We start from the raw sequence: 1,153,433 nt of genomic DNA, 5'->3' as shown, positions 1-1,153,433 counted from the left end.
AAGTGCACAGCAGACGTATATAAAAGCCAACAGACCCTGCAGAATCCCCAACGTGGGGGCGTATCTACCAGGCACCAGCAAGGGAATGATAGAATCGCTGGAAAGTGGTCACTGTCACAAAGGTCATAATGAGATGACCAATGTAGGGAAGCCATGAGAGCAGGGTGAGAGATTGTGAGATCGACATCACTAAAGGTGCCACTGAAGTGAGTAGGGAACCCATCATTGAGGAGACACAAATCGAGCTCCGTAATAAGTTGGTCAATTAGAAGACCCTTACTCATTGAAGTGGCTCTACCCCACAGTAGGAGAAATGGGACCGGGAGTTCTGCATCAAGGTGGACCAATGTGAGGAAGTGGCCTACCTGGAGGGAGGTAGACACTGTAATTGCCAGAGTCGTTTGCCCTCTAACCACCATTGCTTCCAGTTTGGTATGGAGGGGGATCAAGACATCGGAGCGAACCAAACTGCAGACCCCGCCGGATGCTACCCTGGGGTCGGCACATTTCCGACAGAACAACCGATAACCACGAAATATTGGAGAGTGACCATCAAGGAAATTTCCGGTAGGTGACAATGGTATCCATTGCAATTCCACTGCATAATTGTGTGTTGAGAGTCCATGTTAAACATAAAGAATCTGAGAGGAGGTCATGTTACTTGTTCAGTGGTCGTCACTGACAAGAGTGGGGTGACATTCATAAATAATAAGTCATACAAATAAGATGTCAGAAGAAAAAAATGGTTCAAATGGCTCTGAGCACTATGGGACTTAACTACTGAGGTCATCAGTCCCCTAGAACTTAGAACTACTTAAACCTAACTAACCTAAGGACATCACACATATCCATGCCCGAGTCAGGATTCGAACCTGCGACCGTAGCGGTCTCGCGGGTCCAGACTGTAGCGCCTAGAACCGCTCGGCCACTTTGGCCGGCATGTCAGAAGAGTTGCTGTCCAAAGCAGCCTGAAGTGAAATGATCATGTAAAATAAATAGCAGAAAAAGCAGAGGGCAGACTGAGATACATAGGGAGGACGTAAAGGAAATGTAACTCGTCCACGAAGGAAGTGGTTTATGAGGCGCTTGTTCGACTGATTACTGAGTATTGTTCATCAACATGGAATCTTTACCAGGTAGGACTAATAGACAAGAGAAAGAGAGAGAGAGAGAGAGAGAGAGAGAGTAGATTCATCGAAGGGAGGCCCGTTTCACGGGACCGTTTAGTATGCGAGAGATTTTACCGAGATGCTCAACAAATTCCATTGGAAAGCGTTACTAGAGAGGCGTTGTGTATCGCGGAGAGGTTTACCATTGAATTTTGGAGAGAACACTTCCAGGAACAGTCGAACAACATATTACTTCCTCCCACATACGTCTCACGTAATGGGAACGGCGATAAAATTCGAGAAATTAGGGCCAGCACAGAGGCTTATTAACAATGATGCTTACCCGCGACATTCGCAAGCGTAACAGGGTAGAGGGGATCAGTTAGTGGTATAAGAATTATCCTCCGCCACACACCATTAGGTGCGTGAAGTATGATGTAGATGTGGATGCAGATACTGAAGCACGTAGGAACGAAGAGACTCATTTAAAATTCGCTAAATATGTGGGTACTGCGTTAAGGAATACCACAGTCGACAGTTCAGCTGAAGAGGAGTGCTGATCCGTAAGAAGAGCAATCACAGATGCTGCAAGGACAAACATAGATACGAGGAAGGTAACTGCGAATAAATCTTGGTCAGTAGAACAAATACAGGTACTTCAACTAATCGACAAAAGAAGGAAATGCAAAGATGTTCCGTGAAAGATAGGAAAGCCGAAATATAAGTCACTTAGGAATGAAATAAATACTGAGTTTAGGGAAGCCAAGGTGTAATGGCTGCAGGAGAACTGTAAGGAAAAGGAAAAAAGAAATAGCCGCAAGCACTGATTCAGCGTAAAGAAAAGTCAAAACAACCATTTGCGACATGAAAGGCAAGTGTTCCTGCATTAAAAGTGCAAAGGGAATCTCCCTGTTAAACGTAGACCAGATAGGGTATACGCGGAAAGAGTGCACTCAAGGCCTACTTGAGGTTGAGGACGTGTCTCATGACGCCTTACAAGAAGTAACTGGAGTTGATAGCACAGTCACATTAACAATTCATTTATCCAAATTACTGACAAGAATAACACACAAAAGAAGGGAAAAAAATTGAGGTTCTGTTAGATAATGTTTAGTTTGGATTTAGGCAGTTCTGGCGATGCGCTTGGCAATGGGAGCGAGACTGAAGAAAAATCAATACACGTTCATGAGATTTATCGACCTGGGAAACGCGTTAGACAGTGTGAGATGGAGCATAGATGTTCGAAATTCTGGGAAAAAAATGAATAACCTGTAGAGAACGACGGCTAATATACAATATCTACAAGAACCAAGAGGGGACGATGATCGGAAGACCAAGAAAAAAGTTCTCGGTTATAAAGGATATAAGAGACGAATGAGAAGTGCATCCTTGGTCTAGGGGTGCCGGCATGGTATCTCATCGTGATCGGTCAGAAGGCTGCTCGCCCTCTGTAATGAAAAACTGAGTAAAGGAATCAACGATCAACTTGAACGGATGTCTTGTGACGTCCGCCCAGACGACACGCAAAAAAAAATAAATAAATAAAATAAAAAATAAAAGGTGCAGTGCCTTTGATTAGTAATCAAAACGTCTTCGCTCCCGGGTTCGAATTACGCCACTGTTTAAATTTTGATTAATAATCAGCATTGGCGGCCGAGGACTTCTGGCATAAGAAGTCACCTTCATTCTGCCAACGGCCTTGTCAAAGAGGACGGAGGAGCGGACAGAGGTTCAGGGCACTCACTTGTCCTAGGAGTGGGAAACTGCCCCTAAAGGCGGAAGAATCAGCAATGATCAACGGCATGACGATGCAGAAGGCAATGGAAACCACTGCATTAAAGACACGCAACGCGTATCCACAGGACATGTGGCCTGCAATTGAAATGTGTCATGATGATCTCTCCACTGACAAAAGATTCCGTAATAGTCCCCCATTCGGACCTCCGGCAGGAAACTGCCAAGGGGGAGGTGACCATGAGAAAAAGATTGAGTAATCAACGAAACGATAATATTCTACGAATTGGGGCGTCGAATGTTAGAAGCTTGAACGTCGTAGGGAAACTAGAAAATATGAAATTAGAAATGCAAAGGCTCAATCTAGAAATAGTAGGGAACTCCGCCGTTGCTGGTCCCAAGCCCGGGGCCCCATCTCGCAAGTCATGGGGAAGGAGGAGGGGGAGGAGTAACAACGTCGTAAAAAAACCTGGGTCCATCTGGCTCCGGATGGTAGCACACAGTTAGGGCCCCTACCTAGGGTTACAGGCGAAGCCCGGCCAATGCTCTCGAAGGCGGAAGAGGAGCGCCACTTCCCAACGGTAGAGAGAGCGGAAGAGCCATTGAAACATATCAGGTAGCGGCTGTACTCCATGTCAGGGGCGGCCTGAACACATCTTCTGGGGCTAACAACTTCAGTCGTATAACTGACGGACACGAGCCATCCCATCCAAAAAAAAATTTTTGTAGCTCAGTGAATGGATTGCACAATGGAATCGATATTACCCAAGGGCACGAATCCCCCGCTGACCAAGGTTGATGCAATTAAGCATTCGGATTCTCGGGGACCTGCCAAAAAGTGCATAAGGGGAGAGTCGGAGCTCCCAATAACCTCAAAGAAGATTAAAACTAAAAAGACTTTGAGAATTGGAACCATAAACGTACAGACAATGATTAAGACTGATAAACTTAAACAGGTAATATATGAGATGAAAGAGAGAAGCATTGGAATATTAGCGATGCAAGAAACAAGATACACTGACGAAGATACAGTGGAGTTAGCAGGCTTCATAGTACTGGAAGGGAAACCAGGAGTTAAAGTGGGAAAGGAAAGACACGCACCTAGATGCTTTGGTATGGGGTTCACAGTAGACAAGAGATTCGAGGATGGCATAACTGAAATAAAGATCAGGTCAGAAAGAATATCAACACTGACATTTCAAGCAGGGAACAAAAAGTATACAATAATAAACGGACTAATGACAAGAACATTAAAGACAAGAAAGCTGCAGACAGTTTCTGGGAGGAGCTAGATAATACACTGAAAAACATACCATACAGACATGTAAAGATACTCGTAGGAGATTATAATGCACAGATTGGAAGAGAGAAGCAACATAAAGGAGTAGTGGGTGAGTACTCTGCGCACCAGCGGACAAACAAAAATGGAGAAATACTAATTGAACTGTGTCGAGAAAACGAAATGAGATTGATGACAACACACTTCAGGGCCAAACCGTGTAAGAAAAAGACATGGGCAAACACATGCACCGGCCTTGGGGAATTCCAAATTGACCACATAGCAATCAGCTGGACAAACGCTAAAGATATCATGAAGACAAAGGTCAGGAACAACACAAGAATAGAATCTGATCACTATCTCACAGAAGTTAAGTGCCTTTGGATTCCAAACAGGGACAAACTGCCACAGACGAATACAACAGAAAACATAAAGGTAGACAGAGACAAATTAAGACACAATCGATCCAGGTATGAGGAAGGAATTGAATCATTCAATGAATGGGACGACATGAAGCGAAATATTGTGAAACAGGCTGAACTATGGGGAGAGGAAGAAAAGAAACGGAAGCACTGGTGGTGGAAGAAGGGATGTGAGGAAGCGGTAGAGACTCGCAGGAAAGCCTGGAGGTACTGGAGCAGCAAGAACGACCTGGAAAAATGGGAAGTTTTCTTAGGAGCAAGAAAGGAAGCGGCCCGAACAATATGGACCAGAAGACAAAAGATGAAGCAGGAACTGGACAAGATTGAGACCAAATTCAGGAAAAACAACAATAGACACTTTTTCGGGAAATTCAAAAAGAGTCTGATCGGATACAAGGGTTGAGAGCTGTTTATAAGAGGTAAGAAAGGGGAGCTGGCTGTTAGTGCGAAGGAGAACTGTCGGATTCTTGCAGAGTACTTTCACGACCTGCTGAACTGCGAACCACCTGAAGACTAGCTGGACCTGGGGAGTGACACAGATGAGAGAGAGCCATGCCCTCCAACCAAGGATGAAGTCGCTCATGCCATAAGCGATCTAAAGAATAATAAGGTAACTGGAGAATATGATACAGCAGCCGAGATGATAAAGTGGGGAGGTAACAATGCTATAGACAACATGACCAACATAGTCCACCAGATTTGGGGAACTAAGAAGTTGCCAGAAGGATGGAAGAATGCAATAGTAGTAGCGATACATAAGAAGGGGGACAAGAGGGATTCTGACAACTATGGAGGAATATCGCTACTAGAGGTCGGATACAAGGTGCTGTTAAAATTATTGCTCAAGAGAGCTGAAGATCAGGTAGAAAGTACAGTTGGCGACTACCAAGCGGGATTCAGGAAGGGAAGGTTGTATAGAGCAGATATTTATCCTGAAGCAATTGATCGAACATAGGCCCCTAAAAGACAAAAAGACAGTAATAACCTTCGTGGACTTCACTAAGGCATATGACTCCATAGACAGGCAGACTCTTGTTAGGATCATGAAGAACAGAGTACTTAATGGAATTACACAAGAACTCATAAAAGAAATTCTGACAGACACAAAGGCAAGGGCGAGATTCAGAGGAGCACTTTCAGAAGAATTTGAGATCAAGACTGGTGTTAAACAAGGAGATGGATTGACACCGTTGTTGTTCAATATAGCACTGGACGAAGTTATCAGGCAGTGGAGAGCAATAAACGAGGAAATGGGAATACCAAAGACCCATGTGGAGGACAAGAAGGACAACAGGGCTCAAGTGGACTGCCTAGCCTTTGCAAATGACATAGCAATAATAAGTGAGACGGAAGAAGACACAAAGACACAACACGACAACTTAAGTAAGGTAGCCAGAAAGGTGGGACTGAGGATAGACTATAACAAGTCAAACACATTAAACACCACTGCAGACTGGGAAACACCGGAAGGCACTGTGCAAATGGTGCACAAATCGAAATACCCCGGAGAATTTATAACAGGAAGGAACAGGAGCAAGGAGGGAATAACAGAGAGGATAAAGAAGATGAAGTCAGCCTTCTGTATGACGAGAGAGATATACAATAAAAAGAATATATCCACAGAGTCAAAGATAAGCCACTACAAGGCAACGGTGAGGAATTTAGTATTATATACTGCTGAGACGATGACAGTAGGAAGAAATGGGGCAGAACAACTAGAGAAAGAAGAGAGAAAAATAATGATAAAAATAATAGATCCCAAAAGAGGTGGATGCGAAGACCTAGGGAGGACCTGTACCAGAACATGCGAACAATATCCGGCGAAATCACACTCAGAAGGAGAAAAGGACACTGAAGATCTCGGAAGAAGAGCGGGAGAGAAGAAGAGAAAGAATGAGAAAGTTCTGTGAGAAGAAGAGGAAAATGCAGTCCACGAAGCGGCTACCCGTGGTCCTACAGAGGCCGTAACGCAAGAAGAAGAAGAAGTAGATATAGTAGGGATCAGTCAAGTGAAATGGATAGAAGACAAGAATTTCTGGTCAGATCAGTAAAGAGTAATATTAACAGCAGCAGAAAATGGTATAACGGGACTAGGATTCGTTATGAATAGGAGGTGGGGCAGAGATTGTGTTACTGTGAACAGTTCAGTGATACGGTTGTTCTTATGAGAATCGATAGCAAACCAACACCGACAACGATAGTTCAGGTATATATGCCGACGACGCAAGCTTAAGATAAAGAGATAGTGAAAGTATATGAGGATATTGAAAGGATATTACAGTACGTAAAGGGAGACTGGAACGCAGTTGTAGGGGAAGGAGTAGAGGAAAACGTTACAAGAGAATATGGGCTTGGGACAAGGAATCAGAGAGGAGAAAGATTAACTGAGTTCTGCGACAAGTGTCTCAGTTACTAATAGCGAATATTCTGTTCAAGAATCACAAGAGGAGGAGGTATACTTGGAGAGGGATGGGTGATACGAGAAGATTTCAGTTAGATTACATCAAGCTCAGACAGAGATTTCGAAATCAGATACTGGGTTGTAAGGCGTACCCAGGAGCATATATAGACTCAGTTCACAATATAGTAGTGATGAAGAGTAGTCTGAAATTTAAGGCATTAGTCAGGAAGAATCAATACGCAAAGAAGTGTGATACAGAAGTACTAATGAATGACGAGGTACGCTTGACGTTCTCTAAGGCTATAGATACTGCAATAAGGAATGTCTCAGTAGGCAGTACAGTTGAAGAGGAATGGACATCTCTAAAGGGGCCATCACAGATGTTACAAAGAAAAACATATGTACAAAAATAAAAAGTGCGAAGGAACCATGGGTAACACAAGAAATTCAATTGATCGATGAATGCAGGAAGAACAAAAATGTTCCGGCAAACTCAGGAATACAGAAATAAGGGTCACTGAAGAATGAAATAAATAGGAAGTGCTGGGAAGCTAAGACGAAATGGCTGCACGGAAAATTTGAAGAAATCGAAAAAGAAATAATTGTCAGAAGAACGGACACAACATACAGGAAAGTGAAAACAATCTTCAATGACATTAAAACCAAGGGTGGCAACATTAAGAATGCAAAGGTAATTCGACTGTTAAATGCAGAGAAGAGAACGAATGGGAGGAAAGAATACATTGAAAGCATCTATGCGGGTGAAGATTTGTCTGATGTGAGAGAGAAAGGAACAGTGTGAGCGTGTGGGTGCTATTCTGTCATTCTGCGCAACGGATTAATCTGAGATGTACCCTTTACCCTGTGGCTCCTGCAAGATGCAATTTCCACCCCCACACTACTACAGAAGTCAGACATTCGCTCCTAACGTTCTAAAGAGAAATGCCTGAAAAACTTTCAGCAATAAATATCTTCTGGAGTCGTCCGCTGTAAGGAAATGAGACAAAAATTCACAAAATTTCTTACGTAAGTAGTAGGATACTTGGGTACTGGAGTGGTGCTAGTCAGTGTAAGAAAAACACGAAACTAACGAAAATTATTATTTATTTTGTTAAAATTCTGAGAAATGACAATGGCACTTTTAGTTATGAACTGATCAAGTTATTTCCAGGTTCTTTTCGGAATGTGAAGTTATCTCTTAAGGATAAGATTCGCTACTGAAATTTCTATACCAATTTTAAGATTGTTATTGACTTGGCAGAATGGCTGAGAGGCTACTCAACTTGAATAATTATCCGTTAGAATGTTGCTAGGTATGGTCGAGGCTGTCGCGTGTGAAATGCAGTGCAGTGTATTGTTACGGAGGAAAATATGGGCCTCGCAAGAGCCGTGCAGCACAATACCGTAAGCTGTCTGTGGCGCTCTGTGCTGACAAATAAGATAACTCTTGTTCTATCTGGATTGACCTTTGCCAATCAAACACTCCCTACGCCTTGATGAAGTCAAGCACTCCTATTCGCCTCTAGTCTAACTATTGGCATGGTGCTCTCGACAGAGGTGATCTCCCAATGAAGTACTGAGGAGAGACTTGTTCCTCGCTCTTTGGGTACACGTACGAGCGCACAGGCTCTCGTTACGTGTTCTCGCTCCAAGAGCGACAATGGAACTGCCCTCCCCACGCCAGACGTGAAGGGGTATATCTTTCGGTCTCTTCCATTATTCCTTCAGCTCAAGGCGTCAGGAATATCATCTGCCAATCAGCATTGCTCTTCTAAAACGGGAGAATGACGTTTCGTTTAAGGCGACCAATCCGGAAATCTGTAGCATCGGCGTTTGGCGTTTGCTGTCTCCCTGTGAAAACCTCTGAAACTGTGTGCTATGTTTGTAAAGAATGCGTAGGCTGGGTGCTCCCACACAATGTAGTGGAATTTGCTTTTAAGCCGAACACAGGGTCGTTCTTCCTTTCACTCTGACAAACGCTGTCTGGTCTACAGGCGGTCACCTCTGCATTTGGCGTTGACTCGTCCTCTGAAGGGACCTGCCCCCCGGTGTGCGGTTGCCTCTCCCGAACTAAAAGCTCCTGTGACCATCGTGTCTGGAATGTGTGTGTGTACGCCAGACTCGAGTATTTCAACCCCGGTGCGCATCCGCGATTTACTTCTTATTTGCATATCATTTACATGAATTCGTACAACATTGACTTTATCTTATCGAGTTTGGGTTCAAATGAGGCGGCCTGATGTGTGGAATATGATTGTGAGGGCGGAATATGTAAGCAATGAAGGTCAAGAGACCATGACATCTTACGACAGGAGTCGATTTAGAAGGGATAGGGGATCCAGTAATAGAATCAGAATTTAGAAGAGCATTCGAATCCTTAAGATCAAGTAAGGCAGAAGAGATACATAACATTCGCACAGAATTTCTAAAATCATTGAGGGAAGTATCAACGAACCGACTATTCTCGTTGGTGGGTAGAATGTATGAGTCTGGCGACATACCATCTGACTTTCGGAAAAATATCATCCACATAAATCCGAAGACTGCAAGAGCTGAGAAGTGCAAGAATTATCTGCTTAACAGCTCATTCATCCGAGTTGCTGACAAGAATAATACGCAGAAGAATGGAAAAGAAAATTGAGAATGTTGTAGATGAAGATCAGTTTGGCTTTACAAAAGGTAAAGGCACGAAGGAGGTAGTTGTGACGTTGCTGTTCATAATGAGTACAGAAAATGGATTGAGAGTTAATCTAAGAAAGACAAAAGCAAAGAGAAGTAGCAGAAGTGAGAACAGCGAGAAACTTAACATCAGGATTGATAGTCACATAGTAGATGAAGTTACAGAATTCACCTACCTAGGCAGTAAAATAACCAATGACGTAAGAGCAAGGCGGACATCAAAAGCAGACTAGCAATGAAAAAAAGGGCATTCCTGGAAATGAAAAGTCTACTAGTATCAAACATTGTCCTCAATTCGAGGAAGAAATTTCTGAGAACGTGCGTCTGGAGTAGTGCATTGTATTGTAGTGATACATGGACTGTGGTAAATCGGAACAGAAGAAAGTCGAAACATTTGAGATGTGGTGCTACAAGCGAATGCTGAAAATTAATAGACTGATAAGGTAAAATGGAAATATCGTGTGGCTACGGTCTCCCGTCGGGTAGACCGTTCGCCTGGTGCAGGTCTTTCGATTTGACGCCACTTCGGCGACCTGCGCGTCGATGGGGATGAAATGATGATGATTAGGACAACACAACACCCAGTCCCTGAGCGGAGAAAATCTCCGACCCATCCGGAAATCGAACCCGGGCTCTTAGGATTGACAGTCTGTCACGCTGACCACTCAGCTACCGGGGCGGACGACTGATAAGGTAAGGAATGAAGAGGCTCTACGCAGAATCGGAAAGAAAAGGAATGTGTGGAAAATGCTGATAAAGAGAAGGGCAGGATGAAAGGACATCTGTTAAGACATGAGGGAATGACTTCCATGGTACTAGAGGGAAATGTAGAGCGCAAAAACTGTAGAGGAAGACAGAGATTGGAATACATGCAGCAAATAATTGAGAACGTAGGTTGCAAGTGCTACTCTGAGAGGAACTCGTGGCGGGCCGCATCAAATCAGAAGACTGATGACGCCCCTCCCCCCCCCTCCCCCCCCCCCCCCAAAAAAAAGGAAAAAAAGGCAGAGATGCAGTCTTTCGTCGCTACTTTTCGTTCTGAACATAGAAACAATGACGAAAATAAGTGAAAGATTCAAGAGTGAGATTATAATTCAGAGTGCGACCATATCAGTAAGATTCGCTGACGACTTTGCTATCCTCACAGAAAGTGTAGAAAAATCACAGAGTCTGTTGGCTGGATGAACAGAGAGCCGACTAACGAAAGACGAAAATAATGAGAATTATGAGAAACGGGAATAACGTGAAAGTTAAGAGCAAAATTGGTGATCACGATGTAGACGATATTAAAGGTTTGTGCTGTCTTGGAAACAAGATAATACACGACGGACGAAGTAAAGAGGACATAATAACCACACTAGCACATGCAAAGAGAGCGTTCCTTGCGAAAGAAGTCTGTTAGTATCAAACACAGACTTTTATTTGAGGAAGAAATGTATGATAATGAACGTTTGGAGCACAGCGTTCTGCGGAAGTGAACCATGGACTTTTGGAAGACCGGAACGGAAGAGAATTGAGTCATTTGGGGTTGTGGTGTGCAGAAGTATGTTGAAAACTGGGTGTGCTGATAAGGTAAGGAATGGGGAGCTTTTCCACAGAATCGGCAAAGAAAGTAACTTATGAAAAATTGAGACAATAAGAGGGATAGGATGGTAGGACATCTGTTACGACATCACAAATAGCGTGTGTGGCACTGCAAGTGTCTGTAGATGGTAAAAACCGTAGGTGAAGACAGAGACTGAGATACAGCCAACAAATAACTGAAGACACAGGGTGCAAGTGTTACTCCAAGATGAATATGTTGGCCCAGGAGAGGAATTCGTGGCGGGTCGTATCCAAACAACCAGAAGACTGATGGAAAAAAAACTGGAGACCTAAAAACGACGGAGAGGCTTCGTCCCCGCCGTTGCTCTCAATGGTACACAATCCCACAACAGCCGACAGCAGACCATTCACCTCACCGCCGCCTCACACCGAATTCAGGGTTATTGTGCGGTTCGGCCCCCAGTGGACCCCCCATTGCCCCCCCCCCCCCCCCCCCCCGCCGCCCAACCCCACAGGAACGTCTCACACCAGACGATTGTAACCAACCCCAAATGTGGTAGAGTAATTATGGTGTACGCCTAAGTGGAGACTGTTTGCGCAGCAATCGCCGATATAGTGTATTGCGGCGGAATGAGGGGAACCAACCCGCATTCGCCGAGGCAGATGGAAAACCGTCTTAAAAACCATCCACAGACTGGCCGGCACACCAGACCTCGACACTAATCCGCCGGGCGGATTCGAGCCAGGGCCCGGCACACCTTCCCTCTCGGAAAGCAGTGCGTCAGACTGCACGGCTAACGGGGCGGGCTTAAATTGATCATAGTGTTTTTTTTTTTTTTTTGGTCATCAGACTGCTGACTGGTTTGATGCGGCTCGCCACGAATTCCTTTCCTGTGCTAACCTCTTCATCTCAGAGTAGCACTTGCAACCTACGTCCTCAATTATTTGCTTGACGTATTCCAATCTCTGTCTTCCTCTACAGTCTTTGCCCTCTACAGCTCCCTCTAGTACCATGGAAGTCATTCCCTCATGTCTTAGCAGATGTCCTATCATCCGATCCCTTCTCCTTATCACTGTTTTCCACATATTCCTTTCCTCTCCGATTCTGCGTAGAACCTCCTCATTCCCTACCTTATCAGTCCACCTAATTTTCAACATTCGTCTATAGTACTACATCCCAAATGCTTCGATTCTCTTCTGTAACGGTTTTCTCACAGTCCATGTTTCACTACCATACAATGCTGTACTCAAGACGTACATCCTCACAAATTTCTTCCTCAAATTAAGGCCGGTATTTGATATTAGTAGACTTCTCTTGGCCAGAAATGCCTTTTTTGCCATAGCGAGTCTGCTTTTGATGTCCTCCTTGCTCCGTCCGTCATTGGTTATTTTACTGCCTAGGTAGCAGAATTCCTTAACTTCATTGACTTCGTGACCATCAATCCTGATGTTAAGTTTCTCGCTGTTCCCATTTCTACTACTTCTCATTGCCTTCGTCTTTCGCCGATTTACTCTCAAACCATACTGTGTACTCATTAGACTGTTCATTCTGTTCAGCAGATCATTTAATTCTTCTTCACTTTCACTCAGGATAGCAATGTCATCAGCGAATCGTATCATTGATATCCTTTTACCTTGTATTTTAATTGCACTCCTGAACCTTTCTTTTAATTTCCATCATTGCTTCCTCGATGTACAGATTGAAGAGTAGGGGTGAAAGGATACAGCCTTGTCTTACACCCTTCTTAATACGAGCACTTCGTTCTTGATCGTCCTCTCTTATTATTCCCTCTTGGTTGTTGTACATATTGTATATGACCCGTCTCTCCCTATAGCTTACCCGTACTTTTTTCAGAATCTCGAACAGCTTGCACCATTTTATTTTGTCGAACGCTTTTTCAACGTCGACAAATCCTATGAAAGTGTCTTGATTTTTCTTTAGCCTTGACTCTCTCGTCCCTTTACTTTTCTTAAAGCCAAACTGATCGTCACCTAGCGCATTCTCAACTTTCTTTTCCATTCTTCTGTATATTATTCTTGTAAGCAGCTTCGATGCATGAGCTGTTAAGCTGATTGTGCGATAATTCTCGCACTTGTCAGCTCTTGCCGTCTTCGGAATTGTGTGGATGATGCTTTTCCGAAAGTCAGATGGTATATCGCCAGACTCATATATTCTACACACCAACGTGAATAGTCGTTTTGTTGCCACTTCCCCCAATGATTTTGGAAATTCTGATGGAATGTTATCCATCCCTTCTGCCTTATTTGACCGTAAGTCCTCCAAAGCTCTTTTAAATTCCGATTCTAATACAGGATCCCCTATCTCTTCTAAATCGACTCCTGTTTCTTCTTCTATCACATCAGACAAATCTTCGTCCTCATAGAGGCTTTCAATGTATTCTTTCCACCTATCTGCTCTCTCCTCTGCATTTAACAGTGGAATTCCCGTTGCACTCCTAATGTTACCACCGTTGCTTTTAATGTCACCAAAGGTTGTTTTGACTTTCCTGTATGCTGAGTCTGTCCTTCCGACAATCATATCTTTTTCGATGTCTTCACATTTTTCCTGCAGCCATTTCGTCTTAGCTTCCCTGCACTTCCTATTTATTTCATTCCTCAGCGACTTGTATTTCTGTATTCCTGATTTTCCCGGAACGTGTTTGTACTTCCTCCTTTCAGCAATCAACTGAAGTATTTCTTCTGTTACCCATGGTTTCTTCGCAGCTACCTTCTTTGTACCTATGTTTTCCTTCCCAACTTCTGTGATGGCCCTTTTTATAGATGTCCATTCCTTTTGAACTGTACTGCCTACTGCGCTAGTCCTTATTGCTGTATCTATAGCGTTAGAGAACTTCAAACGTATCTCGTCATTCCTTAGTACTTCCGTATCCCACTTCTTTGCGTACTGATTCTTCCTGACTAATGTCTTAAACTTCAGCCTACTCTTCATCACTACTATATTGTGATCTGAGTCTATATCTGCTCCTGGGTACGCCTTACAATCCAGTATCTGATTTCGGAATCTCTGTCTGACCATGATGTAATCTAATTGAAATCTTCCCGTATCTCCCGACCTTTTCCAAGTATACCTCCTCCTCTTGTGATTATTGAACAGGTTATTCGCTATTACTAGCTGAAACTTGTTACAGAACCCAATTAATCTTTCTCCTCTTTCATTCCTTGTCCCAAGCCCATATTATCCTGTAACCTTTTCTTATACTCCTTCCCCTACAACTGCATTCCAGTCGCCCATGACTATTAGATTTTCGTCCCCATTTACATACTGCATTACCCTTTTAATATCCTCATACACTTTCTCTATCTGTTCATCTTCAGCTTGCGACGTCGGCATGTATACCTGAACTATCGTTGTCGGTGTTGGTCTGCTGTCGATTTTGATTAGAACAACCCGGTCACTGAACTGTTCACTGTAACACACCCTCTGCCCTAACTTCCTATTCATAACGAATCCTACATCTGTTATACCATTTTCTGCTGCTGTTGATATTACCCGGTACTCATCTGACCACAAATCCTTGTCTTCCTTCCACTTCACTTCACTGACCCCTACTATATCTAGATTGAGCCTATGCATTTCCCTTTTCAGATTTTCTAGTTTCCCTACCACGTTCAAGCTTCTGACAATCCACGTCCCGACTCGTAGAACGTTATCCTTTCGTTGATTATTCAATCTTTTTCTCATAGGGTTATGTTTTCATTTTCGATAGTGTTTTACGGGGTGGAGAGAATGTCTGATCTGTGTTGCCACACGGCTAGCGCGTTTCATGCCTAACCGTCTGAGTTGCAGGTTACATAATTATCTAACGGCTTCCAGAGGCACAAAAAATTTGATTTTCTGTGTTTCGTATAGTTATTGACCGAATTTAAAAATTTAAAATGCTTTCATAATCTATTCTTTAGGAACTACAATCTTATGTGAAAGATTTAACACAATAAGACAAGTATCAGAGTTGGAAACTATGTATATGTCTCACTAAATGCAAATATCCAGACTGTACTCATTCAGAGTGTGAAAATGAGAGCAATTACTGGCTTGCAACAAACGTTACACGTAATTCCAATCCACAACGAAACATTTGCTTTCTTCCATCCCCCCTTCCCCGCTCCTGCGCCCTGTCCTCTCCAGAATGGGATGAAAGGAAAAAAAATATTGTTCATTACGTTTTCAATGTACATGCAGGAAAACTGAGGCGTTGAGCATGACATTTAGTTTATTACTTTTTTACTACTTACTCTGCATGGTGTCTCAAACATTTTGGGTCAAATTGAAACAGGTGATAGTTTGTCCACAACCGATTATACTGAGACAGGGGACGGATGATCTGAATTTCATGTTTATTGTCTTATGGACATACACATTGTACACAGCATAACAGAAACGTAGTTCATAGTAGTTGTTCAAAGCGACGACTGCCAGTCTCAGTGCATATATTGCTAAGTGTGCTCGCACTGGGACAGAGGGAGTTTGAGAGCTACGTTCACGTCCGTCAATTGAATATCCACCACAGTGCTTTAGTGCTGAACTTCGTACAGTTGTTATTGTTCACAGAGGAGGCGTCACTTACCCAGGAAGATGTTTTCAGCAGCACAGTACAGCAGTCTGGAGTGAGGACCATCTCCACACCACCTACGTCGGTGGCCACCAGCAGTGATTCTCTGCCAACGTATGTCCAAGATCAGGACCGTACTTGCTGTCTCCCCTTAAACGCATTCATGTTACCTCAAGTTCTAGGAGAGCTTGCCCCTTGATGTCCACGAAAGGATGTGCTTTCAACACGTCGGTGCACCAGCCCACTTCGATGTTAATGTCTGCAAGCATGTGAATAAGACGTACCCTCATCGTTGGATTGGAAGGGGCGGTCCTGTCCGATGGCCTGTGCGGTCGTCTGATCTCATACCTTTGGACTTTATCTTCTAGGTTTACGTCAACACATTGGTCTTTTAAATCCCCGTATAAACAGATGAAGACCTGCTTGCTAGGGTGAGGCTGCCTGTGTCCTGGTACAACTTACACCATAGACATTTGAGATACTGCAACTGAGCGTCATGTGCCGTTGACTTGCGTGCATTGAGACTGGCACTCGTCACTTTGAACGATTACTATGAGCTATATTGTTGTTATGCTGTGTGCGCTAGTGTTTGTGCATATCATAATGAGTATGTGTTTCCGACCAAAACTTAACTGTCTCAGTATAATCGGTTGTGGACGCATTATGAGCTGTTTCAGTTTTACCCAAAAGGTTTGAGACACCCTATATTCCCAACACGTTTTGCAGACAGTAGCCTCACACAAGACTCAATGTACCAGCTAGATTATATCGTTGTACGACACGTATTTCGGAAGATACTATGTTTAATACAAGGCAGGTAGATTCTTTCAAGAATCTGGAGTGAGGAATTACTTCTATAGCAAGAAATGGGGTGCGCATACAACTGACAGTTATAATGGCAGAAGGAATTAGTTCCCAACGTTTCAGGCGGCGGTAGTGGCGGTCAGTGAGTGACGTGTACTTGAGGCAGGATGAGTCGTCCATTATTCAGGCCGCCCTCTGACGTCGCGCGATAATGCGCAATTACGTAGCGTGGCGTCAGGCTCTAAACGCGACTGCGCATGCGCGCTGACCGCGGCCCAGCACTCATGCCCACCTCACCCAACCCCTGACTGGTGCACGGTGTTGCCTCCTTACCTACATAAAACTTGCATTTTCATTTTTGCTGTGGGCCGCCACACGAAATGCAATCCTTGCTACACGGATATTGCGTGGCATGTGGCTACCAGCCAGCTCACAAACTGCCCTTGCGGTAAGCGTCCTCCTACATATGCAGATCCATCCTTCCATCCTCAAAATAATCCACATTTAATTCTATTTCGAATTCATGTAGTGATTTAATTTTTCTTTATGTCAAAGTATTAGCTGCATCATGGTATGTCATTTGAGAAACAGCGTAGTATCGGAAAAAGTGATGAAGTTTTGATTTCGTTCGACCACACTGCGGCTGTGGTCCACTACCAACGATTCCAACAGTCTGTGATTCCCTGTTGTTTCTAGGGCTTCGTTTCCTGTTTGTATCGTTGAGTTGGAGAATTTGTTTAGTTAACAGCACGGTTACTTTTGTGGGTTCTCGGAAATTAATTTACCCGCATTAGTGCTGCCAAGAAGTTGTTGATACCCGGGCTAAAACGTTGATTTCCAAAGAGGAGATAAATATGAGTTCTAGGAGGTAAGTATTAAGTGATCGTGTAATCAATTACCCGTTAAATTTTTTGTTTCACTCAGAAAGAATAATTCAAGAACTGTGCTTGATAACTGTATAGTAAAACTGTAAGGCTATCAGAGGGGAAAGAGCCTTATACCATGGGAACCTTAAATTAACGATTCATTGAATGTGATTGCTAGATGTGTTACAAGAAAATTAACTTCACATTTTCGAGCAAAAGTACAGTATTTTTATATAAAGTGGATTAGGACAAATAAAAATAATTATGACTGATTCTTCCGTATCGATAGAAGGAGCAACGTTTTGTCAAAATATACTATATGAACGTGTTCGCCGAAGGAGATCGGGTAGTGATAACGAAGCCACGTTTCGCTTTCGTTTCTGTCCCATTACCCAGCTTAAGCTGTTAGGCAAGAGGTAGTGCATTGCGTGCGATGACAAGTTTGACCATCATATCTGACAACATTCACTTCCCTTTTCGCCTTAAGATTTACGTCACACTTAAAAACCGATGTGTCACTAGTGTATTGTTTTCAGTTTCACTGATATTTTGTGTAAAACGTACATACTTCTATTCTGTAAAATAATTTGCTGTTGTATTCGAGTGACAAAAATCGTCACCAACTGACCGTACACAGTGTCACTCACTCCTTTCCGTACTGTCATTTACTGTCAATCTTTCATCGACATACCGAGGAAAATGCATTTCGTAACTTACACACTACTATAGCGGCAACTCAATTACATAACATCCACTATACGAAACTACGTGAAAAGTTGAAAAGTTTTATCCAGAAGATGCCCAATAATAAAATGAATACAGTAGCAATGAACATACTTAAAAATATTTACACTATTTTTGATTAAGAGTAACAATGAAATGAAACCTGTGGTCACCTCTCCTTCAAACAAAAATAATATTTAATGAAACATATTCAATGACTAATAACATATTTATGTTACAACTTTGTAAATATGTAAAAATACATATAATAAAACTATCAAAAAATATATGGAAAATGAAAACATAATTAAGCCGTCATCACAGTTCCCGGAAATGTTCCAGAGAAGGAACTTATGTGATACGTAATACATACCATCTTGTTTGAAAATTTTCTGTGGATTGTTATTTTACTGTGTTCTTCTCTGAGTTGTTTATTTATAACTAGTTATCTTCGTTATGGAACCAGAAATAACGTCATACCCAGACTTACTACACAAATCGTTCTGAATAGTTTGTTGTGTGTGGTGTGTCATACAACGTGGTCATCGTTCATATTTCATTAATGGTTCAAATTACCGAAACACAGTTTCCGCTAATTGATAGTTCGTGGTGGGGGTGAGTATTTTTTTTATTACTTATTTCACGTATTGGCTTGGCTCTGAGTACTATGGAACTTAACTTCTAAGGTCATCACTCCCTTAGAACTTAGAACTGCTTAAACCTAACTAACCTAAGGACATCACACACAGCCGCGCGGCATTAGCCGAGCGGTCTGAGGCGCTGCAGTCATGGACTGTGCGGCTGGTCCCGGCGGAGGTTCGAGTCCTCCCTCGGGCATGGGTGTGTGTGTTTGTCCTTAGGATAATTTAGGTTGAGTAGTGTGTAAGCTTAGGGACTGATGACCTTAGTAGTTCAGTTCCATAAGATTTCACACACATTTGAACATTTTTGAACATCACTCACATCCACGCCCGAGGCAGGATTCGAACCCGCGAGCGTAGCGGTCGTGCGGTTCCAGACTGTAGCGTATTTCACGTATTCTTAGCCTAGGAAAATACTGAAGCTTCTAAAATTCGTAAGAAGAGTCTGGTGATGTACGTGAGGTTTGAGTCTGGCGACAGAAGCAAATTCCGTCAGTGACGTGCCCTATAGCACATGTACTCCTCCTTCAACAAGGCGTTTAATATCGCATAGTAAATACTTGGATTTCAGTTAAATTGTATTTGATTTTGTATTTGAGTAAATAAAATAAATGAGTTGCTGAAATACATATAAATTATCGCTTCCTTGTCGTTGTTGCTTCGCTAAAACATCGTTTTGATATCAGTAGTAACTCAAAATCTAAAATCGTGTGTCCGTACAACTTCCCTTGTCACATGGCACAGTTACCACTCTGTCGTTTCTCGTAGATTGCTCACAGTATCTACGGTGTTCCACAGTTATTATTATGTTAGTGGTAACAAGTTGGTCTGGTTGCAGGTCTTTGGTATCTATACTAAAATGTGTGAAGAGAAGTGACAGAATGGTAAAAGTTCGTCAACAACTAAAATACTAAAATATCCTAAACGCATACACACACACACACACACACACACACACATACACACACACACACACACACACAGAGAGAGAGAGAGAGAGAGAGAGAGAGAGAGAGAGAGAAGGGGTAGGGACAAGAAAATCGCTTTTTTTATCCTATCTAAAATTTGGGATGAGAAAGGTAAATTATGTATAAACTTTTGGAATAATACAGCAGACAGTTGTGGCAGACATTGCTGGAATAAAAATGATAGGGCAGCTACCCGGCAACACACTAAAATCTCCAACCTAAAAGCTGAAGCTGGAGTCTAGACAAAAAATGAAAACTTTTAACAATCTCCTTATTTGCTAAAATAGGCGACAGATCCCAACTTAAATTTGCTGCTACTCATTCACCACAATAATTGATTTATAATGTGGAGTATAGTGACTTGTATACCACAGGAATTTTAGATTGGTTCCTGAAGCCAAGTATAAGTGTTCATGAGAGCACCATTCGCAGATGGGTCATGTTCACTTCGCTGGTATGGCTTATGCCATGGTCAGATTGTTAGTTTCACCGACAGCCGTTTATTGTCCCTCACTGGCACTGCTCCCTCCACTGTTGCATTTCCCTGAGTCAGTAATGAAATGATGGCATATCGTGTCACGTCATGCGCCCTACAGCGATCCGTGGGAGTTTGGCCTACTTGCTCGTTTCCCGAGATTCACGTTAGACACTTCTGCTTTGAGAGGGGGGGGGGGGGAGGGTATGTATCATTCTGCTTTGTTCCAAGAAGCAACTACTCTGGCTCTCTTCTTGAGATGGCTAGGAGTCTTGATAGATACAGTATCGCACAGAAATTATGTCAGAGTGGTAACTGTGCCATGTGACAAGGGAAGTTGTACGGACACACGATTTTAGATTTTGAGTTACTACTGATGTTCCCACTACAGTTTTCGTGTGTGGTTGGGGGACACCCATTCAATTCATCCATCCTACGACCTTTTGACGTCATACTATGCCTCTGTTCACATGCTACTCTACCTATTCGATTGCTTTTGTGAGAAGAGCTGTATTAAGTGGCTGAAACGACAATATTCAGCAGCTCGGACGGCACTTCTCGCGCCTCCGGTATAATCGTGTCGGAAGGTAACGTCGAAGGTGATACGATTGGGCTGCACGTCCTACATATCAAGGTTAGAGGTCTTGACTGTCTCGCAGGAACTGCTGGTTATTTAAAGTTACTGCGAGTTGTGCCACCAAACATTCACGAAGTAACAAGGAGTCCATACTACGCCACGTAGAATACGTTTCAAATCATCTCGATTCAGCATTCACGGTACGAGTTTACCTTGGATTGTTGTAATTTATACCTCGCTGTTGCGACGTCGCCTGTCTGGTTGCGTAAACTTCTCTTATCGCAGCATAGTGCCACATGTGTGGTAACCTCATAAAAATAAGAAAGGGCGACTGTGATAAGCTGTCCTTGTTATTTTATTAGTCACACTGTAGCTTCGCAAGTTGGTCCGAGCGAACGTTTGCTTTAGGATAGCTTGTTGTATGTAACTTCGTGGGCTGATATGTAGCGGCCTACCAGGGAGACACACGTGCATCTGTCACTGCCTGCCGTGGGAAAGTTATTCAGTGTCTCTTACTGAACGTGTACATTCACCACCTACAAGAATCTAAGTAAAGGATAGTAGTTTTTGTTAAATCGCTTTCAAAATTTGTATATTGCACCTTGTTATTAATAGAAAGGTGGCATGAAAATCCTAGCTTTCTAGTGGGCATGTTTTCTGAGATAAAAAGATACTTTAAAGTTAGAAAAACTACACTTAAGAAATGAAATTCACCTGGGAACATTTATGACTTGTTTTTGGTTGTCAATTGAAATACTCACCTGAAGTATCAGGGTATAGAATTATTTAACTGAAATTAAATTAAAAAAATTCCAAATACCTTACAATTTTCGTTGTATGAAATCTAGAATAACTTCAAAAAGAACTAATAAAATCAGTATTATTTTTATTATGTGTTACGTAAGCCTCTGAGTAAATGAGATTATGTATGTGGGACATCCGTCAAATTTCAGGATTGTATTATACACCTTCTTAAGTAACCTACAAGAGTTACACAAGCCTGTCGTGGCAAAATGATCCCAGGGCATTTACCCACTTCGCTGATGACGTATGTCTCGGTGTGATTGCTAGTGTAACAGAGCAGCCAGAAAGTCAGCTGGAGTAAAATCTGTATCTAAAGAATATTTCCAGAATTATTGTCTTTTCGTTTTAGTTTATTAAACATTACGTTAATATATGCATGTCAGATTGATGCAAATGCGACTGTAAATAAGGATTGGTGCAGGCCATTTTGGGCGTGAGTATGATCATGAGCGAGTATTCTGATTGGCCATTAGTATGGTCAGCCACACAGAATTAAGACGGTTCCCGCTCTTTACCTGATAATTATACTGGGAGTGAGGCTGGAAGAAGGGAGTTGCTTACTAGCTTTGAACGCGGACGGTCATGTTAATAGTGTCAATAAAAATAATGTGTATGATGAAGAATTACTTAGGGTTTGAATTATTGGTGAGCTAAGTTGATAGTAATTGTTGTTGGCGAAATTTCAGAGGTTTTGATTAAATCTGTTGGACAGATATTCGTGTGTGAAATATTGGCCTCCATAGTATCTGCGTGGCATGTTTCAGTATTTAACTACTGAGCATTTTTGGTGAGCAGTTCCTTTTTTTTTTTTTAGAAATCCACAGAAAGGACCGAATGTAAAAACATATTAGTCGTGAAATTAATGACTGTGAAAACGTTGTTTAATTTGGGTCAGGTTTGGACAGATTTCTGGCTGCTGTGCGTGTGAAATGTGTGTATGAATCGTGAAATGGAAGGAAATAGCCAATAGTTTAAATGTGGACTGAATAGTACCTTTTCTTTGGTTATCAAGGGCAAAATAAACACATTATTTTCCAGAAGCCAATCCATTTTCTTACTGCCCGATAAAATTGGATGACAGTATTTCTACAGAACTTTCCTTCAGACCTAGAGTTGCGCGCCCTCAGTAATTGTAGATATTAGGTGGTGTTTTTTATCAACGCTGCTTTTACATCGTCTTGTAAGTATCTGCATTGCCGAGTGAAGGGACATAGAGCAGACGCAGTTCTGAGGTAGGTGAATTTTTATTTGCAGCCTGCACAGTGACAACGATGAATAGACACGTGAAAAATTAAACCCCGACCCACCACAACACAGTTATGGAAACTACCCAATATTTTATTAACACCGACCCACATCTAAAGTAAATTTAAGTTCACAAATAACATTTAAGCTTGCCGCGGGCCAGACCCGAGAGCGTACACATTCTTGTTGTATTAACCGCGAGCACAGAAGTCTCTGATCGATCACTGTCATTGATAACTGTTCGCGCCTTACACAAGGGGGTTCCCACGCTACCACTGATATTTATGTTTTCAAGGTTTATCCACTTTCCCTACATGGAAAGTTAACTTTCTCTTCAAAATGTATTGATTTCAGTCTCGTATGCGAGTATATGCCTAGTCAGTGTCATGAGCGCGAAAAATGAGCATTTCGGGGTATACATTAGAGAGCAAGTTTCAAGGAAATGGAGTTCGGTTTTGTCTTCCTTGAAAATTATTCATTAACGTACATCCTGAGATATACTAGTAAAACAGAGCTTACGTAAAACGTTCACTAGTCTTTGTTTCTTAACCAACAATTTTCTAATTACTCTTAATATTAATTTTTGTGGCCTCAACCATTAATTTTTCTAGGTGGTACAGCATAAAATATATTATTCTGTCATACGCAATTTCAGTTGTTGTATTAGGAAGGTTTATAATACCGGTGACAACAGACAGGTAGACTCATCACGTCGGGCTGCATGCTTGGCCGTCACGGGTCATCGGATTTCAGCTCCTTGCTGTTTTTCTCCCTAACAAGAGTAGTGCAGAAATGTGTTGCCATGCTGATGGACGAAAGAGAAACAAACGTTGTTTCCAAGGTGATGGACGAAAGAGAAACAGTCACCATGCACCTAGTTATTTGTTACGAATATATCAGAGCTTACTATACAGATGCAGACTGTGTAATGAACCTTAACGGTAATAGAGTTAAAACCGTCAGTCGATAACTTATCCTCATAATACGGAGATCTATTGTCTACTGAACCACATTACAGTACAATATTTTCAGTTGTAAAAAGGAACGAAGTAGGACTAGTAGGTCAACAGCGAAATCACTGAGTACAAGATCACTTCAAAATGTCGTATTGATTTCAGTCTCGTATGCGAGTATATGCCTGGTCAGTGTTATGAGCGCGAAAAATGAGCATTTCGGGGTAAATTGAAGTTCACAAATAACATTTAAGCTTGCCGCGGGCCAGACCCTCCTACTTATTACCCAGTTTCTTTAACCACTGCGCCATCGTGACACAGTGTTTATCGCAAATACGTGGATCATCTGGGCATTCTCTCCAGGTGGCTCACATTCCCACCCGCAATCCCCGTCTATGTCGTCCATGCTCACTAATTTTAGATTCTCGCTGGAGATCGAATGTAAATGTGCATCTGCACTGAGTTTTGTGGATTCATTGCCCATAGAGACGATCATTTATATGAATCCGTAGTGTCTGTTCTTTCGGAAAAGTCGGAAAGAACAGACATCACTCGAAATCCGCAGCTGTGGTACATATTATATAAATTGAAGGTGGAGATGGCAGAAATGAGTGGTTAACGCATTGCCTAGTATGTTTTGTGTCTCATGTTCAAATATTACTTTTGCAATTAACTGCTTTTACGGTTTACTTTGAATAAATCCAGTACTGTTTGGAAATTAGCACGTAGAATATTGCATGGGTTCTCAGCCTAGTACTTCCGTTAGCGACGTAAATTACAAAACAATTCTTAGTCACATTTACTTTAATAATCATGAATTGGGTCTTGCATCTAATTATTGTGAATGTGTGGCGTAAATGCTGTTATTAGCAATGACCAAGGACAAAAAAATCTCTTGACGGTGAGATTAGGCGACAGCTCTTACGCTAACATGAAGATTTCATACGACGGAGATCTCCGAAAAAATTTAAATTATTAGCATTGCATAACTGGAAGGAAATCTCTTACGTGAAATTCTGTAAAACTTCATGCTTGTACTCTTACCGTTATAACCGGGTGAATAGATTTCTATTCATCAGTAAAAGCTTGAAAGTGTCTATGTTTAATGAGACTTTCATCGAGCAATAATTAAGAAAACGGAGGCGTTGCCCCTCCCCCCTTGCAACTGATGAATGTTGTCTACTAATTGGACTGTCACTGTCCGATGTGCATGCGTATTGCTCCTCGAATGCCCATGGAAAGTCGCGATCATTGCCGTACGCATTTTTCACATGTCACATCACAGTTTACAATACGCCTGTTGCTGTCTACTGGCCTGCGATTCTTGTCAAAACACTCAGTAACGCCTCTGTGCCACAGAGAGTGTTGCTATGTTTGATTTTGTGCGCTGTGTCGTCTGACTCACCTGTAGCGGAACCAGAGTGACCAACATCGCTGATGGAATTTCGCTTGCAATGCGCTGTGTCGCACACTTTAATTCCGTTTCGTCACGATCGGTAATGTCGTTATCTCTGCTACCTAATCATTTATTGAAGTCAGATTCTCTGTTATTTGCTTCCTCAGCAGATTTTTGTTCGACATTTTTATTTCCATCTTCTGCAAGATTAGCAAACCTTTCAGTAGGTGACGGTACCTCTTCCTCCACAGCCAAGTGTCCGGCTTCCAAACTTTCTTGTTGCGTGGACAAGCACATTACCAGTTCTGGGAAACCTCTGCACGCCCTTTTAAATTCTGTAAACCCATCCTTCGTTTCTTTCATTTCAGCAACTAATTTCCTGTCACGTTATTCCTCAGGTTCTGCTAGTAAGCCATCTACACTCCTGGAAATGGAAAAAAGAACACATTGACACCGGTGTGTCAGACCCACCATACTTGCTCCGGACACTGCGAGAGGGCTGTACAAGCAATGATCACACGCACGGCACAGCGGACACACCAGGAACCGCGGTGTTGGCCGTCGAATGGCGCTAGCTGCGCAGCATTTGTGCACCGCCGCCGTCAGTGTCAGCCAGTTTGCCGTGGCATACGGAGCTCCATCGCAGTCTTTAACACTGGTAGCATGCCGCGACAGCGTAGACGTGAACCGTATGTGCAGTTGACGGACTTTGAGTGAGGGCGTATAGTGGGCATGCGGGAGGCCGGGTGGACGTACCGCCGAATTGCTCAACACGTGGGGCGTGAGGTCTCCACAGTACATCGATGTTGTCGCCAGTGGTCGGCGGAAGATGCACGTGCCCGTCGACCTGGGACCGGACCGCAGCGACGCACGGATGCACGCCAAGACCGTAGGATCCTACGCAGTGCCGTAGGGGACCGCACCGCCACTTCCCAGCAAATTAGGGACACTGTTGCTCCTGGGGTATCGGCGAGGACTATTCGCAACCGTCTCCATGAAGCTGGGCTACGGTCCCGCAGACCGTTAGGCCGTCTTCCGCTCACGCCCCAAAATCGTGCAGCCCGCCTCCAGTGGTGTCGCGACAGGCGTGAATGGAGGGACGAATGGAGACGTGTCGTCTTCAGCGATGAGAGTCGCTTCTGCCTTGGTGCCAATGATGGTCGTATGCGTGTTTGGCGCCGTGCAGGTGAGCGCCACAATCAGGACTGCATACGACCGAGGCACACAGGGCTAACACCCGGCATCATGGTGTGGGGAGCGATCTCCTACACTGGCCGTACACCACTGGTGATCGTCGAGGGGACACTGAATAGTGCACGGTACATCCAAACCGTCATCGAACCCATCGTTCTACCATTCCTAGACCGGCAAGGGAACTTGCTGTTCCAACAGGACAATGCACGTCCGCATGTATCCCGTGCCACCCAACGTGCTCTAGAAGGTGTAAGTCAACTACCCTGGCCAGCAAGATCTCCGGATCTGTCCCCCATTGAGCATGTTCGGGACTGGATGAAGCGTCGTCTCACGCGGTCTGCACGTCCAGCACGAACGCTGGTCCAACTGAGGCGCCAGGTGGAAATGGCATGGCAAGCCGTTCCACAGGACTACATCCAGCATCTCTACGATCGTCTCCATGGGAGAATAGCGGCCTGCATTGCTGCGAAAGGTGGATATACACTGTACTAGTGCCGACATTGTGCATGCTCTGTTGCCTGTGTCTACGTGCCTGTGGTTCTGTCAGTGTGATCATGTGATGTATCTGACCCCAGGAATGTGTCAATAAAGTTTCCCCTTCCTGGGACAATGAAATCACGGTGTTCTTATTTCAATTTCCAGGAGTGTAGTTCATTTCAAATGTTCAAATGTTCAAATGTGTGCGACATCTTATGGGACCCAACTGCTAAGATCATCAGTCCCTAAGCTTACACACCATCTAACCTAAATTATCCTAAGGACGAACACACACACCCATGCCCGAGGGAGGACTCGAACCTCCGCCGGGACCAGCCGCACAGTCCAGGACTGCAGCGCCCTAGACCGCGCGTCTAATCCCTCGCGGCAAGTTCATTTCCATGCTTTGCCACTTTTTCTTCCGATATCACATCAAGTCCTCTCTCGCATTCTGCGTGCAAGCGAACCTGTTCCTTGTCACATTATTCTAAATTACGTAGAAGTTCAGACAACGGATCTGGTATAGGCGAAGATATAGGGCTATTCTGTAACCCATCCGTTTTCCTTTCTACAACTTGTCTTTTCTGTGTCTCATCACCTGTGCCTTCCATCGTATTACTTTCGGCAAAAGATGGTGTAATCAGTTCATTAATTATTCTGATCCGTTGCCAAGTATGTCCTATCAGGTTATCTACTTCAGTGTCTTGCACTGTTTCTGGTGCAGACGAGCATTGGCTGCCTTGCTGTTCTAGCTGTTTCCTACATCTGACCATGATTTGTCACACGAAATACATCATGTATTTGGTACGAAACACACTAAATCTTTATACAAAAAGCAACAACGCAAAAGTAAATGACTCAATGTTTCAGTGCTGCAAGCTATACTACCAACACCAGAAATTGTCTTCTGTACATGTACTTCAGTAATTACTCGACAATAGGAAATTCTACATTGCCGCCCTTACCTGTTGACGATTAATTTTCTATTCCCTGTGTAGTATTACATTTATTTTTCGGCTAGTATTTTCCTCTCAGGATTACAACTATCTTCTCATGATCAATGTCGTACGTATTTCATGAAAACGGAATATCTAGACAATTAATACATGTTGCAATAGTATGTAATACAACGCTAGGCCGGCCTGGGCGGCCGAGCGGTTCTAGGCGCTACAGTCTGGATCCGCGCGACCGCTACGCTCGCAGGTTCACATCCTTCCTCGGGCATGGATGCGTGTGATGTCCTTAGGTTAGTTAGGTTTAAGTAGTTCTAAGTCTAGGGGACTGATGACCTCAGATGTTAAGTCCCATACTGCTTAGAGCCATTTGAACCAACAACAAAGTAATACAATAATAATGCAATAATAATATTTTATATTGTGTAGATATATATATAATTCTGGCCCCACAAGTATAGGACGCAAATTTTGTGGTATCTTACGTTTGAAAATAATTTTTGTTTTTGTAATTAAATTATTTTATGTTTTTTTAAAATAAATCCAAGTAATGTTTACAAATTACCACGGAAATTATTGCATGGGTTCTCAGCCAATCACTTCCATTCGCGACGTAAATTACAGTACAATTCTTAGCCACATCTACTTCGATAATCATGAATTGAGCTTTGCATCTAATTATTGTGACTGTGTGGCGTAAATGCTCTTATCAGCAATGACCAAGGACAAAAAAATCTCTTGACGATAAGAGTCCGTAACTATGCCTACGTAAAGTACCTATTTTCGCAACACAAAATCAACTATGCCATTGTGAATTACTGTCATTGTGAATTTTACTCACTATAATGGTTTAATAGTGCCTAGTTCCACAGCTTTCCGTTATAACAAGACTTAAAATTACTTTTTTGGTTCGTAGCCACGTCAGCTGAAAAATCAATCATGTATTGTACATCTACTTGTTTCGAAGCAAATAAACTCCTTCATTTTCTCAAGCAGCTGTGAGACAGAAATGTTATACTACCTGCGCGAACAGTTGCGCGACTTCAAAGAAAAGTATTAAAATTCAAATTTGCCGCGTAATGGCCGGTGTCTTGTACTCTCGACTGCCCAGCATTAAACAACTGCTGTAAATACTTCGTTATTTGACACAAAGAGATTACAAGCCTGTCCTGAAAGCATTAAATTACGGTTTAAGTTAAGAATCTATTTCACAATTAATAACACATGTCAAGGATATATACATGATGGTCCATTGATCGTGACCGGGCAAAATATCTCACGAAATAAGCGTCAAACGAAAAAACTACAAAGTACGAAACTTGTCTAGCTTGAAGGGGGAAACCAGTTAGCGCTATGGTTGGCCCGCTAGATGGCGCTGCCATAGGTCAAACGGATATCAACTGGTTTTTTTTTTAAATAGAAACCCCCATTTTTTATTACATATTCGTGTAGTACGTAAAGAAATATGAATGTTTTAGTTAGACCACATTTTTCGCTTTGTGAGGATGGCGCTGTAATAAACACAAAAATACGGCTCACAATTTTAGACGAACAGTTGGTAACAGTTAGGTTTTTTAAATTAAAATACAGAACGTAGCTACGTTTGAACATTTTATTTCGGTTGTTCCAGTGCGAAACATGTGCCTTTGTGAACTTATCATTTCTGAGAACACATGCTGTTACAGCGTGATTACCTGTAAATACCACATTAATGCAATAAATGCTCGAAATGATGTCCGTCAACCTCAATGCATTTGGCAATACGTTGTAACGCCGGCCGTTGTGACCGTGCGGTTCTAAGCGCTACAGTCTGGAACCGAGCGACCGCTACGGTCGCAGGTTCGATTCGTACCTCGGGCATGGATGTGTGTGATGTCCTTAATTAACTTTAATTAGGTCTAAGTTCTCGGCGACTGATGACCTCAGAAGTTAAGTCGCATAGTGCTCAGAGCCATTTCAACCATACGTGTAACGACATTCCTCTCAACAGCGAGTAGTTCGCCTTCCTTAATGTTCGCACATGCACTGACAATGCGCTGACGCATGTTGTCAGGCGTTGTCTGTGGATCACGATAGCAAATATCCCTCAACTTTCCCCACAGAAAGAAATCCGGGGACGTCAGATCCGGTGAACGTGCGGGGTCCTGGTGCTTCGACGACCAATCCACCTGTCATGAAATATGCTTTTCTATACCGCTTCCACCGCACGCGAGCTATGTGCCGGAAATCCATCATGTTGGAAGTACATCGTCATTCTGTCATGTTCAAATGTGTGTGAAATCTTATGGGACTTAACAGCTAAGGTCATCAGTCCCTAAGCTTACACACTACTTAACGTAAATTATCATAATGACAAACGCACACACCCATGCCCACACACACCCATGCCCGAGGGAGGACTCGAACCTCCGCCGGGACCAGCCACACAGACTATGACCACAGCGCCCTAGACCGCTCGGCTAAATGGTTCAAATGGCTCTGAGCACTATGGGAATTAACTTCTGTGGTCATCAGTCCCCTAGAACTTAGAACTACTTAAACCTAACTAACCTAAGGACATCACACACATTCATGCACGAGGCAGGATTCGAACCTGCGACCGTAGCGGTCATGCGGTTCCAGACTGAAGCGCCTTTAACCGCAAGGCCACACCGGCCGGCCGCTCGGCTAATCCCGCGCGGCACTCTGTCATGCAGTCAAACATCTTGTAGTAACATCGGTAGAACATTACGTAGGAAATCAGTACACATTGCACCATTTAGATTCCATCGATAAAATGGGGGTCAATTATCCTTATTCCCATAATGCCGCACCATACATTAACCCGCCAAAGTCGCTGATGTTCCACTTGTCATTGCCATCGTGGATTTTCCGTTGCCCTATAGCGCTTTGAATGACGCTTCCTCACTAAATAGAACGCGTGCAAAAAATTCTGTCGTCATCCCGTAATTTCTCGTGTGCCCAATGGAAGAACTGTGCACGACGTTCAAAGTAGTCGCCATGCAATTCCTGGTGCATAGAGATACGGTAGGGGTGCAATCGATGTTGATGTAGCATTCTTAACACCGACATTTTTGAGATTCCCTGTTCTCGCGCAATTTGTCTGCTACTGATGTGCGGATTAGCCGCGACAGCAGCTAAAACACCTACTTGGGCATCATCATTTGTTGCAGATCGTGGTTGACGTTTCACACGTGGCTGAAAACATACCTGTTTACTTAAATAACGTAACTATCCAGCGAACGGTCCGGACGCTTGGATGATGTCGTCCAGGATACCGAGCAGCATACATAACACACGCCCGTTGGGCATTTTGGTCACTACAGCCATACATCAACACGATATCGACCTTTTCCGCAATTGGTAAACGGTCCATATTAACAGGGTAATGTAACGCGAAGGAAATACTGTGCGCACTGGCGAAATGTTACGTGATACCACGTACTTATACGTTTGTGACTATTACAGCGCCATCTGTCACAAAGCGAAAAAAGTGGTCCAAACTAAAAAGAATACGGCGCTGCGGTCGGCAACGCCTACATGGCACAACAAGTGTCTGGCGCAGTTGTTAGATCTGCTACTGTTGCTACAGTCGGCGCACGAGCGATAGGACACAGCATCTCCAAGGCAGCGATGAAGTGGCGATTTTCCCGTACGACCAGTTCACGAGGGGTCCTTGAATATCAGCAGTCCGGTAAAACATCACATTTCTGACATTGCTACTGCCGGGAAAATATCCTGCAAGAACGGGGCCAACGACGACTGCAGAGAATCGTTTAACGTGACAGAAGTGCAATCCTTCCGCAGACTGTTGCAGATTTCAGTGCTGGGCCATCAATAAGCGTCCGCGTACGAACCATTCAACGAAACATCATCGATATGGGCTGGTCGAGCCGAAGGCCCACTCGTACACCCTTGACGACTGCACGACACAATGCCTTACGCCTCAGCTAGGCCCGTCAATACCGACATTTGACACTTCTGCTGGCCACCAGACTCCCCAGACATGAACATTATTGAGCATATCTGGGATGCCTTGCAACGTGCTGTTCAGAAGAGATCTCCACACGCTCGTTCTCTTACGGATTTATGGACAGCCCCACAGAATTAATGGTGTCAGTTCCCTCCAGCACTACTTCAGACATTAGTCGAGTCCATGCCACATTGTGTTACGGCACTTCTGCGTGCTCGAGGGAGCCCTACACGATATAGCCAGAAGTTCTAGTTTCTTTCTGTCTTCAGTGTATACACACATGTATTAAATTTTTGGAGTGACAGGCTTTGGAAAACTAGCCCGTTGTCTCGCACAACTGATAAAGATATTGTGCATAGTGGCTCAGGATGTTGTACCTAGGAAGATATGACGTTTCTTGGCCAGTGTTTGAAGTCATTTATCGATTTTAGAATCATATGCAGGAATGTGCGTAGTTTACGGCATTTCCTACATATTTTTGTTGTGAGACATGAGTTTGCCTTTTATGTAGCCGTTGTAAATATTTGTAGTTCTACACATTTAAGTTCTGTATAGTTTATTAATACGTTTTGGAATTTATCGTTGTTCTTCAGTTACAGAATTTTATGGTGAGTATAACTAGTTATAAAACATCTAGACAGTTAAGACATACTTGGTCCCTCGGGCACCATCTTGTATCTTGAAACGGAAGAATGTCTTCTGTCATGGACCATGTGGTATTTTCAAATGACCTGAGCGCTATTAGTATGCAATGAAGTAATAATTTGACAGACTACTAACTTGCGCCATTGATAAGATTTTCAGTATTGCAACATCTTTCCTGGGACATGATCATGTTATACCTTATAACATTTTCTCACTTTTGCAGAAAACTTTCTTCTTCGGAGTAATTTTTGTAAGTTCAGAAAAATGGAATGTTATCATTTAAAAATGGATTAAGAGAATATATTAAGCTTCTATTACAGAGCTGGCTAGAAGCGAAAGTTCGAAAAATGTTCCCACTTATAACACTGTTCCCTATAAATATTGACAGTTATTTACGATTATCAGTGAAATTAATTGCTAATATTAAATATACAAAGAATTACATTCACAATCACAGAAAAATGAAATACTTGTAAATAAATAAATGACACATCGATTTGAAGTGGGTCGTAATTTAAGAAAATTAGTATCAATGTGATAATAGTTCGCTCTTTCTAGTTACAGCAACAACATAATCGGGCAGGACATACTATAATTCTGGGAGCTTTAGAGGTTCATAAATAGCGGAAACAATGAGAGTTACCAAATCGGACAACCTAAATTCATTTGGTGTAGGTTATATGAGGGCTCTAGTCACGGTACAATAAGAGCATTTACTTCATCCAGATCTGTCAAGCGTGCGAGGCATGATGCTGCTCGTAAAATGAATGAGCGGTGACACCAGAGCAATACGACAGTGATTCCGCGTTTCCGAGCGGGAATTACGCAGGGAAACAATATCTCACTGAGAGACTATTGCTGGTTTCCAACTACCGTCCACAATAGGGTGGCCACACATTTCCTGAGAGGCGTGTCGACCGCGGAGAGGCAGAAACCGTTCCGATAACAACCAGCTGCGGCGTGATACACGACGCGCCACGTGCAAAACACGGCAGCTTCTGCAAAGAGGGTAGCCAATTATGGGGCGAATTGGTCGTATAACAGCGTCCGCCGGATAACCTATCCGGCCCAGCCGCTGATGGCCAATTAGATGATTTGTTGATGGGGGAGCGTGGATATTGCCGGCCGCGCTGCGCAAATACACGGTTTCAATTGCTCGCCGCGGCGCGGCGCTGTGTGTTTACTAGCGGCCACCGACAAATGAAGAGCGATGCGTCGCCTCTGGGGAACCGGCGACCCGGAGCTCGGCGCCATTGCACTGCGTTCAAGTCGAGCCCGACAGGTATAATCTCTCTCTCTCTCTCTCTCTCTCTCTCTCTCTCTCTCTCTCGCGATGAACTTTCTGTGTTGTTTATTTACTCCTGCTTTCAGTGGAAATCCCAGTAAGAGAGCTATTGGCCTATCGTGCTGGTTTGGAAACCAATTGCCAATAATCATCCTGATGTTCTCCTTTAGTCGTGTTACCGTCGAATTAATCCCCAATATACAGGAGAGTAGTTCAATAAATAATATCCTACAATTTTGTTTCTCAAAACACATTTATTCTTAAGCTTCCTGTATGCGCGCCTATTCTTGTCACACGAGCAGGCGCGTGTTGTAAAATTTACATCGACATTTGTCAATAAAAACAAACATGGTTAACAAACTATAATATTTGTTGAAGAAAGCAGTTCACGTTCTCTATCTTCAACATTTATAACATAATATTTTGCTCTTTTAGTTCTTTTAATAACAATTCAGGCAGTTATTCTCACTTACGTTCACTTTCAAAACATCTCTGACAGACAACTTTTTTCCTAGTGTGCTGTTTACAAGCAGTGCTATTAATCTATCATATTTAACTGATGTGGATCAATTGTTTTGTCGTCCGCAAAGGGTACATGTCCCGCGTTTTTACGCTGGGGGTTCAGGGTGCTATCTTCGGTTGTCGATGCTTCAGCACGAAATTGCTTAAGAAATACAGTGAGATCGGCTGGTAATGATTTGAGTTCAGCTCTAAATACGAGTTGTTCTTTCATTAGATCTTTTGAGATAAATGCGACTTCGCGAAGTTATTTCTCGCTTTGTGCAGGAAAACAATATTTGTGAATTAATTCCAGCAATGTTAGAAAAGAATGAACAATTAGCCTATGGCCATTACCTCATAATTCTTGAAGCTGAGTAACAAGCTCGCATTTTATCTACAAAGTCAACCCCATCTTTTGTGACGTTGTAATCAGCCATGATTCCATGTTTGTGTGTTTCTTCAACTGTCGCCGTGTTATGCATACTAGACCAAAGTATGACAACACGGTTTTTACGTGGAACGTGTGGTCTTATCAAGCTGAAATCCAAAGACTGCACATCCAGTTTCTCCTGTCTTGTTTGGGAGAATTTCTGGAGGAATTTCACGTCTGTTCTTCCTCATTGTACTAATGTAAGTGATTTTCTTCTGCAGCAAGTATTGAGAAAGGAGGTAGATTGTGTAACAACTGTCAGTTGTGAAGTTCCTGGTGCAGTTTTCTATAAGCATCACAATTCTCTCCCCTTTATCCTCAGACAACGTACTGAATCTACCCACAACGGCTCTGAGAGGGTGAAGCATTTCATCTGTTTTGAATTCATTCAAGCTGTTGACAGCAAAAAAATGATTCAAATGGCTCTGAGCACTATGGGACTTAACATCTATGGTCATCAGTCCCCTAGAACTTAGAACTACTTAAACATAACTGACCTAAAGACATCACACAACACCCAGCCATCAAGAGGCAGAGAAAATCCCTGACCCCGCCGGGAATCGAACCCGAGAACCCGGGCGTGGGAAGCGAGAACGCTACCGCACGACTACGAGCTGCGGGCGACAGTTAGGAACAAAAGCGTCCAGTACCGTACGAACTGCATCCAACTTATCAGTTTTTCTCCTGTCGTTCCTAGTTTGCATGTCATCAACCCGCTTACAGCGTAGAAGAAACAGAAAACTTTTGAACCCATTGCACATCTAAGCAGTTTCATTGCTGTTCCATCTTCTGCCCAGATGATGGCCTTTTCTTCTTCCAGTTAAAAAAAGAATCCTAAATACAGACATTATCTCGTGTCTCGATATAAGTTTATCATCTCTCTTGCGCGAGAATTGACGTTTCTCGCTGTCTATTTATAAACGAGTTTGTATAGTTTACGACTTCATCAATAACTTCAAGGTAAGTTATTTTCAGAAAAGTACTAACTTCATCGGTTATATCCATCACATTTCGCTTTAGCCGGCCTCTGTGTCCGAGTGGTTTTAGGCGCTTCAGTCTGGAACCGCGAGCCTGCTACGGTCGCAGGTTCGAATCCTGCCTCGGGCATGGATATGTGTGATGTCCCAAGGTTAGTTAGGTTTAAGTAGTTCTAAGTCTAGGGGACTGATGACCTCAGACCCAAAGTGCTTAGAGCCACATTTCGCTTTGGATCTGGTAGAATTTGGACGATGTTTTTCTGCTGGTTTTTGACGTTCATCACACTCGCTTTTACACTAATGTGTAGCTTTGTCTTTCCAATAAAGAACACCCGCACATCTGCTATCTCTTTAAGATCATTACCACCCTCATACCGAAGTTCAGAGTCATGGTCTTCGATCTCGTATTCAATGTATACAGTGTATACAGAAAAGTCGAAACAACCGCCGGTGACACTGAATACTAATGTGGGAAGTGATTCTTGAGTTTCTCCCTGCGTATTTGATAATCAAAATATCCACGGGTATGCTGCCGGTCTATAGTGTCCAATGGGCACAATATTTCAGTGATCATACAAGTCGCCATCATCAGGTGAACTAACGGACTGAGCTCCTGTGAACGTGACGGCACGGAGATCCGTACGCTATGGCTGCTCAGAGGGAACTGGGTTCGGTCGCGGCGGCAGATTCAACGTGCTCTCCGCCCAACCACTGCAGCACAACCTGTTGAGATGGATGAAGTCACGAGGGAGGAGGTAGGCACTGCATTTATTCCATACACAGGCGCACTCTCGGGGAAAATCGCCCGCATTCTGAAGAAACACCGGGTCGGAACTATGTTTTGTCCTCCAAATAAAACTCGTGCACTGGTGGGGAGCGCCAAAGATGACCTGGGTTTGAGGAAGGCCGGCGTGTACCAGATTCCGTGTCAATGTGGCAAGTCGTATATTGGTCAGACGATGCGTACCGTCGAGGATCGATGCCGTGAACACCAGAGGCACACTCGACTGATGTATCCGAGCAAGTCGGCGGTCGCTGAACATTGTTTGTCGGAAAATCACGCCATGGAGTATGACCGCACGAGGATTCTGGTACAGACGTCGAGATACTGGGACAGCGTTGTTAGAGAGGCCATCGAAATTCGCACCAATGACGACCTCATAAACCGTGACTGTGGCTATAATCTTAGCAAGGCTTGGGAACCAGCGATCGGGTTAATCAAGAGTAAATCGAGCAAGTGTATAGTTGTGACGGCCACGGCGGACAGAGCCATCACACCGACGTCATCTCAGACGCCGTCGCAATCTGTTCCACCGCGCGACCGTGGCGCGGGGCGCGGACGGCGGAGGGAGCGCGCCGCGGGCGGAGGGTATTTAAATCGGCCGCCGCCGCGACCGAACCCAGTTCCCTCTGAGCAGCCATAGCGTACGGATCTCCGTGCCGGCACGTTCACAGGAGCTCAGTCCGTCAGTTCACCTGATGATGGCGACATGTATGATCGCTGAAATATTGTGCCCGTTGGACACTATAGACCGGCAGCATACCCGTGGATATTTTGACTAATGTGGGAACATTAAGAGTGCGATGGAAGTTCTACTGTTAAATGTAGAGGAGAGAGCTGATAGGTGGAAAGAGTACATCGAAGGCCTCTATGGAAGAGAAGACTTATCTGATGACGTGACAGATGAAGAACCTGGAGACAATGTAGAAGAAATAAGGAATCCAGTATTAGAATCGATTTTAAATTAGCTTTGTAAGAATTAAGATCGAATAAGCCAGAAGGGATACATAAAATCCCATCAGAATTTCTAAAGTCACTTGGGGGAGTGGTAACAAAACGACTGTCCACTTTGATGTGTCCAATGTATTGACTCTGGCGATATACCATCAGACATTCGGGAAAATATCATTCACAATTCAGGAAATTGTAAGAGGTGACAAGTGCCAGAATTATCGCACAATCAGTGTCACTGCTCTTGCATCCAACTTGATGACAAGAATGACGTCCAGAAGAACGGAAAAGAAAATCGAGGATGTATTAGATGAAGATCAGTTTGGCTTTAGGAAAAGCAATGTCACCTGAGAGGCAGTTATGACTATGTGATTGATAACGCGGACAAGACTAAAGAAAAACCGAGTTACGTTCACAGAATCTGTCGAACTGGAAAAAGCGTTCGACGTTGTATTATGGTGCAAGATGTTCAATATTCTGAGAAAAATATGGGTAAGCTACATGGAAATGCGAATGATCTAAACATGTATAAGACCAAAGAGGGAACAATAAGAGTGGAAGACGAAGGACACAGTACGCGGAATAAAAAGGGTATAACAGAAGGATGAAGTCTTTCGCCCCTAATGTTAAATCTATACATCGAAGAAGCAATGACGTATAAAAAAGAAAGGTTCAAAGTGAAATGATATCAGTGTTAAGATACGCTGATGACACTGTTATCGTCAGTGACAGTGAAGAAGGATTACAAGATCTGCTGAATGAAATGAACAGTCTAATGATTACAGAATATGGACTGAGAATCATACAAAGACGAAAGTAACGAGAAGTAGCGGTAATGAGAATAGCGTGAAACTTAATATCATAATTGCTGATCATGGAGTAGATGAGGAATTCTGAAAACAAGGAAGAAAAGTAAGCTATGACGAACGGAGCAAGGAGGACATAAAAAGCAGACTAACATTGGCAAAAATGGCATTTATGACCAAGAGAAGTCTACTTGTATCAAACATAGGCGTTGATTTATGGAATAAATTTCTGAGAATTTGTGTTTGAAGCACAGCATTGTACGAAAGCGAAATATTGACGGTGAGAAACCCGGAAAAGAAGGGAGTCGAATTGTCTGAGATGTGATACTACAGAAGAACGCTTAAAAATTGGTGGACTGATAAGATAAGGAATGAGGAGGGTTTTTAGAGAATAGGCGAGGAAAGGAATATATGGAAACATCGCGGAATAACTTTCATGGTACTAGAGGGACCCGTAGAGGGTAAAAATTACAGAAGGAGACAGAGATTGGAATACATCCGGCAAATAACTGCGGACGTACGTTGCAAGCGCTACTCTGAGGTGAAGAGGTTGGCACAGGAGAGGACTTCGTAGGGCGCCTCATCAAACCAGTCAGAAGATTGATGACTCAAAAAAAATCAATCTATATTTCTTTTACCTCTGTTATTTTCTGCATGGTATCCATCACGTTTTATAGCCATGTGCAAGCGTTGTACAAGAGCACGAATTCCCTGTTGTTAGAAGCTCTTGTCCTCTGCTCGCAGCCATGTTTTCATTAAACATATTACTCTCTCATCATCTTCAAAGTGCATCTCACGTAGAGAATTTTTAAGTGGCCCAACCGTATGGAAGTCCGAGAGGGGCTCCTGCACTTTAGAGTGAATGAGGCAATGATGTACAACGCATTTTCGTGATGTGTTTCAGGTTCCTGTGCGTGGAAGTGTATTGTCGTGTTGGAGTAATATTACTGTTGGACTCTTTTCAGACCGAGCACGTCTTCTCACATGTCTCTGAATTAATGGTTGACCCTTTTGACAACACATTCACGAGAAAAACACCACTTTTGTCGCAGTAGACGGTCATCGTGACCCAGCAACGGGAGCTGTGTTGATAATCTTCTTTTTTGGTTATTGGTGGCGGCATGCCAGTGACCGCCTCTTCTGCTTCTGTATCAATGTGATGTACGCAGGTTTCGTCACCCGTAATAATCCGTGACAGAAGGTCTCTCCATCGACGTCTCATAATCCGAAGGAATTTTTTTAATTATTTTTTAAAGAAGAAACAACATGGCTTCACATATTCAAGAGTCTGCCTATGCGCACGCTTTTCCAGTGCTCACTAGCCAACTGACAAGAACCCGTTTGCACGAATAATGGCATCACGTCATTCACCAGTGGCTGTCACACGACTTCCCAAGGTGGTCCACACGGAGCTCAGTTTCTGCCTCTTCTGACGCTTTATCTCTAATTATTCATCACCCAGCAGTGTTACAATCTGCTTCATTACAATACACCTAAGACCCACATTTATTAGTATTCACGGCGGTTTCTCTGTCCATAAGCTGGAATTCAATTTTCTTGTAACGAGAGTCTTGCGTAGTCGCCATTTTGGTGGTTCACTATGGAGTTAGATTCAGCTTGGAAACAAAAGGTACATGGTATGCGTGTATATGAACAGACGTTGAACTGTTAAAATAATCCTGCTACCTACAAGATCCCCAGATATGTCTCCGATAGATCATACCTCTAATGTCAACTTCATTGCAGAGCTAATATCCAAGTTCTCAAGGACCAGTTACAATAGTTGTGGGCTTGCTTTTCTTGACAGAATGCACGTTGAAAATCGCCTAATACACTACAGTTATCTTTTTCATATTTTCAGTGTTTCTCAAATAATTGTCTTAGGGTGAAAATGTGACCTGTTATCTATTTGTTTACTTTTTCGCTATGTATGATGGTAATTTCCTGAAAATAATGATAGACAACACCTTGTAGGTTTCATTTAGCAACTTGAAGCTCTGTAACGTAGCAAGTTATTACGAAATAACATTCAATGCTGTAAGGCAACCGAGTACGAGTAGCACGGTGGCTTCAGGATGGCTATGTTTTTTCTTTGCTCTTACTAAAAGCACAGCTGACTGTTACCAGCCGTGAGAGCGATCTCAAATAACATTCAGTCGGTACGCAAATTCATACCCCCTACGAATGTATGGTAATTATCACCAGATTTTGTTCAAACCTGGTACGCAATCTTTTGTTATTAAGGAAGGGATCCTGTCAAAAATTCAGATTTTTACCTATTATAGTTACGGAGATTGAGAAAATTACTGAAATGTCCTAAAACCGACACTTACGTTTCAAAACTCAGTTAGTAACAATAACCAAATGTCTTTTGTTATCATCTGTATTCATAGCAAAGCTCACAGTATATAAAATCACTTAACAGAAATTTTCTTTTCAAAACTTTAATTACTCTTCGTTATCTAGTATAAAAAATCATTCAAAATTATTATTTGCTTATTACTTTTGTGTGAATACATGGAAATCAATGAGAGAGTGTATGCGGGACATACGTTAAAATTTAATGTCATTTTATGTAAAATATTATAAAACTGAACCGTGTGAAAATTGTGTTGCAACCACGATGCTGATGACGTATGTTGATGTGTGCTTGCTTTTGTAAGAAAGCAGCCAGGATAAAAGTCTGAAGCGGAATAAGTTTCTATGTTAATTTAAAGAATATTTTGCATTTAGTACTATTTTATTAAACAATATATTAGAAACTGAAATTGTAATGACGCAAATGATTATCTGATTAGTGGTTGGCTAAGGCAAGTTTTGCCGCGAGAATGATGTGGAAGGATCATTCTGATTGGTCATTAAGATCAGTAGCCATTCAGAATCAAGCGGTTCTCGTGTGCAGATAATTAAATAGGCAGAGAGGAGAGGAAGATCGAGAGAGTCGCTCGCTAACCTGCTTCCGAGTGCTAGAGATCTCCGCGAGCATAGTATGTGAAATGAAGAGTTAGTGAGATCATTTCATGTAGAACGTGTCGTGAGTAAAGCGGTTTAAATTACGAACATTTTGAGGAATGTGTGATGTTCTGAAATTAATTAGCTGAAGTTTTATGAGCGTGTGAAATTTTCGGTCATAATGACAATTCCGCGTGGCACATTCCGCGTTCTTGGTGGAATACTTTGGCAAGCGCTTCTAACGTTGAAGACCACTGAAATTACCGAATATTCAACTCGCTAATAGTGGTGGGTCAGTGACTTCTAGATCGAAAATTTAATCGAGTCGGACTTTCAGAAATTCTGGCTGCTTTTACGTTTGAAATATGTTGGGTAGACAGTGAACTTGGAATGATAAAGCATTTGCATTATTAAATACGGACTTGATAGCCATTTCATGTGCTTCCTTATGAATAAAATTACGTTACTAGAATTTTCGAATGCTTACTGCAGTTAAACTGCATTCTCCTGCCGCCCGAAATTTGTGAAAAATGAACTTACAGGAACTGATTTGCAACTTGAGTTACGCGGCCTCTGTGTGGTAGGTATTAGGTGGTGGTTTCATCAACGCTGCTTTACACTGCCTAGCGTGTATCTACTGCTGCAGAGTGAAGGGACGTCGGAAGAAATATAGAGGTAGATGAACTGTTCGATGAAAGTGACTGACAGAGAGTAAGGAGACGAAAGAACGTGTTACGTCGGTGCCATTTGTTACGTTATATACCGGGTCATCAAAAAGTCAGCATAAATTTGAAAACTGAATAAATCAAGGAATAATGTAGATAGAGAGGTACAAATTGACACACATGCTTGGAATGACATGAGGTTTTATTAGAACCAAAAAAATTCAAATGTTCAAAAAATGTCCGACAAATGGCGCTTCATCTGATGAGAATAGCAATAATTAGCATAACAAAGTAAGACAAAGCAAAGATGATGCTCTTTACAGGAAATGCTCAATATGTCCACCATCATTCCTCAACAATAGCTGTAGTCGGGGAATAATGTTGTGAACAGCACTGTAAAACATGTCCGGCGTTATGGTGAGGCATTGGCGTCGGATGTTGTCTTTCAGCATCCCTAGACATGTCGGACGATCACGATACACTTGCGACTTCAGGTAACCCCAAAGCCGATAATCGCACGGGCTGAGGTCTGGGAACCTGGAAGGCCAAGCATGACGAAAGTGGCGGCTGAGCACACGATCATCACCAAACGACGCGCGCAAGAGATCTTTCGCCCGTCTAGCAATATGGGGGTGGCGTTTTTTTTTTTTTTTTTTGTTCTAATAAGACCCCATGTCATTCCAAGCATGTGTGTCAATTTTTACCTCTCTATCTACATTATTCCGTGGTTTATTAAGTTTTAAAATTTATAATGACTTTTTGATCACCCGGTATATTCATAAAATACGTAAAGTACGGTTTATAACCGATAAAAATGTCAATATTTACGTGACGTACCGTCACAAACGACAGAACGATCCCGCTCCGCCGCAGCCCCTTTTCCTGTTATTCTGATCACCGTTGGGGCCTTGTTGTTTCTAAGTCGTTTCAGAGCAATCTTCACACCATTTTCAGTCACACTCGGCTGCTTCTACTACAGTCGGCCTTACAGTTTGCTTCATCTAATAATACGCTAAAGAGTTCAAGAGCAGAACTGATTCAGCTAGCGAACAAAAGAAAAAAAATAGATGGCGCAAAGGTAGAGAGGAGAAAACTGCTGATAAGACCTTTTTATCGTAGGATTTTATCCACGCGACCGCCAAGGAGTGTCTCCCGGGCGACCGCGCTTTCCGTTCGCCAGGTCAGACGCTTGTCGGTGCAGCGGACAGCCGGCCTGCGCGACCAATCGACTAGAAGCCCACTCCGGCGCCTTTGTGACGCCCGCAGCCAGCAGCCCGCGCCAGCGCGCCGAGGCAAATCGTTTCCGAGTGAGGGGAGCGACTTCCGTGTCCACTCGGCTGCCGCCGGCGCCTCACACACGGTTGGCGCCGCCTGCGTCTGCGAATCTCGGTCGAGGGCTTCTGCCTCCCGGAGGAGGAGGGGAAGGAGCAGTAAGAGGTGGAGAAGAAGGCGCCGGTAATTGTGGTGCGGGCGTCGTCTGGCCAGAGGAGTAGGAAGGGAGGGGAGTGGGCGCTGGAGGTGACCGTCGAGAGGCGGCGGACAGAGAATGGCCCTCGCGAAGAAAGTGCCCACCAGCCTATAAGAGCCGGCGGCGGACACCGAGGGGCAGTCAGTTGCGGCCCGGACGTCCTTACGGAAAACTGCAGCCATGCAACTAACGGTAAAGCTGCTAGCCGGGGTCTTACCTCTATCTCTCTGTCTTTATGCGGCTCGCAGATCGCTAAGATCGCTATCTGCCTCCTTTGGGTTATCTGTTGTTCTCTTTAGTCCGAAGATCGGTCTGATGCTGCTTTCCATGCTAGTCTTTCGTGTACAAGCCTCTTCATCAGTTTACAGTAATTGGAAGAAAGTCATCGAGTGAGATAGAAGTAATAACTGGCGTACCTCGAGGAAGTGTCGTAGGTCCTCTGGTGTTTTGATCTACATAAACTATTTAGGGGACAATCTGACCAGCCCACATAGATTGTTTGCAGGAGATGTAGTCATTTACCGTCTTGTAGAGTCATGAGATGATCATAACCATCTGCAAAAAGATGTACACGAGATATCCGTATGCTGCGAAAAATGGCAGTCAACTCTAAATAACAAAAACCATGAATTGATCCACAAAAGTAGTAAAAGGAATCCGCTAAATTTTGGGGAACTTTCTCATTCCGAGAAATGAGAAGGAGCGATCTGTTTTACTTGGTAAAAAACCTTATATAGCCAATGTCGCATAAATAATTGGAAACTCATGCCTAGTTGACATACTAGTGGATAAAATGTAGCACATTATGCAAAGGTTTGTCACAAATACAATAAAAAAGCACCTTGTTTTCATGGTCATGTCCGTATATGTAAACAAATGTGGTATTTTGCATTTTACCGTATACTGTGTTTCTTAAGATTCAACAGACACCTATGAGCGCATATACGGACATGGCCATCGGCCCAAGGTGCTTTTTTATTCTAAATCTTTTATTGCCGATAAACCTTAGCATAATGTGCTACATTTTAACAGCTAATATGACAACTTGACATGAGGTTCAAGCTAGCAAAGAAAACCTTTTCTAACAATAACGTTTGAAGACCAGAAGAAAACGTTCGTCGAAAATAAGTATTTGTATGATAATCTTGTGGGGAAAGCAAACTGAAGACTGATTTATTGGCAAAACAGAAAATGCGATGCGTCTACCAAAGACGCTGTATACACTTCGCTTGTCTGCGCTCTTCTGGAGTATTGCTGTGCGGTGTTGGATTCGCATCAATTAGGATTGACGGAGGACATCGAAAAAGTCCAGAGAATGGCAGCTCGTTTTCTACTGTGGCGAAATGGAGGAGAGAGTGCCACGGATATGATTCGAGAATTGTGGTGGCAATCATTAAAGCAACGGTGTTTTTCGTTGCGACAGGAGCTTCTCATGAAATTTCAATCACCATGTTTTTCTTCAGAGTGTGAAATATTCTGCTGGCACCCACCTACATAGGGAGAACTGATTATCGTAATAAAATAAGAGAAATAAGAACTAGCACGAAAAGATTTAATTGTTTGTCTTTTCCCGCTCGTTGTTCGAGAGTGGGACGCTAGAGAAGTAGCTTGAAGGTTGTTCAGTGAACCCTCTGCCGGGCACTTAATTGTGAATTGCACAGTAATCATTTAGATGTAGATGCAGATCTTTTCGTAACTACTCCAGCCTACATCCGTTTGAATTTGCATACGGTAATCATGCCTTGGCGTACCTCTACAATTCCCCCACCATTCTCTCTCTATCTCTCTCTCTCTCTCTCTCTCTCTCTCTCTCTCTCTCTCTCTCTGTCAGACACACACATACACACACAGTCTTAGAGTATTGTTCATCTGTATGGAACCCTTACCAGTTGGGTCTGATTAAAGAGATTGAGAAGGTCCAAAGAAGAGTGGCAAGATTCGTGACTGGTACATTTAGCCATCGCGAGAGCGTTACAAATGTCGACGCGCTAAACAGAAGGGGCTGCTCACTAAATTCCGAAATCCAATCTTCTCCGTGGATTTAGAGCATATATTACTACCACCAACTTTCAAATCGCGTAATGATCATCATTCAAAGATAAGGGAAATAAGAGCTCGTACTGAGGTGTTCAAACAGTCGTTTTTCCCTCGCACGATCCGCGTGTGGAACAGAGGGGGGGGAAATATGACTTTGGCGCGCATTGTGCCCTCCGCTTCACACCGCTTGGTGGCTAGCGGAGTATATATGTAGATGTAGATGTAAAAGGTGCTTTATTTGCAAGTTCCGGTTTCACGCCAATATACACGCATCTTTAGCTGTATTATGGTTACATTTTCATAATGTAGACCGACAGTTACTGAGTCTCAGCATTAGGGAAGTTATCCACGTTAATAGTCAAATAATATTGGAGGGTTGTCATAATAAAACTTAGTACATCCAAAAGATGCTTTGTACATTTGTACATTTTGACAAGGACACTTTGGATGTACTCAGTTTTATTATGACATCCCTCCAATGTAGTTTGTCTTTTAACATAGATAATTTCCCACTTGCTGGGAATCCGTAATTGTCCATCCATGTAATGAAAATATAACCATTATAAATCTAAAGATGCGTCTATAGTGAGTGAAATTGGTAGTTGCAAATAATACACCTTCAAAGAGCTCTGCGGATTTTGGAAACACCTCATCATTTTTTACTTTTTTAATTTTTATAATTTTTGTTACAATTTCAATTATTATTGGGTGTAGAGTGTTTTTAATTGTATTCACAAAGTTCTACTATAACAGTAAATTTCGATAGCTCCTATTCTCTTCTTGGCTCATCTGCTTACTGTTGACGTTTCACTTTAGTACAACGTTCAAATACTTCGGAAAAGAGTTCCGAACATTTAAATATACTTGAGATGTTAACAAATTCCATTTCTTCAGGCATACTTTTCTTGCAATTGTCAGCCCGCATTTTATGTTCTCTCCCACTTCGGCCATCGTCAGTTATTTTGCTACCCAAGGAGCAGAACTCATATACTACTAATGTAATTCCCTCATCATCGTCTGATTTAGATCAACTACATTCCATTACCCTTCTTTAATTTTTGTTGAAATTGTTCTTATAATCTCTCGTCAATACATTATCCACGTCCTTCAACTGAAGTTCAAAGTCCTAAGCTGAACTGCAGGGTCTTTGGCAAACATCATAGCTTTCATTTCTTCTCCCTGAATTTTAATTCCCTCCCCAAAATGGCACCGTGGTTTCGTCACGGTGCAAATACGTTGCATATATTGCGTTTACGCGAGGTATGCCAGTCGCAGTGAAGTACTGGCTCATCGTATCGTGCTGAGGACCGGTAGACTGTATTTGCCACGATGTAGTTTCTTTTTGTAATTGCGTAAATAATTACTCTGCATATCTGACCAAGATATTTTTGTCGCCGAAGTCGGAAACGGGTCCCGTAAAAATACTTGGGTGGGATGAGAGAAGCCTGAGTACTTATCGACCCTGTACGCAGCGGCTGCTAAACAAGGAGAGGAAGTTGGCTGCAATGACAACAGTTACATCAAAATTCTTATTATGAACGAGTCGCCAACACTGATAATTCCAGTAAGGCAAGCGATTACATACATTTACATTTATTATATCCACTTGACTGACCACTTTACGTAGCACGTCTGATGTCAGGATGTTTAACGCGCTTGTGGGTTTAACAAATGACTCATAATAACCCTAAATCTCGCCATGTATCTTAAGCTTTCTGGTGCAAACGAGTTTTAGCACACATATCGGTCACCAAGACGACATACCGCTGGGCTCTCGTCAGTCCAACAAGCCCATATTAGAAATCAGTGTTACAAAGTCTCCTCTAGCTGAGAACTTCTCCACGTTTTCCTGGGTTAGAATCCTGGACAGATAGCTGCAGTTTCTAAAGAATGCCATCAACCACGGGCCGGACATCCCTCCATTCTGTCTGCCTTTGCTCTTACCTTTTATTAAATTCTGGCATTCTAGTCTCCTACCTTACATTTCTCTCTTCTGAACATTCCTCTTAAATATTAGTGTATTACTTCAGTTATCTCTGTTTTGTGATTTGCTGATACGGTGTTTGACGCACGGAAATTATTAGGTCCCGTTGGAGGAACGCTACGTGTCCAGGCTACTCCAACAATTCCACCCGAACCAATGTTCTGCTCTTCCGGGTGGCCATTTCGGAGAATAAGCGACGTATCTGATCTACAAGTGGCACCGCTATCCTCTCGCATCATCCGCTGTGCCCAACGTAGAAAATCAACCGCACAAAGTCTAATTGTCCAGCGCCTATAAAATGCTTAATAACTAGGCGGCAGGACTCTGTCGCTACCATCTTCAGTCCTGCGTCAGATATGGAAAAATAAGTTCATTAGAAAAGGTAGACTTCTATGGATCATGCTGAAAAAATTTTCAGACCACACCCAACAACCAACATTTGATTTTTAAAGGAACAAACAGCGATCTATAATCCGATTTCTGTCGAGTGAGACCAACTCAAAAAGAAAACGTATTATTACGCTACAGAATATGAAAATTACAAATTTTTGAACTGATATTAAAAAACTGCACTCATTTATAAATTTACAGTGTTATGTAACGATGTACATAGAATGAGATACCAGTAGTTGATTATACCTCTTTTACGCTGGTATTGTTTATTCTATTGCTCCATTCTATGAGGCGATCGAAGTGGTTGGTGTTGTTATGAAAAAGTTTCCTGTGAACAAACAGGACTAAGTACTCTGAGGTGATAAGAGTAATGGGATACCTCCTAACACCATGTCGGACCTTCTTTTGCCGGGCATAGTGCTGCATATCAACGTGACACAGACTCAACAAGTCGTTGGAAGTCGCCTGCAGAACTACTGAGCCGTGCTGCATCTATAGCCGTCTCTAAGTGCAAAAGTGTTGACGGTGCAGTATTTTGTGCACGAACTGACCTCTCGATGATGTCCCATAAATGTTAGATGGGATTCATGTCGAGTTATCTTGCTAGGTAAATCATTCTCTCGATCTATCCAGAATGATCTTTAAACCATTCGCGAACAACAGTGGCCCAGTGATGTGGCGCATTGTCATTCATAAAAAAATCCACCGTTGTTTGGGAACATGAGATCCGAGAATGGCTGCAAATGGTCTCCTAGTAACCATTTCTAGTCATTGATCGTTTCGGTTCGACGAGAAGACCCAGTTCATTACACGTAAACACAGTCCACATCATTATGGAAGCACCACAGCCGGTCGGAGTGGCCGAGCGGTTCTAGGCTGTACAGTCTAGAACCACGCGACCGCTACGGTCGCAGGTTCGAATGTGCCTCGGGCATGGATGTGTGTGATGTCTTTAGGTTAGTTAGGTTTAAGTAGTTCTAAGTTCTAGAGGACTGATGACCAAAGAAGTTATACTGCTCAGAGGCATTTGAACCATTTTTGAACCACCACCATCTTGTACAGTGTCTTGTTGATAAGTTGGCTTCCTGGCGTCTGCGCCACGCTCGAATCCCACCATCAGCTCTTACGATCTGAAATCGGGACTCATCTGAGCAGGCCACGGTTTTCCATTCATCTGTAGTCCAACCGATACCGTCACGAACCCAGGATGGGCGCTGCAGGCTATGTCGTGCTGTTAGCAAAGGCAGCCCAGTTAGTCGTCTGCTGCCATAGCCCATTAACGCCAAATATTCGCCGCAATGTTGTAGAGGATACACTCGTCGTATCCCAAGTTGATTTCTGCGGTTATTTCACGCAGTGTTGATTGTCTTGACAACCATCCGCAAACGCCGCTGCTCTCGGTAGTTAAGTGAAGGTGGTGCACCACTACGTTGTCCGTTTTTAGCGGTAATGCCTGAAATCTGGTATTCTCGGCACACTCTTGACACTGTGGATCTCGTAGCATTGAATTCCCTGACGACTTCGGAAATGGAATGTTCCATGCTTCTAGCTCCAACTATCACTCCGCATTCAAGGTCTATTAATTCGCGTCGTGTGGCCACAATCAGGTCGGAAAACGTCTTACATGAATCGCCTGAGTACAAAAGACAACTCTGAAGGTGAAGCTAATTTTTTTCAGTGTTGAAGACGGTAAGAAATGAGGGTAACGTTTCCTGGTTTGGAAGCAGACATTAGGAGAAGGCGATACCAAAGGCTAGGAGAAAGAATGGATACGGTTTAGCCAGTGCAAGTCTTAGAGCCGACAGCGTATTTGTTCTTGAAGCAGAATGGTCCTCATAAAGTTCATTATCTTATTCTTCATATTTCTCTTAGTGAAACATCAAACGTGAGATTATGTAGCTGGAAATATAACCCAGCAACGTCTCTTATTGGCCACAACTACAGAACTGGCCATTAAAATTGCTACACCAATAAGATGACGTGCTACAGACGTGAAATTTAACCGACAGGAAGAAGATGCTGTGATATGCAAATGATTAGCTTTTCAGAGCATTCACACAAGGTTGGCGACACCTACAACGTGCTGACATTAGGAAAGTTTCCAACCGATTTCTAATACACAAACAGCAGTTGACCAGGGTTGCCTGGTGAAACGTTGTTGTGATGCCTCGTGTAAGGAGGAGAAATGGGTACCATCACGTTTCCGACTTTGATAAAGGTCGGAGTGTAGCCTATCGCGATTGCGGTTTATCGTATCGCGACATGGCTGCTCGCGTTCGTCGAGATGCAGTAACTGTTAGCAGAATATGGAATAGGCGGGTTCAAGAGGGTAATACGGAACGCCGTGCTGGATCCCAACGGCCTCATATCACTAGCAGTCGACATGACAGTCATCTTATCCGCATGGCTGTAACGGATCGTGCAGCCACGTCTCGATCTCTGAGTCAACAGACAGGGACGTTTGCAAGACAACAATCATCTGCACGAACAGTTCGACGACGTTTGCAGCAGCATGGACTATCAGCTCGCGGAGACTATGGCTGCGGTTACCCTTGACGCTGCATCACAGACAGGAGCGCCTGCGATGGTGTACTCAATGACGAACCTGGGTGCATCGCGGTGAACGCACATTGGAAGCGTGTATTCGTCATCGACATACTGGCGTATCAACCGGCTTGATGGTATGGGGTGCCACTGGTTACACGTCTCGGTTACCTCTTGTTCGCACTGACGGCGCTTTGAACAGTGGACGTTACATTTTATCTGTGTTACGACCCATGGTTCTACCCTTCATTCTATCCCTGCGAAACCCCTCACTTCAGCAGGATAATGCACGACCGCATGTTGCAGGTCCTGTACGGGCCTTTTTGGATACAGAAAATGTTCGACCGCTGCCCTGGCCAGCACATTCTCCAGATCTCTCACTAACTGAAAACGTCTGGTCAATGGTGGCCGAACAACTGGCTCGTCACAATACCCCAGTCACTACTCTTGATGAACTGTGGTATCGTGATGAAGCTGCATGGGCAACTGTACCTGTACACGCCATCCAAGCTCTGTTTGACTCAATGCCCAGGCGTGTCAAGGCCGTTATTACGGCCAGACGTGGTTGTTCTGGGTACTGATTTCTCAGGATCTATGCACCCAAATTGCTTGAAAATGTAATCACATGTCAGTTCTAGTATAATATATTTGTCCAATAAATACCCGTTTATCATCTGCATTTCTTCTTGGTATAGCAAATTTACTGGCCGGTAGTGTATGTTATCACAGCAGCGGCGTGCTGAGAATGCAAATGGTGTATTTTTGTGCCGATAGGTGTCTCTACTGACGGTGGCGCTGGCGGCATGCCGAGTGGCCGCGATTCCCGGAGTTCATGTGGAGGAGATCAACGGCTACGAAGACGAGGGATACGACGGCGGCTACGGCGGCGGCTATGGCGACGACCACGGAGGCCACGTCAAAATCGTCAAGATCCCGGTCCCACATCCGGTTCCGGTGGCCGTGCCGCACCCCGTGCCCGTGGCCGTGCCGCAGCCCATCCCAATCCACATCAAGGTGAGGTCTAGACGGCTGCTACATGACAAGATAAGGAAGGTTCCAACCCTGTGACAGTCTCGAAGATTTCGTAGCATCTCTTGGATGCTCTTGCTACCAATACAGCGGAATATTTACCAAGATGTAATGGAAATTATAGCACCCCACGGGTATGCGAATTTGGAGCAATCAGATCTCTTCTGAAAGTTTCTATCTTTTAATTTTGTCGTCTTGGGAAGCCAACTTTGTTCCAGAATAGTTTAGAAAATATTCCCGGAACTGGTCGGCGCTCCCTACCAACGATCGTTAATCAAAAATGTTCAAATGGGCGTGAAATCTTATTCGACTTAACTGCTAAAGTCATCAGTCCCTAATCTTACACACTACTTAACCTAAATTATCCTAAGGACAAACACACACCTCCATGCCCGAGGGAGGACTCGAACCTCCGCCGGGACCAGCCGCGCAGTCCATGACTGCAACGCCTTAGACCACTCGGCTACTCCCCAGCGGCGATCGTTAATCCTGCTGTTTCGTTCGAATTGGTCATCAGATACATCGCACATCCAGATGGCAGCGTTTTACGCTTGAAGCTACATATGGATGTTCGCCAATATATGTTTTTCCTTTATCATGAATCATATCCTCAATACTTTGTGTCACGTATTCGAACACTTGTGGCGTCCTATACAATTTTTCCGGTTGATACTCTAATGGAAGGATTAATTAGTAGAGTAAGTATCTGTGCATGTCTTATCATTAAGTCTCACATGGAGAGACCTACTGATAGCTCACGCTTATAAGAGTGTTTCTCAAATATCTTTCTTAGTCAGTTCTGATGACTACCGTGTCATTCATTATCCTTTGCTTCCAATTAGCTATTAAGGTTTCATTCTTACATGACATTAATGGCCTATTTCTATCTTCCGATCGCTTGCCTTTGTTCAAATTTTTATTTACTTGAACCTTCTACTGAAGAAACATTAGATTTGTGATAAGCCTTTCATAGCCTCCTCGTGTCAATTCTCTTGTATACCTATTCTTTCTCTCTGCCTCGCGATGACTGGGTGTTGTGTGATGTCCTTAGGTTATTTAGGTTTAAGTAGTTCTAAGCTCTATGGGACTGATGACCATACCTGTTAAGTCCCATAGTGCTCAGAGCCATTTGAACCAACCTATTCTTTCTAGACCGGTGTACGTCTGTGGTACCTTTACATTTTATGTTATTAGATGGTTTCTTTCCCTTGACTCCTCATAGGTATCTTCAACATAAATTTCGATTTAAGTACGTCGTGCACTTTATTTAATGGCAGTTGTATAGTTAATTTCTTTCATGCAGGATAGCTGCAGTGATATGTATTCGTCCACACAGTTTATCCTGCTCTAACATTTTCTTGGTATAGTCTACAGGCCCGATTAACGTCACACCTGTCAGACATTATGTTTAACTCCAACTTACCTTTCATTTTCTTAATCACAAACATTTGATTCTTGTAGACATTGAAGTCATTTTTAAGCTTTCCTGCTTCATTATTCACACAGTTCCAAACACCGAAGCACCTTCAGTGCTTCGCCTCAATCTATAATTTCCTTGAATTTCAGAACAGTAACTGAAAATGTATGTTTCAATGATGAATTTCTTCTATAGAAACACGTATAAATATACGAATTATGATACAAAATCTCTTATCATTTTATCGCCTTCAAGTCAGATACATGATCTTCTTTCCGTTATTTTTGTTTTAAAATTTATTCCTTGAATCATATGTGAATATCTCCAATTAGTTATCAGGTTCCACATTCCACAGGAATGTGTGTTGGTTTCCACACCAACGATGAATTAGCATACCTTTGGACTCACCTAACAGTACGCGTAGGAGATCTGTATATGTGAGAAACCGTAGCTTGTGCAGTTGGCCAAGGGATTTTTATACCAGGAAGTTATTTTCTACATCTCATACTGCAAGAGTGTTGAGCAATTGTTCACAATTATGCCGAAGATTATTAGTTTTCTGTTTCAGAATACATGAAGTCCTTTAGTTCCAGTTCACTGTTGCTTCACCTTCTGTGAAGGTATTAGCACACAGACATCAGTACCAAAATCAGGCACTGTACACGATTAAAGGAAATCAGAGCGCAAACGAGTGATCTAATTAGGAAGCATGAGCAGCAGAATCGGTCATTCTAACTTCCATTCTCGGTATGGCTTGGGAAAGGTGAAAGGCGTCAGAGCCGCAATGAAAGACGCTAATAGGTGCTGCCGAGTGAAGGTATGGAGAGCAGCTGCTGCAACTACGCCACCACACCCTTCACTCCGCATTTCTCTCAGTTGCCTTCGTCGTGTACCGAAAAATGTGACAAAGAACAGGAGCATGCCAAATGATGGTACATTTCCTCGACGTGCCCGTAAAATTGCACTCTTCTATTTCTTTACATAACTCTACATACACGCTTAGATTGTTCCTTTGCGAAGGACGCTGGTACGAGGTGATTTTCATATCATTTTATATATTCAGTCCATTGTGTATTTTATACCCTCATAAAATATAAATTGCATTTCATAAGTAAGAAAAATTAGTTAATCTAGTAAATTCTGCTCTTTTGCAACCAAAGCAATTACTTTTGATGCAAGCATGATATACAGACACAAATATAAAACAATTCGTAAAATTATTGTTGTTATTTCGTCCTGAATGGAACGTTCTTAATCGTAATCAAAGACAAGAGTTTCCTGTTATTACTGACAAGTTCGAAATTTCTTTATAAATAACAGAAACATGTTGTACATAAGCTCGACGAGGTGTTGAAGCGATGTTTGACGGTTTTTCTTTTTTTTGTCAGGAAACTGCGATTTCTTACGTTATATGATAAATCGGTATTTTTTTTCAATTTTGTTATAAATAGTTTATTTTTAAGTAACAGATAAGACGATAACTATGTAGAGCATAAATGATCCCTAGGATACGTGGCCCTTTAATATACCATAACTCAGTCTCTACACGTTTCACAACTTCCGGTTTCTAGGAGAATCTGTTAGGACACTGATCAACTACGCAAACACAACGATCGAAATGAGGTGACGCCCGATAGGTATGCAACACACCTAACGTGCATCTAACATGTGTAAGATCTTAACTGTCCAAGTCTACTGGAAAACTATCGTAGTCTGCGCTTAGCTATGAAAATCTTACGGTAGCCTAAAGTAGTTTTACAACTCTAGGCAAGGCACAAAGGACGCAGTTCATTCTTATAATAGAGATGAGCTGCGCCAATTTCTTCTGGTTCACCTAGCAGCGTTCCACAGTTCTGTGCGCGGTGATTTCATTGTGTATCAGGACTGCAGATGTGAACTTGCAAACAATTGAAAAAATTAATAACGCAACTGTATTTTCTCGAGATGATATTGACACTTTACCTCTCATAAATATTCTACTTTATCAATGGGCTCTTCCACTTCGTTGTGTTATGGCTCTTCTGCGCCATGTAGTTCATCTCAAAATTGTGCTAAATCTGAGCACTTGTTACACAGCCGAACCGTTGCACTATAGAGACGGCATTAATTACGTCACTGTTTGTGAAACTAACATTACGAAGAAAGAATGAAATCGCAAGTTATTTTCAAGAATTTCAGAGGGAGGTGTAACGCTTAGACGATCAGAATTGTAGAACGATAAACCGAAATTTGATTTGTGAGTTGATGCCTTGTGCTTTACGTACATTATGTAATTAATGCAGCTGAACATTGCAGTTGAACAGAAGATGTTTTCTACAGCTCAACGTCTCGAGACACAATTTCGAAAGCGTTCTGCATGATTTACGACTGTACATTTGCATGCATCCAAATATTCCCTGTGTGTAACCGTGGCCCCTGCCCGAGATGGCAGATGGTGATAAAAAACAGACTTTTAAATATGTTTCGAATAGTGGCTCCTTCAACCTGACTAAAGTGATTCACGAAAACAGCACCATCTTACGTCCTCGACCTGCGTTTCTCCGAACGAATGCCACATTGGCTGCTCCGCATCCACGTCTAGTTACTTGGCTCTGAATTCCGTCTTCTCTTGTGATCCGGTCTGCTGAGTTTCCCAAACTACTGATGATATTCAAGAACTGGTCGCTCTTGAATATTCCACGGAGTCTCCCTTGCAGGCGCTTAGGTGTTTACCACAAATCTCTCGAAAAATCTAACTGTTGATTTCCCACTGCATATAGTTTCACAATAACGCTCCGTGATAACATAGTGAGAGAAGGTATCAACAAACCACTAATTCCGCATTTCGAAACCAATTTATTCTCCTGCTAAAGCTCATCAGTCCACATGTTTCCAAATATAAGACTAATTGTCAGTCATTACTTAAACTATACTCTTTAAGTGGTTCTGATCGCATTATAGTTACTTATCGATAGTACCTTACTGTGTACAGTTGTGCCGTCATGGAGGAATTCGAGTGTACTACACACGCTGTTTCATAGGTAATTTCTACTTATTAAGGACTCGAGTGGTACTATTCACGTATTTTTGGGGATCTCCAGACGTTAATTCGATTATTAAAATCAGCCTAGAGAAAGGCACCGGTTTCTATGAGCTAAAACTCATCGATTTGCCAGCCTCTTTTGTCCCGAAAAAATGTATTTGCTTCTTCACGCTGAAGTAAAAAGTGCGAGCTATCATTAACGGGTGTCGGCTTTACATGTGCTGTTACTGTGTGTGTTTTAAAGTTGTGTAGGACAAGGATTAAGGTAATGAAATCAGCAGTACAAGAATCCAATAGTAATAAACAAATATAATTTCAATTATCATTTGTGTGGCCATATTGTCCGTAGCTGCTCTAAAATTCCTGAGGGTATTTTCGATCTGTCGTTTCAACTACAAAAAAATGCGTGTTTCTTTTCACCAAAGGCGTTTCGCTTTATTGGGGTATAGCATCATCAGTGGTCTGTAGTTAAAGGTATGCATAATTTGACTTGTTTTTAAGATCGAAAAACAGTTCGTTAAGTGTTTTTTTGATCTTAAAAACACAGTTCGTTAACAGTTTTTCGATCTTAAAAAAGAAACAAATTATAAATATCTTTAATTACAGACCACTGATGATGCTTTACCTCAAGAAAGCGAAACGCGACTGGTAAAAAAAAAAAAGACACATTTTCTTGCAGTTGTAACTACAGAACGAAAATACCCTCAGAAATATAATATGTGTGATGATCATATTCAGATATAGCTAAATTCCAGCAGATTTGCGGCTGAAAAGGCTTAATGAGGCATCAGCCGAATTTGACGGAAAAATAATCTTTTCGAGGGGTATGATGAACTAACAATATAACAACAATATCCGTAAGTTCACATCGCAAGCTCTCTTGATCGACGTTCAGAAACATGTTTTAATGGCAAGTGGAGCAGAAAAATAACAAAAGAGAAGGAATAATATGGACAGCAGTGCTTCGGTGTGTGAGGAGGTGACATCATTGTTTTGGTTGACAGGTGCCTGAGCGTATCGAGGTTCCCGTCGTACGTACGGTGCACATACCGGTGGACAAGCCGGTGCCGGTACGTGTGGAGAAGATCGTCCCCGTGCCTGTGGTGAAGCCGGTGCCTTTCCACGTCGAGAAGCCGGTACCCGTGCCCGTGCACAAGCCCTACCCCGTCAAGGTGCCCGTCGTCAAGACCATACACCACTACATCAAGACGGGAGGCGGCCACAGCAAGTGGTGAAGCCGAGCAGAACTACCCTCTGTTGACATCTTTGTTATTGTTCGTTTTTGTTACTTTTGTAATAAAATTCTGAAATATTTGACTTGTCTTATTTTCTCGAAAATATTCCCCACATATCAATACACGAATTTACATGCCAGCAGGGACAGACTAGATGGAACAAGAAATTGTCTACAGTTTTGTACCCAAACGAGACTGCATTTATAATTGATGGAAGGGCGTGAAAGGGAGGCTCTAGTTGACAGAGTAGTGAGACAGGGCTCTAACCTGTAACTGAAGCTATTGAATTTGTGCACTGAGAAGTCTGGAAAGGGAAAAAGGCCCAAGAAATTGAAATAAAAACTCCGAAGGTTATTACAGACAATTGTAATTCTGGCAGATATGGCAAAAGACTTGGAAGATCAGTTGAACAGAATCGACAGTATTTTGAAAAGAGGTTATAAGGTGAATATCAACAACAGTGAAATAAGGATAATGAGATGTAACGGTATTTTAAGGGGCATTCAAAAAGAAACTAGCCGGAGGCATAATTCCAGAAACAAGAAGTATTGACCCTGGCTGTTGAGACACTTGTTCCACTGCGACACAAGGCAGTGAATGGCTGTTTCATAAAATTCCCGGGGCTGCGATGTTAACCAGTTCCGCATGTACAGCTGGACGTCGCCCTCCACACGAGTGAAGGAAAGGTTATGCTGACGTTCTTCTTTGACCAAAATGGCCCCCTTCCGATTAACTTCTTGCAGCACGGAACAACAGTGAATGACCAGCGTTACTCGCAAACCTTGACCATCCTTCGCCAAGCGATCAAATCAAAACGACCAGGCAATCTCATCCGTGGGGTCAGTCTGCTCCACGACAATGCAAAGCCTCATACGGCCAACACAGTCGCGGCACTCTTGCAGAAATTCAAATGGGAGGTTCTCGGCCACCCTCCATACAGTCCACACCTCTCCCTGTGATTACGCCATTTTTTGTCCCCTTAAAAACGCTCTGAGGGCAAACGATTCACCTCGGACGACGACGTCCAGCTATACTTGAGGAACTGGTTAACATCGCAGCCATTCACTACCTTGTGTCGCGGTGGGACAACTGTCTCAACAGCCAGGATCAATATTTCTGACATACAGGTACTCGTTTCTGTAATAATGCCCCTGGCTCGTTTGTTTTTGAATGCCCTTTATAAATCGGGATGTTTTCAGGGAATTAGGTTAGAAAATGAGACTCTATAGGTATTGCATGAATTTTAGCTTTTTGGGGAGAAAAAAGGATGGGGACGCTCGAAGTAGAGAGGAACTAAAATCTAGACAAAGTATTTCTCAAAAATTGAAATTTATTGCAATCGAATATAAATTTTATAGTTGTGAAAGTCTTTCTGAAGGTGTAGCTTAGTACGGAAGTGAAACTCGGAAGCTACAGGAAAATGCTTAAGACTAGGTGGATAAACCGGATAACAAATGAAGATAGAAGTGCATAGCACAACTTGACGAAAAGAACGGAATCGGTTAATAGGACAACTTGACAAAAAGAAAGGAATCGGTTAACAGGACAATATGACGCATCAGAGACATCGTCACTTTGGCAACGGATGGGTACGATTGGACTAGAGGTTACGGAGTAAGCAGGTTTAAGTGGATATGACTTCCAGTAATTACATGGAAATACGCAGCACCAGACCAGTCTTTGGGCAGGAGACTGCAGGAACAACAACAGGACCAACACAAGTACCTATATCAGTATTCTAAAAATTAAAAAAAAGGAAGAAATGACACCAGGAGCTACAACATTTGTGTCGATAGCTGTAATGGTAAGATGACATTTGAATACAGAACACATCCGTATTACTGAACCGCCGAAACGGTGCTCGGTACGCGGTTCCAGTTGCGCGTTGCTTGTCGAACGGCATCCAGAGCAAAAAAAATTGGATTTTCAGTGTTTCATTTGATTACTGACCGAGTCTAACAATTTGAAATTCTTTCACAATCTGCTCATTAAAGGTTATAATCTTATGCTACAGGTTGAACACAATAAGTTAGATATTAGGAACTCTGTACATGTCTGGAGGCTACGTAATTCACAGCACAGAAATTATCCAGACTATTCATCCAGTATTTGCGAATGAGAGCACTTCGGAACTTCTAACATGCTTCGCACATAATTTCAAGCCTCTCCGCAAAATTTTCTAGCTGAGCCACGCCTCCTCCCTCCCCCACCCCCCCCCCCACCCCCACCCACACACACACAAAACAGCGAAAGAAAAAAATATATCGATTACTGTTTTCTCCTGTTCATCCAATAAAACTTCAGGGTGTTATATCGTAATTCATTACTTTACATTTTAAATTATTACTCCTTCACTAATGACTCTGTTTGCAATTCGTTTTGCAGACAGTATCAGACATAGCTATTGTTTGTCTTTCTACCATCCACGCTCATTGTGCTCTTCGTACACAGTCCGATAAATCAAAATAAAGAAAGAGAACACTGTAAAAGTATAAACAAATATGTTGTTGTTGTTGTTGTGGTCTTCAGTCCTGAGACTGGCTTGATGCAGCTCTCCATGCTACTGTATCCTGTGCAAGCTTCTTCATCTCCCAGTACCTACTGCAACCTACATCCTTCTGAATCTGCTTAGTATATTCATCTCTTGGTTTCCCTCTACGATTTTTAGCCTCCACGCTGCCCTCCAATTCTAAATTGGTGATCCCTCGATATCTCAGAACATGTCCTACCAACCGATCCCTTCTTCTAGTCAAGTTGTGCCACAAGCTCCTCTTCTCCCCAATTCTATTCAATACCTCCTCATTAGTTATGTGATCTACCCATCTAATCTTCAGCATTCTTCTGTAGCACCACATTTCGAAAGCTTCTATTCTTTTCTTGTCTAAATTATTTATTGTTCACGTTTCACTTCCATACATGGCTACACTCCACACACATACTTTCAGAAACGACTTCCTTGCATTTAAATCTATACTCGATGTTAACAAATTTTTCTTCTTCAGAAACGCTTTCCTTGCCATTGCCAGTCTACATTTTATATCCTCTCTACTTCGACCATCATCAGTTATTTTGCTCCCCAAATAGAAAAACTGCTTTACTGGTTTAAGTGTCTCATTTCCTAATCTAATTCCCTCAGCATGACCCGAATAATTCGATTGCATTCCATTATCCTCGTTTTACTTTTATTGATGTTCATCTTATACCCTCCTTTCAAGACACTGTCCATTCCGTTCAGCTGCTCTTTCAAGTCCCTTGCTGTCTCTGAAGGAATTGCAATGTCATCAGCGAACCTCAAAGTTTTTATTTCTTCTCCCTGGATTTTAATACCTACTCCGAACTTTTCTTTTGTTTCCTTTATTGCTTGCTCAATATACAGATTGAATAACGTTGGGGAGAGGCTACAACACTGTCTCACTCCCTTCCCAACCACTGCTTCCCTTTCATGTCCCTCGACTCTCATAACTGCTATCTGCTTTCTGTACAAATTGTAAATAGCCTTTCGCTCCCAGTATTTTACCCCCGCCACCTATAGAATTTGAAAGAGAGTATTCCAATCAACATGTAACAACAACAACTGTACATATAATATTTTTTTCCTTCTGATTTTCGATAAATTAGTGTAAACAATGTTTCGATTTCTTTTCTTGTTCTTTTCATGTCGTTATGTTAAAGAAACTGTAAGCAACTTTCGATGTGAATGTTAATATTTATGTCAAATTTCAAGCAATGCTATAACAGAATTGAAGTGTAATCCATGTTGAATCTATTGTAACATGTTTAAAATTGTAATTATGCGCCTGCTCCATACGTAGACAATGTATTAGGATATGTGGAATGTAAAACCTTTGGTGAATACCCTGTCTGTAGGGGGGCAGTAAAAGGTGGATGGCAGGCGAGCGCGGGAAAATGCACACGGGCGCGGCACGGCATAACGGGCTCAGCATAACAGTCGGAGTTGGGCATCGGTCTGATAAACACGTTCCGGATCGAGGAGGCTATCCTGGAAAAAGTGGTTTCATTGAGCCTCGGATGTGCCGTTTCCGACTACTATACAGCATGGCTATATTCTATAGGCACTGAATTGAAAAGGATTGCGACGCTAAGAAGAAGCAAAGTGCCGATACAGCAAGAGCCATAGCTGTGATTGTATGTGTGCTGTGCGCCTCGCCATCTCGCCGCCCACCAATCGCCGCATCGACACGAACAGGTTGAATCTTTAGAATTGTATTCGTGTGGACCAGTGTTAATTTTGTTCCTGACTGTTCAATAACAACTTAACTTTTACCAGAATTGTCCTAGCAATTAATTATCCTTATCACTAACCTAGACAGGGTCCTTTCCACATGTTGTGCAATCCGGGTGTCCCGAAATGAAGATTTAAAGTTTATGTTAATAAGAATTACCTGCAGACCTATCTATGCTAGAAAGATGTTTAAGGAGTTTTATTGTTATTGAAAATATAAGCAAAGAACAAAGATCTGACAAAGTTGGAAGATAATTTTGGAATTGGTTTAGTAATGAAGCTTAATTAATTTGAGACAAAATTAATGGTAGTTAAATGAGGAAGTGATAAGACAAAAAGAGTAGTAACTCATATTTTGTAAATCTTGAGTGCTTAATGTTTCCAATAGTTAATAGTTTCAACATAGTGATCATAACAGTTTCAGGGTCCCCCCCCCCTTCCACTCTTTTCTTTTCTATTCATTTAAATTTTGAGATGGACTGAACTGATTTGACCAGCAAAGTTAAAGTCAATATAAAACCTAAATTTATCAGTGTTTTACCCCTATTAAAATTGACATTGTATGTGTGTTTCAAAAGTGCTATTACTAGGGTAACCTATGCCCGATTGCAGTCGGATTAATAGACAAAACACAGTTTGTAGTAATCATTGTAGTGTAATGTTGTGTATTTATAGCTTGTCCGAATTAGTACAGAAAATGAAAGTATTAGTTCAGTAGATTTTTCTGGTTCTAAAATTTACCATATAATGCAGTATTACTACGTGAGGTTATGCTTCTACGTACATCCACTTGTACAAGGAAAAAACTCACTTAATGCCTAATTAGGCTGGCGACCGTATTATTAACCATTGGTAGCATCTGCTGTGTATGTTTCTTGCCCGTCCTAACGTGTAGTTGCACTTTATACTTGCTTGACGTATCATTGTTGTTACTGAGTGGGTGTAAGTCTGATTTTGCCTCCATTCAGGTACACGCGGTCAACTTGTTTACTAAAATCCTTTCTTATAAGGTGAAGCCCGTCAACTTATCATAGTACAGGCTATAAAGAGTTAACGTACGCCCGAGTGTAGAACGTTACAAACATTGTCAAAAGCTTTCTCTAAGCCTACAAATGCTAGGAACGTAGGTTTGCCTTTCCTTAATCGTCTTCTAAGATAAATCGTAGGTTAAGTATTGCCTCACGTGTTCCAACATTTCTACGGAATTGAAACTGATCTTCCCCGAGGTCGGCTTCTACCAGTTCTTCCATTCGTCTGTACAGAATTCGCCTTAGTATTTTGCAGCTGTGACTTATTAAACTGATAGTTCGGTAATTTTCCCATCTGTCAACAACTGCTTTCTTTGGGATTGGAATTATTATATTCTTCTTGAAGTCTGAGGGTATTTCGCCTGTCTCATACATCTTGCTCACCGGATGGTAGAGTTTTGTCAGGACTGGTTCTAATGGAATGTTGTCTACTCCGGGGCCTTTGTTTCGACTCATGTCTTTCAGTGCTCTGTCAAACTCTTCACGGAGTGTCATATCTCCCATTTCATCTTCATCTACATCCTCTTCCATTTCCATAATATTGTCCTCAAGTACATCACCCTTGTATAGACCCTCTGTATACTCCTTCCACCTTTCTGCTTTCACTCTTTGCTTAGAACGGGTTTCCATCTGAGCTCTAGATATTCATACAAGTGGCTTTCTTTTCTCCAAAGGTCTCTTTAATTTTCCTGTAGGCTGTATCTATCTTACCCCTAGTGAGATAAGCCTCTACATCCTTACATTTGTCCTCTAGCCATCCCTGCTTAGCCATTTTGCACTTCCTGTCGATATCGTTTTTGAGACGTTTGTATTCCTTTTTGTCTGCTTCATTTACTGCATTATTATATTTTCTCCTTTCATCAATTAAATTCAATATTTCTTCTGTTACCCAAGGGTTTCTACTAGCCCTCGTCTTTTTACCTGTTTGATTCTCTGCTGCTTTCACTATAGCTTTATAGAAAATATAGCTTTATAGAAAATACTATTAAAGTAATTGTTGCGACAATGCAGCTGCAGCCTGGAACGCACAGACATTGTGTACGAGACAGCTCCAGAATTACAGTCCGCAGCTCGCGGTCGTGCGGTAGCGTTCTCGCTTCCCACGCCCGGGTTCCCGGGTTCGATTCCCGGCGGGGTCAGGAATTTTCTCTGCCTCGTGATGACTGGGTGTTGTGTGCTGTCCTTAGGTTAGCTAGGTTTAACTAGTTCTAAGTTCTAGGGGACTGATGACCATAGATGTTAAGTCCCATAGTGCTCAGAACCATTTGAACCACAATTACAGCAAAATACGCTTTGTCTTTGCACATATTACATAAATAATCTGTTTGCAAGTACAGTCGTGTAGGACGGGAATTTGTTTGGTTAATATAAATATCTTTCATTTACCACAAAGTCGCAGACTTTAACAGTGGCAGGCAGTACGCAAAGCTTATTCCAGTCCCGTCGCCATTGCTACGCGTTATGCAGATAAGTTGGGTGTCTTTTCTTTTCCGATGTTTACTGTTTCAGTTGCAACGGGAAGAGAATTCAGTTATTTTGTGACTTCTGAGAATGTGCCAACATTTTCTAAATTATTCTGGCTGTGCTGCAGTAAGACCAGCGTGGCAGGTATAGGTTTCATATACAAGAGTGGGTGATTATTGCTGTGCATACTGGTGCAAGTAACTTTATCTCGACTACTGGTAGTGTCGCGTCGCGAGAGCACTGTAAATACTAATCAATGCTGCTCGAACTTTCTGCAGTTCCTGTACTGAATGTACACCTACGAAACTTGGGGCACTGGGCCTCGACAACATATTAAGCTTTTACTTGATTTTTTATTTGCGGGTGCAACAGCTTTTCAGACATTTTTTACGAGGCAGCTCCACGATTATAACAAAATACTCTTTGTCCTTGCACATGCTACATAAATAATCTGTCTGCAAGTCTAGTGGTGTAGGAAGGGAATTTGTTTGGTGATTATAAATATTTTTAATTTGCGACAAATTCGCACCCTTTGACGACGGCAGAGAATACGCAAAGCATATTCAAGTCGCGACGCTATTACTACGTGTCATGCAGGTAAGATGGGCTTACACAAGGCAAAATATACTTCATGGGCACTTGACTAAAACCAGCAATTACTCTATTTTTGTTGCACTTCTCTCGGTGTTATTTTCGTGATTATATTGAGCACCACAGCTGGTACTAAAGTTAACGATTAAAGAAAACGACCTCAACTGTATTATTACACATTTACGGTATTGTTTTCGTCATTACGTTGAGCAGTACAGCTGGTAATAAAGTTAATGATTAATGAAAACGACCTCAACTGTATTATTACACATTTATAATGTTACTACCGGTTTCATTCGTCGAACATCTCGGCAACCTGAACGAACGAAACCGCTCGTAACACAATGAATGTTCAATAATACAGTTGAGGTTGTTTTCATTAATCATCAGTATTATTTTCGTAGCACATTGGGCCTCAGAATTCATATGCTAGAGTGTAACATGTAGTTAGTTGCCTTGTAGGTAAGTCCAGATGACCTTCACAGGTGTAGATGGCGTGATTTGGTTTTCGAAGATGCAGAACCAATGAGATAGGCCTGCTCTGCACTAGATCCACCCACCTGTGTTAGACTAAAGCTTCCTGAATCAGGTAGTTTACATTTGGAACGTTGTTGGTTAGAGTTTGGATCGTATATTACTGACTGTCCTTACAAATTAATATCACTGTACGTCCTACAGCTAAGGAAATCTGATATGGTTGATTGATTCCTCAACGAATTTGGGATGTTGGAGTTCTAGTGTTAGATTACTAAGCCGAAACAGTGGAACTGTTATTGTTACTGCATCCCTTAAACACACTGCCTAGCCTCATGAAGATTTCTTGTTATGTCCTCCGTAGTAGAACGTAGAGGGCTTTATTTGCAGAGCGACACATAAGCAACTTCTTGTTTTTCTCCACGAACACGAACAATAGCCTCACAAGATTAACTACCCGTACTGAGATTTCTATATGATCTCCCAGTTTCCGAATAAAGGTGATTTTGGAATGTCCTTGTTGTCTATGCTTCTTTATGGTTTCATGCGGTATCGAGACATGCAGTCCACCCATGCAAAAATACTGAAAGTACTTGGTAGTGCAACATACTGATGTATGGCATTGTAGTGGACAACACCACACGTAAGAAGCTCCATTTGAATTTCAGCAAAGAATCAGCACGTATATCAGTTTTAACCTCCTTCTCTCTGGCTACCGCATTTTTATTGATGGAGTACGCAATACCGGTTGACAGCAGACTTTCTTGTATGATATCGCTTTTCAGAAATCAGTAATTCTGTGAAAATTTTGCTATGTCATTTATTCGGAATATCTCGTAACCGCGATCAAAAATTGTAACTATATACACTATGTGATCAAAAGTATTCGGACATCCCCAAAAACATGTTTTTCATATTGGGTGCATTGCGTTGTCACCTGCTGACAGATATTCCATATCAGTGACCTCACTAGTCATTAGACATCGTGAGAGAGCAGAATAGGGCACTCTGCGGAACTCACTGACTTCGAACGTGGTCAGGTGATTGGCTGTCACTTGCTTCATTCGTCTTTACGTAAGATTTCCACTTTCCTAAACATCCCTAGGGCCACTGTTTCCGGTGTGGTAGTGAAGCGGAAACGTGAAGGGACACGTACAGCTCAAAAGCGTACAGGCCAACCTCGTCTCTTGCGAGACCGCCGACAGTTGAAGAGGTAGGCATCTACCCAGACCATCACACAGGAATTCCAAACTGCATCAGGATCCAGTGTAAATACTATGACAGTTAAATGGGAGGAGAGAAAACTTGGATTTTATGGTCGAGCGGCTGCTCATAAGCCACACATCACCCCAGCAAATGCCAAACGATGCCTCGCTTGGTGTAAGGAGCGTAAACTTTGAACGATTGAACAGTGGAAACACGTTGTGTGGAGTGTCGAATCACGGTACACAATGCGGCGATCCGATGGCAGGGTGGGGATTTGGCGAATGCCCGGTGAACGTCATATGCCAGCGTGTATAGCGCCAAAAGTAAAATATGGAGGCGGTGGTGTTATTACGTGGTCGTGTTTTTTCATAGATTGGGCTTGCACATCGAGTTGTTTTGCGTGGTACCATCACAGCATAGGCCTACATTAATGCTTTAAGCACAATCTTGCTTTTGAAGAGCAATTCGGGGATGGCGATTGCATCTTTCAAGACGTTCATACTGCGCGGCCTTTGGTGGAGTGGTTACAAGACAATAACATCCCTGTAATGGACTGGCTTGCACAGAGTCCTGACCTGGATCCTATGAGATGTTTTGAAACGCCGACTTCGTGTGAAGCTCAAATGGTTCAAATGGCTCTGAGAACTATGAGACTTAACATCTGAGGTCATCAGTCCCCTAGATCTCAGAACTACTTAAATCTGACTAACCTAAGGACATCACACACACCCATGCCAGAGGCGGGATTCGAACCTGCGACCGTAGCAGGCACGCGGTTCCGGACTCAAGCGCCTAGAACCGCTCGGCCACTGCGGCCGGCTTCGTGCCAAGCCTCACAGACCGACATCGATACCTCTCCTCAGTGCAGCAATCCGTGAAGAATGGGCTGCCATTCCCCAAGAAAGCTACGAGCACCTGATTGAACGTATAACTGCGAGAGTGGAAGCTTTCATCAAGGGTGGGTCAACACCATACTGAATTCCAGGATTACGTTTTTTTCTAAAGAAATTACATGTAGGAGATAGAGGACCACTGCCAGTAAAGTGGCCCCTGGAAGTGGCTAAGCAGATTTCCGTTCTACACGTGTCTGCCAGTTTATATTTTGCAGCACTCCCATTAGTCGAACAAGAGCGTCCTTATTTCTATATGCTCATTATCTCGTGTTGAAAAATTTGACACGTGTGCAAGCCGTGGAAAAGCCAGTATCTATAAAGTAATCATTTTAACGAATTCAATTATGTGGAACAAATATTTACAGGCCAACTTACACTACAGACATCATTCTGACGAAGAGAAAACGAAAAGTGCCTTAACCTGATTTCCCAGAAACCTCCCAGTGGGAGAGGAGCCAAAATAAGCGGACACGTGTCTCGGCTTATCCGTAGATACTCGACTATTTCTGAGAAAACGCCAGTCAAAGTTTTCGACGTAATGTGTATGCCTTTTAACGAGAAAGAAGTTCCACTGGAGCGGGGCCTATCGTCGCAGCTTCACACTTCCACACCCAGTGTTCGAAACCCGTTTATTATTTTTTATTTTTGTGTTTCATATATCTACGCATGTCTGCAGAAGATTACTACACGAATGTTTTGAAATTTTGGTTGAAAAAGCTTTATTCTTGTTCTCCTATTCATCTTCTGACGAATGAATTAAAAAGGAAAAGCTGATGGGAAAGAATTATATGAAACTGTTATCGGTGAAAATTCTGTACTGCATCTTGGTTCATGATCAGTTGCAAGCGCCAGTTTTGAGAAAGGCGATCTGTCACGCGTAGTTTGCAACGAAATTATTGTCCGCGCGGGAAGTGTTTACCATTGTTAACGTCGTTTCTTTCCCGAATGAGACTCATACGAAGAAATGTCGCTGAGGCAAACCCGCCTTCGCGCGATTTTCTGTGTTTCGAATGTTTCTACGCTTTTTATAATCCAAGGGAGTGCACTAAATTTTCCTGAAGAATAAACATAAGAATGAAATACAAGAAGAATTAATATAAGTATGCAATATATGAATATGAGACTTCAGAAAGATTGTAATCCCTGGAAACACTAAACACACAAGTATATTACATGATAAATGTATGAGGCTTATTGTGAACCCAGTCGTAATTTTACAATTAATATAACGCCCTTATGTTTCCTAAGAAAAATTCATGCAGTAACACTCTATGGACAATGGTAGATAAATGAAAAAAAAATGAAATAAAATAAATAAAAACCGTCGCAAAAGTGATAGATTGCGACGCTAGCCACTGAGACATTGCTTGGGCTGAAATTATTGCGTCGGAAAAGGCATCTAAATTTCATCGAAAACTTTGACAATTGTTTTCTCAGAAACGGTAGGGTGTCCACAGATAAACGAGACACGTGTTCACCTACTTTGACTCCTCTTCCATTCAGTTGCTGTTCTCGTGAGTCAGAAACTGCTGCTCTTTTAGCTTATCATTTTACGTATCACATGACGACTGATTGGGCAGTAAAAGACGAGATTGGCAGTCACTGCCGGCACTTGATCAACCGGCACTTGATCAACACGGCTTGGCCCAGAGCACGGAGAAACGCTCAGAACTGGACGCAAGACAGCAGTAAGGACAGCTCTGACGGTGGTTGGTACGGTTCACACGTCTCACCAAACTCTTTGGCCTCTCACAGTCTAGTGTAAAACGAATAGCGGTTTCACAGGTGCCGCTGTTCCGTGGAAGTTCCTGAACCGTCAGCATTCTTGACTGAATGAAAGAATATTGAGTTTAGTGAACTGAGGTATATAAAGAGCGTCAGGCCATGGAGTGCTCACGGAAACTACAGGCCATATACCTTACTCGGTGTTTGTGTAAAGGGACAGTAGCACCGATCGTAGTTATCCAGGAAAAAGTGGAAGATAGCAAGAGAACAGAAGATATGAAGTGGAACAGAATAACCATGAGGGGGAATGCGAGACATTAATACCAGTGATAATTGCATCATGACATAACATGTTTACCTACATATAAAATTTTCTGAAATGTCTTTGGTAGTATCAAATATTTCTGTAGGGGACATCCAACGACAAGTTGAACTCACGCTACGTCGAGCTGCTGCATTAGGTTCGACCCGTCTTTGTTCCGCTCATTTTGTTGCATTGCCATAGACTTAATACAATTTTATATACCTTCCTACAAATGTGTATCGCATTTGAAAATGACCGTCTCTATAATGCACATTCACTTCAGTTTGACATGTATACCACAGCATGTAAACTGAAGGTTGAAGGGGTAGAAAGGAAAGGAAAGGCTGCATCTGGACTTTATGCGCAATCAGCAGCGACGAGTGAAATGTGTGCTGACTGAAGGACTCGAAATTGGGATCTCCTGCTTACTAGGCAGTTGCGTTAACCACAGCGACACGCGGACACAGTGTTTATCGAAATGAGCGGACTATCTCGACACGATCCCCGCCCATTCACAGTTTCTCCTAGCGCCACCTATTCGTAATTCCCGTCCTCTACGCTCGCTAATTTTAGATTCCCACTGGAGGTCGAACGTAAGTGTGCATCTGCACTGAAGATTGTGGAGTCATCGCCCTTCGAGGCGAATCAGTTATATGAATGCGAGGTGTCTGTTATTTCGAACATATCATTTGAAACTGTCTCGAACATTTTGGATAATCCATCCTATATATAGTAGGCCTCTATCAAGTAGTACATGTCAGATTGTTGATGATGAGGATCATGATGATCATGACCCTCTTCTAGTAGCAGCTGTTCATTGCAGTCCACATCAACACGAAGTATAGATCGATATCTATCAGTTTTTTACCTGGGTGCTGCGACAGAACAATAAGTCTGTTATCTTTCTCTTACCACGGATAGGTAAGAGAGTGCGCAGTTCTAGAAATGAAAGGCAAGACGATGGCGTAAGCTACACATTCACAGCGTCATCTATTTGGAATAATCTGATCAACAAGAAAGTTCTTTTCGCTCTATAACCCGTGTCCGTTGCCGTCTTTGTCAACGCAGACTAGTGCTATGGCGTTCAACAAAGAGGAAACTCAAATAATTTATAGGTTTGCTGCCGGTTGACGTCGTCGACCACCGCCGATATTTCGCAGGAGCACACCCTGCCATTCTCAATGCATAACTGCAAAGAGGAAGCAATGTGCAAGGGAATTTAATACGTCGGTTCACACAGGAGAAACAAGGAAGATACCACACACAGAACAAGTAACCGCAAAGTCAACACACAACCAAAGGTAATCAACATCAGAAATATCGATAGTGACTATTAATCAACAGGTGAGGTAGCCCTGATTCTGTCCCTCTGTTTTTTGATGAGAGAGCCGAATTCCAAACAGCATTTAGACAAAATCCACAATCTCTGATTTGAAGGTTGCTTGATAGTTTGATTTCAACAGGTCTCACAAAGAGGAAAATGGTACGAATCAGAATCATTCAGGTACCAGAATTTTTACAGCGAGAGAGGTGATAATAAACGGTTTTGATTATCTGACTGTGCAACTATGTTCTTACTTTAATTTCGATCCGATATGCAGGGTCTCACTGAATGAAGCCAAGTTTCTATGTTAATGAAGATCCCTGACCAGCGCATTAATAGGGGTGTTGCAAATGGGAGCAGTATTTATGTTATTCGAGAGATATACACCGTATTTCGCATCAAGTTTCACGTTCTACCTCTTTTCAACGAGATAAAGGAATATTGACACACACATGCTCTACCCTTTCTTATCAACGAGATAAAAGCAATATTGTCATACATACACAAACATAAACACTGGCACACAAAAAATTTTCAGTAAGGGCGGGTGTATTATTGTGCGGAAGAAGTAATCGTTTTCAGTTGACTAATTGACCAACCCAATGATGGCGAAGAATTCTTCTTTGTTTACACTCCGTTTACTGATCCCACCGGTAGAAGACAGTTTCGATCTCACTATGCAGGCTTTGAAGGCGTTCTTACAGCGTCTGATGGTATCTTACCTTATGTGACGAATCGTTAGGCAGCGAAACACAACTTAGACTGTTGCATAAAGCCTATACAACAAAAATCACTGGAGAACATACGAGGGCTATCCACAAAGTACATTGCGTTTTGGAATTAAAAATAAATAAAGTATTGGAAATTTTTTTTATTATATACAGATGAAAGCCACACTTAAATACTACTTTTCTACATAGTTGCCATTTAAATTAAGGCACGTATCGTAGCGATGGGCGAGCTTGGAAATTCCTTCGTCGTAAAATTCGGCCGCCTGCGGCTTCAACCACGTGGTTACCTCTTTTGGGACAAAAAAGGGTGTGATTTCTGTGGATTTCCTGGAAAGAGGCACTACAATAAACTCTCAAAGGTATTGCCAAACTCTGCACAACCTCAGAAGAGCAATACAAAACAAGAGCAGGGGAAAGTTGGGCTCAAAGATCTTGCTGATTCACGACAACGCCCGGGCCCACACGGCAAATGCCTCTCGTGAAGTTCTCGAATCTTTTAAGTGGGAGTTGTTTCCTCATCCGCCGTACAGTCCCGACCTGGCACCAAGCGACTTCCACTTATTCCCAGCAATGAAGAAGTGGTTGGCTATGTAGCGTTTTGTTGACGACGCACAGCTTCAAGAAGAGGTAACCACGTGGTTGAAGGCGCAGGCGGCCGAATTTTACGACGAAGGAATTTTCAAGCTCGTCCATCGCTACGATAAGTGCCTTAATTTAAATGGCAACTATGTAGAAAAGTAGTATTTAAGTGTGGCTTTCATCTGTATATAATAAAAAAAAATTCCAATACTTTATTTATTTTTAATTCCAAAACGTAATGTACTTTGTGGATAGCCCTCGTATTTGGACTGTAACCTGGAGATCGGACCTCTTGCAGAGCTACGTTTTGGTGCTTTTCAGAGTTAAAAAAGCTTCGCAGTAAATTGCCCTCATGTTTTACAAATATTTATCATCTCGTACGAGATTCTTGTCTCAAACGGATGCCACACTGACATTAATACACTCCAACCCAACTGTAATTAGTGAGGCGAAATGGCTGGCATATTGGATTCGCATTCCGGATGAGCTGTATTTAAATACACCTTCCACCATCCAGAATTTGTATTATTCGTGCTTTCCCTAAACCACAAAGCCTAGTATCATCGGAACAGTGCCCATCAACAGTGCACGGACGATACCGTTCCCCAACCATGTACGTCCTAATCCTGTGCCTCCTAATCCTGTGCCCCTGTCATAGACACGGCGCTTTACTCTAGCCTTCCCTTATAAGGAGTCTGGACCCTAGGACAGGGAAGGAGACAGAAAAAAATAAATTTAAGCCTAGGTGAATTAGCACCACAGCACGTAGACACTCGACAAGAACTATCGTGTTTATTCTTCGACACAGAAAAATACCGAAACAAAGAGCAACAAAATTAAGAGAACTAAGTGCGTAATCTTCTGCGAGAAGAGTAACGAATCATAAAAGTTCGCTGGTCGTGTCAAGCTCTGAACAATGTCACCGATGTTTCGACCAGAGGGATCAAGTGACCTTCCTGTAGGCCTACTGGTGACACAGGCATTTTCGAAAGTCGGCCTGATCATGTGCCAACGCGCAACAGTATTCGAGTGTGGGACGTGGCACAGCAAATGTTTCCCTATGCATGACACTATCTCTGCGATGTATGAACCTTATGAATATTGATGAATCTTATTATGGAGAACACTGCACCAAGCCCATTTCGGAACTTACAGTCATTTAGCCCTCAGATGCAGCTTCCTCTTTAGACACACTCCCATAGAGAATGACTGCCATTACGACCTTCTCAGCGCTCCTTTATGGTTTATAGTTATTGCGGACGCGTCGTATATAGCGATAACAAGAGTGCGTACAGCAGGGAACACGGTGTTCGTAAGACGTTCTTCAAGGGTGGCGTTCAGAATATGAGCCATAAAGTCGACCGAAACGGTACTTCGTCCTATAAGTGGCATGAGGTCTCAGCAACTCACAACGATACACGCGAAACGTGTCACACTCAGGTATTCGGGTGTGCGATGTGTTTCGTCGGTACATTAACTTTTTCTGTGGTGTCACCGCCAGACACCACACTTGCTAGGTGGTAGATTAAATCGGCCGCGGTCCATTTAGTACATGTCGGACCCGCGTGTCGCCACTGTGTGATCGCAGACCTAGCGCCACCACAAGGCAGGTCTCGTGATACGAACAAGCACTCGCCCCAGTTGTACGGACGACCTAGCTAGCGACTAGATGTACGAAGCCTTTCTCTCTCATTAGCCGAGAGACAGAATAGCCTTCAGCTAAGTTAATGGCTACGAACTAGCAAGGCGCCATTAGCCTTACAGTGATTGTAATTAAAGTCTCCTGTGTATCGTCAAGAGCGATGTACCACAATGATTGATTAAAGATTAGTATTAAACCAGCTACGTACTTTTCTTCATAGCATTAATTACGTAGCCTGTTCCAGTACTTCACGCCCGTCTGCGTTAGTCTAGCGTGCATTTTCAGCCATCTCGAGCTACAAGGTGTTGGCCCAGCTGCCGACACATCATTTTCTGCAAGAGTTATTCGTGTCTCTGTGAGGACTGTCCTGAAACAACTATTATTCACTTTCTCCCAAGTCATTTCTCATTTCTCGATTTAAATATTATAAAGCAAGATGGTAGGCAACTTAGGAAACCGGTAACATAAAATGTTCTGACACTCAGTACATATTCATATCCGATAGCCTAAAACTTACTGCCTTCCGATGTAAAATAGATAGAGCGTTTAAAGTTCCTATGAATGAACAAGACAGAACGACTGAGTTAGGCACCATGAACGAGCTAACCAGAGCTACGGGATTCCATGAAAACTAAATAAATCAATACCCAAGAACCAGCGCACGAATGTAAAGGACAATACCAAGTGGAATACTAAGACAGGCACAATTCCATACTTCGGTTACCCTTTGTAAGAAAGAATCTAATATTTACAAAACGTTTTAACCCGATGCTGTATTTAAGCCCAACAATACGCTGCGATTCTACATCTACATCTACATCCATACTCCACAAGCCACCTGACGATGTGTGGCGGAGGGTACCTTGACTACCTCTATCGGTTCTCCCTTCTATTCCAGTCTCGTATTGTTCGTGGAAAAAAAGACAGTGTGCCTCTTTGTGGGCTCTAATCTCTCTGATTTTATTCTCATGGTCTCTTCGCTAGATATACGTAGGAGGGGGCAATACACTGCTTGACTCCTCGGTGAAGATATGTTCTCGAAACTTCAACAAAAGCCCGTACCGAGCTACTGAGCGTCTCTCTTGCAGGATCTTCGAGTTTATCTGTCATCTACGTAACACTTTCGCGAATACTAAATGATCCTGTAACGAAGAGCGCTTTTCTCAGATGGATCTTCTCTCTCTCTTCTATCAACCCTATCTGGTACGGGTCCCACACCGGTGAGCAGTATGCAAGCAGTGGGCGGACAAGTATAATGTAAACTACTTCCTTTGTTTTCGGACTGCATCACCTTAGGATTCTTCCAATGAATCTCAGTCTGGCATCTGCTTTACCGACGATTAATTTTATATGGTCATTCCATTGTAAATCACTCCTAATGCCTACTCCCAGGTAATTTATGGAATTAACTGCTTCCAGTTGCTGAATTGCTATATTGTAGCTAAATGATAAATGATCTTTCTTTCTATGTATTCGCAACACATTACACTCGTCTACATTGAGATTCAATTGCCATTCCCTGCACCATGCGTCAATTCGTTGCAGATCCTTTTGCATTTCAGTAAAGTTTTCCATTGTTACAACCTCTCGATATACTAAAGCGTCATCCACAAAAAGCCTCAGTGAACTTCCAATGTTGTCCACAAGGTCATTTATATATATTGTGAATATCAATGGTCATACGACACTCCCTTGCGGCACACCTGAAATCACTCTTCGAAAGACTTCTCTTCATTGAGAATGACATGCTGCGTTCTGTAATCTAGGAACTCTTCAATCCAATCATACAATTGGTCTGATAGTCCATATGCTCTTACTTTGTTCATTAAACGACTGTGGGGAACTGTATCAAACGCCTTGCGGAAAGCATGAACCCGGGTCTATTGCCCTCTGAGTCCCGTGGACGAATAGCGTGACCTGGGTTTCACACGATCGTCTTTTTCGAAACCCATGCTGATTCCTACAGAGTAGATTTCTAGTCTCCAGAAAAGTCATTATACTCGAACATAATACGTGTTCCAAAATTCTACAACTGATCGACGTTTGAGATGTCGGTCTACAGTTCTGCACATCTGTACGACGTCCCTTCTTGAAAACGGGGATGACCTGTGCCCTTTTCCAATCTTTTGGAACGCTACGCTCTTCCAGAGACATACGGTACACCGCTGCAAGAAGGGGGGCAAGTTCCTTCGCGTACTCTGTGTAAAATCGAACTGGTATCCCATCAGGTCCAGCGGCCTTTCCTCTTTTGAGCGATTTTAATTGTTTTTCTATGCCTCTGTCATCTATTCGATATCTACCATTCTGTCATCTGTGCGACAATCTAGAGAAGGAACTACAGTGCAGTCTCCCTCTGTGAAACAGCTTTGGAAAAAGACATTTAGTATTTCGGCCTTTAGTCTGTCATCCTCTGTTTCAGTACCATTTTGGTCACAGAGTGTCTGGACATTTTGTTTTGATCCACGTACCGCTTTGACATAAGACCAAAATTTCTTAGTTTACTTTCGAATTCGTTGAACGCCTCACACCTAGCCCTCCTCACACTACATTTCGCTTCGTGTAATTTTTGTTTCTCTGCAAGGCTTTGGCTATTTTTATGTTTGCTGTGAAGTTCCCTTTGCTTCCGTAGCAGTTTTATAACTCTGTTGTTGTATCTCGGTGGCTCTTTTCCATCTCTTACGATCTTGCTTGGCACATTCTCATCTACTGCATATTGTACGATGGTTTTGAACTTTGTCCACTGATCCTCAACACTGTCTGTACTTGAGATAAAGCTTTTTTGTTGAGCCGTCAGGTGCTCTTAAATCTGCTTTTTGTCACTTTTGCTAAACAGAAAAATCTTAATACCTTTTTTTAATATTTCTGTTTACGGCTGCAATCACCGATGCTGTAACCGCTTTATGATCGCTGATTCCCTGTTCCGCGTTAACTGTTTCAAATAGTTCAGGTCTGTTTGTCAGCAGAAGGTCTAATATGTTATCGCCACGAGTCGGTTCTCTGTTTAACTGCTCAAGGTAGTTTTCAGATAAAGGACTTAAAAAAATTGTACTGGATTCTTTGTCCCTGCCATCCGTTATATACATTTGAGTCTCCCAGTCTATATCCGGTAAATTAAAATATCCACCCAAAACTATAACATGGTCAGGAAATCTACTCAAAATGTTTTCCAAATTTCCCTTCAGGTGTTCTGCGACAACAGCTGCTGAGCCAGGGGGATTATAGAGACATCCAATTATCATGTTTGAGCCTGCTTTAACCGTGACCTTAGCCCAAATTGTTTCACATTTTGGATCTCCGGCAATTTCCTTCGATACTACTGCACTTTTTATCGCTATAAACACTCCTCCCCCTTCACTGTCCAGCCTGTCTCTGCGGTATACATTCCAATCTGAGTTCAGAATTTCATTACTATTTACATATGGTTTCAGCCAACTTTCCGTCCCTATTACTATGTGGGCATTGTGGCCGTTTTTTAATGAGAGCAGTTCTGGGACCTTCCTATAGACGCTCCTGCAGTTTACTATTACCACATTAATATTGTTATTCCATGTTGCGTTTTGCCTACTCTACGGGCCTACTCTACGGGCCTAGGGAGGAACTTCTCTAACCTAAAAAACCCACATGTGCACTCCACACGTACTCCGCTATCCTTGTAGCCGCTTCCTGCGTGTAGTGCACGCCTGGGACCCTACATTTCTCCACCCGATAGCGAAAGTCGAGAAATTTGCACCCCAGATCTCCGCAGAATTGTCTGAGCCTCTGGTTTAAGCCTTCCACTCGGCTCCGAACCAGAGGACCGCGATCGGTTCTGGGAACGACACTACACAATTAGCTCAGGTTCCACCCCGCGAGCGAGGCTTTCCGCCTTCACCAACTCCGCCAACCGCCTGTATGAACTCAGGATGACTTCTGAACCCAGACGGCAGGAGTCATTGGTGCCGACACGAGCAACAATTTGCAGTCGGGTGCACCCAGTGCTCTCTGTCGCCGCCGGATTTGACTCCCCGGCAAGCAGACAGAGTGAACACTGGCCTTCTTCCCCGACCTTCCCGCTATTTACCTAAGGAGCTCCATCTCCCACCTAACATTGGATCACAGGCAGAGCGGCCAACGCCACACGGCCGATTTAAGGTAAGGAATAATCAACAACATGAAGTCGACAAATAGGAGAGGGCTGGTATGTACAATATTCAGTGCAACACCCGGAATGCGAGCTACTTGGGCCAAACTCTTGGGTCTTTCAAGTTAAGCTACAAAGAACATAGGGACGCTTTTCAGCTAACGAATTTAGATAAATCAGCCATAGCCATACATATTCATGAAACTGGCCAGCCCATGCTGGGAATTGATGAGGATCTCTCAACTTTGCATGTACAATATAAAGACAAGAATAAAGAGTGGTTTCTATACATAGCGTGGGAAATAATAATACGTTACATGAACGGTTTACAGTTGACGCTAATAACTTTTTCAGGAACTTTTCAGCAGATTTTTATATTCATTAATTATTGAGTTCGCAACTTTCTGTTAGTGACGATATTTGGATTTCAGGGTTACCCAGCATAGTTATATATCTTTGTTACTTCGACGTTCTCTTTGTATTTCTTGCCGGCCGAAGTGGCCGTGCGGTTAAAGGCGCTGCAGTCTGGAACCGCAAGTCCGCTACGGTCGCAGGTTCGAATCCTGCCTCGGGCATGGATGTTTGTGATGTCCTTAAGTTAGTTAGGTTTAACTAGTTCTAAGTTCTAGGGGACTAATGACCTCAGCAGTTGAGTCCCATAGTGCTCACAACCATTTCTTTGTATTTCTTGTTTACATTCACGAAGAGATCACTCGCGTTATTTCTGTGTTTGTCTGCGGGATATGGCGCATAGGAAACCGCACAGGCCGTGTATGGATATTACTATTACTATGACGCGGCCAGTACTCAGAACAACATGGGAAATTCCATTTTAATCCACATTATTCGTTGACAATGTTGGGGATATGCATCTTAAAAGGATATGGGCGCAAGGGAAGTAGCCACGTTATTTTATTCTTATTTTTATTGTCCATATGTATGTTTTATGTTCGTCTTTTAGAGATTCTCGTACCATTATTCACATGATTAATGGCTGATCTTCGAAAAGCGTTAAGTCTAGTATTTTTCACTGTAAACAGCTGGTTGACCCTACATTTTAACATTCATTGTAGTTCTATGTTTATGGTGATGTGGAATGTATTAAATACAAAATGTACGTCGCTCTTCAGCGTGATAAATTTTGTATGTTTATGGACGTGTGTGTCCTACTCATATGCTAAAATAAGGAAAACGCTTTCAAAAAATCTTAATAGTTAAATTGGACGAAGATACTGTCAGAGTTCTTTTTGAGCACTCTCTTAACTCTTCTTGTTTACTCTTGGTCAAAACCAACAGTAGATGTGATAGGTGATACTTATGGAGTTCGGAGATCATTCTGTTCAGGCGCCGGCACACCAGTCGGAAAAGACAGAGCAGAGGGGGCTGCGACAAGATGTCAGCCAACCACACGCTGCCCGAGTTCTTTCTAGGACGACAACGCGACAGCAGCAGCCTCTACGCGAAGAGGACATAAGCGCCGCGCCGACTGATCGCGGCCCAGTTCTACAGCATCGTCAAGACCAGCAACCTGGATAGAAGCATCCGCTGTATTACTCCACTTGTGTTGGAATCGTTACACTGAAGGACATTGACCATATTGTCTGTCGCCTTTTGCTTACAACACATCTATGTCATTCTCAAAGTTAAGTATTGTCATTGATTCATTTCCTCATAAAACTCTTTAGTACGATTTTCCTGAATTGTTGTCTAGCGATCCGAGAAGCATATTTCCCAGACACCACATCTTTGATAACTAGGCAGGATACAACTTTGGCGACGAGTATTAAAAAAAAAAAAAAAAACCGCGCAACGCGACGACGGATTTTCTTCTGTATTTTGCTGACGCCTTAATTCTACATTGTCTTTTATTTGCAAGGGTGTCTTTACTTGCTTTAACAGTGTCTCTTATGTATCTTTGTTAATCAGAGTTTTCAGGTGGGCCGGCCGCTGTGGCCGAGCAGTTGTAGGCGCTTTGGATCGGAATCGCGCTGCTGCTACGGTCGTAGGTTCCAGTCCTGCATCGGGCATGAATGTGTGTGATGTCCTTAGGTTAGTTAGGTTTAAGTAGTTCTAGGTTCTAGGGGACTCATGACCTCAGATGTTAAGTCCCATAGTGCTCAGAGCCATTTGAACCCATTTGAGTTTTGAGGTGGGCGATGTGGAAAGTTTCTTCGCTTGTGTGCTTATTTTTCTTGCCTGCCTTGTCTGTTTATTGCATTGTTCCCTCCCACTATGAGCAACGCACCTCTCCCACGCCCTGCTGAGGCGCCACCACTGCAAGCGATGGATGCAATGCAGCTGACACAGATGTTTCAGCCTCAGACGCAACAAGTTGCATTGCTGCTAAACACGTTACAGCAAATCCTGGCGAACCAAACTACTAATGCGGCGCAAACTATACCTACTGTAGCTCCGAGGGCCATACCGCCTTTTCGCCAGTTTAATGACTGACAAGAGGAAAGGCTCGAGTGGTTGCAGCAGTTTGAAACCCACGTAATTGCTCACAACGTACCAGGTACTGTGAAACTGCATTATTTATTGTCAACGGTAGGAAGTGCAGTGTTTCGCCTCATTCAGAAACTGTGCCCTAACGCCACTCAGAGTGAACTTTCCTATGATCAGGTTGTAGATTCGTTTACTAACTATTACGACCAACAAGTGAGTGTGGTAGCAGCTAGGTATCAATTCTTTAATTGCAAGAAACGGTGAGAAGAAATATATCGTGAGGGAGTAACAGATTTGTAAATTCAAATGTGCTTGTGGTGCTTTATATTCAGGTGTTATGTTACGTGATGTGATCGTGTACAATGTAAATGATGTCAGACTTAGAGACCAAATTTTGAAACAGTCCGTTCCATCAAATCAGCACGTAGTGCAAATACTATATCAGTACGATCCAGGTGTCGTGTGTCAATGCATCTGAGCAGCCACCATTTGTCAGGTCGAGTCGTCTCTTTTTCGTGACTGGCCCATTAGGCAGCGACAGCCCGCATGCACCACAGCAAGTAAACAGTTCTCTAAATAGGGATACAGAATTAAGTCATGGCCTCGCTGCTATTCCTGGCACAAACGTAAGGACTGCCCGTCCCGACAAGCATAGTGTTACGCCTTTTACAAGAAAGGTCACGTACAATCCGTATGTTGGCAACGGAACAAACATACGAATTCTGTTCACTTACAAAAATCTAGTCACAAGGCCCACGTAATTAATACAGCGTATTCTAAGCCTGCTGTAAGCATTAGCAAATCTAGCAAGCAAACAGTTTCTTCAGTGCTACGCCAGTCTAACAAACATTTTGTTCAGTTGCATATTAGTGGAAAACTTGTGAAATTTCGGTTGGACAAGGGTGCCTCTGTTACAATGCAGAATCGTAACACATGTGAACAGTTAGACTCCCCAAGCCTGTCTAAAAACAGCATTCACCTGACGGCTTATAATGGACGAGACATTTCCATTCTCGGAATTTGTGCTTTGCCTGCCACGTATCGCTCGCATACACGAACTGTAACTTTCACTGTTCTACAATCACGCTATTGTGAGAAAATAATTGGCCTTGATTCATTTGATTTGTTTGGCTTTAAAATTCAGGAGAATGTGTTGTCAGTGACTGCATTCAATGTCAGTGGCTAGCCGAATTTTTGCCGGGCAGGAACTGTTGCCATTGCATTACGGGACACAGTCGCTGCTGAACTTAAAGAATTGCAGGATAGCGGACCTGTTGCGCCCATACAAGCTAGTCAATGGGCACGTCCACTGGTTTTGTTCCCCAACCTTCAGGTCGCATTCGCCTCTGTGTTGACTTTAAGTCTACAGTCAACTGACAAACTGTGACAGATACTGCCGGCCGGAGAGGGCGAGCGGATCTAGGCGCTACAGTCTGGAACTGCTCGACTGCCACGGTCGCAGGTTCGAATCCTGCCTCGGGCATGGATGTGTGTGATGTCCTTAGGTTCGTTAGGTTTAAGTTGTTCTAAGTTCTAGGGGACTGATGACCTCAGAAGTTAAATCCCATAGTGCTCAGAGCCATTTGACTGATACTTAACCAGTGCCACGCCCATAGGATCTCATGGACAAATTAGGTGCTGGTCGCTACTCTTCAAAAATTGATTTGTGCGACGCGTGTCTTCAAATACCGCTCGATGAAGAATATCAAAAGGTGTGTGTATTGAATACTGACTGATCTGAGCTCGTTTAAATATTTGCATTTGCATTTTGGCAGTGCTTCCGCACCCGTCATTTTCCAATGGTATTTGGAGCAGCTGACTGCTCAAGTTCCAAATTGTTCAAACTATTTGGACGATATTGTCGTAGCAGGTCGTATACTTGAAGAACATATTGCAAATTTGCGTGCTTTGTTTCGTGTGTTATCTGAGGCAGGACCAAAGTGTAGGCTGGACAAGCGTGTTTTCTTTTAAATCTGATTTTCAGTATCTTTGTAATGTCATAAACTGTCAAGGTGTACATTCTCTTCAGTCATGTTTGTTAGTCATACGTGCTCTGACAGTTCCTCGCAGAGTCAGAATTTCAGCCTCTCTTAGGGAAAATAACTATTACGTTCGGTTCATGCCGAATGCCCCACAAATCGCATCTCCATTGCATCGCAATAATGTCACCTTTGTTTGGACAGACGAGTGCCAAGAAGCTATTCAGAAGTTTGAAAATGCATTTGCTTGGTTCACTTTGCTCCTGAAAAACCAGTTGTGTTGCAAGCTGCAAGCTGACTCTTCCTCTTACATAATCGGCGCGGAGCAGTCACACAGAATTGCTGATAAAGAGAGGCCTATTGCTTTCGCATCAAAAGTGCTGTCCAAAGTTCAGTGTAACTATTCACAAACTGAAAAAGGCTGTTGTGGATGGTGACACCAAATTCCACCACTATTTGTATGGCAGAAAGTTCTATTTAGAAACTGACCGCAAGCCACTGCAGGTCTGGTTTCATCCGATGAAGCCGGTTATTGTACGAACTGCCCAGAACTTGCAAAGATGGGCGTTGTTGTTGTCTTAATATCAGAACGAGATTGTGTATCGTCCGAAAGCGACACTTCGACGCTTCTGCTGCATCTTGTTGTCACATCGATGCTCAGGATTCTGAATTACTTCAATCCTTTCCTCTGAACTATAGGAAAACTGCACAGCCGATTCAGATCTGTACATTTTGCTAAAATACATTCGCACATCTAGGCCTCACTCATTGCATAGCATAAAGAACTCTGTAGTGCGCCGATACTTTGCACTTCGGCGTAGCCTCGCTATACGGCATGATGTGATTATTGTCCAGAATGACAGTGGACGGTCACGTGTGTTGATCCCCATAGCTTTGCAAAAGGAAGTGTTGCAGTTACTTTACCAAGGACACTGGGGGATTGTTCGTACGAAACAGTTTGCGCGTCGACACTGTACTTGGCAGGATATGGACATCCAAATAGAACAGAGGGCGTTTCAGTGTCAAAGCATGTGCGGAAAATCAGTCTACTCCACCACAAAAATTCTCTGCTTGGCCTAAGTCGCAATCACCATGGCAACGTGTGCAGACAAACTTTGCGGGACCTTTTTGAAATACTCGTTGGTTGATTGTGACAGACTCTTATAGCAAGTTTCTTTTTGCTGTGCCAATGAATTCGACAACTCCACGTACCACAATACAGGTGTTGTTCTCATTTCTCACCTGGAAGGTTTACCTGAAGTCATAGTGCCAGACAACGGACCTCGGTTCACGTCAAATGAATTTGAAACCTTCTGTGAACGCAATGGCATACAGCATCTAACTAGTGCATCGTTCCATCCATAGACAAACGGCGAACCGGAACGTTTTGTCGTAATCTTCAAGCAGCGGGTGGCCAAACTTCGCACCGCACACACCAGCGGTGAAGCACTGTTTCTCGCTTCCTATCGTCCGCATCCACGAGATGGACTATCGCCGGCAGAACTGCTTCACGGCCGCCGCCGTCTGACCCTGCTTCCCTTGCTCCTCCCTCCTCACCATCCGGCGCCGAAAGAATGCCCAAGTATCGCTTCGCGCCCCATGATATTGAGTCTTTCAGGGTTTTTAGCGACAGCAGACGGTGGGCACGAGATCCCTCATCGACGTGGCGCATGCATGTATTTCATTTCAGGCCCAGACGGATTGCAGCGCCGACATCACAAACAAATTCGCTACTGCCATGTCCACGGTGATCCATCTGTATCTCTTCTCCCAAGATTCACGGATGCCGAGGACAGCGCGGCCACAACAGCCGCCCGAACGTTTCATCACGACATAGCGGGACGACCCATGGAGACGGAGCCTTCGGCTTCTCCGCCTCTTCTCATGCTATCGATAGAGCTGGACCCGCCCATGTCGCAGCAACCGACGCCTTCTACATCTTGATATGGGCCTCAGGAGATGGACGCATGCCCTTCTGATCGTTTTTCGTGGGACGTTTCCGGCCGAGCAAAGACCGGATGGCGGGGTGCGACCGGAAACCTGACATCCCCTGCAGCCATAGCTTCCAGCCCAGCGCAGCGTCTATGATCTTCCCTGCCCCCCCCCCCAACCCCCCACTGTTGTCGAGCGAGCTTCTTATACGTCGACGGTCCGTCGCTTTGGGGGAGAAAGTCAAGCGCCGGCACGCCAGTCAGGAACGATAAAGCAGAGAGACATGTGACAAGACGCCAGCCAATTGCACGCTGACCGACTCCTCTTGGAAAACGTGACAGCAGCGGCCTCTACGCGAAGAAGACATAAGCGCCGCGCCGACTGGTCGCGGCCCGGTTCTACAGAATCGTGAAGACCAGCGACCTGGATAGAAGCACCCACTGTATTACTTCACTTGTTTTACTGAAGGACATTGATTATACTGTCTGTCGCCCTTTGCTTGCGACAAATCTGTATCATTCTCAAAGTTAAGTATTGTCATTGATTCATTTCGGAATAAAACTCTTTAATACGACTTGCTTGAATTGTTGTCTATCGATTCGGGAGCAGACTTCCTAGGCACCCTATCTTTGACAATTAGGCATGATACAACACTTCTTAACACGTAATGTGATTGTTATTCTTTCGAATATTACAATAATAAGACGAATATAAAACCAGGATCATAGGTGAATGTATTGCGTCAAAATCTTTAGTGTACGTCTTTATGCAGATGTAGGTTATAATTTGAGAAAGAAGTATCTGAGTGAGTGCATCTGGATAATAATATTATACGGCAATGATTCACGGACTGTGAGAAAACCGTAAAAGCAGAATCGACATGTTTAAAAACTGATGTCTGATGATGGTGTTGAAAACAAAGTCAACTGACAGGTTAAGAACTGAGGAAAGAAGTATATGAGGAATAGTAACTACGAGATGAAATAGGATGAGATGGAATAGTATGATAGAATACGTGTTAAGAGATCAGGGAAAACATCCATGGCACTAGAGGGAGACATACAAGACAAAAAATTGTATGGTAAGAGAGGGATATGTCCTGCAAATAATGGACGATATTCGGTGTGCTACTCCTATATTGAAGAGAAAATTGTGGGGGCCGTATCAGGACACTTTGAAAATTATGAGGCCAAAAAATTTGTCTGCGTTGACTACGACATGGCTTTTGTTGCACTAGAATAGCTGAGACTACTCAGGTAGATCAGAAATCCATTCATCAGGCATGAATACAAATTTGACACAGCTTTAACACAAATGTTTGAGCCTTGGATGGTCCACAACGAGACTGCCTCTAACTCCGAAACCTTTTAAACAAAGTTCTTAAGAGGTGGGAAAAATACGTCCACCTCATGACGGAGTCGTAAATCTCTGAAATGCATAGTGGAAATGAAATTTAAAAGAATCGTGACTGATAACATAATGTGGTTTCAGTCGACGTCAGTAACAGCCATGGTAAATCCTAAACTAAAGTGTACTCATAAAAAATATGATAAAGGTATAAAAATGGCAATTATGGACACAAAATCCTTGCCTTAGCTTAAACCTATGAACTGGCAGACGTTAGAAAGATTAAAGAAGAAGCTAGGCAAGCAATACTAAAGGTAGAATTTGCAGTTGAACAGGGCTCCAGACGTCTTAGAAGAAAGCCGTCACCCCGAAAACCTTCGTTACCACATTAGGAAAAACCTTCTAGAGATGGGCCGATAACACAAGCGTCCTCCTTTGGAAACCTTGATAAGGTGATACAATCATTTGATTTTACAAGTTGTATCGACATAGAAAAATCCATCGAACTTTAAGACGTAAGCAGATTTACTTGAAACAGAGAGAAACACTCATCCAGATATTATTTAAAGCTTAAGTATAAAAGACGAGAGTAAAACGAGTAAAATAACACACATTCCCGAAAAAGTTAAACGCTTTTGATAATTCCTCAGAGAAACGAAAAACACTTTATCGAAGAGACTTGTGGAGATAAAGAAGGCAAAACTCATTCTGTGACTGTTTAAATGTACAAAATTAAGAATGAAGAAGAAATAATAGTGTAATTTTGATACTATATTCTGAGCGAGATTTCTTCGTGAAGGAAGAATTGTGTGAACATCAGATACAGCAATTTCAGTACAGTGTGTGCAGTGTGCTGTGATGACGAGGTGCTCTTTCGGAAGCAATCAGCCGTTAAAGGATCTAATACGAGGAGAGAAGGGTCGCGCAGCCTTCGCGGTCTGCTCACCAGCTGGTTCTGCTCCGCTCTGGGCAGTGTTTAGCGTGACAGGGTCCACTTTGTTGCCACGTCCCGTTCGCTTATCTGCACTTGCCTCGCGCTCTGTGACACGCGTGAGATTGATGCAGTGCCGAATGTCCCCACGGAGTTCACTCAGGTCTTGCTATCAAAATGTTTCGAACGTCGAAGTTCTACGCATCTGACGCTTTCCCGATATCGTGAAATTAAACCTGGCAAACTGCATACATTTTTTCCTGTACTGATCGATAAAACGAATTGTGATTTAAAGGGCAATAACGCTTTGTTCGCGAGGTATGAGATCTCAATATAGATAGCGGATGTATATTCCACTGTCCCTCTCCGAGTCCATTACGTAGGTAAATCATTTGTTCGATCCAATTTTCTGAGAATGGTGATACCTAACGTTGTAGCATATATCGCGCAGGTGTCTTCATTTCATCTGTTGACTTAGTTCCTCAGCAATAATGGTACTGGGAAAAGCGTACACAAATCGAAATCCAAGGCGAACCACAAGTGTAAACCGTCGATTCAGTCTACAGTTAGCTATAAAAATAATGAGACCACTGATCATACACGAGAAATATTTTGGGATTAAAATACTCAGGAAAAGTGGATATAATTTTCTGGAAGATTAGGAATGAAGATCACAAGGGATACGAATATTTATCATTGTCTTTCGTGGTAAATGCTATAGTCCAGCGTTTGCTAACCTTTAAAAAAATTGCAAAATCCTTTTAAATATATTCCCTCTTAAAGTACATTCCCCTTACGAGGAAGACCTTTAAGAATTTTGAGTATTGCAATTAGGACAAAATTATAATAGAATTAGGTCATTAAATTGTGTACAAATATAATACAACAGACAGTGAATATATTACAGATAAATAAATGTAGAGGAGGTTGAAGTAGGACATCAAGAATAACTACTGGAGTACTCTAGCTTTTGTTAATAAAAATACAAAACAAAGAATCCTTTCACATTTTTATGTAAGGGCATCCACAATCAAAGTTACAGTGTCAGAACACTGTATAAAAAGAACCACCGTTCAGAGTGTCGCCAATTTTGACCAGCATATTATTGATGCAGGGGAAACGTCATAGAACAAAAAAATTAACGAAAATTTTAGCAACCGACGGCACCCTAAGAATCTTAACGTAAATGGGATTGGCTACAAATGGTAGATGAATCGAAGTAGGACGGCTATGATTTGAGTTGCACGCTACACATCCGTATGTCCGATGACCGTGACTACACAAGTTCGGCAGTCAACAGTTTTTGCATTCTTAGTTAGGCTCAGCCACCGCGGCAAAGTCATACCACAGCGGAAGGGAAAAAGCTGTTTTTAATTGTCCTGAGGCCAAAATCCACACAATAAGCAAAATGACTTTGGTTTTTAATTGTACTGGGAGAAAAAATCGATAAATGACAGAGTCACAAGGTTGCAAATTGTCATGGGACTGACACAAGACATGTTCCATATGCTGTCCACCTGTTCTGAAATCAAGAAACCGCATGTTCCACAACGGACCGGAGTGTCTCAGGGGTCACGTTCAGAATGCGTTGCGCAATGCGCACCTCCAATTCCGTTACGTTCGTAATTGGAGCACTGAAAACAACATATCTCAGATAACCCCTGTAACCTCCCAACAAAAATAAGGTTTAATAATAATGCAAAATGGAGCCAAGCGTAACCTCCCCACAAAAATAAAAAAATGATAATTGACCATGAACCCACAATAATATTAATTAAATAATGTACCATGAACCAAATGTAACCTCTCAACAGAATTAATAATATCTGGTAAATTTTATAAGGGCAGCAGCGCTGACCTTCGGCCCTGTATTCTGAATAAAAAAGCAAAAATTCTTACCTCAATAAAAGACTGCAAATATATCTGCTCTTAATTATACTTTCTTCGACACAGTTTCGTGCAATGCTGGGGTATATATATATTTTTTGATTCTTGGAAGTAATGATAATGCTTTGGAGATTGAAATGAATGCTTTTCTTTAAAAGAGTTACTTTATATTATAAAAATTATTATTGGGGCATTTTTTCTGAACTAATTAAATTACAATTAACATACATTATTAATTATGCGCATGGCTGCTTCTTTACCTTCTACAACAATACTCATCCTCCAGATCCCTGACCAGAGTCGCGAGCAGAGCACACAGCCGACGCATGCCGACTCCCGCAGACTACTACTGTCCACTCGCTACTAAAGCCCATCGACTACTCCTGCAGACTGACTACTACTGTCGACTCGCGCAGACTAGCGCAGACTCGCGACAAGCAACAACTAACAATAAAATACTCTCTGGTCAGAGATTCTGTCATGCTTCGCCCATCGCCGGCGACGCATACTCCTTACATAACCCTCCACTGGGGGGGCAAAAATTTGGCAGCGATGGTGAGTCAATTGGACTTGCCATGAGCAACAAATTTTTCATAATTAATTAACTTTACAATCACAGAATATATATATATATATATATATATATATATATATATGTATATAGGTGCAGAACATGAAATAAAATATAGTGCACATGCACTGAGTACAGACATATTAAGCAACGACAAAATGTATACACAATGAGTACAAAACATATTAACAAATGGCAAAAGTGCACACGCACTGTAGTTCAGAACATATCAGCAAATCGCAAATGCAATGAATACAAATCATGTTAAAAAAATTACGAAAGTGCACATGCACTGCAGTACAGAACATATCAGGAAATCACAAATGTATACGTAATGAGTACAAATCATATTAACAAATGGCATAGAGTGCACACGCACTGTAAAACTCTCTAGCATTTTTCTTACAACAAATAAACATATCAAGGAGTGAAATAAAGTGCACATGCACTATAGAAGTCTTTAGTATTTTTAGGACAACTGATCTTGTTAACAAATGAAAGGAAGTGCACACGCACTGTATATGTCTTTATCATTTTACAAGAAATAGGATAGGAATGGGAAGGATTGCGTCATGGTTGTAGCACTTTAGGTTTCACGCAGCTGCACTGAAAGTCCATATCTTTCTACAGAAGCACAACACCAAGTAAGACAACCTGAAGCTCTTTTCCTTGAAGTATTAATCAGTGTAGCCAAGACACTGAAATGTCGTAATAATATTCCATGCTATCATTTTGGTAGTACACTAGGCACACCAAACAGTGGGACCATAATAACATCTCCATCGCTCAAGGTGGTGGACAGCATGTCGTGTCAACACCATGTTCTTGTAAAGTAGACCAACGTAGAATTAGTGCAAAAACTAAATATAGTGCTCCATTATCATGAGGATAGACAGAACAAATGGATATTGCAGTAATTTCTGGTAATTGGGTCAGAAGGTGAAGGACATTAGGTCACATAGTAGTCTTCATTGAGAATTGCACTAGTCTAACAACTGATGTGAGTTATTGGTGGCACTCATCGCCCAGTTACTGAACATTTCTGTACCATGTATATAGATTTCAGAATAATGTTCATAAATTATCTGAATATAGTAATTATTGGCACTCACTGCCTAGTTACAAACCATCAGAAGTCACCATTAAAAACAGAAGCTAATGAATGGCATAGTATTAACATAATTCACTTAATTATAGTAATCATTGGCATCATAGGTCATCTTATTACAATAATCAATGGCATTCATTGGCCAGCTACAAAGCATATTTTTTTTGTATGTATTATTGAGAAGTCATTATTGAAGTGACATACTATTCAGAGCTAATCAGTATTACTCAGAACTCTCTTAAACTAGTTGCATTATTTGGGTCTGGTAATTACTTTGTTTGCTTTTCAGTTATTGCTGCAAATGAAGATGTGTAACGTCATTCGTCATGAGTCAGCTGTAGCAAGGTTGTGAAACAAGTAGAGTATATGTGATCACATTCATAAACGACATAGGTTTAATAAACAACTATTTATACCACATTAATTTCATGAATAATTTCTCCTGCAAAATATACAAAATGGATTATGAAACTGAAAGAAGAAACGCATATTATGCTGAAAAGTAGTGAACTTCGAATTAACAGGTAGTGAAATGTGTATAAAAATATATATGTTCTCTAGCTGTCCTTTCCAAAACCTTCAGTCATCATACCATGCGATATAAGACATACTGTCAAAACGAACTGCAACAAATACTTAAATAACTACATAGCGTCTCTTAACTAACAGCAAATATATAAACTTCATCATTATTTTCATCTGCAAAGAAAAACTTCATTATCTATATCACCATAACTCCATTATTATCATCACCTGTAAAGAAAAACTTCATTATCCATAGTAGCACAATCTTCATCATTATTCATCACCATTCATTATCATCTGCAAAAAAGTCACTTCAGTATTCATTATACAACTATTCCTTATTTCTAGCATATTTCATCAGTAAAACTAAGATGTGTTGTTCTGTCTGACAGCCTGCATCAATCGCCTCGTATTCTGAAAGAAAAAATTAGTTATGATTGCTATCATACGATGTGTATAGTATATTCTTGTTAATGCTTGTTAATTCTGATCCATTTACTCTTCATCACGAGGTATTGCATCCTCTTTCGTTCATTCCGAAGGTGAAATTTCCATTTCTGTTTAATTTATTTCGTTTACACGTTATTTCTTTCTGAAAATGATGAACAAGGATTAATGTCTTGCATTTAATTCATATACCCATTAGATAAAAACTGGTGTATAGTAACATAATTGAGCATACAGCATAGCATGATAGAAAACGTAATATGTCAAAAACATCGACAGTGTTCAGAAGCAGAAATGAACACAGTGTATCACAATGTAGCAGCAATAAATAAATAAATAAATAAAGTAGTCACGATGTTGAGATATCATAAGGCAAAATGTTAAAGTCAACTGGTGTTTGTTATATCTTAAATATTTGATAGTGCATACCAACAAAACAGGAAAACAATCATACATACATAAAAAAATGGAAAATATGCACGGTCTGATGTGTAACGACAACAAAAGCGACCTGCCAATCTTACCTTGCCGGGCACTTGCCAAGAAAAATACGACAATCATCAGTAAGTAGTCACATAAATACAATTCCATAAGTGATCATAAAATGTATAAGTTCATCTGGAAAAATATGCACGGTCTGACGTGTAACGACAAGAAGTGCGACCTGCTAACCTTACCTTGCCGGGCACTTGCCAAGAAAAATTACGATAATCATCGGTAGGTGTTCATGTGAATATAATTGCATAAGCCGTCATAAAAAAAAGATTAGGAAATCGCATTACAATGTGATAAATCATAAAGTATCTTCATTCAATAAAAGGTCTGATGTTGGATATGTGGTGGTTCCCTTTGGTTTTTCTCGTTCTCAAAGTTTCGACGTGTACTACATTGGGGTGAGGAATGCTGCGAATCCGATATGGACCTGCGTATAGAAGTTCAAATTTACTGCACCTACCTTTTCCTCTATTGGATAAATAGTGTGTACTGAAACGTCCCCTTTGAACAATTATATACGACTGTGCTTAACCTGACACACAATATTTTTAGCGCAACGCAATCTGACTTTCAAAATTTCCTACTAAAGAATGGCCCTGACAAACATTAAACTATACCTTTCACAAATCACTTACCTCACAAAAATCTTCGCTGCTCAAGCTACTGCAATACAGCGAGCGCCACTACTGCCAGCTAAATAAAAGATTCAAACTACTGAAGGCACTAACTACTGATAGGGATAGTTAGCAAATGAAAGATATTAATAGAGAACAAACAATGTATTTACCCTGATATCATCATATATAAATATATCAGTTCATGAAAAATTACAAAACTCCGCCATCTCTCTCCCCACATCCACCACTGCTGGCGGCTCACCTCCAACTGCGCAACGCTACGCGCTGTTCACATCCAGCTGCCGCTGCCCAACACTACAATGGCAGACAACAATGCAAACTAGCCACAGACTGCACACAGCACAGCCAGTGATTTCATTTTGAGCGCTACGTAACGTTGCCAATAAGAAAACAAACAGCCTACTTACATAGAGAAAACATAAACAGCCTACTTACATAGCCCCCATGCTCCCCACAAAAAATTTTTACAAATGGGATTGGGCAGTGGCCAATACAGATTTGAAAAATTTTTTTTCATAATTACAATAACAAAGAAATCAAATGCACACACTTATTGATACAATGTTGGTCAAAAGCTAAAAATTTCTCACAGTCCATAAAGACAGTCCTGATTCATCACAGTAAAATTGCAGTGTTTTTCTCAAAGTCTGAGCAGTAAAAGAAAATGCACACAGAAGTAGTGGATTTCCATGCAGTCTTGAAGAAGTAGTGTTGTCCTTCCAACGGAAAGACAGTGCTGGCTCTTGACATGCTGACAGGTAATGGGCCACAATGGAGCAAACCCACAGCAGAGTCATTCGAAGTTTTGAAGAGTATTGGTAGGTAAGTCATCACAGAGCAGACCCACTGTAGTCCTGGTAGAGATTACGGTATTGGTGGGCCACCAGAGGTGCAGACCCACTGCAGTCCTTGTAGAAGTAATGGTATTGATGGATCATCAAAGATGTAGACCCACTGTAGTCCTTGAAGAGATGGCCAGCAGCCATCTGTTGTGACTGTGCAGGTGCACAATCACCATTGAAGAGTCTTGCGCATAATATAGCAAGTCCATAAACCACCACTTGTGCACTCACAAAGTTTTTGAAATTGTCCTTAGAACCAGCAATGCTGTTATCCAGTCCCTTGCTGAGTTATTAACACACGTGCAAACACTAACAGTCCCTACTTCTCACATATTGTCCACATACTATGACCAACAGAAACGTGTGCAGTGAAATGTAACTAACAAGTTAATAATATCATGAACTGGTGACAATTACAATTTTATAACATAAGAATACAATAACAAAGGTACAAAATACATCATTAAAAACATAATAATACAGATAACATTTGTAGTATAGGCTTTACAAAAGAATAGAAATAAACATATACATCAGTGTTACAAAAATAGTGACATAAGTACATACATAAAATAATGAGAATAGTTTTCGAAACATTAATTTCACACATGAACATTGAAACAGAACAGAATTGTAAACAACTTTACAAAGAAAATAACATATTATTAATGCAACTTATATTTGAGGATAACAGTATTCCTCCTCATAGTGAATATAGCTTAGTATTAGAAGAGAGAAAAAATTCTATGAAACAGTACACAGAGACAGGAAGAAAACAAATACTCAAGGGTACACAAACACATAGTGGGATAACACCAATAGGAAAGGACAGGGTTCGTTTTCAGTGTAACATTTGGTACTGCAGTCCAACCCAAAACTTCATATATCTTTCCTCTTATTTCATCCTTTGTTTCCACCAAAAAAAATTCTATCTAAGCATGCTTTCTGTATTTATATGTTCACACATTTCTTACCTCAACATTTATTTCCAAGAAAATCCTACCTAAACCTGTTTTCTCAATGCATTTCTTCCAACTCATCGCAACTCATTCTCTTAGAGGCTACCCCCTCTTAAGCTAACTTAAATCTACTGAGCTCAGATGCTAAACTAAGGGACGAGGCAATGCAGCAGCACAAAACATGTAACGCAAACAGCAATGACCAAAAAAATGCAGAGTGCAAAGCAAGCAGCAGTAAATCTAATTTACAGATAAAATGCAAAATTACAACTAATATGAGCCAATGTGCAGCAACATGAAAAATCAATGAGTAGTAAAATTGGCTTAGCAGAGTAATGTAATGTGAAATTTAGTAGCACTATGCCTGGCAAACAGCAACAGCAAATGCAATAACTTATATCTAAACATGACATAGCTCAAGCAGAAAAAATATTACAGTAAAAACAACAATGCAGATAAGGGAAATGTATAATCACATCTTAATGTCTAAGTAATTAAAGTGGTGCACCACAACAACTGATTGTAAAAAGAAATATTACCATGTACTTGAAAAGAAAATTATAGATGCAGTTACTGGTATTAGTCCCTTCTTATTGTTCTTTCCTTTCCAAGTGCTCCTTTTTTAAAGAATGTGGATCATAAAATAATTATTTAATAGATCTGTTGACAGAAAGTGTTCACATTAGCAAATGCATTTCATTTTATAAAAGCAATGCTGCAACACAGCTGGAAACCAGATATCAAGTGAAATAAGCAACTACGAAAAGCAAAGTATAAAAATATCATTCAGTAGTCATGTGACATTTCATAAGTTAGTAGCTCTCAACTCTCGTAGAAAGACGCTTGTCGTAATCAGGTGTGCAGATGTACGAATATTTCCCATCAATTCATAAGCATTTCAGTAATTAGCACAAAGTGCGAGTAATCATATGTTTTCAAGTAACGAGGGTGTCGCATTAGCGATGAAAGGCACACCCTAATGGCTTGTTCTCCAGGTGTTTGACACGTCCCACGTCCCCTTTTTTTTTCTACCTGTGCCGCTGAAAAGGGCTCGCAATAATGGCTTTTTCTCCAGGCGTCTGACACAGCTGGGTGCCCGCGACGCATTACGTGCAGGTGGTCACTTAACTTTCGTACGGAAATATTTACCGCTACAGTGACAGTCATATATACAAAATTTCACAGGTCGAGAATTTACTTTGCAAATGTGTAGAAACAAAATCCTATGAATATAACAGTGTCCAAAAAATGTTCAGTGGCATTGTGATACATTCACACATGATTCACACATGTCATAACTCTTAAAGTACGATTCTTGGTTTCCAACATCCTTTTTCACAAGTCAAGAGTCCCTACCCACTATTCATTACTCCTTACCTTATTACACATATACGTATCCATCGACACTCGTCAATATTTCGTCATTATAAATATGAAGCATATTCAAATAACTCATATAGCCTCAGCCTATTAATCATAAACATACCTCAGCAGCATAATACACATCGTCGTCGTAAAAATAACATCATAACACCTCAGTCAAATCTCAAAATCGTCGTAGCTTCCTCCAATAATTAAAAAAAATTCTCTGCTCATGTCAAAAGTGTCATCTGCCTCAAAAGTACTTTAAAAATCATGAATCCATACCAAATACATCATTCAAAGCTCTCATAGTATCACATTGGTTCCGAAAAAATATGAACAGTTTACAAAGTACAGACAAAATACAGTTTCATAAGTGTGAAGTTATCCAACTGTATAATTGCGTAAACATGTGTCACTGATGTAGTAAAATAAATGTTTGTCTCTCTCAGTTAAATAATCAGATAGCTGTGTAATTTGTGTGTTAGAGAAATATGGTACCGATGTGTAAAGTTGTATAAGCAAATACCATATTAGCTAGGGTTCCTTGTGGTTGCCACACACATGGTACACAAAGTAGGCGTGTACCCCCCTGAGGATTAATGTAATTATACTCCCAGGTGTTACAAATTACCGCAATGGAATGAAATGTATCACGGAAAACTTTCTTTGTAATTAAAAAAAAATCTTTAAAAATAAGTGTTTTAAGTATAAGATTAATCACTCAAATGCGTGTACTGTAGCGCTAAACCGTGCATCTTGTCGCAACATAATCTCTGTGGAAGTGTCGTAGTTATCGTCCTCCGAAAGCTAAGTTCTGCAGAAGTCAATGTACTTACCACATGATAAACAAAAGTGAAATGCTTTGCGTATAGATGTCGTAGTTATTATGCTTATTGGCGTGATGAAGAAAGTACTGTACAGTAACGTAATGTTGTGCCACGAAAAAGGCTGTCTCATTGTTGCTATACCACAAAAGTTACTACTAAAACATGTTTTTCTTTCCAGAAGAATTCAGAAAACTGTGCAGATATAAAACAGATGCACCGCAAAAGCAACATTGTAAATTGTCACTCATTAGTAGCGTCGTGATAAAAATCGTGTAGCTGTCACATAAACTAACCTCTGTGTCATCTGGTATCTCTCAGAAAGCACTTCAAATTCAGAATGTATTTTCAAATAAACCAAAATGTTGCATTAAAATCTCATTAGCAGTACTGGTAAATGTTCTAAGTATGTAAGCCTTATAGTCGTTCCATAATCGTGCAACAAACAAGCAAGAATGTACACACAATAACACTGTGACGTCTGTTCACTATAACAATGCATTCGTCATTTCTGTTTAAATAAGTTCTCTTGGTTCTTGACTGGATATTTCACTTCAAACATTGTTACATGTTAACAGATTCTAAATCTGACAAAGCATATTAGTAATGTGAAGCGAAAAATTTTATGACAAAGACTAAGTTAAAAAGCAGATTATCTTTCAATAAACGGTTTTACATGTGAAATGTGGTGTAAACCTTTACTCTTCCTAGTACGCAGAGTTTCAACTTCAACGCAATTATCATGTGGTATACGTCGGATTCTGTAAGGTCCATTGTAAACTAGAAAGAATTTGTGACTCAAGTGTTTCTTCTTATTTGATAATGAATGAGCTTTAATGAGAACCTTCTGACCAATATACAATTTCTTTGCATTTGTTTTACCGTGTAGTTTTCTCCTTTTGTCTGCTGCAGATTTTATATTTTTAAGAGCCAAATCAATTATGTCTTTGTGTCGAAGTTTACGTGTATTTGGGAAAGGTACAAGCTCTCTGATTCTGTTCGGTGGTTCTTCATTCTTCAATACAAGAGTAGGTGGTAAAGCAGTGGAATCATGAGGCATTTCATTCAGCACGTTTTGAAATAAGTGTAAATATCTGTCCCAATGCTGATGCTTTCTGTGACAATAAAGCCTGCAAAGCTTATTGATTTCTTTCATAATCCGTTCGGAGGGGTTACAATGTGGTGAGTACAATGAAATAAAAACAGGTTTGATTTTATGGTTGCGAAGCATGCGTGACCAAACAGCAGATCTAAATTGCGGTCCGTTATCTGAAATGACTTTAGCAACGTGGCCGACTTCACGTAAGAAATTTTTAACAAAGGCGTTGGATACAGACCGTCCAGTGGCTTTACGTAACGGTGTGAAAGAAACAAATTTTGAAGTAAGTTCAACAGCGACTAGAACGTACGAAAATCCATTGGATGTTCTGACAAGCGGTCCCAAGAGATCAACAGCAGCAAATTCTTTTAATTTAGAAGGAATAATAGGAAACAACGGAGCACGATGTGAGACAGTAGATGGTTTCGCCTTTTGACAAAGTTTACAAATAGACAAGACTCTTCGAATTCTTTTTTCCATATTGTTAAAATAACAAGTCGTTCGAAGAATATGATAACATTTTCGTGGACCAAAATGTGCGTAGCTGAAATGAATGTACCAAATGAGCTTATTAACAAAATCGTCTGGAATGCAAAGTACCCATAGCTTGTCATCAACAGTGCAGCGTTTGAAGAGTATGTTGTTTCTAACCAGGTAATAATGCCGAATCTGTGTGTGTGTCTTTTCATGCCATTTGCTCTTGATGTCTTTCCAAATCGGATCTTTATCTTGTTCATGAGCAATGTCCTTTAAAGATGTGGTGATGAAGTTTTCAAAGGCGACTTTCTGAATGTAAAGAATACTGAAATTTTTCTCGAGGTTGCCTTCTGTGTTACTTTTCTCAAGCCCAGCCGGTGCGCGTGACAGTGCGTCCGCAACAATGTTCTCCTTGCCGGGAATGTAGACTATTGTGAAGCGGAATTCTTGCAGAAACAATGCCCAACGTTTTAACCTGTCATGATTTAATTTTGAAGACATAAGAAATTGTAATGCACGATGATCACTGTATACTTTTACGTGCTTACCAGAAAGAAAGAAACGGAATTTGTTAAATGCCCAAACGATAGCTAAAGCTTCTAATTCAGTAACGGAATAATTTTTTTCAGATTTGGTTAGCACTCGGCTAGCAAAAGCAATGGTTTTCTGAATGGTAGTGTCATTTTCTATGGCTTCTTGAAATAAATGGGCACCAAGACCGACTTTAGAAGAATCCGTGCTAAGGCAGAAATCTTGTGACAGATCTGGATGAGCTAAGATTGGCGCGTGAAGTAACGCTTCTTTCAAAGAATTGAATTCCAACTGTGCTTGTTCGTCCCAGTTCCAAATAGTATTTTTTCCAGTGAGAGAACAAAGTTTTGGTGTAACAAGAATTTGCATATTCAGAAAACGACGGTAAAAATTTACGAGACCTAGAAAACTGCGGACTTGTCTTTTTGTGGATGGAACTGGAATGGCTCTGATTGCTTCTAACTTTTCAGGATCCGGCTGAATGCCTTCAGAAGAAATAATATGTCCCAAAAACTTCACCTTTGTCCTACCGAATTCAGACTTTTCCAAGTTAACTGTAATTCCAGATTCTGCAAAAATATGTAACACGCTGTTGAGGATGCGATTGTGTTGTTCCCATGAGGCTTCTGCTATCAGAATATCGTCCACATATAAGGTGATGTGACGTTTTAAGAACTCAGGTAATATGGAATTTAGCCCGCGAATGAATGCTGCTGAAGAAATGTTCAAACCAAAGGGAAGTTTCCGAAACTGATAACAAACGCCGAAACAAAGGAAAGCTGTGTATTTTCTACATTCTGGATGAAGTTCGATCTGATAAAAGCTGGATCTGAGATCAATGGAAGACAACACTTTTACACCATTAAAATTTTGAAGAAGTTCTTCCAACGTTTGCGGCCTGTCGGTTTCAGGAATAATGATCGTATTGATTTGTCTCGAATCTAAGACAAGCCTGATCGATCCATTTTTCTTCTCAACAACATGTAATGGATTGTTGTATGAGCTTACTGCAGGCTCAATAATGCCCTCGTCAAGCATAGATTGTATTTCTGTTCTAACACGGTCCCTATAATGTGCTGGAATTACATATGGTCTAACACAAAATTTAGTATGCTCACGAACACGAAATTGGTATTGAAATCCCTTGATTGTTCCTGTTTTATGAGTAAAAACTGTGGAATGTGCTTGTAAAATCTCAAAAAGGTCCTGCCTATCAGTGTCATTACAATTCTCAATTGTTTGAATTTTATTCTGAATTAACTTATTAGTGTCAAATGCGCCGTCGATATCATCCTTGTCAGTACTTGCAGAGTGATTGTTAGTGTCTAGTTCCGTAGAAAAGTCCGAACTGTTGTCTAACAGAAGGTAAAGCCGATTAATTTCCTCGTCATGGTTTGAGAGCCAATCTTCAAATTTCAAAGCTACTGACTTACCTTCTTTTTCTAAACTTATTTCAGCATCGTGAAAGCTTAAGATCGCTTTGTATTCATTTAAAAAGTCTACTCCCAGTATAATTTCCGTCGACAATAATGGAACAATAAGAAAGCTCATAGAGAAGCTGTGGCTTTGACAAAAGAATTCTAAGTTGGTTTGTTGGCGTACATCTACACTTTTTCCAAAGATTGCACCTTGTAATTTAATCTTACGTAACGGAAGTGTGGGGCAATAGTTCGATTTGTTGCATTTGCTAAAGGCTGTTTCACTGATTACTGAAATGGGACTGCCAGAGTCAAGTACTGCCGTAAATTTTATGTCATTTACTGTAATGTGAATCACAGGATATGCAATGTTGTTATGTTTTATGTCGTGTTCCTGGAGTAAGATGTCCCTAATGTCTTCCATTTTTACGTAATTACTAGCTACGGCAGCTGCGTCGTCAGTTTCATAAGTATGTTTTGTGGCTGCCAGCGGTGTGAGTCATTGCCTATTGTCTCTTTGTTGGCGCGCGTCGTTATTGGGATTTGGAGACCTAACTTCCACAAATTCGCCTTGCCGAGAGGGCCCAGCTCTGTTTAAAGCTCGCCAGTTCTGATGGAATTCAGGTCTGTCGTTTTGTCGGTAGTTTACACAGTTTCTTTCGTGTCGGTCACGTGGTGGAGAATTTCTCCCTGAATCGTAACTGTGCGTCGAACTGTTGCGCCTGAATTTATTCTGCCTCCCTTGATAATAATTATTCTGGTTCCCATATTGTCTGTTTCTCTTATTGTCTCTGTGATAGTCATTACCACGGAGAGGTGATCTTTCCCTGTAATTATTACTACTCTGCCAACGCTTGTCATACGGGTGGTGTCTGTTTTGGTCACGATATGTGTTGTGAGAATAGCCTTGTCGTGTCCAGTTATTACTTCTTTCATCGCGGAATTGCGACGGATGTGACCTGTAATTGTTGTGTTCCTCTTTCCGCATTCCGCGATTGTCAGTGTCAATTTCCAATTCTTGTAACAGTCCCTGAAAAGCTTCAATGTCGTCTTTGCAACGTCCTGCCAAAATAATATGTCGTAAATGATCAGGTAATTTGATTAAGCAAATGCGGATGAGTTCTGAGGGGCTGTATGGGTTTGACAGGTACTGATTCTTGTGCAACATGTCTTCAAAATATTTCACAAGACTGGAGAATTCAGATTGTTCGAAATGTTTCATCATTATGATACCATGTTTTACCCGGTCTTGTGTGGCTTGAGACCAATATGCTGAGAGGAAGGCATGGTAAAATTCTCCTTCACTGTGGCAATCGTGAATGACCGACCGCATTCTTACAGCTGGTTCATTCTCTAAGTAGCCACACATAAATTCTAATCTGTGCTCTAATGACCAGTTGGGAGGAAAACAATGAGAGAATTGATGGAGCCATGCTTGTGGATGAATGTCGTTCCCAGAATTCTTAAATGTTTTGAATTTACGTGTAGTAATGAACAGCTTATAGTCAAAGTCATCATGTCGGCGAGTCGCATATCGGTCATTGTTATGTCGTTTCGGCGGTTCCATTTCAAAATTCGGTGCACCTTGCCAATTTCTTTCATAACTTCCGAAGTGTCCTGTGTTATTATTTTGTGGTTGTTCCGTATTTCTAAGTCCCTCTTCCCGTATTGGGGCGCGAGTATCCTCTGAAATACGTAATTCTTGTATTAACTGTGTCAGCTGATCTTGTACTTCCCGGATTTCTCTTTGGTGTTGCGTATTAATCTGATTCTGATTTTGTTTGAATTTCCTAATTTGTTCGCACTCTTCAGTGTCAGTGAAGGCTACAGGTCTTGTGTCATTCAGATCATCATCTACCTTTGTAGATAAGTTAGTGACCTGATCCGAAAGTTCGGCTACTTTCTCCGATAGTGAACACATTTCCTCAGTGTGTTTTTCTGAACCAAGTTTCAGAGTGTCCATTTGTGTTGAAATCGTATCTACTGTGTCCTTTAAGTTTCCCTGAGTTATTGCAAGTTGCGTAACCGAATCGGTAGATGCAACTGAGTCAATTTTAGCCCACAAGGTCTCATGATTTTCATGAACAATGGCTTGCAGTTCTTTTATGGCTGCTTCGTGATTCTGTAATGCATTTTCATGCCGCGAAAAAATAGGTTGAAAATGCTCACAAATTTGTGTTTTTACGTCATTACAGACTTTTTGACATTTCGATTCAATGTTATGTAACTCAGTAGTTAAATCTTCACGTGTTTGTTCAAGCGTGGTGTGAAGATTTTGTTCCATTGCGTCTAACTGTTGCTGTGTTTGTCTCTGATTTTGTTCCATTGTGTCTAACTTTTGAAGCTTTTGCTGTGTTTGTCCCATTTGTTGTATTAATTGTAATAACAATGCATTGGTGTCTGAAACATGTTCCTCAGTGCTTTTCGGCAGTGAATTTACACCGGAAACATTCACATTTTGAGAAGCAGAAAATGTGTCTTGACTTATTTGAGAAAACGGTGAGGATCCAAAACCTGAATCTACAGTATTTGCGAGATCGTGTCGTGTCATTTCGGCTTCCTGAGGCGAGCTATTGCCGACCGATCGATCGATAATGCTGCCCTCTTCACTAATTGTTTCACTGTCCACGCCATTGTTTGACGCCCGCTCCATTTCCCTGTGCACAGTTACCAAATTACTACTTTGAACATCAGTAAATTCATTACTCGGCGGCGCTGATAAGCTACGCTCGTCATCACTATTATTTCTCAGTTTAGTTTGGAGCCTAGTGTTACGTTTTTCACACGCCATTATTGTCACAGTATTTCACACGATAACAAAGAAAAGCACAATTTGAAGATCAAAAATAAGAGAACACATTAAAATAGCACTGAAAATAATATCTAGTTAATTGCAGCTGCGAAATACTTGGTGCAAATCTACATGCATGCCAAAACTGTTTTACTGTACAACAATGAAAGACTGCAACTACAAAGGAGATTTTCTCTACAATTACGCGCTAGCAATAAACAATAGCTACACTAATTACACAAAGAAAAAATCAGAAGATTCCAGTGAGGTATCCTCGGCTAAGGGTCGACATATGAAACGTCCCCTTTGAACAATTATATACGACTGTGCTTAACCTGACACACAATATTTTTAGCGCAACGCAATCTGACTTTCAAAATTTCCTACTAAAGAATGGCCCTGACAAACATTAAACTATACCTTTCACAAATCACTTACCTCACAAAAATCTTCGCTGCTCAAGCTACTGCAATACAGCGAGCGCCACTACTGCCAGCTAAATAAAAGATTCAAACTACTGAAGGCACTAACTACTGATAGGGATAGTTAGCAAATGAAAGATATTAATAGAGAACAAACAATGTATTTACCCTGATATCATCATATATAAATATATCAGTTCATGAAAAATTACAAAACTCCGCCATCTCTCTCCCCACATCCACCACTGCTGGCGGCTCACCTCCAACTGCGCAACGCTACGCGCTGTTCACATCCAGCTGCCGCTGCCCAACACTACAATGGCAGACAACAATGCAAACTAGCCACAGACTGCACACAGCACAGCCAGTGATTTCATTTTGAGCGCTACGTAACGTTGCCAATAAGAAAACAAACAGCCTACTTACATAGAGAAAACATAAACAGCCTACTTACAGTACGTACTAATATCTTCTGTCCAATGTGAAAGTCACGGCATATACAAACCTGTTTTTGCTGTCTTCTCCGGCGCTCTGCAGCACAATGTCAATTATTTCATGGTGTCTTAGTCGACGAGATGTAGGAAATGTTACTAATTCTTTAATTTTGTTAGGTGGTTCAACATTTTTCAGTATAATAGACGGAGATAGCATAGTAGATTCATTCGATATGGAATTAATTACATCTTGGAATGAGAGTATGTGTGTGTCCCAATCAATATGTTTTTTATGGCAGTAAATTCTACACAGTTTACCAATTTCTTTCATTAATCGTTCACAAGGGTTCGAAGAAGCATGGTACCTGGATGTATAGATCGGAGAAATGTTTCTAGCTCGTAACATACGTGTCCATGTAACAGATCGAAACTGTGATCCATTGTCGGAAATTACTTTCAACACATGCCCTACATGAAATAGAAAATGTTTTACAAATGCTTTCGAAACACTTTTAGCACTAGCTTTGCGTAACGGAGTGAAGGTAACAAATTTTGAAGTGAGTTCAACAGCGACAAAGATGTAGCAAAAACCTCTATTAGTTCTGGGAATCAGACCAAAAATGTCTACAGCGGCCATATGTCTCAATTTAACAGGTACAATGGGATGTAATGGAGGAATATGTGAAGTCGTATCTGATTTAGCTTTCTGGCAGATTTTACATGACGCTAAAACTCGTCGAATACGTTTCTCCATGTTGGTAAAATAACAGTTCTGTCTCAGTATAAGAAAACATTTTCTGGCTCCGTAATGTGCGTAACTTAAATGAGTATATCAGATTAATTTGTTAACAAGTTCGTCAGGAATGCATAATAACCAATTGTTGCTGTCAGGGTGAGAGCGGCGAAACAGAATGTTATTGCGTACAGTGTAATGATTTCTAATGGCAACATTATTCCTATCTTGCCAAAGGTGTTTAATTTCTTTCCACACGTTGTCTTTACTCTGCTCTTGTGCTATGTCTTGTAATGACGACGAAATGAAGTTCTCAAATGCAACTTGTTGAATGTACATGACGCTGAAATTTGCTTTGCAGAAGTTGGTTGCGATGTCTTGCTGATTGTTGTTAAGAGAACGGGATAGTGCGTCTGCTACAATATTTTGTGTACCGGGAATGTGAACAATAGTAAAATTAAATTCCTGTAAATAAAGTTTCCATCTACTTAATCTGTCGTGTGTAAATTTAGCCGAAAGTAAAAATTGTATCGCTCTATGGTCTGTGTAAACGGTGGTATGTCTTCCATAAAGAAAATGTCTAAATCTGGTAAAAGCCCATACAACACATACTGTATCATGTTATGTAACAGAATAATTTCGTTCAGCAGGTGACAGAATGCGACTTGCAAAAGCGATGTTTTTAATTACTGTAGAACCATCTTCTTCAATTTCCTGAAAAATATGTACGCCTAAAGCGGTGTTAAAACTGTCGGTGGCAATGGAAATATTTCTGGTAAGATCTGGGTGCGATAAAAGTGGTGCATTCAACAAGGCTTCTTTAAAAGGTTCACAAATTCAGAATGTGCTTGCCTATTCCAGGACCAAATAGTGGTTTTAACTGTCAATTGACATAATCTAGGGGTGTCTAAAGCAGAGTAATGAATAAATTTACGAAAAAAGTTAATTAAACCCAAAAAACTGCGTAGTTGTTTTTTCGTCGTAGGAACAGTAATGTCACGTAAAGCTTGAAGTTTTTCCGGGTCAGGCGTAATGCCTTCTGCTGAAATTACATGTCCAAGAAATTTTATAGAAGTTTTACCAAAGTGCGATTTACTGAGATTAACTATGAGTCCTTGTGCACGAAAAGTTTGCAACAGTTTTTCAAGAATCAGATTGTGTGCAGACCAGTTAGCTTCTGCAATAAGAATGTCTTCTACATACGTTGTGATTCTGTCTGTAAGTTCTGTCGGAAGTATTGTATTCAAACCGCGAATAAATGCTGCTGAAGAAATAGTTAAACCGAACGGTAATTTACAAAATTGGTAACAGTCACCAAAACAGAGAAAAGCCGTGTACTTTCTGCAGTTCGGATAGAGTTGAATTTGCCAAAATCCCGATTTCAAATCTAATGTGGAATAAATTGCAGTACCATGAAATTTTTGTAGAAGTTCTTCTAGTGTTTGTGGGCGATCTATTTCATTAATAATAATGTCATTGATGTGACGCGAATCAAGTAGGAGGCGAAGTGAACCATCCTTTTTCTTAACAATATGGAGCGGGTTTATGTACGGACTAACTGCCGGTTCAATAATTCCTTGCTCAAGCATAGCTTGCAATTCTTTTTTAACTTGTTCTCTATGAATATACGGAATGGGATAATGTTTGGCTTTAAATGTGTCGTGCTGTTTAACTTGAAATTCATACATAAAACCGGACATAGTACCAAGCACGTTGTCAAAAACTGGAGCTTGCTGTAAAAGAATTTTGCGTAGTTGTGTGCGTTCGTCGTCTGTATTTGCACTGCCCTGTTTAACTTTATCAGAAATCATCTGTATAACGTCATAGTCGACTTCGTCTGGAGTATTATAGTTGTGTACGTACGTATCTGTGAATAATGTGGAATTACGGTCTGTGTTACGTGATGCAGAAATGACCTCTGTCCGATTAATTGTTTGTTCTTCTGCAGATAAAGAGTGCTGATATTCTAAAGCCAGTTGTACATTTTCATCCTTTAACATTAAATAGGAATTTTGAAAGTCAATAATTGCGTCGTGTTGTACCAGAAAATTTGTACCTAAAATAACGTCTGTCGTCAATAAGGGAACAATCCAAAAATTTGAGTGAAATGTATGACCTGCAATACAAAATGATAAATGTGTCTGTAATTTAACATCTACTCCTTTACCAGATACTGCTCCTTTTACTTTCGTTTTGCCTAATGGTAATGTAGGATAGGTATTCTCTTTGTTACATTCGTTGAAAGTTTCCTCATTTATGACTGACATAGGAGATCCAGAATCGATTACTGCTGAAAATTTCGATGATCCAATTTTCACTTCGATGACAGGGTGTGAAATGGTTTTTTGAATAATTGGTCTTTCCTGCAAAAGAGTGTCTCGGATGTCGTCAAAAGTAATAGCATTTTCGTGAACAAGATTCTGTGTGTCTGAAGTATTGCTTACGTTGCTGGAAGATGCAGCCTGTACTGTATCTAGTCAAATTCTATCTGACGCGCTATTATTTTCAGGAGGATGCTGTGGCATTTCTACTATTTGTACTGTTCTGTTATTTCTTCCTGACGTATTACGTTCGGGATGATATCTACTGTCTGGTTCATTCATGATAATATGTTGTTGCTGATGTTCTCGCTGCTGATGAGATCGACTGTTATTAAACGTACGCTGAAAATTGTGCTCATTATTTTTACATCTGTCATGATAGTCATTTCTATACGGTGCATTGCGACAGGAATTGAAATAGTGTGTTTTCTGTATGTACTGATTTCCTTGTTGCTGTGCGTTACTATTTGTTGGAGCTGAGACTATACGTGCACGCGGCGAAACATTATAGCTTGGTTGACCTTGTACATTACATTGTTGGTTAGGTATGCTAACCGGCTGGTTTTGATGCTGTTGCGGAGAAAAACCTCTATTGTTACCAAAATGTGTTTGCTGTTGCTGATAATTTTGACGATACTGATAATTAAAATTTTGTCTGTTATTAAAGTTCTGGTAGTTTTCGTTCCTGAAGCGTCTATTAGCTTTGCTATTGGAATTGCGTGGCTGATCGTAATTGCTGTATGTTTGTTGACCTTGGTTATTATATGAAAAATTTTTGTTTATAAAGGAATAATCCGATTGCGGCACTTCCAAAAGCTGTAACAGATCTCTGAATGCCGAAATATTTTCTTTCTGCTGACCCGTTAAAAGTGACACTCTTAATGATCGTGGTAATTTAGAAATGCATAATTGAATAAGTGCAGACTCACTGTATGGTTCACTTAAGTACTGGTTTTGTTGGACCATGTGCTCAAAAAATTGAATGACAGTGGAAAAATTTGAGTTCTCATAATTCGATAAACTAATTAATTGATCCTTGTTTCCGCGCTGTATCGTCTTCGACCAATACGCTGACAGGAAAGCATTCTGAAATTCTTCTACCGAGTAGCATTGTCTCGCGATCGGTCTCATACGAGTTGCCGGTTCGCCTTCCAGAAAACTGCAAATAAATTCATGTTTGTGCGTTACAGGCCAAGTCGGTGGAAAAGCAAAGCTAAACTGTTGTATCCAATCCAGGGGGTGAATCTGTGTTCTGTCATTTTTAAATACTTTAAATTTTCTTACTGATAGAAAATGTTTGTAATCAAAATTATCGTCTCTGTATGTCTGAACAGGTTCACGATTGTATGAGAATCTATTTGTCTGTGACTGTTCGGAATCTAACTCACGTACTCTCTGTAAATTACCTAAATTATACACGCTGTGTGAGTCTGACAAATGTTCGCAAAGTGGCGTCTGCTGTGATGTGTTAAACGCTGAAACATTTTTCATCTCTGTTACCTCTTGCTGTAAACTTGACAATTTTCTACGTAATGTGTTATTAGACGAATCGATCTCATTGATTGTCTGCTGTAGATTTTGAAATTCAGGTGTTTGATTAAACGAAATCGGTGAAGTATCGCCTGATTTTTTGTCATTATTACTTTCAATAACGTCAATACCACTGGCCAATTCATCATATTTTTCAGTCAGTATTTTTACCTGATCATCGTTTTTAGTGTCAGAAGCATTAATTTGTTTTTGTATTTTACGTGTGGTTTCGTTCAATTTTTTAACATCAGCTTTGATGTCATCGGAATCCTGTGTTAGTTCTAATTGTTCGAGTCTGTCTGTCACTGTCTGAATGTCTACTGTGTGTGTATCTGTTTTTGATTTAAGATCAGGAATTTCATCACGCAATTCTGTGTTCAACTGCTTGATTGTATTAATTTCGTCCGATACCGTAGCAATATTGTTGTCTACGTATGTTTTTGCTTTCGTAAACAATTTACGTTTATCTTCCTGTGTCTGTGCGGTAATTGTTTCCATGACTTGTCGTTTTACTTTATTTTGTTCCTGTATAAACTTACGGAAACGCGTTTCACTGTTTTGCAGGTGGTGATTAAAACGTTCGTCAATTTGACTGTTCTGTTGGTCGAATTTCGCGTCTACTTTTGCATCCAGCGTGCGCGAAAGTTCTGCTGTCATTAATTTAAACTCGTCGCGTAACTGTGTTGCTTTTTCAGAGCATTGTTTACCGACTACACTAATTTCGTCTCTAAGTGATTCTGTTGTAGCTGTTTGCATCTCCATTAATTCTTGAGCAACAGATCTAATTTCTTCACTACTTTTCCTAGCACAAGCCTCAATTTCCACACGTAATTGTTCCTTAGTATCATGACACTGCGTGGCAACGGCTGTAATCTGTTCACTAAGCTGTCTGGAATTTTTGTCTAATTTTTCATTAGTGTTGTCTTGTTTTTCATTAAGTTGTTTGTTCTGTTCACTAAGTTGTTTGAAATTTTCATTAAGGTTGTCCTGTTTTTCATTAATTTGTTTGGAATTGCTGTCTATTTTTTCATTAAGTTGTTTAAAAAATGCCATAACTTGATCCAACCCAATATTACCTACTCTATTCTCTGTGCTGTTTGATGGCGTACCTACAATTGTCACGTTTTGTGTGACCATTTGATCATTCTGTAATTTCTGAAAGGGTTTGCCAATCGGATGTGCACTATCGGTCACTACACCGGAATTAAATAAATCTGTTGTACTCTGATTTCACTGTTCATTTTCATTATAAAAATTTATCTGTTCGTCACGTAAATCCTGCAAACCGGGTGTGTCAAGCTGGGCAGCGCTCATTGCAACAAAACGTCCCGCGTCATCAATTGCCGTTAAATTAACAGAGGACACAATTGAATTCGTCTGTTCATCACTAGGACCAAAATCAACATTAGTGGTCAGTACACATTGATTGTCTGTAATTGAAGGATTGTCATCATTACACTGCGTGTCGCAAGTACTATCGGTCAAGTTATTTGAGTTGCCTATTTCACTCATTGTACATCGCGATGTACTGTTAACAGTTTATCGCGGCATTTTTACACAAATTAGAATTATTCACAAATGAAACAAAGACAATGCAAAATGCAACAAACACAAATACAACGAAGAGCAAAAAATTGCCGATGATCTGTGAAAGAAAGAGTGACAAATTAGTAAATCCGTTGCGCCAGATGCAAACTACGTTTAAGTAAATAAGAGCAGATATATGACTACTTATCAGAAGATTCACAAAGAAATACGATCCTGGCCGGATGTCGCCAAGTGTAACCTCCCAACAAAAATAAGGTTTAATAATAATGCAAAATGGAGCCAAGCGTAACCTCCCCACAAAAATAAAAAAAAATGATAATTGACCATGAACCCACAATAATATTAATTAAATAATGAACCATGAACCAAATGTAACCTCTCAACAGAATTAATAATATCTGGTAAATTTTATAAGGGCAGCAGCGCTGACCTTCGGCCCTGTATTCTGAATAAAAAAGCAAAAATTCTTACCTCAATAAAAGACTGCAAATATATATGTTCTTAATTAAACATTCTTCGACACAGCATCGTGCAATGCTGGCGTATATATATATACATTTTTTTTTATTCTTGGAAGTAATGATAATGCTTTGGAGATTGAAACGAATGCTTTTCTTTAAAAGAGTTACTTTGTATTATAAAAATTATTATCGGGGCATTTTTTCTGAACAAATTAAATTACAATTAACATACATTATTAATTATGCGCAAGGCTGCTTCTTTACCTTCTACAACAATACTCATCCTCCAGATCCCTGACCAGAGTCGCGAGCAGAGCACACAGCCGACGCATGCCGACTCCCGCAGACTACTACTGTCCACTCGCTACTAAAGCCCACCGACTACTCCTGCAGACTGACTACTACTGTCGTCTCGCGCAGACTAGCGCAGACTCGCGACAAGCAACAACTAACAATAAACTACTCTCTGGTAGAGATTCTGTCATGCTTCACCCACCGCCGGCGAAGCATACTCCTTACACCCCACAACACGAAGTCACACGGATTAAAATCATGTGACCCTGATGGTCAGGCTGCAGGGAAATGACAGTTCATAATTCTAAACTTTCCAAAACACATCTGCGGCAGCTGCTTCACTGGTTGTGCACTGTACATAGGAGCGGCATCTTCCATAAAAAAGATCCTACCCAGACATCTGCGCTGCTGATGATTTGGAATGACGTCGGTGCGCAAAAGACTCTTGCAGTGGTTACTAGTGACGGAAGAGGAAACAGGACCTGTAAGACCCATCTTCTAGAAAAAATACGGTCCTACGATAAACGATACCGTCCACCCACACCACACAGCAATGTTTGCAGTATAAAGCGGTAGCGGTTGACGTGTCAGCGGATTTTCCGTTGTCCATAGTCTGCAGTCTTGTGTATTGACATGTCCTTGGGAATGAGCTTCGTCTGCCCACACAGTGTTCCACGGTCATTCATTGTCCACTTCCATGCGAGCAAGAAATTCTAGACCAAACATTTGTCTTACTGGCAGGTCAACAGAAAGTAGCTCCTGAATTTGTGTGATTTTGTATGGATTATAATGCAGGATGCTTCGTAGGATTTTATGCGCCTCCCCCCCACAGCATGTCCAATGTCCGGGTAGCTCCCTGTGCGCTGCATGTTTGCATATCACCGCTCGACCCCTCCTACAGTGCTGGGGGTACGTCTCCGACAGACGTCGTATCAACTTTCTTCCCTCTGTCACACTGTACTCCAAAAGTACCTCTGAGCCGTGCTGCGGCTCATGCTGGTGCTGTTTGTAGGTTGCCTTCAAGGTCCGGGCAATCGCAGAGGGTGGGCTTATTGGTAGTTGGGAGCTCCAATGTTAGGCGCGTAATGGGGCCCCTTAGGGATATGGCGGCTAAGGAGGGGAAGAAATCCAGTGTGCACTCCGTATGCATTCCGGGTGGAGTCATTCCAGATGTGGAAAGGGACCTTCCGGATGCCATGAAGAGCACAGGGTGCAGCCAGCTGCAGGTGGTGCCACATGTCGGCACTAATGACGTGTGTCGCTTTGGATCTGAGAAAATTCTCTCTGGATTCCAGCGGCTATCTGATTTGGTGATGGCTGCCGGTCTTGCTTACGAGATGAAGGCAGAGCTCATCATCTGCAACATCGTTGACAGAACCGACTGCGGACCTTTGGTGCAGAGCCGGGTGGAGGGTCTGAATCAGAGGCTCAGACGGTTTTGCGACTGTGTTGGCTGCAGATTCCTTGACTTGCGCCATAGGGTAGTGGGGTTTCGGGTTCCTCTGAATAGGTCAGGAGTTCACTACACTCAGCTGGCGGCTACACGGGTAGCGGAGGCTGTGTGGCGTGGACTGGGCGGTTTTTTAGGTTAGAAGGCCTCGGGAAGGTACGTGGTAGGCTGCAATCTCAAAGGGTGCATGGACAAGGAACAGTCGGAATTGTAGTTGTAAATTGTTGTAGTTGTGTTGGGAAAGTTCCTGAGCTTCAAGCGCTAATAGAAAGCACAGAAGCTGAAATCGTTATAGGTACAGAAAGCTGACTAAAGACTGAAATAAGTTCTGCAGTAATTTTTAAGACGTCTCAGACGGTGTTCATGAAAGATAGATTAGGCAGAATTGGTGGTGGAGTGTTCGTGTCTGTCAGTAGTGGTTTATTTTGTAGTGAATCGAAGTAGATACTCCGTGCGAATTGGTATGGGTGGAGGTTATACTTAACAGCCGAACGAAGTTAATAATTGGCTCCTTCTACCGACCCCCAGACTCCGATGATATAGTTGCTGAACAGTTCAGAGAAAATTTGAGTCTCGTAACAAATTAATACCCCACTCATACGGTTATAGTTGGTGGGGACTCAACCTTCCCTCGATTTGTTGGCAAAAATACTTGTTCAAAACCGGTGGTAGGCAGAAAACATCTTCCGAGATTGTCCTAAATGCTTTCTCCGAAAATTATTTCGAGCAGTTAGTCCACGAACCCACGCGAATTGTAAATGGTTGCGAAAACACACTTGACCTCTTAGCCACAAACAATCCAGAGCTGATAGAGAGCATCATGACTGATATAGAGATTAGTGATCACAAGGTCGTTGTGGCTAGGCTCAATACCGTTTCTTCCAAATCCACAAGAAACAAACGCAAAATAATTTTATTTAAAAAAGCGGAAAAAGTGTCACTAGAAGCCTTCCTAAAGGACAATTTCCATTCCTTCCGAACTGACCATGCAAATGTAGACGAGATGTGGCTCAAATTCAGAGAAATAGTAGCAACAGCAATTGAGAGATTCATACCTCATAAATTGGTAAGAGATGGAACTGATCCCCTGTGGTACACAAAACAAGTCCGAACGCTGTTGCAGAGGCAACGGAAAAAGCATGCGAAGTTCAGAAGAACGCGAAATCCCGAAGATTAGCTAAAATTTACAGACGAGCGAAATTTGGCACGAACTTTAATGCGAGATGCCTTTAATAGGTTCCACAACGAAACATTGTCTCGAAATTTGGTAGAAAATCCGAAGAAATTCCGGTCGTATGTAAAGTACACAAGCGGCAAGACGCAGTCAATACCTTCGCTGCGCAGTACCGATGGTACTGTTACCGACGACTGTGCCGCTAAAGCGGAGTTATTGAACGCAGTTTTCCGAAATTCCTTCACCAGGGAAGACGAATGGAATATTCCAGAATTTGAAACACGAACAGCTGCTAGCATGAGTTTCTTAGAAGTAGATACCTTAGGGGTTGCGAAGCAACTCAAATCGCTTGATACTGGCAAGTCTTCAGATCCAGATTGTATACCTATTAGGTTCCTTTCAGATTGCGCCGATACAATAGCTCCCTACTTAGCAATTATATACAACCGCTCGCTCACCGATAGATCTGTACCTACAGATTGGAAAATTGCGCAGGTCGCACCAGTATTTAAGAAGGGTAGAAGGAGTAATCCATCTAACGACAGACATATATCATTAACGTCGGTTTGCAGTAGGGTCTTGGAGCATATACTGTATTCAAATATTATGAATCATCTCGAAGGGAACGATCTATTGATACGTAATCAGCATGGTTTCAGAGAACATCGTTCTTGTGACACGCAGCTAGCTCTTTATTCGCACGAAGTAATGGCCGCTATCGACAGGGGATCTCAAGTTGATTGCGTATTTCTAGATTTCCGGAAAGCTTTTGACACTGTTCCTCACAAGCGACTTCTAATCAAACTGCGGGCCTATGGGGTATCCTCTCAGTTGTGCGACTGGATTCGTGATTTCCTGTCAGGAAGGTCGCAGTTCGTAGTAATAGACGGCAAATCATCGAGTAAAACTGAAGTGATATCAGGTGTTCCCCAGGGAAGCGTCCTGGGACCTCTGCTGTTCCTGATCTATATAAATGACCTGGGTGACAATCTGAGCAATTCTCTTAGGTTGTTCGCAGATGATGCTGTAATTTACCGTCTAGTAAGGTCATCCGAAGACCAGTATCAGTTGCAAAGCGATTTTGAAAAGTTTGCTGTATGGTGTGGCAGGTGGCAGTTGGTGAGAATTTCGTTCAATACTTTTGTTCCCCGATTTTTCCCTTTGCGTCAGTAGCATTCAGCACAAATTTGACGTCGTTCTGAGCAGTGGTTGTCTTTCTAGAGCGTTTTCAAAGTGGCACTGTAACTATCGACGTCCTGTATTTTACAGCTAATCTCATTTAGAAGGATCGGAGTTAAATCGGGAACCAAGTACACTGTCCAGTGACATTAATGTGACGACCTGTCAAAAGCGTGAATAACCACCTTTTGCAGCGCTGGCCACTGCAAGACGTGCAGAAGAGTCACCGAGGTTCTGGAAGGTGCCGACAGGGGTATGGAGCTATGCCGAGACTCCACGTCGCCAAACCAACAATAAGGGTCCACATCCATTTGCAGTACGCAGGAGAGTTGAGGTTATCAGAAAATCTAACGAAAGTCGGCAGCCGATTCTCAACCACTTACTGTCATAACAACAACAACAGGGACGATTAGCGAAGATAATTGAATGTAGACTACGAGAAGCCATCATATCACTCATCGTCACAATTTACTTTGACGACCATGGTTTCTGTTCAGTAATCTGTATTCCCCGATTAAAATTAGGTTAAAACAGGGTCCAAAGCTATTTAAATGCTCAGTCTCGAAAGTTATAATAACATAATCATTTTTTGGTGTAAAGATGGGGTGCCTTGGAGCGTCATGCAGAAAAAAAAATTGGAGCAGTTAGGAAAAATAGCTGGGAGTGACCACAATGTGATGCCACTGTACTGGCCAGTGATGCCTCCTAAGTTGGATAAGCGACTTTCATGACCCTTGTGTGATGTCCTTAGGTTAGTTAGGCTTAAGTAGTTCTAAGTCTAGGGGACTGACGACCTCAGATGTCTCAGATGTTAAGTCCCATAGTGCTTAGAGCAATTTGAACCATTTTCCACAGTGGGCACTGTTTTTCCGACGTAAGACGGGACACACACGCAAGATATGCTTTAGACCAAATGTGTTCTGAAACCTACTGCGTCTTTAACTGATCTCAGTAGGTGATGGATTTTGTCAGAGGCCTGAAGATAGATATAATCTTGTGTCTTTTCAGCAGACAAATTTCTGACAAATGTACAGTACGAAATGACAAAACATTGTTATTAATGAAGGTTCTTATTTAGTACCTTATGGTCCATTGTCTCTTAATTGTAGGTCTAGACGTAAGATTAATTCTGACGAAAAAATTTATATTTGGTCCAAAATAAGTGGTACCTCTAATATGGAAGATTGTAGATTTGTTGGTGATTGTATGGTCTATTATCATTAATAAAGACTACACATTGATCTTGCCAAAGGCCGAGAAGCGATTCTTCTTAGTATATATATATATATATATATATATATATATATATATATGTGTGTGTGTGTGTGTGTGTGTGTGTGTGTGTGTGGATACGTGTAGCACAGCATATAGCTCCGAATATCACTTCACACAGTTAACAACAAACACATTATGTGCTCACTAAATTAGTCTACCCAGCGCTTATGACGACGGGTCATAAATCCCACTTCGTCTTGACTTTCGTAGGAACAAATAACAGATTAAGTTCCGGGGCTATCTTCCAACAAATTGGAGTGACCTGCTTCTCAGCCAAGTAATTTGGTACATCGGGTTATCATACTGCTTCTCCAAATGATATTCAGATTTTCCAAACTTTCATAATGTCCATGTCCCTCATAACTTCCACCACTTTTCGTCGGATAGCAATCCTGCACTTACCAATGACAAACGACTGAGTAGGGTAGGCCACGACTTTCGATCACGGATTTACTTCAAACTTCGTACGCTTTTAGTAGTGCGTTGTGACAACATAATGCACAAGTAGTTAGGCAAACTACTTAACGCAATTTCGAGAAAATGGCAAGAGAAGTCCTACGAGTCAATGATGTATCAGTGCGTTGCAACTACCAACATAACATGTTGGCTGTCATGCGGTTAGCGTTCAAGTTCCGTAACTGATGCATCCCTGGATCGAGTCCTGATTTTTTTTTTCAACACTGGTCATATTATCTCATACAATTACATTTGAGAGTTAATATGATGAGAACACAAGTGTGACCGCACTAACGTTTATTGTTTCCAGTGTTATTTCGCTGTTTACTATTTTTTATTATTACAACAAATATGCAATTTCAATAGGCATGTTAAAGACTTTATCAAGCTTGTTTACTCTTTATTGACAACACTCAAGAAATTGTTTCTCATACAGATGCTGTTAAAATACGTTCAATCGTACATCGGCAGTTTTTCGCAATGATTTCTACGAAAATGTTGCGTTACAATTGCTTTGTACCCAAATTCTAGAAAGAAAGTGAAATTTTGCAAAATGTCAACGAGGCTTTGTTTTTTTCTCAGACACTGAATTCATCGTGCATGAGGGACAACTGCATTCATTGGATGTTGCAGATGCAGTTCTAATTTATGTTTTCATAGGAGATTTCGGAATGACGGCATGCTTACATATCCAGAGAAACTTTGCGAACAACTCGTTTGATCGTTTATTTCTCAAATACCATAAACAAAACATTTCTTGTGAAACAAGCTCCACATAACCACTAGCGCGTTTTGCTAGCCCACGCCATTATATTAGACTAAAGATTAATACTTGTAACCTTTGCATTACGGACTCATCGTCAACCTGTGTGTAGATAACTTAAAATTGTGTTTTTGACAAAATACAACTGCGAGAATATGTAATAAATCTAACTGCGAGAATCTTAAGAAAATCATGCCCTATCTGAAACTTATTTTAATCACATAATCTGACTATGAACTTTAATTAAAGAAAGAATCTGTTCTCTACACATTTTAGTTTTACCGGTTGAAAACTGCTCTCGTAGCTACACCGCGTCTCGATAAAATAGCTGCAAAATCCAGCAACAGACTTACGCAGAGGTGCAATGCGTGCTCCAAAGGCATTGCTATCATTCTTGGTTATAATTTTTTGATAATGGTTTTGAAATAATTGAAAATTAATTGAATCTTGGGACGTGGACAATGGCTCTGATTTAAATGAACTTGTAGCAGACAGAAGTGATATACTACAGTGCAGTGCAAGTCGTTTGGTTTTCGTGCGAAATTTTGTAACGCTGTCGAAGGAACTTCCGCGCCAGCCACTAGAGGAACTGTATTGTATGACGCTTGTGCGCTTGCTGTTCCGTTGTTTGTTAGTTACGGAGTTGCTTTTGATTATTACGTGTTCTAGTTGGGTCGATTCTACTTCCACGTGAAACGCCCCGATCTAACACTCGCCATTAACCAAAGCTCTGTGCCTTGGATGAAACTGTTAGTGATTCTGACACGAAGAGGCTCTCTCGAATTCAATTCCGCTTTCATTTCTTTATACTTAGACTTAATAACATTTAATAAAACTTCAACAATTCTTAAGTTTTCTCTGAAATCAAGTAACAATAATCCAAGAATTACAAAAATTGAATCTACAAAACTTGAACTTCACAGTTATAATCTTTCCGTAAACAAAGTTCCAAAATCTAATTGTTAAATCCATTTCTCCCTCAATAATCGATAAATCCTAACAAAAATGAAAAAAAAATGAAAAGCAAAAAGATTCCCAATCTGGATGTCAGACGAACTGAGGACGTTGCATTATGAAACTGCTGCAGCAAATAAAACCAACTTAATTACACGTAGTCCATTCTTCAGAAATATTTTCGTACCAATGTAAAGATGAATTCTTTTTCTCTCTGGAATAAGCCTTCTACTGGCTCATAATTCCAAATGTCTCCATTGTTTGTCCCTTGCTGCTACTTAACGAAAACCCGACTGTTCATATCTAACGCCAAAGCTCAACAGCTATTTCCCCTCCTCTCCTCACGACCAACAAATAAATCTGACGCGCTTCTCCGCGAAGATCACCTGTGTGTGGCGCATCATCTCTTTTGAGGCTGAGCACGCATATTTACGCAATTCAGATCTTACGAGCGCTATTTCAGACAACCAAAACAAGAAAACTTTCTACAAAAATTTACACACACACCATTCAATATTATCATCAGATGTAACATGTATGAAATAATATGATTAGTGTTGAAAAAAATATCAATTAGAAGAAAAACAACTACATGAGCGCTGGCATCTAATGCTCATGGTCGCGACGCACCGGCGCAACACTGACGCTTAAAAATTCTTTGCGATTTTTTCGAAATCGCCTACTACTTGTATATTATGTGTTCCTTATGGGCTACTCAGAATGTACAAATCTGAAGTAAATCCGTGATCAGAGGGTCGTGGCCTCGCGTTCTGAGACTGAGCTCAAACGTACAGGATGACAATTATTGAATTACATGAAATAAAATCGTCATGACTGCTGAACCGCTTGCGTTAGGACGTTCTAATTGCATGGTTGGCCGCAAGGTATGATCGGAATTAGTATGTGCTGTATGATTTGGTTTAGCGACGAAGACCACTTTCATTTGGATGGGTTCGTCAATAAGCAAAACTGGCGCCCCTGCGGGACTGAGAATCATCATTTCGCGATCTAGAAATCTCTTCATCCTCTGTGGGTGACCGTGTGATGTGCAATGTTCAGTCATGGAATAATCAGTGCAGTTTTCGTTGATTGCTCGGTGACTACTGATCAGTACGTGAAGGTTTTGGAAGATGATTTCATCCCCATTTCCCAAAGTGAACCTGATTTCGACAAGATGTGGTTCATGTAAGACGGAGCTCGACCCCATCGAAGCAGGAGAGCTTTCGATGTCCTGGAGAAGCACTTTGGGGACCGTATTCTGGCTCTGGGGTACCCAGAGGCCACTAGCATGGGTCTCGATTGGCCACCATATTCTCCAGATCTGAACACATGCCATTCCTTTTTGTAGGGCTATTGTACAGCAATGACGCCAAAACCATTGCTGAGCTGAAAACAGCCATTACGGAGGTCATCAACAGCATCGATGTTCCGACACTTCAGCGAGTCATGCAGAATTTTGCTATTCATCTGCACCACATCATACCCAATGAGGGCAGGCGCATCGAACATGTCATAACCTAAAACTGAATACCTGTAGTAACGTTTACACGTCGAATAGTGTGTGCAGGCCGTAGTTACTAATATAAGTTTTTTACATGTTGTTGTTGTGGTCTTCAGTCCAGATACTGGTTTGATGCAGCGATCCGTGCTACTCTATGTAGTGCAAGCTTCTTCATCTCCCAGTACCTACTACAACGTACATCCTACTGAATCTGTTTAGAGTAGTCATCTCTTGGTTTCCCTCTACGACTTTCACCCTCCTCGCTTCCCTCCAATACTGAATTGGTCATCCCTTGATGCCTCAGAACATGTTTACCAACAGACCCCTTCTTTAGTCACGTTGTGCCACAAATTTCTCTTCTCTCCAGTTCTATTCAATACCTCCTCATCAGTTATGTGATCTACCCATTTAATGTTGAGCATTCTTCTGTAGCACCACATTTCGAAAGCTTCTATTCTCCACTTGTCCAAACTATTTATCGTCCACGTTTCACTTCCATACATGGCCACACTCCATACAAATACTTTCAGAAACGACTTCCTGACACTTAAATCTATACTCGATGTTAACAATTTTCTACTCTTCAGAAACGTTTTCCTTGCCTTTGTCAGGCTACATTTTATATAATCTCTACTTCGACCTTCATCAGTTATTTTGCTCCCCACATAGCAAAACTCATTTACTACTTTAAGCGTCTCAGTTCCTAATCAAATTTAACCAGATTTAATTCGTCTACATTCCGTTATCCTCGTTTTGCTTTTGTTGATGCTCATCTTATATCCTCCTTTCAAGACACTGTCCATTCAGTTCAGCTGCTCCTCCAGGTCCTTTGCTCTGTCTGACAGAATTACAATGTCATCGGCGAACCTCAAACTTTTTATTTCTTCTCCATGGATTTTAATACCAACTCCGAATTTTTCTTTTGTTTCCTTTACTGCTTGCTCAATATACAGATTGAATAACATCGGGGATAGGTTACAACCCTGTCTCACTCCCTTCCCAACCACTGCTTCCCCTTCATGCCCCTCGATTCTTATAACTGCCATCTGGTTACTGTAAAAATTGTAAATAGCCTTTCACTCCCTGTATTTTACCCCTGTCACATTCAGAATTTGAAAGAGACTATTCCAGTCAACATTGTCAAAAGCTTTCTCTAAGTCTACAAACGCTAGAATCGTAAGTTTACCTTTCCTTAATCTATTTTCTAAGGTAAGTCGTAGGGTCAGTATTGCCTCACGTGTTCCAACCTTTCTATTGAATCCAAACTGATATTCCCCGAGATCGGCTTCTACCAGTTTTTCCATTCATCTGTAAAGAATTCGTGTACAACCTTCTTTTATGATTGTAGAACCAAGTGTTAGCTATGATTATGATCTGTGCAAAATTCTACCATACGGCTTCCTCTTTCATTCCCTACTCTCATTCAATATTCACCTACTTCGTTTCCTTCTCTTCCTTTTCCTACTATCGAGTTCCAGTCACCCATGACTCTTAAATTTTCGTCTCTTCACTGTCTGAATAATTTCTTTTATCTCATCATACATTTCATCAATCTCTTCGTCATCTGCGGAGCTAGTTGGCATATAAACTTGTACTATTGTGGTAGGCGTGGGTTTTATCTTGGCCACAATAACGCGTTCACTATGCTGTTTGTAGTAACTTACCCGCATTCCTATTTTGCTATTCATTATTAAACCTTCTCCTGCATTAGCCCTATTAAATTTTGAATTTATAACCCTGTATTCACCTGATCAGAAGTTTTGTTCCTCCTGCCACCGAACTTCAATAATTCCCACTATATCTAACTTTAACCTATCCATTTCTCTCATAAAATTTTCTAATCTACCTGCCCGATTAAGGGGTCTGACGTTCCACGCTCCGATCCGCAGAACGCCAGTTTTCTTTCCCCTGATAACAACGTCCTCCTGAGTAGTCGCCGTCCCCCCCCCCCCCCCAAGCCCAGATATATCATATAGTATAATAATTGTCACCCCGTATCAGCGTTAATTCGGTGCCTAAGAGAGTGGCATGCTCCCTCGCGGGACGCTTATGAGGAGGGTAAAGGGACAACATAGCACCTTTGATATCATAGCGAGGTCGCTCACGGGTCATAATCATACATCATTTATTTTGCAGATCAAATTAAACACAGGTGCTCTACATTCTGCGTATGTTGTAAATCAAAGAACCTGAGTTTTGCGTAACTTTATGCGATATTACCCACATCGTAAAGCGATATGGCAGAATACTTGTGGTTAATGCATGGACATATTGCATTGAACCGATATAGAAGTGATTGGTATGCTAGATATATCTGTTGATCTAGTGTGTTTTGTCAAAACGGTCATGTATTACGTATGAACATAAAAGGTCCTGTATCTGTGTTCTGCATACACGTATTTAAAACCCACAGCTATGCTTGAAGGTAACCTCGAATTCACTTCTTTCGCTGTACGAATCAGCGAGGCTGCTGCCCGAACACTGAGGCGGATTATAGGCGAATTAAGAATCAAAAGTAAATGTGTCATCAATGTCAAAAATGGTTCTGTAGCCACAGCGATTTCCGAGGTATGATACGGTACTTATCTTCCTCCAACGTTACAACTGATTTCGAAACCTGTTATAAAGGATCCTACAGTGTGATGTGCTCTTGAATCACGGTGTAAATCGACATATTTCATAGTAACAAGTACTCAAAAACAAGAAAGAACTTATTAACTACAGCTAAAAAATCATATGATGGACCAGGAATGAAGCTCCAATATTCTCAGCTTATCCTTAGGTATTCGTCCGTTTCTAAGAAAAAAAAAAAAAAAAACGCTCGTGTGTTCGAGTTATTTTCGAGGTACTTTATTAGCCTTTTACCCCTTGTTGCCCTCAGACGAGATGGTTCCTCAGTGGTTATCATCGCGGCCCGTGTTAGTAACTCGATTATTGTTTTTATTTATTTTATTTCATTTTTATTCTTTATATTTATCTACCCATGCCCGTAGAAGGTTAGTACACGAATGTTTCTTATCAAATTAGGGGATACAACGGCATTGCATTAATTTTAAAATTACAACTAGATTTCACAGTAAATGTTACACATTTATTATATAATACATGTCTATATGGTTTGTTAAGGCGTTACAATCTTTTTAAATTCTCGATTTCTGATATATCACTCTCGTATCAATTCTTATATTAACTCATACGTTTATTCTTCAGGAAGATTTTGTACATTCCTCTGGGTGATACCGATCGTAGAAACATTCGAAACACTGGCACTCCAAAAACCACATCCATCGCGCGAAGGCAGCTGTGCCACAGTGAAATTTTTCTTATGATTCTCACTCGGGAAAGAAACGTCCTTAACATTCGTAGTGATTTCTCGTGTTTGCATTAACTTCGCGGCAAGCCATGCATAACGGATCACTTTTCCAAAAGCTGGCGCTTGCAATTACACTCCTGGAAATTGAAATAAGAACACCGTGAATTCATTGTCTCAGGAAGGGGAAACTTTATTGACACATTCCTGGGGTCAGATACATCACATGATCACACTGACAGAACCACAAGCACATAGACACAGGCAACAGAGCATGCACAATGTCGGCATTAGTGCAGTGTATATCCACCTTTCGCAGCAATGCAGGCTGCTATTCTCCCATGGAGACGATCGTAGAGATGCTGGATGTAGTCCTGTGGAACGGCTTGCCATGCCATTTCCACCTGGCGCCTCAGTTGGACCAGCGTTCGTGTTGGACGTGCAGACCGCGTGAGACGACGCTTCATCCAGTCCCAAACATGCTCAATGGGGGACAGATCCGGAGATCTTGCTGGCCAGGGTAGTTGACCTACACCTTCTAGAGCACGTTGGGTGGCACGGGATGCATGCGGACGTGCATTGTCCTGTTGGAACAGCAAGTTCCCTTATCGGTCTAGGAATGGTAGAACGATGGGTTCGATGACGGTTTGGATGTACCGTGCACTATTCAGTGTCCCCTCGACGATCACCAGTGGTGTACGGCCAGTGTAGGAGATCGCTCCCCACACCATGATGCCGGGTGTTGGCCCTGTGTGCCTCGGTCGTATGCAGTCCTGATTGTGGCGCTCACCTGCACGGCGCCAAACACGCATATGACCATCATTGGCACCAAGGCAGAAGCGACTCTCATCGCTGAAGACGACACGTCTCCATTCGTCCCTCCATTCACGCCTGTCGCGACACCACTGGAGGCGGGCTGCACGATGTTGGGGCGTGAGCGGAAGACGGCCTAACGGTGTGCGGGACCGTAGCCCAGCTTCATGGAGACGGTTGCGAATGGTCCTCGCCGATACCCCAGGAGCAACAGTGTCCCTAATTTGCTGGGAAGTGGCGGTGCGGTCCCCTACGGCACTGCGTAGGATCCTACGGTCTTGGCGTGCATCCGTGCGTCGCTGCGGTCCGGTCCCAGGTCGACGGGCACGTGCACCTTCCGCCGACCACTGGCGACAACATCGATGTACTGTGGAGACCTCACGCCCCACGTGTTGAGCAATTCGGCGGTACGTCCACCCGGCCTCCCGCATGTCCACTATACGCCCTCGCTCAAAGTCCGTAAACTGCACATACGGTTCACGTCCACGCTGTCGCGGCATGCTACCAGTGTCAAAGACTGCGATGGAGCTCCGTATGCCACGGCAAACTGGCTGACACTGACGGCGGCGGTGCACAAATGCTGCGCAGCTAGCGCCATTCGACGGCCAACACCGCGGTTCCTGGTGTGTCCGCTGTGCCGTGTGTGTGATCATTGCTTGTACAGCCCTCTCGCAGTGTCCGGAGCAAGTATGGTGGGTCTGACACACCGGTGTCAATGTGTTCTTTTTTCCATTTCCAGGAGTGTAGTTATGAATAAAGATACACTCCAGGATTTGAACCAAATGAAATTTCAAATAATTCTCTCTCTCTCTCTCTCTCTCTCTCTCGCTATCTTTTCTTGTTTCCCTTTCTTTAAATTTATGCTTCTGATATATAGTTAGCAGATGATTAAGGACAACGTTATACCATTAAAAACTGGAAAACATTTGTTTAGTAATCTTCTACTGATATGAGTATATAAATGAAAAACGAAAATAAAGGTAATAACCGGATTGCGAACACGAGGGGCAAAACTTGAATTTGAATTTGTGGCAAGGTCTTATTGGACGAAACTGCTGTGGTCATCGGTCCCTAAGCTTACACACTACTTCATCGAACTTAAACTACTGACCCTAAGGACAACACATACACTCCCATGCCCGAGGGAGGACTCGAACATCCAACGGGGGGAGACGCACGAACCGTGCAAGGCGCCTGAGACCATTCGGTTACCCCGCGCAGCGGTGCAAAGATAACAAGCCATGACGCTAGCCACTCTGTCCCCAGTTCAGCTCGAAGTATTTCACGGTAAAAGAGACATAAAGTAACTGGAAAACCGCTAGAAAACTTTGACGGTCGTTTTTTCAGAAACGATCGAGTGTCTACTGATAACCCGAGACACGTGTTCGCTTATTTTGACCCTTCTTCCACTGAGCAAAGTTTCTGGAGAATGGGATTATGGCACTTGCCGTGGTCTCCTCGTGAGTTACAGAAACGAAAAATTACACACTAAGAAGGAAGTTTCCGCTGCAATTTGCTTGAAAATTCTGTGAGACGGCGCGGCCATTTGAATGCATTTTTAATAAACACTTTTATTTTTCAAAATGGTTCAAATGGCTCTGAGCACTATGGGACTTGACTTCTGAGGTCACCAGTTCCCTAGAACTTAGAACTACTTAAACCTAACTAACCTAAGGACATCACGCACATCCATACCCGAGGCACGATTCGAACCTGCGACCGAAGCGGTGGCGCGGTTCCAGACTGTAGCGCCTAGAGCCACTCGGCCACTCCGGCCGGATTTATTTTTCAACAAGGTTACGCGTTTCGACTTTGCGTCATTTTCAAGGGCAGTGTTACGTCAGTCATATAAAATTGTTCGTTAGATACATTGTATCACGCTAACATTCTCGATCACAAGTACATTTTTTGAAAAAAAAGTGTGGTCAAGGCATAAGAAAAGTTATTAAAAGGAAGTTTCCTTCATTTCTGTACACCCAAACGTGATACCAAAGTCACAAAAAATCTTCCCCGTGTTAAAATAGACAAGGACCGAGTGATGGAGCTGAGATTTGTCGGGACGCACCAGCGGGAAGAAGTTGGAGACGCGGAGGGGAAACTTGGCTAATAGCCGGATGCCAGGGTGGCGAGGAGCTGAAGAAGTTGCCGCTACCTTGGGGCGCGGGCACGGCGGCCTCGGAACAAAGTCGAGACATGGCTGGACTATCGAGGACTGCTGGTAATTGGAAGCAAGCGGAGCGCTGTTGTCTGCCGCAGATCCCCTAATAAGGAGGGAAGGCGCCGGCGATCCCCCGGCTTACGGCCGCGGCGGAGCATCTGCGTGGCGCGAGTTAACGCGCCGCGTAACCCAGTTCCCGAGTTGCGCCGCCGCGTCAGGATTACGCGGCCGGAGGTGGCGCGCGGTGGGCCACTTGCTGCGCTGTGCTGCAGCGCCGCCCTGCACTGCGAGGCGCTCGCCGTGCCCGTCGGGTTGGCTCGGCGGGAATAGTGGGCTTCCACAACCAGCGTCTGCCCGTTCGCAACTACTCGCACCGCCGAAAATGACCTTTCTCCTCAGTGGCCTCGACAACAGTACATATACACTGACGGAAAAAAAAAATCGCAGCACCACGAAATAATTAATGTAGAATCACGAAATTTGGGGAATACGCTAGTCAAGATCACAAGTTAATATAAGCGCGAGACAAGCTGTTGCAAATGTAAAATTCTGGTACATTAATAACCGCTGAAACCGCTATAATGTTGAATGCAAGTATGCAAATATGCATGCATTGTGTCGTACTGATGCAGGATGTCAATTGACGGGATGGAGTTCTATGCCTGTTGCAGTCGGTATATCAACAGAGGGCTGGCTAATGCTGGTTGTGGATGACGCTAGAGTTGTCGTCCGATTGTGTCCCATATGTGATCGATTGCAGACAGGTCTGGTGATGGAGCAGGCCGTGGCAACATGTCAATACTCTGTACAACATATTGGATTACGGCTGCGGCATAAGGGCGGGCGTTATCTTCTTGGGAAACATAGCTTGGAACGCTGTTCATGAATAGCAGCAAAACAGGAAGAATCGCCAGACTGACATACAATTTTGCAGTGAGCGTCCCACGGAAAACCACGGGAGTGCTCCTGCCGTCGTACAAAATCGCACCCCCGACCGTAACTCCAGTTGTAGGTCCAGCGTGTCCAGCACGCTAACAGGTTGGTTTCAGGTCCTCAACTGGCTTCCTGCTAACCGACACATGGCCAACGCTGGTACCAAGGCAGTACTAACTTTCGTCAGAAAACGCAACACACCACCACCCTGCCCTCCAATGAGATCTCTCTTGACACCACAAAATTTGCAAATGGCTGTGGTTTGACGTCAGCGAAATGCACGCTACAGGGCATCTGGTCCGGAGCTGCCCTTGAAGTAACCGACTTGTTAATGGAAACGGGAATGAGCGTTTGACGTCACTGACCGGGAGACCCCTTACAGGGAGGTCCGGCCGCCTTGGTGCAGGTCTTATTACATTCGACGCCACATTGGGCGACCTGCGCATCGGATGGGGATGAAATGATGATCAAGACAACACAACACCCGGAGAAAGTCCCCGACCCAGCCGGGAATCGAACCCGAGCCCGTAGGACGGCAATCCGTCACGCTGACCACTCAGCTATCGGGGCGGACACCGACTTGTTAATAGTTCATTGTGTCACTGTAGTACCAACTGCTGCTCAGATTGTTTCTACAGACACAGTACTATGTGTCAGAGCCATTCTCCGATCACGATGGATTTCCCTCTCGGTTGTGCCACTTGGCCGTCTGGAGCCCGCTCTTCTTGCTAAAGTACTTGCTCGAGATCACCACTGCCAGCAATCAAGTACAGGGGCTACCCTCCTGCCAGTCTTTCTGCAATTTCACAAATGGAACATTCAGCTTCTCGTAGCCCAATTACACCACACTATTTAAATTTAGTGAGGTATTGATATTGGCGTCGTTGTCACCTTAGAAGCATTGTTGACTAATATTAACTCACCACCTCCAGTCTCAAAGGTAACTACCTCTCACGACCGTTACAGCGTGTAGGCAAACCTGATTCGCATCCTCACAGTGACGCTACTATCGCTACTCTTATGCTACTGACGCCTACTAACTTTCGTTCATGTCGCACATCTCCTTCTTGGTGTTGCGATTTTTTTCTGTCGGTGTATTTTAGATTAGGGAATCCCAAACCTTTCCTCTGACGGAACGCTTTAAGAATACAGGTACTTTGATAAATTATAATAATAATGGCGTGTGACGAGGGCCTCCCGTCGGGTAGACCGCTCGCCTGGTGCAGGTCTTTCGATTTGACGCCACTTAGGCGACTTGCGCGTCGATGGGGATGAAATGAATATGATTAAGACAACACAACACCGAGTCCCTGAGCGGAGAAAATCTCCGACCTAGCCGGGAATCGAACCCGGCCCCTTAGGATTGACAGTCTGTCTGTCTGGCTGAAATGCATCCTCTGCCAAAAAGAAAGAAAACAAAAAATTTTAAAACAAATCACAAATTGAAAGGAACAGGGGTGTTGTTGTTATTTATTTATTTATTTATTTTCAATAAAGACCACTCTGTTAAAAGGAACATATAGACCATTTCATCGTATAGTATGTGGATTACATATTGTGTGGTGAGAGAAGCGTGAGGTTCATCATCAGCTGTAAAATGTGCACACCAACTGCACCCGGCACATCCCAACTGCGTGGGGGGTCAAGGAAGACTGCCTGAAGATAGTTGCCAAAGGTTTTCCGATAGTGTGACCATCTATGAACCTCATTGTTGGCTTGCTGCAAGAAATACCAAAAGTCGAGTCGCGACTTGGCAGCATCCCCATAGAGGTACGCAATCGTCCAACCTTTGATCCAGATGATCGACTGTGATTTAGTCGCCGGAAAGTAGTCACTCTTCGGATGTAAGAAGGAAGCAGGTGTAATATGTTGCGGGGTCGCACGGAGGTAGCAAGCCACCATTTGTCTTCCTAGGAGCCAGACGTCCTCCACCGCGATACAAGTTAAGCGGTGATGGTCGTCATCCACTTGGTGACATTTCGGGCATAGTGGAGTGTCCACTAGTCCAATTGCATGGAGCTGTTGGTGACAACTCAGCTACAGGGGTACTTTGATGGAATGCACTGATTATTTAAAGACCAATAAAATTTTTAAAAATGAAAGAAACTTTTTTTATGTAGTGAATACTTCAATTTTAAACTATAACTAATAACATAGCAGTCATAATAAAATTTGTAAGAAATGGGTACATATTTCAAAAAAAGTCGCCATGTTATTAATAGTTTGTCGCGGAGCACTTATTCACACCCCGTGGATCACAGTTTGTGATACCATGTTTTAGCCTAGTCATCTAGGTTTTGTTTTCGTGAAGACAAGATATTTTACTAATTTTTTTGCTCAGATGTTTTCGTTGTCCACGCTTCTCGAAGATTATCGTAGTTCCATTCTCAAGCAGCTACAGTTATCGAAATCAAATAAACGCACAAGTATATCTCATTTCTGTGACATAGCATCCTCTAATGTAGTAAATGTAAGTCTTATATTTCACATTAACTGAATTTTCCGTTGGTGTTTGGCAGGACATGACAATGATATGAAATAAGAAACAATTCCCAATGTTGTGCAAAATTATTTTCGTACCGTCAAGGACGGACTTTCGTCTTCTTAAGTCATCTTCCGGAGACAACTGAATGTCGCAAATACAGACAAAATGATATTCGACTTGTTTGTACAGAAGAGACAAAAACGACATCGAGTGTTTACATAGGAAAACATTCAATTTTTTGTCACGTAAAAGTAATTACATTAAGTAAAAAAATGGAAACAATGTTTTTAATGTGAAGATATATTAAAAACTAATAAGAAATAACTTGAATTTGCAATCTGAATCTAGTATATATAACTAAAATTTAATAGAACGAAGAGGAAGAAGTAAATGATCTGACTACTACCAAGCTGGGATTCTGTATCATATGTTTCTTGATTTCCCATATTTTCAGTAGGATCATCTTTCTGCTTTTCTTAACAGAAAGTAAAACTTCACCTCTACATCATATTGTTGGTTTTCTGTTAAAAGATGATCATCCAAGGATGAATCTTTCTTCCTTGAGTTCCAGTTTCTATCATTGTCGGATAACCTAATTGCCACAGCTCTTTAAAGAATAGCATTTTTGCCATCAGCTGTAAGTATCTAAATTTATTTTACCAGTTTCGGTTATTTCAACAATCATCGCTAGAAGATTGAACAAAACATAAAAATATGCGTAGTCTACCCAGAAGAAAAGACCGAAATACACTCCTGGAAATTGAAATAAGAACACCGTGAATTCATTGTCCCAGGAAGGGGAAACTTTATTGACACATTCCTGGGGTCAGATACATCACATGATCACACTGACAGAACCACAGGCACATAGACACAGGCAACAGAGCATGCACAATGTCGGCACTAGTACAGTGTATATCCACCTTTCGCAGCAATGCAGGCTGCTATTCTCCCATGGAGACGATCGTAGAGATGCTGGATGTAGTCCTGTGGAACGGCTTGCCATGCCATTTCCACCTGGCGCCTCAGTTGGACCAGCGTTCGTGCTGGACGTGCAGACCGCGTGAGACGACGCTTCATCCAGTCCCAAATATGCTCAATGGGGGACAGATCCGGAGATCTTGCTGGCCAGGGTAGTTGACTTACACCTTCTAGAGAACGTTGGGTGGCACGGGATACATGCGGACGTGCATTGTCCTGTTGGAACAGCAAGTTCCCTTGCCGGTCTAGGAATGGTAGAACGATGGGTTCGATGACGGTTTGGATGTACCGTGCACTATTCAGTGTCCCCTCGACGATCACCAGTGGTGTACGGCCAGTGTAGGAGATCGCTCCCCACACCATGATGCCGGGTGTTGGCCCTGTGTGCCTCGGTCGTATGCAGTCCTGATTGTGGCGCTCACCTGCACGGCGCCAAACACGCATACGACCATCATTGGCACCAAGGCAGAAGCGACTCTCATCGCTGAAGACGACACGTCTCCATTCGTCCCTCCATTCACGCCTGTCGCGACACCACTCGAGGCGGGCTGCACGATGTTGGGGCGTGAGCGGAAGACGGCCTAACGGTGTGCGGGACCGTAGCCCAGCTTCATGGAGACGGTTGCGAATGGTCCTCGCCGATACCCCAGGAGCAACAGTGTCCCTAATTTGCTGGGAAGTGGCGGTGCGGTCCCCTACGGCACTGCGTAGGATCCTACGGTCTTGGCGTGCATCCGTGCGTCGCTGCGGTCCGGTCCCAGGTCGACGGGCACGTGCACCTTCCGCCGACCACTGGCGACAACATCGATGTACTGTGGAGACCTCACGCCCCACGTGTTGAGCAATTCGGCGGTACGTCCACCCGGCCTCCAGCATGCCCACTATACGCCCTCGCTCAAAGTCCGTCAACTGCACATACGGTTCACGTCCACGCTGTCGCGGCATGCTACCAGTGTTAAAGACTGCGATGGAGCTCCGTATGCCACGGCAAACTGGCTGACACTGACGGCGGCGGTGCACAAATGCTGCGCAGCTAGCGCCATTCGACGGCCAACACCGCGGTTCCTGGTGTGTCCGCTGTGCCGTGCGTGTGATCATTGCTTGTACAGCCCTCTCGCAGTGTCCGGAGCAAGTATGGTGGGCCTGACACACCGTTGTCAATGTGTTCTTTTTTCCATTTCCAGGAGTGTATAAGAACTACACCTCTGAACATCAACATCGTATACAGTACTTACAAAATTATACATCCTTTCAATTAAATACCCATGTTTCCCATAGATAACGCATTAGTATGTCAAATTTAACGATGAGAAACGGTAGAATATGAAATGACCATAATTAAGCTACATCTTGAAAAGTTGCATATCCACTACTGACACTTAACTGGAGACTGACATCTCAGGCCTACGTAACCTCAGTTGACCAATGAGCCATATATCACAGACTAAAAACGTAAGAAGATCTGTGCTACATCGTTGGCGAAGTCAGCGGGAACACTTGTTAACAACACTAATTAGTATGTTGGCACCGTGTATTTACTATCAAGAGAAAGCGTTCTATGAGTGCGCATAAGGAAAACAAAACCTAGACGATGCTGTGTTGCAGAACATGACAATCAAAGAAGCTGGTATGTAATGTGTCTTCTATGAGAAACAGGCGTTTTAGGTCCAACACTTATATAATTTTGCAAATATTGCGTAAGATGTTCAGAGTCGCAACTCTTATATTTAGATTTTTCGTATGTGTATACTGCGTATATTTTTTCCTGTTTGTTCAGTCTTCAACTGATGATGGTTGAAATAACCGAAAATGTTCCAGAACAGATTTAAATATGTACCGCTGATGGCAGAAAATGTTTTTCTTTATGTATCTTACACCTGTACCTATTTAATTACACAAGTTACTTCCAACAGCTCAGCCTAACTCAAATATGTATACTTTTCCACACTGCTTGCGAGTGGTTTTATACATCACTCTGTGCCAGCTGTTGTAATTTGTCTTTACTAGTCAACAAAAATTTTGATGTGCTGATATCATTATAAAATGCTATATAATGCAGGTCTGTTTTCGATACATTTTAACGTCTTTGCACAGTTATCTCAAATGTTGCCTATGTATAGGATGTTGCAGCAGCTGTTCTGACTGCTGAGTGACTGCTGTTGGCCAGCGTACGGAAATGGTGTAATTTTAAGCATTTCTTTTTTCGTAGTACATTATCAATCGGAACAGAGCTATAAGCTATTGCTGCAAGAGATGGGTTTCAATGGCCTGTAGTTTCTTTTTGAAAGGCAGATTCATATAACAGAACATAATATATCAGGCGATGTACCCTCGAATGGAAAGTTGCAACTTTGTGCCTGTGTTGGTCCTGTGAGGGGCTGAGATTATTGTGTCTGTACCTATGGTTTTTCTGTAAACATTAAACAAGTGTGTTCTTATGCTAATATCCATGTTAAGATCCAAGAAATTTGTAGACGAGCCTCCCAACTCCTTTCTAAACCGAATTTGTGAGCTTAAATTTTGCAGTAAAGTATTTAAGTGTCTAGTGGTACTCTCACCGTTTCTTGGAGTGTGCATTTACTTAAAAAGATGATAGAACAAAGGCAGGTAATATTTACTTCATAAGTTGTGCATACTACACAATCAAAGATTACTCGCGGAACTCAGGGTAGGGGTTACTGTAATATTCAGGTGACCATCATAAATTTCGGTGACTTCAGTGTATTTATCGTCTAAGTGTCTTCTATGTTCGTCAGAGTGCGTATTTCATTCAGTTACCTCCTGTAGTATACTGTAGCAATTACTTGTATGTATGGTCCAAGTTTCAACTAGCTACGTTAGTTAGCAGTGGCATACCGTACGATAGTTACTTGCAACCTTTTCCACACGGGCCTATGTGGAGAGGAGAATCAGTATGAGCGTTACAGTCCTGAGTTACTTCAAACTGAATGTTGCAAGCAATTAAATTGAATGTTGTAAGAGGAAATAAGGCATTTTGGTCACCCAATATGTTGTTCGATTCAGCATAAGAAACAGATATTAACGTAGCAGTGGCCCAACTCAGGAGCACTTCCTTCACTTCTCTGGAGTCAGCGATGACAACAAACGAATGTCATCTGATGGAGTAGTGAGTGTTACGAAATTTTATCTTGTGTAGTACTGGACATTTTAGGTGTTACATACGGCAAATAATTTTAACTCTGTGCTTCACATCATACAACAGCAATATGCTCATTGCTTTATATTCTTAACAAATGTTGAGATTTTCGAATGAGAGGTCACATGAATTAATTAACTGAATTCTCGCGGTCTTTTATTCTCATCATATGTCATATAGTCTATGAGTGATCGGTCCTGCACTTGTTGTTAAATTAGAACTACTACATATTATGTAGTTTTGGTTGAATGAATGGAAAAAATTGAACCAGAATTAAATTGAAGTAGTCGTAAACAACCATTCTGCCTGGCATTTACGGGAGACAATAATTTTATGTCAAGATATATTCCTGGTTCTCTTACAAGAGCGACTGACAATTCACCTGCGTAATAACTAAACAAAACCTCATGATAGTATTTTATATGGCCTATTATTCTGATGTACTTGAGCCTGGTGCAGCGCGCGTAGGTGCCATTGGCAGGTTGGCTTCGTGTAATATGGATAGTGGCGTCTTATGTTTTCTGGCATCACTACGTTTGCTAGCGTTGACTGTCCATGAGTGGCAGCAGCAGCGTTTATCGCTATCTAGTACTGTGGTACTATCTTTGGAAGGACGTCAAGTGTTTTCCGGGGTGTGTGTGTCAGTAGTTCGGTTGGGACGGAGCAGCAGTGAGGTCTGGCAGCAGGTGGACATGTCGGGACTGCTGGCGACACGCAGGCACTGCGAGATCGAGGGGCTGTAGTTGCGATGGCGACAACCCCGTTCGCCACCGGACCCCGGACGTTTGAGTTGAGTGAACATTAACCCAGTAGTTAAGCCTCCACTATTTTGAGATCACACCGTTCTTCGCGCGTTGGTGCTCGCATGGTTGCTGAGACGAAGAGCAATGAGTGGAGTGTTTGGAGTTGGTGAAATTAGTTAGCCGTCCTCCGCTCCTTATTATTAGTCATTGAATTCCTTGTGTTTATTGACAAAGTTCAACCAGTGGTATTTTTCTGCCTGGTGGCCTCTAATGCCCCAGTTACCTGCCCTGAAGGTTAGCGTATTTTTGAGGTAGTGTACCTTTCCCTCGCCTTGCCGCTGCTGTCCGGTAAGGCATGTAGTTAGACAGCTTCCTTGATTGTGGTTCGGATATTTTCCTGTTGGATTGCTTTGGTTGTAATGATTCCTTCTGCTTCTGGATGTTCAAAATGCTGTATTCTGAAGACACAGTACTGTCCACCAGTTCCACCTTGCCCTGGTTATTCAATCATTGTGTTGGTTATCAGACGTAAGGTAGATTTTTCAGGAGTCTTGGTCTGCATTTAAACTGTCAGTAGTTTGAGTTGCCATCCGGTTAAGTGAATACAAGTCTTGCCTGCCTGTCTCATCGTTTAAGGAGCTGAGTGACTTTCCCAGGTCGTTCTTTGGACCACTGTCTGAGGCCCACTTCTCTCTTGAATTGGTCAGATTGTGATGATTGTCAACAAGGCCTTCAGCCATGAGTCAAATTCGTCTTAAGAATTTTTAATTAGATACTGTCTCTTAATATGATTCTCCTTTTTTATAATATTTTAGTAATAATTTGCTATCTACTTCTCCAGCCGTCAAATTGTTTATGAGTAATTACTATTGGGGTCTTCAGCCGATAAATAATTTGAATTCCCTGTCAATAAGGCCTTCAGCCGTGAATGCAATTTATCTTAAGAATTTTTAATTAGATATTGTCTCTTAATATGATTGTCCTTTTTAGTGAGAATTTGCTATCTAGGCCTTCAGCCATCATTATTTTTAGTAATTACTATTGGGGCTTCAACCGACAAATAATTTGAATTCCTTGTGAATAAGGCCGTCAGCCGTGAATGCAATTTCTCTAATGAATTTTTAATTATATATAGTCTTAACAGTCAAATTTGGTAATTGTTCCTTATTGTCAACCTTATATGCAATTGGTCCCCATGTTTCAGTACTACTTTGTGATTATTGTTGGTTCTCATGTTTGCGACTCAGTGAGAGAATAAATTAAGAAATGTGTGTGTGTGTGTGTAACACTATTTCTGTCAATCATAATATCAATCTAGAATACTAATAGAAAGAAAATATGAGTATTTAGATCGATCCAGGTTGCATTTGCACTGTACGGTTATGAAAGCTTCTGAGTGTCCAAACTTATACGTACAGTAACATCGAAAGCCATATTGTCTAATAAAATGGACGGAGAATTTGTTTCGCTTTAGGCCTTTACACTGTTATGAAACAGACCTGGAATGTTTTGTTAGCCGCATTTCCCGAAAGATAAACCACTTTCTCGACGATCATTGTAGTAGATTACGTTTGTTTTAACTGTGCCCAGTCGAGTGGCAATACATATGCACTTGAAGTGTGTATAAAAAACATATAACTTAAATGTAAGAATGCATGCGTTTGGTACCTTCTCAGAACATCGGTTGTCAGATTTTTAACGCTCGTACTCCTTTCTATGTCGTACACCACCGATGTGGCGGTTGCGTGAGTGAACATTTGGGTGCCTATTTATGATTCTCGCGCAATGACTAAATCCCGAGATAAATTACGTACATCTTTCTGGAACCTTTTCTATAATTTTCTTTCTTTGTGCTTCGCATAAACTCCAAATGGAAACAATCCTGGTCAAGGAATCGTGTAGCCGTAGGTAGAAGACGAAACATTTTCTTGTCCATTCATTCAGCTGTTTTTATCGGCGTTAATTTTGCTCACTACCGATTTAGAAATTAGTTTCATCACAAGGTACCTATATATCAAAATAAAGTTACCCTTTTACAAAATACGTCTACAAAACACAGATTACTTATTTTGCCATTTTCCGTATTTTAAATCAGACTTAAATGGGCACAAAAACTAATGGATTATTGGAAGAAATATGACGATCTAACTGTTAAAAACATCGTTGTATTCTGAAAACGAATATAACGCAGCTTCTCTAAGTAACTGCTTGCGGTATGATGTAGAGCCAGCGTATTAAAACTGGAAATGTAGGAGAACGGCTACGGGCTCAGAACCAACATTTTCTTTTAGAATCAAGTTCTTAAAATTTCGTTGTCTTGAACCCTTACCTTATAGCGTCTGACGCCAGGTTCCATTGTAATTGTAGGCACTGTCTATGCTGAATTTACTGTCGCACATCCGAATTTCTACTGCATCATTTAGAACAGCGCATGCCAAACCAAACTCACATTACGTCCACAATGTGGTAGTAAGCTCGATCACTATTATTAAAGAAGAAGCGTGTCAGCCATTCAGCAGGTGATGAACATTGTTACCTCGTAGTTTTTCGTCGAGACTTTCTTGAATAAATGCTTCATAGAGTTCTTGCCGCCTCAGTAGAAGTTCAGTAACGTCGTACATGACATTATTCGACTTATTTAAGATCTGACGATCTACTGTGGTCTAATCTTCTGTCAATGACGACGGAGGAAGTCGTCGAAAGCTCGAGACAGACATCTGACGCGGCAAGAACTCCGTGAAGCGTTTACTGAAGACGAAGAATATCTTTATAAATATTATGATGTGTTCTGTCGCTGCGAAAAATTACTAATCTGCGTACAAGCTATAAAAAAGGATATACGGGATAAATTTCTTCTAGACAGCACACAAAGGGAAAATATTCTCGATCTTTTTTGCCGTGTAGTACTGGAGTGAGAATTGGACCATTCTACAGCATCTTTCAATCTTGAGAAAAGTGATAACCGTTAGCGCTATTATCGTCGCTTTTTACTGTCAATCGTCGTTCAATCGGGGGTGGAATCCTTTCTTAAAAAGTGAGGCTGTGAATTTAATTTAATATTACTCAGTGTCGAATTCTACAGTTTGTCTGCTGTGAACAACATCAATAAGAGGCCTAAAATAAAAGAAATAATCCCCTGGAAAATTTAAGTTACCAATATACAAATTATAACTGGAGGCCTGCATTTAGCATCTGACTCCATTAAAAGAAGTTCCGCCTTTACGGCTCCTACCATAAATCAATTGAACATAAAATGACAGATCGAAAATTGTGTCCCAGTTTCACTTCACTCTGCGATTTAAAAACTGTACACTACGTGAAACTGCCGAAAAAAATTAACCGCACTGTCATATGAATTCACTCTGTAAATGAAACCATTGATCACAGATCTAAAAACATAAAATATTACAGACACTGTGCCTAGTGCCGGCCTGGGTGGCCGAGCGGTTCTAAGCGCTACAGGCTGGAACCGCGCGACCGCTACGGCGGCAGGTTCGAATCTTGCCTCGGGCATGGATGTGTGTGATATCCGTAGGTTAGTTAGGTTTAAGTAGTTAAGGAGGTTGTATACATGGAAGAAGGCTGGAGATACTGACAGGTTTCAGATAGATTATATAATGGTAAGACAGAGATTTAGGAACCAGGTTTTAAATTGTAGGACATTTCCAGGGGCAGATGTGGACTCTGACCACAATCTATTGGTTATGAACTGTAGAGTAAAACTGAAGAAACTGCAAAGAGGTGGGAATTTGAGGAGATGGGACCTGGATAAACTGACTAAACCAGAAGTTGTAGAGAGTTTCAGGAAGACCATAAAGGAACAATTGACAAGAATGGGGGAAAGAAATACAGTAGAAAAAGAATGGACAGCTTTGAGGGGTGAAGTGGTGAAGGCAGCAGAGGATCAAGTAGGGTTAGTAGAAATCCTTGGGTGACAGAAGAAATACTGAATTTAATTGATGAAAGGAGAAAATATAAAAATGCAGTAAATGAAGCAAGCAAAATGGAATACAAACGTGTCAAAAATGAGATCGACAGGAAGTGCAAAATGGCTAAGCAGGGATGGCTAGAGGACAAATGTAAGGATGTAGAGGCTTATCTCACTACGGGTAAGATAGATACTGCCTACAGGAAAACTAAAGAGACCTTTCGAGAAAAGAGAACCACTTGTATGAATATCAAGGGCACAGATGGAAACCCAGTTCTAAGCAAAGAAGGGAAAGCAGAAAGGTGGAAGGAGTATATAGAGGGACTATACAAGGGCGATGTTCTTGAGGACAATATTATGGAAATGGAAGAGGATGTAGATGAAGATGAAATGGGAGATATGATACTCCGTGAAGAAATTGATAGAGCACTGAAAGACCTAAGTCGAAACAAGGCCCCGAGAGTAGACAACATTCCATTAGAACTACTAACAGCCTTGGGAGAGCCAGTCCTGACGTAACTCTACCATCTGGTGAGCAAAATGTATGAGACAGGCGAAATACCCTCAGACTTCAAGAAGAATATAATAATTCCAATCCCAAAGAAAGCAGGCGTTGACAAATGTGAAAATTACCGAACTATCAGTAAAATACTAACGCGAATTCTGTACAGACGAATGGAAAAACTAGTAGAAGCCGGCTTCGGGGAAGATCAGTTTGGATTCCGTAGAAATATGGGAACACGTGAGGCAATACTGACCCTACGACTTACCTTAGAAGCTAGATTAAGAAAAGGCAATCCTACGTTTCTAGCATTTGTAGACTTGGAGAAAGCTTTTGACAATGTTGACTCGAATAATCTCTTTCAAATTCTGAGGGTGGCAGGGGTAAAATACAGGGAGCGAAAGGCTGTTTACAATTTGTACAGAAACCAGATGGCAGTTATAAGAGTCGAGGGACATGAAAGGGAAGTCGTGCTTGGGAAGGGAGTGAGACAGGGTTGTAGCCTCTCCCCGATGTTATTCAATCTGTACATTGAGCAAGCAGTAAAGGAAACAAAAGAAAAATTCGGAGTGGGTATTAAAATCCATGAAGAAGAAATAAAAACTTTAAGGTTCGCCGATGACATTGAAATTCTGTCAGAGACAGCAAAGGACTTGGAAGAGCAGTTGAACGGAATGGACAGTGTCTTGAAGGGAGGATATAAGATGAACATCAACAAAAGCAAAAACGGAATAACGGAATGTAGTCGAATTAAGTCGGGCGATGCTGAGGGAATAAGATTAGGAAATGAGACACTGAAAGTAGTAAAGGAGTTTTGCTATTTGGGTGCAAAGTAACTGATGATGGTCGAAGTAGAGAGGATATAAAATGTAGACTGGCAATGGCAAGGAAAGCGTTTCTGAAGAAGAGAAATTTGTTAACATCGAGTATAGATTTAAATGTCAGGAAGTCGTTTCTGAAAGTATTTGTGTAGAGTGTAGCCATGTATGGAAGTGATGCATGGACGATAAATAGTTTGGACAAGAAGAGAATAGAAGCCTTTGAAATGTGGTGCTACAGAAGATTAGATGGGTAGATCACGTAACTAATGAGGAAGTATTGAGTAGGATTGGGGAGAAGAGGATTTTGTGGCACAAGGGATCGGTTGGTAGGACATGTTCTGAGGCATCGAGGGATCACCAGTTTAGTATTGGAGGGCAGCATGGAGGGTAAAAATCGTAGAGGGAGACCAAGAGATGAATACACTAAACAGATTCAGAAGGATGTGGGCTGCAGTACGTATTGGGAGATGAAGAAGCTTGTGCAGGATAGAGTAGCATGGAGAGCTGCATCAAACCAGTCTCAGGACTGAAGACCACAACAACAACAACAAGTAGTTCTAAGTTCTAGGGGACTGATGACCTCAGAAGTTAAGTCCCATAGTGCTCAGAGCCATTCTAACCATTTGAACTGTGCCTAGTAGAAATAACTGTCTCATTGTCTTTGAAAAATATCAATAATAATAGGTCTGAATCAAGTATGTCAGGCCAGAATGAATATACGGCTGGGACTGACTATTATGGGTCCATTTTTTTTCTTGTTTTTGAAAATAATACCCAGTCGCCGATGCCATGCCCATTAAACCGTTGTTCAGCGCCACCATATTCATGCCAGTTTCCACTGTACTACATCCGGTGGAACGCGAAGCTAGATGGCTTCTGGAACATTCTTAGCTATGAAAGTGACACGATTTTTTACAGAATTATAAATGAAAGGATCTTTTTCCACTTGTCATCCTTCTCCCATCAATCAGGGAGTTTGATAGTCATCATGGTAGAACTGTTTGAAGCACAGCAGCTGTATGGTATTGACCGTTGTACTTGAGAAATATATATAAGGCATTTATAAAAATACGCACAGAAGTAGGAGAGTAAGATCTGTTATCTCTAAATCGCTTAAAATAAGTAAAGGATTGAAACAAGGCTCTTATTCATCTCCAACATCTTCACAATTAGTTTACAAGTCACCATGCAGAACTGGTAAAGTATATGCAGTAAAATGGGAATACAATTAGAAGAACAGCAAGTGTACATCCTTTTATTCGTAGATGACCAGGTGGTGGTTGCGACCGATGAAGACATCTCCTATTTGGCGTATGGCGAGAAACTTAACTGACGAATATAACAAACAGGGACCGAAGTGGAACATCTAGAAACGAAGTCAGTATATCTTGAAAAATCAGACAATGCATCAATCGCCAAAGATATATATACCTATGGAGCATAATTAGTACAGCTCGAAGACGTGAAGATGAGAAACAGAACAAGCTCAGGGAGGAGAGCAATATCTTTTGTGGTCCACAAGACTTGGATTGAAAACAAAACTGTTAATGACGTAATCGCCATCAATAGTTCGGAGTGCTGGATGATTACGGAGAAAAACCGCAAGAAGACCGAAGCTGCAGAAACGGACTTTCTAAGACGTATATCAGGGAACTCCCGTTTGGAGCCCACAACACGTGAGGATGTACGGGAAGTAACATACAAAAAAGATACTATAATGGATGAAAAAGAAACAGACAACTTTTGTGGTTCAGGCAGTTAATGAGACTGGGACAAGAAAGAATACTCAAAAATATATTTGAACTTAGACCGTAGAACAGAAAGCGCAGAGGAAGAACGAGAATTAAATGGTGTCTAGCGATAGAAAGGAGGAAGACCAGCAGAAACTTGACCGCTGAAGACACACAAAATACGATCGTTACATGTTCTTCACAAACCTATGTCACCGTGATGTTGTTCTGGAGTCACTGACTTTACATTTGAATCCGCAGAGTGGGAACAACTATGGAGTGAGCATTCAGATGCGCAGATCGGAAGTTTTGCCTTCAACACACGTCAGTGTAAGGTTTGCCCGTAAGCGCTTGCAGAGTTTGAACGTCGTTAACGTAGCTAGTACAGGCAGAAGTACGGCGTATTTTATACTCACGTCTCCTCGGCTTTTTAACAATTAGCATTCGATATTTGAAATGGACTTGGCTTAAGGCTTTGGACAGAAATATAAGGGCATTTCGATTATTTTCGCAGCGCAGATGTCAGTATTTATTCTTTTCTTTTTTATGAAACAAAAGGGTATCACCTTTTCTCTTGTTTATGTTGCTAAATCTCTTTTTTAATAAATCACGCTCCGATGGCATTGCGGAATGTGTTCCTTTGGGTCAATCTGCAGTTTTCGCAAAACTTCGAATTTATAACTGTGACTCGCAGCATATTAGAGTGTTATCACACATTGATTCACTTTTAACGACTGAATTCTTCCATATTGCTGCTGAAATTTCTTAAATCCTTGCTCCCCATTAGGGAACCAAAATATTAATCAGACATAACTTTGTCGCAGGAATAAATTCATGATGTTAGTGGTATGTTTAAGCTTGTGAATACTGTTTGAGACCACAATCTTTTTTGTTTTTTACGTGTCCTGTGTAACATGTCCTGAACAGACAGTGATGTTTTCCAGGACACAAAAGCAATACTTTAGCAGCGAGAAAAGATCTCGTTTCTTGTTAGCTAGTAATCTTATGGTCTTCTTCTTGTTTCTCTCAGAATATAAATACTTTCCATGTATGACTTCTTGAATAATGTGCACCGATAATTGAAGTGCATTGTATTGTGCTATTTCATTTGAATTTCAATATTACGATTTAATAGCTAATCTTATTAACCATGCAGTTATCAGAATTAGCTGGCCTGGTACTATATATTCCGACACCATTGTGGCACCTTCACTGATATATTTAGTGTTTATATTTATTACATAAAACCTGCTCGTTTTATCTTGATTCAGTCCGATTTGCTAGTGCGAACTGAAATTGGTGCACTTATGATTCTGAATTTCACTGCCACAGAATTTTTAACCAAGTTAGTAATTCCAAAGGTAATACTTCGTGTTCTTCTTACTGAGAGCGTGAGAGAGAGAGAATTTTAACGTAAAATGTTTTTTTTTTTTGCGAAAAACTACACTATAGTTTTCGCTCAGCGATTTGACGGACGTTTCATATGATCTGAAATCCCGATTCGCTAACGAATCAGTCCGACTTTGGTCATTATTTAATATGAAAGATTACTCATATTTCCTTCTGTTACTGACTTGAAAAGTCCAAAAGTCTGAAATTTTAATAGCGGATTTTCGATAAACATAGAGACAACGGCAAACATGAAGTTCTTCAAAGAATTTTATGGGACTGTGAAGCCACAGAAAATACAGTTATCTGTTTATGATTACTGTTAAATAAGCGCATTGGTTTGGGAAACTGAATGATACGAAGGAAACGACTCAAAATGTTACATAAATGTTTTCTACCGCTTTCAAAATACGTATGCATTCAATTAATTGACTGGCAGCATAGTTCTACGATAAAGAATTTGTTTAGCACTTTTCTTATAAATATATGTTGCTACAATCAGAAATAAGCTCTACGTTTTTATGCCTTCATTACACTCTGTCTCAATATTAATTAACACATAAAAGTGACTCTTACTAGTAACACAACCATAATAGGAACTTGGTAATACTTACAAATCAAAAGGAACTTTCCCGCCCTTGTTGAATTTCAGTTTGCATCTGAACCAGAATCAGTTTAGCTCCATTGATATTACTAATAAATAATTGAACAACTAAGCGTAACATCAAAGTTTCGAACTTACCACAAAGTATAATCAACAGTGTCATACCAGTGTCAAATGAATATTTTTGTCTGATGTTTGCCAAATTTTGCAGTACGCTTTCCTCCATCCAGAGATATTTCTGCTCTATATGTGATGCCCTTGGAGGTATAAAAAAGAAGGGAGGTGTCTTACGCGGTCCGTTGTTTTGAAGCCAGACTGAGGAGCCTGCCGCCATCTTAAATAATTGAGAACATTAGCATACTTCTGTTTGCGATTGCTTCTTGTTCATTATTTATGTCGCTCTCACGCAACAGCTGTTTCAACAGCTAAAAATTACAGTGCTTATATGAATAACATAGTGCAAGGAAGGCAATTTCGAACATTTTTCTGTTCTTGAATGTGTATTTGCTCTAGTAACATGACACATTTGGCCTGTTTAATGTAACTTGGTTTTGTTGATATGTTTCGGATAACCAAGAAGACGAGGTTGTGCTGTGAATGGGTGCTTTTGGAATGCATTTTATTCTACTTTTACTGTATCGATATAAAATGAAGCTGGGACTCCAAAACCAACGCTTCTTTGCTTGCAGGTACTACTTATTGTTCGTCACATTTTCAGCTTTGAACTCATATGCACAACATTTTTAATGTTCAGGTTTTCAAAAAACATACCTACCTCTTCTTTGTTAGCCCATAAACGTGTGCAATGACGAAAAAAGCAAGCGATGCTATCGTATCTTGTGCATGTCAACAAAATGAACGATTATTGAAATGTCGAAGAAACAGTACAGCATAGAGGTACACCTTCATTCAGAAAATAGTTCTTGTTATATTAGATTGTCAGTGCATTAGTCTCACTGTAGTTTACACATCTTCTCACTTTGAAATCTTACCTTTCATGAGTCATTCAGTGTGTGGCCAGTAATAGCAACTTACAGTGTAAAAAAGAGATATAAATTTTAAAATATCTTCCAGCATTATGGAATGCTATACATGTAATTAAAGCCCCCGTAAAATGGATGTTTTGCTTGAACACGTATGTAAGTAATTTTTTTAAGTAATGGTAGCCTAACCTATGTAAAATGAATGCCTATCTTTCCAGCAGTAGCCTATTTGCTTCTTTTCCCGATGTTTTTCTCGCCTGTAACATTTTTTCAGGAATAACCAAACACATTGTAACACTGCTTAAACAGCTCCACATACGATCGAAATGTGATTTCTTTAACCTTTAGATCATGATCGTATTGATTAATACATCTGCAAACAACGCAAGCTGGCATTTTCAGTGAGACACCTATGTCTCCGCACAGTCAAAGCACTCAATGCAGTCGAAACTGGACACGAGCTCGTCAGAGTGACGTCACGCTGAAGTGTCATCGCAGTGTAGATATGAATGCGGTGAACTTAATTTTTTGGGCCTCTTAAGACGGTGGACATCTGTTTCAATTTTGTTACATAATGACAACTCTCTTCTTTTTCTACCTCCACGGTGATGCCAGAGGCCTGTATCAAGTAGTCTAAGATAATACACATAACATTTTCAATCTGCAGATAAATTTATGAATGTATGTCCTAAATTGAAAGTGTCATCGCAGTGTAGATATGAATGCGGTGAACTTAATTTTTTGGGCCTCTTAAGACGGTGGACATCTGTTTCAATTTTGTTACATAATGACAACTCTCTTCTTTTTCTACCTCCACGGTGATGCCAGAGGCCTGTATCAAGTAGTCTAAGATAATACACATAACATTTTCAATCTGCAGATAAATTTATGAATGTATGTCCTAAATTGAATGTGTTATGATGGTCAAATGTTACCTTGCTGTGACGGTCAATCCTTTTAATTAGTGATGGCTAAAGGTGTGTATGTTGGAAGTCAGTGATACATTTTTAAAAAATACGTAAGTGTCTGCGATTGATTACCGCCGTTTGCTACTGCAAATTTTCATTTCTGTGTCTTTGTCGGACATGGCTTATGACTTCACCATCGATGGGACGCTTAGTTCTGATCGTTCTTCCCGTTTTGATGTTTCACCTTCAACCGTTAGACCAGCAACAAATCCCGAAAACTTAGATTTTATGAGACCCGCTTTACATTTCAGTTCTTAAAAACTCATCCACTGCATCATAAAGTTAGAAATTAAACCCCTGTGATTTTATGATTTCTTACAGTCGTGCTCCGTAACAAAAGATTTTTGATCTGAAACTTTTGCTAGCATATTACATTTTACGGTACGTATCACTGAAATGGAAGTCCACCCGAAAGTGAATCAAATCAAATTCTACCATCCGGCTCTCATTGCCGACAAGTTCCGAACTCCGTTTATTCCTTTTTTTTTCACTTGCAACCTACGTCCTCAATTATTTGCTTGACGTATTCCAATCTCTGTCTTCCTCTACAGTTTTTGCCCTCTACAGCTCCCTCTAGTAGCATCGAAGTCATTCCCTTACGTCTTAGCAGATGTCCTATCATCCTGTCCCTTCTCCTTATCAGTGTTTTCCACATATTCCTTTCCTCTCCGATTCTGCGTAGAACCTCCTCATTCCTTACCTTATCAGTCCACCTAATGTTCAACATTCGTCTATAGCACCACATCTCAAATGCTTCGATTCTCTTCTGTTCCGGTTTTCCCACAGTCCATGTTTCACTACCACACAATGCTGTACTCCAGACGTACATCCTCAGAAATTTCTTCCTCAAATTAAGGCCGGTATTTGATATTACTAGACTTCTCTTGGCCAGAAATGCCTTTTTTGCCATAGCGAGTCTGCTTTTGATGTCCTCCTTGCTCCGTCCGTCATTGGTTATTTTACTGCCTAGGTAGCAGAATTCCTTAACTTCATTGACTTCGTGACCATCAATCCTGATGTTAAGTTTCTCGCTGTTCTCGTTTCTACTACTTCTCATTACCTTCGTCTTTCTCCGATTTACTCTCAAACCATACTGTGTACTCATTAGACTGTTCATTCCGTTCAGAAGATCATTTAATTCTTCTTCACTTTCACTCAGGATAGCAATGTCATCAGCGAATCGTATCATTGATATCCTTTCACCTTGAATTTTAATTCCACTCCTGAACCTTTCTTTTATTTCCATCATTGCTTCCTCGATGTACAGATTGAAGAGTAGGGGCGAAAGGCTACAGCCTTGTCTTACACCCTTCTTAATACGAGCACTTCGTTCTTGATCGTCCACTCTTATTATTCCCTCTTGGTTGTTGTACATATTGTATATGACCCGTCTCTCCCTATAGCTTACCCCTACTTTTTTCAGAATCTCGTACAGCTTGCACCATTTTATATTGTCGAACGCTTTTTCCAGGTCGACAAATCCTATGAAAGTGTCTTGATTTTTCTTTAGCCTTGCTTCCATTATTAGCAGTAACGTCAGAATTGCCTCTCTCGTCCCTTTACTTTTCCTAAAGCTAAACTGATCGTCACCTAGCGCATTCTCAGTTTTCTTTTCCATTGTTCTGTATATTATTCTTGTAAGCAGCTTCGATGCATGAGCTGTTAAGCTGATTGTGCGATAATTCTCGCAGTTGTCAGCTCTTGCCGTCTTCGGAATTGTGTGGATGATGCTTTTCCGAAAGTCAGGTGGTATGTCGCCAGATTCATATATTCTACACACCAACGTGAATAGTCGTTTTGTTGCTACTTCCCCCAATGATTTTCAAACATACGAGACACAATTAAACAAATGAGAGTCAGGCCGTGACCCGTCTCGCGCAGTGTTTGCATGCGTCAGCGGCGCTTCCCGAGTGAAGCCGAGCGCCGCCGAGGGCACACGACTGCTGCAGAGGCCAGCGGCGTTTTGCCCAGTCGCGTGGCCCATAAATAATGGAGGCACATCCCCAGGGTGGGCCTTGGCGCTTTCGTCTCACGGCCTATGTGCGCAGCCTACCGTTTCCCTCTGCTTCTGCGCACTGCATTTCTGCAGGGTAGGTCACATTTGTTTAATTTCACTGTTAGTAGGATGCATCAACGCTGTGTCATCATAAATTCAAAGATTAGAGGCAGTCGTATTTATTTATTTGTTGAGGGTAACAGTCTCCTGAGTGATTTGATGTGTCCCACCACCAATTTCTCTCCTGTGCCAACTTTTTATTTCAGAGCAGCAATAGCAATCTATGTCCTCAGTTATTTGTTGGATGTATTCCAGTCTCTGTCTTCCTCTACATTTTTTACCCTCTGTCCCTCCCTCTAGTATCATAGAAGTTATTTCCTGATGTCTTAACAGATGTCCCACCATCATGTGCCTTCTTTCTGTCAGTGTTTTCCATATACGAGGTGTGGCTAGAAAAAAACCGGACTAGTACTGGTGAAACAATAAAACGAGTGCAATAAGGCTGAAAGTCGCGTGGCTTGTCACGTGACTCTCGCTCCGCCTAGTGCTCAAGTTTCATCTGCCTCCTGCACTCAGTCTGCCCGTGGCGTCTGTTTTAAGGGGATACGGAATCACCTATCCCCACAATGTTAATATATGCCTACTATAGGGAACATTTTCTCACAAACTACTGGAGACAGAGAGGTAAAAATTTTACTGTATGTGCATTCATATGTTACAACAATACTGAAACAACAGTTTATTGTCAAAGTATTTTCTTACAGAGATATTGTACATTTATTTTTAAGTAAATTTTTTCCATCGCTTTTTACTAGACTATCACCCCTAAGTCTTTTGTAAATCAAGTAATTAAAAAATCGTTGTTTCAGTATGTAATAGGGACCTATGTCACTACGTCATAAAAATTTCAGACTTCTAGGTTGACCAGTACCTGAGATAATGTTCCTAGATGAAGTAAAAAGTAAACTTACGGGAAACGGAGAAAGAAGATTAAAACATTCCTGATCCGTAGCTAATACCCCCTTCACAGTCTTCATAATCATCTTCAAGTCTTCTTTTGGCACCCCTCTGCACCTGTCTTGCTTTTTTCACTAATGTCTTGATTATATTATCAGCATGCCTTAGTCTGTGCTGATCTAAAAAGAACATAGCACGTACCGTACGGGAACCAACACACATACCCAACTTTTGAAGGACCTGGCATTTAGTTATATTTCCAAGATTGAAGGTTGCCACAGCATCATACACACCAAAATGTAGTGTATTAATTCCGACAAACACTGTTTTTGGGAGACGATGCCATATCACACTATTCAAGCACTCGTTGGGGTTCTGCGTTTTTCCGTGAAGACATTTCATCAGAAGACTTCTGTCAGCCAGATCTCTGAAAATGGGCTTTATTTCTGCCATGATGGCTGATGGTAGACTGTGGTGGTGAATGTATTTCTCTCCTGTTTTAGTCCCCTATTGTATTTACACCAGCTGTTTTCACCTTTGGGGCACAAACCATGTTGTGGATGCTCATCCGTGGATGCGGTGTGGAAATATAAAGCCCATATAGCTCTCCTCATTTCTTCAAGATTGCCTGTATTTTGCCTGATTGCAAGGCCATAGCAGTTCTGAATGTGGTCTATTATGGAATCAGTCAATCTTCCTCTGCCATCCAAGGTTTTCCCATCATCTAGTTTTTTCCCTTTCATAACTGATTTTAACCTTCTCAGCCTGGCACCCATTCTCTTCTGCACATGTCCTATACATTCAAGTTTGCTTATATTTACACTGTTCCCATATGGTTTGCTTTCCAAAACTTCTTTGAATGCTTTAGAGTCACCATCTCCCAGATATTTGACATAGCGAACATTATACCACTGTGAAGAGCGATGAAAAATTTTCTTCACCCCAGCAACCTCCATGCCACCACTACTACCATAATAATTAGCAATACAGTCATCACTGTGTTCATTTTTCAGCCTGCCTGTGCACCTACAGTATTTAGACATTATTGCAACATCAATAACCTTGCCAGTATCAACACTAGTTGCTGTTACAACACCATTGTTGGAGGTGTGGCCCCTTTTCTGCCACTTGCCATCAAACGCCACTGTGAGGTCACGACTGCCGTCATTTTCTTCCACTGCTTCTTCCACAGCAACCTGCATTGACTTCTGTGCTACATCTTCAACTGCAGATCCTAGTACATAATTGTAAGCTTCAAACTTTGAAGGTGCACTTGGAAGATTTAGAACACCACATAGCATATCACCAGCTGCTTTGCCCTTACCAATTGCTCGCAATCCATAAACTAACCTAATATTTACACTATAAAGTTCAGTTTTCTTGTATCCATTATTTACAGTTACTGAAACCGAACTTGGAAACTTACAGCTGTATTTACAAACACTGCATATTAAATTAAACTGGGCAGCCAGGCCAACATGGGATTCTACTTTCAGAGAAACGTTTCCATGACATTTTTTGCAGCACAAACTGTTTTCAAGAGCTTCACACAATATATTCGTGTCAATGAGTTCAAAAACTTCATTCCCTCTATCAAGTAAATTATATTTCTCTTCCAAATCTCTTAGTTTTTTATGAGAAGCACTGTTTTCATTTGGTGTAAGTTCGTTCGGCAAATCAGTAATAAGTGGATTCACATTTTCCAACAGTGATGATGATGAACTGCTTTGCTTTGCTAATGAATCATTATTTCTTTTCTTTTGCCAGTTCACACGCTTTTTAAATACTTTTGCTTTAGCTCTAGGCATTTTCACTGCGAAAAATGAAGCACTAAATACGAAATAACTCAACAACAACTACTTTCTTATATCACACTGTTTACAAAACAGTCCCGCCACAAAGTCAAAGAGTAACTTGAGGAAACCAGAGAGAAACATTTTCGGGCAACTAGTGTATAAATAGTCGCTGGAAACCGGGATATTTGAATTCATGTCACTTTAAAGGTACTGCCAAAAAGTTCATGGTCAGCCACGAGAGACGTGTATAACTAAAGCGCAATACCCGATCTCACAAATATATAAAAATAAAATAGTTATAATTGTAGTAGAGCTATGTATGATACGTCATTTTAAAGAGGAAACATGGCAGAATATAATACGCCAATAAAAAAAATTCGATTTTTTAACCCAAAATCCGATTCCGTATCCCCTTAAGTAGTTGACGTTTTGTCTGTGCGTCGGAAAATGTTGAGTGTACAGAAAGAACAGCGTGTTAACATCAAATTTTGTTTCAAACTAGGAAAATCTGCAAGTGAAACGTTTGTAATGTTACAACAAGTGTACGGCGATGAGTGGTTTAAACGATTTAAAGATGGCCGCGAAGACACCAGTGATGACACTCGCACTGGCAGACCATTGTCAGCAATAACTGATGCAAACATTGAAAAAATCGGTAAACTTGTTCGACAAGATCGCCGTATAACAATCAGAGCAGTGTCTGAGTTTACAGGAGTTGACAAGGAAAGTGTTAGGTAGATTCTTCATGAAAGTTTCAACATGAACAAAGTGTGTTCAAAAATGGTTCCAACGTGTCTCACAATTGAACAGAAGGAACGCCTAAGAATGATTTGTTCTGACATCCTGGAAAACATTGAAAGTGATCCCACCTTCTTACAAATGTTATTACTTGCGATGAATCGTGGTTTTTTACTTACGATCCCGAAACTAAATGCCAATCGATGCATTGGAAAACTCCTGGTTCTCCACGACAAAAAAAGCACGAATGTCAAAATCGAAATTCAAGGCAGTGATGATTGTTTTTTTTTGACATCAAAGGGATTGTGCACATTGATTGGGTACCAGAGGGACAAACAGTGAATCAGCATTACTACATTAGCGTCCTGGCTACCCTACGTGAGCGAGTACGGAGAAAACGGAACGATTTGTGGAGAAAAAAGTCATGGATCCTTCACCAAGACAATGCCCCAGCTCACAGTGCGTTGTCAGTGAAGACGTGTTTGGCAAAACACAACATTCCCATCTTAGATCATCCACCCTACTCACCTGATTTGGCCCCCTGTGACTTTTTTCTTTTCCCTAAAGTCAAGTCAGCTTTGAAAGGAACTAGATTTGAGACTGTTGAAGCAGTAAAAGAAAAAGCGACGGAAGTAATGTATGGACTTACCGAAAATGATTTGCAGCATTGCTATGAACAGTGGAAAATTCGTATGGAGCGGCGTAGAGACCGAGGAGGAGAGTACATTGAAGGAGATAACACGAAATTGTAAATAATTGTAAATAAATGTTTTTTACAGCATCAGTCCGGTTTTTTTCTAGCCGCACCTCGTATTTCTTTCTTCGCCGATTCCGCAGAGAACCTCAACATTCCTTACCTTATTAGTCCACCTAATTTTCAATATTCTTCTGTAGCATCACATCTTAAGTATTTCGATTCTCTTCTGTCGCAGCTTTCCTACAGTCCACGCTTCAGCGCCACACACTGCTGCGCTCCAGACGTACATTCGCAGAAATTTCTTCCTCTTATTAAGGCCTATGTTTGATACTAGGAGACCTCTCTTGGCCAGGAATGCCCTTTTTGCCAATGCTAGTCTATGTTTAGGTCCTCCTTGCTCCCTCTATCACGGGTTATTTTGCTGCTTCGTGGTCCCCATTTTTGATGTTAAGTTCTTCGCTGTTCTCATTTCAGTTACTTTCGTCTTTCTCCGATTTACTCTCAATCCATATTCTATATTCGTTATATGGTTCATTCCATTGCTCACATCCTGTAATTCTTTACTTTCATTCAGGATAGCAATGTCATCAGCGAATCTGACCATTGATATCCTTTCACTGTGAATTTTAATCCCACTGTTGAACCTTTGTTTTATTCCCGTCATCGGTTCTTCGAAGTACATATTGTTTAGTAGGGGCGAAAACCTACATCCATGCGTTACACTCTTTTTAACCCACGCACTTCGTTCATGGTCTTTCTCTCTGACTGTTCCCTCTTGGTTATTGTCATATTGGATATAACCTTCTTTCCCTACAGCTTACCCATACTATGCTCAGAATTTCGAATATCTTGCACCATCTGACATTGTCCAAGACTTTTTCCAGGTCGACTAATCCAGTCTTGCTTCCATTATCAACCGAAACGTCAGAACTTCCTCTCTGGTGCCTTTATCTTTCTTAAAGCCAACGTGATGTTCATCTACAAATATTCAGTTTTCTTTTCCATTTTTCTGTACATCGTTCTTGTCAGCAACTTGAATGCATGAGCTGTCAAGCTGATTGTGTGGTAATTCTCGCACTTCTCGGTTCTTCCTGTCTTCGGAAATGTATAGATGATGTTTTGCGGAAAGTCTGATGGTATACCGCCAGTCTCATACATTATACAGGTCAATGTAAAGAGTCGCTTTGTTGCCACTTCCCCAACGGTTTTAGAAATTCCGATGGAATCTCTGTCCCTTCTGCCTTATTTGATCTTAAGTTGTCCAAAGCTCTTTTAAATTCTGATTGTAATACTAGATCCCCTATCATTTCTTCTTCCATGACGTCATCAGACAATTTCTGTTCTTCCTGCTCACAGGGGTCTTCAATGTATCCTTCCTTCCTATCCGTTCTCTTCTCTGTTTTTAACTCTTAGATAGGCGCGTGGAGTTGAGGTCCACTTCTGGGCGACTGGGGTCACTTACGTCCCCGTGTACAATACGTACTTTAGGTGCTCTCAGTAATGATAATCTTCGCTGAATGGCCTTCGAAATATTCTTCCAGTATAGGGAAAATAAATAACTCATATAGAAACAATAAACATGAACTATTTTATTTAATATAGTGAAAATAACAGTAACACAAACGTAATATGGAGAATTTATATTAAAACTCCTAAGATAGTTAATTCTAAATCATCGATACAGTCTACAAATACTATGTTTGCATGAGCTTGGCAAATAAAGGATTTACATCTTGACTATTTCTGCGAAGGTTTCTTGTCCGTTTTTCTGGGGCATATTTTGCACCTCCAACGAGAAGGTCCAGGAAGATCAGGGGCAGCTCCTGACGGTTTTATATCTTCTCCCAAACATAATTTTATTTTGTTAACAGAATCTTCCGTCGGCTCTTGGTAGAGCAACATTATAATAAATGAAAAGCACCAGTTTGCTTTTGTTCTAAAGTTTGTCCCTGTGCTTTTGTTCTACAGTTTGCAGTTGGTACCGAGGTAAGTTGTTATTTGAACTGCAATTCTTCGTGAATATTGGTATAAATGATACAGTTATTAATGAGATAGAAGGAAGGAAGTAGTGTATCTATTTTTTTCAACTTTTTATGTATGCTTAGTCGCACTGAGAACTTTGTAGACGCTTCATTATCACTTTTGCCAGTGTACCACTTCTAGTATTTTTTTACAGATGGCTGCATCCCCACGATCAAAGAAATATGGGAGGAATTTCGCCGGTGAGAGAGGGATGAAGCATATGAGGACGTAGGATAGGATGTAGATGAGGACCACGAGGAAGAGAGTGAGTATGCTTCTGACACAAAACAAGAAGGTAGACAATGCGAAATAGAGAGCTTGGAGGGTAGATGTCTTGTATACAAAGAAGAGTCTATAAAAATGGAAAAGGAAATACCGGCCAAACCCATCAGAACTCGGAAACATAATATCTTAATCCATTTACTTGGAAGAAATGCGTATTCCAAAATTGAAGTGTCTGTCATTGATTCATTTCCTATTTTATTTGATGAACATATAGTGACCTCAGTTGTAAATTGCACCAATATATACATGGAGTCGGTAAAAAATAAATATTCCAGAGAGCGGGATGTGAAACATATTGCAAGAGAATAATTGACGGACAGCTTATACCTTTCAGGGAGATATATCCATTTAGGCCATATTTTCTGCAAAAGCCCTAATGCTATGGAGTAAAGTTTTCGCACTAGTAGACGTCAGAATAAGTTATTTATTCAACTTTGAAATATACGCAACCAAGACAACGCTGTGTTATCAGTTGTGGTTAAACCTGTTGCGGGTACCAACAGGAGCGTAACTTGTGAGAAGTGGTGTACAAGTTACCAACTAACTCAGCTTCTCACAAAGAAAAAATTAACAGTTGTGGGCACCCTCCAAAAAAATAAGCTTGAAATTCTACCTGAAAGATACGACTTCAGTATCATACGTTACAGCCAGAAATAAGACGGTAATATTTTGTCAAAAATGCATCGTGATGCTGCCACTGACACATCGACTAGTGTGAAAGCGAAGCCCGAAATAGTAGCAAAGGCGGAGTCGATATATGAGCTCATTTGCATGGAAATTTCAATGCTGGCAGACGAACAAGGAGGTGGCCACTAGCCATATTTTTCCATTTTCTAAATTTAATATATATAAATGCATATTTGCTGTTTCGCTCGCAAACTGATTATCTGCCAAGACGAAGATTCCTAAGGATCTTGGAAAAATCTTTCGCTGAAAAACACATCAGAATGCCGGAATGTATAGATAATATTCTCAAGACCTTAAGAAAAAAAAATTATAATAAATGAAAAGCACTAGTTTGCTTTTGTTCTACAATATGCTATTCTACAATATGTTATTGACAGAAAACTTGAATATCTTTTTCTCTCCCAAGGATTGGACTGTTGTTGTTGTTGTGGTCTTCAGTCCTGAGACTGGTTTGATGCAGCTCTCCATGCTACTCTATCCTGTGCAAGCTTTTTCATCTCCCAGTACCTACCGCAACCTACATCCTTCTGAATCTGCTTAGTGTATTCATCTCTTGGTCTCCCTCTACGATTTTTACCCTCCACGCTGCCCTCCAATACTAAATTGGTGATCCCTTGATGCCTCAGAACATGTCCTACCAACCGATCCCTTCTTCTGGTCAAGTTGTGCCACAAACTTCTCTTCTCCCCAATCCTATTCAATACTTCCTCATTAGTTATGTGATCTACCCATCTAATCTTCAGCATTCTTCTGTAGCACCACATTTCGAAAGCTTCTATTCTCTTCTTGTCCAAACTATTTATCGTCCATGTTTCACTTCCATACATGGCTACACTCCATACGAATACTTTCAGAAATGACTTCCTGACACTTAAATCTATACTCGATGTTAACAAATTTCTCTTCTTCAGAAACGCTTTCCTTGCCATTGCCAGCCTACATTTTATATCCTCTCTGCTTCGACCATCATCAGTTATTTTGCTCCCCAAATAGCAAAACTCCTTTACTACTTTAAGTGTCTCATTTCCTAATCTTATTCCCTCAGCATCACCCGACTTAATTAGACTACATTCCATTATCCTTGTTTTGCTTTTGTTGATGTTCATCTTATATCCTCCTTTCAAGACACTGTCCATTCCATTCAACTGCTCTTCCAAGTCCTTTGCTGTCTCTGACGGAATTACAATGTCATCGGCGAACCTCAAAGTTTTTATTTCTTCTCCATGAATTTTAATACCTACTCCGAATTTTTCTTTTGTTTCCTTTACTGCTTGCTCAATATACAGATTGAACAACATCGGGGAGAGGCTACAACCCTGTCTTACTCCCTTCCCAACCACTGCTTCCCTTTCTTGTCCCTCGACTCTTAAAACTGCCATCTGGTTTCTGTACAAATTGTAAATAGCCTTTCGCTCCCTGTATTTTACCCCTGCCACCTTTAGAATTTGAAAGAGAGTATTCCAGTCAACATTGTCAAAAGCTTTCTCTAAGTCTACAAATGCTAGAAACGTAGGTTTGCCTTTCCTTAATCTTTCTTCTAAGATAAGTCGTAAGGTCAGTATTGCCTCACGTGTTCCAGTGTTTCTACGGAATCCAAACTGATCTTCCCCGAGGTTGGCTTCTACTAGTTTTTCCATTCGTCTGTAAAGAATTCGTGTTAGTATTTTGCAGCTGTGACTTATTAAGCTGATAGTTCGGTAATTTTCACATCTGTCAACACCTGCTTTCTTTGGGATCGGAATTATTATATTCTTCTTGAAGTCTGAGGGTATTTCGCCTGTTTCATACATCTTGCTCACCAGATGGTAGAGTTTTGTTAGGACTGGCTCTCCCACGGCCGTCAGTAGTTCCAATGGAATATTGTCTACTCCGGGGGCCTTGTTTCGACTCAGGTCTTTCAGTGCTCTGTCAAACTCTTCACGCAGTATCATATCTCCCATTTCATCTTCATCTACATCCTCTTCCATTTCCATAATATTGTCCTCAAGTACATCGCCCTTGTATAGACCCTCTATATACTCCTTCCACCTTTCTGCTTTCCCTTCTTTGCTTAGAACTGGGTTTCCATCTGAGCTCTTGATATTCATACAAGTCGTTCTCTTATCTCCAACGGTCTCTTTAATTTTCCTGTAGGCGGTATCTATCATACCCCTAGTGAGATAGGCCTCTACATCCTTACATTTGTCCTCTAGCCATCCCTGCTTAGCTATTTTGCACTTCCTGTCGATCTCATTAGGATTAGACTATGTAATGAAAATCAAGCTGTACTATGTCACACTTATTTTTCTTTGTTTTTTGCTTACATTTCTCCCTTCTGTTCTTTCTTGTTGTTCAGTCCCTCTCACACCATACATGTAAAATAAGGTCGGACAGCAAGGGGTAGCTAATTCGCTCTTCAGCCAGAAAGATTTTAAGAATATACACTGTCCAATGTAATTAGAGGAGCACGTGAATCAACTTCCAGTATGTTGAATCTACTTGTATTGTTGTCTTATTGTATGGCTTGAGATCTTGGCTTTCAGTGTATACAACAATTACAGAATTCACCATCTATTGACTATATACCGCATTACAGTGTCTGGTGACTCCTCAGAAGCAAGTGAGTACCGGTGTCCCCGTGTTTTCTAGTGGGGTACACAGATGGCAGTTGTCATTTGTGGACGTTTCATTTAACCAAGCACATGCAATTCGACATCTTAATGCAACGCAAGTTGCAAGGACGGCCTGTTAATCCGAAAAGGACGGACTTACCGTCGTGTTGCTGCAAATGGGAACGTCCCTCTTATCTGTCATCCATAGGTTGTCGACAAGCTACAAGGAGGCAGATCAGTACACGACGCTAGTTGGACAAGGTTGACAACGCATAACAACCCGATGTAAAAACCTCCGGCGTTGAGGCGTTCGTGAGAATAGCGCCAGAGCATTGCAAGACGACCTCAGAAGAGTCGCAGGTGCCACTCTACCTGATCAGATTGTAATGAACAGATTACGAGAAAGGGCCGTAAGACGCAAACAGCCTGTTCGAATACCCCGCTTGACACGACCACAACTTGCAGCTCGCCTTCAGTTCTGACGTTATCACGTCAACTGGCAACTTTTTTGTCACTGGAAAAAAGTGTTAGTGACAGACGAGTCCAGATACTCTCTGACGCAAAGTAATGGCCGTGTTCGTATCACGAGACCCGTATTGACCGGTTACATGACTATAACATTAGTGAGTCACAGCTGCAGTTGATCAACTTATACAAATACCTGGGTGTAGCAACTTGTAGGGATATGAAATAGTTCGATATCTTATGCTCAGTCATATGTAAAGCATGTGGCAGACTTCTGTTCATTGGTAGGATACTACAGAAGTGTAATCCGTCTACAAAGGAGATTACTTACAAAACATTCCTGTGAACCATCCTAGAACGTTCCTCAAGACTGACACTGCATACTGAACGGATACTAATAAGGGCTGTGCGATTGGTCATAAGTTTGTTGGACCCATGGGAAAGTCTCGCAAAGATGCTGAAGGAACTGACCTGGTAGATGCTTGAATATAGAAATGTGCAGAGAAAAATCTGCGTAGAACCTTTGCGCCAAAGAGTATTATTAAGCCGCCTCCACAGTGCCTGTTAAGAACTCGTAGCAGTCAGTGCATGTCGAGAGCTCGTAGACGTCACTGCCTGTTAAGAGCTCGTACTAGTCAGTGCCTGTCGAGGTCTCGTGGTAGTCTGTGCTGAGATGTTGTAGCAGAGAGTGTTTGTTGAGATGTGCTATTAGGCAGTGCTTGCTGAGATGTGATATTGGAGGGTTCTGGTTGAGATGTAATGTAAGGATTAGAATGATTTTCATCAATATAAATGAGGTAACTAACTCCGTTTGTTTTTATTTCAGTGTCCTAAATAATGCGTCATTACAGGTTCAGTCAACAAAGCATCTGGCGTGTGTTCTTGTATTAGAGTGTAATTCTGCTTTCCTTACGCAATTATCGTATTTCTAATTTTCTTTTATCACGTCAGTATAATTGGTATTTAAAAATTCTTGTCTTGTTGAAGAAGAACCGTGCCAGATGTGTACGTTGAGTCACACTCCCACACACAGAACAATTACATTTGTACTTGGGTTTTGTAGGTTTTATAGTTGCTGGGGACTTAATTAATTAATTGTGTCAACGAAAAATTTCATTTCATTCTTGTTGTTGTTCTTTGCAGTCAGATAGCGTAATAATACTAGTCAGGGCCAACCGATTACGAGACACAGCGTGATCGGACATACAGCTATTAAAAACTAAAAGTATTTTCAATCATATTTAATTAAGCCCCCATGCACCTTTCTAGAATGAACTTTAAGTGATGAATCAGGGAACATTTTACAATACCCTGCGTACTGCTCCCATAGTGAAAACGGAGACAAGGTTAATTACAACATGCACTGAGGCGTTAAAGCACGTTACCCACAGTTGGTGTTCATTATGCTGTTTATTCCATTTAACAGGTCCTGTAGTTCTTCTTCACGTTCACTGCGAATACCAATGTCATCAGCGAATCTTCAATTTCGACGTACGAGCAGCCTGTACAGGAGAGGCAATAGGAAGAGAGCAAGATCTTCCACCTACCCCTAGGAAATAATGACACTCTGAAGTCAGCATTCCTGCGGCTTATATTTGGCATCTGCATCATGTGGCTTGGTCCTTCTGTTTTGCGAGACCCGTGCGTGCACCTACAGCGTTACACTCTGTCTACGGTTAGCCAATTGCAGACTTCAATCCAGTAGCGAGAGACGAGGCTATGCATTTGTACGGCCCAACAGCAACAGTCGCCGTCTGCAGTCTGCTGGCGTCATATCCACGCCACGCTGTCAGCACTCTGAGCGATATCCTCCGGCTGAGCGATATCCTCCGGAACAGAGGAAAATCACGTCTGCGGCCTACGAATTGCTTCAAATAGTCGACCACCTTCACTTGTAGTTACGTTGTGGCAAGTAGTGCACAACGTTATTGCATCTGTATACTTGATAGTGGACTGCTGTTCAACCTGTAATAACCTCCTATTGATCTGAATTTCGTAAGAGCACTGACCCTTTTGAGACTGTTTTTTCGTTTCGTCCGTCAGTGGTATCTGGAACCAGTCATCTTTAATCGATACTTGTACCTATAAAGCAATAAACTGGTAGCCAAGATCGCAGGAATTCTTTTTATTTCATGATTATCGATTTCGACGAAACTAAAGCCGCCATCATCGGATCTTAGGACACATACAGGTTACAACAGCAAGGCAAACAATGGTGATATTAGTAGTTGCCTGTAACACGCAGGCCTTACAAAATTGTCGTACTTAGGCGTCTATGTGCTACGTACGACAATTTTGTAAGGCCTGCGTGTTATAGGCAACTACTAATATCACCATTGTTTGCCTTGATGTTGTAACCTGTATGTGTCCTAAGATCCGATGATGGCGGCTTTAGTTTCGCCGAAACCGGTAATCATGGAATAAAACGAATTCCTGTGATCTTGGCTACCAATTTATTGTTTTACAACCATCTAGATCTCTCCCACAAGAGCACAATGTGCTACCTATAAAAAAAGCTTATTAAAAGTCACATCCTGGCGGGTTTCAGTCAGAAAACAAATAAAACAGATACCTGTCAACTTGCGTAGGGCTTCTGAGAACTCCAGAAGTTGAAAATGTATGTCTTCGTCGTTCCTTCTATTTTTAGGCCCAACGAGGTAACATGGTGGTTGACACCTTAATCTGAAGCAGTAATATTCGGATTATATTAGGGTGTAATATCCTGTGAAGGACGATGGTGCTAGAGGCAGAACACTAGCTCACAGTGAGAAAGGAAATCGGTCGTGTCCTTATCTAGGAAACCATTTCAGCATCTCTGTCTCAAACCACTTAGGGTAACCACGGAAAATATGCAGAGTGTTCAAAAAAAAAAAGTGTCGAATACTTGGAGAGGTGGTAGTACTCCTCGAAACAAGAAAATTAGATCCAATAAACATCAGCCCGGAAATAAATACTTTCTGGGAGAAGTCCAATAAACATGGGTCTGGAAATGCAAACTTTCTACAATAAACACATGTTTACGGGAGGTGTTCAACGTTGCGTCCATTCTTGACAATGCACCCCTCCGGCATAAGGAGTGATGCATCTTTTGAAGTACATCCTGTTGTTGCTGTATCTGCTGGCATACATTGAAGATGCGTTCCTTTAGTGTCTGCACGTCGTTGATTGGCATGTTGTAGACCAATTCTTTCAAGCGTGCCCATAACAGAATGTCTAGGGGATTGAGATCTGGAGAACTGGAGAACGGGGAGGCCAAGTTGAGCACCCCGTCTTCCCTCCCCTCCCCCCCCCCCCCCCTCTCCCCACACTGCACCGACCAATTCAGCAGTCCTGAAATGTCTGCGTCAGCTGTCAGCTGTTCGCCCACATTGTGACGAAAGTGTGCTGGTGCGCCGTCATGCGTGAACCACATTTGTACTCCTTGCCGCATTGGGCACAGTCTCCAACAATGTAGGCAATATATTAATGAGAATGTCCTGATACTGCGCCTAGTAAATCTTTGTGGTAGTACGTAGGCCCTATTAACCTATCGCCAAGTACGCCTGGCCATACATTGATTGAGAATCGCTGTTGATGCCCTCTTCCCTGAACTGCTTGGGGTCTTACATTTACCCATACATGCTGGTTATGGAAATTCACGACACCTTCTCTAGTGAATCCTGCCTCATCGGTAGATAAAATCTTGCATGTGAACAGTGGATCTGCAGAATAATTTACAACTGCCACTGACAGAACTGCCGTCTAACATGATGATCCTGTGGCCTTAGGGCCTGAACGCGCCGTGGATGATATGGGTACAGCAACTGTTCATGACAATACAGCGAGACAGGCCTTCTGCCGGTGCTAATCATCGTGCACTGGTCGCAGGGTTTTCTTCCACCAAATGTAGCACACGCTCCTCCACGTCAAGCGTGCGGACTGTGCGGAGTCTTCCAGCGTCTGCCTTCAGAGTTGCAAGGGTACGTGTGTGTCTCTCATACAAGTCTGCCGAACAGCTTATCAGAGGGCACTGTGCACTGTGGATAGGTACGGGCTTGCCGACAGCACAAATACGTGAATGGGGCTACGGTCAGGTACTGATCGGAATTTTTCCATTTATTTTGACTATTGCTCTCGTTTACCAAACTATAAGGTAATTGCATGCTGTGACTTGGTAAATATAACATATGCAACAAAGATACACACTAAACGTCCAGTAAGCCCGTGCTATGTAAGACATTCGGCGTCTCTTCTTCCACTAAAGGTTGTAAGAGGTCCATGACTACGGAATTTATTGCTAGCGCACTCGAGCAGATATAACTTCGATGGATTGCTCACGTGCTGCCTGCGACATGTGAGCTACAATAGAATAGCAGACCAGAGAGCAGTGTCGGCAGCAGTAGTGGTAGCAGCTCGCAGTCGGGCGGTTGGGTCAGGTCACTCGTAGAGAGCAGTTGTCGAGTTGTATAGCTCACAGAGAGCACTTGTGCCCTGGAGTTCGGACGATGCAGTACAGTATGGTTTTTTGTAGCTCGAGAAGGGCAGTAGAGTTATGGAATTACCAAGCCCGGTCGTGGAGAACGATGGCGGTGCCTGAGCGATGTAGTATAAGGTAAAAGCAAAAATTATTGTTCTTTATAGCCGCCCGAAAGTGTTAATTGCTACAACTGATTTTTGTACTATTGTTACATCAAAATCCCATGTAAATGTTTTCAAAAATCTTTCAGCAATAATCTTTCTTATGAAGATAACTTTTGACAGTCATTCATCTGAATTTAAAGTTTTTACTGATTTCTCCCATACATAGCCATTCCGATTATCGTACAAAAAGTCAGTTGTTTTTCATACATAACAAACTCTAGTGGCCAGCATTACACTGGGTTGTGCCAGAAAAATTTCTTATAGGAGCAGATATATACGCGTTATCCGGCGACATCATTGAGGTAAGAATTTCCAGTTTATTCAGAATTATTTTTCAGGGCAGTGACGCAGCACTGCTGACGTCCAGATTTACCAGTTTAGATGCCCAGTCAGTTAATTATTGAAAGGTTACATTACGAGATTTCTTTTGAAAGGTTATATATGAGTTACATTTTTATTGGGAGGTTAGTCACTTTTATTCGGAGGTTACGGAATTTATCTGTTGGGACGTTACAAGGTCTACGTCCCGAACCATTGCTACAATAGTGGTTACGAGCGAGCGTTTTTAAGAACATGAGACTGTTATACTATCTGGCACGACAAGGACTTTCAGTTTTGAAACCACTGTAAGCTCGTCTGCTTTCGCATTCATAGCTAAATTCCATAAATACTTCGGGCGATCTACATCGTGTCATCTTGTAAAATGTACAAATGTTTTGGCCACGATTTGGAAGTAGTCTTCATCAGAGCGTGTAATACTACACTCTGATGTAATCTACCTGCAATAGTGGTAATACAACAGGACATTTTACAAGACGCGCTCCACAGTCCAGAAGAATTTTATGCAAAATTCGCTCTAATCTTTGACACATAAGTAATTAATCATGACTATTGTTGCTGTTGGATCTTCATAAAAAATAAAAGGCCCCTATCCTGTGGATTTCGTAGGCCAGAAAGCTCAGTCGAAGAGGGTTTATTTGTGTACTCCCACCGAGTAGCTTTCCAGCGCGACGTCTGCATGTTGTTCAATGAATTATCTCTTGGCAGTCATGTAAAGGCGCGACATGAATATGAATTACTGGCACTGAAACCGTGTGTAAAACATAAAATAGACATACATTCACAAAGTTGCAAAAGATGCAGAGGTCCAGCATACAAACAAACTGAGTAATTCACCGTTAGTTCGCATTTGAGTATGAAGAGCCCACAGGTACTCTCTTAAACGTTGGAGTTCTGAAGTATATTCCAAGTGAGCGCACGATGATAGAGCTCCAGCCCCTCAGAGCCATTGGATGAGTTCAGCGGCCCTATCTGTCGCGCTGTCCACAGTGGTGGGTGAACCTAAGGTGAAGAAAGCATCCATCACTCATCATTTTAGAAATCTGCTCATTTGAAACCTCTACATAAACGAGGTTTCTGAAATCGGTTCTAATGTTTGTAATAATACGAAGTATTATACATAAGCGCGTGTGACAGAATTGGTTAAGACGACCACCATCAGATCATTTTCAACCCCCACACGAGTGCCAGTCACTGTCAGCGGATACTGCTCGGTAATACGAGAATCACTGCAGCATCGAACACTAGCTCCTCATGGAGATTTGAAAATAGGCTGATGATAGTTGTTTTTGACCGAAGCCATTAACAACCGGTGAAATTAAAAATTAAAGAAAACCGATTCGACTGATCCTTTTTATTTTTAATGAGCAAAATTGCTGACGTTCCAGCGTGATGCGAAAATTACTCACCGTAAAAACGTAGTATTACTACCCATGAAGAAATCGAAACGTTAGTAGACTATACTGTAGATGAAGCAACAGTGACGCTACTGCAAAATTGTTTTTGTTCCACATGTGCGACTGTGCCACGATCATAAAATATTATTGTAGACCGCATGTATATTTGCTTTCTGAACTGAAAAAGAGGCATCGATTACAATGCACAGAGCTATACACGTAGCTATAGTTGTTCCAGTCTGAAGTGCCTAGAACCGCTCGGTCACATCGGCCGCCCAATTCTTTATTAAACACACAACTTTCGGCACTGATTTTACGATTCTTCATAGGGTACACAGTTTCATTAAAGTTGGAAATTTATATATTCACTCTTTCACAGACAGAATGGAAATAATCCTAATAAACCGGAAGAGCGCTGCGCATCGTATAGCTCGAGCAAACCATGTTGACTCTCGGTGCGGTAGCGACCGTAAACAGCCAACACGCTAAGTGTCAACTTGGTTTAAGTGAATAATATTTACTATGCGCACGAGTCTTGACGTGGCCGTCGAAATGGAGATCTGTCACGCACACGAAGGAAATCTCAGTTCAAGTCGAATTTTTCTGACTGTCTTGTCGGTCCACACAATCACTCCTTGCGGGACGCATGTGGGCCGCGGGCAGCTTTTGTCCACCCCTGCACACTCTCCATTAACCGCGTTTTATCACGTCAGTCTTTGTCCCCCTCTCCCGTCCTTTCTATGACAATTTCTCCTAGCTCTTAGCTCTTAAACATACATTCCTCTTAATTTGTATTTATAGTTGTACTTCTCACGATGTGTGTTACTTTTTTTAAATTAGAAATTGTATTTTGTTGTATATTACACTGAGGTGACAAAAGTTATGGTATAGCGATATGCGCATATACAGATGGCGGAAGTATCGCATACGCGAAATATAAAAGGACTGTGCATTGCCGGAGCAAAGCAGCTTATGATGGAATAAATAGAGAGCAGATATATCAAGCTCTAGAAGAACTGGGAATCTCGAGAAAGTTGGAAGGGCTGGTGAGAATGACAGTGAGCGAAACACGAGGTAGTGCAAGAATAGGAGGAATAGGAGGAATGATGTCCAATGCATTGAGTATTAAAAACGGAGTGCGACAAGGGGATGCACTGGCATGTCTTCTCTTTAATGCCGCCCTGGAGAAGGTGATGAGAAACGCAAACCTTCTGAATAGGGGAACGATCTTCTATAAATCAGTGCAGATACCGGCCTACGCAGATGACATAGATATAATAGCAAGAACCCAAAAGCAATGGAAGAGACATTTACAGATCTTGAACAGGGTATCAGGAACATAGGGTTAATTATTAATGAACAAAAAACAAAATATATGGCAGCTGGAAAAGCACATAGAGAAAATATGCCAAATGCAATAACAATGGGCAATTATACGTTTGAGAGAGTTGAACATTTGAAGTACCTGGCATCGACAGTTACGCATCTAAATGATACCTCCTATGAAATTAAGCAGAGATTAATACTAGCCAATAGAGCCTGTTTTGCCCTAACAAGACTTTTATCCTGAAGACTCCTGACTCGTACTACGAAATTAACTATGTATGAATCACTTATACGATCAGTGCTTACATATGCCTCTGGAACCTGGACATTAACAACTAAAGATATTGAAACACTGGATGCATTTGAAAGAAAGGTACTTAGACGAATTATCGGCCCAATCTGTGAAAGAGGAGGATGGAGGAGGAGATACAACCATGAGTTGTATATCATCTACAAAGACCAACCCATCAGAAGGATAGTGAAATCATCCAGACTAAGGTGGGCGGGACATGTCCCTCGCATGAATGATGCAGAAGTACCAAAAAGAGTATTAAAAGGAAAACCAGGAGGGCAGAGAGGATGTGGTCGACCAAGAGCCAGATGGAAATACGGAGTAATCGAAGATCTAAGGAAAATGAGCTTTAGAAACTGGAGAGTATTGGTAAAGGACCGAGAGAAATGGAAGGAAATTGCAGAAGAGGCCAATGCTTATCATGAGCTGTAGAGTCAAGGTAGAAGAAGAAGAATCATTGCCGGAGCTGACATACGAACTCATGAATTCGTGTGAAAAGGTTTACGACGGCTTATGGCAGCACGACGGGAGTTAACAGACTCTGAACGTGGATTGGTTGTTGGAGCTAGACGCATGGGATATTTCATTTTGTAAATCGACTCTGAACGTGGATTGGTAGTTGGAGCTAGACGCATGGGATATTTAATTTCGTAAATCGTTAGGGAATTCAATATTCCGAGCTCCACAGTGTCAAGAGTGTGCCGAGAATACCAAATTTCAGGCATTACCTCTCACAGACAAAGTAATGGCAGACTGCTTTCATTTAACGATCGAGAGCAGCGGCGTTCGCATACAGTTTTCAGTGCTAGCAGACAAGCAACATTGCTTGAAATAACCTCAGGAATGAATGTGGGACGTACGACGGTCGTATCCGTTAGTACAGTGCGGCGAAATTTGGCTTTGGAAATTTGGCAGATTACCGACGCGAGTGCCTTTGCTAAAAGCACGACGTCGCCTACAGCACCTCATTTAGGCTCGTGACCGTATCGGTTGGATCCTAGACGACTGGAAAACCGTGGCTTGGCCAGATAAATCTTGATTTCAGTTGGTAAGAGCTGATGGTAGGGTTCGAGTGTGCCGCAGACCCCACGAAACCATGGATTCAAGTTGTCAGCAAGGCACTGTGCAAGCTGATGGTGGATACATAATGGCTTTTTGCGGATGACGCTGTAGTATATCGAGAGGTTGTAACAATGGAAAATTGTACTGAAATGCAGGAGGATCTGCAACGAGTTGGCGAATGGTGCAGGGAATGACAATTGAATGTCTATGTAGACAAGTGTAATGTGCTGAGAATTCATAGAAAGGAAGATCCTTTATTATTAAGCTACAATATAGCAGGTCAGCAACTGGAAGCCGTTAATTCCATAAATTATCTGGGAGTAGGCATTAGGAGTGACTTAAAATGGAATGACCATACAAAATTCATCGTCGGTAAAGCAGATGCCAGACTGAGGTTCATTGGAAGAATCCTAAGGAAATGTACTCCAAAAACAAAGGAAGTAGGTTACAGTACACTTGTTGGCCCACTGCTTGAATACTGCTCACTGTTGTGGGATCCGTACCAAATGGGATTGATAGAGGAGATAGGGAAGATACAACGAGGAGCAGCGCGCTTCGTTACAGGATCATTTAGTAACCGCGAAAGTGTTACGGAGATGATAGATTAACTCCAGTGGAAGACTCTTCAATAGAGACGCTCAATAGCTCGGTACGGGCTTTTGTTGACGTTTCGAGAACAGACCTTCACCGAGAAGTCGAGCAGTATATTGCTCCCTCCAACGTATATATCACGAAGAGACCATGAGGATAAAATTAGAGAGATTAGAGCCCACACAGAGGCATATCGACCATCTTTCTTTACACGAACAATGCGAGACTGGAATAGAAGGGAGAATCGATAGAGGTACTCAAGGTACCCTCCACCGCACACGGTCAGGTGGCTTGCGGAGTATGGATGTAGATGTAGATGTAGTAACAATAGATCACGAGCTTACACTTGGAAAGTGACACCTGGCTGGATATTTATCTTTCTAAAATGATTCTTCGGAACAGTGCAAAGGATGGGAGTCGTGTATGCTGTGTCGGCTGCAACTCTGAAATGGACTAAAAATTTACCATTCTAGTTGTTCCTTTTAGAAAAATCTTATCTTTTGACAGTTATCTCGAAGGCTCTCAACTCTGCAGTCTCCTCGCCATAGTAAAAAAGAAGCGAAATGGCGGCAATAAACAGGAGAATCACTACTGGTGCTATTGTCTAGAATTAAGAAGAAATGTAGTACGACGACTACATTCATCAATGGGAGGCGCGTATAATATTCTGAAATATGATGCATGACAGTTTAACAGAAAACCTGCCTCGTAACAAAATCTTAAATTGACGGCTGTGTCTTGTCTTTGAGGTCTCCGTATCTTTCAACACGATAACGCAAGATCATGTGATATCAATGCTGTCCTTATTCCGGCATATCGACAAGAGCTGTCAAGAAGATGAAGAACGCAAGAGAGAGAGAGAGAGAGGGCTGTCAATAACCCGCTGACTAGGACGTCACCACGACAGGAGCGGCCTCTACCCGAAGAGAATACAAGCGCCGCTCCTGCCAGCCTCGGCCGGACAGCAATAGACCGGCACTAGCAGAACCGTTATTAGGCACTTGTGTGATAACTTGTATGGACATTGTATATAGCGAAGAACATTGATTAATTGAATGTCGCCCATTGGTTGCGGCAACTCTTTGTGAATCAAAGTAACGGTTTGTCAATTTACTTTATTGTAATAACAAAAATTAATGTGATTTACTTGAACTGTTGTACAGCAGTTCGAGAAAGCAGCTCCTTTAGGCATCCTACAAGGGACAAGTGGGCAGGACCCCACAGTCCTCACCTACATCTGCTCATCGGTCACTGAGAGACTGGCACGCAACTTCTTGTCAGCCACTACGATAAACTCTTGTTTAGAGCTGAAGCAGCATTTAGTAACATACCCGTATTGTTAATGGAGCTCAGTCCGACTCAAAGTTGTTGTTGTTTTTGCCACAGATAGCAACTGCGTGTGCTAAGTTACTAACGCTCCCTGTATATCCTTCAATCACATACAAAAGTAATCCTGCACCACTCCTACTGTAATGTATATGCGTAGTAGAAAAGTTCCGTTATTTCTATCGTTCCTGATGTTGCAATGGTGCCATGGTTGCCATCGTACAAAATTGTTCACACTATTGACCCTATGCAGACGAATATATGAACGCAACAATATTCAAAAGAAAGAAGTCCTGTTAGATATGTCTCAGATCATAATGAAATCCATACACATCATAAAAATGTTTGTCTGTAATTGTGTTCCGTATCTGGTCCTAAACGACTGGATCTATTTCATCAAAACTTGGTACGCATATCACTTACTGACAGGAAAGAACCACAGTGTGGGTACAAACCATTTACCTCTCAAAGGAGTGGGGTTGATGGTTAAAAGGAAGGGTAGTACAGGTCGTGCAGATAGCCAGACTACAGTCATCGAGTGTTTGAAAACGATAGCACCTGTAGATTGCAACAAACGTTACACAACATTTCAAAGTTTTATGAAACTTTCCCTCACGACAGGCTCCACAAAATAAAAAAAGGAGAAAAGTTTATCACTTACTATATTTTCGCTGTTCATGCACTCAAATTGCCACATCAAGCAATAACTCCACTCGCAAAACGTTTTGCAGACAGCATTTTCATTTTGTAAGTCAAAGCTCAGATGACGTTGTAAACAAAGAGATGTGTGAAAAAGTGCACCATGCACCATGCATAACGTTTTAATTTGTTACTTCATCACTGCCAACTCTATTCGCATCACATTTCGAGGGCACGGTCCACATTGAGCACATTACTGGTGGTATCTGTAAAATTATATCACTGTGCGACACGTAGTTAAGAATACGTAAAGTTATGAACATTGAGTTGCGTTGAAGTGAAACCTCAGATCTAAATTCGCTAGGTACAAGTTAAATATGTGTACAAATATGTGTGAAATACGTTAACTTACGTGAAATGTATGTGACCTGTGCGTATGTAGGCAAAGATATGGGTGTGAAGCTTCGCCTAAACCCCTGGATCGCTTTCAAGAGGAGATGGACGGATGGAGGAGGAAATGGACAGAGAGAGGACGAATAGACTAATAGAATTTGAATAAATACATACCCGGGCAGCGCCTTGCACTGAGCACATTATTACATAAATATAAATCGCTCTTGTGCAAATGTGGGAAGATTTTTTAAAATAAAAAACCTCTATCTAAGAAGAAATAATGCAAAATAACTATTTTTTAATGATTTCTCGATTTAGATGGTAGAGAAGCATCCGTTCAGTAGCAAGAAATTTTCTGAATCCTTAAAATATTACTACTTTGTCCGAAAAGCTTTCTGTATGTTAAAGTTCGAACGACTGAATTCAACTTGAAAGTAAATGTGTTGTGCAATAATACTTTGTCAATCAGATTAGTTGGTTAACATAGTTTGCATTGTTTACTATGAAAAAATTTGTATTTTTAGTGCCATCTTTACGAATCAAAAGTCAGTCATAATTCAGAACTATACTTTTGAGTAACATTAACATTATAAATAAATGAAACTCATTCAGTCATAAGATCTGGCTGCACGTTCTACTTATGTACAATACAGACAACTCCATAGGCTTTCATCTCAACGAACTTTATCTGCTCTGTTGATATTTACTACTTACGAATTCATCGAAACTCAGGTCATGAACTAATATTACAGGAGAACATCGAAAGCTCGGCAAAATGCAACTCGTGAGTTTGATTTCCATCTTGTGCATAGAAATGGGTTTCAAGTGCGACACTGCAGTGTCTCGTATTCAAATATATTGGAGAGTAAGACGCTCAATATATAAAAAAAATTAGTAGTGTCTATTACAGTGTATTAGTTGCTATCCAGCACCTGTAAGTGCTCTTAATATGAACGTTACACATAAACCTTGCATTTAGTTTGAACTATAGTGATTCCACATTGACCCTTAAAGCCCCTCTTTACTGCAGGTTCTGAAGTACTTTTATCTGGTTTCCCGGGATGATAGGGAAATGTATACTCAAAAGAACTCTACTGTTATTAACATCTGGATTGCTGAATATTTTGCTGAAGTCCCGTCATTCAAGTCTCGAGGAGACCCAGGACAACAAGGACCTCCGAGGAAACTTCTCACAACTACCCATCATTCTTTAAGAATATCCGCATCACCATTTTTCACTAGAAATGTGTCTAAAGTATGTAATTACAAAAAAGTTATCTATCATGATTTAAAAATGGACACAAACAGTCTTGACAACAAAAATATTTACTTTGATGGTAACCTGTTTCGGTCAGTTTTTCACTATTCTCAGAGCCTCATACTATGATGGTAGGCGGTGGAAGTGAAAGAAATGGGTCTTGTAACTCGAAGAACGCCAACTGGTCGTAGAGTTATAACATACGCTCCATTCACCGCCACCACATACCATGACGTATGAAGGTATGAGGATGGTCAAAAAGTGACCAAAACCTGTTACCATCAAAATACTACTGTGTTGTGTACTTTTCCGCTATTCGTTTTGCATCAGACGTTTATTTTCGTGCGAGTAGTAAGCTGCCACTGTAGAACTCGTTAGTCGGTCAGCATGAAGAGCACAGTGTGCAGCCGACTGCAGGTGGTGGCTCTAGTCGGTACTAAAGAGGCGTGTTGCTTTGGATCAGAAGAGAATCTCTCTGGCTTCAAGCGGCAAGCTGAAGTGGTAAAGACAGCCGATCTTGCTTGTGAGATGAAGGCAGAGCTCACCATCTGCAGCATCGTCGATAGGGCCGACAGCAGATCTTTGGTACACAGCCGAGTTTAGGGTCTGAATCAGAGACTCTGACATCTCTGCAACCGTGGTTTCGGTTTACGCTTAATAGGTGAGGTGTTCATTACGCGCAGGAGGCGGTTACACGGGTGCTGGTGACTGTGTGGAACCATCTGGGCGTTTTTTTTTAGGTTAGATGGTCTCAAGAATGTGCAGAAAGGGATTTAGTTTCAGAGTGCAGGACGAACACTGGAAGAGGATAGCTATAGGAACAATCAATATTGCAGCTGTAAACTATCATACGTATGTTGGACCCAAATGGCTCAAATGTCTCTAAGCACTGTGGAACTTAACGTCTGAGGTCATCAGTCCCCTAGACATAGAACTACTTAAACCTAACTAACCTACGGACATCACACACATTCATGCCCGAGGCAGGATTCGAACCAGCGACCGTAGCAGCAGTGCGGTCCCAGACTGAAGCGCCGAGAACCGCTCTGCCACAACGGCCGGCTACTTATGTTGGAAACGAGTCAGGGCTCCAAGTGCTAATAGAAAGCGCAGAAACTCAAATCATTGTAGGTTCCGAAAGCTGGCTAAAGCATGAGATAAATCCACCGGAAATTTTTACCTCGGAACTAACAGTGTGGCGGCATATTTGTTGCTGTTAGAGGTAGTTTAAGTGCCTACCAACTGCGAATTTCCCTCGAAAGGCAAAAATCCCGAGTTCGAGTCTCGATCCGCCACACAATTTAAATATGTCAGGAAGTTTCATATGAGCGCACATTCCGCTGGAGAGTGAAAATTTCATTCCGGAGATGTAGTTTATTTTGTAGCGAAATTGGATAGTTAATGTGGGTTAGTATCCGTAGAGGCTATAGTTGACAACCGGATTAAATTAATAATTGGTCCCTTTTACCCCCTACTCAAATGATACAGTTGCAAAACAGTTCAAGGAAAACTTGAGTCTCATCACAAATATGAGTTAGGTACCCCACTCAAACAATTATAGCTGGTAGTGAGTTCAATCTACCCTCGATTTGTTGGCAAAAGTACCTAGTCAGTGCCTGTGGTAGGCATAAATCATTGTCAGAATTGTAGTAAATGCTTTCTCCGAAATTTATTTTGAGCAATTAGTTTAGGAGCCCACTCGAAGTGTAAACGATTGTGAAAACATACTTGATGTCTTAACAGCAAATAATCCTGAGCAAATAGCAAGGATCGTGACGGATACAGGGATTAGTGGTCACAAGATAGATGTAGCGAGACTAACTACCGCAAGGTCCAAATCCACCAAAAGTAAACGCAAATGAAATAAAAATTCGCCTTACGGCTTCCCGAGAGAAAGTCTCACTCTTTCCCAACAACTATGTAAGTGTAGATGAGATGTGGCTTAAATTCAAAAAAATAGTGTCTGAGGCAGTCGAGAGATTTATATCAAATAAATTAAACTCAGAGTATCGAGTGCAGTTGACAGGGGATCTCAAATTGATTCCATATTTCTAAATTTCCAGAAGTCTTGTGACATCGTTCCTCACAAGAGACTTCTAACGAGACTCCTTGCCTATGGAGTATTGTCTCAGTTGTGCGACTGGATTCGTGATTTCCTCTCAGAAAGGTCACAGTTTGGAGTAAATGGCGGAATGACATCAACTAAAATAAAAGTGTTATCTGGCGTTTGCCATGTAAGTTTTATAGGCCAACTGCTGTTCCTAATATTCGTGAATAGCTCAGGAGATAATATGACCAGCCCTCTTAGATTAATTGCAGATGACGCTGTCATTTATCGTCTGTTAATGTCTTCAGAAGATCGAAACAGAAGGCAAAATGAGTTACAGACTATACAGAATATTGTAAAAAATGGCTTTTTTCTCTCAACAAGTAAAACTGTGAGTTCACCCACACGAGTACAAATTTAAATGCGTTAAATTTCGATTAAATGTTAATTCACATAAATTTAAAGGCTGTTAATTCGAACAATTTAAATTGAAACAATCACACAGATAACGTTATGGGGAAGCCAAACCAAGACCTACCTTTTGTTAGCAGAACACTTAGAAGATGCAACGGGTCTACTAAAGAGGCTGCCTACACTACGCTTGTTCGTCCTCTGATAGAGTATTGCTGTGCTGTATAGGATCCTTACCAGATAGGATTGACGGAGGACATAGAAAAGGTTCAAAGAAGGCCAGCACGTTTTGTATTCTCGCCAAATAGAGGAGAGAGTGTCACGAATATTGTAGTGGGACGCGAAATTGAAGCGTCACTCATCCACCAGTGTCAGCCCAGTTTGCAGGTGAATATAAGTTTAATTTAGTGTTTTGTTTATGTATTTTGTAATGTTTGTGAATTATCTAAAGTTTTGTATTTATTTTTATGTTTCATGTACTGAGAGGGCGGCGCAACGAACGGAGACAGCATCTTCACTGCCGGGACCAGAGAGAAAATTGCTGGCCACTATACGTCGCGGGTCGACAGCCAAAGAGCAACACAAGATCCTGAAACCGAGTTGTTGCGCCGTGCTTCTAAAACATGAAAAAATAAGAATTTGTAATGTTTCTACAACAATGACGTCATGGAAAGTTTAATCATGTTGTAAATGTTCAGTCCTATCTTGTCAAGGCTCATGTTCACGTCTATATGTAGTATATATGAAGATAATAAACTAGTGTATACTACAAAAGTTTAAATACGTGTTCCGAGAATTTATTTATGAAGAATTAATATTAAGGAAGAAGTATTACTGATTTATTTGACAAGATTATTAATTTTGTCAACGTTCATCGCGAGTTTGAGTCTGAAAAGTTTATTCAATGTGGTTTTAATATTTATTAAAGCAGATAACTTGCATTAATATAGTTTCTGAGAAGAAACAAACGACATCCAAACTGAAAAAAAGTTTGCGCAAACCAATTGGACTGAGTGACGTAATTCTGCGCATACGATGATGATGTTTTAATTACAGTTTCGTTCAAGAACCATTCAGAGACAACTTTAAAAAGAATTTAAATAATTTTGAAGTGTTTTATAACTGACGTAGGTGACGAAGTCTGCACATGGTCATATGTCAAAAGCAAATCATTTATACAAAACTTATATCGTTACACTACAATATGACAAGCGAGTTGGGATGACAATCATTAAAATAAAGGCGTTTACCATTGCGGCGAGATTTTTTTCGCTAAATTTCAGTCACCAGCTTTCTCCTCAGTATGGGAAAATAGTTTACTGTCATCAACCTACTTTGGAATACATGATGGTCATAATAAAATAAGATGAATCAGAGTTCGTACAGAAACATTTAAGTGTTCATTTTTCCCATACGCTCTTAGACGGCGGAACAGTAAAGAAATAGTCTGATGGTGGTTCAAAGAATACCTTGTCAGGCTGTGAAGTGTGTCTTGGAGAGTATTCACGGAGATTTAGATGTAGACAAGGAACATTCTACACATCCTTACAAGAAAACATCACGTGCCTCTTGTATGGAGGTAATGACCATGCATTAACTGATTGAGAAACAAGAAATAAGGAAACAGAAGCGAACTAAGAAAGTAAAGTCGGTCAGCTGACAGCACGTACGGAAGTCCTATGAAAGCGCTTCATAATTGTACTTTCATCCGGTGCTCTAGACTGGCGTGACTCAGTTCTTTTGAAACGGGTTTGTAACTGCGGTCACGGCTGATACTTTCTCCAGTCGCGGCATTCAGCATCGCCCAGGTGGACGTTGGAATAACATAAAGGATGGTTATAATTAAACTTCCATTTCTTGAGCCGTTGTAGGTGGGAAACTATTACCGTATGGCTGCCCATCTTTATAGGAATGATGTTCAGGCTCCGTGCTGCAATGTTTTGCATTATTAGTAGTGTTACGGTCGTGACTTGCCGTTAAACGCCGGTACTGGTGCGGCGACCTAGGGTTGAAACACAAGCATCAGTGTACACTACCGTTTCGGACGGTCAAAATGGTCTGGACAAGGTGAGCAGGACTTTATTCCTAGAGCTTTTATTATCAAAACAATAGCAACAAAGGTGCTGTTGTTCGTGAATATCGACGCATTAAAGGAATAAGGAAAGGTCCTCTCTCCACACCCAGTTTGAAGAACATAATTCGGAAGTTCGAATTAGGTGGCGATTAGGGAACTGCTCCTGGGAAAGGCCGACGGCTAATTCTGCCATTAATTGTTGAAGAAATCACTGTTGCCGTGGCTGAGAATATCATACACTTTGTACGATCTTAAAGCAGTGCACGAACTGTGTCACTACAGCTGAACATTCCATAGTCCATCGTCCGAAAAGTGCTGTAAACAGTGTGCGGTTCCAGGCAGTAGTGGATGCAGATGGTCGTCACATTGAACGACGTTTGTAACGTGGAACGTAAACATGGAACACAGTTAAAAAATGTTATCCTCTCATGTGGAAATTAAACTGTGCTTCTGTCAATGGTTCATTCATTATTCCTCTTTTCAAATTCTAAAGGTGGCAGGGATAAAATACAGGGAGCGAAAGGCTATTTACAATTTGTACAGAAACCAGATGGCAGTTACAAGAGTCGAGGGGCATGAAAGGGAAGCAGTGGTTGGGAAGGGAGTGAGACAGGGTTGTAGCCTCTCCCCGATGTTATTCAATCTGTACATCGAGCAAGCAGTAAAGGAAACAAAAGAAAAATTCGGAGTAGGTATAAAAATCCATGGCGAAGAAATAAAAACTTTGAGGTTCGCCGATGACATTGTAATTCTATCAGAGACAGCAAAGGACTTGGAAGAGCAGTTGAACGGAATGGGCAGTGTCTTGAAAGGAGGATATAAGATGATCATCAACAAAAGCAAAACGAGGATAATGAAATGTAGTCGAATTAAGTCGGGTGATGCTGAGGGAATTAGATTAGGAAATGAGACACTTGAAGTAGAAAATGAGTTTTGCTATTTGGGGAGCATAATAACTGATGATGGTCGAAGTAGAGAAGATATAAAATGTAGACTGGCAATGGCAAGGAAAGCGTTTCTGAAGAAGAGAAATTTGTTAACATCGAGTATAGATTTAAGTGTCAGGAAGTCGTTTCTGAAAGTATTTGTATGGAGTGTAGCCATGTATGGAAGTGAAACATGGACGATAAATAGTTTGGACAAGAAGAGAATAGAAGCTTTCGAAATGTGGTGCTACAGAAGAATGCTGAAGATTAGATGGGTAGATCACATAACTAATGATGAAGTATTGAATAGATTTGGGGAGAAGAGGAGTATGTGGCACAACTTGACAAAAAGAAGGGACCGGTTAATAGGACATGTTCTGAGGCATCACGAGATCACAAATTTAGCATTGGAAGGCAGCGTGGAGGGTAAAAATCGTAGAGGGAGACCAAGAGATGAATACACTAAGCAGATTCAGAAGGATGTGGATTGCAGTAAGTACTGGGAGTTGAAGAAGCTTGCACAGGATAGGGTAGCATGGTGAGCTGCATCAAACCAGTCTCAGGACTGAAGACCACAACAACAACAACATGTTCTTACAAATGTTTACACAAACCTTCATTTTCCCACGTTCACCGTTTCCCATGGAGGTTCTCTGAAGCAGTGAAATTTAATTATAACAATCCTCAACTTAATTTTTATATTTTATTGTTCTTTCTTTCCTTTTTCAACGACAACCACAGCCATACAAAACGTCGTTGTGCGAGCGCTTTTGAAAAGTGAGTTCCGATCTGTTGCGAAATGGAAACCACTGTGAAAACCCGATGAAGCTTTGCACAGATGTGTTGGGCAGTGTCTCTAGTATGCCTGTCGGTCGCTTCATGTCGCTCTTTCCAGTTTTAAGTACAGCGAGCACATAAAGATGCCTAGGAAACGAAACAACGTCTCCCGCCAAGTGTGAGGACCTGGTGAGAGATTTCACCTGATGTCATGCAGCCCACATAACACAGCTGTGATGCAGTTCCTTCTTCATGACAATTCTCGGCCGCACTCTGTCGTGGCAATAAAGAAGCTCCTGCAGAGTTTTCAGTGGGAAGTGTTTGGTCACCCGCAATACAGTCTGTAACGGCTGTCCCCGGGATTTCATCTCTGCTCACATGAGCCGCTGGCTTTAAAGACAACATTTTGGCACAGTCAACGAGCTGTAGACCAGTGCATAATATTGGTGTAAAGCAAAGGCAGCTGCCTTCCATGTCGACAGTATTGGAAAGTTGGCACAACGCTACGACCAATGTCTTAGTGGGAGTGGCGACTAGGTAGAAAAGTATCTAAAAGGTGTGGCTAACTGTTGCAAATAAAACATTTTTGAATTTCACAGTGATTTCCATTTCGCGACCGATCGGAACTTACTTGCCGAATAGCCATCGTACATATGGTGAGTCACCGTTCACGCGGAATAGCCGCATGTACATGTATATCTACGTGCGTACTCCGCAAGCCACTTTGCGATGTGTTGCTTGTGGTACGACTATCATTTCCGCCTTTCCTGTTCCATTTACGAACGATGCGCGGAAAGGGCCGCTATCGGTAATCCTCTTTATGATCACTAACTGCCCAGATTTCTTCGCCGTGTTCATTTGAGGGAAGTATGTGGGAGGAAGTAGCTGATTTTCAGACTCTTCTTGAAACGTATGCTGTCGAAATATCGGCAGTCAACCTCTTCGTGATGCACGACACCTCTCCTGTAACGACTGGCACTGGAGTCCATCGTGATTCTAGTACTTACTAAAATATTCCGCGACGAAATGCGTCTCTCTTAGTTGGATCTTCTCTATCTCTTAGATTAGTACCACATGATTAGGACTCCATTCTGACGCAAAAGTCAGAATCGGAGAATCTAAAAATTGGATTGGACATGTACCAAATTTTTATTTTTAGTTTTCTGTAAATAACAACAACAGTCCCACGTGGCTCAACACCCCTTGATTTGGACGCCACTTAGGCGAACTTCATGTCCTTAAACACCCCATTGGGTCCTACTGGAAAATGTTGTCCTACAGTTTGGCGTAGAACCGTACCACGTGTTATTCTTGGCTAATTTTGACACCATTAAGAAGTAAAAGTGAGGCAAAGTGAAACAATCGAGGTCCAATTAGGAGTCGATGTCGCAACTTTTTCCAGACACGCGCTGTACAGGCAAACCACCAGGGCAGACTATTTTTATAAAGCATTGCATTACTGTCCCATATAGAGATATTTCGAAATCCTAGCACCTTGTACCGCCAGCCTAGTGTATAATAGGTGTAATGTGTGGGACGCAAACAGAGTGTGATCTGATTAACTGTTACAGACATTTAGTCCATATATAACTGGATTACAAAACTTAAAGCCCTAACTCTGTACAAAAGCACAGAAGGTATAGGTGGTCAGGTGTCACAGTAGCATCATAGCATTTCTAATGGGGAAGTGTACGATGGAAGTTCAAAGATAGAATGCTCATGGTTGCATATATTGGTCTGCTGATGAAATATGTATAGTTCAATTTTCGTTAAACAGTTAAAAAAGACGGGTGAAGGACATCTGGTTGCCCCGCACATTAAAGCGCTGTGCGACAGCAGCTGTCAAAAGCAACGCCAGTTCTAGAGTTACTGACTTACATCAGTTACAGATGCATTATAAAGTTACGGATGCATTATAAAGGAAAAAGAACATTCGATTAGTTGTTAAATAACTACTCCCCTAATTATTGTTTTGTTAATACTGGGTTCACGGTCATCAAATAGTAGTTAAATGAAGACGTGTTCCTCATGGGCTGTAACGTTATGTAATATTTTTGTTTCTTGTGGCCAGTTTCCAGCTAATGGTTGTTATCAAGCATCTGCATGCAGTGCTCGTACATCTACAGTTAGTAGACCATATATGAATCACAAAAAGTATTGGAAATAATTCCGAAGCATGTTCTAGCCAGCCTAGTCGAACCATGCCATCTTGTTAGCTATTATTGAACATTTGTGCACCTTAGTGAGTATATGGGAGTATTGAGCGGCTAACTCTATACATCAGGTGAGAGGTGAGATGATAATCTAATTATCATCGGGGATTGGAACGCTGTGGTAGACGAATGAACTGAAATGATGTTACAGAAGAATATGGGCTCGGCATTAGGAATAAAAAACAGAATGACTAACAGAGTTCTGCAGTAAAAATTAGGTGCTACTAGCCAAAACAATCTTCAAAATCACAAGAGAACAACAAGAGCACTTGGGAAAGGCCCATACACACTTCATGGCGAAAATGAGATTCCGAAATCATATATTTGATTGTAAGGCACAGACAAAAGTAGATATACACTCAGGCTACAATTTAGCAATGACTAAGAGTAGACTGACGTTTAACAGAATCCTCAGGAAGAATCAATGTGGAAAAAAAACGAGATACAAAGCGCTGAGGAATGATGATGTACGTCTGAAGTTCCTTGAAGGTAGGTATTGTAGTAATGAAAGCAACAGTACAAAGTTCAGATGAAGGGAAGTGGATATCTCGTAAGTGCGGAGAAGCTAGGGAGATATGACTACAAGAAAAATGTGAAGAAATAGGAGGAGAAGTAGTCGTTGGAAGGACAGATTCACGATATAAAAAATCAAAACATATTTCGACTAAATTATAGCCAAATGAAGCAATATTAAAGTGCAACAGGAATGCCAGTATTAACGCAGACGAGAAAGTGAACAGGTGGGAAGAGTACATTCGAGAAGAACTGTTGACGTAATAGAAAAGAGTGGAGATCGAATTGGAAGACACACGGGATCGTATTTTAGTGCCAGTGTTTGGCAGAACTTTGGAAGACTTGTGGTTAATTATGGCAGAAAGTAAAGATAGAATTTCTTCGGAATATTTAAAATCATTAAGAGCAGTAGCAACCAACGACAGTTAAAGTTGGTGTGTAGAATCTATAAATATGGAGACATTTCGTAGGATTCGAAAGACATCATCCACATTATCCAGAAGATAGCAAGAGCAGATAAATACTAAAAGTAACACATATTAGTTTAACGCCTCATGCATCCAAGTGGCTAACAAGAATAACATACGGAAGAATGGAATAGAAGGTCGAGGAATGGTAGACAACGATCAGTTTGGCTTTGTGAATGGAAGTATAAGAGAGACTACCTCATTTGCGATTGATAGTGGAAGCTAGAGTTCAAAAGAATCAAAATACTTTCGTTGGATCACCTTAGAAAAAGCTTTATACGATGTCAATTCCCAGAAAATAAATTTAGTCTCTAAAGGAAAATTGGGCGATATCTAATATGAATTAAAAACCAAGAGGGAACAATAACAATGGAAGACCAATGTAAAGTGCTCATATTATAGAAGGTGTTAGTCAGGGACACAGTCTTTCTCTTGCACTTTCCAGCTACTATAAGGAAGAAACAATGACGGAAATAAAAGATAACTTCAGAAGCGGAATTAAAACTTAACGCGAGAGAATATAGAAGATACGATTTGCTGATCACATTGGTAACATCGCTCAAAAAGAGGAATCAGTGCAGAATCTGTTGAATTGAATGAACAGTCTACTGCGAAAGTTATATTTATTGAGAGTAAATCGGTGAAATCCTGAACTAATGAGGAGTGGTAGAAATGAGATCAAAACCGAGGACAAGGAAGTACACGAAGTGAAGAAATTCTGCTACTTGGAAACAGAGTAAGACGTTACAATGAAAACATAAAAAGCAGGCTAGCACACGCTAATAGGGCAGTCCTGGAGAGTAGAAGTGCATTCGGTAAAATGTGGAGAATGGAGTTTTTAGCTTTAAAAGGAAAAAAATCATAATTTTAGAAAGAAATGTGAAAAACGGAATTATATGGGATTATGTCTTGTGCTTAAATTTAAAGTTTCAGTCAGTTTTCGGACCTATCTCACGCTTTTATGTCATAAAGAAATAAAAACTTTCCGTTTCCGCTCATACCGCAGAGAGGGATGAATAGAAGCAGCAGTGTTAATTTTATTATTTTTTTTCTATTTACTTAAAAACTTTCTTCTGCAAATATTTTTTGTTTTTTTGTTTTGTTTTTTTTGTTTTGTTTTTTTTATTTTAGGGAGGTTAGGACAGAAAATTTACCTGGTGGAAAAGGTGCTGTACGCCTACCGGGAATCAACTGGCAGTCTTCACCTTCTGCCTTCTGTGGCTCTCGTGCGACACTCTGGAGAGCTCAACTCCTTCCTCCTTCCGTACTTCGGCCTAGTGTCTTTCCGTATAGGAGATGTCCGTCTGTGATGTGGAGTTATTTCCGAAAAGACAAACGTGGCATCAATTGCCTGAAGAGATCAAAACGGGAAAATGAGGATGCCACAGAGTGATAATAGACGAATGTGAGGATCTGAACCAAACTCTGAAGACTAAGCAAACGATGGGTTGGCAAGCCTCCAGATGGCAAAGTCAGGACACTTTGAGTAAATCGGCATATAAGTTATCATTATACTTGATCGATCTCTCTGGCTGTTCTTACTGAATCCTCGTTCCTCACTATTCTCCTACTGATTGTTCTGATACTCGATGGTCTCTCTCCCTATGGCCTCATCAACCGTAAATGATCTCAAATCTGTCCTGGCTCTGCAGTTTTTCTTCATTTTCTGCTACTCCAACCATCAGGACGTCGAATTTCCTGTCTCATCGTCCTTGTCATTTTGGAGCTCTCCCAATGAACAAAAGACACTGAGTAATCGACTGTCGTATCGTCATTTTCAAGCTATTCCAATGAATAACTGGTACTGAGTGATCATCCAGCCAATCTTCGTACAATGTTTCAAAATTTATCATCTTGGGAGTAGGAAAGTCCCAGGGCGCACCTTGGCATGTGACACAGGCTATTTCGCATCACCCTCAAGCCTCGCGTTGTGGCATCACTTCTCAACATTACTGCTGGATTCCTGACGGCCCTCATGTCGGATTTTCTGTATTACTGAGTTGTCAATACAGTTGCCACACAACAATACCTTTGAACCTTTATTCAAGTTTCCAAAGCGCTTAGGACAGTGAAGCGTTCCTTTGCTGCCAGTCAGTCTTAATGCGAAAAAACCCCATCCAGAGCTAAGTAAACATTACAGTTAAATCGAACCACTGGCGTCCGGGATAGTCTCATTATGTCTATGGTGTGGGTTAAGTAGAGCCCTTTTGCCCTGAGCGTACGATGGCGAATTATTAGACTACTATAGCTGTTATAATAAATACCTGCTACTTCCGATTTCATTCCCCCCAGAAAAGTGCATCAATGTGACATAAGTATCTCTTCAATTCGTTCTATATATTTTATCTGTTTTTACAACAAATTTGTTCGCACTACATCTTTGGACATTCATTACATTAAGAAATATTCGCGGTATAAAGTGTTCAAAAGCACTGCCTGGTCTTGGAAAATGATGTCTAAATACCTCTATTCGTGGTGCGGAGATATTACGTTTGCTTATGGGACTGAAAGGAAACAGTTTATTCTGCTGATATAAGGATCAATTGTTGAACCCTCTACCATGCAAGATTCTGTTATTGGAGGGAGGTCGAATTGTGGGTGACGGGAAGCTGGATGGTTGACAGAAGTCTTGCTCTACCCCGTTGGGTTCAAAAATGGTCATCAGTTCCCTAGAACTTAGAACTACTTAAACCTAACTAACCTAAGGACAGCACACAACACCCAGTCATCACGAGGCAGAGAAAATCCCTGACCCCGCCGGGAATCGAACCCGGGCGTGGGAAGCGAGAACGCTACCGCACGACCACGAGATGCGGACTACCTACCCCGTTGGGCGTACGATGGCGAATTAATAGACTACTATAGCTGTTATAATAAATACCTGCTACTTCCGATTTCATTCCCCCCAGAAAAGTGCATCAATGTGACATAAGTATCTCTTCAATTCGTTCTATACATTTTATCTGTTTTTCCAACAAATTTGTTCGCACTACGTCTTTGGACATTCATTACATTAAGAAATATTCGCGGTATAAAGTGTTCAAAAGCACTGCCTGGTCTTGGAAAATGATGTCTAAATACCTCTATTCGTGGTGCGGAGATATTACGTTTGCTTATGGGACTGAAAGGAAACAGTTTATTCTGCTGATATAAGGATCAATTGTTGAACCCTCTACCATGCAAGATTCTGTTATTGGAGGGAGGTCGCATTGTGGGTGACGGGAAGCTGGATGGTTGACAAAAGTCTTGCTCTACCCCGTTGGGTTCAAAAATGGCTTCAAATGGCTCTGAGCACTATGGGACTTAACATCTATGGTCATCAGTTCCCTAGAACTTAGAACTACTTAAACCTAACTAACGTAAGGACAGCACACAACACCCAGTCATCACGAGGCAGAGAAAATCCCTGACCCCGCCGGGAATCGAACCCTGGCGTGGGAAGCGAGAACGCTACCGCACGACCACGAGATGCGGACTACCTACCCCGTTGGGCAGCAAACTGTAGATCAGCGTTGATGGCGATGGTCCGAGAGTGGAACACATGTTCCTCGTCATGGTTTTGGACGGAGGCATGCGAATTTCTCCTGGGACCTCTACGTCACACTTGTAACGGGTCTTGGTCATATGGCGACTGCAGCACATTTTACGACCAATTTTTAACTTATAAGCTGAAAATGACAAAGGAGCCTTTTTCTGGTAGTTGAAATATCAGTAGGGAGATATCACGAATGATAGGAGGAGGGGGAATGATACATTTAAGGTTATTTCAAGGTCAAAGCTTCGTCTAGAATAACATACAACACAATCTGTAGCTAATTTTTTCGATGCCCAACGCGCTCATGCTGAATATTTGTGGCCTGGTTTTGTCTCAATCGCTGACTTGACTGACTGCGAGAAGAAACACAAATGTCGAAGGACACTACCTCAAGATGCCAGAACGACAACTCTGTGAGGTCCTCTATGCAAAAGTGCGTTGTAGATGTGGCAGCCGACATAAAATACTGAAACCGATGACTAAGACAGTCTTAGTGTGCTATTATCTGACGGTAATAATAGATAATCTGCGGACTGTGTAATATGTAGATGTGACATCACTCACGTCTAACCATGATCTCACGGTGTTCATACTGGAAGAGTGCAAATGCCTGTATATCTCAACAATTGAAAATATCGCTGAAGGTCTTCGGTTTGCGCCACCATCCAACAGTTAACAGATAAATCTTTCGTAAGGGAAATAACAACCATGAAACTTTCAACGTGACTCCTTTTAAGCAACATTTATGTATTGAACTACATTAGTGTCTTTTAGGATAGGCCTATCTGTCATACTGAATAATGTAAATTTACTTTAGCTAGATGCCTTTCCCTTTAATTTATTGAAGTGTATTCTGTGGCGCAATGTCTTGGTGCACTAACTGCACTAGCTGCTTTACGAGGTGCATTCAAGTTCTAAGGCCTCCGATTTTTTTTCTCCGGACTGGAAAGAGATAGAAACATGCGCATTGTTTTAAAATGAGGCTGCGTTCATTGTCAATACGTCCCAGAGATGGCAGCACCGTACGGCAGATGGAATTTTACCGCCAGCGGCGAGAATGAGAACTGTTTTAAATACTTAAAATGGCGACTTTGTCCTTACTTGAACAGCGTGCAATCATTCGTTTTCTGAATTTGCGTGGTGTGAAACCAATTGGAATTCATCGACAGTTGAAGGAGACATGTGGTGACAGAGTTATGGATGTGCCGAAAGTGCGTTCGTGGGTGCGACAGTTTAATGAAGGCAGAACATCGTGTGACAACAAACCGAAACAACCGCGGGCTCGCACAAGCCGGTCTGACGACACGATCGAGAAAGTGGAGAGAATTGTTTTGGGGGATCGCCGAATGACTGTTGAACAGATCGCCTCCAGAGTTGGCATTTCTGTGGGTTCTGTGCACACAATCCTGCATGACGATCTGAAAATGCGAAAAATGTCATCCAGGTGGGTGCCACGAATGCTGACGGACGACCACATGGCTGCCCGTGTGGCATGTTGGCAAGCAATGTTGACGCGCAACGACAGCATGAATGGGACTTTCTTTTCGTCGGTTGTGACAATAGATGAGACGTGGATGCCATTTTTCAATCCAGAAACAAAGCGCCAGTCAGCTCAATGGAAGCACACAGATTCACCGCCACCAAAAAAATTTCGGGTAACCGCCAGTGCTGAAAAAATGATGGTGTCCATGTTCTGGGACAGCGAGGGCGTAATCCTTACCCATTGCGTTCCAAAGGGCACTACGGTAACAGGTGCATCCTACTAAAATGTTTTGAAGAACAAATTCCTTCCTGCACTGCAACAAAAACGTCCAGGAAGGGCTGCGTGTGTGCTGTTTCACCAAGACAACGCACCCGCACATCGAGCTAACGTTACGCAACAGTTTCTTCGTGATAACAACTTTGAAGTGATTCCTCATGCTCCCTACTCACCTGAACTGGCTCCTAGTGACTTTGGGCCTTTTCCAACAATGAAAGACACTCTCCGTGGCCGCACATTCACCAGCCGTGCTGCTATTGCCTCAGCGATTTTCCAGTGGTCTAAACAGACTCCTAAAGAAGCCTTCGCCGCTGCCATGGAATCATAGCGTCAGTGTTGTAAAAAATGTGTACGTCTGCAGGGCGATTACGTCGAGAAGTAACGCCAGTTTCATCGATTTCGGGTGAGTAATTAGAAAAAAAATCGGAGGCCTTAGAACTTGAATGCACCTCGTATAATAACATGGTGGTGTTGCGCTGATAATTATTTTTAGTTATGTAAGTAGGAGAGGATTTTACCAGCGAGTATACACTGTCACTAAGAGTAATGTGAAACACGTCTGACAAAACAAAATTCGAATCATATAGACAGACATAACTTAAAAATATTTTCTACAATATAGCTATCAACTGAGGATCGACAGACCAACTACAACAAAACGGTCGCAACAGAATGATGTCTGGAAGGCATCTCGCATAAAATAACGTTCTGAGAGATCGTCCATTAGTCTATCGGTTCGCGGAAACGGCGGAATCGTTAGCTCTTTAAGTATTTCTCAGTCGACAGCCAGTGTTCTTTTCGCAGCTCCGAGAGCAACGATCAATCAACCGGTGCCAGACAGCCAGGAGTTGAGAGACACTAGAGCCCAAAGAAAACAATTAACGCTACTTAACTCTTGCGTACCGCCCGTCCTCAATAAATCTCTGTCTCCAGCACCTCGCGGACAGCCCGTATTTATAGTGCTCTGAGACTTGCAAGCTTTGTGATGATCTTATTAGTATAGTTAAGAACGCGTGAGCATCAAGGACAAGATGCACATCAAGGCTGCTGTGTATGGTGAAGTGAATCAGTAGTACAACTTTACACCGGGGCCGTGTGTATCAGAATTACTTTTATAAGAGATTTTAGGAAATTTATAGCTCATAACAGAAGAATAATTTAGGAAATGTGCTCTGGAAGTATTTATCCGGAGTGGAGGCTTACATGGAAACGAAACATGGGCGATAAACAGAACATACAAGATAGTAATATTGGCTTTTGAAATGTGGCGCAACAGTAGAATGCTGAATATTATGTGGGTAAAACGAATAACTAATGAGAAGGTACCGAATCAAAATGAAAAAAAAATTGTGGGATAACATGACTAAATCGCCAGACAAGATGATAGGACACAATCTGAGGCATCAAGGAATGGTTCATCTGCTAATGCAGGGAATTGTTGAGGTGGGGGAGGGGGGGGGGGGGGAAGAGATTTCTGGGGGAGGGTGTAAACATTAGCAATGGAGACCAATGCTTAACTACAATAAGCAGGTTGCCGTGGATGTGAGCTGCAGTATTTAGGCAGAGGTGAAGAGACTTCCATAGTATAATTTAGCACGTAAAGCACCATGAGACCAGTCTTTAACCAGTATTCCGTTGAGGGTGAAGAGAATTATCGATCACGAAATGCGGATTCTCAGTCCCCAAACTGCGCCAATTTTGATTATTGACGAACCCATCCAAATGAAAGTGGGCTTCGTCGCTAAACCAAATCATTCATGCGCGTACTAATTCCCATCGTGCCTCGCGGCCAACCGTGCAGTTTGAACGTCCTAACGCAAACCGTTCAGAAGTTACGGCGATTTTATTTCAAGTTGTTTAATAATATTCACCCTGTATCTCGGACATAATAGAGAGGTCAGTTCGTACAGAAAATACTGCACTGGAAACACTTTCACGATAATGGTCGGCTGTAGAGACAGCATGGTTCAATATTCCAACGACTTGTTGCGTCCACGCTAAGTCGGACGCTGCGCTAGGCCAGATAAAAGGAGGTCCGCCACGTTATTTGGAGGTATCCCATGACTTTTCTCACCTCGGTATAGATAGGCGAAGAGTTCCACTACTGCACGATTACAACATAGGCGAGAAATAATTGTAAACATAATGTAATGTAAAATACCTACGAGTAACCATACAGAGCGACGTTAAGTGAAATGGCCAATTAAAATAAGTAGTAGGAGAAGGAGATTGCAGATTCAGATTCACTGGGAAAATCATAAGGAAGCGTTATTCATGCGCTAAAGAGGTGGCTAACAAAACACTCGTTAGACTGATTCTTGAGTACTGTTTATCAGTCTGGGTCTCATACCAAATTAGATTAATACAAGAATAGAAGACCCAATGAGGAGCGCCGAGTTTCGTCACGGGATTGTTAATTCAACTGGAAGTCCGTTACAGAGATTCTCAACAAATTCCACTGACAGATGGTACAAGATAACCGTTGTGTATCATGGACATGTTTACCGTTAGTTCCCAAGAAGCGCCGAACATCGTATTACTTCCTCCCATTTACGCCTCTCCGATTGATCGCTACGAAATAATTGGGGAAAGAAGATGCCATACCAAGATTTATCGGCTTTTGTTATTCTTCCTGCCTTTTCGTGAATGGAAAAGGAATGGGAAGAAACGACAGCAGTACCAGAAGCATCCTACGCCACACGCCGTAATTTGGCTTTCGAAGTATGGATGTAGATGCAGTGAATACATATCACAACTACTGAAAACAGTTTATGTGCCGTTAGAGTATTCACGCGTAGTCATCATTTTAATCAGCAACACTTGTTTCACAGTGCCTGAAACGGTCGCTCAGCGTATCTGACACCCACTTTATAGCACAGGCAGTAATTTTTCGGGACGTTCGAGTCTCTCTGGCGCCGGAGGCAGCTGCCTTGAGGAATTAGGGAAGCCCTCTCAGGCCAGGCCGGCGCTGGCAGGCTGCTTTGGGCCCCGCGTGGGCCTGCGGTAATAAACGCAGAGCCGGCTGCCGGCGCCGCCTGCTTTACGCCGCTGTTTTCAGCCCGTGTTGCCGCTGGAGGGGCCTTTTCATCGCCACGCCCCGCACTAACCCCGGCTGTAACCTCTATCTGCCCGCCTCCGCGTCCTAATTATTCCCAGTTCAAGCGCTTGTCACCGCGAATCCCGGCGCTCAAGAATGCGCCGTAGTTCCGCCTTAACGATTCCGTAACAAAAACTAGAGCACTCCTCCAGGCGGGCGGCCCGCCTCATAAAACTGGCAGTAAAACCACCTGCGACCATCCACAGCTCGCTGCTCCGTCCAGTCGCGCTGTTCGCACGTTCTATTCGTGACAACGACAGTGCGGCTGATGCCGTGTGTCAAGATTACTAGCCAACGGCATTGTCTCTTTAAATGTATCGATCTTCGTCGGATGACCGGTGTCGAGAAATGTCGGGCTTGGCCGGTACTTGCATGGATAGCCGCTTGGGTGCGCCACGTGCTGTTGGATGCCTTACGACAATATTGAAGAGGTATGGTGGCGTTGTTGCGTAAAATTCCTGCGTAGTGTCGGGGACTAAATTTCAGATCTCTACGCAGTGCAGCCGGCCGGGGTGGCCTAGCGGTTCTAGGCGCTACAGTCTGGAACCACGCGACCGCTACGGTCGCAGGTTCGAATCCTGCCTCGGGCATGGATGTGTGCGATGTCCTTAGGTTAGTTAGGTTTGAGTAGTTCTAAGTTCTAGGGGACTGATGACCTCAGATGTTAAGTCCCATAGTGCTCAGAGCCATTTGAACCATTTTCTCCGCAGTGGTTCGTGAAGTGAGGCCTCATACGTCAAGTTCCACGGAGATAACCACTGAAGAGGGAGGCAGTCACAGGAACGCAAGTTTATTTCTCGAACGCAGCGCTAACAAAATTCTCAATTTATTACAGAGGTAAAATTCCTTTAAGTCTGAATTAGACAAAATTCTTCTACAAGCAACAGTTCAACTTCAGTGATAAACATGCTTAAGGTTCCTGAATCCAGAGACAAGTATGTTTTTTGATTTTATCCATACTGGATGAGAGGTCGTGGTTGTGAATATACATGTTAAAAAATATATCGGCTCAGCCACTTGTTTATAGTGTAAAACACTAAGATTGACGCGTTTCGGAAGTCAAGCTTCCATCATCAGAATAATAAACAGTAAAAGGACCTGTTAAAACTCGCTAAAATGGAACATGCACCAGGGACAGTAAAATTGATAATAAAATTAAAACATCATGGCTACTTCTCTTGTTGCAGCCGTGTCTTCCAAGGTGCATCTCCACGTAGTGCTGTGCCTGGTGCATGTTCCATTTTAGCGAGTTTCAACAGGATCTTTTACTTTTTATTATTCTGATGATGGAAGCCCGACTTCCCAAACGTGTCACTCATAGTGTTTTACATTATAAACAAGTGGTTGAGCCAATATATTTTTTAACAGAGACAAGTACTTAAGTTCTTCAACACGTGGAATTAAACACAACACCTTTTGAAGGAGTGCAACGTCTTGAGATCTGAATAAAGTTGAGTTCAACGTGAAGCAAGTTTCTCAGTTCTTGGGTTTGAAAACAAAGTTCATATTCTAGCTGAAGTTGCAGAAACAAAGCACTTGCAAAGTACATTACAAAAGTACTTCACAGAAGAACCACGAATGGCCAAACAGTTAAGAAAAATTTCTAAGTCCGGCAAGGACAGACACAGAAAGTAAAGTCTTGGCATTATCTTGTAGGTGAAGAAAACAGCCGCAGGGATAATACAAAGTTCTAGCTAACTCGTCGCCGATCACAGAGTCCAGACCAAGGAGGCAGCGTGCTGTCCTGGGCGAGGGTGGCTGCGTCCCAAGCGAGGCGCAGCTGAGATCTGCCTGTTTGCTCGCTACGATGTGGCTGCTCTGCTAAGCTCACGCTCTGGCCTAAGTAGCAAGCGCACCTATTTTCGGCGCATGACCCTACAGATGCAGGAAAAGGTGTTGTACGTCAATGACCTTTGCCATCGCCATACACACAGCCTGGTCGCCTGCCCAGAATGCAGTTGTCGCCACCTGCTCGTCTGGCCATGGAGTTCCTGAGTTTAGAGTTCCCGGGGCCTCGGTTCCGTTGGCGACGCTCACGGCAGCCAAGACGACTTAGTTGTGCGAAGTGCCATTGACGCCTGCTGTCTCGGACAACACGGCAAGGGCATGTGACTGTTGCCGATGATACATTTGTCGAAGGGGGATGTTAACCTCTGCGGCCCACATAGTGGTACCTGAGAGGAGTGGACTATTTTCCAGCACAGGGTTTCACCCACTCCCCTCGTTCATCATCATCTAAATCATCCAAGAAAAACATGGCACTACACTACATGAACCTATTACAGTCACAGATACTCTTAAACAGACATAGCTCACACTTCGTAATGAAAGGTGCCATTGTCGGCAAAGCACAGAAAAACCTTTGTAGTTAGGTACCTAAAACTGCCCCTCGGGGTCTCCAGGAAACAATGCCAAATGAGTTCACTTTATGCTAGGTTACTAACTGGATATAAGACTTCCTAGCATATACCAGGATGGTTCAAATGAAAACCTTGATCGTTTGTTATTATGCATATTAGGAAGTACAGAAAAATTACAGATGTTTCATTTTTTGGCTTAGTCCCCATGACGTGTAATTCAACACAGTGTAATACTTACATCGATTAAAAGTAGGTTTATACACACGTCAAAAAACGTTTTACATCACCTCGATTCTGAGAGTTCCGGAAACTGTACAGAAAATTGGAATAGAGATCAACATAAACGTCATTTCCGACCTTTATATTGCTGTGAAAACCACACTTGCATGTTGTGCCACCATACAGCGAGTCAAAAAAATGGTTCAAATGACTCTGAGCACTATGGGACTTAACTCCTGAGGTCATCAGTCCCCTAGAACTTAGAACTACTTAAACCTAACTTACCTAAGGACATCACACACATCCATGTCCGAGGCAGGATTCGAACCTGCGACCGTAGCGATCGCGCGGTTCCAGACTGTAGCGCCTAGAACCGCTCGGCCACCACGGCCGGCTACAGCGAGTCCTTCAGAGGTGGTGGTCCAGACTGCTGCACACACCGGTACCTCTAATATCCAGTAGCACGTCCTCTTGCATTGATGCATGCCTGTATTCGTCGTCGCATAATACCCACAACTTCATCAAGGCACTGTTGGTCCAGATTGTCTCACTCTTCAACGGCGATTCGGCGTAGATCCCTCAGACTGGTTGGTGGGTCACATCATTCATGAAGAGCCCTTTTCAATCTATCCCACTCATGTACGATAGGGTTCCTGTCTGGGGAACATGCTTGCCACTCTAGTCGAGCGATGTCGTTAACTTGAAGGGAGTCATTCACAAGATGTTCACGAAGGGGTCACGAACTGTCGTCCATGAAGATGAATGCCTCGCCAATATGTTGCCGATATGGTTGCACGTATCGCACAGCCATTACGGCGCCTCTTCTATAACCACCAGCGGCGAACGTCTGTCCCGCATAATGCCACCCCAACACAGCAGGGAACCTCCACCTTACTGCACTCGCTGGACAGTGTGTCTAAGGCGTTCAGCTTGACCGAGTTGCCTCCACACACGTCTCCGACGATTGTCTGGTTGAAGGAATATGCGACACTTATCGCTGAAGAGAACATGATGCCAATCCTAAGGGGCACATTCGGCATGTTGTTGGGCCCACCTGTACCGCGGTGCGTCGTGTCGTGGTTGCAAAGATGGATCTCGGTATGGACGTCGGGAGTGAAGTTGCGCATCATACAGTCAGATTGTGCACAGTTTGAGTCGTAACACGACGCCCTGTGGCTGCTCGAAAGGCGTTATTCAACATGATGGCGTTGCTGTCAGGGTTCCTCCAGCCATAATCCGTAGGTAGCGGTCATCCACTGCAGTAGTAGCCCTTGGACTGCCTGAACGAGGCATGTCATCGACAGTTCCTGTCTCTCAGTATTTCCTCAATGTCCGAACAAAATCGCTTTGGTTCACTCCGAGATGCCTGGACAGTTCCCTTGTTGAGAGCCCTTCCTGGCACAAAGTAACAATGCGGACGCGATCTAATCGCTGTATTGACCATTTAGGGTGTACCTTCTTCCTGATATATGTTGAGGAGTATAAACAGTGTATTTATGATATTATTTATCTTCATTTGTGTTTTTTCTTTTCATGTGAGTTAAGATAGAAGTCCCCCATGTCCAAATTTAGTTCTGCACTTCATGCAGTAACATTTCAGTATTGGTTTAAGTAATGACCTTGAGTGTAGTTTTTATTAGTATGAGTCTGGTGAAAATTTGCTTTCCTTAATTACTAGCGTATGCGTTATTGATAACTGCTGCTACACACAACTTGTCAGTTTGTATCCTGTGCGCTATTGAAAGGGGAATATCAATGAAAGTAACTTTAATAACCAACGTTCAATTTACTTAAACATATATTTCCAAATTAATGTGCGTAATTGGGCTGGAGACAGTTTATTTTTTCATTCACATATTATTTTTAGCACTTTCATTAACTCCCAAGGTTAAAGTCCGTTTAGTTTTTCTGTTAATTTCACCATATGTAAAATTATAGTACGATACCTTTGTCCATTAGATACACGCGCGGTCAAAATTCGAAATCCTCTCAGAGGGTACCGTTAGCTCGTTTCACAGTACGCTTGTGCAACATATATGGCTAGTTGATGTTATAACTACTCTGCTTCGGAATGCGGTAGGTGGAGCGCACACAAAATAGCTTGGCGCAGAAACACTTTCTCATTCTCAGCGCTGGTGAGTCTGCCCCTTTATTCCCTCTACTGCCAAAGTTCGGCCGTCTTAGTCGCTGTTGCTTAACTGACCGTTGCTCCTGTTCCGATACAAATGGCCGTGTCATCTGATTGTCTCACAATCAGATACTAAATTGTTGAAATACTGGTTGCACTGGCATAACCTATTAATTCGATCGCTGACAGACTCGCTAGGTGTAGCTTAGAAGTTCTAAGTGTGAGTTAGCTTGAGCTGTTGAATTTCACCTCTCCTACCGCACGGCGCTAACTCGCTGTGGAAAGCGCACCGCCACCTTTCTGCCCTCTCCTATCACTCCTTCTGCGCAGGTACGAGACAAGTCATATAATGTGGACTCTATCTCTTCAGAAGAATTATTTTCGTCGTGAATGCACACTGCCGTTGTCACCTCATTGTCGCTTCAAAAATTCTCTTGCCAGCCGCTTCTCTGAACACACAAAGGGCGAGGTCTAGTGGGTAACGTGGCAATTTCACCATATTCAGATTTCATACCCCGTATTGCTGCTTTACTCGTGGTAACAGGGTGAAGGTAAGTCTGTAGCAGATTTGAGAATGAAATATTTATCACAGTAGATTCCGTTTTTATATAATGCTCCAAAATTACACATACGGAATCCCAAAAGATGGTGAGCGTAACTTCTCCTACCAGTATCGGAACACAGATTCTTTTTTATTTACTTATTTATTTTGCCGAAGAGCTGTAGTGTCATTCCTTGTTCGATCTTTTCGTTTCAACTTCGTAGTAGTGCACCCACATTTCATCTCATAAACGTTCTTTCCAGTTCTGAAGAAAATTTTCGGCAGTGTAAAATGGTGCAAGATGTTTGAAATTCTGAGAAAAATAAGGGTAAGACAGAGAATCTGGTGGTATACAATACTTTAGAAACCAAGAGGGAACAGTAAGAGTGGTAGATCAAGAAAGAAGTGCTCGGTTTACAAAAATCTGTCAGACAGAGAGGTAATCTTTCGGCCCTACTGTTCACTCTATGCATCGAGGAAGCAATGATGGAAATAAAAGAAAGGTTCAAGAGTTGAATTAAAATTCAAGGTGAATGGATATCAGTGATAAGATTTGCTGATGACATTGCTATCCTCAGTGAAAGTGAAAAATAATCACAGCATCTGTTCAGACAGGAGAAATTTTGACCACTGCCGCATTCAGACAGTGAAAGAATTCACTGTCGACAAATGAAAATTTGTACCAAGGCTGGAAGTCGAATTCAGGTCTGCAGTTTACTAGACAGATCCGTTAACCATCTACACCACCTTGCCACTGTGGTTAGACACAACTGCACGGACTACTCTAGCATGCTAGCTAAAATATATATATATATATATATATATATATATATATATATATATATATATATATATATAATTACAAGATCTGTTGAATGAAATGAACAGTCTAATTAGCACAAAAAATGGATTGAGAGTAAATTGAAGAAAGACGAATGTAATGAGAAGCAACAAAAATGAGAACAGCGAGAAACTTAACATCAAAATTGTTCGTCACGAAGTAGATGAAGCCCAGGGAAGTCTGCTAGTATCAAAAATAAACCTTAATTTGAGGAATAAATCTCTAATTATGTACATCTGGAGTACAACAATGTATGGTAGTGAAACACGGACTGCGGTGAAAACCGGTACGGAAGAAACTCGAAGCATTTGTGATATGATGCTACAGAAGGATGTTAAAAATTAGGTGGACTGATAAGGTGAGAAATGAGAAGGTTCTTCCCAGAATCTGCCAGGAAAAGGATATATGGAAAACAACCTCAATAAAAAGGTACAGGATAATAGAGCATGTGTCAAGACGTTAGGGAATAACTTACATGGTACTGGAGGGAGCTTTAGAGGGTAGAAACTGTCAAAGAAGACAGATATTGGAATACACCCAGGAAATAAATGAGAGCGTACTGGAAATGCTAGTCTGAAGACCTGGAAACGCCGCTAAAGTTCGTCACAGGCATGAGCGCGACGATATCTCAATTCATCAGTCAACTGACATGGCACCCATCTTGCGTCCACATTATTTAATGACAGTACATCAAGGACAATATTTTGTACTGAGTGAACAGTGATTTACAAAACAGGTTTTCGTTTACAATAAAGCTCTAATTTTCTTTTCACGAGTTCGTAGTGGTCGAAATTTTAAGGTCATTAGAATTTATACAAGGTGGTAATAAACTATAAACCTCGTCAAAGTGTTGCAGGGTAAGTTGTGCTGAGAAATAACTGTTGAGGAAAAAATTCGATACGATATGCTGTTTCCGAATTAATTACCACTGAAGTTAGCCGATCAGGTGGTTGCACGCGCAAATTCAAGAGGCTGCCAGATACGATTACTGTCAGTTGTTCTCATAGCGTAGGTGATAGCGCATAAGACTGCTCAGCCTTTGGCTCGTATTCGAGCTTCTGTGTCGCTCTCTTGTTCGATGTTAGGAAGCCAAACGTAAAAGACGTTTGGCGACAGTGCCTCTGGCGGGCCGCTTGAATTTGTGAGCGCTTAACGGATTGATTGGCTAATTTCAATGCTAGTTAACTCGGAAAGAGCTCAACGTATCGAATTTGTTCTTAACGATTATTTCCCAGCACAACCTGTCTTGCAGCACCTTTACAAGTTTTTCAGACTGTTTCTGACCACTCTGTATATAAAATTTCACTTGAGTTCGGAATTCAATAAAAATGATTATGAGAGCCATCACGAAGAATTTTAAGAGTCATCATAAATACTTACTTGTAGAAAATAAATAAATATAAAAATTACTTTCATGCTTAAGAAAAGGAAATAATAATTTGCCCATTATGAATTGCAAACTTTTCACGGTCGTTACCAGCATGTTTAAATGAGAGAAACGGAAGTGGCAAGCGATCTGAGATACGCGCGAGAGGGAGAGGGGAGAGAGAAAGAGAGAGAGAGAGAGAGAGAGAGAGAGAGAGACAGAGAGAGAGGGAGAAAGAGGTGTGGAGCATTTTCAGCGGGCGGTGATAGCTCTGGTGTTGGCGAAACTGACGGATCATTCTGGTCGGTAAGCGGCCACTCGTAACAGCGTCACGCTGTAGCGGGCGAGCGTCCAGGACACGGCTGACCTCATTTCCCGTGCGCTGACTGCTGCTGTGCGGCGGACGGTGCGTCTCTCTGGCTGCTACCGTGCTGGTTGTCCGGCCCCCACGCCGGCCAACAAGTATCGCTGTTGCCGTCCCCAACACCAATAGCTAGGTCTGCAAATTTTTTTGTCAGCTGCATGAGATATTTTTACTGAATTATATGTTCTAGAATGCGCTGATATCCATTTTTTCTATCACATAAGGTTTTTTTGCATATTCAAACACCTAAAATTGGTAAAAGCACTCGTTTATTCAAAATCTTCAAACATAATATTTTTTTACAACCAATGAAATATTATTAAGAGGCATATAGTAACAATATTATACTTATTCATGTTTTTTTATGAAACATTTTCTTTTTTTCCTTGATACTTCGCCGAGTCATTTTCCGATTTCCATCTTTAGTTTCCCGCTTAAGCACCCGACAGTAGTCAGCAAGCATAGTGACATCCAATCTTGCTTGGTACCGTCTCTCGATATCACGGACATCCTGGTGAAACTGCTCCCCCTGTTCTTCACTGTAAGCTCCCAGATTTTCAGGAAAACTGGCTATGTGGGAGTGTAAAAAATGGAACTTCAAGCTCAACTTGCAGCCTTGAGCTTCTTATGCTGCTAGCATCCGTTGAACAATGTTTTTGTAGTCATGATCCTTAGTATTTCCCAAAAACTTTCGCACTACATCCTTGAACGATACCCAAGCTTCTTTTTCCTTCTCATTCATACTTTCCCCAAAGAGAGTGTAAGTTAGAAGTTTTCTTATGTCGGGACGAGTGGAAACTCCCTCTTTCATCTTTGCTTCTGACAGCTTCGAGAATTTCGTACATAGATATTTAAAACAGTCCCCATCCTTTTGCGGCGATTTTACAAATTGTTTCATCAACCACAATTTGATATGGAGAGGGGGCAACAAAGTACCAAAGAAGTATTGATAATATTTTAGTCTCCAGGTTTTAAAGTTTCTCGGGATGGCCAATCGCTTTTAGTCCAGTGCTGTTCTCTCGCTCTACTATCCCACAAGCATAAGAAGCATGGGTATTTAGTATAGCCTGCCTGCTGACCCAAGAGCATAGTGAGTATTTTGAAATCCCCACAAACCATCCATTTATGGTCCTGATATTTGATTTTTTCCAGGATAATGGCCAAATCGTTATAGTTTTCGTCCATTTGCACAGAATGTCCCATCGGAAGCGATGCAAATTTATTTCCATTGCTCAATAATAATACTTTACGACTAGTTATGGATGAATCAATGAATAGGCGCCATTCAGATAAGTCATACTGCATATCAAAGCAATGCGCCAGTCTTTCCACATGATTGCAAAAAACTAAATTTCCTTCTTTTGAGAAAAACTGGGTAAATTCTTTGTCTCGGTGTCTGTACCATGAAAATGAGGTGCAAGATGATAAAAGGATTTTTTTTTTTTTTTAGTCTGGAACTTAACAGTTCGGCTGCATCTTTTGAAAGACCTAAATTTCTTACTAGATCATTGAGGTCACTTTGAGAAAATAATTGAGGCCTTTCATCTTCGTCTGAAGAAAAATCTGAACTTGATTCACCCTGAGGAGGCAATGTAACTTCGTCCTCCAACTCACTCGGATATTCATCCAAACTGGAAGGTGGCTGTGGGATAGGTATTTGAGAGCTATGGGGCACTGAACGTATACCTAAGTCAACGTTAGGATAACTTACGCTTCTTTTGTTTTTTGAATTGAATCCCTTTACGTCAACTGAACGGCAGTAGCAATCAGTGGTATGGTTTCTCTGCTCACGCCATGTCATAGGAATTCCAAATCTAAATGCATTTTTCTTAATCTTAAACCACAAACGAAGATCTTCTTCACTTCTTCTACACACCTTATGCGGGGCCCATGGTTTATCTTGATCACCAAGTTTTAATTTAAAGTAAGCAAAATAAAGTTTCCTCACAAAATCACTTATGTTTCTCTGTTGACTTTTAAAAGCATATTCGCCACAGATATAACAAAAACTGTTTGGAGAAATAACACAACCTCTTGTAGCCATGACTAGACAGAAACAACAGCACTGTTCACTTGAATAGCAATATGTCTACTGAGAGTTTCTCTTTATTTCATGCTAGATACAAATCATCATTTGACTTGTCGCAACACGATAAAACTGAACAATAAGATTGTTTGCATTTGCTACTGGCACCCAGGAGTTCACGGTAAAACCTGTAAGTGGTAACAAAGAATAGTTAACATTGTAAATTTTTAAATTTAAGTTTATCTTATCAATTACAAATTATATAATTTTTAATAATTATTAAATTAAAAAACACATAGGTTTATTACTAATGAACATAAGTATTGAAATATACATAAAAGCTATGTGATAGAATTTTTTGAATATTCTTCCTCCTTTTTGGGAAGTAAAAATCTATAAGAAAATGTTAAAAAAATCCTATGCAGTTTTTTAGTCGCAGACCTGGGTAGCCTTCCATGGCGATCTCTTTGCATCCTCCAGAGCTACAATATTTTCCTGGAAGTGGTCATATGTTCAATTGTCTGGCGCATATTCTTCTTCTGACCAATCAATTTATTGTTCACTGTTATTGTTAGACGTGTTTGTACCCCCACAAGTTCCAAATTCTCACGGTAAGCAGGGAGGAACACACGCAGACCTTGTTTCTGGTAGAATTCCTTTCCTGGGCAAGCTGTAAGCCACCAGTTTCCATATCCACAAAGCACTTAAAATCGATAATCACCATCCTACAAACATGGAACAAGATATGAAAATGACCAGAATAAGCAACCACAGCACATGACTCATAACAGTGCTAGAAAACTCCACATCTAGAAAGCCATTGCGAAGAGCAAGCATGTGATAAACGACCAGACATACAACAACACAGAGTCTCTACTAAAATTGATAAAAGTACGACAAAAGTCATGGGATAGTGGTATGCACATACACGGATAGCGGTAGTATCACGTCCACAAGGTATAAAAGCGCAGTGCATTGGCAGAGGTGTCATTTGTACTCACGTGATTCATGTAAAAAGGTTTCCGACTTCATTAGCGCCCCACTATGGAAATTAATAAACTTCGAACATAGAATTTTACTTGGACCTAGACGCCTGGGACAATCGGTATCGGAAATCGTTAGGGAATTCAGTGTTCTGAGGTCCACAGTATCAAAAATGTGCCGACAGTACCGAATGTCAGGCATTACTTCTCATCAATGGCAATGCAGCGGCCTACGGCCTTCATTTAACGACTGTGATCAGCATTGTTAGCACAGAGTGATGTCAGTGTAACAGACAAGCAACAATGCGTGAAATAACAGCAGAAATCAATGTAGGATGTACGGCGAACGCGTCCGTTAGGACAGTGCAGCGAAATGTGGCGTTTATGGAGTATGGCAGCAGATTACAGACACGAGTGCCTTTGCTGACAGCAAGACATCGCCTGCAGCGCCTCTTCTGGGCTCGTGACCATATTGGTTGGAAACTGGACGAATGGAGGTACGTGGTCTGCTCCGAAAAGTCCAGATTTCGGTTGGTAAGAGCTGATGTTAGGGTTAGAATGTGACGTAGATCCCATGAAGCCACAGACCCGAGTTGTCAAAAAGGTGGCTCTATAATGATGTGGGATGTGTTTGTGTGGAATGGATTGGGTCCTCTGGTCCAGCTGACTAGAAACGGTTATGTTCGGCACCTTGCAGACTATTTTCAGCCATTCATGGACTTCATGTTCCCAAACAACAATGGAATTTTTGGTGATGACAGTGCACCACAGTTGTTCGCAATTGGTTTGAAGAACATTCTGGACATTTGGATTTCAGGTCTTCAGAAACTTTTTAGTTGTACGTCATGCTCCATTATGCGTTCATTACTCATCCCATGTTAACATTTTAGGGAGAATATGTTGCAAATACCCCAAAAGTTTGCCAAAAAGAAAATTACAAACAGTTTTGCCGCAAGTGTATATTTTTACTGCTGACATACCTGTTTGTAATTTTAGTTTTGACAAATCCATTTGCAACTCTATTTTTGGCAAAATTGTGTAGAATGTGCAGTATACTGACAAATCCATTTGCAACTCTATTTTTGGCAAAATTGTGTAGAATGTGCAGAATACTCTCTACCGAAATTTTAACGCAGCACGAGTAATGAACACACAGTGGAGCATGACGTACAAGTAAAAACGTTTTTGGAGATCTGAAGATGACAGTGTTACCTGTCGTAACCGGTCAATAAAAATGATCTTCGAACGCGATCTTGGTAAAAAAAAATTCTTTGAAGTATCTACAGATAGATTCCTCTCATTTTTCATTATGGGAAAGTCGTCATAAAATCGAAGGATGGAAATATCCCAAGTTAATGTCCCCTACGAGGTGTCCTAATACTTCTGAATGGATAGCGTGCTACCGCTTGCGACGGATGTTGTCGCACACATCTCCCGAATCTGCATCCCTAACCGAGGCGGGTGCCTAGTTGGGACCGTCGACCCCGTTCCGGCCAGCGAGCAGGAAACGCGGAGCCATTAAGACGGCAGCAGGCGCTGTAACGGGCCGGATATTCCTCCTGCGCACCAGCTGCTGACAATGCGCCTTATTCCGTGGCTCCTCTCGCCGCTACTGCTGGCCTCTGTTCTTCATTGGCAAGCTAGTTCGCAGCTCCCATAAAGCATATCAAGTGGGACTTTGCGTCTTCCGGATTTCTGTCCAGCCTTCGTTGTCCGCTCTCTCCGTGCACTTTAATGTGTCGCTATTTAATCTTCGTTCGCCAAGTTAACATGCGTCTTCACATATGAAGGAACCGTATCTGAATTGAAAGAGGAGAGACATTGGTATGTAAATTAAGATCCTGTGACGGGTCGTAAACTAAAAGGAACTTCGTAGTCCTAAGAGGTCACTTAAACTACAACAGTCACGTGTCTGGTGGGAAAGAAATATGTCTAAACAGAATGTCCTAGAAGGTAATCAAGCAACAGGAATATGACGGGATCGATCATTCTGTTACGTCGGTGCCATTTGTTACGTTATATATATAAAAAATTATATATATATATACATATATATATATATATATATATATATATATTTTATATTTTTATTTTTAATTTATCAGCATGAATTTTTCTTTTGTTAGAGCATAATTCTTTCTCTCAGGGATATTATCTTTTCTTATCACTTTTACTTACGTGCATAAGTAAATATGAGATGGGTTCTTGAAGGGCCGCTGCTATTCATGTACCAACTTTAGATTTTGAACGTGATGACTAAAATATAGTTGCCGTTAACTGAATTGAATGTAATTTTGTTAATTTCTATTTACAGATTGCAAAGCAAGGTTCGAGAGAATTTCGATTGTTGCCGTGGAGGGGCCAAGATAAAATTTACTGAACTCACGGAATCTGTATAATTATAAAAAAATGAACTTTAAAGTCAATTAATTACCTGTTGAAATTTAAAAACGTTCTTACAACGAAATCTCTCGCATTTAGAGTTACTGTTAACACTTTAAAAAGATAAATTAATAATTCATAATACACACATCAAAAAAGTTATTCATCACCCCGGTTCCCAGAACTCCAGAAGATAGATGTTGACTGTGGATATTGTATCACAGATACAGTCCCTTCGACTGTTCAGAGATGTCACTAAACCCACCCAAAGATGTAAGCAACCATGCATGAGCAGCGCCTATTAGACGGAAGGGGTCCGACAGCCGATCAGTTACACTGTAGTTCAGCCATGCCCAGATGGTCAATGCCGCGCGTTCGATCGCGTGCGCATTTTTACTGTGTGCCAGGAAGGGCTCTCAACAAGGAAAGTGTCTAGGCGTCTCGCAGTGAACCAAAGCGATGTTATTCTGACATGGAGGGGATACAGAGAGACGGGAACTGTCGATGACATGCCTCGATCAGGTCGCCCAAGGGCCACTACTGCAGTGGATGACCGCTACCTACGGATTACGGCTCGGAGGAATCCTGACAGCAACGCCACCATGTTGAGTAATGCTTTTTGTGCAGCTACAGGGCATCGTGTTACGACTCAAATTGTGTCCAATAGGCTGAATGATGCGCAACTTCACTCCCAACGTCCATGGCGAGGTCCATCTTTGCAACCACGACACCATGCACCGCTGTACAGATGGGCTCAACAACATGACGAATGGATCTCTCAGGATTGGCATCACGTTCTCTTCACCGATGGGAGTCGCTTATGCCTTCAACCACACAATCGTCGGAGACGTGTTTGGAGGCAACCGGGTCAGGCTGAAGTGAATGCCATCCTCCGACCGATAGTGCAACCATGTCGGCAGCATATTGAAGAGGCATTTGTCTTGCTGGACGGCAGTTCGATCCTCCATCGTGCACATCTTGTGAATTACTTCCTTCAGGATAATGACATCGCTTGTGTAGAGTGGCAAACATATTCTCCAGACAGGAACCCTATCGAACATGCCTGGGATGGATTGAAAAGTTCTGTTTATGGACGACGTGCCCCACCAGCCACTCAGAGGGATCCACGACAAAACGCTGTTGAGGAGTGGGACAATCTCGACCAACAGTGCGTTGATGAACTTGTGTATAGTATGCCACGACGAATACAGGTAAGCATCAATGCAAGAGAACGTGCTACTGGGTATTAGTGGTACCGGTGTGTACAGGAATCTGGATCACCACCTCTGAAGGTCTAGCTGTATGGTGGTACAACATGAGCAATTAAAAGGTCCCAAATGATGTATATGTTGATCTCTATTCCAATTTTCTGTACAGATTGAAGAAGTCTCGGAACCGGGGTGATGCAGACTCTTTTTTATGTGTGTAATATGCGGTGTCGGTGATCCAAAATGCAAATATAGGTTATTGAATGGAGACCTTTCCTCTTTGCTGAGTCTAAATTGTTTGTATTATACCTTAGGTGTGCTGTTAATTGTGTGCAGGCACACTCTTGTGGGCGAAATTGTGTGTTCCGTGCCGCTGAATTTTGTTCCATCATTGCTGTTATTGGGAACCCTTTTGCTTCGCTGTATTGGCAACTGTTTACTATTGGCTTAGAGACAGAATATTAAAGTGAAAAGAGGTGCTATTGCGTGTGCAGGGATCGTACTGCAATTCTGTTGATGCACTTGGACAGCAGACTTTACAAATTAGACCTTGTGTGGTGGGTCGTGTGCACCGTTTATGCTCGCTGAACCACCTGAGTGTTCTCTGAGTTTTATACCACGAACTAGCACGGAGTGCGGTCCACGTCTGTTGTTCCAACGTTGTCGTACGGTATTGCTGGTATTCTGTCTGTATTGCGTACATTTATAGCTGATTGCTATAAGGCTGTTCTATAGTGAAATTTCACCTCCTTGTGTGGGATCATTATTATAGATTTTTCCGGTGTGTGGTAATCGTGCGAGGTTTTACTGTATTTATTCGATTCTGCGCAGAACCACCTTATTCCTTAACCTACCAGTCCACCTAACTTTCAATATTCGTCTATAGCACCACATCTCAAATGCTTCGATTCCCTTCTGTTCCGGTTTTCCCACAGTCGAAGTTTCACTACCATACGATGCTATGCTCCAAATATACATTCTCAGAAATCTTTTCATCAAATTAAGCCCTATGATTGATACTAGTAGACTTCCCTTGGATAGGAATGCCGTTTTTGCCAGTGCTAGTCTGCTTTTTATGTCCTCCTTGCTCCGTCGGTCCTTGGTTATCTTGCAGCCTACGTAGTAGATTTTCTTAACTTCGTCTACTTCATGACAATCAATCCTGATGTTAAGTTTCTCGCTGTTCTCATTTCTGCTACTTCTCATTACTTTCATCTTTCTTCGATTTTCTTTCAATACTTATTCTGTACTCATTAGAATTTCATTCAGGAGATTAAGCAACTATTCTTCACTTTCACTCAGGGTTGCAATTTTATTAGTGAATCGTATCATTGGCATCCTTCCATCTTGAATGTTAATTCCACTCCTGAACCTTTCTGTTATTTCCGTCCTTGCTGCTTCGATGTACAGAAAGAGCAGTAGGGGTGAAAGACTGCAACCTTGTCTTATACCTTTTTTTAATCGGAACACTTCGTTCTTGGTCGTCAACTCTTATTGTTCCCTCTTGCCTCATGTACATACTGTATATTATCTATCTCTCCCAATAGCTTACCCCTATTTTTCTCAGAATTTCCAACATCTTGCACATTTTTACATTGCCGAACGCTTTTTCCAGGCCCACAAATCCTACGAACATGTTTCGATTTTTCTTTAGTCTTGCTTACACTGCTGTCAACCGCAACTTCAGAACTGCCTCTCTGGTGCCTTTGCCTTTCCTAAAACCAAACTGATCGTCATCTAACACACCCTTAATTTTCCTTTCCATTCTTCTGTATAGTATTCTTGACAGTAACTTGGAAGCATGAGCTGCTAAGCTAATTGTGTGGTAGTTCTCGCACTTTTCAGCTCTTGAAGTCTTCGGAATTGTGTGAATGTTATTTTTCCGAAAGTCAGATGGTATGCCACCAGACTCATACATTCTACACACCAACGTCGGCCACATTACTTGTGAGCAAAAACTGACGATTTTATGTCTTGCTGTACTGGTTGTCAGTGTTGTATTTACTTTAATTACAAGCACTAGTATAAAAATTTCTTACTGCGCCCAATAGGGCTGTCCCCTAATGCTAAATTTAAATGTGGTGCACCACTGTCCCTTAGGCTAGTATACTTAATACTTATCTAGCATAGCGATATGTACTGAAATGTAGATCTGTTATGCTGGCCGGCATTAGAATAAATCTTTCTTAACTCACGCTAATCTATGTAAAATCCGATGCGTGAAAAATGCCTTACTTGGGCTGCTGATGTTTCGACGTTTACAGAGCATAGCACGTATCGCCTTACAGTTGAGATGGGGCGTTGGGCAATGACAGTTCTGGGGTAACGTGTGTTGTCTCCGGTGATGATTGATGGCAGGGGTTCATTAGTTGTTACACGCGGTATAATTTATTATTGTCGAGCGATTCTCATCGAAGAGTACTTCCTAAACAAATTATGAATTCACTTGCCTTTAATTATTTGATGGCGGAAGCATGCTGAAAGGGAATGTTAAACATTGAAATTAATCATCAAAATTTGAGTGTATGGTATCACATGATTAATGTTTAATCGATAGAAAATGATAGCATTTGGAGTCAGTTTAGAAATTTTTTATTAAATGAAATTCTGTGGATTTCAGAGTGTTTTTAACGGTTATACAATTTTGTTAACATTTCATATATAAAATTATAAACGTAAAATCCCTTCAGAACATTCTTTATATAAAGTTGCCTTACCATTCGATGTTTTTTTCATCTCAGATACTGAGTTGCATGGCGTATTTAAGAGTTTGGTGACGCTGTAACTGGGCCATGATTTCTGTAACGATGTCAGTAACAGGGAGGTGTCTGCGGCGATTGCTGGGGGATAGGTAGTACACGACATCGCCTTCCAAGTTGCTGGTCCTGCAGAACCAAAGTCATCTCCACTGCAGTCTTCAAGATTGTTGAGCCAGCCGCATCTGAAAGTAACTGATATCTAGCTCAACCCCATCAGTTAATAAACATTGTCTTCTATTCACAAGCATTAAAAACTCGGTTCACCGCGTCTCTTCTGTTGAGGACAAACATGTAAAATTCTGTGTGTCATATGTTGTCCACAGTGTGATACAGATATGGTAATTTATTGTAACTCTGGTAATTACTGTGTATCCAACAAACTAAGTAATGTGCTAAGCAACACACAAGCTGTACAGGTTTCTCCTTGTCGATGTTACAGAGCAATACCAATTTATAGCTTACTCTACAAAACTACAGTAGTTGACAGAAGAAAGAAGTGTCTTGAAATTTCCTATCATATATTCTTCTAAATGCTGTTATTTTTAAACCTCGGGGAAAATAGCATTTTTTCGTCAGATCAGAAGCGACACAACTGCAGCACATCCGGAATGAACAATCGATATATTTTGTCTTATTTATGCATTCCAATAATCTCAGGATACAAAATTGACATGTTTGGAAAGAGAGCATCGAGGACTAATGAAATAAATCTGCAAAAACCTTCAAGAAGAATGAAAACGAATTTTTACAATTTTGAACATTAGAGAGCCATTAGGAAGAGTATCATCACGAAGACATTTCCTCTTCGGAAATATTGAGTAGAGTCTTAAAATGCATAGAGGCAGCAATTTCTTCCGTTCGAAAAAAAGATGAGCGTTTTGTAGAAAATGTGAGTTACGTAAAAGAAACCCATTATACCACACCATCATACAATTCCCAGTAAAACTTCATAACAATGTGAAAAACTGCGTATCGAATAAACTATTATCTTTTAAAGAAGCCGGCCGCGGTGGTCGAGCGGTTCTGGGCGCTTCAGTCAGGAACCACGCGGCTGCTACGGTCGCAGATTCGAATCCTGCCTCGGGCATGGATGTGTGTGATGTCCTTAGGTTTAAGTAGTTCTAAGTCTAGGGGACTGATGGCCTCCGATGTTTAAGTCCCATAGTGCCTACAGCCATTTTTAAAGAAGTCGCTGATATAGTGTCCAGTCAAATTAATTGACCGCCTGTCAAAAACCTAAATAACAAACTTTTGCAGCGCGAGACGTGCAGGGAGAGAGTCATTGAGTTTCTGGAAGATATCGACAGGGATGCGAAGCCATGCTGACTCCGTGGCCGTGGCCAGCTGCGCTAGGTTTCCCGGTTGTGGATCCATGGCGCGGACAGCGCGATCGAGGTGGTCCCATAGATTTTCGACTGGGTTTTAATCGATGGAGTTTGATAATCAAGGGAGTACGGTTAACTCGCAGAACACTGCGAGCTTTGTAACACGTCGCATTGTCGTGGTGGTAGATGCCATCGTGCCGAGGAAAAACAAACTACATGCAGGCTTCGACATTGCCCGAAGGATAGGTGCTCTCTTGGTTTTATCCATCGTGTCCTCAAGAACTACGCGACCACCCAGGAAATCGCACTGAAATATTTCCCATACCATCACTCTCTCTCCTAGTTGCAGGGTGTTTGCTTCCTGACGTTTAATGCTGTACACGCAAACCGCCATATGACCTATGGAGCGTAGAACGTGATTTGTCTGGAAAGGCCATCTTTCGCCACTCAGTGGACGTCCAGTTGCGGTATTAGCATGGAAATTTCAGTCTTAGCCACCGATGAACAAAGTCAGCGTGAATGCATGAACCATGCGTCTGCTGCTGAGGCCCATACTCAGTAACGTTCCCTGAACGGCCATTGAAAAGCCAGTTTTGCTAGTCCCTGGTTCATTCAGGTGGACAGTTGCTCAACAGTTCCACGTCTATTCACTGGGTGCACAATAGAGATGGGCAAACTCGTTCATCCTTGGGAACTAGTTCACTGCTGATCGTTATTTTTTGGGAACCGTTCATTTTTACTCGTTCACCGTTCATTTGTGCTTGGTATATGGTTCTTATGAAAAACTGAAAGCTAATAGTGTAGGTGACTGAAGGATGAAGGGCACCAAGAGGGGGAATTTGCCTCCCCCCTGGAGCCTAGAGTTTTTAGTCATTACAGAAGTCTTACACAGTTTTAGAAGTAATTTCCGTGATTCTGCAGAACCTCTCATTTAGCCAACTGTAGCCTTGTGTGGCTGATTGCAGGGAAATAATATAGAATGGCGCACGGAAAACCGGCCCCGAGTACAGACTGCTTACCAATTACGGACGATATGTTGCCCGTTACGAGCAGATACAATAAACAGACAAACATGTAATAATTAGGTAGTGAAGAAATAACAAGCTAATGCAAGCAACAATTGCGAAACAATCGATGACAAGGTGTACAGAGGTGGAGAAGAGAACATGAAAACCTCACGCGACACGCATTGGCTATAGCTCATGTAGACTTGTAAACCTGTTGGTTGTTGTTTACCAACTTAATAGACCACAAGTGCCTTGTATAAAATTCTTCGTTTCGACTTCCACTACATACCTACGCTACGTTGTAAGCAATAATCGTTTACATCCTATATATACTTCACGTTGTCTCTGAGTTCGTAGGCGAAGTAGAGACTTTGTGGAAGCATAAAATAAAATGTGGTTGCCTCATATTTGTGTCACACGCTTAGTAAAAATTAGGTTTTTATGTTGCATTATTAAAGTTAATGCAGCAATAATAATAACAATAATTACATTCGCAGTTATAAAGTTTTTGGTTTGAAAGCTCCTTCTGAACAAATGTTATTGAGATAATAAGTAAATACGATTTTATGGCAATCTATGTCTTTTCAAATGGAGAGGCACCGCATTTGCTAATGAGCCAAAATGACCCACAACCCACTTTTTTTTTTTCAAAGAAACCAAACTAGCAGGTAATGCAAATTGGAAACAACCAAACTTAAAAATAATTAGAGCCTTCCTAAATGTAATATTTTGTATATGAAAGATACACGAAAATCGTTTCCTTACACTAAACATTAAGCAAATTATTGAAAGTTAGCTGCTAAATCAATACGATGAAACCAAAAAATATATGAATAACAAAAAAACTTGCCTTGTTACAGTATGTCTTGTGCTCTTCATCAATATAATCAGGTGGGCTCATATGCCCTTTTGTTACCTGAAGAGACGTATCTATTACGTACAACGTAATTTTTATGTAATTTATGTAACTATAAAATACTTGTTGATTATCGGTCGTGGAATGTCAGATCCCTTAATCGGGCAGGTAGGTTAGAAAATTTAAAAAGGGAAATGGAGAGTTTAAAGTTAGATATAGTGGGAATTAGTGAAGTTCGGTGGCAGGAGGAACAAGACTTTTGGTCAGGTGAATACAGGGTTATAAATACAAAATCAAATAGGGGTAATGCAGGAGTAGGTTTAATAATGAATAAAAATATAGGAGTGCGGGTAAGCTACTACAAACAGCATAGTGAACGCATTATTGTGGCCAAGACAGACACAAAGCCCATGCCTACTACAGTAGTACAAGTTTAAATGCCAACTAGCTCTGCAGATGATGAAGAAATTGATGAAATGTATGATGAGATAAAGGAAATTATTCAGGTAGTGAAGGGAGACGAAAATTTAATAGTCATGGGTGACTGGAATTCGACAGTAGGAAAAGGGAGAGAAGGAAACACAGTAGGTGAATATGGATTGGGGGGAAGAAATGAAAGAGGAAGCCGTCTGGTAGAATTTTGCACAGAGCATAACTTAATCATAGCTAACACTTGGTTCAAGAATCATAACAGAAGGTTGTATACGTGGAAGAATCCTGGAGATGCTAAAAGGTATCAAATAGATTATATAATTGTAAGACAGAGATTTAGGAATCAAGTTTTAAATTGTAAGACATTTCCGGGGGCAGATGTGGACTCTGACCACAAGCTATTGATTATGAGCTGTAGATTAAAACTGAAGAAACTACAAAAAGGTGCTAATTTAAGAAGATGGGACCCGGATAAACTGACTAAACCAGAGGTTGTACAGAGTTTCAGGGACAGCATAAGGGAACAATTGACAGGAATGGGGGACAGAAATAAAGTAGAAGAGGAATGATCAGCTCTGAAGGATGAAGTAGTGAAGGCAGCAGACGATCAAGGAGGTCCAAAGACGAGGGCTAATAGAAATCCTTGGGTAACCGAAGAAAAACTGAATTTAATTGATGAAAGGAGAAAATATAAAAATGCAGTAAATGAAGTAGGCAAAAAGGAATACAAACGTCTCAAAAATGAGTTTGATGGGAAGTGCAAACTGGCTAAGCAGGGATGGCTAGAGGACAAATGTAAGGATGTAGAAGCTTATCTCACTAGGGGTAAGATAGATACTGCCTACAGGAAAATTAAAGAGACCTTTGGAGAGAAGAGAACCACTTGTATGAATATCAAGAGTTCAGATGGAAACCCAGTTCAAAGCAAAGAAGGGAAGGCAGAAAGGTGGAAGGAGTATATAGAGGGTTTATACAAGGGCGATGTACTTGAGGACAATATTATGGAAATGGAAGAGGATGTAGATGAAGATGAAATGGGAGATACGATACTGCGTTAAGAGTTTGACAGAGCACTGAAAGACCTAAGTCAAAACAAGGCCCCGGGAGTAGACAACATTCCATTAGAACTACTGACGGCCTTGGGAGAGCCAGTCCTGACAAAACTCTACCATCTGGTGAGCAAGATGTATGAGACAGGTGAAATACCCTCAGACTTCAAGAAGAATATAATAATTCCAATCCCAAAGAAAGCAGGTGTTGACAGATGTGAAAATTACCGAACTATCAGTTTAATAAGTCACAGCTGCAAAATACTAACGCGAATTCTTTACAGACGAATGGAAAAACTGGTAGAAGCCGACCTCGGCTAAGATAAGATTGGATTCCGCAGAAATGTTGGAACACGTGACGCAACCTTACGACTTATATTAGAAGAAAGATTAAGAAAAGGCAAACCTACGTTTCTAGCATTTGTAGACTTAGAGAAAGCTTTTGATAATGTTAACTGGAATACTCTCGTTCAAATTCTGAAGGTGGCAGGGGTAAAATACAGCGAGCGAAAGGCTATTTACAATTTGCACAGAAACCAGATGGCAGTTATGAGAGTCGAGGGGCATGAAAGGGAGGCAGTGGTTGGGAAGGGAGTGAGACAGGGTTGTAGCCTCTCCCCGATGTTATTCAATCTGCATATTGAGCAAGCAGTAATGGAAACAAAAAAAAATTCGGAGTAGGTATTAAAATTCATGGAGAAGAAATAAAAACTTTGAGGTTCGCCGATGACATTGTAATTCTGTCAGAGACAGCAAAGGACTTGGAAGAGCAGTTGAACGGAATGGACAGTGTCTTGAAAGGAGGATATAAGATGAACATCAACAAAAGCAAAACGAGGATAATGGAATGTAGTCAAATTAAATCGGGAGATGCTGAGGGAATTAGATTAGGAAATGAGACACTTAAAGTAGTAAAGGAGTTTTGCTATTTAGGGAGTAAAATAGCTGATGATGGTCGAAGTAGAGAGGATATAAAATGTAGACTGGCAATGGCAAGGGAAGCGTTTCTGAAGAAGATAAATTTGTTAACATCGAGTATAGATTTAAGTGTCAGGAAGTCGTTTCTGAAAGTATTTGTATGTAGTGTAGCCATGTATGGAAGTGAAACATGGACGATAAATAGTTTGGACAAGAAGAGAATAGAAGCTTTCGAAATGTGGTGCTACAGAAGAATGCTGAAGATTAGATGGGTAGATCACATAACTAATGAGGAGGTATTGAACAGAATTGGGGAGAAGTGGAGTTTGTGGCACAACCTGACAAAAAGAAGGGACCGGTTGGTAGGACATGTTTTGAGGCATCAAGGGATCACAAATTTAGCATTGGAGGGCAGGGTGGAGGGTAAAAATCGTAGAGGGAGACCAAGAGATGAATACACTAAGCAGATTCAGAGGGATGTAAGTTGCAGTAGGTATTGGGAGATGAAGAAGCTTGCATAGGATAGAGTAGCATGGAGAGCTGCATCAAACCAGTCTCAGGACTGAAGACCACAACAACAACAACAACAACTTCCGGTCGTGGACGCTGAATAGCCAGAACCACGTGCAAGAACAGTTTGGAACACCTGTAAAATAGGCGAGTGCAGTGAACGAAACGAACAACTGGATACTGAACTAACAAGGAACAGTCGGCAGTGGAACTGAGACAGGTGGTCATGCGAAGAACGACGAGTGCGGCCGAGGGAGACCGAGACTAAGATCGAGCACGCGACCGAGGCTGGAACGAGAACTGCCGAAGTGACCGCTGCGACCGAAGTGAACTAGTGAACTACGAACCGATCGTTCCTCGTTCCCGGTAACTATAAGTAGACCGCCGCGACCGAAGTGATCTATGAACCAATCGTTCCTCGTTCCCGGGAACTATAAGTAAACCGCCGCGACCGAAGTGAACTATGAACCGATCGTTCCTCGTTCCTGGGAACTATAAGTAGACCGCCGCGACCGAAATGAACTATGAACCGATCGTTCCTCGGTCCTTTCGTTCATCTTGGTGAACCTTTCCGTTGCACCCCTTCGTTCGCGAACTACCCATCTCTAGTGCACAACTCCGCAGCCGTAGCCGTCTTTCACTCCTGTCATCTATGGCCCGTGTTGCACCACAACTGATTCGACGTCGGTTTTGCATAGCGCCATTAGACCATGCACGGTATATTTTAACCACGGCCGCTCGCGTGCAGTTTACCAACTTTGCCGTTTCGGAAATTTTTCCACCTTGCCCTGAACGCCAGTGATTATGCTTTCTTGGATGTCAGGCAAATCCCTCTGTTTTGGCATCACGATAGCGACTGCAATGTTTGTTCGCGTGCTCTCAACACGCTTCATATACTCTCCACAGGTTAGTGCTGCCATCTGGCGTCTATGAGTAGCTATTGCATGTTGTCGTCGAACGTAGGCGGTGGTCACATAAATGTGTCTGACCGTGTGTATGGCGTCATGGTATCACGCGCCTTTTGACGTCGATACGAAACGACTGTGTGTCGCAACAGCGTGAAGAGCCAAATAAATAATACATCCAGAGTATTTACAAAGTAGTATCAGAGTCGCCACACACCTGCTAATTTTTGTTATCCACTGCGACAGGAGCGCGCCAAGCGGCCATTAAGCTACACTGCTGAATAAGACATCCGGTGAGTGTGAGTAGCCGGCCGCGGTGGTCTAGCAGTTCTAGGCGCTCAGTCCGGAACCGCGGGACTGCTACGGTCCCAGGTTCGAATCCTGCCTCGGGCATGGATGTGTGTGATGTCCTTAGGTTAGTTAGGTTTAAGTGGTTCTAAGTTCTTGGGGACTGATGACCACAGCTGTTAAGTCCCATAGTGCTCAGAGCCATTTTTTGAGTGTGAGTAGTATCGTTTAAGTTGATTTGATAACATGGTTCGTACGAAGGGTATTGTACATACATCGATAAATTGTAGCAATAACAAAGAGAACACATCAAATTTGACATTTCACAGATTTCGTAAGGACGACAAGAGGTACGAAACAGCACACTACAGCGCTGTTTAGTTACGATTTCCTTGTAACCTACAGACGTTTCCCAAAGAATAACATTTCTTAGATAGAGCAAAAAATGAATAGTAAACAGCAAAATAATTATGAATTGCAGAAAGATATCGTACGTCTACACAGTAACGAGAAGGTTTATTCACTACATTTTGAAACAAAGTAATTTACGAATGTGTAAAAGAGGAGACTGGCGTGGAATGCAGTACCGTATTATTTAACTTATTTGTACGCCGCCTTAGCTGCCAGCTGATGAGGAAACTACAACGTGCAATGAAACTTGCGAAATTACTGTCCCTGTCACGGCGACGGATGTAAAGCCCCCCCCCCCCCCCCCCCTCTCTCGTTAATGTCTTTTCTAGTTTATTTTTGCGGCTATCCAACTACTGCACTCAAGTAAGAGATCTTTACATGGACAACACAATTCGTTACGGATAAACCTGTCCTTGTGCCCTCTTACATGCCTCTTCATACTTTGACGAATATCAAAGTCATTTAATTATTGAGTGAAAAAATATCACTTTGAAATGATAGCAGTACAGAACAAATTACTTTACATTAGTGTCCCTTTAGCACGAACACACTTCCGTAACAATATTTCTTAATCGTTACAGTACGTACTAAATAGTTATTTGCATTCAGACATTCCTCGTTCAGTACTTTATAAGTAGCTTCATATGTTTCTAGTTTTATTTTTGTCAAAGTGCACTGCGGCATTCGAATGCTATGCTGTAAATTACAGTAGCTTTCTCCTGTTGCAAGAAATCGTAAAGTTACCGGACTTCTGTCTTTCGTGGATACAGCATTTCTGAGGTGGGCGTTCTGCTTCATAATATGAGAAGTTACTTTCCTTTTCGTCCATTCGCAAGTAATTTTCATGTGACTTTACGTCACAGTCGGACGTTACGGCTAATGGCCTCCGCAATTTTTCTATAGCTCTCGCTTCTTCTTATACTATTTTTGTAATCAGGATGTCACAAGTTATACAGTGCTTCATATATCTCGTTCATTACTATCAATTTCCTTGTAGATGCGACGCACTATTTAAATTTCGAAGCCACTTTGATAAATATTAGCTGTCAGATGGCTGCGGAGATGCTAGTGCTTCTAGCTGTTACATTTCTTATTGCGGTGAACAGAAGACAAGAGACTTCTTCTATCATACCTAAGGCGAGACGCTAGATTTCATCAAATAAATTGGACGAAAGGCGACATTTAACAGAAGTTCCCTATTACAATACGCACAATATATAGGACAAATCAACTTTGATAGTGTATTCTGACCTAAGTAAGGAGTGGAATATCGGTACGTTATGACAAAAGATGACACTACTCGTTACAAACTGTGCATGGGGGCTTAATTAAATATGATTGAAAATATTTTTTATTTTTGGTAGCTGTAAGTCCGTTTACGCTGTTTCGTAAACGGTTGGCCCTGACTAGTATTATTACGCAATCTGACTGCATAGAATAACAACAAGAATGAAATGAAATTTTTCGTTAACACAGTTAATTAATTAAGTTCCCAGCAACTATAAAACCTACTAAACCAAAGCACAAGTATAACAGTTCTGTATGTGGGAGTGTGACTCAACGTACACATCTGGCACGGTTCTTCTTCAACAAGACAAGAATTTTAAATACCAATTATACTGACGTGATAAAAGAAAATTAGAAAAACTATAATTACACAAGAAAACCAGAATTACACTCTAATACAAGAACACAAGCCAGATGCTTTGTTGACTGAACCTGTAATGATGCATTATTTGAGACACACAAATAATAAAAGAACATAGTGGTTTTTACCTTCATATATATTGACGAAATGCACTCTGATCATTACAGTATCTTCATTAGAATAACATCTGCTATCTCTCCCATCAATAACTGGATAAAACATGGAACAAACACTCCCTACTACCACATATCCACTCCGACTTCACGACAAGCAGTGCCCACCACAACTTCTCGGCAAGAACTGCCTGCCGCTACCTCTCAATAATCACTGCCTGCTACAACATCTCAACACAGACTACACCGAGTCCTCGACAGGCACTGACTACCACGAGCTCTGCTCACGCACTGACTACTACGAGTTCTCTCCAAGCACTGTCTGCTACGAGTTCTTAACAGGCACTGACTACTACGAGCTCTCAACAAGCACTGTGGAGGCGGCTTAATAATCCTCTTTGGCGCAATCTCTGGCGCAGTGGCTCAGTGTAGCCACCTTTCAACTGTTCCTCGACTCAAGAAAAACCGACTGTTGCTACACCAGGGCTACGAACGTATTTATCTTGCTATTCTTAATACAGTCGTCTTTTGAAAAGTAAATAGTAAATATTCGTGAAATGTAAAGTCGAGCAAAGTGCGACAATGAACAAATATTTATAGTCTCTCTACAGAATTGTTGCACGTCAAAGAATCATAAGAACGTTTCCCAACAGAAATATCTTCTTCTGTGTGATGAAATAGTGTGTTTCTGTTCTCTTGCTACAAGTAGTACAGACTATAATTATTTGCAATTTGTAGAAGAGATTCACGAAGATATTGTGGCTTATTTCATTCATCAATTTTGGCTCTGTTTACATTTATTTTGCTATTCTTCATGTTTCTTGATATTTTACGTACACTTGGGACAAAATAATATAATAACTATTTCGTAAAGTATCTCGAAAAATAATTTAAAACAAACATTTATCTTATGTCACACAACTACCAGACAGTAACAACATTGATACCACTGACTGTCGCGACTGTATGTGTTGCATATACAAACAACATAATATACGTCTCTGTGTTAGATGCTGGTATAACTACGTTCCAAGGAAACGTGTGTATTATATTATATGTTCTGAAATCTATATGATGGGAATCTGATTAAGTGCTCAATGTAATCGGATAATTATTTTTGCATATTAGGGTAAGTGAAAAGTCAATATGTTTGCCTTAGTACATTTCTAGAGATAATAAATTTGTGAAAAATGTTTTGTTATTTAGATCTGGCTAACCGACTAAACGCCTAACTACACTCCTGGAAATGGAAAAAAGAACACATTGACACCGGGGTGTCAGACCCACCATACTTGCTCCGGACACTGCGAGAGGGCTGTACAAGCAATGATCACACGCACGGCACAGCAGACACACCAGGAACCGCGGTGTTGGCCGTCGAATGGCGCTAGCTGCGCAGCATTTGTGCACCGCCGCCGTCAGTGTCAGCCAGTTTGCCGTGGCATACGGAGCTCCATCGCAGTCTTTAACACTGGTAGCATGCCGCGTCAGCGTGGACGTGAACCGTATGTGCAGTTGACGGACTTTGAGCGAGGGCGTATAGTGGGCATGCGGGAGGCCGGGTGGACGTACCGCCGAATTGCTCAACACGTGGGGCGTGAGGTCTCCACAGTACATCGATGTTGTCGCCAGTGGTCGGCGGAAGGTGCACGTGCCCGTCGACCTGGGACCGGGCCGCAGCGACGCACGGACGCACGCCAAGACCGTAGGATCCTACGCAGTACCGTAGGGGACCGCACCGCCACTTCCCAGCAAATTAGGGACACTGTTGCTCCTGGGGTATCGGCGAGGACCATTCGCAACCGTCTCCATGAAGCTGGGCTACGGTCCCGCACACCGTTAGGCCGTCTTCCGCTCACGCCCCAACATCGTGCAGCCCGCCTCCAGTGGTGTCGCGACAGGCGTGAATGGAGGGACGAATGGAGACGTGTCGTCTTCAGCGATGAGAGTCGCTTCTGCCTTGGTGCCAATGATGGTCGTACGCGTGTTTAGCGCCGTGCAGGTGAGCGCCACAATCAGGACTGCATACGACCGAGGCACACAGGGCCAACACCCGGCATCATGGTGTGGGGAGCGATCTCCTACACTGGACGTACACCACTGGTGATCGTCGAGGGGACACTGAATAGTGCACGGTACATCCAAACCGTCATCGAACCCATCGTTCTACCATTCCTAGACCGGCAAGGGAACTTGCTGTTCCAACAGGACAATGCACGTCCGCATGTATCCCGTGCCACCCAACGTGCTCTAGAAGGTGTAAGTCAACTACCCTGGCCAGCAAGATCTCCGGATCTGTCCCCCATTGAGCATGTTTGGGACTGGATGAAGCGTCGTCTCACGCGGTCTGCACGTCCAGCACGAACGCTGGTCCAACTGAGGCGCCAGGTGGAAATGGCATGGCAAGCCGTTCCACAGGACTACATCCAGCATCTCTACGATCGTCCCCATGGGAGAATAGCAGCCTGCATTGCTGCGAAATGTGGATATACACTGTACTAGTGCCGACATTGTGCATGCTCTGTTGCCTGTGTCTATGTGCCTGTGGTTCTGTCAGTGTGATCATGTGATGTATCTGACCCCAGGAATGTGTCAATAAAGTTTCCCCTTCCTGGGACAATGAATTCACGGTGTTCTTATTTCAATTTCCAGGAGTGTAGTTCACATTTTCTCTCCGACAGACGCAGCAGTAACTCGTGGACTGCATCATAGTTATGAATAATGAATAGATAGAGATGCAATTAACAGTGTAGATTTTTCATTTAATTGCAAACTGACGCACGTTACGCAAATGTCCAATACGGAGGTTTAAAAAACGAAATACTATGCCTATATATTTCAATAAATTTGTTCTCGATGAAAGACACGAAAAGAACAAGGACCAAAAAATTGTGTGTGCTGTTTGAAGTCGAAACTGGAATTTACGGTGCGTACAAAATATTTCTCGTACGGAGATCCAGGCTTACCAACTCGAACTGTATTTAACTTCGCAGATGTGTTCTTTAGGGAAATACGTCTTTAGATCTGACCTGAAAATTCTGCTCCGGTAATAAGATTCTGGTGAAGCAGATTTTAGTTTAACGTCATTTAACGAACCAGGCAATGAAATTAACGCTATTAAAAACCACTCTTCCATGAAGATTAGATTTCCCGTGAGAGCCCTTGCGGTGTGCCGGTAAGACGCCATTAAAACGGGGTTTTGCGTTCCTTTGCTATAAACGCTTTGGTAGTAACGAGTTAAGGTTGTACTTACTACTGAGTGAAATACACCGGCGTGCCGGAGTATGTGCGCACAGAAACAATTTTAGTCAGGAGGAATCCCAAATGTGTTTTACAGAGTTGCAGACTTGCCAAGAAGCAGCTGATGAGGCTGCAAGTTGCACTGACAAATGCAGAGAGTGCGTGTGACAGTGCTTTCTCCACCGGATCCCAGATTAAATGCACAATCTCCGGTGAAATCTGCGCCAAAGACTTACATGTCACTTGTTGTCCAGGTCTTTCCGTCACACTCGACTCATTCGGCGGTTCACATAGCGTGCCTCATTGTTATTGAGCTTGCAACATATTTTTAGGCAGCATGGAAATAGATGTGAGATAAGCGTTGATACGTAATTCCTTAATCGTGACACACTTACACAGCATATCTTAAATACTATAAAAGAGGAAGCGGTATGGAATCACGGTTGGTAGTCACACTTTCTAATTATGACATTACGCCTTTAAGAAAAATTTCGAGATTTATAAATTGTGGACGAGCCACTAGATAAAGCTTTGCAAATACTTTGAACATAGCTGCTAAGGTTCACTGACCGTGGCAGAATTATATTGTAACAAATAAGCCCTCGGTCACAAATATTAAGTCAAAATTGACCTGGTTTCGACGCTACTATGAGCGTCGTCTTCAGAATTACGCTAACTGTACTAAAACATTAGGTATATAGTACATTAATAAAATTAAAGTTTGTACTGACTCGAAAAGATGCATTTCTTACAAGTCACATATTAAAAAAGATATGTAACTTCATCCTGTTATTATTAAGGCTTACGTTATGCCTGAATCAGCTGCATCACAATTTCATGTGTCTTATTTTGAATGTGCGGTAGCCTAGTTGTTTCTGCGGCTACTAGATGGCGCTCGTAGCAACACCATGTTTACTTGCCCACACTTTCTAAAGTGGTCACCTCAGTCTTGTTGCAACCCTTGTTCACAGTACGAGCAGCCCTTAGCGGCTCGCCATCTCACAAGCGTTCATGACGTCGCCTTTCCGGCTTAGATCTTTTTTAATATGTGACTTGTAAGTACTGCATCTTTTCGAGTCAGTACAAACTTTAATTTTATTAATGTACTATATACCTAACGTTTTAGTACAGTTAGTCTAATTCTGAGGACGACGCTCATAGTAGCGTCGAAACCAGGTTAATTTTGGCTTAATATTTGTGACCGAGGGCTTATTTGTTACAATATAACTTTGCAAATACATTTAGAAACCCAGCCCACTCAGTACTCAGTCCCTTACTAAGAAAACAGAATTACTGACAAGCTTCGGCAATTCAAACTCCCATATAGAATTTCCCTGAAAATACATATAATAAAACAATTACAAGTAAACGGTGACTCAGTGACACTTGAACACTAGTGCAAAGCTAAGATCCAATTACATAACATGATAGAACTACTTAAGTAAAAAAAGAACTACAGCAGCAACATTGATCTTTAGAAAATAAACGTTCACGTGCTCAGACGTGTTAAAAAAATTACTAGAAAAGGCTGCACAAGGAACTCAGCAGATGCGATGCCGTTTAAGGTTTAGCCAGTTGCCAGTCCCTAATATTTTAGGAAACAAATTCATGTACGAACAGGTTACATACAATATGTATTTATATATCCACCATCTTAAACTGTCTTTGTGAAAGGAAGAAAAATAATAAACTTTGGAAGGCGATATGTGAACAACTCCCGGTGGTGGCTAGGTTCTTAAACACTGCCAGGCCTAGACCTCGGATTACATTTCACTCGCCGCCAAGGCAATGGCACAATCAAAAGTCTCTGCCCGAATCACAAAGATATTCCAATAACTCTGAATCATAGAAACACTCGGCAGAACCTTTGACTCACTTACGCATGGACAACTGTATTAATAGAATGCAGGCTTTAAAAACGGCAACATAAAATCATTTGATTGCAAGAGACACAAAGCACTAGTAAAACTTCTGAGAAAACTTTGAAATAAAGGCCACCATTTAACTAGGCCAACTGAACTCTTCCACACAGTCTTAAGGTTCGACTGTGAAAGCCTCACCATAATAATAAAGTTTAAATGGCTCTGAGTGCGTCGGTGAACAAGCAATTACGACGACTTACTTCATATCAGGTACACAACACGAGGGAGCGGGTTCCATAACTTCACCGATTCCCTTCAAATTTTGTTCCCAGCGAAGTCACGGAACTTGTATCTCCAAGCTGCCCATGTCGACAAAGCGCCCGACCAATTTCACACCACAACAGGTAACAGTCATCACGCTCGTTCGGCAGCCGTTGACACTCGTCTCCCGCGAATGCCACGCTATCTCGAGGGATACCCGTCGAAGGCTCAGACCCAGTTCTCTTCGCCCGCCAACCCGGAATATAAGACACGTGAAAAGCAAAGATAACTTAGCTCAACCACAATCGATCTCAACGATACATGAACAAAATAACACTGGCGCCAGCTCGCCACGGCTCAAGCGTCTCACCTCCTGTGGATGTCGTTACGGAAGCAATACAGCGCGCTAGAGAACCACGTGGCCATTTGCTGTTGGAGGAAAGTGAAGTGATTTAAAGAGACTACGGTTTATAGACAGTCAGATACAGAAATGAATCTCGGCTCTTACGACACGAGTCCAATGTCTTAACCATTGCATCACTTCCCTTTATAAAACCATCGGTTTTTATGGTGACATAACTGAAAGGGCCGTTGCAACCGTGTGTGAATTTTGTGTCAAGTACTTTTATTTGCTTTTGTATCTTTCTTCATAAGGGTAATTCATACAACCATTTTCCGCTGAGCTTCGTAATGATATTTACGGAGGCGGTCAAAAATATGACAACGTTAAAAACACATCACCATGCTAATAGAGCGTAGGAAAACTGTCATTTAAGACAGCTTCTAGTCGTCTCGGAACAGGTAAATACAGATCCTGTATGGTTTTAAAGAGAATCTTTTATCACTCTTCTTCCTATGTAGCGGCAAGTTCTCTTCAAAGCAGGTAGCAAGAGCTCAGTAATATTGAGATCTGGTTATTGTGGTGCCCAGGGGAGATGCGACAATATTAATCTTCGTGATTACGGAACCAGCCCTGGACGATGCGAGTGCATTGTGACTAGGAGTCCTGTCGCCTGGAAAAAGTATCACATTTTGGCAACAAATATTGGATCACGGAATGGACGTTATCAGCCAAAATGGTCACATATTCCTTGGCAGTAGTGCAAACTTTCACGGTATCCATGAGGCCCATGGAACACCATGATAAGGGTGCCGCAATCATCACCAAATTGCCACCACGTTTCACACTTGGGTCGTAAACCCAACCAGAATTTGGAAACAGTCTGAAAAAAGACACAGCCGACCAAGTGACTTTCTTCCGTTGCTCAATAGTCTAGGTTTTATGGATTCGGCACCACCCTTTCCTGTTACGGACCTTTCCATTACTGATGAGTAGTTTTGGAATTCTAGCTCGCCCTGCAATTATCAACTTACGGAGCTGCCTTAGTGTTGTTTGATAAAGACAGGGTTCGCGAGTGAATCAATCGGGTCTGCATTGGCTTCTGCAGTTGTTGTCCTCTTATTTTCCGGCGCAATCCTCTTCAACCCCCCATGAACCATGGACCTTGCCGTTGGTGGGGAGGCTTGTGTGCCTCAACGATACAGATAGCCGTACCGTAGGTGCAACCACAACGGAGGGGTATCTGTTGAGAGGCCAGACAAACGTGTGGTTCCTGAAGAGGGGCAGCAGCCTTTTCAGTAGTTGCAGGGGCAACAGCCTGGATGATTGACTGATCTGGCCTTGTAACACTAACCAAAACGGCCTTGCTGTTGTGGTGCTGCGAACGGCTGAAAGCAAGGGGAAACTACAGCCGTAATTTTTCCCGAGGGCATGCAGCTTTACTGTATGGATAAATGATGATGGCGCCCTCTTGGGTAAAATATTCCGGAGGTAAAATAGTCCCCCATTCGGATCTCCGGGCAGGGACTACACAGGAGGACGTTGTTATCAGGAGAAAGAAAACTGGCATTCTACGGGTCGGAGCGTGGAATGTCAGATCACTTAATCGGGCAGGTAGGTTAGAAAATTTAAAAATGGAAATGGAGAGGTTAAAGTTAGATATAGTGGGAATTAGTGAAGTTCGGTGGCAGGAGGAACAAGACTTCTGGTCAGGCGAATACAGGGGTAATGCAGGAGTAGGTTTAATAATGAATAAAAAAAATAGGAGTGCGGGTAAGCTACTACAAACAGCATAGTGAACGTATTATAGTGGCCAAGATAGACACGAAGCCCATGCCTACTACAGTAGTACAAGTTTATATGCCAACTAGCTCTGCAGATGACGAAGAAATCGAAGATATGTATGGTGAGATAAAAGAAATTATTCAGGTAGTGAAGGGAGACGAAAATTTAATAGTCTTGGGTGACTGGAATTCGACAGTAGGAAAAGGGAGAGAAGGAAACATACTAGGTGACTACGGATTGGGGCTAAGAAATGAAAGAGGAAGCCGTCTGGTAGAATTTTGCACAGAGCATAACTTCATCATAGCTAACACTTGGTTCAGGAATCATAAAAGAAGGTTGTATACATGGAAGAATCCTGGAGATACTAAAAGGTATCAGATAGATTATATAATGGTAAGACAGAGATTTAGGAACTAGTTTTTAAATTGTAGGACATTTCCAGGGGCAGATGTGGACTCTGACCACAATCTATTGGTTATAAACTGTAGATTAAAACTGAAGAAATGTCAAAAAGGTGGGAATTTAAGGAGATGGGACCTGCATAAACTGACTAAACCAGAGGTTGTACAGAGTTTCAGGGACAGCATAAGGGAACAATTGACAGGAATGGGGGACAGAAATACAGTAGAAGACGAATGGGTAGCCCTGCGGGATGAAGTAGTGAAGGCAGCAGACGATCAAGTAGGTAAAAAGACGAGGGCTAGTAGATATCCTTGGGCAACGGAAGAAATATTGAATTTAATTGATGAAAGGAGAAAATATAAAAACGCAGTAAATGAAGCAGGCAAAAAGGAATACAAACGTCTCCAAAATGAGATCGACAGGAAGTGCAAAATGGCTAAGCAGGGATGGCTAGAGGACAAATGTAAGGATGTAGAGGCTTATCTCACTAGGGGTAAGATAGATACAGCCACGGGAAAATTAAAGAGACCTTTGGAGAAAAGAGAGCCACTTGTATAAATATCTAGAGCTCAGATGGAAACCCAGTTCTAAGCAAAGAGGGGAAAGCAGTAAGGTGGAAGGAGTATATAGAGGGTTTATACAAGGGCGATGTACTTGAGGACAATATTATGGAAATGGAAGAGGATGTAGATGAAGATGAAATGGGAGATACGATACTGCGTGAAGAGTTTGACAGAGCGCTGAAAGACCTAAGTCGAAACAAGGCCCCGGGAGTAGACAATATCCCATTAGAACTACTGACGGCCTTGGGAGAGCCATTCGTGACAAAACTCTACCATCTGGTGAGCAAGATGTACGAGACAGGCGAAATACCCTCAGACGTCGAGAAGAATATAATAATTCCAATCCCAAAGAAAACAGGTGTTGACAGATGTGAAAAGCCGGCCGCGGTGGTCTTGCGGTTCTAGGCGGCGCAGTCCGGAACGGCGGGACTGCTACGGTCGCAGGTTCGAATCCTTCCTCGGGCATGGATGTGTGTGATGTCTTTAGGTTAGTTAGGTTTAAGTAGTTCTAAGTTCTAGGGGACTGATGACCTAAGATGCTAAGTCCCATAGTGCTCAGAGCCATTTGAACCATTTGAACAGATGTGAAAAATAGCGAACTATCAGTTTAATAAGTTACAGCTGCAAAATACTAACGCTAATTCTTTACAGACGAATGGTAAAGCTGGTAGGAGCCGACATCGGGGAAGATAAGTTTGGATTCCGTAGAAATGTTGGAACACGTGAGGCAACCTTAAGACTTATCTTAGAAGAAAGATTAAGGAAAGGCAAACCTACGTTTCTAGTATTTGTAGAGTTAGAGAAAGCTTTTGACAATGTTGCCTGGAATACTCTCTTTCAAATTATAAAGGTGGCAGGGGTAAAATACAAGGAGCGAAAGGCTATTTACAATTTGTACAGAAGCCAGATGGCAATTTTAAGAGTCGAGGGGCATGAAAGGGAAGCAGTGGTTGGGAAGGGAGTGAGACAGGGTTGTAGCCTCTCCCCGATGTTGTTCAATCTGTATATTGAGCAAGGAGTAAAGGAAACAAAAGAAAAATTTGGAGTAGGTATTAAAATCCAGGGAGAAGAAATAAAAACTTTGAGGTTCGCTGATGGTATTGTAATTCTGCCAGAGACAGCAAAGGATTTGGAAGAGCAGTTGAACGGAATGGACAGTGTCTTGTAAGGAGGATATAAGATGAACATCAACAAAATCAAAACGAGGATAATGGAATGTAGTCGAATTAAGTCGGGTGATGCTGCGGGAATTAGATTAGGAAATGAGACACTTAAAGTAGTAAAGGAGTTTTGCTATTTGGGGAGCAAAATAGCTGATGATGGTCGAAGTAGAGAGGATATAAAATGTAGACTGGCAATGGCAAGGAAAGCGTTTCTGAAGAAGAGAAATTTGTTAACATCGAGTATAGATTTAAGTGTCAGGAAGTCGTTTCTGAAAGTATTTGTATGGAGCGTAGCCATGTATGGAAGTGAAACATGGACGATAAGTAGTTTGGACAAGAAGAGAATAGAAGCTTTCGAAATGTGGTGCTACAGAAGAATGTTGAAGATTAGATGGGGAGATCACGTAACTAATGAGGAGGTATTGAACAGAATTGGGGAGAAGAGACGTTTGTGGCACAACTTGACGAGAAGAAGGGATCGGTTGGTAGGACATGTCCTGAGGCATCAAGGCAACATAAATTTAGCATTGGAGGGCAGCGTGGTGGGTAAAAATCGTAGAGGGAGACCAAGAGATGAATACACTAAGCAGATTCAGAAGGATGCAGGTTGCAGTAGGTACTGGGAGATGAAGGAGCTTGCACAGGATAGATTAGCATGGAGAGCTGCATCAAACCAGTCTCAGGACTGAAGACCACAACAACAACGACAACAATCCTCTTCAACGCCCGTCTGTCAGGCCCACTCAACTTTCGCCCGCGTTGTGGCTTAGACTATTGGTTTTTCCGCTTTTTCTGTATGCGGTATACCTCTTTCATACAGTGTCTTTTGACACGCCGAACACTTCGACTTCCTCTGTTATGGAAGCAGTCGCCATACGAGAACCAGCAGTTTGCACAAGTCTGGATTCACTTATAATGGTGGTTTTAATGTTTCAGGCCTACTGTGTAGTCCACCCCTTCCCCCGCTTGATTACAACGCGCAGAACGTTCACAGAAGCTCGTGCAACCGCCAGGTAAATCCTCCTTCGGAACATCAGGTCGCGCGTCACATTGGCTTGAATATCGGTTATGTCGTCAAAGAGTTGACTCGCCATGCGAATTTCTGCACTCCGTCATTATATGTTAGGATCGTACTGTCAAAGGCAAATCTCGTCTCATGTGATGATTTTTTCCAGAAAATAATTATTGTCCGTATTTTGCATTTCAGTGTAGTAACGGTTGACATCCACGCGTTGTTGTTTTTATTGGAGAGAGGTGTGCGGGACAAATTTTGCATACACTTTTCTCTTCTTCAAAACATTCCGGAGAATATCTTGAACACTTGATGTAGAGACGTTGCGCCATTGCGATTAGTGACACAACAACGTTGACACACTCTTGCCGTACGTCCACTACTGAATACTGCCTCATCACAACTGGGTTGCCGAATGAACATCCGTTGTTTACTGTTATTAGTTCAAGCTGCCTCCACTGTTAAGGCACTGGCGTAGCTTATGCGCCAGGAATAAAATCAGTCTCGGATCTTTTTGGACCAGCGGTGTATGCTACTGCAAACCCAACAATAAGCATCACTATAATGTTGCTTACGGGTAAACAAGAAGTCATTGGCAGCATACGAGCAAGGAAAAGCCCCAGAGAGAGAATGTCGAACAAGCCATAGCCGTAAATCCGAACTGCCTGTTGTCGAGGACAAGCGCTGGAATTGGTTACCAGGACGAGAGCCGGGCTCTGGGTGGGTGACAAGTGCCTGGCGCTCTGCCCGCAGCGGTGCTGAATCAACAGCGGCCGTCGCTGCCCCGATCTGCAGGCAGACACCAGCGGTGCCTCGCTAATTGTGTCGTCAGGCGGAGACCGGAAACTGACCAACAACATCTGCCAACCATGGAAAACTGCTGTCGCAGGGGCGATGCACTTGTATCACCTCCGTGTGTGCCTTCTCCCTCTCATTCCACATATAAAATAACACGAGCATGGCTGTTACCTTACAACCAGTGAAAGAGCACACGCAACAAAGAGTTACGGGTCGCTCAATAAGAAATGCAACACATCTTTTTTTCTGATAGCGGGTTGGTTTCATTAAGGACTCCAATACACCACATAAACGCCCACTCTTTTGGCTACAAAACTCTATTTATCAAGGTAATCTCCTTTCAATGCGGCCGGCCGCATGGCCGAGCAGTTCTAGGCGCTTCAGTCCAAAACCGCGCTGCTGCTACGGTCGCAGGTTCGAATCTTGCCTCGGGCAGAGATGTGTGTGATGTCCTTAGGTTAGTTAGGTTTAAGTAGTCTAGGGGATTGATGACCTCAGATGTTAAGTCCCATAGTGCTAAGAACCATTCTGAACTTCCAATGCGACGGCCTTATCCCACCTTACTGGGAGGGTCTGTAGGCCCGCATGGAACCATTTTACTGGTCGACGTTGGAGTCTACGTCTCGCTTCCCAACATCCAGGTACTGCTTCCCGTGAAGTGCATCCTTCGTTGTGCCAAACGGATGGAAGTAGGAAGGTTGGAGGTCGGTGAGGAAGAACAATCGAGTGAAGTTTTGTGAGTTCCTCTCGAGTACGCAGAGTTGTATGAGGCCTTCCGTTGTTTTGGGGCAGGAGGACGTCATTTGGATTTTTATGGCAACGAACATGCTTTAGATATTTCTCCAGTTTCCTGATGGTAGCGCAATACACTTCCGAGTTGATCGTTGCACCAAGAGGCAAGACATCAAACAGAATAACCCCTTCGGAGAGTCCGAATACCGTCGCCATGAATTTACCCTCTTAGGTTCGGCTTGGAACTTTTTCTTCTGAGAAGAGGTTATGAGGCGGTACTAAATGTATAATCGTTGTGTTTCCAGTCCGAAGTGATGAACCCATGTCTCGTCGCCTGTGTCGATGTTGAACAAAAATTGTAAGATCAGTCTCTCAACGCGCAATAATTCGGCACACATGGTCCATCGTTCCTCTCTACGTTCTTCTTTTAGCCTGCGAGTATCCCAGTAGTCACACACCTTTGAGTACCCCAAGTGGTGCACGAATGTGTCAGCACTACCAACCGACTCGTTCATTTGAGCAGCGAGTGGTTTGATTGTGTTCTGCCGCTCACCTCAAATGAGAGTGTCCGCACGTTCCGTCACAGCAGGAGTCACAGCTTTGTGTAGCCTGCTGGCACGCGGGAGAAAGTTAAATGTTCAAATGTGGGTGAAATCTTATGGGACTTATCTGCTAAGGTCATCACTCGCTAAGCTTACACACTATTCAACCTAAATTATGCTAAGGACAAACACACAGAACCATGCCCGAGGGAACACTAGAACCTCCTCTGAGACCAGCCGCACAGTCCATGACTGCGGCACGCGGGAGACCGGACAGGTTTGCGTGACCTTGTTGGGATGAGGACAGACACCTCGCCCAACGAATGATTGCGCTTTTGTTCACTATCATGTCTCCTTAGACGTTCTGCAAGTGCCTACCTGAGATGCTCTGGTTTTCCGCCAAAAGAATTCAATGACAGTTCCCTGGTAGGAAGGCATCTGCCTTACAGACGCCATTTTGAAGCTTGCGTATAGCGCAACCACCTATCGGCACTTCATGAAAATTTAGGGGCTGAAGCGGGAATATTCCATGATGTCCCACACCAAAGTTTGCATTTTTTCAGCCAAAATTGGCTGAGCAAAAAGAAGTTTTGGGTTATTTATTAAACGTCCCGAGAACATTTCTTTAATATCCTTTTCACAAATTCTGGCTTTGATAATGTCCTCATTTCGGCAAATAAGTGAGTCGTGAAGTTTACTCAGCTCTCTCTTATCGTGCTGAAACCACTCATTGATGATTAGATCTTGCAGAGGCACCGTATTGTCAGGACGTTGACTGCTACGTTTCACCCGTCGGTCAAAAACATACATTTTCTGTGGGTTTAGTTTCTGGCAACTTAAGGATTTTTCCGAGTCGTTACAATGTGCTTAAGTGTCTGTTGAACTAGGAATGTAAGCATAAAACACTGTGCACAGGACTGTTGTGGGGTCTTGTCCACACATCTAGTATAATGTGCGTAAGGGATGCTGCGCTCTCGGAATGCTATACAACAATACAAGCAAATAACATTAATAGTTTTATTTCAATGAAGAAGATCGTCAATACTTACCTTTGTATTTAGAACAAGTGTCACAAGTGATGAGCGACATGCAAACGGTTCTTCGCTATAGACAACAAGCAGTGGATATGGATCACTAGTATATCGTAGCACTCTCTACTAGGCCGCACTAATACTGTGCGAATACTGTCTACTAATATCCGGTCGAGCCTGGCAGGAGCGGCGCTTATATTCACTTCGTCTAGATGCCGCTCCTATCGTGGTGACGTCCTGATCAGCGCACTATTGGCCGACGTCGTTTCACCACCTTCTCTCTCTCTCTTCCTTCTTGATCTTCGTTCCGGCGCTTGTGGTTACGACTCCCCCCCCCCCCCCCCCACATCGCACCCCTTCCAAAGCAACGGACCGTCGTCGTGTAGGGAGTGCAACCACGGCGGTGGGAGACAGGAATACGTGGGCAACGTCGGTTCAAAAATGGTTCAAATGGCTCTGAGCACTATGCGACTTAACTTCTGAGGTCATCAGCCCCCTGGAAGTTAGAACTACTTAAACCCAACTAACCTAAGGACATCACACAGACCCATGCCCGAGGCAGCATTCGAACCTGCGACCGTAGCGGTCACGCGGTTCCAGACTGAAGCGTCTAGAATCGCTCGGCCAGGGCCGGAAGCTGTGGCTGCAGGGGACGTCAATCTCCCGGCCGTACCCCGTCCTACGGCCTGCGCTCTGGCAGAAGCGTCCCCCGGAAAACGACCAAAAGGGTACGCGTCCGCCTCCTGCTGCCATGAACCAGAAGAAGAAGGTGGCGACTGCTGCGGTGTATGCGGGTCCAGCTCCATCGGTAGGACGAGAGGAGGTGGAGGAGGCGAAGGCTCCGTCTGCATGGGGTCCTCCCGCGGTGTCGTGATGACACCTTCTGGCGGTTGCTGTGGCCGCGCTGTCCTCTGGATCCGTGAATCTGGGGGAAGAGAGAGTCAACGATCATCGTGTACATCGTAAGTGGGCTGTTTATGTTTTCTTATTGGCAACGTTACGTAGCGCACTGTATGAAAATCACTGGCTGTGCTGTGTGCATTTCTGTGGCTAGTTTTCATTGTTGTCTGCCATTGTAGTGTTGGGCAGCGGCAGCTGGATGTGAACAGCGCGTAGCGTTGCGCAGTTGGAGGTGAGCCGCCAGCAGTGGTGGATGTGGGGAAAGAAATGACGGATTTTTGAAATTGGTAAGACTGGATTTCATGAACTGCTATATATATATTATGACTATTAAGGTAAATACATCATTTGTTCTCTATCAAAATCTTTGATTTGCTAACTATGCCTATCAGTAGTTAGTGCCTTCAGTAGTTTGGATCTTTTATTTAGCTGGCAGTTGTGGCGCTCGCTGTATTGCAGTAGTGCGAGTAACGGAGATTTTTGGTGAGGTAAGTGGTTTGTGAAAGGTATAGGTTAATGTTAGTCAGGGCCATTCTTTTGTAGGGATTATTGAAAGTCAGATTGCGTTGCGCTAAAAATATTGTGTGTCAGTTTAAGCACAGTCATGTATAATTTTTCAAAAGGGGACGTTTCATATGTCGACCCTTAGCCGAGGATACTTCACTGGAATCTGCTGATTTTTTCTTGTAGTTTGTGTAATTAGTGTAGATTTTGTTTATTGCTAGCGCGTAATTGTAGAGAGAATCTTCTTTGTAGTTGCAGTCTTTCATTGTTGTACAGTAAAACAGGTGTGGCACGCATGTAAATTTACACCAAGTATTTCGCAGCTGTGCTTGCAATTAACTAGATATTATTTTCAGTGCTATGTTAATGTGTTCTCTTATTTTTGCTCTTCAAATTGTGTTTTTCTGTGTTGTCGTGTGAAATATTGTGACAATAATGGCGTGTGAAAAACGTAATACTAGGCTCCAAAGAGAACTGAAAAATGACAGTGAAGACGAAAGCAGTGTGTTAGCGCCACCATGTAATGAATTAACTAATATTCAACGTAGTAATTTGGTAACTGTGCATAGGGAAATGGAGCGGGCGTCAAATAATGGTGCAGACAGTGAAACAGGTAGTGAACAGGGAAGCATTATCGATCGATCGGTCGGCAACAGCTCGCCTCAGGAATCGGGAATGACAGAACACAATATTGCAGATACTGTAGACTCAGGTTTTGGGTTCTCACCGTTTTCTCAAATAAGTCAAGACACATTTTGCGCTTGTCAAAATGTGAATGTTGCCGGTGCAAATTCACTGCCGAAAAGCACCGAGGAACATGTTTCAGACACCAGTGCATTGTTATTACAATTAATGCAACAAATGGAACAAAAGCTTCAAAAGTTGGACACAATGGAACAAAATCAGAGACAAACACAGCAACAGTTAGACACAATGGAACTAAATCTTCGGAAGTTAGACACCACACTTGAACAAACACGTGAAGATTAAACTACTGAGTTACATAACATTGAATCGAAATGTCAAAAAGTCTGTAATGACGTAAAAACACAAATTTGTGAGCATTTCCAACCTATTTTTTCGCGTCATGAAAATGCATTACCGAATCACGAAGCAGCCATGAAAGAACTGCAAACTATTGTTCATGGAAATCACGACACCTTGCAAGCTAAAATTGACTCAGTTGCATCTACCGATTCGGTTATGCAACTTGCAAAAACTCAGGAAAACTTAAAGGACACAGTAAATACGATTTCAACACAAATGGACACTCTGAAACGTGGTTCAGAAAAACACACAGAGGAAATAATTTCACTAACGGATAAAGTAGCCGAACTTTCAGATCAGTTCACTAACGTATCTACAAAGGTAGATGATGATCTGAATGACACAAGACCCTTAGCCTTCACAGACACTGAAGAGTATGAACAAATTAGAAAATTCAAACAAAATCAAAATCAAATCAATACACAGTACAAAAGAGAAATCTGGGAAGTACAAGATCAGTTGGCACAAGTAATACAAGAATTACGTATTTCAGACGACAATCGCGCTCCAGTATGGGAAGAGGGACATAGAAATACGGAACAACCACAAAATAATAACACAGCGTATTTCGAAATTATGAAAGACATTGGCAAGGTGCACCGAATTTTGGAATGGAACCGCCGAAACGACGTAACAATGACCGATATGCGACTCGCCGACATGATGATTTTTACTATAAGCTGTTCATTACTACACGTAAATTTAAAACATTTAAGAATTCTGGCAACGACATTCATCCACAAGCGTGGCTCTATCAATTCTCTCATTGTTTTCCTCCCAACTGGTCATTAGAGCACAGATTAGAATTTATGTGTGGCTACTTAGAGAATGAACCAGCTGTAAGAATGCGATCGGTCATTCACGACTGTCACAGTCCAGGAGAATTTTATCATGCCTTCCTCTCAGCGTATTGGTCTCAAGCTACACAAGACCGAGTAAAACATAGCATCATAATGATGAAACGTTTCGAACAATCTGAATTTTCCAGTCTTATGAAATATTTTGAAGACATGTTGCATAAGAATCAGTATCTTTCAAACCCATACAGCCCCTCAGAACTCATCCGCATTTGCTTAATCAATATACCTGAACATTTACGACATATTATTTTGGCAGGACGTTGCAAAGAAGACATTGAAGCTTTTCAGGGACTCTTACAACAATTAGAAATTGACACTGACAGTCGTGGAACGCGAAAACAGGAACACAACAATTACAGGTCACATCCGTCGCAATTCCGCGATGAAAGAAATAATAACTGGACACGACAAGGCTATTCTCTCAACACAAATCGTGACCAAAACAGACACCACCCGTATGACAATGGTTGGCAGAGTAGTAATAATTACAGGGAAAGATCACCTCTCCGCGGTAGTGACTATCACAGAGACAATCAGAGAAACAGACAATATGGGAACCAAAATAATTATTATCAAGGGAGACAGAATAACTTTAGATGCAACGGTCCAGCGCACAGTTACGATTCCGGGAGAAATTCTCCACCATGTGACCGACAAGAAAGAAACTATGGAATCTACCGACATGACGATAGACGATATGATCGTAACGACAGACCTGAATTGCATCAGAACTGGCGGGATTCAAACAGAGCAGGGCCCTCTCGACAAGGTGAATTTGTAGAAGTTAGGTCTCCAAATCCCAATAACTACGCGCGCCAACAAAGACACAATAGACAATGACTCATATCGCTGGCAGCCACAAAACGTACTTATGAAACTGACGATGCAGCTGCCGTAGCTAGTAATTATGTAAAAATGGAAGACATTAGGGACATCTTACTCCAGGAATACGACGTAAAACATAACAACATTGCATATCCTGTGATTCACATCAAAGTAAATGACATAAAATTTACGGCAGTACTTGACTCTGGTAGTCCCATTTCAGTAATTAGTGAAACAGCTTTTAGCAAATGCAACAAATCTAACGATTGCCCCACACTTCCGTTACGTACGATTAAATTACAAGGTGCAATCATTGGAAAAAGTGTAGATATACGCCAACAAACCAACTTAGAATTCTTTTCTCAAAGCCACAGCTTCTCTATGAACTTTCTTATTGTTCCATTATTGTCGACGGAAATTATATTGGGAGTAGACTTTTTGAATGAATACAAAGCAATCTTAAACTATCACGATGCTGAAATAAGTTTAGAGAAAGAAGGTAAGTCAATAGCTTTGAAATTTGATGATTGGCTCTCAAACCATGACGAGGAAATTAATCGGCTTTACCTTCTGTTAGACAACAGTTCGGAATTTTCTGTGGAAATAGACACTAACAATCACTCTGCAAGTACTGACAGGGATGATATCGACGACATATTTGATACTAATGAGTTAATTCAGAATAAAATTCAAACAATTGAGAATTGTAATGACACTGATAGGCAGGACCTTTTTGAGATTTTACAAACACATTCCACAGTTTTTACTCACAAAACAGGAACAATCAAGGGATTTCAATACCAATTTCGTGTTCGTGTGCATACTAAATTTTGTGTTAGACCATACGTAATTCCAGCACATTACAGTGACCGTGTTAGAACAGAAATACACTCCTGGAAATGGAAAAAAGAACACATTGACACCGGTGTGTCAGACCCACCATACTTGCTCTGGACACTGCGAGAGGGCTGTACAAGCAATGATCACACGCACGGCACAGCGGACACACCAGGAACCGCGGTGTTGGCCGTCGAATGGCGCTAGCTGCGCAGCATTTGTGCACCGCCGCCGTCAGTGTCAGCCAGTTTGCCGTGGCATACGGAGCTCCATCGCAGTCTTTAACACTGGTAGCATGCCGCGACAGCGTGGACGTGAACCGTATGTGCAGTTGACGGACTTTGAGCGAGGGCGTATAGTGGGCATGCGGGAGGCCGGGTGGACGTACCGCCGAATTGCTCAACACGTGGGGCGTGAGGTCTCCACAGTACATCGATGTTGTCGCCAGTGGTCGGCGGAAGGTGCACGTGCCCGTCGACCTGGGACCGGACCGCAGCGACGCACGGATGCACGCCAAGACCGTAGGATCCTACGCAGTGCCGTAGGGGACCGCACCGCCACTTCCCAGCAAATTAGGGACACTGTTGCTCCTGGGGTATCGGCGAGGACCATTCGCAACCGTCTCCATGAAGCTGGACTACGGTCCCGCACACCGTTAGGCCGTCTTCCGCTCACGCCCCAACATCGTGCAGCCCGCCTCCAGTGGTGTCGCGACAGGCGTGAATGGAGGGACGAATGGAGACGTGTCGTCTTCAGCGATGAGAGTAGCTTCTGCCTTGGTGCCAATGATGGTCGTATGCGTGTTTGGCGCCGTGCAGGTGAGCGCCACAATCAGGACTGCATACGACCGAGGCACACAGGGCCAACACCCGGCATCATGGTGTGGGGAGCGATCTCCTACACTGGCCGTACACCACTGAATAGTGCACGGTACATCCAAACCGTCATCGAACTCATCGTTCTACCATTCCTAGACCGGCAAGGGAACTTGCTGTTCCAACAGGACAATGCACGTCCGCATGTATCCCGTGCCACCCAACGTGCTCTAGAAGGTGTAAGTCAACTACCCTGGCCAGCAAGATCTCCGGATCTGTCCCCCATTGAGCATGTTTGGGACTGGATGAAGCGTCGTCTCACACGGTCTGCACGTCCAGTACGAACGCTGGTCCAACTGAGGCGCCAGGTGGAAATGGCATGGCAAGCCGTTCCACAGGACTACATCCAGCATCTCTACGATCGTCTCCATGGGAGAATAGCAGCCTGCATTGCTGCGAAAGGTGGATATACACTGTACTAGTGCCGACATTGTGCATGCTCTGTTGCCTGTGTCTATGTGCCTGTGGTTCTGTCAGTGTGATCATGTGATGTATCTGACCCCAGGAATGTGTCAATAAAGTTTCCCCTTCCTGGGACAATGAATTCACGGTGTTCTTATTTCAATTTCCAGGAGTGTACAATCTATGCTTGACGAGGGAATTATTGAGCCTGCAGTAAGCCCATACAATAATCCATTACATGTTGTTGAGAAGAAAAATGGATCGATCAGGCTTGTCTTAGGTTCGAGACAAATCAATACTATCATTATTCCTGAAACAGACAGGCCGCAAACGTTGGAAGAACTTCTTCAAAATTTTAATGGTGTAAAAGTGTTGTCTTCCATTGACCTCAGATCCAGCTTTTATCAGATCGAACTTCATCCAGAATGTAGAAAATAAACAGCTGTTTTTGTTTCGGAGTTTTTTATCAATTTCGGAAACTTCCTTTTGTTTGAACATATCTTCGGCAGCGTTCATTCGCGGGCTAAATTCCATATTACCTGAGTTCTTAAAACGTCACATCACCTTATATGTGGACGATATTCTGATAGCGGAAGCCTCATGGGGACAACATAATCGCATCCTCGACAGTTTGTTACGTATTTTTGCAGAATCTGGAATTACAGTTAATTTGGAAAAGTCTGAATTCGGTAGGTCAAAGGTAAGATTTTTGGGACATATTATTTCTTCTGAAGGCATTCAACCGGATTCTGAAAAGTTAGAAGCAATTAGAGCCATTCCAGTTCTATCCACAAAAATACAAGTCCGCAGTTTTCTAGGTCTCGTAAATATTTACCGTCGTTTTCTGAATATGCAAATTCTTGTTACACCAAAACTTTATTGTCTCAATGGAAAAAATACTATTTGGAGCTGGCACGAACAAGCACAGTTGGAATTCAATTCTTTGAAAGAATCGCTACTTAACGCGCCAATACTAGCTCATCCAGATCTGTCACAAGGTTTCTGCCTTAGCACGGATTCTTCTAAAGTCGGTCTTGGTGCCCATTTATTTCAAGAAGCCATAGAAAATGACACTACTGTTCAGAAAACCATTGCTTTTGCTGGCCAAGTGCTAACAAAATCTGAAAAAAATTATTCCGTTACTGAATTAGAAGCTTTAGCTATCGTTTGGGCATTTAACAAATTCCGTTTCTTTCTTTCTGGCAAGCACGTAAAAGTATACAGTGATCATCGTGCATTACAGTTTCTTATGTCTTCAAAATTAAATCATGACAGGTTAAAACGATGGGCATTGTTTCAGCAAGAATTCCACTTCACAATAGTCTACATTCCCGGCAAGGAGAACATTGTTGCGGACGCACTGTCACGCGCACCGGCTGGGCTTGAGAAAAGTAACACAGAAGGCAACCTCGAGAAAAATTTCAGTATTCTTTACATTCAGGAAGTCGGCTTTGAAAACTTCATCACCACATCTTTAAAGGACATTGCTCATGAACAAGATAAAGATCCGATTTGGAAAGACATCAAAAGCAAATGGCATGAAAAGACACACACACAGTTTCGGCATTATTATCTGGTTAGAAACAATATACTGTTCAAACGCTGCGCTGTTGATGACAAGCTATTGGTAATTTGCACTCCTGACGATTTTGTTAATAAGCTCATTTGGTACATTCATTTCAGCTATGCACATTTTGGCCCACGAAAATGTTATCGTATTCTTCGAACGACTTGTTATTTTAACAGTATGGAAAAGAGAATTCGAAGAGTCTTGTCTATTTGTAAACTTTGTCAAAAGGCGAAACCATCTACTATCTCCCATCGTGCTCCGCTGTTTCCTATCATTCCTTCTAAATTAAAAGAATTTGCTGCTGTTGATCTCTTGGGACCGCTTGTCAGAACATCTAATGGATTTTCGTACGTTCTATTCGCTGTTGAACTTACTTCAAAATTTGTTTCTTTCACTCCGTTACTTAAAGCCACTGGACGGTCTGTATCCAACGCCTTTGTTAAAAATTTCTTACGTGAAGTTGGACACGTTAGTAAAGTCATTTCAGATTACGGACCGCAATTCAGATCTGCTGTTTGGTCGCGCATGCTTTGGAATCATAAAATCAAACCTGTTTTTATTTCATTGTACTCACCACATTGTAACCCCTCCGAACGGATTATGAAAGAAATCAATAAGCTTTGCAGACTTTATTGTCACAGAAAGCATCAGCATTGGGACAGATATTTACACTCATTTCAAAACGTGCTGAATGAAATGCCTCATAACTCCACTGCTTTACCACCTACTCTTGTACTGAAAAATGAAGAACCACCGAACAGAATCAGAGAGCTTGTACCTTTCCCGAATACACGTAAACTTTGACACAAAGACATAATTGATTTGGCTATTAAAAATATAAAATCTGCTTCAGACAAAAGGAGAAAACTAAATGGTAAAGCAAATGCAAAGAAATTATATATTGTTCAGAAAGTTCTCATTAAAGCTCATTCATTGTCACATAAGAAGAAACACTTGAGTCACAAATTCTTTCTAGTTTACAATGGACCTTACAGAATCCATCGTATACCACATGATAATTGCGTTGAAGTTGAAACTCTGCGTAGTAGGAAGAGTAAAGGTTTACACCACATTTCACATGTAAAACCGTTTATTGAAAGATAATCTGCTTTTTAACTTTGTCTTTGCCATATAACTTTTCACTTTACATTGCTAGTATGCTTTGTCAGACTTAGAATCTGTTAACATGCAGCAATGTTTGAAGTTAGATATCCAGTCAAGAACCAAGAGCACTTATTTAAACAGAAATTATGAATGCATTGTTATTGTGAACAGACGACACAGTGTTATTGTGTGTGTACATTCTTGCTTGTTAGTTGCACGATTACGTAACGACTATAAGGCTCACATACTTAGAACATTTACCAGTACTGCTAATGAGATTTTAATGCAATATTTTGGTTTACTTGAAAATACATTCTGGATTTAAAGTACTTTCTGTGAGATACCAGATGACACAGTGGTTAGTTTATGTGACAGCTACACGATTTTATCACGACGCTACTAATGAGTGACAGTTTACAATGTTGCTTTTGCGCTGTATCTGTTTTATATCTGCACAGTTTTTCTGTATTATTCTGGAAAGTAAAACGTGTTTTAGTAGTAACTTTTGTGGTATAGCTACGATGAGACAGCCTTTTTTGTAGCACAACAATACGTTACATTATAGTACTTTCTTGATCGCGGTAAGGTACGTAATAACTACGGTATCTATACGCAAAGCATTTCACTTTCGTTTATGATGAGGTAAGTACATTGACTTCAGCAGAACTTTGCTTACAGAGGACTATAACTACGACAGTTCCACAGAATTATCTTACAGCAAGACGCACATTTAGCGCTATAGGACACGCATTTGAGTGATTAATTTTGTACTTAAACCATTTATTTTTCAAGATTTTTGAATTACAAAGAAAGTTTTCCGTGATACATTTCATTCCATTGCTGTAATCTGTAACACCTGAGGGTATAATTACATTAATCCTCAGGGGGGTACACGCTTACTTTGTGTACCATGTGTGTGGCAAGCACAAGGAACCCAAGCTAATATGGTATTTGCTTATACAACTTTACACATCGGTGCCATATTTCTCTAACACAAAATCACAGAGCTATCTGATTATTTAACAGACAAACAAACATATTTTTACTACGTCAGTGACACATGTTTACGCAATTACACCGTTGGATAACTTCACACTTATGAAATTGTATTTTGTCTGTATTTTGTGAACTCTTCATATTTTTTCAGAACTGTTGTGATACTATGAGAGCTTAGAATGATGTATTTGGTAAGGGATCATGATTTTTGAAGTATGTTTGAGGTAGATGACTTTATTGAAGGTCTTGAAATTATTGAAAGAAGCTACGACGATTCTGAGATGTGATTGATCTGTTATGATGTTATTATTGCGATGACTATGTGTATTATGCTGTTGAGGTACGTTTATGATCAATAAGCTGAGAATCGTACTTTAAAGAGTTATGAAATGTGTGTAAATGCGTGAATGTATCACAATGCTGCCGAAAATTTTTTGGACTCTATTATATTGATAGGATTTTGTTTCTGCACATTTGTAACGCAAATTCTCGACCTGTGAAATTTTTATATGAGACCGTTACTGCTGTCGTAAATATTTCGGTAAGAAAGTTAAGTGACCACCTTCACGTAATGCGTCGTGGGCACCCAGCTGCTCGACAATCGCCTGGAAAAAAGCCATTAGTGTGTGCCTTTCAGAGGCACAGGTGGAAAAAGAAAAAAGAGAGGCCATATTCTCGCTATTGACATTTCTTTGTAGAAAGCATCGCAAATACGATACGCTCAAACTTGAAAACATATGATTACACTGTGGAGCTCTTAATTTATGATATTTACTAAAATGCCTAATGAAATGATGAGAAACATTTTAGATCTATTGTCTTTCTAGTTGAGAGATTGCTCATTTTGTTTAATATCTGGTTTCCAGCTGTGTTGCAGCATTGGTTTTATAAAATAAAATAAAATGCATTTGCTAATGTGAACACTTTCTGTCAACAGATCTATTAAATAATTACTTTATGATCCACATTCTTCGAAAAGGAGCTCTTGGAATGGAAAGAACAATAAGAAGGGACTAATAACAGTAACTGCATATATAATTTTCTTTTCAAGTACTTGGTAATTTTTGTAGAATTAGTTTTTGTGGTGCACCACTTTAATGACATAGATATTAAGATGTGAACAGACATTTCCCTTATCTGCGTTGTTGTCTTTAGTGTACTATTTTTTCTGCTTGAGCTTTGTCATGTTTAGGTATAAGTTATTGCATTTGCTGCTGCTGCTTGCCAGGCATAGTGTTACTGAATTTGACTTTGTATTACTCTGTTATGCCAGTTTTACTACTGATTTATTTTTATTGTTTGCTGCACATTGCCTTATATTAGTTGTAATATTGCAATTGCTCTGCTAATTTATTTTAGTGCTGCTTGCTTTGCCAATTTGAATTTTTTTTCCATTGCTGTTTGTATTAATTGTTTTGTGCTGCTGCATTGCCTCGTCCCTTAGTATATATATCTGAGCTCAGTAGATTTAAGTTAGCTTAAGAGGGGGTAGACTATATAAGAGAATGAGTTGCGATGAATTGGAAGAAATGCATTGAGAAGTTATACGAAAAAAGTACAGAAAGCAGGTATAGATAGGACTTTTTGGGAATAATGATGAACGAAGGGAGATCTCCAAGAAAAAAAAAAAAGGTTTTGTTTGCAAAATACTGCAGTACCAAATGTTACACTGAAAACAAACCCTGTGCTTTCCCCCTGTGTTATTTTGCTATGTGTTTGTGTACTCTTGTATATATGTGTTTTTCCTGTCTTTATGTTTTTAGCTAATACGATGTATGTTGTAGAATTTTTCTAGTACTAAGGTACATTCACTATGATGAGGAATACTGTTATCCTCAAATAAAATTTGCATTAATAATATGTTATTCACTTTGTAAAGATGTTTAGACATTATTAATTCTGTTCTGTTTCTGTGCTCAAGTGTGAAATTAATGTCTCGAAAACTATTCCCATTATTTTATATATTTACTTATGTCATAATTCCTGTAACACTGATGTATCTGTTTATTTCTATTCTTTTGTGAAGCTTGTTTTACTACAAATGTTATCTGTATTATTATGTTTTTAATGGTGTATTTTGTACCTTCATTATTGTATTCTTATGTTATCAAATTGTAATTGACACCAGTACATCAAATTAAGTAACTTGTAAGTTACATTTCACTGCACACTTTTCTGTTGGTCATAGTATATGGACAATATGTGAGAAGTAGGGACTGTTAAGGTTTGGACGTGTGTTGATAATTCAGCAAGGGACTGGTTAACAGCATTGCTGGTTCCAAGGACATCTCAAAATCTTTGTGAGTGCACAAGTGGTGGTTTATAGACTTGCTATATTGTCCGCAAGACTCTTCTATGGTGATTGTGCACCTGCACAGTCGCAAAGATGGCTGCTGGCCGCCTCTACAAGGACTGCAGTGGGTCTACACCTTTGATGACTCACCAATACCATTATTTCTATAAGGACTGCAGTGGGTCTGCACCTCAGGTGGCCCACCAATACCATACACTCTACCAGAACTACAGTGGTCTGCTCTGTGATGACCTACCTACCAATATTCTTCAAAACTTCGAATGACTCTGCTGTGGGTTTGCTCTGTTGTGGCTCATTACCTGTCTGCATGTCGAGAGTCAGCACTGTCTTTCTGTTGGAAGGACAACACTACTTCTTTAAGACTGCATGGAAATCCACTACTTCAAAAATGGTTCAAATGGCTCTGAGCACTATGGGACTTAACATCAGTGGTCATCAGTCCCCTAGAACTCAGAACTACTTAAACCTAACTAACCTAAGGACATCACACACATCCATGCCCGAGGCATGATTCGAACCTGCGACCGTAGCAGTCGCGCAGCTCCGGACTAAGCGCCCAGAACCGCGAGACCACCGCGGCCGGCAAAAATTCCTCCACTACTTCCGTGTGCATTTTCTTTTATTACTCAGACTTTGAGAAAAACACTGCAATAGAGGTGTACATGTCCCGCTTTTAACCCGCCCATGCTTGCCCGGTGGCCAGGCGGGCAGGCCGCCGCTCGTTGTCAACAGAACGGGTAGGCTGCTTCACTCCCAGCCAAGCCAAGCAGAACCCAACCCGGGCAGGCTGCGGGAAACTTGCTTGCCTGCCCATATTACTGCTGAGCTGCGCTACGCAGCCGTTTAGTCTGCGCGCGTCATTGTCGTATTATGAACGTTAATCAAAAGTTTTTATTTTACCTGAGCACCAAAAGACAAACTCCAACATTATATTTATTTGTATTAATTTCAGGTAAAAAATATTGGTTTTATTTGTATATTCTTGCTTTACGCGTATATTTCGGGCTTCTTATCTATATAAATAAAAATTAATTGCCAAATGTGTTGATAAGCGTAAAATTCGAGAACGCCTGGACCAGTTCGGCTAAATTTTTTTTGCTGTGTTCGTAGTTCTCAGGACAAGGTTTTTATGAAATAAAATTTTTCGAAAATCGACCGAAAAATTGGAAAATTTGACAAAAACTGAAAGTGCGTTTTCATTGTGTCCGTGTGTTTGTCTTGCATACAATCTTGATGAAATTTTGCACACTATACCTTGAAACCAAGAGGAAGGTCACAGTCTACATAAAATTTCATATGGTGCATGGCAGAGGTTCCTTTACATAACGGAACTCGACAAATTGTACGTATTTATTCCGATCTTGATGAAATTTGGCACACTTGATATTCAAAGCAGGATGAAGGGCGCTGCCTGCTTAAAATTCTGAATGGTACATGGCGGAGGGTACTTTACGTACACACTTCTACACCAACCTACAATTTTATTCCGATCTTGAAGAAATTTTGCACACTTGACCATCAAGAGGAACATCACTGTCTACATAATATTTCGGACAGTAGATTGAAGAGAGTACCTTACAAAAGATTTTGACATCGTTTGCGGGTTACTATGAAAGTTCACTATGTACGCATGTTTCCATGGAGAAGGTTTTTGAATATTTATATGTGCATGTATATGTATATATATATATATGTATATATGTTTATGTATATATATGTATATGTATATGCGTATATATATATATGTATATATGTATGTGTATGTATATATATATATATATATATATATATATATATATATATATATATATTTGTCTATGAGTATAGACATTTCGTTTAAAAGAAATGTATATATATATACATTTCTGTTAAACGAAATGTCTATGATCTTTTTGAAATTTGAGAGCTGTCTGACACATTCACAGTCATCGTGTTGGACAATTCGCGCACAGCAAATGTCGTTTAACAGTTGCAAACCATTTTTGGTTGAGTGAACGTGTTATATTGGCTGCAAAAAACCTTGATGTTAACGAAATGAATTTTCATATTCAAAATATGACACCTGGCGAATTGCTGACATACAAGTCGGTTTATTCCGTTACTAACCAAGATGATGTAGTCAACTATCCTACGGAATTTTTAAATTCGCTGGATTTCCCCGGATACCACCTCCCAATCTGTAATTAAGTCGGATCGGCCATCATGTTGCGAAAGGTAAACCAGCCACGTCTTTGTAATGGCACCCGGCTTGCGGGGAAGAAGTTAAAGAACAACGTAATCGAAGCCACAATTTTAAAAGGAAAGTACAAAGGTGAGGACAGTTTGATTCCAATATCACTAAGATTCCGACCGACATGCCATTCGACTTTAAACGGTTATAATTTCCAGTGCAGCTTACATTTGCCATGTCGATAGATAAATCGCAGGGGCAGTTTTTATATGTTTGTGGCATCAATCTTGAAAATCATGTTTTTCACATTGCTATTTGTATGTCGCATATTGCCCTGTCGGGACACCTTCAACTTCATTTGTTTACGCACCAGAAAACAAAACTATGAATGCTGCGTATCAAAAAGTATTACAATAAATGCTACCTAGCAATAAACTTTGACACTGATTCACTGATCACCACAAAAGTTGACAGATATATATGAGTTTTTATAGATAGGTGAAGAGGAGATGAACTGAGGTGGCGGAATCCAACAGAGAGAGGACGAGGAGAAGGATAGAGGGTGGGGGGGAGATGGGCCAAGGGATGGGTTCAAAAATGGTTCAAATGGCCCTGAGCAATATGGGACTTAACTTCTGAGGTCATCAGTCCCCTAGAACTTAGAACTACTTAAACCTAACTAACCTAAGGACATCACACACATCCATGCCCGAGGCAGGATTCGAACCTGCAACCGTAGCGGTCGCGCGGTTCCAGACTGTAGCGCCTAGAACTGCTTGGCGACTTCGGCCGGCCAAGGGATGGGGAGTGGGGGGGGGGGGGTGGAGGTGATCAAAGAGATAGTGGGAGAGGACTAAATGGATAGAGAGAAAATACGGGAGGGAAGATGGACTATGAGAGTATGGAATAAATAAATGCCCAGGCAACGCAATGCAGTCTGTGCTGCACTTTTCAACACCGAAACGGATGGATATTTGTACTAAAGAAGTGAACCTCCACCCCCCAAAAAGAAGATTGGTCACCTCCCCAGAGGAATAAATTATATACGCCCCTATTAACCACTGTACTGCAATGAGAACCAAATTAAGATTTTGGAAGTCTAGATTCTTTAACTTTAGTATGTTTCAGCCAAGTATGACACCAATTATATAAATATTTAACTACTTTTCCAGGATGTATTTTACTGGTTCTGTGAATTCATTCGAAGTTGGAAAAATCATTCTAAATTGCCAAAATGCTTTTTAACAAAATCGAAGGACTTGTTTCGTATTCAGTTCGTCTAAAAACTATACTACTGGGAATACAATGGCGACCCTGAGCCATTTTTCGCGGCTCCTACGTTTGCGTCATGAGAGTCCACACTTGTAGTCTAGGTCTGCATCATGAGGGACCATATTTCGGACCATCATGATGCAGACTAAGACGACGAGTGTTTACTTGCATGATGCAAATCTAAACGACGACTCTAGACCCTCATAACACAGACCTAAACGACGAGTCTGAATCCTCATGACGCAGATATAGACGCTGTGGAGAGTGGCTCAGAGTTTCCATTATATTCCTATTACAATACATTCATGGAAAAAGACGCTCTTCATTTTAGGAGTATTTGTAGTGTCTAGGTCTTGACTCTGCATGTGGGATTCCCCTTAATATAGAAATACAAGAATAAAATTACATTTTGCAATGTGTGTGGAACTCAACAAAATAAATTGTAATTTAAACTTATAATGTGTATTGCCTTACTCCACAAATGAATATTTTATTTTGCAGAACACTTTTCAACATAAAATCTTTACAAATTTTCCTTCAGTTCCCCTGAAAGTATTATTTAGGCCAAACCAGATACTCCTAAAAATATTTGGCTACTTTTGCAAACCCAAGTAACAGAAAATGGTTTACAAACAATAATTAATGTCACTTGGAAGGATTGAAATCAAAAAGTTTAGTCTAAAATAAAAATGAACTGTATGCATTACAAAATTTGTATCTCAGAAATTGACGCCCAGAAAGCACAAGAAAGAAATCTGCACTCTTAATTAGTAAATTTGCGCTCAAACTCATAGTTTCCCGTTTAATGTTCTACTGTATTTTCAATGTGTCTGCTGATTAGTGTTTGAATTAATTATGACGAGATCGTTAAGTCTGTTTGCATTAAGACGTGATCGTTTTTCGCTAATTAGGTTTCCAGCGCAACTAAAAATTCTCTCACTAGACGCACTAGTGGCTGGTATATTTAATATTTTTCTTGCCACACACGCAAGTCGAGGAAGTCGTTGGGAGTTATTTTTCCACCACTGTAGAATATCTCCCTCGTTCACACAGTGTTCTTGCAAGTATCTGCTGACTTCATCATGTAGGAGAGGAGGCTCTTCTGCCCAGTCCTCAAATTTCGCCATTTTGTACGGCCCTGGATTTGTTTCTTGGTTGCTGTGATTGGGCACTTGTACTGAAACTGTACAGGTTCCAATTAATATTTGCAGAATAATGTGAAGATCGTACTACACATAGTTGAAATTATAATAGGTTTTAGATGATGCTATCATTTATCGTCCTGTAAAGTCACCAGAAGATCAAAACTAACTGCAGGACGATTTAAATAAGGTATATATTTTTGGTGTGAAAATTAGCACTTGGCAATAAATAATGACAAGAGCGAGGTTATCCCTGTGTGTACTAAACTAAGTCCGTTAAACTTCGTTTACAAGATCAACCAGTCAAATCTAAAGGCTGTAGATTCTACTTAATACCTCTGATTACAATTACGACCTACTTAAATAGGAATGGACACACAGAAAATGCTGTAGGCGTTTTAATGACAAAACACTCTTTTGGAGCATTGCTACGAAGTTGGAGAGCCTTACTATTGACGGAAGAGGTCGAAAGAGTCTAAATAAGGGCAGCTGGTTTGGTATTATCGTAAAACAGGAGAAAGAGTGTCGCGGAAATTACACAAGAGTTGGGGTGGTAATCATTTCAACAATGGCGTTTTTTGACGTGGCGCGATCTATATATGAAATTTCGATCACCAACTTACACCTCCGAATTCGAAGAGATATTGTTGAGTCCCATATACATTGGAAGAAATGATCATCAGAATAAAATACAAAAAGGGAGCGCTCAGACGGAGAGCTGTAGGTGTTCTATCCCGAGCGAAATTCGAGAAAAGGAGACAAATAAGTTGAAAGTGGTTCGATGAACCCTCAACTAAGCACTTGCGTGTGTCTTGCAGAGTAACCATGTACATGTAGATGAAGAATACATGCATTATCTTAGGAGCTTACCTTCAGCACACATCTGTCGTGCTGCTTGGTAAACTTCAATTTTTTCATCCTCGGTTAACTTTCTTAATGTGCGGTAGTTAGCCACCATAAACGTTGCAATTTTATGCAACATACTGACGCACATTTTCTGTTCTAGGAAGGCATCAGCGGCTTGTTTCAAAGGTTTCATGTCCTGAAAATACATTTTCTCAACATACATATTTCACAAGTGGTTCTATAATATTCAGATGGAATAAAATTACAAACCTATTCATCGTTATCTCGTACGGTACAGTGAGTTTTTAAGGCATAAAACCACGGTAGAACTAAATGTAGGGTTGGATCCTTGTCACTCTCTAGATCAACTGTGGCTTCTTTAAACGGCTTAAGAAATTCTATAAGCTGGCCAGTTATATGGTGGTCATAACCCAGCATCTTATCAGAGGCACCTTCATTATGTAAAACAGCCTTCACTGAATCAATCTGAGAATGGACTGATACAAGCATGTCAAAATAACTATTCCAACGAGTTGAAACCCACTGCTTTAAAGATGAGTTCAGTCTCACACAGTACGAAACCGTAGCCCGCACTGTATTAAGAATGGCTAATATATTTGGAACATTTTCTTTCAAAAACTGTTCGCTCAAAACATGTTTCAAGACTGTGTTTATACTATGAGCCATGCATGGAAGACGCTGATATACTTCGAGAGCTTTGATAATGTTACTGCCTTGGTCTGTGACAAACGTAATTTTGGCAATGTCTTCACAAGAAACACCCATAGTTTCTAAGCCATCTTCCAACTCGTTTCGAACATTCGAGCCAGTTTTTGGGCAGTCAGGAAACGCAGAGCACATTAGTACATATTTATTCAAACGCCAGTCTGAATTTATGTAATGCATTGTCACGGACATGTAATGCACCCCTTTGTAATTGTCTGTCCATAGATCAATTGTACTGGCACATATACCAGAACGAATCGCATGCACTATATCTGGAAGCGTTTTTCTGCGCACTTTATCAGCTAAGGTTTGAACTTTCCTAGCTACTGTCACTCGGGAAGGCATAACATTTTTAATATCAACTGAGCCATATTTTTTACCTATGTCGATCAGTGTCTGCCCTAAATTAAGAAATCCTTCTCCCTCTATACTGCTAAATGGTCTCAGGTCCTTAGCACACATTTCGACGCACTTTTCGGCCACTAAATCTTTGTCCTCTTTCAAGATATTTACGGAGTGAGGGAACTGCTTGTCAAATTTGCACACATGTCGTAACATACTCGAGGTTCCCGAATAAGTACTTAAGAACTTTTTACATAGTTTGCATTGAGACACACCTACCGATTTATTTGAAGTGGCCTCATAAACATACGAAAACGTTTCCCATGCGGCATTTGTGCTCTGTTTCGTTACCAGCATGTATTCGCCAGTTGTCAATTTTTTTTCAATCTCACTAAAGTTCGACCTATTCATTGTGCTGCCTCCACCGTTGCGATAAATGAACTGCAGGCTAACTACCTGGCTACTCTAGTCACGGTAGCTTGACAGCGCAACCTGTTGTCAGGCGCAGCAAGCTGAGCGGGTCCCGTGAAGCTTGGCAGGCTTGCGGGAACCCAGGTAGCCCGGGCTTGCGGGAGCCCGTATCGCCCGCATTGCCCACTATGCCTCAGTACACGCGCACTCTTGTGTTTACATCGCGGCAGGCTGACCTGCATGAATGGTTGCAGAGGTGCTAGGGGCAAGCAGGCTGCAAGGGGAATTTGTACACCTCTGCACTGCAACTGTACTGTGATGAATGATCAGGACTGTCTTTATGGACAGTGAGAAAATTTTAGCTTTTGACCAACATTGTATCAATAAGTGTGTGCATTTGATATCTTTGTTACTGTAATTATGAAAAATTTGATCAAATCATTATCGGCCACTGCCCAAACAATTTGTAAAATTTTTTATGGGGAGCATGGGGGCTATGTAAGTAGGCTGTTTATGTTTTCTTATTGGCAACGTTACGTAGCGCTCTGTATGAAAATCACTGGCTGTGCTGTGTGCATTTCTGTGGCTAGTTTGCATTGTTGTCTGCCATTGTAGTGTTGGGCAGCGGCAGCTGGATGTGAACAGCGCGTAGCGTTGCACAGTTGGAGGTGAGCCGCCAGCAGTGGTGGATGTGGGGAAAGAAATGGCGGATTTTTTAAATTTGTAAGACTGGATTTCATGAACTGCTATATATATATTATGACTATTAAGGTAAATACATCATTTGTTCTCTATCAAAATCTTTCATTTGCTAACTATGCCTACCAGTAGTTAGTGCCTTCAGTAGTTTGAATCTTTTATTTAGCTGGAAGTAGTGGCGCTCGCTGTATTGCAGTAGTGCGAGCAACGAAGATTTTTGGTGAGGTAAGTGGTTTGTGAAAGGTATAGGTTAATGTTAGTCAGGGCCATTCTTTTGTAGGGATTATTGAAAGTCAGATTGCGTTGCGCTAAAAATATTGCGTGTCAGTTTAAGCCCAGTCATGAATAATTTTTCAAAAGGGGACGTTTCAACATGACTGAGTCGAAGTTGATTTTGATGGTGGCGCTGCAAGCCCTCGGGACCTGAAAGAAGATACATACAAGCCCCAAGTCGACGGATGATATCACCTCGCACCCACCGTCTGCTGCAGCTAAAATCCCTGTAAAAAACAATATCATGCGGCGCGAAGAGATACTTGCGGCATTCCTTCGTCGCCGGATGCTGAGGAGGGTGGAGCAGGTGGAGCAGTGCCGATGGCGGCGGCCGCGATGCAGTTCCGCCGGCGATGGTCCATCTCGTGGGTGCGAACGATATCAGGCGAGAAACAGTTGGAATGCCTAATCCCTGGTGTATGCGGATCGAATTCTGGCCATCTCCTGCTTGAATGTTCTGAGAAAGCGTTCCACTTAGCCCTTTGACTGTGGATCGAACGGTGCACTATTTAGATGCTGTATGCCATTGAATTCACTGAATGTTTTAAATTCATTTGACGTGAACTAAAGTCCGTTGTCGGGCACTATTACTTCACGTAAACCTTCTAGGCAAAAGATCGATGACAACACCCGAATTGTGCTACCTCACTTTGTCGAGTTCACTGGCGCAGCAAAAGGAAACTTACCATATGAATCGACCACAATCCACCAACGAGTGTTTCAAAAAGGTCCTGCAAAGTCTTTGTGCATACGTTGCCGTGGCGATTGCAACTTAGGCCACGCAGAGAATTTCTGTGGTGCTAACTGTTTGTGCGAACGATCCCCCAGTGCCCTTGATGAAATAACTGCGACACTTGTTTTTGCAAAGCTTTAGGGATCAACACACGTGACTATCCACCGTCATTCTGAACTATAATCACAACCTTATGTACAGCGAGGCTACGCCGACGTGCTAAGTATCAGCGCACTACAGTGTTTTTATGCTATGCAAGAAAAGGGGTAAAGTTGTACGAATGTATGTTATCAAAATGTTCAGATCTGAATCAGCTTCGTGGCCTGTGAAATTTTCCTATCGTTGAGCGGAAAACATTGAAGCAACTCAAAATCCTGACTACCGATGTGACTTGACGCAGCAGAAGCGTCAAAGTCTGTATCAGGGCCAATCACAAGACGTGAGAGTGCATCCGCATTACCATGTTGAGCCGTCGGACGATACACAATCTCGCACTGGTATTGAGACAACAACAAAGCCCATCTTTGCAATTTTAGGGCAGTCCGTGCAGGAACCGGTTTCGTCGGATGAAACGAGGACTGCAAAGGCTTGGGATCCGTTAGGAAGTAGAATTTTCTTCCATATAAATAGTGGTGGAATTTGGTGACACCATACACAATAGCCAAAGTCTCTTTTTCAATTTGTGAATAAATACATTGAGCTTTGGACAACAGTTTTGATGCGAAAGCAATGGGCCTGTCTTTATCTCTAAATCCGCGCGAAATCACCACGCCGATTCCGTAAGAGGAAGGGTTCAACTTGGAATACAACTGGTTTTTCAGGATCAAAGTGAACCAAGCAACTATCACTGAGCAATGCATCTTTAAGTTTCTGAAAAGCTACTTGGCACACACATGTCCAAACAAAGGGGACATCCTTGCGACGCAAGTTATGCAATGGAGCTGATTTCTGCAGCATTCGGTATGAACCGAGTATAATAGTTCGTTTTCCCGGAAACTGACTGCAGTTCTGTGACTTTGCGAGGAACTGGAAAATCTCGTGTGGCTAACAAATGTGACAGAAGAGGATGTACACTTTGACTGTTTATCACATGACCAAGATACTGCAACTCAGATTTTAAAAAATCACACTTGTGCATTCTACACTTTAGTCCTGCCTCAGATAATACACGAAACAATTCAGGTAAATTTGCCATATGCTCTTCAGGTGGACTACCTGCTGCGAAAATGTCGTCCAAATTGTTTGAACAGTTTGATACTTGTGCCGTCAGCTGTTCCGAATACCGTTGAAAAATGGCGGGTGTGAAAGTACTGCCAAAAGGCAAACTCAAACATTTAAACAAGCCCAAATGAGTGTTAACTAAACCCACTTTTTGAGATTCTTCATCGAGCGGTATTTGAAGATAAGCGTCGCGCAAATCAATTTTTGAAAAAGTTGCGTTTAGCGCTAATTCGTCCATAAGATGCTCTGGGCGTGGCAATGGTTAAGTATCAATGACAGTTTGTGGGTTGACTGTAGGCTTAAAGTCAACACAGAGGCGCATGCGACCTGAAAGTTTGGGGAGCAAAACTAGTGGACTTGCCCATTGCCTAGCTGATATGGGCGCAATAACTCCGCTATCTTGCAATTCTTTCAAAAATGTTCAAATGTGTGTGAAATCTTATGGGACTTAATTGCTAAGGTCATCAGTCCCTAAGCTTACACACTACTTAACCTAAATTATCCTAAGGACAAACATACACACCCACGCCCGAGGGAGGATTCGAACCTCCGCCGGGACCAGCCGCGCAGTCCATGACTGCAGCGCCTAGACCGCTCGGCTAATCGCGCGCGGCTGCAATTCTTTAAGTTCAGCTGCGACTTTGTCGCTTAATACAATGGGAACAGTTCTGCCCCGTCAAAATTTGGGCTGAGCGTTGTCTTTCAGAGTAGCATGTGCAACAAAATTGTTAATTTTGCATAAAACTTCAGAAAAGAGTTCCGGGAATTCCTTTAGAAAGCTAGTTATACCGTCTTTTGCATGGAATGCACACAGTGACAAGACATTGTCCTGAATGTTAAAGCCAAACAAATCAAGTGAATCAAGGCCAAATATGTTCTCTCACTCGCGTGATTGTAGCACTGTAAAAGTCACTGTTCGCGTATGTGAACGATACATGGCAGGCGGAGTACATGTTCTGAGAACGGGAATGTCTTGTCCATTATAAGCTGTCAGTTGCGTGCTAATTTTAGACAGGCGTGGAAAGCCTGAGACTTCATTTGTGTGACGATTTAGCAATGTGATAGAGGCACCCGTGTCCAACTGAAATTTCACACGTTTGCCACGAATAAGTAAATGAACAAAACGTTTATTTGACTGACGTATTACTGACGAAACTGCGCGCTTGCTAGTTGCAGACGTGGAATATTGTGAGCTAGTAAATGTACCTCGAACTATGACAATCACTCGAGGCATTCCTCTTCTTGGTCACGAAACTGTATAAAAGGTGGTATAGCAGCTGTATTAGGAAATGCTTGTTCCTTCGGGCGCGCAGCTTTGGCTAGGAACTGCTGCACCGTCTTGAGTAGTCCCGAAATCTGCTGCGTCTGGAACTCAAACTTCTGCATTAGCTGTGTGGCATCCAACGCTTGCGCCTGCGGTGCCTAGGCAAGGGGCAGGACAGATAGGGCGGGCATGTTGGAAGACACAAATGCAACAAACAGACAAAAATACCTACAAAAGAAGTTTCTACAACATCCACCTGAAAACACTGATTAGCAGAAACGACAAGAAACTGTTAAAGCATTATGCGCTCCTGCAAAATAAAGACACGAGAGAATTAACGACCCACCAAAAAAATTTTCATGGCCGTCGGCATGGAGTTCGTTTGGAAGGCCTCGTCGCCAAATGTGGGGTTTTCGTCTCCTGTAGGGTGTCTAAGGGATACTGTGTTCTCGGAATGCCATACAGCAATTCAAGCAAATAAGATTAATAATTTTATTTCCATAAAGTAGATTGACAATACTTAACTTTGTAATTAGAAAAGTGTCGCAAGAGATGTGCGACATGCAAACATTAATTTACTTCGCTATAGACAAAGTCCAAACAAGCAATGGATATGGATCACTAATAAATGATATCGTAGCACTCTCTGCTAGGCCGTGCTAACACAGTGCGAATACTGTCCACTAATGTCCGGCCGAGGCTGGCAGGATTGGCGCTTATACCCACTTTGGCTAGATGCCGCTCCTATCGTGGTGAGGTTTTGGTCAGCGGGCTATTGCCCGACGTCGTTTCACCGCCTTCTCTTCTCTTGCTTCTTCATGTTCGTTCCGGCGCTTGTGGTTACATCAGAATAGTTGTCATACTCACCACGAAGATGTACAAGTAAGGGCAATACCTGGTCACCGAAAATGTTCAAATAAACATATTTCTTCCTGTTCATGCTAACCTGAAAGTATGGTCCCGAATTATAGTATGAACAGCATCCAAAAACATCACAGAACCACATTCGCCTGAACATTACCCTCCACGTTTGTCCCATTAAAATTATTCAGCTTTACGTGACGCCGCGAGCAATGACCTTTAGCGAGCTACCAGACTCCAAACGTTCATTGGATACAGCTCCCTTCTCGGTATTCTCTAGGGACTGGTTGATATGCTTGCATTCACTGGCATTAGCAGTTAATGTCACGTTTGGAAACTACTGACATTGACACGGCGTGACAGTAGTCTCCGATCCCCGCATGTTAACATCTTTTTACTATCCCTATTCTTATACCGTGGTTGCTAGTGGTTCACCATTTTTGTAGACACTTTGGACAGTCGGGTTTGATACATCAAAAAATCGGACAACTTCATTCATGGTTTGGTTATGGATATGTCCAAACGAGGTAGCTCCTTCCTGCTATCCTGTCACGTTTGCAGGTTGATCAACCGTACAGCGCTGATTCCACGCAAAAGAACAGCGTATACGAAACACCTCGGTGTCATGTCTTATCTCAGCGGCAGAAGATCACATGGACGTTTGGTACCAGATCTATATCGGTTCAAAGTGATCACTGTGTTCTGGTATTGGGCGACTAATATTCTGTGCAACGATCTTATCACTAACCTAGTCAGAAGTTGAAGAAATTATAAGGAGTCTCTCTCTTCTACAAAACGCGTGCGACAGTGCCTAATACACACACACACACACACACACTTTATATATATACACTCCTGGAAATAGAAAAAAGAACACATTGACACCGGTGTGTCAGACCCACCATACTTGCTCCGGACACTGCGAGAGGGCTGTACAAGCAATGATCACACGCACGGCACAGCGGACACACCAGGAACCGCGGTGTTGGCCGTCGAATGGCGCTAGCTGCGCAGCATTTGTGCACCGCCGCCGTCAGTGTCAGCCAGTTTGCCGTGGCATACGGAGCTCCATCGCAGTCTTTAACACTGGTAGCATGCCGCGACAGCGTGGACGTGAACCGTATGTGCAGTTGACGGACTTTGAGCGAGGGCGTATAGTGGGCATGCAGGAGGCCGGGTGGACGTACCGCCGAATTGCTCAACACGTGGGGCGTGAGGTCTCCACAGTACATCGCTGTTGTCGCCAGTGGTCGGCGAAAGGTGCACGTGCCCGTCGACCTGGGACCGGACCGCAGCGACGCACGGATGCACGCCAAGACCGTAGGATCCTACGCAGTGCCGTAGGGGACCGCACCGCCACTTCCCAGCAAATTAGGGACACTGTTGCTCCTGGGGTATCGGCGAGGACCATTCGCAACCGTCTCCATGAAGCTGGGCTACGGTCCCGCACACCGTTAGGCCGTCTTCCGCTCACGCCCCAACATCGTGCAGCCCGCCTCCAGTGGTGTCGCGACAGGCGTGAATGGAGGGACGAATGGAGACGTGTCGTCTTCAGCGATGAGAGTCGCTTCTGCCTTGGTGCCAATGATGGTCGTATGCGTGTTTGGCGCCGTGCAGGTGAGCGCCTCAATCAGGACTGCATACGACCGAGGCACACAGGGCCAACACTCGGCATAATGGTGTGGGGAGCGATCTCCTACACTGGCCGTACACCACTGGTGATCGTCGAGGGGACACTGAATAGTGCACGGTACATCCAAACCGTCATCGAACCCATCGTTCTACCATTCCTAGACCGGCAAGGGAACTTGCTGTTCCAACAGGACAATGCACGTCCGCATGTATCCCGTGCCACTCAACGTGCTCTAGAAGGTGTAAGTCAACTACCCTGGCCAGCAAGAACTCCGGATCTGTCCCCCATTGAGCATGTTTGGGACTGGATGAAGCGTCGTCTCACGCGGTCTGCAGGTCCAGCACGAACGCTGGTCCAACTGAGGCGCCAGGTGGAAATGGCATGGCAAGCCGTTCCACAGGACTACATCCAGCATCTCTGCGATCGTCTCCATGGGAGAATAGCAGCCTGCATTGCTGCGAAAGGTGGATATACAGTGTACTAGTGCCGACATTGTGCATGCTCTGTTGCCTGTGTCTATGTGCCTGTGGTTCTGTCAGTGTGATCATGTGATGTATCTGACCCCAGGAATGTGTCAATAAAGTTTCCCCTTCCTGGGACAATGAATTCACGGTGTTCTTATTTCAATTTCCAGGAGTGTATATATATATATATATATATATATATATATATATATATATATATGTCCATTCACACAATAAAGAATAACACATTCACACATTAAAATAATCACTCTCTTAACAAAACACACAAACAGGCGGACACATAGAAAACAAATGAAAATATTACACCAAACTCAAGCACAAACAAAAGACGAAATATAAAAACACAGTGACAGTTGGCAACACTACATATTGTAAACACACACATGCTGAGCATACAATGAAAAGTGCAAGTGAAGTGTTGTAACAAATGTGGGTGAAAAACGGCGGAAATCGACCATCTGAAGTATGGGGACTTAATGAACATATCTCCAAGACCACACATATGGAGTAGCAATACTGGAAATCGTAAGCAACATCAAACGATAATTTAACCTAAAGTTGTTTCCAACCGCCGGCCGGGGTGGCCGAGCGGTTCTAGGCGCTACAGTCTAGAACCGCGTGACCGCTACGGTCGCAGGTTTGAATCCTGCCTCGGACATGGATGTGTGTGATGTCCTTAGGTTAGTTAGGTTTAAGTAGTTCTAAGTTCTAGGGGACTGATGACCTCAGAAATTAAGTCCCATAGTGCTCAGAGCCATTTGAACCATTTTTTGTTTCTAACGTGAAATACAAGAGAAAAACAGGATAAATTGTAACATAGTAACTACTGCAAAACAGCATAACTGAAGCGCCAAAGAAACTCGTATATGCATGCGTATTTAAACACAGAGATATGTAAACAGGCAGAACAGGGCGCTGCGGTCGGCAAAGTCTATGTACAAGTGTCTGGTGCAGTAGTTAGTTCGGTTACTGCTAGTACAATGGAAGGTTATCAACATTTAAGTGGGTTTAAACGTGGTGTTATAGGCGGCGCACGAGCGATGGCATACAGTATCTCCGAGGTAGCGATGAAGTGGGGATTTTCCCGTACGACCGTTTCACGAGTGTACCGTGACCAGGAATCCGGTAAAATACAAATTTCCTACATCGCTGCGGCTGAAAAAAGACCCAGCATGAACGGATCCATCGACGACTGAAGAGAATCGTTAAACGTGACAGAAGTGCACCTCTTCCGCGAATTACTGCAGATTTAAGTGATGAGCCATGAACAAGTGCTGGACCGTTAACAAGTGATAGCGTGCGAACCATTCAACGAAACATCATCGATATCGGCTTTCAGAGCCGAAGAGCGACTCGTGTACCCTTGATGGCTGCACGACATAGTACTTTACGCCCGTCAATACCGACGTTAGACTGTTGATGGCTGTAAACTTGTTGCCTGGAAATCGTAAGCAACATCAAACGATAATTTAACCTAAAGTCTCGATTCAAACTGTATCGAGCGGATGTAAGTGTACGGATATAGAGACAACTGCATGAATCCGTGGATCCTGCATGTCAGCAGATTAGACTATTGAAGCTGTTGGAGGTTGAAGCTGTTGGAGGCTATGCAATAGTGTGGGGCGTGTGCAGTTAGAGTGATATGGGACCCCAATACGTCTTGGTATGACTCTGATAGGTGACTCGTACGTAAGCATCATGTCTGATCACCTGCAGCCATTCATGTCCATTGTTCATTCCGACGGACTTGGGCAATTCCAGCAGGACAATGGGACACCCCATACGTCCGTAAACACTTCCTCTGGCCATCAAACTCCTCATACATGAAAATAATTGACATATATGGGATAAGTGGCAACGTGATGTTCAGAAGAGATCTCCACCCCCTTGTACTCTTACGGATTTATGGACAGCCCTGCAGGATTCATCGTGGCAGTTCCCTCCAGCCTACTTCAGACATTATTCGAGTCCATGCCACGTCGTGTTGCGGCCGTTCTGCGCGCTCGCGAGGGCCCTCCACGATATTACGCAGGTGTACCAGTTTCTTTGACTTTTCAGTGTACACAAAAAAACTAACATGTGTTACAGGCCACTGGAGATGCTTTACAAATATAAGAAGCGGAACGCGTTTGGCAAAAAACAACCTGCATTTCATTAGTTCCTAAGACGGAACATACTTCCATGAATTTTGAAGCAACTAAGGAACGATGGAAAACGGAAAAATGCTCTGTTAGTTCTGCTGGTTATCATTTCTCCTGAACAAAACCACGGATCAATGAAATTGATGTATTTCATTTACTTTTATTTTTGTGATTATTGATCATTTTCATATGTCTGCGGACACATGCGATGACGTAGAAAACCTCACCTGATTCACAAAAACAAAAAATACATAGTAATATATTTTTTTATGAATTTACAATGATCGTTTACTCGGGTTCCCTGTTTGTTCCATGATACTTAATCTACATTCGAATACATTAACAAGAAAGAATTAGACGTTAGTTACATCAAAAGGAGAATTCCATCGACGAAACCGTATAGTTACAAGGAGACAGTATGATGAACCTCCATGTAGCTTCATTTCCATAGACACACACAAACAAAATGGCAGGAAGTCTGTTAAATTACATCATTTTTGCATCTTATACTGTAATTATTATTTATTTTGCGCTGCTGTGAGGTTTTCAGGTGGTAGCTGTAGGGAATGGACAGTGATTACATACAACATTAATAACGGAAGAAAAACAACAAAACTACAGTAAGTGACGCTTAAACCAGTACACTGAACCGGCAACTACTTTATGTGCATGAGCGTATACAACGAGCTATCCAGCCACGAGAAATATGCGATAAAAACATAAAACTTAACGACAGTTAGACACGAGTTCAGCTGGTGTAAAAAGAAATTAAGAACAGTAGCTGAAACAAGAACAGCACCTGTTGTGAGTCAACTGATGTAAAACAAGCAGTCAGGGCGCCTATAAGCGTCCAAAAATTGTTGACACTGAAGTAACTGCCTCGTATTTAGGGTTATTCGTAAAGAGTTCAGTGGTGGCAGAGGACGACTACACCAAAACTTCAAGGCATACATAAAAATGACACGTATCTGTGCATACAACACCTTTCGAAGTTCTGATTCGTAAAATGCACCGCGGCGTAATTACAGAATGCTCTGCTAGGGGGCAGGCGTGTCAGAGTATGTAGACAAGTCATCGAGTCCACTTTATAACAGGGAATTAGTTCGGCCTGCAAATATGTAACCCAAAGAACAGCATGCCGTTGCGCCTTCCTGTGAAGCAAGCAGCAGCGACTTCAATCAATTGCATGCATGTATTAACATAAGCCCGTGTCTAGCACCAATAATGTGATTTAAATACTTGGAGAGACGCTCTGTCCACTGAGACAGTTGTTCAAATGGCTCTGAGCACTATGGGACTCAACTGCTGAGGTCATTAGTCCCCTAGAACTTAGAACTAGTTAAAACTAACTAACCTAAGGACATCACAAACATCCATGCCCGAGGCAGGATTCGAACCTGCGACCGTAGCGGTCTTGCGGTTCCAGACTGCAGCGCCTTTAACCGCACGGCCACTTCTGCCGGCTGTGACAGTTGTGTTCTAGTCTTTGTTTAGTCGTCTTCTGAAACCACGCAGGTACGTACGAATAACCCTTCACATGGTCAGTAATTTACATGTTTGCGTAACAGAATACAAAGAAAATCTTCATGAATATGTTACCACTTCCTAGTCGGCCGGAGTGGTCGTGCGGTTCTGGGCGCTACAGTCTGGAGCCGAGCGACCGCTACGGTCGCAGATTCGAATCCTGCCTCGGGCATGGATGTGTGTGCTATCCTTAGGTTTGTTAGGTTTAATTAGTTCTAAGTTCTAGGCGACTTATGACCTCAGAAGTTATGTCGCATAGTGCTCACAGCCATTCGAACCATTTTACCACTTCCCACGTTTCTAACAGTATGTTTTGTATTTGTACAGACGATAACAATGCCTTAATAAGCAGTTAGTTGCTCACGTTTTATTCTTCAGAGAACTTGTGTAACCGTTACTTCTTGTGATTTTTACTTGATCAGCGTAGTGTGTAACTACTACTTTTTGTCCCTTCCACTTGAAAAATTACATGACAGTCAAAGTCGGTCAGTCGCAAAAGACTGTGTCATTCATAAATTTTTTGTGGCTGTGATATAACACTGAAGAAAAGCGTGAGAACATATCTATTTCTAGCTATCAGAACTCTTAGTTTCCGTCAGGCAGGGATGATTTTCCGGAGGTTGTCAAGATGGTGTATATCGCTTATACCAGGATAGGTTAACAAGTAGAGGAGATGGTGAAGGGGGAGGCATCAGAAAGACACCGAAATGTAAGTACATTTACATCTAAGTGCATAAACCGCAAGCCACCTAAAAGTGAGTGACGGAGTTTACCCTGTAACACTAATCATTTCCGTTCCTGTTTCACAGAACGAAAGGAAAACGACTCTCTGTATGCCTCCGTATGAGCCCTAATTTCTCGTTCCTTTTTTTCGTGGTCCTTACGCGAAATGTATGTTGATGGCAGTAGAATCTCTCCGCAATCACCTGCAAATGCAGGTTCTCTAATATTTTTTTTCGATAGTGTTCCTCGAAAAGAACGTCGTCTTTCCTCCAGGGATTCCCACTTGAGTTCCCAAAACATCTCCGTAATGCTTACGTGTTGTTCGAACTTTCCTATAAGGTATCTAGCAGCGCGCCTCTGAACTGCTTCGATGTCGTCCCTTAATTCGTCATGGTGCGGATCTCAAACGTTCTAGCAGTAATCAATAACAGGTCACATTAACGTCCTATTCGTTGTATCCTTTACAAACCGTTTCCCAAAATTCTCCCAGTAACCCTATATTGACCACACTTTCTCCCAATAACTAGAAGTCGATCATTAGCCTCCCTTACCACAACCCTCATGCGCTCGTTCATTTTCATATTGCTTTGGAACGTTATTCCTAGAAATTTAAACGACGTGACTGTCAAGGAGCGCACTACCGACGCTGCATTCAGACATTACGGGTTTGTTTCTCTTACTCACTTGCATTAATTTACGTTTCTTACATTTTTGTGGCTAGCTACCATTTATCGCACCAACTAGAAATTCTAAGTCAACCTGTATCCTAATACGGTCACTCAACGACGACACGTTCCCGTACACCATCAACAGCAAACAACCACAGATGATGTTCATCCTGTCCTCCAGACCATTTATATATGCAGAGAAAAATAGCGGCCCTATCACACTTCCATGGGGCACTCCTAACGATGCCCTTGTCTCTAGAATGAAATTTTCGCTCTGCAGCAGAGTGTGCGCTGATATGAAATTTGCGGGCAGATTAAAACTGTGTGCCGGACCTAGACTCGAACTCGGGACCTTTGCTTTTCTCGAGGTAGCATTCTACCAACTAAGCTACGCTAGCACGACAGAGCACCCGTCCTCAGAACTTCATTTCTACCAGTACCTCGTCTCCTGCCTTCCAAACTTCACCGAAGCTCACCTTCGGACCTTGTAAGGCTAACACTCCTTGGGAAAGAGGATGTTGAGAAGAGGACGTTTTCAGAATGGAATTTTCACTGCAGCGGAGTGTGCGCTGAAATGAAACTTCCTTGCAGATTAAAACTGTGTGCCGGACCGAGACTCGAACTCGAGACCTTTGCCTTTCGCAGACAAGTGCTCTGCCAACTGTAACACAGTTTTAATCTACCAGGAAGCTTCGTATCAGGGCATGTGCCGTTGCAGAGTGAAAATTTCATTCTGGAAACATCCCCCAGGCTGTGGCTAAGCCATGACTCCGAAACCAGGAGTGCTGGTCTCGCAATGTTCGCAGGAGAGCTTGGAAAGTAGGAGAAGAGGTACTGGCGTAACTAAGGCTGTGAGGACGGATCTTGAGTCGTGCTTAGGTAGCTCGTTTGGTAGAGCACTTGACCGCAGATGGCACAGGTCCCGAGCTCGAGTCTCGGTCTGGCACACAGTTTTAGTCTGCCAGGAAGTCTTACCCTTGTCTCTGATGAACACTTGTCGTGAGGGTAACGTACTGGGTTCTATTTGTCAAGAAGTCTTCAAGCCACTCAGACACCTGAGAACTTATTCCACATGCTCATATCTTCGTTAACAGTCTGCAGTGGGGATTCGTGTCAAATGCTTTTCGGAATTCTAGAAATTTAGAATTTGCCTGTTACCCTTCATCCACAGTTAGCAGTACAGACATATCGAGTGCGAAATGTGCGAGCAGTGCTAATCATATCGTTTGACAGAACTGTTTAAGAGGTAGTATCCGATTCTTTTCTAAATTGTCTTAGTTTTCTGTTAAAATATTTAATTCAGTGAGCCTGTGGTCTCATATTTGTACGATTCCGTAATCTGCAGTTTTCTGTGTCAGCAGTGTTGTTGCTTCGTGAGTAGTGGAGACCATATTTGCTGGTAACGTTTCATTTAAAATACACTTGTCGTTTTGAAATTATGGTAGGTTGTTAGCGACGGTCTTCAGATGGAAGCACATATCTTGAGCGGCTCTTTTTAATGTGTCCAGTTACTTTAACCGTTGCCTATGCTGAGACTGAGGGTGAGTTCTTGTTACACATGTTTGAGATTAATGCTTTGAGTCTATGTATGAAACTATCTTGCAGCATTTCATAGGGATTTAATGAATCTACCTTCGATGCTTAGAGCAAGTTTGACATTTTTATCAGCAAAACGGGCAGTCATACAAGTGGCATATTCAGCGATGCAGGGGCTTCAGTGTGCGGCTGACATTGATGACGTTGTCCGAGGTGTGTACTGCACAGATCTCACCTTTGGATATTACCTTGGGAAGTTCACTAAGAGACCACACTCTACAGTTATTACAGTGGTAACACTACCCATAGTATCTGGTGCACTGATTTTCAACGTCTTTGTATGGCGTGCCCACGCAAAAGCCAGACTTCCAAATCCTGAACGAATACGGCTATCCTCTACCCGTTATTATGCTCTTCTTCTGAACATAAGTGCACATAAACACACCATGAAAAAATTCATAAATCATAAAGTCAAATGTGTCCTCCTGCTTGACATTGTAAACAGTATGGGAAAAATCCCTAATTATGTACGTCGATATCGAGTATTAGAATGTTAAAGCCTTGCCTGTTTGTTGAAATTGTAAGTTTTTGATCAGTTTTGCTTAATAGAAACCATACATTTATGAGCATGGAAATTTTGTATCACTCATTCTACATTTTACTTTTTACTGCAGGTATATTTATTTATTTTTTATCTATTTGGTCACTATCGTGCGTGAGGTTTATCATCTCGTATCAACAGGAAACCGTGTTAACTACCACATAACAAAACGAAAGATGTACCATAATTTGAATATATAGTCTCTGTTGTACATAAATTGCAACATATTACTGAACTACTTAAAAATATTTATTATAAATCGTCTGTGCGAAATTAATTTCAATTTTTATTTCATCTCCTGTTATCAGGAGATTCAGGTATGTACGTGCAGAGCAGACACAACTGAATTGTTCCAGCTAACTGTTTCTTCAGTCACTGTTTCCCCCGCTCGCAAAACGTCGTAATCTACATTATATTTTGTTATTAACACATAATTTCTACACTCTGATAATCATCATTAAATATGTCTCATAATCTTATCTGTCCTGTTTGTTTCAATCACATATATGGCTCTGAGCACTACGGGACTTAACTGCTGAGGTCATCAGTCTCATATAACTTAGAACTACTCAAATCTAACTAACCTAAGAACATCACAGACATCACACACATCCATGCCCGAGGCAGGATTCGAACCTGCGACCGTAGCGGTCGCGCGGTTCCAGACTGTAGCGCCTAGAACCGCTCGGCCGGCTATATAAATGTATGAGGGCATGTTGAAAAGTAATGCCTCCGAATTTTTTACTCTGTTTTCACTATCGGTTGAGGTATAACACGTCACGCATATTACTCGGTATATTCTCTCTCTTCGGCGGCGAAAGTTGTAGCCCTCTGCCGCTACTGGGCTTCGAACTGTAGCGTGCAACGTGGCGGTGTGTAACGTAATAATTTCGGTGCTCGAGAGACCCTCATAAAACTGAAAGGACGAATTCATAGAGCCCGTCAACATACAGAGCATCCTACACTTCAGCATAACAATGCGAATCTACGCACGAGCGCTGCGACATTTGCAACAGTAGGGCACCATGGGTTCACTGCCACCCATCGGAGTTTTATCTGTTTCCAAAACTCAAAGAACACTTTGGAGGGCTTCACTGTGATAGTGACGAAGCGGTGCAAGCAGAGATGACGTTGTGGCTTCGTCAACAAAGTCATCAGTTCTACAGTGACGGTATCAACTAACTGGTCTCTTGTTAGGAGAAATGTGTTCGCCGTCAGCGGTGCTTTCTCAATGTGATGCTACGTAAATCTATCTTTTAGGCGAATTCAACAATTTTGAAGATTATTACAACAATTTGTTTCTTGGGGCTTGGGTGGAGTGTCAGACAAGAGAAGCGCTCTCTGTTTATCCACATTCCTGACAGCCTCAATAGATTTCTACGAAGGCAAGTCAATTATTGTCCGCAATTTACATATATTTTTGTTTATTTTGGTAGTACTGCCGTTTTACGTTGATGATGCATGCTTTGTTTATTTCTTGTTATGTCTTTGTAGTTTTCAAGTTGCTAGGTTAGTTTTGTTATCGGTGCCGTGCTGTTAATCATGGCTGCTCCGCTGTCTATTTGCACCAAAGAACAGCAACGTTCAGCGATCCGTTTTTTGTGGTCGGAAGGCCGAAATTCATCGAAGACTTTCGGTGCAGTACGGGAACAGTGTTTCGCTACAACGGAATGTCTACGACTGGAATAAAAACTTCCGAATGGTCGCACAAGTGTTACGCACGATGAAGGAGCCGGACGATCGTTTACCGCCACAAATGAAGAAACCATTGAGCGTTCACGTGAAATGATTCTCTTAGACAGACGATTAATATTGACGAAGTGGCACAACGTTTGCAAATTAGATGCCGTTCTACCTACGAAATCAACCCCAACAGACTTGGGTTTCATAAAGTTTGTGCAAGATGGGTCCCAAAACAACTCACACAGTTGCATAAACAAATGTGCTTGGACATATGCAAAAAACATTCGGATCACTATATTAACGAAGGGGACAACTTCTTAGACACCACCATTACTGGTGACGAAACATGGATCCATAATTACGAGCCGGAGAGTAAACAGCAGAGTATGGAATGGAAACATCCAAATTCGCCGTCCAAGGAAAGTTCAAGACCCAACCGTCCGCAGGAAAACTAAAGTTTACGGATTTTCGGGACGCACTAGGCCCAGTATTGTAACATTATGAACAAAGAGTCAGAACAATAAACAGTGTACGTTGCAGTGAGATGCTTACTGCCAGGCTGAAGCCTGCAATTCGAACCAAACGCCGAGGATTGCTGTCAAAAGGTGTTGTGTTGTTACACGATAATGCCCGTCCGCGTACTGCTGCCCACACTGCTGAAACGCTCCAGAAATCAAATTTGAAGTACTGGATCATTCTGCATATCGTGTCCGATCTTATCCCTTCTGACTATCACTTGTTTAGTCCACACAAACAGGCATTAAGGGGCCGTCGATTTGCCTCGGACGAAGCTCACAGCTCAACCGAGAACCTTTTATGAAGGCATCAGGAAGCTTGTACAACGATGGACCAAGTGCGTTGAAACACAAGGAGACTACGTCGAAAAATGATGTTCTTGTAAGTTTCCTATTTGATTACAATAAAATTTTATAACTTATTTGCGGATAATAACTGAATTACCCACGTATTAGCCATACAAACTGATTCGTAAATTAAAGCACTTTTGGTCTTTTTATAGTGTTCAAATCATTTATCTATCACTACTATTACAGTACATTCGAGTGACATTCTATATACACCCACAGATTAATTCTATGCTCTCGTGTTAGTGTTCTGTCGTCCATTGTGATCGCTCCAAGTTTCTTTGATTTTCAGCTGTATCCTATTGTTTTTCAACGACGCCGTTCTTTATGTGTTAAATATCTGTGCAAGGCACGCACCATATTAATATTCCATGGCGATCAAAGAGGTCCACAGTCATAAATACAACTGTTTGGTTTTTTAATCATCTTCATGTACGTTGGATATGGTGCCTGACAGGATATAAAATGAGTTAGCCTCCTGGTTAGATAGATATCCCACCAGCGCTCATCTTTCTTCGATGTTAGGAAATACGTTCTGAGACGAAAAAGAAAAAAAAATGCGATCCCTCACGAAGGAAAAATTCGAGTGCAACCGAAATCTTAGATATGATGTACATGTACAGACAAACAAATGATTACAAATTCAAAAAAATTGGATGATTTATTCAGCACACAGAGCTTTACAAATTGAGCAAGTCAGTAATGCACTAGTCCACCGTGGCCCTCATGCAGGCAGTTATTCAGCTTGGCATTGATTGAGAGATTTGTTGGATGTCTCCTGAGGGATATCGTGCCAAGTTCTGTCCAACTAGTGAATTAGCTTGTCAAAATCACGATCTGATCGGAGGGCCCTTCCCATTATACTCCAAATGTTCTTAACTGGTGAGAGATCCGTTGACCTCATTGGCCAAGATAGGATTCGGTAGGCATGAAGACAAGCAGTATAAATTCTCGCCGTGTGCGAGCGGCCATTGTCTTGCTGAAATGTAGGCCCAGGGTGGCTTGCCATCAATAGCAACAAGACGGGGCGTAGAATATCGTCAATGTACCGTTGTGCTGTAAGGGTGCCATGGATGGCACCCAAAGGAATACTGCTAGCGCTACCCTTACCACACAGTGGTTTGTTGTCCTTCATCACGTTCTATCCTTGACTTACATTCAGCAAGATAATGCCCCATCCACACACGCTTGTCTGCAAAGGTACACCAGTGGCACTGAGGATGTTGCCGAACTGGTGGATCTCCAAGGGATCCCTCGGCGTTTTATTTACGCACATGTTACTGTTGCACCCCGGGTGATAGCTCCGCGGAGGGTGGAAAAGAGGAGGGTTGAAAAAGCATAAGTACCATTTGCTGCTTCGAATCACCTTCAAATTTCGTCTAATGCTTTTGAATGCTCCGTAGTGGTTCCAACCTGTACACAAGAGAAAAATTTGTGACTGCGCTGGACTCCAGAGGGGTACTATCACGTTTAGTGGGGATGCAGCCCCATGATGTCCTTAGAGCAGAGTAGAAACGCCCAAGAGTATCAGCGGCGTCCAAGGTTGTAAATAACATCTTCCTGCAGCCTATCGCACAACGAATTGTCGGTTCAGCGGAAAAATATGTGGGAATCAACGTCCCAGGGAAAGGAGTGTGGTCATTGACGCCCTTTATACCACAACGTGTGTCGATTGTGAGCGGCGAGATGTGTTTAACTTTTTCCTCAGCGTGATTTCAACGCTGCTTGTCGCAGTTCTCACCTCCATCGCAGAGACGTCAAAAGAAGGGCTGTGACGATGACCTTCTCACCGTGGGATACATCCACGATGGCCTTGAGCAAAACTGTCGTGCAGTTTGGTGCCAATGTGATATCATTGACCCATTTTGTAGCTTACATGAGTTTCCGAGCTTTAGGCTTGTTTTTGCATGTGCCGACACCTTGCTGTCTTACGCGTCACCAGGTCTGATAGTCACGCCGCAGGGCATCTTTACAGAGGAAAGTTGCCGGCAACTATGAGACAAATTTCAAAGAGATGCAATTAGAGGCATTTACAGGGTTTCTAAAAAGAGTTCCTTTAATTCTATTACACACACACGAAGAGGCTTCTATAACCAAAAACACAAAATAAAATACGGTCGCTTCCGTACCACATCAAATTAACACATGAGGTGTAAGTGGTTCTACACATCATTAAAACAAACGTATATTCCCTGTCAGTGTATTGAATTTTACTAAAATCGAAAAGCACTTTGTAGAAGAACGTTAGAAGTGGACACCAAAACACGTGTGTAGTAATAGTAATTCAGTACTGTTTAGTAGTAGTAATTTAAAATATGAGTGCTGTTTACGATTTTGGCGAACGGATCTATAAGAAAAACCGCACTGTTGCAATGAGTATGGATGATGATAAAAAATACATCAAGTTGGGTACAGTCTGAATATAACTTTTATTACAGTCGCAAATGACAGTAGGTATTCTATATAAACTTTACACTTTTGGTTGCTTACCTGAAGGTTAGCGCACGTGGGTGTGCTTGCTGCCTGACTGAGTACAGAAACAAATTCCAGTAAGGTAACAACAAATGCGAGACAGTTCGTGAGTCTAAGAAAGTTGAGTAATGCAAGACGAGAATGATCTACTTAGGGAATAGCAACAGAAAGTGTGATATTTTCAAACGACCAAAACAAACTGAATTCTTTTCATTCACACGCTTGCACAGCAACAGTCTGCTGACCTGCATTCACGATCTTAGTGCTGGGTGAAATGCTAAGAGTATTGGGTAGACACTTCAGTTTGTCGTCGCTGCCAAAGTAGTGAAATTTTGTTGCCACTGAAGTTCTCAAATCAGGTACATTCCACACGTATATCTGCCATTTGTGATTAGTACTTTTGAAATGATTTATTTCTCTTAATTTCAATTGCTTTGATGTTTTTTTTTTCTTCCGGCTTCTGCTGGCTGGTTTGATGCCACACGCCACAAATCCGTCTGCTCTGCCAAACGCTTCACTCTCAGTATCACTTGCACCCAATTTCCTCAAAGTCTGTTAAACATACCCCAGTCGCTGTCTTTTCCTGTTGCTGTACCCTCCACAGCCCTCCAAGCACAATGCATGATACACCCGATGTCTTGAACAACTGTCCTATCATCAGGTTCTCCTTTTCAGTGTTCCTCTTCTATTCCTTTCCTCACAGAGTTTGTAGACAATCACCTCTTTTATCAACTTATGAGTCCATCTAATTTCCAACATACTTCTGTATCCCACATCCCAAACGCTCCGATTTTTTCATTCCCCTTTTCCACGATGCATGATACATTCCCATACGATGATACTGTCCAAACATACTGTTCCAGAAATGTCTTCCACAGATTAAGACGGATTTTTGATACCAGAAGACTTCTTTCCAGCAGGAACGAAACGTTTGCCTGTGCAAGTCTGCTTTCTGTGTTCACCTTGCTCCTTCGGTCCAGTGTTATTTTGGTTCAATTGCTTTACTTCATTAACTTTGTCGTCCCTAATTTTGATGTTAAGTTTCTCGCTGATCTCATGTCTTCTGTTCTTATTAGTTTCGTTTTTGTTCGATTTACTGCCAACCCATAGTGTGTGCTCGTTAGACTGTTCATTCCGTTTACCAGGTCCTATAGTTCCTTGTCACATCCACTGAGGAGAACAATGTCATCCGTGAATTTTGTCACTGATGTACTTTCAGCCTGAATTTAAATCCGACTCCTGAACCTTCCTTTTATTTCCATCATTGCTTCTTCTATGTGAAGGTTGAGCAGAAGAAACGAACAACTGCATCCCTGATTGTACGTGTTTCATATCGTTTCTAATCCTTTCATTCTTATTGTTCCCTCTTGGTTGCTGTACAAAATGCGTTATACGCGACTATTCCCTACAGCTTATACAGTACTTATTGCTATGGGAAGTTAGATCATTTTAAGTTGTCTGTGCTTTCTATGGGTTGACAAATTCTAGTAACGTGTTTTGTTAGTCTTGCTTCCATTACCAAGCGCAACTTCAGAATTATTTCTCCAGTGCTTTTACCCTTCTCAAAGCCAAACTGATCCTCATCTAAGAGTCCCTCGCTTTTCTCTTTTATTATGGTGTATTTTATTTTTGTCAACAACTTGGAGGCTTAAGGTGTTAATGTGACTGACCGACAGATATCGTACTTTATAACTACATATTAGCATTTTTTCTTTTTTTTCTGTGCTGGCAAAACTTTTTCATTTCTAAGCATAACGAACTGAGTGTGCACTTGGTAAAGAAAATAATATTTTATGTAAAACTGAAATTACAATATCTTTGTGAAGTAATCTCTGTCATTTGCCTGACATTCTTCTTCTGTTATTTCCCTCGTTAACTTTCCAACTCCTGGCCTTGATCTGTTAAGATGTTTATATCGTTTTAAGCTCATGTAAGTGAGAATAATCACTTATTTTTATTCGAGCATTCGTTCATGTCTCATTATTTATCACCACTAATTTCTCTAATCAGTTATTGACAGGTTATCACGTGGAAATATGGGTGACTCGTGTTGTATGAACGCGAGTAGCCGTCTTGAGCGATATCTGATTAGCCGCCATTGCAGCCGTATCGGCGAGATAACTACGAACTATAGTAATTGCTTACAACGTGAATGTCACTTAATTAAAAAGACACAGCCGGCCGGAGTAGCCGTGCGGTTCTAGGCGCTACAGTCTGGAACCGAGCAGCCGCTACGGTCGCAGGTTCGAATCCTGCCTCGGGCATGGATGTGTGTGATGTCCTTAGGTTAGTTAGGTTTAATTAGTTCTAAGTTCTAGGCGACTGATGACCTCAGAAGTTAAGTCGCATAGTGCTCAGAGCCATTTGAACCATTTTTGAACCAATTAAAAATACAGATTGCCCGGTGCGAATCGGACGCAAAAATACTAATCCCAGCTATTTACTTCACTAACAATCAATATTTCATGCATATTTAGAATTTTCAGTTACTCATAAATTTAACTGTCAGGCTTTGGAGAGTTAAACTGGCGGTTGCTCGTAGCACCGTTAAAGCAGATCATTAATATGTAATTTTATTTCAAAACAAGTGTGTTCCGTGAATGTCTGCTTGTTTTTTCATGTCTGCCAACGGTACGTAAGTGGGGTTTTAATCTGCTCAGTGAGTTTTGAAAGGGTGAAAACGCATTTTAAAAACAATCAAGGTAAATGGCATGAAAGAAAGACAAATTGAAATTGGTAAATTTTTGCGAAGACAATGTGTATAACACGAGCTAAGACAGTGTATTACTCATTCCACCTGGTTGTGCTTTTCTATAGCTGCAAATTTTGTTTGTTTGAGGCTTCTAACTTAAAATTTTAAAAAAGTCATTTGGAAAGCTTGTAATTATTATTCAATATTTTACGTTTTGTAGAAGAGCAATAAGAGGGCAGAAATACGTAGCCGTGTAGCTTAACATATTGACCTGCAATTGTTTTAAGATGAAAGACAGTTTGTTTATGTGCGCTTATGCGGTACGGGAAAATACCCTGTGTAAACGGTATACATGTTAGCTGGATTACGATAAGTAATAAATTCGACAAACTGTATTGTATGTTAATATTGTGATTGACAGCAGTTCAAAATAATGGCTTCTTCACATCCAGGAAGTGAGTTCGATCAAGAGCCGGAGAGTGAATTCACCAATGAAAATTTAAATGACATTGTATCTCCGGTGAGTGAAATTAAGTCACCGGCTACAGACGAGACTATTGCAGAACCTGGTAGCGTTGAAACAGATCTTATTACGTTAATTTTGCAAAAACTAGAGACTGTCACTGACGACATGGTACCACGGAACAGCAGCAAGATAGCATAGCTAATCAGGTTGCGCAAGTAACTGACCAGGTAAAAAATCAGAATGAGCAGTAAAAACCGAGATTGCAAGTCACGTGACCAACGAGTTGCGAGTTAATCTAGAACAAAAACTAACGAGATTTCACACTTGGAAACCACCATTGGAGGTATTCCTGAGCATGTGGAAAGCTTGATCGAAAACGTTAACACTTAGCAACTAACGTAAGAAACTTTTAAATCCGGTTACAACAAAATGTTATAACTAGGAGTATGAGGGCAGAACCCACTTCTTCTTCTATTTTTTAGAGGAAAGTGTATTAAAACACAAACAGCTTCGAACGTTCACCTTGATGACAAGCAGTAATAATGAGAATGACGAAAATACAATACAATTTGCTACGGGAGTTATTTCTTGCAGCTCCATGAAAAGTTTTGTTGGTGTGCTACGTCACAAGACGAAGACGTGAGTTGGACGATGCAAGCGATGACGAGACTGCTATATTACATCCACCACGCACAGCGTGACCAGTTGTGCATCAGTGAAGTAAGATTCCTATTATCACACATTCACGATACATGATATTTTACACATTACGAAAACGGACCACCAGAAAGGGGGCGGGACAAGTTAGTTCCAAATCAGTTACTCGTCTGCATATCCCACAACCAAAAAGATTAAAGAACTGTAGTCTCATCGGAACATTATGAAAGACTATCCTCAAATACAGGTCAGCCACAAAAAGGTGAACAACAGACGAGGGTTCAGAAACTACCCTTTTTTATCTGCTCAGTCAAGCACCACTGAATACATTCAAACTATGACTGAACTAAGGTGAAATAAAAGCGAACAGTTATTGCGTACTTGCTATAAAATGAATTACATCATATTTATCTCTGAAATACTCTAGTTATATTTCACTCTGTGAATCATACTGTTATTTTATAAGTATCTGGAATATACTGGTGGCTAGTTACTGTTATTCAGTCGGTACGCACTTGTAATGAACGAAGACAGGTCTTACGACCATTCCAGTTGTAGGATAGGTCCTTAAAAGGCAATCGACTCAGTTGACTCGGCCTAAATAAGTAAATAGATGCAGTTTGGTTCCGTAAGAAATTCAGTTTAATCGATGAGTAAGTAAGAATTTGTGTAAGAATTTGGTGAAATATGTTTATGGTAGAACAGATGCTAGCTCATCTCGATAAAAAAAGAGTTATCAGAAATTTGAATGAGTGAATAATGCAGTGGTAAACGTCTATGAAAACAGAAATTTAACTATGCTAATAATTAATAGAATAAATATGTACACTGTTGCATGAATACTTGATTATAAACTTTCAAGCACTGTTTATTCAGAACCTATGTGCGAAAATATTCCATTGGTATTCTGTGGACTAAAGTGAGGTTTTCACCTCGTGATAGTAAGTTCTAAATACTGGGGAAATTGTTTAACTTGTTAACTTGTGAAATGTAATCTGTTGTTTTATCTAGGGATTTATTTCTTTTTTAAGTAACTACCTCATGATAATGAACGGAAGCTGTGAAAGCAATAGTTAAGAAATTTCATATAAATTAATGGTATTAGTAATTTGATTAAAATACACTTCTGGAAATTGAAATAAGAACACCGTGAATTCATTGTCCCAGGAAGGGGAAACTTTAAAGACACATTCCTGGGGTCAGATACATCACATGATCACACTGACAGAACCACGGGCACATAGACACAGGCAACAGAGCATGCACAATGTCGGCACTAGTGCAGTGTACATCCACCTTTCGCAGCAATGCAGGCTGCTATTCTTCCATGGAGACGATCGTAGAGATGCTGGATGTAGTCCTGTGGAACGGCTTGCCATGCCATTTCCACCTGGCGCCTCAGTTGGACCAGCGTTCGTGCTGGACGTGCAGACCGCGTGAGACGACGCTTCATCCAGTCCCAAACATGCTCAATGGGGGACAGATCCGGAGATCTTGCTGGCCAGGGTAGTTGACTTACACCTTCTAGAGCACGTTGGGTGGCACGGGATACATGCGGACGTGCATTGTCCTGTTGGAACAGCAAGTTCCCTTGCCGGTCTAGGAATGGTAGAACGATGGGTTCGATGACGGTTTGGATGTACCGTGCACTATTCAGTGTCCCCTCGACGATCACCAGTGGTGTACGGCCAGTGTAGGAGATCTCTCCCCACACCATGATGCCGGGTGTTGGCCCTGTGTGCCTCGGTCGTATGCAGTCCTGATTGTGGCGCTCACCTGCACGGCGCCAAACACGCATACGACCATCATTTCACGCCTGTCGCGACACCACTGGAGGCGGGCTGCACGATGTTGGGGCGTGAGCGGAAGACGGCCTAACGGTGTGCGGGACCGTAGCCCAGCTTCATGGAGACGGTTGCGAATGGTCCTCGCCGATACCCCAGGAGCAACAGTGTCCCTAATTTGCTGGGAAGTGGCGGTGCGGTCCCCTACGGCACTGCGTAGGATCCTACGGTCTTGGCGTGCATCCGTGCGTCGCTGCGGTCCGGTCCCAGGTCGACGGGCACGTGCACCTTCCGCCGACCACTGGCGACAACATCGATGTACTGTGGAGACCTCACGCCCCACGTGTTGAGCAATTCGGCGGTACGTCCACCCGGCCTCCCGCATGCCCACTATACGCCCTCGCTCAAAGTCCGTCAACTGCACATACGGTTCACGTCCACGCTGTCGCGGCATGCTACCAGTGTTAAAGACTGCGATGGAGCTCCGTATGCCACGGCAAACTGGCTGACACTGACGGCGGCGGTGCACAAATGCTGCGCAGCTAGCGCCATTCGACGGCCAACACCGCGGTTCCTGGTGTGTCCGCTGTGCCGTGCGTGTGATCATTGCTTGTACAGCCCTCTCGCAGTGTCCGGAGCAAGTATGGTGGGTCTGACACACCGGTGTCAATGTGTTCTTTTTTCCATTTCCAGGAGTGTATAAAGAGACTTTAGTCATCAGAGTCACTGGGAATGAGCTGCACTCTTCCTAGAAGGATAAAACTAGAGAGCGCTATGTTATGAACTTAAAATGACCATATCTTAGCGAATAACTTGACCACAAAATGGTCTGATGAAATAATATAAAGGTGACTTGACTGGGTTATCTAGTCTTCAGATTTGTGTATAGTAGGTAGTAAGAAATTTATGTGATATAAGAATTAGTAAAGAAACAAAGTTATGACTTTAAATTGCCAGCTGGAGATAGCCAGATAGATAGAAAACATTTACACTAATATGTAAGAATTAATCTTACGGAAAAAGAAGTGTATCGGATGTGGTATAAAATTTTATGTACAAGTCTGAAACAATGAATTTTACTTCCATTTTATCTTTATTGTGCTCCGAAGTAATAGTTTTCATTCTTTGTCTCCTATGAGACTGATCTTTACAACATACTGTTGCTTCTAATGACTTCGTTCACGTTTTGGAATTTTGTTACCTTCACCTTTCAATGTATGAATGAGTGATATTGTCTTGATAAGTACAGCTGACAAGGACACCGTATCTACTAAATTGTGTTCCCGTCTGAGCGGCATTGAACCACTCTGTATTAATAAATACTCCAATAACTCGGAAGATCCTTCCTCACAGAAAAGGAAAGTTGTACATGTATAAAATTTTGTAAAAAATCTAAAAGCATCCGATGAACTCCTATATTGTAGTTCAGTTACTTGCGAGTGAGGCCTAAATAGTTATAAAATGTTCTGTAAGTAAGGCGAGGAGGAGAAAATAAATTTGTTTGCTCCAGTCTTGGCAACTAATTGTGTTACGTGTATCCAAGACCACTTGGGATGAAACGGTGATAGATTGTGATGCGAAATAACTGTGTCGCACACTGAGTAAACTACGTGAATGTGGAAGTACATTTCACTTACTAGTGGTGGGACTCTGAAAAGCGAGTGGCAATTGCAGTCAGAAAAGGAGTCTTCGGTTCGTCCAATGAATGATACCAAATACGGTGAATCTCTGTGACACATACGTCTTACACGTTCAATAAATCAATTGAATACTGTTACGTAGCAGTCAGTGTGGCATCCTGGTGCAAATCATACAGACTCCCCTGTCGTGACGTAAGAAGCAATTGCTGTCGGAGTTCTGACTGAGACATCGATATTGCTGACAGATTTTTATTTTGCTGAGAAACAGTCATACTATAATTTTTAAATGAACACATCGCCATTTGATTGTATTGTTGTTTATTTAATTAGGACCTAGTATTCAGCCTTTTATACCATTTTAAAATGATTGAGTTTATGTCATTAACATATATTGCTGGACATGACATAAACTCAATCACCTGAAAATGGCATAAAAGTCAGAAACCAAGGTTGTAGTTAAATAAACAACAATACAGTCAAATAGGGGTGTGTTCTTTTCAAAAAAGTATTTTTAACGTTCAACCGACAAGTACGAGATGTTTTAAAATATCAAAACGATGCACAAAGACACTGTATGTTATATTTGTGTTTAGTTATCCCCACACTGAACACTCAATAATAAAAATGACCCAAGAACTATCTACAGTATTACGTGAATAAGCTGTGCTGAGGTAAGACTGACATAGTCATGCAAGTTTTCAGCGGTCTCAAATTTACGCACACAAGTATTCCTTATAAATAAATTCTGATGATTTTGGTAGAATAAGTTGAAATTATGACGTGAAAAGGAAACGAATTACCTACACTCTAAAACAGACTTTTCTTGTCGCACACGGAAGAATATTTTGTGTGCAGCTATTATAACTCAAGCCTACGCGTCTTTTCATGTAAACCGCCGAATGTGGATGTTGTCGTGATTTACATGGCAGCTTGACCTGAACAGCCTTGAGGTATCTTGCTCACTACTTCCGAACAGCCTTCCTGGATGTCCTGGCTTCAAAGACGAGTTCTGAGCAATCACTCCATCGTGTCTCCATTTTTGTAACTCAAGCCTACGCATCTTTTCATGTAATACACCAAATGCGGATGTTGTCGTCATTTCCATGAAACCCTGTCTTGAACAGGCTTGAGGTATCTTGTTCACTACTTCCGAAAAGCCTTCCTGGATGTCCTGGTTTCGATGACGAGTTCTGAGGAATCACTCTATCATGTCTTCAGCGCTGCACACCTGGCCCGTCACTTGCAATTACCGCGTCACCTGTCCTACTCAGCTGAAACACGTAATTAAAATTTTAATGAAAAATATGACTAACCAAAACTTGTCCAAACTTTTTAAAGAAAAGACTGTCAGCGGAATCGACCCATTTTTGTTTTGGTCCAACGTGTTAAACAATAAGAGGAACTAAGGGTGGTATGCAACAATTATTTCTTTTAATTACATTACTGCTGGGACTCTATGAAATTTAAGATTATTAAATCCATTGAAGATTCAATATGATGGGTGACAGTATTATCTTTTATCTGTACGTAACTGTGGTATGTATGTGTCTGATGTCGGAAATGATGAAAGACTTAACTCCCTAACATTAATAGACACGCATTTGAACTTTTGATCTATTTAAGATACTTAGGATTTATCATGTCTGGCCATTTATAACTAGTAAAAGACTTTTAACCTTTATGTCGTAGAGTAAATATAATTTCCTTGTCTCAATAAAAGTGACAGTATAACAAGAAATTAGTATTTTTTTCGTGCTAGCGAAACTATGGTTTTTCTGTATATAATGAACTAATGGCGTAGTGTGTCATTGATGATAAAGAAAAGGGTCTTTTATGTGAAACATGAATCCATAGGGTTTTAAAATTTTGGTAGAATAAGTTGAAATTATGATGTTTTCCTGAAGAATCTCTTATGATTTGTATGAGATTCTTCGTCACTTCCTTCGTTACCTTCCCGTCTCCTAGCCTTGATCTGTTAAACGTAAAGATAATTGTAAGTCATGTAATTGAGAATAATTACTTACTTTTGTTCGAGTATTGATTCCTGTCTTATTATTTATTGCCACTAATTTCTTTAATATGTTATTGACAGGTTTCCAAGTGGAAACGTGGGTAAATCGTGTTGTACGAAAGCGAATAACCGGCTTGGACGATATCTGTTTGCCATTGTGGCCACTTCTCCGAGTTAACTACGAGTATAAATTGTAGTAATTGATTAGAGGTTGCATGTCATTTAAATAAAAGGAACCGGCTGCCCAGTGAGAATCTAACTAGTGCACTTGAAATATTCCAGTGTTTCACGGCCGTGAAAATACGAAGCGAAACCAGTTATTCCACTAACAACAAATATTTCTTGCAAACTTATGGTTTTCGATTACTCGTAAATTTAAGTCTCACATTTAAAAGTTAACACTCAACGGCCCTTGCTCTCTTCAGAATTGTATCACTGATTATTCCGGGAGCCTGAAGTTGTGTCTCCAAACTCACACATTTACAAACCAGCATGAAATTCATTTGGTTGGCACTTCCTCCAATGATGTTAGAAATTTCCAAACAACGATCTATTCCTTTCTCCATATTTGATCGCAAACCTATCAGAGCTGCCTTAAACTGCTGTTCTAGTACAAGATTCCCTTTGTCTTCTGTATCAACTCAAATTATTTCTTCTATAATGGCATCCCTGTTCTATAAGCCTGCAACATACACTTTCCAACAGCAGCAAAAAATTGTGGATGGCTTTAGGCGGCTCTCATTTAGCCCAATATCCACAGTCCCCCCCCCCCCCCCTCCCCAACAGTGACGCCAAATACGATATACATTTCGAAAATAACTATAAATCACGAACAAACTGTGACCAGCACCAGAAGAGAGCCCAGGATCCCCGTCAGGAAAGATGAAGCAGAGATAGCTGGGAGACAGAAGCCGGCAGCGAACGGCCCGCACCCTGTAGGTGTAGATTCCCGGAAGGCAAGCAAGCGCTGTGGGCTGCCTACTTGGCAGGCGGCCCGGCAGGCGGCAACAATTACGTTACCTGGAGCGCGGCCGGTGTAACCGAGAGCAGAGGCGGAGCGCCGCAGCGCGCCGGCCACGGTAAGCTGCGCCATATTTCTGGCGCCATAAACTGAATTAGCCACGGAAGACGCGCCAGATTAAATCAGCGAGTGGAATACAAATTGAATTGTGCCGCTCGGGGTGCGCGGCGCGCGCCAGCTCGCTTTGTCCCGTGTCGCCGCCGGCTTACCTTCTTTATTGCCAGCTTTAAGGCGGGCACTATCTCCGCTACGACCTGCCACCATCCACTTCATTGAAACTGTCTTCCCCGGCGGCTACGCTATTGAGTTGGCGTCACGGCTGACCGCAGATCATACTGATGCGGCAGAAACCGTACCTTGCGCGTCATGGGAAGTCTTCCATGTATCCATCGCAGTGTAGCATTTTCCTCAGGCTACCATCTGCACACGTCATAATAAAATGGATACTGAATCTCTAGCTATACTCTGTATTGGTGGCTATAGTGAATTCTACTTTCACTTCTAGCGTTTGCTGTTCCAGTGTCACGAAGTTCGCCCGTGTAACACTTGACAGTGAACCTGAGTGTTAACTCGAATTTCTCAAACTTTATCTCAATTATCTTTTAGCGAGTATTAGTGGTAGTAAGCAATGTATTCCCTGACTCTTCTTGTCTCACAGAATCCATACGTAATACAAAGATGGATATCTGTATCTGTATCTGTATCTGTGTGTGTGTGTGTGTGTGTGTGTGTGTGTGTGTGTGTGTGTGTGTGCTATGTTCCACATCTCCTCCTAAAAACTTGGCACACATATACCTACTGTCAGGTGACAACCACTGTGAAAGAGGTGGGACTGGTGATAGGAAAGCAATATAGCACACAACACGTGTATTCCCAGACTTCGTTCAGCCAGTATTTGAGGATGAGAGCTCTTAGCGACTTGCAAAAAACTTAACACAGAATTTCGAACCTTTATGAAATTTTTCCTCGCAGACAACCACTGCAAAATGATGAAGGGGAAAACGTTTATCGCTTACTACTTTTTCGCTATTTATGCAGTAAAAGTACCGCATAGGCATGACGTTTTAATTTATTACTTCTTTACTACTAACTGTATTCGCAGCACATTTTGCAGACGGTATGCACATACACCACTGAATGTAAGCACAAAATCATATAATTGTAAGAGACATAAATCATGAAATATGGAGACATAAACAGCAAGATGCCTGAAAAACTGCTGCATCGCGCAGTAGTTTTTTACTTCGTTGCTATTACCTCGAATCGCAACATATTTCACAGACAATATCCACATATGCCACTGAATGTACCTACAAAAGTATGTCGTTGCATGACACATGGGTCAGGTTATATGACGCCATAAACATTAAGAATAAGGCCACATACAGAATAGTACAAGCATGGAAGCACAGCTATAAACACGACTGGTTTTTCCACTAGTTTTAACAATAAACTGTGACGCTTCTCTTGTGGCGTCTGCCAGTGGAGATGAATGAATGTCTGCCTGACGATTTCGGCCGTACTAATATGTAACAAAACGCTGTACTCTTCTTTGTATCTTCTCTATTTCCTTTATCAATACCATGTGGTACGGATTCCATAAGACTAATATTCAGTTTTGAAAGCTACCTCTTTCCTCTTATAGAGGATTTTTTCAGTGAATCTCAGTTTATCTGCTTTCCATACAATATATTTTGTGTGGACGTTCCACTTTGTCATTCGGTACGTACATTCCCAGAATGCTTCCAGAAACTGTTCTGCAGACGTGCTCTCGCACAATAATGGATCTATCTTCCTCTTCATGCACAATATGTTTATGTATGTGCTTTTTGTTAATGTCGGTCCCTGGATGCTTTGCAGCTGTACTTACAACAAACTCCAGTTTCCTAGCGTTGCGACCTTCCCTTATGGAACAACATTATCCGCCAAAAGTCTCATGGAACTTACGACGTGACTCACTGGGTAACTTATGTCTATTATGAAAAGTAATGGACCTACAAAACTTCCTTGGCGCATGTTCATTAAGAATGAAATGGCGAGTTCTGTTCTCCAGGAAATATTTCCAGAAATTATTTCTTCTAAGCTTATACACTTTCATGGAATAGGTCTCCTGGGACGAACGACTGAGAAACTATTGAAAACGTTCCAGAGAAACTCACTGATTAAATCATGTAAGGGAGAAATGGGCATAGTGCCCAGGATAAGTTATTCCGGTTTTTTAAGCTGAGCAGTAATAGACGGTAATGCATAGAAATCAGTGATTATAACCCACAGCTATTTAAGTGTAACAGTCAATAGTTCGATTACTTTTGGATCAAATTAAGTACTTTAAGCAAATCAGTTTTCGCAAAGTCACAAAATGGCCACTTTGATTGACCTCTCAGCGGGCAACCATTTGTTGTTGTTGCGGTCTTCAGTCCTGAGACTGGTTTGATGCAGCTCTCCATGCTACCCTATCCTGTGCGAGCTTCCTCATCTCCCAGTACTTACTGCAACCCACATCCTTCTGAATATGCTTAGTATATTCATCTCTTGGTCTCCCTCTACGATTTTTACCCTCCGCGCTGCCCTCCAATGCTAAATTTGTGATCCCTTGATGTCCTACTAACCGGTCCCTTCTTTTTGTCAAGTTGTGCCACATACTCCTCTTCTCTCCAATTCTATTCAATACTTCATCATTAGTTATGTGATCTACCCATCTAATCTTCAGCATTCTTCTGTAGCACCACATTTCGAAACCTTCTATTCTCTTCTTGTCCAAACTATTTATCGTCCATGTTTCACTTCCATACATGGCTACGCTCCATACAAGTACTTTCAAAAACGACTTCCTGACACTTAAATCTATACTTGATGTTAACATTGCCAGTCTACATTTTATATCTTCTCTACTTCGCCCAACATCAGTTACTTTGCTCCCCAAATAGTAAAATTCCTTTACTACTTTAAGTGTCTCATTTCCTAATCTCATTCCTTCAGCATCGCCCGACATAATTCGACTACGTTCCATTATCCTCGTTTTGCTTTTGTTGATGTTCATCTTATATCGTCCTTTCAAGACACTGTCCATTCCGTTCAACTGCTCTCCCAAGTCCTTTGCTGTCTCTGGCAGAATTACAATACCATCGGCGAACCTCAAAGTTTTTATTTCTTCTCCATGGATTTTAATACCTACTCCGAATTTTTCTTTTGTTTCCTTTACTGCTTGCTCAATATACAGATTGAATAACATCGGGGTGAGGCTACAACCCTGTCTCACTCCCTTCCCAACCACTGCTTCCCTTTCATGCCCCTCGACTCTTATAACTGCCATCTGGCTTCTGTACAAATTGTAAATAACCTTTCGCTGCTTTTATTTTATCCCTGCCACCTTTATTATTTGAAAGAGAGTATTCCAGTCAACATTGTCAAAAGCTTTCTCTAACTCTACAAATACTAGAAACGTAGGTTTGCCTTTCCTTAATCTTCCTTCTAAGATAAGTCTTAAGGTTGCCTCACGTGTTCCAACATTTCTACGGAATCCAAACTTATCTTCCCCGATGTCGGCTTCTACCAGTTTTTCCATTAGTCTGTAAAGAATTCGCAGCTGTGACTTATTAAACTGATAGTTCGGTAATTTTCACATCTGTCAACACCTGCTTTCTTTGGGAGTGGAATTATTATATTCTTCTCGACGTCTGAGGGTATTTCGCCTGTTTCATACATCTTGCTGACCAGATGGTAGAGTTACGTCATGACTGGCTCTCCCAAGGCCGTCAGTAGTTCTAATGGAATGTTGTCTACTCCTGGGGCCTTGTTTAGACTCAGGTCTTTCAGTGCTCTGTCAAAATCTTTACGCAGCATCGTATCCCCATTTCATCTTCATCTACATCCTCTTCCATTTCCATAATATTATCCTCAAGTACATCGCCCTTGTGTAGACCCTCTATATACTCCTTCCACCTTTCTGCTTCCCCTTCTTTGCTTAGAACTGGGTTTCCATCTGAGCTCTTGATATTCATACAAGTGGTTCTCTTTTCTCCAAAGGTCTCTTTACTTTTCCTGTATTCAGTATCTATCTTACCCCTAGTGAGATAAGCCTCTACATCCTTACATTTGTCCTCTAGCCATCCCTGTTTAGCCATTTTGCACTTCCTGTCGATCTCATTTTTGAGACGTCTGTATTCCTTTTTGCCTGCTTCACTTGCTGCACATTTGTACTTTCTCCTTTCGTCAATTAAGGTCAATATTTCTTCTGTTACCCCAGGAGTTCTACTAGCCCTGTCTTTTTCCTACTTGATCCTCTGCTGCCTTCACTACTTCATCCCTCAGGGCTACCCATTCTTCTTCTACTGTACTTCTTTCCCCCATTCCTGTCAATTGTTCCCTTATGCTCTCCCTGAAACTCTGTACAACCTCTGGTTCTTTCAGTTTATCCAGGTCCCATCTCCTTAAATTCTCACCTTTTTGCAGTTTCTTCAGTTTTACTCTACAGCTCATAACAAACAGATTGTGGTCAGAGTCCGCATCTGCCCCTGGAAATGTCTTACAATTTAAAACCTGGTTCCTAAATCTCTGTCTTACCATTATATAATCTATCTGATACCTTCTAGTATCACCAGGATTCTTCCATGTATACAACCTTCTTTTATGATTCTTGAACCAAGTGTTAGCTATGATTAAGTTATGCTCTGTGCAAAACTCTTCCAGGCGGCTTCCTCTTTCATTTCTTACCCCCAATCCATATTCACCTACTATGTTTCCTTCTCTCCCTTTCCCTACTCTCGAATTCCAGTCACCCATGACTATTAAATTTTCGTCTCCCTTCACTACCTGAATAATTTCTTTTATCTCATCATACATTTCTTCAATTTCTTCGTCATCTGCAGAGCTAGTTGGCAACGCTTTATTAGCTTTAAATTCCAACGTAAGCGCAAAAGCTGTTTTAAACGGGAACTGAATGTATTTTATTGTGCAACATGTTTCGAATTACAGTTTTCACAAATGAAAGTCAAACTGTGTTCCTCAACTCCTGTATAAATTTCGTGAGCTGAGAGGGAGCGTAATTAGTACTAAATCCACTGTTCTTCCGGCCATGAATTTGAAAATCTTTCTTCGCAGTACATGCAATCTGTGTCTTCTAGGGTTGAGTATCTTGCTCTTCGCAATCTTCTTTCCACTGCCTTTCTTCTCTTCGGCTGTTCTCCTCTTTTCCTCCATTTGCTTTCTTTTTCTTGTCTTTCTTTATTTGCCGCTTGTTATAAGGAGGCCTATGGCCGCGAAGGCTTTCTTTCAGCCAGTGCTTTTAAGTTTTCCCCCTACACAAAATGGCCAGAAGCCAGCGCGGAGATGGCCACTTTGCCGCATTGAGGGTTTTGCACAAAATACAGATACCCTCTAATAGCAGGACCGAACTTTCAATGATTAAAATAGAATTATGGAGTCAATATATGAGACCTTCAACACATTTTCATTAAAAGGACATAACTGACATTTTCTCTCCACAAGAAACAGAGAAACGGATCACGTACCTTACATCAGGATAACTAAAACTCATGAAAATTTTTGTAATTCTGAGAAGCAGCACAGCAGACAGGTTGGACTTCATGGTGTGACTGGGCCCTCCAGGTGGAATAAGTTAAATCATTACCAGTAACATGCCATCACGTTGTAGCCCCCAGGACCTCAATGGCCAAATTTCCCGCCATGGTCACTTTGCCTGACTGTCACCTACTGAAATTGTATAAAAACGCAATAGACTGCAAAAACTGCACATCTTTTGTCGACCCTGCCGTTGCTGCATACTTGTAAGTCGCATCCGTCGATCTACTTGTTAGAGGTTGCAACAGCATGAAAGAGCGATCCTGCTTGGTTGTAACATAGGTGCCTCGGAATGTGGTGGCGAAAGAAATTTTCGTCGTCAGTACTTGCACGGCAATAGTAAACAGATGATGACGTCCTTTGAATGTCTACTAGACCATGCAGCAATGTGTAAAATAAGTGCCATAGCTCTCCCCGTGCCACGAGCAGCTATTGTGACGTAATTGATGATTAAATGCTCGCATCCAGTGTTCTCCTTTCCTCTTTTTTTTTTTTTTCTCTTTTTTTCAGCATGCTTATCCACAATGCCAAACACCAGATTGCACTGCACTGTAGTTATCCGGCCAACACAGATACACATTTGATACGCAGTAAGAAAGTCAGAAGAAAGAAACAGCAAAGTATCTCCACTAAGACCTGGTCAGAGACAGGAAATTGTGACTTTCGCCTCGTTCCAAGAAGCGCAACCTGAACACTCGACTGATTTAAAATTGGTACTTGACATCGCCTATTCGTATTAGGGATCACAATATATTTGGTGCCCTCAGTTACTATTTGCGACGTCGGCTATACTAAAAATGGTTAAAATTGCGAACCCAAAAATCTTAACCAGAATGATCCAAATTTGGACAGGGTTTGTAGGGGTGTTTGTTACAAAAAATAATGCTACACAAACACAAGCCAAATATTTTCATTGTTTTTCTTTGATGCCAAAAATGATTCTGTTATAACTCAAATGTTTTTCGTATTCATGTTTCTTGTAAAGACAATATATCAGATTTGCAGTACATCAGGTATTGACATGGAGCTGTGGGTGACAACAGTACATTCGGCTCACAAATGTCTACCTCACACTTTCCGTATTTCAACGCAAACAATGCAGCGGTTTTCACAAGTGATTCCGGGTTTTCAGAACACAACTACAGAAAAGTACAAGACATATAGAAAATAGACACATAATAGTGGATAGAGCATCTCTTCATTTTTTAACTCGCATTCCTGACCCTCGAGACGTGCACTGTTTGTGACGCAGAAAACGTCAATATGGGCGGAAGAGCACTTTGTGACGGGCCAAAGAAATATTTGATATGTTTTAGTTGCGATCATGGTAGTTTCGTCGTCTTAACTTACTGACGCAGGAACTGGATTAACGATGACATGTGTTGACTATTGATCGTATGTTATTGTAAGTATTTTCTTAAATATGATTGTTCAAAACGTGTTGTAGTGTACCAATACAGGAGCAATGACCTACATCAATAGCGAATCGAGCTGCAAAGATGACGCCTGAAACGGTGACCGACAACAATATGAGTTCGGGCGGGAAAAATGCTACAGAAGGTGCAAGCTGGCCACGAGAGGAAGATACGACGATCATCTGAGATAATTATTTACTTGTTAAAAGTAAAAGGTAGCGCTATAAGTTTACTTGCGTAAGTGGTTCCAAAATAGCTTAATTTGGGTCTTATGATCAATTAACAGTTGAGGTATCGTGCAGACAGTCGCAGTTAGCCGTTGGGAAGCCAGTGGAAGCGAAGTAATGGCACTTGCAGTAGTAATAGGATGTGGGGTACTTACAGGTCAGAGCGATCACTGATTTGATGTTGTTGGGACTATATTTGCGGGTTTTGTAAGCAGACTACAAAGAGTGACGACCATTCGATTCGTCTGCCTCTGTGAGTTTCTGTAGATGAATTACTGTCTAGTTGGTTCATATTATTAATCCTTTCACATCCTCTGGCTACAATATGTGTACATTAACTTTAACAGTTTCTTAGTTGCAACTGAAGTATTTTTACCCAATAAAAAACTAAGATACACATTTGTGAATGTTCAGTCTTTTCATCATATGCAAGTCTCTGACAGCTGCTGGATATCACTATGAAAATATAAGCAAGTCAATGTAGTAGTGCTTAGCAGCTGGTAATGACCAGAATACACGGGTGCGGTTGGTTCGCTGTGCTCCACTGTGTGATGTTAGCGTTATTTTGCATGGTAACTATTGAATGATCATTTTACTGTTTACTACAATAGAGAATACTTTGTAATAAGTTATTTTAGTCCACAAAATGAAGTCAAATATATAAAGTATGTTTTGAAAACGGGTACAAATTTTTGTATAAATCTTGCGTATAAAATTAGTAAAAAATCACCTAAGAGCATTACCACATAAAGAAAAACTTCTCTCTTCCAGAAAAGATTCAGGTCTGAAAGGGTTAATAATTGACTTTCTAGAGACAGACGTTTGGCTAAATGTTGAAGTAAAGAGAAGGCATTCATAATTTGTAGTATGACAGTAACATTTCACTGGGAGAATTACACTGAGACCAAGCATTTATTAATGATACGTGAGCCGGACTACGGTCAGGTATTGAGCGGAATTGTTTCATTTATTTTGACTAGTGTTCTTGTATAGCAAACTCTGAGGTAACTGCAAGCTTTAATTTTTACGTAATTAGCCCACTCTGAGAGAACTGAGTGTTTGCAGTGTTTATTTGGAGGACTGGCCGACACTAAAGTAATAGTGTGGTGGTTTTGCTGTGCAGGGGATTGATTGGTGGTACTGAGCGGTAGTGGCTCGGTTTACAAAATATATGAGTGGACTGGTGGACTGGCGCTTGAGAGTTGTGGAATGAAACCATACCTTCATCGTACAGTGTTAATTGCCCGTAAAATGTTTTCCTATCACAGTAAATAGGAACCCAATAGAACAATACATGCAAGCGCGTCACATTATTATCATTTCTTCAAGCTTTGAAGTGATAAGTCACTATTAAATAAGGAAACGATAGTGGGACGTGATTTACCAACGCATCAAATGCTGAATTTTAATTTAATTGTTTCTCTCGAGGAACCAAACAGGTGAGGGCTCTTAGGTTATTTTGCTTTTATATATTTTTTATTCGTTGTTGACCTGTGGCGTGATTGCTGGCGTTGCCTTTCGGATTCCTGACGCCTCTAGCTCGATCTGTCGTGTGATGTCCCTCTGGTCTGACGCCACTAAGATCTTTGCTCTAGATTGTTGACGGCGAGCGGGACGTGTTGTGGCGTGGCGTGTTGGGGAATGGCAACGGAGAGAGGAGGACGGTATGAGAGGTCCCAACGGCGACTGAGGCGAGCATCGTATAAAGCGTCTTGGGCATGGAGTCCAGCGAGTGGTTGCTGGGCATATTTGTGGGCCGATTTGAAGACGTGGCTGCCTTCGAGTGCCTTCTTCGTCCGTAGCCTGGCCAGCCGTCTCCGAAACGTGGCACACAGATGAGAGAGCTTAGGCCGTTTCGCTGTGCTGAATTCTAGGCCCCTTTGGAAGTTTGGATACTGAGATGTTAACTGTTATTTTCTTATTGATACCTATACTCTGTTGCGATCATTGTGATTTCTTAGCTGATCTATTTCACCACCAGCTTATTCCTTGAATCGCGGCTGTTGTTCGTTTTTCCTGAGTCGATACTGGCCTTATTAACGGGATGTCTTAAACTGTGTGAGCCGACAGTTTTTCCTGAGCCGGAGCGACATCGTGTTGCTTCTATGCTGTGACCGGAACCACCGTCGTCATGCAGTACTTAGATGGTTGGGCTTTAGCCTACCTCCCTGCCAAACGTCTTCGAAGACTAGGTAAGTACCGTACTCTTGTAATACGGCCTGGTGGCGTTTTCGAGATACGTTATGCTTTCACATAATTCCTGTGTTAATATTTCTTTCGCCAGTCAATAGCCAGCGAAAACGACGTTGGAAGGCCAATCCTCTCGTTGTAACCTTTCTTGGCGTTCCTACTTGGTGAAGTCTTGCGTATAAACCTGGTGCACCCCTTGTGAGGAGGCAATTCAAACTCTTGGTTACTTAAGTGAAGCCTTTATTAAAGAAGACCTGTCTGCTTTCTGTTTAGTCATTTCACTTGACTGAAGTCGTTATCATTGGAGGCCTGTCTGTTCTCTACTTGGTAATCTTACTTAATTGAAACTTTTATCATTAAAGGCCTGCCTGTTTTCTATTTGGTAATTTTGCTTAGCTGAAGTTTTTATTAAAGATGGTCTGAATGTTTTTTATTTGGTAATATTACTTAACTGAAGGTGTTATCATTGAAGTCCTGCCTGTTTTCTAGTTGGAAATTTGACTTAAATAAAGCTGTTATTACAGAAGGCTTGGCTACTATTTGGAAATTTTACTTAACTGAATCTTCTGTTACTGAAGGCCAGCCAGTGTCCCTTTAATTAAATTAAGAACTATCATAGTTTCTACTAATCGAAACTCTTTATTCATCAAGGCCTACCTGTTTTTATTGACTTGTTGTTGAGATATGATATCTTACTCAATCTGTGTTGTAATTAACTTAAATTGTGCTTGCCAAAAGCCTACTTGTTTCGAAGGTATTTGTGTTAATAAGGTAGTAACAGGAAATGACACATGATGGTACATGGGCCCTAACCTTTAGCCTTACATCTCTTTACCCATAGTTGTAGGTTCAGGTTGTACTTTGGGACACAGAGTTGCTCGCATTCTTCCACTGTCGTCTGCTTCTGAAATTATGAAAAGTTAGTAAAGCTTAGGTAAAGTAAAAGAAAAAGAGTTAATAAATGCCATTTAAAGAAAAACAGAACAGTTCCCAAAATAATCTGAGCCCGTAAAGAAAAGTGAACTGTCTCAAACATACCTGAAGATAATATACTCAATTCGGTTGTGGAGGGTACCAAGTGCACCTACTCAGAAATAACGTAATTTCAAAGGAAACGTCTGCCTTAGAAATTTGAGTAACAACAGTAAAAGCCATTAAAAATGAAGAACAGTTTTTCTTTAAAATATGTACGATTTAAACAGTAAATTAGATAACAATTACTTTGTAGGTGCAATACTTCCTACAGATTTTGTAGAGTAACCACCCCGCCTGGCTTTACAAAGACGTTCCGTTCTCAAACAAATATCAGTTATTACACAGAGGGGATCATACTCTTTAGTGATCTAAAACATACATAGAAAGCAGTTATAATAAATGTCTTGCAATCTAATAAGCAATAGAAACCTTTTACATGAAAGGCCCTTGGTAAATGACTCTGAAAAGTTTACGATAATGTAATTTCAAAAGCAACAAAAGGTGCTAGGACAGATCTTAAATCAGAGGATACACATTGGATAAAGATTTAACCCTTGACTATGGTTGATTTAAACAAGGTTTTACCAATAATTGACAGAAATACTACAGATAAAAAAATAACTTTCAATTACGATTTAAAAGGCACAAGGCACCTATAGTGAAAAAATCACAGGCTATCTAAAACCACTAAGAAAAACGAATTCCTAACCTTATCCAAGAGCAAATCTATAAAAATGTATCTCCCTTTTAAAATAATTTAAAATATTTAAAAATTTTTAGCAAGAATGAAGGTGCCTGACCTTACATAATTTTAAAAATACTGCATCAATAAACACCAGAATGAGTCATTAAAATTCTTAACGGCACTCAGGGAAAATTAAATACTGAAGAGATCGGTGAACAGTCCTACAACACAGTGTACCACTAGCAGTGTAGAATTTGAACATAAATGCTCCCAAGAACTATTAAAGTATTAATTGAAGTCGATCAGAGGCGTAAATTATACAAACTGCTCACAAGTATTTGCGTAGTAAAATTCAAAGTTTGCCATTTATTGCTTCGCCTTCTTCCTTCTTTTCATACAATGAAAAGCCACAAGCAATACCGCGGAATCTAGTCAAATTAGCAAATGATACATGCTGTAGTTGTTGCACCTGTTGAATTTTAGATAGTAAATACAGCACATTCAACAGTGCATATGGTGATTATGATGAGGTCCCATACTTCGAGGAACATAGGGGAACGACGCGGGAGACCCGCACCGCCGTACTAGGCAAGGTCCTAGCGGAGGTGGTTTCCAATTGCCTTCTTCCAACCGTAATGAGAATGAATGAATGATGATCATGAAGACGACACAACAACACCCAGTCATCTCGAGGCAGGAAAAATCCCTGACCCCGCCTGGAATCGAACCCGAGACCCCGTACACTACCGCAAGACCACGAGCTACGGACAACTTTGCTCAAAGAGCTCGTAATAACGATGGAAAACTAGATGCCCTACCAAGCTTTCACACAAATAATCGGTTTAGACAGAAGACGCAACTTGGAAATCCACTCTACTTTCAGGTGATACTGCAAACACGTACTATAAATTATGTCACCGAGTTTCCATCCAAGATATTATTGTGTCGATCACACAGCGTCAACTCCACAAGCGAACAGCTCCCCCGCTGTCCCTCAAAGCTCAGTAACACTTTCATTCGCTGGAGGTGACAGGACGACAAGCTGGTCCGCGTACGATGCTTTATAACCCCATAGCACGAGATCGCTGCTGCCTAGCGAGACGCTGACGTAAGCATTGCCTGGAGACGCAGCCTCGAAGTCTTTGGATATTGATAGCAGACCGGCTCAAAAGGAGAAAATAAAACTAATGCAACGATCCTTTAAAAGTTTGGAAAACAGAAGTTGTAGATTCGAAGATATTATCAGTTTACTGTTAGTTACTTGAACGAAAACAAAAATAAAGTTCGTAGATGCAATTTATTAGTAGTACGTCTAGTATGACGATATTTTTCGTGTAGAATTTGGTGAATTAAAATTAATAAAGAAGAAACATGTTATCGGAGTTACAGAAATGCTTCAGAGTAAATATTTTGGAAAGGAAAGGAAATAAAGCAAGACATATATCTATTTATTGAAAAGAAACAGAGGTAACACGATGTCGATAAATACTATAGCGCTGACTGGACGTTAAATTAGTTCTCTGGATTGAGTGATCCACATTATTTCATGCACTGAGGGGAAACTACCGCAGTTATGTGCTGTAAAAGACTGTAAGTAGTAAGTAGAACAAATTCCTTAAGCGGTAGGTAGAGACGAGAGAGAGAGAGACAGAGAGAAGTGTGGAACGCGCGGGAGGGGAGGGGGGGGGGGAGGAGAGAGAGAGAGAGAGAGAGAGAGAGAGAGAGAGAGAGAGAGTTGAACCATTATGTGATGTAATTGTGGTCGTACTGGGTATTATAACGCTCTGTTTCATTGCTGTCTGGTCCTAAATATCATTAGAAGAAATAATTTTACTTGCTTATTATTGGAAATAAACTAAACTGGTCTACGTTTAAATGAAGTCAGCAAAAGATTATTCATAATTACTCAACTTAGGGTGACGCTATTTACTAATACGGGCTAGGTATGTCTCTAATTCTCTCAGTAGAGATATACACTGGTCAGCCAGAACAATATGGCTAACGACCTACCAGTCGACGCGATAGCAGTGTCACCGGACCAGGAATGCCTGCTACTCAGACACACGAACGATGCATGCAGTATCAGTGAGCGAGCTGTCCGTGTTTAGAATGGGGAAGGAACTTGATCCATGTGAGATTGACCGAGAGCAGATTATGATGTCTCCAAGCTCGGCACGACCATTTCGGAAACTCCATGACTTGTCGTCTGTTCGTGGAGTGCTGTGACGTCTTCAACACGTCGGGAAACATAAGTGAAATCACGTCCAGACGTCGTGGGGTTTGGCGGCCACCCCTCATTACAGATGTCGGACGTTTTAGGCTGGACGGGCTGGTGAAACAGGACAGGCGGCGAACTGTGGCACAACTAACATCAGACTTTGAAGGTGGACGGAGTACAAGTGTGTCTGAGCACACAGTGCACGGAACACTCCCAACGATGGGCCCCCGCAACCAACGACCCATGTATGGGCCAATGTCAACACCACGCCTGAAATGAGCACGTGACCACCGGCACTGGACGTTGGTGCAGTTGCAGAGCGTTGTATGGTATGTCATCACACCATACCTTCTTCATCATACGTATTGGAGGGCGCGATTCCATCGTCTTACAACGGAACAGGCCCTTGGCACCTGTACTGCGGGACGGATAAAAGTTGACGGCGACTCCATTATGCTCTGGGGAGCATTCATGTGTACATCCATGACTCCAGTAAAGCTCGTGCAAGGCACGGATTGTCGTATACTGATTGCAGACTAGGTACACCTGTTCATGACGATCTTGTTTCCCGACGGCAGTGACATTTTTCAACAAGATAATGCGCATGTCACAAGACTAGGAGTGTAATGGAGTGGTTCGAGGAACACAGCGGCGAGATCCAGTTGATGTGCTGTCCCATCAACACGCCAGATCTGAACCCGATCGAACACATTTGAGATTTCATTGAACGTGGCGGCAGAGGTCTTCGTCCCCATCCCCGGAATTTACGGAAATTAGGTAACTTGTGTGCGCAGATGTGGTGCCAACTCCCTCCAGTGAGCTACCAAGTCTTCATTGCTTCCACACCACGACGCGTCGTCGATGTTATCCGTGTCAAAGGTGGACATACGGGCTATTAGGTATGTTCTGGCTGATATACATGTAGCTGACCAATAACATGATATCCAAATGATTTCGTACAGCATGAGTGAACTGCGCAGATGCACCGTCTTGTTGGTACCACATGCGCTGTCGCCCGTTGAGTGGAACCTGTTCCAATAACTCAGGCAGTGTTTCCCTTGAGAAGATTCTGAGGCTGTTTCCGATCAGTCGTCGCGTGGGCATATATGAACCTCTTAGATTATTGCCCACCGAAGCAGCCGTAACTTTCACAGTGCAGCACTTTTGGTGACAACAAGCAAAGAAGGCGAGCAGATTTTCCCGTGCCCACTCGTGTTGGGTGTGACACACCTTCCCTTGCATACGAATCTTCATCTGTAAAACGTACAAAGAGTGGGAATTCAGGCTGTATGGCGCACTCCTGTCAAAACCCCTAGCAGAAGGCAATGTGACGGAGAAATCTTCTTGGCTAAGAGCCTGAACTTTCTGAAGGCGGTAAGAGACTTATGGATGGTGGTGAACTAGCGTGGATCTGGCACCCGACAATTCGGAAACGCTGAACTTACAACCATTAAGCAGTTGGAGCATTTCCATCTGCCTTCTCGTAAGCATAGTGTATGTCTGCCCTTTCCTCCCAACAAAAACAATCCATTTCCAGTCCACTCTGCACAGTACCAAACACAAGAGTGTCCCGTTTGTTGACACACGCACGCAGGGTGAACCATGTGCTGTCCTGTGTGCGAGATTGTATCAAACAGGCATTTCCACTGACAAACGCAATGCGTTAGCACCCCAGTAAATGCTTGAAAAAAAAAAAAAAAAAAAAAAAAAAAAAAAAAAAAAAAAAAAAAAAGAACCTCGAGGCTCTTAAACGATCCCTAACGCCCAGCGCTATGGGATGCTGACAGGGGTTGCTATTGACGGTTGATTGTTATCAACAACTCTTCAAACCTTCTCATTTTTTTACGTTCATTCTAGATACACCCTGTATAGATACATTCTCTTTCATTATGAGGGAAGTTTGTATTCTACAAGTGCGTGAGTAGTGAGGCAGAATCACAGAGAATATCTGTTGGGTATAAATACCGAGCAAGAATGCAAATCATCTTAGTTTTTTCCAACATGTTGTTCATGGTTGAGTTATGTTTCCTTAAAGGTATAAACTCAGTGCGTTTAAATAAACGTTATTTCAAATCAGTCAGGGAATTAAGTTTGAGATCGTAGATGAGTAACATGTCACTATGGAGATATGTGAAATACCTTGTAACACCTACTTTCGACTTATTTTGTATTTGAATCGATATTTCTGTGTCATTTTGTAGTGCTGCTTACGTAGAGTGTTGTATCTGTAATGGAAATTCTTTGATCATGTATACATATTTCAGTTACGAGAACTTTTGGACGATGTGTTCAAAATGTGCTTATGAATTTAAATAACAACTGAAATGATTGTTATATAATGTAGTATAAATGACTTGGTCCAGAACGAAATTAGAATTATATTAATACCTCCATCTGCTGACGGGCCTTGATATGTTTCAATAGGGACACGTGAAAAATGTGTGGCCCGACCGGAACTCGAGCCCGGGATCTCCTGATTACATGGCAAACGCTCTACCCATTTGAGCCACCGAGAGCACCGAGGATGGTGCGACTGCAGGGACTATCTCGCGCACGTCTCCCGCGAGACCCACATTCTCACTTCGTGTGTCCACACGCTACATTCGTAGTGTCCCACCCCAACACACACATTACTCTTGGAAAACATTCTTACCAAGTCTCGTAAGAGTTCGGCGAATATGTGTGCATCTGCACAGAAGAAGGTCATGGCGGGTATTGCCAGAACTATATACTTATACGGATATGGTGTCTGTTCTTTCGGACATATCCGAAGAAGAATGTCTACCAGGAGTAAGGAGTATGTTGGGGTGGGACACTACGAATTTAGTGTGTGGACATACAAGGTGAGAATGTGGGCCTCGCGGGAGGCGTGCGTGAGATAGTCCCTGCAGTCACGCTGTCCTCTGTGCCCGCGGTGGCTCCGATAGATAGAGCGTCTGCCATATAAGCAGGAGATCCCGGGTTCGAGTACCAGTCGGGGAACACATTTTCACCTGTCCCCATTGATATATATTAACGCCCGCCAGCAGCTGAAGGTACTAATATAATTCTAATTTGAAAAAGGTGTGGTTGACGCGCAAGCGGCAACTCGTCCTTCCTGACTGGTAAGGAGTCTGGGCTGAGCAGTGTTGTGGTTAACATCTCGCTAGCAGTGGGGGTTCATAGTGGCTCATATTCTTGGAGTTTTGAGGCCATATGAGCTCAAGAGCAGTATTTATAGGCCTCGGATGCTACATTCGGTGATTCTGTTATCATGGCATGGTTTTTGGTCCTATAAGCATATAATTCGACGCCAAGAAGACCTATCACAGGGCGATGCCTTGCCAGTAGTACTGGAATGACTGCATCGCCGCCATGCTAACAGCCTCTGCAAATTACGCCACCAGTACAGCAGCCTTCCACTAAATTGTTTATATTTGGCACTCTCTAAATGGACAGGGTATTTGTGAAATTTGGTTGCTTTTGATGATAATCGTGGTGTTGTTAAAAATTCTATCTTACACCCGTGATTATCCCAAATCACAAACCTGGACAGGAATCTTGTCCCAGCGAATTTAATTCCGAGAGTCCTAATTTATTATGGAAAGACTTATTCGGCAGCTGTAAAAATATTTATGACTGCTTTCTGATGTGTGGAGTTATAGTGTTTAAAGTTCAATTTTATAGTTTGAGAAATACTCTACTTATAATGAAATGTTAAATCAATCTGCAGTCATTTTCTTATACAAACTGCATTACTTGAAAAGCTGACTGAAAATATTAAATCTAATATTAAATAAAAAAAGATTATTAATTGTTGCATTCATGCACTTTGATCAGAATTACGATGTTTTATCAGTGTTCATTTCATGAGAAAGTGTCTGAATTGAATTTAATGTAGTGTTGGTATTTTCACAGCCAATTATATTTTGAACAGGTTAAAAGACTGCTTATCAAAGCATATTTGTTATTTCAAGAGCCATAATTTCTTATGCCTTATGTAACTAATAGTGAAGCAATGCAAAGGCTCCTTCAGAGCCATTGTAGTTAGATTCGCCTTCCGTTTAATTGCTTCAAAGCGAAGAAAGAAATATTCACTGTGTTAGCTAATCTAATGCAAGTTGGTTTATGCACAGGCATAAAGATCCTGTATTAAGTAATGAAGTTATAGAGTATGATCATTAACAGACCCCCTCATTTAAATTAGAATCATTTCATACTTTTCCCTGTTTAGTATTGCCACTAGTTTCATGTGTGTTGGTAATTGGTTCTATAAACTGCTGCACCCAGTTAATTTAAGGTACATGTTGTCGAGAGGCATATGTTACTTTTTTCTGTGTCATTGGCCTTTGTTTGTCTGACTTACTAGTTAGTAGCACATTTATCTGCAAGGTTACGTGACTGTGTTGTAGTGTAAACAGATATAAGGAAAGAGTTTAATGTGTGTGTCAGGGAAGGTTAGGTTAGCATTAGCACGGCCTTCTGCATTATTATATTGCTTCACACAAGGAAGCTTAATTAGGCTGTCGACAGATATTAATACGTAGTGTTACAACTTGCTATTGTGCTGGGAGAATGTCTGTTCCCTGACCAACTTGTTTACTGTTAGTTATACTCTGCTGGAATGTTTCGGAAACGAATCCCAGTTTGATTGTTCTGTTTCCATTAGGTTATCTCAAGTTCAACTTTCTAAAAAATTTCTCGCAGAGGTATACCGTTAGCATCGTGTAATGTAATAAAATAAAACTAGTTGTGACTTTTTTCTTTACCATCAGTGTAATGTTACAGAATGAATATGAGCCGTGACTTATATAAAAAAAACACACATTAATGTAATGGCTCAGCATAAAAGAGAAATAACTAATGTAGGAATATTATTAACAGTGTAATACGGTGTTTAACTTAGCGCGACGCGTATAAGCACTCAGTAAACTAGCTCAGTTATCAGGGTTTACGGAATTGTAAATACTCATTTGTTTAACTATTAAAACACCACAGATATTCCTCAATATACGCCTAGTCGACGTCAAGTTAAAAGAGAATATTTCACCACTCCGTTCACTGCACAACAATAAATTCCGTAACTCAAAATCGTGGTATCCTCTTGATTCCAAATATAAGATAACAGGCGTAGCTTTTGCAAATAAAATCTTACACCAGAACTAGAATCCTGTGAGAAGGCCTTCCTGCCTGGGATGTTATCTCGCAACTTTGAGGACATCTGAAAGTGAATCTTATTAAATTACTTGCAGCGACCGCCAGGCTCGTAGAATCTGAAAGAGAGGTTTAGTTTTCTCACCAGCGGCACGTCTCGACGATGAACTACAAGAAAGTTCTTAGTTTTTTTTTTTGTAGTATGACGCCTAATAATGAAGGATTTCTGTTAAGGCCCATGTCTACTTTAGACAAGAAAGGTTTAGGATTACAAATGATTTCAACACGGACACAATTTTTAAGTCACAAACAACTCTATTTTCAGTTTTGTTAATAACTTACATTGGCTGATACAGCAAGATGAACCTGCGTTAAACGCTCCTTACTGTTCGCGTCCAGATCATAAGCCAAGAAGAAGAATAGTAATCGTGACAAAAGAGGTCAGAGTTCAAACACAGAATCTCAATTCCATGGAATAGGCATACCTTGTAGCATAATATATTATTCCTTGGTAAAACTCGCAAGTTATTCATACAATACTTTTCGTAAAAACATGTAATCTATACATTCCACGTTCATGTTCACCCAGGAGAAACCGTACAATCTATTACAGTTGAAGGTAAGCGATGATACCGTTACAATCTGCTTCAAACATGTGATACGGAAAACGAAACAAAAAAGTAACCGCGAGCTGTCTGCCTAGCATAACAATTTATGAAAACCTATTATATGCCTGTAAATGTCTTATAACTGCCATATTCATCACCGTAGTCGCATGTCCCTTATCATACATTTTGCTTTTGCTTACATACGTTCCTCGTGATAATTGGCACTGAGCGTCAAAATGAGGAAAGGCACAAAAGAGAATTACTAACGCATAGTGTGCGGTTGACACCAACAGTTTCTTTGATGCCACATCATTCACGTAGTGATAAGAACCAGTATTGTTATATGTTTTAACATAATGTTTGTAAACGTATTTATATAGCATACAAGTCGTTAGCGTAGAACTTCATTGAAGGTAAGTGTCCGTGGAGTGACAACTCTTATTCGAGTGCACGATCCGTTTTCACCCAGTGCTTTCTTTACTACCACGGCCAACGTCCAAGAGAATATGTTTTATATATTCTAATCTTTGTCTGGTTCAGTTAAGTTTCCGGCTACATTGCTCCTTCGAATCCATTAAGACCTGGTCTCGTATTCGGGAGGACGTCGTTTCAAATCTTCTTCCGGACTTCCACAGTTAAATTTCTGTAGTTTCCTTAAATCGTTGAAGGCAGATGACGGACTGGTTCCTTTGAGAAAGATGCGACGATTACCTCCTCAATCCTAATGACATCGTTGACGACGACATGATAAACTCTACCTTGCTTCTTCATTTCCTTCCTATTCTACTGATCTACGTTTTTAACAAATTTTCTATTTGAATGCTTGGACAGCGTTACGGAAGGCATTTCAAATGGTCGCCCGCCCTTTCGGAATGAAGTTTTCTATAGTTTCCTTAAATCGATCAAGGGAACTGACGGGGTGGTTCCTGTCAGAAAGACTCGTCCGATTCCTTTCCCAATCCTAATGACTTCGACGCCGGGACATTAAACAATACCTTTCTCCTTCCTTTCCTCCCCATTGGTATCTATTCACTTCTTTTTAATAGTTTTCGATTTGATTGCTTGGACAGGTTTACCCCTCATTTACTATTTAAAGGGCGATGTTTAAGTAATCAATTTTTTGCACCCGTTTCTATTTATTTCAGAAACAAAAGAAACTCCGCTGAGATCCGGATGCAAGAAGAACAGTTGTGCTTCACGTTTATTTGCGAATTCCGCCCATGTAATCCGGGACGGAAGCACAGGCGGTGGAGGAGGCTTATGCCCCGGAGCGAGCTACATTTCCTCGAGATTTTGTTTCTCGTAGGCGGAGTGATCGTGCAGAGGAGACGGGAAAGAACGCCTTCTCGGAGGATTCTAAGGGAAATAGGGCGCGCAGGATTACGCTCCCATTCTCTCTCTGTCTCTCTCTCTCTCTATCTCTCTCTCTCTCTCTCTCTCTCTGTTCTCACTATTCCAGTGCACCTGCACATAATAGGCGCCTTAAACTTGGCGGCGACTGGCGCCAGTAAAAGCGCCGCCACGAGGCAGTCTCGGCCTTGGCGCCAGTGTGACGGAGGAGAGAGGCTGCCGTGCGGAACAGGGCCTGCAGCGCATGCCTCAGATTCAAATGGTTCAAATGGCTCTTAGCACTATGGGACTTAACATCTATGGTCAGCAGTCCCCTAGAACTTAGAACTACTTAAACCTAACTAACCTAAGGACGTCACACAACATCCAGTCATCACGAGGCAGAGAAAATCTCTGACCCCGCCGGGAATCGAACCCGGGAACCCGGGCGCGGGAAGCGAGAACGCTACCGTACGACCACGAGCTGCGGACATGCCTCAGATGCGCATCTAATAAAGGTTAGACGTTACTTACTGGTTTGGTGAATCATTTTCTATCTACAGGGTGGTCAGAAACAGTCTGAAAAGCGTGTAAGGGTGTTGCAGGGTAGGCTGTTTTCAGAAATAATTGCTTAGAAAAAAAATCCGAACGCTATGCCGTTTCCGTGTCAATTAGCGTTGAATTCACCCAATCAGGCAGTTCCGCGCGAAATTTTAACGGCCACCATATATAACTAGGGACACATACAATGAGATGACGAAAGTTATGGGACAACGATACGCACATATACGGATGACGGGAGTATTGCGTACACGTCGTATAAGAGAGCAGTACATTGGCGGAGCTGTCGTTTGTACTCAAGTGAGTCATGTGAAAAGGTTTCTGACGTGATTATGGCCGCACGATGTGAATTAAGAGACTTTGAACCGCGGAATGGTAGCTGGAGCTAGAAGCATGGGCCATTACATTTCAGAAATCGTTAAATAATTCAGTATCCCAAAGTTCATAGTGTCAAGTTTGTGCCGAGAATACAAAATTTCAGGGATTACCTCTCTCCACGGACAACGCACTGGCCTTCAGTTAACGGCCGAAAGCAGTGGCGTTTTCGTACATTTCGAGTGTGGTACAGACACCGCAAAAACACGGACGCAAGTTGTTAACAAGGCATTGTGCAATCTGGTGGTAGCTAAATGTTGGTAAGGGCTGTGTTTAAATGGAATGCACTCGCTCCTCCGGTCCATCTGAATCGATCATTGATGGAAATGGATATGCTCGGGTACTTGGAGACCATTTACATTCTCGGAATCCATGTTCCCAAACAACGATGTCACTCAGACACAACTGTTCGCGATTGCTTCGAAGAACAATCTGGAAACATCGAGGGAATGATTCGGCCACCCACATCGCCAGAATGGATCCCATCGCACGTTCATGGGACACAATCGAGAGGTCAGTTCTTGCGCAGAATCCTGCATTGACAGCACTTTCGCATTCATGGATGGCTATGGAGGCAGCATGGCTCAGTATTCTAGACGGGACTCCCAACTATTTGAGTCCGTGCCACGTCAACTTGCTGCACGACGCTTCGCAAGAGAACGTTCTACACGATATTAGGAGGTACTCCATAACTTTTGCCACTTCTGTGACGACCAGAGATCCTTTCAGTGTGGATGCCCAGCCGGCTCGATCTCTTACGGGAATCAGGGACTGCGAGTAAGGGGTTCGTGGATAGCTGTCCCACTCTCAGTAATGTGTAACAGGCTGGGCATTTGGGTGGGATGCGAAGCATCCTAGGATGGCTGAGGCGGTGATCGCTCGCTTTAAATGAGAAATCGGGATTCGAGTCCCGGTCCGTTACAAACTTTCACCTGTTACCACTGATTCATGTCAGTATCCAAATGCGGCTAACATCACTGAAACCTTTCAACAATTACTGTTAGCTGTTCTCATAAACAGATAATAGCGCACAAGCCTGCTCAGCCTTTGACTTGTGTTCGATGCTTAGTACCATCCCATGTCCAATTTTTGCATCGTCCCCTTGTTCGGTTTTAGGAGACCAAACGAAGAACATGTTTGATGACACCGTCTCTGACAACTGTTTGAAATTGCGTGCACAACGACTTGATTGGTTAACGTCAGTGCTAGTGAAGACAGAATAGGTGCAACGTATTGAACTTTTTTGCTTAACAAATATTTCTAAGCACAAACTGGCCTGCAACAACTTTAAAAGTTTTCGAGACTTTCTGGTGTGCAAAGCTGCGGTTTGATCTCTATTTAACGTATTTTACGCTAAAATATGGATGATTTTCGATAATTTATAGGTTCCAGAATTAAGGTTCACTGTGCAGTGGAATGTGTGGTGTGTTGCAACTTCCTTGGAGAATAAAACTGTGTTCCAAGTCGGGACTCGAACACAGAACCTTTGCTTTTTCTCCTTCATTCCATGGGTGCTAGTCTCACAGGGTATGCAAGACAGATTCTGAAAGACAAAGGGTAAGTGTTCGGGTTTCCATCTACTACACAATTTTAATTTGCCAGGAATTTTCATTTCCATGCTATCTGCATACAGAATTACCTGGCTTTAACAGTTTATGTTTATTGAGGGAAAATTAAACATTCAAACTACTCACATAAGACTTGTTTCCTTGTGTGATTACCTATTCACTAACAGCAGTAAAGGGAACCCCTAGACTACTAAGCACACACACAAACACACACACACACACACACACACACACACACACGCATACGCTCGCGCGCGCTTTACGTGTAACATCTCTGCATCCCTGGAGTCGTCGTTGCTGATATTTTGCTTTGAACTGATCCGTCGCAAACCAAAGATGGGACAAAAATTTATTCTTTTACTTGTCCCAATTAGAAAAGGTCACATTGATCTTGCTTAAAGCTGCCGGACGTCAAAGATGGAAGGGCCCTGCGCGCCGCATCCAGGGTACGTCGTACGTTAATGTGCCAGTGTGAAATAAGAGCTCTTGCGCTACTACGTCTTATCCAAAATAGCATGTTTCCATTGACTACTAAGGACATGGAGAGTACCATAAAATAGCCCTTCTCAGAGAAGCGTTTTAGCTCCATATCTTCCCAGCACGTGCACAGATGGCCAACCACTAAACACAAATACAAGAAGCAACCTCTGCGCAAATGAACCACGCATTGGTGAACACAGCCATAGCTATTTGCTTGTAGAGCAAATCAAATAACTGTTTTTAAAATTCTCGTCTCTCTGTTCTAGTGTTAACAGAGAGTCTTTGTTCCTTCCGCCCTATGAGAGCTATTGATCAGCTATTCCAATGGTCGGCTAACCGCGACCCGCAAGCCACATATGGCTCTTCGGGTCTTTGAGTGCAGCGCTTCCATAAAACGCTACGAGCGAGCGCACACATAAACGGCTAAAGCCCTTAATCATGGCCAATTTACAGAATTTTTAGTTGAAATGGAGAGTGAGTACACAGATTTTCTGGAGCATTACAAGGTATGTTGGTTGTCAAAATAAAGCGTTTTGAAACGTTTCACTTTCTGTCCAGAACTAATGACACAAGAGTTTTGTATCGTGGTAGACGTCATGTCTTATTTAAATTAACTTAAACTACAGGGGAAAGAAAACTCAGTTTTTTCAACGTTAGAAGGCATTATTTCATTGGAAAATTACTCAAAAGCTAACAAAAAAATTAATCGTCTACCTGCTATAGTGTCACGAAACTCTCGTGCTCCTTTCTCCATTAGCAAGTTCTCTTAAATAATTCACTTGTATATATTCCTAAAGACAGATGAGAAAACATACCAAGGAAAGCCTGAAACATTATAACTCAATGAGAAATTATTACATTCGACCCACAAAACGTACAGTAAAGATATCTTCTGTTCTTAACAGACGACTGCATGTTCGGCAGGTTGGCGGAAGTTGAAGCTGTTAGTGTGAGAGGAGATAGCTGTGACGTCCAATTTTCTCGAATGGCATCGACGCACAATTTAGCGAATGAACTGCTGCGCAGGGCCATTAGTAAATTGGCGACAGGTCAATCTCAGATATCGAGGTCGCGTTGTCATATGTCTACCGTCTCGTTGTTCGTAGACAGTGACAACATATTCCAACAAATAAAGGTGTATCCGAAAGATGCTTCCAACGATACGAAGAGCTACGGCGCCCTCGGTTGACTACTATTTATCGTTATGCACTCCGGCAATGACCGAGGCCCCCTTTTTGCTACAACGAATTACGAGGACACGAGGCTTAACAAATGTGATCAGCTGGCTAGGCGCCCGTGTTCGTTTTTACCTACAAAAGCTCGGCGCAGTAGGAAGGTTTTGCAGTGCCCTCAGCTGTCTTTGTAACCGCTCTCCAGACCACACGAGTTCAAAATTAGTTTACTAAGTGGAAAAAGACATTATAATTAATGTAATATGCATGAAGAAAGTAACTAATTACGTGATCCGTCTCAGGGGACGGAGCGATGCCGACCTTCTGCCATATTTTCCACGGCATTATTGCGTAGGATGCAATTGGAAGGGCTCAACGCTCTCCCAGCCACTACCTTTCAAACAAGTATTCCCTCAGTTGGTACTACGAGACTGAGTGGACCCCGGTCCATTTCTGTAAGGACAAATAGCTGATAGTCCCTGAAAGTGAACCCGCGTCCTCTGCATGGGAGTCATACGAGGTGAGCACTCAGCTACGGAGGCGGACAAACGTATTGAAATCGGATGTTTTAACAGGATATAGATTAACATCTTTAACGAGAAACAACTCAGCAACTTTAGTGTCCTGCTGGATCTCGGTGTCTGAACCCCAGAGAGATTTTTTTTTTTTTTACAGGCCGTGCTGCAGGCTGGATAGCAAATGCGTAAAAACATAAAAGAAATTACACGAAAATTGATTTTCACTACTGCAAAATACGCTTTCTCATTAACGCCAAAGATGAATTTTCAATATCGTTATATTAAATTCCTAATCACATAGTACGTAAGTTTTGCAATTTCGCGTTTAATCTGTTTCACCCCGCATTCGTAGCTATCGCTGCTTGCTGATGACGCTAGATCGAATGTCTATGTTGACACTTTGGCCACAGGCAAAACTTACTGTACATGGAGCTTCACAAGGTAGAAAGAAGGCTGTGTGTTGTGTTTGGCAGTGTGTTGGGTATCTCCATGTTATAATGCATATGCTTTACTTATTGTTCATACAGATAAGGGAAAAAAATACTGAGATGCAGTCGCTATTTGATGGTCTGAACAATTTTTATCTTATTTAGCAAGAGCAGAAGGATTATATTTGCAGATAAATAGTAATTATCTTGCAAAGCAAGCCTGAGTGTCCGGGCTCGCTTCTTTGCTCCTATGTAACCTATTAAAAAATTTTGTCCACGATTGGTTAAGTGACAGGTCGCTGGAACTTTATGCTGCTTTTAACTATTTTCTGCTTTTATTTCCTTGTTCTTCACAAATATATTAGATTACTACTTTTCAAATATACACTGTGCAACTTTCTTGAGCTACAACCTAATGGAATAGAGAGCAACATGTACTAATCTCAGTAGCTACTTAACCCAATCTGATGCACATGGCGCCAAATATTACGTATATCTATCACGAACCCTGCTTCAGTACTTTGTAGAAGCGGATGTACTACAAATTGGTACTAATGTGACTGTCTTAACTGAAACTGTTTTTCGTATTTAGTTCATATAATTTTATCTGGAAACAATTATTTACGTGAAAATTTATAAACTTAACGGTTGATGACAAAGTCTGCAGATTTTGGCAGTTTGAAAAACAGTAGCTCCCTGTTATTTTATAAGGTCGATATCATCATCGATGGTAAAATTAGAAAAATTATAAATGAGTATAAAAAAATTTTGCATGAAAACGGAAGCATAACAATATTATGTAAATTTGTTTTTAGATCATTTAAGTTGATAACGGCGGTTGTTAATTTTCATAGTAAAAGATCGATGTTACGAAATGGATCGACATGAATAATAAAAAATATATTATCAGAAAATTAGTTTTTGGGAGGTCAAATATATTCAGAGATATCTCCAGATGAGAAATATATAAATTAAGTAAGAAACTTAAGTATGGCCAAAGTTCGTAGGCATCGAACATCTCGGTTAACAAGCGACAGTTATGAGGAGGCAAGGTTCATTACAAGGTACGCAGACTGATTGATGTTACTGCTTTACGTAGGTAGTGGGAACGAAGTGTCGACACATATAGAAGTGCGTATATCTTCTTCTTGTCATTTAATGAACAGACTCCATAAAAACTGTCACAATCATGAGGAAATAAATGTCCAGTCGTCCTCGTACTGAAAAGAGGCATTAGAGTAGTTAAAGAAATCAGACATTCTAACAAGTCGAGACGAAATGTTCTACTTTATGGATCTGGAAAACAACATAGTAATTTTCACTTGTGAACAAAATCTGCAATTTCTGTGAAGTAATGTGCGTACTGTATTAGCGGAAGGGACATTTTACGTTTGACTACAACACTTTCATCAACTTCACACGTTACATAGTAGACTAGCTTGCGGTATATCCAAGTTGCTTTTTGTTTAAACTTATCGAAAACTGTATCGGCGTACCAATTCCTGAGAAACGATATTGGTACTTTATGTTCAACAAATTTCAGCCATAAACATCAGTTTAGGTTTTGAAGGTACTGTATATCCGCTGCCTGAGAAAGTGTTTCCAAGTGTTAACATTAAAGGCTGCAGTTTTCATCTAGGTCAGGTATAGTATCGAAAGACAGACGAAGGTTGCGCTTCGTTCTGAGTATACCAATCCTCAATCAGGAGTCGGAACGTTTCTGAAATATATGTTTGGTTTAAGATTACTACCTCCGAGCACAGTCATGGATGAATTCGCAGATTTCTATAGTATTACTCGCTGCCAAAACAGTTAAATTTTTGTCTAGGATATATAATTGAAAACTTTGTAAGCAAAGATGCTAAATTTCCTCCTAATTTATGTTCCAATATACCAACATATGATATCAGAACTTCAAATTTTTCAGAGTCGTTTCGTCGACATTTAGAACAACACTTTTTACAATCCCTATCCTTCTATCCACGACCTTACGGAACTCTTAAAGCAACTGAAAAGTGATACTTACCTGTGCTTCACCTAAACACATCACTGGAAAAAGAAAATAAATAAATAAAAAAATCAGACGTGATCGAGAAAGTCATCGTGTTGCTTCTGAACTCTGGCACAAATATCGTCTTTTGAATTATCGTTGCTGCAGTATGTGAAAATAATTGTACATCAGTTCTAGCCTATCCCTCTCTAGTACAGATCTTTCACCGGGGCAATCAGTGTGTTGTTTTGATCGTTTTAAAGGTAAGCTGTTGCACACTTTATATTTGCTATAGCGATTTCTAATATTTCGCGGTAAAGATATCTGTAATTTTGTGGTAATGAAAACAAAGTGTTGGGCTGTGGACTGTCTTACGGAAATGCAATCCGCTGGTGTTGAGACGAATTTTGCTACTAGAACTGCCTTTGCTTCTTGTAACTCTCGTACTTCCGCCATTAGCACCAAAAATTCCCAGTAATATTACTCTGGTCATTACACTTACGTTTAACGTTACTAAGCATACAGAAAAGAATTAAAAATCTAGTTGACATAAAATTTCTTAAACACGACGCACTTGTTCAACTGACAGAGGGTAGAAAAAAGAGATTTGAGTTTTGTTCTTTTTTCCATTTCTCTGCCAGTCTCTTGATTGATTTGATGTGGCCCGCCACGGAGTCCTCTCTTGTGCCAATCACTTCATCTCAGAGTAGTACTTGCATTCTACGTCCTCAATTATTTGTTTGACGTATTCAAATCTCTATCCTCCCTTACAGTTTTCACACTCAGCAATTCCCTCTAGTACCATGGAAGTTATTCCCTGATGTCTTAAGACTTGTGCTATCACACTGCCCCTTCTTCTTGTCTGAGTTCTCCATATCTTCCTTTCCTCATCGATTCTTTACAATACGTCTTCTCTGTCTATCTTATCGGCCCACCTGATTTTGAACATCCTTTTATAGCACCACACTTCAAAAGCTTCGATTCTCTTCTCTTCCGGATTTCCCACGGTCCGTGATTAACTACCCTTTAATGGTATGCTCCTAAAATACATTCTCATCAATTTCTTCATCACATTATGACCTATCTTTGATCCCAGTGGACTTCCCTTAGTCACAAATCCCCTTTTCGGCTGTGCTGATCTGCTTTTTATGGCCTCCTTCCTTCGTCCGTCACATGTTATTATGCTTCCAATGTAGCAGAATACCTTAACTTCGTCTATTTCTTGGTCTCCAGTTTTGATAAATTTATTGCTTATCTCATTTCTTCCACTCCACATTTCTTTCATCTCTCTTAGGCTTTCTTTCTGTCGATAACCTGATCTGATTAGACTGTCCATTTCATTAAGCACCTCCTGTAATTCTTCTCATTTTTACTGAGGAATCTAATCATTGATATCCTTTCACCTTCAATTCTACTATAACTCTTGGAACTGTTTCGTCATTGCTCCTTCAATGTATAGGATGGGGAGCAGGGGCGAAATACTGCATCCCTCTCATACAGCCTTTGTAATCGAAGTGCTTCGTCCTTGGTCTTCGATTCTCATTCTTCCATTGTGGTTCTTGTACGTATTGTATATTACGCGTCTTTTCCTATAGTTTACTCCTACTTTCCTCGAAATTTTGAATCTATTGCACTATTTTAGATTGTCGAATGCTTCTTCTGTATCTACAAGTGCTATGAAATCGTTTTACTTTTTTACAGTAATGCATCCGGTATCAGTTGCGATGCCAGAGCTACTTCTACGGTGTTCTTACCTTTCAGAAAAGCAAACTGATGGTCATCTAACAGATCCTCGTCTCTTCCATAATTTTGAATATTGTCAGGAACTTCGATACATAACCTTTTAACCTGATTGTGCGATGGTTTTTGCACTTAACGGCGCTTGCTATCTTCGGAACTGTGTGGACAAAGTTTTCCCGAAAGTCTGATGGTATGCCTCCAAATTCACAAATTCTACACACCAACTTCAATAGTCGCTTCGTTACCACTTTCCCCAATGATTTTAGAAATTCCTGTAGAATGTTAGCCATGCGCCCTGCTTTGTTTCATCGCAAGTGTTCCAACGTTGTGTTAAATACGGACACCAATACTGAATCCCCCATGTCTTCCATGTCGTCTCCTATCTCTTTCCTGTAGTCTCTTTTTTCTTCTTCTAACACGTTATCAGATAAGTCTCCCGCCTCGAACTGATCTTATATGTACTCATTCCGCCTATTCGCTGTCTCCTCTGAGGTTAACAGTAGAATTCTGGTTGCACTCTTAATCTCGACGCCTTCACTCTTAATTTCTCCGAAGTTCTTTTGGCCTTTTTAAATACTGAATCAGTAGTTCTGACGACCATTTCGTTTTAAATTACTTCGATTTTTTTTCTGCAACTGTTCTGCCTTTGCCATGCTGCACTTCCTATTTATTTCACTCCCAAATGAAGATATTATTATATTCTTGCCTTTCGGCGAATGTTTTAGTCCTTCCGTAATTCGTCGATAAGTTAAAGTGTTTATTTTGTCACCCAAGATGTCTATGAAGTTACCTTCCTTCTTCCGTTGGTTGTCCAACTTCTGCGATAGCCCTCTAAGTGATGTCCACCTCTCTTCAGCTGAACTATATACTGTGGTACTAATTATCGTAGTATCCTTAGAGAATTCCAAACACTTTAGTATTACACTTCTTCGTACAGTAGTTCTTCCGGACGAGTCTCTTAAGTTCAGCTTGCTCTTCATAATTACTAAGTTGTGATCGGAGTCTATATCTGCTCTGGGTATGCCTTTCGATCCAACATTTGATTTCGAATTCTCTGTGTGACCATTATGTAATTCAGCTGGAATGTTCCAGTATCTCCTGGCCTTTTACAAGTATACTTCCACCCTTGTGATTCTTTAACTTTGCATTCGTTGTTACTAGCTGAAATTTATTACAGAACTCAATTAGCGTCTCTCCACTCTCATACCTACTACCAAGCCTATATTTTTACGTAACTCTGTATTCTGTTTCTTCACCTACAACCGCGTTCCAATCCCCCGCGGTTATTAGATTATTATCTCCCTTTGCATACTGAATTACCCGTTCAGTAGCCTCATACACTTTATCTACCTGTTCATCCTTTGCTTGTGACGTCGGCATATGTACCTGAACTATTGTTGTTGGCGCCTGTTTGCTGACGACTCTGATGTGAGTAATTCTTTGTCTGAGCTGTTCGCAGTAACTCACTCCCTGACCTACTTTCCTATGCATATCAAATCCTACTCTCACTCTCCCATTTTCTGCTGCTATTGGTATTCATCCGACCAGAAATCCTAGTATTCTTTGCATTTCACTTCACTGACCACCACTATATCTAGACTGAATATATGAATTTCCCTTTTCAGATTTTCTAGCTTCGCTACTACATCCAGACTTCTGACATTCCACGCTGCGACGGATGGGTCTACTGTCTTCAAAGATTTGTTCTGTATCCCGTGCAAAATTATACATTTCACAATGCAATACCAGACTATCAAAATGATCATGTTCGACAATGTTCGTGGGCGCATTACGTGTTTCCACATCTCGCCCTAGGAGGATACGTCCAGCAGTGTCGAACACGATCAGTTTTTGTGGTTCAAGCATTATGGTGTGGGGAGGCATAATATTGCACGGCCGTACTGACTTCCAGGTCTTAGAACATGGTATAGTCATCTGCCAACGTTATTCTGGCACTGTACTCATTCCCCATGTGCGTCTTTTCAAGGGTGCATTCGGCCCTGACTTCAGTTTTATAGATGACAATGGGCGACCGCAACGGACTGCGCAGTTGGAAGAATTCTTCTAACGAGAGGATATTCGGCGATTGGGGTGACTTTCCCGGCCGGCCGGAGTGGCCGAGTGGTTCTAAGCGCTACAGTCTGGAACCGCGCGACCGCTACGGTCGCAGGTTCGAATCCTGCCTCGGGCATGGATGTGTGTGATGTCCTTAGGTCAGTTAGGTTTAAGTTCTAGGGGACTGATGACCTCAGAAGTTAAGTCCCATATTGCTCAGAGCCATTTGAAGCATTTGACTTGCCCGTTCCCCCACCTTAAATCAGATCGAGCATGTTTGGGTTTGCGTTGCAGAGATGTAGTGCAACATGTTCACATGCAGCAAGAACCATCCAACAGTTGTCAACCCCGCTGATGGAGGAGTGAAACGTCCTACCACAAGAACTTATCAACATTGTGTCCGTGGTGACTAAACGCCCTGTTAAGAACCATGTACCGCCTTTGGTTACGTCCACAGGACCATCAATGAATCGCGGTGACTACAGTGCGATTATTATCTTATAATAAAAGTCTCATTTCTTTCGCCTCATCACGTACTTAGTACAATCCTAAAGCAGTTGCTTCTGTCTAATGTTCCAGTTTCATTGATCTTTGTCAACTGGCACCCATACATCATGCGAAAGTTGGTTCGCCCCTAAGTGCGTGTCAACCTTGATTCTTGAGCCTGTGTCTAATGGACACTTTCCCCTTGGCAATTCGCTTCTGGAGATCCGAATTTGGGACTGTTCCAGAATCTGTTGCTATTGGAGAGATCATCGCGAGACTTTTTCAACCGCAGGGCTCGTATCCTGTGGCTACACTTTGCATGTCTTTAATGCAATGGTTTCCATTGCTTTCTGCATCCTCATGCCTTTGATCACTGCTGATTCTTGCACCTTCTACGGACAATTTCTTACACAAAGGACAGGAGAGTGTCCCGAACTTCTGTCAGCACGTTGACTCCTCATAGTAGGGTCTTCTGCCGCAAATTCTGATGATTTTTATTCAAAATTTATCAGTCACTGGTATCGAATGTGTGACCCAGAACGTTTTTATTACTGGTCAGAGAGCCGGCCGGAGTGGCCGTGCGGTTCTAGGCGCTACAATCTGGAGCCGAGCGACCGCTACGGTCGCAGGTTTGAATCCTGCCTCGGGCATGGATGTGTGTGATGTCCTTAGGTTAGTTAGGTTTACTTGGTTCCAAATTCTAGGCGACTGATGACCTCAGAAGTTAAGTCGCATAGTGCTCAGAGCCATTTGAACCATTTGAGCCACTAGTCAGAGAAGCGGTCCCTAAACCACAGGTCCTGTTTCCAGCATTTGCTTTAAGTACGAAAAATTAGTGAAATGATCACTCCGTGGAGTTTTGGAAAGCGCTCCTTCTGAATAAGAGTCAGGTATCTTAACCACTTTATTACCTAGTTCGCTTTGGAGTATGAGAAAAACTAAGTATTCATCTCTATTCTTTTCAGACAATATTTCTAAGTTAGGGAATAATATGTTTGGAGAACTATTTCGAAGTTTTGTTCATGATATGACAAGTGTTCTACAATGTAACTGAATTTCATCAGATACATCACGATAGTTGAAAAATTACTCTCATTACTGAAAACCAGTGTTGACAACTAATCACGTTGTTTCAGGTCATACTTCCATTTAGAATCACTACTAACGCTTCACATAGTGACAAACTAAATACTTGCCCAGTGAGGCCGCCGCCACAGCTTCACGACGCGTCCGATGATTGCCGTGGACACTACCTGACGTTGTTATAGTTTTTGAGACCTTTGACGTAGAGTAACAGATAATGTACACTGGTCAGCCAGAACACTACGACCACAAACCTACTATTGATTTAAACCCGTCCAGGCGATAGTAGCGTCGCGTGGCGAGGAATCACTGCTAGTCAGACGCATGTACGGTGGACGTAGCATCGGTGATCGTGCTGGCTAGAGGCTCGGCGCGGCACGAGCATTCCGGAAACTGCGTAGCTCGTTGGGTGTTCGAGGAGTGCTACGATGAGTGTCTTCAAAAAGATGAAACCATGTACAGACAGACATCTGAGGTTGGGCGGCCGAACCGCATTAGAGGTGTCGCAGGCTGAGCAGACTGTTAGAACAGGACAGGCGGTGTGCGTCTGAATACACAGCGCACCAAATACTTCAACGACGGGTCGGTGGGCTTCGGCAACCGAAGACCCATGCATGTGCCAATGTTAACACCGCGACATCGGCATCTACGACTGAAATGGGCACATGACAATCGGCACTGGACGTTGGTGCAGTGGCAGAGCGTTGCACGGTCAGATGAATCCCGATACTTTCTTCATCATGCCGGTGATAGGGCGCAAATCCATCGTCTTCCAGGGGAACAGCTCCTTTACACCGGTACTGCGAAACGGTGACGGCGGCTCCGTTATGCCCTGGGGAACATTCTCGTGGGCATCCATGAGTGTAGTGCAGTTCGTGCAAGGCACCTTGATGGCCAAGGAATGTCGTACACTGATTGCAGATCATGTGCACCCTCTCATGACGGTCGTGTTTCCCCACGGAAGTGTCATTTTTCAGAAAAATAATGCGCGCTGTCTCTAGGCTAGGAGTGTGATGGAGTGATTCGAGGAACACAGTGGCGCTTTCAAATTGATGTGCTGGCCACCTAATTCGTCAGATCTGAGCCCGATCGAACAGATCTGTGATGTGATTGAACGTGGCGTCAGAGCTCATCGTCCCCATCCCCGGAATTTATGGCAATTAGGTGACTTGTGTGTGCAGCTGTAGTGCGAACTCCCTCCAAGTCCTCAGTGCTTCCATCACACGATCCGTCGCCTCTGTTACTAGTGCATAGGTGACCAATCGGGCAACTAGGTAATTCTGGCTGATCATTGTACAGTATTTGGTTAGTTTCTGCTATGCATTACTGCATTAGATAATGTGGGTTTCGCAGTCACTATTAATTCATTTCTCATTCTTGTTAGTAATACTCATATAATCAATCTTAGACCTCTGAAATATCTTGGTGAAAATCGCATGGCGCGTTGGCACGTTGCAGGCGCGTGCGCTTGAAAGCGAGACCTTTTAAGTGTTGTGAGGTGGAACTGCTCCTAATCGCCTGCAGGAGAGAACAGCGCTTGCTAGAAGAAGCTACCGGCGAAGCGAGACAGGTCTGGGTCGACACTGTGGTCGGGAGAGAGTACACGCCGGAGGGGCCGAGAATTGAGCCCCAATGTCTGCTGGCCAATGAGAGCACGGGTAACGATGCCGCACGTAGCTGTTACTTGTGGCTCGTGGAACTTTTCAACGACTGCTCTGGAAGAAATTTTGGCGAGGACCATTGTATTACTCAGCGAACTTACCCCTGTGATATAGTCCTGTGTTCGAGCATTATTGAGAGTGCACAACAACTGACAGTTCGTTTCTTTGTAGCTATGCCTGGAAGAGCGAATGCTGTTTGATGGCTAGTATTATTCTCATACCTTTTTTTTTTTTTTTTTTTTTTTAGGACTCAGACTGATTGCTGACGTAATATGTTGTTGGCTGTTAGATACGTGGCACCCTTTCTTGCTGTGGTACTTTGCTGCGGGTAGGAGCGATCTTTCCAACGCCAGGCACACCTCCCCCCCCCCCCCCCGCCTCCCGCCCTTTCGGCCTCCCAGTGTTGTGGACGAGTGCTTACTGCACTGGTGATAGATACAAACGGTCAAACGGTGTAAAGGCTTGTTTGTGGAAAATACACCAGTCTCTTGGTAAGATGAAACTGATGTAAATTTCTGTTGGCATTGTGGCCTTTTTATTACGAGTAATAGTCAGCACCGCTTCATCTTTTCTGTTGTGAAAATTGCTTGATATTTGGAGGGACTAGAGCCCGACGTCTGTATTTAAATTTTCGTAACATCTTGCAGGGATTAGTGTCCATTTATTTTTATCTTGCTATATCCAAACCACTTTGACATTTTGACGTTCTAGTTCCCCACTTTTATTGACTACCATTTCCTGTAGTGGATTTCATTTTGAGGAAAGGCTAAAGGTCGCAATTTGCCTTAGGTAATCTTACTGTTATTGCCTGTGTCAGTTCAGTAAATAAATGCAAGAGCCGTTGCGCATGAATTGGCAGCTTTATAAAGGGTTTAAGTTCCAAGAGTTGTTTACTAATTTTTGAAGTTGTGTTTTGCTCACGTACACATGTACACTATTGTTGTTTATTAAATATGGTTAAAAGTTAGAAATTAGTTCATCGCCCGGCTGATTACCACTCAGGGTTCCCTGTATCTTGCAGATCATCCTCCAAGAGGGCCCAAATAAGGGTAGCAACTTCTGACAAGGCCAACTGAGTTGACAGAGCAATTTGACGACCTTGTCGTATTGAGCATCTCACATATTGAGGACTGCATATTTCAAATCAGCTTCAGTCGGTAATACAGTGAATGATTACATTGAGAGTAGGGTAGAACTTTGCTACCCTTGTCTATAACAAACATCATCTAGCTTCGGCGGAACCTACAGATCATGTACTTTTCACGGACAGTACTGAAACTGAAAATCTTCTTTTCTTAGGTTGAGATGCCTGAAGTCCAACCCACAGAAATTCCTACTGAATCTGCTGATGAACATCAGAGTACAGCAGATTAAAGGACCAGGACTCCAAAAAAATTGTTACCATCAAGCCAAAACAGTAACAAATAAACTCCGATATAAAGTCATTGCCTAAAGAAAGACCATAACCAAAAGCACATAAAAATCATAGTATGAAGAGTGCACACATTTCAGCTAGCTCCTATATGAAGCAGCTATTGGTTTATTTTGTCCAACATACCAAAAAACATTGGAGAGTTTAGGTGGTTCCAGCAGAAAAACTGCGGATGGAAACCCGTGCCTGACACCTTCATCCACTGAGGCAACACGGCTTCGTATTCAAAGGACACAAAGACCTTTCTACGCAGCACCTAGTCGCGTTCCCTGCCGAAGCGGTGGCCTAGTGGCAAGCGCGGGCGCCCATGACTTCGACGCTCTGTAATATCGTTGGATGACGTTTCCGAACAAGGTTTCTTATCCCTGATTTGTTCCTTAAAGCACCCTTACAACTTCTCGACGTTTGTAGCAACATTTATGGGACACTCTGTAGATATTCAGAGTTCATGCTAACCTACCTGTAACAAAACAACCTTCTCTATGGAAATCAGCATGGCCTCCTTTAACATTGATCATGGCATAGTGTTAATCGAACCACCTTCCCTGTCCTTCCGTTCTCGAACAACTCACGGGAAAAACGAACACTGAAATCCTTCGGTGCGAGCTTTGATTCCTCTTCTTTTGTTATGATGATCATTTCTTTCTATGTAGGCGCCAACAAGATATTTTTACATTCTGAGAAGAAAATTGGTGACTGACATTTCGTAGGACAATCCTGTCGCATCGAAAAACGCCTTTATTTTAATTACTGCCACCCCGATTTGCATAGCATACCGGTGGTGCACTAACCGTTACTTCGCGGTAGTACAAAACGAGCTGTCGTTCTTTTAACTTTTTCAACGTCTTCCGTCAATCCTGTGTGATGCGGATCCCCCACTGCAAGGCAATACTCCAGAAGTGGGCGTCAAGTGTAATGAAAGTTGGCTCTTCAGTAGACCTATAACATTTTGTAAGTATACTGCAAATAAACCGCTGTCTTTGGTTTATTTTATCCGCAACATTATCTACATGATTGGAACAATTTAAGTTCTTCTGTTTAGTTGAGTTTACAGCCGTTAGATTTGTTTATTTGTAACGTAACCGAAATTTATCGAATTCACACTTTTCTTTATTTCGAGGCAATTGCAACATTTTGCACCTTACAGATATCTTGTCTAAATCCTTTTGCAATTCGTTTTGATCACATGATGACTTTACAAGACGGCACATCACAGCATCATCTGAAAATAATCTAAGAGGGCTGCTCATATTGTTTCCTGAATCATTTATGAAGATCAGGAATTGCAGAGGGCTTATAACACTTGCTTGGGGAATGCCAGATATGCCTTCTGTTTTACTCGACGAGTTTCCGTCAGTTATTACGAATTGTGACCTTTCTCACAGGAAACCGCGAGTCCAGTCACACAACTGACACGATATTCTATAGGCACGCATTTAGATTAGATGTCGCTTGTGAGGAACGCTGTCAAATGCCTTCAGGAAATCTAATGATAAGGAATCAATTAGACATTCCCTGTCAAAAGCCCTCATTACTTTGTAAGAATAAGAGGTAGTTGTGTTTCACAAGAACAATATTTTCTGAACCTGTGTTGATTGTTTGTGAATAAATCGTTTTCTTCGAGCTAATTCACGATGTTCGAGCACACTAAATGTTCGAAAATCCTACTGCGTATCGACGTTAGTGATATCCGGATTACTCGCTGTTATTTTCTTGGGTATTTGTACGACTTTGGAAATTTTCCACTCTTTAGCTACCCATCTTTCTACGAGCGAGTGGTTGTATATGATTGGTAAATATGGAGCTATTGTATCTGAAAGGAGCCTGGCTTTTAAACAATCTGGACTGGAGGCCTTGTCTTTCTTACATGTTTTAAGCTGCTCCGCTGTTTACTCCTATGTTACTCATGTTGGCAGTTGTTCTTGATCCGAATTCTGGAATTTTTACTTCGTCTTTTTGTGTGAAGGAATTTCAGAAAACCGCGTTTATAATGCTGCTTTAGTGGCACTGTCATCAATAACACGATATTCTATAGGCACGCATTTAGATTAGATGTCGCTTGTGAGGAACGCTGTCAAATGCCTTCAGGAAATCTAATGATAAGGAATCAATTAGACATTCCCTGTCAAAAGCCCTCATTACTTTGTAAGAATAAGAGGTAGTTGTGTTTCACAAGAACAATATTTTCTGAACCTGTGTTCTTGATCCGAATTCTGGAATTTTTACTTCGTCTTTTTGTGTGAAGGAATTTTAGAAAACCGCTTTTATAATGCTGCTTTAGTGGCACTGTCATCAATAACATCATCGTCGTTATCGCGTAGTGAATTTATTGACTACGATTGCCACTGGCTTACTTCACATACGACCATAATTTCTTTGTATTTTCTGACAGAGTTTCGTTGTGAAAACTAATGAAAGCACGTCGCATTGAAGTTCGCGCTAAAATTTGAGCTTTGGATATCTTGCGTATTTTGCCTTCTTTTTTATTTGGCGTGCTTTTTTCCCTGCTTCTGAAACTGTATTCTGACCTGTTTTGTGTACTATGGGAGATCAGTACAATATCTTATTAGTTTATTTGGTTGCCGTCGATTTCTTTGAAACTAAACCACGTGTGCTCTACTCCTACATAGATTGGAAGGAGTGGCGACTGTTACTTAGAAATGTCCGAAGTGAATTTTTATCTGATTTTTCAAATGGATGTATTTTGCATTTATTTTTGGTGGGTTTGGGTGTTACGGTATTCATTCTAGCTGTAACAACTTTGTGGGCACTAATCCCCTATCTGTCATGATGCTGCCAATTTGGTCAGGATTATTTGTTGCTAAGAGGTCAAGTACGTTTTCGCAACACTTCAAGTGGGCTCCTGAACTAATTGTTCAGAATAATTTTCTGAAAAGGCATTCAGTAAGATTTCGACTACGGCTTATTCTTACCACCTACTTTAAACATTTATTTCGCCAGCGTATCGATGGTAGGTTAAAGTCACGACCAGTTGTAAATGTCTGAATAGAGTACCTATTTGAAATGAGATTCAAGTTTTCTTTGAACTCTTCATCAGCTGTATCATATGAGTCGAAGGGTCACTAAAGGAACCTGTTATTATTTCGGTTGTTAAGAATAACCTTTACCCCCACTAACTCACAGAAATTATCTACCTCAATTTGACTACAAGATAAACTACTTCTGGCAGAAATAAACACTCCACCCTCATCTCTATTTAACCTATCCTTTCTGAACACAGCTAGGTCCTCTGCAAAAATTTCGGCTGAACTTATTTCTGGTTTTAGCCAGCCTTCTGTACCTATAACGACTTGAGATTCAGTGCTTTCTATTAGAGACTGGTCCTCTGGTTCTTCTCCAGAACAGCTGTGACAATTTACTAGTACAATACTGATTGTCCACCCTCATCCTGCTTTCTTCCTGGACCCTTTGAAACTGAAGCCCATTCTCCACTTTCTCGGCAAACTCTAACCTAAAAAACAGCGCAGTCCCCTCCACATGGGGGCCCGCTACCCGTGTAGCCACTTCCTATGGGTAAAGGATTCCTGACCTATTTAGCAGAACCCGGAAACCCTTCACCCTGTGGAATCTGAAACCTACACGGTCGCAGCCCCTGATTCAGAGCGTCCACCCCGCTCTGTATCAAAGGACAATAGTCGGTTCTGTCGACGATGCTGCAGATGGGGAGCTCCGTCTTCATCTCACAAGCGTGACTGGCAGTCCTTACTACTTCAGTTACCCGCCCGATACAAGAGAGAATATCTTCTGACGCTTATAGTTAGTACCAATATGAGCCACCATCTGCAGTTGGCTGCACCCTGTGCTCTTCATGGCTTTCGGAAACATCCGTTCCACATCTGGAATGACTCCTCCCGGTGTCCACACAGAGTGCACGCTGGATTCCTCCCCCTCCTCGCAGCCATATCCCTAAGGAGTCCCATTACGCGCCTAACGTTGGAGCTCCCAACTACCAGCAGTCCCATCCTCTGTGAATGCCCAGACCTTGCGCGCCGAGTGTCTTACACATATTGTCCATGAGACTATGAACATGGGACACATTGATGGTTCATTTTCCTTCTCGACTTTGAAAAGTTTTGACTCGGTACCATGTCGACTCCTAATGAAAATTCGTTCCTATGTGTAACCAGGTTTGCAACCGGATCGAAAGTATCCTGATGTGACGCATCACGCTGTACATATGGAAAGTAATTTACACACAATGAAGTAATATCTGGCATTACCCTGGGAAGTGTAATAATGATACCGTTGTTGTTCATGTTGCACATTATTAACTTTGCAAATAGCATTGTTTGGAATCTCAGGCTTTTTGTAGCTTCCACAGTTACCTACGACAAAATTCTGTTCTGTAAAATTGCGTTAATATCCATTTACATCTTAGCAAAATATCTGCCACATGCACACACTGCAAACTTTTACTGCAGAGAAACGTGGAGTTATGCACTTCAAGAAACGCAAAAGAATAGCATCAATTGATTATCAGATTAACGAATCGGTCCAGTCATACACGTGTTTGAGGACAACATGCTGTGTAACGACCTTCCCAAGAACATGTGTGAAACGGGTGTGACAAGGTGCATATCTGTTCAGAAATGTAAGTTCGTTTCATCTGGTCTACTACTTACTATGTGAACCCTTGTTGAATAGTTTCGCATTTAATAATGTACTCCTTCTCCATAAACTATCACTAGATGTCGTATTAATGTATGAGCGTGCACGATTTCCGATAATATATAAATGTACAATTTTCGATCAGCCTCATCTGTTAATTCACGTTGTTTCTAACGTAACAGCGATTTTCTGAAATATATTTTCCTAAGATTTTGGCAGGCATTGTCTGACTGCATATGTTTAATGGTGTTAAAACCAGCAGAGTCCAACTACGTCGCCAGATCTTATTACTTTGCTTTTTCTGGTTTTGCTTCAGTTTCGGACTGAAAGTGTGAGAATAAAACGAGACCAAATTAGAAAATAATTGGGCTGTGATTAACGAGCTTCACGTGGCTGGGTGATGGTCGAATGAAATTCAGTTGCGTCATTAGAGGTTCACCGGACATTTGTCCGACCCAACAGATGAGCGTATTCAATACGTGGCATGGATCACGGAATCGAAATGTGAATACTTAATTGCGTGTGCCTTAATGGGGAGTTTGTAGTTTCCTGGAATCGCTGTCTGTTTGTTATTCAGCTCGTTTGGTGCATGTTGTGGGTAGAGAGGTAATCAGACATAGAGGGCAATTTCATTAGGTAACTCCCTGTCGACAGTTCCCACAAACATCTACAATATTCCTCCTAAATTATGATGTAGACGTTCAAAGGCATCAATAGGTATCATGATGACCTCCGAAATAGGTCTTTAATAAATACTAATGTGCTAATGTGCTGCCAGTTATAGGACTAATGACCAAAAATATTACATTGCCCTACCTATACTTTTACTGCACGTATAGAACTGTGCGCCCCCAAGAAAGCTGTTCTGTATTCTTCGTACAATCGAACCTTCTTCTATATTAAAAAAAAAAAGCTGAAGCACTTCATTTGATCACCATCATGATTTTCCCTAATAAATCCACGTCAAGCAGTGAAACAAATAGTGTAACGAATACATAAAACTACACCGCAGCTTCTATTAGGAGATGTTTAAATTTAAAATACCGGTTTGGTTCACCAAATATCCTAAGCTGATTTTCATTAAAACATAACGGAGATATGTTTCTAAACTTAGGTATCGTTTTATGAAGTTTAAGGAATCTATTTATTACAATACTCACAGGTGCCACGGACCTTCGGTATACACGACAACAATTTCAAAAACTCCGGTTTTATCCCAAGCCTTATAATAGAATATTAACAAGTACAACTGTCATTGAAGAAAAATGAGTAAGATGTAAACCGATGTGTGTAACACTAAATAAAGTACTACTTTCCAAGTAAGTGACAAACACCAGTTCGTGGTTGTGAACTCTTCCTGGTTTCGCATTTATAATTTCTACCAGTGATTGTAACCCTGGTCATTCGACAGTGTATAGGTTTGGATACTCGAAATGTGAGTCTTTATTGCCAGTCTTAAAGTTCTTATTACGTGAGAGCTGTTAAAAGGAAATCACAAAGCGTTCAACATTAATGAAAACATAAAATTTCCCTAAAGACTACATCAGAATATTACATAAACGCAGACAACCACACAAAAATCACTACAAAAACCGATAATTAAAGCAGAATAGACGCAATGACTGATGTCAATTAGTACGCATTAAATCTCGAGTCGATGACCACTAGACTAAAGAAAGGAAGCATGAAACTTTATAAATATTTATATAATAATCCGTTATGGCAAACTCGTCTAATTACAACGCATTACCAGTTTCAACAATTAACTGCTATCTTCAGATGTGATAAGCCACTAAGAGCTTCGTCACGGTACATAAAAACTCCAGTTATATGGTTTCTGATCATAATGAAATGATATGAAATATGTCAAAGAATTAACAACATGTGGTCACATGGTAAAAGAGTCTTCTTACTTGTGGCGTGTTGTATAATTCATTGACATACTTTCTACCATTCCTTGATTTTCAGAATATATACACTGAAGCGCCAAAGAAACTGGTATGGGCAAGAGCATTCAAATACAGAGATATGTAAAAAGACAGAATACGGCACTGTGGTCGGCAACGCCAATATAAGACAACAAGTGTCTGGCATAGTTGTTAGATCGGTTACTGCTGCTACAATGACAGGTTACCAAGATTTAAGTGAGTTTGAACGTAGTGTTAAAGTCGGCACACGAGCGATGCGATACAGCATCTCTGAGGTAGTGATGAAGTGGGGATTTTCCCGTACGAGCATTTCACGAGTGTACCGTGAATATCAGGCATCCAGTAAAAAATCAAATTTCCGACATCGCTGCAGCCCGAAAGAGATCCTGCAAGAACGGGACCAACGACGACTGAAGGGAATCGTCCAACATGACAGATGTGCAACCCTTCGGCAAATTGCTGCAGATTTCAATGCTAAGCCATCAACAAGTGTCACAGTACAAACCACTCAACGAAACACCACCGATATGGGCTTTCGGAGCCGAAGCCCCCCTTGTGCACCCTTGATGACTGCACGACACGAACCTTTACGCCTCGCCTGGGCCCGTCAACGCCGACATTTGACTGCTGATGACCGGAAACATGTTGCCTGGTGGGACGAGTCACGTTTCAAATTGTATTGAGCGGATGGACGTGTGCAGGTATGGAACCAGCGTCATGAATCCATAGCCCCTGCATGTCAGCAGGGGACTGTTCAAGCTGGTGGAGGCTCTGTTGGAGTGATATGGGACCCCTCATACGTCTAGATACGACTCTGACATTTGACACGTACCTAAGCATTCTGTCTGATCACCTGCATCCATTCATGTACATTGTGGAATCCGACCTACATGGGCAATTCCAGCAGGACAATGCGACACCCCACACGTCCAGAATCGCTACAGAGTGGCTCCAGGAACACACCACTGAGTTTAAACACTTCCGCCGGCCACCAAACTTCTCAGACACCAGCATATTGGGATGCCTTGCAACGTTTTGTTCAGGAGACATCTCCACCCGCTCATATTCTTACGGATTTATGGACAGCGCTGTAGGATTAATGGTCTCAGTTTCCTCCAGCACTACTCCGGACATTAGATGCGTCCATCCCACGTCGTGTTGCGGCTTTTATACTTGTTGGCGGGGGCCCTATACCATATTAGGCACGTGTACCAGTTTCTTTGGCTGTGCAGTTTATAACTTGATTTTGACATATTCTGATGAAGGTTTAGTGGATTAATTATCACATTTGAAGGTGTCAATAAACTGCCGAGGCTAGTTAAGGCGGATACTGCACCAATTAGGTGATCTTGACGTAATTAATTATGATATAAACATTTGTAATTGCACATGCTTTCCGAGCGGTTCTAGGCGCTTCTGTCCTGAACCGCGTTGCTGCTACGGTCGCAGGTTCGAATCCTGCCTCGGGGATGGATGTGTGTGATGTCGTTAGGTTAGTTAGGTTTAAGTAGTTCTAAGTCTAGGGGACTGATGACCTCAGATGTTAAGTTCCATAGTGCTTAGAGCCATTTGAACCATTTGCACATGCTTCCATTTGAAAATATCTCATTTCTTTAAAAAAAAGTCCAGTAAATTTCCGCGCGACATAAGGAGCTTAAGTTACGCTCACGATAAGGCGTTCTAATGTTCCCGTAACCATTATGGAACGTGGCTGTTTGTTGAAATCCAGAAATTGGAACACGAATTTGATTGTACTTCAGTTATGATTCATATTTCCGCATATCTTTCTCAATCCAACACCAATGCTGATACTCCTTGATGACTTACACTTTGTGGAATTACCATTCCAGCTTGTGCGAGTATTACTCCTTATGCCCTCGAGAAATACCAGAAATTTTGCTTCTACAACAATTCCTCAACTGCATCTTACTAAATACGCATTGCGTGTTCGAGCCGTCCACGTAGCAGTAATGCTGTCTTAGCTGCGAAGGAGTGATTTTACGTTAATTTTCATTTGCAAGAGCGATTGGAAGTGAAGTACTAAGCCACACATCTTAATTTTTAACGACTATCCAAGTCTATTGAAAGAAGACAAAGACGTATGAAACGACTCATACAAACTCCTTAGTACCGAGTAATGCTGCATTACAGCGTTTAAGTGGCAGTTATAATTTTCTGTAGTAATTCATCGCTGAAATTCCTGTAACCATAGATACGAAAGGGTAATATTCCGAGGCGCGAAAGATCGTTGTCTAAGTGCCCTGCTAAACCAGATATATAAAAAGTTGTGTATCGTGAAGTAAAAGATTCATTCTCCAATCAAGCGATTTGTTAAAATCAGTATACACACGTTTGATGATTCTTTGCGGTGTTACCAAGCACTCAGGGATGGCGAAAAAGATAAATGTATCAATATGAGGTAAGAGACTCTGGTCCAGAAACGATTAAGTCGAAAGATATGAGCGAAAGTCGTTCTGATACCTCTCATGTATTGGTATTGTTGTTGCCAAGATTGTAGATACCTGGTATACACCCCAGCAGTTGTTCGTCAGCGAAAGTGGTTCCAACGTGATGGAGCTCCACCACGCTTTGAACTGAGGGTTGGTGAACGCCTTGATCAGATATTCCGTGAAAAGTGGGTTCTAGTTTGTAACCAGCACGTTCACCTGATCTCGCCCTACTTGATTCGTTCTTGTGGGATCATGTGAATAATCTTTCGTGAGAGACACATGTCGAGACTGAAGAGGATCTCCTGGCAAGAATTCTCGCTGCCTGTGACACAGTTCAGACGACAATGGGCACTTCACTCTGAGGTGACAAAAATTCTGGAATACCTCTCCTCTATCATGTGGGAACTTCTTTTTCCCGGAGCAGTGCAGAAACTTGAAGTGGCATGGACTCAAAAAACCGTTGGAAGTCCCCTGCAGAAATACTAAACCATGCTGCCTCTACAAGCGTCCGCAATTGCTAAAGTGTTACCGTAGCGGCATTTTGTGCACGAACTGATCTCCCGATTATGTCCCTTAGATGCTCAATGGAATTCATTCGGACGGTCTGGGTGGCCAATCCATTTGCTCTAGCTGTCCAGAATATTCGTCAAACCAATCGCGAACAACTGTGGCGCACTGTCATCCTTAAAAATTCAATCGTTGTTTGGAAACATGAAGTCCACGAATCCTGCAAATGGTCTCAAAGTAGCAAAACATAAACATTTCCAGCTAATAATAGATTTAGTTGGTCCAGAGGACCTAGTTCATTCCATGTAAACATATCCCAGTCCATTATGGAGTCACCAGCAGCGAAAACAGTGCTTTATCAACAACTTGGGTCCATGGCTTCGTGGTGTTTGCGCCACATTCGGACCCTACCATCAGCTCTTACGAACTGAAATCGGGACTCATTTTTTTACCAAATCACGTTTTACCAGTCGTCTAGGGCCCAAACAATATGGTAAGAGCCCAGGAGAGGCGTTGCAGGCGATGCCGTGTTGCTAGCAGAGGCACTCGCGTCGGTCGTCTTCTGCCATAGCCCGTTAACGCCAAATTTCGCCGCCATGTCCGAGGGATACGTTCGTCACAACACGTCAATCATTGTTTTCTGCGGTTATTTCACGCAATGTTGCTTTTCTATTAGCAATGACAACTCTACCAAAACGCCACTGATCCCCGTCGTTAAGTGAAGGCCGTCGGAGACTGCGTTGTCGACGCCGAAAGGTAATGCCTGAAATCTGGTATTCTCACCACACTCTTGACTCTATGGACCACGGAATATTGAAGTCCCTAACGTATTCAGAAATGGAATGTTCCATGCATCTAGCTCAAAACTATCATTCCGCGTTCGAAGTCTGTCCCGTCGTGCAACCATAATCACGTCGGAAACCTTTTCACACGAATCACTGTCGGTTTGTACCTTGCGCACGCGATACTACCGTCATACATATATAGGGTGCGTCTTTTAAATCAGAACAAATTTTACTTTTAAATTTCCTCCCAAAGGCATCGAGCAAACAGTCAGAACCTCAAAATGGCTTAGATGTTACGGATACGTGCGGAGTACAACCGAAGAGCCGCCCTTATCGCGGGTCTTCGCGCTGGGCCTTCGCCCACTGAAGTACTTCAATCCTTCGGCTACCAGAGATCAATTTACGATATTGTGGCCAAGTATAATGCTTCGGAGAACTCTGGGGAAGGCGCCGCGAACCCGGCGAGGAATTCTCATTCGAGGAAACGAGTGTCAAGAACTGTGGCAGTCATCGAAAAGGCTCAGGTGCTGATTTTGGATGATCGCTGAGCAAAATAGCGTCAGTATTGCATGACAGCGAGTGAACAATGGAACCGATGGCAGGGGAGGACCTCACACAATCCATTTAGTCCAAAACTAGCACTCGCATAACGTTCAAGCAGCATTCGCGAATAGCCGGCCGCGGTGGTCTAGCGGTTCTAGGCGCTCAGTACGGAGCCGCGCGACTGCTACGGTCGCAGGTTCGAATCCTGCCTCGGGCATGGATGTGTGTGATGTCCTTAGGTTAGTTAGTTTTAAGTAGTTCTAAGTTCTAGGGGACTGATGACCACAGATGTTAAGTCCCATAGTGCTCAGAGCCATTCGCGAATATGGACAGCTCTGTTTTAAAGAGTGACTGCGATCGCTTCAGGGCATGATTGGAGGCGGCCAATGCGGCTGAAGCGAGTTACATCGAGTAATGTTACTCTTGAAAGATACCACTACTTAAATGGAAAAGAATCCTGAATTTAATTTGTATTTTCTTTTAATAAATTTGCTTTAAAAAAATTTTCATTTGTCTGGATTTAAGCGCTGCACACACACACACACACACACACACACACACACACATATATATATATATATATATATATATATATATATATATATATATATATATGGATGCATGGGTGGGTGGGTGGGTGGGTGTGGGTGTGTAGGTGGGTGGGTGGGTGCTTGTAACATCGTCACGGAATCAATCTGTATACAGGAAGTACCTCTAGGACATCAAAAGGTGACACCAGTGCACAAATCATCTTTCTATTTCCAGCTCACGTTACAACACGCAATTCATCGAAGTAGACACGAATTGTTCAGAAACCCATTACAGTGGCTCGCATAGGAAATATCCGCTCATTGAGTTACCTATCTGCAGGCTCGAACTAATTCGATCCAGTAGTATGAATCACATGATCTGTCTACATGTTCTGAGAAACCTGACCTCTAGTGCTGCTACATCATGGCGCTTACTACAAATCGAAACTTTAAAATATGCTCAGTCCACTGATGTGTATAATTTTCCTCTGTGTCTTGTAGTTTTCAGGCAATCGTTTTCTGAATACCTGGGAGTTCTTTCAAGGGCTATTGCTTTTTTTTTCTTTTGTTCAATGTCCTATTAGTCGCGAAACAGAAGCCACCGTGAAAATCTGATAGGTTTTATTTGTAACATTTAGCTACATACTTCTCTACATAGTCGCCGCTCTGGTTCTGGTATTTATCGCCGCGTTGTACAAATTTTCCAATACCCTTGTCAAATAAGGCAGCTGCTTGTGCTTTCCACCAATTCTTTATGTAACTGGTTGACTGTGCCAAAATGCTGTCCTCAAAGCCAGCGGCTCATGTGAGCAAAGAGATGAAAATCAGAGGGAGCCACGTCCGGGCTGTAAGGTGGGCGATCAAACACTTCTCATCGAAAACGCTGCAGGAGCGTCTTCGTTGCAGCTGGAGTTTGCAGCCGAGCATTGACTCGAGGAAGGATGCCAACATTCCTCCACCCTTGTTCTCAACCGACCGTCGTAGAAGACTTTCTCGACCTGCCTGATGCCTTCACTGAAGAACATCATCGGTTGACGCTCGCTTTCTTCCTTGACGGCATGCATCGTGAACGTCTGTGAGACCTGCTTGAAAGTTTTTGCACCGTTTCCGCACTTTGCAGTCAGAATTCCTCGGCAAGAAGAAATTTAATGACAGCATGCACTTCACACTTGGCGGAAGACTTTATTATTCTAGACATCTTTAAGTGGTCAGTCTGCTCTCAGTGTTGAAAAACTGGACGTGACGCGATCGACGGGCGTATTACATACACTGTGCAACACATCTGAACAAAGCTTCATCGGATTTTCACTGTAGTTTTAATTTAGCTACCGAACTCCAAAATAAATAAAAAAAAACAGGGCCATAAGTCAAGATATGGCGGTCATTGGAACCTTAATATGTACCCAATAACATTATTACAGCAAACAAAAAAACTGTTCAAATGGCTCTGAGCACCATGGGACTTAACTTCTGAGGTCATCAGTCCCCTAGAACTTAGAACCACTTAAACCTAACTAACCTAAGGACATCACACCCACCCATGCCCGAGGCAGGACTCGAACCTGCGACAGTAGCGGTTGCGCGGTTCCAGACTGTAGCGCCTAGAACCGCTCGGCCACCCCGGCCGGCTCCAGCAAACACACACATAATTTACCACCTGATGTTTTCTGCACTGTCGCCACTGTACCTTTATGTTAATTTCGCCTCTCTGTATAGACTCACCGTTCTTCGTTCACACTTCAACATCTGACCTGGTTCCCAGAAGAAAATAACCATTAATGGCTTACTCTTGCCACATGTACTTGGAGATACTAACCAACCTAAAAACACAATACTCCTAATAGGTACAATTTTTAGTCTGCCAATGAAGTAAATACTGATGTAAAGTTATTCTGTACACTACGAAGACGAAACAGCCATCCAAACGCTCATCAAACTACAGCTAACATTGTCCGATCCCACTTATTCAAGCAGGTAGACCGGTAGGTAAGGCCGCCATGTTGTCCGGCGACAAAAACAATGCTACATATAGCTTTCACTGTCAAATAACAACGTCCTAACTTTGGACTTCCCTTTTTTAGTTAGTGACAGGATCATTCACTTATGAAATTCAATGACACGAGAGGTTATTTGTTTCAACCGAACGGAGACTGACATGTTTTTCCAAGTCATTCGCTGAACGCAAGAAAGCAGGATTACGATATGCCGACAGCGCACAACATACCGGTCCCGGCGAACTGCACCAGTAATTAAATTGTTCGCAATAATCGGTGCGCTGCAGATAGCGGCGTGAAATGCGGGGCAGCGCCGTTTGGCGATTTCCAGTGGGTCGGAATCGCAGCGCAGCACTGCGCCGTGTCGCTCGCTGGAGCGGCCAACGCGGCCGCGCGCCATTTTGGGACAAATCAAATAAAAACGCGGCCGCGCCCAGATTTACAGGCACGTAAAACGTTACGGTCAAGAATTCACGCGCCACTCTGCGGGTTTTAATTAGTTTCCGTGTTTTTGGGTGGCTATACCGGCGTTGCTGAACACGTAGCCGGGAAAAGTGTGCGCATATAAACTACATATATTGCATTACATAGCGTTCTTGATTAAATGTGTCTGTTTCCTGCGGAAATGTTTCCAACAGAAGTAGCAAAATAGTAGCAGCTCGTTTCTGTTAATTTTGCTTTTGCCACTCTCGTGTAAATCGTTAACACCGTCTGTGCTGATAGCCTGTCATTATATTTGATATGTGCACTTAATATACGCATTTTAAAGATGGGTTCATATGAAATAAATTAATTGCTATAAATTACAAGCTGTATTCGATTAAGGAACAAATATCTAAGTACTTCGGGAAAAAATAGTTATCCTCTAGAGACATCACGCTAACAGCGTGCCGCACCGCCTTTATAGCCGATAATGGCCTTGACCTAGAAAAAGCTTTCGACAATGTAAAATGAGGCAAGATGTTCGAAATTTTGAGAAACGTAGGAGTTAGCTGTAGGGAAAGTCGGGTTTCATACCAAGAGAGAACAATAAGATTGGAAGATAAAGAACGATGAAATGAATCAAATTGTTCAAATGGCTCTGAGCACTATGGGACTTAACTTCTGAGGTCATCAGTCCCCTAGAACTTAGAACTAATTAAACCTAACTAACCTAAGGACATCACACACATCCATGCCCGAGGCAGGACTCGAACCTGTGACCGAAGCGGTCGCGCGGTTCTGGACTGTAGCGCCTAGAACCGCTCGCCCACTCCGGCCGGCCTGAAATGAATCACTAAGGAACTAAAACAGCTAAATCTAGTAATAAATGACATGTAGCAGAAGTTCATTTATGTTTCATAAGTCATACCGGTAAGGTAAAAACTTAATTTTAGTTATGTGTTCGCTCTTCAATACAACATAATTTTCGAGGACGTGCTAAAGGAACAACCAGTAACTTTGTGGAATGTTCGTCTTCAGGTTGAAGCTCTTTTGTCAGTGTTTGCTTGCAAATACATCTGTTTTTGGTGACGGTCCGCCTCCGGCAGAACACAATTTTTCTTTTCCTGTTATTATTGTGTTTCGCTCAAGTTTCGACATCATCAGTCGCACTTTTATTATCTTCCCTGTTATCACATGATGTGGTTTTCTTGCAATAAAAAAATTCAGGAAAATTACAGCGTTTGGTAACAAATAAGATCGTAAAAAAATCACTGTTGATTCTGAAACTTTAGTGAAACATGTCCAGGACATAAAAAGAAACAAAAATGTGTTTTTGCTCAAGGCGGATCCTCTCCAAAAACAAATTTATTTATAGAATGTACCTATCGATCTCTAGCTGCGTTGCTACATTGCTCGAGTCAGAGGCTATACAGGGAGCGTGTCTGCGAGACATGTACGGTGATCCGCTCCTTCATCAAATCCTTCGGCGAAGTAGCCCGCGTGTGGGCCTAGGCGGGCAGGTCGGTCCCGGGCCGCCCTACTTGTTGATGAGTTGCCGGGCTCAGGAGTTATCGGGCACGTGACCTGCATCACGAGTCCTGCTCTGGCGGCGGCAGCGGCAGAAGACAACAAGCCAAGAGTGCTTGTTCCTCAACTTAGCCGATGTCATCGTGGGAAGTTTGTGTGTGACGGATAGCACGCGGGTCTTAGTGAGGAATTTCCATACAGCTGACAGCAACGTTAGCAAACTGTGATCGGTGTGTATGCCACAAGATGCCTACCTAATATGTTCCAAAACGCTGCGTATAACAACGGTATTCTCCAGTGTTAATTTCTCGGTTTCCGTTGGTGTTAAAGAAATAGGTCAAATGTTTAAATTTGCCCTTGGGCTAGAAAGCATTTGAATACCAAGCAGAAGGATCTTCTTAGTGTCACTACCCTAGAGTACACGGTTAAAGTATGAATATTACGCAGTTTCATCTGCTGAGGTAAATGTAGAAAATCTATTTTTTTTTTTTTTTTTTTTTTTTTTGCATTTAGTGTGAGCTAGAGTGGGCTTGATGGGACGTACGGAGGTGCTGTGATTTAATGGACGGTTCCTTGGAAAAACTCACAAAAATTGTTTTTTTCCTACATTTCCGCCGTCACCAGCACACCAGAAGCCAGCGTAGGATTCCAAGACGGCTATGCACAGCAAACGACTGTAATTTTTTCCTTGCATTCCTAAGCTCCCATTCTCGAACAAATTTGAAAATTTTCGTTACATGTTTATCCCTTTCCGAGATACGGAGGTTCAAAGTTAATCTAATTTTAAACGTAAAATACGCACCTAAAATTATGTATGAGTGGACAGTGTAGTTTACAAAGTGACGTAGTAGGGAGAAATATGCTATAAGTATCTTCATGTCGTCTGGGACCCCATGTTGTAGTATTGAAGCACATGCAAATTTTGTAAAATCCGGTCGGAGGTGTAAAATTAGTTTTGCGTTATTTAAATTCCACGTAAGTAAACTATTTACCTTTTACTAACCAGTACATTTCTTTTCAAATGAGTTACTCGCCCTGCCGTAGCGGGGAAAAGAAGGGAAGCAGCGAAAAAATGCTGTTATCAGAGCACAAAAAATATGTTCCTGTTCATGTAAAAGACACTGACTGAGAAGTGGGATACCAGCTGCTTCATTCTACCTTCCTCGGTTCCTCTAAAAGTTTTCTAAAAAATGGGACATGCGAACACATTCCAGTTTCCTCATGATGATGAGAGAGAAGAAGGCGGTGGCAGTGAAAAAGAGACGGAAAAGTAATAAATGCTAATAAATACTGGAACATAGAAGACAGTCCAGAATGAGATTTTCACTCTGCAGCGGAGTGTGCGCTGATATGAAACTTCCTGGCAGATTAAAACTGTGTGCCCGACCGAGACTCGAACTCGGGACCTTTGCCTTTCGCGGGCAAGTGCTCTACCAACTGAGCTACCGAAGCACGACTCACGCCCGGTACTCGCAGCTTTACTTGTGCCAGTACCTCGTCTCCTACCTTCCAAACTTTACAGAAGCTCTCCTGCGAACCTTGCAGAACTAGCACTCCTGAAAGAAAGGATATAGCGGAGACATGGCTTAGCCACAGCCTGGGGGATGTTTCCAGAATGAGATTTTCACTCTGCAGCGGAGTGTGCGCTGATATGAAACTTCCTGGCAGATTAAAACTGTGTGCCCGACCGAGACTCGAACTCGGGACCTTTGCCTTTCGCGGGCAAGTGCTCTACCAACTGAGCTACCGAAGCACGACTCAGGCTCGGTACTCACAGCTTTACTTGTGCCAGTACCTCGTCTGGTAGAGCACTTGCCCGCGAAAGGCAAAGGTCCCGAGTTCGAGTCTCGGTCGGGCACACAGTTTTAATCTGCCAGGAAGTTTCATATCAGCGCACACTCCGCTGCAGAGTGAAAATCTCATTCTGGAAACATCCCCCAGGCTGTGGCTAAGCCATGTCTCCGCTATATCCTTTCTTTCAGGAGTGCTAGTTCTGCAAGGTTCGCAGGAGAGCTTCTGTAAAGTTTGGAAGGTAGGAGACGAGGTACTGGCACAAGTAAAGCTGTGAGTACCGGGCGTGAGTCGTGCTTCGGTAGCTCAGTTGGTAGAGCACTTGCCCGCGAAAGGCAAAGGTCCCGAGTTCGAGTCTCGGTCGGGCATACAGTTTTAATCCACCAGGAAGTTTCATATCAGCGCACACTCCGCTGCAGAGTGAAAATCTCATTCTGGAAACATCCCCCAGGCTGTGGCTAAGCCATGTCTCCGCTATATCCTTTCTTTCAGGAGTGCTAGTTCTGCAAGGTTCGCAGGAGAGCTTCTGTAAAGTTTGGAAGGTAGGAGACGAGGTACTGGCACAAGTAAAGCTGTGAGTACCGGGCGTGAGTCGTGCTTCGGTAGCTCAGTTGGTAGAGCACTTGCCCGCGAAAGGCAAAGGTCCCGAGTTCGAGTCTCGGTCGGGCACACAGTTTTAATCTGCCAGGAAGTTTCATAGAAGACAGTGGTTGTGTTAAAGGAAACCCGAAGGAGACAATGACAGTGTGAGAGAAAGAGAGGGACACATTGGTAATGGAACAGGGTTGACAGTGACAGAACAGAGCTAGGAAATGAGAGGGAGACAGTGTCAGGAGGGGGGTGAATAAAGAAAAAGAGAAAGTGCAACATGGTGAGACCCAGTGATAATGAAAGACAGAGTATATGATAATGACAACGAGAAAGAGAGAGAGTGTGTGATAGTGAGAAGACACTGAAGGAAAGATATTAGCAGTAAGAGAGAGCAAGAAGGAGACAATGACAGTGAGAGGAGATTTTAATAGTAGGAGACGGTGGCTGTGACACAGAAAACATGACAGACAGACACAAAGAGATAATGGCGGTGAGTTGGGCTGAAATGGTGAGTGAGAAAGAGCAGCTGGGAGTGAATGGGTATTAGAGACGTACAGCGATGGACTCGTGGGTATGAGTGAGTTAGAAGAGATTGTGGGAGTTTGGAATGAGTTCCATCTTTAAAACAAGCGTGAGTATATTCGCATGCCAAAATTTTTGGGATAATTTTTAAAGATGCTGAGGAAGATAGAAGGAGGCCGGTCCCCACTTTCGGGCCAGAGTCTTTTAAATAAAGGGGGATGTATTCGCATTTTTTGTGCTCCGATAGGAGGATTTTTCCGCTTGCACGGTCTGCTTGACGAAATGTTACCGTACTGGGTGGTTATAATTAAACATTCGCTACCTGAGGCAGTGTAGACGGAGAACTATGTGCCGTATTGATAAGCAATTTTACAGGAATGACGTTCAGATTGTATTCTGCAAGATTTGCGTTTTTGGTAGTGTTAGTGTCATGAGTTGTCATTAGGCGGCGGTACTGGTACGGCGACGTAGGGTTGAAACACAAGCACCAGTGCGCATTACAATTGTCGACAGTCAAAATGGGTCTGGACAAGGTGAGTAGAGCTATACTCGTAAGACTGTCTTATCAGAGTAACAGCAATACTGCTGGTGCTCTTCGCGTCTATGGACGCATTAAAGGAATACGGAGGGGTCTTCTTTCCGCACCGAGGTTGAAGAACGTGATTCGGTAGTTCGATTTAACTGGCGGTTTGGAAACTGCTTCTGGGAGAGGCCTACGCCCAATAGCACCACAACTTTTTGAAGTTACTGTTGACATGGATGAAAACGTTGGACGTAATGTGCTATCTTCAGCTGTCTTAACGTAGCACGTGCAGCGCTTGAACATTGCATGGCCCACCGTTAGAAAAGTGCCGCAAGCATTTGTGAAATTCCGGCCGTGGTGGCCGAGCGGTTCTAGGCGCTTTAGTCCGGAACCGCGCGACCGCTACGGTCGCAGGTTTGGATCCTACCTCGGGTATGGGTGTGTGTGATGTCCTTAGGTTAGTTAAGTTTAAGTAGTTGTAAGTTCTAGGGGACTGATGACCTCAGCAGTTAAGTCCCGTAGTGCTCAGAGCCATTTGAACCTTTTTTTTTTTTTTTTTTTTTTTTTTTTTTTTTTTGCTCAGAGCCATAATGATTTGTGAAATGGTAGCGCTATGAGGCTCCAGTGCTGTCGCGGATGCGGACGTGCACTATTTGTAAGTTTGTACGTAAAAATGGTAGGTAGTTAACAAATGTTATCCTCTCATGTGGTAGTTAAAATGCTGTCGCGGATGCAGATGGTCGGCACGTTGAGCTACGTTTGTAACTTGAAAATTGAACATGGTGTGAAATTAATAATCCTTAGCCTTTCACGTGGACATTAAAACGTGTTTCTTTCCATGGGTTATTCGTTATTTCTCTTCCGCATCTCCTTATAAATGTTTCCACGAAGTTCATTAGCCTACGATCACTCGTGTTTTAGGAGGGCCCTCTCAGCTAGCGCAAGTGTAGTTATAACAACCCTGTATGTACCACTGGTTTATAAACATAACCTCGCCACGTTTCTAACGTTAACACAACTTTCTGCATTGCATTATGGCTCGAATCTTCGTCTGGTCAGTAGGTGGCAACCGGAAGATAGATGGTTGTATATTGCCAGCAATCACCGGATATGAAGAAAACTCTGCAGTGGCTTGGGGAAATGCTATAACAGGTAACTTTTCCTTCTATACGGCTCCGTCGTCTCGACAGTTTTACCCGCGACACTGGTAGTTGGGCTCAGTGGCAGTAGATCAAATAACTTGAAGAAGCCACATTTCATATTGCTTTATTTCTTATATTCCTTCAATTTACTTAATATATTTATGTCTTCATCGTTACTCTTATACGTCGATTGCATTTTGAACGCTGTACTGAGTGAGGTGGTGCAGTGCTAATATGAAATGAAACGATCGTATGGCACTGTTGGCCGGGATGTCCCTTCGGCCGTAAGTCTTATTTCAGTCGGCACCATTCTGGTCGACTTGCGGCCGATGATGAGGACAACACAAACCCCAGTCCATGAGCGGAGAAAATCTCCTACCCGGCCGAGAATCGAACCCGGGCCCAGTGCATGGGAGGCAAGCACGTTACCACCCAGCTAAGCAGGCGGACCGAAGTGGTAATAGGACACTGGAAATGTATTCGGGAGGACGGTGATCAAATCTCCTTCCAGCCGTTCATTTGGTTCCCCGCGGTTCTCCTAAATCATACTCCTAAATCACTGAGGGCAGCTGCCGGGCTGGTTCCTGGGAAAGGGACACAGCGGCGTTCCCTTCCCAGCCTTACCCAGCCCGAGTTTCTGCTCAGTCTCTAATAATCACTTTGCCGACGGGACGTTAAACCACGATCTTCGTTGCTTACTTCTTCCTTTTGAGCGCTTCATCTGCCCTCACCAGAAAAAGAATTCCTCCAAATACCGTGTTTCCTAAGTCGTGTAATTACGACTCTTGAAGCGTGGAAGCTAAAGGAAATGTTATTCTGCACGGTCAGTTGCAGCGTTCAGAAAAAGAAAGTTGACATATACTTCATGGTGATGAAAGTGTGTGTTACGACATTTGAAGAAGAATGAACATCAGAAAACTGTCTTGGCATAAATATAGTTGTATTGGAAGTAACAGGTTGCTGTTTTTCTTCAATGTATTCGTCATTCTTGTAGATCCAATTGGAGAGGAGTATGATGTAGGACCATTTTTCCCTCTTTTCTTCAACGCTATTAAAAATTATCGACACGCATTCATCACAATCATCCACATTGAACAGCCGCGCGGGATTAGCCGAGCGGTCCAAGGCGCTGCAGTCATGGACTGTGCGGCTGGTCCCGGCGGAGGTACGAGTCTTCCCTCGGGCGTGGGTGTGTGTGTTTGTCCTTAGGATAATTTAGGTTAAGTAGTTCGTAAACTTAGGGACTGATGACCTTAGCAGTTAAGTCCCATAAGATTTCACACACACGCACACACATACTAAACAGGCATCCTTTCCTGTTTAAATACGCACGTATTTCTATCACGTGCCGGAATCGCGTTACGGGTTGTTGATCACTTAACTGAAGTTTTTAGTGCTACATATCACCCTGAAGCACTGCTGTGTAACCCTACTAATGCTTTACCGATAAACGACACTCGTGAATTTACAAGAAAAGTATTTTATAGACGACCATTGTGGTAACTCACCCATGTTACCTTCCTTCACAGGCCGATGCATTCGCCACTGCCACTAAAACAGCCGGGTTTTTCTCCCGTACGGAAGAAGGACCAATGGAGTCCTCACTGCTGGTCCGCGAGCTGACATAAGCCGCCTCCACCTCCGCCACCCGGGGGAACCACATGAGCCACCGCTACCGGTTCGCCAGGGGATTCGCTAAGCTCAGCCGGGCGGTAGCACCACCCACCTAAGAAGCAAGGCCTTCTCGAGACGCCATCCGGCAATGTACGCGGTCTAGTCATTAACGTGACCACTGCCTATATTCGACGCCGACCACTCGCAGGCGGCAGCACCAGCAGTTGATGGTATACAAGACGTGTCGGAGGGATGCCGTCGTTGTGATAATGCGGAAACGGAGCGATTTATTCGATGTCCAAAAGGATAATCATTAGTGAGCCATGGCCGGCTCGCGCTGATGCCGTTTTTCTTTCTTGGCATTTTGTCACCATCGAATGGCGTCTTATTGCTCCCTCAGCTATGAGCTGCTCACTTGCCTCCATAGTGGCATCAGCAACGTTTATCGATACTAGTACTACTGTACCTTCTTTGGTGTGGCCACTGTATTTCCACGTGGTGGTGTGTGCGAGGCAGTTGGTCGGTTGCGATGGAGCAGCGAGGAAGTCTCTGCGGCGTGAGGTCAGGCTGGGGCTGCTGGCAGCGTGCACGCGTGGTCAGAGTTGTGTGGCACTAGCTGCGAGAACTGCAAAGTTCGTCGCCCACCGAACCTGCATGAGTAATCAGCGAACCTGTTATGAAACCTCAACTGCTGTGACATCTCTTCGTTGATTACTGGTTGTTGCTTCCTGCGCTGTTCCCACAAGCAGCAACGCGATGGAGTGCTGGAGTTGGCAAAATTTTGCAGCTGTCTTTCTGTATGGTGATTAACTTCTGAAATGATTATAATTTATTAGTGAAGTGCACCAGCGGTATCTTCTGCCTTGTGGCCATTAACGTTCCAGTTACCTATCCTGGCCATTAGCGTAGTTTTCTCTCAGTGTGTTTTCCTCACCGTGCTGATTCTGTCTGGCACGGCATGTAGTTCGACAGCTTGATTTTGTTCTACCTTTTTCTTTGAGTGGTTATTGTGCCATGACTATGTTTGAACGCCAATTATTAAGACATAGTCCTGCTGCGATCGTCGTCCTCGCTGATATTTTTGATTGTCGTCCTGTTGGTCGGGTGGAAGGGAATTGATTGGGTTATTGGTTGGTTCTTCAGCCATCCCTAGGTCGTGCTACCACCCGATTATTTAGCGTTACACTTGGCTGCCTGTCTAATCTAAACTGTTGCTAGAGTTTTTTCCCCAGGCCGATCCTTGGAACACTTCTGAGCACCACTATTCTGCTGTTTGTGATTGTGATTATCTTTTGTCGCAAGTACTATGCCCGGCCTTCAGCCATGTATTAATTTTGTCTGTTCTATGTTCAGGATATGGCCTTCAGCCAAGCCTTATGTGAAGTATTTTAAGATTAGGCCTTCAGCCCTGGCCGGCCGGTGTGGCTGAGCAGTTCTAGGCACTTCAGTCTGCAACCGAGAAATCCACTACGGTCGCAGGTTCGAATCCTGCCTAGGGCATGGATTTGTGTGATGTCCTTAGGTTAGTTAGGTTTAACTAGTTTTAAGTTCTTGGGGACTGATGACCTTAGATGTTAAGTCCCATAGTGCTCTGAGCCATCTGAACCATTTGGACCTTCGGCCATGTTTTATTTAAAATTCTTATTTGCTCTGTATTCAGGCCTTCACCCACTTTTGTTTTAAAATCTGTGGCTTTCAGCCCATAATGTGTAAATTCCTGTCTGTAAGGTTTCTCTTTAATTATCTTGAAATCTTAAAATGGCCTTCAGCCATACTGTGTAAAAGCTTATCTTAAGGTTTGTCTTCAATTATCTTTAATAATTGTTTGGGCGTTCAGCCATCAAGATATTTCAAGTTTTCTTAATATGTTTTTCTGTTGTACTGTGTAAATGCTTGTCTTTAAAGGTTCCCTTCTAATATTTTGAAATATTATTGGGATTTCAGCTGAGGAAATAATTTAAATTTTTCTTAATATGGCTTTTACCCGGAATTTGTAAATGCTTGCCTTTTAAGAATTTCATTTGCTGATCTGAAATATTATTTGAGCCTTTAGCCGAAAAGATATTTTAATTTTGTTTAGGTAAGGCCTTCATCCGTTTGTCTAAGGATATTTTAATTTTACTTAAGGAAAGCCTTCAGCCGTTTCTCTAAATCCTTGTGTTTTAAAAGGAATTATTTAAACTTTATAATTGAGATGTTACTTGGGCCCTCATCCGTGAACTGATCCTTGTTGTTTTAAAGAGAAAACTGTTCAAAATGGTTCAAATGGCTCAGAGCACTATAGGACTTAGCATCTGAGGTCATCAGTCTCCTAGAACTTAGAACTACTTAAACCTAACTAACCTAAGGACATCACACACATCCATGCCCGAGGCAGGATTCGAACCTGCTACCGTAGCAGCAGCGCGGTTCCGGACTGTAGCGCCTAGAACCGCTCGGCCACACCGGCCGGCTGAGAAAACTGTGCACTGGTTTTCGAGGAATAAGGCTGTGTGTTCTTGTGTAACTAACAGTAATTGATCTTGGCCCCTTTCCACAACCTGATCCGCTCTGTCTTGCGAAACCAGATTTCAATTAGCTTTCGGGCCAAGGGTGAAGCATTACCGGAGCGGCTAAGTTTGTAAAGTCTTCGCGTGAGGGCGTGGTTAAAGTATACCGCGCATGGTGAAATGGCGCTATCCAAAATTGACGCCGAGGTCACTGTGGTGCTCCACGGGCCACAGATGAGAGAAGTGAACCTGCAGCGCTTATGTCACGGATTGCGCGGCCTCTCCCGCCGGAGGTTCAAGTCCTCCCTCGAGCATGGATATGTGTTCTTCTTGGCATAAGTCAGTTTAAGTAGTGTGTAAGTCTAGGGACCGATAACCTCAGCAGTTTGGTCCCTTAGGAATTCACACACATTTGAACACTTTTGAACGGCGGCAGCGCAGATATGTACTGGCTAGTAGACGTGCAACTGCTGAGCAACTGACCGCCCAGATGAACAAAGCGGCTACCAGCAGTGTCTCGTCAAAGAGCATTCAGCGAACGTTGCTGCTTATAGGCCTCCGCCGCAGGTGGTTGCTTCGTGTATCATGCTGACTTGTGTTCATCCGCGACAAAGGCTGGAATTCGCACACCAATACCGCAACTGGACGTCCATTTAGTAGCGACAGGTAGCCTTTTCTCCTGAATCACGTTTTGTACTCCATCGTACATAAGGCCTTTCGCGTGTACGGCGTTGAACTTCTGAAAGCAAACAACCTGCAACAATAGTCGGAAGAGGGAGCGTTGCAGTATGGCGGATGTTTTCGTGGCACCCCCGTGGGTGATCTAATTCTGGAAGGCACAATAGACCAACATAAGAATGCATGTATACTTAAGGATCATGTCCACCACTACATCCAGTTTGTTCTTCTGCAGCACGATGCCATCTACCAGCAGAGTAATGAAACGTGTCACACGGCTCTTAGCGTATGTGCGTGATTCGAAGAGCACCCGAATGAGTTTACCGTACTCCCCTGGCCAACAGTCTCAGGATTTAAAACTAATGTAGACTTTGTCGGACCACCTCGATCGAGCTGTTCGCGTCTTCTAGCCTCAACCGACACACCTAGCACAACTGGCCACAGCAATTCCTTCCAGAACATCATTGACCCTCTTCCTGTACGTCTCGCCAAGGTACGCTCTGTAAACGGTGGCTATTGGAGCTTTTGACACGTCGCCATATTAATGAGACTAGACAATGTGTAACCCGGAGCAGAAAGCACTTAATCCGCTTTCGCTTACACTATCACGACCCTTACTAGTACTCTGCTCTCATGAAGTGAACTATGCTACAAACTTGTACTGTGTGTCCGGCTGTGCTATTTCGGGCCTGTGAATGCCTTTGCTGTATCTTCAACTTGTGTATCGTCATTAAAATATTTAAAGTGCTCTGTACTTTTTCCTGTGTTATTAGTTACCACAACCACGACTACTGTGCGAATTTTATTATTTATTTTCGTATGACGTGCCATACCGAGGAATGACACGTGTCTTCAAAGTGGGACAGCTACCTCACAGTGACTTTGTGATAGAAAGTACTTCTCCTTGCGCGATGTTTACGCTCACATTCGTCCCAGGAACGAAAGAAGGGCATGGACAATGACTTATTGACTTTAGAAGACAAATGAACATTATATTGCAGATTCATTTATCTGTCGTTCTGAACAGTAAATTCTCGTCCTGCGCGCTGAGCACTGTTAGTGTCTGCTTTACCACGAATATTCAAGACACTTATAAGTGATATTAACGAATACATGTACTATTTACACATAAAGCGTCCGTGTACTTATTGAGGAAGAACATAAATTGTTCTTTGACATTGCCGTCAGGCACATACTGCATAATCAAGAGAGAAATCCGAGATTGCTGAGTCCACGGTCGACTAAGCAGCTGAAGACAAGCAGAATAATAATTAATATCCCCTGTTTGAAGTAAATCTGAACTTCGAACTACACTACTCGCCATTAAGATTGCTACACCACGAAGATGACGTGCTACAGACGCGAAATTTAACCGACAGGAAGAAGATGCCGTGATATGCAAATGATTAGCTTTTCAGACCATTCACACAAGGTTGGCGTTGGTGGCGACACCTACAACGTGCTGACATTAGGAAAGTTTCCAACCGATTTCTCACACACAAGCAACATTGGACCGGCGTTGCCTGGTGAAACGTTGTTTTGATGCCTCGTGTAAGGAGGGGAAATGCGTACCATCACGTTTCCGGCTTTGATAAAGGTCGGATTGTAGCCTATCGCGATTGTGGTTTATCGTTTCGCGACATTGCTGCTCACGTTGGTCGAGATCCAATGACTGTTAGCAGAATATGGAATCGGTGGGCTCAGGAGGGTAATACGGAACGCCGTGCTGGATCCCAACGGCCTCGTATCACTAGCAGTCGAGATGACAGGCATCTTATCCGCATGGCTGTAACAGATCGTGCAGCCACGACTCGATCCCTGAGTCAACAGATGCGGGCGTTTCCAAGACATCAACCATCTGCACGAACATTTCGACGACGTTTGCAGCAGCATGGACTATCAGCTCGGAGACCATGGCTGCGGTTACCCTTGACTCTGCATCACAGACAGGAGCGCCTGCGATGGTGTACTCAACGACAAACCTGGACGCACGAATGGCAAAACGTCATTTTTTCGGATGAATCCAGGTTCTGTTTACAGCATCATGATGGTCGCATCCGTGTTTGGCAACATCGCGGGGAACGCACATTGGAAGCGTATATTAGTCATCGCCATACTGGCGTATCACCCGGCGTGATGGTATGGGGCGCCATTGGTTACACGTCTCGGTCACCTCTTGTTCGCATTGACGGCATTTTGAACAGTGGACGTTACATTTCAGATGTGTTACGACCCGTGGCTCTACCCTTCATTCGATCCCTGCGAAACCCTACATTTCAGCAGGATAATGCACGACCGCTTGTTGCAGGTCATGTACGGGCCTTTCTGGATACAGAAAATGTTCGACTGCTGCCCTGGCCAGCACATTCTCCAGATCTCTCACCAACTGAAAAGTCTGGTCAATGGCGGCCAAGCAACTGTCTCGCCACAATACGCCAGTCACTACTCTTGACGAACGGTGGTATCGTGTTGAAGCTGCATGGGCATGTGTGCCTGTACACGCCATCCAAGCTCTGTTTGACACAATGCCCAGGCGTATCAAGGCCGTTATTAAGGCCAGAAGTGGTTGTTCTGGGTACTGATTTCTCAGGATCTATGCACCTAAATTGCGTGAAAATGTTATCATATGTCAGTTCCAGTATAATATATTTGTCCAATGAATACCCGTTTATCATCTGCATTTCTCCATGGTGTAGCAATTTTAATGGCCAGTTGTGTACTTAGGCATCACTACAGGTTGTGTCAGGATGACTCCGTGAAGATGTTACATTCAGGAATCTCGGAGAAACAAAGTTATAAGCGAAAATCGTTCTGACACCTCTGACAGTGGAACGTATGTACTGGTGATGTTGCTGCGATTTTAGGTTAGGCAACCTTCAGAGGTGGTAATATGAACCAAAACAACATAAAAAAGCATTTCTAGTACGCGTCGGCTATGAGCACTCAGTAGAAGTAATACTTTCCACAGTAGCAAAGAGGATCAAGTGCTCGTAGCTCTTAAGGTATACATTTTTAAAGCCGATGTTTGGTAGAATTTTTTTTGGTTTTGGTCCATACTAATACCTATGAAAAGTTACCCACCGTAATATCACAGCAACAACCGTACCGGTACAAGAATTTCACTTTCAAAGGTATCAGAACGATTTTCGCTTATAACTTTAGGGTCAGGCATTTCCTAACCAAAGTCACTTATTTCAACTTGACACATTTACCTTTCTCCGTCATCCGCAAAGGTTTGTAACATCCTCACGTAATATCAATATACGAGTACATTTACGCTATGCAAAATAATTAAAAGCTGATTTTTTTTAAAATCCCGTTAGCTCCTCACACTGCTTCGCAGAAGCGTAAAATTTGGATCAAAGGTGCCTACAACATTCCTCTGGAATGGTGCAAAAGAAAGTGCGACGTCACCCTCCGGCTCTGCGACGCTTCAAACGGCAATGTAGTCGATACATGCGAAAGCAGTCGAGAACTCAAAACTATATGTGGGGTGTAAGGGGGTTAGTGATGTCATACTGGCACCAAATGTCACCACAATTTCCTTCAACGTCACTGTCGGCGTGTTACACGATTCGAAGCAAGTCATCCTACTCCCTCCTCCTTATCCACATCTCATCCCTTCTCTCAATACCTATGCTACTGAGGACATAAGCGCGACGGCCAGCATGAACTCACGAGGTTTCCTTGTAAGTGTGTAAGGTGTGTAAGGTGTCAGGCAAATCCAACACCTTCGGTGAAAACCTTGACATGATAAGCAAATCAAATAGTATGTCACATAGCTCCGAATAAATCGTGTCGTTAAATTAACCAAAGTAATACGAGTAACGAGTGAGCAAATGGAATACCACAGACTAACACAAGAATGCCTAAATGCATGTCATACCTTCCCACCGTGAGACAGACGCAGTTCTGAGGGGAGAAACGGGAACAGAAGCCGAGAGCAGAACCGTGTTAAGCGAGAAGGCCCTACGATAAGGGACGGACACCCACGTCGCCAGCTAGCCGCTAGGACCACCCCAGACGCCAGTTTTAGCGCGAGACTTTTTCGCGTCTCTGTTACATTAGAACCACCCCCCAGCCCATGTTAAAAGATAGAGCCCTCAAGAAGAACAGTATAGATCTTACGATAACACAAAAAGGGCCACCCCAGCCGCATGTTTTAGTGTGAGACTTTTTCGCGTCTCTGTTACGTCAGGACCACCCCCCAGCCCATGTTAAAAGATAGAGCCCTCCAGACGAACAGTATAGATCTTACGATAACGCTAAAAGGACCACACCAGCTTAGTGTGAGACTTTTTCTGGTCTCTGTTACGTTGCAAACTTTAAAAACATTGCCCCACCACGAAAAGTATAACGTTTCTCATTGGATAGACAGAATTTTTGTAGGCAGAGCTTAAGGTTAACATTGAGACCCTGATTGGTCAGATGAAAACACAGCCAGATAGTTTTTTAAACCAACTTCGGTAAATTGTAGTGAAGAGAAGAAAGAAGAGTTGCTTCCGAGACGGCGAGGTGAGCGGAGCTGTGCTGCCTGCCGCCCCCTGACGAACACCGACAAGGTAATGAACGCACGCGATGCCGCATAACAGCGCGTAAAGCTTCACTCAGAACTGCAGAAGTCTCATCTGTTACACCCCCTTGTTGCGTAATACTAGTGTCGATCGTCAATTAAAGCTCATGGTGTTCACATTTGCCACTTGAAGTAAAAATCTGAAACGCGATGATTTTTCTGTTATATAGTTATTGAGAAGCCACATCAGCCACTGTAATTTACGACAAGTTAGATAAGCAATTAAGAATAATTGAGGGTCACTGTAGACCATTTTGATAGTTTTCTGTTTTGTGAAACTTAATTTAAACCTAGATTATAGATGTGATATGGCACAGGTCATCCTTCGATCCATTGTAGAACTTGGAAACCCATTCAGGGAATATTCGTTCACATTTTTGTTGAATGCAGTTGGTTTTTGCCATCCTGTATTAAAACATTTCCTTTTATCAAAAGTGCAATTTATAAACAATGTTTTGTGAGTAGAATAAAATTTCCAATGGTAAACTTAACTGCCTTTTCGACGTTATTTTACTAGCTAACTAAAAATGGGAAAGCCTTGAACCCCTTCCACTAAATTTTGTTAGTATTAAGATTCTTTTACAGGGAGTGCAGTGGAGCTGACGCTGAAATCATTAAGCATTTGGTTATATCATCGCTAGTCTCACTGAACTCTTCTGAATTCTACATGTCATGTGTGGTCTGGCGTCTCCTTACCAGCAACAGGTCCCAGGTTCAAACTAGTCAATTCCCTAAAAAACACGTTCAGAGCGTCGTTGCGCGAAAGTGGTAGGGAGACACGATATAGAACAAACAGTCGCAGAAACCACGCAGAAGGTTAGAGGTGGTCATGTCATTTTTGAATGTTGCATATTATCAATGTGAGCGTCGGAGAGAGAGAGCAACTTATGTTACTGTTAAGCAGTCTATGGTCTCGTCGTTGCACAGTTTTTGCCTCTGCGCAGTCTGTTACATACTTAATTGCAGCGCGTTAGGTGATGGCCGCAATCAGTAGTGCCGTGTTGACTTGTGATGGCATCTGTTAGATGATGAAAGATTTATTGTAAAGGACAGAAAGGATGAATATGATGTATAAGTGAAAGGTGAAAGGATTTTTTTTAAGAGGAGAAGTTTGAGGTAACATTGCAGCACAGCACACACCTAATTTGTAGAAATTATCACTGCGAGCTACTGACTATTCACCCCTTCTCTGCTACCTCATTCACTAGGCGTTCACTTGCTCAGAACTGAAAGAAAGACCACCCCAATTAAAGGAGTCATGCATTAACATAGTAACTGATGAAGCTGCTTGATTTTCTGTTAACGTTGTACCTTCTGTAAATCACTGTTCACTCTGTTAAAACTAGTATTGTTCAGACTACGTTATAGGTGGAAGATTACGTGAGTTTTACTCTGTCTTTCTGCAAATCGTTTTGGAATATCATTTGCCGGCCAGAGTGGCAGAGCAGTTCTAGGCGCTACAGTCTGAAACCGAGCGATTGGAAGGCAGATTATTTACACTGATTATGTTTACGTGGCAACTGATGATTCATGTTCGTTACAATCGAGTCCCTGCTCTTCGCGAGAAACAGGAACTAGTCTGCTGGCTAGGAAATATATTACTCCAGCCAGGATGGTTATCATCATAGTGTCGTTATGAGAGTCAGCTTCTCATTCAGCTGCAGCTGCGTCTTCGTTAACTGTGCTAATGTTATCACCATTAACAAATCCTTGACATTGGAATGGAACATTTCCTCAAACTCTTCAGGTGTCATCCGAGGAACGGAGTTGACCATATCCAGAAGTGCACGGCCAATGGCGTTATCCGGTGGACGACTGCCAGGCTGAGCCCCACGCAACACATCTTCCACATAGGCGAGAACCTTATCAAGCAGTTCAGTCAGCTTGGCAGCAGCATCTGCCACTTGGGCCAGATCTGGCATGGGTTCCACCAGAGGCGCTTGTTTCAGTGCAGACTTCCGACCTCCGGCAGCTAAGACTGCAGACATGATGTGTGATGTCCTTACGTTAGTTAGGTTTAAGTAGTTCTAAGTTCTAGGGGACTGATGACCTCAGAAGTTAAGACCCATAGTGCTCGGAGCCATTTGAACCATTTGAATATCATTTCATAGGAATAGCTACTCGCCTCAGCCCACACATTACCACATTTTACCATGTGTTATGCATCAGTTTGAATATCGTTTGGAAATTTTATTTAGAAATAGAAACCTAGCTTAGCCACTGCCTGCTTGCTGTTTGCTGTTTGCTGTTGCACTTTCGAGAAATCTGCAGCAATGTTGTCAAGACGCGAGGTAAGTGGAAATTTTGATTGGGGCCAGAGAAGTGTTTTACCGCAGTTGCGCATTTAACATAAAGACAAGTTGCATTCAAACCAGTTGCAGTTCAATTCAAATTAGGTTCTGTTTAGTCAAAGGTTAGCATATGAGTTTAAGTTGGATGACTGTTTGTGGGTACATTGTTTTGGTTATACTTGGACTTTTATACAGTTGGAGGTAAAGTTGAGCTAAATTCCATACTGAGACAAGTATGGTGAGGAAAGTGGCCGAAAAAAAACATTTATTACTCACCGTCGCTCAGAATTGAGACGAAATGTCCTCAAGACATGGACTAAAAGACGTTAATGAAATCACCCTTTCTCGTTGTGTGACACAATTCGTCGTCGAAAACCACAGTTAGCAAAGGGACTTGCAGAGTAACCACGTTCTTCACAACCAACTACTGACTATTCACCTTTTCTCTGCTACCTCATTCAACGTGATCTGCACCCCCCCCCCTTTTTTTTTGAGTCATCAGTATTCTGAAAGGTTTGATGTGCGAACCTTTTCCTCTCAGAGTAGCACTTGCAAACTACATCCTCAATTTCCAGAATGAGATTTTCACTCTGCAGTGGAGTGTGCACTGATATGAAACTTCCTGACAGATTAAAACTGTGTGCCGGATCGAGACTCGAACTCGGGACCTTTGCCTTTCGCGGGCAAGTGCTCTACCAACTGAACTGCCCAAGCACGACTCACGACCCGTTCTCACAGCTTCAATTCTGCCAGTACCTCGTCTCCTACCCTCCAAACTTCACAGAGGCTCTTCTGCGAACCCTGCAGAACTAGCACTCCTGGAAGAAAGGATATAGCGGAGACATGGCATAGCCACAGCCTGGGGGATGTTTCCAGAATGAAATTTTCACTCTGTAGGAGACAATGTACTGACAGAATTGAAGCTGTGAGGACGAGTCATCAGTCGTGATTGGGAAGCTCAGTTGGTAGAGCACTTACCCGCGAAAGGCAAAGGTCCCGAGTTCGAGTCTCGCTCCGGCACACAGTTTTAATCTGTCAGGAAGATTTACATCCTCAGTTATTTGCTGCATGTATTACAATTTCTGTTTTCCTCTACTGTTTTTACTCTCTATAGCTCCCTTTAGAACCATTGAAGGTATTCCGTGATGTCTTAACAGATGTCCTACCATCCTGTCCCTTCTTCTTGTCAGTGTTTTCCACATATTTCATTCCTCGCCGATTCTCTAGACAACTTCGTCACTCCTTACCTTATCAGTCCACATAATTTTCAACATTCTTCTGTAACATCACATCTCAGATGCTTTGATTCTCGTCTGTTCCGGTTTTGTCATAATCCATGTCTCACTACCATACAATGCTATGCTCCAAACGTACATTCTCATAAATTTTTTTCCTCAAATTAAGGCCAATGTTTGACACTGGCCTAGAATGTCCTTTTTTCCAGTGCTAGTCCGTCCGTCGTGGGTTATTTTGCTGCCTAGGTAGCAGACATCATTAACATCATCTACTTTGTGATAATGAATTCTGATGTTACGTTTATCGCTGATCTCGTTTCTACTACTTCTCATTACCTTCAGTTTCTTTCGATTTATTCTCAGTTCATACTCTGTATTGTTTAGACTGTTCATTCTATTCAGGAAATCCTATAATCCTTCTTCCCTTTCGCTGGAATATTATTGTTTTATCACTTGGCTTAAGTACTCCACCGCTCATTTCTTAGGAATGTCACAAGTATTTCAAAGTTATCGCCACTATCGAGGAAGTACCTGCCACAGACAAAAATGAAGCGCAACTGCTCTACTCTCAGAACCACAGCTGGGTTCAAATGTAGTGCCAGGCACTTTTATCCATCCAGTCTACCTGTCTTCATCTGAAGGACCAGAAGATAAAAGAAGCACGCTGGAGGCAGCAGTATTGCCTGAAAGCGTCAAGATTTGTAAAGCCATCTGTAATCAGTATTTCAAAATAATTTCGTATAAAACCTGCAGGAACTGATAGATAATGTAATATCGTTACAGAAGAATTGGGTAAAAATGGTGAAAGAGGAGTGTATTACTTTTCTTGCGTATAGATCTATCTGTACACTCCCATTAATTAGTGTATATAGTGACTGATAATCTTTTGACAGCGGAGGTCTGTTCATAAGTACTTTCGTTAGATAAAACTCTAGTCACTGAATTTATTCTTGAAATTGTACTGATAATAGAAAATTGTGCGAATACAACCGACTGTGACGTGCATCTTTCAGTGTTTTTGTTTAAAAATATAATTTGAAAATATGTGAATGTTTTACTAAAACAGTATTGTAGATTTAAAAATGCCCCAGAGGCTCCTAATAATTCATGCGCAGGAAAGAACGCATTTTTTCAGGGATGTTACCAGCTATGTTTATGAATGTGCTAGTCGTGTTGTGCACGCTGTGCACGAAATTAAACGCAGCTATGCGTTCTTAGTTGTTTTTGCTTCAGTTTACGTAAAGAACTATATGCGTTTCCTCTGTTACCTAACCACATTTAAGTATCGATCCGAAAATCACTAATTTTAAGAGGCACGCAATTCTTATTGTTTTGCCTACTTTAGAGTACGACCGCCGCTTGGCTGTGACGTCACGATACGGTTGTTTGGTCTTGCTTCTATTTAGTACTGGTCTGCAGCGTCGTGAAGGATGTACTCTGGATCCGACACTGCTGTTCTCGAAGATCGCTGATTTGAAGCAAGATGACAGTGACAACCGTGATTATTACTCAAATAATGATCAACCATGAAATGAAAGTTTATGGCTGCCTCGTCGCGTCGCGTCGATTAGCGATAGAACTCACTAAAGATATACACTATAACTGTCTTCAAAATGGATATGGGACTGGATCTTATCGGGTTAAAAACCGATACACAGTGATGGCACTTTAAGAATGACGGCAGCTTAACTGCCTATTCATGCATCTAGCTGTCGGTTTATTATAATATCACTTACAAGCCTGGCCCCTCACACTTCTAAACGCAGATTTGTACCAAGTAAATGGCAGTTCATTGTATAGGCTCACATTTTCACTTGTCTGTAACCCAAAACAACAAAGATCACAGTCTCTAGCTTGTCTTATACAGGATACAATAAAGCAGTACAGCTATATTACATCTTATACAGGGTGTAAATTTTAAGTTGACAAAACAGGACAACTCAAAAAATAAGCTTCACACAAAAAATGTGTAGAATCCAAAGTTGATTATTTTCGAGGGTGACATCTTACCTGCTGGTGCTAAAATTAGCCCGCCACCCCCAGCTCACTGGGGGTGGGGCGGGAGTCAACTTTAAAATTTCAAATGGAAACTGCCATTTTTATTGCAAAATCAGATTCTACATAAAAAATTTCGTACATTTTGTCTTAAACATGTCTTTTGATTCTTTGTAGTTGGCGCTGTAATTCAAGAAAATCCATGTTCTCATTTTTGCGTGGAAATTGGTTACGGATAAATAAAAAATACTTATTTACTTAGTAAATTTTGATTCGCTGAAACTAAAACTCTCCCTCGCTCCCCATAGGGTGGGGTTTGAGAGAGAGGAATTAGAGTTTTACAAATGCTGACCCACGAAACAAACAAAACTTATCCGAATCTGTGGAAAACATTAATATTTGGGTCAGAATTTGTAAAATTCTAATTCTTCTCTCTCAAACGCCACCCTTTGGGGAGAGAGGGAGACTTTTAGTTTAAGCGAATCAAAATTTGCGAAGCAAATAAGTATTTTTTATTTATCCGTAACCATTTTCCACGCAAAAATCAGAACATGGATTTCCTTGAATTACAGCGCCAAGAATGAAAACAAATGTTTAAGACAAAATGTACGTAGTTTTTTAATGTAGAATCTGATTCTGCAATAAAAAATTCGGGTTCCCATTTGAAATTTTAAAGTTGCCTCCCATCCCATTCCCGGGGGGGGGGGGGGGGGGGGGAGGGGAGGGAGGGGTTAATAGTAGCACCATCAGACGTCCACCTCGAAAATAATCAACTTTGGATTCTACGCATTCTTTCGTGTGAAGCTTATTTTTCGAGTTATTCTGGTTTGTCAACTTAAAATTTACACCTAGTATATCAGCAGCATTTAGCTTGGTTTGCTCCTTAATCAAAAACACGATGAAATAATATTCTTCGTACTGTCCTTATTTCTGCACTACTAAAACACTATTTGTTTCACAAACTAACAGATTTCTCAGACGAATTGCTCCCTATTCGCGACTTCCCGTGTCACACACCACAGTCCAACCTTGAACCATCTGGCTCATCAATTGTCTCCTTTCCCTTTGTAAAACTTCTACGCGGTTATTAGTTGGTTTTTTTCTACTCAGCCAAAGCTTCTACAAATACACCGACAAAATACACATGCGCACTGCTAATAATATTACAAGTCAAAATAATGTCAGTTTACGTAACACTTTCTCATTAAGTATTAGTACACTGCATGCGGGCTTAATTAAATATGATTGAAAATACTTTTAGTTTTTTAGTAGCTGTGTGTCCGATTACGCTGTTTCGTAAACGGTTGGCCCTGACTAGTATTATTACGCTATCTGACTGCAAAGAACAACAACAAATAATGAAATGAAAATTTTCATAAACACAGTTAATTAATTAAGTCCCCAGCAACTATTAAACCTACAAAACCCAAGCACAAATGTAACTGTTCTGTGTGTGGGAGTGTGACTCAACGTACACATCTGGCACGGTTCTTCTTCAACAAGACAAGAAATTTTTAATACCATTTATACAGAAGTAACTAAAGGAAATAAAAATACCATAATCACTCAGGAAAACCAGAATTACACTCTAATACAAGAACACAAGCCAGATGCTTTGTTGACTGAACCTGTCATGACGCATTATTTAAAACATGGAAATAATGAAAAAAACACGCAATATTTTACCTTCATATATATTGACGAAAAGCACTCTGATCGTTACAATATCTTCATTAGAATAACATCTGCTATCTCTCCCATCAAATAACTGGATAAAACATGGAACAAGCACTCCTTACTACAACATCTCGACAAGCCTTGCCCAGTCGCACATCTCAACACGAACTGTCTTCTACGAGCTCTGCCCACGCACTGACTACTACGAGCTCTCAACAAGCACTGACTGCCACGAGTTCTTAACAGGCACTGACTTCCACGAGTTCTTAACAGGTACTGTCTTCTACAAGCTCTGCCCACGCACTGACTACTACGAGTTCTTAACAGGCACTGACTATTACGAGTCCTCAACAGGCACTGACTTCTACGAGTTCTCGACAAGCACTGTGGAGGCGGCTTAATAATACTCTTTGGCGCAATCTCTGGCGCAGTGGCTCAGTGTAGCCACCTTTCAACACATACTCGTAAATAATAAAATAACTGAAGGTATTTAAGGAAAGAAAATATATGAATTTTTATGTTTTGCCTTATGAGATAACGACTAAGTAATAATTAATTTTTACTATCGTGTGGCACCACAGTCCGGTGCAAGTCTTTCAGTTGGTCGCCACTTCGGCGACTTGCGCTTCCTTAAAACCAACAGCACCCGATTTTCCTCACCCATCCAAGTATTAGCCGGTTCCAATGTTGCTTAGTTTCGGTGATCTGGCAGAAACCAGTGTTACCAACGTGGGTGGTCCGTTGGCAACGACCGAGTAAAACTCTGAACCAAAAACATCAAAAGGGGGCCAAAATAAGTCCGATTCGGTATGCACTTCAGAGCCAGTGGTTATTGGCGTTGCTTTCTTGTTTTGATCCATAATACCACTTCTCAAAATATGGAAACAAAGAGCTTACAGCAGAAGATATTTGTTTCCGAGTATCGAAAATACTGTGTAAACGACTTTTTTTTTTTTTTTTTTTTTTTTTTACATTTGTGGCGAATTCATTTTAAAAGCGCAGAGGCTAAATTTGAGTTGAGAAAGTATATGTGTTATTTTGCCAATAAAATAGAACAGAATAAATTTTGTGCTCGAGAAATCTGTTAGGCGAAATGCGTGACATAGTCAACTGACTGGTTAAAGGGGTCCAGAAATACGTCTTTTGCATTTCCTATGATATTGCGGGATAAGGATGATCTAACAGTCCGCTACTTCTACTTGACAAATATGGCATTAATTCAGAGTACCAACATATTGTTAATTATATCGTCTTTAGAATGAGGGTGGCACTAAAGTACGTTCTTTCTGTCAAAATCAAAAGGAATTTGAGATTTAGTTCCTAAACAGGAGACACTAGTTTCTGTAATAATGCTGATTCTTTGATGGAGTCACTGGGTGTTTAACATAAACTTAAAGATCGGCGTTTGCTCATTGACTTCTCGAAAACCATCTTGAAAGGACTCTTGCTACATAATGGGAATATGTTTCCATCCATTCCTATAGCTCACGTAGTTGGTATGAAAGAAAGATACATTAACATGCATGTCTTGCTACCCAGTACCCGATATGGTGACCACTCATGGCACATATGTGCGAATTTTAAGTGATAGCTATTCTACTTCTATTACAACTTGGCTATATAACAGACAGTCATTGAATCCGGAACAAGCAAAGGTTGTTTATCAATCATTTGTAAATATGACAAAATCGTATTGCCTCCATTACATGTGAAACTAGTTTTCATTAAGAATTTTGTGAAATCAATAGATTTCTCTTCCAACAAACCAGTTTCCCAAAGATCAGTGAATTGAAACTACAATATTCAATATTTGTTCACTCTCAGATTAAGAAAATTATGACAGATTCACAGTTTGAAAACCTGTTAAATACGCATGATTCGGCTAAATGGCTGTTTTTCAAAAACTTTGTCATAAGGTTACCAAGGAACAACAGGTCTGAACATGACACAGAAGTAGTCAGTGAGTTTACTGAGATCTTAAAGGTCGTGGGATGTAGTACATCGTTGAAAACACACATTTTGGACTCCCATTTTAATTTCTTCCCTGAGAAACTTGGCTCTGTCAGCCACGAACATAGTGAGCTTTTCCACCAGGACATCAATAAAATGGAAAAAGCTACCAAGGAACATGGACTCCAAATATTGTGGCGGACTACTGTCGAACAGTTAAGAGAGTTGTTCCTAACGCAAAGTATTTCACACACATTTTACGTAGGTAAAATATATTCTAGTGAAAGTTTTAGATTTACTCAAATGTATAAATACCAGAAATATTATTAATATGATTAGCCACAAACTGTGGGCGATACAAAAGTAGTGTGAGAAGATTTGCAACCAACAAAAAATACTCAGTAAGAATCACCCACTATACTTCCTTTAATATTAAAAAGCTTAAATTTTGTCGAACAGCATAGTTATGAACGAAAAGTATATAGGTTTGATATTAGCAAACACGTAAAAGTAATATATGGGAGGTGCTAAAACAAAGTACTACATACAGACATAGCTCGACAATGAAGCCCCAGACTAATTGCTATTGTACGTGAATGGGTAGAGTGCGCTTGAATTGCAGTGATTCATCATGCATCGTAAGTTTAGAATTAAGCTAATTCGATTAGTGAGGCGTGACCCAAACAAGAAGGTAGAAAAATTTAGACAGCAGCTTACAGTGTTGTACAATGTCGTTTCTAAAGTTTATCAAAGCCGTGGAACACAACAACAACGAATCTTCGTTTAAATCTTTCAAACAAGTAATACAGAGATATTCCCAACAACGTCATCGTCTGTTATTGTTCAGTTCTTATTACAAGTAAAGTTACCTTGGCTTGTTGAACGCGGCCTATAATTTATTTTTCGTATTAGAGCCTATAGGTGAAAGTTCTACAAAACATAAAACACTTCAGTTCTCCAAACATATCACTGAAATTTAAAAATCTAAGCTATCAAACAAGTTTTATAATCGTTTAATTGCTTACCGACGACATATCTGACGCGAGAGCGGTACGAAACTCTCTCGAGTTACAAAGCTTTCCACTGGGAGCTTGGAAATTTCTTTTGCAGGGCCTAGCAGGGAGAAATCTTTAGCATCTCAGAAACAGACTTTTGTAAACAAATAAGCTCTCTTGGTAAACCTTGAAAGCTCTTCACAGGCTATGTGAGTGGGAAACTGAGTTTTGCTCGACTTCCGTTTTCTCCACAGAGGCTCTGCGTACATCGAAGAAGTTTTCTTTAAATACACTGAAGTATCCTTTGCGTTCGCTGTCAATAAGCTTAAACAGGATCAAGTCGACTGTTCCTGTGAATACAGGAATTGAGAGATTAGAGACGCAAACTGATTTCTACCATTATAAATTTCTCGTTTCCGATGTTAGTCGCCATCTTACACACTTCCGAGAACGTTATCACTTGGAACACAAAACAAATTCAAATATCTTCAACCACAACAAAAAAGTGTACTTAAATTTAATAAGACTGGTAAGCCTGTCTGAAATATGTAACAAGCAATGCATTCATCTTTAAGAGCAAAAACTATGCATAATGCATAGAATTCGTAAAAATAAGGATAGTGAATTGACAGTAATATGGACTGCCTGTATCATAGAGAAGGAAAAACTCGAACAACAACATACTAGTTACAAAATTTATTATAAAGCGTTAACATTCCAAAGAAAGTTGCATGCACACTAGGATCATTGTACAAATTTACATATACTCTAGCTAAAACAAGGAATATTCTGATTTTAAATTGGACAATGTTTTTTTTATATTCAATGCTTCAGGTTTTTCACGCACACACAAAAATAGTTTGTGTATGAAAATAATTACATTCTAAAGAAAATTAGATGCACATTTACATACATCCTTCAGCACACCCTATTACATACACCATATTTACAACGAGGAAAATTCAGAGATTAAATTGAATAATGTTTTTGTATTTTTCACATATGTACAGTAAAATCGAGTACCTCGATAGTCGAATGGTTGGCGTCACTGCCTGTGATGTGCAACGACAAAGATTCGATCCCTGGTACCTCCACAGATTAATGAATACATAAAAACTGATGCTAATTGTCACAAACTGCACATTGAGGTTAAGACAACATTTCAAGTGTTACTCTATTTTTGTATATAGTTTGCAATTATAGTACCTTTTGTATATTCTAGCCTTAAATATTGTCCAAGCAAAATATTTTACATAAAGGAGTGCACAGCATAGATGCATACAAATATAGTCTCAGAAATAACAAAAAGCTGGTAATATAGACTCTTTGGCCAAACTTTCAATTCCACATTTACATTACATGGCAGTTATGTCAAATGCGAACATGAAATGTCATCGTCTAAGAAATGACAGCAGTAACATATATCACAACCAGTGCTCTGTGAGGTAGGATGGATTTCTTATTTAACATATTAACACATATATCGTTGTAATTTGGTTCCAAGTATCCTCATGGTTATTTGCTTTGTAGATGAACATTATGTTCAACATCACGAAGAATTGATAAATGACATGTGCGTCATAGATATAGAGACACGTAATCTAAGTAGACTTACGTTTCTGCTGTCATATATAAAATTGTCATGTTGTAGATATTGATGTAAACGCAATTGTTTGTTGCCCTCTGTGCCACTGATGATGAGTCGTACACCTGAATGTGTTTGGTTATTAAACATTTTAAGTGCAGCTCATGCTGTTTAGATGTCCTTTAACAAATATTTAGAGGAAGTGGTACAAATACGGAATGCCATTTTGTCTTTTGTTCATAAATTTCTCAGTTTTTCACATTAAGAAACAAAATATCCTTAGCACATATTTTGGGATATATTTTAATATGTCCTATATTTTCGAATACCTACTACATTAGGAACATTTCTATATTAGGCTTAATACAAAGTTTGATATTTTTGGCTCTTCAGATAGGGGGTACAAATATGGAATACTCCATTCGTTTCAACTGCGTTAAACATAAATCAAATAATAGAAAATCTAATAATTCATTGGCAGGGAAAACACTATAAAATATAATAACACAATAGAAAAACACACGAAATGTACCATTTTAAATATTAACTTGCTTATTCTAAGTAATTTCGCTTGCGGAAGTCACACACACATCGTCCTTTACCGTAATGTTCACAATCTGTGTGCGCCCATATTTCGCACCTTAGACACATTACCCATTTTCTCCTGGTTTATTCTGAGAAAATTTAGCTGAGATAAAAGAGAAAATCATCATCAGTGCGTACGCTGTCGTCCAGAACGCTACTAAAGGTGTACGAATCATTTCTCACACCAAAAACATCTTCTTCAGAATCAGATTTCTTGGTTCCTAGGTATGGCGGCCTCTGCTTCTTTGCCTCCGGTTTATTTGTTGCTGTCTTCAATACTTAAGAGGTCTCTTGTATGGAGACGAGGTCAGAACTGTTGAAGGACCTCCTTTTCTTCCCTTCATTTCTGGCCTCTTCTTTATTTGTTCAATGGATGCTATTTGTCCATGCGTAATTTCAGACGTGGCAGAGGATGTTCCTTCCTCGACTTCAACATTAGCTTTTCCACTTTTAGAAGCCACAGCTCCTGGAGATGGTTCATTGACTGAATCATTAGGTATATCCTTAATTATTCCTTCATTACTGGCAGTGAAATCTGCATCCGTGAAAATATGAGGTTTTCATGGGTATATTCCTGTCGCCCTAAACACATTGACTGGTATCTCCCCTGTCTGGCGATGTCAATATTTGTAACTGGACTTGCATTTTTCCTCATCCATATGCGTAACAGCTCGGAATAAAAGGCTTTCAAAGGACTCAAGGAAGTTCTATCCAGCGGTTCAATCTTGTGGGAGGCATGGGGAGACAGACACAAGGTTTTGACATGGTCTCGCGTGCGAGACTTATAACATCCAGATTTTTTGAGTGGCCCATTTTCTTTTCTCTGAACTTTTTCAATTGCTCTGTGCATAGCAGACTCATCCCTTTGCTTTCGAGCTCGTGAAGTGATTTCTGAGGCAACTCCAAGTAATACAGGTTGTGAAAGTACTGTGGAAATATGGAAACACCTATAAAATCGAAAATTTAATTTAAATAGCCAAGAAATCGGCCATTTTACATTTTAGTGCATTAGCTAAACGTCGGTTTACGAAATATATAAATAATATATGTGTTATGACAAGGATGAACCTGAAAATCAGCAACCTGCAAGAATTACGTCTACTAGTGAATTCGGTAAAAGGCTTCACTCACTAGCAATGGCTGACAACTGTAATATGAATGCATCCCAATGCGCTCTAGAACTGTTCAACCAAATTACAGCACTTACAAGGCAAGAAATCATAGTATTTTCTATTACCACCCATATTACACATTTGTACCTCTTCCTCTCAGCACCATAGAACACACGTTTCTTAACAATCTTTGAATGTTGATCGATTGAGTTTATATCCGTATTGCATTTATTTGTTACATCATTTACTTGGGAGTTGAAATACATAGTACTGAAAGAAACAGGAAGATTAGAAAATTATGAAATAACGATAAGTCGGTAATACAAGAATCACTTAAGTGTGTATCAGTTTATCACAAATAATTTACAAATATGTTTAAAAAAATTCATTCAAACACTCGAGAATGAATTGTAAAAATATTACCTTACTATGTTGTTAGCTGCTTTCTTGCATTGTCTCCATCTGTTTCACACCTTCCTGCTATCTCTTAACTTCTAGGTGATATAGTTTAGAGGCCTTCCAGTTTTTTCGACACGAAATTGTCAACAGCATGATACTAGGTGGCGTTTCAATAAATGCAACATTAAATGGAGAACGTGAGATAATTGTTGGCTGATTTGTAGTTACGCTATGTATAGGTGCTTGCACGACATTGACGATAATCACTACAAGATAGATGTGCGACGTAGTACTGCATTTGAAACAGTTCTTCGTACATGAACATCGAAGGGTTCACAACGTCATCATTATTGACGAGGAGAACATGGCCAGTGGTCATAACACGACTTCTCAGAAACTTCAGTGAGGGGAAGAGGCGTCAAAGTAAGCAAACACGTGTCTCGGATTATCCGTATAAATCGACCGTTTCTGAGAAAACGACGACCAAAGCTTCCTCGCCACTTCATGTGCCTTTCAGAGAGTAAATAGTTCAGTCAAATCAAAGCGGTTGGTAGTGGCTAGCGTCGTGGCTTCTTAGATGTGCGCCTTTTAAACCCGATTATTATTTTTATGTTTGTTTTTCATTTATCTACACATGCCCACAAAAGATTACTACACTGACATGAGGAAGACAGTTAGTTACCGTTGAAACTGGTCATGAAATATACTATTTCACAGCAAGCGATCTTGCACAGAAACCAGATGGCAGTTATAAGAGTCGAGGGGCATTAATGGGAAGGAGTGGTTGGGAATGGAGTGAAACAGGGTTGTAGCCTCTCCCCGATGTTATTCAATCTGTATATTGAGCAAGCAGTAATGGAAAAGAAAAGAAAAATTCGGAGCAGATATTAAAATCCATGGAGAAGAAATAAAAACTTTGAGGTTCGCCGATGACATTGTAATTCTGTAAGAGAGAGCAAAGGACTTGCAAGAGCAGTTAAACGGAATGGACAGTGTCTTGAAAAAAGGATATAAGATGAAAATCAACAAAAGAAAAACGAGGATAATGGAATGTAGTCGAATTAAGTCGGATGATGCTGAGGGAATTAGATTAGGAAATGAGACACTTAAAGTAGTACAGGAGTTTTGCTATTTGGGAAGCAAAATAATTGATGATGGTCGAAGTAGAGAGGATATAAAATTAGACTGGCAATAGCAAGAAGAGGAATTTGTTAACATCGAGTATAGATTTATGTGTCAGGAATTCGTTTCTGAAAGTATTTGTATGGAGTGTAGCCATGTATGGAAGTGAAACTTAGCCGATAAATAGTTTAGACAAGAAGAGAATAGAAGCTTTCGAAATGTGGTGCTATAGAACAATGCTGAAGATTCGATTGGTAGATCACGTAACTAATGAGGAGGTATTGAATAGAATTGGGGAGAAGAGGAATTTGTGGCACAACTTGACAAGAAGAACGGACCGGTTGGTAGGACATGTTCTGAGGCACCAAGGTATCACAAATTTAGCATTGGAGGGCAGCGTGGAGGGTAAAAATCGTATAGGGAGACCAAGAGATGAATACACTAAGCAGATTCAGTAGGATGTAGGTAGCAGCAAGTACTGGGAGATGAAGAAGCTTGCACAGGATAGAGTAGCATAGAGAGCTCCATCAAACCAGTCTCAGGACTGAAGACCGCAACAACAACAACATACTACAACATTACATTGCCCCAACAACATATATAAATTAAACTACACGAAAGTTTTCCAAAGTATAGTGAAATAAAATTCTCTTTGTTCGTCTATTAATTGTATGGCTCTGAATGAATCTTAAGAAAAAAAACTATAAATGAATGGAAAAATTGTTTGAAACTGTTTTCAGTGAAATTCATGTAGTGTATCTTGATTCGTAATCGGTTATAAACGCCAGTTTTCATAAAGGTGATCTCTTATGGGTGGTTTGTCGCTAAATTAGTATCACAGAGTGAACTCTTCAGCGATGTGAATGATGTTTCCTTCCAGAGTGAGATTCATTCGAAGAAATACTGCTGTGGAAAACCTGCCTTCACGCCGTGCGCGTGATGTTCGGAATTTCTACGTTTCGAATGCTCCACGGTACGCAGAAATGAAACCATGCGATGCTAGCCACTACGCCACCAGCAAGGCTGAGCTTAGTGGGTGCTAAAAGGCATCTAAAGTGTGTCGAACACTTTTTCGGTCGTTTTGTCGGAAACGGTCGAGTATCTCCGAATAAGCCGAGGCAAGTTTTTGATTATTCTGGTTCCTCTTCCACTAAGTGAAGTTTCTTGGAAATCGGATTATGACACTTGCCGTATTCTCATCGTGAGGAAAGTACAGTCTGGAAGAAATAAGAAGATTAATACACTTACAATGTGAAAATGTTGTAGGACCTCAATATGAAGCTATCCTGCAGCATTACTTAGCAAAGAATGAAACGTGTAATTAATGGCGAAAATACAAGACACGAAATTAAATATGTAGGAATCGAAAAGCTGCAATGCCTGAGAGTTGGAGAAAAAATCTTCTCAAACAGATGGCATCACAAATATCGTTAAGACATTGGGCAGTTGTGGAGTTTGGAACACGGTATGTAGAGAATATCCACTTGCCAAATAAGCTTAATCTAATCGGCAGTTTCAGTTCCGACTATAACTGTTCTGTCGTCCACACCCCTGTCTTAACTTCATAAACTTGAACTCTGTTAAAAAGATATGATTTAGATTCATTGATGAAATATTTTGTATTTGCACTACTTACGTCTAGTATTAAGTTATGACTATGGACCCGTTATTTGTCTCCATTTAATTGTTGCCCTAACGAGTTTTGTTACAATGTAACCATTTTTATAGTTCACTCTTAACTACATATTTAAATATCTCATGTTATTTACAATAGTACACGAAGTTGAAATTCTCATCCATAGCCCACCTACGTCGTATTTGTACTACCTATAACCAGTGTTAATTTGTGACTAAAGGGCAGTTACTGGTCACGAAACGTTCCCCTGATGGGTTTTGTCACGATTTTAACAATTTTATAGATCACTCTGTAATTTCATATTTGTTCTGTTATACTATAGGAAGTTTTAGTTCCCTTCCACAGACCGCCCACATATGTAGCTGTACTACTTAGGTCTAGTATTATTTTATGCGTATGCAACCGTTACTTGTCTCCATTTAATATGTTCCCCTAATATGTTTTGCTGCTTATGTAACCATTTTTATAGTTCGCTCTGTAACCATTAAGTTAGTAATAATTTAATACACAAAGTTTTTGTATGATAGTTTTAATTTTACCTTAGCGGCACTTACTAGGTGGCCTATAAAATCCCTCTACGTATTTGTTATATTACTCACTGTCTTGTTCCTTCTTAATTTATTTCGTAACGGTTCCCGCCTTCCGTTGGTACGTAATCATGTTTATTCTGCCTCCATCTTTGCTCCCTACTACGTCAGCTGCGTTGTTTGATGGTCTGGCCTCCCTAATTCAAGCACAGTCACGTTTCCACCATGTGTCTTTTGCGGGCTTCTGTTGATTTTGCACGACTGGTAAGTCTTTATAGAATTCTATCCAAATACGGGTTTATTGCGTATAGTTTTCTTCTGGTCAAGTGAACACATCGTTATAAATAAAAAATTAAATGTGAGTAATGTAGGAGTAGGTTTACTAATGAGTAAAAAAATAGGAACGCGGATAAACTACTATGAACAGCATAGTGAACGCATTATGGTAGCCAAGATTAACACGAAGCCCACATCCACCACATCCACCACAGTAGTACAAGTTTATATGCCAACTAGCTCCGCAGATGAGGAGAAAATCGCGGAAATGGATGATGAGATAAAATAAATTATTCAGATAGCTAAGGGAGTCGAAAATTTAATAGACATGGGAGACTGGAATTCGATAGCAGGAAAAGGAAGGAAAAGTAGTAGGTGAATATGGACTGAGAGAAAGGAATGAAAGAGGACGCTGCCTGGTAAAATTTCGAACAGAGCATAATTTAATCATAGCTAATACTTGGTTTAAAAATCATTAGAGAAGGTTGTATAGTGGAAAAAACCTGGTGACACCGGAAGGTTTCAGACTGATTACGTAATGTTTAGACAGAGATTTAGGAACCAGATTTTAAATTGTAAGACATTTTTACATCTACATCTACATCCATACTCCGCAAGCCACCTGACGGTGTGAGGCGCAGGAAGATGTGGATTCCGGGGGAAGATGTGGATTCTGACCACGACTTATTGGTTATGAACTGCAGATTAAAACTTAAGAAACTGCAAAAAGACATGAATTTAAGGTGATGGGACCTGGGTAAACTGAAAGAACCAGAGGTTGTAGGTAGATGTTTTTCAGGGAGAGCTTTAAGGAAACATTGACAAGAACAGGGGAAAAGAATATAAAAGAAAAATGGGCAGTTTTGGGAGATGAAATAGTGAAGGCAGCAGAGGATCAAGTAGGTAAAAAGACGTGGGTTAGTATAAATCCTCGGACAACACAAGATATATTGAATTTAATCGATGAAAGGAGAAAATATAAAAATGCAATAAATGAAACAGGAGAAAGGGGATACAAACGTCTAAAAAATGAGATTGACAGGAAGTGGAAAATGGCTAAGCAGGAATAGCTAAGAGGACAAATGTAAGGATGTAGACGCATATATCATTAGGGCGAAGAGAGATACTGCCTACAGGAAAATTTAAGAGAACTACCTGTGTGAACACCAAGAGCTCAGATGGAAAATCAGTCCTAAGCAAAGAAGGGGAAACAGAAAGGTGGAAGGAGTATAGAGAGGGTCTACACGAGGAAGATGCACTTGGGGGCAATATTATGGAAATAGAAGAGGATGTAGAGGAAGATGAGAAGGGAAATATAATATTCCGTGAAAATTTTGACAGAGCACTGAAAGACCTAAGTCGAAATAAGGCCCCAGAAGTAGACAACACTCCGTTAGAGCTACTGATAGCCTTGGAAGAGGCAGCCATGACAAAACTCTTCCATCTGGTGAGCAAGTTATACGAGACAGGCGAAGTACCCTCAGATTTCAGGAAGAATATAATAATCTCAGTTCCAAAGGAAGAAGATGCTGACAGGTGTGAAAATTACGGAACAATTAATTTAATAAATCACGGCTGCAAAATACTAACACGAATCATTTACAGAAGAATGGAAAAACTCGTAGAAGTCGACCTTGGAGAAGATCAGTTTGGATTCCGGAGAAATGTAGGAACACGCGAGGCAATACTGACTCTACGACTTCTCATGAAAGATAGGTTAAGGAAAGGCAAATCTACATTTATAGCATTTGCAGAGTTTGAGAAAGCTTTTCACGATGTTGACTGGAATATTCTCTTTTAAATTCTAAAGGTATAAGGTAAAGGTATACAGGGAGCGAAAGACTGTTTACAGTTTGTACAGAAACCAGAGGGCAGTTAAATGGAAGCAGTGGTTGAGTGAGACAGGATTGTAGCCTATCCCCGATGTTATTCAATCTGTGTAATGAGCAAGCAGTAAAGGAAACAATAGAAAAACTTGGAGTAGGAATTAAATTAGAGTGAGAAGAAATAAAAACAATGAGGTTTACCAATGACATTGCAATTTGGAAGAGACAACAAAGATTTTGGAAGAGCAGTTGAACGGAGTGGATAGTATCTTGAAAGGAGAATATAAGATGAACATCAATAAAAGCAAAACGAGGATAATAGAACGCAGTCGAATGAAACTCGGTAATGCCAAGGCAATTAGATTAGAAATGAGACACTTAAAGTAGTAAATGAGTTTTACTATTTGGGAAGCAAAATAACTAATGATGGTCGGAGTAGGGAGGATATAAAATGCAGACTGCCAATGGCAAGAAAAGCGTTTCTGAACAACAGAAATGTGTTGACGTCGAGTATAGGTTTAAGTGTCAGAAAGCCCTTTTTGAAAGTATTTGTATGGAGTGTATCCATGTACGGAAGTGAAACATGTTTGACAAATAGTTTAGACAAGAAGAGAATAGAAGCTTTAGAAATGTTGTGCTCCAGAAGAATGCTGAATATTAGATGGGTAGATCACATAAGTAATGAGGAGGTACTGAAGAGAATTGGGGAGAAAAGAAATTTGTGGTACAAACTGACCAATAGAAAGGATCAGTTGGTAGGACACATTCTGAGACACCAATTTAGTTTTGGAGGGAAGCGTGTTGGGTAAAAATCATAGAGGGAGATCAAGAGATGAATACAGTAAGCAGATTCAGAGGGATTTATTGCAGTAGTTACTCGAAGATAAAGAGGCTTGCACAGGATAGAGTAGCATGGAAAGCTGCATCAAACCTGTCTTCCTACTGAAGACCACAACAACAGTTTTCTTCCAGAGTCTTATTTCAACTCCATTTTTAGGTTCATACCCCAGGCTCCGAGTGATCTTGTAGAGTGGCTACGCCTACTACCCGTTGGAACTTCATCTTGTAAACATCCAATTTGGGCGGTTCTGGCAATTCCAGCGCCATCCGAACGTTGGGAGCCTGTGTACTCATATTTTTAGCGAACCAGTGTCAAAGTATGTAAATGAGCACGTGTTCTCCTCTTCTCGTTAATTGCCTTATTTTTACCATTATTATCCTTTGTTATTCATATTATACTTTTACATAGACATATGCACATGAGGATAGCATTAAATTATAACGAAGTGGGTTGTGTATGGTACTGTAATCTACTAACAACTAATTCGGATACCACAATTTTTTAGAGGATTTTAATAGTTCCTAAAAATTCTTTAAAACACATTTCTATCAGAAGAAGGTTCAAAAAATCTTCTGGCGTCATTCTTAGGTTGATGAAGTAGTTTCTGGAACCTTCCATCATAGTCTCGTTCAATAAGGGTGCTGCATACCACAGCTTACATTTCCTCTTCACCGCCCTCTCGAATTCATATACGTTTGTTTCTTCTCGTTTGTACTGTTGTCATTTTAACTAACCCGCGTGACTTTCGTTTCTAATAGGATAATTGCGTTCCGGCATTCACTAACACTGATGTCAACGTATTCACTGCCGTTTACGAAACAAATTTCACATCGCTGGTTTCAAGAAACTAGTCTCACGGCCCGATTTCTCCGTGCCATCCACCCTTAAGTTTCTATCCTGTAGAAGATATGGTCTTGGGAAATAGGATGAGTCTTTTTGAAACGCCTTCTATTTTTTGAAATCCTTGTATTTTTGTAGAAAAAGACTGGAGCTGGGTCTCCGATGAAGGTCTAGGCGATTTTTATTTCTTTATTTTCATTTTATTTATTGCGCGTTGAATGACCTATTATCTAGCAGTTTAAAAAGTCGTAAATTTTGCACTTTTTTCATATGATACTCTAAACTGCTCCTTACTACATGAAAATATTGTCCTCAGCCGTAAAACAACTGGGCGAGTGCGAGTCCTCTGACAGTTCCGTACAAACTTAATTGTGTGCATAGACAGTTCATACATCCAGTGAATCGAGAATGTTCTCGATTTTTGCCTTATACAATATCGATACTGTAAGATATAAGTCGCGGAAATTCCAAGACTATCGAGATAGTTTGAATTTTGAGTTTTAAGTCTGAATTCTTTGCGTAAGTTCGCATTTAATATTAATTCCTGAGAAAAAGGGGTCTTAACAAACGTACTGACTGACAGTTGGACAAGAATGAAAAAAAATTCATGTGACATAATTAGTGATTAAAAATTTTGGGATATTTTCCACTCACTTATACCGTGAAACCTTGTTTCTTGGAAAATTTCCTGAGCCTAGGCCAAGTACGCTTTAGGTTTTGATGAGTGCGTTTGCAAGTATCTAAATAAGTGACGTGGATGGCCATACAATTTGCCTTCATTGACTTAGAAGCTTAAGCGTTTGACATTGCCAAGGGATCGTAGACTTTAGCGAATGGCTAACTTTTAACTTGATACTTGTGCCCGATGCTGAGAAAAACGTTTTCGACAGACAGACAAACAAAGGGTTTTCATTTTTACCAGTTGAGGTACAGATCCCTAAAAATCTAAGTGGTAATAATGAGCTACAAAGAAAACTTACACTAATTAAGGGAAACGGAGGGTATTAAGTGAGAACGTTAGTAATTTTCTGAAACTGTAGGAAGCTTAAAGGGGATACGAAAGATTAGAGACAAGTTGTAGATTCACGTCACCGATGTCCAGCGCGGGTGATACTTCGGAAAGACAGCGAGCCATGAGACGACCGCTAGTTGTTGTAACTAAGCTATGTGGCTACTTCTGCTATACACGTTTTACTAGAATATTGATGGCACGACATTTTGACAAAAAGTATGGCGACCTTTAATCGACATCCGCAAGACGTTTTGCAACGATTTGTAATTGTTAATGAAATCTATATCCATGATTACACACCGGAGTCAAAATGTCTGTCAGAACATTGGACAAAGGCTTGTGAAAGTGCAGCAAAGAAGACAAAGGTCATTTTGTCAGTTGGTTAGGTGATGGCCATTGATTCTTTTGGGATTCCCAGGGAATAATCCTTCTATATTTCTTGGATAAAGGCAGAACCATAACTCAACCGTATATACTTCATTGTTGGATCATTTCACACTTACATTAGCTGAAAAACAGACCGAGGATGGCTCGCGATAAAGTACTCTCCTTTGAGGGATATACATTTCGTCCAGCGCTCCTCCAGCTTTCTCATCCCACCGTAAAAATAGGTTCTGTCAAACTCTGCAAAATACTGGTTGACTGCAGTTGTCATTTCCTCCTTTGACCAAAATTTCTTCTTAGCGATCCAAAGTTTCATATTACGGAACAGGAAGAAGTAACTTGTGGCTACGTCTAGCGAACAGTGTGGATGAGGAACCAGTTCAAAGCCTAATTTTGCACTTTGCCATTATTATCGCCGATGTATGGGATGACTCATGATCCTGCTGAAAGACCACTGTAGGAATCAGCATGGGTTTAGAAAAAGACGATCGTGTGAAACCCAGTTCGCGCTACTCGTCCACGAGACTCAGAGGGCCATAGACACAGGTTTCCAGGTAGAAACTGTGTTTCTTGACTTCCGCAAGGCGTTCGATACAGTTCCTCACAGTTTTTTAATGAACAAAGTAAGAGCATATGGACTATCAGACCAATTGTGTGTTGGACTGAAGAGTTCATAGATAACAGAACGCAGCATGTCATTCTCAATGGAGAGAAGTCTTCCGAAGTAAGAGTGATTTCAGGTGTGCCGCAGGGGAGTGTCGTAGGACCGTTGCTGTTCACAATATACATAAATGACCTTGTGGATGACATCGGAAGTTCACTGAGGCTTTTTGCGGATGATGCTGTGGTATATCGAGAGGTTGCAACAACGGAAAATTGTACTGAAATGCAGGAGGATCTGCAGCGAATTGACGTACGGTGCAGGGAATGGCAATTGAAACTCAATGTAGATAAGTGTAATGTGCTGCGAATACACAGAAAGAAAGTTCATTTATCATTTAGCTACAATATCGCAGGTCAGAAACTGGAAGCAGTTAATTCCATAAATTATCTGGGAGTACGCATTAGGAATGATTCAAAATGGAATGATGATATAAAGTTGATCGTCGGTAAAGCAGATGCCAGACTGAGAGGCATTGGAAGAATCCTAAGAAAATGCAATCCGAAAACAAAGGAAGTAGGATACAGTACGCTTGTTCGCCCACTGCTTGAATACTGCTCAGCAGTGTGGGATCCGTACCAGATAGGGTTGATAGAAAAGATAGAGAAGATCCAACTGGGAGCAGCGCACTTCGTTACAGGATCATTTAGTAATCGCGAAAGCATTATGGAGATGATAGATAAACTCCAGTGGAAGACTCTACAGGAGAGACGCTCAGTAGCTCGGTAAGGGCTGTTGTTGAAGTTTTGAGAACATACCTTCACCGAGGAGTCAAGCAGTATATTGCTCCCTCCTACGTATATCTCACGAAGAGACCATGAGGATAAAATCAGAAAGATAGAGCCCACACAGAGGCATGCCGACAATCTTTCTTTCCACGAACAATACTAGACTGGAATAGAAGGTAGAACCGATAGAGGTACTCAAAGTACCCTCCGCCACACACCGTCAGGTGGCTTGTGGTGTATGGATGTAGATGTAGATACGTCGAGAAGTAAGATGAGTTGTTTACGAAATAAACATTTGTTTCTTGTTTTTCTTACCAGACTTCTCAAAACAACGTAATGTTACGATACGGTCACGGGAAATTTTCTCATCACAAGAACAGTCCCTCCAATCACCGAGATGGTCGTACTCGCAGCCCGCGTCGGACAGCGGAGGTGGAGCAAGTGTCTCCGGAGACTCCAGCGCTGCACCGCCACCGGCCATTATCAGTTGGGCCGCCCCCGCCTGGGGCCGCAGTTATTAAGTCGAGTGAGCTTGCCAGATAAAAGCGGCGCTCCGCAAACTCTCCGTATTCAAAGTACATTTGCTCGAGTTCTCCCCGCTGTGAAGCCGGCCTCCCGCGATATGACGTCACACACTCCGAGGATTACAGAGGAACTGCGCCGAGTTGGAGAGCACGGCATTCATACGGGAGTTACTCAACTTCTGTCCATAGAATTGCACCTCGGAATAAAGACGCGCAGACGTCGTGCCCGCCGCGGCGCCCAAGTTTCGGAGCAGTTCGGCCCCGCGCTGAAATAATTTGGTCCTCTCCGTCCGCGGGAATCAATGGCGAATACTGCCGCGGAATCTCAGAGGACCGGCGCACGTTCGGGGAACGTAAGAGTCCGCGCCACGTCACGGGGTACCTAATATTAGCTCCTTGACAGATCTGCCTTGAACTTTCACCAGTCTCAAAGTTGCCGGAGGCATAGCAAGCCCTATTCACACAGCGAAGAAATACAACTAAACGATTTTTCACATTCGACAAGCGTGAGGACTCAGTTAGACAGGCGGCTATTGAGTTTTTACCACATGCCCAGACCGACCCAGTAGGGATCTGTGCTTAACGGCAGTTTTAGAATGCTAGAACTCACACACTTTTAAATGTTTTTCATCCTTGAAACATGTTTATGATCCCTAGTCAGACGGACACTGTCTCACATCACTCATTCTGTAGAGCCACAACGAAATATTCATAATGTAATTTACAATTAGATAGGCCTATCTTCTTTGGAAAGTTATATAACTTCTTCAGGTATCTAGTGGTGTTGACGGTAACGTTTACTGTATTCTAATTGCCATGTGGCATCAGTGACTGCCACTCACGTATGACTTCCGATGTTTCGCTTATACAGGGTGTTACAAAAAGGTACGGCCAAACTTTCAGGGAACATTCCTCACACACAAATAAAGAAAAGATGTTATATGGACATGTGTCCGGAAACGCTTAATTTCCATGTTAGAGCTCGTTTCAGTTTAGTCAGTATGTACTGTACTTCCTCGATTCACCGCCAGTTGGCCCAATTGAAGGAAGGTAATGTTGAATTCGGTACTTGTGTTGACATGCGACTCATTGCTCTACAGTTTGGGCAGGCATTGTTGGTGATGTCTTGCTTGGGCCCCATGTTCTTCCACCTACGCTCAATGGATCACGTTATCATGATTTCATACGGGATACCCTACCTGTGCTGCTAGAACATGTGCCTTTACAACGTGTGGTTCATGCACGATGGAGCTCCTGCACATTTCAGTCGAAGTGTTCATACGCTTCTCAACAACAGATTCGGTGACCGATGGATTGGTAGAGGCGGACCAATTCCATGGCCTCCACGCTCTCCTGACCTCAACCCTCTTGACTTTCATTTATGGGGGCATTTTAACGCTCTTGTCTACGCAGCCCCTGTACCAAATGTAGAGACTCTTCGTGCTCGTATTGTGGACGGCCATTCTCCAGGGCTGCATCAGCGCATCACGGAATCCATGCGACGGAGGGTGGATGCGTGTATCCTCGCTAACGGAGGGCATTTTGAACATTTCTTGTAACAAAGTGTTTGAAGTCACGCTGGTACGTTCTGTTGCTGTGTGTTTCCATTCCATGATTAATGTGATTTGAAGAGAAGTAATGAGCTCTTACATGGAAAGTAAGCGTTTCCGGACAGATGTCCACATAACATATTTTCTTTCTTTGTGTGTGAGGAATGTTTCCTGAAAGTTTCGCCGTACCTTTTTTGTAACACCCTGTAAATTCGCAAAACTTCTTCCACATGTACATAAACACATCCTCTATTCACGATACTTCTCCTAATTTCGGTCGAACTAGTACCTCCTCAACTATGATAACATTTTTCGCCTCTGCGTCTCAGCCCGACTGTTACTTTCGGCCACTCGTTACCCACCGAACAGCCTCTACAATATCTCCTAAGCGCTTAGGCTAACAGAGGATTCCCCGAATGTTGGCGCAGAACTGCCCTATCTGGGATCTTCTACAAATAGCCGGTGACACAGTAGTTGCAGGAACTAGGTGGTTATTATCGAATGTTAGTAGGGGTATCGACAAAAATCGAAAGGTATCGACCCTTACATGGACCGTATTGATGGAACCACACTTTTAAAACTGCGACAGGTGTGAAAACAGCAATTTAAAGTCTAGTAGTATGAGACGAGGTACGGATAAACACGCCAGTGCTAACATGGCGACGATCTCAGATGCAACTCGCAGTTTCCAAATGGAAAAGCCTTATCAGGAATATAGAGAATACACGGAAATACCACAGCGTCTTTCATATGAGCTTAGCTTTATTCATTCTCGGCCGGCCACTGTGGCCGAGCGGTTCTAGGTGCTTCAGTCCGGAACCACGCGGCTGTTACGGTCGCAGGCTAGAATCCTGCCTCGGGCATGGATGTGTGTGATGTCCTTAGGTTAGTAAGGTTTACGTTGTTCCAAGTCCAGGGGACGTGATGACCTCAGATGTTAAGTCCCATAGTGCTTGGAGCCATTACAACCATTTGAATTCATTCTCGAGTCATGTTGTATTTTGTATAGAAAAAGACTACTGCTGATGATAAAATATAAATGCAATAGGACATGTTGTCCAGCACCTTTTGTGCTTGTTGTTATCCGTTTCAGCCAGATCATTACCTCTGCGGATCACTTCGGGGTAGCTCCCAGAGGATAATCGCTCTGCGACAGTCGCGAATAAGCTGTGATTCTCACAGTGCTGCGTCGCGAAAGGGGTAATACATGGAAGCACCCGCGCTTGCTTGCCGGCGTTTCCGCCGAAAAGTCCCCAGACTCTAGGCAGCCACCGCTTTTTCTCTTTCTGCGGGAAGAAGACACCTCGTCCTGGCTACCACCTCCGTGTGTAGACAGTGCAGGGATATTTCGGTTTGATGGCCGTGAGCGTCTCGTTCTCTTTCACAAAAGAGTTGGAGAGTTGCGCTTTCACGGAAAGCAAAGTGTCGTGTTCAAGGGACCACACAAACCCGCGCCTGAGATGCCAGAAGAAGGACGTCGCATTTGCGACACGAGGCTTGTGGGGGATCGGTGCTTAACGGAAACTTTCTTGCCAGCATCGCCTCCCCACTCCCAGCCCTCGAATCCCGCCATTTTGGTGAGCACCGGTCTGAACAATCGAGCGGCTAAGGCGGCCAGGGCTGCCAAAGCCGAACGTTGTGTAGTTGCCACGCACCGTCTCTGCACGGGAGGAAGCTTGTACCGCTCCACAGCCGAAGAGAATCTCATCACTTTGAAGGCCAGGAACACATCAAGCAGTGACACCTGCACGGCGACCACCGCCGCCACGCAAATTGCTGCTTGCGGAGTGATGGGCATCAGCCAGCGGCACCGGCCACAGCCGCGCTGGATGCGACAGCAGCAGCGACACGAGGGTGTGACAGCCGCACCGGCCGCGACCGCGACAGATGCGACAGGAGCAGCCGCACCGGAGGAAGGTGGGATGAAACCGCCCATTCCGGGTGAGGACATGCAGGTGTCCCGAATCTCGCAAGGGATGCGCAATGCCGTATCCCTAGAGAAATCCTTCCACATCTAGCTCAGCAGGCCGAAGCAGCAGAAGAAGAGGGCGAAGAGGAGAGGTGGCGCATGCCCGCGTCGACTCGATGAAGACGGCTTCATCACTCCCGACCGGAAGCACACTGCTAGAGCGTTGAGCTCCCGCAAGAACGACCGGCTGATGTTGAGACTGCGAACCGGTATGGTGACAGAAGCAGCTGAAAATGGAACCGTAGTTCCTGAAGCAGGGGCACGATGCTGAAGGTTTTCCAGTCCGCTCCGCAGGCCTGATGAAGTCGCCTAGGACATACAAACATGTCTCTGTTCGTGGTTGTCCTAGCTGGCAACATCGAAACCCCCAAAATTTTAAAGGTGGAAGAGGTCGCGAACTTTTCGGTAAAAGTTGAGCTGTTTCGTGCAAAAGGTACGAATGCTCAGTGCTGCTCCTGCCAAGGCATTGACCACGTGGCACGGTACTGCCACATGCCAGGGTTTGCGCGGAGTCGATGGACTGCAACAGACCAGGGAGCGCAGCAAGAAGAAGGAAGACCCGCCGACTTGCTGCTACTCTGGAGGCCACATGTTGCAAGCTACGGGAGCTGCAATGCCTTCCGCCGCAAGACAACCGCCAGACGTGTCCAGCCGGGACGCAGCCTTGCAGACGCCGCCAGGGGGAAAGCGCCATCCCCGAACAATACGTCTGCGCCGCCAACTGCGCAACAAGACGCAGGAGGGAGGCGCGGAAGTCAGGCGGAGCAACGCGCAGCAGCCAGCAGACAACACCCTAGAGCCGAAGAACGTCGCAGCCGCCGCAACGGACGCGAGCAAACACCGTACATTTTGCGAGCACTAGAGCACTGAGGCAGCTTATACGCAAAATTTCCAGTAGTCGTAGTAGCAAGAACGACGACCCTCCATGCTAACGCCTTCAAAACCCAGGGACAAGATGAATAATACCCATATCGATGGCCGTGCGGGGCGCCGCGATGTCCAGGGGCGCCTTGTCACGGTTCACGCGGCTCCGCCACGTCGGAAGTTCGAGCCCTCTCTCGGACATGGGTGTTTGTGTTGTCCTTGGCATAATTTGAAGTTAAATCAATCATTGTGTAAGCCTAGGGACCGATGACCTCAGCAATTTGGTCCCATAGGAACTAACCACAAATTTCCATATCCATGGGTTGACCATATGCACGTTCAATGTGGACGGTGTCCGCAGCTGGGCATATTTCGCCAATTCCTACAGTAGGAGGATGTTAACATCTGCCTGGTGCAGGAAACATTCCTCAAACCCGGGGTGGACGTGCCAGCAGCGAAATATTGCTGCTACTCACAACGGCAGCACTAAGATCTACGTCAAGAGGTCGCTGCGACATCATCGAGTCTACCTGCCGGAGCTTGACATATTGTAGGCCACGGGTGTGGCCGTTAACACCACTGCTGGGAAGATTCTGTTCTTGTCGGAATATCGGCAACCCGATAGACCGATACACGGGGCAGATATCAGTTCTCAGCAGTCAGTTGAGGGACGACTTTTCGCTGTAGGAGATTTCAATGTGAAAAACCCTGAATGGAACTCCCACCTCACCAACACCAGTGGTCACCCGCGTTGTTCTTCGAAACGGCGAACGGCGCAGTGTGCCTTGGGCCGTTTGACCCCACGCATTTCTCCGCCCGAGCCCAATCGGATGTGATCGATTTCACACTACTGAAGTACCGAAGGGCATCGGACAAATCACATACGCCGAAACGCGGAACGTCCTATAATCGGAACATGTTCCAGTCATCTATGAGTTGGACGTGATTGGCACCTCCCTTCCAGATCAGCGACCAAGTTACACAAACTTGGACTGCGATCGTTTCCAAGCGGAAGTACCAGAGTCTCTACAAGACGCAGCTAACAAATGGTTCAAATGGCTCTGAGCACTATGGGACTTAACTGCTGTGGTCATCAGTCCCCTAGAACTTAGAACTACTTAAACCTAACTAACCTAAGGACATCACACACATCCATGCCCGAGGAAGGATTCGAACCTGCTACCGTAGCGGTCGCGCGGTTCCAGACCGTAGCGCCTAGAACCCCTCGGCCATTCCGGCCGGCGCAGCTAACACCGAAGTGGTCGAGGCTGACGCAGGCCTAGCTTTCTGCAACCGAAGGATACTACAAGCAGCAAACTCAGCCATCCCGAGACGACCGCAGCGATCACGAGACTTCTCGCGGCAATTACCGCCACATATCCTGGCAGTTATCACCGAGAAGAACTGACTGTTCCGTGAATGGCAATTCACTCGCCAGCGCGACTCCAAACGCTGTGTCAGCCGCATGCGACGGGAGATAAATGCAGCACTAGAAGAACATAGGAACAGAGAGTGGGTAGACTTTGTGTCTATGCTCAACCCAGACGACGGCAGCGCCCGGAGAGTCGTCATGCACCTCCAGCGGCACTGACAGTGCGTACCACCGCTACAAGTCGGCAACGACTACTTCAGTGAGCCAGATGCAAAATCCAGCGTACTGGGCGATGCATTTGCCGCAAATTTTACGCCAGTGGCCGACGTCGTTGAGGAGGCACATGGCCGACGGATCGACAGGCAACTCCCTATCTTCCTAGCAGCTAGGAATTAAGAAGACGAAATCGAGCTGGTTACAGAGGCAGAATCTGCAATGCAACTCCGTTCCCTGAACACCAGGGAAGCAGAAGGCAGCGACTGAATAAACAACTAAGAGCTGAAGGAGCACACCAGCATTTAGCTGACGTGTTCAACGGGATACTTTGCACAGGCAGCTACCCGGCAGCGTGGACACACGCTGAAGTTGTGGCTATTCAGAAGACCGGCAAAGATCCACCTCAGATCACTAGCTAACGACCCGTCAGCATGTTCCCGTCCCTCTAGAAAGTTTAAGAGAGGCTGTACGCAAAAAGGCTGATGGAGCATGTAGCCCAGAAGGGTGTTACTTCAGACGAGCAGTTTGGTTTTCGTAGCGGTCACTCTACCTGTCACCACCTCCTTAGACTGATAGAGCCAGCGATGAGAGCGCTGGGAGCAGGAGAATACCTTGGGGCAATGTTCCACGATGTGTTCAGAGTGTTCGATTGCGTCTGCCACGACGATCTAGTGTTGAATCTCCTTGTACTCAGGATACCAACATCACACGCAGTCCTCCTCATATCCTATCTAGCGGAGCGAACCTTCCACGTCAGAACAGACAATGGTACGTACACAGACCGACCGATACGTGGTGGGATGCCACAGGAGTCGGTGCTTGGCCCCTTGTTGTACTCACTGTGCACTGCCGACACACCGCAAGTGGCGCGCGTCGTAATTGGCTCTCCACGCCGATGACACAGCGCTGTACACCCGCAGCGAGAACGCGCACAAGATGCAACGCGATCTACAACTCAGGTGCGACGCCCTGGGTTCGTTTTCAACAAAGTGCCGGTTGAAATTCAACTCAGCGAAGAACCAGACAGTAATCTTCACCAAAAGAATGCTGCCGCCAGATCTCTTCGAAATCATGGGAGTACCTATCCTATGGAGCATGACGGGGAAGTACCTAGGTGTTACCCTAGACCAAACACCCTTCTGGGGGCCTCATTTCCGAGACGTCAGAAGCGCTCTTTACTCGCTACTGAACCCGCAATCGACACTGTCGCCGCAGTACTGCATCACGCTATACCTAACACTGGTCTGACCAGTGTTAGAATGCACAGCTGTGGTATGGGGAAAGGCTGCCGATTTGCTCATGTCAACGCTGCAAAGATTCCAGAAGCAAGCTCTGAAGACCGCTCTACGTCTTCCGAGGAAATATTCCACTCGCCTGCTGCACGAGGACACAGGCACCCCGCTCCTGATGGACAGATTCAGGATCATCGTGAGATCCTTCTATGAGAAGGTGGGACTGTCCCTTAACTGGCTCGTTCGTAGCCTGGACCACCAACCACACCACGGGCAAACAACACGTTGTCCTGACCCGCCACGCAGCGGACACAGGATATCATCAACACATCATCCAAGAACAATTCGTATAGGTAAGGTTCTTTTATTCCCTACAGGACCAACAGGGACAGCATTCTTATGCTTACAGCCGGCCGGGGTGGCCGAGCGGTTCTAGGAGCTTCAGTCTGGAACCGCGCGACCGCTACGGACGCAGGTTCGAATCTTGCCTCGGGCATGGGTGTTTGTGTTGTCCTTAGGTTAGTTAGGTTTAAGTAGTTCTAAATTCTAGGGGACTGATGACCACAGCTGTTAAGTCCCATAGTGCTCAGAGCGAACTCGATACATCGCCTGAAGATGGCAAATCAGAAACTTGCTGCATCGTTGCCGAAGAACGACGCAGTGAATCGGTTGTCAACCCGAGAAGATTTTATCATCGGGATTCGCCGAGAAACAGTGCATTCTGTTGTTGAAGCTCCTTTACAAAATATTTAACACTACACACTGTGACACACAGCAGTATTAACATGAGTCCCTCGTTCACAAAAAAGGAATATTGCACTTCTCGATCCATCTCTAACAAAGAAGTATAGCAGATTAGCCTGCCAAAATGAAATAAGGTAGTGAAACGATGCTTACGAATACTTCACGCATGGCAGGTTTTAATCTATGTCGCTACCGCCAATCTAGTACTGCACAAAGACTTCCTGCACCAATGAGCTAAGAAATCTGCCCACGTGTATGGAGCTAGCGATCATACTGAATCGTCTCCTCCATACCACAGAGTTATGGTTATGTGTTCCGGCATTGAAAGGTGAGCCAAATACAGAAGACAGAAATAGCGAAAAGCATGGACACAATTCATTCCTTCTACTAGCGGCAAGTTAATGACAAATATGAATCAGTTGTGGACATAAATTATGAAAAGTCTCCTATAACACCGCATTTAAATTATTCCAGTTTCTTCTTTGATCATTTCCAATGGTGCTTGTTTTACTGTCGTACGGTTTTGTATACTTCCAGGAAATACCCTCGCCTTTGTGATACTAGCTGACCTTTACTGTTGAACAATTTTTTTTCGGCTGTGCCAGCGGACTAAAATTCTTCCACTCCCTCCTCTGCTTGGTCCTCGGTTCTAATCCAGCCACTGCCTAAATTTTATGTAAAGATCATCAGTAGTATGGGCCGAATACTTCTGGTGTAATGAGTCACCCTAAATCAGCCAACGTCCTTGTAAAAGGAGGAGAAGCTGACAGAGCTTCAGGGAAATCTCTTGCCCTTAGACTGTGAACTGCCCCTAAAAGGCGGAATAATCAGAAATGACCATCGGCATGTGAAAGCAGAAGGCAATGCAAAACAACTGCATTAAAATCTAATTATGTGTATCCACAGGACTCGTGGTCTGTAGCCGAAAAAGTGTTATGATCATCTCTCCATTGGCAAAATATTCCGGGTTAGTCCCCTATTCGGATCTCAGGAGAAGACAGGCAAGGGGGTCGTAATCACGAGAAAACGGTTGAATAACGGACGAATAGGTGACATTCCACAAATCGGAGTATGGCATGTCAGGAGATTGAACATCGTAGGGAATCTAGGAAACCTTAAGAAAAGGAAAATGTAAAAGTTCAATCTAGATGTATTGGGGGACAATGAAGTGTGGTCGAAAGAACATAGAGATTTCTGGTCAGACGAATGTGGGGAAATGTCAACAACAGCAGCTGTGGTATAAAGGGAGTAAGTCCGTTTGCCACCGAGCCAGAGGAATGGACGTTACACCTAAAGAAGCGGCAACTCGCCAACGTAATCAGTCTCTAACGAGCGAACGCAATGTTGAAAAAACAGAGCTGTCCGCAGCGACTGCCGTAAACCACGGCACCGGGCAGTCCGCTCTAGCACAGCCAGCGCAGTCCTCCAGTCTAGCCGTAGAGCGCTCAGCAGGGTGGTACCACCGAGCATAATGTTAGTCCCCAAATGCAGTCGACCAGTCTGGTAATTTTTGATGTTAATAGGGCTGAATATTAAATCAAACAGTCAGTCTAAGACGACTAAGAGTCATATTAAGGAATTATATGTTGGTTTTGACAAACACTTTCTTACTAAAAACAATGAAATAGATCCCTCTTTCCAGTCACTTGCTGACCAACGCTCTCTACTTTGTTGCGTTGCTAATGTCACAAAATTTGACGTGTATCGTTCCGTCAGCACTCGACAGAGACTGCAAACTACTTCTTCTTGTTATTGTTCTTCTTCCTCTTGTTCTTCTTCTGCCGTATTTCACAGATTAGGTCTATCGGCCCTCTCTCGTCTCATGTCCACCTTTTACTTGATTGCCCTATGTCCCTCTTTCCTTTGGATTTGTATTGTAAGGTCGTCTCTGGAATCCTTGTTTCATCCATTCGTTCCAGGTGTTCTTTCCAGTTTTGTTTATGTACTTCTGTTCGATGATTTACCGCAAAAATTTTCAGTTTTTGTCCAATGGTTCCTTAGGAATCCTTTCCAACTGAGTGAAATCCTTAACTCCTCGTAAAAATTTCTTTTCAGCACCCACAACATGGCTAGAATCTTTTCTTTTTGTAAGCCAGCTTTCACTGCCACACGGTAGAAAAGGTACAGCCATCACCTTATAGAATTTCATTTTTGTGTCTCTACGTCTATGTTTTAATGTTCTGGTTTTGGTGCCACATATACTCTCAAATCTCTGTAATTTAATATCTACTTCCCTATCTTTGTTAAAAGTAATGTAATTGAAATGCTGAAACTGCTCCTAAAACTGATCTGCAGAATCTATTTTGCTTCGTGCTGGCGATTTCCCATTGTCTTACTTTTATTACTGCTATCTTAAAATTATAATAATTCCCAATTAAGTTTAACAGATTTTATTTTTATAAATCTTCAGAATTAACGATTAAAATAATGTTTCCAGAATACAATAGCTTGTTAATATATTTATTCTTGTGACTCCTCAAGCTTTTCCGGCTGCTATTAAATCACGACTCTAAGATCAAGATTCTTCGATAACAGGCACGTCATAACATTGGCTTAGTACGGTCGTTGGTGAGTAACGTCTGGCCGCACCGTTGACAAACGCAGCGTACAGCGCACGAGCAGGAGAGCCGCTCTGCAATTTTCGGCAGAGGGAGTTTGAATGTGGCAAATCATTGCGATTTCCGCGGCTGCGCATTCATCGCGCGCGTGTTCTGTAAACGGGGCGTCGACGTGCGGATAGAGTCAGTCGTACCTAGCCACCAGCAAGGTTGAACCACCTGAAGATTTCGGACAGTTGCTCCGAGAAAATATTGTGGAATTCGCACAACGTGATCCGGCGGCAAACCCGTGAAGACTATTTACATATTTATTCTTGTTTGTACGGATTCTTTCTGGCGCTCTTTCTTCCCATTTTTGGATAGCATTTTCTAAGAGTAGCCGATAAAGTACTTGAAGTACACCCTTAGTTTATGAAAATATTTTCCGCTGTGCAATTGGGGGGGTCAAGTATACTGTAAGTTCCATTGCACAGGCTCTTAATGCCGTTTATTAAGTGACTTGGGTACCTACGTTTTGCCATAATTTCCCACAGCCTCTCTCTCTATCCACACTTTAAAATGCCTTTTCAAAATTTATGAAAGCAAGATAGGTTGGTAAATTAAAATTTCTTCTTTCCTGAATTATTTGTCCTACAGTTAATATATTATCGTTGCATGATAATCTTATGAAGCAGGTTTGTCCTTCTAGAAGCAACACCTGTAACAATCATACAAACGAATTCATTTTGTGGACGGTGTTTAACGTACGCATACCTTCCTAATTATAAGTTTTGTTGCGATCCCCTTTTTTTCAAAAGAGACAGCACTTTTTTTCTGTAAGCCAATCTCCTGGAATATTAGAGTTTGCGGAGCAGGTACTCATCATATGTAAAATTCTAACCTTAAGCATTTAGCTACTGTGTTTAATCATTCCTGATTAATCCCGTGAGATTCCTGGGCGTTTTATCGCATTTTTCTATTTTTAGTTACATCTTCCATTTGTTGTAAGGTAATTAAAACTGTGGTAACGTAACTGCATTTTCATAACGGCTAGCACAGATTCTTGTGATGCTCTGAAAACTGTTCCTGTGTTATTACATTTGTGTTTGCTACATGTTTCTTATATCTATTTAAATGTCTTGATATTTTGAAAGCCATGTCTTGTCTGCCATATACATCATGTTCTGTCTGCGCTAAAAATTTATTCCAGCTTTATCCCTTACTAGCGATTTTGCTTTATTTCTCACCAGTCTCTAGTTTTCTCCGCATAATGTATATCCATATGGATATTCTTCCAGGCAGTTTGATGGAATTATCTGGTTACTGAAGACTACGCCATTTTTGTTATAATTGTGCTCCAAGCCGACTGATTTCAAACGCCACAAGCCATCAGTCTGGATAGTATCTTTCCTCTGAGCCGTTCCATTGATGAATGTCATTCTGTATCTTGAAGTAGGCGTGCTTTTCTCATAGTTTGATAGCAGGTTGCAATTTGTAGTCATCTGTATGAACCTTGTCTCCTCTGAATGTGCCTGTAGACGAACATATATACACACCCCATTCCTTTAGGTTACCTTTGTTGTATGAATTATGGTCTACATATGCAAACTAGAAGCACATGTGTCAATGTTGTGTAATTGATTTTTAAGTGCTTATAAAGTCCACGTGAGAACCAGCATGCGTGAAGATCCAACGTATGTTAACAATTGATAGTATTCCTGTGAATTTACGTTAACTATTAGGGCTAATTGTATAATAAAATGGGATTGTAGATAGTTCAATCGATGATCGTTATTCACAAGTTATTACGAACTTCAAGGCACGTCGTTTTTCATATTTAAATTAGCTGATGGGAAAAGAAACTGAATGAGGTTAGTTCGCTTTGATTAGTAATGTTGGGTCGCTACTGAAAGAACGGAGGAAGATAAGAGTTCGTCTCGTTGACAGCACGGCCATCAGTGATGGAGCAGAAGCCCGGATTACGAAAAGAAGAGGAATGCAATCGGCCACTGCCCCATTTCCATTTTTTTCCCTTCTGGTTTCGATATGATTTCTTCCTTATCGTTCCCTCTGTACTAGCTTTTCTCGTTGCGCGATCCTTATACACATTTCCGGCTTGATTCCTTTATAGAGCCAGCCGCTGTGGCCGAGCGGTTCTAGTCGCTTCAGTCCGGTACCGCGCTGCTGCTACGGTCGCAGGTTCGAATCCTGCCTCGGGCATGTATGTGTGTGTGACGTCCTTAGGTTAGTTAGGTTTAAGTAGTTCTAAGTCTAGGGGACTGATGACGTCAGATGTAAGACTCATAGTGCTTGGAGCCATTTGATTTTCATTCCTTTATAGGATTTCTCTAGACAAGGTTTCAAGCTTCCTTTTAAATATTTTTCTAATTAAAAAAAGCAGCACCCCTTCACGACATGTTGTCATCATTCAATCTTAGAAGTGAGATTCGGTCGTTTATAAGCGATCATGTATGCTGTATCTGAACTATATACTCTCTGTCAATAAATGTACGGTTCAGACATCTCCGCCAGCCATAGTCTCCTGTGAGGAAATTGCAAGTGGTGCAGAAACACGAACTTTGGGCGGTGCTGTTGGCTGAGTCAACCTGTAGCTTCTCAGCAGGCCACTAGTGTGTGTGCTGGCTGGCGCAGCGCTACCGGGAACACGAGAGGGAACGGCCTCGTGGGCGACGCGGCCGAGTGGGGGCATTCGTCACGTGCGGTGTGTCCGGCGCGCCCACGGTGGCCGCGCAGGTAAACTAATAACCCGGCGATCGGCCGGGATAAATCCGCGGCCCTAATTGATTGCGGCCATTACGCTCGCCACGGCTGTGGCCACCAGCCCACCTCAGCTCCCCAGGCCCCGCAGCGCCACGCCGCTATTCCCTTACCTGCTGCCACTGTGCCAAAGCGCTCTATACCTGCCGACCGGCGCGTTACTTTGCCAAAAGCTTCTATACACACTGCTCACCTAAAAACGAGACTTCTCCATTTTTCATGAGAAAGTTTGTGGGTATCAAAATATGCAACATAAATAGGCATACACACCGAAAAAACAGCAAAGACACTGGTACACCTACATGATATCATGGAGGGCCTCTCGCGAGCACGCAGACGTGCCTCAGCGCGACGTGGCGAGGAATCGAGTAATGTCTGAAGTAGTGCTGGAGGGAAATGACACCATGAATCCTGCAGGGCTGTCCATAAACCCGTAAGAGTACGAGGCAGTGGAGATCTCTTATGAACAGCCCTTTTCTAGGTATCCCAGATATGTTCAGTAATGTTCCTGTCTGGTGAGTCTGGTGGCCAGTGGAAGTGTTTAAACTCAGAAGAGTGTTCCTGGAGCCACTCTGTAGCAATTCTGGACGTGTGAGGTGTCGCATTGTCCTGCTAGAATTGCCCAGGTTCGTCGGAATGCATAATGGACATGAATGGATGCAGGTACATGTCAGATGTGAAAGTCGTATCTAGACGTATCAGAGAAATAACTAATGTAGGAATATTATTAACAGTGTAATATGTTGTTTAATTTAGCCCAACGTTTATAAGCACTCAGTAAACTAGCTCAGTTCTCAGGATACTTACGTAATCGTCGATAATTAATTGTCCTTTTTTTATTTACCCAACACTACAGATACTATTCCAGGCTCGTGAGAAGTCGTGTGCATATTGCACCAGAGAATATTTGCCAAGTCTGTTCGATGTACACTACTGCAACTGGTAACTTAAACTCGTGGTTTCGTCTCGATGCCCCAATATAACAAGAGTAGCATCTGCAAATCAAATTCTATAATGGAACTGGAATCCTGTGACCAGACCTTTTCTGCCTGGGATGTTATCTCGTTATATAAAGAAATCTGTAAGTAAAATTGTTAAATTATTAGTAGCTGCCTCCGGTCTCGTGGGATCTGAAATAAATTGCCTGACCGACGGCACGTCTACTTGATGAGCTAAAAGAAAAATGCTAAAGATTTTTCTAAGACGGCGCCTAACAATGAAAATTCTTTGTTAAGGCCCATATATACTTAACAAAATCCAGGTATCAGACTACCAATTGACTGACCATGTACACAAATTCTTTTGACAAAATAATCATTATATTTTTCGAGTTTTAAGTGGTGATGGTGGTGGTTAGTGTTTAACGTCCCGTCGACAACGAGGTCATTAGAGACGGAGCGCAAGCTCGGGTTAGGGAAGGATTGGGAAGGAAATCGGCCGTGCCCTTTCAAAGGAACCATCCCGGCATTTGCCCGAGTTTTAAGTACAACTTACATTATCAGCTGGTACAGCAAGATGAGCTTTACACAAGAACGTCCTCTTAGGTCCGAATCCAAGCAGATAAGTGAAAGACAAAGGAAAGATAGCTCATGCGTATAAGTGCAAGAGTCCATGGAATAACATGTCGTTTGTAGTTCTATCTTCTTATTTGGCGTACTTGTCATTATTTATAAAATTTATCGTAATATTTAGTTTAAATTTTTTTAAACCCAAGCCCACCCAGGAGAAACAGTACACCAGTTGCACATGCCCCACACCATTACAGAGCCTCCACCAGCTTGACCAGTCCCTTGCTGGAATGCAGGGTCCATGGATTCATGAGGTTGTCTCCATACTCATTCGTTCGAGACAACTTGAAACGAGACTCGTCCGACCAGGCAGCATGTTTCCAGTTATCAACAGTCCAATGTCGGTGTTGACGGGACCAGACGAGGCGTAAAGCTTTGTATCGTGCAGTCATCAAGAATGTACGAGTGGACCTTCGGCTCCGAATGCCCATATCGACGACGTTTCGTTGAATAGTTCGCACGGTGACACATGTTGATGGGCCGGCACTGAAATCTGAAGCAATTTGCGGAAGAGTTGCACTTCCATCACGTTGAACGATTTTCTTCAGTTGTCATTGGTCCCGTCCTTACAGGATCTTTTACCGACCTCAGCGATGTTGGAGATTTGATGTTTCACCGGATTCCTGATGTTCACGGTATGCACGTGAAATGGTCATAAGGGAAAATTCCAACTTCATCGCTATCTCGGAGATGCTGTATCTACCGTTCGTGCTCCGACTGTAACACCACTCTCAAACTCACTTAAATCCTGACAACCCGCCATTGTAGCGGCAGTAACCGATCTAATAACTGCGTCAGACTTTTTTTGTATAGGCGTTGCCGACCGCAGGGCTGTAATCTGCCTGTTGCTGTTTATATATCTCTGCATACCTATACCAGTTTCTTTGGCGCTTCAGTGTATGTATATCGCATTGACTTTGAAGCGTAACATATACTGCTCAAAAAATTAACGGATCACTTTTTTGAAACCCCCTAATCGTCTCCAATTACTAATGATAAGTTTGAAATTTGGGTGAAAAGTGCATACACCCTTCCCCTTTAATGTTGCAAAAGCGTGGAGCCCTGCGACGTCTCCGTCGGGCTCGCCGACACTTCAAACAGCAAGGTGTCGACATATGCGAAGAGAAGGCCACAGCTCAGAAGTTCATGTGAGCTGCAAGGTGGGCTAATGATGTCACATTGGCACCAAATTTCACCACAATTCTGCCAAACGCCACCGTGGACGTGTCATACAATGAGAAGGTTGGCATAGCCCCTCTTACTCACATTTTATCACTTTTTTTTTGACTTCTCTGCGATAGAAATCAGGATTGCGACACCCAGCCTTGACATCGTGCGGTTTCCTTATGGGTGGCCGAGGAAAACAGCGCTGCTCAGAATGCATACGAAAAAACCCCAGGGGGCGTCAGTGAAACCATCCAGAGCGTTGATTCCCACGCATTTCGCAGTCAAAAACAGCAGTTCACAGTGCGATGAGCAATAGGAAGATGTTGTTGCGATCCTTTCACACTGCTGAGGACCTCGAACGTTTCAGTCCTTCTGTAAGGATATTGCGGGTCTTCATCTCCTCTAAACGTGAGCACGTCTCTTTGGAGTGCAGCGCGAGCACAATTTTTGATCTCGTGTACAGGTTGGAATCACTAGGCAACGTTCCAAATCATTAGACGAAAGCTGAACGTGATCTCAAGTATCAAGGGGTAGTTTCGTGCCCCTATGGCGTGATCACAGGAGAGCGCAACATTATGATGTGTGTCAATAAAGTGGAAAACGGTCCCTCTAAGAGCCTGCTGCTCTGCGACACCTGTCGGTGCCATCCACGCAACTTGAGCACGTTAGAAATATACTTTCAAAAGCGGCAACACCAAATGAGCCAGGCGTCCACTCTAGCGCCTATGGGCTAGTCTCTGTCTTCGATAAACTTTGCTGCTATTTGCCTACTTTCAGGCGCTAGAGCAGCCTCCAGGCTGAAATGGTGCCGAAGTTGCTGACACATACATTTGTAACGTGCTCAACAAAGTTCTGGTTCTGGAAACGAGGGTTCTGCCGAACTCGAGGGTCTGAGGGACCGTCTGCCGTTTTATCCAAGCACTTTAACAATATTGCACTCCCACCTGATCACGCCACAGGAGGGGAAAAAGCAGGAGGGTTGATAAAGCGTACACTGATAAGCCAGAATATTATGGCTACCGATCTAATATCGATATGAACCCGTCCTGGCGAGGAATGACTGCTAGTCAGACACACGCACATTGCGTGTAGTATCAGTGAGCGTGCTGTCCCTGTGTAGAATGGAGGAGACGCGCGATCTATATGAGTTTGACGGAGGGCAGATTGTGATGGCTTGTATGCTCGGCACGATCATTTCTAAGACTATACGACTTGTCGAGAATTCGAGGAATGCTGTGGCGAGTGTCTTCAACACGTTACGTGTCCTGACGTCTTGGGGTTGGGCGGCCACGCCTCATTATTGATGTCGGACGTCGTAGGCTGGGCAGACTGGTAAAACAGCACAGGCGGCAAACTGTGGCGGATGTAATGCCAGATCTTAATGCTGGAGAGGGTACAAGTGTACTGCTACGGTCGCAGGTTCGAATCTTGCCTCGGGCATGGATGTGTGTGATGTCCTTAGGTTAGTTAGGTTTAAGTAGTTCTAAGTTCTAGGGGACTGATGACCACAGCTGTTAAGTCCCATAGTGCTCAGAGCCATTTGAACCATTTGGTACAAGTGTGTCTGAACACAGAAGCTACCGAATACTCTTAACGATAGACCTCCGTAGGTGATGATTACGCATATGGCAATGTTAACACCACGACATCGACAGTTCGACTGAACTCGGCACGTTATCATTGGCCCTGGCGTTGACGCAGTGGCAGAGCGTTGCATAGTTTGATGAACTGTGATATCTTCTCCATCATTCCGATGGCAGAGCGCGAATTTTCCAGGGGAAAAGCTCCTTGGTACTTGTACTGCGGAACGGAGACAAGCTGTCAGCGATTTCATTATGATCTGGGGATCATTCGCGTGGATACCCATGGGCCCAGTGGAGCTCTGCAAGGCACCTTGATGGCCAAGAAGTATCGTACACTGGTTGCAGATCTTGTACACCCCTTAATGACGATCATGTTTCCTGACAGCAGTGGCATTTTTCATCAAGGTCAGGAGTGTGGTAGAGCGGCTCAATGAACGCTGTGACGAGATACAGTTGTGCTGGCCCCTCAACTCGCCAGATCTGAACTCGATCGAACTCGTCTGCGATGTGACTGAACGTGGCGTCAGAGCTAATCGCCCCCTCGCCAGAATTAGGTGACTTGTGTCTGCAGATGTGGCGCCAACTCGCTCCAGCGACCTACGAAATCCTCAATGCTTCCATGCCACGTAGCGTCGGTGCTGTTTTCTGTGCCAAAGGTGTCCTTGTAGAAGCACTGAAACGTTCGATGGTGTCAGCAGCGTCACAGGTTGCGAATTGTACTTTTCGATCGAGAAATGTCCCAAGGAAAGGGTTGGTTTCCTAAACGGCCTTTATAACACCCATTTAGGACTTTCATGCCAATGCCGAGCCACATTTCGAACTTATGTGTGGCAATGAAAGACAATTACAGTGTTCCGAAAATATGATACTTCAATTCTGTTGCGTAGTGTATTTTCAGGAGGCGGTGCCGCACAGCTCGTAATCATTTGAAAAATATTGTTACCGCTACGAGCTACTGATAAAATTCTTTATTGAACAAGCAGTTGCGGTTTAAATTTCCTTTAATTTACGTCTCTGGTCACAGACTTTTTGTTCACAGATTACTGGTTTTGGTCTATAATGACCATCTTCAGATCTGTGTTTTATAAAAACAATCTCCTAATGTACTGCAGCCATAGTGGCATCGTCGAATGTTAAATGCAGATTCAGCACCATCATCGTCAAATATATATGATACATATTTGACGACCATAGACGTAAATTAAAGGAAATTTATCCTCTATACGGGTCACTGTTTTATTCGCGACAATAACGCAGTTTGTGAAACCAGTTATGGTTTCACAGACAATCGTAAGGTTTTTAAAAGCATTTGCAGCCTGATATTAGACAAATCACTGACGACAGATAACAAAACTATGAATTTGTCGCTGTTGTCACGTCATAACATAAATTTTATCGTCAATTTGCAGGATGGTTAAAATTAAACTTGAGCCAGTGTAGACAAGAAACTGTTGACTGAAAGGGTACCAGACTTTATAGGAATGATGTTCAGACTGTGTGCTGCAGGATTTGCGCTGTTAGTGGTGTTAGTTAGTGTCATGGCCTGCTGTTAGACGCCAGTGAGGTACGGAGACGTAGGGTTCAAACACAAGCATCAGTGTGCATCACAGTTGCAGAGAGATGGACAAGGTGAGCAGGGCTCTACTCATAAAGCTGCTTTATCAAAACAACAGCTATAGTGTTGCTGATCTTCACGATTATTCACGCGTTAAAGGAATAAAGAGAAGTGCTAGTTCCACAACGGAGTCGAATAACATGATTCGGAAGTTCAGGTTAACTAGCGATTTGGGAACTGCTCCCGGAAGAGGCCGACGGTCAGTTGTGCCACAAACTGTTGACGAAGATACTGTTGCCATGGCTGACAATGCTGGACGCAATGTGCGAACTTCAAGCAGTGCAAGAGCTGTGTCACGACAGCTGAACATTCCATGGTCCACCGTTCGAAAAGTTCTGCAAATAATTGTGAAAAAGTATCTCTAGTGCGGTTCCACGCTGCCGTGGATGTAGATGGCTGTCACTTTCAGCAACGTTTTGAACTTGGAACGTTAACATTGGTACTCAATTAACAACTGTTATCCTCTCATGTCGATATTAATATGTGTTTAGTTTCATGGTTTATTCGTTATTTCCCTTCAGTGTGTCCCTACAAATGATCCGACAAAGTTTGATTGTCCAACGATCACTCGTTTTTCATGGAGGCTTTCTGAAGTAGTGAATGTTTAATTATAAACACCCCGTATAAATTGTGCGGGGAAGTCCACTTTTTCATGTTACATTAGCAAATAGCGTTAACACTATGAGCGGATGCATACCACATTCAGGCTGTAGAGGACTGTAGGGGAAAGTTGCTGTCGAATGGTTACCTAATGGAAATGTGTAATAAAGTCCTTCTATATTGTAATAAATATTTTTTTTCAGTGTAAGTTGAAAATTATCTTTTGTATTTCACTGTAGTAGACAAAGAAGTCATACGTATTCACTGTTAAAGAAATATTCGAAAAATAAAGACGTGTGCCATAGGCTGAATCAAGGCAACTGGTTACCTTCATTGGGCCAGGCAGTTTTCATGTCCTGCCTATACTGTAATAGCTGTAAAATACTATAAACATCAAAATACGTGTCAATAAATTTCGTAGTTTCTTAGGTGTTTTTGGTAGCTTCCAAAGCCGTATAAAACTTACTCGAAACCAAGAAGGCTAAAAGTAGCAATGTCACCTACGAAGGTTAGCAAGAAAAAGAGCTGACCATCAAAACCCTTACAGACGACCAGGAATATGAATGAAAGCCATTACTTAAATTTTGTCCAAAGCACTATATTTAGTCCTAGGATTAGACAAAATTTGACTTGGCCCATTCAAGGTAACCAGCATGGCGTCGCTTAATACCAGCCAGTCTCCGTGCACAGCACGTAACTCGCTATTCCTAATACGAGCAAATGATGTGAACTGCTCGTACTTTCCAAAGAAATTTAATCAGTATTACCATTATCACTTCAACGTTTCATTGTTTAATACTGGTAAACTACAAGAATACAGAGCAAGTCTTACATTATTACACTGTTGCTTTGTGTCTTCGCGGAATAACTCACCACCAAGATGACGAATATTTGGCAACACGGGATACACTTAATGACTGCTAGAATGCACCGACTGTCAATATCCATGAAGAAATCGAAGTGATCCATCACAGTACCGGACCATAGAGTAATCTTTCCCTAAGTGGTGTGCAGCCGCTTATAGTCTTAACGCCGAATGCTGGTATAACATGAAAGATTTCACTGCCTAACACAGTTCATTACAATGAGTATCAGTGTCAAATTCATGGCTTTATTATCTGACGTCAAAATTCTAACACGACGGTGTAAATGCTTTTAAGCATCTGATGACAACGTGTCAAACGAAATCGGTTGTTAAATAAAAAAATGTATCAGCAGCTCGAGGTGGTAAACATGACAGTTCTCAAATAAGAAGACCTTAGTATATAACATAAATTTCAACTTGATAGATCTACCTGTTCCTGAGATGAAGAGGTCTTAACGGACTGGTAGACAGACGGACAACAAAGTGATCCTGTAAAGGTACTGTAACTTGCAGTTTGGGCACGGTGTTCCCATCAGCGGAGTCAGAAAATCGGCACTTGTTGGAAGATATTCGTTTGTAAAATGTATTCGCAAAATGCTAATACTGTTATAAAACAGCTATACGATTTACTAGAAACGTATGAAAAGTGGTGCCGGACCGGGAATCGAAAACGGATTTCCCGCATGTCGCGACAGGTCACCATAACTTCGGTTATCCGAAAACGTCTCCACGGTAGACCTAAAGTTCCACATGTCCCAGCGTCTACGTTTCAGACTGCTTGCACACAATTCATGTGATTTCCGCTTAGCGACAGACACTTTTTTCTCGTTAGGCTGCCTTGCTTGGGCATAAAATACTGCAGGGCGGTCTCTCTACCTTACAATGTCTGTTTATTCGGAAGTAAAATTTCATCGAACTAAACAGGCACTGTAATATAACAGACATTGCATTGCATTTGAGTGCCAGCAACGCGGGAAGGCTTCGGCGCTTTCTTTCCCTCATCGCACCTCTTCCATTGGCAGTTCCAAAGCAGGGGCACGGTAGACTTCCTGCTGTTCGCGGCCATTCCGTGAAGTGTCAACTTACTGTGGTCAAATTGTACAAAAAATGTGAGTAGCAAAGCAGTCTTGAAATCATAACATAGCTGTTTCGAATTTCGCAGTAACGTGTTTTGCACCTTTGATTTTAATTCCATACTTATTAATAAACAGGAATGTTAATTAACAAATATTTAATCATAATTTCCAGTGAAAATAACGCATTTTTTAAATTTCTTGCCGTACGGAGATGAACTGAAACGTGATGTAGACATGGGGAATGCCTTAGTTGTGAATGAAAAACAAAAATTATATACATCGATAATATTGTTCAGTATAAAGGTATGAGTATTTCATTTATGTCTGATATCTTAGATTTTTCTAAAAAAAGAATTAACTCATTCTGAGCACCGTCAATTTCAAGCGATTAATAATAAAAATTAAAGAAGATATCATTTTTAAATATATGAAAAAGTCTCAACAGTAAAAAACTGTGGCGTCTCCTGGCAAGACATTCACAAAATCGTTGTAATATATGTGAAAAAAAGAAACATTTTTCTCTATTATTATTATTTCATTTCTGTATGAACGGTTGTCGATTATGTAGACTCTGTAAAAAAAGAAATAATCTTTTTTCATTTTTATGTTTGTGCAATAATTATGTATCTATATTTTGCAAATTACGTCTGTGGTCGGCGAGTGTAGAAATCAATGATAATTAAAAAAGATAACAATGATATATAATAAATTGCCTATAAATAGCAGAGGTTAAAACATTACTCATCTGTCTTCTTGTAGCCGTTAAAGTTGTAAGAACCTGTAACGCCCCACTGAATGGTTGGTTAGCTTTCTTTCATGCCTTCTTCGAGAAAGACGCTATTGGAGGCTGATGAATGAAAACGGTGTGTACTTTAAATCTATGCTGATTTTTGAATGTAGAAACTGTTAAAAATACTTGCAATAATTTATCGCTAGCTTTCCCAGTATTTCGTTCCACATTTTTTAGCCGTTTTCTGCATATTTAGAATGTTTCATGACGCAGCGCTTTGCAGAGATCGCGGGAGCCGCTGCCGCGGCAAATTCAAATTAAATTGAATGAAAGCAGTTTTCCCGCAACTAAGCGGGCAGGTAACGGTGCATTAAAATTATTTCTTTCAGCTTCACCTAGACCTCAGAGGTGAATGGTGGATTTTATTATCTTATTTTTAGGTGGACATGGGCAACTGCTATTACAATATCAATGACGTAAATAATTTAAGGAAATCAGTGCAATAAAATTTTACTTGTATGATATCAAAGACTGTTGTGATGAAACTTGTTCTAGCTAATAATACAAAAACCAAATTTCATTTTTAGTTTCATGCTCTCCTGAGTTGTGGCAATCAATAATGTTCATATATTAAAAAATTCGCTGCAGCTTGTACGTTTAGCGAACATAGCATACTGTAACTTCTGTACATATAGTAAGTGTAATTTTCAGTGCATTTCGGAGATCAAAGTAGCGAAGGATATGTTTAATTTTATAATTAGTTACAGTAATGATACCGTGTTCCATTTCTACCAAGCCAGATCAGGGTCAGATAAAAATAGTTTGCAAATTAAACATCAGACGTGCACAGAAGGAAATCTTTCAATGTTACGCGCATCCCCACGTAAAAGATCAAGGTGCACAAAGTTAAAATATTTTCAGCTGCAGAAACTAATAGTGAGAATCGCATTTTATCTGTTGTGTTCGCAACAATAAGCAAGATATAGTTAATTAAAATATTATACCACATGAACTGCATATAAAGTCATAAGCGCGATGCGTATGACGTGACAAAACAGTGAATGTAGAGAAATTTCTGAAATGCATTTGTCTAGACAACATCGTTAAGTGATTAACACTGCAAGATCACAGGTTCATGTAAGTGCGAGATGGTCCACTGAAAATGTGAAATGCTTTCACAGTAATAACCGGTGTAACCGCCAGACTGTTGAACGCAATCAAGCAAACGAGCATGCATTGTACTGTATAGATGCCGGATGTCAGTTTGTGGAATGGAGTTCTATGGCTGTTCCACTTTGTCGGTCGGTAGAGATGTGGTTAATGCTTGTACTGCCTGACACTGGAGTTGTCGTCCGATCACGTCCCATATGTTCTAGACTGGAGACAGATCTGGCGATCTAGCAGGTCAAGGTAACACGTCGACTCTCCATACAGCATGTTGGGTTTGAAGATCGGTATGTGGAATGCTGTTTATGAGTGGCAGCACAACAGCTCGAGTCACACGATTGAGGAAAAAATTTTCAGTTGGTGTGTGTGGGATAATCATGAGAGTGCTCCTGTAGTTGAACGAAGTCGTTCCAGAAACTACAACTCCAGGCGTAAGTCCAGTGTGTCTAGCAGGTAGAAAGGCTGGTTCAAATGGTTCAAATGGCTCTGAGCACTATGGGACTTAACATCTATGGTCATCAGTCCCCTAGAACTTAGAACTACTTAAACCTAACTAACCTAAGGACAGCACACAACACCCAGCCATCACGAGGCAGAGAAAATCCCTGACCCCGCCGGGAATCGAACCCGGGAACCCGGGCGTGGGAAGCGAGAACGCTACCGCACGACCACGAGATGCGGGCTAGAAAGGCTGGTTGCAGGTCCTCGACTGGCCTCCTTATGACCAACACACGGCCATCACTGGCATTGAGGAAGAACAAGCTTTCATCAGAAAATACAACCGACCTCCACCACACCCGTCAATGAGCTCTCGCTTGAGACAACTGAAGTCGCAGATGGCAATGGTTTGGGTCAGTGGAATGCACGCCACGGGACGTCTGGTTCTGAGATCTCCTTGAAGTAACCGATTTATGATAGCTCGTTGTGTTACCGTGGTGCCAACTGCATCTCGAATTGCTGCTGCAGATGCAATACGATGACACAGACCCATACACCGAAACCATGGTCTTACCTCTCGTTGGAGCCACGTGGCCGTCAGGAACCGGGTTACTGCGACCACACATTCTCGTGACAGCTGCCAGCATTCATGTACAGTTGCTGCATTCCTGCCAAGTCTGCCTCCAGTATCGCAGAAAGAACATGCAGCTTTTGTTAGGCCTGTTACAAGACCTAGTTCAAACTCTGAGAGGTGTTGATAATGGCGTCTTTCTCGCCTTAACTAACTTGACTGACATCAGCTCACCACGTCCAACCTCAAAGGTAACTAATTTTCACGACCGTTACAGCATGTATTTAAAGCAAACCGGATTTGCGTCCTCGTAATGGCGCTACTAGTGCCACTCTTATGCGACTGGTTTCAAATCTGAAGAGACAACATCTTTCGGAGGTAGAAACACGCCTGCCAAATCTCGTTTCTGTCACATAATTCCTTCTTCGTGTTGCGATTTTTTTCCGTCATGGTATTGCGTGTCATTATGATTGTTAATAATAATGTTGTATGGCTCAACAGCCATATGCGAGTATTTCAATTGGACACCATTTCTGCGACTTCTGTGTCTCTGACCCAATTCGCCCCGTGTTCGTACAACGGCCTTCCATCCAAGAATTAACGACGATTTTTTCGAGTTTTTAAAGTTTATTTGGGTTGTACTGCTTTAGGAAATTCATGTTGGGGGAACTGAGTTTCAAACCTTGTAAGTGTCAAGTAAATTGGAGAGGGCCATACTGTACTTCGTAAGTAACGTTATGATACGATTCAGAAGATGTGCTGGATGACTCATAAATAGCGTTACACACTTCAAAATGTTTTTCCTGTGAAGCAGAATCCTGTGGAGAATCTACAGCACACATCTTTCGACATCAGTGTTTATATTTGTTATGGCGGTCTTCAGTCCAAAGACTCGTCCATGGAGCTCTTCACTCTGCTACACCTATAGTATGTGGTGGCGGGCAATGCGCTTACCTCTCTCTGAAGTGGCATTGCTTTCTTCCATGGCCAGCGGCGATTCCAAAACCGTCTGGCGAGACGCTACTCAATGCGAGTAGGCAGATGCGTTCAGCGTCACAGCCTGACGTACTACTTCTCCTATAAAGTATCCTTGTTTCTCCACGTCGATTAGAACTCAGTAGTGGAATTCATACTCGCTAAATTTTGAAGCTACTGGCAGTACTCTATTGAGACTTTCACTTATTTGCAGACACGGCGTTTTTGTTCCAGACTATGGCCGGGACAACTGTGCATCCGACAGGAAGGCACATTGGAATAGAGCAGAATGAGTTGCCTGACATATGGAGAAATCAGTAGTGAATTCTTGAATAAAGAATGAGATTGAATGGGAAAGGGTCACACTGAGAAAATATACAATGCAGCGCCAAAGAAACCACAGACAAATACAGAGAGATGTAAACAGCCAGAATACGGCACTGCTGTCGGCAACGCCTGTATAAGACAAGTGTCTGGCGCAGTTTTTAGATCGGTTACTGCTGCTATAATGGCAGGTTATAAAGATTTTAGTGAGTTTGAACGTAGTGTTATGGTCGGCGTACGAGCGATGGGACACAGCATCTCCGAGGTAGCGATGAAGTGGGTATTTTCCCTTACGGCCATTTCACGAGTGTACTGTATCAGAAATCCTGTTAAACATCAACTCTCCGACATTGCTGCGGCCGGAGAAAGATCCTGCAAGAACGGGACCAACGACGACAGAAGAGAATCGTTCAACGTTACAGAAGTGCAACCCTTCCGCAAACTGGTGCAGATTTCAATGCTGGGTCATCAATTAGTGTCAACGTGTGAGCCATTCAACGAAACATCATCGATATGGGCTGTACGATACAGAGCCTTACATCTCGCCAGGGCCCAACACCGACACTGGACTGTTGATGACTGAAAACATGTTGCTTGGCTATACAAGTCCCGTTTCAAATTGTATCAAGAGGAGGGACGTGTGCAGGTATGTAGATAACCTCGTGAGTCCATGGACCCCATGTCAGCAGGACACTGTTAAAGCTGGTGGAAGCTCTGTAATGGTGTGGGGTGTATGCAGTATAGGACCCCTGATACGTCTAGATACGAGTCTGACAGGTGTCAAGTTCCTAAGCATCCTATTTGATCACCTGAATCCATTCGTGTCCATTGTGCATTCCGACGAGCTTCGGAAATTCCAGCGGGACAATGCGACACCCCACACATCCAGAATTCCTACAGAGTGGGTCCAAAACACCCCTCAGAATTTAACCACTTCTGCCTGCCACCAAACACTCCAGACATGAACATTATTGAGTACATCTGGGATGCCTTGCAACGTGCTGTCCAGAGGAGATCTTCACCCCTCGTACTCTTGGGGATTTATGGACAGTCCTGCAGGATTCATGGTGTCACTTCCCTACAGCACTATTTCAGATATTGGTCGAGTGCATGCCACGTCGTATTGCGGCACTGCTGCGTGCTCGCGAGGGCCCTTTTAGGCAGATGTACGAGTTTCATTGCCTCCTCAGTGAAATATCATTTACTGTTCAAAACAGGTATTGTATTCCAAGAATTCATGGCAGATTTTTAACAGAAAAATCAATACAAATGGAAAACGGAGGTTGTCCATACCTTTAGAAACATAGTTAGACCAGTAATCACCATAACCTGTCTTCGGCATAGAGACATTTCAACACCTTGAAATTTCTAATACACCACGGACGAAGTATTTACAAGGGTTGGAAAGAGCGAGGATGAAAATTCACATAGAATCTGAACTCCCGTCACCGATTTGTTACCTGGCTTCATCGTGATGAAAGGAGGTAGCAGTGAGACAGTTGCTCCGACGTTCAAGGACTAATAAAATCGCGAAGCGGTCGAAAACTGCAGCTTAATGCACAGAGCAATGCTTGGTTTCCACTCCTAGCAAACATTTGCTAGATATGCGTATCTGTAGCAGACAACAGACCAAAACTGGCATCCTAACAGCTATTCTATTACTGGTAGATCTCGTTTGTGCTAGTTAGGGCAACTAGCTTCCACTAAGATCTAACTCGCATTATGTGCAGTAGCAGAGTGAGGTCGAGGTACGGTGCGCTCGCAGTTTTGTTAGCTTGGTTTCCATACAACAAGAAGAGACTGCCACAGCCTGCATGCTAGCAAGCCACTAGTGCCGGTGGCGCCAGTGTCTCCACTCTGCAACCTAATACGAGAAAGGGGAGGCACCATTGTAACTGCAACCAGTGGCCACCTAACTAGCCGCCGTCTGACTATCTGCCATCTTGTCCATTTTAATTAGTGACATTATAGATGCTACATATCTTGTGAGACCCTTTTAGTTTCGGTAATACTACTACGATCTACATCCATTTGTACCCACTTACTTTTCATTTCTGAATAACTACTCCAACCTACATCCATTTGTAGCCTCTTGCTGGTGTCAAGTCTTGGCTCCTCTGTTTCCCTGCCACACTTCCCTTCATTGTCAAACTAGCCGTTTCAATAATGAATAAATCTAAAAGAAAAGCAAATTTAATTAGTGACTATGACAAATAACAGTTACAAGTGGTCAAAAGTCGTTTTTTGGTAATTTTTAGATGACTACATCACAATTTTAATGACGTCCGGTAGAGTGGACAAACGGAGCTGTGTAGCGTAGTGGTTAGTACACTGGACTCGCAATCGGGAGGACGACAGTTCAAACGCGCGTCCGGCCATCCTGATTTAGGTTTTCCGTGATTTCCCTAAATCGTTTAAGGCACATGCCGGGATCGTTCCTTCAAAGGGCACGGCTGCTTTCCTTTTCCATCCTTCCCTAATCCTAGTTTGTGCTCCGTCTCTGATGACTTCGCAGTCGACAGGGCGTTAAACACTGATACCTTCCTCCTCCCTACAGTGGGCACTATGGGATAACACAGACTTTTGTGGACTGGAAAAACAGCCAATCCACGAGGACGGGAGGCCTAAGGGCACGCGTTTAAGCTCACGCAGGATGGCGTGAGGTCTGGAAAATGACAAGGAATTGAGACTAGCAAAAAAGGTACATAGCTGCTGGAATACTTAACTTTAATCCATAATTGGTGAACATCGGTCTGACAGTACATGCATCACAAGATAAATAGCAATTGATAATGGCGCCTTGCTAGGTCGTAGCAAATGACGTAGCTGAAGGCTATGCTAACTATCGTCTCGGCAAATGAGAACGTAATTTGTCAGTGAACCATCGCTAGCAAAGTCGGCTGTACAACTGGGGCGAGTGCTAGGAAGTCTCTCTAGACCTGCCGTGTGGCGGCGCTCGGTCTGCAATCACTGACAGTGGCGACACGCGGGTCCGACGTATATTAACGGACCGCGGCCGATTTAAAGGCTACCACCTAGCAAGTGTGGTGTCTGGTGGTGACACCACATTCCTCCCCCGCAAATCGGCGTACAGTTGTGTTATAAGGCTTCCCCCCCCCATGGGGAGGACCCCATGTTGACGTATGCGACGAGGTGGGGAGCCTAACAACAGGCGAGGCTGTGCCACCCGCACCCTGTCATTCGGTCCGAGGGGAGCTAGGAAACGCCTGAAAACCTAGTCCAGGGTGCACGCCAACATGCGGTGTATGCGCCCGTAGAGAGAGAGGAGGGGCCGAAGGGTCGACCTCCATCGGATCGGGGCACCCGACGGGCGAAGACGACAGATGGTCCGGAGCGGGCAAGAGGTCCATGGCGGAGGACAACTGGTCACGGGAAGCGATCGGCGGCGCGTGACCCATGGAGGCGCCCGGCGGGTGCAGCGACGCGTCCACTGCGGGCGTCGCCGGCGGGAGAACAGGCGGCGAGGGCGGCGGCGGCGGCGCGTCGCCATGGGGCAAAATGGAAGGCAGCGTCGGTAACACCTGGGGCTGAGGCGAGGCAGTAGATGGGTCCCCAGGGCGCTGACCGGACGGCACCGTCGTTGAAAGCAGACGGGGAGCGGCAGATCCCGTGCGACGACAGAGGCGCAGCTGATTGAGATGCCGACGCACCTCACCAGAGGCCCCCAAAACCAGATACATAGCGCGGCCGAGGCAGCGATGAATGCGCCCTGCGAGCCAACGCCGTGAACCTCGATAGTTGCAATAGTATACAACGTCGCCTGGGGCAAAAGCAGGTGGTTGCCGCTGCACAGGAACCTGATGCGGCGGATGTAGCAAAGACATCATGGTGCGATGAGGGCGACCGTGCAACAACTCAGCCTGCGAGCGACCATCTCGGGGCTGAGAGCGATACGTGGAGAAAAAGAGCAATAACGCGTTCTCCCGAGAATGCGACTCTTTCAACTTCAACATCTGTGACTTGAAAGTCCTGACCAAACGTTCAGCGGCACCGTTTGACTGCGGCGAAAACGGCGCGGACGTCAGATGTTGAATACCATTGGCCTTGCAGAATGACTGAAATTCTGTGGACATGAATTGTGGGCTATCGTCGGAAACAATAGTCTGTGGAAGACCTTCAATGCAAAAGATAGCGGATAACGCTTGGATGGTGGCAGAAGACGTCGTGGAAGACATCCGGACAACAAAAGGAAAATTACTGAATGAATCTACCACAACCAACCATCGAGCATACCAGAAGGGACCAGCAAAATCGATGTGTAAGCGTTGCCAGGGGGAAGTGGCTTTTGGCCATGCAAAGAATTTCCGCGGTGGTGCGGATTGTTGTTCGGCACACGCCATGCAAGAAGAGCACATATTCGTAATCGCGGCATCGATTCCGAACCAAGTACAGTGCTGACGAGCAAGTTGTTTCGTTCTCACTATACCCCAATGTCCTTGGTGGAGATTCACTGTTGCCTTGAAGTCCACACAAAGTCTCAATTTTCCCGAAGGTTTTGGCAAAATTACTAAGGGTGATGCCCAGAGAGAAGCCTGCACACGTTCAATCACACCTTGTGATTCCAAATCGTTTAATGTTCTTGCGACCTCATCACGCAATGCGTGGGGAACATTGCGCGCCCAGAAAAATTTCGGTTGCGCGTTTACTTTCAGTTCCAAATGTGCTTTATAGTTCTTAGCGCAACCAAGGCCCGGTGCAAAAATGTCTGCAAACTCTTCACATAGACGAGAAACACTGTTTGAAGGCACAGTCTGGTCCACTGAGAGGACCTGATTTACTATAGACAAGTTAAACAACTGAAATAAATCTAAACCAAACAAGTTCACTGCAGAAGAAGAACGAAGGACGTACAATGACACAAGTTTTATTCGTCCCTTGTATGTTGCAAGAAGGTGGCACTGTCCTAACACAGGGATTGCTTGTCCTGAATAACTACTGAGCTTAACATTTGCGGCACGCAACGGAGGTGTGCCCAGCTGTTTGTACGTGTCCTGATTGATCAGTGAAACTGCAGCTCCGGTATCGAGCTGGAATGGGATCACTTTGCCGTTAATGTCCAAGTCTACAAAAAGTTTATTGTCCTCCTGACGACAAGAGCGACTGTCTCGTGCAACGTGAACTGACACTGGTACAGAATCACTTGCGACTTGACGGGATTTCCGGCGATGTCGACGCACACTATTTGTGGGACGAACACAGTCACTATTAGAGAGAGTGGCACTGGGCGGAGTGGAATGAACTACATGAATTTCCATGGGCGAAGGTTCACGAGCCTGAGTATTCTGGGTTCGATTCCGATTCTGGCCCGAAGCAAAGGGCCTGGAATGGTTGTGAGTGTCCATTCTGAACTTTTTCTGGTAAACACTTTGAACATGTCCTCGTTTATTACAGAAAAAGCAAATAGCTTGGTGTGATGGGCAATTCTCACGCGAATGTCTAGTAGCACACTGCGGGCATGATTTTAGCACTGCATTTGCTTGCTTGCATGGCACACATGGCTGAGAGCTTGGCGGCAGCTGCGCAGACAGGCGCGAGGGCTGTTTACTGTTCCGTGCAGCTCGCCCGGCGGGCCGGTTAACGTGACACATGGCTGGGGAAGTTTCAAATGATTCCTGAGCAAAGTCAAGTGTGTCCTGCCGATCCAATATGTCCATCACCTGTTGCAGGGAGGGATTGACTAGTTTCAAAATCTGTTCTTGTATACGAACATCAGAAATGTTCTGTGCAATTGCATCATGTACCATAGTATCTGAATAAGGAAGCCCACATTCACACTCAAAAGCACAATCCCTAGTAAGGCCTTCCAAAGTTGCAACCCACTCCCTATTAGTCTGACCTGCCGTATGTTTTGTACGAAAGAAGGTATACCTTTTTGCAACTACATTGACTGATTCTTTGAAATATGCATCTAATGCAGACAAAATTTCGTCGTAGGACAGAGTTGCTACGTCGCGTCAGGGAAATAATTTCACTATCACACTGTACGTCTGGACGCCTACAGATGCTAACAAAAAAGGCTGCCGCTCATTACCTTGAATTCTGTAGGCGGCGAGATGGAATCCAAATTGGCGTGACCATTCCGTCCAACTTTCCAGTACCGCATCAAAAGGACGAAAAGTTGGTGCAACAGCGTGTTGTGGCTGCGGTAGCGGTGGAGCGGCGGCTGCCGCATCGTTTTGCATTGCACGTTGACCCTGGACGAGCTGGCCAAGGGCATCCAATAAGGCCTGCATCTGCTGATTCTGCAAGCGATAAAATTCGGACAATACATCTGGAGATTGTGGCGAAGCCATGACACAAGTAAATTAGGGCAACAGCAAGACGAACGCAAAATCCTCATCGTCAACTTTTGTGGACTGGCAAATCAGCCAATCCACGAGGACGGGAGGCCGAAGGGCACACGTTTAAGCTCACGCAGGATAGCGTGAGGTCTGGAAAATGACAAGGAATTGAGACTAGCAAAAAAGGTACATAGCTGCTGGAATACTTAACTTTAATCCATAATTGGTGAACATTGGTCTGACAGTACATGCATCACAAGATAAATAGCGATTGATAATGGCGCCTTGCTAGGTCGTAGCAAATGACGTAGCTGAAGGCTATGCTAACTATCGTCTCGGCAAATGAGAACGTAATTTGTCAGTGAACCATCGCTAGCAAAGTCGGCTGTACAACTGGGGCGAGTGCTAGGAAGTCTCTCTAGACCTGCCGTGTGGCGGCGCTCGGTCTGCAATCACTGACAGTGGCGACACGCGGGTCCTACGTATACTAACGGACCGCGGCCGATTTAAAGGCTACCACCTAGCAAGTGTGGTGTCTAGCGGTGACACCACACAGACTATAATAATAATTATTGTATCAGATTTTAGTGTGAAAATTTTCAATCAGGTCACAGAAGTTTTCTTTATAAGTTTCATAATGAGAGCGAGTTCCTTTTTTGACATCTGTCACTTTTGGTTAGTGGTTCCTTGCATGATATCGTATTTCATCTGTTGTTCTCTTCACTGAGCATCACTTTACTTTAGGTGAAGTTAGGTTTGGCCTGCCCATTTCTACATTGCTTCCATCATGTGAGCCAACAATTATTAGTACTCTTACTACAGATACTACCCTAAGAGAGTCAAGTTTTTTTCCTTTGCTGCAATTTGCTACATAGATACCGAGTCAATTAATAATCGTAGGCCACAATATTTGTTGTGGTGACGGTGTGCGTAAAATAACAGTCATTATCTCATTAGATCAACACCATCCACGGTCGAATTGTAGTAAGCAACAGAACACATCGTGAGAGACGTCAGTAACTCTCTTTTCTTTGTTGCTCCATCGCTTTGCAGTGTCCTGGGGCTTGCCACCAATGCCTACTGCAGGCACTTGAACAATAGAGTTGTTTAGCCAGTGTGTATCTGTAATATTGTTTTACTGCTGTGGAAAATCTCCCTCAGCCAATTTCCTTCAGATCCGTAACCTGAACCAACAAAGACTGAGCTTCTTGGAAGCTGTTTGCTCGACGCAGTCCTGTGGCACGTATTCCCCGTTTCTTCAGTTAATCGATTAGTGACACAAGTGAACAAATTACCGAAACTCTGCCACAGTCCATCTATTAGTCACATTCCTACTTCTCCCTTGAAATGATATAGCGGTCACGAAACACGGAAGCCCTCTGAGGAACTAGTCCTTCGGGTAACATTCTTAGACTGTTGAGGCAGAACCTCCGATTCCTCATCTGATTCACTATCGTCAACCATTGAACAGTCTGACTCCACTGGTAGATCTTCTGGCGTGTCCTGCAGTAGGGGTAAATGCCAACTACAGATTTTCACAAGTTATCACAATCACGACACGCATGCTAGGAGTCCATTGTAGCAGACAAGTATTTAAAATGCATCGTCTGTGATAATATGATGTTGCAACGCATGTAAATCATCTTGTCTTCAGGCAGATATATCGTGAAAAATACGTGTATATTATTTTTCCACGTTTAAATGCCCGCCATAGAACGTTGTTTCACTTGTGGACACATGTGTAAGACCTTTCTTCCCAGGCGCCATCTTTCGGACACAAGCCAGTTCTCAGGGCACCGAGAGCCCAAGATCAGTAGTACAAAACAGAAAAGTTGCTGTCCACTGAGGTGGAAACTACTCGTGTGAGAGACAATGGTTACCTGATACTTCACGATGTAACCTGTCAAACCGATCCTTTCTTTTTCTCAAGTTGTGCCGTACATTACTCTTTTCCCGACTCTGTTCAGTACTTCCTCATTAGTTATCTGACCTACCTATCTAATCTTCAGCATTCTTACGTAGCAACACATTTCAGAAGCTTCTGTTCTCTTCCTGTCTGAACTGCTTATCGCCCAAGTCTCACTCCTATGCAGGGGTACTCTCCAGACAAATACGAGAGGCGTTCAGTAAGTAACGCAACACGTTTTTTTTTTTTTTATGAAAGCAGGTTGGTCTTATTCAGGATTCCAACACACCGTGTTATTTCACCCTCTTTGGGTTGCAAAGTCTTATTTTTCCACGTAATCTCCGTATAATGCGATGGCTCACACCTTACCGGGAGGACCTGCATGGTCGCAAGGTACCACACTACTGGTCGACGTAGGAGCTGTACTGTCTTTTCAAACGTATTGTGAATATGTAAATTTAGCAACGTCCAATATGTCTACAGTTCTAAATTGTCAATCAATTGCTGCAATACCTGGCTAGAATATGACATGAGAATGAATGTGAACTAAACTGACACTCAACCGTTTTCATATGTTGTCTATAAAGAAGTGTATCTTTAATACACTCCTGGAAATGGAAAAAAGAACACATTGACACCGGTGTGTCAGACCCACCATACTTGCTCCGGACACTGCGAGAGGGCTGTACAAGCAATGATCACACGCACGGCACAGCGGACACACCAGGATCCGCGGTGTTGGCCGTCGAATGGCGCTAGCTGCGCAGCATTTGTGCACCGCCGCCGTCACTGTCAGCCAGTTTGCCGTGGCATACGGAGCTCCATCGCAGTCTTTAACACTGGTAGCATGCCGTGACAGCGTGGACGTGAACCGTATGTGCAGTTGACGGACTTTGAGCGAGGGCGTATAGTGGGCATGCGGGAGGCCGGGTGGACGTACCGCCGAATTGCTCAACACGTGGGGCGTGAGGTCTCCACAGTACATCGATGTTGTCGCCAGTGGTCGGCGGAAGGTGCACGTGCCCGTCGACCTGGGACCGGACCGCAGCGACGCACGGATGCACGCCAAGACCGTAGGATCCTACGCAGTGCCGTAGGGGACCGCACCGCCACTTCCCAGCAAATTAGGGACACTGTTGCTCCTGGGGTATCGGCGAGGACCATTCGCAACCGTCTCCATGAAGCTGGGCTACGGTCCCGCACACCGTTAGGCCGTCTTCCGCTCACGCCCCAACATCGTGCAGCCCGCCTCCAGTGGTGTCGCGACAGGCGTGAATGGAGGGACGAATGGAGACGTGTCGTCTTCAGCGATGAGAGTCGCTTCTGCCTTGGTGCCAATGATGGTCGTATGCGTGTTTGGCGCCGTGCAGGTGAGCGCCACAATCAGGACTGCATACGACCAAGGCACACAGGGCCAACACCCGGCATCATGGTGTGGGGAGCGATCTCCTACACTGGCCGTACACCACTGGTGATCGTCGAGGGGACACTGAATAGTGCACGGTACATCCAAACCGTCATCGAACCCATCGTTCTACCATTCCTAGACAGGCAAGAGAACTTGCTGTTCCAACAGGACAATGCACGTCCGCATGTATCCCGTGTCACCCAACGTGCTCTAGAAGGTGTAAGTCAACTACCCTGGCCAGCAAGATATCCGGATCTGTCCCCCATTGAGCATGTTTGGGACTGGATGAAGCGTCGTCTCACGCGGTCTGCACGTCCAGCACGAACGCTGGTCCAACTGAGGCGCCAGGTTGAAATGGCATGGCAAGCCGTTCCACAGGACTACATCCAGCATCTCTACGATCGTCTCCATGGGAGAATAGCAGCCTGCATTGCTGCGAAATGTGGATATACACTGTACTAGTGCCGACATTGTGCATGCTCTGTTGCCTGTGTCTATGTGCCTGCGGTTCTGTCAGTGTGATCATGCGATGTATCTGACCCCAGGAATGTGTCAATAAAGTTTCCCCTTCCTGGGACAATGAATTCACGGTGTTCTTATTTCAATTTCCAGGAGTGTATTATATGATTAGGTACGTTGACTACTTTCATACAAACTTAGTTCACTCTTGAAAATCACTTCACTTTTATAACACGGAGACACACAACTCTGGAAACGGCGAATTTTACTGAAAAGGTTTCTGAGCTTTAGTTGAGAAAGTTTTATTCTCCGACACCAGCAAAGACCGGTAGAAGTTAAAATATTTTCTTATAACATAGATTTTGAAATACAATCAAGTTACCTTTACGTGAATTCTTTTTACAATGGCAAATATATGTCTGAATTATTCGGAAATTTAAACCCGCCGCGTAAAGCTTTCATGATATGGCGCAGATAAATGAACATCGATGTGTCATAGAAACGGTAAGTTCCGATTACATGAAAGTAACTGACTGAATTCGGTTTGAAAAAACATTAATCAGCATTAAACAATTGTTCTCAGCATTTTCAATCTGAAATAAAACTATAACTATACTAATACTCTTTCGAGATTTCCACAAGGAATGTCAGAAGTCGCAGCTATAGTTGAGAATTCTACGGAATTTAATGTTTTATTAGTAAAAGACCTGACGTATCGAAAAAGATATATGGAAATGTGGAATAACTTGGAAAAGTTACCGGAAATCATCCTGTGTGGGAAAACATCATGGGCATCCTCAAATAACAAAAGATAGTGTCTTACATCAATGTTACCAGTTACATGATAAAATTTTATTCTATAAAACGAAGGAGCCTAACAGTGGATGGTTTGTGTGCATCCCTACAGACCAACTTGAAGATTTAATCTGGTTTACCTCCCGAGCTTGGGTACATTTTGGAATTGTCAAAACTGCACTCAAAATTAAGCAATATTGTTACTTTCCAAATCTGAAAAAGAAAGTCCAAGAAGTACTGAGAACAAATGACATATGCCAAAAGGCAAAGCCAAACAGTAGGTGCAGGATACAAAATTACACCCAATACTAACGCAAAGGCCTAGAGAAGTAATAGCAATGGACGTAACAGTGCCCCTACCGACAGCTCGAGGGGGGAGGGGGGAGGAAATACGTCATAGCTATGTATGATTTATTCTCCAAACATCTAAAAATGTATGCACTTCATGCAGCAACTGCTAACTAACAGATTACTTGAGAACAATTCGATACCCTACCACTGTTATAACAGATAATGCTACCTGTTTTACTGGAAGCAGATGGAAAAATATAATGTAAGAATATGGAATGAGACGTGTCTTAATATCGAGATTTTCACCTAGCAGTAATCTAGTAGTACGAACGTTCAGGGAATTAAACACATTTATCCGGACCTACGCGTCTAGTAAGCAAACAAAATAGATTAAATATCTGAACAGTTTTGTCGAAATATAAAATGATTTACCACACCTATCAACTGGTTGTAGACCAAATGAGTTAATGGGAATAGTCAGGAAGAGAACGAATAGGCTAAGGCTATACCTAAGTTGCAAAACGAAGGTAAGTCACAACAAGAAAAGGTGGATATGGCCTTACGAAATATTACTACGCAAGCAGAACTCCGCAAAATGAAGTTCAACAAGAAATTAACCAACCGACAAGAATATGCTGTAAATGAATTAGTGTTGATTCGGACACATCCCAGGGCATTACTTTTAAAGAAGCAGAATAAGAAGGGGCACCTGCTATATACAGGTCCCTATAAAATCAGTTCCATCCCACATGAAGGATGTTACTAGCAGAAGCTATCACTGACAAAATAAAATAGTTGTATTTCCACCGAGACTTAAACAGATACCTTCACTAAATGGTAATAACTACGGAAGTGGTGTAAATAATATTTTTCGGCCGAGAGTTTGTACACTTGTCACTTCACAACCAGAAAATGCAGAAAACTAATATAAAGAAAGTAGGGCCAATCAGGCCAGACATATGTGAATCGCATTCTAAGATTGGTGAATTTCTCTGTCATTTCAATATTTTATATACTGAATTTTGTTATTTGTGATAGATTAAGAAAAACATTGGACCTTGTTTATTTTCTGCTCCTTGTACGTAATATAAATATCCATGTATTATCCTGTGTCTTTAATGTATGATTCAGTGGATAGGTAATTTTTGAACGCATACACGTGATGATCATAAGTTGCGCGTGGGTCCGTGTATTTTCTAAATTATTGACTTTGGCTCAGCTTGAGCGAAATTTTGTATAACATTTGGGTACAGGTTGACTTAAGAGAGTTTCTTACTAAAGTATTCCGCACTCAATTATGGTTTAAGTGCGGAACATGGACATTTGTCCTATATTTTCAATAAGTAATGTTACCCATATGAATGTTACCCATAAGAATGATGATGAATGTAATAAGGTTTATACGGAATGGGGTATGTACTGTGATCAATATAGGTCCGACCTGATCCGATGACGATTAATGTAGAGGATCAACCTAATTAATGTCCTTGTTTAAGCCACTAAATGTAATCAAATAACTAGGTCGCTAATTATGTTATAACAAAACGAAGCTGATGTAGCTGTTGTGTGAAATGTAAAACCACCAGCAGTGAACTGGGCAGTGTAAATAAGGTGAGATAGACACGTGATAAACTGTGTATTCTGCTGATTATAATGACAGAATGATCGCTAGTTTCCATTTTTTGTGGAATGCGATTCATTTGATGTTCCCTAAACAGTCAGGAACTTCATTTCTCGTAGTACCACACAGTGTTCTCATACGCATCCTCCAGCACACTCCCTGACTCTTAGTGCAGAAATAGTGACCCTTTATTGCAGAAATTCGTTCGAAGTTAGCTGAATTTCTCACGACGTATGCAGGAAATGCCGTGTGTTGCGCGATATTAACCTTACGAGTACAATACAGTGCTCACTATAGTGAAGGAGCGTCAATATTTTAAGAAATTTCTGCAGCCTCCTTCAACATATTGCTAAAACGGACAATACCACTCTCATTGTTATTGCGCAGTATTCAGTGATACCCCACTGCTTGTGACAGCATGTCTACAGAGGCTTGAACAAGCATCGTGCCACCGACGACAAATGACAGCATCAGCTCCTCGTGGCTTAGCTGCTCCATGGTCGCAACAATGACAGACAGCGGTAGATGATGTTTAAATCATTTTTCCTGGCCTGGCAAAAGATGAGGGCTTGCACCCGCCCATGCAATGGTCAGAACCAATGTAGGGCAGCACACGCCAGGTGACAGTGACACTGACAGTATAGCTGGCCAGCAAGCCGGTTGCAGCTCCAACTAATCAGAGAGGTGACCGATAGCGGAAAGTTGTCACCCAGTGGGTGACCCATTGGACTGGATGCAGACTTCAGCTCTGTTCGGATCCTACAGCTACTGGCAGCAAAGTGCTTGGAGAGTGGATGCCTGTGTCATTTTGTGCTGCATGTGGTCACCATCTCGTAGTCATCAGCTGGCATATAATGCCTCAAACGGTAAACGATATGCATCAAGGTACTGCTGCATATAGTAAACGTCTGAGCTTGAGAGTACGATTAAGAGGGGTATATATGTGAAGCAGCTGGTGAGTATTTCTCCGAGAGCAGCACTGCCATCCCAGAAACCATAACAGGATAGAGTACCCGGTCATTATCATTTGGCAGTGATGCCTTTATATGCCCTGGTTTCCTTGTCTATTCAGCTCCTGCAGAAGCCCCGTTAGAGCTTCAAGATGTCGCAAGCCTGGGTTTCAGAGACACTAGCTAAAGTATTTCACTGCGTCAGCTTACTAAATGATTGTCATTTTGCCCTGAATACAGTCTTTGTTTGTTGAATGGTGCGTGAACTTCAGGCTAATGGTGACTTTCCTCTCTATGATGCTGCTGTGCTGAAAGACACTGTAATAGTTCATAGTCACTTTCGAAGCAGTGGTACAACCGCAAGTACGAGAAATGGTAATTTCGCCTCGATGCTGTGTCTCACGTAGATGAATTTGGAGAATTTACCACATAGAGAACAGTTCAATTCACCACACATTCTATCTTTAACATTAAAGGCCTTCCCTTCTCTAATTCTTCTGGCAATCTATTTGATCACACTTTCTAACCACTTTAATGTTCTCACAGAGCGGGTCTGCAATTGCTTTAGGCACATTGAAATTTTTGGTTACTAAAGAGCGTGTTATTCAGTGTCTTCAATAACAACCACAAACCGAAGTTTTCAACGGTTAGCGTCACGTTCTTCCTAAAACGTTGCACTGTGAACTCTCCTGAAGTACTAAGCAACTGCAACCCCCAAAGCTTTTTTTTTCTTTTTTTGTGAGGGGAGGGGGGGCTCATCTGTATTCTGACTCGTTTGATGCAACCCGCCACGAATTCCTGTCCTGCGTAAATCTTTTTCATCTCAGAGAAGCATCTGTAACAACGTCCTACCCTCTACAGCTCTCCCGAGTACCATGGAAGCTAATCTCTGATGTCTTAATAGATTTCCTACCATCCTATCCCTCCTTCCTGTCAACGTTTTCCATATGTTCCTTTCCCCATAGATCCTGCAAAGAACCTCCTCATTCCTTAACTAATCAGTCCACCTAATTTTCAACAGTCGTCTGTAGCGTCACATCTCAAATGTTTCTATTCTTTTTTGTTTCGGTTTTTCCACAGTACATGTCTCATTACCATACGATGCTGTGTTGTAGATCTACATTCTCGGAAATTTCTTCCACAAATTAAGGCCTATGTTTGATACTAGAAGACTTATCTTAGCCAGGAATTTCCTTTTTGCCAATGCAAGCCTGCATTTATGTCCTGCATGCTCTGTTCGTTATAGTTTATTTTGCTGCTATCTATTTTGTGATCGCCAGTTCGGATGTTAAGTTTCTCGCTGTTCTCATTTCTGCTAATTCTCATTTCTTTCGCCTTTCTTCGATTACTCTCAGTCCATGATAGGTACTCATTAGCCAGTTCATTCCCTTCTACAGAGTCTGTAATTCCTCTCCACTTTTACCGAACGTAGCAATGTCATCAGCGAATTTTATCGTTAATATCCTTTCATCCTTTCATCCTTAAGTTCAGACCAGCTCATGAACCTTTATTTTATTTCAGCCATTATTTCTTGTTTGTGCAGATTGAACAACAAGGGAAAAAAACTGTATCCCTACCTTATATCATTTTTAATAAGAGCACTTTGTCCTTGGTCTTCCACTCTTATTGTTCCCTCTTGGTTCTTGTACATGCTGTGTATTACCTGTCTTTCCCTGTAGCTTATCTCCATTTTTCGTAGTATTTCGAAGTCTTGCACCAACTTTCGTTGTTGAACGCTTTTACCAACTCGACAAATCCTATGAAAGTGTGTTGATTTTTCTTCCGCCTTGCTTCCATTATCAACTGCCTTATCATTATCAACTGCTTCTTCCTACCATTACCTGTCCTAAAGCCAGACTGGTTGTTATCTAACAAATCTTCAATTTTCTTTTCCATTATTCATTGTTTTATTCTTGTCAGCAACTTGGATCGATGAGCTGTTAAGCTGATTGTGTGACAATTCTCGCTCTTGTCGGCTCTTGCAATCTTCGGAATTGTGAGGATAATGCTTTCCGAAAGTTTGATGGTATATCACCAGTCTCATACATTCTACACACCAACGTGAAAAGTCGTCACTTCTAAAAATGGTTTAAGAAATTCCGATGGAATTGTACGTCCTTCTTTCTTATTTGATCTTAAGTCTTCCAAAGTCTTTTACATTCTGATTCTAATATCTGATTCCCTATTTCTTTCCTGTTAGCTCAGGTTTCCTCTTCCATCACGTCGTCAGACAAGTCCTTCCCCTCGTAAAGCCTTTCAACGTAATCTTTCCACCTATCCACTCTGTCCTCTGCATTTAACATTGAAATTCACAATTCAATCTTAATGTTACCCCGTTTCTTTTAATTTCACCGAAGATTGTTTTGAATTTTCTGTATGTTGATTAAGTCATTCCAACAACCCATCTTTTGCATTTTTCATGCAACTATTTCGCGTTTCCTATTTATTTCATTCCTAATTGACTTTGTTTCTGTATTCCCTAATTTCCCTGCACATTTTTGTTCTTTTTTTCTTTGGTCCATCAACTGAAGAATTTCTTTTGTTACTCATTGTTTATTTTCAGTTACGTTCTTTGTACTTATATTTCTCTTTCCAAGTTATGTGATTGCCCTTTTTAGAGATGTCCATTCCTGTTCAACTGAACTGCCTATTGAGCTATCCCTTATTGCAGCATCTATAGGTTCAGAGAACTTCAAACATATCTCTTCATTCCTTACTTAGCCGCCTATATACTCTGAAGATCCAAGACGAGGACACTTCTGATCACATAATCATGACGTAACTTCTGATTATGTCTCCTATATTTGGAAAGCTGCTGCGTGTTGTCCTAGCTTTGGCACTCCTAATTACACATCGCGTAACCTGGGGTACCACGTTGTATAAGCTGAATGCCACACGGTATTATCTCATACAATGACATACGTGTTTGTCCTTGTGAGACCTTAACTTTTCCCGGCGAATTGAATGTTCAAATAACTTACGGATTTGTCCCTGTTGCAAGTATCTTTTGTCTGCAAATCGCTGGGAAAACCTGTTGAATTTTATCGGGTGGAATATTGCATTGAGGATAGTGTTTGATATATACGACACAGGGCTGTCAGTTGACGCCATAGGTTAAACCATGCGGAATACCACAGTTGCCACTCCCCGTGAGGAATAATAAGCATTTCATTCCACACATTCCCCATTTCCCACACTCTACGGTATCACTAATTTTGTTTTTTGGTAGTGCAACGTCAAAAGATATGAAGAGATGGAGACGTAAGTTATATGGCAGACAACAGCACTACACAAGAAAATCTAGAACTGACATAAACGCAACGAGATGACCCACTAAAAACAACAGCAAGGCAGATTGGACCACTGAGTATTGACTGTATACATTTCCGGACTTAGTTTTTTTTAAAGATTTTTGCTAGTTGAGCGTAGTACTATTTCATGTTAAAATACGGGAACATGAAAACAAAAGCTCATCTTATACAATCATCCCTGCAATTTATGCACACTATGACTACTGTTCTGAATATGTTCGAAATACAGCAGCAGTAACATCTAATGCAGCTTAGTGTGTTCAGCACTATGTGGCGTTCTCAAAAGATTCACTACGTAACGAGAAAGTGAAGCACCGAGAAAGGGGGATGAAACGAAATGAAACTCCAAGCGTTGAAAGAGTGTGAGTTGTTATTTTAGTGATTACAAAATCCAAACGAATTTTCGGAGGCTTTACAGTATGAACCCATTTACCACTACGACATTGCACTTCCACTGGCCTGGATGCATACATTGATTCGGTTAGGGTGTGTGGCATCTGGTCCTTGGTGTACTGAATATTGGCACTGGGACTACGTTCACGCCGGCTGCGGTGGCCGAGCGGTTCTAGGCGCTTCAGTCCGGAAGCGCGTGACTGCTACGGTCGCAGGTTCGAATCCTGGCTCGGGCATGGATGTGAGTGATGTCCTTAGGTTTGTTAGGTTTAAGTAGTTCTAAGCTCTAGGGGACTGATGACCTCAGATGTTAAGTCCCATAGTGCTCAGAGCCATTTGAACAACGTTCACGTTTGAGCTGGTCCCAACAATATCAGGGATAGATCTGGGGATCTAGCTGGCCATGGAAGTACCTCATTATCACGCAGACAGTTTAGTGAAACGCATTTTATATGTGATAGAGCTTTGTCCTGTTGAAAAATAGCACATGATGTTATCGCATGGGGCGCAACACATCACACAGCAGATGTCTCATGTATGTCTGTGCCGGAAGAGCTCGCTCAATTACTACCAACCACAATATAAAGTCATGCCCTATGGCTCCCCAAACAATAACGCCAGCAGTAACAGCGCTGTGCCTCTACAAAACATGGGAACAATAGAACATCTTCTCAGGTCGCCTGCATAAACCTCTAGTCATCTGGAGTAATTGAGAACTCCGATTCGTCAGTGAACACAACAGCAATCGATGCTTCCCAGAGTCAAACATCTCCACCATCAAATACCACTAGCTACCAAAGGGAGGTCTGCCTCATTCCAGAACTCGCATAAAAGTGCCCACAACCGCTCCCTTGAGCTCTTCACTCGACAAGTCCCTATCTCCGCTTGACTCCTGTAGTGCTCCACTACTGTCTGCTTTTCCACTGTCTGAAGGCCGTCCCCACCAAAAATAGAATGCTCTTCTACGGACATCGTTTGACTCATCTTAACCACTTCCTGAACTAAACTAATATATATTGGAAGAATATTTAAATAAACAATTGTTATACACATTCAGTCACACTCAAACCCTTCACATAAATGAATAAGCCAGTATTCTTGCTCAAGTGTACCGACGATAAACGACAACAGATTGTTGTTAAAATTGTTTAAACAATTATCTAGGCCTGCGTGTCAGAAGTGTCTTTTGGCACTGTATTACAGATGTGGTGTCAGCTTACACATATTATTGACCACATCTTTAACTCGCATGATTTGTTGTTATCAGTTGTAGTTAATATTCAAATAAATTTACTGCCAAAACAGTAAATAAATAACAAGAATGACATAATATGAGGTATTCATGCATTATTCATTCGCTGTGTAATTATGGAGGATACAATGCTCTGATAAACATTTGCATAATGAAAAGATTTTATTACGTTTCTATAAATGTAATAAATCAAAAAATAAAATACATACAGATAGAAAGCTTTCAGAGACGATAGCTTTAGTTCAAGCTACTATCTGAGATGTTGTATGTTGAAACAGCATGAAGCATTTAAAAGTTGTTAATTCAGAGGTTTAGTGCGAAAATGTCTATTCGCTGTGAAATATTATCCTCTGTAGTTTTAAAGTTATTGAGATACGGTTGTGTCATTTCAAATGGTTCAAATGGCTATGAGCGCTATGGGACCCCATTAGTCCCCTAGAACTTAGAGCTAGTTAAACCTAACTAACCTAAGGACATCACAAACATCCATGCCCGAGGCAGGATTCGAACCTGCGACCGTAGCGGTCTTGCGGTTCAAGACTGCAGCGCCTTTAACCGCACGGCCACTTCGGCCGGCGGTTGTGTCATTTTTCTGAGCTCACAGATGTGTTCAGATTTGCTGTAACACTTGACTGTAAATTATTATAGATTCTTGAAGAGCTGTAAGGAGCATCTTTTAGCTTGTCTCACATTCCATAATTCCTTGGAGCATCTCCTGCACAAAGCTCGTGTGAGCAACAGCTGTCAAAATTCTCCGTACTGTGATTTTAACCATTTCCGGAGACGCTTCTTGTCTCTGCACCTGAGCTCGCCTGGGAAGGCGGTGCGACATCCTCGTCCCACCGACACACACCCAGCCAAGCAACAAAATTCTGCTCTCCTCGATAGCATCCCTAGGTGGTCGAATAACTCGCCGACACGCTCGTAACTTTACAGTGGATTTTCTGCCTGTCTCAGACAACTGCAACGCTAATTATTTACATACACGGCGATGGTGTGTTTACGTACAAAGATATAGTGACATCCGACTGTGTCTTCTGAGTGCTTCACATTTTTCGTCTGGCAACGTATCTACGAAGGCGTGCTGAATCTTAACGCCTCCGAGTTTTTTACGTGAAAACTCTTAAAACTTCGTAACTAAAACAAACGTTATAAACGTTCTACTTACTTATTCTTCATGTCTACATATTTGCAGCCCTCTATCGCCAGAGGGCTCAGACTTATAGCGTGTAACATGGCGGTGTGTAACGTAACTACACTACTGGCCATTAAAATCGCTACACCACGAAGATGACGTGCTACAGGCGCGAAATTTAACCGGCAGGGAGAAGATGCTGTGATATGCAAATCATTAGCTTTTCAGAGCATTCACACAAGGTTGGCGCCGGTGGCGACACCTACAACGTGCTGACATGAGGAAAGTTTCCAAACGATTTCTCATACACAAACAGCAGTTGACCGGCGTTGCCTGGTGAAACGTTGTTGTGATGCATCGTGTAAGGAGGAGAAATGCGTACCATCACGTTTCCGACTTTGATAATGGTCAGATTATAGCCTATCGCGGCTGTGGTTTATCGTATCGCGACATTGCTGCTCGCGTTGGTCGAGATCCAATGATTGTTAGCAGAATATGGAATCGGTGGGTTCAGGAGGGTAATACGTAACGCCGTGCTGGATCCCAACGGTCTCGTATCACTAGTAGTCGAGATGACAGGCATCTTATCCGCACGGCTGTAACGGATCGTGCAGCCACATCTCGTTCCTTGAGTAAATAGATGGGGACGTTTTCAAGACAACAACCATCTGCATGAACAGTTTGACGACGTTTGCAGCAGCATGGACTATCAGCTCGGAGACCATGGCTGCGGTTACCCTTGACGCTGCATCACAGACAGGAGCGCCTGCGATGGTGTACTCAACGACGAACCTGGATGCACGAATGGCAAAACGTCATTTTTTCAGATGAATCCAGGTTCTGTTTACAGCATCATGATGGTCGCATCCGTGTTTGGCGACATCGCGGTGAACGCACATTGGAAGCGTGTATTCGTCACCGCCATACTGGCGAATCACACGTCGTGATGGTACGGGGTGCGATTGGTTACACGTCTCGGTTACTTCTTGTTCGCATTGACTGCACTTTGAACAGTAGACGTTACATTTCAGATGTGTTACGACCCGTAGCTCTACCCTTCATTCGATCCCTGCGAAATCTTACATTTCAGCAGGATAATGCACGACCGCATGTTGCAGGTCCTGTACGGGCCTTTCTGGATACAGAAAATGTTCGACTGCTGCTCTGGCCAGCACATTCTCCAGATCTCTCACCAATTGAAAACGTCTGGTGAATGGTCGCCGAGCAAATGGCTCGTCACAATACGCTAGTCACTACTCTTGATGAACTATGGTATCGTGTTGAAGCTGCATGGGCAGCTGTACCTGTACACGCCATCCAAGCCCTGTTTGACAACGCCCAGGCGTATCAAGGCCGTTATTACGGCCAGAGGTGGTTGTTCTGGGTACTGATTTCTCAAGATCTATGCACCCAAATTGCGTGAAAATGTAATCACATGTCAGTTGTAGTATAACAGATTTTTCCAATGAATACCCGTTTATCACCTGCATTTCCTCTTGGCTTAGCAATTTTAACGGCCAGTAGTGTACGTTAGTGCGTGGGAAACAGCATGCTGTAATCGAGTTTAGAATGCGAAGGGTTTGTCCACTCACGGAACAGCCGCTCCTTCAGCACGGCAATACCAGACCACACACGAGTGCCACCACTTCTGCAATAATCTGACGCCTTGGGTTCACTGTCTCCGATCATTCTCCACAAAGTCCCGACTTGGTTTCAACCCATTTTCATTTGTTTCCAAAACTAAAAAAACACCTTTAAAGACTTCACTTTCATAGTGACCAAGCGACACAAGCAAAGGTGAGGTTGTGACTCAGTCAACAAAGTCAGGCATTCCACTCTGACGGTATCAACCAACTGGTCTCTCGTTGGGAGAAACGTGTTCGTGGCCAGATCGAGTATGTTGAGAAATAAATATGTAGATATAAAGAATAACGATGAAGAATATTATGAAAATTTATTTTACTTAAAAAACTTTAACAGTATTCACGTAAGAAGTTCAAAGTAATTAGTTTTCAGCGTGCATGTATATGTACAGAATTGTAACACAAGTGGCCATTTAGGTATTCTCTCTTCATAGAACTTAAAATGCACTCTGTGTTTAGCATTTATTACAGCTTCCATACGGCGGTAATCAACGTCACATGTCTCTCCTATCGTATTCAGAAGAGACAATGCAATAAAATTTTTTGTGTTCGGATGACAGAGAACGTTTGCAATGACTGTGTTACTAAAAGGGCTCAGAAAACATTTTAGCGATAAAATCTGACGATAATTAAAATATTCTTTTTATCATTTTCTCGCTGTTGTTGTCTAACAGCAATCAATCGAATAACATTTAACAGAAATTCGGAACGATATGTTGCTTACTCTACATTTATTAGAAATTTGCGCACTCTGATCTCATCAGTGAGCTTTTTTGTTCATATGCTAATGAATAATTACTGTATTATCGTTATAAAAATATGCAATTAATTTTCATTGCTGCACAAATAATAACTCAAGTACCGCGCACATTTTGTTATTAATTATGAAGCAATATTATTTATATTAAATAAGTACACAGTGTTGGCACTCACATCGTTATTTGCCCTAGAGCTCCGTTAGATACGAACTGCGTAAAAGACACTTACTCCACGCTTTGACTACCGTTGTATCGGAGTACTATTAGAAGCTACTTCCAAGCTCAGAAGTTGTTAATAGCTAATTACAAAAGACGAGGATGGTCTTTTTCTGACTGACAAAAATGTCGAAATTGTCAATGGTAACTAACTCCAAAACTCTGAATGAAAAGTATTTGACAAACAAGCACACGTACACTGGAAACTTATGCAAAATCCAGCGAATATACGATCACCTATCGCTTCAACTACAGATTGGAGTCTTTACGCTAGAGTGTCCCAACACCTGGAAACCGTTGCCTGCGTAAAAGTATGATTCGTTGCTAAAGAACATTCGACGCTGCATTGTGTAAGTACCAAGCGGTGTAAACCAAGATGACGCCAGTCCAACTAAAAAACTTTGCTCAGAGATACGATAATGTTCTTTTTAGATGTTTTACTCTTCGAACGTTATTTTATGACACGTCGTTCATCATGCTGTCGATCATGGGCATTCGTCATTGCAGTCTAATTTCTGACAGTGTGCTATTACGAAGTGATATTTTTAGGGTCATCGTGAATCGCAGTGGAACAAATATTTAAGTCTCCGGTAGCTACGTAAGAATGCCGTTCAAAGGCAAAAACTGCTTACTCCAGGAAGGTTTTCTGGTACTATAACATGTCATCTCATTGCCAGAGTTGCAACATTTTTAGGAATAAAACAGCTGTAAACATCGAGCAGGAAACAGATTAGGTCTTTTGTTACAGTTCTATGGTAATTTGTTTGGAATTTATAAGCTATGACGTAGAAAACTTCCGTCAGTGAGAGACATCAACTGCTACCAAATACGAAGAGCGTTCAATAAGTAACGCAACACTTTTCTTTCTCGGCATGTTTCCATTGAAAAATTGCGGAATTTGATGTGGGTCATCGTGGACTACTCCTGCTTCAACTCCTACGGTTTCACGAAGTTCCGAAAGGTGGCGCTGCTACATGTAACCTTCAAAATGGGCTCTGTAACAGAGGTGCGTTCCAAGCAGCGAGCTGTAACTGAGTTTCTTTTGGCGAAGAACCAGAGCATCCCAGGTACTAACAGGGGCTTGCAGTGTGACAGTGGAGACCTGACAGTGAACAACAGCAAGGTGAGTCGTTGGGCGAGGAGTCTGCCATCATCACAATATGGTCGTGCAAACCTGTCTGATGGCCGGCGTGCCCGCCGACCGCGCACAGCTGTGACTCCTGCAGTGTTGGAACGTGTGGACACTCTCATTCGAAGTCATCGACGGATCACAAACACCTTGTTACTCAACTGCACGTATGTGTTGGTAAAGCTGACACAGTCGACTACCAGTTGGTGTACCGAAACGTGTTTGCCCACTGGGTTCCTCGCAGCCAGAAGACCATAGACAGCAACGGAAGGACCATGTGTGCGGTATTGCTTGCGCGTTACGAGACTGTTCGTAACAATTTTTTGTCGAACATCGTCACAGGCAGTAAAACATGTGTTCATCACATCGAACCAGAAACAGAACGGCAATCCATGGAGTGGCGGAATCCACCTCCCCTCCGAAGAAAAAGGTCAAAGCCGCATCCACAGCCTGTAAAGTAATGGCGATGGTCCTCTGGGACTCTGGAGGGGTTATTCTGTTTGATGCCCTCCCTCATGGTACAACGATCAACTCTGAACTATACTGTGCTACCCAACTTGTTCGTCGCCTCAAAAATGCAAACTAACTTCCCTTCTCTGAAACAATGCAAGGCCTCGCCCGACGGGGGCTCACAAAAGTTCACTGGACTGTTCTTCCTCGTGCACTCTATGGCCCGGATCTCAGCATCATCCGGCTATCATCTGTTTGGCCCAATGAAGGATGCACTTCGAGGGAAGCAGTATGTCGATGATGCGGAGGTTACTGATGCAGCAAGACGTTGGCTCCAATGTTGTACCTGTGGAGTGGTATCCTGCAGGCATACAGGCCCGCCCAGTACGGTGACGTAAGGCCATCGCACCGAACATAAATTATTTTGAAAAATAGGGTTTTGTAGCCAAAACAGTGTTGAATAATATGGTGTATTGGAATCCAGAATAAAACCAACCTACTTTCAGAAAAATGTGTTGCATTACTTACTGAACGCTCCTCGTATTTCTGTAGTGTTGAGTGAGGACTAACAAAAGGTTAAATGCGCAGAAGAAAGGTCTAAATTAATAATGATTTACGTACCGAGCAAATCGAGAGCCTGAGGACGACAAGGAGAGAGTGGAAGTTGCCAGACGAAGAAAATATTTATTCCAGGGAAAAAACTGATAAAAACGCGATTTAATGCAGGCAAATGACAACCAATAAATAGCCTCTATCACCAAGACTGGACACCACAGTACCTGAGAAACTTGACAATTTCACGCAACGCAATAAACTGGTCGTGAATGATAACTACAGTATCTGAAAGCCAATTCTTAGCAAACAAGAGAAAGAATAAAAGACACATAATAATAAAAACAAGAAAGGCAGAACTGCAGATTACAAGTAGAACACTTAAAACCTCAAAATTTTCAGAGCTCTCGATAAATATTGACTAAAACCTGATTACACAAAAGATCAATCTATATTTAAAAACTATATAATAGGCTCTAATCAATAACAGTACCAAATAACAATAAAATTAACACGTTACGTAGGATGACAATACATACTTTACCAATGATTAGCATCATTACAATTTATAATGGAGGCCATCTAGAGCCAGAACGCACTGCCTTAGCAGTGAAGAAGCCTGTGCTGCTTGGCAACAAATTAATGGTTCATCTTCTGAAACCATACCAGTGTCTGCCTGTGCAATACAGAACAGCGGAAAGAGAATGTTTAGGAGATTTATTATCGCACTGTATTCCGTGCTTCGCTGGTGGTGTAAGGAACGAAGTCACCAGCAGCTGGTTCCTTAACTGCTGCTAACCTTCGCCTGTGACTAGACTGCAGCACGTTTCCTCAAATTCAGCACACGTATAAACTTTTATACGTTTTCGGCCATTGAAAATGATTCACATTTACTGTATTGGACAAAGATGAATGTGCGTGCTTCCAGGGTAGTGTGTAACATCGTTGACTCTGTCTTTAAGTTTATCTGTGATTCGCTTGCTTGCCTGTCGCTGTACAGCGCTGGGGGATTCTTATTTGAGGCATAGCAGCGAGCAATTGAGTTTTTAGAGAAGGTGATTTGGTATTAATAAATCTGAAAGCAGTTACCTGGAATACTTTATTATGCAGGTGAAAACTTGTTTGTAAACGTATGTTACTGTTTCTATTGACGGAGAAGCATTTCGGAGGATTTTTTTAAGGTAACCAATGCATGCTCAAGAACGAAATGTTTGTTCGTTAAAACTAGTAATTCAAGGAAATCTTTATCCTTCAGGTAACTAGTAATATTCATGATTAGCTTTAATTTGATCTCTCTGTATTCATTATGTCACAAATGACGTAATCATTATAAATGTCTATAATTTTGTATTGAGAGAATCCGTAATTGCTGCTGTCGTTGACAATAATCAGAGTTTAATTTTTCAAGCACGACTTTCTATAAAGTAAAATCTTCCTGCATCATTCTTAGGATAGTTTCGAATATTTTGTCGTTTGTGCATTGCACCTTACGCTACACAAAGCCACAGATCCTTCCTGACAAGCAAAAAATAGAATTTTTGTAGTGAGTAGATTGTTTTTATGGAGCTACTGTATTTGCTGATTTCAATTTGTTTTCGAGAACGTCAGTACAACAGACACAAAACAGCATCCTGAGGTTGAGGTAATCTCTTTTTATTTCATGGCGGATCTCACTTTGCATTCATATGAGCAAGCAGTACACAGTCAGTATTTTCTAGGTATTGTACTTATTATGCAGATTAACGTACAGTAAACAGTGTAGGCAACATTAAACAGTTATTTTCTACCCAGTTGAGGAGTATTTTATTTCGTGGATATTTCAAGTCAAACTTTGCACTTCATGTTTCGCAACTTTCATAGCTTACCTTAGTATTGAATTACAGTTAAACAGTTTCCATTAAATACACTGTTACTTTGTATTGGGATTTAATTGTATTTATTTTCATTATTTCAAATTCAGCATTTCATTTAGATTAAAATTTTGTTTCACGATACTGTTCACATGTGCAACACAAAGCCGACAAACAGTCGTCATCGCTCACTTGACACGAGGAAAAAAGAATATTCAGTATTTTCGTACACAGATAAAATTTTTGTAGGAAGCTTGGCTGGCGTAAACAGCGTGGTTCGCGGTGGCTCGGCGTGAGGCCGTCTCCACTGGAAACCGCCAGCACGAAGGCTCTAAACGTTCGACGTGAACCACATAGCGCAGAGGAGGTCCTGTGAAGTTTGGAAGATGGGAGACGAAGTCCTGCTAGAATTAAAGCTGTGAGGTTGGGTCGTGAGTCGTGCTTGGGTAGATCAGTCAGAAGAGCACTCGCCCGCGAAAGGCAAAGGTCCCGATTTCGAGTCTCGGTCCGGTACACAGTTTTAATTTGCCAGGAAGTTTCAAGCAGAGGGGCCTTCAGCGTGGCGGAGGACCGGAAATCGTGTGCCCTAACCCCACACCCCTTGGGTACCTATTGCGCCTAGCGCAGCACCAGTCGCGATGCTGTTTTCTCTCTGGTTTTCTTGTTTACACACTGCGTCATCTTGCTTTTCTAACGCGTTTGCTTTAGATTTGTTACTTTTCAAGTTAATTATAACCTGCTTATTTACGACTGCCGGCAGCATAACGCAGAACTCACTTTGTATATCTACTGATGGGACAGAAGGCTTCTGGTGATACTCGACATACGATCGTTTCACAGAACACGATTGACGCACTTCGCTAGGCGTTGTACAGTCATGTTATAGTCGGAGTGCGTCACTTCTGTGTATTCTCAGCGTCTGATGGAATGGATAGTCCTAGTGCAGATGTATACTACCGAACCACGTGCTCACATAGCAGAGTGTTGATAAATAAGGTAGCTCAGTTTTGTCGAGAAGAAAAATGGGAAAGTTTGAATCGTTTTCAAAAATGTAAAAACAGAATATTGCTGGTTGACAGGGATGACATTGCATGCTCGCTTTGTTAGAACGATGAGAGAAAACGAAAACTTCGAAAAAACCTACGATTTCACCTGAACCCCATCTCCAGTTTTTAGAACGTAAAACAACAGTTTTACTTTAATTTCGTATTCTTGTCTGTAGAAGAACGTATTAATATCAAATATATTACACGATCGCTTCAGTTATTAGTAACACAACAGCCGTTATCCCCTATAGAAGAATAAATTAAAAGTTAAAGTTCCTTTGTCTTCTACACGCACAGTCACATTGTTCGAGCGTAAAACAAGTTTATTTTCCTATTGTTCATTTCGACTGTTTTTCTGTAGAAGGATGTCTTAACAGAATGTATGTTTGTTGTATTTACTGTGCATATACCACGTACATTTCAGGAACCGTGTTGCATTTTGATAGAGTGCAGTTGTATAGCTTATGCATCATTCGAAACAACCAATAGCAGAACACGTCGATAGTTCGCAGTATGGCAACTACAAAATGCGCGAATAAGTTCAATACTATAGGTAAAGGTGTGAAAAAATAATGTTGGTAACACTGTTTCCTGAAACCGGGCAGCTTAGACTGAAAAAAAAAAAACATACAGTCAACGTAATCTGATGACTCCCGGTGTCTTTCATTTCCAGCTCCGATTTGCATCGGCAGCATACAAAGAAGAGGAACACGACAGCTCCACACTCCGGACAGCAGGCGACAATAGCTGCGCGAGTAGCGCATAGCTGCCAACCTCGTCGAGGGCAACTTCCAATATATCTCACGTATTTTCTCGAGAATGGAAAGAGGTATGACTCTTCTTCCACCGTTAAAAGCAATTTCAATGTGTTAACTACATTTCGTATGCAGTAACGGTTGGTATAAAATGCACCAAACGTAAACTTGCCCGAGACTATATTGTCGCTGCAAAATTTCAGAAATATGCGCAGTGTCCTACTTTACTTTAATGTATCACAATACACGGGCGATAACGAAAAGAAAACAAGTTCATTATCAAGCTGTAGCATGTGTCCATAAGATGTAGAAAAATAATATTTTCCTATCAGATAGTTTCCTCCAAATCGAATGAGAAGGACTGTATAGATGAGAACACAATCGGATCCTAAAAGAGTGGTTTCTATTTTTAATGGGATAAGTAAAAGTCTTACTAACAAACTAATTACAGACACAAATGTAGCTTTGCTTCATTTACATAAAAAAATTTCTTTATGCCAACTGGATGACCTGAAATGTCATTCTCCGTCTATCGAGCGATACAAGTTGCGTGAATCCACCAGTACCTCAGTGATTCTGAGTACCCAGAGGGAGGGGGAAGCTTGACGCAACACGTGCGCCCCGAAGGCAATTCTGTTTGCTTCTGTGTTCTGTCAGAGGAATAGACCTAGGCCAAGCTTGCGCGGACAGCGGTCTTAAAAACTGTAAGTGGGGCAATTTCGCACAGAAGCAGGATGCGATAGCAACTGCTGCTGCGTTACTGAGCCAAACATGCAACACAGGTAAGACCTGAATCAACACGAGTCGGCACACGGCTCAGAAATATTTTTCAACAATGGGTGAGAAATGAAATGAATAAGACACTCTTATCACAAGAAGGGGCAAGTTTGTGAAACATGTGCTTTGAAGAGCAGTAGCAAAGGTAGTTTCTGTTGCAAGTAAAGCTTACAATTTATTATATTATCCAAAACATTGGACAGGCTAAGATTATGAAGTACGTAGTAAGTGTATGTTTCGAAAAGAGAAACATGCAATGGAAGAGGTGGAAGGGCGTCAGACTTATCAAAGTACTACTGACTGTGAACATCTACTAATTTCATGCCGAAACTATTCATCAAGAATTACTTCTCTTCCACTGATAAAACTAGTAGAGTAAACTTTCGAAAGCTTGCATGACTAATGCAGCAGGGATCAAGGTTGCAGCGGAGGTGTGCAGTGAAACAGACGAAATTGTTTTCGAACCGAAGAACATACTGCATCAGAAGGATCATAGAATTAACATACAATTGAGACATGTGTGCCTCAATAATTGGCGTACTTCTCTCTGCCACATTCTAGACTTTGACATCTTTTGTCAAGATCACTAATCACGAGCTACGATTGGCACTACAAACTATCCGTACAATAAATAGATGGTAACCAGACATCCTCATTCGAAAAGAAAATTCCTGAAACAGGAGTATCTTTCTGTTCTATTATCTTTTCTTCTATTAGAAGAAAAGCTTTCATTGAGGAGCTTTTCTAATTCCAGTTTTCAACTTTATAAGAACAATTACTAGTCCGTTCTAGAAAAATTGGGGATAGAAATTGTAGTAGTTCTGGGCTCCTATGAGAGACAAATGTGTATGTGGTAGTCAACAAAGGAGTAGAGCGATTTGATATAAGGTTGATTTTGTTTGTCTATGATTACATTTAACATTCGGTGTAGCCACTTCGCACTATTCAGGCTACAACAACAGTTCGTGGTAAAGGAAAGCATACAGCTACATTACGAGAAGGTTTTCCAGGGATCTTCCCACAGCCGGCAGGTCGCTTGGAATATGTGCCTAAGCCGTGAACTCCTGGGCCGTCAATCTGAACAAAAGAAAAGTCACGCCCCAGAGAACAACTCCTACAGTGCAGAACCAATAACTGAAAGATGTCGTTCGAAAATGGCGGTCGATTGAGACATGGGCGTCGCATGAGGAACGTTGCTTTGTTCAGAAGCACTCGGTACCCAAACATGAAAATTACCAGCGCAACTTATTTCCGCGTGAATTTGTTTGGGAGCTGCACAAACTGGTATCAATAAGAGATAGCGCAAGGAACGAGTTTTTGACGCCAAGTTCCATCGGCTGGAGAACGTACGACGGACGAACGAATGGGAGAAAAACCACGATAACTGAAGAACACTTCGGGAGATAGTTCTGTTCGCTTGTGGCCTCGGAGAAGAGCGCTTGACACAGGCCTTAGTGAGGCACTCACCAACTGAGGTGTGACTGACGATCGTCCAACACGCAGATTGCATGAAATTTGCGAGACGCTAGGTAGATATTGAGCGAAGTCAAGCTGTGAGGGAGAGGAGAGTCGTGTGTGGGTAGCGCAGTCTGTAAGAGCACAGTCCACGGAACGAAACGCGACACACAGTTTTAATCTGCTAGAAATTTTCAAAACAGCACACATTCCTTCGTTTCAGTCAGTCTACAATCACCGTATTAACTAATCGACGGCTGACTGTTTCAAACAATCAAGTAGGCTAACAAACACGATAATTATAAGCCTATAGGAGTAAAAGATTGGTCTTTTGTTTCTAGTATCGCACGCGGGTGTTAAACACTTTGGTCCTATAGAGGGGCACAATTCGCCTAATTTACTGAGTTACGGCACTGTATTATTCTAATTAGTTGGAAAGCTCAGTGGAATTTTCGACAACATGCTCGACACATTGGACATTAGTAACCAGCTGAGTATCAAAGGTGGTATCAGTATAACACCAAAAATGTTCTCGACATCTTGATTTTAGAGGGCAGTGAGTCGCAACTCTACAATTAGATAACATCGCGACGGGCAGTTACTGTTCTTCGCGAGGTAACAGTAACATGAATTGGAACTAGTGTTGCACTCAAGGTGAGCTCTGACCATTATGAAGCGAAAGCCAGGCCATGTGCGAGGTTTCTGCTAGGCTGGTTAACTTTCACGCCCTATCAGTGTGCTCCCTGCATGCAATAGTGTAATTAATGGTATAACTACAGTGATGAATGGAACAAAGCTGTGTTTAAAGTTGGACTACTTTGTGTATTGACGTCACAGAATGGACATTTACGAGTGAATCAAGCAGTGAGGAGACTGTTGGAGTGCACCAAGTAGCGAAATGCAAACGGGTGACAGGGCCGTTTTTGTTTCCCATAAGCACCTGACAGCAAAAAGAGTGGGCCAGTGCTGGATACAACCAACGTAATGTAGTTTTGTTGCAGGTCCTCTAAAAGTCGAAACTCTGTGGGGTACAGTCATTTGATTATACACAATGGTTACCACAAGAGTCCACTAGAGAACACTGCTCAACACAGATACTGTCACCATTTATAATATAATCTCGCCTGATGGATCTAAAAAGACGATACAAGAAAAGAATAACTATAGGCTTCCTACTCTTTGAGAAATGTGTGAGCTGTCGATTGTGACTGTGTGACATATAGAAAACTTGACCAGCACGGGGGGGGGGGGGGGGGGAGGAGGCGGGAGGGGGGGAGGCATGCTTGGGTATCTAAAGTGGTTAAGGCGATTGCACATGACAAGTGGGAAATCCAGTTTTGAGTCCAGGTCTAGCACAAATTTTACCTTTCAGCAAGTAGCTGTCACTCATATGTGCTCACCAAGGGTAAATCAATTGCGTAGCTCACTACAAGCCACACATTTCTGTAGTCAATATTAAGTGACGTTTAAGTTGGTGTTAAGAGTGACGTCACTGGACAATGGGTAATTGGAAACGATTTGGAGTCGTGGGTCATGCTATACCCTGCGAAAATCCAGTGGAACAATTTGGATTTGGTCAAAGCCTGGAGAACGTTACCTTCCATCATCTGCAGTGCCGATAGTGAAGTATGGAGGACGGGTTGTTTTGTAGGTGGTATTTTGCGTGGTTAGCGTGTGGTCTCTTTATTATCAAAGCCACGGGTAGATAGGCGCTGCTCGTCCTGCATCGGAGACGCCGTGACGACACAGCAGCCTGCGTCGTGAGCTGATGACCGGCGCAGCCTAGCAAGCGGCCAGCGAGGTGCGTGGCGGGGTGAGATTCGGTGGCCTTTGCGTTCGCTCTACGCTCTGTAAGCACACCCTGTCTCGACCCCCAAACGGACCCCTTGTCATCATCATCATCATCGGCATCCTAAACACCTTCTAACCCCAGATCTGGTGTGTATGCAACATAATCCTCGGCATATTGCTTGTTTCCTACCTTCTTTCTGTGATCACTCTGGTCCAGTCCTTGCCTCTTTTCTCAGCTCACTCCTTTACACGTTTCAGCCATGGTCTTCCTCTTGGTCGTTTCCTTCTCATCTCCATATCGGTTATCTTCTTCGGAATCCTTTTATTTTCCGTTCTCTTTAGTGTTCATATCGTCTCTGTCCTGCTCGATATCTCTATCCTGCTCTGCAAGGGTACCTCTTCCACTATTGCCCTTACGCTTTCATTCCTGATGCTATTTCTCCTTGTTACTCCTTTCTCCTAACTAGTAGCAGCCGACCTCGGGGAAGATCAGTTTGGATTCCGTAGAAATGTTGGAACACGTGAGGCAATACTGACCTACGACTTATCTTAGAAGCTAGATTAAGGAAGGACAAACCTACTATTCTAGCATTTGTAGACTTAGAGAAAGCGTTTGACAATGTTAACTGGAATACTCTCTTTCGAATTCTGAAGGTGGCAGGGGTAAAATACAGGGAGCGAAAGGCTATTTACAATTTGTACAGAAACCAGATGGCAGTTATAAGAGTCGAGGGACATGAAAGGGAAGCAATGGTTGGGAAGGGAGTGAGACAGGGTTGTAGTCTCTCCCCCATGTTACTCAATCTGTATATTGAGCAAGCACTGGAGGAAACAAAAGAAAAATTCGGAGTAGGTATTAAAATCCATGGAGAAGAAATAAAAACTTTGAGGTTCGCCGATGACATTGTAATTCTGTCAGAGACAGCAAAGGACTTGGAAGAGCAGTTGAACGGAATGGACAGAGCCTTGAAAGGAGGATATAAGATGAACATCAACAAAAGCAAAACGAGGATAATGGAATGTAGTCGAATTAAATCGGGTGATGCTTAGGGAATTAGATTAGGAAATGAGACACTTAAAGTAGTAAAGGAGTTTTGCTATTTGGGGAGCAAAATAACTGATGATGGTCGAAGTAGAGAGGATATAAAATGTAGACTGGCAATGGCAAGGAAAGCGTTTCTGAAGAAGAGAAATTTGTTAACATCGAGTATAGATTTATGTGTCAGGAAGTCGTTTCTGAAAGTATTTGTATGGAGTGTAGCCATGTATGGAAGTGAAACATGGACGATAACTAATTTGGACAAGAAGAGAATAGAAGCTTTCGAAATGTGGTGCTACAGGAGAATGCTGAAGATTAGATGGGTAGATCACATAACTAATGAGGAAGTATTGAATAGGATTGGGGAGAAGAGAAGTTTGTGACACAACTTGACCAGAAGAAGGGATCGGTTGGTAGGACATGTTCTGAGGCATCAAGGGATCACCAATTTAGTATTGGAGGGCAGCGTGGAGGGTAAAAATCGTAGAGGGAGACCAAGAGATGAATACACTAAGCAGATTCAGAAGGATGTGGGTTGCAGTAGGTACTGGGAGATGAAGAAGCTTGCACAGGATAGAGTAGCATGGAGAGCTGCATCAAACCAGTCTCAGGACTGAAGACCACAACAACAACAACAACTACGATCCTACTTCTAAGGGACTACATTTCATATATCTGTAATCCGTTTACATATCTTTTCTTCACTATCGATGTTTCGGATGCTTAGGTCAGTACTGTGCTGTGCGAGGGATGTACAATAAATAATACAAACCTGTTTTTCTGAAAGCAAGTTGGTTTTATTCAGGATTGCAATAGAGCATATTATTACCCAATTTTTCAACATAGGCTCCGGTTCAATGTGACAGCAATACGGCACCTTACTGAGAGGGACGTATGCCCCCATGGTACCACTGTACTGGTCGACATTGGAGCCAACGGCTTCCTGTATTAATAGCCTCCCCATCATCCACGTAGTGCTTCCCGCGGAGAGCATCCTTCATTGGGGCAAATGACGGAAGTTGGAAGTTGCGAGACCTTACGGTTTCATGGAGAAGGAGAAGTTCGTTTCGATTTTTGTGGCGACTAACACATTAAATTTGCTGAGAGTAGCATAGCTTTGTGCGGCTGGCCCGCAGGTGGGAGAATGGATAGGTTCGGGCGACCTTGTTGATATGACGCCTCGCCCAACGACTCACCGCGTTTTTGTTCACAACCAGTCTCCGTAGACATTCTGCAAGAGCTTATGAATTTCTGCGATGGCCTGGCTGTCTGACAAAGGAAACTCAACGAAAGCGCTCCGCTTCGAACGCACCTCCTTTACAAACGCCATTTTGAAGGCTACGTATACACCCGCTACCTATCTGAATTTCTTGAAACTATAGGAGCCGAAGCGAGGATATTCAACGCTGTCCCACAACAAGCTCCGCATTTTTTCAATCTAAATTGGCTTTCAACAAAAATGTGTTGCATTACTTACTGAGCGTCCCTCGTAGTATCTTCTGTGTATGGTAATTCCTTACTTTTTTGTGGGACGTCTTTGTTCGAAACCAGGCTCCCTACTCTTCGACGGACAGCTTCTCCTGCCTGTGGCCCTTATGCAAAGCGATTCCGCCGGCGCGCCGTCTCCGGTCTCGGCGTTTCTAATTAAGCGGCGCTGCTCTCGCAGTTACGAGCGTACGCGACCGCGATTACCGATCGCGGCTGCCCAGCTGCGACCGCTACACTCATCTGCACCGTCCGCCGACACTGCCGCTATTGGTGTCTTCCTCGAGGTGCAACTCCATGAGGAGAAACGCTCCTTTGGTTCTCTCTGCATCACACAGTTCAGGCTTATTCACACGTCCACCACACTAACAGTTAATGGGAAAGAAACTACTCTATGTACCCAAGTTTTATTGCACTGAAGTACAGAAAAAGGCATCAAAGTTTTTTTCTTTTAAGTATTAGATAGTTACCTGAGGTTCTCCTTTTATCTTATCTCAATCTTATACAGGGTGTTACAAAAAGGTACGGCCAAACTTTCACGAAACATTCCTCACATACAAGGAAAGAAAATATGTTATGTGGACATGTGTCCGGAAACGCTTTCTTTCCATGTTAGAGCTCATTTTATTACTTCTCTTCAAATCACATTAATCATGGAATGGAAACACACAGCAACTAACGTACCAGCGTGACTTCAAACACTTTGTTACAGGAAATGTTCTAAATGTCCTCCGTTAGCGAGGATACATGCATCCATCCTCCGTCGCATGGAATCCCTGATGCGCTGATGCAGCCCTGGAGGATGGCGTATTGTATCACAGCCGTCCACAATACGAGCACGAAGAGTCTCTACATTTGGTACCGGGGTTGCGTAGACAAGAGCTTTCAAATGCCCCCATAAATGAAAGTCAAGAGGGTTGAGGTCATGAGAGCGTGGAGGCCATGGAATTGGTCCGCCTCTACCAATCCATCGGTCACCGAATCTGTTGTTGAGAAGCGTACGAACACTTCGACTGAAATGTGCAGGAGCTCCATCGTGCATGAACCACATGTTGTGTCGTACTTGTAAAGGCACATGTTCTAGCAGCACAGGTAGAGTATCCCGTATGAAATCATGATAACGTGCTCCATTGAGCGTAGGTGGAAGAACATACTGACGAAACAAAAATGAGCTCTGACATGGAAATTAAGCGTTTTCGGACACATGTCCACATAACATATTTTCTTTATTTGTGTGTGAGGAATGTTTCCAGAAAGTTTGGCGGTACCTTTTTGTAACACCCTGTATAAAGAGATTTTTTTCTTATTTTGCAGCTGGAAAGGGGCTGATAGCGTCAGCGTCATCTAGACATATTTCTCGAGATGAATCTTTAGTCAAAACTAGTGGGCTTGGCAAAACATTTTCTTGGGCGTATTATTCGTTTCGAAAGAGTCCTATTCATTCATTTCGTGAGTAACACTGACTTAAACGTCACTGAAAGTGTCACAAATTAACCTAACGAACCCGAAAACAGTGCATTCAATAGTAAAAGTCGTTTTCGATTATTCTCTGCATCTCATCTTCATCCTATCCCCTACTTCCCCGAGTAGCAGTGCTAGAGGTGCTTCGTCGTAACTGATTTTACTCCATGTGGTAACTCCGGCATGTGTCAATCTGAGTAAAAATGTACCAGGCACTTTCGCTAATATCAAGAGTCCAATGTGAGAGGCCACTTGGTGTTCATGGATGGGGATGTGTTCAAGAAGGCGAATGAGGCGTTCTTCGGAGGTGCTTGCCTACAGCGTCGTTTCACAGCTAAGTTGCTGAGCCATTCGCCATCGTGGAACTTGCTGCCATCCGTGACGAGCTTCCTCCATTTCCGGCCAGCTCCTCCCATTTGAAAATGTATTATCCGCCTCCATACTGCGTTTGACGCAGTCTTTGAACTGCAACGGGGGCCTATCAGACGGTCACTTAGTCAGTGCTGTCACGCTGAGTAGTGAGTGTCACTAAAGACGGGAGTAGTCCATAAGATGTAAGTTTCCTAGCCACCGCAGGCGACGTTCCTTGAGAAATGAAATGATTGTGTGACATGTGTTCGGGGACAACCGATCTGGGGTTACCCAGCTGCCTAGTGCAAGTCTTTACCTGACGCCATTTCGCGAGCTGCGCGTTGATGATGATGAAATGCTGATGAGGACAACACACAGCCAGTCCCCGAACGGATAGAGTCTCCGACTCGGCCAGGATTTTATGGTCCGTAGGCAGCAACTTAACCAATTGATTACATGAGCTGAGAGTGGTGATGGTACTCGGTAACTTCACAGTACTCATGACTACCTCATTTGTCACACGCTCCCTCCATGCTACGCATAAATATTTCATGAGCATCGCAGATGAAAGGTGTCGATCTTATGTTTAGCGTATGATGTCCAGGTGTCAGTACCGTATATGAGAGCGCTCACCAAACACGCTTGACAGACGAGTATTCTTGTGTTCACCGTAAGGTTTCGGTTTTTCCACAGCCTTTACGGAGCCTACCCAAAGTATATATCCGTCCATGCATGCAAGCGGAACATCTGCTCCAGGAAAGGCCAGTGCCTAACTGACTGGGGCTGTCCAGCTCGAAGCGGGCTGTTGATAGACACCGCTGGCGCCTGCACTTTATTGTAATTATTTGTAACTTATGTAATGAGGATTCCAGTTTTACGAAATAGAGATTATAATGCGAGTAATAATGACCTTTTGAAAATAATTCAGTTTCGAGACCCAGATACTACTGAGCTTCTTTTTTAACCCTTAGAAAATTTCATTTTACCCCTCAGGGGGTTATTACCCCGAGATTGGGAACCATTGAATTAGAGCCAACAGTCTATGCTATCTCTCGGCATATTGCCCCCATGTCTCTCACGCCAATGGTTCACCTTTCTCAAAGCCTCAAAAACTGAGATAAATTGCACGTGCACGCTCTCTGTGCGAGCTATGCAGCGATAACCACTGAAAAGTTCTAGTACTGCTAGACACGTCCAACAGCCGCTACGCACTCACTATTATTCATCTGTAGTGGTGACTCTCCCTGCACTTAAAATAAAGAAGATAGGCTCGCATGAGGATGACTTTTAATCAAACACAGTTCACAGGCATAGAAATGTTGGAGTATCTTAATGATCGTGTTCACTCAAAGTGTTTCTCGTTTAACACTTTCCATTTTCGTCAGCATATATAGGGTAAACCAAACTTCGCACACCGTTTCTTTGGCGACACGTACCCTATAACTATAGTTTGTTTTTTTACACAGAACAAAACAGTTCTTGGTCAGATGCGTCAGAAATATTAAGAGTTATAAGCAGTAGAAAATAAACGGGAGGTTACAGCATAGAAATGATTACGAAAGTTATCAGTGTGATGATATAACTTGCTACAATCGGCAATAACAGCCAGTTTTCATAATTTGTCAGTAATATTTTTTCAATAAATCATCCATCGTCTTCAAAGCAGACGCTGAAAATGATCTCCTTGCAACTTCAAGCATTTAGCGACTCCTTGTATCATACTTCTTTGAGCCCTTCGCAGCATACATCACTCTCCTGACTTGTTTGATGCACCCCGCCACGAATATCTCTCCCGTGAAAACCTTTACGCGCCAGAGTAGCACTTGCAACGTAAGCGTTCAATTATGCACTGGATGTATTGCAGTCTCTGTCTTCCTCTACAGCTCCATATACTACCATGATATAACATGAAAGCTGAAACTTTCTGGCAGATTAAAACTGTGTGCCAGACACGAGTTAGAGTCTTGGTCCGGCACACAGTTTTAATGTCAGGAAGTCTCATATCAGCGCACACTCCGAAAGTTATTCTTTGGTGTCGTGACACATGTTCTGTCATCATGTCCCTTCTTCTTGTCAGTGTTTTCCATATGCTTCTTTCTTCGCCGATTCTGCGGAGAACCTCCTCATTCCTTACCTTACCAGTCAACTTGATTTTCAGCATTCTTCTCTTCCGTTTTATCACTATCCGTGACTTGCTACCATAATGTACTCTGCTCCAAAGATACACTCCTGCAAATGGAAAAAAGAGCACATTGACACCGGTGTGTCAGACCCACCATACTTGCTCTGGACACTGCGAGAGGGCTGTACAAGCAATGATCACACGCACGGCACAGCGGACACACCAGGAACCGCGGTGTTGGCCGTCGAATGGCGCTAGCTGCGCAGCATTTGTGCACCGCCGCCGTCAGTGTCAGCCAGTTTGCCGTGGCATACGGAGCTCCATCGCAGTCTTTAACACTGGTAGCATGCCGCGACAGCGTGGACGTGAACCGTATGTGCAGTTGACGGACTTTGAGCGAGGGCGTATAGTGGGCATGCGGGAGGCCGGGTGGACGTACCGCCGAATTGCTCAACACGTGGGGCGTGAGGTCTCCAGTACATAGATGTTGTCGCCAGTGGTCGGCGGAAGGTGCACGTGCCCGTCGACCTGGGACCGGACGGCAGCGACGCACGGATGCACGCCAAGACCGTAGGATCCTACGCAGTGGCGTAGGGGACCGCACCGCCACTTCCCAGCAAATTAGGGACACTGTTGCTCCTGGGGTATCGGCGAGGACCATTCGCAACCGTCTCCATGAAGCTGGGCTACGGTCCCGCACACCGTTAGGCCGTCTTCCGCTCACGCCCCAACATCGTGCACCCCGCCTCCAGTGGTGTCGCGACAGGCGTGAATGGAGGGACGAATGGAGACGTGTCGTCTTCAGCGATGAGAGTCGCTTCTGCCTTGGTGCCAATGATGGTCGTATGCGTGTTTGGCGCCGTGCAGGTGAGCGCCACAATCAGGACTGCATACGACCGAGGCACACAGGGCCAACACCCGGCATCATGGTGTGGGGAGCGATGTACACCACTGGTGATCGTCGAGGGGACACTGAATAGTGCACGGTACATCCAAACCTTCATCGAACCCATCGTTCTACCATTCCTAGACCGGCAAGGGAACTTGCTGTTCCAACAGGACAATGCACGTCCGCATGTATCCCGTGCCACCCAACGTGCTCTAGAAGATGTAAGTCAACTACCCTGGCCAGCAAGATCTCCGGATCTGTCCCCCATTGAGCATGTTTGGGACTGGATGAAGCATCGTCTCACGCGGTCTGCACGTCCAGCACGAACGCTGGTCCAACTGAGGCGCCAGGTGGAAATGGCATGGCAAGCCGTTCCACAGGACTACATCCAGCATCTCTACGATCGTCTCCATGGGAGAATAGCAGCCTGCATTGCTGCGAAAGGTGGATATACACTGTACTAGTGCCGACATTGTGCATGCTCTGTTGCCTGTGTCTATGTGCCTGTGGTTCTGTCAGTGTGATCATGTGATGTATCTGACCCCAGGAATGTGTCAATAAAGTTTCCCCTTCCTGGGACAATGAATTCACGGTGTTCTTATTTCAATTTCCAGGATTGTATATTCTCAGCAATTCCTACCCCAAACTAAGGCCTTTGTTTGAAACCAGTAGACTTCGCTTGGCCAGGAAGCCCTCTTTGCCTGTGCTTTTCTTGTCCTCCCTGCTTCGTCCGTCGCTGGTTATTTTGCTTCCAAGTCAGCCTAATTCCTTAACTTGATTTCTTACGCTATTTATCTCTCAACATTTCACTGGAAATACCAGCACATGGGGCAAAGGTAGACTGCATGCGCTGTTTGTTTTGTTTGGAAACAATCTTGTCCCATTAACTCACGCTTCCCGTTGTTTAAAACAATAATGGGCATTTTACTCTTCCAGGCAAATTCCGGGATGGTTCCTTTGAAAGGGCGCAGGCGATTTTCTTCCGCTTGTGCTACGTCTCCAGTGACCTCGAAGAAGACGGGACGTTAAACTCAGTCTACCTTTTCTGTCTTACTTTACTGTTCGCCCAAAAGCTTGCAGCCCTTACTGCCCCGCTCTGTCTCTAGTTTTGTTGCTGCATGGATAGATTAACTACTGAATATTTGGTTGATATGCACGTCCTAAATGAATTCGTTTAACGCAATGGAAGAGTGCTGCAACAATATCTGTACCATATTTTGCAACCTATCCTTCCTACTCGCGTAACTAAATAAATTTGTACCTCGAAAACTTTGAGTCAAATAAAGAGACTACACTAGTCGTAGATGGGTACATCTCATATCTTCCTAAGTGGCATCCAGGGTCGGAATTTGCTTACTGAAAAAACGCTGTACGAGTTTCATTGATGTATAATGAGGTAAAATCCAATAGCTAATACATCTTTGCCCTAACCAAATGATCTCTCTGGTGATCGTGTAACTCTTTTTTGTTGTATGCTGCATCGTAATATAAAATATCTAAAATAGTTTACAAGCAGTTAAGGGGAATGGTGAGGGGGGGGGGGGGGGAGGAAACTGGTTTTACTAGAGCTGGGCATAACTACAGGGGACAGACAAATTAAACCGAACACGCACCGCAAAGGGACCATGGGGTGGTTCCATTCAAAAGTAATCACAGCACTTGCACGTCTGACTGAAACGGGCTTCCATGCATGTCTTTCTTCAGGTCACCAAAGATGTGAAAGCCACACGGTGGACGATACGGACTGTACGGAAGATGTTGCAGTGTTTTCTAACGAAGTCGCTGAAGCGTAGCCTCTGTGAGATTGACAGTGTGGAGGTGGGCATTATCGTGAAACAGGATGATTACATCCGACAGCATTCCTGGCCGTTTCGGCCTTATGGCGCGTCGCAGTTTCTTCATAGCGCTGTGCATTGATTCCAGTTCTACGCTCGAGGAACTCGACGAGCAGAGGGTCCCTGCAGTCGAAGAAGACCGGAAATTGTGTGAAAAGTTTTGGATTTCTTTAGTGAGGGACATATAGGATGTTTCCACCGTTCGCTTTGTCATTTGTACTCGGGCTCTAAATAGTTGCACCATGTGAAGTGGATGTCGGTCTCAAGTGGACGAGGAAGTGCAGGAGTGGGTGTGGTTGTGGATGCGTCACTAGCCGAACGTGCTCTACTAGACTCAAATTGATCGTATCGTCTCTCAGTGGGACAAATGTATTAACGTGTGTAGTGATTTCTTTTTAGTGTCACCATTCCGTGGGCTCGTTGTAGCGGGTGTTCGGTTTTCATTTCACTGCAGCTCATACGTAATGAGATTCTGCCCGTGTCATAAGACCACCCAGCCATAACGTATCGCGAATGTGACGCCTACATTTCCCTGTTTCTAGTCGCGGTTATGCGACAGAATTCTGCCTCTTCTGTTTGTGTGAGACCAGTCCCATCTCAGCAGACTGAAAAAGGTAGATTAGGTTTTAAGGTTCCGTCGATCAGACGGATCACCAGCTTGAAAAGGATGGGGTAGGAACCACCGAAACATTCGCCGCGAGCGGTTTGGAGACGTCACAGAAAATCTGAATGGCCAGAAGGAGATTTGAACCCCCGAGCCCCGTGAATCAGTTTGAAGGAAGCCCGCAGCCGTCTCTGTTCATGGCACTCCGTTCTCCTCAATAACTTCATGAAAAATTAACTCTTAGGTCTACCTATATTTCTAGATCGATACTCCACAAGACACAATAAGGTAAATGACGGAGGAACAGGACTTGTGGTCAGGTGAATAACGGGTTTGCAAGAGTAGATTTAATAAAGAAGAATAAAATAGGACTGCGGGTAAACTACTATGAACAGCATAGTGAACGCGTTATCGTAGCCAAAACAGACAGAGTAGTAGAAGTGCCAACTGGCTCCGCAGATGATGAAGAGATTGAAGAGATATATGACGAGTTATAGTTAAGGGAGACGATAATTTAATTGTGATGGGGGATTGGAATTCGGTAGTGGGAAGAGGAAGAGAAAGAAAAATAGTTGGTGTATACGGACTGAGGGAAAGGAATGATATAGGTAGCCGCCGGTAGAATTTTGCACACAGCTTAATTTAACCATTGCCAACTTTTGGTTTAAGAACCATGAAAGAAAACTGTATGCGTGGAAGAGACATGGAGACACCCGAAGGTTGATTATATAATGGTAAGACAGAGATTTCAAACCCGAATTTAATTTATAAAGGATTTCCAGAGGCAGATGTGCACTCTGACCACAATTTATTGGTTATGAGTTGTACATTAAAACTGAAGAAATTTGCAAATAAGGTAGGGAATTAAGAAGATGAGACATGGATATGTTGAAACAGCGAGAAATCATTGAGAGTTTCACAGAGAGCACCAGGCACCAATTGACTAGAACAGGAGAAAGGAATACAGCAGTAGAGTGGGTAATTTTTGAGGGATGAAATACTGAAGGCAGTAGAGGAGCAAATAGGTAAAAACATAACGTCTAGTAGAAATCCTTCATATCTTAGAAGATATTGCATTTAACCAATGAAAAACCCTCCGTCTTCAGGCCACAGGTGGCCCATCGGGACCATCCGACCGCAGTGTCATCCTCAGATGAGGATGCGGATAGGAGGGGCGTGTGGTAAGCACACCGCTCTCCCGGTCGTTATGATGGTTTTCTGTGACCGGAGCCGCTACTATTAGGTCGAGTAGCTCCTCAATTGGCATCATGAGGCTGAGTGCACCCCGAAAAATGGCAACAGCGCATGGTGGCTGGATGGCCACCCATCCAAGTGCCGGCCACGCCCGACAGCGCGTAACTTCGGTGATCTCACGGGAACCGGTGTATCCACTGTGGCAAGGCCGTTGCCTAACCAATGAAAGAAGGATTCCATTTGGAGTGCAAGATATATGAGACAGGCGAAATACCCTCAAACTTCAAGAAGAATGTAATAGTTTCAATTCCAAATAGCATGTGCTGACAGATGTGAACATTGCCGAAGTGTCAATTCAATAAGTCATGGCTGCAAAATAGGAACACAAATCCTTTGCAGAAGAATGGAAAAACTGATAGAAGTCGACTTCAGCAACGATCAGATTGGATTCCGGAGAAATATAGGGACACGCGAGCCAATACTGACCCTGCGACTTCTCTTAGGAGATAGGTTAAGAAAAGGCAAACCTGCGTTTATAGCATTTGGAGACTTAGTGAAACACTGAAATTTTGGAGATAGCAGAGCTGAAATACAGGGAGCGAAAAGCTGTTTAAAACTTGTACTGAAACCAAATGGCAGTTATAAGAGCCGAGGGGCATGAAAGGGAAGTAGCAGCTGAGAAGGGACTGAGACACGGTTGTAGCAAATCTCCAGCATTATTCAATCTGTACACCGAAGCAGTGAAGGAAATCAAAGAAAAATTTGGAGTAGGAATTACAGTTTAGGAAGAAGAAATAAAAGCTTCGAGGTTTGCCGATGACATTGTAATTCTGTCAGAGACAGCCAAGGACTTTGAAGAGCAGTTGAATGAATTGGATAGTGTCTTGAAAGGAGGATATAAGGTGAACATCAACAGAATCAAAACGAAGATAGTGGAATGTAGTCGAATTAAAACACGTGATGTTAAGGAAAACAGACAAGAAAACGAGATAATAAAAGTAGTAGATGAGTTTTGTTATTTGGGCAGCAATGGCAGTGACGATGATCTAACTAGAGAGGATATAGAATGTAGACTGACAATTGTAAGAAAGTTTTTCTGAAAAAGAGAAATTTGTTAATATGGTAATACAGATTTAAGTGTTACGAAGTCTTTTCTGATGGTTTTTTTTGGAGTGTAGCCTTGTACGGAAGTGAAACATGAAAACAGTTTAGACAAGAAGCGAATAGTGGCTTCTGAAATGTGATGCTACAGAAGAATGCTGAAGATCAGATGGGTAGATCGCGTAAGTAATGGGAAGATACTGAGCAGAATTGGGGAAACGAGAAATTTGTGGCATACCGTTACTAGAAGAAGGGATTCGTTGATAGGACACATTCTGAGACATGAACGAATCACCAGTTCAGCATTGGAGGAAAATGGGTGGAGGGCGTCGGGGGGGGGGGGGGGGAGGGGTTTAAAACCATTGAGGAAGACCAAGAGATAGATATGGTACGCGTATTCACCCGGATGTTGGTTGCAATAGTAATTCTGAGATGAAGAGGCTTGCACACGATGCAATAGCATTGAGAGCTGCATCAAACCTGTCTTCGGATTGAAGATCACTGTGCTCAAGATGTTCATCACTTACATTGTAATTTTCCTCTACTAATATACTCCACAAGCCACCGTATGGTGCACGGGGGGGGGGGGGGGGGTAATTAATACCACTACTAGTCATTTCCGCTCCTGTTCCACTCGCAAACAAAGCGACGGGAAAACGACTTACTGTGTGTTTCCGTACGAGAGCTAATTTCATTTATTTTGTTGTCTTGGTACTTAAGCGAAATATACGTTGGCGGCAGCAGAATCGTTCTGTAGTCAGTTTCAAATGCTGGTTCTCTAAATTTTTTCAGTAGTTTTCCTCGAACATTGTCTTTCCTCCAGGGATTCCCATTTAAATTCCCGAAGCATCTCCGTAAGATCTGCGTATGGATCGAACCTACGGGTAACAAATCTAGCAGCCCGCCTTTTAATTGTTTCGTTGTCTTCCTTTAATCCGACGGGGTGGAGAGCCCACACACTGGAGCAGTACTCAAAAATGAATCTCAGTGTTTTATACGCAGCTTCCGAGAGAAATGAACCACAATTTCCCAAAATTCTCTCTTTAAACCAAAGTCGAGCATTCGCCGTCCCTACGACAGTCCTCACATTCCATTTCATATCATTCTGCAACATTATGCCCAGGTATTTCACTGACGCGACTCTGTCAGTAGCTCACTACTCATGTCGTAATCGAATATTTCCAGATTCGTTTTCCTACTCATCCGCACTAAATTACATTTTTGTACATACAGAACGAGCTCCACTTCTTGACTCCAAATAGAAACTTTGTCTAAGACATCTTGCATCCTCCTACAGTCACTCGAGGCCGTACACCATAGCATCACCAGCAGACAGCTTCAGATTGCTACCCACTCTGCCTGTCAGATTATTTATGTGTACATACAATAAGAACGGTGCTATCACAAAACTGTATCGTTCTTCCTCTTTGTTAAACGGAATTACGTTTATCCACATTTAAAAAGACCTACCACTCATTGCACCGAGTTGAAATTTTCTCCAAGTTTCCCTCTAATTCCTTACGGTCGTCCAACGATGATACTGCCCTTTACACCACTGCACCGTCAGCGAGCAATCATGTAGTGCTGCGGATCCTCTCTGATAAATCGTTTATTCATGTTGAGAACACTTGAGCTCCTATTAAGCTTTCTTGCAGCATGTCCGATGCTACATTCGTTTCTCTGAAGCATTCAGCAAAGAGACATAAAATGATTATATCTTCTTTAATGGTCCATAGTGTGGTACAATGGCGAACGCATTTCGGAAATCTAGTCAGACGTATTCAAACTGTTAATTGCATCTGCTGTTTGCTCGATGTGTACAGATACAGCAAGATATGTTTCACAAGAGAGCCGAGTTTCCTGTCAGAAAGCGTGAGTTTTCACGGAACCGGACGCTACCGTACCTACAGGCGTAAGCTGACGCAAAATCTCTGGCAGTGTCGAAAAAAGTACGTTTGTTTTAGACAGGCAGACATTCCTGTTATCTTTTGCGACCTAACAGCCAACCTTTTGCTTTAGGCAGAATTTCCGCAGTTTGGATTACAACTCAGAGAGTTGAACGGCGTGAGCTCAAAATTACATTTTGTAATTTACTCGCGAGACTCGACGTTGATAGAGGCCGTGTATGTGACATGTCATTACTATTGCGACGAGGCGAAATTCTTTCCTCTGATTTTTATGATATTTAAACGCCAGCCAGGCGTATTTGTTGGGACTCAAAGCTCCAGTTAAATGCTTTGCTTAAAATCTAAACCAGGTAAAATGTCTTTCACAAACGGACAACAGACAGGCTACAACCTCCCGCTGAACGATTAATAACTCGTAAAAAGAATTCCGACGAGGACAAGGAGCGACAAATATAACACAGAAATAACATTCGAAACAACTTATACAAATTTTATTGCTAAAGGCAGCATCTTTAAACGTAAAACAGTGTTTTCCCGTCGGCGTCCCATTTCTAGTATTTTATTTACTTTAGTTTTACTCAGTTTGATATCTGTCTCAGTTTGTCACCGTCATAGAAGACGTCATCACGTTTCCAAAATTCAGTAAAAGAAATCACAATGGAAATTCAAAGAACAACAAAACAAAGTGAAAATAACACTGCAGGAAATAACAATAATAAAGATAAGCATATAAATTTATATGATCTTCTAATTGTAAAAATAATATGATGCATGTCGAACTTGCCCCGAATGAACTGGGCAAGACATGGAAAACCGAGATCAGTATGCCTTGATAAGGTAAAGTACAGGGAAGCTCTTTACATAAACAGGTTATACTCTTTCCAATGTATTTTACTGATTTCAATCATTATGAGAACGTAAATTACTCACATACAGGGTGTAAATTTTAAGTTGACAAACTAGAATAACTCACAAAATAATCTTCACACGAAAAAATATGTATAATCCGAAGCTGATTATTTTCAAGGGGGACATCTACTGGTGCTAAAATTCGCCCGCCACTCCAGCCTCCTGGGTGTAGAGCGGGAGGCACCTTTAAAATTTGAAATGGGAATACCCATTTTTTATTGCAGAATCAGATTCTACATAAAAAATACGTACATTTAGTCTTAAACATTTGTTTTGATTCTTGGTAGTTGGCGCTGTAATTCAAGAAAATCCATGTTCTCATTTTTGCGGGTAAAATGGTTACGGGTAAATAAAAATACTTACTTACTTCGTAAATTTCGATTCGCTAAAACTAAAACTCTCCCTCTCAGCCGATAGGGTGGGGTTTGAGATTGATCCAAATATTATTTTTTTCCGCAGATTCGGATATGTTTTGTTTGTGTCGTGGTCATGAGGCCACACAACTTTTAATTATCAAACAAATCATCTGACTAGCTAACTCACAAACCAAAGATCCTACTTACTAAAGAGTAAATTCATTAACTAAAAAACTAACTGACTCACAAACCTAATTTTTTTTAGATTCGGAGTAATCACTCTCGTTTGTCGAGAAGTCTCACAACTGGGGTGCTTGCTTAGTTTGAGTTTTTTAATTTAGGGTGGAAAAACGTAGAAAACGACATTCATAAATTTATTGATTCATTTATCCGTAGCCATTTTCGAAGCAAAAATGAGAACATGGATTTTCTTGAATTACAGCGCCAACTACCGAATTAAAACAAATGTTTAAGACAAAATGTACATAGTTTTTTATGTAGAATCTGTCTCTGATATAAAAAATGAGGGTTCCCATTTGAAATTTTGAAGTTGCCTCCCACCCCACCCCCAAGGTTGTGGTGGCGGGCTAATTTTAGCACCAGCGTATGTCCCCCTCGAAAACAATCAACTTTGGATTCTACATATATTTTCGTGTGAAGCTTATTTTTCGAGTTATTCTGGTTTGTCAACTTAAAATTTACACCCTGTTTAAACGCTGTTGCCTTCCATCCATTTCATCTCACACTCATATCCCCATAATACAGTGAAGGAGACCAAAAGTATTTCTGCAGTGAATTGTTCGGGTTACCAAGACGTAAGAGTTCGACATCGCTATGTCTAAAGGCCTCCATATGTTAGGAAAAGCCTACTGAGATGCTATCAAACGAACATTGGCTTTTCTACTGGAAAAATGTTCCTATTTTTATACTGAAATAATTTAGATCTACTTAATTACGCCATTAATTGAAAATAATCTACCAGAAAATAAAAAATTTCACCTTCTCCTCCCCCATCCCTCTCCCCATATCCTACCCCTCTCTCTTTGTCGACCTCTTTCTTATGCCTTTCTATATCAAAATCTCCAACACAAACCCCCCTCCCCCGCCCCAATCATCTTCTCGGCTCTCCATACTTGCTTATTTTATTGCAAACGAAACTTTACTGGGAACTGAAATCGCTTAAAATGAACCCGTAAATCGGTTCTACTCTCCAGCTGCTACTGTGAGGATAATAGCTTCAATGACAGTATCTGACTAATCATTATTCTGTGAATGGGAAGGATTACATAATTGGGATGATTCAGATTCCAGTACCAATTTTCTTTTAAGACCGTAGTGCATATTGGTGACTGTACAATTTTAGATTCAAAATATATATAAGGAAAAAGAATAGATATGGGAAAAAGTTCTTTGTCTATTGGTTTAAATGACCTGCTAACGTAGCTCAAGTAAATCAGTCAAGAACTTTTTCAGATTTTTTCTAACAATGTTTTTTAAAACTATATGTAGTCTACGATTGTCACAACACTTATTGGAGTATCAAGTAAATATCTGAAGTAAATCGGTCAATAATCTTTCAAGGCTTTTGGTAAAAACGTTAAACGACATCTTGTCTTTATTTAGTAGAATAGATTATATTTGTATTATTTAAATATTACAATTATAACTTACTGAAACTCATTGCTAAATGCAAAAGTTATTTTTTTTATAATGGGGTAAACCTCTTTTACCAAATTCACGTAGCCTGAATTTATTTCCCATGATTTTTCCAGACCATTCAGGGGATTGCTGGATGGTTCCCAGTAAGGCAACATGGCCGGCACCTTCTCTTTCTTTGCAGTTCATAACATTTGCAGACTCAACTAATTTTTCTATTGGACTGTTATAATTCTTATTGTCAAAATGTTTCATTATTTTTTTTCTGTTTCTCATTTTAATTATTTCTATGTATGTTGGATTCAGTAACATTGTGCCACTAGATCATTCATGGTACTGAATAAATTTAAAATGAGTAAATCAGTATGTGGTTCCGTCAACTCTTGTAAGTCAAGCGTTACGAACATACGCAAGAGTTTGAATTATTATAATTAATTCGTTAGAAACTGTGGAAAGACACGATGCATATTTCTGGGCAGACGAATATTGTATGTGTGCAGAAGTGCAGTCAGGGAGGACGTAGTCATCTGCAAGCTCACGTTAAGAAGCGAATCACGCCTGGCGCCCTTCCAAATCATGCAGCTTCTGAGTGCAGCTTCCTGTTGGGACAAAATAAAGCAGTTTGTCAAGGTGTTTAAAGTTTGAAAGGCGTTAGTTGCAATACACATTTCTATTCTAGCCCACAACGATTGTTGCACATGGTGCAGCTTTTGATACCAAATGACTGCACATATCAAACTAATACAGCGTTTCGTGTCATCCGGTGCAGTTTCTGTGTCCTTCCAAAAAGTACTTTCTTCAGCTTTCTAGACACACAAAATACAAACCTGTCTGTGTCAGGGTAAGGGAAAACCGTGGCCAGCTTGGAAGTTTTATTCACATATTCCACCGTCGTGAAAATATTTGTACAGGGCTAGTTGTATTGTACCTTGCACTATGAACTAGTCAGCCATCTCACTGGTACTGTCTACATCTCCTTATATGTAATAGAATGTTTTCTAATCCTGGTAGAACTCGTTTTATGTTTGAGCGACTACACTATGTTAAGAAGCTGACATCTGTTAGCTTTTAGAGAATCATCTAACAAACTGTGCAATTAGAGAATCGCCACAAACTTATTCTTACTTAACTGCAAACTTCCACTTGGCAAAAGCAATTGCAGGACTGTACCAATTCGAACACAACCATTCTGTTGATGGAGTGAATGGGTGGATTACGGTGCTAGTAGTGTAATGAGTACGTAATCCCACAACCTCTAGGAGTGTTGGAATTTGTTAAATAATGAATAACTAGAGTGAATAAAGCATAGGAAGCCTTTCAGGCCCTAAATGACGCAGAAATATGAATTTGTTGTTGTTAATTTTGTGTGGGATGGGACGGCGGACAAGAGATACTAAACAGCTAAGGTAGGTATGAAGAAGTTTTCCATTAGTTTTGCGGATCGGCATTTCTCTTGTCAGGATGATGTTTTCCTTTAAATGTAAGACATAGAAGTGGTGGCTCGCGTATAGAAACTTTAGAGAGGTGGCTTCAGCTGTTAGAAGCCACTGTCTGTCTACATAACGAATCTGCAAAGATTAGCGTCACGCTGAACACTTCAGCTAACTGTCTTATCATACCAATCATCACTCTTTGAGTCATTCAGCTTAGAAACAAAAATATCAATACTCTGTTTAAGTACTTCGTCTTTAGCATCATCATTGCAATCACAGAATGGGTGTATATTCACTCTGAGAAATCAGAACATCATTTACACTTCGCATTTATGTATTGCCTTTAACAGAGTATATTGCATTAAATATTTCACATGAAATTGGAAAACTTTATTTAAAGTACTGAAGTCACAGCAGTCTTTTGAGTAGCCTTCATCATTAACAATAACCTGAGCAAAAGAAAAGTAGTAACACCAAGGACACACGGAACAAACATAATCGACCGTGAGTGTACAAAATTATTTGCTCTCAATGTCTTCAGACAAGGTAAAATGAGAGAAAGTGCAAAAAGCAATCCCAAGAATAAGTTCGCTACTTCGGGAATGATAAGGCCCAAAAATCTAACAGCTAGTTGCATCCAAAACATAAGCCACACCACGTTAATAAGGAATGAGATAGAAATATATATGCACACCAGTACTATAAAAATTAATAAATGAAGAATCTACTACCCCAACAGTAGTTGTTTGAGGATTTTATAATGTAAACATAAATCGATACCACTTTAAATGCACCATTTTAAATGCACTCTGCAAAATTTTTACTTTAAATATTATTATTATTATTCACGTTTGGGCCCTACTGGACCACGCGAAGTACAATCACGGGGCATTCAGTTATTTTCTTTTAGACTTTCTCTCTGCCCAAATTGTTTTCAGTCTCTCGGAATGAGCTCTTTTCCTTTCATCAGACCATGTGGTTCCAGTTTTCTTTGGTTTTTCAGCTTGACCAACTACCCAGTCATGAATTTTTTGCCTAAATAATTTTCTGTCTTGAATTTCATCTTGTTTTATATCTGCCTCTTTCATGTCCTCTTTTATAGCAGCAATCCATTTTATTGTCTCAAATTTAGCTTTACTTCGATTTTCGTAGAATTCCACTACTTGTTTAGTTAGTCTGGTAGCATCCATTCTTTTAACATGCCCATAAAATTTTAATCTGCGTTTTTTCATATCCGAATATATGCTGGTGTATTGTTGAATTTCACTATTTGCTCTTAGCCTGTATGTTCCTTCTTCAGTATATTTTGGACCTAGAATTTTTCTGATTACTTTTCTTTCTCTTTTTTGGATTTCTTGAATGTCCTTTTTTCTGTTCAAAATTAGCGTTTCAGCCCCATAAAGGCACTCTGGTTTTATGACCGTGTTGTAATGTCTCAATTTAGAGTACCTCGAGAGACATTTTTTGTTGTAGATGTCTTTTGTAAGTCTAAAAGCTGTCTCCATCTTTTGACAACGAATTTCATTTGCAATTTTTTCTAGACCAGTCTCTGAGAATGTTTCACCTAAATATTTGAATTGCGAAACTCTTTTGATTTTTCCATACTTAGTTTCCAAAAGTTTGGGTGCCAGTTTGTTGCTAGTCATATACTGTGTTTTTTCAAATGAGATTTGGAGACCTACTCTTTCTGCTGTTTCTTTAAGAATTTCTATTTGTTTCTGAGCAATTGGGATGTCCTGCGTTAGAATAACCAAGTCGTCTGCAAAGGCCAAACAGTCTATTCGAATATTTGTTCGTCCTAATTTCACTGGTTGGTCAATTTTGAACTCCAATTTTCGTTCGCGCCACTCTTGTATTACTTTTTCTAGAACGCAGTTAAATAGCAACGGAGAGAGTCCATCACCTTGCCTCACGCCTGTTTTTATTTCAAAGGGTTCTGAAATTTCTCCTCTGAACTTTACTTTTGATTTTGTACCAGTTAGCGTGTCTCTGATAATTGCCGTGGTTTTAGGATCCAGGCCTTGTTCTTTCACAATTTGGAAAAGAGATTCACGATCCACTGAGTCATAAGCCTTTCTAAAATCTACAAAAGTACAAACTAGTTTTTTATTGTAAATTTTTTGATGTCTGAGAATTAGTTTGAGGACTAAAATCTGTTCTGGGCAAGATCTATTTGGCCTGAAACCTGCTTGATATTCGCCAATTTTCCATTCAAGTTGTTGTTGTGCTCGGTTCAGAAGACATTGAGAGAGGATTTTGTATGTGACTGGAAGAAGAGAAATTCCTCTGTAATTGTTAACATCAGTTTTGTCTCCCTTCTTATGAAGTGGGTGAATCAAGGCGGTTTTCCATTCATCAGGAATTTTTTCAGTTTGCCAAATGTTTTGCATGATTGAAGTAATTTCTTTAACGGTTTTTGGACCAGCTGCCTTTAAAAGTTCTGCAACAATTCCATCTTCACCAGATGCTTTGTTGTTTTTCAACCTATGAATTTCTTTAATGATTTCCTCTTCATTTGGTGCAAGTAAAACTGGATTGCATTGTTGGGGAATTTTTGGTGGAAATCTTTCTGTGGGCTCGGGGCAATTTAGAAGATTCTTAAAATATTTAGAAAGTTCTTTGCAATTTTCTTGGTTGTTAAGAGCCAACTGTCCATTTTCCTTCTTGAAGCAAAGATTCTGGGGTTGGTACCCCTTTATTTTGGTTTTAAAAGTTTTATAAAAATTTCTGGTATTGTATTTCTGAAAATCTTCTTCAATTTCTAAGAGTTGACTATTCTCATATTGTCTTTTTGTTTGTCTAATTAGTTTTGAAGTGTCTTTTCTAGTTGTCAGGAATGTATCATATGTGTCTTCTGTCTTGTTGCTATTCCATGCTTTAAATGTCTCTTGTCTGGCTTTGATTGCATGATCACAGTTTTCATTCCACCAAGCATGTTTCTTGTGTTTTCGTAAAGGAATTTGATCTTGAGCTGTTTTGATAATCTTGTGTTTGAGTTGTTCCCAATTTTGTGCACTTGTTTTGTCAAATTCGTCTGCTAATAATGATGGTTGGATTTTACTGGTGTCAAATTTGGGGATTAATGGTGTCCTTTTGTTGAAATTTTGGGGTTTTAGCTTTAGTTTCACACGGGTTAAGTAATGGTCTGAGTCAATATTGGCGCCTTTACGAACTTGAACATTTAAAATGTCTTTGTGACATGGATACGAGATTGCAATATGGTCAATTTGGAATTCACCTATGTCCTTGTTAGGTGATCGCCATGTCTTTTGTTTTGAAGGTTTTTTCTTAAAATGACTTGACATAATTTTGAGATTGAAATTTCTGCAAAATTCTACCAGCCTCTTTCCATTTTGATTGGTCCATTTATGTGCAGGGAATTCACCGACCGTTTTTCTAAATTTTCTCTCTTTCCCTAACTGTGCATTAAAATCACCCATTAAAATCTTTACATAATTTTGAGGAATTTTGGAGACTGTATTCTCTAACACTTCTCAAGACTTATTTACTTTTTCTGGATTTGTTTCATTCTCCTGGTTGATAGGCATGTGTGCGTTAATTAAACAGTACATTTTATTTGCACATTTCATGGAAATTGTCATTAGTCTGTTGTTTACTGGATTTACTTCGATTACGGAGCCAAGAATGTCTTGCGAAATTGCGAATGCAACACCCAAATGCGGAGTGTTTTTAAGAATTCTTTTGTCTGTTTTACTTTTAAACAATCGGTAGTTTCCAAAATCCATGGTATTCTCATCAGGCAACCTTGTTTCTTGCAGGGCTAAAATTTTGATATTTTGTTCTTTTAGTGTGTCTCCTAATTTATAGAGTTTTCCTGGTTTCAAGAGAGAGTTAATATTGATAGTTCCAAAACATGTTTCGACCTTCGGCATGAGTCGGTCAAAAGACTTCGATTTCCTCTGGTTTGGGATATAGCGTTTCAGCCTAGTCTCCCCAGAATCCGATAGACTAGTTGCGCCACTGATGGCGGAGGATTTGTTACCACCTGGGGTAATTTTATAATTACTAAAACGCTCCATAATAGTACTTAGAATCAAAGGTTGAGCTCAGAAAAACTCAGTGGTTAAGATGGAGTGGTTAGTTCCAGAATTTGTATTACGGCCGCACCTCTGGTGAACAGACGCCGACCACAGTGCCGCTTGTTACAAGTCAGACGCAAGGTGGATTTATTGTATTATGTGCCTCTTCCGCTAGTTCCACCGTACCGAGATTCGTTCTCTCCGCCTTCACTACCGTTGAGGTCTTCGCTGTAACCCTAGCAAAGGGGCCCTGACAGAGTACTATCACCCGGGCCAGGTGAACTCTGGTTTTTTAAACGAGGTTGTTACTCCTCCCCCCTCCTCCTTCCTCATCACTTGCATAATGAGGCACCGGGCTTGGGACCGGTACAGCGGAGTTACTTTAAATATTATTAAATGTTATTATATATTTCCCTCTTTCTGTATGTTAGTTTACAATAGAACACGATGCAAAAAGGACCTAAGTAACATTATCAAATGTCACAGCAACAACTATGAAGTCATCGCTGAACCAAAACACAACCAACTCGTTTAACATGGATAGATATGTGAAAACAGCAAATTAGCCATTCTATCCAAAGCAACTAAAACAGTGGAGGTGATTACATTGAACTTTTGTTGTGCAAAGTCGTCGCTCCAAAACACGATAAGCAGTGTGTCTCTACGACAGCAGGGGATATGTCCTCATGACCTGTGGTGAGAAATACTTTCATTGACGGAAGTTACTGTCGACTTCATTATAGTTAAAACTGCATCAGTTGAAGCTAGCCAGCTGCAGTTAAACGAAGGACAGAATTAAGCAACAACAGAAAGACAGGTACAAAAGATCGCTTACGATAGGCTTTATTTTATACCAACTTAACGCCTACTGCTTCGCTCGCCTAGGCAGTATGGCTTGTAGAGATTTTTTCGTTTTTCTTTAGTCAGATTTTTATGTTTTTCAGAAATTGCAACCATTGGTTGGTTGGTTTGTAGGAATGAAGAGACCAGACTGCTAGGGTCATCGGTCCCAAATTGCAACCCTATCTCAGATTTTTGTGCTAAGTAAAGCTGTATAAGCATGGTCTTTCCCGAATGTACTTCTGATCGATTCTGGTAGCTGGAGTCCAAAGTCTCTGTTAAGCATGCCTTTTGCGTTCTTGTGGAGATATTTCCATAGCAACTTCCATCCCCTAACAAATATTTCTTTGTATCTAACAGAGAAGTGGACTACCAGTTTTCATAAACTCAGCTTTAACATTTTTCTAATGTAACGAAATATATTCTTAAAAAATTCCCATACCCTATTGCACTCCCTTAGTGGTTGAATTTCCACTGTTTTCTTTTATTCCTAACCGAGAAGTCAAGTACCATTTAGAACTGAAGTAGCCTCAAAAATCCGTTAGTAGTTCTTCAGTAATTATTTATTTTCCGAAGTCTTTCATCTACTATTCTACCCTTTTGCTGGCTGAATTTCCAAAAATTCTGAAACCCGTATTTTTTTCTGACTGGGAAACCGAATACCAGTTTTCGTAGCTCTAGCTTCAACATTCCATTAACAGCAGGATACTTTCAAAAAGCCTTTCATCCCCCACTTCATCCCCTTAGAAGAGTGATTTCGGATAATCCCTTCTTGAACGATGCCTGCACTATAAGATCCACACCCTGTCCAAACTTCAAGTTTCGATCCTTAGCGTCTGCGCTGGGCTATGATGAGTCTGTGAATCAGTCTGAACCTATATCACCCTCTTAAATGAAACCCTATTTCACCCCCCTTAGGTGCTGAATTTCCAAAAAAAATGAAACACGTATTTTTTCATCTCAAACCGAGAAGCCAAACACTAATTTTCAAAGATTTAACTTTATAAATGCTTTCGGTATCAAATATTTTCCTAAAACATTTCATCCCCTGTTTCTCGCCCTTGGGGGCTAAATTCCCGAAACCAGTGACAAGCGAATTTTTAATTTGTAACTGGGAAGCGAGATACAAATTTTCATAGATTAAGCTTTGAAAGTGCTTGTACAATGAAATATTTCCATAAAAATTTCGTCCATCATTTCACCCCCATAGGAGTTGAATTTCCAAAAATTGTGAAACAAGTATTTTTTATTTCTAACCGAGAAAACAAATTTAAGTTTTCATAGATTTAGATTTAAAAATGGTTTCACAATAAAATATTTTCATAAAAAACTGATCCCCTATTCCCCTCCCCCCCTTAGGGGTTGAGTTTGCAAAAACACTCAAACACGTATTTTTTTATTTGTAACCGAGACGTTAAACACCAATGTTCACAGATATAGCTTTAAAATTACTTTACTAGTCCTTCAACAATGATTTATTTTAGGAAAACAGCTTTCACCCACTATTTCACCCCCATTAGGTTAAATTTGCAAAAATGCTGAAACATCTGTTTCTTCATTTCTGACCGAGAAATCAAATTCCAATTTTTGTGCGTCTAGCTTCAAAACTGCCTTAACACCAACTTTTTCAGAAAAACACTTCATCCCCTATTTCACTCCCTTACGTTTGAAATTTCGAAAAATCCCTTCTTAAACGACGCTACAATATAACATCCACACCTTCAAATTTCAACTTTCTGCTCTTAGCGGTTTGAGCAGGGCGATGATGAGTGAGTGAGTGAGTCAGTGAATCAGTCAGGGCATTGCCTTTTATTCAGGTTGAGGCACTAACTATTGCCACTAAGAATAGCTCTGCAACTATGATAGGAGCTGAAACGTTTGTGGGACAAAAGTTACATGGAACATCGGGGGCCATAATATAACGTTGGTTTTTTTCTTACTGGGTGGGTTCGCGTCAGAGATATGAAGGTCAACTTTGTTTTTTTAAATGGGATGCTACAGTTTGGTACTTATTTTCTGATAGCGGCTATCGAGTCGAATCCAATGATGTGTAACAGTAAGGTCTTTGAAGGTCAACGAAGGTCACTAAGGTGGCATTAACGTCCATTTGCAGAAGTTGTTCGAAGTGATGACCATTTGTATCAATGCAGTGCTGCAGTCTTTTTATCATGGATTTAGTGGCATTCCTTACCACATAGGGACTTATCGAAGCACATGTTCTGAAAATTCTCTCTCGCATATCTTTAGGTGTAGTTGGAACGTCTTTATAAACAATGTCTTTTACGAATCCCCACAGGAAAATCTCCAGAGGCGTCTAGTCTGGCGAACGAGCCGGCCACGATACATCTCCTCCGCGTCCAATCCAACGATCTGGGAATTGTCTCTGCAACTCATTTCTAGCCATCAGAGAAAAATGTGCCGGACACCCATCGTGTTGATACCTCATTCTGTTGCTTGTTCCTGAAAGTATTTCTTCCAATAACAGACCTAATGTTTCTTGCAGGGATGTGGTGTACTTCCTACCATCAAGATTCCCTTCAATGAAGCAGGGGCCTATAATTCTGTCCTCCAGAATCCCACACCATACATTCACCGACCACGGTTTTTGGTGTGCAACTTCCCGCAGCCAACATGGATTTTCGGTTGCCCAGTAATGCATGTTATGCAAATTAACATTTCCGTGGTTCGTGGAAGTACCCTCGTCAGTAAATAAAATCAAATTATTGAATGTGTCATCCCTATGAATCTGAAGTTGAGCCGTCGGCAGAATTCAATGCGACGCACACAATCCGTACCAGTTAATTCTTGGTGGAGACTGATATGGTAAGGATGATATTTATGGCGATGCGGAACGCGAACAACACTACTCTGGCTCATGCCAGATTCCCTTGCGATTTGAGGCGAACTAACACAAGGGTCTCGAACCACAGTGACAAGATTACCAATTCCCGTTTCCTGGTTAGTAACTTTCCTTTGCCAGATATGTTTCCGATGCGTTAAAGATCTAGTTGTTCTCAATTTATCATACACATATTTAAATGTATGACGTGTATGGTGAGTACGTTGAGGATATCTTTCAGCGTATAAGTCTCTAGCTCCACTGAATTTTGTTGGCATTGTCCGTAAATGAGAAGCAAATCGACTTGTTCTTGGAAGGAATACATTATTCACATTCGCTTGATTCGACGTTGCTATTCTAACCGTTCCTATTAGAGTTGTATAGCGAAACCGTCCAATGGTGTTTACATGTCAATTGCACGTTAGATGGATACGCCGTATTCAGGGAATATTTACTATTTGCACGATATACGAGAGAGAGTTGTCAGAGCATGTGATTCGTTCGATAAGTGCCTTAGTGATAAGTAATAGCACTCAGTCCATGATAAGAAGATTGCAGCACTGCACTGATACCAATGGTCATCACTTCGAACATCTTCTGTAAAAGGACGTTCATGCCACCTTAGTGACCTTCGTTGACCTTCAAAGCCCTTACTGTTACACATCATTGGATTCGTCTCGATAGCCGCTATCAGAAAATAAGTACCAAACTATACCACCCCATTTAAAAAAACAAAGTTGACCTTCATATCTCTGACGTGACCCCAACTTGCAACAAAAAACCAACGTCATATTATGGCCCCCGTTGTCCCATGTAACATTTGTCACACGAACTCTTCAGATACTATCATACTTTTGGAGCTATTCTAGGTGATAATAGTTAGTGACTCACCCTGTATATAGAGATTATGGATTATACGTGCCTTTAGTGCTGGTCGTAAATACGATAATAAAGCAGCAGTAACTGGAGGAAGGTCTTCAGCGCGTAGTGCTAGGCCCCTGTAAGCAATGAAAGCGTACGAATTAATAATGTTGTTTGACTGTTTGAGACCTTAATTACATATTTAAATTCATAGTGGTACCACATACGAATGTATGCAAAGAAAGGAAGACCACTTAAAAATGACAGCTGGTCAATATCTATACAATACAGCCAACCGGTTGCATATAGAATTTACTTTAACCTGGTATCGACAATGACTATTTGTGACTTCATGAGAAAATATAAACAGTTATTTAAAGAGAGTGCAAAACCAGTAACACTGAGAAAAAAACCAAGAGCAGATGATTATTATACCAAACAGATTTATGACGAGATAGTACCCACTTGTATTAACAGATGAACAGATGCAATTTAATATATTTTTGTAACGTAAGCAGCTGATTTCTCCGATTTTTAATATATGGCGCCAATTGTTTTTTGTCCGTGCTGTAACAACTTCGGCCTGCGAGCCTCTTAGTTCGATGCCACTTCCAGTACCTGTTTCCTCTTGCAGCCCTCACCGCCGTATGGTGTGCTACGCCATGTAGCTATGAGTTTACTGAGAATTACCAACTTTATGTCAGCCGTAATGTCTGCAATTTCTTATGTGGTTTAAATACTATCTTTGTATGAAGCACTTTATATGAGGGGAGCATTTTGCTCCTAAATCTATTCATCTGTTAATATATGTGAGTATAGTCTCCTCATAAATCTGTTTTGCATAATAACCATCTATTGTTCGTTTTCCTCTGTGTTAATGGTTTTGCAATCTCTTTAGGTAAACGTTCGGATTTTGTGATGCAGACATCCATAGTCGATATCGGAACCATTTTACAACTAGTTGGATGCATTATACAAATAATGTTCTTGTATGGTTGCTGCCTCACAGTGGGTGGACAGACATTCCCACTTGGAGGCGGAGACAAAAGATCTTTGATAGTGTAAGTTTCACCGATTGAAAACACACGTAAGAACACATATCAAGCAAGTGCGAATATAGTGTCTGTAGTATTGGTATAGTGGCAGTGACCCATCAGCATCGGTCCAGCCTCAACGCGTGTTCAGGCTTGATGTATTCGAGACGTCTCTGCACGGAAATTCCCAAGTGAGTTGGAGCACCACACGTAGTAGCACATAGCCCTTCGTGTTCAAACAGGGTGGTCAGAGTCATCCGCAGTAAGTGCCGATATTCCTCTGCTGTGAGGTGGTGAGTAAGGATGAATGGTTCCAAGGGATGGTCAGCAATGAACCAAGCCCGCACATTGAGGCAAACCGGCGCTGATGGTTCGCTATCACGATATACTAATACATTAGTACAGACACAACATTCCCATTAGCAAGGTGCGTTTTCATGTGTGCTTTCAGTCATTGAGATCTCATCTCCACCTTCAGATGGATGTGCCTCCCTTGAAAAGCGTTTTCTGCAAAGTACTCGTAATATTTAGACACGTTACAATTACTGTTCCCGATAAAGTTTGAAAGCAGTTGATATGTGCTATTTACTAGTATTGAGGAAAACATGGAAGGGAGGACCCATCAATGTAACTTTCTTTTCACACAACCTGCTTATTTAACAATATATAATCATTAATGTGTATTCTTAACAAACTCACAAATTTGTGATATGAATAAGCTTTTACAAGAGAAATCAAAACATGAACAACATGACAATAATTACAAGGGCCCAGACCTGCAGCCCGCCCCTTATCGGGTGAAACAACGGTGTTCGCTACCGCGCTGGACACAGTTTCTCTTATTACATGCCCTTCTGCAACACATGAAAACATATAAGTAATACTGATGACAAGAATGTTTCCATTACTCAAATAGATGACATAATTATTTTATTTGGAAACTGCATGTAGAAAGGTTCAAGATTAAGATGCGCACCGATGCTTAAAGGTTAAACAAATTGGGTAACGATTATGACAGTGATAAGGCTTGCCTCAAAGCGAGCAACCTTTTAATTTCAATCAACAACAAGTTGCAGCTGCATCCCAACTCGTGCCGTTTTGACAATCTTATTCTGACTAGAGCCCTGGCTGTTAATGTATCAAAAGTTAAATTACTTCCCAGTTATGAAGGCCGCTCTGAAGGAACGCTTTAAGACATTACGTATGAGCACTTTGTAAGCGTATTTTCATATCGCTGGCTTTGTTGCGGAGTATCTTTGCGGGCAGCTCGTTTTGCAGAGCCGAGCACGGGACACCGAACTGTTGTTTTGTGAGTAGCTCTGCATGTGAGAGACATTGTTATTATGGAAGTTCGAGTGTTGCTACAATTGCTGCTATAGTAAAGTGACGAAATATGGAAGTGACTCAGAGGAAAGTGCGTAATGACGTAATTAAAGATGAGCAGTGCCACCCATAACGTATTTGTGTATCCTCTCGTTGCGTGTCGCACCGTACATCAATCATCCGCGCCGTGTTCGGCCTCTCAGAATGAACTAATGTCGATCAGCAATATAGTTTACCACGAAAGAGAGCATTCAAGTGCCAGTGTCTTGTAGTGAGCGTGAGAACGTGCGTTCGGTCATTACGTTCCGTAACATCAACAATCACCCGCGTCTTTTCGGTTACGCGTACGCTGGTCCAAGTGATATTGTGGACAGATAATGATCAAGAATGCTAACTGGGATAAACGCTTATGACTTAGAATGTAAACAGTGCAACCTACGACTTTCTTATCGTCTCAGAATATAGTTGTTCATACCAGACGTAGGACAGTGTTGTGTTTAATGTTGAGTGGCTCCCCTAAAGCCGCTTGCATATTTAGATACGTAATTTCAGGCAAGCCAGCAGCGGTGTGGAGCAGAACAGTATGACATCCACGGGATTATCAAGTATGTGGTGTGGACAGGGCGCGCGGTCACGAAACGAGAAGCGACGACCAGTTAAAAAGACCCCCCCCCCCTGCCATTTGTACCCCCGGGAGTGTTAGAGCTTATTACAACAGAATTCACTCGGCGGAACTACAAGATCCAGTTAAAAATACACCAATAATGATCCGGTCTTTTAAAGACTTGAACCAAGGAATAGAGCCGGTTAACATCCAAATCTAACCACAAGACCCCTGTTTGTTTAAGATAACCTGTGCCTTGGTACAATTGTTCCGACTGTACTTCCGACTAGGAGCTAATTCATTAAAAGATTAATGATCGGGTATGAACTAGAAAGGACGGGCAATATAACATCAGAACAAATTTTCAAATGACAGCTAATGTCTAGTACAATACTACGGTCTATATTTACGACCAAAGAGCCGACCGAGCAAACCTCTGAGGGTCGGCTGTAAACCAGAAAATAATTAGGAGGTCGGGTAGACAATGACACCAATTACCATGAGGATTACAGAATGTTACTCCCCTTTATCAGCAAGCAGCTCCATGGATCCACGGTGCGTCGCGGCGGTTGCTGAGCCGTGCCGATGACAGACAGGTAGAAGGGGACAGCCAGGCCACGAACGGTCGTCCGACACGAATGCTGCCAACCAACCGACGGGATGTCGGCCTGCTGCTTGTAGTCGAAGCTGACGCCTGTGAAGTACTCTGCGCAGGCCCTTCTTGTAACTCGTGGCTTCGGTCGCTCGACATCGTGACCGCCTCTTGTCGCAACGCTATGGCTAATCCCCAAACTTGGTGCCTCTCTCTCTCTCTGGCCAGAAAAACCTGTATATATACCGGCAAGCAAAGAGCTTGTGAGGACACAACCCACAGATATTGGCAACGGGGCCGCAAGAGGGACAGTGGGCGCTAGACAGAACAGTCTAGTAACTTAATGGCGCCACGGTTCAGCAATCACAGAAAAATAGGGTGGTATCACACGTTAAAGAAAGGAAAAGATACAGAGAACTGCATATCAGCACAATACAGGGGAGAGACCTCTGTTTAAAAACAGTGAACGGTAATAGCTTGAAGCGAATTCAGGCTGCGTTCACCCGTCAGTCGTACCGCCACTCATTACAGTATTTCGCCACGTCTGTCGCTGTTCTCGCAGACCCGTCATAGGGTCAAGCGTAGCGTTCTGAACTGAGCGTCCGGCTGTGCGCTCTGCGGGGATTGTGACTACAAAGCGGACGTGCATCCTATTCGCAGCCACCCTCCTGCTGGAGTGCGAAGCACGCTGCTTCAGATTAGCAGCTTTGAAGTCCTCTCACCGACATGACACCTCGCAGGGCTCAGCTTGTTTCCACTAAAAGCGCTATCCAGTGCTGTAGGCGATTTTTCGGTCACAGATCTGTGTTTCTCGTTTTCGCACCTTTCTCTCCTGAAACCAAACTCTTATCCAGTTATTTAGAAAAAAGATCTAGCTAACGTCATGTAAAATAAGTACCCGGGGTAGTACTGACATCTGAAATATTTCAAAAATAGTTACCCACATCGATTCGACGTTTTCAACAACTTGCAACGGTTACCTGGCAAAGGTAACTGAAAATTCTCCGTGGGTGCCGGCTTCGTCATGTTTACGCCATAGAAAGAAAGATAGGGAGAGAGGCCGAGAGAGAGAAAGAGAGAGAGAGAGAGAGAGAGGGGGGGGGGGCAGAAAGAGTGAGCGCCGGGGGGGGGGGGGGGGGGGCGAACTGGTCAGCATTGTTGTGGAGAATGGATAGACACATATAATGTAATTTTTTATTGATTTATTTATACTGGCAAGATTAGTGCCATCAGGGACTATCTTACTTCTAACTAGGCACTCTACACAGTTAACATTACATTCATTACGACAAGGATGTTATAATGGCTCTTACATCTAACTAGAGTTGCGCTCTCCCAAAACTAGCGTTCGGTAATTTTGGTACATTACATAAATGATTACCGGTAGTACTGGTGACATTGGTAGGGAAAGAACCATAAATGAATGTGTAAGAGAGAAACTGTGAGCTGAGGGCTACTCTTTGTTTGGTTCGCTGTTTGTTTGCAATGATTAGAACCACCTATCATTCAGTGTTAGTCCATTGAGTATTTTATATCTTTACAGAATAGAAATTGCATTTTATAATTAATCAAAATCAGTTGATTAAACAAAGTCTGCGATTTCATGTGACCAAAGCAATTACATTTCATACAAGGCCAGTTTACAAGCGCAAAAATAAATAAATCTATATAATTATTATTATTTTGTCTTAGCAGAATGGTCTTCATCACGATCAAAGCCAGCGGTTCATGTAATTATTGACAAATTTGAAAGTTGTTTAAGGATGACAGAAACATGTTTTCTGTACGTTCAACGAGGAATTAAAGCGATGCTTGGTACATTTTTATTATATTTTTACCCTTTTTTTGAGGAAATTGCATGTCACAGCGCTGTACGACAAATCTGTATTGTATTTTGTTGTCTTTGCTACAACATACCTCTGTTCGACGTTACAAATCAACAATTTTTGGAATAAAACTTGAATTAAACATTGACAGTTCAATTTTCCTATAAATACTGTTTTTTTTTAAGTAACAAGGCAGGACGATAAATCTGTAGAGCAAAAATGTTCCTAGGGTACGCAGCCGTTTATATATCCTCACTGAGTTTCTAGATGATTTACCGCTTCCGGTTTCTAGAAGTATCTAGTAATACACGGCATAAGCAAAGGGATCAGTATGAGATAACGCCCGATAGGCATGCAACACACCTAACATGCAGGTAACGGGGGAATGACTTAAACTGACCAAGGCTACCAGGAAAACTCCCGGTTCTATGCTTGCTTGAGGTAGTTTTTCAACCCCACATCTAACAAATTTGTTTAAAACAACATTTAGAAATAACTATGAAATGAAAAGGGAATTAGTAGTAGCAATCTTAGGTCAATAACCTGGGACGCGAAAAGCTCTGAAGCAGAGACAACAAGGCGGATTACGCTTCGGTAAGTGGCGGGACAGACAAAGGGTGAGCTTGTTGAAACACTCGTGTTTTCCATCTTCTTTTTATGGTTGCAAAACAGGGACTCTTAAAAGGTCAGAGACAATCAGCATATTGATACATCTGAGCTTTGGTACTGAAGCAGGATGTTACGCATAAAATGGAAAGAAAGAAGAGTAAATGTGTCCGTTATAGAATCTCAGTATCTTTAATAGCCTTTTTTCCTGCCAAATCAAATATTTTTCATTTCCTTGTTCGTATTGTGGGAACAGATGGAGAAAATCTGGAGAAAGTAATCATGGAAAGGACCATCGAGGGCAAGAAGCCGAGGGGGGAGAGCAGCGACCAGGTGGAAAGATCAAATCGAGAAGATCTTCGAGCTGCCTCTTCAGCAGGCTCTAAGAGAAGCTGGTAATCGTCTGGGATGAAGACGCTTGGTTCATGGGGTCGCGACACTCAGCAATGTGCACAACGTGATAATGAGTAGTAGCAACAGTATAAAAAAAACTATGATCTCTGGCAGCAACGGGCATGAGAGATATTTCGGAGCAAGGAGAGAAGGTGGAACGTGATACAGCACAATTAATGAAGGAAAGGGAAAATGGCGTGACTTATAAAGAAATGAAAGGATAAAGAGGTGCAACTGGCACGTGATGGGAGCTTTTGCTTTACTGTTTGGCTGATGAAAAATGATCATATGCATTAATATTTTCAGGAGAAATGTTATAAGGTTGTCAAAAGAGAGCGCTTCAGTTTTGCCTTAAATGCGGCATAGTGTCGAAATGAGCGCGGATTGCAGGGTAGCTTGTTCGAGAAGCAACCAGTAGCGGCAGAGAAGGTGTTTGCGAACTTTTTTGTTTTATGAAAAGACACAGTTAGGATACGAGGTAAGACTTTGCATTACGATTATGACGACAGGTAGGTAATGCCTGATGCGAGGTGCTGGGGTGTTCGCTGAGCAACTTATGAAGAGGACATGGCACATCGTAGTCACATAACTTGTCTGGCAGCGACCATTCTGTATGAAGCAGTGCCATATCCAAGTAGACCGATGTTGATGATGTAGCACACGCGAGCATTCGTGGTTAGTTCTAACAGTCTGGACTTTTGTCCACTCGTGCTGTGGTGGACTGTATTGCAATAGTGAAGATTTGGCAGAACAAGTACACGTGTATACATTTCACAACATGCGAAAATATATTCCTTAACTTCTGGAGGGCATAAGCAGAAGCCATTTTGGATGCCCGGTTGAGATGTTCATCCAAGTTACACCATAGTTCATCACTCTCTTCGAACATCTTTCTCTACTTAATTATACTCACTTTGAGTGACGCTAAAGATACGCAGATTATACTATTCTCTTATATTCACGGCTCCAGCGAAACTCCATAACAATGATATGTACGCAAAATATACTGAAAAAATGGTCATGGATGTCGCTGGCGTTTAACGTAGATGTTGCTGCTCTAACGATGCTGCAGCTCTCCATGTTACTCTATCCTGTGCAAGTCTCTCCATCTCCGTAAAACTACTTCAACCTACATCCCTCTGAATCTGCGTACTGTATTCATCTATACGGTTGTCACCTGCCCCCCCCCCCCCCCCCCGCCCCACACACACACACTTTCTTCCCTCGAATACTAAATTTCTGATCCCTCGATGTCTCAGAACGTGTTTTCTCAACTGATCCATTAATTTGCCAGTTGTGCCACAAATTTCTTTTCTCCCCAATTCTATTTAGTATCTTCTCATTACACTTTTATTTTTCATCAACCTAACGCGTTTCGACTTTCCGTCATTTTCAAAGGCAGTGCTACGTCAGTCATGTACAAACTATCACGTCAACATTGTCGACACTTGTCTCATGCTCGAAAATGTTGACGTGATATAATGTATGTAGTGTTTTACTGTGACTGTCATAGCACTGCCTCTGAAAATGACATAAAGTCGAAACGCGTAAGGTTGGTAAAAAATAAAAGTGTGGTCAAGACATAAGAGAAGTTATTAAAAGTGCATCCAGATGGCTGCGTTGTCTCACAGCATTTTCATGCAAATAGCAGTTATCTTCTCATTAGTCATGCGATCTACCCAACTAATCTTCAGCATTCGTCTGTAGCACGTCGTTTCAAACGCCTCTATTCTCATCTTGTCTAAACTATTTATCGTCCATGATTCACTTCCACACATGAGTATGCTCCAGACATATACCCTCAGAAAAGGCTTCCTAAGCCTTAAATCTTAACAAATTTCTATTCTTCAGAAACGCTTTTTTTGCTATTGCCAGTCTACATTTTACGTACACCCGCTCTATTTCGGCTTTCATCAGTTATTTTCCTGCTCAAATAGCAAAGACCGTCTACAACTTTTAGCGTCTTGTGTCCTAATCTAATTCCCTCAGCATCATCTAATTTAATTCGACTACAATGCACTATTCTTGTTTTGCATTGGTTGAAGCTCACCTTATACCTTCCTTCAAAGACACTGCCCATTCCGTCCAGCTGTTCCTCCAAGTTCTTTGGTGGTTCTAAGGGAATTACAGTGTCATCAGCAAACAACAAAGATTTTATTTCTTCTCCTTGAGTTTTAATTTCTACTCCAAATTTTTCCTTGGGTTGCTTAAGTGCTTGCTCAATGTACAGATTGAAAAACTCCGGCGACTGGCTACAATCCTGTTTGACTCTCTTCTCAACCACTGCTACCCTTTCATGCCTCTCGACTCTCATAACTGCCGTCTGGTTTCTGCACAAATTGTAAATTGCCTTTCGCTCCCTATATTTAATGCCTGATACCTTCCGAATTTCAGACACACTGCTCCAGTCAACACTGGCAAAAGCTTTCTGTAAGTCTACAAATGGGACTCCAGACAGATCTTCCCCGAGATCGGCTTCACCCATAAATTTTGCACACCAGATGGAATATTTGTGTCATGGTTGGCTCTCCCGGGGCTATCAGTAGTTCTGACGGAATTTTGTCTAGTTTAGGCTTAGGACTTTCAGTGCCCTGTCAAATTCTTCTTGCAGTATCATATCTCCCATACCATCTTTCTCTACGTCCTCTTCTCTTTCTATAATGTTGCCTTCATCTCCCTTGTACAGGCCCTCTATATACTCCTTTCACATTAAAGCTTTCCCTTCTATCCTTAATAGAGGTTTTGCATCTGAGCTCTTGTTATTGCTACGGTTGCTTCTCTTTTCCCTAAAGGCCTTTTTAATTGTCCTAATTTAATCAATCGCAAACATATGGACAAACTGGTTGTGATAACACGCTAATACAGCAGGACAGCTCTTTATCAAAAATGTTCAAACGTGTGTGAAATTCCTAAGGGACCAAACTGCTGACGTCTTCGGTCCCTAGGCTTACGCGATACTTAAACTATCTTAAGCTAACTAATGCTAAAAGCAGTACATACCCATGCCCGACGGAGGACTGGAACCTCCGGCGGGAGGGGCCGCGCAATCCGTGACATGGCGCCACAAACCGCGCGGCCATTCCGCGCGTCACTCTTCATCACGTAGTGGAACAGGCCATCCAGCAGGAGTGGGATAACTAGTTCCTTTCTTGGACTAACGTCACTGAAGGTTTATTACACGCCTCCAACAGTGTGTTATAGAAAATCAGACCGGTTTAGGCCCGTGGAATCTGCTGGTCAGTCTACATTCGTGTTGTCGTCATGCTCAGATAATGGTCCATTTGGCCATTCCTGCTTGATTGAAAATTATGATCCATCAGATCGAAGTCCATATGTACTACGGAAAAGGTACACATGCTACTGGAGGAAATCATTGCTAAGACCGCCCCCTCCCAGGCCTCCTCAGAAACACTTGGGTATGTGCTCTCAACATGTATCTACCTCAGACGATAAACACTCGTCCTTCCCGCAATATTTTCAAGGTTGCAACGTGTTCCATGGGAACGCCAGCACACTACTCCACACATTCACTAAGCCACAAATTCCTATGGATGCGAGGACTGTAAGTGATGGGTTCACGGAACGTGCAGAGTAATCTTTCAGATGCTATGGTACGTAGTATGTAATAACTCGAGCTCCCTATCCAGGCCAGACGCTTTGCCAGTCGGGCGTCTTGAGGCACTGCAGATGAGATAAAATTCTGGCGCTCGTTTCTCTTCACTAAATTAATGTTCTGTATTTCCTCAATCGTGGAGTGTGTGTTTGTGTTTGTGTTTGTGGTGTTTAAGCCGCTCGACAACGATGTTCTTACCATCCCTGCAAAAATAGAGATGAATGAGGTTAAAAAGTGCTTAAAATCTAGATTCACTTAAAATCTCAACCACTCTCTCCCACTCTTACTGAAAAATTCTTCGTAGCCAACCTGATAGTTGTAAAATTACTTAATATTAAGATGTGTTGGTTAAGTCCATAATTGTTTACTAACAAAAGGCTAGAATAAAAGCTCCGGCGTGCTTGGCCGGAATATCGCTTACAGGAAATCCAGAATGAACCAGTCACTTCATAATACATAAGAAACTTCTCCCCTATAGGTTATAGAGAAAAACATACGTTTTACAAAATCTTAAATGTTCGTAAATTGCTTATCTATTTAATAATTGAACTACAAGTACAGCTATTAAATCTTCATTTAGTGGAACTATGCCTCCTTATAATCGAATTCATGACTCAACTTACCAGTGGTATAACACTACCTCACTTTGATAATAAAAAATGAAATCAGATAAACACTTCATACTCACATAAAACGAGAAACTTAATGAATGGTCATGCTATACCTGCCATTCATTAAGTTGAGTGGTTCGTGCTTGAGCAACTCATTTAATTTCCTTTCTCATTATCGTTTGTATGACAGCATTAGAACGTTGATTAGTCGGTCATGAAACTGATTATAAAAAGCCCTAGTTTAACTAAATCAGTGCTTAATCGTTCTACCTGTACTACTGATCTATTACCAAATAGAATAGCCACCTTAAATGTTGTATCAGATGAGACTTATTGTATGCTACAATAGGAGAGAGTTCTGCTGGTAATGTAGTCTCTCATGTCTTTTCAGAAGATAAAAGACATTCAACTGAAATGTGATTTCAGAAATGTATATCCCACAAGCAACACGCATCATCTGATTTTTTCCTATGTGAAGTCGAATAAGAGCGAATTCTTCCCGTCTCAGTGGCTGGATTGTTGTACGTCACAAAAGACTAGTAGATGATATCACAGTAATTTATAGCCTATTAATGACAGACACTCTTCTTCCCATCGGCACGTTACTCAAGAGCAAGAAATTGTGTTATAACGCGACAGTACTTTGAACCACCTGATTTAGAATACATGTTACCTTGGCTGCGCTTCTGATAATACACTTGTGCCCTGGTACTGAGATCAAACCTTCTGCCTCAGCTTTTGTATAGGGACAGAGGAGTCTTGGATGTTCCGGACACCTTTTCCTGCTGAGATGGATTTAAGGATACTTAGTAGTCAGAGCAGATGAGGAAATTCTTAGCATCTGCTCCAGTTCCGTCCAGCTTTCATTAAAAATCGAATCGAAACATGCGAAGGACTGATGTCTCTCCTGTAACTCACTTAATCTGGACAACCGTAACCAAGGTGTCAGTCGTTTCCTGTCCTAGGTGACAACTGCTACATGTCCCATACCAAGTGCCTCTAGTTTATGCTCCGCAAATGCTAACGGTGTCATTGCTCGTAGGTAATTTGTAAAAGTTACTTCCAACGGAATGTGAGCAGTGGTCTGATGTGCCAGTGGTCCTGCAATACTGAGGAACCTTTGCACCTGACGTACCACGAGGATCTGCGCAGGATGGGAAGCGGTACTTCCACGGCCTTGGAACAATGGCTGAGTATGGAGTTACTCCTGTGGGTAGTTGTGCCGACTTGATCTCCTGATAGTGAATAGCATCGATAGTTCATGGATACGTAGTTCTAACTGATCCGTAAACGGTGCATCCTTAATCAGGCTGGATTAGTATAAAAGTTTCATACAACAGTATCAGACAGGTCTTGTCGTCATTCAGAGATACGTAACTAAGCAACTTCAAGATGTTTTGTGACTTGATGGATCTTCGTTTCAGATCCCTTACTCATGACAGGTAGAAAAGTTTTGAATCCAGAAATCTCACAAAATTTTTACAACTTGAAAAATTGTCCCTCATTTCTAGGATAGATAAATTAAGAATCTGACGAGAAAGCTTAAAATTAACACGTAAACACATATCGGTAGAGTATCTAAAATTATGGAAAATCCATACCTCCAATCACCTCACTGTAAGTTACAGCTGGCAAGCTGCTATTTTGGGACGGGAAGGGGAAGAAAAGTCTGAAAAATCGTCCACAAATAAGGAGCACTGGACTAATTTCCATTGTTTTATTTACATCAATGATAAACAAGGTAATGAGTAAAATACTGCCTCGAGGAACATCTTTGTCCTGCTCAAATGTGTCACATTTTCGCAAACTCCGTGTGCGAAAAATACAGGGTGTAAATTTAAAGGTGATAAGCCAGAATTACTCGGAAAATAAGCTTCACACGAAAAATAAGCTTCACACTCCCAAATATCCGAATCTGCGGAAAAAATTAATATTTTGGTCAACATTTGTAAAACTCTAATTCCTCTCTCTGAAACCCCACCCTGTGGGGAGAGGGGGGGGAGTTTTAGTTTTAGCGAATCAAAATTTACGAAGTAAATAAGTATTTGTTTATTTATCGGTAATCATTTTCCATGAAAAAATGAGAACATGGATTTTCTTTAATTAGAGCGCCAAATACCAAGAATCAAAACGAATGTTTAAGACAAAATATACGTAGTTTTTTATGTAGAATCTGATTCTGCAATAAAAATGGGGATTCCCACTTGAAATTTTAAAATTTCGTCCTGCCCCACCCCCAAGGGGCAGGGGTGGTGGGCTAATTTTGTCACCAGCAGGTGTCCCCCTCGAAAATAATCAACTTTGGATTCCACACTTTCTCGTGTGAAGCTTATTTTTCGAGTAAGTCTGGTTTGTCAACTTAAAATTTACACCGTGTATATGGTAGGCAGGACCATATGAGCAGAGGCAAGTGTCCACAGAATTTGAAGGAGCTCATCAAGAACTCTGTGCCTCAAAATAGTACGGAAACTATGCCTGTCAGACGCTGTGACTGCAGGTAAGCCTGTTGTATAGCTACCTCCAACATGGCCGAATTGTCAGTGGCAGATAGAAACCTCCTGAATCCACAGTGAGAGGAGCCAGGAGCTTCCTGATTTCAAGGATCTGAACTAGGTGACGGACACGGGACAGGTTTGAGAAGGGTGATTTATATTGCCTCTCTCAGTGATTTGGAAAACTGCGCTGCTCGTTATATTTTATTAAAAAAGTTCAAAAATGGCTCTGAGCACTATGGGACTTAACAGCTATGGTCACCAGTTCCCTAAAACTTAGAACTACTTAAACCTAACTAACCTAAGGACATCACACAACACCCAGTCATCACGAGGCAGAGAAATATTAAAAAAGATTTCCACCGATCTCTTATCAGTTAACTAAAGCATAGTCTATAGTGTACAGCATCCAGCTGGACATTCTGAACGTCCACTTACTATGGGACACTGCTCTGTCAGGTGTACCCAAATGGGGAAATTAAATCGCGATAGCTTCATGAAGTGTTTTAACTTCATCCTTCCATATTCAGGTCCAGTGTGGAATGATCAGTTCGTTAATGAAATCGGCCTCCAAATTGGTGAGCTAATTACGTCGTAGTTTGCATTTGCGGTTCATTGGGTTAACGTAGGTTCTTTAAATAAAAGTTAATTAATTAATAGTCAATTAAATTCATGTAGTTAAGTGCGGGTGTTTCAATTACATACGCAAACACAGTGAGACACGCCAGCTGCAGAAGTGAAATACAGACTTGTTGTAATTACATTTTATAGTTTACCACAATAATGTACATCCACTTTTATAATATGTAGGAAGAACGTCGAAGGTTTCTCACTACAAAAAGGAATTATTCTAGAACTGTGGCATGTACAGATATGCAGTAATCGCAGGGCAGACAATCTTAACAGTAACCTTAATCTTTTTGCAGATGATGCAGTTGTTTGTAATGAAGTATTGTCTGAAAGAAGCTGCCTAAATATTCAGTCAGATCTTGATAAGATTTCAAAGCAGTGGAAAGATCGTCAAATTGCTTTAAATATTCAAAATTTAAAATTGAACACTTCACAAAACGAAAAAATGTAATATCTTATGACTATAATATCAATAAGTCACTTTTCCAATCGGCAAACTCACACAAACACTTTGTAAAGATATGAACTGGAATGATAACGTAGGCTCAGTCATGAGTAAAGCAGGTGGTAGCCTTCGATTTATTGATAGAATACAGAGGTAGGCAATCAGTCTACTAAGGCGATTGCTTATAAAACACTCGTGCAACCTATTTAAGAACATTACTCAAGTGTATGGGATCCAGACGAAATCTTACTAACAGAGGATATTGAAAGTATACAGAGAAGGGCAGCACGAATGGTCAAAAGTTTGTTTGATCCGTGGGAAAGTGTAAAAGAGATACTGAAGAAATTGGACTGGCAGACTCTTGAAGATAGACTTAAACTCTCCAGAGAAAGTCTATTAACAAAGTTTCAAGAATTGGCTTTAGGTGATGACTCTAGGAATGTACTACAACTCCCTACGAGTATCGCTCACAAGGGGATGATAAGGGTAAGATCAGAATAATTACAGCAGGCACAGAGGCATTCAAACAATCATTCTTCCCGCGTTCTATACGTGAATGGAACTGGAAGAAACCTTAATAACTGATACGATTGAATGTATGCTCTGCCATGAACTTTCTGGTTGTTGCGCAGTATAGATGTAGATGTACATGTAGATTTATACTTCCCGATAGATCTATAACACACGTTCTCTTCGATCAGTTTGCATTTCAGAGTGACAGCAGACTTTTTGAACGTGGCGAGAAGTCAGAATGCGTTACCATTCATCAAGCACCACTAAAGTTAGCCCTCCGGACTAGGCGACGTACGTTTGAGTAGTATATCTTTAAGTGGACGAAATATCTTTCCTCGTAGAACTGTGGCTGTACAAGTATATGGTGACAGCAAACTATATTATTATTTATGTCCTGACGCTGGTTCAAGATGTAGAGATTAAACTCTGGAAAATGGCAGCACGATCACAAAAAGCTGGTCGCGCTAACTAATAGGGGCGATGAAAAAGTTTCTGTTTGAGGGCATTGCTGCAACGTACATCCAACGCAGCGCGTCTGTGATACAGATATATAAGCGCCGACCTGTAGGCAGGAGGATTCGTGTAGCATTCGTGTCTTTCATACGTCTGTGTGGAAAATTCTGGAACATGAAACATGGCGACGTTATTACCAAATGCGCCCGAACAGGACCAACCTGCTGTTATTCTTTCCTTGGCTGCCGAAGGACAAATATCAGATGCATCAATCCGAGTATGTCGAAAGACAAATATCAGAAATATCCAGCCGAGTATGAAGAATGAGTAGGGGGCAGAATGTCAATCGAAAACCACCGTTGTGGAATGGTGCGCCAAGATCCATACTGGTCGTGACCTGACACTCGACACCCCCATGCCCCAAATGTCACAACGCGCAAGTTACGTCATCTCAAGTGGGAGTCACTCGAGCTCCGGTCCTCCCCATAGTCTTGATCTTTCCCAAGCGGTTATTACCCCTTCAATCCCTTAAAAAGGTCTTGAAGGGTCGACGATACCGGACGAGGATGTGCATCAGTCAGTTAGGTATATTTAGCCTGGTGCGTCGGTGGGTTGACTGCCTTAATGCTCACGGTGATTTTGCCCGACTGGCATACCGATTCTGGACACAGCAAAATATCCATTGTCTTAATTTCCTTCACTAGATTCTTATCTAGCTAAGAGCAGTTTTCAGAGATAAATGACTTTCATTTTTAATGAAGCCATTATTGGTGGTACTGTATTATACCAAGGGGCCGGCCGCAGTGGCCGAGCGGTTCTAGGCACTTCGGTCTGGAACCACGTGACTGCTACGGTCGCAGGTTCGAATCCTGCCTCAGGCATGGATGTGTGTGATATCCTTCGGTTAGTTAGGTTTAAGTAGTTCTAAGTTCTAGGGGACTGATGACCTCAGAAGTTAAGCCCCATAAAGCTCAGAGCCTTTTGAACCATTTGTTAAGGCCGCTAGTACTCAGAACCATTTGAAACATTTTTATTACACCAAGGTGACAATCTCTAGCTATCTTTCTGAGTTTGAAGTTCAATAAACGTTGCCACTGCACACGATATACTTGCAGGTCCTCTACGTGTCTTCACCGGGCGTGTTGAGAGCGGATATCTGCTTGTGGTTTTGACACCAGACGAAAATTTTATTTCATTTATCTTAAATATTTCGTGACTCCTAATGGAAGTAGGGTTGTTGCATATTAAAGATCTTAAGTACTTCCACACTGGGAAATTTGTGCTGCTGGCACGCAGTTTATTTAGTTTCGTGGTGTGGGGCGGCAGGTGGAATAATTGTTAAATGTTCCTATTATTTATTTAATGCTGTTGTTTGCCGTTCTCAACACTGGCTCTCTAACTACAATATTGGCAACCAGAAAGTGATTAGCAAAATGTGAAGCCTGTAATTAGAATTCCTAGTGCCCACTTCATCTGAGAAATACATTTATAGCTTATAGCTCTGAGGAATTCGGAGATTGTCTGGGATTCATAATCAAAAACCATTCTCTCTAAAATGTTCACTATATTCTGAAAGTCACAGACCAAAAAGAATCCACACAATCCAACTACCAGATCAGTTCAGAGTCTAAGGTGCTGAAGCAACTATAACTGTTCAAATTAAATGTTTAAGTGAATGCTCGCCATAATTTGATGATAATGTTCATCAAACACCACGCTAATAATGGTACAATGTCTGTCCTGCGGCAGCACATGAAAGTACGACATACGCAAACAAAAGATAGATCGTTAACGTCATCCCAAAATTAACACTTCACTCGAAAACGATTTCATGGTTACGCGTATCCCGAGTAACTTATTACTGCATCCGAGGACGTTTATATCAACGATACCGATGCGACGCGACTCCCCACACAGGTGGTGCGCTAATCAGCGTCTGGAGAGAACTGGGGCCTTCTTTCTCTCGCGCAGCATTCTTACATATAAAGCCACGGTGCGGATGGCTAAGGGAACGCCTGATCAAACCTGCTCTCTCGACTAGCCCCTGGGCTAGTAATGCACCACTTTAAGTTATCGAATAAATCATTGCTTGCTTTGCTGATGGCCGATGAAGCTTTCAATTTAATTGTGCAATCAGCACACAAGTAAGTAATCATAATAAAAGTCTGATGTGGCTAAGTCAAATATTTTGGGCGAGAGAATTAATTTAATTACACTACGCGCAGTAGACGAGCTCTGAACTTGCTCTTTGGAGATACGCCATAGCTATAGTTTTATAGTTATTCTGTTGAAACTTCTCACATTTTTATGATTCTCGTGGATCTCCCTTCTACTTAAATTTAATCATCCTAGATTTATTTATTCGCCTACTTGATCTATCTTGCTTCCTTAATTTCTAAGACAAAAACAAGAAAATCTTGAATGTCAACTAAAATTTTAATTTGTGAGATCCAGAATACTGTTTCTACTAAATTATTATGCAAAAGGAATCTAAATATAAGTTTTTAAGTTTCTAGCTCTTTTCTGTTGCACGAATGATTTTTACAGAAAAACATCCAAATTTCGAAAATGGTTAAAATTATTGAACTGATATCCAACACATATTGATTTTGTATTCCTCCTGACATACTAGAAACGTTTCAGGTTATTTACTTCATTTTAAAGTATTGCGCAGTATTTATGACGTCAGGCACACAATGGAAAGACTGATGTGAATTTTACAAGGCGTGAGTATGCTGCTTCCCTACAGTGGGATGAACGCAGGTAGGTAGTTGTAATTTTCCAGTTGCTTTCATTAGTTTTGGAGGAGAACATTTTAAACTCCACGAATTTTCGTTAAAGATAGGAAACCCACTGTGGAACACATAAACTCCTAAAGGCAGATGATGAGGATAGTATGCAACTCAGAAGACATTATTAACTTCTAAGCCTATTACGAATCTGGAATTATGAAGTGCCTTTCCTAGCCGAGGTGTCTCCACAGTAAAGCCAAGTCCTTACAAAGAGACAACGACTGTATATCGGCGTTCTTGCTGTTACCCTTGATAATTCTAAGATCATCGGCGCCTTTATAGCTATCTCACTTCTTCCCAAGTGACTTCAGCCGCACACCGTGGCTGCCTCCGTCAACAACTGATTTTCATTTCTGACCCGTGGTCTATCGGTCGCCCCTTTGAATAGTAATTAAAAAGTCCTCGGTCCCGGGTTCGAAGTCCACCACCACTTAAATTTCGGTTAAAAATCAGCATCGGCGGCTGAAGACTTCAGGCAAACGAACTCACCCTCGTTCGGCCAACGACCTTGTCTAAGATGGTGGTGGAACAGCCAGAGTTTCAGGGCACTGTTTTGTCTTTGGTTTGGGAAACTGCCCCTAAAGGCGGAAGAATCAGCAATGATCAACGAAATGAGGATGCAGAAGGCAGTGGAAACCACTGCATTAAAAACATGTAACGTGTATCCACAAGACATGTGGCCTGTAACTGAGAAAGTGTCATGATGATCTCTCCATTGATAAAAGATTCCGGAGTAGTCACGTATTCGGAACACCGGCGGGAGGGAGGACTGCCAAAGTTAAGGTGACCATGAGAAAAAGATGGAATAACCAAGGAAAGGATAACGTTCTATGAATTGGGGGGGGGGGGGGGGGGGGGAAGGGGTGGAATGTCGGAAGCTTGAAAGTAATGGAGAAGCTAGAAAATCTGAAAAGAGAAACGCAAAAGCTCATTCTCCATATAGTAGGTGTCAGTGAAGTGAAATGGGAAGAAAACAAGTATTTCAGGTCGGTTGGGTATAGAGTAATATCAGCAGCGGCTGAAAATGATATAACGAGGATAGGATTCGTTATGAATAGGAGGGTAGGGCAAAGAGTGTGTTACTGTGAACAGATCAGTGATAGGTCGTTCTTATCAGAACCTAGTTCAGTTACACATGCCGACGTTGCAAGGTGAAGAGACAGAGGAAGTATATGAGGATACTGACACGATAATACAGTACGTAAAGGGAGATGAAAATCTAATAGTCATGGGGGTGAGCCGTGGTGACTGGTGCTAGTTATGCCCCACTTGCGTCGTTGATATTGACACTCGTCTGGTCTTGTATCGCTGACTGTTACAGCTTTGGTTTTCCGGGTTGGCGTGTGCCTGGGGTCTCTCTTCGGTCGGCGTTCAACGAGGCAACATGTTTTGAAGGCAGGCCCTCGTCTCTACCCTAAGCGCCAGGGCCTCGCCGTCCTTGACGTTTTGCCGCGCGCCGGCTGTTCGGCGCTGATTAGTCGACGCGTCTGCGTGTGAAACAGTGGCGGGTCCATCATCTCATACTGGACATCTTCTCATCGCGTAACTGGAAGCATTAAGTTACGTATGTTACCCGGCGAAGATTTGTGAAACTTATGGCCTGAATAAGAGGAACATGCGAAGCCTAAGGCTTTGAAGTGTAATTAGAGTTTGACTGCTCGTTTCAAAGGTTCCTTGCAGTGTTAATTTGATGTAGTGTGTTAATTAGTGTGATCTTCGCTCGGTTTTCGTTTAGACTTTCTTTTGCTATGAAGGGCAGAGCTTTTGTTAAGTCAGTTTCATTGCGACTACTGATAAGCTTTAAAAGGCCTTTTGTAGGATTAGACACTGTCACTTGAGCCTGTCCGTCTTACTCTCATGCCCCTCTTTGGGTCCTGTACTAATGTAGTATTCCTTTGTGTGTTACTTGATCTGTTACTGTGTATTATAACTTTAGTTATAGTTTTTTATAGATTTCGGAAGCGCTCTTCCTGGTCTGGCCGGTTGTCAGTTTGCCTTGCTGCACAGACCCGGCCGTTGCTTCTCCGGCAGTGGTGTTGGCGCACTACTTGACAGCAACCTCAATGTGGGTCCATACGGAGCCTTGGCCAACTAAGCAATTCGCTTAAGCATTCTATTATTGCTGTATTCCAGTTGGTGTTGTTAACTTTTCTCATCAATATGTTTACAAGATAACTGCATCCAGTCGTTGTTTTAAGAGCTGACCTTATCATTTGTTGATGCAGCTAGCAAATGATTTAAATCAAAGTTTTTAAGATTCTGAATGTTGTGTGCTTTTACCTTTGTTAAATTCATTAACTTAATGAGTGTAAACAATTTAGAATTTTAGGTAGAAGCTTCTACCATTTGTGATAAAGAATTCAAGCACCTGTAGTAAGATTTTCTGCCAATAAGTCTTCTCACTGGTTCACTCAGCTGCAACGGTTTAAAATTAAAAAAAAGGACAGACGGTTAAAGTCAGTTGTATATTTTCTTAAGAGGACAAAGTTCCGAATTAAAATTTTATATTGCTATTTTGATTTCGTAATTCTGTAATAATGAAATTTGTTCTTTAGTTGAAATTAAAATTATGTACCAACCACGAGTTTGTCCATCAGCAAAGATCCCTTGCTTCCTAGGAGCTTTGAGTACCTGTGGTTAGCAGTAACGCAGCTCAGGGGACTGGAAGACAGTTGTAGGGACAGGAGTAGAAGGAAAGGTTACAGAAGAATATGGGCTTGGGACAAGGACTGAGAGAGGAGGAAGACAATTTAAGATTGTAATAAATTTTGGTTAGTAATAGCGAATACCCTGGTCGAGAATCACAAGAGGAGGAGTTATACTTGGAAGAAGCCCGGTGATACGGGAAGAATTCAGTTAGATTACATCATAGTCAGACGGAGATTCCGAAATCAGATACTGGATTGTAAACCGTACCTAGGAGCAGATGCAGACACTGATCATAATGTAGTTGGGATGAAGAATAGGGTGAAGTTTAAGAGATTAGTCAAGAAGTATTAATATGCAAAGAAGTGGGTTACGGAAGTACTAAGGGGAATGACGACGTACGCTTGAAGTTCTCTAAGGCTATAGATACTGTAATAAGGACTAGCACAGTAGGCAGAGCAGTTGAAGAGGAATGGAAATATCTAAAAAGGGCAATTACAGAGGTTGGTAAAGAAAACATAGGTACAAAGAAGGTAAATGCGAAGAAACCATGGGTAACAGAAGTAACATTTCAGTTGATTGATGAAAGAAGAAAGTACAAAAATGTGCAGGGAATTAAGGAACACAGAAATACAAGTGGCTAAGGAATTAAATAAATGGGAAGTGCAGAGAAGGTAAGACGAAATGCTTGCATTAAAAATGTGAACAAAAAAAAAGAAAAAGAAAATGGTTGTCGGAAGGACTGACTCAGTATAAGTCAAAACAACCTTCGGTGAAATTAAAGGCAAGGGTGGTGACGTTAAGATTGCAATGGGAATTCCACTGTTAAATGCAGAGGAAGAGCGGATACCTGAAAAAGTACAGAGAAGGCCTCTATGAGGAGGAATATTTGTCTGACGTGATAGAAGAAGAAGCAGGAGACGGTTTAGAGGAGACAGGGGTTCTAGTATTAGAATCAGAATTTAAGAGAGCTTTGGAGGACCTACAAACAAATGAGGTAATAGTGATAGATAATATACCACCAGAATTTCTAAAGCCATTTTGGGGAAGTGGCAGCAAAACGATTATTCACGTTTGTGAGTAGAATGTATGGGTCTGACGACATACCATCTGACTTCCGGAAAAATATCATCCACAAAATTCCGAGACTGCAAGAGGTGACAGGTGCGACAATTACCGCACAATCAGCTTAACAATTTATGCATCCAAGTTGCTGACAAGAGTAATATACAGACAAATGGAAAAGAAAACCCAGGATGTGTTAGATTACGATGTTTGGCTGTAGGAAAGCCAAAGGCACCACAGACGGAAATCTGACGTTACGGTTGATAATGCAAGCGAGACTAAAGAAAAATCAAGACACGTTCACAGGATCTGTCGAACTGGAAAAAGCATTCGACAATATAAATGGTGCAAGATGTTCGAAATTCTGAGAAAAATAGCGGTACGCTATAGGGAACGACGGGTAGTATAAAATATGTACAAGAGCCAAGAGGGAATAATAAGAGTGGACGACCAACAAAGAAGTGCTCGGTTTAAAAGGGGTGTAAGACACTTTTTCGCCCCTACTGTTCAATCTGTACATCGAAGAAGCGATGATGGAAATAAAAGAAAGGTTCAGGAGTGGAATTAAAATACAAGGTGCAAGGATATCAATGATACAATTCGCTGATGACGTTGCTATCCTGAGTGAAGGTGAAGAACAGTTACATGTTCTACTGAATGGAATGAACAGTTTAATGTGTACAAAGTATGGATTAAGTATAAATCGAAGAAAGACGAAAGTAATGAGCAGTTGCAGAAACGAGTACAGCGAGAAACTTAACATCAGGATTGATGGTCAAGAAGAAGATGAAGTTAAGGTATTCTACTACCTAGGTGGCAAAATAACCAATGAAGGACGGAGCAATGAGGACATCAAAAGCAGGCTAGCACTGGCAAAAAGGACATTCCTGGCCAAAAAAAAGTCTAGTAGTATCAAACATAAGCCTTACTTTGAAAAAGAAATTTCTGAGAATCTGTGTTTGGAGCACAGCATTGTATGGTAATGAAACATGGAACAGAAGAGATTCGAAGCATTTGAGATCTGGTGCTAGAGACGAATATTGAAAATTAGGTGAACGGTTAGGGTAGGGAATGAGAAGGTTCTACATAGAATCGGAGAGGAATGGAATACGTGGAAAACACTGACAAGGAGAAGGAACAGGATGATGGGACATTTGTTAAGTCATAAGGGACTTCCATGGTACTAGAGGAAGCTGTAGAGGGCAAACACTGTAGAGGAAGACAGAGATTGGAATACTTCCAGCAAATATTTGAGTGCTTAGGCTGCAAGTACTACTCTGAGATGAAGAGGTTGGCACACTAGAGGAATTCGTAAGCGAAAGCGAAAAAAAAAAAATCTGTATTCTCTGCAACAACTACTCTAGCTGACATCCCCTTCGCGCCCATGATTCCTTGACTTGACGTAACCTCAAAGGCTTTCCATCGCCTTGTTGGCTACGTGGTGAATTTCGCGAGTTATCTTTCAGAGGTTGAGCGGAGGGGTTAGGAAGCTGTTCCGTATGAAATTTTCGTTGGCCGCTTATGACGTAGTGTCTGTCTGTCTGTCTCTCTCTCTCTCTCTCTCTCTCTCTCTGTCTCTCTAGCTTCTAAGGCCCTGGCCTCTGTTACATTTGTAATCTCGTATCGAATAATGACAGCCTTCTTTAATACCGTTTTCATATTTGTTGTCATCTAAGGATTCCATTTATTTTGCCACAAGAGTTCTTGCGTTATTGTGTAGTCCTTACTTCATTAACTGCGTGTCCTAACTTATTTCACAGGATCCTCTGCATTCTCGAACCTTGGCTCGAACCTTGGCCTCGTACTCTCTGCATGCGTTTCTGCTGCTACGCCCAGACTCTGCCATTAACTAACTTTATTATTACTAGAATTTTGCTTTTGCGCTGTGAACGCGACCATATTAATCTAAATCCCTTCTGAGCTGTACGTGGCTCAAGTTCGTGCCACCAGTTAACATTTTGTTTTTACCGTACGGCCGCCTCATCATTTTAATTTCAATTACTGGTTTCATCATTTTAATTTCAATCGCTGGTGTCACTGAATTCCTGTCTTGCCTGCCCGTGAGTGGCAGCAGCAGCGCGTATCGATATTAGCCCTGCCGTATTATCTTTGCAGGACGGCTATTAATTCCCGGTCGTCGTGAGCGTAGATAGATCGGACGTGGAGTGGTTGGAGTTGGAACGCGGGAGAAATGCAGTCGGCGACGGAGCCCCAGTGAGATCCACTCAGCTAGTACCAGCGGGAACGACCGTTGGTTGGTCGTTCGGTCGGTCGTCTCATCGGCGACGTGAATTTGAGTCACTTCCTTCCTGTGCAAAGACGTCGGTTGTGTTACCTCTGCATGGTTGGGTCGGAGCCAGTGTCTTATTCTGTGTATAGTTGTATTTAAATCTTGTAGTCGTTTTGCTGGTTGCGTCGAGCGGAACTGATTCGGTTGATTGGTCGGTCGGCTGTCTGTCGGTCGGGTTGCCTTCCGATTAAGAGATTATTGGTCAGGCTGCCTGTCTCGCCTAAACGGGCATTAGTGTTACAATTTCAGGCCGAACCTTGGAACTTATGAACGCCGTTCCGTGTCAGTTACATAGCAACTGCCCGCCCGGTTGGCCGTGCCATCTAACGCACGGCTTTCCGGGTGAGAAGAAGCGCCTGGTCCCCGGCACGAATCCTGCTGGAGGATATGTGTCGAGGTCCGGTGAACCAGCCAGTCTGTGGATGGCTTTTAGGCGGTTTTCCATCTGTCTCGGCAAACGCGGGCTGGTTCCTCTCATTCCGCCTCAATTTCACTATGTCGGCGATTGCTGCGCAAACAAGTTCTCCACGTACACGTACACCACCGTTACTCTACCATGCAAACATAGGGGTTAAACTCGTCTGGTGTGAGACGTTCCCTGGGGTGTCCACCGGGGGCCGCACAATTACCCTGAGTTCGGTGTGGGGCGGCGGAGGGGTGAAGTGGACTGAGGTAGTCGTTGTGGGGTTGTGGACCACTGCGACTGCAGTGGGGACGGAACTTCTCCGTCGTTTCAAGGTGCCCGGTTAACATACAATACAATACATAGCAACTTCCCTGCTTGAGTTTTAGTTATTTGGTTGATGTGTGGCCTTCAGATGAGTTTTATATATCCTGAATTAATGTTCTTGTCGTGCCCTTAAGGCACACCGTTGTGATGTGTATGGGGCTTTCAGACGAATTTTCTTCAGTCGTTTTAAGATTAGGCATTCTGTTGTTGGATTCAAACACTTCCTATTACTTAATATGCGGCCTCCAGCCGAGTTCCATTAAAATTGAAGTGCTGAGGCCTTCAGCCTGTTTAGATTGAAGATTTAGAAAATATTTGCGTCTTGGATTCTGAGTGTGGCCTTCAGCCGATCTAAAGTTAATCAAAGGAGATCCATTACAACTTCGAGTGTTTTGCATTCTTGTGTAATATTGTGTGTGGACAAATGAGGATTGTATGTTGAATGCAACTGACAGCAAGCACATTTTGGCGACTTTCCACAACATAACGTGCTCTGGCGTGCTAGCCCAGGCATTTCACCTTCCTCACTTTCCTGGTTGTATTACCTATGTGTGTTACCAGCCATGGAATGGCTTCCATCGTAATGTCAGGGTAATGTGGCCTGTTGGTAGCCATATAATTTTACTCCAGCAGGTTTACCCAAACATGTTCCGGTTTATATGAATTTTTCCAGGTTATATATCTATGTTAAAAACTACCTGTCGGCTTTTAATTGCATTTGACCGTATTTTCTATAGATTAAACCAGCTCCAGTTTCGAGAGGATCTCGTTTCCACATGTCAACTGCTGTGGCAGCATGGCATCAATATACAGTTTCGTCTATGTTCATGGCTAAGCCATCATCTATTACTTGGAACTATACAATGTTTAACGAGGATACATAAGAACTACCCAGGTTCCTGAAGACTGTTATGTATGCAGTGATGTACGTTTCAGTTTAATCTTAAGGTCAATTTTTTGAATGTTACGTAAACAGGGAACTACGATGTTTATAAATTTTACCGCCTTTAAATTTAGTTATCACGACATATGAATGAGTGCGGTTGATTTCAGAAGTCATTTGGTACTGAAGAAAAGTAAAGTGACATTTCATAGCACAGTATACAAAGGAAGGTGGTTTAGAAGAGGAGGAATGATCACGTGGGGCTTCTAGAACGCTCTCATGGAGAGACGAAGGCACTGAACAGAAGAACACTCTTGCTGGGAGAACAGGCGTGACCAAGAGAGGCATTCCATGGCTTCAAACTGCATTTTAGGACATACTTCCATAAGAAGTATAGCTACTGGTATTCCGTCGCTTTCTTCATCAATATATGTAGATCACAGGTAGGGAAGTGAAGAGTACGTTGCTAAATATGGACAAGATGAGCCTGCGCTACAGTCTGGAATCGCGCGACCGCTACGGTCGCAGGTTCGAATCCTACCTCGGGCATGGATGTGTGTGATGTCCTTAGGTTAGTTAGGTTTAAGTAATTCTAAGTTATAGGGGACTGATAACCTCAGAAGATAAGTCCCATAGTGACCAGAGCCATTTGATCCACTTTGATGAGCATAGGACGAGTACCTCGCACCCACCGCTTTTCTGGTGGGGCAGTGCCCGTGAATTGCGTTTCGCCGAGAAATCGCTTCTCCATCGTCAGTTTGCAGAAGCAGTGCGCCACCTTCACAGAGGCAGTCAGCGTCTCTTTATAGCTCTGTAGATCTTCCTTGTTTCGACGTCGCCTCTGTTGTGCATGTAGGTAAGCCACAGCTACTCTGTATTTGTGTCTAGCAAGTCACGTCAGCTAAAAAAGATCATGGAGGTGAACTAGCTGTGACTAGTAGTAACACAGTGATTGAGAGTTATGATTGAAACATTTTCATGTAGAACAGCAGTTACGTGATACATCTCTGTATGTCCTGCGTCTCAGCAGCAGCACAAAATAGGGCTTAGTTTATCTAAAGTCATTCAGTTTAATGACTCTAAACTCAGATAGGTTCCGTAGCTGCAGTGACACAGTGTACGAACATATCTGAAAGGAGGTACCACTCTGTTCTCGTTGTTGAGTGTAGCAGCGTTCTTAGTCTAGCGCGAAGATTAATGTTCAGTAAGTGTCAACGTAATTTTGGTAGTAAAACACAACCACACCTTTCTTATTCCATGCATTTCCTTTGACTAGCATATCAAACTGGAAGTGCATATCAAATTTATTCATATATTGACAGCGGAATAGGAACATGAAATGGAGCGACAGTCACCTTATCTTCAGGACAGCGCTATAGATAAAAGTAAACACCCCCACATGTATGTGGTTGCTGCATCCTTCCTCACTGCTGAGGCAGGTTTTTCTGAATTTGCTTTTAGCTAGTGCAGGTAGACATAATAAGGCAGGTCCATCCGGAACCATGCTCGTACATTTGTATTCGACTGTGGTTTTGACAAGCTGGGTGATCTAGGCTGAAATTACCAGTTTGTAATACAATTTACAATTACAATGGCTCTGAGCACCATGGGACTTAACTTCTAAGGAGTAAACTCCTAGAACTTAGAACTACTTAAGCCTAACTAACCTAAAGACATCACACACATCTATGCCCGAGGCAGGATTCGAACCTGCGACAGTAGCGGTCGCGCAGTTCCAGACTGTAGCGCCTAGAACCGCTCGGCCACCCCGGCCGGCGTTTGTAATACAGATCCAAGTGCCATACCTGGTCGAAAGCTTAGCGTGTAAGGACAGAGCTGAGCACGATCAATAGCATTCACGGTTCTTGAGATGAAGCTATTGATGCGAACAGTAGAGACAAGACGATGTGTTTTTTTCTGACTCCTGCTTGGATTTTGTTGGATTAGCTCTTCGCGCTGTAACTATCCTTAAAATCGTATATTGATGGTACGTAGGAAGAGTTTACGTATTACTGGTAACAGCGTGATCGGCCTATATGCGATCTTTCCCATGATCCACTGGGTCTACTTCCGTTGTGCTAGGTTTGCCTCAGCAAAATCTCACCTGTGAAATGACCAGGCTGCGCTCCAGCGATTTTTTTATCAGTACCTACAGTGATGCTCCGTTCGAACCCCACTCCTTAATTTTCCTGAACTGATATGTTTTCCGACGATCTCTAAACAAACTTGAAAGTTATTTGTTTTTCTAGCTGAATGGTCAACTTCTGTAACGAATGTGGACCGGTTGTCGTCTAGAGGAGCTGCTTGTTGTCAACTTTAAACCTGCCGTGTGCTGCAGGTGGTTAACGAAGCTGATGTGTAATGTTTGGCGTGCCAGACATATACAGTTGCCGTCGCCGGAATAACACTTAACTCGCCTTCAGTATCGAGTGGGTAAGTTGCTAAAGCAAAAAAGTAATAGTGCAACTCGGTTAACCTGATAATACTATTTACTTTTGGCTCTTGTTAATAAGACTTGTGTGTATCAACGGGATATGTATACTTAACCCAGATTTGCAGTCTTCATTACATAGCGTTTAATAGTCTGTATTTTCAGCCGGTGTTTAACTCTGTGTCTTGTCTGTTGTAGTACTGGTCGTTGTTATCTGGTCTGTAATTATGGTCGGCTATTCCGAACAAATGCAAACTAATGTTAACTGTGTAAATTATAACTGTCAGGAATACGCGGAAGCAATTTACAGTGACTGCATTTTGAACGGCTTTGCAACTGAAATAAAATTAATTCTACGTAAGGCATTTAATATTCAGTTCGCTGCAACTTGGCATTTCGCCAACGTTGATATCACTGTTTTACTCCTTATGAATACAACATAGTTTCTGAATTCTGTACTGTTAAGTTGGCTTCTGCGCAATTCGAGTAATCTCGAATTTCAACGAAATTGTGTGCCTGTAAATTTCTCTTAAAACAGGATTCCTTGCATAGTTGTAATTTAATAGCAGAACCTTCTATTTAATTAACAACTTTCAGCTGATCAGTCCTTGTGTTTTCTTTTAATCTTCTTGAGTATTCGTTATTATGGATGCACGTTGACTGAAAATTGTGTAAGTGGATTATTCTCTAAATGCAATAAGTCGCCTTCTGCGCAGTCCTGGCAAGTAAGGGCGGTACAGAAACTGCACTGCTTTCTGGTGCCTGATCGCCTTCTGCGAGTCCTGTTTTCCTGTTTATCAATTTTCCTCAGTAATTTTAAAAGAAATTATCTGACGATCATTGGATTAAAATAATTTTGGGACTATGATAAAACGCCTTCAGTGTCTCCTATAACGATTTTAAAATTTTCTTCAGTGATTTTAAAAAAAGGTTATCTCTGATCTTGGGATTAAAATTTTTTTGTCACTTTGTATTACGCTGTCATCAGTAAAATATTGTGCGATATTCCTGGCAAATAAATTTATCTCTAGCGGTTTCCACTCCATTTCTACCCGTTACTCTCATTTTATTGACAACACACTTTTTTAAATAGGTCACCAATTTGAAAATATCTTTTAGCTTGATCTTAGCCATAAACGCATTTTCCATAATGTATATTACCAAAGGGGACGTTCCACAAAGAATTTACAAACATACAGGTTTCGTGACCTTACAAAACACTTTTTAATGGTACATTGATGTTTAATGAATGTCCTGAACCTGACAATATGTTGTGGAAGGCACACCCACTATTAAGACTTGAATTTTTGTTGTGCTTTCATGAATCACTTAATGTGGCAGAGAAAAATCATTAAAATCAACTAACATTTTTTTCAAAATTTTAAAATATATAGCACTTGCTTATATCACAATATTTTCAAAACGTGAGCATGAAGTTTCAACTCCTCCTCCCCGGTCAATATGGCGAGGGTTAAGGAACCGATATTTATACGACTGCACTGAGAACAGCAGGAATTTGTACATTAATCCGTTGAACTGGGTAAGATTATTGTAAAATTTAAAGTGCAAATCTCATATCTCTATTTCTGATCCACATCTTCTCTAAATTTAACTAACTAAACCATTAATTTTATCAAATAGCAGAAGAGAACGAAGGTGAGACGAGCTCAATGCCTACGTGGAAGTATTTAAACCAAATATTTTCGTGCCTAATCCAAATTAGATTTTTCAATCACGTAAACCGTTTCTGCTCGTAGTTAGTGCTCACGAAGAACAGCTTTCTCTATTAGTAAATTATTTTCAGGTCATATCGCGTAAGTCACTTCGAGAGGTCGGAGATGGTTGCTACACGAATTTTTATTCACTTGTTTTGTAGTGTTGTGGCGTTGCGAGGTTATTTCGACGAAATATAGCGACTCTATACACGAAAGTATAAATCTGAATTTCTGTTTTGGTAATGTAGAAGATATTATATGGAACAAAATGTTGTGTTGCACGGCTGCACGACTGCCTGTAGAACCACGACTGAGAACAGTCAAATAGCAATATGTTAATGTAAGCCTTATTAATTTTTGAAGGATGTTATGTATACAGACCCATACAATGTAACAGACGCCTTACAAACCCTGGAAGCACATAGTACATGACTGTAGCTGTAGTTAATAGGTCATTCCTTGTAGGTACAACTCGTGTAAATGACATGGTTGTCCTTTCTGTACTACGTCAAAACTACATAAATGAAGCATGGAAAAAAAATCCGTCTACGATAATTTATTCCCACTTTTAATGAATCATCTTCCTTTAGAAGTACCTTTTTTTATAGTATACCATGTATACTATCGATTCTTGCATAGGTTAAAACTATCTCAGCTGTTTCACTAAAAGAATTCATATGGTTTTGCATACCATGTATTATATCTCAGGCTAAAATGTATAAAAATGAAATTAATGTGTTACAATCGATATGTACTAATAGTTAAAATTACTCTTCTTTTAAGAATAACTGAAATTACAAGATTTCTGGCATACTTAAAATTCATTTTTTTTATAGTGCAATCAAACTCTGGTTATTAAATTTGTTTCTGGATTTATTTATGAGATAATGATATAATTTGGTAAATATTCTTCTCCTGTCGAGAAAGTCTGTAAATTCTTTTGCTTTGTAAACTCTTTGGAAACTGTGAGTACCTCAGAATGTAAGTAGTAGTGGACATGCCGCGGATGGAAGTAGAAGTTTTTATAAGTTTGTTACGAACAATGTAATTACTGAAACTTCCTGGCAGTCTCCGCAGTATCCTTTCTTTCAGGAGTGCTAGTTCTGCAAGGATGGCAGGAGAGCTTCTGTAAAGTTTGGAAGGTAGTAGACGAGATACTGGCAGAAGTAAAGCTGTGAGGACCTGGCGTGAGTCGTGCTTCGGTAGCTCAGATGGTAGAGCACTTGCCCGCGAAAGGCAAAGGTCCCCAGTTCGAGTTTCGGTGGGGCACACAGTTTTAATCTGCCAGGAAGTTTCATATCAGCGCACACTCCGCTTCAGAGTGAAAATCTCATTCTTGAATGTGATTACTGGTTTTTTGAATGAGGAAATTATAATGTCGGTGTGATTTAGAAGAATGAGATAAAATAAATTCATAGCAACAGGCAGCTCATCATCGATTATTTCGTCTTCAGGAACCCGCAGCGTTAAATCAAAATTTTTATCAGCAAGAGTGTACTCCTAGACACAACAAGATTTTGAGCTAGCACAACAACGACGAGACAACCAACATAAGTAAAAAAGTTCTTCTTTTGTAATCTTACTCCAGTCGAAGTTTTCAAAATTTGTGTAAAGAATGAGAACTTAAATGGTGATATGTGGGAGGGTAAGATTACACACTGTTTTATAAACACGTCCAAAAAGTGTGAAATACTGATAAATTTTTAGCTGCCTCCATAGGCCTCAACTGAATACCAGCGCTTACCTACACATTAACGTTTGAGCTGCACGCGTTCAAAGCCCATTGTACTTAATGAAGAGGTTTGCTGTTACAGGAGAGTGGACTGCACATTAAATTAGTTTGTAGAATATTCAGGGGGAGGGTTCTTGGTAATAGAGAAGGAGAAGATGTTACTGAGTTCTGGGAAAATCACTCGTGAGGCCCACATTAATTTGCACACATATGTTTAATTAAAGAGGAGTTTACAAGTGTGGGCACTGATGGTACTGTAGGATTCGCGCACTCCCAAGATGGAAACCCCTGCTGTTTTGCCATGGTGAAGGCCGGGGAACCCGCGTGGCGCCACTGCACGCAATAAAGGATAATTAAATATTACTTCTGTAGTATCATTGCCACAGATACTACTACAACGCCGCGCTAACACAAGGTTGACAGCCCGTCGTCTGCCGAGCACAGCGCACTCTAGCGGGCTGTGCAGCTCGACGGGACTGGAGTGTGCCTCGTGCTCTTCTTACAAGGGAACCTCCCCATCGCACCCCCCTCAGATTTAGTTATAAGTTGGCACAGTTGATAGGCCTTGAAAAACTGAAAACAGATCAATTGAGAAAACAAGAAGAAGTTGTGTGGAACTGTGAAAAAATAAGCAAAATATACAAACAGTAGTTCATGGGAAGATATGCAACGTCAAGGAGGCTAGGAACGCGCGAGCGACGTGGTCTCGTGGTAACGTGAACAGCGGCGGAACGAAGGGTCATTGGTTCAGATCTTCCATCGAGTGAAAACTTTAATTTTTTATTTTCAGTTTATGTGACAAACTCTTATGTTTTCATCACTTTTTTGGGAGTGATTATCACATCCACAAGAAAACCTAAATCGGGCAAGGTAGAAGAATCTTTTTACCCATTCGCCAAGTGTACAAGTTAGGTGGGTCGACAACATATTCCTGTCATGTGACGCACATACCGTCACCAGTGTCGTATAGAATATATCAGATGTGTTTTCCTGTGGAGGAATCGGTTGACCTATGACCTTGCGATCAAATGTTTTCGGTTCCCATTGGAGAGACACGTCCTTTCGTCTACTAATCGCACGGTTTTGCGATGCGGTCGCAAAACACAGACACTAAACTTATTGCAGTGAACAAAGACGTCAATGAACGAACGGACAGATAATAACTATGCAAAAATAAAATTTTCATTCAGGGGAAGACTTGAACCAAGGACCTCTCGCTCAGCAGCTGCTCGCGCTACCACGGGACCACGACGCTTCTGAGCTCTTTTTGTCCATGATGTTGCTTATCCGACCCTTGGACGACTCAGTTTGTATATTTTGCTTATTTTTTCACAGTTCCACACAATTTCTTCTGTTTTCTCAATTTATCTGTGTTCAGTTTATCAACGCCTATCCACTGTGTCAACTTATAACTAAATCTGAGGGGGGTGCGATGGGGAGGTTCCCTTGTTAGCTAGATTTCAACCTAAGCAGACGCACTTTCACTATCGGCCCTCAGCCAGTTCTGTAATGTTTGCTTTGATTTTCTGAGGAGGGCCGATCAGGCTTAGTACCTGAGAATATGTTGTACAGGATGATTCAAAAAGAATACCACAACTTTAAAAATGTGTATTTAATGAAAGAAACATAATATAACCTTCTGTTATACATCATTACAAAGAGTATTTAAAAAGGTTTTTTTCACTCAAAAACAGGTTCAGGGATGTTCAATATGGCCCCCTCCAGACACTCGAGCAATATCAACCCGATACTCCAACTCGTTCCACACTCTCTGTAGCATATCAGGCGTAACAGTTTGGATAGCTGCTGTTATTTCTCGTTTCAAATCATCAATGGTGGCTGGGAGAGGTGGCCGAAACACCATATCCTTAACATACCCCCATAAGAAAAAATCGCAGGGGGTAAGATCAGGGCTTCTTGGAGGCCAGTGATGACGTGCTCTGTCACGGGCTGCCTGGCGGCCGATCCATCGCCTCGGGTAGTTGACGTTCAGGTTTAATAACTAACCTTTTTCGTAGGATTCTCCATACAGTTGATTGTGGAATTTGCAGCTCTCTGCTAGCTCTGCGAGTCGATTTTCCTGGGCTGCGAACAAATGTTTGCTGGATGCGTGCTACATTTTCATCACTCGTTCTCGGCCGTCCAGACCTTTTCCCTTTGCACAAACACCCATTCTCTGTGAACTGTTTATACCAACGTTTAATACACCACCTATCAGGAGGTTTAACACCATACTTCGTTCGAAATGCACGCTGAACAACTGTCGTCGATTCACTTCTGCCGTACTCAATAACACAAAAAGCTTTCTGTTGAGCGGTCGCCATCTTAGCATCAACTGACGCTGACGCCTAGTCAACAGCGCCTCAAGCGAACAAATGTACAACTAAATGAAACTTTATAGCTCCCTTAATTCGCCGACAGATAGTGCTTAGCTCTGCCTTTTGTCGTTGCAGAGTTTTAAATTCCTAAAGTTGTGGTATTCTTTTTGAATCACCCTGTATTAGTTCATGGTATTCCATGTTACGAGATTGTTGGTTCATAGCCGCAGCTGCAGTCCTACAAACTACTGAAGATCAGTAATTTTCATTTTACTCTGTGTTTCTTGAATAATAATCCTTCTCTCTAACAGTGTGCCGTAACGCATATTATTGCAACCTGGACTCCTTCAGCTCGTATCAACTCGGCCTCCTACTTATTTGCATTTAGTAACGAGCTGGAAACACCCGCGCGTTTTGTGCCTGTAAACAGTGAGACACAATAACTTGAATTATTTTTCTGTGTCCTACTCTTGCCGTATCTTCGACGGCGAGGAATCTTCTGAACCCTGCGGCTGGCTGAGGCTGCCGTGGTTCGCTGCATCAGCTGTGAGCCCAGGCCAGTGACTTCTAGTAAATGGGTTACCGCTTATAGTGCGGAAGACGCGCCTCGATGGATGCTTTGCGCGAAGGTGGTGGTGGCCACGGCGAGTCTGCATTGTTCTGGGAGTAATCTGTCTTTCCCAGGTCGCTGTCCGTGTTGACCAATCAGATGGACCGCGATGTAGGATGCTGTGAGGTCGTGTTGAAAGGCGATCCTGTCCTCCGGGTCGGTAGGCCATCTGTCCCGAGCGACGCTGGAGTTTTGAGCGGTTTGTGCCCTAGGCTGGCACGGTGTTGTTCGGGCCCTGGATTAACCATCAGTGGTGACTGGTACTGGAGGCTGTCTTCCCTCATCCAAGGCTATGGATCGGTGGTCCATCTCCAAGGCGGCTGGAGTGTGATCAGTATGGAACAATCTCTTGCATAAGCGGATACAATACAATAACCAGAGAAACATGAACGCCATGGATCCTAGTCTAGCCTACTGAGGTGGAATATTTATGGCATTGAGGAGGGGCTAGTGATTCTGCTTTTTACAAGTTGTGAGCCGTCTACCGTTCTGATTGTAAGAGGTCCATGACTGAGGTTGGGTTGGGTTGCTTGGGGGAAGAGACGAAGCAGCTAGGCCATCGGTCTCGCTGGATTAGGGAAGGAAGTCGGCCGTGCCCTTTCAAAGGAACCATCGCGGCATTTGCCTGGAGTGATTTAGGGAAATCACAGAAAACCTAAATCGGGATGGCCGGACGCGGGATTGAACCGTCGTCCGTGACTAAGGAATTCCTTGCTAGCGCACTAGAGCAGATGTAGTTTCGATCGATTTCTCATGCGCTGCCTGCGATATGTGAACTACAATAGAATCGCAGACCAGAAAGCAGTCTCGGCAGTAGTAGTAGTAGTAGCTCTCAGTCGGGCGGTTGGGTCAGGTCGCTCGTAGAGAATAGGTGTCAAGTTGTATAGCTCACAGAGAGCACTTGTTTCCCGTATGGAGTTGCGGTCGGGTCGGTCGTGGAAAGCGATGGCGTTGCCTGAGCGATGTAGTATAAGATAAAACCAAAAATTACTATTTATAGCCACGCGCAAATGTAATTTGTAACAACTGATTTTGTACTATTGTTATATCAAGTCCCAAGTAAATGGTTTTAAAAAAATCTTTTAATAATAATCTTTCTTATAAAATTAACTTTTCACACTCATTCATCTGAATTTAATAATTTTATAAATTTCTCATATCCATCGTCATCCCAATTGTCGTAAAGAAAAAAATTAATTGTTTCTTTTTGTACATGACAAATCTAGCGACCAGCATTGCACTGGGCTGTGCCAGAAAAATTTCTTATGAGAGTAGATACGTACGAGTTATCCGGCGGCTTCATTGAGGTAGGAATTTTTAATTTATTCAGAATGATTTTTCAGGGCCATGACGCAGCATTGCTGACGTCCAGATTTACCACACCACACCGACCACACCAAACAAAAGAATATCACAAAGCAATGTGGCGTAAAGGTCTACAAGTCACCCACGAAAATCTACAAAGAACAATTTGTTCTTGTTTCCATTTGAAACGCACTAGACAGACCAGGTACACGTGCAGATGTGTAAATATCGGATCGATACTTCTCCATTTCGCAGCGTCGTGCAAAAACATTCAGGGAATCTGTAAGTCTCTACTCCACATAAAATTGCACTCAGCATGAAATATTATGCAACTCGCTCAGATCCACGGATATAAAGTAACCAGTCAAAGCTACATAAAATATTAACTGCAGCTATGCATTTCACACACAAGTAATGGCTAGATCTCACCAGTGAAGAAGCAAATAACGGGCTGTCATGGTCTCCATCTTTCCATGTGAGTCACTAGAACATAGCTCTCTCCACTGTAAGTCTCTTCTCATTAACTGATCTTTTTATTAAGTAATCCTGTAATACTAATACTAATAATAATGGTAATAATATCAGAGCTGAGTTTTAATGTTTAATTATAGCATGCATGTGTATTATCGTTTTACTAAATTACAACATGTTCTACGTTTTGTACTATCATTATTTCACTAATTTTTATACCCAGTGCCAAGCTAGATCCTCAAAATCCTTCGTCACAACGCCATGACTTTGAACAAACTTTTATTTCTTCGTTTTAGAACTTACAATTTAAGTAACACGTTACCAGGCACTATTATGTCTCCCCGCTTCTCTGCTATCCTATAAGCTAATTGCACAACTTTCTGTACTTGTGAGGGTACAAGTTACGGAAGTTAGCTGCTGCTACTTTTTCAGGCCAATTTGGAAGCCACTTAACCAGTATAGGGATGAAACGTTTCGTGAAAAGGCTCTCCGCCGTATGTGTATAGCTTTTAACCTGCAATTATCAAATACTGTATGACAGGTTTCGAAAGTTAGGATCGCTAGATTGTATGAAATAAAAGAGGCTTGGTGTTTCCAGCGTGCGTACTAAAGTATTATTTGTCTCTAATTTATTAGAGCTTTATTGACTGAATTTTTCGGGGCGGATGGAGAGGTGGAGGAAGAGTGGGGCGGGTGAGTTTTAAAAAGAAAAAAAAATGAATTTACAGTTCTGTGAGCCATCGAGTCCCGAAAAAAATTTCTCCATATTATTTCTGGAAGGATAAACAAGGTAAAAAACAATTTTAGACCATTTTCGACGATGGGCAGCATAGCGTATATTTGTAACAAACAATAATTAATTTCTTAATTGTACATGACAAGCTCACTGATCATGTTGAACTCCGTGATTGTCACAACCTGTTTTAGCTCTTAACCTGCCATCTACAGATATGAATTTAAAAATCTCAAACTATAGAGTATTGCCGAACTACACGCAAGTGATGAAAGAAGAAATCCATACTAATGCGCGTATTATACATGCGAAAGTAACTCTGTCTGTTAAGCTTTCACGACTAAACAGCGGAACCGATTCTTATGAAATCTCAATGTTGAGGAAGTTTTAAACATTCTGCGTGGTGTCGGTTTGTTCTATATCGTGCCTCCCTACCACTTTCGTGCAACTACGCTCTGAGCGTGTTTTTTAGGGAATTGATTAGTTTGAACCTGGGACCTGTTGCTGGTAAGGAGACGTCAGACCACACATGACATGTAGAATTCAGAAGAGTTCAGTGAGACTAGCGATGATATAACCAAATACTTAATGATTTCAGCGTCAGCTCCATTGCATTCCCTGTAAAAGAATCTTAATACTAACTAAATATAGTGGAAGGGGTTCAAGGCTTTCCTATTTTTCGTTAGCTGGTAAAATAACGTCGAAAAAGCAGTTAAGTTCACCAATGGAAACTTTATTCTACTCACAAAACATTGTTTATAAATTGCACTATTGGAAAAAGGAAATGTTTTAATACAGGATGGTAAAAACCAACTGCGTTCAACAAAAATGTGAACGAATATTCCCTGAATGGGTTTCCAAGTTCTACAATGGATCGAAGGATGACCTATGCCATATCACATCTATAATCTAGGTTTAAATTAAGTTTCACAAAAGAGAAAACTATCAAAATGGTCTACAGTGACCCTCATTTATCTTTAATTACTTATCTAACTCGTCGTAAATTACAGTGGCTGATGTGGTTTCTCAATAACTATATAACAGAAAAATCATCGCGTTTCAGATTTTTACTTCAAGTGGCAAATGTGAACACCATGAGCTTTAATTGACGATCGACACTAGTATTACGCAAAAAGGGGTTGTAACAGATGAGACTTCTGCAGTTCTGAGTGAAGCCTTATGTGCTCAAAAATGCGGCATTGCGTGCGTTCATTACCTTGTCGGTGTTCGTCAGGGGGCGGCGGCCAGCGCAGCTCCGTCCAGCTCGTCCTCTCGGAGGCAACTCCCTCCTAACTTCTCCTTACTACAATTTACCGAAGTTGGTTTAAAAAAACTATCTGGCAGTGTTTTCATCTGACCAATCAGGGTGCCAATTTTAACCTCAAGCTCCGCCTACAAAAATTCTGTCTATCCAATGAGAAACGTTATACTTTTCGTGGTGGGGCAATGTTTTTAAACTTTGCAATGTAACAGAGACGTGAAAAAGTCTCACGCTAAAACTTGCAGCTGGTGTGGTCCTTTTAGCGTTATAGTAAGATCTATATTGTTCTTCTGGAGGGCTCTATCCTTTAACATGGGCTGGGGGTTGATCCTAACGTAACAGAGATGCGAAAAATTCTCACGCTAAAACTTGCGGGTGGTGTAGCCCTTTTTGTGTTATTGTAAGATCTATACTGTTCTTTTGGAGGGCTCTAGCTTTTAACATGGGCTTGGGGGTGGTCCTAACGTAACAGAGACATGAAAAAGTCTCATGCTAAAACTTGCAGGTGGTGTAGTCGTAGCGGTTAGCTGGCGACGTGGGTGTCTGTCCCTTATCGTAGGGCCTTCTCGCTTAACACAGTTCTGCTCTCGGCTTCTGTTCTCATTTCTCCCCTCGGAACTGCGTCTGTCCCACAGTGGGAAGGTATGAAATGCATTTAGGCATTGTTGTGTTAGTCTGTGGTATTCCATTTGCTCACTTGTTACTCGTATTACTTTGGTTAATTTAATGTCACGATATAATCGGAGCTATGTGACATACTACTGGATTTGCTTATCATGTCAGGGTTTTCATGGAAGGTGTTGGATTTGCCTGACACCTTACATATCACCACCCTTCAAACTTAATTTTTGCACTAAAGTTAGGCAATGATTGAATCATTCTCTAAGTCAGTCAGAAATTATTTCTTTATCTAAATTTTGTTGCCTACTGTTCAGCCACGTTATTCTGGTCCTGTGCTAGTTTGTATTACTAATTTATATTTTTATATTCTTCCAAATTATTCTCAAAAATGACAAGATAAGAATATTTTTATGCTATTATTAATTGTTAATTATTTTCTTTCTTTATTTAAGTGTGTAGTGTGTTTTTTAAGAAGTTTGTTATCGAAAGTCAAGGAGTCTTTCACATCGATTTTCTTAGAAATATATTTTTTATAAATGTGTTATTGTAAGATCCATACTGATCTTTTGGAGGGCTCTAGCTTTTAACATGGGCTGGATTAAGTAAAATCTATTCCTAACACGTTTTCTAAATATCATGTACAAGTAAAATGTGCTGTTTCTACACACTCATTTCAACATTGTAACACTAACAAATAAGAATTATTTCCAAGAATTGCTTTGACAAAGAAATATACATACACAAGTATTGAGATATTATCGTAACAAATGGTACAAATGTTAAAAAAACGGAAAACATCAAACAAGATAATTTTTTATTCTTTGTTTTTATAAGGAGAAAATAAGTAAAATATAGTTATTCTTTTATTTTTATGAGGAGAAAATAAGTGGCGTATAGTTTTAGTGTTTATTATACCTTACTTTTGTTCTTTATATACTGTCCATTTCAGAACTAATGACTTATTTTATCGATAGTCTATTTTTTATTTAAGTCGATAGGCAATGACTGTTATTTTGTAGTTTTTAGCTGTCTGGTGTGCTTAACTTATTTAGTTTTTCACACGTTTCTTTTGCACAATTCCTACATCACATTCACACAATCCTATGAATGTTTAAGAATGAGATTGGGAATGTTTTTGCACGAAGGTGATGGACTTGAGCGAGATGGATGTGGGCAAGGATTTGATGTACTGCTTCGTTCGTCATTCCTTGTTGGCTTTGCAAGTGTGTGTTGCTGTTGTGGAGGTCCCATAATGGAATGGAGCTGTGAGTGCAGAATCTCGTGGTTTACTGGCTTTGTATGCGTGAAAGTAATCGTTATGTGTCGCTGAAAGCGATCGTTTTTCGTTGTAATACTTCGCAGGCGACTAGTTTACAATAGGATAGGGATTTGGGAAGGTATGTCGTCTATTCTTCATCCATCTTCTTTCTTGGTCTCAATCTTGCGAATCTTCAACTTCTGTTCTTCCTGCTTTTTCTCTGCTTCTTACTTGCTTCAAGATTCTTCTTTGGGCAGGATATGGAAATATTTATTGATAACTAGTCGCTTTGAAGTTCTCCTCTTAGTAACAGTTTGATAAATGGTTTGGACATGTCATTTCTACTTTTGTGGATGTTTTCTTCAGTTTCGTGCATCAGCGTGCTGTTTAATAGTGGTAGTGTGACTTTGACACATATTTTTTGCCAGTGGTGGCTTGCCCAAGCGGTCTTCTCGTCGGGCCGTTTTTTGCTCGCTCCGTTCATTCGGGGCGCTCGGAGACCCGGCGTTCGGCATTCCGTCGTGTCACTGCAGGGTGTTCCGTCCCAGCAGGGTTCCGCCTAGCGGTTAAATTTATTGCCCACTTCAGTTACAAGGGCCTTCTGTTGGTCTCGCTGTCCTTTCCCTTCTCTCGACACTTCTGCCTTGTAGGAATCGTGTCTTGTTAATTACGTCCTTTTCTTTCTTGATAGTTTACATGTAGCAACTTGTGGGTCGTTGCATCTGGACTTTGCTGGAGTTTTTACAATGGTTCTTACAAAAAGTTTTACTTATAGTCATCTAACATATGTCTAGTACCTACATTATTTTACGCCTTCTTAAAAAGCTTTACAAATTTCGGCGCCCTTTCCATGTTACAATTCTAAGATATTTTGAGTCTTAACTTATACAAGAAACCTCAAATTCGTTTTTAATTTTTATGTAGTGTCGTGGTGTACAGCATTTTAGTATTTCATGCTGCTAGACTATCTATGCTTTATCCCTTCACCTTAATCTATGGTACTATTGGTGTTTTTTTGAAACTACTTTCTTTTTCCCACCTTTGTCTCTCTTCATTCTTCTTTCTCCTGACGATCTTATCTGCAACATAATCTTGAAATATTGTTCTGATTATTTACCAGTAATAAAATTAATCTTCAAACTTGTACTGAAAGTGCTTAATAATGTCAGTCTTAGGTAAAAATACCTCTGCTTTATCTCGTAAAATACCCTCTAATTCTCTTTTACTGTGTTCCGAAATACCTTGAACTTCTTGCAATTTTTTGTCGATTTCTTTATGGACTTCTAACATGAGTTGAGGCGATTCCCCCTTTTGTGCATACCATTCTAATTCTTCATCCTCTTTATCTCGCATCATTCTTAATTGTTTGTTTATAACTGGTATTTCTTCTAATTTTAGCTTTTGCTCAAAGAGAAGTGTGACATTCCCGAATGTTACTCTGCCTTTCCCCATATCTATTATCGCTCGTCTTTCATTTAAAAAATCTGCACCTATAATCAAATCTACAGTTAGTTTAGGTATAATCACGAAGTTGGCTTCGATCTTTTGACCTTGGCACGAAAGAGTTAACGTTGTTTGTCTCGTAACTTCCACAGCATTGTTTCTAATAGGACCTCTTACTTTAATCTTACGTGTTTTCAGAACTGGCAATTCCTCATTGGCATTACACTGCATGAATAAATTTTCTGAGATCGCAGTCAGTTCATTTCCGCTATCAATTACAATACTGACTGGGATATGCTTTACCATGGCCTTCACAATTGGTTGAATTGGAAACGGTTGGCCGACCGGTGTGGCCGTGTGGTTACAGGCGCTTCAGCCTGGAACCGCGTGACCGCTACGGTCGCAGGTTCGAATCCTGCCTCGGGCATGGATGTGTGTGATGTCCTTAGGTTAGTTAGGTTTAATTAGTTCTAAGTTCTAGGTGACTGATGACCTCAGAAGTTAAGTCGCATAGTGCTTAGAACCATTTGAACCATTTTTGAAAGGGTTGGTCCTGTTCTTCTTCTTCTTGCATCAACGAATCCTCCACTGAATCATACATGAGTCTTTTTAGGAATTTCCCTTGTGAATTCGAACTTTCTGTAGGATAAGCTTCGACTGCTCCTTCTCTCTCTTTTATTTCCTCTTCTCTATTTCTTCCTTCATTTACGCTTTCTTCAACATCCTCTACTTTCTCCTCCTGTAGGATAAGCTTCGACTGCTACTTCTCTCTCTTTTATTTCCTCTTCTCTATTTCTTCCTTCATTTACGCTTTCTTCAACATCCTCTACTTTTTCCTCATCCTCGTCTATCTTCTCCTTCTTCGTCGCTACTTCCACATAATCGCATCTAAATGCTCTAATTATCGCTTCATAACTTCCTTCATTATATACGTTGGGTTGTGTGCCCACTCGTAACTTATTTTCAACCTCTGTCGACTGCGCATTATCCTCATTGAATTCGCTTTCCCTGGTTTCCATCTCAAATAGCTCTGCAATACTCACTACTTCGTCCTTTCCTCCTACATTCGTTGTGCATGCCTCTGGTAATTCATCTTCCTCGTCAGTATTCTCCCAATTAATTTCGTCCCAACACGATATTGTTATTTTCTTGTCTTCGTTTTCATCTGTTCCCTGCGGATTTGTTTCTTCCTTCTTCTCTTCTCGTGATAAGATTATTACTTCTCTGTTGAAGGTGTTGCAATTGTCCTGGGTCGATGCGTCATTCTCTTTGGCATGGGCGCTTAGCTGTCAATTCGAACGTTTATCGGGGTTTGGTGGTCTTACCTCCACCTCTTCTATCTTTATTCTCTTTTCTTGTTCAGCTTGTTGATAGTGGTTTCTTTGTTGATAATTTGTCGGTCTATTGGTTCTCCAGTACTCGTTCCGGTTGTCGTTATTCCCTCTGTAATAGTTGTTGCTGTTCCTGGGTGAATTATAGTTATTGCCATATTCTCTTCTAAATCCATAACCGGTTCTTTGTTGAAATCTATTGTCGTTTCTTGGTGCGAAGTTATCACATGGTTCGTAATTATAGTTTCTTCGTACTGTGTCTTGTGGATTCCACTGCTTTTTGCTTTCGTTTTCACGTGCGCTTCGTCTTTTTCTTGCGTCAGCTTCCGAAAATATGAACTCTAGTTCCCTTAGAATACCTTTAAATGCTTCGACGTCATTGCCTCCGCGACCTACTAATGATTGCTGGTATTTCAATGGTAGCTTCATCGCGCATAATTTAATCAACTCTCCGTCACTATATGGTACATCTAAGCATTGATTTTTCTTTGCCATTAATTCGAAAAATTTCACGGGACTCTTCTCTCCTGAATTTTCAAAATATGGGTCCTGTAATAATTCGTACTTCACTCTGTTCCGTGCTTCGCTGGACCAATATCGTGAGAGAAACTTCTCTCTGAAATCTTCGTACGATCGGCATGTCGCTGCAACATTCTGCATGGTTTCTGCGACTGTTCCTGGCATGTGTGCACATATAAAGTCTAATTTGTGTGCTAGCGTCGAGTGTTCTGGTAATCCTACTCGGAATTGATCAATAAAAGTTCGTGGATGTAATGAGTTTCCTTCTCGAAAGTGTTGAAATTTTCTGACTGTGAGGAAATGATCGTTGTCGTACTTCGTCGTAGTTCCATATGCAATTCGCGATTCTTCGCCACTTTTGTTTCTCATCATTTCTCCCGTCGTTCTTTCCGGTTGTGGCAGATCCATTGGATATTGTCCACTGTAACTTTCGCCTACCCTTGCGTAGTATCGTTGGAGTGGTACGCAATAATTTTCTTCCATCGTTTGTGAACGTGTAGCTGAATGCATTGCACTGTACTTTCCGCCTGTGATTGGAATCGCAAATGCATGATATCTTCGTTAATTGCTTGTTTTTCCGGTGGTGTTACAGATACGGGTGTGGTTGCAGACTCTGTGCTTGTTCGGTACTGTTCACTACGCTCTTCAATGGTTTGCAATAACTCTGTTCGCAATTTCTGAAATTGTCGCTTCGTTTGCTCTTCTATTTTGACTACGCGGTTATCATATCTTTTCAGCGCTGCTTTCGTGATACGTTTGTGTAACACACCGTTTTCAACAATTTCACGCGCTGTACCTGCTGCTTGTCTAGTAATTTCGTTTATCTGTTTCTCTAGTTTCTTGACTTCTCCCTGGGTGTTGTTACGTAATGTTTTTATCTCGTCCTGAGTGTCATTACGCAATGTTTGTACGTCCACTTGTACCTTGTCAATGTCTGTTCTCAACTGATTGTAACCTGTTATTAAGTTTCCTATCACTTCTCGAGATTCTTTTGCCTCGTCTTCAGTATGACTTAGGTGTAACTGAATTTTTTTGTTTTGTTCTTTAATCGCACGCATTTGTCTCGTGGTTTCTGCATTTTGTTTCGTCATTTCCGCATTCTGAATTTTAATTTGGTTCGCAATTTCTTTATTTTGTCTTGTCATGGTTTCCGTCATTAATTGCAATAATTCTGCCAGATCGGTGGGTCCTATTGCGTTTTCTTCCGACGTCCTACACTCTGTGTTTTCGCCCAAGTGCTGGTTCGCAACCGATTGCATTGAACTGTGCTGTGACACGTTTCTGCTCGCATTCCTTGTACTCTGTGGTGAGGGAGCTCTGATTACTTGTACTATGGGTTCTACGTATTCAAGACGCAAGTTAGAATCCTCATCGACTGTCTCTCTACTTTCCTGCTCCTCTGTCGTATGCTGACCTAGGTTTTCTGTGCCTTGACGTACATTATCCTCGTTATGGTGCGTTATATATCCTATTTCTCCCGATACTGCATCGTCTGTTGTACTGTCCTCTATTCTCTGTCCATTTTCATGCAGGGTGTCTACCTCAATTCGGTCAAGGTCTCGATCTGCCATTACTAATCTTTCCGAATCCCTTATTTTCTGTTTTAAAAGCAATTCACGAGCCCTACTTCGAGTTAACATGCGCTCATACGATCTCACGCGTTTCTTAAACTTTTTATTCACACGACATGACAAACCATTCACTTACTTGTTGGGTCAGAACCAACTTGTCAACGATGTATCCGCCACATGTGCGCTTGCATTGAGGAGAAAACTTAATTCTAACAATATTAAAATTCACAACTTAATTAAGTTATTGTCTCTGACACTTTCTTACTATCTATCGCTGCAGCTACAGTTTACTGTTTAAAACTTAAGGAAAAAATTTTTTTTTACTATGAAAATTTTTCAACAGGATATTTTTCTGACCTAGTTAGGCATGTTGTCGGCCTTCAAACATGGTATTTTACCATCCTGGCAGGGTCGCCATTTTCTAAACATTCTGCATGGTGTCTGTTTGTTCTATATCATGTCTCCCTACCACTTTTGCGCAACGACGCTCTGAGCATGTTTTTTAGGGAATTGACTAGTTTGAACCTGGGACCTGTTGCTGGTAAGGAGACGTCAGACCACACATGACATGTAGAATTCAGAAGAGTTCAGTGAGACTAGCGATGATATAACCAAATACTTAATGATTTCAGTGTCAGCTCCACTCCACTCCCTGTAAAAGAATCTTAATACTAACTAAATATAGTGGAAGGGGTTCAAGGCTTTCCTATTTTTCGTTAGCTGGTAAAATAACGTCGAAAAGGCAGTTAAGTTTACCATTGGAAATTTTATTCTACTCACAAAACATTGTTTATAAATTGCACTATTGAAAAAAGGAAATGTTTTAATACAGGATGGTAAAAACCAACTGCGTTCAACAAAAATGTGAACGAATATTCCCTGAATGGGTTTCCAAGTTCTACAATGGATCGAAGGATGACCTATGCCATATCACATCTGTAATCTAGGTTTAAATTAAGTTTCACAAAAGAGAAAACTATCAAAATGGTCTACAGTGACCCTCAATTATCTTTAACTACTTATCTAACTTGTCGTAAATTACAGTGGCTGATGTGGCTTCTCAATAACTATTTAACAGAAAAACCATTACGTTTCAGATTTTTACTTCAAGTGGCAAATGTGAACACCATGAGCTTTAATTGACGATCGACACTAGTATTACGCAAAAAGGGGTTGTAACAGATGAGACTTCTGCAGTTCTGAGTGAAGCCTTATGTGCTCAAAAATGCGGCATTGCGTGCATTCATTACCTTGTCGGTGTTCGTCAGGGGGCGGCGGCCAGCGCAGCTCCGTCCAGCTCGCCCTCTCGGAAGCAACTCCCTCCTAACTTCTCCTTACTACAATTTACCGAAGTTGGTTTAAAAAAACTATCTGGCAGTGTTTTCATCTGACCAATCAGGGTGCCAATGTTAACCTTAAGCTCTGCCTACAAAAATTCTGTCTATCCAATGAGAAACGTTATACTTTTCGTGGTGGGGCAATGTTTTTAAAGTTTGCAATGTAACGGAGATGCGAAAAAGACTCACGCTAAAACTTGCAGCTGGTGTGGTCCTTTTAGCGTTATCGTAAGATCTATACTGTTCTTCTGGAGGGCTCTATCCTTTAACATTGGCTGGGGGGTGGTCCTAACGTAACAGAGACGCGAAAAAGACTCACGCTAAAACTTGCGGGTGTTGTAGCCCTTTTTGTGTTATTGTAAGATCTATATTGTTCTTCTGGAGGGCTCTAGCTTTTAACAAGGGGTGGGGGGGGGGGGGGGTGGTCCTAACGTAACAGAGACGCGAAAAAGTCTCACGCTAAAACTTGCGGGTGGTGTAGTCGTAGCGGTTAGCTGGCGACGTGGGTGTCCGTCCCTTATCGTAGGGCCTTCTCGCTTAACACGGTTCTGCTCTCGGCTTCTGTTCTCGTTTCTCCCCTCGGAACTGCGTCTGTCCCACGGTGGGAAGGTATGACATGCTTTTAGGCATTCTTGTGTTAGTCTGTGGTATTCCATTTGCCCACTTGTTACTCGTATTACTTTGGTTAATTTAATGTCACGATTTATTCGGAGCTATGTGACATACCACTGGATTTGCTTATCATGTCAGGGTTTTCATGGAAGGTGTTGGATTTGCCTGACACCTTACAAAGTACATAGGCTACTTTAGAGCGTGCGTAGTGCAAAATATTTATTGATCTGAAGAAAATAACGCGAAATATGGAACAATAATAGACAACCGTTTTTACAAAACTCGCTTTTTTGGATTTTTAAAAATAGTTCTCTACAACCCTAATGCCGGCTTTAGCAAAACTTGCTTTAGTCCATACTTACAAAATGGAGAATACAGCTAGTTTTTGCAAAATTTGCGTCATGCTATATACGAGTAATTTCACATTTCACTTTATGCTTCTTAGCTTCCCAAGACGTTAGAGGTACTCGTGAATATATATTCTGAAGACACCCTAAAATTTGTCTTTGACATACTATAACAAATCAATCTCTGCCAAAGCTCTCTATTGGAGAGGTCTCTTACGAACGACAGGTATGGTTCTGTAATCTGGCTGTGGCGATACATGAACCAAAAGAAGATACTAATAACATTTCTCAATATACTTACTGTGAAACAGAATCTGTAAGAGGCGCAAATGAAATCACATCTCCACTACAGTATTTTTCCTACATTGTTTGGAAGAGAGATTTAGACGTATTAGTAAGAGAGGATTTAAACTTCAGGTTTTTTTCCGGACTCGTGCAACAACGAGAACTAGACTTCTATAATGCTCTGGATCAGAAGTACGTTGTGATGCTCCGAGAAAAACATTCCCTTGTTCAAAGCAATGAAACGTGCTGCGATTATTCCCAAGATAAATCATATGAATGCCGAAAAGAAGGAGGATGTAATAAGGCCCAAGTGTTTCTTTACTATTTCTGAGGGTGGAACAAATTTCTAGAGTGATCTACTCTCTGCAAGTGGTGAGGAGTATCAAGATCATGACAGCTTAAGGGGATTATTTAGAATATCAGCCACCTACACTGTTCCTTAAATGGTTTCTATTTTATAAATTATTCACATTGAGCCCATTTTGGCATACTGACATCATCAGGTGTTCTGTAAATACATAAGTAAGCCTACAGAAGGTAATCTTAATGATACAGACGAAATACATAAAGTACTGAAGCAGTTACAGCCCAGGATGAAATTTATGACAGAACGTGAAACTAACATACCAATCAACTTTCTCGACCTAACTATTACGAACGCTAACAACAAACATTGCTTCGAAATTTACAAAAAGCCTGCCACGACAGACTGTATTATCAGTTCACACTCATTTCATCCAAACGCCCACAAATTCGCATTCTTCCACATAATTCTTAACAAGTTAATAAATTTTCCACTGGAAGACGATGCAATTCATAAAGAAATAAATCTTAGAATACATAGCCCAGGAAAACGATTATGATCTCAAAATTGTAACACAATTGTACTACAATAAAACGCAATCAGAAAACCACAATGTACAGAAAGAATTAACATTAAACATACAAAAAACGAAGAAGAAGAAAACGACTTACGTAACGACGACTTAGCTAGGAAACATTTCAAAAAAACTCGCCGCGCGAAGTGGCCGCGCAGTTTGAGGCGCCATGACACGGATTGCGCGGCCCCTCCCGCAGTAGCTGAATTTTGTATCCTTTCATGTGTAGACGTCGACGCAACACACGCGAGACGGACATCGGGGCTATGTTAACCTGTCGAATTTCTGCGGACGCCTTTTGAAACTACGGCGGGTGCATTCGACGTCTGTGTCAGACCCTCGGGTATGGCCCGACAATTTGCCTTTAGACAAACAACCTGTTTCTCGATATTGTTCGTGCCATCGTCTAATGCTCTGTGCTGTACGAGGACCCACACCATATCTAGTACGATACTCACGCTGAACAGTTATTACTAACCTGCACTGCGCAAAACGTAGAACACGAAACGCTTCCTGTTGTCCCGACACCATTTTTACTAGGACCGAAGTGGGCGCACATTGCTGCTACCTACAGGGAACCATGTAAAACTCGAGAGTTTGCTCTTTTCAACAGTATGTTGTACACACACATCTCAAATAACATAATAGTTACGATGTATTTAAACTGGATGATGCTTTTTGCTACACCCTGCATTATAGCATTTGTGCTGCACCGAACAACAAATTAACTACTTTCTTTCTTCGTTAGTTTAATGCTATTTAATAATTTTAGAAAGTCCACATTTTATTTTAATACTGTCACCATCACTTATAACAAAACTACAAATTTGCGTCGATAGCTCATGTTCTTGTTGTTAGCATTGCTGACCCTCGATGACGAGGTCGCGGATTCGATTCCCGGCCTGGTCGGATTTTCTGCGCTCCAGACGGTGTGTTTGTTTGTTTGTTTCTTTGTTTGTGTGTGTGTGTGTGTGTGTGTGTGTGTGTGTGTGTTATGATCATCGTCATTTGATCATCATCGAAGCGCAAGTCGCCGAAGTAACGTCAAGTAAAAAGAATTCCACCAAGCGGTTGAACATACCGAATACGATCTCCCGGCCAATGAACCCATTCGGACCTTTCATTCTACTGATATGCGAGCGCAGTCGCGGGTAACAATCCTCAGCGTGTTTAATCCGTACAAATATTACTAAATGTGAAGGCTATGTTTTCACAACTAAACCGCTGAACCGATTTCGATGAAATTGAGTATGGAGATAGCTTGAATCCTGAAGAAGAACGTAGGTTACTTTACACAAAAAAACGATCCCTAGGAGGGTGAAGTAAGGAATGGAATACCGTTTTTTACATCAGTGAACACAAACCATAAATAATAATGAAATTCGGTGCATAACGTATACGTTGTATAGTGTATGGACGCCCACGTTCCACCGTACCCTCGGCATCAACTCTGAGCGCGCTACGTCATCGTACGTTGGGGGAAGTTGGAGGACGGCGCATATCATGAGCTATGCTTACCCGAACAGGCAGACACGAGATGGCAGCAGACATTATTGCACGTACAACAGCGTATTAACTCACGATCACTCATCATACCAAAACTGATATGCGAGCGCAGCCGCGGGTAACAGCTAGCAGAGGTGTACAAACCTCCTTTCAGCCCTATCTCTGCCTCAACCATTAAACCAGCTCAACCTGCCCCAGTTGAGACAGAAGAATGCGTGCGTACTGAAGCACAGTGGTGTTTGAGCAGGCCAGCCTGGGTTTACGCAAGCGTGTTAAGTTTCACGGGACCCGTTCAGCGCTATTAATCCAACGTGACTAGAGAATAGTCAGCCATGTGTTTGTGTAGGTAGTTTCACTGCAGATCAACTGCCTAAAAGGTGAGAGCAGTAGAATGAACAAACCAGACTTAAAGGAGATTGAGGAAAAACTAAGAATAAGGGGCCTTATACCACTCAAGAAAACATAGCCCAAGTCCAGCATGGACTTATGAGGCAGCTACAAATAAATTGGTGGGTGTCTCGCAATACAAATTGTGTAGAAAGTTACTAAACAATTGTTACGACACGTTTGTAAATTTGACCAGCAGTTTCTTCACTCCATAATTTTTGTTTAAAGACGACAAACACTTAGTGGTTGTCAGGTGTGTGGAAATGTGTACTAAGCACTTGAGGCCATTTAGCTGTATATAGGCTTTCTAAATTTAGGGCAAACATTGTTGGAAATAGGAAAAATATACGGCTCAGCGGATATTAAAAACCACATTCTGGTGGTATGTAATGTAGTGCGAAGAAAGATTAGTATAAAAGAAAAGCTTCATCTTTCAATTATGATTAACATTGCATGAAAAACGATCTTCGTGTTTGCTAAAACGGATTGGGGAAATTTAGAATGAATTGTTTTTGTCACTTAGAATGAATTCAGTGAACCCGCAATACACAACCTGGAAAAGTAATTAAAATTGTTATAACTAGTTTCATATTTGGTTGAAATGTTATAGAAACCAGACTTCGAAACCTTACTTTATTGGCTTTGCGCTATAATAGACATAATCAGGTTCGCAAGTTCAAAATATGTCGACTTTCGGAAACCGTTGTTTTTATTATAAGAAACTTGTATTAGGGTGACCTGATGATGGTTCGAATTGAGAAAACCCAGAACTGCTGGAAAGAGTGTGAAGTTGCAGAGAAAACCATGCATATCGGAATAAATAATTATACACGAAATACGCCAGAAAAAGGAAAAACAGGACAACTAAAATCCACAATTTTCTGTGCTACAATGACTCAAAATGAATGTATATATTATACTGGGCCTTATTTTGTGATAATCGGATAAAAAAAAATCCGAGCCGTCCTCATAACCCTACAGTGAAAACGTACAGTCTGTTCAACATAAAAAAGTTTAAAAAAACATAAGGAAAAGAACGCATAGAAGTTATATAAGGAAAAATCGATAAGACAGCCAAAGAATTAGCAAACTGAAATAAGGAGAAAAATAATAAAGAAAATAATTTGATATGATAGGAATAGGGTGCTCCTTCCAGATTAATTTAATTGTATTGTTAGAAGGCTACAGACGAAACCGCTACGTAGCGTATCGCCGCGGGAGGACGAGTACGCAAGCAAGATTTCTTTAACGTGTTTGGATTCGGCAAAGCTTGACTTCGGTTGGAGTGAAGCGGCCTGCCCGTTCTGTAGCTTGCTTGCCTGGCTAAAAGGCAAGTATTGACAGGTAAAAAGCGGAATTTGTACACCTCTGACAGCTAGTAAGCAATAAAACGATATGAAATTGTAGTTGTTAGATGTACCAGTCTTATATTAACAGTCATTATAACTGCAATCAGAAATCGTGTTTCGACATTTATAGATATTTGCTGAATTGATATCAGCTCTCGCAAAGAATGACAACTAGGGAAACAAAATTCAACACAACGCTGTAAAAGATGGATGCCACCCAGGAAGGGATTCGCTACATCTTTGTGCTGTCGTCTAGTGAACAAGATTGGGGACTGGATTCTTTGCAGTTAGAACACAACTGAACGAAAATCGAAAAATGTAGAAGTAACTTCCGATGTACCCCAAAGCACTATTATAGTATCGTTGCTGTTTACCATATACAAAAATAATCCTTTGTGAAATGCTGGAAGCTCCGTGAAGTTATTCGCGAATGATGCTGTCGCCTATATAAAGGTCGCAGCATCTATTGCAAAATGCATTAAGACCTACAGAGAGTAACAACAGTTGCAAGGACTTGCAGTTGACCCTAAGCCCAAATAATTGTAATGTGCTGTGCATAACGAGGGGATGAAATCCATTAAATTTTTATTACGCTATTGACGATAAAACCATGAAACATGAGGAGCGAAGTAAACTAGAGAGACCAGATAGAGCTGGAAGCAGTAAATCAGATTCAAGGATAAATTCATTGGGATAACCTTGAGGAAGTGTAACTTATTCAGGTAATAAGTGACTTACAAAGTGTTGTGGCCTGCCTACTCGTCAAATATGGGGTGCCTAGGAAACCTGCCTTCTCGGATTGCTAGACAACAATTCAAGCAAATTGTATGAATGACTTTTTATTACCGTAAGATAAATGACAATACTTAACTTCGAGAAATTTACAATTGGATTTTGCAAGCAAAGGGCGACGTGAAACATAAGCAGTCTCTTCGGTATATACAGCTCCTAACAGAAGTGAAACAATACAGTTCATAAGTCACTGCTATAGCGTTCGTAGGACGGCTAATCTTCCACTGGGCAGCCGCCAGGCTCTTCGTGTAGATGCCGCTGCTGTCTCGGTGTCGACCTAGAGAGACGTCGGTCAGCGTACTATTGGCTGACGTCGTCTCACAGCCCTCCCTACTCTAATGTTCTTGGCCGTCGTGCCGGAACACAAAGCACTCATTTGGCCGATGTTTTTAGTGTTGTTCGTCGGTTGATGATGAAGATGTTTGGTTTGTGGGGCGCTCAAATGCGCGGTCATCAGCGCCCGTACAAAGTCCCAGTTCTTGCACAATCCATTTTTTCACAATTCAATCTAGACGCTGTCACAAATGATGAAGCTGAAGCTGATGATGATGATGAAATGATAAGGACAACACAAACACCCAGTCCCCGGGCAGAGAAAATCCCCAACCTGGCCGTGAATCGAACCTGGGACCCCATGATCCAGAGGCAGCAACGCTAGCCACTAGACCACGAACTGAGGACTTCGTCTGTCGAGAACTCTTACCAGCTATAATTAACAGAAAAGATAAAAGAATCCAACCAAGACTGTTTCACTGCGGAATCGTTCAGTCAGCACGAGAGCACTACGGGGGTTCTCAACAGCAGGGGAAACGCTATACTGAAGTTGAAAAAAGTACACGTGTGCCAGTTACTCATTATGGTCAGATGTCCAGATTGCAAAATATTTTTGTAAAAGACAAGTTAATAAATGTTTCCAGAGAGGAAAACCGCTTGTAATACAACCACACCACAATAATGATAATAATAAAAAACTATTTACAAGTTCGAATTAATACCGAAACAAGTGTAGTAATTGTGAAAAACCATACACGGAGTGCCAAGACGTACTCTACAACTGCAATGTCGTATCACTCCACTTGTAATTAACTTAGAGAAAAAAGTAAAATTTGTCCGATGCACAAACTAAAGAAGTTTTACTCTGGTTCTTTAATAGCGTGAAACGTACAAGGGCCGACTTCGAGCAGCTAGGTGAGACGAAGCATTTACGCCGAGCCTACCGCACGCCACTGAGAACACACAAGTCAACACAGCGACAGCGCCACCACCAGCAATACGACACTTCCGAAAGGCCAAATACAGAACGATGCTACCCTTATGTAATTTCATTTTAGTGAAATTTCATTTAACCGTTTTTATTGGCAGTTGTTTGCAATATTATTATCATAGAGATAAGGGTTGCAATTTTGTTAGTAATGTCTTTGCGTGTTTATTTCTTGCATTAATGACACATGATTTTATCAAATTTACTATTAATGGTTCTGTCGATAGCTCTACATATGTAAATGGTTTAATATGTGCGCTTTCTTAAGCACAATACATTTTTCGGAAATTTACTTTTAAATATTTATATTAGGCGTAAAAATACTCATACTCTTTGTATGATTTTAAGATAAGTTAGCCGCTGGCTTGCGTGTATGTTTCTTATTTTTCACGCTAGTTTCTAAAATTTGTATTCTTTCACAAAATTTTTGATTTTAAGATAATTTAGCCGCTGGCTTGTGTATATGTTTCTCATTTTTCACGCTACTTTCTAAAATTTGTATTCTTTCACAAAATTTTTATTTTTTTTAAGTTTTGTAATTTTAAAAATTTGCGCTCCTGGCAATGTTTTTTAATATAGCACGGAACACATAAGCAGATGCAGAATACACTATTAGTCTCTCGCTTCACCTACGCTTTCTCCCCCTCCACCTCTTAAAGTAAAATTTGTCTGATGCACAAACTAAAGAAGTTTTACTCTGGTTCTTTAATAGCGTGAAACGTACAAGGGCCGACTTCGAGCAGCTAGGTGAGACGAAGCATTTACGCCGAGCCTACCGCACGAGCCTACCATTTCCTTTACCCCCTCTTTCATATCCCTATATAATAATGTAGAATGATTTTCTTGTTTCGGTTTTTTATTAATGGGCGATATGATGTACATTAATTGAAATGTTAAATGACGTGACGGTATCCAAGGTACCTTACTATAATTATGTATTCATCTCTAGAAAGCTTTTATAGTGCGCTAAGCACGCTGAGCTGGCAGCCGCCTGCCAAAGCCGGTAATGTAATTTTTTTATGTATCTAAGCGATCGTCCCATAAGTAATTATTACGCAAACATTTACAAAGGTCACGTACTTCCAATTGGCATTTTTAAACAACTTCTATTTCCCACTAGAAATATAAATAAATTCTCACTGCATTGGGAATTCACATGTATTTCACAGCTTTAGACTCTCTTATTTTAAATACACAAACGTAATAATTAATTACCTATGACCCGCATGAAGTTAGCTGTGCAGCACCTTTAATGGTTTTTGTGGCTGCATGTTACGCCCTCAATGGTTAAAATTTGTATGCAGTTAAATGTTGTTATTTGTAAAATTAAACAGGGAATGTGTAATCCTATCGGTTATACTAGGTTACGGTTACTTACAGAATACAACATGATGCATATCGTCTGAGTGGCGGTACGATTTTCTCTCAGAAAATTTTTTATTAAAAATACTATTGCTGCATTCTGACCAGTATTTTAACAGACAAGCGATTATGCAGTAATTGTTACTTTTATGCGCTTCATTTAAATTAAGTCTTCGAGTGGGATTTAATAAACATAAAATTAATTGAGATGTTATCAACATTCGATACTACTAGCTACTCTGTTCCATGACTAAATTAATGAAAAAATTTACCTCTACTCACTGCTGTTGTGAATTTTGGGGACAGGGGGCCTTTTTGCTCATTGCTCGAGATTCGAAAGAAGGGGACCGACAGTGATAGAATTGAGGTATGAGGCAGAATGGTTTTCGTATGTCCACCCTTCTGACTGAAGGTTTGAGGGAGTTCAGCCGATCACTCACGTAATAAAATAGGGGCAGCCGTCCCTTCGATGTTACTTATTTCATAGCTACCAGTTTCAGTGATTCAGTAAACCATCTTCAGGCCTTAACTGACGCTGAATTGGTTAACTCGAATCGTATACACGATAGCATCAGCGGCCAACATCTATGAACTGGTTTCCATAGACTGTAACGACGATGTTCTATCACCAACAGTTGGTAGTTGTTGGTTGTAGACACAGCATCGTTCTTACAGTCTACGGAAACCAGTTCATAGACTTTGACCACTGACGGGATCCTGTACACGATTCGTCTTAACCCCGTCAGCATCAGTTGAGACCTGAAGATGGTATACTTCATCACTGACACTGGTAGGTATGAAATACATAACATCGAAGGGACGGCTGCAGGTGTTCCATTTTATGGGTTGTTAAGTTCTGATATGTAATCATGGAACGATATAGGCGTTTAACAAACGCATTATTTATTATTACATTATACAAACCCCTAAAACCGAAAAAAATTAAAGAAATTGGCCGTATGGAAGCAGGGCTCACGCTCCGAGGGTTCCACATAAACTTCACTATGTATGTAGACAGTACATCCGTCCCGGGAGTCGATGTTCGCGACGTCTTTTGCTTATTAATGATACTGATAATGGATATCAGTCCCGCGAATTACAAGACTTTCGATAATGTTTTCATTTTAAGTTTAAAGTCTGATAACAAATGACAAAGGAGGTATATTTTCAAGTGATATAATTGCAAATTAACAATTTTCGGATTTTTCCTTTAGTTTTCTGTGAAACCTCGCTTTCTGTAAAATTTCATGGTTCTAGATCAACGGGAATTACCCTGTAGGTTCTGTTGAGCGAGTTTGCGAGTGTCAAAATATGTGACATAAATCGCCGTATCCTTTGTCTGCACTGACTTACAAGCTTAAGCTTTAATACCGCCAAGGGACAGTAGAGTATAGTATGTGAAATAAATTTCAACGTGATACGTCGATCGGTTCCGGAGAAAATGGGTTTTCAGCAGTCGGACAGACACACACAGACAGACAGACGGACCAGAAAGTGATTCTATAAGGATTCCTTCTCTACCGATTGAGGTACGGAACCTTAAAAAGACGGAAAAAAGAAGAAACAGCAAAAGAACAGGAAGTTGTGTCAGTTGCCTTAGAAAACATGCTGAATGGAAATATCATACCTAGTGTCATTTTTCTCTACAAGTGACACAAAGAAATCTAAATTGTGAAATACTTCAAAGTACATATTTATAATCATTTATCTGTAGATTACATAATTCTCACATCGTAATTCTTTTTAATTTAAAACCATTTTGTATGGTTTCTCTTAGTTCCTGCCGTATCTGATAATTTCCGTGCCTTTCTGATATTTAATAAGGTCTAGAAAACTCCCTCTGATAAACCCCAGCAATCGACGAGACAACCGTCCATTACCCCGACTGCCAACCAAACTTACGCAAAAGTACCCTTTACAGAGTCTTTACCCTGGCCTTTTATCCCATATCTTCACGGTGTCGGCTTCTCAAATTGCAGAATTACCGAAATTAATGGTAGAAGGCGACCGGATGTCCCTTCCCGTCGCCCCCCCCCTTCCCCCCCCCCCCCCCTAGGGGCGGAATTGATGTGTCAAACTATGTATGTGAATGTGTGCGAACATTTTTCTAAATATTTGCGAATCGTACCAGGTTGGCATTCACCTAGTCGTATGTGGGACACCGCCTAAAATCCACAGGCAGGTTGCCTGGCACGGCTGCCCTCGTCGCTAATTCGTCGTGTGGATTCGGTTCAGGGCCGGCGCACCTCCTTGAATCCCGTAAACGGCAGGCTATTGCGCGTGAATACAATACCTGGATAGGTCTCTTTTCCGTTACATTCAGTTCATCATGAAACATCTAGATCAGTGGTTCCCAACAGGTGGTCCGCGAGGTCCGCGAGCTATGCCAGAGGGGTCCGAAAGATGCTATTAAAATAAAAAATATATTAAATATATTTCTTATGATAACAGATTTTTTTGTTTTGGCCGCTCAATAATTTTTCAATAACGAATATGTCAATGGTTCAAATCGCTCTGAGCACTATGGGACTTAACTTCCGAGGTCATCAGTCCCCTACAACTTAGAATTACTTAAACCCAACTAACCTAAGGACATCACACACACCCATGCCCAAGGCAGGATTCGAACCTGCGAACGTAGCGGTCGAGCGTTTCCAGACTGTAGCGCCTACAACCGCTCGGCCACACCGGCCGGCAATATGTTAGTGGTTTTTCTAAGTACCGAAAATAGAAAACGTATAAAAAGACTCTTAATTGGGCTTAATTAGGTACTTCATATTGTGATATGAGAAGGTACCAATCATGCTCGATGAGGGGGTCCTCGAGAAAATTTTGTTCGGAACCGCTGATCTAGATAATGAATTCCGATGTGTTTTCACGAAAGTTTAGAAGGCGGCGTCTGTAGCAGCAGCCATTTGAACTGCTGGCCACAGAAACTGCAACACCAGGAAAGATGGGAAACAACGAAATTTTACTTGCTGTGCATGTACCGACAGCTGCTCCAATTCCCGGGTGCACATGTAAAGTTTCGAAATTATTACTTAGCGCAGACGGCAGAGAATCAAGTCTGGTTGGTACGACGTGTCACAATAAGAAACTGGAGCACGCAAAGTGTGCCAGTATTTCAGAAGGAGTGGCGCTTGGCTCCCAACGCATTGCCTCACCGAGCCGAGGCCTGTAGTGCCACTAACCCACCCGCTCAGCCTCCATGCCCACTAAAATCCTGAACTCGGGGGTCTAACTGCTCCATCATGATTAATTTGTAGTTAATTTGAGACTATGCAGTAGTTAGAAATTTAACGTCTGCGGTCAAAATTGCCGACTATGCGAAACAGAAGTGATGCTGCTATGTATCTCATACAACTGTGCCAGTCGCTGAGCTTATGTATTGACGACGAACATAATCTGGTAACATCTGTTATCCTTGTAACCTCACCACACGGATACGTCCGCCGTGATATTGCACGCAGAACTGGGACTCGTCTGCAAAGACGACCTGGGGCTACTGCTATGTCCAGAGTTCCTAGAGGGCGAACACTGCGGTCGCTCCTCTCTCTCCGCTACCGCGACGAGCAGTAGCAGTGCCGACAGTCTGCGGTGCGCATATCGACACATTGCCTGTGTGTTTGTCTCGCCGCAAGCAAGCTGATTCCATGATTCATGGTACACGAGCATGGCTTTACTATCTTGCACTGTCGAATGTACGATGTACCTGTCTTCTCCGGCGCTAGCCGTGTAGAGCCACTGAGAGTCTGCATGGAGTAGTGTACTGTTCTCCTGTACCCATAGATTACATCAGTGTTGAAGGAGGAAATTAGTGTTTAACATCCCATCGACGCCTGAAACGATTTAGGGAAATCTCTAAAACCTAAATCAGGATGGCCGGAGACGGGTTTGAACCGAATGCGAGTCCAATGTGCTAACCACTGCACCACCGGTATTACATCAGTGGTTCCGAACTTGGGGGTAATTACCTCCTGAGGGGTAACATGAAATTTTCTGAGAGGTAAATACTAAACAATTAGATTCTGTTTCACTCACGTAGCTAAATTATTTCCAGAAGATCATTACTATTATCACAATTTTGTAAGACAGTAATAGTGATTATCTAAGTTATCAACAGTATTATTACTTTTTCTCAGTTATTACGGTGGAGGTTACAGGCTCATCACATAGTCCACCCATTACACACATATGCTTTGTTCCGTACATTCCCGGGTTCGATTCCCGGCGGGGTCAGGGATTTTCTCTGCCTCGTGATGACTGGGTGTTGTGTGCTGTCCTTAGGTTCGTTAGGTTTAAGTAGTTCTAAGTTCTAGGGGACTGACGACCATGGTTGTTAAGTCCCATAGTGCTCAGAGCCATTTGAACCATTTGTTCCGTACATCGCTGACGATAAAGATGAGACAAACACGTAAAAATTGCTAAATACCTCAAGAAAATGTCTTCTCTACGTAACAAATGCTAAAACATCAAGAAAATATTTCTCCAAGGTGTAGATAATATCTACAGTAGTCCAGAAATTGCTTTAGTAATTGCTTCGAAACAAACGAATTAATTGATAACACGAGAAAGCAGGAACTACAGCAGGGATACTATATCACCGTACGTATTATTATTATTTGAGTGGTCAGACACAAAGCATTAGCAATCCAAAGAGATCCAACTTCTGCCAGTTCATAAGTTAGGAGGCCAGCAATCAAGTGACTTAGAAACAGTAAGTGTAGTGCACACATAAGAACTTGTTTGATTTTAAGTGGGGTTGGAGCGTGCACTTTAAGCAAGTGCCGTGTTGGTGAGGAGGAACGCAGGGGAAGTATGTTCTGTAACACGTGCCTACACTCACTGTAGATAGTTAGCTTTCTTATCTGAGAAGCATTTGTGAGTAGCACCACGAACTGCTTCATCTTTCATTCTAACACACACACACACACATTCGTGCCCGCGCACGCACTAAACATCATTCATCATTTTAAAAATAAAAATATTCCATGAAAGCCTTTCAGCCTACAGTTTTAGTTAGGTGCTAAATTTGGTGATAGTGGAGCGGGGCGGGGAGGAGGTTGGGTACATACGGCAGAATAGGGAGGGGGTGGAGGGCAGGTACTGTCTAATGTGTGATTGCCTCAGGGGTAGTGATCTAAGTAAGGTTGGGAAGCAGTGGATTACATAACAGCAAAACAGTTGTGGTATTTCAACCAACGCGAACAGCAACATTGAGGGAGGATAAACCGTAATCTTGATAACTCATGATCCTACGACACCTGAATTCCAACACGTGGCTGTACGCCACATAACGTGGAAAAAATAATTTTGCGGAACTTTCGCAAAACTGACGTCGTAACGAAATAAATATTATCGCAGAAAAATCGAAAAGACTATGGAATCAACGAATATGATCTGTGATTGTTATTGTAATCTCCGTTCCTTTTGATAAAGGAACAAACACACTTCCCACTTGTTTCTTGGTTGTGTAAGAAGCCATTTTGTGACGAGGCACGAAACCGTGTAAGTTTAATGTAATATTTAGTCTAAATATAATCAAATATTACTTAAAGGCGTCGCTAATGTTTTACTGTAACTGATCCTATACTCATGAAGTGAGTGACTTAAATAATTTATGGAAATTTTATAGGGCAACATTGGTGCAGAGGTCAGCGCCATTGTTCTAAATGATAACGGCCCGTAGTCGTAATAAATATTTTAATATTTGCTCATTTGGACTTATAATAAAAATAAATGTAAATGTAGGAGATTTCTCTTGATTAGCGGTTGTTCGTTTGAAGCAGTAATAGTAGCCAGTTTTTCTAATACCATATTCATACAACGTTATTTCAATAACTTTTGTTTGATCATTTTACCGGAAATCGCGAGGATCTCCTCAGCACGTAAATTTACAAAAATAAAACAAATTATTTAGCTAGAATGAGATTTTCACTCTGCAGCGGAGTGTGCGCTGATATGAAACTTCCTTGCAGATTAAAACTGTGTGCCGGACCGAGACTCGAACTCGGGACCTTTGCCTTTCGCGGGCAAGTGCTCTACCGAGCTACCCAACCACGACTCATGCCCTCTCCTCACAGCTTCATTTCTGCCAGTACCTCGTCTCCTACCGTCCAAACTTAACAGAAGCTCTCCTGCGAGGTCCCGAACTCGAGTCTCGGTCCAGCACACAGTTTTAATCTGGCAGGAAGTTTCATATCAGCGCACACTCCGCTGAAGAGCGAAAATCTCATTCTGGAAACATCCCCCAGGCTGTGGCTAAGCCATGTCTCCGCAGTATCCTTTCTTTCAGGAGTGCTAGTTCTGCAAGGTTCGCAGGAGAGCTTCTGTTAAGTTTGGAAGGTAGGAGACGAGGTACTGGCAGAAGTAAAGCTGTGAGGACGGGGCGTGAGTCGTGCTCGGGTAGCTCAGTTTAGCCGGCACGGTACCTCAGCGTGTTCGGTCAGAGGGTTAGCAGCCCTCTGTAATAAAAAAAAACTGAGTTAATCGATCAACAACGAACTTAAACGGGTGTCTTGCGACGTCTGCCCCGAGCAGATACAACGAACAAACACGAACAAAATGAGATTAAAAAAAAAAAAAAAATTGGTGTAGCACTTGCCCGCGAAAGGCAAAGGTCCCGAGTTCGAGTCTCGGTCTGGCACACAGTTTTAATCTGCCAGGAAGTTTCAAATTATTTAGCTGTATATCTGGAAGATTGTGTATTGGTGGTGTCTTTTACTATGAAATCATCCTGTCGAGCAAACTAACTGCGTGAAGTACCATAACAGAGTCAATGGCCTAAATAATTTTCCAGTTGTGAAGCAGGCAGAATAATAATAACTCCAACTTTTCATACCATATAAAATACCAACAATACAATATTTAATAAGAACTACCAAAACGTGATGGTAGACATTTCTCATTTATACGGGAGGTGTAACATGATCTCTCCAGAAAGATGTGATATGTCATTGGTAAACACACCGTGTAATCTTTCCTTACATACAGAATGTAAGGAGTGTTAATCCTACGTACTTTGTCAAGTTAACTTCAGTTGAAAGCCCCCTTCACTTTCATCAGTTTTAAGGGCCAGAAGTCTACTTTGACGCTTCTAATTCGGCATCGGTGTATGCACACGACTAGACATTACCAATAGTTCTACACTGATCAGCCAAAACATTATGACCATTGTTCATCGCGACGTTGGATGCCGCCTGGTGGCGTTGCTGCAACGTGACATGGTAACAAAAGCATGTAAGCGGAGCAGAAACGGAGGGATATCACTCCAGCAAAATGGGGAAATCCACTGAGATAAGCGACTCTGAAAAAGGGCAGATCAGTTTTACGCAAATCCTGAGAACGAGTGTCTCGAAAACTGTGAAGGTGGTCGAATTTTCACGTGCTACTGTCGTGAGCATCTACTGAAAGAGGTAGAAAGGTAATGAAACTAACACCAGGCGCTAAATGGTTGGACGTCCACGGCGCTTCACAGGACGTGGTGTTCAGAGGCTTTTCTGCTCTGTAAGATAGAATGGACGGTGATTTGTGGCATCTCTGTTAAAAGAGCACAATTGTGGTGCACGCACAAGTATTTCTGAACATCGGAGCACACCGTTCATCGTACATGGAGCCCCGGAGCATCCACCCTCACATGTTCATATGTTGACCCAACGACTCCTTCAATTACGACTGCAGTGGCCACGGGACCACTGGGATTCGACCATCGATCAATGGAAACGTGTCGGATCTTCGGCTTGATCACATTTATGCTACACTAGGATGGTCGTCTCCAGAACGGTGGCTCGAAAAGCGCAGCGCGCAACGGACGCAGGCTGGTGGGAGCATAGTTCCGCTGTGGGAGACTTTTTTCTACGCTTGAATGGGACCTGTGGTAGTAATCGAAGACACGCTGACTGCTGCGGATAACCTGCATCTCTTCATGCTTCATGTCGTCCCCGACGGCGAGTCATCTTCCAGCAGTTTGTAACTCGAAGCCAGAACTGCTATAGTCGTTTGAGGAGCATTATAGTGAACTCACGTTGATGTTCCGGCGACCAAATTCTCCTGATATAAATTCTATGGAACCCATCTGGATCACTATCGGGCGCCGTCACCACGTACGCAAATCAACGACTCGTTATTTACGCGAATTACATGACCTGTGCGTAGATTTCTAATGCCACATACCTCCACACACCTACCAACAAACTGTCCGATTCCTAATACACAAAATCAGTGATTTATTTCGATCCAGAGACAGACAAACAAGCTGTTAAGCGGGTAGTCATTATGTTTTGGCTCATCAGTGTATATTATGTCTCACACTGTCAGCGTTTACTTCCCGCTAAGTGTAGCTGCCTGATATTAAACTTGTAGATGAATAAACATTTTTGTTCACTACACGAAAACAATCTCCTGTCGTTTCCACGTTGGCAGACAACGCTGAAACTGAACTGTTTGGCCGCTATCAACAAACATACAACTGTTCACCATAACGGCAGGCGTTCATAATTGCTACCGCAGCGCTGCATGCGAAGTGCATAGAGCTGTCTAGAGCCTAGAAATAACCGCTCACTATACACAACTTTGGATTCTATAGCAACTGCAGAGCAATGTGCAATACGAACGCGCGTGTAGTCACTCTTCCTCTCGTAGTGTGTGTGTTCAATTTTGTTGGTACTATACCGGCTACATCAGTTTCACCACCAAACAAGTACAAAGTATGCAACTAGTAGCGTTAGGGCCTAAGTATATGGGAACATGTCGTACTGTTCTTTGCAAGTACCGCCTCACAGTTAGAGCTATACCATACGTTACATAAGAAGTTTACGTCAGTAGAGGGCGTTAGTATGTTTTTATTAATTGTGCCTACCTAAAATAGCTTTGTTATGATGAGCTTCAGTATTTTACTGTGATGTTAACAGACTTTCAAAAAAACTATATTGTAGCGTCAAAGAAACTGGTATGGACATGTATGTTCAAATGCAGAGATATGTAATCAGACAGAATACGGTGCTGCAGTCGGCAACACCTATATAAGACAACAAAAGTCTGACACAATTGTTAAATCTGTTACTGCTGCTAAAATGGCAGGCTATCAAGAACCATGGACCTTGCCGTTGGTGGGGAGGCTTGCGTGCCTCAGCGATACAGATAGCCGTACCGTAGGTGCAACCACAACGGAGGGGTATCTGTTGAGAGGCCAGACAAACGTGTGGTTCCTGAAGAGGGGCAGCAGCCTTTTCAGTAGTTGCAAGGGCAGCAGTCTGGATGATTGACTGATCTGGCCATGTAACAATAACCAAAACGGCCTTGCTGTGCTGGTACTGCGAACGGCTGAAAGCAAGGGGAAACTACAGCCGTAATTTTTCCCGAGGGCATACAGCTTTACTGTATGATTACATGATGATGGCGTCCTCTTGGGTAAAATATTCCGGAGGTAAAATAGTCCCCCATTCGGATCTCCGGGCGGGGACTACTCAAGAGGATGTCGTTATCAGGAGAAAGAAAACTGGCGTTCTACGGATCGGAGCGTGGAATGTCAGATCCCTTAATCGGGCAGGTAGGTTAGAAAATTTAAAAAGGGAAATGGATAGGTTGAAGTTAGATATAGTGGGAATTAGTGAAGTTCGGTGGCAGGAGGAACAAGACTTCTGGTCAGGTGACTACAGGGTTATAAACACAAAATCAAATAGGGGTAATGCAGGAGTAGGTTTAATAATGAATAGGAAAATAGGAATGCTGGTAAGCTACTACAAACAGCTTAGTGAACGCATTATTGTGGCCAAGATAGATACGAAGCCCACACCTACTACAGTAGTACAAGTTTATATGCCAACTAGCTCTGCAGATGACGAAGAAAATGAAGAAATGTATGATGAAATAAAAGAAATTATTCAGATTGTGAAGGGAGACGACAATTTAATAGTCATGGGTGACTGGAATTCGAGTGTAGGAAAAGGGAGAGAAGGAAACATAGTAGGTGAATATGGATTGGGGGACAGAAATGAAAGAGGAAGCCGCCTGGTAGAATTTTGCACAGAGCACAACATAATCATAACTAACACTTGGTTTAAGAATCATGAAAGAAGGTTGTATACATGGAAGAACCCTGGAGATACTAAAAGGTATCAGATAGATTATATAATGGTAAGACAGAGATTTAGGAACCAGGTTTTAAATTGTAAGACATTTCCAGGGGCAGATGTGGACTCTGGCCACAATCTATTGGTTATGACCTGTAGATTAAAACTGAAGAAACTGCAAAAAGGTGGGAATTTAAGGAGATGGGACCTGGATAAACTAAAAGAACCAGAGGTTGTACAGAGATTCAGGGAGAGCATAAGGGAGCAATTGACAGGAATGGGGGAAATATATACAGTAGAAGAAGAATGGGTAGCTTTGAGGGATGAAGTAGTGAAGGCAGCAGAGGATCAAGTAGGTAAAAAGACGAGGGCTAGTAGAAATCCTTGGGTAACAGAAGAAATATTGAATTTAATTGATGAAAGGAGAAAATATAAAAATGCAGTAAGTGAAACAGGCAAAAAGGAATACAAACGTCTCAAAAATGAGATCGACAGGAAGTGCAAAATGGCTAAGCAGGGATGGCTAGAGGACAAATTTAAGGATGTAGAGGCCTATCTCACTAGGTGTAAGATAGATACCGCCTACAGGAAAATTAAAGAGACCTTTGGAGATAAGAGAACGACTTGTATGAATATCAAGAGCTCAGATGGAAACCCAGTTCTAAGCAAAGAAGGGAAAGCAGAAAGGTGGAAGGAGTATATAGAGGGTCTATACAAGGGCGATGTACTTGAGGACAATATTATGGAAATGGAAGAGGATGTAGATGAAGATGAAATGGGAGATACGATACTGCGTGAAGAGTTTGACAGAGCACTGAAAGACCTGAGTCGAAACAAGGCCCCCGGAGTAGACAATATTCCATTGGAACTACTGACGGCCGTGGGAGAGCCAGTCCTGACAAAACTGTACCATCTGGTGAGCAAGATGTATGAAACAGGCGAAATACCCTCAGACTTCAAGAAGAATATAATAATTCCAATCCCAAAGAAAGCAGGTGTTGACAGATGTGAAAATTACCGAACTATCAGCTTAATAAGTCACAGCTGCAAAATACTAACACGAATTCTTTACAGACGAATGGAAAAACTAGTAGAAGCCAACCTCGGGGAAGAGCAGTTTGGATTCCGTAGAAACACTGGAACACGTGAGGCAATACTGACCTTACGACTTATCTTAGAAGAAAGATTAAGGAAAGGCAAACCTACGTTTCTAGCATTTGTAGACTTAGAGAAAGCTTTTGACAATGTTGACTGGAATACTCTCTTTCAAATTCTAAAGGTGGCAGGGGTAAAATACAGGGAGCGAAAGGCTATTTACAATTTGCACAGAAACCAGCTGGCAGTTATAAGAGTCGAGGGACATGAAAGGGAAGCAGTGATTGGGAAGGGAGTAAGACAGGGTTGTAGCCTCTCCCCGATGCTGTTCAATCTGTATATTGAGCAAGCAGTAAAGGAAACAAAAGAAAAATTCGGAGTAGGTATTAAAATTCATGGAGAAGAAATAAAAACCTTCAGGTTCGCCGATGACATTGTAATTCTGTCAGAGACAGCAATGGACTTGGAAGAGCAGTTGAATGGAATGGACAGTGTCTTGAAAGGAGGATATAAGATGAACATCAACAAAAGCAAAACGAGGATAATGGAATGTAGTCGAATTAAGTCGGGTGATGCTGAGGGAATTAGATTAGGAAATGAGGCACTTAAAGTAGTAAAGGAGTTTTGCTATTTGGGGAGCAAAATAACTGATGATGGTCGAAGTAGAGAGGATATAAAATGTAGGCTGGCAATGGCAAGGAAAGCGTTTCTGAAGAAGAGAAATTTGTTAACATCCAGTATTGATTTAAGTGTCAGGAAGTCATTTCTGAAAGTATTCGTATGGAGTGTAGCCATGTATGGAAGTGAAACATGGACGATAAATAGTTTGGACAAGAAGAGAATAGAAGCTTTCGAAATGTGGTGCTACAGAAGAATGCTGAAGATTAGATGGGTAGATCACATAACTAATACAACTTGACCAGAAGAAGAGATCGGTTGGTAGGACATGTTCTGAGGCATCAAGGGATCACCAATTTAGTATTGGAGGGCAGCGTGGAGGGTAAAAATCGTAGGGGGAGACCAAGAGGTGAATACACTAAGCAGATTCAGAAGGATGTAGGCTGCAGTAGGTACTGGGAGATGAAAAAGCTTGCACAGGATAGAGTAGCATGGAGAGCTGCATCAAACCAGTCTCAGGACTGAAGACCACAACAACAACAACATCAAGATTTAAGTTAGTTTGAACGTGGTGTTATAGTCAGCGCACGAGCAATGGAACACAGCATCTATGAGGCAGCGATGATGTGCGAATTTTCTAGTACGTCCATTTCATCTAGTTGATATGCAACTATATTTTATCAAGGCGATCCTCAAAATTTTTTTAAAGTTTTATTTCGAATGTGGTGTAACAATTCTTTAGGGGACAGTTGTATGAACCAATTACTGATCTCTTGCATAACATTTGTTGGATCGCTTCGTCACTACCATATGAACAAACAGATTGCTAAGAACAACACACACGCCCATGTCCGAGGAGGGACTCGAACCTCCGGCGGGTGGGTTCGCGGAATCCGTAAAATGGCGCCTCAAACTACCGCGTGGCAGTCGTTGTCCCACTGGTTTTTTATTACGCTTTCATATCCAGATTCTTGCGTATTTTAAAGGTGATGTACAAAAATACATTCTGGTTGTATGTAGTAAAATTGGGTTTTAAGCTACTATATTGGAAAAGAACTGAGGTACTAGTTAATTTTCGGAATATAGAAGGTGTTAGTTACACTACGTGACGCAAATTGAGGCTGCTGTGCTTGTAAAACAACAACTTCAGTTTCTTTCTGCCGGCACACCAATAGAATCGTATGGTGGCGTTTACGCTGGAAGTTTCTTGGATTATAACTCAATTAAATGGTATGTTGACTAAAGCTGATCATTTCTACTGGATGACATGGTGTTTTACTTCTTATTTTGTGTAAATCAGTTCTGATTCTGTAATTTCCTTGTATTTTAGGACTTAAAAAGTTGGCTATATAAAGCTGAAATCTGGATGTGAAAGTAATAAAAAACCAGTAGAATAGCGACTGCCGCGTGGTTTGAGGTGTCATTCCACGGACTGTGCGGACCCTCCCGCCGGAGGTTCGAGTCCTCCCTCGGGCATGGGTGTGTGTGTTGTTCTTAGCATAAGTTAGTTTAAGTAGTGTGTAAGTCTAGGGATCGATGACCTCAGCAGTTTGGTTCCTTAGAAATTCACAGACATTACAACATTTGATAGCAACTGAACCTTTCTTATAATAATAAACAGTTGCTGTGCGCAACGGTTCCATATAGAGTCAATGTTGGTATTATTGTTACGTTTTATTCTTATATTTTTATTAGTATGCTTATTTATTGTTATCAGAATCGAAAACATCTGTCACACATTAAAGGTGTGGTTATCTTTGGGGAGGGGGGAGAAAAGGAACGGACAGTAACAACCAATGACCCTAACTTCAAACACCCCCCCCCCCCCCCCGCCCGCCCCCCTCCTTAGATGGAATCTTGGGTCCACGCCTATGTGAAGAGCATTTTGGTGGGCAACTATGCTTTTGGGGATGCAGTAATTGTAAGATGATGATTATGATCGGCGTTAATATCAGTGTTTCACGAAAGAGATGAGAAACCTCTCACAACTTGATGTGTCCGATCATAGACAGTTTGTCATGTAGGAAGATTGCGAAATGGGAAAGTAGAACGACCGCGGTCTCGTGCTGTGGCTGCCACAGTGCTGACAGTGTGTCGTGATCGTACCGATGCCTTGGCCGTGTGTTTGCCTTGCCTCAGACAAGCTCATTCCGTGTTCATGATAGCCGTGATTGGCCCTACGATCTTGTACGGCCGAACTAGCAATATGTTTGTCATATGTGGCGCTAGTCGTGTGGAGCCATTGAGATCCTGCATAGAGTCGTGTATTATCCTCCTGAACTCATCGATTCAGTATTCGTAAAGCAGTCGGATCATGGACAGTTTGTCACGTACGAAGGTTTTAAAACGTGGGAAAATGAGTATTCATACTCAATGTGGAAAAAATTTCACTGATTTCATTTTAAGACATGAACAGATAAGTCTTTCGTGGAGATTCAGTATGGCACAATTACACTTTCGCTGTTATCATCAGATGACACTTCCGTTATAAACTTCCACGTTAAAAAACATGACTGAGAGAACAGTCTGTTTCATAACTATTTTGTAGACGACAAAGATAATTGTTATGGTCTCAAAGGTACCCACACCTCAGCAGACTTGTCTTTTAGTTTTAAGGCCCACTGAAGGCTGTGGTATACGACAGTAATGAGATCGCGGTCTACGTCAAGTGTGACATCCATCATGTGTACAAAAGACAGAGACCAGGTAGATTGTACTGAGCGCGGGAGAAATGATAGACAACATGCAGCAATCACGCCGTATAATACTCAGTAAATACGTTCACTACACGTGATTTTCCCATGTTTTGTATGGTACTGAACATCTGACTGCTACAGACACCGGTGAAGCATCGGTACTGGCATGTGCGGATTGATAATGCCCTTAATATAGCATGCAGTACTATTAATCACGTGAGTGATGTTCTCGGCCTCGACAGATTAACTGAACAGTGTTCAATATCAGTCGCAGTGGATTTGCTGAGATTAGTGGTACGTGCATAGCAACTGCACTAGACGCTGGCAGTGTTTCTATGTGTTGGTGGACAGATTGTGGTTTACTTTGTGTTACTTTAGTGTTCTTTTGGAATACGTTTATTGTGGGCAACGTAACTAAACATAACTGAAACAAATTCAGTTGGTATAAAAGCTCGTACGGAAAGATTTAGGTGTTTGCTTTTTCGACGTGCTATTCGAGATTGGAACGATAAAGAAATAGTCTGAAAGTAGTTCTGTGAACCCTCTGCCAAGCACACTGAGGTAAACTGCAGAGCAGCGATGTAGATAATATAGACCGTATACTCCACAAATTACATTAACAGCAGAAACGTTTGCGAAATTTGCAACACCAGAAAGAGTGCACGTCACTGGAAAGACATTTATTTACTGATGTGATCTACGACCATGCGCAAATGATTACGGTTAAAGAACTGAACATGGTCGCTATGAATTGAGTGTGATAGTACAATTTAGGATGTAACTAAACATCGTGGCTTGGAGATATGTTCGTGGGAAATCTCCAGCTACGCGGTCAGTATGTGAGGTTAGCGAATGAGATGATTGGAATTAGGCTTTGTGGATTTCGTAATGACAAAAAGTTTTAGAATATGTTTCCTTGGATATTTTATACTTCAAAATACCATGTTTTATGGTTAAGCAATATGGTGTAAGGCACCATGGCGACTAGAGAATAAGTGTTTTCAGAGAAATTTTCGAAAGACGAGTGTAAATTGCACGTACTCTGTATGGACGATGATGACAATAGTTTCGGCACACAACGCGGTCCTTAGTGGCTGTCTTGAAGTCTGATGAGACGTATGTAGTTCGAAACATAAAATACTCCCCTTACACCACTTACGTTACAAACAAAAATAAACACACACATACAACATTAAACCGTTTCATTTCTCCATCCCTAGAAAAGGTGATACTACCCTCCTAGCAGCGCTGGGGTCAATATGACCCCATAAGCACATGTGAAATATATACCTCCCTTGTTTTCAAAACGATTATTTTCAAAATTTATGACTTTGTCTCTCTAAGTTAGTGTATGCAATGACATATTGTTCAGTTTTACATTTTCAATATATTAAAATGTATTCATAGTCTATATACTCAGTACCACAGGCGTCAGCATGACCCCAATCTTAATTTTAGTTTGGTTTCTGGAATGTAACATTATGATAGCAGAATGACGAATGTTACGTTGAACAGGTACTATACGAAACACCTGCAACAATGAAACTAACATTTCCCACATATTATTCATACCCATTGTTACCGATTCTTGCCTCAGCCGTTGTTGTGTACTGCCTCAGATGCTGCTGGTGTTTTGCCTCAGCGTGTGCAAGAACTGCATTATGATTAGAAAACGTTTTAATAGTGCTGAAATACATGCAGCTTTGAATGAAGAAGAGGAATTAGGAGGTGTACCGTCTGATGACGATGAAGAGACTGATGCTATTATTTCTGGAGGTAGTGAATCAACTGAAGATTCTGATGATGTTGGATATTTGGAAAGAATGTGAATATAATCTACAATATTTTTACAGAAATTTTAATGATAGTATTAGTAATAATAAGTTGTAAGTACATATTTAAAATAGTAGTCCCATTTCTTTCAGGTCAAGAAACGGAAATGAAATATGGGGAAAAAATCCTGTTAGCTTACAAGGGAGACAGCCAGCAAGAAATATATTGAAGTCGGCTCCAGGTCCCACGGGGCATACTGTAATGTACAGTCAGCATTTGAACAACTTATGAAGCCCAGCATTCTCCATATTATTTTGAAGTGGACCAACTAAGAAGGTAACATTACTTTCGGTAACATATGGACAGATCTTGATAGAGAAGAATTGGAATACTACCTTGGCCTGCTTACTCTTGCGGGAGTATACAAAGGTGACAATGACGGTACAATGAATTTATGGAATGACGTGCTTGTGTGACCTATTTTCAGTAGTTCTATGGCTAGGAGCCGCTCTACAGAAATATCACGATGTACTCTTTGGGGTAGGTGTCCATTTCGCCTGTACATCAGCTCGAAACCTGAAAAGTATGGTGTAAAGATATGAGCTGCATGTGGCATCACTAATTACTATGACACACACCTGCAGGTGTACACAGGAAAGCGGGAAGGCCGGCCTAGAGAAATAAATCAGGGAAAAGGAATAGTGTTAGAATTTGCAGAACATTTATCCGGGAGTGGTAGAAATATCATAACAGATAATTTATTTACAAGTTTGGAGCTGACCAAGGAACTAGAACGAAAACAAATGACTCTTCTAGAAACACTAACAAAAAGTCGTCGTGAACTACCTGCAGAATTTATCGAAGCAAGGGGAAGAACTGCAGTTTCATGTCTCTTCGGATTCCAGGAATCAGTCTCTCATTGCCAATAGTGACATTGCTGCGTTTCAGAGAGGAAATGGATAACGGCGAAGCAGCAAAACCTATTGTAATCCTAGACTATAATGCTACTAAATCAGGTGTAGTCATAATGGACAAGTCAGTCTGAACATTCACCACAAAACGTGGCAAGAAGATGGCCCATGGTTATTTTTTATAATATTTTGGATATTAGTGCCCTAAATTCATTCATAAGTTGGGTGCAATTAAATCCTGACCAGAATAAAAATATCACCTACAAAAGAAGAGAACTTCTTCTGGAACTAGGAACCATCTAGTACAGAAAAAGAGAATTCGGCGTAGCAAAGCTTCTCTTCCGTGTCCTCCTCCTTCAGCAGAAGTGCACACAGGGGCAAAACATGGACGGTACTCCCTATGCGAACGTTCAGTGGATAGAAAACATTCAGAAACGTGGAGAAGATGCTTATCTTTGGCCTTTAAACAACACTCAGAGGTTCTTTGTTTTAAATCTAAAGAGTTGCTTTGTTGAAAACGTAAGGACCTATAAGATCGAGGATTAAGACAAGATTTGTAAGTGCTTAATACACTCCTGGGAATTGAAATAAGAACACCGTGAATTCATTGTCCCAGGAAGGGGAAACTTTATTGACACATTCCTGGGGTCAGATACATCACATGATCACACTGACAGAACCACAGGCACATAGACACAGGCAACAGAGCATGCACAATGTCGGCACTAGTACAGTGTATATCCACCTTTCGCAGCAATGCAGGCTGCTATTCTCCCATGGAGACGATCGTAGAGATGCTGGATGTAGTCCTGTGGAACGGCTTGCCATGCCATTTCCACCTGGCGCCTCAGTTGGACCAGCGTTCGTGCTGGACGTGCAGACCACGTGAGACGACGCTTCATCCAGTCCCAAACATGCTCAATGGGGGACAGATCCGGAGATCTTGCTGGCCAGGGTAGTTGACTTACACATTCTAGAGCACGTTGGGTGGCACGGGATACATGCGGACGTGCATATACACTCCTGGAAATGGAAAAAAGAACACATTGACACCGGTGTGTCAGACCCACCATACTTGCTCCGGACACTGCGAGAGGTGTCAATGTGTTCTTTTTTCCATTTCCAGGAGTGTATATACACTCCTGGAAATGGAAAAAAGAACACATTGACACCGGTGTGTCAGACCCACCATACTTGCTCTGGACACTGCGAGAGGGCTGTACAAGCAATGATCACACGCACGGCACAGTGGACACACCAGGAACCGCGGTGTTGGCCGTCGAATGGCGCTAGCTGCGCAGCATTTGTGGACCGCCGCCGTCAGTGTCAGCCAGTTTGCCGTGGCATACGGAGCTCCATCGCAGTCTTTAACACTGGTAGCATGCCGCGACAGCGTGGACGTGAACCGTATGTGCAGTTGACGGACTTTGAGCGAGGGCGTATAGTGGGCATGCGGGAGGCCGGGTGGACGTACCGCCGAATTGCTCAACACGTGGGGCGTGAGGTCTCCACAGTACATCGATGTTGTCGCCAGTGGTCGGCGGAAGGTGCACGTGCCCGTCGACCTGGGACCGGACCGCAGCGACGCACGGATGCACGCCAAGACCGTAGGATCCTACGCAGTGCCGTAGGGGACCGCACAGCCACTTCCCAGCAAATTAGGGGCACTGTTGCTCCTGTGGTATCGGCGAGGACCATTCGCAACCGTCTCCATGAAGCTGGGCTACGGTCTCGCACACCGTTAGGCCGTCTTCCGCTCACGCCCCAACATCGTGCACCCCGCCTCCAGTGGTGTCGCGACAGGCGTGAATGGAGGGACGAATGGAGACGTGTCGTCTTCAGCGATGAGAGTCGCTTCTGCCTTGGTGCCAATGATGGTCGTATGCGTGTTTGGCGCCGTGCAGGTGAGCGCCACAATCAGGACTGCATACGACCGAGGCACACAGGGCCAACACCCGGCATCATGGTGTGGGGAGCGATCTCCTACACTGGCCGTACACCACTGGTGATCGTCGAGGGGACACTAAATAGTGCACAGTACATCCAAACCGTTATCGAACCCATCGTTCTACCATTCCTAGACCGGCAAGGGAACTTGCTGTTCCAACAGGACAATGCACGTCCGCATGTATCCCGTGCCACCCAACGTGCTCTAGAAGGTGTAAGTCAACTACCCTGGCCAGCAAGATCTCCGGATCTGTCCCCCATTGAGCATGTTTGGGACTGGATGAAGCGTCGTCTCACGCGGTCTGCACGTCCAGCACGAACGCTGGTCCAACTGAGGCGCCAGGTGGAAATGGCATGGCAAGCCGTTCCACAGGACTACATCCAGCATCTCTACGATCGTCTCCATGGGAGAATAGCAGCCTGCATTGCTGCGAAAGGTGGATATACACTGTACTAGTGCCGACATTGTGCATGCTCTGTTGCCTGTGTCTATGTGCCTGTGGTTCTGTCAGTGTGATCATGTGATGTATCTGACCCCAGGAATGTGTCAATAAAGTTTCCCCTTCCTGGGACAATGAATTCACGGTGTTCTTATTTCAATTTCCAGGAGTGTAGTTTACCTGGTTTCAGTTAGTAATGTATGCGTTTATGTCAGTTCATTAAAATAAACAATGCTTCCAAAATGTCCTGTGTTAATTACTTGGGGTCATATTGACCCCTGCGGTACTCAGTGTAACAAAAAGATTCTGGTACTAGGAGGGATAAGAAGACGAACGGAACTCAACGAAAAGGTAGTAATATACTTCAGCTGTCTCATATGGTTGGGTGTTAGTGGAACTAAAACTGTATGCGCCAGCCATTCCGTAACATACTAAAACTACCAACCTAAAAGTTTAGACTCTAGCTGGGAAGTTCAAAAAACTTTAAAAGAAGTAGCAGACTCTTCGTCAGCTAAAATAGACCGCAGGTTCCCATTTAAATTTATGGCTGCAGGGAACGGAAGGACAATCTTCATGGCCGAAAAGCTCTTTCTTCTGAACACAGCTGATTTTTCAACACCTGCAATCACTATCAACGGCCTATGATCTTCTCACTAACTAGTAAAGGTACGGCTCTGGAAAACAAAGGCGTAGCCAAATTAGTCAGCCTGCTTAGAACTATCAGTATGGTTCTTATGTCAAATATTGGCAAACGACTATTTAAATGCAAGGTGCATCACAATGTTTTGACGATTTAAAACTGGAGTGACACTCAAGCTAACCGCTAAATAAAGATGAACAGCCGGCCGGTGTGGCCGAGTGGTTCTAGGCGCTTCAATCCGGATCCACGCGACCGCTACGGTCGCAGGTTCGAATCCTGCCTTGGGGATGGATGTGTGTCATGTCCTTAGGTTAGTTAGGTTTAAGTAGTTCTAAGTTCTAGGGGACTGATGACCTCAGATGGTAAGTCCCATAGTGCTCAGAGCCATTTGAACCATTTGAAGATGAGCATTTTATATAACGTCCAGTATTTATTCAAGTTTACTTATGGAACACTACATAGGACAAATGACGACCTTTCACGGGTAAACAATACTAGACGTGTTTCACTCAGTACACATCTTTTGTAACTGCTGGAGTAGTTCTGGAAATTTCAGCGTCAATTCGATCTTTTAATTATTGCAAGCTTCTCGGCCGGTCGGAATACACTCTCGCCTTAAAATAGCCCCACAAGTACGGAGTAGAGGTATGGTATGGTTAAATCAAGCGAGCGAGGCGGCCATTCGACACATGCGCGTTTGGAAACGAAGTGGTTACGAGACGCTTCACGGGAATTGGTAAGGTCTTCTTGGATGTCTGGCATGTCGCGCTGGCTTGTTGGAACGTTTTGATAACGGACGTCGAGGACTTGGCTGTAAACTGCCACGCACATGTTCGATGTTCTCGGGTGTTCGAACAATTTTCCGAGGAACAGTTGACTTTCGATTCGATGCGCTGCTAGTTGCACGGAAGTTTCTAACCCGACTCAGTATTGTTCCACGAGCAATAACTGGATGTCAGATTGAATCTTTAAATGTTTACGAAAGACATGTTGCAGGGGCACGAGAGGTTCACCGTAGTGAAAACAGCACTCCTCCGTGAACGCACGATGTTGCTGCGACCAAGACGACAAGATTAGCGACCTGTATATGCGATGAAACTTGACACTCCCCACTACTGATAGACGGAGGCAGCGTCACTGTGTCTTGTTTTTAGTGTGCGTTACTCAGACCTGAAATCCTCAAAACATTGTGAAGCACCCGGTACATTGTAAGGGGCAAGATCATCTTTAAAAGCCGTAGTGTTAAAATAAAAAATCAGTCTGGAATTCATAAGAAGCAATATTGTCAAACGTAAATACTTGCCGCACGAACGTCTTGAGGACAACCTTTTGCACTACTTCATAAGGCCTTTTTACCATGAACTGTTATTAAAATGCGGCTTTGAGGGTGAAGTTACAGGTACCGGTAGGGAGAAAGTCTCGTATGTGTAGTGATACAGAAGTTGGGCTCTGCTACTGCGGATTTGGCCTCCTCATCAGTAATATAAGACATATAATGTGTCATATACGAATGTTAATGACTTTATCCCCCCGCCCTTTCCCATGAACCAATGACCTTACCTCTGGTGGGTAGGCTTGCGTGCCGCAACAATACACATAGCCGTACCGTAGGTGCAACCACAACAGAGAGATATCTGTTGAGACGCCAGACAAACATGTGGCTCCAGGAGATGGGCAACAGCCTTTTCAGTAGTAGCAGGGTCAACAGTCTGGATGATTGACTGATCTGGCCTTGTAACACAAACCAAAACAGCCTTGCTGTGCTGCCACTGCGAACGGCTGAAAGCAAGGGGAAACTACAGCCGTAATTTTTCCCGAGGGCATGCAGCTTAACTATATGGATAAATGATGATGGCGTCCTCTTGGGTGAAATATTCCGGAGGTAAAATAGTCCCCTATTCTGATCTCCGGACTGGGACTACCCAAGAGAACGTCGTTATCAGGAGACAGAAAACTGGCCTTCTTACGGACCGAAGCGTGGAATGTCAAATCCCTTAATCGAGTAGGTGGGTTAGAAAATTTGAAAAGAGAAGTGGATAGGTTAAAGGTAGATGTGGTGGGAATTAGTTAGTTCGGCGGTAGGAGGAACACGACTTCTGGTCAGGTGAATACAGTGTTATAAATACAAAATCAAATAGGGGTAAAGCAGGAATAGGTTTAATAATGAATAAAAAAATAGGAGCGCGGGTAAGCTACTACGAACAGCATAGTGAACGCATTATTGTAGCAGAGATAGACACGAAGCCTACGCCTACCACAGTAGTACAAGTTTATATGACAACTAGTTTTGCGGAAGACGAAGAGATTGACGAAATGTATGATGAGATAAAAGAAATTATTCAGACAGTGAAGGGAGACAACAATGTAATAGTGAAAAATGTTCAGACGTGTGGGACCTCGAAAGGCACCAAACTGCTGAGGTCAACGGACACTAGACTTATACACTACTTAAACTAACTTATGCTAAGAGCAACATACACACCCATGCTCGATGGAGGACTCGAACCTCCGGCGGGACGGACCGCGCAATACGTGACTGGGCGCCTCAAACCACGCGGTCACACCGCGCGGCATTTAATAGTCATGTGGGCCTGGAATTCGATAGTAGGAAAATGAATAGAAGGAAAAGTTATAGGTGAATATGAAATGCGGGTAATGAATTAAAGAGGAAGCCGCCTGGCAGAATTTTGCACAGAGCATAACTTAATAATAGCTATCAATTGGTTTAAGAATCATGAAATAAGGTTGTATACATGGAAGAGGCCTGAAGACACTGGAAGGTTTCCGATAGATTATATAGTGGTAAGACAGAGGTTTAGCAACCAGGTTTTAAATTATAAGACATTTCCAGGGGCAAATGTGGGCTCTGACCACAATCTATTGGTCATGAACTGTAGATTAAAACTGAACAAACTGCGAAAAGGTGGGGACTGAAGAAGATGGGATCTGGATAAAATGAAAGAGAGTTTCAGAGAGAGCATTATGGAACGTTTGACAAGCAGAGAGAAAGAAATACAGTAAAAGAAGAATGGGTAGCTTTGAGAGACGAAATAGTGAAGGCAGCAGAGGATCAAGTAAGTAAAAAGACGAGAGCTAGTAGAAATCCTTAGGTAACAGAAGATATATTTAATTTAATTGATGAAAGGAGAAAATATAAAAATGCAGTAAACGAAGCCAGGCTAAAAGGAATACAAACGTCTCAAAAATGAGATCGACAGGAAGTGCAAAATGGGTAGGCAGGGATGGCTAGAGGACAAATGTAAGGATATAGAGGCATATATCACTAGGGGTAAAATAGATACTGACTACAGGAAAATTAAAGAGACAATTGGAGAAAAGAGAACCACTTGTATGAATATCAAGGGCTCATATGGAAAACCAGTTCTAAGCAAAGAAGAGAAAGCAGAAAGATGGAAGGAGTATATAGGGGGTCTATCTATACAAATGCGATGTAATTGAGGGTGATATTACGGAAATGGAAGAGGATGTAGATGAAGATGGAATGAGAGATATGATACTGCGTGAAGGACTTGACAGAGCACTAAAAGACCTAAGTCGAAACAAGGGCCCCGAGAGCAGACAACATTCCATTGGGAGAGCCATCCCTGACGAAACTCTACCATCTGGTGAGCAAGATGTACGAGAAGGCTGAAATACCCTCAGACTTCAAGAAGAATATATTAATTGCAATCCCAAAGAAAGCAGGTGTTGACAGGTTTGAAAATAACCGAACTGTTAGTTTAATAAGTCACGGCTGCAAAACACTAACACGAATTGTGTACAGACGAATGGAAAAACTGGTAGAAGCCTGTCTAGATCCCGTAGAAATGTTGGAACACGTGAGACAATACTGACCCTACGACTTATCTTAGATGATAGATTGCCGGCCGAAGTGGCCGTGCGGTTCTAGGCGCTGCAGTCTGGAACCGCGAGACTGCTACGGTCGCAGGTTCGAATCCTGCCTCGGGCATGGATGTGTGTGATGTCCTTAGGTTAGTTAGGTTTAACTAGTTCTACGTTCTATGGGACTAATGACCTCAGAAGTTGAGTCCCATAGTGCTCAGAGCCACTTGAACCATTTTTTAGAAGATAGATTAAGGAAAGACAAACATACGTTTCTAGCATTTGTAAACAAAGAGAAGGCTTTGGACAATGTTGACTGGAATACTTTCTTTCAAATTGTGAAGGTGGCAGGAGTCAAATACAGGAAGCGAAAGGCTATTTACAATTGGTACAGAAACCAGACGGCAGTTATAAGAGTCGGGAGAGTGAGACAGGGTTGCAGCCTATCCCTGACGTTTTTCAGTCCGTACGTTGAGCAAGCAGTTAAGGAAACAAAAGATAAATTTGGAATAGGAATTAAAATCCATGGAGGAGAAATAAAAACTTTGAGCTTTGCCGATGACATTGTAATTCTGTCAGAGACAGTAAAGGACCTGGAAGAGCAGTTGATCGGAATGGACAGTGTCTTGAAAAAAGGATATAAAATGAACATCAACAAAAGCAAGACGAGCATAATGGAATGTAGTCTAATTAATTCAGGTGATGCTGAGGGAATTAGAATAGTAAATGAGACACTTAAAGTAGAAGATGCGTTTTTCTATTTTGGGATCAAAATAACTAATGATATTCGAAGTAGAGAGGATATAAGATGTAGAATGTCAATGGGAAGGAAATCGTTTCTGAAGAAGAGAAATTTGTTAACATCGAGTATAGATTTAAGTGGCAGAAGGCCTTTTCTGAAAGTATTTGTATGGAAGTGAAACATGGACGATAACTAGTTTAAACAATAAGAGGACAGATGCTTTCGAAATATGGTGCTACAGAAGAATGCTAAAGATTAGATGGGTCGATCACATAACTAATGTGGAGGTACTGAATAGAATTGGGAAAAAGAGGAATTTGTGGCACAATTTGACTAGAAGAAGGGGTCGGTTGGTAGGACATGTTCTGAGGCATCAAGGGATCACCAATTTAGTGTTGGAAGGAAAAGTGGACAGTAAAAATTATAGAGGGAGACCAAGAGATGAATACACTAAGCAGATTCATAAGGATGCACGTTGCAGTAGTTACTTGGAGATGAAGAAGCTCGCACAGGATAGGGTAGCATGGAGGGCTGCATCAAAACAGTCTCTGGACTGAAGACCATAACAACGACAACAACGAATTTATCGTTAACAGAAATTTCATACAAATCTACGAAGTGTTTGCTTTGTGTTTAATTTGTTGCATGAGCGACGCAGAGATCGGGCGAAAGCTGAGGACTGCTATTCGCGTGATGCGGGAATTTCACGTCATGGGATTAAAGCTTCAACGGGTCACCCTCCGTCTTCGACAAGAAGACGTTCGTGGCTAAGCAAATTGTCCTGCTGAGAATAAATATTGAATAAATTAATATGTATGAGTGCCATAATATCATTACATGATGTGTATTAATATCAGTGTTGTAATCATTATGAGCACGATACAATTCTCATATATGTTGGATATGTACTTAATTTTTTTAAAGCGTGACCTTGTGATGTAATCTTTGCTGTTTAATAAATCAAGTTCACCTGAGATAAGATAAGATAAGAAGTGTTATATCCTAGCCAGTAATGCCACCCGAGCCCGCTGCCAAAAGGTTGGCAGCATCAAAGTCCGGACGCCGTCCGCATAAGCAGCGCCAGCGAGACAGCAAATCGCCGCAAGTCTGCGCGCGCCACCGCTGGCTTCTGGCTTCTTAAGCGCTGGAGTCGCGAGCGCTAGGACAGTTCTGGATTCGCCGCTCAGTTGTATACTCGCCACCGAATTGTGTACTTGCTAGTCAGTTGTGTGTTCATCGCAGCAGAGTTGTTGTTTGTCGTCAGCCGACGCTGACCTAGCCGCTCCGACTCGAACTAGACAGATTTCTGTGGACACGGAGTTCACTACTGTGTTTCTGTATCTTCGTTAATAAAGATAAGTACCGACTTTTATTTAATCAGAGTGTTTGGGTTTTTATCTTTCTGTTCACTGTTCCAGCGGACCGGTCGGCCCGCTATTAAAAGTGTGGCGGTGACTTCGTAAGCCGTTTCTACAGCGAATTGTTTGTCGCTACGAACGCCGCCACAAAAAGAAGCAATATCTAAATTTCTACTTACATGATGAAATTTACTTCGTGATGTTTCTCATTGAAGTTTGACCCACTGAATATTTATATCAGGAGGAGTGACCAAAATAACGTTATCAACGGTTTGGTAAGAGATCGACAAATATATGTTTTCAAGAACGGAAGGTGAAAGGAAAATACTTCATTTTCACTTACTACGAAGACAAAAAGTGGAATATGTTATTGTTATATCCGAATGGCAGCGCACAATCCAGAGATCCAGTTTATTTAGGTTAGCACTCTACTATAGATAAGTGCTGGTTGTCTAAGCAGTATGGTAATCAACAACTTTAATAAAAAATTTCCAACAAGCTATCTTTAAACGATCTCGTCCCTATTTTTTCTGAATAACATAAACCCTGAAACTAAGAAATGTAAATAAGTGATGGTGTACACGTAGTTGTTAACAGTTAAAAGATTTTTAAATACAGTATTATAATGTTAAGGAGGATTCCGCTGACACCTGCTAAAATGTTGTTTTATTGATGCACAACCCGTTTCGTGGCCTAAAGACACATCATCAGGTGTAACACACATGGTTAAGAGGAATATACAATGTCTGAATTTTGTGGATTATTAAAATTAATAAAGATAATATACTTTGTACCCGTGGTCTAAGGGTAGCGTCTTTGATTCATAATCAAAACGTCTTCGGTCTTGATAAATAATCAGCATTGGCGGCCGAAGACTTCCGGCATAAGAAGTCAGCCTCATTCTGCCAACGGCCTTGTCGAAGAGGCCGGAGGAGCGGATGGAGGTTCAGGGCACTCTCTTGTCCTAGGGGTGGGAAACTGCCCGTAAAGGTGGAAGAATCAGCAATGATCAACGGCATGAGGACGCAGAAGGCAATGGAAACCACTGAGTTAAAGACACGTAACATGTATCCACAGGACATGTGGCCTGTATTTGAAGAAGTGTCATGATGATCTCTCCATTGGCAAAAGATTCCGGAATAGTCCCCCATTCGGATCTCCGGGAGGGGACTGCCAAGGGGGAGGTTACCATGACAAAAAGATTGAATAAACAACGAAAGGATAACGTTCTACGAGTCGGGGCGTGGAATTTCAGAAGCTTGAACGTGGTACGGAAACTAGAAAATCTGAAAAGGGAAATGCAAAGGCTCAATCTAGATATAGTAAGGGTCAGTGAAGTGAAATGGAAGGAAGACAAGGATTTCTGGTCAGATGAGTGTCGGGTAATATCACCAGCAGAAGAAAATGGTATAACAGGTGTAGGATTCGTTATGAATAGGAAGGGAGGGCAGAGGGTGTGTTACTGTGAACAGTTCAGTGACCGGATTGTTCTAATCAGAATCGACAGCAGACCAACACCGACAACGATAGTTCAGGTATACAAGCCAACGTCGCAAGCTGAAGATGAACAGATAGAGAAAGTGTGTGAGGATATTGAAAGGGTAATGCAGTATGTAAAGGGGGACGAAAATCTAATAGCCTTGGGAGACTGGAATGCAGTTATAGGGGAAGGAGTAGAAGAAAAGGTTACAGGAGAATATGGGCTTGGGACAAGGAATGAAAGAGGAGAAAGACTAATTGAGTTCTGTAACAAGTTTCAGCTAGTAATAGCAAATACCCTGTTCAAGAATCTCAAGAGGAGGAGGTATACTTGGAAAAGGCCGGGAGATAAGGGAAGATTTCAATTAGATTACATCATGGTCAGACAGAGATTCCGAAATCAGATACTGGATTGTAAGGCGTACCCAGGAGCAGATATAGACTCAGATCACAATATAGTAGTGATGAAGAGTAGGCTGAAGTACAAGACATTAGGCAGGAAGAATCAATACGCAAAGAAGTGGGATATGGAAGTACTAAGGAATGACGAGATACATTTGAAGTTCTCTAACGCTATAGATACAGCAATAAGGAATAGCGCAGTAGGCAGTGCAGTTGAAGAGGAATGGACATCTCTAAAAAGGGCCATCACAGAAGTTGGGAAGGAAAACATAGGTACAAAGAGAAAATCAGGAATACAGAAATACAAGTCGCTGAGGAATGAAATAAATAGGAAGAGCAGGGAAGCTAAGACGAAATGGCTGCAGGAAAAATGTGAAGCCATCGAAAAAGATATGTTTGTCGGAAGGACAGACTCAGCATACAGGAAAGTCAAAACAACGTTTGGTGACATTAAAAGCAACGATGGTAACATTAAGAGTGCAACGGGAATTCCACTGTTAAATGCAGAGGAGAGACCAGATAGGTGAAAAGAATACATTGAAAGCCTCTATGAGGGTGAAGATTTTTCCGATGTGATAGAAGAAGAAACAGGAGTCGATTTAGAAGAGTTAGGGGATCCAGTATTAGAATCGGAATTTAAAAGAGCTTTGGAGGACTTACGGTCAAATAAGGCAGAAGGGATAGATAACATTCCATCAGAATTTCTAAAATCATTGGGGGAAGTGGCAACAAAACGACTATTCACGTTGGTGTGTAGAATATATGAGTCTGGCGATATACCATCTGACTTTCGGAAAAGCATCATCCACACAATTCCGAAGACGGCAAGAGCTGACAAGTGCGGGAATTATCGCACAATCAGCTTAACAGCTTATGCATCGAAGCTGCTGACAAGAATAATATACAGAAGAATGGAAAAGAAAATTGAGATCAGTTTGGCTTTAGGAAAAGTAAAGGGACGAGAGAGGCAATTCTGACGTTACAGCTAATAATGCAAGCAAGGCTAAAGAAAAATCAAGACACTTTCATAGGATTTGTCGACCTGGAAAAAGCGTTCGACAATATAAAATGGTGCAAGCTGTTCGAGATTCTGAAAAAAGTAGGGGTAAGCTATAAGGAGAGACGGGTCATATACAATATGTACAACAACCAAGAGGGAATAATAAGAGTGGACGATCAAGAACGAAGTGCTCGTATTAAGAAGGGTGTAAGACAAGCATGTAGCCTTTCGCCCCTGCTCTTCAATCTGTACATCGAGGAAGCAATGATGGAAATAAAAGAAAGGTTCAGGAGTGGAATTAAAATACAAGGTGAAAGGATATCGATGATACGATTCGCTGATGACATTGCTATCCTGAGTGAAAGTGAAGAAGAATTAAATGATCTGCTGAACGGAATGAACAGTCTAATGAGTACACAGTATGGTTTGAGAGTAAATCGGAGAAAGACGAAGGTAATGAGAAGTAGTAGAAATGAGAACAGCGAGAAACTTAACATCAGGATTGATGGTCACGAAGTCAATGAAGTTAAGGAATTCTGCTACCTAGGCAGTAAAATAACCAATGATGGACGGAGCAAGGAGGACATCTAAAGCAGACTCGCTATGGCAAAAAAGGCATTTCTGGCCGAGAGAAGTCTACTAATATCAAATACCGGCCTTAATTTGAGGAAGAAATTTCTGAGGATGTACGTCTGGAGTACAGCATTGTATGGTAGTGAAACATGGACTGTGGGAAAACCGGAACAGAAGAGAATCGAAGGAATTGAGATGTGGTACTATAGACGAATGTTGAAAATTAGGTGGACTGATAAGGTAAGGAATGAGGAGGTTCTACGCAGAATCGGAGAGGAAAGGAATATGTGGAAAACACTGATAAGGAGAAGGGACAGGATGATAGGACATCTGCTAAGACATGAGGGAATGACTTCCATGGTACTAGAGGGAGCTGTAGAGGGCAAAAACTGTAGAGGAAGACAGAGATTGGAATACGTCAAGCAAATAATTGAGGAATGGTTCAAATGGCTCTGAGCACTATGGGACTCAACTGCTGAGGTCATTAGTCCCCTAGAACTTAGAACTAGTTAAACCTAACTAACCTAAGTACATCACAAACATCCATGCCCGAGGCAGGATTCGAACCTGCGACCGTAGCGGTCTGGCGGTTCCAGACTGCAGCGCCTTTAACCGCACGGCCACTTAGGCCGGCAAATAATTGAGGACGTAGGTTGCAAGTGCTACTCTGAGATGAAGAGGTTAGCACAGGAAAGGAATTCGTGGCGGGCCGCATCAAACCAGTCAGTAGACTGATGACCAAAAAAAAAAGATAATATTTTAAATATACTCACAATGTTAAAAGTTCATAGGAGTACCCATCGCTTCTATTCAGTGAATATTATCTAATTTACATTGGTCAATGAAGGGTGTCCAAGACGTGACCCACCAATTTCCTTCAAACTGCTGGTGGCTGGATCATGTAGACAGGCACTTGTTTCAAGATATTTCTAAATTTGAAAAAGACAAAATATTTTATATTGAGAGGACACTAAGCAAATTTCTTTTTAAAAGCCGGATTGGCTATAAAATAGTCACTACAAAGGTGATTTGTTGGGGGCACAGCAAATTACTGTGTGGGGTGGTATAAAGTAGCATTTTCTTACCGGTGTGACTGTAGGGCAACCCGGTGCTAAGAACAGAAACGGCCTGCATGAGCGACTAAGACGTACTAACAAGTTGGCGGAAAGGAAAGTATCTCGTGGACGGTTGTTGACGTCATTATTATGAGCGCTGTGTCACTCCCTCTACAAGCCAGTTTAGTACTGAATTTTATTACGTACTTATGCTTAATCGTATAATCAATCGAAATTAGCCAGAATGCCATGGTGCTTTAATTCTGATTGCTTAATCAAGTGTACACTGCAGTTTCTTTTTAACTCTAAAAATATCTACTTCCTCTACTATTAAAAACACGGCCATTTTCTTTTTATGAAGTTTTTTTTAAATTTTCGTGTTGCACAGTAGTTAACGCAACTGCCTTGTAAGCAAGAGATCCCGGTTTCGAGTCCCGAACCGACACACATATTCACTCGTCGCCACCGATTTCGTACGAAGTACCTATGCTGTCATCGTCATATGGGTCCATCAGCTGGCGTGAGATGCCATTTGGTACACAACCACTGTTTCGCATTTCCACAAATTTCAACAGCAACTGTCAGCTTTCTGATATGTTAATGGCGGTAGCTGTGCGCTGTCTTTAACAAAGCCGTGATGCTTCCTTGCATGAATCAGCACGGCTTTCGAACGCGTCACTCGTGCGAAACTCAGCTTACTCTTTTCTTGCATAATATCCTGCGAACAACGGATGATGAGCAACAGGCGGATTCAATAGTCGCAGGTTTCCGTAAAGAATTTGATACAGTGCCCATGGCAGACTGCTAACGAAGGTCCGAACATACGGTTTAGATTCTCAGATAGGTGAAAGGCTCGAAGAGTTCTTAGGTAATAAAGCCAGTACGTTGTCCTCGATGGCGAATGTTCATCGAAGACAAGGGTATCGTCAGGTGCGCCCCATGGAAGTGTGACAGGATCGCTGGATTGTGTATATACATACATGATCTGACGGGCAGGGAGAGCAGCAGTCTGCGGCTGTTTGCTGATGATACTGTGATGCACGGGAAGGCATCGTCGTTAAATGTAAGAGCATACAAGGTGACTTAGACAGGATTTCTAATTTTTGTGAATAATTACCGGTGGATCTAAATGTACAAAAATGTAAATTAAGCGGATGAGTAGGAAAAACGAACCCTTAATGTTCGAATACAGCATTTGTAGAGTTAAGCTTGACACTGTCAGGTCGATTAAATATCTAGATCTAACGTTGCAAAGAGATATTATTGCGCACGTGAGGATGGTAGTAGTGAAGACGAATGGTCGGCTTAGATTTAGTGGGAAATTGTGATTCATCTGTAAAGGAGACCTCATATGCAACGCTACTGCGACCCATTCTTGGGAACTGCTCCAGTTTTTGGGATCTCCACCACGTCAGACTGAAGCAAGACATCGAAGCAATTCAGAGGCGGGCTGCTAGATTTGTTACCGGAAGGTTCGAATAACACACAAGCATTACGGAGATACTTTGGGAACTCACATGGGAATCGCTGAAGCGAAGTTTCTCATTTCGAGAAACGCAACTGAGGAAAATTAAAGAACAGGCACTTGAATCTGCCTCCGGCATGATTCTACTGCCGACAACGTAACTTTTGCGTAAGAACCTCAAAGACAAGATAAAGGGCCCGCATCTCGTGGTCGTGCGGTAGCGTTCTCGCTTCCCACGCCCGGGTTCCCGGGTTCGATTCCCGGCGGGGTCAGGGATTTTCTCTGCCTCGTGATGGTTGGGTGTTGTGTGCTGTCTTTAGGTTAGTTGGGTTTAAGTAGTTCTAAGTTCTCGGGGACTGATGACCATAGATGTTAAGTCCCATAGTGCTCAGAGCCATTTGAACCATTTTTTGAACAAGATAAAGGACATTAGGACTTGTACGGAGGCATATAGTCAGTCGCTCTTCCTTCGCTCTATTTGAGAGTCGAAGAGGAAAGGAAATGACTAGTAGTGGTACAGGGTGGCCTCCACCACTCACAGCACGGTGACTTGCGGAGAGTATATGTAGATTTAGAAGTTACCTTCCAGCACGATAACACTAGACTGTGCGTTGCACGTGCTCTTCTTCCCTGCCCCTCTCATGTGTCCGACTGCTGAACTGTTCAACGGGTTCTCCAAATCTCTCGCTCACTGAAAAAATCCGGTCTAGTTTTCCGTGAGACTGGCACGCCAGCATTTGCCAGCCATTACGATCGATGAAATCAGGCATAGGATTGAAGGAGTATGGAATGATGTATCCCCATGGGTCATCCAAGATACCCTCGACACAATGCCCAGCAGGGTTAGCGCCGTTGTTGCCGTCAAAGGTGGCAACTGTATTTCACACCCTGCACACCCTGAGCATTGACGCAGTCATCCCACCGACGCACCAGGTTGGATATATCCGTTTGGTGAAACATCCCGTCATCGAGCGAGGTGGTGCAGTGGTTAGTGCACTGGACTCGCATTCGGGAAAGCGACAGTTAAAACAATTTAGGTTTCCCGAGATTTCCCCAAATCGTTTCAGGCAAATGCCTGGATGGTTCCTTTGAAAGGGTATGGCCGACTTCCTTCCCTATCTTTCCCTAATCTGATGGGACCGATGACCATGCTATTTGGTCCCTCCCCCATATCAACAAACTAACCAAAACACCCTATCCTGTGGCATGAAGGAGTCCGTAAATGCCTGCTACTCCACCTTGTACGAGAGGAGCAGTCGACCCATCCTGGCCTTTTCGAAGGGACCAAAGGTGTGTCAACCGCATGGGGAGAGATCCGTACTACAGGGCGGCTGCTCGAGTGTCTCCTGTGCACCTGGTCCCAGCGGAGGTTCGAGTCCTCCCTCGGGGATGGGTGTGTGTGTTTGTCCTTAGGATAATTTAGGTTAAGTAGTGTGTAAGCTTAGGGACCGATAACCTTAGCAGTCAAGTCCCATAAGATTTCACACACATTTGAACTTTTTTTTTTTTTCGAGTGTCTCCCACTTATCCATAACGGACGAGGCTGGCCTCCCAGGTCGGCTGTCGAACCACACGAAATTTGGTGCACCATTCCAAAATCAAATGGCTCTAAGCACTATGGTTCTTAACATCTGAGGTCATCAGTCCCCTAGACTTAGAACTACTTAAACCTAACTAACCTAAGGACATCACACATATACATGCCCAAGGCAGGATTCGAACCTGCGACCGTAGCAGCAGCGCGATTCTTGACTGAAGCGCCTAGAACCGCTCGGTCACAGTGGCCGGCGCACCATTCCACAATGTGCAGTTTTCGACAGACATGTTTTTCATTTTCCGATGGATGTCTAATGGCGTTTGTCCTTCGGTAGCCAAGAAAAGAATAACAACATGTTGGTGCTGTTTGGAGGCATTTGCTAATAACGTCTCCACAGTTCACGTTTCCATGTTTACCGCACGAATGTTGAAAAACGCGAATGCCACGCTAATCCCTTGCGTACACGTCTATGCTTGTATGCCCGCATCCGAGTCGTACTACGTTGCATATACGCTGCACCAATGCCCTCAGACGGAAAGCCTTATATTTTATAGGCTCAAAAAGCAAAATTCCGTTATCAGCTATTCCTCCAGTTTTTGCAACTTTAATGCTCAGAAGCGAACTTCTTTTTCTGAATTTGTCTCGAGACAAGCAAATTACATTACATCATCCTTGATGAAACGTGTACTCCGTGGTATGCAAACCTGCATACCACCAGGCAGTTAGGCAAGCTGCTGTCCGTCAGACCGACGCCGAGGTTGTTCCAGCCCGTGGCAGGATGGGCCCTGCCCTGCCCGTTGCGCTCGCACGCAGCCGCTATGAGCCTCGGCTTCCAGATTCGCGCTCATCGGCAAGTCAAAAGAGGCGCCACGGTTCACCCGGCCCGATAAAAATCATCTACCCCACCGGCAGGGAATCCCGGCCGTTATGCAGAGCCCTCTGACGTAGCACGGGCGGAGATGGATATGCGGGGTCGCCAGGTGTGGTAGCCTGTCACCTTCCAGCCAATAAGCGGTCGCGCCGTCTTGTACCTGCTGCGCCGTCTAACTCAGCCGCTCCCCAGCACAGGCTGCGATATCCGCAGTTTGATTACACTGCTAAACGTGACACACTGGAGTGCTGATGGTCACGTAACTCCGGCAAACTTCTGTGAATTATCTAATGTACAGGGTTATTATAATTAAAGTTCCAGCATCAAAACACTGTAAAAAAAAGAACCAATTCTCAGAATGAGGTCAAATTTGAACGGAATATTATCGAAAAAGGGGAAACGTTATGGAAACAAAAAATTTAACGAAAAGCTTCATATACAAACGGTGCACTAAAAAAAGCACCTTTCAGATAACCCCTCAGCCAGAAGGCACGATGATAAAGATCAGGTATACGGCGATACTGTAGCGAAACGACGGCTGATTAGCATTTTCGTAGCGCCTCTGCAGCAGCTGTGCAAAGTGAGGAGAAGCGCCATCTTGAATAAAAGTGATCCTACTCACACACCCACGTTGGTGCGCACAATATTCTCGTAACGTTTACCAGTGAAGGTCTATGCAACAAGACACACAGAACCCCAAGGCCATACGATAAACGATGCCTTCAAACTGCGCCACACAGTTACCTTCGAAGAATGATGCGGTAGCGATTAATGCGCGATTGGATTTCTATTGCCCGTATTCTGCAATTATTTGTATTGACATATCCTTGAAGGTGTAAATGAGCTGCATCAGTCCACAGTTTGTTCCGCGGCCATTCATTGTCCACATCCATGTGAGCAGGATGAGCAAACGTTTGTCTTGCTGGCAGGTCACTATAAACCGATTGCTGAACGTGGGTAATTTTCTATAGATAGCAATGTAGGATTTTTCGTAGAATTTTATACACCGTGCCCACAGCCGTGTGCAAAGCTCGGGCATTACTTAGTGCATTGCATGTTTGCACACCACTGCTCGACTCCACCTCCATTGCTGTGGCCACATCTTCGACAAACGTCAGATCAACTGGTTTCCTCCCTCTGCCACCTTTCACTTCTCCAGACTCTTGGCAGACATCGCACCCATGCCTTGTTTCATACCGATGACTGTCCGGAACGTTTGCATAGCTACTGGCACAAAGTCACCCTTCTTGTAAAATAACTTTGACAGTAGCACGGGAAGCTGCATTGAGACGGTCACGCAGAGAGTCTCAGAGGAAAACAGAGAAAGAGAATTATACCAAGCGGCTTTTATTTTGCATAAACTACCGCTGCCGATTACAGCGCCATCTAGTGGTAAAATTTGTTAAAATTTTTTCAAGAGACAAAGGAATTACGACATGTAGCCTCTAATGGGCAGTGATTCACATCAATGAGGAAATTTGAAAATTTGTCTCCGACTGGGATTCGAAACCACGTACCCTGCTTACCAGGCAGATGCTTCGATTTCTGAGCCATCCAGACACAGTGGTCATCCCAAGTGGTCAAGTAATGAAATTTGTTCTCACCAACATGGACCAACTTAAAAACAACAGTGACATTCATGATTATAATTCCAGAAGAAAGAAAGACTCACACGAACGTGACTTCTGAAATTTTCCTGGGGAATTTCTTCTTCCAGTAATTTTTGGGTTTGCAGTCGGATCCCATCAACATTCTGCCACGATATTTCGGCCCGGAGACGTCCAGCCATCCTCCGGTGAGTAGTCAATATAGTGTAACTGAGGCGGAATAAGGGGAACCAGCCCGCATTCGCCGAGGTAGATAGAAAACCGCCTTAAAAACCATGCACAGGCTGACCTCGACACTAATCCGCCGGGCAGATTCGTGCCGGGGACTGGCACGCGTTCCCACTCGGGAAGTAGCGCTTTGGACCACGTGGCTAGCCGGGCAGGCCTACGATCTGTACTAACACATCCATTATGTGTATTCCAGTTAAGATCAAACGTTGTGCTTGAAAGTCGGATGCCTGGTACGGGCAGCCAAATACGATATTGCAGTGCCAGTGCTATTACGAAGACGATGCGCTGCGGCAGTGCATCGTCTTCAGAACAACACAGGCACTGGAATAACATGTTGTAGAGCTGCTAAGAACCAGAATGCCTATGTGGTATCGACACGGTGGATGTCCAGCACATATTGCCTTGCGTGCACGTCGTGTTCTGAACCGAAGGTGTCTTGCCAGATGGATTGGTCTAGGAGGAACAGTTACTTGGCTTGAAAGGTCTCCTGTTTAAATCGTCTGCTTTTTTCTTTGGGGATGCATTAAAGACGTCTATCTCGATATTCCAACAACTCCAGAGAACATGCAGGAACGTACGGTCCTTGCTTGTAATTCTCTTCAGCCGGCAACACTAGAAGCAGTAAATAATTCTTTCATTCAAATAGTGCACCAGTGTAACGGTGTCGAGGGACATCTCTTTGAGCACCTTTTAATGCTCTACTCCTTGGCAGTGGTACAGGAGAGTCAAAGTCAATTTTGTGTTATGTCTTTACTTCGTTTTCATTTGTTTTCTATCAACTCCAGCAAGTGGACGAGTTAGTGATCCCAGCCTCAAAGTAAGTGATGTAAATAATTACGTTGTGTTTCCGTGATTCGTACACTGTGATACATTTTTGAATAGGTCTTTAGGAGAGGAAATGAATTACAGAATAAAAAATACAGTGTACTATTTAAAAATGTTATACTACTGTTAATATCTTTGTAAAACACAAAGCTACAATGAAGGCAATCATGCTGATTGATATCCCCCTGACGGCTAAAGAACATTTTCTTGAAAGATTATATATATTGTACCCGCCAGGATAGCGGAGAGCGCTAATGCGCTGCTTCCTGGACTCGGGTAGGTGCGCCGGCCCCGGATCGAATCCGCCTGGCGGATTAACGCCGAGGGCCAGTATGCTGGCCAGCCTGGATATGTTTTCAGGTGGTTTTCCACATTCTGCTAGGCGAATACTGGGCTGGTCCCCGCGTTCCGCCTTAGTCACACGACTCGCAGACATTTGACACACGTTCGCACTATTCCATGGCCTACACTAGATACAGACAGCTGGAGTAAACTAATTCCGTCCCAGAGCGTTTGGGGTGGTGTCAGGAAGGGCATCTGGCCACCCTCTGCAACTACTTCTGGCATAACTGACTGCTTAAACACCACCGTATCATCTTTTTCCTTCTACTTCTTTTTATTTATTTATTTTTTTTTTTTTATTTTTTTGTTTTACATCGACAATTTCGAGACAGCATTCCTCCTCTTTAGATCTGTCTGAAAACAGTCTCCTGGCGTTGCGGCAGAACGAAAGTCATTAGCCGAGAATAAGTCAAGTGCACAAAGCACAAAGTGCACCATTCTCTTCAAACCTCCCATGCGGTACCCCATACTGTATCTCTGAAGTTTTTTCATGTCAGACGCTTTGTTGTATCATTTATCCAGGGTGTTCTAGTCTCACTGGCCATGTGAAAGTTCTATGGAAGGATTGACTGATAAGACTAATCTTTGCCCCACATTACATCTCACACACAGCAAATTTAGTTTTCTCTGGTTGACTTTGTAGTGAAGCATGTTCTACTCAGCGGTTTCGCGATTAGAATTATCGTAGTTTGTGGAGAGATGTCATATGGATGGGAATATAGGGCTCTAAATTTTCTTTTGTGGTTTGAATACTAGCGTTTCCTCTGTGAGTTACACAAGTAAGGCACATCAGCCACATGTGAAACATTTCGGAGATCAGTTGGCGCAAACTTCATAGACTATACTGCCAGTAGCCTTACGGCTGCTCTGATTCACGAATTTCTCACACCTAATGCGTAAATTGCCCAACGAGATCACCCAGTCTGAAGCTATCTCGGAAATAGGATAGACATTAATACAGGGTTCGTAATGTTGCTTTCCAGCATATCATCATGTTTTATTCCATATGAGTAATTGTGCCCCAAGACCGTGATGTAATCCGCGACGGAAAGAAGGTCAGCATCGGTCGTAATGTCATTTGTGTTTTATTCCAAATCTAGATTTGAACTAACAGCGCAGCTATCATCACCGCGTAATAGTTAGCTACTTACACCCACAATGTGTATAGTTACAGTGACACATATTACACCATAACTTTGGCATCTACCAGTATCAGTTGCTCGTACATACCAAAATTATATTGGAATAAGTGTCGTTATAACTATGCTCAGCCTAAATGACTACCTACACCATGCGATCAAAAGTATCCGGAGACCCCAAGAACATACGTTTTTCGTATTAGATGCATTGTGCTGCCACCTACTGCCAGGTACTCCATACCAGTGACGTCAGTAGTCATTAGACATCGTGAGAGAGCAGAATGGGGTACTCCGAGGAACTCACGGGCTTCGAACATCGTCTTGTTTTTGGGTGTCACTTGGGTCATTCGTCTGTACGCGAGATTTCCACACTCCTAAACATTCCTATGTCCATTGTTTGCGATGTGATAGTGAAGTGGAAACGTGAAGGGAAACGTAGAGTACAAAAGCGTACAGGCTGACTTCGTCTGTTGACTGACAGGGACCGCCGACAGTTGAAATAGGGTTGTAATACGTAATAGGCAGACATCTATCCAGAACATCACACAGGAATTCCAAATTGCATCAGGATCCATTGGAAGTATTGTGGCAGTTAGGCGGGAGGTGAGAAGGATTTCACGGTCGAGCGGCTGCTCATAAGCCAACCATCACGCCATTAAATGCCAAACGACACCTCGCTTGGTGTAAGGAGTGTCTGAGGCACGAGTCCTCCCTCGGGTATGGGTGTGTGTGTATTGTCCACAGCGTAAGTTATTTTAAGCTAGATTAAGAAGTGTGTAGGCTTAGGAACCGATGACCTAAGTAGTTTGTTTCCATAAGACCTTATCACAAATTTCCAAAATTTTCGTAAACATTGAACAGTGGAAATCACGGTACACAATTTGGCGATCCAATGGCACGGTGTGGGTATAGCGAATGGCCGGTGAACGTCACCTACCAGCGTGTGTGGTGCCAACAGTCAAAACCGGCGGCGATTGTGTTGTGGTGAGGTCGTGTTTTCATGGAGTGGGTTTGATCCCCTTGTTGTTTTGCGTGGCGCTACCACATCACAGACCTACATTGATGCTTTAAGCACCTTCTTGCTACCCACGGTTGGAGAGCAATTCGGAGATGGCGATTGTATGTTTCAATACGATCGAGCACCTGTTCATAATGCACGGCCTGTGCAGGAGTGGTTACACGACAGTAACATCCCTGTAATGGCTTGGCCTGCACAGAGTCCTAACCTGAATCCTATAGGACACCTTTGGGATGTTTTGGACAGAGTCGTACCTAAATCGTATAGAACACCTTCGGGATATTTTGGAACGCCGACTTCGTGCCAGGCCTCATCGACCGACATCCATACCTCTACTCAGTGCAGCACTCTGTGTAGAATGGGCTGCCATTCCCCAAGAAACATTCAGCACCAGATTGAACGTATGCCTGCGGAAATGTAAGCTGTCATCAAGGCTAAAGGTGGGCCAACACCATATACCATATTGAATTTCAGCATTACCGGGGGGGGGGGGGGGGGGGGCGCCACGAACTTGTAACATATTCTCAGCCAGGTGTCCGGATGCTTTTGATCACATAGTGTATAACGCACTGATGGTAGTTGCACTGTTAGCTCAAATGTAGACCTGCAATGAAATACGCATGACGAAACGATAGTTGCTGACCTTACTTCGGTCGTGAGTTCAGAGTGTATGTTGCAGGTGGGTATTCATTTTCTCTTTCGATTTTTTGTTTTGTTTTGGATAAGTTTTCTGGTTTTGTTACATTTTTCATTGCATTTTTGGTTTCACACCTTAACTAATAATATACTTAGGATACCCCTGTTTGCTAAATTTGTCTTTACTACACTTTATATTGTTCTGTAACACACTGTTCACGACATACTTCTTCACTACGGTTTTCCTCGGAACGCTACTGCAACAGCACTTTTTGACTAGGGAAGAGAACAGAGCGTTGGCTGAGCGTTCTGTCCATGTGAGGCGCTAGTACCACCTTGCATTGGTTTGAGGACGATCGTAATTTTGTATACAGTGCAGTAAATTACGGACCGTTCAGCTCCAAGGCAACAGAATGATGCAACAGCGCTCAGTGCTAATCACAACGGATATGCTGAGATCTCACTACAGACACTGACGTTCGCTGGTCTTGCTGTACTAATGTCCTCTTGTCCAACTTCTGTTAAATTTCTTTAGTACTAGCTGAGTACAGTTGAACAAAGACGGAAAGGAAGGAAATATAACAGCGAATGTTCACACTTCTCAGAGTTTCTGATGACGTTATAATTCATACTTGGTTGTGCACTGAGGCGACAACAGTCATCGGTTAGCGATCTGCACGTATACATATGGCGGTAGTATGACATACATAAGGCGTAAAATGGCAGTGCATTGGCGTAGCTGACATTTGTACTCAGGTGATTTATATGAAAATGTTTCCGACGTGATTATGGCTCCACGACGGGAATTAACAAACTTTGAACGCTGAATGGTAGTTGGAGCTATACGCCTGGGGCATTCAGTTTCGGAAATCGTTCAGGAATTCAATATTCCCAGATCCGTAGCGTCAAGAGTGCTCCAAGAACATCAAATTTCGTTTCTTACCTCTCACCATGGACAACGCAGTGGCCGACGGCCTCCACTTAACAACCGAGAGCAGTGGCGTTTGCGTGGAGTTGTCAGTGCTAACAGACAATCAACACTGCGTGATATAACTGCAGGAATCAATGTGGGACGTATGACGAACGTATCCGTTAGGAAAGTGCCCGAAATTTGGCGATAATTGCCTATGGGAGCAGACGACCGACGCGAGTGCCTTTGCCAACAGCACTACATCGCCCGCGGCATCTCCGCTGGGCCCGTAGCCACATCGTTTGGACCCTAGACGACTGGGAAACCGTGGCTTGGTCAAATGAGTCCCGATTTCAGTCGGTCAGAATTGTAGGTAAAGTTCGAGTGTGGCCATGGATACAAGTTGTCAACAAGGCGCTGTACAAGCTTGTGGTGGGTCCATAACGACGAGGACTGTGTTTGCATGGAATGGATTGGGTCCTCTGGTCCATCTGAATTAATCGTTGACTGCAAATGGTTATGTTGGGCACCTTGGAGACTATTTGCCGCCGTTTATGGACTTCATGTTCCCAAACAACGATGGAATTATTAGGATGACAATACCCCGTGTTACCAGCCCACAATTGTTCACGCTTGGTTTGAAGAACATTCTGGACAATTCTTGCGAATGGTCTGGCCACCGAGATCGCTCGAGATGAATCCCAACGGAAATTTATGGGGCATAATCGAGAGGTCATTTTGTGGGCAAAATCCTGCACCGGCAACACTTTCGCAACTATGGACGGCTATAGAGGCAGCATTGCTCAGTATTTCTGCAGGGGACTTCCAATGTCTTGTTGAGTCCAGGCCACGTCGAGTTGCTGTACTGCGCCGGGAAGAAGGCAGTCGGACACGATGTTAGGATGTATCCCACGGCTTTTGTGACCTCAGTGTATGCTGATCGCATTAAACGAAACAGTAAGAAGTTATAATTTTAATTTCATGATGCTGCTGTGATAAGCTTATAACAGGAAAATATGAAGAAAATGTTCTAATTGCAGTACATAATTTGAATCAAATTGCTCCAAAAACAGAATATTATAGCGTCAGATAAAAGAAAAGTGATGGCGTTTCGGGGACTGGAACCCATAAGGACCAAAATTGTTATAGATGAACAAATAATTGAACAAGTAAGAGACTTTAAATTTCTAGGGCACAATTTTGTATTTCTCATGTCAGATTATGTAGAGCTAAAATTGGCCATATTCAGATTTTTCTGTGGAAACATACAACTTGCATTATATCTTAACTTAAAGATAACAAAAGTATAATTAAACTTTACAAAGTAATAGCCTTCCTATGCTGCCATATAGTAGCGAACGGTAGGCCCTAACATCAGATCATGTACGGTAAGACTCAACAGACATGATGTTCCTCCTCTATGTAGCTACTACTAGATCATGTTAGACGAGCACTAAATGTAGAACCCACTACAACTATGACTGAAAAACGTAGCCTGAACTGGAAAGACTATGTCAAAAGTATGACAAATAACAGGATAACTATTATATTTAGCTGCAATAATGTATAACCTAACAGGAAACAGGAACGTTGCACATTTGAACCATTAAAGAGATGACATGACCAATTTTTGAGAAGAAACAGGCTAAAACATCTAATCGTTGAAGACGATGATGATGCCTTCCATCGGTGACAGTGCTTCTCTCCCGCTTTATGCAGCAATCACATCAAATTACCCTAAGCAACTCGTGTGTAAAGGAGCTGGTCTCGAAAATAACATATGATAAAACTTCCAAATTCGATTCTACGAGTATGAAACGAAAACTGCTCTATGATGGGCTTCAGAATGATACAGATAGATGTCTACACTTGAACTTCACCTCATTGTGTGTGCGACATAGAGTACCATTCTTCTTCATCCGTTTTCAGTTCCTTTCACGGTCGTTCCCCAAAGTTAGTATACGACCGAGTTCCTCTTACTTCAGCCTTGTGATCAACGCGCGAGATATCGTTTGTAGTCCGGTATCGCGGGCCGCGGAATTTGAATCCACGCCAGACGTCAGGGACGTCGAAGACCCTTAGAGGTCTCTGCACCATCGCGCCATAAGCTATGGCGGCGCGCGCCTCTTGGCCCGCTTTTAGTGTGAGGGCGCCACAGTGGAACACGTGGTTCCAGCAGCCAATAGCGGCGCCCCAGATAGAGTACTTAAGCGCCTGCCTCTCGCTCAGCCAGTTGCTGATGACACCGCCTTCCTAGCCCTTTATCCTACCCTTCGACAGTCCCAACGTACCCTCCAAAACCACCTTGACCAATTCAGCGCTTAGTGCAACCAGTGGTTCCTCCGTATCAATCCCTCCAAGACCCAGGCGATCATCATAGGCCGCACCACCCACTCCTTCCGCCTCCATGATTTCTACCTCACCATTTATGGCCATCCCAACCACCTCACTCCTACCCTCAAATACCTTGGTCTCACACTCGAACGCCACCTCACCTGGACTCCCCATCTCCTTACCATCCAACACAAAGCTCGCAACCACCTCTACCTCCTGAAACTCCTGTCCGACCAGACATGGGTCTGCATCCTTCCACCATCATTCACACCTACAAATCCTTGATCCGCCCCATTCTTTGTTATGCCAGCGTAGCTTGGATTTCCACCCCTCCAAATCCTCGAACGCCATGCGCTCCGCCTGGCCTTCCGCATCTACCTTCCATCCCCCACGTGCATCCTCTACGACCTCATCCCCTTCTTCTTATCCTTGAACACATCCGCACGCTATATATTGTCTGCCACCTTGATCACCCTCACATTCCTCTCCACCCCCAACCTGTTGCAGCGCCTTTACCGTTGTGTCCTACCCTCTCTCCATCTCCACACCCTCCATCTCCTTTCCCAACGCAACTTCCACCATCCACCCCTCCCGGATGATGAGCTTCGCCCTGACATCTACCCTTCCTGCCATCTCTAATGTCATCTTCCTGCCTCCTCCTCAGGGCTCCCTCTCCTCCCCCTCCCGCCTCCTGAGCGGCTTCCCCCTCATATTCCCCTTCCCTCTCTTGTGCCCCCTTTCAGTGTCTCTGCACTTCCTCCTGCCTTGTCTTCGCTCTTCCTCTCCTGCCCCACGTGTCTCCTGCCTCATAGTGTACCCACTGACTCTCTTTATCCCGCCGCTTTCCCTGCAGCCCTTTGCTCTCCCCTCCTTTTCCATCCTCTCTGACCTTTCCCTCAGCAGGTCCCACGTGGCAGTTTTATTCTTTGTCGTGTGTGCTCCAAGTGGGTTTTAAGTGTGTTGTTCCGGAGTGTTTTTAATACTGTGGCGACTTTTAACCTGTGCATGCGCATTCAGTGTCTTCTCTGTGGTTTAAGAATCGCCAATTGTGTTTTTTAACCTTCTGGTGACTTTTTTTAACTGTCCCCCACGAACGTCTCCATGTCAGTGTATTTTTACCTCCATTTTCTCCCCTTCCTCTGTTTTATGTTCCCCTTTTTTATCGCCTTATGTATGTATCATTTTATTCTTGTTTTAGTTGCCATGTCACTCGGCTGAAGAGCGGCGGGGCAGGGGAATGAAATCACAATAAAGAAAAAAAAAAAGCTCAGCCAGCCAGTCTAATCTTGCGTACGTCTGTGGATACATCGCCTCGCGTTAGACAGCTTACTTACTTTCTTGTTCTGTGCATGAGTGGACGTGTTTGTTAGGTTTCCTTGTGAATCCATTGTTCGATCTTGTTGTTGTTCGTTCTGTCCTTCGTTGGTCGTGTCCGTCCACTCCCGTTGTGTTGTTGTTCGCGGGCCTCTCCGTGGGTCCCGCCGCGCTTCCCGTCATGTCAACCCCGCGACCGTCCCGGTCGCAGTTACAACAGTAGGAAGTAATACGTTTCCTGATGTAAATTCGCAGACCGAGAGGAAGGAGTTAACAAAATATCTTCAGACGTCGCTTATATTCACCTAGTAACAGTACTTTGTACATCATGGCGTAGCTCCATGCATAGAATGTTTTTATGCTAATACACTATCTTATCCAAAGTATCCCGACAGCTATTAGAGGGCATTGATATGGCGTGTGCCCACTGTTACCTTTACACCGGTTTGAACTCTGCTGGGGACGATTTCAATGAGGTGTCTGGATGTCTGTAGAGAAATGGCAGCCCATTCATTCTCAACAGCCAATGGTAGTGATGTTGGACGGTGCGAATTGGAAATTTGTGGTAAGGTCTTATGGGACCACACTTATGAGGTCATCGGTCCCTAAGCTTAGGCACTACGTAATCTAACTTAAACCAACTTACGCCAGGGGAAACACACACACACCCACGCCCGAGGGAGGACTCGAACCTCGGACGGGGGAGTGGCGCGGGCCGAGACAAGACGCCCCAGACCGCGCGGCTACCCCACGCGGCAGACGTTGAGATCTGGAGGAAAGTCAACGTTCTAATTCACCCCAAATGTGTTCCTCTGCGTTCAGGTCGGGACTCTGTGCAGGCCATTCTATTTACTGTGTGTTATTGTTCACAAACCATTCCTTCGCAGATGCTACTTTATAAAACAGTGCACATGACTGTACGTACGACCTCCAGGCACTCGCCAAAGTCAGATTTTTCCATCGAATTGAAACAAGGTAAAGCGTGATTCATCACTCCAAATCACTCGTTTCCAGTCGTCCACTGTCCAGTGGCGTCAGCTGTTGACACAACGGCAAGCGTCGCTTAGCACTGACCACACAAATGTGTGGCACAGGACGAGCTGTTCGACCATTATACCCCATTCCTTTTAACTCTCTGTTCACAACCACTGTGCTAACTGGACTGCTGGTAGCACTTCGGAAATCACGATTGATTCTTTCCACTGATTTCTTGAGATTTTTTACTTCCATCCTCCACAGTTCGACAGTTCCTGTCCGTCAGTGAGTTGAGATCTGTCTGGTCTTGGTTTAGCTACTGCTGTTCCTTCGCGTTTCCCCGTCACAGTGACGCCACCCAGCAGTCGATTTGGGCTGCTTTAGAAAGATTCAAATGTTGTTGATGTACATGGTACACATATGACACCCCATCACTAGTCTACGTTCAAATCAGTCAACTCTGGTTGCTTCTCTTCTGATAAGACAATTCTTCCTACCTACTCTTGCACCAATGGATCCACCTTTTGTGCGATATAATGGTCAATTATATGTTATATAGGGGACTCACAGTGCGTCGTACCTATTCGTGTAATTATTCCTACTGGCTTGTAGTGAGGCTCTCGCTGACTAATAAATCCGTGATTGTTTTTTCCAAACTGTCCCGGAGCTTAAGTAAAACCATCACTAAAAAGATACATCAAATCGGAATAATTAATTCCCATGATAAATGAAATGTGTATGAGTACCGGCGACTGCCTGTACTTAACTAACGTAGGTTACATTTTCATACTGAATTGCATGTTCACCTAATAAGAAGCTTCTGTGCTAGCAAACTGTCCTTAGTTAGGAATGGGTTCACATGGCTGGTCATAAGACCCCCGACGGTATTTGCAGAAAGCTGCGACTGGGCGGCGTATAATTACAGTCTTAAGACGGGTTATGATAACGCAGCAGAAAGAATTAGAGATCGCAAATTGTCTTTTGTGCACTGTTTACTCAGTCTGTGTAGTATGTAATTTGGCCGTGAGCCCTCACGTGCATTCCGCACGAATAATGTCCAGAACACAAAACAGTAAAGAAAGATATGAAGCAACTGTTACACTCGTCACACTAAACAGATGGCCTCCCCAGTCTATGGATGGACTTCAGCAAATCTGGCTTCAATATCGCTTACGGGAGCCAGCACAAACATTTTTCTAATATAAACATTTTCAACATTTCGCGGCCCTGTCAGCAACTGTATATATATTAATTTTAATTTTAATGACCAAAAGCTTCAGTTGCACCGTTTACGTAGAATTTACCTAGGTTTCAGTCGGGATAACCCAAGCTTCTTCAGAATATCATTAACTACCGTTTGTCCGTAATGGACATCGTCAAGCTAAAACTACAAATCCATAAATTATCGTCAGACTGTAAAAACTTATCTGAAACTGCCTCGGCCCCACTTCGCGACCGCGATGCGTAAGCCACGAGTGCTGCATTGGAACTCGCTAGTTTCATGGAGTGCACGCAGGGTTTGCTGACTAAAGCAAGGCACTCATAAGAAATGTTTCCGCGAATAAACAAATTTATTTTTATCTTTCACACGAAATGGTATTGTATCAGCAAACTAAGACGTCGACACGAAGGGTTTAACATTCGCGCTAGGAATTGTGAATGCACAGTTAATGTTCCGAAAAGATCGCAATAAGAAGGACAATACCATGAAACTAGTGAGACGACCGAAACACAAATCCCCATTGCTTTACTTATCAATAAATTACATGTCCAGCCGCCTCAGTATCTCCAGCACCACGATATAAAATCAAAGTCCGCGAGTGTGGTTCAACACGTGACTAATTCAACTTCTTCTCACCACGAAAATATTCAAAGTTCACCTGACGGATATCGGCAAAAATTTTACAAGTTCATCTCACTGTCTGAGTACATCGACAGAAACAGTCAAGTCCATGAGAGTAGGACGACACGAAAAATGTTCTAAGTCCAAACTATCTCTAAAATAACCTAAATCTTGAAGTAAACGAAGCAAATTTCTAAGAGTTCACCGTACTGGCGGTGTGGCTCCAAATAATTCCAAGTTCGCGAGTGCTAGTCGACGCGAAACATATTTTAAGTCCTGCCGTTAAATACATAAATCATAATGTCCACATATTATTCAGATGTTTTCTTAACTTTCCATATATGAATATCATTTTTTTCTATCTTTAATGTTTTACTTATAGTTCATATTTTTTAGGTAGACGATTACTCATTTTTCTAGCTTTTTCATTTTAAATGAATATAAATAAATACGTTTCAACCTTCCAACGTTCCTTACTTATCTTAGTAAAAGATAAATGTTTGGAAATATTGTATTTGTGGGAATGCTTCCAGGTAAAAATGGCCCGTTGTATAATCATGCGATTAGCTAGTTTCGACTATTTGTCATTTTCAAGCACTTGTTTGTTTTGTTGGTTTTCCAAGTGCTTGACAACGACAAGCAGTCGAAATTAGCTAATCACCCTATTATATAAAAATCACATTACAGCCTACTGTGAACCATGTTCACGTTTATTTAAAAATAATAAAGCTTTTAGCTCCAAAAACACGGTTTTTTCTGTAATTAAAAAATTGGGCGTTATAATCATAGTTTTGTTATGGTAACCTGAGCTCGATGACACATTTCTACTGAAATACTATTTGTTGCACTCGCATAATGTGTTGCTGAGACACAATTGTCTCAAGTTTGTACAGTATAATAATTATTCTGTTATTTAAAAGTATGATAATGGTGGCTCCTCTCGACATTCACCATCGCCACAATTTTCATTTTAAAATGAGTCTACTGGCGCCTCTGTACCTTCATTGGTTCTGTCTTTATTAATCATTCTAGTGTTATTCTACACCGCGGCGGACGTGCACTGTGTCCACGAGTTACCTCCATTACCGAGTTGTAATGGCCGAAATTTCCCAACTCACCAACAGCCATGTCACTGTGTTCCGCTGGCATGTTAACCTGTCCGTCTCAGTCGGCACGTATCCCTTTTTTTTCTTTTCTTTTATTGGCTTCTAGAATACAAACCTTTTAGCCATCCCAATTTAAATGTATTGATACACATACTGGTACACACCTTGTTATAGCGCGACCGATCGTCCCCATATGGGCGGTACGATCACAAAGCCCACAAGCTCACCGGTGAGGCTCTTCCCTGTGTGGTCAGACTAGCCGCGCTTTGAGCAGTCGTCCTGGCAGCCGGACAACAACAGTCACAAAACAAATTGCACAGGTTCTGCCGGATCAGTGGAGCCTGTTTTTAATGTGGTGTATATAGAAGGGTCATAAGTCTCACTTTTGGCAGAAATCTGGAAGAACGCCATTGTGGACAGAACGTTAGAGAGCAATAAATTCTTCGAAATGCACAGACCGCTATAGATAACGTCTGAGAGTGAAATGGATAACAACACGGTTTGACGCCTTTGAAGATTTTGCGACATTGCCAGTGAGCTAAGGCCCTGCAACGAGGATGGGTTGGTTTGGGGGAAGAGACCAAACAGCCAAGTCATTTGTCTCGTCGAATTAGGGAAGGATGGGGAAGGAAGTCGGCCGTGCCCTGTCAAAGGAAACCTAAATCAGAATGGCCGGATGCTGGACTGGACCGTCGTCGTCCAGAATGCGAATCCAGTGTGCTAACCATTGCGCCACCTCGCTCGATGCCCTGCAAGACAATACGCAATGCAACATCGCTATAATGTGGAAGTTGGAGAAAGAGAGAGAGATAGAGAGAGAGAGAGAGAGAGAGAGAGACGCTGCAGTGCCTGCAGTTGTCCATCTTCATTGGACGCAGACAGAGAAAGAAGGAGTACGACACAGTTTTTCACCAGCAAGTGTTACGAAGCTCGTTACTGGTTAAGCGCCTGAAATAGTAAGGAAAGGAGGCCAGCGTCTTTTAAGACAACTTTTGACTGGTCAGAGCTCGGAATATTTATCGTTCAGGTAGTCAAGGTTATGTGACGACAGAAAAACACAGAGTCCTCTTTGTACGAAGCAGACGGCAGAAAATTACTCTGCAGCCAAGCGTCTCTGTAGCGAGGAGACATCATGCGACGATCTCTTCGGACGAACGTATCCCCGATCAAATGCCCTTTTGAGCAGACTTGATGAACACGTGACTTAGGCACTTTTTTGGCTGATTTGAACTTCTTAGACTCAGATGCATATTGTTGGTATGAAACAAATGACTGATTTGGAAAGCCACTTGAGCCACCATGTGCAGATTAATATGATGAGAACCAGACCCTGCAGCGATACGAACTGTAGGGGAAACCGGGTCATTTTCACCGAGATTCAGTAATTTCAGTCTTCATTCTGAAGACTTTCTAGCAAATAAGGTTCAATATGTTTTCGGCTCTGCTCATAAGTGCGAACTCGTACTTTCTGTAGTTCTTGTGTTTTATTCTGACTTCCGTTCGTTTGAATCATTTTCCAGATACACTATGTGATGAAAAGTATCCTGACACCTGGCTGAAAATGACTTACAAGTTCGTGGCGCCCTCCATCGGTAATGCTGGAAAACAATATGGTGTTAGCCTTGATGACAGTTTCCACTCTCGCAGGCATACGTTCACTCAGGTGCTGGAAGGTTTCTTGGGAATGGCAGCCCATTCTTCACGTAGTGCTGCAGTGAGGGGAGGTATCGATGTCGGTCGTTGAAGCCTGGCACGAAGTCGGCGTTCCAAAATATCTCAAAGGTGTTCGATTCAGGTCAGGACTCCGTGCAGGCCAGGCCATTACAGGGATGTTATTGTTGTGTAACCACTCCGCCACAGGCCGTGCATTATGAACAGGTGCTCGATCGTGTTGAAAGGTGCAGTCGGAATCCCCGAATTGCTCTTCAACAGTGGGAAGCAAGCAAGAAGGTGGTTAAAACATCATTGTAGGCCTGTGCTGTGATAGTGCCACGCAAAACAACAAAGGGTGCAAGCCCCCTCCGTGAGAACCACGACCACACCATAACACCATCACCCAATTTTACTGTTAGCACTACACACGCTGGCAGATGACGTTCACTTGGCGTTCGCCATACGCACACTCTGCCACCGGATCGCCAAATCTTGTACCCTGATTCGTCACTCCACACTACGTTTTTCCACTGTCCACTCGTACAATGTTTACGTTCCTTACATCAAGAGAGGCGTCGTATGGTATTTACTGGCGTGATGTGTGGCTTATGAGCAGCCGCTCGACTATGAAATCCAAGTTTTCTCACCTCCAGTCTAACTGTCTCAGTACTTGCAGTGCTTCTTGATAAAGTTTATAATTCCTTTGCGAAGGTCTGGATAGATGTCTGCCTATTACACATTACTAACCACTTCAACTGTCGGCGGTCTCGGTCAGTCAACAGACAAGGTCGGCTTGTACACTTTTGTGCTGTATGTGTTCCTCCACGTTTCCACTTCACTATCACATCGGAAACAGTGGACCTAGGGATGTTTAGGAGTGTGGAAATCTCGCTTACAGACATATGACACAATGACATCCAATCGCCTGAATTCTGCTTTCTCACGATGTCTAATGGCTACTGAGGTCTCCGATATGGAGTACCTGGCAGGAGGTGGCAGCAAAATCCACCTAATATCAAAAACATATGTTTTTAGGGGTTTCAGGATACTTTTGATCACACACTGTGCCTTGTCCAGGCTTGCTAAGTCATAAGACTATTGTTGTTGACATTTGTCAAACTACTTATCATGCATTTTAATGTAGTAAACTGGGTTAATGATAATTGTTGTTCAGTTTCGTAGATAACGAATTTTTTGATAATTATTTTTGGGGGCAACAATTTAATATGTCAAATAAACAGGGCCACTTTAATATTTCTAATTAATATTGCAAGCATCCTCCAGCCATGACCACTTACAGCGGCTCTCCATTCTTTTCTGTGGTGAACAGTTTTCAATATTTGGTCGAACAAGGGTTTCCTATACAGTGTGTCTTTATTGACGCCGATTACGTTACTTTGTTATTGCATTATGTGGAAGTAATATCCCATAGCTCGTAGACATTTGATAAAAATATTTTTTTACAACTGATTTTTATGTTTTTTGTTAACAGCTGGTTCGATCGTCTGATCATCTTCAGGTATCAACAGAAAAATGTAATTTACAAACAGCCTGCCTGAAAACGATCTTACTGTCAAAATTAAATTTGTAAGTTCAAAAATGGTTCAAATGGCTCTCAGCACTATGGGACTTAACTTCTAAGATCATCAGTCCCCTAGAACTTAGAACTACTTAACCCTAACTAACCTAAGGACATCACACACATCCATGCCCGAGGCAGGATTCGAACCTGCGACAGTAGCGATCGCGCGGTTCCAGACTGTAGCGCCTAGAACCGCTCGGCCACGTCGGCCGGCAAATTAGTAAGTGTTGGGCTCTATTAAGCAAATGGTTTAACTTCTCCCCAGTAAACCTGCCGCGTTGTAAAGAAACTGTGCCTTAAAAGAACTCAGCAATTTGACTTCGACAAGAGAAAAGACCGTTACATGGGCAGCACAGTCCTGCTTTAAATTCTGAACGGAATGACATCAGGGGTAATGTAAGAAAGCAAACAATAACGAACATGAAATAGTGACTACCAAGCACTGGACACAGCTAACGTTGCTTACTTTGTTAATCCGAAGAGAACTGGTGTCTTCAACGAGGCAAGGCCGTTCCCTGTAACCTGAAATAAATCACTGCTTCATATATTAAATATATTCGCTTGAGATTTACAATGCAGAATTTGCTTCCAAGTCCTTGTCCCGTGCATGTGCATAAGACCCTCTTTGCATGTGATTTTGTTCAGCACTTTTTTTAGTTGACAGCACACAAAGTGTCGTTTGTGATTTCTTTTATGTAGATTTTTCTACTAATAGTATTAATATTTTATGCTTTACTTTGATTCGTATTAAATTTTCCTTATTTCAGTCATTTGCGTTTTAGTTATTGTAGGTTTTATAACATTATTGGAAAGAAAAGCACTATATTGCAACCTTTTAGCGATCTGAGGAACTGCATTTCAAATGTTTGTAAATGCATAGGGCCTTTCTTCCTTTTGCACCTTTTTACGTTACCGAACACTTATTGTACGAAGGCGGATCCTATGAAAGATTCTTCAATTTTCTCGTCTGGCTTCTGTTATCAAGCGCAACGCCGGAAGCTCTTCTATGGTGTCTTCACCTTCCCTGAAGTTAAACCGATCGTCATATAAAGCATGCTCAGTTTTCTTTTCATTTCTTTCCTATATACTAGGGGCCTGTCACCGTTTCGCACGGCTACCATTAGGTATCTAAGGCCAGTCTACTTGTGTGGCGTTCCGTATTTTGATGGCGGGTCACTATGTAGAGATACGAATAAACTTCAGAAAACGAAGTTAATTTACTGAATATCGTCACTTTCATATAACTCGAGTGATGTAAGCAGCGCACTGCAGGAAAGTTGTCTGGAGGCATGGAAGTTATGTACAACGTAATCAATTGGAATTTGGTGTGACATCTCATGGCACTGAAGGGAGCACAGTGTGATGTAAGTTGTTTGTCAAATAGTGTAAATATCGTACGCAAATCATTGATTTACGTATGTGTAAGTGATTCAATAATCATGGGAAGCACAAACAGAAAAAAAACAAGAAAAAGCACGCATGATGTACATGTTCAGCTTGTGTTGCAGCAGTACTCTTGTGAAGCTTAGTGCACACTGTGATACATTGTTGAGACTGAGGGCTGCAATTTTTTGCTGCGGGTTCTTTGTGGGAGACTTTTTTGCCATACCACCCAAGAATCGTGTCGGCATCTAGGTTCGATTCAAGAAAGGCAGAAAGTTGAAAGTTGTCTCACCTGCTGAGCTGCTGAAAGAATGTACTGTGTGTAAACGATGCAAAGCTGCTAAACGTACTAAAATAATTTATCGAAAAAAGTTTTACTTGTAGCATAAAAAATAAAAAACCACACAATTTGGAAATATTAGTTAAAATATTTGATAAGTTTCACATCACACACATGCGGTGGTTACCGTTTCGTTATTGATCATACTTATCACGATATTTCAAGGTTGAGTAACTCACTGCCTGTTGTTCGAAGAACTTGCAGTTAATTAAGAGTGAGAACTGCGTTTGTTAATCTAAGGGAGGCGGAAAGTGTCAGTCTGAAGTTGTCGTCATATTTCGAAATACCTATCTGCACATCATCATTGAAAGGTGAAAGATAGGTTAACACGCAGAGTGAAAGAAAAAAGACTCAGCTGGGATTCCATCCTACATGCTTTTGGTTTCCAACCACAAATTTCACTGCTTTTCTTCTCTCTCTCTCTCTCTCTCTCTCTCTATTTTCTTTTTCTTCCACAAGCAGATTCCACATGAAAAAAGAATGGTATGAAGGAAAACAAGAGCAAATAAAGGAGCCAATACGATGATGCAAATGGCGCGGCACAGTGCTAAGAACAAAAAAATTACATTTGAACCAAATGATTGTATAAAAATAATGATTCCTTATTTCACAACCTTTTTTATCCGATCTATGAGTTTGTAACCAGCTAGAGGTGTTAGGCGTCTCATCTCTGCTGCCTCAATCCTCCTCCTTTGACTGGCGATTAGCGTCCAAGTCTCACCCATACATTAGAATTGGCTCTGCCATCATATTTTAAAATTTTAGTACTGTCTCTTTTCTAACTTTTTTTGAGGAGAGAGCTATTTGCAGTACCCACTAGCAGCTGGAATTTTGCAGCTTTTATTCTTGATCATTGTGTGTGATATATGAGACCTCACATCCCAATTATTTAAAAGTATTTATTTGTCCTAGCGGTTTATCATCGATTATTATTTTTGCTCTTAAATGCTCCTTGCAATGGAATGCCATTATATTAGTTTCACCTTTAGATATTGCCAGATTATAATCTTTTCCACTTTGTGTAAGAACCAAATTGATCTCTGTAATTTATCTTCTGCGACAGCTGAGATTATTTGATCATCTGGGAACAGTACTGCATTTATAGTTTTATTACTAAGCTTGTAACGGTGCACTACTATATTCTGCCATGTCTTTATGACGTCGTCCATGTATGTATTAAACAATGTTGGTGATAAAGGTCACCCTTATCTCGCTCCTTGACAGATGTTTCTCGCAAACGGACTCCCTTTTGTAGTTTTTAATTTGAATTACACTTATTGGATGCTGGGGTATATCACTCTTTTCTAAAATTTCACATAATGTAACTGTTAACTTTGTCAAAAGCTTTTTCATAATAACGGTTACGTATGTGGACTAATCATATTCTATGTGTTTACCAATAAATTGGCAGACTGGAAAAACACTGTCTAAGCAAGATCTTTCCATCCCATTTGTGCGTGGCGCACTCAGACAATGCACTCGAATAAAACACTTTAGCTTCTGTTGTCTCCATACTGAGTGAGATTGGCTTTGCTTCCAACTTCAAAAACAGCTGCAATATGTTGGCTACTTTTAGTATACAGCAACGTGCACCTAAGATGAATCAAAAGTAGAGTAGCTAGCGACCACATTTTTCACTAAAACCCTTCAAATCTTGTGCTACAGAGCACTTGAAAATTAAGCAGCACAGTAACTGTGACCCACAACGAAAAAATAGACACTTCACATCAAGCTGTGATATGAAACTCTAAGAGACGAAGGAAATTAATTTTATATGCCAGTACTTCCGAGATGCCTCTTAGTGACATCTGCACTGTGTGTCACTGCTGCTAAAATGTTAGTTTTTCATTCGTAAATTGCTCTTCTTTTTTCTTGGCATATTTTATTCTCTACATTTCCAGTTCGGAGAATATTTATGTTTGCAAAGACAAATCGTGAATGCTTAGCTCGATCTGGATATCCTTCAGCATACAACCGCACCGCTGTTGTAAATAGTTTGGCGACGTACGCCATAAACGATAGTCACTTTTTCAATTGTCATATACTTTGTGGATGTCTCAATAGCTTTACAAGCAAGTCACTTATTGTTAAAACAGGTTACTTGTTTGTTTACATTTGGTATGAAAGGACTGGTGTTTGTGAAACCTCTTGCCCCGACGACGGGACAGTGGTTTGCGGCTCTGTTATCACGATATTATTTGATCAAGTCCTGTGCATGTTATGTCGTTCAAATTCTCTTAAACGGTTCCTTCGTTGCCGCAGAGATAAGCATACAGTTCCATTAGAAAAAAACAAACACTGTGTCATAATTCGGCGACTATAAACGATACTGTCCGCTATAACTTGGCTAGAGTAACACGGCTATGACTTCTTTTTCCATTGCTGATGTAATTTATTCAAAACTTAACCACTGGTGGGGATTCGAACACGGGACCCAGTGAGTTTGGTAATAAAAATGCTACACCTTCACCACGACTAACTGTATATCTTTGAGACTATCGTGCAAATAGTCTGAAGAACTGCGTTCGCACCAAATGAGAGGCCTTTCAACGTACACTACTGGCCATTAAAATTGCTACCCCAAGAAGAAATGCAGATGATAAACAGGTATTCATTGGACAAATATATTATACTATATATTATACTAGAACTGACATGTGATTATATTTTCACGCAATTTGGGTGCATAGATCCTGAGAAATCAGTACCCAGAACAGCCACATCTGGCCGTAATAACGGCCTTGATACGCCTGGGCATTGAGTCAGAGCTTGGATGGCGTGTACAGGTACAGCCGCCCATACAGCTTCAACACGATACCACAGTTCATCAAGAGTAGTGACTGGTGTATTGTGACGAGACAGTTGCTAGGCCACCATTGACCAGACGTTTTAAATTGGTGAGAGATCTGGAGAATGTTCTGGCCAGGGCAGCAGTCGAACATTTTCTTTATCCAGAATGGCCCGTACGGGACCTGCAACATGCGGTCATGCATTATGCTCCTGGAATGTAGGGTTTCGCAGGGATCGAATGAAGGGTAGAGCCACGTGTCGTAACATATCTGAAATGTAACGTCCACTGTTCAAAGTGCCGTCAATGCGAAGAAGAGGTGACCGTGACGTGTAACCAATGGCACCCCATACCATCACGCCGGGTGATACGCCAGTATGGCGATGACGAACACATGCTTGCAATATGCGTTCTCCACGATGTCGCCAAACACGGATGCGACCATCATGATGCTGTAAACAGAACCTGAATTCATCCGAAAAAAAGACGTTTTGCCATTCGTGCACCCAGGTTCGTCGCTGAGTACACCATCGCAGGCACTCCTGTCTGTGATTCAGCGTCAAGGTAAGCGCAGCCATGGTCTCCGGCTGATAGTCCATGCAGCTGCAAACGTCGTCGAACCGTTCGTGCTGATGGTTGTTGTCTTGCGAAAGTCCCCATCTGTTGACTCAGGGATCGAGACGTGGCTGCACGATCCGTTACAGCCATTCGGATAAGATGCCTGTCATTTCGACTGCTAATGGTACGAGGCCGATGGGATCCAGCCTGGCGTTCCGTATTACCCTCCTGAACCCACCGATTCCAAATTCTGCTAACAGTCATTGGATCTCGACCAACGCGAGCAGCAATGTCGCGATACGATAAACCGCAATCGCGATAGGCTACAATCCGACCTTTATCAAAGTCGGAAACGTAATGGTACGCATTTCTCCTCCTTCCACGAGGCATCACAACAACTTTTCACCAGGCAACCCTGGTCAACTGCTGCTTGTGTATGAGAAATCGTTTGGAAACTTTCCTCATGTCAGCACGTTGTAGGTGTCGCCACCGGCGCCAACCATGTGTGAATGCTCTGAAAAGCTAATCATTTGCATATCACAGCTTCTTCTTCCTGTCCGTTAAATTTTGCGTCTGTAGCATGTCATCTTCGTGGTGTAGCAATTTTAATGGCCAGTAGTGTATTTTGACGGTAAGAAACATAAAAACATGAAAATTCAAATTTAGGGAACAGACGAGGTGGGGGTCAGCAGGGTGTTTCGCATAGTATGCGAGCAGTATATGAGGCGTTGTGAGGGAACCAGTACTGGGGGGGGGGGGGGGGGGGCTCGTTCCAACCGCTCCACATTCCTCGGCCCGTTCCTCTGTTTTTGGTACGAACCTACCGGTTTTAAGCGACATGCCGAGTTAGGAGGGGCGCTGAAAAACGAGGCAGTCGTTCCGGTAGTGACACTGGACACAGGGATCTGGTGCGAAGTCGTTGTTGTAACTCATCGAAAGATATTCCACGAGGCTCAGGTCAGGACTCTAGACAGGCCAGTCCATTCCTGGACTGTTATTGTCCACAGTCCATTGCGTCACAGACGCTGCTTTATGACAGGATGTACTGTCATGTCCATACAAAAAATAATCGTCTCCAAACCGGTCCTCCACTGTAGGCAGTAAGCAAAGCTGAAAAACTTCTTCACGTGCTTCTCTACGTAGCCTTTCCTTAAACGCAATTTGGGGACAACACTGTGGCACATTCTTTTTAATATTCACCTCTGCTTAAGGGCATTTTCACCACACAAGAGGTGCCAGATGTAGCGGCTCCATTTAAATTTACAGCCCGCTGCCTAACTAATTACTTAATTGGGACGATATGTGGCGTATTCTCCTGTGATACATTACTGCATCGGACATGCTAACAGCCAAAGCTATTCCTCGAGAATTGTGGGAAGGCTATCTTGGTCAACTCGTAAAAAGAAGGTCTAGCTCTGTTGAAAGTCCCTTAATTCACTGTTAAGATGTTGGCTTGCCTTGTATCTCGAAATGCGTTTTTGAGTTGTGAATAGGTCAAATATTATAGTTGAATGCTATCAGTTATTACTGTATAAACATAACAACCGTTACCACACATCGGTAATAGACAACTATAAAATAAGTCAGTGAAAGTTTAGAAATGACAAGATACCATCTTGTTTTTAATAAAAATACGATAAAATTACATTCCTTAGAGACACTGTAAAGGTATTAGTTGAATTTAAGTTCACAGAGTCTAACCTTGACTTATCGAGCACAATTGCATGCTCACAAAAATGTACATATGACTAATAATCACACGAGATCTCTCACATGCGAGATCGCGTGTAAGCGTTTACCGATGCTGAATAACGCTTTCAATTAAGTTGTAGAAGAACATAAAATATCCATATGCAATAAGTACATGTTGTCGGCCTGAATACTAGCCAAAGACTGCATACTGAGCTAACTTCAGTATCTGCTTCAACATGGCGCGTTTCTGAATGGTAGGTGTGTTCAGCCAATAATTGTTAATACCACACCAAATTCTAATTTCAATGTGAGCATGATTTTGAAGTTACTGAAATCATGTTTAGGCAGCTGACAGTGTGGATGATGTCTACAGTCTAGCTGAAGGCGTTTGTAAACGTTGCAACAGTTGATATTGATAAACAAAGTTATTCGTTTAGCGCCAAGCCGTGCAGTGTGAATTTCCCAAGGCTCTGTACACTCTGAAACTAACTTTGCTTTTGACTTAGTGATTGGAAATTGTGTGGTGCTAAAACCTCTCACTAGCCCTGTGAAAGTAGGTACTTTTAAAATTCTGATTACAGTGTCTGATTTAGAATCGTCCAAGTTTTAAATACCAGCATAACTGTACATATTATTTTTGATGTGTGTGATACTAATTAAACTAATCAGCATCTGACTGTTTCTGAATTAAAGTATAGAACAGTTGTCAATAATATTCAGAATGACTTTATCGTGAACAAACACAAACAGTGGCTAACTGTTATGAAACATAAAGTACTCCCTGTTATAAAATGAATCCACTGAATTTATATGAGATTTTCTAAATTAAAATGTTCCTATCACTCTCTCAAAACGTTCATTTAGACTCTGCAACAGATTCTTCTTCTTCAGCGGATAAGTCGGTTCTGCTCTGTCTGCATTGCAAACACAATGAGCCGAAAGAAATCGCTGTGCGGCAGTTTGGCTTCTTATTTTATTTTATGCTGCTTTCGTAAACGACCTTTCTTGGTCTTCATTCATAAATGCTAGCAACTGTTCACGCAGTAGTGCAGGGCGTGACAGTGCAATATTTGCCAGACGCGTTTTTCATTTAAACAATGGCGATAAACTTCAGTGAATTGTTTCGTAACTTAGTAAGATGATAACTTGCAATTTGACTGAATCTTTGCAATTAGATTGAAAACAAAGAAAAAATTCGAACTGACCTCTATTACTCTATCCCAACGTTATCTTCCTCAGAGTTGTCACACACCATACTGAATACTTTTCACATACACGTTTTTAAAACGCGGAATATTTGCTCTTTCAGTTTCCTTAACTTGGAGATGAAACTAATTGTATCACATAATTGATAATTCTCCGTGGATACCACACGTAGATACTGTTAAACACAACGAAATCTTTACACTTCAGTTATTACTGAACTACCGCTTGCAGCAAAATATATTCAATGCAAATTATCTTTTTTAAATGAGACATCTATCTAAACAACCATATCAATTCATCCTGAATTCTCAGGTCTCAATTATATCGTCTCAAATAACAAATTCACTCTTTATGCGGCACATCCGCCATCCATAGTTCTCACTTTCCGAGCCACAACAGTCTCTCTCGCACTCTGGCCAACTGCTTTCGACTCCTTCACTCGCCCATGCTCTATTCAGTAATTCTGGGAACTCTCGTAGTCAAAGCATATGTCCTAATGTGTTCAGGCACCCAAAGACGCTCATAGTAGCAAACATTCCGAATAAAATGATATTTCTCTTTATTGTTACATTAAAAGATACGTCAAGTGGCAAACATACCAGATGAGCTTTGGTTTCTCGTGATATTTACATTTTTACAACCATTTTTCCTAATATAGATACCTCTCGGTTCTCATGTTCCGTGGCTATTTGTCGTTTTATATGATGGGGATTGCTGTCGATCTTAACTGCTTGTTGACGTACAGCACCTTAAGCCTCTCTATGCTGTATGATGACATATAATACAATGTGGGTCGAGATTTGGCGTAAGTGACACAATACGCTAACGACGTAAATCATCCCCATACCGCCGGCCGTAGTCGCCGAGTGGTTCTAGGCGCTTCAGTGTGGAACCGCGCGACCACTACGGTCGCAGGTTCGAATCCTGCCTCGGGCATGGATGTGTGTGATGTCCTTAGGTTAGTTAGGTTTAACTAGTTATAAGTTCTAGGGGACTGATGAGCTCAGATGTTAAGTCCCATAATGCTCAGAGCCATTTGAACCATTCCCATACCGTAGCACGACCATCTCCGTTCTTCATATTTGGCACTCCACATGATGGCAGGCAAACTTTCCCCAGGCACTGGCCTAACCCAAAACCTACCGCCGTATTTCCACAGGGTATAACGTGATTGATCACTCCAGTCAACTAATTTTCAATCGTCCTCTGTCCACTGGCATCGCTCTTTACTCCACCTCAAGCATTGCTTGGCACTGTGCTCAGAAATGTGTGGCTTACAAGGAGCTGCTCGACCATTTTACGCCATTTTTTTACCTCCCTATTCATAATGATTTTGGTAATTTGATTGCTGATAACACTTTGAAATTCACTAGTGATTCCTTCCGCTGGCTGCGTGTGATTTTTTAACCGTCCTGTGCAATGTTTCGAACGGACTCTGTCCATCGTTGTGCGAGGCCTGTCTGATACTGGTCTAGTTGTGGCTGTCCCTTCGCGTTTGCGCTTCACAAGAAAACCACCAGCAGTCGGCATTGGCCGCTTTAGAAGTGTTAAAATACCCCTGATGGACTTGTTACTCTGCTGACATTCAAAAACCAGTCCACATTCCAAGTCACTGAGCTCTGCTGACTGACTCATTCTGCTGTTGCTGTTTCAACTCCCCGCCTGCTCTTTATACCGGCGGACCCGCCTTACGTGACGTATGATGGTCAATTCCGCATTAAATAGTCTGTCGGGACACTTCTGATTCGGTAATGTATGTCAACATTTGTAATAGAGACAACGTTCGTAAAGACTGAAGAAAATTGGAGTGGTGTGAAAACAAGTGTGGTGTGCAGTTCTCTCAAGTAGAGAACTTTATTAAGGATATTACGTACCTGTACGTTACAAGATTTTACAATCTCCACAGTCTCAAATTTCCATTATGATACCTCCAGTTCTTGACCAGGAAGATGACTTGTTTGGGTGCAGTGTATCAAATTTGAAGAGCTTGAGTGGTCGGGTGCAAATTCATTTATCTAGTAATAAGAAGCCTTGCGAGTTGTGCATATGTTCCTCCAGTTCATTTTTGATCTGGGTCGTAGATATTTAAATTAAAAAAATTGACGCTGTACGATACTCAAATTTGGATGTTCGTATGAAATGCGTTGACACCGATCTCTTAAAACTAATCCGCAGTCGAACAATCGTGTGCTGCAATAACCTCACTTGCCAATATTCAAGAAAAGAACATTTCGTGTTACTTCATAGATATCTACCATAATGATTACAAAGAATCCGCCTCGATTGCAAATAGAAACCGGATGTTGACCTATGTTTCGGTACGGATAACCACGCTTTCTTCGGAGAACACTAAAACAACAAACTGCCTAAAGAGGCATAGTCCAACAATAATACGGAACGCCCAGAAGTGCAAAAGACTCGCATAAAATGTAAAATAAACAGTACGTGTGTCCCATGTCAATAGCTGTACTTAGCTCAAACGTCAGAAGCGTGCTTCCTCACCCCAGCCAAAGTTCGGTATGCCGCGGGCTGTCGGGTAAACTGAGGTGGCGCCGGCAGCTAGGCTGTGAGAATGTCAAAACACTCATGTGTAAATTGAGAATTCGTCTTCTTCCAAGTGATTGGCATAAAATTTGTTACGAAAGTGATCCGATGACCGGGGCAAAAGCACAGGAACTTAATGCGTGTGTATGTATAATGTCCTAGCTCAAGGACGATTTTATAGAATTGTAGAACGTGGGTAGGCTGAAACTATATACGTGGGATCACAAATTCCACGGATGGTCAAAACGCATGCTCCCAGGATAGACTAAATACCCTCAGCTAGAAGCATGCTAAAAATATGGGGGATGAATAACTCATTTTTCAGTTACTTGGGGTCGGTGATAGTATTTGATGACTACGCTTGGATAAGGGTGTAAAGTTACTATATTTAAATTGTAAGCGCTATTGACCAAAAAAGGTCAAAATAGTATGACAGGCTTAATGTAATTGCGTGAAAGGACGTACAACGTCGCCTTCATCGGCCTTAATATCTAATGACCGACAGAGGTCATTTTGAATAGTGCTATCGGATATGTACCAAAATAGTGTTCTAAGCGCTATTTGCGATCCCACATAAATAGTTTCAACCCAGCCACGTCCTATAATTCTATAAAATCGACCTCTAGCTAGGACATTATACATACACACGGGATGGTTCCTACGAAAGAGCACGGCCGACTTCCCTCCCCGTCCTTCCCTAATCCGATGAGACCGACGACCTCGCTGGTCTCCTCTCCCAAAACAACCCAACCCAACATACACACGCATTAAGTTCCTGCGCCTTTGACCCGGTCATCGGATCACTTTCGTAAAACATTTTATCCCACTCACATGGAAGAAGACGAATTCTCAATTTGCGCATGAGGGTTCCTTTCCGACATTCTCACAGCCTAGCTGCCGGCGTCACCTCAATTTACCTGACAGCCCGCGGCACACCGAACGTTGGCTGGGGTGAGGAAGCACTCTTCTGACGTTTGAGCTAAGTACAGCTATTGGCATGGTACGCACGTACCGTTTATTTTACATTTTGGGCGTTTTGTATTAATGTTGGACCATGCCTCTTTAGGCAGTTTGTAGTTTTCGTGTGTTCCAAAGAAGGCGTGAACATCTGCGCCGAAACCTAGGTCAACACCCGGTTTCTATTTGCAGTCGAGGTGGATTCTTTATAGTCATTAAATTATTCACGATTTCTGACGCGCTGCAATGCTAAAAGTTCTCAAATTTACCATATTTATTAATCCACCCTCACATACATGATAACGTAGATAGAACGGAGGACGAAGATATTGGCAAATTACGAACTCACCGAACATAAAAAATTTTATATATTGACGTTGAATTTATTCGAGAATGATATTCACTTTAGCTTTTTATAATACTGGAGGGCTCTTTGTGTAGCAGACGTTATAATGGATATTCACAAACTAGTAGCGTATTCAAATTTGGTATCATAGAATAGAATGTCTTTTTTGTGTGAACATGGACGGAAGTGGAAGACGCCACAGAAGAAGCTCTTTCAAGCTCTGCCGCGTGGGCGTGTATAGATCGGGAGAAGCGGATTTTTCCCAGGGGCCGGGAAGGTTTGATTGCAGGAGCAGATCCCACAATAGAACGGCTTCTGCAGACATCTTAGTTTCCAAAAACGAACTCCATCGGTCGGCAATCCTTTGATCATAAAACCAGAAAATGCGCAACGGTCGTAACAGTATAGCACAGTAGTAACGCAAACGATTAAAAGTCTGGACAGATGCAGCTTATAATTATAGCAACATCATCGTTTAAGAAGTTATCATCATATAAATACCCATAAAAGCACCTCAAAACCCTATTTTTACAACACTGACTTTGAGAATGGTCAGATTATTCCTAACTGATTCTTTCGAAATAGTGCTTGTAATGATTAAAGTGTTGCCTAAACCGATCGCCTACAATTAAATCCTAATACTTTACTGGTACTCTTCCTGCGACTGTTTCATTATCCCAAAGAAATTCATATATTGAAAACTTGTAGTATAGTCATGACTGAGTTAGCTATAAAGGAGGAAGTCTGACGATGAAAATAAAGTTTAAGTAGACCGGTATGACCAAAATTTTATTTCATATCAGTAGAAGCTGAGTGTCCGTTTGTTCAGGTGCTCGCGCACATTATCATCGAGGTTTTCTGGTGCACCGTCATGTTGAAACGACATCCTTTCGCGGACAACAAGTGGTACGGTCTCCAAAAACTGTGGTAGCAAATCTCGCAGGAACACTAGGTACCGTGGACCAGTCAAACGTGGAGGCAGTAAATAAGGTCCGAAAAGATGACCCTTGACCATGCCCGCCAATACATTGACAAAGAATCGCTGCTGGTGAGCACCGATATGGGTGGCGTGGGGACTGACCTCACTCCAGACACGGCTGCTGTGGTCGAATGAAGCCTCATCCATGAAATCTCATCCGTGAAGTCTCATCCGTGAAAAATACAAACTGTACGAAGTCCAGCACTACAACACTGCAGTGGATAACCCATTGACAGAAGTGAAATCGGGGCTCAAAATCCGTTCGTCCCAGTGTTTGCACACATTCTTTGTGATATGGCGGTAATACCTTGAGAGGTTCCGTGCCCTCTCTTGCATGTCGCCTCCCATTTTCATCAATTTTATTAATGTTCTATCTCATTGCACCGTAGTAACAGACCGAATAAGGTTATTGTAATGAGAGTATTTGTACTGAGAGCTCAAAAAATACTTTTCACTCTATTCCTAAACATGCTGTTTTACTTCCCTGGGTGGCTTGTGAGAGGTGAGCATCGGACGACGCGGCACACTGCGTTTCCGGTTGGGGACTGCAATTCCCTGATTTCTGACGGGTTCGTACAATAGGTTTAAGCGCCTGGCGGAACGACTGCCGTCGGTCGAGTTTAGCCTATTCTATGCAGGGCGAAATGACCCGTGAGACGTCTCTGAGTGTCGCCGCAGTTTATGTGTTTACCGTTCCGGCGCGTCCGGAACGAAGATTCCTGGCACCGACTGACTGCCTTGTCCTCTTGATTCGGAGAAAACTTGTGGACCGTGCCCTGCTGAGTGCAACTGTCTGGCACCGGATGGCCGGTGGTCTAGGCAGGTTGTTTTCGTAGCCGGTCAAGCGGCAAGTTCAGTGCCCTCAGCTGAACAGCAGAGGCATGATTGGTCAACTTAAACTGAAGCTAGTTGACGTCATAAAGCCCTGCTCGAAATTGGAGGGAAGGGTCGCTATTGGCGTGAATGGTGTTCTGAGACAGTGTGTGGGAATTTTGGAATCATAACTGAATGCTGATTCGCTGTTTTTCGAGGAGAGTGGGGAGTAGAGCAATGTTGGCTTCGCTCTTGCGTTGCGCGGGCAGGGAATTCCTCGGAGTCGAACGGTCTTGTGACTTGGTCGCTCGTTTTCGGAAGAACTTAGAATTCTCGGACAGTCTTCGCCGCCAGGGGTTAACACAGAGTTACTGCACGGCAGAAGTCGGCGCCTACATCATCAGGACGCTGCCTACCGACGACGTGCTGCAGATTTCAGTACTGGTACAGTATTTTGCGGCTCCGGCATTGTAGTACCTTATCAATTTTATACTGAATCCCTCAATAGCACCGAGCGAGGTGGCGCAGTGGTTAGCACACTGGTTCAAAATGGCTCTGAGCACTATGGGACTTAACTCCCCTAGAACTTAGAACTACTTAAACCTAACTAACCCAAGGACATCACTACAGACAGTTTATGTTTGGAAGAATCTCTGATTTAGTTATTGATAGGCTTCGAGGATCAGTCCTACCTCACGAATATTGTTTTGTAAATTTTGATCCATACCCGAGGCAGGATTCTAACCTGCGACCGCAGCGGTCGCGCGGTTCCAGACTGAAGCGCCTAGAACCGCTCGGCCACATCGGCCGGCCTAGTACACTGGACTCGCATTCGGGAGGACGACGGTTCAACCCCGCGTCCGGCCATCCTGATTTAGGTTTTCCGTGATTTCCCTAAACCGCTCCAGGCAAATGCCGGGATGGTTCCTCTGAAAGGACACGGCCGACTTCCTTCCCCGTCCTTCCATAATCCGATGAGACAGATGACCTCGCTGTTTGGACTCTTCCCCCAAACAACCCAAACCCTCAGTAGCATGCGCGCTCGCTTTGCTACAAGTCCAACTTGCTTGTTTCTCCATCTGATCCCATATGAGCTCTCACTAGTAATTGCGATACTGCTATATAGTCGGGAGATTAATATTTAATTCATTAGGACCTCCAGTCATTATCGTCAATCTATTGCATTGGAAAGTAATATATCCGCCGTCCGCGGATAGGAAAATCTCAGAGTGTGAGTTATAGCGTTTTTATTTAAACTAAAGTCTTTCTTCAAAATTTACAAAACAATCAATAACTAAATCAGAGATTCTTTCAAACATAAACTGTCTGTAGTAACCATACAACTTCACCAAACCAAGCCCCGGGGGAATCTCGTGAAGAGCGGCGCGGAGTCCACGTTGCCGTCACCTGAGTCCGGGGACGAGTAGAGGCCCTGCGAGGATGGCTCCGGTACGCTGGCGACGGTGGACGATGACGCGGCGGTTACGATGACACCAGTGGGCGCGCTCGGCGTGAACTGCCTCTCCAGGTTTTTTTTTCCTTTATTGTATTTCGATTCCCCCCGAAGGGCGTGGGCTGGCAGCAGCTTAGTACGCTGCTCTACAGCCTACAGACTTTGTAAAAACGTAAAAAGAAAAGGAACAATAAAAGCAGGCAATAAAACGGTGACTTAAATTGTAAAACGGCGGAAATTGTGGAAAGTTAAAACGTAAAGCAAAGGGGTTGAGAAGGCTAATAAAATACACAGGAATCAGAGCAAGTAACATAGTAGACACACGATCTAAAAAATCATGGCGGCAGTCTGGTTTCTGTTCGTAAGAGATAAAAAAATCACACCCAGCGATAGTATGATGTCCGTTCGCAACACTTCCCAAAAGACACACAACACCGAACACTCACTGTAAAACAATGCACGAAAATGTCGGCACAGAGATGACACTCCCTAGCCAAGGGCAGATGGGGGGGGGGGGGGGGGGGGGACCTGGACAGATGAGGGGAAAACAAGGAGGGAGGAGAGGAAAAAACGAAAAGGGGGGGGGCAAAGGAGGGAGAGGACTCATAAGGGGGGGACCGCTCCAGGCTCCTGCGCCAGATTTAATACCGCTTCGCTCATGGATATGGCTGGCTCTATTTGCAGTCACGTGTCGAGCGGAAGGAAAGAGGTACGCGGCTGTAGCGACCTCTTGCGGCGCCGTGGACGCCTCCTGGTGGTCTCTGGGAAGCGTCTGTGTTTCCGGAACGACCGGCCAGGCTGACCCCTACTTGGTCCGGGACCCGCTGTACCGGTCTGCTTCGCGGGAAGCGAGAGTTGAAGGCGCTTATTCTGGACACAGTACAAAGAGTAGGGGCCCCTTGTTCTCTATCCAACTCTTATTCTCATAATATTTCACTATACCCTATCCTTTAACTTACTGTGTGTGTCGACAATCATGTGCATTTATGTCCTGATGTATAATAAATCTCTTTGTAATATGTAAACCGCATGTCATTTCCTAGATATAGGCAGAATCCCATTTCCTGTTGTTTATTATGATAAAGTTCTCTTTTTTTGAGTAGATTACAATTTTTATTAAATTATTGTAAGTGGGCGCTCCTTATTCTGCCAACTAGCAGGGTCCACCATCATATCCTTCCGTTACCGTTGTGCGCATCATTAATTAGGTGGTAGTTAAGGAGGGGGTCGAGTGCATGTCTCGATCTCATGCAAAATTCGTCTGAATTAAAGAGGTACAAACTCTTCTCCAGCCCGGCACCTCGCAACCTGTACCACCAGTACTCTCCACATTGTATCCTTCAAAGTGTACGTTTCACAGGCAAGTTGAAAGGTTCTTATTGCTTGGTGGTAGGAAGCCCATGTCCTCAAGGTCTGGAGTTCTGACATGTTTTTGGCGGGAACCTTGGCCAGCTCTCTGTGGCGGGTGACCTTGTCTCTCGTAAGCTAGTAGCCATTGAGGTAAAATTCTTCCATTTAGGAAGACACCTGCTTTGATAGCGTTCACTGCACAGCTGCGCTGCTTTACAGCCCACTACATCTTGGAGTACGCTACTTCAAATGCGTGTCTCTAACTCTCTTCATCAGTAACATTCTAACTTCTCATCATGCACTGTACACAGAAACATATCTCACCGTGGACACATCTCACACTGTTTGATGCAATGGGCAACTAACACCAGGGATAGTGATGTGTATACGGTATAAGCAGTGCAGTTGTCACATACCACACGTGCCCTCGGAGTCTTTCGCGACGGCATACATGAAAAAAACGTTCTCGGTTTTCAAGCCGCTTCAATTCGAATAAAATCCTCGAGCTTTCGATGACCATCTCCGCCAGCGTCGTTAGTTCTGTAACTGCCGGGGCTGCTACGGTTTCTCGCTTGTATAAGAATGATGACATCATCAGCAAAACATCCAAGAATGGTAGCCTGCCGTGCTTCTTCATCTCGACAGTAAATTTAATGTTGGGATGGACACCATTCATGTGATCGACGAACTGCTTTGGTTGAGCGGACGGCAGGAGGCCAGCTTGGTCATTCAGTGTACCGGAAACCAACACACACTGATCGGTACTTGAACGCCAATAGTTTCCACCACCCTGTACACAAGAAAGCGGTCTTGAACACGTTGGTTCATAGAGCCAAGATTATCTCTGACGACGACCACCTACAGTCTGAATTGCAGAACTTAAAACGTGTTTGCGGGGAAAATGGATACAGCAGAAGAGACATCGCAAACGCTTTCAAGGGCCGCCGACGAAAGACACTTGGTGAATTATTAGAAGAGGCCAAACGGACTGCATTCCTACCATACTGTGGAGCGACTAGCAGCATGTTAGGACGTATGCTGCAGAAACATGGGCTAAGACCAGTGTTCCGTCGCGCCCCCAAGATACGAGATACGTTGCGCCCTGTTAATGACGACATTGCTCTTCGTATGTCCGGCGTGTATGGTGTACCCTGTGAATGTGGCAGCATGTATATCGGACAAACAATTCGCACGGTTGCGGAGCGTTGTACTGAGCACAAGCGCCATATAAAACAAAGGGAGCTTGACAAGTCGGCCATAGCCGAGCATTGCCTAGAAAACGGACATAACATACAGTTCTAAAATACAAAAGTGTTGGCTCATGCATCAACATATTGGGACTCCGTTATAAAGGAAGCGGCCGAGATTCGTTTAAACAACAACAATTTCAACAGAGACCAGGGGTACACACTCAGTAGGGCATGAGGGGCGGGCGTTGGATATCGAAATGAAGCAAAGACTGATGCGCGACGCAGGACTGGCAGTTTCAAACGTGGCGCCTGCCCCTGGCGCCACCTGACGTCACCGGCGCTGCGACGGGCAATAGCTCTTCTAGCTGCACGGGTCAACTTACGCGCGCGCGCCGCGTTGGGTCTATCTGATTGGCTGCTGATGATGTCATAGTTCCTATATAAGCGAGAAACCGTAGTAGCCCCCACGGGGGTGACAGCTATATGGGCGAAGAGGCAACAAGCCACGTTGTTCCATTCCAGACTACTAGAGGCGCTAGGGGTCAAACGCAGCTGGAATTGACCAATAAGAGCTGTCTAAACTCCAGTGGTGGTTGTTTTGAAATATTCTATCGTCTTGCTCTGCACTGAAGTCTGTGGTCCTCGGTTACAGTCGTCTTTGTATTTGTTTCATATTTACATACCACTCATTTTCATAATAAACAGATTTTTTACTTTAAATTCATAAAGCTCACCGTGGAATTGAAGAAATTTCCTGCTGAAAAATTTCCACAATTAATTGTAAGGTAAGACATTTAATTTTTCATTAAATAATCTCGTAGCTTAAAAATGAAATGTATTCTCTTCTATCGTGAATTAAGTAGTGTGGTTTCCGTTTGTTTATTTAAATAACTTTGATATGTCTGTAGTAGTTTTATTTAATGAAGACGTTTATGTTTTTTTTTTTCAGAATATTCAACACAAAAGATTGACGTTGAAATATTCCTGCAAGTTCCCCGGCTGTTCATCTGGCTATTACGTGGGTTCAACGAAGGAAATTTGCAACAAGCATTTCTACAGGTTACCAAAACAACCTCAAGAGTTGCTTCTACAGTGGAAGAGTGTTTCTAAACTGTCACCAGATGTGAACTGTGTTTCTTATTTTGTTTGTGACGATCATTTTTTCGAAGAAGATTTTATGAATAAAAGTAGGCATAGGCTAAACAGGGGTGCGTTTCCAAAACATGTGACGGGTGTTCCTTGTGAAATTCCCAAAATCGGTAGTGAATCAGGTGACACTGTTGTTAATAGTGAATTGGGCCTACCAAGCACTAGTGGTGCTATGGCAACTGCTAATACCAGAAGTGAAACTGGTGTTAATGAACTACAAAGCCTTATTTGTGGTGTGGCAAGTAGTTCTCACGTAGGTGTTTGTACCAGAAGTGGATCAGGTGAAACTGTTGTTCATAGTGAATTAGACTTACCAAGCACTAGTGGTACCATGGAAAATCTTTATTATACAGGTGACAATACCAGAGGTGAAACTGGTGTTAGAGAATTACCTAGCACTAGTTGTGCTGAGCAGAGTAATTCATTGAGTGATGCACCTCTTAAATTTTTTATCTTCTCTCAAAATGAATCTGCAGATAGTGAGTACACATTCTTATCTGAAACATTTTGTAATGAGGTAAGTGGGGTTTTAGGTACAGGGGTTTCAAAAGCAGACTTAACTCCAACAAAATCAAAAATTTACAAGATTCATAGAAATATTCTAACAAGACTATCAAAACTGAAAACAAAGATACATCATGAAAAATCAGAACTGAAAGCACATAAAGATTTATATGACAGCAATATTTTCTCTGTCATAGAATCTAATTTAAACTCTGTTGCCAAAGATTTCATAAACAGCCAATTACGAAATGCTCATCGATCAGCAAATGCAAGGCGATGGACAACCGAGGACAAAGTATTTGCTGTATCCTTATACAAACGAAGTCCCCGCCAATTCAAATTGTAAGGTGTCAGGCAAATCCAACACCTTCCATGAAAACCCTGACATGATAAGCAAATCCAGTACTATGTCACATAGCTCCGAATAAATCGTGACATTAAATTAACCAAGGTAATATGAGTAACGAGTGAGCAAATGGAATACCACAGACTAACACAAGAATGCCTAAATGCATGTCATACCTTCCCACCGAGAGACAGACGCAGTTCCGAGGAGAGAAACGAGAACAGAAGCCGAGAGCAGAACCGTGTTAAGTTAGAAGACCCTACGATAAGGGACGAACACCCACGTAGCCAGCTAACCGTTAGGACCACCCCCCAGCCCATATTAAAAGCTAAAGCCCTCCAGAAGAACAGTACAGATCTTACGATAACACAAAAAAGGGCCACACCACCCGCAAGTTTTAGTGTGAGACTTTTTCGCGTCTCTGTTACGTTAGGACCACCCCCCAGCCCATGTTAAAAGATAGAGCCCTCCAGAAGAACAGTATAGATCTTACGATAACACTAAAGGACCACACCAGCTGCAAGTTTTAGCGTGAGACTTTTTCGCGTCTCTGTTACGTTGCAAACTTTAAAAACATTGCCCCACCATGAAAAGTATAACGTTTCTCATTGGATAGACAGAATTTTTGTAGGCGGAGCTTAAGGTTAACATTGAGGCCCTGATTGGTCACATGAAAACACAGCCAGATAGTTTTTTTTTTAAACCAACTTCGGCAAATTGTAGTAAGGAGAAGTTAGAAAAGGTTGCTTCGGAGACGGCGAGGTGAGCGGAGCTGTGCTGTCCGCCGCCCCCTGACGAATACCGACAAGGTAATGAACGCACGCAATGCCGCATAACAGCGCATAAAGCTTCGCTCAGAACTGCAGAACTCTCATCTGTTACACCCCCTTGTTGCGTAATACTAGTGTCGATCGTCAATTAAAGCTCATGGTGTTCACATTTGCCACTTGAAGTAAAAATCTGAAACGCGATGATTTTTCTATTATATAGTTATTGAAAAGCCACTGTAATTTAAGACAAGTTAGATAAGTAATTAAGGATAATTGAGGGTCACTGTAGACCATTTTGATAGTTTTCTCTTTTGTGAAACTTAATTTAAACCTAGATTATAGATGTGATATGGCATAGGTCATCCTTCGATCCATTGTAGAACTTGGAAACCCATTCAGGGAATATTCGTTCACATTTTTGTTGAACGCAGTTGGTTTTTACCATCCTGTATTAAAACATTTCCTTTTATCAATAGTGCAATTTATAAACGATGTTTTGTGAGTAGAATAAAATTTCCAATGGTAAACTTAAGTGCTTTTTCGACGTTATTTTACCAGCTAACTAAAAATAGGAAAGCCTTGAACCCCTTCCACTAAATTTAGTTAGTATTAAGATTCTTTTACAGGGAGTGCAGTGGAGCTGACGCTGAAATCATTAAGCATTTGGTTATATCATCGCTAGTCTCACTGAACTCTTCTGAATTCTACATGTCATGTGTGGTCTGGCGTCTCCTTACCAGCAACAGGTCCCAGGTTCAAACTAGTCACTAGACACCACGCAGAATGTTAGAAAATATTTGTCAGTTCATTTTTATCTTCCTTCTGTGAGGTATCTGAAATGTCAGTTGTCTTCTATACCTTATGAACCAGGATTGAATACTTCGGTCATGAATGTAATTAAAGCAGAAGTTGAAGTAATGACAACAGTGACAAATATTGTTGTTTGTTGTCTGATGAAATGTCTTTAGAAAGAGGGTTGTATTATAATGTAAGCAAATAAGAAATTTCAGGGTTTCAAGATTTAGGGCATTTAGGGAGATCAAATGTTTATGCAAATCATGCATTAGTTTTCATGGTTAGAGGCATACATAAAAGCTGGAAGCAGGTTGTTGCTTATTATTTCACTCACAACTCAGTTTCAAGTATCACTTTAAAAAGTCTTATTACCTATGTCATAAGGCAATTGCAAGAAATATGGCTAAAGGTAGTTTGTACAGTTTGTGACCAGGGTGCAACCAACCAGAGAGCACTGAAGGAACTCTGCTGTGAGAAATCTGCTGAGTCCAGTCCATTTCATTTTGTAGTCAGAGATGAACCTATTGCAGTCATTTATGATGTCCCATATCTATTAAAAAATACTATAAATGCTCTGCTAGGGAATAAAATACAGTTTCGGTTAAAAAAAGAAGCCAGTTTTGAATATATTCACAGGGCTTTTCTTCTGGATCAGCAGAATATGTTTAAGACATTGCCAAAGCTACATAGGAATCATTTTGAATTTAAAGATTCTTTCACTAAAATGAAAGTCAAGGTAGCTGCAGCCCAACTTAGTCACACAGTTGCTGCAGTTATTGAAACTTATTTTGCATTTAATATCTTACCTGCTGAGGCAATATACACTGCAGAATTTAATGAAAAGATGGATTGTTTATTTGATTCACTGAACAGTTCCTATTGTTATCCACAAGATGGCAAGTCTTATAAGTGTGCCCTCTCTGCAGAGTCCCCACATATTAAAAATGGTACAGCCTGTTAAAGAAAATGGAAAATTGGATAGTGTTGGAGCTAGGCACAGGGAGAGATAAGACAAATATGTTCAGTTTCATAAGTGGTTGGCAAACTACAATAAGATCACTGATGTTCATTTGGAACAGATTTTAAAAAATGGCTTTAATTTTTTAAGCACAAGGGCTTTCAATCAAGACCTAGTGGAGAATGTATTTTGTTGTGTGAGGCGGCATGGTGTTGCAAACACCAACCCAACTTGCTTTCAGTTCAAAGCAGCATTGAAAACAGTTATAGTCAATAACATATCCTTACGTACAAAATCACTAGGTAATTGTGAGGATGATAGATGCCTGCCATTAAGCAATTTAAGGCAATTTTTGGGAGCTAGTGATGACAACTTTCTTGACTCCACAACAGACCATTCCAATATGGATCAAAGTGCTTTATATTGTGCCCTTGCTGATAATGAAGCTGCTGCTGGTAGTGGTGGGGCTGATGTAAGAAATGACAGACAAGCTCTAGCATATGTGGCTGGTTACATTCTACGAAAGATGGGTGTAACACCTGAAACCAACTTTAGTGACTGTAAAACAATTCTGTTCTCACCAACGCCCACAGAGCATCATTTATTTACAAGTTTCAAAGAATATGATGCTTTAAACCTAAAATTATTGTATGCTAGTGACAGCTTAATGTCCTTTGTAGCAAATGTTCATAGTCAGTTGTATGCGTTCTTAGATAAATGTGGACACCAGGAACAATTGGAGAATACATTCTATTCACAGTTTAAGTTTCCAGAGGAAATAACATTTTGTAAGGCCCATTTTTCTTAACAGTATATTTTAAGACAATGTGTACCTCTATTGATTTACAAGTATGTGAAAGATTGGAAACACACCATCAGTAATAAAAAACTTGATATTGTTAAAGACAAATTCAGTAAACGGTTTAAAGCTTTATAAGAGTTAAAACAAAATTTTTCTTGTGTGCTTAAGAAATAAAAAGTAAGTTTGTCTTATTTCACTGTTTTTATCCACCTTTCCTGCTTTTGGTACTTGGTATTGATGTTTTCTTTTTTGTGTTGAAGCATTTACCGTAGTAAGATGTAGGAACCTTTTTAAGAAATTAATGGTCAGTAGTGCAAGTTTCCTGGGCAGTTACTCAGAACTTATAGTCCTGAAACATAGTTGTAACAAATTTTAGAATTCTTCATTAATTAATATTGTGATAAATATTTCTTAATTGAATCTCTTTAACTGCTGCTTATTCTCTCAATAATAGGCTTTTTTTCTCCAATGATACAGCAGCTTGTATGACGTAAAAATTATTACATTATTCAGGAATATTTGTAGTCCAGTTTAGCTTCTAAAATGTTATTTTTCTTTTGCTTCGATTATTTACACCACAAGCTTGTTTCGTCTTACTCTCAGTTTCAAGTGTTGCATCTAGTTCTTATGAGCCATAAAACATGCTGGAGCTTTTACATGTTGATAGATAACAATATCAGCATGTCAATTTGAAAGTCTATTTTTGACGTTTGCGCCTGACAGTCGCTGCTCCTATCACGTTTTCTTGTCTGTCAGACGCAAACGTCAAAAATAGACTGAAAATATTACTGAATAGGTTTCTCTCTGCTGTAGTACAATGTGCTATCACTGTGTTTCAATTATTTTATTATGATGCCAGCCAAAATAATTACATAGCACTCCCAGAAAAATAAGGTAATAGAATTAAAATAAAAATAAAAACCTACAACATAAGTAAACTAGGGGGGATGCAACCCGCAATGTTTTCATATTTTAGTTCATCTCCATACCACTTGAGGCGCTGCTGTCGGTCTGTGTTTCTCACTTTTAACACGGGAGTTGCGTTTCCCTTTTTCCTTGTTCTGTGGCAGCCCCGGCAGTCAGTGAACTCCTGACGACGATGGCGGAGACGGTCATCGAAAGCTCGAGGATTTTATTCGAATTGATGCGGCTTTAAAACCGAGAACGTTTTATTCACGTAACACAGGTGCTATGAGTTATGTTATGTACAGTATTATGTAAACTGAAAGTGGAGGGGGGGAGAAAGGACTTCATGTGAAGTCGGCGGCTAGTAAAAATATTTTTGGGACTGGGACTCGAAAGCAGAATCTCTCACATACTAGGCAGATGTGTTAACCACCTCGCCACGTGGTCTCAGTAGTTATTGCCACTGCGAGGATTATCTTGCCACGCCTCTCAGCCAAACCACACTCATACCCAGCGCCACCTGTCCACAGTCCTTGCCCTCCATGTTAGCTACTTCGCAGATTCCCGCTGGGGGTCGGACGTAAATGTGCATCCACACTGAAGGTGACTGATTTATTACCAATTGAGGGGAACCAGTTTTATGAATGCGTGGTGTCTGTTTTTTCGGACATGCCCATGTGGCGCAGTAGTTAACACAACTGCCTAGTAAGCGAAGTCGCGATGCAGCTGATATCATTTGTTCCTTCCCTTTTTTTCCCTTCTTTCTCCCCACCTTCAATTTACATAATACGTATTGCAGCTGCGGATTCGGTGTGGTGTCTATTCTTTCGGACATATCCGGAGGAACAGACATGACGCATTCATGTATGTGTATAGTACGTATGGTTGGTGGTCAGGGCTGTACTCTGTTTATCACCTGCTACCTGTTCCAGTGTACGGCAGACAGCCAGGAACTTCACGAGGGTACGGCAGAACTGCCTGCGCCGTTGCAATACTTGCATTGAGACTGGCTGTCGACGCTCTGAACAGTTACTATGACCCACGTTGTTGCTATGCGCTGTGCGCTGTGTATGTAAGTAACACAATAAATACTCACTTCCGATCATTGGTTTTCTGTCTCAATATATTAGGTCGTGGACCCACTATCACTTGTTTCAGTTTGACTCTGTATAATGGACGTGCAGACAAGAGACTGTTCAGTGTAACGTAAAATATTTTGATGCAGCTTAAACTTTTTTCCAACTCTGCAGCTTCTGGCTCTTCGACAGAGCGAACGTGTTACGAAATGCTTTCCCGAAGCGAACATTCGCTTGGCGTTTCTCCATTAGTTATTTTTAGTATTAGTGGGTAGTTGTGATGCACAGCACCTAAAGTAGTACTTGAGTTAAAATATCTCAACCGCTGGCCGAGCGGTTCTAGACGCTTCAGTCTGGAATCGCGCCGCTACTACGGTCGCAGGTTCGAATCCTGCCTCGGGCATGCATGTGTTTGATGTCCTTAGGTTAGTTAGGTTTAAGTACGGGGGTAATCCCAAACGTAAGCTATTTTTCGACATAATTACCATTTCTGTCGATGCATTTTTGTAGACGCTGTAGCAGTTTTTGTATGCCCATGCCATACCAGCTCGCCGCCATGATGTTCAGAAAGTTATGAACCTCTTCTTTCACCTCGTCGTCGGAGCTGAATCGCTTTCTGGCCAAATGTTCTTTTAACCTAGGGAACAGGTGATAATTACTTGGCGCCAAGTCAGGACTATAGTGTGGGTGGGTGACTATGTTCCACTGAAACTGTTGCAGGAGAGCAACGGTTTGCCGAGCGATGTGTGGGCGAGCGTTGTCATGGAGAGTGTGTACGCCTTTGCTCAACATTCCTCTTCTCCGGTTCTGAATTAACCGTTTGAGTTTTTTCAGAGTCTCACAGTACCTGTCGGCGTTAATTGTGGTCCCAGCGATTCAGCTCCGACGACGAGGTGAAAGAGGAGCTTCATAACTTTCTGAACAGCACGGCGGTGAGCTGGTTGACATGGGCACACAAAAACTGCCACAGCGTCTACAAAAATGCATCGGCTGAAATGGTGATTATGTCGAAAAATAGCTAAATGTTCAAGCTGTAAACTGATGTAAACCATTGTAGAAAAAAATAGGTCTATGTACTTATAAAAAAAATAGGAGACTTTACTTTTCGGATTACCCTCGTAGTTTTAAGTCTAGGGGGCTGATGACCTCAGATGTTAAGTCCCATACTGCTTAGAGGCATTTGAACCATATCTCAACAGCCACCGAAAGCAAACATGGCCAGTTCAGCAAAGGAAGCAACTTACTGCTGAGCTAAGTAGAGCGACAAACCTGGGTAGCATGGCGGTCAGCTGTTGCAGAGGCAGTAACTGAAGCTGTCAGCACGATCCGTGGAGGCGTAGAACCTGCCGAGATTACCTAACATTTCCAGAGTGCTGAGACCACCACGACTAAGAAAACACTCAGTGAGGAAGAAGTAGGCGAAGGTACAGCCAAAAGCTTGGCAGTGGAAATGGAAGTGACTAAACAAAAAATGCATAAGGATTCGACAATAGCGGAACAAGGACCAAAAGTTAGCTGTACAACAGATGGTGGCACACATATTTATTATTCGATAACATTACGTGCCAGACTAACTTCTACAAGATGACGTATAACGTAGCATACACTGTCCAATTAGAAGAAACAGAGTAGAATATCGGCAACATCCACCCCATGGATAGGAAAACTGTTGCATCAAGAAACGCTCAAGTTAATTGCTCAGCCTATCATTGGGCAGGAAAACTCTGACAAACTAAGAACCAGTTCAGCGGCAACGGCTAACAGCATAGTTGAAATGCCACGCGGTGTGGCCGCGCGGTTAGAGGCGCCGTGTCACAGATTGCGCCGTTCTTCCCGTCGGAGGTTCGCGTCCTCCCTCGGGCATGTATCTGTGAGTGTGTGTGTGTGTGTGTGTGTGTGTGTGTGTGTGTGTGTGTGTGTGTGTGCTGTTCTTATCATGTGTCAGCTTTAGTAGTTTGTAAGTCTAGGGAGCGATGACTTCAGCAGTTTGGTCCTGTAGGAATTCACATACATTTGAACATCGTTGAAGCGTTGTAGCTACCGAGGTGCTCGGAGTGATTAGGTACCAGGTTCTAAAATGTAACGTGCGGACCAGAAAAGACAATTTATTTATAAAAATGATATTGCAAATATTTTTGTATTACTTTACAGCATTTTTAGTAAATCTGAGAATCTTCAGTAAATACGAACCAACGAACAGCACAGTTTTAGAAGTAAGCATTGTACAATTTAATTAAAGATAGCAAACTATTGAGATTCATCACAAGCATACAAGTGAGCAATACAATTTTAGGATTAGTGACTGAACAATTTAATTGAAGATAACAAACTTATCCATCTCTCTCCGGTGGTTCTGTTTCAGCATAGATTAAGAAGCACAGTATGAGCAAAACCAGAAAGAAAAATATTTCCTTTAGGAGATGTTGCATTGAAATAAACTAGCACAAATGGACATTTAAACATTTAGTTGTCATCTTAGAGCAGGCAATGACTTACTATTAAATGACACTACAAAATGAATGGGCAACGATAAAATATAAGCACAGATGACATCAATTAACATCAATGAATTGAACTCTGCCTCCCAAAGTCATCCCAGATAATACTCCTAAATTACATATTGCGCGTGAATCCAAGAAACTGAAATGTTTTTAACATAAACAGACTAAAAGTCTCAGCTTTGATTTTATCCATACTGGATCAGAGGTCGTGGTTGTGAATGCCAATGTTAAAAAATATATCGGCTCAACCACTTGTTTATAGTGTAAAACACTAAGATTGACGCGTTTCGGAAGTCAAGCTTCCATCATAAGAATAATAAAAAGTAAAAGAACCTGTTAAAACTCGCCAAATTGGTACATGCACCAGGCACAATAAAATTGATAATAAAATTAAAACATCGTGGCTACTTCCCTTGTTGCAGCCGTGTCTTCCAAGGTGCATCTCCACATAGTCGTCAAAATATAAAAAACTCTAAAATGGTGTCGCCTATGGTATTCAACATCTAACCACATGGCTCTCTCCTCTGTCGTTGTAGACCGCCCGTGCGTCTTCGTTGATACCACACACCACGTAGCCAAACACGACACTGAAATTCGAGTGAGCTCACGCGCAAGTAAACAAGGAAGTCACAGAGATGTCCATACATACAGATAACGTATACATGTTCCAAGGACTTCATGAAATGATGGTATCCTGCCAATTGCTAATAATGTAGTTACTACAAGAAACAGGTGAAATGTTCGAAAAAGCTATTTGTATCATCAGTTAGCTGTTCATTCAGGGTGTTCTGATTATCCAAGCTATGTATCGAAATTTGCAGCTGTTCTAGTAGATCCAGCTTTTTGCCTTTGTCCTGTCTATGTAAAATAACGAGATCCTGATATATTCCCAACATGGGGTGTACCGTTTCCGAAATATGCGTGGCTACAGCTGACTTTTCAAAATTATGAAGCCGGAAAGCATCGCTATGTCTTTATAACGCACTTTAAAGGACCTACCAATTTGGCCTACATAGCTTGCCTTGCACGTGTTACACTGAATTTTATAGACCCCAGCTCTCTCATATTTATCGCTTTCCTGCTGTAAGTTCTTTCTTAGTTTAAATCGCAGCGTATTATTGGTCTGAAAAGCGGTATCAACTTTAAAAGGTTTGAAAGTGTTAGCCACTTTTTGCGAAATATCACCGAAGTATGGTGTTGTGACCCTCGTAATATTACACTCCTGGAAATGGAAAAAAGAACACATTGACACCGGTGTGTCAGACCCACCATACTTGCTCCGGACACTGCGAGAGGGCTGTACAAGCAATGATCACACGCACGGCACAGCGGACACACCAGGAACCGCGGTGTTGGCCGTCGAATGGCGCTAGCTGCGCAGCATTTGTGCACCGCCGCCCTCAGTGTCAGCCAGTTTGCCGTGGCATACGGAGCTCCATCGCAGTCTTTAACACTGGTAGCATGCCGCGACAGCGTGGACGTGAACCGTATGTGCAGTTGACGGACTTTGAGCGAGGGCGTATAGTGGGCATGCGGGAGGCCGGGTGGACGTACCGCCGAATTGCTCAACACGTGGGGCGATAGGTCTCCACAGTACATCGATGTTGTCGCCAGTGGTCGGCGGAAGGTGCACGTGCCCGTCGACCTGGGACCGGACCGCAGCGACGCACGGATGTACGCCAAGACCGTAGGATCCTACGCAGTGCCGTAGGGGACCGCACCGCCACTTCCCAGCAAATTAGGGACACTGTTGCTCCTGGGGTATCGGCGAGGACCATTCGCAACCGTCTCCATGAAGCTGGGCTACGGTCCCGCACACCGTTAGGCCGTCTTCCGCTCACGCCCCAACATCGTGCAGCCCGCCTCCAGTGGTGTCGCGACAGGCGTGAATGGAGGGACGAATGGAGACGTGTCGTCTTCAGCGATGAGAGTCGCTTCTGCCTTGGTGCCAATGATGGTCGTATGCGTGTTTGGCGCTGTGCAGGTGAGCGCCACAATCAGGACTGCATACGACCGAGGCACACAGGGCCAACACCCGGCATCATGGTGTGGGGAGCGATCTCCTACACTGGCCGTACACCACTTGTAATCGTCGAGGGGACACTGAATATTTCACGGTACATCCAAACCGTCATCGAACCCATCGTTCTATCATTCCTAGACCGGCAAGGAACTTGCTGTTCCAACAGGACAATGCACGTCCGCATGTATCCCGTGCCACCCAACGTGCTCTAGAAGGTGTAAGTCAACTACCCTGGCCAGCAAGATCTCCGGATCTGTCCCCCATTGAGCATGTTTGGGACTGGATGAAGCGTCGTCTCACGCGGTCTGCACGTCAACGCTGGTCCAACTGAGGCGCCAGATGGAAATGGCATGGCAAGCCGTTCCACAGGACTACATCCAGCATCTCTACGATCGTCTCCATGGGAGAATAGCAGCCTGCATTGCTGCGAAAGGTGGATATACACTGTACTAGTGCCGACATTGTGCATGCTCTGTTGCCTGTGTCTATGTGCCTGTGGTTCTGTCAGTGTGATCATGTGATGTTTCTGACCCCAGGAATGTGTCAATAAAGTTTCCCCTTCCTGGGACAATGAATTCACGGTGTTCTTATTTCAATTTCCAGGAGTGTATTTGCGGTATTTTTCCTTGCATTCGCGTGCTGTTTCTGTCGTATTAATTTATTGACAACGTTTTGGTGATATCCGTTAGCTCTGGCTAGTTGTCTCACGATGTTCAACTCAGTCATTCTGTCTTCTTCATTCATAAGGACTCTAAAGGCTCTATCTATCAAAGATCTAAAAGCAGAAAGTTTCTGTCTATTAGGATGGCAGGAATTATTTTGTATCAACACATCAGTTGTAGTTGGTTTCCTAAATATTTTAAATATTTTGAACCATCCAACAACCTAATCAATTCCCTTCCACCTGACCAACGAGATGACAACCAAAAATATCAGTGAGGACGAGGATCGCTGCAGGACTATGTCTTAATAATTGGTGTATAAACACAATGAAGGCACAATAACCACTCAAAGAAAAAGGGAGAGCAACATCAAGCTGTCGAACTACACGCCGTGCCTGACAGCAACATGGCGAGAAAAACACGCTGCCCGAAAACTACACTACCGACCAGGGCAGGTAATCGGAACGTTAACGGCCACAAGGCAGAAGATATGGCTGGTGCATTTGACTAATAAATTACAACCATTTCAAAAGTTAAAGACAATACAGGAAGATGGCTGCAAAATTTTGCCAACCCCAACACACCATCACATTGCTACTTGCGGGAACAGCCCAGGAAGCAACAACCAGCGATCAAGGAAGAGATGTAAGAGCAGTTGAGATTTCTTAACAGCTTCACTCAACTAGAGTGTGCAGGTTCGGTGGGCGACAAACATTGCAGCTCTCGCAGCCAGTGCCACACAACTCCGATCGTGAGTGCACGTCGCCAGCGGTCCCGGCCTGACCTCGTGCCAGGGAGACTTCCTCGCTACTCTGTCGCAGCCGACCAACTGCCTCACACACACCACGACACGGAAATATAGCGGACCACACCAAAGAAGGTACAGCAGTGCTAATATCGATAAACGCTGCTGCTGCAAGGCAACAACTCGTTCAGGTAGTAACTGAGGGAAGAATAAGACGCCAGTCGATAGTGACAAAATTCGAAAAAAGAAAAACGGCATTAGCGCGAGCCGACCACGGCTCATTGCATTTGCGTGGGGTAATATGAAATGGGGCCCCTATGTGTTATCGCTTAGAATCTGCTGAAACTGTCTCAGGTTTGGACATTTAAGGTGTTGCTACTTGAGATGATATCAAGTTGCTTATTCATATCGGTGAAAGAGTGCTTCCGTTTCCCGTTCACGCTGTACTCTCAGCAGCTGAGGGGTGCGTGCCGCCATTGCTACCGGCGCTGCGCTGATCGAGATGGGCGGGTTCTCACACCTGACGTCTACCTCTCTCCAAAGATCAGGTGTTGCAACTTGGCGTCGAATCTGAAGATATTGATCTTAGTGAAATTTAAGTTGGAAAAATTAAATAACCTATGGAAAAGATGTACGTCAGCCAAACCACGCACAGTCCCAAACAACCCAGCACTCCACTCCCCAACCACGTGCCTGGCTGTTTCACTTCAATAACTCATGTATTGATGGGCTGATACACAGTATCTTCTCACTTATAATAGTTCTGGAATAATGGATCGATACACATTATATTGTCACAATCGTTTCAATAGAGTAACAGTGGCTGGGTACTTATGTTGTAATGGACAGATTTTAAGTGACAAGATACTGTGTATCGAAGTTCAAGATCTGGTGACAGGATAGCCTGACACGCGTCATGAGAGGTTGAAAATAAAGGAAAACAAAATTTTGCGAGCATGACAAATGTATGATAATCAGTGTCAACATGATTGCAGATCGCCTCAAAGACGTCTAAGATGATAAACGTCGACACCAATGACATCTATCATTCTTAGCTCTTACCGGAGACAGGTGGAAGTGGTGAAGGCAGCGAGCCTCAGTCGTGAGGTCTCTATGCAGCTGCCGGTTTGCAGCATCGTTCCGAGAAGTGAGAGGAGCCCATGGTCTGGAGCCGAGTAGACGGTCGTTCTGTGGCGAAATCGGTTAAGTTACGCGGTGGAAACTTGAAAAGTCGTCCTGAATAAGTCAAGAAAGACTAGCCGCGTTGTGTGGCATAATATGTGTGAAACGCACTTTTCTTTAAGGAATTCCGAGACACCAGATAGAACCCGAGTATCAGGTAAAGGAAATGTTCTACAGACAAGATAGCAAGTTCGGGAGATGGGGCTGCCATATAATTTGTTGTTAACTGCCTCAGTAAGATCGCAGAGTTTATGTCCCTCCAAGAAAGCAGTCGTCGCCACATCATACTAGAAACTGAGAACTGGTTGGAATCCGAGGAAGAGAGTAGGGAAGTTTTCAACAACACGTGGTACATGCATTGGAAAGGTAGACTATTTACGTAAAAAGCAGGGCCATTATGTCCAAAACGAATACGAATTTTATAGCACATAAATGCCCTGTACGTACTGTAGCAGTAGATAATGGCTGTAATTTACCGAGTAACGACTGGGAAAATTACGTATACTATGTTATCGGCGGTAAGGACAAATGGTCTTGCGAAGTAATACTAAAAGCTTTGAACTTCCTCGAACAACCAGTCAGACAGTCAACATGCAGAATAGATATTTTAGACCTCCAAGTTACAAACAAACCCAGTCATTCCGAGAATGCCATCGTTGAGAGAGGGATTAGGAATTTCGATGCTATTACTGGAACAATGTTACCAAAGGCAAAATATTCATCAAGAAAGATAGGGGAGTATTTGTGTTTGGTCAAACTGACAAAAATAGCAGACAAAATGAGAACATTTATTTCAGATCTGGCAAATACAGAACCGTTGTGAATAACATTGAAAGACGATACAAAGGGTGGTCAGAACAACATAAAGAGATTACAGGTAAATTGATAGCGAAAAGTCAAAAAGAAAATGTGCGCCAGTAAGAACGGCCTTGTTTGAAAAATTTTCAACTGTGTGTGAGTTCTTAAGGGACCAAACTGCTTAGGTCATCAGTCCCTGGACTTACACACTACTTAAACTAACCTATCTTAAGAACAACACACATTCCCATGCCCAAGGGAGGACTCGAACCTCCGGCGGGAGGGACCGTGCAATCCGCGACATGACGCCTCAAACGCCTTGTTTGAAGCCAAGAGCATTTTCCACAAATCCTGGCTAATCAACTATCAGAACACCCTAGAAAATCCTAGTCATAGGTAAAGTTTATGAACGGGTCCGACCTCCCCATCAATATCTCGTGGATTCGTCTGGCGGTGAAACTCAGGATAGCTGACACGAAGTAGTAATTTTAATTTACACATTTAAAAATGCATTACGTTAAAAGACACGATCGTACCCAATTATTGACGGTGCACAGATTTTCAAATAAGGGACATCGATATTAGTTAAATCGGTATTGAGATCAATTAAGACTACTGCACGCCGAGAAGGAATCCTCGTTATGTTTTACGTTAAATTAGCAGCAGAATCATCTGCTTTCTAAACTCACATTAACCGAAAATCTCTTGCGCATCGGACAGTTCAGTTTGACTACAAAAGAGCACGCGTTACTCCTCCTTACAAAAAGGTGTACAAGATCGGCAGGCGCAGTCGGTCTGTTGCAGGATCCTAGAGCGCGTTCTCAGCTCAAATATTATGACGTTCGTGAAGGCAAATAATCCTGTCTCAAAGAATAAGAACGGATTATGGAGAAATCAGTCGTGCGAGACACAGCTTGTTTAATTTGTACACGACCTCGAGATAGATTTCCGCCTTCCCTTCTTTCTTAGTCTTCAGTCTCTGATTGGTATAATGCGATCCACTACGAAATCCGCTCCTGACCCAACCTTTTCATCACAGACTAGAAATTGCTACCTATGACTTCAATTATTTGCGGATGTATTCCAATCTCTGTCTTCCTCTACAGCTTGTTCCCTCTTCAGTTCCCTCTAGCTCTATGGAAGTTATTCCCTCACGTCTTAACACAGGTCCTTTTATACTATCCCATCTTCTTGTCAATGTTTTCCACATATTCCTTTCCTCTACAATTCTGCGCAGAACCTCCTCATTCCTTACCTTATCAGTCAATCCAATTTTCAACATTCTTCTGTAACATAACATCTCAAATTCTTCGTCTCTCTTTTGTTCCGGTCTTCCCACAGTCCATGTTTCACTACCATGCAGTGTTGCGCTAAAGAAATACATTCTAATAAATAGCTCAAATTAAAGCCTATGGTAGATACTAGTAAACAGCTCTTGGCCAGGAATGTCCTTCGGTGCCACTGCTGGTCTCCTTTTTATGTTGTCCTTGCTCCGTCCATCTTGGGTTATTTTGCTGCCTAGGTTGCAGAATTCCTTAACTTCACTTCATTTACTTCGTGATCATCAATTATGACGTTAAATTTCTCACAGTTCTCATTTCTGCTACTTCTCCTTACTTTCTGTTTTCTTCGATTTATTCTCAAGCCATATTCCGTACTCGTTAAACTAATTTTTCCATTCAACACATCCTGTAATTATTCTTCACTTTCACTGAGGATAGCAATGACGCCAGCAAATCTTATCATGGATATCCTTTCATCCTAAAGTTCAATCCCCATTCTTGAACCTTTATTTTATTTCCGTCATTTCTTCTTCTATGTACAGATTGAACGCCGCTCTTGGTCGTCCAGTCTTATTGTTCCCTCTTGGTTCGTGTAAATATTGTATATTACCCGTCTTTCCTTGTACCTTACCACTATTTTTCGTACAATTTCGAACATCTTGCACCATTTTTACACTGTCGAACCCTTTTTCCAGGTCGACAAATGCTGTGAAAGTGTCTTGACTTTTGTTTAGTCGTGCTTCCATTATGAACCGCAACGTCAGAATTGACTCTCCGGTGCCTTTACCTTTCCTAAAGCCAAACTGATCGTAATCTAACACACTATCAATTTTCTTTTCCATTTTTCAATTTTCTTTAGCGACTTGGATGTATGAGCTGTTAAGCTGATTGTGCGATAATTCTAGCAGTTGACGGCCATTGCAATCTTCGGAATTGTGTGAACGATGTTTTTCCGAAAGTCTGAGGTATATCGCCAGTCTCATACATTCTGCACACCAACGTGAACAGGCGTTTTGTTGTCACTCCCCCAATGGTTTCAGATATTCCAATGGAATATCACGTATCCCTTCTGCCTTACCTGATCTGAAGACTTCCAAAGCCGTTTCAAATACTGAATCTAATGCTGCATCCCCCGTCTCTTCCTCATCAATTCCTGTTTCTTCTGCTGTCACTTCGTAAGACAAGTCATCTCCCACACAGAGTACTCTCTCTCTCTGCATTTAACAGTAGGAATTCAAATTCCACTCTTAATGTTACCACCCTTTCTTTTAATTTCACCGAAGGTCGTTTCGACTTTTCTGCGTACAGAGGCAGTCCTTCCGACAACCGTTTCTTCACATTTTTCATCTGCTGTTTCGTCTTATCTTCCCTGCACTTCCCGTTCATTCCACGTCAATGTGACTTGTACACTATGTGGTCAAAAGTATCCGAATACCCCCAAAAACATACGTTTTTCATATTACGTGCTTTGTGCTGGCAACTACTGCCAGGTACTCCATATCAGCAAACTCAGTAGTCATTAGACATTGGGAGAGACCAGAATCAGGGGCTCCATGGAACTCACGGTCTTCAAAAATTATCAGGTGATTGGGTGTCACTTGTGTCATAAATCTGTAAGCGAGATTTCCACACTCAAATGTCTCTGAACACTATGGGACTCAACTGCTGTGGTCATCAGTCCCCTAGAACTTAGAACTACTTAAACCTAACTAACCTAAGGACATCACATACATCCATGTCCGAGGCAGGATTCGAACCTGCGACCGTAGCAGTCGCAAGGTTCTGGACTGCGCGCCTAGAACCGCGAGACCACCGCGGCCGGCTTTCACACTCATAAACATCACTATGTTCACTATTTCCAATGTGATAGCGAAATGGAAACGTGAAGGAACACGTAAATCACAAAAGCGTAAAGGCCGACCTCGTCTGTTGACTGATGTACGAGACTGCCGACTGTTGAGGAGGGTCGTAATGTGTAATAGGCAAACATCTATCCAGACCATCAAACAGGAATTCCAAACTGCATCAGGACCCACTGCAAGTACAATAACAGTTAGACGGTAGGTGAGAAAACTTGGAGTTCATGGTCGAGCGGCTGCTCATAAGCCACATTTCACGGCGGTAAATGCCAAACGACGCCTCGTTTGGTGTAAGGAGCGTTAACATTGGACGATTGGACAGTGGAAAAAAGTTGTGTGGAGTGACGAAGCACGCTACACAATGTGCGATCCGATGGCAGATTGTGGGTATGGCGAACGTCCGGTGAACGTCATCTGCCAGCGTGTGTAGTGCCAACAGTAAAATTCGGAGGCGGTGGTTTTATGGTGTGGTCGTGTTTTTCATGGAGGGGGCTTGCACCCCTTGTTGTTTTGCGTGGCACTGTCACAGCACAGGCCTACATTGATGTTTTAAGCACCTTCTTGCTTCCCGCTGTTGAAGAGCAATTAGGGGATGGCGACTGCACCTTTCAACGCAATCGAGCACCTGTTCATAATGCACGGCCTGTGGCAGAGTGGTTACACGACAGTAACATCCCTGTAATGGACTGGCCTGCACAGAGTCCTGACCTAAATTGTGTGGAACACCATTGGGATGTTTTGGAAAGCCGACTTCGTGCCGGGCCTCACCGACCGACATCGATACCTCTCCTCAGTGCAGCACACCGTGAAGAATGGACTGCCATTCCCAAGAAACCTTCCAGCACCTGATTGAATGTGTGCTTGCGAGAGTGGAAGCTGTCATCAAGACTAAGGATGGGCCAACACCATATTGAATTCCAGCATTACCGATGGAGGACGCCACATTTTCAGCCAGGTATCCGGATATTTTTGATCGCATAGAGTATTTCTGTATTCCTGAATTCCCATGAACATTTTAGGACCTCCTTCTTTCGTCGTGCAACTGAAATATTTTTTTCTGTTACTTACTTGTACCTACGTTTCTGCTTACAACTCCTGTGACTGTGCTTTTTAGATATTTCCATTTCTCTTCTACTGAACTGCCTGTTGAGCTGTTCATTATCGTAGTTTCTACAGCCTCAGGGAACTTCAAGCATATCTCTTCATTCCTTAGTACACTGATATGACAAACCTCATGGGAAACTTCCTCATATCTTGTCGGACCTCGTTTTGCCCGACATAGTGTAGCTACTCCACTTGTCATGGACTCAACAAGTCGATGGAAGTCCGCTGCAGCAATATTGAGCCATGCTGCCGCTATAGCCGGCCATAACTGCGATAGTGTTGCCGGGTCAGGATTTTGTGCAGGAACTTACCTCTAAATTATATCCGATAAATCTTCGATGAGTGTACAAATCATTCTCTCGAACTTTCCAGAATGTTCTTCAGACCAATCGCGAATAATGGTGGCCCAGTCACATGGCTCATTGTCATCCATAAAAATTCCATCGTTGTTTGGGAACATGAAGTCCATGAATGGCTGCAAACAGTCACCATCAGCTCTTGCCAAATGAAATCGGGACCTATCTGACCAGGCCACGCTTTTCTAGTTGTGTAGGGTCCCCCACCCCCCCCACCCCCCCATGAACCATGGACCTTGCCGTTGGTGGGGAGGCTTGCGTGCCTCAACGATACAGATAGCCATACCGTAGGTGCAACCACAACGGAGGGGTATCTGTTGAGAGGCCAGACAAACGTGTGGCTCCTGAAGAGGGGCAACAGCCTTTTCAGTAGTTGCAGGGGCAACAGTCTGGATGATTGGCTGATCTAGCCTTGTAACACTAACCAAAACGGCCTTGCTGTTTTGGTACTGCGAACGGCTGAAAGCAAGTGGAAACTACAGCCGTAATTTTTCCCGACGGCATGCAGCTTTACTGTATGATTAAATGATGATGGCGTCCTCTTGGGTAAAATATTCCGGAGGTAAAATAGTCCCCCATTCGGATCTCCGGACGGGGACTACTCAAGAGAAAATCGTGATCAGGAGAAAGAAAACTGGCTTCTGCGGATCGAAGCGTGGAATGTCAGATCCCTTAATCGGGCAGGTAGGTTAGAAAATTTAAAAAGGGAAATGGATAGGTTAAAGTTAGATATAGTGGAAACTAGTGAAGTTCGGTAGCAGGAGGAACAAGACTTTTGGTCAGGTGAATACAGGGTTACAAATACAAAATAAAATAGGGGCAATGCAGGAGTAGGTTTAATAATCAATAAAAAAAATAGGAGTGCGGGTAAGCTACTACAAACAGCATAGTGAACGCATTATTGTGGCCAAGATAGACACGAAGCCCACGCCTACCACAGTAGTACAAGTTTATATGCCAACTAGCTCTCCAGATGATGAAGAAGTTGATGAAATGTATGATGAGATAAAAGAAATTATTCAGGTAGTGAAGGGAGATGAAAATTTAATAGTCATGGGTGACTGGAATTCGACAGTAGGAAAAGGAAGAGAAGGAAACGTAGTAGGTGAGTATGGATTGGGGGTAAGAAATGAAAGAGGAAGCCGTCTGGTAGAATTTTGCACAGAGCATAACTTAATCATAGCTAACACTTGGTTCAAGAATAATAAAAGAAGGTTGTGTACATGGAAGAACCCTGGAGATACTAAAAGGTATCAGATAGATTATATAATGGTAAGACAGAGATTTAGGAACCAGATTTTAAATTGTAAGACATTTCCAGGGGCAGATGTGGACTCTGACCACAATCTATTTGTTATGAAGTGTAGATTAAAACTGAAGGAACTTCAAAAAGGTGGGAATTTAAGGAGATGGGACCTGGATAAACTGACTAAACCAGAGGTTGTACAGAGTTTCAGGGAGAGCATAAGAAAAGAATTGACAGGAATGGGGAAAGAAATACAGTAGAAGAAGAATGGGTAGCTTTGAGGAATGAAACAGTGAAGGCAGCAGAGGATTAAGTAGGTAAAAAGACGAGGACTAGTAGAAATCCTTGGGTAACAGAAGAAATATTGAATTTAATTGATGAAAGGAGAAAATACAAAAATGCAGCAAGTGAAGCAGGCAAAAAGGAATACAGACGTCTCAAAAATGAGATTGACAGGAAGCGCAAAATGGCTAAGCAGGGATGGCTAGAGGACAAATGTAAGGATGTAGAGACTTATCTCATGAGGGGTAAGATAGATACTGCCTACAGGAAAATTAAGGAGACCTTTGGAGAAAAGAGAACCACTTGCATGAATATCAAGAGCTCAGATGGAAACCCTAAGCAAAGAAGGGAAAGCAGAAAGGTGGAAGGAGTATAAAGAGGGTCTACACAGGGGCGACGTTCTTGAGGACAATATTAGGGAAATGCAAGAGGAGGTAGATGAAGATGAAATGGGAGATACGAGTTTGACAGAGCACTGAAAGACCTAAGTCGAATGAAGGCCCCGGGAGTAGACAACATTCCATTAGATCTACTGACAGCCTTGGGAGAGCCAGTCCTGACCAAACTCCACCATCTGTATGAGACGTACGAAATTTCCTCAGACTTCAAGAAGAATATAATAATTCCAATCCCAAAGAAAGCAGGTGTTGACAGATGTGAAAATTACCGAACTATCAGTTTAATGCCGGCCGCGGTGGTCTAGCGGTTCTAGGCGCTCAGTCCGGAACCGCGGGACTGCTACGGTCGCAGGTTCGAATCCTGCCTCGGGCATGGATGTGTGTGATGTCCTTAGGTTAGTTAGGTTTAAGAAGTTCTAAGTTCTAGGGGACTGATGACCACCGATGTTAAGTCCCATAGTGCTCAGAGCTATTTGAACCATCAGTTTAATGAGTCACAGCTGCAAAATACTAACGCGAATACTTTACAGACGAATGGAAAAACTGCTAGAGGCCGACTTCGGGGAAGATCGGATTGGATTTCGTAGAAATGTTGGAACACGTGAGGCAATACTGACCCTGCGACTTATCTTAGAAGAAAGATTAAGGAAAGGCAAACCTACGTTTCTAGCATTTGTAAACTTTCGACAATGTTGATTGGAATACTCTCTTTCAAATTCTGAAGGTGGCAGGGGTAAAATACAGGGAGCGAAAGGCTATTTACAATTTGTACAGAAAGCAGATGGCAGTTATAAGAGTCGAGGGACATGAAAGGGGAGCAGTGGTTGGGAAGGGATTGAGACAGGGTTGTAGCCTCACCCGGATGCTATTCACTCTGTATATTGAGCAAGCAGTAAAGGTAACGAAAGAACAGTTCGGAGTAGGTATTAAAATCCATGGAGAAGAAATAAAAACTTTGAGGTTCGCCGGTGACATCGTAATTCTGTCTGAGACAGCAAAGGACTTGCAAAAGAGCAGTTGAACGGAATGGACAGTGTCTTCAAAGGAGGATATAAGATGAACATCAACAAAAGCAAAACGAAGATAATGGAATGTAGTCGAATTAAGTCGGGTGATGCTGAGGGAATTAGATTAGGAAATGAGACACTCAAAGTAGTAAAGGAGTTTTGCTATTTGGGGAGCAAAATAACTGATGGTGGTCAAAGTAGAGAGAATATAAAATGTAGACTGGAAATGGCAAGGAAAGCGTTTCTGAAGAAGAGAAATTGTTTAACATCGAGTATTGATTTAAGTGTCAGGAAGTCGTTTCTGAAATTATTTGTATGGAGTGTAGCCATGTATGGAAGTGAAACATGGACAATAAATAGTTTAGACAAGAAGAGAAAAGAAGCTTTCGAAATGTGGTGCTACAGAAGAATGCTGAAGATTAGATGGGTAGATCACATAACTAATGAGGAGGTATTGAACAGAATTGGGGAGGAGTTTGTGGCACAACTTGACTAGAAGAAGGGATCGGTTGGTAGGACACGTTCTGAGGCATCAAGGGATTACCAATTTAGTACTGTAGGGCAGCGTGGAGGGTAAAAATCGTAGAGGGAGACCAAGGGATGAATACATTAAGCAGATTCAGAAGGATGTAGGCTGCAGTAGGTACTGGGAGATGAAGAGGCTTGCACGAGATAGAGTAGCATGGAGAGCTGCATCAAATCAGTCTCAGGACTGAAGACCACAACAACAATAACAGGGTTCAACCGATACTGTCACGAGCCCAAGAGATACGCTGCAGGCGATGTCGTGCTGTTAGCAAAAGCACATAGGTCGTCTACTGCAATATCCCACTAACACCATATTTCTCCGTTCTGTCCTACGTTTACCGACTTGCAGAATTCTTTTTTGCGTTTATTTCACGCAGTGCTGATTGTCTGTTATCACTGACAACTCTTCGCAAAAGTTGCTGCTCTCGGTTGTTAAGTGAAGTCTGTCGGTCGCTGTATTGTCCCTGGTGAGAGGGAATTCCTGAAATATGGCGTTCTCGGCACACACTTTACACTGTGGATTTCGAAATATTGAATTCCCTAACGATTTCCGAAATGGAATGTGCCATGCGCAGTGCTCCAACTACCATTCGGCGTGAAAAGTTTGTTAATTTCCGACGTATGGCCTAATACGTCGTAAACATTTCCACGTGAATCATCTGAATACAATATACAGCTCTGCCAATGCACTGCCCTTTTATACCTTGTGTATGCGGTACTATCGCCATTTGTATAAGTGCATATCGCTATCTTATGACTTTTTGTCACCTTAGTGTATTTCGGTATCCCACTTCTTTGTGCAATGGTTCTTCCTGATTGATCTCAAACTTCCACTTTCTTAGGTTTCCAAAAGGCGTACGCCGTTATACCACATCGTCGGCTACTAACGAACATTTGGAGCCAGTTAGAAAATACCAGTAAACCCCGATTCTTTAAAGGATCTAAGTTTCACGCATAAAAGAGCTTCAAAGTTTTCTTACTCTATCAATGAGTTAATGTGTTAAGTATTTGCCTTTAAGCATGTAAGAGAGGAAATGTTTAGAAGTGTTTTAAATTATACTGAAACCTTGCCGAAAGTCACTAAGTGCTTATGAAATACTGGATGAATATAAACTGTATAACAGGAGTTCTGCTTTAAGAAAAAGCTAGTTTTTCACGCTTCTCAGTGTTTATGACATCATATCTCCTGCACGATATGTCGTACAATGATAAAATTTTGCCGACACATTCGGCAGTGTATGTGAAAACTGTCTGCAAGCTGTGTTGCGAATTGAATCAGTAGCAAAGCCGTAATAAATTCAATCGTCGTGCCTGATGCTGAGGTTTGTCTCCATGAACATTGAAAACGTTCTAAGCGATAAACGTTTCTCCTTTCATCATTTTATGGAGCATGTGTAAGTTTCATAAGGGTTTTAAATTATGTGTAAAGTTGTTGGAAGTCACAGGGTGCTCTCATTCTGAAATACTGGATGAATTAAGTCAGTGTATTTGCGCACCGACAGTAATGCTGCCTCAAGACCAAAATTCATACATCTACTAACTGTGATGCTTATCTTATTGTGCTAAACTTTTAACGTAAGATTACACCTCTAAATGAGTAAATTATGAAAAAATTTTAAATTTTTAATTTTGGTTAATAACTACACAAAATATAGAAAATCGCTTTTTTGCTGACCCTACGCTGCAACGTTGTTGCGTGTTCCAAATGGTACACATGGCCCTGAGCACTATGGGACTTAACATCTGAGGCCATCAGTCCCCTAGAACTTGGAACTACTTAAACCTACCTAACCCAAGGACATCACACACATCCATGCCCGAGGCAGGATTCGAACCTGCGACCGTACTGGTCGCGCGGTTCCAGACTGAAGCGCCTAGAACCACTCGGCCACACCGGCCGGCCTTGCGTGTTCCGGGAAATCGTTTGAGTAACATAAATATTATTGATACGAGGAATATTTTACTAATAGAACCCAGTAAATTATACTTGATGGTGACTGTTGCACAGAAACGTAATTAACAAGGGGTGCGCCATAGGGAAGCGTAATAGGACATCTAATATTTTCAGTATACAGAGCGGCTACAATTAAACAATCGCTACTTGAGCAGACCCTCTTGAAAAATGAATGATCGTAAGACGGTGAAAATTCGCGGAATCATTTGCAAGGTCAGGGGAAAGAGAAAAAGCGAATAAAACACAGAAAGATATACATTTTAAATGACTTTTACTAATTGCGCACCATGTTTACTTTAAGGTTACAAACGTCGCTCGATGTGACGACCACCTGCATCCACGACAAGTTGGAACCGCACTTGAGACCTGAGATACCATTCCACAACTATTCGCATCACTTTTCGAACTGTGGATCGTGGAATATTCAGGTGTCGTGAGATGCCTCGTGCACTGCTTGAAGATTGCACACTACGTCCAGCATTCTCAGCTATGGCAACATTAACTTCTGCGATAATGTGTAGCGCAACTGGCTGTCGACCTCTCCCAGGAGCCACTTCCCAAATCGCCAGTTAATTCGAATGTCCGCCCCTGCGCGAGAGGAGGATGTCTCCGTACCCCTTTAACCCGTCATAACTCGAGAATAGGATCAGCTCTATTGCTGTTGTTTTGGTGCAACAACTTTACGAGTAATGCACTGCTCACCTTGTCCAGACCCATATTGACTGTCTGCAACTGTAGTGCTTGCTGATGCTTGTGTTTCAACCCTACGTCGCCGTACCAGTACCGGCAAGTCATGACAGTAACACTGCTAAAACCGCAAATCCTGCAGCGCACAGTCTGAATATCATTCCTACAAGGTAGCGCACCAATACGGTAAATAGTTATCATCCACAATGGCTGAAGTAGCGGAAGTTTAGTTACAACCACGTGGTACATGAACGATTTATCAGACAGGATCGGAAGGACTATACTTTTGTTAGCTGATGATGCAGTTTAAGTATCGTCCTTGGACAATGGTAAGGAATTTCAAAAAGACTTGGACGCAGTAATGAATGACAACGCTTTTTAAATGATGATGACCGTAACATGAACCCCACAAGAAAGAGAAAGAACCCGACGGTCTCTGATAACAGGATTAGTAGTGAACATGTTGAAACGCCAAATCTTAAAGTGTCTGGGAGTAACACGAAGAAGCGGTATAAAGTGGGACGATCACGTAAAGCCTGTATTTGGGAAGGCAAATGTATGACTTAGATTTGTTGGAAAGGTTATGGAAAAATGGAGTGCATCTGTAAAGTAAATTACATACAAAGCGGTAGCCCGTTCAGTTCTATTGTTCCATTGTTTGATGTCCTTATAAACTAGAAGTGATAACTAACAGCGAACGGATTCAGAGAAACGCAGCTGGGATCGAAACAGGCAGGTATTGCCCATGCTCAGGGAATTGGAATGGGAATCCTTGGAAGACAGACTACTTAGTTCTCGCATCTGCAGTCTTGCCGATTTCTAATCACGTGTATTTCGAGGCGATTGTCTGAGGATCAGCAGTCTAATAATCCAGGCATGATTCTAATTGCGGAATTGCAGAGACGAGTGGCTCCTCAGTTTCAAAGCGTCAGCTCGCATTCACGTATACCATTTTCGTCAGTTGCAACGATTTACGGGTTTTGTTTCTTTGGAAGAGTAAAATTAGATACAACACCTCACTGTATAGATTTTTATTCGAAGAAGTAACAGTCTACCCAGGACGAAAGTCAAGCCGTGTTAGCTACCGTAATCAAGGAGGCAACGCTCTCTGTATATCTGCCCTTGTTTACAGAGGCATCCCGTTCCACACTCTCGTTGCGGTGTCGAGTGGAGCGGAGCGAGCTGTGTACACGTGCCGACCTTCGACCTTCCAGCACGTGCTACTGGGCCAGCAGTCAGGGCATTCGCACCGATAGTGCCTGCTCCCAACCTCCTCATCTCAGGTAGCACTTTCATCCTACGCCATGAGTTATTTGTTGAATTTATCCCAAAATCTGCCTTCCCCTACCTTTTTTACCCTCTGTGGTTCCCCCTATTACCATGGAAGTTATTCCCTGATGTCTTAACCGGTCCTAACATCCCGTCCCCTGTTCTCCGATTCGTCGGAGAACCACCTCACTCCTTATCGAATCGGTCCACCTAGTTTTCAATATTCTTCTATAGCGTCTTATATCAAAGGCTTCGATTCTCCCCTGTTCCAGTTTTCCCACTGACCGTATTTAACTACCATACAATGCTGTGCTCCAAACGTACATCCTCAAAAATTTCTTCCTCAAATTAGGGCCAATGTTTGATCCCCGCAGGAATGCCTGCTTTTTGTGTCCTCCTTCTTTCGTCCTTCATGTGACATTTTGGTTCCAAGATGAAAGAATTCCTTTACTACATCTACTTCATGTTCTCATTTCTGCTACTTCTCATTACGTTCCACTTTCTTCATTTCCTGTCAATCCATATTCTATGCACATTAGACATTTAGCAGATCCTGTAATTCTTCACTTTCACTGAAAGTAGTAATGTTACCAACAAACATTGTCACTGATATCCCTTCACCCTTACTTTTATACCCACTCTTGAACATTTCATTTCTTTCCGTCATTCCTTCTACATCTACATCTACATGATTACTCTGCAATTCACACTTAAGTGCTTGGCAGAGGGTTCATCGAACTGCAATCATACTATCTCTCTACCATTCCACTCCCGAACAGCGCGCGGGAAAAACGAACACCTAAACCTTTCTGTTCGAGCTCTGATTTCTCTTATTTTATTTTGATGATCATTCGTACCTATGTAGGCTGGGCTCAACAAAATATTTTCGCATTCGGAAGAGAAAGTTGGTGACTGAAATTTCGTAAATAGATAACGCCGCGACGAAAAAGGTCTTTGCTTTAATGACTTCCATCCCAACTCGCGTATCATATCTGCCACACTCTCTCCCCTATTAAGTGATAATACAAAACGAGCTGCCCTTTTTTGCACCCTTTCGATGTCCTCCGTCAATCCCACCTGGTAAGGATCCCACACCGCGCAGCAATATTCTAACAGAGGACGAACGAGTGTAGTGTAAGCTGTCTCTTTAGTGGACTTGTTGCATCTTCTGAGTGTCCTGCCAATGGAACGCAACCTTTGGCTCGCCTTCTCCACAATATTATCTATGTGGTCTTTCCAACTGAACTTGTCCGTAATTTTAACACCCAGGTTTAGTTGAATTGACAGCCTTGAGAATTGTACTATTTATCGAGTAATCGAATTCCAACGGATTTCTTTTGGAACTCATGTGTATCACCTCACACTTTTCGTTATTTAGCGTCAACTGCCACCTGCCACAACATACAGCTATCTTTTCTAAATCGCTTTGCAACTGATACCCGTCTTCGGATGACCTTAACAGACGGTAAATTACAGCATCATCTGCGAACAACCTAAGAGAACTGCTCAGATTGTCACCCAGGTCATTTATATAGATCAGGAACAGCAGAGGTCCCAGGACGCTTCCCTGGGGAACACCCGATATCACTTCAATTTTACTCCATGATTTGCGGTCTATTACTTCAATGAATAGATTGTACAGTAGGGACGAGAGTCTGGATATATGCTTTACACCATTTTTAATCTGAGCACTTCGTTTTTGGTCCTCCAGTCTTCCAGTCTTATTGTTCCTTCTTAGTTCACGTAGATGTTGCATACTACCCGTTTTTCCCTATAGGTCACTCCTATTTTTCTCCGAATTTCGAACGTCTTGCGCCAGTTAACATCGTGGAACGCTTTTTTCTAGTTCGCCAAATACTACGAGCGTGTCTTGATTTTTCTTCAAACTTGCTTTCCTTATCAAGCGCAATGTGAGAACTGCTTTCTGCTGCCTATACATTTCCTAAAGCCAAACTGATCGTCACCTATCTGATGAAAGTCTCCAAGAAATCGACAGCAGATGTCAGTTTCATCCATTTCAAACAATCCTGTTGGAGGAACATCCGCAACTGAGCGTTATACCAGAGGTTGAAAATACCGCTACAGCTGTAAAGTTATTGTATTATCACAAGACCGGTTTCGGGCTCTTATAAGCCCATCTTCAGGTGTCGTAACTCGGTGCTGTGACCCCCGAGCGCCGCGGTGGACATGTATAAGGCGCGGTTTGCTACCTACGAGCGCAGAATAGCTCTAGCGCTATTTTCAACCTCTGGTACAACCATTTTAATAACCCTAATGATTTGGTAGGGCGATTAATTTTCTCTTTAGCTTCAAAAGAGGAACTTAGAGAAGCACAGGTCATTGCTTGAAGTTTACAACTGCTACGGAAAATATTGTGAAAGACTTTACAGAATACGAAGTTCTATTTGAGAACATTCAGTCAGTTGAAAGGTAACCAAAAAGGTGATTTTCAAATGCGGAAAACGTGGAAACAATTGATAGGTAATTATTATATAAGATTTCGCATATGGAACTTCATACTACTATCTTAGAAACAGATGGTGACAGGTCGTATTCTGTTTCAAAGTACAGTTCAACATATAGGCAAAATTATAGTGGCAATATTATACGCTGGATCCTCTGCCAGCTACTGTTGCTTTAGTAACTTTTTAAGATCCAATAGCGGGCATCCTCTGTCAAGAATTGACTCTTATTGTCAAATAGTGGCAAAGGCACATACTCTATCATTTTTCGGTTTTACAATATTATTTCAGTTCTAAATGCCTGTTTGTTTCTGTCAACTACCTCTGCATTTCCTGTTTAAATTCATCAGCAAAAGATGAAAAACGTTTAATACTGCAAGATAAAATTGATACTGTTGCATGGAGTTCCTATAATGTTTCGGTGATTCTGAAAGAATGGCAGTGCTCGTTTCTTACTCATATGAACGTGTAATACTACTGTTTAGTATTCTGTTGCATAAAAGTGTGGTGTAAGGCCCACGGTGTGACAGCATATATTAACATTATCAATAGAAGATGATAACCGTTTCGTACTGCAAAACAAAGTTAATATCCAAGCATGAGGACTAATGTAATGGTTGACAGAAAATGCGGAGGTTACTTTGTGTATTGGAAGACAAAGTTAATACCCTAGCAGAGAGTCGCTAAAATTTTTGAGTTGTCTTGATACCGGCTTTAGAGACGAATTTTTTAAGAATTTAGACGTGGGAATAACATTGCATATTTTGATAATTTTCATGGACAAACGAACTTTAAGCTGTAAATTAGAACAGTAGCAGTGCTTATGCAACGTTACAATGTTACAGAAGCAATTTATATATATATTGGTGAATTTAGGGAGTGATATCTGTGCATGGTACGAAGATTAAACTGTCAACTAACAACCAAACGAATTATTTTCGCGATATCAGCATTTCGTCTGTCTTGTTCCACCATTATATCTGGACATGTTTCATCTCTGTTTTGTTCCATCACCATCTTTGATCATGTTGTGTAGATTGCATACAATTCATAATACGAAGTCCTCCATGTGTTTTACGAAAATGTACAATTCATGTTACATGGCAATAAAAATCTCGTCAAAACACTTCCTTCCTTACTTCTATTGCCTGTGTTGTGTGTGTGTGTGGGGGGGGGGGTGGCAGGAGGGGGGGCGGTAGGGTGTTTATATCGTGTATTCTGATTAGTTTCGTTTGGTGTTATTTGGTAGCTGATGTTGGGAAATACAGTCCATAAACGTTTTAGAGAGCCTTGTACCATAGTTCCAGTAGTCAGTTGTTAAATAGTGGAACCTTCCAAGAAAGTTGTTTTTGTACGTAACCTCAAGTAGGTTTTGTACAAATGCAAAGAAAAACAATATTAGCCTGTTGATGTAACTGCCTATTTTGTGTAAAACATGATATACTATCTTCTTCTGTCCATAACTTGGTGCTTACTAAGGTGAAACATTACTGAAAAACATGTTAAAACGTCATGTGATGAAGACACTGTCCATGAACAGCCTATAACATAGCACCAGTCTGAAATGCAAACACCCTTTACGTAATTTAGAAGTGGAGATACGACTGTAAGCTGTGAGAAGCATAACAGAACTGGTTATATGTGAAAATATTTACTTTTAGTTTCCATTATGCCTTACGCCAAGTGTAGACCTGAAAACTAAATAATTATGTTCTTCCAGTAACTGCCAGTGACTGCCTATTTCCTTGCATGCTTTCTTGTTTATCATTGCATTTTAGGCAAGATGTGTTTTCTGTAGTTATAAGCTTGGTCAGGTTAGTTTTGGTACACCAAGTCCAACTGCCTGTTTAACATGTTATTTTCAGCCACGTGTGTTTAGTCATGGGAGTAGTAATTTGGCGATTAACTTGAGCGTTTGCAGTCATGTTTTATGAACCATCCCCATCCACAGCTACTGCAGTGCCGTGATGGCAGCGCTAATTAGCGGCAGAAACTTGAACTATGCGCCAGAAGGTATATAGACATGCTACCTATAGAAGAACAGACTCTCCACGGATGGGGGAATCACCATCTTACGACTGTGGTGCTGAACTACAAACAATTCCTCATGTTGCTTTAATATCTGCTGCAGTTGCCTGTAAAGATCCTTCTCTGACGGTAAAGTGTGGAGTGATAAACTACATACAGTAAAGGACCTTGATATTCGCCTACAAATATTACCATATATATTACGTTATGCTGGAGAGCTCTGTTGATTTATAGTAGTTTATAACTTTTTGTACGTATAATTATTCTTTTGCTTCATAAACTCTTAATATATACCATACAGTAAATAACTAAATAAATAACAGATATTCAGTTTCTTACCGTAGAATTGGTTGCTCTATATTGTCGAGGACGTGTTCTCTTGCTACTCATGCGCACCTAGTGCAATAACCTGTTTTCCTTCTGGATCATCTGAGTTGCTTGAGCTATATTTTATTACTCTTGTTTTACTCTTATTCATATTTATCGAAAAATCTCTTTTCAAGACACTATTCGTTCTATTCAACTAATCTTCCAAGTCCTTGGTTGTCTCTGACAGAATAACAGTGACGTTGGCAAACTTTCAAAGTTTTAATTTCTTCTCTCTTTTTCTCTTCCAAAGTTTTCCTTGGTTTGCTTTTCTGCGTGTTCACTTATTATGTAATCTATATGAAATCTTCTCATTACTCCAGGTCTCTTCTAAAAACATTCTTTCTTGATGGTTAACTCAGTCGCCTGCAACGCTTCAACTGGCTCTGCACGCATCTGTACCATGTTGCTTCCTCTTTCATTCTTATGCCCTAGCCCTTTTCTTTATCATCTATTTTTTCTTCTCTTGCTTTACCTACTGCCGTATTCCAAATTTTCGTCCAACTGAACGATCTGAATATTTTTTTTTTTATCTCCTCGTTCATTCTTTCAACGTCTTTATCTGCACCACTAGCTTTACTAGCGCGGTAGGTGTTGACTTTCTGTCTCTCTTGGCATCATAATACTGTCACCCTGCTGTTCATAGTAGCTCACGTTTTTTTTAATTTTCTTATTTATTATTAGACCTACTTTTGCATTATCCCTGTTTTACTTTATGTTGGTAACCCTGTACTCAACTCAGCAGAAGTCCTATTCTTTGCGTCAAAAAGATTTCTTTTTTAAAATTCTCAACCTGCTTACCGAAGTAAGGGAGCTAACATTCCACGCTGCGACCAAGTTTTGTTTATCCTAGTGATGTCATCCTTTCGAGTAATCCCAGACAGATATCCGCATTTGAGACTATTTCGCTTTCTGAATTTTTTGCCGAGAGTCTACAAATCAGCAACACAGTACATCAGCATCCGTTCGGAAAATATAACCGTTTTAATTTCCCATTGACTGTAGCCGTTCGCAGCTTCAGCATAGTTGAGCGATTGTAGGTAATGTTACAAAACCTACACGGTCATCCAGACCGTTGTCTCCTGCAACTTCTGACGAGACTACTGGCGATAATCAAGAACCACAAGTTAGTCTGACCTCTCCACGAATGGCACTCCGGTGTATTTGCATCTACAGTACGTTTATATATATCGTTGAGGCACGCGTGAAATATTTCCACGGCAAGGCTTGGGGTTCATCGGAAGGGAAGGAAAGTTTTTCTGTAGCGTTTTGTATTACGCATCCAACTCTATCGCCTACAACCGTCTTCGATGCATTTGTAGAAATCTGCGTCGAATAATGGAAGATGGTACTGAGTAAAACGATGATTCCACTCTTAGAGTTAGAAGAATATGTTTGTTGTATGGTATTGAATACTAGTATATTTTCATTTCGGCAGAACAGTGTGGAAAGAAATTCTAGGAATGTTTGGTATTTTACTGAATTTTATCAATTACCGACAGTGTTTCTTCCGTGACTGCATTATTTTCGTAAAATAAATAAAAAACGCTTTATCACAAATCGTGATTTTATTTCGATGTACGATGTATTTCGAGCCAGGAGGGTTAATCGTCAAGTGTCTGATAAGTCTACATCATTTTTCAAATTTACACTATGTGATAAAAAGTATCCGGACACCTGACTGAAAATAACTTACACGTTCGTGGTGCCCTCCATCGGTAATGCTGGAATTCAGTACGGTGTTGGCCCACCCTTAGCCTTGATGACAGCTCCCACTCTGGCAGGCATGCGTTCAATGAAGTGCTGGGAGGTTTCTTGGGGAATGCAGCCAATTCTTCACGGTGTACTGCACTGACGAGAGGCATCGATGTCGGTCAGTGAGGCTTGGAATGAAGTCGGCGTTCCAAAATATCCCAAAGGTGTTCTATACAATTCAGGTCAGGACTCTGTGCAGGCCAGGCCATTACAGGGATGTTATTGTCGTGTAACCACTCCGCCACAGGCTGTGCATTATGAACAGGTGCTCGATCGTGTTGAAAGACGCAATCGCCATACCCGAATTGCTCTTCAACAGATGGAAGCAAGAAGGTGCTTAAAACATCAATGTAGGCCTATGCTATGATAGTGCTACTCAAAACAACAAGGGGTGCAAGTCCCCTCCAAGAAAAAAACACGACCACACCATAACACTACCGCCTTAGAATTTTACTGTTGGCACTACACACGCTGACAGATGACGTTCACCGGACGTTCGCCATACCCACAGCCTACCATCGGATAGCACATTGTGTACCGTAATTCGTCACTCCACACAACTTTTTTCCACTGTTCAATCGTCCAGTGTTTACGCTCCTTACACCAAATGATGCATCCTTTGGCATTTAGCGGCGTGAAGTGTCGCTTACGAGCAGCCGCTCGACCATGAAATCCAAGTTTTCTCACCTCCTGCCTAACTGTCATAGTACTTGTAGTGGGTCCTGATGCATTTTGGAATTCCTGTTTGATGGTCTGGATAGATGTCTGACTATTACACATTACGACCATCTTCAACTGTCGGCGGTCTCTGTCAGTCAACATACGAAGTCAGCCTTTACGCTTTTGTGCTGTACGTGTCCCTTCACGTTTCCACTTTGCTATCACATCCGAAACAGTGGACCTAGGGATGTTTAGGAGTGTGGAAATCTCGCGTACAGAGGTATGACACAAATGATACCAAATTACCTGACTACATTTGAAGTCCGTGGGTTCCGAGGGGCACCCATTGTGCTCTCTCTTGATGTCTAATGACTACTGAGGTCGCTGATATGGAGGCTGATATGGAGTATCTGGCAGTAGGTGGCAACACAATGCACGTAATATGAAAAATGTATGTTTTGTGGGTGTCCGGATACTTTTGATCACATAGTAAAGGTTAACATTCGTTCTGTGGAGATTGCTTGGAAATAAAGTGGCAAATTGTAAATAGAAGTTTTCAAAAAACTAAGACAAAATCGAAAAATTACTGTTCGCAGTACTGGTTAGGTGGTTTTGTAGTTCAGTATGAATAGTCATATTTATGTGCATTTATATTACTTCCGTCTTACAAATTTACATTTACGCAGGTGTTGTTGTTTCGAAGAAGATACAAAGGTGTTACATTCTTAATTATACATGTATGCCATTTGTAAAGCAATTATTTGCATAAATATCGGATGTAATATATGTTATGATATGGTTGCACTATTAAATATTTGTTTCTTCAGGAAAAAATAAACTTTTAAAATTGCTGAAAAAACAATGGCTGTTAAACCCTGTTTGTTAGTCCAACATGTTTTCAGAAGATTTTCCTTTGTGTAATATTATCTATAATTGTTCTAGAAGATCAAGTTTTCCATCATTATTTTCTGTGTGAATTTCAGTTGGGCTACTGTGGATGTGATTTATTTTGTGTCTGCTGAGTAGCAGGTGGTTAGTTATTGCAGATTTGTCAAGGTGATTGAGTCTTAAAGCATCAGTGTGCTCTTTGTAACACGTATGGGAAGTTCTTCGTTTCGTCTCTATAAAATGCATAGTATTGTTATGCTGTAATTTACATATTCCACTGTGTTCTATTATTTGTGTACTTATGTTTACTGAGTGAGGTAAGTGGTATCCGAAATTGTTGTTTGTGGAGAAAGATTTTTTTTATATTGGTATTTATGAGCAAGTTAGAATCTTTTGTTATGCTTGTGAAAATTGCTTTTACAGCAACTCTTTTTGTGTGATTCCTTTGGGTTTTAAAGGTAAACTGCGTGCCCTGCTCAACATAGCCCTTAACGCATTTGCGTGCGTCTGGATGGTGTTTTCCGTGTTGATTTCTGGATAGTGATATCAGTGACGGTTAGTTTCCTGTCAATGTAAAAACTATGTTCTTGCTGTTCATTAACAATTGTGACGAGTCATATTCTATTTCAAAACCATGTAACCACTACTGGAAAGATTATGCAATTTTTCGATGTTGTCTTAGTTTCGTCAAACTTATATTCACTGTTCGTTTCTTTGTAATCTTAACAGGACGAGTATCAACATAAATTTGAAAAATAATGTAGATTTATTAAGCAGCTGGAGATGAGTCCCCATCGAAATGAGTCTTGCATTGAAATAAAATCAAGATGTCACTGTCGGTGGTTTGCTATTTATTTTACGAATGATTCCTGTATTTTGTTTTCATACAAGGTTCGCCATTCACGAGGTTTCATAATCAGCAGCTTTCTTTTACTTCCAAAGAAAGAAGTACATCTTTCGGTGTCTGACCAATAATGCGTTGATTAAAAGGTATCCTGTCTTTGGAATTCGTTTGAGTATGAATGTATTTGCAAGTTTTTCTGTCCTAATACTCAGAGGCAATTTTCTTGCGTCAACGGGAATAGTATTCGTACGTGTATATCTGATGGTGCTTATTCTTATACATCGGTATTAAAGTCTGTCCAGTTTATATATCAAATTTCTTGTTCTATCTCGGTAAACCACCCATCCGTAATCCAAGACTGATAGGCTGATCTGAGCCCCACACAGGGCTAGCAGATTTTTCTGGTGAGCTCCCCATCATGGGCAGCTCAAACATCTTTGCGCGATTTACTTTGGTTCTATCACAGAAGAAATAGGTAACATTTATGTGATCTCTCGACTTTAATACTGAGTTTCATATCGAGACACTTAACCTGAATCCGCACTCTCGGGAAAAATATCAGTATCGATGACTTTTCTTGTAGCATCTCCAGGCCATTCTGTCCTAGCTGAATTCTAAGGTTTATTAACGAATGGTCGATAACTTCTTTCGCTGTTTCAACGAAATGAGCTGCCGAAACTAGGCCAACCATTTTATATTACTCTCAGCTGTCACGTACACCGTTTCTAGGGAAATGGAATCCGAGATTCCGTTGGGTTCCAAATATTTGACGAAATGTGAACAGATATACTGGGACAATCGTTTTACACGAGAACAGAGAAATAAAATTACGTTCTTATAAATTTGTAATTGAAAGAAAGGAAATCTTCTGTCACTAATTGTTGTGAAAATTACGCAGTGTAACCTTCTAAGTATATTTCCATGAGGTAATAGGCATCTTGCTTAATTGTAGTTCAGTTTGACACATTCCGGCTTTTGTGTTATACCATCCTTACAGCCAAACATATGTGATTTTTCATGCTTTCCCGACGGATCTGTTGCAAATACGTTTCTCGTGTTTGTCACCGGATCGTATTGTGTAACTCGCACAATATTTCATCGATGCAACTGCTCGACATCATCATGTGGTGGTAGCTGCTGCTGTCCCTGCTGCAAAGCGCGTCTGATGATAATCGCGCGGCGGCGTCGAAACTTATCATGCCGGGAACAGCCAATACTCGTGCGCGGGCAGATGCTCTTGGAGGAAAGCGGCGCTCCTGTTGCCCCCTGCTGGAGCCGCGGAACGGCCATCCGCGCGAGCGCTATGGGCAATGACTGTGCTGCCGGACGCTCCTGTGGTTAAAGGCTGAATTAAATCTCAGTAGTTCGTTGCGTTGCGGGATGAATCGGAAGTTCTTGTTTTCCCTGTTTTGATTCAATGGTAGCCAGTGTTGGATTCCAGGCGCTTATTTGGAAACCTGCATCCCTGTTGATAAGACTGTCCACCGTATGGATGGGTATGGCCCAACACAGTCTCAGGAAGATGACGCTGCAGATAAAATTTCAGTCTTTTCGTACAACGTAGGAGTCCCGTGTCCAGGCAATGCTCCGCTACTGCAGATTTATCAGGTTGCCCCAGGCGCGTATGACGAAGGTGTGCGGCGCAACGTTCTTGCACTGTTCACTATGTCTGCACAATATAAGATTTTCCACATTGGCATGGGATTTTATACACGCCGCTTTTCCTAAGGCCAAGGTCGTCTCTGACCGAGCACAATAAATTCCTCAAGTTTGATGGTGGCCGAAAAACACACTTGAAGTCGTGCCTTTTGAGGATTTTTTCTATTCTTGAAGACATGCCCCCCAAATAGGGCAAGATCGCTGTTGCAGTAGGTGCCTCTGCAACTTCATTTACATCCCTGCTTCGAATCTGATTAGAACGGAATGCGTGGCGTATCTACCTGTCGGAATAGCCATTTTGTTGGAATAAATACCGTTCTTAGTTGTTGTAGCTCACCAGGTAGACTGTCGGTATCCGCGTTGCACAGTATGATGACAACTTGTGGCCTGAAAATATAGCTCCGTATGAGTTGATTTGCAACAGACACTATGGCCCAGTGTACCATCATCTTTTCTTCTGACTATAACGTTCAGGAATGGTAAAATACCATCCTTTTCCACTTCCATTGAGAATTGTATATTGGGATGAATCAGATGTCGGAGAAACACAGGTAATGTCTCCATTCCGTGGGAACCCACCACAAAAGCATCGTCTACATACCGCCTGAAGCAAGAAAGTTTAAGATTTGCCGACTGCAGTGGTTTTTCCTCGAAGTCTTCCATAAAATAATTGGCCAACATGGGAGACAGAGGACTTCCCATGCCGACACCGTCCACTTGTTTAAAATACTGGTCATTGAATAAGAAATAAATTGAGGCAAGCAGATGTTTAAATAATGCCACAATATCTTTCTGAAACTGGCTGCTGATAAGCTCTAACGAGTCCTGCAGAGGTACTTTCGTAAATAACGATACAACGTCACGACTAACCAAAATGTCCGCCGCTTGTAGCTTAAGTGTCTTCAGGCGTCCTATGAAGTTCTCTGAATTCCAGATATGATGATCACACTTACCTATGAGAGGTCACAACAGTGTACTAAGATCTTTGGCCAGAAAATAGATAGGAGTTCTAACATTGCTCACTACTGAGCGGAGTCCCATCCTAATGTATCTTGAGTAGGCCGTACGGTCTTGGGGGAGCTGGAGCCTGTTGGCGTAGGCTCTTAGTCACTTTAGAAGGAATAGAACTCTCCTTGAGGAGATCCTATGTTTTTCTCTGGATTTTGGCAGTCAGATCCTCTCTTAGCTTGCGATAGACAGGATCATAGCTGATGTTGAACTTTGTTGGTGCGGCTCGTGTTAAAATTCGGCAGATGTCCCTCCGAATCTCTTCTGCAACGTCACTGGGAAGCTTCGAAATTGCCTATTCTATGGCAGCTATGATATCTCGGATTGGAGCTGTCCGTGGTGTTGGTGCGTAGTTCAAGCCTTTCTCGAGCACTGCAACAGTTGCGTCGTCCAAGATTCCGTCCGTGAGATTAAACACGGTGCGTCCACGTGGTACATTCCCTTCTTGCGGTTGGTCCTCGAGACGAGAATACTTCGACATTTAGAGAACCTTGGTTTGTTGTTTTGACCAGTAAACTAGCGTCCAGGTGGCGCTGTCTACCCAATCCCAGGACAACGCTAAGAGTTTCGAAGAGATCATCAGATACAGTGATAGTAATTTTGTGGAGAGCATGTGCAGTTCCCGTCTTGTATAACGTACCCTCCCTCTCACTAGGGCTGCACTCGCGCGTCACTTAATTCTAAGAGCGGTCAGAGATTCAATATGATGTTTAAATTTAGCAAACGTTGGCACGATACGTCTTTGTCCGCGATTGTAAATGACACCAGCGTAGCATGGATACTACTCTCTTTCTGTTCCATTACATGCTCTACAAATCTTATGTGAATAATCATCTTGGTACGCAAATTACAGTACTCAGAAACTCGTCGCAATATTTTTTTGGATACGAGTTAGAGACGGTTCTATTTATCATTCATCGCAATAATATTTTTTGTATGAAATGATATGTTTCTAGTTTGTTAGTCATTAACACTGTAGTCAAAGGGCAGCGCAATTTTAGGTTTGGCGGAGTGCCCAGTTTTACATACCTGTGCATTAAAAACAAGCTGCCAACATCTGCACCAAACTAGTACAGAACTGGATTGAATATAACTACAACATTTAATTCGATAATATCATCTTGCAGGTTATTATGTGTAGGAACTTTGAGTTGGTAGTATTATCAATTAGGTCATTAATATACAAGGGGTATCGTAATTAGTAGTGAAAACTGATCCGAAGGAAAGTAGATAATAGATGTAAAGAGGTTTCAGTAACCCGTCCACAAACTATCCGTTGACTAGATAACTGCGACTGTGTGGTTACGACATGCCACTGACTTCAGCATGAAATATTGTCCTGCTCTGTATTTCAAATGTAAACCTGTCGATTAAGTCTCCATCTAATGGTTCCAATTTCAGCTATGATATACTTTAACAGGACAACAATACTATTTCAGAACGTTACAAGTTGTAATTTACTGTACAGTTGCACCCATTTCGAGTTATGTTCCACGTGTCGTACTCTCATATGGATGTAATGCCGCATTATGCAGTGAATTACGAATTCCGTCAGGTAACCCTAGGTCACTTCGTAAATCGTGACAGGAATGTACAGCTCGCTGCTACAGTTCTGTAACCTTATGAAAAAGTGAGTGATTTCCCGTGGTTGGGTTTCACTGTCAACTAATACCTTTTAAAAGCCTTGATGCCATTATCAAGTGGTTCAGTGTAAAAGAGTGACATGTCACGGTCATACCCGAGCCTTTTAACAAAGGTACCATCTATAACATGAATCCCAACAAATCACTGTTCTTGTGAACTCTTTTACTTAAAAATTGTGGCAGTTAGCGCAAAAAAAGCAGTGCGCCAGGACTGTGGTTTGTTGGGGGTAAAAACTGAAAAAGTGAAAATAAATAATAGAAACAGTCAGTGACTATAATGTCTTTTGAAAAATTATGAAGAAGCTCTATACACTTCATTTTTGATATGATGTCAGATAAAAATATCAAAAGAATTGAGAGCATGTGTCTGGGAGACTTAGGTACAGGCCCCACTCGATCCATCTATGTTGAACCACATTGACGCATTGCATGTCATCTTATACCTGTAGCAAAATGTGACGGTGCCCTATAGAAGCACGTTGCACACTCCCCAACAAGGTATGAGTGACATTTGAGACCTATTAGATAAGAACGTTATGGAAAAGTTTATATTTCAAACACAAGTCCACTAACTAGGACAATATTTCATAAGAGAGTTAGTGGCGGTTCGTATCAAATACAACGGGAGGCCTCCTTAAGCTGCAGAAGTGAAGTTGCGATATTTTACCTTTCATAGCTTTTGGTGTCAAGTGTGTGTTCACACTGAATTAAAGCGGTATTGTATTGTATTGTATGTTAACTGGGGGCCTAGAAATGACGAAGAGGCTCCGTCCCAGCCGCAGACGCAGTGTTCCACAACCCTACGAAGACTACCGCAGTCCACTTCACCCCTCCGCCGCCCCACACCGAATCACTCTTTAAGGGTTATTGTGTGGTTCGGCTCCCGGTGGACGCCCACCGGGCATGGAAGCGGGCACGATTTTTCTAGGTGATCGGACGGATAACAATCAAACATCTCGCTGCACAACTAGACGTCTCTGTTAGCAGTGCTGAATTATTCGTCCACCAGGTGAGGTACTCAAGAGTGTGTGTTCGCTGGATTCCTCGCCGTCTAACAAAAGACCACAATGAGTAACGAAGGTCCGTTTGCGCAAATGTGTTTGCACGTTTCAAGGCTGATCGTAACAAATTATTGTCGAATGTCATAACAGAAGACGAAACAAGGGTTCATGACTTCGAGCGGGAAACAAAACGGCAATCCATCGAGTGGCGCCACAGCATTTCTCCTCCGAAGAAAAAGTTCAATGTTGCACTCTCAGCCGGTAACGTCATGGCGACAGTCTTACGGGACTCTGTGGAGATCAGTCTGTTTCATGTCCTCTCTCATGGTGCAACGATCAAATCTGAAGTGTATTGAACTGCCCTCAGAAAACAGAGAAGTGACTTCAGCATGTTCGTCGCCATAAAAAAAGCAAACAAACTTATCCATTACAATGCAAGGGCTCACACCACGGACACCTGAGAGGAGCTTCCAAAACTTTCTTCTAATTATTCTTCATCATTCGCCCTGCAGCCCGGATCTCGCACCTTCCGACTTCCACCTGTTTGGCCCAATGAAGAATGCACTCTGCAGGAAGCAGTACATGAATGATAAGAGGTTACTGATGCAACAAGACGTTCGCTCCGACGTCGACAGGTATAATGGTTCGATGCGGGCACAGAGGCCTTCCCGGTAAGGTGGCGTATGGCTGTCGCGTTGAACGGAGATTATGGTGGAAAATACGGTAACCAAAAGAATGTTAAACTATGTGGTGTATTGAAATCCTGAATAAAACCGACCTGCTTTCAACAAAAAAGTGTTGTTACAATGAAATGAATACCCCTAGCTGCATATTGATATAAATTAACGGGGACAGTTGAAATGTGTGCCCCGACCGGGACACGAACCCGGCATCTCCTGTCTGCACGGCAGACGCTCTATTCATCTTTTTTTATCTCATTTTGTTCTATATTGTTTGCTGAATTTGTTCGTGGCGGACGTCCGATGACACTCGTTCAGGGTGTTCGTTGATCCATTCACTCAGTTTTTTTTTTATTACAGAGGGTAGCTAAACCCTCTTACCGAACACCCTGAGCTACGGTGCCGGCGCGATCTGAGTCACCCATGATAGTGCGACTGCAGGGACTTATCTCTGGCACGCTTCCCGTGAGACCCACAGTCCCAACTTATTGTCCTGCACTATATATATATATATATATATATATATATATACAGGGTGGCCCATTGATAGTAACTGGGCCAAATATCTCACGAAATATGCGTCAAACGAAAAAACTACAAAGAACGAAACTCGTCTAGCTTGGACGGAGAAAACCAGATGGCGCTATGGTTGGCCCGCTAGATGGCGCTGCCATAGGTCAAACGGATATCAACTGCGTTTCTTTTTTAAAAAGGAACCCCCATTTTTTATTACATATTCGTGTAGTACGTAAATAAATATGAATGTTTTAGTTGGACAACTTTTTTCGCTTTGTGATAGATGGCGCTGCAGTAGTCACAAATGTATAAGTACGTGGTATCGCGTAATATTCCACCAGTGCGGACGATATTTGCTTCGTGATACATTACCCGTGTTAAAATGGAACGTTTATCAATTGCGGGAATGGTCGATATCGTGTTGATGTATGGCTATTGTGATCAAAATGCCCAACGGGCGTGTGCTATGTACGCTGCTCGGTATCCTGAACGACATCATCCAAGTGTCCGGAACGTTCGCCGGATAGTTACGTTATTTATGGAAACGGGAAGTGTTCAGCCACATGTGAAACGTCAACCACGACCTGCAACAAATGGTGATGCCCATGGCACGCACGATTACCGGATCTGACGCCCCCGGATTTCTTTCTGTGGGGAAAGTTGAAGGATATTTGCTATCGTGATCCACCGACAAAGCCTGACAAAATGCGTCAGCGCATGGTCAATGCATTTGCGAACATTACGGAAGGTGAACTACTCGCTGTTGAGAGGAATGTCGTTACACGTTTTGCTAAATGCATTGAGGTTGACGGACATCATTTTGAGCATTTATTGCATTAATGTGGTATTTGCAGGTAATCACGCTGTAACAGAATGCGTTCTTAGAAGTTATAGGTTCACAAAGGTACATGTATCACGTTTGAACAACCGAAATAAAATATTCAAACGTACCTAAGTTCTGTATTTTATTTTAGAAAACCTACCTGTTACCAACTGTTCGTCTAAAATTGTGAGCCATATTTTTGTGACTATTACAGCGCCATCTATCACAAAACGAAAAGTGGTGCAACTAAAACATTTATATTTCTTTACGTACTACTCGAATGTGAAATAAAAAATAGGGGTTCCTATTTAAAAAACGCAGTTTATATCCGTTTGACCTATGGCAGCGCCATCTGGCGGGCCAACCATAGCGCCATCTGGTTTCCCCCTTCAAGCTAGACAAGTTTCGTTGTTTGTAACTTTTTCGCTTGATTCTTATTTCGTGAGATATATGGCCCGGTCACTATCAATGGACCACCCTGCATATAGGGTGAAAAGTATTTAAACCGACAAACTCTGGGAGGTTGTAGGGGACATCAAAACAAATATTTTTCCCTAATGTCGTTTTTTCGTATGAGTAGTATTTAATCCGGTAGAGTAAGATTTCTCTGGCGGCAAATTAATTTAAACCAACAAACACTTTTCCGTTTTGTTATGACCAAGAGACAACACATTAACACAACCCAATTTCAGTTACAGTAGATTTTCAAAAATGCCTCCATTGACACGTAAACAAAGGTTACACCGTCGGATCATGTTCTGACTGACACGGGCAAAAACCCCAGGAGTATCCTGAATTGTTCCTGCTGCTGCTGCTACCATCCGGGCAACCAGATCCTCTTCTGATGCAACAGGAGTTGCGTAAACAAGGTTTCGCATCTCTCCCCACACAAAAAAGTCCAGAGGGGGGATCGAGCAGACTATGGTGCAGGACCACCTCTGGCAATCCACGTTGCAGGAAACCGTCGGTCCAGGAATCGACGACTAAAATCTGCCGGTGGCCCGTCATGTCCGAACCACATGCGTTGTCTTCTAGGGAGTGGGTCGTCTTCCAGCAATTCTGGCAATGGCTATGAGCACTGTGGGACTTAACTTCTGAAGTCATCAGTCCCCTAGAACTTAGAACTACTTCAACCTAACTAACCTAAGGACATCACACACACCCATGCCCGAGGCAGGATTCGAACCTGTGACCGTAGCGGTCACGCAGTTCCAGACTGTAGCGCCTAGAACCGCACGACAACGCCGGCCGGCTTCTGGCAATGCTCTGGCGAGAAAATTGTAATAGTGCCTGCCATTTAATGGCCTAGGTAGCAGGTACGGACCAATTAGACAGTCTCCAGCAACACCGACCCACACATTATCGAAGAACTGCACTTGATGAGCGCTAGTAAATGTGGCATGTTGGTTATCCCCACTCCAAACTTGTGAATTGTAAATGTTGAAGACTCCATCACGCCCGAACGTTGCTTCATCGGCAAACAACACAGAGGATGGAAATGTAGGATGCGTTTCACACTGTTCCAGGTACCACTGCGAAAACTGTGCTCTGGGTAGATAATCAAGTGGTTCCAGGTTGTGGACACGCTGTAAGTGAAATGGACGTAACAATTGCCCTGGAAGGATTGTTCTCACATTCGTCTGATTCGTCCCCATGTTACGTGCAATTGCACTAGTGCTGATTGAAGGATCCCGCTCCACATGCTCCAAGACAGCTTCCTCAAATTGCAGCGTTCTTACCGTGCGACGGAATCCCTGCCCAGGTAATCTGCTAAATGACCCGGTCTCACGCAGACGTTGGTATACAGCAGCAAAGGTCGTATGATGCGGGACACGGCGATTAGGATATTGTTGTTGATAAACCCGCTATGCAGCTCGTCCGTTGTGGTGCGCTACGTAGTACGCACCAAAAATATCAGCGTACTCACTCCATGTGTTTCACTCCATTAGTAAAGAGAGACAATGCACTACTACACTGGTGGACAGCAGTTGCCTACAACTGACGATAGTAATATGACCTCTAACAAATGAAGAGCTTAATACGGCCTCCACGGGTTTAAATAATCCTCATCGGAAAAAATGATAATAGGGAAAAATATTTGTTTTAATGTCCCCTACAACCTCCCAGAGTTTGTCAGTTTAAACACTTTTCACCCTGTATAAAAAAGTGTTGCATTACTTATCGACCGTTGCTCGTACATATTCATAAAAATCTGTCAGTTAGACAGTTAAGAGAGCAAGTGTAATACAATGCATTAACCGAGAAACTCGCTTCCTGAACTCGGCAAGATGGTGCCCTTGGCTTCGAACGAAAGCTCTGCTCGGCATAGGCAACGGCATCTTCCCCTATTCTAACCATCTTGGCTCGTAATTACACATTCGTTAGCTAATCGTGCCGCAAAGTTTCTGCTTTTGCCCTTGAATACTTTCCCCCGTGTCAGTTTTCGCTGTTAGGATACACCCTGTACACCCTTCCTCGTGACAAGACGCGTGATATTGGGCTTCGGTGTGCCGCGCGCAGGCCTGCCGACGTTACGTGACTGCCGACAGCGCCGACTCGGGACGCTAGCTGAGTGCACCCCAGAGGCCGGCGCTGTGTCTGTGGTCAGGACACAGCGGGGGCGGCGCGGCCGCACAGCTGTGCGGGCGATAACGCGATACACGTAGTTAGTGGCTGGCCGCCCCGCAGCAGAGGGAGGCTCCCAACTTGGGCGCCGTAGATAACCGGCTTATCAGCGCACATGCTGCCGGCCGGCGCCAAGTTTGGCGGCGCGCGGCCACTAACTCAACGCCATGCCGCGCCGCGCTGCCTGATGGGAGCTGCAACCGAGTCTCCTGATAAAGAAGCCCTCCGGGGGGGCCCGCGATCGGCGAGCCTCCCACCAGGAAGTCCCAACCGCCGTGCCTTGCCCGGCACTCTGGTGAGTATTTCGTCAATGGGGTTTCCTGTCCGGGAATTCTTCCCCATTTTGCTATAAACGTCACTGCTCCTATTCCTGTGAGGTCATTGACACAGCAGTGAAAGGCTGTAACATCTATTTACATCCGTTTCTTTTACTCCACTAAACACACTGACAGAAAAAAGTCCCATCACCAAGAGGGAGTTGTGTGAGATAAACGAATGTTGGTAGGTGTGTTTCTACACTCATGCTCATAAATTAAGGATAATGCTGATGCATGGTGAAACACCGCTCTGGTGGGCGGTCTGCGGGTTTAAATCATCCCGGGGTATGACCATGCGTTGCATTTGACCTGCGGTCGTCGCACGGTGGCCCTGGTAGCAGTCCACATACGCAGAGGTTGTAAGTAGGCTGTTAAGGTTTTTATATTGGTGACGCCACTTAGCGCTCTGTATGAAAATCACTGGCTGTGCTGTGTGCAGTCTGTGGCTGGTTGACATTGTTGTAATATTCGCTATTTTAGTGTGGGGCAGTTGGATGTGAACAGCAGTGGTGGATGTGGGGAGAGAGATGGCAGAATTCTGAGAGCGGACGATCTGGACGTGTGTCCATCAGAAAGAGTAAATTTTTAATACTGTATACCATGAACTGATATATATATATATATATATATATATATATATATATATATATATATGATGACTTTTGAGTATTATTAAGGTAAATACATTGTCTGTTCTCTATCAAAATCTTTCATTTACTTACTATGCCTATCAGTAGTTATTGCCTTCAGTAGTTAGAATCTTTTATTTACCTGGCAGTACTGGCGCTCGCTGTATTGCAGCAGTTCGAGTAACGAAGATTTTTGTGAGGTAAGTGATCCATGAAAGGTATAGGTTATTGTTAGTCAGGGCTATTCTTTTCTAGGGATTATTGAAAGTCAGATTGCGTTGCGCTAAAAGTATTGTATGTCAGTTTAGTGAATGTCTGAATACGTTCAGTTTTGCTCAGCTGTCTGAAAATCAAATGACCTAAGAGGTATACCAGCATAATCATTCATAAATTTTTCTAAGGGGATGTTTCAAGGTGTGTTGGTGCTTGTCAGAGTACGGTGCAGCGAGTAAGTGTGCAGACGTTTTCAGCCTTGTTAATGGTGACTGTGTGTTGAAAATGGCCCAAAGAACACATGTTGACGACGTCATGAGGGGTACAATACTACGGCAACTGCAGGCTGGTCAAACACAGGAGGTCATAGCAAGGGGCCTCCGTGTGCCACAAAGTGTGATCTCAAGATTATACCAACGATTCCAGCAGACAGGAAACGTGCCCAGACGCTGCAGTACGGGACGTCCGCAGTGTACAACACTACAAGAAGACCGATATCTCACCATCAGTGCCCGCAGACGGCCACAGAGTATTGCAGGTAGCCTTTTTCAGGACATTACCACAGCCACTGGAATACAATACATGGTCATTGGAACAGTGGTCCCAGGTTATGTTCACGGACGAGTCCAGGTATAGTCTGAACAGTGATTCTCGGCCTGTTTTCATTTGGCGTGAACCAGGAACCAGATACCAACCTCTTAATGTCCTTGAAAGGGACTTGCATGGTTTGATTGTGTGGGGCGTGACAATGATTGGTGCGCGTACACCCCTTCATGTCTTTGACAGAGTAACTGTAACATGTCAGGTGTATCGGGACGTCATTTTGCACCAATATGTCCGCCTTTTCAAGGGTGCAGTGGGTCCCACGTTCCTCCTGATGGATGACAACGCACGGCCCCACCGAGCTGCCATCGTGGAGGAGCACTTTGAAACACAAGGTATCAGGCGAATGGAGTGGCCTGCCTGTTCTCCAGACCTAAACGCTATCGACCAGTTCTGGGATGCTCTCGGCCGACGTATCGCTGCACGTCTTACAATCCCTAGGACACTTCAGGAGCTCTGACAGGCACTGGTGCAAGAATGGGAGGCTATACGTCAGCAGCTGCTCGACCACCTGATCCAGAGTATGCCAACCGGTTGTGCGGCCTGTGTACGTGTGAATGGTGATCATATCCCATATTTATGTCGTTGTACAGGCGCAGGAAACAGTGGCGTTTTGTAGCACATGTGTTTCGGTACAGTTTTCTCAACTTATCACCAATACCGTGGACTTAAATATCCGGTTAGTGTGTGTTCCCTGTGTGCCTATGCTATTTGCGCCAGTTTCGTGTAGTGCCTCGTTGTGTGGCACCATATTCTGCAATTATCCTTTATTTATGAGCATGAGTATACATCTGAAAGATGATGTCCATTCATATTTCAAGCAAATCGCATAAGGACATTAGTAGCACCACCATTGCAATGCACATCAGGTTTGCTTTAAATACGCTCTGTAACGTTCATGAGCGTTAGCTACCTTTCAGAAGGGACGTAGTTAGTTGTTATTACTCAAGAATGCCTTTCTGGCGATGAAGACGCCATCATCCATAGTTCACTCAATTTGAATAAGGTCGTGTAATAGGGCTACGAGAAGCTTCATGTTTCTTCCGCAGTATTTGCAGAAAGACTTGGCAGGAATGTAGCCACTGTAAGAATGCTGGCAGCGGTGGTCACGAGAATGTACGGGTGCAAGAACACCTGGCTCCGGACGGTCACGTGGCACAGGCGACATGGAAGACCATCGGCTTGGAGTATGACTCTGGCTGATCGTACTGCATCTGCAGCAGCAATTGAAGCAGCAGCTGGCACCACAGTGACACTACGAACCGTTAATTCAAAGACAGCTCCGAGACGGACGCCCTGTGGTGTGCGTTCGACTGACCCGAAACCACCGCCATTTGCGACTTCAGTGACGTCAAGCGCGAGCTCATTGGAGTTCGTGGTGGAGGTCTGTTGTGTTTCTGACGAAAGTGGTTCTGCCTCGGTACCAGTGGTGGCCATGGGTTGGTCAGAAGGAGGCCAGTTGCAGGCCTGCGTGCTAGATACGCTAGACCTTCAACTGGAATTATGGAGTGGCGTAGGATTTCATATGACAGCAGGAGCACTCTAGTGGTTATCCCACGCACCCTCGCCACAAATTTGTGCGTCAGTCTTGTGACTCGACCTGTGTTGGTAACTTTCATGAACACCATTCTTCAGGGTGCTATCCAACAGGATAACGCTTGATCTATTATCGCTGTTGAAACCCAACATGCTCACAGATTGTCGACAAGGTGGCCTGCTCGATCATCAGATCTGTCTAGACACGCAGGGTAGCCGTGAGGTCTAAGGTGCCTTGCCACCGTCCGTGCGGCTGTCCCCGTCGGAGGTTCGAGTCCTCCCTCTGGAATGTGTGTGTGTGTTATAGCATAAGTTAGTTTAAGTTAGGTTAAGTAAAGTGTAGGCTTAGGGACCGATGACCTCAGCTGTTTGGTCCCATTAGACCTTACCACAGATTTCCGATTTTTCCAGTTGAACATTTCCATCTATTGTACTATAAATTTTTTTCCTTATTTTGTTACCTGAAGATATGACGTTTCTGTGTCTTTGTATATTCCGATTGTTTTACTATTTGTATATACATGCATTTATGTCGATGTAGCTGGCCGATATGGCCGTGCGGTTCTAAGCGCTTCAGTTTGGAACCGCGTGACCGCTACGGTCGCAGGTTCAAATCCTGCCTCGGGCATGGATGTGTGTGATGTCCTTAGGTTAGTTAGTTTTAAGTAGTTCTAAGTTCTAGGGGACTGATGACCTCAGAAGTTAAGTCCCATAGTGCTCAGAGCCATGTCGATGTATAATTGGTTTGTTTTGTAAATAGTATTTGTATTTTTACGCTGGGTCTTGCTATCGAACGAATACATCGATAAATCGTGTGGAGAACCAAAGTGTTTAGGATCTTTGGCAGTGTGAACTCGGCCGCGTGGAGCGCGTGCAAATGAGAGTCTGGCTGGAGGAGGTCAGTGGGGCTGGTGTTGTGTGCTGCGCTTTCGGGGTTTGGCAGCATGTAATTCCGCTCGACTTGCTATGATAGTTTCTGACACAGTGTCGCGGACGGGAAGCATTAGCTGGCGCACATCAAGAGCCCATTTCGCCTGGTGACCGTGTCGAGAAGAAGGCGCACCAACATCGAGCTTCTGCAACAGCGACGGCCGACAATGAGTGACTGTCGCCACCTCTTCGATCGACGGCTTCAAACCTTCAATCAACCAACAAGGAAGACTGGAACCACGTAAAGTTTTAGAACTGTATGGCATACCTCAGCTTTTAAAACTGTTCCATCACAAAAATACAGCAACTTAGCATGAACCTTTGTTGCTCATTGTCCCAATTATATTACCAAGCAGGGTCCCTTCCTTTTCCAAAATGAACCCGAGTGTCGTTGAAATTCAGACGCCAGCATTAAAGTAATATCATTCCATTTCACTGCTTTAATTTCAAAGTTCAGTTAAGGTATTCATAGCTGGCTACAATATTTAGATTACACGAGCACAAATTAAGAGTGCGAGTTTTGTTAGCATATTTTAGCTTACCTGTGACTGCAGCTCAGCTTGGTACGTACTAAATGTTACTATTGTTAATTGTCCAGACTCATTTAATTCAAATTCAAATTCAAAGTTAAATCTCTTATTTCCAAATTGCGTAGATTCAAGTAGCTTTTGAAATGTTTGTTGAGGTAGCCCAAGACTAACCTTATTTTACTGAATTTCGTAGTGCTTCAGAAACAAATCTCACTATTAATTTCAGTCACTAAATTAACTTCCAATTTTCCGATTTTATTAATTTTTTTCCTAAATTAAGTCAGAGTGTAGCGAAATTTATTACTTCTGACAAACTTTCAGTTTTCACACAACACGTGTCAGCCTTCAGTTGCCACGCTTAGTGCTAATTATATGTGCATTAATCTTTCATTTTCAGTTATTATAGTAGTTGTCCATAGGACTGGAGACCGTAATTTCCCCCAAATCTCAAATATCTAATTAACGCCAATTAATTGTTAATGTAACGACCGCACATTTACTTTCTTTACTAATTTTACCCTTTTCTCAAAATTAATTTCCACCAACTTCATTTGCATTTTTCCTTTCATTTAGATGTAACCGTTTCCTCCCTCTTTACCGACAGATTAACTTCGGTGGCGATTGCTTTTCCCAAATTTCCATTAGGTACACGCGGTTTAATTTTTCACTGTCATTAAGGTCGATAAGTGAGGGGGAGGTTACAAACACATATGAGACATCATCGGACGACAACCCCAGTGACATCGCAACTAGTTTTAACCCCTGTATTTTCCAAGTGCAACAAAAGGCATGGAACTCAATCCGTCAAACTGACATCCGACACCTGTACGACACAATACATGCACGTTCACATGAGGAAGAGGAAGTTCGACATTCTAGAGCTTACATCTGCTATTAAAGTACCAGCATTTCACATCTGTAAACCTTTTTCTCACGTTAACATCAACCTGTGATCTTGCAATGTAATATTTAAATATTTTTCGTAGACAAATGTATTCCAGAATTGTCGTTGCTCTACATAATTATTTTCTGGCATTGCAATTTCCTTTCCGTCGCTGTAAACTGATTCAAAATAAAGGAACGTGTATCCAAAATAATTGTATTCTGTCAGCCGTCAATAAGGATTCTTTCTAAGCCTCCGCGAGGTGCTTTGTTCGGACTGCCGATAAGCCCATGAAATTTGTAGTAAAGAACATGCGATGTCGGTGCCAAGAATGTATGGAGCTAGGCTTAAAGACACTCACAAGTAACCGTTTTACAGTTATCTTGGAGATTTTTCGGTTCTCTTGTTTAGCTATACAGGATGTTTGATCTGTATAACACAGACAACCGGTTGCAGCAAGACCTGGTTTCGACACCGATACAAAAACAGTTACCTATGAAAGATTACAAACCATTTATATAATGGAAAATCAACAATAGATGATTACTATTCTGAATAAATTTGTGAGGAGAGAAGACTCACATGCAGTGAAAATGGATTTACGAGCAAGATGCTCTCGCCACACTATTTAAAACCATACAAAAATTTCAGGTGTTGGAACTGACATAACAATGGTACTTGTCAGTAAAAATTGTTGCTACAGTACATATCTTAGCACACTGAACGCCCGCTAAGGGCTGTACGAAGAAAAGACACTAGTGGTAGCATCAGATTAAACGATTCACAGGTCAAAATTGCCCACAACATGGCCACGAAACAAGTCGTGTAAGCTATCGACAGTCGAAGAAATGTAATGCTTTCATTGATAAAAACATATTAAATAGCATATAAGTGTTCATCTCGCAAGTCAACAGCAAGAGTTATGGGAAATAAAAATTTATACAGGACAATGCAACAGCAAAATCTATAGGTTATGTGTCAAAACGAATTGAAATCTAATAAACGAACACGGAAGACCATATTTTAGAGTATACTCTGAGGAAAATGTGGATTCAGTTTTAGGCATTAATACGTAAGGGCTCATACCATTAAATAAATTTTTATTACGTAGCCGCAACTGTTCAGAATGATAAACGATCAGCAAAGTTATATATATATATTTGTGTCTTTTTCCCTAAGATACATTTTTTTAATCTAACAGCAATTGCTCGTCCCATATGTCCTATGTAACAGACTGTCCAGCCACAGCTTATTTTATAGGCAACTGAGTTTTCTAATGGGGACTGCACTGGTTTCAAATTATGAAAAAGATTATTTCTGTTGTTAGCAGAAAATGCTACTTTACAATCGTACTTGTTTTGGAGGAGACGCTAAGTCCTATAAGATACAGGCCCTAAAAATGATACGGATGTTTTTTCATTGCGTTCGTTATTAGAAGAAGTGCCAAAAGTGGTGATTCTAATATTGGTTTAACTTTTAAAAATATCTTCCATTATTGACTGCAATGGATGTATCATAAACAATGGCTTAAACGCCTATAGTTGAAGGTACACGATATTAGAAGCAAAAATGTTAATAACCGTGGGCTCCAAAACGCATGCCTTAAGAGCTATGTACACTTCTTCACTGCGCTAATGTGAAACACATCTCTACTACTAAACCAGTGCTAACAGCTCTTAAGATATCACTTTAGAGCCCACGTTTACGGACATATTTTTCTTGTTTTGGTCCACAGTACCTCCCACCAAGATGTGGAAAGCAAGGAGCTTGCAGCAGAAGAGATTTGTTCACAGTATCGAAGATGAATAAATGCTCATTACCCTTGAGGTATGCGTTCTAGAGCCTATGTTTACTAAGACTTTTTTAGTTGTAGTATCATGTACTTGCAACAGTATCCGTTACACCATTGATTATTATACATTCTGTACATCGACAGATTGAGAAGTTCACTACTTGTTTTGAACACCGTTTTATGCCAAATATTTTGATTATACTTTATCAACGAAAACCTCTTTCATGAAAAGAATGTAATGTGAACTAATCTTACTGAATAATGGAAACTGTCTGCCGGGGAAGAAGTCGAACACGGGACTCTGGGCTAACTCCTTTACCTCCTGAAGCAGTAACAGAGATAAAGTAATATGGCATCAACCCGATATTCTTCACCATTGCTGTTTACCTTGGGTGCGCTTAATCAAGTGATGGAACAACTGAATCTGATTTTTCTTGCTGATATTATAGTGTTGTTTAAATTGTGTCTTGCGACTGCGTACTTCAGATGGAACCAAGAGCTTCCGAGCGGTCGCGCGCTTCCAGACTGAAGCGCCTAGAACCGCTCGGCCACCAGCGGCCGGCGCGGAATTTTACATCAGTTAGTATCGAGCCACAGTGTGCATGGGATATTCGGAAAAGCTACAACACCCCCTCCCCCTTTCCCCCTCCTCTTGAAGACGTTTTCCGCAAACGAGGTCGAATCGTTGAGTTTGAGAGAAAAATTCTTTCAGCCACAGCATAATAGCATAACGTAATATTTTAATAAGTGTATTACTCATCAGTTTGTCACCCTTACAAGGTTTAATTAATATGAGGTAGAGAAGACCCAAAGAACTGTGGTGTGTTTCGTCACGGGTCTGTCTAGAAAGCGCAGCGGAGTTGTGGAAATGATCAACAAACTTCAGTCGGGAACGTTACAAGAGAGGCGTTGTTCCTCAAGTAGAGCCCTGTTGTTGTGCATTTCATGAAAATGTGGGCAATATGTTACTTCCTGCGACAAACGTGTCACAAAATGACCACAACGATAAATACAAATTAGAGCTTACGGATGTTTACCGACAACTATTCTTCCCAAATTCCTTTCGTGAAAGGAACAGGAAAGGGTGATAATCGTATTGGTACCGGAAGTACTCTCAGCCACACTCAGTCAGGTGGGTTGCGGAGTATAGCTGCAGATGCAGGTAAACCATACTAATGTCCAACGCCGCCAGTTTCAATCGATTAGCAAGGCATCAAATATGCTGATATATCTCAGCTGGTAAGTTTCCCGAATAAAGCAAAGGACCACCTAGGGTCTCAATGCAATAGGTAATTCATAAAGTGCTTGTAATGTGGTCCTGAAGGAAGTTAGTGTCAGGCCACTTCTTGCTAGTTCTTTGGCACACTCCATCAGAAAGCGACAGAAGAATAAAGTGGACGAAGTTTATATCAACAGTGCCAACAGCGAAATGGTTTCTGCATCCTTTCTTTCCTTATCTTCATTATCAGTTATTCGACACTTATTATTGGATACAGGCCTTCTATACATTTTCCCTCGAATAATAGAATAATCACACAATAACCCTACATGTTTTCTAATGTAATATAGTCGCCTTCCGTTCATCATAAACTTAGTTCGTCTCCTGAAATAATAAACCTGGTGCATCTACCATTCATTTTCCTGGCTACAGGCATTTTTTCCAATTACTGTAGTCTCTGTGTGACTCAGTGGTAACTGATTAATTCTTGATGCCTTTACCACATATCCCAACTAAATTGTACACTCTTCTGAGACGGGTTTTGCGTAAACTTTTTCCTCTTCTATTTCTCCTACATCTTTCGTTCTTAATGTGATTCCATTTTAACATAATTTTTCCGTGTCCCCCAGATATGATTCTGTTGCCATCAGTGATAAGAATCGCTGATGACATGGTTGTCCTCAGTGAAAATGAGGAAGAATTATAGGGTCTGTTGAATGGAGTGAATTGTCTAATGAGGGTAGAATATGGGTTGAGAGTAAATCGAAGAAAGACGAAGGCAATTAGAAGTAGGAGATATGAGAACAGTGACAAACTTAATAGCAGAATTGAAGATCACGAAGTAGGCTCAGTTAAGGAATTCTGCTAACTAGGAGCAAGGAAGACATAGAAAGTTGACTAGCACTGTCAAATAAGGAATTACTGGCCAAGAGAAGACTACTATCAAACATAGGCCTTAATTTGAGGAAAACATTTCTCAGAATATACGTTTGTGGTACAGCATTGTATGGAAGTGAAACATGAACTGTGGGGGAAAACTGGAACAGAAGACAATCAAAGCACTTGAGATGTAGTGCTGCAGGAGAATGCTGAAAATTAGGAGAACTGATAATGTAAGGAGTGAGGAGGTTCTCTGCAGAACAGGCCAGGAAAGGAGTACGTGGAAAACACTGAAAAGAGAAAAGTACAAGATGAGAGGACATCTTTTAAGAAATCAAGGAATAACTTCCGGTACTGGAGGGAACTGTGAGGCGTAAAAACTGTAGAGGAAGAGATTTCCATACATCCAGCAAATAATTGGGAATGTAGGTTGCACTTGTTGCTCTGAGATTAGAAGGTTGGCACAGGAAAGGAATTCATGGTGGGCCACATCAAACCAGTCAACGGGTTAAAATTTCTCACATTGGGAAATAGTAATTGTTAATAAACTTTCTATACCCAAGATCAGAGAAATATTTATTTTTGACAAATGGTTTCGATGGGCTGTGCTGTCATCTTCATTCATGGTGGGCCACATCAAACCAGTCAACGGGTTAAAATTTCTCACATTGGGAAATAGTAATTGTTAATAAACTTTCTACACCCAAGATCAGAGAAATATTTATTTTTGACAAATGGTTTCGATGGGCTGTGCTGTCATCTTCAAGTTCTCACCAGTCAGTAGATTGATGTCAAAAAAAAAATATTAGAGCTTCACAAATGTATCGATCATGCACCAAAAACAATTTTTAAAAACTATAGTAACATCCAATGTTATCTGGGACAAATTTCACCTTCCTGCAAGTAGTGGAGGCTGTTATCTTCTGTTATATAGAGCAGAATGTATGTGCGTATGTCTGTGTCTTCTCTCAGATCCCTGGATTGGTTTAAACAAAACTTGGCACAAAACCAGCAAGTCTCCAAAGTATTAGCAATGAGGAATTTGTGGCCTCATAGCTCCAATAGGAGCGGAGATACAGGCATAAATGTGTTTTTTGTTCAGTCTATAGTTTATAGGCTACCCTGCACAACAGGCTTGTTGTGTAGGAACAATATCAGCCTGCCAAATCAACCCGATTTGTAGTGAAGCTAACGTGTCAAGGCGAGAAACAAGTTTCCGGAACTCACTTATAGATTGCCGTGCATGACAGGGGTGTTGTGTTGGAGTACTATTGGCTGGCTTTATTCTGCTTTCATAGCAGCCTGTATGTCAGGGACAAGTAAATGATATTCAAGGCCCTGATGAGTAGCCTGCCCTGCATGAGATATGTGTTGTGGGAGTAGTATTTACCTGTATCATTGAACTGTATTGAAAAATCGTTTATATAACACTTTTATGGACTATAGTGGAGTATCCATATAAGCTGTACTACCAGACTTACATCTCAGAATCGGTACCAGTTGCAGGGTTGCCTATCTAATGGCTTTCAGGGGTATCAAATATTTTATTTTCAGTATTTCATGTAATTATCGACTGAAATCAAAAGTTTAATATAGTGTTATAATCTACTCATTGAGAGACATAGTTAAAAGTTTAACAGAATAAGACAAGTATTACAGTTATAAATTGTACAATTGTCATGATGTAGCATAATAGATTGTATTGATGCAGTATTCTAGAACGAGAGCACTTAACGACTACCAAAAAATTTTACACATAATTTCAAATGTTTGCGAAACTTTTTCTTGTTAACACTATCCACAGAATAATGAAAATAAAAAAAGTTTATCGCTTATTACATTTTCGCTGTTCGTGCACTCTTAATTTCAGCATCAGGCATGACTTTTTGATATCTTACTTCGTTATTACCAATTATATTTGCAACACACTATTCAAACAGTATCTATTTGTGCAAATAAGTGTAGCTAAGTATGAGCGCCTGGAACGAGAGGGATTTGCTTCGCAGTTGGTGGCAAGGAAGACATTTGTCTGAAAGTTCAGTTCTGGTATCAGCCTGTTTAGCCGCGTAGGAATTCCACTTTATATGTTGCGTGTTGGCCACCTGCGTAAGGAGTCATAAACCCAAAGCTGAACCACTGTGAGTGACACTTAGCTCCGGTATTGATCACTGTGTTTTCAGCAATTTTTTATTACATTGTGACTTTGTTATAAAAGTTGGTAATGGAGATAAACTATAGAACAATTTTCAAATTTGTCAAGTGGAAGTAAAAACTGAGAAATTGCCGAGGACGACAAAGCAAGTGGTACTGATGGCAGGAAACGAAAGTATAGAAATTACGATGATAGCTACTTATATTTTGGTATCACGTGCGCTGTAGTGAACAAAAAAGAACATCGATAGCGTATTTTGTTTGAAATTATTTTTTGTTGATTGTATGCTACCTAGCAAATTGAAGCGTCATTTACGAAGCGTTCATAACAATGATGTGGTCAAACCAAGAGAATATTTTTCCAGAAAACTGAGTGAAAAGAAAGAAGCAAAATCATCATCTTGTAAGCAGGCGAAAATCTCGAATAACCCACCTGTAGTGTCCTACTATACAACTTATCGTGTACTAGAATGTAAGAAAGCCCATATGGTTGCGGAAGAATTAAATCTACCGTGTGCTTTTGACATGGTGTCCATTATGTTTGGAGAGTCCATGTTGAAGATTTAGGAGAGGATCTTCATGAACAAATTACAGAAAAAATTATAGGGAGGGATTTTCTTTTGCATCTTGATGAGACAATTGACAGCAATACAGGTGCTGATTTAATTTGGTGATATTGATGATAAAATTGGCCAGCTGCGAGTAGGACTCGCGCACTCAGCGTTCCGCACAAACTTAATTATGTATGCAAACAGTTCATTCATTCCGGGAATCAAAGATCTCAACGATTTCTACTTGTTATCGACACTGGCACATGGCAATATATTCGTACAAGAGTTCCTAGACTTTTAAGAACGTTTTAATTTCAAGTTTGAAGCGGATAACACATGAAAAATAAACATTTTTCATGTGATTATAATTGGGAACTAACAATTTATCTTATCTTTTTCCTTTACTTGTATTATGAAACCTTTCCTCGTATGAAATTTCAAGATTCTACACCAACGAGGGTACCTTATATGCTTTGATGAGTAAGTTTTTGAGTATCAAAATATGTGACATGAATATCAATATCTCGACTGCATTGACTTAAAAGCTAATGTTTATTACATCATCAAGAGATCATCGACTTTAGTATGTGATATGGATTTCAACTTGATATGTCTACCCGTTCCTGAGAGAAAGTGGTCTTAACAGACGGACGGGCAGTCAAACCGTCTAATAACAAATGACAATTTGTTGAGAGATGTAATTACGAATTAACAATTTTATGATTTTTTCCTTTAATTTTAATGTGAAAACTTGCTTCTTGCCAAATTTCATGATTTTTAGATCAACTGGAAGTACGTTGTAGATTTTAATGAGTGAGTTTACGAGCATTAATATATGTAACAGAAACGGCCGTATGTTTTGACTGCATCAGCTTAGAAGCTTCCCTTTTTTACACCGCTGAGGGACCGTAGTCCTTAACATGTGACATAAATTTCAACCTCATACATCAATCCGTTCTTGGAAAAGAGGGTCTTGAACCGTCGTGCAGACAGATGATCAACAAAGTGGTCCTACAAAGGTACCGTTTTTTAGTGATTGAGGTACGGAACTCTACGAAGTAACGCAATGATGCATGACCTTCTTTATTGTAAGGGAATACAAGCAGTTATGTCAGGCAAAGATTAGTTCGAAATAGTGGACATCTTCATGACATAAAATCAAATTAACTGGATTCGCTATGTTGGAGAGTGGACTGATACTGAGCGATCCGTATCGGTGCGTTAGTGAGGTCTACAAGCACTTACACGCGGCAAAGCTCCTCTTGTTATGTGGATCCACTGCATTATCCGCAGAGAACCACTTGCTTCGCAACATTCGAGTGTTAATCTGAATCGAGGGCTGCGAGCTATTATAAGTATGGTGAACTTCATTGAAACTCGTCCTCAGACAGCTATAGTGTTTAGAAAAATACGTCACAAATGGACTGGAACAAATATCTCTCATATTTTTTGGCAGCACTCGTTGGCTTGCCTGGGGAAATCTATTACCGCACATTTTTGAACTTATGCGAGAAGTCTTTCGTACCTGGAAGAAGAAAATTATATCAGAGCTAAGTGCTTTCTGGACACCGATTTTCAAACTGATTTTTCTTCGAAAGGTCGCGTAGTTATGTGATATATTTTAGAAGTTAAACTGCATAAGTCCATGCAAGGAAGTGAAACTAATTTCATTCTGCTTATTGAGAAAGTTTCGACATTCGAAAAGATACTTCTTATACGAGTAGAGAAAAATGAACGACTGAAGAGAAATGGAGAACTTTCCATGTTTTCAGCATTTTATAAACGGCAATGAGGTAGCCCTTACTGCAGATATTTTGTCTATAATTAAAGGACGTTTATCTCAACTTCATTTCGAGAAATAGTTTCCTGAAAATTTGGTAGGTTTCTCCTTCTGAGGACAGTACTGCAGAAAGGAAGAGTTGATGGAGCTTTCATCATTTTCTTCATTAAAAGTGAAGTTTTCATGAAAAAAACTGCCAGCATATTAGTATTCAGTTTCCAAGCTTGATCAAGAAACCACTAAAGATATTAATTCCCTTTGCAACCTCGTATCTTTGTAAGAATGAGTTTGGTCGCTGTCGCAGATCAAGAGTTTGTAAGGCGAAGGAAATGAGAATGGCTGTATCGCATTTAGTGGCAAGATTTGACAAGTTGTGGAAAAAGGAGCAAGATCAAGTGTCGCATTAAGCTGAGTAGTATTTTATTCGTAACCATTAATTATTTCAGTATCATACAGCGGAGCCACGGAAATGACATAGTTGGCCAGGGGATGCACTAGCTGAAAAAGATTGAAAACCACTGCTTTAAAGAACAGGGGGTTTAGTGGTTTTGGTTTAAAGAAGGAGACTGAGGGCATACAAATAAGGGCGCCACGAATGATCGCCGGCTTGTTTGCATCGCGGGAAATTTAAGAGATTATAAAAAAATCTCGGCTGGTGGACGTTCGGATAAGACGCTTAAATCTCGCGAAAAAATGGTTCAAATGGCTCTGAGCACTATGGGACTTAACTTCTTTGGTCATCAGTCCCCTGGAACTTAGAACTACTTAAACCTAACTAACCTAAGGATATCACACACATCCATGCCCGAGGCAGGATTCGACCTGCGACCGTAGCGGTCACGCGGTTCCAGACTGAAGCGCCTAGAACCGCACGGCCGCACCGGCTGGCTCTCGCGAAAATCTACTAAGGAAATAGAGCAAGCAGTTTCAAGGCATCGTATCTCTCCCACACATCATGAGTACGAAAAGGACTCTCTGCCACACATTTGACATAAATCTTCTACGTACAGACGTAGATGTGAATTAACAAACCCTTCATTGTACTTACATAATTGCACAAAAGTCTTCTGTACAATGGGTGCCTGTATTCTTACCTGGTTCATCATTATCGAGCAGCCAAGTTCTCTGGTGCAATGAACGTAGCGTCTGAAACATCTGAATAGCTATTCATTGTTTCAGCGTCCATTGTTTTCTCTACTTAGTCGCATTCACTTTGAGAGCAGATGATGGCTCCCATTAGCGCTTCGGGCTACAGAGACCAACGCATGAGTCCAAACTGAAAGGCGAGAGATATTGTTATGAGAGGAAAGGTGTTATGTTTCATGAATACCATCAGTCATAAATCTCAACCCCATCTTTTCTTCTTTACTCAACGAATACAACATATTTTTTATCAACAAAGATCATGACCATTTGCGTAACACGGCCAACATCTTACAGGGCGTATGGTACTCTGATTGTTACGGAAATCTGGCTTCAACCACAAAGTTGGAGATTACCTTTTGGCCACACCAACGACACGTAACAATGATGATCAGTGTTTTACATGATAAACAGCATGCTATTCTGATAGTTAGTCATCTCGTGACTGTAGCTCGGAATTAGTCCAAGTTCAATTAATTGATGATGGGAGTCTCTGGGCACACTTCATCGACGTCTTTAGCGGCCGAACTAAGTGTTCTTACGTTCCACATCAACACATATATATCTATACAGGGCGAGATATCCTGTAGTGCATGGCAGCATGCTCTTCGTACCATCACTTACTCTACATCTATATCTACACTCCGCAAGCCAAATTACGCTGTACAGCGGACTGCACGTTTTTTACCAGTGTCACATCCCCCTTTCCCCGCTCCACTCGAGTATGGTTCGCAGGAAGAACGACTGGTGGGACGCCTTTCTGTGGGCTTTAATCCTTCTCATTTTATCTTCATGGTTCTTTAGCCAGATAGGGGGAAGCTATATTTTGGTTGACTCTTCTAAAAATGAACGCTCTCGGAGCTTTCACAGTAAACCACACCATGATGCAGAATGCCTCTCTTCCAGCGTCTGCCACTGGAGTTAGCAAAGCATCCGTGACGTTTTCGCGCTTATGAAATAAATCTGTAACATAACGTCCTTTTCTTCTTTAAATCTTTTCTATTTCCTCTATTACTCCTATCTGATACGAATCCCATAATGACGTGCAATATCCAAGTATTGACCGAACGACTGTTTTGTAAGCTACTTCCTTTGTTAATGGACTCCATTTTCTTAGGAATTTTCCAATGAATTTCAGTCTCGCATCTGTCTCACTCGCGGTTAATATTATGTGGTCGTTCTACTTTAAATCGCTCCTTACGCATACGCCATTTTTTTTTTAGAAATAACTGCTTCCAGTGATTGTTCTGCTACTTTGTAATCATATAATCCAGGATCTTTCTGTCCGTGAATTCGCAATAAGTTACATTTGTGTATGTTGGCAGTCAACTCCCAATCCCTGCAGCAAACGTCGATGCTCTGCGGGTCTTCTTGCACTTCGATACAATTTTCTCGCGTCGCTACTACACAACGGTGTGATCCGCGAAAAGCTTCATGGAATTTCCAACGTTATCTACTACGTCATATACACTCATGTTCAGAAAGAACAAAACATCTTGACTAGAGACAGGACATTCGTATTTATGGGAATGGACATCGGTATATTCTGCAGAAATGATTAGCATTTGAGTCACTTCGGTTCAGCATGTGTCATGTTGCCCAGTAGGCACAGGCCCTGATAAAGTGTTCCATGCGTGAAGACATCGACGCGTATAAGATGTGAATAGCGTCATGTTGTACAGCCACCCATGCTGCATTCACCTGGTTTCAATGTTCACCTGTGATGGTCGGCACTGGGTCACAGCGCTGCACCCCTCGTTTCACTTCTTTTTTCACTTTTTTTTCCCTTCATCTCGGAGTGGCACATGCAACCTACTTCCTCAGTTATCTGCTGGATGTATTCCAATCTCTGTCTTCCTCTACAAAAAATGGTTCAAATGGCTCTAACCACATGGGACTTGACATCTGAGGTCATCAGTCGCTTAGACTTTGAACTACGTAAACCTAACTAAAGCAAGGACATCACACACATCCATGCCCGAGGCAGTATTCGAACCTGCAACCGTAACAGCAGCGCAGTTCCAGACTGAAGCGCCTAGAACCGCTCGGCCACAGCGGCCGGATCTTCCTCTACAGTTTTTACCCTCTACAGCTCCCTATAGTACCATAGAAGTCAATTCCCTATCATCCTGCCCTTCTCCTTGTCAGTGTTTTCCGCATATACCTTTCTTTAGTCCACCTAATTTTCAACATTCGTCTGTAGTACAACATCCCAAATGCTTCGATTCTCTTCTGTTCTGGTTTCCTCACAGTCCATGTTTCATTACCATGCTATGCTGTACTCAAGACGTACGTTCTCAGAAATCTCTTCCTCAAATTAAGACCTCTGTTTGATACTAGTAGACTTCTCTTGGCCAGGAATGCCATTTTTGTCAGTGCTAATCTGGTTTTGATATCCTCCTTGCTCCGTCCGTCATTATTAATTTGCTGTCTAGGTTGTAGAATTCTTTAACTTCACCTATTTTGTGACCATCATTCTTGATGTTAAGTTTATCGCTATTCTCATTTCTGTTACTTCTCATTACTTTCGCCTTTCTTCTTTTTACTCTCAATTCATATTCTGTTCTCATTTGACTGCCCATTACATTTAGCAGATCATGTAATTCTTCTTCACTTTCACAAAGGATAGCAATGTCATCAGCGAATCGTATCATTGATACCCTATTACCTTGAATTTTAATTCCGCTCTTGAACAATCCTTTTATTTCCATCATTATTTCTTTGATGCAGAGATTGAACAGTAGGGGTGAAAGAATGTAGCCCTATCCTACACCCTTTCTAATCCGAGCATTTCGTTCTTGATCGTCCACTCTTAGTATTCCTTCTTAGTTCTTGTACATATTGCATATTACTCGTCTCTCCCTACATCTTACCCCTATTTTTCCCAGAATTTCGAATATCTTGCACCATTTTACATTGTCGAATACTTTTTCTAGATAGACAGATCCTATGAACGTGTCTTGATTTTTATTTAGCCTTACTTCCATTATCAACAGCAATGTCAGAGTTGCTTCTCTGTTGCCTTTACCTTTCCTAAAGCCAACGTGATCGTCACCTCACACATCCTCAATTTTCTTTTCCATTCTTCTGTATATTATTCTTGTAAATAATTTTATCTATCCTTCCTGCCTTGATTGACCAAGTCCTCCATAGCTCTTTCAAATTCTGATTCTAATACTGGATCCTCTATCTCTTCTAAATCGATTCCTGTTTCTTCTTGTATCACATCAGACAAATCATCCCCCTCACAGAGGCTTTCAATGTATTCTTTCCACCTATCCGCTCTCTCCTCTGCATTTAACAGTGGCATTCCCGTTACGCTCTTAATATTACCAACCTGTCTTTTAATGTCACCGAGGGGGGTTTTGACTTTCCTATATACTGAGATAGTCCTTCCGACTATATTTTCTTTTTCGATTTCTTCACATTTTCCATGCAGCCATTTCGTTTTAGCTTCCCTACACATCCTATTTATTTCATTCCTCAGCGACTTGTATTTCTGTATTCCTGAATTTCGCTGAACGTTTTTGTACCTCCTTCTTTCATCGATCAGCTGAAGTATTTCTTCTGTTACCCATGGTTTCTTTACAGTTACCTTCTTTGTATGTATGTTTTTCTTTCCAGCTTCTGTGATTGCCCTCATTAGAGATGTCCATTCCCCTTCAACTGTACTGCCTACCGGACTATTCTTCATTGCTGTACCCACAGCCTTATAGAACTTCAGGAGTGTGTCGTCATTCCTTAGATCCTCCGTATCTCACTTCTTTGTGTGTTGATTCTTCAGCCTAGTCCCTTACACTTCAGCCTACTCTCCATCACTACTACACTGTTAACAAGTCTATATCTGCTCCTGGGTACGCCTTACAATCCACAATGTGATTTCGAAATCTCTTTCTGACCATGATGTAATCTAACTAAAATCGTCCTGTACCATCCGGCCTTTTCCAAGTATACCTCCTCCTCTCGTGATCCTTGAATAGAGTAATGGCTATTACGAACTGAAATTTGTTACAGAACTCAATTAGTCTTTCTCCTCTCTCATTTCTTGTCCTAAGCTCATAACCTTCTGTAACTTTTTGTTCTACTCCGTTCCCTACAACTGCATTGGAGTCCCCCAAGACTATCAGATTTTCATCTCCTTTTACGTATTGTATTACCCTTTCAATAGCCTCATATACTTTCTCTATCTCTTCATCTTCATCTTGCAACATCGGCATGTATATCTGAACTATCGTTGTCGAAGTTGGTTTGCTGTCGATCCTGATAAGAAGGCTATGACTCAACTGTTCACAGTAACACACTCTCTGCCCTATCGTCCTACTCATAACGATTCCTACTCCCGTTATACCATTTTCTGCTGCTGTTGATATTACCCTGTACTCATCTCACAAGAAATCTTTGTTTTCTTTCCATTTGACCTCACTGAATCTTACTACATCTAGATTGAGCCTCTGCATTTCCCGTTTCAGATTTTCTAGCTTCCCTATCATATTCAAGCTTCTGACACTCACGCCCCGAGTCGCAGAACGTTATCCTTCCGTTTAGTCAATCTTTTTCTCATAGTCACCTCCCCCTTGGCAGTCCCCTCCCGGAGATCCGAATGTGAGACTATTCTGAGATCTTTTGCCAGTGGTGAGATCATCATGACACTTTTTCAGTCACAGGCCACATGTCCTGTGGATACATGTTATATGTCTTTAATGCAATGGTTTCCAATGCCTTCTGCATCATGTCGTTGATCATTGCTGATTCTGCCATCTTTAGGGGCAGTTTCGCACCCCAAGCCAAGAGAGTGCCCTGAACCTCCTCCCTCTTTGACAAGGCCGTTGGCAGACGTAGGGTGAATTCTTATGCCGGAAGTCTTCGGCCGCCAATGCTGATTATTAATCAAAATTTAAAAGGTGGCGGGTTTTGAACTCAGGGTCGAGGACGTTTTGGTGATGAATCAACGACGCTACGCCCCAGACCACAGGGTTTCACCATTTCATACACATTTTCGATTTCTGCCAAGTCTGGTGATCTGGCGCGCGGGGGGAAGATACTGACACCCTGTGACACCAAGAATGCACGTGTCCGTGCAGCAACATGTGTATTGTGCCTCCTGGTGCACTCCGAAAGCCGCCAGGCTCTGGCACTGGAGGGCAGCAGAACCAGCCATGCTGGTGCACGTGCACAGCGGCGATGCACCGTTCTCGCTGTTACGAGTTTCACCCCCAGAGGGTGGCATCACATGCAAACGACTTGGCAGTCTTCAACACCACTAGCAGCCGTGTCCCAGCAAAGGCCGCACGCCACAACGTAAGCTACTGTGGTCAGAATTCTGGAGTGCTAACGACATAATCCAGTAGCCATCAGCACGTCGCCGCCACACGCCACCCTCCCCACGAGCTGCAAGGCGGAGTGGCCATCTTCTTCGCTGGGACGCTATCATTATGGTCGAATGTATTCTAACAATATTTTCTTTTTTTTTTTACATCTCCACGATCAGACTGTGAATAGAAGTGATCCTACACCTTCAGACCACTCCAGTACACTTGTACGGAGCATATAAAATTGTATAGATATGTAAAAATCACTCAATGAATTTTTAATTAATAGAATCTGTTACATTATACTGGATTGTGATTGTTCAACAGAAACGAATTTAACGTCAGATGTTCCTCGAGATATCGTAATGTCCTGAATATACGTAAATGATTTATCAGATTGGGTTTGCAGCTGTGTTGATGATGTTGTCATGTACAGGAAAATATAATCTGTAAAATTAATAGTAGGGGCGGGAAACGCAAGACCTAGATTTGTAGTAAGAGTTCCAGGACAGTGCAGTGTGAGCCGTGCGTGGCTCGTGTTGTGCCATATATTACTTAACATCCTGTTTTTTTTACTACCTTGTTATGTTAGTTTCAATTACTGGTCTCACTGAGATGCGGGACCGATGACCATAGCAGTCTGGTCCATTTAATCCCCCAAACCAACCAACCACTGAGATGCTGCTCTGCCTGCCCGTGATATAAGCCCTGCCGTATTATCTTTGCTGTACTGCTGTTACTTCCCGGTCGTCGTGTGTTGTGAATTACTTCGGTCCTGGCAGTGTTTAAGTTGCCACACGGCACTAGTTCAGTCGGGGCGCGGCAACAGTGAGGTCCAGACCGCCATGAGTCGCCTGGCGGTTGCCGACACACATGATTTGAGTGGGGACGACTTTGGTTGGTCGTTGGTCGGTCGTCTTGTCGGACGACGTGTATTGGCCGGCGATCGGTTATGGGTTGGCTGTGTGTGCCGACTCGTGATTCGTCCTTGTTATTGTGCAGTCACTGCCGTTAGCACTGTCTAGTTCTTCATGCAAGTGTTCGTGAAACTGTGTGTAGTTTCTGTGATTTCGACCGACAAGTTATTTTAAATGATCTCGGCTTACTGGCTCTCAGTCGGTCGGTTGGCGTGGAGCAGCGAGGAATTCTCGGCAGGGCGTAGTTTGGACGGATCTGCTGGCGGTCTCTACGCGGTGTCGGAGTGTGTGGCACTGTTCCCATAGCTACGAGGTCCGTGGCTCACCGACCATGGACACGAAAGTTGAGTTTTGATTTAACCTACCAGCAAGTCAAGACTGTTCACATTGTGTCGTTTGGAGTTCGTTGTCGGCTGTTGGGATATTCCCGCGAGCAACAACGTTGTTTTCAAGCTGGAAAATTCTAGCCACCCTCCGGTGGAGTTACACTGTATTTTTTTATTTGAACTGAAGTGCACCAGCGGAATCTTCTGCCTTGTGGCCGTTAACGTTCCGATTACCTGACCTGGCCGGTGACGTAAATTTCAGGCAGTGTAGTTTCCTCATCGTGTTGTTGCTGTCCAGCATGGTTTGTAGTTTGACAGCTCTATGTATGATTGCTTGTGGGCGCCAGTATCTTCTACGTTGTTCCATTGAACTCTCTGTTGTGTCCTGGTCGGGTGAGGTGGAAGTTATCTTGTCGGTGGGTCTGTTAACTGTCGGATCTTGAATGGTTGACCCGACTGCCTATCTCACCTAAGCGAGCGCTAGTGTTTGAATTACAGGCCGACCCTCGAACATCTGAGTGCCCTTGGGTGTACTGCCCTATTTTTTTAAATTTGTTGTTGTTGTTTGTACTTTTATGGCTTCTAGCAGATTTTTTTTAATTAGACTTGTTTAGCTCTTAAGGCCTTCAGCCTAGTTTAAAATACTGTTTCACGTAAGCACTTTGGCGTTTTAAAAATTTTAATGTTGTTGAATTTTTTTTTAAGTCTTGGCCCTTCAGCCGATTTTGAGTTTGAGTTCTTTTTCTCTTAAGGCCTTCAGCCTAAATTGAAGAACTGTCTTACGTAAGGCCTTTTGTATTGAAAAAATTAATGTTATGAAGTTTTAAGTGTTAGGCCTTCAGCTGATTTGAATTTAATTTGTTTACTTCAGCCTAACTAAAGAACTGTTTTAAGATTAAATTTCTGATTATGCTTGCGTTTTAATTTATTGGCCTTCAGCCGTTTTTAAATTAAAGTGGCTTTCAGCTAGTAATTAAGTACCTAGGATTAAAGCTGTGTGTTTAAAAAAAAGTGGGAGCTTGTAATGTTTGATCGAATAATAAAGTTGTACGTTCGAGTGTAACTCACAGCCCTTATTTTGGCCCCTTTCCATAATTTATACTATCTTTCCTGTCCTGCCGGATTAGCAGAGCGCCTCACAGTGCATCCGTAAACGAAATAGTATACAACACGCTGATGCGATTAATTTGTGAGTACTGCGCAAACGTTTCTGTTCGTCAAGTAGACAAGAACGCAGACATCGAACGAATTCAGAGATGTACTGCTAGGATTGTATTAGGTCAGTAAAGTCGATACGAATATATGGCGGGTACACACAGATAGCTGAAACTGGAATATATGGGAGAAACCCGACTTTGTTCTCAATAAAGAGCTGCATAAATTTAGAAGAACGGTACTGAAGGAAGATTTTGCGACATTTCGCTGCCACCATCATATATCTCGCATTTAGGAACCATGAGAATAAGCTAAGACAGATAAGGGCGCGTACAGACGGAAACAGGCAGTGACTTTTCCCTCGCTCAGTACGGAAGTGGAATAAGAAAGAAAATCGCCAACATTTTACAGAGCACTCTCCAACACGCGCAGTACAGCGGTTTGCTGGAGTATGAAAACATAGTGTGCACAATATGCAGAGAATACTGGTCACTTTTGGAGTTTTATGGGCGGTGTAGAACTGGTACCAGTTGTTCGAATGACTCTTGAAACCCGTCATGTACCATAATCAAATTCTGTTAAATCGATAAACCCATCTAATCTAACAAAAATTCTCAGCTAAAAATGAGAGTATGAGTATGATTAAAGTTAACGCATCTGACTATAATGGGCAGTCAAATAAAAACTCAACACCTGCCACGGCGGTATCATGGAAAGGTTTCTTTCAAAAGTAATCACCAGACAGGTTAAGACATTTATCCCCCTGGGAGACGCGACGATCAGTTCATGTATTGTACAATGTGGTTCACAGCTGACAGATCCACAACCGCACCCAATCTTGCACCCCCTCGTCCAACTGAAACCGACGCCAACGTACGTCGTTTTTCAGGTCGTGAAAGATGTGAAAATCATACGGTGAAATATCCAGGCTGTATCCAATTGGCAGTGTGGGGTGCGTGTTATCGTACAACAGGATGCTTCCTCTGGCCATAGAGTTCCTTCATTGTGGAACCACAATCAATGCGCAGCACTATGGTGACACTCCCCAGAAACTGGGATACGCCATAAATTCAAAACGCCCAATAATGGTATTGCATGGAATCACCTTGTTGCACGATAACGCCAGCCCCCACACTGGCAGTCAGACGAAGGTTACACTTCAGTGATTTGGTTGGAAAACACTGCAACATCCTTCGTACAGCCTGGATCTTTCACCGTGTGATTTTCATATCTTTGGCGACCTGAATATGCGGTGTTGGTTTCAGTCGAAGTGCAAGAGTAGTTGTGGTCATGGGCCCGTCTGCGACCGACCGCATTATACGAAACAGGAGTAGATCATCTCGTTTTCCAGTGGGTTGGATGTCTTAACATTTGTGGTGATTATTTTTGAATGGAACCACTTCATGGTCCTAATGTGGTGGGTTTTCATTTGACTCTCCCTCATTCTAAAATTCCACATTAATTTCTTATTCGGGAGGATTCTTAAAATGAGTATTTGGGAATCTTATTGAATACAGTTAAGCAGAAGCTAGCAGGATATGCGAGAGAGATTCAGTGTCGGGTCATTAGTGGGCCGCGGACCTTTTCAAAAGAAACTCGTCGGCATGTTGAGGGAGGATGAAAAGCCACGTAGAAGCGCTGGGTCCGCTATACTACGTGTAGTCTGAACTCCACCAGACAGGGACCGCCTGTGTTTTTGTCCTAAACGGTGGAAAATTATTAATGAAGGACTGTTTTTAGTTTCCCCTGGGCACCAGCGCCAGGGAGGAACGTCACGAGCCACAAGCGCCAGGGCGTGCCTTATCGTAACACACAGTGCCGTGCAGGAAGCTCATACCCTGGGAATTTTTGGGTACAGGATGGTTCAGAAATGTAAGGTGGAGTGAGATGAAACCATCCGGTTCACAGGTGGTCAAAATCATGCACTATGCTCACACTCAAAAAGTAAGAGTAAAAATTCAGCTTCTTGCTAAGAGCGCTCTACAGAACGACTTCCAGCCGAGATTCGATGGGCGATGCTTCAGCTGAAAGAGCGACTTTCATTCTGGGCTCTGAGGTACAGCAACCTTTGGTGCAGGCCAGATTTTTGCAGCTACCACAGCAGCCAGTCGTGGCCACTGGTAAGACTGACGTTAGACTTCCATATTTTTAATTGAAATCGCGCGCAATATGCACTATCAAGATAGTAGGTGCCTGTGTGACTCTTTCTGCGGCCTCCCACGCCGCACTTTCTGCTACAGCGAAGCCATTGTCCATGGGTTTGGTACTCCTCCAGCGGCACGCTACCTCCTGACCCAGTCCAAAGGCCGCCACACTCCTGCCTGGAGGGCAGCGTAATAAGATCCGGGCACTACAACCATCCACTTTACATGCCGGTGCGGGGTGCACGGAGCAATGCGGCTTTCACGCTGGGACGAATTCCACCGCCAGAGGGTGGCATCCTACTGCAGGAAACCTGGCATTCTTCAGCGCCACTTACTTTTTGTTAACATTTCGCAATCACTTTGAGACTTCAGCGAACTCAGTTGTTTCCCAAGATGTTGTATTGACTCTAATGTATGCACCTCTGGCTGATTATATCTTTTCCAAGATGATAGTTTAATTCCATTGAAACCTGTGTTAATAGTTAATGGATATGACGGTTTCGTCTGTTTAATTTTAAGTCCACGGGGACTTGTGATAAATAGTGTTTTATAATGACAATTTTTTCATCTTGTGAGCTACAGCACCCATGTTTCACGTATTCTAGGATCAACCTGTTTTCTAAAGTCCGTTCATTAAGTTATCCATTCCACGACAAATGTAATTTTTACATGGTCCTATGGAGAACGATCTACCTACCAGTAAAGTTATTGCTCAGTCCGCTCAGCCGTAACCTCACGCTATCCGCCACTGACGTAAGTCTTGGCTGTTGAAGTGTTGTGCATGTGCCATTCGCTTGTATGGAATGAGCACAGTGATCTGGGCCGATCTGTAGGCGCGACAAAACGGCAGAAAAAGAGCTACCGTACTGAGAGAAGCACATGGCCACAGTGTGTATGAAGTTATCCGATTTGTTGGAATCAATACGATATCCAGAGTGTCTACAAAGGACGACGTACTACTCGCTGCTTTGTAATGTGCTGTAACAACAACAGTCAAAAAAAATGCTAAACAACAGGGACAGGACGCTAGTGTCACGCTTTATCATGGACAATCGCTTTCAAACCTTTGATAGTTTTGGAGATTTTTTCGTACTGTGACACGTGCCCGCCCATACAAATTAACGTGAACATCAACCGGGATGTTTATTCCAACATTTTAGGTGACCAAATGTTGTCCTTTCTTCCACACATTCATGACTACCGAGATGACAACGGTCGTGTTCACATATACATTCCTCGTTTGACAAGACTCAGGCCAGCGGTCACACCCAGACTGGTCCACTAAATCTCTCGATCTGAATTCCATAATAAATGTCTAGTACTGTTTGCAACAGCTGTTGAATCGCAGCAGTGAACATTCCTGCAATTTGATAGCGCTATGTGACCTAAAGCCTAATGAAATGATAATTAAATCAAGACCCTAAGCTGTCGACAGGCGTTGATATACACCAACGGGGAAGTTGAAAATGTAAGCCCCGACCGGGACTCGAACCCGGGATCTCCTGCTTACATGGCAGACGCCACAGAAGAAGAACAGATACCATCTTCATATAGTGAAGGCTAACCGGCCAGTGACCTTCTTCTGTGCTGGATGCACACGCATTGCCCTAACTCTTACGGGACTCGGTAAGATTGTCTGCCGCGAGTAATGAGTGTAGTGGGCAGGGGCACTAAGAATGTAGTGTGTGGACATTAAGTTCGGAATGTGGGTCTCATGGGGAGCGTGCAACGGATAAATCCCTGCAGTCCCACTATCCCCTGTACTCTCGGTGGCTCAGATGGATAGAGCGTCTGCAGTGTAAGCAGGAGATACTGGGTTCGAGTCCCAGTTGGGACACACATTTTCAACTGTCTCCGTCGATGTAAATCAGCGCGTCTCGCAAGCTTAGGGTCTTGATTTAATTATCATTTCATTCTAAGAGATCTGCATGGTCACCAATGGTATCTATTCTTTCGGACATGTCCGAAAGAACAGGTACCATCTTCATAAACACTAATGAGTTGCGAAGCTGGATATAACACACGCAAACAAACCTGATGACGTTCTCCCGCCAAATTGAGGCCATTATCAGAACTAGAAACGGTTTTACACAGTATTACATTGAAATCTTTTGAAGGTGAATAATTTTTTATCAGACTTCCTCATTTTGTTTTGGCAGTTTATTTTCGCCTTATTGATGCATTTTATACACTGATAAAAGTGAGATTATTTATATGTTGCATCAGTGTGTGAGTATGAAGCTGAGGTCGAATTATTAAAGTTTTCATCAGAAATTACAAGACGTCACAACAACAGTTTCAGTTTCTTAACCTGCTTGTAACCACCCAACAACAGAACTCCATGCTAGGTGTTGTTAGTTCGTCGATGTCAGGATCAGGCTGGACCGTAACACCTTGGTTATGAGCGACCCATAGCTTGGTAGGAGATGGCCAACTCGGTACACAAAGACGCTAATACAACGTTATTATTGTTGGTTCAGTATACGCTGTTGTCTTCATTCATGGCTGCCAGCAGCAGCAGCGGTGGGCAGAAGGGCGCTAGCCATTCTACGGAATGCGCTGACAGTCATAAGTACCATGTCTTCTCGGCCGCTGCTGCCATTAAGGCAATTACTCAGCGCTAAGCAATGTTATGGGATGTTGACAGCAGCTCGGAGCTGTGGGTTACCACACACCTCTCGTTAGCACCGTAGACCGCGCCCCAGCCAGCACCCAATAGCTTTGAACGGAGTATGCGACGTCGGCCTGGGTCACACTGCAGCCTTCGACAAGAGTAGGATGTGCAGCATCGCAGCTTGTGTACAGGAGGTAGGTGGCTACAGGTGACAGTATTATTCTCTCCCTATGAATTATTTCTACTGTATTGGTGCTTTGGACACCCAGCTCTTACAGTGCGTAGCAATTAACTCTGCTTCTGGCTACGTTATATGTCACATCAGCAGTCCTTCCTCGTTGCCATTCCGCCCAGCTGTTGTGCGCCAACCTGCTTTGCTCGTATCCAGCTTTACGAAGGGAAGACTTCTAAAATTCTGATCAGCTCGCAAGCTTAATGTTTTGCGGCGCTTCGCATTTTTATATCACAATAGTTTAGTCTCGTAGTTAAACGAGCTAAGAAATAAGTTATCATCTTTATCCTCATAAACAATAGTGTCCAGGATATTTCCTCTATCCAACAGCTTTCACAAGGTCTCAACTTCCATGGTGTATGTCGTATCTGAAGCTGTCTCATTCGGGACGAAAAGTGAGCGATATCCTCTCCACCATGAACCACCTGCACAGACATGGACTCTACTTCATTGATGTAACTCGTATTGCAAGGTCTCACTTTTGGAACGAAAACTGAGAAATATCTTCTCCGCTATGAAACACATGCACAGACATGAAAAATAGGTTACTCATCGACTGAAAGCAGACACTGAAGGATTTCCAGTGCGTGCAATCCGTGTGGTGCCTGCATTTGAGGGAGGAGATAGAACTCACCTTGGTCACAGTGTCACGCTGAAAGTCTGCCGACTGTTGCACCGCTTCGTTTACCTAGTTACATATTACTCCCGGAATGTTTCCACAACACACTTTCTTTTGTATCACAATGTATACCGAAAATGATTCAGGCCTGCGAATGGATGGTCGTTGTTTTAGTTCTACATCAACACAACCCACCTTCCAGTGCGTGGCGCTGGGTACTTTGCGTACCGTTGTTACTTCCTTCCTTTCTTTTTCCTTTCGCGAATGGTTCATCAGAAGATCTATTACCAGTGAGCCTCCAGGTGGGCTCGAACCTCTCCAATTTCGTCTTCACAATCCTTTCGTGATATATATGCAGGAAGAAGCAATATGTTTGTTTATTCTTGTCGGAATGTACGCTCTTAGAGCGTTAGCAGTAAACCACACTGCCGGCCGGGGTGGCCGAGCGGTTCTAGGCGCTACAGTCTGGAACCGCGCGACCGCTACGGTCGCAGGTTCGAAGCCTGCCTCGGGCATGGATGTGTGTGATGTCCTTAGGTTGGTTAGGTTTAAGTAGTTCTAAGTTCTAGAGGACTGATGACCTCAGAAGTTAAGTCCCATAGTGCTCAGAGCCATTTGAAGCATTTAGTGAACCACACTCTTGCAGCGTCTGCCACTGTATTATGTTGATCCTTTCCGTCACGCTTCCGTGCTTACCAAATGAACCTGTGACAAAACGCTCTGCTTTTCTTTAGACTTTCTCTATTTCCTCTATTAGTCCTATCTGGTGCGGATACCATACTGACGAGCAGCATTCAAGTACTGGTCGAACGAGTGTTTTGTAATCTACTTCCTTTGTTGATGGACCACATTTCACAATTACTTTATGTGGTCGTTCCACTCCAAATCGTTCCATACGCATACTCCTAGAGCTTTTATGGAAGTAACTGATCCCGGCGATTGATTTGCAGTCTTCTAATCATAAAGTAATGGGACCCTCTATCTACAAGCAACAGGTTGCTTACGTCGAGAGTCAACTGCCATTTCCTGCATATGCATGTCTTCTTGTATGTAACAGCATCATCCGCAAAACGCCTCATTTCATCTGAGTGGGAGGGAAAACGGTAGATGTCATGTAGATGTACCTACAAACAAATGATTACAATTTCAGAAATATTTGATGATTTATTCACAAACCAATAAGGCCTTAGTTTACCTCTAGCCCTCATGTAAACTGTTTTTCGGCTGGGCATAGACTGGTGAAGTTGTTGAATATCCCCCTGGTGGATATTGTGCGAAATTCTGTCCAATTGGCGCTTTATAAAACCAAAACCTCGACTTGGCTGGAGGGCCTTGCCGTTAATGCTCCAAACGTTCTCCACTGGGGAGCGATCCAGCGATCCTGCTGGCCAAGTTATGGTTTGCCAAGCATGAAGAAAAGCAGTAGAAACTCTCACCATGGACGAGCAGGGATTATCTTGCTGAAACGTAAGCAGACGATGCCTTGTCCTGAACAGCAACTAAACTGAGCGTAGAATAGCGTCGACGTATCGCTGTGCAGTGCTGAAAGAAATGGCACCCAACACTTTCAGTCATGGTTGTCGGGCCATACGGTGGACGACAGTCATGTTGGTATCCCACCACTGTCCGGATCGTCTCCAGTCACGTTTTTGGCCTAGAATCTTATTGACTGAAGTAGAACTGTCTTCAATGAAGAGTTCCACTTCAAACTGAGCACCCATGACCAGTAAACACTTGTCTGGAGATCCCAGGACAACCAACGGATACCAGCCTGACTACTGCCCGCCTTAACGGCCCGACAACCATGGTTGATGGACGGGGGTGTCATTTCTTTACACAGCAAGACCCCGTTGCTTGTTATCTACGGCACCCTTACAGAACATCGGTACGCCGATGGTATTCTCTTCCGGTTATGTTTGTCCTTCATGGCAAGGCAACCTGGGCTTACATTTCAGCAATACAATTCGCAGGGAGAGTTTCCACCGCTTCTTTTCGTGCTTGCAAAGCACTACCTTGGTCAGCAAGGTCACCGGATCTCTCCTCAACTGAGAATGTTTAGAGCATTATGGGCAGACTCCTCCACCTATATCACGATTTTGACGATCGAACGAGCCAGCTGGACAGAATTTGGCACGAAATCCCTCAGGAGGACATCCAGCAGCTCTAGCAATCAATGCCAAGCTGATAAACTTCTTCAATAACGGTCAGATGAGGAGCAATGCGTTACTGACGCGCTCGATTTGTTAAACACTTTATTATGTCAAAAATTATCCTCAGTTGCGAAATGTTACTGGTCTTTACCCAGGTTTCAGCTAGAGTAATCTAGCCTTCTTCAGAAGCATAAGATAAACTAACACATGCCAGTTTATTTTATGCTTCTGAAGAAGGCTAGATTACTCTAGTTGAAACCTGGGTACAGACCAGTAACATTTCCCTACTGACGCTGATTTTTGACATATTAATTTATCACAGTTACTGACAGGGCTGCAACATGTTAAAAATTCTTAGTTAAACATTGTCTCTTGAATAGATCATCCAATTTTTCTGAAATTGCAGTTGTTTGTTTGTCTATACATGTTTATCATACTACCGATTTCCTCCTCATTCGAATAATTCATTCGTGATGCGTCGTTTTATTTTCATTTTTAATCTTAAAGTGTGTATTGTGATAAGTAATGGAAGTATGACACTTGGGGTACGCCCGAAGTTAATTTTACGTCTTCGTTGACAATGTGCTCTGTTTGCTACAAACTCTTCGTTACAATCACACAGTGGGTCTGATATTCCATGCACTTTGTTCTTTAGGCGACAGTGCGAAACTGCATCCAACGCCTTACGGAAGTCGAGCAATAATTATTACTGGAACTATTATCAACAGAACAGATTTTCTAGAATATCATTCATCTCTTTTCCTAGGTAATATGATGGAACACACAGGGTATTATTACTATTTTACTGCACTTACGCACTGTACCAGACCAAATAATGCCGCCAGAGTGAGTCACATACATGGCATGAAATGCTTGTCGTAAAGTAGCCGATTTAGTTATTCTGGAAACAAAATTTCTACTTCCACCCTTAAGAAAAGTAAAGATAGGGTTGTTTTCAGTTTGTTTGTTTTTTGGAAAGTACATATTTATAGGTTGGTCGAGGAGGAAAATTACTGTTCTTTTTTTTTCGAGAAAAGCTGTTAGACTGATTGGTTGCAACATATTCCAGCCAGTCAGAGGGAGACAACTGCACGTTCTGGAAGCAGGATTCACTTATACCTGGTCGTCGCTAGGAGTCCGGATTCAACTCTACTAAGTGAGGATATATTGCCCGGTGCACAATTAGTTTCGTGAAAATGTTCTAATTTGCTTTTTGCTGAAGAAATGAATAGTTCGGAAACTGATGAGATCCCTTGTAAACGGCGTTTCCAGAAGTCCTGGGACTGATGATGAGAACTTGTGTTTTTCTTTCGCTGGTCTGAAATTCATATTAACGCACCGCGGGAACTTCAGCTTATTGTGAACTGCGTAGCATTGGTCGATCGTACTAAACTAATGCACATGGTCCGGACTTTAAAATTGTTTGACTGATTAAAAGTTGTGGTCCTCTAGCTAGCAGGTTCTATACATACGCTGGCTACTAGTGGGAGAATATGTTGTGTGAATGAATGGAACAGAACAAACTTTGATCATGTATTTGCTTTTACCTCTCGGTCTTAGTAGCAGCATGGGTATTGCTAAATCGATAATACGTTACAGACATTTTACACAAGTTAGAGTAGCTTCCTTCAGATCTGAAAGAATGAACCCTTTTCTCCGTTATGGTACAGTGATTTGTTTGCACCTTGCTGACACGTGTAGCGCATCCTTCTAAACGACTTTTCCAGACTGAAGCACATATGTCTCTTCAGAGAAGATGTGCTTCAGAGAAGCTAACTAAGGTATGCAAGTTCTAGAAATTTGTGGACAGCGCACCGCCGCACCATGCTATAGTTTCGTAATCAGTACAGACCTGCAGTGAATTTGTGAACGGACATCAATGACTGACTAATAAGCCTATACGTCTTTACTGTCCTCCTGCTCAATTTTTATGCACTTATGTGTTTCAACATTAATTTGATCCACCTCACTTCGCATACCTCTCTCATAAACACCATACGTTTATTGCTTGTGTCACGGTCATCTCATTAACCTGATCTTGGCCCACTTGACATTCTGTTGTGGAATAATATCAAAAGTCTTATGTATGAAACAGCTGTCGATACAGAAAATATCTTCTCAAATTTACTCTTTCCACCGGGGACATTGTTCTAATAACATCGGATTTGTTTGAAAGAGTAGGATAGAATTTTGTTGCCAGAATGCCACACCTACACAGAATCTGAAGGATACCTCGCTGAACAAGCACTTTGTACTAGTTATGCTTACGTATATCCTAAAGAAATTTATTGAAAATATGTGTCTACTTTGATCTTTATCATCTTCAGGAAATACTGGCAAAATTTCAATGTTCCCATGATTCCCCGTATCACTGATTCGCATTTCATGAAGCCAAAAAATTTGTATCGAGCTCTTGGAAACTATCTGCATACAATTTTCTTGAAGCACCTTCTACATCTGTCAAGTACTTGAAATAATGCACTGTAAGCCAATAGATGTATCAGCACAACTTCGTTCCTCTACCGATTTAGGTCCACAAAGCCAACATCACTGGAGGGAGAGCTGGACATTGGTGAATTATGCATACATATCAGTACAAAGGCACCTCACCATAAAGTTGTCTCTGTATTAATCGCAGAAGGTTTGCAATCGTCCTCCGTACAGCCCCGATCTTGCGCCCAGTGACTACCATCTGTTCCTGAACTTGAAGAAACACCTGGGCGGTCAGCGTCTTCAAGACGATGACGAAGTCAAAGCAGTGGTGATGCAGTGGTTAACAAGTCAGGCGGCAGACTTCTATGTGGAGGGTATTCAAAAACTGGTACAAAGTTATGACAAGTGCCTCAATATTGACGGAAATTATGTAGAAAAGTAGATTAAGGTTCAGGCTTTCACGTAAAAATAAAATTATTGAGATATCTTAGCACATCTTTTTTTAATTTCCAAACGGTACTTACTTAAAAAACAAGACTCGTATTTCAGTTGACGAGAAGACACAAACTGTGCGTTCGTACCAGAGTTTAATTTCATTGTTATGGTGCAAAGACAATTTCGTTGTGTTTATAAGAAAGTAGCGCAAGAAGTCAAGAAGATAAAATCATAGTATAACAAGTTTTTGGACACCGTCGGTATTCTGATGTGTATGTAGATGGTCGGAGAGTCTCTGAAGAACAAGTTGAGAATGTCCGCCAAGCGCTCCTACGAAGTCCAAGCAAATCAGTTTGTGAGGCTTCACGGGAACTTCACACGCCACGAAGTCCTCAAAAAGCGGTTGCGTCTGCATTTATACAAGATGCAGATTCTGTAGGCCATTAAACCCGGTGACAAGCAACGGCGATATGGATTTGAATATGAAATGCTTCACCGAATCGAACGGAATCCTGCTTTCTTGTCAAGTGTTTTCTGTTGAGGCTACATTCCGTGTCTCTGGATCTGTAGCAGGCATAACGTTCGCCTCTGGGAGTCACAGTATCCATACCGCGTCAGGAAAAAGTGCGAGATACCCAGAAAGCGAACATTGGTATTGCCTCATGAGCAACAAGGTAAGTGGACCGTTCTTATTTCCCGAGCAGACTGTCGCAGGAACGACGTACCTAGACATGTTGAAGATATTTTCTTTTTCCCCAACTGAAGAAATGCAAGAAGACGTTTCGTTTCAACAAGATGGTGCGGCACCTCACTGATCGTTGGATGTGAGGAAAGTTCTAAATCGAACATTTGCAGAATGCTGGATTCAACGTGATGGACACGTAAATTGGTCTCCACGTTTTCCTGACATCCCACTGTTAGAATTTTTTCCTCTGGGGCTACGGGAAGGGAAGTATGATCGCCACTGCAGTGTGGGAGTTTCAAGACCCCCGTACTCGGATTGTGGAGTTCATCGGTATCATTCTTCGACGCATGTTGCAGCGGACATGAATGGATATTCTTTGGGTCATCGCAGAGGCTCAGTTGTAAGTTGGTTTTTATTTGCTGTAATTTTTTTCATACGACTTATTTTTCGGAAGGTCATAAGTTCATTTCATTTAATTTTGTGTTGAGAGCAAATTGAAAATAGTGAATCCCGGTGTATACCATGTGTAGTTTCAACTTTCCCTTCCGACCAGCGATAGTCTTCTGAGTACTTCTGTTGGACGTGATACCACACTGACTGTATAGTAATTTTCACCTGTATCCACTCCTACATTCTTCTCAAGTGCAATAATTATAATCTTTTCAAAATTTGATGCAACTTCCCAGCTACTTTAACTCCATTCGTGAGCCTGTAACTTCCACTCTCCCCCATTTCGCCTGATGTCTTCAAGAGTTCCACCGGTGTTACATTAATGTCTTGGCATCTGTTTCTTCCGAGTTGGCGCAAAGCTTTTTGAAAATAAGTAATGAATTACACCTAAATTCCCCTTGCACCGTGTCCTCATTTTCAATTAGCTAGATTTCTTATGGGTAGCTATAATTTTTTACAAACATTATTCCCATGTTCTGGCCTTATTTTCTACTGCTTTCTTCATGTCTGATCACTGTGCTAACTTATTAGACTGCGCGCAGAAAATACATACTATCATACATCTTTCCTCTTCCCATTGGTTTTTGTCTTTTCTGGATTTACGGGTAATTTTATTTCTAAGTGAGCTTTTATTGCTGCTGTTCTCTTTGACTCAAGTCCGGAACCGCGGGACTGCTACGGTCGCAGGTTCGAATCCTGCCTCGGGCATGGATGTGTGTGATGTCCTTAGGTTAGTTAGGTTTAAGTAGTTCAAAGTTCTAGGGGACTGATGACCACAGATGTTAAGTCCCATAGTGCTCAGAGCCATTTGAACCATTTTGAACTCTTTGACTCTGGCGTATAAACTGATGAAATTCAAACTCTTATTGTGCAAGGACCGAAGACCGTAGTTGGTACCACTGATGTGTACGATACTGAAGCATTTTTACTTTATTTTAGTGGCTAAATTACTTGCCAAACAGTGTTATGGCTCAAGGAGAGTCGCAACATGCTGGAAAACTGTCGTACAATTTCAAAGCCAAGCAATATATTTCTGCCGCTACTCGTTTTGTTATTATGCCATCCATATGCATGAAGGAAACATGGCGCAAGTGGTTCACATTTTGCAAGCTGTACATAACATCACTGCTTTGGCATTACAACTGCATCCTGTGAAACCCATTACCCCTCAAGACACGTTTTGACTGTTCATGATGTACACGTTGTACAATAATGACATGAAAAGGTATATAGCAACACAAAACCGCACCATGTTGGAATTAGAGGACTGTAGTATCGCCACACAACTTGCTTATTTTTTTCTAGGAGACATCAAGATGAACATTAATTATGGAAGTAAAGATATTCAACTACAAAAGAATAAGATTTCATAAAATTTTGTTATGTGCTGTCTGTTAACCTGCAACCGTCGTCATCTCCAATGAAAAAAATGGTTTTAGCGTGTTTAAGGGCTGCCATAATAAATAAGTATTCGCTGTTTAAATACGATTAGTCTGCTGAGGTATGACGTAGTCTTTGGGATGTAACTCGTATATATATATATTATGTCAGCCATTACATTCAAAACGTATGTAAATATACTGCTACTCAATGCCTTCCGTAACATGCTTTTCTCGCCCTTGCTGTTCCTCAAACACAAGTTTAGGGAACGTTATTCTAGATTAGTAACTTAGTTGGAACTTCATTAACTGTTTATTTTAAGAGATAACTTACCTGAAACCGACGTCCTCTTGAGCTGAGATGATGATCTTCAAGATGGCTTACTGGTTCACTCTGACACAGCAATAATTTTTCGATCATTTAGAAACAGGAACAGTGACTAAAATACCTTGAGTACTATTTGTTGCACTAAAAAAATCGCGACTCGCCGTAGCGAGACCTGCTGTTATAATGATGATAAGTTTCAAATATTGCCAGCGTAGCTGCGGGATTTAAGCACAAGATCTGATATTAGTTAGAAATTGCTCGTGTAGTTTCCTTTCTAATGGGGCATATACTATCGTTCCAAGTTCCAGTTGACTGCAATTGAGAACCTTCTTGTATAGCTGACATAGTGCTTTAAATAGCCAAACCACTACACGAGTAACGTTTTCATAAGTAATTTGAGATGAATGTTGGGGTAGTTCCTTAAACAAGATTACACCCCATTTCCTCCTCAGATCGTGAAATCGTGTCACAATCAAGATTGTTGCCAGCCTCTAATGGCAGTGGCGAGCCACCAGATTCTAATGTTGATTCAGGCTGTTTTCGTGTCCATTTTCAACAATACTGGGTGGTTCTATTCAAAATTGACCATGGCACTACTACTTCCTAGAATGCATCAATAGATAATGATATGATTGTCTTCATCGGTTCATCCTGCGACGCCGGCCGGAGTGGCCGTGCGGCTCTAAGCGCTTCAGTCTGGAACCGAACGACCGCTACGTCGCAGGTTCGAATCCTGCATGGATGTGTGTGATGTCCTTAGGTTAGTTAGGTTTAAGTAGTTCTAAGTTCTAGGGAACTGATGACCTCAGATGTTAAGTCCCATAGTGCTCAGAGCCATTTGAATCATCCAGCGACAGTAAACGTAACTTGTACTTTCAACGATCGACGTTAAACATTTGTATGTTATTGGGTTCCTTCTCAGGTATGTTTAAAGAGATTTTTACTACACAATGAGACAACTTGTGTCAAAATAATCTATTTGAGGATATAACACCAATTTCTGCTGCGGTCCTAATATTTGGGATTATATTATATGGGTTACGTTACTTATTCGATTACAACAGTATAAAGCTGTGTGTTCTTGCACAATTATCTTCCTGGTAGGAGAAGTTGCTAAATCTGTGTCAGTGATACTCAAAAAAATGGCTCTGAGCACTATGGGACTTAACAGCTATGGTCATCAGTCCCCTAGAACATAGAACTACTTAAACCTAACTAACCTAAGGACATCACACACATCCATGCCCGAGGCAGGATTCGAACCTGCGACCGTAGCAGTCGCGCGGTTCCGGACTGCGCCCCTAGAAAAGCGAGACCACCGAGTGATACTCAAGATGAGGACTGTGGATTTCTTCGCCACACAAAACATAATAAACACATTACAATTAATATAGAAAAATTAGTCGATTTGTAATGCCTTTATTAACAAAAAGTACTTAATCCCAGCAATATTACATGTGAATACAAAAAATAACATTCTCATTAATATTTGTTCTGGATTATTAAATATATTTCTCATTAGCTAAATGAAATGTGGCTATTTCCGTTAGTCTCGCAATACAGGATTCGCCGGAAAGCAATTTAATGTCAGACAAGTATTATAAATACTTTATTATTTGTAACAACTTATATACAAAGTTCAAATGCTATGTGTATGGTCACAAATCTAGGTTATACGCTCTTCGTTTTCGAATACCCGGTCATGGTCAGGTATGTTCCTTAACTGTTATCTTCCTCCAGGCGTGGCAGTGTCGCCCGGCGATTCTGAAACAGAGATGGTGGCCAGTAGTCAACACATGCTTATGATTGACCACAACGAAGGTATTACTGAGGCGGGGACTTTTCACTAACATGCATCTTTGATATAAATTCACTATAAAAGCAGTAAGTGCGAAGTAGATATTGTTACCACAAAATATATAACTACCGTCCAGTTAGAGACAAATTCAGGATCCAAACTTGCAAAACTTTCGTCCTTTTTTTCGTAACTTCACAGAATATTTAAAGGCAATTCAACTACCGACCAGTTAGAAACAAATCCGGGACCCAAGCTTCCAAAATTCAAATATTTTTTCCGTAACTTTACAGAATATTTAAGGGCAGTTCTGACATGGTAAGCACACAGAGAGGAAAAAAACTTAAGATATTCAAGCCTTATATTTTAACAGTGCATGTGCTTAACATAACTAGCTATGAATTGTTATTCCAGGACGGTCACAGAGGAAAATTATTTTGGTGAAAACAACCTGTTGCATAAATCTATCACAGAAATCGTTCCATGCACACGCAAACAGAATGGGATGGAAATAGGTAGATATGATACACATGCACAGAGAAAGAGATGATTGCAATTTCAGATAAATTTTATGATTTATTCCAGAGAAATTAAGTACATAACGCTTTGGTCCACCTCTGGCCATTACGCAAACAGTTATTCGGTTCGGTATTAACTGATCGAGTTGTTGATTGTCCTGAGGGATATCAAATACTGTCCAAACTGGCGCGTCAGATCGTCAAAATCCCGACCTGGTTGGAGTGCCCTGCCCATGATGCTCCAAACCTTCTCAAATGGAGAGAAATCCAATGACTCTGATAGTAACTCTCGCCGAGTGCGGGCATTATCTTGCTGAAATTCAAGCTAAGGATGGCTTGCCGTTAAGGGCAACAAAAGAGGGCGTAGAATACCTTCGGGATACCGCTGTGCTGTAAGGGTGCCGCGGATGACGTCCAAAGAGGTTCTGCTATGAAATGAAATACTAGTCACTACCATCACTCCTGAGGGCGGGTCGTATAGATGGTGATAGGTTGAAATCCCACAGCTTTTTGGGGCGTCCTCAGACACGTCTTCGTGGGTCATTGGGGCTCAGTCCGAAGTGGAACTCATCAATGAAGACAATTTTACTCCAGTCAGTGAGAATCCAGGTTGGAGACGCCCCAGACAACGGTGGAGGCGAGCCTGATGGTCGCCCACCACACAGACCTAAAGGCAGGAGTGACGGTTTGGAGTACCATTTCATTTCATAGCAGGCTCCCTTTGATTATCATCCACGGCTCCCTAACAGCATAGCGGAATGTCTAGACATTCCACGTTCCGTAATGCTGCCTTTCATGCAAAGGACATCCTGGGCTAGCTTATTAGCTAGATTGTGCCCGCTCGCACACGGCGGGAGTTTCTATTGTTTCTCTTCAAGCTTGCCAACAAGGTCGCCAGATCTCTCCCCCAGCGGAGAGCATTTGAAACATTATGGGCACGGCCCTCCCATCAGGTCGCGATTTTGATAATCTAACTCACCAATTGGACAGAATTTGCTACGATATCCCTCAGAAAGACATGCAACAACTTCAAATCGTGCCTCGGGCAGGGATGTGTGTGATGTCCTTAGGTTGGTTAGGTTTAAGTAGTTCTAAATCTAGGGGACTGATGACCTCAGATGTTAAGTCCCATGGTGCTTAGAGCCATTTGAACCACTTTTTTGGACCAATGCGTTACTGACTTTCTCAAATTGTGAAGCTCTTTTCCTTGAATTAATCATGCATTTCTTCAGAATAAAATTCATTGGTCTGTCGCAAATACATTTTTATTATCCTTTACCTGTTTCGGCAAATTAGTCATATTCAGAAAACAACAAAACTAGGCATATTACAAACATTTAGATCTTGGCGATACGTTTATAGGACGTGTAAGAAGTATATTACAGTAACTTACATATTATTGTATTTGCAACCGACGAGTGAATTTTATTCTAAAAAATATATACTACAGCTGCTGAAAATTAGAGTCATGAATAAAGTAATTCGTCACCTAATTTTTTCTGAAACTGTAGTCATTCCTTTGCCTGTACATGTACAACACAGATCTGGTACTCTTTTAATATAGGTTGTGTTTGTAGTGCTTAAGCCATGTTGATTTCGGGAGTGCGAAAGCACTCCACGGCACCTTAACATCTCCCAACCCCCACTTACAATGACCAACTTAACAACTCGTAATACCCCGTGACTGGCTGTCGCCTTGCAAGTCAATCTCGGTGCTCCCAGATGTACTCCGTATAAAGAATAAACGTCATTTTTGTTCAAGAAAACGTACTTCATATGGTATAACAACCCAATAATCGATGGCCACACTGTGTCTAAACTGACCAGGTTCGCCCTGCACCTCTACAAAACAAATGGATCACTGGAGACTGGAAATGAAGCAATTACGAATGTAAATAAAGTAAAATACAACTGGGCAAGATGTATTGCCAGGCTAAAGGATGCTGGACGGATCAAATAAATACTTTCATCGATTTAATGAGATAAGGAAAGAACGAGTTACTGAGGTAATGGGAGGTTGGCAGATAACAGTAGGAAACAAGCAAGAAGAATTTGGATACAAGTAGAAAAATGCCGTAGCGCACATAAAAGTTTGTAAGGGGTCTTCATCCATCAGTGCCTCATAGTAACGGCGCCATATAATTGCCTGTCTCATAAATACACACAAAAAAGCACCAGGTAAGAGTGAGAAACCACGAGTAAAAATTACATAAAATGTCAAAGCCAGTCTCTCTCTCTCGCTCTCTCTCTCTCTCACACACACACACACACACACACACACACACACACACACACACACACACGAAGAGCGAGAGAGAGATACAAGGACATGGTTGTAAAAAGAGTTTTTAAATCTTTTCATAAATTATGAGACAATTAGTAAAAACACCGATAATAACTCTGCTGAAAGCATCTTTACGACGGGTAGTCAGAGTTTTATCACTTAAAAAATGAAGCTGCGATCTTGAAAATGTTTCATAGTGTTTTTGTTTATCTTATGAAGTATTCGAACCACTGACATATTTGAGAACCTGTTATTCCATATGCTCGAACTTTCGTTAACAGTCTCCAGTGGCTCGTGGTCGTGCGGTAGCGTTCTCGCTTCCCGCGCCCGGGTTCCCGGGTACGATTCCCGGCGGGGTCAGGGATTTTCTCTGCCTCGTGACGACTAGGTGTTGTGTGATGTCCTTAGGTTAGTTAGGTTTAGGTCGTTCTAAGTTCGAGGGGACTGATGACCATAGATGTTAAGTCCCATAGTGCTCAGAGCCATTAGAACCATTTAGTCTGCAGTGTGGCATTGTGTCAAACCGTTTCGGAAATCTAGGAATATGGAATTCGCCTGCTTCCTATCTTTCGTAGTTCGTAGGACATCGTGTCAGAAAAGGAGAAGCAGAGCTTCGTTCGAGTGCTCCTTTCTAAGACCGTGTTGATTTGTGGACAGGAGCTTTTACGTCTCACAGAACTATGTTATAATCGAACTGTGAATATTTTCAAGACTTCTGCAACAAACCTATGTTAAGCGTATTAGTCTGTTCTTTTATCCTTCTAATATACAGGAGTCACCTGCTCTTTTCTCCAGTCGCTTGGGACTTAACGATGGGGGAGAGATTTGCGATAAATGCACGCTAAATAAAGGGTGAATGCCGTAGAGGACTATTTGTAAAACTGGGCTGGGATTCCGTCCGGACCCGGCGACTTGCTTGTTTTCATAGCTTTCGTTGCTTCTCTGCACCATGGTTGCCTATTACTGTCCCCAATACAGGAATTGTGCGACAGTCAAACGACAGTATGTTTCTACAATCCTCCTGTTTCAAAGATTTTTTAAATACGAAATTTAGACCTTCAGCTTTCGTTTTACTATCATCTATTGCACCAAAAGAAAATCAGACCTGTGGTGTAGAGGTGGTGTCTTTGACTAGTAATCAAAACGTCCTGGGCCACGGGTTCGAACGTGGCACAACTTAAATTTTGAATAAGAACCATCAACAATGGGGGCTGAAACTTTCGGGATAAGAAGCCACCGTCGTTCTGCCAATAGACTTGTCGAAGGCACGGGCGACTTTCTACCCTACTCTTCCCTAATCCGATGGGACGCAATAAAGAACTTTTAACTCAGATTTTTATGTGTTTAGAGCAATCTGCCGTTCATCAATCCAACTAGAAATTTCATTAAGTCATCTTGTATCCTCCTACAGTCACTCAACGACGACACCTTCCTGTACACCACATCATCATCAGCAAAGAGCCAGAGAGTTCTGCTAACCATGTCAGTCACATTATTTATCTATATAGAGAACAAGTACAGTGCTGTCAACTTCCCTGGGACATTCCTGATGATATTCCCGTCTCTCATGAAGTCCCGCCTCCGAGTACAGCGTACTGGCTCCTATTGCACAAAAGTCCCCGAGCCACTCAAATATCAGGCAACCTAATTAATATGCTTGGGCCCTCGTTGACAGCCTGCAGAGGAAAACCGTGTCAAACGCTTTCCGAAAATCTCGGAATACGGAATCTGCTCGATCAGGTGACTAAAGAAGTAATCTGGATTGGCACGACATTGCAGTAACATAACCAACGCTTTCTCGGTGTGACGTGCTTTTTGAATGTTTGTGAACGGTTGGTAGAGATATGTAAGTAATCTAGAAAATGACATTCATCGACAACAGACGCCTATAAAGCAATAAAAGATTTAAACAGCCAAGAAAAACATACGTCAAACATCAACACAATCAACGAAAAACGACGAGTGGATCAACATAAAAAGTTGTGGCATAATCAACACTTAATGTTACAAGCAGAAATATGGCTGAACTGACATTAGCAGATCAAGAAGAAGTTTTAAAAACCATGAAAAAGAGAAAGAAATCTGTACTAGATGGCAGTGAAAATGTTGTTGTTGTTGTTGTTGTTGTGGTGGTGGTCTTCAGTCCTGACACTGGTTTGATGCAGCTCTCCATGCTACTCTATCCTGTGCAAGCTTCATCTCCCAGTACCTACTGCAGCCTAAATCCTTCTGAATCTGCTTAGTGTATTCATCTCATGGTCTCCCTCTACGATTTTTACCCTCCGCGCTGCTCTCCAATACTAAACTGGTGATCCCTTGATGCCCCAGAACATGTCCTACCAACCGATCCCTTCTTCTAGTCAAGTTGTGCCACAAACTTCTCTTCTCCCCAATTCTATTCAATACCTCCTCATTAGTTATGTGATGTACCCATCTGATTTTCAGCATTCTTCTGTAGCACCACATTTCCAAAGCTTCTATTCTCTTCTTGTCCAAACTATTTATCGTCCATGTTTCACTTCCGTACATGGCTACACTCCATGCAAATACTTTCAGAAACGACACTTAAATCTATACTCGACGTTAACAAATTTCTCTTCTTCAGAAACGCTTTCCTTGCCATTGCCAGTCTACATTTTATATCTTCTCTACTTCGACCATCATCAGTTATTTTGCTCCCCAAATAGCAAATCTCCTTTACTAATTTACGTGTCTCATTTCCTAATCTAATTCCCTCAGCATCACCCGACTTCATTCGACTACATTCCATTATCCTCGTTTTGCTTTTGTTGATGTTCATCTTGTATCCTCCTTGCAAGGCACTGTCCATTCCGTTCAACTGCTCTTCCAAGTCCTTTTCTGTCTCTGACAGAATTACAATGTCATCGGCAAACCTGAGATTTTTATTTCTTCTCCCTGGATTTTGATACCTACTCCGAATTTTTCTTTTGTTTCCTTTACTGCTTGCTCAATATACAGACTGAATAACATCGGGGAGAGGCTACAACCCTGTCTCACTCCCTTCCCAACCAGTGCTTCCCTTTCATGTCCCTCGACTCTTATAGCTGCCATGTGGTTTCTGTACAAATTGTAAATAGCCTTTCGCTCCCTGTATTTTACCCCTGCCACCTTCATAATTTGAAATAGAGTATTCAAGTCAACACTGTCAAAAGCTTTCTTTAAGTCTACAAATGCTAGAAACATAGGTTTGCCTTTCCTTAATCTATTTTCTAAGATAAGTCGTAAGGTCAGTATTGCCTCACGTGTTCCAACATTTCTAGGGAATGCAAACTGATCTTTCCCGAGGTCGGCTTCTACCAGTTTTTCCATCCGTCTGTAAATAATTCCTGTTAGCATTTTGCAGCCGTGGCTTATTAAACTGATAGTTCGGTAATTTTCACATCTGTCAACACCTGCTTTATTTGGGATTGGAGCCATTATATACTTCTTGAAGTCTGAGGGTATTTCGCCTGTCTCATACATCTTGCCCACCAGATGGTAGAGTTTTGTCAGGACTGGCTCTCCCAAGGCTGTCAGTGGTTCTAATGGAATGTTGTCTACTCCCGGGGATGTTTCGATTCTGGTCTATCAGTGCTCTGTCAAACTCTTCACGCAGTATCATATCTCCCATTTCATCTTCATCTACATCCTCTTCCGTTTCCATAACATTGTCGTCAAGATGGCATTAACATTTAATTATTAAAATACAGCGGAATTCTCCTTAGACTAAGGTTTTTACATTTCCTGGATTCGTGCTGTGAGAAAACGAGAATACCGAAAATCTCGGCAACAGCTATTGTTCACTCAGTTTTAAGAAATAAGATAGAAAAGACTGTAATAAATACAGTGGAATAAGTGTTTTAACAGCTGGTTACAAAGTGTGTGCAAATTTTAACTCTACGGTTAAGACCAATAGCCGAACTACTTTAACTGCATACTAGAGTGGATTTAGATTTGGACGAACAGCCATGGATAACATATTCACTATGAAGATAATGGCAGGTAAAAGAATTTAATAATGAGACAAACATAGCTTTCATCGCCTATGCCAAGGAGCCTGACATAATAAACAGGACCAAAATTTGGCCAATATCACAAGTAACTGGAATTCCGCGACTCTTGATAGGGCCACAAAAAGCTTATCCAGTGAAACTAAATTTGTAGTATAAATGGGAACAAAATTAATAAAAATGGCATTGCAGCTGATCACGGAGTTAGTCAAGGTTGCAGTCTTTCCTAAATTTTGTTCAATTTATATATAAATGACATGATTAAACAGTAAAATCAGGAAACAAAAACAACAGAGAAATAAAGTAGATAACGACCTTTATATCGAAATATTTGTGAATGCTGACGTCCAGACAATAATAGCCACATGACAAGAAGAATTATTAGGAAAAATTAAGCCAAATTGGTCAGAACTATGATTTCAGAACATCTACAGGAAATACAAAAGTAATGGCACTCTGATGAAAACAACAGGTGCTATCAAAACTAGTGATATACAACAAAATAATGAGCAAGTAAGTCTTGTTAATTGGGCTACCACATTTCTCCTGATAACGATAAAAATATAAAGAAGAAACAGCAAACGTTAAGGATGTATTTGGAACAACAAAAAGAATATTAAACAAAATGACAGCTAAGCAATTGTGTAAACTGTTCCCTTTGGTCTTTAGTGTAAAGTAGTGAACGCATAAAACCAGAAAAGGTAAACACTAGGAACTGTTTAATGTACCGAACAACTTACATCAGACTTGAGATACACCACAAATGTCTGTGGGCGTTCTTTTGATGACGGAATTTAAAAATTACGCGTTTCCATTACTTTCTGCCGTTCCGACTAGTTCTAACGTATCTTTAAAACTTGAAACAGCAGTTAATCATCTGGAAACAGCAGTACCAGAAGAAAAATTTCTCTATTCAAGTTCTCAAACGCTAACTAAAATAGCTCTCTCTTACGTTCTCGGATAGTGCGTCATCGTATGAAGTAAATAAAACTAGTGACATTGTTTGTACTCTCGTGTTTATGAATTCTGAAATGATTTCTCCTCGAGGTTTCTTCGCACCTATTTGGCTTCTGTCATAGACATATTTCAGTGTCCCCGTAAGATGCTTGGAGTTTCGTCTTGTACCAATGACCTTGCAGAGCTTTCTTCTCAGATTTCTATCAAAAGCTTTAATATAATCAACCAATATATGTTCTGCTGTACCACAATCTCATTTGCTTGAAGATATACTTTACAATGAAACTGCAGTCGCTCTAAGAGGTGTTACTGAATCCGCTTTACTGTTCGATCATGATTTTTCACGATGAGTGTTCGAAGGTGATTGATGAGTATCGTAGTGTAAAGCTAGGATTCAATGTGAAAGCTTCGATCTGGCGTGACGAAAGTTAATTTTCTGCAGCTACTGAAACTGCTTTTATTCGTTTCTTGTATGATGTAAACAATGCACCTTCTTCCACTAGATTTGGATCTTCCTATGGATCCAGTACCGGTTGAAGTTCGCGAAATTTTTTATTAGATTAAAACTGTGTGGCTGTGCATTACTGGAACATGGAACGTTGCCTACTGCGTGTGTTGGTCTCATTGACTGAGTGCCACGACTTGTGCCAAACTCTCGCCCCTCTAGGTTGTTCTTTTTAAAGAATTCTAGCTGTACCAGGAAAGCTTCGTGGGTAAAAGTACTGCATGAGAAAGGCAAGGTTCCCCTTTCGAGCCCTGGCTCGGCACACATTTCTAATTTGTGTGGATGTGCACACTGCCGGCGTATACTGCTGTTGGATAGCTCTCGGGTCTCCACCCTCGTGTCAACATTGAGATACCACCGTCTTTCGACGACTGTCATACTCAACACGTTCTATCAAATTGTCCAAATATTTATGAATGTGACCACCAATCAATCATTTGCATTTGGCCGCCAATCCTCCGATGAACCAAGGGCCTTGGCGAGTTAGGGCTTCTTGTGTGCGTCAACGATGCAGACAGCTGTATTGTAGGTGCAAGCTCAGCAAAGAGGTATCTATGGAGAGGCCGCACTAAACCCAGTTCCTTGAAGAGGAGCAGCAGCCTTTCCAGTAATTTGGATGATTATCTAATCTGCCTTGTAGTCTTAGCCAACACGGACTTCCTTTGCTGGAACGGCAAACGGCTGAAGGCAAGGGGAAACCATAGTATATTTTTTTTTTTCCTTTTGGCATGCAGAATGTTTCTGAAGGCTCAGTTTTATCATAGCCAACACTTGGTTTAAGATTCATGAAAGAAGACTGTATTCCTGAAAGAGACCTAGAGACACTGGAACGTTTCAGACTGATTATACACGACCGGGGAAAAATATAGTACACCTGGAAAGATAAGGTCGATTTTGTTCCGACGGCGGCGTATGTCACCTGTGGGAGGGAGGGGGGGGGGGGTGATAGTAGATGTACTGATAATGGTTTCAACTTCGTTTGCCTTCAGATAGGGTACTGACATATCTATAAGTTCGCCGTGAGTGTCTGCCCTTTCATAGGGAATGCTCACAGCCAGAGGGCTCAATGTGGTGCAAACGTGTGAAGCAAGCAAGCAACCATGCAACGGAGAGGCACTCGTGCTTCTTACCGCCAGCTGGGAGAGTTTGAGAGCGGTAAAATTGCGGCCTTCTGGGTGGCAGGATGACCTTTGTGGAGAAATGCCACACATGTTGTATGTGCTGCGTCAATTGTCCAACTATGCTGGTATCCGTGGTCGCGTTGAGATTCTCACACGCGTAGATGAGGATCTGGGCTTCTACATAGCACAGACGCACCCCCAGGATCGTCGTATTGTAGGGGCAGCAGTGACTGACCGTGCAGCTACCACAGAACATGTAAGAGGGCTTGTGAGCCCAGAAGTGTCAACACAAACTGCTGACGAACCGGTTATTAGCAGTGGGACTATGGGCAAGCACACCACTTCTTCGACGGGCACTCTCGACTGGTGCCGTCAGAAGATCACTTGTAATGCGGGCCGTGGTCTTCAGCAATTAAATCAGGTTCTGCCGACACCCAAGTGATGGTGGTTTGCAGCTACGACGTTGGCCTGGCGAGCGCTGTCTCATAGAATGCATACTCTTAAGACATACTGGCCCCACCCCAGGCCTTATCGTCTCGGGTGAGAAGTGCTACAAATCTCCTTCACCATCGGTGTCCCTGGAGGGGAGAACTACGTGAACAGGTCCAGCAGGCGCGGCATAACGTATCCAAGGACAGTATTCGCCATCTTTACGATTGATTGGCTGCCAGAGTCAGCTCCTGCATTGTCTCCAGTGGAGGCTACACCACGTACGACAATATGGATGTAAAATGCACTACTGGGGGTAATACGGGTCTATATTGTTATCAGTACCACTATTATTATTATTATTATTATTATTATTATTATTATTCTTTCTTTTTTCAGACGATATGTCTGGTCAAAAATGGAAAGTGACGCGGACCTTGATCAAGCGTGACTTCCTTTTAACTGTACGGTAAATGTTACATTGCATTTAGGAACTTTTGGGTAATTGAACATGTATCAGTAATTACAGATTTCTGTAGTTGTATATATAAGTTTGGATGTAGCTGTATTGCGTTGATGTACTGGTGGATATTGTGTGGTATGACTCCTGTAGTTGATAGTATAATTGGTATAATGTCATCTTTATCCTGATGCCACATGTCCTTGACTTCCTCAGACCGCTGCATGTATTTTTCAATTTTTTCTCTTGTTTTCTTTTGTATATTTGTTGTATTGGGTATGGATATTTCGATTAGTTGTGTTAATTTCTTCTTTTTATTGGTGAGTATGATGTCAGGTTTGTTACGTGGTGTTGTTTTATCTGTTATAATGGTTCTGTTCCAGTATAATTTGTATTCATCATTCTCCAGTACATTTTGTGGTGCATACTTGTATGTGGGAACGTGTTGTTTTATAAGTTTATGTTGTAAGGCAAGCTGTTGATGTATTATTTTTGCTACATTGTCATGTCTTCTGGGGTATTCTGTATTTGGTAGTATTGAACATCCGCTTGTGATGTGATCTACTGTTTCTATTTGTTGTTTGCAAAGTCTGCATTTATCTGTTGCGGTATTGGGATTTATAATAATATGCTTGCTGTAATATCTGGTGTTTATTGTTTGATCCTGTATTGCAATCATGAATCCTTCCGTCTCACTGTATATATTGCCTTTTCTTAGCCATGTGTTGGATGCGTCTTGATCGATGTGTGGCTGTATTAGATGATACGGGTGCTTGCCATGTAGTGTTTTCTTTTCCCAATTTACTTTCTTCATATCTGTTGATGTTATGTGATCTAAAGGGTTGTAGAAGTGGTTATGAAATTGCAGTGGTGTAGCCGATGTATTTATATGAGTGATTGCTTTGTGTACTTTGCTAGTTTCTGCTCGTTCTAGAAAGAATTTTCTTAAATTGTCTACCTGTCCATAATTTAGGTTTTTTATATCGATAAATCCCCTTCCTCCTTCCTTTCTGCTTAATGTGAATCTTTCTGTTGCTGATTGTATGTGATGTATTCTATATTTGTGGCATTGTGATCATGTAAGTGTATTGAGTGCTTCTAGGTCTGTTTTACTCCATTTCACTACTCCAAATGAGTAGGTCAATATTGGTATAGCATAAGTATTTATAGCTTTTGTCTTGTTTCTTGCTGTCAATTCTGTTTTCAGTATTTTTGTTAGTCTTTGTCTATATTTTTCTTTTAGTTCTTCTTTAATATTTGTATTATCTATTCCTATTTTTTGTCTGTATCCTAGATATTTATAAGCATCTGTTTTCTCCATCACATCTATGCAGTCGCTTTGGTTATCCAATATGTAATCTTCTTGTTTAGTGTGTTTTCCCTTGACTATGCTATTTTTTTTACATTTGTCTGTTCCAAGAGCCATATTTATACCATTGCTGAATACTTCTGTTATCTTTAGTAGTTGGTTGAGTTGTTGATTTGTTGCTGCCAGTAGTTTTAGATCATCCATGTATAGCAAATATTTGATTTTGAGTGGGTATGTTCCAGTAATATTGTATCCATAATTTGTATTATTTAGCATGTTGGATAGTGGGTTCAGAGCAAGGCAGAACCAGAATGGACTTATTGAGTCTCCTTGGTATAATCCACGCTTAATCTGTATTGGCTGTGATGTGATATTATTTGAATTTGTTTGGATATTAAGTGTGGTTTTCCAATTTTTCATTACTATGTTTAGGAACTGTATCAATTTAGGATCTACTTTGTATATTTCCAATATTTGTAGTAACCATGAGTGGGGTACACTATCAAAAGCTTTTTGGTAATCAATGTATGTGTAGTGTAGCGACCTTTATTTAGTTTTAGTTTGATATGTCACCTCTGCATCTATTATCAGTTGCTCTTTACATCCTCGTGCTCCTTTGGAACAGCCTTTTTAAATGAAACAACAAGTTTACTGTTACCAGTCACCGTTTTATTTTTTCCACTTTGCGATTATGTCTTCTCTTCTGCTGTACGAACCTTGCATCCAGCTGATTCCAGACGCCATATTTGTTTACAAATGTGGCAGTATACATGTGAAGTGTTACGACAGAAAAAGGAAGCTGTGACCACTGGAGGTACTCTAGTTTACTTATTAAAGTTTACCATTAAATATCAGTTTAATTTTTTGTCAAAAGTTATCCAAAACCATATTCTGAAATAGTGTCTTGTTTCTCCACTAGGCAGTGCCTCAAGTGCCTCCAAATGTCGTAACACAACATACACACATATGTAATACTAACTAATGTAAATCCACCCGATGATGGAGGTTTAAACCTTCGAAACGCGTCGTGGAAAAAATAAAACGGTGACTGGTAACAGTAAACTTGTTGTTTCACTTAATGTCAGTAACAGTCACGGTAAAGCCTAACCTAAAAATGTTCGCATTTAAACTGCCTTTTTGTTCTTCATTTATAATTTTGTTCTGTGATGTATGCATCATCAATTTCTGTGTAATGACTGAAGTTAATATTTTGTATATTGTTGGTAGGCGTGTTATGGGGCGATATTTAGCTGGGTTTACTGTGTCGGCTTGATCTTTAGGTTTCAGATAAGTTATTCTATGTATAATTGTATCAGGGAATGTGTATGGGTCTGCAATGTAACTGTTAAATAATTTAGTTAGATGTGAATGTGTTGAGGTGAACTTTTTTAGCCAGAAATTTGCTATTTTATCTTTTCCAGGGGCTTTCCAATTGTGAGTAGAACTAATTGTTTTGGTGACTTCATGTTGCAAAATTATCACTTCAGGCATTTGTGGTATCATCTTGTATGTGTCTGTTTCTGCTTGTATCCACCACGCATGCCGGTTATGCTGTACCGGGTTTGACCATATGTTGCTCCAGAAGTGTTCCATGTCTGTTATGTTTGGTGGATTGTCTATTGTAATGTGTGTGTTATCTATTGTCTGGTAAAATTTCTTTTTGTTTGTGTTGAATGTTTGGTTTTGTTTCCTTCTATTTTCACTTTTTTTATCTTTTAAGTCGTTTAGGCCAATCCTTGTAATTTCTGTTTCTTTTCATCTAATTGCTCTATCGCTTCTTGTTGTGAGATTTTACCTAACCTTTTTCGTTCTTTTCTGACATTTCATTTCTTATAAATTGTGTTAGCTGTCCGATGTCTTTTCTCAGTTTTTCTATTCTGATCTATAGCCTGTTTTGCCATGCTCGTTTTGTGGGTTTCTTCTGTGTGTTGGTTGGTTCTGATCTCTGCCTAGTGTGTATATTTAGTGTAGTGAGTGCGCCTGTACAAACCAGTAGTTGTAACTCTTCCATAGTAGTACTTTCATTTATTTTTTGTGTATGATTGTGTTGGCTAAAAAATAGTTCAAATGGCTCTGAGCACTATGGGACTTAACTTCTGAGGTCATCAATCCCCTAGAACTTAGAACTACTTAAACCTAACTAACCTAAGGACATCACACACATGCATGCCCGAGGCAGGATTCGAACCTGCGACCGTAGCGGTCGCGCGGTTCCAGACGGTAGCGCCTAGAACCGCTCGGCCACCCGGCCGGCCTGTATGATTGTGTTGATAGTTGTTATTGTTGTTTCGACTTGTGGGTTATTTGGTGGTCTATGCAAGAATGGCCTAATGTCTGTATTTGTGTCTTTGTATTCTATATATGTCAGCTGAAATTTTTCTTCTATATCTAACATTTGTGTCACTTCGTGTTCTATTTGTGCTTGTTCTGGTGGCTGTCTTAAGATTTCGTTTTGCTCTGATTGTTTAATTGATGAGTGTTGTTCTTTGTTTGTTTGCTCTGGGATGTTTGAGTCCATTACTGTATTTTCTTCTTCTTCTGATTGCACATTATTTTGTTCTAGTATATGTTGTACTTGTTGTTTGATGTTTTCTAATTCTGACTGGGGTATCCTGTTATTTTTGATTATTACACGGATCTGATCAGCTAGTCGTTGTTCTGTTCAAAATTTTAATTATGGGTATCTGGTAATAAATGTTGTGTATACTTGTGATCTGTATCCAGTTGTGCTTGTTCCTAAGTTTGTTGCTTGGTAATAACAGAACATGAGGTGTCGATTAACTTCATCTGACCATCTCATCCTCTGTCTTTGTTTTCCTTCTAGAGTGGTTGCAGGAAGCATATCCTGCAAAACACCTCCATTTGGATTTAAATCATTTTCCGTGTGGCTAGCAGTGTCGTTACCATTGTGGACGGGCATATGGTTCAAGCGTCGTCCCCGACCATGACAGCGCTTGTCCGAGGCTTCATTAGTTCTGTCCTGAACCAACTAATCCCACTAAAAGGGGGGTTAGCCCTATTAGTGGTTTGCTCTATTCGTCGCCTTTTACAACTGGCAGAACATACCGGAGGCCTATTCTTTTCCTATTCTTATTATTTCCTATTACTATTATTATTATCATTATTATTATTGCTGTGTGTCCTTTTGTAATCCTTTGTTATGCGTTTTTCTTGTTCAGATGTAAGAAATGGTCAAAGGCCTTACTCTGGTCAAGATAAATAAGCAATAAGTAAGTCAGTAGCTAAGAGCAGAAGCTTTTGAAATGTGATGTTACAAAAGAATGCTGAAGATTAGATGATTACATCGAATAACTGATGAGCAAGTACTGAATCGAATTGGAGAGAAAAGAAATTTATGGCACAAGAAGGGATCAGTTGATTGGACACATACTGAGGTATCAAGAAACTCTGGAAATTGTAATGGAAAGAAGTGTGGAGGTAAAAACTGTAGAGGGAGACCGAAATTTGAATACAGTGACAGGTTCAAAAGGATGTGAGTTGCGGTAGCTATGCAGAGATGAAGAAACTTCTACAGTATAGACTAGCGTGCACAGCTTCATCTGACCAGTCTTTGGAATGAAGACCGCAACAACAACAACGGTCACCAATAAACAGGGTAAATGTACAACCCGACCACGATATTATTGAAATTGGAATCCCGTGGCCGTTAACGGAAACACGCGGTGACGTTACAGTAAACAAGTACAATGGTGACTATGGAGAACTCTTCGCATTGTGAGTGATTTCAAGACAGCTGTGCATATCCTATGAGGTGGTCCAGCTTGTCCTCTTGAAATAACACTTTAAAAAATCATGGTAAACCGACGGAAGCGGCTTTTCTCCCAGGTACAATAATATTGTCTTCGACTAATGGTGCCATAAAAATGGTGAGAGGAACGCATCACGTGTGTGCGGCTGGGACACGCAGAGAAATAACCAGTCAAGACCAGGGACCAGCTTAGTCCGGAGTGGAATCCCGCGTTATTGGTAACAAGACGAGAGCGCGCCCAGTAGCGTGCAGCATGCACGGCACATCCAAAATGCCCACGCAAAGATTCTGGTGTTGTCCCCTTCGCATCCGCCGCAACCAGCGCTGGACCTCACACTGCACTCGACACTTAGACAAAAGATGGATATGAAACTCGTCGAAACGTCGCAGTATCTTAACTCTGGCATCTGGATGGAAACCCGAGAGCTTTCCACCAGTTTTAATCTGCCAGTAATTTTCAAAACAGCATACCCTCCGTTGTTCATAGGTGTTTATGCCTACAAATCCAAATAGAGGATATTTTGTATTGTGTCTTTTGTTATTGTATTCTGCACCTTCTTATATAATCAGTAAAGGAACGGAGCTTCCTCTTTTAGGTCTAAAACTCTACGCAGGTGGTTGGTTCAAAATGAAACTTTTTTGCAGTTTGCCCTTATGAACGACAATGCTCAAATCGAGCGTGGTAGCACTGGAGGGACCTCGACGCATGTTCGCTCACAAATGCGGATGCTAGCAGCTGTAGTGCTAGGTATTCATTGTACAGGTACTACTCGCAGTGTTGACATTACAGAGCAACCTAAACGTACAAGTCGCTGCTGTCGTATAAGCAGGACAATCGTCTCCTCCTCATGCAGCATCTTCTGTAAGCGACAACTTGTCAACGCAACCCGCAGTTGTGTATACCGTAGTTGGCACTTGAATGAGATACAGTGGCGGAACAAGGGTGAGGAGACTTTTTCAGACAATGACTAGAGCATTTGAAACAAATCATCGAAGATTTTGGTTCTAACAGATACACTATTTGACCAAGAATATCCTAACACCTACTTGCAATGTGGAACTGGATATCACGATAGGCGGAGCCAACATAATGAAATGATTTCAATGGTCGTGCAATATTTTTTGAAAGAGTAAACCACCATTTGTATATTACTGTATTTCTGTTCTGTACTATGTAGGCCTTTTGGCACTGTACTCGATAAAGGCGTAAAAGTCTAAATCTATACAGGGTGGTCCATTGATAGTGACCGGGCCAAATATCTCACGAAATAGGCATCAAACGAAAAAACTACAAACAACGAAACTCGTCTAGCTTGAAGGGGGAAACCAGATGGCGCTATGGTTGGCCCACTAGATGACGCTGCCACAGGTCAAACGGATATCAACTGCTCTTTCTTAAATAGGAACCCCCCCTCCCCCATTTTTATTACATATTCGTGTAGTACGTAAAGAAATATGAATGTTTTAGTTCGACCAGATTTTCACTTTGTGATAGATGGCGCTGTAATAGTCACAAACGTATAAGTACGTGGTATCACGTAACATTCCGCCAGTGCAGACGGTATTTGCTTCGTGATACAATACCCGTGTTAAATTGGACCGTTTATCAATTGCGGAAAAGGTAGATATCGTGTTGATGTATGGCCATTGTGATCAAAAATGCACAACGGGCGTGTGCTATGTATGCTGCTCGGTATCCGGGACGACATCATCCAAGTGTCCGGACCGTTCGTCGGGTAGTTACGTTATTTAAGGAAACAGGAAGTGTTCAGCCACATGTGAAACGTCAACCACGACCTGCAACAAATGATGATGCCCAAGTAGGTGTTTTGGCTGCTGTCACGGCTAATCCGCACATCAGCAGCAGACAAATTGCGCGAGAATAGGGAATATCAAAAACGTCGGTGTTGAGAATTCTACATCAACATCGATTGCACCCGTACCATATTTCTATGCGCCAGGCACTTCCTGTTTCCTTAAATAACATAACTATCCGGCGAACGGTCCGGACACTTTGAACGTCGTGTACAGTTCTGCCACTGGGAACAAGAGAAATTACGGGACGATGACAGATTTTTTGCACGCGTTCTATTTAGCGACAAAGCGTCATTCACCAACAGCTGTAACGTAAACCGGCATAATATGCACTATTGGGCAACGGAAAATCCACGATGGCTGCGACAAGTGGAACATCAGTGACCTTGGCGGGTTAATGTATGGCGCGGCATTATGGGAGGAAAGGTAATTGCCCCCCCCCCCCCCCCCCCCATTTTATCGATGGCAATCTAAATGATGCAATGTATGCTGTTTTCATACGTAATGTTCTACTGATGTTACCACAAGATGTTTCACTGCATGACAGAATGGCGATGTACTTCCAACATGATGGATGTCCGGCACATAACACGCGTGCGGTTGAAGAGGAATTGAATTCATGACAGGTGGATTGGTCGTCGAAGCTGCATACCATGGCCAGCACGTTCACCGGATCTGACGTTCCCGGATTTCTTTCTTTGCGGACAGTTGTAGGATATATGCTATCGTGATCCACCAACAACGCCTGAAAACATGCGTCAGCGCATTGTCAATGCATGTCCGAACATTACGGAAGGCGAACTACTCCCTGTTGAGAAGAATGTCGTTACACGTACTGCCAAATCCATTGAGGTAGACGGACACCATTTTGAGCATTTATTGCATTAATGTGGTATTTGCAAGTAGTCACGCTGTAACAGCATGCGTTCTCAGTAATTATAAGTTCACAAAGGTACATGTGTCTCATTGGAACAACCGAAATAAAATGTTCAAAAGTACCTACGTTCTGTAACTTAATTTAAAAAACCTATCTGCTACCAACTGTTCGTCTAAAATTGTGAGCCATATTTTTGTGACTATTACAGCACCATCTATCACAAAGCGAAAAAATTGGTCCAACTAAAACATTCATATTTCTTTACGCACTACACGAATATGTAATAACAATGGGGGTTCCTATTTTTAAAAAAGGCAGTTGATATCCGTTTGACCTATGGCAGCGCCATCTAGCGGGCCAACCATAGCGCCATCTGGTTTCCCCCTTCAAGCTAGACACGTTTCGTTCTTTGTAGTTTGACGCTTATTTCGTGAGATGTGTGGCCCGGTCGTGGTCAATGGACCACCCTGTATAGTGCAGAAGAAAAATACAGTAATACACAGTCAAATAGTGGTTTATTCTTTCAAAAAGAAGTGTTAAAGGAGGCAGGGAGTATTGTATTATCATCAGAGAAGCAGTAAGTCTTTCGATGTTACCTGTATAACAAATCAATTAGGAAAATGTCAACCCTTCTAATGCTGCCCGACTGCTGATGATATGATTGTGAAGTCGAAACGTGAAGTAACAGCCACAGCTAAACAAACACCAGGCGCACGTCGTGAACTGACGGACAGGGCAGTTGACCATTGCCGAGGGTGGATGAAAAAAACTGCAAGAAATCAGCGGTATGATTCACTCGTTAATTTGAAGATGCTACCAGCAATCCAACTACCTATGCGTAGGGAGTTAAAAGGAACTGGATACAACCGTCGAGCAGCTCCTCATTAGACACACATTTCTATAATCGATACAAAGCGACGCTTGAGGCGATGTGTAGACGAGGCCACTGGACAGTAAATGACTGGAAGTGAGTAATTTTGAGTGATGAATCCTCTGGCAAACCAAACGAAATATCTGGGTTTGGCGAGTGTCTGGAGAACTTTACTGCCATCATGTGTAAACGGCGAAGTGTGTTAACAGCGAAGTGTGGACGAGGTGGTGTTGCAGTATTGGGATGTTTTTCGTGGTGAGGAGACACTTAAGAAAATGCTAAAGCCTAAGGATATGAACATAGTTTACACCAATGTCTACTGCTTGCAGTAGAGGTTTTGGTGAGATTATCTTATCAGAATGACACTGCACCCTCTTTGTGTAAAGCAGCATCTGTAAAGCTATGGTTTGTGAGCAATAACAGTCCTAAAATGGACTGCTCCGCCAGAGTGCCGATCTATATCTAACGGGCCACCTTTTGGATGAGCTATAAATGACTTCGCTCCAGGCACTAGTGTTCAACATCACTAACTCCTCTGGTTTCGGCTCCTGAGGAATAATGGGCTTTCTCCACAAGCATCGAGACACCTCAGTGCAAGTGTCCCCAGCAGAGTTCAAGCTGTCACCAGGGCTCAGGTTGGAACCACATATAAATGTTCACTAACAGGTGTCCAGACACTTTTGGTCAATGTAAAAGGAGAGTTGGTAGGACTATCACAAGATGGGAAGACATGGAGGACAAGTAGACAGACTGACCTGTAGTGACGAGGCCCTGCTGCTCCTCGGCGAGCTCGTTGGCCAGCAGGTAGTCGAGGTTGAGCTGGCACTCGCTGTACGAGGAGTAGGCAAAGGGCCGCTCGCCGGGGCAGGCAGCCGCCAGCGCGCACTGGCAGCGGCGCTCCACCACGTTGCAACCGGACACGCGCACCGCCGCGCCGGGGCACCCCGCCGGCGGATCCAGGCTCGGCGGGCCTGCAACACGGGGCAGCACGTCGCAGCACACTTAAGAAGGTTCTCTTCAACGGGAATTACAATATGAAGGCAACCTTCATCGCTATTGTTTTGAGAGGTGAAGTTTCACAAGGTTCTGTTTTCGGTCCATTACTATTTCTTACCGTGTATGTTCAATGTGTAAATGGGGCAAGCAGAAATTTATTGCTTGTAGCCTTTTGCCTCTTGGCAATCATTACCGAAATAGTGCCTAACTTAATGATCTACACCGTGCAACAAAAGTAAAGGATCACTTTTTAGAAACCTCGCAATTGTCTCCCATTCCGAGTTTGAAATTTGGGTCAAAGGTGCCTACGACATTCCTCTGTATCGGTGCAAAACCGTGGCGGCCTGTGACGTTCGATGCTGCTGTCACCACTTAGACGTTTCAACCATACTATAATAACATCGTGGGAGTCCAACTACACTGTGCATGATATGACGCAATCCAGTGTAGTAGAAACGCAGTTTTTGCTATGATATGTGTGGTGGAGTCGTTAGGGATGTTCAAAACCATTCGGAAAAATTTGGAAGTGATCCGAAGAAACAAAGGGGTGTTATGCCTTATTGGTCTCTTGTAGCGTGATCACAAGGGGGCGAGTGCTACATTAACATACACGTGAATAAAATGTCAAAAGGTCCCTCTAAGACCCCAACCCTTCCGGGATCACAAGCCTCTCTGCTGGATACGTACCTGTCATTAAGCCTCGTGGCTGGTAGAACGCCTCAGGGTTACGGAACCTCTTTGATTCCCCTTAGGTGAGGTTGCCAACCTTCAGGTGCTGCAGCAGCCGCGAGATTAAATTGGTGTCGAAGCTTCCGATAGATATATTTTAAGTGCTCGACAAAGGTGTGCCAAGGGCATCAATGATATTACTAACTTAAGGAGGGTGGGGGAGGGGGCCGAAGGTGCATCTTAAAAGAACTCTTTTCAGTTTTATTTGCGCGCCTGGTAATGAAGCCTCCCTCCCATCTCCCATCCCCCCACCCACCGGCCGCCACCACCATCTACATCTACATCTACACGGATACTCTGCAAATCACATTTAAGTGCCTGGCAGAGCGTTCATAAAACCACCTTCATAATTCTCTATTATTCCAATCTCGTACAGCCCGCGGAAAGAACGAACCCCTATGTCTTTCCGTACGAGCTCTGATTTCCCTTATTTTATCGTGATCGTTCCTCCCTATGTATGTCGATGTCAACAAAAGATTTCCGCATTCGGCGAAGAAACTTGGTGATTGGAATTTCGTGAGAAGATTCCTTCGCAACGAAGGTGTCAACAAAATATTTCCGCATTCGGTGGAGAAAGTTGGTGTTTGGAATTTCGTGAGAAAGTTCCTTCGCAACGAAAAGCGCCTTTCCTTTAATAATTTCCAGCCCAAATCCTGTATCATTTCTGTGACACTCTCTCCCATATTTCGCGATGATACAGTACGTGCTACCTTTCTTTGAACTTTTTCGGTGTACTCCGTCAGTCCTATCTGGTAAGGATCTCACACCGCGCAGCAGTATTCTAAAAGAGGACGGACAAGCGTAGTGTAGGCAGTCTCCTTAGTAGGTCTGTTACATTTTCTCAGTGTCCTGCCAATTAAACGGAGTCTTTGTTAGCCTTCCCCACAACATTTTCTATGTGTTCCTTCCAATTTAGTTGTGGCCGAGCGTTTCTAGGCACTTCAGTCTGGAACCGTGCGACCGCTACGGTCGCAGGTTCAAATCCTGCCTCGGGCATTGATGTGTGCGATGTCCTTAGGTTAGTTATGTTTAAGTAGTTGTAAGTTGTAGGGGACTGATGACCTCAGATGTTAAGTCCCATAGTGCTCAGAACCATTTTTCCTTCCAGTTTAAGTCGTTCGTAATTGTAATACATAAGTATTTAGTTGAATTTACGGCTTTTAGATTAGACTGATTTATCGTGTAACCGAAGTTTAACGAGTTCCTTTTAGCACTCATGTGGATGACCTCACACTTTTCGTTATTTAGGGTCAACTGCCACTTCATATCTTCAGACATTTTTTCTAAATCGTTTTGCAGTTTGTTTTGATCTTCTGATGACTTTATTAGTTGATAAACCACAGTGTCATCTGCAAACAAACGAAGACGGTTGCTCAGATTGTGTCCCAAATCGTTTATATAGATAAGGAACAGCAAAGGGTCTATAATACTACCTTGAGGAACGCCAGAAATCACTTCTGTTTTATTCGATGACTTTCGTCAGTTACGTTTGGCGTGAAACAAAAGCCCTGGAAAAGTATTAAACCCCTTTGTTGCATTTAATCACGTCCAAATTTCGTCGAATGGTTTTAACGGTCCATAGGTGTTCTACCCTGTATACCAGAGCAAACATTGTGGTCGTACTGCACTCTAAAGGGGTCGGATCACGTTCAGCGGGGTTGCAGGCCCATGATGTCCTTAGAGTAGGAATGTAAAGCTCAAATGGTGGCAGCAGCGTCCAACGTTGTCAAGAACGTGGTTCTTTTGCTCATCACAGTTCAAACTGTCGTTTTCGATCGCGAAATGTGTGATACCCTAAGGGAAGTGTTGGTTTCATTGACGCCCTTTATGCCAACCTCTGAGGCTTTTTCACGTTGATTCTGAGCGGCTGTGTGTCTGAAATTGTTTCTCTCGGCTACTCATAAGAAATCTCTTATAATTTCAAAGCTGGGTGTTGCGGTTCTGGTCTTCATCACAGAGGTGGCAAAAGAAGGGGTGAAATGTGCGTAAGAGGCCATGTGACGAGCTTCCCATCATATGACACGTCCACGGTGGCGTTGGGCAGAACTGTGGTGAATTTTGATGCCGGTGTGACATCATTAACCCACTCTAAAGTTCATATGAACTTATGAGCTGTGATCGTTTTTCTGCATTTCTCGACACATTCGTGTTTGAAGTGTCGCTGAGCCCAAGGATAACTTCGCAGGCGCCGCACTTTTGCACTATTAAAGAGGAAGGCTGTAGGTGCCTTTAAGCCAAATTTCAAACTTTTGCGTCAGAATGGGAGATAATAACATGGTTTCGAAAAAAGTAGTCTTTCAATTTTGTTGCGTAGTGTATACGATAAAGCATGCTGGCTGCTCAGCCCCACCATGGTATACCCACGTACAGGAAGAAAAAAAAAAAACAGGACAACTTGAACGTCTAGAGACTGGACCTTCATATACACAGGAAATGTACATTTCACCTCTGTTCAGCATGTGTTCTGTTGCCTAATAGGCATAGGGTCCGCCATATGCCCTGACAACTTGTTCCATGCGTGATGGCATCGACGGGTGTAAGGCGCGAATGGCGTCCTGTGGTACAGCCATGTATGCTGCATTCGTCTGGGTCCAGAGTTCACCTGTGGTGGTTGGCACTGGGTCACAGCGCTGCACCCATCATTTCACCACATCCGGCACATTTTCGTTTGGCCAGGGCAAAAAGCTGACATCGTGTGACACCAAGAAGGCACGTGTTCGTGCAGCAACATGTGGTCGTGCATTGTCTTGCTGAAAAATGGCGTCTCGAGTGTTGTGCAGAGAGGGTATGGCTACGGATCGCAGGATGTCAGTCACGTAGGTCACACTGGTCACAGTGCACTGGACACGCACCAGCTATGGTACGTGGTTTTACCCAATAACACCCCACACTCTAACGCGTCCAGTTGGCTCTGCATGTACGCATGTAGTCACTGTGATGCCGCTCCCCCTGTCTGCGACGAACCAAAATACGGCCATGATTTTCGAACAACGAGAACCTTGATTCGTCTAAAATTACTAACTGATGCCATTCCTGTCCCCACTGACGTCGTTCCATGCACCGTTGCCGTCTAGCATTTTTCTGTACACTCGACAAATGTAAGAGGAGAATCGGACGACGCGCACGTTATCGGTGCCGTAATAAATAGCGACCTCATAGTGTACGATGTGTTACACCATTTTTACGCTATTCCACTGTTGCACCAGCCGAGGAGGACGCAGATCTGTCACGCAGTGCCATTCGGATAAGGTGTCGATCTTCTCGGGGAGTGGTCTAGATGGTGCGATCCGATCCATCTCGTCGTGTTCCACGGCCTTCCGTGAACCATTCTGCACACACCCGTTGCATTGCCGAAACACTTCGTCCCACACGAGCAGCAGTTTCCCGGATGGATGCATCACATTCTCTTATACCCATGTTACGCCCTCTTTCAAAATCACTGATTTGACGGTACGTTTCGCGCACGTGTCTGCGAGGGGCCCTGAACGTCTGCTCAATTCACACCGATCCCTTACCTTCTGTTTATGGCGACAACGGGGGCCGCAGGCACATTTTACCGGTAGGTAGTGTTTGCGCCGCGATATCGATGTTGACCGTGAACCCGCGGGCCGACATGGTTCAATTGCTAATCATGTCTGCAGGACATACCGATGTACATGTCCTGTGAATATTAACATCCTATCTCTACTCGTTCAACGATTTTCCTGAACGCAAGTCTTAGTCTCAGCTGGAAACGACGGAGTTAATTCGTGCTTTATTACCACAGTAAAAAAATATTTATGAAGTGAAAATTGCACCAGACTAATTCCTGGTTGCTCTATCGATATGTCAAATAAACTTATATTTTAATTAAAATTTTGCTTGCAAGAGGAACCAAAATCACTTTTGCTATTGTCGCTGGAACAACGCGTCAACGGTGTTTCTTTGATCTGACTCCACATACACATCACAAACACGAAACTAGAAATCTCTTTGTAAACACAAATGAAATCGGAGCTGATGTCTCCGTAGAGGGATACACCAAATAACTTTTTTGCAGGCGTCACAAGAGGTGTAATTTGTTAGGGAGAGAAACTGCCAACAAATTTGAAACACAGTATTTTCATTTCAGTACTCAGACAGACTCTCAAAATGACTCAATTGGCTCTGAGCACTGTGGGACTTAACATCTATGGTCATCAGTCCCCTAGAACTTATAACTACTTAAACCTAACTAACCTAAGGACATCACACAACACTCAGTCATCACGAGGCAGAGAAAATCCCTGACCCCGCCGGGAATCGAACCCGGGAACCCGGGCGCGGGAAGCAAGAACGCTACCGCACGACCACGAGCTGCGGACTCAGATAGACTGAGAGGGAAGACAGAAGTAACACGCGAGTAAGACACAGTGAAGAGAGAAGATTGTTTCAAACTTCTGCATGCTCACTTTGTTCCATATTTCAACATGAAAAGATATGTTATTGAGCTTCTCAAATAGCTAAGGAAAAAAGCTTTAAATCATTTATCTTTCTGCACAAAATGTGTAACAAAACAGACTAAAATGTTTCGCGTGACTTGAGGCAATAGTCGATAAGTTATTCATGTTATCCAATAAAAGGCTTTAAAGTATTTAGTAATATATTAAGGGCCATGAAATCCTACACGCAAACAAGTTCATGTTACATCATTATGATAGTTATCGTGCGAATGAACACTGCATCATCGAATTAGCTAACAGACAAAATTTGCACGGTTGCTTCGTTGTCGTGTTCGTTACGATGCTTTGTCAGTCAGGTTATTACATGAACAGTTGGTTGGTTTGTGGGATTATAGGGACCAGACTGCTACGGTCATCGGTCTACATGAACAGTGCCCAGCAAAAAGATAGTTCTCCAAAGCTTGAACTGTGCAATATGATGATAACGTCAGGATTCACCCAAGGAATTTGACTTACTTTTACTACACAGTGCTTCCTGGTAATCGTAGAACAGGTGCCAAAACTTATGGTATTCTACAAATTTATATGTAATATGCCATGAAACTGAATAAACCATGCCTTTCTTCATTAAAGACTGTTTCAATAGCAGTAAATATCTATGGGTGACAAATGCAAGCATCAAAACGTCTTCCAAGAACTCCTGAAATTTGCTCTATAGGGTTCACGAGAAAATCACTGCATGAAGTGGATTGCGAATTCCAGCTACGTACAAGACGAGCAAATGTATGGCCGAGTGTTATCATAGAATGAATTTGGCGTCTGCTGTACCTGAATAAGGACATATATCAATATCCAGGTGGTGAGTCGATAGGATTGAGCAGTGACATTTTCACCTATGAGGTTAAATAGGTTTGTACGAATTACGTTCAAGTTACAGCACTTTTAGTTTTTTTCCCAGGACTGGAAACAGATAGAAGCCCGGGGTTTGTTTTAAAAAATGCGTGCACTCTTGCAAGAGATGGCAGCACTGTACGACACACAGAACTCTAACGGCGGCGGCGACAGTGAGGACGGTTTTTAGGATTCCGCGCCTCATTGGGTAAAAGCGGAACACTTACAGGATAGCTTTGTTACTGTCTGTCTGTCCGACTGTTAAAAACGCCTTTTCTCGGGAACGGGTACGCAATCAAGTCAAAATTTTGTAAGGTCTACGGTCCCTTGGTGATGTAAAAAAAGGAAGCTTCTAAGTCAACGCAGTCAAAAGATACGGCCGTTTATGTCACATTTTTTATGTTCGCAAGCTCACTCATCATAACCTATCGGGTACTTCCTGTTGGCCTAGAATCATAAAATTTGGCAAGAAGCAAGGTTTAACAGTACAAGTTAAGGAAAATATCCTAAAACTATTAATATACAATTATATCACAAGAAAAATTACTTTTTTTGTTATTTATCATGCGACGTCGGACTTGAAATTAAAACAATCAACAATTCTGCAAATGAACATTAAAGTCATTCCTTATGCGATGTTTGACTTTTACCGCTGCAGCCCAGTCAGCCTTAATGCAGAACTGCTGATTATTATAATGATGGTCGCCTGCCTCCTGCGTGATTTTATGTCACTTTATATTATTGAAATTAGAACATTCTTGAAAATGTTGGAACCCCTGGGACTCATGTCTTGCCAGTATTAATGTCGGTAACAGGCAAAAATGGTCGAGATTTTCGATTCTCAGAATGGGTGACATATCTATATACATTATTAAGTTCAGTGCGTGATTCCTACTCGCACCTGGACAATTTTTTTTTTTCCTTCATATTTAAAATTGTGAAGTTTTCATTGAAAGAACAGCTTGTAATCACTCATTTTCTCCATTTGATGATACCGTCTGAAGTTCATCGCCAATTGAGTGATACATGTGGTGATAATGTCATGGATATGTAGAGTGTGTGTTCGCGAGTACGACAGTCCAAAGATGGCATAACGTTTTGCGAAAACAAATCAAATCTCGGCGTGACACCAGTCGATCTAGCTACATGGTCGTGAGAGGGGAGAAAATTGTTTTAGGAGATCGCCGAATGAATGTGGAACACATTGCCTCCAAAGTTGGTATTTCCATGGGATTTGCGCAAACAATACTGTATGAAGACCTGAAAATGCGAAAGATGTCCTCCCGGTGGGTGCCACAAATGCTGATGGACGACCACAAGGCCGCGCGCATAGCATGTCGCCAAACAATGTTAACGCGTGATGGCGAAATGCATGGGACTTCCTTTTCATCGTTTATTACAGTGGACGACAAAGCAATAGGCGTACTTCACAACTGCTGTATTGGTCATTAAATAAGAAGCCACCAGCTAATAACCCAATGACTTTGTTTGACGCGTTTCAGGTAGAACCCATCACAAGATTGTCATGAACATCTTGATGATCAGATATATAAAGTTATAACGGGAGACTCAAGTGACCAATACCGCAACTCTGCGGTATACCTATTGATTTGAATTCTACGAGCGTGGCTTTATGTCACCATAACAAGACAATGGATGAGATATGGATGCCGTTTTTCAGTCCTGAAGCGAACCATTAGTCAGCTCAATGGAAGAACACACCCTTATCGCTATTAAAAACATTACGAGTGCTGAGAAAAAGATGGTGGACATGTTGTGAGACAGTGATAACTAAATCTTTACTCACTGCGTTCCAGAGGGCTTTGTGGTGGCAGTTGCATATTACCAAGGTGTTTGGAAGTGGAACTCGTTCCAACATTGCGAGAAAGCAGGCAGGATGACACAGCAGAAAAAGATAATAGCGCATCGGGTGAACGCGACGCTACAGTTTTTTCGTGACAACAATCCTGAAATCTTTTCTCAAACTCCCTACTCATCTGTTCTGGCTCCTAGCGAGTTTCGTTGTTTGCAACATTCACTGCCCGTGCAGCCATTGCATCAGCAATTTTCCAGTGATGAAATAAGACGCCAAATTACGCTTTCGCAGTGGCTATTGAATCATGACATCGACGTTGTGAACAACTGTACGAGACTGGTTTGACAAGTTTGTTAAAAAAGGTATAAACATTTTTGCTTCGTAAACAACTCACATTACTTCTCGATATAGTCTCCTTTGACGGATATGCACTTGGTCCAGCGATCTACAACTTTTTCATCCCATAGGATAAATAGATTCTGTCAAACTCTGCGAAATGCTGGTTGACTGCAACTATTATTTCTTCATTTTATAAAAATTAATTCCCAGGAAGCCAAAGTTACAAGACAGAGAAAAGGAAGAAGGAACTTGTGGCTAAGTCTGGTGAATAGGGTGGATGAGTAACAGTTTCAGAACTCAATTCACTGTAGCCATTGTTACCGCTGGTGTGTGGGATGGTGCATTATCCTGGTGAAAGAGCCTACATTTTGCGCACCAACCTTGGTCTTTTTTCAGCCAACGAAAGTTTCAAATGATCCAACAACGAAGCTTGGTAGGGTCCTTTTAAGGTTGTGCGTTCTTCCAAGTACTCTGTCAGGACTGTTCCTTAGGAATCCTAAACCCCAATGGCCATCGCTTTACCAGCTGACAAAATTATCTTTGCTTCCTTTGGTGCACTTGCACCGGCCTTTGTACATCATTTTGACCCCGTTTTGACTCTTGTCTGTAGTGATGGGCCCAGGTTTCATCAACAGTCATAAATCAGCGCGAAAATTCTTGCGCAATGCGACTAAATGCCGCCAATGTACTGAAATGTTGTGCCTCATGTGCTTTTGGTCGACTGTGAGCAATTGTGGCACCCACCGTGCACACAGCTTCTTCATAGACAATTCTCCATGAGGGATATTAAACACTCGCTCTGTTAAGATGCCTACAGTCTCAACAATCTCACAAATCTTTATTCGGCGGTTTTGTAATATCATATCCTGGATTTTGTCAATGGTTTCCTTTGTGGCGACCTGAATTGGACGGCGGGGAACACTTCGACTTCAGTGCTTGTCCGACAACATTTAAATTCATTAATCAAAAAGTAAATTATATAAGTTCGTAGGCGTAAATGGGTCGTTTCATTTTGGGTAAAATAATTCTGAGTATTGAGCCACGTCATTGTAAACTACTAAAACAATTAAATTGGCGACGTTTCGACCGCCTTGCTGTGGTCCTCTTCAGGGCGCACTTGGGTGAAGTTCATGCAAACTCTGCACGATCACTGGAGAGCATTTGCTTTTGGATAAAATAATTTTGTGTAATTACAAACTACTAAAACAACTAAGCTGCCGAAGTTTCGACCAGTTTGCTGCGGTTCTCTTCAGGATACCCTGTAATGCCCTTATAAGGACCGCAGCAGATCTGTCGAAACATCTGCAATTTAGTTGCTTTAGTAAAAATGGCTCAAATGGTTCAAATGGCTCTGAGCACTATGAGACTTAACATCTTAGGTCATCAGTCCCCTAGAACTTAGAACTACTTATACCTAACTAACCTAAGGACATCACACACATCCATGCCCGAGGCAGGATTCGAACCTGCGACCGTAGCAGTGCCGCGGTTCCGGACTGAGCGCCTAGAACCGCTAGACCACCGCGGCCTGCGAGTTGTTTTAGTAGTTTACAATGATACGGCCCAGAACCGAAAATTATTTTATCCAAGAGTAAATGTTCTTGAATGTTAGTGCAGAGTCTGCGCGATTTTCACCCACTTCTGTTTTGATTTGCGGCAGTCCAATCCTTCAACGAAAATGTTTAAGAACAGCACGAAATTCGGTTTTCTCAATTTTCAATCGCAGTCGACACATTGACCAATTCAGACGGCAGCAGTGATGAACTGTACTCTGTACACTGTTGAAAAATCTTTACACGATCACTGGGTATAATCAAGCTGATCAACCTTGAAGACACAACAAAAATGTTCCATTTTTTCATTGAAATTTACCAGACTTATCAAACCACCCTCGTACCACTGTATGTGGAATACGTCGAAAAACGATATAAATTTCACTGTTTTTGTGTGAAAATTTTGTGAGAAAAAAAAATCGGAGATGTTTTAACTTGAATTCACCTCGTACTGTAGCAGAGAGTAACACAAATGTAGACAGGCATGAAGATATTAGTTTCCAGTAGAAGACGAGTGAGCGTTGCGACAGCGGCGGGTCACCTGTCCGCCCTCGCCTTCTGTTCGCTGGTGAACAGCAGAGGCTCGCGGCAGCGCTGTTTTGCAGCGCCCGGCACGTGTTCAACGCGCCGGCCGGTGCTGACGCCAAACCGGGTCCGCAACGTTGCGAGGCCCGGCAGCGCTGCGGGGATTCACTTCATTTAGAGCGCTGTGCGTTTAATATACAGCTCGCTAACTCAATTGCGCTTAAAATTATTTTATTTCCGTTTAGATGCATCGAAAATTTTGCGTGCAATTAAATTAACTTCTGCGCGGTCAGCTATTCACGTGCTGTGCATGTCGACGATTTTCATACCAGGAGTCGTTAGGGGGAATGTAATAATCATCTGTGTGGGAGCGCGACTGCAGGCGCATCCATGCGTGCGTGCTTCTTCCACACCATTAGTGCAGAGAGCACCATTCGTGTTTGTTTCTGCGTAATAAAGTTTTTAAAATATAAAATTAAAATTTTATAGGTGCCAGAGGAGCTGAGCAGAAGGAAACCAATAGTACAGCTCTCCAATTTCCGGTCAACACATTCTTCTCGCTTCACTCTTTTCTTTGTACAGCACTTCATTATCTTTATATATTCCTGACATGGTCAGTCTAGGGTGATCTGCTGTGTATGATAACTGAAGAAAACATCACAAGCCAAGATCGCTGGAAAAGCATTTTATTGGATGACCGGTTACTAAAGGGCAGTGCTGTCATTATCGGATCTGCAAGAGATTGAACAAAAGATGATAGGAAATTTTTTTTTACAATAATGATATCACTTTATGAACTATCTTCTTACATAACCTACGGAATTATAACATACCTTATGCTTTTAAACTTTCACAAGACATTATCCATCATTGCTACAAATCGCTTCACATACTTTTGCTTTTGAATTTTTACTATCTATTATCCATAAGTGTTACAAATCTGTTCATATTGCAGAGGCACTTCCCAGTACCATGAAGATCACCACACAGCATTACCATGCATCGACATGTCAAACGTAAAAGTATTATGGTTAAGCATAAATACAACTACATTGCGCCGATTGCAAGTGATGATTTCACTACCTGCTTGGAAACGACACAAGTGGTGTAAACACACATGTAGTGTCTTATATTTCCATAGGCTATGTAAGAAGATACTTTATCAAGTGGTAACATAACGATAGTAAATTTTTTTCCTGTCAACTTTTCTTCATCCTCTTGCAGATCCTTTGATGACAGCATAACCCTGTCAGAATTGGTCATCCAACAAAATGCTTTTTCAGCGATCTTGGATTTACAAGTTTTCTTCGCTTACCATACTTCATTATCTATTAAGCATTACGTGAAAACCAAATAATTTTATCTAAGACATTAGATTACATAAAGTACAGCAGCTACTTCTGGTACAAATCTGCAAACGAATACAGAATGAGGAAGCGGCATAATATTTGCTAAACTAGTCAAGCGATTCGCGAGATACGGCAGGTTAGGTTAGGTTAGGTTAGTGTTGTTTAACGTCCCGTCGACAACGAGGTCATTAGAGACGGAGCGCAAGCTCGGGTTAGGGAAGGATGGGGAGGAAATCGGCCGTGCCCTCTCAAAGGAACCATCCCGGCATTTGCCTGAAACGATTTAGGGAAATCACGGAAAACCTAATTCAGGATGGCTGGAGACGGGATTGAACCGTCGTCCTCCCGAATGCGAGTCCAGTGTGCTAACCACTGCGCCACCTCGCTCGGTGATACGGCAGGGTACTGCAACGTTAGAGACAGAGGGATGAATAGGAAATTACACGGTAATGCTGTTCCATGACAAGACACACAATAAAGCTCTCAAATCATTAAAGAAACTAAATTTATGCAACAATTGTTTTAGGTACCTCCGTATGTACGTTCGCCTACCTACATTAGTGCAATGACACTCTATCAAAGTAAGTTCAACAACACCCTACCAAGAGGCTGACGGATGTAATACTGTTTGTGTATAAAATTATAGTAACCAGTACGACTAGTTGCTCAGCCTTCTGATTACCGGACTGTGCAGCACTGTACTGAGATGTATCCCAACAATCTCCGCAGAGTCACATGAAATGTAGCCCTATGACAGCGTTCATACCCATTGAGATTTTTATTAGTCCGACCCATTGTCGAGAAGAATAGGTTCTATTTCATTCACTCCCTTGGACACGAACACAGCACAGATCAGAAAGTCTCACTATTATGATCCACTTGTTTCACATGCACACTTCAAACGTCACAATAACCAAAGAAGAACCATCTCACAGAATTTTAGCATGTCCCACAGATATGCGTGAAAATAGAATGCCGAATCAAAACATCTTTCAGCCGACTAAATTTTCTATTGTTATTTTATTGAGCAACCTGGTTCAGCGATACATTACGCCATCTTCAGGCCCCCTGACCGACGTATAAGAAGGTTACTGCCTCTGATCCAGCCTAATAGCGGCCAGCAATCAGTAACTGTTATCAGTTGATTTTTGACATAGCGATCACTTTGATCATCACTTGCCGACTCTCGGCACACAGTGTAGCCACAATTTTCGACAGCTAACTATATAACCAACTTCGCTCACGGCTTCCATTTGCATCTAATGTCAGAAAAAATTTACATTAGGTTCTTCTACGCTGAAGCCAGAATTTTAAGGGTATTTCCTGAATCATGATAAAATCGAATTGCCGCAATTTCGGGGGAATTGAACGCTCCGAAATTCCTGTCACATATTTCTCACAGATATCAGATCTGCTCACAGAGCAGGCATGTGCAGTACATACGCCCGATTTAGTTCCACATAGCATTGGCCACTTCGTTGTGGACGAGAGCACTAAAATTTTTTTTATATAAAACTATTTCAGCCATAACTCCCGCTAAATTTCCTTAGATGGCACTGGTTTATCTGCGAGAGTACAGAAGTTTACTGGCAACCGTGGCGGTTGGTTGGCGGCGACAAAAGAGCGGGAAGCAGTCGGTACCGAGCGCGGGCAGTCAGTGTTAGAGCGGTTGCTCGTTGTTTGGTAGCACGGCTCTGTGGGAGACAGTGGCGTGGCGTCGACCTGACAGCGGAACTTGTGTTTTGTTGGAGGCGTGAAGCAGACGTAGACGTGGTTGCTGCAGACGACTGTCGGTGTTTATGTGCGACCGCGGTAGCCGGTCCGCAGAAGAGGTGGAGTTGCTGCCTTGCTGTGCTACTCGAATTCATGTTACGCGGTGAGCAACGTTGGGCCGAGCGTTAACAATTTTTTTTTGTTACTTTGGGACTTCCCCAGTTAACACGTTATGTGCTGTTGAAGTAGAGTTCAAAAACGTTTGTTGGGTTCATATTTTTAGTGTCATGTGTAAAGGGCGCTGCTATGAGAATACCATACTTGAAAGTTACAGGTATAAAATTTGTATTCGGTGGGACGTTTACGGTCCACACTTCGCTGTTCCTTTTGAAAAATAATTTGGAATATGAGCACCAGCTATAAGCGTGCAGATAGTTTAACCACTAGTGCCCTTGTTGCCGACAGCGCCCAAGCTTGTAAATAGCCTAATGGCTGATGCAGCAAAGTTCTGTATGTTAATAGGGTTTTCTTATGTTTTAGATCTAGTTGTCCGGGACGCAGTGACCACATGTGTGACCGAGTTGGCTAAGCGGTCTGCGGAGTCATTACCAGGCACGCACGACAAGCTTGTTACCTCTTGCTTCTTTTAGGGAATTAACACCAAGTGGTGGGAATTATGATTGGCTGTTCAGCTGTAACTTCTTTTACACCAACTCGTTTAATGTATAGTAACCAGAAAGGTTTTTAGCAGTAATTTTGTGCCTAGTTGTAAAATGATTGCTTCCTCGCATCTTCATTAGGCCTTATTGAGATTCATATCAGAGCAAGTCAGTGTTTCTGTGATGATATTCCTCTATTATTAGTTGTCATGCACAAATCTTTCACGACGAATGGCTCGGTAAACTGAGTGGTCAATAGTAATCTTTATTGCTGTTATCTAATAATTAGGTGCTACGAGGGTCACTCCAAAAGAAATGCACACTATTTTTGTAAAAATACAGTTTTCATTCTGCATGTGTGAAAGTTTTACAGTGTGTAGATATATCCTTCCCGCTTGTTTTCAAACTTAGTTCAACCTGTTCTCGTGAGTGGCGCCGTCACAGCATGTCTTCAAGATGGTTGCTACAGTTAACGTTCGTCAGAAGTAAAGTGCTGTCATAGAATTCCTGTGCTGTGTAAACGAGACAGTGCGAAACATCTACAAGAGGTTGAAAAAGGTGTATGGAGATGCTGCTGTCGATCGCAGTACAGTTAGTCGGTGGACAAGCAGGTTACGTGATGAAAGCGGGCAAGGCAGTATTGAAGATTGTCCTCGCTGTGGGGCAGGCCTCGTACTGCACGCACTCCAGACAATGTGCAGAGATTTAACGAATTGGTGACTGCTGACAGACGCATCACAGTGAACGAATTGTCACGCTACGTTGGGATAGGGAAGGAAGTGTTTGTAGAATACTGAAAGTGTTGGCGTTAGAAAAGGTTTGTGCCAGGTGGGTTCCCAGGATGTTGACAGTGGCTCACAAATAAACAAGAAAAACGGTATGCAGCGAACTTTTGGAACAGTACGAGAAAGGTGGAGATGGATTTCCTGGAAGAATTGTGACAGGTGATGAAACATGGCTCCATCATTTTTCACCAGAGACGAAGACACAATCAATGGAGTGGCTTCATGTAAATTCACCCAAGAAAAAAAATTCAAAACCACACCTTCTGCTGGAAAAGTTATGGCTACGGTGTTTTTCGATTCCGAAGGACTCTTGCTTGTAGTTATCATGCCAAGTGAAATCACCATAAATTCTGATGCATATGTGATGACACTAAAGAAACTTCAAGCTCGACTTAGTCGTGTTCGACCACATTGGCAAAAGCAGGATGTTTCGCTGTTGCACGGCAATGCATGGCCACATTTCAGTCAAAAAACCATGGAAGCGATCACAAAACTCGGATGGACAACACTGAAACACCCGCCTTACAGTCCTGACCTGGCTCCATGGGACTATCATCTCTTTGGGAAACTGAAACACTCTCTTCGTTGAACAAGGTTTGAAGATGATGACTCCCTTGTGCATGCTGCCAAACAGTGGCTCCAACAGGTTGGTCCAGAATTTTACCGTGCGGTTACACAGGCGCTGGTTCCAAGATGGCGTAAGACAGTTGAGAGACGTGGAAATTATGTGGAGAAATGAAAAAATTGTTCCTAAAGGATGTATCTACACACTGTAAAACTTTCAAACATGTAGAATAAAAGATGGATTTTTTTTAAAAAAAAAGAATGTTCATTTATTTTGGAGTGACCCACGTAATAACTGTCACAAATTATTTTTGTAAAACTGAGCAACATTTGTATCTAGCTAACGCTAGTGGAGCAAAGAATAGTGAGAAACAATAACATTGTAGGTTAACCGCTACTAAACATCTTTTTAAAAGGAAGGCAAAGCCTCTTGTAAGATTTTTGGCCTGCTGCTTTATTTAATGCTGATTTAACTGTAATTAGTTCATCACGTTGGACGTTGCTCAGTCAGTGTTTATCATAATACTGGTTAAGCTTGTTTTATGTCGTTTAGAATAAATTAAAAAGCGGATCCTCTATTGAACTCAGTGTTTCTACTCCAGCAGCCCTGTGCCCTACTTTTCTACCTAACACTAATGCAGCTCTATAGATTATATGTTATTGGTTACAGGGTTCTCATATGAAGGTGTTCCTTTCAGCTCACACACAGAGGAACAGTCCGAGTTCAAACGAGGAAAAGCTACGCCAAAGTGTCACATCAGAACCACAACTTAAAAATTGTTTCAAATGGCTCTGAGCACTATGGAACTTAACTGCTGAGGTCAGCAGTCCCCTAAAACTTAGAACTACTTAAACTTAACTAACCTAAGGACATCACACACATCCATGCCCGAGGCAGAATTCTAACCACAAATTACACTGTCGTCAAAACACATTCGCTAAACTACTGCTTCCCTTCATATGTTCAACGCTCGCAGTTAGGCACCACCCATCTTAGTGCCTGAACCATGATTCGCCGATTCATGTAACATCCTTTCGCTGGTATATGGACCAAAGACATTGTTCGAACAACTATAAATAGCTTCTTACTTTCGTTCGTGTGACCAGTGCCCTCTGTGCAGCAGCTTGAACACTAGATCTGTACCAGAGCTGCAACGGATTTCGTCTGTTATAACGGACTACGATGTCTCATCACTGTTTCGTACAACACAGTTTTGTGCAGCTGATCACATGTAACTCCTGTGAGATGTCCGACGGAATTTGCCTCATACAGTCAAGAGGACGGACTAAACTGCTGTGATAAAAGTTATGGGATAGCAAAATCCACAAGTACAGATGATGATAGTGTCACGTTCCAAGACATAAAAGGGCACTGGATTGGCGGAGCCGTCATTCGCACTCACGCACGTGATTCATGTGGAAAGTGTCACGACATGATTATTAGCCACACGACAGTAATTAACAGAAGCACGGGGCATTAAATTTCGGAAACCGTCAGGGAATTCAATATTCCGAGATCCACGCTGTCCATAGTGTGCCAAGAATACCAAATTTTAGGCATTACTTCTCTCGCAGCGGCCGACGGTCTTTACTTAATGACCAAGAGCAACAACGTTTGGGTAAAGTTGTCAATGTTAACAGACGAGCAACACTGCGTGAAACAACAGCAGAAATCAATGTGGGACGTACGATGAACGTATCCTGTAGGACAGTGCGGCGAAATTTGGTGTGAGTGGGCTATGACAACAGACGACCGATGCGAGTGCATTTGCCAGCAGCACATCGCCTGCAGCGACTCTCCTGGACCCTGCCGGTGGTGGCTCCATAATGGTTGGGCTTCGTTTACATGGAATGGACTGGGTCCTCTCGTCCACTCAACGTATCACTGACTGGAAATTGTTATGGTTGGCTATTTGGAGGCCATTTGCAGCCATTCATGGCCTTCATTTTCCCAAACATGACGGACTTTTTATGGAGACATTGCACCTTGTCACAGGCCCGCAACTGTTCGCGATCAGTTTGAAGAACATTGTGGACAACTCTGGCGAATGATTTAGCCACCCAGACCGCTCTACATGAATCCCATCGAACATTTATGGGACATAATCGAGAGGTCACTTCGTCCACAAAATCCTGTACTGGCAACACTTCTGCAGTTATGGACGACTGCACAGGCAGCGAGGCTCAATATTTCTGCAGGGAACTTCCAACGACTTGAGTCCGTACCACGTCGAGTTGGTGCAGTACGCCAGGCAAAAGAAGGTCCGACACTACATTAGGAAGTAACCTGTGACTTTTTTCACCTCAGTGTGTATTAACAGCACTTTCAGAGAGTTACAGCAACGCGCTATTATATTATAAATAGAACATTATTTTCCCATCATGTAATTGATGTATTGAAACAAACTGTGTACCAAACAATTCAAATCAAACTTCTATAAGTTATAGTTACGACGCCAGAAATGTCAAAGGTTTAGGGGTGGCTCCAAAGGGCTGTACGTAGTTTATTCCACATCAAGATCCGTGACAGATCAGATCTGGCTTGCTTGTGCATTCCGATTTCCCTCGTATGCGGTAGTGTAAGAATACACTCTGCATTCTACCTAAACATGACTCCAAATAGAGCATTGAATAATAATGTTGCTCCCGTCACACCAACAATTTTACATCTGGTCCACACGTCATTTAGAAGGAGCATTGAGTTGCTCATTCAGGAACATGGGCAGTCATTTGAATACCGTACTTATACGAACTTTCTGTTTCATGAATATACACAGGAACACAGCCAGTTGTGTACAGCATGTGGCATTCACGCCCGGACATTTGAATCAAATTATCTTCCATTAGGAAAGTGCAATGCGCTCAACGACTGTGATATTAATTTCGTAACGACAGAGAGCAGCAATCAGTCTTCGTTTCCGTTCTAGCTTTATTAAAGCAGATCCAGACTTCGGCTGATGACGAATCATTATCAATAAAAAGTACAAGAAATATTGAGCATGGCATAAAAAATTACAACTCATGGCATAGCCTATAGCGCTCTTAAAATAAATTACATATCAGTATTTCAGAGTTGTTAAACATTCCCGAGCACGTCTACACTTGTTGTTCGGGGTCCTGTTCATACGAGACTACTGTGTAATGAAAGTAGACTTTGCAGGGAACACATCGTCTGGCTGTGTGACGCCTTCTACATGAATTACGTAATATGCAACCTTCATAGGAAAGCAATTATGGTCTCTAATAAACCTTAAAATTTGCATAGGACCAAAAAAATAAACTGCAAGCAAACTTATTGACGTTGCTGTACTGACTTACCGATACATTTAATAGTTAATATTGGAAGATATAAAAAATACCAGACTCACTCCTTGTGAGCCAGTTGTTTCGTTAATATTGAAAAAGCATAGGTAACGCCAGTGTCATTGGAAAAAAAAACGTAACATTTTGCAAACCTTTAGGAAGCACGTGATTTATGCTGTGACTGTCGGAACTGATTTGATTTGAATACTATTTCTTTTGCATAATCATCATGATGAGAATGTAGCTCATCTTACGGTGTCAAATGTCACCAAGATAGGTTGTTGTGATTTGTTAATCAGTGTAGATTCTATTGATCTCTGTGCCAATTCAAACAAATTTTGAATTATAATTATACACGCTGAATTGCTGTTATTAATAATTTAAATGCATCTAAACCAACGTAACACAAAAAAAGTTCTGTAGGCTCAATATTATAACCATCGTATTCATAGTGTATTACGTCAATGGCTGCTACATATTGGCAAGGAGTCCTGACCTTCTGGGTCGTATCCTTCACTGCTTTCAAGCAAACAGTTTTCAAATAATACCCAAAACGGGCATTTTTTTCATAATGACCTGATCATTAACCAAGCTGCAGCCAACATTTATCTCATAGCAAAAGATCTCTAGCTCTTCTAGGAGGTCGAGGAACGTGCCTTTTGCACACTTATACAGCAACGTCACATCAGACGCCAAAGATGGTAACATACGTTTTGTATGTTTTCTGGTATATCATGAGCTGTAATTTTTAGACTGTGCTCTATGTACTTCTTGTATTTTTAGCATTGATAATGGCTAGTTATAAGCAGAAATCTGAATTTTCGTTAATAAAGCTAGAATGGAAGCGTTGACTGATTGCTATTCTCTATCATTTTAAGACATTGGAATATTTCTAGTTCCGTAACTAAAACTGATAGAAGTGTGTTTTAAATTTTCACAGTTGGCATAGTAAATCAGCTATAAGATTGAAAAAATAATGTTATATTAGAAAAATTGTAACTGTTCACTGTAACTTTCCTAAAAACAACAAAATAAATTGTGTTTATAACGCCACAGAAAGCCTAAACAAATACTCCTTTCCCTTATTATTTTTTTACGTTCCAGAAATGAAACACCTTGTCGGAAACATACTGTATACGCTAGTATATAGATGACAGTTGATAACAGCACATGGTCGGAATAGGTCATTAGTTGCAAATACAATCTTTTATTAAAACAGACAGCCCTAATGGACCCATGAGGAATTTTAATTTGGATTAATATCCCTTGGAGATAAACCTTCTAGTGCACATATTTTAGGACGACACGGTTTCCTAACAGAACAAAACACACGCAGCTCGAATACTCCATAAATAAAAATATTGTGTAGAGCATGTTAAGATTTGATTTACGCTGTTACGAATTATAGTTAAAAACATTAACGCCTTCTTTGTACCAGGCTGAGAAATTCTCATTTCGATTACAAACAAGCATTGCTACAGAATGGCTAACGTGTAAATACAGGCTGTCCCAAGTGGAATGATCAGTATTGCGGGATATGATACGAACCAGCAAAACGCCTAGTAAACATGGGTTCTAAAATACCCTAAGAGCTATAAGCACTACTTCATCTTCGAGAGAGTGAAGCAAATCCCTATTACTGCTAGTTCTTTGCTTCCCATATTTTATTTATTGACCAAAACAAGACAAACACGTTCAGGAAACATGAGCTCTAAAGTGTGTAACATAGGAGCTACGAACGCTTATTAGCCTTCCCTACTGTGAACATGTCTTCGAGTGCTCATAGCTCTTAAAGTTATGCGTTTAAGAACAAATATCAATAGATGATTTTTTTCTTCTTTTGGTCCGTACTACCTCCTCCTAAAACAAGAAAAAGCAAAGAGCATGCAGTAGAAGATACTTGTTAAGCGGTATCGAAGATGCAGAAGAGCTCATAGCTCTTAAGGCAGGCATTTCAGAGAACACGTTTACTGCACTTTTTTGCTTCGAATGATCGTTCCTGTAAAATCCCCAAATGTTCCCAAATATTGACCATTCCTCCTGAGACACTCTATAAAATAGGACAATTTGGTAATGACCAGATTGGCTTGATACTGAAAATAGGAGTATAAATAAAGGAAATATAAAGAAACTAGTTGTGGGTTTCTTCCTAGATACAGTTCAGAAATAAGCAGTAACAGGTATCGATGTACACATCATATTCTCATGCTGATAGTGTGCGCAGAGAGTACAGTATTTATGTTAATGGACTGTGTAACAAGAGTAAGCGTATCGGGAGAAGTGAGGTATCATTGTTGTTGTGGTTTCAGCTAAAAGAGGTTTAATGCTGCTCTCCATTTCTATTAATTTATCCTGAGCGGATATTTAAACGAAAAATTCTTCATAAACGAAGCAGCGTTATGCATTGAATGACAATGAGAAATCTAACTGTATTCATTACTCGTTAGTCAGTAGGAAAGAACTAATATCTTTTGAAATATCAAATATTTAACTAAATATTTTGCTATTCTTAATCTGAAATTTGGATTAATATGCAATCCAAATTAAGAGCGTTGCTTAAATTGGTACCTAAAAAACTATAAAGATATATTTGCTGCAAATTAATAAGTTTAAAAGTAGTTGTTTGTATCAAAACTACGTTGACATTAAAAAACTATAAATTATAATAATTAACATTATGTAAAAAACTTGTTTGTATGCATTCACTTTATTTTGGTAATATGATTTGCAGGCAGATATCAGTCATTGGTACATCTTGGGTACAGCTCACTATGAGGCGTTATGAAAAAGAGTTTGTTGTAAAAATTCTTGTATAAGGGTCGTAAAAAGATGATAGTGAAAATTTTTTTTCGCCCGCATCTCGTGGTCGTGCGGTAGCGTTCTCGCTTCCCACGCCCGGGTTCCCGGGTTCGATTCCCGGCGGGGTCAGGGATTTTCTCTGCCTCGTGATGGCTGGGTGTTGTGTACTGTCCTTAGGTTAGTTAGGTTTAAGTAGTTCTAAGTTCTAGGGGACTGATGACCATAGATGTTAAGTCCCGTAGTGCTGAGAGCCATTTGAACCATTTGAAAATTTTTCGAATTGGAAATGTGGTATCCTTCTAGGGCAAGAGGTACATTATTTTGTATCAGAGATGATCTATTAAGCGAAAAAAGTAAAGATGAGAATCCCAAACTTTTTTTTTTCTTCAAGTTGAACTTAGGTTCCTGGGATGGAGAAGAAGACATTTCAACGTGAACTACAAGACAGAAACTAAATTTGACAAGTACTCAGCTTTAGAGTAATTGTGCTTGGCAAACTTTTCAACTTTACGCATTGTTGATGAAACGTGCCGTATGCACTTTGAAGGACACACCAATCCAATGTTTAAAATATGTAGGATTTAAGTTTTTCATCAGAGAAATGCTGACTGTGACCTTACCTCTCAAGGGCCATTCGCGTTATTTTATCGTACAGTTGTGTGATGGTTTCAACTTCTTATGGTTTAGCACTTTTGACGTTGCGTATCTTGGCTATAAATTTGTATACATATGTTATGTAGTAGTTTATCAAGACAGTGATAATCAAATATACCGTAAACTGGTTACAAATAAAACAAAAAATTGTAAAAAAAGATTTATCCCCTTTCCCTGCTGTTTTTACCATCTGTAGCTACCCGTAGCACAATGGAAGTCATTTTTTGATGTCTTCTTCCTGCTATGTTTTACACGTTTTCCTTTTCTTGCCGATTACGCGAAGAATCTCCACGTTTCTTACCTTTGAGCCCCTCTAATTTTTGACATTCTTCTGTAGCATCGCATCTCAAATATTTAGATTCCCATCTGTTCCGGTTTTCCCACTGTCCATGGTACTCTACCATACAATTCTGTGGCCAGAAATTTTTTTTTTCTGACACTAGGGGACATCTTCTGACCACGAATTCTGTCTTTACCTGTGCTAGTCTGGTTTTTAAGTGCTTCTTGCTTCCTTCCGCCGTGCGTAATTTTGCTTCCAAGGTCGTAGAATTCCTTAAATTCGTCTACTTAGTGGTCCCGAACTACGATGTTCTTCGATTTTTCTTCTCATTCTCTTGCATATTATTTTTATCACAAATTAAGATGCGTTAGACATTAAGGTGACTGTGTGATATTTCTCGCTCTTCTCAGCCATTGTTAACTTCAAAATTTTGGGGATGATATTTGCTGTGTCATTCACAAGTTGCGAGACACAGCCTACATAGAAGAGCGCCGGGCTGCCTTCTATTCACATGCAGCTTAATTAAGGTTAAGCTGTGAAGAAAGGCACATAAGACAACGACTTGAGCTACGCAACCACCTTATCTCACACAAATATTAGTAGCTGCCAAGCGGACATCCGTCCACCAAACGCGAGTGTAAGCAGAGACGACTGTACTCAGTCAGTGAGAATCTCGTAATACTATCTCAGCACGAAAGCGTGTGTCAGCGGGGATCTCAGAACTCATCTACAGTTGTCGCGAAAAAGAGCTACACTGGACATTGTTCAAAAAAATGTTCAAATGTGTGTTAAATCTTATGGGACTTAACTGCTAAGGTCATCAGTTCCTAAGCTTACTCACTACTTAAACTAACTTATGCGAAGAACAACACACACCCATGCCCGAGGGAGGACTCGAACCTCCGCCGGGATCAGCCGCACGGTCCATGACTGCAGCGCCTTAGGCCGCTCGGCTAATCCCGCGCAGCGGACATTATTCAAGTGATGTCAGTCATTATTCACTGGATCTAGTACGATACAAGTTTTAAAGACAGATCAGTGCAGGTGATCTACACTCATGCTCATAAATTAAGGATAATTCCAGAGTGTGGTGTCACACAACATGGCACCACACAAAACTTGCGCTAATAACATAGGCACACACGACACAGATCTTTAGGTCCACGGTATTGGTTAAAAGCTGAGAAAACCGTCCCGAAACACATGTGCTGCAAAACGCCACTGTTTCCTGCGCATGTACCCCGACATCAGTATGCGATATGATCACCATGCACAAGTACGCAGGCCGCACAACGGGTTGGCATACTCTGGGTCAGGTGGTCGAGCAGTTTCTGGGGTATAGCCTCCCATTTTTTGCACCAGTGTCTCTCGGAGCTCCTGAAGTATCCTAGAGGATGGATGACGTGCAGCGATATGTCGACCGAGAGCATCCCGGAAGTGCTCGATGGGGTTTAGGTCTGAAGAACAGGCAGGCCACTCCATTCGCGTGATATCTTCTGTTTAAAGGTACTCATTCACGATGGCAGCTCGGTGGGGCCGCGCGTTATCATCCATCAGGAGAAAGATGGGACTCACTGCACCCCTTAAAAGGTGGACATACTGGTGCAAAATGACGTCCCGATACACCTGACCTGCTACAGTTCCTCTGTCAAAGACACGCACGGGTGTAAGTGCACCAATCGTAATCCCACCCCACCCCACACCATCAAACCACGACCTCCACACAGGTCCCTTTCAAGGACATTAAGGGGTTGGTATCTGGTTCCTGTTTCACGCCAGATGAACACCCGGCGAGAGTCACTGTTCAGACTATACCTAGACTCGTCCGTGAACACAACCTGGGACCACTGTTCCAATGACCATGTACTGAGTTCTTGACACCAGGCTTTACGGGCTCTCCTGTGACCAGGGGTCAGCGGAATGCACCTTGCAGGTCTCCGGGCGAATAAACTATGTCTGTTCAGTCGTCTGTAGGCTGTGTGTCTGGAGGCAACTGCTCCAGTGACTGCGGTAAGGTCCCGAGCAATGCTACCTGCAGTACTCCGTGGCTGTCTGCGGGTACTGATGGTGAGATATCGGTCTTCTTGTGCTGTTGTACACTTTGGACGTCCCGTACTTTATCGCCTGGACACGTTTCCTGTCTGCTGGAATCGTTGCCATAATCTTGATATCACATTTTGTGGAACACGGAAGGCCCATGCTACGACCTGCTGTGTTTGACCAGCCTGCAGTCGCCCTAGTATTCAACCCCACATAACGTCATCAATATGTGTTCTTTGAGCGATCTTCTACACACAGTCACCATTAGCACGGCTGAAAACGTTTGCACACTTACTCGCTGCACCGTACTTTGACATGCACCAACACACCTCTGCGTATGTGGACTGCTGCCAGCGCCACCGTGCGACGACTGCAAGTCAAATGCACCGCATGGTCATACCCCGAGGTGATTTCAACCCGCAAACCGCCCATCAGAGCGTTGTTTCACCATGTATCAGCTTTACCCTTAATTTAGGAGCATGAGTGTATGTTGCCACGTGCAGGCTTCATACTCCAGTTAAGTATTGTAAAGCTTCTATTAATAAATGATTGTAAATTGTTGCTAATGTGTGTAGCTCAAAAAAATGGCTCTGAGCACTATGGGACTCAACTGCTGAGGTCATTAGTCCCCTAGAACTTAGAACTAGTTAAACCTAACTAACCTAAGGACATCACAAACATCCATGCCCGAGGCAGGATTCGAACCTGCGACCGTAGCGGTCTTGCGGTTCCAGACTGCAGCGCCTTTAACCGCACGGCCACTTCGGCCGGCCGTGTGTAGCCATATCTTTTGCGTAATCCTATTTGGTGCTGTGACGAGACTTTACAGTCGCTGCGTGAAAGGAAGCTACGTCGTAACAGTAACTACTTCGGTGGTTGTGCGTTCTCTTCGTGCCATATTTATATTTTTGATGCCAAGCGTATTCAGTGAAGAAAATATTTTTCAGGAAATCTGATGGTATACATCCAATCTCACATATACTACAAACCAGCTTATATAATCGTTTGGCTGCCACTTCTCCAACAACTAAAGAAATTCCGAAGGATTATCATGTATCCTTGCGTTCGTTTGACTGCAAGTCTTCAAAAGCTCTCTTAAACTCTGACTCTAAAACTGGATCACCAGTGTCTTCCATCTCTATCTCCTTTACTTCTGTATGCAGCTCGTGGTCTCGCGGTCACTTTCTCGCTTCCCGAGCACGCGGTCCCGCGTTCGATTCCCGGCGGGGTCACGACTTTTCACCTACCTCGAGATGACTGGATGTTTGTGTTGTCCTCATCATTTCATCATCAAAGTGGCGAGATTGGACTGAGCAAAGGTTGAGAATTTGTACGGGCGCTGATAACCGTGCATTGAGCGCCCCACAAACCAAACATCACCATCATCCTTTACTTCTATCACGATATCAGACAACGCTTCCTCCTCGCAGAGACCTTCAGTATACTCTTTCCGCTTATCCACTCTCTCCTTGGAATTTAACGGTAGAATTCCCATTACATACTTAATATTGACACGCTTGCTTTAAATTTCACCAAAGGTTACTTTGGCTTTTCGGTGATTTTCAAGACCACTTGCAAGCTAAATATATCGAGAACACGCCTATCATGACGCCAGATACCGATTAGTTGTTTCTGTTGTTTACTGCATTGATAACAGGTCATCTTGTAATAGTGGGCCGGCCGCGGTGGTCTCGCGGTTCTAGGCGCGCAGTCCGGAACCGCGCGACTGCTACGGTCGCAGGTTCGAATCCTGCCTCGGGCATGGATGTGTGTGATGTCCTTAGGTTAGTTAGGTTTAAGTAGTTCTAAGTTCTAGGGGACTGATGACCACAGCTGTTAAGTCCCATAGTGCTCAGAGCCATTTGAACCATTTTTTTGTAGTAGTAGTGAGATTTGTCAGCAGTGCTGTACCGATGAGTGAATTGTAGCCGGTGCAGCGTCGACATGCGCTATTCATACCTGGCGGGAGTTCATTCCGAGACTGCATACTGAGGGAAGTGGTATAGATTTCTGTTGGGAGTATTAGTTGTAGCCCAATCACGATTTTAGAAATTACGCGAATTCTCATGGACGGACCTGTGTGAAAATTGGTAAAAAATTACCGACGTTGACTTCCCATTTCAGTTATATTGTACGAAATATCAGAAAAGAACCACTATCAGGAAAATAAAGTCGTTCGATTGATGTAAATTGACATTACAGTCCAGTATTATAGTCTCTTGCTGGATTGATCATAGCTTCGGAAACTGGATTATCTGCGTATACTGTTAGCGATTGCTGTGGTTTTCGTCATGAGCTGTGTTATGTGATTGTGACGAACTGTACGTATTTCAGTAACTGTATGTTCACAATTTGCGGCTGGGAGCCAAAAAGCTTCCTTGTGACAAAAATGGTTCAAATGACTCTAAGCACTATGGGACTTAACATCTGAGGTCATCAGTCCCCTAGACTTAGAACTACTTAAACCTAACTAACGTAAGAACATACACACGTCCATGCCCGAGGCAAGATTCGAACCTGCGACCGTAGCAGCAGCGCGGTTCCGGACTGAAGCGCCTAGAACCGCTCAGCCACAACAGCCGGTTCCTTGCGACAATCTCACAGTTTGACTGAGAGATACGTAGCAGTTCCGGTGTATCTCGACTATGGTAAAAAATGTTTGCTCCTGGCTACGTACACAACAGACGGAATTGTCGTTTACGAAGATGTGCATGACCAGCAAAGTAAGTTAAATTGCTGTCATCTTCTGTAATTGTTGTTGTGAACGATGTAAACAAAATTTATACCTGTGGACATGTCAGTGGCGCGCTCGATATATATCGCTTGTGAGTGATTTTGGAAACTCGGTTTTTCTCCATAGTGAAAAAGTCCTTGCGACAGCCATTTCTTTGTCGATGTTTTCACATTTTTCGTGCGCCCATTTCGTCTCGGCTTCTCTCCACTTTCTATTTCTTCGATTGCTGTATTGTTGTTTTTTTCCCTGAACACTTTCCTTTGTTAGCCATTCGAAAAATTTCTTCCGTTACCCAACGTTTCTTCGCGGTTACCTTCTACAAAATTTAAATATTTACCCGCAACCGTGTGTTTAGCACATGTGCGATTGGAGGTGGTAAGTAATGGCACGTACCGTTTTAAACACGTATCGTGCCTGCTTTAAACATCGGCCTGCCCCTCGTTTATGAGAGTCAGCCGTGGCTTCTGTTTAGAAGCGGACGTCCAGAGCAGGGAGGCGGCTGCCACTGTGCTGCAGCGTTGCGTGAAGAGCCTGCGCGCAGCCGCAGTCGCCACGCCACGCCGATTCCCTTTGAAGGGCCCGGCACCTCTTTTTGCTCCTGCCTGCACACCGCTGGCCCGGAGGGTCGTCAGATTACGCTACGCCGACACCGACTCTTCGTCGCTGGTCCAAGAGAAAGACGGACGACTTCCCTGCCCTGGACTGTGTGTGCTAATTAAAAGGCTCTGTGGCGGCAGCGAGAAGCTGTGAAACAGCTCACGGCTAAGGGACAAATCCTTACGTTGGTTGCTGTGTCGTGACTGATGTGGCTTTGTAAGTTACGATTCTGACTTCTTTTCTTCTTTTTTTTTCTTGTGTCATCATTCAGTCGTCGGGCTGGTTTGATGCGCCCCACCACTAATTCGTCTCCCGCTTCTGTGTCAACCTTTCGTCTCAGAGTAGCACTTGAAAACTATGTCCTCAATTATTTGCTGTATGCATTCCAATCTCTGTCTTCCTCTACATGTTATACCCTCTAAGCTGCCACTAGTAACATGGAAGTTATTGCCTGACGTCTGAACAGATGTCCTATCATCCTGTTCCTTCTTCTTGTCAATGTTTTCAATGGAAATGGAAATGTCTTCCTTTCTTCGCAAATTGTCCAGAGAACTTCCTTATTCTTTACCTTATCAGTCCACTTAATTTTCATCATTCTACTGTAGCGCCACGTCTCAAATTCATCGATTCTCTTCTCTTTCGTTTTTTCCTCAGTCCATCTTTCACTACCACACAACGCTGTGTTCCGAAAGCACATTCTCAGAAACCTCCTCTTGAAATCAAAGCGTAACCCTTTTTGCCAGTGCTAGTCTGCTTCTAATGTCCTCCTTGCCCTGTCCGTCATGTTACTAGGCTGCCTCCTTAGCAGATCTACCTAATGATCCCCAATTCTAACGTTAAGTTTCTCGATGTTCTTATTTTCCTACTTCTTGTTATTTTCGTCTTTCTTCGATTTACTCTGAATCCATATTCTGTACTCAATAGTTCCATTCAACACACCCTGTATTTCTTCTTTATTTTCACTAATTATAGCAATGTCACCAACGAATCCTTGATATCCTTTCACCCTGAATTTTAATCACACTCTAAAGCCTTTTTTGTCTTTTCCGTCATTGCTTCTTCGAAGTATAGATTGAACAGAAGGGTGACATTCGGAAGGAAGGCGGTTCAATCCCGCGTCCGGCCATCCTGATTTAGGTTCTCCGTGATTTCCCTAAATCCCTCCAGGCAAATGCCGGGATGGTTCCTTTGAAAGGGCACGGCCGACTTCCTTCCCCATCCTTCCCTAATCCGATGAGACCGATGACCTCGTTGTCTGGTCTCCTCCCCCAAACAACCCAATCCAACAGTAGGGTGAGAGACCGCATCGCTGTTTTACGCCGTTTTGAATCCGAGAAAACCCAAACAGACTGTCATCTAACAGATCCTTAATTTTATTTCCACCCCTCTGGATGTTATTCTCGTCAGCAACGTGGATGGATGAGCTGCTAAGCCGATTGTGCGATAGTTCTTGCAAGTGTCGGCTCTTGGAGTCTTCGGAATTGTGTGGATGAACTTTTTCCGAAAGTCAGATGGTATATCGCCAGTCTCGTAGATTGAATAGTCGTTTTCTTGGCACTTGTCCCAAAGCGGCCGATAAAATGACAATCCGATGGAATGTTATCTCCTCTGCCTTGTTTGATGTTAGGTCTTCTGAAGCTCTTTTAAATTCTGATTCTAAACGTATATCCCCCTACCCCTTCTCTTCGACTCCTGTTTCCTTTTCTGTCACGTCAACAGACAAGTCATTCTCCTGTACCTACACATAAAACTACATCTACATCTACTTTCCGAAAACCATTTTGATTTATGTGGCACTTCTGGTGAAACAATTTCCTCTCTGCTGTTCCGTCTACGAATTGTGCTCGGGAGCAACTTCGGTTTTATTCCCAAACAGCTCTAATTCGTCTGATTTTCTCATGCTCTCAGTCTCACGAGTAATATCCAAGGCGCCCGGGTTCCCGGGTTCGATTCCCGGCGGTGTCAGAGATTTTCTCTGCCTCGTGATGACTGGGTGTTGTGTGATGTCCTTAGGTTAGTTAGGTTTAAGTAGTTCTCAGTTCTAGGGGACTGATGACCATAGATGTTAAGTCCCATAGTGCTCAGAGCCATTTGAACCAATATCCAAGGATTCGTCGAACGCAAACTTTGTAAAAGTCACCTTCCGTGAGGACATTGTATTTCCTTAGGATTCTTCCAATACATATTTGGTGGTTGCATCTCATTCAACTAGTTTAACATGAGCGTTCCACTTTAGATCCCTCGAATACAAATTCCTACACAGGATGTTTCACAACTCCTATGATACGGGTTGTAATGGGGACATACTAGATGATGTTTTGACCAGGAACCGATGTCCGGCAATGTACGTTTAGTTATAGAATAAGTTTGGTCAGATCACCTTCAGATCACCCGCTGCACGGTGTGCACACAGTAGAGGCAATGGACTCTGACCTGCGTGCTCCACAGAAGTGAATGTCGTGGGGTACTCGTCGTCGGGTTGTTTCCCAGGTGGCGCAGGACTTCCTCTTCAGAGTCGAGAGTTCGCTACGCCCGTGGAGCACCGCAGTCACCGTCTAGCTGCGAATGAAGCAGCTTCTTGCAGCTTCTTGTAGTGGTACGAAAATCTTATTTAGTGTCCCCTCTATAACCCCTAGAAACCTGTACTACGAACTGTACATTTTGCGGTTGTTACTGTATTCAACAGTTTTGTCGCCATCTCGTCAAAGATATAATCTAACAGTAATAAGTATTTCTGACTTCTGCCAATTTAGCTCGATAACTTTTTTTTATTCAAATCACAACCTTTTAACCTAGCTCTGATACTCTTGCATTTCACTACAATTTTATGCGACTTTCCCACATACAGCTTCAGACTCAAGGAACTTCCTATATTATTCACTAGATCATTAGGTCATTTGTATATGTCGTGAATTTTAACGGACCTACAACACGTTCCGAAGTTATTTTAACCTGCGATGGTACCGTTTCCCACCCCTTTGCCCCATTAAAGAAACAAAGTGATGTGCCTTCTACTAAGTCACGAATCCAGTCAAGTAACTGATCCGATAATCAGTAAGCTCATTTGTTTTATTCACTAGCTGACAGTGAGGAACTATATCTAATGTCTTCTGGTAGTGTCTTCTGGCAGTCAAGGAATACAAAAATCTAGGCACCGCTACATATTTCTAGGAATTGTTGTCGGAATCGATGCCGATTCCTTCATAGGAGATTTTCTTTTCTCCAAACATGTCAAAGTAGGCGAACATGATTCTATGATTCTATAATTCTATAATTATGTACATCTGTCATCTGTCTGAAGACCCATTTCGTAAAAGGAAATGACTTGCGTGTTTTTCTAATCTGTTTGAAGCCCTTCGCTGCACCAGTGACCTAAGATATGATTCTTCTAGAATGAGAACAAGTTTTTTTGCATATCCCATGCAAAACCACATAGGTATCTTATCTGGTCCAGCCGCCTCTCTTACGTTGAACGATTTTAGTTGATTTTCCATTCCGTATGTCTTATCTCAGAACCTGTGTTTTCTTGAAATGGAGACTTGGTCCCCGCAATGGACGGATCGCAGTACCGTCAGCAACATAAAAATTTTCTGTCCCTATCGCAAAGTAGTTTTACTAACGTATGATCGGTTACAACACCTTATGTACTATCATCAGACATAAAATGCTTGGCTACGAATAACATGTCAACGTTAGCTGCAGTATCGTAAGCAGCAGGCGCAGTAAGTGTTCTGTAATGGATACACCTCGTACATGTGCAATAATCATGATGCGAAACATTTATTTGAATAGTTCGGTTCTTCGATATTGGATAAAAGAGTTTTATCTCAGACAGTTTCTTTAAATATTCGTTTTATTCCATTTTTTATATTTTCTTTAATTCAGATTTTAACCAGATCGAACTTTTGCAAGATTGAATTGTATAGAGACTGTTGATAACTTGATCTTACAGGACTCGAATATTGTGGAGCGCTTTAGCATAGAACTTGGCAAAATAGTTGGGCCAAAAATTGCAATATTTCAAACTTTTAAAATAAGTGATACATGATTGTCTATGAATTGTGACATAATATGTATACAACAAAACAGTTTTAAAACGGAACAATATAAATTGGCACTATAACTGATAAAAAGGCGAGCGGCCAACTGCCGCATTATATGCTTCTGTGATCTTTTCTCTTATTTGCTTATTGCACACACCATTTAACTTCGTATGTTCAAAGTTGGAGAGAGCCGCAGCTTAACTATGCCAGCCATATTTACTGTGCCAAAACTCGAGTAATCCTGTTCCAAGTTGCCTTAACGGCTCTTCCAGGAACTGTTATTTCCCACTGTCTCTCTCTCTCTCTCTCTCTCTCTCTCTCTCTCTCTCTCCCCTCCCTCCATCCGCGGGCCCTTCCCTCCAACGCTTTTGTCTGGCGGAAAGAAAGAGTTGTAACAGAAAAATGCTAAAGCTTTTCCGAAAAATAAACTGTTGTTACGTCTATCTGATGATACAGGAGGTAAGTGACAAATCTTGTACAGTGTAAGACAACAGAATACGTTCATCTTTCAGATTATTATTTGTAATTTGAAATTAACATAATACAACTTTATTACACATATGATAACTATATATATTTTTATGACAGTAAACACAACAAATGAGATCACTACGTTGGATTTTCTATTTTATCACCAGTCGTACATCTAGGACGGCGCGATAATCGGATAATTCGTGTGGATACCAGTAAAGTGGCTATTTGTAGATGGAAGGTGGATGTTTTACCAATGCCAATGGTTTTCATGTTTCCCAAGATCTTTTGGCTTTGATTCATGTCCGAGTAATTGTAGTTCGATTCTGAAGTAATTTTTGCAAGTTGTTTCTCGTCAAGCCTGTTATCATCCGTGATGACTGTGTCAAATTCCCTCACCTTCCTTTTCTCTACAGTTATCTTGTGCTTTTTGTATCAGCATTGAATCTGTCTAAAGTAGGGACTCCACAATAATTTAGCTTGTTCGTTGTCAACAACTTTTTCAGGCTCGTAGCCCCATCAGTGCCCTGACACAGGCAGACGGTTATTTTGGCATATATTTCAATGGATCCCGTCACATCATTGTGCCTCTGCTTATAACTAGACTGAGTGATTTTTTTGAACAGCTCGAGATACGATCAGTTGTTTCGTCAGCTTCTATTCAAAGTCTGCGCTTTGGTCCCTGAGAACAATTTTTCTGTGATCACTGGCTGAAATTAAAGAAAGTAAATTTCGCATTTTTATATGCACTTCGTATTGTTAATAATTTTGGCTATTCCTTTTTCTATTTGATTTTGCATATTCTTGCACTTACGGCAGATTTTTCTAACCCATTTTCCTAGATACTTGGAATGTCTGCTCTTTTCTGTTTGCCTAATGCGTGTGTGTAAAAATTTTGGTGAATTTTTTTTATATCAGTGATAAACTTTGTTTTCTCTGCAAAGAGCTCTACTGGCTACCTGTTCCAAGAGATTGCCTTGTACTTCTGCATCAGATTTTCAGGTTGAACAGCGAAATCGTCTGCAAACGCCAGGTAGTTTCAACATATTGTTTTTCTTCCTAACTTCTATTATAATTTTTATTGTAACTATTATTATTAATAATAATAACATTCGGTAGATTTAATTTTATATTCTTAACCCAATACAGTTTTTAAGGTAGTTAAGTGGAATAAAAATATGAAATGCGATAGTAAGTCTATGTGTACACATTTTGCCATATTTAGCATTTATAGAGTATCAAGAGAGTACAAACTCGTAATGTAATGTTATTGATCAGCAAATTATCACGTAGAAACCTTTCGGACAACATCGGAACTTCACTAGGGAAACAGTTGAATAAGTTAAAGCATAACATTAATAGACATAAATATAGGTGGAGACACTGGTAACGATTTAGATATTAGTTAATTACATTTTTTAATAATGGGTGACATATTTTCGCGAAGGATGCTGCAACTGTATAATTCCTTTTAAGTACACTCTAAATAGAAAGAAAAAACGACACCCCACGAAAGAATTATCCGAGTGGAACGGAAATCGGTAGATGTTATATACACGTACAGGTAAACAAATGATTACAATTTCAGAAAAACTGAACGATTTATCTAAGAGAAAGGGATTCACAAACCAAGTCAATAACACTTTGCTCCACCTTTGACGCTTATGCAAGCAGTTATTCAGCTAGGAATTGATCGACAGAGTTGTTGGATATGCTCTTGAGGGATAAAATGCTAAATTCACCCAATTGGTGCGTTAAGCAATCAAAATCCCGAAATGGTAGGAGGGCTCTGCCTTGTGCCCCAAACGTCCTCATTTGGGGAGAGATTCGGCGTTCTTGCTGGCCAAGATTAGGTTGGAAAGCTTGAAGACGAGGAGTAGAAACACCTGTCGTGCGCGGGCAGGCATCATCTTACTGAAACGTAAGCCCAGGATGGCTAGCCATAAAAGGCAACGAAATGAGATGTAAAGCGTCGTCGACGTACTGCTATGCAGTAATGATGCCGCGGATGACAACCAAAAGGATCCTGCTATGAAAATAAATGGCACTCCAAAACATCGTTCCTGGATATTGAGCCTTCTGGCAGGCGACAGCCATGTTGGTATCCCACCGCTGTAGGCGGCGTATACAGACACGTCTTCGGCCTGATATCTCATTGGCTGGAGTAGAATTTTCCTCAGTGACGAATCCCGCTTCGAACTGAGCCCCAACCAGCTCGGGATTTTGGCGTTTTGACGCGCCAATTGGACAGAATTTCGCACGATATCCCTTAGAAGGGCATCCAATAACTCTTTCTATCAACGCCAAGCCGAATAACTGCTTGCATAAGAGCCAGATGTGGACCAACCTGTTATTGACTTGCTCAGTTTATGAAGCTCTATATCATGAGTAAATCACCCATTTTTTCTGAAATCGTAATCACGTGTTTGTCTGTAAACGTACATACATCTACTGATTTCCGTATCCTTCGAATAATTTTTTGGCGGTGCGCACCTTTTTTTTTTTTTTTTTTTTTTTTTTTTTTTTTTTTTTTTTTTTTTTTTTTTTTTTTTTTTTTTTTTTGATGTAGCGGTTTAATTCTCCGACGTTGCGTGCTTTCTCCCCGCCGGAAGATCAACCAGCCATCTCTGATAGTCTTCTAGAAAGTAACCAGCAACGGAAGACAAAACAACGGATAGAAGGGGGAGGCGGAGGAGGAACGAGATTAGCGTCCTAACCGTGTTGTCGATGACAAGGTCGTTCGAAACGAGTCCCAAGCTCGTGATCCGCAAGGATGGACTCGACTTTTTCAAAGGAACCATACTGGCCATTGCATTATGCGATCTGTAGAAACCATGGAAATCCAAAATCTCTGTGGTCGGACAGGGATGTAAAACGCCTTACTCCAGAGTTCGATTCCATTGGGGGACTACTGCTCCAGCTCGGTAGAGAAAGATGTCTTGAACCACAGACAAAACTTCAAGAAAAAAATTGTCACCAAGAATGTAGGCACCGACCACTGGGATTTCGAGATAAATTTATTATCTTTCAAAGCTGAATCTTGTCCAATTAATAATTTTTTAAATAACTGCAATTAATCACACTTCGTAACAAGTTTCGATCTCGTTTAATGGTCATCTTCATTCTAGTTACCTACTAGAGTGACTAGCGCTACCTAAGACCGCTACAATAAATACACCGACGAAGGAAGCCTGTACTGTATGAGTAACCCAGTCTCTTGTGAGATGCCTTTGACGGTCTTTGAAACCGATCTTTCTTTGAAAGCTTTAATGTTGGTGTTCTTTGGACTTCTTTGTTTGTATTAATTAATTTGTCATCGAATATTCCTCGTATCTTTGTAGGTAATCATAATTCTTCAACCAGATTTTTGGTTTATAATTTTTTCCAGATTGTGAGCTCCAAGAATTACACATTTCGCTTTCGAGTATCTTACCCCTGGGATTAGTGTCAGAGCCGAGATATGGTTTTCTAATAAAGAATGCGACTCTCTTTCCAACGCCGGGTCCATGCCCCACTGGGCAAAAAAAGATGTCTCCTACCTATTCGATTAAAATTCATCATGTTCATCATAACTTCAGCAGCTAAAATTATTGGTTACAATAAATACATTTCTAACATCTGAGTACAAGCGTAGTATTTCGAAACACTGGTGTATAATAAATCGAACGTGAAGGCAGGTAAAATAGCCAGTAAATAAACTATTTTTTTAAGGCACAAAGAATGAAGTAAGCATGGAAGACTGAAAGCATTCACTTAAAGTAAGTACTATCTAATCGGGCATAAACAAAAAATTTTCTCCGTGTGCCTTATAATTCGCTACACTGTTTTTTATTGGGCGATTAAGAACATTTTTCTCCTCTAGAGTACATAACGTACATTGCATTTATCATTCAAATACACGTTTATTCCTTACGTACCACTCCAGCCGAGTTCTGATCGTAAAAGTGCCTGCTCCGTTTCTGCTTTAGTGTAGCACTAAGTTATGATTCCCGGAGTTTGTCTGAACAACAGAACGCAGCTGTAAGTTAAAACAGAAATTGTTCCGGAACAAACGAAGTTTGAGACGGTGCAGGGACTTGACAAAGCGTAGGCCACAAAAACGAGTATCTCGCACAGGACTGGCATCGAAACAACAAGAAAGAGAAAAGTTCTGCTTTAATGAATCTCACGAAGTTCTAAGACACCAGTAACGAAGCCGCAGTAAAAACAGAAAATAGCTTCTAGTACCACTGCGTAGCAAGAAGTACAGTTTTCCTGTACAATAATTACACGAAGAAAAACGAGAATTGTGGTTGTATAATACAACTATAAAGTTCATTTTTCGTACGAAATAAGTTATTTATATGTTTTATATGTTACTTTAAGAGCTAATTTAGCTCATCTTCACGCTCTGTGGGCAGAAAAATTAATTCCTTATTTGAAAGACAACGTAATCATCATACAACAACAAATAAAAAACAGTTATGTAATGAGTTTCAAATGTTCTGTTAGATGGGTTAAGAATGACGAGGGAGGGAGGAGGCGGAGGGGAGAAGAGAGGTCCGTTGAAATTGTGTTATTGTTTGAAGAAAGCCGTACTTAGGAAGAATTAAGAGATGTTGATGAAATGAACCTCTATTACGTAACAGTTCCGAATAACCGATTATCATCAGGCAAGATACAATAATTGACATCAGCTCCTATGGTATCATTCTTACTGTGATGATAAAAAATAAAATAAAACCCCTCTTATTTGTTTTGTAACGTTACAGTAAGAACTATACCAAAAAAGCTGACGTAGTGAACTGGTAGTTAATGAAGGTTTGCTCTATTAGCAAGTCTCAGTGGTTTTTAAAAATGACTTCCTTCAAACATTTACGAGCCGCGGAGCACATTTTAGTTTGTTGGACCAAGGCATTATTCTTAAGAATCTGCTTATGATCGTTACCACTACAGCGTGTAACTCTTGTATCTACGTGCAATATGTTATTGCAGGGTATCTTATGATGGCAATAAGCGTAATATTGGAATAATAAAATCAGCATGCATCGAGTCAATGACTACTTCCTCAGTGACTTATTCAGCATTTTGCAGACTGCACATAATTTTCAACATGGTCACGTGCCTCCCTCGTGTCTTCATGTCGTAGCTATATTTTTTTTTTCTTTCTTTCTTTCCACATTGCTGTGTACGTTTTCAGTGAGTTCCAGTCTTTATTTCTATTGTACATTTAACTTTAATTTTTATAGTAGCAAATTGTTTTGGTCACTCTTTAACAGTCAGTCCTTTTACAACACAACGTTGTTGATACGATTCAACGTTTCCATAGTTAGTCGTAGATGGATTAACTTGCTTTCCGGAATCAATTACTTGTATACAGAGTGAGCATTACAAAAGCAGACACACTGCTGAGACGGATTCCTCACTGGAAACGGAGGAAAAAAGGTCCTATGAACTGGTGTCCCGTCCGCAGCTCGTGGTCGTGCGGTAGCGTTCTCGCTTCCCACGCCCGGGTTCCCGGGTTCGATTCCCGGCAGGATCAGGGATTTTCTCTGCCTCGTGATGACTGGGTGTTGTGTGATGTCCTTCGGTTAGTTAGGTTTAAGTAGTTCTAAGTTCTAGGGGACTGATGACAATAGATGTTAAGTCCCATAGTGCTCAGAGCCATTTGAACCATTTTTGAACTGGTGTCCGGAAATGGGCGGTGTGCGTGGATAAGACAACAAATTTTCTCAGAACACAGTACAGAGCTGCATCACATCCACGTTATAACAGATGTTCAAAGTGGCCTCCGTGGGATGCAATGAACGCGTTTACACGTCGTATCATGGATTGCTGATGGCAAAAATCCCATAATTGTGATGGTCTGGTGCAAAAACCATCGACAAAATCCTTCCTGTAGAGGAAAATACGCTGCTGATAATCCTTGCAGGCGATAGGGATAGTAGCGGTTGTCAAGCGGGATACGCATAATCGTACTTTGGCTTACACCACGTTGGTGGGCCACTTGCCTGAAGTTTGTACTAGGGTTCGTCTGAATATCCTGTAGAATCTGGCCCTCCAAATCTGGAGTATGCACATTCCGCCGCCTCCCTGCACGTTCGTCATTTTGAAAGGACCAAAGCACACACAAACCCCGAAAAAGGGCTTGAAAGGTGTGATCTGGATGGTGTCGGTGAGGGTATTTGTTTTGATATAGTCTCTCGACCGTTTCCATTACGCGGTCTCGGCTTGTTCTCGACATTAATATCGGACCATTCTGTTGATTACAGTACGCGACGTCAATCACACAGCCTCCAACACACAGGGGACACACGGCACGTGGTCAGAGGAACTTTAATTCGTCAGCGCCTTCTGCCGTGGTTCAAATGGCTCTAAGCACTATGAGACTTATCATCTGAGGTCATCAGTCTCCTGCCGGCCGGGATGGCCGAGCGGTTCTAGGCGCTACAGTCTGGAACCGCACGACCGCTACTGTCGCAGGTTGGAATCCTGCCTCGGGCATGGATGTGTGTGATGTCCATAGGTTAGTTAGGTTTAAGTAGTTCTAAGTTCCAGGGGACTGATGACCTCAGGAGTTAAGTCCCATAGTGCTCAGAGCCATTTGAACCATTCTGAATCATCAGTCTACTAGACTTAGAACTACTTAAACCTAACTAACCTAAGGACATCACACACACCCATGCCCGAGACAGGATTCGAACCTGCGACCGCAGCAGCAGCGCGGTTCAGAACTGAAGTGCCTAGAAGTTCTCGGCCACAGAGGCCGTCTCTTCTACCGTGGTAAGATGCATTTCCGGACAGACGTTCATAGGATGTTTTCTCCTCCCTTTCCAGTCAGGAATCCGCCTCTGCAGTTTGTCAGTATTATTAATGTTCGCCCAGTATAGTATCCAATTGAGGCCTCGAATTAAGCGAAACGAGCTTAATACGTGTAACAATATGGAGCTATGAAATTAACACATATTCGTGACTGGTGGCAGCAAAGTACAAATACATAACGTAGACTCTGGTTGCTATGAAAGCCAGAACAATATTTACTTGAACATCTTACACAGCTTATCCTGTCGAAGCGCCAGAATGATAAAAAATAAAAGCAAAAAAAGTACAAAACTTAACGAGTAACTGCGCTGCCGTAACGAACGGTCCCAATATACAAACTGCTTCCCTGAGAAAAACACCCGCCCCTCGAGACGAATAATTCATTAATGGAAACAAGATTAACAGAAGAAGAGTAATGGTTTTGCTTCGTACTAATGCACCGAGGAGTCTCAAAATTAAAGTCCCTGGATATTCGCCCAAGCTATAAGCTTTAATGAAAGGTATCTGTATCGGCACCATAAACTAAGTTGTTTAGATATTCTAGTGATATACTTGAGATATCCCCTACAGACATCATTCGCATAAACATACTACGTTTTTTCAGTGAGTATGGGGTGTATCAGAATGTTGAAAACTGTAGTATCAATACTTATTAAGTACGCAATCATTAGTCACCAATGTGGAGAGGATGCAGGTGTCGAGCCTAATAGCTCCTCTGCACACACCTGTCTCATAGTTCTTCAGGGAAAACCAACCACGCTGCTTCTTCTGACCAGCCAGTTGCTTCATCTCTCTCATAACCTTAAATCGCCTATTTTTCAATTCCCTATTAGTCTATTTCCGGATATTTTAATTGCGGTTGCAGTCCTTTTCCATGTGTATCAGATGTAACAGTCGTTTGATACTCTCATTTATTGAGACTACACAACGAAGGACGAGCCTTCTTATAAATCTCAATGGCTAACAACCATTTTTTTTTCTTAAAGATAAGGGTTCCTTCTAAAGTATTCTCTGGTGCTCATTTCAGAAAAAGCATTTAGATAGTTCTGTCACATGCAGTTTTGACAGAAATTTATAATTTATGTCTTTTAGGTATGAAAAATTAACTATTTAATCTTTATAATAATGGCAGCAATGTTTTGTGAAGATAACCCGCTAAAAAAAGGATTTTTAATTTTATAGTCTATAATACAGCTACCTATATTTTTCGGTGTTATTGTAATGGTTAGGGCTCTGTGTTAGTTTAACGCGTCGTTTTTAATGCAAATGAGTGATAAATCAGCTGGTGCCTGCTTTTGCGAATTTCGTGGCTTCAAAATGTTTTTATTATTCTCTTGACCACTTCTAATATATCAGTCTCAGACTTTGTCAAAATAGTGTATTTTATGTACTTCGTCGGAAAAAATGGTTACCAGAACAAGTCATGGGCCCCATATCGAGTAAGTTTTGAGGAAGAACTCTTGCTTCCTATGCAAAAGGGACAGTTGTGAAAAGCCCTAGCATTCGTCTCAAAAAGTCTGGCCAATTACAGCACCAAAAGTGTGAGTACCCCAAAAAAATTCTTGTTCCACTTCACATAAAACTTGACATTATGAAACAACGCCTTGCTAAAAGATATTTACACTCTGGAGTATGTGACAAGTAAGTTGCTGCAGTTACTGGAATCTGACATGACATGAGTTTGTAATTATATGCGCTACACTATTTTATGTACACAATATGACTATTTTAAAAACCCGTTTAAATGGAGCTACTACGCAGATCAAGTTTACTTTTGGCTTTTTTGGTAGCAGATACCAGCACAACAAAAATATAATGTTCTAGTTTGTTGTGGTCTTCAATCCGAAGACTGGTTTGACGCAGCTCTCCTTGCTGTTCTATCCTGTGCAAGCCCGTTCATCTTCGAATAACACCTGCCGCCTAAATCCTTCTGAATCTGCTTATTTCATTCTTCTCTTGGTCTCCCTCTACGATTTTTATCCCGCACACTTCCCTCCAGTACTAAATTGATGATTCCTTAATGTCGCAGAATGTTTGCTATCAACCGATCCCTTCTTCTAATAAGATTATACCACAAATTTCTTTTCGCCCCACTTGTATCCAGTGCTTCCTCATTAATTAAAAGTTCAAATGTGTTTGAAATCTTATGGGACTTAACTGCTAAAGTCATCGGTCCCTGAGCTTACACATTATTTAACCTAAATTATCCTAAGGACGAACACACACCACCATGCCCGAGGGAGGACTCGAACCTCCGCCGGGATCAACCGCACAGTCCATGACTGCAGCGCCTTAGACCGCTCGGCTAATCCCGCGTGGCCTCATTAATTACGTGATCCATCTAACCTTCGGCAATGCTTTATAGCAGCACATATCAGAAGCCTCCCTTGTCTCCTCGTGTAAATGGTTTTTCGTCCATGTTTCACTTCCATACGTTGCTACACTCTACACAAATACTTTCAGAGAAGACTTCCAAACTCTTAAATCTATATTCGGCGTTAATAAATTTCTCTTCTTCAGTAACGCTTTTCTTGTCACTGCCAGTCTACATTTAAAATCCTCTCTACTTCGTCCATCGTCAGCTATTTTCTGCTCAAAGAGCAATACTAATTCAGTTGTTCGCCTCGTTTCCTATTCTATCTCTGTTAGCATCGACTAATTTAATTTGAGTACAGCCCATTTTTCTTGTTTTGCTTTTGTTCATGTTCATGTTACATCGATAAGCCCAAACATTATGACCTCTACACACCATGACGTTGAATACCGCCTGCCGGCGTTGCGGGCACGTGACGCGGTAACAAAACTGTGAGCGGAGCAGTCATGGGCGGGGTGGGGGGGGGGGGGGGGAGGAGGGGATCAGTTTTAGCAAAGATATGGGCTGCAAATGGAGAAATCTATTAAATGAATTCGATAAGGGGCACATCATCATTACGCAGAGCCTGTGCAGCTGGTTGAATGTACACTGACAAGTGTTTTGGACCACACCGTTCATCGTACATTGTTGAACATGGAGCTCCGCAGCAGATCACCCCTACGTGTTTACATGTTCACCCAAAGACACAGTCAATTGCGATTGCAGTGGACACGGGACTATCGGGATTCGACCGCCGATCAATGGAAACGTGTTGGCTCTTCGGGAGAAGCACATTTTTGCTGCACTAGGTCGCTGGTCATCTCCACAAACGCCGTCATCGAGGTGAACGGTGGCTCGAAACGTGCAGCACACTGAGTTCGCAGGCTAATGAGAGCAGTATTATGGTATGGGAAATATTCTCCTGCACTTTCATGGGACCTGTGGTAGTGATGGAAGACACGCTGACAGCTGCGAACCACCTGCATCCCTTCATGTTTGATGTCTTCCCCCGACAGCGAAATCATTTTTCAGCCATGTCTCCGAGCCAGAACTGTGCTACAGTGGTTTCAGGAGCACTATAGTGAACTCAGGTTGATGTCTCGGCGACCAGATTCGTCTGATGTATATCGTGTGGGTTGCTATCGGGCGCCATCACCGAGTACACAAACCAGCAGCCCGTTGGTAAGCGAATTACATGACCTCTGCGGGTACATCTGATGCTACATACTTCCACATACCTACCAACAAACTGTTGGACCCTGATACGCAGAATCAGTGATATATTTCGTTCCAAAGAAGGACAAACAAGCTATTAAACAGTAAGTCATAATGTTTTGGCTCATCAGTGTATATCCTCCTTTCAAGACACTGTCCATTTTGTACCAGATTTATTTTTTGCTTGGACTCAAAGGTGGCGTATCTGAAAAGCATGGTGACGACCGACGAGTGACCTAAAGTTGCAAAGTGTGCGCGTGTGGTTTGAAAATATTGAGGACGCGAGAGTGCGCCCGCGGTCGCGAGTAGGTGGGAGAGCGGGGTCCCGCAGGGCTCCACCCTGGGGCCGGCACTACTGCAGCGTTCGGCCATTGAGCGGCGGACCTCGCTGGGCTGCGCATTATTTCTGCGGGTCGGGTCTGCCCCCAGGGCAACAAAGGAGGGCCGGCTGGCGGACCAGGCGGCCACCGGATCGATCCTGCATTATTCGCTACCTGCCCGACGCGCCACCGCTCTATTAAGGAGAAAACTTCATAAGGCTCTCGTTTCTAGGGCGGCGAGAGCTAACGAGGTACATCGCTCAGGCGGCGGCTGGCTGCTAAGTGATGTTAAGTGGCGCGCCGCCTACATCACGCTAATGCGACGCATTCATTACGGCGCCTCTCCGGCTCAGGTCGGCAGGTGCGGCGTTCCCGCGCCGGGCCGGGCTTCGCGCGAAATATGGCGCTGCCCGAAGCGAGGCGTCGCCTCTACCGCCGCTGTTGGCTGTTGGCTTACCTCCCTGCCGGCCGTGATTAACAAAATGAGCACACTCCCTCGCGCAGCTCGGGTTCCGTGTTGCGCTCCTGTTCTTCATCCATGCTCTTTCTTGGCTAAGAACGAGGAGTCCACAGATAGCCTCTGAAACAGATGAGCCGCCATCACCCTTTCAGTTACGTAGACGGGACGACGCCGTGTGTCAAACATGCACCAGCTTTATGCATCAGCTACTTGCTGTTGGATCGTCCTGAACATATACTTGTTAAATCATGTGCATACTTGTTATTTCGCGAACGGTTCAGGATGTCGAAACGAAATTTTCGGCAAATGACAATAGACGAAAGGACGCGTAATTTTGTTGTGTGGGCACTAATCGTAACTCTTGGATCAACCGACTTATCAAAGAAAACATTTTTTAATGGAATGATGTATGACATTCCAAAGACCTTGAAGAAATAAATACAGTGAAACGAAACTCATTAATGTTGGACTTGAAACATATCAAAAAACCTATATTAATAATAAAACTGTTAAACTCTCATGTATTTCTGTTTGAACACGATAATCTCCAAAACAACTAGACGAATTTTCGTGGAATTTTCAAAGATAACATGAAGATAGCATATGACTACATATAATCTGTATTTCATTAAAATCGGATCACTGAAGAAACCGCCATGTCTGTCTGTCTTTGAAAGTGGACACGGTAATCACTTGAACTACTAGACTCATTTTCATGGCGTTTTCACAGATAACTTGAGTGTAGCCTGGGCAAAATATAAAACTAAACTCCATCCTAACGGATCTTGAAGTTGATAGGTGTCAAAGGCGATGTAGGAGCCTGCCTCACGAAGTCTGAATCTGACCCACTTGCCAATGGCACAAGGCAGACCCGGAAGGTCACCCTCCAAGAGCTAGCTGAGCCCGACAGTGCTTACTTAACTTAACGCCGTTGTCTGCGGAAACATATAGGCTTCTTTTTAAAAATAAAAAATAAATAAAAAAAAGGCAAGAACCCTTCTCAGAGATTTACTGTTACTTCTCTTCAACGCAGCTGGCCGGTGTGGCCGAGCGGTTCTAGGCGCTTCACGCTTCAGTTTGGAACCGCTGGACCGCAAAGATCGCAGGTTCGAATCCTGCGTCGGGCATGGATGTGTGTGATGTCGTTAGGTTAGTTAGTTTTAAGTAGTTCTAAGGTCTAGGGGACTGATGACCTCAGATGTTAAGTCCCATAGTGCTCAGAACCATTTGAACCATTTTCTCCAACGCAGTATCATAGAATCAGAAGGAAATTTTTGTGGGAAGTGGCGCAGCCGAGCGATTTTTTACACCCCAAATCCGCTTATTCCTAACAGCTTACCGTTTCGCTTTAAACATGTGCAATTCTCAGTGAGCTTATGCTAAGCCATGGTCATAAACGAAGTACAAGGTCAGAAGCTGCGTCTTACAGGCGTGGACCTTAATGTCAGTTGCTTTTCGCACAGCCAGCTCTACGTAAATCTCTCTCCTGTGTTAGTCATGTTCTCATTCATATTGTTTCAATCGTTGCATTCGAAGAAGCTTTATAAGACAATAATAAATTTCACGCATCTAAGTCTCAGATACCGCTATAAATCATAAATTTTAACAAAATGGTCCACAGGAGTAACAGCGATCTGGTGATACAACTGGGTTTAAACAAATACAGATAGCAATAACATTTAATGATGACCGGATTCGATTTAATGTAGAAGTCATCTTCAGAAAATGAGCACCATTTGGCTGATTCTGGCGGCTCGTCGGTTACTGATGAGGCAACACGATCGTAAAGTGCCGTTAACGAAAGTGTTGCTGCTTGGGCATCCGAGGAGCCGCCAGCAGTAGCTAAATGGTGCTCATTTTCTGAACATGACTTCTACATTAAATCGAATCCGGTCAGTAATAAAATATTATTGTGAGGTACACTGTTGTTTCGACCCACAGTCACAAATAAATACTCGAGCAATGCCAGGTTTCTCAGCTAGTGTGGTGAATTTCTGCTGAGTGTGGGTCTCGTGCCAGTCTCCGTAAATATACAGGGTGATCAAAAAGTCAGTATAAATTTGAAAACTGAATAAATCGCGGAATAATGTAGATAGAGAGGTACAAATTGACACACATGCTTGGAATGACATGGGGTTTTGTTAGAAACAAAAAATTACAAAAGTTCAAAAAATGTCCGACAGATGGCGGTTCATCTGATCAGAATAGCAATAATTAGCATAACAAAGTAAGACAAAGTAAAGATGATGTTCTTTACAGGAAATGCTCAATATGTCCACCATCATTCCTCAACAATAGCTGTAGCCGAGGAATAATGTTGTGAACAGCACTGTAAAGCATGTCCGGAGTTATGGTGAGGCATTGGCGTCGGATGTTGTCTTTCAGCATCCCTAGAGATGTCGGTCGATCACGATACACTTGCGACTTCAGGTAACCCCAAAACCAATAATTGCACGGACTGAGGTCTGTGGACCTGGGAGGCCAAGCATGACGAAAGTGGCGGCTGAGCACACGATCATCACCAAACGACGCGCGCAAGAGATCTTTCACGCGTCTAGCAATATGGGGTGGAGCGCCATCCTGCATAAACATCGTACGTTCCAGCAGGTGTTTAGCAGCCAGGCTGGGGACGATGAGATTCTGTAACATATCGGGTTACCTCTCACCCGTCACAGTAGCAGTTTGCTGTCCAGCGCCATCTGTCGGACATTTTGTGAACTTTGTCTTTTTTTTTTTTTTTGTTCTAATAAAAACCCATGTTATTCCAAGCCTGTGTGTCAATTTTTACCTCTCTGTCTACATTATTCCGTGGTTTATTAAGTTTTGAAATTTATACTGACTTTTTGATCACCCGGTATGTGTGACCTAGACAGATTTTGAAGACGTTTGGAGCACATGATGAAGTCTCAGTTGCTGTGCAGTTCAGTTCCTTTAAGAAGAGAGAAGGTAAAATACATTAATAACCATATTTCAATCACGGATGTCGACTGTTGATGCAATTACTAGTAGAACGGTATGACGCATGGACCTGTGCGACAACTAATTAAAATGTCGGCGAATTCAATCTCCTTGTTTATACGATAAAAGCAAATTTTTTCCAGAGCCAACTGAAGCCACTAATATCTTGCTTATGTAGAGGACTTTCGAATTGCGGGCGTGTAGCTGTTTTTGTAGTCACCAATAATTCAGTTCATAAAATATTCAAGATATCGTAAATCCGCAGAGTTCCTGCGGCTGTTAGTTTCAAATTCAGTGGCTTCGCGGAGGAAAATCAACCATTCCTGCAGCCAGGGAGTTGGCGCCACCACCCTGTGCGACAGCGCCGGGCTGACCTTCGGCAAAAACGCCTCAGTGACTATCGGCATGTCCGCCCCCAGGCAAGTTGGCTACGGGAACCTTTTGCTATCCGAGGAAGTGCACAGTTGGTCTGCGTCCGGGGCAACAAAATTACTGAGAGACACCCTCTCGGGGTCAGTTCGTTGCTGTCCTTGGTAGGCATCACATCTTGACCAGCGCTGGAGCGGTCACTGCTGCCTTTTTTACGAGATGCACGTATTGGATTCCACCACCTTGAAAGAAACCGTGCACAGCCATGTTCAGTTTTAGTCACTGAAAAATGCTCGTGGTACATCCGTCCATGATTAAGTCGCAAATGCGCAACTTGCACACCAAGAAATTAGATTCACGGCACTTACAGTCCTATAGCAGTAAACTCCGTCGCGCTGCTCCTGCCTGCGTTTTCACTATACGTCATTACTCATACATCATTGCCTTGGTTATTGATTCTAGATTCTCATGTTCTTCTCTTAGTTTCTCATCAATACTTCCTATTGACACACGAAAAGCTATTATTTCTGACTTGTTTCTTTGTCTTTTTTATGTAGATTTGGTTTGACCTACAACGAGCCAAATTCCCACTTTATGTAATGAGCCTGCCTCGCATTTCTGTTTTTCGATAGTAATATTCAATTACCATTGTCCGTCTGTTACTGGTCTGCTGTTTTACCCCGTTCCCCTCATTTACCAGTTTATTTATTTACCTCAGCAACTGAATTGTTTGCAGTAAGAGAAGAGATCTAAATCTCCAGGGTACAAGGAGGGGAAGACTATCGGGTTATCAACGCCTTTAAGCAGCTAAAGGTCTGCATTTCATTGTAATTTCATTAACGTACTTAATCTTGTCGTATGGCAAGCAGTGACTGGTAGAACTCTTTTATTTCTTGCAATTCATTTCCGTCAAGTTCTAAATATCTACATATGCAGGAAAAAGATAGGCCTACGCCGTTGAGGTAAAACACATTCCTTCTTGGTCCTGCCTTATACGACGGGCACAGGATGAGCTACAATTTTTGTAAATGCTGTTGTAGCCTATTACAAGAGGCTAAGAAAGCTGTTTTAAATGTGAAAAAAGACATCGTTCCATCAAACGACGGACACAGGATGAGCTACAATTGTTGTAAATGTTGTTGTAGCCTATTACAAGAGGCTAAGAAAACTGTTTTAAATGTGAAAAAAGACATCGTTCCATCAAATGTATTTCCAAACTATATTTTATTAACCACTACTTGTTTCAATCGTAACCCACTTTCAAGTGAATCTACACTAAAGTGCCAAAGAAACTGGTACATCTGCCTAATATCGTGTACGGCCCCTACGAGCACGCAGAAGTGCCGCAAAACGACGTGGCTTGGACTCGACTAATGTCTGAAGTAGTTCTGGAGGGAACTGACACCATGAATCCTGCAGGGCTGCCCATAAATCCGTAAGAGTACGAGGGGATGAGATCTCTTCTGAACAGCACGTCGCAAGGCATCCAAGATATGCTCAATAACATTCATGTCTGGGGAGTTTGGTGGTCAACTGAAGTGTTTAAACTCAGAAGAATGTTACTGGAGCTACTCTGTACCAATCCGGAGGTGTGGGGTGTCGCATTGTCCTGCTGCAATTGTCCAAGTTCGTCGGAATGCACAATAGACAAGAATGGGTGCAGGTGAACAGGCAGAATGGTTACGTACGTATCTCCAGTTAGAGTCGTATGTAGATGTATCAGGGGTTCCATATCACTCCAACTGTACACGCCCCACACCATTATAGAGCCTCCACCAGCTTGAACAGTCCCCTGCTGATATGCATGGCCCATGCATTCATTAGGTTATCTGCATACTCGTACACGTCCATCCGCTCGATACAATTTGAAACGAGACTCGTCCGACCAGATAACATGTTTCTAGTCATCAACAGCCCAATGTCGGTGTTGACGGGCCCAGGCGAGGTGTAAAGCTTCGTGTCATGCAGTCATCAAGAGTAAGCGAGTGGGTCTACGGCTCCGGAAGCCCATGATGTTTCGTTGAATGATTCGCGCACTGACACTTGTTGGTGGCCCAGCATTGAAACCTGCAGAAATTTGTGAAGGGTCGCACTTCTGTCACGTTGAATGATTCTCTTCATTGTGAAATAGTCGTACGGGAAAATCCTCACTTTATCGCGACCTCTGAGATGCTGTATCCCATCGCTCGTGTGTCGACTATAACACCACGTTCAAACTCATTTAAATCTTGATAAGCTGCCACTGTAGCAGCAGTAACTGCGCCAAACACTTGTTGTCTTATATAAGCGTTTCCGATTGCAGCTCCGTATTCTGCCTGTTTACATATCTCTGTATTGGAATACGCATGCCTGTACCAGTTTCTTTGGCGCTTCAGTGCGTAACAGATGTGGTTACATCATCCCTGGCAAATAAAAATCGTGTGTCATGTGTGATGGTGCATCGCAGGGGCACTTTGACGTTGGTATGTACAATACAGCGAACAACTCTTTCGGAAAGAGGTAAACAGCCTAAATGCTGACGCAACATCGGAGCCTGGAATGATAGTCAACTTGATGGTGTCTAGAATACAGTAGCAAATTCCGACCGCATTGTGTTTCATTTTAGACCATTTCTTGGATATTTTTCTGAAAAGTTTCAGCGTCAACATTAACGCGAGCGTTATATCAGTGTACTCGTGCAGAGCTTCGAGAACCGCAAAAAAGTAAATAAATATATAAAAATGCATCGTTCAGTGGAAAATGCATGCTTGCTCCAATATCTCGGTTGATATGAGAGTTGAGAGTATTACCCATACACCACAATTACACGCCTATTATCATTTATCGAAAACATCGTTTCAGTACCCTGAAACGTCGATAAAATAAAAGGAACGCAGGCTTCAGATAATTCAACCAATATACCTTGTTATATCATTCATTTCACACTTTTTCTAAAGATAAGGAATAGTTGTAGTATACATACAGGATGACGCAGCAAAAAGGATGAAGCATGGACTCTAAAATTCCTACCTTAAGAGTTATGAGCACTTCTGCATCTTGGATATGTGCAAGAAATTTCTTCTACTGCAAGCTTTTTGATTTCCTTGTTTTGGGAGGAGGAAGTATGGGCCAAAACAAGAAGAACACAATTTAGTAAGAATGTTCTCTAAAATGTATACCTTAATAGCAACGAGCTCTTGCTCATTAGGAGACATCTGTTTCACACTAGTGAAGATGAACAAGTGCTTATGGCTCTTCAGATACGCATTTTAGTATCTTACTCCGACAGATTTGTCCAGCCAGTTACAGGGAGCAACTTTTTCTGGAAATGGCAGATCAAAACTTGTTTTCATTTTATTTATTTTTATTTCATTTTTTGCGAATGGTTAGTTTCATTATTCTTACGTAGAAACGCAGGTTTGTGTGCAACAAAATTCATATCAGCAAAATCAATGTAAAAATACTTTTATGTGATGTACTTACAGATTTACTGAATTTTGTGAATTTGCTGATGTTGGCAGCATTGTTCAATTACACCAAAATGGGAGAAGAATATAGAGAAAATAATATTTTAGCGAATCAACGGAAGGAAACAGTAATTGATGAGAAACTGTTAAAAAGAGACCTTTTCGTGGGAAACAATATACCCCTAGACAACAGCAGAAACTAACGATGATCAGAAGATGATTATATTTGGACAATAGTTATTTACTCATGTTTCGCAACGGAAGTTAAAGAAAGACCTTTGCATACTATCGTTTTTTGTGTGTGTGGGGGGGGGGGGGGGGGGGCGTTCCGCACCCTTACCGATAAAAACGGAACCTTTATACACACATCAAAAAAAAGTTTTGCATCACCCCGGTTCCGAGAACTACTGAAGATAGACGTTGACAGTGGATACTGTATCACAGACACAGTCCCTTTGACTGTTCAGAGATGTCACTAAACCCGCCAAAAGATCTAAGCAACCATGCATGAGCAGCGCCTATTAGATGGAGGTTGTGCGACAGCCCATCAGTTCCAGTCATTCCACTACGTAGGAAGTACACGGCTCGAGTTGTCTATAGTTCAACCATGCCTAGACGGTCAACACCGCGGTTCGATTGCGTCCGCATTGTTACTTTGTGCCAGGAAGGGCTCTCAACAAGTGAAGTGTCCAGGCGTCTCGGAGTGAACCAAAGCGATGTTGTTCGGACATGGAGAAGGTACAAAGAGACAGGAACTGTCGACGACATGCCTCGCTTAGACCGCCCAAGGGCTACTACTGCAGTGTATGACCGCCAACTAGGGATTATGGCTCGGAGTGACCCTGACAGCAGCTCCACAATGCTGAATTTCGCTTTTCGTGCAGCCACAGGACGTCATGTGATGAATCAAACTGTGGGCAGTGGTCTGCATGATGCGCAATTTCACTCCCAATGTCCATGGCAAGGTCAATTTTTGCAACCACGGCATCATGCAGCGTGGTACAGACGGGTCCAACAACATGCCAAATGGATCGCTCAGGATTGGCATCACGTTCTCTTCACCGATGAGTGTCGCATATACCTTCAACCAGACAATCGTAGGAGACGTGTTTGGAGGCAATCCGGTCTGGTTGAACGTCTTAGACACACTGTCGAGCGAGTGCAGCAAGGTGCAGGTTCCCTGCTGTTTCGGGGTGGCATTATGTGGGGCCGACGTACGCCGCAGGTGGTCATGGAAGGAGCTGTAACGGCTGTACGATACGTGAATGCCATCCTCCGACCGATAGTGCAACCATGTCGGCAGCATGTTGGCGAGGCATTCGTCTTCATGGACAATTTGCGCCCTAATTGTGCACATTTTATGAATGACTTTCTTCAGGATAACGACATCCCTCGACTACAGTGGCCAGCATGTCCTCCAGACATGGGATGGATTTTAAAGGGCTGTTGATGGACGACGTGACCCACTAACCACTCTGAGGAATCTACGCCTAATCGCGGTTGAGGAGTGCGACAGCCTGGACCAACAGTGCCTTGATGAACTTGTGGATAGTATGCTACGACGAATGAAGGCATGCATCAGTACAATAGGACGTACTACTGGGTATTAGAAGTACCCGTGTGTACAGCAATCTGGACCACCACTTCTGAAGGTCTCGCTGCATGGTGGTAGAACATGCAATGTGTGGTTTTCATGAGCAATAAAAAGGGCGGAAATGATGTTTATATTGATCTCTATTCCAATTTCCTGTACAGTTTCCGGAACTCTTGTAACCGAGGTGATGCAAAACTTTTTTGATGTATGTAGAATCACTTTGCCAATAAATTCTTTTTTTCTAGCGAAGAAGTCAAATATAAATAATAATCGAAAGAAGCAAAGTATTTTCTTGAAGTTTTTAATACACCAAGCGACATCAGTAAACTCGTTATCTTAGCTAAGTAAATTCAGTGTTAGTTTGTATTCGAAAACATAAGACTAGGGCGCTTAATTCTGATGTAAACATCCGAAAATTCTCATGTCACTTAGGTAGAAGGAATTAACAGCGCCACCTGGTTCTTTGGTGCACTGCGAAACTAACAGCACTTCTAAGACACCACTCCTTCACCAAGAAAACATCCGAACCATTCAGCTGAGCAGACTCCTGAAACTTTAATATCTTTTTCTTCCTCTGACCCGATGTTGATGCAACAAAGACTATACGTTGCCCCAAGCTAATCTCTAGTTACCTGTGGAAACCGCATGAAAATTCGTCAAGTAGTGTTCAAGAAAACAAACAGACACGACAGTTTTACAGTTTTATTATTAAGATTATAGATAAAGATATTTTATTATTTGTATTACTAGTATTTGATTGTGAGAGTAAGCTGCGATTGGGAGGTGGTAAATGCACCAGTCACAATAATGTTCTGTAAGTACGCATTTGATAGGAGTTCGATGAAAAAGTTCATTCTCAGCTTCATATTACATACAAAGTTTGTACCGAGAAAGGAAGATAATTGTCTCGTTAACGCACACATCCGCTAGTCATAGCAACCTTTTGCCCACATTAGCTTGCTATCGTATTCCACCTTCGGAGGTATAAGCGATCGGTCGGATGTTGGGCGGGGCTATACTTGGCGGTATATCGAACGCCCCGTCGCAGCAGCAGCAACGGTAGCGGCGCTCGTTTCACTGTGCTGTTGGCATCTCCGCGTCCTCGCCTGTTTACGTTCTGTGCACAGTGCTGAATAAGATGCTGTAATTTTAAAGACTCATTGTAAACAGCGTCCATATTTTAACTGCTATATTTTCGAATACTATACGAAACATCTCACGTCATTGGTCGTCCAAGACGGCAAAAAAATGGGCGCAAATAGAGCAACATCAAAAGAGCTTAACGCTGTGTTCTCATTATCGTCGAATATTAAAGGCACACCTTTAGTTAGTCAGTGCTACCTAATTTTGACATTGATAGCATCTGGGTTAATGGGTTTCATCGTATGTCATTCCGCTATTATGAAACAGTAGTGGCGTATGATGACTGTCACAGATGAGATAATAAAGCGTTATGAACGTGATACGCTACCGCGCACAGCACGATGCCTGGAGTCACATCCCAGTGATTACCTCAATGAAGTGACAATTAAGTGCAAAATTTGCAGTGATGCTATTTTGCGACTGTGCCATGCAAGTGTAAAAAATTTTAGTTGACCTCCTAGTTCCTCATGAGGCCTACATATGCTACATGCAACTTTTCTTTTTTCCTGGAATAAACTAAACTCGCTGTGTCCAATGGTAGCATATACTGAAAAACATTTGCCTTCAGTATATCGCTTGTTTTCGTTCCGGGACGTTCGTGGTTGGTCAGGCTAAAGGTGAATCAAGATGGAAAGAAGTTCATGCAAATAGGAAGAAGACTAGAGCAGCTGGTATGATGTTTAAGAGGGTTCACCAGTTCAAATAGTTGGGGTCTTTCTTTACCAGTGGCAACAGCATAGGAATGGGCATCAAGGAAACAATAGGAGTGAAATGAATATAGTCCCTGAGCTAGACGCTCACCTAAAAATCAATATCAGTGAGCACTAAAATGAGAATTCATTGCACAGTGATATGCCTGGCAGTTATACATACACTACAGGCCGTTAAAATTGCTACACCAAGAAGAAATGCAGATGATAAACGGGTATTCATTGAACAAATATATGATACTAGAACTGACATGTGATTACATTTTCACGCAGTTTGGGTGCATAGATCCTGAGAACTCAGTACCCAGAACAACCACCTCTAGCCTAAATAACTGCCTTGATACGCCTGGGCATTGAGTCAGACAGAGCGTGTATGGCGTGTACAGGTACAGCTGCCCATGCAGCTTCAACACCATACCCCAGTTCATCAAGAGTAGTGACTTTTGTATTGTGACGAGCCAGTTGCTCGGCCACCATTGACCAGACGTTTTCAATTGGTGAGAGATCTGGAGAATGTGCTGGCCAGGGCAGCAGTCGAACATTTTCTGTATCCAGGAAAGCGAAAGGCCCGTATAGGACCTGCAACATACGGTCGTGCATTATCTCACTGAAATGTAGGGTTTCGTAGGGATCGAATGAAGGGTAGAGCCACGAGTCGTAACACATCTCAAATGTAACGTCGACTGTTCAAAGTGCCGTCACTGCGAACAAGAGGTGACCGAGACGTGTAACCAATGGCACCCCCATACAATCACGCTGGGTGATACGCCAGTATGGCGATGACGAATACACGCTTTCAATCTGCGTTCACCGCGGTGTCCCCAAAGACGGATGCGACCATCATGATGCTGTAAACAGAACCTGGATTCATCCGAAAAAATGACGTCTTGCCTTTCGTGCACCCAGGTTCGTCGTTGAGTACACCATCGCAGGCGCTCCTGTCTGTGACGCAGCGTCAAGGGTAACCGCAGCCATGGTCTCCGAGCTGATAGTCCATGCTGCTGCAAACGTCGTCGAACTGTTCGTGCAGATGGTTGTTGTCTTGCAAACGTCTCCATCTGTTGACTCAGGGATCGAGACGTGGCTGCACGATCCGTTACAGCCATGCGGATAGGATGCCTGTCATCTCGACTGGTAGTGATACGAGGCCGTTGGGATCCAGCACGGCGTTCCGTATTACCCTCCTGAACCCACCGATTCCATATTCTGATAACAGTCATTGAATTTCGACCAACGCGAGCAGCAATATCGTGGTACGATAAACCGCAAACACGATAGGCTACAATCCGACCTTTATCAAAGTCGGAAACGTGATGGTACGCATTTCTCCTCCTTACACGAGTCATCACAACAACGTTTCACCAGGCAACGCCGGTTAACTGCTGTTTGTGTATGAGAAATCGGTTGGAAACTTTCCTCATGTCAGCACGTTGTAGATGTCGCCACCGGCGCCAATCTTGTGTGAATGTTCTGAAAAGCTAATCATTTGCATATCACAGCATCTTCTTCCTGTCGGTTAAATTTCGCGTCTGTAGCACTTCATCTTTGTTGTGTAGCAATTTTAATGGGCAGTAGTGTAGTTCAAAAACCTGGAGCATGACTAAACAAGAAAAGGAAAAACCATTAAAATGTGAAAGAAGAGGAACGAGGAAGATATGGCGAGCGATCATAGATAAAGGAGAATAGAGGAGGAGGGAAAACGAGGGAATCTACATCCTGATGCAATAACCAATGGTGTTACAGAAGCTGAAGAGTAAAAGAATCCAATGGGCAGGCCGTGTGCAAGAAGAAAGACAGGTAGACAGGCGATGAAAGCAGTTGAGGGGAAACCAAACACCAGACGCCCCCTAGGACGACCGAGGCAGCGCTTGGTGGACGACCAGGCGAAGGAGAACCGAGCACAAAACAAAAAGAATAGGAGACAGTTTGCGGAAGCAGTGCGTGGTGTGGAGGGCCTGTGACAGCTGGATATGTCTGTACGTTCGTCGCAGGTGGCAGCATCTTTTCGAAGAAACCTGTTTATCGCAATGTCAGTATATCTTCGATAAAGTCAATTTCTGTTGTGACAACTGGACATGCATGTACGTTCGTAGAAAGTGGCAGTATCTTATTAAAGAAAACTATGTATCTCAATGTCAGCATATACTCAAGGAATAAAGGTAATTTCTGTGTTTTACTAATGTTCTATAATGTATTTACAATATCCTTTAATATGACAGTATACCCTACACTATCGAATAAGGGATTATTTCCCACAACAGAAATATATATTTTTTCGGTGTATCACACGGGCTTTATTCGGCAACGACCTACACTCTGACATTCAAATGGAATTGTTTCCATTATTTTTAGGTGTTTGTTAATCTGAGTATTACACGTATGTCATTTCTTACTATAACCTAAACAGTGTTCACTTCTAACACGTCCTAAAATGTTAGTGAATCACACCCGTTTTCTTCAACCTCATTTTCTCAGAGATTATAGCACTGACCACTAAACCGCCAATACGAACTCATTTATAAAAATTTGAGCTCATAGGAGAGCAGGATACTGGGTGAGAGTCAAGGCTAAGATTCAGTGAAGCCACAAATTAGGGGGAAAGTTTCTTTTTCTTTTCATAGGACCTTTCTGGTTATCTTTTCTTCGACCTGTCATATTTGACCCCAATTATTATTATTATGTAGGAATTCAGAATACAATAGACAGAACAATTTTATAAATGAATTACTTGCTAATTACAAACCATCGTTTGTCGTTTCACGTACATCCATCATGGGTAAGGTGTAGGCAAAATTCTGCTGTGAAGTTTGAAGTAGTTTCCTGTAAACCATATCAGAGCGAATATGATTACGCCTCGTCTATTCAAGATTAGGGTTGTGGCCGAGCGGTTCTAGGCGCTTCAGTTCGGAACCGCGCTGCTGCTACGGTCGCAGGTTCGAATCCCGCCTCGGGCATGGATGTGTGTGATGTCCTTAGGTTAGATAGATTTAAGTAGTAATAAGTTCTAGGGTACTGATGACCTCAGATGTTAAGTCCCATAGTACTCAGAGCCATTTGAACCATTTATTCAAGATGGGGAAGTTGAAATCCATGAGCCTTCTACGTTATGTCCTGAATCATATTGATACTAATGTTCTTGTTGATGCTTAGAGAAGTCGCGGTGGTTTAAATTATTTCGGACGGAACATAGGTATGCCTGGAAAGTTTCTACACAAACATTTGTCTGTATGCGACACTGCAGGTCTTTCACTTTTCGCCACGAAACGAAAAAAAGCAGAATTAAACTAGACGAGTAATGAGTGAGAATTTAAGTCGGTTACGTCGGTAGGTTAATTACTCAGGTGTAGGTAAATCTAGTGGTAGGCTTTTTCGATTTATCCGTAGCGTAATGGAAGACATTCGTCTGTCCACGAAATACATTACTGGTAAAACACTTTTGCAACTTGTTCTACAATATTGCTGAAGTATAACGGATTCATGTGAGACCAGGTACCACGGGGCGTCAAACATGTAAGCTCACCAGACAAAAAATTAACCACCCCTACAAAAATCATTACAAGCATCATTTAATACCATGTATTTCCGCTTCTCGACTTCATAAGCGCATCGAGGAAGTGTGTCGACAATTTTGTGTAGGTACTTCGCATCCAGTTTAAGCCATTCGTTGCTGATTTGATGGCGCATTTCCACCAAATTGCGGAGACGCTGATATCGGCGTTTTACTCGCTGTTCCAAAATATCACACAGATTTTCTATGGGATTGAAGTCACGTGATTTTCTATGCCGGTCGAGATGTAATAGGGAGGAAGAGTGTTCAGCAAATAAGCCGCATATTCTTCCAGCCCGATGAACTTTGCTGTTGTCGTCTTTATGTGTGAGCAATGGCCATTTGCGAAGTGGGCGACTCCAGATGTTTATTGCATACAGTTCTCGTCGTAATTTTCTCTAACAGGTTGGGACGGATCTTCATTCACTGCCTGCAACAGTTCATGTCAGGTTTGGAAGAGATTTTATTCCCCAGGCCGTGAAAGGCGTCTCCGTCCCCTCTCTGTAGAGATCCTTTCCCGAAAACAAATGTGACGTCGTGTTTCGTGGCCACGTGTGTTACACCACTGCATGTAGACATGTTCAACATTCCGCTGTGAAACACCAACAAATTCAGCAACTTCACATGCCGCATGGGCATGGGCGCGACCGAACACGATTACCCCTGTTTTGCACTGTCACGTATCTACATTTACCCATGTTCACATACAAAGCAAGCTTGAAAAATAAACGTCTCACTCATGGCTGCCGCCTTGTACTCACGCAGAGGCGGTGCGCGTGCGGATGAGTACAAGCGCCATCGCTGCGCCATGTGGAAAGGCTTAGCCATTCAACTGTGCGTGCGCACTGGGATTACATTTTTTTTGTCCGGTGGGTATACAAAGATGGGCAGCTTATATAGATACATGTTTTTATCCCACAATAGCGACAGTAATGGAAATGGTTAAAAATCTCAGCTGGCAAATATAGTGAGAACTAATATCGGGCGATGACCTACAGAGAAATACGCGAGGAACCTGTCCTCAAAGTGAAAGCGGCAAATATTCTGCAACCCTGCGCCACATTGGCCCGCTTACTGATCTCTGGTAAGCCTTGGGTACTTACAAGGCCATAGCTGCATCACTGAAAAGCTGAAAGGCATGCAATATCGCCTCTTTTGTGTGTCGACGTCTTTCGCAGCTTATTGCATATTTCTCCTTTTCCATCCACGCTTTAGACACAATACGGTGCTCTGTGTTCGCATTTTTGATCTGCTATTGCCATGTACAAAGTACGAGGGCATCAAATGGACGGGATTGGTAAATACTTCCTTTGCTTTTGCCGGCCGGAGTGGCCGAGCGGTTCTAGGCGCTACAGTCTGGAACCGCGCGATCGCTACGATCGCAGGTTCGAATCCTGCCAAGGGCATGGATGTGTTTAATGTCCTTAGGTTAATTAGGTTTAAGTAGTTCTAAGTTCTAGGGGACTGATGACCTCAGATGTTAAGTCCCATAGTGCTCAGAGCCATTTGAACCATTTGAACCTTTGCTTTCTTTTTCATAGGTCTAATGTAGTTCGAGAAATAGTTATAGGTCCCTTGTCCAAAATATGCCGTCAGAAACAAACGCTCCCATCAAAAAAAAAAAAAAAAGGGTTCATCTGTTTGCCGGCGAATTTCACAGTTTTCAGTTTCTCCTCCTCATCTGCTAATCTATCGACTGTTTTTTCCATTCTAGTTCACACAGCGAACAACGTTTGAGCAATTTATAATTAATGTGATCCTGACTGTCGAAGGGGAGCTTGCTATTCACTACGTCTGGTGTTAAAAGTTTATTACGAATGATGTTATCGAAGCTCAGGTTTTTCTTCGGGTTCAATATACCGGCGGTTCAGACTATCACTTCTGATCAGGCATCAATGTGCGGCCTACATGACACATACGCGGAAAACGCAGGCTATGAAAGAATCCCCAAACATGTTCTTCACCTTTTATGAGTCTAGTAGGAGCTTCAGTTCCAGCATCAGATATTCCGTCATTGCGAACCATGCACGTCAACGTTAGCCATTTTCTCAGATTCCATAATACATTCTACCTGCTGGCAGAACAAGCTAATTCTTCCCATGCGTGCAGATGTGGGGTAGTACATCGGTGATAAGTCATGTTGGTCACATTATTAACGTATTTTGCTATGTAAAATGAGGTTATAAATATATGACCACCACTTAGACAAACCAAACTTTCGCTTCTGTTGCACGTATCATGTTGAAACGGGAGTGGAATTCGTGACTCAGGTACAGCTCGACCCACCGAGACCAATGTTTGACGATAAAGGCAAAAGTGCATCATATTTTGTTTCGCAGAAGAATTAAAGAGAAATTTCCCTCATCACTGTTCTACTCAGCACAAAAGAGTAGGAAATAAAGATCACGTGGATATATTAAAACTCAAGCAGTTTCGAAATCCATGGTCGTCAATGCAGGTACAGACATTACTTGGACAGCTGTTAAAGCATTCCTCTCGAGACGTGGCTCCGTGACACTTGTGTGTGGATGGAACCTATCGGTAACAAATCTAGCAACCCGTCTCTGATTTGCTTCGATGTCTTCCTTTAACCCGACCTGGTGAGGATAGCAAAAACTAAAGTAATACTAAAAAATGGGTGGTATTAACGTTCTATAGGCGATTTCCTTTACAGATGAACCACACTTTCCTAAAATTCTCATACAAATCGACCATTCGCCTTCCCTATTACCTTCCTTAAGTGCTCGTTCCGTTTCGTATCGCTTTGCACCTTTACACCTAGGTATGTAATCGAAGTGACTGTGAAGCAACACACTAGTACCGCTGATTCAGCAGCACGGTTTTCTTCCCAGAAGATTTAGATTACCAGGAGTTCTGAGAGGCGGCTTAACGAGCGTCTAAAGTCGCTGCGGTGTACAGTATAGGCGTTCATAGCCTACACCTTGGCACCGCAGCAGCCACCAGCGGTGTTCGGTAAATTGTAAACAGCACGAAATGTTGTGCAGCCCATCGCAGGGATATCGTAAGGGGTCGTGGCCAACATTTGGAGAAGCAGCATTACAACCTGTGCGTACGCAGCAATACAGTTTTAATATTATACCTCCAGGAGAAGACCAAATCGTTCAAACAAGAAGATAAACGATCTACAGCTAAATGTATATCCCGCAAGCCTTTGTAATGCATGTGGAAGATTGTACCCCCTACTAACAGTCACGCACTAAATGAAGGAAAACACAACATAATACCGCTGTACGCGCGTCCGCAGTTCTTGATCTTGCGGTAGCATTCTCGCTTTCCGCGCACGAGGTCCCGGGTTCGATTCACGGCGGGGTCATGGATTTTCCCTGCTTAGAGATGACTGGGTCTTGTTGTGTTGTCTTCATCGTCATCATTTATCCCCATTACGGTCGGAGGAAGGCAACGGCAAACCACCTCCGCTACGACCTTACCTAGTCGGCGCTGCGGGTCTCCCGCATCGTTCCTTACGCTCCTCGGAGTAAGGGACCTCATCATCATCATCTACATCTACATCTACATCCATACTCCGCAAGCCACCTGACGGTGTGTGGCGGAGGGTACCCTGAGTACCTCTATCGGTTCTCCCATCTATTCCAGTCTCGTATTGTTCGTGGAAAGAAGGATTGTCGGTATGCTTCTGTGTGGGCTCTAATCTCTCTGATTTTATCCTCATGGTCTCTTCGCGAGAAATACGTAGGAGGGAGCAATATACTGCTTGACTCCTCGGTGAAGGTATGTTCTCGAAACTTTAACAAAAGCCCGTACAGAGCTACTAGGCGTCTCTCCTGCAGAGTCTTCCACTGGAGTTTATCTATCATCTCCGTAACGCTTTCGCGATTACTAAATGATCCTGTAACGAAGCGCGCTGCTCTCCGTTGGATCTTCTCTATCTCTTCTATCAACCCTATCTGGTACGGATCCCACACTGCTGAGCAGTATTCAAGCAGTGGGCGAACAAGCGTACTGTAACCTACTTCCTTTGTTTTCGGATTGCATTTCCTTAGGATTCTTCCAATGAATCTCAGTCTGGCATCTGCTTTACCGATGATCAACTTTATATGATCATTCCATTTTAAATCACCCCTAATGCCTACTCCCAGATAATTTACGGAATTAACTGCTTCAGTTGCTGACCTGCTATTTTGTAGCTAAATGATAAGGGATCTATCTTTCTATGTATTCGCAGCACATTACACTTGTCTACATTGAGATTCAATTGCCATTCCCTGCACCATGCGTCAATTCGCTGCAGATCCCCCTGCATTTCAGTACAATTTTCCGTTGTTACAACCTCTCGATACACCACAGCATCATCTGCAAAAAGCCTCAGTGAACTTCTGATGTCATCCACAAGGTCATTTATTTATATTTTGAATAGCAACGGTCCTATGACACTCCCCTGCGGCACACCTGAAATCACTCTTACTTCGGAATTCTCCACTGAGAATGACATGCTGCGTTCTGTTATCTAGGAACTCTTCAATCCAATCACACAATTGGTCTGATAGTCCATATGCTCTTACTTTGTTCATTAAACGACTGTGGGGAACTGTATCGAACGCCTTGCGGAAGTCAAGAAACTCGGCATCTACCTGTGAACCCGTGTCTATGGCCCTCTGAGTCTCGTGGACGAATAGCGCGAGCTTGGTTTCACACGATTGTCTTTTCGAAACCCATGCTGATTCCTACAGAGTAGATTTCTAGTCTCCAGAAAAGTCATTATACTCGAACGTAATACGTGTTCCAAAATTCTACAACTGATCGACGTTAGAGATATAGGTCTATAGTTCTTCACATCTGTTCGACGTCCCTTCTTGAAAACGGGGATGACCTGTGCCCTTTTCCAATCTTCTGAAACGCTACGTTCTTCTAGAGACCTACGGTACAACGCTGCAAGAAGGGGGCAAGTTCCTTGGCGTACTCTGTGTAAAATCGATCTGGTATCCCATCAGGTCCAGCGGCCTTTCCTCTTTTGAGCGATTTTAATTGTTTCTCTATCCCTCTGTCGTCTATTTCGATATCTACCATTTTGTCATCTGCGCGACAATCTACAGAAGGAACTACAGTGCACTCTGTGAAACAGCTTTGGAAAAAGACATCATCTGTACGCGCCGACGCCTCCCTTACCTTACTGTCATTGTCCCTACCTGAGGTATACGATGGTGGCAGTAGAAATGTCCTGGAATCTTCCTCGAATACTGGTTATCGATATTACCTAACAGTGTTCCGCGAGAGCATCGTCACTCTTCTGTTACATTCACCGACCATCACTGTGACGCTTTCCTACTAGCTGTACCAACCCGTTATGATGCTATAGCGTGTGTCTGCATTTGCATGATGTCAGCTGTCACGCTTACGTGATGACAGTAAACCAGTGGTTCTCAACAGGCATGCTGCAGCACAACACACTACTGTGCCACGAGATTAGCTACGTGTGCTGTGATCTTATGAGTAACTTTCTCCTAAAACCAAATGAGCGAATTCAACCAAAATTGGTACACATATCTCTTACTGTCTAGAAATCCTCGCTAAGGGGGGTAAGAAGCATCTGTCTATCAATGAGGTGGGGCTGAGAGTGAAAAAGCGGTGAATCCCATGACGCGCTAATAGCCATACTTTGGTCGTCCAGTGTTTAAGAATGAGAGCATTTAGTGACTTACAACAATTTTACGTATAATTTCAAACATTATGAAACTTTTTCTCGCTAACAACTTCCACAAAATGATGAAAGGATAAGTATTTTATCTCTTACTACATTTTCACTGGTCATGCAGGAGAACTGTCGCTTGAAGCATGACGTTTAAATTTATTACTTTCTTACTGCTAATTCTATTAGCAATATATTTAGCAGGCACTATCTACATATGCCCCTGAATGTACCTAGAAAAATGTATCACTGTAAGACACAGAGTTCAGGAGGTATGATCGAGGAAGTTGGCGCAGTGGTTAGCACAGTGGACTCGCATTCGGGAGGAGGGCTGTTCAATCCCGCGTCCGGCCTTCCTGATTTAGGTTCTCCGTGATTTCCCTAAATCGCTTCAGGCAAATTCTGGAATTTTTCCTTTGCCAGGGCACACCTGATTTCCTTCCCCATCCTTCCCTAATCTGATAAGGCCGATGACCTCCCAATTTGTGGAAGGAGGACCTGGACACAGGTAGGGGGAAGGAGGAGATGGATAGAGTGAGACTGAGGGGAGAAGTACACAGAGACAGGGGACAAAGGAGGGGCTGGACAGAGAAAGGAAAGAGGAAAAGATGGACAGAGGTAGACGAGGAAGAAATAGGCAGAGAAAGAGGAAGGAGGAAATGAACAGAGAGCGAGAGGAGAAAACGGGCAAGGAGCAGGGGAGGAAGAGATTGGCAGAGAGGGGTGAAGGATGAGGTGGACAGCCACAGGGGGAATTAGGAAATGGACTAACTGGAATATATCCATACCTGAGCAATGCCGGGTACTCAGCTAGTTGCTAGTAAGTGTCATTCAGTTAACTTCAATGAATATCAATTTTTTAAAAAGGACAACACAATATATAGTACTATTCAAGAACTTAAACTTATTTACAGGCAATTTATTAGTTTACGCCTTAAAAGTTTGAGATATGAATTCGAAGCTTGAGCCTGGCGCTTCTTGCACAAAAGTTCAATTCGTGGTGGAAATGAAGACAAATACACATGCATTTCCTGTTCAACTGACAGAAGTCTCTCATGTTTCTTGATTTTTGTGCTAGTGCCGAAAATCGCAGCCAGCACACATGTTGTTGTTGTTGTTGTGGTCTTCAGTCCTGAGACTGGTTTGATGCAGCTCTCCATGCTACTCTATCCTGTGCAAGCTTTTTCATCTCCCAGTACCTACTGCAACCTACATCCTTCTGAATCTGCTTAGTGTATTCATCTCTTGGTCTCCCTCTACGATTTTTACCCTCCACGCTGCCCTCCAATACTAAATTGGTGATCCCTTGATGCCTCAGAACATGTCCTACCAACCGATCCCTTCTTCTGGTCAAGTTGTGCCACAAACTTCTCTTCTCCCCAATCCTATTCAATACTTCCTCATTAGTTACGTGATCTACCCATCTAATCTTCAGCATTCTTCTGTAGCACCACATTTCGAAAGCTTCTATTCTCTTCTTGTCCAAACTATTTATCGTCCATGTTTCACTTCCATACATGGCTACACTCCATACGAATACTTTCAGAAATGACTTCCTGACACTTAAATCAATACTGGATGTTAACAAATTTCTCTTCTTCAGAAACGCTTTCCTTGCCATTGCCAGCCTACATTTTATATCCTCTCTACTTCGACCATCATCAGTTATTTTGCTCCCCAAATAGCAAAACTCCTTTACTACTTTAAGTGCCTCATTTCCTAATCTAATTCCCTCAGCATCACCCGACTTAATTAGACTACATTCCATTATCCTTGTTTTGCTTTTGTTGATGTTCATCTTATATCCTCCTTTCAAGATACTGTCCATTCCATTCAACTGCTCTTCCAAGTCCTTTGCTGTCTCTGACAGAATTACAATGTCATCGGCGAACCTCAAAGTTTTCATTTCTTCTCCATGAATTTTAATACCTACTCCAGCACACATAGGAAGTGAAAAAATGCAACAGGATATTAACTGCTTTCACTGCTATTACTGGGTACTCTTTCTTCTCTAACAACCAAAGCTTGATAAGTGGCACTTCAACATATTTCAGTTGTTTGGTCTGTCAAAAGTTCTGCCAGCTGCTCTTCTTCCTACAGAGGAAGGTCGGTAGTGAATTCTGGAGACATTAAATAAGGATTGTGCATCTAGTGACATGTATTTGTCGATAGTGGTTAAGGGGAAAATATTGTGCCATGTTATTCTCAAGAAACATTTGGTGATTTAAAACGGGCTCGTAGGTTATGTCACCATGTGGATCTACCTCGAAAGTGAGAGTAAGAGGAAACATCAAAAGATTTTTCTTTTTCCACGTTCGATTTCCATATTCTAAGTTTTTTTGGTGTTTTTCTTTTTAAGTTTGACGTCAGCGCATTTTCTTTTTTCCTTGCATACTCTCGTACAGATAATTTAAATCGTGAAAACTGTCAGCCAAATGGTCTACATTTGCACACCATTCCTCGTTCAAAATCTGGTAATATGCAGGGTGTTAGGGAATTCCCGTTACAAACCCCTAGGACTTGTAGAGGGGAGTGAGTACATAATATTTTGAAAAGAACCATTGTCGAGAAATGTACCGTTTCAATTCAGATGTTTAACTCATCCACTCCTGATATAAATTGAGTTAGAGGCGACGCAGCACAATTATTACGTAACAGTTCGAAAGGGATCGTAATGAAACATCCATTTATCGCTTAAGCACATTTGTTTCTATTTATTAACACTTAAACGTTACTTGCTAACATTATTCCAGAACAAACTCGGCATACTGTACGTACGGAACGTAATCTTTAAATGTTAATACAAACAAATGTGCTAAAGTGAAAAGTGGATGTTCCGTTACCTTTTCTCTAGAATTGTTACCTAACAATTTGCACTGCGTCACGGCTAATTCAGTTCCTCAGGAGGACGAGTTAAACATTTGAACTCAAACCGTCGTAGGACACGGTTTCCTACCAAAAATATTATGTACCCACTTCTCTCTACAAGTCCTAGAAGTTTTTAACGGGAATTTCCAAACGCCCTGTATTTAATAGCTATTTTTTCTGTTCAATAAATCTTTCCAGGACTTTACCTTTGGACAATCAGCGGATCTCAGTATGCAGAACCAATGTGTGATGTCGGGAACCCGGTTCAGTGCCCAACTGTTTGAGGAGGTTTTTCTTAAAAGCCATAAACTAAACGAAATACTATGTTAATGACTGATTCTAAAACGCTTAAGTTCCGTAGGACTAGTCTTCTTCACCAGTGCCTCACAATGTACCAAGTAATATGTTGAAACTACAGTCTGGAAATTTTGTTTCAGTCTTACAACAAACCTTCCGAATCTCATGGTCACTGCAGGTGTACCATCTGGGCAAACAGAAAGACAATTTTCCAGGACATCCTGTTTTATTCTAATGTGGTGGATGTAGAAATATATACATCTGAACCAAATGACGTTGGGGGCGGTTCAGTAAACAAAAGGAATTGTTCAGTAATCGAATCCTTATCAACATACCTTACATAACTCAGTAACTGACATTTATTACTTATATCAGATGACCCGTTGAGCTGTAGTGAAAATACGCGTCATTTAGCTTTTCATGGAAATTGCAGTGGATATCTGAAGACATGCCATCCATTCGTCAGGAAATATTATCGTTTGACAATGAAACCAAAGATGTTCTTTCCTCTCGTCACTGTAACCTAACATCGATTTCACCATTTCCTTATATGTAGGAGAAAGAAACGAATGTGGTTGAAAGGGCTAAAAATTTTGTCACAACGCGAGCACTAAACCTGCAAAATGACAATCACTCCCCCCCCCCCACCCCCCACTTGTGTTGACGCACACTATCACTCCATCTCACACGCCGTAAGACAACGGAGAAGTGGTGAAAGGTGTCACACCTCGCATTAAAACATAAAGAAAACAACAAAGGAGCTGAGGAAAGTGTGGCCGGCTGATCACTCCCAGAAGAAATGGGTGAGCCTATCACCCACTTAACACATTAATAACATGTCCCTAAAATTTTAGGGAACAAGCTGGACATACCACAAAACCGCATTCGTTTGAATGTCAAATAAAATAGAGAGCAGATCTGTCAGCAAATCTGATGCTGCCCTCTGGTCTGAAAATAAAACAGAGTCTAGCAAAATATGGCGCACCGTAATCTGTACACGACAAGCACGACACATTGGAGGGTCCTCTTGCCGGAGCAAACTGCCATGCATCACTGGGGTCTGGCCTATGCGAAGACGAGTAAGGAGGACCTCATACCGCCTGCATGGCTGGAAGGAGGTATGGCACCGCCGCAGTGTGGACTTCACGACACGTAGCTTAATATCTGTCACTTACAGCCACTTGTCTTTTCATCGATGCAAGATTCTACACCTCAACAGCTAGGCGACAGCATGCAGGGTGATAGAATTAACTAAGGGTCACGATACGCTTCTTTGGCTGTTACATCCGCCCTTCCGTTCCTCACAATTACGCATGTGCCCTGACACCCAGCAGGAAGATGAGTGCTCATCAAACAAACCTGTCTTCCATTCGCCTACTCTCCTATTGATTGTTCCCCCTTTTCACATAAATTCTTAGCGTGTCCCCTAAATATTTAAAAGATTTGATGTTCTCTAGGTATTCATCGCTAAACTCGTAGTTGCATACTATCGGTTTCTGTTTGTTGTGGGATTATATTGCATTAATATACATTTAAAGAGACCTGTCCTGCGTTCCACAGCGAGTAAATTTTGTCTAAAGTTTTTCTGCATCAGCTAACGATCGTGAAACAACTACACTTTTCTGTAGTAAACGGCACTGTCGAACAACAATTTAAAAGTTTTGCTGAACCTGTCTGATAAATCATGTATGCCTTTTAAAACGTTATACTGTAAATCCTATTAAGCTTCCTTGGACCAACCGGATGTTACTTCAGTTTCTGTTAAACATCCGTCGTGTTTCGGCTAAAAATTCGTCGAAGTAATCGTATATATGTGAAGATACTCTGTACGATCGTATCTCAGTTATTAGTCGGACGATTTTTGGAAATTTAGGATGACAGAATAAACCTGTTAATCTGCATCTGCTGTTTACATGACAGAGTGTCTGATCAAGTAGACAATGACATACTGTCTACGGAGAAATTCCGCAGTCACTTGTAAAGTTGATATTTTCGTCCATCTAATAAAATAAATATGGATTCAGTCAGGAGCATTCGTTCAGCACAACTGTTTCAATATCTGAGGGTGCCCTTTTCGCCCATTTCAATATTTCTCAATTTAATACGAGTATATGTGCTCGCCAAACACTAGTATGGCAGTATCCTCACGCTTGAAGACTTTTACGATACGTAATATTTCCACTCTCTCTCTACTGTTTTCAGTTTTAACACAAAACTGATTCAATAAACACTGGATGGAAAGTTTTCAACGGTTCGTTGGATTTACGTAGCTACGTCAACATTATTATTCCATAATTCACATTTAAGAGCTTGACGGAAGGTTCCTACAACCAATTTCTGACTATTTCTCGAATGTTCCACTCTGGAATAGCACATCGGATAAATCACCTAAATCTTTTCGTGTGACCTATGATTTCTCTTATTTTATAACGATGGTCGTATCTCCTTATGTATATGACAGTCAACAAAATATTTACCCGTTCAGAAGACAAAGTTAGTGACTGGAATTTTATGGGAAGATCTCTCTGCAGCGAGAAACGACTTCCATTTAATGCTTGCTACTTCAGCTGGCTTATTGTATCCGTGACACTCTCTACCTATTTCGCAATAATACAAAACGAGCTGCCCTTCTTTGAAATTTTTCAGTATGTTCCGGCAATCAATACCATAACGTGCAGCAGTACTCCACACAAGGACGAAAAAAAGTAGTGGAGGCAGCATCTTTAGTAGATTTATTACATCTTCTAAGCGTTCCGCCAGTGTAACACAGTCTTCCGTTCTCCATCCCCACAACGTTTTCTATGTGAAAGTTCTAATTTTGGTTGTCCGTAATTGTAGTCCCTAGGCATTCAGTTGTACCGAAAACCATTAAATTTGTTTGGTATATCGTGTGACTGAAATTCAATACGTATGTTCAGCGCGTACTAGCATTTTCTGATAGTTCTTTCGCCAGGATCTGACTGTGAGTATTACTGCCGGCTTCATGCGTACCACTTCCTACGGATAGAATCTTTATCATTAAGTTTTCAAAATCAGCTGCACTCCCTTTTATAGCTAGAGTGTAGTCGTCTCACCAAACGTCTCCGATTATTACCATTAAACTAAGGTGTGCCTTTGCCGTTATTTATTACTTGGTATGAATTCATACAGACCGTCATTTATGATGTCTTGAACATTCAACATAATTGGTACCGTATCAGTGGGAAAACATCAGCCTGTGAGCTAAATATAACGTACCGAAGTTTCAGCCAACACTTCCCTATAGCTCGCAGGCTGCGGTGGTCTAGCGGTTCTAGGCGCTCAGTCCGGAACCGCGCGACTGCCCCGGTCGCAGGTTCGAATCCTGCCTCGGGCATGGGAGTGTGTGATGTCCTTAGGTTAGTTAGGTTTGAGTAGTTCTAAGTTCTAGGGGACTGATGACCACAGATGTTAAGTCCCATAGTGCTCAGAGCCATTTGAACCCTATAGCTCACCGCGCCACCCCTCTCCCCCCGTCACGTCTCGATATCTACACGGCTGTGTTGTACGTATGTCACACCTCTCCCTGCTGCACCATAGTTTCATGGTTTTATGTAGGTTTTCATCCTTATTTTTCTCGTCAGGTATCCTTTACTACCTGTTAGGGGCTCCTTGGACAATTTTATCTCTTCTGCCGTCTCATTTTCAATTGTTTTAAAATAAAATAAAAAAACAAAGGCAGACACATTTTGTATTCCTCTCGTGAATGTTGAATAAGCGAACGCACAGACAGATCCGCACAGGGTTTTATAACAGTTTAGCTTAATAAATGGTTACTTTCAAAATACTTTCGTGTGGGCTAATAATCTATTACATTATTTTATCTTTTATGTTGGTAGAAAGACGCAGAAAAAGAATTTTCCAGAAATCAAAGAAGAGATTTCTTCCGCCAGTGGCTGAAGGTTGCATGAAGTCTCCACTACAAGACCAAAATGTACTGATATGCACGAACAAAACAAGTTTTCAAAAGTCTTATATTACTACCAAATAATGTCCAAGATGTTATGAGCCAAGCCAGACAACACTACTGTCTCTTTCGGATCGTTAACATGACAAAAGAAGTGCAACTACACTGAAGAACCAAAGAAACTGATATATCTGCCTAATATCGTGTAGGGCCCTCGTAAGCACGTAAAAGTGCCGCAACACGAATTGGGGTGAGGTCGACCATCTGACACCATAAATTCTGCAGGTTTGTCCATAAATCCGGAAGAGTACGAGGGGGTGGAGATTTGTGAACAGCACGTTGCAAGGCATCCCAGATATGCTCAATAGTGTTCGTGTCTGAGGAGTTTGATGGCCAGAAAATGTTCCTGGAGCCATTCTGTAGCAATTCTGGACGTGTGTGGTGTCGCATTGTCCTGCTGGAGTTCTTCAAGTAAGTCGGAAGGCGCAATGGACATGAATGGATGCAGGTGAACAGACAGGATGCATACGTACGTGTCACCTGTCAGAGTTGTATCTAGGTGTATTAGGGGTCCCATATTACTCCAACTTCACACGCCCCACACCATTACGGAGCCTCCACCAGCTTGAATAATACCTTGCTGATATGCAGGGTCCATGGATTCATGAGGTTGTCTCCAGACCTGTAAACATCCATCCGCTCGATACTACTTGAAACGAGACACGTACGACCAGACAATATGTTTCCAGTCATTAACAACGGTGTTGACGAGCCCAACCGAGGCGTAAACCTTGGTGTCATGCAGTCATAAAGGGTACACTAGCAGGCTTTCGATTCCGAAAGCCCGTATCGATGTTGTTTCGTTGAATGGTTCGCCCGCTGACATTGTTGATGGCCCAGCATTGAAATCTGCAGCAAGGATTGCACTTTTGTCATGTTGAACGACTCTCTTCAATCGTCGTTGTTCCTGTTCTTGGAGGATCCGGAAATTTGATGTTTTATCGGTTTCCTGATATTGACGATTCACTCGTAAAATGGTCGTACGGGAACATCCCCACTTCATTGCTACCTCGGAGATGCTGTGTCCCTCACTTATGCGCCGAGTATAACACTACGTTCAAACTCCCTTAAATCTTGACAACCTGCCATTGTAGCAGCGGCAACCGATCTAACAACTGCACCAGACACTGGTTGTCTTATATAGGCGTTGTCGATCGCAGCGCCGTAATCTGCCTGTTTACATATGCATGCCTATACCAGTTTCTTTGGCACTTCAGTGTACATATGCCCACGTTTCACTATCTCAATTTAGTTAGAGTTCCGAGTGGAACTGCAGTCAGTGCTAATATAACCCGTTCAAAAAGCAGGGAAGATGAGCAAGCAGCAGCCAACGCTGTAGAGCAGTCCTGTGCGTACAGAAACAGGAAAGCTCTTAAACACTAAAAATATTCTATAGAGAAGAAAACAACACGATCCTATCTCTAACATTTTCTCGTCATTGGAACATTTTTTAAAATCGGTATGCGTCAAAAAATCTGTCAAGATTCCAGTATAAGCAATAACGTGAATCACATATGCAGCACTAAAAGGGAATGGTGATATTGGAAGAGGTCAGTACAGTCTTTTCAAACCAACCAAGAAGGTTGCGGAAAAAGCCTAAATCAACTGACTGTAACATCCTGTATTCGGAGGGACGTATACTGTCAGGATGTGGTCGCAAAGCAAAACAAGAATAATATATGTGTGTTCAAGGAGAGGGTTGCCCAGCAAGGCAAAAAAGTTGTCTGTCGTCATATTTACATTTAGAATAATACAGGAGTTACATTGTTTTTACTTTGAATATATCGCACAAAGAATACTTCGACATATATATGTGAAGCCCAGCTAGACGGCTGAGTGAGAAATCGCGCTCGGAGATAGCTCGGCGTAACCCGACGCAAAACTAAGCTTCTTAGTACACATGAAGAATACAAGACTCGTTGCAGGCTTTGCAGAATACCCGGTCTGCCACAGTAGCCTCTCTACCTCCATCATCGGCTTTGCGGTTACTGTGCAGGCTCTCGAGCTCCGTATAACGATATATAGGGTAACCTTGCTGCTAGAGTATTCGGAGAGTTAACACAGCCATGAGGTACAGGCCCGCTCAGCAGCACCCGCATTCCACCACTCACCCCATCTGTCCCTTCAGTTCGCAGAACCTGGGCGGATTACTGACCAGCAGGAGCACACCCATATCGACATCATCCCTGAATTCTCAAGAGGATCGAGGACACGTATTTTCGGAAACCGTGGAACAACCCTAACTGGCACAGTTAGATTTCGTACTATCACATTCACGTTAGATCTAGTGCCTCATACTACTGATATTGTTGTCTACCAGAAGTAACATGTAATTGAACATACTAAATATCTCACTTCTGATTAGATAAATTATACTAATATTTTTAATGTGACAAAATTAACGGCATCACGCCCTGTCTACATATTTTATATTACATTCATTACTATAAGGATGTTATAAGTTACATCTGACACAGAATCCTAAATTTAGAATTTAATCTTTTCGAAACAACTGTCTTCCGACTGGTCTGATATAGCCCACCACGAATTCCTCTACTGCGCCATCCTCTTCATGGTAGCACTTGATCCTATGTCCTTAATTAATTGCATTCAATTCTCTGTCTCCTCCTACAATTTTTGCCCTCTACAGATCCCTGATGTCTTAACACATGTCCTATTATCTTTTCCCTTCTTCTTGTCAGTGTTTTCCATATGCGGAGGACCTTCTCGAACTAATTATCAAGCTTTTCTTCTGCAGCATCACATCTCAAACGCTTCGAATCTCTTTTGTTCCAACTTTCCCACAGTCCGTGTTTGGCTGCCGTACAGTGCTGTGCTCTAGATGCACATTCTCAGGAATTTGTTCCTTACATTAAGGCCAATGTTTGATATCAGTTGACGTCTCTTGACGAGAAATTCCCTGTTTGCCTATGTTAGTCTGCTTCTTACGTCCTCCTTCCTTCGTACATCATGGAAAATTCTACTTCCAAGGTAGCAGAATTCCTTAAATTCGCCTACTTTGTTGTTAAAGTTTTCGTTATTCTCGTATCTGCCACTTCTCATTACTTTCGTGTTTTTAGGTTTACTGTCAATCCATGTTCTTTACTCATTACACTGATCATTCCATTCAGAAGATCCTGTAATTATTCTTCACATTCACTGAGGATAGCAATGTCTTCAGCGACTCTTATTGTTGATTTCCTGTCACCCCGATTTCTAATCCCACTCTTGAACCTTTCTTTTATTTCCGTCATTGCTTCTTCGATTTATAGATTGAACAGTAGGGGCGAAAGACTCCATCCCTGTGTTTCAACATTTTTAATCTGAGCACTTCTTTCTTGTTCTTTCAGTCCTATTGTTCCTTCTTGGTTCTTGTACGTATTCTATATTAGCTGTTTTTCCCTCTAGATTACTCCTGATTTACTCAGCACTTCGTACATCTTGCACCACTTTACATTGGCGACTGGTTTTCCTACTTCGACAAAACGAGCGTGTCTTGTTTTTTTAGCCTTGCTTCCATTATCAACTGTAACGTTAGAACTGCCTCTCAGGTGGATTTAACTTTCCTAGGGCCAAACTGATCGTCATCTAACAGATCCCCTATTTTCTTCCCCATTTTTCTGTATATTACTCTTGACAGGATTTTGTTAAGCTGATTCTGCGACACTTTTCGCACTTGTCTGCCCGTGCTGTGCTCGGAATTGTGTGGATGATACTATTCCAAGAGACTATGGTACGTCACCAGTTTCATAGATTCTACACACCAACTTCAATAGGCGTTGCCATTCCTCCCAATGACTTTAGAAAAATCCGATGGAACGTTATTTATCCCTTCTGTCTTATCTGATAGGGAGTCTTGAAAAGCTCGTTTAAATTCTAACTATAATAGAGGACTCGCTTTTTCATCCATAGAGTCCAATTTCTTCTTCTGTCTCGTCATCATACAAGTCGTCACTAACAAAGAGGCCTTCAGTGTACTCTTTCCAGCTATCCGCTTTCTCTTCTGCCTCTAACAACGGAATTCACGCTGCGCTTTTAGTGTTACCACCATTGCTAGAAATTAATGTAGTGCACAAAAAAGCGTTTGCATTCGTTTGTGAGAATTTCAGCAGTGAAGACAAATTATAGGCAGGAAAATTTAAACTACGAGGCCCAGCAAAAACAGACGTCAGGGAAGTGGTGGGAGAGGCAGAAAGAGAAGAACATGATGAAACACAATGAAAATAGGAGAAAAGAAGGTTGTGGGACTGACTGAAAAATAAAAAGAGAATAAATAGTAAGTGAAAAAAGATTGAGGCATTTGCTTTCCTGTTTGGCACAGAGAAATTAGCCACATACGTTAATTTTTGAGGAAACGTTGTGAGAGGAACAGAAGAAAGCAGCTACAAAGAAGGATTTTGACATGTATATGCTAATTGATAATGTGAGATGCAAGCGGGTGAAACAGGCATAGTGTATGGTACACGTAACTTGTTTGGCCGCACCAACCTAATTGGATGAATGAATAAGTCACATAGTCACACAGATGAATGTCGCAGAAGCTTTCATGCCTAGTTCTGTTTACGGTTCTCGCTACTCGTGCCGTCTTCGATTACATCGAAATAGTGGGGGCTCGGTAGGACAAATGATGCACAAATCTACGTTTATGATTCTGTGGAAATATTCCGAAAATTGTGGAGGGCACAGAGGAAGTATTTTCTGTACAGTTAAGGTGGTCATCAAAAATCCTCCACCGTATTGTGGTGTCGTATTGGAATACCCCCGAGAGTAATAGGAGGCAATTGTTCACGAACTTCAGAACTTAATAATTTCTCATAGGTTGCTAAATCTGCTTGAGACTTTTTCACTTTTAGTTTAATTCCCATATTTTTCACCCATCTTTCCATCGAAGACAGACCACTGTTCATCTAGGCGATCTCAATAGGCTATTTATATTTTCGGATCCGTAGAAAAATTATCCTTCATGTGTATAAATTGAAAATTAATATGACACAAACTAATAACCAAAATATTTACCTTTGTTTTATGCTAATATCGACATAGCTATAAGATAATCTACAAAACTGAGAAAGCAACATCCTCTTAAGCCTGTGACGCAATACAGCCGGAAATAGTCCAGTCACAAATTGTTTGTCAATTTATTATCGTGTGATTAACATGTTAGTATTGAAATGTCTCAGGAAAAAACAGGGAACAGTTCATATGAAAATTCTGAAACTGACTGATAAAAATACGTAGTAAGTAACATCATTTACTGAAAACCAAATATCATTTCCCAACAAAATCTTCATTTTCCGCAATGCCATCATTCGACGAGAATCTCTTCCACGTAAAACCTCTTTTTCATTTTTGTCATTTTTAGGTTATAAAATAGTGCTAAATCCGAGGATTACAGTGAGTTGGAACTATTTACATTCTCAGTTCTTGTACCTTTGGCCTTGTAAAGGGCAAAATGACAAGGCGCACACAGCGACAAGGCGCAATGACGGTGTATAGCATAACATTCTAGTAGCGTGACACAATAGTAACATAGTGTTCGATTTTAATCTTTTCAAAAATAACAGTTGTTATCTTTTATTTGACGCCGAAACTGATTTTCCTTTTCCAAGCCACTTTCATGGTCTTTTTACCTTCGGGGTTAGATGGTAGGTCCACGCACCATCAACATCCTCACAACAACACTAGAATCCCTTTTATTCTTCTTCGAGTTATCCAAAAAAAATTTCAAGAGTCGTTCCTTGAGCAATTGGCCTTTATTGGACAGCCGTGGCATCCATCGATCACGCAAGATCTTCTCGCATGCAATTTAATTCATAATATTTTGTTACCTTCTATCACCACCTTCTCATGAATCTTAATGTGACTTTTTTTTTGCTATGGTTTGTAAAGTTTTAGAATTGCAATCTTCTGTCAACATTTATCACGCAAAAAACGGCCTTCAACCTGGTCTAAAGCTCTCAACGCCTCCCCTCAGCACAGGTTGTTTCTGACCTCAGTCCACATTTTACAATACTTTAAAAAAAATCACTGGTGATACATCCCGTCTATTTCTTGAAACATGTTTCATTGTTTCCTTACGATATCTATAAACGGACAATTCCACGTTATATCCTATTTTAAGAATTTGTAAAAATAACAGTACAAATACCCTGCAAACCGACCGCCATTATCCCAGAAATTTACCAAGCATTTCAATCCATCCTTAGAAACACTGTCCGTCTGTGTATTAATGAGCTCTCACAGCTCCTGATAATAATTAAAACTTATATGTCTCGGTTGGATTTGGCATATGAATTAAGTGGTCCGTCCTCCCGCAGGTCGCAGTTCCCGATCGCTGGTGCCGTAATGAATTCGCATCTGACGCTACACGCAGCGGATGGTGGATTGAATTCCTGGAAGCTGTGGAGAGCATCCAACGCTGCCGTGGCTACCGAATTCCTCATGCTGTCCGTGTACAATAACAATATCCCATACCTAATAATTAAAGGCCTCCACCGGATAATCTGTTCATTAGCGAGCCCTACAGACATACCAATAGCAACCTCGACTCCGTGTGAAGGCAGAAAGATGAAAGGTCGAGAGGTTGCGGTACGTGCACATCTGAAATCATTTCATTAAACTGCAATATGAACCATTCTGCGCGTGTCTCCCACTACAGAAGGCTCATTTGCTCAATTAAAAAAGTATTTCTTTGCTTGGATTTAGAACAACTATTTAATACGGAGGCTGTTAGAAACTAGATAAGAACCTTAAGTACAGTAACTACAGTTACTCTGAGACTAAATATGAATTGAAATAAGAAACATCATAGGTTGATATCCAGTCTACCTCTTGATCACGGGTCACTCAATTCTAGGTCAGAAGTACAAGAGCGCGTGAGAGATATTTCTCTTCTTTTTTACATCAATCATTCGGACACGTAACAACCACTTGATACAATGCATGTTAAGAACTCTGCACAAACAGAGTAGAAATCATCTCTTCACATCAACTGTGGAAAAAAAGACGTCCGCGATGGACATTTAAGAATAGTTTTTGTAACGTTATGTTTATGTATCGTGAAACTTGTTTACACTGTAATTGTTCTATTAGTCGGCATATGCAGACACCTTAAATCAATTTTTTACCCTGTCATCCTCAGAATGCATCTAGGGAATACGTTAAATGCCTCACGAGTGTAATATTTTACAAAATTTATTATTTTACAACCCGATTTTCGACTACTAAGCCATCGTCACGTACGAGGATAGATATTTTTAGCCGTGAAATTCCTGAGGGATCAAATATTTTTAACTAGATGCATCTACAGAGTGGCTAAGTTGGTTTCCAGAGACGACAAATGTTATTGTTTGATTTAGGACTAAAACTAGAGGAATTATCTCAGTAAAATGCGATGTAAAACTACTTAGATAAAATATGTGGCTTATTAAATAATGAACTATATAACAAATTACAAGGTTTATTTAGAGGAGAAAACTATGTTGAAAAATATACAGGATGTCCTGTAAATGTTATGAGAAACTTCGAGAGGTTGTAGACGGTCCCAATATTTCGAAGTCTTGGTCTTGTCATAATCCATCGCCCTCCAACTAAAACCAGAGAACTTCTTGGCAGTGTTAAGGACGACCTTGGTTTACGTAAATCAGTGGTTTACACCATTGAAAACCGATATCGTGAACACCAACGGCACACGAGATTGCAACAGCCTAATAATTGTGCAATCGCCGAGCATTGCCTGTCAGAACTTCACGGCATGGATTATGACAAGACCAATGTCCTAACACAGACTTCGAAATATTGGGACTGTATCATCAAAGAAGGTATAGAAAACCTGAAGTGAATCGTGACAACGGCTATTCCCTCAACCAAGCTTGGGAACCAGCCATTACCCGGATTAAGGAGAAGATAGAAATGTCCCAGAATGTACTGACTTCGAGGACAGGTGGAGGAACCTCCGAAACGCCGCCGGCAAACCTGCCTGGGCGCGGACCTACGAGGGAACACCCAGACGCGGGGCCACAAGAAGGGCGTCGAACCCCGGCGCTGACGGCCGAGAGAGCGCCCAAGGCAGGGGGAGGGGGAATCTGAAACATACCTCACGCCTACCGTCCCTTGGCAGAACATCAGCACACCTGATGATGGCAACAAGGTCGATTGCCGAAATATTGTGTCCTTTGTATACTCAGCAGGCTGTTCACCCGAGATTTATTTCGTCATGAAATACGCCTGGAGAAATTGAAGAATGATACGAATAGGCATGTTGAAAAAAAAAACGCAAACTGGGGTACAAAAATTATTTGTCTCAATGGTTTTCCAGCAAAGTCCGAAATTAATTGGAGGAGCATATTCTTATATTTGAAGCTATAGTGTTCTGTTTAAGCAAGTCGGACTTGAGAAATCTACGTTCGATATTGCGGAAGAAAAAGGACTGCCCCATAATTTCAACGCAGAATCCATAGCAGGCTAAGAGCGGGTTGAAGGGGTCCATCCAAAATATATCCCGGAATCCGAGGTATATGATGAAAACACCAAACAAAACTTCCAAGGCCTAGCCAACTGAGGACCAGTCCGTGCTTTACAGAAGGTTGAACGAAGCAAAGGAGAAGAAATCAAGAACTACATCTGTCAAAAGGGTTTGGAGACTCTTCGAGGAAGCCACCATAGAAAAAAAGGAATGGTTATAGAGAGCTGTGTGAGGAATGTCGAATGGAAGAAATGATCAGCTGCACGGAACGCAAAATGAGGACTCACGCAAAATGCGAGGGGAACAGGAAGGAAAAAGTTATATTGGAATGCCGACAAATAATGATATAACTCTAAACATTTCCTTAGACCAGTACATACGAGGATCGTTCGACAAGTAACGCAACACTTTATTTTCTGGAAGCAGGTTGGTTTTATGCAGGATTCAGGTATACCGTATTTCTTCCCAGTCTATTGGTTACAAAATCCTATTTTTCAACACAGTCTTCGGTCAAATGGACGGTCTTACGCCACATTGCTGGGAGAGCCTGTATATCCGCGAAGAACCACTCTACTGATCGACGCCGGAGCCAACGACTTGCTGCACACATAATCTCGTCATCATACCCGTAACGTTTCCCGCGAAGTGCATCATTCATTGCACCAACCAGATGGAATTCAGAAGGTGCAAGATCCACGCTGTAGGCTGGATGAGGAAGAGAACTGTTCAGTGAAGTTTTGTGAGCTCCTCTCGGGTGTACAGACTTGAGTGAGGCCTTCCGTTGGAATGGAGAACGAGAGGTTCGTTTGCGTTGTGGAGATGAGCAATTTCGTGGCGGTAGCACAATTCACTTCAGAGTTTATCGTTGCACCAACAGGGAACGCATCAAATAGAGTAACCGCTTTGGAATTCAAGAAGGCCGTCGCCGTGATTTTACCTACTGATGGTGCGGCTTTGAACTTTTCCTTCGGAGGAGGGGTGGTGTGGCGCCACTCCGTGGATTACTGTTTTGTTTCCGGTTTGAATAAATGAGCCCATTTTTCATCATCTGATACGATGTTCGACAAACAAGTGTCACGATCAGCCTCGTAAGGAGCAAACAATTCCGCATAGATGATCCTTCATTGCTCTTTATGGTCTTCCGTTAGGCGGCTCGGGACCCGGAGGACACACGCTTTTGAGTACCCCAATTGGTGGACAAGTGTTTCAGCACTACCGACAGAGACATGCACTTGTGCAGCGTGATGTTTGATTCTGATCTATCGATCACATCTGAGGAGTGTGTCCGCATGTTCCAACATCGCAGGAGTCACAGCCGTCTGCTCAAGGCCGGCACGTGGGAAATCGGACAGGTTTGAGCGACCTTGTTGTGATTGTGACACACACCTTGCCCTACGGCTCAACGTAGACATTACGTCTCCGTAGACATTCTACAAGTGCCTATGAATATCTGCGATGCTCTGGTTTTCGCCAATAAAAACTCTCTGCTTTGAGCGCACCTCTCTTACAGCCATCATTTGAGAGCTGCGTAAAGCACCGCAACCTCAGAACTTCATGGAAGTATAGGGGCTGAAGCTGAAATATTCCACGATGTCCCACAGGAAACTCTGCACTTTTTCAACCGATATTGGACAAGAAAAAAAATGTGTTTCAATACTTATTGAAATCCTCTGGTATCTTTAAGCTCGGAGACATAGATTATAAGGATCTTTCAAATGGCCCCGGAGACATAGATTATAAGGATCTTTCAAATGGCTCTAAGCACTATGGGACATAACAGCTGAGTTTATCAGTCCCCTAGACTTAAAACTACTTAAACCTAACTAACTTAAGGACATCACACACATCCATGCCCGAGGCAGGACTCGAATTTGCGACCGTAGCAGCAGCGCGGTTCTGTACTGAAGCGCTTTGAACCGCTCGGCTACAGGATTATAAGGATGGTACAACTCATGCACCCACTGGTCTAGATTAGAATACCAGTTTATAACGATGATACAGTTCGTGTACATACTGATATAAATTAGAATACCAGATTTCTAATTTTTGCAACTTACTGATGTTTGCGAAGTTAAGTGTAGTGTGTTTATTTTCCTTAGAATTTCCATTCATTAATTCAGAGATCAAGAACAACATCCTACACTTGAGGAAGGTATACCTTAAATAATTTTGTAACTTACTATTTGGGCTATAATAAGTAAAATCTCAAAACTGGTATAATTCAGGCTACCCTCTACATACACGCCGATGGGCTGTACGTGTACGAAGTCATATTGACATCCGATCGTGTCTTCTGCGTGCTTCACTTTCTATGTTAGCCAGTGTAATTCGTATTACCGGACGTTGAAAATAATATACACTTCGTCAAGCATTCTACGCAATATATCAAGTTAGGTTAGCGTGCGGAAAGCATGGATAAGCGCAAATACACCAACACTAGTAACTAGATTCCCGTCATCAACTTTCCTCGCTGTCCTAGGGTTGTCATTACAGGAACATAGATATCTACGCGCTTAATACCGCAATGTGGAATTAACTACCTTGATAGTGCTGGTGCAATATGATGTCAGCTTGCAGCGGTTCCGAAGACGAAGAGCAAGTTGACTGTGTAAATGCAAACTGCATCCAGTCTCAGACTGCACTTCGAGTGTACATGCTACACGGCGAGGTAAGTCATCAAGAAACCTGTTAAATCTGCCTTTTGTAAAATTCATCATGCAAATTCACAGTTCTCATCACATCAATAATATTTGACAGCATCCCAAAACACTTATCCCGCATATAACACAAACTCTTCCTTTGCCAAACGGATTAGCTTCTGCATACAGGAGACTTACTTTCAAAATGTACTGTTTTAAATTCAACTGTTTACTAATTACATTTCTACTGCACATTAATAACATATTTTAATTGCCGAAACATCAAATGTGTCATACATACATGAGTGATGTGATGCCTCGATTACGGCAGGGAATGTGTGATTGATCGATCAGGTTTTCTAAAGTTTCTTTTGAAAAACCCAAGTCGTGTTTTTTTACTTTTTTGCCATTTATTTCTTTATTTTCTTCCAGTTAGAATATCAAGCTCTTGACGCTCTAATATTCCACAGGTCTTCTTCTAACTTTACGCAAAACTCTACTAAAAAGAAATAAATTATACTTTCGCACTCAATGACACCTACGAATGTAAAATACGTCGAATCTGCAAATGGTTTTGAGCTACTCTCCGTCAAAAAAATCACAAATGTAGCTGAATGGCAGCATGATGTTTTCCACGTCCCTCTGAGCTATTGAGAGGTTTGGAAGAACCAGCAATAACGAAACTGTTCTACCTTTTACGCAACATATATGAACAGGCGAAATACCCTCATATTTTAAGAAAAATATACTAATTCCAGTTCCAAAGAAGGCCACTGCTGAAAGCTATGAATATTACCAAACTATCAATTTTATGAGTCATGGTTCCAAGATATTGACACCAATTATTTACAGAAGAATCAAAAAATCTGGTAGAAGTTGAACTCGGGGACGATCAGTTTGGTCTCCGGAGAAATGTGGGAATACAAGAGAGAATGCTAACCATACGGCTTATCTTGGAAGACAAGTTAAACAGAGACTACCTACGTTTCAATCATTCCTAGGTTTACAGAAATTTTTTGACAATATTGACTGGAAAATGTACTTTGAAATCATGTGGCTGGAAGACATTAACTACAGCGAACAGATTATTTACTTCCCGAACAGAAAGCAGACTGCAGTATGGGTAGAGGTTATACCTGACAATCGGACTGAACTATTAATTGGATCGTTTTACCGACCGCCCAACTCAGAAGATATAGTTGCTGAACAGTTCAAAGAAAACTTGAGTCTCATTTCAAATAATTACCCCGCTCATACAATTATAGTCAGTGTTGATTTTAATCTATCCTGGATATGCTGGAAAAATTAAACGTTTAAAGCCGGCGGCAGGCATATAACGTCATCCTAAATTGTAGGGAATGCTTTCTCAGAAAATTATTTTGAACAATTAGTTCATGAGTCCTCTCGAAGCGTAAATGGTTGCGAAAACATACTTGACGGAATTTGCTGCTAGGCTGAATACCGTAACACCTACAACCATCAAAGGAAACGCAAAGTATATCTATTTAAAAAAGCAGATAAAAATGCTCTTAACGCCTTTTTTAAGAGACAGTCTTCACTCCTTCCGACCTGATCATGTAAGTGTAGAAAAGTTGTGTAATGTTTTCAGGGAGATAGTATCGACAGCAATTGAGAGGTATATACCACATAAATTAATAAATGTTGGTACTGATCCCCCATGGTGCACAAAACGGGTCAGATCGTTGTTGCAGAAGTAACGAAAAAAGTATGTCAAATTTCAAAGAATGCAAAATCCCCAAGATTGACATAGTTTTATAGAAGTTCGAAATATGGCGCCTACTCCAATTTGAGATGCTTTTAATAATTTCCACAAAGAAATTCTGTCTCGAAATCTGGCAGAAAACCCAAAGAGATTCTGGTCATACATAAAGCACACCAGTGGCAAGACGCAATCAATAACTTCACTGCGCGATAACAGCGGTGAAGTCACTGATGGCAGTGCCAGTAAAGCTGAGTTATTAAACATGGTTTCCCGAAACTCCTTCACCAAAGAAGACGAAGTAAATACTCCTGAATTCCAACCAAGAACTGCCAAGATCAGAAACATAGAAGTAGATATTCTCGGAGTAACGAAGCAGCTTAAATCACTTAATAAAGACAAGGCCTCCGGTCCAGACTGTATACCAGTCAGGTTCCTCTCAGAGTATGCTGATAAAATAGCTCCATATTCAGCAATTATATACAACCACTCGCTCACAGAAAGATCCGTACCTAAAGACTGGAAAAGTGCTCAAGTCACACCAATATCAAAAAAGGGAAGTAGAAGTAATCCGCTGAATTACAGGCCCATATCACTAACGCCGATTTGCAGTAGGGTTTTGGAACATATACTATATTATAACATTATGAAGTACCTCAAAGAATACGATTTACTGACACATAGTCAGCACGGATTCAGAAAATATCGTTCTTGCAGAACACAACTAGTTCTTTATACTGATGAAGTAATGAGTGCTATTGACAGGGGATGTCAAACTGACTCCATATTTTTAGATTTTCAGAAGTCTTATGACACTGTTCCTCACAAGCGTCTTCTAACCAAACTGCGTGCCTACAGAGTATGGCCTCAGTTGTGCGACTGGATTCGTGATTTAACAGAAGTAATATCCGGCGTTACCCAAGGAAGTGTTATAGGCCCTCTATTGTTCCTGATCTATATTAACGACATAGGAGACAATCTGAGTAGCCGTCTTACATTGTTTGCAGATGATGCTGTCATTTACCGTCTTGTAAAGTCATCAGATGATCAAAACGACTTGCAAAATGATTTAGATAAGATATCTGTATGGTGCGAAAAGTGGCAATTGACCCTGAATAAGGAAAAGTGTGAAGTTATTCACATGAGTACTAAAAGAAATCAGCTAAATTTCGATTACACGATAAGTCACACAAATCTGAAGGCTGTAAATTCAACTAAATACCTAGGGATTGCAATTACAAATAACATAAATTGGAACGATCACATAGATGATATTATGGATAGAGCAAACCAAAGACAGCGATTCATTAGCAGAACACAGAAGGTGCAACAGGTCTACTAAAGAGACTGCTTACATCACGCTTCTTCTCATGAAATTTCAATCACCAGTTTTCTCCACCGACTGTTGTTCGCGCGAGTACTAAAAGAAATCCGGTAAGCCTGAAGGCTGTAAATTTAACTAAATACTTAAGGATTACAACTACAAATAACCTAAATTGGAACGCTCACATAGATAGTGTTGTAGGTAGAGCAAACCCAAGACTGCGATTCATTAGCAGAACACTCCGACTGCAAAAACATTCCGTTGGCACGGTAGAGAGGCAGCTTGAAGGTGGTTCATTGAACCCTCTGCCAGGCACTTTATTGTGAATAGCAATCACGTAGATGTAGATGTATAAGAGCTGTACAACGACATGGATGCAGTGGTTGAGAAGGGTATAAAACAGTGTAGTTCAGTACGTTGTTCAGTATGCTTACTGAGCAAGAAGTAAAGGAAGCAAAGGAGAGTTCTAGAAAGTTAATTAAAGTTTAAAGAGAAGAAACAAAAACTTGAAGTTTTACTTATGACATTGCGATTCTGCCACGGACGGCGAAACACTTGCAAGAGCAGTTGTCTGGTAAGGATGTAGGCTGTAATAATGTGTAGCTTATGTGTCTTTCACAGGATAGACTAGCGAGGGCAGCTGCACCAAACCAGTCTTTCTACTGAATATCACAACAACAGCAATGTTTTTCTCTTAATATCTATCAAGTGAGAAGATAATCAGGTGGAATACTAGTACTTCTCAAACGCTAAACGATATTAACACAGCAACATAATTTCTATCCTTAATTAATGGGAACAACATATGACTTTAAACGGAGAATGAGAACAGTAAATTAAACATGAGAAATGAATGATTTTTCATAGTGGTATATAAAAATGTAATAACGTGACCATTAGCAACACATTTTTCTGCAATTAAAATACTATCAGCGATTATTTAAGAACAAATTCACAAAAAAGTATATCGAGTTAATTCATTTCGCCGAAACACCAGAGCACCTAACTACACAGGGAGCCGAGGTAAGCAACAGATCAGTCCAGTAGTAACGTTTTTGATATGGCGCAAAGTTTAAATACATTGTCATCATGGCTTAGTCTATGAAGCAGGCTTTTGAATACCAGACTACCGGTAGGCGGCACATTTCTGCAGGGGGAGGTCATTTGTGAGAATGGGATGTAAAATAAAGAGCAACAAGAATAACAGCATTAAATACAAGTACCTAGGACCAAACTTAAAATTCTAGTATCAGGGAAACAAAGCATACTGTGAATCTGGGCTTACTACCGGATAACTTAAGGTAGAAAAGGAAACCCGTATTCAAAGGCATGGCAAAAACATGCAGAAAAACCTATAAAAATAAGGAAAGACGTGACCAAAGGATTAGCATCAGGATGCAGTCAAAATCTAGTTCGGCCATCATTATTTAGGATTTCAGAGGTCCAAGATCCCATTTAACACTTATAAGAGTATTTTCTTGAAAAATGGTGCAACGATTCGTTTCCTGTCAAAGCTTCGATGCTTCGACGTTGATGACTTTGTTTTCGAGACCTCCTCCAAGTCCAGCTGAAAAAGAAAATGAAGAAGCTTCTAACACGTGGAAAAACACGACCGTTATTCATTAATGAGGCTCGGGACGGAAGTTTTAAAAGAACCAGAAGAGGACGCATAAACACTCTGATGGATGGTTGCTACTGGCAAAAGAATTGAGACCATAAAAGAAATTATTTTCATGAAATAAGAATCAGAAAAGTTCCATGCCATCATTCAGACCATGTTTTACTAAAATGTTTTAAAAATATGCTTTACATTATTTGACAATTCACTCAGAGGTGTTCTGTGTGCGTCTTCTCATAGTCTTACGTCTACTTTTATCCAAATTCTGTCTTACTATTAGACTGCTCAGTTTTTTCTTCATTTTTCGGCATTTCCTGCATATTTGCCTTCCGTCCGTGTCTGCAGTGACGTTTTATTTTATTTCGTTGTTAAAGGCAGTTATAGTTAACATCTTTTATCTTGAATCACGATACAGAGATAAAATTCGCCCTCGTGGTCTCGCGGTAGCGTTCTCGCTTCCCGAGCACGGGGTCCCATGTTCGATTCCCGGCGGGGTCAGGGATTTTTCCTGCCTCGAGATGACTGGGTGTTGTTGTGTCGTCTTCATCATCATCGTTCATCCCCATTACGGTCGGAGGAAGGCAACGGCAAACCACCTCCATTAGGACCTTGCCTAGTACGGCGGTGCGGGTCTCCCGCATCGTTCCCCTACGCTCTGTAAAGAAGCATGGGACTTCATTTCATTTCACAGTGATATATACTTCATAACTAGTTTGACATTTGTTCTATTCGCCGAAATCCGTAAGAGGATTTTTATTTGCGGTTTTATCTGCAAGAATAAATAAAGTATCGAAGCACTGTATAACGTAATACCACTTCATTCTCTATCCCATGAGATGTGGCGCTAAATTACAATTATTTAAATTTTGTTACTTTGGTTGAAATACGCAATCAATGAATCGTTGAATAAAGAAATGGTCATCATACTGAAGTACTAATATTCTCTTCTTTCGTTCCATTTTATAAAATGATGTAGACATCACAGAAACGCTTCTTTAACGGCACCTACTGATCCACGTATCATCCGCGTTGATCTGTTTTCTTATATCAGCAGAGCTTAGGTATTCTGCGCAAGAAGAAAGGGAGGATGTCAGTGCAGTCCTGTTGAAGGATCTGATACACTTTTTGAACGATGACAATGGTAAAGATAGTCGACTCGGCTCTTTTGTACTTTTTTTTGTGAGCACTAACCAGTTCTCAATAAATGATGTATGCATATTGCTCAATGGTATCGCATCGCTACGTAGAACATACGAGTACTTAAAGGAATCTCTATTTAGCAACTCTGCTTTCATGCTAACAGTTGTACTTTACGGTATCAACGCCACCCACACGCATTGTCAAACTACTCTAGTTCTGAACAGGCACTACTTTCCGCTAGAACTATTATTAGTTATTATCTTCTGTGCACATGTAATTGATTATTAGTACATGTGACTACAGGATTTCTCGACGTATTCCAATCACAAAATATTCTTGGATGGTGAGCCAACTGGTAACGTCGCCTTGTCGCGACGTTTCAATAACTTTGGTACCCATCATTTTCAGACTAAGTGAAAATGATGGGTAGGAAACTCATTGAAACGTTGTGATAAGACGATTCCACCGTTTGGCTGACCACCGGAGAAGATTTTATCATTGCTTTTTACTATTCTTACAATTTCAGCTGTAGCTCCCACATACCGTCGGCCGGCATCAGCCTTAAAACGTATAGCGTTTCAATTTACTCGTATAAAGAATATTATCCGCTTATTCCCACTGCTTCGTAAAACTGGGTACGGTGATGGAGCTTTAGCGAGGATGAGGAAAAGGCGAGATATCTAACCAGACTACACGCCTCATATGCCTGGCTAGGAAACAAAATTTGCGAGTACGCAGGTCGTTGCTTTTTATAAATAAATAAAATTAGTTCACAAACAATGATGAGGTGTCGTTGTTTTAATCGCCTACAATTTTTTTTGTTTACTATCTCATTTGCAGTTTCAGCGTATTAGTTTTGCAATAGCCGCCAGAAATTAAGTGGGCTTGTGTCAGAACGGTTCAAGACTGTTCTCACCTTAGGAGGACATCGACGGCGTCGTATAAATCCATTTTTCTATTTTAGGCACAAGAGGAATGTAGCAAACAGAGATTTCTACTAGCTTCTAAAGCCTATAACTGATCAAAATAATGACCTGTGTATTTCACATTTACTCAGTGGGTTTTTCATAGTTAACAGTTTAACTTATATACAGTGAAAACAATTTTATTTTCCGCATCTAATAACTTTGTCGGACATCATACGACAATAGAAAAAAGAAAAAAAACTCTTTTCGTTGTGCCAGAGCGTTATGGTGTAAAATAATCCAATGTTTTCGTGCCATTATATGCGATATTCATTACAAAGACAAGTTGTATCGGCAAGTTTCGCCATCCTGATGATGCAAACGTGTAGTACCCTCTGAAACATTGGCTTATTTTGCGTCAGTGTGAGACCATTCACCCTGTAGCACTGTGTTTAAAAATGATTTGATCGCAGAAGGTTACGTACATACTTCAGATTCATTTTTTTACTTTACATTATAGCTGTTCTAGAACAGACCGTATTTTATATGATTCTGTTTTCAGGAGGTTCGTTCTAAAAGTAAAGAAATTTTGATACGAGAACGTTTTGATCTGAGGAGCTGCGGGTCTCACCTCAGCTTTTCAGTCGTTAACGCCAGTACGACTGCAACAGTGACCTGGAACAGACGCTTACTGCAAATTTATTCGATTTCGAAACTGTGACAAAATTAATGATCCTGTTGACTGCGAGGCTTGTAGCGTAACACAGTTTCTAAATTAAATGAGAGGTCCACCCTGTCGAAATTTACAGACAGATAACCTAAAACGTTGCATCGCATTTAATGGCGGACGAATATTCGTGTTGAAAAATGATCAGGCCACCATTCACTGGTAACGAACTTAGATCAAAGGTTGCAGAAAAATTTCAACAGGATAAACGTTTCACTGTTTTAGAGCTGAGCTTGTGTTTTCCTGACGTTTCACAATCAGTTAATTTGCCAGATTCTTAGTGATAGTTTAGGGGAAATAGAAAAGTATGTTGTACGTCGGCTCCTAGACTTTTGACATATCGTATGAACACAAGAAAAAAACGAATGGGAGCCGCACTCGCGTTTCTCGGTACAACAAAGATTGCGAACAGTTTTTAACCACATTTTTTCTGTTGACGTGAGTCATAGTTCATAAGAGTCCAAATCCAAAGCGCTAGTCATTCACAATCTCTCCCTTCCCCCTCTTCCCGCCATCCCCCGAAAAATATATAAATTTAAAAAAAGTTCAAAGAAAATCTGAGCTACAAGAAGATTACGGCCACAGTGTTTTGTGACAGAAAGGGCATCCTACTCATCGACTTTATGCCTAGAGGAGAGACCTCAAATGCTGCGTGCACTGCTATCCAGTGGAATTATGCTTCTTTAAAGTAATGCTCGCCCTCATTCTGCTCCGTTCACGAAGGTTTTGCTTCGGCAGCTTACGTTGGAAGTTTCTGATCATCCGCCTTATAGGCTGGACTTGGTCCCGAATGGTTACCATTCTTTTCTTAAACTGAAGCATCTTTTTTAGGTGGAAAGCATTATGGCAATGAAAGAATGGCCACTGACAGAAGCTGAGTTTACAGAAGCCATAGAAAGCTTGTGAATCGCTACGACAAATGTTTATATTTGAACGGTGGCAATATAGAAAATCGCTAAGACATCAAAACATGTTGAAAATACGTTTTCTTTTATTATGTTGAATAAAAACGTCTTTTGGATTTGCAGCTCTTGTATTTCTTCCTTGTTTACAGCTAAAATTATGGGATGTAGGCTCTGCCTTTCATGAAAACTCTATTTTTTCTTGTTACCCAAACATGTTTCAGCACCTCCTTGCCATCATCAGTGGGTTTTGTTTATTGGACAACTGTAAAAGTGAACAGATTTTAGGTTGTAGCTGATCTAACAAAATGAGGCGTACAGACCGATTTCGATCGTTTTTGTTCTTACCATAATTTTAGATTACATTGTTTTGCAGGGCTATCTGTATGGTGTTCTGCACTGATGGCTTGTCGTCTGCAAACCAAACAATGTGAATGTGAATTTTATCAGCGAGTTAACCTATCCCTTGATTTAAAAAACTGATTTCGGTGTGGTAACACGTGTTGTGTACTTATTTTTTATTACTCACGTTATGTTGTGACTAATCACTGATCCTTCTTCTTCATCGTTCCGAGGGCATGCACTCACATATTAAATACACTTTGCGTATTTTCGGTTTTGCAATCGCCTTTTCACTTCGCAAAACGCGGTGTACACGATGTCGTTGTGTATACTAACCGCCTCGGCGTTCATTTGTTCCCGAGTGATTGAGTGAATGTGTGTGTGTGTGTGTGTGTGTGTTTAAGTTCCTTTAGCTGTTTGTTTTGCCTTTTCTGTATAGTTCCTTTAATTTTTTTAAATAACATGACTTTACAGAGTTTAGTGCGTTCATTTAGAACTTTTCTGTCTTCTGCTATTGCCTTCCGTTTATGGAAGTTTTATTCTATTGTTAGTTTGTGGTATAGGCTGTGGCTTGATTTCAGTATTTTTAAGTCTGTTGCTACTGTAGTTGGACGACGCTTATGGGCTATTAGGTAGTGAACAAGTGTAGTATGGGTGGTGTTACTTTTTAGGGCTCTGAGTTGTTAAGAGTGTCTTGTTTTAATGTTCCTGCATGTTTGTCCTATGTACACTGATTGGCACGTGTTGCATGTCAGTTCATTTATTCCTGATATGCGGAATTTATCTGTGGTTGTCCCCTGTGTTCTGAGATTTTCTGTGTTATATTGTCTGTCCTATATCCTGTCTGAAGTCCCTGTTTCTTCAACATGCTGCCTATTCTATGAACAATATTGCTATTGTGATTCTTGAAGTTTTCCCGGCGGACATAATGTTCCATCATCTTTCGGGCGTCCCGAGTGCACGCCCGAAAGATGATGGAAATGTGATGTCACCGCCAGACACCACACCTGCTAGGTGGTAGCCTTTAAATCGGCCGCGGTCCGTTAGTATACGTCGGACCCGCGTGTCGCCACTGTCAGTGATTGCAGACCGAGCGCCACCACACGGCAGGTCTAGAGAGACTTACTAGCACTCGCCCAGTTGTACAGCCGACTTTGCTAGCGATGCTACACTGACAAATACGCTCTCATTTGCCGAGACGATAGCATAGCCTTCAGCTACGTCATTTGCTACGACCTAGCAAGGCGCCATTATCAATAGATATTTAACTTGTGATGCCTGTACCGTCAGACCGATGTTCTCCAATTATGGATTAAAGTTAAGTATTACATCAACTACGCACTTTATTTGCTACTAAAAATTCCCTTAACTGTTCCAGACCTCACGCCAGTCTGCGTGAGCTTAACGCGTGCCTTTCGGCTTCCTCTCATAGTGACTTGGCTGTCTTGCCAAGTCACAACAGGAACAATAGTGCTATTGTAGGTATGTATGTGCCATTTTGTTTTGTGTGTGTGTGTGTGTTGTTGAACTGTTGTGTCTTGTATGTGGTCATGTGAGGTGCGTTCGTTCTTTTTCTGTTTACAGGTTGGTTGGTTTAGTTAACATCTAAGGTCGTCAGTCGCCTAGAACTTAGAACTACTTAAACCTAACTAACCTAAGGACATCACACAACACCCAGTCATCACGAGGCAGAGAAAAATCCCTGACCCCGCCGGGAATCGAACCCGGGAACCCTGGCGCGGGAAGCGAGAACGCTACCGCACGACCACGAGCTGCGGACAGATGACGCAAGATCGCAGTAAATAGCAAGCAGACCATAGTTTTACAATGGACTTCTAATGAGATTTCTGTGAGCATTAATAACGGTTTATTGCTAACTCACTGTCATTAAGCTTTCAGAAGACTCACTATATGCACCTCAAAACAAATCCAGCGTACGCATAAAGTTATAGAAGCACAGGTATATGAAGTTGACCGTGTTAAATTACTGGGATTACAACTTGTTGATAAACTGAGTTGGGAGGAACAAATTCATATTTGCAATGCAAGTGTTATCAGAAACAGGTGACATAACAATAAAAAATCCTGGCATACTTTGGTTAATTATATATATATATCACATGTTATCATATTTCTGGTAGCTGTTGAAGTGAAACAGAAGGTTCCAAAATTCAGAATCATGTAATTCGCATTATTTGTGGTGTGAATTGACAAACATCCTGTAGAAACATGTTCTAGGAACTGGGTATACTAATTACTGCTTCTCAGAATATTTCTTCCTTAACGAAACTAAGCCTGTGTTTCAGGCAGAATCCTCAATTCGTTCGGCCCTGAGGCACTGCTCCGATGCACCTAGAGCCTCTGCAATTCTGCTGGAGTTTATGGGGAATACCAAGTGGGCTGAGGAGTGAATGAGGATTTTGACTGAGGAGGGAGGCGTGCTTGGATATTCCGCGCGGTTGTGAAAAGCCACTGCGCCAGGGTGGCATAGTCATTACCGCATCTGCCAAGGGAGCAGGAGACACCGGCTCGAATTCCGATCTTGGTAAAAATTTTCATTCGTCGCTTCTGTTTGCATGTACAAATCATAGATGTTTTGAGATTTGTAAACGTCTCTAGAACCATACAGTTTTATCTGTTTAATGATATCTGTTCATACAATATATATCTTTTTCCAACAAACAGCTCATTTCACAAAATAAATATTAGGAACAAGAAAAATGTACAAGAAGACTTAAGGGCACTTCAGTTCAAACAGCAGTCCACACATTTTCAGTAGCTTATCAGTAACCGTAAAAAGTTTAACTACAAGTAATGCTCAGTTTGGGAAAAGCCTGACAGACTTACTTCTACTCCACTGACAAATTTCTAAACAAAACCAGTTGATGTACTGTATGAATTATTACTATTATAATCATTATCGTATTTTTATTACATGATGTAAGTAAACAGAAAATCTGACATGTTCCACTTCCACGAGGATCTGCTCAATAAGGCTCCATGGATCTTAGAGTTCATCTAATGTCATCTAATCTTTGGTAGTGTATTAGAAATATACGAATAATAATCGAGTTACATTGTTTATAGTACGCATACAACGGAATGGATCGAATACATTGGTAAAGCTTTCTTTTTTCAAATTCATCAGGCACCTTGCTTTTAGGAAATGTGACTTTTCAATATTAAGCCTTACTGTTGCTCATAGGTTGCGGTGTGAATTGCGTATAGGGTGCAGCCTCGCTTGTTACAGAACTTCTCTTTTACCCATCTACAATATTGTTTACCTCTTCTAAGAAGTCGCATTTCAATTTTATTATTTCACACAGATATATACAAGTACAATACATACGTTTTCAATGCATCTTCGTAATCGTCGCGAATATTGTCCTTCGCGGCGTATGGTAGCTGCTTTTCGGGAGAAATATCTTTCTGGGGTATTGCGGCGTTTTGAAGGGTATCACATCTCGCTGCGTTTTATAGTCGACTGAAGAAACTGGTCGTAAAAGACTTTGTGCTTCTCTTTCTCTCCTTCTCTCAAACCATCTTCATCCTCACTTCTCATACCACCCTAAAGGTTCCAGTCGCCCACTGTACAGTTGGACAGGAATTTCGTAAACAGGAAATACTATGATTGTATGCGCATACGGATCTAGCTCTACTGCTCAAACAAATGAATTTGCCAAACTGTATTATAAGTTGTATGAAGTAAGACTTCTCTTTATTAGGAACTTTTTTTCGAGGGAATGACATCCTAGTGACGTGTAGTTCATTATATTGTAGGGATACGAAATCTTGCCACTCTCTGAAGTTTTCTGATAAGCTTGATATTACAGTTAGAGCCCCTAAGTAACAGTTAATTTGTGGGAATAGTCTAGTTTCACTTTAGTGCTCATTTTGTAGCTTTTCTGCTCTGTTAATTTTTAACGTTCTTCTACGTCACCCGCTTTGAGACGCTTCCATTTATTCTTCTTTGAATACTCCAAGAAAAATGTATCACCTCAGTACAATGCTGTGTTCCAGAGGCATGCTTTAAGTTACTTTTTTCCCGTTACATATACATATATGTGACGTTTGATACCATAAGGCATTTCCTTTCACTGAGAAATGTTTCCTTCACGAATCTACGTGTATCAACTTCCTCATTCTGGCCATCCTACGTAGTATAAATTCCTGGTAAGGAAAATTCATTCACTTCTTCTATACTTGATTTCTGTATCCGATATGTAACAAGTTGCTGTTCCCCTTTCCATTGCCCACAGCATTTCTTAACTTTTTTTTGTCCCGAACCCGTTGTCCGCGGTACCCATGCTGCACATTCCACCCAACAAGTCTACATTTCCTTCCAACTTACATCGAAAAGGCTTCCTCCATTCTTCCTAAGGTAAGCTACTGAGCTTTTGATAAACTGGTTAGTGCTATAATCTCGAAAACAATGTAATGTGTTTGGTCCCCGCCGAGGAACCTGTGGGCGATGTTATAGTTTGTGTTAGTTCATATATAGCAGTTTACTAACCGTCCCAGGTACTTGCAGCTGTGTTTTTGGTTGTTGTTGTTGTGGTCTTCAGTCCTGAGACTGGTTTGATGCAGCTCTCCATGCTACTCTATCCTGTGCAAGCTTCTTCATCTCACAGTACCTACTGCAACCTACATCATTCTGTATCTGTTTAGTGTATTCATCTCTTGGTCTCGCTCTGCGATTTTTACCCTCCACTCTGCCCTCCAATACCAAGTTGGTGATCCCTTGATGCCTCAGAACATGTCCTACCAATCCTATTCAATATCTCCTCATTAGTTATATGATCTACCCATCTAATCTTCAGCATTCTTCTGTAGCACCACATTTCGAAAGCTTCTATTCTCTTCTGTCCAAACTAGTGTTTTTGGTTATTTGTTTTATAATATTCACTGTCATAGCAACAGAGAACACTGAGTGCAAATCAAACAGCTAAATATGTTGGGAATGTTGACTGTACAGCGTATGGTAAAACGTTTACTGTTGAACAAAGAGGAAGAACTGACATAAGTAATGTAATTTCAAACAAACATGAAGTTACTCTTCAAAATTAACATTCTAGAAATAAAACTGACAACTACATGCCGGTGAAAATAATTACAAAATAACAGAAACAGGGTGGTGTATATCCAAAAACAACGTGATTGCTGGAATGTCTTCAAACAATAGGGTAAAGCACCCGAAATTTGTCTTTTTTGACAACTGAACATAATTCTGTAGTTTTGTTAACCCCTATGACTCAGTCTTCAAAACAGGAACTACAGTTTTTTGAATATTGTTGTGTGAGATTTGTATGGTGAATTTCCGTACCTAGATTGAAATAGCAAATCAAATATTAGCATCCGTAAAAAATTGCGCAATTTCCTTAACTTATTTTCGCACTGATTAAGTTTGTATCATAGAAAGAAAAAAGTTTCGTTCCATTTCCAGATAGAAAATTTGTTTATAGAAGTAATGTTTTTGGTAATCAGCGCATTCTGGACAGATTTTAAAAAGTGCAGTTGACTTAAAAACGGTGAATACTTCCATAATAGAAAAAACTGTGTTCGCTAGTTTTCGTTGAAAAGGCTTCCTCAATTCTCCCTAAGCCAAGTTATTGAACTTTTGAAATACTGGTTAGTGCTATAACCTCGAAAACAATGTAATGTGTTTTGTCCCCGCCGCGGAACCTGTGGGCGATGCTACAGTTCGTGTTAGTTCATATATAGCAGTTTACTAACTGTTCCAGGTACTTGAAGCTGTGATTTTGGTTATACTCCATGAAATGTGTATCACCGCAGTACAATGCTGTGTTCCAGAGACATGCTTTCAGTTACTTCTTTTCCCGTGCTATGAAATGAAAGTAATCTTCTGTGATAAATATATGAAACTCAAAAGTACTGTTCAGATAGAGACTCTACTAAGAATACGGAAACACACGTTCATATCAGAGCTGTATGCTCAGTAATATTATAACCTCCTAAGCATATAGGATATCCATATGAAACCTCCCTGATTTCCAAATGTAATTAAAAGGCTAGAAGACATAGATGTAAAGCAACTCAAAGTGTTTTCTGTTGAACTGTTTTTCCAAACGATTCGCTTATTTTTAGATTCTAAATAATTACCAGTAGTCCCTATACCTCACGAGAGAGTTCAGTGCGTGGCGTTGTATGAGGGAACAAGGTCAACCATTGCTGTCTAAAGGAATTTCCGAAGTGAATTTCGAAGACAGTCACGACGCGCCGACAAGATTAAGGCCTGGTATGAGAAGATCCCAGCCTCTGGGAGTGTAAACACGCAGTCATATAGTGCACAAAAAACGCATCTGATGAAATGGTAGAAGAGATCAGACGGACCATCCAAAGAAGCCCATCATGAGACCTAATTATCCCTCGCTCAACAGTTCACAAGGTGCTGCATAATGGACTTCGCTTGCACGCCCTCAAAGTTCATACTGTGCAAGCATTGAAGTTAAACGACTTGCAGCTTCACCTGGAATTTTGCTTTTGGACCGGATCGGTCAAAACCATGACTATCCAGGAAATGTTTTCTCTGACGCATGTGGTGAGGTTAATCGGCGCGACATTGGCATCTGGGTTCGGAAGATCCTCACAGCTTTCAGTAACATGCCAGAGACAAGGCGACTGTGAGTGTGTGTTGTGTACTGATGAAAGACAACATTGCTGGATCATTTTCTTTCACACAAAAAACCGTAACAGAAGCCGTTCAGCTGGACATACTTGAGCAATTTTCTGTGCCTCATCTTCTTCCCCTTACGGTAAATGTAATCATATAGCAGGATAGAACACCACTGACTGGAGTTTACATGTTCGTGACTTCCTTGACCGACCATTTCCACAGCGATGAATAGGACGTAGTGAGCCAACCCAGTGACCACAGCGTTCTCCACACATAACCCTTCTGGATTTCTTCCTTTGGGATTACGTGAAAAACACTGAGCTTGCCTCACCTGTATGCGACCATGGTGATCTCCACAGAAGGATTGTGAATGAAATAGCCTCCATCACCCCAGACATGCTTTTGTGCGTATGGTTTGAGGTAGGGTTAAGGAAAGGAGATCATGTAGAAGTGTTGTAATTTTTTGCATAAAACTTTTTGAATTACTTCACGTGATGCCGCAAACTGCAAATATCATAGTTTTTTAACTGCATTTGAAGATCAGGGAGGTTTCATGTGGACGTCCTGTACTAATCTCTATTTTATCAAATAAATTAATAGTATCCCTGTGTGAATGAAAATACTAATCTCCTGAGTTTTACTTTCCTTTCATGGATCTTTAGTGCAATGTTTTGAATTTTGTCCCCATTTAAAGTCCAGGTCCCATTGTGTGATGTCACATCATCAAGGGGTAGTGATAGTGCAAATGAAGGAACTTCGAAAGATTAAATAGGAGAAGTAATTAAAAACAAGTTGTTGTTGTTGTGGTCTTCAGTCCTGAGACTGGTTTGATGCAGCTTTCCACGCTACTCTATCCTGTGCAAGCTTCTTCATCTCACAGTACCTACCGCAACCTACATCCTTCTGAATCTGTTTAGTGTATCATCTCTTGGTCTCCCTCTACGATTTTTACCCTCCACTCTGCCCTCCAATACTAAATTTGTGATCCATTGATGCCTCATAACATGTCCTACCAACCGATCCCTTCTTCTAGTCAAGTTGTGCCACAAACTCCTCTTCTCCCCAATCCTGTTCAGTACCTCCTCATTAGTTAGGTGATCTACCCATCTAATCTTCAGCATTCTTCTGTAGCACCACATTTCGAAAGCTTCTATTCTCTTCTTGTCTAAACTATTTATCGTCCATGTTTCACTTCCATACATGGCTACAGTCCATACATATACTCTCAGAAACGACTTCCTGACACTTAAATCTATACCCGATGTTAACAAATTTCTCTTCTTCAGAAATACTTTCCTTGCCATTGCCAGTCTACATTTTATATCCTCTCTACTTCGACCATCATCAGTTATTTTGCTCCCCAAGTAGCAAAACTCCTTTACCACTTTAAGTGTCTCATTTCCTAATCTAATTCCCTCATCATCACCCGACTTAATTCGACTACATTCCATTATCCTCGTTTTGCTTTTGTTGATGTTCGTCTTATATCCTCCTTTTAAGACACTGTCCATTCCGTTCAACTGCTCTTCCAAGTCTAAGAATTACTTCCAAAACCTTGTTGGTTGTTAAGTACCAAATACTCTGGAGACTACCAAAAGACCACGACAACGCAGTAATGTTCCTCAGGTATACTGCTATATTTCTCCAATTTTTATGATTAAGTTAGTAATAGCTTTAATTAGACACAAATGGACCACAAGATGGTTATTTCTGTTAAAAAAGATTCTTTGAAGACGAGAGCGGCCCTTCACTCACAGGGATACACCGGCACTCTGAAAGTGACAGTAATAAAGTTGCCAGAGCCTCGCAACCTAATATCCAGAATGTTTCTTTCAGAACGTACTGTAAAATACCCAGTGAGGTTGGTATAATACAGTAGTGTCAGTCTGGTCACTCGTCTGTTTTTCTTTGGGCAGGAGATTTTATATATGACCGATCAGGTACAGCCCCGCTCTCTTCGAAGGGGCTACTTGCGCTTCTGTCACCAGACAACATCGACCAACAATTTAGCCATAGTGTTGACAGGCGTTGACCTTAGTACTAAAGTTTTAGATGTTTAGAGAAGGCTACTATTTCTACAAGTAATTATTTCACTCGGATATTTCTCGTTAACTCACAATAAGTAACAGGTTCATTCCTTTCATGTACAACCGTCATCACGTCACAAGCTGCCCAACAGGTAACGCAGATTATTTATTTCCTTTGTATCATTACTTCACGATATCTTGCGCTCGCTTTTATTTACCTGTCACTGTCATTATCCGATTGCCAGAACAATATATCCCGTGTTTGTTCGCGTATCAACTCCAGTTCAGTTAAACTGTGCAGTCTGTAAGCTTTATTCGCCGATGGCGTAAATGCCACAATGTATATTTTATTCAGGTTTGAGTATGCCATATCTGACTCGCGTTGTAAGCTCACCTCTTGTCCTGCAATTATGAGCGTAGTATCAATCGCGTCAGTTTTGACGAAGCAGAAACTCTGGGCTTGATTTCACACTACCAGTAGTACTTGTATTCTGATAACTAGAACCAAAGTGGTGAGTGCTATTTTTCAAGTGAAAAAAGTGGGAACTTTCAATGTATACGGATTATAAACTTATTTTTAGACGCTTAGAAAGAATAGTACTGAAGAAGGTGTTTAGTTGCTCAAAAATATTAAAGGCCTTTTTACTCTTTTGCATAATTATTTTTCTGTCGATCCTGGCTCATCTTCAACTCATCAAGACATGCTACTACTTCATTATTGATGTGTAGTAGTTTCTTTTCGATAGGTGGGTGTTAATATTTTGATCTTATTGTAATTCGCGCCTATTTTCATACTTTCACTATTACCTTCTTCCAAATGTGGTTCAGGTCCTTTTTATTAACATGTTTTCTTCCGAAATGAAAAACAAAATGAAAAAAACTAATAAACAGTAATATAAGACGCTGTGAAAGTGGCACGCTAATCACCTATTTTTACTCTTGTTTGTCCGTGACTGTGACAAAATTTAGCTAAATATTTGTGGCGTCACCGAGTCATATATTATAATTAATTCAAATATTGGATATAGTAGCCTAGGTAACCGACATCGAATCCTGGTCGGGCCACGGAATATTTTAGTTTGATTTTCATTTAGCCTTCATCTCTTAACGACGTCGAGGGTCGCTAGGAACGACAACTATATGTTTCATTGCTATGTTCATATAAATACTAAAAACATTTGAATAATGTTGCGGAACTGGTTTTGGTCATAAACAGATCGCTACGTAATTTTTTTATCTATGTGGAAATACGAAGCGAAGTATTTAGTAATTAGTCAGAATTAACTTACTGACACGTGGATATTACTTAAAATCCGTGTTGTTCGCGAACTGTGCGGCAGGCGCCCGCCTTCCTCGGATCCGCCACCCCGCACCTGCCGGGCTGTTTGGCATGGCCCGCTCGCCTGTCGAGGAAAAGCAGAAATCCCTCCCGGCTGCAGCGCAAGCAAAACGTCCTCGAGCCGGCGTGGCGCGCACATCGATTTCCGACCATTCCGCAACAAACGACTGCAGCCGACAGGAAGTGACAGTCGATTACTGCGAGATGGCGGTTGACGTCACACGGTCGACCTGGAAACCGTATCCACTTGAAAGGAGCGCAGAGCGACAGTTTCGGCGTCGCTCCTTCCGCCGACATCCGAACTCCGAGTGTCGAAAAACTTCCGGCAGCGAGAGGGAGAAACTGCTCTGGGATTTCTTGCGAATCTCCTCGAGTGCGCAAGTGCTTGTTGTGATGGTGTTTCAAGTCGATAGAGGATCCCACTAAGAAAATGGAAGCGATCAAGTTAAAGCTACTAACGTTTTTAGGCCCGTGCACTCTCCTCATTTTATTTTTATTCTCGTGATGGCTTCAGACCAACTCGCAGTGTACAATAAATTAAACGCAAAAGACATCACTGCAGATGCTCCCAAGTAACTACCTACACGCCCTTAACAAAGGACCAGATGCTCCAGGTAGGTGCACCCAACACAGTTACAAAGTTCCCGACAGAGAGCAGCTTATACTGGACAGATTGACTGATCGAGTTTGCTAGATTCGGCACTGGATGACGCTAGGAGTCAGTGAGAAAACTCAATAGGTCTATGCAATGAGAGGCAAATAGGCCTTTATTGATTGGCGACTCCATGTTGTCTTGTGCACTACGACCAGATAACAGGTATACTTGAAAAAAGAAACAGCATTGGTCGTATATATATATATATATATATATATATATATATATATATATATATATATATATATATATATATTTTACTATTGCAAAATCGATTTTCTGTCACTGAGTGACCATCTTCAGTGCTATATTGTATAACTTAAATTGGGATGCACTGTTGTCACTAAGCTTACGGCAATCACATAGACTCAATAGTAAAAAATATACGACCAATGCTGTCTCTTTTTTCAAATAGGCCTTTGTTATCAATATGCTGTGTTTAGACCTGCCATATATCTAGAAAAGAATATTTAAAATGCTTTTTTATTTCAGTCTATGATCACAAATGAATTCTTTAGACGATGACCGGTTTCAGTCTGTAATGACCATCCTCAGATCTAAAATATATAAATATATACATCTAGTGAGCAGTGTGTCTTTCAACATAAAACAGCAATGTGTATCACAATATACTGTCATACACCAGGGAAATGTACAGATAAAATATGGTATAACGTATCTTTTTTACACCATGTCCTAAAGTGATACGGCCATAATGGCATCGTCAAAACATATAAATATAATCAGCATAGCATCGTCACATGGATTTAAATATCGTATAGAATAGGCCACATCGTCCACATGGTGATTATTGCCAACTAGCTACTGAGGTACAGTAGCATCCAGAAACCTGTTCGCCTACACTCTCCCTAGATGTCGCTACTGTGGGCTTGCCATATTTTAAATCTAGGTGACGATGCTATGCTGATTATATTTATATGTTTTGACGATGCCATTATGGCCGTATCACTTTAGGACTTGGTGTAAAAAAGGTACGTTATACCATATTTTATCTGTACATTTCCCTGGTGTATGACAGTATATTGTGATACATATTGCTGTTTTATGTTAAAAGACACACTGCTCACTAGATGTGTATATTTATATATTTTAGATCTGAGGATGGCCATTACAGACTGAAACCGGTCATCGTCTAAAGAATTCATTTGTGATCATAGACTGGAATAAAAAGGCATTTTACAGTATTGGATCACTGTTTGTACACGCGATTATGTCGCAGTTGGTGCATGTTTAAAATTCCTGTAGTGGCGATAGTGACATTCGATGGGAGTGGTGTGATGATGTGGAGCTGTCCACAGTTGTCATAGTAGATCTGCTTTGTTGAACGGAAAAATTAATGTGGGTAGTTACGAAAGTATTTTAGAAAATAGTATATTACCCAGGAGGCGTCAACAGAGATCGGTCCTTTTCGTTCCGGTATAATAATATTTCTGCCCCAGGGATATGGACTGTTTCTCCACGATTCGAAGGAAATCAGATGGATGCACTAGTATGGTCCTTTCATGTTTAGTTATTTTCCATTTTTTTCATGTCATAGCGACAGCCAGCTATGATGTGGAACGTATCAAAATTTCGGTGCGAACCCCTTTGCCCAAACCATGCCAGCAGCTGACTACCAGGCATCATGAAAAATGGAAAGAAATTTTTTAACATCAATAGCTGTTATCAACAACTTACATAAATACAGCACTTTTCAACCAAGTAAGTGCTTGAATCAAAACGTGATGAGCAGTCCTACGTATGTCTGCGAATGTACATTCCTCTTAAGTGAATTCTAATCAAACTGCGTACCTATAGAATATCGTCTGATTTGTGCGACTTATCAGAAAGGCCCCTGTTCCTAGTAATTGGCGGAAAGTCATCGAGTGAAACAGAAGTGATATCTGGTGTTCCCCAAGAAAGTGTTATAAGCCCTCTGCTGTTCCTAATCTATGTTAACAATTCAGAAGGAATTCTGATCAACGTTTTTCGATTATCTTGAGATGATGCTGTGATTTTCCTGCTCGTAAACTCATCGGAAGATACAACCAATTGCAAAATTATTTAGGCAAGATATCTATACGGTGCCGAAATTGGCAGTTTACTCCAAATAGCAAAAAGTGTGAAGTCATCCACGTGACTATTAGAAGAAATTCCCTAAATCTCGGTTACTCATTAAATCACACAAATATAAAGGCTGTCGATTCAACTAAATACTTAGGGATAGCGGTTAAGACTAACTTAAATTGTAGGGTTCACACAGATAATTTTGTGTGGGAAGCCAACCAAAGATTGCGTTTTATTGGCTTGGAAGATGCAAGTGTTTTCACTATCCTTGTTTTTCCTCTTCTGGAGACTTACTGTGCGATATGAGATCCGCATCAGGTAGCACTGACGGAGGTCACTGAAGAAGTTCGATGAATGGCAGCTCGTTCGGTGTTTTTGCGAAATAAAGGAGGGAGTGGCACGAATATGATTTGCGACTTGGAGTGGCAATCATTAAAACAAAGGCATTTTTCGTTGCGGCATCGTCTTCTGGCGAAATTTCGATCACCAATCTTCTTCTCCCAGTGTGATTATCTTATGTTGGTGCTCACCTAAATATGGAGAAATTATCATCGTAATAAGTCATTAAAACAGATGCATTACTAGATGCGGCAGTATCTTCTCATAAAATTTCAATCACCAATTTTCTGCTCCAAATGCTATAATACTTTGTTAGCGCCCACCTACGTAGGGAGAAATGATCGTTGTGATAGGATAAGAGAAATCAGAGATCGCACGAAAAGACTGAAGTGTTCGTTTTTCTGTTGCGTTGTTCCAGAGCGGAACGGCAGAGAAACAGTCTGAAAGTAGATTTATGAACCCTCTGCCAGGTACTTAAGTGCAGAGCAGTCATTAGATGTAGATGTGGAGACAACTTGCTGAGGACTGTGTGAATGGAGCGTTGAACTTTTTTTTTAATTTTTGTTTTTGATTCCGGATAAGTGCCTGCTGTCGCCATTAGCTAAAATCAGAATTGCGTACTTTGCCATGGCGCTGTTGTAAATAACAGTGTGTAAATCAAATGTGAATGATATATGTTTAATTGCTGTATAGCGAATAATATTACGAAGCCGGTACTGTGAGTATTATTATATTAAAGATGCCTGTCGTTGAAAATTTTTCAATCTAAGTTTTTGTAACCAAAGGTTACTGCAGAAGGTAACCAGCCAGCCAGTTTGAGTGCGAATCACTATGAAATGAAAAATGTCATTTATAACAGAAGCATGTGATGCAGTAGGCTATAAGAAAGTGCTGTAATGATTACCGTTTGATTTTGTTTGGAAAAATACTTATTCCAGGCAAACTATGAACACAAGTTAAAGGGATGGGTAATTAAACTTTCATAGTACTACATTACATTGTGGTCTGAAAGAAGAACATTTTACAGAAGTGGCAAAAAGGGGATGGTTTCTTTGCTTGTATTGAGTTTATGTGGCTTCCACGTCCAGAACGCCAGCACGGAGATGTGATCGCAGGAGAACCGACCTAAACAGCCACACAAAGGCAAGCAACCGCACAGGACAAGTATTGGCCAGAATTCAAGAGAACACCGACCGTAGCTTTTGAACTAGCGTAGGTCATACTGCTCATTCCAAAACTTCATCAGCGACACTTTGATTTCTAAATTGAAGAAACTACTGACTGATGGCACAAAATTTACGTTTTATTTAGAAATTATTTAGGTATAGCCAAACTATGTAAACTTCAATGTCGGTGTAAGTGCCACAGGATGCAGGAAATCACTGACGGAAAAAATCGCAACACAAAAGATAATTAACGTAGACTAACGAAATTTCGGAAAACGTATGTCTAAGTAACATATTTAAGTGAGTAACGTACAACATCAAAAGTTAATGGCAGTGCGACAGAAGCCATTGTAAATGAGAAACGCAGGTACATTAATAACCGTTGTTCCCGCCAGAATTTTGAATTAAGCATTGTGTTGTAAATGTCCCAGATGTCTGTTTGTGGGATGGAGTTCCATGTCTGTTGCACTGGGTCGGTCAATACAGGGACGGTTAATACAATTTGTAGATTACGCTGGAGCTATCGTCCGTTTATGTCCCATATGCTCGATTGGAGACAGATCTGGTGATCGACGCTCTGTAGAGCATGCGTGGACGAGCGTTATCCTGTTGGAAACCACCACATGCAATGCTGTTCATGAACGGCAGCACAACAGGTGGAACCGCCAGACCGACGAACACATTTGCAGCCAGGGTACGTGGGATACAAAATCGCACCCCAGACCATCAAAAACTCCATGCGTTGGTCCATCGTGTCTAGGACGCAGACAGGTTGGCTGCAGGCCCTCAACTGGCCTTCTTCTAACCAACACAAGGCCATCACTGGCACCGGGGAAGCACCAGCTTTTATCAGAACTCCATCCTTGCCTCCTTTGAATTCTCACTTGACATCACTGAAGTCGCAAATGGCGGTGGAATGTACGCTTGTCTGGTTCAGAGATATCCTTGAAGTAACCGGTTTGTAACAGTCTGTTGTGTCACTGTTGTGCCAACTGCTTCTCAGCGCGCCAGAGCCATACGCCGAACACAATGGTCATTCCTCTTCGTAGTGCTACGTGGCCGTCCGGAGCCCAGTGTTCTTGAGACCATACATTCCCGTGAACACCGCTGCCAGCATTCATGTACAGACTACATTCCTACCAAGTCTTTCTGAAGTATCACAGAAGGAACTTACAGTTTCTCGTAGCTCTATTACACGATCTCGTTCAAAATATGTGAGGTGAGGTGCAGAAAATGACGTCTTTGTCGCCTTAAAGGCATTCTTGGCTAACATCAACTCACCCCGTTCAATCTCAAAGGTAACTGACGTTCGCGACCGTTATAGCCTACATTTAAAGCATCCTCATAGTAAAGCTATTAGAGCCAGCTCTTAGACTAGCGTGAAATTTGAATAGACTAAATGTTTCAGATGTAGAAACACTCCTACCAACTTTCGTTTATGTTGCACAACTCCTTCGAGTTGCGATTTTTTTTCCCATCAGTTTAGTTTCCAGGTACTGAGTTTTTTGAAATATATTTCTGTACTTGTTTCACTGTCCTAAACTTAATTAATTTACAGCTCGCTTACTGCACATGTATTTTTCTAACTTATCTTTATGTGAGGGTCGAAGTGTTAAAAACAGTCATCGCTGTTGCAGTCACCTTAAAGTTGTAAATTCGAGTTTCATCGTTCTCGAACATTCACAAAGCCTAAACAACGTAATAAAAGCAAAAGGATTTTTGGGTTAGAGTACTATGGGACTTAACTTCTGAGGTCATCAGTGCCCTAGAACTTAGAACTACTTAAACCTAACTAACCTAAGGACATCACACCCATCCATGCCCGAGGCAGGATTCGAACCTGCGACCGTAGCGGTCGCGCAGTTCCAGACTGAAGCGCCTAGAAACGCACGGCCACTCCGGCCGGCTGAATTAGATAAAGCAGGATTTTCTACACACTACAAGTTACATTGCTGTCTTTTTTAGGAATGAACAGCAAATAAGTTCCAAATTAATATTGTCGCGTGATTCATTATTCAAGTATTATCGCGATATACAAGAGTGGGTTATCTTAGTGTCTACAGACAAATGTAACCCTATAATTAAGCCTTTTATGTTGTCTGGCCCCAAAGTAATTTAACGAAATGAGTTAATCTAAGCCATACGGGAAAAACGAATGCATTGAGCAGAAGACTGCAACTGCAGCGACAGCTTCTTGCTATTACTAGCAGTAAGAATCTCTTCTACTTATAGTTACAGACTGCCTTCATTCCGGCTTGCCTTTCTGAAAGGACGTTCCAGATGTTCTCTCATTTCTACAAGGACGATAAAGTTGCATGGCAGATGCCTCGGCAATCTGCGACGAAAACTTCACGGGAAAAGTGAAAACTTTTCATCTCATAAGTTCTGGGTGCCTAAGGTAACTTTAGCACATGAAAAAAGTATATAAATTAAAATGAAGGAAATAGTTCTCTGGCCAAAGTATTTACCCAGTTTCTTAACACGTAAGCTTTGAAAGGTGAATTGGCCCGTGCGTAGTTACGCAATTTTTGGCGGAGTTTGGAAAGCCTCATGTTCCTCTCTTCCGAATTCGTCATAACTTTTGAAAACTCACAAAATGCGTACAGGTCGTGATCACACACACAAAATAACGAACACATTTAATTTATTCGTAAAAACAAGATAAAAAATAGAAAGTTAACTGACACTGCGTTCAACGTTAATTGCCAACGTGATGAGAGATGCATTTGACAGCCAAAATATATATAATTGTTTTAGATAACAATGTTTGTCGTTGCATTTAGAACAGTCCCGATTTCTGTGTCCTACGCCAATCTGTATGTAACTGCACATGTTTACAACAACAGACGTTCCAAGGCTATCTTTTTTTTTCAATCTTTTTCGCTGAAAACCACTGTGTGGCCCATGATATTTAATTAACACTACTTAATTTTGGTTCTGCGTTTAGAGGACGTGTCGATACCATCACCACCTTTTCTCTGAATTGTCCATGTTTATGCTGTGGCTGGCACGAACAATAGTTTTTGTTTCTGTAGTCAGGTGCCCTTTAGATCACGAAAATCCGTTTTGAAGATCGTAGAATGAATTTGTTAGAAGACTTAGGAATGAACAATTGACTTTGCAGCAAATTTAAGAATAAACAGAGATACAACGGAAACGACTAGGTAGCATATAGATGATAGAAACTATGGGAGACACAGTTCTGAAAGACGTGAAAGAAATGTTTTTGTCACGGAATAAGATTAGAGAAAAGGTACAAATCAGAGGGAGCTTCAGCAGGGGAGTGTTTCATGCGAATACAGTATTTTTAACAAAAGAGTCTGACGTGTAACAAACGCTGACAGAGGTGCACGTCCTAAGTACTATTGTATGAAATTCGGGTGTGGGTAATGGCAAAATGGTACAAAAGGGAACCGGAAGCATTTGTATGGGGTGCTATAGCACCACGCTAAAAACTGTCCGTCCCCGGTAGCTGAGTGATCAGCGCGACAGAATGTCAATCCTAAGGGCCCGGCTTCGATTCCCGGCTGGGTCGGAGATTTTCTCCGCTCAGGGACTGGGTGTTGTGTTCTCCTAATCATCGTCAATTCATCCCCCACCGACGCGCAAGTCCCCGAAGTGGCGTCAAATCCAAAGACTTGCACCCGGCGAACGGTCTACCCGACGGGAGGCCCTAGTCACACGACATTTACATTTACGCTAGAAGCTTTTGAGGGACCCCCCAAAGTAATGTATCACTTTTTTTCTTCAACAATTATTTACTAAATACAATGAAGCATACACAAGAAGGAAAGATGTTTCTTTCGTATACCCTATTTTTTCACGTAATCCCCTTCCCGTTCTATTGCCTTACCCCAGCGAGACACAAGGGCATGTTTTCCCTGTCGGTAGCACTCCTTCTTCTGATCACGAAGCCATTTCTTCACCGTGCGAATCAGCTCTTCACCATGCTCAAAATTTCTTCCACGAATGACTTCCTTTAATGACACAAACAAGTGGAAGTGTGGGGGAGCTAGGTCAGGGGTATATGGTGAATGGGGTAACACTAACCAACCTGTTTAGTGATGTGTTTGGAAGTTCTCAAACTTTTATGAGGACGAGCAATATTATGTTGAGTCAACTACCTGGATTGCTATTGCGCTGAAGAAGCTGGTTAATGTGTTCACATATGCTTCAGTTCGCCCACGAGGTCTCGGGTTCGATTCCCGGCCAGGTCGCGGACTTTATCCGCCCGAGGATTGGGTGCCTGTGTTGTCCTCATCATCTCGTCACCATCTCATCATCATTCGGGTAGTGGCGAGACTGTAAATGGAGAGATTGGAACTTGTACGGGTGCTGATGACCACGATGTTGGGCGTCCCACTAACCAAATCATCATCAGCACATATGCTTCCGAATTAATGGTGCTGATTCTTGGCATCACAAATGAGCACATCACCAAGCTGCGTCGTGTTAGGGCTGACAGCTATGGATGGCCTCCTCGAATCCTGCAAATCTCAGAGCTCTAGCGAACCACTTTATTGTAAATCCTCATCCTCTTTGCCCAGCGACTAACCGTACTTCTGTCAATTGCAGATGTTTCTTAACGACACATAAACATTTGCGAATGTTTCCAACAAATTCTTTCTCCGTAGTGAGAAATTCAATGAGGAAACGCTACTTATAACGTATGTCACTCACAGAAGTCATTTTGAGACATTGATGCAGCTACGTTATCTGCCCGAGGAAACGGAGAAAATTTGCACTCGCTCTCCGGAAACTTCAGATAGTGATTGCGTAAAGTTTCGTATTCGTACCATTGTTGTTGGCTGAGAAAAAAGTATGGTGCATTACTTTCTGGGCGATCCTCGTTATAGATATAAATTACGAAATGGTACATGAAAGAATAAATGACAAAAAAGAGTTTATGAAAAGCTCTTATTACATGAAGTCTCTATTCTCTTCCGTACACAGTTACGAAACTTCCAGCACTAAACTGTCACATCATGTCACAGACGTTATTCAGCTGATTCTGACAACACGTGCTCGTCGTCGTTCGATACGCTCCGGAAGTTGTCGCAGTCCTAAACTCGGCCATCATATGCGAATCGCGTTACGATCTTTTCTATATTTAAGCGCCATCTTTCTGGAAGCATTTCTTTAAACAGGAGGTCCGCGAGCTGCTCGCGTGCATGTTTGCGTAACGTGCACACTGAGTTAACAATTGGCACTATTGCGAAAAATCACCGTGGAAACGGTAGCGTTCCATATACACTATCAGGTCGGAAGTATCTGGAAAGCCCTGTGTAATACAGAATTGACCACTAAAGTCTCAAGGGACGGACCGGCCAATATAAAAGGGAATGGGAAGTATTGGGGTGTGTTGTCAGTAGAAAAGCAGTCACAGCAGCATGGGCCGTTCGGGATAATTCATTGATGTCGAACGTGGACTAGTCATTGAATCTCACCTGAGTAACAAATCCACCAGGGCAGTTTCAACCCTTCTAAAGCTGCCAAAGTCGACTGTTTGTGATGTGAATTGCAGTGGATTCGCGAAAGAACAGTCACAGCAGACCTTATGTACTTACGGGCAGCGACGGGTGAGAACTGCGGAGGGTGGTAGAAGAGACGTATGAAATAAGCTGACACTAAGTTCCAAAGTTCGACCAGCGTTCCCGGTAGCTCAGTGGCTGTACGTTGGAAGTTAAATTTGGAAATGAATAAGAACAGGATACAGTGATCGAGCGGCTCCTCATAAGCCACACATTTCTGTAGCCAGCGCTAGGTGACTCTTGAGGTGACGTAAAGAGCGACTCCACTGCACAGTCGACGACTAGAAGAGACTGATTTAGAGTCCTGAATCACGCTGTGGACAGAGGCAGTACAGTGGAAGGGTTTGGGTTTGCTGAATGCCACCATGAGTAGTGTTGTCAGTGAGGTGCGGAGAAGACGCAAACATACATTTCTTTCCTAGAATGGACTGGCCTGCCTAGCTCCCTACCTGAAGCCAGTGAGACGCCTTTGGGATCGATTAGAACATCGACTTCGCTCCAGATCTCAGCGTCCAACATCACCACCTCGCCTGATTTCGACTCTAGAGCAAGAATGGGCTGTCATTCCCCAATAGACACCTCACTTGAAAGGTCCCTAGTAGAGTTCAGCGGTCATAAAGGCATAGGATGGGCAGAGCCCATAAGGGTATCCTCTAGTAGGTGTCTATGTTACAGTCAAAACCCTTTTTTAGTTAGAACGCGTTATTACTAGTTAAAACTAGTTTATACTGAGCCACTTCGTCAAAACGCGTTTTACCTAGTTAAAAATAGTTTTAACTGACTTTCGCTTTTCACCAGCAGTAAATTCTAGTTGTAACTAAAGCTATCAGTATCAACTAGTTTCAACTAGTAAGAACGCGTTATAACTAAAAAGGGGTTTTAACTGTAACATCTACATCATATAGATAGTGTACTCTGACTCAATGGTAAACGTCGAAAACGACAATTTCGTGAAGGCTCATAAATATACTGAAAGGCGGCAGTTCAAATAACTCACTGGGTATCCAGATTTGTACCTACCATAATATTTCAGTGAATTCCGCTGAGAATGCAGCTCCAAAGCAGATGCAGTTGTGCCTATATACGAGCTAACAACAGCACATTAACGAAAGGTACTTGAAATTGTTTGTCATTGTCAATACTGAACTGATTGCTGACTGGTATTATTCTCTAACTAAAAAAAATGGTTCAAATGGCTCTGAGCACAATGGGACTTAACAGCTGAGGTCATCAGTCCCCTAGAACTTAGAATTACTTAAACCTAACTAACCTAAGGACATCACACACATCCATGTCCGAGGCAGGATTCGAACCTGCGACCGTAGCGGTCGCGCGGTTCCACAATGAACCGCCTAGAACGGCACGTCCACATCGGCCGGCTTCAATGTGGAGTTCGCCCACTCTTGGACCTGATGAAGCTTTCACTCTCGCAGGCAAACGTTCAATCTGATGCCGGAAAATTTCTTGGGAAACGGTAGCCCATTCTTCACGGAGTGCTGCACTGAGGTGAGTTATCGATGTCGGTCGGTGAGGCCTGTAACGAAGTCGGCGTTCCAAAACATCCCAAAGGTGTACTATAGGATTCCGGCCAGGACTCTGAGCAGGCCAGTCCATTACAGGGATGTTATTGTCGTGTAACCACTCCGCCACAGGCCCTCCATTATAAACAGGTGCTCGATCGTGTTGAAAGATGCAATCGCCATCCCCGAATTTCTCTTCAACAGGGGGAAGCAAGAAGGTGCTTAAAAAATCAATCTAGGACTGTGTTGTGGTAGTGCATGGAAAACACGATCACACCATAACACCACCGCCTCCGAATTTTACTGTCGGCACTACACACGCTGGTAGATGACGTCTACCCACACCCTGCCATCGGATCGCCACATTGTGTACTGTGATTCGTCACTCTGCACAACGTTTTTCCACTGTTCAATCGTTTACGCTCCTTAGACCAAGCGAGGCGTCGTTTGGCATTTACCGGCGTGATGTGTGGTGTCGTAGTACTTGCAGTCGATCCTGATGCAGTTGGGAATTCCTGTGTGATGGTGTGGATAGATATCTGTCTATTATACATTACGAGCCTCTTCAACTGTTGGCGGTCTCTGTCAGTCAACAGGCTCTGAGCACTATGGGACTTAACTGCTGTGGTCATCAGTCCTCTAGAGCTTAGAACTACCTAAACCTAACTAACCTAAGGACATCACACACATCCATTCCCGAGGCAGCATTGGAACCTGCGATCGTAGCGGTCACGCGATTCCAGACTGTAGCGCCTGGAACCGCACGGCCACCTTGGCCGGCCTCAGTCAACAGGCGAGGTCGGCCTCTACGCTTTTGTGCCGTACGTGTCCCTTCACGTTTCCACTTCATTATCACTTCGGAAACAGTGGACCTAGAGATGTTTAGGAGAGTGGAAATCTCACGTACAGACGTATGACCCAAGTGACACCCAATTACCTTACCACGTTCGATATCCGTGAGTTCCGCGGAGCGCTCCATTCTGCTGTCTCACGATGTCTAATGACTACTGAGATCGCTGATATGGAATACCTGTCAGTAGGTGGCAGCACAATGCACCTAATATGAAAAATGTTTGGTTTTGGGGGTGTACGGATACTTTTGATCACATAGTGTAGCTTAGCTCAACATTTATGGGAAAACTGCGACCGTCGTTTTGCCGTGCGAACAGCTACAGTAGCAGCAGCAAGCTTCCAGTTATACGTGTAGACATACAGGGTGTCCGTAATTAAAGTTTCAGATTCAAAACGCTGTAGAATGAGAACTACTTTTCAGAATGACGTCAAATTTGAACAGCGTATTATTGATGCAGGGGAGAAACGTAATGGAACAAAAAAAATTCAACGGTCTTTGACCAATAGATTGGCAATGTAAGCGTTAGAATATGCACACCAACAGACGCGCGGCAAACAACTGTTCTTCAGTTTGCGTCAGAGACTTCCAACATTGAAGGATCACCCACTGCTGGTAAAGCTATTTTACAAGAACGGTGGCTGTGCGCCAGTAACCCAGTACATGTTCCGGACTCTCAATGGTATGAAAAAAGGCATTGTTGCGATGTCTGCTAAGGCTCTGAAGAAAATGATTACAAAATTCGAAAAGACAGGATGTTTCGCAGTGCCATGTGGATAAAGAAAGAAAACAGTTGATCCGACATCTATCGAAGATGTGGCCACAGCATTGCAGGAGGGGTCGAAGGCTGGTGTGTAAACATGCAGTGCACGGGGAACTGCCCGAACACTGGATATGTCCGCGAGCACGGTGCATAAATTCCTACGAAAAGTCCTGCATTGCTGTCCGTACAAAATCACGCATGTTTAGGAACTGTTGCCTGCTGAGCTTCCAGCAAGACAAATGTTCGCTCTGGAATTTTGTGCTAGCATGGAAGCGGACAATTAAGAACCGTGGCACATTCTGTGGAGAGACGAAACCCATCCCCATCTCCAACGACATGTGAATATGTATAGTTGCGGTATATGGGCAAAGGAAAATCCGCACGCACATTAACCGGTACCACTCCATTCTGTAAAAGTGACTGGTACAGTCACTGGTAAAGAGTCTTTTGCGCACCAACGTCATTCCGACTCTTCAACAGCATGAATGTGTGGGTGACGTCATTTTTGTGGATGATGGTGCTTCTTCGCACATTGAACATCCAGCGAAGCGGCTGTTGCAGACGCAATTCGTGAATGTTGGAATTATCAGCCATCATTTCCCTACAGCCTGGCCGTCCAGATCACCTGATCTTAATCAGTGTGACTTCTGGCTGTGCAGTTATCTGAAAGATGTTGTGATCGGTGCTTCTATTCCGAACGTACCTGAACTGAAGTCAAGCACTGCGCACCACATTCTGAACGTGACCCACGACACATTCCGATCAGTTGTGCAACATGCTGTTTCTAGATTTTTTTGTGATAGAAAAAGGTGGACGGCTACTGGCGCAACGCCTATGTGACGGAAATTAGAAACAGATGTCATATTCAATTTTACACGTTTTTTGGTCCCAGGACAATTAAAAGCCGATTTTTCCCATCCGGTGTGGCACAGCCTGGCCGTGGTGGATGGGCTTACCTAACAATGCCGTAACTGTTGACTGCCGAACTTGTGCAGTCCTACTTATTGTACATTACGGATGGTGTAATGTGCAGCTCAAACCATAGCCGTCGTATTGCGATTCATCTGCAATTTGTAGCCAACCACTTTCACATTAAGACGCTTACAGCGTAGTCTATTGCTTTTTTATACATTTTTTCGGTAACCTTTTCCCTTGCATCAATAATATACCGTTGAAATTTAACGTGATTCTGAGCAGTGGTTGTCTTTCTATAGTGTTTTGAAACTGTAACTTTAATAGTGTGAGTTGGTGACCTATTTCAGTCAGGCTGACCCTAACTTTCTAGTGCAACAAGCTGAGGCGGTCATAATAATGTGACAAGATAGTCTACTTCATACTTCTATCTCTTCTCCTCGAGGTTACAATTTCCTGCGCATCGCTAGTGAAACATTTGCCTAGTGTCCAACGTCGATGAAACACGATATAAGTCAATATTTTCTCATCTGATAGCCTGCACCTTCTAATCCATTTCCCGAGAAGCACCAAGCACTCTCTTTGTCATGTCTACAGTGATCGTGCAGAAGTTCTTTATTACCCATTTTCGTCCTGACTGTACTCGCTCAGGAAACCGTCCCTTCGAAACCGCACATATTTATATTAGTCGCCATTGTTCTGTCCCTCGTTCGTTATTCAATTACAGTTTTCCTCGCTCTCTCAATCTGTAGCGATGTCTCTGCGCTTCGTTACCTTGCCTTTCACCGTCAGCTCGGTGAGCAGCAGCTCTGTATGTGTGGGACCTTCCCGTTCCTCACACTCTGCTGCCGCAGCAGGACAGCACTTTTCATTAATGAGCACACATTGTTTGCACCACTGCTAGTACGCTTATAGTTCTCTGCTCTGCTTGCTTGTAAAATGCTGTCTTTACCTTTTCATCTTCACCACGGTTCCCTCCACTACTTTTTGCCTCCGTTTCTACCTTCGTAGCTGCTGTGAAAGGCTGCAGCACGTACATATAGTACCATCTGGAACGAGAACTAAGCTTTTATGAACTGCAGACATTTTAAAACGATCCTCTGGACCCAAAAATTCTGATGACTTTTAAAGGCGTATATTTTTCTCTACTGACGTGAACCGTTGTGTAACGTCTTTTTTTCGCCTTTGAGAATGTAAAATACTAGCACACTATCTGTCGGTATTTTCTTTTATGTACGTTATTCTCTTCAGTGTATATATATTAACTTATATGTGATCTCTTTTATTAAGCTTCTTTTACTTACTAGTATTCTTTCATATACTGGCATACCAGGTGTACCGGTATATAATGAGCGTTAAGATACAAATGTGTCGATAGGGAACATTTGTTGTGAACGAGCCTTAATTTTGTTTTCTTTTAGTATATATCAAGTCATGGAACAAACAACATCATACGTTTTCATCGTGTTAACAATGTCGAATTTTGTACCAGAAAGTGATGATTTGCGGAAAGCATTAATTTTTTGTTTTCATTTGAAAAAATATGCTGCAGAGTTGCATCGAACGCTTGTCGAGGCATATGGTGATAATGCTCTATCAGAAGCAACATGCAAAAGATGGCTTCAGAAATAATGATTTTGATGTAAGAAATGAAGAACGTGGAAGAACACCAAAAAAGTTCAAAGATGCCGGACTGCAAGCAATATTAGATGAAAATGATACTCTGAGTCGGTAGCAAATGGCAGCAGTGCTAAATGTTGCACAACAAACAATTTCCGACCGTTTGAAAGCTATGGGAAAGATCCAAAAGTGAGGAAAATGGGTGCCACATGAATTGAATGAAAGACAGATGGAAAACCGAAAAACCATTTGTCAAATTTTGCTTCAAAGACATGAAAGAAAATCAATTTTGCATCGAATTGTTACTGGCTATGAAAAATTGATTTATTTTAAGAATCCTAAAGGGGAAAAATCATGGGTTAATCAGGGACAACCATCAACATCGACTGCAAAACCAGATCGATTCGGCAAGATGACAATGCTCTGTGTTTGGTGGGATCAGAAAGGTGTGGTGTATCATGAGCTTCTAAAACCCGGTGAAACTGTGAGTACTAATCGCTACAGACAACAAATGATCAATTTGAACTATGCATTGATCGAAAAAGGCCAGAATGGGCCAGAAGACATGGCAAAGTAATTTTTTTTACACGACAATGCACCTGCACACTAAGCAAAACACTTGGCTGGGAGCTGCTACCCCACCCGCCGTATTCACCAGACTTGGCCCCTTGCGACTACCATTTGTTTTCATCAATGGGACACGCCTTGCCTGAGGAACACTTCGATTCCTACGAAAAAGTCGAAAATTGGGTGTCTGATTGGTTTGCTTTTTAAAGACGAACATTTCTATTGGCGTGGTGTCCACAAATTACCAGAAAGGTGGTCAAAATGTGTAGAGAGCAATGACCAGTACTTTAATAAAATGTTTTTACTTTTCAATTCAAAATTAGTGTTTCATTTTCACAAAAAAACGCTCATTTCATATCGGTACACCTGGTACAAAGAAAGAAGTCGTACAGGAAGCATGCGGCCACACTGTATAAATCGAACAGTACTACACAAATGCTGAATAGGTCACTTAGTAAAAAGCCATCAACTGGTGAATGAGTGAATTTAATATTAGACATTTCGAGATGATCCACCGTCAGCTATCTGTGAAACAGATGATACATATTTATGTAATAACAGCAACAGCAATGACATGGGACATCATAAAAATATCGATACGTTGCAAGTAAAATACACGTTTCATATACACCAAGTTTTACAGGTGAACTGAAGTTATATGCTACTTTCATAACTGTCAGGGGCACACTGACGGTTCCACACTGGTAACAGCAACATGAAACAAAATTCTACCGGGACGGTGACAATGTACTGTTAGTGGAGCTACTTAGCGTCTGGTGACAAACGACTACTTGCTAGCTACAATTTTTAAAAATAGATCGATTCATATAACCAGAAAGATCCAAACGACAATATAAAATATACACACGATTAATTGGTGTCCTGTAAGCGCGAATATAGCGAAAATCTTGAGACAATTTTACATATGTAAATTTTTTTAAAACTGTACGGGCATTTACAATGTCCACAATAAGAAAAGTTGTAATTAATGATCCAAATAAAAACGTAAGAATTACTGCTGGCTAATGAGCGCCAATGTAGCAGACCTAAAAACCGGAAATAATTTTATTTTACATAAGTAAAATGATTTTCTTAAAAATGGAAACACATATACGAAATAATTATTTACGTACGACATTATAGAAAGGTAGGGCAAGAAGAACTAAAAGTACAATTTAATGATCACATCTCTTTTGGTGCCATAATAGATGAGTAGAGACTAGCAGACTTAGCGTACAAAAATTGCTAAAATGAAGAGGTACATCAGACAATGGTGAGAAAATTGGACCTTGGAATGTGCAGAGGTAGTTTTAAAATACATTAGAAGAATGCAAAGGGCTGTGGCGTACTAAATTATGTAGCTAACACGTTGCTGAAATATCAAAAAAATCATTTATGACTGGAGTGCAACTGTTCATTCAGTACTGCAAGCGGATTATGTGGCCGATGAATATAGATCTCTGTCTCCCAGAATATCCAGTTTACTCCGTCGGAGGATATTTATTCCTCCGTCAACCGGAAGTATGTAGTGTATTAGTATTTTTGTATGGACTCGTATGTGCTCTGAATCCGGTAGCAAAATGCCTAACCGTCTGACCCGCATAAACGCAGTCACCAAATCCACATCTAATTCTATACGCCCTAGACTTTTGGTACTTGCCTATCTACCCATCCACGGAATTACGCCAAGTCTACCCGAGCTATTTCCATGTGCGGAAGCCAATTTGCATCTTTACCTTTTTGAAGGCATATGCAATTCTTCGCAATGCGGACCCGAAAAGGAGATGGAGGCTTATTTAGGACTTTCGTTATCTACGAGGTTGAGTCAAATGAAAACTTTAAATTTGTGATAACAAATCTAAATATCGCGCCGTTATCCTGTAAGTTGGTAATCGTGCTAAAAACAGCGTGCAGAATCGCCTGTAGGTGGCAGCATAGTGCAGCTGCACACATACCGTCGCAGTATCAGTATAAAGACGGCCGCCCCACTTGCGACTTGCACCAGGGAAGAATAGCGATCTGTTATTCGGTTTTTGCGTAGTCAAGGTGTGAAACCTATTGAAATTCATCGACGAATGAGGGTTCAGTACGGTGATGCATGTTTGTCTCAGCAGCAAGTCTACGAATGGAGTAGGAAGTTCCCAAATGGTGTGACTTCAGTGTAAGATGCTCCTCGTCCAGGTCATGCACAACGAGTTGTGACTCCACAGAACACTGCCGCTGTTGAAGCCATAGTGAAGGAAAACCGCCGAGTGACACTGGATGACATTGCAGCATGTTTACATGGGTCAGCACACCACATTGTGCATGATGTGCTCCAGTTTCACAAAGTGTCTGAAAGATGGGTGCCACGGCAGCTGACTCCTGAAATGAGAGAACGACGTGTTGATGCTTGTGAAGAACTTCTTCGGCGCTTTGAACAAGAAGGTGATGGCTTCCTTGCAAGAATCGTTACTGGGGACGAAACCCGGGTTCACTTCCACCAACAGGAAGCGAAGAGAGAGAGCAACCCAGACCTTGCCCCAAGTGATTTCCATATGTTTGGACCACTCAAAGACGCAATGAGACGAAAGAAGTTCCGTTCTGGTGAAGAGGTACGCCACGCGGTGCATGAGTGGTAGCGCGGACTACCAAAAGAATTTTTTCCTAAAGGAATTTATGCACTTTGTAAGCGCTGGAGGACTTGCATTGAGCGTTGAAAAGTGATACAGCTGTGTACCACTTCTGGACAATAAATAATATTTAAAAAATTATTTATAGGTTTCATTTCACTCACCTTCGTAATATAGGCCGACACTTTTGCTTGCTACTAACTCCCCCGCCTACCGTTGTGGCCGAGCGGTTCTAGACGCTACAGTCTGGAACCGCGCGACTACTCCGGTCGCAGGTTCGAATCCTGCCTCGGCCATGAATTTGTGTGATGTCCTTAGGTTAGTTAGGTTTAATTAGTTCTAAGTTCTAGAGACTGATGACCTTAGAAGTTAAGTCCCATAGAGGTCAGAGCCATTTGAACCATTTTTTTAACTCCCCTCCCTCCCTCCCCTCAGCATCTGTGATTCATCTTCTTGGATTCATGGATACAGTCTTAAGGCTGTTCGGCAGTATTTCGTTAGTACAGTGTTATTGAAGTACCCCTTTCAACTGCTTTGTTGATGATATTTATTTCGCGTAAGTTGTTTTGTTGTTAGTATTTAATTCACACGATCGATTTCGAAATTACACAACTTTATTGTCAGACGCGCTTGTGACAACCGCACTCATCCGAAACAATGAGCACACAAAGCAATCCAAAATGGAATTACATTGAGAGCTACTAGTGTTACTGTAAGCATAAAATGTGCCAGTCCTTGTGTGCAGCCAGTGTAAAAGCCATACATACAGTAACTTAAATTTCATGTCTTCCCACCTAAGGATGTTTACTGGATGTTAGATCTTCAAATTGGGCACACCCAAGAACTGGTACATTTTGCTATTGCTGGACTACCACAACCACGAATGGAGGTTAAACCGTCGTGTGAATTAAATACCACCAACAAAACAGCTGAATGAATTATCTAAGAATAGTACAGAAGAAAAATTACATTAAGACAAATTAGGTTCCTTCGACGACGAGGTATTTGAAGACAGAGTACACGTGCAGACTGGGAAGGAAACTTGCCAGTTCTTTTTCAAAGGAACCATCCCGGCATTTACCTCAAGTAATTTGGGGAAAGAAAAGAAATTTGAATGTCCGGACGGAGATCTGAATCGGTGTCCTCCCGGATGTGAGTCCATTACCTTACCACTTTGCCGACTCGTTTTGCTGTCGAGATACAACGCCGCTAACAATAATTGTTATGATCTTTCATTATTTTATGATCTTTCATTGTTTCACACATATCTCACTCGTTCTTTACAAAGTATACGAAACAAATGTAAGACGATTTAATGAAGTCATTAGCATGTTGGATAGTTATTTTCCTCCAAAATTCCCCAAGGATTACTCAAGGAATAAAACTATCCGTAGACCAAATAGGAACCTGCACCCGTCAGCCACGAACACCTCTAATGTTGATGATTTAGCGCTTTACAATGAATACTCGAGAATAGTAAGAAAAGTAATCCAGTCATCTAAGGAAACTCACTAGGAGAATAGGATAGCAATATCGGGCAACAAAATAAAAACAATTGAAAGATTGTTACAGTATCAGAAGTGGCAGGTTTGTATTATCCGACATTGCACAAACGTAGTGTAACATGTGAGTCAGACAGCAGTTTTCGTGAGTGAATGTATGTACGTGGTTCTATGGATTTAAAAGCTTATGCTAAGAGAGAGAGAGAGAGAGAGAGAGAGATCTAGTGGCGAGCGTGGTTAGAGGTGGACCTGTGTACTGATGAGGAGGTCCAATTTCGGTATGCTGTTACTGTAGTTTGAGAAGATTTTAAAAAGATAATTTGCGGCATGCGATAGGTTAGTAGACAGTGGGATGCCGCTGTTGGCGAACATTTCCAGTCTTGGTTTGTAAATTTTCATAACGTACTTTGTTTATAACTGTACTGTTGTTTCACTTCCTCGTAAATGTATAAACTCAGGAAAGGAACACATCACTCTTTACCCCTCTTCATTTTTAATACTGAATGTGTATTTTGTTTCAAGGGTTAATTCTACGAATGTTTGAAGTCCTGCCCAAACCATTAATTTGAAGAGCTTTATGTTTGATGTTCACATTATAGTAACAATGATCACCAGTGTAGTCTCGTTCATATCTTTCGATTTGTTAAGTTAAAACACAAATATAAATTACAGTTAGTTTTCAAATTATTCGACATTGAGCCCACGCATCACAATTGCTATCAAGACGTTTTAAAAGAAAATTATTTCGGACTCGCATTGCCGTTCGCGAGTCCCATCTGATAACATTAGCTGGCGCAATATCTTGCATAGCATATGGCAAGGTTAACCATCTGATAGCAAGCAGCACGCTTTATTGCAGATAGGCAGTTGCAAGTCAATCGGTATGTCCGTTTGGCCCAGATAAGCCAAAGTAGGACCAGAACTGAACATTGGTTCGTGTACTTAATGTACAGTAAAAGTCTATTCAAATGACGTTCTCATTCTGGCGGTATATTGTTCAGTTCAGTGGCTGTGTAAACGTTTTTTTATAAAAGATCAAAATATTGAGATAATTCGGCTGTGATAGTCAGATGGGTTTTGTTAAAGAGGAATGCATATAGTGCACTTAAAATGCACCCAAACACTTGCAACATAGGAGTTTCACATGCAGTACAAGTAATGATTACATATAGCCGCTAGTGAGGACAAAGCTACATTACGCACAGTCAGATTAAAATCTAAAGGTTTCACTGAGATCTTTTAAAACTTCATTCATGTAAGAAGTTAGAAAGACTACAGACCAATTTCACTTTTGCAAGCCTTCTAGAAAATTTCAGGAAAGGTAGCATACCATCTGAACGCGAATCACACAATGTGCAAGACCACTTTGGATTTCTGGGAAGGCTGCTCACACATATAGTGAGGATGTACACAATTCATTGGATAATAAACTTACACTGAATATTAATGTCGTTAGGAAACACTTTTATAAAGCTGAAAAATTTCACCTGAGTGAAAGCACAGAAAATCTTAACAAGCAAGCAGCAAACTTTCACAGTATGGGGTATATTGGAAGAGGAGACTAGTAGAATTAGAAAAGAACAGTAACAAATAAGTTTAAGATAGATCATAAGTTGGGAATACATAAACATGGGAGCAGTGTGAGAGGTCTCTTTAATAAGAGTTTTATATCTGTTACAAATAGCTTGGGACTTTGGGGGTCGGCGAATAATGCCCTAGAATATCTGAGACCATCAGCATTAACGAACAACGTCAAACGTCAGTTACATGAATCTTGCACTCCTGGGCCGTGCTCTCTCCGAACTATGAGTTTTCTTGAAATTGGCTGTCTATCTGTGTTTGGTTTCCCGCCGTTGTTGCGATTATACCGTGGTTCTTCCTCCTTCTACGTGTGGCAGCAGCGATGTGTATCGATAGTTGCACCATGTGACATCTTTTTACTTGTGGATATAGTTTCCAGCTAGTGGGTCTGCGGATAGTCGGTCGGTTGGTGCGGATCAGGAAGGATATCTCCGTGCAGTGCAGTCGGCTGGCTCCTCTGGCGGTCCCTGCGCAGTGTCGGAGCGTGTGTGGAGCTGTCCGATCGCTACGAGCTTCGTGGCTCACCGACCCAGGACGTCAAAGTTGAATGGTGTGTTAAGTACCCAAGTAACGTCCGTTCATGTTGTGTCGTTCCTTTCGGTGGTTCGCTGTTGGGGAGCTTTTCCTGTGAGCAACACCGAGTGTTTGTAGTGGTGAAATCGAGACGCCGCGTGGTGGAATTAACTACATTGGTTCACCACAATTTAAGTGCACCAGCGGAATTTTCTGCCTTGTGGCCGTTAGTGTTCTGGTTACCTGCCCTGGCCACTGAAGTAAATTCAGGCATTGTTCCTTTTTGGTGAAGTTAACTATATTACCGTATTTCAAATTCAAGTGTACCAGTGGAATTTTCTGCCTTGTGGCCGTTAGTGTTCCGGTTACCTGTCCTGGCCACTAACGTAATTTCAGGCATTGTCCTTTCCTCACCTGTTGTTGCTGTCCAACATGGTGTGTAGTTTTGACAGCTTAATACATATTTCATTGTGGATAATCACGTGCATAACATTTTGCGTTTGAGTTCTCAAGCACCGATTGCTGGCAAGCAAGTCGTTTTGTCGGTCGGTCCGTGGCTGTTCCTTGGTTGGGTTACCGACGGGTCAATTGTAGTTGGGCTCACTACCTTCCTCACCTAAGTGAACGAGGGCAGACTGACCCCCTGGAGGCACCTGAGTGCCGTTGTCCTTATTGCCTTTCTCACCGGTGTTTAATTGTCTGCTTATAATCTATCACAGCCATTGATTTAAAAAATCCTTGCTTTTACTGTGTTTTATATAAATTAAAGGCCTTCAGCCGCGTATAAGTAAGTTTGAATTCCGGCAAGTGGATATTTGCTGAAAGTTTATTGTCGTTGTGTTGTCTTTCTTTTAGTGCGGTTTCAGTAACTTAAGGCCTACGGTTATAGTTTTTTTTTTAAATTTTGGAAAATTAATTGGAACCTTATTCTTAAAATTACCTTTCAAGCTTATATATTGTGGCCTTCTACCCTTAAAGGTTTATTCTTAAACTTACCCTTTAAGCAAAAACATTGCGGCCTTCTGCCTTTGAATGGTTATGGTAATTTATTTTAAAATATTGAAAATTTTATTGTTTACTTGAAATTTATTTGTTGCTTTTAAGATTTGTTGTTTGGAGGCCTTCAGCCGTGAAAGAATTTGAGTTTGAAACTCGTAGTTGTAAAGGTTCGGCTATTTGCCACTTTGGTTTAAAGGTGTTATTAAACTACAATAAATTACAATTTTTAAGTGAAACTGACCAAGACCTTATTTGGCCCTTTCCACAATCCTAATCACCTGTTCTGCCCAGCGGGCACCACAAGAAATAACATCCACAACAAAACTTTCAAAATCAAACATTGTAGTGGATACGTACGTTGAATTATCAACAAAATTAAAATGAAATGATCGTATGGCATTTATTGGCCGCGATATCCCCTTCGGGGTTCGGCCACCGTACTGCAAGTCTTTTTAATTGACGCCACTTTGACGACTTGAGCATCAAATCATGATGAAAATGATGGACACACAACACCCAGTCCCCTGCCAGGAATTGAACCCGGGCCCCCTTGCGTGGTAGGCGATATTTCTACCGCTGCGCTACGGACAACAAAATTGGTGTTCTTGTGATTTTAGTAAAATCTTAATTGCACAATCAGTCTTTTATCACTGTAAAATTACCTGATTGGCAACAATATGCTGTCATTAGACCTCAGTCCAAGAAAGAGATTAAAGAAATTCTATCAAACTACAGGCCAATTTCACTTTTGCCAGCATTCTCGAAAATTTCAGAATAGGTAATAGACAGATGGATTCTTCATTTGACCACGAATAACGTGCTAGGCATGACACAGTTTGGATTTCTGAGAAGGCTATTAACACATATAGTGAGAATGCACATAATTCATAGAAGAATCAAATAAGGTGCTGTCATTTTCTGTGATTTGTCAAAGGAGTGTGAAATGTGAACAATAAATTCTTTTAAGTGAATTATAATACTATTGTGTTATTGGCAATACTGTAAAATGTTTAGTCATATACTGAAAACGGAAAACAAAGGGTGTCAGTACAAGAGAATTAAGCTGTCATCAACAGACTGGGAGTTAATTACTTGTGGTGTCCCTCAAGGGTTTGTCTTACGGAAATTGTTTTTTATTGTGTACATTAATGACCTGTCACGGTTTGCATTGTTAGACGCAGAGTTTGTTTTCTTTGCATATGATACAAGCGTTTCAATAAATAGCAAGTTCGAGTGTAATTTTAGAAAGGTCTGTTAATGACATTTATGTGGTCATTAATGCATGGTTTACGGCCAAATCACTGTCATTAAACTTTGACAAAACTCAGAACATGCATATAAGAAAAGGTAATATGTTTTCACCCAGCATATGCATGAAATATGGAGAAGTGCAGAAAAAAGTGGTTGACAGTGTTCAATTCCTAAGATTACAACTTGATAATAAAATCAGCTGAGCTTATTACACAACCGTTGAAACACCTAAACAAATCCCTATTTATAATTTGAATGCTCTCAAACATCGGTGAAATTAAAACGAAAAAGTTGGCAGACTTTGCTTACTTTCTTTCTGTGATGCCACATAGTATGATGCTCTAAGGTAACTGTTAAAGTCAAACAAAAGTTTTTCGAATCCAAAAGTGTGTAATTCGGATTATTTGTGGTGTTAATTCACGAACAACATCTAGAACCCTGTTCAAGGAGCGGGGTATACTAATCACTGCTACTTAATATATTTATTTTTAAATTAAATTTGTTGTAAATGCTTAGAATATATACGTTTTTCCAACAGACAGCTCAGTTCACAATACCATCAATACTAGTAACAAGACGTACCTACATAAAGACTTAAAGGCACTTACTTTCGTTCAAAAAGGCATTCACTACTCAGAGAAACACATTTTCAATAACCATATAAAGTTTAACCATAAATAAAGTTCGCTTCAAGAGGAGCCAGAAAAACTTAGCTGTGACTAACTCCTTCTACCCCACTGCCGAATTTCTAAACGGAACCGGTTGTTGTACTGTATGTATTAGTACTATTATCATTGCTGTAATTTTTATTAATATCAAATAACGTAAGGAAAAAAAGTAAAAGTTCTGACAAATTCACATTCACGAGATCTCCTCAATACGTATTCATGGAACGAAGAGTTCATCTAATGTAACCTAAATTTCACGTTTAAAATATTTTGCCGCATAATAAAACCACTTTCCATCGTATTTGAATTGCACTTACCACAAACAAGTTTCGGCCCGGTAGGCGATTTTTAAGTGGCATCATGCATACTCTTATACAGAAATTGGACAAATATATGGAAGAACCAAACCACCTGTTGGCTTTCAAAAGTTTACAGTCGTCTCGTAATGGATAAATACAGGTTCTGGATGGATTTCAAGGGAGTCTTCTACCACTCTATCTGAAAAATTGAGGCACGCTCAGGTAAAGATGATGGAGATGGATAGAGATCAAGTACCTTTCTCTGCAAAGAATACCACAAAAGCTCAATAATGTTGAGATCTGGTGATTGTGGTGGGTAGGGGAGACCCGTCAGTTCGTTCTCATTCCCACAAAACCAGCCCTGCACGATCGGAGACGTGTGAACAGGGGTCCTCTCAACTTAGAAGACAGCATCATTGTATCATGAGATGGACCTGATAGGCCAAAATAGTCACAAAATCTTTGGCTGTAATGCGACATTGCAGAGTAACCATCGTGCCCATGGAATACCACGATATGACTGCCCAAATCATCACCGAACCCCCGACATGTTTCACTTCTGGAGCGATAAACTCAGCTAGAAGATGGAAATAGTGTGATACAGACACATCCTATCAAATGATTTTCCTCCAGTCTACATGGTCCAGGTTTTATAGCTTCGGCACCACATTTTCCTGTTACAGGCATTTGCATCACTGATATGTGGTTTTGGTATTCCAGCTTGCCCAGCAATTCCCTACATATGGCGCTTCCTCTGTATTGTTTCTGGTACTGACAGGGTTCGCGAGCGCGACATTCACTTCAGCATGGCTTTTGCAACCGTCGTCCTCCTATTTTTCGTTACAACCCTCTTCAATGACCGTCTGCCACGATCACTCGGCACACACTTCCGTCCGCGACGTGACTTGGCTTATGACGTTTTTCGCTTTCCTTGCATGCAGAATAAATCTTCGATATGTGCCCCTTGAAGCACAAGACACTTTGGCTACCTTGACTGCGGCACCCCCCCCCCCCCCCCTCCGCCATACCAGCACCAACAATTTCACTTGCCTCCATCGTAATGCACTCACAACAGGACAGACACTGTCTGACCACTACTGACATTTGCAACTTACTGAAGACGTTTCACAGGTGCCGTCCGTCGTCAAACAGATCAGCGCAACCTGCAGACTTGACAAGCAGCTGCGTTCAAGCACGTATGTCTCACTGTGTTTCTATATTTTTGACCAATGCCTGTATACTTATTATAACACTTCGGCACGGAAGTTGTAAGCTTAATTCATGTAAACATTGATTCATTTACACATTGACTGACGACACGTCTAACAGACCGAGATACATCGAACACTGTAGAAACAAGGAACTGAACATGTCACGCGTCTCCACCCGTATTTTCAACTCTTAGAGGGCAAGCTAGTTTCCGGAAAGAGCAGAAATCTATTAGGTCCTGAAAAAAATTTTTTGATTAACCCAGATACTGAAGGTACAACAAATAAAACCTACTTTAAAATTTTAAAATAATATTTCTTAAAACAACCTGAGCGTTCGCAGGCTGGTGTTTGTTTAATTTTTTATACTTTGGTTGTTAGATTACCTGTGTTGACATCTACACGCTGTCGTTACAAGCTCTCGCTCTCGCTCTCGCTTTCGCTTTCTCCCCCCCCCCCCCCCCCCTCTCTCTCTCTCTCTCTCTCTCGCTCGCTCGCTCGCTCTCTTTGTATCTATCTATCTTAAATTTATTAGCTATTAGCTTCTAGTTTTTCAATTCCAACAGACACAATATAGTGTAGTCAGTAACACATCCCTCCTCAGATGTTATGACGTTCATACACTCTAAGATAAAAAAAAAGACGATGACCCACTATGGAGTTATGCAAACTAGTCACAAACTGATATTCATACGGGCATCATATAAAATGCAAAACTGTGAACTTTGGCGCCCAATGGATGAATGTCTAACGTTGGAGTGCCGATTGAGCGAGCACCTGGCAAGGATAATAAACAGGGTACATGTCGATACTAGAACATTAAGTATTTTCGAACTTCATTCCAGAAAAATTAAGTATAAAAATATTAACTTTAAAAAATTACATTTTTTCGTAAGAAACTAGATATCTTGGGAAACTATCATCATTTGATTTCTACAAATAACTTAACAATAAATATAATACATTAACTATAAGTTATTTGTAAATCAATCCAAATCGAGAAAAGGAAAATAAATACTAAAATTCTGATAAACCCTGATACAAAAGGTACAACAAATTAAATCTACTTTATCCAATTTAATTTAATATTCCATAAATCACTTACATTACTAGTAAACTATAACATGAAAAATCAATTCTACAAAACATGCTAAGACAGTATAACTTTCGTCGCATTACATGCAGGTATTGTTAAAACTAAATGTTCTTATTGCAGTAACTTGATTTAATTATCAAGTGATTTTGGACTTAACAGCTGATTTAGTATCGGTAAAATTCGTGCCATCAGCCGCGGTGATACGATTGATATAAGTGAATATTATTGGTTAAAACAGTTATTTATATTATTGGTTTTAAATTATGAATTTGTAAGATGGAATGTTAAATTTTCTTTGTGGCTCTTTTTATGAATCTGAGAAACTTAAATAATAAAGTAGAATTAGGTACCCTATTATTTTAAATGTTAATTATATTTACCATGCTCTGTTGACAGTAACTACTCCTCACAGAGAGCCACGTGAACAATATACGCAGATGTCAGCATCTGAGACAGGACGTGTAATGGGGTTCAAGAAAGCCGTTCGGAGTAACCGGCGAATCGCTATACATTTTAATAGGAGCGATGGCAGTATTCGACGATACTGGCGAGAATGGGTGAACTACGGCCGAACACAGATGTAAGCGGTCGGTCTAGACTGACGACAGAACGTGAGGACCAAGCAATTGTCAGAGAGGCGTTCAGAACCCCGAACTCATAATTATCATCGATACTAGGTGCAACCGGTGTTACAGTTACCACAACGACCATGAATAGGCGGCTCACAGAAAGGGTGATGAGCTCACTGCGCCCCTTGCGCCAATAATCCCGTTAGCAGTGGTGTCGCGCACACTCGGCCTGCAATCTCGTTGAGTGGAGTAGAATTGTCTTCTGTGATGATCTGTTTCGAAATCAGCAACAATGATCAGCGAAAAAATGTCTGGCACCGTCCAGACAGCGGTGGGATACTAACCTGTCGTCCGTCATACGGCCCAATTACCAGGAGTGATGGTCTAGGTTGTCACTATTTTTCATAGCAGGACCCCTTTGGCTTCATCGGTGACACTCTTACAGCGCAGCGCCACGTCGACGATTTTCTAGACGCCGTTTTGTTATCCTTCATGGCATGCCATCCCGGACCAACATTTCAGAAGGATAATGTCCCTCCCCCCCTCCCCCCCCCCCTCACAGGGCTTGAGTTTCTACTGCTTGTCTCCGTCCTTGTAAAATCCTGTCTTACCCAGCATGGTTGTCAGATCACTCCCAAGTCGAGAACGTTCGGAGCATTACGGAGTTTCTGCTGCTGGGCCAGTAAGATCGCCGAATTTCTCCCTGTTCTTGGAGTATTATTTGCTGGGCCCTCTAACCAGCTCGATATTTTGACGATGTAACGCGCCAATTGGACAGAATCTGGCATGATGTCCCTCAGGAAAACATCCAACATCACTGTCAAACAATTCAGAGACGAATAACTACTTGCGTAGGAGCCAGAGGTGGACCAACGTGTTATTGGCTTGCTCAATTTGTGAAGCTCTTTCTCTTGAATAAATCATCCAGCATTTTCTGAATTTGTCTTTTTTTTGTCTTATAGTGTACATATTAGCTCACAGGACAAAATTTTAGTCACCCCGCTCAAACAGCACTCTGCTCGCTTTGAAACGTTGTGTGTGGTGTATAACTGGTATTAGGTGGTCTTGTTGCACTCCACCGCTGGTGTAATCCATGGCCGTTGAAGTGGTGTGCATGTGCCATTCGGTAATTGCAGCAAGGAGTTATCGTGTTTGGACGTGCCCGTACGTCACTTGAGTGAAGTGCGATTTGTTAGTGTGTCAAAGCGAATTGTCAGCGTGTCTACAGGGAATGGTATACCAATGGCAGGCACGTTACAGTGTGTAAGAACAGTAGTCGTAAAAGTGATGCTAACAGACAGGGACTGGAGAATTGCTGCTGCCATTCAATGCAGGTCCATCTCAAACTTTTTCCAAACACTGCGAATGAATGCAAGGTTCATACACAATCGGGTACATTGCAATAGGCTATTTCTTACCGCGGCACACAAAGGCGCGAGTCTTCAATAGGCCACACAACACAGATACTCAGCTGTAGCTGATGGCGTGCAATATGGTGCTAGGACTCATGCTTTTGCCCCGGACCACATGATGCAATGCATCAAACTGGTGTTGACCCACGTTGACCTTGATGACAGCTTCCACTCTCGCAGGCACACGTTCGATCAGTGCTGGAAGGTTTCTCGGGGAATGGCAGCCCATTCTTCACGGGGTGCTGCACTGAGAGGTGTCGGTCAGTGAGGCCTGGCACGAAGTCAGCGTTCCAAAACATCCCAAAGGTGTTCTATAGGATTCAGGTCAGGACTATGTGCAGACCGGTCCATTACAGGGATGCTACTGTCGTGTAGCCACTCCGCCACAGGCCGCGCATTATGAACATGTGCTCGATCGTGTTGAAAGATGCAATAACCATCCCCGAATTGATCTTCAACAGTGGGAAGCAAGAAGGCGCTTAAAACATGAATGTATTCCAGTGCTGTGATAGTGCCACGCAAAACAACAAGGTGTGAAACCCCCCCCATGAAAAACACAACCACACCACAAGACCACCACGTCCGAATTTTACTGTTGGCACTACACGCGCTGGCAGATGACGTTCACCGGGCATTCGCCATACCCACATCCTGTCATCGGATCGCCACATTGTGTACCGTGATTCGTCACTCCACACAACGTTTTTCCGTTGTTCAATCGTCCAATGTTTACACTCCTTACACCAAGCGAGGCGTCGTTTGGCATTTACCGACGTGATATGTGGCTTATGAGCAGTTGCTCGGCCATGAAATCCAAGTTCTCTCACCTCCCGCCTAACTGTCATAGTACTTGCAGTAGATCCTTATACAGTTTGGAATTCCTGTGTAATGGTGTGGATAGATGTCTGCCTATTACACATTACAACCTTCTTCAACTGTCGGCGGTTTCTGTCAGTCAACAGACGAGGTCGGTCTGTACGCTTTTATGCTGTCTGTGTCCCATCACGTTTCCACTTCACTATCACATCGGAAACAGTGGATCTAGGGATGTTTCGGAGTGTGGAAATCTTGCGTATGACACAAGTGCCCCCAATCACGTGACCACTTTCGAAGTCAGTGAGTTCCGTGTAGCGCCCCATTCTGCTCTCTCACGATGTCCTATGACTACTGAGGTCGCTGATACGGAGTATCTGGCAGTTGGTGGCAGCACAATTTCACCGTTCGTTTTTGGAGGTGTCCGGATACTTTTGATCACATAGTGTTGATATGACGTTGACATTCTCGTCCTCCAAGAATTCTAGCAGTCATAGGGCTGCATGCATGTTCCTTGTTTTACGAACAATCAAGCATCTGTTCGACCTGTACTGGCCCGTTACATCACCCGATGTAGTCGAATATCTTAGAACAACGTGTGAAGGGTAGCAATCAACACTCATGCAGTTTGTTAGCACTACCGGACATGTTGTTAGCTAATCCCAAACATTTGTGCCTCATGGAGTGAGTATAGGCAACATATTTGATTATGTTTTGTCCTTTCGATAGGAATATTACCGAAGATGACATCCAAGAGCTATAAGATTCGTCACCTGTATTTCCTTTCTGTGTCCTGAAAAACACAAACAGAGCACTGCTTTGAACAAAGACTCGACATAGTCATCCACAGCATACAGCACACCACGGAGGAAGGTAACGCCAAACCGCGTGGACTAGCGACTTGGGGTGATCCTGTGCTGGATTTCGATCTTACATTCCGCATTGTATATGAGGCAGATATGAAATATATGAATTCATCACCTCAGTTCTTCCAACTTTTCTTTTTAAGAAAAAGGTAAAGTAGTGCGCCATTAATGGAAGGAGAGCATCATCTCCTCCATCTTGCGAAGTAATATGGAGGAACACGGCGACACCTAATCCACGATGATCACAAGTGAACTGGAGTGCAACCTTCATGTAGCGTTAGGGTAACAACTTCCATTTTTTTCGTCTACCTCGGTACCAGTGTTCAGGTGACTACGGAAGTCCCAGCACAGTTTTCCTTACAGTGTTACTCCAGGCGTCAGTTTCTATTGTCTTCAATGTTATTTGCTCTGTTCAGGCCGAGACAAATCTTCTGATGCATTCTTGAGGAACGTTACTGAATAAAATAAAGTGTAATTCACTTCCATTTACGGGTCGTTAGTAATTCGATGTTGAATGTGTAGTCTTCACACTTCTAATTGCGGCAGTTTGGGGCCTCAATCGAAAAAGAGATAGGTTAACTGAGTCTTCCGTCGCTTCTTGCTAGAACAAAACAACTGCAGATGAAAAACACAATATTGTGTATGTTCTACAGAATCAATGTAACTGTTAAGTGGTTTTTCCGCTGGTGATGGCCATGTAGGCATAACATCGATCCCCATAGTAAATTAATCCAGTAGAATATACACAACACTGTGTTTTTCATTTATGAAGAAGAAAGTCAGGAAAGACTAAAGCCAGGGAGGTCATACATTACAGCATCATTTGCCCGTCCTGTCTATCAGTACAATGAAAACAACTGACATATATATTGGAATGTTTTTGTAATCGTTCTTTTATTTTCAGTATACTAGTTATTCTTTTCGACTATGTAACTTGAAAGAAAGATAACGCTTCCACCACGCCGTTTGGAATAAATACTAAATATCCTGGTGTAAATGATTTCTTTTTTGATTTGATCGAAGGACTAGTGCCCACGCAGAAGTAATCGGGCGATATGGCGTCTCAACACCTCACACAGTAGGACGCACAGCTGTACGCCTCCCTCCCTCGTCTTCCTCTGTCTTCAGTAGGTCACCGTGATTCTAACGCTGCTTCCTCGGTTCAGTTCATTCTCATGCTCCTCGGAGGATATCCTGAAAGCTCTGTGCTTGCTTACCAGTTAAATAAATTTGCATATTGTTGTGCGTCGGCACGTTTCATTACGCATGAACCAAGTTTGCATTTACCTAACTCGGTGGGAAATTTGCGAGACTAAATTTACTGCGTTAATGCAGCGAAGGATGTATTTCTCAATCCATTTTAACTAGTCGCCTATGAAATACTGTAATTTATGTTCCCCGCGGTTTTCGATAACGATTCCAGACGAATGATGTAATGATTTTGTTTCAGGATCAGACTAATGCAAACATTCGCCATTCACTTGGGGAATATTAAAAAACGACGATTTGCGACTGCGCCGATAGGTGTCTACAAAGATATTGCCACTGAAGTTGATTCCCCATACCAGTAGCGAAGTGTCTTTGCAGTAAATCAAAAAAGAGTTAATTTTGTTCGTTATCTTGCAGAAATTTAGCAGTCTCTTGCATGATCGACTGCCCGAGCAGCACACCACACTGCTCCACTTTCAGCAGTACCGGACTTTCCCGGACGTAAATACGAAGATGCTGCAGCTCGATCCGGGACTGCAGTTTGCTTTGTCGAGCAATACGTCACCGACAGTACTTTCCACGTATTCTTAGCGTATTGCAGAACGAAACGTTTATGAATGCCCTAAAAGCTTCCATCATTCGCAATGCTTACAAGCAAGTGGATATAACTACGACACTGTTTCAACTCAGACTTACTTTTAAACAAAGGAATTATAGTAAGTCCGAATTATAATCAGTCTCAGAGTCGTATTTATTAATGTAACCACACTTAAATAAAAAGCAGCCGAGTTTTAGAGTTCACCGATATTCACTTTCTGGTCATTAGCGCCTTTCATACCTCAACTATATCGAAATTCTGATTGAACTGTAAGTTTTATCCACGTTAGTACCGCATCACGATGAACACAGTTTCATATTTCAACAATTATGGCTTCATAGAGAAATTCATCCTTGCACATTTTCGTCTCTGATAGACGTAAAAATACAGATTGGACTTGCAATGCCAGTCAATGATCCACGTCTGGTTCACAGCCAAAGTCCAGAACTGAAATGAGAATCCAAATATCCAGCTCATCAGAGTCGTAGAGAGTCGGTAAGTAGTCATGGATAATCCATCCGTAAGAGTCGTCGTGTTGGCATCCATGGAATGAACTCAACTGCCAACCTGTACCTTTGTTAAAAGGTGATGGTGTTTACCTTAAGGCATTTACTGCTAAGGTCAGTTACAAATAGTATAAGGAGACTTTATTTGTATGTCATTAGGTTTTTGTTACTACTGTGTTCTGGTATGACCATACTATTTAACAGCGCCGACCGCTGTCCCCTTATAGCGTTTCCTGCAGCCAACCTTCATAGTTAGGTGCTGCATAAGTGGGCCTGTGGACCCTCTTATCTGTCTGTAGAATTCCTCAGCGGTCTTCTTGAATCTCTGGAGGGCCTCCAGCTCCTCGTCGGCTTCTTGTAAAGAGTGAGGTGGGAAGTTGGCCACGGCATAATCCTCTTCATTGCCTTGTTTTGCAAAGTTTGAAACCTCTGCATGCGCGTCTCAGCCGCGTCAATAAAGCATTATTCACTATAACCCTAGCATATCCATAACAGGCCTGATGAACATTTGCAATTGTGGACGTATTCATGTATGTCGCACCACTCTGACACACATGTGTTGTTATACGACGTGGGGAACAGACAGCAGTACAGAATGTAACTTTTCTTCACAGACACAACTGTTAACGTTTTACCTCTTAACCTGTCCTACTACCAATATGTATTTATTAAGATGTGTCTGTACGTCGATCGATTTGAAAATGGCACACCCTAACAAACTAGTCGTCAAAAAAGGATTATACACTAAGCCTATTGTGAGAACATGAATTTCTTCAAATATTATAGATAGTAAGGCCGCAGTTCACTCACAGTTCAGACCTCGATCATTGAGTATAGCGTCCCCAGCTACTCTAATATTCTCCTTCTGACATGAACTTGTTGTTGCTAAGTTAAGTGACGTGTCAGTGGTGATTCTAAGATATTTCCACTGAGCTGGCCCTTGAATAGGTTCGCTAAAGAGCTGGTCTTACAAGATATCTGGTCTGTGGCTCCTGATAATTACCTTAGCCTGACATTTGGCGGCATTAAAGCCTATGATCCACTGTGATGCGTATTTTTTCAGAGTTTGACAGCCATCTCCCAGTTGCCGATGTAGTGCTTAAGGCTATCCGCTTCTGGTTATGATCGCCGTATCATCGGCGGAGACAGGTCACAGTGTTCTGACATCGCGTTAGGTCTCAGGTGTACGTAGAATAAAAGTGTCGGGCCAAGGACTGGCCTCTGTGGATCCTCGCCCCATTCTGCTCGTTAGCTTGAAGTTGCCGTTGGCGACTCCGACAACTAACGCCCGGTTTTCTAGGTAGGATTCCAAACGCATAACGTCTCTAACATTTATAGACTTAGAGAAAGCTTTTGACAGTGTTGACTGGAATACTCTCTTTCAAATTCTGAAGGTGGCAGGGGTAAAATACAGGGAGTAAAAGGCTATTTACAATTTGTACAGAAACCAGATAGCAGTTATAAGAGTAGAGGGGCATGAAAGGGAAGCAATGGTTGGGAACGGAGTGAGACAGAGTTATAGCCTATCCCCGATGTTATTCAATCTGTATATTGAGCAAGCAATAAAGGAAACAAAAGAAAAATTCGGAGTAGGAATTAAAATCCATGGAGAAGAAATAAAAAGTTTGAGGCTCGCCGATGACATTTTAATTCTGTCAGAGGCAGCAAAGAACCTGGAAGAGCAGCTGAACGAATGGACAGTGTCTTGAAAGGGGGATAATGGAATGCAGTCGAATCAAATCGGGTGATGCTGAGGGATTATATTAGGAAATGAGACGCTTAAAGTAGTAAATGAGTTTTGCTATTTGGGGAGCAAAATAACTGCTGATGGTCGAAGTAGAGAGGATATGAAATTTAGACCGGCAATGGCAAGGAAAGCGTTTCTGAAGAAGAGAAATTTAACATCGAATATAGATTTAAGTATCAGGAAGTCGTTTCTGAAAGTATTTGTATGGAGTGTAGCCATGTATGGAAGTGAAACGTGGACGATAAATAGTTCAGACAAAAAGAGAATAGAAGCTTTCGAAATGTGGTGCTACAGAAGAATGCTGAAGATTAGATGGGTAGATCACATAATTAATGAGGAGGTATTGAACAGAATTGGAGAGAAGAGGAGTTTGTGGGCATAACTTGACTAGAAGAAGAAATCGGTTGGTAGGACATATTCTGAGGCATCAAGGGATCACTGATTTAGTATTGGAGAGCAGCGTGGAGGGTAAAAATAGTAGAGGGAGACCAACAGATGAATACACTAAACAGATTCAGAAGGATGTAGATTGCAGTAGGTACTGGGAGATGAAGAAGCTTGCACAGGATAGAGTAGCATGGAGAGCTGCATCAGACCAGTCTCTGGACTGAAGACCACAACAACAACAACGTCTGAAGTGCAACAAGCCAACGAACTGCTTGTAAACAAGTCCCTTCTACCAGACGCTGACTTACACACTTGATACCTCCAGAAATATTGCTCCACACAGTTCCTTACGGCTTCTAATCCGGGAAATAGTTGTAAATTGTCCTTTTCGATATCCGAATTGCTCTTGAGATGTAATCTACTGTCGTAGTCGCTGCTGTAGTGTGTTGAAGAAGATTCTCTCGAAGACTCAAGAGCGGTAATGTTTATTGGCATGTGAGTCTTCTGTTCTGCGCCGTGATTACCTGAGTTTGGTTGCCACGATATTTGCCTTCTTCCACGTACGTGTGACGTGTCTCAAAGGGGGTGAAGGGCGGACGGCACAAGCCAACTCACCGCCATCTTTCTGGTCGTCAGCTGAGCCCCTGCGACTACACGAGGCTCCGCCATTCGCAGCGAGACTTGCAGAGGCCCTTCGCGTACAGCAGGACAGAGGGCATGTAAATCAGCAAAAGAGGTCACTCCTGCCATGAACCTTTTTCTGCATCCAATGTCATGTGCAGCCAATCAGAAGGAAGTACACGTCCACCTTACGGGTATTTAGGGTCAAGCCGATAACGACAGTTACGACTCAGCCAGACAAGGGAAGTAGTCTTTTCCGGATCCAGCACCACCTCGAACGCACGCCGCGTTCACCGCCGGAACCTCAGAAACGTGCTCGCGGGCCGGTTGGTATTCTGGTAGAGTCACTTGCCATGACTGTAGGAACTACAAACTCGCACAGTCGTAACTCAAGTGTTAGTCCTTTCCAGTGTGCTCCGCTCAACATTTGGCAGTGAAACTAGTGAAGAACGAACTCTGACTGTAGAAGCTTTCTTGTGTCGTCTTCTCAAACGAAACCGATATTCCAATGACTTGGGTTTAGTTGTGGACTTATTTCCTTGTTAGGAAATACTTACGAAGTTAGTTACTTGTTTGTGACGGTCAACGAAGACAGTTCGTCTTGGATTCATTGTGTTCTTAAATATAGAGGACCAACTACAATCTCGTTTGTTTCTTGAAGAAGTGTTCCAATTTCAGGATACTTCGACGTGGATACTGTTTACTGCAGATGATACTGTTGTAGACTGCGGCAGTGGTGTGGTCCGCTTATCGTGGCAGTTCCTTCAGCACCTTGGTTGTCGTCGTGGCCAGATGCTTTGTTCTTGACCAATCCTCTGGTGCGAATCGAAGTTTAGCGGCATTTTTGTGAATCTTCTTCCTCTCCTTTTGTAGAGGCGAGATAAATGGAGATCCTCTCTTCCACTTTTTGATTGTGCTGAACATCTTTCCGTTAGTCAAATGGCTGGAATCTCGCCTTAAAGATGTCAGCTAGGATGACCGCCAGGTCCTGTGAGATGTATATTTTTCTATGTGAGGTCTGTAGGGGTGTAAAACTTGGGAGCGTTTCTGTGAAGTAGCGCACTTTGTCGCACGTTGAAGTGTCCGGTAGCATCCCAGTGAGCTTATCCAGCCATCGTCCATTTCGATACTCGACGAGCTCTGCATTTATCTAAAATCGCAGTATGTTAACTCTTCGTTTCGTTTCCAGTCTTTGTTGATGGGTATCCTCTCTCTTAGCGAAGATATCCGGAAATAGTGATGGAGCAGGACGATCGTTATTACTTCTCCTAGGTGTATAGAAGGTTATGCTGTCGTCAGCAGAGCCGTTGAATCTCTCATCAGCGTCGCCCACATCAGAGGTGTAGTCTACTTATTGCTCTGGTAGGCAACTAGCGATTTCTCTGTCGAACTTGCCCGAAAGTCTCTTATTAGTGTTGAGGCACTGCATCCCTCGCACTGGGTGTCCTGGCAGTCGCAAAAATCTTTACGCCACACACGCAACGTTTACCGATCGCGTCGATCGGGACATACGAATCGCCTGCGTCATCTGCCAACTTCACTTTATCCAACATACGCACTCTATGCAAGCGACCCACAACTGCCCTTTAAGTGTGCTCATTATGGCGGCTGGGTTTTCCTAGGAGCAGGAATTCTGCGCTGCGCGAATAGGACACGGCGTTTTGCGTCGGTAGGAAAGCATTTGTGTTTCCCCAGAAAATAAACCTGCAAGCGCGTTAACTATTCAATCAATATGCGTGCGAAGCACTTTCTGTGAAAGCTATTTTCATATAGTTGTAACGAATAATTTTTTGAATTAGTTGCACGAAATTCAATGAATAATTAAACGGTTTACAAGTCTGTAAAACAAAAGAAAAAACTCAAAGATCATTATTGGATTCCGCCTACACGTTAAGGCAGTTTTCCATATTTTCAGTGTGCGGTATAACCACAAACCATGTTACGTAGATAACAGTGAGTTTTCTAATGAACTATAAACATTATACACTGGTCAGCCAGAATACTATTACGACCGACCTACTATCTATAAAAGCCCTTCCAGGTAATAGCAGCGTTACCTAGAGAGGACTGGTTGCTACCCAGACGCATTCAAGGTGCGCGTAGTACTAGTGAGCGTGCTGTTCGTGTGTATAATTGGGAAGGCGCGCGATCTATATGAGTTCGACCGAGGGCAGACTCTGATGGCTCGAAGGCTCGGCACGAGCAATTCGGAAACTGCACTACTTGTCGGGTGTTGGAGGAGTGATGCGGTGTCTTCAACACGAGGGAACCACGTCCAGACGTCGTGAGGTTGGGCTGCCATCCCTCATTGCAGATGTCGGACGTCGTAGGCTGGGCGGACTGGTAAAATAGAAGAGCAAAATGTGGTGGAACTAACATCACACTTCAATGCTGGGCAGAGTACAAGCGTATCTGAATATAGAATACATCGAATATTCCTACGATCTACCTCCGCAACCGACGACCCATGCATGTGCCAAAGTTAACATGACGACATCGGGAACTACGACTGAAATGGGAACGTGACCATCGACACTGGACGTGGCGCAGTGGCAGAGCGTTGCATGGTCTGATGAATATCGATATTTTTAGATCAAGCCGATGGGAGAACGCAAATCCGTCTGCGAGACGGATACAAGGGTGTGGCGGCTCTGGATCCAGTGAAGCTTGTGCAATGCGTTATGATGCCCAAGGAGCGTCGTGCACTGGTTGCAGATCAAGTACACCCCTTCATGGCGATCATGTTTTCCGACTGCAGTGGTATTTTTCAGGAAGATAATGCGCATGTCACAAGACCAGGAGTGTAATTCAGTGGTTTGAGGAACACAGTGGTGATTACCAATTGTCGTGCTGGCTCCGCATCTCACCAGATTTGAAACCCATCGAACCTGTCTGCGGTGTGATTCAACATGGCGTCAGAGCTCATCGCCCCCCTCCCCGGAATTTACGGGAATTAGGTGACGTGTGTACAGATGTGATAACAACTCCCTCCAGCAACCTACCAAGGCCTCATTTCTTCGCCGCTATTACCCGCGCCAAAAGTAGACTTACCGAGTATTAGGTCGGTGGTCATAATGTACAGGCTGATCAGTGTACAAAACAGTCTTTCTCTGTATAATTTACACTTAATTTGTTGGATTAGTACTACTCATCAGTAAGGTCATTTAGTGAAAAACAGAGTGCTTCACTGACAATGTCATTTGTTTCAGTAACTACACTAAGAGGTGTGGGCGTGTCAGTGGTGGATCTGTAGAACGGTGCTGACGAGTGCTGCGGGAACGAATGAGTTTCATTATTCACAATTTACAGATGGTGAAGTAGAACCGCATTGACAATGTTAGTTTTAACCCTTATATCCGTGTAGCGATTAGGAGAACTTCAATTTTAGTCTTTGCAACAGGATCTGGACAAAATTTTCTCTCGGTCACAGACGGGGTTTTGAAGAACATACCTATTTCATCCTGTTGTAGTGGTGATTTCGACTGCTCTTCCAGACATTTTTTAAAGTGGAATCTCTCTTCTTCGTTCTCATTTAAGTACTTCATAAGGGCGTCACTTTTCTTCCTCTTTTTGGTTGGAGCCATAAGGCTAAAGGAGTCAGTTTAAATGTTTTCTGGGATTCGAGGGAAACCGGTCGACATTCAATTGCCCGTGGACAGTTACCGTCAGACTTGATGAAAAGACCATTATTGGGTTCCGTCGGCACGTTAAGGCAATTTTCCTTATTTTCAGTGTGCGGTATAACATTTCAAAAATTGCTCCTTTCATCTTCCACGCCATCTAGAAGCATCAACCTGTCCAGGATCTAGCTCTCTTCTTTGTTGCAGCAGACCCTGTGATATCTACTTCTTTTCTCTGTTTTATGCAATGATTATGGATACTCTTCCACCGTTTTCGGCATCAGTCATTAGAATGCAGCGCACGACGCATTGGGCTCATCCAGAACCACCTGGCCTCTCACTCCTACGTAAAGCGTACGCGCCCTTCGCGCTGTGCAAGTACTGCGCACTGTCGGAAAACACCTTCACTGTTTTGTCACTGTTGAGTGGACGAGCAGTACACCTGGAGCATTACGAGGAACGTGGTATTAAACCGCTGCTCCTAGGGAATCTCAAAGGAGAAATCATCAGTGGCGTTCACACATTAGGCTACATCTTCACGTTCTGTAAAACTATAGTGCACACCAGCTTTCTCGTCTTCGTAGCATCACGCACAATTATTTACTGCTAAGTACAACAGCTTTCGTCATAGCTCTTCCTGTCGTGCATGCACTGCATTGAGAAGTAGCCCATCTCAGACCACGAAATTCTTAGTGCTAAAACTGAATGTACACAGGGGTCTAAAAAAATGTAGTCGCTCTTTGTTAGTTAATATCTTTGGAACAACATGACGTTCATCGCAGTTTTGCGCGGTATCGTAGTCTGAAGGCTGCAAAGTGGAAACGTACATTCCAAGCTCGCTGCAGGCTATGAAAGAGGACGGCTCGTCTCTAAGGGTGAAATACTGCGAGCGGCTCGAAAGCATGTTTCCCGAGGATGAACGGTTTTCACGGATGGTTATCTGGTCTGAAGAGGCGCTATTCAAACTGAAAGGCACTGTAAACCACCACAACTGCGTATACTGGACCCCTGAAAATCCTCACGTTTACGTGGACCAACATGTTAATCTACCGACTGTTAATGTGTAGTATGGTCTGTCATCGCATGGTTTGATTGGCTCATTCGTCTTTGTAGGTACCGAGGTGTATCTTCATACGCTGCAAACATCGATTTTGACTGCTGTCCGAGAGGTGTTTGGAAATGAAAGATGATTTTACCTACACCACGATTGCGCACCGCCTCACTTCCACAGGGATTCGCAGCCTACCTGGATGACAACCTACCTGGACAGGGTATCGGTCGAAGAGGAGCTGCTGAGTACCCACCACGATATATAGATTTCACACTTCCTGAGTTCTATCTATGGGGGATTTTGAAAACCGAAGTATATCAAGACACACACACACACACACACACACACACACACACACACACACACACACACAAAATACACACATATTAGTAGTAACATGGATCGCAATAACAATAACAGTAAAACTACCTTGATACAAAGTTTTTGTACAATATTGCAAACTCAGGCTCGTTTCTTAACGAATTACAATCATTTTATTTACTAATTTAATCACTTTTAAACAAGCCACATAGTAATGGTGCTCTAACTTGATTAGTTTCTCCTTTAATAAACACATTTTTTTCAGGTTTGTCAGGCCCCTATGTAAACTGCACTGGCTAACACGCGCTTTGTCACCTACGATATATTCCTTGTTCCACGATGAATAATTCCTCTTTGCAAGTACAGTCTGCATACAGGCATGACAACATGGAAATGACAAAAACTGCAGACGAAAATGTGTAGCAAATTACCAGCTTTATTGGAGACAGCCACACGAACATCAGTAAGTGCTATTAAGAAAATAAAGTGAAGCCACTACAAATCGACACGTATGTGTGTTAAAGAAGAAATTGATCAATTTGAAAGCAAATGTGTAGCTTCAATCATAAGATGAGTCAGCGGAGGAACACTTCTATGGGCGCACAAAAAAGGCTAGCATGTTTCTGTTTAAAAGAGGGATACCACCTGTCTCATTTTTCCTTCCTCAGCACCTTTAACATTTTCTGAAACATTTTGCTATGTGAACATATTCGAGTTGTTTTTAGCATGCAACTCAGCTCTCACTCCCACAAGCTCCGCTAACTATAACTCCTTCATATCCACCAGCCCATCGCTGTAAATCGCTCATATCCATCCACTACCACCTGCCCATTCTCACTCACTCATTCACCCATACTCACTGTCATTATCTCTTTGTGTCTCACAGCCACAGTTTCCTTTATTCTGTTCTGCTGCTACTGTCTTTTGTCACTGTTAGTGTGACTCTTACTCTCATTTACTGCTATTATTCACTCATTCTTTTTCGCTGCTGCTGTTTCATCTCACTGCAACTACCATTCTCTACTGCTCGTGGTCATTATCATAGACTCTACCTTTCATTATCATTGGATTTCAACCACTTACAGCGCTGCAGTCATGGACTGTGCGGCTGGTCCCGGCGGAGGTTCGAGTCCTCCCTCGGGCATGGGTGTGTGTGTTTGTCCTTAGGATAATTTAGGTTAAGTAGTGTGTAAGCTTATTGACTGATGACCTTAGCAGTTAAGTCCCATAAGATTTCACACACATTTGAATATTTTGAACCACTTACATTTCCTCCTTATTTATATTTCTCTCCCACAGGCACCATCTCCTTCACTCTTTTCCTACCACCGTTCTCTCTGTTAGCTATGTTCCACTGCCAATGTGTCCTTTCTTTCTTTACACTGCCATTGTCTCCTCTCTTTCTGTACCATAACCGCTGTCTGCTGTCGTCCAGTATTTATTGCTTTTTCATCTCTTTCCCATTGCCACTGTTTCGTTCTCATTCAATATAAAAAAGCGCGGTATGTTCACATGCCAAAAGTTTTGAGAAGATTTTTAGAGGTACTGAGGAAGGTTGGATGAGGCAGCTAATACCACACTTTCAAGTCATAGTCATTTAAACAGGGTGTATTTGCCTTTTTTGTGCTCCGATAGGAGAGTATTTCCATTGTGGCATTGTCACTACGCGACATATGAAATGAACTCTACGGTCAGTAAAATTTTGATATGTGATTTATGTGATTCAGTGCTACATCGTGGGGTTTCCAGAACCATTCTGATGATAATAGAGACACTTTGCAGGATATTTCTCCCTGCTACGTCACTTTATAAATTACGTTTTCCCCTCGCACCGAATTTTACTTGCGTATTTTTCGTGCACAAGCAGGGTAACTTCTAACCACTGCATCTCGAAAACGGCTAAATATATATAAAAAAATTCAATATCCTCCAAGAACTGAACGTTAGGAACATATGGTAAAAATTACAAACATTTTCTGTGCGTAACCGTCTTGGAATTCGCGGCTCGATCTTGCTACGAAAAGATAGCCAAAACCGCTTTTTGGGGGTTTGTTAAGGAACCGCTCAATGACTAATGGTGCCTCCATAAGCTCCTTCAGGCGCACATGCAAAAAGAACCAGTTGATTTGCTCCATTTGCGTAAACAGGAGGAAATGCGTAATATTCACAGTTTCGCCGTGTACTGTAGTATAGTGACACTGTTGGGTATACCAATGGTCCCTAGCCCAAGGAACCGCGCGGAGTGGCCGAGCTTTTAGGCGCGCCATGTCACGGCTTGCGCGGCCCCTCCCGCCGGAGGTTCGAGTCCTCCCTCAGGCATGTGTGTGTGTGTGTGTGTGTGTGTGTGTGTGTGTGTTGTTGCTAACATAAGTTAGTTTAAGTAGAGCGTAAGTCTAGGGAACGATGACCTCAGTAGTTTGGTCCCCTAGGAATTCACACACACTTCAACTTTTTTTTAGCCTACCTTCCTATCCTTTTTTAACCCCACCTTCCTATCAGCGAAAGAACCAGAGGTATGAGCTCCATATTTATGTGAGGCGTTTAGGCACATATTAGGTTGCGAATGTTGTCGCATGTGCACCAATATGGAATAAAAGAACGATTGAATTTAATAGTCTTTTGAGGCATAATTGCCTGACACTTCATACCGTGAACAGTTTTTGTTTTCCTTTTTTTAAATACAGGTGTTAAAACTAATAAAATGAGGCAGCTCCCTGCACCTTCTACTGGATGTTGGCATGTTGGTAGCATGTTAAGCAGCGTGTCTCATTCTTGTCTTGCTGCCCTCCTTGTACTGTATTTTTACAGCATGGAGTGCTTCCGCGGAGGGAGTTATCAAAATTTCGGTACGGCACAGTTCAGCAAGAGCGCGGTTAGCGCCCGAGAATTTGGTTAAAGATTGTGTGGGCGGTCGACGGTGACCGGAACATAGGGAGGCCAGACGCGGGGGTAGCGCGTGCGGTGGGGGTGGCGTGTGGTGGTGGGGGCGGCTGCGTAATATTTCAAGAGTCTGGGGAGCCCTGAGTGCGAGCGGCCGCGTATCGACCTCTGCGTGCACGTGTGTGCACGTGTGACGCGTGCTGCCCGTGTCTACAGGCTGCTGCTGGCGCGCTGACCCCAGCGGACACCACTACACGACACAACAGGACAGCACGGGCTGCCGGCATTCCGTACGCCATGAGGGACGCACCATTCATGAGAAGTGGCACACGCGACAGCTTGTGTTGGCGACAGTCACATCTACATCTACATCTATACAACAAAAGCCACCCTGCCGTGCGTGTCGAAATACATTTTGTGTACCGCTGTCGCTTTTTCTAAGAGCGAATGGGGGGAGCGAAGAGCGACTGCTGCTAAACCTCCGTACAGGTTCGAATCTCTCTCATTTTGCTTCCATGTTCCTTTCATGAAATATACGCAGGAGGAAGTAAAATACTTCTTAACGTCCAGGAACGTAGGCGTCTTGCCACAGGAGTTGGTTCAGCATCTCACAAGGGAATCTCCCCATCGCACCCCCCTCAGATTTAGTTATAAGTTGGCACAACGGATAGACCTTCAAAAAACTGAACACAGATCACTCGAGAAAACCGGAAGAAGTTGTGTGGAACTATGAAAAAAATAAGCAAAATATACAAACTGAGTAGTCCATGCGCAAGATAGGCAACATCAAGGACGGTATAAGCTGAGGTGCGCCGTGGTCCCGCGGTTAGCGTGAGCAACTGCGGAAACCGAGGTCCTTGGTTCAAGTCTTCCCTCAAGTTTAACTTTTTATTTTCTGGCAATTATTTCGCGAAGCTGCACAGGTACACAGAGCAGTATTGTTTACGTGAACGTGTGTCAATTATCAAAGTTCAGGCACTCACACATAATCAACTTCGCTCTCCAAAATTCCAGGACATGTTCAGATTTGCTTGGACATATGCAGGATTTGACGGTCTACACACGGAAAGATTTGAAAACGTTAAAAACATATGTTTTGACAGAGCACAGGGAAAACTGTGCGACTGTGAAACTGTTGCAGTCATTTGTTGCAGTTTATGTGACAAACTCTTATGTTTTCATCACTTTTTTGGCAGTGATTATCACATCCACAAGAAAACCTACATCGGAAAAGGTAGAAGAATCTTTTTACCCATTCGCCAAGTGTACAAGTTAGGTGTGTCGACAACATATTTCTGTCATTTGATGCACATGCCGTCACCAGTGTCGTATAGAATTTCCTGTGGAGGAATCGGTTGACCTATGACCTTGCGATCAAATGTTTTCGGTTCCCATTGGAGAGACACGTCCTTTCGTCTAGTAATCGCACGGTTTTGCGGTGCGGTCGCAAAACACAGACACTAAACTTATTACAGTGAACAGAGACGTCAATGAACGCCTATCCACTGTGCCAACTTATAACTAAATCTGACGGGGGTGCGATGGGGAGGTTCCCTAGTCAGTGACACTAAACATATCTGTGACGAAATGCGCCTCTCACTTTCATCTATTAATCCTGTCTAGCAAGGGTCCCACATTGAAGAGGATATTGAAAGCTGCCTCCTCTGTGGGTGGGCTACATTTCCTGATGGTCGTCCCAATGATCTTAATCTGGCAATTGCGTTTCCTACCATTAGTTTCTCGAGGCAGTACCACTTTAAAGCGCTTGACGACAGTACTGCCAGTGATTATTAAGCAATCACACAATCGTTCAATTTCCGCCTATTTATGCACAATACGTCGCATTTCACGTTTTCGCTAGATGCCACAGTTTTCGAGTTATTTAAGAAAAATGCCTTTGAGGGTCCCTTTTGTAGTTTCGAATACCATGGCCTCTAGAGAAAACATGTGCCACTACTACACTCAACTACGTTAAATTTTCTACAAAAAGGTCCAATTAATTCTTTCTGTAGGACCAACAGGCTGCGCATAGCAAGCGAGAGAATATGAAAATTTGCACACGGTATTTGCAGGCGTTGTGGATTGCATGAGACCCATAGGTAGGGGCAGCTTAATGTGAACTGTACTGTGTATTGTGTACTGTGAACTGTATTGTGAACTGTAGAGATCCTGTAAGAATCCCTTGTGGTACACTCGAATTAACTTTGACATCTGAAGATTTCCCTCTGTTAAGAATGACATACTGTGATCTATCTGCTAGGAACTCTTCAGTCACAAAGCTGGCCTGATATTCCGTGCGCTCGTGTTTTATTCATTAGGCGGCAGTGTGGAATTTTATCAATCGTCTTCCGCAAGTTGAGGATAACGGCATCAAGTTGGACGTCATTAGTTGTTGCCTTGTGTGTCTCGCATATAAACAGAATGTGCTGGTTCACACATTCCGTGCTGTGTCTATGCTGATTCCTACAGAAGAGTTCCAAAATTCTAAAACAGACTGACGTCAGCGTTGCATGCCTGTACGAGGACCCTTTCTTAAAACTTGCCTGTACGAGGATCCTTTTTGAAAACGGGAGTGAGCTGCGCATTTTCCCTCCAGCGACATACCGTAGACTACTACTAGAAGAGGTGTAAGTTCTTTTGCATACTTTGTGTAGACTCGTATAGAGATCCTATCAGGCCCTTCGCCTTTCCTCTGTCAAGTGATTTAACTTGATTTTCTACTCCACTGCCTCTTATTTGGATGTGTCATTTGTGCGGTCTTCTGGCGACTTAAAAGAGAAAACTCAGTCTGATTCTCCTCAGCTTTACAGTCGTGCGGTAGAGGACAGTGTCCAGCAGGCAGGTCCCTGGGTTATGTAAGTCGCGCAGCGCTTACTTAATGCTTTCCCAACAACGTGGGAAACCGTTTAAAAACCACACCTAGGCTGGCAAAAGAACGCCCGGTAATCCTCCATGCGGATTGTTCGGGTCTGCCTCACTTCCCTACCTGGAAACCAAGTGCGTAACGCGCTAAGCTACCTGGGCATATTCACGAACACCACAGTGTTCGTTTACTGTTGTCAAGTTGCATACATGAAACTGCCAACAGTTCTCCAAATGTACACCTTGCACCTGCCACACTAGCTCGTTGAAATTTAGTTGCATTAAAATTGTGTACCTATTCCAATATCATTCCACACAACAGCTCGCCTGCGTCACAGCACGGAGATAACACGAAACATGACTTTCTAAGACGGAATAAACAGATGGAGCAACTTTCTTAACATAAATGTTCGGTGAATGTAACTAGAATTATGCGTAAATATTTTCTTGTAAAGCAGTACATCCCACCTGGAGGGTTCGGGAAATACCCCTTTATTCCTGCCGCTTCATTCATAAACTACCGCAGGCGTTTCATAAATAACGAGTAACAAAAATTTTCCATTCATGTTTTACTCTGCTTACTTATTGATGAAATATTTTTCCGATGTTTATTTTAATTTATTTGTGAAAGGGGGCTGATTTCCGTCTCCGAGTGAAGTAAAGGAGGCTGACGCGAAATTTCTCAGTGAAAGGATTAACAAATTCAAGATATTTGCCTAAGCACTTTACGCGCCGAAGGAACTTTTTACGCGAAGGAAACGTTTCGAATCAGATTTCTTCCTTGACGCGCGGCGTTTTAAAAGCTGTGGCTTTGTTGTCCCACATCTTTCGCAGCTCCTGCGCTCGTCTTTTGGCGTGCTGAGGCACAATTTGCATTAATTTCTGCGGATTCTTTCGGTACACCAACACTGAAAGCCGCTTTTGAGTGCTCGGAACACTCATTCACTGTCCGTCTCTCGTATTTCTGGCAGTTTTCTTTATGTTTCTCAGATATTATAATATTCATGAAATCCTCCATTATCTACCTCCTGTCTTACTTATCTGTACCGGCGAAACCTCGCGAATGCCAGCCGAAAGCGGGAAGCTTGCTGTCGTGATTGTCATAAAAGGACATCCAACAATTTTCGTCACTAAGATTTCTTTTGTGCAATGTGGTGTGTCAGCTCCGCCACTAAGCATATTGTACCACACGCTAATGCTGTCCTTCGTCTCATGAATGCGTACAAATAACGATGCTTTGCAAAATCGTTCTAGAGATCTGAAGAAATATTTATGTACAGCAGTAAATGAATAGTCTCAAATACGTCATCTCGTATAAGAGAGAGAGAGAGAGAGAGAGAGAGACAGAGAGAGAGAGAGAGAGAGAATGAGTACACGCGCAGTTTGGTTTAACATGGAAAATTTAGCGTAGTAACAAAGCATAAATAGTCGGCGACATATTCTGATATTATGAGGGAGTTATTTCATCTCTACACAAGCATAGCTTTTTTAGATGCGCATCTTTGGTATAACATTTATAAATAAAACTCGAAAGGTGCCTGTTAGCAGCACTATCATTTCCTCACAGATTATTTTTCCTTTTTACGTATCGCGATGCTTTCTCTTACTATAATTTATGAGATCTTGTTCTATTTAGTTCCGATATTTCGATAACAGTTCTTTAGCATCATCTTTGCTTGACCACTGTGTCGAGCTTAATTCTTTGGTGGATCAGTTTGCTCTCGACAAAGGATATTAGTTTGCTGGTGTGGGACATGTGGTCCTTCTCATTTGAAAGTAGTTTGTCAATATTTTTCATCAATTCTTGTCTGGACTTGGAATGGTAAAGTCAAAGAAGCACTTCTTGCTGTTTTTCTGATGTTGAGAAGCAAGCTGCTTTTGTATGAGCGTCGTCAACACTGTTGCACAGAGCTTGAAATGCATAAGTATTGGGTGAGACCAGCCCAGTTTATTTACTGTGATGGTTAGTTTTGCGCGGCGGGGATAGTTTGTGAATGTAGGGTTAGGTGAACATTCGCGTGACGATCGTGTGCCGACTTCTTCATGATCAGCGCAGCTCTATTTTAACGTTCACTACCCCTTCCGTTTAGTAAGAGCTGGTAAGAGCTCCAGACTGACGAATAATACTCTCTTTGTGCGTCGACGGTTTTCTAAGCGATGTCCTTCGTGGATGAATTAAAATTCCGTGGGATATTTCGATGGATTTCAGTCTGTTAATTTTCGACCACACAACTGGATTTAAATGATCAGTTCAATTACTGTGGGACGATAGCTCAATATATTTGGTGGTGTCTACGACTGGACGGAAATGTTTATTTGCGGAAGATCTGTTGGCTTATTGATCCTCGACGAGACCAATATATTCTATTGTACGAATAATATATCACTGTTAATGCTGCTAACTTGTTTTTTGGAAGGAGGAGGAAGATTGCCTAAGGATCTTGGTGGACCCCTGGCTTGTGAAGACCTAGATCATCATTTTTCTTAACATAATAGTGTCAAGGTTTTAGGGGATGGGCGAAATATACAGTTAGCATTGTGTCGCTTTATGATTCTGCCGGCTTTCCTGGAGTTACTGCCGGTAAACGGAATGCATGCTAATGATATGTGCTCCTGTATTTCTTCCTGCTAGTGCTTAAGCAGAATTTGTGTAAACGGACACCTTATCTGTTTGCTATTGTACCCATTTATTTCGCATTATCGTCTCCACGTGCTTGAGCTCAGTTGAAAGGCTGTCTTGATCGCCGATGGCTGATACCCTGTGGACCAGTGTGCATAAACCGCATTCAAGCTGAGAAGTTTGGTAACCACTGGAGACATGTAGATACAATTCGTGTGTGTATGTTTTCTTTATACACTGTGTTCCAGCTTGCCATTTTGGCTTCCTTTTCACCAGGAGGTCAAGAAACGGGAAGGTGCCATCCCACCCCATCTCCTGTATGTTGGGGTGAAGGGACGTGAAGAAATTGAGAAATTCACCTAGGCTGTCCCGCCCATGTGGCCAAACGACGAGCGAATCATTCACGTAACCGTAGAAACAAGTTAGATTTAGTTAGATCTGCTTCAGGACCTTCTCCTTGTTTTTATGTACATGCATTCATGTTGCTTGCAACAGACTTATTTAATCCCACATTATGTGTAACTGCTGTTGGCGCACTCAAGAGCAAATGTACGTTAAATAACTAATTCTGGTAGTGAAATGTTACCTGCTGGTATAGAAAGCAGACTGCCCTTCGAGAAGTCGAAATATTCGAAATCGAGGCTTTAACCGAGATGAAACCGCGAAACTTCGTAGCCAATCCCACATGACGCAAAATCTGTGCAATGAGGAAGCACTAAAGGAAACTAAGGAGAAACTTGGAAGCTATATTAAAGCTCAAAGAGAAAAATTTAAGGTTTCCCAATGACGCTGCGACTCTGTCAGCGTGGGCAAAGAACTTGGAAGATCATATGAACATAATGTGTAGTATTTTGAAAGGAGGTTATAAGACGTTTTTGGAATTTGGGTAGTAAAATAAATGACGACGGCAGAATTAGGAGCATGTAGATTCCAGACCAGCAGTAGCAAGGAAATATTCTCTGAAATGAGAGGAATATCGTAACATCTTTCTTTGAGGCGTTTGTCCGAAGTGTAGCATTGTGCGGAAGTGAAAAGCGTACGATACTCAGTAGGCGCAAGAAGAAGATTGAGGTTTTTGAAATGTGGTGCTACAAAAAGTGCTGAAATTTAAATTAATACAACGGATAACTGATAAAGAGATGCTAAGCAGAACTGGTCAGAGAGAAGCTCTAGGGCATTGTCGAAAATCTAAAAGATGGGACTGGTTCATAGGAGACATCCTGAGCCGTCGAGGAACAGTTAAATTGGTGATGAAGGTGAGTTCAGCTATTAAAAATTGTAGTCGGAGAACCAGTTCAAATTCAGATTGGTTACAGTAGTTATCCAGATATGAGAAGACCTGAACATGATAGACTAACGTTGAGATCTGGATTAAAGCAGTCTTTGGATCGATGACTACAACAACTAAATAATGCCGCAAACATTTGCGGCTTCAGTAGTGTACAGCTATAATGAACATCACCGCTCATTGATTTCAATAGATACTGGTATTTTAGATTTATAACAAAACCAAACGGTATTTCTCACAAAATATAATTATAGTAACTTCCACATATATTATACAGTCACGGCCATTATATTTTACTTTCGTCAAAGAATCCTCCTTTGGATATAATGATTGCCTCACAAACTCGGGCATGCGGTCAATAAGTTTTTGTAGGTATCGTGAATCTATATGATTCCACACATCCTTAACAATATTCCAGAGATGTTCCTTGCTGGATAGATTAACTTCCCTGATACGTCTGTTCACTTCATCCCAGACCATTTCAGTAGGATTACAGTCGGAGCGCCGCGCGGGATTAGCCGAGCGGTCTGGGGCGCTGAAGTCATTGACTGTGCGGCTGGTCCCGGCGGAGGTTCGAGTCCTCCTTCGGGCATGGGTGTGTGTGTTTGTCCTTAGGTTAATTTAGGTTAAGTAGTGTGTAAGCTTAGGGACTGATGACCTTAACAGTTAAGTCCCATAAGATTTCACACACATTTGAACATTTGAACAGTCGGAGCTTCGGGACGGCCATACCATATCATTCAGTACTTTCTGTTTTTCCTTTGATGCAATGTAGTTCGTACAGTGTGCCGACGGGTTTTGGGTCATTATCCGGTTGTAAGGTGAACCCCTTCCATATTACGCGCAATCCACTTCGTATTGCATGATACTGAAGTATACGGTGGTACTGCTTCTGATCCATACATCCTAATATTTTCACAATGTTGCCAACTCTATCTCCGGCAAAACATCCCCAAACCACAATAGAACCTCCATCGTGTTTAACTGTAGGTAGAACGCACTGCTGGGCTACCGTTTCCCCTACAAATCGGCGAACAAATATTCTCCTTCTGATTCCAAAACTCTCGAACTTCGATTCATCGGTGAATAACACCTTGGTCCACTCTTCCGATGTTTGCTAGCCCGTTAAAGTCTCTTTTGTTTATGTATGGGCCTTATAAGGGGTTTTATTGCTTTCAGGCCGCCTTCAGTCAGTCTCCGTTTTACTGTTGCAACAGATATTTTTGTCGTGTTCATTTCTACCAATTCTGCACTAATTTGGGGCGCTGTTTTGAATCTTTTTCTCTTACTGGTAATTCTGATATATTTATCATCACTTTTAGTTGTTTTACGAGGTCATCTTGATCGTGTATGTCCTAATTGCTGCCTATTGTCTTCTGGCGGAGAAGTGTGTATTGCACTCCCCCTACAGACACACTACACTGTTTAGCAATTTGGCGAATAGAAAAATCTGCTTGGCTAAGTGCTACAATTGCAGCAAGTTTTTCTATGGATATCTCCACTTGTGGAGCCATACTAGCAATGTGCACACTTCAATGTCACGAAGGAACTGACGTGCAGGAACTACATGTTATGTGTCGTAGCAATTCTTGCCGTTCGCTGCGGACATCACATCACTACAGGGAACAGCACAGGTGCACCAAATGCGGCATCCGTCGGCAAATAGTAAACAACTACATCAGAATTGTACATAACGTTTGTGTACACAACATTGTTTGTTGGATACTATTGTATGTCGATGACCACAAACAAAAATAATGACATGTGTACAACTGTTGTACTATTCCTTTGCTTCCTCTACCGTACCCACGGTATTAGATCTTCTCTACAGAGAACTAGATGTCATCTATTGGGTGTATTGAAATATATGAGCGGTAATGTAAGCGACGGTTATTTTTACTTTCTGTACGTTTTGTTGAAGGTTGTTTCCTATACCGACATACAGGGAGTTGTACACCGGAAGTGAAGGTCGTTCGGTATTCAGCTTGTTAATTAACCTAAATCTGAATGTTTCCTATACACAAATTAGCCTGGTTATATGACTAATAGTCTTACGGTAAATACCCAAAAATAATTGTCCACTCTGAGAAGTCTCCGCCCTTTGAATGAGCGGCTGTATCGATAGAAGCTGAATGGCCTCGATCAACACACGGTATTAAATTTGATGGAAGTGTGATGTATAAGTAATCTTAAATGTTTTCAGTTAATCACCATGTTCAATGAAGATACTCTTTCCATAACGTATTGTAAGTTCCCGACTAAGCCAGTGGCTTAATAAGGCCAGTCAGTAAAGATCAAAAAAGCTCGAAATTAGGAAATAATTCGTGCAGTCGCAAATTTTTGTATAGTGGTAGGAGCGAGTACCATGAGCGACACACTAGAAATCCTAACCGGAGAGGGATGAGCGGATAATGGGCGGAAATGTCTGAAACTTTAATAAGTACACTCTAAGAGAAAAACATGACACACCACAAGGACTTACCCGAATGGGCTAGACATGGGTAGATGTGATTTGCCTGTACAGACAGATAAATGATTACAACTTCAAATCTCAAACATGACTGCGAAAGAGCAACTGTGTGAATCTGAAAAGTTGAAAAATCAGCCAACCAATTGCAGAACAAAGGTTTATTAGCCCTTGATCTAGGTTTCGATATTTTTAAAAATATGATGTATCATCATGTGATGTAAAAAGGCCCACTCCTGAAGAAGATATTTTTAAAAATATCGAAACCTAGGTCAAGTGCTAACAAACCTCTGTTTTGTAATTGGTTGGCTGATTTTTGAACCTCTTCAGATTACACCTTAATTGTGGCAGGCATTGTCTTGCTGAAATATAAGCGCAGGACGGCTTGCCGTGAAGGGCAACAAAACGGGGTGTAGAATATCGTCGACGTTCGGCTGTGCTGTAGACGACGAAGATGGCAACAAAAGCTGTCCTGCTATGAAATCAAATAGCACCCCAGACCATCACTCCTGGCTGTCAGATTGGTATCCCACGGTGGTACAGGGCGTCTCCAGACATGTCTGGAATCTCGTTCACCGGAGCAGAATTGCCTATAGTGTCGAGTCCCGCCTCGGAGTGAGCCCCAATGACAGCGCACCATACGGTCCGACAACCAGGAGTGATGGTCTGGGGTGGCATTTCTTTTCATAGCAGGACTACTTTGGTTATCATCCGAGGCGCCCTTGCAGCACAGCGGTTCGACAACGATATTCTACGCCCCGTTTTGTTGCCCTTCATGGCGAGCCATCCTAGGCTTACATTTAAGCAACATAATGCTCTCTGGCATACAGCGAGAGTTTTTTGCTTGTCTTCGTGCTTGCCAAAGCGTACCTTGGCCAGCAAGATCACCGGATCTCTCCCTAATTCAGAATGTTTGTAGAATTATGGGAGGAGCGCTCCAACCAGCTCGGGATTTTGAGGATCTAAAGCGTAACTGGACCGATTTTGGTACTACATCCCTCAGGAGGACATCCAACCACGCCATCAATCCGTTCCAAGCTTGAAAAAGGACCAGAGGTGGACCAACGCGCTATTGACTTGCTCAGTTTTTTGAAGCCCTTCCTCTTGTATAAATCATTCAATTTTTCTGTCATTTTTTGTTTGTTTGCGCATGTACATCGTTTTTACCGTTTTCATCCCATTCTCCCATTCTGATAATTCCTTCAGTGGTGTGTCAGTGTCTATACTTCAATTATTGCGTCTGTCGCACGCTTTTCATACTTAAGAACAAGGTTCAGTTTATAATTTTAAGATGTTAGTCCTTACTGGTTTTTTTGTTTCGACTCTTCGTTGTGGGTTTGAATTGGTTATTCGTTTTATGTTTCCCCAGTAGGCTATAACAAAAGTCTGAGCAGATGACGCTGTTAATACCCACTGACTTCGAATGATGTTAGCATGTTGTGAGATTTGATAATGTTTGTACTGTTTCATTGTATTATTAATATTGACAGATGTTACGTTACAAAAATGGTCTGTCCTTTGTTAGCCAGTAGCAGACGATGGACAGAAACGCCTGAAATTGGTCCGGCAAAAATATTGAATAAATAAAAAAAATTATTGCAAAATCCTTTTGCGAAAAGACCTTCGTCACAGTATCGATTACCCTACAAGTATAAAGGAAACATTAAGACGTTGGGTCACTTTGCTGCGAGTACCCTCTCACCTCTCTTGGAGCCCACAGTGGTCGCCGAGCGGGCCAAATCTGCATCGCGGAGCACGGTACGGTCTGCCGCATTGTCGCAGAGCGCAAGAAGCGGCGCTTAGCTGGTCATAACTCAGGCCGGCGGCCGGTTTTGCAGGCGGCGCTAAGTGAATCCAAACACAGTGCGCGCAGTGCGCGGCGCGCCGCCCGCCTGCCGCTGCCGGCAGTCAGCCGCAGCCGCAAAAAGGCGCCGGCCGGCTCGCGCTAACGAGGCGGCGCACGGCGCCCGCACCGACTCCGCGCCTGTGGCCGCTCTTATGACTCTGGATGCCTGAGCACCGCGGAATTTAAAACATCCCTGCCGGAAACGCGGCCGCCTCTTTTTACGCGTGTTCCCGAGGAATCCAGTTCCCACAGTAGTTCAACAGACGTCGAGGGCTTAAGCACGCTTTTCTACAGGCAGAAGCGCTCCGACCTTCAGAGGAACTCCGCTAATTGCGTTTATCATTGGTCAAGAAGCCGCTTAGTTTGCGACGCAAGTAGAATCGCTACGTGCTGTTCCACTCTTAATCACTACATTAGAGCTTTACGTACCTAGTAGTGAGGAACTTGTCACATAAAAAATTATACGCGTAATACTTCTTGACACGGATAATTGATGGTGGCGAGGTAAAGTGTCAGACTATCAATCTATACGCATAATGTGCAGTCTCTGGTTAGTCCTTGGATCTATTTCAGTCAAAGTCCGTTTCCCTGCAGCTGTATTTTTTATTTTATTTTGGCTTTTATCTCCTGTATGTATCATATGACCCACGAACGCCGTCCTCCGTAGGCGTTTGTTGATCCCGGTTACCAAGCACGCCGAAAGGTATGACTAAGCAGAACAGTAAAGGGGACTCTACACCGACAGAGAGAAGACACTGTCAAAAGTAGGACCAGCGATTGAAAACAAAATTTTACAGCTATAATTCGTCCTATAATCATCGCTAGAAAACTTGCTTGGTAAAGGAGGGGTGCCAGCTTCGATTCTTGAGCTCGAGATACGTGTCTCTGTAGAAGAATGATTGACCTGACCAATACAATACGCACAAGAGCCAGAGCATATTAATTATCGCCGGCCGTGGCGGACGACCGGCTCTAGGCGCTTCAGTCCGGAACCGCGTGACTGCTACGGTCGCAGGTTCGAATCCTGCCTCGGGCATGGATGTGTGTCACGTCCTTGGTTAGTTAGGTTTAAGTAGTTCTGAGTTCTAGGGGACTAATACCTCAGATGTTAAGTCCCATAGTCCCCAGAGCCATTTGAACCATATTAATTATCTGTTTCAAGGCATATCAACATACGACAGCTAATTTATTAACAACACATAATGCACCAATTCGTGCTTCACAGTTGGTAGTATTACGTAAATGCTATTGTATCTTTGATAGCTATAAAGTACAGTGAAGTTAATGAAGTGCAAGCATGTTGTATTCTTTCTTTTAACACATCTGCATTTTCCGATTCCCTTTCGTAAACCCTGATTTTGATATAATCCCATAAAAAAAAATTAAAGAGCGTTAAGTCAGGTGATCTCGCTGTCCATCGAATGCAACCACCGCAGTCTATCCACCGTTTGGGGCACACACTGTTGAGATATTTCGTAAGCCCTCTACAATAATGGGGTGGTGTACCATGGTGCTGAAACCAGTGCCTCACAGTTAACTGGATGTCTTCGAGAAGATATTAATGGGCGAGATCTAATGACTTCCACGACATTAATAATAATGACCCTATTATTATTATTATTATTATTATTATTATTATTATTGTCATTACTGTTGGTACAAATAATACTGAAACATAAATGCAATAGTACGATAACACATTCGTTTATACTGCGTTGTACGTACCATTATTTTCTTTTCAGCTAGCTTACCGTGAGTGGGATGTGCTCAAGAATACTCAATAACTTTCTGAGCAATATCGGGTGCGTCGCGGATTGGCCTTTCCACGACACATTGATGCGAAAAGCTCCCCCGGTTCTTAAACGCATCTCTGTACTTCTAAAAACATGCGCAGAAGATAGACGTCGCGTTCGAAATATTGTGAATACAGCCTTTGTGCCTCAGCTGCACTGCTGTGCCTCTCACCATAGATTAGTATCATATCGGTGTAGTCATCACTGGAGTACATTGCAGTTGTTACCTGTTTTACTGTAAGATCTGGCTTTAACTGCCAACAGACGGCCACGTGAACTTACAAGAGCGGGATCAGGAGAAAAACACACGCAGTTGCTGGCACAGCTCGACAGAGGTTCACCTGTAGCACTTCCCCTCCGGACAGCAGTGACGAGGCAGCCCTCCTTGCAATAACGTATGCAGGAAATATAAATCTACAGAGGACGTCTTGCGTAGGCCACCTGGTACCTTCGATTGCGAGATAAAGTATTCTCATCCTCGGATAAGTATTAGGTGTGCTTCGCGAATGCCGTAAGCAACATAAATTTTTTTCTTCAAGTGAGGTTCCTATGATGCGTCTGCTGCACAGATTGGTAATTCGTGTCAAACACCCTCTGTTAACGTTCGACACGAATTATCAAATTGTGTGGCAGACGCATTATGGGCGCCTACCTTGATGGAACTGCAGTTACGGTAGAAGGAGCATTCGATTCACGAAGCACTTCTAACAGGTACTTGACGGAAAGGCAATGTTGTCTTCAAACAGAATGTGCAGACTCTGTCTGATCAAAAGTATCCGGATAGCTATTAGTGGCCATTAATGTGGGGTGTGTCCACCCTTCGGCTTTATAACGGCTTGAACTACGCTGGGGACACTTTCAGTGAGCTGTCTAAATGTCTGTGGAGGAATGACGGTCCATTCTTCCTCAAAAAATGGCTCTGAGCACTATGGGACTTAACAGCTGTGGTCATCAGTCCCCTAGAACTTAGAACTACTTAAACCTAACCAACCTAAGGACATCACACACATCCATGCCCGAGGCAGGATTCGAACCTGCGACCGTAGCAGTCATGCGGTTCCGGACTGCGCGCCTAGAACCGCGAGACCACCGCGGCCGGCTCATTCTTCCTCAAGAACCGAGATGGTAGTGATACTGGATGCTGGGGTCTGGAGCGAAGTCGACTTTCTAACTCATTCCAAGGGTGTTCCATTGGGTTCAAGTCGGGACTCGGGACGGGTCAGTCCATTTCAACAATGTTGTTGTCGACAAACTGTCGCCTCACAGATACTGATTCACGATAGGGGCGATGCCATGCCGATACAATCAGTCATCGTCCCCGAACAGTTCCTCTCCCGTATGTAGGACAAAAAATCTGTAATATGTATTCATATCCCTCCACATTTAGCTTTCGCTTAAGCACGATAATGGGACCACATCCTAACCAAGAAAAACACAGATTGGCACATAAGAGGAATTCGTTGTGGCCTGCATAGAACCAGTCAGAAGACTCTTGATTCCAAAAAAGAAAATGAATTGTTGTCTAGCGTTCCGAGAAAGCAGGTTTCCTAGGCGCCCTATATTAGACGGCTGGGCAGGACACAACAAGCCCCACACAAGTTAGGAACTTGGCAAGGTATAAATAGATTTTTAAGTGTCGCCATTCGCACACGAAGGCGTGTTAGTATAAGACAGCTTACCTTTTTCTTCCTCTGCTTCTTCTCACTTCAAGCAATAGTCCCCTCGTTTGTTCCAACCACAAACCATGTATTCCGTGGTCTTTCTGGATTCGCAGTGCGCAGTTCGTTACTTGTGTTGTTACTCTCCATTCTGGTGTCCAGTCGATATGTTCTAGCTACTTTACTCTTTTGTCTTATTAATTCTTATTCTAAACGAATTTCCAGTTAGTTCAGAAGTCTTTCGAACCTGATTCCTGAGACTGAAATCTTCCGTGTCTCTCATAAATTTCATTTCAATGATAGGACATCTGTTTCGTGTTCCTTTCCTATAGCCTACGACTAGAGTCACAACAGGCCTCGACGGAATAACATAAAGGAACCATTAATTTAAGCACCAACAGAACCATTTGGCACGAGGAAGTATTTTCAAAAGGGGTCTGCGATACTGGGATGATCAAATACATAGCCCAACTGAAGATAAGAAACAGGCCTACCTGAAAATGTTAAATTCACCGGATGGTTAACATTAATTAGATTATAAAAGAAAACTAGCTCCAGTGAAACGGAAAATCAGGCAAGTTACGAACCATTGTTGAGAAAGTATATCACAGATACTGAACATGATTTAAGAGGAAGACAAGTCAAAGGAAACAAAATAATGAAACATTGAAACAAAGAAAATAAGGACAATCTAGAAATAAATACAATATCTGAAACTAATTGGTTACTGTACTATAAAATACTCTGGACGGATGTGCAAGATACACAGAGGGTTCTGGCTGAAGCAAATAGGTATGTAAGCATAACAACATTGGAGGGATTACAGGACGAAATAATGTCTAGCAATAACAAGAAGACAATATAAGACTGATGTAATACGCACAAAATGTTGAAAAGAACCGTATTCGACTTTATGAATATGTTCTGGCAAAGTGGCCATATACATGAAGAGGGATGTAGCCAATAAATGCCAAAATAAGAAAGGAAATAGACATGAAAGTCAGACCTAAACAGGTATTAGTCTTCTAAATGCATTTTATAAATTATATGCTAGAATTTTATCAAAACGACATGCGCCAAACGCTGAAACTGCATTATCAGATGCCCAACAAGCGTTTCGCAAAGCAAGATCATACTCGGACCGTATCTTCGCCCAGTCATAACTAATGGTAAAAGAATGTGAATCTAATTTACCATCTTTTCTTGCCATCATTGACTACAGAAAGGCGTTACAAAAAATAAACCACATACGAATAAAACTATAGGGCAGCTGATGCAATATGGTTGAAGTAAACAATAAACCAAGGAGTCAAACAAGGATGTCCCCTTTCACCCACAAGTTTTTATACATATATCGACGATGTAGCCAAAACTTGAATAAAGACAACAAAACATTTTAAAATTAACACTGAGGATACTACTTCTTGCTGATGACCAAGTAACTGTTAAGCATAATGAAAACGGTCTCCAAGAAACTGTTTTTAATTTAAGCAAAACAACTAGAGAACACAATCAGAACCATTAAGAAGACAAGATCAGTGGTAATTCAGGGCACAAGACCATGTGCGTTAAAATCGAGATTGAGAAGTAGATCCTAGAGCATTTAAGCATTTAGTGTGCAATATTACATATGGGGTAAATAATGCAATACAAAATAACTTACACATATTCGCCTATTTATGTGGAACTATAAACAGAACGTTGGGAAAGAACACAGCTCTGCTGTATGGATTCGAAAAGCGGACACTTAAGAAGAATGGCGAAAAGAGAAAAGAAGCTTGTGAAATGAGCTTCCATAGATACGTGGATGAACTTAAATGGCAAACAACAGAAATACGCAAAACATAATTAACACAATAAAACAAACCAGGTAAGGACACATAATTCGTATGCCAGATGGAAGAATCATTAAAACAATATTTAACCAAGAGGAATAAGATCTTTAGGAAGACCAATGAAGATGTGGCTTGATCAATTCTGAAGGACCGAAAGGGCCAATCTCAGATGTAGATGATGAATTTTTTTTGTTTCTTTCTTCACTTTGCTTCTTAATATTACGTATATGCCACCAAATATCATCTGACATTTGTTTACTTTACTGTATGAGTACCTGGCGTTACCCAGGTATATACTTATTCCAGTCTTTTTTTAGTCCCTCTCCTCCCTCTTTTCTCTGTCCAGTTCCTCCTTCCCCCCTCTCTATCCACCTTATCCACTCCTCCTGCTCTCTCTCCATCCATTTTCTCCTACGCCCTCTCTCAATCCACCTGCTCTTCCGTCCCTCATTTCATCTCCTCCTCCCACCTCTATCCTCCTAACCCCATTTCTATCTCCTCAACTCCAATCTCTAGCGAATTTCGCTCCACAGTTTCGTTTTCATGCAGCTCTATGTGTCGTACAACGATACGAGTTTGCAGGTAGATCCAGTGATGTATGTGGCTACCGTCTGCGAAATTTGTTGTGAGTATAGTTAGCAGTACAGAAGTAATAAACAAAACTGCATGTACGATGCGACAGATTTTCATGCATCTCTGTGTTTGTGAGGTCGTATCTCCTGAACTATGTGTCATACAGTGATATTTCTGTAGGTATATTCGGTGGTATACGTGGACATTGTGTGAAAAATTTGTTGCGAATAGAAGTATCAGTAAAGAAATCAAAAATTATATCATCATGTCTTAGGCGGCAGTTTTATTTCGCGAACAGCGAAAATTTAAGCGATAAACTTACCTACTTTTTCAAAGTTTTGAAATTAAATTTAAAGTTTTTTACAAGTCAGTAAGCAGTCTCGTTCTCAAATACTAGATGAATATATTCTGGCTATTTGGGCGTCGTGAGCTTTACAGGTAGGTATTTCTTACCTCCACAGTAGTTCTTTCCAGACGATGAGTGATATATGTATTACGTTTTCTTGAAATCGATCTAGCTCTTTCCTAGGAGTTGAAAAACATGAATACTTATGAGTACATACACATACATAAACTCTTATATGTATGGATTTTGTATCTCATTTTGCAGCTGACAGCTTACGCCGCAAACTAATGCGTTAAAATTGGAAACTCGTTTGGAAACATGGCCGTTAGCAGTATTTTAGAAACTATTACGTCTTTCCCTTTAAAAGCCATAATTTTACAATTGCTGCGAGAAATATTATATTTCCCTTTGCAGATCATCCTCAGTCTCTAATAAAATTACTTGTTGCCAGCGAACTTCACGTTATTTAAAAACTGCGCTCGCTGTTAACCTCATTAAAATCTTTCTGGGTATACTGTCGCATTATGTTACAATATATTTAAAATGCTAAAAACTGTAAAAGAACAGGATTTCGGCCCCATTGTAGGGGCCTTTTCCGTGCCCTGAGGCAGGCTGCTGCAATACGGCTGAAACATCGGTTACTACAGTCTTTTTTAGCATTTTAAATATTGTACACGGTAATGGAACGTAGTAGAATTAAATCAGGTGATCTTATGTAATTAGATTACTTAATCAGACGCTTAAAGTAGTAGATGTGTTTTGCATCTTGGGTAGCAAAATAACTGGCCAGGAGGGTGAGCGAGGATACGGCAATGACGAGAAGAGCATTTGCGAAAAAGAGAAATTTCTTGTCATTGAATATAAATTTGTTGGGAATTTTCTTAGGGCGTTTGGAGTGTAGCCTTGTGCGAAAATAAAACTTGGACGAGAAACTGTACGCAAAAGAAGTGGACAGAAGCTTCTGAAATGTGGTGCTACCGAAGAATCTTGAAGATCAGGTGGGTAGATCCAGTAACTAATTGGAAGATACTGAACCCAATTGGAAAAAAATAAATTTATGGCACAGTTTCAGTAAGAGAAGACATCGGTTGACGGGAAACATCCTGAGGCATCTCGTCAGTTTGGCAGTGGAAGGAAATGTGGAGGGCAAAAATTTGTAGTTCAAGGTCAAGGCTTGAATACCACAAGAAAGTTGAAGTCTATGTAGGTTACTGTAGTTATGCAGAGGTTATAATAAAGTCTCTCTATTTATTTATCTACTTTTACGCATCTGTATCTATACCTTCCCTCGTTACTCTTCAGATACCTTTCTTTTTTGTTTGAAATAGCGTCACCAGATTACGTTTGCTTTGCTCCAGGAAAATGGCGACTACGTCAAGCAACTGATCTGAGTCACCTGTAAAAGTTTCTACAACAATGAAATGTGCAGGATTTGATACTCATACAAATATCATATCAAAATATCAGAACTTCGGATGATTAGAGAAGGAACACCATGTTGGTTGTAAAACGCGTAGCTGCTCTCACAGTTTCTTTTCTGTTACGTCAGATTTTCAATGTGTGCCTCATTCTCGTTCGTAGAACATCAAAATAATAGTCGAGTTCTGCCAACAAACGGGTAAGCATGATCAGTTTCTTTGATTCGTGCACGAAGGGTAGCAATGTCATTGACTGGTGTTGTGTACACGTAATCGTTAGCGTAATCCCATGAACAAAAGTCTAATGGGGTGACATCGGGAGAGCACGGGGTCTAAGTAATGAGACCATCACGACCCAACTACTTCTCAATATTACAGGCTCCAATGTGAGGGTGCACCATCGTGCTAGAAGATAATGAACAGCTGCTGCCCTTCGACTACAGCAGGAACCGAATTGGGAGAAAATAAATTAATGACACAATTTCAGTAAAATAGTTGACAGGAAACGTCCTGAGGCATCTAGGACTCGTCCGTTTGGTAATGCAGGGATATGTGAACGGTAAAAATAACTCCGCAGTATCGATGTCACGGATTTGAATTCCTCACAGCAAATAACACATTGCGTCTTCTCCTGCACTCTCAGTCAAAACTCCAACAAACGACAAAGGAAAAAAAATAAGAGCTGCTAAACGTTTGCAATAAATCAAGAACCAATGTCAGCATAACGACTTTTTTAAATGATGGCGGGACTTTATGGATAGTCTGTATTACGAACGTAGCTATTTCTTCAGCGCAAGGTGAATTATTTAAGAATGGCACCCCAAATATTTCGGAAATAGAGTGTATTGATATGAGGTCCAGGTAAAAATTTCCCGTTACAGTTTTCTTTACGAAGAAAAATTGGCCTATCACCCTGTCGTGCATCAGACCACACCAAACATTAAGCTATGGGCTGTCACGGATGTGTTCACGTGTGTTGTATGGATTTCCAGAGCCTGAAATCCTAACATTGTGACGATTCACATGCCTAGAAATGTGGAACGTTGCTTCATGTGGAAACAGGCATTTTTTCAGACAAGCGATGTCAGCTTCTATGGAGGCCATCACAGATCATGCCAGTGCATGCCGCAGACGAGAATAGTTTTGCTGCAGTTTGTACGCAAAAAGGCGTAACCGCCTATGCAGCACGTTATGAACAGTTGATCCGTTTTCCAGCAAATTAAGTGATGGACGATGAATTTTCTGGGGCTTCGTAGAAAAGCTGCGTGACTCTGGAACACGTGCTTGATCCACAGGCGGGCGCACGTTTTGAAGGAGGTCGTCATCACTGGTTGCCTTTTTAAAGATTTTTAACGACCTCATTACGCTCATTTTTGTCGGTGGTGCACTCCCTTACTGGCGTCGATAACTCCGCAGTACCGATGTCACATAGCAGGGAACACACTGCGTCTTCTCTTGCACTCTCAGTCAAAACTCCAACAAATGGAAAGTGCTATTGGTGTGAGATTTTCACAGAGTATATTGGTATTCAGGGGCTCTTATTGTTTGCCAATCAGCAGATTTCAATAATACTTGGGGAGAGCATCTTTTGTACCAAAATACACTGATTTAAATGAAACAACGCTTATTGACATTAACAAACTAAAAGTGGGGTAAATTTCAATGTAACTGGTGTTTTTTGCAGGATTCTAGCGCAAGTCGTTTACGAGATATCGTATTTTAAAAATTTCCCACACCGACACTGTGAAATACCTGTTGTTGTATACACTAAAAAACATCTACATCTACATCTACATCTACATGGTTACTCTGGGATTCACACTTAAGTGCCTGGCAGAGGGTTCATCGAAACATTTTCAAACTACTTCTCTACCATTCCACTCTCGAATGGCGCGTGGGAAAAAGGAATACCCAAATCTTTCCTTTAGAGCTATGATTTCTCTTATTTTATTATGATGATCATTTCTCCCTACGTAGGTGGATATCAACAAAATAATTTCGCATTCGGAAGAGAAAGATGGTGATCGAAATTTCGTAAATATATCTCGCCGCAAAGAAAACCGCCTTTGTTTCAGTGACTGCCACCCCCATTCGCGTATTATGTCAGTGACACTCTCACCCCCGTTGCGCGATAACACGAAACGGGCTGCCCTTCTTTGCACTTTTTCGATGTCCTCCGTCAATCCTACCTGGTAAGGATCCCACACCACGCAGCAATATTCCAGCAGAGGATGGACAAGTGTAATGTAGGTGCCGGCCGATGTGGCCGAACGGTTCTAGGCGCTTCCGCCTGGAACAGCGCGACCGCAGCGGTCGCAGGTTCGAATCCTGCCTCGGGCATGGATGTGTGTGATGTCCTTAGGTTAGTTAGGTTTAAGTAGTTCTACGTTCTAGGGGACTGATGACCTCAGATGTTAAATCCCATAGTGCTCAGAGCCATTTGAACCATTTGTAATGTAGGTTGTCTCTTTAGTGGGTTTGTCGCATCTTCTAAGTGTTCTGCCAACAAAGCGCAGTCTTTGTTTCGCCTTCCCCCCAATATTATCTATGTGGTCTTTTCAATTTAAGTTGCTCGTAATTGTAATTCCTAAGTATTCGTCGAATTGACAGCCCTTAGATTTGTGCGGTTTATCGTATACTCAAAATTTATCGGATTTCTTTTAGTGTCCATGTGGATGACTTCACACTTTTCTTCGTTTAGTGCCAATTTCCACTTTTCGCACCATACAGAAATTCTCTCTAGATCATTTTATAACTGGAATTGATCGTCTGATGATTTTACTAGACGGAAAATTACAGCATCATCTGTAAACAATCTAAGGAGGAGTCTCAGATTATCACCTAGATCATTTATGTAAATCAGGAACAGCAGAAGGCCTATGACAGTACCTTGCGGAACGCCAGATATCACTTCTGTTCTACTCGATGATTTACCGTCTATCACTACGAACCGTGACCTCTCTGAGAGGAAATCACGAATCCAGTAACACAACTGATACAATACTCCATATTCACGCTATTTTATTAGTAGTCGCTTGTGAGGAACGGTATCAAAAGCCTTCTGGAAATCTAGGAACATGGAATCGATCTGAGATCCCTTGTTGACAGCACTCATTACTTCGTGGGAATAAAGAGCTAGCTGTGTTGCACAAGAACGCTATTTTCTGAATCCGTGTTGGTTGTGTATCAATAAATCATTTTCTTCAAGGTGATTCATATTGTTCGAGTACAGTATATGCTCCAAAATCCTACTGCAAATTGAGGTCAGTGATAGGGGTCCGTAATTCAATGGGTTACTCCTATTTCCTTTCTTGAATATTGGTGTGACCTGTGCTACTTTCCAGCCTTTAAGAACAGACCTTTTGTCAAGTAAGCGGTTGTATATGATTGCTAAGAAAGGCGCTATTGTGTCTGCATACTCTGAAAGGAACATGATTAGTATACCATCTGTACCGAAATACTTGCTTTTCTTAAGTGATTTGAGTTGATTCGCAACACCTAAGATATCTACTTTTATGTTACTCATGCTAACAGCTGTTCTGGTTTCGAATTCTGGATTATTTACTTCATCTTCTTTCGTGAAGGAATTACGGAAAACTGTATTTAGTAACTCCGCTTTAGTGGCACCATCATCGGTAACATTTCCGTCGATATCGCGCAGTTATGGTATTGACTATTTCTTGCCACTGGTGTACTTTACATACAACCAGAATTTCTTTGGGTTTTCTATCATATTTTGAGACAATGTTTCATTGAGGAAATATTAAAAGCATATCGCATTGACGTCTGCATTAAATGTTGTGCATGCGTGAAACAACACAAGTGCATACATTGGTTATGTGGATTGTGACCAGTAATGAGACAATTAACCCTCATAGATTGTGTTCAAACTGACCATCCACGGCGGCAGTACACACTCCCATTCTGGTATGGAACGACTGCTGCACTCGTGCTAGCATTTCAGGGAGATGTCCGAGTAGGCTGCCGCAAAACGTCGTTGCCTGTCATCGAGTGTAGTAGGTATGTCTTTGTAGAAAAGCATCTTTCAGCTTTCACCACAGAAATAGTCTACAGGTGACAAATCTGCGGAACGAACCAGAAAGGTACGGGTCTTTTGCGTCCAATCTAACGATTTGGAAACAGTTCATGATGACAAGCTATAGTACGTCGTGCACTGTGGGCTGATCAGTCGTCATTTTGGTGCTACAGGTTCCTCCGAGACTGCAGAGGAACATCTCCAAGCATCCGTGGAGGATGGTCTGTTAGGAGGCTGCGATACATGTGCGTGTTCAGTGTTGCGTCTATGGAACGCGGGTCTACGGACTGATGGTTCACTATCCTTCACAACACTTTGACGTTCTATGACGCTGACGTTCCACCTGACGGAGTCAATGGGGATTGTCAACAGACCATCAGTGGATGTTTCGGCGGTTAGTGGCCATGACTGGTAAATGTTCCTTCATCACTAAACAAGATACGTGATACGTCTGCAATGTCGTGTCTTAAGGCCCATTTACGGAAGTTAACACGAGTCTCATAATCGCTCCCATGCAGATCTTTATGGAAAGAGATGTGATAGGGATAGAATCGATGTTGATGAAGAATGCCTGACTCTTGACACTTCCTCGTGCGAGTGCCGAGAGCTAACTTGCGGATGAACTGCAACAAAAGCAAGAACATTAATTTCCGTCTTTTCTGTCGTTACTTGTTTCCTACACTCTCCATGCACCATCAGCATGTCGGAATTTTCTGCGTTGGTAAATCCTATCCGCCAATCATGATCTACCGCTTGGAATGTCACGCACTAACTGACTAGCAAGTCGTAATGCACTCAAGGAACATATGCACACACTGTATGCAAACATAACAACATCGTACCTAGCAACTACGCAGGCTGAATGGAACAAAACTGTCGGTGTGAATCTTTTTACAAATTGGTATCTCTTAAGCGACACATCTCAGAATCCTGCAACAAACACCACTGACATTATCATTTACTCTACTTTTAGTTTGTTAATGACAATAGGCATTGTTCCATTTAAAAAGTGTATGTCTGCCCAAAAATACAAAAAAATTGTTCAAATGACTCTAAGCACTATGGAACTTAACATCTGAGGTCATCAGTCCCCTAGACTTAAAACTACTTAAACCTAAGGACATCACACACATCCATGCCCGAAGCAGGATTCGAACCTGCGGTTCCGGATTAAAGCTCCTAGAACCGCTCGGCCGCAGCCCAAAAATACACTTTCTAAGTATTATTACAATATACAGCCTGTTTATTGGCTAACAATACGAGCCCTTGACTACCAATCCATTGTATGAAAACCAAACATCGGCAGCACTTTTTATTGAATGACAGTAGTTCGTAGTGGTCCCCTGGACATAACAAAAGTCATTCCATTAATCCACCAGCGTGGTTGAGGTTGGTGCATTTGGGAGTGCTGCAATACATCTCTCCAACGTGCTCGATGGGATTTAAGTCAGGGGAACGGGCAGGCCAGTCCATTCGTCCACAATCCTCTTGTTACAAGTGCTCCACTATCTGTGCGGTTCGTTTCAATGGCGCATTCTTTTCGATAAATATGAAGTCAGGGCCAAATGAATCTCTGAAAAGAGGCACGCAGGGAAAGAGTACAGTGTCACAACATTGTTGACTGGCGAGTTTACCGTGTTCAAAGGTTTGTAGGTCAGTTTGTCCATGCAATATTATACCTCCCCCCCCCCCCCCCCACACACACACATAACACTTAGACCCGCAAAAATTCCCATATGCGATTATTTTCCTGGGTTTACTGCTTATTTCCACCTCTCTCCACATGTAGGTACGTCAAGTGTCACTACTCAGAACGCATCTCTTCTCATCCGAGAAGCGCGCGCCCCAGTCCTTGTTGGTCCAGTCCCTACGCACTTGGCTCCATCGCGAGAGCTGCCGCCGATGTGCACTTGTTAGCGGAACACAACGCACTGGTCGTCGGGCAAGGATGCCACCCCCGTGCACTCACTCTGCCACTGTGGAACGTGACATTTGATGGCGTTGCAGTCCTGTTAAATGCGGGTGCTATTACACCCTCCAATCGATGTGGGTCCATCATTGCCTGCTGAAAACGTAGCAGTCATGACCGACTGTGGTCGACCATCTTCTCTCCTTCTGGAAGTAATGAAAGTGGTTCGGCCGGCCGGGTTTGCCGAACGGTTCTAGGCGCTACAGTCTGGAACCGCGCGACCGCTACGGTCGCAGGTTCGAATCCTGCCTCGGGCATGGATGTGTGTGATGTCCTTAGGTTGGTTAGCTTTAAGTAGTTGTAAGTTCTAGGGGACTGATGACCTCATAAGTTAAGTCCCATAGTGCTCAGAGCCATTTTTTGAATGTGGTTCGGGATCCTCTCCGTGCACGTGAAACAATGCTGCCAGGAATACCATACTCCTAGACTCCACTAGACGCACTTTGTCCTTCTTCCAATTTCTAGATTATTCTTACGCTTGTGAAGTTATGCACATGTGGTCTCCGGGCCATTTTGTTCAAATAGTTCAAATGGCTCTAAGCACTATGGGAGTTAACATCTGAGGTCCTCAGTCTCCTAAACTTAGAATTACTTAAACCTAACTAACCTAAGGATATCACACATATCCATGCCCGAGGCAGGATTCGAACCTGCGACCGTAGCAGCAGCGCGGTTCCGGACTGAAGCTCCTACAACCGCTCGTCCACAGCGGCCGGTCGGCCATTTTGTAGTGAGGAACACCGCCACAGCGCACCATAACTGCTCGCTGATTGACACACGCTATCTTCTCCCGTTCCTTCAACAGTCTCGTGTTATTGTGCCAGTCCCATTTGAGGCTATAGTCACAAAGCCCTCACGCCATGTAATGTCCAGCTTTTTCTGCATGGCAGAGACCTTTGGCAACATGCTCTCACACTTTCACTCATTTCCAGAGAGTTGTTAATATGTTACGTTAGTTTATCTGTTATGTCCTTAAGTTTTGCTGAGCTGTATATACATGGGGGTGATACAGCTGCCCCTACCGATAAGTTTTATGCAATCCACAATACCTTCATAGAGCACGTGTGAGATTTTCGTGTTTCTCACTCACTCTGCGCAAACTGTTGGCCCTACACAAAAAACTAAAAGGCCATTTTTGTTGGAAATTTAGTGAAGTTAAATTTTGTACTGGGACATGTTTTCGCTGGATGTCACGGTTTTCGAGTTATTAAAAAAAACGCGTTTGAAAATCACTCTTGTATGTTTTTCTTGAATAGTTGCAAAACAACTCCCTACAGCGAAAACGTGTCCCAGAACAGACTAATACATTGAAGGACCAAAGGAAATGGTATAGGCATGCATATCCAAGTACAGAGATACGTAAACAGTCAGAATACAGCGCTGCCGTCGGCAACGCATATGTAAGAAGACAATAAGTGCCTGGCGCAGTTGTTACATCGGTTACTGCTACTACAATGGCAGGTTATCAAGATTTAAGTGGTTTTGAACGTGGTGTTATACTCGGCGCACGAGTGAGGGACACAGCATCTCCGAGGTAGCGATGAAGTGGGCTTGTTCCCATACGACCATTGGAAGAATGTACCGCGATTATCAGGAATCCGTTAAAACATCAAATCTCTGACATCGCTGCCCCCGGAAAAATATCCTGCAAGAACGGGACCAACAGCGACACATGGGAATCGCTCAACGTGACAGAAGTTCAATCCTTCCGCAAATTGCTGCAGATTTCAATGCTGGGCCATCAATGAGTGTCAGAGTGCGAACCATTGAGCGAAACATCATCGATTTGGGCTCTCGGAGCCGAATGCCCGTGTACCTTGTGTGTGCCTTGATGTCTACACGACACAAAGCTTTACGCCTCGCCTGCGCCAGTCAACACCGACATTGGACTGTTGATGATTGGAAACATGTTGTTTGGTTGGCCGAGTCTCGTTTCAAATTGTATCAAGCCGATGGACGTTTACACGTATGGAGACAACCTCATGAATCCATGGATCCTGCATGTGAGCGCGGGACTCTTCAAAATGGTGGAGGCTCTGTAGTGGTGTGCGGCGTGCGCAGTTGGAGTGATATACGTCTAGATACAGGTGACACGTACGTAAGCATTCTGCCTGATCACCTGCATCTATTCTTGTCCATTGTGCATTCCGACGGACTTGGGCAATTCAAGCAGGACAATGCGACATCCCGCAAGTACAGAATTGCTACAGAGTGCCTCAGGGAACACTCTTCTGAGTTTAAACACATCCGCTGCCACCAAACTCCCGAAACGTGTGCATTACTGAGCATATGTGGGATACCTTGCAACGTGCTGTTCAGAAGAGATCTTCATCCTCTCGTACTCTTACGGATTTATGGATAGCCATGCAGGATTCATGGTGTCAGTTTCCCCCTGCACTACTTCAGACATTAGTAGAGTCCATGCCTTGTCGTGCTGCGCCACTGTTGCGTGCTCACGGGCGCCCTACACGATATTAGGATGGTGTACTAGTTTCCTTGGCTCTTCACTGTATATGGTGAGACTTGCAGCAGCGAAACAGTTGCTCTAAAATAGCATCCGAAAAATTTTATCAGGAAAGTATGTGATTAAACATAATGTAAAAATTACTGTTGCTGATACGGGACGTGCCTAGTATGTATAAAAAGATGAACAGACTGTAGCATCATACGTCACAGTGCTGAAGACCACTCCTTCAACAAAAAGATGACGCGGCAGTACAGCCAGAGGATTTGAATGAGATTATGGAGTCTACTTAGTTACAGTGCCCTATACTAGCGCCCCAATTGACCTGTGAAAGAAATACGTGCTCCGTAGGCAAAACTTCCACCGCTCAGAGACAAATGAAGCAGTGAAAAGCGGAAGTTATGCCGGAGGGTTGTAAAACCTGAAAAATGGAGGGAAGCTACGGAGGTTTTCTAGCATTGTTTTCAGCCCAGCGAGCAGGCAGAGAAGGTAATGAGATGCGGCCCGAGTAAATTGCCGGAGATCACGCTCGGTGGCGTACACGGGTGGAGAGAGGGCCCGGCTTCGGTCTTGGCGCGCGTCCAGTCCTCCGGGAGGCGACGTCAGCGGGGGGCCGCGGGCCGCGGCGCTCACCTGGCGCGGTTTTCCTGCCGAACGGGCCCGCGCCTCTGCCTGCCTGGCGGGTGGGGTAGTTGCATTTGTGGAAAGCTGAGCCCGCGCCGCTGGGGACGATGCATATTCATGTGCCACGCGGCAGCTGCCGCCCCGCCTGACAGGGGAACCACCGCAGCCCGAGGCACAGTTTTGTTTCGCTACTGTCACACCGCCCCGTTCTTCTCGACCGCTTCACGTTTGCCTGCAGCTGGGAAGCAACTCCTATACATCGATCATTTTCATTGTACCCGTTCGCACTACCCCTAAGATAGGAATATTATGGACTGTATGCTCGTAGGCACGAGGATGCGGAAGGCAACGGAAACCATTGCATTAAAGACACGCAACGTGTATCCACAGGACATGTGGCCTGTAATTGAAGAAGTGTCATGATGATCTCTCCATTGGCAAAAGATTCCAGGATAGTCTCCCATTCGGATCTCCGGGAGGGGACTGCTAAGGGACAGATCGTCATGAGAAAAAGATCGAATAATCAACGAAAGGATAACGTTTTACGAGTCAGGGCTTGGAATGTCAGAAGCTTGAACGTGGTAGAAAAACTACAAAATCTAAAAAGAGAAATGCAAAGACTCAATCTAGATATAGTAGGAGTCAGTGAAGTGAAGTGGAAAGAAGCCAAGCATTTCTGGTCAGATAAGTAAAGGGTAATATCTACAGCAGCAGAAAATGGTATAACGGAAGTAGGATTCGTTATGAGTAGAAAGATACGTGAGAGAGTGTGTTACTGTGAAGAGTTCAGTGACAGGGTTTTTCTTATCACCATCCACAGCAAACCAACACCGACAACAATAGTTTAGGTATATATGCCGGCGTCGCAAGCTGAAGATGAAGAGATAGAGAAAATGTGTACGGAAGTACTAAGTAATGGCAAGATACGATGGAAGATCTCTAAGGCTATAGATACGGCAATAATCAATAGCTCAGTAGGCAGCACAGTTGAAGAGGAATGAACATCTCTAAAAATGGCCATCACAGAAATTGGTAAGGAAAACATAGGTACAAAGAAGGTAACTGCGAAAAACCATGGGTAGCAGAAGAAATACTTCAGCTGGTCGATGAAAGGAGGAAGTACAAAAATGTTCCGGGAAACTCAGGAATACAGAAATACAAGTACTGACGAATGAAATAAATAGGCAGTGCAGGGAAGCTAAAACAAAATGGCTGCATGAAAAGTGTGAAGACATAGAAAAAGAAATGATCGTCGGAAGGACTGACTCAGCATACAGGAAAGTCAAAATAACCTTCGGTGACATTAAAACCAAGGGTGGTAACACACATTAGGAGTGAAACGGGAATTCCACTGTTAAATGCAGGGGACAGAGCGGATAGGTGGAAAGAATACATTGAAAGCCCCTGTGAGGGGGAAGATTTGTGTGATGTGATAGAAGAAGAAACAGGAATCGATTTAGAAGAGATAGGGGATCCACTATTAGAATCAGAATTTAAAAGAGCTTTAGAGGACTTAAGATCAAATAAGGCAGCAGGGATACATAACATTCCATCAGAATTTCTAAAATAATTTGGGGAAGGGGCAACAAAACGACTATTCACATTTTTGTGTAGAATGTATGAGTCTGGCGACATACCATCTGACTTTCGGAAAAGCATCATCCACAAAATTGCGAAGACGACAAGAGCTGACAAGTGCGAGAATTATCGTACAATTAGCTTAGCAGCTCATGCATCCAAGTTGCTTACAAGAATAATTTACAGATGAATCGAAAAGAAAATTGAGGATGCGTTAGATGACGATCACATTGGCTTTAGGAAAGGTAAAGGCACGTGAGAGGCAATTCACACGTTGCGGTTAATAATGGAAGCAAGACTAAAGAAAAATCAAGATGCCTTCATAGGATTTGTCGACTTGGAGAAAGCGTTCGACAATGTAAAATGCTACAAGATGTTCTAAATTCTGGAAAAATTAAGGGTAAGCTACAGGGAGAGACGGGTCATATACAATACGTACAACAGCCAAGAGGGAATAATAAGAGTGGACGACCAAGAACGAAGTGCTCGTATTAAAAAGGGTGTATGATAAGGATGTAGTCTTCCTCCCCTTCTGTTCCATCTGTACATTGAAGACGCAATGATGGAAATAAAAGAAAGGTTCAGTAGTGGGACTAAAATTCAAGGTGAAAGGATATCAATGATACGATTCACTGATGACATTGCTATCCTGAGTGAAAGTGAACGGAATGAACAGTCTAATTAGTACAGCGTATGGATTGAGAGAAAATCGGAGAAAGGCTAAGGTAATGAGAAGTAGTAGAAATGATAACAGCAAGAAACTTAACATCCGGACTGATGGTCACGAAGTAGATGAAGTTAAGGAATTCTGCTGACTAGGCAGCAAAATAACCAATGACGGACGGAGCAAGGAGGACATCAAAAGCAGATTAGCTATGGCAAAAAAGGCATTCCTGGCCAATAGAAGTCTACTAATATCAAATATCGGCCTTATTTGAGGAAGAAATTTCTGAGAATGTATGTCTGGAGTACAGAATTGTGTGGTAGTGAAGCATGGACTGTGGGAAAACCGGAACAAAAGAGCATCGAAGCGTTTGAGATGTGGCGCTACAAACGAATGTTGAAAATTAGGTGGGCTGGTAAGGTAAGGTATGAGGAGGTTCAGCGCAGAATCGGAGAGGAAAGGAACATGTGAGAAACACTGATAAGGAGAAGGGACAGGATGATAGCACATCTGTTAAGACGTGAGAGAATGAGTTCCATGGTACTATGGGGAGCTGTAGAGGTTAAAACTGCAGAGGAAGACAGAGATCGGAATACGTTCAGTAAATAATTGAGGACGTAGGTTGCAAGTGCTGCTGTGGGATGAAGAGGCTGGCACAGGAGAGGAATTCGTGGCGCGCCACATCAAACCAGTGAGAAGACTGATGACATAAAAATGTGTTAGTAGGCTTCCACTACCAGTGCCAATTCAAAGAAAATCCTTTTGCGTATTACGCACCGTCATTAAAGCGAAACAACTATACAACTGTACAGTTGAAGTATCGATCGTCTATGCAGCGCTTTACTTCAGCATGCCCAAATACTAGATTGTGATTCAGCGCCCTCCCCACCTTTACACCAACCTGAAGTAGCGACATGGAATCGGAGACACTGTGGTCAGAAACAGTTCCTCGCGGCTACGCAGACAGCGTATACAGAGCGAGAAATGGCAGCACCCTCTAGCGGAGCCCTCCGTTTCCACACACATGCTAGGTCGCAGGTTCGAATCCTGCCTCGGGCATTGACGTGTGTGATGTCCTTAGGTTAGTTAGGTTTAATTAGTTCTAAGTTCTAGGGGACTGATGCCCTCAGAAGTTAAGTCTCATAGTGCTCAGAGCCATTTGAACCATTTTTAAGTGGGGTGATTACCTTTGTTTCTGTGAGTGTGTGTGTGTGTGTGTGTGTGTGTGTGTGTGTGTGTGTGTTGTGTAGGGAGTTAACATGTTCTATCTCCTCAGTGCGTAGTTTGTTGCTTTACTATGATGCAACACTGGATGATGTAGGTTAGACATATTGCCTAGTTTGTGGTATTATTTTATGAACAGTATCTGTTGCTGATGTTTCTACATCTACATCTACGTCCATACTCCGCAAGCCACCTGACGGTGTGTGGCGGAGGGTACCGTGAGTACCTCTATCGGTTCTCCCTTCTATTCCAGTCTCGTATTGTTCGTGGAAAGAAGGATTGTCGGTATGCTTCTGTGTGGGCTCTAATCTCTCTGATTTTATCCTCATGGTCTCTTCGCCAGAAATACGTAGGAGGGAGCAATATACTGCTTGACTCCTCGGTGAAGGTATGTTCTCGAAACTTTAACAAAATCCCTTACCGAGCTACTGAGTGTCTCTCCTGCAGAGTCTTCCACTGGAGTTTATCTATCATCTCCGTAACGCTTCCGCGATAACTAAATGTTCCTGTAACGAAGCGCGCTGCTCTCCGTTGGATCTTCTCTATCTCTTCTATCAACCCTATCTGGTACGGATCCCACACTGCTGAGCAGTATTCAAGCAGTGGGCGAACAAGCGTACTGTACCCTACTTCCTTTGTTTTCGGATTGCATTTCCTTAGGATTCTTCCAATGAATCTCAGTCTGGCATCTGCTTTACCGACGATCAATTTTATATGATCATTCCATTTTAAATCACTCCTAATGCGTACTCCTAGATAATTTATGGAATTAATTGCTTCCAGTTGCTGACGTGCTATTTTGTAGCTAAATGATAAGGGATCTATCTTTCTATGTATTCGCAGCACATTACACTTGTCTACATTGAGATTCAATTGCCATTCCCTGCACCATGCGTCAATTCGCTGCAGATCCTCCTGCATTTCAGTACAATTTTCCATTGTTACAACCTCTCGATACACCACAGCATCATCTGCAAAAAGCCTCAGTGAACTTCCGATGTCATCCACAAGGTCATTTATGTACATTGTGAACAGCAACGGTCCTATGACACTCCCCTGCGGCACACCTGAAATCACTCTTACTTCGGAAGACTTCTCTCCATTGAGAATGACATGCTGCGTTCTGTTATCTAGGAACTCTTCAATCCAATCACACAATTGGTCTGATAGTCCATATGCTCTTACTTTGTTCACTAAACGACTGTGGGGAACTGTATCGAACGCCTTGCGGAAGTCAAGAAACTCGGCATCTACCTGTGAACCCGTGTCTATGGCCCTCTGAGTCTCGTGGACGAATACCGCGAGCTGCGTTTCACACGACCGTCTTTTTCGAAATCCATGCTGATTCCTACAGAGTAGATTTCTAGTCTCCTGAAAAGTCATTATAATCGAACATAATACGTGTTCCAAAATTCTACAACTGATGGTCGTTAGAGGTATAGGTCTATAGTTCTGCACATCTGTTCGACGTCCCTTCTTGAAAACGGGGATGACCTGTGCCCTTTTCCAATCCTTTGAAACGCTACGCTCTTCTAGAGACCTACGGTACACCGCTGCAAGAAGGGGGGCAAGTTCCTTCGCGTACTCTGTGTAAAATCGAACTGGTATCCCATTAGGTCCAGCGGCCTTTCCTCTTTTGAGCGATTTCAATTGTTTCTCTATCCCTCTGTCGTCTATTTCGATATCTACCATTTTGTCATCTGTGCGACAATCTAGAGAAGGAACTGCAGTGCAGTCTTCCTCTGTGAAACAGCTTTGGAAAAAGACATTTAGTATTTCGGCCTTTAGTCTATCATCCTCTGTTTCAATACCATTTTGGTCACAGAGTGTCTGGACATTTTGTTTTGATCCACCTATCGCTTTGACGTAAGACTAAAATTTCTTAGGATTTTCTGCCAAGTCAGTACATAGAACTTTACTTTCTAATTCATTGAACGCCTCTCGCATAGCCCTCCTCACACTACATTTCGCTTATCTGCAAGGCTTTGGCTATGTTTATGTTTGCTGTGAAGTTCCCTTTGCTTCCGCAGCAGTTTTCTAACTCGGTTGTTGTACCAAGGTGGCTCTTTTCCACCTCTTACGATCTTGCTTGGCACATACTCATCTAACGCATATTGTACGATGGTTTTGAACTTTGTCCACTAATCCTCAACACTATCTGTACTTGACACAAAACTTTTGTGTTGAGCCATCAGGTACTATGAAATCTGCTTTTTGTCACTTTTGCTAAACAGAAAAATCTTCCTACCTTTTTTAATATTTCTATTTACGGCTGAAATGATCGATGCCGTAACCGCTTTATGATCGCTGATTCCCTGTTCTGCGTTAACTGTTTCAAATAGTTCGGGTCTGTTTATCACCAGAAGGTCTAATATGTTATCGCCACGAGTCGGTTCTCTGTTTAACTGCTCAAGGTAGTTTTCAGATAAAGCACTTAAAAAAATTTCACTGGATCCTTTGTCCCTGCCACCCGTTATGAACGTTTGAGTCTCCCAGTCTATATCCGGCAAATTAAAATCTCCACCCAGAACTATAACATGGTGGGGAAATCTACTCAAAATATTTTCCAAATTATCCTTCAGGTGCTCAGCCACAACAGCTGCTGAGCCAAGGGGCCTATAGTGACATCCAATTACCATGTCTGAGCCTGCTTTAACCGTGAACTTCACTCAAATCATTTCACATTTCGGATCTCCGTCAATTTCCTTCGATACTATTGCACTTCTTATCGCTATAAAAACGCCTCCCCCTTCACTGTCCAGGCCGGCCGAAGTGGCCGTGCGGTTAAAGGCGCTGCAGTCTGGAACCGCAAGACCGCTACGGTCGAAGGTTCGAATCCTGCCTCGGGCATGGATGTTTGTGATGTCCTTAGGTTAGTTAGGTTTAACTATTTCTACGTTCTAGGGGAGTAATGACCTCAGCAGTTGAGTCCCATAGTGCTCAGAGCCATTTGAGCCATTTTTCACTGTCCAGTCTATCTCTGCGGTATACATTCCAATCTGAGTTTAGGATTTCATTACTGTTTACGTCTGGTTTCAGCCAACTTTCTGTCCCTAGTACTATATGGGCGTTGTGACCGTTTATTAATGAGAGCAGTTCTGGGACCTTTCTATAGACGCTCCTGCAGTTTACTATTAGCACATTAATATTGATATTCCCTGTTGCATTTTGCCTACTCCTACCTTGCCGCGTCTCAGAAGGCGTCTTGTCGGACCTAGGGAGGAAATTCTCTAACCTAAAAAACCCCCATGTGCACTCCACACGTACTCCGCTACCCTTGTAGCCGCTTCCCGCGTGTAGTGCGCGCCTGACCTATTCAGGGGGACCCTACATTTCTCCACCCGATAGCGGAGGTCGAGAAATTTGCACCCCAGATCTCCGCAGAATCGTCTGAGCCTCTGGTTTAAGCCTTCCACTCGGCTCCAAACCAGAGGACCGCGATCGGTTCTGGGAACGATACTAAAAATGGTTAGCTCTGATTCGACCCCGCGAGCGAGGCTTTCCGCCTTCACCAATTCCGCCAACCGCCTGTACGAACTGAAGATGACCTCTGAACCCAGACGATATGAGCAACAATTTGCAGTCAGGTGCACCCAGTGCTCTCTATCGCCGCCGGTAGGGCCTCCTCCACATCTCGGATGAGACCCCGCGGCAAGCAGACAGAGTGAACACCGGCCTTCTTCCCCGACCTTTCCGCTATTTCCCTAAGGGTCTCCATTACCCGCCTAACGTTGGAGCTCCCAATAACTAATAAACCCCTCCCCCCGTGTTCCTGCTCGGACCTTGCTCAAGGAGCAGCCACATGTCCACCCACAGGCAGAGCGGGCGGTGCCACACGGCCAGCCTCCACATTTACCCTCCGCCTCGTGCGCCGCGAACGCCGCTGAACCCGCCACTCCCCTTGGGGAGAGGGTGGCCCAACCGCGCCCGGTACCCGCGAAGATGTCTCGACAGCAGGGACAGTGGGTGAAGCATGTAACAGCTGGGGTATACCTTGCGACGCACCAGACTCCCCACTGCCGCTACACTCCGAGGCAGCAGCCTGAAGACGGCTGACCGCGGCCATCAACACGTTCAGCTGTTCGCGAACAGTGGCCAGCTCCTCCTGCATCCGTACACAGCAGTCACACATCCTATCCGTCCTCAGGAATCAATTTACTGAAGAGAGTTAATCACCTTTTAACTAGGCTGCTAATTCACTAAAGGCGGCTGATTATTGACTAAACTGTGATTGCCAGCCACTTCTTGTAGAAAACAATGAAAATAGCACTACCTGTCTCTGGAGTGTCTTGAAAACAAACACTAGCACTACTGGCACTATGGTTGACTGAAGGGACTCTCTCTGACTGTATTCAAAACAAACACGAAATCTATGGAACACTATTAATAGCACTCGACAATTAAAGCTTCCTAAAAGCAAAAACACACGGAAGAAGAAGTGACAAGTAAGAAAAATACAGTTAATTTGAATTTGAAAGTTTTCTTGTACTAGTAGGAGATGTTTCTTGTTGCTGCATATACGTTCATGTGCTTTTCTATTGTGGCAGGTGGTGGTTTTCTTGCCTGAGGTTTTCTGCAAATGGTGAATGGTTGGTGCCATATTTTCATGGTATTTTGTGTTCAACATAAAAATAATAACAGATAAAATAAAATGTTTATGAACCCAATAGAAGAGAAGCCACAAGTTTATGTAAACGCAGTCAGCTTTATAACATAGGATTCAGCTTAATTCTTAAGAAGGAGTTATCCATGAGGAAACTCTTCAGTTTCGATTTGAAAGTGCGTGGATTACTGCTAAGCAGTATACTGCACACCTTTCTGCACAAGAGGAAGTTCAGACCAAATGCAGATTAGATTTCTGTCTGAGTGAAAGCTGCTAATTCTTGGGAATAAGCTGATATTGTTAACAAGAAAAAAAAGAAAAAAAATGTATACGGACAGACCCAGACTAGCGAACAGGTTTCGACCAGAGGTTCGCAAACTTACACCACCTATTAGCCGAACAGCCCGTTTCTGAGCCAAAAATACCCTTCGAGAATGGGAAGAATTTCTCCAAAATATATCATACGACATAAGCGAATGAAAATAAGCAAAGTTGACTATTTTCGTGTCAACCTATCACTTACTTCAGATACAGTTCGAATAGTAAAAATGGCAGCATTAAGTCTTTGAACATCCTGAACGTGGGATTTCCCCGACAGTTTACTATCTATCTGAACACCTAGAAATTTGAACTGTTCAGTTTCACTAATCATATGCCCCTTCTATAAAATTAAAACGTCGGGTATTGTTGAATTGTGTGTTAGAAACTATAAAAACTGAATCTTATTGTGATTTACCGTTAGTTTATTTTCTACAGGCCATGAAATTATATCATGAACTGTACTATTTGAAACAGAGTCAATTTTGCACACGACATCCTTTACTACCAAGCTAGTGTCATCAGCAAACAGAAATATTTTAGAATTACCTGTAATACTAGAGGGAATATCATTTATATAAATAAAGAACAGGAGTGGCCCCAACACTGATCTCTTGGGCATCCCCCATTTGACCACGCCCCACTCAGGCCCGACATCACAGCCATTGCCAACACTGTGAACCTTTTGCTGTCTGTTGTTAAAGTAAGAGGTGAATCAGTTATGAGCTACTCCCCGTATTCCATAATGGTCATACGTCTGGAACAATATTTTGTAATCAACACAATCAAAAGCCTTAGTTAAATCAAAACAGATGCCTAGCTTTCGAAACATATTGCTTCATCCATCCAGTGCCTCACTGAGAAAAGAGAACATAGCATTTTCAGTTGTTAAACCACTTCTAAAGTCGAACTGTACAACTGATAACAAATTACGTGAAATAAAATGATCAATTATCCATACATGCACAGTCTTTTCATTAACTTTAGCAAACACTGAAGGCATAAAAATTGTCTTCATTATCCCTGTCTCCCTTTTCATACAGAAGCTTTACTACTGAGTACTTTAATCATTCAGGAAACTGACCATTCTAGGCACTCCATCATGTCGACGAGAGTCCTTGGTCTTCAGTGATTTGATTACTACTCAGTCTCCCCCTTGTATGTATCACAGAGGAGTATTTCAGATATCAATTCACCAGAAATGGTCAGAAAATGATTGTTAAATACTGTACATACATCTGACTTATGAGAAACAGAAATAATTTTACTACGAACTGACATTAAACACAGTCTGCATCAGATCATATGAGTTTAAGAGGTCTTCCAACATCCTTTTTCTTGCACACTCACATACAAAATTAATACTGAAGTCACCACTTGTAACTAATGTTTGGTACTTCCTATAAAGTGAACCAAGAACCCTCTCTAGCTTGAGTAGAAATGCTCTGAAGTCTGAATTAGGAGACCTATAAACTAGAACAACTAGAAGTTTAGTTTCACTAAATTCGACTGCCCCTGTACAGCATTCAAATACCTGTTTAGTGCAGTGCCGTGATACGTCTAGGGACTCAAGTGGAATACTGTTTTTTACGTACGAGACCACTCCCCCTCTCCGCAAAGAACTCCTTGAAAAACATCCAGCTAATATGTGTCCTAGTAAAGGAAGCCTCTGAATTGTCAAATTATGTAAGTGGTGCTCCGATATACGAATAATGTCAGAGTCAACATCAATAAGCAGTTCACCAGGTTTATCTCTAATACCTCTCACATTCGGATGAATTATGCTAATTCCTTCTCTACTTGGATACCTGACCTCCTCTGAAGGTGATTCCTTTGTAAGAGGGACTTCTTTTAAGCAGGGATACCTGTCAGCTGACTTCAACCTAAAAAATATGCAGCTCTAACACCAACTACTACAGGAATTTTTCCATGAGTGATCCAACCACCACCCACTACATTGTTACCTATAAGCTCTGCCAGTCTCCCTTCCTGTACATATTAAGGTGCAGGCCATGCCTAGTGAAACCCGATCTATTGACAGACTCAACTGACGCCACTGCAATTTGAGCCAGGCTCTCCGCCATCAGTGCCGTCTCCAGTCCCATGTTAACACGCCTAACACCAGCATTAAGATGAGACCGATCATGACGCTAAAACAGTTGCACGAAGTGTGCAAAAACTCAACACATACACGTGGAAGACGAAAAGAAATACAAAAAATAACAAAATACCGTGAGTAACGAAAAGAATAAAAGATATTTGTAGTAATAAGTAAGGATTGCGAACTGTTAATGATCACAACAAACAAAATTGTGAGAGAAAAAACTATATTGTTGCAGTGACCACTTGAAGATGCTTTAAAATAAAGCGAAACACGTCTGGTCATAATAAGACTTTTATTACAGTTGCTAAAAACGGCAATTACCCCATACGACTGCAAATGCGGAAGAAAGAGGCTGGATAAAATGAAGACAACATGTACATTCTAAGAATTCATCTACAATAAGCCTTAAAGCGTGTAATGTCGTAACCTCAAGTGATTTCAGGTACCTTCCGAAAAAAATAAGTTCCAAGATGCCCGGCCGGTGTGGCCGAGCGGTTTTAGGGGCTTCAGTCTGGAACCGCGTGACCGCTACGGTCGTAGGTTCGAATCCTACCTCGGGCATGGGTGTAAGAAGTTCTAAGTTCTAGGGGGCTGATGACCTCAGCAGTTAAGTCCCATAGTGCTCAGAACCATTTGTTTTTGAACCAAGACAAAGATTGGAGTCGGGGGGGGGGGGGGAGGTGGGATTTGAACCCAGTGCTTCAACTACGAACAACGAACGTTAAACACTGCACATCTGAAGTCGGACACGAATCCCAGTACGTTGGTTCTCGATCTAATGGTAGCTGATTGTAATCATGGTACTGGAAGAAATTTTCATTTCTAGTTTATAACAAATGCAATAGATCGACAGTTATTAATGGTCAGGTTATCTGCCAAAGTTAATAATGACACAGCTACCTAAGCCATAGCGGTGAAGGCATGAGTTGTCGATTATTACCTGTTGGTTGGAGAAGGAAATTAAATTGAGCAGCTCCTTTAATTTTGATTGTAGTGGGTCATTCACTAACGTTGATTATATCTTTTTTCTTGCTTCTCTAAGCAATTACACTTACCTGCTACGACCGATAGAAGAAAGAGAGAGAGAGAGAGAGAGAGAGAGAGAGAGAGAGAAGATCCAACGAAGAACGGCTCGTTTCATCACAGGATCGTTCAACAGGTGAGAGAGCGTTACATAGATTTTCAACAAACTCCTGTGGCAGACTCTACAAGAGAAGCGCTGTGCGTCACGGAGAGGTTTAATATTGAAATTTCGAGAGAGTACTTTCCAAGAAGCTTCGGACAACATATTACATCCTTCCATATACGTATCGTTAAACGACTATGACGAAAAAATTCGATAAATTGGAGTTAATACAGAGGCTTACCGACGATCATTCTTACCGCACTCATTCGTGAGTTTAACATGGCCGTCACACACCGTCAGCTGGCTTGCGGACTATTGATGTAGATGTTGACAGGATTTGCATACCATCAAGGCGACGCCAGTCCAAAAGACGTACAGAGACTGTCGAGCAGACGACGTTACCAAATGCATTAAACATTAAACAGAAAGTACTGAATTACACTGTTCGCTGAAACACCCCAATGTACACTCCTGGAAATTGAAATAAGAATACCGTGAATTCATTGTCCCAGGAAGGGGAAACTTTATTGACACATTCCTGGGGTCAGATACATCACATGATCACACTGACAGAACCACAGGCACATAGACACAGGCAACAGAGCATGCACAATGTCGGCATTAGTACAGTGTATATCCACCTTTCGCAGCAATGCAGGCTGCTATTCTCCCATGGAGACGATCGTAGAGATGCTGGATGTAGTCCTGTGGAACGGCTTGCCATGCCATTTCCACCTGGCGCCTCAGTTGGACCAGCGTTCGTGCTGGACGTGCAGACCGCGTGAGACGACGCTTCATCCAGTCCCAAACATGCTCAATGGGGGACAGATCCGGAGATCTTGCTGGCCAGGGTAGTTGACTTACACCTTCTAGAGCACGTTGGGTGGCACGGGATACATGCGGACGTGCATTGTCCTGTTGGAACAGCAAGTTCCCTTGCCGGTCTAGGAATGGTAGAACGATGGGTCCGATGACGGTTTGGATGTACCGTGTACTATTCAGTGTCCCCTCGACGATCACCAGTGGTGTACGGCCAGTGTAGGAGATCGCTCCCCACACCATGATGCCGGGTGTTGGCCCTGTGTGCCTCGGTCGTATGCAGTCCTGATTGTGGCGCTCACCTGCACGGCGCCAAACACGCATACGACCATCATTGGCACCAAGGTAGAAGCGACTCTCATCGCTGAAGACGACACGTCTCCATTCGTCCCTCCATTCACGCCTGTCGCGACACCACTGGAGGCGGGCTGCACGATGTTGGGGCGTGAGCGGAAGACGGCCTAACGGTGTGCGGGACCGTAGCCCAGCTTCATGGAGACGGTTGCGAATGGTTCTCGCCGATACCCCAGGAGCAACAGTGTCCCTAATTTGCTGGGAAGTGGCGGTGCGGTCCCCTACGGCACTGCGTAGGATCCTACGGTCTTGGCGTGCATCCGTGCGTCGCTGCGGTCTGGTCCCAGGTCGACGGGCACGTGCACCTTCCGCCGACCACTGGCGACAACATCGATGTACTGTGGAGACCTCACGCCCCACGTGTTGAGCAATTCGGCGGTACGTCCACCCGGCCTCCCGCATGCCCACTATACGCCCTCGCTCAAAGTCCGTCAACTGCACATACGGTTCACGTCCACGCTGTCGCGGCATGCTACCAGTGTTAAAGACTGCGATGGAGCTCCGTATGCCACGGCAAACTGGCTGACACTGACGGCGGTGGTGCACAAATGCTGCGCAGCTAGCGCCATTCGACGGCCAACACCGCGGTTCCTGGTGTGTCCGCTGTGCCGTGCGTGTGATCATTGCTTGTACAGCCCTCTCGCAGTGTCCGGAGCAAGTATGGTGGATCTGACACACCGGTGTCAATGTGTTCTTTTTTCCATTTCCAGGAGTGTATTTAGACTTGGGCACATAATGGGAAAGTGTTTGAGTGTGGTTTTGTAAATAGTGTGGTGTCTTGTTTACTTTTTATGATGATGGGAGAGGGTTGAAACTCTGACCAGTACATAGCGTTCCGAACAGCAGCAAGGGGCCCGAGTTCAAAGTCCCCTTCCGAAGAGCAGATCACAGACACCACGTATCATCCCGCTGTCGGTCAAATAGAGGTGGAGAAAATATCATCCACTACAAGGAATCAGACTACCTCAAAGTCGAGTACCACCGCACGCATGTGTGCTAGTGGATTCGCAGACGAGAACACAAGAATAGAAGTATATTTCTCATGGAAGTAAGTTCCATAAGGCAAATCAACACATTGATATAGTAGCACCCACTTCTCCTTGTCCAATCTGTGTACTGTGTTGGAACATACCAGCAGCTGAACGAACGACTATACTATTACGAAGTAACAGCTTGCACAGAAGCTTCAGGTACGTGGTTTACGTCACGGTCGCTAAACATTCCTATCGCCTATTTGAGCAGTATCTAGATGAGGTGAAACACGGAAGAGAGTGTAAAATAACGACAACAACTGAGATGTCTTCTGTTATTCTTCCATCCGGGGCGCTTACAGCCTCCCACAAACCGCGAGAAAGAGTCCTTATGCCCGGGTGAAGGAAACCGTTTCCTTTGAGGCAACTGAACACCCCCCCCCCCCCCCCCCGTCGTGGTCTCATAGCCAACGTTGCTATACCACTCTTTTCACTCAAATCTTTGAGTGGAGCGAAACCGAGACTTCCCTACAAACTACCACGATGGGTTTTTGGCCAAACGACAGGTAGTAAATGGACAAATAGGGTATGAAATTGACCAGAGGGAGGTCTAGTTTTTCAAAAATAGGACCTAATGGCTTGAAAGTAATCAGGGTAAATTAGAAAAATTAATTAGTGATTTGAGGGATAAATGAAGTATTTCACGAACAGCTGCAGCTGTATATGAAGTGTCAAAAGTCCATCTCTTCAATACCCATTTATTTTGCGCTAAAATGGTTGCGTTGGTGTTATGTTTAACTGTTAACAAATGTTTGATTGGAGCGAAAACAAGACTACCTAGAAATTACACAATGGATGTTTTTCCTAATTTTCAAAGCCAAACCAAGAGAGGGAAACGGACAAACGTGATATCAATTCAACCGTAGTGGGGTCTGCTTTTGAAAAAAAATTGGTATTTAATTGTTTACATGTGAGACGGTTATTAGAACAAAACCTGATAATTTAAAAAAAACTGAAAAACAAGTCAAATATTTTGTGAAATGATTTGTCTAAAAGTAATAAATGAAATAGATTAGAGAATTTGAATGATGGTCTAAATAATTTATGGCAATAGCATCTCAATACAGACATATCTTATAGTACTCTAAAATTCTCAGATTAACATCGAACTTTAATAAGTCAATCGGCTTCTCATTTGCTGTCAAGCACCATTCAAAGGCACGTCGTAAGTTTCCTTAATCTAATTTATTTCTTACTTTTAGACCAATCATTTCGCGAAACATTTGATCTTTTCTTAAATTTTTTTTCTTCTATGTTCTATTTGAACATTCCACGTCATCGTCAGTTTCCTCTCAAACCCTAAAGCGGTTAGAACATTCGTAAACATAACCTTTATTCATGGCTTCTGTTTGATAAACTCGCAACAAGAAGGCATGCATTCACAATATGAAATGAAACTTTTTCATCATAATTACACTAATTTCATAATGAAATGATAATTAAATGGACACCCTAGCTGCAAACAGGCGTTGATATACTTCATTCGGGACATGTTGAAAATGTGTGCCCCGACCGGGACTCGAATCCAGGATCTCCTGCTTACATGGCAGACGCTCTATCCATCTAAGCCACCGAGCAGGAGATCCCGGGTTCGAGTCCCGGTCGAGGCACACATTTTCAACATGTCCCCAATGAAGTATATCAACGCCTGTTTGCAGCTAGGGTGTCCATTTAATTATCGTTTCACTCTAGCAAAAGTTGCATGGTCATCAACGGTAACTGTTCTTTCGGGAACAGATACTACCGTCATATATAGATACTAATTTCATACTTACCACATTTAGTTGACCGCTGCAGTCAAGTTGGGTATATTCAAATATTTCACCAAGGCGAGAGTGCAATAACATTTTCTCTTTCTGAAGGTGACTCTTTAATTATAGATATGTTGAAAACAAGTGATACGCAAAGAACTGAAAAACGTAAATAAGAGCAGGATGTGAGTTGTAAGAAGTAGGGGAGTGTTTTACCTAGAGGATAGTGCATATAGAAACATTTGACGTCTTTTGGTCGGTGTTTCAGTCTAGTAACAGATTTTAGAACACCACGAAAGAATCCGCACTAGTGATCGCCATAAGCAATTTCCACCATTTTCTACAGTTTTTGTTATTTCTGGATATTTGGATCTGTTTTGTGCAGTATTTGTAAATTTTTCGTCTTTTACACATTTGAGAGCTGTACAATATATTACTAATTCTTCTGGTACAGAATTTTAGGTTGACTAAAACGCTGTGTGCCATCGTCCTTGTCACATCGGTAACACCAGTTCCCGTCAGATCACGGAAGTTAGGCGCTATCGGGCTTGGCTAGCACTAGTATGGGTAACCAACTGGGTCTACCAAGCGCTGTTAGCAAGTGGACTGCACTGAGCCCTCCCCTTGTAAGGCCAACTGAGGAGCTACTCGGTTGAGAAGTAGAAGCTCCCGTCATGAAAGCTGACAGGCCAGAAGAGTGGTGTGCTGACCACATGCCCCCCTCCCCCCCTCCTCTTCCCATACAGACCAGTCATGCCAGTCGGTCGATACCTTTGCACCTTCCGAGTCCTATTCGGACGGATTCAGTTAGTTGAGAACTCTATGATTTTTAGAACTGTCCGTGCCAGCAGTAAGCCTGATTGAGAGGCAACTCGGAGGACAGAAAGGCATCGCATTCATGCATAACTTCAAGGCGTCACCTTCCGGGACTTCAGCAGCCGGCGAGCGTCATATCGCAACTTGTAGATGGCGGGGCAAGAACCTCCTAAGGTCTTGCCGAGTTACGAGCACAGAAACACATCCACAAGTATACATCAGCGCACCTGCTATTTATAGCGGCGCAGCTCCACTCATCGTCTATTGAACTTCTTCCATCGCAGGCTGGTACGGGACTTCAGGTTCCACAACCACATTTTCAGTGTGCAATACAATAACGGTTCAAATGGTTCAAATGGCTCTGAGCACTATGGGACTTAACATCTGAGGTATTAGTCCCCTAGAACTGAGAACTACTTAAACCTAACTAACCTAAGGACATCACACAACACCCAGTCATCACGAGGCAGAGAAAATCCCAACACAATAACGCCATTGAAAAATAAGAAGGTCTTACTCCTTTACCAAGACAGTTAGACCACTCTAAACCGATGACTCTGTACCGCAATTTACCACAAAAAATCCCTCGTCGGCAGCTCTCCGCCGGCGCTCAGGGGCAACTCATGTGTCGGCTATTCCTAGCTCTTCAATCAGGGCCCGGTTCGAACTTCTCCAGCGTCACCTAGCAGTAAAATCTTCGGCCAGCTGCCGCCGAGTAGTTTTTTTTCCCTTCCTATGGGAAACTTCGTTGGATTTGTCTCTACGTCCCGTCATCTTCATTCACTTCGTTGTTTCGCATACGAACACCTGATAGAAGACTGAGAGTGTTTGGTATTAAGTTTTGTAAGAATAAGTTTTTTTGTTTTGTCAGTCCTGTTGTGCTGTGGTGAACCTTTCTCTTGTTGATTTGTCTCTTGGGCATTTCAATACGTAGAACATAGCAATTTGTACACAGTTTGTAGCCAGTTAAGCCGTACTATTTCGATGGTGCATCATCTTGTACTTCGAAGCAGAAGAAGATATTTTACCCCGCAATATTTGGTATTTGCAGATGAACTGCGTCTCTTTAACGTCTCGAAATTTGTATATGTCTTCAAAATGGAAATTTGGTTTACTTCGCAATGGCTCCTATATCAAACTCTTATTTACCCTGTAACTGGCTTTGATAATACTTCTTCTTAATTTGATTTCACATATTGATTATTTGTGTATAGTAGAGTAGTAATATAAGAGATAGACTATTAAATGCTGTATTGACAAGATTTTCTCGATTTCAACTCTTTTAAGTTTCAGTTGAATATTTGCTGCTAGGTAAGTGACCGTGTTGTACCTTGATACATACTTTCACATTTGGAAAACCTTGATTTTCAGAGTAATTTTTTGAAATTTCAGAAAAAGACTGCACCACTTAAAAAGTGAACGCGATCATTTAAAAACGAAATAAAAAAATATTCAACTTCTAAGTGTGAAAAGCTTACCAACATAGAACACTCTCCCCTATTTTAAAGGACTATGTTGTACTTTAAAGAAATGAAATTCCTAATCGATCATGAAGCGCCAGATATGTCCTACAAAAGTAAAGTAAACTGAAGGCCATGTTACCCCGACGGTAAGCTGAAATGTTTATTTTACCCGCAGCAGTTCTCAGAATTGACAAATGAGATCAGGTCAGCAGTCCAGAAAACGTGTTTATTTTTCTTGAAACAGTTGTCACAGCACAGACATCAGATCGTGTAAGCTTTCAGTCGGTGCTCAGTAAATAATTGTTTTATTTCGTTTTCAACAGTAGTTACAGCAGAAAAATACGTAGAAAACAGCGCATCTACACAATAAAATATGCAGTACGTTTGTTTGATTTGTAATTAGCCGTTGTGGTTTACGTATCCACGCTGCCATGAAAGAGCCCCTGGTTCACTGAAATGTTCACAGAAAGCCTCTCCCACTTGTTTCGCCATTTCTGTAGAATTTCTGCTTGTCTGTTGCAAGGCAAGCGACTCAAAACATGCCAGTTCCACAGTGTCGAGCGCTGGCATGTTTACTATGAAGGAAGAGTTCCGACTGACCCGTTCTTTGCTATGAAGAAAGAGCTTCGATCTGATGCGTCCTGGGTATACACATTGCTCACCAATACTGTGTCGTTCTCGGCCTCGTGCTTTCGCGCATTATATACACACAACATTACTTTATTGACAATATCTAGCGAGTGAAGGCCGCTTAGTGCCGTAGTGCTGTCAGGCCCGTTGCGAGGAGTTCCGTTTGTGGTACGTCAGCGTACAAACACATGCTTCCTCTTTACGATTGTCGGGTTTGTTCCTCTAAACACCGTGTATAGACCCACAAACCTTCAAAACTGATCGATATCGTTTCGTTACACCCTGTGTATTGACAACGGTTTAAACTCCGAGAAGTTTTCAACACATGGCAGGTAGAGCAATACAGCGAGATAGAGAAGAAAATAGAAACCAGCTGTCTGCTACGAAGGGCTTTCGATAAGTAATGCAACACTGTTTTTTTCTGAAAGCAGGTTGATTTTGTTCGGGATTTCAGTACACCGTACTATCCCCAACTCTTTTGGCTGTAAAACCCTATTTTTCAACATAATCTTCGTTCAGTGCGAAGGCTTTAAGTTACCTTACTGGAAAGGCCTGTGTGCTCGCATGGTACCACTCTACTGGTCGACGTTTCAGCCAGAATCTTGCTGCATCAGTGACCTCCACCATCATCGACATTCCGCTCCTCGTGGGGTGCATCCTTCGATGACCCAAACGGATGGAAGTCGGAAAATGCGAGAGCGGCGCTGCGGGGTAGATCAGGAAGAACAGTACAATAGTGTTTTGTGAGGTCCTCTCGGGTGTGCAGACTTGCGTCGTCATAGAGAAAGAGAAGTTTGTTTGTATTTTTGTGGCGATGAACACACCGAAGTCTTTTCTTCAGTTTCCTGAGGGTAGCATAACACACTTCCGAGTTGACGTTGCACCATGATGGAGGTCATCGGACGGAATAAACACTTCAGAGTCCCAGAAGACAATAACCATGATTTTACCGGCAGAGGGTGCGGCTCAGAACTTTCTTCGATGGAGAAGTGTTGTGGCGCCTCTCTGTGGATTGCCATTTGTTTCCCGGTTCTAAGTGATGAGCGAATGTTTCGTCGCCTGTGACGCTGTTCAACAAAAACTTGTCACGGTCAGCCTCGTAACGCGCAAGCCATCCCGCACATGATGATCCTTCGTGCTCTTTATGGCCTGTTTGGTGACAAGAAACACAAAGGGCACACACCATTGAGAACCCCATCTGGTGGAGAGTGTGTCAGCACTACCAACAGAGCCGGCTGGAGTAGCTCAGTGGTTCTAGGCGCTACAGTCTGGAACCGAGCGACCGCTACGGTCGCAGGTTCGAATCCTGCCTCGGGCATGGATGTGTGTGATGTCCTTAGGTTAGTTAGGTATAAGTAGTTCTAAGTTCTAGGGGACTGATGACCTCAGAAGTTAAATCCCATAGTGCTCAGAGCCATTTGAACTACCAACAGAGACGTCCAGTTGAGCAGCGAGGTGTTTCACTGTGATACGTTCATCATCTCGAATGAGTGTGTCTGTACGTTCCAACACTGAGGCGAGTCACAGCTGTGTGCGACAGACTGGTACGCGGGAATTCGGACAGGTTTGCGCGACCTTGTTGCGATGATGACAGACGCTTCACCCAGCGACTCACCGTGCTTTTGTTTACTGCCAGAGCTCCTTTGCAAGCGCCGGTGAACATCTGCAATACTCCGATGTTCTGCCAAAAGAAATTGAATGAAAAACTCTCTGTTTTGAACGCACCTTCACTGCAGATGCCATTTTGAATGTTACGTTCAGCACCGCCACCTATCGAAACTTCATGAAGCTGTACCGGCTAAAGGCGGGCATTACACTACGTCTCGCAACAAACCCCGCATTTTTCAGGCGAAATTGCCCGAATAAGAAACTTGTTGCATAGCTTATTGAACGGCCCTCCTAGTTCCCATCGACCGTAACAGAACGGCATCACCCGTCTGCGTGGTGTTCCCCCGACTGAAATTCCGCGAAACTTCTGTTCCATTCCTGTCTCTCGAGCTGCCCGAATGACACGTCAGCAAAACGACGACGCCGTGGTAGACGCCTGTCAAAACTAGCGCGCCATCCTGACTTCTATTATCATACTTCTCGCAAAATGAGGGCACAGCAGGAAACACGGAACAGCCCGTCCGACGCACGGCAGCGCGCAACTTCTTATGCAGACGCCGTGTCACTCGGCATTGGAATAAAGTCCCGCGGCGGCCCCAACACAATCCCCTAATAAGACAAGGTCGATACTGAGCTGGGTCGACTTGGCCGGCTGGGCAGGTGGCCTCGACAGTCGACACGCCACCGGCGCGCCCCGCGGCGGCCGCACGCTATGCACCGCCCCTTGCCAATTACTCCCGGCCCGAGAAGAGTGACCTCGTAAACGGCGCATGGCTCACCCGCAACGCCAGCTGCCTTCCCGTTGTCTCGTCTCAGATTTCGCGATCGCTTGCGCTAGCGTGAGCGGAATTACATCTGAAATGCGACTAAAGTGGCTATAAAGTTCAGTACATGTCGAGCCAACAGTTTCGCAGAACTACATGTTCAGGGAATGCGTATTCCTATGGAAGGTGTAGCAAAGCCCCTGCTGGAAGAAAGGAACGGACAGGACTTATTCATAGGAAGTTGATCAGCGTCGGTAACTCCTACGTCTCGCAACAAACACCGCATATTTCAGTCGAAATTTCCAGAAAAAGAAATTTGTTGCATGCTTATTGAACGGCCCTCCTAGTTCCCATCCTACGTAATACCATCGACAGTAACAGAACGGCAGCACCCGTCTCTCCTTTAATTGAGTTAAATCCCGTCAATCCCATTCCAGCAGAGAAAAATACAAGACAAACTAAGACGTTCCAAAGGTGAGGTGTCCGCGAGCTAACTGCTATGTAAACTACGGCGGTTTGATTTCCGGAACCAGCAATGATTTTCTTGAAGGTGTTTTACACAGACGCATGAACACAGCTGAGCACACACACTGACGGAAAAAAATTCCAGTAATAAGAAGGAGTTGCGCGATGTTATCGAAAGCTGGTAACCGTGTGTCTGCGTCTGAAAGATGACGTCTATTCGAATATCGCACCAGTCACATTGCGCCACTATGACGAATCAAATCGAGTTTGCATTAAATACACGCTGTAGCCGTCGTGAGCTTCAGTTACCTTTGAAATTGGACGCCGTGGGTTAATGTTAGTCAAGAATGCCTTTAAGACAATGAAGACGCCGTTATCAGCAGCTCATTCTCAACGAGGTCGTGTAATAGAGCTACGAGAAGCTGAATGTTCCTTCCGCGATACTGAAGAAAAACTTACCAGGAGTGTAGCGATTTCAATATTTGACGTATAGTGTACTCCTTCTTCAGGCCACGAGTGGCCTACCAGGACCATCCGACCGCCGTGTCATCCTCAGAGGAGGATGCGGATAGGAGGGGCTTGGTGTCAGCACACCGCTCTCCCGGTCGTTATGATGGTATTCTTGACCGAAGCCGCTACTATTCGGTCGAGTAGCTCCTCAATTGGCATCACGAGGCTGAGTGCACCCCGAAAAATGGCAACAGCGCATGGCGGCTGGATGGTCACCCATCCAAGTGCCAGCCACGCCCAACAGCGCTTAACTTCGGTGATATCACGGGAACCGGTATATCCACTGCGGCAAGGCCGTTGCCTTTGACGTATAGTGTACAGCTAAAAATAGTCCAGTTACGATTTGAATTACTAAACATGATAGCTGGCAGCGTTGGTCACGGGAAGGTACGTGCCCCCATTGCACTACCAAGAGAGAAGACCGTCGCCTTCGGAGTATCGCTGTAGTACATAGAACTGTTTCTGCAACTGCAGTTCGAGTACCAGTTGGCACCACAGGGACACAACGAACGGTTACAAATCCTTTACTTCAAGGACAGCTCAGAGCCAGACGCTCTCTAGCGTGCATTCCATTGACCCCAAACCACAGCCGTTTGCGACTTCATTGGTGTCAAGCGACAGCTCACTGGAAAGCAGAGTAGACATTAGTCTGTTGTTTCGACCCGTTATGCTGCCATTTATAAACAGTATTCCAGAGAGTGTTTTCCAACACGATAACGTTCGCCTACATACTGCTATTGCCACCCAACATGCTCTACAGAATGTCGACATGTTGTCTTGGTCTTCTCGATCATCAGATCTGGCAGTCGAGCACGTATGGGATATCATCGGAAGACATCCACACCCGTCATTAACGGTCCCTGAATTTATCGACAAAGTGCAACATACATGGAATTCCATCCCAGAAAATTATATCCAACTCCTGTGCGACAGAACACATGCACATTTGCATGCTTTAATTCAACTTTCTGGAGCGTACACAGGTTATTAATACACCAGCATTCCAGCTTTCGCTTGCCTTTTCCCGCGGTTATATTAATCTGCGATCTTGCGACGTTAATCGCTTAAATGTGTTACCTAAACAAATGTATTCTTGAAATTTCATTACTCTACATCAATTATTTCTTGGTGTTTGAATTTTTCCGTCAGTGTATTTATAGGAGAGGAAGTATTCATGGTTTGGAAAATTCGTTTTGTTTTACGGGATCGATGGGTCTAGGGATGAGTGAAGGGAGGTCAGCAGTATTCCACATCGTTTAATGTGTCCCGCTGCAACTTCATCCCCTGTGCAAACCTCTTGAACTCAGAGTAGCACTTACAATTAATTGTCTTAGATTATTTATTGTATATATTCCAGTTTTTTTCTATCTCACGTGCTGCCTTCCTGCTAGTACCATGGAAATTTTCCCTTCTGTCTTAACATATTGCACTATCATCCTGTCCCTTCTAGTAGTCAGTGTGTTCCAAATATTACCTTACCAAATATTACAGATGATGGTGTTTTTATCCGAATCCATCTATGAATCACGTTTGTGCTCTTTACCCAAACAGTAAAGTCGCCAATAAACAACTGCAGCTGTTATTTAATCGACAGAGAGTGACACACAACTTCCGTTCAAATGGTTCAAATGGCTCTGAGCACTATGCGACTTAACAAGAAAATGGTGCACATGACTCTAAGCACTATGGGACTTAACATCTAAGGTCATCAGTGCCCTAGAACTTAGAACTACTTAAACCTAAATAACCTAAGGACATCACACACATCCATGCCCGAGGCAGGATTCGAACCTGCGACCGTAGCGGTCGCGCGGTTCCAGATTGAAGCGCCTAGAACCGCACAGACACACCGACCGGCACAACTTCCGTCGTAAATATCTGGTCTTTCCTCTGGATTGGTCCTTAGCCTATAAAGAACTTCAACATGTTCATCAGAAACACGACTGACATTGTTAGAAAATTGGCTAATATTTTTTGTTGTTCAGATGCATCCACATTGCGAACAGCACCAGTGTCAATAGTCTTCAGCACTGCAGACTAGTGTGATCCGGTATGACAAGTAAGTCACCACACCAATAACGTACACGTGCAGCTCCATGAAACCAAGCGTAAAAACATCGGAACATTAAGATTTACCGCGATGCCGTGGCTCTCGGTCATCAATAACCAAGCTCGACCAAAGCTAAGACGATAAAATACAGCTTTAAAAGAATGGGCAAAAAAAACTACAGATAGACCAGGAAAAATTTTACGTATTTAAGATGTAGTAATGAATTTACCAAATATACGCTTGAAATAACAGATGCCAATATGGAGCAACACCTATGTAAGAGGGCAGGAAAGCTTTCACCTAATACACTTCTGGAAAAAAGGACTGGGAGAACCCAGTAAACATCTGATCCCTCAAAAGCACTGAATGGGTTTAACTTCCCAAGAAAAGATGCGACCAGCCTCAACCGTATCAGAAGCGTCCGTACAAAATTCAACGCCACGCTTTATAAATGAGATTGTGGTCAGTCCAAGTTGTGACTGTGGAGCACCTCAGCAGACTCTGGAACATATCAGAAAAATGAAGCCTTCAAGAAAATATGGCGAATAAGCTGAGGACGTTATAGAAGCCTCACCTCATGCTATAAAGTGGACATCGATGCGAACAACTAGTCTCGCATGCTACATATGTTAATTCTTTGATTTTATTATGTGAAGCTTATTATGTCCTTTATGTTTTCCTATTTGTGTTGCACTTTTGAGTTCTGCTTATTATTGTATTTATATTCGCACATGTGTTGCAGTAGAAAGCCATACGACAAATAGATGTATGAATAAATGCAGAGCGTCTTCACATTTTTTTAATTTTCGGACTACTTATGTAACACCACACCTCAAATGTTTCTTTTCTCTTCTTTCCTGGTTTTCGCACTGTCCATGATTTACTTGTATGGAAAGGTGCGCTTTAGTCATACATTCTCAGAAGTTCCTTCCTAAAATTAATATGGATGTTTTATATTAGTAGGAATGGCTCTAAGCACTATGGGACTTAACATCTGAGGTCATCAGTCCCATAGACTTAGAACTACTTAAACCTAACTAAATGGTTCAAATGGCTCTGAGCACTATGGGACTCAACATCTATGGTCATCAGTCCCCTAGAACTTAGAACTACTTAAACCTAACTAACCTAAGGACATCACTCACATCCATGCCCGAGGCAGGATTCGAACGTGCGACCGTAGCGGCCACGCGGTTCCAGACTGAAGCGCCTAGAACCGCACGGCCACGCTGGCCGGAAAACCTAACTAACCTAAAGACATCACACACATCCATGTCCGAGGCAGTATTCGAACCTGCGACCGCAGCAGCCGCGTGGTTCCGGACTGAAGCGCTTAGATTCGCTCGACCACAGCGGCCGGCTTTGCATGTGCTATTCTGTTTCGTATTTCCTACTCGTTGCACTTCTTATGCGTTATCTTGCTACCAAGGTAACAGAACTTCATTTTGTGTCGTACGTGCTTCCCAAATTCCTATCTTAATTTTATCAGTAATCTCATTTCTGCCACCCTCCACTACTTTGGTCTCCCTCTGTCTAGGCTCTGACTATGTTCTTTATTCATTAGGTCGTTCATTTCATTCAAAAGATCCTGCAGTTCTTCCTCACATTGACTGTGGATAGCAAAATCATCAGCGAATATAACCCTCGGTAAGCCTTTACGCTAAATGTTAAATCCATTTCTGAACCTTTATTTACGTCATTGATTGTTCGATGTACAGATTGAACAGCAGGGTAGAATGACTGAATCATTGCCTTACACCGTTATTGATTCGACCATTTATCTCTTGGTCTTCCATTCTCGACGTTCCTTCTTGATTCTTGCACATATTGTACATTAGGTGTATTATCTCTACAGAATTTTTTTGGCGTTTTGCTCCCTTTTACCTCATCGACGCTTTTACAAGATTACAAATACTATGAAGACGTACTGCCTGCATTAACAAGCGTAATGCCAGAATTCCGCTTCTGTAGCTGTTACCTCTCTTAAATCCAATGATCGTTATCAAGTAGTTTGTCAGAACGGGGGCTATCCGTACTGTCCTCTATAATTACGCTACTGATGCCGCAGTCAGAGGACAACATAGCAGTCGACCTCGTGTGGCCTTCAGAACCTTACTGAGGAGGTTAACTTATTTTGTGGTATTTGTCTCTGTACTGGCTTCTGCTATATGTACATGTACTGACAGTATTGCAGTGTTGCTACTTAATGACAGTTATATAACTGTTCACAGTGCGTCTAGTAAAATATACTTACACATCTTCGCCATCTCCAAGCTATCTTCAGAGAGATCCGACAGAAGCTACCGCGCGTGCAGCCACAGGTACACAAGAGTCAGAGACTATGATCGGCGACAAACAAGTATCGTGGATGTATGGTAAGGGGAGGTGAATCTACAGAATTAACACTCTACGTTGCTTTGAGGAGGCGGCGCAGCATAGGATGCCTCCAAAACTACAGCGAATTACTGTTTACGATTGCTTCTTCTTCTTTATTTCTGTGGCATGTACGCAACAGATGTTCTAAACAGCGAAAGTTACAGTTCTTGGGTGAGTAACACTGCGTCAGCAAGGTATTTTCAGCCGATTTTTTGGTCTTCAATGCATATTCGATCCACTAATAAAAAGCCTCTCTACTCAATGTAATTAGTTTTTGTTATGTTTCGAAAACCAAGCAGAGAAATATGTGATGTGTCAAAGCTGCATTCCTAATGCAACATTTTCCCTAATGCTGTCTGACCAAATTGATGATCGGTCTATCTTCATCTCGAAAATGCAAAAAGCATAATATTTTTCTATGATTGGTAGGTTTCAAATGGTTCAAATGGCTCTGAGCACTATGGGACTTAACATCTGAGGTCATCAGTCCCCTAGAACTTAGAACTACTTAAACCTAACTAACCTAAGGACATCACACACATCCATGCCTGAGGCAGGATTTGAACCTGCGACCGTAGCAGTCCCGCGGTTCCGGACTGAGCGCCTAGAACCGCTAGACCACCGCGGCCGGCATTGGTAGGTTTCCAATCTTTCATGCTCATAGCATTCACCCGCACAGGACTGATAGAAAATTTAAAGTCAAATGGTAGAAACAAAACGATTACAATAAAAGTAGATAGCGTAATCAAAATTCACTGACGTAAAAATGCCGCAACACCAAAAAGGAGTTGTGCGACGTAAACGAAGACTGGCAGGCGTTGCTGCACCGGAAAGACGGTGTCTATTCAAATTTCGCGCCAGTCGCATAAGAGTGTCACTATTAGTGCCACTATGAGGACGCATAGCAGGTTTTGTTTAAATATGCGCTGTAACTGTCGTCAGCGTTCGTTATCTGCCAGGCTGAACGTGGGGACTCAAATCAAGAATGTCTTTGAGGCAACAAAGACACCATTATCAAAACCTCCTTGAGTTTGGACGAGGCTGTATACAAGTGCTACGAGACTCTGGATGTTCCTTCCGCGACATTACAGAAATACATGACTACTCGCAGATGTGGTCACGGGAATATACTGTCGCAGGGAGACCGGCCTCCGGAAGGCTCCGTGCCATTACCGAAAGGGAAGAGCATCGTGTTTGTCCTATGGCTCTGCATCTGCAGCAGCAATGTGAACAGCAGTTGGCACCACAGTGACACAGCGAACTGTTACAAATCGGTTACCTCAGGGGCAGCCCTGTAGCGTGCATTCCACTGATCCGAAACCACTGCCATTGAGAATTCAGTGGTGACAAGTGAGAACTCATTGGACGGCAGGGTGTTTTCTGATGAAAGCTGGTTCTGCCGTTGGGCAGTGCTGGCCGTGTCTTGATTAGGAAGAGGCCAGTTGAGGGCTTCTAACTACCTGTCTGCGGCCTAGACAAACCGGTCCTGCACCTGGAGTTACGGGCTGGGATGCGGTTTCGTAAAACAGCAGGAGCACTCTAGTGGCTATCCCACTCACGCTGGAGTCAAATTCGTACGTCAGTCTAGTGATTCGGCCTGCTTTGCTGCCGTTCACGAACAGCAGAAAGGAATCGTTTTCAAACCTGATAACGCTCGCTCTCCCATACTCCTCTTGCATCCCAACATGCTCTAGAGAGTATCGACATGTTGCCTTGCCCTATTCTATCACCAGATCTGTCTTCAATTGAATAAATGTGGGACATCATCGAACACCAACTCCAGCGTCATCCACAACCAGCAATAACCGTCCTGATATGCAGTATCTGTACAGCACAATGCAGGGACATCTACATGCTTGCATTCAACGTCCTGGCGGTTACACCGCTTAATAATGTACCAGCATTTCATATTTGCAATGGCTTACCTCGCGATTACAATAACCTGTGATCTTCCAATATTAATCACTTAAATATGTTACCTAGCCAAAAGTATTCTGGAAATTTCATTACTCTACATTATTTATAGTTTGGTGTGACTACTTGTTTTTCGTCATTGTGTAAAAGAAAATATCGTTTGAAAAAGTCCAGTTACGAATGAAATGTGATTCCTTTCCGCGATTCCACACAGTCAAAGCACCAGAAGCTACTGTTTGTGCCAGTTGACGTGCTAGACATCGGCTTCAAGTTTATGGCTTCATGACAACTCCTCTTATTACACCACCATGAGAAGTATGCATAAATTTAATCTGTGAGTTTGCATTAGATACATGCTGGGATATCAGTGTATCATTTTGAGCTGCGCTGTAGCGACGCCTTTGCACGTTTATTAAAGAAAACGTCGTATTCCATGGTTTGTTCCAGTTAAAAGCACTATATCTAGTAACTAAATCTTCGGCAAACGAATTTAAATTGCTTCTTCCAACATCGCGTGAACCGCAAGAGCCGGCCGAAGTGGCCGTGCGGTTAAAGGCACTGCAGTCTGGAACCGCAAGACCGCTACGGTCGCAGGTTCGAATCCTGCCTCGGGCATGGATGTTTGTGATGTCCTTAGGTTAGTTAGGTTTAACTAGTTCTAAGTTCTAGGGGACTAATGACCTCAGCAGTTAAGTCCCATAGTGCTCAGAGCCATTTGAACCATTTTTTTGAACCGCAAGACCGAAACGGTCGCAGGTTCTAATCCTGCCTCGGGCATGGATGTTTGTTATGTCCTTAGGTTAGTTAGGTTTAACTAGTTCTAAGTTCTAGGGGACTAATGACCTCAGCAGTTGAGTCCCATAGTGCTCAGAGCCATTTTTGAACCAACATCGCGTGTCGAAAAGATGAAGTCGACCCTTGAAATACATTTTTATACTGCCCGGAGTAACCAGCGTGGCACACTGATCTGCCACAGCCGATTTATTGAGCTGTAAGAGCAGTATTCAGGACGTGCTTTTGCACTTAACGGGAGTGAAGCAAATGCGCATTCTTCACAACAGAAACGCAAAGCTGTAGGAATGAAACCGGAAGTGGAGATAAGGAACGAGGAGGAAGACATAGAAATATTTAAATCCCCGACTTTCCAGCCGCATGTAGAAAGCCTGTCGTCAAAATTTTAATGGATACTCACCAAGTGTAAAGTGAATGGGATTTTCCGCCGTCCACCCCGAAAACAGCAGATATTTTGTCTTCTGTCAAAGACAGTGATCCGTAAGGCTGCGTTTTACGAAGATCCCTCCAGATGTACATTGGACAAACGACACGTATAATCCATGAAAGATACTTTTCCTGTTTCGTACGTTATTCATGTGTTTATTATTACCGATGGGGCGTGGTGGGCCATGATTCATTCAGTCGTGTCTGTCTTTAGCGTGCGCGCGTAGGGGTGTGTCGATTTTCACGTAAATGTAGGTTTTTTGAAATTACTTAGCCACTGTAGCGTTCATTATGGGTGGCATAAAGCAAACTCGCCTAGGATTACGCTAAGAGGCGACAGCGATAGTTTCCCGAGTATGTGAATTTGCAAGGGTTGGATGAAAATAAGGGAACTCCACGAGAAATGCGCGCTTGAGCACAAATGCAGATGCTAGCCGAGCCTGAAAGTTGCGCTGTTGTATTTGACAACGAACGTCATCTGTACAGTGTCCCCAAAACGTTGTAAGTCTCAGTCGTGATCGGGATAGTGTTCTGTGTAGTTGTGAGTGCATCATGTCAGAGTTATGTGAATTCGAGTGTGGGCAAATTGCTGGTGCTCGTATAGTCGGTCCTTCTGTAAGCAAAGTAGTAGAAGTACCGGGTGATCAAAAAGTCAGTATAAATTTGAAAACTGAATAAATCACGGAATAATGTAGATAGAGAGGTACAAATTAACATACATGCTTGGAATGACATGGGGTTTTATTAGAACCAAAAAAATAGAAAAGTGCAAAAAATGTCCGACAGATGGCGCTTCATCTGATCAGAATAGCAATAATTAGTATAATAAAGTAAGACAAAGCAAAGATGATGTTCTTTACAGGAAGTGCCCAATATGTCTACAATCATTCCTCAACAATTGCTGTAGTCGAGGAATAATGTTGTGGACAGCACTGTAAAGCATGTCCGGAGTTACGGTGAGGCCTTGGTGTCGGATGTCGTCTTTCAGCACCCCTAGAGATGTCGGTCGATCACGATACACTTGCGATTTCAGGTAACGCCAAAGCCAATAATCACACGGACTGAGGTCTGGGGACCTGGGACGCCAAGCATCACGAAAGTGGCAGCTGAGCATACGATCATCACAAAACGACGCGTGCAAGAGATCTTTCACGAGTCTTGCAATACTTTGTTTTTTTTCTGGTTCTGATAAACCCCCATGTCATTCCAGGCATGTGTGTCAATTTTTACCTCTCTATCTACATTATTCCGTGGTTCATTAAGTTTTCAAATTTATACTGACTTTTTGAACACCCGGTATTTGGTTTTCAGGAGGCACCTTATCGATGATTTATACCGTATACAAGAAAAGTGAAAAAACATCATCTGCTAAAGCAACAAGTGGGTGAAAGTGTGTGTTGAGTAAGGGCGTCACACCGTTATTGAATAAGACTGTTACGAAAAATGAGAGGCTGACGGCCGCTAAGATCACTGTAGAACTCAATGCCGCACTCGCGAATTCTGTCAGCACCAAAACAGCGCCATTGCAGGGCGAACTGGAATTCCAAAATCACACATTAGTCTCAACAGGAAATCGTGGTGCCGAATCTATAAAACCTGGAGCATAGGAAGAAAGTTATTCGGTCGGATGAGTCTTGTTTCACACTGTGTCCAGCTTCTGGTCGAATTCGTGTCCCAAGAGTGAAACAAATGTTCAAATGTGCGTGAAATCTTATGGGACTTAACTGCTAAGGTCATCAGTCCCTAAGCTTACACACTACTTAACCTAAATTATCCTAAGGACAAACACACACACACACACACCCATGCCCGAGGGAGGACTCGAACCTCCGCCGGGACCAGCCGCAGTGTCCATGACTGCAGCGCCCTAGACCGCTCGGTTAATACCGCGCGTCAGAGTGAAACATGGCGGCGGTTCGGTGATGAGTTGAGCAACCATATCATAGTATTGCATGGATCCCATGACTGCTCTGCAAGGTCACATTAGTTCCAACGATTATGTTATCATTTCGGCTGATCAGGACCTTCCAATGGTACAACGTTTATTCCTCGGTGGTGTGATACTGTGTTAAGACGACAGGATCACTCTTCGCACTGCTGGCATCGTCCAGGGCTGGTTTTCTGAACACAAGGACGCATCTTCCCTGACCACCGTAGTGACCAGATCTCAGTATTACTGACCCATTGTGGTCTAGTTTGGAGAGAAGTATGCACCATAGCTACTGAATGGTGTGACGTGAATGGTGGGGCTGAAGCCTCTGTTGGAAACGCTGTTAACTGGCAAGAATGACTTTTATTGACTTCAGTACACGCCTCTCTCCGTTTCCCTGGCCAGTGCGGGTACACGGCCGCGGCTACTGCCCTGGCTGCCGAGCCAGCGCGCTGCAATGCTGACGAAACTTCCGTCGAAGGCCGACAATCGTTAAGGCCGGTTCCCACTAAGGCTGCCACGCGTCAAAACCGCGCGGTTGCGGCGTGGTTGTCATGGAATTGTCAATTAAATTTAATATATCACGTTTTATCCAACGATTTCTACTGTACCTTTTTCCCATTCACATACTCTGCTGCATTCACCACTTCTTGTCTCAAAGATATCCCTCCGTATTCTAGCGGATTCCTTCCTCTGTTTCAGTCAGTCGTTGCATTACGGTAACCTTAAGATTGTCGAAAAACTGTGTGTCTCGACTTATTCAAGTTCCATCTCCTTAATTTGCTACCGTTTACTGTCTCTTTAGCTGTAAACTGCAGCTCGTAACCAATAAATTTTTGTCGGTTTGGGTCTGCACCAGGAAATGTCTTACAATTTAAAATACGGTTTCGAAAACTCTGTTCCAAATATGTATTATTCTTTCATGATTCTGAAGCAAGGTGCTGGCGACGATGCGAAATTCTATCAGGTGGCTTCCACTTTCATCCCTTCCCTTCCTTGTGTTCTTACTGTTTCTCTGTGCCTCCTACCATATCACATTTTAAATTTTTGCCTCGCTTAACTATCTGAATAATCTCTTTTATCGTACATTGTTTCAATGTGTTAGGAGATAGTGAACAATCATGAACGGTAGTCATGAAATCTGTTTATGGTTAAATGAGAAAATATGAATAATGAAATACGTGAAAGAGTACATTGTACAGAAAATGAAAAATTGGTATGTCTTCACCCAACTTCGTCTTTCCTTCATGTAGGTGTAAGATATACGATAGTTAATCAAACGTACCGGGCGTGTTTCAGTGGGTCCCGCCCCGTACCTCAGTGGCTGTCCGTCATTCGCTACCGCTAGCGTCTGCCGCTTCCAGATGGGAACGCCAATTCCGCGGGCTGTCGCGTCAAAGCGGAAAACGCCTGCCGTTGCCGCACGCCGCGTTGCCGCGCTGTAGTGGGAACCGGCCTTCAGAGGCCGCTGTCATTGACGTCAGCGGCGCACTACTGCTCTAGGCGCCTTGAAGGCCACACGGCACCTCGCTCCGCTCACGTCACCGCGATGGGCAGGAAGATGGTCGTTTGTGGGCTGCGACTACCTGCCCCCTGGCAGGATGCAGATGGCGGCTAGCACTATTCCACTCTATTCCACTATTACTACTAGGAGCTCAGACTTATAATTTCTGCTCAGATACTTGGTAGCGGCACTCCACCATACACGTCAGTCATCGTTACGAGTACTTGCCAATGTTTTTCAGGCAGAATGGTATAACATTTCCTTGAAAATCATATAAAGCATGCACTTATCCATTCTGAGACGAATGCCGACAGCTTTATTACACCGTATTAGGTATGATATTGTGTTGTGTCTGTGGTGCTTCCTTTTTCTTGTCCACCTGCAGTATCTGTCGAGAGTTAGAAGTAGAAACATAGAACCAATGTAGCACTCACTTCACTGGTTCCGGGTACCGGGACAGGCAACGGCTGGAGATGAGTCAGAAGACAGAAACAGAGAGCACACTGCAGACGTAACAGTATCGAGGAAATTTTATCGCCGGCCGGGGTGGCCGAGCGGTTCTAGGCGCTACGTCTGAAACAGCGCGACCGCTACGGTCGCAGGTTCGAATCCTGCCTCGGGCATGCATGTGTGTGATGTCCTTAGGTTAGTTAGGTTTAAGTAGTTCTAAGTTCTAGGGACTGATGACCTCAGAAGTTAAGTCCCATAGTGCTCAGAACAATTTGTACCATTTTTGAAATTTTATCGTTGGAAGATCAACAAACTCTTCTCTCAGTTCAAAATCAACTCCACCCCACTACGTGTTTGTTGAGAGGAAGGAGATCAAAACCCTATGCGAGTATTCCTGCAGTGCCCTCAGTATAGTGATCACACTGACATCCTTGCAAGTAAGCTTCGGGCTCTTGGTAGGCAGATGCCAAGCAGTCACCATACCTTGTTAGCATCCAATGGTATAGCAATATATAAGCAATATATGAGTTCACCAACGGTGCCAACATCAAGATATAGCGCCCTGTACTATTAATCTAACGCTGTTGGTAATTAGAATGGCAGGGGACGACCAATGCTCAGTTGACTGACTCTATTCCCACGTGCTGCTCAGCAGGATAAGGAGCGCTCAGCCTCTAAATTTATGTACCTCCCATATGTATGTGACTCAGTACTGATATATCTATATAATTCCCAAGTCTGGTTCTTGTGTGCTGTTGTCACGTTCTGTCTAGATGGTACTTATAGACATGCACAGTTATTCAATTCTCTAACTGCAGCTTTTAAAATAATTCTTACTGGAGACACATAAGAACACTTTTCTGTTAAAACTTTTATCCATTACGAATGTGGAACACTGCGGCTGTAATATGGAAATGTTTTCGGAAAATATTGACACCTTAGCTGTCCCAAAATACAATTTACAGTAGAACATGAAACTCAATCTGGAATCAACATTCCTGACTTGAACATAACACACCACAAGAACAAACATAAATTCCAAACAACAAGAAACCTGCCACATCAGATGTCACAATTAACAATACGTTATGCCAGCCAAATCAGCACAAACTAGCTTTATTTAAATCAGCACTCAACCGAACAAACAAAATTCAAGATGAACCTACGATAAATATTAATGAAATAAATATTTTAAAAACCATATCATCAAACAATGCTTATGATCCAACCATAGTCGATAAATTGGATGACAAAATTAAATCCAATAAAACAACATCAACAAATCAGCCCTTAGCAGCAGAAGAAACCAAACATGTCTGTATGCCTCTTGTCAGTAACATCTCGTACAAACTTGCTAAGCTGTTCAAACCACACAGCGTTAAAATAAGTTTCCACACGAACAATAAAATAAAAAACAGCCCATAACACTAAATGAGCCATCTCACCCTTTCACGACTGTGGCATATATAAATTAACATGTGATTGTTGCTCTTGCTATTACATAGGGCAAACAGGAAGAGGCTTCAAAACAAGGTACAAGGATCACACTGATGCACTGTGTCTACACAACTTAGTTCCTCGTTTGCCATCCGTCTCGCAGAAAATAAACAGTCCATTACAGACATAAAAAACCAATCTTCATATCCTACACACTGTAGACAAGAGAATAAAGATGGACCTTCTTGAATAATTAGATATTTTCACCCACAAACGTAAATCACCCACCACCATTTTAAATGAACAGACAAAATTAGCAAATAACAACTTCTTTCAGAATTTTAAAGATTGTTTAAGCTTGAAGAACTAAACCGCCATTCAGAAACAACACACACACATACACACACACACACACACACACACACACACACACACACATACATACACACCCATGCTTCTCATTTTCCCCACCCCCATCTTACCACTCCCTACCAAATTCCTACATTACTTATTAATTTTAAATTAACCACTAACCTGCTAATCTCAGATGTCGTATGCCCAGTTCAGTCAACATATCGAGCAAGAAAAAGCTGTTAAAAATAGTCCCATCACCAGTACTCTTAAGTGTAATAGAAAAATCATCTAAAAATCTAGTTTTATAACCTTGTAAATTGCTTTGACATGTATACTTCCACCAAGAAAGTGAAGTTAATTTGGGGAATGTATTCCCTGTAAGTAAGATATAATCTTAATTAGCGTGAGTTTTAACCAACAACACCTTTGGTTCAACACAGAATCTTTGAACCTGTAGTTTAATCACACTCTTTGATGTGTTTACAATTTGTAAAACGTGGTGCCTGTGGCAAAGTCTGTTAATTGTAATGTGTGAAAGTAATTCGGAAACTTGAATAATGTTTCCCAAGAGTGCTAAACATAAAAATATATATCTGCAGAATCTATTAACTGTAAGTAAAACCTTGAAGTACAACTTATATTGTAAATATTTATTGAAACTGTACCATATGCAACCCTTATCTGCTGTCGTTGTCTGTCTTGCCACAGATACACAACAAGCCTGACAAAGCTACAACATAAAAGCACTGAATGTACGTATGTACCATCTGATGATGAGCTGCTAGGCAGCTCGAAACCGGTCATGGCTTACTGAGATCATCTATTTAACAAGGCAATCGGTTGTGGTAATTTTTAAAACATTTTACAGCTAATTTAGATATAGAATCAGCAATTGGGATTGTATAGGGATTATCCCAAATTTGTACCAATGGTGATTTATCTTTTCTTATTGTTATCAGTGAGATTTTTACACCACACTGCCTCTGTCTGTCCTGTGTTACAGTTTCGTCTTGTTTATTCGTTTCAGAATGCTGTGATTATGAGACTTGTTTTATGTCAGAACCAGATCTTTGTTAAACCTACGTAAGTTCGTACCAAGGTACGACTTAAACTGATGCCTACTCTGAACTGTCACAACAAACTGCAGTATACCACTTCCAGTGTTAGGATAACTGTATGGGCACGTCCCTAAAACCAATAAATTAAATTTAAAAAAGATATTTTCGAGCCTTCTTTGCTCAGAACGCATCACGCACTCTCCTCCTTATTTGCTCACCTGTATAGGAGCGGCGCTCATGCTATTGTCAACCGTATTTGCGGAATATAACGTTGTTCCAGCTCTCGGCAGCGTGCAGACACCTCAATGCGGTCGCTTGTGGTTCTGCAGACTAGCGCACGAGAATGCCGTTAACGTTATGCCACCAAAATTTCTGACAAAATTAGCTACACTTTTATTGACGCATACACTTCAGGTGTGATATTATTGCAGATGAGATACTACGATGTTGAAAATTAAAATGTAAAACTAAACATATACTTTCAATCTGGTAAAGAAATTAAGAAGTTCTCAAAATTAGGACTAAAATCCGTAACACGAAAGACGTTGCTGCTAATAACATTAAGAGTGCGTGTAAGGGATGCAGCGAAGTTCAAGTTCTTCTGATGCCTGCATTCTGACAGAAATGAGAAGACTTCAACAAATACTAGTTGAAGAGACGGAAGAAATGAAAGACAATAAACGTTTTAAGCACATGAAAAACACAATTATTAGGCGTAATTTATTGCACCATCGTCTAGCAAGCTTGATAAACTACCGTCGATAATTCTGTGTTACTGCTGACGTTGCACAGAATTGACAAGTGCAGAACTTACTGAAGAAAGTCACCAGTCCGACATATCAGAGACCAAACTTCTCAAGCAAGCACGCAAACAACACTCCTTTTGCGACGGGAAAAAAATAAAGCAAGACTGAAAAGAAAGGTAGTTGGCGAGATACAATAGTGACAGTCGATAATACAGTTCTGCGCCAAGTGCTCTCTTTGAATCACGTGGTACGTTAAATCAATTGCGGTAACGATGTTTGTAGAAGAACGTTACAGAAATAAAAGGCGGAACAAACAAATCATTTTATGTGAAGAAACAGACAGGTGGGTCGCCTGTTGAAAGATAACTATTCTGTGTAAAGAAAACAGAACTATACAGAGAATGAAGGGGAAATAAATAAATAAAGGGGAAATAACAATCAGAGGTAAGTTCAAAGTAACACTGCCTGTCTAAGAAGTTCCACCTACTGTCTCTAGCACAGGTAAAAGCGTGAATAAAAAGAGGGTTCTTCACTGTGCAATAAACATAAACAACACAACAAAACCCCGAGAATTAACAGGTTAAATTAGAGCTTACGACAAATACATAAGTAATCTCTAGGCAGACTGTAGTTATGTCAAAGGTAAACTATGAAAAAAAAGTAATGTATCACGCGAAGTAATGAATTACGTACAAACAGTAAAATCTGCAGTCAACGTAAAGTAGAACGAACTGGAATAAAACCAGTCTATGAAAGACCTTTATGACGCCATCAGTCATAGGTGACCAATAAAAACCTGTACATCTTATGCACTGCAAATAAGAAAACCTTACTCGGACCAAGACCGAAACCCACGTCTCACTACAGTAAATAAATAGAACACTACACAGTCGACTGTAAAACAGTAGACAGTCATCTACGCGACAAGTGCAAAACAACGAATATACATATAACAGATTCCAGAGGTATCGAAGGGGTCACACAATGAAAAATCATATTCACTCATGATCAAATCTTGCTATGAATAGCTGGGCGACCCAAGATAACCCTACGTCATTCCTGACTGGCGAAAGAACGAAACGGCCCCATATCTTAGTAAGACCACACACGGAATATTAGAAGCTAATACCGCATTTGACCAGTAATATACATAATGTATAACAAGATAACGAGAAAGTATTGCACAGGTCTATGGCGAAAACTGTTGTTATGGGCAATTTATACAGCAATATGTCTGACACGATTAATCCCACCATGTCACACACATTAAAATAAGAATGTCTACAGACACTGAATCAGAGAACATGTCAGATCATAAAAATAGGATGACAGCGTACCGAGACCGTAATGGCGGTCTCATACATGCCTCCGAAAGCGAATGCAATATATACAGTAATACGACGTCCGTAGCTAAATAGCTCCTAAATGTACTGATAGAGAGTAAGAACCAAGAATAGCCAAAATAACCAAACACACAATATTGTGTCATTACAAAACTGATACACACCATCACCATACGTAATGATAGGACAACTTCGATAGCATTTCTACTCGGAATGGAGACATATCAAACGGTAACACTTCACATGTGTCATGAACGTAACTATTGATAATCTCAGACTGATGACCATAGATGTTAAGTCCCATAGTGCTCAGAGCCATTTGAGCCTTGATAATCGCAGTGACATAGTTGGAAGCTTTAGCGCCCACAGCATAGTATAGCCATTGTGCTGCACAAATATTAACGACTGTCTGTAGTATTGCAAAGTGACTAAAAACAAGTCACCCATTTATGCTAATAGTGGTCCTATAACCAATTGTACACAATGCCATAAAAGCGAGTAAAGACCTAAATCCGAGACAGCAATGTATGCACATCAAAGAATAAGGAGGCCCAACACATCGCGGTATGAGTTTTCTCTCGGTAGTTGACAGCCGATACCTACAGAATGGCCATCCAAGGGCAAGTGCTATCAGTCATGTGCCATGTGGATGCTATGAGCATTTGCCAAAATTGGTGGTGGTAAGTTCCTTTGGGACCAAACTGCTGAGTTCATCGGTCGCTAGGCTTACACACTACTTAATCTAACTTATTACTGCGCCGTAGTTATCGGCGCTTGTTGAAGTTATTTGGTGAGTGCCTTAGCGTGCAGACTGTGCGACCAGCTGTTCGGAGCTATCCGCCGTGTCCTAGGCTTCTGTACACTGTATGTGTTATAGTGTTTTAATTTTGAGTAAACCCCAAACCGCTTCCAGCTTCGCTAACTTATAGTGCTAAAACTGATTAAGGCACAGCTATTCCTTTCTATCTTTCTATCGGATTTCATTCATGTTGGCGAATTATGAATCGTAAATTAATCAGTTTGATGCATAAAACAGTCAAAATTGAAAAGTTCAAAAATGTTCAAATGTGTGTGAAATCTTATGGGACTTAACTGATAAGGTCATCAGTCCCTAAGCTTACACAGTACATAACCTAAATTATCCTAAGGACGAACACACACACCCATGCCCAATGGAGGACTCGAACCTCCGCCGGAACCAGCCACACAGTCCATGACTGCAGCGCCCTAGACCGCTCGGCTAATCCCGCGTGGCTGAAAAGTTCAGTTTTGTATTAAACTGGTGACTAGTTTCAGTCAACTGAACCCATTTTCAAATCATCCTGTGCGACGGAATGTTAGGATTGCAATTTATCCAACAAACCGTTAAAAATTGAGTGTGTAATAACAGGATACAGAACATATCCTACCAGGATGTACGTACAAAAATAGTGTATTCCCTAACAGAATTTAATTTACTTTTAGATTGTATCGAAGTAAAGTTTTTTAATGAACATTGGCAGGACAAACATACAAATGATAATCTTCTTTGTACGCTGCCAAAAGGAAACCTCAGGTAGGGGGTGCCCTATCCGGACGCAGGGAATTTATTACAATTTCCAATCATCAAGAACACAAAAAAATTAGTACAATAAAAGTATAAGTCAACTAGCACATTTTAACTTTGTAAATTGTTCCAGAAACAGAGGGAAATTTGAAAGCTCTCACTTGTGCTTGTTATGTGTAATTTAATTGCCACTCAGGATTTATGTAAGTTCAATTTCACTACCTGCTGTGTTAGTTCAAACCATGTGGGCGTGGCTGTTTGAATCTGAGTTATCACAACTTAAAACCAAGCCCCGTATGTTGGTACATTTCCTCTTGGCTCAGATTTGCATTCTACCTAGTTCCTCGTTTCGCTATATGTTTCTAATCTCTTTTAGGAGAGAACCGCTACTTACTCGTGATTGCCTTTTGATTTGGTGTGCTTGCAGGTGTTAACTGAAGTGTTAACGAAATGTTTATTGATGTTTAATGTATTATTCTGGAAAGTTTTTAATTGAAATGTTTTTCTGTCTGTTATAGTAGTACCGGAATTCATATTGTCCGTTACTGAATTTATTTTGAGACAGTGTTACCTAAGCGAGGTGAAGCTCTACACAAAGTTATGGTTTCAAATCTCAAGTTAATATTCGTCAAATGAGAAATACCACTTCTAAAATGTTAATTTTTTGGATGGTTGTAAGTAACTGAATTCATTTGCGTTTGTCGAACTTCACTTGTTAAAAAGTTCATATTTACTTACCACTGCTTGTTAAACGACTCTTTTCAGAGTAACGATATGTTTTTGTAGCCAGGCTCCTTACCAATGACAGTGCCACGCTTGCTATCGCTATCAACGACATAATAAACAATTTGCTATCCTAATTACTGTTGATTCTGTGAAACGACTTTCACAACAGGGAGGAACCCTCTAATATTCAGTCATCAAAATGGACAACAGGAAACAGAGACCAATGTTGCAACCCTCAACAAATGTCGTAGTGCTGTGACGCGTTTGCTGTCGCTGCGGAAGCTGCACATAATAGCGCTCTTGAGCCATTCTTCCATTGAATTCAGTGAACCTCTTAGACATCGGCCAACTCTTCATCCCTAAACCATTTTTTTAAGTTATAGTCTTCTGACAGGTTTGATGCATCCTGCCACAAATTCCTCTTCCGTGCCAACCTCTTCTTCTCAGGGTAGCATTTGCTACCTACGTCAATTGTTTATTATATGTGTTCAGTTATTCCATGGCGTCCAGATGTCCTGTCATCCTGCCCCTTCTCCTTGTCAGTGTTTTCAATATCTTCCTGTCTTCGTCGATTCTACGGAGCACATACTCATTCCTTTCCTTACCAATCCAACTAACTTTCAAAATTCTTCTGTAGCACCACATCCCAAACGCTTCGATTCTCCCAGAGGGCATGATTCACTACCATACAATGCTGTGCTCCAGACGTATATTCTCAGAAATTTTTCCTAAAATTAAGGCCTATGTTTGAGACAAGTAAACTTCTCTTCCAGGACTGGTCTTTTTGCCATTGCCAGCCTGCTTTTATGCCCTCTTTGCTCCGTCCATCCTGCGCCATTTTGCTGTCCATGTAGCAGAAGTCTATAACTTCATCTACTTCGTGATCACCAATCCTGGTGTTAAGTTCTTCGCTGTTCTCATTTCTGTTAGTTCTCATTACTTTCGTCTTTCTTCGATTTACTCTCTATCGATTTTCTGTACTCATTAGACTGTTCATTCCATTCAGCAGATCCTGCATTCTTCTTCACTTTCACTGAGGGTAGCAATGTCATCAGCGAATCTTATCATTGATATCCTTTCACCTTGAATTTTAATACCACTCTTGAACCTTTCTTTTATTTCCGTCATTGCGTCTTCGATGTATACAGTGAACAGTATGGCGAAAGCTACATCCCTGTACACCCATTTTAATCCGAGTACCTCGGTCTTGTTCTTCCAGTCTTTTTGTTCCCTCTTGTCTCTAGTACATAATGTATATTATCCATGTTTCCCTATAGTTTACCATTATTTTTATCATAATTTCGAACATCTTGCAACATTCTATACTGTTGAACGCTTTTTCCAGGTAGACTAACCCTATGAACGTATCTAGATTTTTCTTTTGTCTTGTTTCAATTACCAACCGAAGCATCAGAATTGCCTGTCTGGTGTCTTTACCTTTCCTAAAGCCAAACTGATGGCCATCTAACTCATCCTCAGCTTTCTTCCTGTTCTTCTCTATATTCTTGTCAGCAATTTGGATGCATGTGCTGATAAGCTGACTGTGCGATAATTCTCGCACTTGTGGGGGTTTGGAATCTTCGAAATTATGTGGATGATGTTTTTCCGGATGTCAGATGGTATATCGCCAGACTCAAACACTCTACACCAGTGGTTTTAGAAAGCCTGATGTAATCTTAATTATCCCTTCTGCCTTATTCTATGTTAAGTCTCCAAAGCTCTTTTAAATTACAAATTCTAATACTGGATCGCCTCCACATTGACTCCTGTTTCTTCTTCCATCACGTCATTAGACAAGTCTTCCTGTTTCAATGTGCTCTTTCCACCTATCTGCTTACTCCTCTTCATTTAACAACGGAATTTCCATTGCGCACTTTATGTTACCGCCCTTGCTGTTAATTTTACGGAAGGTTATTTTGACTTTTCTATACGCTGAATCAGTCCTTCTGACAATCATTTCTTTTATGATTTAGTCATACCTTTTAACATGTCAGTTGACTCGCCATTCGGACTTTCACAGCGATATCTTACAGTCGAAAAAATTGATATGGTTTTCGTTTACTGTAACGTTAGCGCATGTTTGCAATAATGGCCACGTGATCCCAGGTGCAATACTATCGTGGCTGAGTAGTACAACTAACACTGCTGAAAAAGAAACAAGAGAGAGAACCGAGCAGTACTGAAAGCAAGCTTGAGACGAAGAGTAAAGTGGGGGTTACTTTTGTTAACAGCAAGTACCATTAACAAATGGAAGAACATTGTTTTCAGACAAGACACATAGCTCATAACGTAGACATCTGCACCGTTGTGCCGATATTTTGACTGGAGTCCGCGCAGAATAAAAATGGTTCAAATGGCTCTGAGCACTATGGTGCTCAGAGCCATTTGAACCATTTTACTCTGATGCACGCAAGAAGTGTGTCATTTGGCATGTAGTCCACTAATGCATTTGTTTATGTCGGAAGTTACATCTGAAGTCAAGGTGTAGTTTTTTCACACATTCTAAAACTACCTATAAAGTCAGTTATGTTTATTGACTTAATATTGCCAACCTTAAAACTTGACACATGTCTTTGGTTAAGAAACTGCCTAACATTCCAAGTGTGTGCTATAAATGGTTTACTATGCAATTCGGCCATGGACATGGATGCAAAATAAGAGGCATCTATTTCATAGTTTAATGTTTTTGACTAATTAACGATGAGGTCTGCCAAATCTTAAACATGAGGATGGTTTATTAGGAGTGACAGTCGATCCCATGTAATCGCTGAGTATACGTTTTCACGTTTCCTATTTCTTATCCAAAACATGCCTTTATAAGCAATCGTCGCCTTTTCTGACATCTGATTGGCTTTTGTTGAGAATACAGACTCCAGAATGTACCGGCAGAAATAGGTGGAGTTAGATGGTGGTGGTGGTGTACTAGCATGGGAGTGTCTTTATCCCCTCTCAGTTGTGTGACTGATTTTAAAGTTAGTGATCAGCAGTGTTACACGTTCTATAAGGATAGTTTAAGTTATAAATAAAATCATGGCATTGCTAAAAAGATATTTCAACGGACACAGCCAACAGCATGGTGGGTTATGTGCAGCGATCCTCTTTACGGTCGTTGAGAGTGCTATCAACGGAGTTTCTTCTCTATAAGGGGCACACTTATAGAGTGCGCGAGTTTATTGGAAAGAACATCCGCTACGCGGTCTTCAGGTGAGAATGCCCACCTGCCCCTGCCGTAAGGAGTATCAGGCTGTTACAACCAGTCCACGTCGTCACGTTTTCGACACCAATGACGAGTCGAGTTGTTGCAATAGGTATGTGTTGTCGCGTCCGAACAGCCTTGCGTGAGGGTGTGACCTGCAAGGTACAGTCAGGACGTTAACGATATTGTGGATTGACATCTGCTAAGTTCCCTTTATTAGAGTGAGAAAGTCTCCTAGGATATTTAGCAGAGGTAATATTGAAAGAACCATTTATTTTTCAGTAATTCAGCCATACTCAGCGTGTTGTCTTACAGTAGCTTTTCCCATGCGAATGATTACACTCTACCATTCCAATAACCCACCGTTCCTGAGCACTACCTTTTACTGTCAGAGACGAGTACTTTGCTAGTGACTCGTTCTAATGATACCGTCAAATACTCGAATCAAGAGACGACTGTGAGACAGTACTAGTTCCTTCCTATACACAGGAAACTACAAGTTGTTCCTCCGTATATTCTGACATACAGAAACAGTGTTACTCTTTGCTACTCCTAGAGACAACCTCTACAGAGCTTGTTCTATACTAAAAGGTACAAAACTGAATGTCAGTGTAGGAACTATGGGTGCCTCCTTCGGGTGTGAACCATTTTCTCGTATTTTACTACAGCATCATCCAACTACTAATGCTGAAAATGCTTCCGACTGCCATTTATTTACAATTTTTTGCGGGGTCATGACGAAGCTTAACCTGGGAGTGTTGCTTTCCCCTGCTTCCATTGAATGTCCTTGTAATGGCCGAAATCTTTCCAGAAGCTTCTTGAACCTCCTCAAAGAGTCTGGAAAGGCACCACGTAGACCAGCACTTGTTTTTGCCTTTATCAGCTAGCTGTGGCTATTTCCATTGCTTGCAGCATGGTGTGCTAATCATTCTGCTCACTTGTTTTACTTCTTCCTGGCCATACGCGGCTTGTCTCTCCAGCGTCATGCCTGTGCCTTACTATTTAATAAAGTTACCATTCTATTCATAGCGTCCATAACACTTCTTATATCAATAAGATTTTACCTCTTGTCCAGGGTGACAATTATTGAACTACATGAGAAAAACATAATTTAGTTACAAACTACGGCGTGCACATACTTTATTCAACATGTAAACGTCGCTACAAATATTCGGATTTAGGTTATGACATGCCTGCCATCCTTGGCGATCATGTGGCGCAGACGAATAGCAAATTCCGCATGACCCTTTGAAGTGACGGAATAGCGATGCTGTCGACGACCTTCTGAATGGCTATTTTCAGCTCATCAATTGTTTTGGGATTATTGTTGTACATCTTGACTTTAATACAGCCCCACAATAAGTAGTCGCAAGTGTTCATATCCGGAGAATATGGCGGCCAATCGAGGTTCATTCCAGTGACCCCTGGGTACCCCAGAGCTAGAAAGCGGTCGCCAAAGTGCTCCTCCAGGACATCACTCTCCTGCTTCGATGGGGTCGAGCTCCGTCTTGCATGAACCAATTCATGTCGAAATCAGGGTCACTTTCTCATAATGAGGATGAAATTATCTTCCAAAACCTTCACGTACCGTTCGGTAGTCACCGTGTCATCAAGGAACGCGCACCACACGGCCACCCGTTGAGGGCGAAATGTGGGTTCTCAGTCCCCAAAATGCGCCAACTTTGCTTATTGACGAGTCCATTCAAATGAAAGTGGGCTTCGTCGCTATACCAAACTACGCATGACCATTCTAATTCCCATCATGCCCCATCAAACCGTCCAACTTGAACATCCTGATGCAAACCATTCAGAAGTTACGATGATTTTATTTCATACAGTTCAATAACTGTCACCCTGTACTAACTCTTGACAGCCATTACAGTGTATCGGCCGTCATTCTTCTGGTGCACCATCCGTGTACGAAAAATGGATCAAACAGTATCGCACTGGTGTACTAGGTAAGCACGAGTCCAGAGCATATGCTAGCAACTGTGCCAGTTTCCTAAAGATACAGGGTTACCTTTCGCGTCACATTGTAAGCAGCAACTCGTATGCAAAAAACAAAATTCAGAGATTATTGCGAACACACGGGAATTTCGCTGCAGGGGACACAGGTGATTCCTTTATTAAGCCAGGGAGACACACAAAATACAACTGTGGATGGGATGCATACACTGTTGCTATTGCGTGTTTCGCGAGCGGAATGAGGCAATACAAACGGAGACAAGCACAAAGACAAAAAAAAAAAGAGTGGTCTGCCGTTGGCGTGCGCCGTGTGAGCCGTTCGCTGGCAGAATTTAATATTGTCGGCTCGGTAAACAAGCCCGGCGGAAGCGGGGCCTGAGTTTTTAATACGGCGACCTTCCGGCCGCTGCCCCTGCCGCCGCGCCCTTAATAATAGCCCGCGCGGCCAAAGGAGCGCCGGAATGGAGACTGCGCTGCGGCCGGCGTCTCTGATCCCGCGCGTCGGCGCCGCTCACCTACCACACTTAATTCTCCCTGCTGCCCGCACTCTGCCTCCAAGAAAGACCTTAACAAAGGGCTGTCTGCTGCATGCGTACCTCAGTTCCATCAAACAAGTACATACTTCGTTAGTCACGTTTTGTTGGAGTACACGGGCAATTTTCACAGTTTTCTGCCACCTAGCGGTGTACGTTTTTACTGTATTTGTAATCGACTTCGAAGGCACGCAAGTATAACTTACTGCTTTACTACAACATCCTCTACTGTAGCATGTACCAGAGTCCTGTAATGGGAACATTAGAGGATGGCTTCCTACCGCAAGTTCATAAACAGTTTATAAACACGAAGAGTCCACGGGTATACTGCCGGTTCACAGTGTCCAACGGGCACAATATTTCGGCGATCAGACATGTCGACATCGTCAGGTGCGCTTACGAACTGAGCTCCTGAGGGCGGGCGGCCGATTTAAATCCTCTCCCCCCGCGGGCCGCTCTCTTCGCCGTCCGCGCCCGCGCGCCGGCGGTCGCGAAGACGTGGGCGTCGGAATCTGTCGTAGCGTCGATGTGCTTGCTACGTCCGCCCTGGTCACCAGTCCGTACTTCTTGCTGAGAGTCTTCTTAATTACTTTCAATGCCTGGTCCCAAGCCTTGCTGAGATTGTAGTCGCAATCTCGGTTGATAAGGTCTTCCCTGGTGCGAATTTCGATAGCCTCCCTGATAACGCTGTCCCAAAATTTAGAGGTCTGAGCCAGGATCTAGGTACGCTCATAATCCATCTCGTGTTTCTCGTGCAAACAGTGCTCTGCTACCGCCGACGTATTTGGATATTTCAGTCGAGTGTGCCTTTGATGTTCTCGGCAACGATCTTCGATGGTGCGTACTGTCTGTCCGGTATAAGTCTTCCCACACTCACAGGGAATTTGGTATATGCTGGCCTTCCTCAAACCGTCTTTCACACTTCCCAGTAATGCCTGTGTTTTATTGGGCGGGCAGAAGACGGTTTTAACTCGGTGTTTCTTTAATATACGGCCGATTTTCCCCGATAGTGCGCCATTGTACGGAATAAAGGCAGTGTCTACCTCATCCTCCGTGACTTCATCCGTCTCCACAGGTTGTGCTGTGGTGGTGAGACGGAGAGCGCGTCTAATCTGCCATTCCGAGTACACGGTTTTGAGCTGTTCCAATTCCTGGGGCAGATTCTCTGCGTCTCAGATGCTGCGCGCCCTGTTTACTAGTGTTTGTAGTACTCCATTCCCCTGAGAAGGGTGGTGGCAGCTGTCTGCATACACGTACAGGTCAGTGTGAGTTTTCTTCCTGTACACACCGTGGCTCAGGGTACCATCAGCTCTTCTCTTGACCATGACGTCCAGGAATGGTAATCTTCCTTCTGCTTCGGTCTCCATAGTGAATTTGATGTTTGGATGTAAGGAGTTTAGGTGTGTAAGGAAATCCAGGAGCTCGTCCCTACCATGGGGCCAGATGACGAACGTGTCACCGACATAACGGAAGAAACAAGTATGTTTCCAAGTGGATGACACCAAGGCTTCCTCCTCGAAGTACTCCATGTACAAATTCGCGACCACCGGCGAGAGTGGGCTGCCCATTGCGACTCCATCCGTTTGCTCATAGCATTCCCTATTAAACAGAAAATACGTTGAGGTCAAGACGTGCCTAAAGAGTTCGGTGGTCTTCTGGTCAAATTTCTGCCCAATAAGCTCGACTGACTCCCGTAGAGGCACCCTGGTGAATAGTGAAACCACGTCAAAGCTCTCTAGGATATCAGTGTCTTTCAGTCTGAAGTTGTCGAGACGTTTCACGAAATCCACAGAATTACGGATATGGTGATGGCATTTACCTACATAGGAGCTAAGTAATTCAGCCAGATATTTTTCCAGCAAGTAAGTATGTGCCCTAATGTTGCTGACAATCGGGCGCATAGTTACCCCCTCTTTGTGGACCTTAGGGAGTCCATTAAGTCTTGGTGGTACAAGTCCTTGAGGTGACAATTTCTTGGGGTCCCACTCTGACAGATCCGTTGGACACTATGAACCGGCAGTATACCCGTGGACTGTTCGAGCAACAAATACACCGGGAGAAACAGAATAATCACAGTTTATAAACAATTCGGTAGCTTCAGCTATCTGGACAAGATATCCTTTAAAAATTAACTAACTACTTCTTTACACACTGTTGGAAAGAAGTGCAACATTCTTGAGGACTGTGTTCACAGGTGCCATAGCATAACATGTGCATACTGTGGGAGTGTGGTGTTAGTGATTCATTTGTCTTGGTCATCGGCGATCTGATGGCGCCCAGGAAGCCTGTCTGTGCACCCTCTGTTGTGGCTCTGTAAGCAGCGACTGTGCTGAATTTAAAGGTTGAAAGTGTTTGTAACATTCATTCTAGGGTACAAGCATGTCCCACCGACGAGTACATACTCCTGTTGAGCAGCATCAACTATTTGAACGGCGTTATTTTTTTCCCGCCTGCTTTGTGGAGCAATAAGTGACTGGTGTGTGATTTGGTAGTTGTGTTCTGAATGTGAGTTAGTGTGTATGTTACTGGTTATACTATTGTGTACGGCCCACTTTGTTACGCATGCCATTGCTGCATTATTTGCTAGCGTAAAGACGATATTACTGATCGTACCATCGGATCCACCGTATGTTGTATAAGTCCCACTGTGTTCATTACATGTACTTGTGTTTCTTGTATTAGGTCGGTGATTATGCGTCCTGTCATTTGTTCTGCCTAAGTTCCAGAGGTTGGATCCTGAATTAAAGTCAGCACTTATCACCTATTTTTTTTCTGGCATACATTGCTATGTCTCTGATGTGGTGTGCGTAAGGTTGTATTTGATGGCTGTATTGCTGGTACATGGAGGTAATGACCCATGTAACGTTCCCATTGGTTATATCTATGGTAATTAAATGTTTGTTGTATAAGTGTGTTACCTTAATTGTGTTATAATTTCTATTTTAAATTATTATTGAAGCCTTACAGTCACTGCTGCCTGTTATTACGGTAGCATGTTTTGGTAGACACATTAGTTGCCCATTTCTGTTATAAGTTTCTTGTAAGCACATGATGTCTGCCTGCAAGTCTGTTGGTACCAATCCTTGTCCTGGTGGTGGAGACAGTGCTTCACTGTGTGAATCACTTCCTCATCGCCCTCAAACTTTCCACGAATGGCATCCTTAAATGGCCCAAATAGATGGAAGTCCGAGGGGGCTAGGTCACGGCTGTCCGGTGTGACAGCCGTGGATGGTCTCCCCGATCGCTGCAAATCGTGGAGCTCCGCCAAACTGCCTTCTGATGACCTTACCCTCCTTGCCCAGCGACTAATTGTACTTTTGTCGACGGCATATGCTCCATAGACTTTCACAAGCGTTTGTGAATATTGCGACAGTGTCTTTCCCTCCAGCGAGCGATTCAATGACGGCACGTTGGTTGTAACGTACATCACCTACAGAAGCCATTTTTAAACTGTCCTGCGGCTGCGCCATCTGTCCGAAGTGACGGAAACTTGGCACGCTCACTCAGGAGACTTCAAATAATTAATACACATGTAACGTTGAGCATTCGTAGTATTGTTTTCGGCTGAGAAAACAAAATGCAGTGCAGTACTTTCTGGGCAACCTCGTAAGACACTCATTTTTTCGCCTATGTGTTCTGGATGTTTTATGTCTATAAAGCATTTACTGCCTGAAACTTCCTGGCAGATTAAAACTGTATGGCGGACCGAGACTCGAACTAGGGACCTTTGCCTTTCGAGGACAAGTGCTCTACCAACAGAGCTACCCAAGCACGACTCGCACCCCGTCCTCACAGCTTTACTTCTGCCAGTACATCGTCTCCTACTTTTCAAACTTTACAGAAGCTCTCCTGCGAACCTAGAAGAACTAGCACTCCTGAAAGAAAGCGTATTGCGGAGACATGGCTTAGCCACAGCCTAGGGGATGTTTCCAGAATGAGATTTTCACTCTGCAGCTGAGTGTGCGCTGATATGAAACTTCCTGGCAGATTAAAACTGTGTGCCGGACCGAGACTCAAACTAGGGACCTTTTCCTTTCGCGGGCACGTGCTCTGCTAACTGGGCTACCCAAGCACGACTTACGCCCCATCCTCACAGCTTTACTTCTGCCAGTACCTTTCCAAACTTTACAGAAGCTCTTCTGCGAACCTAGCAGAACTAGCACTCCTGAAAGAAAGGAGTCGAGTCTCGGTCCGGCACACAGTTTTAATCTGCCAGGAAGTTTCATATCAGCGCACACTCCACGGCAGAGTGAAAACCTCATTCTGGGCATTTACTGCCTGTTTGTGAGTAATCGATATATGTTCGTCCGTGTGCTCTTACACGATCTGTATATCTTTTGTCGAAGTCGAATGAGTCTGACCTGCGCTGGCAGACACGGAGCATGAGGTCGAACAGCGGCTCTGCTGACCTAGGAATATTCAGTTCCCTTAAGACGAATCTGTCTGTCTGCTCAGTTACTGGAAAACAGAGGCAATCACCCATTGGACGCCACAATCTACGTAGCATTCTCTGCACTGTCTGCAGTATCTCTTTTCTCTAGTATACTTAAAAATCAGTTAAATTATAAAGTATCATAATTAGGTGTAGCTGACTTCTTGTTGCGGTTTTTCTGCAGTGGTATTTGATGGACTGTGGTTTGGTGTCGGCTGCTGATTGGGAGACATTTTAAGATCTCTTTGGTATGCCACACGGCTACACTTCATTTTGTCACACCCTCCTTCAAATCTTTTTGCCTTCACACGTTTTTCACTGATGTTGGCGAGTGCTTGCTGGTGTGGACTGACTGTATGTGTTATGGTGTCTTGTTGATGTATGGGTTGGTGATTGTTTCTACTTTCACGTTAACATCGTTGCAAATGTCACATCTGTCTTCCTCAAATTTGTCATCTAATTTGTCTACTTTTATAAGTCTGGGTTCGGTAGTTCTAGGCTTTGTATTGGTTTGTGGCCTCATTGTTGCGGCGTCTATTGATGCAAGCTCTATGTATCTGTATATCCCTTGTTTCCTTTACCCAGTATGGAGAGTGCCTCCTGAGACATATTTAACTAGTTTGATGTACTGTTCACATTTACGTGTGTCGCTAGGTAGTCCATGCGATGATGATTCTGGTTTTGTGCGTCTTGTGTATGTGTGATGTGATGTATCTCAGTTGGGTGAAATTGTGAATGAGTATGTCGGTTTTGTTTGTACTTTTTCTTGTGTGTAGTAAATGTAAACTCATCTTCTAACTCATCTACCCAGTGGAAGTTTACCCAGTGGTGTATTTGTCTTTTGATTTACTTTGCTCAAGAAAAATTCGATGAAGCCACCTACTGTTTCATGTATATAATCTATCGTATTAATATACACTGAAGCGCCAAAGAAACTGGTACAGGCATGCTTATTCAAATAGAGAATAGAGAGCAGAATACGGCACTGCGGTCGACAACGCCTATATAACACCACAAGTGTGTGGCGCAGTTGTTACATCGATTACTACTGCTACAATGGCAGGTTATCCAGATTTAAGTGAGTTTGAACCTGGAGAGGTAGGAAACACGTAGCGATGAAGTGGGGAATTTTCCGCGCGACCATTTCACGAGTGTAACGTGAATATCACGAATCCGGTAAAACATCAAATCTCCAACACCGCTGCGGCTGGAAAAAGATCCTGCAAGAACGGGACCGACTGAAGAGAATCTTTCAATGTGATAGAAGTGAAACGCTTCCGCAAATAGCTGCAGATTTCAATGCTGGGCTATCAACAAGTGTCAGCGTGTGAACCATTCAACGAAACATCATCGATATGGGCTTTCTGAGCCGAAGGCCCACTCGTGTACCCTAGATGACTGCACGACACAAGGCTTCACGCCTCGCCTGGTTCAAAATGGTTCAAATGGTTCTGAGCACTATGGGACCTAACATCTGAGGCCATCAGTCCCCTAGACTTAGAACTACTTAAACCTAACTAACCTAAGGATATCACACACATCCATGCCCAAGGCAGGATTCGAACCTGCGACCGTAGCGGTCGCGCGGTTCCAGACTGACGCGCCTAGAACCGCTCAGCCACGTCGGCCGGTGCCTCACCTGAGGCCGTCAACACTGACGTTGGACTGTTGATGACTGGAAACACGTTGTCTGGTAGGACAACTCTCGTTTCATATTGTATCGAGCGGATGAGCGTGTACAGGTATGGAGACAACCTCATAAACCTATGGACCCTGCAAGTTAGCAGGGATTGTTCAAACTGGTGGAGGCTTTGTAATGGTGTGGGACGTGTGCAGTTGAAGTGATATGGGACCCCTCATACATGTACACTCCTGGAAATTGAAATAAGAACACCGTGAATTCATTGTCCCAGGAAGGGGAAACTTTATTGACACATTCCTGGGGGCAGGTACATCACATGATCACACTGACAGAACCACAGGCACATAGACACAGGCAACAGAGCATGCACAATGTCGGCACTAGTACAGTGTATATCCACCTTTCACAGCAATGCAGGCTGCTATTCTCCCATGGAGACGATCGTAGAGATGCTGGATGTAGTCCTGTGGAACGGCTTGCCATGCCATTTCCACCTGGCGCCTCAGTTGGACCAGCGTTCGTGCTGGACCTGCAGACCGCGTGAGACGACGCTTCATCCAGTCCCAAACATGCTCAATGGGGGACAGATCCGGAGATCTTGCTGGCCAGGGTAGTTGACTTACACCTTCTAGAGCACGTTGGGTGGCGCGGGATACATGCGGACGTGCATTGTCCTGTTGGAACAGCAAGTTCCCTTGCCGGTCTAGGAATGGTAGAACGATGGGTTCGATGACGGTTTGGATGTACCGTGCACTATTCAGTGTCCCCTCGACGATCACCAGTGGTGTACGGCCAGTGTAGGAGATCGCTCCCCACACCATGATGCCGGGTGTTGGCCCTGTGTGCCTCGGTCGTATGCAGTCCTGATTGTGGCGCTCACCTGCACGGCGCCAAACACGCATACGACCATCATTGGCACCAAGGCAGAAGCGACTCTCATCGCTGAAGACGACACGTCTCCATTCGTCCCTCCATTCACGCCTGTCGCGACACCACTGGAGGCGGGCTGCACGATGTTGGGGCGTGAGCGGAAGACGGCCTAACGGTGTGCGGGACCGTAGCCCAGCTTCATGGAGACGGTTGCGAATGGTCCTCGCCGATACCCCAGGAGCAACAGTGTCCCTAATTTGCTGGGAAGTGGCGGTGCGGTCCCCTACGGCACTGTGTAGGATCCTACGGTCTTGGCGTGCATCCGTGCGTCGCTGCGGTCCGGTCCCAGGTCGACGGGCACGTGCACCTTCCGCCGACCACTGGCGACAACATCGATGTACTGTGGAGACCTCACGCCCCACGTGTTGAGCAATTCGGCGGTACGTCCACCCGGCCTCCCGCATGCCCACTATACGCCCTCGCTCAAAGTCCGTCAACTGCACCTACGGTTCACGTCCACGCTGTCGCGGCATGCTACCAGTGTTAAAGACTGCGATGGAGCTCCGTATGCCACGGCAAACTGGCTGACACTGACGGCGGCGGTGCACAAATGCTGCGCAGCTAGCGCCATTCGACGGCCAACACCGCGGTTCCTGGTGAGTCCGCTGTGCCGTGCGTGTGATCATTGCTTGTACAGCCCTCTCACTGTGTCCGGAGCAAGTATGGTGGGTCTGACACACCGGTGTCAATGTGTTCTTTTTTCCATTTCCAGGAGTGTAGATAAGGCTCTTGACGGGTGACACGTGCGTAAGCATCCTGCCTGATCACCTGTACCCATTCATGTCCATTATGCTTTCCGACGGTCTTGGGCAATTTCAGCAGGAGAATACGACACCCCACACGCCCAGAATTGTTACAGAATGGCTGCAGGGACACTCTTCACAGTTTAAACGCTTCCGCTGGCCCCCAAACTTCCCAGACATGAACATTATGTGGATATCTGGGTTGCCTTGCAACATGCTGTTCAGAAGAGATCTCCACCCCCTTGTACTCCTACGGATTTATGGACAGCCCTTCAGGATTCATAGTGTCAATACCCTGTAGCATTACTTCAGACGTCGAGTCCATGCCACGTCGTGTTGCGGCACTTCTGCGTGCTCGCGGGGGTCCTACACGATATTAGACAGATGTACCAGTTTCTTTGGCTCTTCAGCGTAGCTATCCTGTAACGTCGTTGAGTATGTTAGGGGCGGTGTGAGTTCATTTTCGTCGTAATTCTCGAGCAGAAACACTCATTTGTCTTCTTCAGGAACACCTGCTGTGTTACCACGGACCATTGGGAATCATCTGCTTACAACAGTGTTAAGATCACGTGTGCTCTGGCCAGGCTATCACTGGCTACACTGGTGTCGTGAAAGAGTTGACTAGAGAGTACAATGGTGATCTACTTCCTTCAGTTTTCAGTGTTGAGAGTAGGTTCTGAATGTACCTTTTTCACCTTTAAATTAAGCCTAGCTACTGCCAGCAGTGTGACTGAAGAGAGTGCACAGACGGATTCCTGAGCGCTATCAGATCCCCGATGATCAAGACAAATGACTAACACCCCAATCCCACAGTATGCTCATGTTATATTCTGGTGGCACTGAACACAGTTTTTGAGAGTGTTGCATTTATTTCCGACAGTGTATCAAGAGGTAGTTAGTCAATTTTTAAAGAATATCTTCTCCAGCTAGATGAAGCTGTCGAACTGTTTATAAACTGTTTATGAAGTTGCGGTAGGAAGGCATCCTGTAATGTTCCAAATACAGGACACTGGTGTATGCCACAATAGAGGATGTTATTGTACGGAAGTGAGTTATACATGCGCGTGTACTTTCTGAAAACCGTGCCTTTGAAATCGACAGTAAACAGCGTACATCGCTAAGTGATAGACGAACACGTGCATGATTTAGATCTGGTGAGCTGCCTGTTCTACAGCAAATTCGCCCATGACACACAGATTCCAGAGCAGGCTTCATGGTGTTTGGGGGTGAGGGGCATCCGTTATAGCTTACAGTCATGCACACATTTGGTGATTGTGCATGGTCAAGTAACCAGCGCCTGCTGCATTGCACAGGCTGTTGTGCCTGTGCTACTGTCATTTCTTTGATGGAACGTGATGTGCCTTTTCAGTAGGACAATGCACGTGCACATATGGCTGCTAAGTACTGCCTCGCTGTGTACAGGTATAACTGCCCTGGCCAGCAAGATCACCAGATCTCTCGTCAAATGAACAAGTTTGGGCCATAAAGCGCGAACTTCCTTGTTCTTCAGGACCTACAAGAACTACTGCCATATTGTAACAAAAGGCGCAAGATTCTATCGCGAGAATACACGCCTGCATTGCCACCAGGTAGGGGGTGGGGGTAAACTGTATTGATGCGACTGTTTTGTCACACTTTACTTTACTGTGACGTGTGTTTCATTTGGTCTGAATTTGTTACTATATACTTCCACAAAGATGAACCACCTTTCACGTCACTTGTCAATAAAACTACCTTATCCTTGAGGACGTCGCATTTTTTCCGACAGTGTAGCTTCTGACGATGTCTCCCACAGTAGGGGACGAAACGTTAGGCGATAAGTGGCGCATTGTCAGAAGAGAGTGCATGTTCCCGATCTCCTGCAGAATGCTCTGCTACGACACGGTAGACAGGCGCACCACGGTGTGAGACCCAAATGGTGCAGCAACTGGAAACGTACTCAATAGTTATAGTAAGCTCAACTGTGCAATTCTCGTGAGCAAAACCTCTAAATTGCACGAAGATTCACCATGTAATTTTGGCGACGCATGGACCAGTAGCAATGTCGCGTCTATCCGTAAGAAAATGGTGCCAACAGTTTGAACAACGCCGACGGACGTGGATGATGCTGATCGGGAAGTTCATATTCCACCTTCTCGACAGTGTGAAAGAACATCTGCGAGGAAAGAGATTTTCCAACAATGAGGCCATTCACACATCGTTTCTGGAATGACTGCGCGACCAAGAACTGGATTTCTTCATCGAGAACTGAACGATTGGTAGAACGTTGCAAGCTCCCTACTTCCTCCCGTGCCCCATCGGTTTGTTTCTGACCTGCCATTCCTTAATTTCATGTGCCTTTGCAGGTGTTCATAGTCAGTCCGTACTGTGTTTATAATGATGGTAGAGATGGTGAGAGCCTTTTATAGCTAGTTAGTACTTTTTTGGCGCTTACAATACATAAGACCGTAGTGCCCAGACAGGTAAAGCCCAGCATACAGCTTTTAATTACTTATCACATTGTATCTAAGTTGTGTTATGAAAGCTTACTGTGTGTATATTCCTGACTTCCATATACGAATAAGGGTAAATTCTAATATGTAGTTTTGTATGGCACTAATACTGATAATGCCTTTGCTTCAGATGTTTTTACTCTGTAATTGACGTACTTTATAGTAAGTGTAGTATGCATAGTATGTACACTAAGTGTATCCGAAAGTGTATCCGAAAGTGTTCTTTGCATGGGTATTTGGTTATCAGTAATAGTAAAGTTGTATTGTAGTAGTAATGAGTGGTTATACCGTGGGACTGTGTGTTCACTGCTTGGACAGAACTATCTAGTGGCCGCTTGTGAACCACTAGAGTCGCAGCAAGTAAACCTGCTCGGAATAGGGCAGTGTGATGCTGACCGTTGTTAGTCGAGTTGCGGTCATGTGCCAAATAGTTTTATCTTGGAGACTTCGGTTTTACATATCTTATGGAAAAGAATTACCATGAAAGCAATTGTTTTTTATTTTTTGTGACAATGATTTTATATCAGCTAGTCTGCCTCATGTATCGTTTATCCAAAGGGTTTATAAATGTTAATCTACATTCAGGTATGTGGTACTGTACTAATAGTTATGTATACAGGGTGTTACAAAAAGGTACGGCCAAACTTTCAGGAAAAATTCCTCACACACAAATAAAGAAAAGATGTTATGTGGACATGTGTCCGGAAACGCTTAATTTCCATGTTAGAGCTCATTTTAGTTTCGTCAGTATGTACTGTACTTCCTCGATTCACCGCCATGATTTCATGCGGGATACTCTACCTGTGCTGCTAGAACATGTGCCTTTACAAGTACGACACAACATGTGGTTCATGCACGATGGAGCTCCTGCACATTTCAGTCGAAGTGTTCGTACGCTTCTCAACAACAGATTCGGTGACCGATGGATTGGTAGAGGCGGACCAATTCCATGGCCTCCACGCTCTCCTGACCTCAACCCTCTTGACTTTCATTTATGGGGGCATTTGAAAGCTCTTGTCTACGCAACCCCGGTACCAAATGTAGAGACTCGTCGTGCTCGTATTGTGGACGGCTGTGATACAATACGCCATTCTCCAGGGCTGCATCAGCGCATCAGGGATTCCATGCGACGGAGGGCGGATGCATGTATCCTCGCTAACGGAGGACATTTTGAACATTTCCTGTAACAAAGTGTTTGAAGTCACGCTGGTACGTTCTGTTGCTGTGTGTTTCCATTCCATGATTAATGTGATTTGAAGAGAAGTAATAAAATGAGCTCTAACATGGAAATTAAGCGTTTCCGGACACATGTCCACATAACATATTTTCTTTCTTTGTGTGTGAGGAATGTTTCCTGAAAGTTTGGCCGTACCTTTTTGTAACACCCTGCATAGTGTAACTCGTGTAAGCCCTCCCTCAAACCTGTCATGGTAAATGTTCACAGATCCGAAGATGGCACCTTTAGTGTGTTGAAACTGGTTATCCAGTAAACAGCATTTAAGCGATCTTGGCTTCTGAATTATTTCTACAACAGAGTGATCGCCCCACTACGCACTATTTGTTCACTGCATTATACAGGATAATTAAACAATATCACACACCGAGTTGAAAGTCGACTTCAGCTGCCACCTTTCAACATTCTGACAGTTGTTTACAGAAATTTGATGTCAATGTCCAAAAATAATTTCATCTGTCTGTAGTGCATTCAGTAAAAGTTATTTGGCATGCCAAAATAATGTGAAATTGGTTTTGAAGTTTCCTCGTCCCTTAGTAGGTCTTTCAAGCCACCTTAAAATGTGTGGTTGAGGGCACTTTGTGCACCATTGCCATTTCCTCCATTTCTTGTTCGAGTTGTCTTCTTATGACCTCGACCCTCTCAAATTTTATCTTCATGGTCTCTTCTCGAGATGTACACAAGAAACAATATAACGATTGACTCTCCTGTGAATGTACGCTATCGTCTCTCTTTCAGCGTCTGTCCCTGGAGCTACTCGAGCATCTCAATGACACTTTCGCACTTACTAAACGGATCTGTAAAGTGACGTGCTGCTCTTCTTTGAATTTTCTCCGTCTCCTCTATCATTCGTGTCTGATGCAGGTCCCAGACTGACTATCAGTATTCAAGCACGGGTGGAACTAGCACTTTTGTAAGCTACTGTCTATGTGCGTAGATTACACTTCCCGACGATTCTTCCAGTGAATGGCTCTGCCTTACCAGCGCTTAGTTTTATGTGGTCTTTACGTTTTAAATCAATCCTTAAACACACTCCTGATATTTAATGGCTGTCACTTTGTTCAGTGCTGGTTCTGCAATCGTTGAATCGTACAATAATGGGACTTACTTCTTGATTCTGAGCAATATGTTACATCTGTTTATTTTGAGGGTCAACTGCCAATCCCTGCACCAAAAGTCGATGCCCCGTATGTCTTCCTGCATTTTTAAACGATTTTCTAGCGTTGCGATTTCTCTGTACGTAACAGCATCATCCTCGAATACTCTCATAGAACTTCCTATATTATCCGTTAGGTTGTTTGTGAAACGCCCTGCTAAGCCCGCAGGACAGGACAGATAGAATAAATTGTGGAAAGGGGTCAAAAGGGGCTGTCAGCTACACTCGAACATACAACTTCGTTATTTGATCAAATATTAGAAGAGCCCAAAAAAATTTTTAAACCCACAGCTTTAATCTTTGGGACTTAATTACTGAAAGTCACTTTAATTTAAAAACATCTGAAGGCCAATAACTTAAAACGCAAGCATAATCAGAAATTTAAAAGGCAAGCCCTATCTTAAAACACTTCTTCAGTTAGTCTGAAGTAAAGAAGTTAAATTCAAATCTGCTAAAGGCCGAACACTTAAAACTCCAAAACATTATTTTTTTAAAAAAACCGAAGTCCTTACGTGAAACAGTACTTTAAACTAGGCTGAAGGCCTTAAGAGTAAAACAAGTCTAAATTAAAACACAAAACCGGCTAGAAGCTGTATAAGTACCAACAAAAAGAACAAATTTAAAAAAATAAGGCAGTCCACACAAGGGCGCCCAGATGTTCGAGGGTCGGCCTGTAATTCAAACACTGACGCTGGCTTAGGTGAGACGGGTAGTCGGGCCAACCATTAACGATTCGACAACAACCCAACCGACCGACAGTCAGCGGACCGACCGACAAGATAACTTCCACTTCACCCGACCAGGGCACAAAAGGTGGTTCAACCGAACAACGTAGAAGATATTGGCGCCCACAACTAATCATACACGGAGCTGTCAAACTACACACCGTGCTGAACACTGGCTGAAATTTACGTCAACGCCTAGGACAGGTAATCGGAACGTTAACGGCCACAAGGCAGAAGATTCCGCTGGTGCACTTCAATTCAAATAACCAAATACATTGAAACTCCACCGCAGGGTGGCTAGAATTTTCCAACTTGAAAACCACTTTGTTGCTCGCGGGAATATCCCAACAGCCGACAACGAACTCCAAACGACACAATGTGTACAGTCTTGACTTACTGGTAGGATAAATCAAAACTCAACTTCGTGTCCAGGATCGGTGAGCCTCGGACCTCGTAGCAATGGGAACAGCGCCACACTCTCTGACACCGCGTAGAGACCGCCAGCGGGCCCCGGTCAAACTACGCCCTGCCGAGAATTCCTCGCTGCTCCACGCCAACCGACCGACTGAGAGCCAGTAAGCCGAGAACATTTAAAATAACTTGTCAATCAAAATCACACAAACTACACACAGTTTCACGAAAACTTGCACAAAGAACCAGACAATGTTAACGGCAGTGACCGTACAGTAACAGGGACGAATCACGAGTCGGCACACGCAGCCAACCCATAAGCGATCGCCGGCCAAATACACGTCGTTCGGTAAGATGACTGACCGACGACAAAGCAAAGTCGTCCCCACTCCAATCATGTGTGTCGGCAACCATCGGGCGAGTCATGGCGGCCCGGACCTCACTGCTGCCGCGCCCCGACTGAACTTGTGCCGCGTGCCAACTCAAACACTGCCAGGTCCGAACTAACTGCTGACACGTTCCAACTTACTTGTCGACACACGGCGACCGGGAAGTAATCGCAGTCCAGCAAAGATAATACGGCAGGGCTTATAATGATACGCGCTGCTGCTGCCGCTCACGGGCAGGCAAAGCAGCAACTCAGTGACACACGTAACTGAAACTAACATAACGAGGTGGCAGTACGGCAAAAACAGGATGTTAAATAAGAGATGGGACGAACACGAGCTACGCACGGCTCAGTTTGTTTATACCGTTTATTTGTTAGCTTTAGACACCTAAACTGTTCTAAAAAAAATTCTAGGTATAAGTTAATATTAACAAAGGGGACATCTGTCTTTGCTTCAACTGGCCACCTCCCAACCATCCCTCCTGCGCGGGCAGACTCAACTTCGTATATTCAAATGTGAGCACTCCTCCATTTTTATTGCAAATTCGGATTCTACACCAAAAAAATACGTACCGTTTTACTCAATCCCTTGTTTCTCATTCGTGGTATATGGCGCTATTTACGATTTAAATGTAAACTTTTGTATTCTACGGGGTGATATTTGTGGTCTAAATTGACTTTAGTGTAGCAAATTTCATTGCTTAGTACAGTGAGGTTAGCTGTTCTGGTTAGAAACTACGTTTGCGTGATCCAGGAACAACGACATGGTTGTAATAGTTTTATGTTACCATCAGGATGCATGACATCGGTGAGTTTCCTTGCTCTCACCATTGGATTGCTTGATTTCGTTGAGTCCCCTTGTCCTTCTCCGTTAGGTGTTCGATTTCAATGAGTATCCATGGCAGGTGCACCTTACTACAATAGCTGTGGGTTATATTACGCCGGTAGCCGGCTGTTGGATGGAAATCAGTCACCCCGATGGCGCGGTTCGAGGGCGGCCACCGAAATCAAGCAATGCGATTGTTTGGGTGCTCACGACAATCAACCCCCTAGGGAACAGAAAACCACGTCACAAGTAGCTTATTTGCCAAAAATGCCAATGTCTAGCCATAACATTTGTACTGTGCAATCACATTTACACCACTTAAGTATCGTGTAAACATCGGCATCAACCGTCAGAACGCAAAGGTTTACATTAACATCGTAAATGAAATATACACACATCAAAAAAAGTTTTGCATCGCCTTGGTTCCGAAAGTTCCGGAACCTGTACAGAAAATTGGAATAGAGATTAACATAAACATCATTTCCACCCTTTTTATTGCTCATGAAAGCCACACATTGCATGTTGTACCACCATACAGCGAGACATTCAGAGGTGGTGGTCCAGATTGCTGTACACTTCAGTACCTCTAATATCTAATAGCACACCCTCTTGCATTGATGCATGCCTGTATTTGTCGTGGCATACTATCCACAAGTTCATCAAGGCCCTGTTGGTCCAGATTGTCGCACTCCTCAAAGACGATTCGGCGTAGATCCCTCCGACTGGTTGGTGGGTCAGTCCTCCATAAACAGCCCTTTTCAATCCATCCCAGGCATGTTCGACAGGGGTCATGTCAGGAGAACATGCCGGCCACCCTAGTCGAGCGATGTCGTTACCCTGAACGACGTCATTCACAAGTGTGCACGATGGGGGAGCGAATTGACGTAAATGAAGACGAATGCCTCGTCAATATGCTGCCGATATGGTTGCACTATCGGTCGGAGGATGCCATTCACGTTTCGTGCAGCCGTTACTTCTCCTTCCATAACCACCAGCGGCGTACGTCAGGCCCACATAATGCCACCACAAAACAGCGGGGAACCTCTACCTTGCTGCACTCGCTGGACAGTTTGTCTAAGGCCTTCAGCTTGACCACGTTGCCTCCAAACACGTCTCCGACGATTGTCTAGTTGAAGACATAAGCGACAGTCATCGGTGAAGAGAACGTGATGCCAATCCTGAGCAGTCCATTCGGCATGTTGTTGGGCCCATCTGCACCGCGCTTTATGCTGTCGTGGTTGCAAAAATGGACCTCGCCATGGACGTTGGGAATCAAGTTGCGCATCATGCAGCCTATTGCGCACAATGTGAGTCGTGGCTGCACGAAAAGCATTATTCAACATGGTGGCTTTGCTGACAGGGTTCCTCCGAGCCATAATCAGTAGGTAGCGGTCATCCACTGCAGTAGTAGCTCTTGGGCGGCCTGAGCGAGGCATATCATTGACAGTTCCTGTCTCCCTGTATTTCCTCCATGTCCAAACATCGCTTTGGTTGAACTGTAGATAACAAGAGCTGTGTTACTTCTTCCTGTTGGAATGCCTGGAACTGATCGGCTGTCGGACCCCCTCCGTCTAATAGGCGCTGCTAATGCATGGTTGTTTACACCCTTGGGTGAGGTTAGTGACATCTCTGAACAGTCAAAGGCACTGTGTCTGTGATACATTATCCACAGTCAACGTCTGTCTTCAGGAATTCTGGGAACTGGGGTGATGTAAAACTTTTTTTGATGCGTGTATAATCAAATCTGTCAGTTCTTAATTGCTAAAAGAGGCACATTTGATATTTCTGTCGTTGACAGCGCTATCTACCTATCCACTGCGAATGGGAAACGATGGTTTGCACAAACCGGACGAATCTTTTGGGGTAGAATCCGAAGTTTCAATAAAAATAGAGGATTCCCATTTGGATATACCAAGTTGATCCTGTCCAAACAGGAGGAGAGGTGAGGAGGTAGGCAGTTGTCACACAGACGGATGCCCCCCTTACTAATAATAATTCTTCACCTAGAACGTTTTTTTTCGTAAGATGCGTCGTTTTCGGGATATATTGTCTCAAGTTAAAACAAACACCTAGTATATCCCCTAACATTCTCTTCATTTACCCGAAGTTACTTTTGCGTATGAATATTTCTCTCCATTAAGAATGACATTCTATGTTCTGCTTGCTAAGAACTCTTCAGGCCAATCACAAAGCTCGTATTTTGTTCACTAGGCCACAATTCAGAACGCCTTGCGGAAGTCAAGGCAAGTCAGCGCAGTCTGGGCTTCATCTGCTGCCTGCAGAATCTCGTGACGAAATAGTGTGTGCTGGGTATTCCACGATTTTTGTTCGCAGAAGGCATTTTCATTTCTGCAGAAAATTCAAAATACGAAATCAAAAACCTTGCCTGAAATTCTACAACGAGCTGTCGTCAGCGGTATAGACGTATAAATTTGTGCGTATTTTGGTGGTGACCCGTCTTTAAAACAGGGATGACATGCGCATCATTGGGAACACTTAAGTTCTCCAAGAACCCAAGGTACGCTTACGTGATACGGTGGACCCATGTCTGGTTCACACCAACAGTCTGAGAAGGAAATAGAATTTTTTTCTGTTTTTCGATAGCTTTGTTTATTTAAGAATAACTGGGTTTGGGTAATATCGCATATCTTCGCCGCGTGGTGTAGCCGTGTGGTCTTGGGCGCCTTGCCACGGTTCGCGCTGGTGCCCCCGTCGGATGTTCGAGTCCTCCCTCGGGATTTGGTGTGTGTTGTCCTTAGCATAAGTTAGTTTAAGTTATATCAAGTAGTGTGTAAGCCTAGGGACCGATGACCTTAGCAGTTTGGTCCCATACGAACTTACACCGCCACCGCATAGCTTCAGTTCATAAGTCGTTATCGTAATGAATCAATTCACTGTCACTGTTTTAGTAAATGACAGTGAGCTGACAGTTCCATTACAAATGATTACTCTGTAACTACGACATGCGATCTGAAGATGGGTGACTTTGCCCCAGAGAGTTCATTTTGAAACAAAAAATAGCGATCAGCAGAGATAAAATAAGCCTTTATGACTCCAGTGGCAAGTATGTCCAATTTTGAGAGCTGAGAAAATTGTTTTCGCCGTTTGTTTCGTTCAGCATTTAAAAAAGTGGCAATAATATTGCATAATGCATCCTAGTAGTTATAGTAGTTAATTTTTAATTTAAATTGCATCGTTCACCTATACTAACAACTCAGTTGTAAAATGGATGTAAGTGAAGCAAACCACTGATGACAAATTCGAAGCGTAGTTCGCCGTGCCAGTAATACGCGCTGCACGGTCTTAAGGGAGGCATCCGTTAACGGACGTTGGCCATGTCGAGCCGCTGCGTGTGGGCTGAAGCCCTGAAACATGTATGACGTAGTTATTATTGACGTCCTGCGTGACGGTCGTCCCCTGTTGTTCACAGTGAGATGTCAGTGGCTACTGTTATTTCCGTACTGTTGTGACATGGATGCATAGGATCTCCGCGAAGCCGACATCATTCCTATTTAATGATTTGTTTAGTTCTTGTTTATCCCTAGTAAATGTGTGAACCGGTCACAGGTGACTATTTTGGCCTTCGATTCTCATGATGTACTTCATCATCCATTTTCTGTACAACGTAACAATGATTTCGATCTCTGTATCATTCGAATACAAAAAGCCGTAACGTTACACTCCAACATTTAGTTCAGTTTTAACAACGTGGATACATTCCGATACCTCTCAGACGCATATAGCTGCTAGAATATTATCCAATTATATTCCTTCGTAAACACACATTGACCCACTATTCAGAATCTGTAGTGAAATATCTATTCATGAAGACGATGTTGCAATAAAAACATGTTTACTTTATAATATCAAATAACTGTTCTCTTGAACGATTGGCTTGTTTTGAGACTTTTTTAAATACTTTCAGTAATGGTACAATAGAACAATATTCGGAATCTACATTTATATTATTAGTCCGCAACTTTAATCCAAGTATTAAGAAATTTATTCGCTGATTGCGAATTCGATACGATATTGCAGTGACTGTGTTATTCTGAATTACGATGCAAAGTTCATTTGGACACTGGACAAGCGACTTTCAAGTACAATCTCTCATCTATATGGGAATATACATGACGAATGTACGAGTACAGGTTGTAGACGCATGGCTGATGACATGTGGAAGTTTTGCCGTGAGTCGCACACGGATAGCCAAATAGTAAGGCGACCTCTCGCCATAAGCGGGAAATCTGGGCCGAGTCCCGATCCGACACAAATTTTCGTTGTTGTCATTCCAATCTACAGCTGATGGTTGTCCATATTCCCAATTACGAATACATTTAGTGGATTCCGAATTCTGTCACATCAGCTGTATTAGGTATAGATATACTACCTATTAGAGACACTATTTGAGCCGGACCGGGAATTTCCCGCTTATTGCGAGCAGGCGCGTTAACCATTTCGGCTATCCGACCACCGACCCTGCATCAATCCAAACCTCTATGCGCCACACTCTCTACTTCCCCTAACGCTTGCAACAGTACTTGGAATCCCGCAATAGTGGGAATGAGACTACGCGTTCAACGTTATTAGCGTCGTTTTCCCCGTCGAGGCCTCTAGTATTTATTTTACAATGCCTGTTCCTTCAGACATGCGTACTAGTTACATCTAAGTGTTTATTTTGTCACGACAGTCATTTCTTGCGATGTTTGTAGGAGTCACCAAAACGTTTTGACATTCGGAGAAGAAAGTTGGTGAACAAATTTCGTGAAAACGTATCACTGCAACGCAAATCGCTTTCATGAATGCCACCCTAATTCGCTTATCATATACGTTTCTTGCTCAGTTACTTCGTGGTAATACAAAACGAGTTGCCTTTCTTTGAATTTTTTCGATGCACTTTGTCTGTCCTATCTAGTAAGCATTCCATACGGCGCTGCAATACTCCAGAAGATCACAGAAAACGTTGTGTAAGCTTTCTCTTTAGCACATTTGCCCCATATTTTACGAATTCTGCCAGTAAAAAACAGCCTTTTGTTTGCCTTTCCCACATCATAACGGCGTTCTAGAGGAGGAAAGTGCAACAATATGAAACACAAATATCTCGCTTTATGAAATATTGTGTCCTCCGATACGCAAACGAAGACGTGTACAGAAGAAACACTATCTTAGCACTCTGAGCAAGTGGAACGAAAAACAGGCCGAAGTATTAGTGATTTGCGTTTATCATGGAATGCGTCTGCATATCTCTCTCTCTCTCCCTCTCTCTCTCTCCCTCCCCCCCCCCCTCTCTCTCTCTCTCTCTCTCTCTCTCTCTCTCTCTCTCTCTCTCTCTCTCTCTCCCCGTCTCTCTCTCTCTCTCCTTTCTTTCGTGCATATTTTTGTTCTGTGTCCCTTCCTTGCACCACACACATCAATTACCATAAGACAGAAAAAGCGTGTGCAAAATCTGTGAAATTCTGCCTCCAGAACTGCGATTGGCAAGTGTGCCAGGTAAGTAGCGTGCGGATCTGCCTCATCTCCGTTCCGGCAAGGCAGCTCGTTCCGTGTTTAACAAGACGAGCAGATCATAAATTGTACGTGTTTAGATCGCTATTACTTATTTCGATGGGACAAAACAAATTACGTGGTATTCTGAACAGTGAACTGTAGCTGATGTGTTTGAAAACGAACGCTCTGCTCATTGAACCAAGAAATGATGCAAGAATCATGAAATATGTAGTAAGTGCATTTTCCTGGCCACGTAAGAGTTTGTCCTTAACCGTAATTCAGAAGATCATTATGTCAGTAAAATGTGCTGAAAACCTAAGTTCAGATCTTCAATTATATGAGCAATTCTAAATAATGCACTATTAACATAAAGCATTTTCACTGCGAAACAAACTGTGCATTACTAACAAGAAACATGCTAGCTAATATATGCTTAACATAACCTTGTTGCAAATATTTTCCTTTTAATAGATTGCTTTGGATCTTCGTCCGGATATTCAGTAGTTCTTAAGACGACATTTCAGCTATATACTTTTCAAATCAATTGCAACCACAGTCACTCAGTATACATTCAGTGATTCCATGAAATAATTACTTGTATTATACTGCTGTCAGTCACATCTACGTTTATTTTCTGTTTAACTTAACATATCGCAAGTTTAACAGAAAACAAATAAAAATGTGAGTGGTGGCAGTATTATAGAAATAATTATTATACATTTAAATCTGAAAGTGGTGAATGAGTTTAGCTTTTCCTTATTTGTTCCTTAAACATAATGTTTCCTACATGGTCCAGTAGACGACGTAACGATGAAAGAGTCAAGCAAGAAGGTGAACAGCGCCGCAGCGGTGGAATGCTGGTGACCCGCAGTGTTTAGCAATACAACGGGTTGCCGCTGGAATAGCGGACAGGCGTCGTGTTGGTAGTAGACCAGTGGTTTCCAACCTTCCTGAGACCAATACCGCTGAGTGCAATCAGATATTAGTTACTACTCCCACCATTTCTTCGCAAAATCATGACTAGCACCAAAGTTCAGAATGAAAAGCGTTTCCTTTGTGTATCTTCTTTTAAAGTCGGCTTTTATTGGCGAACGGCCTTGCCGCGGTGGTAACACCGGTTCCCGTCAGATCACCGAAGTTAAGCGCTGTCGGGCTGGGCTAGTATTTGGATGGGTCTACCGAGCGCTGTTAGCAATCGGGGTGCACTCAGCCCCTGTGAGGCCAACTGAGGAGCTACTTGATTGAGAAGTAGCGACTCCGGCCTCGGAAACTGACATACGACCGGGGTTGACCACACGCCCCTCCATATCCGCATCCAGTGACGCCTATGGCCTGAGGATGACACGGCGACCGGTCGGTACCTTTGGGCCTTCATGGTCTGTTAGGGAGGAGTTCAGTTTAGTTTTTTAATTATTTTATTGAACCAGGAAGTAATGAGTCAGGAAGGCAACTAGTTCTGCTTTTTCTCTAACAATATTTTTTTTTCATGAAATAATGAAGCACTACACAGTGCATCGCGAAAGCTACCTACAACTCTTTCTCACAAAAGAAGCTGACTATCCATATTGAGGATGGACACTTGCTAAAAACACGCTTGTTCTGTACCACTTCTCTACCTAACGACGCCTGCTTGATCCGCACCCTGCATCAAAATTTACAGTTGTGCACTATACCCACTGTCAGTAAATCACTGGAATGTTGGATTGCTTATTTCTAAACTGACGTAAACTGGAAGACGTCAGGCTACCAACGCTTTGTATCTCATCAATGCCGGCCGGAGTGGCCGTGCGGTTCTAGGCGCTACAGTCTGGAGCCGAGCGACCGCTACGGTCGCAGGTTCGAATCCTGCCTCGGGCATGGATGTGTGTGATGTCCTTAGGTTAGTTAGGTTTAATTAGTTCTACGTTCTAGGCGATTGATGACCTCAGAAGTTAAGTCGCATAGTGCTCAGAGCCATTTGAACCATTTATCTCATCACTGCCATTAATAATAATAATAATAATACTGTGTGGGTCCTACAGCAACATATAAGGAACAGTCGAATGAAAATCGAACATCTGCAACAATGGGGCCATGGAATGGTTGCATCCAAAAGCAATCACCACACACTTTGAGATACTTATCCCGCTTGGGAACAATAAACGAACTAATTGTCTGCACAAAACAACAGTAATTATGTTATGGCTACTATGAGGGGCACTCGAATGAAAATCCAAAACTCACCAGAACGGGTGTATTCAAAAGTAACCACCTCAGGTGTTAAGACATTTACCCCACTGGGATACAGGGCAATCAATCCCTGTTTCGTAGGACACGGTCGGCCGCTGACGGATCCACAACCGCACCCACTCTTACACTTCCTCGTACGACTGACACGGACGTCCACGCGCGTCTTTCTTCAGATCGTCAAAGATATGACAATCCCACAGTGAAATATCCGAGCTGTAAAGAGGATTTTGCAGTGTTGCCCAACCATATCGCTGGAGTGAAACCTTCGTCCGATGGGAAGTGTCGGAGCAGTCGTTATCGTGCAACAGGATGGTTCCATCTGACAACACTCCTGGGCGTTTTGACTTTATGGTACATCGCAGTTTCCGCAAGGTGTCTTCAGAGCGCTGCGCATTGATTGTGGTTCCACGCTCAAAGAACTAGATCACCAGAGGGCCCCTGCAGTCGAAGAAGGAAGTGATTGTGACCTAACTTGTGTGAAGAGCTCTGCCGGAAGAGATGTGGGATGTTTCCATTGTTGGTTCTGCCGTTTGTCTTCGGACTGTCGCAATGCCGTCGGGCGGAATCATCCTGTTGCACGGTAACGTCCGGCCTCACACTGCCAATCGGAAGAAGCATAACTCTGAAATTAAGAAACATCTTGATCGCACAATTCTTTATTAAGTATTACGCGTTTCAAAATTTCACAGTCAGACTGAAGCTGTGGGATGAAGCGTACAAGAAATTAATGGCAGAAAATACACATAAGTGTGTATATAAGTATTCCAAGACACAGAAATTCCAAATAGTACACAAAAAACAAAGTTTTGGAATTTCTTTATATTGGAATAGTTACGTGTATTTTCTGTCATTAATTTCTTGTACGCTTCATTCCACAGCTTCAGTCTGACGATGAAATTTTGAAATGCATAACCCTTAATAAAGAATTGTGCGATCAAGGCTTTTCTATATTTTAAAGTTGTGCCAAATCTGAATGGTCGCCTACCTCTGCTATGGAAGTATTTCTACACCAAGTAATGGAAATCGGAAAAAGACTACACGTCACCCATTTGGTTGGAAAACACTGCAACATCATCCGTACAGCTCGCATCTTTCACGGTGGCTTTCATGTCTTTGGCGTTCTACGAAACAGATCGTCTCGTCTCCCGGTGGAATACATGGCTTAACGCATTTGGTGATTACTTTTGAATGCAACCGTTTCATGGCTCCGTGGTTGCGGTGTTTAATTTTCATTTCACTATCCCTCATAGTAGCCATTACATAATTACTGTTGTCTCGTACTGTCAGTTAATCTGTTTATTGTTCCTAAGTGAATAAGGATGGGATTTCAGGTCTATTGCGGGAACAACCCAGTACTCGGAGAAAGCATTTTGATAAAATATTCAGGCATGGTACAAAGTACAAACCATGTATACGTTGGTGAAATATGTAATAAAGTCTTGTTCATTCATTTGTTTCACTAGATGTGAAAATAAGTAATTATTGGTAGCTTCTGTAATCATTTTTACAGTCTTACGAGATGTTGATAATAGTACTTATCTCTTAAAAATAATTTAGTTTTACGCACGAAAGACAATCGAACCCTTTCAGTCGCACCCCTCTGGAAATTTCGTTTTTCTGCTCAGTGGGTAATTACCCCCAGGTTGGAAACCTGTGTAATAGACGAAGAACTCAATTCTCTCTCAAAATCAAATCAAGACACTAGCGAACCATTAAAATAGTAAATTCTCGTCTCAAACAATTTAATTACTCGTTCATCGTATTGACCACTACTTCATCATCCGTCGAAAGACACAATGAAAGATCTGGGCCATAATCCATTAGTTATCAAAAATCTGGTATCGTAGATTTATGAGGCTGAATGAAGGTAAACACTCCATTACTCATGTGACTGATTTCCAGTATGTAGGGACGCATATTTTCATGTTCGAAATCGCCACAGACCAAACGTGTCTATCAGACTAATTGTATTATTGATTATTTTGAATCACGACCATTAATCTCTCAGGCGCTAGTCCCTGATGCGCCTTTTAGTTGACCAAAAGTTATGAGGCGGTAACATAAGGTCTAGATGTGCAGAATATCTGTCTTTCGTCCCGAAACCTCGTCCTCCCGCCTCATGGTCATGTACCTTCCCACTGACAATAAACTGCGCTAACACTTGTACTACAAAGATACCTTAAAAGGCTCTCTGGAACGAAGTATACCATGCCATGTACTGGAGTAAGCTGGGGCCAGCATGCAGCAAAGAGATTGCGAGAAGATCGACAGAGGCCAATGACAGACTAGCAGGAACGCGCCGCTCATGCCCTCTCGGCAGTGCTTAGATAGCAGCCACGGATCGAAGAGCCAGTCTGTCGTAGTCAGTCGTACCCAGTGAGTTCCAGTCTGTTATCCAGCGAGTAACAGAGTCTAAGTCGCAATCACAGCCTCTAGCTCAGAATCAGGCAGCACATAGCGACAGAATAGTGTACATACCGGACTTGTACTTGATCAGCAGTGAGGCTAACGTGGACTATTACAGAGGACTTGTACCACAACGACTATCTTGAGATAAGTGACTTTCTATTCTTATGAATAAAGAACCCAGTTAATATATGTGTGCAGTTTGTGTTACAGACAGAGGACATCGACCACCAAGTAACATCCTGTCCTTGCTCTACAGATACAACGAGACGACATAAAAGATGGCAATGAGAATAATTCAAAAAAGAAGAATTTGCTTGCTCCTCTTGTGTTTTCAGATTGCAGGGGTGATCCTTTTCAAGTGTTGGCTAATTTCTTGTTCTGTTCTCGCATGTATTCCAGGAGGGGTGCCGCAGAACTAATCAAATTTCTCTTTTCAAAGGCTTTGCTTGCTTTTTTGCTATAACGTATTTGTGTAAGCCATGGCCACCCCTGCCCCCGCGCCTCAGCTGCAAACGACCAATGTGATGGGCCTAACATAAGCTTTCCTGTTTCTCAACCAACAAATTGCTGCTTTGCTGACGACGGTACAACAACTTCTAGCTGCACACGCAGCGTCGGCCGCTCAACAACAGACAACCGACCAACAAGTTCCGCCGACGAGCATACCACCGTTCTGGCAATTTAACCAGACAGCAGAGCAATGGCTCAACTACCCAACACAGTTACAAGCTCATTGTGCAGTTCATCGAATTCAAGCTACTGTGAAACTACAATACTTTCTTTCGATTGCGGAGTCCCCAGTGTTCAGGTTAACACATAAACTATTCCCAATTGCATCTCCCAACGAACTCAGTAATCATCGCTGCATTAACCAAGTACTATGACCAGCAAGTTCAAGTAGCTGCAACCAGATATCAGTTTTTTCGCATGCTGAAAAAGTCGGAACAGACGTACTATCAGTGGTGTACAGAACTAACGGGCATTACTAGGACACGAACATTTAAGTGTAGTTGTGGCAACTTTTACAGTGACTTAATGGTTAGCGATGACGAGATTCGGTTCATACTGAATGCCGCTGAGATCGTGGCTCAGTTACATCGCTTAGGTCGCAAAAGATGTGCCTTTTGTGTGGACTAAAGGTTGTCAATAAGCATTTAAGAAACTCAAAAATGCTTTGCTTGGTGACAGCTATTTAGTACATTTTGGCCCTGCCAAGCCAGTAGTTCTGCAAGTCGACGCTACGGAATCGGCGCTGTGCTTCCGTACAGAATTGGTGCTCAAGACAGACTTATTGCTTTTGCCTTAAAGCTGTTAACTCAAACTCACTGCAGTTATTCTCAAATAGAGAAAGAGGTTCTCGCTATTGTGTACGGTGTGACAAAGCTCCATCACTACTTGTGTGGTGGCAAGTTCTATTTGTTGACAGATCACAAGCCTTTGCAGTCCTTGTTTCGTCAGTCACAGCCGGTTCCTACACACACTGCTCAAAAATTGCAACGATGGGCTCTGTTGCTTTCGCAGTCTCAGTATGAAATTGTGTACAGACCTACAGCAAAGTATGGCAATGCAGACGTTCTATCTCGCCTTCCGATTGGCCAAGATTCTGATTTTGATGCATCTGCAGCAACTTGTTGCCAAATCGATGAGCAGGACTCTGAATTGCTGCAATCATTTCCCTTGCACTACAGAAAAATTGCACAGGCCTCGAAACCAGACCCAGATCTCGAGATTTTGTTGCAATACATTCGCACGTCAGTATCCAGAACTCATTTGTGCGCTGATATTTTGAACGGCGGCATAGCCTTTCAGTTCATTAGGGTGTGATTCTAGTTCAAAATGAAAGTGGACAATCGCGTGTGCTTATTCCCAAAGTGTTGCAAAACGATGTGTTACGATTGCTCCATCAAGGATATTGTTCGCACTAAATAGTTAGCGGGCCGGCACTGTACTGCCTAGCCGGCCGGGATAGCCGAGCGGTTCTGGGCGCTACAGTCTGGAACAGCGCGATCGCTACGGTGGCAGGTTCGAATCCTGCCTCGGGCATGGATGTGTGTGATGTCCTTAGGTTAGTTAGGTTTAAGTAGATCTAAGTTCTAGGGGACTGATGACCTCAGAAGTTAAAGTCCCATAGTGCTCAGAGCCATTTGAACCATGTTTGAACTGTACTGCCTAAGACTCAATCGCCATGGCAACAAGTGCACATTGACTTTGCAGGACCATTTTGAAACACTCGTTGGCTCATAGTGGTAGACACTTTCAACGAGTTTCCATTTGCAGTGGCTATGAACTCAACCACGTCACGTAGCTCATTCAAGCGATGTCCTCAATATTTTGCGGTCAAAGGCTTGCCAGAAGTTCTTCTGTCGGACAGCGGACTGAAGTTCACATAAGTAACTTTAAACGGTTTTGTGAACGCAGTGGCATTCTTCATCTAACAAGTACTCCATTTCACCCGCAATGGAACGGTAAAGCTGAAAGCTTCGTACGCACATACAAGCAGCAGATGGCCAAGCTTCACACCACCCACACTCGGGAACAGGATCTGCAACTCTTTCTCGCCTCCTATCGCTCCCACCCACAAGACGGACCATCACCAGCAGAACTTCTGCATGGCCCCCGCTACACTTCCTACACCCACCACAGCATCCGGCGCCGCCAGTGGTTCACATTTAATTCCACCTTGTGCATGGTCTGCTGCATTTCAAATTTTGGAACTCTAATTTGCTTAACTTTGCGGTGAGATATCCTTTCGTCTACGCAGCCGCCAGTTACCAGAGATAAGGAAGTCGTGCACGTCACCTGTTTGTGAATTGTGTAAACTTTGTTCTGTGTTTGATCGTATTTTTAGCTGTCTGTCTATCGTACTTTCTGAGGCGTAAACTGGGCACCAACCCAACATTTCCCTAAACGAGTGTGGAGAACTGCCTAAAAACCAAACTCAGCCTGACAAGTGCACCAGCCATGATAGTTAATCCGCGGCGCGCAATCTGGTCTGAGTCTAGCTCGTTTCCCTGCCTCGAGAACTAGCGCGTTGCACTAACGTTTTTCTTTTATATTTTGGGCAATGCAGGCGCTGGCTCTGGCGTCCAGTGGACCGTACAGGTGGCGCATACTGTCCTGGAATACGTTATGCCCGGCCTGCTCGACCTGTTCACGTAGTTCTGTGAGACCTGTTGGCTGACGAGCCGCACGAGTCACTTCTCGTCCCGTCATATCACACAGGTGCTGGCCAGAGAAGTTACTGCACGTCTAGCAGAGCAATGAGTTTCACGGGCAGTATTTGGGCAAGTATTATCCCATAGCAACAATACATCACCTTCTTGTTGCAAAAACCGCAAAAGAACGAATGTAAAAACATTTGCACGTACCAAGTGCTGGTTAGCGTTCCTTCCAGAAACACTAAACGTGAACGAGAGTTGCAGCTTGTAACACCCAAGACCATACTGCCTGGGGGAGGGGAGAGGGGGGGGGGGGGAGTGGGTGGGCTAGTGCCTCTGAGGCACACCAGTCGAGCGATGCACGCCGATGCTGTGGCGTGATGAAAGACGGGCTAGACGTGTGGCAACAGTTCGTATCGACATCTCTGGGCTCACAAGCCGTCTTGTCAGTGCTGTGCTACCTGTACGATCTGCCACCTCTGGCGGACCTCTGTGCTTGCGTGGACATCCAGAACCTCGTCTACGCGTACGATAATGTTCACGTCACTGATAACAGCGTCGTTGCACAGTTGACACAGCAAATCCAACTTGAGACGGGCAATTCTTCCAAAGGCCCATCCCGCTTCTCGGAAAGCCACAATCTGACCCCTTTCAAACTCGCTCAGTTGGCTGTAGGAAGCACGATGCGTCTCCGTGGCATGGTTGCCTGCTTGCTCCACACTGGGGCTTTTGGCTGTGAACATTCTCTACACGTACACGTACATGGTTCTCTAGTGGCTATACCACTGCGCTGTCTGTTGTCGGACGACGTTGAAACCATTGTCAACACATCTTCTTTCCCCCAGGTGGCATTTTCCGTCATCGGATCAAAGTCGATGTCGTCCTCCTAGGTGTACTACTTTTTTTCTGGCAGCTTAGATAGTGGCTCCAGCGTCCCAACTAATAACGTGGTAAGTGTAAGAAAATATTTTAAAATAATTGAGATATACACAGAGGAGTCTAGCAAAATGTCGACACTCTCTGATAGTCAGTATTAATGGAACAAAATGACATAAGGTTACAGTTCTTTCACCGGGGGAAAGGTTATTTTATGTGTTCAAAGTGAACCTCATTAGCAGCCAAACAATGTCGACAGCCCTGAACTGTTGACCAAACTACGGCTGTCACTATTACCGGTGTTATCACACAGGACTTTCGGTCAGTGTAGCTGGCTTCTGTTCATTTTCCAAGATCCCTCATAGGTAGAAGTCAAGACGTGTTGGGTCTGAAGATCGCAGCGGGCTACTCAATAGCTCCTCTTCGAACTATCCATCATCCAGGTAGATTTTCATCCAAGTAGGTTCTGACATCTCTGTGGGAGTGAGGCGGAGGGCCATCTTGTTGTAGGTAAAATCTTTCATTTCCAAACACCTCTCAGATGGCAGGTAAAACTGATGTTCGCAGCAAATGAAGATACACGTCACCAGTCACCGTACATTCAAATATGGAAAGGTCAATCAAAACCTGTGATGATACACCACACATTAACACCAGATAGATTAAAATGTTTGTTCGCGTGAACGTGAGAATTTTCAGGAGCCCAGTACACGCAGTTGCGGCTGTTTACAGTACTGTTCAGTTTGAACTGCGCCTCATCAGACCAGATAACCATCCCTGAAAACCGTTCATCCTCGCGAAACATCCCTTCAAACAGCTCGTAGTACTCCATCCTTCAATCCGGGTCGCCCTCATTCATAGCATGCAGCGATCTCGGAATGTACACTTGCCACACTTCAGCCTTCTGAATTCCACGTACGCTTGAATCAGCTTACCCCACTTTCACGTGCATCCTGCTGCACAGATTTTAGAGGTGACCTAGTGAAATGTTCCAACATAACAGCGCTGGAAGCAGGACTTGTTGACATTTCCGGTCAGTGAGACCTTTACTTACGCACATCCCGAACAGTACCGTCTGCTTCAAATGTAACCCGAATGTGATAAGTTGTATGTGTTGGTGGCTGACAAGGGGACCCTTCATACTGTAAATAACGGATATTGATGCGCTTCAAATATGTTGTAGATGCACTTACCTTGAGTACCTGGCTACCCGGATTTTAGCGACGGGACTTGGTTTTTGAGACAATCGTCTTTGAAGTTCATTGCGCGCTTTGTATACCCGTAACATTACATATATTCCGAGCAAGTCACCGTAACGCAACGGTAAAGGTTCACGGCTACCGCTGTTCGAATCCCGCTCCCATGTGTTTTTTTATGTATGTAAGAACCGTTCGGAAAATTTGGTCCTAACGTTCAAAAACGAGTAGACCAATTAATTGGGAAATACAGAAATGTAGTCGTGTCCTGCGCGAAATCCGGCAAGTTCACGAAACTGGTGTACGAAGAATTTTTGCGTTCTGTAATTCTTCCGTACGTAGGACAAAAACAATTGTTTGTACATTATCGATTCGTGGGGAGGGCTAACCGATTCAACTTCATACGCTCATCTATTCACTGATAAAAGAAAAGCGAGCACCTGCACCCTAAAAGTGGTCCCACCAAAGTGCACTCCTTATTCCCAGCCCTGCGATGTTTATTTTTACCGACACGTGAAAATCTTCGCGAAAATTATTCAGAATGCTCCCGACTTGATGAAAGACAATAGAGAGATCGCTTCTAGGGAACATTCGATAAAATTACATTCGCCAGTCCTACATCAATTCAGCGCACCTAATTTTGAAAGCATCATTAGGTAGGCATGGTTCGTGTCGAAATTAGCTGATGAAAGAGAAATCCTTTTGGATGCAAAAGAATTGTGTTTCCCGGTATCGCTCATGAAGAAACAGTGCGCCTGCAAGACGGTTGCTTTCATAAAATGCGCGTGGTGCTGCGAAAATTTGTGCTTCGGTTGTTTCTATGATAAGTATCACCCACAATATTGCTCTGGCACATCAAGCAATGTGGACAACGAAACATAAGATTTTTTAATATTGTATGACAAATAAATTAATAACTGAATATATCTTTGTAATTTCTCACACCTTACACTGTTTGTTGATATTCTTTGAAATAAAATTGAAAAATTCGGTCGATTTTGAAAAAAAAACACAAAATTACACCAGCAGGATTCTAACACGTTACCTCCAGCGCAGTGGCCGTGAACATGTACTGCTGCGCTACGCTGACTTGCTGGGAATATTTGTTATGTTACTGGTATACAAAGCGCGCAATGAACTTCAAAATCTATTTTCTCAAAAACCAAGGCCCGTCGCTAAAAAACCGGATAGCCAGGTACTCAGGGTAAGTGCCTCTACAACATTTTTGAAGCGCATCAAAATCCGCGATTTACAGTATGGAGGTCCCCTTGTAAGTTCCGTACACACAAGGCCATTGCCGCTGTATTTCCATCATGTTTCTGTACCTCCAGTACCATTTCAATATGGCCGTGCGTTACTCAAACGATAATCTTATTTCTTTCACTGCTGCACTGTCATCTGCTGCAAATGCGCGACTAGATCTGATGAGAAAATATGCTTCCGCGCAAAATAACAACGATATGTCATTTTGTTCCTATTGTTCCTAATATATTAACTATCAAGTACCGTCTACATTTTTCTGGGCCACTCTGTACATATTTTATCTCTTTCTATGAACTGTAGGCCATCACACTACAAAGCCGCAACTACAATTGTGGAAACTAAATACTATCTTTCCAGCGAAATCCGAGTCTTAATACTGTGATTCATATTACATTTTTATTTACCTTGGGTACAGGTTTTGGCTCAGTATCCTGGCTATCGAATTTAAGTATACAGTACCTAAAATACTTCATTCGTCTCACGGACGAAGACCCATACACGTGGTCATTTTGTTCACTAGCAGTGTCTACATAAAATTAAATGGCACAGTGATATATAATTTGGCATTGACGAAGATTCGGGTACAAAAAGCATCGGCCGACCAGTTAGCAAGTGAAGCGTTGTTGGCTTCTAAGGACTTACGTGTCGAGCTGGATTTTTTTTCTGGAAAAAGAGGGATTTCTCACGATCCTGGCGCTTATAAATTGAACGAAGTCTGAATTTTTTAGAAGCTACTTTTTAATATAATTTTCATCTCCACGAGACACACTGAAATATTAGGGGAACATAAAACAAAGAGTTTCATAATATCTCTGCCTTTTTTCTGTCCTGAGTAAGTCTTACCCCTTTCCTTATGAAACTTGGTTTTCCATTTTAGTGTTTTTTTTTTCACTGGTGTATCATCTGACGACGAATCTAGTTGCTGAAATATTTCACGAACTGTAAAATGTGAAGTAATGACAACCGACCGTTGGTCGATTGTTGAATCGTTACTGAATGCGAAGTTCAATAAAACAGCTGTTGGGTGCAGGTTTGCAAACTAAGCCATCTTCGGAACAATATCTGACTGACAACTTCGGTTCCGTTTACAAAACTGCCTGTTAATTTAACCACTAATAAAATGAACAAACTATATGGTGTGAAATACTATCCGTTTTGGTGTGATCGAAATTGTTACGTGCCCCGAAAAGGTTTAATCGGGAGTCAAGTTTTCGATAGGAAAGTCGGGACAGTCGCACATTATTTAGAAACTGAAGCCTGATGCGCAACATCGTCGGCAGCTTTTGACCTTGGCTGGCTCAGCCGCGTCTCGTCGAGAAGACAGTAGTCCGTAGCTGCGGGCTTACCCTTTCCGCCGTCACACGTTATCCCTCAGGAGCCCATTCTGTCTGGCGCCGCTAACAGGCAGTCTCAGCAAAGGATGGGGCTCGTCTCTTCTCATTTAGTGACACAGTAACAGGGGGCTGAAGGCCAAGGCGCAGTAACCCGGCAGACAGTGGCGACGTGCGGCGCGACGGACACTGGTCGCAAAGTAGAGACTGCTGCAAGGAGCTTCTTTGCTGGGTTGTTGCCAGGGTATAAACACACGAAAAAAGACCGTAATTGGCCTCTACACCTATCTAACTGATTCTTTACATCAGAGGTTTGTTTATGGATCCAAAAGACAACTGCCAAAAGTCAAAAATGTTGGTAAACGCTGAGAATATACGTTTCTACTTTTCAAAATAAATATTCCTTGGAATTGTTACTGGAAATTGTACAGTCCTTAGATAAACCATTGCGAATAACTTAAGAAAGAAAGTTACTTTCGCATTATGTGTTACGGTCAAGAAACATGGCTCAATGAAAATTGGACCCTTTTTGTAGGGGGGGAGGGGGTCATCAGCGTTCTGACTGGTTTCATGCCGCCCACCACGAATTCCTCTCCTGTGCCAGTCTCTTCATGATACAGCAGCACTTGCAACCTACGTCCTCATTTATCTGTTGCATTCCAATCTCTGTCTCCCTCTACAGTTTTTGCCCTCTACAGCTCCCTCTAGTACCATGGAAGTAATTCCCCGATATCTTAATAGATGTCCTATCGTCCTGTCCCTTCTCCTTGTCAATGTTTTCCACATATTCCTTTCCTCTCCGATTCTGCTGCATAACCACCCCATTCCTCACCTAATTTTCAACATTCCCCTGTAGCACAACATCTCAAATGCTTCGATTCTCTCCTGTTCCAGTTTTCCAACAGTTCATGTTTCACTACCATACAGTGCGGTGCTCCACACCTACATTCTCAGATATCTCTTCTTCAAATTAAGGCCTGTGTTTGATACCAGGAGACGTTTCTTGGCCAGGAAAGCTAGTTTGCTTCTGATGTCCTCCTTGCTCCGTCCGCCATTGGTTTTTTTGCTGCCCTGGTAGCAGAATTCCTTAACTTCGTCTGCTTTATGACCATCAATCCTGATATTAAGTTTCTCATTGTTCTCATTTCTGCTACTTCTCATTACTTCCATCTTTCTTCGATTTACTCACAATGCATATCCCTCATTAGATTGTTCATTCCATTTAGCATATCATGTAATCCTTCTTCACTTTCACTCAGGATAGCAATGTCATCAGCGAATCGTATCATTGATATCCTTTCACCTCGAATTTTAATTCAACTCCTGAACCTTTCTTTTATTTCCATCATTGCTTCCCCGATGTACAGATTGAACAGTAGGGGGAAAAGACTACATCCCTATTTTACACCCTTTCAATCCGAGCGCTTCCTTCTTGGTCGTCCACTCTTATTTTTTCCTCTTGGCTTTTATACATATTGTATATTACCCATCTCTCCCTATAGCTTACCCTTATTTTTCTCAGAATTTCGAACATTTTGCACTATTTTACATTGTCGAACGCTTTTTTCAGGTCGACAAATCATTCATCTGTCTCGTGTTGCGGGGCCAGCCCCATTTTGCGATGTCACGCTGACCTCACGCCGCCTGACGTCCAACTTTCTGTGCACAACTGAGTGACCTCTGGAAACTTGCTCCAGCATTTTCATTCACTTCCACAGGGTAGTTAATACGCTTTGGTACTTTATATGTCACTCCCTTATGTTTGGCACAGTAATGAAGTGCTGAAAATCCTTCTATTTTAATCAACAGAAAACTTCTGACATAAAGTTATTGCTTTTTCTTATTTCTAAAAGTATCATACGTAAGAATAACTGCCAATTTTTTTTATGTGCCGAAGGCGTTCATATAAGATATACATCAAACCCAAAATTTTTCCCGGTGTTTTGAGGCTAAATATTTACAAAATTAGAAGATGTAGATGTCAATACACTCGTAGAGGACATTCTCCTATTCAGTTACCCTGAGATACAGAAGCGCTCAAGATCCGTCTATATTTTCATAAAATTGAATGGCATTTCATTGACATTTCTAAAGTTATCATACCGAAATGGTAAATACCAATTGTGTCTCATAAATGTCTCCTAGGCGCTCATGTAAGAGATACATCAAATCCAAAATTCTTCGTCCGGTTTCGTCCGGTGTAGGATCTAAATATCTACGAAGTTGGAAGAGATCCATTTCTATACCCTTGTAGAAGGCATTTTCCTATTTTAATTTGTTAATTACTTTTACATTTCTAATAAATCAATTACTACACGTGAACACCTCCCAGCGTACAAAACAGCACTCATGTTCATCTACACACCACTAGTTACAACCTGCATTTCAACATGCGCAGTAGGGAGGGGAGGGGGACTCACTGAGACGTACTTTATTAAAGACAGTTCAAGCACTTCAAAATCTCAAGTTCCATCGTGCAGCACTTCGATAAATACGCGCCGTTTCTTTTTAGAGTACAGCTCATATTACCGCCATTTGGAACTGATCAAATATTATTAAGACAGGAAAATCTGTCACAAATAACAGAACTCCGTAAGATAATATGTCTGCCAATATTAGAATGGAATCTGATCATAACTAATCAGCATTATATTACTTTCACTGTATGTTCAGGTTAGTGCACTAATGTACATTTATATGTTTTTTTTTTTTTTTACTTTTTATGACATGAATACTTGCTACACCTGTTATTCAAAGTTGTAACAGATTAGAGACCACCTGAAGCCATACAGGGTTGCATACTCATATTTTCAAAATAAAAAGCGTGACGCGCGGGGTATCCGCGCCTTGCCAGGTTCACGCGGCTCATCCCGTCGGAAGTTCGAGGCCCCTCCTCGGGCATTGGTGTGTGTGTTGTCCTTAGCGTAAGTTAGTTTGATTAAATAGTCTGTAAGCCCAGGAACCGATGACCTCCGCAGTTTGGTCCCGTAGGAACTTATCTCAAATTTCCAAATTTTCAATTTCTAAATATTGTATCATAAATGGCCATATGCGTTCTACTAATGTTATGGTTCGGTAGTTATGGTGCAGTATATAAATGAAGTAGTACATGATAGGATTACCGGTAGTATTGGTAACACTGAGAGGGAAAGAAACAAAAAGGAATGTGTAAGAGAGGAACTGGGAGCCGTTACTTCTCGTCTTTTCTTGCGCGTGTGTGTGTGTGTGTGTGTGTGTGTGTGTGTGTGTGTGTGTTTCTGTGTCTGTGTAGCTGTTCACTTTGCATGTAATTAGAATCGCACATCATCCTCTGTTAGTCCATTACGTAAATTATACCATTACAGAATATGAATTACTTTTTATAAGTAAAAAATCAGTTTACCGCAGAACTTCTGCGCTTTTATGTAAAACCAATTACTTTCGATGCGAGTACAGGTTACACACACGACCATAAAAAACCTATATAATTACTGTTATTTTGTACTCAATAGAACGTTCTTCTTCATGATCAATTTCCTGTTATTACTGATAAATCCGAGTTTCTCTTGAGGGGTAGCCGCGCGGTCTTGGACACCTCGCCACGGTTCGCACGGCTCCCCCCGTCGGAGGTTCGAGTCCTCCAACGGGCAGGGGTGTGTCTGGGTTGTCCTTAGCGTAAGTTAATTTAAATTAGATTAAGCAGTGTGTAAGCCTAGGGACCGATGACCTCAGCAGCTTCGTGCCACAGGAATTACTACAAATTTCCAAAATTTGCGAGTTGTTTATACTTAACATAAACCCGTTTTGTATAAGCTTGACGAAGCACTGAAGCGATGTTTGATATGTTTTTGCTTTGAAGTTTTAAAAATTACACTTTCTAGCGCTGTATGATAAATCTGCATCGTTTTTAAATTTTTACTACAACATTGCCTCTATTTTATGTTACAATCAACAACTTTGGAATAAAACCGGAATTAAACAGTGAAAATTACAATTTCGCCACAAATACTATTTACTTTTAAGTAACAGACAGGAAGATAACTATGTACAACAACCAAGTTCCGCAAATTACGCGGCTCTTTATACAATCCTCACTCAATTTCTAGATGGTTCACCACTTCCCGATTCTAGGGGTAAGACAATGACCGAAATGAAAACAAATCGATGGACTGAGTTGACTCCCGATCAGTATGCAACACACCTATCGTACAGGTAATGATTTTACGATCTTAAATGACCAAATATGATAGGAGAACTACCATGGTGTACGCTTACTTATGATAGTCTACGGTACCTGTACAACTCTACTCGCGACAGTAGCATGCGAACAACCGACCAGACGCTTATGTCAGTAAATGGCCCTAATTCCAGCCCTCATCATCGCTACAATTGTTCTCCATCTGCTTATAGTCTTCATCATGTCTCATACCTGCCAGAGCTCCAGGCTGCATTCTGTCTCACCTTGGGCGGTCGTCATAATCTTTCGGCTCATCAGTGTACGTGTTTAAGAATTATGTTGGTAACTCCAAAATTTGTCATACAGTAAGTGAAACTTCAAGTGTCACAGCTGTGTACATAATAAACTTCATATTCAGTAATTGTGCAAGCAATGGTAAGCGGAAACATTATGTCCACTGCTCACCGCGACGTTGGATGCCACCTAGTGGCGTTTCGGTCTGTAAGAGGTGTAGACACAGACAAGGGATCACCATAGCGAAGATATGGGCTGCGAATGGGGAAATTCATTGAGATATCCGATTTTGACAAAGGGTAGGTTATTATTACGCAGAGTATGTGAATGAGTACCTCGAAAACGGCGAAGCTGGTCAAATGTTAACGTGCTAGTGTCGTGAGCATCCACGGAAACAGGTAGGAAAGTGAAACTACCACTAGGCTCTAAATGACTGGACGTCCACGACTCTTCACAAAATGTGGAGTTCGGAGGCTTTTCTGCTCTGTAAACTAGAATGGATGGCGACCTGTGGCACCTCTGCCGAAAGAGCACAATGCTGGTGCACGCACAAGTGTTTCGGATAAAACCGTTCATCGTACATTGTTGAACATGGAGCCCCGCAGTAGATCACCACTACGTGTTCACATTCGGCCCAGCGATATCGTCAGTTACGATTGCAATGGACGTGGGACCACGGGGATTCGACAGTCGATCAATGGAAACACGTCGGATCTTCAGGTGAATCTATCTTGCTACATTAAGTCGATGGTCGTCTTCACAAACGCCGTCATCAAGGTGAACGGCGACTCGAAACGTGCAGCGTAGGCTAGTGGGAGCAGTATTATCCAATGGGAGACATTCTCCTGCGATTTCATGAATCCTGTAACAGTAACCGAAGACACCTGCATCCCTTCATGCTTGACATCTTCCCCGACAACAATGTCATCTTTCAGCAATGTCCGTGTCTCGGAGCCAGAACCGTGCTACAGTGGTTTAAGGAGCGTTACAGTGAACTCACGTTGATGTCTCGGTGACCAAATTCGCCTGATTTAAATCCTACAGAACCCATCTGGGTCGCTATAGGGTGCCGTCAAGGCATATGCAAATCAGCGACCAGTTATTTATTCGAATTACGCGCCCTATGTGTAGACATCTAAAGCCACATACCTCCACAAACTTAAAAAGCAGGATTTCGTTCCAAAGACGGACAAACAGTGTGTGTGTTAACATAAATAACATCGTCATGATCGAGAAAATGAAGTACCGAACGATATTTGAGGAGGAAAAAAATGAGGTTCCTTAATGTGAAGTTGTAAGAGACCAGCCATTGAGTGATCGCCCATTAATAACACCAACGTTCCTATGTTTTCGACTGGAGTGGTTCCGCACTAAACTGGCCACAATAATTAGTTCATTTAATGTCAGATCTTCGCATGCCGACCCCTTACGTGTTTGGCGACAGCAGTCAGCTAAACGCTTGCGTGCTGTGTCATTCTCCCACGCATTTCAATTGCCGTCCTCTGGTTGGAACATAATGAGCACGCAACACACAGACTCGTGCTCGACGTACATTTACACGCGACCCAGAGCAATTACTGAGAGAGACAATATGGAAGCTCTTCCATTGTAGTCCGTGACAAGATTTTACACACTCAGTCAGCAGGGACCTATTGGGAAGCACAGCTGTCAGACATTACTGACGCAAACTTTAATGACTTACAGTCCCCAATCAGACCATAGTGGCAAAGCGGTGGAGTCATTCTACAGAGATCGTTAACTGAACAAATGTTGCTTAAACACATTTAGGTATTAACAATAACAGAAAGGTTTCTGCGTCATTCTTAGAACAACCGCACAATATTCACTTTCGCACCAAGAATAGACACATGGTCAACAGGGAGAAAAGAGAGAGAGAGAGAGAGAGAGAGAGAAGGCGTTTATAGAATTCGTTTCCCTTGCAGACGAAGTAATATTAAATTGCCGTAGTTAATCTTATTTCTTCTGTAAGGGAAACAATGTACCGGGTGATCAAAAAGTCAGTATAAATTTGAAAATTTAATAAACCACGGAATAATGTAGATAGAGAGGTAAAAATACACATGCTTGGAATGGCATGAAAGATCTCTTGCGCGCGTCGTTTGGTGATGATCGTTTGCTCAGCCGCCACTTTCGTCATGCTTGGCCTCCCAGGTCCCCAGACCTCAGTCCGTGCGATTATTGGCTTTGGGGTTACCTGAAGTCGCAAGTGTATCGTGATCGACCGACATCTCTAGTGATGCTGAAAGACAACATCCGACGCCAATGCCTCACCATAGCTCCGGACATGCTTTACACTGCTGTTCACAACATTATTCCTCGACTACAGCTATTTTTGAGGAATGATGGTGGACATATTGAGTATTTCCTGTAAAGAACATCATCTTTGCTTTGTCTTACTTTGTTATGCTAATTATTGCTATTCTGATCAGATGAAGCGCCATCTGTCGGACATTTTTTGAAAGTTTGTATTTTTTTTGTTCGAATAAAGCCCCATGTCATTCCAAGCATGTGTGTCAATTTGTACCTCTCTATCTACATTATTCTGTGATGTATTCAGTTTTCAAATTTATACTGACTTTTTGATTGCCCGGCATAAACACCTGCAACACTCATTCACTGTGTTGCTATTTATAACATATAGAATGTCTGATGACGTGATAGAAAAAGAAAAAGGTGTCGATAGAGAAAAGATAGGGTAACCAGTATTACAGTCGGAATTTAAAAGACTTTGGAAGACTTAAGATCGAATAAGGCAGAAGAGATAAATAACATTCCATCAGAATTTCTAAAATCATTGGGGGAAGTGGTAACAAAGCGACTGTTCATACTGGTGTATAGAATATACCATCTGACTTTCGGAAAAACAACATACACACAACTCCGCAGATTACAAGAACCCACAAGTAAAAGAATTATCGCGCAATCAACTTAACAGTTCATGCATCCAAGTTGCTGGCAAGAATAATATAGAGAAGAATGGAAAAAACAATTGAGGACGTTTAGATGACGATCAGTTTGGTTTAGGAAAGATAAAGGCATCAGAGAGACAGTTCTGACAGTGCGATTGAGAATGGAAGCAAGAATAAGGAAAAATCAAGAGACGCTCATTGGATATGTCGACCTGGAGCAAGATGTTCGAAGTTTTGAGGGAAATAGAGGTAAGCTAGAGGGAAAGACAGTTAATATAAAATACGAAGAAAACCCAAGAGGGAACAACAAGAGGTAGAGACCAAGAACGACGTGCTCAGATTAAAAAGGGTACAAGGCAAGGATGTAATCTTTAGCCCCTACTGCTCAATCTGTACACCCGAAGCAGCGACTGAAATAAAATAAAGGATCGAGAAACGAATTAAAATCCAAGATGAAAGTATATCAATGATAAGATTCGTTGATCACATTGCTGTCCTCAGTGAAAGAGTGAAGGATCTGCTGAACGCAATGAACAGTCTGATGAGTCTGGGATATGGATTGAGAGCAAATCGAAGAAAGACGAACATGATGAGGAACAGCAGAAGTGAAATCTGCGAGAAACTTATTGGGATTGGTGATAGTGAAGTAGAAGAAGTTAAGAATTTCTGCTACCTAGGGGGGCAAAATAACCCACAATGGACAGAGCAAGGAGGACATCAAAGGCAGACTAGCACTGTCGTAAAACTGCATTACTGGCTTTCCGTTATACATGAACCCGCAAATGAGCCACTTGCGACATAGTTGAGAATGTGTGACTGTGAGGTAGCACTCACTTGGGTATGAAATATTGTCCTTGTTACTACAAATGTATTTCAAATGCAAACTTTGCGATTAAGTAGCCTCCTAATTGAAATCAAATATCACCAGTTGCTAAGTTTGCGCCAGTTGAGGCACAATGAGAACACTGCCCAGGCAAATAACGTAGTGTGGTGCCAAGCTGCAGGTTGCTGTCTGGTAGGAGAAACGCGGCAACAAAGAACATAAACAAAAACTCCTTCCTGTAGTTGTTTACGCGGAATAAAGGCAAATAACGATTAAGTAGCCGAGGGCAAGATTAACAACTGCCGATCCATGGTTGACCGGCTGCCAAAATACTGTGGCATGACATGGAAACGGTGTTATATGCTCGCAAGCATGTGATATATCGTAAGAAAAATGGAAATGAGCGTACCGCGTCAGTGACCGGGAGTTCGCAGCCGGGAAGTTCGGCCGCTAAGTGCAAGTCTTATTGAGTGCGATGCCACATTGGGCGACTTGCGACACCCAGTCCATGAGAGGAGAAAATCTCCCACCTCAGTCGGGAATCGAACCCGGGCCCCCGTGCGTGGCATTCCAAAGCGCTGACCAGTCAGCTAATGGGGCGGACATATAGTAAGAAAGTAATGCCCGCGATCGCAGCGCCGTGGTGGTACAAGCGCACTCTACAGGAAGCGGACTTGGTGCCTCTCGTGGCGGCTGCAAGAAACTCCAGGGACAACAAATCGTCATGTTACTGCTGTTGTCGATGTTGTTGTATGGAACATTTACAAATACGCGGGGCCGGCGCAAATCGTTGTTTGGCGTGTATTAGTCGACCACATATTATTCCACTTCGGAGTGAGGGCCCTTCAGTCGTCTTGCGTGATATTTTAGGAGGAGATGCTCAACTGTCTGAGAGTATATGCACAACCGTTGTGAAAGCATCCCCAGTTTGATACGTTTTCCTTAGTCACTGCTGTTCTTGTTTACTGTAACGTCACCGTGTGTTTCCAATAACGGCCGCGGGAGGCCAAGTGCAATAATATCGTGGTCGGGTGATAGGTACCTGTTTCTGTCGCGGCGGGTGGTACATAAAATGTGGCCGCCTGCGTGACATGTGTGTGTTGCCTGGTGGCAGGTTGCGGTCTTGTAGGAGATACACAAGGCCAATGGATTACATTAACAAGAAATACACTGAGGCGAAAAAAGTCAAAGAGTAGCGATATTTACATACAAAGATGGCGGTAGTACCGCATACACAAGGTATATAAGGGCAGCGTATAGGGGGAGCTGTCATTTGTATTCTGGTGATTCATGTGTAAAGGTTTCCGACGAGGTTATGGGTGCACAAGGGGAATTAACAGACTTTGTAGGTGGAAGTGGAGTTGGAGCTAGACCCATGGAACATTCAGTTTCGCTAAGCGCTTGAGAACTCAATACTTGGAAATCTACTGCGTCAAGAGAATGCCGAGAGCACCAAATTTCAGGCATTACCTCTCACAACAGACAACGCAGTGGCCGACGGCCTTCGCTTAACGACCGCGAGCAGCAGTGTCTGCATAGAGCTGAAGTGCTAACAGATAAGCAGTACTGCGTGAAATAACCGCAGATATCAATGTGGCAGGTACGACGAACGCATCCCTTAGGACAGTGCGGGGAAATTTGGCGTTAATGGGCTATGACAGCGGACGGCCGAAGCGTGTGCCTTTGCTAACAGCTCGACATCGACGCAGTGCCTCTCCTAGGCTAGTGACCAAATCGGTTGAACCCTTGACGACTGGAAAACAGTGGCCTCGTCAGATGAGTCTCGATTTCATTTGGTAAGAGCTGATGGTGCAGTACGAGTCTGGCGCAGACCCCACGAAGCCATAGACATAGGTTGTCAAGAGGACACTGTGCAAGGTGGTGGTGGCTCTTTCTACATCTACATCTACATTTATGCTCCGCAAGCCACCCAAGGGTGTATGGCGGAGGGCACTTTATGTGCCACTGTCATTACCTCCCTTTCCTGTTCCAGTCGCGTATGGTTCGCGGGAAGAACGACTGCCGGAAAGCCTCTGTGCGCGCTCGAATCTCTGTAATTTTACATTCGTGGTCTCCTCGGGATGAATAAGTAGGGGGAAGCAATATGTTCGATACCTGATCCAGAAACGCACCCTCTCGAAACCTGGGCAGCAAGCTACACCGTGATGCAGAGCGCTTCTCTTGCAGAGTTTGCCACTTGAGTTTGTTAAACGTCACCGTAACGCTATCACGCTTACCAAATAACCCTGTGACGAAACGCGCCGCTCTTCTTTGGATCTTCTCTATCTCCTCTGTCAATCCGACCTGGTACGGATCCCACAATGATGAGCAATACTCAAGTATAGGTAGAACGAGTGTTTTGTCAGCCACCTCCTTTCTTGATGGACTACATTTTCTAATGACTCTCCCAATGACTCTCAACCTGGCATCCGCCTTACCAACAATTAATTTTATATGATCATTCCACTTCAAATCGTTCCGTACGCATACTCCCAGATATTTTACAGAAGTAACTGCTACCAGTGTTTCTTCCGCTATCATATAATCATACAATAAAGGATCCTTCTATGTATTCGCAATACATTACATTTGTCTATGTTAAGGGTCAGTTGCCACTTCCTGCACCAAGTGCCTATCCGCTGCAAATCTTCCTGCATTTCGCTGCAAATTTCTAATGCTGCAACTTCTCTGTATACTACAGCATCATCCGCGAAAAGCCGCATGGAACTTCCGACACTATCTACTAGGTCATGGTGTGGGCTGTGTTTGCATGGAATGCATTGTATTCTCTGGTCCAGCTGGACCGATCGTTGATTGGAAATGGTTATATTCGGCTACTTGGAGACTATCTGCATGCATGGACTTCATGTTCACAAACAACGATGTCAACGGGCCACAATTGTTCTCAATTGGTCTGAAGAACCTTCTGAACAATACGAGCGAATGATTAGGCCATCCAGATCGCCCGACGTGAATCTCATCTAACATTTATGAGACATAATCGAGAGGTCCGTTCGTGGATGAATCCTGCATCGGCAACACTTTCTCAGTTACAGAAAGCAATAGAGACAACACAGCTCAATATATTTCTCCAGGGGACTTCCAACGATTTGTTGAGTCCATGCCATGTGAAGTTGCTGCACTACCCTGGGAAAAAGGAGGTCCGACACGATATTATGAGATATCCCATGAATTTTGTCACCTCAGTGTACAATACTGCTTCAGCTCTTTACACAGTAAAATTTACTATATCAGTTAAAGGAGGTCCTCCCTGTGGCGTCGTCACTTTTGGAAACAATACTGCACTCTTCTTTGTAGTGAGCTGCGAATTCTTTCAAACACCCTCGGCTCATCTCGTAACTCTTGATAAGATTATCCAGCTAGCAGCTTCAGTTCAACAACCGTATCAAAGGGATGTCAGTTCACTTTTCTTTCTAGATGACCCCAGACAGAAAAGTCCAGAAAATGTAGGTCTGGTGCTCTTGGCGGCGAAGGTGCAGGTCCTGCTGAATCTATCCATCTCGAACCATATTGGTGTGTTAGATGTCTTACATTACCAGCAAAATGTGCTAGTTCCCCATCATGAATCCACCATATTCACTAATCAGGAGCCACGAGTGAAATTTGAGCCCAATTACAAGAAGAGTTATTTGAAACGTTTACATATCAAATATATTGGCAGTAACTACGATAACATTTCATACTGAAGTAAGACGCAGCTTGTAAACACGCATTTGCAGTTATTTCACAAGCGGTTCGTTTGCGCAACCATTTTTACTGGGAAGTTTCTGCTTCTATTATCGTTTATTTTCAGTCGTGTCTGCTTCGCTATCAATTATCTTATCCCCTATACAGGGTGTCCCATTTATCTTGACCACCCAAAATAACTGTTTGTCCAGATGCAAATTACAAAATGTTTCGAGCAATTGTTCTTGAGCCGTCATGAGGACATCAGTCAGCATGATTGCCTTCGTTGTAGCTTTGTTTTTTTACAAAGATATGAACAGTGGTATGACTTTTTTACATGGTACCCTGTATTTTTTATTCGGTAATTCATTTCCTCTCTTAAAGACCCATTCAAAAATGTATTACAGTGTACCATTCACTGAAACACAACGTTATTAATTACACAACGCTCCCAGCGCTTAGTGCAGGTACTCGGGGTAATGGAACAAATCCACGTGCTGACGTTGACAGGTGACAAATGTAAACATAAGTAGAATGCACAACCGTCATTCCGTCAACCACCGTCAGTTGAAGAGTTGTGTGAGCTGGCATTCCTAAAACCAGTGCACGTCGTATTCTTACACGTCACCGGTTCCATCCTTACCATGTACACCTACATCAAGAATTGTATGGAAATGATTTCCAGAATCGTGTACACTTCTGTCAGTGGGCACAGCATCAAATCCTCGCCAACCCGAACTTCTTCTCCAATGTTCTATTTACTGATGAATGTTCCTTCACGCCGGCCGGTGTGGCCAACCGGTTCTAGGCGCTACAGTTTGGAACCGCGCTATCGCTACGGTCGCAGGTTCGAATCCTGCCTCGGGCATGGATGTGTGTGATGTCCTTAGGTTAGTTAGGTTTAAGTAGTTCTAAGTTCTAGGGGACTGATAACCTCAGATGTTGAGTCCCATAGTGCTCAGAGCCATTTGAACCATTTGTTCCTTCTCAAACAAAGGACAGGTAAACACAAGGAACATGTAATATTGGTCCACCAACAACTCACGATGGCTTAGACAGGTGGAACATCAGCGTCAATGGAGGGTTAACGTCTGGTGTGGGATGCTTGGTACTACAATTATTGGCCCTTATTTCATCTATCGTAGTCCAAACGACACAGCGTATGCCAACTTCCTGAGACGAATTCTTCCTCCTCTTCTGGATGAAGTGCTGCTAAGAACCAGAATGCTTATGTGGTATCAACACGATGGATGTTCAGCACATAATGCCTTGCGTGCACGTCGTGTTCTGAACGGAAGGTACCCTGCCAGATGGATTGGTCGAGGAGGAACACTTACTTGGCATGCTATGTCTCCTGATTTAAATCCTCTGGACTTCTTTCTTTAGCGATGCATTAAAGACGTCTATCGCGATATTCAAACAACTCCAGCGGACACGCAGGAACGTATCGTGCTTGCTTGAAATTCTCTTCAGCAGGCAACACTGGAAGCAGTAAATAATTCTTTTATTCAACGAGTGCACCAGTTTATCGGTGTCCAGGGTCACCACTTTGAGCACCTTTGAATATTCTACTCCTAGGCAATGATACAGGAGAGTCAAAGTCAATTTTGTGTTATGTTTTTACTTCATTTTCATTTGTTTTATGACAACTCCAGCAAGTGGACGAGTTTGTGATCCAGGACTCAAAGTCAATGTTGTGTTACGTAATTAATAAATTTGTGTTTCAGTGAATGGTACACTGTGATAAATTTTCGAATAGGTCTTTAGGAGAGGAAATGAATTACCGAATAAAAAATACAGAGTTCCACTTAAACAAGTCATAACACTGTTCATATCTTTGTAAAAAACAAAGCTACAAGACGGCAATCGTGCTGTTTGAGAAACAGTCTCCATTACTTAGAAGTTGAAGCAAATCTAGCGTAATGGAATATAATACCGAGAACACAATAGCACTGAGAACAAGTTGTGTGAAAAAATCGCACTTAGAACCTTGATGTTTCCACTCCTCATTTATGCTCCTCGTCTGTGACTATGTTTAAAATAAAGAGACATTGACATAAAAGTTTCCTGACCACCGTATCGCGTAATAATATAAAGAACTACGCTGGAGAAACAAGCATTTCGACGATTGTTACAGTGGTCTTCTGGGTCTACTAATGTGCCTTAACTGTATTGAGACGCTTATATTTTGCATTGCTTCTAGCTGAGCATGACGTTACGTCTTAATTTTAAAAGGTCGTTGTTATGAATCGTACTTGAGGCAGAAGGAGCGGGAAATTTATTATAATAGTTTTCTATGGTAAAGGAAGAGGGGATGTTCTGTTTCCTATACTCAGTGCGCAGCAATGACAAAATAAAGGGATTCCACACAGCTAAAGGCCACTGTAAGAATGGCCGAAATGTCCGATTCTTCAGTGTCGTTTCTTATATTATGACGCGGTATGATACTGAGAAAACATTTATGGCAACATTATGTCCGCGGAAGCCTAGGCAGTTATAAAGATACATTGTTTCTTATTTCCCCCGTTTGTGGAAACACATGTATTTGCCACTCCGAAAGCACGAGATGAATGCGGGAGCCAGCCACGTTTCTCTTTTGTGTGCTGCAAGGCGTGAGGAAGTACGTAGCAAGGAGTTTTCGCACAGTAGTTCTCGCAGGCGCGGAGCGAGAAGTCGGCCAGGGAGCAAGTGTCTTTGCCGCCGTCGCCGGCGGCTGCGTAAATATTTAAGGCCCGGCGTGGCGCGGCGCGGCCGGTGTGGTGCGGTGCTGCCCACCCACTCCCACCGTATTGGCTGCCGCCCCGCCTCAGCCTTCCCGACCCAATACCGTGGGCCGGCGTAGGCGCTCCGCCGACTCCTCGCCGATCGCGATATTACTCTGCACCGCGCACACAGGTAATCCCCCTATTGTACCGCGATATTAAAAAGATGCTCGGCTGTCACGGAAACGTCTACTGTGTCATCCATCCTGCCAAAGTCCCATGCAAAGAGACCGAAAAGTCTCTGTAAATGAATGCGTAACTTAAGAGACTGTCAGACTGGTCTTAGATCCGGTTGTTTCTATTATATATTTCATATACCTAGTCACTTGGCGCATGGATATAGCGAACGAAAGCGCTCAGCTTATTTTCCACCAGTCTCACGACATTTTCAGTTTCAGAACGATTTTTGCAGTGATACGCTTTCATGTCCAGGAGGATTCTTTTTGCCGGCCGGGGTGGCCGAGCGGCTCTAGGCGCTACAGTCTGGAACCGCGCGACCGCTACGGTTGCAGCTTCGAATCCTGCCTCGGGCATGGATGTGTGTGATGTCCTTAGGTTAGTTAGGTTTAAGTAGTTCTAAGTTCTAGGGGACTGATGCCCTTCAAGTTAAGTCCCATAGTGCTCAGAGCCATTTGAACCATTTGAGGATTCTTTCGTGCCAGTCTCCTAATTTATCACAACTCTTCCTTTGTACATGTTGGGACGGCTGTAGCGCAGTAGTAGTCAACGTGGTGTCTACCGCCCACTAGTGGGCGTTCAAGTTCCCATGGTGGGTTGCAGGCGGCAGGGATTTTAAAAATATTTTCATTACTTTTCATGAAATTTTGACATAAAGCATTTGGTAAGAACTTACTATTATACGCTTTACCTTTTTGTAGCTCGCTTTATAAATTTTATAAACCAAAATTACTTCCCTTCTCTGTAAATCACTATTACTGTCGACCTGGTGGGTGGTTAGAAAATTTTCCTGCTAACAGAAATATAAAACTGGGCGGTATGTAAAAAAAAGTTGACTACCCCTGCTCTAGAGGAACAAACGAACCATCGGGATCTCCTCAACCTACCCACCCTCCTCAAAAAATTCTTAAATCCCCCATATATTTCGTAGCAGAATCCTTAATTCTGCGTGTACAGGCCATTTCGAAGTCTTTGCATCACACGTACAGGGATGATAGATCACCGCGAACAACTTTAGTTAGAGACATATTAATTGACACTTCCCGCTGATGCTATCCGTTTTTTAGTGAATTCGCCTGTCGTATGACGAAACTATTTCACCGACGTATAAGGTTCTGCTAACCAAGTGAGTTGCATCTGCGTGCTAGTTACACCAGTAAAATGATAAGCTGATTGTTAACAACAAAACCTTAAGAATGAGTGTATATAAGTGGCGGAAGATATTGAAGAAGTCTTACTCCGATCCACATAGAGCAGGTAACTGGATTATACGAGGGTTGGTTCAAATGGCTCTGAGCACTATGCGACTTAACTTCTGAGGTCATCAGTCGCCTAGAACTTAGAACTAATTAAACCTAACTAACCTAAGGACATCACACACATCCATGCCCGAGGCAGGATTCGAACCTGCGACCGTAGCGGTCGCTCGGCTCCAGACTGTAGCGCCCAGAACCGCACGGCCACTCCGGCCGGCGATTATACGAGGGGTTTTCAGAAAATAACGCAACATTTTTTTCTCAGCTGATCTTAAAAAATGCGGAATTTGTTGTGGGACATCGTGGAACATTCCCGCTTCAGTCCCTAGTTTCATGAAGATCGATTGGTGGCATCGCTGTACGTAACCTTCAAAATGACGTTGTAACGGAGGTGCTTTCCAAGCACAGAGCTGTCATTGAGCTTCTTTTGGCGGAAAACCAGAGCATCGCAGGTATAGACGCTTGCAGAATGTCAACAGAGACATGGCGGTGAACAAAAGCACGTTGAGTCGTTGGGCGAGGCGTCTGTCGTCATCGCAACAAAGTCGCGAGAGTTCGAGTACCATCTGAGTGTTTTGGATCCGCACCATTTTGTATTGGAGGAGGACACTGAAGCAATTCAGAGGCGGGCTGCTGGATTTGTTACTATTAGGTCCGACCAAGACGTAAAGTGTCTGTGTGACTGCTGAGTTCTCGCACGTTTCACCTAGAAAAGTTGTCTTAAGGAGATGCTCCTCGACCTCAAATAGGACCACATAGAGGGAAGACGACATTCTTTTCGAGAACACTACTGAGAAAATTTAGAGAACCGGCATTTGAAGCTGACTGCAGAACGATTCTAGTGCCGCCAACACGCATTTCGCGTAAGCACCACGAAGATAGGATAGGAGAATTAGGATTCATACGGAAGCAAGTAGATAGTCATTTTCCCTTGCCATATTTGCGAGTGGAACAGGGAAGGACTGGTAGTGGTAGGGGCTACTCTCCGTCACGCGCCGTACGGTGGTTTGCGGAGTACATACGTAGGTTTATGTGTTGAAATTTGTACGTTCGCAACTAGGAAGGTTGATTGTGGTGCTCCTCGGACGCACACCATCGTTTATGGGCCACGTGTAGAAAATATGCACTGCGGATACAACTTGTGCAGCGAATAGTAAGGTCGCGACGAAAGTCGCTCCTGTACAATACACAGGACAGAACTCATTGTCCCCTCTGCGTGCGCACAGTGTAGCGGAAGATTTTAAAGTAACCTGGTCTTCAAACTTATCTTATATCAGACGGTACATAGGTTTCTCACCAAAATTTTATCTACTATGTCTCCCCCATAAACCCTAGGGACTGTGAAACACCCGGTATATGTCATGTACATTATTTGACAAAAATGCCCATAAATTACAACCCTGGATGAAATGGAACTGTACTTCAGTGTCTGCGCCAGCATATTCCCTTTTACGAGATGAATGTAAAAAGAGTGATACGCAATATTCAAACATATCTGTGTGGATTGATTTAAAATTTTTGGGTGCTAAACAGTTTCGTCATCAGCACCCTTTACCAAGATCGTGCTACTGGTGAGTGATGAGTACTCTAGTTAAAACGAAAGGCAAAGGCTACACTGCGATAGCCACAGCAACAGAAAATGTCACATGTAAGTTCCAGTAGATCTAGTCAAACCGTTGTCACATAGTAACAGAACTAATAAAATCGTGGAAGTCAGTAAGGAGGCTGGTTTGGTCGCGTAAGTAAAAGGATGAGCAAGCCACTAAAAAGCAACATTAAAACTTCGGTACAACCAAGCTGGACAGGAGTCATGACGCCACACAAAATGTTAGCTGTTGTCGTGTCATTGTCTCGTTGTCGCCTAAAGTGGGGGATAAGTCCCTCAGTAGACTTAAGGCTGCCCTCCTATCAGCGTACAACACACAGAACTTTACAACATATTGCACCGTGAATGTGACAGTTCTTTGCCATGATAAATGAGTACTCTGATCTATATTAAGCCGTCATTAATTCTGTATCCAGAAATGTTTTCACGATATTAACGAATCGTGTCTGAAGTATCGTGAATTCAACATGTTCGAAAACTATCGACTCGTCTCGTGTTGACATACGAGCAGCGAAACGTATTCGGTACTTCCGGTACAAGTTTCTACAGACTCGATACCCTAAAAATAACGAGCGGAAATACGAATACTGATGACTTGGCGCAACTTTAAAATTTTAAAACGGTACTTTCTAATTTTACTTCATACTCATTTTGCAGATTCTATTGGGCCCTTTATTCCCACGTCTCGTGTCAACTGGTAATCAAGCTGAGAACGGAAATAGCAAGTTTCATATTAGTATAGTAAAAATTTATTATATCTAAAACTTTGCCAGTGTGTGATAATTTCTTATGTACAGGCTGCTCCTAAAATATATTGATCCTGAAAACTGTGCATCCTGAGCTTAAACTCGTCCAGGCTGTTCGTGTAAACTGCAGCAAACTGACAACATTTAATTCCTCACAAATTTAACACGTGATTATAAAGTTACTTAGTTCAGTAATTTACACCTACTCCATGTCGTAATACTGTAAGTTTACGAAGCATATTTCCGACGGGTCCTGCCATATTTGTGAAGTACAGTTTGCACTTAAACAACTTATACTTCTTCAGTTTATGTATTCTTAATGTAGGCGCAACACAGAAGAAGGCCGTGCATAACTTATCGATTCGTCGTCGGGAGTACTCCGAGCGATTGCGTTCTGTATAATAAGGACTTTCTTGCCTCAACCCAGACAAGAAAAAGCAATAGAAATTCAAATCTGGCCAGCAAAGTTCTCGCTCAGAAGCGCTGCGGCTCTCTTTCTGGAAAGCACTTGGGCCGACGTTCTACCACGACGCCTTCGCCTTGTGAAGTTCCCAGGTGCGAAGCGTGACAGTGGCCGAATTCTTTTCGAGCAGTACTTTAGGAAGATTTGCAGTTTACCTACGGAAATTATAATTAGAAACGATTTCAGATATTGTTTTTAAAATTCACATTCAAAGCATAATCCAGATCGACAACGACCTATAAACAATTAATGAGATGCAAGCTATCCGAGAACGGTGGACTCGTTATAGAAATTGGATGGATTTTGACTACTTTCTAGTCTCAGACCGTTCTCTGCATGTAATATCCCTGCATAACGCTTTGAAACCTGTGTTTCTGCCTCTTATTGACGTTTAAAGAAATTACTGGTAAAAACAAGAAACTAAATATTAACCTAAAACAGATACTTGTTGAGATATGGGCCATATTATTAATGTTAAGGACGGTCAGTATTGAGTAGTGAAGGCTGTCTTCTTGTTACATTCATGGCTCATTTCTTGTTGGTTGTGTTTGTCTCTGTAATTAGTTACCTGACTGCCATACTGTTGGCAGGCATAGTACTTGCAACATTACCCTAAATGAGCCACTAGGACGTATTAAACTACAGTACCTGACGATAACGTTAAATGAGAGATCAATTGGCCAAGGAAGTCCTGTAGCATGGTCTCCTTGTTCACCTCACCTTATTCTGTTAGCATTCTAGCTAAGGACACATTTAAATTCACTGGTGTATTACACACTCAACTATCACACTCCACACGAGTTCTTGATCCTTTTAGAAGAGGAGATGAAGGATCCAGAATGAGATTTTCACTCTGCAGCGGAGTGTGCGCTGATGTGAAACTTCCTGGCAGATTAAAACTGTGTGCCGACCGAGACTCGAACTCGGGACCTTTGCCTTTCGCGGGCAAGTGCTCTACCATCTGAGCTACCGAAGCACGACCCACGCCCGGTTCTCACAGCTTTTACTTCTGCCAGTATCTCGTCTCCTACCTTTCAAACTTTATAGAAGCTCTCCTGCGAACCTTGCAGAACTACCACTCCTGAAAGAAAGGATATTGCGGAGACATGGCTTAGCCACAGCCTGGGGGATGTTTCCAAAATGAGATTTTTCACTCTGCAGCGGAGTGTGCGCTGATGTGAAACTTCCTGGCAGACTAAAACTGTGTGCCGACCGAGACTCGAACTCGGGACCTTTGCCTTTCGCGGGCAAGTCCTCTACCATCTGAGCTACCGAAGCACGACTCACGCCCGGTTCTCACAGCTTTTACTTCTGCCAGTATCTCGTCTCTTACCTTTCAAACTTTACAGAAGCTCTCCTGCGAACCTTGCAGAACTAGTACTCCTGAAAGAAAGGATATTGCGGAGACATGGCTTAGCCACAGCCTGGGGGATGTTGCCAAAATGAGATTTTCACTCTGCAGCGGAGTGTGCGCTGATGTGAAACTTCCTGGCAGACTAAAACTGTGTGCCGACCGAGACTCGAACTCGGGACCTTTGCCTTTCGCGGGCAAGTGCTCTACCATCTGAGCTACCGAAGCACGACTCACGCCCGGTTCTCACAGCTTTTACTTCTGCAGGTATCTCGTCTCCTACCTTTCAAACTTTACAGAAGCTCTCCTGCGAACCTTGCAGAACTAGCACTCCTGAAAGAAAGGATATTGCGGAGACATGGCTTAGCCACAGCCTGGGGGATGTTTCCAAAATGAGATTTTTCACTCTGCAGCGGAGTGTGCGCTGATGTGAAACTTCCTGGCAGATTAAAACTGTGTGCCCGACCGAGACTAGTTCTGCAAGGTTCGCAGGAGAACTTCTGTAAAGTTTGGAAAGTAGGAGGCGAGATACTGGCAGAAGTAAAGACTGTGAGGACAGGGCGTGGGTCGTGCTTCGGTAGCTCAGATGGTAGAGCACTTGCCCGCGAAAGGCAAAGGTCCCGAGGTCGTGCCTCGGTCGGGCACACAGTTTTAATCTGCCAGGAAGTTTCGAGATAAAGGATGTTTAAGAATGGGTGATAGCCACATTGGCTCTCTCTTGTAACGTAAACAGATAAATGTCAGCGGCTGCGTAGAGAAGGATGCTAGAGTTGAGGTGAATGGTGTAGTCTGCCGAGAGCTACTGTTGCACCGTGACCACACTTCAGTATTGAAAGTTTCCTGTTGCTGAAGAAATATCTGCTCTCCTCTGATGTTTGTCTACTGCTATACAGTCCTATGAAACAATGCAGTGCTCTGCCACTAGACGTCTCAGTACAAGAAATCTCACTGGGAGCAAATTTGTATTGACGCTACTTGAATCTCTGTATGATAATATTAACGTGTTGTAGGTTACGTGTCATGTCGAATAATGATTGAGTAGACTCTATGGAACACAATTCTCTGCAACACCAAGTAAAAATATATGTTTAGTATTGTATCCTCTCGTATTTCATGGGTCGCCAGTTGGTTATAGAGTTAGCTGCCCCTACCCATAGGTTTTATGCAAACCGCAATGCCTTCAAAATCCATTAGCTAGATTTCCGTACTCTCTCGCTCTCAAACGCACGCTTATTCAAAGACGTTCGAATCCTGATGGTTAAAGAAATTTTCGCACACAGCATTTGTCAGACAAAAGAGGAAGAGATGGTGATCTAAAGTACCTGACTTAGTGTCAGTGTCCCGGATTAAATCTCAAATCTTTCTACAGTGCTTCATGGAGTGAGTACATATGTCTCTGTTGAAGGTGATGCGTCTGTCGAAAGCTCATTAAGTGAAACGGCCCCGTTGTGCTATTCGAGAAGAATACGAGACGCAGTAATAAAGTTTTAAACAAACTCCATAAAACAAAGTTACGTAATTAATTTAATGTTTGTCTACGGGGACTCATCTGCAATCGTGATACAGGTTGAAATCCCCTCACCGCAGAACTGCGGCACACAACTAGAGGAACCAAAACATAATGGCGTAGCTCACTGATAAATACCGGGTGCGGTTTCCAGATACCTTCGGGCATTGCAGATGTCATCGCTCTGTTAATTATATTAGCGTGGGAGGTGCCTGGGTCTCAAAATTTGCAATTGCTGAGGCTAGGTAATTTGGTTTGGCAGCCTAGTTGTGCAGGCGGTATCTCGCAGTGACGTGGGTATACCGTTATTGTTGCTTTCACGTAATTAACCTTGCTCTGTTAATATTTCTTTGTCGGTCTGTACCGAACGAAAAGGACCTTGGAATCTTTCTTGGCCTTCCTATTCGGTGTAGTTTTGTGCGCCTTGCGTGTAAACCTTCTGGTACACTCCTTGTGAGGAGACACTTCAGACTCTTGGTTACTTAACTGAAGGACCCGTGGGGCAATGATTTATAAACTATAACATTCCTGGACTGGCCTGCCCAGAGTCACGACCTGAACCCTCTGGAACATGAGTGAGGTGTAACGTTCACTTTGCTCCAGACCCCTCTGCCCAACACGACTACCTTCTGCGCTTTCGGGTCTTGAGGAAAAATGGACTGCTATTTCTCCACAAACATTCAGATAGCTAACTGATAGTGCTCCCAGCAGACTTGAATCCCCAATAACGTCCACTGGTACACTCTCTAGTCCATTAATGTGACCACCACCCAAAAGTGTGAATCTTTTGGAGCGCGGACCGCTGCGAGGCGTGCAGGAAGAGAGTCAGTGCGATTCTGAAAGGTACCGACAGGGATGTGGAGCCGTCTAGACTCCAGTGCCGTGTCCACTTCCTCTAGGCTTCAAGGCTGACGATTCATGGCACGAACTGCTCGATCGAGGTGGCCTCACAGATTCTTGATTGGGTTTTAATCCGGTGTTTGGTGGCGAGGGGAGTAAGGTAAACTGATCTTGGTGCTCTTCGAACATCTCAGATGCACTGCGAGCTGTGTGATAGTTTGCACTGTCTTGCTGGTAGGTTCCACCGTCCCAAGGAAAAATAAACTGTGTAAAGAGGTTGACGTGATCTCCAAGGGTATATGCATACTTGTCTTGATCCATTGAGACTTCCAGAATGATGAGATAATCGAGGGAACGCAGCGAAAACATTCCTAAGACCATAATGCTCGCTTGTCCGGCCCGGACCCTTCCGGTGACAGTTGTAGGGCATTTGGTTTCAGACGTTTGACGCCACACAAGCCAACGGCTATGTGTCCGATGGAGCACAAAACCTGATTCATCTGAGAAGGCCATCTGTCGCCTCCCAGAGGACGTCCAGACTTCTGCAGAACGAATTACAGATGTCAAAAACAATACTGTACAATTACTAACGTGTTTACTTCAAACATGTAGGCCTACCGACTTCATCACAAAACGCTTCATTATTTCAACTCGTATTTAAGATCGCAAACGCTAATTACGCACAACAAACTGCAACGATGCCAGGTTGTGCTGCATTTGGTTGTCCCAACAGAGGGGAAGGTGGATTTCGCATGTTTGCATTTCCACGCAATGAAGAAAGACGAAAGCAGTGGGCAGTCGCAGTCAACAGGGCTGACATATATCAAACAGGACCCTTGTGGAAACCAACCAAGTAGCCTTATCTATGCGAAGTAAGTCGCTTTTGCTTTTTACTACATATAAAACAACTTGCAATATACATAGTTAAATTTGAAAACAGACCTGTCAATTGGCTGTGTGAAAATTATTATAACACATTATTCTTATAAACAAAGGTATTTAACGAATGATTTCGCCATATTATCTTGTGCTTTTGATTCGGTGAGTGTGTACTCCACTACTGGCCATTCAAAAGTCCCGCCCGCAGTTTGACAGAAAAATGGCTGCCGTATCGTCCGGTTGGCCACTCTCTCCCTATACAGGCTCTCTACTGCCAATGAGATGCAAGCGCCCCCTCTCCGGAGGTCGAACGGCGGGTGTGCTTAAGTTCTAACTTTGATGCACTGGCCCCAATTTTGAGTGTTTGCCTGTTGAATAAGATTTACAGACTGTAATAGTGGCCGGAGCTCGGCATCTTCTGAATGGACACTGTATTGAAGAATAGCAGATTTATCAATCTTTTGTATCGGTATAGATTTCTGTATTGAAATCTACTGTTAACAACCGACACTGCAACTTCAGCAACGAAGTATTATTTCTACTATTTGATATGAGATGTAGAATAAATTAATATCTGAATCTTATGTTCCTTTGTTCCTCGCTCCTGTATCCGTTAAAAAACCAAACAGCCTGCAAGGAAGACGTAACAGGAACGACGAAGTGAGATGTTGGTGTCTTCTGAAAGCTACAGCCACGGCACAAGCAGTTCACGCCTCACCAAAAGATAAGCATGTGTACCTCGACTGCCGCGGCTGCTGTTTAATTTTCCTGCTCGAGACCGCAAGTCGGGCGCGTTGGCAGGTGCGCTCGGTACGTACACGACGTAATTTTGCTCGACTTGTGCCGCGGCTCCGCAAACAGCGCTCCCGAGACGCTGCTTGTGCCGCGGAGTGTGGCGCCGTTTATTAGCCGCAGCAGGGCGCGGCTCGCGCCACCACAAAGACGGCAGAGTGCAGAAGACGTCGCCGGCTTCCGCGGCTCGCTGGCGCGACAATTTCACGCACGCGGCGGGCTGAGAGCGCATCGCGTGGCAACGTGTGCTGCACGGCGCTAATAACACGCTAACAGCGCCGGCGTCTGCGCTGCCTCACAACGACCGCACGGGGAACACGACGCCTTCCTTTCCAGGGGATTCCCTACTCCCACAACCCCCCTCCCCCTCCCTGTACCAAGAGCCATGTTCTCGCTGTTCACTGAGCTGAGCACTCTGCCGTCGCCAACATATTCCCCGTGCATGCAATGCATTCGGGCTCTGCTCCGGTCGAAGGATCCAGGTCCTCGGGATAAGAACAAAGCGACACCATCGCCGATAGACCGATAACATCGTTAACATGGCGGAAATGCGAGCTTTGGGTGCAGTACGCCTAGGAACTGTTGAAGGATATGAAAGCTGTACCAAACTAGGAATGGAAAGTGAAGGGTATAACAAGTTGCTAACCTTAAGACATGTTGATGGTGATGATGTTGATGTTTGGTTTGTGAGGCGCTCAACTGCACGGTTATCAGCGCCCGTACAAATTCCCAACCTTTTCTCAGTCTAATCTCGCCACGTGCGTGAATGACGATGAAATGATGAGGACAACACAAACACCCAATCCTCGAGGCAGGTGAAAATCACTGACCCCGCCGGGAATTGAACCGAGAACCCCGTGCTCGGGAAGCGAGAACGCGACCGCGAGACGACGAGCTGCGGACTTTAAGACGTGATGAAGTAGTAAGTGCAGTCACATGAGGAGGACTGGTAAGGCACTGTGACCAGTCAATATAAATATTCAGCTTACTAAAACTGCACCCATTATCCTCTTTGAGATCCTGGCGAGGGTCTGTGGTAAATGTTTAAAGTGCGATCAAATTCCTCATGAATTATAAACAACTGAAAAACAAGAAAAACACATATGTTACTTCCATATACACCTGAGATGACAAAGGTCAGGGGGTACCTCGTAATATCATGTCGGACCTCCTTTTGCTTGACATAGAGCAGCAACTCCACGTGGCATGGGCTAAACAAGTCATTGAAAACCTGCTACATAAATATTGAGCCATGTTACCTCTATAGCCGATCATAATTCGGGAAGTTTTCCCCGTGTGGAATTTTGTGCACGAACCTTTCTCCCGATTATATCTCATAAATTTTCGGTGGGATGCGTGTCGACCGATCTAGGCAGCCAAAGCATTCGCTTGAATTGTCCAGAATGTTCTCCGAACCAGTCGTTAACACACTCTGGCTCATTACCATTCATAAAAATTTCATATTTGCTTGGAAACATGAAGTCCGTGAATGGCTGCAAATGGTCTCCAAGTAGGCAAACATTACCATTTCCAGTCAATGACCGGTTCAGTTGGTATAGAGTCTATTCAATGAAAACATATTCCACAACTTTATACAAGCATCACCAGCTTGCTCAGTGCCTTCTTGAAAAGTTGGGTCCAGCGCTTCAATATTACCATCAGCTCTAACCAACTAATTCTGGACTCATCTGACCAGGCCATTGTTTCCCAGTCTTCTATGATCCAACTGACATAGTCACTAGCCCAGAAGAGGCGCTGCAGATGATGTGCTGTTAGCAAAGACAGTCTCGCCTGTCGTCTGCTGCCATACCCGATTAATGCCAAACTCCGCAGCACTTTCCTAAGAGATACTTTCGTCGTACGTCCCACATTTTTTTCTGCGGTAATTTCTCGCAGTGTTGTTTGCCTGTTAGCCCTGAGAACTCTACGAAAACGCCGCTGCTCTCAGTCGTTAAGTGAAGGCCGTCAGCTATTGCGTTGTTCGTAGTGGGAAGTAATGCCTGAAATTTGTATTCTCGTCACATTCTTTACACTGTGGATTCCGGAATATTGAATTCCCCAGCCGGCCGGGGTGGCCGAGCGGTTCTAGGCGCTACAGTCTGGAACCGCGAGACCGCTGCGGTCGCAGGTTCGAATCCTGCCTTGGGCATGGATGTGTGTGATGTCCTTAGGTTGGTTAGGTTTAAGTAGTCCTAAGTTTTAGGGGATTGATGACCTCAGATGTTAAGTCCCATAGTGCTCAGAGGCATTTGAACCATTTTTTGAATTCCCTAACGATTTCCGGAATGCAGTATCCCACGAGTCTAGCTCCAACTACCATTCTGTGTTCAAAGACTGTTAATTCCCATCGTGCAGCCGTAATCACGTCAGAAAACTTTTCACATGAATCACAGGAGTACAGATGATAACTCCGCCAAAGCACTGATGTTGTATACCTTGGCTATACTATACTACCACCTTCTCCATATGTGCATATCGCTATGTCATGACTTTCATCACTTCAGTGTATTAAAAGGTGACTGGAGAGAGTGTAAAAATTACAGAAGGATTAGTACGATGCCCTCAGTAGCTAGATCGTATGGTCCTAAAGAAACAGATAGATGAACAAATAGTTGAGATATGAGAGCAAAATGGATTTGAACCTGAACACTCTTGTATCTGTGGAATATTTTCATAATGAAATTTAAGAGAGAAGATAATGACGAGAAATCAGGTTATCCATTTGGTCAACGTAAAGCTTACAACATGGTCTCGCTAGCACTGAGCAACTTGTGGAAGAACATGTTGAAGAATAATGTCTGTAAGCAGTGCTTTTTTTTTTTTCAAAAAAAAAAGTTTGAGAGTACTCCGACATTGGATATGATGCAGCGCAAATTGCTGATAACTGAAGCATGGGATACTACCCGTCTGCTTTTAGCCATGACGTCATCAACGTGTTGAACTACCAAAAAAATGGTGTCGGTCTCTTCAGATGACTTTACTACACCTCGAATGAAGCAGGCGTTGCCGAGAAGCACCCAAACATACAAGAGAATGTGGTATCGAACTCTTCAGTTTACATCACCTCAACTGAAGCACGCGATTCCCATCAACCTCTGAGCAATAAAAGAAAACGCTATCGTACACTTCAATTGGCCTATAATACACCTCAAATGAAACAGGTGAGTCGCTTTTCCCACCAAAAACTGCACTGGTATCGTTCGTATTGCAATTACCAACACGAAAAATGAAATAAAAAATTTACGTCCGTGAAATAAATATTTGGCACTCTTCCAAGTTCTCAACAACATAAAAAAATTACTTTGCAGACGAAAAAGTTTAGAGGTACGTATCCCCCAGCGTTCCCCCCAAAAAAACAGCACTGTCTGTAAGACTTACATATCAGCCCAGACTTTTTTTACTATAACCACCAGTTGTATAAGCAGGTATCCGCTGATTTTATAATCATAAAAGGACTCCAACAACGATGTAATTTAGTTCCTGTTCTATTCACAGTCTGTTTTACAGGAACCTTTAAAACAGGCCACGCCGAACATCGAACGAGTGCGAGCGTTCAGGCCGCGCTCCTGCCTGGCGCTCCCGGTGCAATGGCGAGCGGGCCTCAGGAGTGAGCAGGAAGAGGAAAATGAAGGCGGCAGCGGTACGCCGCTAGATCGAGGCAGGAGACCTGTCAGTTTGCTGACAAGACGACTTGCGTTAAATCAGACTTACGTTCTGCATTTGGAATCCTATGGCGTCTACGCACTTGTCCGAAGAACAAAAAGTGAAGGAGCCCCATCCTTCAATGCCGAATGCAAATTGCTTTACTTTTCGTATCATTTAAAGAACAGGCAAAGTGCCCAATACGCCTTCGCACTGTTATGAGCTGGAAAACACTTACTGCAACATCATTATAACACCAACCACGAAGGCGATATGATGCTCTGGTTTTCTGTTGAATGACAGTGAATGCTGGTTGAACTTTAAGCAGCTGTTTGGGGAAAACTGAGCTAATGGTTTGTGTAGTGGTCGCAAAATATTTTATGGTAGGCGTAACCAATCATTTTAATTCAGTAAGTGTCTTAATCCAATGAGAGAATCATTTTAACGGATATGGCGCACAAGATTGCTGATATCGAAAGAAAAGTAAAGAGATCCAATGGAAAAATTACCTTCATGAAATGAAACCTTTTCCATAACTGAAGGCAGTCATTTGCGGACAAGACACCACTGACTACTTTTCAGTAATTGCGATGTTTCATTATAAGTCCTCAGAGAGATTCGAAGACTAACAAGGAACCCCTTGAGTGCGAGGTCGCAAAAGGACGATGATATTTATGGCAGTCGACGCCTTACATATTGCGTACCATGCAAACACAATATTGGTTGCTAATAGCAACAGGAGGCGAGACTGGAGGTAAACAATGGTCAGCACAGCATGAGGCTACGGAAGGTAGTTGAACTGCCTAATCGGCAAGTAACTCACAATAATGCTGCAGTACCAGTGATGTTGATACAAAGCAGAACAATGGCAACGATAAACAAAGCAAACATTGCACTACGTCTACAACAAGAGTTTCCAAAGTTGACATTTCGTCAGAAAGGAAGCCAAGGAACTTTGCAGAGTGAGAAAAAAGTGGCTGATGAAATATCAGCGTTTCTGTAAGATGAGACAGTGGTCTACAAGACGACGACAATGATGATGGTATGTGTTTTACAAGTGAAAGTGATACTGAAACATTAGTTTATCATCCTTGTCGGAAAAGGAGCCACAAATCCGGTCTCCAGTGAAACGTAGTAAAGGACAATCGTTGCCCAAGGAGCGGGTACTAAACAATTACATACATGGAAGATCATACGCTACAGCGTAAGAAAACAATTATGAAGAGATTTCGAATAAGTGCGCAGCAATATGACCGTGAAGTTCATCAGGAAAACTACGGATACTCAAGGGAGTACAAGGACCACTTGTTCTAAAACTAGAGTTTCCGAGTTTCAAGGATGCTCGATAAAATTTACAGGATGTGCATAATAGTGACCTGCTACGTTATTCTCAACAAACTGCGCGCTACGTACACTATGTGATCAAAAGCATTCGGACACCCCCAAAAACATACGTTTTTCATAGTAGGCGCATTGTGCTGCCACCTACTGTCAGATACTCCATATCAGCGACCTCAGTAGTCATTAGACATCGCGAGAGGACAGAATGAGGCGTTCCGCGGAACTCACGGACTTCTAACGTGGTCAGGTGATTTTGTGTGACTTGTGTCACGTCTGTACGCGAGATTTCCACACTCCTAAACATCCCTAGGTCCACTGTTTCCGATTTGATAGTGAAATGGAAACGTGAAGGGACACGTACAGCACAAAAGCGTACAGGTCGTCTGTTGAATGCCAGGGACCGCCGACAATTGAAGAAGGTCGTAATGTGTAATAGACAGACATCTATCCAGACCATCACACAGGAATTTCAAACTGCGTCAGGATCCACTGCAAGTGTTACGACAGTTAGGTGGAAGATCAGAGAACTTGGATGTCATGGTCGAGCAGCTGCTCATAAGCAACATATTATGCCAGTAAATGCCAAACTACGCCTCGCTTGGTGTAAGGAGCGTAAACGTTGGACGACTGAACTGTGGAAGAACGTTCTGTGGAGTGACGAATCACGAAACGCAATGTAGCGATCCGGTGGCAGGGTGTGGGTATGGAGAATGCCCAGTGAACGTCATCTGCCAGCATGTGTACTGTCAAAAGTAAAATTCGGAGGCGGTGGTGTTATGCTGTGGTCGTGTTTTTCGTGGAGGGGACTTGCGCCCCTTGTTGGTTTGCGTGGCACTATCACAGCACAGGCCTACTTTGGTGTTTTGAGCACCTTCTTGCTTCCCACTGTTGAACAGCAATTCGGGGATGGCGACTGCATCTTTCAACACGATCGAGCACCTGTTCATAATGCACGGCCTGTAGCGAAGTGGCTGCATGGCAATAACATCCCTGTGATGGACTGGCCTGCACAGAGTCCTGACCTGAAACCTATATCACCTTTGGGATATTTTGGAACGCCGAATTCGTGCAAGGCCTCACCGACTGACATCCATACCTCTCCTCAGCGCACCACTCCGTGAAGAATGGGCTGCCATTCCCCAGGAAACCTTCCAGCACCTGATTGAACATATGCCTGCGAGAGTGGAAGCTGTCATCAAGGTTAGAGGTGGGCCAACACCAAATTGAATTCCAGCATTACCGATGGAGGGCGCCACGAACTTTTAAATCATTTTCAGCCAGGTGACCGGATGCTTCTGATCACGTAGTGTAGATTACAGTTACTTCTAGGAAAGCCGTGGATGGTTGCCCAACTTCAGTGCTACAGAACTGGAAGACGTAATATAACGAAATTTCAAACAAAGAGTCAATGTGACGATGCACAGCAAACTGCAGAATCGGCCCGAAAACTTTTAGATCCTATCGTTCAGTAAGGAATTAGTTTTCAACTCCGACCAATCAGGATTTCAAGAGGAAATGCATATGAAACGAACCCAAGAACTTAGAGGTAGCAAGAGACTAGTATCAATCTCAACTAAAATCAATGCCTTTAAGCATTCTTATACTATTATGCTGACTTAATTTTGACGGTAAATTGGCTGGAACGTTATTTGTTGTGCTGCGAGAGGTTGGAGGTGCTCTGTCCCCTACGATTCTTTCTCGTTTGCGTGATCTTGCAAGGGCAATAGAAGATATTTACATCACAGCAAGCAGGAGTGGGAAAATGGGCCAAGGAGAACTATAACTATGGTATGAGCTCTGCTTTTCGCCAATAGCTGGTCAAAATGACTTGATTTTGCTAGATTCCTGCTCTGCGTACAAAATTGAAACTCCTTTAGAGCACATTATCCCTCCTGAAAGTGTGTGACATTGCAATTCATATCACCTGCAAGCACTGGACAAATTCAGCCTCTGGATGTTCGTTTCTTCTGTACCTGTAAAACATATTATCGCACTATGGAGTTATGCCTTAAAGGATAGCCATTTCGCTATAAGCTCAGCGACAGACTGTATCGCATTCGGTTGCATGCTCTCACATTTCGTCAGTTCTCATCAGCTCGTTACACCAACATGATTGTACATACAACATCCATACCTAACTGAACGTCCCGCACGGTTTGTAACACTCAAATAGTTCGCCTTCGATCTTAACGTTGCGAACCTTTGTGATATCGGGGAAGTGCCATTTTTCATTCAGTGTTCACAGTGCAAGTTAATGGTTTGTTTTCAACATTTCTTGAATTTCGACGTCGTCCATTTTGTGAAGTGTAATACATACATCCCATAGAAGTTTGATCTCTGCGCATTCAAGACATTCATTTTCTGTATCTCCCCTGACGCACTTGGTGCGTCATTATCAGCTATTATTTTCCCTGACATAATTGTTAAAACAACACTTTCAAATGAGCCTTACTAAAGATTGAACTTGTGACCTCGCACTCAGGGGCTTCCTTGTAAGATGGGTTTTGATTTATTTCTCAGACCATTCTCGCTTTCCGCTGCTAATGTACCACATTACTCCCAAATTTAGCTGACATATGTATAGGGCAGCACCCAGAGAGAGCGACCTGTTCGTCCAGTTCAGGATTTTACAAGACTTTTGTAAAGTGTTACCCAAGAGTAATATCCTCAACTGCTCAGAGAAGTCGCTACAGTTCTTTCAATGTTTGGTTCAACACATCTGTGATAACGTCTATTTTTCTGTTATGTAATTAACAAAGACAGTGTTTTGGTATAACAGATTTTAAACTGAGTGGCTCGCATCTGTTGAACATTATTGTGACCGTTAGTTTCAGCTACACTACGTACTCTACAAGCGAAATGTATGAAACATCAGAAATTTATGTAAATGCCTCTATATAAAGTTTTTGCAGTTCTACTCATCGTATTAGCACTATTTAATGTATTTATTTAACCAAATAATAAAAGTTATTGCTTTGACAGAAAAAATAAGGAGTTGAAAATGAACATACGTGAAAAATCCTGCTTATAAAAGAATGCTGCAATATTCGCCTCTTATAAGCAGTTGCACTGTGCTACAAACTCGTCCTTTTTTCCCGCGTGTGCAGCCTTAGACATACAGCCGTCTCATTCGCCAACCTGCTCGGAATAGCGCATTGGTGCATGAGGCTGCAGCGCTGAGCCGGCCGCTGTGGCCTAGCGGTTTTAGGCGCTTCAGTCTGGAACCGCGCTGCTGCTACGGTCGCAGGTTCGAATCCTGCCTCGGGAATGGATGTGTATGATGTCCTTAGGTTAGTTAGGTTTAAGTAGTTCTGAGTTCTAGGGGACTGATGATCTCAGATATTAAGTCCCTTAATGCTCAGAGCCATTTGAACCATTTGCAGCGCTGAGCGGATAAGACAGTGCTCGCAGAGTGTGAGCGCGCTCCAGAGGCGCTAATCTTGGCCAGGCCTGAGTTAAAAGAATGGAAAGGTAAATGCTGCGGCATGGGAATCCCAATTAGAACAGAAACTTTGTATCAGTTACCAAGTCATCATTACAACAAATTTTGAAAATGTGGAATTTGATTACTATACTCATTGGATAGCTATACGCACATATACAGATAGCGATAGTGCAGCCCTCTTTCTTTTCTTTTTTTTTCCTTTTTGAGGCATCAGTCTCTCCTGAGCCAAAATCTTCATCTCAGAGTAGCTCTTGCAATCTGCATCATCAATGATTTACTGGATGCATTCCAATCTCTCTCTCTCTCTTCCTCTAAATTTTTACCCTCGACAGCTCTCTATAGTACCATGGAAGTTATTCTCTGATGTCTTATCCGGATGACCCTTTTCTTTGGCAGTGTTTTCCACATATTCCTTTCCTCTCTGATTCTGTGCAGAACCTCCTCATTCCTTACTTTACCAGTCCATCTAATTTTCAACATTTGTCTGTAGCACCACATCTCAAACGATTCGATTCTCTTCTGTTCCGGTTTTCTCACTGTCAGTTTTTCACTACCATAAAATACTATGCTCCGAACATACATTCTCAGAAATTTCTTCCTCAAATTAAGGCCTATGTTTGATACTAAACCAGGATTGCCCTTTTTACCTGTGCTATTCCGCTTTTGATGTCCTCCTTTCTCAGTCCATCATTCCTTAACTTCATCTACTTCCTGACCATCAAGTTTTCATTTTTGCTACTTCTCATTATTTTCGTCTTTCTTCAGTTTACTCTCAATCTGTATTATGTACTAATTAGACTGTCATTCCATTCAGCAGATCATGTAATTCTTCGCTGAAGATAGCAAAGTCAGCAGCGAATCGTATCATTGATATCCTTTCACCTTGAGTTTTAATTCCCACTCTTGAACCGTTCTTTCATTTCTGTCATTGCTTCCTCGGTATATGGATTGAACATAGGGGCCAAAGACCAAATTCCTGTCTTACATCCTTTTTAATCAGAACTTCGTTCTTGATCTACCACACTTATTATTCAGTCCCGGCTCTTGTACAAATTGTATATTACGCGTCCTTCCATAGAACTTACTACTGTTTTCCCTAGAACGTCGAACATCTTGCACCATTTTATATTGTGGAACGCTTTCTCAGGGTTTACAAATCCTACGAACGAGTCTTGATTTTTCTTAAGTCTTACTTCCATTATCAACCGCAACGTCAGAACTGCCTCTCTGGTTCCTTTAGCTTTCCTAAAGCCAAATTGATCGTCCTCTAACACATCATCTATTTTCTTTTCCATTCTTCTGTATATTATTCTTGTTAGCAACTTGGATGCATGAGGTGGTTAACTGCTTGTGCGATAATTCTCGCCCTTATCAGCTCTTGCAGTCTTCGGGATTGTGTTGATATTTTTTCGAAAGTCGGATGGTATACTGCCAGACTCGTACATTCTGCACACCAACGTGAATAGCCATTTTGTCGACACATACACCGGTGATTTTTTGAAATTCTGATGGAATGTTATCTGTCGCTTCTTGCTTATTTAATCTTAAATCTTCCAATGCACTTTTAAATTCTGATTCTAATACTGGATCTACTGTCACTTTCCTATCGACTCCTATTACTTCTTCAATCACATCAGACAAGTCTTCCCCCAATCCACCTATCCGCTCTCTTCACAGCATTTAACAGTGGAATTCCTATTGCACTCTTGATGTTACCACCCACGTATTTAATGTCACCGAAGGTTGTTTCGACTTTTCTATATGCTGAGTCAGTAGTTCCGATAGTCACTCCTTTCTAGGTTTCTTCACATTTTTCATGTAGTCATTTCGCCTTAGTTGCCCTGCACTTCCTATTTATTTCATTCCTAAGTGACTTGTATTTCTGTCTTCCTGAATTTCCCTGGACTTTTCTGTACTTCCTTCTTTCATTGATCAACTGAAGTATTTCTTCTGTTCCTCGTGGTTTCTTCGCGGTTCCTTCTTCATACCCGCGTTTTTCTTTCCTGCTTCTGTGATTGCCCGTTTTAGAGATGTCCATTCGCCTTTAACTGTACTGCCTTTTGAACTATTCCTTATTGCTGTATCTATAGCCTTGGAGAACTCCAAGCGTATCTCTTCACTCCTTAGTGCTTCCGTATCCCATTTCTTTGCATATTGATTCTTCCTGACTAAAGTCTTAAACTTCAACCTACTCTTTATCAATACTACACTAGTCATGAACTGTGTGGCTGGTCCCGGCGGAGGTTCGAGTCCTCCCTCGAGCATGGGTGTGTGTGTTTGTCCTTAGGAAAATTTAGATTAAGTAGTGTGTATTAGGGACTGATGTCCTTAACAGTTAAGTCCCATAAAATTTCACACACATTTGAACATACACTGTGATCTGAGACTGTCTTTGCTAGGCACATGATTTCGGAATCTCTGTCTGACCATGATGTAATCTAACTGAAATCTTCCAGCATCACCCGGTCTTTTCCAATCATACCTCCTCCTCTTGTCATTCTTGAGCAGAGTATTCGCTGTTGCTAGCTGAAATTTATTACAGAACTCAATTAGTCTTTCTCCTGTCTAATTGCTTGTCCCAAGACCTGAAACCATTTCTTCTACTCCTTCCCCTATAACTGCATTCCAGTCCCACATGACTATTAGATTTCCATCTCCCTTTACGTATTGAATCCACATATACTTCCTCCAACTCTTCATCTCCAGCTTGCGACGTCGGCATGTATACTTGAACTATCGTTGTCGGTGTTGGTTTGCTGTCGATTCTGATAAGAATAACCCTTGTCATTGTCACTGTCACCTCCCCCACCGCAGTCCCCTCCCGAAGATTCGATCTGGGGACAATTCCGGAAATTTTTCCGCTCCTCCGCCCGCTTCTACAAGACCCTTGGTAGAATGAGGGTGACTTCTTTTGGCAGAAGTCTTCAATCACCAAGGCTAATGACTTTTATTCAAAATGTAAGGGGTGGTGCGGTTCGAGCCCGGGACCGAGGAAATTTTGATTACTTATCAGATACGCTACCCATAGACCGCGGATAATTTAGTTTCGCGAATACAAGGTATAAAACAGCTGTGGATTGGCGGGGCTGTAATTTATACTCATATCATTCGTGTCTATAGGTTTGCGATGTTATTATGGTTGTACGAGGGGAATTAACACGGAATTGTAGCAGCGCACAGCAGTAGATACGTATCGCAGACTACGTAATGTGATGCGCACGCAAGTTCGTCTCCATAACTTTCGAACACTTGACTTGATCATGCGGGTACATTATGTCAATGTCTACCTCGCTCCGAAACTTAATCATTACACACACGTTCTCCCAAAGGCCGCTACGGTAGCTGCCAAGTTCCAGGTGGCCTTAGGTCATTTCGTCAGCGAGGGTAGGGTGTTTAGGAACCGTTACGAGACGCTAAGTTGCCCACACATGCAGGCAGCATTGGAATGATGAACGTACACAACAGGGCGTGCGCTCTCTTTCTGCGGATGATGCATCGCCTACGTACTTCGGACAAGGACATCCTCCCTGGTACACCGATTCAATCCTTCCGGCCGCCGATTCTTGTTGGATATACCACGCCAGCACTGTGTCACATTCGCACCTATCTGTTGGATATCTGCCGGCCGTGGTGGCCGTGCGGTTCTAGGCGCTCCAGTCCGGAGCCGCGCTGCTGCTACGGTCGCAGGTTCGAATCCTGCCTCGGGCATGGGTGTATGTGATGTCCTCAGGTTAGTTAGATTTAAGTAGTTCTATATTCTAGGGGACTAATGACCACAGCAGTTGAGTCCCACAGTGCTCAGAGCCATTTGAACCATTTGTTGGATATCTCACCGACCACGCGGGATCCCAGAACCAAGAATTCCTACCGCTGTCTCACCGACCACGCGGGATCCTAGAACCAAGGACTTCTACCGCTACATTCAGCAGACACTGCCTGTTAATGTCTTTGAACGCCGACATCCAGCGGTTCGTTGGAGGAAGGTGTGGAGTAACATACACTCGCCTTTCTTTCCCACCACCGTCAGGGCGCTGTGGTATATGATAACAACTGAAAAATTCCCCAACCGACAACGTTTATACATGACACATCTTGCCGAGGATCCTCTCTGCCCCAGATGCGCCGCTGTCGACACCGACACGCACTGTTTCGTTTGTGGTACGGCTGCCAACTGCCGGCTCCTCACACGGCGCATGTTGACATTGCTGCTGCGACGGTAGAGCCCACCGAACTGATCCACCCCAACGTCACTTACTACCCTGCTACTCGTCATAACGCCACGGTATGGGTTAAGCATATGGAACTGTCATACTTTTTTAGTCACGGAGTTGCAAGATTGTTAGATTTTTGGCATTAGTTAACGAGCAACTACACGCTTTTACGGTGCAAAGCGTTGTATGGTTCGCTCTTTGCGAATTACTTGGGATCGTTGTTTACGGGCCATCCAAACCATTGGGGTGTACCGGGTGTGAGAAGAGACTGAGATATAGTACACGATGGATTGATGAGAGACATCAATGTTAATTATAGCGTGTTTCACCCTCGCTGAACGAGAAGACGACCTGGACATCCTGCCGTCTGGCTGCTGTGGACAGCCCCACGAAAGAAGATAAAAAAGATAAAAAATGACAAACATAACAACAAAAAATGAAAAACAAATAAAATACACTGCAAGTATTGTACCCCTTCCTTTATCCTTTTCTTTTTTTTAACAAAACGCTCACAAGCGTGTTTAATTTTTGTTCGTGGGCCGAGACACAAGTGATGGCAAACAACCGTCCTAGTTAGCTTTTAGGGTGAAAGTGGCACTGGCACTAGCTTTGTTTTTGTTTTTAGGTTAGATAGGTTTTTGGGGGTAGTATGGGTGATAGGGGCCAACGCCTGAAGTTGAAGAGGTCTAATAAAGAAAAATAAAACATACACCAGAAAACATATCAACAAAAAAGTGGGTGAATGTCAAGGCTGTTAACCCAAAGGTTGGGGGTTCAACTTAAAAAAATGAAAAAAGCGGTTAAAGCGACCGCTCGCATAATGCAGGAAATATGGGTTCGAGTTCCGATCCGGTACAAATTTTCGTTGGCATCTTTCCAATATAGAGTCGCCGGTGGTTCATATTCGCAGTTGCGAACACATTTTCTGTAAAACGACATAGTATTCCAAGACCCAACGCAGTGTTTCGCATCGTCGCCTATATGCAATGTACTGACTCCTTTAGTACCGTAACTCACATGGATCAGCATTTATTGTATGCCTCTCGACCGTTTCCATCTGCTTCGCTGTACACAAGAACCATTTCGGCTTGTTCCCGACATTAATAAAGGATCATTTTTCTGCTTGCAGTATGCTGCGTAAATGATACAGCCTGTAACACACAAGGAACACAAGGCACCTACTATGGCAAAGATGCATTTCCCGACACATGTTCATAGACCTTTTTCTCCTGCATTTCAAGTCAGGAATCCGTTCCTGCAGTTCGTCGGTTTTATTAATGTTCCCCCTGCACAATCAATATCACACGCAAAAGTTAGTTCAATAGCTTTGTCATGAAGTAGCTAAAGCAGTTAATCAGTAACTGAAATTTTCACTTTAATTTATTGCAATTTCTTAAGTCGTTAAAATACACTCCTGGAAATTGAAATAAGAACACCGTGAATTCATTGTCCCAGGAAGGGGAAACTTTATTGACACATTCCTGGGGTCAGATACATCACATGATCACACTGACAGAACCACAGGCACATAGACACAGGCAACAGAGCATGCACAATGTCGGCACTAGTACAGTGTATATCCACCTTTCGCAGCAATGCAGGCTGCTATTCTCCCATGGAGACGATCGTAGAGATGCTGGATGTAGTCCTGTGGAACGGCTTGCCATGCCATTTCCACCTGGCGCCTCAGTTGGACCAGCGTTCGTGCTGGACGTGCAGACCGCGTGAAACGACGCTTCATCCAGTCCCAAACATGCTCAATGGGGGACAGATCCGGAGATCTTGCTGGCCAGGGTAGTTGACTTACACCTTCTAGAGCACGTTGGGTGGCACGGGATACATGCGGACGTGCATTGTCCTGTTGGAACAGCCAGTTCCCTTGCCGGTCTAGGAATGGTAGAACGATGGGTTCGATGACGGTTTGGATGTACCGTGCACTATTCAGTGTCCCCTCGACGATCACCAGTGGTGTACGGCCAGTGTAGGAGATCGCTCCCCACACCATGATGCCGGGTGTTGGCCCTGTGTGCCTCGGTCGCATGCAGTCCTGATTGTGGCGCTCACCTGCACGGCGCCAAACACGCATACGACCATCATTGGCACCAAGGCAGAAGCGACTCTCATCACTGAAGACGACACGTCTCCATTCGTCCCTCCATTCACGCCTGTCGCGACACCACTGGAGGCGGGCTGCACGATGTTAGGGCGTGAGCGGAAGACGGCCTAACGGTGTGCGGGACCGTAGCCCAGCTTCATGGAGACGGTTGCGAATGGTCCTCGCCGATACCCCAGGAGCAACAGTGTCCCTAATTTGCTGGGAAGTGGCGGTGCGGTCCCCTACGGCACTGCGTAGGATCCTACGGTCTTGGCGTGCATCCGTACGTCGCTGCGGTCCGGTCCCAGGTCGACGGGCACGTGCACCTTCCGCCGACCACTGGCGACAACATCGATGTACTGTGGAGACCTCACGCCCCACGTGTTGAGCAATTGGGCGGTACGTCCACCCGGCCTCCCGCATGCCCACTATACGCCCTCGCTCAAAGTCCGTCAACTGCACATACGGTTCACGTCCACGCTGTCGCGGCATGCTACCAGTGTTAAAAACTGCGATGGAGCTCCGTATGCCACGGCAAACTGGCTGACACTGACGGCGGCGGTGCACAAATGCTGCGCAGCTAGCGCCATTCGACGGCCAACACCGCGGTTCCTGGTGTGTCCGCTGTGCCGTGCGTGTGATCATTGCTTGTACAGCCCTCTCGCAGTGTCCGGAGCAAGTATGGTGGGTCTGACACACCGGTGTCAATGTGTTCTTTTTTCCATTTCCAGGAGTGTATATATCCGAATGGGACTAGTGGCCGTAATTTTACCTTGCTACTGCACATAATTACCGATTTGTTTAACCTAATGGAAATGATTTACAATCAGCATTATTTTATATACTGATTATGATATGTTTTGGAGAAGAATAATAAACTTTAATCCCGATTGCTTTAATTAACCAATAGCACTGAAATCACGGTAAAATGTTGCGTAAAATAACAGCTCAGACGAATCGCGCAGTGTTCTTGTGAAGGGGTGTTGTAACATCTTGAGTCAACGTCTCCGAGCGAAACCTAAGAAATCGCCTTCAGGCATGTACGGATTAAATGTGGATAAAACAGACCGGTTAAAACCGATATCGGTATTTTAGTTCTAAGCAACCGGTATTTTTCGGTATGTGTATGGTCTCGGTTATAACAGGTGCTTTTTATCTTTTACTAATAACTGGGCAAAAAAATCTGAATATCAGTTAACCGTAGCAGCAGTCCTAAAATTTTTGGTTTTTAATACACATTTTTTGAAAAAGGAGTAATTTTTATTCGTAAAATTCCCATTGGTTTCAAATAGTGCGTTACTACAGAAAAAGGGAAAAGCGATAAGCGCTATTTTAATAATAATGCCGACAGAAACTAGCGACATGCACATGCCATAAGAATTGGTACAGCATCGCTGAGTCAATGATGTCCCTGTTGCCTTGTGTCGTAGCTTAAGGTAAGCGTGTAAGGGCAGTATGCCAGACTTGCCCTGAACCTCGTCTACACAGTAGTTGTTCGCCCTGTCGACAGACATCTGTTGTACTGTAGAATGACAACAATCCTAATCTGGAAATATTTTTATGAAGAGACGTAGCAATAAAGTACAATGCTTCATTTGATTTGTCTAAGGAAACGAGATTATGGTAACAGTAATAAATTAAAAGCTTAACGACAATTCTTCATAGTATACAACGAAAATAGAAAGTAACTGAGTAACTGATCAGCTGTCCGTGTCTACATGTTGTTGTTGTAGTCTTCAGTCCAAAGACTGGTTTGGTGCAGCTCTCCATGCTACTCTATCATGTGCAAGCCTCTTTCTCTCCGAGTAACTACTGTAACCTACATCCCTCTGAATCTGGTTACTCTATTCATCTCATGGTCTCCCTCTACGATTTTTACCCCACACGCTTCCCTCCAGTACTAAATTGGTGATCCCTTGATGCCTCAGAATGTGTCCTATCAACCGATACCTTTTTTTAGCCAGGTCGTAGCACAAATTTCTCTTCTCCCAGATTCTATTCAGTATCTCCTCAATAGTTACGTGATCTACCCATCTAATTTTCAGCATTTTTCTGTAGCACATTATTTCGAAAGCTGTTCTCTTCTTGTCTAAACTGTTTATCGTCCATGCTTCACTTCTATACACGTTTACACTTCATACAAATACTTTCAGAAAGGAGTTCCTGACACTTAAATCTATACTCGATGTTAACAAATTTCTCCTCTTCAGAAATGCTCTTCTTGCCATTGCCAGTCTACATTTTATATTCTCTTTACTTCGACCATCATCAATTATTTTGCTTCCCAAGTAGCAAAACTCATTTACTATCTAAAGTGTGATTTCCTAATTTAATTCCCTCAGCATCACCGGATTTAATTCTACTACATTCCATTATCCTTGTTTTGCTTTTGTTGATGTTCATCTTATATCATTCTTTCAAGATACTGTCCATTCCGTTCAAGAGTTCTTTCAAATTCTTTGCTGTCTCTGACGGAATTGCAATGTCACCGGCAAACCTCAACGTTTTTATTTCTTCTCCGTAGATTTTAATTCCTAAGCCAATTTTTTTTCTTTTGTTTCCTTTACTGCTTGCTCAATACACAGGTTGAATAACATCGAGGGTAGGTATAGCCCTGTCTCATTCCCTTCCCAACTACTGCTTCCCTTTCGTGCCCCTTGATTCTTATAACTGCCATTTGGTTTCTGCATAAATTGTAAATAGCCTTTCTCCCTCTGTATTTTACCCCTGCCACCTTTAGAGTTTGAAAGAGAATATTCCAGTCAACATTGTCAAACGCTGTATTTAGACTCTGTTAATGTGAGATGTTGTCCAATACACTCGCCATTAGTTACTTCCTTTTGTAACTAACGTAAATTGTGCCCTTTTACAGCGGGTATGAGCACTTTAAAGACAGTGGGAGTGGAACATTTGACTCAGGCAATACTGACAATTTCAACGACGGTAATGGAATTTTGTCCGAAGGTCTCGCTAAACAGGACGGTTTTTGTCTTGCCAAAAAGTCGACTGTTTAGCGCCGGCACTTTGTTAACAATGCACTCCTTAAGAAGGATGTGTAAATAGGCAATCATGTAGGAGCCTTCCAGTTCTCCACTCGACGTAATAATCACGTGGCCTACACAGGACACAGCAAGAGAAGTAGCATCCCTTAAACAGCGCAATGTAGGTTACCTCACATGCATTGCCTTGTACGGGTGTAGTTGTTTTTACCATTACTGTTGTTGTAGTCTGAAGACTATGTGATGCCGTTCTTCACGCTAGTGTCTCCTGCCGCAGCTCTTCAACTCCGCATAGTTATCGCAACCTACATTCACTTGAACGTGTTTACTGTAGTGGAGCATTGATTTCCCTCTACAGCTTGCCCTTTCCCCATACCCCCCGCCACTCTCCCAACACACACGCACACACACACTCGCACACTTCGCAAATTAAATAATTCTTTGACCTTCAGGCTGCGTCACACCAACCGACCCTTCTTTTAAGCCGGCCAGTGTAGCCGAGTGGTTCTAGGAGCTTCAGTCTGGAACCGCGCGACCGCTACGGTCGCAGGTTCGAGCCTGTCTCGGGCATGGATGTGTGTGATGTCCTTAGGTTAGTTAGGTTTAAGTAGTTCTAAGGTCTAGGGGACTGATGACGTCAGATGTTAAGTCCCATAGTGCTCAGAGCCATTTGAACCATTTGATGGCGTGTACAGGTACAGCTACCCATGCAGCTTCAACACGATACCACAGTTCATCAAGAGTAGTGACTGGCGTATTGTGACGAGCCAGTTGCTCGGCCACCATTGACCAGTCGTTTTCAATTGGTGACAGATCTGGGGAATGTGCTGGCCAGGGCAGCAGTCGAACATTTTCTGTATCCAGAAAGGCCCCTACAGGACCTTCAACATGCGGTCGTGCATTACCCTGCTGAAATGTAGGGTTTCGCAGGGATCGAATGAAGGGTAGAGCCACGGGTCATAACACATATGAAATGTAACGTCCACTGTTCAAAGTGCCATCAATGCGAACTAGAGGTTTATCAAAGTCAGAAACGTGATGATACGCATTTCTCCTCCTTACACGAGGCATCACAACAACGTTTCACCAGGCAACGCCGGTCAACTGCTGTTTGTGTATGAGAAATCGGTTGGAAACTCTCTTCATGTCAGCACGTTGTAGGCGTCGCCACTGGCGCCAACCTTGTGTGAATGCTCTGAAAAGCTAATCATTTGCATATCACAGCATCTTCTTCTTGTCGGTTACATTTCGCGTCTGTAGCACGTCATCTTCGTGGTGTAGCAATTTTAATGGCCAGTAGTGTATTAATCTAATGAGGGGGTGAGGCTCTGAGCACTATGGGACTCAACTGCTGAGGTCATTAGTCCCCTAGAACTTAGAACTAGTTAAACCTAACTAACCTAAGGACATCACAAACATCCATGCCAGAGGCAGGATTCGAACCTGCGACCGTAGCGGTCTTGCGGTTCCAGACTGCAGCGCCTTTAACCGCACGGCCACTTCGGCCGGCTTATTAATCTAATCTCAGCGTTCTTCTGTAGCACAACATTTCAAAGGCTTTTATGCTTTTAGTGTGTAATGTCCACTTTTCACTTCACTGTACACCAGGCGGACATGTTTCACTTTCTCCAAAAATCTTTTCTTCCTCTTTCATGTCTGCATTTTATGTCCTCTTGACTTTTGCCACAGTTATTTTGCTCCCTATTTTGCTTCCTGCTTTAATTGCCTTTAATTGCATCTCTCGACTTGATTCTACCACATTACAGTAACCTTGTTTGCATTAAAACTTAAAGACGCTATCCATTCCATAGAGCTGACATTCTCACAGAGTTGAAATCTCATGGGCAATTCTTAAGGCTTTTAGTTGTTCTCCCTGACATTAAATTCCTTTCTAAATCTTCCTGGTTTCTTTTACAGTTTTCCAGGGTACACATTGAATTAGTTTACGGGAAAGGCAGCAACCCTTCCTTTACAATAACTACCTCCCTTTCACGCCCCCTGACTTGTAGCAAAGGCTTGGTTTCTGCACAAGTTGTAGATTACCTTTCATTCCCCATTGCTTATTCTTACTCTCCCCCAGATCTTCAGAAGGTGTATTCCTGTAAAACCAAAAGCTTGCAAAAAACCTACAATGGTTATAAAGGTACGTTTGCCTTTCTTCAGTCTGTCCACCAAGATCGTATACGAGTATCAAAAACAAAAATTGTTTACTCATATTATTATTAGCAGCCTCAGTTTCACGTTCCCTTGATTTATTTATCATGTTCAAACTTGTTGTCCCTCAATGTATAAGCAGAAGAACATGATGCCTTCATTTGTATTGGCATTTGCCGTTTTCATCGCTCTCGTTAGTCTACCTGGGCCCGAAAATTCCACAGCGAAGGTGATGAATCTGCGGGCTCTGATAGCACGTTTTTGCAAACATTTGAGGTTCTGTATTTACAGGAAGCTCAAACAGTGGTTTGGCCGCTTCCGGCGGGGAATAATTTAAGTCCGCGGCAGCGCGCGGGCGCAGGCAAACAAAAGCCACTCGCAAACTGCGCCCCGCCAGAGGGCTCTGCGGTAGCAGCCGCCACTAATCCGGGTCAACGCTAATAATTTGCGCGATCCTCCGCATCTCGGCTTTACGTCTCACTCACTCCGCCGCTGCTCGTTGCTGCGGGCCACTGCATAAGTCAGCTCCACCGCAGGTCGTCTGTTTGTCCCCGGTAGCACAAACCTCGCATTCAGAGCGGACGCAGCTACATGAAAAAAAATGTGACGTAGACTCGATATAACGAGTTCCCGCAGACCTAGACAAAGTTTTCCGTGCTTAAACACGCAACGTCTGACGTCACAGATACTAAAATAATTATGATAAAAACACTACCTGGATCATTTTTTGTGTTTATTTCGTTTACGGTTTCCCTCTTAACTCGTGAAGTTTCATTTCATTTCCTCCTCCCTTTCTGGGTCCTCACCCTTTTTTTCTGTTTTTGTCGGGCAGTGAAGATGAAACGTATTCTGTAACATAGGGCAGTCACACATACTATTTTAACTCCAAGACCAATTACAAGTAGCGGGAAGGGTCATCCCATTTGAAGACGTGGCGTCTATGAAGGATGAAGGCACAGTATTACGGCTGGATGCAGCGCATGGCGCAGTGTAGACCCGATATCTGAGCTTTTTTCGTATAATGTATAATGGGACAGCGGCTCATGAATGGATGTAAAGCAATGAATAACACTGTCAACTACGTGCCTGTATTTATTACTTATTTAATTGCGACCGGTTTATGTGGTTCACTCCATCGTTAAGAGACCCCCAGACACCGCCAGTATAACATTAGCATTGGTTATCCAATGTATACGAAAAAAGCTCAGATATCAGGTCTACACTGCATATAAACAGCATAGGTAGTCAAGCATGCCAGTCTTGCGTATAATGAAACAAACTTATGTTAGCTAATATTATTCTGACCCAAATGAAATTACATCAGTTCGTGTCTTGCCCATGAATGCATGTTTAGTGACTATTGCTAAGCTAACAAATGTATAGCCACGGGCGTTATATGGCTACACGTGTTGCATCGGTTGTCAAAGGCGAGTGTAAGACTGACATTACGTTAGCTTGATACTGTAGCGTCTCATTTTTTGATACAACGTGCATACTTGATTCTTTCATCTGGAAGGCATTCTCATTTTGATGTGTGCGAGGTGCTGGGGTTTGCCGCTTGGAATCTACGCCATTAAATTTCTCATATGACTGGGCTTTCTCTATAAATCTCTACTATACTTCTTACTGTATACCTTCTACTCCACGTATGTCTTACTGATTCCTGTTGTTCCGAGTTAGCCCTTAGGAAACCATGGGGGTAGTTTTGTTTCATCGCGAGCCATGTAATGACATTGGTCATGGTGTGCTGCCCTGCTTTGTTGGTGAATTTTGCTGTTTTGCTCAAGATTGCATGCTTGGCTACCTATGCTGTTTAGAGCATGTGTCTTCTGACGATGCAGTTGGAATCCTTCGTACAAGAGTACCATGAAGGTATATGTGTTGCTCATGTTACGTAGATGGCCATTGGCAAATATTTTCTTGGCGGCGTGTTGTCTGGGTGCTAGTAGCGGTCTATTTTTTGGTGGTATTATGCGGATACGGGTATGGGTGTTAATTTTCCTCCCAGACCGACGTAATATGTGGGAGTCTGTATTGGTGATTTGCGATCAATTGCATCATCACTATTTTGTCTCTTTTTATCATGTGTTATTCACTACCTCACATGGTGCCTCCTTCTTTCCCATTATTTTGCCTTACACACGACCACATTAAGCTATGAGATTACTTGTGTTTTCTTCATGAGCCGTACATTGTCACTTTTGGGATTTTACCTGTTACTCTACAGACAGCACTCCTTCTCCAATTCACATTTTATCTATAGTGAACGAATTATGTGGAGCGTTGTAGACAGTCACCTGCAATATTTAATTAAAGAATTATTTCTGCCCTATATGGAGAGTTCACCCATGCGATCCAAGTTGTATAGCTGAACTATACACTTTTTTATTATACGTTTGTATCCCACTCAATATATGTGACAGCTGCTCCACTGAGCAAACAGCCAATTGTTTTAGACATTTCAGCAGTAAATACATTTGTCGTTATAGTTATGTATGGTTTTAGGATTTGATGGAAAAAATATGTAATTTCAGTTGGTTCATTAGCTAACACAAGTTTGGTTCATAACAGGCACTACTGACATTATGATGTTGCATTTTTTGGATAAGTGATGCCACGAGGGACGATTAACATGTAACCGAATACATTTTTTGTTGGCCAGTTTCGGTTGAAAAACTGCGGATTTTGTTGTGGAACATCGTGGAATATTTCCGCTTCAACCCGTATAATTTCATCTAGGTGGCGGTGTTATACATAGCCTTCAAAATGTCGGCCGCGTGACCGCTAAGGTCGCAGGTTCGAATCCTGCCTCGGCCATGGATGTGTGTGATGTCCTTAGGTTAGTTAGGTTTAAGTAGTTCTAAGTTCTAGGGGACTGATGACCATAGATGTTAAGTCCCATAGTGCTCAGAGCCATTTTTTTTTAAATGTCGTCTGTAATGGAGTTGCGTTCCTAGCAGAGAGCAGTCATTGAGGTTCTTTTGGCGAAAAACCAGACCATAGCAGGTAATTGTAGGCGCTTGTGACATGTCTACACAGAGCCAGTAGCGAAAAAACGCACGGTGAATCATAGAAAAAAGGACACGCAAACCTGTCCTACCTCCCACTAGCTGGGCCGCGGCACACGGATGTGACTCCTGCAGTGTTGGAACGTGCGGACACTCTCATTCAGAGTGATCGATGGATCACAATCAAACAACTCGCTGTGCAACTGGACGTCTCTGTTGGCAGTGCTGACGGATTTGGCAGCCAGTTGGGGAATTCAAAGGTGTGTGCCCGCTGGTTACCTCGTCGCCTAAAAGAAGACCAGAGAGAACAACGAAGGACCATCTGCGAGTAGTTTCTTGAGCGTTAGGAGGCCAATCGCTACAGTTTCTTCTCGAACAAAGTCACAGGCAAAGAAACATGGATTCATCTCCTCGAACTGCGAACATAACGTCAATTCATGGAGTTGTGCCACACCACCTCCCCACAGCCCATAAAGTCATGCCGACGGTCTTCTGGGTCTCTGAAGGGGTTATTCTGTTTCGTGGCCTCTCTCGCGGTGCAACGATCAACTTTGAAGTGCATTGTGGTGCCCTCAGAAAACTGAAGAAATGACTTCAGCGGGTTCGTCGCTACAACATGAACTTCTCCTTCTTCATGACAACGGAAGACCTCACACAATTCTGGGCATCAGCATGGAGCTCACACTGGACGAACACGCTGAAGTCGTTTCTTCAATTTCCTGAGCGTACCACAATGCACTTCAGAGTTGATAATTGTAGCATCAGGGAGGACATCAAACTTTTGAGGCCAAAAAGACCGTCGTCTTTGCCGGCTTTGAAGCTTTTCTTCGGAAGAGAGGTGGGATGGCGCCACTCCATGGATCGTCGTTTTCTTTCCGGTTCGAAATAATGAACCACTGTTTCATCGCCAGTGAAAGCACGGTTCTGCCAAATTAATGGTCTTGTCCATTTGACTTTGGGGGGGGGGGGAGGGGGGAGAGGCGGTTGCCCCACGCATTCTGATAGCAAAATTGCCCATCAGTCTGGTGATTCGACCTCGTTGGCTGCCATTCATGAGCTGCATTTCAGTGGGATTTTTCCAACAGGATAACACTTGCCTACCTACCACTGTTGTAATCCAACATACTGTACATAGTACTGTCTGTCTCCAATCGAGCAGTGGTTCACAACCCCACGACAGGCTACAGCAGTCTGTCCACTCACCCCACCGCCGCCCCGCACCGAATCCAGGGTTACTGTGCGGTTTGGCCCTAGTGCCCCCTCCCCCGCCTGCGAACGTCTCATACCAGACGAGTGTAACACCAAATGTTTGCGTGGTAGAGCAATTATGCTGCGCAGCAATCCCCGACATAGTGTAATTGAGGTGGAATAAGGGGAACCAGCCCGCATTCGGCGAGGAAGATGGAAAACCGCCGGCCGCGGTGGCCGAGCGGTTCTAGGCGCTACAGTCTGGAACGGCGCGAACGCTACGGTCGCAGATTCGAATCCTGCCTCGGGCATGGAAGTGTGTGATGGGCTTAGTTAGGTTTAAGTAGTTCTAAGTTCTAGGGGACTGATGACCTTAGAAGTTAAGTCCCATAGTGCTCGGAGCCATTTTTTTGGAAAACCGCCTCAAAAACCGTCCAGAAGCTGGCCGGCACACCGGACCTCGACACTAATCCGCTGGGTGGATTCGTGCCGGGGACCGGCACGCCTTCCCGCTCGGGAAACAGCGCGTTACTGTGCAGCTAGACGAACGAGCGTAACTGTCCCTTACTGATCGCCCACGTGCAGCAGGCTTGGAACGCCATCTCACAAACGGACATGCGGCACCTGTACAGGACAAAAAAGCATGCACGTATGCATGCTTGCATCCAACATTCTGGCGGCTACGCCGGTTAATTATGTAACAGCATTTCACATCTGCAGTGGGTTACCTTGTCCTTACTTTAATCTGTGATCTTGCTACGTTAATTACTTAAATATGTTACTTAGACAAATGCATTCCTGAAATTTCTTTACGTTAATTACTTTTTGGTGTTGCGATTTTCCCCGTCCTTATATATAGACATTACGTATGCTGAAAACGAATGACCCCAACAATTTCTAAATTTTGTCACAATAAATTAACGTTATATCTAAAATTCCTAATTTGTTCTTGGAGTGTCCTGTAGAGCTTCAAATACCTGTAAGCAACACTCCTTCGGGCACTTGAAATTTTGGTTTCAAATGCTCACCTACTGGCAGAAAAGAATCACAGTTACGTCAATCCTGTGTGCATGTCGAGTATCCTGCTTTTTGCCCCTGACAGTAAAAACATGTGGTTATTGGGGAGGTGAAGTGCTGCTTGTCCCCATCCGCCGCCTACTACATTGCCGAGCAGAGATCGGCCCGCTTCGCCGAACGATGACGTCGCTTTCGCCAACCTGTTCGCCTGAGCGGGTAATGAAGAACTGTCATCGATCAATCGCTGTCGACCCGATGCTGTCGATGCACCACTCATTAATGCAATCGACGTCGCGCAACAGTAATTATCGCACGCTTCCAGTACCTGCTATTGGAGCGATGAGCAGCGCGTGCGCCGAGGTTTAGGCCATTAAGCTGTCACTTCCCCTTCCGTTGTGGGACCTCCAACACCGCAGAACATTTCGCTGATCGCTACTGCGATTAACTTCACTGGACAGTGAGGCGATAGCACTTCTCGAACCGTATTTCCAGGCGACACTAGAGGAACGAAATGCTTCTTGCGATTTTTACATTGCCATAATAAGTTGGGTGCAAGCACATTCAAATAATTTTAACAGATACTCTGTAATAAGCTACACTCTTCATTATCAACAAGCATACAAGGAAATCTCATATCATAAACTGTAACCTCTTTCATCTATATTGGACGTAGTTGTTTATATTGTATAAACAATATTAATTGCAACCATAAGACGGTGGAAGCAATGAATATCACAGTAAATGCATAATTTTTGTGTGATTTATGTATTTGTTAGTACCGTACTGCATTCGATATACAGGGTGTATCAAAAACAAGCAACCGATTTAAAAAACTATCAAAACTGTTATGTTATTTGAGATATGTGCGTGAACAATTTACTGTTGGAGAGAGCAAACACTCGAGTTCTACATGGTTCCCGCTAGGTAGCAGCAGTGTGCGGCGACTTCAGTTTTAGTAAAAATGGTGTCGGGAAAACAGAAAGCCTTTTGTGTTCTACGTTTTGCGCAGTGCGGGTCAGTAGTAACTGTTCAGCGTGACTTTCGCACTAGGTAAGGTGTGGATCCTCTTACAGCACAGAGCATTAGACGATGGCATGGACAATTTTGAAAAACAGTTTCTTTGTGTAAAGGCTAGTCGCCTGGCCGTACCCGAGTTTCTGACACAGTCGTCGAACGCATCCGACATAGTTTCGCTAGGAGTCCGCAGAAATCTGTTCGCCGTGCAGCTCGACAGTTCAACATGCCCCCGATGTCCGTCTGGCGTGTGTTGCGTTGACATTTGCGGCAATTCTAAAATCAAAGGATTACTGAACGATGGATCGGTCGCACTAGACCAAATGATTCAGCCTTACATCACTGACCACCAAGATCACCGGACCTGAATGCATGTGACTTCTTGCGGGGTTTTACAGAAGACTGTTTATGTGCCTCCGTTATCAACAAAAATGAATGAACTGAGACTCGCATAACAGCAGCTGTGGAAGCTATAACTCAAGACATGCTCGCTGCAGTGTGGCAACAATTTTAATACTGCATTGACATATGCCGTACATCTCAAGGGAAGCATATTGAACACCTACGAAGAGGTGTGAAAAAAATATTTGAGTTTCCCGTTCATCAAAGAACAAAATTCATTGTATATGTTTATTAGTTTTAGAAATATAGGCGTGCCAAATCGGATGATTCTTTTCGATACACCCTTTATTATTGTATTATTATCATAACAAAATGAACACAAAGTCTGCTGTTGAAGGTGCCCTAAGTGATTGCATGAATTTCGTATTATATAACACGTAGAAGTAGTAGTTTCATTCAGACGTGCCTTATTTTTACAAGAATATTAAACATTGTGGGTTTTCACGCTTTGTGGCTGCTGGGCTAACGTGTGTGATCCTTGAATAGTGATGGCCCATCGCTGATGTCATTCGGTCGGACTACACACACTTATACATGAAGTTGACAAAAGCAACGGAATACCTTCTAACATCTTGTTGGACCTGCTTTTGTCCGGCGTACCGCAGAAACTCGACGTGGCAAGGACTCAGCAAGTCGCTGAAAGTCCACTGCAGAAATATTGAGTCTTGCTGCCTCTATAGCACTCCATAATTGCTAAAGCGTCGCCGGTGTGGGATGTTGTGCACCAACTGACCTCTAGATTATATTCCATGAATGTTTGATAGGATTCATGTCGGGCGATATGGTGGCCATATTATTCGCTCGAATTGTCCAGAACGTTCTTTAAACAAATTGCGAATGGTTGAGGCCCAGTGACATGGCGGATTGTCGTTCATAAAAACTCTGTCGTCTTTTGGGGTTCAAATGGCTCTAAGCGCTATGGGACTTAACATCTGAGGCCATCAGTCCCTTAGAACTTAGAACTACGTAAACCTAACTAACCTAAGGACATCACACACATCCATGCCCGAGGCAGGATTCGAATCTGCGACCGTAGCAGCAGCGCGGTTCCAGACTGAAGCGCCTAGAACCGCTCGGTCACAGCGGCCGGCCGTCTTTTGGGTACATGAAGTCCACGAATGGCTGCAAGTCGTCTCCAAGTAGCCGAACATAACCATTTCCAGTCAGTGATCGGTTCCATACAAATGCAGCCCTCATACCATTACGGAGCCACCACCAGCTTGCACAATGCCTTGTTCATAACCTGGGTCCATGGCTTCGTGGGGTCTGTGCCATACTCGAACCCCTCCAGTAGCTCTTACCAAGTGAAATCGGGACTCATCTGACCAGGCCACGGTTTTCTATGGTCCAAACGATATGGTTACGAGCCCGGGAGAAGTGCTGCAAGCGATGTCGTGCTGTTAGCAAAGGCTCTCGCGTCGGTCGTCTGCTGCCGTAGCCCATTAACGGCACATTTCGCCGCACTGTCCTAACGGATACATCCGTCGTATGTTCAACATTGTTTTCTGCGGTTATATCACGCAGTGTTGCTTGTCTGTTAGCAGTGATCTCTCTCCGTAAACGCTGCTACTCTCGTCGACAATTGCTTTGTCCCTGGTGAGATGTAATGTCGGAAATTTGGTATCTCGGCACGCTCTTGACACTGTATATCTCACTTAAATCTTGACAACCTGCCGTTGTAGCAGCAGTAACCGATCTAACAACTGCGCCAAATACTTGTCTTATATAGCGTTGCCGACCGCAGCGCCGTATTCTGCATGTTGCACATCTCTATATTTGAATACGCCTGCCTATAACAGTTTCTTTGGCGCTTCAGTGTATACTACTTACTTAAACTAGAGTTATAGAGGCGGAACCGTTTAATTAATCTTCGAAATATTTTGCTTAGTTGTAGCTGTTCACAGCAGTCATGCTTTACGTAGTGTTCATCTCTGTAGCGGTATGGATGTAATAGTCATTGCCGGCCGCGGTGGTCTCACGGTTCTAGGCGCGCAGTCCGGAACTGTGCGACTGCTACGGTCGCAGGTTCGAATCCTGCCTCGGGCATGGATGTGTGTGATGTCCTTAGGTTGGTTAGGTTTAAGTAGTTCTAAATTCTAGGGGACTGATGACCACAGCTGTTAAGTCCCATAGTGCTCAGAGCCATTTGAACCATTTTTTTCAATAGTCATTGATGTTTTATTAATTGGTGTATTTGGCCTATCGCCTCAGTTTTGCCAGTCTTCGTCGTACAGACGTTTGTGAAGTGTCCATAACCTCGTCTCATCGACAAAAAAAAATTGGCCAGGTGCGAATAGTACTCGCGCTCCAAGGGTTCCGAACAAACCTAATTAAGTATACAGACAAAAATCAAACAATGTAAAATACAGGATGGAGTGTGATAATTACGAGAAGGAAAGTTGCTACTCGCCATATAGCGGAGATGCTGAGTCGCAGATAGGCATTATGGTTTCAGTTGCCTGAGACTGCAAACGTGTGTGTGAGTTGCGTTTGCGTGCTTAGTGTGTGTGTGTGTGTGTGTGTGTGTGTGTGTGTGTGTGTATTTTTTACGAAGGCCAATGGCCGAAAGCTTTAATTGTGAAAGTCTTATGTTGTGCCTATCTGCGACGCAACATCTCCGCTATATGGTGAGTAGAAACTGTCCTTCTCATACTATTGTTAAGTATACAGACACTTCATCCATCCTGGGAATCAAGAACCTGAACAATTTTTGCCAGTTATCGACTTTGACGCTGGCAAGATACCGGTCCAGTGAATTCCAAGACATTAGAGAAAGTTTTAATTTTAAATCCGAAGTCGGATAACAAATGACAAAAGAAATATTTTTCGCGTGACATTATTACAGATCATCAGATTTCTTAATTTTATCTTTACTTGCGCTCTGAAACTTTGCTTCTTGCAAAATTTCGTGATTCTACTTCAACGGGAAATACCTTACATGTTTTGATGAGTTTGCGACTATCAAAATATCTGATATAAATGGCCGTATCTTTTGATTGCATTGACTTAGAAGTTTAACGTTTTTACACGACTAAAGGATCATAGACAGTATCTGACCTGATACGCCTACCCGTTTCTGAGAAAAAAGGGGAGTTAACAGGCGGGCGTACAGAGAGTCGGATAACAAACGTAAAATAAATTTCTTTCGTGTGATACAATAAGCAATTAATTTTCAGGTTTATTTGCTTTACTTATACTGTCAAACCGCGCTTCCTGGGAAATTTCATGATTCTAGGCCAAAGAGAAGTACTCTATAGGATTTCACGTGTGAGCTTGTGAATATCATAATATCTCGTATAAATGGCCGTATCTTTCGACTGCATTGAGTTAGAAGCGCAAAGGGGAAGTAAACCTTCTAACATTACATAAATGCCAAGTTGGTATATCCATCAATTCCCGATAAAAAGGATAACACATGACAAAAAATATTTTATCATGTGATGTAATTACAAATTAGTATTTTTCATATTTTTTTTCATTCACTTGTTCTGTGAAAGCTTCCTGCCCGCCAAACTTTATATCAGCGGGAAGTAACCTATAGGATGTGATGAGTGTGTTTGCGAGTATCAAAATATGCAACATAAGTGGTCGTCTCCTTTAATTGGTGGCTTAAAAGCTTCAATTTTTTCACAACCAAGGGACTGCAGAACTCAGACTGTTGCATAAATTTCAACTTGATACGTCCATCCGTTCCGGAGAAAAAGGTGCCTTAACAGGCGGACAGAAAGAAAGTCGGATATCAACTAAGAAAAATTATTTTCTTGTGATATAATCACAAATTAACACTTTTCAGATTTTTGTGAGACCTTGCATCTTCCTCAATTTCACTATTCCAGGCCAACGGGAAGTACCCTATGGGTTCTGACGAGTGTGTTTCTATCAAAATATGTGGCATAAATGGCCGTATCTTTTTATTGCATTGACTGAGAAAACACAATTTTGTGCACAACCAAAGGGCCGTAGACCTTAGACTGTGGCATAATTTTGAACTTGATACGTCTACCTTTTCCTGAGAGAAAGCGTTTTTAACAGACCTACAAGGAAAGACTGACAACAAAGTGATCCTATAAGGGTTTCTTCTTCGCTGAGTGATGTACGGAACCCGAAAACAATAAAAGTGCAGGCTTAGATTTTTAGTGGTTGACTGATACAATAGCCAGTCCTTTCGCAAGCTGCAGCCAGCAACGGTCAAAGTTACTCGTGGGCTTTTTCACAAAACTTGCATACAGAACACCACCCCTTCTCCCAGAAAGGCCCACTGTTGCACGCAAATGTCAAAACTACAACTCAGGTAACGGAATAAGGTGCCTTAAGCCCCGCCTTTAGCTCCGTTGTGCAGTCTATTCCCTACACGTCACCTCCCTGCGGCATTAACGGGCGGTGAGCTAGGGTGTACCACGGTCGTTCCACATTCCACCTCCGGCCGTTACGTCACATTAGAGCCCTCTAGTAAGCGACTAGAGGAGACGCACGGTCCTTCTACATTCTGATGCACCCGTCGTCTAAGAAATAATGTCGTATTACCCTTAATTTATGTGGTGTCGTTAAGTGTTTGTTAATGTAATTTTAATAAGTGTGTTTTGTATATTGTTTGCAGTTTCGTGTAGCCTTTGAGAATCACTTACGCGTCTAAACCAGTGTAGCTCACAAACAACACATGCGAGCACTGACTGATTATCTCTGTAGTCAGCGTAAATCTTCAAAAATGGTTGAAATGGTTCTGAGCACTATGGGACTTAACATCTGAGGTCATCTGTCCCCTAGACTTAGAACTACTTAAACCTAACTAGCCTAAGGACATCACACACATCCATGCCCGAAGCAGGATTCGAACCTGCGACGGTAGCAGCAGCGCGGTTCCGGACTGAAGCGCCTAGAACCGCTCGGCCGCAATGGCCGGGGTAATTCATCCATGTCTTGCCGCATATACAAGACCAAACGCTTTAAGTAAGCGGAATATGCAGGCTGTAAAGCTGTTCCTCTCACACCTGCTCAAAAAAAAATTGTATGGAGAACCCGTTCATAGTTCTTGTTAAAAAAATTTCAGATGCACCCAGCATAATCTGTACATACATCTCTGCTCTGCAAACTACGGTGAAGTGCATGGCAGAGGATACATCGCATTGTGCCAGTTATAGACATTTTCCTGTTCCAGTCACTTATCGAAGAATGTCTGCTTAAATTCCTCTGTGCTCGTTGCAATAGTCTAATCTTGTCTTCGCGATCCCTATGGGAATTATACGTAGGGGGTTGCAATATATTTCTAGAGCCACCTTTTAAAAATGGCTCTAATTTTTTTTAAGTTGCCGGCCGTGGTGGCCGAGCGGTTCTAATCGCTTCAGTGCGGAATCGCACGACTGCTACGGTCGCAGGTTCGAATCCTGCCTCGGGCATGGATGTGTGTGATGCCCTTAGGTTAGTTAGGTTTAAGTAATTCTAAGTTCTAGGGGACTGATGACCTCAGATGTTAAGTCCCAGAGTGCTCAGAGCCATTTAAACCATTTTTTTTAAAGTTGGTTTTCATGGGATGGTTCGCATCTAACTTCAAGTGCCTACCAATTCAGTTCCTTCAGTATCTTCGAGACACTCACATATTACTCGAACAAACCTGCAACCATTCGTGATGCCCTTCTCTTTTTCCGTTCAATATCCCCTGTTCGTCTTCGTTGACATTGGTTCCACTCACTTGAACAATATTCTAGGATGGTCCGCACGAGTGTTTTGCATCCAGTCTCCTTTGTAGACTGATTGCTTGTCCTTCGCATCCTACCACTGAACCGCAGCCTGCCACCTACTTTGCCAACAACTGATACTATGTGATCGTTCTGTTTCAAATCTTCACAAATTGTTACACCCAGGTAATCGTATATGTTAACCGACTCCCACTACGATTCATTGACATCGTACTCATATAACACAACGTTGTTTTTTTGTGAAGCGCATAATTTTACATATCTGAACATTGAAAGCGAGTTGCCAATCCTCACACCATTTAGAAATCTGACTGAATATTTGTGCTGTTTCTTTAAGACAGTGCTTCATTGTAGATAATTGCATCTTCTGCCAGAAATCTGAAGTTACTGACCTTGCGAACAATATTAAGATGTGGGCGTGCTGGAAAGTAAAACCTGCAATTTTTTCTGTGTAAACTCTTAAATATTTTAAAATAAAACAAACGTTATTAACATTCTGTATCTTTATTCTTCGTGTCTGCGTATTTACAGTCTTCTGCCGGTAGAGGTCTCCGAATTTTAGCGTGCATCGTAGTGGGGTGCAACGTTAATATGTCAGTGCGTGAGAAAGAGCGCCTTTCGAATTCGAAGAGCTCGTCTACACATGGAGCACCTTCTCCTTCATCATGACAATGCTAGATAACACACGATCGCAGCGACATCTGCAACAATACGACGTCTTGTGTTCATTGTCACCAATCATCCTCCATACACTCCCTACTTGGTCCCATCAATGATCTTCCATACAGTTCCGACTTATTCCCATCCGAGATTCGTCTCTTTCCAAAACTTAAAGGACTTCACTTCGGTAACGATGAAGCGATCCAAGCCGAGGTGAGTTTGTGGTCCCGTCAATAACGTCAAACATTCTACAGTGACGGTGTCACCAAAATGGTCTCTCGTTGGGAGTAATGTGTTCGTCGCCAGGGGTACTATGTTGAGAAATAAATGTGTTGACATGAAGAACAAAGATGCAGAATGTTAATAAAGTTCGTTTTATTTAACAAGCTCTAAAAGTTTTCACATAAAAAGTTCGTAGGTATTACTTTTCAGTAGGACCTCGTATTAAAATTGTCCGCATGGTCATTGACGTACAACAAGAGCATCAACAGTCCCAGAACACTTCCCTGGGGCGCTCCCGAAGTTACTTCCATCTCTGCATATGACTCTCCATGAAAGATAACATCCTGCCAAAAAATCCTCTAGCCAGTAAAAATTTCGCTTTATTGTAATAATAAAGGTAGATATAGTACTGAGTCAAATGCTTTCCGAAAATCGAGAAATACTGTATATACTCAACTGCTGTGATCCAGGACTTTTAGCATGTCACGTGATAAAAGTACGACTTCGGTTTCGCATGGTCGATGTTTTTCGGAATCGATGTTGGTTGGCGTGGAGGAGGTCATTACTCGCATGTTCGAGATACCTCAGTACGTTTGAGCTTACAATAAGTTCTAAGATTCTCTAACAAATGTATGTCACGGATGTTGAACGGTAGTTTAGTGCACCACTTCTTCTTGTAGATTCATGTGACCTGCACTTTCTTCTAACAAAAGGGCACGGTTTTCAATCGAGGGATATTCAGTAGATTACTGTTGAAAGAGGATCTAATTCGGCCGTAAATGGTGAGTAGAATCTCATAGCGATTCCATCGGTTCCTGGAGCTTTGTTCAGTTTTAAACTCCGGGTTATATCAAAGTAGGAGACAAAACGGAAAATCAGTCACTCAAAAAGCATCGGTAGTAACAAAATTTTGTTTACGCATGAGCCCAGGAAACCATGGGCTTTTTTAAAACTGCAAAAATATACTGCCTGAATATATTTCTCACTGACAGACGGCGTTGCGACGAACCCTCAGCGGCTACCTGTCGCTATTTACACAGATTTGCTGGCTCTCTAAATGGAAAACAATGCGTGCTGACTTTTAAACGATCCGTGGATAGATGAAGTGCACTTCTCACACGATGAATGTGTTAAATCACACCTCTATGGATTGTACCGGTCCACTACACTTTTATAGGTGAGAAAGTATAAATTATGGAAATGAACACGAGCGATTTTTCATTCTTTTCACTCCACAAAAACACGAGACGTAATAAAATATTTTGATGGTTGAAAAACAATTATTATACTCTCAGGATAACCACAAATTTTTTCATACATTCCTCGTATATCTTCATGTAACATTTATCAAAAAAAATCAAGGTTTTCTCAGAGATATATAACAGTTTGATTCAGTTTCCCACACATTTTCACTTGCTGATAATTCTGATTATAAAGCAAATAAATGGCCGACAGCCAACACAATGCAATGTGCCTATGGTATTCGATAAGCGACGTAATCACGAAAGGATATTTACGTGAACTCTATTAAAAGCGAACAACAATATTTTAAAATACGTTTCATCGCACCACACTGCCCACAGAACGCTTAGAGTGAGAAACGAGCAGGTATGGTGCTACACTGTAGTCCTAGCACAATAATGCGAATGTGTTAAAGCTGTGAGAACGGTATGTTGTCGAACCCACGTATGATATTATGTTACGAGAAGTGTTTATCACAACTAAATTGGCTTGCTGGAAGCGAAGCTAAAGTCTTACTGTATGAGCACATTCCACTACCGTAAAGAACAGTGACAGTGTTTAGTTAATAATACATTATTTTTGGATATGTGTAACAGCAAGTGTTATTAAGAAAAAATTATTCACTACAGAACATGCTGTTAGGCTTTGTAACATGTCTGTAAAATATTTACATCAGGCTCCTTTCTTTACTCTTTGAATTAAGTGCACACGACAACTCCAACATTAACATCAAACTATATTGGAACTGATGCGTGTTTCGTCAACACATGTGTGAGACACATATAATAGACAGTGATTTCTGCCAGAGTATGACAGTATTCTTAATTTTAAATCACTTTTCATTATTTCTCTCGCAAGTTTCCGGTAGCAGGTCTTAATGATAGAAAAGCTTTTCTTTCAAAAATTCGAAAAAATCTTGAAACAAGTATTAAGGACATCAAGAGTATATTACCAAATTTCCACGTCATTTAAAAATTTGCATTAGAGGTAAAATTGAGCTGAATCTGTAGAAAGGTCAATTATCAATAGATTCTCGGTTAAGGGCGTTAGAATTCGATTTAAATGCACTTGTATTATCTTTGATAAAGATTTTCCTGAGTTTCAGGAAAAGGTAGTTCATATCTGAGGATGATCCAACAGCCAAGCTAAGGATTTTAAAGAGCGAAAACGGGTAGTTCACCAAATGTCGCCCTTAGCATCTGAAGATGGCCATCGAAGGCCGAAACCAGTAATGAATGCATCATAAAAGAAATGACTCTGTCAAATTTTTTTAAAAAAAAAAACCTTCTAATAAATCAGTCGCCGTTTTCTCAAACGGAAAGCCGTTTTTTTCAAAAAACACACTGACCACAATGGCACCATAACGGGAAACGACAGAGAGAATAATGATTTCGGTTTTCCGAATTTGTTTCACTGTGAAAGATGGAAATACGGTCCCTCATGCCAATCAACGTATGAACTTCGAAATGGCAGATATTGAGATAACTGAAGGTGGAATAAAAAAACAACTACAATCGCTTTGTAGTAGAAAGGCATGAGCATAAAATGATATACCTGCAATATTCTACAGCGATTTTGCGGAAGTACTTCTAGCAGAAGTTTACCGTAGATCACTGGAGTAACTAAGGGTATCCAGTGACTGGATAAAAAGCGTAGGTCATACCCATTTCCAAAAAGGGTCGCAGAACGGATGCTCACAATTATTGGCCTATATTGCTGAAGTGGATGTGTTGTAGAATTATAGAATATGTTCTACACTCATGTATTATGATGTTTTTGTAGAAGTAAAATCTATAAAAATCGTAATGTATTCCGCAAACAGGCATCTTAAAAAACTCAGCTCTGTTCCTCCACGAGATCGACAGCGCTGAGGACATCGGCGCTCACATTGATGCCGTCTTCCTCGACTTCGAGAAGGCATTTGACACTGCCCCGCTCTGCCGTTTAGTGAAAAAAATACGATCTTACCAGATTTGCTTCTGAGTTTAAGACTTCCTCGCAGATAGACCTCAATACCTCGCTTTTAACGGAACAAAATAGACAGTTTGAAACAATTTTGGGGGTACCCGAAGAAGTGTGATACGACTTACTGCTTACAACACGCATCAATGATGTATTAGAATGCGTTGGAGCCTCTTTAAGGCTGTTCCCAGATGATACGGTTGTATATATGAAGGTAACAACGCCAGAACTGTAACGATTTGTAGAAGGATCTCCGGAGGGTTGATGAATGGTGCAGGGACTGGCAGTTGAGCCTGGACGTAAATAAGTGCAACATACTGCGCGCACATAGGAGAACAAATCCGCTACTGTACAACTGCACCATTGATGAAAAATTGTTGAAAACTGTATCTACCGTAAAAATATATTGCAGTAATCAAGCGGAGCAACCTTAACTGGAATGATCATATAGAACAAATAGTAGGAAAAGTAGGTGCTAGTCTGAGATGCATGGGGAGAATTTTAAGAGAATGTAACTCATCTAGGAAAGAAACGGCTGACAGAATATCTGTTCGATCATTCTTGAGTACTATTCATCACTCTGAGACCTTTACCAGGTAGGACTGACAGCACAGAAGTTCCAACGAAGAGCGGCGCGTTTCGTCACGGGATCGTTTAATTAGCGCGAGAGCGTTACGGAGATTCTCAGTAAACTCCAGTGGCAGACGCTACAAGAGAGGCGTTGAGCATCACGGAGAGGTTAACTACTGAAATTTCGAGAGAGTACTTTCCGGGAAGAGCCGGACAACATATTAATTGTTTCTTTCCACATGCCGGCCGGTATGGCCGTGCGGTTCTAGGCGCTTCAGTCTGGAGCCGTGTGACCGCTACAGTCGCAGGTTCGAATCCTGCCTCAGGCATGGATGTGTGTTAGGTTTAAGTAGTTCTAAGTTCTAGGAGACTGATGACCACACATGTTAAGTCCCATACTGCTCAGAGCCATTTGCACCATTTCTTTCCACATACGAGTCAAGAAGAATCAAGAATCTTTTTTCGCCATAAATCATTTCACAGTTATATGCGTTTTGTCAACCTGATACAAGATAAAGTATATACAATGCACCTTAGTACAATGTGTAGCATTAAATATTAGTTCTACAAAGTTTATGCAGTACATAATAATACAATTAAAAGTAACAGTTTTTAAAAGTTAATATACTAATCTGGTAAATGAAAGTAGTCTTTAATATTATAAAAAGGGTGATCTGTTAACCAGTTGTACCACTTACGTTTAAAACTAATTATATCCATGGTCCGAGCAAAGACTGGTAACTCACTGAAAATTCTGAGTGGGTTTTCTTTGTGAGAATTTCCAGTCAATGCTAACCTGTGCCTAGGTATATCTAACTTCGACTTAGCTCTAATATTGTGGCCATGAACTTCCCCCCTGGCAACAAGTTCTGTCATATTACTTTTAATGTGAAGACCTGCACCATATTTACAACAGTAAGTATTTTGAGCCTGGTGAAGAGTGGACGACAATGTTCCAAATGACTTGTCTTACAAATTAAACGCTTAACTTTCGTTTGTATTTTAAAAAGCTATCGACATGGGGAGAATGTCCCCTTATAATAAGGCCATATGATATATGTGACTGGAAAAGTCCAAAGTATGTCATCCGAAGGTAATCCATGCGTACATGTCCCTTAGTTTCAAAAAGAGGTATGATACCCGAGATATCTTTTTGCAGACATGATTGAAATGACCACAACAAGAAAATTCGATAAATTAGAGCCAATGCAGAGATCTACGGACAGTCAATCTTCCCACGCGCCATTCACGAATGGGGGATGCTAACAACGTAGCTAAGGAGTAGGCGAGAGAGGCGGGCGGCCAGCGGTCGGCAGCGGCAGCGACCTCTGGTGGCGAGTCGATACTGGTGCAGCGCAGGTGGCCCAGCTCTGCGGACGTCACTTAATGCAGTATTAATGACGAGTTCATCGAGGAGCGCCATACACAGCAAAACGGAAGTCCCGGCGGTGCCTGGCGTGTAGTATATGAGGACGGCTCTCGTAGAAACGAGGGCGCAGTGCCTTATATTACCACTCTCTAACGGGAGCGGCCGTGGCGAGTGGGTTGTGCAAGATTCATTCAATTCCAGAATATTCTTTCAGAGCGGCAGCACGACCCTTTCAAACAGTTTGCTTGTATTTGTTTAGGTCCATGCTTACTGCAATAGCCGTGCGGTAAACTACGTGTGTCTCTTCTGGTTAATGTATTCTTTAATCTGGGCCAGCAGTCTTGCGAGGCTTTGCGCACCGCGTTTTCAAATTCGAATTGGCAGCATTTGTGCCTTTAGGACGAATACCATTTAACAAATAACTGTATCCCGCAGCTTAAAATTTCCTCGTTGTATTTGGCAATTGGCTGTTCCGGGCCACGTGTTGCTGTGGCTCAGTCTGGCAAAATGGGGAAGGAAGAAAAGATAAAACACGCGTTTCTAATATGCGTGGCAGTCGGATATACTTCTTAATCTCCTTCTCCCTCCTCTCTCTGTGCATCACCACCTCCCTCCCTCCCTCCCCCCCCCCCCCCCCCCCCCCCCCACTCTCTGACCATCACCTTCTTTGCCCCTTCTACGTCCATTTCTTCTCTCTCTGACCTTGCGTCTTCTTTATTGTTACTGCATATTCAGTTTCTGTGGTAGTATTCTAATCATAAGTCATAAATACAATTTCCTGTTTCTTAATGGTGTTTCACTATGTCGTCCGAATGTGTATTGTGTACAAATTTAAAGTAAATAGGTAGAGAATTTTTCAAAATACTTGATAATAACGTTTTCCCTTTATGTTCAAAAAATAGAGTTATAAAAATAAGAATGTATTCGAATGGAACTTGCGTCAAAATTTCAAAGCAATCGGTGAAAAACCTTCGGAGACTTACGATTTTGTACAAACGAACATTTACATTTTTATTGATTTCCCCTATAATTACATATTACACGTGGGGCTCTAGTACGTGCATAAAAACGTGCGAATTCTAAAGTAGCGTTGTGTCAAAATTGCAAAGCATTCCGTGAAGAACGTGAGGAGATTTAAGATTTCGAACACACAAACATCTACATCTTGATTTACATAGAAGTAAACGTTCATTCATACAAAATTGTAGATCTCTGAAATTTCTCCACCGAATGTTTCGAAATTTTGACACAACTTTGCATTCAAATACGGTCGTGTTTTTTTATTCCTAGTGAAGCACCATATATATTGAGGGGCTACGTTGTTAGCAATAATTTGTGTTCTTAGTTCACAAGCTTAAATATTCAAAAGTCCTTCGCCGATTCCTTTGAAATTTTGACACGACACTGCATGCGAATTGGCGCACGTTTATACATACATGCTGGAGGAACAGATTAGTGTTTAATGTCCGCTCGACAACGAGGTCATCAGAGACGGAGCGCAAGCTCGGATTAGGGGAGGATGTAGCAGGAAAAATGGCCGTATCCTTTCGAACGAATCACCACGACGTCTGCCTCAAGCGATTTAGGGAAATCACGGAAAACTTTAATCAGGATGGCCGGACGCGGGTTTGAACCGTCGTCCTCCCGAAGGCGAGGTCAGTGTGCTAACCACTGCGCTACCCCGCTCGGTATACCTACTGGAGCACCGTGTAGTATATATTATGCACATAATGAATAAAAATGTTTTATATGTATGACGCTCCAGTAGCTTCATATATGGACAGCGTCTTTGACAGCGCGGTACTGAAAATCCTGCGATGTGGAGGTACAGCCATAAAAGGATACCAAGTCATCGACGAGCGCGCAAAATCTAATCCGCAAGGTAAAATGCATGGGGTGCTAGCAGTGCGGTTTTTGCAAGTAACTAGTTGTCCGTGACAACTCGTCATCACCGATTTCGTCAAGATTTACGATATATCCATGTCTTGGCCACATATAAAAGTGACGGAAGTGGAAACTCCAGATGACCAAGCGTTTAGAAAAAATAGTATTTTGGCGCGGGTCGTGCAAAGCATGAACCATTTATGTTAGCATAGTTTCCTCGCAGCGGTTAGCACATCTGAAGTAGTGCATAACTTTAATCTGAAGGTCCTGGGATCGAGACACTGCGCGGGAACTACTTCTTTCTTTTAAGTTTTTACGTTACTTACAATGCTAATAAACCGTGCTAATGCTCAACATACTCGTACTATATTTGATATATTAAGCCCTATGCGCAGGAGGACAAATTTCCTCTGTTAACTGACTCATGGGAAGGATAAACAAATTCATAGTTATACGACGAGATTTTTCGAGATAAAGAATGATTGCCATGGTGCAGTATTAAAGTGATTCCCCCTAAATGTAGAAGACTAGTGCAACCCTGCAATGTTTGTTTTTATCGTCAGGTAAAGAATTTAATCAAAATGCTTCAAAACTGCACTTATTTCGTCGAGAGAGAAAAAGAAATCACAACTCGAGAAGACTGCGTCAAATACATTACGAGCTAAACTCACCAATATTTGGCGCAATGATGCGTTACGCGTGGCTTACAACCAAACTGTGCAGCGAGAAAGAACCTTTTATGAATGTGAAGAAAGACTGTTCTTGACTATAATTGTAGTTGTAAAAACGCAGTGATTTTCTTCCCCTCTTCCTCGAAATTTATTTGCAGTCCAAATCTTCCTTCGCCTTTCCTTTTCAGCGCCATTTATGAAAATGCTAGCTTATCGCCCGCTTCATCGCTGACGTAGGCTGTTAGACTGTAGGGTCTGCACAGATGTTTTTCATTATTCGATTTTTTATGTTGTTCACAAATTGTAACACCTTCTAAACTTTTCACACTAATTAAGGCCATAGAAGCATGGTCTTTCCGAATGTGCTTCTGGCCAAAAAGCGATTCTGGTAACTGGAGTCCGAGGTTTTCGTTAACCATGCCTTTTGCGGTCTTTCGGTGATATTTCAATAGAAACTTTCAACACATATAACATTAAGAAATATTTTCTTAAAAATTTTCACACCTTATTTCACCCCCTTAGGGGTTGAATTTCCAAACACAGTGAAACACGTATTTTTTATTTCTAAGAAAGAAGCCAAAAGCAAATTCTCAAGGATTTAGCTTTGAAAATGCTTTCATGATTAAGTAATTCGTAAAATTTTCACCTTCTATTTCACTCCCTTAGTGAATTTCCAAAAACACTGAAACATGTACTTTTTGTTTCCAAGCGAAGACTCAAATACCAGTTTTCATAGATGTAGCTTATGAAATGCTTTAGTAATTCTTTAATAATTATTTATTTTCAAAAAACTTTCACCCATTATCTTACTCCGTTAGTGGTTGAATTTCAAAACATTCTGAAACACGAATTCTTTTATTTCTGACTGAAAAACCAAATACGAATTTCCGTAGTTCTAGCTTCAAAGTTGTCTCAAAAGTGACATATTTTCAAAAAGCCTTCCATCGCCTATTTCACCCCCTCAGAAGTCGAATGGCCAACAATACCTTCTTAAACGATGCCTACAATATAAGATCAACGCCCTCTTCAAATTTCAAGTTTCTATCCTTAGCGGTTTGGGATGGACGATGAGTCAGTGAGTGAAAGAATGAGTCAGGCAGTCGGTACATTGCCTTTAATATACGAAAATTAATAGACGCATTCAGCAAATCTTTGTTTGTAGTGTTAGTAACGCAAAAATTGAAAATTTAAAAAAAAGTTACCCCATAGAGACTCGACCCCACAATACTCGGACTAGTGCTCTATAATTTTTCCTTTGCGCCAACCTTTGGCTGGAAACTAAGCCAACGTAAGTGACTCATGCCTCGCCCGACTCGCGCAGCAAATTATATTTTTTCTAAACCCTAGACATCTGGAGCTCTCACTTCCGTCACTTTCATTTCTGGCCAAGTCTTGAGTAAACCATAAATTTAGACGAATTCGGTGACGACGAGTAGGCGCGGTGCCCTTGAAAGTGCATATCAAGAATGTCAACATTGCAGCAATGCTGGATGCAAAAATTATGAGCACTTTCTGTAAAAAGGCGTAATTTGATGAAATCTTGCTTACAGTTTTATTTCTGTTTTCTTTTTCGCCTCTGTCTTTGAACTAATTTATTGATTTGCACTTACTACGAGATTAAAACTTCATTAATGCTCTATGTACTAAAAGGACGCCCATTGTTTATCGACTTTACAGGACTTCTAAATATTGCTGTTTGATTGTTTGGTGAGACTACCTTTCACAAAAATTGCCTAACATTCTCCGCCTTCCTCTCAGTGCCAAGTCGTCTGAAGTCCAAGAAATGTTAAGTAGATTTGGCCTTGCATTTTACCCAGAGAAAAAGCGCTTCGTAAATCTAACTACCGGTTCGAACGATCGTGGATTAAACTTCACTAACTGTTTCCCAGTATATTTTCTTCCAAGTTGCATGAGGTTGGTGATCACAGGAATGAGGTTGGGGGCTGGCATGCACATTGAGTAAAATTTTGTCCAACTAAATCGATGAATACAAAACATTTATTTACAAAAGGAAGCACATTCCTGAACTTAAGCAGGGGGCACCTACAAAAATTCTAACGCTTTAGTTCCATAACGACAAACTGTACTAAGTATAACTAATCATCAGGGGTTAGGCTGGGTCAGGAGCGCAACGTGGACGTGCATACACTCAGACGCGAAGTCTCAGACATTCACAGAATTGCGGAAGCTAATGAACATCATTTTCTTGCCGAATTTGATTCGTCGAAACTAGCTTGTGTCCGACAGCGGAAAGGGGCCACAAAAATAATCAGCAGCACCATGACATGGATTTTGTGGTTTACATATATGAAGGGAACCGTTTGTCAGCTTATGTAGGTAGGTACGACAACCTCGGCCCAGCAGCACCCCAGCCTAAGCAAAGTAATCGCGAGGAAACTTAAAACGTTTGTAAGCCTCACACGAAGACACGGGGTGACCACGAAAGCTCAGGGTCAGAGGACTGTTATAAACCTCTCCGAAAAGTTTTGGATGACAGGAGTACTTCGGCCCCGGGTAAAGGCTTACATCTGCACCGACGCTGCGGCAGCTATCGGCCGTAGGCGTTAGCAGCAGAGTGGAACAGACCGTCAGGCACCTCTTGTAAGGTGCGGCAGAGGAAGTAAGGTGAGCAACAAGCCGCTCTGTGGCTACAGGTAAGCCACCCAAGTCTAAGGTCAACATTGTAGAGACGCAAGGTCTACGATTTTTACGTAACGATGACGACATTGTAGCATTGCCAGCGGACAAGGGGAGTGTGTCAGTTCTCCTTTATTTATGCAGATTACCATTAAAAAGTTTCACAGTTACTCGTTGATCGCACATACATTGTTAGAGAGAATCCAAATCCATCATCGATAGAAAAACGGGTAGCTTTCGAAAATCTAAGCTTACTGATGATGTGGTTGCCTTCTGCCTCGCGAGTCTAGACCACTTCACAGAAATACATAAAGAAGGCATTAAACTCATACCAGTCATTAGTGTCTATAGGTCTCCCACATACAAGTTGGCAAAAAATCTGATGAAGCTCTTGGTGCCTAAAGTTGGCAATTGCAGGCATCATACCCAGAACTTTAAGGCTTTCGTTTACATAATGAAAGCTGTACATTCAGCTGCAAGCGACAACATGGTGATCACAGATTAAGAATCTTTTATTTAAGAAACCACTGCTAGGAGATGCGCTCTAACTTCTCATTGTTCTTTTTCTACCTGGCATTACTCAATATTTTGTATATGCCTTGATGACCAATTACCTCCTGTACAGTGGGAAATATTACGAAATGACCGATGGTGGGACTATGGGCTCTCCATCTTCACCAGCTGGTGCTGGCTTCGTTATTATTTTAAAGGACAAGCTTTCCACTCTGCTCCTCTCTGCCATTCTTGCTATTATAGGTATGTGGACGACACATTTTAAACTGACCTTAGTGAATGGATGCACTACATCAGTTCTTGGACCACATGAATCCACACATCTAAACTCGGCCTTACGGAAGAGCACAAGAACAGTGTCAAGAAAATTAATGTTCTCTCCCATGCATCGACTTACTTGGATTCCGTAATAAAAGAAGCGGTAGAAATTCGCACCTGTGACAACAATTTTAACAGAGACGGAGTTTATAATTTGACAAAGAAACATCGCAACTAGAACTCATATTTTAAAGTGAAAAAATTCACATTAGCAACATATCAACTGTAGCAATCGATTCCACGCGAAAATTTGGATCATAGTCCTGATAGTACGTAGTTATCTTCTGGATGCACAGCTTCTAAACTGCGAAAGCACCACTTCTGTGTCACTCATTCCGTGCCACTGCAGCCGCCTAATGTCCGAGTGCGTAGTACTGTACAGCGAATTGACCTCCAGAGTCCCCCTACTCGCGGGATGTTGAAGGCAAGGGAAGAGGAGGGGAAGGGACTCACGTTTACCGAATATGTTCCGAAACCTAGCTCGATAACAAGTTTTTAACGCGAAAAGAAAGTGTAATATTATTGAATTTTCTCATTTTGAGAGAACTGAAGGGCGATCTATTTAATTGTTGAAAACCATTCAACAGCGAAGATCGCGTAATTTTTTTTTTTATTTACGACTACCAGTTTCCACAGACTATGCTATCATCTTCAAGTCTTAAAATCTTTTGTTGTAAAACATGTTCATTTTGCGCTGACCTCACGCACAAGCTGTCAATTGGATAAAAAGAGCACAGTATAAAAGGTTTGTCATCGCTAAAATATTTAAAAACATGAAGTGTCTTGAGCAACATGCTATGTTCATATACATATTGCCCACAGTTGCTTGTTGCATCACACAAACGTGGTACACAATAGCACAACTATTTACATGTGCAGGACATATTCTAAACAGTTTGAATCCAATTTAAATGGCGTATAAGGTACAACTTATTCACCATTTAAATTTATACGCCATTCAAAGTTGATATGTGAATATTTGTGCTATTGTGTAATGTGTTTGTATGGTGGAACAAGCAACTGTGAGCAATGTATATATGGACACAGCAGGAAAAAAAATGTTCAAATGTGTGTGAAATCTTATGGGACTTAACTGCTAAGGTCATCAGTCCCTAAGCTTACACACTACTGAACCTAAATTATACTAAAGACAAACACACACACACCCATGCCCGAGTGGGGACTCGAACCTCCACCGGAACCAGCCGCACAGTACATGACTGCAGCGCCTCAGACCGCTCGGCCAATCCCGTGCGGCTATGGACATAGCCTGTTGCATAAGGTGCTTTATATTTTTAAACATTTTAGTGATGACAAATTTTTATAATATACTGCTTTTATCCACTTGACATCATGTGCGTGAGGTCAGCGTAAAATGCACATGTTTTACAATAAACGATTTTAAGACCTGAAGACGACAGCATAGCCTGTGGAAACCGGCTGTCTTAAATAAAAGAATATTTTATGTCATCTTGGCAATTGAATGGTTGTTAACAGGCCTGCAACTTTGCTTCCACCGTTTTGTAATAAATGACAGCAGCAGCAAGTTGTGGTGCAGGTGGCAAGTCGTAAGTCTCATATCAAAAGATTAAGCATTTGTAAACAGCACGCCACCAGAACATTAATCAATTTCTGATTGCGACATAGAGTCATTCCCGCCTGAATACGCCAACTTACGAACCTATTTCTCGCCATTAGTGGGAACTTTTTGCCTTAACATGAAGAAATCTGTGGCCGAGGCTCATAAAATGTCGATTGAGACCTACTGTGACCACCTTTTAGTGAAAGAGCGTGCACAGAATGGTTTCTACGCTTCAAGAACGGTGATTTTGATGTCGAATATCGGCATGGCGATGGAAGAGAGAAGATTTTCGACACTTCTGAAACAGACAGAAACAATCGCAGGAGATTGTTATCCAAAACTGTTGCTTTTGAGTGGAGCACAGGAAGACAAACGGCCGCAATACGACGATGAATATGGAAAGGTGCTTCTGCAGCAAGACTCAGTGTCGCAATACACGTCAAAACGTTGAAATGGATAGTACTACCCCACTCGCCGTATTCTCCAGAATACCTTTTCCAATCAATGGCACACGGCCTGGCTGACCAGCATCTCCGGCCATTCGAACAAGTGAAAAATTTGAACGATTCATGAATCTCCTAAAAAGACACCCGGTTCTTCCGCCGGGGCTGCCCGAAAGATGGGAGAAAGTAGTGCCCAGCGATTTTTGATACTAAAACTTCGAAAGTCGAGAAAGCCGCGGTAGCAAAGTTATACGCCTAATATGTCAACCTCACGCACAAATATGTTCCATATTATTTTATATATGCCTCAAAATCAAAATGCATAAACCTAAGCTACCGAATAATTAATAAAATAGAGTTAATTATATTCTATTTACCAATTTAATCACGACAGTCAAGTTAAAGAATAGCGGAACTCCCGGAATCGTGCTTCACTTTAACATTCGAAAGAAAATTACACGCTATTAAATAGCTCTACCTACTTCTTTAATGACACACTCGTTAATTTCATTAATTTACACTGAATTTGAGAATCGTAAAGTAAGTGTTCAAAGAAAAGAAATTCTGGCACTTGCTTCAGGTTAGAAACCACGCCCGTGGACACAATGAACGATGCGCTATGACTGGGTAGTTCACCAAATTATGAAGACAAACCCTTGGCGCTCGGACACTAGGTGGCTGCAGTGGGACTGAGCGACTGACAACGGGTTCGAGCGAATGTTGAAAAGCTGTACCTTCCGTACGTCATAACTGTATACTGTCGGAATTAAGAGCCAAATTTTCGCGTGAAATCGGTTCAAATGTTCAAAAATGTTCAAATGTTTGTGAAATCTTATGGGACTTAACTGCTAAGGTCATCAGTCCCTAAGCTTACACAATACTTAAATTATCCTAAGGGCAAACACACACACCCATGCCCGAGGGAGGTTCAAATGGTTCAAATGGCTCTGAGCACTATGGGACTCAACTTCTGAGGTCATCAGTCCCCTATAACTTAGAACTACTTAAACCTAACTAACCTAAGGACATCACACACATCCACGCCCGAGGCAGGATTCGAACCTGCGACCGTAGCGGTCTCGTGGTTCCAGACTGTAGCGCCTAGAACCGCACGGCAAGCCGGCTGCCCGAGGGAGAACTCGAACCTCCGCCGGGATCAGCCGCACAGTCCATGACTGCAGCGCCTTAGACCGCTCGGCGTGAAATCGGCCGTTGGTACTGACATCTTGCTAGTGTGCTTTTTTCTCCTTAAAAGATGGGTGGTGCCTGGAACGAACACTTGAGGTGGACCCTCTTCAAGGAAATAAAACCAAAAATCGAAACCCTTAGTGGGATAGGTGATACTTCTGGTTATCTTCCCTTCCACCTCCCAGACATGGCCCGATAGGGAGGAGAGAGAGTACTGCCGCACTGCCAGTTTGCTGCATTTGCGCATGCGAATCCCGCCTTCAGGTGACGACACACCGCCAGTATAACGAATTCCAAGTGACCTCACCCGATGAATAGCAAGACTGAACGCTTGATTAACGGACGAATCCGCTCCCAGCACAACGTTATGTCTCGACTAAGGAGATGGTGGTAATCTTCGAAAGCACAAGTTTTAACTCCTGCCTGACGCGGCCTAAACATCGAGCAGATTTTGTACTGGAATGCAGCCCGGAGAAACGTCGATATCACAGTGCGTCATATCGCAGGTGATTTCAGTGTAGCGTGCCAGAAACCCTTTCCTATCGGGAATGTACAGAGACAAATGCCCCACATATGCTTCGGCAGCCGACGACCGATATGACATTTAGTGATTTCCCATGACCTGGCTGCTAAGTGTATTTACGTTTACCGCTTACGACAAATGACAACGGCCGAGAGGGCGGTGTGCTGACCACATGCCCCTCCATATCTGCATCTAGTGACGACGATGTGCCCAGGACACGGCGCTCGGTCAGTACCGCTTTACCTTCAAGGCCTGTCCGGACGGAGTTTGTTTCGTTTTTATTATTTACCTTAAAAATACATGTGTTTTCGACGTATCCCCTTTAGGCCACTGTACTTTATACAACGTTTTCCAGTGAGGCGGGTTGCATCCAATAAGTGCAAAGCTGAAAAGACAGCAAAATATCCATGCCCGGCGCATTAGATTTAAGTTAGAGGTTGGTTGTGTCAACAGTTTGTGTTTAAGCTCACACCATTTTCCAACCTCCATGGTATAATTTTTCTACTGAAGCCAAGACCTCAAATATTTTTAATCCAATTGTTCCAGTTGAATGGTAAATTATTCGTCAGCTTTTTCTCCTTTAGCAAGGCAATCAAAAGGAAGAATCATTTTTCCATATCGGAAGAGTGCCGGCCGGAGTGGCCGTGCTGTTCTGGGCACTACAGTCTGGAGCCGAGCGACCGCTACGGTCGCGGGTTCGAATCCTGCCTCGGACATGGATGTGTGTGATGTCCTTAAGTTAGTTAGGTTTAAGTAGTTCTAAGTTCTAGGCGAATGATGACCTCAGAAGTTAAGTCGCATAGTGCTCAGAGCCATATCGGAAGAGTGTCACATTTTTTTCTCGTTGCTGCGTCTCCGACTTCCAACCTCCAACCACTGTAATTTTTTTTAAATTTGTGGTAAGTTCTATGGAACCAGGTCATCGGTCCCTAGGCTTACACACTACTTAATGTAACTTAAACTAACTTACGCTAAGGACAACACACACACCCATGCCCAAGGGAGGACTCGAACCTCCGACGGGGAGAGCCGCGCGAACTGTGGCAAGGCGCCCAAGACCGCACGGGTACCCCGCGCAACTCCAACCATTGCTTTGATTGCTCTTTCGTCTCTGGCGTGATCGACCAACTTCTCAACAACAGTAAGTAATTAGCGATTATAAGTACCTTATCCTATTTAAAATGATCTATATACTAATGAGAAATTTGTTGCACATTTACTTTTGATCAGCACGAAGCACAGCATTCTCATAAAAACGTAAGGCGCATGGTTTACTTTTTTTCCAAACCTCCCATTTCTTAGTTGTTTGATACACCTCTCACCGTCAACTGAAAAATACCGTATTGCGCAATTTCTCGTTGTTTTCATCTGTTAGAAGGAAAGGACTTTAAATAAAACAATTGTAAATGATTTTCCGGAGGTGATATAACGTAAAAAACAATAAACAATTTCGTGACGGAGCGGCACTGAATTTCGGCTCATCCATGTGAACAAAGTTCACACGAAAATAAAAGGTAAAATAACAGACGTCAGCACGAAAAGCACATTAAATCCTTTCGGTCGCGTACTCTATATAGAACAGCAGGCTGATGATAATACCACTGACACAAGATTGGAAGTTCAAAGGCAAAGGCAAAGTTAGGTGGCACAATGAAATTGTTGATAATTTATAGCCGAGTGCGTTGGTAAGCGCGTAAGTCAGAAATGTCTCCGGATATGGATTGATGGACCATAACATATCAGTCAAACGACAACCACGGACGGAAGAAGAAGTTCAGATTCTGTCATAAAGATGGGCATGTGGTATGAATACAAAAGTAAGATTCGAAACTGAAGTAAACGCTCTTTAAAAAGGCAGGCAGGAAGCTAAAATTCTCAGATTGTAAACTGAAGGAATAACATTTTCTTCCCTAACGAAGCGTTTTCACAAAGGACGTATTGTCAGAAATCAGAAGTTACCTTATTGAACGAGACAATACTCGAAAAAGATACAATACCTGATAAGCTTATACTTCGAGATTGGACCTGCATGCAGTAAAGGAACGCTACTTACAAGTGAACAAATGAAATCGGAGGCACATTCGCAGAGGACGCTTTTGGCCATGGGACTGCTGGAAGTTGTTTTATATGCGTACGTATGCCTGTGTGTGTGTGTGTGTGTGTGTGTGTGTGTGTGTGTGTGTGTGTGTGTGTGTGTGTGCGTGCGCGAGTCTGCTGTCATAGCCGAAACCGTCAAAATATTTCCAGGCGAGAAAAATAATTTCATTCACTTGGCGGAGACGATTTTCATCAGATGAGTAGGAATGCGGCACAGAAGGGAGGGAGACGATGACAAGTAATCGATATGATTGAATCACGGATTATGGGAATTCATATCACATGAAAGCACGAAAAATTAAAATATCCGATATGTGTAAATAATTTCCAGTACAGGAATTTACGGACGGTGTGGGGACCTGCAGATATTGAAATATTAAACTTAAAAGCTTCTGTGAGCACACATTTCATTTTTGATTAATTCCAATACCTAATGGGATTGACAGACCAAAGCGTATGACGACTGCTAATAGAGAATAAAAGACCTCAGTTTCCCATTACTGTGTTACGTTTTCACCCTTAACGCTGTTTGCACGCAAGTACCTTCTTCATACCATTTAGAAAGGTACCTGTAACAGTAGCTAGGGAATATCTGTCTGGGTCTATATCCTAATTATTTTGTATTTTTTTGCTTGCAAGGTAGACTGAACATCAGCTAAATTATATTTGTGTGCCCAGATATTAAAATTTGGGTGATTTTCTCGCTGGCTTCAATTTATCTCTTATGTTTTCCACTGCCTCCAATGTTACTCTCTTCTTTACACCTCACAGTGTCAAACTTCACCCCCATTCTAATCCTCGACGTATTTAGAAGTTTTTAGCTTACCTTAAATACAGTATTCTCTATATGTAACGTGCTCCAGTATTGTCAGTTTGTTTGCTTTATTAAGATTTTTGTTGTAGGCAGCGAACAGATAATTTAAGCATTGCAGAGACGCGCTCTATATCGAATCTTTATGGTTTTACTGCGTTCTTTCACATTTCTGTAACATCGAAGACGTCTTTCTCAGTTTTGTGGGATGGCCAAATGATTCACACGCGAATCACTTGCAATTTATTTATTCTCTTATTTTGCGTATAGGAAGCAACACACTTTTTTTTCTAACTTTGTTGATTAATTGTCTAATATGGACACAGATCCCATTACACGCCGTTTTCTGTATTATTCTGAACATGTAACTAATATTTTACTATTTCCAGCTCCATGATTTTCTGCTTTTTCACTGTTCAGAAACTTCTCCAAACATCCAACGACAAGATGTACTAATGTTGATCAGTGCACCAGTGCATACTTACCCCTGTCAATACGTATTGTTGGAATCCGTAATATGACATTTCCTGTTGATTGCTTCCTTAGTTAATGATTTACATTTTATGAATTTCTCCACTTGTTTCCAATGCATAGCGTAATTTTTAAATTTGTAAATTTAACAAGCAATTTATGTGCTACGTAAATTTCTACGTTCGCCAAAATTATAAATAATACTGAGTAATTTTTTTCTGATTACTTCTATTAGGGACTGTAAACACCGTGAAAGATTTCTTGACGGTGTGTGTTATCGAAATGTATTTATCACCAACTGGTGCAAATGGCTCTGAGCACTATGGGACTTAACATCTGTGGCCATCAGTCCCCTAGAACTTAGAACTACTTAAACCTAACTAACCTAAGGACATCATACACATCCACGCCCGAGGCAGGATTCGAACCTGCGACCATAGCAGTCGCGCGGTTCCGGACTGAGCGCCTGAACCGCTAGACCACCGCGGCCGGCTCACCAACTGGGAAAAGACAAGTAGCGTTATGTATGCTGCGTACATTATGTTGCTGGATTCGCATTCTGGAGTAGCGTGATTAAAAGTGTGATGTTTTCATTATTTCCAAGGAAAATTTTATAGACGGTTCCGTAGCCGATGAAGCCTTTATTTTGGAGACAGATGTTGCACAGCTGTTTATATTTTATTTGTTAATTTTTCTTTGTTACTACTAGTATCGGGGTTGGAGCCCAACTTTCAAGCAATCTTCCTGCCATCAGTATAATAATTCATTCATCTTCATCTACGTGGATAGTCTGCAAATCACACTGGACTGCCTGGCAGAGGGTTCATCGAACCATCTTCACAATAATTCTCTATTATTCCAGTCTCGAACAGGGCGCGGAACAAACGAACACATGTATCTTTCCTTGCGAGCTCTGATTTTCCTTATTTTATTATTATGACCGTATCTACCTGTGTAGGTCGGCGTCAACAAAATACTTTCGCATGCGGAGGGGAACTTTGGTGATCGAAATTTCGAGAAAAGATTCCATCACAAGGAAAAACGTCTTTCTTCTCATGATGTACACCTCAAATCCTGTCTCATGTCAGTGAAACTGACTCTCGATAATACAAAACGTGCTGCTCTCCTTTGAACTTTCTTGATGTACTCCGTTGATCCTGTCTGGTAAGATTCCCAAAGCGCGCAGCAGTACTCCAAAATAGGACGGACAAGCGTAATTTAGGTAGTCTGTTTAGTAGATCTGTTACATTTTCTAAGTATTCTGCCAATAAAACGCCGTCTTTGGCTTGCCTTCCCAACAGCATTTTCTATATGTGCTTTCCAATTTAAGCTTTTCGTAATTGTAATTCCACGATACTTAGTTGAATTTACGGCCTTTAGATTTGACTAGTTATATACATTTGCTTAGGCTTCCGTGGCCAGAATCAGCTGATGTAAATGTTTTTGAGTATCCTAACGACCAGCTCGCCTCTACACAACTTTTAATGCTATCACTTGAACAGTTAAATATTTAATTGATGAATCGTTTATTATTACATTTTTATTTCTTGTTAGAAGAGGTCTTAGTCCTATTCAAACTCCAAATCAGGAATTTGATAAGACGGTCAAATTTGTTCTTCATTAATGTTGATAGGAAGAGATGTTCTGAGTGTTGTTGGTCATTAAAAACGAGGAGACTGATACCTCCATAAATATTTACTTACATGCCAGTAGACGAAACAGCTCGCATAAGAGCATGTCCCGCCAGATATATACAACCTCGTTGATCTATGTTTGTCTTCAAATGGCAAGGAAAATACAACGAGCAGACAGACGAGTAACAATGTGTCCCTTATCCCCGTTAGCAGCAGATACATTTACGGAAGCCTTCGAAGCAACAACACTTCGTTTTGCTACTTTACGTCCACGATGCTACTTCAGATACATGGACGATACGTTCGCTGTATGGCCTGATGGTGAAACGGAGCTACACAGGTTTTTCAGCGCGGAAACATGGAGGAATACCAAGACAATGAGTATATCTGAAGCCTGCGCTTACAGACAAGCATTTGCACGCCCAATCCAACCACCATCCAGCGCAGGAGAACTCAGTTATCCGTTTTTTGTCCCTTCGTGCACAGCGTCTAAGTGATGGTCAAAAGGTAACACATGAGCCCAAAAGGCTGCGTACAAAGTTCGTGGCCAATGGCTACAACCGGAAATCTATCCAGTCATGGCAACAAACAAAAGAAAGCGAGATATGCAAGAAATCGACTAACTGTTGCCAGCAATGCGCTTACCTAACGTGAAAAGCGTCGCCAGATTGGTAAACCCCTTCGCCGGGATTGTGTCCAGCCTGTCCACCGCAGCAACCTAGGCTCCTCGAAGTACAAGATAGATGCTTTACACACTGCAGGTGTGTACAAGGTGGAATGCCAGTGCAGAAAGTACATATCGGTGAGACCGGTAGGCCGACGGCAACGCTCATACGGGAGCACGAGGGCTACACTCGTCTTGGGCTGCACAGCATATCTGCAGCGGCCGAACACCGGCAAGACTGCGGCAAGGATATCAAATGTAAAGAAACTCGCTTACTGGCCAAGCAGCCCGGTTGACGAAACGGTAAGATGAGATACGCCATACAAATAACAAAACATCCTAACACCATGAACAGAGAGGACAGGTACAGGCTTGCCCCATCCTGGCTGCCGCAACAACCACCCGTAAGCAGGAGGAAAACGGGTGCCCACACCTCAATCGCTGATGAGCACCGGTCAGTAGTAAATGCCCACACCTCATTCGCCGATGAGCACCAGTCAATGGTAACCAGTGCAAGAAGTAACAAACAACAGCTGATCCCCACTCCCTCCACCGTAGCAACGTGTTATAATAAAGTTTCCGCTCCTTCCGCCTCCAGTGATCAAACAACAACCTTTTAAAATTATGACGTAATTTCATGCTCAGCGAGCAGCAATGACAAATTATAAGTGACACCACACAGCTGAAGCATATCACTAGACCCAAAAGAAGGCCACTGTAACCGTGGCCGAAACGTTGGTTTCTCCAGTACAGTAGCAGGCCGCTGTGGTCGAGCGGTTCTAGGCACTTCAGTCCAGAACCGCGCTGCTGCTACGGTCGCAGGTTCGAATCTTGCCTCGGACATGGATATGTGTGATGTCCTTAGGTTAGTTAGGTTTAAGTAGTTCTAAGTCTAGGGGACTGATGACCTCAGATGGTCCCATAGTGCTTACAGCCTTTTGAATTTTCTCCAGTACAATAATTTTCTTTTTTCTTTTATGTCAACCAAGGTTAATTGGATCATTATTGAAGCTTGATTTTTCCGAGGTGATAATTGAAACTGCCACCTAACGAATAAAATACGATCGTATGGAATGGGGCGATTTGAAGTGGAACGACCACATAAAATTAATCGAGCGTAAGGCAGATGCCAGAGAGAGATTATTTGAAAGAATCCTCAGCAAATGTAGTCTATGAACAGAGAAAGTAAATTACTTGTTCGACCAATACTCGTCAGTTTGCGATAGGATTGATAGAGGTAATAGAGAAGATCCAAAGAAGAGCAACACGTTTCGTTACAGGTTTATTTAGTAAGGTCAACCAACTCCAGTAGCAGACACTGAAAGAAAAGAGTTCTGCATCTCGTTATAATCTAATGTTAGAACTCTGAGAGTGTACATTTCTAGAAGAGTCAACCAATATACTGCTCCCTCCTATGTACATCTAGCGAAAGGACCGTGAAGATAAAATAAGATTCGAGCCCCTACGGAGGTTTACCAGCAATCGTCCTTCCCGCGAACCAAACGCGACTGTACAGGAAAAGGGGGAACTGTCAATGGTAATCAAAGTACCCTCAGCCACACATCGTAAGGTGGCTTGCGGAGTATGGGTGTAGATATAGAAACTTAATGACTGCCCCTTGTATAGCGCTACTCTCGTATCACCTGCAAGTAAGCTATGAGTATAATGATTCATACGCATATTTCCGCTGGTTAGTAGCTTAAAAATTTGGATCGTACGTAATACCTAATTTTCTTTTTATTTGCCATGTTTTAGAGCAATTACGAATACAGTCATTCCACCATGTTTCGTTAGGTTGTCTGCGATAGGGGTGACGTTGGGGGAAATGGCTAACGAATATTCACGTCGCAATTGGTCAGTCTGTATCGTGCGGTAATGTAGCATCATTGTTCTACTTGTAACAGAACACAAAAATACATTACTCTATATCCATGTGACAGCTGTGTAAAAATTGCAAGTGGAAAAATCTACTTTCAACTTTCCGGAACGTCTTCGTCTTCTAATGGCCGCGAACATCGAATGATACGGTGTCTGTCTTTGGGAGAACTTAACCGGAGTACAAACGCGCTGCAGTTCCGACATCACCGTCCACTTTTCCGCACGCAAACAGAACATCAGTCACTTGCGTGTTTGTGTAGGGTGCATGTCTTACTGCTCCTAACAGCGTTACTGAACTGATATACAACACAGGATACGCAATTACGACAAGATACGCAGAATGTATACAGACACACACAAGAATGTTATTAGATGTAGTCCCTCCATATACGCTAAGCCGACGAATAATTGGCTTGGCTACCTGCTTAATTAGAACATCAAACAAAATATGAAGTAAAGTTTACTTCAACCTTCTCAGACCTCAATGTTCCCATGTATTTCTGGACTGCGGTTTTCTGCTTGAATAATGACCAAATCGACGTCCCGCAGACCTCACAAAACGTTACACAGACACTTTGTGGCAGACCAAGACTCGAACCCTGAAATTTCTTGCTTATTGAGCCATACTCCGCGCTGTCTAGTTCACAGCCCACCTCATAGCTTCAACCTTCCCATACCGCGGTCCAACTTCACAATTTCTCCTAAATATCACCCAATACTATCAGTTCACGGAGGAAATATAAGGCGAAAAATAGTTTTGCGATATCTTAGGAATCATAATAGCATACACTCCACTGCACACTTAACTTTCATTCCAGATGCTAGACGTCTTCAGTCTGTTGGAACAATCCAGTATTCGTTATTGGCTGATATTGACCTACTCGCTCAGTAAGGTTTGTTTAAAGAAAATCTGTCCATGTCTGGTGTCGATTTGTGTAACGGACACCATCCGTGAAATAACGCAAATATTACAGATAGAGAACATGGGTTCTGATTTCTTTTTCTGATACATTGTCTGCCGACAGTGGTAAGAAGCAATTTTACAAATTTTCTCACGTTTTATATCACGTTTACTCATTCTTCGTAGTTGATGATATTCCCGTTCTGAAGCAAGCCGCCTTTCTCTCTCCTATTTTCTGTTTCGTTTCTATCTGCGCCTTTCTCTCTCTGTACTTTAGCTCGAGATTCTATAAACACCCTTTCACGTTTTAGCACCGATCACTGAAAAATCACTCACTGGTAGTCCCTTTTATAATTATCTCTGAAATTCACTCTAAAAGCTTTACAATTAAATTAATTTATTATTAAATGTATCGAGCAGAATTTAACCTCATGCACACTGATAAACTTATAGAACATAGCATTGATTGTTTCCGTTTACAGAACATCACAGATCATCAGGTACACTTATGTTCGTTCTGAAACATTGCATTTCCAGCTATTATTCGTTTTTACGTCTTAAGTTTACTGTTAGTATTACCAGTTATAGTAAGCTTAAGACGGAAAACCGAATACAGTTGATTATAATAGCTGAAGCAGAGCATTGCCATGCAAACAAACAATCACATCTCCATCATTCCAGATTCAAAAGCATTCTTGAAAGCAGATAGAACTTTCGATATCATTCCTCAAATGTTCAGAAAATTCGAGAGTTACGATATTTTCGGGACATTGGAAAGCGTTCATGTAGTTTGTAGATAATTTTCGAACAAAATCGTTCATTTCAATATGTTCCACATCGAAATACGTTCCCTCCGTTTGAACCTTAACAGTTTGAAAGACATAGCTACAACTTCAGCTATTTCTCACCGACATCACTTTCTAGACATTCAAAAATAACCAAAAAATTCTCCTATGCGTATAGTTGTTGCAGGACTCTACTTACACCAGAAATACAAACGCGCGCGCGAACACACACACACACACACACACACACACACACACAAGCATGGACTGTAGTGGGTGGCTGCGAATACAGAACTGCGCAAAGGGACATACGGATTTACTTAATACAATTAAATTATTAGTAATGGCAGAAGTTGTGATGTTGTTCAAGCTCGCCTCCGAGCGATAGAGTTACAGCAAATCGCGAACTAATGCTGAGGGAAACCAAGAGATGCGCGCACAGCAAGCGGTGCTGCGTCGTGTAACGTGGCAGGAACACCACCACCAACTCCGGCGGTGCAGTGCAAAACAAAGTTAATTACGCAAAAAATGATACCCAGGTTAATTAAGAGCTTAATATTCCTGCAGACTGAACTTTTGGAAATGTCAGAGATAGTAATTGTGTTACAACGTTATCGCGCATTTCTGGCCACCCGGTAATACCTGAATACCACCACATTTCCATTAGTAAATGTAGGATGCCGAAAAGGTAACTGAAGAGTGCAGTGTGGAAACAAGAAAATTGTTATAGGCACAAAATGCACATAACATGATGCTACTCCTATTAAATACTTTCACATCCAACATCCATCTAATGCCGACGATTTTCGCACTGTAGGAGAATAACTAGGGGACAGTGTTTTACCTAGAGGAGAGCACATAACAACTGAATGTCCTCATTTAAAAATGGAATAAGACTAGGGATGGCTAGAGACACACAATGCTTTTTGGTCGCTACTGCAGTATAATGACTGATTTCAGAAGCACATGGAGGAAAACGCGCTAGAGACCGCCATAAGCAGTTTCCCCATTTTCTAAATTTTTTGTTGTCGTTACACATGAGGTTCTGTTTTGCGCAGCGTTTGTAAATATTTCGCGTTCTACACGGTTAAGTGCTGTTTATATCCTAGTGTGAAAAACTTAATGGTGAAAGTAACTTCCGCATGATGTGTCATTGTCATGTAAAATAGCTCGATGAAACTTGAGCCATACATAGGAAGAACTGCTAAAGTACAGAAGGAAACTGCAAGACATGCTCATACGAAGAGAAGTGTCACTTTTATTCAACGACAATAACTACACCGAAGTCAGGGAAATTTATGATGCTCCGTTGAACATTACAAAATGAAGGGGGAAATGATTATTAACATAGTGTAAAGCTGCAGTAGCCCATTATAAACAGTATTTTAAGGTGCTTACAAATTTTATTAGGAAGGCAAAGAGTATGTGCTACGCAAATAGAATAGCTAATTCACAGGATAAAATTAAGACCACATGTTCACTCGCGGAGGAAGTGTCTGGTCAGCAGCACAAGGTCGACGATATAAAGTCAGTTCGTAGTAGAAATATTTCTGCTACTAGTAAGTCAGATATATGTACAGTATTTAACAATCACTTTCTGAGCATTACTGTTTAAGTAAATAAAAACTTAGTTCCTGCAGGGATTCATATAACTCTCATGGAAAATGCCTTTCCGAGATTAATGTCTTAAATACTTCTATGTGTTACTGACAAGGGAGAGATTGTGCCAATAACTAAATCGCTGAAGACTAAGGACTCTCATGGATATGATGGAGTGCCTAGCGGAATATTAAAGTACTATTGTCCTGCACATTTTAGCCCTGTACTTAGACTTATTTGTAGTTTTTCCTTTACGAATGGTCAGTTTCCTGAAGATTAAAGAATTCAGTAGTAAATCCGCTTTATAAAAAGGGAGATAGGTATAATGTAGACAATTTTAGATCTATTTCTGTGCCATCAGTGTCTGATAAAGTTACTGAAAAGGCTGTATATGTAAGGATAATGGTTCATTTAATTTCACATAATTTGCTATAAGATGTACATTTCGGTTTTAGAAGTGGTTTAACAACTAAAAATGCTATAGTCTCTTTTCTCTGCGAGGTAATGGATGGATTAAACAAAAGGTTTCGAACGCTAGGCATCTTTCTTGATTTAACGAAGACGATTGACTGTGTTGATCACAAAATATTGCTCCAGAAGTTGGACTATTGTGGAATACGGGGAGTAGTTCACAATTGGTTCACCTCTTACTTTAACAAGAGACAGCAATAGATCATTACTCGCACCGTTGAGACTGACTATGACGTGGGGTCTGAGTGGGGCACAATCAAAAGGGTGGGGGGGCGAGGGAGGGGGCGGTGCTGGGGCCACTCCTGTTCATTATTTACATAAATTATATGCCTTCTAGCATTACAGGTGAATCTAAAATATTTCTGTTTGCACATTACACTAGCTTTGTAGTAAAGGACATTGTGTGCAACATTGGCACTGTTTCAAATAGTGCAGTTCATAACGTAAGTTCATGGCTTGTAGAATATAAACTAACGCTAAATCACAGTAAGACTCAGATTTTACAGTTTCTAGCACACAATTCAACAAAACCCTACGTTTTAATTTCACAGAACGGGCATATGATTAGTGAAACTGAACAGTTGACATTTCTAGGTGTTCTGATAGATAGTAAACTGTCGGGAAAACCGCATGTTCAGGATCTTGTTCAAAGATTTAATGTTACCATTTTTACTATCCGAACGGTACCTGAAATAAATGAGAGTTCGACACGAGAAGTAGTCTACTTTCTTATTTTCATTCGCTTGTGACGTATGGTATTATATCTTGGGCTAACTCTTCCCATTCCCAAAGAATATTTTTGGCTCAGAAGCGGGCGGTTCGAGCAATAAGTGGTGTAAGTTCGCGAACCTCTTGTCGGCCCCTGTTCATTAGTCTGGGTATTCAGACATTGACCTCTCAATATATAAGTACCCTGCTGTCGTTTCTTGTTAACAATAACAGCTTTTTCCCCAAAATTGGTAGCTTTCACTCAGTTAATTCTAGACAGAAATCCAGTCTGCATTTGGATCGCACTTCCTTAACTCTTGTGCAGAAAGGTTTGCGGTATACTGCTGCATCCATTTTCAGTAAGCTACCACAAAAATTCAAAAATCTTAGCAGTAATCCACCCGCTTCCAAATCGAAACTGAAGGGTTTCCTCGTGGATTACTCCTTCTATTCCATTGAAGAGTTCCTTGAAAAATTAAACTGCTTCCCGTGTTATACCTTTGAGTGCGTTTACATAAAATTATGGCTTGCTTTTTGGGTTCATAAACATTTTATTTCATCTGTTGTTACTTTTATGTTGTAATTTCATGTACTGATATGTTCCATGAGACTTGCTCCTCAATTTGGTCCTACGGACCTTGACGTGTAAAATAAAAATAATAAAAAAAATCACCACGGACGGCAACACGCGTTCTGCACCATGCTCCCATGTTGGCCAGGAGGTTGATAAGGAGTTCTTATGGTATAACGTTCCATTCCTCCGCATGCTCGGCTGACATGTGCTGGATAGTCGCTGGTACATGCGAACGTAGTGCGATGTGTCTCCCCAACGTACCCAACACGTGCTCGATAGAACTTAAAACGGAGGAACGGACAGTCCAGACCATTCGCCTAATGCCCTCTCTTTCCAAGAGCTCTTAAACCTGCGCTGTTTGATGTGGTCGCGCATTGTCATCCACAAAAATGAAACCAGTTCCGAATGCACCCCTGAAAAGATGCACGCGGGGAAGCAGTACAGTGTCACAATCATTTTGTAATGTCCAGAGGCTCATCATGAATCGTGCTCACTTCGATGTAATTATTGTCTTTGAATACAAGTGTAATTTCTGCTTGTCTCATTGCGCATTTCTTTTAGTTACCCTCTATAGTGTACTATAGCAATTCTTTCTATGTATGGTCCAAGTTTCAACGAACTATGGTACTTGGCAATGACACATCACACGCAAGTTACTTTCATCCTTAAGTTTTCCACACCAGTTTATGTTAAACCTATTCGGAACATATTTTTAATTCTTCAGCGACAGAATTTCATGTTGAGTAAAATGCTGTATCTTCTTAGAACTATTTATAGGTAGACAGTTTACCTATACTTCGTCGGTCGTGCACCATCTTGTACCGTGAACTTTGTGTTCTGCCTTACGGCAGGGAAGCCTCGTCAGAGAGGTCCACCAAATGAGCGTCTAGAGAAGTGATGCCAGTGGTGGTTTCCCGTTTCCTTCCACTGATGATGAAATGATAATGAGGACAACACAACACCAAATCCCTGAGGGGAGAAAATCTCCGACCCAGCAGGGAATCGAACCCGGGCCCCTTGGCGTGACAGATCGCCGCGCTGGCCATTCAGGTATCGGGGCGGACTGTACCTTGAAACGAACATCTTTTAGCACGGAAAGAGTTAATGTCTTAACAATCTTAGGTGTCTTGGAAATGTAAATTGGTGTTAGTTTCCAATAGCTCTTATTTAAAAACGTATTTAACTTACAATCTTGAGTGAATGCCAGGATTCATCCTAAAAGTAGCCAAGGTGACGACCTCGTCAAATGAAACAAGTATTCAGTCTCTAATAACCTCAGTCTCAACAAGATGTTGAATTTTAACCTACCTTGCTACTTCATGAGTAGTAAAAACACAAAGTTTCTGTTCTCATTCACAGCCGTTGTAGGGACGTTGTTGCACTGTATTGTGAATATCTGTAACTGGCCGAAACACAGTTTGATGATAATCTCGCTACACAAGATTTAAAATTAAGTCAGTTGTCAAGACACTGAAATTTTAATCGATGAATTAGTACATACATTAAACCGTTAGCCACCCTCTACAGATTTTATAACTTGTTTTGGTAATACTTTAGACGGATGGTTCACCTAGAAAGTTCCTGGGACGAAAATTTGTCATAAGCCACAGAGAGTCGATCATCGTATGCAGAATGCTGTTCTGTAATCATGCGTTGCAAGGAATGCATGCGGTGTCCTTAAAAACAACTAAAATACAGAGAAGTGTGACTAAATGAACTCGGTGACTTTGCAGTTTGTGTATCCACTTTTCTCCCACCAATAATATTTTTATATAAACTTACGTCAGTCAAAATTTGATTTACTGGATAGATGCAAAGTATTAAGTTTAAAAGAAATGTATTTGTCTGTTAAGCGATGAGAGTATTAACTTCATATTTGGGGAAAATGAACTCTCTTGTTCATCTTTCTCGAAAACTCAATAGTTGCAGTAGAACGTGATTCTAACACAAATTTCCTGTTTGTGACGAGCGGCGGATTTAACCAGTTAGGCCATCTGGTTACGACTTCCAAACTTTCAATGTCACTGATGTTTCCCTCCTACTATTTTCGACTACTGCAGCCAGAGGTTCTTTCATTGGATACGAAGGAACAGCGCCATTTACGGGGCCGTCACATGCTCAGTATTTAACGCATTAATGAGTATTGCGGAATAGTAATGACCGCCTGAGAGCGATATTGATGGTTTGCGCAATATATTAAAGAAGGCTCCAGCGATTTGAAACATTGACTCTCGCTCAACATATCGTACTGTGTGAGGATGGTATCGCAAGAAGGAATGAAGATTGGGTTTAATGTCCCGTCGACATCGAGGTCATTACAGAAAGAGCACAAGCTCGGATTGTATGAGGGATGGGTAAGGAAATCGGCCGTGCCCATTCAAAGGAAACATGCCGGCATTTGTCTGGAGTGATTTAGCGAAATCACTTAAATTCTAAAACTGGGCCGCCGGACGCAGCGTTCAATCGTCGTCCTCCAGAATGAGAGTCCACTGGGCTAACCATTGAGCCACCTTGCTAGGTATGGATGGTATTGCGCTATACATGGCACATCCTGCCGACGCCGTGAGAAATTCAATTCACTCTGAACAAATTTCCGCAAAGAACTGAAAAAAGTAAATGACAAAAGAGCAAGAAGGGGGCAGGACAATGTAGAGGGAAGAAACATTCCTGATTGATCAGAAAACGCCAGATATCCCGTTGTCCACAATATCCAAAGAAATTGGAGGTCCTGGCCTCAAGACAGGAAGCAGAAACGTTTGTTTTACTTGTAGCAGTTCTCGGAATTTACAAACGAGGTCAACTCAGCTACTCAGACCCATATATCTTTATTTTTCTTGCAACAACAGTTACAGATCACGTAAGCTTTTAATCAGGAATCACTAAAGAAATGTTTTATTTCATTTGCGTCAGTTTTTACAGCAGAGAGATACAAACACCGAAGCGCCAAAAAAACTGGTATAGGAATGCGAATTACAGAGATATGTAAACAGGCAGAATACGGCGCTGCAGTCGGCAATACCTACATAAGGCGACGAGTGTCTGGTGCAATAGTTAGATCGGTTACTGCTGCTACAATGGCAGATAATCAAGCTCTGAGTGAGTTTGAACGTGGTGCTATAGTCGGTGCACGAGCAGTGGAACACAGCATGTCCGCGGTAGCGATGAAATGGGACTTTTTCGTGCGACCATTTCACGAGTGTACAGTGAATATCAGGAATCCGGTGAAACATAAAATCTCTGACATCGCTACTGCCGGATAAAGATCCTGCAATAACGGGTCCAACGACGACTTAAGAGAATCTTTCGTCGTGACGGAAGTGCAACCCTTCCGCAAATTGCTGCAAATTTCAATGCTCTGCCATCAACAATTGTCAGCGTACGAACCATTCAACGAAACATCATCGATATGGGCTTTCGGATCCGAACGCCCACTCGTGCACTTTTGATGACTGCACGACACAATGCTTTACACCTCACCTTGGCCCGTCAACACCGACAATGGACTGTTGATGACTGGAAACATGTTTCTTGGTCTGACGAGTCTGGTGGAGGCTCTGTAATGGTGTGGAGCGTGTGCAGTTGGTGTGACGTGGGACCCCTATCACGTCTAGATAAGACTTTGACAAGAGACACGTACGTAAGCACCCTGCTGACCACCTCCATTTTTGTCCATTGTGCATTCCGACCGACTTGGGCAATTCCAACAGGACAATGCGAAACCTCACACGTTCAGAATTGCTACAGAATGGCTCCAGGGACACTATTCTGAGTTTAAATACTTTTGCTGGCCACCAAACTCCCCAGACATGGTTATAGAGCATATCTGGGATGCCTTGCAACGTGCTGTTCGGAAGAGATCTCTACTCCATCGTACTATTTAGGATTTATGGACAGCCCTGCAGGAGTCATTATGTCAGCTCGCTCCAGCACTGCTTCAGACAATAGTCGAGTCCATGCCATGTCGTGTTGCGGCACTTCTGCACCCTTATGGGGGCTCTACACGATATTAGGGAAGTGTACCAGTTTCTTTGGCTCTTCAGTGTAGAAGACGGATCATGTACACCAAAAATTACGTAGTTCGCCTTTTTAATTTGGAATTAATTGTTGTGATTTACGCAACTGTGCTGTCATGAGTGAGCCCCTGGTCAATAGAAAAGTTTACTGGAAGCTTCTCAGACTTGTTTCGCTCGTTCTACATCATTTATGCTTGTTTTTTGGAGGGAAAGTAAATCAGTCGCAGTACATGTGAGTTCTACAGCGTCGAGCGCAGACATGTTTGCTACGCAAGAATAGTCCTAGGCATAAACATTTAGCAGTATTATTGACCCTTCTTGGCCTCGCACCGCCGAGCAATAGAGATGACATTATTGTGGTAATAATACTGAACGTGTGAGTGCCACTTAAGTAACGGATTTGACGTCGGCGCAAGGCCATGCCACAGTAGACACTGGCTTGTTAAAATCCACAAACAATGAAGTCAAAGAAATTAACTAAAACACCGAAATGAACAACATACTGTGGTAACTGTGTTAGTAAACTACTTACAACGATTTCGCTTATTTCAATGTTTGCATTGATGTTAGCATCCCTCGTCTCTATTCCACCGTATCGGTCCTCGCTAACTCTATGAGAGAACGGATTGTCGATTCGGGAAACAAATATGGAAGAGACAAATATATGAAATTGAGAATTTATAATATATCTACTAATGTGTCCACCTTTACCTATCTATACCAGAAACTTTTTCCCAATCTTTCGGATTGTATCATTTCCTTTTACTTTGAATGGTGCCATAAGGTTAAATTCCCTTTGCTCCCGGAAAATTGTGATGTCACCGAGCAAACGATAGAGATTCATCTGTAAAATTTGCGGGATTTGATTAGCACAAATAAAGAATGCGTTAGCGGCATTTATATTAAGAACTCACCTTTTTATTCAGAGGTTAAGTTACGTTCAGAATATTGTGTACTTCATGTACGGCGTCTAGAAAAGGAATTACAACTGTCTCATCTTCATCACACAATATATGAAAACGGCGGCAGCGATACATCTATTCTAAGACAGCATTCCACCCAAAAAATTTCAGAGTGAAATAACTTTATCTCCTGTGAAATAGAACGTAAAAACTAGGAGTAACTGACCGGTGAAACAGTAGCTACTGTTAGCCGCACTCTGTTGTTTATCATCAGTAGTAATAGCCTAGCGGAAAGAAGTCTCTCTGCTAGAGCGCACTAGCGAATCAGCGGTCCATATTTACTAAACCCAAAACAATAACCATAAGAACTACTAGTGGAGTGCACAGAAGCAAGAGGAAGCAAGATTAGGGTTTAAAGTCCCGTCGACATCGAGGTGGAGCACAAGCCAGGATTGTTTCAAGGATGAGGAAGGAAACCCTCCGTGTCCTTTCCATGGAGGCTTCGCGCCATTTACCTGGCACAATTTAGAAAAATCACGGCAAACCTAAATCTGGACAGTCCGACGCGGGTTTGAACCGTCGTCCTTCCGTACGATAGTCCAGTGTGCTAACTGCACATAAAGTGACTTGCTGATAGACGGTACTAGCAAGTAAATAAATTGTATACACTGCAGGAAAGCTTACCATACAGGTGAAGTGAATGCGCGTTCTGCGTCTGAAACGTGTGTATTTACGTGCAATGACGACAAACGTGTGGAGGGATTTAGGCTCGTTCATTGCTTTAAAAATCATGTATTTGCTCACGCAGTGGTTGTCGAACTTCGAGGGTATCTCAGTCCGCGAATATAAATCAAGAAACTAATACAGAGAAACAAATTAATAGAAGTATGAGTGATTTCAATAATGAAGAACTGCACCATTTACTTACTTTTAGTGCTTCGCAAAAAAGGTTTCTAGAATTCTCATTTTTAAATGCATTTGTTTACATTAATGCCTTCGCAATCGAGACAAAAAACCATACATGCAAACTTCACCAAAAGCATTCATGCAAACAAATGCATAGAAAATGGGAATAAATTCTCGAGACGCGTCGAGTTAAGCAGGAAAAAATATGTAGACTACAGTTTTCCATTATTTAATCCATGAATGATACAGCTGCATGCTTTCCTAAAACATTACGATGTACGATTGCTAACAACAAATTATCTTTTAAGCAGTAGTATGTTTTCTCCTGTTTCTTTTCCTACCAGTGACAGTGTATTTATACTTGTTGCACAACTGTGTTTCATGTTTGTGCGAGGAGCTGATTCCTGACCAAGGCGATGTTTAAGACCCATTGTTATTGCCCTGCAAGATGAATCATACTCGGCATGCAGTAGACTGCAACAGTAGATGCTGCTCCGTCGCAGGTTTTGTATCGTTTTCCTGCAATGACTAAACGAATGCTGTGACGATGGATAAGTAAAGTCATTGACCCACGAATTCACTGTATACTGAACATATCTGACTGTCGCGTAAGTGTTACTTTGTAAAAACATGAAAACTACATCGTTAATGTACTCAACGCAATTACGTAAATTGTCTCCTCATGATTCATACAAAACAATGGAAACTAGCACTTTAATTTCATGTGTTGCTACATATGAAATTAGTTGCATATAATACTTTCAGCTAGTTATAGATTTCAGTGTACGTACACAATGTCTAAAGTACGCTTGTACAACACTCTTAGCAGTAAAATTGTTGTACTGCTCCTAGTCTTAAAAGATACAACAGAAGAAACATGAAAATTAAACGACAGCAGTAATAAATTAACCGATTGATGCTCGTCACCTCTGAGGGTGTTGTAATATAAAAGATGATCCTTACTAACGTTTAAAAAACTCCGAAGTGACGTAGATGACGCCGAGACACAAGCGGCCGCAAATGTCGGGAAATACCCCAAAAATGGATGATGGTCGAGAGGCAACACGGCTATACCAAAACAAGTACCTTCACAGACACCAACCACATTACACAACATTTCAAGCCCTTTCTGAGTGTTTGTGTGATCATGGATTCTTTCAGATACACGAATGTGCAGGAAGGCGGCGGACTTCACGTACACCAGATTTGTAGGACCGAGTTCTACAGCATATCTGTGCTATCTACTGGATGTAGAACAAGGTTCTCCAAATGTGGGGTATGCACAGACCACTGCTGACATGCAGTTTCGTCTGTCTGAAAGGACCCAAGATCACACAGACACCCAAAACGGGCTTGAAATGTTGTGTGATGTGGTTGGGGTCTGTGAGGGTACTTGTTTTGGTATAGCCGTGCTGCCTCTCGACCCTTTCCATCAGCTTGGCCGTACACAAACACCATCTAGGATTTTTCCCCACATGAATACCGGACTACTCTGCTGCTTACAGTACGCTACGTCAAACACAGACTGATACACACAAGGACCACACGGGAAGTGGTCAGAGAAACTTTCATTCATCAGCGCCATCTATCGTGGCAACAATGCATTTCCGAACCTATGTTCATAGGACCTTTTTTCCTCCATTTCAAGTCAGGAAACCATCCCCGCAGTTCTTCGCTTTTATTAATATTCACCAGGCATAATTTCGTCTAGTTGGAATAGACGTCCGTATTGCATGACTGAGTAAACTGTCGACTGTCTACATGTTTCTAGATTGTTAAAAGTCACGTAAGTTCCATTTGTATAGAATTTTTTTCGTGAAATATTTCTCACAGCTAGAATTACGATAGATTGTCGTTGATGCTTTATGTTGACAGTGTAATCTTTGCTAGACAGTGATGTTAGGTGTGTTTTATTGGTATTATAATTCTGTAATGATTTGTAACTACGATTATCTTTTGGTTTCGTTTACTGTTTGTTTTTTTACCTTTCTCGTTTCCCAAAACGTCAATAAATTTTCTAGATATCGATTTGTCCATTAAGAATATCGTATGGATGATTTTTTCTGTGAATTTATATCTCTAATTCTTCCAGTATGTTGATAATAAGTCGTTTTAGTGTTTCGAGTAGCACTTGCAATGCATTTTCAGTATGTTCTCCTATACAGAATTCCAAAAGAACATACTACAAAAATCTTGGAAGAATTAGAGTTATGTACGCAAACAAAAAAAATCATCCAAACGATATTCTTAATGAATAAATCGATCCTAAACATAAAAGTTAGCTAGGTAATTTTACTGACATTTTGGAAAACGAAAACAGATAAAAACACACACAGTAAACTAAAACAAAATATAATCGTAGATACAAATTGTAACAGAATTATAACACCAATGAAGATATCAATAAAACGTCACTAAACATAAAGCATCAACGTGAATAAATGTCGTTCTGGCTGTTAAAATATTCCACGAAAAAAATTCCATACAAATAAAAATTACGTGGCCGTCCAGTAACAGTCTACTCACTGGTGTAATATGGCGTCCATTCCAACTAGATGTAAGTATATGTGTACATAAACTGACCTTTATGCACTTTGTAAATCGAAAGACAGTACAGCAAAGAGAAATTAAACTTCAACATTATCGTGACGCTAAAACACGATACAAAGACGAACTACATATGACCAGGAAAGACCACTGGGACATATATGTTAGGACAAACTTACAGAACAGCATCTGGGGGGAGCCATTTAAACTGCAGACTGAACGTATATAGACTTCTACAGTGTTATTAATACTGAATAAACCCGATGGTACTACCACAAGAGCCGGCCGAAGTGGCCGTGCGGTTAAAGGCGCTGCAGTCTGGAACCGCAAGACCGCTACGGTCGCAGGTTCGAATCCTGCCTCGGGCATGGATGTTTGTGATGTCCTTAGGTTAGTTAGGTTTAACTAGTTCTAAGTTCTAGGGGACTAATGACCGCAGCAGTTGAGTCCCATAGTGCTCAGAGCCATTTGAACTACCACAAGAGGCTGGAAATGCACAGCACAGTATCCCCTCAACAAACGACTTCCTGACAACCAACTTCACACCACCCTTCGCAGACTACTTTATGACAAATACAATAACGAAGGCATCCCCTTTGCTCGAGAAGAAGTTGTACTGGCTATACATAAAATAAAGAACAAAAAGGCTCCGGGCCCTGATGACATCCACCCCGAAACCATCAAACAAGCTGCTCCACTTATCGTAGCACATCTGATAGACTTGCTGAATGATGCTCTACTAGAAGGACGAATATTCAATTTATGGAAGACGGCAAACGCAGTTATAATCAAGAAAGTGGAGCACAAAGACCTGACTGGCCGTAAGACTAATAGACCAATATACCTCTTTAACATTCAGGCAAAGAAACAGGAGAGATTGCTGTGCGACAGACTTCAATCGCACCGGCAGCTCTTCGGCCTTAGCGTACATCAGTTTGGTTTTCGACCACATAAATCCATCGACGACGCAGTAGATAGGGCCATAGAAATCACACAGAAAACACAAGACAAATACATAGTAGCAATCCTAATTGACATGCTGGTGCTTTCGACAACCTTTGGTGGTCGGCGCTGTTTCCAAGGCTTAGAGAGATGAATGTTCCATTGGTTCTGTACAATAGCCTTAGAGATTACTGTAAAAACAAGATAGTGGAATGGAAGACTGGTCGCCAAAAGGTTATAAAGAGTGTAACAGAGGGCCGTCTGCAAGGATCCATATGCGGACCGATTTTCTGAGACATAGCCATAGAACCACTAGCGAGTGCACTATAAGACAACATGGCTAACTGAGTGGTGGCATACGCTGATGACCTTATGGTCATTCTTCTTCTTCAGTAGCTCTACAACCCTTGGTGAGCCTTGGCTTCTTCAACAATCTTCCTCCACACTTCTCGGTTATTTGCTGCTCTTTTCCACCCCCGGACTCCCATATTGCTGATATTCATTATTACCTCGTCGATCCATCTTCTTCTAGGTCTCCCTTTTCGCCTAACTGAGTGGATCATACCTTTCATCATTTTCTTTGGAATTCTATCCTCTGACATTCTCTCCAAGTGTCCTATCCATCGTATTCGCTGTGATTTCACAAATTTTACTATGTCCCTGCCTTGTATTAACTCTTGTAATTCGGCATTGTAGCGTATTCTCCAGCCTTCTTCCTCCCTTATTGGCCCATAGATTTTGCGTAGTATTTTCCGCTCAATGCTTCTTAGAGCATTTTTATCGTGTTCTGTCAACGTCCATACCTCAGAGCCGTATGTGATAACTGGGCGGACTAGGGAATTATATATTAGCAGTTTAGTTTTTCTTGTAACAAGGCTATTTTTGAAAAGCTGCATATTTGCAAAGTAAGACCTGTTTCCTGCTTGTATTCTTTTCCTTATAGCCTTTCCAATACTGTTATCATTTGTTATTAGGGCTCCCAAGTAGTTAAAAGAGGACACTCCATTGAAGCATTTCCCATTGATGTTTATTTTTTTAGGGTTTCTTCTGGCCTCAGATTGTGACATTACCATATATTTTGTTTTGTTCTCATTTACTACGAGGCCAATTTTTAAGCCTTCTGTTTCCATTGCCCGGTATGTTTCTAGGAGTGTATTGGTATTTCTTCCTACTATAGCAATGTCATCAGCGTATGCACATATCTGGCTAGTTTTTATAAATATGGCGCCTCTTTTGTTGATTTTATTTACTGCACTATGCAGGGCTATGTTGAATAGGACAGTGGAGAGACTATCCCCTTGCTTCACACCTTTATTAAAGTCAAAGCTTTCACTTGTTCTGCTAAGGACCTTTACTTTTGCTCTCGTCTCTGTCATTGTCATTCTGATTAGTCTTATTAATTTAGCACATATACCAACTTCTTTCAGTACTCTGTACAGTTCTTGCCGATTTATGCTGTCAAAGGCTTGTTTGAAATCGATGAATAAGAAATGCAGATCTATATCATATTCATAGAACTTTTCCATCATTTGCCTTATCACAAATATTTGATCAGTTGTTCCTCTGCCTGGTCGAAAGCCACACTGATATTCCCCTAGTATGCCTTCTGCACACTTCCGTATCCTTTCGTTTAATATACTTGAGAAGATCTTATAAGCTGTACTTAGGAGTGTTACACCTCTATAGTTTTCACATGCTGTTCTGTCCCCTTTCTTATAAATGGGGACTATTATTCCAATTTTCCAATTATCTGGCATAGTTTCTGTTTCCCATATATCTGATATTAATGTGTGCAGTTCCTTTATTACAGCCTCACCACCAGTTTTTATTAATTCAGCAATTATGCTGTCTTCCCTAGAGGCCCGATTGTTTTTTGACTTGTGCACAGCCTGGGAGACCTCTTGTAGTGTTGGCTTTCTTGCCTCATTGGTTTCATTGTCTACTTCCAGCTCCACTCTTCCCTCCTGTGCAGCTGTCTCTTCATCTTCTAGGCTGGTGCTTAGTGTATCTTTGAAATACTCTGCCCATCTTCCCACTATCTGTTCTTCCTCTCTTATCATTTTCCCATCTTCACTGGAACAGGCCATTGTTTTTGGTTGGAATCTATTCTTCATTTTGCCTATGGCATGATAGAACTTTCTTATTTCACTCTGTTCCTTAAGTTCTTCTAGTTCTTGAAATTTCTTCTTATTCCACTCTCTTTTCTTTCTCTTGCACAGTCTGTTAGCTCTTCTCCTTAATTCTCTATATTGTTCCACATTATTTCTGGTTTCTCTCTGTAGCATTTTTGTTCTTGCCCTGTTCTTTTCCTCTATTGCTGACCTGCAACCTTCATCAAACCACTCCTGGGTTCTTCTGTTCGTTTTTATGCCTATTATTTCCTCTGCAGCATCCTTAATAGCTTTTTCAAACCTGTTCCACCTTTCATCTACTCCTACTGTGGTCTCTTCATTGCTCAACTTTCTGCTTAGTGTTACTTGGTATTTTTTTACTTCGTCAGGGATGTTAAGTTTGTCCGTATTCCATTTCATCAGCTTTCCCATTCTGTTGCCATTTGTTAGTGACAGTTTCTCTCTCAAGACTGATTTTATCAAAAAGTGGTCTGAATCAGTTTGGTCCTCTGCAGCTCCGTACATCCGTAACTGACGTGGAGTGGCGTGCAATCACTAAAATATGGTCAATCTGATTGACTACTCCATTGGCTGCAGACTTCCAAGTACCCAGATGGATCCTTTTATGTGGAAAGCAGGTACTTTTAATAATCATGTTATTGCTTGCTGCGAATTGGCATAGTAAGTCTCCATTCCAATTGTTTTCTTCATGTAGTGATTATTTTCCAGAAACTCCATACGGATGTTCATTCCTCCCTATTTTTGCATTAAAATCTCCTATTACTAGCATCAGGTCATATTTAGGTACTGCACAGTATACTTTTTCCAAGTCTTCGTAGAACTGTTCTTTAATTATATCCTCTTTTTCCTCTGTTGGTGCATGTGCATTAACTATTGATATATTCCTAAATTTACCTTTGAGTCTGCACATCCTTTCATTTATGGGTTCAAATTCTAGAAGGCTTTTCCTAACTTCCCTAGTTATTACAAACCCTGTTCCAAGTTGGCCTGTTCTTTCTTCTGGTCCACTATATACCAATGAGTACTCAGGTTTATCTATCTGCCCATTCCCCTGCAATCTTATTTCCTGTTGCCCTACAACATCATATTTGAACTTTAAAATTTCATTGGCTATTTCTTTCACTTTTCCAGGCTGAAACATTGTCCTCACATTCCATGATGCTACTGTTAGATCCTTTATCCGTTTCCTTTGCCGGGGTCGTGATACATGCTTTCCATCCAGTTCCCAAGGCTTCTGTTGAATTTCCGTAATATTCTTTTTTCTTACAGTATGGGGTCATTAGCCTCCTCTAGGGAAGCTGGCTTCACTACGCCTCTAGAGCCCTCCCTGCCCTATGTTGTGGGACACACTTTGTCTGGCTCCTCTGTCGAGACCAGTCCGGCTTGGGAGACCCTGCCAGTAGCTATGCTACCGCCGGCATAGCTCTCGACCTCACCGAAGCACGCAAAACCTCCCGCCCGGCACTGAAGGTGCCTACTATAAGGCGGTGTCCCCTGGGAGGGGACCTTATGGTCATGGTATTTGCAAACTCCAGGTCCCAATTAGAGAGTAAGCCATGCGTCTTCTAGTGATCATTGGTGAATGGTGCACAAACAACAAACTCTCAGCAGCAACAAACAAACTGTTTACCTACTTCTAAGAGGCACAATGGAAAGAAATCCAGTTGTAAAGTTAAACGACACATCTATAAAAAGGAAAGCTATGACAAGATACCTTGGCATTTATGTTGACGAACATTTACACTTTAACGGATATGCCAAATTGACAACTAACAAAGCGGCGAAACTCATGCATAAACTTGCAAGACTAAACACTATAAGATACGGACTACCCCTTCAGACAATAAGGACAATTACATAGCATTCTTTGACTCAACACTTGCTATGCAGCTGGTGCTTGCAAAGATCGATTATGCTTAGGTACGCATAAAACCATTGTGAGGCGGACTCAGAGGAGTGTTCTACTCAGAAACTAGGAGGCTTTCGGCACAATCTCGACTGATAAACTGTGCATGGTACTGGGAGTTTTCCCTATAGATATCACAGTTCGCCGCAGAGCAGCAGGCTGTTGGCTGAAGAGAGGAAGACGTGACAAAATAAGAGAAATAAGTAGACAAGACGTAACCGACAATCGTAAATTAAACAAGTGGGAAATTAATACGTGGCAGACAGGATGGGACACAACAGATAAGGAAGACGAGTTTAAATTCTTTGCCTCTAGTATAATGGGGAAGAAAGAATAAAGTACACAAATCCAACACGCGGCATGGTGCACTTTCTCACGGGCCATGGCCTGTATGCTGTGTATCTCTACAGGTTTGGCCTGAAACAGGCTCACATTTGTGCCTGTGGTGAGAATGGCACACCTGAACACATAGTTAACTTTTCATAACTGGGATTCACAGTCATATGAAATTTCTTGAAAGACATCATGTTTACGCCAGTGACTGTTAAACTTTTTATTTCCACTATTGCAATTTCGGCCTTAGGCCATTATCCAGTGCAGATGTTTTGGCTTTAAGCCATGTCTACTTCATACAAGCTGAGACATTTATATGTCGTTGTCATTCGCTGTTATATACATTCGTAACGCTGCTAAGTGCTCGTCGAAATTGCAATAGTAATAATAAAAAGTTTAACAGTCACTGGCCTAAACACTATGTCTTTCAATGAACACTGGGACACACAAGGCCGAGTTTAGGAAACCAGAATATAGGACAGTTAATACGCAGACAAGATGACTGGATGGTTCAAATGGTTCAAATAGCTCTCAGAACTATGGGACTTAACATCTTAGGTCATCAGTCCCCTAGAACTTAGAACTACTTAAACCTAACTAACCTAAGGACATCACACACATCCATGCCCGAGGCAGGATTCGAACCTGCGACCGTAGCGGTCGCGCGGTTCCAGACTGAAGCGCCTAGAACCGCTCGGCCACTTAGGCCGGCACAAGATGACTGGACCTCTATAAACAACATCGCAGAAGAAATATCGCGAGCACTATATGCGGCATACAAAGAGGAGAGATCATACGCTGGAATAAGACAGGCTCTACATCGGACAGATAAGCAGCACATAGTAAACGACCCAGACACGGAATCGGATGCTATATCGCACACAGGAAGTGAAGACGAGACAAACATACAAACATAGCAAAAGTAAGCGAGGGTTCTACAACACCGAATCGAATCAGTATACAACTGTAACTCTCTGTGTAGCTGTTTGTTATACCCATTCATAGAAAGTAATAGTATCTGAAGATGTGACATTTCGTCTTCTTTCGCTGCATCATGTGTGACTGGCTCGAAGTTTAACCGAACTCTCGCACGTGGTGCAGTTGACTATAACATTTTAAATCGATCAGAAGTAATAAAAGGAATAACTGTCACATCACATTTAAGTGAAGTTGCCGTCTCTTGTTACTTCCATTAAATACACTTTTAATTTTAATTTAAAATACATCCGCAACCTATTATGGTTCAAATGGCTCTGGGCACTATGGGACATAACATCTGAGGTCATCAGTCCCCTAGAACTTAGAACTACTTAAACCTAACTAACTTAAGGACATCACACACATCCATGCCCGAGGCAGGATTCGAACCTGCGACCGTAGTGGTCTCGCGGTCCCACACTGAAGCGCCTAGAACCACTCGGCCACAACGGCCGGCGCAACCTATTATGTATCTTATTTATTATCATTATCTAAGTTAGAAAATTTTCTATGTACATTTGTACTTGCTACTTATATTTTGATTAGTATTTTCTTTTTTAAAATTTGCGTTGTTTAAAATTTTCAACAAAAATGCACCGTACTAGTAATAAAACTGCATTTGTATAATACAACCTGTAAAATCACATAATGTACGACCTGCTACATAACAACAGGCTGCATGTCTTTACTTGGAAAAGTAAAATAAATAAATCAAAATAACTACTTCTATAAGCGTAAGCAGAGTCACCAACTGAGGCCGGCCGTTGTGGCCGAGCGGTTCTAGGCGCTTCAGTACGGAACCACGCTGCTTCCTCGGTCGCAGGTTCGAATACTGCCTCGGGCATGGATGTGTGTGATGTCCTTAGGTTGGTTAGATTTAAGTAGTTCTAAGTCTAGGGGACTGATGACCTAAGATGTTAAGTCCCATAGTGCTCAGAGCCATTTGAACCATTTATTTAGAGTCACCAACTATAACATCTACAGATTTGCTTGAGAGTGCAGCTAGAGTCGTAATAAGCTGGTAATAAAGAAGATGTAATACCAGTTAAACTATCTGCGGTTTGCCTGGAATTATTCATTACAAAATGTCGTATTATGGATATAGCACTGCAGGTCGATCGAAAAGAAAATGTCTAATTCGTATTTCGTAATTTGTGTCCATAGATTATCTTATCGGCCTCTTTCTTCCTACTGAAAGTTTGTGTTTGCGAACCTAAAAACTAATATGTTAAAAAAGGAAAAGATAGAAAAAACGAAGTAACAGAGGTAACTAAGAAGCGCTATTACCGGAAACTCTCCAAAAAACATTTTAGCCTTCCAGGTGTTTCCTCTGATTCAGCCCATTGTTCTGTTTCAGTGAAACTCGCAGGTAACCTACACAGCGAGCGACTTGTGCCTCCTATCGGATAAGGCACGCCAAGGGAAAGGAAAGTTCCCGACGCCTGAGTCAGTGTGTCACGCGGCGCGCGGGTCAATCTGTTTACTGGAATCCGCGGAGGGCAGAGACCGGTATCAGCAGGAGGGGAAAGTCTCCTCCGGGTTTTGCGCCGGCCGTCAGAATGCGATTGTCGCACAGTGCACTCTCGCGCTGCGTGGACAAAAGACGTAATCCATTTGTTTCCCCTTGGAGGCCCGCGGCCAGAGAAGCGGCGGCTGCAGACTGCATCTGCCCCGGGGGATCGTACGCACCACCGCTAGCCACACGGAGTAAGCCAGCCGCGTTGCCGCACGCACCGCCTCCAAACTGGTTCAGTTTAGTTTAGGTTCCGGGTGTTCTGCCGACCATACTCGCAGCAATACGCCATGATGTAGAACGTGTCATCATATTTACAAATACACTACTGGCCATTAAAATTGCTACACGAAGAAGAAATGCAGATGATAAACGGGTATTCATTGGACAAATATATTATACTAGAACTGACATGTGATTACATTTTCACGCAGTTTGGGTGCATAGATCCTGAGAAATCAGTACCCAGAATACCCACCTCTAGCCGTAATAACGGCCTTGGTACGCCTGGGCATTGAGTCAAACAGAGCTTGGATGGCGTGTACATGTACAGCTGCCCATACAGCTTCAACACGATACCACAGTTCATCAAGAGTAGTGACTGGCGTATTGTGACTAGCTAGTTGCTCGGCCACCATTGACCAGACGTTTTCAATTGGTGACAGATCTGGAGAATGAAACATTTTTTTTATCCAAAAAAGGCCCGAACGGGACCTGCGACATGCGGTCGTGCATTATCCTGCTGAAATGTAGGGTTTCGCAGGGATCGATTGAAGGGTAGAGCCACGGATCGTAACACATCTGAAATGTAACGTCCACAGTTCAAAGTGCCGTCAATGCGAACAAGAGGTGACCGAGACGTGTAACCAATGGCACCCCATACCATCACGCCGGGAGATACGCCAGTATGGCGATGACGAATACATATTTCCAATGTGTGTCCACCGCGATGTCACCAAACACGGATGCAGCCATCATGATGCTGTAAATACCACCTGGATTCATCCAAAAAAATGACGTTTTGCCATTCGTGCACATAGGTTCGTAGTTCAGTACACCATCGCAGGCGCTCCTGTCTGTGACGCAGCGTCAAGGGTAACCGCAGCCATGGTCTCCGAGCTGATAGTCCATGCTGCTGCCGGCGATGGTGTACTCAACGACGAACCTGGGTGCACGAATGGCAAAACGTCATTTTTTCGGATTAATCCAGGTTCTGTTTACAGCATCATGATCGTCGCATCCGTGTTTGGCGACATCGCGGTGAACGCACATTGGAAGCGTGTATTCGTCATCGCCATACTGGCGTATCACCCGGCGTGATAGTATGGGGTGCCATTGGTTACACGTCTCGGTCACCTCTAATTCGCATTGACGGCACTTTGAACAGTGGACGTTACATTTCAGATGTGTTACGACCCGTGGCTCTACCCTTCATTCGATTCCCGTGAAACCCTACATTTCAGCAGGTTAATGCAAGACCGCATGTTGAAGGTCCTGTACGGGCCTTTCTGGATACAGAAAATGTTCGACTGCTGCCCTGGCCAGCACATTCTCCAGATCTGTCACCAATTGAAAACGTCTGGTAAATGGTGGCCGAGCAACTGGCTCATCACAATACGCCAGTCACCATTCTTGATGAACTGTGGTATCTTGTTGAAGCTGCATGGGCAGCTGTGACTGTACACGCCATCCAAGCTCTGTTTGACTCAATGCCCAGGCGTATCAATGCCGTTATTACGGCCAGAGGTGGTTGTTCTGGGTAGTGATTTCTCAGGATCTATGCACTCAAATTGCGTGAAAATGTAATCATAAGGCCATTCTAGTATAATATATTTGTCCAATTAATACCCGTTTATCATCTGCATTTCTTCTTGGTGTAGCAGTTTTAATGACCAGTAGTGTATTTAAACGATGTGCCTGTGTCGAACAGGACACTACTAATGCTGTAACCGAACATTATAGCTTTGTTTTCCCTACTCATCCTCATTAACTCATATTTTTCTACATTTAGAGCTAGCTGCCATACATCACACCAACTAGAAAGTCTGCCTAAGTCATCTTATATTCTCGTACAGTCACTCAACTTCGACACCTTCCCGTACACCACAGCATCATCAGCAATCAATAGCAGACGGCTGCCTACCGTGTCCTCCAGATAATTCATGTGTACAGAAGATCATATTTCCAAGCAGCACAACTGATGGTACCCATTTCTCCGATGAACACTTACCGTCGAGGACAACATACTGGGATCCATTACTTAAGAAGTCTTACAGCCAATACCTAGGCAACAAAAAACCAATGACGGACGTAGCAAAGAGGACATCAAAAGCAGAATAGCACTGGGAAAAAGGGCATTTCTGGCCAAGTGAAGTCTACTAGTATCAAACATAGGCCTTGATTTGAGGAAGAAATTTCTGAGAATGTACATTTGGAGTACAGAATTGTATGCTAGTGAAACATGGACTGTGGGAAAAGCTGAACAGAAGGGAATCGAAGCGCTTGAAATGTGGTGCTTCAGATGAATGTTGAAAATTAGCTGGACTGATAAGGTAAGAATGAGGAGGTTCTGCGCAGAATCGGAGAGGAAAGGAATATGTGGAAAACACTGACAAGAAGAGACAGGATGATAGGACATCTGTTAAGACATCAGGAAATAACTTCTATGATACTAGAGGGAACTGTAGAAGGCAAAAGCTGTAGAGAAAGACAGAGATTGGAACACATACAGCAAATAATTGAGGACGCAGTTTGCAAGTACTACCCTGAGATGAAAAGGTTGGCACAGGAGAGGAATTCGTGGCGGGCCGCATCAAACCAGTCAGAATACTGATGAATAAAAAAAAGAAAGAAGAAGATCCCGTCACGTATCTGGAAATCTAGTCCATAAGCTCGTGTCTTCGTTACCAGTCTGCAGTAGTGCACCATATCAAGTACCTTCCGGAAATCTAAAAATATGGAACCTGCTTGTTCCCCTCCATCGGTAGTTCGCAGCATAGCTCGTGAGAAAAAGGCAAGCTGAGTTTCGAATGATGATGCTTTCTAAAACCGTGCTGGTTCGTTGACATAAGCTTCTCGGTCTCAGGAATATTTATTGTACTGGAATTAGTTCAAGGATTCTACAGCAAACCGGTGTTAGGGATATTGATCTCCAATTTGGCGGGCCCCTTTTTTACCCTTATATACAGGAGTCACCTGCGCTTTTATCCAGTCGCTTGGGACTTGTGCTTGGCGAGGGATTCGCAATAAATGCAAGCTAAATAAGTGGAGTAACCACATACGAACTATCTACTCTGAAATGTACCTGTTGGGTAGAAGGAATTGCTTTGAAAACTTTCATCATCTGCCACCACCTTTAACTTATAAAGGAGGTGGTTAAATATTTTTATGAGTGCACATTTTGTTCCTCTGTCCAGTAGTAAGCTTACGTTGCGAATAATGGAGGCTGTTTTCGTTCCTCGTCTAATATTTATGACTGGTCCTATTTCCCACAAATTGTATCTGATTCTTACAAGGGAACCTCCACATCGCACCCCTCTCAGATTAAGTTATAAGTTGGCACAGTGGATAGGCCTTGAAGAACTGAACCCAGATCAATCGAGAAAACAGGAAGAAGTTGTGTGGAAGTATGAAAAAAATAAGCAAAATATACAAACTGAATAGTCTATGCATATGATATGCAACATCAAGGACAGCATAAACTCACGAGCGCCGTGGTCCCGTGGTTAGCGTGGGCAGCTGCAATACGAGAGGTCCTTAGTTCAAATCTAACCTCGAGTGAAAATTTTAATTTTTTATTTTCAGACAATTATTATCTGTCCGTCCGATGCGATCACTTTTTTGGGAGTGATTATCACATCCACAAGAAAACCTAAATCGGGCAAGGTAGAAGAATCTTTTTACCCATTCGCCAAGTGTACAAGTTAGGTGGGTCGACAACATATTCCTGTCATGTGAAGCATATGCCGTCACCAGTGTCGTATAGAATATATCAGACGTGTTTTCCTGTGGAGGAATCGGTTGACGTGTGACCTTGCGATCAAACTTTTTCTGTTCCCATTGGATAGGCACGTCCCTTCGTCTACTAATCACACGGTTCAGCGGTGCGGTCGCAAAACACAGACACTAAACTTGTTACAGTGAACAGAGACGTCAATGAACGAACGGACAGATAATAATTGTCTGGAAATAAAAAATTAAAATTTTCACTCGAGGAAAGACTTGATCCAAGGACTTCTCCTACTGCAGTTGCTCACGCTAACCACGGGACCACAGCGCTCATGAGCGCATATTCTCCGAGATGTTGCCTATCTTGGCATGGACTACTCAGTTTGTATATTTTGCTTATTTTTTTCATACTTCCACATAACTTCTTCCTGTTTCCTCGATTGATCTGTGTTCAGTTTTTCAAGGCCTATCCACTGTGCCAACTTATAACTAAATCTGAGGGGGGTGCGATGGGGAGGTTCCCTTGTTAGTAACAAATTTCATAACATAGTAACATATATTGTGAAGCCGCAGTTAGTATGCCTAATTTTTTAAATAGTTGTATACAAGATGTTCGAGGACAGTAATCAGTTATTGTTCTCAAAGCGCGTTTCTGTGCTATAAAAACTTTGTGTCTGTGTGTCGAGTTGCCACAGAAAATTATTCCATTTGATATCAGTCAATGTAAGAATGCAAAGTAAACTGACTTTCGAATAAGCAGTTACATGTAGAGCACATGTTGGCAGATGGTGGCTGCTGGATTAGACAACAACATCGGATCACTACGTAACTGACTGTCATCACGTCATCAGACGGAGATTTTTAGGAACTTGCTATACTGACCTTCCTGATACAGTCGACAATACCCCATGCCCATTCTGTATTGCAAAAAGTCTGTGCACAGCGTTAGAAATGGAGCAGAAGTGTAAATTAATAAATGAAATAGAATATTATAAATTCTTGGTTGTTTGTACTGATAAAAACTAGAAATGAACGTCACGTGTTACAAGTCTTCTTGAACATCTTAGCTCTGCAAGTTCTGCATTATGGATGATTTCAGAGACAAAAATGTCAAAAAGGTAACTCACTTTTCTTATTATCATTCAGTAACATCATATGGCCTCATATGTTATCACCTCGTCATTGGGGGAAAAAATTTTTGGTTCACAGAAACATGTAATAAAAATACGTGGCGTCCACTCTAAAACCTCTTGTAAACAGCATTTATAAACAATCCAGCATACTGACACTCACCTCCCAGTATATTTACTCCCTAATGACTTTTGTTTTAACAAGCAATCATCGAAAGAACAGCAATACAAATAAATATATTAGAAGGACAAATCACTTACACTTTGCATCACTCAGCCGTACTGTGGAACACAAAGGAGCTAATCTGCCGTAAAAATCTTTGACCATCTACCCAGTTATGTAAGGAATTTAATATACAGCGTGAACATTAATAAAACCGACAACTGCAGGGACGGATTTCATGACTGTAAATGGAGGAAAAAAGGTCCTAAGAACGCGTGTCCGGATATTGACGGTGTGCGTGCAACGACAACCAATCATCCCCGATCACAGTACAGAGGTGTATCCACGTTACAGCAGTGCCTCCATGGGATGCAATGCATGCGATCACATGCCGCGTCATGGCCTGCCGTACTTTTTCGCACGTTCCGGCCTCTTTCCGAATAGCGTCCCACGCTTCGTGAACACGCTGTTATAGATGATGTTGAGGTGTCTGCGTGCTGTAATGTGCTCCGTATAAAGAAACCATATAACCTTTCGTATTGTCAAAGGCACATTTCCAAGCAGCTCAGGAAGGAAGACCATGTACGTTCCTCCGTCAAGGCGCTGTGGAATAATAACCGGTCCAAGTATGTGGTCGCCAAGACTGCCTGCCCATTCGCTGACGCTCAACAGATCCTGATGAGAGGCCTCAAACACTTTTAGATTAAGGTTGTTTTGCCCTTAAGGCGTCAGGTGGTTTGGGCCTTCAGTCTAATTTAAGAACTGTTTTACGAAAAGCCTTTGGCATTTTTAAAATTAATGTTATTGAGTCTTAAGTGTTGGCCCTTGAGCCATTTTGAATTTAAGTTGTTTGCTCTTAAAGTGTCAGATTCTTTGGGCCTTCAGCCTAATTAAGGAACTGTTGTAAGAAAATTTTAAATTAAAGTGGTCGTGACCTTAAGGCATAAGATTGTATGGCGCATCCAGCCGCTAACTAAGTTCCAAAACTAAAGCTGTGTTTTTTTTTCTTTTTTAATTCTTGGCTCTTGTAATATTTGATAAAATAAAAGGTTGTATGTTCGAGTGTAACTGACAGTCGCTTATTTTGGCCCCTTTCCACAACTTAAACTGCCTGTCCTATCCTGCGGGTTTAGCAGAGCATCTCACTATCCTTGGCGACCATATGACCCCTGCAAGCAGTTTGTGTTTCCACGGCACGACGGCATCTACCAACAGGACAACGCAACGTGTCACATAGCTCCTGGTGTACGAGCGTGGTTCGAGCAGCACCGGGATACTTCACCGTACTCCCCTGGCCACCAAATTTCCCGGTTTTCCCAGTCAAAAATCTGTGAAACCACCTCGATCGAGATGTTCGGACCAACAATCCTCAACTGAAACATCTAGCACAGCTGGCCACAGCACAGGAGTCGATACCTTCCGGAATCTCATTGACTGTCTTCCGGAAACGTCTCACTCCGGTCGGCATTGCAAAAGATTGTTATTTTAGTTTCTGACAGGTGGTCACATTAATGTGACTAGAAAGTGTAAATAAATATGATTACAAATCTCTGGTTCCGACCAAGATTTTCAGGAGCTTTCCCTTGGCTGAATGCAAATGAAGGAACTCTTAACGCCCTTCCATTTATTCCCAGTTGGGAAACTTCCCGTCCCACCGCCAGCTGAAAAGAACCACGACTGCTTGAAGTACTCCAAGCATTCTGAGGACGCAAAGTACAACAAAAATTTGCCATAATTTGCCACACAACGTGGCACTACACAAAACTGGCGCTAATAGCATAGGCACATAGGGAACACACACGACACAGATCTGTAAGTCCACAGTATTGGTGATAAGTTGAGAAAACCGTCTCGAAACACATATGCTACAAAACGCTACTGTTTCCTGCGCATGTAGCCCGACATCACTATGGGATATGATCACCATGCACACGTACACAGGCGTCACAACGGGTTGGCATACTCTGGATCAGGTGATCGAGCGGCTGCTGGGGTATAGCCTCCCATTCTTGCACCACTGCCTGTCGTAGCTCCTGAGGTGTCGTAGGGGTTTGAAGACGTGCAGCGATACGTCGACCGAGAACATACCAGACGTGCTCGATGGGGTTTATGTCTGGAGAACAGGCAGGTCACTCCATTCGCCTCATATCTTCTGTTTCAAGGTACTCCTCCACGATGGCAGCTCGGTGGGGCCGTGCGTTATCATCCATCAGGTCGCAGGTGGGACCCATTGCACCCCTGTAAAGGCGGACATACTGGTGCAAAACGACGTCCCGATACACCTGACCTGTTACAGTTCCTCTGTCAAAGACATGCAGGGGTGTACGTCTACCAATCATAATCCTACCCCACACCATCAAACCACGACCTCCATACAGGCCCTTTTCATGGACATTAAGGGACTGGTATCTGGTTCCTGGTTCACGTCAGATGAAAACCCGGCGAGAATCACTATTCAGACTATACCTGGACTAGTCCGTGAACATAACCTGGGACCACTGTTCCAATGACCATGTACTGTGTTCTTGACACCAGGCTTTACGGGCTCTTCTGTGACCAGGGGTCAATGGAATGCACCTTTCAGGTCTCCGGGCGAATAAACAATGTCTGTTCAGTCGTTTGTAGACTGTGTGTCTGGATGCAAATGTTCCAGTGCCTGTGATAAGGTCCCGAGCAAGGCTACCTGCAGTACTCCGTGGCCGTCTGCGGGCACTGATGGTGAGATATCGGTCTTCTTGTGGCGTTGCACGCTGAGGACGTCCCGTACTGTAGCTCCTGGACACGTTTCCTGTCTGCTGGAATCGTTGCCATAATCCTGAGATCACACTTTGTGGCACACGGAAGGCCCTTGCTACGACCTGCTATGTTTCACAAGCCTCCAGTAGCCCTAGTATTCTACCCCTCATAACGACATCAATATGTGTTCTTTGACCCATTTTCAACACAGTCACCATTAGCACGTCTGAAAACGTCTGCGCACTTACTCGCTGCACCGTACTCTGAAATGCACCAACACACCACTGCGTATGTGGACTGCTGCCAGCGCCACCGTGCGACGACCGCATGTCAAATGCACCGCATGGTCACACCCCGAGGTGATTTAAACCCGCAAACCGCCCACCAGAGCGTTGTTTCACCATGTATCAGCATTATCCTTAATTTACGAACATGAGTGTAGATAAGTGAATGGCTTCCAATTGTGTCGTATGGTTTTCCGGAGAAATTCCGCGGAGTTGTGTGGAAATTTCTATCTTTATAGAACTCTCGGATTTTTCTGGAACAGATGTATGGCTTAATAGGAAAAGGTCATTTTGATTTTGTAAATTACGCCAATAATTATCAAACATCCCGTGACTTTATTAGCCGGCAAGCGTTGCCATTAGCTCGAGATCGTTACAGCTCCAACGTAAACATCCACGGATTTGCACGAAATGAGGGAAACACGTCCCGCCACTCACTTCTGGTCTCTGCTTCAAATGCAATTGCGGAGAAAGCGCGTTATAGGTGCAAAGGACGCTGCCACAACGCAGCACCGGTATGCAGATTGGATTAGCGAGCGCCATGGAACGGATAAAAGCCGTAACGAGATTCGCCGTTGCCCTGCGCTGCATGCAACCGCCTGTATCCCACGCCATAAAGTGATTCGTTTCAATAAGCCGCGGGAAAAACGCGTCGGATCACATAATCTAAACTGCGGTCGATTATGCTAGCTCCTTCGGCAACCTGTTTTCTGACAGCCACGTAGGAAACCTCATTACGTTTATGTTCCGTTTTTGCGGGTATCACGTGTGAAAATAAAAGCAGCGACAAAAGACTGATAAAGCAATTCATCTCCCTCTGATGAAGATTGACCTGTGACGCGTAGATGAGTATGCATTTCGACGTAATCATACGAAAATGAGAAAGTAATTTTCCACCCCTCCCAGAGCCGTCACACTAACGATAGGCACCTCTCTATATACATATGTTAAAGCTGTCTCTGAAGAAACGTCAGGATGCAGCTACTTAATTTTTGTATCAGGAGTTCTTCGCTCAATTTCCTGAAAACCACTCAGAGAGGGGATGCAGTAATTATGGAATTCGTTTCCTGCAATCCAGATATAGGTTTCCAGTGGTTTCACTAAATCTCTTCATAATCTTTTACTTTCTGTATCACCTTCCGTATCTGAAGTCTTTTCGCGTTATTCACCAATACTCTAGGCCATATCCCTTGTATTTATTTTATTGTCACTGTCAACTTAACGTCAACTGTCATATACTCTGTTATTTTGCCATGTGCACATCTTCTCTCCCGTTGAGTTTAATTCTTTATACCTAAATATCTACACCTGCTATTTATTAAGTTACAAATTTAAAGCACCTCAGAGTAGTGTATTGTGTCCAACTCTGTTCTTAAAATATATAGACGACTTGCAGATGGTATAATACTCGGAGAAAAACTTCTCTTTTCTAACAGCCTAGTCAAAATGTATGAATTATTAAAGAAAGCAAATTAAACCCTCAGGGATGTTTAGAAGTGGGCAGTAGGTAATAAACAAAACAGTAGGCATGCATTTCGGGAGGAGTATCAACTCTGTCGCGTTAAGCTCAGGTGATATATCAATAGATTGTGAAACAAACAAGATTCTTAGGGATGAATATTGATTGTCAGTTAAGATGGAACGAAAGCACAAAGATACTGGCAAGAACAATGTCATTAGCATGTTGTGCCCTTAGAGTTCTGTCATCAGTGTGTAACAGCCAATGTCTTGTGACACTGTTAAGAATTATTGAAGAAACTGACTATCCTTAGTGTACAAGTGAGCATATCGACCAATTTGTTGTGCAAATCAGAGAAAACATTACTAAGTATTTCGCTAATAGTTCTTTGCATAATTCTGGTATAAGAGCCAGTTTGGGCTTACATTTACCAAGCAAAAACAAACAAAACATCAAAACAGAATTTCCATCAGTGAATAAAATTGCGTAATAAATTGTCCAAGAAGATGAAAATACTAAAATACGTCTGTTTAAAAGGCAGCTAAAACAGTACGTAATGCATACTACAGAACTGAAGGTAACTTGGAGGACTCGGAGTACTAGTTAATAATGAAAAGGGATAATTGCAACACCATATCACTTTACAATACATGGTCACAATGAAATACTTTTAAAAGAAAATCACGTGCCAAGAATTGTGGTGCGTGACACCAACGCCATTCTCCTGAGCACAACACCTCATCAACGGCGGTACGCTAACTCAGTTTTCAGGTGAACTGAATGGAGAACATGAAGACGTGCATGGGGCATAGTTGAATGTTTACAGGCCTGGAGTCGGTTTTCGGAACAGATTTCAGTATGATGAAGTGCATAGCAGTGGGTGTCCTTGGTGCGTACGGTGATGAAATGCAAAATTATGTATTACATTATACGTTATCTGGAGAGAATTGTGTATAAATCAAAGAACATTGTACAACATGAACTAGCCGACTGGGACAGTGCAGTTGTTAAGAAACTGACTTTAAATCCGGAAGAACAGAGTTTGCTATGTCCACTTGTCGTGATTTAGGTATTCCATGCCTTTCTTACATCATGTCAGGCAACTGCTAGGATGGTTTCTTCATCAAGGCCATGGCCGACCACCTGTACCATCCTTATAAAAGCATGCATACAAATCTATGAGTACGTATATTTTAAGCTATTTATTGTCACTGTATTATGATGACAAATTCTGTATCATTGTGAGGTGGTCTCTGGACAATTAAATTATTCAAATCAGGTGTTGTGCCCCAGTGGAACAGGGAATTTGTCCAATTTCGCACAGCTTAGTAATTGCAGCGAAGAATACGACCATTTCAAGATTACAAGACCATTGTAAACACTAATGATTACTTCACCTAAACTGCTTTGCAAAAGTGTGCAGTATGATACAGTCAGTTTCACTTGTGTAGAATGCAATAAATTCAGAAAAATGAAAGAGAGAAAAATGGATACGGCGATGAAAACTGCATGTTAATTTCTAGAATTTGAACGCGTTTATTAACGCTGCACTCCAGCGACTAGATTTACTGATTAGTTAGGTGTTTTACTGCTAATTTCTTTCACCCTGTTTATTCTTTCCAAGAGTTGCAGAAGTAGGAGTAAATGTATGTTTTTAAAGATCATAATGGTACGAAACATGAACAATTCTTACAGTATTATAGGCGGAAAATGTGCTCTCCGTGTCTTACTAAAATCGATGAGTCGATTTCATGATTTTCAAAGGCATACAGTGATCCAAGAATCAACACCCGAGCGCCCACATACGCCTCTAAGAATATAAAGAGGATCAATGCCGTTGGCTCCTAGCAACGAAAGGCAGTCTACCGTAACAGTCAAATCACGGAAGCAGAGTCTGTTCGGCAGCGACTTTATTGAAAATAAATGAGTATATTCTCTTGAGCAATTATAAATCAGTCCCGATCAGAAAATGTTCTACATAGTTTCTGATTTTCGTGTCACTACACTGTTAATATTCAGCTTACACTAACTGTGCCTCTTGTGACGGAATGAGTACTATCCTCCGGTCCTATGTTTGTGTGAGTGTGTGTGTGCCGTAGGTCAGTTCGCTTACTTGTAAAAGAAAGAGCACACGTTTCTAATAAGTATGGGAATTTGATATACGCTCTAAACCTTCCTCTCCCTTGTCCCTCTCCATCTCCCCTACCCCTTTTGTCCAGCTCCTTCTCCTTCTCATTCCCCCTCTCTCCATCCGTCTCCTCCTTCCCGTTTTGTATGTCCATTTTCTCCCACCCCTCTGTATCTCTTCTTCCCCCTCTGTCTGACCTTGAGCCTTGTTTATCGTTATTTGCAAATTCAGATTCTGTAATAGTCTTCTAATCATGAACCAATAACCCATAAATCAACTTTCCTAACAGTTATGTATACTTTATGTTAAAACGCTTATTAAAGAAACGTGTAAAAGTTTGAAGTAAATCGGAAAACATCATTTTAAGATTTTTGGTAACAATGTTGTCCCTCTATATACAATATATTTCTATAAATACCAAATGTATTACAAATGTACATACAATAAAGAATTAGGTACCAGATAACACTCCTGTATTAGAATTCAATGTTGTGTCAAAATTTCAAAGCAATGGATGCTGAACTATCGGAGATCTGAGATTCTGAATAAACGAACTTCTACGTTGTACTTGTAATTGTATAAACGATTTTTATATTCTTAATCGCAATTACCGAAAGTTTTTGATCAATTGCTTTGAAATTTTGACGCTGGATTTTTATTTTCCTATTTCTTAAATATATATAACACATAAATTTATATAAATGTAATAATAGGGAAACTTTGTTACAGAAAATCTCGAAAAATTACGTATATATTTATTACTCATCATATATTGAAATGGAAATGCCGTGTGGGTAGGGCCTCCCATCACGGAGACCGTTCGCCTGGTTCAATTCTTTCGAGATGACGCCACGTCGGCCACTTGCGTGTCGATGGTGATGAAATGATGGCGATAAGGAGAACACAACACCCAGTCCCTGAGCGGAGTAAATCTCCGACCCAACCGGGAATCGAACCCGGCCGTTAGGCATGACATTCTTTCACGCTGACCACTCAGCTACCAGGGGCGGACGTCATATATTAAAGAATTACGTACCTAAGAACACGCGGGCTGTCCTACAGTTTGTGTTTGATGCACCTCTCTGCGATGCGCTTCTCCCGTCTCCGTCGCCGAAGTGGAACTGAAAGCTGTGTTGACGTGGAGCTGATGCGGTACTGCGGATTCTGGCTAGTGTGTCGCTGTGATCTTGGCTGCACACGCACATTCTGTGACGCAGCACTCGAATTCACATCCTCCACAACATTAAGATACGCTCGCTAGCTCTTCGTTATTCACTTTGACGTTGCTATGTTGATTCTATGCAGGACGGGAGGCATATGTAATTGCCGTACTCTGGAATATCCTTATTTTTCATTTCGGGAAATGGCGTTATCGTCATTGTCTGTTATTGTTCTCCTTTCGTTATTTCTTTTAAGTTCGTATAGCGGTTGGTTAGTCTCTGTTGTTTCCGTGATTTCGTTATAGGCATCACAATTAAAGATAATACGGTCGAGTGTTCCCGTACGACCACACTGACAGACGTCATTGCCTGTCTTGTTAAACCAGCACAGTTAAACCGACTTAAACAGTGCCCCTTAGGTGATGTACCGTGTCCTGGTTGTAGTTTACATGGCCGAGCACTAAGAGTTTTGGAATTCACGCAAATAGTTGGTAAACTCTTCGACCTTTTTCACTGTAGTCCCAGGTGTTCTGTCATGTACCCACATTCCAGTTCAGGTGTTGGTACTTGGTTGGTATGTAGACATATTATGATAGTAGTTTGTGTTTAAAGTATTAAATAAAAAAACAGCATCTGACAACTACAGAAGGACGAGCAGTGGTATTTGGGTCTTTCCGACGTGCGTGCGGTAAATGCGGACACGAATTACGCCGACGTTATTAAAAAACGCGTCCAAATATGACCACCGTGATGTCATTCTTTTCTTGGCTACCGAAGGGAAAAGTGGGAAGACATCCATCGAAGAATGAAGAATGTGTTTGGGGCAGCATGTCTGTCGAAAACCACCCCTATAGAATGGTACGACAAGCGCTGCTGCTGCTGCTGCTGCTTCGTTCAGGGACGTCCCCAATTTCGCTTAATGTTGTAAAGCACGCCAACTGAAGTGAGAGACATTCGACCACACACCCTCTAGCCTGGATCTCTCCCCAAGCGATTATCACGCCTTCCGTCCCTTAACAAAGGCCTTGAAAGGTCGACGGTTCCTGTCGGTCGAGGATGTGCGATGGGCAGTTACGAACTTCTTTACACAGCAGGACACGTTGTTTTACCAAACGACTGTCTTCAGCCTGGTGCGTCGGTCGGTGATTGCTTCAATGCTCACAGCGATTTAGACCGACTAGCATACCGATTGTGGACTGTGTGACCTTCTAACTGAAACTTTTTGATCGCCTCATATACACGGCTTGCTACTACATACTACAATCTCCGTCTCCACTTCGGAATCACGAACAGTTAATCTACGTATGCACATGGAATTTCACCGATGACGCTTTTGGTGCTATGCCCTTACGCTAACTGAATTTTGTAGCTTAGCAAGCGTGCCAGCTACAGAATGAAAATAAAATCAATCCGCAAATCGACGACTCCGTATTGATTACAGACCCCCTCACAGGCTGATGCAGTTTTAAAAGTTGTGTATATGATTCATAAATATTTGGCTTAAAATACTGGAAATAAAACACCCTCTGCACATAATCGTGCAGTTTTAGTCAGTTATCCTCTCCTAAGCGCCCTGTTAGGCTTTACACCTTTAGCAGTTTGGACAATATACACTAAAATTGAAAAACTTTGAAGCTTGTGTCGTGTGCAGTTCTGAGGTGAGCGATGAGGATCATATCTGACATGTAAGTGTCGACAGAAGCTGCTTGCATTAACTTTATTTTATTTATTCAAAATTTTTTAACAGGGCTGTCTAGGATATATAATCAGTGGGAATTAAAATGCATCATTATGTATTCCCTTATGGCAGTCTACGTATAACCTTTTGTATATTGATGTTTTGTAGGATGTCGTTTTCTATATCAACATACAAGACGCTCTACGTCAGATGTTACAGAACCAGACTACATAATGATGCATTTTTTTAACCATTGTCCTGCTCTGGGCACAGATAGGTGATTATACCCTAAAAAGGCCCAGCAAAACAATTGGAATCAATAAAAGAAAAACAAAACAAGCACATATCTCAACTCTCAACACTTGCAAATCAAAATTTCATCTCATACAATAAAATGCCCTTCCTGCAATCTCTTCGGGGTTCCGGAGAAGAGTTGCAAAAAGCCTTAGAAAAATTTTTCTCGACGCCACGTTATTGTCTCCCATTGCGATGCGTAAGTTTAAAATTTGGGCCAAAGGTGCCTTCAATCATTCTCCATAATGGTGAAAAAGTGTGATGCCCTTCGACACTCCGAACAGAAAGCTGTTGACACATGCGAAAAAAACACCACAGCTCAAAAGATCATGTGAGCTGTAAGGTGGGTTAATGATGTCACGTTGGCGCCGAATTTCACCAGAAGTCTGCCCAACGCCACCGGGGACGTGCCAGACGATGAGATCGCCGTAGCATCTCTTAGCCACATTCTACCCCATCTTTCGACGTCTCTGCGATGGAAGTCAGAACATCGACACGCAGCGTTGAAATCAGGTGGTTTTCTTATGGGTGGCCTACGAGTTCGGACACACCGCCGCTCGGAATGGATGGTGGCGTAAAGGGCGTCGTTGAAACCAACTCTTTCCTTGGGACCGAGCGAGGTGGCGCACTGGTTAGCACACTGGACTCGTTTTCGGGAGGACGACGGTTCAAGCCCATCTACAGCCGTCCTAATTTTGTTTTTCCGTGATTTCTCTTAATCGTTTCAGGCAAATGCCGCAATGGTTTCTTCGAAAGAGCCGGTTTCCTTCCCCATCCTTCCCTTTTCCGAGCTTGCGCTCCGTCTCTAATGACCTCGTTGTCCACGGGACTTCAAACACTACCTCCTCCTCCTCCTCCTCCTCCTCTTCCCTTTGGGCGTTGAGTCCGACACATTTTTTTTTTTTTTTTTGGTCATCAGTCTACTGACTGGTTTGATGCGGCCCGCCACGAATTCCTTTCCTGTGCTAACCTCTTCATCTCAGAGTAGCACTTGCAACCTACGTCCTCAATTATTTGCTTGACGTATTCCAATCTCTGTCTTCCTCTACAGTTTTTGCCCTCTACAGCTCCCTCTAGTACCATGGAAGTCATTCCCTCATGTCTTAGCAGATGTCCTATCATCCTGTCCCTTCTCCTTATCAGTGTTTGCCACATATTCCTTTCCTCTCCGATTCTGCGTAGAACCTCCTCATTCCTTACCTTATCAGTCCACCTAATTTTCAACATTCGTCTATAGCACCACATCCCAAATGCTTCGATTCTCTTCTGTTCCGGTTTTCCCACAGTCCATGTTTCACTACCATACAATGCTGTACTCCAGACGTACATCCTCAGAAATTTCTTCCTCAAATTAAGGCCGGTATTTGATATTAGTAGATTTCTCCTGGCCAGAAATGCCTTTTTTGCCATAGTGAGGCTGCTTTTGATGTCCTCCTTGCTCCGTCCGTCATTGGTTATTTTACTGCCTAGGTAGCAGAATTCCTTAACTTCATTGACTTCGTGATCATCAATCCTGATGTTAAGTTTCTCGTTGTTCTCAGTTCTACTACTTCTCATTACCTTCGTCTTTCTCCGATTTACTCTCATACCATACTCTGTACTCATTAGACTGTTCATTCCGTTCAGCAGATCATTTAATTTTTCTTTACTTTCACTCAGGATACCAATGTCATCAGCGAATCGTTTCATTGATATCCTTTCACCTCGTATTTTAATTCCACTCCTGAACCTTTCTTTTATTTCCATCATTGCTTCCTCGATGTACAGATTCAAGAGTAGGGGCGAAAGGCTACAGCCTTGTCTTACACCCTTCTTAATACGAGCACTTCGTTCTTGATCGTCCACTCTTATTATTCCCTCTTGGTTGTTGTACATATTGTATATGACCCGTCTCTCCCTATAGCTTACCCCTACTTTTTTCAGAATCTCGAACAGCTTGCACCATTTTATATTGTCGAACGCTTTTTCCAGGTCGACAAATCCTATGAAAGTGTCTTGATTTTTCTTTAGCCTTGCTTGCATTATTAGCCGTAACGTCAGAATTGCCTCTCCCGTCCCTTTACTTTTCCTAAAGCCAAACTGATCGCCACCTAGCGCATTCTCAATTTTCTTTTCCATTCTTCTGTATATTATTCTTGTAAGCAGCTTCGATGCATGAGCTGTTAAGCTGATTGTGCGATAATTCTCGCACTTGTCAGCTCTTGCCGTCTTCGGAATTGTGTGGATGATGCTTTTCCGAAAGTCAGATGGTATGTCGCCAGACTCATATATTCTACACACCAACGTGAATAGTCGTTTTGTTGCCACTTCCCCCAATGATTTTAGAAATTCTGATGGAATGTTATCTATCCCTTCTGCCTTATTTAACCGTAAGTCGTCCAAAGCTCTTTTAAATTTCGATTCTAATACTGGATCCCCTATCTCTTCTAAATCGACTCCTGTTTCTTCTTCTATCACATCAGACAAATCTTCACCCTCATAGAGGCTTTCAATGTATTCTTTCCACCCATCTGCTCTCTCCTCTGCATTTAACAGTGGAATTCCCGTTGCACTCTTACTGTTACCACCGTTGCTTTTAATGTCACCAAAGGTTGTTTTGACTTTCCTGTATGCTGTGTCTGTCCTTCCGACAATCATATCTTTTTCGATGTCTTCACATTTTTCCTGCAGCCATTTCGCCTTAGCTTCCCTGCACTTCCTATTTATTTCATTCCTCAGCGACTTGTATTTCTGTATTCCTGATTTTCCCGGAACATGTTTGTACTTCCTCCTTTCATCAATCAACTGAAGTATTTCTTCTGTCACCCATGGTTTCTTCGCAGCTACCTTCTTTGTACCTATGTTTTCCTTCCCAACTTCTGTGATGGCCCTTTTTAGAGATGTCTATTCCTCTTCAACTGTACTGCCTACTGCGCTATTCCTTATTGCTGTATCTATAGCGTTAGAGAACTTCAAACGTATCTCGTTATTCCTTAGTACTTCCGTATCCCACTTCTTTGCGTATTGATTCTTCCTGACTAATGTCTTGAACTTCAGCCTACTCATCATCACTACTATATTGTGATCTGAGTCTATATCTGCTCCTGGGTCCGCCTTACAATCCAGTATCTGATTTCGGAATCTCTGTCTGACCATGATGTAATCTAATTGAAATCTTCCCGTATCTCCCGGCCTTTTCCAAGTATACCTCCTCCTCTTGTGATTCTTGAACAGGGTATTCGCTATTACTAGCTGAAACTTGTTACAGAACTCAATTAGTCTTTCTCCTCTTTCATTCCTCGTCCCAAGCCCATATTCTCCTGTAACCTTTTCTTCTACTCCTTCCCCTACAAATGCATTCCAGTCGCCCATGACTATTAGATTTTCGTCCCCCTTTACATACTGCATTACCCTTTCAATATCCTCATACACTTTCTCTTATCCGACACATTACGTGGTCGAAAATGTCAGTTCATAGTCCGATTAGCAACAGGTAGATGAAATGCGCCTTGAGAAATTTCGACGCCAAATCAGCCTGGCGGCTGCTCTAGAGCTTGAGGGTCAGATTCGGTTTACCCACCTTCAGGCGCTAGAGTTGCCGCCAGGATGAAATAGTGAAGAAGTTCCTGAGAGACATATTTATAATATGCTCAACAAAGTTGTGTGAGTGGCACCGAGGGTGTTGTCGAACTCACAGGTGTTAGAGAGGCCCTTTGCCGTTTTTTTCGCGCACATTTTAATGTTGTACTCCTGCATGATCATACCACAGAAAAGCGGAGAACAGGAGGGCTGAAAAAGCATAAATACGCTTTGATGCTTCTGGTCACGTTCAAATTTCGTCGAATTGTGAACGGTCCCTAGTGGTTCCAACCTGTAGATGAGAGCAAAAATTGTGTTTGCGCTAACCTTCTCATTGTGTGGCACGTCCACATTGGATATTTCACTTGTGGTGAAATTTGGTGCCAATGTGACATCATTAGCCCACATTACAGTAAACATGAATTTTTGAGCTGTGGTGTTTCTTTCGCGGTTCTCTACACCTTTCTGCTCGAAACATCGCAGAGCCCGCGTGTGACGTCACAGGGCGCCACGCTTTTGTATCATTACAGAGGAACTTGATAGGCACCTCTAATCCAAATTTCAAAATCATGCGTCGCAATTTGAGACAACTGCGGGATTTAGAAAAAGTGATCTTTTAATTCTGTTCTACGCTGTATTTTAAAAATCAAGATGTATATCTTTCAAAATCTGATTTTAAATAAATATTCCTTTGAGAATGACATTCGTAGCACTAATCGGTCCTGAAAGAGCAGGAAAAGATGAATCTGAGCCTAGTCCGCCGTTAATAATACGAATACACAACGTTTCTAACAGTTTTCGACAGTACTTTCAGAGAATTGAACACAATAGCCTCTCAAATCAAGCCGCTAATACAATGACACGTCGCCTATGCGAAAGAACTCAAACGACATGGCGCAGCGATTAGCACATTGGATTCACAATTGGGAGGACGACGGTTCAAATCCGCGTCCGAGGATCCACATTCAGGTTTTCCATGATTTCCCACACTCGCTCCACCTATATTCCAGGATGGTTAATTTGAAAGGGACCGGTCGATTTCCTTCCCCATGCTTAAGCAAGCAATCCGAGTTTGTACTTCGTCTCTAATGACACCGTTGTCGAATAGATATTACACTCTGATCTTCCTTACTTTTTCCATTCATACGAAAGAAGGAAGGAAGGTTATCTTCAATGATCTGTAGAGGATGACGTCATAAAAGATGGAGATTAAGCACGGCTAGGCCAAGAACGACAAAGCACTCTACTCATTCGCCTTGATCGATCTAACCCTTTACGTATCAGTGCTTTCCACTTGAAACCACCATTTTATTAAGTTTTTTAAGTACCAGTGCCTTTAGAATGAAACTACTGATGCTGTTACAAGGCAGAAACATCCAGTGGTACACTGAGATACTTGTACAAATGTAGCACATTGTAGCTGTTACTTAGAGCTTTCAAAGCGATAATCGTCACGGATATTGTGCTATGTGACTGTAGGAGACTGTAACATGTGGTCGTTTTTATAGTCGTCATATTCAGGACATCACTGACATTGAAAATAAGTATACCTAAAGTTATGCAACGTAAATTTGACTTTGTACTACTGTTTTTATGTGTGGCCTCTGAATGAAACCACTGGGGAAATATGTAGTTTTGATTCAAAATTTATTAAATTTGAGGCTTATTTTTGCTTGTTATTTAGGACAATAGTTGTGTTTACGCACTATGAGTTCATGTAAGTTTCGAAATGTTCGATAACTTCCACGAAAAATGCGAATTTCTTTCAAATATATGACCTAACATGATGGGGAGGCGGTTTACTTTTTACCAATTTCTTCTCGTATTCTTCGCTTACTATCAAACAAAGGTTAATTCAGTGAAACAATTTAAAAACATTTTTTTCATATCTTTGGGACTCAAAGAATTAAGTGGTTATCGCAACAACTAAATTTGGACGCCCAGAAGGTGACTTGAGCCCCATATGCAATTACTATTACTTAAACACTACGGTACTTCGCTTGGTCCGATAATTACAAAATTCCTTTTGTGATGTATTGAAAATTAAAACAGTTACAAACGTTTCAGGCAACGAAATCTTAACAACGTTAGAAAATGGATGGGAAATTCACTAACCGTCCGTTCCGAGCCTCAAAAGTCATATTACGTAGTCAAAGGCAATACAGGTTGATTCCGAGCGAAATGTATTGGAGTGCAGAAGAAATTTCTCGTTCAAAATAGGATTCTATTGTGAACGACGTTCGGTAGTTTATTAAATTCTAACACTTCATCAGGCGAATCTATCAGGTTTCGACGCGTGCAAATAAAATATTAGCTAATATCACAACTGAATTCTTGTAAACAAATGCAAAAACGATGGACGCACATTTTACTCTGTCACTTTGTAGACTACACGCCAACTCAGGTAATAACCAGCAGAAAGCGTCACGCCAGACAAGAGGCAAATGTATTGTGTCAGAAAAATGAGATTTCAACCGCGGTATATGCAAAGCACTTTTTTAAATTTCCGCCGTTTTCAAATTTCCGTCGGGAACATTCTGTAATCCTCGGTTTTCCACGTGCTGCGAATAATGTGACTACGATTTCTACAGAGATATCGGAACAAATGAATTCCTACGCGCTTATTCAGACGCAAACTCGGGTAGCATAATGCACGATACCGCAGGGGCTCAATTGGGTAACAAAAGTTCGGTTTGCAAACATTGATCAATTTGATTCCAACAAAATATTTTCGCGAAAAAGCAGACTCAGGTACAATCCAAAAATGTAGTCCAGTTAACAAGCAGTGTAAATCGTGATGGAAAAAATATTTGTCGTGTCTATGGGAAGAGCATAAACAAGCAACAAAGTACCTCGCGCCATCACGGAATCGTCACCACGATCTGAATATATCTTTGAGGCAGTGTTTTAACTAACATAGCCTACACTACTTGGCTAGGAGTCTTCAGACATTCCTTGCCGATCACCCTATGGACTCTAGACATGTAGCTAACTATATTGTCTTTATCTTAGACACAATCACACATTACATTACAATCATAACTGGTTTCGTCCATAAATTGCTCAAGTTCATGTTCTGTTCAACCTAAGACGGCTTTTGGCAAACAAAGCATACATAGCATGCATTGTGGCGTATCGCGAACGCTTTGTTTTTCAAACTCCGCCTACGATGTATAGAATCTGAAGAGGTTATACAAATGCGTGGTGTCTGTTCGTTAGGACACGTTCAAAATAACAGACACCACGATTTCATATAACTGATTCGCCTCGATGGGCAATGAATGCACAACCTTCATTGTGGTTCCACAATTACCACAGACCTACGATAATCTCGAAGTAGCGAGCATGGATGACATGGATAGGAACTGCGGGTAGGCGGCGGTAGGTGGGAAGGTGAGTCGGCCGAAAGGTTCGTCGAGACAGTCCGCGCAGTCGCGATCAACATTGTCCGCGTGGCGCAGTGGTTAACGGAAGTGCCTCGTATGAAGGAGATCCTGGGTTCTAACATTTTCCCTCGTCGCCGCTGATACTGCGTAAAGTCCCGATGCAGCTGACGCCAATAGTTCCTTGTCTTTCCTCTCCTTTCTTCCCCCCCTCCACCTCCAGTTTACATAATGTGAAGATGGCTAATGTATGGTTGGTTGGTTGGTATGGGTGGTTGGTTGGTTTGGATGGAGGAGACCAGAAAGACTTCCTTCCCCATCCTTCCCTAGTCCGATGAGGCCGATGACCGCCATTATTATAACCGCCATCGGTCTCATCGGACTAGGGATGGGTGGGGAAGAAAGTCGGCCGTGCCCTTTCAAAGGGATCATCTCGGCATTTGCTTGAAGCAGTTGAGGGAAATCACGGGCCAATGTATGGCCGAAACTGGATCTTATTACTATATTGTGCCTCTCATAAAAAAGCACTTATTCGATAATCACTCTTCTCTATAGACTTAGCGTTTTTTTTTATTAATTCAACGAAATGTTATAATCTGCCATGTCCTAAGGGCTTATCAAATGATAGAAGGTTACGGGTTCAATGTACCGTCAACAACGAACGGGTGTGTAAGCTTGTAATGGGGAAGGGCGAATAAGAAACTTGTCCAGTTCAGAGAGACCTTACTGACATTTGGCTTAAGGGATACAGGAGAACCATTGAAAAAGGGGAAGTCTAGATATCTTGACGGCGTTTGAGTAGCGGTCCGCCTGAAAGCTGGTCCATTGTACTAACAATTGCGGCACTTCGCTTGCTTTAATAATTGCTAATCTAGATGTTTCGATGTAGAATGAGAAAGGCCAGAGTTACTGTGAAGGTTACGGGCATGAAGATATGAGACGTATGTACTGGAAAGCGGTTACGCGAACCCTGGCGGTATTCTGTGATGTAACACAGACGACAGGTAGTGGTGGCGTAACACTACAAATGGTTCAAATGGCTCTGAGCACTATGGGACTTAACAGCAGTGGTCATCAGTCCCCTAGAACTTAGAACTACTTAAACCTAACTAACCTAAGGACATCACACAACACCCAGTCATCACGAGGCAGAGAAAATCCCTGACCCCGCCGGGAATCGAACCCGGGAACCCGGGCGCGGGAAGCGAGAACGCTACCGCACCGTAACACTACACCGGTGAGTGACTTAACACTACAGCAGTCGTGAATTGTAATATGGGGCGAAAGGCTTCCTACCGGAGACTTCGAGAAAACACCATTTTCGTCAGCGTGTGAGAGTTGGAATGGCTATTTCCGCTCGCTCAAGGGCTACAGAACTAGCGGAGGGCAATGAGGGCAGTAGAGCCCAGTGCGAGGTGCTGAGGACATGTGCCCCAAGCAGTAGTTCTGTATTAACTATAAAGCTTACTTCCGTCAATGCTGACACACAAACTGGGTGTTAGCTACACTGGTGTAGACTGATAAGTCATCATCAAAAATCCCTAAAAATACTTCTTTTTTAATAGCTATGTTAAGCATGATACTTGTCAAAATTTCCATGAAGCTCTTTATAGTGAACCTTGCGACTGCAACGTAAGTACTGAATTCTCTTAAATACACTCTAAGACAAAAAAAATCGCACAACGAAAGAAATTATCCGAAAGGGGTGGAAATCAGTAGATATGAGGTAGATGTACAAACAAACGCGTTATTACAATTTCAGAAAAATTGGATGATTTACTCAAGAGAAAGAGCTTCACAAATCTCTGTCCCTTATGCAAGCAGTCATTCGGTTTGGCACTGACTCGTTGTTAGATGTCCTCCTCAGGAATACCGTGCCAAATTCTGTGTAATTGGTGTTTCAGATCGTCTAAATCCCCGACATAGGTGGATGGGCCGGCCCATTATGCTCTGATCGTTCTCAACCGGGGAGAGCTCCGGTGACCTTGCTGGCCAAGGTAGGGTTTCACAAGCACAAAGACAAGCAGTAGAGCTCTCGCCGTGTGCTGACATGTAGGCCCAGTATTGTTAGCCATGAAGGTGCAACAAAACGAGGCGTACAATATTGTCGACGTACTGCTCTGCTGTAAGGTTACCGCGGATGAAACCCAAAGGGGCCTTGCTATGTAATGAAATGGCACCCCGTCGTAAGGCGGACGACAGACAGGTTGGTATCCCATCGCTGTCCGGGGCGTTCCAGATACGTCTTCGCTGGTCATCACGGCTCAGTTCGAAGCGGGAATCATCACTGAAAACAGTTCTTCTTCAGTCAATGACATTACAGGGCGAATGTGTCCTTACCACCACAAACTGGCTTATTGGTGTACAGAGCAGCAGCATCAGCATCACTCCATCGTCGGGCCACAAGTGGCCCGTCGGGACCATCCTACCGCCGTGTCATCCTCAGTGGAGGATGCGGATAGGAGGGGCGTGTGGTCAGCACACCGCTCTCCCGGTCGTTACGATGGCTTTCTTTGACCGGAGCCGCTACTATTCGGTCGAGTAGCTCCTCAATTGACATCACGAGGCTGAGTGCATCCCGAAAAATGGCAACAGTGTATGGCGGCCAGGATAGTCACCCATCCAAGTGCGGGCCACGCCCGACAGCGCTTAATTTCGGTGATCTGACGGGAACCGGTGTATCCACTACGGCAAGGCCATTGCCATTGGTGTGTAGAGGTCACTGATAATTGGTGCAAGGGGCACCAAGAGGTCAGCCCCCTTTCTGCGACCGCCTATTAATAGTCCTTGTGGTCACTGAAGCACCACCCGCACGTTGGGTCAATGATAGTGATGAATCCGAGGCTCTGAATGCCTCTCCGATGATTATTCAGTCCTCACGTTCTGTCGTCTCGTTAGGTCGACAGTTTCCTTCTTGAGGGCGTGTTCGCCCATGGTTAACCCATTCCTGCCAACCGTCGAATAGTGGCTGCCGACATTGGAATGCGAGCGACTCGCCGATTACTCCAACCGGCTTCTTTGAGCTCATCAAGCCCAACTATACGTCCCCTCTGAATGCCGACGTCTGCGTATATTGTTCACGCGCCTGTCTGCGGGGCATAGTTACTGTCCAACTGAGTACATGGAATGAAATTCGCAAAGACTATGTCCTGGTATTGACACGTCCCCTGTTTATCCTGCGCAATCGAAATGCGCTACAATGTCACACATTCATCCATAGGCCGCCAACGGTTATAGTTTTGCATTTTCCATCGATACTTGCATGAATATTACGACCAATCTGTAGAACCTCTTTATGGTGTGACGTTTTCTCGTATTAGAGTATAAGATACTACAGGATGTTACTGAACTGAAGTAAGTTCATCTAGCCCGCCCGGTTGGCCGTTCGGTCTTACGCACGGCTTTCCGGGCGGGAAGGAGCGCCTGGTCCCCGGCACGAATCCACCCGGCGGATTTGTGTCGAGGTCCGGTGAACCGGCCAGTCTGTGGATGGTTTTTAGGCGGTTTTCCACCTGCCTCGGCGAATGCGGGCTGGTTCCCCTTATTCCGCCTCAGTTACACTATGTCGGCGATTACTGCGCAAACAAGTTCTCCACGCACGCGTACACCACCATTAGTCTACCACGCAAACATAGGAGTTACACTCGTCTGGTGTGAGACGTTCCCTGGGGGTCCACAGGGGGCCAAACCGCACAATAAACCTGGGTTCGGTGTGGAGCGGCGGAGCGGTGAAGTGGACTGCGATAGTCGTCGTGGGGTTGTGGACCACTGCGACTGCGGCGGTGACGGAGCCTCTCCGTCGTTAACATACAATACAAGTATATCTAACATTCTTGCCGAGGAATTCCGCCTTATGCGAGACACCGTTTTGTAGTCTTGGTTTCATGTAGACTCGTTTCAGCACTTTTATCTTCAGTGGGTTTATTTGTTTATTTTCTTCCTCACAAGGAAAGCTAGTAGCTTGCTTTAAATCTACTACACAATCTACAGTTTGTCACGCTGGAGGCGTTGTAAGCGGACACGGACACGGAGACACTGATAAAGCCATCGTCAGCGCAGACAGAAAAGCGAGCGCGTCGTAGCAACATTCGCAAGACGATTATCTAACATTCTACAGGTCTGATCACCAACGTCAACAACAACGGACAGAGCAAAAGTTGCCGAACTTGGTCGTACAAGAAGGTATGTTATATGTAATTTTCCAGTTCATGTTCTTACCAAAGCAGATTCAAAACATTTGAAAATTCTAATATGAATACTATCTTCCAATTTTTACTAGCAGTACCACGATAACCAGAAGTTCGGAAAATTTTTATTTGCATGCTGCCTTCTCTCATTTTTACCACCGGTGAGTGTTACGCGATAGCGCCCTTTTTTGGCGCCAGTTGGCATAACGGTAAAAGTAAGAAAATTACCTGTCAATAATTGTACAATGACACGTACTCCTTCGTCGGAGGGTAGACACATGCTGTAACTACGTGTTCAGTGTCGGGCGACAGTCGTGCTGATAACAGCTGCACCTCTGTCAAGCGCCGTCAATAATAAATCGTTCGATCTGTAGTCCTGAAAAGCATACTGTAGGTCAATAGCAAGGAAAGAGAGGGAGAGAAACAAACACACACACACACACGAGAAAGAGACAGAGGGGTGGGGAGGGAGGGAGCGAAGCGTTGCGAGACGTGTTTCACTTACCGTGAGCAGTGTCTGTGTGCCCTTCGCAGGGCATAGGCAAGCGCATTCAAACACAAAGATATGTAAACAGGCGGAATACGGTGCTGCTCAGTCGCTTTGAGTGGCCACTTTGCATCCCCGCATATCGGACTAGCTATCTTGCAGGACAGATGTGGCGCGACAGGTTGGCCGCGAACACAGTCACTGCCGGACTACTCGGTCTCGGGCAAGCCTCCCTCCTTCGTAAAGCGTAAGAGAAGGTTTCAAATGGGCCGTTAATAGATGTAATATACACTGAATCGGCAAAGAAATTGATATAGGCAAGCGCATTCAAACACAAAGATATGTAAACAGGCGGAATACGGTGCTGCGGTCGGTAACGCCTATATAACACAACAAGTGTCTGGCGCTGTTGTTAGATCGGCTACTGCTGCTACAGTGGCAGATTATCAACATTTAAGTGAGGCTGGACGTGGTATTATAGTTGGTGCACGAGCAATGGGACACAGCATCTCCGAGGTAGCAATGAAGTGGGAATTTTCCCGTACGAATATTTCACGAGCGTACCGTGAACATCAAGAATCCGGTAAAACATCATATTCTGATATCGCTGCGGTTGGTAAAAGATCCTGCAAGAACAGTACCAACGACGATTGGAGAGGATCGTTCAACGTGACAGAAGTGCAACCCTTCCGAAAATTACTGCAGATTTCAGTGCTGGGCCATCAACAATTGTCAGCGTGGGAACCATTCAACGAAACATCTTCGATTTTGGCTTTCAGAGCCGAAGGGCGACTCGTGTACCCTTGCTGACTGCACCACATAAAGCTTTAGATCTCGCCTCGGCCCGTAAACTCAGGCATTGGACTGTTGATGATTGTAAGTATGTTGCCTGGTCGGACGAGTCTCGTTTCAAATTGTATAAAGCGGATGCACTTGTACGGGTATAGAGGCAACCCCATGATTCATGGACCCTGCATGTCAGCAGGGGACTGTTCAAGCTGATGGAGACCCTGTAATGGTGTGGGGTGTAAATGTTAATCATCCCATCACATACAGCTCTCGTTAGAACATTGCGTACTAAGCAAGTAGAAATTAAACACATTCGAGGACAGACTCAGGATGAGTGGCAACGGCTGGCCAAGAAAACTAAGTCAACAGCACAGAACCCAGTAGTCGATCCGGCCACAATTTACAGCACAAGCAAGGCCCTTACCCTCTTGTTTGTTCGACGAAGCCAGCCACCGTAGATTCCGGTGCTAGGAGACATATAGCAAGCGAAATACACCAACGGCTTCCCTGTAACGTGACTGCTTCCACGCCGGCGATATTTGCTACGGCGCCGTCACCCGGGTAAACAGCCCCTTTTAGATGTGCTCTTCCTGCTGCCTCGCACAACACCTGTACTGTCCGCCAGACGTGGGAAACGACGTTACTGCTAGGAGTCTAAAAGCAACGCTAGAGCTTACCCCTTGCTCCCCGATCGATCCGGTAGGTGGCGCCACCGCGCGCTCTGCACACACCACCGGAAAGATGACCCATACCGGCTGCGGGAATATCGCTGATCGAGCCACACGGCTCACCACCGACAGGACCTGAGGAAGAAACTCAGGCTGTCCGTATTTTCAGTTCGTATGGTGGTCGAATGACAGGCGCTTCAGTGCGGCACGCAGCAGTCCATTAGCCAAATTTCAGTCCTGATCAGTCACAGACCTGTGATGCCTCAGGAAGGTGAGTCCTTCTCCGCAGCCCAGTGGACACTACACGCAGGAACGGCACTGCGCGATAGTTAGGAACCCCAAACGTACAAAACATTTCCCGAACTACCTCTGGAGTGCACTACACAACCCACCTTGCATCTGGATCTTCTATGGCGAGAGAAAATGAAAATGTAAGGCAGATGACTTTAGAACGAGCAAGATACGCTAGGATGACCCGGCAATGTGGGGCACTAGTTCCAACTGCTAATGGAGTGAATGTTTATTTTCTTTCAAAAAAATGGTTCAAATGGCTCTGAGCACTATGGGACTTAACATCTGAGGTCATCAGTCCCCTAGAACTTAGAACTACTTAAACCTAACTAACCTAAAGACACCACACACATCCATGCCCGAGGCAGGATTCGAACCTGTGAACATAGCGCTCGCGCGGTTCCAGACCGAAGCGCCTAGAACCGCTCGGCCACTGTGGCCGGCTTATTTTCTTTCAATCGACCCTTTTCTTTCCTTTCTTCTTGGCACGACGTGATGTCGTATACATCGACTGAAAAAAAAAACAATAAAAATAATAAAAAATAAATAAACAAAAAATTCCTGCTTCTGGACAACGTTTAGTTTGTGCTTTTCATCCCGCAGCTCCTTTTCCCTTTGGTGAGAAGCGGACAGCATGGCCAGTTGTCGAGAGACGACCCCTGCCCACTCTTCTCGCCCACTCCCCCTCCCCCCCACCAAACCTTTAAAAAAAATAACAAATGTGGTCAGACCGGCTGAACGCCATTCGGGAACTGGGTGTTATGTTGTCGCCATCATTATTAGCTCATCACCAACACGCAAGTCTCCAAAGTAGAATCAAAGCACAAGGCAGCCGTACTCCCCGAAAAGGGACTCTCGGCCAAATATGCTACACCAACATTTTATTTCAGGACGATCAGCATCAGCAAATACCCCGCTAATGAACTGGAGTTTCGGTTCTTCAATTGCGGCGGCGCCTTAGGGATTCAGTGTCCAATCCTCCAGAATATGGACCCAGTGTCAACGACTGATGCACATGAAATTACGGTGAAATAAACACCCTTAGCTGCTTAGAGGCGTTGACATGCGTAAACGGGGACAGATGAAAATGTGTGCCCCGACCGGGACTCGAACCCGAGATCTCCTGATTACATGGCAGACGCTCTATCCATGTGAGCCACCGAGGACACAGAAGACAGCGCGACTGCAGGGATTTACCTCTGGCACGCCTCTCGCGAAACACATTCTCAACGTATTGGTCCGCACTACATTCGTAGTGCCCTCGCCCATTATACTCATTAATCACGGCGCGTTGCCGATTCCCGTAAGAGTTCGGGCACTTTTGTGCATTCGCACAGAAGAAGAAGATGGTCAAGTGGCTGGTGAGCTTTAATTATATATTTACGAAGATTCCCGTAAGAGTTCGGGCACTGTTTGTGCATTCGCACAGAAGAAGAACATGGTCAAGTGGCCGGTGAGCTTTAACTATATATTTACAAATATAGTATCTGTTCTTTCGGACATGTCCGAAAGAACAGATACCATCTTCGTAAACTGATTCACAGTCTGAAATATATCAGCCTAAGTAAACACTGAAATTTATGCAATTTTTGCCGTGAGCAAAAACAACTTTGAAAAAATAAATTCATCAATCTGACGTGCGGAATGTTGACACATTTGTACGCAGCTATATTTAGTTATGACTCCCCAGCCCGTGCGTAGCGATCGATCAACACGCGCCTAATACTTCGTTCCATGTGACAATATGGGCATACAGTTTTCTGTAATTCTTAGCAGTTGGAACGCACGCAGAGAAACAAATTACACATTTCTGCTTATTTGAGTATACCGCTCTCCGCAGCTCACGCTTAACCTTCCCAGTCGCTCCACGTCAGCCAGAGTTATTTTAGGATCCTGCCTACCTGCCCCCGTGTTTGCAGTATTTCTCTAGTAAATACGGATTCACCTCGGATATTTATGAAATGTCAAGTCACGGAACGGCAACGCAACATCAAATAGCTATTAGTTTAACTGCAGCTGATGGATCGTCAATAAGTCATAACACATCGTCCAGTATTGAACAAGTGAACGTGAGGTTATGAAAGACAGTCTGGTTTACAAAAAATCAGGAATTACATTCAGCACTAAAGAACTAGCAATGTTAACTGATTCATTCATTGAGTGTGAAAGTCAAGTTTTTAAAGACGGTTTTTCACTAAGTTACTGTGGTGAATTCTATAGGCTGCAGGAAACTGACATAGCAGCGTACAGGTAATTTAAAGTGTAAAAGTACTGATTTTTATTAGCTCGAGAAAGTATTTAAAAGTAATGTGCTGAAACGATTTTTAAAATGTAAATAAAACCATCTTTTAGTACTTTTCACTGTCTCCTCTTTTACGAGGGCGTCCAAAGAATAATACATTTTTCTCTCGCTCAATTTCAGTTGAAAAAAATGCAGAATTCGTTCTCGGACGTCGCGGAGTACTCCTGCTTCAGCCCCTATAGTTTCATGAAGTTCTGATAGGTGGCAGCGGTATACGTAGCCTTCAAAATGGTGTCTGTGATGGAGATGCGTTCCAAGCAACAGAGCTGTAATTGACTTTACTTTGGCGGAAAACTAGAGCATCGCAGATATTCACATGCGATTGCAAAATGTTTACGGAGACCTGGCAGTGAACAAAAGCACGGTGAGTCGTTGGACGAGACGTCTGCCATCACCGAATAAGGTCGCGCAATCCTGTCCCCGCGTGCCAGTCGGCCACATACAACTTTGCAACTTTGACTCCTGCATTCCTCGCCGCCTAAAAGAAGACTAGCCTAAAATTTAAAAACTTCTCTCACACCGGCCTGATTCACCCTCACTGATCAGGATAGTAAAAAACATACGTATATTAAGGGAATTTTCGTTCACAAAGCAGGCTTATCACATTCACACAGTTCAATACTGTTCTATCCTGATTAAATTGAGCTTAACTTAAATTCCATAAGGCAGTGAAGCAATTTCGAAGTCTCAGTGCGACGAACATTGTCAGTCGATCTTCATAAATATCCGAGGTGAATCCGTATTTGTAATAATTATTAACTTTCGGTGATCACATGGGGAAGACCGGAGATCTGCTGCTAATACCGTGTTCACCTATTTATTGGAAGTAATAAACTGGATATCTTGAGCATACAAAACGGCAGGTTCGTCCAGTGTAAATCAGACGCTCCCCACTGATCCCGTGCAACACAACGTAGTAAGCAGACACAGTCAATAATAATCAGTTAAATAATACGCGAACACACTTACTTTAGTTTAGTTCATGTATTAAATTCCTTCTCATACAGAATCTCATCAAGATGGCGACTAGCTCAACAATACATACATATACATCTTCGTTCTTTCCTGGCTAATCCCCAAGATCTCAATCCTTCTTTTCATAAGAGAAAACATAGATAGCAGAGAAGCTATTCCATGGAGTAAATGCACGCTCCAAGGAATAATAGGGCTTGAAACTACTTTGCATTGATAATCATCGTATATTAATGTTTAGGAATCGGTAAGATAAGAAGAGATATTTCGAGATATGTACTGAGTTATATAATTTATAAAAAATTTCTGAAAATATCGCGGAGAGACAGCTGCAAGAGACATTACATGGTGTCACATCACCCTGCTCCGAACAAAAATTTCAAAATAATTGAAAAGCCACGATCGCTTCAATCGTTTATTAGATGACCGGTTTCAGCACTCTGAAAGTGCCATCATCAGATCTGAAACGTGGTTTAAAATTTATAAAACCATATGGACATCATTGCATATGAGACAGACCATCTGATAAAATCATTGTCACAACTAATAAAAATATAAAGAACTCCTCTCATAGTCGTTCTTTCCACAAAATAAAAAACTGAAGTCACCAGATGAAACTACCACTGCTCGCCTAACACCGGTCGGCATCCTAGGATTTTCGGGTCTGAAGGGGTTATTCTGTTCGCTGTCCTCTCCCATGGTCCAACTATCAACCCTGAAGTGTATTGTGCTACCATCAGGATATTGCAGAAACGATTTCAGCGTGTTCGTCACCGCAACAATGAAAACGAGCGCCTCCGAGACAACGCAAGGCCTAACATAAGTCTGGCTCCCAAAGATTCATTGGATTATTCTTCCACATATACCCTACAGCCCAGATCTCGCACCTTCTGGCTTCCATCTGTGTGGCCCAATGAAGGATGCACTCCGCCGGAAGCAATACGTAAATGATGTGGAGGTTATTAATGCAGCAAGACGTTTACCAGTAGAGTGGTAACATACGTGCATAAAGGCAGTCACAGTAAGGGGGCATAAGGCCGTCATATTGAACGGAGAACACGTTGAAAAATAGGGGTTTATACCCAAAGGAGTGGAGAATAATATGATGTTTGGAATCTTGAATAAAACCAACCAACCTTTTAAAAAAATGCTTACTTATGGAATGCCCCTCGTGTTTCTAGCCACTACAGTGTTCACTTCAAATTTTGTTGAAACAATTCTACCGAATAAGTTCAATTTCTTATCTATGTTTGGGTAGATAATATTGTTTAAGGTCTACTGCATGTCCTTCACGAGGTAACTCTTGTAAGAAACACATTTATCGTGATTTAACCATTAAAATCTGTCACTAGATTCGGAAGCAATAATAACACAAAATCTAGCTTGATAAGAACAGCTTAACATGAGATCGTGACAGAAGAACGGACTACGCTGCTTCAGGTGATCACCTGACAGTCTTTTAAACCAGCCTGTGAAGGGAAGTTAAGTTGTCGTCCCGTCGAGGGTCGGTATGAATGCCGCGTAATTGACACACATTGTGAAATGTTTTAAGGAAAACTTTTAAGAAGTGATGAGACTTTATGTCCTACGTATCTGATTTTGAAATACATTTTAAAAATAGGTTACAATTAAAACTTTGAACATAGCTGCTAAGGTTCAGTGACCGTGTCAGAATTATATTGGAACAAATAAGCCCTCGGTCACAAATATTAAGTCAAAATTGACCAGGTTTCGACGCTACTGTGAGCGTCGTCTTCAGAATTAGACTAACTGTTCTAAAACTTATTAGGTATATAGTACATTAATAAAATTAAAGTTTGTACTGACTGGAAGAGATGCAGTACTTACAAGTCACATACTAAAAAAGATCAAAGCCGGAAAGGCGACGTCATGAATAGTTGTGAGATGGCGAGCCGCTAAGGGCTGCTCGTACTGTGAACAAGGGTTGCAACCCTGAAGACGACGCTCATAGTAGCGTCGAAACCTGGTCAATTTTGACTTAATATTTGTGACCGAGGGCTTATTTGTTCCAGGTTACAATTATTTTGAACTTAAATCTTCAACATCGCCTTTCGTAAAGGAGCAGCTACCGAAATAGAAGTGTTAGAAGACATTTTGATGAACATTATCGACGAAAAGCGCGATCGATGGAAACTTACTGACTTATTAAAACTATGAGACGGACCAGCACTCGAACTCAAACGCTGTGGCTAAGCAATTTCTCCATGATCCTTCCTTCCAAGTGCGCTAGTTCGGCCGCGATTGCAGAAGATCTTATGTGAAGTTGGTAAAATAGAAGAGGCGGTGGCCTAGTTGAATCGATGTAAGCATGGGGAGCGTAATTCGTCGTCAATAGCTTAACTGGTATAAGTATAAGCAAATATCAGATTCGAGTCTCAGTCTGGCACAGAGTTTAAATCTGTCCTGAAATTTCAAAAGAGTGCACACTCCGCTGTGTTGGCTGTAAATAATTGTGACAAACGCCTAACGACTACAGAGAAGAAAAACTAAATTATCCGTCAAAAGAGAACCAAAGTTGATTACGCGTGTGGGATAACAAGAATTGTGTTACGCAACACACTGGCAAAGACAGATGAAACACGGCTGTGTTTCTTTTTAATGCGTCTAATAAAACATTCTCATCGTTGACGCAAAGGGAAGTAATTCATTTTTTTACTTTAAAAACATATTCGCGTCTCTCTGTTATTTTAGTTTCAAAATGTCAGATGAGTTTTAGATACGTGTACGTTTATTTTATGCAATTTATTTCTTTCTCTGTTACCATATTCTTCAGTTTTACGCAGTAACCTTGCCATATACGAGCATTTCGTAAAAATAGGACACCGTCAGTCCGTATATTGTCTTGTTACACATACGGGTAAAAGAACATGTCACAGTAATGTCAAAGGAGAGATAGATCGTTCCGAAAGTGAAGTAATTTGGTGTGTGCTACCCTCGCTGGCCGCTCTGCATCACCACTGATGGTCGAGAACTGAGCTCAAATGGTTCCTCCGTACTAATTCATATCCCTCAAAATGTTTTCACTTGTGAAACAGACTCCCAGCCCTCAAATTATTAATTCAAACAAACTAGATCAGAAAGAAACGTTACAAAATCCAGTTTAGGATGTTCATGCAGTAACACGCGCTACACAGACAGCAGAATTGTGAACGAGCCGGACGATTCAGAGTTGAAAGAAAAGGCTAGTTTTTGGTGCATTTCGTGCAAGAATTCAATTAACGGTACAAATATTAAAATTCAGCTCTACAAGATTCTGAACTTGGGTGTATAGATAGAAATCAGTAAAACAGCTCTCACTTCCACAGTCAGCTCCCGCTTCCATACTTAAAAAGCTCCACTTTCATAGTTTATGAAAAAAATCAGAGAGATACATTTGTGTGGTTATTTAGTTAAAATACTCGCATGTGAGCATTTCGACATCTGTGAAAGAATAGTAGAGACTTTAGCGGCCTACATTATTATCAAAATGATTGTCTACTCCATGAAAATAAGAATCTAGAAACACAGTTTTACGAGGAGTAGACGTCTGTACCGTTGGGGATACAGCAGTAGATTAGTTGAGCAACGGCGCGGAAAAAAAAATCTGCCGTGTCCTCGTTGAAGGATCCACAGCAGCATCCAAGTTATGTCAGGTGACCTACGTCAAGGTGACTGCACGGGGATGTAAATCCTGCTACTTCCGAACAGAAATTCCGTAATATTCCGCTAGGTAACTACAGACTGTGTGTTGAATCTATTGTTCGTTTGTTCGTTTCATTATAGTATGATGATGAACTTAACTTATTTTTTCGTACATGCAATGATAAATTATTTATCCTCCAAAATATTTAGTTCCATACGTTATTGAGAATCCACTACTAAAACCGCTTTGCGCTTGCTGACAATGGAAAACTGCAAGCCGGTCGGTGTGTCCGAGCGGATCTAGGCGCTTCAGTCTGGAACCGCGCGACCGCTACGGTGGCAGGTTCGAATCCTGCCTCGGGCATGGATGTGTGGGATGTCCTTATGTTAGTTAGGTTTAAGTAGATCTAAGTTATAGGGGACTTATGACCTCAGATGTTAAGACCCATAGTGCTCAGAGCCATTTGAACCAAAAACTGCAAAAACTTGTGTGATTTTTTCGGTATGAAGTATCCCGCATGTACGTCGCTGACGCCTTTGTAAAACGTTTTAAATTTAAGGAAATTTAATTTATCACCGCTCCATTTCTAGATATAAATCCATGTGAATAATGAAATGTAATTTAACTTTGGAGTTCGTGATCTGTTTTGAACTTTTTATTTATAGTTGTTTCGATCGCGTTCGATGGACTATCAGTTTACTGTTTCCAATGTTTGTGAGCCATGATTAGAATTAAAAATCCAGAAAAGATTACAGGCGCTGGCTTACTATTTTATACGTTACTTTAGTACTTTTGTAACAAGATAGTGGGTATATTTTTTTTTCTCTTTGTTGTGCACTTTTTAATATTATTTTAAATTTTTGTATTGAACAGTAATTTAAGACTTTGCCATTTTTGTACTTTTAGTTTTGACGACTCATAAGAGTCATGAAATACGATCAAGGCAATTGTAAATGAAAAAAAAGGTTACCTTTACTCAATACGGCGTCTACGAACCACGTACATTTCTTTCATACACAACATCTGTTAGCTGTTACCCTGTCTTTTTGAGGTGGCATTTCTTTATGGCTGCTAGAACAGATATTTATCAAAATGAAAGAAACAGTAGTATTTAGATTATTAACACCGCTTTCGCTGGTGTATCCTGAATCTGTCAAATTATGCCTTTTCAGCACATAATGGGTGCAAAAAACAGTATCTTCCAGGGCATAGCTTGCTGAAAGTTTCTCGCTTTTTATTTACTAGCACGTCTTTCATGTCAACTACTCTGGCCCATTGTCTACATATAGAGTACCACGTCCACATATTTGTTGACAGGCTTTGTAAGATTTTCACCTCGGCGGTTGCTTACAAGTATTTACTTTATTGGAACTTTCACAGTTGGTTAGTTTCGGTCTTACAGGCCATTTTCAAAAGCTGTCTACATAAAGAAACAGATCAAGGAGACATCAATTTTATGTTTGCCTTACTGACATACAAAAAATACACTGAAATGCCAAAGAAACTGGTACACCTGCCTAATATCGCCTTGGGCCCCCGCGAGCATGCAGAAGTGTCGCAACATGACGTGGCATGGACTCGACTAATATCTGAAGTAGTGCTGGAGGGAACTGCAGGGCTGTCCATAAATCCGTAAGAGTACGATGGGTGGAGATCTCTTGGGAACAGCGCGTTGCAAGGCATCCCAGATATACTCAATAATGTCTGGAGAGTTTGGTGCCCAGCAGAAGCGTTTAAACTCAGAAGAGTGTTTCTGGAGCCACTCTGTAGCAATTCAGGACGTGTGGGGTGTCGCATTGTCCTGCTGGAATTGCCCAAGTCCTTCGGAATGCACAATGGACATGAATGGATGGACGTGATCAGACAGGATGCTTACGTATGTGTCACCTGTCAGAGTCGTATCTAGACGTATCAGGGGTACCATGTCACTCCAACTGCTCACTCCCCACACTATTTCAGAGCCTCCCTAATGACCCCTACTGACATGCAGGGTCTGGTTCATTGTTCAAATGGCTCTGAGCGCTATGCGACTTAACTTCTGAGGTCATCAGTCGGCTAGAACTTAGAACTAATTAAACCTAACTAACCTAAGGACACCACATACATCCATGCCCGAGGCAGGATTTGAACCTGCGAACGTAGTGGTCGCTCGGCTCCAGACTGTAGCTCCTAGAACTGCATGGCCACTCCGACCGGCGCATGGTCTGGATTTATGGTCTCCATACCCGTACGCGTCCATCCGCTCGATACAATTTGGAAAGAGACTCGTCTTACCAAAAACATGTTTCCACTCATCAACAGTCCAATGCCGGTGTTGACACGCCCAGGAGAGGCGAAAGGCTTTGTGTCGTGCAGTCAAAAAGGGTAGACGAGTGGGCCTTCGGCTCCTAAAGCCAGTATCGATGACGTTTCGTTGAATGGTTCTCACGCTGATACTTGTTGATGGCAAGCATGAAATCTGCAGTAATTTGCTGAAGGGTTACACGTTAAATGATTGTCTTCAATCGTCGTTGGTCCCGTTCTTGCAGGATCGTTTTCCGGCCGCAGCGATGTCGGAGATTTGATGTTTTACCGGATTCCTGATATTCACGGTACACTAGTGAAATATTCGTAAGAGAATATCTCCACTTAATCGCGACCGATCTGTGTCACATCGCTCGTGCGCCGAATATAACACCACGTTCAAACTCACTTAAATCTTGATAACCTGCCGTTGTAGTAACAGTAACCAATCTAACAACTGCGCCAGACAGTTGTTGTCTTTATAGGCATTGCCGATCGCAGTACCGTAAACTGCCTGTTTACATATCTCTGTATTTAAATACGCATGTCTATACAAGTTTCTTTGGAGCTTCAGTGTATTTTTTGCTACAAGACAGCCTTCACACTCTGAATGACCTGCTTAATCACCCTATCTTGATCCCATAGAAAATGTATAAGACTATTTGGAAGAGTGGATGAAACGTAACAGTTTACAGAACGTTAACTCCGTAACTCTACTAGTTGTAACCAACAACGAGCGGCTTCATCTGGATAAGGCATATCTGAAGAGCCTTAAGGATTCACTTTCGGCGTCGAATTCAGTCCATTATCAAGTCGAAAGGCGGATTTACAAGGTCTCACCATGATGTCCCCTGAAGGATGCCTAATTATTTGTCCGATGTGCTTATTACACACGGCGTTACGAATATAGGTACAGATATTGTGATAATAGGTACCTTAATATGTACGAATATCAGTTTTTCTCTACGTCTAACAATCTTCCCGCAAACAGATCCCAGAATTTGTTATCGAATTTTTTGTGCACGGTTGCAATTGCGCCATTAATGAGGAGCCACTTCAGTGCGTGGTCACAAAAGGCCAATGATGTTAAAAGACTCCCCACATATTGTCTGCCATGCAACCACAATATTGGCTCCTAACGGCTCCTAACGGCGGGATTTGAGGTATGGTATGGGGAGCACAGTCTGTGGCTACGGAGCGTAGATGAATTGCTTAGTCGACGAGTAACTCATAACAGTGCTACATTGCTAGTGGTGTTGATACTAATCAGAGCAATGGCAACGATAAACAAAGTAAACATTGCATTTTATCTTCATTAATGGCTTGCTCTTGCCTTGAGTTCCGCACTACCAAGACTACGATTCGGTAACATTTCGTCACAAAGCAAACCAAGGAATTTCGCAGAGTGAGAAAGAAGTGGCAGATGAAATATTAAAGTTTCTGCAAGATGAGTCAGTGGAATGTACGGTGTCGTACACGTTCGTCTGTCAGGAAAGTGTACATCAGGAGTACAATGATGACGATACTGAAACGGGTGTCGAGCCATGCAGATCATCATCCTTGACGGACAGGAAGTCACGAATGTCTCCAGTAAACCGTAGTAAAGGACAATCGTTCTCGTAAGAGCGGGCGCTTCACATAATTACGTACATGGAAGATCATCCGCAGCGTAATAAAAGACGATTATGAACAGATTTCGAATTAGTCCACAGCAATATGACCGTGTTGTATACAAGAAAATCTATGGACATTCAAGGAACGACAAGGCGCACTTGTTACAAACCTGGTGTTTGCCCGTTTCAAGAAAGCTCGATACAATTTACAGGATGAGCATGATAGTGGCCTGCTACATTAAGCACATCAAACTGCGCGCGACATAGATTGCAGTGATTGCAAGGGAAGCAGTGGATGGTTGCCCAACTTCAGACAGTGCTACAGAATTGGAAACTGTAAGATAACGAAATTTCAAACAAAGCGTCAATTTGACGATGCACAGTACAAGCCAAATCGATTCGAAAGTTTATGGATGAGATAAACTCATCCAATCGTTCATTAAGGAATTCGTTTTCAGCTCCGACCAGTCGGGATTTGAAGAGGAAGTGCATATTTAAGGAACCCTCTAAATTAGAGGTACCAAGAGAGTTGTATTAAGATCAATTAGCATAAATGCCTAAACGCATTCGTATACAATTATGCCGGCTGTTAATTTGGATGATAAATTAGCTGGAAAGTTATTTGTTGTTCTGCGAGAAGTTGGAGGTGCTCTGCCCCCTACCATTCTTTCTCGTGTAAGTGATCCTGCAAGGGCTGTAGGAAATACACTCCTGGAAATTGAAATAAGAACACCGTGAATTCATTGTCCCAGGAAGGGGAAACTTTATTGACACATTCCTGGGGTCAGATACATCACATGATCACACTGACAGAACCACAGGCACATAGACACAGGCAACAGAGCATGCACAATGTCGGCACTAGTACAGTGTATATCCACCTTTCGCAGCAATGCAGGCTGCTATTCTCCCATGGAGACGATCGTAGAGATGCTGGATGTAGTCCTGTGGAACGGCTTGCCATGCCATTTCCACCTGGCGCCTCAGTTGGACCAGCGTTCGTGCTGGACGTGCAGACCGCGTGAGACGACGTTTCATCCAGTCCCAAACATGTTCAATGGGGGACAGATCCGGAGATCTTGCTGGCCAGGGTAGTTGACTTACACCTTCTAGAGCACGTTGGGTGGCACGGGATACATGCGGACGTGCATTGTCCTGTTGGAACAGCAAGTTCCCTTGCCGGTCTAGGAATGGTAGAACGATGGGTTCGATGACGGTTTGGATGTACCGTGCACTATTCAGTGTCCCCTCGACGATCACCAGTGGTGTACGGCCAGTGTAGGAGATCGCTCCCCACACCATGATGCCTGGTGTTGGTCCAGTGTGCCTCGGTCGTATGCAGTCCTGATTGTGGCGCTCACCTGCACGGCGCCAAACACGCATACGACCATCATTGGCACCAAGGCAGAAGCGACTCTCATCGCTGAAGACGACACGTCTCCATTCGTCCCTCCATTCACGCCTGTCGCGACACCACTGGAGGCGGGCTGCACGATGTTGGGGCGTGAGCGGAAGACGTCCTAACGGTGTGCGGGACCGTAGCCCAGCTTCATGGAGACGGTTGCGAATGGTCCTCGCCGATACCCCAGGAGCAATAGTGTCCCTAATTTGCTGGGAAGTGGCGGTGCGGTCCCCTACGGCACTGCGTAGGATCCTACGGTCTTGGAGTGCATCCGTGCGTCGCTGCGGTCCGGTCCCAGGTCGACGGGCACGTGCACCTTCCGCCGACCACTGGCGACAACATCGATGTACTGTGGAGACCTCACGCCCCACGTGTTGAGCAATTCGGCGGTACGTCCACCCGGCCTCCCGCATGCCCACTATACGCCCTCGCTCAAAGTCCGTCAACTGCACATACGGTTCACGTCCACGCTGTCGCGGCATGCTACCAGTGTTAAAGACTGCGATGGAGCTCCGTATGCCACGGCAAACTGGCTGACACTGACGGCGGCGGTGCACAAATGCTGCGCAGCTAGCGCCATTCGACGGCCAACACCACGGTTCCTGGTGTGTCCGCTGTGCCGTGCGTGTGATCATTTCTTGTACAGCCCTCTCGCAGTGTCCGGAGCAAGTATGGTGGGTCTGACACACCGGTGTCAATGTGTTCTTTTTTCCATTTCCAGGAGTGTATTTCAGTTACAGCAAACAAGTGGGAAAGTGGGCATAAGAGAACTGGTAAAAATAACTTATTTTTGATGATTCCTCGTCTGTGTATAAAAATCACACTCCTTTCGGGCTAACTATCCCTCCTGAAAAGTTTGTGACATTGCAATTCACACTACCTGGAACCACTGGACAAATTCAGCCACTGGATGTTAATTTTTTTCCGTGGCTATAAAACATATTATCGCACTATCTACAACTACGCCTTAAAGGGTAGACAGTTTCATGACAAGCTCCACGTCAGACTGTTTCGCATTATGCTCCATGCCATCACATTACATTTTTTCTCATCACCCTGTAACACCGATATGTTTCTACATGCGTTCTTTAAGAGTGGATACCTACCTGAACGTCCTGCACGATTTATAACGGCCAAAGAATTCGCTTTCGATCATGATGGTGTAAACCTTTGTGATCACTGTGGTGTGCCATTTTTTATTCCGTGTTTATAGTGCAAGTTAATGGTTCGTTTCGAACATTTCTTGAATGTTGAGGATGACCATTTTGTAAATTGGAACACTTACACCCCATGGAAGTTTGATCTTTGCATTTCCCGGCCACTCTTTTTCTGTTACCCTCCTGATTTTCTGTCATAATTGTTAACACGACATTTTCAAGTGAGCCTTACTGAAGATTGAACTTGCGACCTCGCATTCAAGGGGTTCCTTGTAACTGGACTACGCCTGTCGCTATAGACTAGCCATTCTGTGTCCACACGTCCACACTTCAGTACCTGATCTTCTACCCAGGGGAAAATACGCATTAAAGGCTTGCTTTTGTCTTGAGTTGCGCTCTACCAAGACTACGATTCGGTGGTTTTGGTACAGTACTTCGACAACGTAGTAAATGTGAGGACTACCAGCAGTACTAGTAGCGTTGGTAGGTAAATAAACATAAATTAATGTATGAGAGAGAAACAGGGTGCTGACACTCTCTCCTTGTTTTTTGTTTTGCACGCAATTAGAACCACACATCGTTCAGTGTTAGTCCACTGTGCACTTTATAAGTAACAAAAATTAGTTATTCGTTAATTTCTTGAACTTTTATACAACCACAGCAATTAATTTTGCTGTAAGCACGGTTCATATATATATATATATATATATATATATATATATATATATATATATATATGTACACAATAAACGCTCACATTGTGATCAAAGACAAAAGTTTCCTTTTGTTATTGATAAGCGTGAAAATTGTTTATGGCTCTGAGCACTATGGCACTTAACTTCTGAGGTCATCAGTCCCCTAGAACTTAGAACTGCTTAAACTAACTAACCTAAGGACATCACACACATCCATGCCCGAGGCAGGATTCGCACCTGCGACCGTAGCGGTTGCGCGGTTCCAGACTGTAGCGCCTAGAACCGCTCGGCCACGCCGGCCGGCTATGAATAACAGAAACATGTTTTATATAAGCTCAACGTAGTACTGAAGCGATGTTTGATATGTTTTTGTTTGCCTTTTTTTTAATTTTAGGCCATCTTTTTGAGGAAATTGCGTAAAAAAATCGGTATTGTTTTTATTTTTATCACAACATCCCCGTATTTTACACCACAAATCAGGAACTTTTGAATAAAATCTCAAAGAAACATTGACAGTTTTAATTTTGCTATAAATTCTGTTTATTTTTAAGTATTTACACAGCCCTTTGTCTGTCGTCATTGAGTTTCTAGATGATTCACAACTTCCGGTTTCTAGAGGACTCTACTGTAGTAAAATACTGATAGCATATGCAAGTAAAGCGTTCGAAATGAGGTAACGCCTGTTACATATGCAACACACCTAATATACAGCTAACGCGGTTACGATGTTAACTGCCTAAGGCTACTACGTAAACTATCACAGACTATACTTACTTATGATAGTCTACAGTAGGCTACGGTAGTTTTACAACTATTGCCACATGTGTTTGGAGGTACTAACCAACCTAAAAACATGCTACTCGTAAAGCTATAATAATTAATCTACAGATGAAGTCAATACTACTGTGATGTTCAGCACACTGTCTTTAGTCACCAATAAATATATCTGCTCTTATACCCCTAGCAACCCGTATATTATAATGACAGAATTGACGTCAGTGTACAACATCTACGAGTTATCACACGGACAAAGAATCAGAATCTATTTTTGTCACTTCCCATGGCCGCTGTATAAGACGCGCGTGGTTTGAACAGAGGCCGGCGAGGTGCCCACCTTCCGCCAACGGCCGCGACTGTCTTTCGGGCGGCAGGAGCGCAGACAGCTGTTTACAAAACAGGCCGTGGGCCGCGTGGGCGTCCCGCGGGGACTGTCGGCGGGTGTGCGTACCCTAACGAGCGCCGCTCCGCTCCTCCCCGGAGTCCTTTTTTGTTCGGCAACCCGAGGGCGCCTAAATATTCGCCGACTACGAGAGCGCGCGCTGCAGCAGCCACGCTTGAATTAGCAATGTCGCGTGATCGATTACACGGGCCGCCCCGCTCGCTTGCACCCTCTGCCTCGTCCGTGTCATATCACACGGCACGACCGCGCCGAACGGCCGGCCGAATCGCGCACGCGACGCGTATTGCACTGTCCGTGATGGATAGGTTCGGCGTATGTCCGTGCGGGCAAAAACCTTTGTCGATCTCCACCAGAGAGAACTTCATTACAATAGCGAGGGTGGACAGACTCATTTTGTTACAGGAACGCAGGGGCTGTTAAGAGTGAAACTGTCGAACCGTTTGTTTGACAACCAACACTGCAGAACCCCTGACGACCAGTAGTGTGAATGTAGTTGGTGGTAAGTAGCAATATTAGTATTACAGTGTCCAGTCACATTGTAAGTAGGCTGTTTATGTTTTCTGTATGTAAGTAGGCTGTTTATGTTTTCTCTATGTAAGTAGGCTGTTTATGTTTTCTTATTGGCAACGTTACGTAGCGCTCAATATGAAAATCACTGGCTGTGCTGTGTGCAGTCTGTGGCTAGTTTGCATTGTTGTAATACTCGCCATTGTAGTGTTAGGCAGCTGGCTGTGAACAGCGCGTAGCGTTGCGCAGTTGGAGGTGAGCCGCCAGCAGTGGTGGATGTGGGGAGAGAGATGGCGGAGGTTTGCAGTTTGTCATGAACTGATATATATATATTATGATTTGTGATGATATTAAGGTAAATACATTGTTTGCTCTCTATTAATATCTTTCATTTGCTAACTACCCCTATCAGTAGTTAGTGCCTTCAGTAGTTTGAATCTTTTATTTAGCTGGCAGTAGTGGCGCTCGCTGTATTGCAGTAGCTTGAGCAGCGAAGATTTTTGTGAGGTAAGTGATTTGTGAAAGGTATAGTTTAATGTTTGTCAGGGCCATTCTTTAGTAGGGAGTTTTGAAAGTCAGATTGCGTTGCGCTAAAAATACTGTGTGTCAGTTTAAGCACAGTCCTATGTATAAATTGTTCTAAGGGGAAGTTTCAACATTAATGTGACCACCTGTCAAAAACCTGAATAACCACCTTTTTCAACGCGGACCACTGCGAGACGGGTAGGTAGAGAGCCAATAAGGTTCTGGAAGGTAGAGACAGGGATGTGAAGCCATGCAGACATCAGTGCCGTGGGCAGTTGTACTAGATTTCTTGATTAATGATGCATGGCGCGAACCGTTGATCCCACAGATTATGAATTGGGTTCAAATTCTGCGAGTCTGGTGGCCAGGGGATACCTAAACACACCCTGGTGCTACATCTAAATCTACATTTATACTCCGCACCCAACGGTGTGTGGCGGAGGGCACTTTACGTGCCACTGTCATTACCTCCCTTTCCGGTTCCAGTCGCGTATGATTTGCAGGAAGAACAACTGCCGGAAAGCCTCCGTGCGCGCTCGAATCTCTCTAATTTTACATTCGTGATCTCCTCTGGAGGTATAAGTAGGGGGAAGCAATATATTCGATACCTCATCCAGAAACGCACCCTCTCGAAACCTGGCGAGCAAGCTACACCGCGATGCAGAGCGCCTGTCTTGCAGAGTCTGCCACTTGAGTTTGCTAAACATCTCCGTAACGCTATCACGCTTACCAAATAACCCTGTGACGAAACGCGCCGCTCTTCTTTGGATCTTCTCTATCTCCTCCGTCAACCCGACCTGGTACGGGTCCCACACTGATGAGCAATACTCAAGTATAGGTCGAACGAGTGTTTTGTAAGCCACCTCCTTTGTTGATGGACTACATTTTCTAAGGACTCTCCCAATGAATCTCAACCTGGTACCCGCCTTACCAACAATTAATTTTATATGATCATTCCACTTCAAATCCCTCCGCACGCATGCTCCCAGATATTTTACAGAAGTAACTGCTACCAGTGTTTGTTCCGCTATCATGTAATCATACAATAAAGGATCCTTCTTTCTATGTATTCGCAATGCATTACATTTGTCTATGTTAAGGGTCAGTTACCATTCCCTGCACCAAGTGCCTATCCGCTGCAGATCTTCCTACATTTCGCTACAATTTTCTAATGCTCTTCGAACCACGCACGTACACTGCGAACCGTGTCACACTTTGCATTGTCGTGCTCCTAGATATCATCGTGCCAAGGAGGAATAAACTGCACGTAAGGGTGGACATGGTCCCCGGCATACTTCTATTGATCCATTGTGCGTTCCAGAGTGACGATATCGCGCAGAGAATGTCAGGAATACGAGGTACCACAATAAAGTAACGAGACTGATGTGGAAAAAGATGTACCTTACCGTTTTACTCAAGTTTAGTGTTGTCTCCTTCAAAGTAGTTCCCTTCTGATTGCACACACTTTTTCCAGCGCTTCTGCCATTGATGGTAACATTTCTGGAACTCATCTTACAATAGCAATAGTTAACCAACTATTACCAGTTACAACCTCTGTAGCTGTACAAGAAAAATTAATCTTAGCTCCTACAAATGTAATAGGTCCATTTAGTAGCTCTTCTTGTGCTACATTATTAGGAGTAAGACTAAATGTATCAACAGTCTCGTACACAGGCATTCTTGATCTTCTTGTATATCTTCTCCTCCTGTACGGCATGGCTGTGTGCTCAATGCGGCTGCCTCGAGTGGAATGAGCGTGCAGCTGCCTGTACTGTGGAAGTTCCCACTGATAAGAACTGGGTGCGGCAGGAAGTAGCGCGCTGATAATCCAACATGGCGGCCGGAAGATATTTTTCCCAGCGGATCGCGCTTAGTTAGAACTATAGCACGATCCTCCGAGCTCTAGCGACGGCTGAGCGAAACTCGTTCAGGGTCACCCGCCAATATGGCGGCGCACACAGCCATACTGTAATATCCTCCAAGACCCTCGTCACAGCTTTTTGTACATCTTGTGTTGTTTGAAAATGGTGTCGCTTGACAGCCGTTTTGGACTCTTGGAAATAAAAAAAAGCCGCACGGAGCGATATCTGGTGAATAAGGTGGCTGTGGTAGTACTGAAACTTGTTTTGAGGTTAAAAATTGCTGTACTGACAGAGCAGTATGGGATGGTGCATTATAGTGATGCAGAATCCAATTATCAGCAATGTTGGCATGGACACGAGGGACTCTTTTACGAAGTTTTTCTAAAATTTCTTTGTAGTAATACTGGTTAAACTGTTTGTCCTGGAGGCATCCACTCTTTATGAACAATTCCCTTGGAATCAAAGAAGCACACATGCATGCATTTCACTTTTTGACATGCGAGCTTTTTTTGCTCTGGGTGATCCCTTTGAGCACCATCGGGAACTTTGGCGTTTTGTTTCTGGATCCTACTGAAAAAAACCAACTTTCATCACCAGTGATAACACGGCTTAACAATTCTGGATTGACTTCCGTTTGCTCTAACAGATCGGCTGCCACATTTTTCTGTGTTTCTCACTGTTGTGGTCTGAGATTTTTTGGGGACCATTTGTGCAAAAAACTTTCTCATACCAAGATCTTCAGTTATTATTAGACAAACCATTTCTCGATTGATGTTCAGTTCTTCTGCAATCATTTTCACGGATAATCTTCGATCAGATCGTACGAGTTCACGCAACCTGGCCAAGTTGACATCCATCCGTGAGGTTGATATTCGTCCACTGTGGTCGTCATCCTCAACATTCGTTCTGCCTTCACTAAACATTTTATGCCAACGAAAAAATTGAGCTCTTGACATAACCTCCTCTCCAAAAGCCTTCTGAAGCTTACCGTAAGTTGTCGCATTTTCACCCAATTTAACGCAAAAAGAAATGGCATGCCGTTGCGCAATATTACGCGGTTCGAATTCGGTGACGTGAGACACAAACACATGTTAGCTTATTGCAGTACAACTCACGACTGAGCAGTTGCATCGATGTGCCGCTTGGACTAGAAGCAGCTTATAGACCAATGTCAAAGATATTGTGCCTACGCAAGCCTGCAGGGTTGCCACATCTTGCAAAGAAAATCAGTCTCCTTACTTTATTGTCGCACCTCGTACATTCTCAGACCATAAGGCTGCCTCCTTGTTGCAGGATGTCGCTTTCAGATGTTTCACGCGATACAAGTCAACGACCCAGTCTTCGATGGAGCAAAAAACGTGATTCATCTGGAAGTCCTCCTGTCGCCATTCAGTCGCTCGTCGCCAATGAACAGCAGTCAGCTCTGGTGCGTTGACCAGGAAGCTGCTGCAGACGCCCGTAAACGGCAAGTTCGTTGAACAGTCCTTGAGAAGACACTTTTAATAGCTTCTTGGTTGATCTGGGCGGTTAGTTCCTCAACAGCTGCACGTCTACGATCTTACAGCATGGTGGAGGAGCTTGGGTTAGCAACTTCTGTTAATCAATAGAACGAAAAACCAGTCCAAGTTGCGAATATTTTATTTTATAGGTCTCGGCCCTAAACTAGTCATCGAATGAAAAATAAAATATTTCCAACTGGGACTGCTTTTTCGTTCAATTGCGTTGCACGTCTGTTTTCCCGTAGACATTGCAGCCATCCTTCACCCATGTCATTATGGTCCTTGATACGCCACAGTTGTCTCGACGCCGTTTTTGTATAGAGCCAGTTTGCCATGCACAGCACACATTAAGCACGGCTGCACGCGAACAGTTTACAGACTTAACAGTTTCGGAAATGCTTCCACCCTTGGTCTGAAAGCCAATGATCATGCCCTTTTTGATATCAAATAAATCCGTCCGTTTCCGCGTTACCACAAAGATTACACCGTTTCCTGCGTTCACACGGACACGATTTATGTATTCTCCACTGCTAGTGCTGCCACCTTCCGTCTACGAGTGGTTGTTGAATGTTAACGTCGAACATAGGCGCTGATCACGTTAATGTGACCGGACAATGTACGTTTACAGCGCTCAGCTGTGAGGTCACCACCGTCCATATTAGAATAATTGCAGACTAGTATGGTTAACTTTTGGAAAATTGCGCACCAACAGGTAAAACATGAAACACAGTTCTCAGCCACCCTGCTGCACTCTCTCACTTGCACTCACACTTTCAACAAAATGCGTGAGCCTCAAGTCATTTTATTGTTAAAATACAAAGACTGTAACTACACAACAGCTGAAATAATGTAACATGTAATCGCTCCTGATTGAGTAATGGTCAAATAGAAGAAGAACGAATCGCCATGGAAACATATTAAAATCTTCTACCTAGGAAATTATGCAGAAGAAAGGTACACTCGTTTATGGATTAGTATTCATAGTGACATTTTCGTAAAACAGTTAAACAGTGGAGTACATCTGGGCGGAAACTACAGCCAGTCACATTGGAATGTTTTTAAATGATCTCTTTGCTGATTTTTCTGTTGTTTCAGTTCCTACTATTTCGTAATCGAATGATGAGTTTGAACATCACCTTGACTGCGTAGACTAGGACTAACGTATCACTGAAGGTGAGATGCTGGCGAAAATAATTACCTATGAGATGGAAACTGCTAATAAAGGAATGCTTTAAAAGATTAAGCCTCGTTATTATTTTGTTGTTAATATTCGTACTGCGTATCATAGGTGTCATTCTTTTCGTGTGCTCATTGACTCTTCTTAAGCTCGTCTAGTGCCTACACAAGAGTCACTGGGCGCATGAGGAAATAGGAAACACAAAATTACTCATGATGTCTGATAGGAATACGTGAAATGTGTTTGGTCGAAGCTAAAATAAACATTCAGTTGCAAAAGGCAGAATTACTTTTGGTCTCTACACGATAGACATAATTTCAATTACTTACTCGCCGTAGGGGCTAAGCTATTGCGTAAGGCATCAAAATTATAGAGATTATTAATTTTGTTAGCCAGTATCATAAATGGTAAGCATAATTTTTTGACAGATTTATTCAAAGTTCCAAATACAATGATGAGCCGAAACATTATGACCACTGCCCACTGTGACGCTGGATGCCGCCTGGTAGCGTTGTGGGCGCGTGATGCGGTAACAAAAGTATGTAAGCGGAGCAGACATGGTCAGGGGAACGCCCTAGCAAAAATATGGGCTGCGAATGAGGAAATCCGTTAAGGTAAGCGATTTTGGCAAAGGTAGATTATTTTTACGCAGAGCCTGTGAACGAGTATCGCGAAGACGGCGAAGCTCGTCGAATGTTCACGCGCTACTGTCGTGAGCATCTACGGAAAGAGGTAGAGGGACGTCCACAACTCTTCACAGGACGTGGGGTTTAGAGGATTATCTGCTTTGCAAAGTAGGATAGATGGTGATCTGTGACATCTCTGCCGAAAGAGCACAATGCTGGTGCACGCTCAAGTCTTCCGGAGCACGTCTTTCATCGTATATTGTTGAACGTGGAGCTCCCCAGCAGACCACCCGTACGTGTTCACATGTTGACTCAACGACATCGTCAATTATAAATGCTGTGGCCACGGTACCATCGAGACTCGACCGTCGGTCGATGGAACGTGTCGACTCTACTGGTGAATCGCGTTTTCTGTTACACTAAATCGATGGTCGTCTGCACAAAAGCTGTCAGCGAGGTGAACGGCAGTTATAAACTTGCAGAGCGCCACGAACGCAGGCAGGTGAGAGCATTGTTATGCTATGAGAGACATTCTCCTTCGCTTACATGAGACCTGCTGTCGTAATCGAAGACGCGCTGACAGCTATGAACCACCTGCAGCCCTTTATGCTTGATGTCTTCCCCGACGCCGATTCCATCTTTCAGCAGTATAACTGTCCTTGTCTCGGAGCCAGAAAAGTGCTACAGTGGTTTGAAGACCATTATAGTGAGCTCACGTTGATGTTTCGGCGACTAAATTCGCCTGATGTAAATCCTATGCAACCCATCTGTGTCGTTATCGTGCGTCATCACTGCGTACGCAAATCAGCGGCCCATTATTTACACCAATTATATGGCCTGTGTGTAGACATGTAATGCCACATACCTCCACAAGCATACTAACAAACTGTCGAATCCCTGATACGCAGAATCAGAGGTGTATATCGTTTCAAAGAAACAAGCTCTTAAGTAGTTGGCATTAATGTTTTGGCTCGTCAGTGTATGCATAAGATGCAAAAGTTGTTATTAGCAGTTACCCTAAGTGGTCGGTGCCACTTGTTTCGTAGAAGTCAACAAGTACTAGTAACGCGCAATGAGAAATTTATTACAGCTGCTGGCGTGATGCGGCCGAGGAAAGGTCATGAAGGATTTGTATGAGCGCCCAAGATGACTTACTACTGAATGTATGAAACGGAATTTAGTCGTTTAAGCTCTGCAGATCTGCCACCATGCGAATGTCGGATTGAGGTTTTGTAATAAAATTAACGATAAATTCCATGTCATCGTAAAATACTATCGTCACATTACGAGATCGTTGGTATGGTTGGCATGGCATATGAACTATAATATAACAAACTGAAAAATGGTTCAAATGGCTCTAAGCACTATGGGACTTAACATCTGAGGTCACCAGTCGCCTAGAAACATCTGAGGTCATCAGTCCCCTAGAACTTAGAACTACTTAAACCTAACTAACCTAAGGACATCACACACATCCATGCCCGAGGCAGGATTCGAACCTGCGACCGTAGTAGTCGCGCGGTTCCGGACTGAAGCGCCTAGAACCGCTCGGCCACAAAGGCCGGCTAACAAACTGAATGAAATGCTGTAAATGTAAAGGGTGAATGCGCTATGGTCGTTGATACCAGTCCGAAACCTCTAAATAAAGGACATTTCAGAAACGTGTTTTTAGAAATATTCGTTTTGTAAACGCAGAAGTTGAAGGTTAATTCGAAGGATATCAGCTTATACGTTGTAGATGAAATTCCAGAGATGAAATTGTTCGAAGGGGAAGTGCTGTAAACGAGCTTACTCAGAACTAGAAACAAATTTATATTCCCGGAGGAATAACAAAAAAATTGAATCTCACTCCTTCAATTCATTTCGCTTACGATAATAATTACATGTTCACTCTCGCACGATCAACTTGGACGTGTTGCTGTCTCTCCTGGTTACTCCTAGCTTGTAACTCACTTGCTAAGAAGCCCTTAGTTTTTGAGTGGTTGCTGTATGAAAAGTCCTCATCTCACTGTTATAAGTCAGAGCTGTTAATGCACACTGATTGTAAAATCTCGATTTCCAAACACATTGGAAGCTTAATTTTAAAACCGCTGTCTAGTTTTCAAAATCACTGCAGGTTATTTTCGCCCTTCGGCTTATTTTATTTGCTGTTCATCCAATCGTTATCTTCAGCTCTCTTAAATATAAAAGAATATATAATAATTCAACGGATTCGAATAACAATAATGGAAATTCCTCGCTGGAGCAATACGTAAACTAAGATAAAGGCACCCACTCACCTGTAGTGCATCGATGCGTGGAACACAGAAGCACATAACAGAAAATGGCATTCACTCTAGCTTTTGAGCCCTAGCTCTTTTTCCCCCAAGAGGACGCACTTTCACACATACGCAACCACAGAGATAAATAAACGCACATTCCCGTACTCATGACAAGACTCTTTTCGTCTTGCGGCAACCACAGGAGTTTTACGTAATTCTACGACTTCATTATTTATTCGTACAGTTTTCTTTTTTCTTTCCTTTGTGTTTCTTGTACATTTGGAAACAAAGTAGGCAAGGAGAGAGAGCCCAACAACGAATTGCCGTCAGGATCAGATCTCTCACCATTCTTGTCCAACTTGTACTTACCTAAGCTTCCTGACATTTCGTCCAGGAAATTTTGTTATGGTGGCCACCTGGCTTTTGCCATCCAACATATGGAACTGAAGTAGACAGAAGAAATACGACTAAAGACTTATCTATACTGGAGATTTATTTCATAGACTGGAGACTCCAACCCAGTGTAAACAACGAAGTATTGTTTTGCTCCCTTTTGAATAATCATCTGGCGAACGCGGAACAACGGTAAGTTTCAGCCGCAGAGTTCTTCATCATAAATGGAACCCAAAGTATCTAGACGTCATAACAATGACCTTTAAGCACAGCATCTGAACCTACCAGAAATTTAAGACTCGTGACAACATCATCCATAAGCTGCGGATCCTCAGTAACCCCCATGCGTTCTTCAACTTTAACTGATATTATGCCACTGCTCTTACGAGGGAATTCAACAAGATCTCTAGGGATCCCAGTCTATCTACGCATAGGGGCCGGCCACTTTTAAATCTTAAAAGGCTACAAACACAACCTACTCTGCGCGTGATGCTTCTGACATGATTGCCAGAGGTTGCAAACTTCTTAAAGAAGGGAAAGGTCCACGAGAATCAGTAACAGATGTGTTCTTGCATAACATCTACTCAGCTGCTAATTTCTCAAGTGGCTCTCATCAACAACACAAGAACGTGAATACCCTGAATCGAATCCGAACAGGCCATGGCAGGTGCAAAGATGTCCGCAGGAAGCGGAACAAGCTTTACAGTCCAGATTGCGGAAGTCCACGTCATACTATACGCCGCATTGTTAGCAACTGCCACATTCGAGCATATTACGGTAGTCAAGAAGATTCCCTGCTAGCGACACCAAAGGCTGTGCGCTGAAGTGAAAAACTAGACATACAGTTACGAAACACATTTAACCTCGTCAAGTTCGTTGTTTCTCATTTGTGTATATATTTATGTACCTGTTGACAATTGTGTATTTCAGCCATAACCGTATTAAGGGGCTCCGGAAAGGCTCAAAATCATGAAAAGTTCAATTTTTACTTTTTTGCGTTTTCTGAATCTGCAGACTATTACCTTTTAATAGATATATAATTTATTCAATTCCGAAGACTACAACTATTTTAAAATTTTTTTTGAAATGTGTTCTACATGGGCGTGACCCACCGTGGCGCTGTTAAACTGCTGTCAAATGGTGTTATTATTAACGTCCGTGTTCATCAGGTACATTTTAGTGATGTGAGATAAAGTATGTGTTGTGGCTAACCTGTGATGGTTCAATATATGTCGCTGGTGTGATTGTCGATTGTTTCATGTTTATTTACTCTGTCGTTATCTCGAAAGTATTCGTAATTAATTCTGTTTCTTGAGTCTCTGTTTTGTTGAAGTATAATAATGAGTAAAAGTAAAGTTATTAGAAATCCTCTGAAGGCTTTTAAGAAAAGGAGAAATGTTGGAAAGCCAAAGGTATGTGTTATTACTGTAAACAATAAAGACGATAACCAAGTGAGTGAACCTAACCTCTCAAGTACACCTGCCCATAGCAGTCAAAGTGGGAAAGAAAATACTTCACAGAAGAAGCTTGGCTCAATGAGTGAAAACTATGAACGTTTTATGGGCGAATCGGATGTGAATGAAATATTTGATATGTCGGTTCTCAAAGGAATTTTTTCAAACTGTGTAAGATGTATTCATTGTAGTGAAGTTGGTCTGGAACTCTCCATAATAAAGCACGTAGGACTTGCTAGTGAAATACAACTGAAATGTGATAAGTGTTCATACATGACCACCTTTTGGAACAGTGTTGCAGTAACTGCAACTGAAGAAAATGGTAGCAAAATCTACGAACACAACAACGAGCGATGCTTGCTTTAGACAAGGAACGCCTTCGGGCTGTAGACAAGGCCGTAAAGAGTCTAGAAATACAAGCAAGAGTAAACAGGAGGAGGAACAAGAGGAAGCTGGAGGAGGAGTTTGCAGAGGATGAAGATAATCCATCCTATGGACCTGGAATGCACTAAAAAGTTAATCCAATCTTTGTCGCTCGATTCCCAAAACTTTAATTTTCTCATACTAATTACATGTTTCCTAAGGATCTTCCAAACATATTTGTTTCAAACTTTCAGTAAATGTTACACAGTACCTTCTGCATAATTTAACACGGCCTTTTTCCAAAAAACTGTATATTTTTGAATATATAAATAAAAAATTGCAAAAAAATGTTGTGAATTTTTATTACAATTGAAAAAAATCATCTTTAATGACTGAACTAAAATTTTGTAAAATCCCTGTGTTAAGTTGTAGCCCATATTCCAACAAATAATCTGTAAAAAGTTCAACTTCCTACCTCAAATACTTTGTGAGGAAAGATGTAATTTATAAGCGTTATTTTAACATTGCAAGTATAGGGCGTTCCGGAGCCCCTTAATAAAGTGTACATAATTTAAGCTTTACTGTAGTTGATTTTCGCCACCTCTGTAGAAGAGTGGACAGGGCGGTTTACTGCCATGTGGAGGATACAAGTTGACTCTCTGGTACTGTCAGAGATTCTTCCTTAGTCGAAGGACTGGAACGCGGCCTACTAAGTTAGCATTGTAATGCCAACTGAGGAGCTACTTGAATGAGAAGTAGTGGTTCCAAGGTCTGGAAAACTGACAACGGCTGGGGACCGTTGTCCTGACCCCATGCCCCAGCATTTTTTAAATTTTTTCGTCATCGTTCTTTTTGACTTGTTTGATGCGGCCCGCCACGCCACGAGTCCCTCTCCTCTGCCATTCTCTTCATATCATTCTAGCATTTGCACCCTACGTATTTGATGGATGTATTCAACTCTCTGTCTTCCCTTAAAATTCCCTCCAGTACCGTGGAGATTCTTCCCTGACATCTTTAACACAAGTGGTGTCATCTTGCCACTTCTTGTCAGTATTTCCCATGTGTTCCTTTCCTCAGCTATTCTGCAGAGAACTTCTTCATTCTTTACATTATCAGTCCACCTAATTTTTAACGTTCCTCTGTAGCATCACATATCAATTGCTTCGCTTCCGTTCTGTTACGGTTTTCCCACCACCATGATTCGCTGCCGTACAATCCTGTGCTGCAAACGTACATCCTCAGAAACCTTATCCTCAATTTAAGGCCTGTATTTGATACCAGTAGACTTCATTTTGCCCAGAATGCCTTCTTTGCCTGTGTACTCTGCTTTTAATATCCTCCTTGCTTCGTCCTCCAAGTGCTATTTTGCTTCCAAGGTAGCAGATTTCCTAAACTTCACTTATTTCATGATCACCAATTTTGATGTTAAATTTTCGCAATTCTCATTTCTGCTACTTTTCATTACTTTTGTCTTGTACTGATTGACTCTCAGTAAATATTCTGCAGTCATTAGATAGTTCATTCCATTCAAAAAACGCTGAAGTTCTTCTTCACGTTCACTGATGACAGCAATTTCTCCCGCGAAACATATCATTGCTATCCTTTCACACTGAATGTCAATCCAACTCTTGAACCCTTCTTGTATTTCCGTAATTGCATCCCTGTCTTACACACTTTTTAATCAGAGCGTTTCGTTTTTGGTCTTCCAACCTTCTTGTAACTTCTTGGCTCCTGTACGTATTGTATATTACCGGTCACTATAGCTTACTCCTATTTTTGTCAAAATTTAGTTCATCTTGCACCATTTTTACACTGGCCAATGCTGGTTTTCATGTCGACACATCCTATGAATGTGTAGTGATTTTTCTTTAGTCTTGCTTCCATTATCAAGGGCAACGTCAGAAATGCCTTCTTTTCTAAAGTTAAACTGATCGTCATCTAACAAGTCTTCAAGTTTCTTTTCCATTCTTCTTTTTATTATTCTTGTCAGTAGATTTGATGGATAAGCCGAAAAGCTGATTGTGCGATAGTTCTTGCACTGACCTGCTCTTGTCATCCTCGATGGTGGATGATATTTTTCTGAAAGCCTGATGGTATACAGCCTGTCTCATAGTATCTACGCACCAACTTGAACAGTCGTTTTCCCATTCCACATTCGAGGACACCATATGGCTTAGGACGACAAGGCGGCCGGTAGGCATCGCACGGTCCTCTGGACCCGATAGCTGAGTTTAGTTTAGTTTTTAAAACTGATTGTCAGGTCTGCTTTCAGGCTTGCTCTGTTACATTCTTCTATTAGTGGTTGTTTATTGGCACACGAGGCAAATAAACTGCGTCATCAGCAAAACATAGGGTTATCTGCATTTGAGTACAATATAATCCACGAAATTAGGGTAGTGGTCCATTGACACGTATTTAGTCATCTTGTACTTTAAGGATATTAATACTTCTTGTCAAGAGGGCTCGGAATAGTATTCCTGAAGAAGCAAATTAAGTACATTTGATTTTGTACTGAATTTCAGAAAGGCACAGACCAAGTATAATCAAAGCCATAATCGAGTTTATCATTTCTAAAAAACACGATGAGTTAATAGTAGTTACTTGTCTCAAACACGCGACATAAGATTGAAGTAAATGATAAATTTACTTCGAGTTACTGCAAGGTGAGCGCATACCAGTTCTCTTCAATCTGGACTTCAAGCAACTAGGCCTTGAGAAATTAAGAAGCAATTTATTGTGGCTTCAGGTGAGACCAAAATTCACATATTTAGCTTACAGATATTGTGTTGTTATCACACCTAGAGATCGAATTATCAAGACTGCAGGAATAATAGTATACAGTTCTATGCTGAAGGATGGCACTTGAAAAGTTGAGTACGACTTAATAAACATGTGTGAATAAGGAGTACAAGATTTACTCATGGAAAGCAGCTAGTATAACTGGGTCAGAGAATTCAAAGCTATGGCAGCCACACCCAAAAGAAGTATATCTAGCGAAACAGAGGCTAAAGCGAGAAATTAGGCAATTGGTAGATAATTCATCGATTTGGATAAGCTATTGAATTATCAAAATGAGAAAGCAAAGCCAGTTCACAATACCGTAATATGTCTTGCTGTTCTGTATGGATCTCAGACTTGTAGTGCAAGAAAGCGAGAACTGAAATGGCTTTTTACATTTGGGAGAAATGTCTTTAGAAAAATCTATGATCTAAGAAGAGTCAGCGAATCTTTTAAGTGGTAAGATGTCCAAAATAGTTTAAGTATATTTAAGAGATGTTTATGTGATTGTGATGCATGACGAGCGATGGCCAAATGTTCCTAAGGACATGGTACTGCAAGAGGGAAGAAGACCTTTGGAAAGACTCGGGAAGATGTGCATAGATAGGTTAACACAAGGCGTCCAACTGCCTCCCTGAGAACTGCAAGGAAATGAAAAATTAAAATTCGACTTTCAGGCCATTATGAAGGAAAACAACCTCGGAATAGACTAGGACACTGGGGTTTTCAAAATTATCCACCTTGATATTCAATTTAAGGTAATTAAGACAATCACGAAAAATCCAAAACTGATTAGGTCGAATAAGATTTGGAGGTCTTCCGTCTTGAAAGCGAGTCCAGTGTCTTAACCGTAGTAATATTCACCCGCTAGGAGGACTAACTGCATATCATATGGAACGGAAATGAACTGGGAGCGTTAGTAATGTCATAAAATAGTCCATTAATCCTACAAGAGAAGAAGAAGGAGAAGAGACAAATAAAGCATTTCACAATGGACCTTTTAGGCCCAGAAACAGTCCGCAGACGATTGAACGTAGCAAATGTAGAATCACGGAATCTGTAGATCTTGAAGAGGCTTTTGACAATATCGAGCCGAACAGGACGCCGCAATGTTTTGAAAATGTTTTAAATCATGGAGCTAGATGAAGGCTTCGGAATATTTCTGAAAATAAAATAATCCAAAAAAAATAAGAAACGTAAAGAAAGGATTTACTTTATCACTCTAAACAGATATATTGATTTGTCTCTAGTGCTAGAGACCAAGTACGAAATTATATCGATGTTTAAGTCGCTTTTACTGACACTAAAAACGCATACAAGAGTAGCTATTATATGCCACGTGCTCGAATTTGACTTACGGATAAACAAATGGAAGACAAACATAATGAAGTGCAGTAGAAACTATAATTGTAACACGCTAATAAAACTATAAAAGCATACAGGTAAACGTTAAAGAATTTTGTTGTTAAGAAAGCAAATTTTCATGAGAAAATTAAAGTAAGGAAAACATAAAGAAGCTAATTTTAATGATTAAAATAGTCTTTCTTACTCAAATCTTCTTATTCCTCTTGCTGACACTGCCTTAGAGTAGAAATTTCTAAAAAATTAAATATTTGACACCGTTCGCATACGACGCATTCGTAAGCAGAGGCCATGAGACATTACGCGCTTCTGGTCGTCTTGTAATTTCTTGACGCCTGGTACGAAGACTGACAGCTAATACTTAATAAAATCAGATCGAATGCCATGAGCGTAAATAGACACTACGTCCTTAAATTATTTGAGCACGTCACCGACGACTAATCGCTTGAGACAGTCACAGCCACTATATTTGTAGATGTACCTATGCGGAGGACTGTACAGTGGAAGACATATAAATTTAGTTGTTTGAGAGTCAGATTGAAGTAGATTCATTTAAGGACTGTTAAAGAAGCATAGAGTGCTCAGCCAGCTGGAGGCAGCAGAAGAAGCCTAAAGAAGATCATAAGACGACGGTCGAAACGTCGAGTATCGAAGCAGAAGTTTTAAGAGCAACGTAATGTTGCCTGACACTTGTGACTTCCCTTTCACATTAAGAATTAACCCCGAAGTGCCGCAGTTATGTCGTAGTGAACAGTGACGCTACTCTCAGCCAACAGCATCACACCCACATACATATTAAACCCGGCTTCTGTAAAGCCAGATATTCATAACATTCATTTATTCAGTAAAACAAATACTCAACTTCAGGATATCATTTTACAATAGTCCTAGGCTGTTCCAGTCCAATCGGTGGACACTACTTCTTTACCGTGTAGACACTGCGACTGACTGCTACTATGACTGGAACCCGACTGGTTCTCGCTGGAATTCTACACGAGCTGGAACTCCGACTGTGTCTCTCTGGAACTCTGCATTAACTTCGTCGGATAAGATGCGGAGCACGGCTTGCATCGATGTGTACAGTAATACGAAGCTACGGACTATTTTACCCGCGTCATTCATGACATGAGACACAGTTCCCGCTTTGTTAGTGACCTATGTAGAAGATCGCTAAAATTTTCTAGTGGTCTCCCTCCGCCTAGCGAGAAGGCTACCCGGGTAACTTGTGATGTTGTATGGAGGTCTAGCTTGCAGGAATTGCGACTCGTGGTCACAACAATAATACCAAGAAGATTTTGTCTCGAGTAACAGCGGAAACGAAGGCCTGCAGATTTAGACTAAAGAAGTATAATTCATCCACAAAGAGGCTCACCTACAAAATACTTATATTTGAGTGTTGTTCGTCAGTATGAAACTCTTCTCAAATCGGATTCACCCAAGAAAGAAAATTCAGAGAAGAGCTTCACGATTCGTCACAAGTGTCCTGGCTAATATGTGAGCTTTTTTTATGTAGATCTTCTGACTGCCTTGATACAGAACATCCTCTCCTGTGCCGATCTCTTCGTCTCAGAGCATCACTTATACCCAATGTGTATAATATACTCTTACATCCGCTATTACATAGCACGGTGTACGACCACTGGTGGATTAAAGATGATGATGGTAATGTAGATGTAGCAGCGCTTCACTTAACTAAACTGAACTAATCATACGTCTCACTGGGAAGGGTGTGGATGGAATATTCATTCGAAAATTAATGTTACGTTACACAGTAGATAAAGAAAACATTCAATGACGTGACGTCAAAGGCAAAACGAAAAGAAAGTAGTCTACTTACCAACTCGAAACTGGGGAATATAAGGAAGTTATTTAAAGTAAGGAAAGAATGACGAGGCATGTCTCAAGACAATAAGATTAATTATTTTACTTGTGGTGAAAATAATGGAATATATAAGTGATAGCAAATAGTTTGTTAGTTCCATGCTTCATTGATCATTTCTACAAATAATCCTAATGTTGTGGAATGAATGATTTTGCATTTACATTATACAATCATACGTAGATATGCGTACATGGGGACATTCAAGGAGGGGTTTCGTATGTCAGTCGATAAAAACGGAAACTTTATAGGATCCCTTTGCTGTCCATCTGTGAAAACCACTTTTCCTCAGGAGAAGATAGAGGTATCAAGTTGAAATTAACGTCAAATACTAAGTTTTTCATTGTCGTGGGATCTCAAGAAATTTTTCAATCACGACCTGTCTCCTCTTACAGAGGACATATTTTATTGACGCCAACATACATAGGAATAAATGATTATTCTGATAAAATAAGTAAAACCACAGCTCGTACATAAAGATTTAAGTGTTCTCTTTACTCAAGGGTTGTTAAGGAAGTGGAACGGTAGAGAAATAGTCTAATAGCGGTTCGAAGAACCAGCTCCAATGCACTTAAGTATGAATTGCAGAGCATGCATGTAGACGAAACTTCCTGGCAAATTAAAACTGTGTGCCGGACCGAGACTCGAACTCGGTGCCCTAGTTCGAGTCTCGGTCGAACACATAGTTTTAATCTGCCATGAAGTTTCATATCAGCGCACACTACGCTGCAGAGTGAAAATCTCATTCAGTCATGTAAATGTAGATGTCCAGAGTCATTTGGCGGTGTAATATATTTAAGCTCCAAAGTCAGTGTAATCAAAAATGAGAAGATATGTCCATTTATGTCTTATATACTGATACTCGCAAAGTCCCTAAGCAAAACCTATGGTTTTTTAAAATATAAATGTAAGTTATTAACTCCTCTGCAGCACCGCTTATTACAAATAGAAATTCCTTCAACGGAACAGAAGGAGGTTTTGAGAAAATACTCTTTCATTTTGTTTTCAACTTTATAGTCTGACAGGCGTTTTGTACCGGTGGGTAGACGATCATAATTTTTGGTGGCAGCATTGTGTAAGCCTTTTTGTGCTAAATATAACCTCAACGCCCAGCAATGAATGTCATTTTTTCTTCTGGTATGGTAATAAGCACATCATTGTTCTGTTTGAATTGCACTGGATTATCTACAACAAATTGTGAAAGGAAATAAATATGCTGTGAGCAGCTGCCCAAATACGTAACTACTTAAACAGACCTGAACAAAATGACCACGGATGAGTACCATATATTATTCTCAGAGCGCGGTTTTGAACAATGAATGCTTTTTATTGAATGTGAGTTACCCCAGAACATTACTGAATGAAAATACGCGAAATATGTCAACTTACTGATTTGTTTCTCACTAAGATTTGCAAAAATTCAATGCATGAATGTTGTTTTAGGTTTTTCAAAAGTTTTTTCCGGTTTAAATGTTCATCAATATGGACAACTAAATATTTTGAAGTTTCCACCCTAATTAGTATTTCGCCACCACTCGTTACATTTTTCACTGGTATAATGTGAATAAACTGTAGCCTAATCGAAAGAGCCGGTGGTGCATCTGCTTCAAGTGGTTTAGGAAATTCAAGTCTAATCAGAAAGCGGTACTATCAGGTACGAATCTGAAGTACTGCCTTGAACACAACACCATCTTGTACAGTAGTTGTAGAAAAGCTTCTTCTAGCTCATAATTTTAATTGATATCGGCCAATGCGGAACCCGTGCATTTTCGTCTCAAATACTGCGTATTTTTTATCCTTGAATCCCCATAAATAGAATGTTTGCAACCGTATATCTCGTAAAATGGGTTTCACTAATCACTTTCTTCGTGCGAGAGATAAAGTGTATTTGTTACACTGTGATACTAGAGATCATTCAGTCACATCTAGAGCCACTCAGGTTCTTTAACAGCTCTAACTACATTCACTGTGGCGTTTTTTTTCTTTATTGAGTTTCGATTCCCCCCTAAGGGAAGCGGGCTGGCAGCAGCTTAGTACGCCGCTCTTCAGCCTACAGAATTCGTTTAAAAAAATGAAGATAGTAAGTAATAAAAGCAGGCGATAAAATCGGTGACTTAAATGATAAAATGGCGGAAAATTTTGGAACTTAAAACTTAAAACAAAGGTTTGATGATGCTAATAAAATACACAGGAAGCAAACAGGTAAAATAATAGACAGACAATTAAAAAACACGGCGACATTCTGGTTTCTGTTCGCAAGAGATATAAAATTCACGCCCAGCAACAGCACGATTTCTGTTCGAACACATTGAAAAGACGCATAACACTGAACACTCACTTGAACACTGCACTAAAAAGTTGGCACAAATATGACATATCACAGCCAAGGGCAGACGGGGGGTCACTATGGCGTTTTTCTGCATTTTGCACTTGATCCAGCTCCGCTTTACCTTTCAAGAACTGTTTGCTCAACACGTAAAACTCAATCTGATTCCTTGTGCACGTAGCGAACAAAGTTGACTATTTCGTATGACACGAACATAGAGTAATTGTGTGGTCAATAGCTTCGTAACTAGGGTTTCTAAGCTAGTAGGTTCTACCATCAGCATTGATATCGTACTAGCAACGCCATCGCTCGGCCATCCCGGGAACTAATCATACGTCTCCCTGGAAAGGATGCGGATGGAATATTCATTGATTTCATTTAAGGAAACAGCCCAGCTTTGCCATGAAGCAAGTTATGTAAACCGTAAACCATACAGGCAGATAAACAATTAAATTTGAGAGGCGAAATTCTGCAAGTAACGAACAGTACACTGTCAGCTGCAAAACTGAAGCGCGTTTGATGTTCTGATATTATTCGTTGTGCTCCAGTATCAGTGCCAAATTGATCTGTCATTTTCACGTCAGTTCGACGAACAGACACGGTCTCAACTTTCGCCGCATAATTGACAGTGGCTAATTTCTCCTGTCAGTTTTTTCGCGAGTCCGTCCTAACAAATAACTTTTATTTATACGAAAAAATGGTCAATTACGCGCGACCGTTTACTTCAATTATCTGTTCTGCGTTTCGAGTTTGAAATTTTCTCGACATATGATTTTACATTATTTACAACAATGCGTAAAAAACATGACAGTACAAATGCTTTAATTACCTAAATTTGAGGTACGTCAACCACTGGTAAAGAAAACAGAAGTAATTTGCAGTATTGACCAACAAATCCGCCCCCTCCACCACCCCACTTTAATTAATTTACGTTAACGAAAGAAATATTCACAGATACGTTTCCATACAAGTGAACTGAACTGTAAATAAACACTTAGGACAATGCCAGTAGAGCCAGAAACTTGTACACTGTTCTCTGTAACGACACCAACAAAAGAAAAAGTCTCGATACTTTTCATGTAAAATTCTCTGTGAAATTTAGTAGAATACCTATCAAAATTTTGCAGCTTACGATGAGATTGTGTGCAGCCTAGCACTGTAAAGTGGTTGCTGGTAATAGTAAAGACAACTGCTCTAACCACGCTGAGAGCGTACCTTTCTTCCACCGTTATCAGTCTATCCCGTTAACAAGACTTACAATGAATCTAATCCTATCGGAACTTGTACCCAGTTAATGAATTTTACGGCAGCAACTAAATTCAAGCCACATGAAAATTTGTTATCAAACGTAAATTATGTAATCATGTTTGCGAAAGTTTCATTAATTTTCCTAGTTAACTGGCACAGTTTTTCCGTAAATATAAGTTTCATTTCAATGTCGATATAGTTTTAAAGCTTTGATCTTACACGTTGAAAATTAGTTGAAAAATAATCAATAGAAAATACTCTGAAAACAATTATATTTCATTTTGCTATTTCTATCGTTCAGTTTTGAATGCAGATATCCATATGTAACTGATATCACAACATAACAGGTAATTTCTAATTTTTATAGTTACAGATTTTGTAACCTTTGTTATTCTTCACGGAAATAGATATCGTACTAAAACACAATACAAAATAAGTTTGTTAAACAGACTAGGAAACGGAAGTTATACAGGTATAGCTCATTTCATTCATGACAGTACTAGAATATTCTAAAAAGAATTCTTCTTCTTATTTCTTGGCTCTACAGCTCATGATGAGCCTTGGCCTCTTCAACAATTTTCTTCCATCTCTCTCGGTCCTTTGCCAATACCCTCCAGTTTCTATAGCCCATCTTCGATTACTCCATCTTCCCATCTGGCTCTTGGTCGACCACGTCCTCTCTCCCCTCCTGGCTTTCCTTGTAATATTCTTTTTGGTACTTCTGTGTCATTCATACGAGCCACATGTCCCGCCCGCCTCAGTCTGGATGACTTCACTATCCTTCTGATGGATTGGTCTTTGTATATGGTATACAACTCATGGTTGTATCTCCTCCTCCATCTTCCTCTCTCACATATTGGACCGATAATTCGTCTAAGTACTTTCTTTCAAATGCATCCAGTGTTTCAATATCTTTAGCTGTTAATGTCCAGGCTACAGAGGCATATGTAAGCACTGGTCGTATAAGTGATTTATACATAGTTAATTTCGTGGTACGAGTCAGGAGCCTTGAGGACAGAAGTCTTGTTAGGGCAAAATAGGCTCTGTTGGCCAGTATTAATCTCTGCTTAATTTCAAAGGAGGTATCATTTAGATGTGTAACTGTCGATCCCAGATACTCTCAAATGTATAATTGCCCATTGTTATTACATTTGGCATATTTTCTCTATGTGCTTTTCCAGCTGCCATATATTTTGTTTTTTGTTCATTAATAATTAACCCCATGTTCCTACTGGCCTGTTCAAGAGCTGTAAATGTCTCTTCCATTGCTTTTTGGGTTCTTGCTATTATATCTATGTCATCTGCGTAGGCCAGTATCTGCACCGCTTTATAGAAGATCGTTTTCTGGAAAGAATTACTTGTCTTCTATTATACCTTTTTGGGGTCAATTGCGTCAGATCGTATTGAGTCTGATATTAGTTTTTGAACTGATTTCATTCATTTTCTTTTTTTGCATGGGACTATCTTTGGAATTGTGACATAGACAAACAAAAGGCCTGTAAACGTTCTGTGAGATATTTACTTGTGACAACTAAAAATTATCTTTGAAATGTTACTTGTAATGATGAATAAACCAAGATATATAACTTCAAAAATTTCACACGCGTCCTGAGTTACTGGAGGACCCTGGATCTGGAGATAACGCACCACTTTTTTCCAAACTAATTACTGAAGCCACACAAAAACTAAGTAAATTTTACACAGTTAAAGATGTGTGTATGTCGCATTTTCTCCTGAACCTACAAAAATATTGCTGTAAACTGTTTTAGTTCAGTAGCAATATTATTTGCCTATAATAAGGGAAGTGCGTCATAGCATGCACGCTAAATCTGAACGACTTCCAAATTAGAATAATTCTGTATATCTTCCGTATTTCCAACAAGTTCGCTGAATCCTGTTGCAACCTCGAGGTCAAATACAATCCGCAGAAGCGATAGATCAGCAAAACTGACACTTTTTTCTCATGAAAATTTATTTATATTTTACCTAAACTCGCCAAACGAAGTAATAGTCGTCCCCTTAAAATAGCACACCACTTGGGAGCATTATAGGCCGAGTAGAGCTGGTACGTGACTTTCAACCGCTGATGTCAATCATAGGAGTGATGTATTGTGTATCTCCCAGTCGTTTGCGTTGAATTAGGAAAGTAAGAATGGTCGAAGAGGAGACGTGGCAGAAAGTGAGAAAGGAGCTATCACCTTTGGATGTGCTCGTAAGGACACCGTGCATTACATTGCCCGATTTCTCGGTGTATCAAAGAGGACTGTGCAGTATGCCCACAATGAATGGTACACCGCAGGCAGGCATGTAACACAGCGTAACAACAATGATCGTAAGAGATGTCAGCTGACAGGGACTGGAGACCAATCTTACGCCTTGTCAAAGATAATCGGTTTCAAACCCGACAAGAATTGCCGCTGTCAGTGACTGCAGGTCCATCATCAACAGCTACCGAGAGAATATTGGGACAAGACCCGCTTGCAGTGGATATTCGAGGTCTGCTACCTCGCAGAAGGCATTGGTCAAAACATCACATGAAGCTAAACGTTTTCAGTGAGTCAAACAATACAAAACCTTGGCGGTAGCTGACTGAACGCATGTAGTGTCGTCCAACGAGTCGCAATTTTGCCCCTTTTTAATCAGTGCGAGGAGGAAAATGCGTTTCTCGTATCATCACTTGGGCTCACTCTTTCAGGTTGTACTGATCATGAAGCAGGAATTCGGTGATCAAGTATTGTTTTGCCTTCTACATCTCCATGATCAGAGGTAGGGGCACTAATCTATCTGATGTGAAGATCATATGTAAAGTGGAAAACATGCAACCCTCAGCGGGTTTTTTCACCGTGTCAGCATACATAATAACTCACTGAGCAACGTGGAACAGTGGTTAACACACTGGACTCGCATTCGGGAGGACGACGGTTCAATCCCACGTCCGGCCATCCTGATTTAGGTTTTCCGTGATTTCCCTAAATAACTCTAGGCAAATGCGAGGATGGTTCCTTTGAAAGGGCACGGCCGACTTCCTTCACCGTCCTTCCCTCATCCGATGAGACCGATGACCTCGCTGTTTGGTCTTTTCCCCCCAAACAACCCACCCCAACCCCATAAGACCTCAATAGTTACGCTAACGCAATCACAAGTAACTTCGCCCGCAGTGATGTGTAGAAAACATCATACTAAGTAGCGGGTGGTTATGATTAAACTGACGGTGTTCCGAGTACCGTAGTGCAGGCTGTATTCATCGCATGTTGCTGAAACATCGTAGGTACACACATCAAAAGTATCCGAACACTGGCCGAAAATGACTTACAAGTTCGTGGCGCCCTCTGTCGGTAATGCTGGAATTCAGTATGGAGTTGGCCCACCCTTAGCCTTGATGACAGCTTCCACTCTCGCAGGCATACATTCAATCAGGTAGTGGAAGGTTTCTTGGGGAATGGCAGCACATTCTTGACGGAGTGGTGCACTGAGGAGAGGTATCGATGTCGGCGTTCGAAAACATCCCAAAGGTGTTGTATAGGATTCAGGTCAGGACTCTGAGCAGGCCAGTCCATTACAGGGATGTTATTGTCGTGTTACCACTCCGCCACAGGCCGTGCATTATGAACAGGTGCTCGGTCGTGTTGAAAGATACAATCGCCATCCCCAAATTGCTCTTCAACAGTGGGAAACAAGGTGCTTAAAGCCTGTCCTGTGATACTGCCACGCAAAACAACAAGGGGTGCAAGCCCCCTCCATGAAAACCACGACCACACCACAACCCCACCGCCTCCGAATTTTGCTGTTGGCACTACACACGCTGGCAGATGACGTTCACCGGGCATTCACCACACCCACACCCTGCCGTCGGGTCGCCACACTGTGTCCCATAATTCGTCACTCCACACAACGTTTTTCCACTGTTCAATTGTCCAATGTTTACGCTCGTTACACCAAGCGAGGTGTAGTTTGGCATTTACCCACGTGATGTGTGGCTTATGAGCAGCCGCTCGACCATGAAATCCAAGTTTTCTCACCTTCCGCCTGACTGTCATAGTACTGCCCATTGGATCTTGATGCAGTTTGGAATTTCTGTGTGATGGTCTGGATAGATGTCACATTACGACCCTCTTCAACTGTCGGCGGTCTCTGTCAGTCAACAGACGATGTCGCTCTGTACGCTTTTGTGCTGTACGTGTCCCTTCACGTTTCCACTTCACTATCACATCCGAAACAGTGGACCTAGCGATATTTAGTATTGTGGAAATCTCGCGTACAGACGTATCACACAAGTGACATCCAGTCACCTGACCACGTTCGAAGTCCGTGAGTTCTACGGAGCGTCCCATTCTGCTCTCTCACGATGTCTAATAACTACTGAGGTCGCTGATATGGAGTACCTGGCAGTAGATGGCAGCACAATGCACCTAATATGATAAATGTATGTTTTTGGTGGTGTCCGGATACTTTTGATCACTTAGCGTATGTTCATTAATCGGTATGCTCGTGAAGTACTTTCTGCCACCAGGTGAAAATATAGCGCTGTAAGCAGTGAGAATGTGATGTGGATACGGAAAAGGGAGGAACGGTCGCGCACCTGATAATATGGTCTCCAGACTCAGCAACCTACTGCATCCATAACATGGCATCGTCGACAATTGCTCGCAGCAGAACGATATGTCGTCCTTCAGATCAGGTAGAGTCCGGATACACCCTTGCCGGACACTCTTTCTCAGATATCCCCACAACATGGAATTAGGTCAGGTGATCGGTGGGGTAACATGTATTAAAACTGCCTAGAGATGATGCGGTCGTTACGGAAGAATTCTAGATCAAATGTTTTACCTCGAAATCAACATGTAGTGTCGCCCATCTTGCATGAAAATGAAATGTGATTTGGCTGCAAGGAGGTCCTTATGAAGTGCGGAGGTCACTGTACACCCAATAAGCCTGCGAGGTGTCATCTGCTCGAAGAAAAACGGACCGAGAATGAAGGAGCTCGTGAAACCGCACCACACGGTCACTTAAGCTGAGTGCAGTGGATGTCCCTGCACAACATGTGGCGAAATGGAACCCTACATGCGGCAGTTCTGTGTAGACACCGGGCTGAGTAAAATGTTCCTCGTCCGTCCGAAGAATATTCCCCAGGCCACGTCATCCATTTCCACGGGTGCCAAGAAACGAAGGGCAAAGTCACGGCTTTGTAGCCTATCCTGGGGCTTCATTTGGTGCACATTCTGAATGTTGTAGGGATACTGGTCTAAAATTCGTTGCAAAATCTTTTGAACTGTTGACCAGGGGAGAGACATTTCCCGTCACACAGCTCGAGCAATGACTTCAGTGCTTCATGTGTGTATTGCACTGTCGGTTATAGCTTTAGGAATTTCATTTGAACTGTCATGGGAAAGGGCCGCCTCCCTCTCCCGACTGCACCATCTACTTCGCCTGTTTCTTCAGATTTCTTGATCATATTCTTTAGCCCATTTATTGATGTGGGGCCACTTCGCAGCTGTTTCTGTCGGCAGTATCATCGCAATGCAGCACTGCTACTGCTGCCGTTATCTTAAAACAAGTTTACCAGAAATGTACGATCATTCTTCTCAATAGCCATTGTCTTTCGTACGGAAAACTTCAACCTTATTAGCCCTTTACACCAACAGTCACGTCAACAAAGAAATCAACACGCGTCATCAAGCGACAAACAGCATACTGACTTTAAAACAGGAAACAGTTCACGTTCTGACTGCTTACAGCGCCATATATACAACTGGTAGCAGAAAACGGAACGATTATTTTTTCAGTATATTCCGCTAGCGCACCGATTATTGAACATAACTACGACGTTTCAGCGTCCTGCGATGTATACAACCCGCACTACAGCACTCGAAACGCCGTCACTTTAGTGATAACCGCTCGGTGCATGACTACTACCGTGATAAAGCTTGATAATGATCAAGGAGGTGAAATCATCTAATTTCTAAATAATAAAATAAAGTATATACTTCAAAACGAAGAAAAATGACTTCCTTTAAGAGACCATATTTTCCTTTCTTCCAAAAACGTCGTTAATATTCTAGTTCTAGGATGAAGCACTTCAGTATTTTGACTGCTGTTGGCCAAAGTATGGTATTTACGAGGTTCTTTGCACAGTTGTCACGGGTTTCACACGATCGCTTCGTCCCAAAATGGTAATCATTTATTTCCTTCGTTTTTGTTCCCAATATTGTGGCGCTTCCTGTTTAACTGCATTCTTCTCTTTGCATAAGAATGAATATTCTGCGTCCACCCGCTGGTTAATTGTGTTTATTTCGTACTCATCAAGTTGCTTCGGACCGCCGCAGATTCGAAAAAATCTGATGCTTGTGACATCAGTTTCCGTGCATATCATATACGGTGATAGATATTTCGAGTAATCATTTTTTGCAATAGTCTTCGTAAACAAAATTGATGGCTCTATGTCTCGGGCTGTAAACAGCATCCTGTGCAATCTGTTTGAGTAGGAAAGCGTTATTTCCATGAATTCCTGGTTGCTTAACTGAACAGATGATGGGACGTATAAGACTAACAGCGCACGTTCCCGCATTGAAGTCGGAGGAGAACATTTTGAGTATCATCCGCAGTCAGAAGACGTTGTTGCAGAATTACAATGGTTGTAATATTTAATCTATGTATATTGTACTAAAGGTTAAAAATGTCTGTATTACATGCTTTGCGCTGTTCCATACCATTATTTTTTGGGCTTCTCTAGCAAAAAAAAAAAAAAAAAAAAAGTAAAGGTAAAGCAGTTACAGAGATTCAGGTCGAAGCAGAACGTGTGGAAAAAAAATAATAAATAGGAAGTATGACTAGGCTCACACGCAGTCCTACTTGGTAGCCAAATAAAATGAGTAATAGATTGCAGCAGCAAGAAATATCTCCATGCTCAGCCCTGACGCATCTTACACAACAACCTGCTGTCAAGAGGAAGGACCTACAAGGAATTCTGACAGCTCTTTCCAGTCAACTTCTGTGAATTGCTGGCATCAGTATAGTCCATACGCCACTAAACGGACAGTATACCTACCTTATCTTGCAGTGTACGGCATAATGTATGAACACCAGTATTAAGAACATTTCTGGGGCAGAACACAGAAAATTTTATCAATATGTAAGGCACATCACTTCACTAAAAGGCAGCTCTCTATTATCACTTCATATTTCCAACGTCATACAACAGTATACGACTTACTGAAAAGAGGTGAATACCAATTTTCGTACGTCACGCACAAAGAGCTGTGATATGTAGTAATAAGTAATTTGATCTTAGATTTAGCACATAGTTTTTTAAATACAAGCCTACCTAACGAGATATATAGACCAAGAAAAGCTTTCTATCTTCATTTTCTCCCTAAAACGTTTTAATATAATCTGTTATAGTCTTTCCTCATCTCTGTGCAACGTTTGTGCAGACATTAATCTCGTCATCGTAAGATGGCATGGTACGACGTAACGGTTATCTGTAGAGATATCATACGATTTCTGCTATTGTAATCAGGAGCAGGAGCCAGTTAAGAAAATGAGGGTACCTTTTGCCTTGCGGTTGAAGAGTGCCATAATTTTATTTCCAGCTCAGTGAATTGTGTCCGTCAACGACCTTTTTAGTATGCCAAACGATTTTTTATCCATTAGTATATTTTCTTTGATTTCATTAGCACAATACATTGGGCATGTTGTGAACTCATTTCGGGATTGACCATACAGGTTAGATAATGTATCCAAGCTCCAAGCTGGATTCTTTAAATTACAATATTTATATCTGGAAATAGGAATACGTTAACACAGTCATCAAAAGCTAGCATTCTTCAGTGGATCTGATATACTCCTGCTAAAGATGAATTCCGTCCATAGAAGCAGGTAAAACAACGTAAAAAATTACCTCGCAGAACACTTACCTTTTATGTTAGTTAACCAAATATATCCTGAAATACCACTTAAACTCAGGGATATAGTAGAACCTAGCCTCATTTCATGTTTAAGATAGAGCTACGTTATCCAGTAAAAAGTATATTAAGTGAGTGATAAGTCCCTGTTACTTATCGCTTTTCTGCACTACTTTGTGATCAATCAAACTTTTCTGTGCTACAAAGGGGTGTTCAAGTTGGAAGACATTCTGGCCGCGTTACAATACCGACCTGAGGTCATAGTTAACCTGCAGAGATCAATAAAATTGTTATTGAAGCTCACGTGCTTATTTTATTGGAACGATGCTAGAAGATTTTATGAAGATAACTTGTTGACTATTGAAATACTCAACGAGAAGAACTTTAATTAATATAAGCACCTTTATTTGGAAATCAAGATGGGCACAACCTAAAGGGATTTTCGTCCCTCAAAGCCAGTGCGATAAAATCACTCCAAGCGCAATTAAATTCAGCTCCTTTTTCGTATAGGTATTTAAAACGCTCTATTTACATCTACAAGATAAAATATTTTGTCTTTGTCACCTATGATTCGTGTACGATGAATAGACTAATGTCACACAGGAAGCATGAGAGCATTGACATTCGAAAAGAGCAAATGCCAGGAATTTAGTACCTTCCCAACAGATACATTTACTATTTGAATGATGATGAAGTAATGTTCTCCCATTATTGTAACAATTAATTGGTAAAATGTATTAAAAACGTAACAGGAAGCGGTAATTACTTAACTTCTTTCTGCCATGTTGGCTTTTAAGCCAACAGAAGGAGAAAAGTAGCAGATTACGACAAGTATTTTGTTTTTAAAGCAGTTTTTTTCTGTGTCCTTTGGCGACCAGCAGAAACCATTACAAATCCTTTCCCTTTGTCTAAAACAGGACACGAAATTCTTTAAATACGAATGGACGCCCAGAGAACTTACTGAGACAATAATATTCTAGTACAATTCCTCCCTAAATTCCTTAGAAATTCCACTTAGAAGCCATTAATAGAATATGGACCATTTTGCGATGTACAACACTTGTCACCGCCGGTTGGTACAAAAAATCTGCATAATTAAGGGTATCCGAACTGTGAGCAGATACAGGACATGTAGAATCGCAGAGTGCAAAGTAATATGAAATCTGTTCTACGGATGCTCAGTTACTCATTTAATTCTTTTTATATTTGTTTTTCTTACGTATGTACTAATATCTCTTTGTAAATAGTACTGGAGGGATGCGGGAGGGGGGATGGGTGGGGAGGGGGTAAATATTGTAGGAGGACACCAAGAAACGAATAAAGTAAGCAGATTCAAATGGACGTAGGTTGCAGCAGTTATTGGAGAGGGCTGCGCAGGACAGAGTAGCGTGGAGAACTGCATCACACTGGTCTTCGGACTCGGGACCCAACAACAACAAAAGCGTAAAAGAGGTAAGCACCGGATTACTACGCAATGGGATTACGGACATGTAAAGCATTAACTGCCTAGATGATGATTTGATAATCTTCGTGCTTTAACTAGGCATGGTCCTACTGAATTTGTTCGTCTTTTTTCACCAATGAAGCCGTTCACCCAGTCATTTATTGAGCGGAAGGGACATTTCACTCCTTATCTTGATATTTTGAGCGCACACGTAACACAGCGAATGGATTTAGTCCCTACGAGTACGAAAGAAAACCCTTTAGGCCAACTGGGGATCGAATGCGGGATAAATAGTCTCAAACTTTGCTACTGACTCACCAAACCAACAACTGTTATTGTTTTCAGCCAGCATGCCTGAGCATTCACCTATTCACTTCTTACACTGTCATGAGATTGATGTCTATCTGATCTGTCTATCTGTGTCTATACTGGCCTGCCAAAGCTGCAACATCGTTCTAATACCAAACCAGAATATGTCGAAGAGACGTATGCAACAGACGAGCTATTCAGTACTGAACAGCAATACATGAAATTAATTCATTAATTGTGACTCGATACGGTTATGGAAGGAAATAGGGACCTAATGGCCCGTCGAAGTCACCAGAGATGATCGACATTGTGCAAAACCTATTGTTTTCATCGTTGTTACTTCACACAGTCACAGTTGACCTAAACCCAAAAATATCTCCTGTCTAACGCAATAATTAACTTGGCAGTGGGTTAAGCAACAGAGGGGAAGATTTTTGGAACAAGATGACAATATCTCAGACGTATTATCAAAGAGAATGAGTGTGTTTAGACTAACAGAAGAGAAAGAGGGTGGCATTAAACAAGCGAAAAGTCTCGTACCTATCAAAAATAAAAAGGAATTATTTTATCAAAAAAATAAGAAGAAGAAGAATTCAGCAACTCTGTAGAGTTGTAATCACAAGAACAATAGACGGTACAAAATGTCACAACTTCGTTGAATGAACAGTTTCTGTAGCCATTACTAGTATTGGGCCAAAGTCTATTTCAAGATGGCTGCTTGTTTACACATCGTCTCGTAAGTCAATATATATCGCATAAAGCAATCTTCGTTCACCATTTACAACATTTTGAGAACACAATGCTCAATTTTAAAAAGGAAAGTGATAATTTATTTGTTTAACACTCTTCACCCCACACAATTTTTAGCTCTGTAAGCAGTTTGAAGCAACTGTTATCAAATTTCATCACTGATATGATTACATTTGTAGCTCTTACATAATAATTATTCCTGGGTATATTTCGAATCGGTGGCTCAGTACTTCGATAATTCAGGATAAAAGAAAGATTAGGATTTAACGTCACGGCGACGATCAGGTCATCTGAGACAAGCTCCGTTTAGGGAAGGATGGGAAAGGAAATCGGTCATGCCCTTTCAAAGAAACTTGTCAGGCATTTGACTTAAATGATTTGGGGAAATCAAGGAAAACGTGAATCTGGATGGCCAGAAAGGGTTTTGAACCACTGCCCTCCATAACACGAATCCATTGTCTTACAACTGTCCCATCTTGCTTGGCCTACAGCCTTAAGGACTAACTACACAATTTATGTAACAATATGAAGATCTGATTATGACCATAGCGTAAAGAAAATGCTTATAAACCTTAATGCTATGTGCTATCAAGGGCTTCAATAAATTATAACATGCTAAAGCAATTGAGTCAGACGAGATGCACGCAGATTTCTTCGTAATCCCCAGCAAGCACGGTATTAACGTCCTTGCAGACCTCTTCAATAACAATCCAAAAGGCAGCTGTGATTGCAGAGAACTGGTTTAAATCTATCTTCGCCTCCTTGCAAAGAAGAGAAATTTTTAATTACTGCATTGACCACTGACATCAATCAGCACAACCCCGAAAATATTTCTGTAGAACATCCGCAGAAGAATATACAAGAAACGCGTAGAGATACATTTAGGAACGCAGTTGGTGTTCGGAAACAACCGGTGAGTAGAAACGCTCCTTCTTGAACATAAAGCTTCGTATAACGGTGCCATAATATCAATAACAACGTGTACGCGTGTTTCTTAGGTTACGTGAAGGTGCTCGATAAACTGCAGCATGTTACACTGATTGACCTAATGAAGAACTTGGGTCTGGACAACAGGTTTAAAAGCAGGCTATGTGTAATAAGTTACTACGAGGTCCAGGACACGTGGACCGCAGGCCTGAACCCGAGGAGCCAAAGCAGTGCTGATAAGAAGACTTGGAGGAAAACGACCTCTTGGCAGACCCAGAAGTGTGGACGAAATCTTGAAAGACCTGTGACACTTTGAGGCCGAATCTAAATGGACGGCAAACTTGTTAAGAGCTCAGTCAAACTCTTAGATACCAAACGCGCAGCATAAGACGGGAAAAATCACGCTCTTTATTAAAAACGAGAAGTAATTCACTTTCTTAGGCGTACATTGTACATGCATAAATTTGTAAATATTTGGGTACACTCGTGTCGAAGAACATTTAAAACACAATAACTGCCCTTCTCTCTGGTGTAAAGAAGTACTTTATGTAAGAGAGCTGAAGAGCAACATATTGAGCACCCCAAAATATTAATCTATACATCCCTTTTCACTTTATCCTTTATGTAATGACTGGTTTGCAGTTGGTCACATGGGAACCCTATTACTCAATGATTACGAAAGGTTTCTCTTACCAGTCGCTTGTTAGTTACTGATTTCTTGAGGTAAGCACGATATATCTCGGGAATCACTCTTGTTTCCGTGTGCTTCAGACTTTTCCTCAAATGAACACATCAGCCATCTGGTATAAAACTGAAGAAAATAGAAACACTCAATCTACTTACGACTGTTATTTGAATACGCCCGACAATATATGATAAAAAAAGAAATTAAAAAAAAAGGAAAGACTTGAGTCAGCAACATAGTTAAAAACAGAAAATTATGCTATTCGAGGACTTGAACCATCATTTCAAGGGGATACAGTAGTTTTACATGTGACTAGTAATGTGTAAAACATATCTTATCATGAATGAACGTCAGCCCCTGGTAGCTGAGTCATCAGTGCGACGGAATGTCATACCTAACGGCCTGGGTTCGATTCCTGTCTGGGTCGGAAATTTTCTCCGCTCAGGGACTAGGTATTGTGCTGTCCTTATCATCATCATTCCATCCACATCAACACGCAAGTCGCTGAAGTGGCGTTAACTCGAAAGACTTGCACCAGGCGAACGGTCTACCAGACGGGAGGCCCTAGCCACAAGGCATTTCCATTTCCATGTATGAATGCACTGTATCCGAGGTCTCAAACCATCTAAATATTTTTTTCAGTGTTATTAAAACTGCCATAGAGAAATTTATTTTTTAAAAGAGTTATTTGTTCTCAGCAAGAATTAAAGTTGGTAGGATCTACAGTATTTTGCTGATATGACTCGGCATATGAAGTGAAACCTCTTACTGCAGGCTATCAGCAAAGATGGAGGAACGATGACTGTCCAGTTGTGATGAAATCCATGGATGGAGAAACTAAAAGATTGGCACCTGACTCCCTCGTGAGTGAGGCATATTCAGAAAGCGCGATACGATAGTAATTATTTCGCCCGTAAGGACTATATTGTGAGGGTTACAGCGGATAAGAACATCTACAGTGGAATATCTAAAACGGAACTTTTAACTTCTTGACCTTGATGCTGAAATGGTGTGGGTTTGCAGATGTATAAATATTGAAATGTGGGAAACACTGTAAGTAGGCTGTTTAGGTTTTTTATTGGTAACGCCACCACTGTATGACAATCACTGGCTGTGCTGTGGGCAGTCTGTGTCTGCTTTGCATTGTTGTAATACTCGCCATTGTAGTGTTAGGCAGCGGGCTGTGAACAGCGCGTAGCGTTGCGCAGTTGGAGGTGAGCCGCTAGCAGTGGTGGATGTGGGGAGAGAGATGGCGGAGATTTGTAATTTGTCATGAACTGATATATATATTATGACTTGTGATGATATTAAGGTAAATACATTGTTTGTTCTCTATTAATATCTTTCATTTGCTAACTATCCCTATCAGTAGTTAGTGCCTTCAGTAGTTTGAATCTTTTATTTAGCTGGCAGTAGTGGCGCTCGCTGTATTGCAGTAGCTTGAGCAGCGAAGATTTTTGTGAGGTAAGTGATTTGTGAAAGGTATAGTTAAATGTTAGTCAGGGCCATTGTTTTGTAGGGAATTTTGAAAGTCAGATTGCGTTGCGCTAAAAATATTGTGTGTCAGGTTAAGCACAGTCCTGTATAAATTGTTCAAAGGGGACGTTTCAACACTAGTTTCTAAATGGTTATGACACAACCGGTTTTAGAACATATATTTTCATAATCCAATTCATACCATCAGTTTTACTATAGCCAAAAGAAAATGTTACAATGTTTGACATAGGTTAACGCCAGTTTGTCATTTACTGGAGACCTAACTTCCATGCTTCCAGCAAGTAACATTGACCTACGAAAAAGACTAACATTTCCTGTTGGCTACATGAAACCCGATGACTGAAACTCGGCAAGCTCTAAAAAACTAAACAGTAAATGTAGCTCCTTGGTAATATTGTTTTGAATACTTTCAGATTTAATGAAACTGTTTTCAACGCACTATTTGATTATTGCATCACGAATTTCAATAGGTTAGGCAGTCGTGAAATAGAAAATTAATGCTACTAATTAGCAACAAAATAAAATGTAATTTAAGTTATTTTCCAGCTGATAATAATGATGCAATTCATCGAAATGTGCATACTGATGTATTTTTTTCTACCAACGTCTAGTGGATCATACAACGATTGCTTCTAACACAATATTTCACTAACAGTAATCCGTCGTCGCTCTTCACAGATTGTTGTCATTTTTGGCTAAATTAATCCATCTTCAATGTGTTTAGCGTTCATGGTTGCAGCACCAACTTGAAAGTACTAGTAATAGTAGTAATGAGTTATCATGAAGCAAAACACGTTTGAAAGAGGCTCACTTAGTCAAAACCAGTAGTGACTTATTAGAGGGTGACAATTTAGCTTGTTTTCACTGCAAGATTTTATTTATTTTGTTTCGCTGACTACGTAAAATTTTAATAACTTAGGTCACTTAAAGTAGCTCCGCTTAATGCCTTACGCCCACTTTTTTAAAAACAAAACGTAGGCTATGTTACTTGATTTATTGATATGATCGATTTCGGGGGCATTATGTCATATTTAGATCTAGTGTACACCAATTGATGCCAGTGATATTCTACGTTGCATATTTTACATTTGTAGTATGGCAAATTTAGCCTAAATCCGCAGTATAATAAATTACGTGATCTTGACTGTGCTTTGTTTTTGTTTTTTAAACTACCAGCTAACTGTTTCTCTCGGCTCCACAATTCCGTCTTTCTGTACATTATGTCGACTTGGATGAGAAAAAATGAAGAGAGAGAAACAGAGAAAGATAGTTTGTTAGTATAGATGGGACAGTATATATGTACCAAAGAGAGGTGCATTAGTGTGTACTCACGGATGCACTACTAGAATATTCTCGGCGCATTCGTCAGTGTGGTAGACCACAAAACCCAAGACACGTACGAGGCTATGCCGAAAGGGATATCTTTTTGTAAACAAACAACACCTTCTAGAAATTATTCTGATTTACCTCTCTCTGCGGTGTCGTTCTGTGTCGCTATATCTCTAGTGATCGTTGAAACTTGTGTTTTAAGATCACTGTCTGTAACAGTCATACTTAAAACAACAGTAAATCTTCACATCTACACCGGCTTATGTAAATCAAAAGACCAATAAGTCATCTTTTTCAGTCATCATTTTGTTGAGGGCTGAACGATGACTACCCGCTCCTTGTCACGACCATCGGCAGACTTTTACTGTCATCTGGATGGTTCTTCAGTACTCACGAAACTCGCAAAAGTCATACGTATAACAAAGCGCCCACACGGAGCCTCGCTGTGGGTGAGCACATCGAGTCTTTCGGTCCAGTTTCATAATCCTATCTCCTTAATATACCCGTCTCCAGAATTAACATAAACAAATGCGCAATATTTGGGCGTTCCTGACGAATTTGTAGTTCGATGAAATCATTAAAACGCTTGTGAAGTAGTAATGCTTCACCTGTCATATACTGGCCAGGAGAAGACACACGCAACGTTAATAGCCGTGACTGCACGTTTAATAGTTACCGTAATTGATAATACACGATTTACTCTACTTAATTTACTTGTTTTTATATCTCCGATATCAGAGAATCTTTTTAGAGTTATAATTCTCTGGATTTATAACTATAAAATATATAAAAATATATAAAATATATAAAAACGTAACCAGTCATAAAACTTTAATTTTTCAAATACGAAAGTGTTTCCGAGTCTGCGTTCCATCATCAATCGACAGTTTTTGTGTTTATATCCGCGGTCTTAGCTCCGGGAAACTCATTACAAAATTTCTAGAATGTATGAAGTTTATCATTGCGTTTGAAAATACATTTGATGGAGTAGTAAAAAGAAAAGATTTATGACAGTTGTTGTATAGCTTTCATCCTATGCATGTGCTAGTAGTTTCCTTTTATTAATCCACAAAACGTATGTAACATATAGTGTGTAAATTGGCGAAGAACCCCCTTACTGTTCGATTACGCTATTAGCGATAAATCACTGGAAAAATTAGCAACCGTATAAACGCTAGGAGCGACATTCCGGAGCGATGTAAAGTGAAGTGGTCACATAAAACTAGTTTTAGAACAAGTGTATATCGACTAAAGATTCATTGGAAGAATCTTATAGAAATGTAGCTTACTCACGAAAGAAATGCCTTACAAAACATTCGTTCGACACGTTCTTGAGTAATTCTCGTATTAACAGGAGAAATAGAGAGGATCCAACTAACAGCTGCTCGATTCGTCAATGGTTCACGCAGAAAGGGCCAGAACGTTACGGATTTGCCTGTAGGATGCGCTGCAAAAGAGCCGTTGGGCATCACCTATTTTACTGTTGAAATTGCGAGAGAGAAGAGTCGGGCACACGTTACTGCTTCCCACGTACGACTCGTGGAATGATCACAACGAGAAAATCAGAGAAATGGAAATGAGCGTACGGCGTTGTGGGCCGGGAGTCCCCCATTCGGGAAAGTTCGACGCCACATTGGGCGACTTGCGCGTCGGATGAAATGAAGATGAGGACAACACACTACCCAGTCCCTGAGCGGAGAAAATCTCCTGCCCCAGCCGGGAATCGAACCCGGGTCCCTTGGTGTGGCATTCATCCGCGCTGACCGCTCAGCTAACGATGCGGACATTAGAACCCATACGGTGGTTTGTAGATCGTTGTTCTTCCTACGACGCATTCACAAATAGAAAACGGAAAGGGAGAAATGGTACTGTTATCAACAGTACTCTCTGACACTATCGTAAGGCGCGCTGCGGTGTATGTGTATGTGTATGTGATGAAGGTATTTGCAATAAATGTTATAAATTTGAAACACGTTTGTATTGATCTAACTTGTCTAGTCTGGTTCAGCCGTTGGCGAAACGCGATATTTCAGCAGCTTACATTATCATCTTCAACTCATAGCTCCAAAATCATCTTTTGTAATCGCACACCCTTCATATTCCTTAACTTTTCAGGGGAATTAACTGGCCGTATTGCTCACGGATGTCCAGTATAAAAGAAGCACTATGTATCAAAGCAAGACACTTATCAAGACGCTCATTCGACGAGTACTACCTGAAGATTATGACGAAGCACGCGATTTTAATATCGCGTTCCGCCAACGAGTGCAACCGGCCTTACACCCGAAAGTTACGAAGGAAGATCGAGTTTAAACATCCTCTCGACATAGACATCATTAGAGATGGATCACAGACACGGGATGTTTCAAAGATGGGGAATGAAGCCTGCAGTGGCCTTTCGAAGGAAATATCCCGGCATTTGTCTGCAACGATCTAGGGAAATCACGGAAAACCTAAATCTGGATGGCCGGACGCGGATTTGAACCGTCGTCTTTCCGAATGTGAGTCCAGTGTGCTAATTACTGCGCCGCTTCGCTTGGTCGCACACCCCAAAGCTACGCAGTTAATACGCCGGGAACACTTGAGAGGAATAATTTAAAACATTTTACAATTTTTCGACGTCGGTGGTACCTCGGTAGCAATGCTGCTGACGTGGAGAACACGGCAAGTGCCATAGTCTGATTTCCCAGAAACTTTGGCCAGTGGAAGAGGGATCAAAAATAAGCGAACACTTGTCTCGGCTTATCCTAAGTTACTCGAACGTTTCTGAAGAAACGACTGACAAAGTATTCGAGGTACTTCATGTGCCTTTCAGTGGTAAATTTTCACTCGCAGTGGCTAGCGTTGCGGTTTCACAATTTTCCGCTCCGTGTTCGAAATCCGACTATTACGTTTATTTTTGGTTTTCATTTACCTACTCGTGTCTGTTGGAGAGCACTACACGACTGTTTCCCAACGTATATTCAAATCACATTGTCCTTGTTCGTCTACTAATAGTATGTGTGACGAATTAATTTAAAAATGAAAAACAGTAAATGGGTGAAAAATTATTTCAAATTTTTACCACTGAAATTGCTGTAGTGTGTCTTGATTCATAACAATTGTAAGCACCAGTTTTCGGTAAAGTGATTCGTTATGTGTGGTCTGTCGCGAAATTATAGCCAACGAGTGAAATCTTCAGAAATGTCAACGATGTTTTTTTGCCAAGTGAGCTTCATACGAAGAAATGTCACTGTGGGAAACCGGTCTTCGCGCGATACTAGTGGTATTCTAACTTTCTATGTTTCGAATGTTCCTACGATCGGTATCATTCAAGGGAATGCGCTAAATCTTCCTGGACAATAAACGTAATAATAAAATATAAGAAATAATGTAAAAATTGATATAAATCTGAAATGTAAGAATATGAGAATTTAAAAACACTATAACCCCTGAAAATACCATTCACACATGTCTTATATAGTAAATATATGATACTTATTGTGAAACAAAGCTGTAATTTTACAATTAATATAACACCGTTGTATCCCGCAACGTGATAAGATACAGTCGTGTAGTATCCTTCCACGGACATGAGTAGATAAATGAAAAATAAATAAATTAAATAAATAAAAACAGTAATCGGGTTTCGCACACGGGACGCAAAAGTGAGAAGCCGTGATGTTAACTACTACGCCACCATTTTGGCTGAGATAACGCGCGCTTGAAGGCATCTAAATTACATCGGAAACTGTGACCACAGTTTTCTAAGAAACGGTCGAATATCTACGGATAAGCTGAGACAAGTGTTAACTTATTTTGACTCCTCTTCCACTGTTTCTGGGAAATCAAGTTCTGGCACTTGCCGTGTTCTCTTCATGAGTTAAGCACCTCATTATAGCTCCATGATTAATATCCAGTTAAAACTCAAGTGTTTGGCCGAGGTTTCATAGATTCACTTTCAGACTGTTTTGGACCGTTACGTGGGAAAAATGAATCGCCAAAAATTTCCGTGAGAACTATTAATTCTCTTTTTTTTTTGTTACGATGGCCATTTCCTCTATGTACATCGAAGTCAACAAAATAATTGGTCATTTAGAAGCGAAAGAGAATTCCGAGAAAAGATCTAGCCACATCGAAAGAAAAGGACCTTTGTTTTTATGATTGCCACCTCTACTCGCTTATCATACCCGTGGCACTCTCTTCCCTATTTCGTGATAATAGAAAAGGCTCTGCCCTTCTTTAAACTTTTTCGATGTCCTCCATCAATCATATCTTATAAGGAACCCATATCGCACAGCAATATTCTACAAATAAATGAACAAACGTAGTGTTGGCGGCCTTTTTAGTAAATTTGTTGTACCTACTAAATGTTACACCAATTAAAGTACGTCTTCCCCACAACGTTCTGTATGTGATGTTTCCAATTTAAGTTCGTAATTTAATTCCCTAGGATATTAATTTGTGTGATTTATGGTATAACCGAAACTCTGGATGAATTGCTACTTTTCGCACCCTAGAGATATCCTGTCGAAATCATTTTGTATTTTTTTTTCATCTTCAGGTGACTTTAATAGACACTAGCCACCATCATAAGCTGCAGACAATCTAAGATTGTCTCTTATATCATTTATATAGACCATGAACAACAGAGGGTTTATAATGCGTCCCTGGAGAACCGCAGATATAACTCTAGTTTCACTAAATGACTTCCCGCCAATTACTATAAATTGTGACTTTTCTGACAGAAAATCACGAATATAGTCGCACAGGTGAGACGATATTCCATAGGCGTAAAATTTGAATTGGAAGCCGCTTGTGAGAAACGATGTCGAACGCCATTAAATCATTTTGAAATCCCTGTCGATAAGAGGCATTACTTCGTATGAATAAAATGCCAGTTGTGTTGCACAAGAACGATATTTTCTGAATCCGTTATGGTTACGTGTCAGTGGATTGTTTCCTTCGATGTACTTCGTAATGTTGTAACACTGTACATTTGCTAAATCAGACCTCGACATATTTTTCTATAAGTCCAGCCAGTTGTCTGGGCACTTAAAAAAGTCAATAAATCGAAGATATCTTATGTGCCCTGGTACACTTGACAAATCGAAGTGATTGTCAGTGATAGACAGCCCGCAAAACATTGTACAATTCGAAGTCAGCGGCTGTGTAACATTTGGCAATTCGAATTGTTGTGTGATTTAACTCTTCGCGACACACTTTTGGTTTCGAAACACTCCACAACGAACTACAGTATATAAAACATTTGTAAAAACGACTTCAAAGCAGTACAAGCGAATCTCGCCGAAAAGAATGAGCTTATCGAGGCGTATAATGTGGGGTGAAAAGAAAAGGATGCATCGAATGTAGGGAGGTAACGGCATCGTAAAGGTGTAATCCTGAGTCTTGATCATTGATTCTTCGCAAAGTAAATTGAAGTTTTCTTATGTATTTTCGTAAATTTTTATGCCCCTTTCGCGAAGCCGACAATCTTTTGATTTTAATTATAAATATGAGTTTTTGAACCACTTTGTAAATAGATAGGAATGTCATTGAATTTAAAGTATGATTTGTAACTTTTTTGTGACTTACTCTTGGTTCTGCGTCGAGCAGTCAAATTTTTGTTAAATCGAACTCTCAGTTATTCGAATTTTTGGGAGGTTCCTTGAACTTTCAGTTACTAGGAGTTGACTGTATACATGTTATCTTTTAGTCTCTCTCCTGCAGCCGTATTTTTACTAGTAATGTGGGATATATTCCATCTTTGCGACTAATAAGTCTTATTCAGAACAGATGGGTTTCGATGTATTTTAAAGCTCTTCGGTGATTAGTTTTCTTTGCCCCTACTTCAATTCCTAAAGTTCTTTTATACACAGAATAAAATGTTCACTCTGCAGCGGAGTGTGCGCTGATTTGAAACTTCCTGGCAGATTAAAAATGGTTCAGATGGCTCTGAGCACTATGGGACTTAACATCTTAGGTCATCAGTCCCCTAGAACTGAGAACTACTTAAACCTAACTAACCTAAGGACATCACACACATCCATGCCCGAGGCAGGATTCGAACCTGCGACCGTAGCAGTCCTGCGGTTCTGGACTGCAGCGCCACCGCGGCCGGCCTGGCAGATTAAAACTGTGTGCTGGATCGAGACTCGAACTCGGGATCTTTGCCTTCCGCGGGCAAGTGCTGTACCATCTGAGTTACCCAATCACGACTCACGAACCGTCCTCACAGCTTGAATTCCGCCAGTACCTCGTCTCGTACCTTCCAAACTTCACAGAATCTCTTCTGCGGACCTTGCAGAACTAGTACTCCTGGAAGAAAGGATGTTGCAGAGGCATGGCTTTGTCACAGCCAGGGGGATGTTTCCAGAATGAAATTTTCACTTTGCAGCGTACTGTGTGCTGATTTGAAACTTCCTGGCAAATTAAAAATGTGTGCCGGACCGAGTCTCGAACTCGGAAGTCGAGTCTCGGTCCAGCACACAGTTTTAATCTGCCAGGAAGTTTCTTTCATACACAGTTGTTCGGTTTACATCACATTGCACTTTCCTGACACGTAATTCACTGAAATTTTCATGTTGAGATAGGTGTGACTTTATAAAACACGAAAACGGTAATAGATCCCGTGTCAGTGAAGTGCAGTGTGATATAAGCCAAACATCGGTTTGTAGAAGTACAGTATGAAATAAAATAGGAGCGAAGAAAACCGACCACTGAAGTTGCTTCAAAATAAAACATCTCGCGTCTTGTGTAAATAATACTTTTCTTACAGTAGCAAAGATAGAATTTATGCCAAATCGCCTGTCTGTTATAATGTATCCCTAATTTGTTGTCCTATGGTCCTCAGCTGCGTCTAATATTATGCTAAAATTTTCACGTTAGGTCCGCCTATAAACAACTATAAAAACTATTTTTCTTCATGCCACACGTGTTTCCTCTTTGTTTTCTGAAAGGCATCGTCATTGGCAAGGTTACTAGTGCTGTTCTACATGTGTTCTTGTTTTATTGGTTTTACAGCTGTTCTTCTGCTTCCTGTCATTGACATTTTCATTAGCACAGCAATAATAATACGAACACACGTTTACGTCATGTAATGTTTTGGCTGTTCCAGTGCGGTAAAGTGCATTTTACAACACAAAAGTGCAACGCGTATCGCATGATACAACTCGTTTTTTTTTTCAGTCGTATGTAGAGCTACCTAACGTGTAAATTATCAACACAATGTCGTTATTGTTGTGTTCTTCTGTCCCAAGACTGATTTGATGCAATTCTCCATTCTATTCTTCAAGTGGAAGCCTCTTCATTCCGCAGTAACTACTGCAACCTACATGTATTTGAACCTGATTGCGACATTGATGCGTCGTAGGTTTCCCTCTATAATTTTAGTCATCACACATCTCTCTATTTCCAAACTCGATACCTTAGGATTTGTGCTGTCAATCTGTCCCTTCTTTTAGTCGAGTTGTGCCGTAAATTTCTTTATTCCCCAGTTCGATTCAGTACTCCATCATCAGTTGTTCGATCTACGCATCTAATCTTCAGCATTCTTCTGTAGCATCACATTTCAAAAGATTCTATTCTCTTTTTATTTAACTGCTCATCGTCCACATTTCATGTCCGTAGAAGGCTACACTCCAGACAGATACCTTCAGAAAAGACTTCCTAGCCGTGAAATTTATATTAGATAACAAAATCCTCTATTCCAGAAACGCCTTTCTTGACTTCGCTATCCTACATTATACATGCTCTCTACTTCGGCCATGATGTTATTTTTCTGCCCAAGCAGCAAAACTCATGTAGTACTTATAGTGTCTCATTCCCTACTACAATTTCGTCAGCAGTGACAGTGAATACGGCTACATTCCTACCCTTATTTTACTTTTGTTGGCGTTCATTTTATAATCTCTTCCCAAGACTCTATCCGTTTCGTTCAAGTGCTGTTGTGAACGTTTTACCGTCTCTGACAGAATTATAATACCAATGGCTACCCGCTAAGTTTTTAGTTTTTCTCTCTGAGCTTCATTTGCCTTTCCAAATTTCTCGTTGGTTTCCATTACTGCTTGTTCAGTGTATAAATTGAATAACGTAGATGATAGGCTACGACCCTGTCTCACTCTCTTCTCAATTATTACTTGCGTTTCATTCCCTTCGACTCTCATAACTGCACTCTGGTACAACTTGTAAATAACCATCCGTTCCCTGTATTTTATCCCTGCTTCAAAGTTTTGTGCAATCAGCATTGTCAAATCTTTCCGTAAATCTACAAATGCAATAAATGTGTGTCTTTCATCAGTCTATCTTGTAAGATAAGACCCAGCGAAGTATCGTCTCAGAGGTTTTTATATTTCTCCGGATCTTACGCGGGGTCTCTTTCTACCAATTTTTTCATTCTCCTGCAAATAATCCGTGTCGATATTTTACAACCGTGAACTATTAAATTAATAGTTCGGTAATACTCACACCTGTCAGCACAAGCCTTCTTTGGAACAGGAATTATTAAATTTTTCTTGAAAGCCGAGGGTATTTCGTGTGTCTCATACCTGCTGCACACCGTGTGGAATAGTTCTGTCGTGCTGCAGTTCAGCTAAATGTATGACGTAGTGAACAGAGAGAAGACCATTTTTACGTTCGTAGCTCGTAGCTGTCATTGATGGCAGCAGTATAGTTATTTCTTTCTTTTGAGTAGAAGCTTGCGTGAAGTTAAATCATGGAAGACAGAGGTTAAAGTCCTGTAGAGGTCGAGGACATTAAGAGCTGGAACTTTGGAAAACCTGCCCCCATCGAATCCGCACCCGTTGGGTAAACCAGCACGCTACTGCGCGAAGGTGTCACTCGATGTACACATGAGACATTCTAGTTTGCGATCATTACAATGTGTTGTTAATGTGTGGCAGAGATCGTTGCAATAAGTAAACAATTGACTTCAACATATGACGAGGTATGTATCATGTGTGCGGAAGATGCACAGCTGATGCACAGCGTCACTCTGGCGAAGAGCGGGTTTATTTTAGAATGAATTTTACATTCTGCAGTGTATTGTGCTCCTTGGCAGATTAAAACTCTGTTCCGGACCGAGTCCTTATTAACCTCTCGCGGGCAAGTGGTCTACTTCCTGTGCTACCGAAGCACAATTCACGACTCGTCCCCACAGATTTACCTCCGGTAGAGGACTTGCCCACGTAAGGCAAATTATCGTGAGTTCGGGTCCGACACACAGTATTAATCTGCCAGGAAGTTTCAGTTTATTACACGACTGCGTACTGAAAAGTAATGTCCCCGAATTTTTTATCTGAAAATTCTTAAAGCTTCTTGCACTAAATAAACGTTATTAATATTGTACATCTTTCTTATTCACGTCTTCGTATTTGTTTCCCAACGCCCTGGCGACAAACGCATTTCTCCCAGCGCTCACCTGTTTGTTGAGACTGTCACTGTAGAATGTTTGACATACGTAAACTGTAATCGCAGTTGCGAATATGGACAACCATTAGCTGTATAACTGAACGACGACAAGAAAATTTGTACCAGACCGGGACTCGAATCCGGACTTCCGGCTTATGGCGACCGGTCCACCCTACCATTGGGCTATCCAAGCACGACTCTAGGCCAGACCCAGACATCCATATGTCGTTAACCATGTGTCATTGTCGTCGCCGCAGTGCCTGTTCCAATAGACATGTAAGCGTCTCCGAAGGGACTTTGTATCGTATATTCTGATAACACAAGCATTGCAGTATCGTAATGTTTGACTTTGTTGAGCCGGCCGCAGTGGCCAAGCAGTTCTAGGCGCTACCGTCTGGAACCGCGCGACCGCTACGGCCGCAGGTTCGAATCCTGCCTGGGGCATGGATGTGTGTGATGTCCTTAGGTTAGTTAAGTTTCAGTAGTTCTAAGTTCTAGGGACTGATGACCTCAGAAGTTAAGTCCCATAGTGCTCAGAGCCATTTTTTTTTAACTTTGTTGCACCACTTCACCACTTTCAAGGGGAAGTCTTCGGAGGTGTTGTTTAAGTTTTGGAAAAGCGGTTCTTATGTAGGACGATCGATGACAGTGAACCAAAGGCGGCGTCGAATTCTTGCGAGTGTCACAGCGCTCGTGTGTGATCTGGCTTTGTCATGCTACTAGGAGAGGGTGCCCCATGTGTGGACGATCTCTTCGAATTCGAAACTCGATTACAACGAAGTGCTGGACCTGAACGGGATTTTCCAGCTTTCTAGAAATACAGCGTAATGAATACAACACGCTGTTCCTCACTCATCGACATCGTTGCGTTACACACCGCCATGTTAAACGATACAATTGGGAGCCCTCTAACGGCAGAGGGTTGAAAATTTGTAGAGACGATGAATAAAGTAGTAGAATGTTAATAACGGTTGTTTTAGCTCAACAGCTTTAAGGGGGGTAGGACGTCAAACGGACCGACTTGGAGCAGGAGAGGCATCACAGGATATTTTAATTTCCAGAGTCTATACTTTTACAAATAAATTCATAAAACTTTCTCAGCATCACGAAGGATTCAGGATACACACTCATTGCAGTGAAAGTTCGAAAACATAACGAAGTAATTTTTTTACGTGTGAAATTTCATCATTTTTTCACTTACTAGTGGCTGCATTTGTTGCTATATGTACAGTTTTGTTCATAAGTTAGAGAGATCCTTCGATGAATTTTGTACAGCATACATACCATACTTACAGGTGTATGAAACTCTAGAATTTATTTAATTGATGAAAAAAGGAATGAGCTGCTATATTTTAAACTTCATTTTTAGAAAAGACACAAATTTTGTAACTTCCTGGCAGATTAAAACTGTGTGCCGGACCGAGATTCGAACTCGGGACCTTTGCCTTTCGCGGGCAAGTGCTCTACCAAGGCAGGAGACGACGTACTGGCAGAAATAAAGCTGTGAGGACGGGGCGTGAGTCGTGCTTGGGTAGTTCAGTTGGTAGAGCACTTTCCCGCAAAAGGCAGAGGTCCCGAGTTCGAGTCTCGGTCGGGCACACAGTTTTAATCTGCCAGGAAGTTTCATATCAGCGCACACTCCGCTGCAGAGTGAAAATCTTATTCTGGACAAATTTTGTAGTTAATTACCTCAATTTTTACCACAGTTTTTAATAGATTTTGAAAATTCTAGAGTTTCATACACCTTTGAGTATGGTTTACATGCTGTGCAAAATTCATCGAAGAATCTCCCTTACTTATGAAGAAAAGTGTACCTACAGCAACAAATGCAGTCATTAGTAAGTGAAAAAAATGATGAAATTTCACATGTAGAAAAAAATTGCTTCGTTATGTTTTCGAACATCCACTGCAATGAGTGTGAATTTTGAATCCTTCCTGGTCATGCTGACAAAGTTTTATGAATTTGTTTGTAAAAGTATAGACAGTGGAAATTAAAATGTCCTGTGGTGCCTCTCCTGCTCCAAGTCAGCCCGTTTGACGTCCCACCCCGCCTTAAAGAGTTGTAATGTAAAAATTCAGAGTCATTGCTTTGCAGCACGTTCTAGTACATTCGAGATGTTTCAGGATGTTGAAGAATTTCGTTGATTTGGTGAGACCTGTGAACTTTGCAAAAGGGAGATACGGCTCCTTGCGTGATGACTTAAATCGTCATGCAGCGTACGGGAATGTTTTGCCGTGTAAGAAGCGTATTTTACAACCGTGACATAGGAGACGTAATATTGACTGCTGTTGTTGTGGTCTTAAGTTCTGAGACTGGTTTGATGCAGCTCTCCATGACACTGTACCCTGTGCAAGCTGCTTCATCTCCCAGTACGTACTGCAGCTTACATCCTTCTGAATCTGCGTAGTGTATTCATCTCTTGGTCTCCCTCTACGATTTTTACCCTCCACGCTGCCCTCCAATACTAATTGGTGATCCCTCGATGTCTCAGAACATGTCCTAGCAACCGATCCCTTCTCCTAGTGAAGTTGTGCCACAAGCTCCTCTTCTCCCCAATTCTATTGAATACCTCCTCATTAGTTATGTGATCTACCCATCTAATCTTCAGCATTCTTCTGTAGCACCGCATTTCGAAAGCTTCTATTCTCTTCTTGTCCAAACTATTTATCGTCCATGTTTCACTTCCATACATGGCTACACTCCATACAGATACTTTCAGAAACGACTTCCTGACATTTAAATCTATACTAGATGGTAACAAATTTCTCTTCTTCAGAAACGCTTTCCTTGCCATTGCCAGTCTACATTTTACATCTTCTCTACTTCGACCATCATCAGTTATTTTGCTCCCCGAATAGCAAAACTCCTTTACTGCTTTAAGTGTCTCATTTACTAATCTAATTCCCTCGGCATCACCCGACTTAATTCGACTACATTCCATTATCCTCATTTTGCTTTTGTTGATGTTCATCTTATACGCTCCTTTCAAGACACTGTCCATTCCGTTCAACTGCTCTTCAAAGTCCTTTGCTGTCTCTGACAGAATTACAATGTCATCGGCAAACCTCAAAGTTTTTATTTCTTCTCCATGGATTTTAATACCTAATCCGAATTTTTCTTTTGTTTCCTTTACTGCTTGCTCAATATACAGATTGAATAACATCGGGGACAGGCTACAACCCTGTCTCACTCCCTTCCCAACCACTGCTTCCCTTTCATGCCCCTCGATTCTTATAACTGCCATCTGGTCTCTGTACAAATTGTAAATAGCCTTTCGCTCCCTGTATTTTACCCCTGCCACCTTCAGAATTTGAAAGAGAGTACTCCAATGAACATTGTCAAAAGCTTTCTCTAAGTCTACAAATGCTAGAAACGTAGGTTTGACTTTCCTTAATCTTTCTTCTAAGATAAGTCGTAGGGTCAGTATTGCCTCGCGTGTTCCAACATTTCTACGGAATCCAAATATTGACTACATGTATGCTAAAAAATCAGTGATAGAGGTGTGTCAGTTATGTAGAGAGGAGGCGGGGTGGGTACGCACGAGTGCAGACGCCGTCGGCGGAGCGCAGCGGCGGCCGGCCCGGCTGGAGCACGCAGAGCAGGCCGGGCCCGCAGGAGCCGTAGAAGCCGTAGGGCCCGCCGCAGGGCTGCGCCTCGGCGCGCGCGCACACGCGGCAGCAGCCGCAGGCGTCCCACACGGTGCCCGCGCCGCCCGGGCACTCCGCCGCCGACACCGGCTCGCACTCGGCGGGCGAGCACACGCACGCGGGCCCCGGCGCCGCCACCAGCAGCGCCGCCCACGCGGGCGCCGCCAGCACCGCCAGCACCACTTGCAGCTGCAGCCGCGACCGCATCTTCCTCCGCTCACGCCGCCCGCTCCGCCACAGTCACATCCTCGCGACGCGCACCCGCAGTCACAGTACCTGCCGCTCTCACTGCCGCCGACTACGCCCGATATCTGCGCACTTCCGCTCACTGTACGTTCTGCACAGCTACCAAACTCTGTCAGCAGTTACCACCTGCAGACGATTCTACTCACGTATACATCGTGTACCTGCTTCCTCGCCTGTACTGTCTCTTGCGTATACACCTCAATTTCAGATTATCATCTCCCAACTCGACACAAACAATAATTCCTCTTTTTTTATTTCTATTTCTTCCACTTCACTCGAAACTAGCTACATTCAGTTCAAAACAAAACGTGATACCTGCAGCCTTCCACCTTATAGGAACAATTCTTCTGAACGCAGTCGTATCAAAAACAGCTGACGCAACAGTGTTTCTTCCAACAGGCAGTCAGTCTTCTCAAGCCTCCCGACGTCGCAACAGTCCAGAGCAAATCTTATAAAATTATAATTTTCCCTCCAGTAGGCGATTCTTGCGAAACGTTTAGCTGATCACTGCAGTCTTATAGTCGCTGAAGAAACACAGCCAGCTTTCCACCAAAAAGGAATGAGAAATTTTGACAGTATTATCTCGATGCCATTCTCTAGCAACAGCTGTTGCGACGAAGCCAGCAAGCAACCGGAGATGTCAGCATCTTGTACTGCTGCCGATGGTCCAACAGTTGCTGCGAGCGTCCTCGAGTAATAGACTCTCGTAACGAGTTTATCGAAATTGTGCAACCTCCCAACAGCTTAAGTAATGCAGTCAGTAATATATATCCAATATGGAAACTAACAGAATCTTCAGCTCAAAATTAGTTTTAAACCTGCAGCTGTCCAGCTCAGATATATAACAATGTTAACCTTGTATTTTCTCAACAATGTTTTTTTTCTCAGTAGCGAACGCAAGAACCCAGTATTTCACCAATTACGCCGTCTGCTATACGTCCCCATACGAAAGTCACTACGAATAATACAACTGAATGGCTACAGCAGCTTTGCTCGAGATTAGACAGCCGACTCTTGCAACAAGTTCATCGAAATATTAAAGCCGTCACAGATAACAAGTGCGCAGCCTCCCACTTTACGAAAGCTTAACTGAATAACCTGAACGTCTCTCTCCAGTTAATGTTCCAAATACGCAGTCGGTACTTTAGTCTTGTTGAGAATCACTACAGCACAACGCTAACGACAGAACACTATTGCTATAGCCGCTTTCCTAGACCTTGTCGAGTTGTACTGTTGGTATGTGTTTAACGGTAGACTGATAGTCTTACAAAGGTGAAAGTAACACAGCCAGTAAATTGTCTATTTAAGAGGCAACGTAGTTCTGTTCTTGGTTTATCATAACTGTGTTGTGATGTATGATTTCACCTGCTCTCCGCAGACCTAAGAAATTGACACTCGCACTGCACTGTTAAATTTCATACGATCTACGGCTCGACAGTTTGAAGGACGTGACACATACAGCAGTCACTACTACAGTCGAGCAAATTAGGCCATTCTTATACCTCTCAATTTCAAATTCACCTTCGAGACATCTCTGTTAGAAATTATTTATCCGGACATACGGAAAGAAGTCGGCTCCGTAACTACTATGTCACTATATGAGTGGTCATTAGCGCGAACTGCAATGCAAAATCTCTACAGCCCCGCGTGCACTTGGAGACTGTAGGAAAAGAATAGAGACCGCGCGCAGCGAAGTGGTCTGGTAGGCTGACCACTTGCGATCATTGAGGACGCATGGGCGCCATCCCGCGCAGGTGTCGGGACAGAGCGCTAGGTGTGCCGGCACGCGGAGGGCTACCGGGGTTGGTCGGAGCTGCAGCTACGTTCTCGCGCTGCCAGCCGGCCGGGGACCGCGGCGCCACTGGCCGCGCCACACGCCGGCCGCCGCGACGCCGCGCGGGCCATCCCCTCCCCTCCCACCGGACTTACCAGTGCGCATGCGCGATAGCCCCACTGCCAGCTCGACGCGTGCGCAGTAGCCCGCTAGTGACCCGTTACTAGCGCGCGACCAGGAACAGGGGCGGCATCTCCGAACTAACTCGCAGTAGGTTCCACTTACACTTACACCGACTACAATAGCGGCAAAAAGGATCTCTGACAAAAACCTGAAAATAATTTGACGAAATATTTATTTTGTTACCGATAGATCTGTACCTACAGGTTGGAAAATTGCACAGGTCGCACCCGTGTTTAAGAAGGGTAGTAGGAGTAATCCATCGAACTACAGACCTATATCATTGACGTCGGTTTGCAGTAGGGTTTTGGAGCATATACTGTGTTCAAACATTATGAATCACCTCGAAGGGAACGATCTATTGATACGTAATCAGCTTGGTTTCAGAAAACACCGTTCTTGTGCAACGCAGCTAGTTCTTTATTCGCACGAAGTAATGGCCGCTATCGACAGGGGATCTCAAGTTGATTCCATATTTCTAGATTTCCGGAAAGCTTTTGACACCGTTCCTCACAAGCGACTTCTAATAAAGCTGCGGCCCTATGGGGTATCGTCTGTTGTGCGACTGGATTCGTGATTTCCTGTCAGGAAGGTCGCAGTTCGTAGTAATAGACGGCAAATCATCGAGTGAAACTGAAGTGATATCAGGTGTTCCCCAGGGAAGCGTCCTGGGACCTCTGCTGTTCCTGATCTATATAAATGGCCTGGGTGACAATCTGAGCAGTTTTCTTAGGTTGTTCGCAGATGATGCTGTAATTTACCTTCTAGTAATGTCATCCGAAGACCAGTGTCAATTGCTAAGGTATTTAGGCAAGATTGCTGCATGGTGTGGCAGGTGGCAGTTGACGCTAAATAACGAAAAGTGTGAGGTGATCCACATGAGTTCCAAAAGAAATCCGTTGGAATTCGATTACTCGATAAATAGTACAATTCTCAAGGTTGTCAATTCAACTAAGTACCTGGGTGTTAAAATTACGAACAACTTCAGTTGGAAAGACCACATAGATAATATCGTGGGGAAGGCGAGCCAAAGGTTGCGTTTCATTGGCAGGACACTTAGAAGATGCAACAAGTCCACTAAAGAGACAGCTTATGCTACACTCGTTCGTCCTCTGTTAGAATATTGCTGCGCGGTGTGGGATCTTTACCAGGTGGGATTGACGCGGGACATCGAAAGGGTGCAAAAAAGGGCAGCTCGTTTTGTATTATCACGTAATAGTGGAGAGAGTGTGGCAGATATGATACGCGAGTTGGTATGGAAGTCATTAAAGCAAAGACGTTTTTCGTCGCGGCGAGATCTATTTTGAAATTTCAGTCACCAACTTTCTCTTCCGAATGCGAAAATATTTTGTTGAGCCCAACCTACATAGGTAGGAATAATCATCAAAATAAAGTAAGAGAGATCAGAGCTCGAACAGAAAGGTTTAGGCGTTCGTTTTTCCCGCGCGCTGTTCGGGAGTGGAATGGTAGAGAGATAGTATGATTGTGGTTCGATGAACCCTCTGCCAAGCACTTAAATGTTAATTGCAGAGTAATCATGTAGATGTAGATGTACTACTAGTCTCAAACTGGGACAATCTTTAAATGGGTATTGTTCACTTATAAGAATCAAGCATCACTGTTTTTTTTTTTTTTCGCTAAGAGGTGGAGCCCCTCCACGCCCACACCGGCATGATGGCCAACTCAAAAGGTCTACTGCCATCTGTGCATAAAGGGTTAGTGTTCGCTAATGTGAGGGGCCGCAGGATGTTGGCGCTGCGATGTTCGCGTACGTCTGGCTAAGGTTAGCTATTTATAACCGCTCATCTGGAGATAGATAAGGTCGAAAGTCGAACGAAGGGTAGCTGTTTGAAGGGCAGAGGGAAAAAAGTGGCAAGGTAAGCGCCAAGGGAAAAAAAAACTCTGCGATAGCTAGGTCGGGTAGTAAGAGCAGTAGGGGATGTTTTGCTGACTGCGATAGGTCATGCAAATATGGGTTATGTTAGAAGCGGGTATCGTGCAATCGGGTACCGTCTCATGCCAAGTTTCGTCATAAGAGATCAGTCCTAGACGGTGCTGCAGCACAGAATGCTGCAGGTTGAGCTGTGACAGCCCCTACCGCGCTGTCAGTGAAGACATCACGCGGGGGAGGGCCCAGGTCGTCCGTCGGTGACTGGTGGGCGTGCGTCGAAGCCAAGCGCTCGGAGATGCGAGACCGCGTGGCGGCACCACTCCTCGCTTGTTGGCTGCACAGACAGGCTCAGTGAGGGCCGTGGCTGCGTCTTCCTCGTTTTGTGGATGACGTAGCCTATGTCCTTGAGCGTCCTTATCGCCCTGGTTGCCCACTCGTCGGAGCAGAGGAGCTGCTCGGAGCCGATGGACTTCGGTGTTGGTACGGCGCGTTCGGTCTTCTTCTTCCTCGGTGTGTCCGCCGCGGTGTGTCCTTCCGCCGGCTGCCCTGCCAGGGGATCGCCTGCTGCGTCTTCACGGATGACTTAGGAACGCCACCTGCATTAATACCATTTATAGTATTAATTGAAACAAATAGAAATGTCATTCGACCAGGTGGGCCATCTGCGAGCTCAACTGCCGCAGCTGGTTGCATGCCTCCTTCGTCTCTGCGGCCAGGGTGACCTTAAAGGCTGCCCTATCCCCGTCCATGGCGGCTCTGAAGGCCGCAGTCTCCTCGTCCGCCGCGGCCGCTAGCATGGCGCGCATCTCCTGCACTTGCCGTGCCTGCTGCGTAACCGCCGGCGGCCGGTCCCCCGCGCCACTCTCATTGGTGCGATATTCCGGCCGCCTGTTGGCAGTGGGAGCAGTCTTCTCTCCTTCCGGCTCCGTCTTTGTTCGGCTGCAGTTGCGGCGGCGCCGTCGTCGTCGTCTGTTTGTGGCTTTTCTCCGCAGCGAGGAAGGGTCGGTGCTGCTTCTCTTCTTCTGTCACAGGCACGAGTGTCGCGCGCCAGCGCACTTCACGCACCGTGGCGAGTTGCGGCAGTATTTGGCCACATGCCCCTCGGCTTGGCAACTGAAGCACTGTGGCTTAGGGTCCATGCCCAGGGCAGAGCTTCGGCGGTCACGGGGAAGCCTAGGAGCTTCCTTAACCCGAATATGTCGCCGCCATCCGTCGCAGTATCCACTACGACGACGAACAGCGGCGGCATCTTCCTATTCGTCCAGTTGTGCCAGTTGATAGTTGCACCCCGGAATCCGGCGCGTGTCAGCCCTTCCGGCCGGTCGGAGTGACCGAGTAGTTCTAGGCGCGTCAGTCTGAAACCGCGCGACCGCTACGGTCGCAGGTTTGAATCCTGCCTCGGGCATGGATGTGTGTGATGTCCTTAGGTTAGTTAGCTTTAAGTAGTTCTAACAAGGGAAGCTCCCCATCGCACCCCCCTCAGATTTAGTTATAAGTTGGCGCAGTGGATAGGCCTTGAAAAACTGAACACAGATCAACTGAGAAAACAGGAAGAAGTTGTGTGGAACTGTGAAAAAATAAGCAAAATATACAAACTGAGTAGTTCATGGGAAGATACGCAACATCAAGGACACTGAAAATGCAGGAGCGCCGTGGTCTCGTGGTAACGTGAGCAGCTGCGGAACGAAAGGTCCCTGGTCCAAATCTTCCATCGAGTGAAAAGTTTAATTTTTTATTTTCAGTTTATGTGACAAACTCTTATGTTTTCATCACTTTTTGGGAGTGATTATCACATTCACAAGAAAACCTAAATCGGGCAAGGTAGAAGAATCTTTTTACCCATTCGCCAAGTGTACAAGTTAGGTGGGTCGACAACATATTCCTGTCATGTGACGCACATGCCGTCACCAGTGTCGTATAGAATATATCAGATGTGTTTTCCTGTGGAGGAATCGGTTGACCTATGACCTTGCGATCAAATCTTGTCGGTTCCCATTGGAGAGGCACGTCCTTTTGTCCACTAATCGCACGGTTTTGCGATGCGGTCGCAAAACACAGACACTAAACTTATTACAGTGAACAGAGACGTCAATAAACGAACGGACAGATAATAACTATGCAAAAATAAAGAAAGTAAAATTTTCACTCGAGGGAGACTTGAACCCAGGACCTCTCTTTCTGCAGCTGCTCACGCTACCACGAGACCACGGCGCTCCTGAGTTGAGAGTGTCCATGATGCTGCCTATGTCGCCCATGAACTACTCAGTTTGTATATTTTGCTTATTTTTTCACAGTTCCACACAACTTCTTCCTGTTTTCTCAATTGATCTGTGTTCAGTTTATCAAGGCCTATCCACTGTGCCAACTTATAACTAAATCTGAGGGGGGTGCGTTGGGGAGGTTCCCCTGTAAGTTCTAGGGGACTGATGGCCTTAGAAGTTAAGTCCCATAGTGCTCAGAGCCATTTGAACCATTTGAATTCAGCCCTTCCTGGACTTTCTCCTCGCCGCAGATCCAAGGGAGCCCCCTGATCAGGGCCTTGAACTGCTTCTCGCGCTGTTTCGGCGCTGTCGTCTTCTCCATGCTGGGTGGATCCACAATGTGGGCGGCCACGGCGCTCTCCAGTGCGCGTTGGTCGACCGCACTCGCTGCCTGCAGTTGAATGATGGCGCCTGAGTCAAGTGACTCAACGCCTACCTCTTCGCTGCAGCAGCTGCCTATAACATCATATATCTCTGATCGTCTGTTGTATATTTATAGGGTCACGTCATCCTAAAGTGAAAGGCAAAAGTGGAAACGGAAATGAAGAGTTTTTGTATTTACGTAGAAACATACTCTAAAATATTGACAAATCTGTCTACGAGGATCGCTCAAAAAATAATGCAACATATTTTTCCTGAATGCAGCTTTGTTTTGTTTAGGATTTATATACATCATGTTATTCCCCATCTTTTTGTCCACAAAACCCTACTTTTTACATGATCTCGGTACAGTGGGAAGGGCTTACGTCACCTTACTGGGAGGGCCTATACGCTCGCATGGTACGTCTCTACTGGTTAACGTGGGAGCCCCGTCTTGCTACATCAATAACTTCCCCTCATTCGTATACTGCTTCCGGCGAAGTGCATCCTTCATTGGTACATACAGATGGAAGTCGGAAGGCGCGACATCTGGGCTGTAGGGTGGATGAGGAAGAACAATCCAATGATGTTTTGTGAACTCCCCTTCGGGTCACAAACTTGTGTAAGGCGCATTGTAAGAGAAATTCGTTCGTATTCTCGTGGCGACGAACACGCGGAAATCGTCTCTTCAGTTTCCTAAAAATAGTACTGTACACTTTCGAGTTGATTTTTGCATCGCGAGGAAGGACATCAAATAGAATAACCGCTTCAGAGTCGGGGAAGGCCATCCCCATGACATTACTACTTGAAGGTGTGGCTTTGAACTTTTTATTCGGAGGAGAGTTGGCATGCCACCACTTCATGGATTGCCGTTTTGTTTCCGGTTCGAAGTATTACATCGCCTGTGACGATGTTCGACGAAAAATTGACATAGTCAGTCTCGTAATGCGTAAACAACCGGCACAGATAGCCTTTCGTCTCTCTATACGGTCTTCTGTTTGGCAGTGAGGAACCCAGTGGGCGCACAGCTTCGAGTGGCCCAACTGATGGACGCGTCGGTCAGCACTACCAGCAGAGACGTCCAGTTGAGCAGCGAGGTGTTTGATTGAATGAGAGTGTCCGCACGTTCCAACAGCGCAGGAGTCACAGGTGTTTGCGGCTGGCCGGCACGCGGTAGTTCGGATAGGTTTGTGCGACCTCGTTGCGGTAATGACAGACGCCTCGGCCAACGACTAACGGTGCTTCTGTTCACTGCCTTGTCTCCATGGACATTCTGCAGGCGCTGTCAGTATCTGCGATTATCTGGTTTTCCGCCAAAAGAAGCTGTATGACAGCTCTCTGCCTGGAACGCACCTCCTTTTCAGACACATTTTGAAGACTACATACAGCGCTTCCACTTGTCGCTATTTCATGAGACTGTAGGGGCTGAAGTGTGAATATTCCAAGATATCCCACAACAAATTCCAATTTTACAACCGAAACTGCACGAGAAAAATAACGTGTTGTTGGATTGGGTTGTTTGGGGGAAGAAACCAAACAGCGAGGTCATCGGTCGCATCGGATGAGGGAAGGATGGGGAAGGAAGTCGGCCGTGCCCTTTCAAAGGGACCATCCCCCTATTTTCCTGGAGCGATTTAGGAAAATCACGGAAAACCTAAATCAGGACGGCCAGACGCGGGATTGAACCGTCGTCCTCCTGAATGTGAGTAGAGCGTGCTAGCCACTGCGCCACCTCGTTCGGTAAAGTGTTGTATTATTTATTTAACGCCCTCTTATATTGCCCCAAGTGGCCCACGTAGCACTAAAGTGTAATGAAAAGCGGCTCAGAATCATTCTTCGATGGTGAACATTTCACCTCCCTTTTCATGAGCAAAGTAGACCATTAAAATATAAAACGTCCTCGAGACTAAAATGTATCTCATCTTTAATTTAGTAATCAACTTCAAGCAACTAAAATACAGCCCAATAACAATCATAAACGCAAGAGGAACAAGAAATTTAAGTTCAAAATAACCCAGTGTTAACACAATTTTAAATTCACAACACTTCAAATAGTTGCAAATGGAGAACGTTATTAATTACAAAGCTGTTGAACCATCTGTTACAAAACGAGCACCTTCCCTCCGCCCAGGCACCTTATTATGCGGACAACAAAATACAATTATTTTAACACCCCCAACCCGCCGCGAGCCAAATCGCCTTCCAAAGTGACACCAATTAAAGGCGGTTAGCATCCACCGTATACCACTTTTGCGAGCTACACTACGCTGGCGCCCAGTGTGTTACAACGGCCAACTGAACTCGCTGCAACGTGAAGCTTCCTTCATATCCGTACACAGCCGATTGATAACACTTTACAGTAAGAGGACACCCTTCTGCTAATGGCTTCCGGACATCAACAATGATTAGATATGGAAGCGTACATATTGCTCGATCTCCACTGCTCTATGCAGCAACTACGAGGGTAGTTTGAAAAGTTCTCGGAAAGAGAGGTCAGCGCTAGCGCAACAAGTTGTTCACTTGATATTCATTGGACTATTGGACTGTTGCCTGTAAACACGTGCCACGTCTGTGCTCTTGGAAGAGAGCTGTGGCAGTGACATGGCTCTGTCGTTGTTCCCACGAAGTGATTTGCGAAGATGGAAAAAATCTAGATTTGAGCAGTGATTAAGTATTTCGTAAAGAATGGTATGAAAGCAAATGATATTCATGCCGATTTCTAGAATACACTGGGGGCTCTACTCCTTCATATTCAACTGTTGCCAAGAGGAAAAATGAATTTAAATTTGGTCAGGAGAGCTTAGATGATGATCCACGCAGTGGTCGGCCAAGATGTGTCACTACTCCAGAAATCATCTCAAAAGTGCACAAAATGGTCATGGAGGATTGCCGACTGAAAGCGCGTGAAATTTCTCACGCTTGCCAGATGTCATCTGAAAGGCTGGATCACATTATCACATTTTAGTTGAGGAATTAGAAATGAAAAAATTATCTGCAAGATGGGTGCCGCGATTCTTGACGCTGGATCAAAAACGCATGAGAATGGACACAGCGGAACAATCTTTGGCCCGTTGTAGGAGAAACGAACAAGATTTTTGCGCCAGTTTATGACCATAGATGAAACTTGGATGCACTTATATACCCCAGAGACAAAATAACTGTCAAAGCTGTGGAAACATGCTGATTCTCCGCCACCAAAGAAAGCAAAGACAATTCCTTCGGCAGGAAAGATCATGGAATCAGTGTTCTGGAATGCGACGGGGATTCTGTTTGTAGGTATCTCCCCACTGGGCAAACAGTTACTGGACAATACTATGCTAACCTCCTGGACAAATTGCAACAAAAGATACGAGAAAAGAGGACAGGTTTATCAAGGAAGAAAGTCATCTTCCATCAAGACAATGCGCGTCCGCACGCATCTGCCATCGCCATGGCAAAATTACACGAACTAAGATATGAATCGTTGCCACACCCGCCTTATTCACTTGATGTGGTATTTTGCAGGCCTGGAGGAAACTTCTTTTCGAGATGAGATCAAGGCACTGTAACGTCGTTGGATCAAATGCATTAACCTACAAGGACACTACATTGAAAAATTAAAAAAATTCAGTGATGCAAGTATTTTTTCGTATTCTGTTCCGAGAAATTTTCAGACCACTCTCATATTAAAGTCCACATTGGCACCGCACCACCTAGTGCCTGCCGAAAGCCGAAACTGGGGCGGAGCATAGGAAATTGCTCGGAGTGTCAACCATTACATTCAGCTGTCCGTGCCACCACCGTCAACATGACTGTCCGCTTTTCCTCTTTAAGCCTTTCAGACCTGAACTTTTCTGGAGGACGGAAATTTTTTCCTTATGCAGTAATGCTCTTAGGTGATTTTTAATGGTTTTAGAAGAAATATTTATACAAAAATATGAACCTGTTATCAAAACGTACCCTCTATAAACTAAAATAACTAATTACGAAATACTCTCAATTGTAACAAATAATAAAATGATCATTCAATAATTACAGCGCAAAATAACAATAACAATATTAAATTGTACAACGGAATACAGCGAACCAGCGAAATCCGTGTGTTCCGACGGTCATGAGCTGCTGCGCACTGCTACACAGACTTGCTTATATTTTCATACTGACGCCCAAAAGCTGGCAGCACTTGTGTATAATGGGAAGGATGAACATTCACGAATGTCTACCTCAGGTTTCCATTGGGAAAAAAGTACTTCTGTTGAAGCTGACGCGGAGTAAAAGTTATTTTACACAACTGTAGCCAGAGGGTCTGAAAAGGTTCGGTACACCACGCCCGCCATCTAACGGCGAGTGATACATCGCGAGCAGAAAGCAACACACTCTTGAATCGACTATGAACTGGCTCAACTGTACGTAGAAAGGAAGTAAGGTTAGAAGCCACACTGATAATCTCGGACTGGGATTGAAATAGTGTTCTTTTAAAAGGAATTATCTCGACATTTGCTCTAAATCATTTAGGGAAACAACGAAAAACGTCACTCTGGATAGTCGGACAGGGATTTGAACTGACGTCCTCTCGAATGCGAGTCCAGACTGTTATCAGATGTAAACATAGAGCTTCAAAAAAATTATGATTTCGGTGAGTACCGTAACTATGCATTTATTTTTCTGTAGTTACCTTATGAATAGCGGGGAGCTACATATCCGTTTCCAATTCTGAACTCAAGTTTGCGTTTCATCGAACTGCGACGTAATACAAAAGAACAAAAACAGAATCCGTCGCGCCTACTCCTCAACGTATTGCAGCCATTTGAAGTTGAACTGACAATGAATAGTAAAATAATTTAAATACTTCAGCGTTATGCACTGAAGAGCCAAAAGAACTGGGACACCTCTTCAATTTTTTGGTCCTGTCCTCCTCAGTTGCGCGTAACACTACGGTATGTTGATGATTTTCACTTATGGACCGTCTGACAGCAACTGAATAAAACACAATTTTAGTGCCATACGCGTTTCGCCTTTATTTTCTGCAAGGCATCATCAGTGGCCTGTAATATGTACATATGTTAGCTATTTTATTTACATTTTTGTCACTGTGCCTATAGGTTATAAACAGTTCTGGTGGTTGGTATTTCCTATTAAGTAGTAATGTTTTGAACTGTACTTACAGGTTGCGTAGACAGTTTCTTACATATTACGCTCCTGTTGCATTTTTGGTCTTGTTCTTCTTCCTATGAGCGCCAATTTGCTGTTTTTTCTGCATTCCACAGCACTATGCACTGAACGTTTGTTTTAATGCAATGTTTTGGTTTCTGTTGCTGACTGTCAAATGTTTTTGCCAAAGATCGAATATTACTGCCAAACTTAATGAGTGTAACTATCCAAGTATCTGTGGTCTGTTCGTGTATGCATTTGTGTGTGCGCTTGTGTATGTGTATGTGTGTGTGTGTGTGTGTGTGTGTGTGTGTGTGTGTGTGAGTGTTTTTTGGTGTCATATTAATTTAATTTTATTGTATTTAATTATTTATTTTTGTTTATGTCCTGTGTATGTGTGTGTGTGTTTTGGTGTGATATATATATATATATATATATATATATATATATATATATATATATATATATTTTGTGCTGTGTATGTGTGTCTGTCTGTATTTTGGTGTTATGCATTTTTTTTTTTTTTTTTGGAGGGGGGTCTGTGTATGTGTGTGTGTGTGTGTGTGTGTGTGTGTGAATGCAGAAAAAACAGCAAATTGGCGCTCATAGGAAGAAGAACAAGACCAAAAATGCAACAGGAGCGTAATATGTAAGAAACTGTCTACACAACCTGTAAGTACAGTTCAAAACATTACTACTTAATAGGAAATACCAACCACCAGAACTGTTTATAACCTATAGGCACAGTGACAAAAATGTAAATAAAATAGCTAACATATGTACATATTACAGGCCACTGATGATGCCTTGCAGAAAATAAAGGCGAAACGCGTATGGCACTAAAATTGTGTTTTATTCAGTTGCTGTCAGACGGTCCATAAGTGAAAATCATCAACATACCGTAGTAACTGGGACACCTGCCTAATATCGTGCAGGGCCTCCCCGAGCACGAAGAAGTGCCGCAACACGATGTGGCATGGACTCGACTAATGTCTGAAGTGGTGCTGGAGGGAAAGGACACCACGAATCCTGCAGGGCTGTCCGTAAATCCGTGAGAGAACGAGGGCGTGGAGATCTCTTCTGAACAGCACGGTACAATGCATTCCAGATATGGTCAATAATGTTCATGTATGGGGAGTTTGCTGGCCAGCGGAAGTGTTTAAACTCAGAAGAGTGTTCCTGGAGCCACTCTGTAGCAATTCTGGACATGTGTGGTGTCGCACTGTCCTGCTGGAATTGCCCAAGTTGGTGAAATGCACAGTGGACATGAATGGAATAAGGTGATCAGGCACGATGCTTACGTGCGTGTCACCTGTCAGAGTCGTACCAAGCCGCATCAGAGGGGCCATAGCACTCCAACTGCACACGCCCCAAACCATTACAGAGCCTTTACTAGCTTGAACAGTCCCCTGCTGACATGCAGCGTCCATGGATTCCTGAGGTTGTCTCCATACCGGTACACGTCCATCCGCTCCATACAATTTGAAACGAGACTCGTCCAACCAGGCAACATGTTTCCAATCATCAACAGTCCTATGTCGGTGTTGAAGGGCCCCGGCGAGACGTAAAGCTTCGTGTCCTGTAGTCATCAATGGTACACGAGTGGGCCTTCGGCTCCGAAAGCCCATATCGATGATGTTTCATTGAACGGTTCGCGCGCTGACGCTTGTTGATGTCCCAGCATTGAATTACTAATTAGTACAGTTTGTTTAACGTCAAACGTACACCTTAAGCATTGTTGTATTATTTATTTGTCATTTGTGGTCGACCACTATTAAATTATGATTTTTAGAGCGCCATCTATTGCTAAATTTTGTAACTATGTGTTTTTCTTCTGCCATACATTTCCCCCTTCTCCAATAACATTCCATTGCAATTTGACGTCATTGCGACCAGTGATGTTATTTCTACAGCGTTTTGAAAGTTTAACTTTAATTATGATCACCATGTAGATATTGCGATAATGAATAGCTCAGTTCAGTTGAAGATGAATGAATATCTCTAAAAAGGGAAATCACAGAAGTTGGAAAGAGAAACGTAGGTAGAAAGAAAGAAACTGCGAATAAACCATTGAAACACTTCAATTGATCGACGAAAGAATGAAGTACGAAAATATCTTAAATGCTTCGATTCTCTTCTGTTCTGGTTTTTCCACAGTCCATGTTTCACTACTATACAATACTGTGCTCCAGACGTATATTGTCAAAAATGTCTTCTTCAAATTAAGGCCTATATTTGACACCATAGATTTTCTTGACCAGGAATGCCCTTTTTGCCAGTGTTAGTCTGCTTTTGATGTCCTCCTTGCTCCGTGCGCCATTTGTTATTTTGCTGCCTAGGCGGCAGAATTCCTCAACTTTATCTACTTTGTGTCCATCAATCCTGATGTTAAGTTCCTCGCTGTTCTCATTTCTGCTACTTCTCATTACTTTCATCTTTCTTCGATTTACTCTGAGTTCATGTTCTGTACTCATTGCTGGCCAGCGGAAGTGTTTAAACTCAGAAGAGTGTTGGACGATAAATAGTTCGGACAAGAAGAGAATAGAAGCTTTCGAAATGTGGTGCTACAGAAGAATGCTGAAGATTAGATGGGTAGATCACATAACTGATGAGGAGGTATTGAATAGGATTCGGGAGAAGAGGAGTTTGTGGCACAACTTGACTAGAAGAAGGGATCGATTGGTAAGACATGTTCTGAGGCATCAAAGGATCACCAATTTGGTGTTGGAGGGCATCGTGGAGGGTAAAAATCGTAGAGGGAGAGCAAGAGATGAATACACTAAGCTGATTCAGAAGGATGTCGGTTGCAGTAGGTACTGGGAGATGAGGAAGCTTGCATAGGATAGAGTAGCATAGAGAGCTGCATCAAACCAGTCTCAGGACTGAAGACAACAACAACAACAACAACACTCATTAGATTATTCATTCCCTACAGCATATGATGTAATCCTTCTTCACTTTCAGTCAGTATAACAACGTCATCAGAGAATCGTATCACTGATATTCTTTCACAATGAATTTTAATTCGTTTCCTGAACTTTTGTTTTATTTCCATCATTGCTTCTTCGATGTACAAACTGAACACTGGGGCGAAAGACTACATTTCTGTCTGACACTCTTTATAATCCGAGCGGTTCGCTCTTGGTCGTCTACACTTATTACCTGTAGATATTATATATCACCCATCTTTCCCTATAGCTCACCCCTGTTTTCCTCAGAGTTTCGAACATCGTGCTCCATTTTACATTGTCGAACGCTTTTTTCAGGTCGACAGATTCTATGACCGTGTCTTGATTTTTCTTTACTCTTCCTTCCACTGTCAACCAAAACGCCAGAATGGTCCCTCTGGTGCCTTTCCCTTTCCTAAAGCCAAACCGATCGTCATTTAACACTTCCTCAATTATCTTTCCTGTTCTTCTCTATAGTATTCTCGTCAGCAACTTGGATGTATGAACTGTTGAGCTGATTGTGCGATAATTCTCGCACTTGTCAGCTCTTGCAGTCTTCGGAATAGAGTAGATGATATTTTTCCGAAAGTCAGATGGTATGTCACCAGGCTCCTACATTCTGCTCACCAACTTGAATAGTCGTTTTGTTGCCATTTGCCTCAATGAGTTTAGAAATTCTGATGGATACTATCTGTACCTTCTGCATTATTTGACCTTAAGTTCTCTAAAGTTCTCTTAAATTCTTATTCTAATTGCTGGATCCCCCACCTCTTCTTAATCGACTCCTGTTTCTTGTTCTACCACATCAGACAAATCTTACCCCTCACAGAGGCTTTCAGTGTACTCTTGCCACCTACCCGCTCTCTCCTCAGCATTTAACAGTGGAATTCTCGTTGCACTCTTTAATGTTTTAAGCGTTGTTCTTAATTCCACCGAACGTTATTTTGACTTTCCTATATGCTGAGTCAGTCCTTCCGGCAATCATTCTTTATCGATCTGAATGAATTTGAATGTGTTGTAAGGTCTTACGGGACCAACCTGCTGAGGTCATCGGTCCCTAAGCCTGCACACTACTCAATCTATCTTAAACTAATTTACGATATGGACAACACACACATCCAATCGCGAGGGAGGACTCGAACCTCCGACGGGAGGAGCCGCACGGACCGTGACAAGGCGCCCAAGATCACGCGGCTACCCCGCGCGACTTTTTTCGATTTCTTCACATTTTTCATGCACCCATTTCGTCTTGGTTTCCCTGCACTTCCTATTTATTTCGACTCAGCGACTTGTATTTCTGTATTCCTGAATTTACCTTCTTTCATCGATCAACTGAAGTATTCCTTCTGTTAGCCATGATTTTTTCGCAGTTCCCTTCTTTGTATCTATGTTTTTCTTTCCAACTTCTTTATTAACTTTTTTAGAGATGTCCATTCCTCTTCAACTGTACTGCCTACTGAGCTATTCCTTATTACTGTATCTATAGCCTTAGAGAACTTCAAGCGAATCTCGTCATCCCTTAGTACTTCTGTATACCACTTCTTTGCGTATTGATTCTTCCTGACTAATCTCTTAAATTTCACCCTACTCTTCATCACAACTACCTTGTGATCTGAGTCTATAATTGCTCCTGGGTACGCCGTACAATCCAATATCTGATTTCGGAATCTCTCGCTTTAGGAACTGTATTATCCTTTCAAAATTCTCATATACTTTCTCTGTCTCTTCATCCACTTTATATACCTTAGTTATATTTCTTATATGCTTTTATATACGTTCCATGCTGCAAGCGCAACAAACTGGCATGTGATTCAGTTACTGTAAACTGTCAATCTGCCTTTACAATAATCGCCGGCCGGGGTGGCCGAGCGGTTCTAGGCGCTACAGTCTGGAACGGCGCGACCGCTACGGTCGCAGGTTCGAATCCTGTCTCGGGCATGGGTGTGTGTGATGCCCTTAGGTTAGTTAGGTTTAACTAGTTCTAAGTTCTAGGGGACTGATGACCTCAGAAGATAAGTCCCATAGTTCTCAGAGCCATTTGAACCATTTCTTTTTACAATAATCACATACAGTATGAACATTTTTGGACATGTCATGGATTTACGCTTCTAAGAAGAAGATATTGACATCTGCTAAACCAATACTAAGTAATACACTTCTTATACTTTACATAAATTTATAGCCAAGATCTAAAGATTTATCATATTCGGAACTTTGTAGGCTTCTGAAGGTCACAAATTAATTTGTAGAAAACGGTAAAACCAAATAAAAATATATTTGCTAATGACGAAAGAATTTTATTGTGAAAGAAACCATAGAACTGAGACTAGATTACGAGAATTGTCATATGATAATCACTTGGAGTTGCGAATGTCGTAATGGAGGTACCAGCATATTCGGTTCTACGGTGACCTAGGAAACGATGGAAAGAGCCGTTTTTCCCTTGATTTCAGAGTGGAACTTAACTGAACCATTGGCTTGGAAAAAGAAGGAGAAAACTATTATCCAATCTGACGTAAAATTCAATAGTAGCTGCCTTACGTACCACTGTACGCATACAATTAGAATGTAATTACTCGAAAAAAATTAAAATTGAAACAAATGGGCCTTCGGTCACAATTTTAATTTAGATACGGTCACTAAACCAAGCAGCCATGTTTAAAACTTTACTCAAACGACTTTGTGTTTGATTTAAATGAGCCTCTTGTGTGTTAATACCGGAAGACAGACATCCGTCCCTCACCGACAAGCTCGTGAATTTTACCTTGTCACGCTTTTCAAATGTGGCCCTGTTCGTTTCGATTTTTAATTTATATTTAAAAACAAAGCAGCTTTATTGAATAATACTCCGATCACTCTGCTAGAAAAGAAACAGAATAAAGTCTGAGAACAATTAGAACAAGTAACTTCTCATCTACTACGAAATTTATATCTTATTTCTCATAACACAGATAACGAAGCGATGCAGCTTACATAACATCTGTAAAACTGTTACGTTGGTAGCTGCCGCCACCATTTCGTGAAACTGACTTTTTAAGCATTTGTTTCGCAACCCCTTTCCTGCTATTCATATTTTTGCTTTCAGCGATTTGATCACTTCCTCTGGAACACAGATATTATAACCTTTACTCTGAACGGTATTCTGGAGTAGTCAAACCAATGCGCTACCACTCGTAAAAATCCCAGGCACGAAAAAACAATCATTCTCTTTGTCGCCACAGGGTTTCTGTTCTGTCTCGCAATTTACTCTCTTCCATGAAAAATTACCTGTCCCCATTCAGTTTTAAATGCAAGTATTGTACACCCTTATAATAATACGTATTCACACAGTTAAGTTCTTAATTTCCAGCCTGAAGAAAAATTTATCAGTGAACAATATTGACTTTATGTGAATATGGAGTTGTTTAGGACGGCATCTACTAGTGTAAAGTAGTTGACACCTGGAACCTTAATGAAAAAATTGGCAATGATTCTCGAAAATTTGGTGTTTTAAGATTTGAATAGGATTACGTATTTTACTTTTTTGTACTTTATATTAAACATTCATAGCATTTTACAATGAAATAAAATTTCAACCGATATACAACAACAATAATAATGATAGAATAATTTTTTTTTATACAAATCCACCTACCTGAAAGTAGATATTTTTTTCGTTCTTTCCAGTACCCATACATGTCTCAGCCTTAATGCGCCACCTTCTGTGTATATCTAATTTCAAAACTGTTACAGGTCATATCCCATAATTTCGAGTTCTTGGGTCCTCAATAATAATATGCGTCTGTTTTGTTGTTCGTATTTTCGACACCTACATGTTAACCTACAGGACGGAACTTCTTGCCAGACAATAAAATATGGCCATGACATGTACAGATCCAAGCAAAATCTTCCTTCTTCCCAAAAAAATACTTTTTTCTAAACTTTTGTATTTAAATTGTTGGTGGTCTAGTTGTATTTGTATTTTGTTAATTGACATATCATCTTCCTCGTGTTTGTTTTGATATGTTTTGCGAACTCTTCTTTTTACACCCTTTTCATTTACTAGAAACTTTAGTACTGCCAACGTACACTACTACCCAACCGAAAAAAAAACATTTGGTGTAAGATTTTTCCGTAATTTAGTAGCGTATGTTTTGACGGTATTAATGCCACAACGAAATCGGAAAATGCACAAAAAAATCGATCGAAAGGCACGTATCAGATAAATACGTCATGAGAAATAGTCTTAATTACAGTACTACTTTTACCAATTCAAATAGTAATGTTTCAGTAAAAGTATTTATTTCGATGGAACAAATCTACTATTCCACTCAGTTCGAACTGTATCCAAAAAATAGCGTGCCTTGTAAAATCACATTCTGTCAGGTAAGCAACAACACAAAAATAAAAGGGCAAGTACGAGAAAAGACTAATAAACTGGAATTTGTGGTCTGTTCTACATAGGTTTAGGGATAAGAGGATATCAACAGTAGCTACGATATATTACCTTCAAGGAACCGTATCATGTGGGAGGGGAGTCATGTTTAGCTGGATCCTTCTTTCGAAACCACCAAATTCAGTTTTGGCGCAGGTAAATATGACCAAAATACCTAAAACATAACGGTTCTCTTTTATGCGCCCATATTATTATACGGAAACTGCGTGTTAATTGTTGGGTTTGTGTTATTGTGGATAAGTCTGAAATGAAAGGAAGAGAATGGGTCAAATAAGTTGCCGACACACAGTTACTCATCTGATGTAGCTCTGAGACAACAGAGTTTTTAAGTCTGCAGCTGAAAGATGCGTAACCTATATGCATCATCTGCACACAGGAAAGAGAGATTTGGGAGTAAGCCTTGGATATCTAGACATCACAAGGGCTTATTTTCGGAACTTCACCTGTAAACCAGCAATAACTCAATATATGACTTTCTCCGCCTATACATTCAACTTTTATACAGAAAGATCATTTTAAGAAGGGAGATGATAATCACCTTGCATTGAGTAGACGATAGATAGTTTATTTTGGAGTACGAAAGAACTTGCACACAAGCCCTTAAAAACATTTTCCCACGGTATAACACGCGTAAAACGATTGTAGTCGTATCATCTAACTCGAAAACACGCAAACATCTAGCTTATATTGACAACTACCACAGTCATTAGTTTCTGGGAGTCTACTGAAGCATATAAACAAGCTCATAACTTTAATGGGGTGAAAAGAAATCTAAGACTAGGTGGTACGTGTTTACCTTATTACATTAAAATTCTGAGTGTCAAACAAACCTAAATTAAAAATGAAAAGTGTAACGTTAACGATGCATCTACCAACCACTGTCCTCTTCAAGAGCCTTAAGATTCTAACGCTAGCTAATGACTGCGGTAGCTCACTAGCCCTTTACACTTCTGTTTCAGACTAAATGTTCATATATGGAAAGCATACATGTGGCTGAGGATAACAATTCTGTTACTGTTTTAATAAAGCCAGTTTATCTGTGGGTTTAATTATAAACGAATCCATAAAAGAATCAAAAACAATAAAGTAAGTGGTGAAGACATCATTACAGCAGAATTATTGAAATGGTCAGAACAGAAGATTATACGTGATCTACATTTGCTTTCTGAGAACATTTTGGAAACAGAATAGGTTCCAGAAGAGAGAAAAATAGAACTAAACCATCACCATATGCAAACGAAGAGAAATAAAATATCAACAGTTACGGAGTGGTATCACTTCTGCACGTGACATATAAAACATTATCAAAAATTCTCATGAACAGAATGAAGAAATGTTAAACAACTAACTGGGGCGGTGGAAGTGGTTTTCGAAAGGACACATTTTGTACGGAACAGATTTTAACTTAATATCAATAATTTACCTAGAACCTTAACCGGGGAACCTATAACACACTGACAGAAATCTTGAAGCACTCAAAAATGGAGGAGGAAACGAAATGAAACTTCAGAGATTGAGAGCGTATACAATGTTATTTCAGTGACTATACATTGAGAGAAATTTACAAAGAAATTGGCAGTATGAACCTACTTATTATTATGTCATCACAATCCCCTCCCTCCTCTAATGTGAATGCATGCACTGATTCGGTTCGAAGGGGTGTCATAAAACCGTTGTGCCCTCTTCTGAGCCGGCTGAGGTGGCCAAGCAGTTCTAGGCGCTGCAGTCTGGAACCGCGCGACCGCTACGGTCGCAGGTTCGAATCCTGCCTCGGGTATGGATGTGTGTGATGTCCTTAGGTTAGTTAGGTTTTAATTAGTTCTAAGATCTAGGGGACTGATGACATCAGCAGTTATGTTCCATAGTGCTCAGAGCCATTTGAACCATTTGAACCCTCTTCTGGGACTAGCTAGCCGGCAACTGTTCTAACTGGCTTTTAACATGTGGGATGCTGGCACTGGCACAGACTTGGCGTTGATAAATGGCATCACTATACTGTCGCTTGTCCGCAACTCGTGGTCTCGCGAGCGCGGGGTCTCGGGTTCGATTCCCGGCGGAGTCAGGGCAACGACAAACCATCTCCATTAGGACCTTGCCTAGTACGGCGATGCGGGTTCCCGCGTCGTTCCCCTGCGCTCTGTCATGAAGCATGGGACTTCATTTCCATTTCCATATTGTCGCTTAACAGGTAACACATGAGTACACAGGATATTGCTGAGGTAACGTTGCGCCGTCAGTGTTCCCTTAATCACTACCGCCCGTGACCCAAAGTCAGACCCAATAGGCTCCATACACCATGACACTCTACACCGCTCCAAAACATTGAAAGAGAGGCCTATCCCAGGTTACCGCCATACTCATCAACAATAGTCATTCAGGGTAGTGCAGAGCCGCGATTCGTCGCTGACGACAATGCAACGCCATTCATCAACAGTCTACGCTTACTGGACATGGCACAACTCGCAAATGCATCTTTGTGCTGTGCTGTTAACGGCAGTCTCTGCGTGGGACGGTAAATTCCTTGTCCGGTTCCTGCTAGTCTCTGATCAATGGTGCAAGGTGATGCAGAATGTTGTAGAGATTCTATTACTTGATCTCAGATGGCAGACGCTGATTTGATGGGTTTAGGGTATGCTTGGTGCACAGAACAGCGATCCTCCCTTGTGTCGGTCAGACGCGGTCGATCGGAATCTTGATGAAGAGTATGTGTCCCGTCACATTCCCATGCAGCCCAGCACCGGGCTACCGTCTTACCCGAACGCCCCAAAAAGCTGGATATTGCACGATTCGACCAGGCAGCCAAACGAAGACTCACAGTCCAGCCCCTCTCAGTCCTTATTCGGGTGCTAATAACACTGTCTCAAACAACTGCAAGGCATGTACATGTCCTTCAGATGATCTCTCAACATCTGACGCCGTTCGCGCCCCTTATATACCCAACCAGTCCTGATAACACTAAACGTGAACAAACCTAATGCACTCTGGTGATCGTTCTACATGACACAGACAATCGCAACTCTAATCATTTACAAATCCACCGATGTTCTGTACATGTACGAAGTTAAACTGATATCTGACTGTCTTCTGGGCGCTATAAGAGCCAGTGTAGTATCATTTATTCATTTCAAGAAAGCATTTCATTTTGTTCACATTGAAACAATAGATAAAATTATTAGAGTATTTGGTACTAAAGATAAATTAGCGAACGTAATTCGTGGAACCCTGCCACATACGACATGTAAAATTAAATTTATGGGAAAATAATCTCAACCATTTGAAATAAAAATTAGTGTTAGACTATGGGACTACTTATCCTCTTCACTGTTTTACTGCATTTTAGAAATAATTGTAAGAATCTGAAGTTTTGGACTAAAAAACTTTAAAATTTAAACAATAAATCTAGGATGGAGTCCAGGTGGTATTAAGGTACATTGACTAACGTTTTCAGCTGACTTTGCAGTACTTTCATAAAATCTAAGAGAATCAAATAAATCTGGAAATACTTCAACTGAAAAAAAGAGAGGAAATACACGACAAAAATAAAAATGTAGCAGAATACAGAGATAAACAAATGTAAAAGTGAGCAAGTTAGTAGCTTTAAATACACTAAAGTGCCAAAGAAACTGGTATAGGCACGCATATTCAAATACAGAGACATGTAAACAGCCGCGGGTGGCAATTCCAGGGGCTCCAAATTCATATCCTTGAAGAAAAAAACGTTGTTTCACAAAGCGCCTAGCATCCAGTGCACGTTTATCTATTGATTATTCATATGATTTTGAAACGCATCCCAGTCGGTTTTTGAATATTTTTCAACACATTCTAAGTTTATTTCTGAACGAATCTTAAGCTGATTTTTGAATGCGTACGTAGTGTATGTGATGTTTCTGCCAGGAGAATCTCCGCCGCATCTAGAAATAAAAAACTTTTCGGCAGACAAAAGGGGACGGGGCTACACGAGCTCAGCCGAATAAACCCGAACGGGTGAATGCAAACACTCTTTGTTTATGTGGTTGATTGTCTGTGCAAATGTTCACATTGTTATAATTATCATCGAAATCCGCAGATTCAGTATAGAAATAAATGACTAACAGGAATGACATGCAAGAAAGATTACATATTATCTTCTCGGTGTATCCAATAAAACGAAATTATGGCAGAAAATTTTTGCCAGATAGCTACAATAATAAGCGCCAGTTGCACAGTCCCCAGTTAGCAGCCGCGTAAGCTCTATTCTTGGAATAGGATGGACAACGCGTTGTACGAACACGTAATAACGTGGAATAACTGAACCAGTGATACCGGTAGAGTTAGTGAAGTTAACAGGAGAATAAGTTTTGACAATGGCTGGAACCAGAAGAAGGCCGCTGCAATCGTGGCCGAAACGTTGGTTTTTCTCCAGCAGCAGTAGTTTTTACATTATGACGCGGTACCAAACCCAGAAAACTTTTATGTCGAATGGCTGGAATAGTTACAGAATTAGTGATGCCAAGATTGTTTGTTAGGACGAGGAAGTAGAAGAAACAGGGACATCACACGAAAGATGTGGAAAAGTATGATGATTTCAAATATATATAAAAATTTCGTACTACTTCTTTTCGATCTCATGGTTGAGAAAATGGAGCATATGAGTGAAATGTGAAACTATTTCCTAACTTAAAACTTTTTGCTTATAGGTATTTGATCTTGGTACTTCGTGAATTATGTTCTGTCGTGTTATTTATGTAAATGAAGTACATAAAAATGACCATTTGTGCCAAAATAGTCGCGCTTGTTTGGCGTCTCTTACAATTGCTGCAATGTTTGAAAAGCCTATTTCGTTTTACCTAGAGGACAGTGACAAAACAGAAGTAATCAAATCGAGAAACCGCACCAATCTTGGATACTGTTCGTACTCACAGATTTTCAGTATTAAACAACGATATTTTAATTTTTCATGTAGCAAAACATTTGACGAACTTTGTTGCTTGTTTCTTGTCTTTACTGGTTTTATGTTTCCTATATTTAATTTTTTGTCACACATAAAAAAAGTTATTGGTTAGCAGGCAATAATGAGTCAAATTTTCTGAATAGTTCTTATTCTCCCAGTCGCAAATAATGCCACTCACTATTAATTGTAAGTTTTTTTTTAAAAAGGGCTAGGCACCAAAGGACTTGAATATAGGTTTGCTGGCTTCCGTTACAAAATGTACCGCTTGAATTCCACAGACGGAAACACAGTAACGTGCAATAGAAAAATGCTGTGTGAAGAGGCGCGCTACTGCACTTTGGCACACTCAAGACCGAATAACATATTGCATATCAAACTCTTCAGAAAGATGTGCATTACAAAATGAACATATCTTTGAAAAATCGATTTTTTTAATTGTTGACGTCCTATCTAAGACGCTAAAGCAGGTAGGGGGTATGCGCCACTATCAAGTTTTTGCCCCAGTCCAGAAATATCGTAGATCCGGAGCTGCCCACATGAGCTACCCACATCCAACTTTGTTTTCCTCTGCATCTTCCAAACCAGTGTGACCTCTTCTGCATCTCCACCGAGAGTGTCCAAATTTTTGACATTTTTTTCATTTACGCAATGTAGTGCCGATCCGTGCATGAGATTTTAAGAACTGGAGTTCCAAACCCCACCTGGCTGATGTTTCTTCAAGTCAGCCAATGAACTGCATTCCCATGTCGCAAGAGAAAGAAGTTTGCTATCCACTTGGAGTAATGTCTAGATGATGCCATGCCTCCCAATAAGAAGGAGGAGAAAAATTTTTTTAACAATATCTGGCACATGGCTTTCCCATGAAAGCAGCGAGATGAGTATCTTTTGACTTTCCTTCAGTTTTCTCTGAAGGCTAGTCAGCAAAAAACACACTGTCAAGCTGTTCTTTGTGCAGGGATACCGGCTCATAAAATAACTTATTTTGCATTGGCCAGGACACATAACATTGTCCCCCATACTGAGCTTTTTAGAAAGAGTCATTGACGTAACAGCACAGGGGCTGCAGCTCTAAAGAATTTTCGTTGTGTGTGAGGTGGCTGGCATTGTTGTAGAAAATATGGCATTTCCTGCAAAGTTTACCTGTTAGCTAGCGGTTAGACGGTTTTCCTGCTCCAAGCGGCCCATCTCTTGAATCAGTCAATTACAGGCCAAAGAGTTGGCCATCATCGCCCACCCCGCTTCCCCTACTAAACGGATCACCGCCACACCTGACTCTGTGTGGGCACACTGCAACAGCATGGCGGATCCTACCTGCGCCCAGTCATGTAGCAGCTTTCACCATGTCAAATCAGAAAGGGAAAGAACGGAGTGTGGGGTGGCATGTAGGGCCTGGGGCTAGCAGGTCATGGTGCACAGGGTGGAGCTGACGCATCCTGGCTCCGGACCCAACTGCTGTAAAATCGCGCACACAAAGGCGAACATGTCGGGGCAGACCTGCTCGGTAGAGGGAGCCACCCCTTCTCCTCAGAGAGTCGGCCATTGCCCACAAGAACCTTCCTCTTGCTGCCTGTTGTGGCTCACCCAAGATTCTACAGAGTCATGCAACTCATTAAATGAAGGACGTGCAACTAAATATACAGAATGAAAAATGAATTAAGATGTGCGTTAGCGACTCGATTTTTGCAATCATTGATATTCCCCATATATCAACACAGATATCTATCATTCTACCCAATTATCATTCAGAGTTTGATAAACTGATGTAACAGTAGTGATATACGAAACATATCAAGCATAGTCCTGCCAGTCTGTAGCTCTGACATGACTCCACCATTAGCCAGGAATGTCTACCACACAATGTCACTCAGCTGCACGGAGCTGTATTAAGCTAAGAATCTATATATCTCGCTATGTATTTTTCCTATGGGGCAGCTGTTCCAAACCTTTCTTAGACAATTACCCATGAGTGCAACCAGATATTAGCCACGACCCCACCCCCCCCCCTTTCCACCTTCGCTCCCTCCACCATTACCAACTTCGGCACCTACTAACCTTTAGAATGAGCAAGAAGTTCCTCTGAATAATTTTATTTTTAAAATGATGAAAGACAAACGCTACTTAGTTTTTGTGGGTGTTTATTAAGTCATGAACTGTTGAGTCCATGAGACAATTGTACAGCTTGTCTCTATCAACCTGCTTTATATTTGAGTTGTTCTGTCAGTGCACATTATAAATCATGCTCCAAACGCATTCAGTTCCTTGTTTTTATTTTCATCACTGCCATAATCAAAGCGTATATATATGTATGTATGTATAGGTTCATCCATAAACGAGCAAAAATATGTCGAGGACCGCGTGCTGCTATGCATAACACGTGACGCACCGTTGTTAATTTCGTTCTCCTCGGTGTACTGTGTACGTAAAACAAAAATACCTGTTAACCATTGAAAGAGATACCGACGAGCCTCACGATCACGACATGTCATTCATCCATAGATACAACACATGACAGACCAATGAACTGATGTGTTTCTGCCAGCGTTTGAAAGATACGAGAAAGAACAAATCCCATCGTAATGTGTGTGAAATTGTATCAGAACTTGTGAATCACACGTTGCCGGTGGTAACAGAGTGTACAGTCCCATGCTAGGGAATGTGTGTCCTGTAAGCCGAAAGAGTGGTCAACGGCGGAAGTAAAACCACGGCGTGCATGACGTGTTTACAACACCTCTGCGCTGCTCACTCTGCCCAATACTCCCCTTGTCGACAGCTGCCAACGGCCGCGTCGTACTGTTACTACAGTACCGTGGCAAGTTTCACAAACGGGGAATACGCCGACTTCCACCTCACCTACGGGCTTGCAGATGGAAGAGCTGACGTTGCAAGGCAACTGTATCACGAGAGGTTCCCTAGCCGGCGCCATCCATCCGCAAAAACGTTTTACTCTGTGGACAGGCGCTTGAAGGAGCATGGTGCATGTGTAACACCTCCAGAATTTAGTGGTCGTGGCCGACCGTCGACATACGGTGCGGATGACGAAGAAAAAGTGTTACAAACTGTAGCGGAGGACCGAAAAATAAGCACCAGGTCTCTCGCCACTGCGGTCGGAATGTCACAAAAAAATGGTTCAAATGGCTCTGAGCACCATGGGACTTAACTTCTGAGGTCATCAGTCCCCTAGAACTTAGAACTACTTAAACCTAACTAAACTAAGGACATCTCACACATCAATGCCCGAGGCAGGATTCGAACCTGGAACCGTAGGGGTCGCGCGGTTCCAGACTGTAGCGCCTAGAACCGCTCGGCCACTCAGGCCAGCCGGAATGTCACAATCTACTGTTATGCGAGTACTCCATAGAAACCATTACCATCCCTTTCGCAAGCAGAAGGTACAGGCATTATTGCCGGAAGATTACCAGAGGAGGCTGGACCTCTGCAACTTTATCCTACGGCGTCAGACCCACCACTAGCATTTTTCACGAACGATACTGTTCACCGACGAAGCCTATTTCACAAAGGAGGGTATAGTGAATTCGCATAATTGGCACGAGTGGGTGGAAGAAAACCCCCACAGCACGGTGATACGAGGGTACCAACAACGATGCGGTGTCAATATCTGGTGTGGTATTATTGATCACCATATCATAGGGCCACGTGTGCTACCATCAAGGCTTACAGGAGAGCGGTAGCTGCGTTTCCTGGATGCTACACTACCGGAATTGTTGGAAGACGTTAGTTTGGCCTCTCGTATGAACCTGTGGTACATGCATGATGGTGCCCCCGCTCACTTCAGCGGCACAGTGCGACGCCATCTGGACAGTGCCTGCCCTTCGAAATGGATCGGTCGTGGAGGCCCTGTATCATGGCCAGCAAGGTCGCCAGACCTGAATCCACTAGATTTCTTTTTGTGGGGCCATCTAAAATCTGTGACTTATGAAGGAGAGGTTGGTGATGTCAACACCCTTCAACGCAGAATACAACATGCCTGGGATATTACGCTAAGACATACAGACATGTTGGATCGTGTTCAGCAATCCTTCCTGCGTTCAGTTCAACTTTGCCACGCACATCGTGGGCGTCATTTAGTACAGTTCTTATAAACCACCACTGCAGCTTCTGGTCATGTGTTTCTATGTTAGTTTCGATTTGTACAGCTGTACTGTATTCGTTTGTATTAACTGCCACATACCAGTGTAGGTGTATTTTGTATTCTGCATCTACGTACTCGTTTCTTAAAACTAAGTCTGGGGCACAAAAACCAAGTTATAAAACTTGCATGTACAGTAGTGCAGCCCCTCCTCACGTTCCTTTCCCTATGCCAACTGGCCACGATACAAATACCGGCCAGCGTAACCGGTACGAGACAGACGTGGGCGCTGTCGTTGCTCGCAGTCTCACGCAGACCATCGCTTGAAGTAGCATGCCTCGCCTTCTCGTGAGCAACTAGACTACCTACAACACACGCATGTTGTGCCATGTTGCCGATCTGTCCCCTTGACCAATGTCGGCGCACTGTAACATCCTAAGTCCACTTCATATGTCCTGATTTTTACCATTCAATTGCATTGTCACTTACTGACGTAGGAACATGCGGAAAACGAATATTTATTGACGTAGGAACATGCGGAAAACGAATTTACGTTTGTAGCTCAGTGTGTGACAATCTGCACGACATATTTTTCCTCGTTAATGACTCATCCTGTATATATATAGCAGGGTAAAAAAATTGTTAAAGGACACGGTAAGAGCCGGCCGGGGTGGCCAAGCGGTTCTAGGCGCTACAGTCTGGAACCGCACGACCGCTACGGTCGCAGGTTCGAATCCTGCCTCGGGCATGGATGTGTGTGATGTCCATAGGTTAGTTAGGTTTAAGTAGTTCTAAGTTCTAGGGGACTGATAACCTTAGAAGTTAAGTCCCATAGTGCTCAGAGCCATTTGAACCATTTGACACGGTAAGAAAGAGAAGAATCTGAAGACGCGTGAGGCAAACAGCTCTTCTGAAGATGAGAATGAAATGCCTTGTCTTCTTTGCAAATAGGCCTACTCATCTACAACAAAATCAGATGATTGGGGGAAGTATTTAAAGTGTGAGAAGTGGGTCCATGAGGATAGTACAGGGTGGACTGAAGGTGGCTTGCACGAGTATCGGTGTGTCCTACACCTTAGACGGAAAACATAACATTGTCCCCAGAATGAGATTTTCAATCTGCAGCGGAGTGTGCGTTGATATGAAACTTCCTGGCAGATTAAAACTGTGTGCCGGACCGAGACTCGAACTGGGGACCTTTGCCTTTCGCGGGCAAGTACTCTACCAACTGAGCTACCCAAGCACGACTCACGCCCCGTCCTCACAGCTTTACTTCTGCCAGTACCTAGTCCCCTACCTTCCAAACATTACAGAAGCTCTCCTGCGAACCTTGCAGAACAGGAGCACTTGCCCGCGAAAGGCAAAGGTCCCGATTTGGAGTCTAGGTCCGGCGCACAGTTTTAATCTGCCAGGAAGTTTCATATCAGCGCACACTCCGCTGCAGAGTGAAAATCTCATTCTGGAAACATCCCCCAGGCTGTGGCTAAGCCATGTCTCCGCAATATCCTTTCTTTCAGGAGTGCTGTTCCGCAAGGTTCGCAGGAGAGCTTCTGTAAAGTTTGGAAGGTAGGAGACGAGGTACTGGCAGAAGTAAAGCTGTGAGGACGAGGCGTGAGTCGTGCATGGGTAGCTCAGTTGGTAGAGCACTTGCCCGCGAAAGCCAAAGGTCCCGAGTTCGAGTCTCGGTCGTGCACACAGTTTTAATCTGCCAGGAAGTTTCATAACATTGTCCGTTTGTGCCCGACAAAGTACCTTCTTTCTACCCAAGCTATGTGGTATAACTGTATATTGCACATTGCTGAGTTATATTGAATATGATTTAAACCATCAAAAATAGCTCATATATGTTGTTCATGCTTTGTTTATCTTCCACTGA

General features: G+C 42.5%; 2 protein-coding genes and 1 non-coding gene across 3 annotated transcripts; 2 read left to right on the top strand and 1 right to left on the bottom strand.

The window, feature by feature from the left end:
* Positions 1–43,406: 43,406 nt before the first annotated feature.
* Positions 43,407–56,922, top strand: LOC124777915 (proline-rich protein 4-like). Its single transcript, XM_047253468.1, has 3 exons — positions 43,407–43,442; positions 50,983–51,222; positions 56,681–56,922. The coding sequence occupies exons 1-3, from the start codon at positions 43,431–43,433 to the stop codon at positions 56,909–56,911; spliced, it is 483 nt and encodes a 160-aa protein (XP_047109424.1). The 5' UTR covers positions 43,407–43,430; the 3' UTR covers positions 56,912–56,922.
* A 272,694-nt stretch (positions 56,923–329,616) lies between these two features.
* Trnas-cga lies at positions 329,617–329,691 on the top strand. Its single transcript has one exon. It is a non-coding gene; the product is annotated as a tRNA-Ser (tRNA).
* Positions 329,692–343,076: 13,385 nt separating this feature from the next.
* On the bottom strand, positions 343,077–343,442 carry LOC124775834 (eukaryotic translation initiation factor 3 subunit F-like). The gene has a single exon (XM_047250669.1). It carries the CDS (start codon positions 343,440–343,442, stop codon positions 343,077–343,079), a length of 366 nt encoding a protein of 121 aa, XP_047106625.1.
* Between the last annotated feature and the right edge of the window lie 809,991 nt (positions 343,443–1,153,433).

This window comes from Schistocerca piceifrons, chromosome 2 (assembly GCF_021461385.2).
Source record: "Schistocerca piceifrons isolate TAMUIC-IGC-003096 chromosome 2, iqSchPice1.1, whole genome shotgun sequence".
In the NCBI taxonomy this organism is placed as follows: domain Eukaryota; kingdom Metazoa; phylum Arthropoda; class Insecta; order Orthoptera; family Acrididae; genus Schistocerca; species Schistocerca piceifrons.
The sequence above is the reverse complement of the archived record's forward strand: the minus strand, read 5'-3'. Positions and strand labels throughout refer to the sequence as shown.

What these genes read in the sequence shown, in the direction of transcription:
- LOC124777915 (XM_047253468.1), top strand. An exon ending in CCATCCCAATCCACATCAAG is followed by an intron (nt 51,223 to 56,680) that starts GTGAGGTCTAGA and finishes TTTGGTTGACAG; the next exon opens with GTGCCTGAGCGTATCGAGGT.
- LOC124775834 (XM_047250669.1), bottom strand. Translation starts at nt 343,442, where the DNA reads ATGTCTGCAGTCTTAGCTGCCGGAGGTCGGAAGTCTGCACTGAAACAA.